General features: G+C 40.2%; 3 protein-coding genes and 1 pseudogene across 3 annotated transcripts; 1 reads left to right on the top strand and 3 right to left on the bottom strand.

Annotated features, from left to right (window-relative positions):
* Positions 1-43886: 43886 nt before the first annotated feature.
* Positions 43887-164805, top strand: NPU (ATP-dependent helicase/deoxyribonuclease subunit B). Its single transcript, XM_089433164.1, has 9 exons — positions 43887-44205; positions 44327-44389; positions 44502-44557; positions 95692-95785; positions 96184-96244; positions 105747-105828; positions 164069-164124; positions 164213-164276; positions 164383-164805. Exons 1-9 carry the CDS (start codon positions 44074-44076, stop codon positions 164441-164443), a joined length of 669 nt encoding a protein of 222 aa, XP_089289290.1. The 5' UTR covers positions 43887-44073; the 3' UTR covers positions 164444-164805.
* Positions 164806-359189: 194384 nt separating this feature from the next.
* Positions 359190-360401, bottom strand: LOC149167800 (cold shock protein 2 pseudogene; annotated as a pseudogene).
* Positions 360402-529182: 168781 nt separating this feature from the next.
* SULA (NAD(P)-binding Rossmann-fold superfamily protein) lies at positions 529183-1138030 on the bottom strand. The gene is made up of 12 exons (XM_089431599.1): positions 1137707-1138030; positions 1095513-1095588; positions 1021427-1021486; positions 957483-957601; positions 882772-882816; positions 882533-882611; positions 833643-833704; positions 779373-779475; positions 680959-681019; positions 530006-530076; positions 529762-529901; positions 529183-529642 (listed from the first exon to the last, which is right to left on the bottom strand). Exons 1-12 carry the CDS (start codon positions 1137851-1137853, stop codon positions 529538-529540), a joined length of 1068 nt encoding a protein of 355 aa, XP_089287725.1. The 5' UTR covers positions 1137854-1138030; the 3' UTR covers positions 529183-529537.
* Positions 1002972-1005209, bottom strand: LOC149167799 (uncharacterized). Its single transcript, XM_089431598.1, has 2 exons — positions 1003976-1005209; positions 1002972-1003815 (listed from the first exon to the last, which is right to left on the bottom strand). Exons 1-2 carry the CDS (start codon positions 1005150-1005152, stop codon positions 1003169-1003171), a joined length of 1824 nt encoding a protein of 607 aa, XP_089287724.1. The 5' UTR covers positions 1005153-1005209; the 3' UTR covers positions 1002972-1003168.
* Positions 1138031-1153433: the final 15403 nt, after the last annotated feature.

The raw sequence follows: 1153433 nt of genomic DNA, 5'->3' as shown, positions 1-1153433 counted from the left end.
ATGATCCATTGTATGAAACCAATGGGGAACCCCAAATGTGTCAAGAGCATTCTCAGGTAAAGCCAACTTGTACGATCAAATGCCTTTGCAAGGTCAATCTTAAGTATCATACCCTTGAGCCTCTTGATCTTAATGGAATGAAGAACCTCTTGGGCAGTACCACATGAATTTGACGATGATTGAGGAAAGCAAAATGTTCCGGAGAGATATGTTTGGATAATATAGGCTTAACACAGTTGGAAATGATTTTGGTGATGATCTTGTATATGTGGTTGTAGAGGGAGATGGGTCTGAAATAATTAAAGGTCAAAGGGGAGTCATATTTGGGAATCATGGCAATGAAATTAGAGTTGAAGGCATCATACATGCATCCAAAAGTTCAACATTCTTCAATAACCTGTAGCAAGTCGTTTCCCAATACTTCAAAAAAAGCTAAATAGAATTCAATCGGCCAATCATCCGGGCCAGGACTCTTATCTTTCTTGAACCATTTTAGGGTGCCTTCCAATTCTCCCAAGTGATAGGTTTGGTAAGGTCCTCAGCTATTTCTTAATAAACAAACCTAGGAAAAAAACCTGCTACTTGAATTTCATCAAGTGTAGCTTCGTGGGGCACTTTGAAAAGTCTACTAAAATGAGAGGAGCCAAGGGTGGCAAGATGATTAAATGAATGAACTCATTGATCAGTCTTATCCTCCAGGTGCCAAATCGTATTGATATCATGGTGCCCATTAGCAAATTGATGGTAAAATTTAGTATTGGCATCGCCAGCTTGTAGCCAAATGGCACGAATCCTTAGTCTCCAAGTCTCCTCTCTGTTCTTCAGTATTTTGGTTCTCTCTACTTTAAGATGAATAAGGCAGTCTTTAGACTCAGTAGATTCAAAACCCCTCCCATTTACTCCAGTCAGGTTTGTAAGTTTGAGTTCAATATCATTAAGATGTTGCTCATCCCTGGTTCTTTTTTCCTTTGCCCATTCAATAGTTTTGTGCTTGAGGCAGAGGAGCTTCTTTGCAAAACATTCAGTATGGGATTGGCCAGGAAGAGGGGGATGGGATTTCCAGTAATCTGAGACCATGTTGGTGTAGATTGCGTCCTTGAGCCAAGTAGAGTTAAACTTGAAGGGGGCTTTAGGCTTTCGATCAACAGTTGCAAATTCAAGATATATGGGAGAATGATCGGATAATCCCCCGGATCCCACCCATTGATGATACAGGGAAAAATGGACAAGTAATGCTTCTTTGATGAGAAAATGATCCAGTCTATGGGCAAGCATAGCATCCCCAGTTCTTCTGTTGCACCAGGTAGGTTGAGGACGAGCCATAGGAATATCGATGAAATGGTGGTCATTCAGGAGGGTGCAGATGGAGTCAGAGAAAGGATCAACCTATGCATTCTGACCCCATGATTCGGCATGGCCAATAGAGAAATTGAGGTCCCCCCCAAAATGATGTTATCAGCTTGCAAGAAGGATGAATCAAGGAGTGATTCCCAATAGGTAGCCCGATTAATACAAGGACCATATACATTAATCAATCTCAAATCTCTATCGAAATCAGATGAGAAAATATCAGCCCCAATAAAGCCATCACCCCCCAAACACTAAGCAGTCTGATAGACCTAGGGTTATAGCCAACTACAATGCCTCCATAATGGCCCTGAACATCGAGGGCATGAAAGTGCCATCAAGTAAAAAGTGCTTCAAGGGTAGGAATAATATGATCAATGAGGGCAAGGGTTTCCTGTAAAAAAATAATGTCCACCTTCTCAGGTTCCAGCAGTCTCCAAAAGGCTAGTTTTTTGGCAGGACTAGACAACCCACGATAATTAAATGATAACCACTTCATGGAGGACTAGAGGTAGGGGATGTCTATGATCTAAGGACCTTATCAAGAGGAAGTTGATGCCCTTCGACTACATCCAGACCAGCTTGGATGATAGCTTTGGAGATTTGAGAGTGGTGACCCTTGATCAGTTTGGACGGTTTGGAGGGGGACAATGCCAAGACCACAACAACCGTTGAAGGAAAATTTAACCGTTGAGTGGAGATTACAGAAGTGACTCGACCAGGAATCCAAGGAAGACTCAGAGAGAGGAGTGTGGTGTAGGTAAATTCTCGACGTGGACAAAGACAATTCCTCTAGCCCGAGAGACAGGGTCTAGCCATAAAAAAACAATCTAGTGAAAACTTCCTTAAGCTAGAATCAAATAAGAGGGCCTACCTCTTAGAACGCTATTCCGGTTCGTGATGCTCCTGCTTCCTTACTCCAGCTACCTTTCGTTTCCTTCCTTTGAATACCTGAAACAAGCAAACAAACAATAACAACAAACATGATAGCATACAAATTGCATTCAACCTACTTAAAAGGTCAAGGAATCTCAAGCCATCAAATGGAAGATAACACTTAATGTAGGAAATCAATCAATAGTTGTATTCATATAAGTTTAGAAAGAGATTACAACCAAAGCCTTGACCTTACAGGTCTCCTCCAAGGTATCCGGGTTCCCACACCTCTATTAGCATCTCATGGATAGCCCCAACAATGGAAGTTTTATGGCTTCTTCCCTTTAGTTTCAAACCAAACCAAACACACTATTCTCCCTCCATAAACATAAACTAGAAGGCTACAAGCTATGATATCTTGTTGGTTATTCAAGCTCAAAAAAGACTAAGACTAGTTTAGCTTGGAAAAGGAGGAGTTTATATAGCTTGGATGGAGGGGAGATGGTTCCTCTTTTCATGGGAGAGGCCTTATCTCTTGGGTTTGTTCCATCCTAATAGGGGAAAGGAGCCCAAATTGACTTCCTCGGCTCCATCCAGCCCAACCATTTACCAGACTTTCGTTACAAAGCTTCTAGACGTGGAAGCTTCGATTCCATATTTTAAAAACTTGCCAAAAGAGAATCGGTGTGACTGAAGAAAGGCTCACTTGCGTCGTACGGTGCGATACCAAGTTTTAAACTCTACAAATCGGTGCGAGGAGGGAATGTGTCATTAGCATCAGTCTTGTAAACTGGGGTAAAAGGAAGATTCTTGGGAAATTACGCAAAAGGGAAATGTTCTGCTCATGAAGAGGGACATAATGGGAATCTCTTCATGATGGGAAAGCATGTAGGGTTCACTGTAGAGGTCCTCCAGGATCGAGGAACGGGGAGTACAGGGACAGTGACAAAATGTTGTGTAACAGATGCCCCCTAAAGCATGAAGGCCGAACTAGAGTGAGGGGTGAAATGCTTTACAAGTAGATGCAGGGAACCAGAGTCCGTTGTCGGAAAACCTGCAAGCAAGCATAGATACATATACATCACTGAAACTCTGACAAATGATACATGAATCATGGTATGGATGCAGCCATCCAGAGAGAGATCATGTAAATGGATCTAAGGCATGGGCGCAACCGTCTAATAAATAGGACCATATCGAAACCAAGGTATGGTCGTAGCCATCCAATAATGAGAAGGATCACATATAACAACTCATGGTATGGTCGCAGCCATCCATCTAAGAGAGACATGTATATCAACATGATCATGTCACCTTGCCTTGCAACCTGGACTTTAGTAATCTGAACCTAGGGTCATGCACTCCAACATGACCCGATCAAAATACAAATTCTAACATGTGAATAAATGTGTTGAAGTCGAACATGCTAGAAAGTCCCTTGATTACTAGTCAATGATGTGAACCGTTAACAAGCGCGAGAGGAACCACCAATAATGACAATGATTCTCAAGGTACCAGCAACACAATCCACAGAATGTGAACAAAGGAACTGAAGTCGAACACCCATGAGATCACCCAATCGAAAGCCAATGATGTGAACTTGTCGTTGAGTGCGAAGAACTTGCCATTAGGGCATGCAAGCTCTAAGGTACTGGAAGGGAGTCTCTCAGTCAACTTCCTCAATAATGAGCTGAAGTCGACAGGAAGTGATCATGTCGAAGGAGGGCCATGATGTATCCCACATCATCAACATGAGACAAAGGGATGAAATGATTATGGATAATACAGAGAATCAGGAATGGGTGTAACTACAGAAGGACAACTCTTGAACATATCGGCGACATGACTCCGGAGTTTGGCAGCTTTTGGATCCATAGGATCAGAGGTCATGATGACATGGAAAAGATGAAATTGAAGGCAATAATGAGCGGTCCAACCCAGGAAAGTCAACGATGAAGTGAGGATATCCCAACCCAACACAAAGTAGAACGTGTCATGTTCAAGAGTGAGCTTCCGACATAACTGATATAATTTCCCATTTTCCCCCACCATTTCTGGCAGGTACCCCAATTATATTTTATCGCAAGCTTGAAGGAGATAGCATGTGCTTGCACTGTAAGTCCATCCTTCGGATGAATCCGACCTAGTAAGATTAATGAGCCCTAGGAAGAAGAAGCTCAAGTTCATCATGGTGACGAATCTGATGTCGTTTAATATTTTAATGAGTCTGATAAAGGTATAACTTGGTATCTTTTTCATGTTTAGAGAGTTTGAAAAAGACACACAAAAGAAAACTCCACATGGTCCTTTTTCGTATATTTGTGTCTCTCGATCTTGAAAAGGTAGAAAACGATACTTGAGAGAACCGCTTGACCATGTCAATCAAGGAGTACCTTTTTCATAAATAGTTTATCCGAGCCCAAAAAAAGGGTAAACATATATTGGGTAAACGACATTTCGTAGCCTTTAACGAGTTGAAAACGACAAGTGCTCGACAATCTTTTCATATTTTGAGAGTTAGAAAAGAGCTCAAAGATGGCTCCCAGTTTTTATTTGCTTTAACGAGTCTAAAAGGGAAAAATACCCAACAATATTTTCATTTTTTACGAGTCAAAAAAGAACTTAAAGGTGACTCCCTGCTTTTATTTGCTTTAACGAGTCTAAAAGGGAAAAATACTTGGCAATCTTTTCATTTTTTACTAGTCGGAAAAGAGCTTAAAGGTGACTCGTCTTCGAGGAACGAGTGGTATAAAGGGTAGCAATTGGTTTCGGTTATGGTGGAACTGCTCAAAAACTAATAGGTCAAGACGCTGGCTAGTAAAACCACTCATCGTTGTGGTTCCTCAAGAAAGGGTAAAACAACCAAGTGAAAGCGAATGATCGGCCAAAGAGATGGTGGCGATGGAATGAGACAACCAAGGCTCATCTAGTAGAAATTAGTTGATAAAAACAACAATCACGAGATGTAAATTGGGCATGGGTTCATTTTTACACAAGCTTGAACCATGGGGAACTCTGCTTGAATTCGGTTTCATGTTTACACAAGCTTGAAACGAAAAACTATGCTTGAGTTTGGTTTCATTTTTACACAAGCTTGAAACAAAGACAAACTATGCTTGAGTTAAGGTTGAATGCCCCCAACATAATGGCTCAATTCGAGGTACATGCCCCCCAAGCTTCATTTCATTTAGCTAGGTGGATGGAATGAAGCTTCACCTTCGAGATCCATGAAAAACTCGACGGGAATTTGACGAGATCTTAATCAAATACTCGATTTGGAAAAGGGAGTTGTTCCATTTTTTAACGTGGTTGACATAGTAAAAGAACTATCCTCGGACTCCTTGATTCATTTTTTAACAATCTTGACACAAGACAAGGAATTATGCTCACACATCTATTTCATTTTTTAACGAGGTTGATACAAGAACAAACTATCCTCGGTTTCCTTGATTCATTTTTTAACGAGCTTGACACAAGACAAGGAACTATGCTCACTAATATGTTCATGGACCATACGAGAACATGGCTCCCAAGAGGTCCTCACTAGACGGGAGAAGCACGCTCTGGGAGGGATACATGTCAACTAGTACCAAAGACAGATCAGGTTCCAATGCCCCCAGTACATAATGTACTATACCATCTGTGTGATCATCAGCAGATGTGGAGACAGAACGGGTAGCCACATAATTGACCTGTGGCGGGGAGGGTACTTCTTGCAAACAAGAACCAATAGGGGACAATGGATGCATAGGAGGCACTCGGTGACCAATGAACGACAAGTAATCAATGGTCACTATTCTCCCTTCATGCGGAAAACAAACCACACGGAAAAATGAAGAAACAAGAGCTCCCATGACATAAACATAGTCACGTCCAAGGAGAAGATTGAAATCTAAGGGACCTTGGACTACCATCATGACTATATATATGATCTTTCCTCCCAAAGTAATAGGGAACTTCGGAAAGATCCCTAAGGGCTGACTGGTCGCTCTGTTGAAAGCCAACAAATTCTAGGTGAGAGGCACAAGTTGTGGGGAACCCAAAGCTTGCCAAGTAGTAGAAGAGATTATGCTAACAGATGTGCCTTCATCTAATAGAGTGCCATGTACTACCATATTATAGGCTTGTACTGTGACCTAGAAAGGCACATAAGATGGAAGGCGGAAAGCAGTCAATTGACTCCAATCAAAGAAAACAACATAACTACTTGGTGGGGGTTGTTATCACACAGATTTTCCTTAGAAGTTATTGAAAAGAAGGAAAGGATCTGAGGTAACCACAAACCAACTTTTAGACTTAGGTGCTAGCCCACCTAGTCCAGAGAGGGCTCTCTCTTTATGATTTAGCTATGTTTGAAAGGATTTTAGGCTAGTATTAATGTTCAAGGAGGTTGTTTTGTTTGAGAGTGGTGGAGTTCTGAAACAAATGGGAAAACTAGGCTTTTAGGCCATTGGGCTATGGAGTCAATCAGGGATAATTCACTAGATTAAGTCAAATTGCTGAGGTATGAGTTCAACAGGCAGGATAACAGAGTAAAAACAAACTTTGGGGCTTGAATGGATGATATTTCTGCTCAAAACTAGAGGGAAATCAAGAATCCTCAAGTTAGGATTAGAAAGAGGAAAGGAAGATAGGTCAACCAGCAGAGGGCAATTAAGAATCCTATACTAGGGACTTATTAGAGAAAAACTACAAGGATAGAGGAGCAATTAAGAATTCCTTTATCGAGATAGTTTAGAAGAAAACAGTTAAACGGTAGACTATTGATAGCAGAGAGCAATAAAGCTAATTCTGATATACTTTGACTATTTTACCATTTAAATTTAAGATGCATGGAACATTGAAACATATAGAAAACACATAAAGTCACAAGGATAGGATACTTATTCGCAATTATACTGCACGAGAATCTGATGGAATGTCCTCAACTTTCATTCCTTTTCCAGCGAAAATCCATATTTGAGTACAAAAGCTTTCTCAGCTTGATAGCATAGATTTACAGAGATGTTATAGGATCCACCCTCAATACTTCGAATGGAGAAGTATTTATACAAAAATTACATCAAAAATATCTCATAACTACATGAGATTTATTCTAGGTAATACAAAATATCTTTTACAAAAATATAGAGACAGATGTAAAATTGATTGTTGTTGTCCCTTTATTTATCGAAGAGTTGGAGGTTGAAACTTGAATTTGCCTCTTGTTGTTGCTTTATTAATTGTGTGTTGGATCCTTGCTTACTTTTCCCTACTTATACTCTTTACCTATTCCGGATACTCTTTACCTGTCTACCAGACTTTACCTCAGAGTTACCATAGTAATTTATAGGATATCAAGCATATTGGTCCACCATTCCTCATTTGGTATTTTCATTCTGATCAATTTCCTGTACACTTCGTCAGCTTCAGTATATTTTGCAAAATTAGGCTAGACTGTGAACAGGTGCTTAGCTTCATGCTTAATATAGAAAAGATTTTCCAAACCATCATACAACACTTTTCCTATGGGTAGTGCTTTCACTGTGGAAGAACTAGCTTGACTCTTGGCTTGTTTGTGTAGTATTTCAATGTAGTCATCATGAGTCATCAGCTTCTCGTTTATGACCAATAGGTTTGGAAGTCCTTTATCCCTTAGAATGTTATATTTTACCATAAACTCATTTATGTCTTCTTGAATACTTTGACATCTTCTTTCCAGGTTAAGCATTAAGTTCTTTTTGGTAAGAACTTTCTTAATTTCAAGGATAGTAGCAGTTCGATCCTCGATATCCCATTGTTCCAGCTGTTACCTATTTTTTTTATTCAATAAGTTGATTAATTGGGTTGCCTCTTCAGGTTTCTCCCCCAATTCTTCCCTGGTCTTCTGTATAGCCTCGGTAACTAGTTAACTAACTCAGTCTGTTCAAAAATGATCTAAATGGAAGACCAATGATATTGGTCCATATAATCTCTCTAATGTCTCCTAAAGGCTTTTCCAATGTTAAGTCCTTCTCTAATGTCTTGATTGTTTCACTCATCCTTCTATTCTTTCTCTCTTCATTAGTGTAATTGATCTGTGATAGCTCACACTTGTTTTCCAATTTGGTAACCATTTCTTTCAGTTTCTTTATTTCAGTTGCTTGGATTTTCATTTCCTCCATGGACTTTATTAAATCCTCTATTTGCTTTGTTGAAGTTGTTGCTGCTTCTGATGTACTTGCTGTTGTTGTTACTGGCAGAGCTGTTGCTGGAGGAATGTTGGGTGCCAAAGATGTTGCAATAGTAGATGGCACTGCTGTAGAAATTATGGGTATTACAGTCTGAGGCATGGTGGTCGACTCACCCTGTTTGGACTGCAAAGCTTTTTCTAGTTCTTGCTCTGTTTCTTTCAACTGCTCATTCAACTTAAGGATCAAGTCCATAAGTTCTTCCTCATTTTGTTTCTCAATTACTTCTGTAGTTTGTGGATGTATGAGGGGAGGGAGTTTGAGTTGTTTCCTGAGTGTAGCAATGTCATCATTCTTTTTCTTTATCAAACTTTCAGCTGCTTTAACATCTTTGGGATCATGTCCCAACTCAATCACCAGATCTTCTAGTGATTTTATCCTTGTGTCCTTAGCCTGAGAAGAGGCTTTTTCCAACTGTAACTGTGTTGTAGTATTACTCAAAGAATTCTGCAACTGATGTGCAATGATGGCTTTACTGGTCAATGTGGAATAGACCATCTCACCCATTTGCTTATGGAGCTCAATCTGATCAATTGGGTGGATGTCTCTGGCAAGAACTTCAAAATTTGTTTTTAAATAATCAGCCATGGACTTTGGCTGTTGTACTGTTGGCTTCAAAAATCTCATCTGCATCTTTCCCTCTTTGATGTCAAAGGCTGACATCAACCTTGTCTGATTTGTAGGAGCCATTTTCAGATATTTGGCATAGGTTTGAGCTTTGAGCTGCTCATTCCTAGCCTTAATCTCTTTATACTTTTCTTTCAAATCCTGGCTTTGCTCTGAAACTATTCTTAGTGATGACACTTCTACACTTGCTACACTTGGCTGCCTATTTAGTGCTTGTGTTTGAGAGGTAGATGGTGTCTCCCCTGCTAGTGTTGTTTGCACTATGTCACTTCTTGTCTCTTCATATTCCTGCTCAGACAAAGGATTCAATCTCTGTCTTTTTACATATACCTGGTCCAATGGCACTGTAGAGGGGCTTGTCTCATTCCTACTTCTTTTTTGAATTCGCTTCTCATTAAGAGGGGTTTGCAATACTGGAGGGTTGCCCATGTTTGTATCAGTTTGGGTCAACTCCTCAGAAATTCTCTGTGATCTTGAATCTTTTCTCTATCCTGAGGTATCTGGTTGTTCTGATGTCTGTGCACTATGCTCCTGTGTTGGTCTCTGTGAAGATTCTCCAGGCACCTGTACAAAGGAATCCAGATAAAGTTGTCTTTCCAAAGCTTTCATAACATTTTCTACTTCAATTTGTGTACTATCTTGTTCTATAAGTGTTCCCTCCACCCATTCATTTTGATTTGCATACTATTCTATCTTTGGAATTCTATGATGGATGCAGGGGGATAGTTTATGCTTTTTCCTTCTGTCACAGATGAAGCTATGAGGATCATAAGGCCAGCTGAAACACTTTTTCAATCTCATTCTCTGAAGGATTCCCTCTGCCTCCTTCCCTGCTCTTCTGTTGTTGCAAACAAATGGGCCTAGGTGATCCTTTATCCTTAACTGAGCTTTCTTTTTAGCTTTCATAAAGTGGATTTCATCAGAATTGATCATTTACCTGTAGTACTCCAGGGCAAATAATCTCATGGGGAGGTATTTGGGTAGTTTAAAGGGAGGCAGTTCACACCCATAAATTCTAATCTCGGTATGGTTCTGATACAAGTACCAGTCTCCAACCTTGTATTGCTTGGATAACTGAAGAATTCTCTTAATATCATCACTAATTCTAGGAGGGGGACTTCCTACCAACATGGTAGTTACTGGATGCAAAAATTGATCAATAAAATGTGTATAAGGACGGGGAGAAGAATGTGAATAGTGAAAAATGGAAGGCCAAAAGATAACTGACCTAGGGTTCCCTCTGGTGTCAAGCTTTTGTACAGAGAAAGGGAACTTATCAGCTTGGTAATAGAGGAAAAGATGATACAGGACTGAAGAATATTTAAATACCCTTTCATTCTCTAATCTCACAAATTAGTCATGCATCTTATCAACAATGAATGTAGCATAGTCATATTTGCATGCAGGAGGTTGGCCAGGGGTAAAAATAGTCATGTAGGCAAAGGTCATTTCATCTACATACTCACTAGTGGTAAAACCCATAATGCAAGCAAACATGGTGACAATATCCCTACCCAGACCAGTAAAGGCACATGACATGTAGGGAGGGGTGTCTTTTGATCTGTATTGTTCTTCAATGAAATTCTGACTGACTTGGTTGATTTCAGAACTGGACAACCTTGAAGATTTATCAAGTAAATTAGCAATTGAAAGGGAAGTGAGGTTCTAGCCAGGCCGTAATTGCAACATTTTGTTTATAGACTCAGTTGTAATGGTGAAAAGAACTTCCTGGTTATGAGACATTACAGCTCTCAAATTGGGGTTGTAGTTTGCATGGCATTGGTGGACAATATCTGGGAAAATATGGACAGTGGGGAATTGATATTTAGGGAGGTTGGACTCCCAAAGACCTATTTTATCAACATTATTCAGATAATTGTCCCGATACCTGCAGTACAGTTTCAAGGGGGTTTCATCAAAAGTAAGGTCCTTAATTTGAAAATCTTTGTCGGCCAAGGGAAGGTAGTCCAAATCCCTGTGGGGAGTTGTGATTAGTGCGACATTTAGGGCGATAGGAGCTTCCATCCCTGGTTCTTGTGTATTCAAGGAAGAAAGTTGTGGTTTTCAAGGATTTTAAATAAAACATGTACTTGGGGAGGTCTTGGGACTAAGGAACAACTTAATTGTACTGAATTTTTTGAGTTTAGAGCAATTTAGTGGAAGTTCAATAAAAAAACAGGGTTTCTGAGAAGGAAATGCGGTAAATACCTGTTTATGTTTGATTGTCGGGACAAATGGCTATGGTGAAGGTTTTGCAGGGTGCGCACAGTAGTCTACAGTGGCCTGGAGTTCAGCAACTGATAGTGGTTGGCGGTTAGGAATAATTTGTTGGTCTGGACATACTTTGTGCATGCATGGAAATAGAACTTTCTTTTTTCGGTAAAAAGAGAAAACCATGAATATTTTTGTTTTATGTACAAAGTCAATGACTTTTTGGAATCTGGCGGGTGAAGGGAAAACAACAGTTGGAGTTAACTGACTGATGGGACACTTTGTCGTTTAACGAAAGATGTAAGCAGAAGCGGTAATGGTTTTCATCGCATAGTTTTTGGGAGGTTGGTGGTATTGGCGAAGGGTCGCGCGATGCCACAAATGGGATGACACATAGCATCGACGAAAAGTCAAAACAACTTTCATCGCGTGGTTAACGTTCGACCAAAAGGCCCACGCGATATGAGCGAGAGTCGTCGGATGAGGGAGGGCAGATCGAACGGCAGTCGACGGCGGAAAGTGTTAGGGAGTTAATGGAGGGGGCTCGCTGCATAATTAAAATGACTTAATTATATCGGGGATGATGGTATTGGGAGAGAGGTTATTAATTAATCCAGATGATTAATTAATCCCTTTTTTAATGTGTCTGGGGTTTGGTTCTTAATTAATCGCGATTTGATTAACTAATCCAATTTAATTAACTTTATTTATGGTTTATTTTTCAAACCATAGGGATGGGATATTTATTTATTTTGGGATTTTTATTAATAATACGAGAAAGGGTAATGTGTTTTGGGGTTTAAATAATAAGAGTTAAAAGTTAATATGACCATGGAAAAAGAAAATGCGCTAAGTAAATGTTTTCGAAAATACATTCATCATTCAACATTATGACTTAAGCTAAAACGTGTTTGGGGGGTTTTATAAAGAATCTTTATTTTTCCTAAGTAAAAGAGTGATTTTACCTTAGGAAAAGGATTTGAAGGAAATGAATGAATTATGAAGGGGGTGAATTTTGATGAAGGGGTTTTAGCACTTAGGCCTTACAAGTTATTGGGCCGAGGGTCCGGTCCCTCCAGAAGTCAGAGAAATGCTCTAAACCCCTTTACCTTTCTGGTTGTTGGTGCCTTTAGTACTTAGGGAAATTAGTAAAATTTAGGGAAAAAATGAGTGAGGAAGTTAATTAGTTTGACTTTTGTCCATGATGTAAATGTCTTCATTGTCATCCATATCTTTAAGTGCTTTTGATGATGAAAGTATATGACTTGATATTTGGATAATCATTCATCATGCATAATTTTGCAACCAATCATCTACTTACCCTACCTACTTATCCTACCATTTTTTCTTCTTTTATTAGGGTGCACTTAAACTAGCAAACCCTTATCAAAACCTTTTCTTTTCTTTTACAATGGAAATCTATCTAAGTCTAACCTTATTACTTCCAAGGGCTCAGATTACAATGTTGAGCTCCTTTTATTCACTCTACCTATCTACTTATCTGCCAAGATTAAACAATTTGGTCAGATTTTATTCTCTATATCTATAAACATGAAATTCAAAACATGGAATAACCAAGATTAAACTATTTGGTTACCATGGATTGTGGCATAAGTAACAAGTTGCACACAATCTTTATTATACAAAAAGTAAAATAGCAGTGGCATTTGGACTTGCACACTTTTATGGTCTTTTTTCTTTTTCTTTGGGGTTCATTTTCTTTCATTTTTTGACATTTTCTTTATTCTTTTTGCCCTTTGAATTTTCATTTAGGGCATACCCTCTTTACATTTTTAATTTTTTGATTTTTTACAAATATGGAAAACATCTGCAACAAGCAAAGGTATGTACATATTTCAGAGCTAAACCAAGTCAATCATGATATATGACACCTATTGGTATAGGAACATAACAGGGATATCGTATGATTGCCCCCATGCTGTACAGGAATAGGAGAAAGACCTCCTGAACAACCGAGACAGGAGGGTCACTCTTCGATTCATGAGAATCTGAGGAGACGAGAAGAACATGAGTAGTATGATCACTACTCTTTTCGGGAACAGAGTGAACAACTGAAGGCGGAGCCAAGCCGACACTCTTTTCGACCAATGGTTGTTCGGGAACAGACACAAGAGAGTCATGCTCAGGAAGCACAGGATGGGAAAGAGATGAATCCAAGTCAATCTCTTTACCAACTAGGAGAGGGTTAAAAGAAATCCTCTGATAACCAATAGGAAGTTGGGGTTGAGGAGCTGTAAGGTTTTCCAAAACTTCGGAAGCTTTATCTATAAGAGGACAAAGGTGAAGAAGATGCTTCCCTTCACATAACCTACAGGGGAATCTAATATTTCCCTTCTTCTTACCATCATTAGCTGAAGGTGTACCATCGACATGATCTCCAGAGGTCGACCAGGATGGTCGATCCAAATTTTGAGACCATACCTCTAAGACTTTGGGAATACTAGGACAGTCTCGAAGGAGATGGTCACCCTTACACAACTTGCAAGGGAATTTGACCTTCCGTGGTGGATCGGAAGGTTTGTTTATGGGAGGTGCATTTTGAGTAACAGCTGCACGGTTGGCCTCTTGCTTATCTGACTTCTTCTTCATCGTCTTCTTCTTCTTCTTCTTAGCCTCATGGTTACTGGATTTCAAACTTTCACCAGGCGAAGTAGAAGAGGAAGGTGAAGAAATAGGGGAAGAAGGTGAGAGGTTGACCTTAGAATCAACGTGATGTGGTTCAAATGAAGGAGATGGAAGCGTAGGAGTTGGGACAGTCGGGACCACCGAGGTCGAAAATAACTAGAGAGGTAAACCAGTGGTTAACCCAGGGAGGGACAACATTGCCATATAAGGAGCACCAATGTTTCCAAAAGAAGGAAAAGGACTAGGATTCCCATCTGAGGGGAATCTTTTACTGGGAGACTCTGGAAATGTTGCCATTGGAATCAACCCTAAAGAATCACTAAGGAATATAACTTTAACCAGGAATATTTAGTGGGTAGTTAATTTTAAGACACTGAAACAAAACTTTTCCTTTTCATTTTTTAAGAGTTGAGAAAATCATGAAGGTGACTCTAGTCGCTTTCATATTTAACGAGCTTGAAAGGACAAGTGCTCAATGATCTTTTAAATTTAAAGAGTCAAAAAGACTGAAATGACTGCTCAGGATAATCTAGGCAAAAGGATTCCCAGGGAACCGTGAATTGCCGAATACCTCCCGACGAACCGAGAAGTATGGGTAGGCAATCTCCTCGAATGTTGTGTTCGGTGTATCATGTTTACAAGGCGGCAAACTTGGATTCTTGTGGATAAAGGATTGCAAACCTAGTGGGGTCTCCCTTTATATATGCGACGGTACGAGGAGCACAAGTCCGTACTAGCGTTGTCTAATGCCGAAGCGAACAACATGTGCTACGTTTAAAGACGATGGAACACATCTCTAGCCTAGACCACTAAATGTGAGTGTTAAGTTTTAATGTTTCCTTAGGTTAATTCAATAAATTTTAACAGTTGATCTTGAATTAGGTTTCAATTCCAAGGCCCTACCGCTGTCATCTGAAAACTCCTATATGGAGCTGTATGAGAAAAAAATTCTTCATTCAATGAAAGTTAACACTAATTGAGGTATAGAGAACACACATTCAATGCAACAATAAAAGAATGAAATCTTTCACTAATACATGTCCTAAATGCACTTAATCTTCCCTTAACAACAAAAGAAGTTTCATTTCATTTCCAATGCTTATGATGATTTAATTCTAAAATCTCTAATCACACTACTAATGCAATATTTTCGCTTAAGTAAACTAGAATGATGTTCTTTTTTTCATAAAATGCAAAATGAATCTTTCACATAAAGCACTTTTAATGAAAATTTCACAATTCCGAACAAACAAGCATCAATCAAATCCAAAGCATGATAAATGAGACTAAAAACAACTTCTTCCCTGAATCGAACAAACCGAACACATAAATGCTTCAATCAACAAACCAACCAATGTAATCTATGTTTGGAAAGAGAAAAGAGACACTTGAAATAAGAGAACAGACGAGACTCTTTCACTCATTCAATTGAAAATCAAGCAATGAAGACGTTGCGACTAAAAGATGGATTAAATGAAGTAGCAAATCAGAAACTTGACTCAATGAGTGAATTAACAAATGAGCGGAAATTGACCTAGATGTCCTAGGGTCATAAAAACCATCCAAAAAACTCAAAAAATCAAGAAATGAAACTTCAAGCCAATCAATCAATCAAAACTAGCAAACAAAGCATTCTAGTCACTTCTGGGTGGAAGAAGAGAGTCTGAGGGTCAAGACACACTAGCACTGGAATGGGAGAAATTCTAATTTTTTCTTAACTCAGAGACCGACACGACTAGCCAGACTACAACTAGCATTGATCGACACGACTTGCCAGACTACAACTAGCGCTAATAGGCCTGATCGGTGCGACTATTTGGCCAAAAAGAGCGTTGATTGAGGGATTCAAAGAAAAAATAAAAAAAGAACTTCACACAGGGCCAGACTTAACACATCAAAGGGTGGGCTAGTGTTTGTATGCCTTCAAACAGGCTAAGAGGCAAAAATTATGAGGGCAAGACACACTGGTTATGATTCAGGAGAAACCCTAATCTTCACCTACAAGAAACGACGTGATTGCCTAACTGACAACAGGCGCCACAAGGGGGTACAACGCGACTGTTTAAGAGAAAATCGCGCTGGTTGGCATGACTGTCAGTAAATAAAATGCGTTAATCAAGGATTTCAAGAAAAAATAAAAAATTTCAAAGGCCAAAACCAGACCTGCCACTGTAAATTTCAGACTCAGAGCAGCAAACCAAGGCAAATAAGAGAAAACCAAAGGGAAATGGTGATACTACAAAAGTTCACACAAACCATGCAATGAAAATCAATCAAACAATAGGATGGCTCCCCAGTATGGTCGCCAATTTGTGGTGTAGGTAAATTCTCGATGCGGACAAAGACAATTCCTTTAGCCCGAGAGAGCGGGTCTAGCCACAAACAAACAATCTAGTGAAAACTTCCTTAAGCTAGAATCAAATAAGAGGGCCTACCTCTTAGAACGTTATTCCGCTTGGTGATGATCCTGCTTCCTTACTCCAGCTACCTTTCGTTTCCTTCCTTCGAATACCTGAAACAAGCAAACAAACAATAACAACAAACGTGATAGCATACAAATTGCATTCAGCCTACTTAAAAGGTCAAGGAATCTTAAGTCATCAAATGTAAGATAACACTTAATGTAGGAAATCAATCAATAGTTGTATTCATATAAGTTCAAAAAGAGATTACAACCAAAGCCTTGACATTGTAGGTATCCTTCGACGTATCCAGGTTCCCACACCTCTACTAGCATCTCATGGATAGCCCCAACAATGGAAGTTTTAAGGCTTCTTCCCTTTAGTTCCAAACCAAACCAAACACACTATTCTCCCTCCACAAACATAAACTAGAAGGCTACAAGCTATGATATCTTGCTGGTTATTCAAGCTCCAAAAAGACTAAGACTAGTTTAGCTTGGAAAAGGAGGAGTTTATATAGCTTGGATGGAGGGGAGATGGTTCCTCTTATCATGGGAGAGGCCTTATCTCTTGGGTTTATTCCATCCTAATAGGAGAAAGGAGCCCAAACTGACTTCCTCGGCTCCATCCAGCCCAACCATTTACCATACTTTCGTTACAAAGCTTCTAGACCTGGAAACTTCGACTCCATATTTAAAAAAATTGCCAAAACAGGATCAGCGCGACTGAAGAAAGGCTCATTTGCATCGTACGGAATGAGGTCGAGTTTTAAACTCTACAAATTAGCGCGAGGAGGGAATGTGTCATTAGCGTCAATCTTGTAAACTGGGGTAAAAGGAAGATTCTTGGGAAATGATGCAAAAGGGAAATGTTCTGCTCATGAAGAGGGACATAATGGGAATCTCTTCATGATGGGAAAGTGTGTAGGGTTCACTGTAGAGGTCCTCTAGGATCGAGGAACGGGGAGTACAGAGACAGTGACAAAATGTTGTGTAACAAGGAGCAACCGGCGGGATATCAGGGATGGTAGGGAGGGTGTCCAAAAAGAAGGAAGGGGAGGAAACAGAGGGACAAGTGAGAGGAGTGTGAATATATGCAGGTGCAAAGGTGCAAAGTGGAGAGAATCAATAATAAAGGTATTAACATGAGGGGGAGAGAGGGGAGGGTTACCTGATGAGATGGCAGTCACCGCTGTTTCCCGAGATCTGGTAATGCGAGGAGAGGGTGGATGAACAGGAGCCGAGCCTGAACCGTGCTACAGATCCTTTGTAGAAGGGGGGCGGCCATCTCTTGAAGCAATCTTCTTGTTCTGAGCACCAGAAAGAATGTTTGCGGTGTTTCTATCATGTTGTAGTGCAGAGGAAGATTCGGTAGCTAGCATAGGAAAATCCTTGTATAGGTGGCCAATCTTGTGGTAACGATGACATTTATAGGGAACCCCCTTGTAGTCAAGGATCTGAAGGCGACTGGTATTCTGCCACTGAATGTTAAGGTTCTCCTCCAAGCCTTCTCGAGTGTCCAGGTGAACAAGGATGTGCGCCATGGCCATGTTGCCAGCAATCACATAGGATTGATCATAATCCAAGTAGGTGCCCAGAGTGTTTCCAATGCGCTTGAAGATGTCTTCTGACCAGAAATGGAGTAGGTGTCCATTAAGACAAACCCAAATAGGGTCGACCCCCAGATGTTCACAATCCATGTCAAAAAGGGGACTCCACTGCTTGAGCAGCACCAGGCGAGCTCGATATGCCATTATTTAGACAGTACCCAAGGGATATATTCAGGACACTGAAATCTAAGAGAAAACCATCCCCTGGAAAGTGTGACTACAGATGGTAGTTCCTCGAGGACTTGTCCCCAAATTTCCAATACCCATTGCCTATAGGTTTTAACCCCGTACAGAAATTCCCTACATACGAATTCTAAAACACAAAAAATAAACAATGCGAGAGCATAACACATAAAAACACATATACACAGAGATTTTCCCCTGGATCCCAAAATCGGGAGTACCAGCTTGATTTTTCATTATGTTCCTTTCAATGTTACAATACATATTTATACATGTCGAAGCATCCAATACCATGGACTGAAAAACCATCACGTCCAAAACCATGGACCGAAAACCATCACGTCCAAAACCATGTGCGAAAATCATGCACAAAACCATAGGTAGGTCTGCCCAACCTAATATATGGTCCAAAAAACAAAATTTTCCGGGGCGCTTCCCTGGACCCCATAGAGGGGGGTTACCTGCACCCCTCAAACCCCTTGTGACCCCCCCACTACGCAATCGATGCAACGAAGGGGGGCTCCGCCCCCCCTCTAACCCCCCGGTTAACTACGTGGGCTTAGTCGTGGAAAGAATATAACACAACCCAACATTCTCCCACTTGTTGTTTTCTTTCCATAAGGGGGCCACGAGAGAGCTTAGTCATTTATCCAGCCCTGCAACACCCATTGTTTCTCTACACCAAGAGAACTTCTCAAAGCTCACAGATTTTGTCAATGCATCTGCAGTATTCTTCAAAGTGTCCACCTTTACCAACAACACCTTTTTGTCTTCTATCATATCCCTCACGAAGTGATACTGAACATCAATGTGCTTTGTCTTTGAATGATATGTAGGGTTCTTTGCCAAGAAAATTGCACTTTGGCTGTCACAGTCTATCCTTATAGCTCCATGTACTAACCCCATACTTTAACACAATCTCTGCAACCAAACTGCTTCCTTGCTTGCATGAGTGGATGCCATGTATTCTGCCTTTGTAGTTGATAATGCCACTACAGATTGTTTCTTACTCATCCAACTGACTACACCTCCAAATAGGTTAAACACATACCCACTTGTAGATCTTCTCTGATCCAGATCTCCAGCCCAGTCTACATCAACAAAGCCACGAATATCCAACACTCTATCCAATCCTGGTCTTCCTTGGTAGCACAAACCATAATCACTAGTGCCACAAATCCACTTCAATGTTGTCCAATGCTCCTTCCCTGGTTTTGACATAAACCTGCTCAATACTCCTGCTACATGTGCAATGTCTCGTCTAGTACAGACCATTGCATACATCAGGCTACCGACTGCACTTGCATATGGAACACGGGACATGTCCTCTTCCTCTTATTGTGTCTTGGGACACTGTTTAGCAGATAACCTCACACCTACAGGAATAGGAACCTTCACCGGTTAACTATCCTGCATATTAAACCTTTGTAGTATTGTCTCAACATACTTCCTCTAGTTTAACCAGAGCTTCCTCTTTTCTCGGTCTCTTTTAATTTCCGTGCCCAAAATATAGTTTGCAACACCAAGATCTTTCATGTAGAATTTGGAGGACAACTGGATAATTTCTTTGTCATTTCCAACCAGCAACAAATCATCCACATACAAGACCAGATAAATAACACGGTCACCAATTAATTTAAAATACACACAGTGATCTGCTTTGCTTCTGGTGAAGCCAAGTCCCCGTATAAATGTATCAAATTTCTAATACCACATCCTTGGTAACTGTTTTAACCCATACAAAGACTTCTTTAACTTGCATACCAATTCTTTCTTACCCTTCACCACAAAGCCTTCATGTTGCTTCATGTAGATTTCCTCTTCCAGATCCCCATGAAGAAACGTTGTCTTCACATCCATCTGTTCTACCTCAAAATCAAAACCAACAGCAACAGATAAAACTAATCTAATAGAAGTTACCTTGGCAACATGAGAAAAAATATCACCAAAATAAATTCCCAGCACCTGGGAATAACCTTTTGCTACCAACCGAGCTTTGTATTTCTCCACCTTTCCTTCCGCATTTGTCTTCTTCTTGAACACCCATTTGCTGCCAATGGGTTCCCTTCCAGCCGACAACTCCACCAGATCCCAAGCCTCATTTTTGTGCAAAGATGCCATTTCATCAATCATGGCCTCTTTCCAGAGTTTTCCAGCCTCTGAATCTACTGCTTCCTTCACAGTTCTAGAATCGTCGTCAGTAATAGATAAAGCAAAATTTGAACAGAAAGCAGATGGACTATATCTTTCTAGCTGCCTTCTTTCTCGAACTGATCTTCTCACACCCAGAGTTTGTGGCTCTTCATCTTCTGATTCCTCCTCTGTTGTAGAGTCTGATTCTTCCTCCTTAAGCTCAAAGTCTATCTTCTCAGGTTCCTTTGGTTGGACTTCATGTTTAATAACATCTTTCACCTCTCTGAACACCACATCTCGGTTGTACATAACCTTCCTTGTTACTGGGTTCCAAAGCTTATAACCCTTTAAACCATCCTTATACCCAATAAAGATGCACTTTTCATATTTACTATCCAACTTGGTTCTTTTCTCCTTTGGAACATGTACATATGCATCACATCAAAATACCCTCAGTTGTGAAAGAGAGGGTTTCTTACCAGTCCATACCTCTTGTGGAGTCTTATCCTCCAACGCTGATGAAGGTGATCTTTTGACCAGGTACCATGCTGTCTCCACTGCCTCTGCCCAGAATTCCTATCCTAACCCGGTAGCACTGAGCATGCTTCTTGCCCTTTCTATCAATGTCTTGTTCATTCTTTCTGCAACTCCATTTTGCTCAGGTGTGTATGGAGTAGTCTTCTGCCGTGCTATACCACACTTCTTACAGAATTTTTCAAAATCCTTACTACAAAACTCTCCATCGTTATCTATCCTCAACACCTTTATCTTCTTCTCTGTCTGGTTTTCCACCAGAGCCTTAAATTCTTTAAACCTGTCAAAGACTTCAGATTTCTTCTTAAGGAAATATATCCATGTATTCCTTGAGAAGTCATCTAGAAATGATACATAGTACACAAACTTACCCAGTGATGGAACCTTCATAGGTCCAAACACATCACTGTGCACAAGCTCTAATATTTGTTTCGCCCTCTTACCACCAGAGGGGAAACTCACCTGACTCTGTTTCCCATATACACAATTTTCACAGAAATCAAAATCCAGAGAGCTATTACTCATACCTTCTACCATACCTTTACCATGAAGTATCCAAAGGCCCTTGTTATGAAACCAGCTCACAAAAAGATAGAAAAGAGAGATCCACGCCTTAGAATTCAGCCTCTTCGAGGGGGCAACCTCCTTTACATTACATAAATGAACAATTCTTGGATGATACAAATGACAAAACCTCCTTTCTATATATAGGAGTCTAAGGAGTCACAATATAATCCAGCCGACCTAACAATAATAATATAAAGCCACAAAAATAACAATAGAGGGATTCTATGGGGCACAGAAATAACAATATGGGGGTAATAGGGGCACAACAATATAAATAGGGGGTATAACTACAATAGTAATGGGGTAATCACTAGTATTATAGGGACCCAACATGCCCCTCTCCTTCAAAAAAGTGTTGTCCTCAACGCTTCAGCAGTTCTGGATACTTCTGCATAAAATTCTCATCCTCCCATGTGGAATCTTCAGCGGATAAGTTCTTCCACTTGATGAGATACTCTGAAATTGATCGATTTCGTAGCTGTCGAGTTCTTGTTTCTGTGATTGCTTCTGGTTCCAATATAATTTTTCCTTCCTCGTCAAGTTCTGGCAATATTGTTTGAATTGGGAGCTTGTCACCTATAACCTTCTTTAAACATGAAACATGGAAAACTGGGTGCAATCGAGAAGCTGCAGGAAGCTCCAATTTGTATGCCATAGTACCAATCTTTTCCAACACCTTGTACGGACCATAATACTTTGGTGATAATTTATTATCCTTCTTAGCTTGCTTTAGGGACATTTGCTTATATGGTTGTAGCCGTAGGAATACCCAATCACCTACATCAAAACTTCTTTCACTGCGATGTTGATCTGCCTGTTGTTTCATTCTATTTTGTGCCAACACGAGGTTATCCTTTAAGAGTTGGAGGACTTGTTGTTGATGTTCGATGTGATGTTCCACTGCCTGAACCTTAGAATTTTCTCTTAAATATGATGTGATGGATGGTGGTTGATACCCATAAAGTGCCATAAATGGGGTCATTTTTGTTGCTGTATGGAAGGAAGTGTTATACCACCATTCAGCCAGAGGCAACCATTTGACCCATTGTGTCTGTTTATCAGATACAAAGCAACGAAGATATCCTTCCAAACATTTGTTTACTATCTCAGTTTGCCCATCAGATTGAGGATGATAAGATGAGCTATGAGCTAACTGAGTCCCAAGACAAGAAAATAATTCTGTCCAAAAATTTCCAGTGAAAATGGGATCTCTGTCACTTACAATAATCTTTGGGTTTCCATGTAGCTTTTGAACTGTTTCCATAAATGCAGTAGAAACTGTACTGGCTTTAAATGGATGTGATAATGCACAAAAGTGTGCATACTTGGTAAGTCTGTCAACTACCACCATGATGACACTCTTTCCCTCAGACTTGGGTAAACCTGTGATAAAATCCATTGAAACCTCCTCCCAACGTTGGCTTGGAATGGATAAAGGTTGTAATAGACCTGGTGTCTTAATTGTTTCAACTTTATTTTGCTGGCAAACCAAACATTCCGCCACAAACTTTTGAATATCTGATTTAAGGCCATCCCAAAAAAATTCCTTCTTAACCCTGTGGTAAGTTTTTAAAAATCCTGAGTGCCCTCCTAAGGGAGAAGTGTGCAATTCCATAAGAATCTTTTGTTTTAGCTGGGAATTCTTACAGAGGTATAAGCGATCTTTGTACCATAACGAATCATTTTGCCAGCTAAATGTATCAGAAGTACTGGAATCTTGTTGTAGCTTTTGAATAAGTGCCCACACTTCTTTGTCATTCTTCCATTCCTCCCTTGCTTCGTTTATCCAATCTGGTTGGATAATAGAAATGGCACACAACAATGCTTCCACATCCTCATCCTTTCTTGAGAGTGCATCTGCCACCACATTTTGCTTCCCTTTTTTGTAGATGATTTCAAAGTCATAACCCAACATCTTTGTGACCCACTTTTGTTGCTCTTCAGAGGATAATCTTTGTTCTAAAAAGTATTTAAGGCTATCATGATCCGTTTTTACCTTGAAGTGTCTTCCCATTAGGTAGGGTCGCCATTTCTTAAGTGCATGGAGTATTGCCAACATTTCCTTCTCATAAATAGCTTTGCTTAAAAACTTTCCCTTGATTGGACGACTTTCAAAAGCAATGGGTCTTTCATCTTGCATTAGAACAGCACCAATTCCATTTCCTGAAGCATCACATTCCACAATAAAGGTTTTTGTGAAGTCTGGCGTAGCTAAGACCGGTGCTTGGCACATTGCCTCTTTAAGATTTTCAAAGGCCTTTGTTGCTTCCGAAGTCCATGAAAATGAATCTTTCTTCAATAATGTTGTTAGAGGTGCTGCTATTCTCCCATAATTCTTAACAAACTTGCGATAATACCCTGTCAACCCAAGAAATCCTCGCAGATGCTTTATGGATGTGGGGATTTTCCATTCCTTAATGGCTTTAATTTTGCTAGGGTCTACCTTAACTCCTTCATGAGATACAATATGACCCAAATATTCCACCTCCTGGACTCCAAAGAAACATTTGGATCTTTTTGCATATAATTGTTTCTCCTCCAATAGTTGTAACACCCTGTCAACATGTTCAACATGATCCTTCCAAGACTTGCTGTAGATTAGTATATCATCAAAAAATACTAACACAAATTTTCTAAGGAATGGTTTGAAAATTGAATTCATCAAACCTTGAAATGTTGAAGGTGCATTGGTAAGGCCAAAAGGCATGACCAAAAATTCATAATGACCCTCATGAGTTCTAAATGCCGTTTTCGGAATGTCTTCAATCTTCATTCTAATTTGATGATATCCCGAACGAAGATCCAACTTGGTGAAGTAAATTGATCCATGCAATTCATCCAGTAATTCATCAATAACAGGAATGGGGAACTTATCTTTAATAGTGAGCTTGTTGAGCTCCCTATAATCTGGACACATGCGCCATGATCCATCCTTCTTGTGCACCAATACTACTGGAGCTGAGAAAGAACTTTGACTTGGTTGAATTATACCAGCCTCTAGCATTTCTGCAACCATACGTTCAATTTCACTTTTTTGGACATATGGATATCTGTACGGCCTGATGTTTGGAGGAACACTTCCTGGAATCAGATGAATAGCATGATCATGATCACGCATAGGTGGGAGACCTTTGGGAGTCTCAAATACCTTGGAATGATTGTCCAGGACTTTTTGGAGATCTGGAGAAATAGATGATTCCAATGTGGAAACATCTAGCGAACATAATTGTGCAATTACACCTCTTTGCTCCTTTTTTAGAAGCTTTGTCATGCCATTAGAGCTGATTATCTTTCCTGGTTTCCCTGCAATACCCCTTAATTCAACTTCCTTTCCTTCCACAGAAAATTTCATGAAAAGTTCTTGAAAATTAAAAGCTATTGTACCCAAGGATTGTAGCCATTGGACTCCTAGTACAACATCAGCACCTCCCATTGGAATGGAAAGCATTGGGCTAGTCAATACATATTCTCCCATGGATAGCTTGATATTATGGCACTTTCCAGAACAATTTATTGTTCCTCCATTTGCAATCATCACTTGACACTCTGGTGCTGGATATAGGAAGCAATTCAATTCTTTTGCTACCCTACAATGAATAAAATTGTGGGTGCTTCCTGAATCAATCAACACTATTACCTTTTTCTTCTTGATTTGTCCTTCTATCTTGATGGTTTGAGGAGTGGTAATTCCCGCCAATGCATTACAAGATATGGTCGGATTTATTTGTTCTTCATCTAGGCTTTGTTCCTGGAATATATCCTCTTCTTTTGACCTTTCTTGCTCCTTTTCTTCTTCCTCTTCACAATCTATGTAGAATAATTTCTTCTCAGCACACTTATGACCTTTTGTGTATTTGCTATCACAATTGTAACAAAGCCCTTTTGCTCTTTTTTCTTCCAATTGTTGTGGTGTCAACCTTGTAGGTTGTGGAAGACTATGGGCAACAACACTTCCGTCTTTATAGTTGTGAATGGTATGCTTCCTACTTGCCATAATTTTGCTTTCCATTTTTCTTGCTAACCTGAATGCCTTCTCTAATGAATCAGGTTCCCAAAGGCGCACATCATGTTGGATATTATCCTTTAAAGACCCTATGAACACATCAATCCTATGCTCCTCTGGAATATCTTTTACCCTTATGTTCAATTTTTGGAACTCCTCAATGTGCTCCATTATTGAACCCTTTTGTTTGAGACTTATCAATTGGCTAAAAAAAGTATTGCTTTTTGTATCCTCATAGTGTGCTATCAATTCTTCCGTAAAAATTGCCCAAGTGATAAATTGTTTACGAGAACAAAGCCATTGATACCATACAAACTGATTTGGTTCCAAATATAAAGTTGCCATACGTACCTTTTGTGTGTTTTGCACATTATTGAGATCGAAGAATTGCTCCATCTGTAATATCCATGTGGCGGGATCCTTGCCATCAAACTTCCTCATATCGATTTTTGGAACATGGTGAGTCTTCGATCCAACATTAGAGTCTATGGAATCATGATTAACATTTCTTTTGTTCTCCTCATGATTTTCCTTTACTACCTTTTCACCATTAGTAAGTATTTCTTGTAGAAAATTTGTCAAATCTGTCTTCAAATCTGCCATGTCTGTCTTCAAATCTGTCTTCAAATCTGCCATGTTTGTCTTCAAATCTGTCTTCAAATCATCCATCTTAGCTTCCATGCCCTTCATCTTAGATTCCACGCCATTTATCTTAGATTCCACGCCATTTATCTTAGATTCCACACCATTTATCTTAGCTTCTGTTAGCTTTTGTGAGCGTGACATATGTTGCACTTGTTCTTGTAATTTTGATATATCATGTAGCATTTCTTCCTCTTCTTCATGAGTCATGCTAGAGCTTTCAGGTTCCTTACTAGGTGTTTGCATTTTCTTTCCTCGGGGCATCAGTTACCGATAATAATGCTTTACTATGCCCTTTGAATTCCGTTAAACCAAGCTTACACAAAAATTAAAAAAAAAAAAAACTACACACCTTTTTTCACTTTATAGAAGCCTGATATTGAATCTGATGTATCTCTGTAATTTCAGATCATCCAATTCTGAGGTTGCAACCTGTAGTAGCCTTCTGCGTCCTATTTCCAATGCCACAAGTCTGAGCCCAATTGGATTCTCCAAGGAAGAGTTATGTGAAATCTCCCACAGTGACTTGCTTTTAGACTGATTCAGTAGGGCGAACTTGTACGACGTGCCACGAGTCACTGTTTCAACCTTTGAATCTGAAACCCACAGACAAGAAACTACAGTCCGTCCTCTTTCTGTACCTTTTTACGAAATTTCAATCCGATCCTCAGAGAGAGAGTTATGACGATTTTCCTCAGGTCACCTGTTTTTAATGTAATTCAGGAGTCTGCAAAAAGGCCAACTTCCTCAGATCATATCTCCGAAAATATCACGCGAAAAGCTCTGAAATTCGGACCCAAGGTTCAGCGCCAATTCTTCTCAAATGGGTTTTTTTTGCGACTTCTGAAACGTCACAGAAAAAAAGTTATAGCGACAATTCCACGATGACCTGTTTGGAGCAGCGAAACCCTAGAATCCAAAGCTCTGATACCAAATGTTATGAAACCAGCTCACAAAAAGATAGAAAAGAGAGATCCACGCCTTAGAATTCAGCCTCTTCGAGGGGGCAACCTCCTTTACATTACATAAATGAACAATTCTTGGATGATACAAATGACAAAACCTCCTTTCTATATATAGGAGTCTAAGGAGTCACAATATAATCCAGCCGACCTAACAATAATAATATAAAGCCACAAAAATAACAATAGAGGGATTCTATGGGGCACAGAAATAACAATATGGGGGTAATAGGGGCACAACAATATAAATAGGGGGTATAACTACAATAGTAATGGGGTAATCACTAGTATTATAGGGACCCAACAGCCCTTCTCTCCAATATGTCCAAGCCTTTGATGCCACAACATGGTCTTCTCTCCAGAGACCACTATATTTTCTACTCCTCTTTCAGAAACCACAGAAGTGTTGCACCCATCAACAACAATGCTACCTTGCAGCTTGTACAGAGTTCCAATCCAAACTCCCTGCATCAATACCAGTGCTCCCCGAACCATCTTGCAGGTATCCTTCTTGAACACTGTTTTTACACCTACATCATCCAACTTGTTTGCAAAAATTAGATTTCTGGCCAATGCAAGAATATGCAGAACACCCGAAAGTGTTTTAACCCTTCCACCTTGCAACTTCAACTTTACTTTTCCGCGACCAACGATTCTAGCCTTCCTGTCATCCTCCAAGAAGACATCATCACGATCATATTTCTCATACTCGCAGAACCACTCTCTATGAGGAGTGACGTGAAAAGATGCACCTGAGTCAATCAACCATGCCTCATGATCTACATGTGTACTTGAAGAAGCCAAGTACACATCCCCACCTTCATCTAAGGTGGTTTTCGCCTCTGCAGAAGGAGCATCATTAGATCCCTTTCCTTTGTCAGGAGCTTTAGATTTACAGTCCCTTTTGTAGTGTCCTTCCTTTCTGCATTTCCAGAAAACCACCTTTACAGGTTTTCTTGGAGATTTAGATCTCCCTCTAGATTTAAATCTCCCACTCGATGACTTATTTTTGTTTCTATTCTGGGACCGTCCTCGTACAGACACGACATCACCATTATGGCTCTCCATATTTTTCCGTCTCATCTCCTCCGTCAGCAAGGATGAGACTATTTCATCAAACTGCAAAGCAGTTGCATGGCTACCTATTGCAATAACCAGACTATCCCATGAATATGGTAGAGAACACAACAAACTGATGCACTTATCTTCATCTGAAATTTTAATATCAACAGATAATAATTGACTTACCACAGTGTTTAATGCGTTCAAATGCTCCGTCACCGAGTCTCCATCTTTCATCCTCAGGTTTTACAGCTTTTTCTGTAGGAACAGTTTATTCACCAAAGACTTAGATTGGTACTAAGTCCCTAACTTGTCCCATAAAGCCTTCGCCGTAGCTTCCCCTGATACATTCAACAATACTAAATCTGAGACACACAATCGTATTGTGCTCTTTGCCTTCTGACCCAACTTTTTCCATTCTTCATCAGACACTCTCGTTGGTTTAGTACCTGGATCTACGCAGTCCACTGATCTTTATCCACCAACAGATCCTCCATCTTGAGTTTCCGTAACTCAAAACTCTGACCATTAAATTTCTCGATCTCTATCTTTCCACTGCTAGCCATCTTCTTTCACCACCAGAATCGATCCCACAAATCTCCCACTGAAGAGGGTCTACCACATGCCCGAGTGAAACCCCTCAACAACAAAGGCATCCCTTTGAAGCCAAAATAACTCTGATACCAAATGTAGGTTTTAACCCCGTACAGAAATTACCTGCATACGAATTCTAAAACACAAAAAATAAATAATGCGAGAGCATAACACATAAAAACACATATACACAGAGATTTTCCCCTGGATCCCAAAATCGAGATTACCAGCTTGATTTTTCATTATGTTCCTTTCAATGTTACAATACATAATTTATACATGCCGAAGCATCCAATACCATGGACTGAAAAACCATCGCGTCCAAAACCATGGACCGAAAACCATCGCGTCCAAAACCATGTGCGAAAATCATACACAAAACCATAGGTAGGTCCGGCCAACCTAATATATGGTCCAAAAAATAAAATTTTCCGGGGCATAGAGGGGGGTTACCTGCACCCCTCAAACCCCCAGTGACCCCCTCTCTACACAATCGGCACAACGAAGGGGGGGCTCCGCACCCCCTCTAACCCCCTGGTTAACTATGTGGGCTAGTCATGGGAAGAATATAACACAACCCAACATTACTGAAGGCGAGCCGTGATGTAAGAGTGCCAACGCACACGTCTGAGTAGTACCCTTTCAACAATTTCTATAACGCCCCCCATATGCAGCCCGTCACCAAGTATGAGCAAGAGTTTTTTGTTTCTGACCTTGATGACCTTGCACTTTTTTTCCAACCCGGGGAGGGGGGGAGGTTGACCACAAAAGGAGAGATCGGGATGTCTGAGACTGAACCCTGTGCAGTAGAAACCCTAATACCAACGCCAATGTCAGGAGATGGGGGGGAGGAGCCCTTAAAGTAGCCTGATGTAATGGGAAAGGAGGCCATTGGAGAGGAAAAGGGGCTAGGTGGACCCGCAGAGTAATTGAAAGGAGGATCATGGACCAAAGGGTTAGGTTGATGAGGAACCTCAGGTGAGAAGGTACTCGATAGATCCGACAGGCAGGAGGTACCGGGGGGTTAAGACAGGAGGCAAGGAACTACAGAGATGCTGGCGACGGAGAGGAAAAGGACGAGTTCAGGAGGAGAGAAGCACCAGGAGAGCCTGGAAAATACAGGGAGGAGGGGGCTAGATCGACCGGCAACACAAAATTCTGAGCCGGTGGGCAAGGATGAGAGAAGAAAGACACCGAGAAAACACTAGGGTCACCCGCTAAAGAAGATGGGATCTGTAGGGAGATGGGGGAGGTAGCAGAAGACAATTAAGGTGGCGAAACCATCCATATAGGCACCGAGAAACCCCTAGGGTCACACGCCAGAGAAGATGGGATCTGTAGGGAGATGGGGGAGGTAGCAGTAGACAACTGAGGTGGTGAAACCATCCATATAGGCATCGAGTCATAGGAAGTCTCAAAGTAATCGCCCAAGTCAATAATCAGAAATCGACTGTGACTGCAGTTGGTTGTTCACCTCGTGAAGCTCACTATGTGAGCCATTGATTTCCTTTTATTGTTCTCCCTTTTGAAGAAGGGCTCAAATACCTTGGATTTCAGCTCAAGCCTATACAATATAAGATCACAAATTAGAGTTGGCTAGTGGCCAAAATTGAAAGGCGACTGAATATTTGGCACCACAGATGGTTGTCCCGGGCTGGTCGACTCATTCTCATCAAATCGGTTCTTGAAGCCACTCCGGTGTACTGGATGTCTTTGGCTTGGATTCCAAGGGGCATCTTGAACAGGATACAACAGTTATGTTGCAGATTCCTTTGGAAGGGGAAACATGAAGGGAAGTTATATGCTTGGGTCAGATGGGAACACATTTCCCTTCCTAAGAAATGGGGTGGTTGGGGCATGAAAAATCTTGTTGCATTTGCCAAAGCATTAACTGCCAAAATGGGATGGCACGTCATGATGACCAAGAATATTTGGATTGAGGTGGTCATATAGAAATACCTAAGTCCCCTACACCCTCTAGACTGGATTAGGCTACCCTCTTGGAACAAGGGTCATATCTTAACCATTTGGAGAGTTGTTCTAAACTCTCTCTCATATATTCAGGATGGGCTTACTTGGAGGATTGGATCTGGATCCCTGGTCCGATTGGGAATGGATCCTTGGTTTGGCTGTGGGAATGCTTATCATCTCCCACCTGAGCTCTTACATCTCCTCTCGACATCTGGTCACACTCGTCTTGCACACATTGTTGATCTAGACAATACCTCCATATTTCGACAAGCCTGGAAATTTGCTGAACAATTGAATATCCCGCACAACTGGCATAATGAGTGGAAATCCTACATAAATTCTCTCTCTGAATCACATGTCAGGATTACTGAGGGTGAAGATGTACTTATTTGGGCACATTCTTAGCATGGACAATACTCTCCTAAGGATGGATATCCCCTTATCTTTGCAGCACAAAAGCCCCAGATCACAGATTGGTGGTGGACATCTCTTTGGAAGCTAAAGGCTCCTCCCAGAGCTAGACTATTCATGTGGTGTATCCTTCGCAACATTGCTCCTACAGGGGATAATCTTCAGAAGCGAACCTTTCATGGCCCCACCTGGTGTATCCTCTACAAGCTAGCATCTGAATCCATAGATCACCTCTTTTTGCAATGTCCATGCACCATTTCCATTTGGCACAATGTTCTTACATCCCTCCAACTCCCCTCGCGCTGGCAAGGTAACAATCTCTTGGAAGCTTGGCAATTGTGGTGGTCTGTTGCACAACCCATCAAGGCTAGGAATATCCCTCTGTTGATCTGTTGGTGCATTTGGTTACTAAGAAACAGATATATTTTCTCCAATCATACCCCGCATTGGCCTCATGCGAATGCACATATCATTTCTATATACAACAACATACCTAATGACGATCACCCCCAAAATGCTCGTATCATTACCGCAGAGAATACTTACAGGAACATCCCTTGGGCTTACCTTGATGGTTCAACACATTAGCAAGGCTATGGGGGGGTGTCCTATTGCATTTATCAGACATTCACTATTACAAAATACAGATGGGTCTGGGAGAGGGTACAAATAACTTTGCAGAGCTCATCACACTTAGACACTTACTTTATTTTGCACTTGAGAAGGGTTGTACTCACATCCAGATTTTTGGAGATTTCAAACTCATCATAAACTAGTTTAATCATCAAACTTCATGTCACGTGCACACACTCCGACATATATTGGATGAGATTTATCTTCTGAAATCTCATTTTGACAATATCTCTTATCATCGCATATACAGGGAGCACAACCAAATTTCTAACAAATTATCCAAGGAGGCTGCGCTCAAGCCACGATGGCACTGGTTGATTCAGGAGCAGACTGAACATCATTTCTACCAATATTTCCACTGACCATATGAGGACCAACCACTTGATGGGGCCAACAGGCCCTGATTTGATGATATTTTATGATATATCTGTGTATATATTTATATTAGCTCTTTCATGTATATATTTTTGACAGAATTTCTATCAGTTTTGTTTAGATTCCCAATCTGGGAAATTTTTGATGAGTTACTATATGAGAGTGGCACAACCACCTATACAACATATGCTCTTTAGCATCTACAACATGTAATTTTCAACATCTTAATGAAAATTATGATTTTTCCTTGGGAAAAAATAGTCAGAAGGTGCCACATATTTGGAAGATTAGGAGAGCAAATCAATAAAGGTGGCTTCAAAGGTAATGAGAATGGAGGTAGATCGACAATAATCTTTTACTACTTGTCATATGTCCTACCCCATAATTTTCCAACATGCTTGAAAAAATTTAGTTGTGAAGCCATCAGGGCGAGGATATTTCCCCTTAGGCATTTCCATATAACAACTTCAACCTATTGAAAGGATATTTATTTGAGTAGAAGGGCGTTTTGTTCTTTAGAAACCAACTTTGGGATATTATTCGTGATTTCCTTTATGAAAGGTCTTCTGTCTGGAGTAGATTTGGTGAGAATGGATTTGAAATGGTCCATAATCTCATTAAGAATATCATCATGACTTTCTTTTCTTTGATCGTGGGAGTTTTGGATGTTTAAAATGTGATTTTGCTTCCTTTAGTTGACCATAGATTGGTGAAAAATTTTGGCGCTCCTTTCGCCTTCTTTAAGCCATTGAGTTTTAGATTTTGCTTGTACAAGATTTCCTCTCGGACAATCCTCTCATTGAGTTTCTATTGAACTGAACTTTCTATGGGCTGTAAATCGACTAAGTAGCCTTCTTGAATTATGGTGCGCAAAATTGTTTCCATCTCTTGAATCATATGTTTTTTTTCCTTGAAAATGTTTCCAAAAGTATTTATGTTCCAGTCCTTTAGATTTTGCTTTAGGATTTTAAGTCTTTGCTGAAAGTGAAACATTAAAGTCCCTTGGATGTCGATGCAAGCCTTCCACCAAGATTCTATTTTGGAGAGGAAGTCAGGATGTTTAAGCTAGAATGCTTCAAATCTAAAACATTTTTTCTTGGGCGAGCATAACTAATCAAGAGAAAGATAGATGGGCCAATGATTAGATTTGTGACTAAGAAGTATGGTGGCTTCAAAGTTAGTAGCTAAGAGGAAGAGGGATTCAAAGATGAGGAATATGTCCAATGAGGAGGTGATTTGAGAAGAGTCACCTCTCTTATTATTCCATGTATGAATGTCGTTGATAGTGGGAGGGTCCACTAGATTGGCTTTATTGATAAAGTCGTTGAAGAGAGCTTTCTTCCTCAATTATTCAGATTCCCCCTTTTTTCTTCTGAAGATTTCGAATTAGGTTGAAGTCATCTCCTAAGATCCAATGGAGAGGACTAATTAATTTGAAAGTAGAGTGGAGTTGGTGAATGAAGAGTTTTTTATCAATAGAGGAGTTGGGACCATAAACGTTGGAGATTATGCTAGACTGAGAAGAGTCAATTGGCTGGAAGTAGGCCAATAAGAATCTTGGAAAAGAGGAGGAGTTTTTCAGAGTGGCAATACGAAGATTCCAAAATATAGCAATCCCTCCTGAAGCATGATTGACACTTTGAGCGAGATGGTCACTAGTCTCCCATATGTGTTAAAGAATGTGCTAAAGGGTGTTTGATGAGTATTTGGTTTCCCAGATAATCAATATATCAGGTTTTTCCATGTGAATTTGGTTTTTAAGGAGCCTTTTCTTGGTTTTCCCATTAAGGCCCTTGAAATTCCATGAGATGATTTTTTATCATTGGGAAGGGGTGGAGTTTTGGAATAATACATGCATGGGAGTGACCCACCTAGTGTTGACAAGGTAATCACCTAGATCTTGTATTACTTGGCAGTTGGATTTTCAACCTTTCTTTTTGGGTTTTATGGTAGGTTTCAATTGCTCTTTTGAAGCATTTCTTTTAATACCTTAAGAGCAGGGAAGGGTGTGGGTGGTAGAGTTACCTGGAATTTGAACCTGTTGTAGAATCGAACCTTAATGCTTGATATATGCTTTGGTGAAAATACTAACTTGTTCCTCGAGGATTATAACAGGGTCTCTGCTTTTCTACTCCTTTGCAAGTGCTTGAAGATCAATATCTTGTAGTTCCATATCTTCAATTTCATCCCCATCATAAGGCTCTTTATCCTCTTGGCCCATGTCGATATCTTCCTAGGGAGCCTTAGCTATGATTTTTTCATCTTGCTTTTGGGGTTGTTGATGAATAGGTTGTGAAGCGAGGAATTCTTCAGTTGTTAACTGTCTTCTTGTTCCTCCTCAAAGATATATTGGAGAACTGTATATCTGCTTGTACCAAGATCTAAGTAGGATAGATTGCCCTGATTAGTTTTCTTTATTATTTTATGGCAACTGGTGATTCTAGTGAAGTCCTTTGGCTCCTGTGGGTGAGTGCTCTATTCTTCCACTAGGAGAGGATTCGTTAGGCAGTCTCGGAAAAGATGCTCGTATCCGTGGCAACGAAAACATCTAAATGATATTTTTTCATAGTTTATAGGATGCTCCCAAATGATATCTTTGTAGTTGAGTTAGATATTGGTAGGGAGGGGTTTAGATAGATTCAGATAGACACAAAGGAAGGCATAAGAAGTATAACTCCCTTGTTTTGTCATGTTTGAGAGCATGACAAACTAACCAATTTTGTTGCCAATGTGTTCCATAATGTTTGTGTCCCAATAATCATGTGGGAGAGAGTAGAGATGAATCCATACCGACACCATGGAAAATTTATCTTTCTAAGGGTTAAAACGAGGGACCCATGGTCCCATGAACAAGCCATATGAGTTCATGAAGTATTCCCCCCTTTGAAAAATCCTATCTTGATCTTCAAGGTTGTTGAAGATTACTTTTAAAAAGCCTCAGGATCCTATCTTTAGATCAAGATCACCCTTGAGAGTCTAATCTTTCCAAATCCAATTGAGGAGAGTGAATTTTGAAGGGTAGGGCCCTAAGAACTTACAAATAATTGCGTACTCATTCATGTGTTCAATTGTCCCACTATTTTTTTCTTTTGGAATTTCCAGAAGCAAAGAGATGGTAATTTGTGGAAGGCATGGTTTATTGTTTGTTGTGGCGCTTGCCGCATTAATAGAATTCAATGGAGTGGGATTTGCTTTACGAGTCACTGAAGGGTTGATGCTTGCCGTAGGGTGGTTTTTGTTGTTGTTGGGGTTGCTTGGTTTGCGAGGCAGTGGAATGTTTGGCCTATTGGCCATAACATTGTGGAAGGAGGGAATGGATACTTCCCCCAAGGGGGTGCCATGAGAGGAGACAAGCGTAAAAAGTTGTAGAGGGTCAGTAGCTAGGAACCCTAGGAGTTCTTGGTCGAGTCTTTTTTTTTTATCATTTCTTTAAATATACATCTTTGGTCATTATTTTGAATCAATAGTTTTAAGAATTACCATTTATTTTTAGATATACAAATATTTTTTTAAATAAATATTTGTACAAAAAATAAATAATTAATAAATTTTTTGTTGAAATTACACTTGTCCAGATTCTTTAAGCATTATTTTCCATAAGATGAGGAGGAAAACCGAAGAAATGCCCATTACTTTTGAATCAAAAAATGCTCCTCACTTTTGGATATATATAAAGTAAGGGGATATAATAGTGGGAAAACCTATCATAACTCAATTATCAAACTAGCAGTGAGGACAACCATCTCTGGCTACTATCCATGAATGCATGTTGAATCATCGCTGTTATTCAAGGAAAACCATGCCACCTGGAATGACCCGCCGATGGTCCATAAGAAGGTAGGCTTTCACTCTTGCCATATGCCTCTAAGTCTTGGGTAGTTACCGTGTTTCTTTATGGCTGAGGAAGATGAGCTCTTAACCAAGGAGAAGTAGTTTTAAGGCATACTCCATGCTCTCTCTCTCTCTCTCTCTCTCTATATATATATATATATATATAATTTTGAATTTTATAATTTTAATAATTATCAAAAAAATTATTAAATATGATTTTTTTTTGGTAAGATTAGACACTTTGCATTACATTAAAACAAAATTATATAAATTGATATTACTTGCTACTGGTCTGCCTGAAGGAAAACCAAACTAGTAGCACAAGTTTAGAGTTTTGAGGTTACTAATACCTCATATAATCATAACATGTTTTAAACAAAAACTATTATACGCGGGTTGGTTGTGCCAAACCTTTGCATATTGCAAGATGGCTAAACAAAATTGATCCCTTAAGACATAAACAAAATTCTAGAAAAACATAATAGCTAGTGTGGAGAATCCCTGTGCATTTACAGTTGTTGGTCACCTTCCTTATCTGAGGAAAGGTGATGTTGGCTCATCTTTTGGCAAGAATGGTCAACTTACTATTAATGTGGTCATTTTTTTGCTCCAGCTTTGCAATTTTGATTGTGTTTTCTTGTTGGGTGTTCGCTCGATTTGGGAGGACTTGCCCCATAAGAATTTTAGTGTGCCAATAGACATTAACTGCTTACATAAACCAAGAAAATCGTGACAGTGAGGGGGTTCCTATATCAAGAATCCAATAATGGGTAGCATTGTCAACACGGGGGTCTAGTACGAAGCACTAACTGTAGCGCACATCAACCTCCATATGTTATATTTCTTGATGAACCAATTCTAGAATTATCTCCTAATAATGTGCAAAGGAACTATGGGCTTAGGCTTGGGCACCGAGCTCAGAATAAGAGGCAACATTACTGTCCATCCGAGCAAAGGCAGTGGTGTGACCATGCTTGCTTCCCTACACCTAGGAACCGACCTTCTGCGAGGCATGCTTGCAAAAATGTTAGAAGTAGAGGAGATGGGATTGGTGATAAAAGCTTTAGAGTCAGAGGTGTCAAAGATAGCATATCAGGTGGTAGAGAAGCATACAAAGATGAGATTGATATTAGTTGGGGGTCTAGGGTGGGGCAGGTACAACATAGGAATCATGACTGTGGAGGCTAAGAGTGAATGAGTTAGAAAGCTGAGAAGTGAAGGGAGGTTGGGAGCATGTCCAAAGTGGCAAGGAAGACCAGTCAAGGATCCAAGTAAGCTCAAGAAAGAAAATATTTCAGGTAGAAAGGGCCAAAAATGAAAACCAAAAGTCGAATTAAGGGCACGAGCATAAAGTGTGTACTTAGAAAAGGTGATAATCAACAATATAGCACCAAACACTAGAAAAAGAATGAGATGATGAAACCCAAAAAGGAAATATAAACCAAGACTCCAACAAGCCCATAAGGAAACGGACTTTGTGATAGGAAACATAAATGAAACAGAGTTGAGTAGAGAGAAATGATACCACCAAGCACAAAGAGACTTCAACTAAGAAGCCGACCTCGAGAACACAGAAGGATCCCGGCGAAGAGGAGCTGTATATAATCACAACACCAATGAGTCCTGACATGGTTAGCTTCGAAAGTTGTACATGCTTTGGACTGCAAATTATTGCTAATGCCAAGAAATCAAGCACAAAAGAGCCGATAATTCAATGGCCAAAAGCAATGGAGAGGGATATCAAAATGGAAATAGGAGTTGAAAGAGCCAAAAGTTTGGTGCCTCGCAAAATCTTTGAGAGCCATTTAACTCACTAGTGGAAATTCCCATGGTGAACCTCTTGCCTGTGTAATAATGTCACAAATCCAGTGCAAATTCACTTCTAATTATGATTTGAGCATGGAGTAAAACTGCCTTGATCACCAACTGATGTTTGTTGTACTCTCCCCTACCTCTCACAAATTGTGAATGATAGTTCCTTTCACACATATCACTTACCATTGTAATTGACGTGACCCACATGCATGCATGACACTAGGTGTGAAGGATATCACAACCCCCTTTGAATTGCTATTTCATCATATCAAGGCGGGGAAAAGTCCACTTCTAGGCACCTTCCTTGGGGAGTAAAAATAGACTTTTAAATAAATACTTGTAATAATAATAAATAGTCACTAACCTTTATTATTGTTTCAGTAAAAATTTCATGAAAATATACTACTCTGAATTTGAATTTGTAATTTATTTTAGAATTTGTAATTTATTAAAAAGAAACACAGTCTTATGTTTTAAGCCCATTCAAATTACTACGCAAAGAGGCCATCTCTAATGCAGAAGAAATGTTGTCTTATTCTGTTATATTATGTAAACATTTTGACTCATTTTAATTACATAAAAATAAAAAATAAAAAGTTAAAATTAAATTAACAAAATAAAATAAAATAGGTTATAACTATTAAAGAACACATTTTGACATAAAATTACATAAAAATAAAATAAAATTATAAATAAATTTTATAATTATAATTAATAAATAAACTAACCTAGATCTATCTTAACTCCGATCTACCAATTGTCAAGAAATTTCTTGAAATAAAAATCTCCTTTAGAGTGAAAAAATATTTGATCCTATTTTGACTCAGTTGAATTACATAAAAAAATGAAAATAAAGTTAAAATTAAATTAACAAATTAAATTATAATTATAATTATTAAATAACACATTTTGACTTGATAAAATTACATAAAAATAAAATAAAATTATAAATTAATATTATAAGTATAATTAATAATTAAACTAACCTAGATCTATCTTAACTCTGGATCTACCAAGTGTCGAGAAATTTCTTGAAGTGCAAATCTCCTTTAGAGTGAAAAAAATCGACCCTTCTCAACTTTTGGTAAAGAAAGAAAGAAAGAAAGAAGATTATTTTAATGTCCACGAGGCTGAAGATAGCCCATGGGATAAATTGCTTCTTCATCTAGTTGATGTATTCGGCCCTTTTCCTGTGAAGCCTCACAATACACAATAAACACTCCCAACTTCTTGAAAAACCCCTCGCTAAATAGATTATCCCAAGAGCTAGCTGCCAGAATGTCTGCATAACTTTCCTTGTTGTCTTTGAAGACCTTACGTTCTAAAATGAAATGCTTTTTCGTTTCCACTTTTCCGGAAGAACAAAAAATACATACTCTTTCCTCCCACACTCCTTTTAGCCTTTTCCAGAGCCCTGTTTTACAACAAAGTTGATGAGAATTAGTCCTTAACTAAGCAATAAGAATTTTGGCTATCCAAGAAATATTGGCCTCTATGTACGCTTTTTGTTGATGATTATGGGTGAGATTAAACACTTCAATATAGTACTTTTTATTTCTCCCTATCTCCTTATCCCAAATACACTTGTGGAACTTATCCATGACAAAAGCTTTTATCTCTTTACTGTTTATGGGACACATGTTCAAGCAAATACCCCATTTACTAAACCATTTGTTATTTTGTTGCATCCAAGTCTTCTTTCTTGTTTACAATATGTCATTAAAGACAACCGTAGTCCACTTGCTCTCTTCCATTTGCTCATTTTTTTTTTAAATACCTTATGACTCGCACCATAACAATTGCTTCAATAGGACCAACCCCTGTTTCACTTAATAAGATAGCATAAGGAACTGCACTTTTAATTTTGAATTTGTTTGTAATCAAATGCTTATGAATTTTCTCAATTTGTTTCCACTGCATGTCAGATATATTGCTGGTCCACAGTTCACAACCATAGAGAATCACTAGAAGCCCAAAAAGAATTTGAGTGGTTTTCTAGTCCCATAACTCTGCCTCTCTACACCTATTTTGAAAAGCATAAAATGCCTTCCAACCCCACAAAGTTCTTTTCTTTCTACAACCATCCTAACTTAGATTCTTGTTGAACTCAATTCCGAGGTATTTGTAATCCACAACTTCTTCCAGAATGTTTCCTTCAAAGTAGAATTTATGCTGGTTATGTTTTCTTTTTTTATTATTATAGAAAACCACTACTTTTGTTTCGCTAATATTGACTTGCATCCCCACCCTTCTACAAAAATTCTCAAGGGATAGTAATTGCTCTTGCAAACCAACAACAGATTTAGCAATCAGAATAAGGTCATCCGCATACAAAAGAAGCCTTATATCAAACTTGCCCAAATGGATACCATCAACCCCTTGTGAATTTAATCACTCCTCAAGCTTGTTGACATATAAACCAAAAATGGTAGGAGACAATGGGCAATCTTGCTTGACCCCGATATCGCTCTAAAACTTTCAAAAATTCCTGCTGAAGTTCTAATTTTGACTTTCACTTCTTCATACAGTCTGTGCATAACTGCTCTCAAATGTTTAGGAACCCCAAGGTCCTCCATTTTGTGCCACATCTTATCCCTAGGAACCGTGTCAAACACTTTTATGAAATCAACAAAACAACAAAAGGCTTCTTCCTTTTTCTCCCAAAATTTTTCAATTATGTGCCTTAAATACAATGATCAACTGTGGAATGTTTAAGTCTAAAACCTGCTTTCCCTTTAGCACACTTATCTCTTTCTTCTGTCCACTTGCTGATTTTATTTTCTAGCATGCTTCCAAATAACTTTGCAAACAAGGGGTTTATCATTATGGTCCGATAATTGGAGGGATTATTGACGTCACCACTCTTGAAAAGAGGTATTGCCAGACTAGTTGTCCAATAAGTGGGGAACCCCTGTTGTATGATGTTGTTGAATTTTTTTGTAATGTGAGGTGCAAGAATCTTTAAGCCCAACTATAGATACTCTACTTGGAGTTCAATTAAGTCTTTTGCTTTTCCAACACCCAACTTCTTGATACCCATCTCTACCTCTTACACCGTGAAGAGCTCAATATCAGTGTATCAGTGTTGACTAAAGGGGGAGGGTCAACCTTGGGATCCTGCTCATAGAATGTCTTGCATAGTCAAACCATTTAGAAACTGTAATACTATTTTCAGTTTGCAACTTTCTCGGTTGGAGCTCCTTCCAAAATAATTTCGGGTTGTTTTGCCCATGGAAGATTAGTTCTTCCCTCCTTGAAACCATGAAATCGACCTTTTTCTTTCTTAATATCTGCTTGTAAGCTTTGAGCTTTATGTTATCGTTGTTTGAATCTTTCCACATTCTCCTTGCCTTTTTGCATTCCTCATCAAACCAATCATTAACGAGAAAGCAATTTGTTCAGACTTCTTAATTTTTGCTCTTTTACACTCTGCAAGTGCGCTTTGAATGTGTTAATTCACGACTATGAAGGCCGCGAATTGAGATTTTCTCCTTTTCGAAGAGCCTCTCTAACACCATTTTGAAGGTATTACAATTTTCTGGAGTCAAAAGAATTATGCCCTTTGGGAGATTTTGTTGAACACACTGAGTTTTTGACTCTGATTGCTTCTTTTCCAATCCAAGAGAAACTTAAATAAATTGGCTCGTGATCTAATTTTAAGTCCCAAAACTGATCTCCAATCAAAACATCCTCCATTTTCTCACACAAACCATGCGAGCAAATTACACAATTTACTACACTTGCTTCATTGTAAGTATTGCAAGTGAAATTATTGGACTTTGCCCATCTAGTCAAACCATTACAAATGACTAAATCGAAGGCCCCACATAGAGTAAGCAATTGTTCACCAAAGATATTGCAACCCTTGTCCTCTATAAATCTTTCCCACTGGTGATTACTCTCTTTTGTAAGCCAAATAGGGTCACAATCTTCTTTACAACAAAGAACGCTAGCTTGCTCACTTGCAACCCTATCATTGAAATCACCCATTATAAGGACTTCACCTAGCTGAGAATATGTTGCAATATCTGTTTTTAAAGCTACAAAGGGATCTTTGTGGTCAAGCCCTCTACTTTTGTAGATTTTTGAAACTTGCGGTGCAAAATAGCACGCTGCAATTCTGATGTGATTTCCATTTTTTTTATATATTTTAAATCAAATGAATTGTTTATTTGAGCCTTCTTTTTCTAATTGCATGAAGCGACCTTCTTTTTCCCTCACTAATACCATGATACCCCCGTGTCCTTTGCCACTCCCTGCTGCCTTGTTCCACACTGCCATCTTCTAGTATCCTTCAAATAAAGATGTCTTGCACCCTTCATGCTCATGTGTTTCTATGAGGCAAATTATGTCTCTATCTTTAGCAATAGGCTCTAACCTAGGTCTTCGTCTCCATGGGTAACCTCTGTGGTTCCAACAAGCTAAACTTAAGGAAACCTAGGTATGAATTGATTGATATTTATTTTGACATGCAAAACTCACAATTGAGTCTTTGTCCCTGCTTTCCCATACTGACCTTACTTCCTAATTTCCTGTTGAAGAATTTGTTGCATCTTCTTTATTACCATCTTGCTGCTCTGTTTTGGAAGAAGGTCCAAATCGCGCTATCACAACTTTACCTTTATAAATCCATGCTTTCTTGCCTTCATCTCTTGCTGCCCTAAACTTTGACATTTCCTCCCTCTCCTCCTGTTGTCTTACAATTAAATATTCTTCTAGAAAAAAGCGAGAACCCCTCAAGAGATGCTTCTTTTTTAAAATGATATATGAAATGAAATGATATTTTAAGGTCCACGAGACTAAAAATAGTCTATGAGACCATTAGTTCCCTGTTTTTCGCTTTTTGCAATTCAATCCTTTTCCAATTCAAATTGATGATGAGTTGGCTCAACCTTCCAACAATCCCCTCACTAAAAAGACAATGCCAAAAAACTAATGCTAACATGTTCTCATAACTTTCTCTATGTCTTTGAATGCATCACATTCTAAAATGAAATGTTTTTCTGATTCCACAACCCCAGGCGTGCAAAATGTACACACCTGTTCTTCCCAAGCTTCTTTAGGCCTTTTCCACCATCCTGTTTCACACTGAAGTTGATGTGAGTTGGTCCTTAATTGAGCAATAAGCCCTCCATGAAATGCTAGCTCCAATGAACTCTTTTTGTTGTAGATCACACGTAGGGTTGAATTCGTCAATGTAATATTTCTTCTTTCTACCCAACTCTTTTTCCCATAACATTTTACGAAACTTCTCCATAACAAAATCCTTTAGCTCCTTGCTATTTGTGGGACAGACATTGATGTAGATATTCCATTTTTGCATCCATGTGTAGTTTTGTTTCATCCATGCTTTCTTTCTTTCACTCATGCCTTCATTAAAGATAGCAATAGGCCATCTACCTACTCTCATTTGCTCAATTATTTTTAGATATCTTATGAGTCGCACCATAGCAATTGCTTCAATGGGAGTTGCTCCTGTTTCACTCAACATTATCTCATAAGGCACTGAACCTTTTATTTTGGACTTGCTCATGATCAAGCGTTTTTGGATTTTATCATGTTTCCATTTTGAGATGGGAGTGCTGCTAGACCACAATTCACACCCATATAGCAGCAATGGACAAACCAAGAGTCCAAAAAGCACTTTAATTGTTTTCCAATCCCATAACTTTGCCTCTCTACATCTGTTTTGAAGAGCATATAATGCTTTCCACCCTCCTAAAATTCTCTTCTTTCTAGAGTCCTCCCAATTGAGTTTGTTGTTGAAATCAATCCCAAGGAACTTGTACTCATTTATTTCTTCAAGAATGTTGTTTTCAAAGAAGAAAGTATGCTCGTTGTGCTTCCCTTTATTAGAGAAAATCATTATTTGGGTCTTACTAGTATTAACTTGCATCTCCACTGCTCTACAAAAATGCTCAAAAACATATAAGTGCATTTGCAATTCATAGACCAATTTAAAAATCAATATATTTATCACACAACCTAAACTTTTATAGACGTAGCTTTCTGAACATTAAATTTACCACCCTCCATGATTAACATATTTATATTTGTCATTGCTAAATAAATCTAGGCTAAAATTAACACAAATAAAACGTAACTTTGTAAAATGAAAAACGCATTGACCTTGACGAGTGTAATCACTGGTAATGATTAGAGCGCAACACATCAGCCTTCGTGACCCACGAAACTATTTTAAAATTACAAGAAGCACTATTAGTGTTGTATGATGAGATAAAAAATAAAATTATCGATGCCCAGAAAACTTGGGGTTTCAATGTGAAATAGTAAGAGGCTCCCTTCTCCAGATTTAAATGTACTAAATCACATAATTTTTCAAGGTCTACTTGAAATTTTAGTTGAACAACAGGCATCAATTCCTCCTCCCTGACGTAGTTCTGTGGGGGGCTTCATTGGCGGTCGGGTCATGGGTATACCAACGACGGCGATGCTGTTGCTACTGGTGGTGGTGGAGGTGATTGGAATGATGGGCATGGCGTCTGCTTCATACAGGGTAGGAGACCTTGTTCCCATGAGCAGGATGGGCCAATATCACGCGGTAATATCAACAATAACGACTACATAAATTCCATCCCGCATTACATTGTATTTTACATTTCCATAACGCTTATTTTCAATCCATTACCGATTATTTGTCTTCCTTGCTTGCTTGTGAACAGATGCGAACTAATTGGCACGATATACTTGGTCACCACTGTCCAATCTTTGGGGTAAACAGAGAGGTAAGTATGGTAATAGCTGATGAGAGTTTGAGTTTGTTGACATTGGTGCTTCATGCTATTGCTGGGGTAAATGAAAATCTTTTAATTTATTTGAATTGGGGAATTGGTTCAGGTTTTGTTTCCTATACCGAAGCCTACAGGTTATACTGGAGCAGATGCATATAAAATGTAAGGATGGATGCAACCCTAATCATTGTATTCACTAACATTTGGGTAATTCGCAATTGTTTATCATGGGTTGCAAAACAGCATTATTAATTCTTTTATTGCAAACTAACTACTATATAAAACTTTATAACTGTTCGACTGAGCTTCAACTCAGAGAGATTGCTAGAATCTCGCATAGGTTCCATTAAAAACGGAAATATAAGCAAGAGTAGCCATTTCACGTGGCGTTGAGAATAGCTGCATCGCTTTCTCATGTTAGAGACAGAAGTAAAACTAGAAATATGCAAATGATTAGAAACGTGCATAATCTACATCTTTGCTTACTGGGTTGAGAATTGTGTAGTTGTCTGAACTGTAGGTGCCAACATCCGTTGGAGCTGATCTGTGAGTTTCTTTATCATGATTAGCAAATCTAATTCTTGACCTTTCTCCAGACATCAAGGGCATCATCCAGATTCTCTCTCACGTTTTGAACCGAGTAAGAGACAGTACTAATGCCTCTTCAACAAATGAAAGGGCACATCCACCAAGTATTAATGCCTCTTCAACTGTCAATTGATTGACCACAACTAATATTCTCTAGTTTCCATTCATTCTGTAGTATAACTGGCCAACTAACTTAGTCAACAATTGATGCTCTTCACTATAAAATACATTGATCCGTATACTGAATGTATAAAATATGATCGATAGACTATTGTAAAGACGACATAAATTTATAGCTGAAGGGATTAGCTCAACTGGTAATTGTCAATGTAGCTAATCATTTGGATAGTGCCGTGTCAATAGATGCCTGCTTTGGATCTCGCATTAATCTACACCAGCAAATTTACTTGGGATGCCATACAAGAATGTAGGGAAGCATTTCTTAGATTTTCGGTGCTACAAGAGCTCGAGGCTTGTATCAGTCATGTCGTTTGAACTTAACTAGAAAGGTTCATAACAGTAAATGTACAATAAATGCCAAATGGTTTGAAGGTATTAAACATTTTTGAGAGATGATTGTGAAGAATACGTAAGTGTATAGCTTAATTGGTTAACTCAATCGGTTGTCGCCAATGTTGTTGGACATTTGGTTAATTCCATGTTAACAAGTACCTGGTTTGAATCTTCCTAAGTGAGATGTATTGACTAGTTTACTAAAAATACCAACCACCAATGTGGGGAAGCATCCTTTGGTTTCCCAATGATGTTTTCCTTGAGAACACTACATATTGGTAGTGTTTTATACTACAAAAATATGTAGGGATGCATCTCTTTATAAGAATCCGATGTTTTAAATATGTTTTATTATTATTATTATGGTTACTGGGGTACATTATACTTTGCAAAGACAACTAAATTTCTTAACTCAATTCTGTGATTTTCACTAACTCATTGTTAACCATAGTAAAACTCGAGTTGTTTTGTCAAAACTCATCTCTCTTTGTGTGGGGGGGGGGGGGGGGAATTGAGATTGTTAATTTAATAGGCTTACTATTTATCTTGAGGCTAACTTTTCAATTACGATTGTGTGATGGATATACATTTTTAGTGATGTTAGAGTGTCAATGCAGTGATGTTAGAGTGTCAATGTCAATGCTTTGAACTCTTTTTTTGGGATATTTTATCTTTTTTATCATTGTTCTTAGAACCAGAGCGGTCATTGAATTGGGGGACCCTAGTAATCGGGGAAAAAGTCGAATGACCAAAAAATACATAAAATATTTATGTACATCCATGTGAATCTAAACAATTAGACACAACTATACAAAGTTTGCTCATGCATATTCATGTATATATCAACTTGCAAGTAAGTGTGCATATAACCCAAACAGCATTGAGTGCAATCCATATTTGAACTAAAATACATAAACAAAGAGGCTCTAAATGGCCTATTGAGTCCAAAAAACATAATGCTATAAAAATAAACTACATATCATCAAAATAATTGCCTATATTAAGATCCTCATCATCAATAGCATCCTCTGCCCCCTCCTCGAAGCTCTAAGCCTTTGCCTCTACCTTGGTTCCTCAGGGACACTAGTCAACACACACCAATTTTGATGAAACTGTAAAGTTTTCTAAACCACGGTAAACAAATTTTGCACTGTAAAATAATTCCTGGAGGAAATTAAACAGCTAACACTAAAAGATCTCTCAGAAAAAACTCTTAGTAAGAAAATCTAGAATCTATAAACATGTACCACGGAAAACAACTAACAAAGCTCAATAGCGGTCTTCTAAAACCTGTCATTGTTTTTCATTAATTCCAAACATGAAAATTTGCTACAAGAAAATGCTGAACTGCTGACTGTTGAATTGATAAACTCTGTCCGCCGATCTAAACCTCTGCCTTTCTTCTATAGGGATGAATAAAGGTGTACTAGGGTTTTCAAAATTAGGTCGAATTCCTAGATCTTGGGATCTGCATGGGGATGAGGTAATGCACTCCAAGGAAAGAGTTCATGTTCACTCGGAATCTGCGCCCTAACTAAAAGTCAAACTCCAAAATAGAAAAATTGTTAAAAATAAGATAGAATTAAATTCAGCATGCTATCCACTTTAACTGGAAATTAATGATAAGGATAACCTTATATTTATCTTATCTAAATCTAGTGCATGCATGCATGCACCCTAATTGCTGGAAGCCAAATTTAGTGTTGCAGCCTCATCCATAGATCGAATTTGCTGCGGCTGTAACAAAAGGCGTGTAGATCTGCTATAGGTTCTCCAGTCCATAGAAGACTAATTGTGGTGCACACTTTAGCATTCCCTGTTATTGAGGAAAGTGTTCTACACAACTTCCTTTTGACTTGTGTCTCTAATTGAGTGGTCTCTGATCTTAATATGCTTGAATCGATCATGAAAAGCTGGATTTTCAGAGGGTTTAATACAACTTTGTTTCAGAGAGTTTAATACAACTTTGATTGTCATAGTAAATCGTGGTAGTGTCCAAAGTCTGAATTGTCAGCTCTGCTAATTACTTGTGAAGCCATATCACTTCACAATTAACAGAACTAGCTGCCATATATTCTGCCTTCGCTGAGTTGAGTACCACAAAAGCCTTCTTTTTGGTGTACCAAGAAATCATACCCAAACCTAAACTAAAGCAACACCTTGAAGTGCTTCTCCTATCACTAGCTCAACTTTCCTAATCAGAATCCAAGAAACCATGTAACACCAATTTTCCATCACCAACATACCTTAGTCCAAAATGCACCGTGTGCCCTACAAGTACTTGAGCGCATGTTTTACGACTCAATGAACCTATCGGGGTTGCACCATGTACTAACTCAAGCTGTTCATGTTTACTGTGAAAGAAATGGCAGGCCTAGTATTTACCAAATATGTGAGGGAACCTATCAACTACCTATATATAAATGGATCAATCAAATCTGAATTAGAATCAACAAAGGACTTAAGAATAGCCATGGGCTTGCAGTCCATTGTCTGAAATCTCTTTAGAATCTTCACTGCATACTTACATTGTCCAAGGAAAACTTCACTTGGACTCTACCACACCTCTAGACCCAAAAAGTAGTGTATCAAGCTGATGTCCTTCGTGTCAAGTTCTCTCTCCAATTTTGTCGTGCACCATTCTATGGGTTTCCTTGAACTTCCTATTAGTATGAGATCGCCTACACATAGGACTGAAACAAGCATATTTGAATGATCGACCAACTAGTATAGTTTGGACTCTGGAGTCTGTATCTATTTCAGTGAAACCCAAACTTGAAAGATACTTATCAATTCTGGAGTACCATGCATGTGGTGCCTGTTCCAAACCATAAAGGACCTTCTTCAACTTGGAAACATGTGCCTCACATTCATGCACCTCAAAGCCTCTTGGTTGATTTATGTACACCTTCTCCTCAATCAAACCATTAAGAAATATTGCCCTCACATCCATTTGATATAAACAACAATCAAAGACATAATGAATCTGATAGAGGTATAATTGGCAACAAGAGCAAAAGTCTCCTCATGGTCAACTTCCTCTTTCTGGGAAAACTTTTTAACCACAATCTGAGCTTTGAATTTTTCCACTGTTCCATGGGTATGCATTCCACAGGCTTGAGTGCATGCTCCCCGTGCTTCCCATGCCCTCAGAATGGGGGGGGGGGGTGTGAATCTGGCAAAATGTTTTACCATATCCCTCATTTCGCAAAACTCAGTGAAACATGCAATGAAACATTTTGCCAAGGTGTGTGGCATGCTTTATAAAATGAGGGGCTTCTGGATGCCTCCCCATAAAAAGTGGGCACCTAGGTGCCCTCCCATGTTTTTTGTCCAGACTCCAAAAAAACGCAGAAATTAAGAAATCCATAAAAAAGTTGAAAAAAAAAATGCAATTAAAAAATTCATTGCATAATGATGAATTTACATGGGATGAATTGTTATGTTGGTATTTACTATTTTTTGTTGTTGTTGTCTATTTTTATTTATTTTTTATTTTTTAATTTTATTGCTTTTAAATAAATTAAATTATAGAGATGGGCCCCCCTATGCTAGGGACCTTGACATCCTCCTGTCCCCCATGAATTTCCCTAAAATTTGGGGGGTGTCTCCACACATATCCCATGGGTGTTTCCTTGCTTCCGCATCTCGGAAACTGGGTGGAAGATTGAATTTTTGTACACTGCCATCTGCTGTATGCTTGATCTTGCACTGGCACATAGATTCAATCACTGACTTCCTGTCTGGGCTAGACACTATTTCCCATTCATCATTCTTCATGATGGAGTTGTACTTTTCTATCATGGTATCCTGGGAAATCTATTGATTTTTTGCCTCCTCAAAACTTGAAGGTTTTGCATAAATGACGGATGGCATTAATGCTACTTGATTCAGAATTTTTTTGGGAGGATAACTTACTTGAAATGAAGTCATAAGAGTTCCAACTTGCTCTTGCACCTCCTATATTGTTTAGGTGAACCACCTAGGCTTCCTGGCTCAATTGGATGGTAAAGAGGCACCTCGTGCACCTTCAAAAGCTTGCTGATCTGAATCTGATTTTTCTAATTTTCACATATCAACCTTTAGTGCAACAAGCTCTTCTACCATCTTGATCACTGTTGGAGGTTCCGAAGACTTGAAGGATGATGCATCCTCATTAGACTTGACTTCTTTGCTTACAACTACCTTCTGTTGAGATGGAATGTAAACTTTGTAAGCTTTTGAGGTCTCATTATAACCCAGAAAGATACCCTTCAAAGTTCAAACTAGAAGGTTCCAACTTGGTCCTTATCTCATGAGGGATATGAATGTAAATGCGACAATTGAAAACATGAAGAGTGTGAGGCTTCTCACCAATGAATGCTTCCTCTTGTGTCTTGTCCTTGTTGAAAATAGCAAAGGAATGGATTCCTTGATTTGTGCCTTAATTTAAGGAATGGAATTGGTGATCTTCTTAATCATGCATGAGTTCCAGTGATGAGGACGAGTTCAAGAAGCAGTTTAACTAGTGCGAGTTTGTTTAAGACTAACTTAATTATCTTCTAGTGTGAGTTAAATTGGGAACTGAGTGAATAAGTGGAGTTATCCTAAATTTTAGGAGGATCAAGTTATCTAATTGTGTTGACTTTTGCTAACTAGAAAAACTCCATTTCAACTCCTAATTTAGAAAACTCACTAAACATAACCTAATTGAAAAGCTTGTAAGGAGATCAAAGGCACACAATTAATCAATTCTTGAGCACGAATTTGTGAGCAAGAGAGCTTGTGAGAGGAACAAGCAAGAGGATTTATCTTGTGCGAATTGTTGGAGGAGAATTTCCCTTGGGAAGCAAATCAGTATTCTTGCAGAGTTGTTTCAAGCCTAGTTCAATGCTGAGAGATCAGATTGCATTCTCTATTGAAGCAGGGTTATTTGTAAGAGATTTGTAGCCTATTTTTCTTCAATAAAATTCTCAAGCGAGGGTTTTCTCTGTTGGGTTCCCTAGAAAAATTGTGCTGTTTGTGTGAATTTTAGAATTTTTTTCTGTTATATTCCGCTGCTATTTGGTAGAGAAATTCTGTCTGTGTGAAAAGAAAATTTATTTTCAGATTGTTCATAACAAAAAATCAGAATTTTGTGGAAATTCTACATGGTATCAGAGATTTAGAGCTATGAATAGAGATCAATCAACACATAGTCTTCAAAGATGACAACTCACACAGGATTGGGATTGCGAGAGTAGGATAGATTGGATGGCTCTTCAAATTTTGGTGTTTGGAAGGTCCGCATATTGTTTTTGTTGGATGAGTTTGGGCTGAAAGAATTTGTTGAGAAATGTGTTGTAGAACCTTCAGATCCAGACAAGTTGAGGTTCTTCCAAAGGCAGATGGCCAAGGCCAAGAGAATGATCTTAGATGGACTTTAGGATCATATAGTTTCTCATGTTGCAGGTAAAGATACAACTAAGGACATGTGGGATGCCTTAGTCAAGCTCTACTAGAACTCTTTAGAGAACAGGAAGATGGTCCTTCAAGAGAAGTTGAGGACAATCAAGATGCATAAGGGTGAGAGTGTCGCTGCCTATCTCACCAGAGTTCAGGAAGTCTGTGATGAGCTAGCAGCTGTTGGAGAGAAGCCTATAGACATAGAGCTAGTGCGTGAACACTTATGGAGTGACTTCATCCAGGAGGAGCTAAGGCTCAGGCTTAGTTGAGGCTTCTAGCAACAGTGGCAAGGGTTCCAAGGCTGAGGAGGAGGAGAATCTTGCTCTTGCAAGCAAAGGAAAGAAAGTCAAGGTGAAGAATGAGATCAGTCAAAAGGGTGACAAGAAGAAGACAGATCTAAGTAAGATCAAATGCTTCCGTTGCCATACTTTTGGACACTATGCTTCCAAGTGTCCTAAGTTCTAACCGAAAGAAGGGGTCGAATAAGGAGCATGTAGCTGCATTAGCTGAGGTAGATGAGTTTATCTCTCAGTTTGAGAAGGACTTCTTGTTAATAGCTTGCATGGTAAGCTCAGTAGGGAGTAGTACATGGTATATTGATTCAGGAGCTTCTTTCCATATAACTGGAAATCGAGAGTATTTCAGCCCGCTGGATGAGAAGGACCTGCAGTTGAACTTCAAGATTGGAGATAATGGCAAGTATGCTACCAAGGGGGTTGGTACTGTTAGCTTTGAGAGGGAGTCAAGTAATACTCTACATATCAAAGATGTTCTCTATGTTCCAGGACTGAAAAAGAACTTGGTTTCAGTAGCTATCCTTGAGGTAAAGGATATGATGTTACCTTCAACAGAGGTAAGGCTTACCTCTAGCACTTGGCTTCTAGATGTAAGAAGCAGATAGGTGTGAGGATGAAAAATCTCTACATGTTTCCTGTAGAGATTCATGTAGCCTTGATCAACAAGGTAGGATGTGCAGATGTAGGTGAACTTTGGCACAGGCGCATGGGACACTTACATCATGGGGCACTGAAGATTCTTCAACAGATTGCCACAGGATTACTAGCAGGAGGTCTTGACAAGGGTGGAGTGTGCAAGGGGTGCACACTTGGCAAGTAGGCCAAGTCTTCCATTGATGGTCAGAATAAGAGAGACAAAGGTATTTTGGAGCTGGTGCATTCAGATGTGTGTGAGCCCTTCTCTTCTCCATCATCGATGAGGCACAGGTATTATGTTACTTTCATGGTGATCTCAGAAAACTTGGATTTATTTCATGAAAAAGAAAGATGAGGTCTTAGACAAGTTCATGGAGTTTAAGGCCTTGGTAGAGAAGCAGACTGGGAAGAAAATCAAGGTGGTGTGAAGTGACAATGGTGGAGAATACATCTCCAATGCCTTCGAGGAGTTCTGTGTAAAAGAAGGTATTAGGAGAGAATTGGTAACACCTCATAACCCTCAGCAGAATGGGGTGGCTGAGAGGAAGAACAAGAGTATTGTTGGAATAGTTAGATCTATGTTGCATGATTAGGATCTGCTTCGATTCTTGTGGGCAGAAGCATGCAACACTGTGGTATTTCTACAGAACAGGAGTCCACACAGGGTGCTTGGACGAGTCGCACCAGAGGAGGCTTTCACAGGCAAGAAGCCTGATGTTTCACCCTTTCAGATCTTTGGCACAAAGGTCTACTGTCATGTGTTCAAAGATAATATGAAGAAGTTGGATGCCACAACAGAGAAGGGTATCTTTGTGACATATTGTGAGACATATCAGGCATATAGGGTGTATCTTCAAGACTCAAGAAGACAGTTCTTAGGCGAGATTCTAGGAGGATTAGGCTTTGAGAGTTTCCTTAGAGCGTGAGCAGATTGCAGTACTGGAGGAGGAGCTACTCACTCCGAAACAGGAGGCACAACCAACACCTCAAAGTCAGCCACAACCACAGTCCAGTGGCAAGAGGGTAGCACAATAGGATTTGCAGTAGGACGAGGAGGACAAGCTAGGCCGAGAGCAGATAGATTAGCCGGAGCCACTTACCACGGGGAGGGAGAAGGCCAAGTGGGCCGAGCTGTTGATCCAGAAGGCTCGGGAGCAGGTCGAGGCTCCTATCACGATATTTAGGTAGAGTAAACAACCACAGAGGTACACAGGTTATATGGTACTGATGACAGAGTTGGTGGACATTGGGCCTTCTTCTTATGAGGAGGCAACTTCTCAGTAGGTTTGGCTGGATGCTATGGTGGAGGAGTATTCCTCTATCATGAAGAATGATGTCTGGGAGGTTGTTCCATGACCTGAGGGGAAATTAGTAGTTGGATCTAGATGTGTGTACAAGCTAAAGCATGGAGTAGATGGGAGCGTGGAGAAGTTCAAGGCCAGGTTTGTGGCCAAGGGCTTCTCACAAATTGAGGGCATAGACTATGAGGAGACTTTTGCCCCAATAGCACAATATTCATCCATTAGGACTATTTTGGCACTTGCAGCACAGATGGGGTGGAAGATCCACCAGATGGACGTGAAGACAACCTTTCTCAATGGGGTTGTTGAGGAGGAGATCTATATAGAGCAGCCAAAGGGGTTCAAGCAGTTCAGTAGAGACACACATGTGTGCAGGCTGAAGAGAGCTCTTTATGGGCTCAAGTAGGCTCCGAGAGCATGGTACACTCGGATTGACAACTACCTTCGAGGATTGGGCTTCACTAAGAGTGAGGCGGATCCCAACCTGTACTACATCATGGTTGGAGGGCTTCCGCTCATTCTAGTTCTCTATGTTGATGACCTTATATTGACTGGAGATGAGAGCCTGATCCAGGATTGCAAGGAGGACCTTGCAAGGGAGTTTGAGATGAAGGATATGGGGCTTATGCACTATTTCCTTGGCTTGGAGGTTTGGTAGGGTGGTGGTGAGATCTTTGTGGGACAGGGCAAGTACACAGGAGAGATTTCTGGAGATTTCATATGCAGGATTGCAGGCCCATGGCCACACCTCTAGTCAGAAGTTGGAGGAAGGTGGATGCTAATAGAGGAGAGCGAGTGGAACCTACAATATACATGCAACTCATTGGATCGTTGATGTACTTGGTCAACACACGACCTGATATTTGTTTTGCAGTCAACTAGCTGAGTCAGTTCATGGTTGAACTGACCAGAGTGCATTGGGTTACTACAAAGCATGTGTTGAGATATCTCAGAGGCACAATAGGTTATGGACTGTGGTACAAATAGGTTGATGGAGTGAAGCTTGAGGGCTTCACTGATGCAGATTGGGCAGGGAGATCCACAAACAGGAAGAGTATTTCAAGTGGCATTTTCGACATTGGGTTAACTGCAGTTTCTTGGTACAACAGGAAGCAGAGATCAGTTGCACTCAGTTTAGCAAAGGCTGAGTACATGGTTGCTAGTCAAGCAATTTGCGAGGCTATTTGGATGAGGAAGTTACTTGTGGGACTTTTCAGACAAAGGATGGAGCCTACCCTGATACATTTGATAATCAAAGTTGCATTAAACTCTCTGAGAATCCAGTGTTTGATGATTGCTCAAAGCATATCGAGATTCAGTATCACCATCTTGCAGATTGCGTACAGAAGGGGATAGTCAAGCTACGATACATTACAAAATCCCTTCCTCGCTAAAAGGGAGTGTTGAGAATAGCGAAGGAATTGTATTTGAAACCGTTTGGTCAAATTCCACCCGGATTGTATTTGATTAAAATAATTAATATTTTTAATGGAGTTCCTAAGTCTAAACTTAGGGAAATTAAAATATTAATGGGTATTAATCAAAATGTGGGTGAGAATGATCTAGGAGGATGAAGTCATGTTTTAATCTTAACCGTTGATTAGAGACTTAATCTCGGCCGTTGAAGACTCCACTGGAAAAGTATAAGATGGAGGCTTGGGGTTCATTTCAAAACACACACATAGAGAACGAATTGATCTAAGAGTTCGATTTCTGGGGCTAGGAAGCTGAGAAATTCGAACTAAGTGATCATTCAGCAACAAAGGGGTAGTGAGAATCCGAGAGGAGGACTTTCCAGAGAATATTGATAGAGAGGCGGAGAGAGCTTGCAGAGAGGCAGCGCAGTAGCTGGGAGAGCTGACGTTGGGCCAGTCTGGGCCCATGCAGCCTTGACGCAGAGCCAGAAAGGACTGTGCAGAGGGAAAAGTTGACTGTCACACAGAAGCCGGAACTATCACAACAGCCGGGATAGCTGACGCAGAGGGCAAAGGAGCTGATGTAGGGCTGACGCAGAGGGCAGAGGAGTTGATGCAGGGCTGACGCAGAGGGCAGAGGAGCTGATGCAGGGCTGATGCAGGGCCAACGCAGAAGTAGTCGGGGTTAACCAGTCTTGTGCCAGATCAGCCAGAATTTTGCTGGGTGAAGTGAGGTAAAACTCACTCAGATTTTTCGCTGGTATTTTCTTTGTAAAGGATTGCTAGATGAGCATCCTAGATTTGTATTCAGATATTTCTCCTGCATAATAATAAACCCTCAGAACTGCTGCACCAGTTTTCTCGCATTGGGTTTTTCCAGGGACTATTGTGTCCAAAAATAAGCGCGTACTATGTATCTTGTTCTTTGCTCTGTTTTCTGTTTCATGAGATCAAATATTTAATTAGTGTAGGCTGCAGAAGTAATTTGCTTAAGTATTCAGAAGAATAACTTGGTTAATGTATGTTAAAATTCAAGTAGGTGAAGTAGATTCAGATTTGATGCAGTAGGGGTTCCTTCGAGTCTAGGAATTTTCACATGGTATTAGAGCACTAATTTTGAAACAGGGAGAGCAGATCCAGCGCTGAGCAGAGAGGCCAAAAGCTGCACTTGGCAGCAATTCGAATCCCCTTGAAGGGATTGCGCAATCCTTGTTGAGAAGTAGATTCGAGGAAATCTCTCTCTGAGTGAGATGACATAGAGGTACGATTTCCAGTTCATGAGTTTGCAGAGGCAAAGGGAGTGACACAAAGCCTCAACGCAATGCTTGAAGGGCGTAGTTTCTGCTGGCGCAGAAATCCGTTGGAAAAGAACGAAGATACGTAGAAGGGTAATTTTCTCCTTAGAGAACTTTCTGCCAGAAAGTTCGAATTTCTCACTTGCTGAGTAGCTGAGTAGTGCTAAGTAGTGACTAGAGGAGTCAGTTCGACAATTGTGTGAGATGGCATTGCATGGGCTTAGAGATCAGGACAGGTTGGACGGAGCCTCCAACTATGTCATATGGAAAACCAAAATCTTAGCTGTTCTGGAGGAATATGATCTCGAGGCCTACGTCAAAAGTGTTGTAGCTGTTCCTGCTGACAACGATCAAAAGAAGAAGTACAAGGCCGAGCAGGGGAAGGCAAAGAGGCTCATTCTCGATGGAGTTCGAGATCATGTGGTCTCACACTTGCAGGGCAAGGATACAACCCAAGAGATGTGGGAAGCCTTGTCTTCACTGTATGAAGGCTCTTCTGAACAACGTAAGATGTACCTAGAACAAAAACTGCAGCGGAATTTGATGCAGAAAGGAGAAGGGGTGAACCTTTACCTTCAACGTCTTTAGGACACTCGAGATCAACTTGCTGCAGTGGGGTCCACTCCTCAGCCAATCGCGATGGTGAGGATAGTCCTGAATGGAGTATCGGATGAATGGCAAGTTTTTGTCCAAAGCATATTGGGCAAGGAAAAACTACTTTCATGGGAGGAGATGTGGGCGACTCTTCAACAGGAGGAGTTAAGGAGGGACCTAGTGAAGGTCAACCTCAATGGCAACAGTGGGAGTGGCACAAAGACGAAAGAGGAGGATGAAAACGTAGCTCTAGCATTGAAGGGACAACAGAAGCAGAAGCGAAAGGAGGACATTTCAAAGGTGAAATGTTTCAGGTGTGGCAAGATGGGCCACTATGCATCCCAATGTCCTTTGAAGAAAAAGGATAAGGATGAGAAACATGATCCTAAGGCTGCTTCAACAAAGATTAACGAGGATGAGTTTGCCATGAGTGCCCATGCATCTCCAGGAGGGAGATGGGGCGATATTGAGCTATAGTCGGGAGGACTACATGTGGGCAGGATCCTTGAGGAGTCCACCTCTTGGATCAATTCCTTGCTGCGGGAGCCAGAGATTCAGCAGTAGCGAGATGGACTTAGTGTCAAATGATGCAGTGGAGTGTTTGGATGACAGATGTAGTAGCTTGGGACCAGAGACTGATCAACACAGAGCAAGGTTGGAAGCAGTGCATAAGCCAATGACAACGCAGAAGATTTAGAGGGTTAACAGCAGTTAGACTCCAACATTCATTGTATTACGTTGAACATAGTTAAGTTCAACTAATTTTGGATGTTTTTTAGTTGCTTCTCTCAACAATTGAGTTGCAGTACGGATGTAGTGTTAGCAGTGGCAGTGCTAGCAGCGTAGTAGATGCAACGTTTGAGAGGGAGCTGTAGTACAGATGCAACAGTGGCAATGGCAATGGCAGTGTCATGGGTAGCAATACAGTTGCAAAAGGAGCATAGTGTTGGTGGCAACAACAGTGCAAAAAGGGGTGCTTCAGAAACAGAGCAACATGCAAGTGGATATTATTGCTAGAGCACTTTCCTCGCTAAGAGGGAGTGTTAGTTTTTGGTAGCATCGTGTTGATCTAGATTGTCATTGATGTCAATATGGCAATATTCTAGGATACTAAATGATGATATGAAGCCAAGGAGAAGCAGAGCAGATTCGTGAAGTAACAGGAGCAAGAAGCCAAGGAGCAAAGCCATCAGGGAAGCCATTGGAAAGACATTGGAAGCCATTGGAAGTCAAGAACAGGAGCAGTCAAAGAAGAGCTATCGGAAGAGTTCATCGGAAGCAGTTTATCGGAAGCCATCATGAAGCCAAAGCATAAGAGGAAGAGGTCATTGGAAGCCACGAGAAGCAAAGAGGAACACATCGGCGGAGGTGCATAAACAGTGTTATCGGAGGAGCTAAGAACCCAATCTAAGAAACAAACCATGGAAACCTTTTAACAAAAGTCCACAGCGCATCGGAGTTAACATATCAACAGTATATTTTATTGACAACTTTATTACGTGTCACATTGAAATCTGCGATTGTGATTTGAGCTACGGATCTGACTGTTCCAATAGAACAAGCTCTAATGTAATACCATGTCCGCCACCATCGGAAGTTACATATCGCAAGTCTTAAAAAGGGTTATGCTAAAACTGTCGATTACGATATATATTGCGGACCCGATGGTTCCATTATAATACACCTTAATACAATATCGCATCCTTCGTATGAAATTTCATATCGCAAGTCATAAAGGTCACGGTAAAACCTCCGATTGCGATATAATATTGCAGACCCACTGCACCATTATAACATGACTTTATACAATATCGCATCTGCAGTATCGCTAGTTTCTAAGGGATGTCAAACCATCGATGCGATAAGGCTGTGGATCTGACGGATTTATTAACCACTGTTTAATATCATATCGCATCTGCTCTGTCAGCAGTAGGGGAATTGGCTATGTTATGTGCAAACCTTCGAAAGTTGCGATTGCTGGATTAAAGGAATAACTCTGATTTTCATGAATGTTGCGATTGCGATTAATGTGATAACGTGCCATGTGGGACCTCCATGTGGGTATAGCCTTGGATGAATATTAAAAAAGGGCCTCTCCGATATAATCTTTTAATGTGCAAACTCATAAGTCAACCTCTCCTCCCAATGAACGTGTCTTTTGGTTATTGGCAAAACTCACATATATACAAGTTGAAACGCTTCACTTCACGTAAACGATCTTGGGCATCTAACACAGAGAAGAAGTAATAGTTCACAACTCGTGAACTTGAAGGAACGAAGGACGCCGAGGGTCTAGTAGGAAAGAAGGAAGCCGAAGGTCGAGCAATTATGTTTGGGTTAATATTTGAAAGGCTCGGACCTGTGATGAATTAATCTATGGAAAAAGTATAGAACGCAACCTGAAGAACAATTTTGTGAAGCGAAATAAGGTTTCATCTGTCATCGTTTGAAGGGAGCAGTAGACAACACCAGCATTGAAGTGTTTGTGAGTTTGTTTCTTGGAAGTAAGATATCGTGACAATAAGAAGCAGTCACTCCCGAAACAGTTACCGCAACAGTAAGAACAGAGGGTTGAAAAACAGAGAATTGTTTTTTGTGCAGACATTGAGGCTTAGCGCAACTTATCAAAGATATCTTGTTGAAAAGCATCAACAGATCTTGGAGACATTATTGGAGATCATGATGGCTATTTGAAATCATCATGAGGTAACTTTGCAGACTCTGTGTGGGCAATATGAAGAGTTGTGAAGACTCCTTCATATGAAGACAGGTTGTCATTGATGATGTAGCATGGAGACTACAGTGAAGCTGTAGATTGACAGAATTCAGTGAAGAAGATTTTGGGAGCAGAGAATTACTATCAAACATATCTAGACAAAATATAGCAATGGGTTGGAGCCCAGAGGGTTGGTGCCCTGAAGGTTGGAGCCTCGAACAAACAAGGTAGGTGCCTTGAAAGATAGGGTCGGAGCCCTTGGGGTTGGTGCCTCAGAATTGGAAGGATTGGTGTCCTTGGAGTTGGTGCTCCTAAATCCAAGGTTGGTGCCTTGACAAGATAGGGTCGGAGCCCTTGGGGTTGGTGCCTCAGAATTGGAAGGATTGGTGTCCTTGGAGTTGGTGCTCCTAAGTCCATGGTTAGTGTCTTGACAAGACAGGGTTGGTGCCCTAGAGGTTGGAGCCTCACAAAAGTCCAAGTTGGTGCTTGGCAACAGGTTGGAGCCTGGGAGTTTGAAGATCGGTGTCTTCATCTAGGGTTGGAGCCCTATATACATTGTACTTGATTCATTGTAAAGATTATATTAATAAAAGCATTTATTCCTATTGTTCATTTTGTGTTCTAAATATAAGTGATCTAACTGGTAAAAGTAACAATTCAAAAGGAATACTGATTCACCCCCCCCAGTATTTCCAACAATTGGTATCAGAGCCAGTACCTTCACTCAAAGCCTAACAGCTTGAAGGTTGATCATTAGAACACAAATGGCGAAGCCAAGGAAGAAAGTCTCCAATCCTCCTAAAGATGTGTCTCCCTCAACCACCGAAATTGAAGTCAATCAATTTGTGACGGCTCCATTGTTCAATGGAAACTTTGATATATGGGAGGCAAGAATGAGGAATTTCTTAAAGACTCAAGGCATTGAAATCTGGAAATCAGTGATTGTTGATAGCATGATGGATGGAGAATCCAAGGAGTACAATGCAAAAGCAATGAAGGCAATCTTGAATGGGCTACCAGATTCTATAAAGAACAATTTAGGAAAATGTTCGTCAGCGAAGGGTATATGGGACAAACTTCATGACCTTCACTCAAAAGGAGCATTGACCATGACCACTAGTCAAGAAGATGATGGAAACCAAGAAGGAAATCTAGAACCCATCATAGAAGCTGAAAATGAGAATGATGACATCAAGGCTAAAGAAGACCTAGAAGATGAAGAGAATGAAAAAGATTTTGAAGAAGATCTCCTCACTAAACTTATGGCTGCCATGGAAGAGATTATCAATTTGAAAAAGGAAAATGAGGAACTTAATAAGAAAGCACTAGCTGGTGACCAAGACCAAACAAGGAAGAAAGTTGACCTTGTCAAGCTTCAAGTACAAGAAAGGGATGAAGAGCTTGCCAAGCTTAAGAAGGAATTTAATCAAAGCAAAATAAAGCATCATGAAAAAGTCATATCCATGACAAATCAATTGGATAAAGCAAAGAAACAGGAAGATAACTTGTCAAGCCACCTTGAACAAAGGCACCAGAGCTTGAACAAACTTGAAGCAGAGATTGGTCAATACAAGGAAGAGGTCTCCTCCCTTAGATCACAACTAGAAGAAGCAAGGAAACAAGCACAAGGAACTGAGAAGACAATGGAAGCATTGGTAATCATAGAAGGACAGGTTGATGAAGCAGAAAATGAGAAAAACACCATGATATGCCAACTAAAAGCAAAGGATGAAGAAATATTCAAACTAAAATCTGACCTCAACCTTCTCAAGGCCGAAACATGTAAAGCTACAAGGATCATGGAAGAAATGGAGAGCAGTCTAGCTAAGGAAAATGAAGAAATCTTCAGAATGAAATCAGAAATCATCTCCCTTAAAATAGAATCAAATGAAGCAATACGTATCAAGGAAGAGTTTGAGAAACAACTTGCTAAGAAGAATAATGATTGTGAAAGATTGGAAGAAGAGATTGTCTCCCTCAGAAAAAAGGTTGAAGGGATGGACAAATTCTTGAAAAGCTCTCAAGCCTTGGATGACATGCTCAGCCATCAAAGATCCCCATTTGATAAATCAGGTCTTGGCTATGAAGGAGAATCCTCAAGCAAGAATGATAATGCTTCAAACAAAAAGGATGTGAGGAAGCCAAAAAGAAATGTTGATGCTCCCAGTTCCAGCAAAGGTAAGGATAAGAGTCAAGTTAACAATGAAGGAAATCCTATTCCAAGAAGAAATGCAGATGATGTCAAGGACCCAAGAAGCAATGGTTATAATCAAAGGATCTCAAGGCAGAAAGACTTTAGAAGTACATCAAGGAAACCTTCTTCTCCTAGGTACCAAAGTATATTTCTTGGTTATTGCTATTCTTGTACAAACTTTGGACACATGGCAAAAGCTTGTAGGGGATATCACAAAGATAGACATTATGGTCCCCGACAATCTTCGAGAAGCAATTTTGCGGGAAGAAATCATGAATTCTTATTCATGAACAACATAGAATGCTTCAAGTGTCATACCATGGGTCATATGGCACGTGATTGTAACTTGACTTGGGCTCCTACACAAACTAGAACCATGCCAGAAAATAAAGTTACACAAGTATGGAGAAGAAAGCAAATACAATCCGAAAATCTCTTGAACTCTCCAGCCAACAACACATGTTGATGACTTAATAAAGATATCCTTGATATTCCGAGTATTTGATGATGGGATTCTGCCAAAAAGAGACCATGCATACAGTTAGGGGGAGCTTTTGATTCTTGATCATTATTGCAGAAGCTATCTGTGAAAGGGTCCTTATGAAGTCCTTGATGAGCTATATTAACAATCATTCTTTGATAGATCATTTCTCAGGAACACTCCATTGAAGAACATGATCTCTTATCTATCCAATGGACTGTTGTTGAAGATTTTTTTTTTCTACTTGATTACTAAGTAGAAATTGGAGCAGCAGAGAAGGCCATCTAATGCTAAATAAATGGGGCAAAGAACTATGTTGTTGTTATTATAGAAGTTGAATATCTCGACTCAAGGATATGATGTGAGAATTATGGACACAAATAGAGGCAACCTTCAAACAAACAGATACATCTGGGAATGGAGCTTGAAGCAAGAGCAGTTGGCAGCATCTAACATAATTGAAGCATTGCAAAAAGTTGTCAGTCAGTAGAAAGAATTTAAAAGACAACGACAGATTGATATCAAAATCTGCTAATGGAGATAACTTGCAAGAATACAAAGGAAAAGATGGCTTATCAAAGGAATTGTAAAAAAAAAAGGAGAATGTCGTGCAGTCGAATATAGCTCAGTAACTTAAGGAGAAGCACAGAGATATAGAGGAACTCGGATTTGAAGAAAGATGGCAAGAAAGACAATTTCAATGGCATTTTTTTCTTGATTCAGACTATGAAGGCCTCTTAATTCTGACTGTAGAGACAACAGAATACGGTGTAGAAGCATAAAAACTTGGACTTAGACATTTGGTATATGACTATTCAGAGTCTGTTTGGAAGCATTGAAGTGGAGCATCTTTAAGCATTGTTGAAGACATGATGAAAAAGTTTTGAGACATGAAGAGGGGATAATGTGCTAGCTGATGATAAGGCAACAATCTTTCTATCTTGAGCAAAAAGAAGAGCACCATGACAGGGGGAGTAACATATCCATAAAGATCTACAATTCATGAAGAAGAGAAGCAGCTTGACAGGGGGAGCAGTTCAACTTGGGGAGTCCTTGTGCATTCCTTTGCCATTGATGGTAAAGGGGGAGAGAAGAATATTGCCATCAATGACAAAGGGGGAGATTGTTGATCTAGATTGTCATTGATGTCAATATGGCAATATTCTAGGATACTAAATGATGATATGAAGCCAAGGAGAAGCAGAGCAGATCCGTGAAGTAACAGGAGCAAGAAGCCAAGGAGCAAAGCCATCAAGGAAGCCATTGGAAGTCAAGAACAGGAGCAGTGAAAGAAAAGCTATCGGAAGAGTTCATCCGAAGCAGTTTATCGGAAGCCATCATGAAGCCAAAGCGTAAGAGGAAGAGGTGATTGGAAGCCACAAGAAGCAAAGGGGAACACATTGACGGAGGTGCATAAACAGTGTTATCGGAGGAGCTAAGAACACAATCTAAGAAACAAACCGTGAAAACCTTTTAACAAAAGTCCACAGCGCATCGGAGTTAACATATCAATAGTATATTTTATTGACACCTTTATTACGTGTCACATTGAAATCTGCGATTGTGATTTGAGCTACGGACCCGACTGTTCCAATAGAACAAGCTCTAATGTAATACCATGTCCGCCACTATCGAAAGTTATGTATCGCAAGTCTTAAAAAGGGTTATGCTAAAACCGTCGATTGCGATATATATTGCGGACCCGATGGTTCCATTATAATACACCTTAATACAATATCGCATCCACCGTATGAACTTTCATATTGCAAGTCATAAAGGTCATGATAAAACCTCCGATTGCGATATAATATTGCAGACCCGCTGCACCATTATAACATGACTTTATACAATATTGCATCCGCAGTATCGATAGTTTCTAAGGGATGTCAAACTGTTGATTGCGATAAGGCTGTGGACCCGACGGATTTATTAACAACTGTTTAGTATCATATCGCATCCGCTCCAACGGCAGTAGGGAAATCAACTATGTTATGTGCAAACCTTCGAAAGTTGTGATTGCGTGATTAAAGGAATAACTCTGATTTTCATGAATGTTGCGATTACGATTAATGTGATAACGTGCCATGTGGGACCTCCATGTGGGTATAGCCTTGGATGAATATTAAAAAAGGGCCTCTCCGATATAATCTTTTAATGTGCAAACTCATAAGTCGGCTTCTCGTCCCAATGAACGTGTCTTTTGGTTATTGGCAAAACTCACATATATACAAGTTGAAATGCTTCACTTCAGGTAATCGATCTCGAGCATCTAACAAAAAGAAGAAGTAACAGTTCACAACTCGTGAACTTGAAGGAACGAAGGAAGCCGAGGGTCCAGTAGGAAAGAAGGAAGCCGAAGGTCGAGCAATTATGTTTGGGTTAATATTTGAAAGGCTCGGACCTGTGATGAATTAATCTATGGAAAAAGTATAGAACACAACTTGAAGAACAATTATGTGAAGCGAAATAGGGTTTCATCTGTCATTGTTTGAAGGGAGCAGTAGACAACACCAGCATTGAAGTGTTTGTGAGTTTGTTTCTTGGAAGTAAGATATCGTGACAATAAGAAGCAGTCACTCCCGAAACAGTTACCGCAACAGTAAGAACAGAGGGTTGAAAAACAAAGAATTGTTTTTGTGCAGACGTTGAGGCTTAGCGTAACTTATCAAAGATATCTTGTTGAAAAGCATTAGTAGATCTTGGAGATATTATTGGAGATCATGATGGCTATTTGAAATCATCATGAGGTACTTTGCAAACTCTGTGTGGGCAATATGAAGAGTTGTGAAGACTCCTTCATATGAAGACAGGTTGTCATTGATGATGTAGCATGGAGACTACAGTGAAGCTGTAGATTGATAGAATTTAGTGAAGAAAATTTTGGGAGCAGAGAATTACTATCAAACATATCTATACAAAATATAGCAATGGGTTGGAGCCCAGAGGGTTGGTGCCCCGAAGGTTGGAGCCTTGAACGAACAAGGTAGGTGCCTTGAAAGATAGGGTCGGAACCCTTGGGGTTGGTGCCTCAGAATTGGAAGGATTGGTGTCCTTGGCGTTGGTGCTCCTAAATCCAAGGTTGGTGCCTTAACAAGATAGGGTCGGAGCCCTTGGGGTTGGTGTCTTAGAATTGGAAGGATTGGTGTCCTTAGAGTTGGTGCTCCTAAATCCAAGGTTGGTGCCTTGACAAGACAGGGTTGGTGCCCTAGATGTTGGAGCCTCACAAAAAGTCCAAGTTGGTGCTTGGCAATAGGTTGGAGCCTGGGAGTTTGAAGATTAGTGTCTTCATCTAGGGTTGGAGCCCTATATACATTGTACTTGATTCATTGTAAAGATTATATTAATAAAAGCATTTATTCCTATTGTTCATTTTGTGTTTCTAAATATAAGTGATCTAATTGGTAAAAGTAACAATTCAAAAGGAATATTGATTCATCCCCCCTCTCAGTTTTTCCAACACATCGAAAGTGCTCTAGCCTTGAAAACTGGTGGAGAGGCTAACGCACATGAGTTCTAAAGAACCCGAAACCGTTTGGCGAAATTCCACCCGGATTGTATTTGATTAAAATAATTAATATTTTTAATGGAGTTCCTAAGTCTAAGCTTAGGGAAATTAAAATATTAATAGGTATTAATCAAAATGTGGGTGAGAATGATCTAGAAGGCGGATCAAGTCATGTTTGAATCTTAGCCGTTCATTAGAGACTTAATCTTAGCCGTTGAAGACTCAACAGGAAAAGTATAAGATGGAGGCTTGGGGTTCATTTGAAAACACACACAAAGAGAATGAATTGATCTAAGAGTTCGATTTCTGGGGCTAGGAAGCGGAGAAATTCGAACTAAGTGATCATTTAGTAGCAGAGGGGCAGTGAGAATTCGAGAGAAGGACTTTCCGGAGAATACTGATAGAGAGGCGGAGAGAGCTTGCCGAGAGGCAACGCAGTGGTTGGGAGAGCTGACGTTGGGCCAGTCTGGGCCCCCGCAGCCTTAACGCAGAGCCAGAAAGGACTCCGCAGAGGGAAAAGCTGCTTGTCACACAGAAGCCAGAATTGTCGGAACAACCGGGATAGCTGACGCAGAGGGCCTACGCAAAAGTAGCTGGGGTTAACCAGTCTTGTGCCGGATCAGCCAGAATTCTGCTGGGTGAAGTGAGGTAAAACTCACTCAGATTTTCTGCCAGTGTTTTCTCTGTAAAGGATTGCTAGATGAGCATCCTACATTTGTATTCAGATATTTCTCCTGCATAATAATAAACCCTCAGAACTGTTGCACCGGTTTGCCCGCATTGGGTTTTTCCGGGGACTTTTACGTCCAAAAATAAGTGTGTCCTATGTATCTTGTTCTTTGCTCTGTTTTCTGTTTCATGAGATCAAATATTTAATTAGTGTAGGCTGCAGAAGTAATTTGCTTCAATATTCAGAAGAATAACTTGGTTAATGTATGTTAAAAATCAAGTAGGTGAAGTAGATTCAGATTTGCTGCAGTAGGGGTTCCTTCGAGTCTAGGAATTTTTACACTTAATCATACACGAGTTCTAGTGATGAGGACGAGTTCAAGAAGCAGTTTGACTAGTGCGAGTTTGTGGAAGACTAAGTTAATTGTCTTCAAGTGTAGTGAACAAGTGGAATTAGCCTCCTAAATTTTAGGAGGATCCAGTTATCTAAGTGTGTTGACTTTTGTTAACTAGAAACTAGAAAAGCTCCAGTTCAATTCCTAATTTAGAAAACTCACTAAACATAGCCTAATCGAAAAGCTTATATTTAGACCGAAGGCACACAATTAATCAATTCTTGAGCATGAGCTAGAAACTAGAAAAGCTCCAGTTCAACTCCTAATTTAGAAAACTCACTAAACATAGCCTAATCGAAAAGCTTATATTTAGACCGAAGGCACACAATTAATCAATTCTTGAGCATGAGTTTGTGAGCAAGAGAGCTTCTGAGAGGAACAAGCTCTCTTGCTTTATCTTGTGCGAATTATTGGAGGAGAATTTCCCTTGGGAAGCAGATCAGTATTCTTGCAGAGTTGTTTCAAGCCTAGTTCATGGCTGAGAGATCAAATTGCATTCTCTATTGAAACAGGGTTATTTGTAAGAGATCTGTAGCCTATTTTTCTTCTATAAAATTCTCAAGCAAGCGAGGGTTTTCCCTGTTGGGTTTCCTAGAAAAATTGTGTTGCTTTTGTGAAATTAATTTCTGTTCTATTCTGCTGCTATTTGGTAGATAAATTCTGTGTCTGTGTGAAAAGATAATTTGTTTCAGATTGTTCATAACAGCAGATCAGAATTTCATGGAAATTCTACAGTCCTTCGACACTCTGTGAGGACACCTATTAAGAATATAGACCACTGTAAAACATGTTTCTGCTTGGAGACATATGGTTAGATCTAGATCATGGATCATGGTTTTGGTTGTCTCTGTTAAATTTTCCAAATGCCCTAGATGACTATTGTCCTGTGTTTCTCTTAATTGAATCAATAAGATCTGAACTTTTTTAATGACAGAAATGAATATTTTTGAATATGCAACAATTACTCATATGGTTGGAGAAATGAACAATGGAAGCACTAGATGAATAACACACATGCACAATGATTTTCCCCTTCAAATCAACTTATCATTCCACTGACCAAAGTTTACAAGGTACCTCCACAAGCTGCTGTAACTTAGCAGCTATACGTTAAACAAAATGAGTACAGAACAAAGAAGTATAACCTGTTGAAATAGAAGTATGGCTCTACTGGAGAAAAAAAGCAGCGGCTTTTGTTGTACAATTGTATGATGTTGCTATTGCACAGATTCCCTCTGTTGTTTACTATAACGAAACTGCACTCTCTCCTCTCAGATGCACTATCCTTCTTCTCTTGGTCTCTCTCTCTCTCTCAAATTTTCTCATGTGTGTTTCAACTTCTTCCTCTTGTCCTATTTATGTTTTGAGAGAGATAACTGTTCTTCTCATTCCTAACAACTTATTTCCTATGTCTTATTAACTAATATCTTTAATCCTAGCAACCACCTTTTCTCAATAGTGAGGTGTATGGCTATGATTAGGACAAATCTAATTCACTACTATTCTATAATCACTAAAATATTTCATTCAAATTTCTAATACTCAAAGAATATAAGAAATTTGACTTTCACTTGTATTTATTTAATTGAAATTACAAGATGGTATTATTTCCCACTTTTACCAAATGGTCACTAAAAGTTGTCTCGAACTACTTATTGCACGTTCACACCTAACTTGTGCAAGAAGCTCTTGCTCCAACTGTATTTCTTTGTTGAAATTCTGATGTTCTATGCTATTACAATCACTTAAATCCTGAACTTCTTTATGCTGCAATATAAGTTAAGTAATTGTAGGTAGAACATAAACCATATAAACCATTTGCACAATAGAAGACAGCCAAGAACTCTATGGGACACAAAGAAGTTAGGTCAATGACCAGGGAAAAACCCAACTATATTCTTCTTCTATTAGAAATCAGTTGTTCAGAAGAGATACAAAGTACAATGAGAGAATGAAGAAGTTTACGCAAATCTGAATAAGATCTTTGATAGCAATAGTTGATGCAAACACTGAATCACTTTGGCTCTCCAAGATCTGCTCTTGATCTTCAAGACTCTTTCTCTGTCTCTCTCTCTCTCAATCGTCCTCTAAACTCTCCAACTCTTTCTTTCTCAAGTTCGAATTCTCCTTTCACAAGCACAAGTAAGTGTATCAAGTGAGGATGAGGCACAAATATATAGGAAGAGCAAAGAGGTCGAATTCATGAGGGAGTAACTCCTATGCCTTGAGGAGGAGTTACATATGCCAAAATAGGAGTGTAACTTATGCCATAAAGGAGAGGAGTGTAACTTATGCATTTAGGAGAGAAGTGTATCTTATGCATTAAAGAGGTATAAGAGCAATCTTTTTACGATGAGTCATTAAAGTGTGTAAGAGCTTACGCACTAAAGAGAGAGATGAATGAATCCATTAAGAGAGAGAGAGTAACATATGCATTAATTGAGGGTAGTTACATATGACATGATTGAGTCTCATGATTGAGAGACTTGAATTTCTTTAATAATATCATAAAGAGGATAATAGTAATAGTAATAATAATAATATTGATGATTAAAGTTAAAAATTAAACAATTGAGATTGATTAAGGATAAGTTAAGTGGTTTTCCATCACACACACACACACACACACACACATATATATAAATATATAAATATGATTACGAATTGATGGAAAGTGATTTTCTCTTTTTGGAAAGTCATGGTTGCAAAGAGAGACATGACTTTCTATTTTTAGAAAGTCACTTTAGAAAGGTCAAAAATGAAATTTTATTCAAGGAAATTCATCCCATAGATGCCAAGTCACTTTAGAAAGGTCAAAAATGAAATTTTATTCAAGGAAATTCATCCCATAGATGCCAATTTTCAACATTCCCAACACTCCCGCTTAGTGAGGAAGGAATTTTGCACCAATCCAAGTTTGTATTTGAATGCTTCAAACTTCCCTTTTGCTAAGGGCTTAGTTAGAATATCAACTATTTGCTGTTTGGTGGGAATATATTGGAGTTTCACTACTTCCTTCTAAAACATATCTTTAGTGAAATGATATTTGATCTCTATGTGCTTAGACTTGTCATGAAACATCAAATTCTCAGAGAGTTTGATACAACTTCGATTATCACAGTAAATCATTGTGGGATCTAACTCTTGATAAAAAAAACTTGCAATCAACTTGCGAAGTGAAATGGCCTCACAACTTCTTGTGCTAATTGTCATATACTTTGCCTCTATTAACTTTTAATACTAGGTCTGATTTATTTTTCTCCACATTTGTCTTATACCTAGAAAAATATTTATGCTCAAATAAATTCTAAAATTGTTGGAAAATAAATACACTGGTATTTATGACTTCACAATAAAATTATGCAGTGGAAATTAAATAGGTAAATTAACCACAAGAACAACGTAAATTATTTTCACAATGAATCTCTCTTCACTTTTATTATTATGGAAAATTTAGGGCCTTGACCCACAAGGAAATACATAGAAATTACAACAATTATTTGAACTTGGAAAAGGCTCACTGGATTTTTGGCCTGGAGGAAATTCGACCTCTAAAATAACTCGGCCCCGAGCAAAGTCTCGACCTCCATTTGAAATAACTCGGCCTCTACTTGTATGGCTGGGCGTTGGAAGAAACTCGACTCCACTAGTTGAAGTTTGTCCCTCCTGCTTAGCTCTATGCGGCCAGCTAGAAATCTCAACCACTTCCTGCAACACTCGGCTTGCACAAAATCTTGGTCCCCTTCTCCAAGTCTTGGTGCCCTCACTTAGAATTATCAACCTTCTCAAATTTCCTCTTGGGAACATCCTTGCGGCACACTTTCTTCTTCTCTTAAGTCACTTGAGCCTCTGACTTCTTGAGAAAATATCTTCCTCAATTCACAATGTGTCTTCACCTCTCCTTTAGGCTTATTTTATAATTTCATCTTGAGCTAAATCCCTAATCCTCAATCTCCAAAGTGATAAAGAGCTAGGATTAATTCCTAACCCAGTTAGATCAAGGACATAGATTAGATCTAAGTCAATTAAATAGTTAAATCATTTATTCTTAGAAACTAGCTCAATAGGCAACCTTATTCAATTAATTTAATTAATGTGCTTTTCCTAAGGTAGACTTAGGGAAAAATCATAATAACACTTATTCCTCTCAAACAAGCACCAAAAAAGGCAACTTGACATCTTTTGCATGCCAAGACAGCAAGCCTATGCAAAAGTACCTGTTTGAGCTAATAACATCAACCCTCCCTCCTAGTGAGGAAGGTGTTCTGCACCACCCCTAACTTATCCCGGTAGAAAACAAATTTCCCCTTCACCAGGGGCTTGGTGAGAATATCTACAACCTGCTCATATGTGGATATGTATTGAAACTTCATAGCTCCCCTCTGGACCCTATCTTTGATGAAGTGGTAGCCGATCTCTATGTGCATGGACCTAGCATGAAACATTGGATTCTCTGAGAGCTTCATGCAACTCTGATTGTCACAATAAATCACCATCAGATCCAACTCAAGACCGAATAACCTGTTGGAAAATATGGAGATTTGAAAATTACAACTTACTTTCCTTAGCTTGATAATTACTTGCGATGTTAGATGTTCTTTTATTACTTCTTTGATTTTGTTCATCAAGCAATTACCAAAACCTAGAAGATCACAAATTGACAAAGTACACAAGATATAGGCTCCAAGCCAAGGCAAAACCCCTTCAAGGGGAAAACTCGAAAAATGCTTCTCTTCTTCTTTAGAATCTACTGACAAAAAAGACTTCCAAGACCCAAAGACCCAAGCCAACAAACCCTCCAAGACCCAAGTTAGCCCCCAACAAGATCTGCTTCAGAACAACTTCCAGAACTTCGATACTGCAAACCGGCTACTGCAACTTCGGCCCCAACAACAGAATTTTGCCCCCCAGTAATTGCCTAGAATTTTGTCCTCTTGTAGCTGGCAGCTACACAAGCCCAAGCGAGATAGAGAGAAAGATAATTCTTGACAAACTTCGATTCTTGCTCTTCTTCTTCGTCCTCCAACGACTGTTTTTCTCCTTTGCTATTGCAAATTGAACTCGTTTGTGTTGTTCGTCCAAATGAGGTCGATCTCCCTTCTATTTATAGCCTTTCTTGAGGGTCGAATAACCCTCCCTTAGGCCGACTTGTCCTTGCTCTTGGGCCGACTTGGTCTTAGGCTTATCCATGGCTTTTACATGATAAAATAAATATTTTTCTCCATTACAATGAGTCCAAATGGGACTATGACACATGACCAATATTATTCTTTATCCTAGATTGACCTAGAAGACCTAAAAGCACAAAGAACATGCTTTTGGGTCAAACTCGAGTATGAAACCCATACTCCAAAAATATAATTTCTCTTTATTTCTTTATAAGAATATACAATGTCATGATTACAATTACATTATAATGAAGACCAAACCTAGTTGCAATTTTCAACACTCCCTCTTAACTAGGGAGGTATTCATGGTACAAGGAATCTCAATCTTGATGCATTCTCATAAGAAGAGTCGGATTGATAAGTCATCTTTTGTCAAGCATCTTTTCATCATAACCAACACTGTCCTTGAAGGCCTTAACTGGACAAGGTTATCTTTAATCATGAGCATCATGCTGGGAGGCTTTACGTGAGTTGCCACACTACCTCTCAAGGCACATACCCCATCCGGATGTCTACAATGTGAAAATTCGAGAATCCCACCCGAATCAACCACTGCAACAACTGATTAAACTTCTCATATCTGTTAATTATTGAAACAAATTATTTACTGTTTCCTACAACAAATATCGAATCTAATACAACTGCAACCTTCGCTTAATTAATTAATTTGCCCAAAACAAGAACATAACAATAGAGAAAGATACACACAAATGAAAGTATTTTTTGGACAAATGTCCCCGAAGAAACCCAATGCGGGAAAACTGGTGCAACAACTTTGAGGGTTTTATATTATTAAACAATAGTTTTTGAATACAACTCTGGATGCCCTTTTGGAAATCCAGTCACAGAGAAATAAATTGGATAGAAAAACTTAGTGAGATTACCTCACTCTACTCGGCAAGTCCTGGTTGATCCGGTAGCCGAACCAACTGTCCCCGACTATCTCTGCGTTGGCCTTGCGTAGGGTCAGCCTCAAAGGCTCTGCGTCAGCTCTGCGCTAGGTCTACTTGCGTCCTGTAGCTCTGATGTCAACCCTCCCAGCTCAGACGTCAATTCCCCGACAAATTTCAGAATTATGCTAGAAGATTGCGTTGCTTCTGCGTGAGCCCTTCTGGCTTTGCGTCAAGCATTGCGTGGGCCCTTCTGGTTCTGCGTCAAGCATTGCATGGGCCCTTTTGGCCCAGTGTCAACCCCTCCTGGGTCTACGCTGCCTCTTCCTGGTGTCTTTCTGCCTCTTTGCTGCGTATCCTGGGCTTTGGAGAAGATACTCCAACCCAACTATCTCTACCCCTCATTGCAAAAGCTCACTATTGAAATTCTCCCGACAACTCCTCTACTATGCGTCAGAAAATCAAACTTCTGAACTCTTTGTGTGTTTTTCCAAATGACCCTCAGGCCTTCTTGAATAATATTCTCGTTGACATTCAACGACCCAAATTAGAAGCTAATCAGTGGCAAAGATAATTTCTGCTTGATCCTCGTTTTCTTCTAGAAGTTACACCCACAGTTTATATTAATACCCTTTAATTATTTTATAGTCCTAAGTTTAGACTTAGGGTCCTTTTAAAAATAATTAATTATTTTAATAAAACTGTTTCTGGGTGGAATTTCCCAAAACGCTTTGTGGGTTCTTTGGAATACATGTGCCCAAGCCTCCCTGCAAAATTTGAGACTTAGAGAACATCTGATGCTACCATAAATCAACACTCCCTCTTAGCGAGGAATGTGATCTAACAATGCACCTTGCTGGAGCATCACTATGTTCTGTAGCATTTCCCTCTGCGTTGCTGATGTCTGACATGCTGTCCACCAACCACTGCGCAAATGCTGCATCTGTACTGCTGTTGACCCTGCTATTGTCAACACTGCATCCGTACTTCTGTTAACCGTGCTACTGTCAACACTGCATCCGTATTGCAACTCCCTCCAAATTCTGCATTCGTGCTGCTGCAGGCACTGCCACTGCCAACTGCCTTTGCATTGTAAACTGTTGCTGCTACTCCATCAACAACGGAAAAACATCCCAAATTACTGAACTAACTGTGTTCAGTATGATACCATGTGAATGTTGGAGCCTGACTGCTGCTAGTCTCTACGTCGACCCTCTAAATCTTTTGCGTTGCTGCTGACCTCTACTCTGTGCCATCTACACTGCTGCCAACTCTGCTTTGCGTTGTTCAGTCTTTAGCGCTCCTAGCCACTGCAACTGTCTCTCTGACACTCCTCGACATCATTCGACACTAGTCCACCTTGCTACTTTTGATCTAGGCTCCTGTAGCAAGGAATTGATCCGAGAGGTGGGCTCCTCATAGATCCTGCCCATCTGTAGCTCTTTCAAACTACAACTCCAAATCAACCCACCTCCCTCTTAGAGGTATCTCGGCTGTCATTGCGAACTCGTCCTCGATCTTCGCTGGTGCAGCCTTTGGATCGTGCTTCTCATCTTTGTCCTTTTTTCTGAGAGGACATTGTGTTGTGTAGTGACCCATCTCACCACACCTGAAGCACTTTATCTTCGAGGCGTCCTTCTTACGTCTCCACTGCTCCTACTGTTCCTTCAATGCAAGGGCTGCATTATCCTCCTCCTCCTTGGGCAAACCCACTCTTGTTGCTTCCGTCAAGCTTACACTTTACCAAGTCTCTCCTCAACTCCTCTTGTTTGAAAGTTACCCACATCTCATCCGAATTCGGCAAAGTCGCCTTGCCCAGGATACTCTGGACAAAGACTTGCCACTCATCTAAGACTGAATTGAGGGCTAGCCTAACCAACTCTAAGTCTTGAGGTGTAGACCCCACAATAGATAACTCATCACGGGTCTCCTGAAGCTTCGTGAGGAATGGATCCACACGCTCCCCCTTCTGCATTTGAGCAGATCTCAGCTTCTGCTCCAAGTACATCTTCCGCTGCTTGGAAGATCCTTGATATAGCGTAGACAATGCATCCCACATCTCCTTAGCAGTCTCTCTGCTAGCGATGTGACAGACAACATGATCCTTTAATCCGTTGAGGATCATTCTCTTTGCCTTCGCCATCTCAGCTTGATACTTCTTCAATGGATCTGCATCTGTAGGCACAACCACAACGCTGTCGACATATGTCTTGAGGGCATGCTCATCTAGAAGGAATGACATTCTAGCCTTCCAGATGACATAGTTGGATGCTCTGTCCTACCTATCTTGATCCCTCAATCCACTGGCTGTCATCTCTGCCACAAATGTCGAAAATCTCCTTTCTGCTTCTTACTGTTGCTGCTTAGCCAATGAGAAAACGAACTTCTTGGCGGGAAGTCTTACTCAGGAAAAGTTCCCTCACAGTGCTTCTTCCTTCTCTTTTGACGTCCTTCTTCCTAGCAAAACGACCTGCAGAAAGGATTGCGTCCCATTAGCTTCTCCTCACGCTAAGGCTTCAGTGTTGCTCCCTTTGCCCCAACAAACTTTCGAACTGGGAGTCCTTCCTCTTTGTCGACTCACTCAGAGAGAGACTACCTCGAAAATCAGCCCTCCAGCTAGGACTGCGCAAACCCTCTGGGGTTTCGAACTGCTACCTCTTGCAGCTTTTTCGATCTCCCTCTTCTGCTCAGCGCTGGGTTCTCTGGCACTGTTCTTCTTGCTTCACCTGCACTGCTCTGATACCATGTGAAAATTCGAGAATCCCACCCGAATCAACTATTGCAGCAACTGATTAAACTTCTCCTATCTGTTAATTACTGAAACAAATTATTTATGGGTTTCTACAATAAATATCAAAGCTAACACAACTGCAGATTTCACTTAATTAATTAATTTGCCCAAACAAGCACAGAACAATAGAGAAAGATACACACAAGTGACAATATTTTTTGGACAAATGTCCTTGGAAAAACCCAAAGCGGGAAAATCGGTGCAGCAGCTCTGAGGGTTTTATATTATTAAGCAGTAGTTCCTGAATACAACTTTGGATTCCCTTATGGCAATCCAGTTACAGAGAAATAAACTGGCAAAAAAACTTAGTGAGATTACCTCACTCTACCTGGCAAGTCCCAGCTGATTCGGCAGCTGAACCAAATGTCCCCGGCTATCTCTTTGTTGGCCCTGTGTCAGCCTCAAAGGCTCCGCGTTAGCTCTGTGTTGGGTTTACTTGCCTCCCGGAGCTCTGACGTCAACCCTCCTCGCTCAAACGTCAATTCCCTAGCAAATCTCAGACTTCTGCTGGAAGACTGCGTTGCTTCTGCGTGAGCCCTTCTGGCTCTGCGTCAAGCACTGCGTGGGCCCTTCTGGCCCAACGTCAACCCCTCCTGCGCTGCCTCCTCCTGGTGTCTCTCTGCCTCTTTGCTACGTATCTTGGGCTCTGGAGAAGATACTCCAACCCAACTATCCTTGCCCCTCACGCAAAAGCTCACTATCGAAATTTTCCCGACAGCTCCTTTGCTCTGCTTCAGAAAGTCGAACTTTTGAACTCTCTGTGTGTTTTTCCAAATGACCCTCAAGCTTCCTTAAATAATCTTCTTGTTGAGATTCAATGACCCAAATTAGAAGCTAATTAGTGGCTAAGATCGTTTCTGCTTGATCCCTGTCTTCTTCTAGAAGTTACACCCACAGTTTATATTAATACTCTTTAATTATTTTATTTTCCTAAGTTTAGACTTAGGGTCCCTTTAAAAATAATTAATTATTTTAATAACGCTGTTTCTGGGTTCTTTGGAATACATGTGCCCAAGCCTCCCTGCAAAATTTGAGACTAAGAGCACATTCGATGCTACCAGAAATCAACTTACAAGGCATGTCCTTTTAGGACTATTCCTATCTTTGGTTCCCAAACCTAGACCCTCAAAGAATATCGGTCCTTTTTGACTACTCTTATCTTGGATGCCCTACCTCATCGTTAAAGAGCATCAGTCACCAACTTCTTTCCATGGATTCTCCTATCCATAAGAAGTTTTAATCTAGATGCTTATCCAATCCTCTGGACTCCATTCTTTCTTTATGGCCTTAACTAAGATTTATGGCTGTTAGTCCTAGTCTAGTGCCTGACCCATAAAGACAAGAACTATTCGATATCACTCCCTTTCAACCAGGGAAGATATATCTACCAAACCAAGCTTACCTCTTAGTTACTCAAGCTTCTTGTTTGGTAACGCTTTAGTCAATAAGTCAGCTACTTGTTGATCTGTAGGTAGATAGTGCAGCTCCATGACCCTATCTTGTACCAAGCTTCTGATGTAGTCTTAGCATGAAACACCAAGTCTTCAGTCAGCCTTATGCAACTCCGGTTATCACAATATATCCATGTAGCGTTGAGTGGTCCTTCAAACAAGTCTGGTACCAATTTCCTGAGCCAAAATACTTCCCAACAATCCTCACTTGCAACAACATATTCAGCTTCAACACTACTCAAAGCAATTGTATCCTACTTTCTGCTCATCCATGAAACCATGGAAGATCCAAGGCTGAAACATCCTCCTGTTGTGCTTCTTCCATCTGTCACACTGCCACCCCAATCTGAATCTGTATATCTTGAAAGTTGGATTTCATTCCTAGTGTACTTGAGGCAGTGATGTATGGTTCCACGCAAGTACCTTAGGATATGCTTAGCTGCAATCCAATGATCATGTTTTGGCTCCATCTGAAACTGACTGAGGACATTTACTGCAAAACAAATGTCCGACCTGGTATTCACCAAATACATCAAGGACCCAATCAATTTCCTATAGCAAGTAGGATCTACCAGACTAGACTCTGAACTCCTCAACCTTTTAAAATAGGCTTGCAATCCATCATGCCGAACTTTTGAAGCATCTTGATCACATATTTACCTTGACCAAGATATATCTCTCTTGACTTCTGCCATACTTCTATTCCCAAGTAATAATGCATAATTCCAAGATCCTTCATATCAAATTCAACTGCTAACTGCCTCTTACATTCCTGAATCCGTTGATCTACACCTGTAACTAGTAGATCATCCACATATAAGAGTATAATAATTGGCTCCTTCTGGACCACCTTGATATATAGATTTGGATCTGCAGAACTCTTGGTAAAACCAAGTCTCAAGAGGTATGCATCCATTCTTGCATACCATGCTCTCGGTGCTTGCTTCAAGCCATATAGAGCCTTCTTCAACCTGCAGACATGAGTTTCCCTCTGATTTATTTCAAATCCTTGAGGCTGCTCAATATAGACTTCCTCATCAATGGTCACATTTGGGAAGGTTGTCTTGATATCCATTGGATGGATGTTCCATCCCATAGAAGTAGCCGACAAAACAAATGATCTTATTGTTGTATACCTAGCCGTGGGAGCAAAGGTTTACTCACAATCAATTCCTTCTTTTTGTGAGAAGCCTCTTGCTAGAAACCTTGCTTTATATTTCTCGATGCTCCCATTTGCAGTGTGCTTTATCCTATAAATCCATTTTGAAGTGACTATCCCTTTGTCACTTGGCCTAGGGACAATCTTTCGTACATCGTTATTCATTATGGATTGGTATTCTTCCTGCATAGCACTTCTCCATTCTTGATGCTTAGTTGCATCCTCATAGGAGGAAGGTTCTGCCTCAACTATCTTGGTCATGTATGCAACATACCTAGAACACCCTTTTGGTCTTTTACTTTCCCTGGATGTTCTTGATGCTGTATGTCCTTCTGCCTCTTGAAGAGTAGTTTTCAACCAAACAAGCCTCTTCTGATTTTTTGGAATAATTACTTGTAAGTTGTTGTATAGACTCACAAGGACCTTCAACATCTTCTTTAGTAGGTCCCGGTTCTTGACCATCATTGTCCCTAGAGATATCCTCAAAGATAGGATTTTTTTTCATTAAAGTCCACTAGAACATTCTTCGATTTCTTGTAAGCTATATTTTCATAAAGATGATATCTTTGCTTACCTCAATTCGATGATCCTCCTTGATGTAGATTCTGTATGCTTTAGATGAAGCACTATACCCAACAAAGATGCCCCTTAAACTAGTAGGATCTAGCTTCTTTATTTTATCCTTGGGTACATGAATGTACACAAGACACCCAAATATACGAAGATGATCCACACTTGGATTATTTCCCGTAAATGCTTCTTCCAGTGTCATGTTATTGAGGATCCTATGGGGGCTTCGGTTTTGCAAGTAAACAACTGTCATACATGCCTCTCCCCACAAGAACTGAGGGATATCCTGATCTTGGACACATTCTTCAAAAGTACAGTTCTTCCTTTCTACTACTACATTCTGTTTAGGACTGTAGGGAACATTGAGCTCCCTCTTGATTCTTGCGTCCTTGCAGAAAGCTATCAATTCTTTGGAGGTGTATTCTCCACCATTATCTGACCTTAGAATTTTGATCTTCCTCTCGGTTAGGTTTTCCACTTCATTCTTGAACTCTTGAAACTTTTCGAATACCTCATCCTTGTTCTTGAGAAGGTATAACCAAGTCTTCCTTGAGTAATCATCAATGAAGGTTACATAATACTGATGCCCACCAAGAGACTTGACTGCCATAGGTCCACATACATCTGAGTGTATGAGATCCAAAATTTCTTTAGATCTAGTTTCACTACTTGCAAATGGTTTCTTTACATTCTTGCCTAGAGCACATCCCTTACAGGTTCCTTCATGATCATCCTTTATTTCGAGATGCCATTGACCATTTGACTCATAGATGGCAAAATCTTATAATGAAGGTGCCCATACCTTCTATGCCATAGTTCAGAAGGACTCACTTCTAAGTGAACTAGGGCTTGAGCTAGAGGTGTATAGAGTCTATACAATGTTCCCTCACGAACCCCAATCACCCTTGCTTCATTAATACTAGAGCCCTTATCCCAAACCAAAACCTTGCCATCAACAAAAGCAACTCTATTACCCTTATCCTCTAGACAAGAAATAGAAAGTAGATTTTTCTTCAAACCTGGAACATATAAGATGTTGTTGAGGTGAATGTTTCCACCTGACTTGAGCTCCAACGATGTAGACCCAATGCCTTTCACTGGATAGCACTTGTTGTCTCCAAGTTCGATAGAGTGAGATGAGATTCCCTTAGATAGGGTTTGGAGTTGACTGCATTTGCCCATCATATGCCTGGAGGCACCACTGTCAATAACACATACATTCTCGTCCTTGAATGTGCCAGATAGAGTGGAGAACAAAATTCCATTTGCTACTTTCTTTGCAAACTTGGAGATGATCATTGATAGATACCTTTTGAAAGATCTAGCGAGATCTTCAAGAGTCTTGAAACCCTTCCCTATAACACTTGCCATAGTACCAACAAAGATGTGATCTTCAGTCTCCTTGCACCTTTGCTCCAGTACCATGTTGGAAAATATGGAGATTTGAAAATTATAACTTATTTTCCTTAGCTTGATAATTACTTGCGATGTTAGATGTTCTTTTATTACTTCTTTGATTTTGTTCAAGTGTTGGCTTCAGGGGCTTAGACCTAGGTTCAAAGTTAGTCTGCGCTAACCAACAAAACCCTATACTACCGGCCCTTTCAACAATGATTCGCGTAGTGCAGACCGCAGTCTCACTCGAGGCAATATTGGGGGATGCTAGAACCAGGTTTCTGCATCTAGAGGGGCTATGCAGTGTGGTTGTAGGGTTTCTTTCAGTTTAGGGCTTAATCCGACCTTCGCGAACTGTTAACCTTATTGTTATAGTCATAGAGCGTTTTCCTACTTAACAGACTTGCGAGCTGCGCCTAACTAGTCTAACATGCATTATTCATCATATAAAATAGTATTTGAACCTTCGCAATGCAATTACAGAAGAAATATACAAAAGTAAACCCTAATAATGTAGAAATACAGAAACTACGTGAACATATAAAAATACACAGATCGATTACAAATTCTTCTTTATTATCTCAAATCTTCATAGATACAATCTTTCTGACCTTGCACACGCAGCTGCAGGGGCCCGCACACATAGCTGCAAACTTACCAAGGTCTCCGCGCCAAGGTTGCGGGGGAGCACCCCCCTCCCGATCCCGCTCCCAATCCGCGCTTCGATCGGGAGTGACTCGGGAGTAGGTCGGGAGCGCGCTCCCTAACAAAAAAAATTTCTCTTTGTTTTTTTCCAATTCGATTTAGGGAGCGTCGCTCCCATCGCTCCGGGAGCGATTTTTCCAACCCGAGAGCAGTCGGGGAGTGATTGCTCCCGATCGCTCCCAAGTTGGAAAAATCGCTCTCGTCCGGCAATGAGCGATGCCCGCGCGATGAGGGAGAGGCGACGACGGCGTGGAGAAAGGGAAGGGGAGGTTAGAGAAAAAAGGGAGGGAGGGGAGGGGGGGAATAAATAAACCCTCTCGCTCTCATTATTCATTTCATTCCTAAGTGTGAGAGAGTGAGAGAGAGCAAGAGAGAATTTGGAGCAAGGAGAGGAGTGTGAAGAGCTTGGAAGGGGAGATTGGAGGCCAAAGAGGTAGGATCTACACTCTAATCTAGCAATTTTTATTTATTTATTTTTTTTTTAATTTTTTTTTTTTTTTTTTTTTTTTTTTTTTTTTAATAATTTTTTTTTTTTTTTTTTTTTTTTATTTTTTATATGTTCATTGCTACATAAATAAATAAATAATTTTTTTTTCTCTATTTCCTATTCCCATTCCATTTTTTTGCAGATTTAAATCTTCAAATTTCAAACATCATGGTTATATTTCTTGTCTTTTTCTTCTTCTTGGTTCCTTTCTTGGTTATTATGGTGTTGGGGAGTAGAAAAAGGAGGGATGAACATGAAGAAGTGGGTTATAGTGGATTTGATGAAAACCTTGGAGAGGAGTACCTTGGTGAGGAGGAGCTGGAGGAGAGTGAACATGATTCAGCTCAAAAAACTAAACAAGACCTAACCCCATTGCGGAAATATGTTACTAGGCCTGAAGCAGGGAAAGGGGGCGGAGCCACTAAATTTCACTGCCCCCATCGCAACAATAATTACACAGGTTCATACACCCGTGCCAGAAAGCACCTCTGCGGGAAAAGGCCATGGGATGGAGATAAACAAATAGGAATCAAAACTTGTACATGTGTGTCAGCAGCAGAGGGAGCCAAATACATAAGGGAAGAGGAGGAAGCCCAATACAAATCTAAAAGATCAAAGGGTTTCTTTGAACCAAGCTCACAATCACATGCACAAAGAACTCCTTCAATATCCTCCTATGGCAGTGGATATGGAGGCATAGGGTCACCAAACATCTCTTTAAGGCATAGAACCATATCAGTTTTCCTTGATGAAGGGTGTAGGAATGATGTGGATCCAAAAAATTACCGGTTTCTCTATGCAAATGGGATTAACATTCAACGTTCTTTGATCACCTTATTGGCATGAAATGGTTTCTGCCATAAATGATGCCCCTAAAGGATACAAGAGGCCTGGGCATGACAAGGCTAGAACCATTGGACTTGATCATGAAAAAGTAAAAATATCACATTCTTTGAGTAGAATGACAAATTCATGGACTGAGCATGGGGTGTCCATTGTATTTGATGGATGGACAAATGTAAAAGACAAAACATTGATAAGTGTTCTCGCTGTGTCTGTTAGTGGTGCCATCTTTCTTTCAGCATATGATTACTTAGACAAGTTCAAGACCGGCATCAACATTGTAGAACCATCACTTGAAACAATTCATTGTATTGGGCCATACAATGTCATCCAAGTCATCACTGATAATGCTGCTAATCGTAAGGCAGTGGGAGCAATTATTGAGGATAAATACCCCAACATATTTTGGTCTGGCTGTTTGGTTCACACAATGAACCTTTTGATGCATGATATTATTAAGAACAAAAACCAACAATACAAATGGATTGGTGATTTGTACAAGAGAGGCAAAAAAATGATAAAATTTATTACAAATCATAGCAATACCCATGGGCTTTTCCGCAGTCACTCAAGATTGGAGTTGTTGAAGATTGCGAAGACTAGATTTGCTAGCTATTACCTCACCTTCAGGCACCTTTTGAAGGTAAGAGAGTCATTGGCTAGCATGGTATCAAGTCCACACTGACAAATATTAAAGGAAAGGGCTACAAATGCAGCTGATAGGCAAGGTTTTGAACAGGTGGAGGAGACCGCTCTTGATGGTCAGTTTTGGGCACGTGTGAGGCAAGTATTGGAATTCACCAAGCCCATTTATCACATGATTCATTTTGCAGATACAAATAAACCAGTGATTGGGGAGGTGTATGAGAAGATGGATACCATGTTGGGGCAAATAAAAGATGTTCAGAAAGATGATCCCAACTTGTATACACTGATTCACAATTGTGTGTGTACACAGTGGAATAAACTTAAGGTTCCACTACATGCCTTGGCGTATATCCTTACGCCAAAATACTACTCTCCAACTTGGTTGGGCCAACCTGCACCTGGGGTGGGGTCAGGGTCAAACCCCATATGGATCCAGAGGTAGCTACAGGATATATGGAAGCATTAGACAAGTTGGTACCTGACAGGGAGGAATGTGCTAATCTGCGTCTTGAATTAGGCAAATACTTCAGTTGCACTGGTTTGTTTGGTTCTTTGCATGCAATGGAAGATAGGGACAGATTTGATGCTCTCACATGGTGGGAAGCATATGGCAATTTGGCGGCAGTTTTGCTTAGATATGCTCCTTAAATGCATTCCACCCACTCCTTTTAACGACAATTTCCCTGTCAAATCAACTATAGCAACCCCAATGGTCATATTCTAGACGAATTGCGTCAGACCCTTGCAGTGCAGTTACCCCTTCTTCGTCGCAACTTCCTCCATCTGCGCCATCCTCCTGAATACTGCGCAACCCTCCCTCTTCGACAAAGTCCTTCTTTGGCAGAGTACTTTATAGCCATTGCGCAGTCCCAGGGACGAAATCGTCCTTGTAGATTTTCAATCTACTACCATTTACTCATCCAACAAATAATTCTCCATTCAGCTTTGCGAGCTGAACTGCACCACCATCTGAGATATCCCTGATAACGTATGGTCCTAGCCAATGCATCCTGAACTTACCAGGGAACTTCGCGAACTTACTATCGTACAACAGAACTAAGTCTCCATTCTTAAAAGTTCTCTGCTTAATATGTTGATCGTGCCATGCCTTTTCCTGGGCTTTCTGTACTTGTTGGTGAAATCCTGCAAGAAAGCGATCTTCTTCCAGTGCGAGTAGTTGTTCCAATCTCTCCTCCATAATATCGTTGTCTGCCATATCTGTAACGGTTGCAATCTGAAGATTGGGTACTATGTATTCCATAGGCATTACAACTTCTTGTCCATACACCAGTCTAAACGGAGTCTGTCCTGTCAACTTCTTGCAAGTAGTCCTGTATGCCCATAAAACTGCTGGTATGTGCACATCCCAATCATTCCTATTGACGTTGCATACTTTAGTCAGAGCGTTCTCCAAAATTTTGTTGAAAGCCTCAACCGTGCCATTCGCCTGAGGATGATAAGGCGTGCTTTTCTAATGATGTACCTGAAACTCCTCCGTTAATGCTTCAATAGTGTTGTGCAAGAATGCGAACCTTTGTCGCTCATCAGGATCTTTGGGCACCCAAACCTCGACAAGGTATACTCAAAGATGAAGTGCGTAACTGTTAATTTTAGGTATGTTCTATGCTAGAGCAATTTATTTCAATTTTCACAGTTAGCTCATTATCTTTTCCAGATTAGCAATCACATCAGCATTAAAGTAAATTGCAGATAGAACATAAATATAAATCGCAGAAGACAAGCCAAGACAAGAGGACACAAGATGTGGTGCTAGCCAGGGACAAACCCCATAATGTGGGGAAACCCTTGATCAATTATTCTTTTATGTTCTTCAAAGTTCAGCAGAGAAAGAGAGAGAGAGAGATAGTACATTTACAACAGAAGTCAACTCTTTGACTTATCTAGATCTGAGCATAGATTATCTCCTATAACGATGAGATTAGTTGAAGACATTCTGCTTCAACTGATTCTCCAAGGTGACTCCTTCACCTATCATCGTGTTGCATCTGGTCCTCTTGCTGCGCCACTGCATGCTGCACTAATCATGATTATCATCATGCTGCCCATGTCTACGATTTTATCCATCATCATGCTGCCCTTCATGTCCATGATCTCATCCATCATCATGTTGCCCATACTAATGTGCATCATCATCATACTGCTGCCCTTGCTAATGTGCATCATCATTATGCTGCCCTTGCTAATGTGCATCATCATTATGCTGCCCTTATAGATGTGCATCATCATTATGCTGCTGCCCTTGCTAATGTGCATCATCATTATGCTGCCCTTACAGATGTGCATCATCATTATGCTTGCTAGTGTGCATCATCATTATGCTACCCATTAAACTGATCCAAGTCTGGTCATGAACTATGACCCAACGCTTTCTCCACATGCTGCCCTCCAAGTCTTCTGCACCTGTTGTCTTTTACTGTGACTGGTTAGGGCTTGTTTTTGCTGCAACAACCCTTCATTCAACCCACAAATCAGCCTTGAATTTACTGCGGCCTAGGCAAGGAGTAAAGCCTTTCTTGTGAGTTGTTGTTCTGGGCATATGGCAGCCCTTAACAACTCAACGCAGGCCTGTTTTGGGAGGCTAGGCCTGCAACCTACCTCTACTGGTTGTGGCCCTCCAACAGCCCACCAAAACAACCCTCTTCTAGCCCTCAAACAGATCCACAATACTTCCCATCAAACTCAGCCTTCCTCCAAGAGACCTCGACCCCTCTACCAACAACTCGGACTCCAAAATAGTGAGCTCTAATTGCTGCCTAGATCAACTTGTGGCTAGGGCATCACTTATTAGGCTAGCGTATTACTCTTGGTGTCTCACTCCTTCTCCAAAAACCCAAGGCGTGGGGAGGAGGAGATCACCTCAAGAATGTGTGTTGCAAATGACATCAAATCCTCTTCTATTTATACCCAAAACGTATAGGTTGAATAGACATGACGTTTGAGCTTCTTGAGCCTACATAAGTTGCTGGTCGGCTTGATAATAATTCCATAATCAAAATAAATTCATATCTCCATAAATACTTATCGGAATCAGATGATCTTTAGATCAATCCTACACCTCTCAACGAGAGGGATCCAATAAAAATATCAGCTGCCATAAATAAGATGACCCACATGGAGTTTGGCCCTAGTTGCTAATTTTAACAGTAACAGTGTTTGCGCTGCAATCCTTTACTGGTTGTGCTTCAGCCCACCTGGTCAGATAATTTGTCGTAGTAATAATGTATCACACACCAATCTTCTTTCTCAGCGGATTGATCGATCCAACAAAGTCAATCACCCACTTATCAAAGGCCTTCAAGGTGACTTGTGGATTTAGCGGCAACTCATCCCTTCTCGACGGTCTTCCGGTCCTTTGGCAGACATCGCAAGCACCACAATATTCTTTGGAATCCTTGTGCACCGTGGGCCACCATAGTCCTACTCTTAAAATCTTCTGCGCAGTGGCTTTTCCTGCATAGTGTCCTCCCACGACACCATCATGTGCTTCTGCCAAAATACTGTGCCGTTCGTGCTCAGGGACATTTGCGCAATATCTTGTCGGGGCCCATTTTATACAAATGTCTGACAATCTGAGAAAAATCGACGCTCAACTTCACTGTAGGATACTGATGTGTCAATTGCGAATTTAGTAATAAAGCCTCCGAGAATACTATCGATCCAGTAGTCAACAACTCTTGCGACCTTATTTTCAGTCTCCTTAAGTCTCTTAATCAACTCTGGGGTCCACACAGTAGGATCGTTGTGTTTCCAACAGGGCTCATTTGCAGCTAGTTTTGAAAGCCACTCATGCAGCTTGTTAGCGAACGATGCGAAAAAGATCTCGTGCTGTTCTGTATAGATATACCTCTGTAACCACCTTTTTGTCAACTGGCGCGAATTTCTATTTTCCTATGCTGCAAATTCGTGCAACTTCAGATCTACCCAATCTTGGATCTCTTTTCTAGTCGGTTGCCACATCACACATCCCTCAGATAGATCCCAGTCTCGACAACAAAACCATTTGTTGGCTTCAGGGGCTTAGACCCAGGTTCAGAGTTAGTCTGTGCTAACCAACAAAACCCTATACTACCGGCCCTTTCGGCAACGATTTGCGTAGCACAGACCGCAGTCTCACCCGAGGCAATATTGGGGGATGCTAGAACCAGGTTTCTGCATCCAGAGGGACTATGTAGTGTGGCTGTAGGGTTTCTTTCAGTTTAGGGCTTAATCCAACCTTCGCGAACCGTTAATCTTATTGTTACAGTTGTAGAGCATTTTCCTACTTAACAGACTTGTGAGCTGCACCTAACTAGTCTAACATGCATTATTCATCATATAAAATAGTATTTGAACCTTTGCGATGCAATTACAGAAGAAATATACAAAAGCGAACCCTAATTATGCAGAAATACAGAAACTACACGAACATATAAAAATACACAGATCCGTTCCAAATTCTTCTTTATTATCTCAAATCTTCACAGATACAATCTTTTTGGCCCTGTGTACGCAGCTGCAGGGGCTTGCGCATACAGTTGTAGACTTACCAAGGTCTCCGCGCACACAGTGGCAGTGGCCTTCCCCTTCACCCGAATACAGAAAGATATATCAATTTCAGACTCAACTGTAACATAACATGCCTTTGACTTACTAAGCTGACTCTTTATATAGCTTTTTTCACTTACAATACCATGGTCTGCAAACCATGGGCAGAGCTCAAAATAGTCTAATTTATCCCATCCCTTTACAAAATAAGGGGCTTTGACCCACCCTAAAGCCCCTTTGACTCCTAGAAATTTGCGCGAATTGCGCTCCGCTTCTCAAAATGCAGAGACTTTAACAAGAAGATCACAAAGAGACAAAGTACACAAGATATAGGCTCCAAGCCAGGGCAAAACCCCTCCAAGGGGAAAACCTAGAAAATGCTTCTCTTCTTCTTTAGAATTTGCTTACAAAGGAGACTTCCAAGACCCAAAGACCCAAGCCAACAAAACCTCCAAGACCCAAGTCAGCCCCCAGCAAGATCTGCTTCAAAACAACTTCCAGAACATCGATACTACAACCCAACCATTGCAACTTCAGCCCCAACAACAAACTTTCGGCCCCCAACAACTGCCTAGAATTTTGTCCTCTTGTAGTTGGCAGCTACACGAACCCTAGCAATATAAGGAGAAAGATGATTCTTGACAAACTTCGATTCCTGCTCTTCTTCTTGGTCCTCCAGCTACTGTTTTTCTCCTTTGATATTGCAGATTGAACTAGCTTGTGTTGTTCGTTCAAATGAGGTCGAACTCCCTTCTATTTATAGCCTTTATTGAGGGTTGAATAGCCCTCCCTTAGGCTGACTTGTCCTTACTCTTGGGCCGACTTGGTCTCTATGGATTTTTACATGATAAAATAAATATTTTTCTACATTACAATGAGTTCAAATGGGACCATGACACATGACCAATATTATTCTTTATCCTAGAAATACCTAGAAGACCTAAAAGCACAAACAACATGCTTTTGACTCAAAGTTGAATATGAAACTCATACTCCAAAAATATAATTTCTCTCTTTCTTTTTCTTTCTTTATAAAGAATATACAATGTCATGTTTACAATTACATTATAATGAAGACTGAACCTAGTTACAATTATCAACACAACCTAGTGAGCATGTTGTGAGGCCAAATGGCCTCACAACTTGCTAGACTTGCAGTCATCTACTCAACCTCTACGAAATGAGCGCCAATAAACTCTACTTCCTGCTAAACCATGAAATCACTGTTGATCCCAAGTTGAAGTAGCACCTAGAGATGCTTTTCCTGTTTGCAACACTCCCTTCCCAATTTGTGTCTAGCTCTGACATACAGGTAGAGAGATCACATGATCTTGTCCTATGATGAGAAGCACCTATAACCACAAACTACACACCCTTGGCTACGGTGCTAGAAGGAGAAGACACTAATGAGAATTCCTTCTTGATCTTGGTGGCAAACTCGCTCACCTGCGTGCCTGTTGAAGTTGCTATCTGAGTCTTACATTTGCTGCCCTTCTTGTTTGGACATTGGCCTGCATAGTGGCCAAATTTGTGACATGCAAAGCCCTTGACTTTGCTCATGTCCTTCTTCTCTCCAGCTCTTGAGATACTCTTTCCTTCTGTGCTCTTCTTCCCTTTTCCCTTCCTTGCTTGACTGGCAAGGGCAAAGTTCTCATCATCACCCTTAGAGTGGCTCCCATGAAGAGACTCTTCTCAAATCTGCTCCTATACGAAGTCATCCCATAGACTCTCCTTGGGTGGAGTTTCATGTGCTATGATCCATTTGATGAAGGATGCCCATTGCTTGGAAAAGCCATTCGGAGGTGTCCTTACCATCTCCTCATCTGACTCTTTTTCCCCAACTGCAGCATACTCGTCTCAGACCTGTGTGATCCTGGTGTGATATGTAACAACTGTTTCTGACTTGGACATCTTGGTGCCCCTGAGTTTCTCCCTCAACACCATTATTCTGTTTGCATTGTTGCTTTGATATAGCTTGGTCAAAGCTTCCCACATTTCCCTGGCCAATTTCCTCATGGAGAGATGAGGGATCACATGATTCTTTACTCAATCCAAGATAATTCTCTTGGCATTCACATCTTTTTGTTTGAAGATGGCTAGTTCTACAACATCAGTAGAAGTGAGAGTGATACTTGCAAACTCACAAATCCCGTTCTCCATTAACACTAATGCTATCCTCTTTTTCAGAGACTGTAGTCAGACGGCCCCTTAAACCGGTCTTCATATCTCAAACCTATTGCGGCTATCCTTGCAAACCCCAACTCATATCTAGAAACCCCAGAAAATATGCTGCTGGAAAATAGAGTTTGTTGCTGTAAACCATTATGAATATCTGATCTTCTCCTCATAGTTTCTGGTGCTTTGATACCATGTTAACTTTTAATACTAGGTCTGATTTATTTTTTCTTCACTATGTTTTATACCCAAAAAAATATTTATGTTCAAATAATTTCTGAAATTTCTGGAAAATAAATACGCTAGTATTTATAACTTCACAATACAATTATGCAATGGAAATTAAATAGGCAAATCAACAGCAAGAACATTAGAAATTTTCTACCCAACGAATCTCCCTTCACTTTTAGTAATCTGGAAAATTTAGGGCCTTGACCCACAAAGAAATACATACGTCTCCAGCATGTGTCTGACACATGTCCTGTGTTTAGGACACTTTCCAAACATGTGTCAAGCATTTGTCCTGGCATGTCTGTGTCCGACATTTGGGATAAGAACATGGCAGGCCTGGGGGTTGTATCATGTTAGTTAGGAGGGAACCTGTAGTGACCTGTACAACCCATGCATGGCTCCTCATCTATCTTTACTCTGTTCCCTCTTCCTATCTTCCACTTTAGCTATTTCCCTAAAAATGGAAATACTTTCACCAGAGCCTTCCAAGTAATTGAACCTCCTCCCCAAGCCTTTACCATTTTTCTGATCCCGTCCTCCACTGACCCTGGAGGCTGGAGCGATGTATTTAGCATTCCTAATTTTTGCTCCAATACCTTAATTTTGCATCGACTTCCACATATTCTTTGCAGCCAGAGCCCAGCCAAATAGTTGAATATTCTTCAAGCCCCAACTTCCTGCCCTCTTTGTGCTTTGCCAACATTTTCCTCTTGACCAGAGGTATGCCCTCTTTTTCTCTTTTACCCCTTCACAGAAAACTAAAGCATTTTCTCAAAGGTTCCTTTTGGAATGTGAACTAATGAAAGCCAATAAAGAGGGATTTACTCCAGGGCAGATTTTATAAGGTCAGCCTACCTCCTCTAGAAAGACATTGGTAACAACAGTTTGTTACCCTGCCTTCATTCTTCTCATAAAGCCAATGCCAGTGTTTCCTCCTTTAATCATCGGGTTTTAAGTAAAAGCCTTAATATTTCAAGCCATCCTCGAAGGAAAACAAATTAAATGAAACCATTTCTGCATACCGTCTTTCTACATCTTCCCCAAGTCCATTGAATATTTCAATGGACTTGAGGACATTCACCTTTATACCTGTAGCTTGCTCTAAGGTTCCAGAATTTCTTTATACTTCTTAGCTTCCTTTTCTGTTCCTGCTCCAAATAAAGTGACATCACGCCCAAATAATAAATGAGGCAGTGATAAAGAGTTACCCATTTTGAGACCCTTTATTGAGCTTTCTCTTTTGCAAATTCTCACTCTATTTAACTCTGCAGCTACCAGGAGGAAAAAAAGGGTGATATTGGGCATCCCTGCCTGAGATCCTTTACAGCATAGAAAAATCTGGATGCAGACACATTGATCATAAGTTCATAACTGCAAAAGAAGCCGAAGAAAGGCTTCCATTTGCAACAAAATTAGTCTGCAATAATGCCAACTGACTTTTTCATAAGCTTTGCCCAGATCCAATTTCATCATTATTGTGATGTTTTTTTCCAAAATGTGCTAACTCAACTTGCAATTTTTTTTAAATTTCTCTTTCAGGCATTTTTTTTTTCAAAGGAACAGATAGTAATTTGATATTAGAAAGAAAATCTGGTTTTTGGGCTAGAACCCGTACATAATTCTTAATGTTCCAAAATTCTACTGCATTCAGAGGTCCAAAATATAGAAAATCTATGCTTATGGCAGATTTTACCAACTATTCTAAATAAGTGCCTGCTATATTCTCGACAAAAAACTCCTAATAACAGTATGTATCTACATAACATTAGAGGGTTTCAGAATCTATTAGTTTATCTGGCAAAGGGTGGTCCTGCTTCGTCAACTTCTCCATACAGCTTGGTTCATCATCCTTGTCCTGCTGTTCCTGCCTCCGGATCGCTTCTGGCATTTTCTTTGCTGGTTCTTCACTGGTCCCAGCCGCATCCATGGTGAACTTTACTCTGTTGCTGGAGTTTTCCTCAAGCTCAGCTACTCTAATGTCCATGGCTGTCAATTGAGTTCGGACTTCAGCTTGAAACTGCTCCATCTTGCTCTACAACAATTCAAATTTAGTATCCATTAACAATTGATACGTCTTCCACTCCTTTCCTCCGTTGAGCTCCTTTGCTTCAGGGTGTTCATCACTTCAAGTTTCAACTGATTCCAATAGTCTTGCCAGGAGCCGATTCATTTTTGCCTGCTTGTCCTCATGATATGGTTCCCCTGATTCTGCCATTACAAAACTTTGTTGCTCCACGCTTGGGAATTCAAGAATTAACAACTGCCTCTGTTCACAATTTTGGACACTCCGTAGCAATGCAGAGCGAGTTTGAAGAATAGCATTGAACCATATATATCCTCGTCTTCCTCTAATCTGCCACCTTGGATCATTGAACTGCGGAGTTTCCGAATCCATACCCGAATCATGACAAACTCCTTGGAATGACAGTCGATTGATACGGAGAAAGAGATGTATTAACTCCATTCTGCAATGTATTGAATGCACTAGCTGGTCCGAGGATCCCCTTGCCTGAGTATACTCCATCCAGCCGCGATATATTAAACTTGGTGTCACTTGTGCACGCATGTAACATCCTCCATTTGCCAAATGTTATGGTGATATAGACAGGGTAACAATTCCTTTGATTTGCGTGGCAGGAGAATTAATGAAGGCCACCACTCCTTTCTTGTTAGTGCTGGTTTGTGGGCCAGGATCGATGATCAAATTTGAAGGGCTGATCTTAATTTCAATTAGAAGGGCATATATTCATGTAGCCCTTCCATAATGAAAAGCTTAAAAAAATACATTTCAATTGACAACAATATATTATCCCTACATTTCATTTTCAATAAAATTTATTTCTTTTAAATAAATTAAATTCCTAAAACTAGATGGCAGGTAGAAAATATCACATTATGACAACATTAAATATATAATATGGTCAAATCTGAAAATGCATATTCACATAATAACAAACTTTATAAATTGTATTAATTATTTTCAAAATAAAATAATATATTCTGTCCCTAAAACAAAGGTGTACTTAAGTGTTTTTTTTCCTATCATGTTCCATGTATCTCAAATTATACAGATTTAGTAACTCAAATTATACAAGTATAACGACTCAAATTATGCATAACTCTAAGTCTTTAATATCCAAATAGCAGAAATAGAAGACCCCCATCATCAGACTTTTGCATTTTGCTATTTTTTATTTTTGCCTTAATATTTTATCTCTAACCAGTGGAAATAGAAGGCTCCCATTTATCAGAATCCTGCATTTCTCTATTTAATAGAATGACAATTTGCAGAAGCCCCATGGATCTATAATTTAGAGCAACAAGAAAAGATCTACAAAAAACGCAGGAATAGAAGAGAACCTAGTCAGATTGTAAATGGAATTGAACCAATATTTGCTAGGCAGATGGAAAGTGAAATATAGACCAATGCCAATAGGGTACTTGTTCATCATTACATTTATGGAGTGTTAGGCCGTCCACCAAGGTTTCAATCTGTATGTCGTAAGCCCCACCTAGATGCCATGAGTTTTAAAGGGAAATCACAATGTGCCGATTTTGATTTTCTTTTGAGGTGGACAATGATCCACCGTTGAGGTTGAGGTCTACTGTGTTAAGCCATCCACAATGGTTCCATTCTAACTTCTAACTGTGGTCTACCACGACGTATGGAATAGGTTTCAATGGAAAGATAGTTGGTGCAAGTCATTTGTTGATTTTGATTTCACTGGTGAAGTCGACAGAGTGAAATCAGAGTGAACCATTGACTAGGGTTTCATTAGTGGCATTGTTTGTCCTACTAGGATGACATGAGTTTCGAAGGGATGAGACCAAGTGCCAGTCCCAGGTTGTAGTTTCTTAGGGTTTATTTTAACCAAAAAAAATGAAATATATATGAATGAATAAATGAGGTAAGAGCTAATAAGAGTCAAAGCACCAATTGTGATTTGGAATTCCTGTCGTGGCTAAACTTTCAGCTGAAAATTGGTTGACGAATATTGCCCTGAATTTGCAGGACCTACGGACTGCACTCGAGCTCGCCGCTAAACTGGAAAACAAACCTCGCATTGGGCTCTGCCTGGATGTTCAAGTGAAGTTGAGGACCCACTTTCGAATCTCTGGTTGAGTTTTTCCCAATAGACACCTACCCGTTGTGGAACACGACTAGCCTCTCGTGGGCTCCCTCCAGGTCCATAGGAACCAAGAATTTGTCCAACACCTTTCCCAAGTTCATATTGTAGTTTGAACCCTGGCGACCTGTGTAAACTGTAATCTCCAGCTACAGATTCGAAACCCCAGGACAGAAATTCTTGGAAAGCTTCACCAACTTGGAATGCTCCAGATGAAAGCTTGACACCAAGTATTGGACATCAAGGGCAAGAGCATTGATAGAAATGAGAGGAACTTCCGCTATGTAGATTGGGAATTTATTGAATTTAATCTCGCAAAAACAAGGAGATCTTGATGAATGAATGCATGCATGTTCTGGTGGGTTTGGAGGCCATGAGGATTCTTAGTGCCAAACCTCCCACCAAAACCTTCACGAACAGGCATAAATCCATTTGTACCAAAAAACAATTATCTCATAGTGTCATCAGATCGAATATCGTTGAGCACACATGGTCTCGAGGCTTCGCAGAAATTGACTCTCATAAAGATCTATGATTATTTTTCCCCACATATATAAATGCCGAAATGTTTTTCCAGGCCAACCTATTTGAGTGACCAGAGATTTGGTTATCACATAGGTTAGAGGAAAATGGCCATCTCAACAGTAACTCTGTATGTCAACACTGCCAAATGTAAATGTGGACGCAGATTGCCTACAAATTGTGCCCATCAGGCCATCACCTCATAACTGCACACATTAATATATTGTCGCCCTCCCTCCTCCCATTAAATATTAGTTATCACACACCGACTGTCCGGGCAATTTTTTTGTCCCTTACCTCTGTACCAAAGCATGTGCCAGTGCCACTAGTACATTCAATTAAATCCCTTCGCTAATTGCCCTAATATTCTGTAATCGTTGCATAAAGAGTATGACAGAACTTCGGTATTTACGTAAAGGAGAACTTTGGAGTTTGTACACTGCTAAAATGATTTTAGAAATGAGAACTAGGAAACCAGGGGATATCCTGCAATTTATCTGGCAACAATTTATTCGGTAGCCCTTCACCAGGGATTTTGTTATATTATTTAAATTTTTTAAAAACAAGTATAAATAAAAATTGACATTTTTTTTGACACCTAATTTTCGATTCGCACTTCTAGGATTGCTAGACCCCTCTTGAATGGTTTTGAGATGTTCAATTTTGACCCCTGGCTGAGATCCGATTGGTTGAGAGGAGGGATGTTTGGGTGGTTTCTACTTTGAGAGCCTGGTCATTTATTCAGCTATGGAAGCCTTTATCAATAAGGTTTTGCTCGTAATATTTATTTACAAGATTCATGGTATAGGTGAGTTTAAAGTCATCCTTTGATCCAATTTTAAGTTCCCCTGCTCTAGTGTAGTACCTTTGTTTGCCAATCAGTCAGCTTTTGTGTTCAGATGTCTATACACACGGAAGAATTCAATTTGTTCAAATTGCATCGATTGCAAAACGATCCTTTGTAAAATACAATGAAGAGCTGAGTTTTGCAATCACCTAGCTTTCCATAGTTGAGGAATTACAATCTTTGAGTCTCCAAACACTGATACTTCGGTGATTTTCTTTGCTATTGCTAATTCAATTCCCTGCCAAAGTGCAAGATATTCAGTTTGTTCTCTTTCAGGTATTTTGACAAATACTTTGCATGTAAATATTTCTTCAAACAGTTTGTATGCAAACAAGAAGAGCTTTTTTTGTAGAGACATTACTTCAAACATTTAGCATGCAATTAAAGACGAAACCCTCACTCAATAAAAATCCCCAAATTAACAGTAATAACTCAGCCCATTTTTTTTATTAATCTTCAACATGAAATTACATGCTAGATGGCCATTTAAAGATGCCAAAAAAATTGATTTCTGAAACCTGAGAGTTGCTCTTGCAAATGGCACTAATTGGCTGAAGAAATTTGTTGAAGAAGATAGCTTCGGAAATAAAATGGTGCCGTCTCTAGTAAAAATTTCCTTGATATAGTGAATGTATCATTAGACATAGTTTTACGTTTCATTCATTCTTATAATTTTAACTCTGATTAACGTATCAGAATTGTCTATTGCTTTTGCTGTAGATCTTTTCTAGTTGGAAGGGAGAAATTTCTTATTCCGTGGTTACTGGTGATTAATCGGAAGAGCTCTGAAATTCCAATGATTGATATACATTTGGTAAGTTTAGACACCTATGAACTTATTGCTGTCATTTATATAGTAAATTATAGTATATTTGGAAATGTACTTACATGATGATGGGATACTTGTGTCTATTGTTGTGGCCTTTTTGTACACAACCTTGTTGAAAAATGATTAAGAAATACGGTGCCCATTATTCTGGAAGTTGTTGGTTACATGTTCATGAGCTTATTGCTGTCATTTATGTAGTAAATGATAGTTTAATTGGAATTGTAACCTATATGATGATGGTTCCCTTTTCTACACATCTTTGTTGAAAAATGACTAAGAAATATGGTGCCCGTTATGCTGGAAATTGTTGGTTATGTGTTCACACTTGATGAATTGGAAACATTGAATCTTCAAGCATAATCATATTGTATAGAATTTTGCAGAGATTCTCTGGAAGTGATATACATGGGGTAACAGCAAAAGTTGTGAATATGCCTCGTCAATGTAAGCTGGTTTTTCTTTGACACACATTTCTAATGTTCAAGTTTACCTTTTCTTTTTGATAACTTTCTTTCTGATTTTCTACATTCATCATTATGTGTTTTGATTATATGTTATATTGAGTGCTCTCAAAGAGATTGCAAGATATGTTTATAATAGGAATGAAGTTACTCTTTTTTCTTTAAACTTTTGTATGCTTTTACATGTAATGTATGATGGTGCTTGTCCTGTTCTCTTTCAGCTTGCATTAGACAAAATATTTTAATTATTTAATCTCTATTTTGGAAGTGAATGTGCATGTCGAATAAATACCCATGTCCATATTTTTCTTAAATTGAAGGGACGCAGTACAATATTGAATCACTAGAGAGAGAATATTGTCTAATAGATATAAGAAATCTGAAAGTTAAATAAGGCTCACTTTGACTTTCTTTTCACTTCAATAATTATTGACATCCTTTGATATTTATGATGATTTCTGGTTCAATTGTACTGATAAAAGTTGGAGCAGTTCTGCATCCAGTTGGTGAGTTTTGAGCTTCTTTACTTAATGAAACACAAACACATGTTTCTATATCGTCCATGATATATCAACAACAGTGCTTCTCTGCAGGAACAACACTGAAACATGAACACCATGCTGAGGCCTTAATGGCATAAGCATTGTGTTAATTTTGTATGTTCCTTTAGCACAGATCTCTTACATGCTGAGGCTTTAAAGGCATACACATTGTGTTAATTTTGTATGTTCTTTTAGCACATATCTCTTACATTAGTTAGAATGTACTGAAATTTAATGTTGTTTTTTCTTGGGAAGTTGCTTTGAGAAACACATATGTTGCACTGATTTTTGGGACAGGGGAACAGTGGGGAAGGGGGCATGCATCCCACTGATGGCTAGAGCTCACCCCCAAATATTTCATGGGATGGTGGGTTGGTAAAAGCAGCTATATATATATATATATATATATATATAGGTTGCACGAAGTGCTGAAATGTTTTGAAGTTTTGAAAGGGGTACGTTTAGAAACATCACCTCCCAAAAATGGAAACGTCGGCTGAAACGTCATCCAAAATGTCATATATGTTTATATACATAAAAAGAAATTTATAAATAAGTGAATAACACATTATCTTGCAAGAGAAAAGGGAGTAAGACCCATATATGAAAATTTAGAAGGAAAACCAAGCCTATATTAACTCTCATAGATTACATGATGGTCGAGTTTCGTAGTTTCGGGTATGGGGACGTCCTGAATGCCAGGTTCCTAGAAGTTTTGTGCAACATATATATAAATATATATATATATATATATTTGCAGATGTTCCATTGAAGTAAAAAGGGAGAAAGAAGAAGTGAAATAGAAAGCAAGTCACTTGAGAGTACAATGCTTCACTTGCATTTGACACGAAATTTGTGGAAATGGGGAGAAATGTCCCGTAAATGCTCAACGACCTCCTTGGATGTTCAAAGTCTCAGTCCAACGGCTTCTTGGTAGCTTGACTTGGTCCATAGTACCATTGATTTACTTGAGGAAGACTTGATTTCGTTGAAGGAAGCATCTTTTGACTTTGCAACACCCATCAACAACTAGCTTTTGACATCAAACTAGTTTCCTTGACCCCAATGGCTAGTACAACTTGACTTGGCACCTTTTTGCTTGATTCTCCAATTGTTAAATTTTAGGTATGTTCTATGCTTAGAGCAATTTATTTCAATTTTCACAGTTAGCTCAATATCTTTTCTAGATTAGCAATCACATCAGCATTAAAGTAATCTGCAGATAGAACATAAACATAAATCGCAGAAGACAAGCCAAGACAAGAGGACACAAGATGTGGCGCTAGCCAGGGACAAACCCTAATGTGGGGAAACCCTTGATCAATTCTTCTTATATGTTCTTCAATAGTTCATCAGAGAGAGACAGGTAGTACATTTACAATAGAAGTCAACACTTTGACTTATCTAGATAAGAGCTTAGATCATCTCTAAGAAGATGATACATGAGATCAGTTGAAGACATGTTGCTTCAACTGATTCTCCAAGGTGTCTCCTTCACCTATCGTTGTGCTGCATTTCGTCATCATGCTGCACCTCACTGTGTTGCACCATGCTTCACCCATCATCACTATGCTGCATCTCATCATGCTTCATTAATCATGACTGTACCCATCACTGTACTGCATTATGTGCCATTGCTGCACCATGTTGCCATACTGACCTATGTGCTGGCCTGCTTGCTTGTTGTCCTTAGCTTGTTTGTTTTCCCTAGCATGCTTGTTGTCCTTTGCATGCTCGCTGTTGCATGCTAGCTGTCCCTTGCATGCTAGCTGTAATATTACATGCTTGGTGTAATTGGTGCTAAGTACCATACAACTGCCCCAATGTTAGTTAGTTGTCCCTTGCATGCTGCTCTCCTTCGTAGGCTGATGCTCTCGCTGTTTCGGCAGTTCCCTGAAGTTCTAGAAGTTTCGACTGTTCCCGGTAGTTCTGACAGTTTCGGCAATTCCGACAATTTCGGCTGTTCCCGGTAGTTTCGGCAATTCCCACTGTTCCCGGCAGTTCCGGCTTCTGCCCTCTGCGTCAGCTTTCCCGCTTGTTTTGGCAGTTTTGGCAGTTTCGGCAATTCCGACTGTTCCTGGTAGTTCCGGCAGTTCCGACAATTCCGACTATTCTTGGCAGTTCCGACTTTTCCCAGCAGTTCCAACTATTCCCTACAGTTCCGGCAATTCAGGCTATTCCTGGCAGTTCCGGCAGTTACCGATAGTTCCCGACAGTTCCGGCAGTTCTGGCTTCTGCCCTCTGGATTAGGGCAGCGTTGTCCCTTAGGATCTCTCCTCCTACTAAAACCCAAAGACAAGTAGAGAGGAAAAGATCCCAAGTGTGTTGAAATGACTTGAAGGCTATCTTTATTTATACTAAAACGTTGAGCACAAGTGGGGTTTATTTGGTTGCTGGCCGACCTTGACGAATTGTCCCATAACACAAATAAATTCATATCTCCATGAATACTTATCGGAATTGGATGATCTAGATCAACCCTACACCTCTCGATGAGAGGGATCCAAGAAAAATCTCAGCTTCCATTAATAAGATGACCCACATGGAGTTTGGACCTAGTTGCCAATTTTAACACTCCCTCTCAACTAGGGAGAACTCCATCCGCTGATCCATATGTCCGACTGTACTATCTCTGCGATCAGTGCCCTGCACTGTTTTGCTCTGCTGAACCATGAAGAAGAAGAATTAATCGAGAATGTCTCATACCATTCTCTACTGACTCGAAGTTAGTTTCATTTGAAGAGAGTGTGTCACATCACTCTTACTGGCCCGAAGTCAGTTTTATTGATCCCAGATCAATATCACAAGAGAGTGTCTCGAACCACTCATACTGATCCCAAATCAATGGAAGTCATCCTAGCATAGGGAGTACAGTAGATACATCGATGCGTCCATCGATAGTACTACTATGGTCCCTAGCCCCATTTCCCTGCTCATTGATCAGATGAGAGGTACTTCCCATGAGTCCCAAACTGCATGGGGAGGATGCCTCGATAAGAGAACTAATCATCCTGTCCACAGGAGAACGAATCATCCTGCCCCACAGTCGCCACGAGAGAACTAATCATCCCAACCCATTAGAGAACTAATCATCCTGTTTCACAGTTGCCATGGAAAACTAATCATCCTGGCCCACAGGAGAACTAATCATCCTGTTCCACAGTTGCCACGGGAGAACTAATCATCCCGACCCACAGGAGAACTAATCATCTTGTTCCACAGTTGCCACGGGAGAACTAATCATCACGGCCTACAGGAAAACTAATCATCCTGTTCCACAGTTGCCACAGGAGAACTAATCATCCCGATCCACAGGAGAACTAATCATCCTGTTCCACAGTTGCCATGGGTTATCACAGGGGAAGGTTGAACATGTCATCCTGTACATAGCGCACCACCAGGGGAGGGTGAGTCACTCTATGGTCGTATGTTGCTCCAATAAGTACCCCGAGCCCCTAGAGCTCAATGCATGCAACATGCAGGACCCTTATAAGAAGGTCTCTCAACGACTCCAATTCATTCGGGAAAGTCACAGATTTGACCTTTCCCTGGGGCTTTGACAAAATGTCTGCGACCTGTACATCAGTCTCAATGCGATGGAGCCTCCTCGCTCATCGACTTACCATATCCCAGATAAGGCAGTATCTGATGTCTATCTGCTGGAGCAATCATCGAATACGAGATTCCTCAATAATCGAATCCCCCTCTGGTTGTCACAGAGAATCATAGTGGTATTCATCATGTGTACAAACAGCTCACTTAAGAGCTTCTGCAACCATGCAGCATCACACGATATCATACTCGTAGCTATGTATTCGGTCTCGGTGGTGCTTATAGCAACCAACTTCTGCTTCCTGCTCATCCATGATATTGAAGCAGAATCCAAAGAGAACCAGCATTGAGAAGTGCTCAAGTGATCCTCCACACTGCCTGCCCAGTCAGCATTCGAATAATCATGCAGTTTCATATTTCTGGCAGTGTATCTCAATCCATGAGAGATTGTGCCCTGAAGATATCTCAGAAGATTCTTGGCACCAATCCAGTGAGGCTCAACCAAATATGAGCTCACTATGCTAACTGCAAAACATATGTCCGGACGGAAGTTCACCAAGAGGCAAGAACATCAACGCGAATGAGTTTATGAAACTCAGAGGCATTTCCCAAATCTGGTTCAACATCACAGGCTTGCAGTTTATCATTTCACATCCGGAATCCAACTCCCTCTTACTTCTGAAAGTGAGAGGGTGTTCACCTATTTGAGATAGGTCGTCCTCAGAAGGTGCTGGTATGAGAGGTCTATCATCCACAACCTTAAAAGTTTAAAACAATGGTTTGGATCGGCTTGACTCTTAGTGAATCTTGGCTTCATCTGATAGCTATCAATCCTCTCATACTATGCCCAGGGAGTATTGCTTCAAGCCATAGAGGGATTTCTTCCACTTGCATACGTGACATTCCTGATCATGAATCTCAAACCCCTCGGTTGTTCTAAACCTGTGGACCTGCTACATGAGGGGAATGGTCCCCTTGTAAGATTTTCCTTTGGTACATCTCAGACATGTACTTTCATGCTATTTTTGAATTCAGGCATCCTTGTCACCATCTGACTCACAGACCTCTGGTGTTATGTGTCAATGGACATGGTCCCCAATGGACTTCCTGCAACTTGATACAACCCTGAACTCAAAAACATCTTTGAAAATTCTATTTTCAAACACGTACCTTTCCATCGATGAGTGCCACCATGTAACCTTTGACTTCCATTGCCAAAATGGACACTAGGTTCTTCTTGCGATCAGGTACATAAAAGAGATTCTGTAAATGAATCGAGTTACCCTCGTTCAATTGAGGGGTAACATTCCCTACACCCTTTCCGGGATAGGTGGCATCGGGTCCAAGTATAAACCCATGATTATTTCCATCTCTACCAAATTAGAGAGTGCACCCTTCTATCCGATGAAGTGCCTTGAAGCACTACAATCAATAAGCCAGATTCCTAAAAAATTTGAAGGAGAGGGCCAATACAAGATAACGCTTATTTATCTTATCAAAAACAACATTTGATTCTTCATTCCTGGGGTTCCTTGCTTTCTTTGAAGAGTCAACCATTTCCTTGATGACTTGCATTACCTGTCATTCCTTTGATCATTGAAGATGTCCCTGGAATGATTGTTATCTTCATCAAGAGATTTGTCTCTGCCATTTGGACACTCCTTCGCATAATGGCCAAACTTATTGCAACCAAGGCATCTGCCTTTCCTTCCACCTTAGATCCAGACTTCCCAATGAAGTGATCTTTAGGTAGGCCATCAAAAACTTTTGCTGCGCTATTCTGATAATATTCTCTGCTTCGACTTCACCCTCGGTGAATTTGAAGAGGGATGAAGAATCCACTGATCCTTTTGTCCTTTCCCAACTGTCTTCGGTGATTGCTCTTTCACTCTTGCTTGGGCATTGTCTTCACCTCAACTATGATACCATGTTAAATTTTAGGTATGTTCTATGCTTAGAGCAATTTATTTCAATTTTCACAGTTAGCTCAATATCTTTTCCAGATTAGCAATCACAACAACATTAAAATAAACTGCAGATAGAACATAAACATAAATTGCAGAAGACAAGCCAAGACAAGAGGACACAAGATGTGGTGCTAGCCAGGGACAAACCCCAATGTGGGGAAACCCTTGATCAATTCTTCTTATATGTTCTTCAATAGTTCAACAGAGAGAGGGAGATAGTATGTTTACAATATAAGTCAACACTTCGACTTATCTAGATAAGAGCATAGATCATCTCTAAGAAAATGATACATGAGATCAATTGAAGACATGCTGCTTCAACTGATTCTCCAAGGTGTCTCCTTCACCTATCGTTGCGCTGCATTTCGTCATCATGTTGCACCTCACCGTGCTGCACCATGCTGCACCCATCATCACCGCTGCATCTCATCATGCTTCATTAATCATGACTGTACCCATCATTGTACTGCATTATGTGCCACCATCATCACTACTGCATCTCATCATGCTTCATTAATCATGACTGTACCCATCACTGTACTGCATTATGTGCCATTGCTGCACCATGTTGCCATACTGACCTATGTGCTAGCTACATCTTGCTTGCTTGTTGTACCTAGCATGCTTGTTGTCCTTTGCATGCTTGCTGTTGCATGCTAGCTGTCCCTTGCATGCTAGCTGTAACATTGCATGCTTGGTGTATTTGCTGCTAAGTACCATACAACTGTCCCAATGTTAGTTAGTTGTCCCTTGCATGCTGCTCTCCTTCGGAGACAGATGCTTTGGTTGTTCCAGCAGTTCTCGAAAGTTCCGGCTGTTCTCGGTAGTTTCGACAGTTTCGGCAATTCCGGCGATTCCAGCAATTCCCAGCAGTTTCGACAATTCCTGCTGTTCTCGGCAGTTCCAGCTTCAGCCCTCTGCATCAGCTTCCCGCTTGTTCCGGCAGTTTTGGCAATTCTTGCTGTTCCTGGTAGTTTCGGCAGTTTCGACAATTCCGGCTATTCCGGCTATTCCAGCTATTCCCGTAGTTCCGGCTTTTCCTGGCAGTTCCGGCTATTCCTGGCAGTGCCGACAATTCAGGCAGTTCCCGACAGTTCCCGGCAGTTCCGGCTTTTCCCGAAAGTTCCGGCTTCTGCCCTCTGGATTAGGGCAGCGTTATCGCTTAGGATCTCTCCTCCTACTAAAACCCAAAGACAAGTAGAGAGGAAGAGATCCCAAGTGTGTTGAAATGACTTGAAGGCCACCTTTATTTATACTATATTTGGTTGCTGGCTGACCTTGACGAATTGTCCCATAACACAAATAAATTCATATCTCCATGAATACTTATCGGAATCGGATGATCTTTAGATCAATCCTACACCTCTCGATGAGAGGGATCAAAGAAAAATATCAACTTCCATTAATAAGATGACCCACATGGAGTTTGGCCCTAGTTGCCAATTTTAACACTAATGCTTCAATGAATTTTGCGTGGTTTTCACTTGGGTTTGTTGAGATTTGCCTGATTTCACCTATGGCTAACCCCATTAGCCAAAGTAGTGCCCCACGTTGCCACATCTTCACCCTCTCTGCAATGCCATCATGCCCAACTATTGGATCTCTAATGCCCTCAAGCATTTGGGAAAAGTGAAACATGGGTTTTGTTCCTCTCTTTCTGTAGACCAATTTTGACATAATGTATGCATCATTTTGACTAATCTTGCCCCTATTTTGCCACCTGGGAGCTACCTGTACCATATGACCAACTTTGACCACCTGTAACTACATGATGCCTTCACTATTTGGAAAACTTTCAATGTGGCATGTCATATTTGATCATTTTGAGCATTTTCGGACCAAGTTGACTTTTTGACTTCTAGGACCACATGCATCAGAGAAGTGAATTGCCTCGGGAAATGTGAAACTATTGATTTTGTGAGATTGCCATGTTGAGAACTGTCTGAGGAAAACTGCACAAAGGCCAAGGCCACATACAAACTCAATGACTCATAACTATGTGGTAAGACATATGTGCACCCTGATGCAGGTTGGATTGGCCCATACACCGGTGATCACCCCTACATAAGCAAGGCTCCTGTAAACCAATCGTCATCCTAAGATCCATCCAGCACCTCCCGATCCTATATAGGACAAAGAGACCAAAGACTTAGCTCAAAAGGATAAGCCATGGGTGACCATCATAAAGTCTAGGATACCTGAATACAAAGACTCATGTGGTTTTTACAAGGCTTTTGATTTGTGACCTTGGGCTTACAATGGTGATAGATGCAATGTGAAAATATATGTATTCGTGCTGACATGAGGGGTAACAGGTCTATTTCATGATCCTCCATCCTTTAGGAAGAGAAGCTGGACTCTTGTGAATTCTAGCATGTTTGGGAATTTTTTCCTCTCCCTTTTGTTGTATGATTTTAAGGTTTTCCTCTACTACTCCTGTTGCGACATCAGTTGTGAGTTTCCCTCTTGAATGCCAGAAAATTTGATCTACTATGGTTACTGTGTTTACTCTATGTTCTAGCATTTTCTCCAGATTGAAGCCATTTTGAATTACATGTATTGATATTATGACTTATGGAATTACCTGTTGACATCTATTGATGTAATGACTCTCTGAACTAGTTGCAACTGCATTGATTGGATGTTTGGATCGTCATAGTTTAAGGAGTCAAGACAAGATTAAAAGCTGAAGGCGGAGTGCTTGAGTTATGATTTTGGTTTCTATTTGTTCTCTTATGTGCACTTGTTATTCCTGTGTTGTAGGTTTTTTATAAAGTTACATAGACTCAGCATTCTGGACTGCTGTAAATTATAAGTAGCAACTAAGAGTTTTATTTTAATCTTAATTTGAAAAAATTTCAAATGCTTTTCAATTTCTTTTGAAGGGGTGGTAAGGGATGTTTCCCCTTTTATTTCTTGCTGCTTCTTTTATTTTGTTTGGTGCAATTAGTCCTAGGTTCTTGACATGAAATTGGCATCATGAACTACTTGTAACTGCATTGATTGGATGTTTAATTCTTCATAGTTTCAGGACAAAGATTAAATGCTAATGGCAAAGTACTTGAGTTATGATTTGGTTTCTATTTTTATCTCTAATGTGCACTTTTTATTCCTGTGTTGTAGACTTTGTATAAAATTACATAGATGCAACATTTTCAACTGCTGTAAATTTAAGTTGCAAATTGGAGTTTTATTTTTATTTGCAGAATTTTCAAATTCTTTTGAAGGGGTGGGAAGTAATTCTGCACTTTTTATGTCTTGTTTCTTGTTGTATTTTGTTTGATGCAATTAATCCTAGGTTCTTTACATGGAATTGGTATCATGAACTATGCGCTTTTTTCTTTTAACTTTTCATTTTTTATGTAAGGTCTCTTATTAAAATATGTTTGTCAAGAAAATATTTAATGATAGTCGTTGGTAGCAGATGTGGACAGCCATGAGGATCTGTTGAAGGAGTTTTGGGATCCAGAACATTGGCCAAAGCGTATACTCGTGAGATACTTCTGGTTAGTTACTCTCCTGTAGTTCATTTTGTTTCCAAGCACACTGCTAACTTGATAGCTCTGGGTACTAATTTTTGTTAGGTGCTATAATATGTCTAGAAGTTTTGAACAAGTTTCATTAAACTGTCGTTGTCTACAGGATTAAGTAGATGTGTCCATGGACTTTTAGTTCGTATGAGCCTTGATATATCTAGCAAAACTCAAGGTACCAATTTTAACAGGTTGTTCTGTGAATCATGGTTTGCATGAGCTTGTGGTCCTAATTCAAGTAGTAAGCATGCTCATGTGGCTTACAGGAAATGGTGGGAGTACCTAGAATATTGTTGTCCTCCATATGTAACACAGCCATAGTGTGGGCCTTTAGATATATAGATACTGATTCATCTACTTTAGGAGAGTTTTATGAAACAACGGATAATATGATAGAGAAAATAGAAATGCAGTGGAAGAGTCTAAACATTTGAGTGGAGAACTTAATGGAAAGATAAATGTTGTTCTTCATGATAGGTGGCATAAACTAAATTTTCCATTGCATATGACAACGCATGCTTTGAATCCTAAGTGGTATGAAGACAGGCCTGGTAGAGTTCCAGCTAAAGACAACAGAGTTATAGAAAGGATACATGCTTTCTTTCTGAAACATGTATCCTCCAAAAGAGGATTCTCATTAGAACACAATTTCCTTCCTTTGCATTTGTGACAAATGAGTTTGGGTCAAATGTGGCATGCTGCATGAGAGAATTGGTTGTTGGATGATGCAATTATAGATAAAACTCCAGACATTTGGCTACTTTGCTATTGATGCAGGTTTACAAGCATTTGCATTGGAGTGGATTTGGAGCATATATTTACCCAATGAAAAAGAATAGGCTAGTTGCAGAGGAGAGAAAACCTGGTTTACATTTATAAAAGCCTATGATCAATAGATTGGAAGAACCAAGTTATTTGTAGTTTCCAGCAGTTTGTTGGGATATTGATTTAGGTGATGCATGATGAGGAGGTTGCCAAGAGAGATAATTTGTCTAATATTTTTCACTTGCCAATGGTGGAAGTGTCTGAGTGACTAGATTGTTGATTGGAGCAGAGAAGGGGTCTGCTGGCGTAAGTGCTAAGGCTAGCAGAGGGACCCACAAGATAACCACTTTAGCATAATCTTAATTTATTTAACTATTTCCTAAAGATGGACTTCGAAAAAATAAAAAATTCCTAAGTTAACCTATGATTTAATCTCAGCCCTTTATCATGGTCTAATCTTAGCTATTGAAAGTGACTTCAGGGTTTGGGTCAAAATTATAAGAGGAGATAGAACGAGTAAGTGGCAAATAGTTGAGCATTGCAGTGTGGCAGACCAGTGAAGGGTAGAGACCAAAGTTTAGCAGATTGCGATGTTTTAGCATCCGAGAAGGAGAGATTGATTGAGGATTGAATTTCCTCTTCTCAGACAACCTTAGTGCAACCTCCAGTTCACACGCGGTCACAGGAAAGGAAAGCCTACACGTCTGTACTATTCGCACAGGGCACAGATAGTTAGATTTGCGTGGCAGTACGACAGATCTAGTGTCTTAGAGGGAGATCGATCTATCTCAGAGCTGATCAATTATTTGTTTGTGGAGAAAGGGAAGCTTTCCCTTGCTGTAATTTTCTAAAGAAAATCTTTTTGCTGAAGATAATAAAAGATACAGTTGCAGGTTTTCCTCGGAGTTGGGGTTTCCTGGGTATATCTTGTGTTCTATGTGTGAGATGTGTTTGCCTTCTGATTATTTATTTTTCCGCAGTGCATGTTAAGTTAGAAAACTCAGTGTATTTGTAATTTAAGTTTCCAGTGCAATAGTTGTTTGTATTTCTGGTTTTTATACTTAGAAAATTGCGAATCAGTTACCGAGTTTTAAGGAAATCTAAGATGGTATCAGAGCTAAGCCTCTGATTGAAGACCAAACACAATTTTATCTTCAGGAACAGGTTCTGCTATTCAAAGGGAGCGAATTTATTAAATCGATTTGGTTGTGAGGGTATTTGGGCAGTGCGATTTGGCAGTATGGCTTATCAGGGTCTCAGATTTGAAGATAGATTGGATGGTGCATCCAACTGTTTGTGGCGTGAAAGGATAGCAGTAGTGCTTGAAGAGCAAGGGTTATGGGATTCTGTTGATAATGTCCCAGCTTCACCCTTTGACGCTCAGTGGTTGGCTCAAGATAACAAGATGGATGCCAAAGCGAGAAGAATCATCTTGGAGGGAGTCAAAGGCCAGATTATCCCTCACCTCACTGGGAAGAAGACAACCAAAGCCATGTGGACAACCATCATTAGTCTCTATTAGGGTTCGAGCGAGGCTAGGAAGTTGGTATTGAAGAGAAGCTCAAAAATGCTACAATGTCCAAGTCAGATTTTGTGGTGTCTTACCTCACCAAGTTTTCCAAAGTAATGGAAGAGTTGGATGGTGTGGGTGAAACAGTTCCAGATAGGGATCTGGTAAATTTTGCTCTCTTGGGTTTCCCCAAATCGTGGCAAGCCTTCATGGATGGGATAATATGCCCTAGAAAACCTTCCAGATTGGGAGTGATTATACAGACACTGTGTCCAAGAGGAGATTCAAAGACAAGCTAGGTCACGTGTTAAGGCCAAGGAAGATGAGGAGATTTTTTTTCTAGCCAGCAAAGGGCACAGATCCAAGGGCAAGAAGAGCAGTGGTGGTGGAGAGTTGAGCTCCAAGGGCGAGAAGAAGAAAAAGGATCTTAGCAAGATCAAGTGCTTTTTTGTGCCACCAATTTGGGCATTATGCTACTAAATGCCCTAACAATAAGGGTCCAAGAAGGACCGAGTAGCATCCTTTACAGATGATTTCTCTTGCCATTTTGAGGAGTTTCCACTCATTGCTTGCATGGAAAGCTCAATGGCTACCAGTTTATGGTATGTGGACAACGGTGAATCCTGTCATATGATGGGAAACAAGTACTTCAACAAACTATCAAAAAAAGGACATGTAGTTTGACATTGAGATGGGAGATGATGGAAAGTACTAAGTTGAGGGTACTCATACAGTTTGATTTGAGAGGGTGTCTGGTAACCCTCTTTATCTCCGAGATGTCCTTTATATACCTGGGCTCAAGAAGAATCTCGTTTTAGTTTCAACATTAGAGGATAAGGGGTATGAGATGACCTTTAGACAGGGTAGGGTTTTCATAAAACCCTCAGACTCTAAGGTGGTGAAGCAAATCTGGGTTACACATAAGAGCTTGTATAGATTGCAGTTTGAGACAGCCGCAACATTGACCAGCAGAGGGGCTCGTGACTTAGGCACGAACTTGGAGAGTTATGGCATAGGTGCATGGGGCATCTGCACCATGATGCGCTAAATATTTTACAGGAGATAGTGACAAGACTGCCACAATGCAGTGTGGATCAACATGAGGTGTGTAGTAGGTGTGCAAGGGCTACACATTTGGCAAGTATGCCAAATCATCTTTTCCTAGCAGAGATAGCAGGGTTAAGGGTATCTTGGACCTTGTTCATTCAGATGTTTGTGGTCCTTTCTCTACCACATCCCTTAGTGGGTACAAGTATTATGTCACCTTTATAGATGATCACTCGTTGAAGACTTGCATATTCTTCATGAAAAAGAAGGATGAATTCTTGTCGAAGTTTTTGGAGTTAAGGCCTTTGGTCGAGAACTAGACTGGCAAGAAAATCAAGGCATTGAGGTGTGATAATGGTGGGGAGTACACCTCAAACACATTCAAGAAATTGTGTGCTAAGGAGGGCATCTGGAGAGAGTTGACTACACCATATAATCCTCAGCAGAATGGGGTGGCAGAGTGCAAGAATAGGGCCATAGTTGGAGCAGCCAAAGCCATGTTGCATGACTAGGGGATACCCAAGTTTCTTTAGGCTGAAGCATGCAATAAAACAATTTTCTTGTAGAACCAGAGCCCACACACGGTGCTGGGGTGAGTTACACTAGAAGAAGTGTTTATAGGGAAGAAACTGGATGTATCACATTCCCAGATATTCGGTAGCCTTGTGTATTGCCATGTTCTGGAGGAGAAGAGGAAGAAGCTGGAGCCCACAACAGAGGAGCATCTTTGTGGGCTACAACGAGACATCCACGGTGTATAGGATGTATATTTCAGCACATAAGAAGACAATAATAAGGAGAGATGTGAAGTTTGAGGAGGAAAGGGCTTTGAGCAAGTCCTTAGAGCGCGAGCAGGCTACAGTGCAGGAAGAGGAGCAATAGTCTCCCAAGCAGGAGGCTCAGCCAACACCTCAGACTACAACTATACATGTTGATGGGTAGGCCGAGTAGTAGAAGGATGAGGAGGACATGCAGTTGGAGGAGAGAGTAGAGCCCACTTAGGCAGTGACTCCTAGCATAGGGAGGAGAGCGAGATGGGTAGAGTAGTTGATCTAGGAGGCGCAAGAGCGAGTAGGTGCTCCTAGCACATCAGTCAGATAGAGTAAACAACCACAAAGGTACACTAAATATATGACACTTATGACGAAGTTGTTGGATGTTGAGCTTTCCAGTTACGAGGAGGCAACCACTCAACAGGTGTGGAGAGATGCCATGGTGGAGGATTATGATTCCATCATGAAGAATGATGTTTGGGAGGTGGTGCCGAGGCTAGAGGGAAAATCTGTGGTGGGCTCTCACTAGGTCTACATGTTAGTTTTTGTAGCATCAAATGTGTTCTAGCCACAAAAATTTGTGGAGAGGCTAGAATACATGAGATCTCCAAAACCCAGAAATCGTTTTTGGAAATTCTGCCTAGAAGTGTTTCAATTAGATTATTAACCGATTTTTAAATATTTCCTAAATCTAAACTTAGGGAATATGGTTAATTAATCAATATTAATTGAGATAAGGCGTGAATCGTTTAGAAACTCACATGGATCGACCTAGAAATGATCCTAGCCATTGATTAAGTTTTAATTTTAGCCGTTGGTGCTCCAACAGTGGATTATAAAAGAAAGTCGTTGTGGTGACGGAGTTCATCCAGTGCAGATACTCAGTTGCCCAGGTAGTTCGATTTTCTCAGTAACAATAGCTCAGCAAAGAAGATAGAGCCAGAGGGTGAGTAGCAGGTGGAAGAGGAGAGCAGTAGCATTTTGGGAGGAAGTTTTTTAGTTCCCAGAAGAGTCAAAGGAAGGAAGGCCAAAATCTTCAGACGGCCAGCATAGGCACTACGCAGAGGGTGACGCAGGTATCTCAGCGCAGAGGTTGGGGAAGCTCTTTCAAAGGCAAAAAATAGCTGTGGGGCGAGAGAAAATTCTCACAATATTTTTTCCAGTATTTTCTTCAAATTAGATTGACAACTGGATATCTAAATTATTGTACTCAGAATTGTTGCTAAACATTAATAATAAAACCCTCATCTGTTGCACTGGTTTTCCCGCATTAGGTTTTTTTCGGGGACAATTGTCCAAAAATAACTGTGTCAAATTTATTGTATGTGTGCTAGAATTTCTCAGTTTCCCGTCTTTTATTTTTCGCCGTATTTTTATGGTGAAAATTGCAGCTGGGATTTTATTCGTTATTTGCCGTAGCAAATAAACTACATAATTAATTTTTGAGTTAGAAGAATAATTTCCAGTAGCTGCAATAGATAAAATTTCACATGATATCAGAGAAAAATTGATCAGCCGGGAAGCTCAGAAGTAGAGAAAGGAATTTCGCTGTTCAGAGGGAGCAACAGATCGAAATTCCCAGAGGAATTACACTGTTCAAAGGGAGCAACAGATCGAAATTCCTAGAGGAATTACGCAGAGCCCAGAACAGGCAGTTCAAGTTGCTAGGGCAATAGTTCGATTTTTCAGTTGAAAGGAGGTAGGAAGATCGAATTGCCTAGATTAGTGATTTCAACAGTCAGAGGGAGTAGTTGCAGCTCAGATTTTCGCTGAGCAGAATCCTAGTTGGACGCAAAGAGTTTTTGCTGTAGGTTGTAGAGTAGAGTCCGCGTCGGGAGAAAAAGAGGAATAACACACTAAATTTGTTCAAATATAGCCATGGATAGAAGTAACATTCAGGACACTTCAGATTTCTCTTCCAGATTGGAAGACGAATTTGCTTGCTTAGTAGGATGGGTATGGTGGAGAACCCGTTTCAGTAGCAGGGATAGGCTATTTTGGATGTTGTAGTTGCAGCAACAATAGATGAGAGGGAGTTGCAGTGCAGTATGACAGGGTTAGCAGCAACGCGGATGCAACATATATCAGGGTTGCGCAGTAGTTGGTGGGCAACAACAACCAAACATCAGCAGCATAACAAGAGATGATGCAGAGACAAAGTGCTGCTACAGGAAGCAACAACGCTAGAACACATTCCTCGCTAAGAGGGAGTGTTAATTTTTGTAGCATCGAATGTGTTCTAGCCACAAAATTTTGTGGAGAGGCTAGACTACATGAGATCTCCAAAACCCAGAAATCGTTTCTGGAAATTCTGCCTAGAAGTGTCTCAATTAGATTATTAACTGATTTTTAAATATTTCGTAAGTCTAAACTTAGGGAATATGGTTAATTAATCAATATAAATTGAGATAAGGCGTGAATCATCCAGAAACTCACACGGATCAACCCATAAATGATCCTAGCCATTGATTAAGTTTTAATAATGGCCATTCATGCTCCAACAATGGATTATAAAAGAAAGTCGATGTGGTGATGGAGATCATCCAGTGCAGATACTCAATTGCCCAGGCAGTTCAATTTTCTCGGTAACAACAACTCAGTAGAGAAGATAGAGTTAGAGGGTGAGTAGCAGGTGGAAGAGGAGAGCAATAGCATTCCGGGAGGAATTTTTTCAGTTCCTGGAAGAGTTGAAGGAAGGAAGGCCGAAATCTTCAGAGGGCCAATGTATGCACTGTGCAGAGGGTGACGTAGGCATCTCAGTGCAGAGGCTGGGGGAGCTATTTCGGAGGCAAAAAATAGCTGTGGGGTGAGAGAAATTTCTCACAATATTTTCTTCAGATTAGATTGACAACTGGACATCTAAATTATCGTACGCAAAATTGCTATTGAACATTAATAAATAAAACCCTCGTTTGCTGCACCGGTGAACATTAATAATAAAACCCTCATTTGCTGCACCGGTTTTCCCGCATTGGGTTTTTCTGGGGACAATTATCCAAAAATAATTGTGTCAAATTTATTGTGCGCTAGAATTTCTCAGTTTCCCGTATTTTATTTTCCGTAGTATTTTTATGTTGAAAATTGGAGCTTTGATTTTATTCGTTATTTACTGTAGCAAATAAACTACATAATTATTTTTTGAGTTAGAAGAATAATTTCCAGTGGTTGCAATAGATAAAATTTCACACTACAAGATCAAGCATGGGGCTAATGGGAGAATCGAGAAATATAAGGCAAGATTCGTGGCAAAGGAGTTGTTGCAGGTAGAGGGGATTGATTATGACAATACCTTTATCCTAGTGGCCAAATATTCATCTATCAAGGCTATTGTGGTTATTACAATGCAGATGGGGTGGAGGATCCACCATATGAACGTTAAAACAATGTTCCTTAATGGGGTTGTTGAGGAAGAGATTTATATTGAGCAGCTGGAGGGGTTTGAGACATGCAACAATAAGACACACGTTTGCAGACTCAAGAGAGCCCTGTATGGGCTCAAATAGGCTCCACAAGCATGGTATGCTCGAATAGACAATTACATTAAGGGATTGGGCTTCGCCAAGAGTGAAGCGAACCCCAACCTCTACTACATTGTTGTTGGAGGTGAGTTGCTTATTCTGGTGCTATATGTGGACGATCTGATTTTGATAGGCGCAGATAAGCTCATCTAGGAGTGCAAGAGAGATCTTGCAGGCGAGTTTGAGATGAAGGATATGGGGCTGATGCACTATTTCCTTGGGCTTGGGGTTGGCAGGGTAATGGCGAGATTTTCTTGGGTTAAGGAAGGTATGCCTTGAAGATTCTGAAGAGATTCCACATTCGGGATTGCAGGCCCATGACCACGCCTCTAGTCTCAAATTGGAGGAAGGAAGATACATCTAGATCGGAACGAGTATATTCCTCACTTTACCAACAGTTGATTGGGTCGCTTATGTATTTAGTGGACACATGGCCAGGCATATGCTTTACATTTAACTCTTTGAGCCAGTTTATGGTCAAGCCTACTAGAGTGCATTGGGTTACTGCTAAGCACGTGTTGAGATATCTTAGGGGAATAATAGAGCTTGGATTATGGTATAGACAAGTTGATGAGATGAGGCTTGAGGGCTTCATGGATGCAGATTGGGCAGGGAGCTCTATAGACGAGAAAGAGCAGATTAGGATGCATATTCATTGTTGCATCAACAACTGTTTCTTGGTTCAATAGGAACCAAAGATTAGTTGCATTGAGTTCAGTCGAGTCGAGTCCATGGCTACCAATTTGGTAGGGTGTGAAGCTATTTGGTCAAGGAAGCTTCTCGTGGGCGTGTTTAGGACAGAGTTGGAGCCCACCGTGATTCACTGTGACAATCGGAGTTGCATCAAACTCTTTGAGAATCCAATATTTCACAATCACTCAAAGCACATCGACATGCATTATCATCACATTATGGATGTTGTTCAGAGAGGTATAGTTTCACTCTAGTATGTACCAACAAAGGAGCAGACAACGAACATTTTGACCAAGGCTTTGGCAAGGAGCATATTTGTTTACCTCAGAGAGAAGTTGGGTGTAGTGCAAAACACCTTCCTCTCTAAGAGGGAGTGTTGATTGCAGTAGAGAAGTAAGGGTTCTGCTGGCCAAATTTCTAAGGCTAGCAGAGGACCCACAAGACAACCACTTTAGTAGAACATTAATTTATTTAACTATTTCTTAAATTTGGACTTAGGAAAAATTAAAATTTCCTAAGTTAACTTATGATTTGATCTCAACCCTTCATCACGATCTAATCTCAACTGTTGAAAGTGACTTAGGGTTTGGGTTGAAATTATAAGAGGAGATAGAGCAAGGAAGTGGCAAGTCAGTTGAGCACAACAATGTGTCAGACCAACGAAAAGAAGAGACTAGAGTTCAACAGATCACAGTGTTTTAGCATTCAGGAAGGAGAGATCAAGTAAGGATCAAATTTCGTCATTTCGAATAGCGTTAGTGTAGCCTTTAGTTTGCACATGGGCACATGAAAAGAAATCCTGCGCGTCCGTACTATGTGCACAGGGCACAAATAGTTAGACTTGCATGACCATACGACAAATCTAGTGTGTTAGAGGGAGATCGATCTATCTCAGTTGATCAATTTTTTGTTTGTAGAGAAGGGGAAGTTTTCCCTTGCTGTAATTTTCTGAAGAAAATTCTTTCGTTGAAGATAAAAAAAGACACTCAAAGTTGCAGGTTTTCCCCGGAGTGGGGTTTCCTTAGTATATCTTGTATTTTATGTGTGAGATGTGTTTGTCTTCTGATTATTTATTTTTCCGCTGTGTATGCTAAGTTAGAAAACTCAGTGTATTTGCAATTTAAGTTTCCAGTGTAATATTTGTTTGTATTTCTGGTTTTATACTTAGAAAATTGCGAATTAGTTACTAACTTACTGGGTTTTAAGGAAATCTAACATAGATGATGACGTTGACCTTAACCTTGAATCTTGATGCACCACTTGAGAGCAATCACGTACTTGACAATTTTAGGAGATACATAGAGGTTCTCGCTCTTAGAATTTAAAATTGTCAATGTTGTTATTTATTGTATATGATGTTTTTTGAAACTGAAAAGAGTGTTTGTATTATAAACAGTGTAAACTTTGAAACGGGAACTGATACTGTTACCCATTTTGTAGAGATAGCAAAAAAGTGACCTGATTTTGAAAAGGGGTGATGCAGAACACACATGTTTTTTTTAGAGCATAGTTTTTGGCACTTTAATTTTTTTTATGTACATTACGTTTTAGAATGGTAGTGATTTTCATGCTGATTTAAAAAAGTGGGTATTCTGCATCACACCCTTTTTTTAAAAGACCTATTTTTTGACTTTAAATTTTCTAATGTATGAAATGTAAATAATTATTTTCTAAATTTGATAATTTTTGAAGTGGTCGTTTTCTTCATATTTTCTTGTTTTTTATTTTAATTTTAATTTTTTTGTAGTGAGGTTTTTATTGTTTTGCATTTTTAAATTAGAAAGTCGATATTTTGAATTTTCGATATTCTACATATTTATACATCCTTAATTAATTTTTCAATCCATATGAAATAATTGTTTCTAAAAAACAATATTTTTTAGCAATGGACATAAAAACAACCATTTTTAACATAAATATAACAAAAAACCTACACGTTTTGATAATTTTTTGCTAGAATTGACATGTCAAAATCACAATTTTTATACGAAAATTTTAACTAAAAATGGTTAAATAATAGTTTTTTTTTTTATGAATTTCATGTCAAAAAAATAATAATAATCATTTTTTTTCAAAAAATAATGATTAACTTAAAAATCAATGCGAAAATCACATATTACAAATATTGAATGCATAACAACCTTAATTGAGTGTTTATTCTTCTCATAAAATGTCAAAGTCAAAACATTGCAAAGCTTGATTTCCAAGCATAACTTAAATTTAATCAACAATGTCACATAATCCAAACTCTTCGTCCTCTAGAGTTTCATCATTGTCTTCTTCCACAATATTTTCTGCTTCCTTTTGCTCATTTTCCTCTTCTAATGGATCTTTGATGTCTGCGAATCTCCCAATGTATGTCTTTCCAAACATTCCATGTAATGGTGGTTGGGGTTTCTTTGCCTTTTTTGCCACACGTGATTCACTAAAGTCCCCTTTCTTCAACCCAATTTCTTGCATTGCATCTGGAAGAAATTGAAAAGCATTAATTCTTTGCTGAATGAAATTGCACTGTAATGGATATTTTTCAATTGCAATGCAATTTCTTCTTTTTTGAAGGCAACATGCTAGTGTTGTACCTAATTATCAAGCACAAAAGAAATAATGAAGTAAATTAGTACAATGACATATTAATTAAAAAATAACATATTGAAATTCAATTCCATATAATAAAACTTACCTGAGCCAGAAAATAAATCCAGAACCCAATCTCCTTCATTTGAACATATGTCTATAAGATAGTTAATCAATAATTGTGGTTTTTGATAAATGTTAACTATCTCTCCTTTTGTTTCTTTGTCTTCATATGTTAGTTTTCTGACAACAACATCATAAGTCAGTATTTGGCTATGACTCTTTCCGTCTACCCGATTAAAAATCATAGACATATGGCTATCATCTTTTGCCCAACTATCAATATGAATGAACTCACAATCATTTATAAATTATTGATCTTCATTGTTAAGAAGATTTGACTTTTCCCTGTAACATGAAATAGTAAAAGTTCAATTAACTTGTACATAAATGAATTTTTCAACATTAATCAAATACACATTTTAAACGTCTTACCATGTAAGCTGCATCCTTGAATTTGTTTTCCCCTTGAAGCTTGACAATATCATTGTCAATTGTGTGTCTGAATGAAATGTCACAAATCTCCATAATGGCGATGACGTGACTTCTACAAATCCCGCAACCACTTTACTAAGAGCTTGATAAGTATAAGGGTCACTATAATAGTAAATGTTTGCAATATTGAAACCGTGGGGAATATCTGCAATAATTAGGGCATACTCCTTTTTCGGTATGAGTTTAGCAATGTCTTCACAGTCGCCTTGTATCACTTGATATTGAATAGTGTCTAGCCCATTCCAAATGAAATGATTAAGAGTTGGATCAAGTTCAACATTCTTAATACGTTGCTTCCTCAGTGTTTCGATCTTTATTTTTTCAATAAAGGTTTTGAAACTATCTGGTGCTCCATTATCATCCTTCCTCATCTTTTATAAAATAAACAAATATATGTGTAAGTTATAAATTAAAAATAGTACACAAATGAATAAAAATGAATGTATAAATCAAGATACCTTTTTAAATGCAAGATAAAAAGCTTTTAATGTTGATGTAGAACTTGAATCTGGATAGTTGCGTACAACATCATCCCAACTATCTTCATTCAACAATCTAAACATTTGTTCTTGAATTTTCATGTAAACTTTGTGACTGCATAGATAAAGTAACAAAAAGTTAATATAATGATATGTATAACAAATATTACCAAGAACAACCTGTTTTAGTTAAAAGATAACTATAATCTAGAAATAAATAAAAATAATTCAGCAAACTTATTTTTGAAATTCTTCAGACATTTCCTCCAATGATAATTCCCCTGACCTCACACGAGATAATATTGTTTTGACAATTTTTTCATCTTTCACTCCTTGTATCGCCCTCCAAGGTGTGATAGTCATATCGTCTAGAAGTTGCTTCATTCCAGGAGCTGATTTACTGTTGCTACATATCAATGGCTTAGACTTTTTGACCCTCTGGTTTTTAATGCCAATGTCTTCCCATATGCTAAAAATCTCATCAATCAACTTCCAAACATCTCCAGTTCTAAATGCCAATTGGAAAATGTTATCAACACCTCTGAATAAATCATTATTTTTGTTGCCTTTTCCACCTTTTGCATTGATTTTTTCTTTAATTTGATAGCCTATTTCCGTAGAACATTCCTTTCGGAAATCTGCAGTAACATGTATCCTATCCCCATCACATTTTTCTTGAAATTCACTATGAATAAATCTAACCCTTTGGATGAAAGTCATATACATCCTATATTCATTATCTGAATTATGATCCCATGCCACTAACTTTGCTTCTGTTTCTGATAAACTAGCATAAATGACACATTTCATTGTTTCAAAACGTGGGTTATTAAGATATTCCTCCATCAATTGTCTTTGAGCTTCTATAGAATGGTTCCCCCCAAGCACATAATAATTTTATTCAAAACATTTTTACCTATCAAATGCTTCTTTGTTGGGAACTTGAAGTGGATCAACAAGAAGCACATAACTAACCTCATGAGCATATGGATTGTACCTCATCAATGTCTTCAAGTTGTGAACATGCAGATGATGTGGCTTTCTGACTTGATATTGACATTGTCCTTCACTTGCCTTATAGGTTTGTCTGACATTACGCTAAAATGTACGACCACCTTCAATTAAGTTCCTCTTTGTCAAATTCTGTCGAATGGCATTTTGTTTTGTTTTGATAATGCCATCTAAATCAGCTCCTGGTGTAATGATTTCTCTGCTTTCTTTTGAAGCTTCACTAGGTTCTTGACTGTTGGTAATGACTACAAAATTTTCAACTTTACTTTTTCTTCGTCACAACATTCTCAACAGATTTATTCTTGGGCATTGTTACTTTTGGTCTTTTACGGCTCTTTTCAGTTCCAATGTCATCTTTAGTAATGGCAACATATGCTTCACTGTCAGTTTCAACTTCATCGTCCTCAAAAGTAACTTGTTTACCCTTGCTAGATTTATCCACCAAAGGCCTTTTTTTTCTGATTCTTTGGATGTAGTTTTGTAGCGTCATCAATTACTACGTTTTGCTTGTTTTCCATATCTTCTTCTGACACTGAGTAAAAACTGCTGACAACTTTCATGATATCATGCTCTATGAAATGAATGCCTCCCAACCTAATTGAACAACTTTCAACAAAATTCTGCCAAACAAAATATCATATGTCAATAAAAACAAAGTTAAAAAAATATAGCGAGACACTTTCAAGAACGCAAAATACAAATATAAATAACAATACTTATGATGTTTTGTGTCATCTCATTTACGATTTGTTTACACAACTTTGTAGATACCTCTCTCGTGTCATACAATGAATATGATAGTCGGTATTTAATCCTTTCATGTGACTTGGGAGCTTTTGTAAGTATGTAAACAACTTTAGTGTCCGGTACCAAACACATATCTATGACTCTTCCCATCACCTCAAAAATTCCATTATCATTCGGTATATCAATATATAGATATATATTCACATTTGTGCTTTCTCTTTCTTTCACATACCAGATTCTTGATGGAAATTTCACTTCTTTTGAATTCTTCCAGTCTGAAATCATCTTCTTATCACTTGAGGCACTTGAAAGATTTGTAGCCATGAGCTCAGGTGGAGTTCGTTCACCAATGTTTCTTGAAGATGCACCTTTAAGAGTCTTTGGTCCATAAAGATTCACAGAAATTTTCTTTGATGCCATTTTCCTGAAAAATAGAAACACATAAATCAGTAAATAACAAAAACATATTAACTTAAATTAACAACGAAAATATATCATAAATTTTTTATTTGTATAATTAGAATCGCCCAGCCACCCCTAACGGGCGGGCGGGCGGGTCGGTGGGTAGGTGGGAGGTCGGGTGAGGGACGACTGGGCGGGGTGGGCAGCCAGGCGGGTGAGGGCGGGCGGGGTTGGCGGGAGGGCCGGGTGGGTGTGGGCGAGGGGTGCGCGGGTGTGGGCGGGCGGGCGTGGGTGGGGGCGAGCGTGCGGGGGCGCCGGGCGGGGTGGGCTGGCCCCCAACCTCCCCATCCTCACCGCACCCGGCCCCCTTGACCCGTCAACCTCCCGATCCCCCACCGCACCCGGCCCCCTTCCATCCCCACACGCCCATGGGGACCCTCTTCCCTCACGCCCACCCGCCTCTCCCCCACCGCTCTTGCCCCCCCCCTCACACACTCCCTCACTCCCTCAACCCCACAGCCACCCGCCTCTCCCCCACCCCTCGTCCCCCACCTACCCGACCCCTCCCACACCCCCTCACACCTCCCACCCCCTCACACACCCCGTCACACACTAGGCACTCCCGCGCACCCCCGCCCTCCCGACATCCCCACACTGCCCCACCCACGGCCTCCTCCTCCCTGCTGACCCTTCCACCTGCCTTCACCCTCCCTCGCCCTCCCCTTCTCTGCCCGCCCCCTCACTCACCCCCTCACCCGCACGCCCTCCTCGCCCACGCCCGCCAACGGCGGCCCCCTCACCCGCACGCCCTTCACCCACCTTTCGACATGCCCACGCCCTCCCCCTTACCCGCACCGCCCGTCCACCCCCCTCAGCCTCTGCCCCCTCACTCGCCCTCCCTCACCCACGTCCGCCTCGCCCACCCCAACCCCACACTCGCCCACCCACATGCCCACACCCACCCCCTCACCCGCCCCTCCCCACCCACGCTCGCCCCCTCACTCGCATGCCCTCCACACCGCCTCCCCCACCCTCCACGCCTACACCCGCCCTCCTCGCCCACGCTCACACCTGCCCCCTCACCCGCATGCCCTTCGCACCCCCTCACCCACCTTCCCTGCCCACACCCGCCCCCTGGCACCCCCACCCGCCCCCCTTCGCCCACCCCGCATGCCACGCGCTTCCCACCCGTCCTCGCCTACGCCCACAACTATCCCACCCCCTCACCCGCCTGCCCAACCTCACCCACGCCCACGCCCGCCCCACCCCCACCCCCGACCCCTCACCCGCCCACCCGCCCTCGCCCACGCCCGCCCCCCCGCCTGACCGGTGGCTGGGCAATTCCCGGGATCGCTAGAATCGCCTGGCCACCGGTCGGGCGGGCAGCCGGGGTGGCGCGGCTCGGAATTGCTTGGCCACCGGTCGGGCAGGGGGGCGGGCTGCCGGGGTGGCGCGGCCCGGAATTGCTCGGCCACTGGTCGGGCCGGGGGGGTGGCGCCGGTCGAGGGTGGGGTGTGGGTGGGGAGGGAGGGTGGGCGGGGGAGGCTGTGGGCGGGCGTGGGCAGCGGTGGGGGTGGGGAGGGCGTGGGTGGGGTGAGGGGGAGGGCGTGAGTGAGGGGGAGGGTGTGGGTGGAGTGGCTGAGGGGGACAGTGCAGGGGGGAGGGTGGAGGGAGTGTGGGTGAGGGGGACGGTGCGCCCATGCCCGCCCCCCCCTCGACCGATGGCCGAGCGATTTCGGGAATCGCCAGAATCTCCTGGCCACCGGCCGGGCGGGGGGGCGGGCCGCCGGGGTGGCGCGGCCCGGAATTGCTCGGCCACCGGTCGGGTGGGGGGTGGCACCGGCCGAGGGTGGGGTGTGGGTGGGGAGGGAGGGTGGGCGGGGGAGGCTGTGGGCGGGCTTGGGCAGCGGTGGGGGTGGGGAGGGCATGGGTGGGGTGAGGGGGAGGGGGTGGGTGGCGTGGGTGAGGGGGACGGCGTGGGAGGGAGGGTGGGTGAGGGGGATGGCGCGTGAGGGGGAGGGCATGAGGGGGTGGGTGAGGGGGAGGGCGTGCGGGTGAGGGGGTAGGGAGGGTGGCTTAGGGGGAGGGTGCGTGGGTGGGAAGAGCGTGGGGAGGGGGGGTAAGGGGGAAGGAGGGCGGGTAAGGTGGTGGGGAGAGCGTGGGTCGGGAGGGTAGATGAGAGGGAGGGCGTGCGGGTGGCGGGGTCGATGTGGGGTGCGGTCGGGTGGGTGTGGGGGGATGAGGGTGAGGGGGGCGGCGAGTGGGTGTGGGTGAGGGGATAGGGGCGGCGTGGGCGCGTGGAGGTGGAAGGGGGGCAGGTGCGGGTGGGGATGGGAGGGTTGGTGAGTCATGTGGGGATGTGGGGGTGAGGGGTCTAGGGGATTGGTTGTAGGGGATGAGGGTGGCGTTGAGGGGGCGGAATGTGGAGAGGGGGGGGGGGGTAAGGGGGCAGGAGCACGAGGTGTGGGTGAAGGGGGTGAGGGTGTCGGGAGTGGGGGGTGGGTTGTAGGGGGCGAGTTGGGTTGCGGCGCCCACCTCGACAGCTCGCCTGTCCGCTGCGAGGGTTGGGCGATTCTGAGAATCGCCCAACCCAAGCGACGGGCAGGTGAGCTGTCGTGGTGGGCGCCGCAACCCAACTCGCCCCCCGCGCCCTCACACCCCGCCCGTTCGCCCAACCTCCATGCCCACCCCGCGACACCACGGCGGCCCACCCACGGCTATTGGGCGATTGAGTTTGATCGGGCTCACTGTGCTCACGATGGATGTAATTGTTATTTTGGCTCAGAAAAATTATTAATTTAAAAAAAAAAATCTTTTTCATTAAACTAATTTAATATGAAAATTTTCAAGAAAAAAAATTTAACTTACCTTTCAATTGCGAGAATTCTTCGTTGAATATGTTGTTGATAGCAATGTAGCTGCTCCACAAATTCACGATTCTTTCAACGAACTTCAGAAAACTTGGATGTGATGTGAGTAATAGTGATAATGACATTTAATATATAAGTGAAATTACAGAGATGTTTTACCGTATGGTTAATGTGGGATAATTTGTTTTAAAATATTATAAAGCGAATATTGTAGAATTGTTTTACAACGAGTTGAATGTTGGATTAATTTGTTTTAGAATATATTATAAAAATTAAAAAAAAATTAATTGTTTAGTAAATATTATATACTTTAACTATTAAAATAATTAATGTAGAAGCTGTAGTTTACAATTTTAATTTTAATGATTTATTTCATAAAAAAATTTAGTTTACATTTTTCGATAAATTGTAGAATAAAATAATGAAGGTAAATAAATCTAACAAACTTTTTGGAGGGAAATATTTTTGCGAAAATTTTTGAAGGGAAATATTTTCGCAAAACTTTTGGAGGGAAAATTTCATTCTTTAAGCTATATAATATCTTTAGGAGACTCTCCATTTGTATCATTCAACATCTTCTATTTGAAAGGGATGGATTGTTCTGATAGTGAAGTTTCGATTTATACACCATCAACATTTTCATCGCATAACAACTCTATTCATATTGATGAATATAGCGGGAATTCTTCCACTATGAATAGAAAGTCAATTCTTCCACTTAGTCCTGATTCTAAGGACTATGAGAGCAACATTGATGAAAGAGGGGATGGAGAATTTCAAATAAATAAAGAGTCACAGATTCCACTTAGTCCTACTTCTAAGGACTATGAAAGCAGCAGCGATGAAGAGCATGATGGTGAAGTTCAAAAGAATGGAGTGTTACGATGTCCGCTTAGTCCTAATTCTGAGGACTACGAGAGCAACAGTTTTGACGAGCATGATGGTGAGGTTCAAAAGAATGGAGTGTCATGGTGTCCACTTAGTCCTAATTCTGAGGACTATGAGAGCAGCAATTTTGAAGAGCATGATAGCGAATTTCAAAAGAATGGAGTGTCACGGTGTCCACTTAGTCCTAATTCTAAGGACTATGAGAGCAGCAGTGATGAAGAGTGTGATAACGAATTTCAAAAGAATGGAGTGTGAAAGTGTCCACTTAGTCCTAATTCTAAGGACTACGAGAGCAGTAGTGATGAAGAGCATGATGATGAATTTCAAAAGTATGGAGTGTCACGGTGTCTACTTAGTCCTAATTCTAAGGACTATGAGAGCAGCAGTGATGAAGAACGGGATGATGAATTTCAAAAGATTGGAGTGTCGTGGTGTCCACTTAGTCCTAATTCTAAGGACTATGAGAGCAACAATTATGAAGAGCATCATGATGAATTTCAAAAGAATGGAGTGTCACAGTGTCCTCTTAGTCCTAATTCTAAGGACTATGAGAGCAGCAGTGATGAAGGACAGGATGATGCACTTAGTCCTAATTCGAATGAGTATAAAGGTAGCAGTGACAAAGGACAGGATGTAGCATCTTCAATAAGCAAACAGTCACATTTTCGATGTAGTCCTAATTCTATGGACTATGAGAGTAGCACTGACAATGCACATGAGGAAGAATATCCATTAAACATTGAGTCAAATTTTCCATTCAGTCCGAATTCTAAGGACTATGACAGTAGCACTGAAGAAGGGGAAGATGAAGAATATCCTCCAAGTCAATATTTGAAAAGCAGAGCTGATCATCGTGGGGATAACATTCCTCTTAATGATGATGAAAATCCTTATACAAATGATGATCCAATGATGGAGATGTTGCCAAGAAATATTGTATCGAGGAGTAGGAGCAGACCTTTTCGTATCAATGCAAGCTGTTCTAGTTATACAAGGGGTAGAGCAGAATATCTGACGAGAAGAAGTTCTATCAACGCTCTCATTTCAAGTGAATGTTGCCAAAAAAATTGCTTGAAACATATGGATTTCACATTTGCATTAGAAAGTAGGAAGAGATATTTGTCAATGAATAAAAGCATGCAAAATTCATATTTAGTTGGGTGCATGCAATCTACATTGTCAGGTTATGATTATCATATTAGGACTTTATTTATGTGTAGAAAAGCTTTAAAAATGTTTCATTCGATTGAGAATTTTCGTCTCTCGAGAATTCAAGAAAATTTGGAAAAGGATCCCACATTTTATTCAGAAGTACGTCATAAAAGACAGTTTGGGCCATTATCAAATACTGCAATGTCATGGATGAAAGATTTCTTTTCAAAGCATGGAGAGTGTATGCCAAATAGAGAGAATACATATTCCAGATAATTTTTCAAGACGAGAAATCTACAACTTATACAAAGAATATGCAGAAGGTGATGAGGGACATGGCCGGTTTATTACATATCAATATTTTGTGAAGGTATGGAAGAAAGAATTCAACAATGTTCGTATTCCTAAGAAGACAAGGATGGGGATTTGCAGTACATGTGCTTCTCTTAAATCAAAAAGGGACAAATGTGAAGGGTCAGAAAGAGGTAAACATTCATAACATTAACTTTTAAAATTGTATAGTCATCAACTATGAAAGCATATTTCTTAATGAATTTCTTTTATGTTGTGTAGATTTAATTGTCAAAGAACTTCAGGAGCATCGCGAACAACAAACAAACGAAAGGAAGAAGTTGTACAAGCATCGAAAGAAGTGTTATGATAATCCGAATAAATATTTGGGTTTGATAATTGATGGTATGGACCAGAAGAAAACACTTCTACCACATTTTATTCACACCCAAAAATTTACAGGAGGAAAATTTTATTCAGTTTCACTTGGTCGGTTGTATGGTCTTCAATGGGAAAATGTTGCCAAGGGAGTCCTTCACAGCTCCAAATATTCATAATGATGCAAATCTGACCATAACCATAATTCATGATGTGATTTCTCATTGGTCTGGTAATCTTCCTGAAGTTTTGTATCTACAATTGGACAACACTTGCCATGAAAACAAAAATCAGGTTGTTTTTGGATGTCTAAACATGCTTGTTGAATTGAGAATTTTTCAAAAGGTAAAGGTTGGTTTCCTTCTTGTTGGGCACACTCATGACCATATTGATCAGATGTTCAGTCGTTTTTCAGTCACATTGAGGAGGAAGGAAGTTGGGAGTTTGCTATCACTAATTGAATGTATTAAGAAATCATACATGCCAGAGCCTACTTTTGATGTGTTGGAAGAAACTGTTGACATGCGAAGGTTTATTCTGGGATCATATGGTGAGGGGAAATGCATTGAACAACTTAATGACATTAGCTTCCAACATCAATTTCGTATCAAACAAATTGATGGGAAAACACTAATATGGGGCAAGAAGTATTCAACTACTGCAGAATGGGCATCGTCATCAGGTTTGCAATTTTTGAAGTTCATTTCAGATCATCCAATATTTGCATCAAAAATATTGTTATTACAATCAGTTGGTGAAGTTCAGAATGCACGCAGACAAAATAGAGATATAAATTATTTTGATTGCCTGGAAGAAGTTAAAAAATGTATTAGATATACATATGAGTACTTTGACATTGCTGATTCAGTTTGGTGGGAGTCATTTTTCAATAATCAAAGTGATATCATTTCAACAACAACAAATGAAGATATACCTTTGAAAAATCCATTTATTTGGCCACAAAATGTGTCGAATGAACATGAGGAAATAAACATTGTTGAACAACAACAATCTCAAGGTATTATTAATTCTTCACAGGCAGCGGAAAGAGAGATGTATATTGGTTCCAGAAGATCTCGTGCACAACGTGAAGCCATGGAAGACCTTTACAAGGGTTCAGTACAGGATATTAAGGAGGGTTGCATGATTGCAGTGCTAGCAGATGGAGATCCCAATGGCTATCCATTCTGGGTTGCTAAAGTTATAAATGTTTTTACAGAAAATGAGGATGTTACAAGTGTTGAAGTACATTGGTATGCCACAAATACACACCCATTCAATGGTGTGTATAAGCCAGAGATGGTAGTTGACAAAAAAAATGGCGGAAAGAGAAAAAGAAAGGGTACAAATATAAATCGCCGCCGTACAGACATATTAAAATTGGAGGATGTTGACATACTTGTTTATGACTTCAATTTAACAAAGAGAGGAACTCTTCGCTTCAAGACGATAGAGATTCTGAAAAGGTTGTTACCAGAAGGAACAGTGTTGAGATGGGACTCTGCTGAAACCAGTCATAGATTTAGAAGAATTTTGAAACCTGAAATGTTGGGCATGCATGTGGACTCAGATGGGGCACTAGTTGATGGAAGAGAAGAATATGGAACATCTTGTCAGCATCCAGTCACTCATCTGAAGATGTGAATTCTGATGGTGTGCAAGAAAATATGAGTGATTTTGAATAATTGTTTAAGACAATTTATATAACTTATGTATGCATTGTATCTTCAAATAAAATTAATGATTTCCATATGGTGTTAAATGAGAAGTTATGAGGCATTTTTATGTTGTTGGATTATATGTCTTAATTATGATAAATTTTATTGTTTAAAAGATCTACAATGCAATATTAAATTAGAGATATAATGTATGCTTTATTCAATATACAAATAATGATTTTTGAATTCATTTAGTGATGTAATTTGTTCATAATGTCATGGTTTTTTAACTTTATAGTTGAAAAAATTTCAATTTCTTTTGTATCTAGCATGTTATGGTTGAAAACATGTTGAATTTATACTTAGGAAAGAAAAATGATATTCTACCAAAAACATTAATGTGTTTTTTTCCTCATAAACAACTTTGTTTGGCACATAAAAATTTGGTTTTACTAGCATTTTTTTAAAATTTTGAAAATTGACCCTACAAAAAAAAATCATTGTTCCAGTATCATCACTTTCGTTTTGAAGCTATATTTTGCACGAAAATTTCATAGTAAATTTCGTAGTCACTGCCATTTTTAAAATATGTTCAAAATTGACGCCTAAAGAATAAAAACATCGTCTAGTATACACACTTTTCGCTTTTAGCACTGTTTTTGATGTTTTTTCGGGGTTTTTTGGCCAGAGTTCCCGTTTTGAGTTTATAGTTCCCGTTTCAAAGTTTACATTGTTTATATATTTTTGCACCTGGTTCACAACAAATACATCAGGAATTACATAGCTAATTCATCAAGATTTTCTGATTGTTTCTCCTTTCCAATATGAATACATAATTTTCCAGAGGAGAATATATCTGAGCAACAAAAGGAGGGGTTTTGTAGGTGAATACCTTACAAGACCGCCCCAACAAAACACAAAATTTACAACACATAACGTTACTAAGGAATTTTTTTAATAGACTTCATCCGCCATTAGGGAATTATAGCAGGTCTGATTTGGCCATTAATCTTTAATTCACCTATCTTCAATTTACACCCCTCGTTAGCATACTTGTTTAATTTTTTGTTGAAGTCTTGTAGGACATGGAAATATGCCTTGGATGGGATATCTTCCGCAACTTTCGTGATTCCTTTCATGATGTTTTCCATAGATTTCTTCTTTGCGAGGGAGCTTTTGACCATATGATGCAGGATTAGGAGAGAATCTCCCGTAATCGTAAGTGTGTCCACTTGATGTTCTTTGGCTAACAAAAGTCCATGGTAGAGACCATATTTCTCTTCTTGATTATTTGTCATATGACCAAGCCCCCATGAAAATCTTAACACTTTGTCCTCCTCAGGGCCAAGAGTACCCCTCCCCCTCCTGCCACACCTATTAATTGAATAATGATGTTGTTACTAGGAATTTTGACATTTTCTTCCATGAATTATGAATCATTTTCAAATTTTAATTTGGCAAATGATAGATCTTGTCATCCATGCATTGACGTTTAATTTATAAATGGTGTTCATTGCTTTATCTAACTGAATTATGAATTTGAAAATTTTCACATTTCTTACATGAAGTCTTCCCTTTGTGTCCTAATGTCTTGGGTCAATTTATATTACCATGCTAGGTCATATCTAGAGTCTTACGAAATTTGACTAAGTCTTTTAAGGATTTTTTAAAATAATTAAAAATTCCTGCGAGATGAGATTTTTAGTTAATTTTCTATGTAATGATGTAAATAAGTGGCCTTAGGAAATGTTGGTGGCTTGTGGGTGTTCAAAAATCACGCTTAGAGCACCAACATTCTCCTAGTACCCACTTTGAGGGGTGATCACCCATTGTGTTGGATGATATTTACCCAATGTTAGAATGGGTGGGGTAGGCTCAACTAGTTGAGTTTGAACCAGATTTTGTTATTGATGCCATGGAGTTAGGGGGTGTTGATCCCGATGCAGATCTAGTAGTTGAGCCCGTAGCTATGGAGGAATTAACTCACAGGACAATTTTTATCGGCAAGTCTTAGTTTGGCAAATTGGGGTTTAAAACCTTCCTAAGGTAGTTTAAGGAATTTAATGAAATTTTTTGGGGTCCAAAAACTCTTACTTGTGCCAAACCCCTTGGTGTTGTTGTACACTCAAATACCTTTCCAATAGCATAAGAACAACCTCAAATGAAGTCCATATGCAAAATTTATGCCACCCAAAAGCATAGTTTTAAAAATTAGATCTGAGTATCGAATCAGTGACCTATCTAACAGTGATTCGAACTGGGTTCAATAAACCAAAATTGAAAAAAAATAATTAAATAATTAGTTTTTAATGAAAAAACTTATTTTTAAGATTACAAACCATGATTCCAAACCATTAGAGACAAAATATGGAAAGTATTCTCATTTATATACCATGTAAGGGTGCATATATCAAAATGGCACCGAGTGCAATACATATCAATGATATCATCAACAAAATGCATAACCAATGAGGCTCTAAATGGCCTCTAGATTCCAAAAACAATGCTTAAACTCAAGCTACTAGGCCTCTAGCCTACTACAAATAATTGATCAACATGATCATTCACCAAACTCATCACCATTACTAGACATGGAATCATCAGCAAGAGCTACATAAACATCATCTGGCTCAGAGTCTAAGGACTCCTCAAACTCCTCTCTAGCCTCAATAGCAATATTAGGCCTAGCAGAACTACAAGCACAAGTTGTTTTAGTTGCACGATAACTGCTTCCCAGAGTTATTCTGTAGATAGGAGAGGCTGTACGAAATTGCCATGAGAGGTCGTACGAGTTGCCAATTTAGCATATCAAGATTTCCAGTTGTTGAGCACTTTGCAAGAAATCAGTTCAATAACAGAAAAGACAAATTGTAGGAATTCGTAGCAGATTGCTAGAATAGTAGTGCGAATTGTAGGAGAGGTTGTGTTAGGTTGCAGAGGGATGCCGTGAGCCTTTTAGTGGTTAGATCGACTTGTGGAGGTGAAGAAATATTTTGCTGGAGCTTTGCCATGGTTTGGCAAGCAGTGGTAATAATTCATCAATTGCAGAATTTGTTGAAGATTAATAAAACTCTCAAATTAGTTCTCCCTTCGGGGTTTTTTCTAGGGATGTTTTGTCCGAAAATATTGTGTCCATTTTGTGATTGGTTTTCTATCAGAGTTTCTGCAGTTTATTTTTGTGAATATTGCAATCATGTTTTTATTAAGAATTTGCAGTATGTTAATTTTCCTCAGAATTAAATACATTGGATAATTACCAGTTGATTGCAATAACTGATATTTTTATTGATTTTTCACACTATTGGGTTGTCTAAAGCATCTAGCATTGCCACTTATGCAACCGAGGAAGGTTAAAAATGAAAGGGGATTGTACCATGGCACTAGGCATTAAATGGGAAACCACATTCACACATGTAAAACCATAATAAGGGAGTCAAAAGGAAGGGCTTTCAACACACTGTGTGTTGGAAATGAATTCAAATTCTATTAAGAATGATGTACATATAAATACAACATACAAACCATTGGATTCAACTTCCAAGGTTTCTTGCAATAATTGTCCACCAGAACCTTAATATATTAGGTGTCTAACATTCCCCCCCTTAATCCGAAGGGGTGTATATGAGAGTCCAATAAGAGAGTTGAAATATAGAAATGCAAAAAATGCATGGAACCAATGGTTGAATGAGCGCTCTGAAATGGCGATTTTTAAGGAAGACCACAAACCCAATGAGGTGGGAGAACTGAAGGTCTCAACTGGTGGTGGTTGAAGGCTGACCACAACTTTCAAACTAAAGCTCGAAGCAGTTCATGGAACAATTCCAAATCTAGCTAGAAGCAAAAGTCTTCTACTAGTGGAAGTGCTCCTTGATAATGGTTTGAAGATGACCATAAACTGTGTCGCAAAAATCGAAATCTTTTGCAGGTGGTGGTTAAGGAAGGCCACCAACCAAAAAACATGCCCATGGAGCATGACTCTATCTCTGGCTACAACTCTGGAACTGGCTATGGCTGAATCTGGCTCTAGGTTCTGGCAACTGGCTCTAGTTCAGGCTGTGGCTTAGGATCACTTGATAAATCTTCAAAGCAAGTAACTGACCATCAATTCCCCTTGTAAATTTTCCACCAAATCCTGCAATTGCTATGATGAACAATCTTAAGCTAGTTTCTTTTCAACAAGACACAATATTTCTCCACAATAGATAAGCAGTGAAATAAAACACAGAGATAAAGAAAACAATCACACAATAACACTAATTTTTCTTGGGAAACCCAAATGGGAAAACCCTCTCCTTGCTGTAGAATTTTATTGAGAGAATAAATAGATCAAATACAAAGCAATCTGTCTATTGAGAACAAAGATTTTATCTTGCTAATCTAGCCTAGACTTGCTTGCAAACCCCTTGATCACAACTCCTACTTCCTTGCACAACCTCTGCCCTATTTCCTAGTGCAAAATATCTCCTATTTCCTAGCGCAGATTGGACCCTTACTGTTTAGGAATTTCCTCCTAAATACTAGCGCTAACCTGCAAGATATTCTACCTCTCAATTTTGCATATAGGCTCCTCCTTTATACGAACTCTCAACAAGAAGCTCTCCTCACACAAACTTGTGCAAACAATAATGATACAAAGATGTGCCTTCATCCTCCTTTTAAGCAATTTGATCCATGCTATATTTGGCAAGTACAAATTTAGAACACAAGTGGAGTTCGACTTGTTAACTGAGTCAACTGCTAGTGTAACACGTCCTTGCTTCAATCAAAATTGAAGCTCTCCAATTCGTCCTCTTCTAAATTATAACTGGCACTTGGAAGTCCACTTAACTATCCCTCCAACTGTGCGCATGAATTAACTTGCTCCATGAACTCGTCCTATCACCACAAACTCGTCCATGCCACAGGAAAGACTGATTATTGTCTTTCTTGACTAAGGCACGAGTCAAGAAGACCTTCCACACTACCATTTTCAACACTCCCTCTTCGTGAGGAAGGGATTTTGTACAACTCCCAACGTATCTCTAAAATGGACAAAACTTTTTCTTGCCAATGCCTTGGTCAAGATATTTGCTGTCTACTCCTCTGTTGGAATGTACGATAGCTTCACTATCCCTTTCTATGCACAATCTTTGAGATGATGATACTTGATCTAGATATGCTTTGAGCGATCATGAAACACTGGGTTCTCAGAGAGCTTAATGCAACTATGATTATCATAGTAGGCTCCATCCCTTATCTGAAAAGTCCCACAAGCAACTTCCTCATCCAAATAGCCTCGCATGCTGCCAAACTGCCAGTCATGTACTTGGCCTCTGCTGAACTGAGTGCAACTGATCTTTGCTTCCTGTTGTACAAGGAAACAATTGCTGACCCAATGCTGAAGACGTCCCCTAAAGTACACTTCTGGTCTATGGAGTGCGCTGCCCAATCTGCATATGTGAAGCCCTCAAACCTCACTCCATCAACCTGTTTGTACCACAATCCATAATTCGTTGTGCCTCTAAGATACCTCAAAACATGTTTACCAACAACCCAGTGAACTCTGGTCAGTGCCATCATGAATTGACTCAACTGGTTGACTGCAAAACAAATATCACGTCGTGTGTTGGACCAATATGTCAACGACTTGATGAGTTTCCTGTATACTGTAACATCTACTCGCTCTACTCTGCTAACATCCACCTTCCTCCAGTTTGTGACTAGAGGCATGGCCATGGGCCTGCAATCTTGCATATGAAATCTCTAGAGAATCTCTATAGTGTACTTCCCCTATCCCACGAAGATCTCACCATCACCCTGCCAAACCTCCAATCCAAGGAAATAGTGCATAAGCCCCATATCCTTCATCTCAAACTCCCTTGCAAGGTCCTCCTTGCAATCCTGGATCAAGCTGTCTGCTCCAGTCAATATAAGGTCGTCAACATAGAGCACTAGAATGAGCGGAAGCCCTCCAACCATGATGTAGTACAGGTTGGCATCTGCCTCACTCTTAGTGAAGCCCAATCCTCGAAGGTAGCTGTCAATACGAGTGTACCATGCTCTTGAAACCTGCTTGAGCCCATAAAGAGCTCTCTTCACCTTGCACACATGTGTGTCTCTATTGAATTGCTCAAACCCCTTTGGCTGCTCCACATAAATCTCCTCCTTAACCACTCTGTTGAGGCATGTTGTCTTCACGTCCATTTGGTGGATCTTCAACCCGATCTATGCTAAAAGTGCTAAAATAGTCTTGATGGATGAATACTGTGCTATTGGGGCAAAGGTCTCGTCATAGTCTATGCCCTCAATTTGTGAGAAGCCCTTGGCCACAAACCTGGCCTTGTAGTTCTCCACACTCCCATCTGCTCCATGCTTCACCTTGTACATCCAGCATGGGCCTACTATTGACTTGCCCTCTGGTTGTGGCACAATCTCCCAGACATCGTTCTTCATGATGGAGGAATATTCCTCCACCATGGCATCTTGCCAAACCTGCTGAGAAGTTGCCTCTTTATAACTAGAAGGCTCAGTGTCCACTACCCTTGTCATTAGTGCCATATATCTTGTGTACCTCTGTGGCTGCTTGCTCTGCCTGAACATAGAGCTAGGAGCTTCAACATGCTCCTGGGCCTTCTGAATCAACTCCTCGGCCCACTTAGCTTTATTTCTCCTTGTGTTAGGAGTCTCTAACTGAGTAGCTGCCTGTTCTCGTCCTAGTCTCTCGTCCTTATCATCCTACTCTGCATCTTGCTGTGTGGCCATCTTGCCACCTGGCTGGCTGAGGCTCCTCGTTGGGAGCGAGTAGCTGCTCCATCTCAGTAACTACAACTTTCTCTCGCTCTAAGGACTCCCTCAGAGGTCTGGACTCCTCAAACCTCACATCTCGCCTGAGAATTGTCTTCTTGAGTCTTGGTAGATACACCCTTTATCCCTGAGCTATCTCACTGTATCCCATGAAAATACCCTTTTGTGTTGTGGTCTCCAACTTCTTCCTACTATCTTTGGACAAACGACAGTGAACTTTTGTGCCAAAGATGCAGAAGCTTGAAACATTAGGGTTCTTGCCTGTGAAAGCCTCCTTTGGTGTAACTCGTCCAAGAACCTTGTGTGGACTCCTGTTATGCAAAAATACTGCAGTGTTGCATGCCTCTGCCTACAAGAACATAGGCAGTCCTTGATCATGTAACATGGCCTTGGCCGCTCCAACAATACTGCAGTTCTTTCTCTCAGCAACCCCATTTTGCTGAGGGTCATGGGGTGCTATCAACTCTCTCCTAATGCCCTCCTTCTCATACAATTCCTTGAAGGCGTTGGGGACATATTCTCTGCCATTGTCACTTCTCAATGCTTTGATCTTCTTCCTTGTTTGGTTCTCTGCCAAGGCCTTATACTCCATGAACTTGGAGAAGACCTCATCCTTCTTCTTCATAAAAACTATCCAAGTTTTATGAGAATAATCATCTATGAAAGTGGCATAATATTTGTGTCTCATAAGAGATGGAGAAGAGAAGGGCCTGCATACATCTGAATGCACTAGCTCCAAAATCCCTTTGGCTTTGCTGTCTTGGCCTTGAAAAGAAGTCTTGGCATACTTGCCAAGTGTGCATCCCTTGCACACATCACGCTGATCAAAACTGCATGCTGGTAACCCTGTAGCTATTTGCTGAAGAATCTTTAACACCCCATGATGCAAGTGTCCCATGCACCTGTGCCAAAGTTCTCCAATATCTCTACTTTGCTTACCTGCCTTGCTGTTCAAGGCTGTACATGTCTCAACCTGCAACCCGTAAAGGTTCTTCACCCTCACACCTATATGCTTCACTGCTCCAGAAGTTAAGTGCTTGAGGTATGCCTTACCTCTGTTGAAGATGCCAACATATCCCTTGTTCTTAAGGGTAGCTACTGAAACAAGGTTCTTTTTCAAGCCTGGAACATAGAGGACATCATTGAGCTGGAGAGGGATCCCAGACTCCCTCTCAACGATGACAATACCAACTCCCCTAGATGCGTACTTGCCATCATCTCCTAGCTCAATCTCAAATTGCATGCCCTTCTCCTTTAGCTAGCTGAAATACTCCTTGTTCCCAGTCATGTGGAAGGAGGCTTCGGAATCAATATACCACGTGCTACTCCCTATTGAGTTTTCAATGTAAGCTATCAATGAGAAATCTTTCTCAAACTGAGAAGCAAACCCATCTACTTCAGATGATGCAGTCGCATGATTTTTACTGGACCTCCTATTCCAATTAAGACACTTAGCAACATACTGCCCAAACTCATGGCAATGGAAGCACTTGATCTTACTCAAATCCTTCTTCTTCTTCTTGCCCTTCTGACCCTCTAAGCATTAAAATAAGATAGAAAAAACTAGCATGTCTAGTCAAGATTTTGTTTGAGTGATGGGTACATTTTTAGAAGGGTCATGATAGAAAAGTTTGACAACCAATGCCACTAATATCAATGTACGTAGAGGGCTTGGTGCTCTTGATTAAATGCTATTCTGATACCCTCATATATTATTAAAAATATGAAAGTTCTATGCAAAAATTTAAAAGTTCTTTGCAAAAATTTGAAAGTTTTGTGCAGAAAACTGAATTTACTTTGTAGAAAATTGAATGGAACTGAATGTACTTCGCAGAAAGCTTAATGTACTTTGCAAAAAGATAATGAAACTAAATGTACTTTGCAGGAAGTTGAATGTACTTTGTAGAAAACTGAATGTACTTTGCAAAAAACTGAATGTTCTATGTTGTTACAATTACTTATAATGCAGATTTCTTCTTCAAAACTTTTCAGATCAGCATTGGTAGACAAAACATCCACTTAAGGATCATATGAAGACAACTAAACACAAATATAAGACACTGAGAGTTAGGTCCAATGACAAGGGCAAAACCCACAAGGGGAAAACCCAAATGATTCTTCTATTAGATTTCTTCAATTGTTCAGTAGAGTATAGAGAGAGAGAGAGAGAATGAGAATGAATAAAGTCACCAATGTCTGATCAACTTGCAATTGAAGTGCTCTTGCTCTTTGCTTGAAGATCTCCTTTTTTTGATTAGATCTTGTCTTTCACACTTGCTCCAACTCTTCCCTTGTTTTTACTTTTCACTTCCTCTCACACTTTTCTTGCACACACTCAACACTATCCTTCTTCACAATGAACATGCTACTCTCAATTCTCACTTGCTCTTAAATAAATTAGGAGAGGAGTCACAAAATGAATTCATGCCTTGACGCAATAGTAGGAGAATCGGATTTCATGAGGGAGAAGTTACTTGAGGAGAAGTGTAACTCATCCCAAGAATAGAGAGAGATGTACACTTGTCTTGAGGGGTTACAATTCGAATTAAGGAGAGAGAGAGTTACACATAGACATGAGAGAATATCTGGTGATAGTTACAAATCGAATTGAATGAAGGAGTTACAAGTGCATTTAATGAAGGGTTGCACTTTTGCCATACATTGAATTAGTGAGGAGAGTTACATTCTCTTAAGTGTAGAGTTACTATTTTATTCCAAGAGAGAGGTTCAATTTTCCCAGTAAGAGATTCTCAATTTAATTTATTTATTCCATGAGAGAATTCGTTTTTATTATCTATTAAAGATTAATGATTTTAGATTATTTTCTAACAAATAGTATCATAATAATAATACTACTACTAAGGTTAAAACTATTAATTCTTGACTTGTATAATCATGATTGATTTGATTTTAAAGAGGATTTATTGTGTCAAAATCACCCTTGATCATTTATACATGACTTTCTATTTTTGTAAAGTCACATGTAACTTGCTATTTGTTAGAAGTCATATTAGAATTGTCAAAAATGAAATTTTATTATAGGTGGTTGAAACAAAACTGGAAGATATGATTTCTTCTAGGAGAAATTTATCCCTGAGCTGCTAAATTTTAACATTCCATCTTAGCTAGGGAGGAATTTCTTTCTGCATCAAAGATCTTTGCTTCCTCTAATCTCTTTCATTCATCTCAACTCAACCCTGCTCTTTAACATCTGTAACAATGGAGTCACAATCTAAAAAAGAATGATCCACTGGACACAAATTTGGAAAGGAAAGGATCATCACATGTCACATAGACAAGGATTACACTCAACCAATTTTCATCTCAAAAATTAAGTGATAGAACACAAACATCACATATGCAAGACTCAAACAAGTCACACAGACAAAAATCAAACACAACCAAGTGTCAAGTGGTGGAACAGCTGCATCCTAGACAAGTCACACAAACAAGTCTCACTAGACCTATTACCCAAATAAGTCGCTCTTCCCATGTCCTAGATTGTGGGTCGGATGCATACTAAGGCCTACTCTTGTGGCACCAACTACACAAGAGGTCCCTCATCCTCAGGAGCTTTCTGACATCATTCCCTAATCTTGTGAGCTCTGGCAGGGGGAAAGGTAGCTCATTGTTTTGAATTAGATGTGACCACTTCCCAGAAGGGTCACGTCCATAAGTCCAAGCCGCTCTCTAAAAACCAAGAACTTTCCTTTCGGTAAAGGCTTGGTAAGATTGTCAGCGATTTGATCATCAGAGGAAATGTGATGGAGCCTCATTGCTCATCTCTCCACCATATCACGGATATAGTGATACTTGATCTTAATATGCTTGGACTTGTCATGAAACACAGGATTTTCTGCAAGATGAATCTCACTCTTATTGTCACAATATATAACTGTTGTGCATGGAACTTGCTCAAATAGTTCCCTAAAAGGATTTCTCAGCCAAACTGCCTCACAGCTAGCCATGCTAGCAACAATGTACTTAGCTTCAGCTGTACTCAATGCAACAAACTTCTATTTTCTGCTCAACCAAGAGATCATGGTATATCCCAAGCTAAACTAACACCCAGAAGTGCTCTTTCTATCAACAAAGTTACCAACCTAATCAACATCGGTATATCACAAAGTCTTACATTTTTAGCAATGTATTTCAATCCTAGATTGGTAGTTCCATGCAAGTATCTGAGTACATGTTTTGCAACAATCTAGTGGGCATGAAAGGGATCAATCATATGTTGACTTAAAGACTTAAAGTGTTTACAATGAACTATCTATACTCTGTGGCATTTGCTAGATTAGGTCCTGCAACTTTGCCACATAATTTCTTAAAGTTCATTTCCATAGGAATATGCATGAACTTACATTCTACCATAGCAAATCTTTCAAGAAGCTTGATAACATATTTTCCTTGAGAAAGATAATTTCACCAGGTCTTTGTCAGACTTCTAGACCTAGAAAGTAATGCATCAAACCAAGGTTTTTCATTTCAAATTCAGAAGCTAACTCCCTCTTACATTGGAGGATAAGAGGTTCTCCTCATGTCAAGAATAAATCATCAACATACAATACCAAAATCAAAGGTATACCTTGAATTGTCTTGAAGTAGAGGTTTAGGTCTACACTGCTTCTTGTGAAACCAAACTTTATCAAGTAGCTATCAATGCGAGCATATCAAGCTCTTGGAGCTTGCTTCAGCCCAAACAAGGCTTTCTTCAGTTTGCATACATTAGTTTCCTTGTCATGTTCTTCAAAGCCTTGTGGCTGTTCCACAAATACTTCTTGCTTGAGGAAGCCATGCAAGAAAGTAGTTTTCACATCCATTTGGTGAAGAGTCCATCCCTGGCTAGCAACTAACACAACAATAGATCAAATAGTAGTATATCAAAGTATAGGTGCAAAAATCTCATCATAATCTATTCCCTCTTTCTGAGAGAAATCTCTAGCTACAAATTTAGTCTTATATTTTTCAATACTACCATTTGCACCATGTTTAATCTTAAACAATCATTTGGAAGTGACAACAGATTTACCTTGAGGTCTAGGAACCACTTCCTAGACATCATTCTGGATGATGGACTCATATTCTTTAGTCATGGCATCTTTCTAGACTTGTTCTTTTGCAGCGTCTTCAAAGGTGCATGGTTTTGCTTGAATGATGTTCCTCATGGCAGTAGCATACCCTTGAAACCGACTTGGCTTCTTAATTTCTCTGAACGTTCCTCTTGGGGTAGCATGTTATTCAACTTCTTGCAAGGTATCTCGCAGCCATAGTGATCTCTTTATGGTAGGAGAATCATGCAGTGGAGGATCTAGAGGATCCATGGAACCCATTGGATTATCAACAAGCTCATTCTTAGGTTCCAGTTCAGACTCAGATGCAACCTCTTTTTTATTAACTTGTCTTTCAGCAATGGCAGGAGGATGAGAGTCTTTTACTTTTCTAAGAGTTGCATCTTCATCAAATGTCACGTCTTTGCTAAACTCTATAGTTATTTGATCAGTGACATAAATTCTATAAGCTTTTGAATTATCATAATAACCAACAAACATACCTTTTTTACCTGAAGCTTCCAGTTTGTTCATTTTCTCTTTTGGCACATGTAACTATACAAGACAACCAAAGATTCTCAAATGACTCACCTCAGTCCTTTTACCAGTGAAGATTTCTTCAGGAGTCTTATTGTTTAAGGCCCGATGAGGAGCTTTGTTTTGCATGTAAACAACAATATTTGCAGCTTCTCCCCACAGAAACTTTGGTAGCTTTTGATCATGCAACATGACTCTGACTACTTCCATAATGGTTCTAGTCTTCTTCTCAGCCACACCATTTTGTTGTGGATTATACGACAATGATTTCTTTCTTTATTCCAACATCTTTGCAAAGATCATTAAAATCATTGGAGGTGAACTCTCCCCCATTATCGAATCTGAAAGTTTTGATAAACTTTCTAGTTTGATTTTCAATCAGAGCCTTGAAATCTATGAACATGTCAAATGCTTCCCCTTTGTTTTTCAAATAGAATTACCATGTCTTGCGAGAAAAATCATCAACAAAAATCATGAAATACAAGTAGCCACAAAGAGTAGTAACATGCATAGGTCCACATAAATAAGAATGTATGAGCTGAAGTAAGGTGTAATGTCCCAAATGAAAAAAATTTGGAACAAACACTTCACATGAAACTGCCATTCATTTAACAGAAAATTGCCATGTAAAACCAGAACATCGGAAATTTTATAGAAACAATAAACCCATAAATTGCACGAAAATCGCATTAAAATATCACAACATGAGAAACAATGAGAAACATAGCTACAATCACAAAATCCAACTTTATTATATAGAAATATATGCTAATACAATAGCTGAAAACGACCCTCCAAGATATATGATAATGCTGATGCCGACCTCCAAACTGAAACATGAAATCAATCACTACACCTGTGGATTCTGAATGAATCCACCAAGGGGAGATGGGTGCTCGCCCAATCTCTCTAAATCACTTGAGGGTTTTCGTCTTGGGGGACTACTTCTGAAGTAGAGAATTGGGTTCTCAAACCTTTCCACAAGAAAATACTTAACTCCATGATGTCTCCAAATGACCTCCTCCTCCTCTTTTGTAGATCTGATGGATAGATATCCAAGCCTCTAGAAGCATCTTATCTTATTATTACTCTAGAAGCTCCACCATTGACTTTATCTTAAGTGACCTTTTAATTTAATTTTATTTCACTTAAGTCACTTTTGGCCCATATCCTCCAATTAATTAATTTTCCTTAATTAAATGACTTATTAAAGTCATTTTTAATCAAGGAAAATGGTAAATCGCCCACCATACTCTCTCCGGCCACCAAAAATCACTTCTCATCATCCCGTCTTGTAGAGCTTCTCATTCTGGTTCCAACGAACTATTACACTAAGGTATTCTGTCAAATATTCCTCTCGGAATGCCACCTTGAGCGTAATTAATTAAGTTATGCCCAATAATAACCCCGTTTTACAGGAATTATTAGAAAGTCACAGAACCAAAAACAAGATGTGCGAAACTGCTCATGATGACGAATATGCCAAGCGAATGCCATCGGACCCCATAATAACTCCTCAAAACTCCATCAAGACCCCCAATGACATAAACCTGCTCCACTAACCTGGCCATCCCTTGCGCCGGAAATCCACCCTGGCTGTACTATGGAGCAAAATAAAAATGGGGACATTACATAAGGCTTTGTAGTGTAGGTGAGCAATCTTCTGTGCCATAATTCACACTGAAGATCAGTATCATGGACCAGTGCATGAATGGGTTTACAATTGACTTTGTAAAGTCCTTCACATCTTGATCCAAGTAGTTCAAAGGCCAGGTTAGAACTTTTCCAGTAATAAAAACAATTTTCATTCTTTTATCTTCTAGAGCAGATATGGATACAAGATTCTTTTTCAAACTAGGTACATACAAAACTTCTTGCAGAAAAATAGATTTGCCATTATCTAACTGAAATGAAACTGAACCATAACCTTTAACTTGGTGGGTAGAATTATCTCCAAGGATAACATTTAAATTAGTCTCCCTCTCATCTAGATTAGAGAGTGCTTCTTTGTAACCAGTAAAATGTTTGGAAGCACCATTATCAACTAATCAACTATCAAATGAATCTGCAGAAGAAGAACTGGAAAGAGCAGAAACAAAAAAAATTCTGATTGAGTCTCCGTTGCATTATTTCTATATCTTTGATTTCTTGCTTTCTTAGTTAGACCTTTTCTTTGATTTTCAAAAGTGTCTTTTCTATAATCAGATTTGTTTTTGAATCTAGGTGCTCTTCTTCTTTCTTTACAGTCACAAGCAAAGTGACCATGCTTTTGATAGTTAAAGTATCTAATTTTTGACATGTCTAAATTCCCTTTATTTGATTTAAAAACAAATTCTTTTTATTACCTTTCTTTCTCTTGTCATAGGCTGAAAATGCAGTAGGTTCGCCTTCATGATGTGAAATTCTCCCTCTGGAAATCATTCTGGCCTCCTCTTCGATACACTTCCCTAGGAGCTCATCAAATGTAGGAATATTGTTGATATTGTTGATGGTGGTGATAAAAGTCTTCCAAATAGGAGAAAGACTTCCAAGCGCAATCAACACCATTTCTTTGTCAGGTACAATTTCACCAACTATCGACAATTGATTCTTGATTTTGATAATTTTTAAGAAGTATGCTTGAACTATCTCTCCTCTATTCACCTTGATGTCTTTAAGTTGATTTTTCAAGGCAATAATCTAGTTCAAGTTACTAATTGCAAACATGCCAATTAGTTTGTCATACATTTCTCTAGCTTTCTTCAAACCAGAAACACAAGTGATGAGATGATCACTAAGAGAATCAAGGATAATTTTTTTAGCTTTGATTTCACCCTTTTTATATTTGGATTTGACAACAACACTTGCATGCTCTGGTGGATCAACAACTGTGTCTTCAACATACTTCAAAACTTCATAGAGTGATATCTATGTTGATTTTTGAGTAGCTTGGGAGGTACTCCACGCCCTAGGGTTCAAGGTTTGGAGGGAAAAGCACCACAAGAGTCACTTGTGGGCTTGGAACCCAAGGTTGGGGTTTTGCACCCATCATGATTTGGACCAAAACCATGGACACATTTCGACATGTGATGGATAAGGATGATAGCTCTCGTCGAGACGAATCTGACACAATGAAAATCATCCGATTCTGAGTTGTAGAAATGAAGATACGAATTTTTGAAGTTGTCAATTAATTTTTGGACAGTGAAGTCATGTAGGCTTGAGGAGAATTCATCCAATAGACATGACTCTTCACTAATTCGAGTAGCCCTTATTTTTGGTATAAATATAAGGTGAGGACAAGTCAATTGAACATCTAAGAGCATCATCATAACATCTCTGATCTGGCTACAAACTTAAGGAGGACATGACGTGGAGGAAAAGGGCTGTTCTGGGCAAGTTTTCTCCCACCATAGGTCTGAATTAAATTGCAAAGGCAGGCCGCATTATAGAGAGGAGGATAAGGGTTGTTTTTAGGTGCATTTTGCTGTGTGGTGCTTCTGTTTGAGGGCCGCAGAGATTAGTTCCATTTCAGGGGGCCGAGAGGCCTATTTGAGGAGTGATAAGGGTTGCTGAAGGGTGCTACAGAACTCTGGAGGAATTCTGGGCAGCGTGGAGAGGGTTGGGAGGCTTAATCTTAGCCTAAACTCATCCTAGGAGGCAGTGCTAAACACAAGGAGCCAGGGACAGCTAGACCGCAGCTATGGAGGAGGTCTAGAAGGTGGAATAAGGAGCTGCATCAGTGTGTTTTCAGCCCTAACTAGGACCAGACTTGTATTGCAGAAGAACAATCCTAAAACAAAGGTATGTTATGATGTGTTTGGAGTTGATTTGATGTTGGGGATCATGTCCTAGTGTGGATAGATTGTTTAGAAGCCTGTGGGAGCCATTTGGAGGGCTTATCTTGGTGGATGAAAGCCTATCCTAGGTGCAGATCTTGCAGTGGGTGTATTGGGCATCATTGGTTTGTTGGAGGGCAACATGTTGATAGCCCAAAGTAGCCCTAGAGTAACATACAAAAAGGACATTGGTTATTGCGTGATTGGGTGAAGTTTGGAGCTTAATGTGCAACACTTTGATGGACAAAAGTGACTGCTAGATTGGCGGATTGGAGCTCAGGGATTGGCCAGCCTAGAGAGTAGATTGGATCAACCTGTGATTCATTGCAGCAGAAGTGATTTGCAACAGTGTTAGGTGGCAACCTGTAATGACCCGCCTATAAATAAAATACGAGTATTAGAATTTAGCATACATACAAGGCCTCCACAGGATAGCTACGTATGCATGGGCCCGCATGTATCGCACTATATGTAAACTAGTTACTCCAGGAGGAGATATAAATTAAGGTAATAAATTAATACCACACCAGAGTATCATATATATGATAAGTCCTTAAAACCAGCAGAAAATATTAATTTTAAAGTACAGATTAAAATTTACAATTTAAAATTAAGAAAATAATAAATTAATAATATAAATTAGTTAAAAAAATATAAATTTAATTAATTCATTAAAAAAATATTTAATAAATATACTTTATTAAATTAAACTATGTACCAAATAAAGATCAGTGAAATCAAATGAGATTTGATTTCATAAAGTACACGTAACCAAAATTTTGACATGGGGATGAACAGAAAGTGTTGGATGAGGAAATACAGGAGGATGGAAAAACCAGTTTGGGGGGCCAACAGATTGGAGAATAATTTTGGAATACGAGTCTTGATTATACTGAAGTTTTTGGGCACGGGGGAATCAAATTGCTTCATTTGTAAGCTTTCTGAGACTGAGTACCTAGGTTGTACTCAGTTCGGCAGGGTGGTTTTGACCGTTTTGGTGACATAGCCGGTCAAAAATTGCAGCAAAGCAGATAGACTTTCAGCAGATTTTTCAATAGAGCAGATAGCGGGACAAGATTTACAGTAAACATATTTTCAACAAAGTAGAAAGGTTAGTATTCATTAGATTAAATTTCTTTAAAATTCTGTAATTGTTATTTCAGGTTCTGGAACTACTATTTAGAAATTAGCCTGAGGTTCAGGTTCTTACACAACCCTCCTGGAGACTATTTTTGTTGTCCTTTGAAGGACTAAGGGGCAATTGGAGAGCAAATCGGGAACAAAGGACCGACAGGCCAAGATACGACAAAGGGTTGCAGTGAGATTGTCATTGTATCTTGTATTCCATAGACTGTTGTATTATTCAGATTGGTTTAATATAACAAAGATTGGGTTGTACATTATTGTACAATATTTTATTAAAAATTGTGTATACTTGTGTGTATGTGATTTACTGCTTTATATTTTTTGATGTGCGAAGTAGTTCTTGTTGAGATTCTTGGTTTGGTAGCATCAAAGATTCTAAGATTCTATCCTAGACTTAAGATTGTGGAAAATTCAACATGGTATCAGAGCGTGCCTAAGCTACTTTGGAAGTTAGTGAATCAGAGTTGTGCATAGGGAAGTACAGCTTAAGAGGGAGTTGGTCACATTATAGGTGACAATGCTGAAGTTGTAGATTGGTATCCGGTATGAGGACAGGTTGGAGGGGTTGTCCAACTATAGTTCATGGAAGGAAAGGATCAAGTTGGTCTTGCAGGTCAACAGGATCTGGGAGTTCGCCGAGAAAGCCATAAAGAAGCCAACTGACCCAAAGGAGTTGGAAGTGTACGAGGATTTGGATACGAGGGTGAGATTGATCATCCTTGATGGTGTGAAGGATCCCCTAATACCTCATTTGTCCGAGAAGAACACTGCACATGAGATGTGGATGGCTCTTTAGAATTTGTTCCAAAATAAGAACGAAAACCGGGTATTGGTATTGGAGGATGAGTTGAATTCCACCAAGATGATACGAGGTGAAAGAGTGACTTCGTATCCGACGAGATTGTCTTAGGTCAAAGATGAGCTTGTTGCCGTCAGTGTGACTATTTCATGGAATGATATGGTGAGGATTGCCTTGAAAGGGTTCACCGAGGAATGGAAGCCCTTCATCAAAGGGATTGTTGCCAGAGAGAAATTGCCAGACTGGAATAGTTTGTGTGACGACTTCATTCAGGAAGAGTTGCGAGACAGGGATTTTCATTCAAAGAAGAGGGCTTTAGATGATGACATGGCACTTGCAGCACGAATGAAGGGTAAGCAAAAGAAGGACTTGAGTAAATTCAAGTGTTTCAATTGTGGCGAGATGGGTCATTTTTCGTTGAGATGTCCGATGAAGAAGAAGGGAGATGATTAGAAGAAGAAAGCGAAGCAGGTTGCTGGTGTGGCCACCTCTGCTGAGATAGATGCTCTCACCAAAAGATTGGAAGAGGAGGACTTTGCTATGATCTCTCATTTCTCGCAGGGTACCATCGATGAGGATGGATGGTACGTGGACAGTGGTGCGTCGAAACATATAACAGGGTCACAAGAGGTTTTTGAGACTTTAGCTGAGTGGGACTCGAAGCTGCACATGGTGTTGGGCGACAAGAGTTAGAAGGAGATCTGAGGATTAGGATTTGTGCCATTCAGGATGGAGACAAGACAAGTGATGCGGGTTCAGGATGTACTGTTTGTACCAGGGCTCAGATATAGTGTGATTTCTGTTTTGATGATCGAGAAGAAGGGGTTTGAGGTCTTGTTCCAAGATGGGAAGGCAAGACTCAGGCTAAGAGGCTCTAGCTCCAATGGGATTGTGCTTGGAGTTAGATAGCATGGTCTATACAGGTTGACGGGCAAGTCTATGGATCATGGGAAGAAGGAGTAGGTGTAGGTTCTAGAGAAGTAGTTACAGGGGCAAGCATCAGAGGAGCAAGTATAGGTTCCTGAGAAGAAGGTCCAGATTCTAGAGGCTTAGAGGGAGTCGAGTTCTAACGGGAGCTTGTAGATTCAGAGGGAGACTTTGCAGCCCAAGAAGAGCACATGGTCAGTGGGGAGCAAGGGTGCTTCCACATCTGGCAAGAAGGAATAATGGAGAGATTGGAAAGCGATACAAGAGAAGAAGCAAAAGCAAGATGCTTCCAATGACAGTGACACTTCTGAGAGAGGCGTAGTTCATGCTACGAGGATCGCTGTAGTAGTGAGCGCCAAGAGTTGGGCGAGTGTTGTGAGTAGTGATGATGATGATGAGTTACTTTCTAGTCTTGGAAGTATTTCCCTCGCTAAGAGGGAGTGTTGATTTTTGAGTAGCTTGGGAGGTACTCCAAGCCCTAGGGTTCGGGGTTTGGAGGGAAAAGCTTCACAAGAGTCACTTGTGGACTTGGACCCAAGGTTGGGGTTTTGCACCCATCGTGATTTGGGCCAAAACCATGGACACATTTCGACATGTGATGGATGAAGATGATAACTCTCGTCGAGACGAATCCGACACAATGAAAATCATCCGATTCCGAGTTGTAGAAATGAAGATATGAATTTTTGAAGTTGTCAATTAATTTTTGGACAGTCAAGTCATGTAGGCTTGAGGAGATTTCGTCCAATAAACATGACTCTTCACTAATTCGAGTAGCAATTATTTTTTTTATAAATATAAGGTGAGGACAAGTCATTTGAACATCCAAGAGCATCAAATTACCATCATAACATCTTTGAGTTGGCCGTAGACTTAAGGAGGACAGAATGAGGAGGAAAAGAGTTGTTCTGGGCGTGTTTTCTCTCACCGTAGGTCCGAATTAAATTGCAAAGGCATGCCGCATTATAGAGAGGAGGATTAGGGTTGTTTTGAGGTGCGTTTTGCTGTGTGGTGCTTCTGTTTGAGGGCAGTTGAGATTAGTTCCATTTCAGGGGCCGAGAGGCCTATTTGAGGAGTGATAAGGGTTGCTAAAGGGTGCCGCAGAAGTCTAGAGGAATTCTGGGCAGCATGGAGAGGGCTGGGAGGCTTAATCTTAGCCTAAACTCATCCTAGGAGGCAGTCCTAAACACAAGGAGCTAGGGACAACTAGACCACAACTATGGAGGAGGTCTAGAAGGTGGAATAAGGAGCTGCATCAGTGTGTTTTCAGCCCTAACCAGGACCAGACTTGTATTGCAGAAGAACAGTCTTAAAACAAAGTTATGTTATGATGTGTTTGGAGTTGATTTGATGTTGGGGATCATGTCCTAGTGTGGACATATTGTTTAGAATCCTGTGGAGCCATTTGGAGGGCTTATCTTGCTGGGCGTATTAGGCATCATTGGTTTGTTTATTGCAACGTGTTGATAGCCCAAAGTAGCCCTAGAGCAACATACAAGAAGGACATTGGTTGTTGCGTGATTGGGTGAAGTTTGGAGCCTAATGTGCAACACTTTGATGGACAATAGTGACTGCTAGATTTTGTTAGATTGGAGCTCAGGTATTGGCTAGCCTAGAGAGCAAATTGGATTAGCCCGTGATTCATTGCAGTAGTGTTAGGTGGAAGCCCTCCTGGAGACTCTATGTGTTGTCCTTTGAAGGACTAAGGGGCAACTAGAGAGTAGATCGGGAGCAAAAGACCGATACGACAAGATACAACAAAGGGCTCTATTATTCAGATTGGTTTAATATAACGAAGATTGGGTTGTACATTATTGTACAATATTTTATAAAAAATTGTGTATACTTGTGCATATGTGATTTACTGCTTTATATTTTCCACTGTGCAAAGTATTTCTTGTTGAGATTCTTGGTTTGGTAGCATCAAAGATTCTAAGATTCTATCCTAGACCCAAGATCGTGGAAAATTCAACAATATAGCTTTTGCTTTCCATGGACCAAAGTTTGATGCATCATTCAACTTCTCCTCTACCTTGAAGTAGGACGAAGTCATCTTGATCAGAAAATTTTGGCAACAAGTGGGGTCTCTTCAGGTGATCTTTGGTCTCCTTAGACTTGTCTTCACCAAGGATTTGATACCATATTAAAAATCTGAAAGTTCTATGCAGAAACTTAAAAGTTTTTTGCAGAAATTTGAAAGTTCTATTCAAAAAACTGAATGTACTTTGCAGAAAGATGAATGTACTCTGCAGAAAATATAGCGATATGATGACCTGCACTTTTCTTCTCCTATAGCCGCAAACAGACCCTTTCCCTTTGCAAGTGTGGCTGTAGGTTCACCCTATAAACAGTCTTCGTTTCTCCTTTCCTTCGCTGCCCTTATAAGGCTTCTTTTCCTCCTTCGTTGACCTTCTTTTCTTCCTTGTACCCTCATAGATTTCAGAGTGAGATGATGATCTTTTGAGGAGTGGACAACCTTTATAATTAGAGGTTTGTCCCTCCTATTCAAGCCGATATGACTGTCCTTAAAGCCGACTTGACAGTTTGCTCTTAAATTCATTTTTATTCATTATTTTGCTGCTTGTAGACTTCATCGCTGCTAGGAGAGGATTTGACCATGCTTGGAGGTGTTCCCTTGACCTTGTATGATGTCATACATGATGTAACATGCCCTCAAAGGGTCTCATCATAATTACATTTTGACTTTGACTCTCTAGAAGCACTTCAAAATGTGCTTGTCCTATTTTCAATGAGCAAGAAACTCATTGACAAATAATATCAAATTAAATTCTCTTTTCTTGAATAAGTACAAATATCAAAATTACATTTATGAAGACCGAACCTAGTTACATTTTCTCCAACACTCCCTCTTAAGTAGGGATGTATTCATATAATTTTACATGGTGTTTGGCAATTTTCAATCTTGAAGAATTCACATAAGAGAAACCGGATTAGCAATCCATCTGTTTTAGCGCCATATTCATCAACATTGTCATAGTTCAAGGCCTTGACTAACAACTACATCTCTTTACGAGACCATGAGCTACAACGCTGGCAAGACCAATGATTTATAGACACCTTCATCATTGTCTCTCAAGGTACATACCCAATCAAGTGTTCTCCGAGTATGACCTTCTAGGACTATTCTTATCTTGGGTTCCTAGCCCTCACAGAATATCAATTCTCTTGCCTACTCTTGTCTTGGATGCCCTACACATCCTCAAAGAGTATCAGATGCTAGATGATTACCTAATCCTCCCATTCTTTCTTCCCAAGTGAAGACAAGTTTGTTGTGTCTATCTTTTGTCTACATTTCCATTTATGGCCTTCATCTAGACTTACGACTGTTAGTCCTGGTCTAGTGCATGACCCATGTAATGGAAAACACAATTGTCACTCCTTTGTAATCAGGGGTGATCCAAAAACTCCCTCTTGATCAGGGACCTGTCAAAGCTCCCTCTTAACTGGGGACTCTTTCCTTCATTAGTAGCTTCTTCTTCGTGGGTCCTTCAGCTCCTTGATCTCCTTCCTTTCTTGATGTCATGATGTCTTCGATCAAACTTCTTCTAGGTAGGGCGACACCATCCATCGATCACTTTCCTTCTTGGTTTGTCATGTCATTGCTTCGTGGAAAGTGACTATTAGGTTCTTCTTGTCATCTTGGTTACTCCTTTGTCATCTTGTCCATGCTTAAGAATGCTCTCCTCATGGATGCTCCATCGTACTTGCTAGGTTATATGCTTTGACATAGTAGCCCATCATGACTTCATTCTGATATTGCTTCAACATTGCTTTTCCTTTTGTTGGATGTCTTATTCATCACGACATCTTCATAGAGTAGAATCAATTATCTGCACCTTTTATATTTCCAAGGCCTTCATAGGTGTCAAGGGTCCTTTCTTCCTTTATCAGAGTTGTCCTGCCTTCTTTCGGGAGATATCTTTCAAGGCATTTTAGTCAGATAGTGATTCTTGGTGATCATGGTGTTCTTCACATGCTTGATCTCTTTCTTCATTTGCTTTTTCGTAGATAGATATGTCAACCATCTAATGCTTCTTATGGAAGCATTCCTTCATTGCTTGCTTTATGGACTTGTCAGCGTTTCTTCTTGATCCTCAGTCAACAATCTTATGCTCCTTATGTGAGCATGTTCTTTTGTTGGCTTTCATTGCATTGTGGTACATGCCTTCGAGCATGTTCTTGGTGAAAGAGATTCTTTCATGCTTGATCATGTTATAGAACTATACCCATGACTTAATAATATACAACTGAAAACATGACTTAAACTTTGATGCATACATACCTCATCTTGATCCTCCTTGATCATCCTTTGGTGTGGTCCTTCTTGCTTCATCTTAGCCTGCCTGCATATCATTCTTTTCTTGAAACCCATAAATGGGATTCCCAATGAGACATCTGCTTTGGTTCATGAACCTTCTTTTGAAGATTCCATCAAAGGATATAAAGATCCTTGCCTTGCAAATGTTTCCTTCCTTTGATGATTTAGGTTTTCTAAGATTCTTATCATGATCAAGTTTTCTTTCATCATGTATGAGGTCATATACTAGGTATGCTTCTTCTACATGAATATCTTGAGCTATATTTGACATGCTCCTATATTCTAGAAGATATTAAATTCTACTTATGCATTTTGTTTTTCTCATAAATGCTACATCCACATGAGTGTCTAAAATTCTATGTACATCATGCTGCTAGATTCTAGAGGGTGATTCTAGCCATGCAATTTAATTTATTCCTACATGCTCCTATTCTACTCAAAACTTTGAAAGAAGTCTAGAAGTAAAGAGTTTTGACCTAGTCATAGTAGAGATCTGGAGGATCTTCCTTCTTTTGCTTCTTTCCTTCTTCTTTCACCTCTTGAGTCAAGTGAGCTTCTTCCCTCTTCCTTTTGTTGTTGTTGTCCTTCTTAAGCTTAGGGAAATTCCTTTTGTAGTGTCCATATTCTTGGCATCCAAAACATTGGATCTTGGACATGTCTTTGTTGTTTGTTCTTCGTGGACCAAACTTGCCAAATTTACCCTTTCTTTTGGCCATGGTAGCAAATGCTTGCTCCTTTGATCCCACATCTTCTTTTGCCTTAAGTCTGGTTTCCTCTGTTCTGCATAGAGACCACATTTCACTGAGAGTGGTTGCTTCCTTCTTGGCATAAATGCTAGATGTGAAGTTTCCCCACTCCTCAGGTAGAGCATTGAGTACAACAGTTGTCATCTCTTTGTCAGACATGACTTCCCCAAGCTCTTGAAGTTGATCTCTTATTTCAAATATTTTCATGAAGTAGGGAGCTATTTCTTCCTTTGTTATCTTCATCTTGTATTATTCATTCCTCAAGGATAGTACTTCTTTGGTTGTGGATACGAAGAATAGCTTTACCAACTTATCATAAATTTCTTTCGATGTCTCAAACTTCAAGACATAGGGAATGAGAAAGTCTTTGATTGATTCTATCATAATCCTTTGAGCTCTTGGCTCATCCTTATTGTACTTGGCTAAGGCTTGAGTTTGCTCCTTAGCAGGGATAGCGATATTCCCTTTGACAAGTTCTAGGAGTTCATTCTCCTTGAGAAGTAGATCAGTCCTCTTCTTCCATGCAAGAAAGTTATTGGTCCCTACCAATTTATTGCTTTCCTTGCAAAAAGACATTGATGTATATTCAGAAGGGGACATGTACTTACTTGATAGATTTTGATATGTAATGGAATTGCTTCCTCCTTGCAAGCTTGGTGGCTTATCTTTCCTGGATCTTGATGCTCTTCAAGTTGCCTTCTTCAAGTGGACTTGCTTGATGATGAGATTTGCTTGATGACTTGTAGCTTGATGTAGGTCTTGCTCCAATATGCTCTTCTTTGTAGGTGCCTTTATGTAAGGCTCTTCTTCTAGGTTTGTAGACCTCCTTGGTGAATGATAGATTGTAGACCCTTCTTGTCCTTGAAGTGATTGAGACTCCTAGGCTTGATGCTTCAACTTTGTAAATGTTTCTCTTCGTTGAGTGTTCTTGAGTTGCCCTTTCCTTGATGTGTTACCTTAGCTCTGATACCATGTGAGAGAATCTAGGGCAAAATAGTGTTGTGATGATACTCCGAGACTTGATAACAATTTGTGAAGTCTTTTTACTTTTCTTGTTAGCTTATTCTTCTTCTTTTTCTTATTAGTGCATATGTGTGTGCTTTATCAAACTGCTATCAAAACAAAATAATAAGAACACAGAATTTGGCTCTCTGCTAGGGACAAACCCTCTCCACTCTTGAGAGGAAAACCCTTTGTAAGATTTCTCTTGTTGAAGCTTCTTATTTGAACAATTGCCAAACACTAGACCCTTGACTAGGATATCCTCCAAACATCAGTCAAATCCTTCCTCTTTCTGCACTGTCACTTCCAGCACATCTTTCGACACTTCTTCTGGCACTTTGTCTTCTAGGTTAGGAAACCCTAGAATAGTAGGGCTTCTTTACTTCATTATAGGTAGAGGCTCCTTTGCTTTCCTTTGGATACCTTATAAGCCTAGGTATACATCTGAATGAGGCTATTCATGTTGTTGCCTTAAACTGCTGTAAGATTTGTAAGTGTTGTCTTGCTGCACACGTGAACAAGAGACCTAAAACAATCCCTTTATTCTCGCTGACCCTTTCTTCCTTTCTCGTTGATGAGAGAGGCCTTGTAGGCCTAATTTGCATCCAAAAATATAGCGATATGATGACTTGCACTTTTCTGCTCCTATAGCCGCAGACAAACCCTTTCCTTTCGCACGTGTGGCTGTAGGTTCACCCTATGAACAGTCTTCGTTTCTCCTTTCCTTCGCTGCCCTTACAAGGCTTCTTTTCCTCCTTCGTTGACCCTCTTTTCTTCCTTGTACCCTCGCAGATTTCAGAGTGAGATGATGATATTTTGAGGAGTGGACAACCTCTATAAATAGAGGTTTGTCCCTCCTATTCAAGCCAACATGACTGTCCTTAAAGCCGACTTGACAATTTGCTCTTAAATTCATTTTTATTCATTATTTTGCTGCTTGTAGACTTCGTTGCTGCTAGGAGAGGATTTGACCATGCTTGGAGGTGTTCCCTTGACCTTGTATGATGTCATACATGATGTAACATGCCCTCAAAGGGTCTCATCATAATTACATTTTGACTTTGACTCTCTAGAAGCACTTCAAAATGTGCTTGTCCTATTTTCAATGAGCAAGAAACTCATTGACAAATAATATCAAATTAAATTCTCTTTTCTTGATTAAGTACAAATATCAAAATTACATTTATGAAGACCGAACCTAGTTACATTTTCTCCAACAGACAGATAGGTGCACTTGCAAGTCCTTAATCAACCCATGCACTTCAATCTTCTTAGAATCCATGGCACATGTTGTAATAAGGCCTAGAAATTCTTAAGTTAATGTTAAAATTGGCAACTAGGGCCAAACTCCACGTGGGTCATCTCATTAATGGACGCTGATATTTTTCTTGGATCCCTCTCATCGAGAGGTGTAGGATTGATCTAAAGATCATCCGATTCCGATAAGTATTCATGGAGATATGAATTTATTTGCTTTATGGGACAATTCATCAAGGTCGGCCAGCAACCAAATAAACCCCACTTGTGCTCAACGTTTTAGTACAAATAGAGGTGGCCTTCAAGTCATTTCAACACACTTGGGATCTCTTCCTCTCTACTTGTCTTTGGGTTTTAGTAGGAGGAGAGATCCTAAGGGATAACGCTGCCCTAATCTAGAGGGCAGAAGTCGGAACTGCCGGGAATTGTCAGAACAACGGGGAAAGTTGACGCAGGGGGCATAAGCCGGAGCTGCCGGGAATTTCTGGAACAGCCGGGGAAGCTGACGCAGAGGGCAGAAGTCGGAACTGCCGGGAACAACTAGAACTGCCGGAACTGTCGGGAAATGCTGGAACTGTCGGAACTGCCGGGAAAAGCCTAAACCACTGGGAAAAGTCGGGAACTGCTAGGAATTGCCGGAATTGACGAAACTGTCGGAAACTGCCGGAATTGCCGAGAACTGCTAGGAAAAGTTGGCACTGCAGGAATTGCTGGGAATAGCTGAAATTGCCAGAACTTTCGGGAATAGCTGAAACTATTGGAACTGCCGGGAATAGCCGGAACTGCTGAGAACAGCGGGAACTGCCGGAACAACTGGGAAAGCTGATGCAAAGGGCAGAAGCCGGAACTGTCGGGAATTGCCGAACTAGCATGCAACAACAAGCATGCAAAGGACAACAAGCATGCTAGGGACGACAAGCAAGCAGGATGCAGCCAACACATAGGTCAGTATGGCAACATGGTGCAGCAATGACACATAATGCAGTACATTGATGGGTACAGTCATGATTAATGAAGCATGATAAGATGCAGCGTAGTGATGATGGGTGCAGCATGGTGGAGCACGGTGAGGTGCAACATCATGACGAAATGTAGCACAACGATAGGTGAAGGAGTTACCTTGGAGAATCAGTTGAAGCAGCATGTCTTCAACTGATCTCATGTATCATCTTCTTAGAGATGATCTATGCTCTTATCTAGATAAGTCAAAGTGTTGACTTCCGTTGTAAACGTACTCTCTTTCTCTCTCTGTGCTGAACTATTGAAGAACATATAAGAAGAATTGATCAAGGGTTTCCCCACATTGGGGTTTGTCCTTGGCTAGCGCCACATCTTGTGTCCTCTTGTCTTGGCTTGTCTTCCGCGATTTATGTTTATGTTCTATCTGCAGTTTACTTTAATGCTAATGTGATTGCTAATCTGGAAAAGATATTGAGCTAACTGTGAAAATTGAAATAAATTGCTCTAAGCATAGAACATACCTAAAATTAACAGTTAAGTTGTTCCATAACTCTCTTGTTCATAACACAAGTCAAAGCACCAAAGTCTAACATGCAGTTATACAATCTATATCTAGTCACAAGCAAAGTAATAAAGAAAGGTTGATGTTCTTTATTATTTGAGTCCATACTTTGCAAATATATAGGCGTATCCTGATAGACAACCTCAGGAGCCTCTATCTGAGCAACATTGATATGACTACCTTCAATGGCACTTAATAAGTTGGCCTTTTGGGAGGGAATCTTCATTATTTCGATGATAGGAACCAAAATTTTTGAATTATTCAACCATCCTCCCAAATCAATATTTAATCTAGAGCTTGACCCAGGGTTGAAACTTCGAGAATTAATTTGATTATCATTTTGATCCTTATTTCTCCTTTGATAGGTCAACCCTTTATCTTTAGCGATTTCCAGAACTTGCTCCGGTGAAGGCTTTTCACCAAATAATTTAACTAACACATCCTTCTCATGGCCAAAGTTATTGATACTATAGGAAGATGTAAAAGGTCTAACTTCTTGACTATGCTCTTTAACTTCTTCCCAATTTTCTTGAGACAAATGATATTCTTTACCAACAACATTGACTTGATTATTTGTCCCAAACATTCCACTATCAACGATTCTCCTAATAGTGGGACAAGTGGCTTCTTCATGAAAAGCATCGCATGCCTTGCAATAAGGCGGAGCCTCATTCACTTGATTTGCAGATTCAAGTGGATTGGGAGGTCTCTGCTCACTAGATTGGCCTTTTCTTTGCCATGTATTATTGCTTTGACTATTATTGTTATTCCTAGGTTGGAAATTCTATGCTTGAGCTCTTTCCATTTGGATCAACCTAGATTAGAAAATATTTTTTTCCTTAGCATGGTCAAAGATTAATTTCGGTTGGTTAAGCTCCATTCTTTCAAGTTTTTGCATTAATCTTTGCATAGGGTCATCATCAGATTCTTTAACTTCTTTACCCTTAGGTTCTTTTAATTTAGTTGCAACCCTATCAAAGCTGGGAATTTCAGACTTCCTCGATGCCTTTTTATCCTTTTCCATCTCTTCTGCTAAAGCTTGGCAAACTTTATAATCACCAATTTTAGCTCGTCTTAACTCGTATGAGGTATTAGGATTAAAAGCATCGATGTAAAAATCTAGAAGTAAGAGGCTTATAATCTTGAGATATTTCCTTAACAATACCATTAAATCTCCTATTAAATTCTTCAATCGTCTCATTCTCTTTCTTTTTTATGATATTGATAGCCTTAACCAAATGCCTTTCTTCTTTTTTATCTCCAAATTTATCTTTGAAGGCATTCATGATTAATTGAAAAGAATCGAACGTGTTATCAGGCTTCTTTTTCACATTAGATTTATTTAATTTTTGTTTTTAATGGGCCAAAGGCCACACATCAAAAATAAAATTTAAATCGAATTGTAAAGAGAAATTGAAATTTAATTCTTTTTTAAGAGGGCCAAAGGCTTGTCTCAAAAAAATAAATTAAATCGAAAGTCAAGAGGTTTGGGTGCAGGATACGAAAGGCAGCAGGGGGATAGGTCATGCAGAGGTAGCGAGGGAGATGCATGCAGGTTCGAGGGAGTAGCAAGGAAGGGACGAGGAAAGGCAGCGATTGGGAAAGGAGGGGCTAACACACAGAGGGACGAGGAGATGGGTAGAATTGCGAGGAGGGAGAAGCAAGGGCTAGGGACACAGAAGGAAGATGTAGTGTGAATGGAGGGAAAAGAAAATGAAGGTAGGGGAGAGAGGGTTTGCAGATCATAAAAAGAGCAGCGTTTGAGCTACTGCGGGAAAACCGCAGGGGTTTAGCAGTGAAATTAGAAGGGCTTCGAAATGCAATAGAGCAGGAAAAGAGGAAGAAGAAAGCTGGAGCTTCAAGGCAGCGAATAGTAGAAGAAAAATGGTAGCCCAAGGGCCTTGAAAATAAAGAAAAAATTCCCAGAAATTTATATTTTAAACTGATATATTTTTGCTTCAAATTTGTTCTCAAAAAAACCTCAGATCTGAACCTTCCCTGCAAACAAATTCTTTTTTGAGAAAAGCGCTTGCCCTCTAGGGCCCAAATCTGTCTCAGATCTTGAAACATCTCCTTAAAAAACCTTCAGATCTATATCGACACAAACAGTAGATAAAAACCTAGAAACCCCATACAAATATATAAACATCTGAAATTAAAACCCCAAGTTAGAAAGATTAAATCTAAAGTTTCTAAATATTTATACAACTAAAATTACAGATCTATCAGATCTGAGGAGTATGTGTTCGACTCCGCTCCCAAATCTGAAGATTTCATGCTCCTTCTAGCCAAATCTAACTATTTAGCACAATATTTTGAAGATAAATAATTTTTTAAATTTTAGGTACTAGCCCAGAAAATCCCTGAAAAATATATTTCGTTAGATAATGAGTTTTAATCCAGAAGGCTCTCGAGATCTTAAGTTTCGGGAGTCGGCTAGTCCAACTGAGGACTTTCCCAAACACCCAAAATCTTATAAGAAATGCAGATCCTAAAACTAATGTGAGATGCAGGAATCTTGTTTAATTTTAGTTAAATTCTTATCATATAAGATAGCTATTCATCCAAGCAACAATTGCTCATCAATTACTTGATCCTAAATTTCCTAGCAAGATAGTTGACTCCATAAGGCACTGGTATCAATTGTCTAACTCTAATCGAATACTATAAGTCTTGCTAAATCTAAAACAAGTACTTGGTTGCTTAAATGTGTCTCCTGAACTGGTTGGTTCCCAACTAGTTCTCCTTCATTCCATTTTTGTAGGGTCTACCCCTCTTAGTTTGCGATTGGGAGACAACTTAAACAAAGAGATTAGGGATCAAGGTGACAACCCCCAATCTGAGCCGTTGTCACAGTGCCTAGACATTCTGTGCGACAACATTTTTTGGTGCCGTTGCCCAGGAGGAACACTGCCATCAAGTAAGACCCCAAAGACTTTGCGTTGTATTATTCTAGAAAAAGTTTCAAGAACTTCAAAAGATTGTACACAATTCGATGATCAGATCTTTTCGAATCACAAATGACCTCTAATTTATAGATTAATTCTCCAACGGTTAGTTGGATTGATCCCCGTCAAAGTAATCTCGACAGTTGAAAAATATTTAATTATCTTTTAATCTCCTCCGTGGAAATTATTTTATTTTTGAGGAAATTCGAATTTTTCATTTAATTGAATTTTAAGCAACTCAAAATTAATTATTTTGAGTTTATTTCCTAAAAAAATTGACTTTTACTTAACTACCAAGGCCCAAGGGTCCAAAATCCTTTGAAATTTTCAATATTCCCTTTGCTGGTGACCTCCAAAAATTAATTCTTCTAGAACCCATGAATTTTTAATTTGGAGAATTAATATTTCCTAGGACTTAAAATTAATTAAATTTATGGTTTATAATTTTAATTTATTTTTGCGAGAAATATTAATTAATTAACTTATGAGAGGATTAATAATTTTTCCAACTTTCAAATAATTTAGCCATGGTGTCTAAATATGAGGGACCATGCACTATAATTTTTTTATATCAAGATATTACAATTTAATACGTGAAGGGGGAACACCCATTCGTTATAGACCTCAATCATTTACCCAATTCTGCGTCTCAAATATGACATAGTAGACCAAGTAATTTGTCATAAAACAATTTAGCCAATTAGCTTAAATTACTTCCAAATTACTTTACAGAAGACTCGACTAGAACACTAGGACTTTGCCTAACATCTTGACGACAAAATCCACCCTAGCTTTGGGGTGAGGTTGAAGGGAAAAACTCTGTCGATTATCCGTGTTTAGAAACACACATGAATTGATGAGACAAAAAACCTCCTAGGATAAAAATCGTCACCGAAAAGGTAGGATTACCTAGGTTGTTACATACATAAATGGTCTTACTAGGATCATTTACATTATAAACTTGCAGAAGGGGTTGACAACTTTTACAAAAATATTACTGAAGATGATGATGAAATCTGGATAATCTTCATTGCCTGAGCATGATGGAATATGCTTGCGAAAATGTACACTGCTATAGGGTAGTTGACGCGCAGTGGTCAACAGGCCTCTAGAGTCCAAAAACCATGCTACAATCTACTGGCATACTACAAATCGCTGATCAACATGACGATTCATCAAATTTATCATCACTGCTAGAATGGAATCATCACTCAGAGCTAGAAAAACATCCTTTGGCTTAGCGTTTTCAAACTCCTCCATGGCATCAATATTATAAGCAAGATCAAACTCTACTGGGTGAGGCTCCTCTACCTAGTATGAAGTTGGATCAATATCATCCAAGGCAGTTGGATCTATATTAGGTTTCTTGTTTACAATTGGTGGCATTTGAGTTGGAGGTTGTGTTGGCGAAGATGAGATCAATTAACCATTTTTGTTCCAAATGATTTCTCGTGTGAATTTGTTCAAAAATAGACCAATTGCACTCAAACCCAAAAACACTGCAAGTTTGGTTTAGGATTCTAACTGCAAACTTTTGCAATTGAGGACATTGGTTTCGAAATGACTCCCACCGATGTGCTGCAAAGAGAAATTAGTTCAAGAAACATATTGTGAGTTTGGTTAAAAAATGAAATATTTATAGTATTAATTTCAAACAATTGTAACTTTAAAAAAACTCTGGAATTGCTTACTTAGTTGGTCCATATCTCTCGCAATCTTTGCCTGTGTTTGCAAAAGATACCTCTAGCCCTAGTTAAAGCACTAATTTGTCAATGTATTTCCAACTACTTGGACTCATCAAGGACCACACACTCCAAGCGGCGCTCGTAGAACACATCTTTGACCTCCCCAATCTGATCTTTTCCTAAATGAGGTTTTCAATGATACCTTGGGTTTAATAAATACATAGTGGCATGTATATGGCGATGGAGTTGATCGTTCCATATGTTATCATTGATTTCCCAAATAGGCTCATACTTACTTTACCCTTGTAGGATGCTCTTATCTACTCCTTTGACTGATTCATAGCCTCATAGATGTAACCCATTGCTAACTTTTCCCCATCCAACAACTGCAACACCTTAACAAGGGGCTCTCCAATTTTGACAACCTCCTACTTTTTCCAAAACATGTTTTCAAAAACTTTCTTTTTGGTGTCTTTTCCATTTTGATTGTGTGCCCAACGAGATACATTCCATTCATCAATAGAAAACATTTTGTTCAAGTTCTGTGCTTGGGAAATGAGAGATTGCAATGTAGGGAAGTGAGGTGCAAATTTCTTGATGGCAGGGCTAACAAGCTCCTTGCCCCAATATTTTTCCTCATGAGGCTCAATACCCATGAGTGGTTGTAGACAATGTTGCAAACATCACAAACAAATCATGATATTTTTGGGCATCATTTTTATTGGCCGAAAAATTTGGGAAAAAATCGTAAAAGATTGGGATAAAATTGTGAAAATCGCTAGTCAATCCAAAAGATTTCCTTAAGTCACTTTTTTGTCTTTTGTAATTTTTAATTTTGTTGATGTTCATCGATTTTTACTGATATTTTCTCGATTTTTATGATTTTTTACCAAAATCATGTAAAGTTGAGGATAGGACTGATAGTGATCAGGAGACTTAAGTCAGAGGTTGGTTGAAAATCGTTAAGGACAATTGGAGTTATGGACTTCTGTAATTGTTTGGTAATTTGCAAAAATAATTTAACATCTCAATTAAATGTGTCAAAGAAAAGTCTGCCAGGTTAAGTCTTAAGATATGTCTCTTGATTGATATATGTTTGGTGAGTGGAGAGAGAGCGTTAGTATTGGCCTTAGCCTTGTTTGATTCCCTTATTCTAATGATCTACATAGTGCAAGAAATCTAAGGAGATAAAGAAAATTTCTTTTTCCTTGAGGTGATTTCAGTGGTGAGTGTCTAGATTTAAATTAGTTGGAAGATATTTCTAAAATGCATTTTCGACACTCTTAAAGAAATAATTGGAGAACGGACAGAAATGTAGCAATTTGGGTAGTGCATATATTATGAAGGAAGGCAGGAGGGGGATAAAACATGGATACTAGTGTGCTTAGTGTTCATGGATTCTCAAATGATGGGGGTTGCATATAATTTACCCAAATTTGCTGATGCATTTAGAATTCCATGGAGGAGAATCTTTCACTAGGCTTTTGTTGGCATTATGATGCATGTGTTGTCCTTGATGGCAACTCACTTGTAACATAACAAGTATATGGTAACTAGATGAATCCACAGGTCAGTTCAGAGGTGACAGAATGATGGAACAAAATACCAGAATGATGGGGCACAGGTTTACAAGATCAGAATGAGAAGTTTGATACAGGGAGATTGTTGGCATTGTGAATTAGGTGTTGCCTTTGATAGCAACCTACCTGAAGAGTTGTACTTGATGACAACCTATTTGATGAAATGGAATCCTGCTTGATAAGTTGTCTCTTGATCTACTTGTTAAAAGTATAAACAGGATGTATTTACAGATGTGACAAAATGGATGGCAGTTGTGTTTGCAGATGTGACATAATGCATGGGAGTTTAGAGGAATCAGTTCAGAGGAATGATAAAGTTGGAAGTTCAAGAACTATACGTGTGTTCTGTTAAGCCAAGTCGCGTATGCACACGAGTTCAGTGAAGAAAAGTAGCGTATGGTTTTTGTACCATGGTATTCTAAATACTAGGGGTCCTTACCATGGTATTGGCCCATAGTAATGAGTGCGACAAAGAATATTGATCCTGTCAAAGAATACCAACGACATAACTATGGTTTTGACCCATGGTATTGAAAAAGGCTAAAACTATATAAGGAGGTGAAGATCAAAGCGCTGTGTGCAAATGATGGAAATCTTATGAAGAATTAGATCAAAAGCAAATATGCATGTTATGGGATTTTGATGCTTTGCTTGATCCAAACTAAGTATGCACCTGAGAGTTTAATGATGGATGAGATCCAGTAGATCTGAAATTATTATGCACAAATGAATACAATGATGGATCAAGATCATGAGACCTGAAAGGACTTTTCATTATACGATCTGCTCATTGATTGACTAGATCTAAGTACTGACGAATGTTTTTATCTCTGCATATTATGATTTGGGTCTTTCTGAAGTTCTAAAGAGCTGCACAATTTTAGGTCAAAATTTGCAAATCTATATGCTGGTTGGTCCCAGGAAAAGCGCGTATACACACGGGTTCGCTTCTTCAAAGTAGCGTATATAAAGTAAGGAGTTTCTATTCATAACTCACTGATCAACCTGATCAATGCTGCTGTTTCTTTGCTGTCTGTCAATGATGTCCTCATGTTGATATGGGTTGAGTGATAATGTCTGAAGTAGATCTGATTGAATGATGAAGTTGAATTTGGGTATTAATTGATTGATGAATGTTAAGATTACTTACTGATTGTGATTGAAGATCAAAGACAGTTCTGTCACTGATACAGAGTGTTGCAGTAGATCTGAGTATGACTCAGTATTCTTTTCAGAATTTCAAGTTTTTAGTTTTCTATATTTTAAGATCTGTATGCAGGTTTCTCTACAGAAAAGCGCGTATGTACGCAAGTTGCCTTAAGTGAAGTAGTGTATACATTTTGGCAAATGAATGATCAGGGTTGCAATTGATTCTGTGTGTTGATGCAACATTTTGAGTTCAGTTCTGTGTACTAGTTACAGTGATCTGACTGTTCCAGTTGATTGGTTAAGTTTTGATTATGTATCAGTTGTTTGGGTTTCAGTGATTGGTTGATTATGTGTGTTAGAGATTGATGATTGTTTTATAGTGATGATTGAGCATAAGTGTTGATATTGGATCTAGTCTGAAATTTTGATGAAATGTGGTCCATGGATGTTGCTGAGGGTTGGAGCCTTCAGTGAGGAAGTCGAAGCTTCCTGCCAGTAGTGGCTGGTGATCAGATCAGGGATTGGAGCTCCCTTCCAGTAGCAACTGAAGAACGAGTGAAGGTTGTAGCCTTCTGCAGGTTGGTGCTTGCATACTGGTACAAGTTTACACCAGTACAAGAACCAGGGGGTTATAGCTCCCTTCCAGTAGGAGATGGAGAAAGAACGAAGGTTGTAGCCTTTTGCAGGTGGGTGCCTGCGTACCAGTATGAGTCTGGGCTAGTACAAGATTGTAAACAACTTTTTCTTTATATTAAAAAGAAGACAGAGACGACAACAAGTGGTTTTCTCCCGCATTGGGTTCCACTTTAAATCCTAGTGTTCATATGCGTTGCTTATGTGTGATGATTTATTTTGTTATTACAGCACATGGTTACTGTTTATCTAATGTTTAATAAAATACTGATGCACTGGCTGAAGACCAACATATGATGAATTAACTGAATCATAAGTTCACTGGATATATGCTAGCTGTCTTAAGAACAGTAACGTACACACGCGGGTTCCTTTCAGTAAAGTCGCGTATAAAAATCTGAATATGAAATGTAAAAAGTTATTGATTTTAAAACACTGATTCACCAAGTACCAGATACGTATTAATGATTCAGATTCATCTTAATAACACAAACATTGTAGCTTTGTATGCTTTTCACCAAGTACCAGATACGTATTAATGATTCAGATTCATCTTACTAACACAAACATTGTAGCTTTGTATGCTTTTCACCAAGTACCAGATACGTATTAATGATTCAGATTCATCTTAATAACAATTGCCGGCAATTGGCTTGGTGAAAACTATTTGCCAAGGGTTCAAAGTCACTGGTTCAAATTTTGTTAACAATTAAGTTTTTTTTTCTTTATTTTGGTTCTTTGGCCAGGATCATATGGAAGAGTTAATTTTCATGTTTCTCTTGCTTTCAAACAAAATTTTGCATTTATTGTTATAGATCAAATGCTCTTTGCATCTTGTTTGTTGATTTCCTTTTCCACATAATCATATAAGATTTTGGTTTTGACTTATTTTTTATTAACTTAATACACTTCATTTGGTTTGGAAGGTTTACTAATAATGGAAAAAACTCCTATATTGTTTACTGTATTTTTTGTTCTAGGGAGGAGACATCGGAGATTGATGTTTCAGGGGGCTTTTATGTACTATTTGGCGCAGGTAATGAAATATACACCCAATGATGATTATATCTAATGGTTATGCTCTTTCATTTCTAATTTGTATTTTGGTTTAATATTTGGAGCAGGTTTTCTTTTAACAGTTGTAATGTCAATCTACATCCTGCAGTCCTCACAAGAAAAATTAGTAAGGTACATGCAGTTTAATTGTGGCATCATTTAGTTGATTAGTTTTGTTTTTTGAGTTTTCTTCATTATTTTTGGAGGACCTCTGAGTTCTGTTGCTGCAAAATCTCAGGTTTGTGAGAGAGAATGTGGTTGAGAGTTCTTTACCTATGGAGGAGGCAAAAGTTGAATAAGAGCACAACCTCTTGATGCAGGAGACCAAGATCTAGTCTGCAAATTTATCTGGGTCAGAATTTGGTATGTTGAGCTGGTAAGGGTATTTAAAACTGTCTGGCACTCACATCAGTGGAACTTCCGAGGCAAGGAACTTCAGATTCCATTTGAATGTTTACTATGGAAGTTTGTCTGATGCCCTTGTAATAACCCTTATTTGTTGTATGATGCTACAATTGGAGCATTTTGTTGACGTACATGATTCCCATTTATCTCAGCCTTAAGAAGCTTCACAAGCTATCCCCTTGTTCTCAAACAAATTCATCACAACATTTAATGCTATCAACATTTCAGTATCTCATTCAGTAAATGTTTTACTTTATACTGGATCTGGCAATGATTTATATTTTGCTGCTGTTGGAAAGATGTTCAGTAATGACTGGTTGGGCACTTATAGTTCTATGAGTTGCAACATAAGATTTTGGTACTAAACTCGAATTAGAAGGAAATATCATTTGCTACATTGTTCTTGTCCCAATATGATTGTTTACATCACTTTGTAGTTATTGATTTTTGCTGTTTGTCTTGCAAAGAGAGTGTGATGTGAGCATTCAACATCTAAAAGATTAATTATAACAGTGATGGAAATGGCTCGAAAGCTTCTGACGATCTGGTAAAACTTTAAACTCACAGAGAATATAACTATCTATCTATGATTTTTGAAAGGACTATCAAACGTTGAAAGCATGGCCGTTACATGTTTCTTCTCCCAAGTCCCAGCTTTGTGTATATCAGGGGTCTCTTTGACCTGAACTCAGGAAATCGCCTTATCAATTTTAGTTTGAAATGATTAACATTTCATTTTAGCTAAACATATTGTGAATACGATTCGTGTTTGTATCTTTGTACAAAAAGATAACTTTGAGAAATTTTGTAGGATTTTACAGGGTGTGCATATAACAAAATCAACATCTTTGAAGAGTAATAAAAGTCTAATATGTTAATGATGCTGTAACAAGTACATTCACGGGAACCTGAGATAGGCTAGCTAACATACAAATACCACTCTCTCAAGTTAATCATCAGTCATTACATTATTATATAGTGCCCTAAATTGGCTATGGTGATTTAATCACTGAACTATTAATCTACAAAGCAAAAAGTTGACTCTAAGAAGATGGGGAACCTGTTCTAGATGTTCCCCCATTTCTGGTAGTGGGTAAGCAGGAGTAAAATCTAATTGAATGGCTGAGGATGCCATTGTGAATGTTGTAAAACATTCTCGGCTGTCCTGCTTCAACCCCTTAATGTTTTGTGAGTAGCTGTAGTGGAGCTCCCAACAATTGGGAGCTTTGGGACATTCGTGGCCTCTATTGAGGAGTGTCAAGATGATCATTGATAGGCTAGGAGTTCCTAGAAACTACCCTTGTGCATGGGCCCAATATCAACACTGCCTCTATGCCCAATGAACCAAACATGGGTCCCAAAGGTCTCAACTTGGATGACAAACCATAAAGGGCTTAATAATTAAAAGGAACCCAAGCCTTAAAAACCTCCATAAAAACGTTTCCTACCCTGCTGTTTTATGTAGTTGGTGTTTGTGTTTGTATTTAGAGTGATGGAAAGCTAAGGAGAGTGTCTTTTAACAACCAGGAGCGTTGAGGACTGTTGAAGTGTGATAGGGCAGATGAGGAGTGATCATTTATCAGTGGAGACTTTCATCTTTGATGAGGACAACTATATATTCTAAGCTAAACTCTATGTTGTTTTGATAATCTTATTCTTGTGGGTGTGTTGAGGCCTCTACTAACGGACCTGGGGGGCACCCTACAAGCCTCATCAATCACCTTTGATTATCCTTGCAGTTTATACTTTCAGTGCAATGGGTGCTTTATAATGATTACAAGTTTTTTATTTTTTGCTTTACTTTATAACTTGAAGTGTGCTTAAAATATAGCTGTTGCTTCATTGATTGATTGGTTGTGAGTGGTGATTTTGATCGTTGGTTCTTTGGGTTATCCAATTGCTTCAAGTTGCTTTAATTCTTTCTATCAGGTGTGAATGTGAGGATTTGATGTTCCATGTGATTGATTAATGTTGCTTAGGTTTTACTTGCTTGGTATAAACCTTAATGATCAATTTGGTGCTTTCCTCTTGCTTCTCATGGTTAATTGATTGCATGTCATGGTTCAATTGAAGTGATATTAGGTACACAAGATACTTGGGAATTGTTGTTTAAAGGATAAGAGCTAATGAATGGAGTAACATGAAAAATGAAACATTCTAGCTCTTTGATAAAGCTTGGTTACATAAGCGATTGTGGTTTGCTATCGACGATACATGCTAATTTGTTTCAATCACTCTTGGAATGATACATCTAAAACTTGTGTAACAACTTAAGATTAGGCTTATATTTGTTTCATTTGCAGTTAAGCTTATCACTTTGAAACTAAGTAATCTAACATGGGGATTCGAGTGTCGGATTCAGACACGTTGACCCCCCGAAACAAGACACGTAGGATTCGTTATATATATATATATATTAAAAATTAGATATTTCTTACACAAATTCTCATTAATGATACAAATTCATTGATTTCAAACATTGATCTTCATCTAGATGTAAGTTTTATTGTTTACAAAGTAAATTAGTAACATTATATCATGCATAGTACATACAAAATTCAAATACATGTCACATAAATCATAAATGATAAATCAATGAATCATAAATTCTAAATTCATAAATGATAAATGATAATACATATTCAATTCATCAATGATTCAATAGGAGAAAGACAAGATAGTAAGATAAAGACACTAACAGCTGTAGTTTTCTCATTAAGTCATCAAATCAAAATGTGTTACATAGGTAGTGCAATGCCAATGAGAAATAGAAATAGAAAATACAAAACAACTACAGGTATACAAGCCTCAAGGCAGTAGGTAGCCCATGACTCATGAGTCATCAATCTTCATAGTCATCATCAGAATTAGCATCACTGTCCTCATCATCATGGTCATCACTGCTCTCCTCTGCATCCTCCTCCTCCCCTGTATCCATAGTCGCCTCTGCATCTGCTGGTGTGGAGGACGACCCCTCTACAATATCACTGTCATCAAATTAACAGGCTTTAGCACTGGATCATTGAGATCCATGTTGACCAATGCCAACTCAACATTGCTGTCCAGACCCATATCATCAGGAAAGACATCCCACATATTTGTCTTCCCCTTCAACCACTCTTCCCTCTGCTTGTAAATAAAACGAAGGTTGGTGTGCACATACACCATTGTCTTTGCCCTGGACTGCTCAAGCCTGCTCTTCTTCATGCTATACAAATTCCCATATGTGCTCCAATTCCTCTTGCAACAAGAGGATTAAGTCACCTGAGAGAGAGGAGCCTCATGGCTAACTGCGGAAGAGGAGGGCTTGTTGCCCCATGATTTGCCCACTAAGAATAGGGCTTCTTAGCCCTTCTGTCTCTAATCACATCATATCCCGCAAATCGACTAGTGCCAGTGGAAAACTATGCAAAGACATCCTCCATCTCATCAAGCAATGCTCTATCCTGAAAAACCTGCATGAATGCATTTTTCCTCTCCTATGAGATTTCACCATCCATGTGAGGAGGGAATCTGCGGGAAGGTTCACCATTCATCCACTCATGGCTATAGTGTTTTGGGTTCAATGAGTGAGCCAAACAATGTAAAGGTGTGCAATTCTTGTTCCATCTGCTGACAAGAATATCCTATATAGTACCACAGAAGGCCTCTGGTGATGTCTCATACTTGGGGCACTCACTCTGTAGAATAATGCTCCTCACAGACTCAATCATGGAATCCCATCCCTCATAAACCTCTCCTAGGATGGGTTTGTCTGTATCTGCAAATCGAAGCAAAGAAATGATAGGGTCCATGATCTGAATAATTAGATCTAGCCTCTCCCACCAAGCATCATCTAGCATTGTGTCTGTCACTCTTTTAGAGGCTAGTTGATATGTCTTTCTCCAAAAAGACCAAAACTCAGAAATAACCATGGCCCCAAGAGCGGTTTTGACCTCCCTCGACCTCTTCAACATGATGAATGAAGAGACAAACCGTGTATCAACAATCTTCAACAATGATAGATTGTTGTGCTCCTTGTAGATAATGAGGGAATTTGTATGATTTTGCACAAAGTTATGGATATGTCGTGCATCCTCAATAATGTTACCAATCCAAAGCACATTATAAGCAATGGATTTCAGTGCTAAGTTCAATGAATGGACAATGCAAGGTGTCCAAAACACTTGTGGATATTTAGCTTCCACAATCATGCCAACAACCTTGCAAACAAGTGCATTATCTGTAATGATTTACACACAAGAATCAACACCTACATTTTCAATAACTTTAATAAACAACTCAGCCATAAATTGTGCATCCTTGTATTCTCCAAGTGTATCCACTGCTTTCAAGAAAACTGGAGCATTCAAGGAAGACACTATGAAGTTGATGAGTGGGTGTCATGCTGGATAGTCTTCTTTCAAATTTCAATGCAGTTATGAGAAGCAAGACAAGAATCTGGGAAGTTTAAATAATAAAATTTGCTCGATGGAAAAGTGTGAGGATAGATTTTGTTTGAACTATGCATTATTCATAGATAGTGTTTTGTTATCCACATAGATGCATAAATATTCAAGATAATTCAGGTTGCAAGTAGTGACCATGATGAATACAAGTGATCCCTGTTGACCCTGCCGCCTACGCCTACCTACAAGTCAGTGAGAAAGGCTTTCAAACCCACAAGGTTTGGTTGGTGGCAGGGAACTCAGAGAAGAGGCTGTTACACTAAATCCCCTCTCCCTCCATTTAAGCTATCTCCTAGGTTAGCTAAGGGGGGTGGTCCCTAATGGAAAGTTAAGTTAAAAAAGAGATGTGAGTTTCTAGGAGAATTGTTAGAGTTAAATAGATTATTTCTTTAAGATTTATAAGCAAAAACTGATATGAGGAATAACCATCATAAGATAAACATGAAATACATAAACAACCAGTGTTTTCCAAGTATTTGCTCTTTAAGAAAGGAAATTGTATTTTGCTTAAAACAAAAATAGAATGCTTCAAAAAATTGAAAGCAAAACAATTCTGAAATGGAGACAAAGATGGCATGAAATAGTCAAAATGATAATCTACAATTAGTGTACAAGAACTAGATCAAGACATGCAAGTAGAACTTCATACTTGTCTAGTTAAAACAATGCTCTAGGTAGCAAATAAAATCCTTGAAAACACAAGATATTGGTCAAGAAAAATATTTAAGTTAAATTTATGTTATCTTAATAAGCTAGAGGAAAGGAAACTCCCTCTTTCAAAATCGTTTGATAAGATCTTTGAGGCACACCAATTGGGTCCTTCTATTCTTGATCTTGGGAGTTAGTTCCTCTATTGAAGAGCTATCCCACGCCCAAATAAATCCTTCAACCAAATCTAAAGATCTCTACACACTTGGAAAAAGATGTCAGCAATCATAAGGGATTAGATTATACAATGGAGGAGAAGGCTAGAGATTTCACCAAAAATTTTCTAGTGCTCCTCTTCTTAGAGTATTTCTCTAACCCAAAAACCATACAAGATAACTTGCATATGTTAATCCTAACAAGTGGCAAAATGATAATTATCATAATCCAACATACATGTAAAATATAAAACACAAAAATTGAAATAACATCACCTCATGAAATGGAAAGAGAACACCAACACAATAGTACCCCAAAGTCTCTTTTATTATATGAAAGATGAATACAAAATCCAACAGAGTCTCCGCAAGCCCAACAACTCGTTCTAAAGATACAAATGAAAGCTCAAGACTCATATAAATAAGAAAATGGGAGATGATCCCAAGGAAAATTCCAGTGACAAGTGTAGCAATGGTGAAGATCTCAATGCTCAAACTCTGAGTGGCAAGATCACTGTTGTAGTTGACCGATATCCCAAAGATTCACAAGTTCCTTTGCTCGCCTGTCACCTGTGTATTCTTCTATAGATGGCAGCGTATGAGTTCACTGTAGTAGCTCTATTGCCAAATCTACCAAGTGTGACATTTGAATGGGTAAGAGGAGGCAACTAACCCATCGAATCCTCAATAAAAATCCAAGAGAATGACACCTTGCAAACCAAATTCCAATGCTGTCTTTAGTTGTTGCGTATTGACTGCTGTTAAGTGTGCGTGTGGGCTGGTTTCGTTGTGCATGAGGACGACCGGTTATGCGGAGGCAACTCCCACTGATCTCTAACCAAAAATTGCATGTATGACACCTATGATCATGTGTCAATCTATTGCCATCGTACTATTATAGACAGGTCTGCGTATTGGTTAAAATCTGCCAGCGTGGTCCTTCCTTTAACTGCCTGCGTACATTCCTTATAAATTGGCTGCTTACATTAATCAACATAAATTTAAGTGGGGGGACAAGATTTGTCCTATGTGGCAGTCATGTCCCCCGCTGAAATTTAACTACCAGATCTGTGGAGAGGGAAAGATACGGTAGGCAATTCGACTTCCTTCGACTGAGTGCAACACTGACATGTCTAGGTGGCTGCCATGTCACTCAGCTTGTCCCCCACTCAAATCTTTTTATATTGATGTCTTTTGTCTTATATGCCAAGTCACTTTATTATCTTCCATGTTTAAATTAAATCAACTTTGGAACCTCAGACATTTTGTTGTACCGCATGAACTTCAACATGATGTTTGTTGACTGCGTTTTGACCACCCTTTGACTTGCTTTGACTTTGAGTTGTGTTTCATGTGGTGTGCCCTAAATGGCTGCCACATCACTCTAGTCCTTTATATTCCCATGCCAAAATTTGACTTATTTTAACTTTGGAAAAATCTTAAAATTTTCGAATTATTCATTTGTTTTGAAAATTTTTCTATTTTTTGTCACTGACAATAGGAAAATTGACTTTTGAGGGACTATAAGTCAATTTTTGACTCTCAAAGTGAGTCTTAAGATAATGCTAGGTCTCTAAAGATAAATTTCGAGTAGTCACACACCTTAGACATTTCCTAAGGCCACTTATTTACATCATTACATAGAAAATAATTAAAAAATCTCGTTTTGCGGGAAATTTTTAATTATTAAAAAATTCTATTTAGACCTAGCCAAATTCCACGAATTTTTTTATGTGATCTAGTATGGTAATATATATCGACTCTAGACACTAAGATGTGTTAGGGGCTCAACTTTCAAACCGTCACCCCGGCTTTGAGGTAAAAAATGAGTGAAAAAACCCAGAAAATTATCCACCTCTGAAAAATAAGGGATAATTAATCAGAGAAAAAAAACTCCAAGGTGTACTCGTTTGCTGATCGAGTCCCAACATCCTAGGCCTGTTACAAACTCAACAATTCATTATTACTAATATCACTTATTACAATTCCCCACAGGATGTGGAATCTGGGTACAAGAAAGATGATGAGAAGATAGAAGTAGAGTTAAAAAACTCTGTTGACTGATGATATCTGATAGTACAAGTGTCCTCTGGATCATCCTTGGGCATGGAGTCTTGATATAATCATCAGGTGCCACCCAAGTGGTTAACATTTGGCTCCATATGGGGATGCATTCTAGATACAAAGTGATAGTGTGCAAGAACTTGGAATCTGCATCAACCGACAAAAGACATATATCACTAGTATCCATTCAAAATATCACCAAATGAAATAAAGTATAGAAACGAAGAAATGGAAATTTATTCTAAGAGCATAAATGCCAATTTATTTAGGAAATAAAACTAATTAAACAAAAATGACACGATATATGGTTAGAAATATGATACAAAAATATGCCCCATGGCATCAGATATTTTCTTTGTAGAACAATTTGAGCAGTTGGCCGTTCACAGGTAACTCGAATGGTTCTCCATCCAAAGTGCTCAAATGGTAGGAATTCTGTCCAGCTGCTTCCCTGATAATGTATGGTCCAAGTCACAAACTGTCAAACTTACCATGATTTCCTGACTTTTCATTCCTGCGATCCCATAGCAAAACCATATCATTGTTAAAAAACATTCTATTCCTAGATGATTTGTCAAAATTTCTTTTTACTATAGATTGATTTTTACAACAATGTTCAAAGGCTCTTCTTCTGGTTTCATCCAATTCTACAATTTGGTCAATCCTACATTGCACAACATCTTTATCAACTGTAAAACTTTGTAGCAATTGGTAAACTGGTAACCTCAAATGCACATGAAGGGTAACATCCAAGCCATAAACTAACTCAAAGGGACTCTTCCCAGTAGAACTCTTCTTTGTAATCCTATCAACCCATAAAGCATATTTAATTTTACTATCCCATTCCCGTTTGTTATCCCCTACTATCTTCTTGATTATGGTTATCAAATTCTTATTACTAGACTCTACTAAGCCATTACCCTGAGGATAGTAGTTTGATGAATGAGATAAAACAATGCCATACTTAAAGCAAAATGATGAGAATTCAGCAGAGCTAAAAGCCTTGGCATTGTCGGTGGTTATCTTGGCAGGGACACCAAAACGAGTGATAATCTTATCTTCAAGAAAATCTATCACTACTTTGTCGGTGGCGTGTTTTGTAGGTATGGCCTCTACCCATTTAGTAAAATAATCAGTGGCAGTTATAATCCATGAGTAGCCATTACTCGAATTTTCATTAAATTTCCCTATAAAATCTAGCCCCCAATGTTGAAAGGGAGCCTCCACGACCACAGGCTGAAGAGGCAAAGAGGCTAACTTTTGTTTCCCAGTGAATAGTTGACAAGCTTGGCAACCTCTAACATACTTGTGCACATCAGCAAAAATAGAAGGCCAAAAATAACCAGCGCTCAAGATTTTGTGGGTAGTAGTCTTAGCAGCATAATGCCCTCCACAAAATCCTGAATGAAACTCAGATAGAAGCTTTTTGGCTTCAACTTCATCAACACACTTAAGTATTACCCCCTCCGGATTTCTCCAACCCAGACCATCCTTCATAATGCAACATTTAGTTGCTCTAAGCCTTAATGCTCTTCTCTTATGGCCAACTAAATGGTTAGGACATGACAAATTTTGCAAATAATAAATAATGTCTTTATACCATTCAAGTTGACCCAATATTTGAAGTTCTGATGAAGTTAATTCCAAATCATTTTGACAAATCATTCATATCGCTTTTTCATTTCCTTCAGTCAAGATTTTGGCCAATCCCCGGCCTTTCACAAGCTTGGTAGGTCTAATATCCAAATCGTACTCCTGAATATTCGAGACCCACCTAGCTCGAGTTCCTAAGCAATCAACTTGGACTAAAATATCCTTTACAACAGAGTGGGGAACAAATGCAGTTATCCTAGAATACCCCACATAAAATCTGAACTATTTAAGAGACTTGACTAAAGCATAAGCTTGCTTCTCCATGGTGCTATACTTCAACTCAGACCCTTGAAGGGACCTACTCATAAAAGCAATAGGCTGCTCATGCCCTTCATTATTCTTTTGAAGCAACACCCCAGCAATAGTATCTTCGGATGCAAAAGAGAAAATCAAAAACTCCTTTGAATAATCAGGGCTTATTAGAACAGGTGCTTTGACAATAGAATCCTTTATTTCCCGAAAACCTTTTCTACCCTCATTTCCCCAAACAAACTTAACATCTTTCTTTAAGAGGGTTTGGATGGGTTTGACAATCTCAGCGTAATTTGGAATGAATCTTCTATGAAAATTAATCTTTCCTAAGAAGGATTGAAGGGTTTTAATATTATGAGGCAAATGAATCTTTTGAATAGCCTCAACTCTTTCAGGGTCAATCTTGATCCCATCCTTCGAAATTATGTGACCAAGCAACTTCCCTTCAGTCACTCCAAAAATAGATCTAGCAGGATTTAAGGATATTCCATACTCTCTACACCTATCAAAAATTTGCCTTAGGTGGCTTATATGGGAAATTCTTTTTTAGAAAAAACAGTTAAATCATCTTGACAGATCTCAATAAATTTCCCAATTAGACCCTTAAAGGCATAATCTATAGCCCTTTGAAAAGTTGCTCCAACGTTCATTAATCCAAAAGGCATCCTCAAATATTCAAAAGTACCCCATGGTGTGGTGAATGTTGTTTTATGTCTATCCTCCTTCTTCACCAAGACTTGGTTGTATCTTGAAAATCCATCTAACAAAGACATCATTCCATATCGCGTCACCCTTTGCAATAATGTTTCGATATTAGGTAAAGGGTAATTATATATTTTTACAGGTTAAATTAAGATTTCGAAAGTCTACACATAGCTTGATTGATCCATTCTTCTTCCTCACAATAACCAAGTTTGAACACCATGTGGAATGCCTCGTGTGAGCAATAATACCAGCGTGAAGCATTTTTTGCAATTCCTTTTGTACCAAGGGGGCCAACTTAGGATTGATTTGCCTAAGTTTCTACCTAAAGGGTTTGGCATTTTCATCCTTAAGAGGGATAGTATGTTCCATAACATCTTCCCTATAACCTCTCAACTCATCATATGAAAAAGCCAAAACATCTCTATATTCATGAAGTAAATTTATCAAATTCTTCTTTTCTTGCTCATTGGTACCCTTGCCTATTTTAATAACCTTTGGGTCATGTGGGATACCAATATTCACTTCAATGAATTCCCCTCGGTCAATTTTCTTATCATCTTTTCTCTTTGATGCATCATATCTGTCAAACACTTGCTCCAAGGCTATACGTTCCCTAGGAGTGGGATTTGTCACCACATTACACTCCTCATAATCACATCCTTCCTCTTTGTAGCCAACCTTAAATTTAGAAAATTCCTCCATGTTATTTAAAAAACAAACCACCTGGCTTTCATCATTAAAGATTTGCCAATGCTCTAGATTATCAGGAACTGATGCCCTAAAGATAATTTCCATCTTAATTTTATCATCCACTAAGTTCTCTCCAAGTTGCAATATAGTTGCAACAACAACTAGCTCATCAACTTGTTTATTTCCTTCCCTAGGAATTACTTGAAGGTCTAATGCATCAAAATATTCCATATTATCCCATACAACATTTCGATATTTCTTTAATATATCATTCTTGCATGAAAATTGATTTTTAGTTTGAAGAATGACTAGATCAAACCCCCCTTGATACTAAGCAACTTTATCCTCGAGTCTTTTGCCAACTCGAGACCCAACAATAGAGCCTCGTACTCTGCTACATTGTTCGTTGCATTGAATTCCAATCTATAGGCAAACTTGAATATGTGACCAAGGGGGGAAGTAAGGACAATTCCAACACCGTTACCATACCTAGAATGAGCACCATAACAAAATTCATGTGCCAAACTCCATCTTTCTTACAATCAACCTCTTTCTCTAAAGGAGGAAAAGAATTAGCCAGGATAGCATAGTTTCCCAAGTTATCAGATTCATACACAATTTCATTATGAGGCTCCTTGGGATTTTCTATATGAAACTTTCTCTCCAATTCCCTATCCAATCTAACCATGATTCCCTCACTATTAGGGATGGTAGCATAACTTAAATCCATTTGCAAACTACCCCAATATCAGCGCCCCACTTTCTAGACAATAACATCCCCCAAGCATCTGGCACATCAATCACCACAATATCCATGGTGATCATAATGTCAGGATGTACAACTAAGTGGACTTGAAGATCTTTTATCAAACCACACACTTCAATGATCTTTGAATCCATTGCACAAATGTTGTGGTAGGGTCTAGAAATCCTCAAATTTAACTGATCCATGACTTTCTTAGTCATGACACAAGATGATGCCCCAGAGTCAAACATACAATTGTGTAAAAGCATTCCATTGACCAACATAGTTATGAAAAAAGGTTGGTGGTCTTTGTTATCTCTACACATATCACTACTTTGCAGAGTGATAGGGGCATCCTCATATCTATCCTTAGAAAAATTAGACATTTCTTTTCCATTGGGAGCATCAATGGCTTTCAAAAATTTATATCTTTGGGAGGGAATCTTCATGATTTCAGTGACAGGAACTAAAATCTTAGAATTATTAATCCATCCTCCCAAGTCAATAATCAACTTCGATGTTGGTGGAGTGAAAGTTTTACTATGATTTCTTTCTTTATTCTTTCCCCTTTCCTTATCCTTGGCTATCTCTAAAATATGAGTTGATGAAGGCTTCTCTCCATATAATTCAGTGATCCTATCCAAATCTTCAAAATTATTTATACTATAGGAGGATGGAAACTTTTTATTTACCTTCTGACTACTCTCCATAACTCCCATCCAATTTTCCAAGGACAAATGATGCTCTTTTCCAACTACGTTGATTTGTTCACTTTCCCATCATATCTCCTTCTAGGATCCTTCTTGCATAAGGACAAGTGAGTTCATCATGTATGTCATCACAAGGTCTACAATAAGGCATGGAATCATCAACTAAGTTTGTAGACTCGAGTGGATTAGGTGGCCTATGGTCATTGGGAGGTCCTCTCTTTTTCCATCTATCATTTCCTCTATTTGCGAATCTCCCACCTTGATTTCTTTCCATGGCCACTAATCGATTTTGGATAACATTCATTTGACTGGTGTGATTCGCCTCCATACTCTTGATGAGTTGGGTTAACTCCTTAATAGGATCATCTGTAGTCTCTTCTTTGGCCTTGCCTTTGGAATCATTTGGTTTCGATGGCCCTCTATTGAAACCAAGAATTTCAGATTTTCTAATTGCTTTCTAGCCCTTTCTATCTTCAAGGCTTCAAATTGAGCTATACTCAGATTCGTAGGCTCCTTCCTCCTCAACTCATAGGCAGTGTCAACCCAAAAGCATCTAGATATGAGCATAAAAGAAATTCATCAGGAGGTTTAACAATAGTAGGCATGCTTTTTACTAATTCATTGAATCTCTCGTTAAAATCCTCCATGGTTTCATTCTCATTTTTCTTCATGTTGCTAATGGCATTGATCAAATGCCTATTTTCCTTCTTGTCTCCAAACTTATCTAAAAAAGCAGTTAGAATGGCTTGTAAAGAGTTATATGAGTTAGCAGGTTGCTTCGCGAGCCAATCAAGAGCATCCTCTTCTAAAGATAAAACAAAAGGTCTCATCTTCACATCCTCATAATTAGCAGTGTTACACCATTTAAAGATACAAACATCAAGGTTTTTCACATGTGATGTAGCACTAATGGCATTGTTACCTTGAAAAGAAGACAACTTTTCAATAGCCTTATCAGGGATATCGTGAGGATAGCCATTTATGTTAGTGAAGTCACAAGGAGCAAAAAAATAATTCATGATGTTAGGCTCTACTTGTTCTTGAAAAAGCAAATGAATATCAGAAATAGCCTCTTGCCTAAGACTAGCAAGAGCTCTACTACGAGAAAGTCTATTCAACCTCTCTCTAAAAACACTTTCAGGATCAGAAGAGGGGCTAACTAGACCACTTGAATTTCTCCTAGTAGAGACTCTTGCAAAATTTGGATTGAGTGGAGTCGCCACTTGAGCAAGAATCTAAATCTAAAGTTCAAAAATGCTAAAACCAAAAGGTTAGTCAATTTCCCAGGTACAAGAAAGCTTGTCCTCGGCAACAACGCCAAAATGTTGACCCTGCTGCCTACACCTACCTACAAGTCAGTGAGAAAAGCCTTCAACCCCACAAGGTGTGGTTGGTGGCAGGGAACTCAGAGAAGGGGCTGTCACACTAAATCCCCTCTCCCTCTGTTTAAGCTATTTCCTAGGTTAGCTAAGGGGGGTGGTCCCTAATGAAAAGCTAAGTTAAAAAAGAGATGTGAGTTTCTAGGAGAATTGTTAGAGTTAAATAGATTATTTCTTTAAGATTTATAAGCAAAAACTGATATGAGCAATAACCATCATAAGATAAGCATGAAATACATAAACAATCAGTGTCTTCCAAGCATTTTCTCTTTAAGAAATGAAATTGTATTTTGCTTAAAACAAAAGTAGAATGCTTCAAAAAATTGAAAGCAAAACAATCCTGAAATGGAAACAAAGATGACATGAAATAGTCAAAATGATAATCTATAATTAGTGTACAAGAACTAGATCAAGACATGCGAGTAGAACTCCATACTTGTCTAGTTAAAACAATGCTCTAGGTAGCAAATAAAATCCTTGAAAGCACAAGATATTGATCAAGAAAAATATTTAATTTAAATTTATGTGATCTTAATAAGCTAGAGGAAAGGAAACTCCCTCTTTCAAAATCGTTTGATAAGATCCTTGAGTCAAACGGATTGGGTCCTTCTATTCTTAATCTTGGGAGTTAGTTCGTCTATTGAAGAGCTACCCCACGTCCAAGTAAATCCTTCAATCAAATCTAAATATCTCTACACACTTGGAAAAAGATGTCAACAATCATAAAGGATTAGATTATACAATGGAAGAGAAGGCTAGAGATTTCACCAAAAATCTTCTAATGCTCTTTTTCCTAGAGTATTTCTCTAATCCAAAAACCATACAAGATAGCTTGCATGTGTTAATCCAAACAAGTGGCAAAATGATAACTAGCATAATCCAACATACATGTAGAATGTAAAGCACAAAAATTGAAATAACATCACCTCAAGAAATGGAAGGAGAACACCAACACAATAGTACCCTAAAGTCTCTTTTATTATATGAAAGATGAATACAAAATCCAGTAGAGTCTCTGCAAGCCCAACAACTCGTTCTAAAGATACAAATGAGAGCTCAAGACTCATATAAATAAGAAAATGGGAGATGATCCCAAGGAAAATTCCAATGACAAGTGTAGCAATGGTGAAGATCTCAATGCTCAAACTCTCCAAGTGGCAAGATGACTGTTGTAGTTGACTGATATCCCAAAGATTCACAAGTTCCTTTGCTGGCCTGTGTATTCTTCTATAGATGGCAGCGTATGAGTTCACTGTAGTAGCTCTATTGCCAAATCTACCAAGTGTGACATTTGAATGGGTAAGAGGAGGCAACTACCCATTGAATCCTCAATAAAAATCCAAGGGAATGACACCTTGCAAACCAAATTCCAATGCTGTCTTTAGTTGCTACGTACTAACTGCTGTTAACTGTGCATGTGGGCTGGTTTCATTGTGCATGAGGAGGACCAATTATGTGGAGGCATGTAATATCCCGTTTCCGGGATATCCCTCAAACCCAAGCAAACCCCAACCAAACACGTCCAAATGATATAGTGATCGGGAAACTCAAAGTGATAAAATTAACAGTGGTACAACATATAATAATGTGAACATGAAATATAAGCAGATACTCAAGAAATGCTAAGCCATTTTATTATACTGAGTAATGGAAAGAGTACAAGAGGTGATCAGACAGGTAGCACCTTGACTTGCACAATGCAAGTGAAGAAATACACTCAGAATAGCAAAGAAATGGCCTCTCTCTGAATTGCGTCCAAGTTGCTGGAGAACTGCCGTGTTGCTGCCACTAATGGAAATCAAATGAGGATTTGGGGCTGTTCCCTTCCTAAAAAAATGTTGAAACTCTGAAATTAGACTCTACTCAAGAAACCCAGAAAAACCCAGAAAGCTTTTTTGAAATAGCCGACTCCCGAAAATCACCCCCTTGGGGATCTACGCTGTCCCTCAAGGCTCTACGCTGCCACTGAATAGAATCCTCCGAAACTCCACCTGAAACTCTGCCAAAATCCTCCAATATGCAAGGGCTGATCCCCTGCTCAATCTCCCAGCTCAAATCCTCCGCAAAACCCTCAATCCAGAACTCCCACTAAAAGAACTGCGTCCCTCTCTTAAGACTGCGCAGTTATCCAAAATGCTCAGTTCTTCTTCCCTCTAAAGATCAATCCTCCTGCAAAATACTGCTGAAAACTACCTTGCCCGAGTAGGCACTCGAAGTCCCCCGGGGCTAAGGGTGAGATCTCTGAACGGAGACACTCGATGCACTAAACAGTGCTGCAGACCAGCTAAACAGCCAGCATGCTCTAAGTCGAAGTGGCTAGCTCAAATGCACATAATTGAATGACAAAATGAGGAGGCTCCCCTCTCCTTTACAGTGTTGACCTCTCTCAATCCCAAGGCCCACCTCCTCCAATGCAACCCCTTTCTTGCCACGTGTTCCTTTCCATCTACGCAGTCCCTCCAAGTGTTTGTGTGGGCCCCATCCCTGCTTGGTCCTTTGGCCCCCTTAGCTCCCCTTTAAGTCACAACGTTGTGCTACTAGGAAGTGACTTTATTCTAAAGGTGAGTTATGTCCCCCTTTTCCTCACCTTTTTATTTATAAATAACTATAGAAGGAAAAATTGAGCAAAATCGAATATTCCAATTAGCCATGGCTAATTAGGAATATTACAATCTTCCCTCGCAAAATGTTGCTTGTCCTCAAGCAACTGAAGTGATGGATGCTGCAAAATTTTCTCTCTCCCAAGTGGAATCCTCATCCAGTAAATTCTTCCACCTCACCAAGAATTCCCGGATCGTCCTGCTCCATAGTTGCCTCTCCCTGGTATCAATAATAGCCTCTGGCTGCAACACCAAATGCCCTTCATCATCCGTGGGCGGTAGCTCATCTGTCACAGTCACATGTTGTCCCAATGCCTTCTTCAGGCATGATATATGAAAGACGTTATGAATCTTGTTGCCTTGGGGCAGCTCCAACTCATACGCAACCTGTCCAATACTGCGTATCACCCTGTATGGCCCATAAAAGCGGGGCTTGAGCTTTTCAGCCCCCTTCCGCTTCAGTGATGACTGTCCGTATGGCTGTAATCATAGGTAGACCAAGTCCCCTACCTCAAACTGTCTCTCCACCTGACCCCTGCCAACATACAGCTTCTGCTGGTTCTGCGCTGTAGCCATATTATCCTTGAGAGCTCGGAGAATATCATGACTAATCTTGGCTCTCGGAGCCTTGCTAGCACCAAACATCACGTCAACAAAAGATAAAGGATGATATCCATACAAAGAATAGAATGGTGACATACCGATGGACATGTGATGTGTAGTGTTGTAGCAGTACTCCCCCAGATGCAGCCACTTCAGCCATGCTTGCTGCTGCCCACTGACATAGTTACGCAAGTAGCCCTCCAGCCACTTGTTAACTATTGCTGTCTGCTCGTCCGTCTGTGGGTGATAACTGGTACTTGGTGTCAACTCCGTCTCCACCAACCGGAAAAGCTCCTGCCAAAATCCGCCCATGAAACGGCTGTCCCTGTCACTGATGATAGTCTTAGGAAGACCATGTAGCCTGAAGACCTCTCTGAAGAACAACTCGGCCACCTGTGCTGCTGTGTAGTGTGCGGATACGGCGAAAAAATGTGCGTACTTTGTCAGTCGATCAACGATGACAAAGATACAATCCTTGCCCTGCACCATGGGCAACCCTGTGATGAAATCCATTGAAATACTCTCCCATTTCCCCTTCGGAATGGGAAGAGGCTGCAATAATCCTGCGGGATGGCTCATCTCCCCCTTGTTCCTCTCGTAAACTTCGCACTCCCGTTATGCTAGAGTACGTCCTCCTTGAGGCCCTTCCATGATAACCTCTCTGTAATGGCCCTGTAGGTTTTGGTAAACCCCTGATGGCCGGCCAAAGGTGAATCATGTGATGCTTAGAGTATCTTCTTCTTGAGCTGAGATCCCTTAGTCAAGAAGATCCGGTCCCTATAGTAAATGCTCTGATCGATCACCTTGTACTTGTCATCCGCCACCTGCCCATCCAGAATCTCACATGCAAATCTGTCCTTGGAGTACTCTACTAAGAGTCGAGCCCTCCAGTTTGTGTCCAAGCTCACAAGAGACAACGTGGCTGGTCTACGTGAAAGGGTATCTGCTACCACGTTGTTCTTACCCTTGACATACTCAATGTCAAAGTCATATGCTTGGATCTTACAGATCTACTTCTGCTGCCTCTCCTGTAGCTGCTTCTGCTCCAAAAAGAACTTGAGGCTGTTGTGATCAGTCCTCACCCTGAACCTGTTACCCACTAAATATTGTCGGAACTTGGCCAATGCATGCATGATGGCCAGCATCTCCTTGTCGTATATAGAATACAACCTTTCGTGCGGAAGGAGCTTTCGGCTCTCAAAGGCTATAGGGTGACCTCCTTGCATCAATACTGCGCCGATCCCCTCTCCTGACGCATCACACTCCAAAACAAATGGCTGCGAAAAATCTGGCAATACAAGCACTTGACAGTTGCTCATCACCTCCTTGAGCCTGTCAAAGGCTCGCTGCGCTATATCCGACCAACTGAATGCCCCCTTCCTCATCAAATCTGTTAGGGGTGCAGCAAGTTGCGAGAAACTCTTGACGAACTTCCAGTAGTAAGTACAAATACCAATGAATCCCCGAAGTTTCGTCACGTTCCTCGGCTCTGGCCAATCTTTGATGGCCCTAATCTTCTCCTCATGGACTCTCACTCCGTCCACCCCTATGATGTGTCCCAAATACAACATCTCCGTTAATCCAAACTCACACTTGGAGAGCTTGGCATAGAACTGCTGCTCCTCCAAGATGCGCAACACTGTCTCAATGTGCTGGAGATGCTCCTCCCAAGTCTTGTTGTAAATGAGTATATCATCAAAGAATACCAACACAAACTTCCTCAAGTGACTGCGGAAGATGTGATTCATGCAAGACTGGAATGTAGTTGGGGCATTGGTTAGCCCGAAGGGCATCACCAAAAACTCAAAGTGCCCATAGTGACACCTGAAGGCGGTCTTGAGAATGTCCGATTCCCTCACACAAATTTGATGGTACCCAGATTTCAAATCAATCTTTGAGAAGAACCAGGCTCCTCTCAACTCATCCATCAACTCATCGATTCTGGGTATGGGGTACCTGTTCTTGAGGGTCTTCTTGTTCAGGGCCCTGTAGTTAATGCACATCCTCAATGTGCTGTCCTTCTTCTTCACCAACACCACGGAAGAAGCAAAATGACTCGTGCTCGACCGAATGTGCCCAAGAGCTAGCAAGTCCTGAATGGCCCGCTCAATCTCATCCCGATAGGCCTTGGGATGCCTATAGGGGGTAGTAATCACTGCCTTTATGCCCTGCTCAAGCTCAATGGTGTGCTCAAACCCCCAGTCCGGTGGCTGTCCTGGCGGAATCTCCCCAAATACTATGGCATACTGGTCAAGGATGGACTGTATCTTTGGGTGCACTGTCTGCCCTGTAGTCCCTGCCTCTGATGCACGCAGCTCCACTGCCCACTCTACGTCTCCCTTCCAGAAGACTGCCTCCATCCGATGAGCCGAAACAGTCTGAGGCGGATATGTGTGCTGTCCCCGTATCTTCTCATGCTTCCCTGTCTTCTCATCATCCCACTCCATCTCTAGGGTCTTCCAATCTGTCGTGACCTTCCCTAGAGTGATAAGCCACTGAAGACCCAGTATCATGTTGGTGTCCGGAATATCGACCACGAAAAAGTGGTCAGTCAATGTGTAGGTGCTGATCGTCACGGATAACTCTGGAACATAACAAGCACACACCATGGTCTGGTCCCCTGGGACCAAAACTGAAAAGCCATCGAAGCTCTCTGTCTGTATACCTCTCCGCTCAACCATCTGTGCATCGATAAAGTTGTGGGTTGCCCCACTGTCAACCAAAACTGATACCCGCTGGCCACGTACTGTCCCTCGTACGCGCAACGTCAAATACTTGGGAACTCCTTGCAATGCTGCAAGGACCCCTCCGGTAGGTGCAAAAGTTGCACCACCTGCTGGTGGTGGTGGAGGTGGTAAAAGGTCCTGCGTGGCATGACTACCTCCTGCCTCCACATCATCCTCCTCATCCTCTTCTCCGCTGCTCTCAGAGAAGACCTCAATAAAATGTGCTTTTCCAGCAGCACATCTATGTCCTGGTGCCCACGGCTCCTGACAGGTAAAGCACAACCGCTTCTTCAACTCCCTTCTGACATCATCATCAATTTGTGCTCGTCCTGGATTCCCCTTTGGAGGCGGAATCCTCACATCCTTCCCCTTAGGTTGGAAAGCCTGTCTCTGGGGGTAAGGTGTCCGGGTCCTGGGTAAGGCATCCTGTAAGTCCCGGGTCCTGCTAATAGCATCCTGGAGTGTGGTTGGTCTAGTGGACCTAACTAGACCCCAAAGTGGCTTTGCTAACCCCTCAACATACACATAGATCCTCCGTGTCGTGGATGGATTTGGCACCATCATTGAAACCCTCAAGAAGTCTGCAATGTAGGTCTCTGGGTTTCCGGTCTATTTGAGCGCTGTCAGCTCAACAAAATGCTGTTCTGGATCCCTCCGGTGGAACCTCTCTATCAGTCACCTGGTGAACTCGGCATATGTCGTCATTGTGGAGTGTCCTAGTGTAACCAACCCATGGAACCACCAGTCCTGGGTCTCACCATCTAAATGTAAATGTCGCCACCTTGATGGCCTCCATCTCCGCTATCTAGTTAAGTTGGAAATAGATGTCCAGCTTCTCCACCCAAGACTTTGCCGAATTGTTTGATGAGCCATCAAACATAGGCAAGTGAAATCTACTAGCTGTGTGGTGGGTGTCTCCATCATGATAATGCCGGTATCCTCTGTGACGGTCGCGAGGTCTACTATCCCACTGGAGTTGAACAAAGTCTCTGAATGAGAGAGCATCCCTGAACTCCTGCCCATAGGCCTGGTACTCTGCAAAATAATCTCCCATATGACCGGGCTCTGCCTCCTGCTGTGCTCCGGCCCGCGTATCTGCTCCTAGGAAAGTGGGATGGTAGAGCGTATAGGGGCATGTGAGGCCCCTTGTTGAGTAGTATCACGCTGAGTGGCACCCTGTTCTGGAAAATGGTGAGATGCACCCGATCCCTCTCCAACCTGGAAAACTCGTGGGCTCTCACGCTGTCTAGCCTCCACTGCCGTGAATCTCTGCCCCATCACCTCGATCTGCCTCGACAGATCCTGCACTGATTTGAGGAGCATGTTCGCAAATTTCTTCCCGTCATCATCAACCATCGGATCTTCCTGCTCTGCGTCCACCACGGGCTCCTCCTGTTCTGCGTCCACCACTGGAACACAGTCTCCCTCTCCGTAGGTGTTCTCCAACCTATGCCCAGTGTCTCTGTATCTCCTAACTCTGTAACAGATGTAGGGCTTTTCCCCCGGTGTCATAGATTGCTAGCTCCACAGGCTGAGCCAGATCTATGCTCTAATACCACTGTAATATCTCGTTTCCAGGATATCCCTCAAACCCAAGCAAACTCCAACCAAACATGTCCAAATGATATAGTGACCAGGAAACTCAAAGTGATAAAAATAACAGTGGTACAACATATAATAATGTGAACATGAAATATAAGTAGATACTCAAGAAATGCAGAGAGAAATGCTAAGCCATTTTACTATACTGAGTAATGGAAAGAGTACAAGAGGTGATCAGACAGGTAGCACCTCGACTTGCACAAGGCAAGTGAAGAAATACACTCAGCAAAGGAATGGCCTCTCTCTAAACTGCGTCCAAGCTGCTGGAGAACTGCCGTGCTGCTGCCACTACTGGAAATCAAATGAGGATTTGGGGCTGTTCCCCTCCTCAGAAAATGCTGAAACTCTGGAATCAGACTCTACTCAAGAAACCCAGAAAAACCCAGAAAGCTTTTCTGAAATAGCCGACCCCCGAAAATCACCCCCTTGGGGATCTACGCTGTCCCTCAAGGCTCTGCGCTGCCACTGAATAGAATCCTCCAAAACTCCACCTGAAACTCTGCCAAAATCCTCCAATATGCAAGGGTTGATCCCCTGCTCAATCTCCCAGCTCAAATCCTCCGCAAAACCCTCAATCCGAAACTCCCACCAAAAGAACTACGTCCCTCTCTCAAGACTGCGCAGTTATCCAAAATGCTCAGTTCCTCCTCCCTCCAAAGATCAATCCTCCTGCAAAAGACTGCTGAAAACTACCTTGCCCGAGCAGGCACTTGAAGTCCCCCGGGGCTAAGGGTGAGATCTCCGAACGGAGACACTCGATGCACTAAATAGTGCTGCAGACCAGCTAAACAGCCAGCGTGTTCTAAGTCGAAGTTACTAGTTCAAATGCACATAATCGAATGACAAAATGAGGAGGCTCCCCTCTCCTTTATAGTGTTGGTCTCTCTCAATCCCAAGGCCCACCTCCTCCATCGAGCCCCTTTCTTGCCACGTGTTTCTTTCCATTTGCGCAGTCCCTCCAAGTGTTTGTGTGGGCCCCATCTCTGCGTGGTCCTTTGGCCCCTTTGACTCCCCTTTAAGTCACAATGTTGTGCTACTAGGAAGTGACTTTATTCTAAAGGTGAGTTATGTCCCCTTTTTCCTCACCTTTTTATTTATAAATAACTATAGAAGGCAAAATTGAGCAAAATCGAATATTCTAATTAGCCATGGCTAATTAGGAATATTACAAGGCAACTCCCACTGATCTCTCACCAAAAATTGCATGTATGACACCTATGATCATGTGTCAATCTACTGCCATCGAACTATTATACACAGGTCTGCGTATTGGTTAAAATTTGCCAGCGTGGTCCTTCCTTTAGCTGCCTGCGTACATTCCTTATATATTCACTGCTTACATTAATCAACATAAATTTAAGCGGGGGGACAAGATTTGTCCTATGTGGCAGTCATGTCCCCCACTGAAATTTAATTACTAGATCTGTGGAGAGGGAAAGATACGGTAGGCAATTCGACTTCCTTCGACTGAGTGCAACTCTGACTTGTCTAGGTGGCTGCCATGTCACTCAGCTTGTCCCCCACTCAAATATTTTTATATTGATTTCTTTTGTCTTATATGCCAAGTCACTTTATTATCTTCCATGTTTAAATTAAATCAACTTTGGAACCTCAAACATTTTGTTGTACCGCATGAACTTCAATGTGATGCTTGTTCACTACTTTTTGACCACCCTTTGACTTGCTTTGACTTTGAGTTGTGTTTCATGTGGTGGGCCCCACATGGCTGCCACATCACCTTTGATATTCCTTTATATTTCCATGTCAAAATTTGACTCATTTTGATTTTGGAAAAATTCTAAATGTTTCGAATTATTCATTTTTTTTGAAAATTTTCCTCAGTTTTTGCCACTGACATTAGGAAAATTGACTTTTGAGGGACTATAAGTCAATTTTTGACCCCCAAAGTGGGTCCTAGGATAATGATAGGTCTTTGAGAATGAATTTCGAGTAGTCACACACCCCAGACATTTCCTAAGGCCACTTATTTACATATTACATAAAAAATAATTAAAAAATCTTGTTTTGCAGGAAATTTTTAATTTCTATATTCAAGCTTCTGTGATCCACAATGAATTAAACAAAGTTTTTCGGTAGAAATCACATGAGAGAATTTTTTGGCCGACGCATTTCAAACCAACAAGTGTGGTTCATCTGGTCCTGATGATGAACCACACTTGTTGGTTCGAAATGTGTCGGCCAAAAAATTCTTTCATGTGATTTCTATCGAGAGACTTTGTTTAAATTTTTAATTATTAAAAAATCCTACTCAGACCTAGCCAAATTCCATGAAATTTTTTGTGTGATCTAGTATGGTAATATCATTGTTTTACAACCCGGCCGAGTCAACTCCGAAACGGCCGTTTCGAACCGAGCTAGCGCCAAAAACTATGACCCGGCCAGCAACCCGGCTCGGTTGACCGAGTCAACTATGACTCGGCCGAGTCATAGTTGACTCGGTCAACCCGGCCGGGTCCGTATTGACTCGGCCGAGTCAATGAACCTACGGCTGGGCAGCGTAAAACATGAAATAAATTCACTTTTTTTGTGATTTTTGGTAAAGTTAAATTCAGTTTATGGATTCCAAAGGGTAATGGTAAATTGTTAAATGCTTTTGGGGTCCATTTCCCCCTCCCAAACCCTATTTAAGACAGCCAAATGCTCTCATTCACTCACAGCAGTCTTATGCATTTGAGTGAGAGTCTTCTTTGAGAATTAGTGAGCAGTTCTTGAGCTTGTTTTGGAGCAGCAGTGAGGAGTCTTGGAGGAGCATTGTAGCTGGAGTGAGGAGCTTCTTGGGCAGCCATTTGGAGCAGCATTGAGGAGCTGATTCTTGGAGCAAGCTTGAGGAGGCAGTTTGTGCCTGGAGGTATTTTTTTCCACCTCTATAAATCTGTTTTTGCTTAGTAAATTTTAGGTGCATATCAAGAAAGCTTAGAGAGTGTTTTTTGTCAAATAAATGAACATTGAATCATTTTTTTTTTTCTCATTTTCAGATTGTTTTCCTAGTCAAAAAATGGCACCTAGAGCAAAAGATCCTGCTTGGGCATATGTTGAAATGGTTGATAGTCAGATGCATTGCAAGTTTTGCCATAGGAAAATTAAGGAAGGTCCTGGGGGGATTCATAGGCTGAAACAACACTTGGCAGGGATTAAAGGCCAAATTACCGCATGTCCCTCTGATGAAATTGAGGAGATTAGAAAGAATTTGGTGGCCAGCTTTGAAAAATTTAAAGAAGATAAGGCTAGGCAAAAAGAGATACAGGCTGAAATTGGGAGGAAGAGGGAGATACAAAGAATGATGGCTACCAACCCCCACTATGATTTTGAGGGTTCTTCCTCTATCCCTCAAACTGAGGCATCCAACCCTTTTGGTTATGTTCCTCCCTCTTTTGGTTCTGTTCAAGATAAGGGAAAGGGTAGAATGAAGGGTGATGTGACTATCAAAAGTTATTTCACTCCCTCCTCTCCATCAGATGCACATGGTCCTGAAGCTAGTAAAGGTCAAATTCAGCCCACTTTAGATGACCATTGGAAGAAAGAATTGAGGGAGACTGCTTGTGACTACATAGCTAGATGGTGGTATGATGCTGATATCCCCTTTAATGCTGCTCGTTCACCATATTATGAGCCTATGTTTGATGCCATTCATGCTGCTGGAAAAGGCTTCAAAGGCCCTACTATGCAAGAGCTAAGGGGGTTTCGTTTGCAGAAAGAAATTCAATCCATTAATGAGTATTTGCAAGAGTTCAGGGACTCATGGGCAAGAACAGGGTGTACCATCATGTCAGATGGATGGACTGATCAAAGAAACCGTACCATCATAAACTTTCTTGTCTTCTGCCCACAGGGAACCATGTTTTTAAAATCAGTTGATGCATCTGATAAGGTAAAAGATGGCCACTTGTTGTTTCAGCTATTGGATGAGGTTATTGAGGATGTGGGGGTGGCTAATGTTGTTCAAATCATCACAGACAATGCCTCTAACTATGTTCTTGCTGGTAAACTGTTAGAGGAAAAACACAAGACCATCTTTTGGACCCCATGCGCTGCACATTGCATAGACCTCATGCTTGAGGATATTGGAAAATTAGATTGGGTCAGAAACACTGTAGATAATGCCAAAAGCATAACAAAATTTATCTACAATCATACTGGTTTTGAGTCTCATGAGGAAACACACTGGAGGCAAGGATATTATTAGGCCTGCCATCACTAGATTTGCTACACATTTTTTGACATTGCAATCTATGCTTTCCCAACATAGAAACTTGCAAAAGATGTTTTCCAGTGATGAATGGAATCAAAGCAATTGGTCTAACAAACCAGAAGGCAGAGAATTGAAAAGGAAAGTCCATGATGAAACTTTTTGGAGAAAGGCAGCAGAGATTGTGAAGCTTGCTGAGCCACTAGTTAAGGTGTTGCGGTTGGTGGATGGGGAAAGGTTGGCTATGGGCTTCATTTATGAGGCTATGGATCAAGTAAAGGAGCAAATAAAGACAGCATAAAAGGATAGAGTGGCAAAGTATGGGCCCATTTGGGCAATCATTGATGAAAGATGGAACAATCAACTCCATCGCCCTATACATGCAGCTGGGTATTTTTTGAACCCACGGTATCATTATAAAGCTAAGGAGTCAGGAGCTTTGAGGGGGGAGGTCAGAGATGGACTGGTTGATTGCATTGAACGCATAATCCCATCGGAGTCTGATCAGCTGTAGATACATCAACAGGTCACATCCTTCAGCAATGCAACAGGTACCTTTGGGAAGAACCTAGCAAAGATTGCAAGAGAAGCAGATGAGCCAGGTAAACAAAAATTTCAATTTTCAATTTCTTAATGGTTTTACAGTTTTACTTTTTTTATTAAAGACTAAAGTTTGTTAAATCATTTATAATTTGAAAGTTAGATATAATTTGTAATTTTGTTGAGCTTCAGCCTTCATCTAACTCATAATTCATTACACTCCTATGTTTTTTGCAGCACAATGGTGGGAGGCCTTTGGTGGCCAGTGCCCTCAATTGCAAAAGTTTGCAATTCGTATTTTGAGTCAAACTTGCAATGCATCTGGGTGTGAGCGCAATTGGTCTGTCTTTGAGAGGATTCACACAAAGAAGAGAAACCGTTTGGAGCAAAAACAGTTGAATGATCTAGTTTTTGTCCAATACAACTTTCGGCTAAGACGGAACCAATTGCTGAACAAAAGACCTGATTCAGATCCCATTGTGTTGGAAGACATTGATCCAACATCAGATTGGGTAGTGGAGAGTCGTGCACCAGAGTTTGATCCTGATGAGGATCTTGATGAACTTGAACTGGAACATCAACTTCAGCCTGTTCAGTTGAATGCAGATCCCGATCCACCAGCCTCAGTCTCACAGCCAGCAAGGAGTAGGACTCCAGTTGTAGGTGCTTCCTTTGCTCAGCCACGACAGAAGCGCAGTCGCATATCTACTCTATCTCAGCTTGCATCTGCTGCACAGCCTGCTAGTGGTACTGGCACCACTTCTACAGTTGCAGTTGGAGACGATGATGATGATGAGGAGGCATGGGGCCCCTTGTCTGACTCTGATGATGATGATCCAGAGATTGGTCGAGATGATCTTGGCTCCTCTGGCAGTAGCTACTAGCTAGTAGTACTAGTATTGGAGTCTGGTCACCATCACAGTTTACTTTTGTTGTAGAGGCCATTTCTAGCCTCCTTGGTTATTTGTATTTTGTTTTGAGTCTTTGATCATGTATGACAGTTGACTATGTATTGCCATTGGGTACCATTTTGATATAATGGATTGGTTCATGAGCCTACTTTGATCATATGTTGTCTTCCATCTATATAATAATGCTGTGTGTTTGGAAACATGAATGAAAATCTTTAAAATTATGTTTAAAATATTTAAAATTATGTTTTTTTATAAAAAAAATAAATATTTAATGTATTTTTTACAACGACCGAGTCATTGAAATCGAGCCGGCCGAGTCATTACCGAGTCGGAGTCGGAGTCGGAGTCGATCCTCGGCCGAGTCGGAGTCATAAAACATTGGGTAATATACATCAACTCTAGACACTAAGATGTGTTAGGGGCTCAACTTTCAAACCATCACCCCGGCTTTGGGGAAAAAATGAGTGAAAAAACTCAGAAAATTATCTCCCTCTGAAAAAGAAGGGGTAATTAACCAGATAAAAAAACGCTCCAAGGTGTACTCGTTTGTTGATAGAGTCCCAACATCTTAGGTCTGTTACAGACTCAAAAACTCATCATTACTAGTATTATTTATTACAATTCCCCACAGGGTGTGGAATCTGGGTACAAGAAAGATGATGAGAAGATAGAAGTAGAGTTGAAAAACTCTGTTGACTGATGATATCTGATGTTACAAGTGTCCTCAGGATCATCCTTGGGCATGGAGTCTTTATATAATCATCAAATGCGACTCTAGTGGTCAACAATGCCTTGGAGGACCGTGGAGATGGCATTATGGGGTTCTCTTCTATTTTGGAATTTGATGATAAATACTTGCGACAACTCAATAGAAACGTAAGAGTGATTTTCATCATGTAGATTGCATGGTCATGGTAGGATTGTGCATGGGAACATTACAGTTAATTCTTAGGATTATCTATTACCTAGCCTTAAGAGCTATAGGTACAAGCATAATAGAAGTGGTAAGTGAAATGATCACTCGACAAGGTTGTGAGGTATATTGGTAAACTTTGAACGACTTTCCTCTAATGCCCTGGCTAGTGTTCAGGTGGGTGTTGAGCGTGACTTGGCTGATGCTCTTGAAAGAGTTAAAGAAGGGGTTCCATCTGCTGATTACTAGAAGTTTGGGTGGGCATATAGTTTTGGTAGAGGAATTATTGAAGAGGGGTAGATAACATTTTTACTTTTAACTGGGGTAGATAACTTGAAATAGCTATACCGTAATTCATTTCAGTAGCCAACATAATCATTGGCTCGCTGGGACAGAGGGAGAATGGAACAGAATCTCCACTGCTCTTGTTGGAACAGAACCTACAGCTGACGAAGGACATAGTAAAGGCTTGGATTGAATGATTGATTTGATTTAATTGCAGGCAATGTTTTTAAAAACGACCGAATCGAATCCGAAACGGCCGAGTTGATGCGAGTCGTTGGGATTTTTTGTGACCCGACAGAAAAAACGGAATGGTCGGCCGAATCATGACTGGCTCGGCCGAGTTATTGCATGACTCGGTCAACCTGGCCAGTTTCGCAATAACTCGGCCGAGTCAATGAATGCGGCCTGCAACCCCAAAAAAATGCGATTTTTCATATATTTTTTTAAACTTTTAACTGTTAGCTGAGTGTTGGGGACTCCAAGGTGTTTTATAAATTAGTTAAATGGTATTTGGGGTCCATTCCCCTCTCCCAAACCCTATTTAACCCACTCAAATGCTCTCATTCTCTCACAGCGATCTGCATTTGAGTGAGAACTTTAGTGAGAGTTAGTGAGCAGTTCTTGAATTTGTTTTTGGAGCAGCAGTGAGAAGTCTTGGGCAAGCATTGTAGCTGGAGTGAGGAGCTTCTTGGGCAGCATTGAGGAGTTGATTCTTGGAGCAAGCTTGAGGAGGCAGTTTGTGCCTGGAGGCATTTTTTTCACTTCTACAAATCTGTTTTTGCTTATTAAATTTTAGGCGCATATCTAGAAAACCTAAAGAGTGTTTTTTGTGAAAGAAATGAACATTGAATCAATGTTTTTTTTTTTTTTTTTTTCATTTTCAGATTGTGTGCTTTCATTTCCTTTTCAAAAAATGGCACCTAGAGCGAGAGATTCTACTTGGGCATATGTTGAAATGGTTGATAGTGAAATGCATTGCAAATTTTGCCATAGGAAAATTAAGGAAGGTCCTGGGGGCATTAATAGGTTGAAACAACACTTGGCGGGGATTAGAGGCCAAATTACTCCATGTACCTCACTAGAAATTGGGGAGATTAGGAAGCAATTGTTAGACAACTTTGAGAAGTTTAAAGAAGATAAGACTAGGCAAAGAGAGTTAGAGGTTGAAATTGGGAGGAAGAGGGAGATACAAAAAATGATGGCTACCAACCCCCATTATGATTTTGAGGGTTCTTCCTCTATCCCTCATACTGATGCATCCAACCCTTTTCGATATGTTCTTCCTTCTTTTGGTTCTGTTCAAGATAAGGGAAAGGGTAGAATGAAAAAGGGTGATATGACGATCAAAAGTTATTTCACTCCTTCCTTTCCATCAGATGCACATGGTCCTCAAGCTAGTAAAAGTCAAATGCAGCCCACTTTAGATGACCATTGGAAGAAAGAATTGAGGGAGACTGCTTGTGAGTACATAGCTAGATGGTGGTATGATGCTGATATCCCCTTGAATGCTTCCCATTCACCATATTATGAGCCTATGTTTGATGACATACATGCTGCTAGAAAAGGCTTCAAAGGCCCTACTATGAATGAGCTAAGGGGGTATCGCTTGCAGAAAGAAATTGACTCCATTAATGAGTATTTGAAAGATTTCAAGGACTCATGGGCAAGAACAGGATGTACCATCATGTCAGATGGATGGACTGATCAAAGAAACCGTACCGTCATAAACTTTCTTGTTTTCTGCCCACGGGGAACCATGTTTTTAATCAGTTGATGCATCTGATAAGGTGAAAGATGGGCAATTGTTGTTTCAGCTATTGGATCAGGTTGTTGAGGAGGTGGGGGTGGCTAATGTTGTTCAAGTCATCACAGATAATGCCTCTAACTATGTTCTTGCTGGTAAACTGTTAGAGGAAAAACACAAGACCATCTTTTGGACCCCATGTGCTGCACATTGCATAGACCTCATGCTTGAGGATATTGGAAAAATAGATTGGGTCAAAAACACTGTAGATCATGCCAAAAGCATAACAAAATTTATCTACAATCATTCATTGATTTTGAGCCTCATGAGGAAACACACTGGGGCCAAGGATATATTAGGCCTGCCATCACTAGATTTGCTACTCATTTTTTGACATTGCAATCTATGCTTTCCCAAAATAGAAACTTGAAAAAGATGTTTTCCAGTGATGAATGGAATCAAAGCAACTAGTCTAACAAACCGGAAGGCAAAGAATTGAAAAAGAAAGTTAATGAAGGAACTTTTTGGAGAAAGGCAGCAGAGATTGTGAAGCTTGTTGAGTCACTGGTTAAGGTGTTGTGGTTGGTGGATGGGGAAAGGTTGGCTATGGGCTTCATTTATGAAGCTATGGATCAAGCAAAGTAGCAATTAAAGAGGGCATACAAGGATAGAGTGGCTAAGTATGGACCCATTTGGGCAATCATTGATGAAAGATGGAACAATCAACTCCATCGCCCTATACATGCAGCTGGGTATTTTTTGAACCCACGGTATCATTATAAAGCTAAGGAGTCAGGAGCTTTGAGGGGGGAGGTTAGAGATGGATTGATTGATTGCATTGATCGCATGATCCCGTTGGAGTCTGATCAGCTGGAGATACACCGATAGGTCACAACTTTTAGCAATGCCTCGGGTACCTTTGGGAAGAACCTAGCAAAGATTGCAAGAGAAGCAGATGAGCCAAGTAAACAAAAATTTCAATTTTCAAAAAATTAATAGTTTTACTTTATTTTAAAATTTTGTTAAATCGTTTATAATTTGAAAGTTGGATATAATTTGTAATTTTGTTGAGCTAACTCATTACAGTCCTATGTTTTTTGTAGCACAATGGTGGGAGGCTTTTGGTGGCCATTGTCCTGAATTGCAGAAGTTTGCAATTTGTATTTTGAGTCAAACTTGCAGTGCCACTGGGTGTGAGTGCAATTGGTCTGTCTTTGAGAGGATTCACACAAAGAGGAGAAACCGTTTGGATCAAAAACGGTTAAATGATCTAGTCTATGTCCAATACAACCTCCGGCTCAGACGAAACCAATTGTTGAACAAAAGACCTGATTTAGATCCCATTGTGTTGGAAGACATTGATCCAACATCAGATTGGGTAGTGGAGAGTCATCCAGCAGAGTTTGATCCTGATGAGGATCTTGATTTAGATTTAGATGTCGAGGCATCAGTTGAACATGATGTTCAGTTGAATGCAGATCCCGATCCAGCCTCAGTCTCACAGCCAGCAAGGACTCCAGTTGCAGGCGCTTCCTCTGCTTAGCCACGACAGAAGCGCAGCCGCATATCTTCTCTATCTCAGCTTGCTTTTGCTACACAACGACAGCCTGCTAGTGGTACCACTTCTATAGTTGCAGTTGGAGATGATGATGATGATGAGGAGCCATGGGGCCCCCTGTCTGACTCTGATGATGATTCAGAGATTGATCGACATGATCTTGGCTCCTCTGACAGTAGCTACTAGCCAGTAGTACTGGAGTCTGGTCACAATTTACTTATGTTGTAGAGGCCATTTCTAGCCTCCTTGGTTATGTGTTTTTTGTTTTGAATCTTTGATCATGTATCAGTATGACTATGTATTGCCATTGGACAGTGCACTGGGTGCCATTTTGATATAATGGATATATTCATGAGCCTACTTTGATCATATGTTGTCTTCCATCTATATTATAACGCTGTGTGTTTGGAAACATGAATGAAAATTTTTAAAATTATGCTTTTTTATAAAAAAAATAAATATTTAATGTATTTTTTACAACGACCGAGTCATTGAAATCGAGTTGGCCGAGTCGATACCGAGTCGGAGTCGGAGTCGATCCTCGGCCGAGTCGGAGTTTTAAAACATTGATTGCAGGGTCGTGGCATTTGCCTGGATTGCTTGCTTTGTCGTGGAATGGAACTTATGAACGGAAGGGATGGCTTCCTTGCTGCAATTTGTTATACAATGGACACGAGCATGGGCGCTAATGTGGATTGAAGAATATATGGCAATGATGACATTTTTATGGGGAGTTTTCACAACTATTGAAGTATCACTTTGCGAAGGACTAAACTTTGGCCTACAAGGCTAGTTTGCACATAATTTCATGATCTGGCCTACTAGTTTGCACATAATTTCATGATCTGGCCAAATGAGGTGTATGGGAAATGGATAGAAGGCTTTAAGGTCCTTTTTGTAAAGTTTGGCTGTTGAGACATGACAGGGGGATTGAACTTCCTATCACTTGGATACACATGGGCTTGCCAACATGCTTTTTTCCAATTGTACTATTACCCATGGACCAGGCTTTAAGGTCATTGATTGAAATTGTTTTTTGATATCTAGTGGTATGAGAAGACTCTTAAAAGTTCCTGTCAATGACTTGTTTTCTGTCAATGGCTCTTCATCTGCGGCTCCATATTTGCGGATCTTGATCTGCTTCTATGTGGTGCTCTTCGTAAGGTCTCATTTTATCTCAGATCTGCGAAAATTCGATTGAGAAAATGACGCTCTGAAAAATCTTAGTGTCATTTTTCTAGTAGCTTTTTTTTTTGGCAGCGTTATTCTTTCGGCATTCTCCATAACATACGTCATTCCTTAACAAAGCATCTGTTCCTCTTGCAATCGCTTCTATGTGGTGCTCTTCGTAAGGTCTCATTTTTCTTGTTGATTGAGCTTGAATTTGATTCGCCGTGGGGCTCGTTCCTAGGATCACCGATCTCAGATCTGCGAAAATAGATTTCAATTCATCTGTGAGCAAGTCCTCCTCCACTTCTGTATATGCTTGCAACCTAACGGAATCATTAATGGCAAGAGGTGTCGTGGTTTAAGCAGGACGGACACGAAAATCTTCAAAGGTCTTTGAATGTAGAGATCTTGTTTTTTGATTCATTGTTATTTTACGTGGGCATCTTCGGATCGAGTGGTTCATGAAGCGAAAGTCAGTGATTTATTTTTATCTAGAGCAAGATTTGATTCTCGGTACTAAAAGCAGGATTTTCCTACTAGGGTTTCTTGCAGATTAAAAGGCTTACTGAGCCTCTGCTGCTGGGTTCTAGATCTAATCTTCTGCGGCTAGATCTAGATCTAGATCTAGATCTAATCTTCTGCCTTATTTCTTTGCGGCTGGGTTTTAGATCTAATCTTCTGTGGTTAGATCTAGATCTAATTTTCTGCCTTATTTCTCTGCGGATGGGTCTCGGCTTTCTACGGGAAAATATGGCTCCCAGCTTTGCGAAAATAGCTGCTGGCTCAGTTCCGTCCGCTTCTGGGGGGCAAGCTCTTGCCCATATCGTCAGTGAAGCCCCAACTCCCACTTTCCAGGTGGTTCAGGCCTCACTCGATGAGGCTTTGAAGTTTCGCTGAAAGTGCCCTAATTTGCCGGTTCAATGGTTTTTCGCCGCGGTTGACAGCTCTCCACAATTGGATCTCGGAGGTATGGAAGCCTATCATTTCTGATGAAATTAATATCTACCCCTGTGTTAGGGGTTTTTTTATAGTAGATTTTGAAAATCCTGAAAGCAGACAATGTATTCTAGATTTCGGCTTTTGGTTTTGGGAAAACTCAGGCCTATTCATGAAGCCATGGAACCCATCATTCGATTCCTCAACAACAGTCATAACCTCAACCCCAGTTTGGGTGAGATTGCCAAGCCTACCCTTGCATCTTTGGAATCTCTCCTCACTAAAAGCCATTGGAAATGCAATTGGGAAATTTTACTGCAGGTGCCCAGAAACAGTGGAATATGCCAAAACCACCTATGCACGCATCTATGTGGAAATGGATTTTAGCGCCAGATCCCAGCGGAAATAAACCTAACAAGTAAAGACTATGTGTGGAACCAGAAACTCGATTATGAAAGTGTCATTTTCAGATGTTGATCCTGCTTTGAAACAGGCCATCTAGCAAAAAATTGCCCAAAAGCCTCCCAGAAAAATTCTGCTAGAAAAAACCACCACAGATCTACATGGTGGGAATGAGCACAAAAAAAACACTACACTGTCATAAAAAAAGATTACTCTAGAGAAAACTTTGAATCACAAGAAATCGGGCAAGAAAGAAACAACTCTCAAGACAAGTAGGAAGAAAGCCCCGCCCAACAACAAAAAAGTGAACTCGACAACCCCTCAAGCATCAACAGTTATGAGGATTCGAATACCGCACAAAATAAATCTTCATTTAACAACAAAGCAGATCTCCTAGACCAAACTTTTTCTTCGTCTATCTTCAAGAGGACGAACACAATAGATTGTGAAGCTAAGACACCAATGTCCCAAAAACCAGAAGAGATGAAGGAGATGCAAGATAAAGGAAGTTGGAAGACCGTAGAGAAAAAAAAGAAAGCTACAACATCAATCTCGCCAAGAAAGACGAGGAGCCAGACAATTAAAAACTAAGAAAATTATAAGTCCGATAGACCAATTTGGTCTCAGTGGACGTTAACCACTATCATCATCATCATAATAAAAATTATGAAGGAAAAATGGAAATAATTTTACTAAGAAGCTTTTTGTGGGTTGCTTGGGCAATCAACTTGGTGTGGAGCTTGTCAATGATGAACAACACTATGTAGACAATATTTTTTATGAGGTAGAAAAAAGGCGGACAGAGCTCTAATCGAAGTCGGATCATCCACGTGACTTGGAACTTGAGCTCAACTATTCCTTAACTCAACCATTTGGTCTTTTATTCAGCATGGGATGTCTTTTCACTGGTGTATATATGGAAGAGGCCTTACTAGTGGCTGAATCACTGGTATATACGGAAGAGGCCTTACTAATGTCAGGTCAACGTTTTAACCCAACATTGTCACCTTGAAGAGCCTTTAGCTTAGTTATTTCGTTCTTGCAAATTTTACCCAACAATTTTATTTACATGGCACATAATTTTGGGTTTATTGCTCTCTAATCCAAGAGTAAAAGATAAATTTCTCACCTTCAATGGTGAGCAAGCCTCCCTAACTCAACGATTCATCACTAGAGGACAAATCACTCACTTGGGAGGCCAGTGGACTTTCTAACTGAACGATTCATCAATAAAGGACAAATCACTCAACTAAAGGGGCCGAGTAACATCAAACTCAACAATTTAACACCTTGCCTATTCACTCAACGATTTGCTTCATCTCACTGCATTTTGTTTCCTAAGCTCATTAAACGTCCTGCTTCGTTTCCTAAGCTCATTAAACATTCTGCTTCGTGGCTTCTCATTTATCCGGGGCAAGCTTATGTATCATCTCTTCACTGTGGCTGAAAGCTTACATAGAGTGTTCTTATTCGCAGGCAGGTCCATTCTTTCTCACACTAGTGCACAATACCCTCCTGGTCTTAGATCTTTGTGTTAAAATCTACCTTGATATGTTTCTGCATAGCTTAGAGGTTTCAAAACAAGTGAATCAAATTTACATTTCCCTTTGCAGACCATTTTCTACGCATTGAGAAAGTGCATTATATTTTGGTTCTCATGTTTTCTCTCATTAAAAGCTAGCATGAAAGGGTGGCCCTCAGTAGGCAACCGTTGAGCTTGATTCACCTAAAAATATCGTTTTTTCATTTTGTCGGTTGATCCCACCAGAGGAGCATTGACTTATACATAGGAGTCATGAGGTATAATCACCATTTGACCTCTAGTGTTTACATCCGCTTAGAAATTCGATGTGATCATTGTGATTCACATTCGAGATTTTTTCTCTCTCATAGGTAGTTTTCTAGCTTCATACACGGTTGTGTATGTTTCCCATTGTCGTCTCTCATTGTCTCATGAAAATGTTGTTCATTAATGCAGATATACAGTCTAGTTGGATCTAGGATGTACCTTATTTGTGATCGATCACTGATATTTATGATGGGTTCCACATTGTCAAAATTCCATTCGAATTGTTTTTTTCTCGAATTTTATTTTATAATATTTGATGGTTGTGTGCGGTGATCAAATTTGAATGATGGGTCTTAATTTCAATTCAGAGATTATTTTATAATATTTGATGGTTGTGTGCGGTGATCAAATTTGAATGATGGGTCTTAATTTCAATTCAGAGAGCATATATTTATGCGGCCTTTCCATAATCAAAAGCTTAAAACAAAAATGCATTTTAATTGAAAACAATATATTATCTTTATATTTCATTTTCAGATAATAAAAAAAAACTAACAATATTTGTGTTAATAAAAGGTGGTTATATATCGCTGAATTTTCAAAATATACATGATTTTTGGTGAGATATTTAAAAGATCAAACTTTACTAACAAATTTCACATCCCATAATGTTTTGTCTTTGTTACGAGCTTAAAATAGGAAACAAAAATAAACATATCGACATTACTACATCTTAATGAGATTGACATCAGAACAAAAATATGACAAAACATAAATACTTGTATTAGAAGTATATGAAACTTCTCATTAATGAGTGACGTTTTTTATGGTTTTCATCATAAAACCCCACCATAAGGCCCTTTCCCTAATTTTTGATGGGGGAATATGGTCGGAAAGAAACCAAACCATCTTCGAACATAATGTTACTTCTACAACCAAGATTGTTATTCAATGCTTAGCCATTGCACAAATTATTTTTTGGGAGGAACCTGTTTTATGTTCTCATCATCCTCTTCATGTTACATATATATAAACATGCAAAACTTGAGCATTCTTTGATGGGGCAACACAAAGGATCCCCCACTTTAGGAGGAGACTGGGGAATTGTTAATCTTTCTCTAACATTTTCCATATCTTTCTCTACAAATATTGGTTATGTTTCAAACAATTAAGCTGTTTTTTGTCCTTAAATTATTACTTCATATTGCTACCTCACATGGAATCTCCTCTATTTATGTCTATGGAGACTCTCAAAAAGATATTAATTGGGTAAAAGGAACTGCAAGAATCCATAATTATATTTTCTCTCCCATTTTTTAGAAAATACAACAACAAATTCCTCATTTTACTTTCATTTCCTTTGATCACCTCTACACGAGCCATAATACAGAGCCATATGCCCCTGTAGAAGGCTAGATTGGATATGAACAAAGGCACGTTTGAAACTACAGAAACTAAAGAACGGTAGTAACAAAAATATTTTCTTAACCCTTGGTTCTATGAACTGTTTATTGATGTATCACTTTTCTCTGATTTTTTAAAAACTTTTTGTAGTAATATTTTGAGATGTCTATGAGAATCTATAAGCGAACGGATCTACTGGATTTTTTTTTTCCTATGTTTTATTTTATATAAGATGAATAACTATTATCTTCCTATCACGAAGATAATAAATTAAGACATAAAATTCATTGATGAAATTCAAAGAGTTCAGAATGTCGTGCCGCATATACAATCTGTAATTTTGTTTTGAGAAAATTGAAAAAATGTTGCAATATCTATTCAAATATATATTTAAAATAAATAAATAAATAAACCCGACCATAAAAATGTTTACAATGATTTTAATGGAAAATATAACATATAACGTTTATATCCAAAAATTAAATACTACATATAAATTTTATATTTTAAAAATTTATATATACAAGGCATTATATATATATGAACCTATGGAAATCGAAATTTAATAGTTTATAGGGCATTATATATATATATATATATATATATGAACCTATGGAAATCGAAATTTAATATTTTTTTGACGTGTAATTTTAGATTAGCACTTCCCTGACGTGCTAGAGGGCTCTAGAAGGACTGTGACGTGTTCAATTTTGAACTCTGGTTCTGGGGTAGCTAAGTCCCCTTATTTTTAAGGTAAATGCCAGATTATAATGGTGAATTAGAGTAAGAAATCTCATGCATGAGTCCACTATCGACTTTGTTGTAGTAAAATTGTTGCCACATGATTAATCCTACATCCATCTTACTCGAGGATTATATTTCCAAACCATAGTTGGAAATAGCAAGGCCATAGTATAAGGTTTTGATTGATTTATTAGCTGAGGTACTTAAAAAGTTCTATTGCCAAACCACAGTTGGAAATATCAAGACCATAGTATACGGTTTCGATTGATCTATTTGTTAGAAACTGCTATTAGAAACAGCAAAAGGCTCATTGCTTTTTAACGTTAAAGCAGTTTCTAATCTTAATGTGACCCGATCTAATCTTAAAGCATTTAGATTTTATCCTAAAGTAGTTTCTAATCTAAAGCATTAGATCTTAAGCGTTGAATTGGTATATGATGGACGTACCAGATTAGAGTTAAATAATATATAAAGGATTGGGTCCTCTCTCTCCCACACACAAGAGTTGCATTTTTCTCCATCAAGAAGCACATAAAGAAAGTGAGGGCAAGAGGAGAGAAACCGAATTCTGAAGAAGAGGAACAGTCAAGAGTCAGATCAAAGTAGATGGTAGCCATTACATCTTCCGCTGTTGATCAAGGTATGTCATCTCACATAAAGTTCTGTTTGTGAAATATTCGGTATTGATGATCTTTGGGCTGTAAGTAAAGAATTTTATGATCTTTGGGCTGTTAGCAGAAATATTTTTTTACATTTGGTATCAGAGCCACAATCAATAACTGAATATTTCCTATGATGTTAATCAAGTCCTGCGCATGCTTCACAATAACAGATTTTGTGCTTTACTCATGATGTTAATCAAGATTCGTGATCCGATTTATCATATCCCCTGGTTTGATTCTTGAGTGCCCCTCACTCCCAAAGCGTGTGAGTGATAATTTTGCTCAGTGAATCGCTGCATGCAAAACGAAGTTGAATCTTCTTTGTTGCGAACTCCAGCATGCCACGGATTTTCTCTCTCCATGACAAACCCGTCCATTGATCGTTCTGTGACAATCATTTCATGTCAATTATTTTAAAATTTTAATAGATTGGTGATAATGCCCCAATGTTGTGTAAAGAAGAGGAGGAATTTGAAAACTGTGTGTTTGATTGAGAGACTTACAAACAGTTTGACAAATTCGCTTTCGCCTCCACCACATGATCATTCATTCTCCAGTCTTAATCATCTAGAAATCCCCCTTGAAATTAGTATGAAAAATTTGTCTTGTTTATTTAAGACTCGAAACAGAGAAGTCAAAATACCCGACACAGCTTGGTCGCTGGAAGAGGGCAAATGAATGAAATCAGGTGTCGAAGCTTTTCGACTTTCAAGGAAAATAATGGAACGAAATAAGAAGGATATGATTCCCCTGGAACGAGAAGCTGTTATTAAGACTATGAATTCAAAGATCATCGCGAGATTGGCTTCCCTTGTAGGTAAGTCTATCGCTTTCCTTAAACAGAAAAGAAATTATGTATTCAACGAGGAAAACGTATGCAACTCGCTTATCAATTAAAGAGGTCTTATCTTATTTTCTCTAAATTTGATGGAAGTCTTGTGTGAAACTAGCTCACCGTACAGGCAGGTGTCTTGTTTTCTCTGAAGTTAAAGAAAGTAATGTATGATTTACCTTTTGAGGGCCTTAAATTTTTCTATATATTTACGAGAAACACACGAGACTTTAATACTGTGCCTTACGAGCATTTGGTTCCAAGATTTTGCATTGGGTTTGTTGGGGATCGACCAAAATTTTTACATTTGACTTCCCTATATTCCATGCTTTGGCAAAACATGCAAGAGCCTCCCACTTTTCTTCCTTAGCAAGCGCGTGTTTTGATTCTTTAGTTCGTAAAGAATGGGGAATATAAAATTAGTTCTGCGATGGAATGTTTGCTAATCAAAGAGCGTTGTGAAGGGAAGATACGCCCCCTGTTAATTGAACGCTAACATGTATATTTAAGTGTTTCAACCTTTCCAATGCTTTACTCATGCACAAAATATTAGAGAATTATCAATGTAGAAGAATGCCAAAGGTGCTTCAAGATTAGCATATGGCCTTGTTTACTCTATTGAGTGTAGAGTTCATCAAGATTAGCATATGGCCTTGTTTACTCTATTGAGTGTAGAGTTCATGTTTTATATGATATAATGATACATTGATGATCCGGATTCTGAAATTTTGAGGTTGCATGTCAACCATGGTGTATATTACCGTCAGATATAAAGTTTTCGACCTTGTTTGAAATTTGGGCATAAAAGTAATTGCTCTATGAATGATTGTTTTGCATACATTAATGATTGTTTATGCACATGAGATTTATGATTTTGTTAATCACCAAAGTGGTCAAAATCAGAATGTTGTTTTGCATAAGGTATGTGTTATAAGTTATTTGTGCACATGAGATTTATGATTTTGTTAATCACCAAAGTGGTCAAAATCAGAATAATCATTTAGTGCATAAGTGACATAATGATTATTGATAGAAATTGCCAGTTATAATAATACCAATTAAAACTGGCGTCACTAATGATAGAACTTGAGAACTTACCCAAAGGAAAGTCTTGTTCTATAACTAGTTGACATGATGAGGTTTGATAGATATTTTGATTAAATAAATATTGATCATCCAAAGATGTCAGTTTTATTTAATTGAATATATTTATTACCTACTTATGTTTTGGTATTTAATTATGTTAAGTATAAGATAGTATCTACCCAAAGGAGTGCTATATTATACCATTATGTCTACATCTGAATCGCGTTAGTTATGAGCTTATAGTGATTTCATTTTAATTTGCAGGAGTTACCATGAATACACATGCTTCATCTGTTACATTGTTCACTGGTGTTAATTTTTCTGAATGGAAAGAACAAGTCAATTTCCATTTAGGTATTCAGGATCTTGACTTGGCACTCCTTGTGGATAAGCCTGCTGCTCTTACAAGAGATAGTACTGAGGCAGAAAAATCACATCATAAAGCATGGGAACGCAGTAACAGATTGAGCCTTATGTTTATAAAGATGATTGTTGCTAACAACATCAAGTCAACAATTCCACAAACAGAAAGTGCTAAGGAATATATGCACTCTGTGGAAGAGCGTTTTCGTTCAGCTGATAAGTCACTCGCTGGTACTCTTATGGCAGAACTCACGACCATGAAGTTTGATGGGTCGCGAACTATGCAAGAGCACATTATAGAGATGACTAATATTGCAGCAAGGTTAAACTCCCTGGGACTTACAGTAGAGGATTATTTTCTTGTCCAGTTCATCCTGAACTCGCTACCTTCTGAATATGGACCTTTTCAGATTAACTATAACACTATAAAGGATAAGTGGAATGTTAATGAATTGGCCAGTAGTCTTGTTCAGGAAGAAGGACGGTTGAAAAATCAAGTGAATCACTCAGTAAGTTTTGTGAGTATTAAAGTTGGTAAAGAAAAGAAAGGAAAATCAAGTCATTTCAAGAAGAAAAATGCACTTGCTAAGAATGGGCAGGATGAGGAAAAGAAGGAACTAAAGAGTGTTCGATGTCGTATCTGTAAAAAGAGACTTATCGTCTAATTCTAGAAAGTGGATATGTATTAAACTTATACAGTACCCTTTATGTACCTTCATTATCTAGAAACCTTATTTCCGCAAGTAAATTGGATATTTCTGGTTTTAGATGTATGATTGGATCTGGTTGTTTCGATTTATATAAGAATGCTGATAATGTTGGTTCTGGTATTCTAATTGATGGTTTATATAAATTGAAACTGAAGGACACTTATGCGAATTCCTTGTTGAATGTAGTAAATAATGTTGGATGAAAACGTAGCATGTTGAATGAAAATTCTGCTTTCTTGTGGCATAAACGACTAGGTCATATATCCAAAGAAAGAATGATGAGATTAGTAAGTAATGAAATTTTGTCAAATTTGGACTTTAGTGATCTAGAATTATGTGTGGATTGTATTAAAGGTAAACAAACCAAACATAATAAGAAAGGAGCCACTAGAAGCAGCCAGCTTCTTGAACTAATACACACTGATATTTGTGAATGTCCTTGAGACGTTTGTAAACGAAGTTGAGAGGCAATTAGAAACTGGTAATGCAAGATTCATTGAGAATGGTGAAGTCAGTGGGAGTACTAGAAGAGAAATAGTAGAAATAAAGGAAACAAGGGTAAATGTTACATTGCCTAGAATAGTTCCTCCATCTACTATTACTCTAAATGTTGTTCCAGCTGTTGTAGAACAACATGATGATAATGAACAACATATAAATGAAGAAGTACTTCCTGAAGGAAATGACTTACATAATGCTGATATGCATGAACCACAACAAGTAGCATTAAGAAGACCTCAAAGAAATCGTAGGTCAGCTATTTCTAATGATTATGTGGTTTATATGCAAGAATCAGATTATGATATTGGAATTGTTGATTACAAGGAGTTTCTGAATGGAGATCTTGATGAGGATGTTTATATGGATCAACCTGAGGGTTTTTCTGTAGAAGGTAAAGAACAATTGGTGTGTAAACTTAAGAAGTCAATATATGGGCTTAAACAAGCATCCCGATAGTGGTATATTAAGTTCAATACCATTATTACATCTTTTGGTTTTAAGGAAAATACGGTTGATCACTGTATATACCGAAAGATCAGTGGGAGCAAGTTTATTTATCTGGTCCTTTATGTTGATGACGTCTTGCTTGCTGCAAATAATTTAAGTATATTGCATGAGACTAAGGAATTTCTCTCAACGAAAGATTACATGCTCATCCAATGAATCGGAAGTGATTGGATATAGCGATTCAGATTTTGCTGGATGCATCGATACTAGAAAATCGACTTTTGGTTACCTGTTTATGTTTGCTCAAGGTGCCATATCATGGAAAAGTGCAAAACAGACTATCGTTGCTTCATCCACTATGGAGGCAGAATTTGTGGCATATTTTGAAGCCACAATTCATGCATTATGGTTGTGGAACTTTATTTCAGGACTTGCGGTTGTCGACACCATTAGCAAGCCACTGAAAATTTATTGTGATAACTCTGCAGCAGTATTTTTCTCAAAGAACGACAAGTACTCTAAAGGTGCCAAACATATGGAACTGAAGTATCTTGTTGTGAAAGATGAGGTTCAAAAACAAAGAATGTCAATCATGCACATCAGGACAGAACTTATGATTACAGACCCTTTGACGAAAGGGTTACAACCAAGACAATTTAAGGAACGTGTTCAAAGAATGGGTCTTGGTTGTATTAATGATAATTGATGTGTGACATTCTGAGCTCTTTTATGTGTTTCTGATATACAATCATGTGTTTCTTGTTTTAGTGTAGTAATACGTATTTTATGTAATTTTAAACAAGAAAGAGTCTTATAAAGATATTATGTTTAATCATTATGATATAAGACATTATGTGGACCATTATGCTGTTTTATATAAATTATGAGTATGAATTGATGGATTGCTGGTATTGTAGTATATGGAAGGGAATGCATTGAATTAATAGTGCACAACCGCCATAACTCTCAGCAATTTATCATAGTATGATGTTCAACACTTAATATTATGAATAGTCGGGTCAAGTGGGAGAATGTTAGAAACTGCTATTAGAAACAGCAAAAGGCTCATTGCTTTTTAACGTTAAAGCAGTTTCTAATCTTAATGTGACCCGATCTAATCTTAAAGCATTTAGATTTTATCCTAAAGCAGTTTCTAATCTAAAACATTAGATCTTAAGCGTTGAATTGGTATATGATGGACGTACCAGATTAGAGTTAAATAATATATAAAGGATTGGGTCCTCTCTCTCCCACACACAAGAGTTGCATTCTTCTCCATCAAGAAGCACATAAAGAAAGTGAGGGCAAGAGGAGAGAAACCGAATTCTGAAGAAGAGGAACAATCAAGAGTCAGATCAAAGTAGATGGCAGCCATTACATCTTCCGCTGTTGATCAAGGTATGTCATCTCACATAAAGTTCTGTTTGTGAAATATTCGGTATTGATGATCTTTGGGCTGTAAGTAAAGAATTTTATGATCTTTGGGCTGTTAGCAAAAATATTTTTTTACACTATTAGCCGCGGGCCAAGGAAAGAGTTTTGTTCATGTCTTATTTTATGGTTAAATCTCTAACCATTTTGACATCTCATAATTGTTTAACGAGAATTCGTATTCCCATGGTAGACAATGGCAAAGGACAAGAAGCCATTGCCATCGGACCTGCATGCATGGTTCAAAGCAGTGTTGATAAAATTATTGATTTTTTTGGTGATGTGTCGAAAATTTGCGACCTTTTCGGTAAGCCCATTTTTTGGCCTAAAAACATCGTGATTTTCGCGGAAAGGTGATATTTCGGTCCGAAAAAATCATGACTTTTTCCTTTGGTGATTTTTTCGAGTTTTCCCTGATTTATGCTGATTTTTTTCAATTTTGAAAAAATGAATATATTTTGTAAATTTTTAATGTTTGTTGCCGTTTGCCAACTTTTCCACTAATGTTTTCCAAAATGTGTTTTCTGGACACTCACCGCCGTTTTTTTTTTTTGTCGTTGCTGATCTTTTCAACATTGGTTCAGAGATACCAAATTTTCCTCGCAAATTTCTTTAGAGCCATCATATTTGGCATTGTACCAAAGATATTAACCCCCACTTGAGATGACAGAGATGACAAAAGCTAGTTAGGACATTTTTGTGGACATATGTACTTTTTGAAAAGACTATTTGTCAAGAGGTTTTGTGTGCATAACACATTGATCAAGGAGTTCTTTTTATGCATTTGGATTTTTCTCCTTTGCTGCATGCCTTCAAGTCTAAAGAAGGTGATGTCATTGGTTGCTTCAATGCCACAAACTTCCAAAAGGCTTATAAATTCCTAATTTTCATGATTTTTGTGAGCAATGTTAACTAATAATTCTAAAGCTGATTTAGATAAATGTTTTTTCTGGAACAATAATAATATTAATGTTATTTTAGAAGTAATGTATTTCGTTAGGGGAATTTTAAGGTCTAAAATGAGCTTCCTAACGAAATTATAAAACAATAGTGGAAATAATAAAATAAGATTAAATTATATCCTCAAATTTTAGAGGGAAAAAAAAGAAAAGACTATTTTTTCAACTCGTATTTTCAACTTATCTCTCTACGGGTTTATTAAATTTCGAGTGGGAACACTCGTTAGATGCATAATTTGATTCCTCATCCAAGGAGTACCCATGTTGCATACTTTCGATGAACCCTGCTAGATGAAAAACATGATTGTACCTATGTTTCATATTTTCGATGGACCCTGCTACATGAAAAATGAGAAATACATGAAAAACGTGATTGCAATCACGTTTTTCATGTATTTTTCATTTTTCGTGTAGCAGGGTAAGTTGAAAATACAAGTTGAAAAAATATTTTTATTATTTTTTAATCCAAAAATAATGAATCATCCTCTATGATTGACATTATCATCTTGAATTCTATTGGTTCTTATGAAGTTTATTTCGGTTGTACATTTTTCTTAGGAGACCCATTTTAGACCTCAAAAGTTCTCTAATAAATAAGAGAGATTATCCTTGTTACATCATTGTCATAATGACTATGAACACATAGCATGTTGAGATAAAAATATAAAAATTATATATGAACTGCCTCTCACTTGTTATGTAATTTTATTTCCTAGATTAATAAAATAGTGTCTCAAGGCGTTTTGTGAATGTTAACATGGTATCAAAACCATGGTGATGAGAATGTCATGGCATTGAATTATAGAAAATATATTCCAAAGCTCAAGCTTGTATTTCTTTGTCAAACAAAAGAACATTCTCAAAGATGTATTTCTGTTGTGTTTTATCATCAGTAAAAATATTGTCATTTCTGAATACTGATTGGTTTAAAAGTGGCTTATTATTTTAAGCAAAGTCTATATTTGTTCTAGCTTTGCAATCCATTGCAAAGCTACATTATTTTTGTAGATCCCAAAGAAAACATGTTTTTAAATCTGACATTAAAGAGGCTAGTCATTATAAAATTGCATATATATATATATATATATATATATATAGCAATTCCTTTGGATATTTATTTTTGGATCTAGTTTATTTATGTGATATTTAGATTAAGAGTGCTACATCCAAATACAATCCAAACCTGGCCGAGTTTCCGAGTTTGTTAATATTGCCATGCATTACATCGATTTTACACTCGCCACAGTGTGGGTGGGGCTTGGCCAGAGGAATCACAGTTGCCACTATCGATGTGAGTTTTGATTTGAATGTAGATTAGAGGAGGGGCAATGTCTCACTGGATTTCGAGGTGATAGGGTCCTCCAAATTAAAATTTAGCGGCTTGGAATCCCCCAAGTTTGCATTTACATGCGTTGTAGTATACGGGAAGCAAGTTGGCAATGAAACAAGCTCTCAAATTGAAGAACAAAGTTGCAATGTAAAAATAAAGCGGTAAAAAATGGACAAATTGTTGAAACAGAGTTATTAGGCATCAAGAAGGAGAGTGATCTCTTTTATTATTACAATTGTTCACGCCATTCTATCTTAGCATGCAAACAACATCTAAATTTTCGTTAGAATTGGATTACTATGTATATGTTCTATAAGCCTTGTTTTATATGAGCTCACGTATGGGAACTCTAATAGGTATAATTAAGCATTGGTACTTCAAAAAGAAGACGAAAGAATAAATAAAAAATATAATAAAAACAAGAAGGTAAATGTGAGGCCTTTTATTAGGGCCTTTCCTCAAAGCTAAATAGACACCATTTTTAAATTTAATAAATGAAAGGTAAATTGTTTAAATAACAGATTTCATTTTTTGTGATTGTTATTCAATTTACAATATACATAATTTTTAGTACTTTTTATAGTTAAGTTATTCTATAACATATCGCATTTAATTTAAATAATATATTCTAATTCACAAATTCATGTAATTAGATTATAAATAGGAAAATATTTATAGTTTTAGTTTGACTTAGTTGTTCAGCTTTAGCAACCAAGTGTTTAGCTTTTTAAGTAGATGGTCCAATTAAATTTTCAATCTCCTAGCTAGCTAAGAACAATCTCTCTGACTTCCTAGTTCCAGGAAACCTTTTAAGGTACCCTAAACCCTCCATGCACAAATTCCATTAGAGGCATAACCAATCCAATACGTCCTGAAAACACAAATCCCAATCCCCATTCCTATGTCCCAAAATCTTGAGACAAGCTTCTTTGATATCTTTCCTTGCTCACCAAAAAACCCTCATGTAATCCCACCTTCTTCACCGACTCATTTGCATTTAATGTCTTCTCCATTGCCCTAATTGACTTCCTCAGGAAAAGCTTAGGAAGGTCAAAATTAGGGTAACACAATTTCTTGGCACCTACTCTAATTCAATGATTTGGCATTGGTATCAATTCTTTTAACTAACACAAATAAATCAATTCATTTAAATTGTCATGGGGGGAAGCTCAATTGGTGACCAAAGTAATGTGAGTTTGTGGTAACTAAGAGATCCAAGGTTCACCCCCCGTTGTCACCCGGTTTATGGAGAGGAGGACAAACTATGGACCCCCTAGAGGTTTATTGGTAGCCACATGTCACGCGAGTTGCCAAGTTCCCCTAGGTTACAAAAAAAAATAAAAATCAATTCATTTAAATCATATTTCAATTCAATCAGATCAGATTTCAACATAAACATTAATAATTATTCATCCACATTAGCATTAAATTTAACATTAGATTTCAATCATAAATACTCACAATTAATTGTTAACATTAACATGAAATTTAACATTAGATTGCAACATAGATGTTATCAATTAATGGTTAACACCAATATTAAATTAAAAATTAGATTTCAATCATAAATATTAATTAATTTCATTATAAATGTCAAACACAATCGTGCAAATAATATTGTAATAACTAGTATATATTTGCCTTGATTCAATTCAATTTTTTATATTGTAATTTTCTTTGCACTAAGAAATGCTCTACGACTCAGTATGAGAGAGATGTTGTCACATAATGTTACATTTAAAAATAATAAAATAATATTTAGATTAACAAATTAAAAAATACTAATAACGAAAAAAATAAATGTCTCCCATAAATAAAATACTCCAATTTCCACCTTACTTTTATATCAAATTTTATAGAGATAAAGTAATTGAAAAAAAAATACTTTTTAATATGAGGGAGATATTTAATTATTTCACTACTTAATATGGAGTAATATAATTGATAGTACATGATGTGTAATTCATTTTATGTTTAGCTAACATGTAACATTTAAAACAAAAATATATTAATAATAAATAAATATTTTATCATAAATTATAAAAACATAATTATATCTCAATTTTATATAGGGAAAAATAAAATAAACAAAATAAAGATTTTTTTATATTTTCGCATGCAAATTATAATTAAATATTTAAGATGTAAGCTGATTAAAAATTTTAATATTTTAAAATTTCTTGCGGTTAAAACATTTTATTAGTGTGTTGTTGAAAACCAACACAAATTCATCTTAAATTCATATCTGCTAAGCATAAATCTATCTTAAATTTATATCTACGAAGATTGGGAGAGGAAGTAAACCTTTCCTCAAGTTTTGCACTAAAAATGATGTTTGCATCTTGAGAGATTTGATCCCTATCGGTGTTTGGTAGGTCCGGAGTTAAGATGACCTTATGCTAGTATTAATAAAATTACATAATTTTTTTGAGAAAAAATCATAATATGCATATTACATTAAAATAAATTCAAATAATAATGATTCATATTCATAACCATGATAATTTAGAAGATATATATATATATATATATATATATATATATATATATATATATATATATATATATATATATTTCTTAACTAAAGGAATTAGGAATTGGGCTGGTTTTGTACTCATGTGACATGAGGCCAAGTTTGACTGCTACCACTTTAACCTCTAGGAGCCTATGTACTCTCCTTCCGCATACACAGGTAAATCGAGGGGATTTGAACCTCGAATATCTTGGTATATAGTACTTCATTATCATGGCGATCCCCAATTGAGTTGTCCCCTAGAGAGTTTTAGAAGATATAATCAATAAACATACAAAAACTTAATAAATTTAATTAATAAACATATAATACAAATATTGTTATAAATATAAATGTGAAATATATGAAAATTATAAATAATAATTATAGATTAGATATATTTTATCATTTAAATTAAAATAATGATTTATATTCATTAAAATTTCATATTTAAATTTAATTAATAGGCTTATACAAATTTAATATTTACAATAAAAAAATTTCTACTCTCTCTAAAATCAACGTTATGCATATCACATTGAAAATAAATTAAAAAAATTATAAAATTAGTCAAAGAAAAATGCCAAACACATATATCATATATATGTAAATATACATATTATCACAATTTTAATAAATAAAAAATGAGAATATTTCTATATATAGATATGTAAGATTTATATAAATATACATAATATTATTACGAATTAACATAAATCCATCTTAATTTTGAATCTCTACCAAGTGTAGAAAGGAATCAAATCTCTCGAGGTGTAAATCTTTCCTCAAGTTTTGCACTCAAGAAGAAATTTGCATTTTGAGATATTTGATTTGTTTTGGCACTTTAGTAGATTTGGAACTAAGATGGATATATGTTGGTATAATAATATTAGCGTGCATGTGTGAGATATGTATGTGTATCTAGTGCATATATAGTCATGCACAAACTGATCATAACAAACAATGCATCTAAATTATAATTCCTATATACTCAACCAAATAGATAAATACATTAAATGTTGTAAGATATTACTCAATAGCATAGTAAAAACAATTTATCAACAACTACAATTACTAGGGGAATTTTGAGGTCTAAAATAGATATCCTAATGAAAATAATAAAATAATAGTTAATATAATAAAATAAGAGTTATGAATTTTTAAAAGAAAAGAAGAAAACCATTCCTTTTTTAATTATATTTTTGGGTTATCTCTTAATAGGTTTACTAAAATGTCAAATTTAGACATGCGTTGGATGCATAATTTAATTCCACATCCAATGAGTGCCTATGCTTGGCATTTGAGTAACCATAAGAAATAACTTAAAAATACAATTAAAAGAGTATTCTTATTTTCCCTCCAAAAAGATTTACCCCTTGGGATGATGTCATCATTTTGAATCTTATTTGTTTTTCTAGAGTTGATTTTGTTAGTACATTTTTTGCATGAGACCATTTCTTGACCTCAAAATTCCCCTAATTGTAATGAATTAATCATTATCTATAAATTATCACAATTGAATTAGGTATTTAACATAAAAGAGAATAAAATAAACACTAAAGTTACATGATTAAAACTCTTAATGCTCTTTACTACTTCAAACACACTTCTTCCCCCCTAACCTATTTTTATTTTCTAGATCGTATCCCTGGTCGATTGATCTATCTTGGAGCATCAACTTGATTGACCTAACTCCAAAGATGTTATGAACCACGTGCCTTAAAAATGGTAAGAAGTCAATGAATACAATCCTATTTTAAGGTGGATTCCTTTTTAACAACGAGTACAATACAACATTAGATATGATGATCCTAAGACCAGGTCTCCTTGGTATATATATAGGAGCAAATGGTACAATTTAGTAAAATGGTACAATGAAAGATTCTAGCCTATATAACAAAACAATAGACATGTAATAACTCAATATCCAGGGGTTAATAAGGAGTTTTAGGGTTATCATGGGTTTTGCCTAGGGATTAACATGCCTCTCCCCTTCAAACAAGTGTTTTCCTCAATGTTTGACTAACTATAGGTGTTTTTCATGAATAACTCATCTTTCTTTATTGCATTGTAGATTCTTTTGTTTGATGAGGTACTCAGTTATTGCTGGATGTCTTAGTGTTCTAATCCCTGTTTCAAGGATTGTTTTTGGTTCTAAGTATGTTTTTCCTTCATTAATTTCTAGTAAAATAGTTTGGTCAAGGATCTTGTCACCAATTATCTTCCTTAAGTGAGGAACATGGAAGATTTAATATACAAGTGAAGAAGGATGCAACTCCAATTTGTAAGCCATACTTACAATTCTATGCAACACCTTATAGGGGCCATAATACCTTGATGCTAATTTATTTGGACACAGATGCCATGAACCAACCATTTTATAGCCATCGTCATTGGTGAAGAGAAAATACTTTATCTAAGATGAGTTACGCCATCCTCTAACATTTCTTCAATTAGACGCTCAATGTCACTCTTCTATGCATCTAGATACTTGTAAGGCCTAACGATAGGTGGTACACTTCCAGGTTGTAAATGAATAACATGTTCATAATGTTGAGCAAGTGAAGACCCTTAGGCATCTCTTCAAATACTTTGGATTAATTGTTGATAACTTTCCAGAGATCCACTGGAGCAGAGCATATAAATGGTTGAACATCTAATGAGCACAATTAACAAAGTAACCGATCAAATGAGAACTGTAACCTCAAAACGTGAACTCTAGCCAAAAAACATGAAAAAACAACCTAAAAACGAAAAGTGTGTATGGTAGAACAACAATTTTTTTGGTAAAATTTCAAATTATTATTATTATTATTTTTTTTTTAAAATGATGGTAAAACCCATTTTTTTGTGCAAAAGACATCCTGAAATAAAAAAGTGTTGATGTCGGCATCAAAATTTTTCTTTTAGTTTTAGTTTTAATTTTTTTGTTTTAGTTTTAGTTTTTAGTTTTTGTTTCTTTTATTCGCTAAAATACCAACATTTTTTTTAGCAATGACATTAAAAATAAAATACCACGACTCCAAAAATCATTAAAATTCCAATAGTTTTCAACAATACGTTGAAGATAAAATATCACGACTCCAAAAAAACCTAAAGTTTCCAACAATTTTCAACCATGGTGTTATGACTTTGAAAAACGTGATAATTTTGATATTTTTCAACCACGATGTTAAAGATAAAATATCACGACTCCAAAAAACCTTAAAATTTCAACAACTTTCAGCGACAGAATTAAAATCAAATATTATGACTATAACAAACCTTAGATTTTCAACATATTTCGAGATCAAATATCATGACTAAATTAAACTTTAAAAATAAACACCTAAATCAAAATGTCATTATACAAAATGATAAAAATATAGCCTTTTAAAATCTAGCCTAAAACAACTTGGCACATTGCAACAAAAACATAAGAAGCAACCATCAAATTGAAAAATAGTGGGGGCCTGCTTGACCCATTGCAATTGAAACATAAAAATCAACCATCAAATTGACAGATAGTGGGGGCCTACTTGACCCATTGCAATTGAAACATAAAAATCAACCATCAAATTAACAAATAGTGGAGACGAACTTGATTCATTTTAACAGAAACTGAAAAATCAACTATCAAATTGATAGATATTGAGGTCGGGTTGTTAGTCGAACATCGACACAACCCCTACAACAATAAATAAATAAATAAAATCATAACAAAAAAAATAAGTAAAAAATAAAATAAAATTAAAGGATTGGAAAAAGAAAAATTAAAAATGACAAAAAAATCAAAATTATAAAAACAATTATGAAAAAATTGTATAAAAAAACAAAGAAAAAACCAAAAATTTTAAAAATAAATTTAAAAAATAACGAAAAATAATCTATAAAACAATGAAAGTTCAAACATAAAAAAAATAAGAAAAAACAAAACAATATAAAAGAAATGACCAAAAATTGTATATAAAAAAGAAAAATACACACACACACACACACACAGTTTGCCACCCCTGTTCAGCTACCAAGGGGTTGAAGGCCAGGGCGGATGCCTTGGCCACAACTCCTTGGCTGTTGGGGGGGTGGCCACTCTGCCCAGCCACTAAGGGGTTGTGGGCCAGGGCGAGCGCCTTGGCTCGCAACCCCTTGGTCACTGGGCAAGGGTGATAGGCCGATTCCTGGAATCACCCTCCACTGTATCGAGGGCGAGAGGGTGATTTCGAGAATCACCCACCATGCGGAGGGCGATAGGGTGATTTCGAGAATCACCCCCCGCCGTGCCGGGGCTAGAGGGTGATTCTAGGAATCACCCTCCACTGTGTTAATGGTGAGAGGGTACCGTGGGTGATACCCGGAATTGCCCTCCACTATGCTGGGGTCTTGAAGGTGATTATGGGAATCACCCTCTCCGGTGCCGGGGCTAGAGGGTGATTCCCGGAATCACCCTCTGATGCCGGGCTAAGCTGACAATACCCACATTATGCAAATAAAATTACATGTCACTGGTCCCAAGCCTTAATCACCTGATCCATGGTGAAAACCTTCATAAATCAAGGTTTAATGTTATTAATTAAGTTTTAAGGCCCTTCATTTAATCTCATGCGGAAACGTTTCATTTGAATTTCTATAGACTAAACCTTCATTAACCTTTCCATCAGGACTTTATACTCCACCTTCATTAAACTTTAATTAATCCTTAACCCTTATTACTTAACCCTCTGGTTAATTCTTAACATCCGCTTGTTTAACCATCCCATGGCTAAACTTTGGTTTAACCCGATTTAACCCAAAATACATCAATCTGCTTTATTTCTATTATAATCTTCGTATAATATAAATACACATAAAACACAAGTAAACTTACCTTTCCACCTTTCCTCAGCCTTTGCACATTTACCGATGCTTACCTTATTTGGGTTCACTCTCCACCGTTGATTTCACTCCATAGGATCAACGACTATCATGTGATCTCCATCCATCCTCCGTAACCCAAAAAATTTAAACTCGTGTTGATAAACCTTCGGGTTCGCTCTTTCCTAAGCCTTATCGGCTTCAATCTCCATCGTCGATATTACCTTTAATCCGACGGTTGATGTCTTCCCTGATCAACAGAGCTGCTCGGTGATCCTGCGTCGTAGATCAAAACCCATTTGATTCGACAGTGCACAACAATATTGCACGGAATATTGCGCGACGTTTACCCGCCCTTATGGAGCCGATAAGGATTATAAACCCTTAATTTATAAAAGTTCAGGCCCGTTCTGAGATTAATGTCCGATCACTTTATGACCCGATATCTGTTGGATATATGAGGTCATCAAATCTACGACCTGTGGGTATTCAACTAGCGCATGGTTTAAAAACACCTCAACCCCCCACAGTTCACTGTGATCTAAAAGGTTGAATATGAGATCGACAGCTAGGAGTGAGTGTGGAGCTTCAACCATGATCAAGACATCCGAACACTCCTATTCCCCGCAGTTGCTGTCACCGTCAATCTAATGGATCTGTCGATCTGACGATCTAGATCTACTCCTCTATCATTTTCTTCTGACATTAATATCCATTGGTCTCAAGGATCCGACGGTTCTCATTCATCGTTACTTCATTCTTTTGACCTTTATGTGGTTTCTCAAAGTTCTCTGTGGTTTCGGGTTTACTTCAGGGTTTCGGTCTTTAGACATCCTGCATCACAACTTCTTCTTGATTTAACTCCGCATACTTTAATCACTGTCACTCCTGAATCTCGATTGTGATCCTTCGAATGGATACAAGCAATCCAATACGATCCTCCGTATCATTCTTCCTCTTTGTGTTATGCTCGAACTCCACCTGCAACCTCTATTACACAAAACTTACTCTAGTTCACACACAGATTATAACTCAATTATTCCATACACACATAAACTCAGAATTGAATTGTTTGTATTAATAAACAAGTATTTACACAAGAGTCTCTCTCTCTCTTTGGCCTGATCTTCTAATCAGTGGCCTCTGTTTTCGTACCTGCCCGTAGGCTTCATATCAAGCCTCTAACGCACAACCTCTAGCTACTAACTTGACTTGACTAGCTAACCAACTAACCATCTAACTTGACTAAATATATAACTTGACTAACTCTTTCTCTGTTTTTTTGGCTTTCATTTATACAAAAGGATTCTATAACCAATTCCTAGTTTAGATCCATAAACTTCTCAACAAAATCCTAAAATCTCTTCCTTATTTCTAAGGATCCTCTTTAATCCACAAATCATGAAACCAACTCCTAATCTAAGATTTACAATGGATTCTCAAATCTCTCAACTATCCTAAATCTCTCATGTTCTCCAACATTCAAGAACATTTACAAATATGCCTTACAATACTTAATTAAATCCCTATTCTAGCTTCTCTCATTAAAATCACTCAAAACCTTAATAATTACATTAATTCAACACTTAGTAACCCAACTTCCTTAAAACACAAGACCCCCATATGTCTGCTAAACTACAATGATTTTCTTGAGCTGAATGCTCCTGCATCACCCTCCGTGCCAGGGGTGAGAGGGTGATTCCAAGAATCACCCTCCACCGTGTCGGGGCCAGAGGGTGATTCTAGGAATCACCCTCCACCGTGTTGGCGGCAAGAGGGCAGTGTGGGTGATTCCCGGAATCACCCTCCATCATGATGGAGGCTAGAGGATGATTATGGGAATCACCCTTTGTTGTGCTGGGGTCAGAGGGTGATTATGGAAATCACCCTTTGCCGTGCCAGGGCTAGAGGGTGATTATGGGAATCACCCTCTGCCATGCCGAGGCTAGAGGATGATTCCTAGAATCACCCTCCATCATGCTGGGGGTGAAAGGGCATCGTGGATGATTCCCAGAATCACCCTCTAGCCCCTAGCACAGGGCTAGAGGGTGATTATGGGAATCACGCCCATGCTGGCCCACAACCCCTTGGACGTTGGGCAGGGTGGCAGGCCAATTTTGTTTATTATTTTTGAATGTTATCTCTCTCTCTCTCTCTCTCTATATATATATATATATATATATATATATATATATATATCTATATATATTTTTAATACTATTATTATTATTATTATTTTATGTTTCCATTTTCATCATTTTATGAGTTTTATTATTATTATTATTATTTATTTATTTATTATTATTATTTTTTATATTTAATATTTTTTAAAAATTTAAATGGTTAGTTAACCAATATTTAAAAAAAAGTGCATACTTAAGACATAAAAAAATTTAAAGTTTCAAAAATATGCCTTGAAAAAAAAATGTTGATGCAAGTTTCAAAATCCACATGAAAATCGATAACATTTTTTTTTTTTGTCCATACTTAATATATCCTAAAATTTAAAGTGCAAAAATAAACCCCCAAAAAAGGGGTTGATGCTGCATCAACACTTTTCAAAATTGGCATGAAATCCACTAACATTTAAAAGAAAAATGTGCAAAGAAAATTTAAAGTATAAAAAATATGCTCATAAAAAAATGTGTATTCTTATTCAACACTTTTCATAATTGGATGATTTTTTGCTACCTCTAAAAAAGTGAGAACTCGGTTCGGTTCCTGTTTGATTGGTTATTGTGTTAATTTTGCAATTGCTCCATGGTTCCCCTTTTTGAGTACTTTTATTATGCTATTAGGGATTATCACTTTAGAGGGTTTCCCTTTGATAACACTAAGTTCAATTTCCTAGCCTTCTAAGGAAAATATCATGAAAATATTTTGAAAATTAAGCGCCACTATTTCCAATGATCTGTAATCATTGGACCCCTGAGACAACATCAATACCACCCATTTGGATTGTAATCATGTGACTGCCATTTCCTTGAATAATTTATGTTAGCTCCATTTGTGCTCATCACTTGAGATTTTAGTGTTGAAAATTCAGAACAATTTAGAAGTTTTACAAATTTGTAATTAATGAAGTTATGAGTATTACTATAATCAATACAAACTGTTAAATTTTTATTTATTTATTTATATATCCTTCTATCTTGGAGGTTTATGAGTATTTATACTAGCTAATGTATGAAATATATTGTTGGAGTAGTCTCTTCTAGCTCTGGATCTTGTAATGGTTTCAATGTTTGATATTCTTCCTCTTCAAAATCTATATAGAATAATTTATTTTCACCATATTTATTCCCCTTACTGTACTTATTGTCACAATTGAAACACAATTTTTTTTCTCTTCTTTCATCCATATGTTGAGGTGTAATTTTGTTGGTTGAGATATCAAGAGGACCGTGATGTTCTCTATAGTTGTTAGTGATCACTTTTCTAGTAACCATATTTTATTTTCATCTTTGCTTGCCACACTGAAAGCATGGTCTAGGGATTTAGGTTCATAGAGACACATCTCATTTTCAATGCTTTCCTTTGATGTTCCCATAAAAAGATCTAACAAATTATCATATGCAATGTTCTTTACCTTGATACTCAACTTTTGGAATTGTTGAAAGTGCCATGTAATTGGCCCTGTTTGCCAAAGATTTAACAATTAACTAAAGAATGTATTGCTCTTTGTTGGAAATCTAATCCATTAAGGTTATGGCGTGGAATGTGAACAATCACTGGAAGTCCAAGAAACCTTGGAAGTTATATCCAATGGTCAAAATATTGTATTTATATGTGTATAATCTTTATTGAAATGTTCTTCATGCCTGTTATTTCATTATAGTTGCACATTCCAATAGTGGCATCAGAATAATGATATATCTGCATTGTCGAATAGCTTGAGCCCCTAGTTTTGTGGCCTTCCTAGGCGCTCTTTCTTTCTTAGACTTTGGAACTCATTTCCAATAGCCTATCCATGGCATCAAGTGTTGCTGACTAATTAACTTAGAATTCGTATGTAAGATATCTGAATCTTCCTCCACAACAATATATTTGGAAAATTAGAATTCGTATTTAAGATATCTGAATCTTCCTCACAACAATATATTTGGAAAATTAGAATTCGTATGTAAGATATCTGAATCTTCCTCCACAACAATATATTTGGAAAAGACTGCTCAACACAAGAAATCGTGATATTTCTTAGTGGATGTTCACATCACACTTTAGGTTTGTAAATTAGGTTCTATTTTCTCCAAAATTTTATAGCTTGTGATTTCCCTCCACAACACCATTTTGGTGTGACAGCCCTTCGTTACTCAATTGTTATTGTATGGGAATATCCATTAGATCGTTGGTTCCAGAGTGAAATCATATGTTACTTCCACCACTTTCATGGTCTCTTACTGTTAGAGTTTGTTATAGTTGATGATGGCATGTGGTCGAATGATTAACATATTTTAAAGTGATTTGAGTTTGATTTGATGGCATTGCTCGATTTGTAGTTACACCTATTGGTGGCGCAACATAAGCGTACAATAGCAGATTCGTTCCGATCCTGCTACTTCATTCATGACAAAAACCCCTGCCCATAAGTCCAACGATGGTCAGTGATTTTCTTGGTGTGAATATTTTGGTAAAGTTCCACAACATCCACGAATGTGCCTACACAAGAATCCCATTCCTCATAGTCGGTGTATATTGCAGCGAGAACACAAATTTAGCTGCAGATCTGTCGTTGGCCTGACTTTCTTGTCAGGGCATTGGATGAATTATGATACTAATGTCTTAAAAAATCTCTGGTACTACACCATCAAACCTAGCCTTTCCACACATCAATGTGTTGGAACTTTCTGTCCTCTATATTACATTTCACCTGTTCCTTTTAGGACCACCTTTGCATTAATATTAGAATCTCTAAGAGAAACTGTTGTATTAGTGCTTAAGAAAAAGGATTTCCAGTCCCAACATAAAATATAACAACTCAAGATGAAGAATTGCACATTGTAGAATGTATAGCTTTGACATCTGTGACATTTTGAAAGTGTTTTGAACATGAGTTTGAATGCCCAAATTCTCCATGTCATCACGAAGAATAATGGAATTCATGACAACTGCTAAGGGTTTCAAGGGAGAAGATGGATGGCGTGGATAGCTCAAGGTAAAGACCAATGAGAAATAATGAGGGAAATCGTAGAAGAGTCCATATAGTGAGAGAAGACACATACTCGAAATATACGAGGTATCGTTTTGAGCATAAAGTTTTTGTTATATATATATATACACGCGGATATGCATGTGAAGGTGATTGGTAATTAAACAGTTAAATAAGGAATATGCATTGCGGTTGGTAATTAAAATTATGGAGATTAAACTTTTCTTAATAAAAAATGGCTTTGTGGATTTATTTGCTGCATGTTTTTCTTAAGCAGGTTGGCAATTTGAAAAATGAAAAGTTGTCAAAGTGGTTATGGGGATGCAAGTGGTGTAGTTGGCTGTGTATTTAATATAATTGAACACGAACTAAGATCTAGGTGTTCATTCTCATCTTGAAGGCTTTCTTTCCTCCCTTCTTATTATCCTTCAATGTTTGAATATTGTACCGACAACTATTCATCTTCTACTTATTGAATTTGCATTGTAAGTGGGTGCATTTTTGGTTGAAATCGACACCCTTAATTTATAGAGCTTGATTTATTGTAAAATGGCTCGAATCACTAATGTATTAGAGTTACTGAACACTCTAATACTCTCTACTGTTCATAACAAAGTTAAAATCAACAAGGACATTCTCTCTGACATTCGAACTTGTTTGCAAAATGCACAATACAAGATCGAGTTTCTGTAACTCGAATCCTAACTATAGTAGAAGATTCGTCATTCTAAACTTGATTTTGTTCAGAACAACTCCCTTTTTGAATCTAAATTTAACTCCCATCAATAGTTAGAAATTTATCAGAATAACGAGGCCATTTTAGGAGCATATTTTCATGAAGATGTAGAGGTTTAGCCTACACTTCCCATGGCCATCATTAGACCTTGGGAAGAAGTTGTTAACAATAGGAACATAAACGACTTTGGATATGACAGGGATGTGTCCTTTCATATTTTGGGATATTCCAAGCCCATCCAATTTCAGAGTGCTAATTTTCTTCACTACGATTCATTTTCACTTGTTCCACCTCTTGCTCCTATTCCACAAATACAGATTGTTAGATGCCAACGGTGTGATTTGGTTGGCAATATGAAAGATTAGTGTTTTGATCTTCACCCTTGTGAGAATTGTGGTAAGCACACTCATCATTCATAAAGAGGTTGTAGAAACAAGACTCTTGCATGAATGGAGATTCACCTTGGATGGATCGCTTGTTAGCAATAATCTTCAACAACTAAGAAGATATACCAGTCATACCAAAGAAAATGTTCTCGAGTATTGCACATCTTGCATATGAGATTTATTCTTCTTCTTACCTTGTATCTAACATGGGGGAATTGATGGTTGCTACTTTCTTCGAACATTTGTCGAGTGAGTCTGAGCCACAACCTGAACCAAAGCCAACAACCAAAGCCTAGAGCTAGAGTTAGCCATAGCCAGAGACATATTATGCTCCATGGGCATGTTTTTTGGTTAGTGGCATGACTTAAACCACCATCGACAAAAGACATCGGTTTCTACTACATCATTTTTTGGTCAACCTTAAACCAAAGATCACTTCCACCAACAAAAGACTTCAACTTCTATCCAGATTTGGAATTATTTCAAGAATTGCTTCTAGCTTTAGTTCCAGAGTTGGTGGTCAACCTTAAACCACCACCTGTAGAGACTTTGTGTTCTTCTACCTCATTTGGTTTGTGGTCTTCCTTAAACCACCATTTCATAGAGCGCATCCAACCATTGGTTTCCATGCAATTTTACACTTTATCTCTCTTCTTGGACTCATATACACCCCTTCAGATTAAAGGGGGGAATGTTGGACACCTAATCCATTAGGGTTATGGCCGTGTGAATTGTGAACAATTACTGGAAGTCCAAGAAAATTTGGAAGTTGAATCCAACAGCCAAAATATTGTATTTATATGTCTATCATATTTATTGAAATGTAATTCACGCCTATTTTTTCATTTTGGTTGCAGATTCTATCACTCTTAATATCACTATAATGTGCCATCAATTCCTTCGTAAAAATGGACCAAGATATAATAGAATCCTTTTTTATTTCCCAAAGCCATTGATACCATACAAATTGATCTTATTCTAAATATATGGATGCAATATTTACCTTTTGTAAGAATATCGCTTGGTGTAGATCAAAGTATTGCTCAATTTGGAATATCCATCTTATAGGATTGCTACCATCAAATTTCCTTGTATTGATCCTTGGCATATAGTAGTTCATTGGTGCCATATTGAATCCTAGATGACATGGACCTTGAGGCAATGAAAAATCATGATTTTGTTATCCAATATTTATCTTCTTCAATTGTTATAAAATACTCCCCATATGTGATTAAGTCTCAACTCCGTTGATCTCCATGGTTTCATGAATTCCTTGCATCTCCATATCGCTTTTAAAAGGCCCTTTTGAGAGAATATTTTCCATGGAACTCATGGATTTTTGTATTTGTCATATTTCTTCATTATTTTCATCCATCTTATTTTCTATTTCATCCCTTATTTCCCTTTTAAGGTTTTCCCGAGAATGTGAAAAATCCACTTGTTTCAACATACTGCCATTTAATTCGTTAACTTTGTTCTCTAATTGGGAGAACGTATTCTAATTTTTCACTTTAGATGTCATGTTTGATTTTTTATGAGTATTAGTAGTATTTATTGTAGGCACCTTTTCCATATGAGAAAATAATAATACTCCTGTCTATAACAACTTTTCAATCACCAATGATCAAAACTTTTGTCTTTTGTAAGTATGTAGCTTTCAAACCTATTTTGGAGATTGTTTGGATGGTTGATCTTTTTCCTCATATAAATATGAAATTTTATCCCTTTTGATTATGTAATTTCATCCTATGGTACTTTGGTATGTATTATCTATAATTCCATAGGTTTGATCAAAACTTGATGTGCGAAGTGAAAGTTATGATGGCTTTCCCAAAACTTGTTGATTTTTTGGCCTCTTCCTAAGAGAAAATATTTATAGCCTGCCAAATATCCAATTTTTCAAATATGATTATGAAATTATTACCCAAGATACTTGAGTATATCTTCTCAAATCCGTGAAAATTTCGCAGCCTTAAAGTCTTCTAGAACAAAGTTACAATGAACCTACCAAGATGATTACTTTACAAACTGATTTAATGAGTAGTCACAAACCCTATATTCCAAAGGGTATATCTCCAATAATGAAACAAAATCTGATGTTTTGACCACCTATAACCTGATAACTTTAATCAATATCTTAATTTTTCACAGTTTTAAGCTTCATAAAAACAACGTTATAAAGTAAATTGCATGATGAATCATTTGAAATTGAATTTAGGAACAATGAAAAACCTTAACTTCCACAAAGTATATCTCCAAAAATATAGTGAATAAAACCTTGAAATTTTTACCATATGCACTTTAATATTCTTCTCAACATTCTCGAAATTTCAATGGTTGAATCTTGCCCCAAAAAATCTATAGCAAAATTTCCAAGATGATTGGTTCAAAACTTAATTAGAGAATAGTCACAAACCGTAATTTCCACATGGTATATATTCAAAATTATAAAGGATAAAAATTGTAATTTTTACTATAGGTATATTGGTATCTCTCCCCAGTATCCTCAAACTTTTGCTATCCAAAGCTCCCCCCAGAAAAAGTTATAGTGAAGATTCCACAAAAACTTGATTGAAGGACAAAATAACCAAGGGTTGTAACTCAAATATCAAATGTTGTGAACCATGCACCATAAAAATGATAATTAGTCAATTAATACAATCCAATTCAAGTATAGAACATCCTTTTACAATGAGCACAATACAAAATAAGATATGATGATCTTAAGACTAGGTCTATTTGCAATATATATATATATATAGGAGACAAAGCATACAATTATAATGAAGGGGCTTAATGAAAGGTTTTGGCCTACATAACATTGTGACAATAGAAATTTATTAACTCAATATAAAGGGTTTTAGGGTTAACATGGACCTTTTGTAGGGCTTAAAAAGATGGAACTTGTAAGTGGAAGTATTAATTACATTGAACAATATTCTTCAATAAGAAAGTGTTGGTTATTATCACACATTTAGGGGAGTATGACTTAACAACATTCTCCCATTACTTCAGGCTTCAGAGGATAGATGGTAAGAAATGCTTCCACCCCTTGATAGATTAGGATGAACACCCTATCATGACCTAGACCATGACACTAGTTTTGGGTGCTTTGTCATTGAATTATGTAGTTCTTGAAAAACCTACACTTTCCTAAGATCATATCAATGCATATAAACCAATATACAATAGCATAAAGATGATCATATTGCTCCTTGATAATGTTCATGGCTAGGGAACTATGCCAAGGAACCATTTTTTTTTAAATAATTGATGTGTTTACTCTCAGGTCTATGGAACCATAAGTTCAAATTGATTAGTCAAGAAGATGCTTTCCAACTACAAAAAACACTTACGTATATAAAAAGCATGAGTTGTAGAAGGAAGAATATATATTGAAAGAAACGAAACATTAAACTAATGCTTAAAACTTTCAACTAAGAAGACACACTTGGAAGAATATTCTAGTAACCATACTCTGTAACATGCAATAAATGTATGAAATACTCATAATACAAGCTCACCAAGTTGAGTTATGGTAGAAACAAACTAAATCTAACATAAATATTTGTACTTAGGGAGATGTTGCAATTATCTAAAGGGAAAATTGATACTCAACCTTAGCTGCTCAAAGAATAATTCGTATAACTGTGAAATAATTTACAAATGAAAAGATTTTGATTTACAAGAAATACATTAATGCAGAGAAAAAGAATAAACTACAAGTAGTTAAAAAGAGAATCTATTGTGGTTGACTTTGTTGAATGGTGTTGTCATTTATGCCAACATTGGTCTTGAATGCTCTTAATATACGTCATGGATTACATCAGTTGGAAACTCCAATGGACAAGGTTCCCTGGAAGAAAGGAACATAAGTCCCAGAAGAAGCCCCACATTTGATGACACAAAATGACAAGGAAAATCAAGGCTTTTGGGGTAAGGGTCAGATTTATTGGATACTCCTCGTCATGTCGATTCCAATGGAATATGGCATGCCTCGTGGTTCTTCATGGGTAAGGAATTATGCTCAATTGAAGTTTGTGCCCCAAAACTTGGTCAAAGTCCCCAAAACAAGAAAATGAGGGGCAAATTATTATTAGATTAGTTATGGGTTTTTTTTTTTTTTTAAATCAGATTAACGCTTGAAAACTATTTGGTACACTGTCCTGATTCACAAACTCCAACCTAAAGGATGCTCTAACACCCTTTTTACCAACTCTAACTAGAAGGACGCTCCAACACCCTGACTTTATCATCTTCCATTGAAAGGATGCTCTAATGCCATGCGCAGGCTCTAACCTACCCTAGCACCACAATTCCATCCTGAAGTGTTCTCAAGCTCTGACCTAAGGGAGACTCCACTCTCCTTCGTTGTACCACCCTACTGCCCTACTCAACAAGTTGTCACTTCCCCTAAAGTATCCAACCTTCAGATCACCATGACGGACCATGTTTCACATTTTTCAAATTGGATCCACATGTGCTCACTAATCAATACAAAACAATATGCAATATAATCTATGTTCATTCAAATCTTCCTTTGTTCAATTTGTACATAAAACCCTGGCATCAGTGAAATATGCTTCTGCACCAAAACCTAGTTGGACATCCTTAACAACTCTATATTTTTCAATATTTTATAGTCATCAATTGAATATAAAATTATCTAACACAACAACTCTACTCAATATTGTTACAATCATTCTCTGCTCATACACAATCATCATCTCAAACCCTAATAGCAGCTCCTTTTGACCAATATACTCAATAGAAACATACACCTCTTACTGTCAACATACAACACCATCAAATTGACTCTTACACATACTCGTCCTATATATAGAACTTTAGCATCTATTCTCAATAGATCCTAATCAACCTATCAACTAACCTTAGCAGTTTCAAAACCTTATCATCATGATACATCAATCATACAAACTTTTGTTGTCTCAAAATATACTACTCTCATATTGATATGATATCATTATATATGATATGGACTGTAACCTTTAGGTATACAATAAAATACAAACTTCCTCAAAATTGTTGCCTTTGTAGACTGTTAAGGTAGTCTCTTTAATCAAATCATACCTAAAATGTGCTGATGCGAAAATTTCCACTGTTGTTGATATCACAAATATCATTGATTGTTTGAAGATACGAAGTGACTTGCTCTGAATTTTCCTTGGAGTGATCTACCATGTCCCCTTTTGAAATGTTTTCTTCAATATGTCTTGTGCAACACTGGTTCACAATCCTTGTTGTTTCTACACTCAATGATGGGCCAAGGTCATCATACTATAGATCAAATCAATTTCTTCCTTGTTACTTCTTAATTTCAAATCATACCACATAATTAAACTTCAGAATGAGTTATCACTATCCAATTACATGAAGACTTCAATATGATTGGAATATATATACCTACTACAAGTAAGGCCTTACCCAATGACTATTTTCTTCAATGACGGTAAGGTTGCTCTTCAATTAAAGTTTCAAGATTAGGGTATAAATTTTTTGTTAGGGCTTGAATATGTAGGCTTGATTATACACTAGATTACCTTTGGAAGAGTTGAATAAGCCTATGCAAATAGGCCTTGGATTAGTCTAGCACGTGATTTCTTGATGTTCTAGTGTATTTGTAGATATGACCTTTAGTTCCATGGATATACTAGGATTGTCCAGCTACAAAGCTCAATCATCACCTAGATTGCTTGATTGTGCTTGGAGCATCCTTTCATTTGGAGCTAATAAATTTGGAAGTTGGAGCTTCCTATTGATGTAAATCATTGAAGACAAATATTAAGAAGTGTTCAGTGGTTTTTCCCCCGAAATGGTTTCCACCTAAAAAAATTTCGTCTACTATTATGATGTTTGTGCATTGTTGAATGGTGTTGTTTATTGTTCATGTGATGTGATGTTAATTTAAGGTTAATGTGAATTTAATGCTCTAAATATTAAAAATTAACTAATTGGAAGGAAATACTAATTCACCCCCCTCTTAGTATTTCCAACAATTGGAATCAGAGCAGTTTCCTTCAACTGCATCCTAACAACTGGAAGGTAGATCTCAAGTGAATTAAGATGGGAAGATCAAGGAAGCACACCGCCAAACATTCAAAATAATCGAAGTCTCTAGTGTTGCAGTTAATGGAATCGATTTGTTCCACTAGCTCTTGAATTCAATGAAACCAACTATGAAATCTAGGAATCCAAAATAGAAGTCTATTTGAAGCTTAGAAATGTGATGTATGATGCTATGTACTTTCTAGAGACACATCTACCGATGAATATAGAAGGTACGATACAAAATCCATGAATGTCATTCTTAGTGCTCTGCCAGACCCCATAAAAGCGAAATTGGATCAATGCTTATCAGCTAAAAGTGTTTGGAAAATCCTCCATAATCTCTATTCAAAGAAGCATGCAAATCAAGATGACAATGATGATCATGATTCAAATATATAAGATTCTTAGGTCAAATATTCTCACAATGATGAATAACAAGAAGTAGTAGTTGACATGAAGGAATATTTGATCAACATTTTATTTGTTTTTGACAAAGCAAGAAAGAGAAATCAGGTACTCAAAGAAGAAGTGGCCCTCCTAAGACTTTAAGTGCAGGACGTTGAAAATAAAGAGAAAAAATATACAAGCCAATTGAAAGAATCTGTACCAGAGGTTGCTCAAAAGAAAAAGGAACTTGATGGATCTCTAACCAAAATAAATAGGCTCAAGGAATGGAAAAAGGAACATTTGTAGGATATTTAAAAGAAGGATCATATCATTGATGAAAAGAACCAAGAAATTGCTCAACTGACGATGAAGCCAAAAGAAGCAGGTGAAGCTCCATGTGAGGAAGGCATGAGCTCCAAGTCCCTGCAAAGTAAGATTGATGAGAAGCCTAACCATTAGGATCCATCAGAAACCAAATCAAAATGAAGAAAATATTGATTCATCCCCCTCTCAGTATTTCCAACAGATTTAGAAATATTGCCCACAGATAAAGTATAATTCAATATTTCCAAAACCTAACCTTTTTTATAGTTTCTTTCTTACATTTATACAAAATAGTTATAATTGATATTCATTGTAGATTCAACTTATTAGAAACTACTCTATAAAATATGAAAGTAGTTTTAACAACTCAAACTAATTATTTGCGAGCAATATGTCAACTCAATTGTATTATGTTGTTGTAATATCAAAGGCTTAATGGAAAAAACTTGGAAAACATGTCCCACTCCGCTCCAATTGGGCAATGAAATGTTGAAAATATACTATAGGCAATGTCCAACGGTATATTTCTGGTAACTAGGAACAACTGAAAAAATATTTTTCACTTGACAGAGGGCTAAAATTTATCAATTAACTTGTCCACAATGGTTTTCCCTTTAAAATTTCCAACCACGTGTGAAAAATTATCCACTTTACTCCTATCCCTCAACAACGTTTCTTTATATGCATCTAAATATATTAAACTCTAATTCACATCCTAGTAGGATGGAAGACCCATTTCCACTAGAGCATTACATTTTGCTAGTAAATTCATTTGCATTCTTTTTTACTATTTTGTATTTCTCTTGGGTTTTTTGAAGTAAGTTTCATTTGTTTAAGATTATTTTAGTTCCCATTAAAATTTAAGCTCTATCTCGAACTCCGAAACCATGTAGTTGTTCCCAAGTCTTGGAATTGAGAAATTTAACAATCTTGTAAGCCATTTGTGGTTTTTTTCCAATTCATTTTGGCTCTGCTGAATAGCTTGCTCTATAGTATAAACCAAATTCGGTTGATCTACCATCCACATGCCTGAAATTTTAGTAACAATATTAGTCCATATAATATGCCTTGCTTCAATCAAGGCTCTTGTACCTACTAATTGTATCTGTAGTTGTTTCTTTTCCTATTGGAGTCTGACTTTTAAATCTTAATCAATGTTTATAATTGCATTCTCATCAATTACTTGTTCCTTCACAATACCGCTTTCTTCATTTTTGACTAAGATTATTCTTCTAAGGTTCTCAATTTCCACACCCTTCAAGCTCAAATTAGACATTGTTTCAACCAAATTTTCAAATGGGTCTATTGGAGCTATTGGTGCTGAAGAGGATGCTAGATAATCATGTTCAATTTTTACTTTTGATCACATTTCAATTTGTTTCTCATAATTTTCTACCTTCTTATTTAACTCAAATATTACTATCAATAACTGTTCTTTTTCTTTCTATACTGCCTCCAACTTCAATGTTTGCACATGCTCTATGTTGAGATTTTTTATTCTCCTTCTCAATACTTGAATGGTTGTGTCTATTGATATAAGTAGAGCTTGTATTGAGGATGTATCTTTTAAATATTCCCCTAACTTGATAATCAATGGCTCTAATTCATCTATTTTCATCTTCTTGGTTCTACTATCAAATTTTTCCCGCTTCAACTGATTATACTTTTGAGACCATATTTTCTACCCTAGATACATTCAAAGAAATGTTTGTAAGGATTATGAATATTTTCTCACCAATTTGTCTATGAAAGTCCATTTGATCCACTAAGTGTATCTTCTTGGAATCTAATATAAGCTTTGTTGCTTTAAAAACTTCTACTTTTTTTATCATTTGATTTTTCTGGCTTTGATGCAACCAAATTTAATTGTCCTTTTTCATAGTCCAAGGCAAATAAAAACGTTGTCTTAGATGAACCTAATCCTTGTTTCCAAATATTTGAGTATGAATACTATAATATTTGTTGCTCTATAATCTTTTGTTGTTTTAATCATTTGAGTTTTTGGGTCTAATAAAACCATATTTAATTGTCCTTTTTCATACTCCAAGGCAGATAAAAACCTTGTCTCATATGAACCTCATCCTTGTTTCCAAATATCTGAGTATGAATCATGTTTAATTTTAATATTTTTATTCTTGATTTCCATGAACTATGAATATATATTGTCTTTCCTTCTTGAGGTGGATGGTGACATCACTACTTGATGCTACTAACTTGTAGAAGTTGCTGGTAGAAGTTTTCAATTAAAAACAAGCTCACTTTATGTTTCTTTCTCTGCACTCTGTACTAAAATTTTTGTTCTCCTTCTTTTATCCTTTGCATTTTTCTAGATTGTTGGTATTATTCCTATGTCTTAGAAACTATTTGGAGGCTTTTTATTTAAGTTCTCTTTAGAATATTCTAATCTGATTAATCTGTTACTAAAACAAGTGACTAATATGATTGTTTAATTTCTACAATATTCTCCATATTTTGAATTTGTTCGATTACCCAAGTGTCCATGTTGGCTAACCTTTCTATGTATGGTTTGGAAACATGTATGTAAGGCGTTGAACCCTATTTAATTCTTCTAAATGATATAATTTTGTAAGGATCATAAGGCCAAGCCTATCCTTGTAGAAATTTTGAATAATTTAACACATATTCACAGAGATTATCCTGATCATACAATTATAAGCGGAACATGTATAATACATAATCTCCTCTACGTTGATCATCAATTTACAGAAGCAGAAACATTCACAGGCACACATAGAAGCATCAATCAAACTCATTAACACAGTATGTATCCTGGGGAAAGCATCTCGCTAAAAACCCCAACTATCTGTATATTATATTGATTGAATCATGTAACAATACACAGCATAATACTTCTCACAAGTATCTCCACCTGTTACACACAATACAACTCAGATATGATCTCCAAATCTATTCCACTGCTTGATTGCCTCCACTGCTCAATACCTGCTCAAGAACTGATGAGAATAGCTTCCCAAACTCGTATTTCACCTCAAAATAATCACTCACACTTTGTTGGACGTGAGCAAAGGCTAAAATACTAGGCAAATACGTGAGCAAACTCATTGGCACACTCAATCCCTTGATTGTGCAAGATCTGGTGCACAACTATAGTCACAACTGATAGCAATCTGATTCTCTAACACCTGCCCCTGCTGAACTGAACATGCACTGACATGCAACTGAGTTAACTGATGTATTCTATAGTTGTATTATGAGTTAATAACTTGTGAATTAATTAATAACTAATTCACCCAACTCATCTCTAGTCTATTGATCAGTTAGACTAAATACAACCAGTTTAACAAAGCTAAACTGAACACAACTCCATCAACTGCACCTCCAGTCCACTAAACTCAACTCACTTGAGTTCTAACTGAAGTCCTGCATGCAAATATTAGTCATCCCATAGGTAACCACGTATTTCCCTCTGGGATCTGCATGTACCACATTCGTAGCTCATCCTGAAGTGCTCCAAGAGAATAAGATCAAGTTTATAGTCCAAATATTATTATGAGACAATAATATTTGACTTTTCTATTTTTGATAGCCAGTCTAAAAATAGACTTTGATCACTCACACTGTGATCACTCACACTTTCATCAAAAATAGAAGTCCATCTATTTTTCCCAACTTGACCAATCATCCATAAACAGCAACCTGCAATCCATAGACATGATCCATATGTCTAAAAATAGACATAGTCTAAAAATAGACTTGCGCCAAAAATAGCCTGCGGGCCCCACTTAGTGAAGGCGACTCTTTTCACTAAGCTCCATCATCTTGTTGCACTCTCAACAAGCATTTCTTGTTGCACACTTTTCAACACTCCCTCTCAACAAGAAAGGCTTCCTCTCAAACCCGATCCTGTAACTCTGGAATGTTCTCCATGCAACACATTTGGCCGGTCCACTTGCTCTGTCATCAAAGTCTCTGACTGCTATTGCCTCTGTCGACTGAAACTCTGCATCTCTGTGCTCTTCAGTATCTGACTGCTCTAGCCTCTGTCACTTTGATCTCTGACTGCATCCGTGCTGCTGCTGGTTCTATCTCCCAGCATTGCATCTGCACTCCACCTCCCAACTAACCTCCCTGTTGGGATAGAAACACCCTCTGATGCTGAAGCTCTACCTGCTGCTGACAAGTGCTCCCTCTCTGACATCTGCGCTACTGCAACATCTCCATGCATCTCGCACCATTGCACACCTCTCTGTGCCACCTAGCACTGTGCAAAACACTTGTGCCTCTCGCATTGCTACAGCCTGCTAGCTATGCGTTGTCCTGGGATTCCCTGCACTGTCGCTCTCTCTGCCGCTCCATCCGCATCTGTCTCTACCCAATCAGTCAGTTCCTGCTACTACACATCTGGGGCTCCCGTAGCAAGGTCTCATCTAAGAGGTTGGGTACCTCAAGGATCCTGCCCCTCCTCCTTGGGACAATCAATCCACATCACCCCACCTCCTACCTGGAGGTATGCCTGCATGCGATCCTTCAGCCCATCTGGCTCGAAGTTTCCCCCTACTGGAGGTCTCTGGATGAGTAGATGTCTCTACTCGATCTCCTCTCAGCTTCCCTTGTTGTGGCTACTCCACAACCTCCTGAAGCTGCTGCACCAATCGTGGCTCCTCCACAATCGTTTGAGACTTCTTCTGGCTCTGCATGTTGAAAGGTAATATACGCTCCCTCTCAACCACCAAGTCTCCATTAGTTGCCTCACTGCTTAAGGCTTCGCATGCATCTTGAATCTCAAGAGCATACAGGTTCCTGACCCGTGAACCAATCTCATGACAACAAAAGCATCGCACTTTCGATTTGTCAACCTTCTTCCCACCACTGGAAGAACTGGATTCGGAAAGAGAACCCTTCTCCTTCCCCTTCTTCGCCTTACTCGCTAAGGCACAGTTCTCCTCATCCTGCATGGATGAAGAACTGTCTCTGGTGCTCCGTCTAATCTCCTCCTGCACAAGATCTGACCAAAGTCTCTCCCATCCTGGCAGTTTCTCCCTTCCATTCACCGAGTCCTGGTAGCTATGCCAACTCTTAGGAAGGTCAAGGAGTCCTAGACTCACCATCCTCATCCGACAGTCACCCCCACACTTCCCAGCTCATCCCGGCATTGGATGAACTTCGTGAGTTACCTGGGCATACTGTCTCCATTCTCACACTAAATGTTTATGAGTTTCGCTCTTGCTTTGGAATTAAATTCGAATTCCACCAGCACAAAAACTCAACTGCTTCCGATCTAAGATTCGTGAGAACACAATATTTCTCGTACATAGATTGACTGTATGGGCATTCACCGGATATCTCACCTTCCAAAGGAAGGATGAATCCAGAGGCTACCTGGCCCGATTACAGACTCTGCCTGAAGAAATAGAATGTAAACACTTCCTGAATAGTAGATCTGATGATCAATCCTCGCTTGATATCCTGTAAAAATCTCTTCTACAAATCAAGCAGCTCTGATACCATGTAGAAACTTTTTCTACAAATCATCTAGCTCTGATACCATGTAGAAAGTTTGAATAATTTAACACATATTCACAGAGATTATCCTGATCATAAAATTATAAGCAGAACATGTATAATACATAATCTCCTCTACGTTGATCATCAATTTACAGAAGCAGAAACATTCACAGGCACACATAGAAGCATCAATCAAACTCATTAACACAGTATGTATCCCGGGGAAAGCATCTCGCTAAAAACCCCAACTATCTGTATATTATATTGATTGAATCATGTAACAATACACAACATAATACTTCTCACAAGTATCTCCACCTGTTACACACAATACAACTCAGATCTGATCTCCAAATCTATTCCACTACTTGCCTGCCTCCACTGCTCAATACCTGCTCAAGAACTGATGAGAATAGCTTCCCAAACTCGTATTTCACCTCAAAATAATCACTCACACTTTGTTGGACGTGAGAAAAGGCTACAATACTGGGAAAATACGTGAGCAAACTCATTGGCACACTCAATCCCTTGATTGTGCAAGATCTGGTGCACAACTATAGTCACAACTGATAGCAATCTGATTCTCTAACACTTGTCCCTGCTGAATTGAACATGCACTGACATGCAACTGAGTTAGCTGATGTATTCTATAGTTGTATTATGAGTTAATAACTTGTGAATTAATTAATAACTAATTCACCCAACTCATCTCTAGTCTATTGATCAGTTAGACTAAATACAACCAGTTTAACAAAGCTAAACTGAACACAACTCCATCAACTGCACCTCCAGTCCACTAAACTCAACTCACTTGAGTTCTAACTGAAGTCCTGCATGCAAATATTAGTCATCCCATAGGTAACCACGTATTTCCCTCTAGGATCTGCATGTACCACATCCGTAGCTCATCCTGAAGTGCTCCAAGAGAATAAGATCAAGTTTATAGTCCAAATATTATTATGAGACAATAATATTTGACTTTTCTATTTTTGACAGCCAGTCTAAAAATAGACTTTGATCACTCACACTATGATCACTCACACTTTCATCAAAAATAGAAGTCCATCTATTTTTCCCAACTTGACCAATCATCCATAAACAACAACCTGCAATCCATAGACATGATCCATATGTCTAAAAATAGACATAGTCTAAAAATAGACTTGCGCCAAAAATAGCCTGCGGGCCCACTTAGTGAAGGCGACTCTTTTCACTAAGCTCCATCATCTTGTTGCACTCTCAACAAGCATTTCTTGTTGCACACTTTTCAACAATCCTTGATAATCATTTGTTTGATCATTTCCTCTACATCTTAGGGAGAAACTCTATTGTTAACTAGGAATGGGCCTACCTATTTCTTCAATTTAAATAAAGATTGATGCTTCTTGGAGATAAAACACAATTGATTTGAAATAAAACCCCTGTTTGATGTATTCTAGAGAAAATATGCTCATGGAAAAAAAATCGGAGTTGATAAGGCGAATGCTCACAACCATTTACCCTGATCTCTTTGAAATCCTTAAACACAAAATAAATTCCAACTCTAGCATGTGGGATGAGCTGAACAATTTTCCTAATATCAGGAATTCTAGGAGAAGATTCTTCATAAATTATAGGATACACAATTGACATGAATTTATTAACATAATCATAAAATCCTAAAATTTGAGGTTGTTCTCTAACAATGGGATACCAATGGATGACAACCCTTGGATTCACACCTTCATCTTGAGGCTTTAAATGTAAAATGGAAAACTTCTCAACTTGAAAATAGAGGAATTAATAGACCAAAAATGATTGATACTTAAAATAATTGGTCAGACTATATTGAGACAACTAGAAATTAATGGCATCTGCAAGATACTGACTAAAGTGGAACCTAATAAAGGATTTTTTGATATGGGATATTGATGCTAGTAATCATAGGAAAATTGCATCATCAGATTGATCATGGTCATACCCTAGTAAAAAACACACCATATATATAACCTAATTGGAAAATTCAGGGAAAATTATAGAAGGTCGTGGGGTGCAGTTTCAGGTAAAGAAGCATCCAATGGCAAATATGACTCAAGCATAGTTTTTTTTTTTTTTTAAAGTCCATTCACGATAATTGATACTAAGAGTATATTTTACCAATGTTTGGATTTGATTAGGCATAGCTACATGGAAAAGAGTTGCATCTTTTGTGGAAATGACAACTTGTTTATTTGGAAGGTAATATTAGCACACAAAGTCACAAACTTAGGGAAAGGGTAATTTTTGGGAAATGTAAACAGGTCCAAAAAAAATCCTAGAGCTAAGAAATATCTTGGTGGTCTGTGAGGTTGGTATGTCCACTATCTCAATTCCTACAGGATGAATTCACAATGTGTGTCATGGAAATTTCCTTCCTTGTCAATTATGGGAAATTCATTTAAATTCACCTTTCGAGAATCCTATGTAGATTTTAAATTAACTTTATTGGTTTTAATTTTGTAATGTACCAAAGCTAGAATATGCTAATACAACACAACAAATATTAAATTTTTTCTTTGATGGATTCCTTCAAACACTTAGTGAACATAAATTTTGTCAAACACTTTGTAAGAAAAGTAAAGAAAACTTCAACATTATAAGATATTGAGGGAAAATCAACACTTTCATTAAATCAATTAGAAGATTTATAATGCCAAACCCATGAAGAACTTGGAAATTGGCTCTAACAATGGAGTAGATCAATTCAACCCGCAAGGATAATAAGATAAACCCTATGAAAATATATTCGACCTAGCAGAACAAATGACTCAACAACCCCTTCAGTAAGTCAATGAAAGACTCCACAATTTCAACTTCTAATAATTAGCAGAACTTGACTTGCCATGATGATCACTGATCCAAAGAAGAACTTGGTATCCTAGTGAAGTAATTTTTGCCTCCAAGATAAGCAGCTCGGTCTCAACAATTTGGCCACTAGGAAGAATGTACTTGGCCTTCTTGGAAAATTGTATTCTTCAACAATGAAAACTTGGCCTCCTTAATAGAAAACTAGGACTTCAACCTTCAAATGATAAAGTTTTCCCTCCTTAAGGAAGAATAAATCAACCTCCATAAGAAGAAGAAATCAACCTTCAGGAATATGACAATTCGACCTCCAATAATGGATTAATTTCAACCTCTAGAAGTAGATTAAACTCAACCTCCAAATAAATGAATTTAGCCTCCTCAAAAGATATGAACTCAACCTCTCAAAATTATATGAACTCGACCCCTTCAAAATAGAAAACTTGGTCTGCAAAAAGGAATAGATCTCAGCCTCCAAGGATAAAGGAAACTCAACTTGCCCAAGGAATAGATATCGACCTCCAAGAATAGAAGTAAAATCAACCTCCAAACAATAGTCTTGAACCCCTTAAAGAAACAATTTATCCTTATGATAAATATGGTTCCTCTTGAAGTAACTTGGCCCTCAAAATGAAACAACTTCAGAAAATAATAGTTAATTCACCCCTCTGAAGAAATGTGCTCAAATAACCTGCAATTGAAGCACAAATGGGAGATCTAAATAATTTATCCACAACGCCAACAAGGGTGGCAATGGATGTCCACCAAAATCAGTTTAGTACTAGTTAGGGTGGAAATTTATGTCCACTAAAACCATTATGAGAATTTCATTCGAAACCCTTGTGCTAGAATCCCTTGAGCCCAAATCCAATCAAAATAAATAATCACTAGATAAAATGCATACGGAATGGACTTATTTCCCTTTTTTAAAATACTTGCCAGATCTTCTCTAATCTTATAGAACTCTCATTTTTTAATAGTTTATTGATTTAGTCACTTATTTATTCCAAATGATTTTTCCCCCTTTTTAATAATAATTTTCCCCTTTTATTTATAATAATAAAATCAAAGTGAGCTGGGAGAAAAATCCCTTAGTTTCCTTGACAAATTTTCCCTCTTTCTAGCCTAAAGGAGATAGTTAGGCAAGGGGGAATGATAAATCCATGCTTAAGTAAGCGGGGACATTACAATCCTCCCTGCCCAAATCCGCCTGTCCTCAAGAAAATTGAGTCCTAGATGCCGCAATATCTAGTCTCCTTCTCACATTGCATCCTTTGAAGGTAGAACTTTCCATCGCATAAGATACTCTCTGACAATCCTCCTCCTCAACCTCCTCTCTGTCACCTCCAATATATCCTTAGGAATCAACACTAAATTCCCTTCATCATCCAAGGGAGGAAACTCAAATGAAGAAACACTAAAGACACATGGAAGACATTATGTATCTTTCTCCCTTTTGGAAGATTTAATTCGTATGCCACTTCTCCCACTCCCCTGACGATCCTGTGAGGCCCTTAGAATTGTGGCTACAAATTATTTGCGCCTTTCTACTTAAGGGTGGACTGTCTATATGGATGCAAACATAGATGCACCATATCTCCCACCTCAAAACTCCTCTTGATTCAGTGTTGATCAACATACATATTCTGATGATTTTGGGTTGTTTGTAGATTATCCTTGAGAGCCTTGAGGAGATCTTGGCACTCCTGGATCTATTATTTGGCCATTAGGGCCCAACTATCTCCAAATACCATATTTACAAATGATAGAACATCATAATCACATAATTCTATGAATTATGACATCCCAATTGACATATGATATGTGGTGTTGTAGCAATATTCTCCCAAGTGCAACCATTTTATCCAAGCCTTTTGCTTCCCTTTTACATAGTTTCTTAGGTACCCTTCTAACCACTTGTTCACTATCTCCATATGTCCGTCTATAAATTGAAGAGTTGAGAGAGGCAAGTGACAAAGAATGACAAAATATGTAATTCAATAGTGAAGAGTAAGCATGAGATAGCAGAGGTGAAACACAACAAGGATCAACAACGAAGGTGTTCAAACCATAGGGAGAGCGAGGATGATCTATAGTGGAGTGTGAATGCAATGAAGCACAAAGCAATAATGGTATATATCCAAGTGTGAGAGTTGTGAGAAGTATAGAAGAATATGTGACAATAAAGAAAGTAATGTAACACCCCTCCTGTTACCCCTGTTGTTGTAATGTTAAAATTGTGACTATGTAGTGCCAACATGGAGGCCATGGTTGGTTGAGACATTATGTTGTAAACACAAAATAATTAATTATGAATTGGATGGCATGAATGGAGGGACACATTGTTCCAATGTTTTGAGGGATTTTCCTATTCTGTTCCTCTTGGTTACCTATTATTACACCTATTGTCTACTTGTTGGGTGCCCATTGTGTGACGTGAGCAGGTCAATACTTCACTGCATAAATCAACCTAACCGGTGACCAACCAAAACTAACAAGAATTGAAGAAGGAGAGTAGAGAAGTGCTAGGGTGTAGAACTGAGGATTATGTTCTCACCTTCAAAGATAGTAGAGGTGGCATAATAGATGGAGCCACCACCTGACACATAGAAAATATGTGAGTGGATGAAGGAAAACATCCATATTTTCTTGATTTCATAACATGATGAAATGGAAGTGTGACATCTTTGGAGAACTCAGGGGGATAAAAAACAAAGAAAAATCTGGTGTCGAGCCTCTAGGAAGAGGGGAAGAAGTTCCGTGTCATTGCAAGGGGGGTGAAAAAACTCTCTCGGGTAAGCCTACGTATAATTAGAGTGGTCATTGAAGAGAAGATGGAGAGCTTATAAAAACTTGCATAGAGAAAGAGAAAGGGCCAATGGAGCCATACTAACAAACTAAACTAGGCTAGACCTTGGGTAGAGGCCATGTGATTGAACGTAGAGGAGTGAAGGAGTCACTATGGCCTTAATTCTAGAGGGAAGTATATAAGGAAATTGGACATTTGACTCCACCTCCTGAGTGTATGACCCAACCTTTTGGTGTGATTTCCTTGAACATGCATCCCCTCATACTTTGGATCTGTCTTAGGGGTGGTCAACTGCAAGAAATATTGCAGTGTAGTTGGCTTATATTTAGGTGGAGAGTCGAAGTCCCTCCTTCAATTTCCAACAATATTCAACACATATATAAGTGTAAGTTTCCCTGTGCATATTGTCTTATGGATGGTGATGATTTTGTTATGTTGTGAATGGTGCGAGAATTTGTGTGTGTATAAATGTGAATGAGTGCCTGAGCTATGAGGCTCACTATTACATTCATGAATAGAAGGTTATCCTATGTAATTATGACTTCAATATTTACTTGAATTGGATGTCTATTATTATTATTCATGGTGACCGTGAAGCTATATATATATATATATATATATAGATAGATAGAGAGAGAGAGAGAGAGAGAAGAGAGAGAGAGAGAGAGAGAGAGAGAGAGTCAAACATACTCTAAGAGCTTGTGAATGAAACTATAGATCAATCTACTATTGCACTAGTTACTCTATTAAATCTAAATTTGGGGCCTCTTGCTTTAAGGACATAACCTCCATAGGTTAGTGGTTTGGGATGCCCTTGCGTTAAACACATATCGGTTTAGTTCCTATGTATGTATGCCACTGATACCAATAGAAAACAAGGTTTAAACCTAATTGTAAGCGGGTGGGGTGGCATCGAGCAAGTGTTGGTGGAATTGTGTTGTGAAGTTTGACCACCGACCATTGGTCACAACTTGTGCACTCACAATTTAGGCGAGACTAATAGAATTGCCAAGTACCAATTAACGTAAAAATAAGGTCAAAGAGTGGGGTCTAGACAGAACTAGAAGAATTATAACTCTGGCCACCACCACTAAGACTTTTGCACCAATATAACCTAGTGAGAGCACCAATGGAGGCTCGGATAACCTGTCCAAGGTTCGATTGTGGATTATTTCTATTTACCTTACCACTCACCACCCATATCCAATGTTCCTTGTTAATATTAGACACCGCAGGTGACGATATCATCAAGAGATATGAACTAGTGCCCCCCCTCCTCGCTGACTTAGTAGGGTGACATGGAGGCAACATGGTTTCCACACAACCTTTCCATTGCCCACTGTCAAATTGTGTGAGTGTTATTAATCCATGCGACTGGCTAGTGGTAGATGAAAGTATAGTTGTAATGAAAATATCTATCTATTAGGCCCATTAACTAACAGGACCACTCACCATGGCATCACTGAGTCCTTAGATGCTTGCGGATGATCATTGAGTGGTATATCAATGGTCGGGATCAATTGCGTGGGGCGTGGGGGGGTGGGGTGGGGGTGGGGATGGGGTAGGTGAAACACTACTAGTTTTATTGAAATAGTTCTTTTGCGAAACTATGACCACTGCTTGCCACTGCAACCTTCACGCTTGTTAATCACTTAAGTAAGAAGCTAGTGGGGCGATGGCCAATCCGACGTGATGTGGACTATAGACCCCACCTGAATTAAAATTTGATTCAAAATGCATATAACTTGGAAAATAATGCAAAAAATGAAGGGAAATTATTGGTGGGGCTCCATGCCCAAGTTGACTTGGAAAGTACCATGTGGACCTATAAGTGGCCACGTGGATACCATGTAGGTACCCATGATGGCTTGGACCCTTACCGTGATGAAATGGAAGTGCAACATGGTCTACACTTGGATGCCACATGGAAGTACTAGATGATGTGGACCCTGTGTTATGTTGATATAACAGTGCCACATGTGTCATACAATCCCCACGTGGATTGTTGGGCATGGGATCCCCTGCAGCATGTTTTGGGGCTCAGAGCCCAAGTTTTGGTCAATTGTATTGTAAAACTTCGTGAATTGAGGGCGCGAAGTGTGAAGTCTAGGATTAGTCATAGGGATGTTTGCCCTAAAATATTGTAATTTAATGTAAAGTTGTGTCGGCCTACCCATGGTCCGCGGACCATGGGATTGTATAAATAGAGCAAGGCTGTTGGGTCCCTATAATACTAGTGATTACCCCATTAATATTGTAGTTGCACCCCTTATTAATATTGTTGTGCCCCTATTATCCTCATATTGTTATTACTGTGTCCCATAGAATCCATCTATTGTTATTTTTGTGGCTTTATATTATTATTGTTAGGTCGGCTGGGTTATATTGTGACTCTTGAGACTCCTATATATAGAAATGAGGTTTTGTCATTTGAATCATCGAAGAATTGTTCATTTATGTAATGTAAAGGAGGTTTCCCCCTCGAAGAGGCTGAATTCTAAGGCGTTGATCTATCTTTTCTATCTTTTCTTGAGCTGGTTTCATAACATTTGGTATCAGAGCTTTGGATTCTAGGGTTTCACTGCTCCAAACAGGTCATCGTGGCATTTTCACTATAAATTTTGTTCTGCGACGTTTCAGAAGCTAAAAAAAAACCCATTTGAGAAGAAATCGTACTGAATCTCGAGTCCGAATTTCAGATCTTTTCACACTATATTTGTGCAGATATGAGCTGAGGAAGTTGGTCTTTTTGCAGACTCCTGAATTTCATTCCAAACAGGTGACCTGGGGAAAATCGTCATAACTTTCTCTCTGAGCATCAGATTGAAATTTCGTAAGAAGTTACAGAAAGAGGACGGATTATAGTTTCTTCTATATATTTTTTAGAGCCAAAGGTCAAAACAGGGACATGTGGCATGTCGTACAAGTTCGCTCTACTGAACTGGTCTATAATCAGGTCATTGTGGGAGATTTGACATAACTCTTCCTTGGAGAATCCAATTGGGATCAGACTGGTGGAATTGGAAAGAGGACACAGAGGGATACTATAGGTTGCAATTTCAGAATTGGATGATCCAAAATTACAGAGATACATTAGAGGCAATATCGAGCTCCTACAAAGTGAAAAAAAGGTGTGTAGATTCTTTTAAATTTTTGCTTAAGATTGGTTTGAAATTTTATTTTGAAGGAATTCAAAGGGCATAGTAGAGCATTATTATCGGTAACGGATGCCCCGAGGAAAGAAAATGAAAATACCTAGTAAGCAACCTGAAAGCCCTAGCATGACTCATGAAGAAGAGGAAGAAATGCTACATGATATATCAAAATTACAAGAACAAGTGCAACAAATGTCATGCTCACAAAAGCTAACAGAAGCTAAGATAAATGGTGTGGAATCTAAGATAAAGGGCATGGAAGCTAAGATGGATGATTTGAAGATAGATTTGAAGAGAGACATGGCAGATTTGAAGACATACATGGCAGATTTGAAGACATATTTGACAAATTTTCTACAAGAAATACTTACTAATGGTGAAAAGGTTGTAAAGGAAACTCATGATGCGAACAAAAGAACTGTTAATCATGATTTCATAGAATCTAATGTGGGATCGAAGACCCACCATATTCCAAAAATTGATATGAGGAAGTTTGATGGCAAGGATCCTGCAACATGGATATTACATATGGAGCAATTTTTCGATCTCAATAATGTGCAAAACACACAAAAGGTACGTATTGCAACTTTATATTTGGAACCAAATCAGTTTGTGTGGTATCAATGGCTTTGCTCTCATAAACAAATTATCACTTGGGCAATTTTTACGGAAGAATTGAAAACACATTATGAGGATACAAAAAGCAACACTTTTTTTAGCCAATTGATAAGTCTCAAACAAAAGGGTTCAATAATGGAGCACATTGAGGAGTTCCAAAAATTGAACAGAAGGGTAAAAAATATTCCAAAGGAGCATAGGATTGATGTGTTCATAGGGTATTTAAAGGATAATATCCAACATGATGTTCGCCTTTGGGAACCTGATTCATTAGAGAAGGCATTCAGGTTAGCAAGAAAAATGGAAAGCAAAATTATGGCAACCAGGAAGCATACCACTCACAACTATAAAGATGGAAGTGTTGTTGCCCCTAGTCTTACACAACTTATAAGGTTGACACCACAACAATTGGAAGAAAAAAGAGCAAAAGCGCTTTGTTACAGTTGTGATAGAAAATACACTAAAGGTCATAAGTGTGCTGAGAAGAAATTATTCTACATAGATTGCGAAGAGGAAGAAGAAAAGGAGCAAGAAAGGTCAAAAGAAGAGGGTATACTCCAAGAACAAAGCCTAGATAAAGAAGAAATGAATCTGACCATATCTTGTAATGCATTGGCTAGAATTACCACTCCTCAAATCATCAAGATAGAAGGACAAATCAAGAAGAAAAAGCTAATAGTGTTGATTGATTCAGGAAGTGCCCACAATTTTACTGATTGTAAGGTAGCAAAAGAATTGAATTGCTTCTTATATCCAACACCAGAGTGTCAAGTGATGGTTGCAAATGGAGGAACAATAAATTTCTCTGGAAAGTGCCATAATATCAAGCTATTGATGGAAGAATATGTGTTGACTAGCCCAATGCTTTCCATTCCAATGGGAGGTGCTAATGTTGTACTAGGAGTCCAATGGCTACAATCCTTGGGTACAATAGCTTTTAATTTCCAAGAACTTTTCATGAAATTTTCTGTGGAAGGAAAGGAAGTTGAATTAAGGGGTATTGCAGGGAAACCAGGAAAGATAATCAGATCTAACAGTATGACAAAGCTTCTAAAAAAGGAACAAAGGGGTGTAATTGCACAATTATGTTTGCTAGATGTGTCCACATTGGAATCATCTATTTCTCTAGATATCCAAAAAGTATTGAACAATCATTCCAAGGTATTTGAGACTCCCAAAGGTCTCCCACCTATTCATGATCATGATCATGCTATTCATCTAATTCCAGGAAGTGTTCCTCCAAACATCAGGCCGTACAGATATCCCTATGCCCAAAAGAGTGAAATTGAACGTATGGTTGCAAAAATGCTAGAGGCTGGTATAATTCAACCAAGTCAAAGTTCTTTCTCTGCTCCAGTAGTATTAGTGCACAAGAAGGATGGATCATGGTGCATGTGTCTAGATTATAGGGAGCTTAACAAGCTCACTATTAAAGATAAGTTTCCCATTCCTATCATTGATGAATTATTGGATGAATTGCATGGATCAATTTACTTCACCAAGTTCGATCTTCGTTCCGGATATCATCAAATCAGAATGAAGACTGAAGACATTCTAAAAACAACATTTAGAACTCATGAGGGTCATTATGAATTTTTGGTCATGCATTTTGGCCTTACCAATGCACCTTCAACATTTCAAGGTTTGATGAATTCCATTTTCAAATCATTCCTTAGAAAATTTGTGTTAGTATTTTTTGATGATATACTAATCTACACTTAGTCTTGGAAGGATCATGTTGAACATGTTGACAGGGTGCTACAACTATTGGAGGAGAAACAATTATATGCAAAAAGATCCAAATGTTTCTTTGGAGTACAAGAGGTGGAATATCTGGGTCATATTGTATCTCATGAAGGAGTTAAGGTAGACCCTAGCAAAATTAAATCCATTAAGGAATGGAAAATCCCCACATCCATAAAGCATCTGCGAGGATTTCTTCGGTTGACAAGATATTATCGCAATTTTGTTAAGAATTATGGGAGAATAGCAGCACCTCTAACAACATTACTGAAGAAAGATGCATTTTCATGGACTCCAGAAGCAACAAAGGCCTTCGAACATCTTAAAGAGGCAATGTGCCAAGCACCGGTCTTAGCTACACCAGACTTCACAAAATCCTTTATTGTGGAATGTGATGCTTCAGGAAATGGAATTGGTGTTGTTTTAATGCAAGATGAAAGACCCATTGCTTTTGAAAGTCGTCCAATCAAGGGAAAGTTTTTACACAAAGCTATTTATGAGAAGGAAATGTTGGCAATACTCCATGCACTTAAGAAATGGCGACCCTACCTAATGGGAAGGCACTTCAAGGTAAAAACAAATCATGATAGCCTTAAATGCTTTTTAGAACAAATATTATCCTCTGAAGAGCAACAAAAGTGGGTCACAAAGATGTTGGGTTATGACTTTGAAATCATCTACAAAAAAGGGAAGAAAAATGTGGTGGCAGATGCACTCTCAAGAAAGGATGAGGACGTGGAAGCATTGTTGTGCGCCATTTCTATTATCCAACCAGATTGGATAAACGAAGCAAGGGAGGAATGGAAGAATGACGAAGAAGTGTGGGCACTTATTCGAAAGTTACAACAAGATTCCAGTACGTCTGATACATTTAGCTGGCAAAATGATTCTTTATGGTACAAAGATCGCTTATACCTTTGTAAGAATTCCCAACTAAAACAAAAGATTCTTATGGAATTGCACACTTCTCCCTTAGGAGGGCACTAAGGATTTTTAAAACTTACCACAGGGTTAAGAAGGATTTTTTTTGGGATGGCCTTAAATTGGATATTCAAAAGTTTGTGGCAGAATGTTTGGTTTGCCAACAAAATAAAGTTGAAACAATTAAGACCCCGGGTCTATTACAACCTTTATCCATTCCAAGCCAACGTTGGGAGGAGGTTTCAATGGATTTTATCACAGGTTTACCCAAGTCTGAGGGAAAGAGTGTCATCATGGTGGTAGTTGACAGACTTACCAAGTATGCACACTTTTATGCATTATCACATCCATTTAAAGCCAGTACAATATCTACTGCATTTATGGAAACAATTCAAAAGCTACATGGAAACCCAAAGATTATTGTAAGTGACAAAGATCCCTTTTTCACTGGAAATTTTTGGACATAATTATTTTCTTGTCTTGGTACTCAGTTAGCTCATAGCTCATCTTACCATCCTCAATCTGATGGGCAAACTGAGATAGTAAACAAATGTTTGGAAGGATATCTTCGTTGCTTTGTATCTGATAAACTGACACAATGGGTCAAATGGTTGCCTCTAGCTGAATGGTGGTATAACACTTCCTTCCATACAGCAACAAAAATGATCCCATTTATGGCACTTTATGGATTTCAACCACCATCCATCACATCATATTTAAGAGAAAATTCTAAGGTTCAAGTAGTGGAACATCACATCGAACATCAACAACAAGTCCTCCAACTCTTAAAGGATAACCTTGTGTTGGCACATAATAGAATGAAAGAACAGGCAGATCAACGTCGCAGTGAAAGAAGTTTTGATGTAGGTGTTTAGTCAATTTAATGTCTTAAATTGCTCTACATAAATTATCAATCCGGGTATCGTAAACTGATGAAGTGTGGTGCACTATATGTGCTTAGTTAACCTTTCTCTTACTTCGTTGTTTTATAGTTTATGTTCAACTCTTCCTAAAACTCTGCTTCAAACACATGTGCTGTGTAAAGCACGATTAAGAAGTAGTCAGAAATAAAAAAGTAGTCAAGCTCTAAGGTGACAAGTAAGAAAAACCACTTTAAAGACCAGTTATAATGTTCAACTCTTCCTAAAACTCTGCTTCAAACACATGTGCTGTGTAAAGCACGATTAGGAAGTAGTTAGAAATAAGTCTAGAAAGTAATCAAACTTTTAAACTTGCAAAGAAAGAGCTTGAAAGAAATAACTTGAAATGAAACTGAAAGCAAAGAACTTGAAATGACTTGAAAGTAAATGACCACTTCCAATGGCACTAGACACCATTCATGCTGCTGCAAATAAAAGAAAAGAAAGTCACTTTTAAAACCAAAGATAAAGATTATCTCTCTCTAACTCGATGCTTCTAAGCACATGTACTGTGTAAAGCACGGATAGAAAGTAGCTTAAGTTGAATTAGAAAAGTGAGAAAAATCTGCTTTAAAGACTAATGATAATATTTTGCTCTTTCTAATTCTCTACTTCAGCCATATGTACTATGCAAAGTATGATTAGAAAGTAGTGAAAGATTAGTCTAAGAAGCACTTAAAACCAAAAATCTACTTTAAAGACTAGTAATAATATTTTGCTCTTTCTAACTCTCTACTTCAGCCATATGTACTATGCAAAGTATGGTTAGAAAGTAGTGAAAGAACAGTCTGAAAAGTACTCAAAGCCAGCTGCAAGTTAGTGATATTTTGATCTTAAAATATAACAATTTATGATGAAGATCATTTATGTATTAGCAGCTCTTTGAGAAATAAAATTAAAAATCAGCTATAAAAACAAAGGCAGCAGCTTGAACCTGTCAACTTCAAATACCATTAGTTTGTAAAGCAAATACATAAACATAAAAACAAATCCCGGGAGAAAATAAAATGCAATAATTCAAACTGTACAAGGCAGGGGCCCCCTTCTACCTATGAAATCAAAGCATACTTAAAATTGCATGAATGAAAATCTAATCTACCTTACATTCAAAATGAAATCTAATCTACTTACATCCTAATATGCTTCATGACATCTACTTCACATCTCCTTCCATGTTGAGAACATCAAAGCTTTATTCAATCTCTTCAAAAGTGCAAAGTACAACAAAGCTCTCCAAAGAGAGACTAAAAAGAGACTAAAAAAAGACTAAAGAGACTAACTAATGAAGGAGAGAGATCTCCTATTTATACAAAAATATGAGAGCCATCTCATTAATGATAATCCATGAATATCTCCCTCTACCTCTAGAGTCCTAATCAAAATAGGAACTGATAAGACACATGTCTTTTAGAGTTACAATACAATTAGGAAATGTGACACATATCCTCATGATCCCATGATTCTTTTCAACCAAATTCGAATTTGGCCTTAGAGTGCCACATAAGGGTCTTCTAGAAGTCTCCTTTCAACCTACACATGTCAACAAACTCAACCCATTTGTTAGGTATAAGCATATGCACATTATTTTCTAATGTTTAACCACAAATTCACTTAAAAGGCTTAGAAATAATAAATATTGGAAAAACATAAAGGTAGCCCAATGATAATGAAAGTGGGATGAATGTGGTGACATAGTAGTGAAATGGAGGTGAAATGGAGGTGATATAATGGACATAATAGCGAAAGTGTAATGCAAATGAATGACATTTTCAAGACTCAACATACCCCCCAACTGAAGCTATTGCATGTCCTCATGCAACATATATTACATTGACTCTTTTGATCCTTGAGCTTTGGCTTAACTTTGCATGATATCATTTGATAACTTCATATTTCTGCAAAGTGTTTCACTTGAATTGCAACATGGTTGGTTCTTGTGTTACAACCATTTTTTTTTTATTGTTGCCTTTTATTTTGATCTTTGAACTTTGCATAATGATATTTTGATTATTGTTGCAAAGTATATCTCTATTGGATTGCATGATGGTTGGTTCTTGTGTGACAACCATGATTTTGTTTGTATCCAATTTATCCTTTAAGCACTTTTTCAAAAGCCATTGTATGCTCATAATAGCAATGTAATAGTTAATATATGTTGGAAGTATGTGAGCTCTTGAATATGTTATGGACATGGAAAGATATGAATATGAATGTATTCCCCCCCCAACTGATAGTATTGGCAATTTTATGAAATGAGGAAGAGAAATGTTTTTCCAACAAGTATCATTCTAGCTTTTTTTATGGAATTCTATGGTTAAAAGTTAGAAAATGTCATACCTTCACTTACCCTTTGGAATGGATGAGTTGTATGTGTGTGGTGGCTAAAAACTTCTGATCACATTCTTCTTCAAGTGGCTGAACAAGAGGAGTCATGGATAGAGAGATAAGATGGTTTTTTATTGCTTCTACTAAAACTTGCTGAATCTGCTCCAAAATGCTGAAAATAATAGTCTTCATGTCTTCAAAACTCATTGGCACAATTCCTACTATGTGAAAAGATGTTCTGATGTCGAACATAGTAGGAAATTGTTGGCTTAGTGGCCATTAATGGATGCCACTAGTCAACACGAGAACTCTCACCATTGATGACAATGAGAGTCAAGATGCCCAAACACATCTTGCTAGGTACGAATGAATTTGCTGATGTCGAGTCACCTAGAAGATCTAACGAACAAGGGACATTAATGTATTCCCATTGTTTGTCAGCATGAGGACTTGCCATTAAGGCATGCAAGTCTTCAAGGTGTTTTTACAAAGAACTTAGACTCAAAGGACTATGGACTCAATAATTTGCATTGAAGCAGGGCTTATTTGCGGAATGAAAATGACAAGGAATGGAAAATGAAAATGGAAAATGGCAATGGAGAACAGAAACGACAATGGGCAATAAGCATGTGAATGAGCCTTTTGCTTTTATTGGTGGGTTATGAATGGACAAAAAGAGATGGAAAGTGTATGTGAATGAAAATGGAAAATATGGAGTGGAATGAGGTGAATGGTTTATTATGAAGTATGGATGTGATGGAGACAATAGTATCTGAAAGTTTTTCAAGTGTTTGGATCTGATTTTGCATCAGCATATTTCCTCTTTGTTGCTGATCATCCTCTTATGAAACAAATTGGTCTCTTAGAGAGACATCATTCCCTTGTAGTCATTTGTCCTTCCTCCTGGAACCTGCAAAAAAAACTAATACTTCTTCTGCAATGGAATGTAAGATTATCAAAGGAGAGAGGTGGCCAATCTCTCGAGTTATGATATTTACACACAAAACTAAGAATTTGTATTAATGAAACAAGTTCTCAAAGGAAAAATCAAAAGAATTTATACCTGCTTTGTAATTAGTGCCTCAAGTTGATGTTGCTTCTTTTCAGCAATTTATTTCATTATTTGCCATTTCAAACTCTAATGATATATTTCTCATTGTATAGATCTTGTTGAGATCTTTCCAATGGTACTTAAATCATCAAAATCTGATTTTGTATGAGAAAGATAGGCTGATTTGAACAATGAGGTTTTTCTGGCTGCGGAATTGAGGAACAGCTCTGTAGCTAAAAATCTTGAATAAAAAGTTAGCCATTCAATTTCATTATCAGTCCAAAATTAATCAATACCTTCATAAAAGTGAGAGAATAACTTGTTCATTTCATTGATTCAAAATTATTATTTTTTTCTTGACATGCAGCGACTTAGTGTGGCGACTCAGTGTGGCGACTTTGTGATAACACCCAATTTGACTTCCCTTTGACCGGGGTCTTTTTCAGCAAATTTGACCGAATGGATAGGACACCATCCATGTACTGAAATTTCTCTAGCTACCCATGTGACCTGTTTTGCCTGATGACACCTACAACCTAGAGTTTAACAAAACAGCTGCGGGATCACTAAATGGCTGCGGGATTGCAGAGTGTAGAAAATACTGTGAAATGGAGTGGCTGTGTGCGAACAAACTAAGCGATTTCTCCATCTCAAACTTCAGCTGAAAAATGGAATTATGGAGTTTGAAACACAGCTGCGGGGTTTAATAACCTCCACCTCCACTTGACTCTACGGCTCTGTTCTAAAACACTACTTCAATGGTGGCTTAGCAGTCATAATACAACCGTAACATACGTTCACTGGTTATATGTATTCACTGTTTCTCAAAATTAGCAGTGATATAGAACCCATACAGTAGTAGAAGGGCCATTGATAACATACTCAGTCCTTGTGCTCTACAAACCAGAATTGGCAGCACTACTAGCCCAACTTATTAATTCTGATAGTCGCCACTGCCATTATGAAACTAGTCGTATTGACAAATAAATGTGGGCATCGTGCTGGTATACCAAATATTAGTAACTTACCTGCTCACCACTGCATATCCGTCCATGTGCACAGAATGAGGTCTTTAATAAGAATTAGCAGAGAGAGAGCGTTAATGTTTTGGATACCCAGCATTTAACCGGCAATGATTAATGACATAGAGTCGTGTTTGATTGAAACACGTCTCTAGACAGGTGCGCCAAAATGTTTAGTCAGCATGTAATTGATCCCCATCACAACTTCTCAGGCACGCACATTAAATTGCTGCTGTTTATTTTAATTAAAACTCTGTTTTTTTCACGCGGCACTCAAAAATACCCTCCAAAGAACCGAACATTTCTCCCTAACCGCCACGAATCTTCTCAAACTATTTCTGGGTTTTCTAATTAACCCACCTGGCAACAAAACCCATGTTTTATTTTTTTGAAATTCGTCTCTGTTTGGGAGAATTGAGCGTTTAAAATATGACGTTTTTTAGCTGTTTACGGTTTTCTCCTGAGTTAATTCTTATGTTCTGCACTTTTGATGAATTGCTGCGTTCGGCTTTTTGGGAGAATAGGCTAAGACCAAGGCGCATATCCTTCATGAAGACTCAGCAAATGGATCTCAGTTATCTGCTTTCTAGTGTTGGACGACTAAAATGGAGTTTACCGCTTTGGATTCTGTTGATGGAGCAGATTACTAAGCCGTTGATCAGCGAATGGTTCTTCAATCAGATCACTGTGTTAAGAAGTGCGGTGAAGCCAAAGGCAGACAGGGCCTACACATGTCATCGAATGATATACCAGAAAATGGTCTTTTATTTGAACTTATCTTACTATTAACAGTGGCAGCACCAGCCATGGCCAAGCTACCAAAAGTCATTACTGGAGAATCAAAAATCGATACTCATTCCCGACTAGGTATGGGGGACTGTAACTTAATTCCGTTTCCCATGCAACAGCCAACATTACTCTCTTATGCACAAGACACCTTGTCTGCAGATTTCATTAGAAAGACAGGGAATGGAATTTAGCTTTAGAGACTTGGAGTGTTATCTCCAAAAATGCATGATTTGATCTTAAAACAAGGAGCTCAACACCTGAAATAAATTTCAGCCTCTATAAAGAAATGCCGAGGCCCCATGGATTCTACAAGTTTGCATTCACTTCCTCATTGTTACCTAATCATTTTAACATTCGATTCCCTCTTTTTTTCTCACATATACAGTGCATTTTTTTTATGTTGCAGGCTTATTTCAGGTTAAAGCTTGATCAAGGAGGCAGATTTTTTTTTTTTTTTATTGAAGCCATAATGAAAACTAGGAATGGAGATAGCCCTAGATTGTTTTTCTCTTTTTTTTTCTTCTCTGAAATTGTAAAATTTTTATAAAAAGGATTAATGATTTTCAATTTCAGGCAGCAAATACTTCAAGAAAAACATGTTAAAAACAAGACTTTGACTAAGGTCCTAGGCTGGTTTTTCATCGATCTGAGCTGGGTGACTAGGATAGGATCCATGTCGGGACAATTCTGGAGATGCCCATGTGGTCGGTTTTTTTATTAGATGCCTGTAACTTGTTAAACCTTGAAACAGCTGCAGGATTGTCAGATAGCTGCGGGATCAGGGCAGTTTCTGCAACTAAGTTGCAAAACCTTATTTGAACAAGATACAGTGTTTTGAAGACCACTACAAAGCATAACCAGACAATTTTGGGCAATTTGAACCTATCAAAGCACTTGAGTTTTATTTTTTCATTTTTTTTTTATTGAATCAATTGAAGTGACGAAGTTTATTTTGTCTCCTATTTTTTTTTTTTTTGTAACAATTCCTTTTCTGATCCTCCAGATCACACAAAGTGCAGGAGGAGAGCATACTCAAGAATTATTGTTTTGTCTTTTTTACTTAACAATCCTTTTTCTGATCCTCCAGATCACACAAAGTGCAAGAGGAGAGCATACTCAAGGATTATTAATTTTTTTCCAGATGTAAGAAATAAGGTCTCCTAATTACACTTCCCCGGCAACGGCGCCAAAATGTTTAGTCAATTTAATGTCTTAAATTGCTCTACATAAATTATCAATCCGGGTATCGTAAACTGATGAAGTGTGGTGCACTATATGTGCTTAGTTAACCTTTCTCTTACTTCGTTGTTTTATAGTTTATGTTCAACTCTTCCTAAAACTCTGCTTCAAACACATGTGCTGTGTAAAGCACGATTAAGAAGTAGTCAGAAATAAAAAAGTAGTCAAGCTCTAAGGTGACAAGTAAGAAAAACCACTTTAAAGACCAGTTATAATGTTCAACTCTTCCTAAAACTCTGCTTCAAACACATGTGCTGTGTAAAGCACGATTAGGAAGTAGTTAGAAATAAGTCTAGAAAGTAATCAAACTTTTAAACTTGCAAAGAAAGAGCTTGAAAGAAATAACTTGAAATGAAACTGAAAGCAAAGAACTTGAAATGACTTGAAAGTAAATGACCACTTCCAATGGCACTAGACACCATTCATGCTGCTGCAAATAAAAGAAAAGAAAGTCACTTTTAAAACCAAAGATAAAGATTATCTCTCTCTAACTCGATGCTTCTAAGCACATGTACTGTGTAAAGCACGGATAGAAAGTAGCTTAAGTTGAATTAGAAAAGTGAGAAAAATCTGCTTTAAAGACTAATGATAATATTTTGCTCTTTCTAATTCTCTACTTCAGCCATATGTACTATGCAAAGTATGATTAGAAAGTAGTGAAAGATTAGTCTAAGAAGCACTTAAAACCAAAAATCTACTTTAAAGACTAGTAATAATATTTTGCTCTTTCTAACTCTCTACTTCAGCCATATGTACTATGCAAAGTATGGTTAGAAAGTAGTGAAAGAACAGTCTGAAAAGTACTCAAAGCCAGCTGCAAGTTAGTGATATTTTGATCTTAAAATATAACAATTTATGATGAAGATCATTTATGTATTAGCAGCTCTTTGAGAAATAAAATTAAAAATCAGCTATAAAAACAAAGGCAGCAGCTTGAACCTGTCAACTTCAAATACCATTAGTTTGTAAAGCAAATACATAAACATAAAAACAAATCCCGGGAGAAAATAAAATGCAATAATTCAAACTGTACAAGGCAGGGGCCCCCTTCTACCTATGAAATCAAAGCATACTTAAAATTGCATGAATGAAAATCTAATCTACCTTACATTCAAAATGAAATCTAATCTACTTACATCCTAATATGCTTCATGACATCTACTTCACATCTCCTTCCATGTTGAGAACATCAAAGCTTTATTCAATCTCTTCAAAAGTGCAAAGTACAACAAAGCTCTCCAAAGAGAGACTAAAAAGAGACTAAAAAAAGACTAAAGAGACTAACTAATGAAGGAGAGAGATCTCCTATTTATACAAAAATATGAGAGCCATCTCATTAATGATAATCCATGAATATCTCCCTCTACCTCTAGAGTCCTAATCAAAATAGGAACTGATAAGACACATGTCTTTTAGAGTTACAATACAATTAGGAAATGTGACACATATCCTCATGATCCCATGATTCTTTTCAACCAAATTCGAATTTGGCCTTAGAGTGCCACATAAGGGTCTTCTAGAAGTCTCCTTTCAACCTACACATGTCAACAAACTCAACCCATTTGTTAGGTATAAGCATATGCACATTATTTTCTAATGTTTAACCACAAATTCACTTAAAAGGCTTAGAAATAATAAATATTGGAAAAACATAAAGGTAGCCCAATGATAATGAAAGTGGGATGAATGTGGTGACATAGTAGTGAAATGGAGGTGAAATGGAGGTGATATAATGGACATAATAGCGAAAGTGTAATGCAAATGAATGACATTTTCAAGACTCAACAGTAGGTGATTGCGTATTCCTACGGCTACAACCATATAAGCAAATGTCCCTCAAGCAAGCTAAGAAGGATAATAAATTATCACCAAAGTATTATGGTCCGTACAAGGTTTTGCAAAATATTGGTACTATGGCATACAAATTGGAGCTTCCTGCAGCTTCTCGATTGCACCCAGTTTTCCATGTTTCATGTTTAAAGAAGGTTATAGGCGAAAAGCTCCCAGTTCAAACAATATTGCCAGAACTTGATGAGGAAGGAAAAATTATATTGGAACCAGAAGTGGTCACAGAAACAAGAACTCGACAGCTACGAAATCGATCAATTTTGGAGTATCTTATCAAGTGGAAGAACTTATCTGCTGAAGATTCCACATGGGAGGAGGAGAATTTTATACAGAAGCATCCAGAACTACTTAAGCATTGAGGACAACACTTTTTTGAAGGAGAGGGGCATGTTGGGTCCCTATAATACTAGTGATTACCCCATTAATATTGTAGTTGCACCCCTTATTAATATTGTTGTGCCCCTAATATCCCCATATTGTTATTACTGTGCCCCATAGAATCCCTCTATTGTTATTTTTGTGGCTTTATATTATTATTGTTAGGTTGGCTGGGTTATATTGTGACTCTTGAGACTCCTATATATAGAAAGGAGGTTTTGTCATTTGAATCATCGAAGAATTGTTCATTTATGTAATGTAAAGGAGGTTTCCCCCTCGAAGAGGCTGAGTTCTAAGGCGTGATCTATCTTTTCTATCTTTTCTTGAGCTGGTTTCATAACAAAGGCTCTAAGTGTGAAGGGAAGGAAGAATAGAGAGAATAACAAAGGCATGGTTGAGGGCTAGAATTGGATCTGAAGTGTACTGGGTCATAGTAGTAGGTAGAGACTCTGTAGTTGAGTGCGCAGAGGCCTAGTAGAGTCTGCAGCTGAGTGCGGGGACCCCTGCAGCTGAGTGCGCAGGGTGGAGTCGGTTCTGTACTTGGGATTGAAAGTTAATAAAGATAAGTTTACTCTATGCATTTGTTCTTGAATCTGTATGTTATGCATTACTTGTACTCTGTTTATTTACTGTGCGCAATTGATAAAGACTTGTATGAATGCTCATATATGAAATTAATCTAAGTAATCAGCTAACAACACCTAACAAAGGAAGACTTGGGCAAATAACACGGGTCACGCTGCGGTTAGAACTGTGCGAAGACAATATCGCAGGGCACGGGGTGCCCACAGGTGCACGTAGCGCAGTAAGTGCGAAGGTTGGACCGCGTACCAATCATCTCACATCAGACATCCCTAGGGTGTGGAAACCTGGTTCTAGCACCCTCCCATACTACTTCGGGTGAGACCTCAGTCGGCACTTCGCGGACTATTGCTGAAAGGGCTAGTAGTATTGGGATTTGTTTGGCTAAATCACTTCTGAACCTAGGTCAGGCCCCACTAAGCCAACAAATGGTTCCATTGCCGGGACCGAGATCTACATAAGGGATGTCTGATGTCGTGCCACTGGAACCCAAAAAATAAGGAAATTGAAGAGTGGTTGGACAAGAATATCCACGAGTTCGCGACACAGGAAAACAAAACTCCGCAAGTATCTGAGGAAAAGTGGTTAGAGTGCTACATGTATACAAAAATCCACGAGATTTTCTTTGCATTCTTTCCGTATGAGCTATATGAGTGGATCACGAGGTTAGTCGACAGCCAGGGAAGGTGTAGGCTCGACCAAACGATAGTGTGGACTCTAGAATTAGTCCGCCGACTAGATGCATCAGAAGATAAGATTGCGCGAGCTGTGGACCATTGGCTCGACCGGATAATAGGGAGATTTATCACTGAGTTTGTGGTAGACACGACTGTGAGCTACAACGAGGCATAATGACGCTTTCTCAAAGGACAGCGAGCTAAGTGTATTAAATCTTTGAATACTTGTATTAAGATACTATTGTGTGAAAAAAGGTTCATGCGAATACATTAGTGTTTGGGACTATGTGGAGCGGAAAGATCTACAAAAGTTGCGAAGAATTAAAAAACAGTTCCTTAATTTCACCCTTGTGAGAGAGCGAGGAAGAGTTCGCTAAGGTCTCTCCGAGAAGAATGGTCAGTTTGATAAGGGAGCGCATTCCGCGGCTACCACCTCCACCCACACCGCCACCCGCTTCACCTCCCTCACCTCCATCTCCACCCACTCCACCTCCACCACCTCGACAGTTCAATATGGCGAGTGCGATCAAACTACCAGTATTCAGAGGAGTAGGAAATGAGGATCCGGACCAATTCTGGTTCGTGGTAAGAGCAGTATGGGAAGCACAAGGTGTTATAGACGACAATATTAAGAAGGCTACATTGGTGAGTGCACTGCAGGGTTGCGCATTGACATGGTATATCAAGCACTCTAACGACCACCCAAACTCAGGGATAGCAGAGATCCAGAACACACTGAACAGGGAATTTCGCAGTCCAAAGTCAGAAACACAATCAATCATCGGGTTTAAAGAAATCGCGATGCTCTCAGGCGAGACTCCCTGGGATCTGGATCAACGGTTTAAGAGTACGATCTGCAAAGCCAATATGACGTTGACAGATGGACAACATCGTGCATGGTTTTTAGCATCTCTGACACCGCACTTGAGGACGACGTTGTCACAGCAGAAACTTTCTACCCAGAATGAAGCATTGGAAATGGAGATGAGATTACATGAGACCCTGATACAAGACCCTGGGTTGGGAGTTCAACAAATCCACGCACAGCTACGAAATTTGTGTTTGGAAATGCAAAGTTTGAAGCAAGATAGAGCACTGCGGCCAGAGACGCGTGAGGAAGTATGGTGCATGAAATGCAAAGGACAGGGCCATGATAAGGATCACTGTCTAGTATTCGCAAACTACTTGTCAGGGGGAGGGCCAATGCCATTGAGACCGGAGGCACAGGCAAGGCTGAGCGTGGCACTCACTTCATGGTACGCGATCTATCAGATAGGAAGGAAACACACAACGGATAATTTTCATTTGTTGCAGAAGTATACACAGACACCCCAACAACTGTTTTGTAATTTCTGCAGGTCAGTAGGCCACAATAAGTGCACTTGCCGTAGCTACGAGCTAATGATGGATTGGACCCCTGCTTATAGGATGTACAGACCAAAATGCGAGCCCTCGACCCAGATGCGGGGATGGCGTGCACTGGATTTCAGGGGCGAGGTCGAGGACGAGGTGGAATGGGACCAGGAAGCGGCCGCAGATAATTAAATTATTACAATTACGGAGGACTAGGGCACTATGCCCATGATTGTACCAACCCAACGAGGATATCCTGTACGTATTGTGCTCAATTTGATCATGAGACAATAGACTGTCCTACGTTGATCATGAGGATGCACGAAAAAGGGGTATTCCAGCCTCCCCCGATTCAGAATATACAAATGATGAGGTCTGAGCTGCGTGAAGAGGACCCGAATGTAAACATGATGCTCAAAAGCGGTATGGCCATGTGAGAGGATACGGGGAAGCAGTCAGAGAGAAGTACGTGGCTTCGCAAGTCTCCTACAAAGGAACTCGAGTTTGGCTTAGAACGCGCAAAGGAGACATTCATGGAAGTTAAGAAGAGCTTCGTGGAGGCCTCCACTTCAGGTAGTAAGGATCAACTAGAGCCAAGAATGGATCCTTCAATGCTCACTACCTTTCTGGAGACATGCATGAAATTTCTGTGCAACAACAAGGAAGTTAAAGGACTACAGGAAATGATCACGATGTGCACGGGGTCAGGAGAACAGTGCATAGTCCGGAAATTGGGGAAGCATGCATTGCGCACTGGAAGGGAAATGAGGTTGACTGCATAGATTGGTGAGTATGAAATGGATTAGGTAATCCTAGATCTGGGTTCGAACGCGAATGTATTACCAAAGAAAACATGGGAACGCATGGGCAGGCCCATGCTACAATGGTCCCCTATTCAATTACGAATGGCAAACCAACAGAAGATTTTGCCCATGGGAAGGTTGCAAGGGGTAACAATTGATATTGAAGGCGCGAGCGCGCAGGTGGATTTTGAAGTAATAGAGATTGTCGATGACAGCAATCCCTATCCCGCATTGTTAGGAATAGACTGGGCCACCGATATGAATGAAGTCATCAACCTGAAGAAGCGCAAAATGATTTTCGAGAAGAAGTCACTACGCGTAGTAGTCCCGTTGGACCCAGTTGAAGGAGCGCACTACACTGAACCAGTGTGTGACGATGATAGCGACGATGATCTTGATTGTATTTACAAGATAACTGCATGAGACCAGGATTGGGTGAGTCCGACTGCAGATGGGAAGATTTCGTGGGAGTGCGAAAGCTCCTATACTTCGGATTTAGACGAAGAAGTAGAGCGATGGCAGAATCGATTACAGGAAGTGACAACGCTGAATTGTAACATGATGATTAGATCACTACGTTACGTGACAACAGAGGCAAGAGAGTTGCCGACGTATGATGGATTGACATTGGTGGATGAATTCCTGAGCATAATTGAAAACGCAGTACCAGAACAGTAGCGATTCAATGCGTTGAAGTGGGCATTGCGCGCAACACCTGCACGATGGTGGGGAACACATCAAGGAAATTTTGAGGACTGGAACATATGCAGAAGGATGATGCGCCTACGATTTGGGAGACTGCAGCTACGGTTAAAATACAAATATGATGGACGGGATGACCCACGCATGCACCTTGCGAAATGGACCAAGGTCTATAGGGAAGAACCATAGCCTGAATGGGTACACTTATTCTACCATACCCTGGATGTCATACCCATGAACTGGTATATTGAGATAGAACTCCAACATGGTACAGGTGAATGGGATGTCTTGCGTGAGGGATTTTTGCTAACATTCACATTTGAAGACTGGTGTTCGGATACTGTTGATGATGCGCTGCAAGCAGTAAAATCTGCCATCTTCAAAATACCATAGGAGCCACTGGAAATACTTCAACCAGTATGGGAAACCCAGTTAAGCAGTGCCCTAGAATGTTATAATGTGCAGGTAGAGGAGGATGGTGACGACCCCTGAAATATTAATGTTCCAGAAACTGAAGGTTGTCACGAGGTTCAAGGACCCTTAATTGAGGATCCCGACATCACCGTGCCATTTAAAACAAATCAGGTAAACGTTGGCACAAAAGCAAAGGCGAAGTATGTGATGCTTGGGGACTATTCGGATGAGGCTACGTAGATAAGGTCATTGAGTTACTCCGCAAATACCAATACTTGTTCCCGAACAAAATCACGAACTTAAAAAGGATCATTGGCGACTTAGGGATGATGAAGATCACTCTGAAACTGGACGCGAAGCCAGTTAAGCAATGGCCTTATCGCTTGAACCCAAAGTATAAAGAAAAGGTCCGCGATGAATTAGACAAAATGCTCACAGCCAGAATTATTGAACCAGTGGAAGAATTCGATTGGGTGAGTCCTATGGTAGTTCAGGAGAAAAAACAGAAATGCGAAATAAGAACATGCGTGGAACTCAGGAAGCTCAACGATGCCTGTGTTCATGATCTATTCTCGACACCATTCATAGATGAAGTATTGGAAAATGTTGGCGGTCAGGAAGATTACTCATTTACGGATGGCTTCTTAGGGTACGATCAGATCAAGATCGCGCTAGAAGATAGGAGCAAAACAACCTTCACAACAGAATGGGGTTGCTTTCAGTACATCGTTATGCCCTTTGGATTGAAGAACGTGCCAATAATATTTTCGCCTATAGTGGTGGTGACGTTCAAAGAATACATCCACAAGTTCTTGGAGGTCTATCTGGATGATTGGACTGTCTTTGGATTAGTTAAACACCATGTAGCAAGCTTACATTTGATGCTGGATACTTGCCGCCAACACCAGATTACGCTGAACCTTAAAAAGTGCACCTTCCTCGTTCCCTTTAGAAACCTGCTGGGACATGTGGTCTACAAACAAGGCCTGATGGTGGACCCTGCGAAGATTGCTGTTATTCTGAATCTGGAAGCACCGTGCAGTGTCAAACAATTACGCGCTACTTTGGGGCACACTGGCTACTATAGGAAGTTTATCAAGAGTTATGCCCAAATAACCGCGTCGATGGAAAAGCTATTGAAAAAAGATGTGACATATTGCTGGAATGATGATTGCATGAAGAGTTTGGATGTCCTAAAGGGGAAACTAGCCTCCGTGCCAATTTGGTCTTCCCGAAATGGGACGTGGAATTTCATGTACATGTTGATGCGTCGTGTATCGTGTTGGGAGCCGTACTCACATAGGAGGGCGCAGAGGGTGTGGATCACCCGATTGCGTTTGCGAGTCGAAGATTGTCCAAAGAAGAAAAGAACTACTCTACCACTGAATACGAGGGGTTGGCAATGGTGTACGCGCTCCAGAAATACCAACACTATTTACTTGGCAAACATTTCAAGATGTATACCAACCATTATGTGTTGAAATACTTGGTGAACAAGCCTGTGTTGGGGGGGCACATATGCAGATGGCTTTTACTGTTTCAAGAATATGATTTTGAGGTCATAGTCAAGCCGGGACACTTAAATGTAGGATCATACCACTTGTCGCGAATTGAGACGGGCGAGGAACCAACAAATTTGGAGGAGGGACTACCTGATGCACAACTCTTTGCAGTATGTGTTGCGGACGGACACTTTGAAGATATAATCCATTTCCTAACAACAGGGATTGCACCGAAGGAGTACTCAATCCAACAGAATGAGTTGGTGGTGCGCGCGACAGACTTTTCTGTCATCGCGGGGCACCTCTACAAGATGGGTAACGATGAGATATTGCAAAGATACATTCCTGAATTTGAACGAGGTCAGATCCTCGCGGAAGCACATGGGGGTGTCGTAGGAGGACACTATGCAGGACGCGCAACCGCACAAAAGATTCTTCGCGCAGGGTTATGGTGGCCGACCCTACACCAGGATTCAAAAGTGCATTGTAAGGCCTGCGATATATGTCAAAGGATAGGAAAACCATCACCAAGGGACGAGATGCCATTAAATCCCCAAATGACACTGCAACCATTTGAGAAATGGGCAATTGACTATGTGGGCCCGATAAAACCTCAGTGAAAGACGGGTGTGTGCTACATCATCACCGCGACGGAGTACCTGACACGATGGGCGAAAGCACAACCGGTCAAGGATTGCACGGCTGCCACGACTGCAAGGCTTCTGTTCGAAAATGTGTTGACATGATTTGGCTACCCGAAAATCTTAATGAGCGATCACAGAACACATTTCTTGAATGAAACCATCAGCGCGCTCACAGAAGAGTTCCAGGTTTATCACCAGAAAAGTACACCATACCACCCACAGGCTAATGGAACAGTAGAAGTATTCAATAAAATACTGGAGACTGCGCTGAGAAAAGTATGTAACGCATAGCAGGACGACTGGGACCTGCGTGTACCTACTGTGTTATGGGCATACAGGACAACGTGCAAGAAATTGACGGGACAAACATCATTCTGGTTGGTCTATGGTACGGGAGCAGTCATGCCAATGGAATACATCGTACCTAGTCTGAATATAGTAGCGCTCACAGGCATGACGGACTGCGAAGCTCTGGAAGAAAGGCTAGCACAACTAGAAGAACTCAAGGAAGAACAATTTCCGACTAGATTTCACCAGCAGGTACAAAAGCAGTGTGAAAAAGGTTGGCATGACTACCATATCAAGTTGCGCACCTTCAAGGTAAATGACTTAGTACTATTGTATGATAGCAAGTTTGAAAAATTTCCAGAAAATTCAGAATGCATTGGTTGGGACCATATGTGGTAAAAGAGGTCACAAACGGAGGCGCGGTCCAGCTAGTCAAACTTAATGGAGAACCCTTCCCAGGAAAAGTAAACGGCAGTCGCTTGAAGCCCTACACGGGCAGGCCGACCATCTGACTAACTGATCGTAGCACATTCTTCGCGACCCAAGGAGTCGGACAAGGGCGAGGGACTATAAACACAAGCACCAGAAGCTGGTACCAAAGAAGAGACATGAGTAGGACGAAGATGATTCAGAAGCAGGAATGGAGAAGATCCCACAGACGGCAGTACAGTGTGATGTGAACCTTCATGCAGCACAGGATCTTTGAGCGGTTCGATGGGCCTATAGGGCCATGTGCAAAAACTTGAGCGTGGGGATGATTCCGAAACTGAGGAACAGAGTCCAGACCACAATTTTGGAGGAAAGGAATCTTGATGCAATAGCTCCCACAGTTGGGGGCCTTCTGGGCATGGGATCCCCCATATCATCTTTTGGGGCTCAGAGCCCAAGTTTTGGTCAATTGTATTGTAAAACTTTGCGAATTGCGGGCACGGAGCGCGAAGTCTAGGATGAGTCATAGGGTTGTCCGCCCTAAAATATTGTAATTTAATGTAAAGTTGTGTCGGCCTACCCATGGTCCGCGAACCATGGGATTGTATAAATAGAGCGAGGCTCTAAGTGTAAAGGGAAGGAAAAATAGAGAGAATAATGAAGGCATGGTTAAGGGCTAGAATTGGATCTGAAGTGTACTGGGTCATAGTAGTAGGTAGAGGCTATGCAGCTGAGTGCGTAGAAGCCTAGTAGACTCCGCAGCTGAATGCGCGGACCCCTGCAGTTGAGTGCACAGGGCGGAGTCGGTTCTATACTTGGGATTGAAAGTTAATAAAGAGAAGTTTACTCTGTGTATCTATTATTGAATCTGTATGTTATGCATTACTTGTACTCTGTTTATTTACTGCGTGCAATTGATAAAGACTTGTATGAATGCTCATATATGAAATTAATCTAAGTAATCAGCTAACAATGCCTAACAAGGGAAGAATTGGGTAAATAACATAGGTCACGCTACGACTAGAACTGTGCGAAGACAGTATCGTGGGGCGCAGGGTGCATGCAGGTGCGCGTAGCGCAGTAAGTGTGAAGGTTGGACTGCGTACCAATCACCTCATATCAGACATCCCCAAGGTGCGGAAACCTGGTTCTAGTACCCTCCCATACTACTTCGAGTGAGACCTCAGTCCGTGCTTCGCGAACTGTTGCCGAAAGGGCTAGTAGTACCGGGATTTGCTTGGCTAAATCACTTCTGAACCTGGGTCAGGCCCCACTAAGCCAACATGGATTCCATGTGGTAGCCCAATGATGATGTGTCTCTGTATAACGGGTCAAACTTAAAATGGGTATAACTTTCAATCTGGGAACTAGATTGAGATAAAATTTATATCGCGGGAAATATATAGATGAGAAGAATAAAATGGCGCTACTGGTTTCTATATTTAACAACATTAGAAAAATTGGAATTTTTTGAACCCATCTTCACAATATACTTTGGAGATTGGGTCAAATCAGTGAGTAACACCTCCCATAGCCCAAGATAGCACAAGGGGGTGGGAGGGATTGTTGCAAAGTGGTATCAGAGTTTAGGTTCAACACTTGGACCAGATGGGCCTTAAAAGAGAAATTTAGAAGCTCTGATACTAAGTGTTCATATCAAAGCTTAAGTTCAACACTATACCTAAAGAGACTCATGAGAAAATTTAATACAATAGTCTAATTATTTCATACATAATTTTCTTTAGATTTACAACTAATGGGATTGTTGATCATGACATAATTCTTACAATGTCTTTTTATTTATGTACTAACATGGGTTTTAGATATGTGAACAACATCATATCAATATTCTTAATATTGGAAGGACAAGATAACAAGTTAATATGATTTTGCTTGATATAACTAACAACTGTGTGTGTGTGTGACAAAACATAAGAAGATACAATTCTAGCAAGAAATAGAGGAATGACAACAATATGGTACAATAAAACATGGACCAAAAATATCATGAGAAAGAAGAGTAAACATGCCCTAATGAAATAAATACCCTCAAGAGTTTGAGAGTTGAGTTGAAGAGTTTCAAAACAAAGAATGAAAGAATCATTAGAAAAAAGAAGAGCAGGCAAAGTTGAACACAATGTTGCTACAAAACCTATCACACATCCAATTTTTGTTGCAACATGCATCAACCTATGGAGATATAAAAGAGTGTCATACAATGACAACATAAAAAAGAAACCTAAGGTTGGGAAGAAGGGAAAACCATTGACATGTTGGGGATGCTGAGAAGAACGCCTTATCCATGAGTGCCCCTAACAAACAACAAAAGAATAATAATTCATATAAACTTCAGAAACATGAACCAACAATCAACAATAACGAAGGAAGTAACTCAAAGAGGAAGAGAGATGAGGGAGAAACCCTAAAATATATCTAAAATACTGAAAAGTCCTCTTGAACTATTTAGAAATATATATTTTTAGGACCTTGAAATTGTTAGGGAAGACTCTGATTAAAATTTTGTGCACGTGCTAAGTGCTCCGGTTGAAGTAAATATAGAATGTTGGATGTGTTGTGAATAAAGATATTTTAAAATTTTTCATGTGTCAATGGATACATGTTTTTGTTTAATTGACTTTGAGCATGGGCATGTTTTGTGTTTTTTGTTGTTCATTGTTGTTGTTTTTCATTTTTTCTCTTTGTTCCCTTTATGGTTCCGTCTTGTTTTTATTTGATGGGTGTGGGAGAGGAATGAAACTCATGAAGAAGAGATGAATTAAACTCAACTAGAGGTTCAAGACCCTAATTAAATTTTGTGCATGCAATAAATTGCATTAGAGGGCAGATGAGGATGATGAATTAGCTAAGGGAGTCTGGTTGGGTCCACATGAACAAAATGGACAATGTGACAACTATAAAAATGACATAAGAAGGGATTTCCCTTAAATAAAATTGTGCTTGGAAGATATGTGTGTGTGTGTGAAAAATGACAATATGAGCTAAGGGTACAATGGTGCCATTTTATTTGACAAGTCATTTTTTGAGAACCATCATAGTAGGAGGATGATTAATTTAATTTTTAAATATTATGAATGTGTAAATGATATGTAAATAAAAACCAATACTTACTATGTTTGGGTTAATATGGTGAAGTTATTTAATGAATTCCATGGTACATGGAATGTCCATCGTTTAAGTGTGTAAGAATGACCTTTTGCTATTAACTACCACTATTAATGTACTTATGCTTATGAAATTTGTTTTGTGGGTAGATGAAAACCATAGCGAATAAAAGTTGACTCTAAAATTAACAACATATGAATAACATGGAATGTGTGTAAGTACAACACATGCTTGTCAAAATGAATACGTGGGTTTGGGTGCATGAATTAAGACATGAATTGTATACGTAATGAAAATTCCTGTATGAAATTTCATTAAAACTCTAGGTATGCTAAAATCTAGTTGGATTTCTTGAAAAAAATTCATCTAGGAATGCTTGTGATGACAACCAAGTAAGTAAAGCAAGAAAAGCTAAAAATGTAAAGGATAGGAATTTGGTAAGAATTCCTTTTAGTTGAATTTATAGCTTTTGGTTTTCCAAATAAATGAATGCTTGTATTGATGCCAAAGTAGGGGTATGGTTAAGGCAAGAATCCTTCGCTGTGAAAATATTTCAATGAATTTTGCAATGCATGCAAAACCAAAGTGGAAACAAATTACTCATGAATTTAAAAATATGCATTTCTCATTTCTGACTCATTGGTTTGCTGTAATAAATGTTTGATTGCATTATGAAATGATTGGAATAAATGTGATGTACACATATGATGTTATGACAGTTCCATTTCAGTTTAATTGAAATTAGATGGATTGATAGAATTTTTATATGTGCAATAATTCTGAGATCACCTCAAGATGTTGTAAATTTTTGCATTGAAGAGAATGAATATATGAGTACTAAAAGATGTTTGGGTGATTGAAGATCAAATTGTAGGAAGAGTGATGAAATGGGGTGTGAGATAGAAGCCACCCTGACAAAGTATCACCATCTGCAAATGACGCCAAAAGTGTGATTAGAATTCTCATGCTTATGAAATATGGATTTTAAATGAAGCAAATCTAGATAATTAAAATTTCTGATTTGAAATTTTTAAGTATATCTCATGGAAACTAAATGTTGTGACACAGGTGAAATGATGGAGCATGGAACCTGGAAGAATATTATTGTGGGGGACATGACAACCCCACGACATTTTGTTTACCTCATGGGAGTAAGTCATAACTTGTACCTTGTCTAAAAGACTCCATGACCAGTGTAGTGGAGTATGCTAGACTATCACTTGACTATAAGACTCCTTGCAAATTACATTAGAGCATGCTAGACTAGTACTTGGATACAAGACTATAATGATTACCCCATGCAGGAAAACCATGGGAAAGGTAGACTGCTCAAAATGGGGTTTTCTTAGTCTTGGGTGGGTCAATAGATAATGGAGGCCCATACAGGAAATCCCTTAGACATGTAGACTTCTTGGAATTGGGGTCGGATAGGCCCAAAAGGGTGAGTAGTTGATGGGGGCCCATGCAAGTAAACCTTTAGATATGTAGACTACCCAAAATGGGGGTTTCCTAGGCCTGGAAATGTGAGTAGTTGAAGGGAGAAGAAATATGCCCCATGCTCATTGGGATGTGAGCATGGGAGAGGGGGGTGCTTGTTTGGTAAAGATAAATCTTATTTGGTAAAAGTTGAAGCTTGTTCAGTAAAGAAAAATCTTGTTCGTTATAGACAAATATTATTCAATAAATATGAAGATTTTTTGATAAAGATGAAGCTTGATAGGTAAAGAAAGGGGTTGTTCGGTAATGATGGAGTTTGTTTGGTAAAGACAATGTTGGATTCATCATACCTATTAAGACAAAGGAACTAAGTTGTGTGATGTGTTATTAAGCCATGTGACGGGATGATAATAGACAAAACTATCGTTGTTGTGAATTTTTTCATTTGGCAGGCCCACGAATTGAGAGGACTACTCACCACTCATTATGAACTCCTTCGATGCTCATGGATGATTATCAGGTGGCATATAAATGGTCATGATCAATTGCTAAGGGGTAGGGGAATACTACTAGTTTGATTGAAATGGTTACGCCACAAAACTCTTATCATTTCCCACGTTGAAACCTTTGCTCTTGTTAAACACTAAAGTAGGTCTAAGCCAGTGGGGTGATGACTAGTCCGACATGACGTGGCCCATAGACCCTAGCTATATTGAAATTTGATCCAAAATGAGCATAATGGGGAAAAAACTATAAAACAAGATGAGGGAAGGCCTGATGGGGCCCACTCATGAGTTGACGTGGCACGTGCCATGTGGACCTTAACGTGACCATGTGGATACCATGTAAGGACCCATGATGGCGTAGACCCTCTCCGTGATGACATGGTAGTTCCATGTGGTCTACACTTGGATACCACATGCAAGTATTGTGATGATGTGGACCATGTGTTATGTTGACATGGTGGTGATACACATGGCATACAAGAGCCATGTGGATTCCATGTGGCAACCCTATGCTAATGTGTCTCTATATTATAGATCAAACTTCAAATGGGTATAGATTTCAATTCGGGAATTAGATTTAGATAAAGTTTATATCGTTAGAAAATTTTCAACAAGTTTAACGTAATGGTGGTATTGGATTCAAGATTTAACGATATTGAAAAAAGTGGAATTTTGTGACCCCATCTTCACAATAGACCTTGGAGGTCAGGTCAATTCAATATGTAACAAATTCCACAACCCGAGATAGCACAAGGGGATGGGAGGGAGTTTTACAAGTGAACTATATCGAGCAAAACTAATATAAGAGTAGAGAAACTAGAGAATAATAGTTTGAGGATCTAAGCAATAGAGGGGATTGGTGTCATCTATAGGTTGGTTCCTACAAATCAGTAAAGGGGATTGGCGTATCCTATAGGTTGGTGCCTACAAAACAACAAAGGGGATTAGTTTATTTTTTAATATGGTGCCTACGAGGAAGTAGAGGGTCTTGATGTCTCATATAGGTTGGTGCCTACGAAGAAACAAAGGGGATTGGTGTCTCTTGTAAGATGGTTCCTATGAAGAAATAAAGGGTATTGCTATAGGTTGGTTCCTATGAGGAAAAATAAGGGATTATTGTCTCTTATAGGTTGGTGCCTACAAATCAAAAGGGATTGATGTCTCCTATAGTTTGACGCTTATGAATAATTATAGGGGATTGGTGTCTCCTATAGGTTGATGCCTACAAATTAATGTAATATTAGGTTGAGCCTACAATATATTTTATATAAATAATTTTTGAGGTTTTCTCTCATAAGGGTTTCCATGTATACCTTGTGTTACTTGTTCATTTTATGAAATTGATGCTTTATACTATTTAAATGTTTTAAACAATTACAAATTGTCATTATATTGAATCACCCCCCTCTCAATATAAATGTGAAATCCAACAATTGGTATCAGAGTCATTTTCTTCAAAATAAGTCTAGCCATTGGAAGGTAGATATTAGAGGGACAAATAGATAGTAAATATAATTCTTTCTCAAGTAGAGACCCACTCTTCGATGGAAGAAATTATTCCTTCTATAAGATAAGGATGAGGGAACATTTGATGTCTTTTGGTGCTGATGTGTTTCTTTATATGGTAGATGGTTATAAAGTTCCATAAATTCGTCCAACAAATGCAGATGAGAAAAAGGATTTTCTAAATAATTCCAAAGTAGCGAATTCCATTCTAAGTGGTATTACATATTCAAAATTTGTCAAGGTAATGCAGTGTGACTTTGCTAAATATATTTGACACAAGCTTCATGGCATATATGAAGGAGATGAAAAGGTAAAGATTAATAAGCTTCAAACACATAGAATGCAATTTAAAAGTTTGAATATCAATGAAGTGTTGAAAATTAGGACAACTATGGGATGGATTTCCTATGAGAAATCCATCTACCCAAAAAGAAGCCCATCTTGCCCCAAAACAATAATTCAAATTGGACAAAAGAAATATTATTATTGATGTGTTTGGAACTCCTCTCATTATTATTTTATGTGACAAAATTTACTTGGGCAAGAAATCTTCAAGGCATTTGGAAAATGTTTAAATATTAAGAACAAATTAATGAGGTCCTCTTTATGTCGACCTCACTAAATGAAGGGTTTCATTGGCACACGAGGGACCCATTGTCTCCCCCATTGATTAGTATAAATAAATAAGCTTGGAGTTCATTCCACAAATACACAAAAGTGGAATTATCGTGAATGAAGAACTTCTGATCTGGTTGCAGTTCATAGGAGCGAAAATCCAAGGAGAGAAGGTTGAGTTTCTTGGCTTCAATTTGTATATGAATATGTCAATTTAGAATCTTGATGACTAAATAGGAAGAATAAAAATTTGGACTGATTTTTTTCACTAATCTCTTTATGAGAAGGCCACATCATTTTCTATGATATTGTAGGAAGGTCGAGCTATGTTTGGAGAGGGCCAAAGGCCTATTTTGGAAGGCTAAATGTTCAAGGTTTATGCTAAGGCTAGGTCACATTCCTTGAGAGTCCAGCGCAACTGAATGAGAAGGATTAGAGCTCTATAACAAGACTATATATGATCCCTAAACAAGGTTGAGCAACATAAGAGGAAAATCAGAACAATGACCTACAATAATGATGCTTTGGCACACTATAAGGTTTGGTAGATAGATGGGATTATGATGCATCTTTTTGAAGGGACAACACTAGCTTGAAAGGAGGTATTGTGTAGGTTGTTGGATGTCTTATTAGAACAACGTCAGGGAGTCCTAACTAGGGCCGAATATACATGGATCTGTGTACACGTCAAGTTATAATTGAGGACTGAAATGATAATGTCCTTCAAAGGTATGCTATTACTTTCGTATAGATAAATTTGTCAAGTGATGGTGCTTTTTATATTGTGTTGAACAATAGCATATAGTGAGTTTGGTGGCTAGTTAGAGGCTATTAAGTGTTCCCTAGTACCGTGATCATGGGATAACTTATTACAATTAAGTGGGAAATATATTGTACTCTAAGATATGTCAATTTGAAGCTCTAAAAGGATGTGTATTAGGGTTTTATTTTGTGCCCTACTTTTGAGAACCACAAAACTGATATGACAATGTAGTATGGTCATGATATGACTATAATATGGGATGATATGGCAATATTGCATGACATTTTAATTTGGGTATGACTATGATGTATGGTTGAGTTAGTTTCTATTAGGGGTTGGGCCTATACATACATTATCGTGTTATACGTCCACCCATTGATCACATATGTTAGCCCGTTATACATCCACTGAGCCATTCACGTGGAGTATGGTAGTCCTAATGATAGTGTGGCAACATTTTTATGGCAAGTGATGTATGAACAATGTCTTCATGACAATGATGTGTTATAACGTCTCTATGATAGATGTGAAAATACCTCTATGACATATGTGACATGGCCTCTATGACAAATATGTGTGGTTGTGTTGTGTATAACAATGATGTGTGGACAGTGATATGGAGGCATATTTTAGGAGGACTTGTAACTTCCTCTTTACTGTATTTGTCTGCTGTCATCTCATAAGTATCTTCCATGATCCAGGGTTGGCCATAGGTGGCCTAATGTGATTAATGATGTAAGACTTATGTCTCATCATATTTGTACTTTGTATCTCATTTGAACATTTGATGAATATCTAATAGAAGAAGAATAATCGATTATGGGTTTCCCCCTTGTGGGGTTTTTCCCTGGTCTCTGACCAAAATCCCATTGTCTCTGATGTGTATGCTTTTCTTCTTCTGTTCCTAACTGTTCCACTGCATTTTTGATGTTATTGTTCTCTATACATAGTTGCTAATGATGATATGATGTTATGGGGTGAATGTAATGTGGAGATGTTGAAAAAGTTAAAAAATGAAATTATCTACAACAAAGAACAATCTAGCCCTAAAATTAACATGGTATCCAAGTGGGTTGAAGAAAATTCATTGAGATCACCACTGTGAAGACACTTATGTTGGAGTTCATGATCAAGTAGAGTGAAAGAGATGAAGATGTTGGAGACTTAAAATAATGCTAGGGTTTGGAGGAAACCCTAGGGAGCACTTGTTCTTACAAATAAAGGTTAGGGTTTGAGAGAAATCCTGAGAGGCATTGGATATGGAAAAGGCTTGGGTTATATAGCATTGAAACTATATATATGATATGATTAGTGAGAATCTATTGAGTTATGCTAGTACCTATGTCAAATTTAGAGAAATCCTATATGGGTCTGTATCCCAATAGGAGATGGTACGATGCAGATCCATTGGTCATTTTGATAATTGGGCTTGGATGCCAATGAAGGAGATTAAGGATTCCATCGGTGCTCAAGGTGATGCACTTCTTCTGAAGATGACATTGACTTATGGTTGATTCACAATGGTGACTCATGGAGGAAGGATCAAGAGGGAGCTGATAATTTCCTATAGTTATTTCTTTGTGTTGATTTATCCTCTTAGACTATTGTTTATTATTTTTTCATGAGTAATTGGCCAACCAAATGCTTATTTCCCTGACTTCTTGGATGAGGATGTGATCAAGGAAATGAGATCCATCTAGAGTGCCATAAATATATGGAGTAATATAGGAAGAGTTGGCTCCAAGAGGGAGTTGGAGTAGGAAAATGAAAGAGCCACTCTCATATCTAAGGAAGAAAGATAATATTGCCTCGTCATCAGGTACATATTCATTATGTTTCTTTAATTTTCTATTATTTCTCTTGCTCTTGATTTGGGGTCAACAGGTACATCAAATGGATGTAAGGACCTAGTCCTCTATATTGAGAGTGATGGGGATGGAGAGACATCCCATGATTAGAGTGGCGATCTTGAAGGAAGGATCCCAGTCGCCTAGGTTGATATCTATGATTGAAGAGGCTTCCCATTCAGAGGGAGTAGACTTCCATGTAACAATCAAATGAGATGTGCTAAGATAAGAAGATGTTGTGAGCAATATGTCCTTCATGCAAGGATCATTATAAATGACAAAGATGTAGCAGTGTCAGTGAATTCAACAATGATATGCTCTTTGACAAAGAAGAATATGATGAGATCCTAGCTCCTCTTGCTAGATGCACTATTTAAGATGTATGTGAAGCTAGATTCCTACATGATTCTTAAGGAAGAAGCATACTTAGGGCTACCTCAGTGTTTTGAGGTTCATGAGTAGGAGACTGATGACCTCAGATTGAAGTTAGTCCTCTAGGATTGGTATACTTTGATTGATGGATATTTGATGCGAATACCAACCTCCCTTCAAGGTTGAAGGTATGCCTTTGATATTTTGTTTTATATATGCTAATAATTTATTTATGACAAGATCATATCATCTCATCCCTATGTGATCCACTTCTTGAGATTAAAACTTTAGCAGAGAGGTGATGAGGTTTTCCTTGTCAAGGGAAGCATGCTATCAGAGACTTGGCATGATGGATTAAACTCAAGCAATTGAGAGACTCCTCTTGAAATTCAGATTTGATGGATCCTGTGATAAGATGGAAGTTAGATGGATCCTTTCTTTGCAGCGTGTTCCCTGATCTAGATAGAGCTAGGTCATGTATATTAGAAGCTGCAAGGATGGCATTGAAAAGGATTGAGATAATATTGTGACCAAAAAGATATGTCGATGTTGACTGGGCTGGACTTGTTTTTGACAAGAGCACATCTAGGTGCTACTTTAGTTTGGGGTCTACCATGATTTCTTGGATGATCCAGAAGCAGAGGTAAGTTGCTTTGAGTATAGTAGAGGAAAAGTACATTGCTGCTTTCATGGCTGGCTATGAGGCAATGTGGTTGAGAAATCTCCTTAGAGAGCTATTTAAGCATGTGTTGGACATGACAGTGATATATTGGGAAAATCTGAGTGGGATCTAACTTTTAGATAATCCAATGTTAAAGCACATTGAGATTATATATCACTATGTTTGGTATATGGTGCAGAGAGGAGTAATGAGGCTCTAACACATCTTGTCAATGAGTAGGTTTCCAAATTTATCTCCAATCCTTTTATATTCTTCAAAGAGAAACTTAGACTAGTGGATGTGACCCTTCTGAGAAGGGGTCATGACTAATCAAGAATATTGAGCTATGTTATTCCCCCCTGCCTTTTGACTTCCATTATTTTATTTTATTTTTGGGGGGGGGGGTGGGGGGGAGGATGGAGCCAGGAGCTCTTGGGGTTAAGGGTTCTCCTTTTGAGCCATGGAAAATAGGATGTTATTGATACTTATCATTGGTAAGTGTTATCTCTCCTATTGTTAAATTAGGATGTGTCCGATCCTTACCGGAATGGTGAGTGGTATCTCCCCTACTGTCGAGTATACCCCAGTATGCATCCTACCCATAAGTTGGGCTTGTTGGGATTTCCACCCATATGGCCAATGGGTGAGGATACTTGGGACATATTTGATCCTTAACACTTGTGGTAAGTGGTATCTCCCCCAAGTTATTGGATGTAGGTTTTCTACCACTTGATTCTTGAGTATCAAGGTGTTAAGACCAAAAGGGGTAAGTGGTATCTCCCTTGTTGTCATTGTAGGGCATGTATGATCCTTGCCACTTATGAAAAGTGTGTATATCCCCTTACTGTCAAGTCCGACACTTAACCAAGTGGAACATTCTTCTTCTTCTTTAGATACAATCATCATTGTTCAGTTGATGAAAAAAGGAGAGACGGTTTGACACGAGATGTGATGAGATGGATGTCTTGTTGATGTAGTTACGATGGGACGTACACTTTTTTATGAGAATTATGATTTAACCAAAAATTCCTCCCTAGCTAAGAGGGAGTGTTGAAATTTGGGGCTACTACGGGATGAAATTCCCGTGAGAAACACATCTACCCCAAAAGAATCCCATCTTGCCCCATAATAAGAATTAAAATTAGACAAAATAAATATTATTATTGATGTGTTGGGAACTCCTCTCATTATTATTTGATGTGACAAAATTTACTTGGGCAAGAAATCTTTAAGGCATCTTGAAAATATACTTAAATATTAAGAACAAATTAATAAGGTCCTCTTCATGTCGGCCTCACTAAATGAAGGGATTCATTGGCACATAAGGGGCCCTTTGTTTTCCCCATCGATTAATATAAATAAAGAATCTTGGAGCTCATTCCACAAATACATACAAGTGAAATTATCATGGATGAAGGACTTCTGATATGGTTGTAATTCATAGGAGAAAAAATCTGAGAGAAGGTCAAGTTCTCTTGGGTTCAATTTGTATCTGAATAGGCTAATTCTAGAAGCTTGATGACTGAGTAGGAAGAGGACAAGCCTGGAATATTTTTGTGCACTAATCTCTTTGTGAAAAGGCCGCATCATTTTCTATGATATTGCAGGAAGGTCGAGCTATGTTTGGAGAGGGCCAAAGGGCTATTTTGGAAGGCTAAATGTTCAAGGTTTATGCTAAGGATATGTCACATTCCTTGAGATTCCAGTGCAACTGATTAAGAAGGATTAGAACTCTAAAATAGGACTGTATAGGAACCCTAACCATGGCTGAGTAGTCTAAGAGGAAAATCAGAACATTGACCTACATTAATGATGCTTTGGCATCCTATAAGGTCTGGTATATTGATGGGATTAGGCTGCATATTTTTGAAGTGAAAACACTAGCTTGAAAGGAGGTATTTCTTAGGTTGTTGGAGGTTCGATTAGGACAACTTCAGAAATCCCTAAATAGGGCTGAATATTTAGGGATCTGTGCATAGGTCAAGGTATAATTGAGGAATGAAATGATAACATCCTTAAGAGGTATGTTATTAACTTTTGGATAAATAAATTTGTCTAGTGATGATATTTTCTATATTGTGTTGAAAAATAGTATACAATGAGTTTGGTGGCTAGTGAGAGGCTATTAAATGTGCCCTAGTACTGTGATCATGGGTTAAATTATTACAATTAGGTGGACAATAAATTGTACTCTAATATATGTTAATTTGAATCTGTAAAATGATGTGTATTAGGGATGTATTTTGTGCCCTACTTCTAAGAACTACGTAAGTCAAATGAAAATATAGTATGGTCATGATATAACTGTAATATGGGATGATATGACAATATTGAAAGATAGTGGAATTTGTGTATGACTATGATGAATGGTTGAGTTACTTAGTTGAGTATGGCAATCCTAATGACAATGTTGCAATGTTATTGTGGAAAGTGATGTATAAACAATTCCTTCGTGACGATGATCTGTGATAGTGTCTCTATGACAGGTGTGATAGTGCCTATATGACATATGTGACAATTTCTCTATGATAGATGTGATAATGCCTCTATGAAAGAGATGTGTGGATGTGCTATGTATAATAGTGATGTGTGGACAGTGATATGGAGGTAGCTTTGAGGAGGACTTGTAACTATCTCTTTGATGTATTTTCCTGTTGCCATTTCATAAGGATCTTCCATGATCCAAGGTTGGCCCTAGGTGGCCTAATGTGATTAATGATGTAAGACTTATGTCTCATGATATTTTTACTTTGTATCTCAGCAAAAAATTTGATGAATATCTAATAGAAGAAGAAGAATTGATTATGAGTTTTCCCCCTTATGGGTATTTTCCCTGGTCTCTAACCAAAATCTTGGTGTCTCTATCGTGTATTCTTTTCTTCTTTTTTTCCATATTGTTATGCAACATTGGGTATGTTATTGTTATCTCTACATAATTGCTAATGATGATATGATGTTATGGGGTGAATGTAATTTGAAGTTGTTGAAAAGGTTTAAAAATGTAATTATCTACAATAGACAACAATCTATCCCTAAAATTAACATGAAGGAGAGGAGGTTGTAAATATTATTAGAGGATGTGGTGAAACAATTAATGACATAGTAATTATTTAGAAACTATTGAGATCTCTTCCATTGAGGTTTAATGCAAAGAAATATCCCATTGAAGAAATACAAGATATAAAAGATATGAGGATGGATGAATTACATGGAACCCTCACTACATATGAGATGAGAATAGAAAATGAAAAGTTAAGATTAAAGGAAGCAACTTTGAAAGCATGAAAGTAAACAAAAGAACATGAGAACCATAGTCATTCTAGCTTTGAATCAGATGAAAAATAAGCTCAATTTGTAAGGAAGATAAAAAGAGGATCTGGAAAATATAAAGGTAAGCTTCCATTTAAATGTTTGACATGTGCTAGAATAGGTCATTATGCTTCTAAATGTCCATATGCGAAATTGGAAGATAGTGACGATGAAGAAGAATATAAAGATAAAATAAAACCTCATAACATATAAATATAAGAAAATTTCATGAAAATATAAAGGATAGATCTTTCAAGAAGTGTAGGTTTTAACCCTGTACAGAAATTACCTGCATATGAATTCTAAAACACAGAAAATAAACAATGCCAGATCATAACACATAAAACACATATACACAGAGATTTTCCCATGGATCCCAAAACCGGGACTACCAGCTTGATTTTTCATTATGTTCCTTTCAATGTTACAATACATATTTATATATGCCGAAGCATCCAATACCATGGACTGAAAACCATCGCGTCCAATACCATGGACCGAAAACCATCACGTCCAATACCATGGACCGAAAAACCATCGCGTCCAAAAAACATGTGCGAAAATCATGCACAAAACCATAGGTGGGTCCGCCCAACCTAACATAGGGTCCAAAACCAAAATTTTCTGGGGCGCTGCCCCGGACACCATAAAGTAGAGTTACGAGTGCCCTTCAAACCCCCTATTAACTACGTGGAAAGAATATAACACAACCCAACAAGAAGAAAATCTTCTATTATAAGGAAGATGGCATCTCATCGTAAGGAAATGATGAATATGCATCAAAAGAAGATAAAAACAAAGTCCCATTCATGACGATAGAGGCTCAATACTTTGATCAAGATAAATTAGATTCAAAGGAATATGATGTTGATGATATTAAGGGATAACTTATTTGTGCATTAGATAAAATAAAAAGACTCAAAATAAAAATTGAAAAGGAGTTGTTTCATAAACATGAGGAAAAAAAGAATCATGATCTTGATGAATCGAAAATATTTCCCGTGAAGTCAAAGCTAGAAGAGGCAAATAAAAGAGAAGTGTTACTAATCCAACTCAAAGAAAAGGAAGGACATTGTGAGAAACTTGAAGCTGAGATTGCTTCCTAGAGAAAGGATATATGAAAAGTCAATGATAAGTTAAATCAAATCTTGAAGTTTGGAAAGATCCCTGAGGTCTTAAATGATATTCTATGTTGTAAGAGATGTCATATTGTTATAAAAAGTATTTGATTTCATGAAAATGCTAAGGGATAATCAAGCCCGATGAAATCAAAAGAGAAATGCAAAAGGAACTTGAAAGCAATGTTAATTTGCTCAAAAAAATTATCAATGAAAACAACAACATGAAAGAAGGAGAGGACCAACAAAGATCTAATTCTAAAAAGAAATAAAGTAGCGTAAGTAAGGAAGAGAAGAAGATTTGATACCTAGGAATGGATTCACAAGATCAATTACCCCAAGAAGGCCTTTCACATCTGGGTATCAAAATATCTTTTACGACTATTATTTTTTTTGTAATAATTTTGGTCATATGGAAATAAATTGTCGAGAATATGTAAGAAATGACTATATGAGGAATATGAGAAAGGGATCATGTAATATCTCAAGGGAATGTTGTGTGAGGAGAAATCCTACATGTTTTAATGAGAATGCTTTCAGGAATTACAATTTGTTTTTCCCCTTATTAGATCATATTGAATGTTTAAGTGCAACAATTTTGGGCACAAAGCTCAATATTGTAGTAGCACATTGAGGGATCCAAATTGGAGCAAAGAAAAATAATGATTCAAGAAGTATAATTGGAAAAGGCACAATCAATCTTGATGGAAGGAAAAAAACTCAGAATGTTTTGCTTATTGAAGTTCTAAAGCACAATCTATTGATTGTAAGTAAAATGGTTGAACATGGGTATGATATCACATTCCATTATAAAGGATGTGAAATAAGAAAGTAGGTTCAAGCAGATTGGTAGCAAATGCAATCAGGTCTCTGTTGAAAATTGCAACAAGAAATTCTCAATTTGATTTTGCCTTGATTAAATTGAGATAATTCTAATTTCCACAACATCAAACAACTTGGATGTTGTTAACTCGTGTGACATGGCTTGTGTCACCCAGTTTACTCAGTAAATGAGAGTTGGAGGAGTTAGAGTTAGATTCTGCATGAGTGATTGCTAATTTGTAGCTATCAAGGTTAGTTATCTTAGGTTGTTTTCAGTTAAACTAGTTCTGACTTTTGGAGGAACTAGTGGAAGGTAAATTAAGTAGTGGGACTTCATTCAAACTCAATGATCATCCAATTAAATAATCAATCATAAGAAAATATCTAGTGCATGCAGAGAATTTGATTTACCCAGTTGAGGTGGAGATTCAAAGGTAGTGTAACATCAATTGTAGATTAGTCTTGAGTGTACAGGTGTTGCATGTAGTCAGATGATCAACCTAAAGTAATTGCGCAATTCAATTGAGGGAATTTCCTAAACAATAGGGGCTAATTCATAAAGGAACAACACAAGGAAATAAGAGCTCAAGCCGAGGCAAAATTTGACTAAGTCTGGGTCAGAGACCTTCAATGAGCAGAGAGATGGGTTGCGCACTTACAGGGTGAGCTCAGTTGAGAAAAGAAATTGTAATACATCTCTATTCATTTGATTAATTAAGATGCATTGGGGTTTTTAGTAGATTTCTTTCCCCATATAAAAAATACTTGTTGCATATATGTTATTCCTTCTTGCATGTCTAAATTTTTTGTTCTAAATTGTGAATTAATGTCTGTAGAGCAATAGTGTAGATCTGTGTCTTTTGATTTTGATTAAAAATTCACGAGAAGTTGTAAATCTACAACCTAATTTCTACATGGTATCAGAGATGGATTCACATTAGAGGGAAATTCAAAGTTGTATCTTAGAGGTTTGAATTTGAAGATCAACGTAACAGGATTTATTCAAAGCTGAGAAGACGGCCTTCAATGGACAAAGGATAGAGTATGCCTTTGAAGGCCTTTCTAATTTTGTTGCATGGAAGGACTGCATGGAGGCAGTATTGGATGACAATGGGTTGTTGGAATACATCAACATGGATGTTGCAAAACCTCAAGCATCTGATGCCCAAAACCTTGCTCAGTGGAATAAAGATGTAGCTAAGGTGAGGAGAATCATCTTAGAGGGAGTGTAGGATCATATTGTCCCAAATATCCACGTAAAAGAAACTTCGTTTGTGATGTGGTAAGAACTGACATTATTTTTCAAGAATAGTGGTGGCGACGAGAAGTTGACACTCAAGGATAAACTTCGAAGTATCAAGATGCAGAATAATGACATAATTCCGCAGTATCTGAGCAAGTTTACACAGTGTCGTGATGAACTTAGTGGGGTTGGTGTTCATGTCCCTAAAAAAGACTTGGTAACTTTAGCCCTTCTGGGCCTTCCCAAGAGTTGGCATAGCTATCAAGATTTAGTGAATGGGAGGGAGAAACTACTGAGTTGGGAGCGCTTATGGTCTGATTTGGTACAAGAAGAAATAAGGCAGAATACCAGAGATGGGACTTCATCCAAGGGCGAGGATGAAGAAAAATTTGCATTGGATGGAAAGGCAAAGAAGGGAAAGGGAAGAAATCCCAATCCAAACCAGAATCCAATCAAGGGGGCAAGAAGAATTTTTTTTGTCAAAAATTAAATGCTTCCATTGTCATGAATTTGGGCACTATGCCACAAAGTGTTCACACAAGAAGACAAGCAAGAAGATATTAGGAGGAGAAACAGGTGAAGATTTAGTTTCACAATTTGAGCTTGAGTTTATCCTCATTACATGCATGGCCAACATAGTGATGGGGCGCGTGTGGTACTTGGACTTAGGTGCATCGTTCCACATGACGAGTAATATAGATTTTTTCAGTGACCTGGAGGAAAAATATTTGAAGATGCACACCAAGATGGGGGACAACAAAAGGTATAGCACGACCATGATTGGTATAGTCACCTTTCAGAGGGAGTTGGGCTCCCCCCTCAGGCTCAAGGATGTCATGTTCATTTCGGGCCTAAAGAAAAAGCTTGTCTCTATTGCAGTTTTGGAAGACTATGGTTATGATGTGATCTTCAACAAAGGAAAGGCATTCCTGAGACACATAGCCACAGGACAGGTGAATTAGATCAAGGTTCATGTGAAGAACCTGTAAAAGTTAGATTTGGAGGATTGTGCTGCATTAAGCACAAAGGCAGAGAAGGTGGATAGTCATGATGTCGATGAAATTTGGCATAGAATACTTGGCCATTTGCATCATGGTGCTTTGAAGATTATGCAACATATAATCACAAGCCTCCCCAAGGAGCACTTGAGCAACATGATGTATACAAAGGATGTACTTTGGGGAAGTACACAAAAGCCAAATTTCATGATCAGGACAACAAAGCACATGTAGTCCTTTAAAGGATCCACTCTAATGTTTGTGTACCTTTCTCAACAACCTCCATTTCCATGCACAAATATTTTTTCATTTTCATTGATGACTTCTCACAGAAGTGCTAGATCTTCCTTGTGTGAAAGAAGGATAAGGCATTCTCCAAGTTTGTAGAATTCAAGGCACTGGTTGAGAAATAAACAAGCAAGAAGATGAAGGCTCCCAGGAGCGATAATGGAGGTGAGTATGTGTCAAATGAATTTAAAAAATTCTGTGCAAAAGAAGGCATTCGACGGGAGTTGACAACACCCCACAACCCACAATAGAATGGGGTGGCTGAGAGAAAGAACCGTAGTATTTTTGGAGTAGCAAGGGTGATTTTGCATGATCAAGTCATATATATGCATTTGTGGGCTGAGGAATGCAACACAATAGTCTATTTGCAGAACTAGATTCCTCATCGGATTTTTGGCCTGATTACACTAGAGGAGGATTTATTTAGGAGAAATCCATATGTGTCACACTTTAGGATTTTGGAAGCATCTATTTATTTCCATGTCTCTAAAGAATCAAGGAATAAGCTAGAATCAAGAATAGAATTGGGGGTATTTTTGGGTTACACAGAAACTCCCCAGAACTATTGTGTGTACTTTCCATCCCTCATAATGAAGGTTGTCCCAAGGGATGTAAAATTTGATGAAGACAAAGCCATGCGATTCTCTCTTGAGAGGGAGCTTCATATCCCACTAGAAGAGGATATTTTAGCTCCAAAGGAGGAACCTCAAGAAGTTGTGGAGAAGCCACAAATTGAGGAGAAAAGAGTGGAGACAACCACTCAAGCAGAACCATCCAGAGAAGGCAAGAAAAGGACCAGGGAAGATGAGAGACTTGTGCTCCTTCAAATCAACGTAGGTAGAGAAGGTCACCATATCGATACATTGGCTACATGGCTCTAACGACTGAGCTTGTAGAGAATGAGCCATCCTCTTTTGAGGAAGAAGTAGAGAAACCTGTATGGGTTGATGCAATGGTGAAGGAATCTGAATCCATTGTAAAGAACAATGTTTGGGAAGTGGTCCCAAGACCAAATAATAAAGCAGTTGTGGGTTCAATATGGATCCTCAAGGTAAAACATGCAACAAATGAAAGCATAGAAAAGTACAAGGCCAAATTTGTGGCCAAGGGGTACTCTCAAGTTGAGGGGATTGACTATGAGGAGACCTTTGCTCCTGTAGCAAACTACTCATCCATTAGATCAATTATTGCTCCGGATACATAGATGGGGTGGAAGATCCACTAGATGGATGTGAAAATAACATTCCTCAATGGAGTTATTGAGAAGGAGGTGTATATCAAGAAACCAAAAGGATTTGAGACTTTTGATTGGGAGTCTCATGTGTGAAAAATAAAGCAAGCATTGTACAATCTCAAAAAAGCTCCCCATGCTTGGTACATTGGGATCGATAGTTATCTCACCGGTTTGGGCTTCACCAAAAGTGAAGCGGATGAAAACCTCTATCATATTTTGGTAGAAGGTAAATTGTTCATTATATTCTTATATGTTGATGACTTGATTTTAATTTGTGATGAGAAGCTAACCATATCTTGCAAGGAGGACCTTGCAAGAGAGTTTGAAATGAAGGACATGGGTCTCACGCACTACTTCCTCGGATTGGAAGTATGGCAAGGTGATGGGGACTTGTTTGTCTCTCAGGAAAGTATGCCAATGAGATACTTCAAAGGTTTCACATGGATAGTTGCAAACCCATGGAGACACCTCTAGCAACCAACTGGAGGAAAGAGGATTCCACTTCAAGTGATGAAGTGGATGCTATTGTTTACCTACAGTTGGTGGATTCACTAATGTATCTTGTGAACACACGACCAGACATGTACTATGTAGTCAACCATCTGAGCCAAGTTATGGTTAGGCGAACCAAATTATTTTGGAGTTAAACTAAGCATGTCCTACAATACCTCAGAGGCACTACCTAGTTTGGACTATGGTACAAATAGACAAAGGGAGTGACGGTGTGTGGCTTCACAGATGTAGATTTGGAGGGGAGTCCATTAGACTGTAAGAGTACATTAGGTGGAATTTTCAGTGTTGGGTCTACAACGTTTCTTGGTACAACAAGAAGCAAAGATCTGTGGCACTCATCTCGGCAGAAGCATAATAACATGGTTGCTAGTCAAGCAACATGTGAGGTGATCTAGATGAGAAAGACACTTGTTGGATTGTTTGGTTAGATGATGGATCCGATTGTGATCTACTATGATAATCAGAGTTGCATCAAGCTCTCTAAAAATCCTATTTTTCAAGATCGATCCAAGAATGTATATATCTAGTATCACCATTTACGAGATTGTGTGCAGAGGAAAATAATGTTGTTGAAGTACATTCTGACAAAGTAACAAGATGTTGATATTTTGACAAAGGACTTCTCAAGAGGGAAGTTCGAGTTCCACAGGTGTAGGATAGGGGTGGTTGATAATCTCTTTCTTGCTAAGAGGGAGTGCTGAAAATTGCAACAAGAAATTCTTAATTTTATTTTCCTTGATTAGATTGAGAAAATTCAAATTTCCACATCAACAAACAACTTGGATGATGTTAAATTGTGTGACATGGCTTGTTTCACCCATTTTACTCAGTAAATTTGAGTTGGAGGAGTTAGATTTCAGTTATGCATGAGATATTTCTAATTTGTAGCAAACAAGGTCAGTTATCTCAGGTTATTTCCAGTTAAACTAGTTCTAACTTTTGGAGGAACTAGTGGAAGGTTAGTTAAGCAGTGGGACTTCATTCAAATTTAGTGATCATCTATTTAACTGATCAATCAACCCAAAATAGCTAGTGCATGTAGAGAATTTTAGTTACACAGTTGAAGTGGAGATTCCAAGGCAGTGTAACATCAGTTGTAGACGAGTCTTGAGTGTACATGTGTTGCATGTAGTCATATGATCAACCTAAAAGAATTACACAATTCAATTAAGGGAATTTCATAAATAAAAGGGGCTAATTCCTGAAGGAACAACACATGGAAATAAGAGCTCAAGATGAGGCAAAATTTGTCTAAGTATGGGTCAGAGGCCTTTAGTGAGCAAAGAGATAGGTTGTGCACTTATAGGGTGAGCTCAATTGAACAAAGAAATCGTAATACATCTCTATTCATTTGATTAACGCAAGAGGAATTGGGGTTCTCTATCTATTTTATATATTATTGTAAATATATCAGTTGCTCAAGGCCCTAGGTTCCTGATCGAAACTACGCAAATGGGTAGTTTTTAGAAGATTTATTTCACCAGATAAAAAATACTTGTTGCATGTGTGTTATTTCTTCTTTCATGTCTAAAATTTTTGTTCTAAATTGTGAATTAATGTCCACAGAGTAGTAGTGTAGATATGTGTCTTGTGATTTTGATTAAAACTTCATGAGAAGTTGCAAATCTACAACCTGATTTCTATAGTCTCCAAACAGTTTGCAAGTACTCAATGCAATTAAAAGAAATAAAAACAACTCTATGGGAATAATATTCCTAATAGCTAAAGAGAAAGAAATAATAAACTTCAACACATTAAGGGAATGTGAACTTTTGAAAGTGAGTTGTAAGAGGAAAATGATTAAATGGAATGGTTGTAGGATATGAATAAACAATAGATGATGTTGAATAATGTGAAGTGAATAATGTATTTCAATTAACATTAGTGCATATGTTCACGGGGGGAAACATCTTGCCCTTGATATAAAAAATGAGGATTACTTCCAAATAGTAGGAGCAATTATAGACATATGAAAAGGAGCATATGTTCACGGGGTGGATTTGAAGACGACAAGGAATAATGGAGATATAAGAAGAGTTACAGATAATGAGAAGCGTCAATTTAGGGAGAGAATCCATTTACAAAAATAATTACAGACGAGAATAAGTGTGAGACTAGAAGGAGAATCCCTTTGATGTCAAAGAAGAATTGAGTTTACAAGAAAGAAGAAATTTGTAGTTCAAGGAGTTAAATTGTAATAAAAAGAAAGCATAAGCCTAAGGGGATAATTCCCAAAAATAATAAGTAGAAGGAAGTTCAAGTTCATGGGGAGACATCTCGATAAGAAAACATTAGAAGAATAAATGTTGCATGCATAGACAGATAGATACAACCTTGACAGTGGAAGCCTAGTTGTAGACAAAGGAAAAGTAAGCACTTTGAGGAAGTAATAGTTTTGTTGTTGATATATTAGAGGAAGAAATTGTAGTCAGAAGTAAAAATAATATATATACATAAAGAGAGATAGTAGTCAGGGGGAGCCATTGCAGTTGTGAGAGAAGTTGAAGTTAGAAGGAAAATTATAGAAATTGTTAATAGGGGGACTTAAATTGTGATCAAAGGAACTACTAAAAAACTCATAATTGTAGGTAAAGTGAAGAATAATTATAGATAGTGAAGAAATTGCAGATGAAGAAAATAATTAGTATCAATCAAAGAAGAATGTATCTTAGGTAGCCAAGGGTAGTTCTACAACAGTTGTAGAAGAATTACAGATAAATGGGTAAAGCTATGAACAAGGATAAGAAAATGGAGTCTCATTCTCAATACGTATATCCCTTTACCATTGATGTCAAAGGGGGATAAATTGTAGATAGGGGGAGATAGGGGATCCATTTATCTTTTAGTTGCAGAGCTCAAATTTCGGGTGTCGCCATCAATGACAAAGGGGGATTTTATTGGAGAATGTGTTTTCATTGATGTTAACATGCTACAAGGAGTGCAATTGGATCAATATATAGTATCTTGGATTAGTTCATGCCTAGGGGAGCACATCTGGATGCACAAGTATATCAACAAAGTCAAATCAACAGGATTAATGTACAGTGTGTTATCACTGATGTCTATATCGAGGGGAGCACATACATAATGTGGTCATTGATATCACAGGAGAAGAGAAAAGGAGTAAAGTCTTGTAGTGGAGGATCAAAAAGGTGTAATCAGAGTTGAGAAAGAAAATCACATGTAATATTCCTAATGGGAAATATTAAGTGATAACGAAAAATAAATCATAAACATGTAACCATAAAACTAACACACCATCATAATGAAAAATTGCACCAAAAATTGTACCAAGAGCCGATCCATTTTATTAACTGAGAAAAAAAGGTACATATAAATGGAGAAGAGGAACCTGGGCTTGTTACAACAAGCTAGTCAAGTCCCACCTCCTAGGTGGGAATGGAGTTTCGCAAGTGCTGGAAATCGCTCTCCCAAAGTCTCTGCGCTATCCCGATAAATTATGCAATTGATGGCAAGAAAGGAATTGGTTTTTCGAGCCTCTAAACTACTTAGAAAATTCCAGGAAATTAACTAGAGCCTTCTCACAAGGAACCCAAAATAATCTCACGGAAAAAAGTGGTGGAAATGGTCCCAGAGTAAATTACGTCCTCCTCCAACAATTTTTGCTGCTAACTACTGAGTGGAACTAGGAATTTTTCCCTCAAGGGTGCTAAAATAATTCTACAAAACTAATCCTAGCCTCCTCTCACAAAACCCACAAAAACCTATAAAGGGTTTGGGATGAGTCCAGCGTGCCACGGTGACCCCAATTTGTGCATGGACCTCTAATTGGCTAGCCAAATTGGCTGTAGATGAAATCTCCTACAAAATGCTCCAAATCTCTCCTAGAAAAGATCCTTCCCACTGGGTTACTTCCTCCCAAATTTTCCATTATTCCTTCATAGCCACACCATAGATTCTCCTTGCCTAAGTGATTTCGCAACAATGCCTAGTGAGCCCTTGGGCAGGCCAATAATTGGAGCAACTCATCTCTCCCAAATTCCTCACCAACACCCCTACAAATTGAAAATAAACTCCAACCCTCTTTGTGGAAGGATTCTGTACTAATTGGTCAACCCAAATTCCCCTTTTTTCAGGCCCTCCCAAAAGCCACAAATTTCTCTCCTCCATCCAAGGAAAACTCGCTTTAGCTGAAGGAAATGTCTGTAAATGTGCCCAATGGAAACCCTGAATTAAGCTCCCCAATTGCCTCACTAGGGAGACGATTAAATTTCTCCAAAATTAGGGTGGAATTACCGCTCGAGAATTCGTTGTGCTGAACAACACAGTTTTCTTAGCTAAGCATCTCAAGAGAAATAATGTTAAATTTTCAGATGATCAAAAGTGCCAAATGGAGGCCTCCAAGCTCTATTTATAATTGTTGGCCCTCTCTCCCTTGGTGGTTCTCACCTTCCACTAATTCACACCCCTTGCTTTCTCTCTCTCTTCTCACTAGTGCGAATTACTCCCTTGGTTTGAATTTCCTTCTCTTGTGGCCCCCACATTCCACTAGAGTTATAATTTTATATTTCTCTTAAGTCCCATACACAAAAAATGTCTCCAATGCCCAAATTAAAAAAAATTGTTATGCTTAGCACCTTGCCAATAAGCTCGACTAATTCCCTCAGATGAAAAATCAAAATTAGGTATATTACAATTCTCCCCACCAAAAATTGATTGTCCTCAAGAAATATCTGAATAAGCTCCCTCTCTGATTGTGGATCCCTAATGTCACTGCAAACTATACCCAGGTCCCAAATGTGCCACTGGATCATCCCTGATCTCTGCACTATTTTGTAGTGAAGAAGTACCTTAATACTAGGATCCTAAGCCAACTTAATCAACATGAAACACCCCTTGCTCCACTCACTATCCTTCCAGTATAGGCATTAGAAGCCCTTTTCCTACTACCAATAAGTAGATCATCCTAGTAATGTAAAATTATATCCAAATCCTCATGAAGCTTCCCTATTGAATAGTCCATCTCATGCAATCTGATGGTGGGCCCTTGAGGATACAACCCAATCCCTATGCGAATGAAGTATCTCCTACATGAGCTCCTCCTAATATCCTCTTGCTGGCCAACATGACATGTTGATGAAGTCCCCCATGCCATCAACGAGTCACCAAATCCCAATGGGAGATCTAAGTGACCTCCCCCTGTAGCATCCAACTCATCCCTAAATTTCATTGCGTTGTCAAGCATTGTGATGCCTGGGTCCTATGCTAGCCTTAGAAGGAAACTGTCTTGTCGACCTTGCAACACTCTGGTCATGATTGACTACCTAATATGCTCGTACCAAAACGTCCTCTCTTATAACTCTTGACTATAATATATGTGATGATTGATGCTATTCCTAACCTGCCAAAGTGACTTAGAAATGCCCACACCTAACACTCCATGGATGGCCCCAATCTTGAAAAACCACCTACCTTGTCATATAATGAAGACCTTGGTGATCCCCCATATGTCAACCTGATAATCAACCGGATCACTTACTATCTTGACAGTAATCACTAAGTGGTGGAGTATCCCACCGATTAACTGGATCCCCAGATCCCATACCCATACTAGATATACACGACTCCCAATCCTCAACGCTTATTTTTGTGACATGTTGTTGGCTATTGGGACCCCCTTGTGCCTCGTCCTTGACCCCTACCTATATGCAATGGATGGGAACCCAACATCAAGTATCTGTCCTGTATATGACAAATTTCTCTACTCTTGCCATAACACACAAAGAAATCTCGTCTTGACTCCTAATGATGTACCTGGTCCTGCTTGGAGCCTAGGAATCCTCTTGCTAACAAGGACTACCATCCCTTGTACCTTGTGCTCCCACAACACCCCGTGTTGTCCTGCCGATAGTGCACACTACAAATCACTTATGGTCACCTCCCTAAGCTTACACCTGTTAGCTCATGCCCTGACAAAATACCACCACTGAGAAGTCTCCCCCTTGATACTTAGTGTCTCGAATAATTGTCTTCAGCGAGCCTCTCATGTCTCGTTTCTTGTGATGAAGGTATCAAGGGACAACACACAACTCCTCTACGGCTGCAAATAATGTATAAGTGAGAGAGGTCCACAAGTCCTCATGGATATCATCAAATGATGCTCATCTGTGTCCTCATCAATCCTAGGTGATTGATACCCAATGGCATGCTTGTCATCTCTATCAGGCGGTCTCCCTGGTGGTAATGCTCTAAAATCACAATGGGAAGCATCACACATCACTATATACAACTAAAAATCCATGCACTCCCTTGCATAAGAACATGTATCTCTGTGCCCCTTGGCAGACAAATTCACACAAATGCACCCATTTGCACACCTCTGTGCATTATTGGACACCACTACCAGCCGCAATATCATCCTGAATCATCTGGTACCCCTATTATGATGAAGTAAACATCACTCCATGTGAAACCTCAATGTGGTGTGAATTTCTCCTCCTACTCCACAATGCAAGCCCACACAACACAACAATCCCCCGTGCACCTTTGTGATCCTCTGCAACACACTGAAATATGTGGCACGACTCTACGCAGCACCAAATACCTACGCCAACTGCGACACCACCCTTCATGATCGGGTAACCCACATGCGTCCATGCATACGCTACTCTACTAGTGAATCCACTACATGCTAACATAAATGATATTACTATACCTAGCCTCAGTAGCTCCTATGTTCAATATGCCATTATGAGAGCATTGTATCCATACAATGCCTTAACTGATGGCCTGCTGATGGCACCTCCTATAACTAGCCCCTAGCAGAGTATGATGATATTCCTACAATCCCATGTTTGCCCAACACCCCCAAAAAACCTGCGGAGTATGCCTGCTCCTTGTCCATCCAACCTGACACTAGTGTTGATGGAGAGATAAAAGTGTGTGGGTGCTCAGTCATTGGATCCATTGTCCTACTAATACCATCACTAACCAAGCCCATGTTGTGATGGGGAATCCCCCCTGGATCCAACAATAATATCGCCCTCGTACTCCCCAAGTAATCCATGGATGTACCCAACTACCTAACCTTCTCCATCGGGTGCCAACTCAGTACCTCTTGCCATCCAATCCTAAAGGAGGGATCGAATGTACAATCTATTATGTATGGAACAAGCCCTCCATGTTGACACTATTCCATACACAACTCAAGTCACTGGCCCATGCTGACCTTGTCATCCCCTATGATCTGTCTAGAAAACTCCACCTTTCTCCATCCAATGCATTAAGGTGATATAATAATGTTGTGGACCTTGTCAGCGTGTCTTTGGAGAGAACTGTGTTGGAATCCCAACATGTGCTCTCCGTGCTACCCCTCATCAATTTCTATCCCAAAGGACGGTTGCACATCCTCCTCCATCATGACCTCAACTTGAGCCTCCAACTGCTCCTCCACTGACAACTCATCATATAAAACATCCTCACCAGTCAGTTATAGGTGACTTTCGTCTGACAACTCTATCGGAGATATGGATGCCTCTATACCTATCAACAACTCATCAATGGTGGACATGTCTCCTGACACCTCATCAACCTATGGTGTGTTGCTATCATCTGAAAACTCTATCAAAACAGTGGGTACCTCATCAATGGGTGTATGCTCAACTGTCTCCCTACCAACCATGACCCCTTCAACTACTTTTTCATCTTTTTCATTTATCCTCCTCATAATCCCTGCATAATTCCACTCAACTCCCATTGATTTGTGCATGTCTCTTAGTTCACAAAACTCCCAAAAGGAGAGGAACGTCTAAATCTCATGTCCCAATGATTGGTATGCCCTCCAATTTGCTACCAATAACTCCACATCAGTTGCAATCATGTATTTCCATCTTGATGCATTATCCATAATTTTGGGCATAGGGAATTTGTTGTATAATTGAGAATGGTCTCGATTCCCAATTGTGGTATGAATCAAATGCTCCCCCACATCAATCATCATTTGTTGCATCCTAATCACCTCCTTCAAGGTTACTACCATGTTGTTTGATTTTAACCTTTTTTTGGATCCCATGATTTCTTAGCTTTTTATTTTGGTCTTGTCATCACTTGGCTTAAAGCCCACAACTGGCTAAGATCATGGATCTAATACCACTATAATATTCCTAATGGGAATTATTAAGTGATAACAATAAATAAATCATAAACATGTAACCATAAAACTAACACACCATCATAATAAAATATTTCACCAGAAAGTGTACCAAGAGTTGATCCATTTTGTTAACTTAAAAAACGAGGTACATATAAATGGAGAAGAGGGACTTGGGCTTGCTACAACAAGCAAGTCAAGTCCCAGGTGAGAATAGAGTTTTCCAAATGTCGAAAACCACTCTCCCAAAGTATATGCATTGTCCTAGTAAATTCTGGTACTGTTGGATGGAAAGGAATTAGTGTTTCGAGCCTCTAAATTGCTTAGAAAATTCCAGGAAATTAACTGGATCCTCCTCACAAGCAACCCAAAATAACCCATAAAAATTGTTGAGAAATGACAACAAGAGTCCAATTTAATTTGTCCTTGAATTAAACTGAGAATTAAAATCGAATTCTATTCTCATAGAAACTTGTAAATAGTTAATTAAGTTTAATTAACTTAATTAGATTAGGAATTTTGAGTTGGAAGTCTTTCTGTAGTCATGTATATTTTTTCCTTAAGTTTTAGGGGTCCAGTATGATTTTAAATTGAGTTGTAAATTATATCACTCAATTTATTGAGTTAAGTTCAGTAAAATTAGTTCTAAATTGTTTTTGGAACTAACAGAGGACTAATAGTCAGTTGACGCACTAATGCATCCACTAGTTCAACTCCAGTTAAATGAAGATTCCCTCATGAGAAACTCATGCATGTCAGTTCAGAGAAAGATTCAGTTGAGACTAGAGTGCAGGGACAATGTACTCTTAGTCGTATGATTTATTGAGTTGTAAATATCATGCATGCAATAAGGAAAATAACCTAATTTAGGATTGCGCTATTTTGGAACCATGAATTCCTTTTAAATATGAGATATTCATCCTAGGAATTATGCAAGAGATTAGGGGCTTGGAGAGTTGTAGAATTAGCCAAGTGTTGGACAAGATCTAGCTTGTGAGTCGAGAGAGTTGAGCATACTTGTGTGGAATTGTTCTAGTGAGAACAAGCTTTGTATATTCACTCATATTTATGATATATGCAATAAAGATAGCAGGGTTTTGAGCAGTGGCTTTCCCCAGATACATCTTGTGTTATGTGCCATTGATTTATCTTCTTCTTGTTCATATTTTTTTCATCGATCTATTGGCTTCTGTTGGTTGAAAGTAGAAGTAGATTCTTGTCTTTTGCTTTAGTACATTGCATGAGCTTGTGAATCTACAAGATTTTCTACATGGTATCGAATCTGAGAACAATATAGTATAGGAGATTTCGAAGTTTTGAGTTTTGGGTTACAAGTGAAATTCGAATTTGCAATACATACTTCAGGATCGATAGATAACATTCTATGGTTTGCGCTCAAGTGTGCCTTGGAAGACAAATCAAATTTTATAGCCTGGAGGGACTGAATGGAGGCTGTGCTAGAGGATACTGGCTTGAAGGAATTCATTGATCAAGAAATTACTAAACCAATAACATCAGATGCACAAAATTTAAGAATGGAAGAAGTGTGTGGTGAAGGTGAGGTGGATAATCCTTGAGGGAGTTAGAGACCACATAGTCTCGAGTCTCCATGGAGAGGAAACTCCCTATGCTATGTGGAAAGCATTGACGGACTTGTATCAGAACAACGGTGACCAAAGGAAATTGGCATTGAAGGAAAAACTTCAAAAAATCAAAATGGAGAAAGGTGAGACGATTCCAAAATACTTGACCAAGTTCACTCAATGTCGTGATGACCTTGTAAGTGTTGGAATCACGGTTTCCGAGGATGATATGGCAAGTATTGCTCTTCTAGGACTCCCAAAGAGTTGGCATAGTTATCAGGACTCTATCAATGGTCGGGAGAAGCTGTCGGATTGGGAATGACTGTGGCCGGATTTAATGTAGGGGGAGATCAAAAGGAACACCAGGGATGGCTCTTCATTAAAGATTGATGATGAAGAGAATTGTTCCTTCGTGATTAAGGTGAAGAAGGGGAAAGGGAAAGCTTCCCATTCCAAATCATATTCGTATCATGGAGGAAAGAAGAAATACATGATGAAATTTAAGTGCTTTCATTTTCATGAGTTGGGCCATTTTGCTAAAAATTGTCTACTCAAGAAGTCCAAGAAGAAGTCCTCGGGAGGAGAGGTGGGTGAGGCTTTGGCATCTCAATTCAAATTGGAAATTTCCCTCATTTCGTCCATGGTGTCATCAATGATGGGAAGTGTATGGTAATTAGACAGTGGAGCTTCATTCCAAACGACTGGTGACAAAGAGTTATTCAGTGACTTAGAGGAGAAAGATCTCCAGATGCATATCGAGATGGGTGATGACGGGATGTATAGTGTTACTGGATTGGGCATGATTACTTTTTAGACGGAGCATGGGGCTCCACTCACCTTGAAGAATGTTATGTATGTGTCCGGGCTGAAGAAGAAATTGGTATCCATTTTCATGCCTGAGGATAAAGGCTATGATGTGATCCTATCGAAAGGAAAGGTGTTCCTTCGACACATAGCCATGGGTCAAGTAAATAAGATAGGGATTCAGGTGAAGAATCTCTATAAGCTGGACGTAGAAGAGTGTGTTGCTTTGAGCACAAAAGAGGAAAGGGTGCAGATCCAATACGTTGGTGAGTTGTGGCACAGGTGATTGGGCCACTTGCATCGTGGGGCTTTGAAGATATTGCAATAGATCTCTACCAGTCTTCCCAAAGGTATGCTTGAGCAAGTTGATATATGCAAGGGGTGTACTTTGGGAAAATACACCAAGTCTTCCTTTCATGACAGAGACAGTTGAGAAGAGGCTATTCTAGAACAATTCCATTTATGTGTGTGTGGGCCATTCTCGACAGCATCCATAGGAAAACAGATGTATTATTTTATATTTGTTGATGACTATTCTCATAAATGCTAGATATTTGTCATGAAGAAAAAGGATCAAACTTTCACAAAGTTTTGTGAGTTTAAAGCATTGGTGGAGAAAGAGTCGGGAAAGAAGTTTAAAGCTCTATGGAGTGATAATGGTGGTGAGCATGTCTCAAATGAGTTTAATAACTTATGTGTAGTGAAAGGGATTAAATGAGAGTTGACGGTGCCCCATAACCCTCAACAAAATGGGGTGACCGAGAGGAAGAACATCATAATAGTAGGGGAAACAAGGGAAATGTTGCATGATCAGGGCCTACCACTACACTTTTGGGCTAAGGCATGCAACACAACGGTTTATGTTCAGAACTGTAGCCCACATCGGATACTTGAGATGAAGACACCAGAGGAGGCTTATTCTGGTAAGAGGCCAGATGTTGGTCACTTCAGGATTTTTGGGTCATCAGTATATTTCCATGTGACCAAAGATGCATGAAATAAGCTTGAGCCGACAACAGATTTGGGGATATTTGTGGGGTACATTGATACACCTCACAACTATCGAGTGTATTTTCTAACCAGAAGGATGACAATGGTTCAAAGGGATGTTAGATTCAATAAGGAGAAGGCCATGCAAGTTTCCCTTGTGAGGGAGATTGATCTACATGCGGATGAGGAAGAGTTGTATCAAACTCTCTATAAATCCAGTTTTTCATGATCGGTCCGAGCATATTGATATCTGATATCATCGTCTCAAAGATTGTGTATTGAGGCAGATTATGTTGTTAGAGTACATTCCCAAGGAGGAGAAAGATGATGAAATTTTGACAAAGGCATTGTTAAGATGTAAATTCGAGTTTCACAGAGACATGATTAGGGTAGCTGAAAATCCCTTTCTTGTTGAGAGGGAGTGTTGAGAAATGGAAACAAGAAATTCCAGTTTAATTTCTCCTTGAATTAAACGTAGAATTAAAATTGAATTCTATTCTCATAGAATTTTTGTAAATAGTTAATTAAGTTTTATTAACTTAATTAGCTTAGGAATTTCGAGTTGGAAGTATTTCTGTAGTCATGTATATGTTTTCCCCATGTTTTAGGGGTCCAGTATGAGTTTAAATTGAGTTGGAAATTAAATCACTCAGTTTACTGAGTTAAGTTCAGTTAAATTAGTTCTAAACTATTTTTGGAACTAATAGAGGACTAATAGTCAGTTGGTGCACTAATACATCCACTACTGCTACTCCAGTTAACTGAAGATTCCCTCATTAGAACTCATGCATGTTAGTTTAGAGAAAGACCCAGTTGAGACTAGAGTGGAGGGACAATGTACTATTAGTTGTATGATTTACTAAGTTGTAAATATCATGCATGCAATCAAGAAAAGAAACTAATTTAGGATTGCACTATTTTGGAAGCATGAATTCCCTTTAAATATGGGATATTCATCCTATGAATTATGCAAGAGATTAGGGGCTTGGAGAGATATAGAATTTGCCAAGTGTTGGCCAAGATCTAGCTTGTGAGCTGAGAGAGTTGAGCATACTTGTGGGGAAATGTTCTAGTGAGAACAATATTTGTATCTTCACTCATATTTCTGATATATGCAATACAGATAGCGGGGTTTTGAGTAGTGGCTTTCCCCATATACATCTTGTGTTATGTGCCATTGATTTACCTTCTGCTTGTTCATATTGCTTTCATCGATCTATTGGCTTCCACTGGTTGAAAGTAGAAGTAGATTGTTGTCTTTTGCTTTAGTACATTGCATGAGCTTGTGAATCTATAGGATTTTATACATGGTATTAGAGTCAAGAATGATATACTAAAGGAGATTTCGAAGTTTTAAGTTTTGGGTTACAGGTGAAATTCGAATTTGCAATACATACTTCAGGATCGGAAGATGGCATTCTACGGTTTGCGAGTCGAGTATGCCTTGGAAGGAAAATCAAATATTATAGCCTAGAGGGACAGAATGGAGGTTGTGCTAGAGGATAATGGCTTGAAGGAATTTGTTGATCAAGAAATTACTAAACCAACAGCATCAGATGCACAAATATTCTGAATGGAAGAAGTGTGTGGTGAAGGCGAGGCGGATAATCCTTGAGGGAGTTAGAGACCACATAGTCTCGAGTCTCCATGGCAAGGAAACTTTGTATGCTATGTGGAAAGAATTGACAAACTTGTATCAGAACAATAGTGACCAAATGAAATTGGTATTGAAGGACAAAATTCAAAAAATCAAAATGGAGAAAGGTGAGACGATTCCAAAATACTTGACCAAGTTCACTCAGTGTCATGATGAACTTGGAAGTGTTTGAATCATGGTTCTCGAGGATGATATGGTGAGTCTTGCTCTTCTAGGACTCCCAAAGAGTTGGAACAGTTATTAGGACTCTGTCAATGGTCTGGAGAATCTGCCGGATTGGGAAAGACTATGGTCAGATTTGATGCAGAAGGAGATCAGGAGGAACACAAGGGATGGATCTTCATCAAAGACTGATGACGAAGAGAACTACGCCTTAGTGATTAAGGCAAAAAAGGGGAAAGGGAAAGCTTCCCATTCCAAATCGGATTGTTATCATGGAGGCAAGAAGAAAGACATGACAAAATTTAAGTGGTTTCATTGCCATGAGTATTGTCTAGGTAAATCCTCCCTGCAGATAGATACGATCCCTCTAGCCCAATGAGTGGATCTAGCAAACGAAGTGACAATCTACTAGACACATTCCTAAGTTGCAATTGGAAAGAGAGACGAAGTAGATGGCCTACTTCGTTTTGATGCTATCTTGATCTCCTTTGTTGAAGACCTTGAATCACTTGCGCCATAGGATCGTTCTTGTTGCTCTCAACGTTTATGCACTTGCACAAGCGATCAAGACACAACAAGGCATGCAAATACAAATAGCATATTCAAAAGAAGCCTACTTAATTGATCAAGGAATGTTAAGCTAAATGATACATGAACATACATATTTATGGAAAATGAACCAGTAATTGTATATTAATATAAAATAAGGGGAATCATACAACCAAGCATTGATGTTGATAGGCTCTCCTTGAATGAATATCCAAGTCCAAGATAAGCTCTCCAATCCAAATGAATAACTTCTAGGCACAATCTTAGCTAAGGGTGAAAATAGGCAAAGACCAACCATTGGGAATGGGGGAGGATGAATATATACGCTGGGAAAGGGAGTTAGAACCTCTCCAAAGATAGGATTAGGCCCTTATCTCAAGGAGGTAGCTCATAGGGATAATACCAAGAGGCCAATTTGGAAGAATTCGACCTCATCTATACCAAACAACCTCCAACTCACCGCTTTGGGAGCTTCTAGATCACAACTCTTCTCATCATCTTTGGGAAAATTTCCTTTTTGGGATCATCGCGAGTATACATGTGAATAGAGTGATGCCATCGCGGGTCAAGTATAGTGCAACAAGAGATCATCGTTGTTTTTCGCCTCATAAGAGCGATGATCCTCAAATCAGGGTTTTAGAGTTATTTTCTTCAGGGAAAGCTCAAGCATTTTCTAATCAATGTCTGAGGGAGGATCTAAGATGCATATATGAATGAGTACACTGCATGATAGTCATGTTTCAGGCACTTCGGGGTATGTCACAGGGAAGTGCAGGAGGTGTGACAAAACATTGTGTAACAGATGCCCCATAAAGCATGAAGGCAAAACAAGGAGTGATGGATGAGATGCTTTAGAGCTTTTGATAGGACAAGGACAATCACTATCAGAAGACCTACAAATCAAAGACACATATACATATACATATCTGATATCAAGACATGAATCTACGGTATGGACGCAGCCATCCGGATGATAAGGACTATATGAAAGGATCAATGGTATGGGCACAACCATACAAATGAGGAGGATCATAGGTGAATCTAAGATCCAAGGTATGGATGCAACCATCTTATGTAAAAGGATCATCATAAATGTAAAGTCCCATGGTATGGTCACAACCATCTGTATAGCAGAAACATGTGTACAATCATGAATAACATATAACTCCACGCAGCTTGAGTCATATCAGACAAGACTCAAGGTCTTGCGCTCCATCCCGACCCAATCAAAGTATGAATTCTAACATGCGAATAAATGTGTTGAAGTTGAACATGCTAGAAAACCACCTAATTACCAGCCAATGATGTGGACCGTTAACAGGTACGAGAGAAACCACCAATAATGACAATGGCTCTCAAGGTATGACAATACAATCCATGAATGTGATAATGAAACTGAAGTCGAACACTCGTGGAATCATCCAATTGAAGGCCAATGATGAAGACCTGTCGTCGAATGTGAATAACTTGCCATTAGGGCATGCAAGATCTAATTTACTGAAAGGGAGTTTCTAAGTCATCTTCCTGGATAATGAGTTGAAGTCGACAGGAAGTGACCTATCAAAGGAGGGTAATGATGAGTCCCCCATCATTGACACAAAATAAGGAATAAAGTGGAATGAAATGAATAATATCCAAGACTGTAACAATGGGTCAGACAATGTATAGGTAAATAACTGCAGATAGGACTTCTCTTGAACACTGACGACACGACTCTGGAGTGTGGCAGTATTTGACTCAACATAGGACTAAAGGTCATGATGACAAAATGGAATAGTTAAACAAGAGGCAAAATGGATCACTCAAACCCGGGAGGACAAGTGACTGAGTGAGGATATCCCAAACCTGACACGAAAGCATAAGAGTGTCATGTTCAACAGCGACACACTGCCTATACAAAGGATGCTTCATCTTCATTTTTCCCCGCTATTTCTAGCGAGTACCCGAATTATTTTTATCACAAGCTGATCTAGGTGGATATTGGTGGCCACCACTATCCCTCTTGGACCCCACAACTGTCTCTTTCAGTTTTTCAGTTTCCTTATTTGTCACACAATTTACTATTTTTAGCCATTTTTTGGGTCATGAACTTCCAGGGCCGTTTTGAGGCCCTAAACGACGTTTTTTTGGGGAAACTGGGAGCAACATGGGTCATAGACCAATGTTTCTCTTCCCAAAGTTACATTCCTCGGATAGATATTTCTAACGAGCTATTGTGCGCGTCAAATGAAGATCGTATGCCAAAGTTACGACCCCGGGAAGTTGATGTACCAATTTACCCAAGAGGGGCCCACAATTTGGCGTTTCATCTTTTAGGGTTAGGTTTTTGGATGTTTAGGGTTTTCCATTGTTTCTCAACAATAAATAGGCCTTCGAGCCTCATTGTAATAGAGTTCAGAGGCATGTAGCCACCACATCTCTTCTCAGAGATAAGCTACCATCGCCCTAGCTAGTTCATTTCCATTTCTATTTGTAAGCATATTTCAGTATTTTACATTAATGAAATGAAGTATTATTTCCGCTGCATCTTTGTGTATATGGTTATCTTTGTATTTTGTTGTGTCCTGTTTAAATCCGGATCAGTGGTATCAGAGTGATCTTCTTTTTCTCTGTTTTTCTTTGCATGTCCCTAACGAGGTCGGGATATAAGGAGTTAGGGTTTGAACTGGTCGAACATTTGCAAGACTAGCCTCACAAATCCTGACGGCATCCCATGGTAGATGAAAAGAAAGACGAGGGGGTAGGAGATCCTATCAAAATCTTGCTTGAAGAATCCCTCGAGCGGCAAAGGAACGCGATGATGTATAGGTTTGCACAGATCCTTTAACGGCTACCCAGAGGCGACGCATCAGGTTCCAACAGTTACTCTGGAAACGCCATACCGTTTAAGGCACAAGTGAATTTTGAAATCCCCATCTTTGAGGGTCAAATAAATGCAGATGCTGTAGATAAATGGTTAATTTTGCTAGATGGGTATTTTTCTATTCATGAATTTTCGAGTTGGGAAAAGATTGTTTTAGCTCTTCTCAAAGCAGCCCCCCACGTCAAGGACCGGTGGGAAACCTACTGCGAGCAGAAGGATGAAAGCATAGGCTCACTATTTTCAGCCACACCCAATTGGGATTCATTTCAGGATGCCATCAAGGAGCAGTACTAGCTTGTCAAAAGCTACGAGGACAAATACATAAAGTGGACCACGCTGCGACAGGGAAGGGACCAAGATGTGCCAGAGTTCACCAACATTTTTCATACCCTTCGCACATAGTTGGGTATCAAAGATTTTGATCTGCATCTGGTACTCAAATACCGTGACTGCCTACACAGACACATCCAGGAAGAGATGGAGTTCCTGAACATCTCCTCGCTCAGCACGGCGTGCCGATACGCTGTCAAAATCAAGCAAAAGTTCAAATAGAAGAAGCAAGACTTTGGATCTGTAAATCCGAAGACCAAAGGACAAAGCCAAGGCGGGGTGACCCAAGACAACCCGTCGAAGCCGCAAGAAAAGAACAACACCATGAAGTCAAAGAAGGACACAGGAAAGTGGTGTGAGTTCCACGAGAGTCCCACTCATAACACAAGTGAGTGTTGGACCAAGCAGTCACTGGTGGCCGAGTTGAAGGCTTCAGAATCAGATGCATTTTCCAACCCAGAGTCAGAACTCAACAAGGGGAATGGCAAAGGGAAGTGGATCATTGATGTAGAGCCCAGCGTCACTGTTGCCACCACCAAGATCCAGAAGAATGAGCCCGAAGATCCAGAGGAGGGGGAGTGTCTTTTCCACTCACAAATGTGGGTGAAGGGTTCACTGCTACAATTCATTGTTGACAGTGGGAGCCAGAAGAACCTCATTTCAACAGAGGTCGTGAAGCGGTTGGGCCTACCGACTATACCACACCCGCAGCCGTACAGTATCGAGTGGCTTCACCAAGGACGAGATCTCCAAGTTCGCCAGCAGTTTCGCCTTCCCTACAGCATCAAGCCCTTCACCGACGAGGTATTGTGTGATGTTGCACCTCTGGATGTCTGTGATGTACTATTTGGCTAGCCATACTTGTGGAGACGACATGCTGTGTATGAGTCAAGGCCTCACATTGTTATTATTACTTTGGGTAATTCATTATACAGGATACCAGAGGTAGCCCCACCTATCGCCACCTCTTTGATCTCTGCTAAGAAATGCAGCAAGAGTGTCTCCCAGACTAGGAAATTCATTTTCTGTCTGGTGTGCTCCCAAAGTAAGGGGAAGATCGTAGCAACATCCATGACCCCCGTGAACAGTTCCTCCATGTAGCAGCAGCAAAAAAGGGATACAGTCATGATAGAACAGAGGAACAACTTCTCCTCACCCATAGGCGTACCACACAAGTTTCAGCTGGGCGACAAAGTCAGGTTGCATTTGCAGAAAGAACGCCTTACAAGAACCCATTAGAAGCTCCAACCACGCTGACACGATCCTTACACCATTACCAAGGTTGTGGCAAATGATGATTTGGAGCACAGCATTCCTCCATTCCTTCGCCTGCACCAAGTGTTCAATGTGTACTGCCCTCGCCATGCTTCCCACCATTACTAGACACATCAGAGAGTGCAGAACAGCTCACAAGGGACCAAGTTGAGCAGATGGAGGAACTCAACACAATGGGGACCATTGCTTCCTAAGGGGGGAGGAATGATCTAGGTGATGTTGGTGGCCACCCACCTATCCCACTTGGACCCCCACTACTGTCTCTTTCAGTTTTTCAGTTTCCTTATTTGTTGCACAATTTACTATTTTTAGCAATTTTTTGGGTCATGAACTTCTGGAGCCATTTTGAGGCCCTAAACGAATAGATATTTCTAACGAGCTATTGTGCACGTCAAACGAAGATCGTATGCCAAAGTTACGACCCCGGGAAGTTGATGTACCAATTTACCCAAACGGGGCCCACAGTTTGGTGTTTCATCTTCTAGGGTTAGGTTTTTGGATGTTTAGGGTTTTCCATTGTTTCTAAACAATAAATAGGCCTTCGAGCCTCATTGTAACAGAGTTCAGAGGCATGTAGCCACCACATCTCTTCTTAGAGATAAGCTACCATCGCCCTAGCTGGTTTATTTCCATTTTTGTTTGTAAGCATATTCCAGTATTTTACATTAATTAAATGAAGTATTATTTCCGCTGCATCTTTGTGTATATGGTTATCTCTGTATTTTGTTGTGTTCCTGTTGAAATACGAATCACAAGCTTGAAGGGGATAACATATGCTTGTCATGTAAGTTCATTCTTCGAATGAATCCATCCTAGTAAGTTTTACGAGTCTTAGGAAGGAGAAACTCAGTCTCATCATGGCGACAAGTCTTTCATCGTAAAATTTTAATGAGTCCGACGTAAGAATAAATCGATGTCTTTTTCATATTTAGAGAGTCTAAAAAAGAGACGAAAAAAATCCATCATATCCCTTTTCGTAATTTGTCCCTCGAACCCGAAAAGGTAGAAAAAATAATTCAAGAGAACATCTTGACCATATCGACCAAGGTGTAACTTTTTCGTAAATAGTCAATCTCAGCTCGAAAAAGGGGTAAACATATACTAAGGTGACATCAATTCATTTAATTTAACGAGTTGGAAACGACAAGTACTCAACGATCTTTTCAGTTTTTGAGAGTCAGAAAAGGCCTTAAAGATGACTCCAGGGGGGTTTCTTTCTCGTTTATTTTTAACGAGACTGAAAAAGAGATAAAACAAAAACTCATGAGAATCAGTCTAAAATAATCACTGTCCACCGAAAGCACCTTTAACTGCATAAAGAAACGCACCCATCACTGAAATCGAGAAATAATAAAAAAAAAATATTACTAAAATATTAACCAAAAATGACTTCAAAACTTATAAATAACCAAAAGTAACATTATTTTTTACCATTTTTCCATAGTAAGTTCTGAAAGTGCATTCGTGCCCTAATTTGCTTGATTTTAAAGTGACCATTGCGAGAGATTCGAGGCGTCATTTTTTGAACCATCTGCAACAGGTAAGAGGGTTGTCCTTGCTCTTGCATTTCATCACATTTTCATGCATTTTTAATCTAATTTTATGTGCTAAAAGGGAGGATTTGCAATTTTTTGAGCGTCGACGATCATCACGGGTTTGGTCATTGGACCCACAATAATCACTCTCAGGCTAAAATACACCTACGATGATATTGCTCTCTTTATAAAAACAAGTGCGATGGTGCTGAGGCAGAATTTTTTGAAGGAAAACCTCGTTTTAAAGCAAAAATTCTTGATTTCAATCCATGAAAAATGTTCTAATTGGTGTTAAATGATGTTTTGCAGGAGATCATGGTTCTGGAATGGAAAGAAAGAGGCCATGAGGCCGAAGATCACCAAGCAACCCAGAATCCAGAATGCATTAATGCCTTGAGAGATTGTGGGTTGCTGAAGTTCTTCAGGACCACAGGACTGAGGGCTCAGATGGAATTTTTGCCCTATTTGATCAGTCTTTGGGATGTGGATCGAGATATTTTCATAATCAAAGGCCATGAACTAGAAATAGAAGAATCAGACATCTATTTCATCACGATATTGTCCCGAATGGGAGAGAGAGTCCAACCCTTCAGATCTCACCTAGGTGGTGAGAGTACTAGTGCTCTGATTAGGAGGCATTGCCCAGGTGCAGAGATGACGAGGGGTAAGAAGTTGAAGATCGCCACGATTACCAACAACCTTAATTTACGAACCATCCTATTCACCATAGCTTCGTATTTTGGATGCAAGCCCTGCATGAGAGTTCAAAATCCCAATTCCAGTATGGAGTTAAGTGTTTGACCCCCACCATATTCAACTGGTGTGGTGGCCTTCTGGCGAATATGAAAAGACAACTAACCAAAGGGAAGTAGGGAAACCTGAGACAACTTGGGTTTGACTCGATACTGGTGACTTTATTCTTATAGCTGGTGCCCCTATTCTGGTATAAGTGGGCAAAGGTACCAGTTCTTGCCCCCCAGGACCCGAGGTTAGTGAGGTGGAGTCAACTCATGCCTCGAGGAGGGATGGATCAACAGATGCACTACCCTCCACAGTTTTTTACTTGGATGCAGCACCAATTACTCATGGTGGACGACTATGCATATGATGGCATAGATTTCCGATGGGATCCATATCTACCTCTGCTACCAGGAGAACAGTGGACTAATGCAGGTAAAGAATTGTTTTTTTGATTTTTTCAAATCTTATGATTTTTTGTAAAAGTATAAATTGAAACTCGACTTATGATAAATGTGCAGATGTGGGATCCAAAATACCACTTGGCATGTCGCCAATAGCACGACGAGCTACTCATTAGATAGTGGGCGCTGACTATGAGGAAGGGGAAAACCCCTTAATTGAGATGGAACACAACCTAAAAGTGATTGCTTGGGGAGTTTTGGAGTATGCTACTATAGACGAGGTGCCATTGCGTTGGCAGAGACACACAATAGGAGTATCTGCAAGATTGTGTTGGCTATTAGGCTGAGTGATCAGGGCATTCTCGTGCTACCATGAGCTCTGTGCAGGCTTATAGCCTTTCTAGCTATTTTACACATTTTGTAGGCTTTGAAAGCCAAGTGTCCCAAAGCACTTTATTTTTTTGAGATTTTGATATAAAAACTTTGACACACTCGTATATATATATATATATATATATATATATATATATATATATATATATATATATATATATATATATATATATATGCATGTTTTATTTTCTACTTATGTGTCCAGAATATGATCAGTTTTATAAATGACACAAATGTCTATCAAGAACATAATTTGCTAATGCATCTGTTAATGTATTCAAATTGCATGGAATGTGTTGATATGTGATAAAATCAAAATTTCTTTCCAGTAATCGAACACGTAGATACATACACAATATTTGTGGATTTCTTACTGAATAATGATTGTTTAACTATAACACAATGAGTTGCGAATCTAACTTGACAACTAAATCCCTAATGCCAAGAGCAACCGCTTCTGACAATAGTTCAATGACTGCATTGTATTTGGAAATATTGTTAGTTGTTCGTTTGAGGAAAATACCTTGTAAAACAATCAACTTGCCATCAGGGGCATAGAGTACCGACGTTGCGGAAGACAATTTCTGTGTGCTACGACAAGCACCATCAGCAAAAATGACATAATGACTTGACAACATCTGCAAACTGAGTGGAACATAAGGTAAGAAAAAAACATGTCTGCAAAGTAAACAAACACACAAAAAATAAAAAAGTGCACAATAATGAGTCCACACACTAATGTACAAAAAATCACATGAATTTCATGCATAATACTTCTTCAAATACAACCCATTTCAGGGTTGTGACAATGCATTTCCTTCGTAATCAACTAGCTCATAGGCGCCTTTCTGCAAAACATGTTTGACGATATATGGCCCATGCCACATAGGTTCGAACTTTCCAGCACCTAACTTATCGTTAGCCTGATCATAAAGGAGGACCAGGTCACCTTCGGAAAAAGTGCAGGGAGAAACAGTTTGATCAAAATGAGCTTTGACACATTTCTTTTGGGCTTCGATTACCATCGTAGCAATGCGATGGGTCTCATCAAGCCTCTCAAGGTAGAGTAACCACTCCTCTTCAGGCAAGGTGTTAGGAAGAATTTTGAAAACTAATTTGAGCGAAGGGATCTCACATTCAATCAGAAGAGTTGCCTCTAAACCATATACCAGCTGGAATGGAGTGAATCCAGTGGCCATCTTAGTGGAAGTTCTGTAAGCCTAGAGAGCTGAGAATAACATCAGATGCCAGTCCTTTTTGTGCTTCCCAATGGTGCGCTGAAGCATAGTAATAAAAACTTTATCAATTTATTCGACTTGGCCATTGGCCTGTGAATAGTAAGGAGTTGAGCTATCATGATGAAGGCCCAATTAAACAGTTAGCTCTGCCGTCATGTACTGATGGAAATGTGATCCGTGGTTAGTTATAATGGCTTGAGGAACACCAAAACGCATTATGACGTGGTTGAAGAGGAACTGAGCAACAGTAATATCGTCAGCATTATATGTGATCATTGCCTCAGCCCATTTAGTGAAATAGTCGACGAAGATGAAAATATAGCCATGCTCCCTGGCCAAATGAGGGTCACATGTCATGAATTCTATGCCCCATTTAGCGAATGGGCCAATGGTAACTACTAGGTGTAAGGGTGCTGGCGGGGCACGCTACTTGCGGTTAAAAATATGGAATTCATGGCATTTTTTAACAACCAGAATGCAATCTTTAAAGATAGAAGGCCAGAAATAACCGCTGAGGAGGATTTTCTGAGTGGTGGCGTAGCCAGACATATGACCACCATAGGCACCAGAGTGGCAGTCATTCAAGACCCATTCAACCTCTTCGAGTGTTAGACATTTGCGAAGAACAGAGTCCACACCTACTCGGTACAATGTATCACCAAGAATCCGATAGGGTTGGGACTGATGCCGAATGCGGCGTCGGTCGGATCGAGACAACTCAGATCGGAAGGTTTGGGTTTGAAGATAAACGATAATATCTCCATACCACGGGTCAAGAGTGTTGATGAGAAACAGAGTCTCATCATGAATTTTCTCAGTGAAATCAGTAGAAGTGCTTGTAGATGAAAGGGAAAATATCAACTCAGCAAAAACAAGTGATTTCTTTGATTTGGCGGCAATAAACTCCAAATCCAACTCTTGTAGGATAACAATCCATTTGGAGTATTTGCCCCCAGTAATGGATGAGTCAATATATAGGTCATTTGGTTGCAATCATAAATCATTGTGGTTTTCCATAAAGGATATAATGTCGAAATCTTTGGACAACATGGATTGTTGCCAAGGCAAGTTTCATGACATGGGCATATCGAGACTCAGTGTTAAAGATATTTTTGCTTAAATAATAAACCACATGTTCCTTGCCATTGTCGTCATCCTGAACTAACACCATAACAATAGTAGTATCTGTTGCAGCCAAGTATAGGAAATAATCACGTTGATAATCAAGGGGATGCAGTAGAGGATCACTGATAAGCGTGTCTTTCAAAGAATAGAAGGATTTCTGGGCAAATTCATCCCAAATGAAAGGGATCCATTCTTAAGCAAGCGAGTAAAACCCTTGGCGGGTTCGGCATAGTTAGGAACGAATCGATGGAGAAAGTTAGCCTTTTTGTAGAAATTCCCACCATAGATCAACATATTATGCAATATACTAAAACACAATACACGATCTACTTCTACAACACTTTGCGGAAGCTTAATCAATGTGAGCACAATCAATGATAACACATATAACTAAGAATGAGAAATCAATCACACATAACACAGAAGAAATAACCCGGGGAACGCCTCAGCCTAAAACCCCAACTCTGTATTATCATACAAGTGGAAAATAGTCACAAAATTACAGAAAGCCTTAGCTTAGAAGCCAACTAGCTCTCAGTATAATCCCTCTGCTGCTCATAGAAAATCAAAGGCCTCTCACAAACCTTCTCCTCTGCCCTCCAAGCCTCCTATTTCCTTGTGCAGTTTTTCTTGGGGTCCAGTGCTTTCACACATGTGAATTCCCACCTCACACTGCTCACTTGGCCTAGTAGTAACTGCGCAATCCTAAAGGAGATGAATCCTTCTGCATAGATGAGTTTCCTTTATAGGAAAAATCCATCCAACCGATAGTACATTGTTCCTCCTCTGATCTAAAATGGGTCTCTATCTGAAATGACATGCATGAGTTATTTATGAGAGAATATTCAATTATCTGAAGTGCAACAGTTACATGCATGCAAGCATTAACTTACTGAACTCACAATTAATTCAACAAACTGTTTGAATTAATCTAACTGGACTTGACTCAGTTAACTAATTCAACTAATTACAACTCAATATTACAACTCATCCTTATCTCTTTAACTGATGGATGAATTCCTCAATTAATGGAGAAATTGTTGCATGTCCCCACATAGACTTCATGTTTGATTTTCCTTAACTAATTAACTCAAGATGAATTAATTAATTATTTTACAAACAACTACTAAGATCAAATTAAAATTTTACTTCACTATTTTAGTTTAGGGACTGAATAAAATAGGAATCTATCCGGAACTGCTAAAAATAGCAATGCTATATTTAGCACTTCCATTTTTCATTCCTTGTTGCTCAATCCAACACTGGTACCTGAACTGCTATTTATACCAGTGCTATTTTTACCACTTCTATTTTTAGCATTTCTTATTGCCATTTTCAACACTCCCTCTCAACAAGAAAGGCTTCAACTCGAACTCAATCCTGAACCTTTGGAATGTTCTGCATGCAACACTTCTTCCAAGTGTGGACGCTCCAGCAACTCTAGAAACAAAAAACTCCCAACTGACCTCTCTGTTGGGTTAGAAACATACTCTGATGTTGAAGCTCCCTCTGCCACTGACAAGTGCTCCCTCTTTGACCTCTGAGCTACTGCAACACTCCATGCATCTTGCACCATTGCACACCTGTCTGTGCCATTCTGCACTGGTGCAACACTCCTGTGCCTCTCGCATTGCTGCAGCATACTAGCTCTACATAGTCTTGGGACTCCTGCACTGTAGCTCTCTCTGCCACTCCATCCGCATCTGTCTCTACCCACTCAGCCAGTCCTGCTACTCCTCATCGGGGTTCCCATAGCAAAGTCAAATCAAAGAGGTTGGGTACCTCAAGGATCCTACCCCTATTCCAGCCTTCTTGGGACTATCACTCCACATCGCCCCACCTTCGACCTGGAGGCATGGATGCATGTGATCCCTCTGCCCACTTGGCTCGAAATTCCCCCCTACTGGAGGTCTCTGCATGAGTGGATGCCTCCACTCGGTCTCCTCTCGGCTTCCCCAATTGTGGTTGCTCCAAAACCTCCTAATGTTGCTTCACCAATCATGGCTCCTCCACAATCGTCTGAGACTTCTCCTGTGGCTGCATGTTGAGAGGTAATGTACTCTCCCTCTCAACCACCAAGTATCCATCAGTTGCCTTGCTCCTCAAGGCTTTACATGCATCTTGAACTTCAAGAGCATACAGGTTCTTGACTCGTGATGATGTGTCTAAGGAAAACCTTTCCCTTACTGAAGACTACATCATAGCCTCTGTCTTCCCGCATATTGATCGATGCCAAGTTTTTCTTCAGTATTGGTACATACTTGACATTGGTCAAGGTAATGCGAGCTCCATGCTCCCTCTGAAAAAAAAAAAAAAAAAAAAAAAAAAAAAAAATGTGCCTACACCTGAGACATTATACTTTTCATCGTTACCCATCGCGATCTGCATCTGGAGATCCTTCTCCTCCAAGGTACTGAACAAACTCTTGTCACCGGTCATGTGGAAAGAAGCTCCATTGTCAAGAAACCAACCACTTCCCACCATGGATGAAACCATGCATGTGAAAAGTGTGAAATCCAACTCAAACAGTGAGGCCAGTGCCTCACCTTCTGATCCTTCCACGGATCCCTTCTTTGATTTTCTCAGTGGAAAATTTGTAGCAAAATGGCCTACCTCATGACAACGAAAGCAACGCACTTTCGATTTGTCAAACTTCTTCCCACCATGGGAAGAACTCGATTTGGGATGAGAATCCTTCTCCTTCCCTTTCTTTGCCTTACTCGCTAAGGAACAATTTTCTTCATCCTCCTTGGATGAAGAAGATCCATCTCTGGTGCTTCTTGTTATCTACTCCTGCATCAGATCCGACCAAATTCATTCCCAATCTGGCGGTTTTTCTCTTCCATTAACCGAGTCTTGGTAGCTATGTCGACTCTTAGGAAGATCGAGGAGTGCAAGACTCACCATGTTATCATCAGCGGTCGTGATCCCTACACTTCCAAGCTCATCCCTGCAGGTGGTGAGCTTGTTCAGATATGTAGAGATCGTGTCGCCCCTTTCACACTTGATCTTCTGAAGCTTGTCTTTTAGCGCCAGCTTCCTCTGATTGTTGTTATTCTGATATAGATCTTTCAATTTTTTCCACATCGAAACGGTGTCTCCTTCCCATGGAGACTCGAGACTATGTGGTCTCAAACTCCCTCTGAAAGGATTCTTCTTGCTCTAGCCACACATTTCTTCCATTCCGCCAGTTGAGTAGCATCAGTCGGCTTGGGGACTTCTTGATCAATGAAGTCCTTTAGACTATTATCCTCTAATACTGCTTCCATGCGATCCTTCCAGGATATATAATTCGAGTTGCCATCAAGGGCATACTCGAGTCTTAAACCACTGAACGCCATTGGTGAAATTAAGATGTGATAAGAACTCGATTTCTATATTCAGAAACCACAAAATTCAAACTTCTCCTTCTTGTATACTGTTCTTTGCCTTGATCACCTTTGATCTGATACCATGTAGAAATTCCCACTGTAGATCAACAGATTATTCAATATACTAAAACACAATACAAGATCTACTTCTACAACACTTTGCGGAAGCTTAATCAATTTGAGCACAATCAATGAGAACACATATAACTGAGAATGAGAAATCAATCACACATAACACAGAAGAAATAACCCGGGGAAAGCCTCAGCCTAAAACCCCATCTTTGTATTATCATACAAGTGGAAAATAGTCACAGAATTACACAAAGCCTTAGCTTGGAAGCCAACCAGCTCTTAGTATAATCCCTTTGCTGCTCATAGATAGTCAAAGGCCTCTCACAAACCTTCTCCTCTACCCTCCAAGCCTCCTATTTCCTTGTGCAGTTTTTCTTGGGGTCCAGTGCTTCCACACATGTGAATTCCCACCTCACACTGCTCACTTGGTCCAGTAGTAACTATGCAATCCTGAAGGGGATGAATCCTTCTGCATAGATGAGTTTCCTTTATAGGAAAAATCCATCCAACTGATAGTACACTGTCCCTCCTTTGATCTCAACTAGGTCTCTGTCTGAACTGACATGCATGAGTTATTTATGAGAGAATATTCAGTTATCTGAAGTGCATCAGTTACATGCATGCAAGCATTAACTAAATGAACTCACAATTAATTCAAAAAATTGTTTGAATTAATCTAACTGGACTTGACTCAGTTAACTAAGTCAACTAATTACAACTCATCCTTATCTCTTTAACTGATGGATAAATTCCTCAATTAATGGATAAATTGTTGCATGTCCCCACATAGACTTCATGTTTGATTTTCCTTAACTAATTAACTCAAGATGAATTAATTAATTATTTTACAAACAGCTGCTAAGATCAAATTCAAATTTTGCTTCACTAATTTAGTTTAAGGACTGACTAAAATAGGAATCTATCTTCCATTTTTCATTCCTTGTTGCTTAGTCCAGCACTGGTACCTGAACTGCTATTTATAGTAGTGCTATTTTTAGCACTTCTAATTTTAGCATTTCTTGTTGCCATTTTCAACACTTTCCTTGCAGGCTTTGCAAGTGCAGCAATGAGTTAGGAGGGTAAGTTGACAATAGCCTCAACTTTTAAAGGATCGATTCGGATACATTCGCGGGACACAAAAAAACCCAAGAGTCGACCAAATTGAACGCAAAAAACACACTTGTACGGATTGAGACAGATGTTTTAATGTCAACATCACAGAAAATGGATCTTAACTGGTCTAGATGGTCATGACGCTTAGCAGAATGTGCTGGTAAGTTGTCAAGGTAAGGATGAACAATGTGTCGAATATCGTGAAACGCATAAGACATTGCTCTCTGGAAGGTCGTACCAACATTTTTTAAATCGAAAGGAAACTTCTTATAGGAAAAAGTGCCCCATGGATAGTGATGAACCTCGGTATTGCAACAAGAATGTTGCAACTCCCAAGGCTACCAACTTTAATTATCAACCCGATGTTCATACAAACTTAAGAGGTGTCGGCACTATATGTGTGGCATACAATGTGTCATTCCTTTGTTGTCATGATGTAATGGAGTGCATGTACTGAAGTAAAATCCTAAACTAATTGCAGAAAATGAAATGTTCGAAATGGAACCTTAACCTATTGCAAGAAACAAAGTACAAGGAAAGAGACGAAAATTCAATGGTAAACCACACCATTTCCTAATTAACTGCCAAGAAACTATACTTTGCAATAATGCTAAACTATCATGAACCAAATGCTACTATCTAAGCATGGAAGTAAGAAGCATCAAACATCACTAATGTGCAAGTAAAGGGACTGAAATAAATTTGTTTTTGTCTTTTTGTCTTTTCATGCAAATCAAGTATGCAAACTAATTTCCTTTGGTGATGTGGCAGGTGAATTAAGGATGTTGGAGGTTGGATGGAAGGGTTAGGAGATGGTGGTATGGTGTGGGATACCCTTGGGATGCTTTTGGTGACTTCCTAGAGGTTTTCTCTCAATTCGGCCTCAAAACAAGCCATTTCAGCAAAACCTACAAGATGTACTAGAAACCTATAGGATGATGTTGTAGGAATTACAGTGAACCTACAAGATACAACTGAGAGAAAAATGTGAGGTGTTTGAGGTGATGAAAGGCTTAGGGAAGGTGGTATATGGGTGATGGAGTGATAAAATACCTAGGATCACTTAGAACTCAAAATCACAGTTGGGAGATGGATGGATTTGCTCAAGAAGCTTGGAGAAGTTTCGTTGTGAAATGATAAAATTGGCGAGGGTTTAATGACCAAGAAAATCAAATCCAAATTGGATGGGAAAATTTTTTCTATTAACTAGGATGTATTAGGTCCCTATTCCAAGTGGAATCACTCAAAAAGAGATATGTTAATCCATTCTAATAAAATAAAAAACATTACTAGTCGAAAATCTAGAAATTTGAAAACTAGTGAGCTATTAAATCTAAAAAATTCCTAACCAAATAAAGTGAAAATGCAATGGGGTGATTTTTGTTATGAAATATAATGTTTTTTTGATCTAATGCAAGTGGAATTAAGTCAATTGAATCTCGTTAGCATGCTCTAAAAAATAGCAGAAAGTTATTGTTCTTTGCCAAAAAGGAGGTCCAACAATCTAGATTTGGGAATAAGAAGACTAATCCAAGCAACTCAATGATTTCTATGAACTTCAAAAGATTTTCCAAGGATGAAATAATTCTTATGATCCTGCAAAAGAACTTACATTAACCATTTAACTCAATCCTACAACAAGAAATCATTAATTCTAAATGCAGAAATAGAAAGAAATAAAAACTAGAGATGCATGTGAATAAGCAATGAAAAGAAGGAAAGAAAATGATACAAAAGGGCTCTGAGGTTCTTAGGATGGCCAAGCCCAAGGAAACTCAGAGACCTATGGAGTATAACAAGATTTAGAAGCTGAACATGACACCAATCTTCATTATTTTCATCAATAGAATTACATCCCTACAAGAAAATACAATGGAGTTGCAAAAATACAAGCTCCCTCCACAATAAAACTAATGAAAATCTTCTTCTAGAGGAAAATTTGACTTGGTACTTATAAAAAATGATTAGGAATCATTCCCCATGAAAGGAGGAAGCTTTCCCCACCAAAATCCCTTGATTAGTGGATCCAGTCCCCAATACTAGGAATTTGTATTAAATGGCACGAAACGCATTCCTAGATTTTATCAATCAATCCCTAGAGGAAAATTCGACTTGGTACTTATACAAAATGATTAAGAATCATTCCCCATGGATGGAAGAAGCTTTCCCCACCGAAATCCCTTGATTAGTGGATCTACTCCCTTGATTAGTGGAACACATTCCTAGATTTTTTCAATCATTGGAGTTCCACAATTTGTGCCATAATTCCATAATATCTTGTTTACTTATTATTAATTATTGATCCTCCAATAGTAGGGAACAAGTCCCTAAATTGTTTCCTCCTCCAACTCTTCATAATCTGCTCAATATTCTCATAATATTCCACAAAATATCAATAATATTAGGCACAAATATTCAATTATTCCTAAACCTTCCTAATGAATATATTAAAGTTAAAAATAAATTATCTAATGCAAAAAGAGAGATTTAATGTGCTAAAGGATGGTCATAGGCATTAATTTATGTTTTAAATTAGAGGCATGGGCCTTAATTTATGTCTAATTTAGAGGCCCATCGGATAGATAAATGTCATCTTATGTTGATCAGCAGGTGAAGTGTTGATCTAATTGTAGCTAGAAAAACCATCCATAAACGAGAAAATCTCACTCCCAGCACACTCGTCAATGATTTGATCGATAAAAGGAGTGGGATAATTGTCTTTTGGACATGCGCGATTGATGTCGTGGTAATCAACACAGACACAAATCGTGCCCTGCTTTTTAGCAACAGGGACAATGTTGGACACCCAATCTGTCAATGGGATTGGATAGATAAAACCAACTTTCAAAAGCTTTTCCACTTCTACTTTAATAGCAACAGCCTTTCGAGGATGCACGAGGCAAAGCCGTTGGTAAACAGGATTTTCACTAGGATAGGTAGGTATTTCATGCACCACTATTGTTGGATCAATACCAGGCATTTCCTCATATGACCACGCGAAGACATCTCAAAATTCTTTGAAAAGTTGAGTGTAAACCCTAATCTCATTGGGAGAACAAGACACCCCAATATGAATGTTCTCGACAATTCCAGGTTTAATGGAAATGTCAAGAGGCATAGTAGCAGTAATGTTTCCCATATTACCCTTAGACAGGACTTCGTGCACCAAAACAGGTGTTTGAAGTGGATGTGTTGAGAAATGAGAAAAAAATGCTTCATTCGAAGGTGGGAGAGTAAAATTACCCATTAAAGCAAAGTTTTTGAAAATGCCTACCCCCACACTCTCATAAGGAATCTTGGTATTCCCCACATATGGGACATTTCCATTCGATGAATCGTAAGAGAAAAAATACAGTTGGTCAACGATGAAAATTTTTCCTTCGTGAGGAAAATGAAGTACCCTAAACAAAGAAAAAACCACAAAAAACATAGCATGGGTCCAACCTCGCCCGAGAAGAAGGTTGTAGTTGAGATTCGCATCTACAACTTCCACTTCTAGCTCAACGATATTTCCTTCTAACATGATTGGCAAGTTCGTGAGAATATTGTATCAACGGGAACCTTTGCCATCAAAGGCCTCCAAAGTGTTCGGGGATTGATTAAGAGAAGGAGAGCCTATAGCCTTCCAACACGAAACAGACATGATGTAGGTGGAATCACCTTCATCAATAACAATCCGATGGATCATCTTTCCTTTTATGAGAACATGAATCAAAAAAGCAATCTGATGAGGAAGATGAGGAACGTGGTTTTCAAGATCAAAGGTAATTAAACTCGAATCGGCAGGATCAATAGCACTTATATCAGACAATAATGATTTCCACTGCCTTATACAGGTTTGGAGAACCTCCAAAGAATACATCACCGAAGGTGCTTGAGCTAAATCCTCAACAATATTATAATGTTGTATAACACTAGCATTCAGATTATAAGATGATTTCCGAAGTACACCCTTGGGAGGCAGTCGGATTATGGACTAATTGTTAGGGCGCTCAATATGGTGCGGACCATAATTGGATGGAGTAGAAGTAGAAGGTATATTAGTAACTTCTTTCTCCATCGTCTGCTTTTGTGGGGTTTGATAGTCCTTTGTTTTGAGTAGCAATCGAAATAGGTGATGAACCTTGCACATGAAAACTTGTGAACCAGAGGAGGCAGAGGATTGCAGTTGGTCTACCAACCGCGTTTGCTGAGATGGAAAATGTTCTTTCAAAACATCTAGAGTCCCTTTCAATAAGCGATTAACTTTAGAACATCATGGACAATCCTTGGTTTAATGATCTTCCTCACAGATGAGGCAAGGATATTTTGGCTTTCTCTTAGAAGCATCATCAGCAGCTTATTTAGGTGGATCTTGTTTTGGGGTATCGGTTTTAGCTTTAGCTTTACCCTTTTTCTTACCTATGGAGGCCTTATTTGCTGCGGTAGATTGAACAACATGTACCTCAGAGGTTTTACCAGGATTTGATGAATTTTTTGAAGGATTATTGGAACCAGTGTTTGAAACAAATTTCTACTTCAAAGAAGCCTTAGTGGAAGTCTAAGACACTGAACCAATTACACCATCAACAGGTGGTACATCGGGAGACTTTGAGGCTACCAAATCCAAAGATGGTCTTGGAGCATTAGGCAACATCTCATATAATGTGCCAGATTGTGAATAGACTAAGTCTAGATACTGAGCACGTGCAATAGCTTGTCCTTCAAAAACACATCCACCCATAGCTATATCCTTAGAAATATTTTTAACGAATGATTTTGTGAACCATTCAGTCAACAACTCATCAACAATTTCGAATTTTATGAGGCGACACCGACATCTCCATTCATGGATATGATCGGAAATGTGGGTCGTGGTATCTTGCTTAAGGGATGTGAGCAAATGAGTTCTAGTATCACACCTAACCGACAATTGGAAGTGAGTGAGGAAGGCCATAGCTAAAGAGTTAAAGTGAGCATAGGTAGCTCGAGGCAACTCGATATACCATTTTGCGGTAACACCTATTAAGGTTCTATCAAAGAGGCGAAGGAAAATAAAATCGTCAACATATGAATTGGAGGAGCACCATAGGTGATATGTCATCACACGGGCTTGTGGGTCCTCTTTATACTTTCCTTCGAATTTAGGGAAATCACCTGGAATTTTAGTTGGAATCGAAGGCCAGTAAGGTGAATGAAGAATAAGGTCATTTGTGAGCCTCGAGACATGAGGTAGTTCCAACGTAGCCAAGAAGGGAAATTGTGGATTGAATGGCATGTAGGGCCTTTTAGGAGACCCAAATTGCAGGTTCCAACCTTGCTGGTAATGATTTTTCCCCCACAGTGGAGGATTTTGTCCATACGAGATTTGATTTTTCCCCCACTGGGGGTTACCTTGACCATAAGGCTGATGTTGTCTAGGGTAGGTTTGATATTGACCTACCATAGGTCGTTGATAAGAATTATGCGTGGCATACAAATTATAAGGTTGTTGGACCTGTTGACCCTGGACCTGAAGAGATTTGCCTCGCTGCTGCAAGGGTTGACCTTGTGCTTGCAAAGGTTAACCTTATTGATATGCATATGAAGCTTGTTGCTGCAGAGGTTGACCTTGCTGCTGCAAGGGTTTTTGGACAGTTCCTTGGGATATACCTTGATGGTATTGGTAATTTCTGAATTGAATCTAACCATATCCACCAGGAATAGTGGATTGGACAGGCTGGATATAAGCTTCGCTTGTGGAGTGTAAGGTGGATTGAATAAGACTTGGGAACCATAAGGGACATAAACCTGTTGGAGTGGAATCTAAGCCATATAAGGCTGCTAGTACTGGATATTACCCGACCCGGATGGATCAACAGGGTTAGGAATACTGCCAGAATAAGGTTGATTAACTCCAACCATGTGAGTTTGTAATCCAATCACATTGGTTTCACCTGAAACAAGAGGAATATTCAGATTTCCCCCCCCCCCCCAGGCAGTGGTACATTCTGTCCACTTGACAGAGGGGTGGAAGAACTAACTGAAACCTGACCTGAAACAGTCGGTTGTACTGGAAGGGTTGGTTGAAATGACGGTATAGGTTGCGATGGAATCATAGGTTGAACAAGAACTGATGTAACAACAGTTTGTACAGAAGTTTGAGAGGTTGCGTTTGGAATGAATGGACCAGAAGTAGGCATGGAATTGGAAGACCAAATGGGATTCTGATACAAAGATGAAGCACTAGGAGTTCCTGAAATTAACTGAGCTAGGGTTGTATAACCAGGTGGAAGCATGGGTCCACTAGTCTCAGGAAGTGTGTGAGATGGGACTCTTCCTATAAAAGGAAAACCTTCTGGAGGAAATTCATACCCTTGTTCATCATCGACATGAGGAGTATGAGTAGTGGAAACTTCCGAATGACCCGGAGAAGAGGTTGGGATCTCACCCTATGACTCCATAGATGGAAACAGCTGGTGTCAAGGAATCTGAGATGTGCGAGGAGATAAATCCAAAGGGATACCAGATCGATCGTAAGGATTGTAAGGATGCTGAGGAGATATCACAAAAAAATCGAATAATGGATTCGGCAGATGAATACAAAGCCTCTGCAGACTCTCAGGGATCTGTATAGGATTGTCAAGGGTCTCAAGATTAGATTCTTGAGGTGACCAGGAATCCGATGGAGGTGGACGAGAAGACAGGGGTTGGATACTTGGAATAATCCCAAGTTCGAAACCTTGATCTTCAAGTGACTGAGGAAGCTCCGGATGAACTCCTTGGGTGAACCCTTCATTATCATTCAATGAAGGGGAACTTTGAGATGGACTTAATGGTTCGGCCACGATGACTTCCTCTCAAGAGCGGAAAAGGAAAGGAGGTTCGTTGAGGGCTTATTAAAAATATTGAAATTAACAAGGAATTACTCAACATTGGTCCAAGAAGAAACTGCTCGGGTTCGACATGTTTATCGTGGGAAATTATTTTTAGAATTTGAAACAAAAAATTTGTCTTTTCATGTTTTAAGATTCGAGAAAAGGACGAAAAAGGTGACTCTAGTTGCTTTCGTGAGTTTAGCGAGCTTGAAAGGACAAGTGCTTGATTTTTTCAAATTTAAGGAGTCAGAAAAGATTGAAATGACCACTCAGGTACTCTAGGCTAAAGGAGTACCAAGTAATCGAGAACTGCAATATACATCTCAACAAATAAATTTACCATGGACTTGACATACATGCAGGAAATCTCCCTGAATGTTGTGTTCGGTGTATCACGTTTATAGGGTGGCAGACTCAGCTTCCTATGGATAAAGGTTTGCAACCTATGAGGGTCTCCCTTTATATACTCGATGGTGTAGGGAGCACAATTCCGTGCCAGTACTATCTAATGCAAGAGCGAACGACAATTGCTAATCTTTATAGACGTTGGAACACGTCTCTAACATAGACCACTAAGTATGAACGTTAAGGTTTCAAATGCTCCTTAGACTAATTGATAGATTTTAAAGTTAATCTTGAAATTATGTTTTGATTTCAAGGCCTTAACGATGTCACCTGTTCCTAAAATGTAGCTAAATGATGAAATGAAATCCTTTCATTCAATGAAGGCTACCTATGTAGGGAAGAGAAACACCCAAATCATGCATTGAACAAGCAACAATGCATCAATGAAAATTTTCCAATGCTAAATTCCAAACATGGAATCTAATCTTTCATATGATAAGCAAATGCAAATGCCAAAACAACACCTTAAAGCGAGCTACCTTAATATATAACGATGATTTCTTTTCCACTTTAATGCAATCAATGTAATCTAGTGCAAAAAGCAAAAGAGAATGAAAAAAACTTCAATAATCATGAAAATATCTTTCACATTAATGATTTTGAATGCAACAAACGATTTGAAAACTACTTAAAAGATAAACACTCCCGTTTTCGTTTTTTGAAACATAAAATTCAAAGCAAATACTTCCTTTCAGTTCAATTGAAACAAACAATTTTGTAATCTATTGCTTTCCAAATGGAACTAAAGTGACTTTCAAATAATCTACTCGATTCGGCACTAATGAAAACAACTTAATACCCAAGAACCAAAAGTGATTTTTAAAATACATCCGAACACAAAAAGACTCCTTGAACAAGGGCAATTGATCTCTGAAGAGAAGAATGGCGAGTGAATGAAGGATGACCTAGAAGTCCTAAAACCCTAGAAGGCAAATCAAGCTCTAAACATACTTAAACCAAATCAAGAGGCAATTGTAATCAGACAAACATGTCAACCAAGACAAGAACACTAAAATGACACTGGTAAACCACTGAAAGAAGGAAAAAATTGAAAACAAGAAGACAAACCCTAATTTTCTTTAACCTCTGATATCATCGCACCTGTTAAAAGAAAAGTAGCGATCATCGCTATTGTAATCAGAATATCCATGATGCCATCATGACTGTAAGAGACAAAACCATGATGTTCAAGAAAGATAAAGAAAAAATGAAAAATCTTCAAGAGTAGCACAAATCAAGAACCTTCAAGCTATTATTATAAAGTGAAAATAGTTACAGACAAGCAAACAAGTCTAGGATTGGATGGCTAGTCAAACTCATCACAAAAACAAGGTGAAGGATTAGATGGAAAGGATCATAGGCTCCCCAATGGAGTCACCATTTTGTTGTCTAGGTAAATCCTCTATATGGATAGAGACGATCCCTCTAGCCGAATGAGTGGGTCTAGCAACCAAATGACAATCTACTAGAAACTTTCTTAAGTTGCAATTGAAAATATAGATGAAGAAGATGGCCTACCTCGTTCTGATGTTATCTCGATATCCTTTGTTGAAGACCTTGAATCACTTGCACCATAGGATCATTCTTGCTGCTCTCAATGTTTATGCACCTGCACAAGAGATCAAGACACAACAAGGCATGCAAATACAAATAGCATATTCAAAAGCAACCTACTTAACTGATCAAGGAATGTTAAGCTAAATGATACATGAACATACACATTTAGGGAAAATGAACCAGCAGTTGTATGTTAATAGAAAATAAGGGGAAGCATACAACCAAGACTTGATGTTGATAAGCTCTCCTTGAATTAATATCCAAGTCCAAGCTAAGCACTCCTTCTCCAAGCCAAATGAATATCATATAGGCACAATCTTAGAATAAGGGTGAAAATAGGAAAAGACCAACCATTCGGGAATGGGAGAGGATGAATATATAGGCTGGGAAAGGGAGTTAGGACCTCTCCATATATAAGATTAGGCCCTTATCTCAAGGAGGTATCTCAAAGGGATAAGACCAAGAGGCCAAGTCAGGAAAATTCGACCTCATCTATGCCAAACAACCTCCAACTCGCCGCTTTGGAAGCTTCTAGATCACGAAGCTTCTCATCCTCCTTGGGAAAATTTCCTTTTTGGGATCATCGCGGGTATACAAGTAAACAAAGTGATTCCATCACGGGTCATGTATGGTGCAACAGGCGATCATCACTATTGTTGGCCTCATAAGAGTGATGATCCTCAAATTAGGGTTTTAGATCTATTTTCTTTAGGGAAAGCTCGAGGCATTTTCTAATCAATGTCTGAGGGAGGATCTGAACTGCATATATGAATGAGTACACTGCATGATGGTCATGTTTCTATCACTTCAGGGTTTGTCACAGGGAAGTGCATGAGGTGTGACAAAATACTATGTAACAATGAGCTGGGCCATTTTGCTACAAATTGTCCACCTAAGAAGTCCAAGAAGAAATCCTTAGAAGGAGCGGTGGGGGAGGCTTTGGCCTCTCAATTCGATTTGGACTTTTCCCTCATTGCATGCATGGTGTCATCAATGATGGGAAGTGTATGGTACTTAGACAGTGGATCTTCATTCCACTTGAATGGCGACAAAGAGTTATTCATTGACTTGGAGGAGAAAGATCTCCATATGCATATCGAGATGGGTGACGACGGGATGTATAGTGTTACTGGATTGGGCATGATTACTTTTCAAAGGGAGCATGGGGCTCCACTCATCTTGAATAATGTTGTGTATGTGCTTGTGCTGAAGAAGAACTTGGTATCCATTGCAATTCTTGAGGATAGAGGCTATGATGTGATCCTCTCGAAAGGAAAGGCGTTCCTTAGATACATAGCCACGGGTCAAGTAAAGAAGATAGGGATTCAAGTGAAGAATCTCTATAAGTTGGAGGTAGTGGAGTGTACTGCTTTGAGAACAAAAGCAGAAGGGGTGTAGAGCAGAGACGTTGGTGAGTTGTGGCACAGGTGATTGGGCCACTTGCATCATGGGGCTTTGAAGATATTGCAACAAATCTCTACCGGTCTTCCCAAAGGTATGCTTGAGCAAGTTGATATATGCAAGAGGTGTACTTTGGGAAAATACACCAAGTTTTCCTTTCACGACAGAGACAATCGAGAAGAGGCTATTCTAGAGTGAGTCCATTTAGATGTGTGTGGGCCATTCTCGACAACATCCACAACCAAACACATGTATTATGCTATATATGTTTATGACTATTCTCATAAATGATGGATATTTGTCGTGCAGAAAAAGGATCAAAATTTCACAAAGTTTTGTGAGTTTAAAGCATTGGTGGAGAAAGAGTTGAGAAAGAAGGTTGAAGCTCTACGGAGTTATAACGGTGGTGAGTATGTCTCAAACAAGTTTAAGAAATTCTATGTAGCGAAAGGGATTAAACGGGAGTTGATGACACCCCATAACCTTAGCAGAATGGGGTGGACAAGAGGTAGAATAGAAGCATAGTAGGGGAAACAAGGGCGATGTTGCATGATCAAAGCCTACCACTACAGTTGTGGGCTGAGGCATGCAACAAAATAGTTTATGTTCATAACAATAGCCCACATTGGATACTTGAGATGAAGACACCAGAGGAGGCTTATTCTGGTAAGAGGCCAGATGTTGGTCACTTCAGGATTTTTGGGTCATCAATATATTGCCATGTGATCAAAGATGCATGGAAGAAGCTTGAGCCGACAACAGAGTTGGGGATATTTGTTGGGTACACTGATGCACCTCAAATATATCGGGTGTACTTGTCGACCAAGAGGATGACAATGGTTCACAGGGATGTCAGATTCGATGAGGAGAAGGCCATGCGAGTTTCCCTTGAGAGGGAGCTTGAGATACATGCAGATGAGGAGATTTTAGCTCCTAAGGTTGAGGAGCCTTAGATTGATGTGGAGCAGCCACATGCAGAGGATTCGGGAGTGGAGACATCCACTCAGGCAGAGTCTTCCAGAGAGGGAAGAAAGTGCACCAGAGAGGCTGAAAAATTGTTGGATGATGCATGGGAGAATGTGGGAGCACCCACTTCTCAGTGCAGGCAGAGGAGGTCACCTGAGGGATACAATAGATACATGACTCTTATGGGCGAATGTGTTATGTCAGAGCCATCTTCCTTTAAGGAAGTAGTGCAACAACATGTTTGGGTCGATGCCATGGTGTACGAGTGTGACTCCATACTTCGTAACATTATTTGGGATGTGGTCTCGAGACTGGAGGACAAGTTAGTGGTGAGCTACCATCAGCTTTACAAGGTAAAGCAAGCTGCAAAGGGTAGTGTGGAGAATCATAAGGCTAGATTTTTGGCCTGTGGATTTTCATAGGTAGAGGGGATTGACTATGATGAGACCTTTGCTCCTGTTGCAAGGTACTCATTGATCAGATCTATATTTGGCACTATCAGCATAGATGGGTTGGAATATACATCAGATGGATGTGAAGACAACCTTCCTTAATGTCATGATTGAGGAAGAGGTGCACATAGAGCAACCTGAAGGTTTTGAAACCTTTGACCTTGAGTCTCATGTGTGTTGGCTCAAGAGAGCATTGTATGGGCTGAAACAAGTACCCTGTGCTTGGTACACCAGGATAGATAGCTACTTGATTGGGTTGGGCTTCACAAAGAGTGAAGAGGATGTGAACTTGTACCACATAGTGGTGCAATGTAAGATGTCGATTATTTTACTTTATGTTGATGATCTCATATTGATAGGTGATGATCAACTAATTAAATCTTGCAAGGAGGATCTTGAAAGAGAGTTTGATATGAAGGACAGGGGCTCATGCATTAATTTCTTGGCATGGAGGTATGGTGGGGAGATGGGTATTTGTTTGTGTCTCAGGGAAAGTATGCCAACGATATAATCAGGAGATTCCACATGGAGAGCAACAAACCCATGGAGACTCCTCTAGCAGGTAACTGGGAGAAAGAGGATACTACTTCAGGGGAAGTAGTGGAAGCTACTGTTTACAAGGATCTTATGGGTTCACTCATGTACTTGGTGAACACTAGACCAAATATGCACTATGCAGTTAACCAGCTTAGTCAAGTGATGGTTAGGCCTACCAAGATGTATTGGAAGGAAACAAAGCATGTGTTGAGATACCTTAGGGGAACTTCTCAGTATGGATTATGGTACAAACAAACAAAGTCAGTGAAGCTTCAAGGCTTCATCGATGCAGATTTGGCAGGGAGTCCATCTAACAGAAAGAGCACATCAGGAGGGATCTTCAGTATTGGGTCAGCGATAGTTTCTTGGTAAAACAGGAAAAAAAGATCGCTTGCACTCTGTTCAGCAGAGCTAGAGTACATGGCTGTGAGCTAGGCAACATGCGAGGCCATATAGATGAGGAATATCTTGGTTGGTTTGTTTGGTCAACAGATGGATCCAACTGTGATTTATTGAGATAATCAGAGTTGTATCAAACTCTTTGAAAATCAAGTTTTTCATGATCGGTCCAAGCATATTGATATCTGATATCATCATCTCAAAGATTGTGTATTGAGGCGGATTATGTTGTTAGAGTACATTCTCACGGAGGATAAAGATGCTAAAATTTTGACAAAGGAATTGTCAAGATGTAAATTCGATTTTCACAGAGACATGATCAGGGTAGCTGATAATCCCTTTCTTGTTGAGAGGGAGTGTTGAGAAATGGCAACAAGAAATTCCAGTTTAATTTGTCCTTGAATTAAATTGAGAATTAAAATGAAATTCTATTCTCATAGAAACTTGTAAATAGTTAATTAAGTTTAATTAACTTAATTAGCTTAGGAATTTCAAGTTGGAAGTATTTCTGTAATCATGTATATGTTCTTCGTAATTTTCAGGGGTCCAATAGGAGTTTAAATTGAGTTGGGAAATAGATCACTTCGTTTACTGAGCTAGGTTCATTTAAATTAGTTCTAAATTGTTTTTGGAACTAATAGATGACTAATAGTCAGTTGGTGAACTAATGCATCCACTAATCTACTCCAGTTAACTAAAGATTCCCTCATGAGAAACTCATGCATGTCAGTTCAGAGAAAGACCTAGTTGAGACTAGAGTGGAGGGACAATGTACTTTTAGTTGTATGATTTACTGAGTTGTAAATATCATGCATGCAATCAGGAAAAGGACCTAATTTAGGATTGTACTATTTTGGAAGCATGAATTCCGTTTAAGTACATGTTATTCATCCTAGGAATTATGCAAGAGATTAGGGGCTTGGAGAGCTATAGAATTGGCTAAGTGTTGGCCAAGAGCTAGCTTGTGAGCTGAGAGAGTTGAGCATACTTGTGCAGAATTGTTCTAGTGAGAAAAAGCTTTGTATCTTCACTCATATTTTTGATATATGCAATACAGATAGTGGCGTTTTAAGAAGTGACTTTCCTTAGATACATCTTGTGTTATATGCCATTGATTTATCTTCTTCTTGTTCATATTGTTTTCATCGATCTATTAGCTTCCGCTGATTGGAAGTAGAAGTAGATTCTTGTCTTTTTCTTTAGTACATTGCATGAGCTTGTGAATCTACAATATTTTCTACAAATATATCATGGACCCAAGTGGTGGAAATGGTCCCAGAGTAAACTGCATCCTCCAACAATTTTTGTTGTTGACTGCTGAGTGGAACTAGGAATTCTTCACTCATGACTCTTCAAAAAATTCTGCAAAATTAATCCTAGACTCCTCTCAAAAAACCCACAAAAACCTAGAAAGGGTTTGGGCCAAGTCCAATGTGCCCCGATGACCTCAATTTGTGTGTGGACCTCTAACTAGCTAGCAAACTTGGTTGTAGATTAAATATGCTACAAAATTATCCAAATCTCTCCTAGAAAATCTCCTTACCCCTCGGTTACTTCCTCTCAATTTCTCCCTTATTCCTTCGTAGCCACATCATAAATTTTCCTTACCCAAGTGATTTTGTAACAGTGCCCAGTGAGTCCCTATGTAAGACAAGAATTGGAGCAACTCAACTCTCCCAAACACCTCACCGACATACCTACAATTTGACAAGAAACTCCATCCATATTTATGGAAGGAAGGATTCTCCACTAATTGGTTGGCCCAAATTCCACTTTTTGTTGGCCCTCCCAAGATCCATGAATTTCTCTCTCGCGTCTTAAGAAAACTCGCTCCAGTTGAACAAAATGTGTGTAAATTTTCCCAATGGAAACTCTAAATATAACTCCCCAATTGCCTCACTAGGGAGATACTCGAAGTTCTCTTAAATGAGGGTGGAATTCATACCCGGGAATTCCTTGTGCTGAACAACACAACTGCCTTGGCTAAGAAACTCAAGGGAACTAATGTTACATTGTCAAATGATCGAAAGTTCCAAATGGAGGCCCCCAAGCTCTATTTATAATTGTTCGCCCTCTCTCCCTTGGTGGTTCCCACCTTCCACTAATTCACACCCCTTCATTTCTCTCTCTCTCTTCTCAATAGTGAAAATTACTCCATTGGGTCGAATTTCCTTCTCTTGTGGCCCCCACGTTCCATTAGAGATATAATTTTCTATTTGTCTTAAGTCCCATAAGCCAAAAATGTCTCCAATGCCCAAATTACAAAAGTGTGTTATGCTTAACACCTCCCCCATAAACTCCATTAATCCCCTCAAATGAAAAAACAAAATTGGGGGATATTACAACACAAAACAATGGATCAAGGACCAGTGCAAACTAATGACCCTTATTCATTTTATGGGGTCCCAACTTGCTCGACCCTTAACTGTATCGGGGTTCAAAGTGATGTTAGGAAGTTAGAACCTTTCAGGGTACATGGAATTTGATGAATGGATTTGGGGTCGCCGCCCTCATATTTCCTTATGGGGCTAAATGTGTTAGGTCTTCTGTCAATTGACGAATGGAAATTTTCCTTCATATTAGACACTTAGATCATTGGATGATTTTCAGTGAAAATATTCATGGAATTTCATGATATTCGATATGGTAAGTCCCTAGTCAAGATACCAGTCATGAATCACTTAAGGTTTGGTGCCCAAGAGGTAAGTGACCTCAGACCATTATTTGTATAAGATGTTTTGAAAAGTAAAAGTTAACATATTTCCCAATATCTTCCATGATTTATCCTCTCAGCAGTCCCTCAGTCATGAAGTACTAAGATATAATGCTCAATAGCTATGAAGCCTCGGGGATATTGCATGTGAAATTATTAATAGATTTGCCTGATACTTGATAGGATTAGCTCTTCGTCAACCTCCTGGTTGTAGAGTGCTTAAGTATTAACATATAAGGGAGAACATCCCATCGGGCCCGGGGAATAATAGATGTGCAAATGCAAGGAGTAAACATGTTTCTATGATACTCTATAGGATAGGCTCATGGTCAAGCTCTCGATCCCAAAGCACTAAGATTAAATGTCAAAGGGATAAACACCCATTTCTAATGGCTAAAACCCTGTCGGGCCTGAGGAATAATGGATGTGCAAATGTAGGAGTAAACATGTTTCTCTAATACTCTATAGGATTGGCTCTCAGTCAAGCTCTCGGTCGCAAAGCGCTAAGATTAAATGTCAAAGGGGTAAGCACCCATTTCTCCCCCAAAACATTGGATATGTAAATGTTAGTATATTTTCTTGAGACTTGATAAAGTTAACTCATGGTCAATCCACATGTCACAAAGTGTTAAGATTTAGTGCCTAAGGGCTATGGTTCCATTGGCCCCTCAAACCATTGGGCATATAAACAACACAAAAATTTTCAGATTTCCCCAACACCTGATAGCCTGGGATATGTCAGCTGGACAGGTGACAAGGAATTGACATGGTAGGATAAAGTAGTGATGTGGCATTCTAGGTGGATCAGGTAACATGGAAGTGGAGACATGTTACCAGATTTAGTATTTTTAGGTGGCCAACAGATAGTGCCATGTGGCAAAGGACACATTATCATTATCCACTTGTCAAATTATGCTTGATTGTTGAAAGAATAAGTTGTCAGACCAAGTGGACCTCGATTCCCTAGAACCCCGAGGCAATATTTTTCTATAAGATCTCTTGATAGCTTGGGATCTATCAATTGACAAGCCTAAAATATAGAATAAATTGTCAAAAGAAGATGATAATTATGACTTTATTTGGCCCCTAGAGCCTCAAAATACTTTGATGGAATTTTACAAAATATCTCCTAATTTCCTGATAGCCTGACAAGGTTTGGCCCATAGTCCTAAGATTTGGTCACAAGGAGTTGAAGTATAACATCAGGGTTAGCTTCCCCAGACCCCATAAATCTTAGAGTAATGGTTACTAAAGTTTGGATGAGTGCCCTCGATAGCCCAAGAAATAGATATGGAAAAGCCCTTGATCACAACGTGTGATTCTAGACACTTGAGGACTTAGTGCATAGGTGTTGAGTAATGTATTCGTGTGTGTTTGCTCCCAATGTTAGATAACCTAATATCCATCGACTAATGGTCCCAGGGGATAAAAATTCCATTGAAAGTTAATAGTGATTGGTTTCCATCAAAGGCTCAAATGAGGCTCTGTTTTGCAAGGGAGTCCCATGTTAAAAGTTCTTCGAGTATTCCTCAAATTCCTAGATTTCGGGATTGGTGTCTCTATAGTTTGGTGTCTATGAAGCAGTAAAGGGGATTTGTGTCTCTTGTATGTTGGTTCCTACAAATTGGTGTAACAATAGGTTGGTGACTACAAGATATTTTATATAAACAAGTTTTGTGGTTTTCTCATATAAGTGTTTCCATGTATATATTGTGTTACTTGTTCAGTTTATGAGATTGATTTTGCTTGTTTAAATAAATAAAATTTGTCATTATACCGATTCACCCTCTTCTCAGTATAATTCTGAAATCCAACATGAAACTTATCTTGTACTCTGCTATTCAATTTCTTTGAGATAGATCATGAAAGATCCTACTTGGTATTCCTTGTAGCATGTCATGAGGTGCATTTTCTTAAATCCTTCCTCAAACAAATCCCAAGAGATAGTGTCTAAAGTGAGGTGCAACTGCCTTTCCAAGTTACCCGACCAGTTTAAGGTATTGTCGCTAAGTTGAAATATTTTGCTATTTTATTCTTCTAATTGGAAGCACAATCTTTAGTCAAAACACTTGGTCATTATCTCTAAACCATGCCTTCACACTTTCACTTGCACGATCCCTAACAAACTTTGGGATATTGATACTCTAAATATCTCTACTAATGTCTTCGGGTGGATGCCCTCGTTCTAAGTTCCCCATTGCTTCATGGTTGCTCACCCTAGATGGAGGGGAATCCAACTCCACCTCCACCTCTACAACTTGGAATCCTTTTAAAGTCTCATTTATTTCCTCTAGGGAGTGTAAGATGAGTGCTAGCTCCAGTGATGGTGGTGGTGGTCCCTATGTTGGTGATCCTTGTGATGGAAATCCTTAACTCCAATTTCCTCGTGTCCTTACCATTTTGAATTATTGATTCTAAATCACAACTAAATGTTTATGAACATAGTTAAGGGCATTTTAAGTTCTTATTCAAACTTTCACATGCATACATAGGCGTAGTTGTAAGTTTCTTTTATACATGCTTGTAATGAGAATTACTCAATTAAAACAAGGCATCCATAGGTTAAATTATAAAAACACCTAAGCTCAGTGGCTTGTATAGGAATCATTCTACTCTCTCCCTCTCTTTGCTAGCTATTTTAGTGTCACGTTGCACACCTAGTAAATTTCCCTAAATACCTTAGCACGTGTCAATTTATCCAACCCCACCCCCACAACATGTGTCAACCACCTTACCTATTAATAACATTAGTTAATCTTATAATATTAATTAAGTCTTTAAATTAATTATCCCATATTAATATCCATGTTAATTAATCAATAAACATAAAGTACATTAATAAACCTATTTATTAAATAATCTATAAATATATTGACATAATAAATATATATATATAGGAATATTATTAAAAAAATATATTCAATTATAAATTAAAATTTAATACAAATAAAATAAATAAATAAAAATTTAAAAATAATAAACCTAAGATAAAATAAAATATATATACATTTCACCTAGACCTACCTGCATGGATAATATGGGGCTTTACATAAGGTTCACGTAGCTTTCTCCCATGATCAAAAGTTAATAAAAATAAATAAAAAATAAAATGGAAAATAGGTGGGTTGATTCCCGCCTCCCTCAACTCATTTTTCTCCTTCCTTAATAGGTTTTCATGGTCAATGATCGATTGATCCTGATCAATCGATGGATTGACTTTTCGTAGACTTGGTAGATTGGTCACTACAAGTATTCCTAAGTGCATAGGCTTGGCTCAAATTTGTTGGTACAAGCACGACTCAGTCGAACTAAATTTGCTTAAATTGATTAAGATGGAAGAAAGGCTCTTACCCTGGGTCGATGGGTTATTTTTGTCTAGAGTATAATGGAAATTTTGGCAAGATTTAGATAAAATTTGGTGGGAATTTTGGAAATTTTGGTTGTAGTTGTAAATTTTAAATATTTTGGGTGTTCTGGGGTTTTCGATGGTGTTGAATCTATTTCCACTATCAAAAACATAATTAAACACTCCCACTATCAGATTTTTGAAAATAAATATAGTCAAATTCTAGCCAATTATAGCCATTTTTTACCATACAATGCCCCTTAACCTTGTCTTTGTGGTTGGGTTTGAGCCCCATAGTGGGTGTTGCAATCATTATCCATTAGCATTTGGTCATGTGTTTGAGCTCCATGATACTCACAGTTTCTGGTGCGATTTCCTAATTTCTTTTTTCGCAAGCTATGAAAGGGGTAGGCGTATGCAGCCCAGGAAGAGGGTTTTTAAGTACTGTTTTCATGATTAAAGAATGAATATTTTTATGTTGAAGGAAAATTTTAAAAATATTTGGGAATTTGTTTTACCTCTATTCTTACTATCAAATTCCTCCATATTCCCAAAATTTGCAACAAACTTAAATTCAACCTATAAAAAAACACAGGTAAATAGTCCCTCTCTTTTACAACAAAGGCTTGTGGGGGAAGGGATATTCCCGCTTGAAGGAGAATACAAGACTAGGCCTATAGGCCAGGTCCCCTTCTACTTCTCCTATCGGCTTGGCTCATCACCTTAGTGCAACTCCCAAATTGTTTTCTTTGATGTCTCATTTTATATCTTTGTCTCTTTTATGGGTGCTTACGCAAAAATACGAACCTTCTCTAGTAATGGTGTTGATTAAGTAGTTGATCAAGCCTTTGAATCCTCTTTGGTTACCACTCCCTAGTGCTCGTAGGAAAAAAATTCCATTAATATCCACTTCAATTTCTTTAGCCACAAAGATTTTGGGCAATTTAACTCGCAAATACAATGTGACTTGCTTTGAGATGTTTGAGGATGTTGGGGCACTTGTGAGGGAGTTCAATCCTACCATACCTCTGGATAGGATAAAGTTGTAATGCCTCCCAGCTCTGGTACACTAACTACGAATTTTTATGTTTGGAAATGGAATGTGTATTTTCCAGTGGATGGTAGGCTATAGGTAAATTTTCAAAATTAGTGAAATAAATAGAAATAGGATTAGTTGCAGGAAAAAAATAGTAGGCCTGTCATCGGGCCTTTAATGTGCCTGATTGGCTATGAACCATACAACTTCATTGGCTATGACCCATACCAAGTCATCCAATATGGACGAAGGAACATGGATGGGCATCCCATTACAGATGAGGCACCATGGATGGGGAAAATATTAATGCATATCCAAATCCATGCGTGAAGAATTTCCAGTTGCCTCGTGGTGTTACTATCACCAAAAGACCATAGGAATGCGAGGGTATACGATACTTTGTACATTTTTCGACCAACTCCCAACCAAAAATAATCATTAAAGCCTTATCACCTGTGACAACCACAATGAACTGAAAAAGGGAAGAGAACAAAAATGAGCGATCCCACACCCACTCTCTTAGAAATGCCTCCCAAATCCTCCCCACCCCACACCGAGACTACCTACGAGTCCACTCAGATAGCAGCAATAATGGACCTTGATCACCTGCGTCAACCTCGTTGCAAAGGCAAAGGAAGGAAATAAATTGAGAATGACCAACCACACAACCTCTATTAGAAATGCCCCCCAACCCTTCCCATCTCGCATCGAGGCCACCTAGGATTCCACCCGAACAACAATAATGGTGGAACTCGATCGCTTGATCACCTACGGAAACCTCGATGCGAAGGCAAAGTAAGGAAATAAAAGGAGAACCATCGACCCTAAAACCTATCTTAGAAATGCCATTCAACCCTCCTCGCCCTACATCGAGGCCACCTAGGAGTCCACCCAGAAGCAGCAATGAACCTCGATCACTTGATCGCTTGCAACATCCTCGATGTAAAGGAAAATGAAGGAAATAGAACGAGAACGATTGAGCCCATAACCTCTCTTAAAAAATCCCATAGCCTTCTCTGCCCCGCAACGAGGCCACCTAGGAGTCCACCTGGATAGTAACAATGATGGACTTCGATCACCTGATCACCTACGAAAACCTCGATGAAAAGTCAAAGTAAGGAAATAATATCATAACAATAGAGCCCGTGGCCTCTCTTAGAAATTCCCCCCTGATCGTCTCCGCCTCACACCGAAGTCACCTAGGATTCCACCCAGACAACAGCAACAATGGACCTGATCGCCCATGGCAACCTCAATGCAAAGGCCAAAGGAAGGAAATAAAACAAGAATGACCGAGCCCACAACCTCTCTTAGAAATTCCCCCAACCCTCCCTACCCCACATCGAAGCCACCTAGGAATCCACTCGGATAGCAGCAACAGTGGGCCTCAACCACTTGATCGCTTGCGACATCCTCAACGCAAATGAAAAGGAAAGAAATAATATGAGAGCGACCGAGCCTGTAACCTCTCTTACAAATTCCCCCCCCCCCCCCCCACAACTCTCCCCACCTCGCACTAAGGCCACCTAGGAGTCCACCTGGACAACAACAAAGGTGTACCTTGATCGCTTGATCACATGTGACAGCCTCGATGCAAAGGCAAAGGAAGGAAATAAAACAAGAACGACCGAGCCCACAAAATCTCTTACAAATGCCCCCCGACCCTCCCCACCTCACACCGAGGCCACCGAGGAGTCCACTCGGATAACATCAACGGTGGACCACGATCACTTGACATCCTGTGGAAACCTCGATGAAAAGGCAAAGAAGGAAAATAAATGCAAATAAGGAGGCTCACTACACAAGACAAGAAGATATCCGAATAGGAGGAGGGATCGGGTAGCCCCGCACCCCAAACACCCTACGTACACGCAACCTATGATATTTTCGCATCGACTTACTAATTAGGCAATAAATAATTTTCACCCATGACCACCTCCACATAGAGGAGGGAGGTCGATGCACTCTACATCGAATTCATTCTTCCAAATATCCCCCACCATCAAATTAGCAAGCATCCTCCCCTTTAGACCACGATTGCATACACAATCAAAAAAACGCATACCCATCACATTGTGTATTAACATTTTGAGCTGCAAAAGTATACTATGCACACAAGATGCAAGGAAAAACATGACCACTCGATCAAACATATGGGCCACCACATTTATCAAAACCTCAAATCCAATACAACCACAGATGACATGCACTTTGAAAGGAATACCAACCCTTAACTTTACAACAACGAGAACCACTCCTCACATCGCCTGATAAAAAAAGAAAGAAAGAGGGGCGAGGGGTTTACAACCAAAACCCTTCCACTTTCCTCTAAATGTATGCATCTCAACCGACAATGCCAACATAGAAAGATTACAAGCACAAGGAACCAACACCATAAACAAGTAAACAATGAAGATGCTAGCCGTCTCAAGGAGCCACTCAGAACAACCCATACAACACTAGGAACATAGAGTGGAAGGGGAATTATTCACATATGCCTCCCAGGACAAGCATGGTCAACATTACCACTCATGTGCTACCAAGTGGGGATGGAGAGAAGATGAAAATCAGCCACCCTACAAATGACCCAAGGCCATTCTTCAAGCAGGCCCGAACAAACAACTCAATTACCAACCCACTTTTCACACAAAATTCCAACCCCTCCCCACCAAAATGGGAGGAGGTGAACAATATAACAAAGAGCCAATTTTAATGGAGCCACAGCCGCCCAGTCCAATGAAATTTTTTTGTTTCCAATGAGCGACCAAGGGGCATGAGAGCGACATAGGCATGAGTTTTTGGGTTTCCATATGGCACAACAACAACGAAGGCACGAAGGAGCGCCAAACAAACTTATCATTTTTATCATTTGGATGGCACGAGGGAGCGCAAGGCACATGGGAAGGTCACAACTTAGAATTTTTGGCACGGCCCCGTGTGCATGAGTGCCCACACACGACATGACCCGACCCTTCCAAATGTGTTTCCATGGGTTCCCACACACGACATGACCCAACCCACCCGAACGAAATTTGGGGTTCCCATGGAAGCACAGCTGAAACAAAGGCACGAGGGAGCTCCCGAAAAAAGGGTCGCATGACTGGGATCAAGGCACATGGGCACAACTTAGAAGTTTTGGCATGGCCTATGTGCCAGGGTGCCCACACACAACCCGACCTGACCCTTTTGAACACATTTCCATGGGCGCCCACACATGACATGACCCAATGCGCTCGAACAAACAAAATTTGGGGTTTCCATGGGCACACAACCCCAACAAAGGCATGAGGGATCACCCGACAAACGGGAAGCACAAACATCCACAAGGCACATGGGCGGTCACAACTTAACATTTTTGGCACATCCCTGTGTGCTCGGGCGCCCACACACAACACAACACGACTCGACCCGATTCTCCTGAACATGTTTCCATGGGCACATGACCCGAATGAAGGCACGAGGGAGTGTTGGGAAAATGGGTCGCACAAATGTGCATAAGGAACGTGGGAGGTCACAACTTAGCATTTTTTGCATGACCTTGTGTGCCCGGGTGTCCACACACATCACCTAAACAAGTTTACATGGGCGCCCACGCATGACACAACCCTCCTTGCGCGAACAATTTTAAATGGGCGCCCACACATGACATGACCCGACCCACCCAAACGATTTTACATGGGAGCCCACACACGACAAACCTGACCCACCCAAACGAGTTTACATGGGTGCCCACACATGACATGACCCAAGCCACCCGAACGAGTTTACATGAACACACATACACGACACAACCTGACCCTCCTAAACAAAATTTGGGGTTTCCATGGGTGTACGACCTGAATGAAGGCATGAGGGAGCATTGGGAAAATGGGCCGCACGAACGTGCACAAGGAAAATGGGTGGTCACAACTTAGCATTTTTGGCATGACCCCGTGTGCCCAGGCGCCCACACAAAACACGATCTGACCCACCCGAATGAGTTTACATGGGCAACACACATGACACGATTTGCCCTGCCTGAACGTGTTTACATGGGCGCCCACACACAACACAACTCGACCCACCCGAATGAGTTTACATGGGCATTCACACACGACACGACCCAACCCGCCCGAACGAGTTTACATGGGCGCCCACACATGCCATGACCTGACCTGCCCAAACGAGTTTACATGGCTACCCACACATGACACAACCGACCCGCCCAAACAAGTTTACATGGGCGCCCAAACATGCCATGACTTGAACTACCCAAACTAAATTTGGGGTTTCCATGGGCACACGACCCAAATGAGGGCACAAGGGAGTGCTTGGAAAATGGGTTGCACGAATGTGTATAAGGCATAGGGGAAGTCACAACTTAGCATTTTTGGCATGGCCTCGTGTGCTCAGGTGGCCACACACGACACGACCCTATCCAACCCATCCGAATGAGTTTCCATGGGTGCACGACCCAAAATAAGGCACGAGGGAGTTCCAAGAAAACATGTCGCACGAACAGGCACAAGGACCATGGGCAGTCACAACTTAGCATTTTTGGCAGGATCCTGTGTACCCGACCACACACATACAACATAACCCAACTCGCTCGAATGCATTTATGTGGGTGCCCACACACGACAAAACTCAACCTGCCTGAATGAAATTTGGGTTTGCATGGGCGCAGACCCAAACGAAGGAACAAGAGAGCGCTTGATAAATAGGCCACATGAATGTGCACAAGGCACATGGGCGGTCACAACTTAGCATATTTGGCACGATCCCATGTGCGTGGGCGCCCACACATGACACGACCTGACCCGCCCGAAGGAGCTTACATGGGAACCCACACACGACATGACCTGACTCGCTAAACAAGTGTACATGGGAGCCCACACACGACACTACCTGACCTGCCCAAATGAATTTACATGGGTGCCGACACATAACACGACTCGACCCACCCGAACGAGTTTACATGGGCACCCACACACGACATGACACAACCTGCCCAAACGAAATTTAGGGTTTCCATGGGTGCACAACCCAAACGAAGGCATGAGGGAGCGCCCAATAGATGGGTTGCATGAATGTGCACAAGGCACATGGGAAGTCACAACTTGGCATTTATGGCACAACCCCGTGTGCCTAGGCACCCACACACGACACAACCCGACCCACCTAAACACATTTACATGGGCACCCACACACGACACGATTGGATGATCTAGGTGGATATCAGTGGCCACCCACCTATTCCAATTGGACCCTAACCATTGTTTCTTTCAGTTTTTCAGTTTCCTTAATTGTAGCACAGTTTACTATTTTTGACAATTTTTCAGGTCCTCAACTTCCGGAGCCGTTTTGAGGCCCTCAATGACGTTTTTTTTTTTTTTTTTGGAAAAATTCGTTTGGTTATTCTTATGGAAATCACGTTGATAGTTGTAGTCCTGGGAGAGATCTTTCCAACGAGGTATCACATGCGTCAAACAAAGATAATATGACCAAGTTGCGACCCCGGGAAGTTGGTTGTCCAATTAACCCCAATGGGGCCCATAAATTCTTGGTGTTACATCTCCTCGGGTTAGTGTTTTGGTTGTTTAGGGTTTTCTCTTATTGTTCAATAATAAAAAGGCCCGTGAGTCTCATTGTAACTCAGTTCAGAGGCATGTATGCACCACATCTCTTCTCAGAGATAAGCTACCATCACCCGAGTTATCTTATTTCCATTTTGTTTGTAAGCATAGTTCAATATTTTTCTATTAATGAAATGAAGTGTTTTTCCACTGCATCTCTGTGTTTATGATTATATATGTAAGTTGTAGCGTTCCGCTCAAATGAAATTTGGGGTTTCCATGGGCGCACAACCCGAATGAAGGCATGGGAGAGTGCCTGACAAACAGGCCACACGAACATGCACAAGGCACATGGGTGGTCACAACTTAGCATTTTTGGCATGGCTTCGTGTGCCCAGACACCCACAAATGACACGACCCGACTCAACCTGCCCAAACACGTTTCCATGTGTGCATGACCCAAATGAAGGCATGAGGGAGCATCACGAAAATGTGTCGCGCGAACAAGCATAAGGCACATGAACGGTCATAACTTAGTATTTTTGGCATGACACCGTGTGCCCAGGCACCCACACATGACATGACCTGACCCGCTCGAACGCATTTACATGGGCAACCACACACGACATGACCCGACCCACTAGAACAAAATTTGGGGTTTTCAGTGGCGCACTACCCGAATGAAGCCACAAGGGAGCGCCTAAAAAATGAGTCATACGAATGTGCACAAGGCACATAGGTGTTATAACTTAACATTTTTGGCATGGCCCGGTGTGCCCAGGCGCCCACACGTGACATGACCCGACCCAACCTAACTTGCCCGAATGTGTTTCCATGGGTGTATGACTCAAACGAAGGCACGAGCGAGGGCCTAAAAATTTGTTTGCGTGAACAATAAAAAGGCACACGATATGTCACAACTTAGCATTTTTGGCACAACCCCGTGTGCCTGGGTGCTCACACACGAAATGACCTAACCTGCCCGAATGCATTTCCATGGGCACACAACCCTAACAAAGGCACGAGGGAGCGCCCGACAAACGAGCCACACGAAGGAGCACAAGGCACACGACCATTCATAACTTAGCATTTTTGGCATGACCCCATGTGCCCAAGCACCCACACAAGACACGACCTAACCCACTCGAACGCGTTTCCATGGGCGCATGACCCAAACGAAGGCACGAGGGAGCGCCTGACAAACATGCTGCATGAACAGGCACAAGGCACATATTCGGTCACATAGTATCATTTTTGGCACGACCACGTGTGCCCAGGTGCCTACACACGACACGACCCGACCAACCCGAACAAAATTTGGGGTTTCCATGGGCGCACAACCAGAATGAAGGCACAAGGGAGTGCCCAACAAAAGGGCCACACAAATGACCATAAGGAACAAGGGCGGTCAAAAATTAACATTTTTGGTACGCCCTCGTGTGCCCGCTCGCCCCGACCACTCAAAATTTGACGTCTCTAGGGCACACCCAAGAGGCACCAAAACAACCAAGAAACAAGGGAGTGCTCAACCATAAGGCCACGCGAACCAACAAAAGGCACACAGGTGGTCACAATTTAGCATTTTTTGCATGACCTCATGTGCCCCAAAGCCCACAAGTGTGTCCTCTTGAAATTCAACTTCTCCACGACGCACCCAAGTGGCACCACATCGACCAAAGCACAAGGTAACATCAGGACAAAAGGGTACACAAACCACCAAAAGGCACATGGACGGTCACAAAGTATTTTTGGCACAAACTCGTGTGCCTGGCCGCCCACAGGTTCACCTGCCCTCCCAGCACGACCAAAATACATGAACCACTAAAAGGCACACAAGCGGTCACAACTTAGCTTTTGTGGCATGACCTTGTGCACTTGAGCACCCGCCCGCTAGACTTGCTCGAAATTCGGCATCTCTAGGGCGCGCCCTGAGGCACCACAACGAGAAAGGCACAAGGGAGCACCCAACCACAAGGCCACATGAACCACCACAAGGCTCACGGGTGGTAACAACTTAGCATTTTTTGCATGACCTTATGTGCCTGCTCGAAATTTGATGTCTCCAAGGCACGCCGACGAGGCGCCACAATGAACACAAGAAAAATAACAGACCTGCCATCGGGCCTTTAATGCGCCTAATTAGGTATGACCCACACAAATGCATCGAATATGGACAACAGATCATGGATGGGCATCCCATTATGGACAAGGAACCATGGATGGGGAAAATATTAATACATAGCCAAAGCCATAAGCGAAGAATTTCCAGGTGCCTCGTGGTGTTACTGCCACCACAAGATTGTAGGAATTTCAGGGTATACAATATAGTGTATGCATTAATGGCATGCTCATTTTGAATTTTAAGTTTGAATTTGACAACCTCACTGGAAATTTGAAATTTGAATTTATATAGCTGCTCAACTGATGTTTTCTTGCAGCTTCTACGTTCAACTAACTATCAGAGGCCATTTTGGTGGTGAAGTAATTTGTCGTATGAGAAATGAGTTTTTGAACGAGTGACCTTTACATAGAGGGTGGGTATATTTACATGGAAAATTAATATGAAGTATGAAGTTAATATTGAAATAAATTAGTTAAAATTAATATTCAAATTGTTTATTTAAGTTTTGTGGTGAAACATTTTTCAAAAGTATAAGAATTATCATTTTTGAAAAGTATAAGATGAAAAATAAGATTTATTATTATTTTTCTCTAAAGTTGATATAAAATTACCTACTTTATATGGACATCTTATATTTTATTTATGCAGATTGAGAGTAAAATATTTTTACATTTCCTTGATACTTCTAAGTATAATGTTTTTATTTAAACCTAATCCTATTAATATGTTATAATGGTTTCAAGAATATGTTATAATTGTTTCAAGTATAAGTAGCTATATATGTATATTAATTTTTTTTTATTATATCTCATATTTTTTTTTTTTTATAAATTTTTTTATAAAATACGACTCTCCAACACAATTATTTTATTTATTTATTATTTATTTATTCAATTTTATTATTAATTATTAATTTAATTATATAAAACATTTCCAATTCAAGTAGTATTAAATGAGAACATGTGTTTATTATGCATGTTGACTACATGTGATAAATTGTTGCATATGGCATTGCCCAGATTTATTGCCCAGATAATTATATGGATGTCAAATATGCAACTATGTCTGCCTTCTAATATTATGAAGCTTTGTAATCTTTGAATGTTATAAAACATGTTTTTTTCCCAAGGAAAAATGGTAATTTCCATTATGATAATAGTGAAAATAACATGTTGTGGATGCTTTAAAAGCATATCTAAAATGGTGAACATAGATCAATCTTCAATATTGTCTCATATTGATGATCATGAAAAATCACAAAAATGTAGATCATTGTTCAAAATTACATAATTAGAACTCTCATCTAATCATATGTTGTTATAATTCATATATCTATATATATATATATATATATATATATATAGTGCAAGTGAAGTCAATCCTATGTTGCATCCTGATGTGTCATGTTGTCAAAATGTCTGTGATAATAATGATAATGATAAGTACCATTGTGCCCAGTTATCATCCAAATACCACAATCCTACTACGAGGCCTCCTTGGATAAACTATCAGAAATTGTGTTTCTTTCCCTATAGATATGATGACAGGAAATATGATCAAATTGAGCTTTTTATCAAAATAACCTCATCCAACATGTTCTTGAGTGTGTGCACGTGACATAATGACTGCTGATTAAACCAGTTAATAATTGTTAAAATATTCAACTGTGGTCAAATTCCACTTTGGAAAGCTCACCTGATGGAGATAATGATTGCATTGAATTCCTCTTTTCGAGAGGATCAATATCAACCCAAATATCACTCAAATCAGATAAGGGAAAGTGTACTTATGTAGAAAAGCCCACATGTGCATATTTGATAAGGTCAACCCTAAAGGAAAGTGGACACCCTTGGAAGGCTATAAATACAAGTGACCTCTACCTCATTTGGACACCATCATGAGACACTCTTTTATCTTGGCTTTTGGCTCACATGGGTCTGAGGGTCATAGTCACAGGCACAACATAGGATGAAGTCGACCATAGTCACTCGCACAAAATATCATTTGTGTGATATGAGCCTCCCACAAACAACTCTCCATCCATGTGATTGGGAGTTAGGGTATCAGAATTGTAGTTGCTTTCTTTTCTCAGACCAGATTCGACCCCAGTCGCTCGCATGCCAAGATTAAGGGTGCGACTGGGCTGCTATAGTTGCTTTCATCATGCCTCCTCCATGCGTCTATGACCTAAATGATGGAATCTCAGTTGTCTGAAGATTTATTTCAATGACCGCATGGTTCGGCAGCTCACTACAAACAGTGACAGTTCATTACAGACTGTAGAATCATATTTTTTACTATAACCTTTGTTGGGTTCATTTATGGATGTTGTAGTTGTTTTCACTAGTTAGTTACATAGATGAAGATATAGATATTTTGATGAATCGTTTGATCACAATCTAAGAAGAAGAAGAATTTGAAAGGGTTTTCCCCATAGTGGGTTTTGCCTTGGTCTCCGACTAATCCTAGTGTCTCTATGTGTGAACGTTTTTCTTCTATTAGTCCCTTATGTTTCGTTGCATTGATGATGATGATGATATTTTTCTTTCTACATAGTTGCATATGTTGCAGCTGAATAATGATGTAAATTTGAATAACGTTATGATGTTATGGGGTGAACTTAATGTGTTAATGAAGAAATGTAATTATCAAAGCAAAGCACAATATAGCCCTATGAAAATTAACAATAATTATTATGGGATCTTGAAACACCTGTAGCTGATGACACCCATTTTCAATGGAAAAGAGTAGGAGGATCATTAGGCTACTAAGCTCTGCAAAGTTATTTGTTCCCATACCCAAGCCCATCTTTTGTTTGAAATAATGGTCATTATTTAAGTAGATCACTGCACCACCCCCACTTCTTCCCTGTTAAGATGATCCATCAAAATATGCCCAGGTCATTAATCAATCAATAGATTCAACAATGATATTTTGAGATGTATGATGTTGCTCTTCTTCAAGAAGTAGATTGTAAATAGCCACCACCTGAGCACCAATCTATTCTAGATGTATAAAAGTGTCATGAAATATTTTCTGGTTCCTACCAAGCCATATGCCCAAGCATACCAATAGAGGGATATTCCTTTGTTTAATAAGTTGGTCCACATCCCACCAAGACATCCAACTTCATTGATATTTACCCCCTGCCATCTAATACAAACATCAAGAGATTGATAAATCAAGTTCCAGGTCTACGCAGTATATATGCAATGAATAAACAAATGATTAGAAAATTCATTGTCATTATTACACAATGTGCACCATGATGGACTCTGGAAATATCTCCTTTATATATTATCTCTAGTGGGTATTTTGTTCTCCAATAAACAGCACATGAATAATCTATATTTTTCAGGGCTACTCAGTTTCCATAAGCGTCTCCACCACTAGGAGATAGCCTTTGGTTCATGATAAACATATATAAACAAATATTCCTCTTTTGGTGTATATCTCCCTTGTGGAGAATGGATACATATGAGATTGTTTTCTCAGTCATGTAACCTTACATGTGAAGCAAATAGAGAATTTGTGTATTGGAACCACCTTTGATGCCATTGTCTGGTAAATTTAAATCGTGTGCCAATAACCATTGTTGACCCCAAATTGATGAATTCTCTTGATCTTCTATCTGATTTAGCATCTTCTTACCCTAATATAAAAAAAAATCAATTAATTCAGATGGAAGTATGTGAAGAGTTCCACTTCCTGACCATAGATCAATCCCTATACAGACTCTTGCCCCAAAACCAATGCGCCAAACTAATCCATAACTGATATAGCCAAAGGAATTTAGGACAACCATTAAGATCATGGCTATGTTCAGTTTGCTCTTATTTTGTCTCTGAATCCAATCTTCCATTGACATGGGGAAAATATATTTTATTTTCACAATCTATGACCATAAACTATCCATTGTCAATAGTTTCCATCCCACTTTTGTAGTCAAGTCTTGTGAGAAAAAATATAATTTTTTCATGCACCATCCACCCCATTTCTTATGTAGATATATTTTGTCCCATTTGATGAAGCGAAAGCACGTCCCTCCTTTGAACCTTTCCATAGAAATCCATGTCAAAACCTTTGAATTTTATGAAGGATACCTTTCGGTATCCATGATAAAGATATCCAATACAAATGAATGGCCTCAAGTACATACTTGATGAGAACTAATATCCCCGTGTGAGATAACCAATGATGGCTCTAGACTTTAATCCCCTTTTCAACTTTTGCTAATAGCCACATCCAATCAACAACTTTCTAATCATTTTGCTTAAGGCGAAACCCTAAGTACTTAAGCCCTTCATTAATATCCAGAGATCAAAATGGGAAACAAGCAAGAGAATAAATTATCTCATCTCTGGAGCAATCAGAAGCTGATAAAGTTGATTTCTGATGATTTCTTTCCATTTGTGTAGACTTACAAAAGAATCTCAAAACAATACCAATTTCCAAAATATCTCCAATAGAGCCATTAAAAAAAATCAGCACATCATCCACAAACAAGAGATGTGTCAAGCTTATATCTCCTGTAATAGACACACCCTTCAGATGACCTCAAATTATTTCTTCCTTAATTAATCTACTTAATCCCTCCATAACCAACCAAAATAAAGAGGAGATAGAGGACATCCCTATTAGAGTGCTCGTTCAGTGTGAAAGAATTCAAATGTTGAAACATTTTTAAACACACTAAAGGAACATATGAAACTCAACACACGATCCAATTTATGAAATTAATTTGAAATCCCAAATGAGTGAGAAACATTCGAATACAAAGCCAAGTATCTCTGCCATATGCTTTAGATAAACCAATTTTTAGGATCATACCTTTTAGCTTATTTGTCTTCATGGAGTGGAGCCCCTCCTGAGCTACTCTGATGGCTTCATGAATTTGACGGTCCTCTAGAAAATCAAACTTCTCCTTGGATATGTTCTTCGAAAGAATAGGCTTGATTCAACTGGCGATGATTTTTGCAATTTTCTTGTATATAAAGTTACACAACGAGATAGGTTTGTAGTTATTAAAATTCCTCGGTTCATCAGATTTGGTATGAGCACGATGAAATTGGAATTGAAAGCCTCATACATATGCCTAGACGTTCTACATTCTTTAATAACCCTCAATATATCAGCGCGAGTCAGTTCATAAAACTCAAGAAACAACTTGATTGACCACTCATCAAGTCCAATGTTGTTATCCTTTTTGAACCATTGAAGGAATGCCTCTAGCTCAACTAAGGATACCAATGCCATCAACTCTCTATTATATCAAGGGAATATACGCTCAATCTAGATAATTTCAGCCAAAATAGCTTCCCTTGGAGCCTGAAACAGGGATCGAAAATGCTGAGATCCCATCCTTGATAAATCCTTGAAGTTAGATGCCCTTTTTCTAACATCATTTTCCAAAGACCATATAGTGTTAATATATCTTCTACCTCTGGCAAATTTCTAGAAACTTTTGGAGTTTTCATCCCCCGCCTTCAACCATATAGCTCGACTCCTTAACCTCCAGATTTCGTCTTTGTCTTCCAATAGTCTGTGTTTTGTTGATTCCAAATTGAAAATATGTTGTTTGGCCTCTAATGATTTATATCCACCTCTGCCTGACTCTAATAATTTCAATTCGTCCTCAATTTTCTAAAGTGACATATCATCCCGTATTCTTTTGTTCCTTTCCCATTCAATAGTATGCTTCTTTAGTATGTTTAGGTTATATGAAAATAGACCTATAATAGATCGATCCTCCCTCGCACAATAGGGTTGCGAAACATCCCTGAAAATTTCTCTGAAGTCTTCCTCTTTCAACCATGTTGCAATAAAGTTAAAAGGAGCTCGAGGATTTGTGAAATTTCTAGCCAGTTCCAAATAGATCGAATGGTGATCAGATAATCTACCAACACCCACCCACTAGCTAAGTGAAGATATTTTATCCATCATATAATCACAAATAAAAAATCTTTCCAATCATCTGGCAAACATAGCTTTTCCTACCCTCTAATTCCTCTAGGTAGGTTTATAAAAAAACATATCAACATCAATTAATTATGTATTCCAGAAGATGACAAAAATAATCTGATAGCGAGTCAACATGAGCATGAGTGCCCCATATCTCAGAAATTACTAAAGTGAAATTTAAATCACCAGCCAAGATCATATTGCTCACCTTCATGAAAGGAAGAACCATAAGATTATCCCAGAATTCGAGTCGACCCTAGAAAGGACCATATATATTTGGTACTTTAATTTCCATAGCAAGTTCTTCAGAAAGATATCAACGACAATAATCCCTTCTCTTCCCCATACGTTCAATAATTTAATAAGTCTACATTTTATACATAATGCCAATCCCCTGATATATCCCCCTTGCATCTAAGGAAAAAAAATGACCAATCCTTGATCATACCCTCCAAGGCTAATACCACATTGCAGCTAGAACCCAAAGTTTCTTGAAGAAAAATAATATCAATCTTATCTGATCCAAAAAGGTGTTTTAGAGCTCATTTTTTGGCGGGGTTAGCCATCCCCCTACAATTAAAGGAAAGTCACTTCATTAGGTCTCGGAGACAGGGGTATATCTTTCTCTAAGAACCCCTTCCAATGAAAATTGTCTACCTACAACAATACCTTGACTATCCCTATGGATAACTTTTCAAATATGAGATTGACGACCCCTAGGGTTCTTGGGATACTTTGATGGAGAGAGTTGACCCAATCCCCCTCCAGGTTCAAAATATGGCTTGAATAATAATTGAATATTATAATTATGACTCCTACTCATCCCAGAGGTAGTGGTGACCATCTCTTCATAAGAATAGGTTCCATCTCGATATCCCAGTATCTAGAGAGTGCCTAGGTTCCATGCTTTTCCCTACTTAACCAAAATGTAAACCATCCCCTAGAAATCATACAAACAAATGTAAGATCATCCAAAACCTAACCCCAAACCTATTGCATCCATATTTTCAATCGATTGGTAGAGAATTTACGACCTTAGAATCTTCCAACCAGAACCCTATCTGCAGTGTAAAGCCATACCTTTTTCCTTTACCTTTGTGTTTTTTATTTTCTTGCCCTGCTTATTTTGTGCATGACCCTTAGATACCTTCTTAGGAGGGTTCGAAAGTGTGGCTTAAATATCCTCTATGGAAATATCAATATGTAATCCAAAGCATGTCAAAAAATCCCTCACAACTTCCCCCCCCAAAAATCCTGATGATTGCAGGAAACCCTTACTTTGGTGTCTTCCACTCGAACGTCCCGAATCCATTATAAGCAGATGACGTCCACTTCTGGTTGAATAGCCACCACCAATGCCTAATTAGGATCCCGCCTCTTCCCTTTGAAAACCCCAAGGGCTCAAGATACCCTCACTCACTATAGAAGAGGGAATTTATAGCAAAATTCCTAGAGAGGAGCAATGGTTTATGCAAGAATCAACAAAAATTAGGGATTTCGGGATATTGTAGCATGACTAACTTGAAGCTCATGAGATAAAGCCCATCCCTAATCTTTTGATCCCATATTCACTAGAAAACCTAAGGAAAGATGAGCTATCTGGGGAACTAATTCTGTTGAGTCAAAACCCTGATAATATTATAGATGAAGACCTTCGGTGATATTTGAAAGCGAGGAATTTATACCCCACTTCGACAATCCAACCGGCGAATTATGCGCCATTTCGAGCTGCTTATGTGGAGATTCTTTTCAAATGAAAATAGATTCAAAAGGGTTTGATGAATAATCAACCAACTCTTCATCCATATCAAGAGAGACCCATGTTGTCAATTCCAATTGTAGCTAAAATAACGATTCACCACAGTTAGGTGCAGTAACCTCAAGAAAGCCATATGTAACCTCAAAAAACCAACTCAAGTAACGATGAAGCAATCCTCAATAAAGGAAAACTACCAACGAACAAAGAAAATATTGCCTATTGTGAGGTGAACCAAAAGTCGGTCTTATATTTAGAATGCAAAGAACTTAACCTAATCCCTGCAACATCCTCAAGTTTTTTCTGTTAGTTTATGTAACATCAGACGAGTTCTAGCCATGAAATTTGATGGAGACAATAGAATACATTAGATCCCCAAAACCCATAAATCCATAAGTCAAGGTGATAGTTCTCTAGAAACTCACACAGATTGATCTAGAAATGATCTGAGCCATTAATTAAGATTTAATCTTGTTCATTGGAGTCCCAACAAGAATATATAAGAATGGATCAATGTGGTGATGGAGAATGCACCAAAGTCACTTGGAGAATTCAATTTTCCAGAGTAGCAACAGTAAGTTGCAAGAGAGTTCGAGCTTCAGTGTGGAAGTAGAGACAGTGATTTGGTGGAATTTTTCTAGATTCAAAGAGGAAACAACAAGGAGGCCGAGTTATTCTCAATGAGGCAGCACAAAGGACTGCATAATTGCTTCAAAAAAGCAATTTGATTTGGCTGGAGAAAAAATTGATTCAACTTCCAAAGGACGAAGAAGTCTTCCATAGGGTCGAAGAATCAATTTCCTCAGCAGAGACAGGGAGAACGACTTCATCAGAGGCAGTTTCGGGCTTAGACACCCAAAGGTCTATGCAAGCACTGCGCAGAGGCTGATGCAGAAGGTCCAGGAGGATGAATTTTCTGAAGGGAAGTTGTGTCGGGGTTGCTTGTGGAAGAAGGGAAAATCCTTTAAATAATTTTGGCCATATTTTCTTGTTGTTTGGATTTCCAGTTGGGCATCCATATATTATACTCAGAATTCATTGTTGCATAATAATAAAACCCTCATCTGCTGCATTGGTTTTCCCATGTTGGGTTTCCCGGGACAATTGTCCAAAAATAACAGTGTCATTTTTATGTGTGTGTGTGTGTATGTGCTAGATTTTCTCAGTTTCCAGCGATATTTTCTTTCGCAGTTTATTTGTGAAAATCACAATGTGATTTATTGGGTATTTACCATAAATTGTTAAATAAATTAACAATTGGAAAAAAAAATCTCGTTGTTGTGATAGATTAAATCTTCACATGGTATCAGAGCGTGGGTGATCCGCTGGGAAGCACAAAAGCGGAGAAGAGAATTTTGCTATTCAAAGGGAGCAACAGACTGAAATTATATGAGGCTGCGAAGTACCCAGACAGGGAGTTCGAATTGCTGGATAGGAGTTCAATTTTCAGTTGCAAGCTTGTAGAAAACTTGAAGTTGCCCGGGATAGTGATTCCAACAGTTAGAGGGAGTAGCAACAACTCAGATTTTCACTGAGCATATTTCTGGTTGGACGCAGAGGTTTTTACTGCAGTTTGCAATAACAGAATCATCGTTGGGTGGAAGAGAAAAGCACACACAACAGAGGGAAAATTTCTCTCAGGGATCTTCGAGTCTCAAAAGTTCAATTTTCTGAGGCAGATTGGTAGTAGCAACTAGAAAATATGCGCATTCTAGAAGGGAGTGCGAGTAACAGAGCAGTAGCCAAGCAGAGGGAAAGAGGGAGTTTTCGACATGATCAGAGATGGCCACAACAGGGCTTAGAGATCGGGACAGGTTGGATGGTGCTTCCAACTATGTCATCTAGAAGTCTAGGATGTCCTTCCTTCTAGATGAATATGGCTTGAAAGCCTATATAGATAGTGTTGTGGCAGTTCCCCAAGATGCAGACCAACCTAAGGAATACAGGATGGATATGGCGTGGGTGAAGAGGATGATTTTGGATGGAGTTGGAGATCACATAGTCTCGCATATTTTTGGCAAAAATATTGCTAGGGAAATGTGGGTAGCTCTCTCCATGCTATACCAGGGTACTTCCGAGCAATGAAAGATGTTCCTGGAAGAAAAATAGAGATGCATAAGGACGCAGAAGGGAGAACACATAGATCCCTTCCTCACGAAGATTCAAGAGGTCTAGGATCAACTTGCAGCTATTGGGGCAACACCTCAATCATCATAGCTAGTGCGATAGGAACTAAACAATGTCTCAAAGGAGTGGAAATTGTTTCTCCAAAGTATATTGGGTAAAGACACTGTGCCAAGATGGGATAGGATGTGGGCCGATTTCTAGCAGGAAGAGTTGAGGCGAGCTCTGTTAAAGATCTCCATCAGTGGTAGCAGTAGCAGTGGATTAAAGAGTGTGAAGGAAGAGAAGAATGTGGCCCTCACTGTAGGTTTTAACCCCGTACAAAAATTATCTGCATACGAATTCTAAAAACAGAAAATAAGCAATGGCGAGAGCATAAAACATAAAACAGGTATACATAGAGATTTTCCCCTGGATCCCAAAACCGGGACTACTAGATTGATTTTTCATTATGTTCCTTTCAATGTTACAATACATATATATACATGTCGAAGAATCCATAAACCCCAATCCATTAACCCTGGATTAGAACATAACCGTAGTTCCCTTGACCAGATCTACAAAATATCATGGGCAGTAAACTATCACGCTGAAAACCATGTGCGAAATCCATGCACAAAATCATAGGTAGGTCCGCCCACCTAATATAGGGTCAAAAAAAATTCTTGGGGTGTTGCCCCAGACCTCGTGCAAGGGGGTGCCCCCCGATAGGGGGGTAGCCACCCCTCCTCTGACCCCCCTGTACATTGCATCGGGCGCTGCAGGGGGATCTACCTCATGTGGGGTAGTCATGGGAAGAATATAACACAACCCAACACTCACATAAAAGGGTCTGAGTCAGGCGTATGGGGAGCAGAAGAAGAAGAAGAATAAGGACTTATCTAAAATCAAGTGCTTCAGGTGTGGCAAGTTTGGCCACTACAGTACCCAATGTCCTCTCAGGAAGAAGGACAAGCATGATAAGAAAGACCAGGTGGAAACTCATGATGATATAGATAGGTTGTCCTCTAGGTTGGAGGAAGATTTTGTGATGTTCACAGATATACCTCCAAGAGTGAGGTGGAGTGATTTGGTTTTTTAACTCCATGAGAGCTACAAAGATTGGGCAGGGTCTTAGAGGATTTCACCTCATGGATCATTACGTGGCTATTGGGGGGCCACAATATTCAATAGCGGGATGGATTGGTGGTAGTTGATGTAATCAGTACCAAAGTCACAGTCGTAGACTAGTAGCAGTGAGATACTGAGGAGCACAGTGCAGTGTTGGCAACATAGTAAGTGGCTTAGTAAAAGAGTCGGCAACAGAGTAGGTGGCTTAGTAGAAGAGTCAGCAACAACGCAGATTCTTCAGTGATAATGCATATACTAGTAGCAATCAGAGACTCGGGAGATAGATGCATCATACTGAACACAAATGATTAAGTATTTTGGATGCTTCTGAGTTGCAGTAGTTGCAGTTACAACAAGAAGAAATGAGAGTTAGTTGCAGTGCAAATGCAGTGTTGGTAGCAGTATGGCAGTGTTAGTAGCAGCAAAAATGCAACAACAATAGCCAGACATCAGCAATAGCCAGACATCAACAACGTGACAGGAGGTGATACAGAGACAATGTGTTGTGGCAAGATGTGCAACACTGGAGAGAACACAATTCTCGCTAAGAGGGGTTGTTAGTTTATGTAGCATCGAATGTGTTCTAACCATGAAATTTGGTGGAAAGGCTAGAATACATGAGATATCCAAAACCCAAAAATCGTTTATGGAAATTCCACCTAGAGGTGACTTAATTAGATTATTAACCAATTTTTTTAATGTTTCATAAGTCCAAACTTAGGAAAACTAGTTAATTAATCAAAATTAATAAAGTCAAGGTGATAATTTTCTAGAAACTCACACAGATCAATCCATAAATGATTTGAGCCATCGATTGAGATTTAATATTGGTTGTTGGAGTCCCAATAGGGACATATAAGAAGGGATCAATGTGGTGATGTTGCATTTAGCAGCCTTGACCGAAATAATAATTAGAAGACGATGAATGCCAAAAAGCTGGATATAAAGATGTATTTTCTATATCCTCCTGTCCTTATCCCTCCTAAACCCGATCAATCAACCCTTGCTGCTCTACATAGCTACAACTGAGAACACCTCGAGAGATCTATTGGGACAATATGATGACCAGGGCAAAGAACGATCTATCTACTATATCAGTAGAACGTTAGTAACCTATCAAATAGGATACACTCTCTTGGAGAATTTGTGCCTATCAATCGTTTTTGCATCACAAAAGCTGAGGCATTCAATGAGGAGTCATAAGACTTTTTTTATTGCCAGAGTCGACCCTCTGAGGTACTTAATGTCCAAACCGCACTTGTCAAGAAGAACCGCTAAGTGGATCATGTTGCTTATTGAATTTGACCGAGTTCATTAGCCATAAATAGGTGAAAGGTCAAGTTATTGCAGACAAATTGGCGGATGCTCCTCTAGAGGATGATCGACCTATGAGCATCGAGTTTCTTGATGAGTCAATCTTGTGTATTGAGGCGGAGCTTGGAGATGAGCCTGGTTGGTATTTTTTCTTCGACGGCTCCAAATGTGCTTTTTTTTGTGCGGGGGCACGAATTGTCCTCGTCACTCCCCAAGATCAGCCTATCCCCTTGTCCTTAAAATCAGCGTCGGTTGTACCAAAAATATAGCTGAGAAAGCTTTCATCCTCGGCCTTAGGGCCGCAGAAGCTTTCAATATAAAAACAATCAAAGTCGGGTAATACGTGCTCTCAATTGATTTTTCACCAAGTCGAGGTCTATAAAACCAAAGATGAAAAGCTATTGATTTCTTCTGCCCATTCACGTTTGTGGGAATTGATCTACCCATCTTTCTCACTAACGGCGGTTGAGTGCCCGTCTCTTAATACATGATGCACCAGAGTCACTTGGAGAATTCGATTTTCTGGGGTAGCAATAGTCAGTTGCTGGAGAGTTAGAGCTTCAGTGAGGAAGCAGAGACAGTGAGGGCCAGAGACAGTGATCCAGGGAAGCTTTCTAGATCTGGAGAGGTAGCAGCAAGAGGTTGAGTTATTCATAGTGAGGTAGCGCAAAGGACTACACAATTCCTTCAGAAAAGCAATTCGATTTCGCTGAAGAAAAAATCGATTCAACTTCTAGAGGATGGGAATGTCTTCCAGAGGGTCGAAGATTCAATTTCCTCAGCAGAGAAAGGAATAACGAATTCACCGGAGGCAGTTCTGGGCCTAGATGTCCAAGGGTCTACGCAAGCACTATGCAAAGGCTTATGCAGAGGCTCCAAGAGGACGAATTTTCTGAAGGGAAGCTGTGTCAGGGTTGCTTGTGGAAGAAGGGAAAATCCCTTAAATGAATTTGGCCAGCGTTTCTTGTTGTTTGGATTGTTAGTAGGCATCCATATATTGTACTCGGAATTCACTACTGCATAATAATAAAATGCTCATCTATTGCACTGATTTTCTCAAGTTTAGTTTTTTTGGGACAATTTTCCAAAAATAACAGTGTCATTTTTTTTGGGACAATTTTCCAAAAATAACAGTGTCATTTTTGTGTTTGTGTGTTATATTTTCTTAGTTTCCAGTGATATTTTCTTTCGCAATTTATTTGTGAAAATCATAGTGTGAGTTATTTGGTATTTGTCGTAAAAAACAACAAATAAACAATTAAATAAATTAACAATTAGAAAAATAATTTCTTATTGTTGTGATATATGAAATTTTCATATTGTCCACCAAAACCTCTGAATCCTCTAAATCACAGAGCCATATTCTACCTTCAATACTATTCTTAAAATCCTTGTCTCTGTAATTACATTTTCATCTTCTCCATGTTACATTTTCATCTTCTCCATGTTACAAAACATGTTAATGATAAAATGATTTAGCAATTGTGCATTTGTAATATTGATGAGCCTACATACATAATGAAAGTCAAATTCTAAATGTGATATTTTATGAAATTAAGGAAGAAGATAAGATGATAAGAAGAGTATGATTCCATTAATAAATATCAAAATTTGAGGAAAATATGATATTTAGGAAAATTGATCATTAATTTGAACTATACAAAGACATGTTAATTAGGTAGTTGTCAAGTATGACATAACAATTTTGTTTAAAGATTCATATTGATATGAATATGGAATAGTTTATTCCTTATGTGTTACTATTGGATTGGCTTAATGTACAACTCAAATTATTATGACATTAATATATGATTGAACTTTATTTATGGATAGATTACTTAAAAGAATATTTTTTTTAATGTGGATTCACAAAAGTCAATTTTTTTTTGTCCAAGAGGGGAAGTATGTAATCCCTATTGTTTAGTAGAATGTTTTTCCTATTTTTGAGGGTCATCTAGATGCAAGGGAAACTTGGCAACTATTTGATAGATGCATTTTTTATGTGATTTAGGTTCTAAAACTATTTTACTATGATGTGACTACCTACCACCTACCATGATATGATGTTTAAATGTGTGCAATTTATGAACATGTTGCAATTCACTTGGATAGCTTTCGATATCATGATCTTGCCTATTGATTAATGATCTTAATATAATGATGAGTGAATGTAAATTTTATGAGATGTGTTAAGCCATGAAATTGATGGATGACCACATGTTCGCTGAGATTGAATTATTATTTTGTTATTACTAATAGTCTTATAAGTATGACAAGAAGTATCTAGAAGACTATGCACTACCAGAGTGAGTTAAAATACATGGAACCAATATTGGGTCAAGATATGCATATATGATTTGAATTTACTTTGGTTCAGTGGAAAATGAAATCTAATGCTATGTTCATAGTTGTGTATAAGAACATAGTTATCATTTCCATCTAGGATTTACACATGGATATAGACTATAACCAGGAGAAGAATATAGGTTATCATTTCCATCTAGGATTTACGCATGGATATAGACTATAACAAGGAGTTGAGATATTAGTTCCATAAGGGGCTGATAGAGGCGATTTGGAGTAGATATACAAGGAGTTGAGATATTAGTTCCATAAGGGGGTATGGAGGCAATTTGGAGTAGATATATCCTCACTCTTATAGCCTTATTTTTCGATAGAAGCAATTTGGAATAGATATATCCTGATTCTTATAGCCTTATTTTTCACTGTAGAATACTATTGAGAGACATATTGATCACTCTCTACACCTTAACAGGGAACAATGACCATCCTAGGATTCTTGATTTGGAATTTCCCAATGAGATTGGCTCAACTAGAGAGTTGCATTAACTCTTTTAATGAAGTTGGGAATTTGTGCTAGAAAAGGTAAAAAATAAGACAGTAAATTCTACACTAAATCTATCTATCTATTTTTGTATAATTTTTATTTGTATATTTTTTAATTCCAAGGGGCAATTTAATTTTTTTCATATTTTTTCAATTTTCAAGGGAATTTATTTTCATTAATTGATAAGAAAATTAATGTTATATCTTTATTTTATTTTTTAATTTTCAAGCGCAATTTATTTTCATTAATTGATAAGAAAATCAATGTTATATCTTCACCATGTATTAAATGCAGTTACTGATGATATCAGAGCGCATGTTATATCTTCATCATGATGTCGGAGCGCATGTTATTCAGCATGTTATATCTTCAGCTTGTATGAGATGCAGTTACTCATGATATCGGAGCAGCAGTCAGCTTCATCCTTAGCATGTTATTCAGCATGTTATATCTTCAGCATGTAGCATGTTATATCTTCAACATATATGAGATGCATGTTATTTAGCATGTATGAAATGCATGTTATTCAGTATGTCTATTCAGGATGTTATATCTTCTTCAGCATGTATGAGATGCAGTTACTAATGATATCAGAGCAGCAGTCAGCCTCGTCATGTTATTCAGCATGTTATATCCTTCTTATCTTCAGTACGTAGCATTCATCATGTTATTCAGCATGTTATATCTTCATATCTTCAGCATGTAGCATTCATCATGTTATTCAGCATGTTATATCTTCAGCATGCTACCATGTAGCATGCTATATCTGTATGAGATGCATGTTATTCAACATATCATACATGCTTCATGTTATTCTGCATATATGAGATGCATGTTATTCAACATATATGACATGTATATAACATGGTTATTCAACATAAATATGTTATTCATCATGTTATATCTTCAGCATGTATGAGATGCAGTTACTAATGATAAGTTAGTAATGATATCAGAGCAGCAGTCAGCCTCATCATGTTATATCTTCATATCTTTAGCATTTTAGCATGTTATATCTGTATGAGATGCATGTTATTCAGCATATCATACATGTTATTCATACATTAGCATGTTTGAGATGCATGTTATTCAACATATCATACATGTTAGTCATACATTAGCATGTATGAGATGCATGTTATTCAACATATCATACATGTTAGTCATACATTAGCACGTATGAGATGCATGTTATTCAGCATAGCATATCATACATGTTATTCATACATTAGCATGTATGAGATGCATGTTACTCAGCATATCATATATGTTATTCATATATTAATATATGAGATGCATGTTAATAGTTATATCTTCAGCATGTATGCAGTCAGCCTCATCATGTTATTCAGCATGTTATATCATTCATATCTTCAGCATGTAGCATTCATCATGTTATTCAGCATGTTATATCTTTATATTTTCAGCATGTAGCATGTTATATCTGATGCATGTTATTCAACATATCATACATGCTGTATCTGATGCATGTTATTCAACATATCATACATGCTGTATCTGATGCATGTTATTCAACATATCATACATGCTGCATGTTATGTTATTCATGCATGTATGAAATGCATGTTATTCAACATGTCATACATGTTGCATCTATATAACATGTAGCAGATGCATGTTATTCAACCTGTCATAGCATGTCATGTTATTCAGCATGTATGAGATGCAGTTACTAATGGTAAGTTACTAATGATATCAGAGCAGCAGTCAGCCTCATCATGTTATTCAGCATGTTATATCTTCAGCGTGTAGCATTCAGCATGTTATATCCTCCGCATGTAGCATTCAGCATGTTATATCCTCAGCATGTAGCATGTTATATATGTATGAGATGCACGTTATTCAGCATATCATACATGTTATTCATACATTAGCATGTATGAGATGCATGTTATTCAGCCTATCATACATGTTATTCATACATGCTATTCATACATTAGCATGTATGAGATGCATGTTATTCAGCATGTCATACACTTTATATCTGTATGCACGTTTTCTGTATGAGATGCATGTTATTCATGTCATACACGTTATATCTGTATGAGATGCATGTTCTTCAGCATGTTATATCTTCAGGGCAGCAGTCAGCCTCATCATAATATATCTTCATATCTTCAGAATTCAGCATGTTATATCTTAAGCGTTCAGCATGTGATGCAGTTACTAATGCTATTAGAGTAGCAACATGTATGAGATGATATTAGAGTTGCAACAGGTATGAGATGCAGTTACTAATAGTATCAGAGCAGCAGTCAGCCTCATCCTTTGGCATTATTGTTTTAAAACAATAATATTATTTTAATATAAAATACATAATGTGTGTTTAAAAAGAATTGGCAATACATGAAAAGACGAAAAGCTAAAAAGCAAATCAACAGTAAATGGTACATTAAATCTATCTATTTTGTATGTAATTCTACATTAAATCTATCTATTTTTGTGTAAATTCTACATTAAATCTATCTATTTTTGTATGTTATCTATCTATTTTTGTATGTAATTCTACATTAAATCTATCTATTTTTGTATGTAACATTAGATCTATCTATTTTTTTATCTGAAAAAAAGGCAAAGGCACAATTTTCATTAATTGATAAGAAACAGTTACTAATGATCAGAGCAGCAGTCATAGTTCAAAACAGTGATAGTTCAATATTTATATTTATAGATATCAGCATAATATTTACTATTTACATAATTGAAAACCGGTAGATATAATTACGTAATTGAAAACGACATAAACATAGTGTATTAAACATAGTCCATTATGTATCCGGAGCTGTGATAAACAAAAAGCATAAAATAAAAAGGAATGATCTTGTGAATCATTCCGAAGAGTGAAGAACTGGAAAAATGCACCTCTCTTCTGAATTCCAGATCAGCGGGCTCATTCCCTTCCCCAAAACTCCCCAAAACTGGAACAGGCTTACAACAACAAAAGCCAGAAACCACGAAATCTTAGGGAAGGCGTGAGTAGCGGCAGCGGGCACAACATTCAAAACGCTAAAGGAGATCGAGAAGAGAGGAAGGGCAGGCTTCCGATATGCTCAACCTTCACGGTTAGGGCAATCTCGGGCAAAATGACCCATGTCACCGCACTGATAACAGCTGCCGCCGCCGCCGCCACCACCACCAGAACCGCCACCGTTGGTGCATTCTCTCGCAAAGTGGCCAGACTCTCCGCACTTGTAACAGCTTCCGCCGCCGCCGCCACCACCACCACCACCACCGCCATCGTTGGTGCAGTCTCTCGCAAAGTGGCCAGACTCTCCGCACTTGTAACAGCTTCCGCCACCTCCGCCTCCTCCTCCTCTACCTCCTCCACGACCACCACCTCCGTTCCACCCACCGCCACCGCCATATCCACCGCCGCCGTAACCACCACCGCCGTAGCCATCACCGCCTCCGCCTCTACCGCCGCCTCGGCCTCCACCGCCGCCTCCACTGTTACCCTGGACGAAGGCTCCATCAGGCCCGGTAACATCTAGGGCCTTGGTTCTTCCGCCATTATCACGCTCGACCGTGTACTCGACGGCCTCTCCCTCGGCCAGCGATCGAAACCCGTTGGAGTGAATCGAAGCCTGATGCACAAACAGGTCCTCGCTGCCATCATCAGGGGTTATGAAACCATAACCCTTAGTCGAATCGAACCACTTAACCTTTCCGGATCTCTTGCCCTCAGACATGGTTCGAATCCCTCAAAATACACCTAACACAGATCTAAAAACCCTCGTCTCCAAACCCTCTCGACGCCTCTCCTGCCCTAATACATAACCAAAAATCTTGTATGTTATTAAGGAAAAGGGGAATTATTATGTGCACACACATAAGCCCAGTTGTGACATATGTGTGAGCCTAGATGTGACATATGTGTGAGTATTATAAATAAGATGAGGTGTGAACATGCAATCACCCCTGACTTGTCGATGCTAGATATGTTGTCAACCAAGCCATGGAGAATTGGTGGAGAGAGGTCACTGGTTCCCATTTTCTCTGCTAAAAGTAGCACAATCTTAGATTTAGGGAGGGTTTACGTTCACTTATTGCTATTCCTTTATTATATTCTTTCATCTTAGCAGTTTTGACAAAACTAGAGTATGCTTTAGATACATTAGTGTGTAAATTTGTTAAGATGATCATGCTTGACAAGGAAGGAGCTAGAAGTTGAACCTTATAGCTATCTTGGAGAAAATATTTAGGGAAATTATTGGAGAAACCTTAGAGTAGACGATATTTTTTATCCTTTGGTTATGAGATATGTAGTTTAATTATTCATGCAATTTAGAAAATTTAATCTTGTCATCATCTCCTAAACAAATCTAGTCTTCTAAAACGAATTATTTGTATTAGAACCTAAATCCCTAATTAATTAAAACCCAAATTATAATTATTAGTTAAAAAAGTAATCATATTAATTAGATTAACAAAAATTATTAAACAATATTATTTATCATGTTATCATTTTTATTTAAAATATGAATAAAATAAATAAATAAATAAAACAGAATAAAATTTATTTAAAAATAATTCAAACCATGAACATGTGCCCACCTACCACAAATGTCTTCCCGCTATTTTTCGTCGGAGGAATATTCGATGAATAATAAAATACATTATTTCTTAAACTTTATTCCCATATCATAAAATGATTTCAAGGGGGTATGGTAGTTTTACAAACCCACAAGGGCCGACGATATTTTCCATTTCCTAGTGCATGTCAAAATAAAAATGAGGGTTTTTACCTTTTTGCACCCCCCTGCCCTTTGTTAAACTCCTCGCAAATTTACCCCCCTCCTACAATCACTCACAACCATTAAAGCTTGTGCAGATAGAACATGAATTTTTGAAAGGTTAATAATGAAATACAATACACGAGTTTTATTTTTTAATGTCGGTCTGTTTTAACAGTAATACATAATAGAATAGAAAACATGTTTTTGCATGGAGTTGGAATACCTTTGATCTAGGGGAAGTAGAGAGCTAGGGTTTGTAGCAGAAGAGCAGTGTTGGGCACCATGTAGAGGCGAGAGGGGGGGAGTTCCACTCCCTCCTACAGTCAGGCAGTATCTAACAGATTCAAGAAACCTCTGGAGGCTGAAAACGGGGTTTCAGGAGAAAGGAAACAGGAAAACAAAGGCACCTAGGGGCAGGAAAATACGCAGGAAGGAGCTAGCAAAGAAAAGCAAATAGAAGGAGAGAATCAGAATGTTGATACCAGAAAGCGAACTGGACCTTGTAAGCCTAAGGCAACCATCATATCTCGAGTGGTGTTAAGTGATCCAGTGCTACAGGCGCATCAGGAACACATGGCGACTTATGCAGTCATTTGTAAATTCATGGGGTTATGGCCTACGGAGAAGGCTTTACAGGTATGGTTGAAGGATCATTGGAAACCTAAGGGGGATATAGATCTACACCTTGGATCCAAGGGTTTCTTCACTGTAGTTTTTACAAACATTGAGGATAAAGACCAGAAGTTTGAAGGAGGGCCCTACTTCTATGCAGCTACAAGCCTCTATATGCGGCCTTGGGTAATGAATTTTGTCCTGGAGTGTGAAAATTTCACATCAGTGCCATTGTGGGTAAGGCTCTACTCCCTACCACTGGATTATTGGCAACCAGAATCATTAAAAGCAATAGGAAATAAACTAGGGCATTTTGTTAAAATATTAGAGGCCACTATGCGGGGGAAGTATACCTCCTTTGCCCGTATATGTGTAGAGATGGACCTCTCTAGAGCTCTACTGGATGAAGTAATTCTGGAAGTTTTTTATGAAGAATGGGTGCAAGTGGTGGACTATGAGCATGTCCCTTTCAGATGTCGCAAATGCCATGAACATGGGCATCTATTCAGAGATTTCCCCTTAAACAGAATGGAAAACAAAACTAAAGCTACCTCAGGGAAAGAAACTGAAAGCTTTAACAAAGTGGGAAACAAAGGTAAAGGAGTGAGAAGGTACCAAAAAAAATTCAATGAGGAAAAACAGATGAATTAGAATAGGTATAAGGTATTAGAAAAAGAAGAGGAGCAAGATAAAGCAAACCAGACTCTGGAGGACAACCCTGTAGAGAAGGAAAAGGAAGATAGCATGGAGGATACATAGGAAAACAACCAACAAAAGGAGGATCTGCTGAACACTATGGAACTGGACAGGGACCAAGAGATGACCCCTAGCGAGGTGGGAACAGAGGATCATGAACTGCAAGATATTCTTGAAAGGGAGCATCTAGATCTAGAAAAGTTTCTGGAGCAAGGAACCACCAAAGGAATGGATTCGCTACCACAAGACGAGTTAAATAGGGTGCAACAGCTATTCCTATGGAGAACCCAGGCGAAAGGTTCAGGAGTCAAAAGAAGTCATGATAGTCAGAACAACGAAGGGCTGAAAACAATGAAGGCAGCATCGGGACTAGCTCCTAAGAACCCAGGCAGGAAAAAACAGAATGAGCTGCTACTAGAGTGTGGAAACTTATGATTGATTCAAGTAAGATGAAAGACCTAACTAGTTACTCATTTACAAATATTTCTTAATGAAGCTCACAACATGGAATATCAGGGGTCTAGGAAAAAAAAAGAAACAAATAAATCTCAGCAATAGAATGAAAGAGGAAAAACCAGATATGATTTTCATCTAGGAAACAAAATGTTCAGTTGGAAAAATAAGAGAAATACACAACAAATGGATGATTAAATATGAATATCTAGAAGTTAAAGCAGATAAAACAGCAGGAGGAATTCTTACACTTTGGAACCCTCTGAAACTAGGAGTCCTTGATGCTGAAGCATTAAGAAACTACCTATCAATGGTTATTCAACCTTTGGGGGACAAGGAAGTTTATTTGATCACAAATTTTTATGGTCCACAGAAACTTGAGGACAAACTCAGGCTTCTTACCTCACTTGAGGATCTAAGAAACAGACATTCGGGCATCCCCTGGATTTTGGGAGGGGACTTTAATATGATCAGATCCCTTTCGGAAAAAAAAGGTGGAACTAGATTACTAGGCAGAGATTCCATAGAATTTCAGAATTTTATAAACAAAATGAGGCTAGTAGACATAGAGACAAGTAATGGAATCTTTACCTGGAATAATAAAAGGGGAGGCGAGTCCCAGGTAGCTTCAAAACTCAACAGATTTATCATCTTGGAGGACCTTATCCTTACAGGCCTTGACCTGTCAATGAGGATACTTCCTTTTGGTGGCTCGGATCATTGGCCTATTCAACTAGAAGCGTCCTTTATAGGAAGTCCAAGAAATAGACCTTTCAGGTTTGAAAACATTTGTCTCACCCATCCGAACTTTATCAGCAATATTGAAAAATGGTGGACAGAGGATATGCATGTTCAGGGTACTAAAATGTTCCTCCTACATAAAAGATTGAGACATATCAAACTCAAGCTTAAAGATTGGAATAAGAATGAATTTGGCAACATTTTTGAAACCAAAAAAGTTTTTGAACGGAAGCTACATGAGATCAACCAGATCCTCATTACAGATGGCTTCAACGAGGGATGAAAGAAACAAGCAGAACACCTTCAACATGAATGGGAAGAATTATGCGCACAAGAGGAAATATTCTAGAAACAGAAATCAAGGGTACAATGGTTAAAAGAAGGAGAGAGGAACACAAGGTATTTTCACAAATCCACCATGGATCACAGGTCTCATAACAGGATCTCAGTCATCAAAGATGCTCAAGGAAAGCAACTCAATACCCACAAAGAAATAGAAGCAGCGTTGGTTCAACATTTCCAAGGCATTTCCGAGGAACCTCTCTTAGATAGATCACAACTCATCAATGACATTACAAAACACATTCTGAAGCTTGTGACAAAGGAAGACAATTACAATCTAAACAGGCCTTTGAATGAAGAAGAGATCAGTGAAGTGATCAAAGAGACGCAAAATGGGAAGGCGCTAGGTCCAGATGGTTTTAATGTTGACTTCTTCAAAGCATGTTGAGGAATTGTCAAGCAGGATAACCTTGATGTGGTGGAGGACTCAAGGAAAAACAGAATTGTATTGAAGGCCCTCAATTCCTCTTTCATATCCTTGATCCCCAAGCAGGATAATGCTATGACACCAAACATATTTAGACCAATAGCATTATGCAATGTGGTGTACAAAATTATTTCCAAAATAATAGCCAACAGGCTTAAGCCCCTTCTTCCTACTCTCGTTTCTATGGAACAAACTGGGTATGTGGAAGGCAAGCAAATCCTCGACAACATTATTCAAGCTCATGAGGTGGTTCACTCACTTAAGAGCAAGAGGCAGGCAGGTATGATTATGCAACTTGACCTAGAAAAGGCTTATGATAAGCTAAGTTGGACTTACATCAGGAGAGTTCTTATAGCTTATGGCTTTGACCATAATTGGGTAAGATGGGTTATGGCCCTTGTAACTACCTCGAGTTTTTCGATACTGTTAAATGGCTCACCTTCCAAACCCTTTAACCCTACAAGAGGTCTCAGACAAGGAGATCCTCTCTCACCCTTCCTCTTTATTCTCATGATGGAAGGGCTTGGCAAAGCTATCAATTCGGCCAAAGCAGAAGGCAAAATCCAGGGTCTCAAACTCACCATGAATGGAGATGCTTTGACCCATCAACAATTTGTGGATGATACCATGCTGCAGGGTATACCTATGGTGAGGGAAGCTCTAGCCTACAAACAAATCCTGAAAGTCTTTGCAATGGCTGCAGGCACAGAGGTAAGCCTTACCAAATCAAAGATTTTCTTTTTTAACACTGACATTGCTATTCAGAGAAATATATCTAGAATTCTAGGCTTTCAAAGAGATATGTTACCCTCCAAATATTTGGGAGTACCGCTAATAGACAAACCTTTGAGCAAGACAGTTTGGGAACTGGTGACTAATAAACTACAGGACAAAATTCGGAAATGGACTAATAGGTCTTTGAACTTAGCAGGACGGCTAGTGCTCACAAAAGTTGTCCTACAAACTATCCCCATTTTTATGTTTTCAACCCTTCCAACTCCTAAAGGAGTCATGCAGCAATGCAGAAATATCCAAAGAGACTTTCTCTGGGGCAAAGGGGAAAAAAAAAATGGGCCTTGGTGGCCTAGGAAAAGATCTGTAAACCCAAGACACATGGTGGTTTGGGACTGGATGATCTTGAAGTGCTAAACAAAGTTTTGGGGGCTAAACTATGGTGGAGATGGCTAAAAGATTCGGCTTCCCCTTGGGCCCAAATTTGGAAACAGAAATATGCAATCAATTGGCAAGACAAGGACCACATTAGAATGTCTGGGCTCATCAAAGGCTCCCACATATGGAACAAAGCTTGGGAAAATAGAGCCATTGTGCAGAAACACAGTTTCTGGGAAATCAGAGATGGAAACCTTGCTTGGTTCTGGGAAGATAACTGGCAACAGGAACCTAAACTGTTAAAAGAAGAATTCGCCAATCTCAAGAACGATATTGACAACAAGGGGTTACACAGGGTAAATGACTTCTAGGATCTGGAAAGAAGGGAAGAAAAATGGAGATCATGGAAGAACCTGGTTTACAGTGAGGACTCCCCGTTAAAGGCACAGGCAGAAGCTTTAATGGACATCTTGGAACAAAGAAATATTTTGACATTAGCAGATTCAGACCAGCTGAGATGGGGCAATAACAATGAAGGTAACTTTAACCTCAAAGAGGCCAAGCGTATAGCCCTAGGACTTGACTACCCAAACCCTGATGGGGTATGGAAGGACCTATGGCAGAACCAAAGTTGGATGAAAATCAAACTATTCACGTGGTTAGTGCAGCATAAAAAAATTTTGACCTGGGAAAATCTTAGGAAAAGAGGGGTACATGGTCCATCCAGATGCTAGCTATGTGAAGTACAAGAAGAAACCATGGATCACCTACTCAACATCTGCCCATTCACTTCCACCTTGTGGAACGGGGTAGCTTCAATATTCAGACAAACAGATAGGGACTTGGGCAGCATCACCGGCACTCTGAAGAAGTGGAGGAAAAATTTCTCTGACAATGAAATAATCAACAAAGCTTGGGCATTAGTTCCAGGCTTTCTAATATGGGATGTCTGGAAAGAACGCAACAACAAAATATTCAAGAACAGGAAAGGTTCTCCCCAGAACATCATGGCTCAGATTTTAAGACAGCTCAAGGAGATAGTAGGGACCCTCATTAAAAACCCCCCTGAAGACCAACCTAAAGATAAGGATGTACAGATTCTTCTGCAGTTGGGTCTTCAGGGGCTTGCCCCACAGGGCAAAAATAGGAATGTAAGTCATATAATTTATGATAAGGATTTCTGGCAACCACCCCCTCAGGGATTTTTAAAATGCAATATAGATGGGGCCTCTAAAGGAAACCCAGGTATGGTGGGGTATGGAGGAGTAATAAGAGATGAAAATGGTTACATAAAAACCATCTTTCATAGCCATTTGGGTAAATCCACCAACAATATGGCAGAGCTTATGGCCCTTGAGCAAAGTCTAGAAATCTTGAAGGACTCAAATCTTCATAATACCATTATTGAAGCTGATTCCGAATTGATTATTAATTCGGTCAAGAGAATTTGCTATGGCTCTGTGCCAGATAAAGTCTCGAGACATTGGCGGCTTCTGCAAGTATATCAACGGATTCATTCTCACCTACAGAACATGAGAACCATAAGTTTTACTCATGTGCGTCGTACAGCCAACAAAGTAGCAAACATACTAGCTAATGAAGGCATGCGCTGGGCCAAGAGTAATAAAATTTATGATTGGATAGAGATACCCCAAGGCAGATTGAGGAAGAGTGTCTCAGACAGGCGAGTGTGGATAGGGAGCTCTATCAAAGTAGGGGAAACTAAAAGGATGTTGACTAAAGGAAACAGGGGAATTTCGATCTTTTATGGTGAAGCAGTGCATGGATATCGGGCCTTTGGGAGGGATCTTGCAACCAGAACTCTTCATCCCCAAAGTTATCGGGTGGTAGTCAATTTGCACCCTACACTCTTCATGAAAACTAAATTCTCTACAGAAGAATTAGCTTTGCCGGGTAATGCTTTAACGTACTCGCAGTTAGGCAGATTCATGGTAATCCTAGGGATTTCGCAAGGCAACTTGCAAGGTGGTTACCTTGCCTGTCGGACCTGAACTTAACCTAAATGATGGCAGTATTTGATTTCGGGTCCGGCTTCGATGTTATCTTCCGTGCTTGTTTCGCTTCTAGGTTGGAATCGGTGGATTTCGGGTGGATTACATGCTCGAAGTTTATTCCCCCATTCGGACCCGAAATCCTTATAGTTCGGTTTCTATTTCCTCATCGGGTCCGATTCTAGAATTAAAGAGTGTGCTTATTTTCGCTCCGATATGAGCCTCATCCGTTAGATTTCTCAAGACGAATCGGATGGTCCAGGCATTTGTTTGTATTTTGAAGGTCTCATGGTTAGGTTTGTGGGCCCTTGGCCCAGATTTTATGCCTTTGGCTCAGTACCCAAGGCCCTGAGCGGATAGTTAATTCTATGGCCCTCAGATCCTTTGGGATTGTTGTAATGTATGTATTTTTTTTTTCTGATTCAATTGAATAGAAGGTACGACTCTTGCTTCAGCCAAAAAAAATAGTAATACATAATAAAAATACAATACTAATTGTGCATAAAATGTACAGGTTTTAAGAAATAAATAAATAAAATTGAATAAAGCATTGATAAAAATTTGCACTTTATGATTTTGGCTCCAATATTCTAGCAAAGAATAAGGGAGATATGACACATTCTTGTTATTACAAGATTGCAAATCTCTTTCAATCTATTATGAGGGTTCCAATCCAGAGTTCAAGGCATTGTTTGATCAAGATTTATAACATAATTCTATACCAATTTGGAAGCAATTTAAGAAGGGAGGCATATTTTTAGCATTCAAAGGCCATACATGTAGCAATTGAAGACATTCAAAAACAAAGAGGGGAGAGTGAATATTTTTGGTAGAAAAGAGGTTGTGCCTTCATTGTAAGCCCAATGGACGGTTAGACATTGTAAATTTCCAAGTTAAAGAGGAATCCTGTTGGATTCATCTTTTAAATATAATAAAACCATGTTTTCCTCCATTTCTATGTGTTAAGATTTTTTACTTTTCCAACCTATTCTAACTCATCTTTTTGTGATTATTTAGACCAATTTTTAGCTTCTCAGAGGTTAATAAAGGAAGACAATGAATTTTTCTTTGTTATCTTTGTCTTTGTATGAAGTATTTATGCATTTTTAGGATATAGTGAAAGAATTTCTTTAAAATCCTATAGGCAATAGCTATAGAGAATATGTTAAAATTATTCTTAGAATTACATGTTTACATGTTGTGATCCCATATTCATCTTCCATGCTCAATTTCATGGCATCATTTATTTGTTGTATTCATTGAGTAATTCCCAACAGAACCATCCTCTTCCATCTGACTCCAACATTGACTTCCTTACTCACTGCTTATATCTACGATTAATCATTTTACTTGTATATCTTTGACCTTCTACTCATCATGTTTTGTGTTGTATTATGTGAGACTCCATGCCCAATGGATTAGGCTTATGACCTCAGAAATTTACTATTCTTATTCCAGTTCCTTGTCTTTCTATTCTTAACCTCGTGCATCCTATCATCCTTTATCATTTTAAATATCATGATTGAATTTAACAAATACGTTGTTAATTGAATATAGTGAGCAACCATCTTTCTTGAATCTGATGAGAGAGTTACCTCTAACCCAAGGGTTAGCTTGAGGTCAAAATTTTTGTTTGAGATTCCTTGGCATAGTTCCTAGACAGTGGGAGAACTTTCTCAAGGATACAACATCTTTAATTTTATCAACAAATAATATTTATTTATAATTTTTTGCGAGATTGGTTTTTATCTAGTTCTTCTTCATTAACATTAATATATTTTCATAAAATATTATGAAATTACAATAGCTTATATGCCATAAATTTCATCCCATGAATATAATTGGGTTATTGTTCTTAGTTTCATGATTTTGTGCTAATTTAGAAATTAGAAATCATATTGACTATTGTAACCTGATGCCCCTATAAATGAATAATATTTCCTTGGGCATCATGTTATGAGAAATTATTTTAAATACATCCATACGTAAATTAATTTAAAGAACTACTATACCTACATCAAATCTTGATAGTATTGATGCTATATTATTGAATAAGATACATGAAACAAAACATAGAATATAGAGGTAATGAATTAAATGGAACTTATAATTTAATATTTCAAATGTATAACAAGATCCATTATTATTAAATGGATTAGAGTTCTTATTTATAAGCAATTACAATACATGAATAAGTAAGGTTGTGTTATTGCTACTACAACACCCTCCAAATTTTGGCATATATCCAAACTTTGGAGCCTAATTTAACCTTGGGAGTTGTCGTTTTTAGTACTAAAAACCATTCCATGTTTGTACTCTAAGTTTCTTAGTTCCTTTGTGAAGAAAACTTAAGTGTCGTCTTTTGGTAAGGCATGTGTCACACATTGTGAAAAGGGAGTTATAGTGCGTATTTAAGAAGTGACTTTGGTACTAATAAGTCCTATATATAATAGAGACATTGACTAGACCCATCCCCAAAGTTTTATGTATTGATTTGTTTTTGTTGTCACACGTGTCGCAAAGTGTACCTTAAGTGTCACACTTGGATGAAAGTATCATTTTGTTGTCATTTCAATGGGTTCATGTTGATTTTGGGTATTGAGTGTTCATTGTTGTGTCGTCAATTATTTTATGTGGGTGATCATGTTCAAGACTTGTTCTGGTTTCACCTTTACCTCTTTGATCCCATACCTATTCAAATTCTAGAGAACTCCTTTCCTGACCAACCCTACCTCACTTTGCCTTCCTAAACTACGCATTGCACAGTTACGAGCCTCAGTCAACATCCCTGCCTCCTAGAACTACACAATGCACAAACACTGCCTCCAAGGACTGTGCATTGTGAAGTCACAATGCTCAAGAAATTCCTCTTGCTCCCCAAAACTATGTAATCTTACCTCCCACTGCACATTGTGTAGTTTCATTCAACAATTTGTCTCCTTGTCACTATGAATTGCACAACTATGCAATCCAATGGCTTAATTTCTCTACTAGACTACACACTGCATAGTCACAGTGGGCAAGCCTGCCCCACTATGTCACTATTTCCCTCAACTGCATAGTTTTGCTTCTCAGGCCTGCATCCACTACACATTGCGCAGTCACAGTCATTAGTTCCTCACCCCTTCCTCATGGAACTTCAAACTACACAATTCATGAGCCTTCTCCTCTGTCTAGTACTCAGTTATGGGTTGATAAATGCATTGTATGAGGAAATATAGACTAGGAGATTTTCAGAGTGATGTCATCTTGTCATGAGTGAATTTCATCTGCGAGTATTGTATCTTGATATGACAGGATGATTTTCAAAATAATGAAAAAGAGGCTATGCAAGAGCACACTCAAGAAGATTTCAAATACAAGACGATCATTGAACAAGAATATGAAGGGGCACTAGATCACGACATAAGTTGGAAGATCCAAACCACATAGAAGACTCCATATCTTTAAGCCTTTTGGAGGAGAAATAGGGAGAACATGCAACTTATATAATGAAAATAAAAAGAATAACAAAAAGAAGAGGAGCTTGACATTGACACATCATCATAAAATTCATATCATCAGTGTCAAGTAATGTTTTTCAAAGTGTCATCTCAAGAGTCATATGAGCCATCACGTTGCCACATCATTTGTGGATGTAATTATGTAATTTTCAGGAAAATGAGAAATGTAAATTGTGTGGAAGTCCAAAGGTTGCCCAAAGGATGTGAAAATTCATGTAGAAGTCCAAAGGTCTCATAGGAGTTTGAAAAGTTATATGTAATATTAAGAGTCATTACGGGAACTCAAGAGTCACAAGGGAGGTGAAGAGTCACCTCATTTTTTATGTATACACCCTTATAGCTCAAGAAAAGGACTTTCACCTTGGCTTCTCAAGCTAGGCAGAGGGGAGAAGAATAGGCTTTTGAGAAGCAAGTAGTGGCTTAAAGTTCCATTATTGGAACAAGTGTTGTAGCATTGTAATGGTGTATGTTGGAACTTTCACTTCATAATTCGAAGCTCTTGGACCCGACACACTTTTCACGCATATTTCGTAAATGATTGTGAGACTATTCTTTCATTATTTATGGTGTATGCTTATGTTAGTTCATACTAATTAAAATGAACTATTTCATTGGCTTTAGTATGCTTCTTTGAAATGTGTGTCTTATGCTTTCATGATCATGGTTTCTTGGTGAACTATTTTATAGGATTACTCACAATTCTTTCAGATTTATGCCCATGTCTTAGTTAGGATAGTACTATTACTTTTCTTCCAAGGAATCACTTTATTTTCCATTTCGTAAAAGAACCTTCATACACTTTATAATTGAATACATCACAAGGCTAACTTACTTGTTTATCTCGAAAGTGCACGCATTTCTCTTGTGTCATTTATTGCAACCAAGGCAAATATTTAAGAAAATTCCAACTGGCCATACTTTCTGGTTGGGGCTCCTAATCCAAATAGTGTGAGGTCTAATTGAGATTTCATACTCGGGAGACTCCCTTACTATTGGCAGCATCCAGCACCATCATAGTTTCTAGCACTAGGAGGGCGACACTTTCATGGATGAAAACTCACCACATCCTAACAAACAATCTTCCGTGCAAGGCAATAATGTTCTGAGTTCAGCTCCAACTCACACTTCTAGAGAGGAGAGTCCTCTCATATTGGTCCAAAGAAGGATTTTGAAGTCACTTATGATTAACTTCAGACAATCTAGCCAATTACTCGTTCGTTTGCAAGAGCTCTTAGATTGCTTCTTGTCATTGGTATCCTTCCTCAGAAGCCTATAAAGAAAGCAACAAATCATAGTGGTGTATTGGTTTCTTCAGTGGAAGATTTGGTGATTGTAACCCTTCAAGAGTCAGCTAATCCTACAGAAGAACACAAGGGAAGCTGCCACCTATTAAGGAAGATTTGGATGAAGATGGGGAACATTTTGCATTCTCTGATGACGAAAAACCAAAACAAGAGCAATATGCTTACAATGAGAATTTGAATTGTGAAGGAGAAGACTCTTCAGAATTAGAAAGTGAGGAGGAGGAAGAGAATGAAGACATGGACGATGAACAATTATATTAGATGGCCCAAGGGCCTCATGCTCTTCCTAGAAATCTTCATTGCATGTTGAAGCACTTGGAAAAGCTGCTCTCAAAGTACGATATTGACAAGAAGATGAAGGCCAAGGACCACATTGATGATTTCTACTTACATCTGTAGATGTTGGAGGTACGTGTTAGTGCTCCAAGAAACTCTCCTAGGTTGTAGCTCGGAGATGCCTGGTAACATATAATCTTCAATATGGTTCTAGGAACTTATTGGGATGGGTGATGGTTTGGTTCAAGCCAGATAACCACTTCTACTCTGTTTTCACTCCAGACATGCATGAACACCCTTAGACTACAAGGCTTTAGACCACCAATGCTCAACAATTTGGGAATTAGGTGAATAGATGAAGAATACTAACCACACCAGCAGATGCATACAGAATGTATGATGGCCAGCTGCAACTAGTAAAGAAACTTGCAAATCTAATCTATCAATGCAGAGATAAGATGACAGTTATCTTGCATTAGATACAGAAGAAACCTGAGTGACCCACTCACTAATACATTCAATTGTCTAATCCAGAGATAAGATGATAGTTATCTAGCATTAGACGTAGAAGAAATCATGAATACAACACTTCAGGCACAAGCTTAGAACAGAGGAGAAATGGGCATTGAGCAATTAACAACAAAAGAAGCTTGCATTGCTGAAAATGAAGATGAGACGCTGCAAGTTATATAATATCTACAGTCTCCAGAAGTTGAACCAAAACACAATTGTCAACCCCGATTACATCTTGCCTTTGACTATTTATAATCTATCATTACAATGGCCCTTAGCTATTTAGGGATGGAGGGGTCTTAATTGACCACTAACTACCATTAACTGTTTGATAGCGTCTTTGAATGTAGTTGCTTTCTCGACTATGAAAACATGATCAGTTCTAGTACCGTTCTATCCTCCAGATGGTCGGATTGATCATGGTAGTAGAGTTCCATCACTGTTTAATTCGGTTGCTGAGTCATGCTGTGTCCTTTTCTCCTTCGGCCATGCCCTTCTTTTAATTCGGTTTCATGGTCAAACTGTCGCCAGACTGACAGAGTCAACCATCTTCTTCTTCACATAATAGACAGGATGTGGGGTATGGAGTGCATGGGCAGATGAACGGTTGTGAGTGATTGTGAATGGTGGTCGTTGGATCAAGGGAGATGTGTGGTGGGGATTTCTTTTTGGAGGCTAGCGGTCATGGTGGGAGCAGGATATGTCCAGACTGTTAGATCTTCAGGTGAGTAGATCGGACGATTATCAGGGGGCGGAGGTGTGTGAGCGATAACACGCGGGGTGGTTTAGTTTAAGAGGAAACAACTTTTATCGGGCGGGCATCGGGTAATAAGTGGTAAGTGTTAGAACTTGCCCGATGCCATTCAGTGGCTAACACGTAGCGGCGGAGGAAAGAGAAAAACCGCCCTCATCGGGTGGATACTTTTTGCACTTGTTGTCCGCGCGATATGGGCGACAGCCGTTAGATCTGGCGGGGGTGATCTAACGACGGAGATGTGGTGAAGGTACGAGATGTCTTCTGGGAATGTGCTATAAGCGCGTAAGAAATATGGGTAAGGTTTTTCGGGTACTTTTGGCTTTTGCTTTTGGGGCTAAGGGAAAAGGGGTGTTTTGTTGGGTTTAGGAGGTTAATAAAGGAAGTAGGAAAGGTAAAGCGTGAGCGGGATAAGGGAAGAAGTGGAAAATGGCTTGTGTAGGACTCCTTTAAGAACATTAAAGTAGATCGAGCCTTTCCTTCAATCTTCAAAAAGTCAGCATTGTACCTCAGGGCTAACACTGGCTCCTTTTGGGGATGAAATCCTCCCTGTGAGGTTTCAAGAACCGTAGACCACTGCCTTTTACATAAGAAACAAGATTAGAAATATTACCTAGTATTCCATTGGGCATGGAGTCTATCTAAGCCTACACTAAAACTTTGAAAAATAACATATTTACAATACTGAGGCCTGAAAGCCTTAAACAAAATAAACTTTCAAAAACCGCCCATTGACTGGGCCATCAAAAACAGTTTCTCCCTCCAAACTTTGCAGCATGAAAGTATTGTTTCCCTGGACCTGAGAGATGACAAATGGTCCTGTCCATAGAGCATCAAATTTACCATGATTGCCTTTCTTTTCCTTCAATGCATCCCATTTGAGGACCCAGTCACCAACCTGAAAATTGTCCATCTTTGCCTTTCTGTCAAAATCTTCCTTGATTTTCCTTTGATGTATTGCAGACTTCTCAATTTGTTGATCTCTGATCTGATGAACTTCAGCCAAGTCACTTATCCTCCTTGCCATGTCACTTTCCTCGTTCTGCTCTTCTTGCAGGAATTTGGCCACAGGGAGGATCAATTGGATTGGGACAATAGCCTCAGTGTCATATACCAACTTGAATGGAGAATTCCCTGTGGACTTCTTGGTGGTGACCCTATCAGCCCACAATGCAAACTTCAGTTTGGAATCCCAACTCCGCTTGTTGTCTTCCAACAAATTTTTGATTATCCTTACCAGGCTTTTATTGGATGATTATGCTAGGCCATTACCCTCAGGATAATATGAGGTGGAATGCACTAATTTAAAGCCCATTGACTCACACATGTCCACCAATTATTTCGCCCTAAAAGCTGCTGCATTGTCTGTAACCAATTTGTTTGGCAGCCGAACCTGGTGAAAATGTTTTCTGTCAAGAATTTCATGACAACCTGGTGATCAACTTTCTTAGTGGGGATGGCCTCGATCCATTTGGTAAAATAATCCATGGCTACTAAAATCCATCTATGCTGACCACTGGAATGTAGATTAATCTCCCCTATGAAATCCAAACCCCACTACTGGAAAGTGCCTCTGGTATGTATTGGCTTTAGGGGCAAAGATTTCAGCTGTTGCCTTCGTGCAAACCTCTGGCACTTGTCACAAGATTTCACAAATGAAAACACATCAGAGAATAGAGTGGACCAATAATACCCAGCTCTCAGGATCTTGTGGGCTGTGGTTTTCCAATAATGATGTCCTCCACAGATACTAGAATGGAACTCGTGCATGACTTCCACAGATTGTTCTTTGTCTAGACATCTTAAGAGGATTCCAGATGGGTCCCTCCAATAAAGCAGGTTCTCATTTATGCAAAAATTGGCTGCTTTGAGCTTAATGGTACTGGCTTGGCTTGAATTAAGGCCCGGAGGAACTTCTAGCTTCAACAGGAAGTGAGCTATTCTAGAATACCATTCGAAAGAAGCCAGATTTTCAGCCAAAGACTAGTTCTGCCCTTGTTCCACTATTGCTCCCCTTGTTTTTCGAGCATCTGAATTTGTACCCATGCAATTTATGTCCAGCATTTTGCAATTTTCTTCAGCCATCAGCTGAGCAAAGCCCTAGCCTTTGACAAGCTTGGTGGGCCTCAATTCTATGTTGAACTCAATGAGTTTTGTAATCCATTTAGCCCTTCTTCCATCAACATCTGGCTGTGTTAGGACATCCTTTACTGAGGTAGAGGGTACATAGGCAATCACCCTGGAGCACAGAATTTAGATTCAGAATGCCTTTAAAGACTTAATAAGAGCATAAGCTTGTTTTTCAATAATGTCATATCTTAATTCAGCATCCCTTAAAGTTTTGCTGAAAAAGGCCATTGGGTGCTCTATACCTTCATCATCCTTCTGCAACAAGACTACTGCAAAGGTGTCACCGGAAGAAAAAGAGAAGATATGGAACTCCTTGTTATAGTTCGGGCTGATTAGAGTGGGAGCTTCCCTAATAGCTCTCTTGATGGCTTCAAAAGATTTTCTTACTGCATCGGTCCATTTAATCTTTGATCCCTTTTTCAGCATGGAGGTGATATGTTTCACTAGTTATGCAAAATTGGGAATAAATCTCCTCACAAAGTTGATCTTGCCCAAAAAGGATTGAATGTCCTTTTTTGACCTTGGGACAGAACATGTTTGTATTTCTTTAACTCTTTTTGGGTCGATCTTGACACCTGTAGCAGAAACAATGTGTCCTAAAAGCTTGCATTCTTCTAAAGCGAATTGTGAATTCTTAGGATTTACTGAAATCCCAAACCTTCTGCACTTCAGAAACACTTTTTGCAAATGCTGTAAATGATCCTGATGACTGCTGGAGTAAACTATTATATCATCTAGGTAAACTAGGACAAACTTGTCCTTCTCTCCTGCAAAAGCTATATCCATGGCCCTTTGAAAGGTGGCCCTAGCATTCATCAGTCCAAAGGTCATCTTGGAGTACATAAAAGTACCCTAAGGGGTGGTGAAGGCAGTCTTTTCTTGGTCCTCTAGATGTACAACAACTTGGTTGTACCCTGAAAATCCATCCAAGAAAGACATGACTCTAGCCCCTGAAACCTTTTGCAGCAAATGTTCCATCTTGGGCAGGGGATAGTTGTCTTTCTTAGAGCATTTGTTTAGGTTCCTGAAGTCAACACACAGCCTGATTTCCCCACTTTTCTTCCTCACGACTACCAGGTTGGCTACCCACTTCGAATACCTTAGGGGAACTATGATCTTGGCAGCCAACAATTTCTTAATTTCCTTTTCAATCAAAGGGAGTAGCAAAGGGTTTATGGGTCTCAGCTTCTGCTTGAAAGGGATGGTGTCTTTCTCCAGTGGGATCTTATGCTAAATGATGTTTTTGTCATAAGTCTTAAGGTCATTGTATTCCCAGGCAAAGACATCGGCAAATTGCTTCATTAGGGTGCAATATTCAGAACTTTGGGCAATAGACAAGTGGGTGGATAGATTTATATACTTTGGATGATCTGGGCTCCCTATGTTATGCCTATGGACTGCAAACTTATTTTCTTTTTGGGCAGTCTTATAGGGTACATCATTATGGTCAAACAGCTTCTCTAGAGGCACCAACCCTTTAGGTATATGGTTACTAGGCAATTGTACAATGTTGTCTTGAATTCATCAATGACTTGCAGAAACCTATTGACTTCATCATCATCCTCAAAAAAATTCCAGTATTTGACATTATCGGGCAGAGATGGTCTATATTTTACCTGAACTTCATAAGCCAATTTAGGGGGCATGGGAGGGATGAACATGCTAGCAGACACAATGAGGGAATCAACAAGCTGATTTTTGACTCTGGGAATATAAGAGATACAAAAGCTACTAAAAGAATCTTTGAACCTCCATACCTCATCCTTGTATGCTTTCAGCTTGGGGTGCTTTGCCTGGAACATTTTGTTTACTTGTTGAATGATGAGATCGACATCTCCAAACACCTTTATGTCTTTGATTCCCATTTCTTTAGCAGCATTTAAGCCCAATATCAAAGCCTCATACTCTACTATATTGTTGGTGACCTGAAAAGTCAGCTTGAAAGACAGATATATGCATTCCCGTGTTGGGGATACCATCACTACACCTGCTCCTGTAGCTTCCCTAGAGCAAGCTCCATCAAAGAACATATCCCAAATCTGTGGCCCTTCCTTCTCCATGACCTGGCATACTGGTTTCTTGAGCTGTGCTGAGGCCAATTGGGATTCTTCAATTTGGAGAATACATGCTCCAAAATCAGTGTCCATAGCATAAATGGGATGATTAGTGGGATTCTTTTCATCACTGATGATATATGCTAACTGAGCTTTCTTGTATAATCTCCTACTTTCTCCTCCAAAAACTGGAACGATGGCATAAGACAAATCATTCTGTAACGTTCCACCTAATATTTTTATCCACCCCCTGGAAAGAAGCATGCCAAACTTTGGGGGCACATCAGCCACCATAATATCCATCATCATGCTCTTCATGGGCAGCTGAGACAGGGTGATGGCTAAGTCTTTGATTAACCCCAAACATTTCACCTTTGTGGAATCAAAAGAAAACAAGTCATGATAAGGCCTGGTGATGTCAAGGCCTAACTCATCCATGACAGCCTTGGGCATTAGATTATGACTGGCACCTATGTCCAGTAGGCAATTGTGAAGGATTTTGTCATGAATGGTCAAGGAGACATAAAATGATGGGGAATTGTCATCAACAGGTTCGGTCATGGTACTAAGGAGAACAAGAGGCTTATCATCTTGTGAATTCACATAGTCGCTTGATGCTTGTGTGGCTTTGAGCTCAAGGGCATCAAGGAGGGGTTTCTTAAAGGCGTCATTCTTTACTAGTTCTATCAAAGGTACAAATATTTTCAACTTCTGGACTTCTGATTCAAAACTGAAAGGGGAAGGGGACTTGTCAGGGCCTCTTACCTCTTGAGCTGGTGCTTTGAGGATGTTGGGATCAGCTGCTAGTCGCTTCTGCTTGCTAATATGTTGCTCTGTGGGGACAATAGCTCTTTGGACAGGGCTTTCTTTGCCATTACTCATCCTTGACCTCAGGTTATATCTCTGCTGATCTTCAGTTTGCAGAATAGCTTCTCTGTCCCACTCTTGGCTGGGCTGGTCCTTGAGTAATGACTCCTCATAGGCAGCTAATGTCAAAAAGGAAGCACTGCCTTCGTCTTCCATGCAGTGGATCTCATCCTCCTCATCAAACTGCTCCTCCTCCATGACTGCGTTCTGGAAAGGAGTCTTCACCTTCTGTTCTTCACTGGCATCTTTTCCCCTTTACATGATCTGAAATTGTTCATTTGCTCTCCTATACGGATTTGGGTTTCTAGGAGAAAATGTATTAGGACCCCTTCCTTTCCTCGAATGCTGCTCAACCTTCAGCTTGGAGATTTCAGAGGCCAATGACTCTATCATCTTGGTCATTTTGTCTATCTTAGGGTCTGAAGATGAAGAAGATTTGCCCCTCTGCCTCCTTCGATTAGCATGTCCTTTGAGCTTCTCTGCAGCCATGATATTAGATTCTACCTCCAAGGCTACATCCTGCATCTCAGCCAGAGAAGCACATCTTCTTTCTCTCAATAGCAGGCAGAAGTCAGAATCAAAGGCATTGGCATAGGTGAGCTTGCCGAGGTGGGATTAGCTTTCACTTCAGCTGGTATCTTGCTGTACATGTGGTTGAACCTTTTATTGAAATCGGATAATGACTCCCCATTTTCCCTTTTTAGGTTGCCAAACTCAGTATGATAATAGAGCAGATCTTTCTTATCTCCCCAGTGCTTTCAGAACACATCATCTAAGGCCTCAATGTCTATTATAGACCTAGGGGTTAATTCTTTGAACCATTTTCTAGCCTCTCCATCTAGGCTTTGGACGAATACTCTCATCCATACATCATCTTCATTGATATCTAGGTTATCAGCATAGCTATAGAATGACTCAAGATGTTCTTCTGTTGTGACTCCTTCTGTCCCAGTGAACTTAGGCATGTAGTTCTGATATTCTCCTATAGGCATGGGATTCAAAGGAGTAGGAAATACCAAGGGCCCATACCTAGCAGCTATGATTCTTTCCATTTTGGTGGGTGCTTGTGGGCCTGCCATGACTGAGGTAGATGAAAGAGTGCTGGCACTCTAAAAGGTAGGGAGTTGAGAAATGAATGATAGGGTTAAAGGAGTATGATGGACAGGAGGGGAGGTTTCCTTTGGGCTGAAATCCAAAGGAGGACCTAAAGAATAAGGAGCTTTATGAATCTCCAAAAAATTTTCTTCACTACTAGTGCTAAAGGCTATATTCTCAACATGTATGTGCTCTATTACAAGCCTTTCTTGAAGAGATGCATAAGCTTGTTTAGGTTTACCTGATCCTGATGCTCCCTTTTGTGATGTCTTCTTTCCTTGATAATCTTCTCAGGGTCAGGTACTGGGTCAACTAGTGATTTATGAGGATTTCTCTGAGTGTGCCTCACAAACTGAGCTAGAAATGTGATGTGGAGTCACCAAGAGTTTCGGCCTCCAGTAGAGTTGCCAGATAGATGATTACAACAAAATGTGTCTAGACCTTGTCTATCATCAATGCTGGATCTGTGTTGTACTCCCAGGGAAGCTGAGCTTCAATCTCCTCTCCCCGGCAATGGCGCCAATTATGTTAGCTCTCTAGGAAACTCTCCTAGGTTGTAGCTCGGAGACGCCTGGTAACATATAATCTACAATATGGTTCTAGGAACTTATTGGGATGTGTGATGGTTTGGTTCAAGCCAGGTAACCGCTTCTACTCTGTTTTCACTCCAGACATGCATGAACACCCTCAGACTACAAGGCTTTAGACCACCAATGCTCAACAATTTGGGAATTAGGTGAATAGATGAAGAATGCTAACCACACCAGCAGATGCATACAAAATGTATGATGGCCAGCTGCAACTAGTAAAGAAACTTGCAAATCTAATCTATCAATGCAGAGATAATATGACAGTTATCTTGCATTAGATACAGAAGAAACCTGAGTGACCCACTCATTGATACATTCAATTGTCTAATCCAGAGATAAGATGACAGTTATCTAACATTAGACGTAGAAGAAATCATGAATACCACACTTCAGGCACAAGCTTAGAACAGAGGAGAAATGGGCATTGACAAATTAATAACAAAAGAAGCTTGCATTGCTGAAAATGAAGATGAGACGTTGCAAGTTACATAATATCTATAGTCTCCAGAAGTTGAACCAAAACACAATTACCAACCCCAATTACATCTTGCCTTAAGCTATTTATAATCTATCATTACAATGGCCCTTAGCCGTTTAGGGATGGAGGGGCCTTAATTGACCACCAACTACCATTAACTGTCTGATAGCGTCTTTGAACATAGTTGCTTTCTCCACTACGAAAACTTGATCAGTTCTGGTACTGTGTTGTCCTCCAGATGGTTAGATTGATCATGGCAGTAGAGTTCCATGACTGTTTAATTCGGTTGCTGAGTCATGCTGTGTCCTTTTCTCCTCCGGCCATGCCCTTCTTTTAATTCAGTTTCATGGTCAGACTGTTGCCAGACTGACAGAGCCAACCATCTTCTTCTTTGTGTAACATACAAGACGTGGGGTATGGAGTGCATGGGAAAATGAATGGTTGTGAGTGATTGTGAATGGTGGCCATCGGATCAAGGGAGATGTGTGGTGGGGATTGCTTTTTGGAGGCTAGCGGTCGTGGTGGGAGCGGGATATGTCCAAACTGTTAGATCTTTAGGTGAGTAGATCAGATAGTTATCGGGCGGTGGAGGTGTGCGAGCGATAACACATGGGGTGGTTTAGTTTAAGTGGAAACAACTTTTATCGGGTGGGCATCGGGTGGTAAGCGGTAAGTGTCAGAACTCGCCTAATGCCATTCAATGGATGACATGCAGCGGTGGAGGAAAGAGAAAAACCGCCATCTTTGGGCGGGTACTTTTCGCGCTTGTTGTCCACGCGATATGGGCGATAGCTGTTAGATCTGGTGGGGGTGATCTAATGGTGGAGATGCGGTGAAGGTACGAGATGTCTTCGGGGAAAGTGCTATAAGCGCGTAAGACATATGGGTAAGGTTTTATGAGTACTTTTGGCTTTCGTGCTTGGGGCCAAGGCCAAAGGGGTGTTTTGTCAGGATTAGGAGGTTAATAAAGGAAGCGGGAAAGGTAAAGCGTAAGCGGGATAAGGGAAGAAGTGGAAAATGACCTGTGTAGGACTCCTTTAAGAACAGTAAAGCAGACTGAGCCTTTCCTTCAATCTTCAAAAAGTCAGCACTGCACCTCAGGTCTAACAGTATGCTTTAATGATGTTGCAGGTAGATTGTTTCTATATAATCTAGAAGGTAGAGCTTCAATTTGGTACCATAAACTTACCTAATTCAATCCATAATTGGAGGGACTTTAAACAATTATTCTTAGAAAAGTTTTCTGACGATAAAAATCTAGCCATGTTATTAAAAGAACTCGGGAATCTTAAGATTGGGGAAAAGGAATAACTTAAATATTTCAATTAAACATTTACACGTATCTTGAATAAATTCCCCACAAATGTTCTACCACATGATTCCATTACGAAATATTATTATATTGCTGCCTTGCCTACTAAAATTTCAATTTTTGTCAAGTGCTATGCCAAAAAAAACTCTAGCTCTTAACTTTGTATAAGCAATTGCCGTAAAAAAGGACCCAAGGTCTATTAGATTTATCATTGATCAGGAAGATTCAAAAGACTCCAAAGACGCTTCTAAGAAGTCCCAAGCCTCTTCCGACAAAGCTAGGGAGAAAGATCCTTTCGATATGGAAAACTTGCCTAATCTTTAAATTTGTTAACCAACGAAGTATTTGAACTTAAGAGGAAGTCAAGGGAGGCTTCTAGCAGTAATAAATATTTCAATACGTTAATTAAGAAGAATTTCAACCAACCATCTAAGTTGGAAAAAATCTCCAATGTTGTGTTTAATGTCAAAAACTTGGGCATGGATAATTATTGTACCTTTCACCAAGAGCATTAAAAAAAACATGCCCCTAGTGGAAGCACAACATGAACTATGTGGTTGCAAATGTGATTGAAAATTTGATACCAAAAGAGAATCTTGGTCAGACACAAGATATTGAAAAACCTAACTCGATAGGGGAAAAATCAAATATTGGTGATGCAATGTTCACTCTTGATATTATTCTCAATAATGATCGACAAAGTGCCGATGAAACTCCAGTGGGTGATGCTCCTCCTCCACGACCTGCTAAGAAACATAACTTTAGGAGAAAAGGACCACTGCCTGAGCATGATGTGAAAAAGCAATTGTTAAGAAAAATATTATCACCTAGTAATCTTGCTCAGGGCACTCAAAATAAGTGAGGGAGTACACAGTCACAAAAAGGTGCTTCTAGGAACAATAAGAACAAGTCCACCACCCCTAAGGTGTCAAACAAATTTACACCACCTACCTCATCGACACATCCTACATGGCGAAGACATTGATTACAACATTATCGAAGTCATGAAAAAGGTTCGTGCAAATATTTCCATTTACGAACTAGCCAAGATAGCAGGGCAATGATAATTTCTCATTCAAGCATTTGCACCACAACCTCCATCAGGTAGAATGGTTTTCGCTTCTCAAGCTTCGTCTGGTAAGTCCCCGACCATTCTTGAATCGGTTGTTAATGCAATAAATGTAAATTTTAGGTCTATTTTCCCTCCATTCCTTTTCACTTTTGAGATCTTTAATTATAATGTCCATAACTTCTAGTTGATTATGGTTCATCTACAATTGTCATGGCCCTATCTATCGCTAAGAAAATTAATACTAAATGGGAAAAAACCAATGCCATAATCATTCAGTTAGATAGATATTTGGTACAAGCAGTTGGTGAACTTAACAATGTTATAATTTGTTTATCATCAGATCATAGAGTTCACCAATGTATCGATATATTCATTATGGACATTCCATAAGCTTATGGTTTATTGTTCAGTAAAGACTGGTCTAGTAAACTACAGGGATACTTTGCTACTGAATAGTCACATTTACATCTTCCATATAAGGGAAAGAACAACCAAATCCAAGTCGAGAGTGAGCCTTTCATGAAGCATACTGTCATGACACTTGAAGTGACTAATGGCCCCATCAATTATGTATAGAACATTTTTGGAAATTGTTTTCTAGAGGTTGATCACAAATGTTATCTCGCACAACCTTCACCCGTACCACCAAAGACACAGTTGGAACTCCTTCCTTGTAATCCAATTGGTAAAAATGACTCTTGTATTATAGATGGATATAGTAGTAGTGTATGGACTACTCCTAGTATTTCTAGCATTTAAACAACATATTTTGATGGTTTGAAGACATGGGAAGGCCCTGGAGTTGGTTGCATTTTAATAGACCCGCAACAGAACAAAAATTTGATCTCATGCCGCTTGGAATTTGAATGCACTAACAACATTACTAAATATGAAGAACTCTTCTTGGATTTTAAGAAATCCATTGGCATCAAAGTTGAAGCATTAAAAGTAATAGGTGACTCAAAAATTGTTACACATCAGGTAAGAAATACAATCCATTGTGTGTCGCCCAATCTAAGAAATTATCAACAAGAGGTATGGCGTCTCATTTCACATTTCCAAACTTTTAATATTAATTTTGTTCCTTAGATTTGTAATGTTGCTACAGATACATTAGCTAACATTGTTGATAAGTAGTCACTATTAAAGGATGGCTTTTTAGTTGAGTTTATTTATAGGCCATCCGTGCCCGATAACATTACTATTTTTTTGTGTTTTTAATGACGACCAACTGATATTGGAATTCATGGCGAATGATTATGTGTTCAAGGATACAACCATTAATGAAGAAGAGCATAATAAAGACTTGCAGGGGTTAGCTTAGGAAAACAAAGGAAACTCCATGTCTAAAGGTGTGGTATCTTTGGAAAAGTTGTATGACCCGCAAAACCATTTCAAGGGACCTGTTAATGCAAAGAATCACAACTCTACTCTTTGCATGGAGAAGTGAATCATGTCACAAACGAAGATCCAAAGCATGTGAATCTTTGTACGTGTTGCACACCTCAAGAGTGACAATATTTTATCTCTCTTTAAACAATAACGAGATGTGTTCATGCGGACATATGATGACTTGAAAACTTATGACACGCGAATAATCTAGGAAGTGATTCCCATCAAAGAAGGGGTAAATCCTTTTGAGAAGAAATTGATAAAAGTTCATGCTATGCTTGAACCCCTCATTGAGAAAGAACTAAAGAAATTGTTGGATGCTTGAATCATATTCAAATTTCGTCACTCTACATGGGTCTCCAATCTGGTTCTTGTAAGAAAGAAGTTGATTTCCACAATTTGAACCAGGCTTCGGACAAGGATAATTTTCCCATGATGTCCATGGAACAAATCCTTCAATCAATATCTGGATCACAAATGTTCTCATTTCTAGATGGTTTTTTTCTGGATACAACCAAGTTCTACTAGCAGAACAAGACAAACACAAAATTAATTTCAGGACCAAGTCGAGTACCTTTGCATTTAGCAGGTCCCTTTGCTACCTCCCAATGGGCTATGGATATCACATTCCATAGCTTAATTGGACAAAGTGTAGTGGTGTACTTAGATAATGTAGTATTTTTGAAGAAGAGATTTGATCATTTGCATCATTTGAGGTATATTTTAAAGGATGCCGCAAATACAAATAACTTTGAATCCTAAGAAGAGCATATTTAGAGTGTCTGAGGGAAATCTCTTGGGCCATATTATTGCAAATAGTGGGATAAAAGTGGACCCGGAGCAGGTCAAAAGTATCACTCAGATTTTCTTTCTAGTGAACAAGAAAACCATGCAATTCTTCTGAGGGAAAATCAACTTCTTGCACAAGTTAATCTCAGACTACGCACAGATAGTAAACTTCTTGCACAATTTCATCTCAGACTACACACATATAGTAAAAAAATTATAGGAGATGATCAAGAAGTTTGTAGTTTATAAATGGGATAAAAGGGAAAAGGATGCCTTCACTTGCACCAAGCAAGCAATCATAGAAGCTCCAACATTATATAGTCCATATTTCGGCAAAGATTTCTTGTTATACACTTTTGCTTCCAACAATTCTCTTGTAGCCATTCTCACACAAAAGGATGATTAAGGAAATGAGTGGCTAATATAATTCATGAGTGTTGACCTACAAGGACCTAAATTAAATTACTCTGCCATTGATAAAAAAGATTATGTAATATACAAGGAGGTAAAACACTTTAGGTTGTACCTTCTAAAAAGTCATGTCATTATCTTTTTGCCTCACCCAATGGTTAGATCACTCTTTGTACAACAAGAGTTGGGTGGGAGAAGGGCGAAATAGATGACAAGCTTGCAAGAGTATGATCTTGAATTCAAGCTAGTTCACATGATAAAATGCCATGGTATTTGCTAGTTTGCAGCAGAAGAAACTAATACACCAGAAGGGGAATCTTTAAGGTGGGAACAAGAAATTGAAATTTATAAAGTTGAACAAGTTACCCCCACTAATGCAACCACATATTGGTACTCGGATGTGCAATAATATATTGAGAATGATACCTTTCCCTCGCATTTATCAACATGGAAAGATAGGTCTATTCGACTCAAATCTTTGTCATATTAGTTGGTACACGATGTTCTTTTTCAGAAGCACCACTAATGTAGGAGCATTCCACTTTTAAGTTAGATCCTTTTCACTAGACCTAGGGGATGTTTAATTTACTAAGGGAGTTGGTTCCCTAATTCATGTAATTAAATATAATTGATTAATTATTGCATTTTCCTAAGTTTGTGAGGAGATTCTAAAGAATATATATTTAGGAATGAAATTGCAATTAGACATATTTCTCTGGATATATATTGAGAATATTTATGAGAGTTAGAGAGAAATGAGGGAAGTTAGATTGTTGAAAGATTTATGGATCTAGGAATCCTAGAATAGGGGTTTAAGTAAGGATTTGAACTAGAATATAGTTCGGAATCTGTATGTACAAATATGTAGCTAAAATAGGATTATGCAGGGTGAGAAAGTGTGAGATAGGAGAGACAATTTGAGAGGGCCAAGCAAGGCCTCAAGGCTAAGAGGACTTTACTGTAAATCATACCCAGAGAGGTCTTTGTAAAAATCATGTGTATATGTATTAATATGGGTTACTATGTTCGAGTAACTGTACTATTATGTGGATTGAATTTATGTTTATGTTAGAATAGATGTGGCAGGCACAAACTAAGCTCCAGAGGGATCAACAGTCATATGGAAGTATATAACATAGTCTTCATAGATACCAGAGCGAGCAATAGAGGGAGAAAGGTTAGAGAACAAAGATTACAGTGTCAAGATCTAAAGATTGACTGCAAGGTCGAGGCATAACAAAGGAGGAATTTGTAGAATGGGTGGGAGAAATCTAGATTAAGCCGAATTAGAGTGGTGCAACACAAGTACAATGAATTCTAGTCATAGTGCATAGGGGAGAGATTCACATATGGAAAAATCCATTCTTAAGATATCCACTGGAGCCAAGAAGGCTAAAAGGGCTAAGATAAGTAGAGAAGATTGAGGGGAGTCGAGAAGGAAAAAGGGAGTTTAAAGACAGAAGTAGAGAGCCAAGAAGGGGATAGGGCATGAAGTCACCACATATATGTACAACCAAGAGTTCAAAACTATGTTTTCTTTTCGTGACAGAAGCTTGCCACTTGATAGCGCTGGGATACGTCATTTGATAATGTCGGGAGATGAAATTTATAGCATCAGGCTGAAGATATCAACCTGGAAGGACAAAGAAAGCACTTAATGAGAAGGTTGAGCTTCAAAGACTAGGCTCACGTAGCATTGTGGGTCTTTCCCACCTGTTTCCATCCTGACGGTTGTTTGTAAACAACTTATACTATCACATTGGGCAATTGAAGTGGGTCAGAGTCTTGCCAATGGGATTTTCCATTGGTTGATAGATGAGTAAAGGATCCATGCACAAAATAGTGGGCTTACATGGCTCGTGGATGAAATATGTGTAGACAAGTGGGAGCCTTTGGAAGCGACGACATGAAGATGGTAAGTGGGCCAACCCGGAAGGGATTTAGCCTGGAAGTTGGAAGAAGAAGTAGTTAAGGAAAGGCTGACATTAGGAGATATAGGAATTTTTTTCATTGGACATAAGGAGAGGTTCTATGATGAATTCCTGTGGCACTAATGTTTGGAATGAGGCTACAAGTGACTGTGATATTGGGAAAATATTGAATCCAATGGTTTGGGTAAAGGTTTGTACACCCTTGTGGTTGCTCCCACGGAATTTAAGCAAGCTTTAAAGAGGGGAATTATCACCCTAAATTAGGTTAAGGAAGCACTTTTAAGGGAGAATATTTTGGTATTGTGGGATTTTAAGAAGGATCAAAATTTGGGCTTGCATCAAGTGGTATTAGAGCTAGAAATCTCTGAAAATATCAAATTATAGAGGTCAAAAGAAGGAGATGCAAGAGTAGAAAGAATCCACAGAGGTAATAGACAAGAAGTTTCAAAAGAAGGATCAAATATGAAGGGGTTCAAATGAGATTGTAGGTTTTTGCAGAGCTCTTGGTAAGAAAACTTGTTTTAAAATTTTGAGGACATTTAGATAAGAAATTGATTTCCTGTAAAGTTGAGTGAGTGTATAAAAGAATTAATTGTATATTGTTGTAAATAGAGTTAGTTACAACATGGCAGAGATTGAATATTGGTTGCCAAGGATTAAAATGCATATATATATGGTTTGGTAAAGAGGATTGATGACTGTATAAGCATTTGGAAAAAGTAAATGAGAGGTAAGATATTTTGTTAATGAAAGGTTATTAAGATAGGTAGCCGAAGAAGGAAGATATACAGTGACAAGAGTTGCAACAAAAAAATTGTAATAGAAGGAGAGAAGGGAGTAAGCAAAGCTCTCAAAATAATATTGTAGCAAGGGTGTTGTAAAGGAACTTCAGCCAGAGACTAAAGCAAAGAATAGAATAAATGACTGTGAGAAAACTTGCAATGACCTAGAGCAAGGAGTGCTCATTTAGTTCCAGAAGAGAGGACCAGGAAGGTGCCAAAAGACTAATCTTAGAGGAGAAGAAGCTTGGTGAGGTATCATGTGGCAAGAAGAGGAGAAGCTTGCTACTACAAGGGTTGGTTGCAACTCATAGTGAGCATGGAGAAGCTCACACGAAAAAGGTTGTTGAAGAGAGTGTGAGACGATCAAAGAGGAAGTATAGAAGGAATCCACAACAATAGAAAAAAGGATACTACCAAAAGAAATATGAGTGATGAAGAAAGAGAAAAATAGATAGCTAAGATAAACACAAAATTCAACAACCTAAAGAAGTGGTGATCCAGGTGGATATCGGTGGCCACTGTTACACATTAAATTGTCACTGTCTTCCTACCAGTCTTCCTACTGTGTCATGAGTCCAAATCATCCATGCTCATGCTCTCTAACGTTGCCAAATGACCCACTTTGCCAAAGTTTTTGCTATCATCGCAACTGTTGTAAAAATAAACGCGCTGATGAGCGCTCCAAAACAGACTGAATGCGCTGCCAGCGCGGAAGTACACGTGATTCCCGCGCTTGTCGAATTTTATGAGACAGCGTGACTGTTGATTATATTTTATAGTGCTGACATGACTTTCTTGGTTTTTTAGTAGTGATGTCAGTGCTCCAGTGCAGTTAGGCACCCGCGATGATCCAGTATGGGCGAGTTTGTTCTAACAGCCGGCCTTCCAGATGACTCCAGACCTGGTTGTTGGCCTTGTATGTGTCACCCTCCCTTCTCTGGCATGTCTGTTTCGTCATTTGAGCCACCTTCCTTGGAGATAAGCTCATCCTCCCACCATTCATCGAGACTCCTTCTCCTATTTAAGCCTCCACCATTGCTATGAGCTGCTAGTTTGGAATTCATAGTGTTTGAAGTGTTGCTGATAGTGTGTGAGCTTGATAGGTAGCTGGCGTGACAAGTGTGGGATTGTTAGAGAGCTTAAGGAAGGTTGTGAGGTGTTTTGATCTTGTGTAAACTTGTGTGAGAGAGAGTTTTGTCTTGGGAGATCTACCTTCAAGGGTGAATGCTTGAGGAACTTGCTGGCTGGACCCTCTTGAGAAGGATTTGACGTCAGAACTATGGCTGTATTCTTCTTTGTTTATCAATAATAGACGACTATCATTATGGTTCCACTCTTATTGTCTTTATGATGGTGTTTGAGTTATATCCTTTTTGACTGATATATAGTTGCATCTACTGGATTTTATGCTTGTGTTTGTATCGTTCTTTGCATGTGCAGGTGTCCATGCACGAGGATCATGAGGATTGTCACCAGCTAGAGCAAAGGAACGGGAGCATCAACTCTTCTACAAGTACTAGCATTGGAATCTAGGTAGGCCTTCATCATTGGTCTTTAATTTGCAATTAGGAACCTGCGTGTTAGCGTTGTTTGATTGTTGCTAGACCCTATTTGGACCAGTAGGGATCGCCTCTGTCCGCAGAGGGGGTTTACCTCCACAACAATTTGGCGACCACAGTGGGAGCCTGAGCTAAGTCCTTGCTATCGGCCATCGGTGGCATAGACCCGACTGACTCAGATCTGATTTCTTTTGACATCGAAGGCCATATGCCGAGACTGCCTCACCAAATCGCTTTCCTCATACAGGTCATCATCAACACTAAAACGATTCATCGTACAGTCATTGATGAAGGTGCTTCGACTTGCATCATGTCTGTTGCCTGTTGGAAAGCTATTGGTTCTCCGACACTGAGCCAGTCTCCTACAACATTGGAAGCCTTTGACGGAAGAGGGTCTCGTCCTTATGGTACCCTCCAACGGCTGCCCATCTCTTTGGAAGGGAAGAGGGTCGAAGTGGAGGTCGAATTTGTCGATGCTAATCTTACCTACAACCTCCTCCTCGGACATAGCTGGACATACGCCATGCAAGCCATGGCTTCCTCTCTTTTTCATGTCATTCATTTCCCTCATCAGGGAAAGATTGTCACCATGGACCAGCTCTCCTTCTTCGCCTCCTCTTCCGAAGGAAACGTGCCTTTCGTGGAGCATACCTCCAAATCATGTGAGAGTGTGGGAGCCAGACTCTTTAAAGATCCCACCCTGATGGGTGTCTTTTCCCTCCCACCTCCTAATCTCACTCCTATTAATATGATTTCTGTGCGCTGTGATCCGTGGGTCCTTCCTCCCGCTAATCAGATAGAATCTTGGGGCGATATGATGCCGCTGAGTCCTGCCGAGCTCAACTACATTGAAATCGTGGTTGCATCGGCTCCCCCTCCCGAACCTTCTCCTCCGAGCGAGGTTCTCGACTCGTATGTTCATTCCCCTTAGCTTGGAGATGACGCTACTTCGGATCCGTTAAAGGAAATATTTCCTTCAGATGAAGCCATTATCGAGACCATGTCTCTCGAGGAACCTCCTTGGTCTGATCATCACCACCGTTCCTCATTTCTCCCAGCCCATCAGGAAATGATCACCTATCTCGAACGGTTTGCTTCTTGTCTCCCATTTCAGCCCCTTCAAACACCTATTCAAGTTTATCGAGTGACCTCTGAAGGCAATATGGGAAACATTATGCAGACCCAACGCATCGACATCTCTGCGAAACCAGGGATTGTCGAGCATATTCACATTGGAGTCACTTGTACTCCGGAGGAAATTCAGCTCTACACCGATCTTTTTCGTGAATTTCGTGATGTCTTCGCTTGGTCCTACGAAGAAATGCCCGGCATTGACCCTAGCATAGTGGTGCATGAGATACCTACGTATCCGGGTGCTAAGCCTGTTCGTCAACGTCTATGCCCCGTGCACCCCCGAAAGGCTGCAGCCATTAAAGCAGAAGTTGAAAAGCTTCTCAAGGCTGGTTTCATTTACCCCATTCCACTTACGGATTGGGTTTCTAATATTGTCCCTGTGAACAAAAAGCAGGGTACCATTCAAGTCTGTGTTGATTACCGTGACATCAACCGGGCATGTCCTAAGGATAACTTCCCCACACCCTTCATCGATCAGCTCATTGATGAGTGTGCAGAGAGCGAAATCTATTCGTTTATGGACGGTTTTTCTGGGTATAACCAGATCAATATTGCGCCCGCTGATCAACATAAGACTTCCTTTATCTGTCCTTGGGGCACTTTTGCTTACAAAAAGCTCCCTTTCGGTTTGACGAATGCCAGTGCTACCTTCCAACGTGCAATTTCCTATGCTTTTCATGACATCCGTCACATTGTACAACCGTACCTGGATGATCTACCAGCTCATTCAGTCAAACGCCAGGACCACACTTCCCATCTTCGTGAAATCTTTCTCCACTGTCAACACTACCGCATCAGGCTTAATCCTCATAAATGTGTCTTCTGCGTTGAATCAGGTAGACTACTCGGGTTTATCGTCTCCCGAGAGGGCATCCGTCTGGATCCCCTTAAAGTCGAAGCTATTCTGAATCTTCCTCCCCCTGCTTCTTTGCAGCAGTTGCAGAGCTTGCAAGGCAAAGCAAATTTCCTAAGACGATTCATTCCGAACTATGCCGAAGTGGCTAAAGGCTTTACACAGTTATTGAAGCGAGATACCCCTTTTCATTGGGATGCTATCGCTCAAGAGTCTTTCGAGCATCTCAAGGGTCCCCTTGTTTCTGCTCCATTATTGTGTCCTCTGAATTACCCTCGCGATTATACTCTGTATTTGGCCGCCGCTAATACCACTATCGGCATGGTTCTTGTGCAAGACGACGATGATGACACTGAGCACGTCATATATTACCTCAGCCGCAACCTTTTAGACACGGAAACTCGATACTCTTACGTCGAGAAGTTGGCATTGGCTGCTGTTTGTGCCGTCCAACGTTTCCGGCATTATATCTTGTTGCGCACCACGACCATGATTTCTGATTGCAACCTGATGACGTACATTTTGTCACGTCAGTTGCTGGGGGGAAAATACTCAAAGTGGATCGTCATCCTCCAAGAGTTTGACTTGGAATTCACTGCTGCCAAGTCTAAGAAGTCCCTGGTCTTTGCTGAGTTACTTTGCTCTTTGCCATCTCCTTCTGCACCCTCTCACTCAGAGGACCATATCCCGGACGAAACTCTATTTCTGATTAGCACCCTCGATCCCTCGTACGGGGATATTATTGTATATTTGCGGACGTCCTCTTTCCATCCCGTTGTATCCAAGGATGCTCGGCGAAGGATCCGTCATCAGTCTCAACCCTATCGTATTATCGGGGACACCCTGTACCGTCTTGGCGTTGACTCCGTCCTTCGTTGATGTCTAACTCTCGAGGAAGATGAGCGAGTCCTGAATGACTGCCACTCTGGTGCCTGTGGTGGTCACATGTCCGGATATGCCACAACTCAAAAAATCCTCCGCACCGGTTATTTCTGGCCCTCCATTTTTAAGGATTGCATTCTTGCCGTCCGTTTGTGTCATGCGTGCCAGATATACCAGCGGAAGATGCGTGCGCCACCAGCTTCGCTGCACCCTGTTGTCACCATTGGCCCTTTTGCAAAATGGGGCATTGATTATATGACCTGTAACCCTCGCTCGGCCGGGGGGCATGGGTTTATTATCGTTTCCGTTGATTACTTTACAAAATGGGCCGAGGCGATGCCCACATTAACTGAAGACGGTCACACAGCGGCGCAGTTTTTGTTCAACCATGTTATTTCACGGTTCGGAGTTCCTCAGGCCATCGTCACGGATCACAGGAAGCATTTCCGTAATCACATGATGACAGATTGACAACCCAACTAGGCTTACGACATGATAGTTCGACCCCATACTATCCTCAGTCCAATGGCCAGGTTGAAGCCGTTAACAAGATTTTGGTTACGATGCTTCAACGTACCGTTGGCATGCATAAGTCTAATTGGCATCTGATGTTGTTTCCCGCCTTGTGGGCCTACCGAACCTCTGTGAAGGATGCCACCAGTTTCACTCCATTTCAACTAGTTTACGGACTGGAGGCTACCCTTCCTATCGAATGCGAAATCCCTTCGTTAAAATTGGCCGTCGAGTTGCTTCCCAACACTACTCCGGTGGAGGAATGTCTTCTTTACCTAGAACGGCTGGACGAGACCCGTTGCCCAGCCTCTCTAGCTATCGAAGCACAAAAGAAGAGAGTTAAAACTCGCTTCGACCATACCATCCATCCTCGTTCCTTTGTTGAGGGAGATTTAGTCCTGCTCTACGACCAAGCAAATGACAAGCTGGGGGCAGGTAAACTGGAGCCCATGTGGCTAGGCCCTTATATTGTAAAGAGAGTTTTGCAGAAGGGGGCATATGAGCTAGTTGACTACGAAGGTAATCCTCTCGATAAGCCCCGCAACGAGCTGTACTTGAAAAAGTACTATGCATGATTCCATGCACTTCGGTTTGTACATGCGTGTGTTTTAGCAAGTGTGTTGTGTGTGTGTGTTTTCATGTTTTTGGCTTGGTGTGAAGGTGTGATTGCCGCTTATTGTGTCTTTTGCTTCCTGTGCAGATGTCTGGTGCACCTTATGTTGGTTTCACTGACGGTGCCTGCCGCAGCACTTGCAATTTGTCTTCTGCGGTGTGGGTGATCTACGATCCTCACGGTGAGTTGATAAATCTGCAAGGTGTGTGTTTAGGCTGTACCACAAACAATGTCGTTGAATATAGTGCTGTGATTGAATTATTGGCCGAGGAAATTAATCTCAATATTCGTACATTGGTTGTTAACCTGGACTCTCAACTTGTCGTCCATCAGCTTAATGGGCGATATTCCGTCAGAGACCATCACATTTTAAGGTTGTATTTACGTGTTAAATTGTTAGAAAGGAATTTTGATTTCATTACATATCATCATATTCCACGACGATTAAACACATTATCTGATGCATTGGCTAATCATGTATTAGATAGACATTTGCGTAACATATAATCAAAACATCATACAAGCAAGCACATAAAAGCACAATAATAAACCATAGGAATATGTATATATATATATATATATATATCGTGTGGCGCACCAAGGTGCTCAAAAATAAGTGTACATGTCTAGATAGGGCCTGTGTTCTCTATACATCTGAGACACATGTCTCTCAAAAAATCACCAGTAGGAAATAAAGACCTAGATATCTACTGTGGCGGGTTGTGCTCCCTATAATCCACCGCCGCTCATGCCACCTGCCTCAAAAGGCGGTGCATCCTAGGTTCTACTCCCACTGTATGGATCTGAGACACTATGGGGACCTCCTCTATCCCCTGGTAATCTGGAATCCCTGACAGCAAGCCCTCGAGGTTCCATATCACGGTCTCCATTGTATCATCTCCCAGAGGAGCCAGGGCTAGAGCTCCAATGCCCTGCGCATCCCTCCGCGCCTCTGGGGCCAGGCTGAGGGGTCTCGCCGGTCCTACATCTGCATACCATAGTGTTCGTCGTTAGGACATGTACATGAAAAAATAAAAAACATCACAAAAATAAAAAATCAAAAAACGAGATCAAGTGTCTTACCACCGTCATCCCACTGCTCTCCAGCAGGCAGCGGCATGTCTGGGTCTCCACGGAAGTCTAGGCCGGCATACGGCCAGTCCTCCACAAAAATAGTCTGCCGCTCCAACCACTCTCGGAAGTATACCCCCCATGCCACTGGTCGACCGCCACCTCCTCGTGGCATGACATGGCCCCATCGTGTGGCCCTCGTCTCACGAGGGCCTCTAGGTGGGTCCACGACCATATCCTGCAGTTGCAATGCCGGCACCCGCTCCAGCATGAGCGGGAGTAAGATCGATCCGTAGCCAAACTGCTTCGACTCACCACGACGGCAGTTGGTCAGTTGTCTCTTCATATTTGCCGCTACTGCCGCTGCCCAGTTAAATATGGTAGGATTCAAGCATTCGAGAGCCAGTCGAAGATGGGTCTTCGAGGCCTCGTGTTGGGCCTGGGAGCCCGCTGCCCGAGTCACCATGAAGAGCATAGTTCGAAGGATGATGTCCTCCACCGTAGGAATTGCTATCTTCCCGCTCCGCGACTTGCGTGCCCGTGGGCACACCTGAGCCATCAACATGTCTAGAGTATCACCACCGGGTCGCTGCCCCTCCAGAATAGGCATCTCACCTCGACGTGACAACCCGGTCAAAAAATAGATGTCTGTGTAATCAAACTCGATGTCTCGGCCTCGGATAACGAACTTCCCATCAGTGGGATTCCAGGCTCTGATCAAGAGTTCCAGAAGGTCAGGCTGTGCTCGCAGGCGTGGAGTTAAGAAAAATTTAAGCAACCCGCACCCCCGCAATGCATTTCGGCACCCAGCATCGGCAAAAGCCGCTATGTCCTCGTTATCATGAGTGTGTTCCTGCCAAACAAATGCCATTATACCTTGCATGATCAAAAGATTTCATTAGGGCCCTGCTCATAAAGTTTCACACGTTAATTTTATCAAAAAACTTGTTGCGCGTCGTCAGCGCGAATGTTTTTAAAACAGTCGTGCTGATAATGGGTGCCTTTGATATTTTTTCTGGGTCAGCGCGAAAGTACATCACTCTTCCGCGCTGATCCGAGAGTGGCCTGTGGAAGTTTTTTTCGATCAGCGCGGACCCGATAGGGAAATCTGCGCTGACTGAGAGCGGAATGCGTTTCAAAAAAACCGCTCAAACAGCCACTTCCCACCGTTAAAATGCAGAAAAAAGACTTCAAAATGGAGCGTAAGGCAAGATGTACCTACCTGGAACTGACTTCAGGATGGATGATGCACGTACGAGGTGGAATTTCGCTCGTCAACCTCACAGCTCCAAGTCGCTCTCCAAAGCTCCAAATGGTAACAATGGTAAAAATTTTGTTTACCCCCCTATTTATGGTAAATTTTGAAAACTTAAATATTATTTTTCATAAATATGGGTTTTTTATGATGGTTTTTACCATATGCTTGGTTCCGATATAGTTTTACTATGTTTTTATGCATATTGTCTATATTATCTCGAACCGGTTTACGCGTGCGGTGTTCCTTGTGCAGGATCTCAGCTGGTGGAATTACGACAGTTCTATACGCACTTGGTCCCGAAACGTCGTCTTTAAGCTCTTTTTCGACGTGAAATAAGAAAAGATAGCCGAGTCTCCCTCTCGACTCGTTAAAAGAAGCGAGAGGCGGTCGCCTTTAAGCTCTTTTTCGACCGTTTAAACTTAAAAAGATCGCCGGGTTTTTGTCGTTTCGAACTCGTTATTGGCTACAAAACGACGTGCTTCTGACCGCTTTTCTACTTTTTCGGGTCGAAGTCACTACTTACGAAAAGTACTCCTCGATCATACTGGTCGGGCGGTTCTTTCGAGCATCGTTTTATACTTTTTCGGGCTCGAGAGACACAACTTTACGAAAAAGGACCCCCCTGGAGTTCACTTTTCTGCTGTCTTTTCAGACTCTCTAAACAGGAAAAGGCGCCGAGTTCTTCCTTTGTCAGACTCGTTAAAACTTAATGACATCGGATTTTGTCGAAATGATGCCTTTCAAGCATATGCTATCCCCGTCAAGCTTGTCATCAAAAAATAATCGGGGTACTCGCCAGCAATGGTGGGGAAATGGAACCACAATCATTGTCGTGTCGGCAGTATGTCGCTCTTGAACATGGCACTTGTCCGCATTCGTGTCTGGGTGGGAACCTCTCATCTTGTTTTTACACTGGCCTCCGTGGGTTTGGGTTATCCTGTTTGACCTCTCATCTGCTCATTGCCTTGTCACCATGACCCCTGATCATTTAATGTCAAATACTGCCAAGTCCATTGTTGTGCCGCCGATATGTCAAGAGAAGTTGACCTCTGCAAGAATACTCAACCTCCCTCTGATACCTCACGCAAAATATCTTATCATTCTCTGTCTCGTGTCGGTGATGTGGGAAACATTATGGCCCACCTTCGATCAAGGTCACTTCCTGTCGACTTCAGCTCATTATCCAGGAAGTTGATCTAGAGACTCCCTTCAGGTGCCTTGGAGCCTGCATACCTCAATGGCAGGTTCTTCGTGTTCGACGCAAGGTTTTCATCATTGGCCTCCAATCGAATGATTCTGCGGGTGCTCGACGCCAGCCCACTGATTCGCACGCTATAGATTGTACCTATAGTAGCTTGAGGACCATTGTCATTATTGGTGGTACCTCTCGCGTCTGTTAACAGTTTTCATCATTGACTAGTAATCAGATGATGTTCTGGCATGTTCGACTTCAACTCCTATATTCGCATTCTTGAACTTGTACTTTGTTCGGGTCGAGATGGAGCGCAAGACCCTGGATTTTGTCTATTGAGATCCAGGTTGCGATTTTGTGGATTATTATGATCATTACATGACCCATTGATGGATGGATGCACCCATACCTGAGTCTTCATGGATGGCTGCGACCATACCTTTACTATCATCATGGTCTCATTAGCTGGGTGGCTGCGTCCATACCACAGACCTCTTTTGTATGTCTTTTGGATGGTTGTGCCCATGCCTCGACTACATGTAGTTGATTATCATAGATATCAGTTGTACTTGCGTACAGGTTCTTCCCGGTGGTGTTCCAATTCAGTCGGTTTCATAAAGCATTTCACCCCTCCCACTCTCTCGGGCTTCATGCTTTAGGGGGCATCTGTTACACAATAATTTGTCAGTGTCTTCCTACCAGTCTTCCTACTATGTCATGAGTCCAAATCATCCATGCTCATGCTCTCTAACGTTGCCAAATGACCCACTTTGCGAAAGTTTTTGCTATCATTGCGACTGTTGTAAAAATAAACGCGCTGATGAGCGCTCCAAAATAGTCTGAACGCGTTGCCAGCGTGGAAGTACACGTGATTCCCGCGCTTGTCGAATTTCATGAGACAACGCGACTGTTGATTATATTTTATAGCGCTGACATGACTTTCTTGGTTTTTCAGTAGCGATGTCAGCGCTCCAGTGCAGTTAGGCACTCGCGATGATCCAGTCTGGGCGAGTTTGTTCTAACAGCCGGCCTTCCAGATGACTCCAGACCTGGTTGTTGGCCTTGTATGTGTTGCCCTCCCTTCTCTGGCATGCCTGTTTTCGTCATTTGAGCCACCTTCCTTGGAGATAATCTCATCCTCCCACCATTCATGGAGACTCCTTCTCCTATTTAAGCCTCCACCATTGCTATGAGCTGCTAGTTTGGAATTCATAGTGTTTGAAGTGTTGCTGATAGTGTGTGAGCTTGATAGGTAGCTGGTGTGACAAGTGTGGGATTGTTAGAGAGCTTAAGGAAGGTTGTGAGGTGTTTTGATCTTGTGTAAACTTGTGTGAGAGAGAGTTTTGTCTTGGGAGATCTACCTTCAAGGGTGAATGCTTGAGGAACTTGCTGGCTGGACCCTCTTGAGAAGGATTTGACGTCAGAACTATGGTTGTATTATTCTTTGTTTATCAATAATAGACGACTATCATTATGGTTCCACTCTTATTGTCTTTATGATGGTGTTTGAGTTATATCCTTTTTGACTGATATATAGTTGCATCTACTGGATTTTATGCTTGTGTTTGTATCGTTCTTTGCATGTGCAGGTGTCCATGCACGAGGATCATGAGGATTGTCACCAGCTGGAGCAAAGGAACGGGAGCATCAACTCTTCTACAAGTACTAGCGTTGGAATCTAGGTAGGCCTTCATCATTGGTCTTTAATTTGCAATTAGGAACCTGCGTGTTAGCGTTGTTTGATTGTTGCTAGACCCTATTTGGACCAGTAGGGATCGCCTCTGTCCGCAGAGGGGATTTACCTCCACAACAGCCACCCTCCAAGTCCAATTGGGCCCCCACCATTGTTTCTTTCAGCTTTCCAGTTTCCTTAATTGTAGCACAGTTTATTATTTTTAGCAGTTTTTCGAGTCCTGAACTTCCGGAGCCGTTTTGAGGCCTTAAACGACATTTTTTTTTGGGAAAAATGGGAGCAACATGTCTCCATGGATCAATTTTTCTCTTCCCAAAGTTGTAGTTCTCGGATAGATCTTTCTAACGAGATATTGTGTGTGTCAAACGAAGATTGTATGCCAAAGTTACGACCCCGGGAAGTTGATGTACCAATTTACCCAAACGGGGCCCACAGTTTGGCATTTCATCTTATAGGGTTAGATTTTTGGATGTTTAGGGTTTTCCATTTTTTTTCAACAATAAATAGGCCTTTGAGCCTCATTCTAACACAGTTCAGGGGCATGTAGGCACCACATCTCTTCTCAGAGATAAGCTACCATCGCCCTAGCTAGTTTATTTCCATTTCTGTTGTAAGCATATTTCAGTATTTTACAGTGATGAAATGAAGCATTATTTCCACTGCATCTCTGTATTTATGGTTATTTCTGTAATTTGTTGCATTCCTGTTTAAATCCGGATCAGTGGTATTAGAGCGTTCTGATCTTTCTCTATCTTTCTTTGCATGTCCCCAATGAGGTCGGGATATAAGGAGTTAGGGCTTGAACTGGTCGAACCTTTGCAGGACCAGCCTTGCAAATCCCGATGGCCTCCCATGGCGGATGAAAAGAAAGACAAGAGGGTAGGAGATCCTATCAAAATCTTTCTCGAAGAGGCCCTCGAGTGACAAAGGAACACGATGATGGACAACTTTGCCCAGATCCTTCAGCGGTTACCCAGAGGCGATGCATCAGCTTCCAACAGCTACTCTGGAAATGCCACACCATTTAAGGTACAAGTTAATTTTGAAATTCCCAACTTCGAGGGTCAAATAGACACAGATGTCGTAGATAAATGCTTAAATCTGCTAGAGGGTTATTTTTTGTTCATGATTTTTCCAATCAGGAAAAGATTATTTTCACTCTTCTCAAAGCAGCCCCCCATGTCAAGGACTGGTGGGAAACCTACTGCGAGCAGAAGGATGAAAGTACGGGCTCACTATTTTCAGCCGCACCCACTTGAAATTCATTCCGGGATGCCATCAAGGAGCAGTACTACCCTGTCAAAAGCTATGAGGAAAAATACATAAAGTGGACCATGCTGCAGTAGGGAAGGGACTAAGATGTACCCAAGTTCACAGACATTTTTCATACCCTTCACACATAATTGGGTATCAAGGACTCTGAACTGCATTTGGTACTCAAGTACTGTGGCTGCCTACATAGGTACATTCAAGACGAGATGGAGTTCCTGAACATCTCCTCGCTTGGCACGACGTACCGATACGCTGTCAAAATCGAGCAGAAGTTTAAACAGAAGAAGCGAGACTTTAGATCTGCGAATCCGAAGACCAAAGGACAAAGCCAAGGTGGGGTGAACCAAGACAACCTGTCGAAGCCGCAAGAAAAGAACAACACCACAAAGTCAAAGAAGGACACAAGAAAGTGGTGTGAGTTCCACAAGAGCCCCACTCATAACACAAGTGAGTGTCAGACCAAGCAGTCGCTAGTGGCCGAGTTGAAGGCTTCATAATCAGATGCATGTTCCGACCTTGAGTCAGAACCTGACAAGGGGAATGGCAAAGGGAAGCAGATCATTGACACAAAGCCCAGCACCACTGTTGCCACCACCAAGATCTAGAAGAATGAGCCTGAAGATCCAGAGGAGGGGGAGCGACTTTTCCACTCACAAATGTGGGTGAAGGGTTCGCCGCTGCAATTCATTGTTGATAGTGGGAGCCAAAAGAACCTCATTTCAATAGAGGTCATGAAGCGGTTGGGCCTACCGACTACACCACACTCACAACCGTACAATATCGGGTGGCTTCACCAAGGACGAGATCTTCGAGTTCGCCAGTAGTGCCGCCTTCCCTATAGCATCAAACCCTTCACAAACGAGGCATTGTGTGATGTTTCACCTCTGGATGTTTGTGATGTATTATTAGGCCAACCATACTTGTGGAGGCAACATGTTGTGTATGAGTCAAGACCTCGCACTGTTATTATTACTTTAGGTAATTCATTATACAGGATACGGAGCTAGCCCCACCTACCGCCACCTCTTTGATCTCTGCTAAGAAATGCAGCAAGATCATCTCCCAAACTAGGAAATTCATTTTTTGTTTGGTTCACTCCCAAAGTAAGGGGAAGATCGTAGGCACATCCATGATCCTTACGAAGGGTTCCTCCATGCAGTAGCAACAGAAGAGGGATACGGTCATGAAAGAACATAGGAACAATTTATCCTCACCCACAAGGGTACCACACAAGTTTTAGGTGGGCAACAAAGTTTGGTTACATCTGCAAAAAGAACGCCTTACAAGAGCCCATCAGAAGCTCAGACCACTCTAACATGGTCCTTACAAAATACCAACGCTGTGGGAAACAATGCTTTGGAGCACAACATTCCTCCATTCCTTCGCTTGCACCGAGTGTTCAATGTCGAATGCCCTCGACCATGCTTCCCACCATTACTGGACACATCAGAGATTGCAGAACAGCTCACCAGGGACCAAGTTCAACAGAAGTTTCCTCATCTCATGGAGGAACTCAACGTAATGGGGACCATTGCTTCCTAAGGAGGGAGGAATGATCTAGGTGGATATTGGTGGCCACCTGCCAAGTCCACTTGGACCCCCACCATTGTTTCTTTCAGCTTTCTAGTTTCCTTAATTGTAGCACAGTTTACTATTTTTAGTAGTTTTTCGGGTCCTGAACTTCCAGAGCCATTTTGAGGCCCTAAACAATGTTTTTTGGGAAATCTGGGACCAACATGGGTCCATGATGGGTCCATGGACCCATGTTTCTCTTCCCAAAGTTGTATTTCTCGGATAGATCTTTATAACAAGATATTGTGCGCGTCAAACGGAGATCGTATGCCAAAGTTAAGACCCCGGGAAGTTGATGTACCAATTTACCCAAACAGGGCCCACAATTTGGCGTTTCATCTTCAAAGGTTAGGTTTTTGGATGTTTAGGGTTCTCCATTGCTTCTCAACAATAAATAGGCCTTCGAGCCTCATTGTAACACAGTTCAGAGGCATGTAGCCGCAACATCTCTTCTCAGAGATAAGCTACTATTGCCCTAGCTAGTTTATTTCCATTTCTGTTGTAAGCATATTTCAGTATCTTACAATAATGGAATGAATCATTATTTCCACTTCATCTCTGTATTTATGGTTATTTCTATAATTTGTTGCATTCCTGTTTAAATCCAGATCAAGTGGCTACAAGAGAGAATGAGAAGGGTAAGAGAAGAATTGAAAGTAAGAATTTGTGTAAGGAAGAAAGTTAAATGGTATGTCAAAGAATTGTATATTGAGAAATTAATGCAAAGAGAGAAGGAAGAGGAAGCATTCAAAGAAGCTGAGTGTGAAGACAAAGAATCCATTTGTGAACCTAAACAAGGACCGATGCTTGGAAAGGAAGATGATGATGAAGTGATTTTAGAAGCATCTTCTAATACTACACTGTCTCATGGTTATGGTTTTAATTGTTTTGGTAAGTGTACATTTGTAGGTGGAACAATAGAAATGGTGGGAGTGCCACAAAGGAAAATCCATGCTAGTGGAAAACAACAAACGACAATGGATCTTGGAGAGGAGCAGTTCCAGGAAACTGTCACAGGAAGAAGAAGCTATGTGAGAGTTCATGACGAAAATATTCAATGGTGTAGGATGAAACTCTGAGGTATCATTGATTGGTTTTGTTCCTTTATGATAAGTATATTCTTATTCATTTTTGAAGGATTTAGAAATATTTGGAGAGAAGGAAAGGAGAGATTGCATAATTTGTAGAATGAAGATGGTAAGGAAGAAGTTTTCCAGAGGAACCTATCTCAATGAACTATCTCAACAAAAGTTATAAGGAGTCAGGAGCGAGGAAACAATTTGGAAAGAAGAAGAGAACCTGTGGAGATAGAGACTTGTACATTGGTTGAGGATGAGCAGAAAGAACAAGATAAACTTAAGGTTGAATATGAAATGGATGTTTTTGAACAAATTTGGTTCCTTGGGGAGGAGGAAGTCAAAGGTATTGAGGAAACATTTATCGACAACCTGATGGACTATGAAAATAGTTCATACCATCTTGGAGATGAGAAACCTGAGGCAACAAAGGAAGAACCAAATATTTTTGAATCTAATTCTTTGTGTGTGTTTGTAGGTTTGACAACTGATGACCACCTTTAAATAATGTGTTTATGCAAGCAAATAAAGAAATGAGACTCATAGAGGAGATGGTTGAAATAGAAGAGTTTTGTGCACATATGTTTTTTGATTTAAAAGATGATGAAGTTTTTATAGTAGTGGAGATTGAATTAGGGCATACCTCAATCTTTGTTATGGAGGAGGATGGAACAACATCATTTGAAGTAGAAAATGAATACATGCTTAAGGGGTGTCTCATGCATGCAGAAGGAAGCACGAGTGAAGTTGATATCAAATCTTTGGAGGAGTCATTAACATAATACCTGAATGATGGATGTTGCATAGAGGATGCATATACAATTCAAAATGATTTTGAATTGTTTTAGGATTGAATTCTTTAGAACAGAGGATAGAAAATCAAAGATTTCACATTCAATTTGCAAAAATAGAGTTAAAGGAAGAAGAAATTATGTTCAAAAACAATGAACAATAGACTGGAAAGTGTGGAAAGAAAACTGATAAGGAGGAATGCAGGCCATAACTGAATATATTTTTTGCGAAATAGGAGGATATGCAACAACCTGAGGGCAAGATATTGATGAAATGACAGAAGAAGTGTGGATGTTGATGAGGAAGACAACCAGGAAGAGATACACCAGAAAGAGGAGGACAACCAACAAAGCGATATGACTAGCTGAAAAGGTGTGCATCATCAGAGCAAGTGGACAACAACATCACAATATATGGAAACCCGGAGAACAAGAAGTAACAAAAAAAAATCAACACAGCAAGGAAAAAAACCAACTACGGTCTAAATTTTTTGATAAAGGACTTCACACACATGGTCAGGAGACCATGAAATTTTCCAACTTGGGAGTTTGATGTAAGAGAATTCCACTTCCAAGATAAATCCTTTTGACTAGACCAATGGGTTGTTTCATTTACCAAGGGAGTTGGTTCCCTAATTCATGTAATTAAATGTGATTGATTCATTATTGTTTTTGCCTAAGTTTGTGAGGAAATTCTAGAAAATATGTATTTAGGAATGAAAGTGTAATTAGATCTATTTCTTTGGATAGATCTCGAGAATATTTGTGAGAGTTAGAGGGAAATGAAAAAAGTTACATTGTTGAAATATTAATGGATCTTGGAATCCTAGAATAGGGGTTTAGGCGAGGATTTTGTGGATTTGAACCATAATATAGTTTAAAATCCTTATATACAAATATGTAGATAAAATAGGATTATGTGGGGTAAGAAAGTGAGACAGGAGAGAGAATTTGAGAGGGCCATGCAAGGCCTCAAGGCTAAGATGGATTTACTATAAATTAGGTTGAGAGAGGGATATGTAAACATCACGTGTATATATATATATATATATATATATATATATATATATTAATATAAGTTACTCTATTTGAGTAATTGTACTATTGTGTGGATTGAATTTATGTTTATGTTTGATTGATCAAATATGCCAACAAAACCATTCAATGGGTGGAATCGTCACAACATGGGTATTCTTCCTGGCAATAATTATTACACTATGATAATGACAATACAATTGGATCACTAGCACTGAAAACCGTCTTTAATGAATTCAAACCTTTGAAGAAAATCAGATTTGTGGATCCTGTGACTCTATCCTTTCCTCTCTTCCGAATAGTGTGGGAAAAATGAAAGATAGAACCGAAATCGAGGAAATAAGGAGTAAGCATAGTCTAGTAGAGAATAGATGTGGCAAGAATAAACTAAGCTTGGGTGGGATTAGTGGTCACATGGAAGTATATAACATAGTGTTCACAAATATCAGAATGTGCAACAAAGGGATTAAGGTTATAGAACCAAGATTGCAGTGTCGAGATCTAAAGACTTACTCCAAGGTTGATGCATAACCAAGGAGGAAGTTGTAGAATACACGGGAGGAAGCCACATTAAGCTGAATCAAAGTGGCACAACAAAAGTACAGTGACTTCTAGTCATAGTGCATAGGGGATAGATTCACAGATGGTAACATTCCCTTCTTAAGATAGCCAGTGCAACCAAGAAGGCTAAAAGGGTTGAGAGAAGTAGAGAAGGTTGAGAGGAGTAGAGAAGGAAAAAGGGAGAACATACAGAGAATCAGAGAGCCAAGAAGGTGTCAGGGTGAGAAGTCACCACATATATGTACAATCGGGAGTGCAACACTTAGTTTTCTTTTCATGACAGAAGTCCGTCACTTAACAACACTAGGATATCTCATATGACAACACCGAGAGTTGGAATTGACAACATCAAGTTGGAGATATCACCTTGGAAGAAATAAGAAAGTGCTTAAGAGGAAGGACAAGCTTCAGAGACCAGGCTCATGTAGCATTATGGGTCCCGCCCATGGGTTTCCATCCCAGCGGTTGTTTGTAAACACCTTGTATTATCGTGCCGAGCTATTAAAGTGGGCCAAAGGCTGGTCAATGGGACTTTCCATTGGTTGATAGATGAGTAAAGGAGTCGAGAACAAAAGAACAAGATTACGCAGGTCATGGGCAAAATATGTGTAGACATGTGGGAGCATTTGGAAGTGTCGTCATGAAGACAATGAGTGGGCTAGCCCAGAATTTTGAAGAAGAAGCAGTTAAGGAAAGGCTGACATTGGGAGCTCTGGGCCTTTGTGCGCCCACCATAAGGCAAGGTTTTAAGGAAAATTTTGGTGGCACTAATGTTTAGAATGAGGTCGCAAGCGACTGCGATGTTGGGAAAAATATTTAATACAGTGGTTTGGGTAAAGGGTTGTACACCCTTGCGGCTCCTCCCATATAATTTGAGAAATATTTAAAGAGGGGAATTATCTCCCTAAATTGGGCTAAGGAAGCACCTTTAAGGGAATAGATATGGGCACTGTGGGATTTTAAGTGGGCTCAAAATTTGGGCTTGCATCAACCAAAATGGGCTCTTGCTCATGTGTTTGGAAGCACCATATTCAAAAAGGGTATTAAAGGATCTTCACGACATACCGGTTTGTGGACATTAAGTGGGAGATACTACTACGCAAAAAGTTATGAAGGCTGGTTACTATTGGCCCACATTTTTCAAAGATGCACATGCTTATGTCGACAAGTGTTCAATTTTCTAAGGATGTGCTAGTTGTGACAACCACCCCATTGCATCCCATTGTTGTAGAAGAACCTTCTCAATAATGGGGATTGGATGTCATTGGCGAGATCTTTCCACACTCATCGAAGTAGCACCAATATATTTTGACTTCCATAGACTATTTTACTCGGTGGAAGAAAGCGTTTCCTCTAAAACAAGTGAACGAGCAGGAGGTCATAAACTTCCTCAAACAAAATATCATCACCAGGTTTGGCATTCCTATGTAGCTTGTTTTTTATAATGCAACTTATTTCTCATTGCTTAAACTTTATTATTTTGCATTAGAAATTTTCATTGTTTTGAAGCATTCACCCAACTATTACCCTTAGGGAAATAATTTAGTTGAATCAACCAATAAAAATCTATTTTATATCATCAAGAAAACTATTTACTCTAAAAAAAGGAATTGGCATAATCCTTTGGTGAATTCTTTGTGGGATGATCGTGTTGTGCCTAAACCCTCTCTGAGAACTTCACCGTACTTCCTTGTGTATGGTAAATAATCCATCCTACCTCCAAACATATACTTCCCAACCCTTCAATTTTCTCAAGAATCTCAAGGTAAGCCTTGTCTTATGGTTCATAGAAGGAAAAACACTCTCTTTAAGTTACATGAAGAAAGGAGGAAAATAAAAGGAAAAATTGATATCCATCAGAGTCGTATAAAGCGATGGTTTGACAAGAAGTCTGCGGGGAACAAGGAATTCAGTGTGGGAGACCTGGTATTGAAACTATGGGATAGAGCCCATGAAGAGAAAGGTAAACACACTAAATTCTAGTCGCTATGGATTAGAACATATTTTGTTCATGACAATATTGGCCACCATACTTATCATCTCCAACATTTTGATGGGAATATGGGTTCTCTTCCTGTTAATGGCCAAGATCTCAAGAAATATTTTCAATACCAGTTTAGGGATGTGTCCCTACCCTATGTACATATTTATTTTCTTGTCTTTAGTTTGTTTGTTTGTTTATGCCATTTTGTGTCCTTTCCTTGTCTTTTGTGTTGCCGTATTGTGAAAAAACGTTGTGTGAAAGAGTTTTGTCTAGTTCCTATGCATGTGGAAAATTGAAAAGGGCCTTGTGACATGCCACAACATTTCGCTAACTTTTAGTCCTTCTTATTTTCCTCATTTTATATCCTTATGATCAATGATGTTTCAATGAAAAATATGATCCATTCGTAAATAAATGTTTTTGCAGAACCATGACACTTGCTTCTATTCTAGGAACCTCTTTCCTTATCTCAGTTTTGTTACTACTCGGTGTTTAGTATCCTAAATCCAATCAAGAAGAAGAGGGAAAGGGGAAAATCTATAGTGAGCATATAAATGTCAGAGGTATATATAACTGTCTCTAAATGAGCAACCTCTTCTTCTCTCAATAAGTCAAGATCCCTCTTACATCGTGGTGATGTAAAACGCCGATAAAATTCCAATGTGCATGAACTATAAAATAAATAAGAGGTGAAAGAAGAGAAAGACTTCCTGTCCAAATGTGTGAAGCAAGTAACTTCGTCAAGGTATTGAACATGACTACTGGAAGTGAAGCAATTATTTTGTTCATGTAGTGACTCTGACGGGTACTGTATAGGTTTGCAGGCAACAAAGCAACACCAAATATGAAAACCAAGACTTTGATCATCTTAAACTTGCAACTATATTACCCTTCTCATGAATCGAAACAATTATGATATAACAAGATTTATGAATGTGTTTAATTGAGAAAAGGGAATAGATGAGATTTCATTTATAATCAGGTTAAGTGGGAAATCCAAAGTAATCTACATGATGAATCAATACTTCATGAGAGACTAGACCTTGTGCACAAAAGTTAGACCAAAGCAGAGAAGATAAAGTTCTACCAGTGTGTCACCAAGTGTTGTCATTGCTACTACACCCTCCAAATTTTGGCCTATATTGAAATTTTGGAGCCTACTTTAACCTTATGAGTTGTCATTTATAGTAGTAAACTCAATTCCATGTTTGTCCTCTAAGTTTCCTAGTCCCTTTGTGAAGAAAACTTAAGTGTCATCTTTTGGTAAGGGATGTGTTGCACATTGTGAAAAGGAAGTTATAATGCTCCTTTAAGAGGTGACTTTGGTACTAATGGGTCCTATATATCATAGAGCCGTACTAGATCCGTCCCCAAGTTTTTACGCACTATTTTGTTGGTGTTGTCACGTGTCGCAAAGTGTATCTTAAGTGTCACACTTGGATGAAAGTGTCATTTTGTTGTTGTTTTAATGGGTTCGTGCTGATTTTTTCATTTCACTGGGTTCAATCCTTGATCTAGGTGGATATTGGTGGCCACCCGCCTATTCCACTCGGACCCCCACCATTGTTTCTTTTAGTTTTTCAGTTTCCTTAATTGTAGCACAATTTACTATTTTTGGCAGTTTTTCAGGTCCTAAACTTCCGCAGCCATTTTGAGGCCCTAAACGATGTTTTTTAGGAAAACCGCGTTGTCGAATATGAGCTTTTAACATGGTATTTATTATTAGTAGGTGTAGTCCTTGGATAAATCTTTCTAATGAGGTATCTTGTGCGTCAAATGGAGATCGTATGCCAAAGTTACGATCCCGAGAAGTTAATGTACCAACTTACCCCATCAGGGCCCATAGTTTGGCGTTTCATCTCCTAGGGTTAGGTTTTTGGATGTTTAGGATTTTCCATTGTTTCTCAATAATAAATAGGCATTCAAGCCTCATTGTAACATAGTTTATAGGCATGTAGCCGCCACATCTCTTCTCAGATATAAGCTACTGTCGCCCGAGCTAGTTTATTTCTATTTTGTATGTAAGCATATTTTAGTTCTTTGATATTAATGGAATGAAGTTTTATTTCCGTTGCATCTCTAGTTGTATGGTTATATTTGTAATTTGTTGCGTTCTATTTAAAATTCGGATCAGTGGTATGAGAGCAGTCTGTTCTTTCTCGATCCTTCTTTGCATATCCCCAACGAGATCGGGGTATAAGAAGTTAGGGCTCGAGATGATTAAACCTTTGCAAGATTAGCCTCACAAACCTAACGACTGCCCATGGGGGAAGAAAAGAAAGTTGAGGGAGCAAGATATCCTATCAAGATATTGCTCAAGGAGGCTCTCGAGAAACAAGGGAATGCGATGATGGATAACTTTACTGAGATCCTTCAACGGTTGCCCACCGACGGTGCATCCACATCCAACAACGACTCTCGAGGCACCACTCCTTTAAGGTACAAGTAAACTTTGATACTGTCTGGTTTTTCCATTGAGTTGTATTTGTCTGAGCTACTGTCCACAAATCTAAGTTGGCGATAAGGCGCTGGTAGAGAGCGTTTTTGGCGAAGGACTGCCGTGTTTGCTTTCCTGGTGCACAAAGACTTTGTTTCTCCTTTGTTCAGGTGCTTACTCATACTTTCTTTCAATGGCTGGTTATATGAATGAGTTTTCTCTTCAGAAGCCCGAAGACAGAAAGATAGCTCATAAGAATCGATGGTCTTTTCTGAATAAGTTTTTAAATAAATCCAGAAATGAAGATGTTCTCTATGATGAAAAAGTGTTAGTACAAGAGTTTGAACCACAGCCAAACTGGACATTGCCAGAGATTGATATTGATAAGCTTTATAAAATGCCTGTTTTCCAGTTTTGAGCTGCTCAGTTATTTAGATTTACATCTGTGAATATTCTTATTTCCACTGGCCAGTCCGTATATCAAATCCCACTGATACAGCCAGAAAATATCAAATGGGGTTTAGAAAATGGTTATAGATATATCCATATAGGTATCATACAATTTGGAATTAATCCACTAGTCCGTCCTAGTCTAAATACTTCATGCTTGACATGTGTCCTTGATACCAGAATGAATAACTTCAACGATGCTTTATTGGGAGGATTCCAAAGTCCCCTCAATAATGGCCCTGTCTGGTCATCAGTTATCCCCAGATATCAAGTTTCACTGACAGACCCTTATATCAATGAATTCTTGAACGCTTATATTCAGTTTTATGGTTTTAATGTTGCCCCACAGTCACAGATTGCTCAGCTCCATGCTTCTATATGCCTGAGATTTGTCTCTACCTCCATGCCTCCTCTCAATCCAAAGTTAGCTGGTAGAGCTTTAAAAGAAGGTGTTATTGTTGGCCCTGGTAACACTGCTCCCTTACAGATTGGTTTTGTAGAATGTACTCTTCCAGATGAATGGAATAGTAGTTATATTCCACTTTCACAAAAATATCCTCAACTGCAAACATCTAAAGTTCCTCCGAAATTGTCTCTCATCAAACATCTTGACGGATCCTCTGGTCTTAAATTTACCACTCCTTCACTTGCTAGATCTATGTCATCCTTCCATAGATCTATAATTTTGGGTGGTAGGAATCCACATATACCCTCTGTTCCCAGAAGTTTATCATCAAGACATTCTGCTCCAAGAGAGGATCATAGAAAGTCTACCTCTCATAAACCTGATGATTGTCAGTTCTGCATTCCATCTTCATCTTCTACATTCCAGATTTATGATTCCCCTAGCTCTGAAGTCTTTATACCTGATATTAAAAGTTTCTCACTTCCTAGAGCTCAGTCAGAAGTCACTGCAAAAATACTAGAAAGATATTTAGAATCTAGAAATTCTAGATGGACATTTAGCAATGGAACAAAGAAAGTAGAATTCCAATGGTTATCTATGAGAGCAAATTCTGACCCAGATCAGAACGAAAATGAAAAGTTGCATAATTATACAAACTACCAAATAGTTTGTATGCTTCAGAATATTGATGATATAGCCCGAGATGTTTTAGAAATTAAAGAAAACATCAAAAAGATGCATACTGGTTATATTGAGACATTGGGAACCCAAGATGCACACACAGAAAAGTTAAATAATATTCAGTCAAATATGGGTATCATCTCCAAGTCTTTAGAAAATCTTAAAGATGCACTCCCCACTCCTGATTCTCCACCTCATTATAGAAAAGTAGATGTCTCAAGTTCAAAGTTGAAATTCTCCTCCAGTTCTGATGAATCGAAGCATATTTTTTTTAAGGGGTTAGAGAATATAGATAAAATCAGACTTGAGAAAATCCAGAAAGGAATCAATCTAGCTAGAGAAAAGACAGAGCTGATGAAGAATAGACTAGCTGATCTTCCTTCTGTTGAAAGTCTAAGATTGCCAAAGAACTATGTCAGCCTTAGTTCCTTAATAAAACAAAATGGCCAATCATCTGCTCCTACAATAATGGCCATGTCAAGAGTAACTGGTGAACAATCACAAGGCGAACCAAGTTCTAAAAGAGATAGAAGTGATTCCTTTTTCTATTCTAACAAAGGAAAAAAAGGTGTTGGGGATACCTCTGCACATGAAGCATCAGCATCAAGCCCGTTCAGTAGATATACTGAAAATCTACAATCTACACCTGTAAGATTAGACAATCCTGCTTCCAGAGGCTATGGAAATTCATTGTTAGTAAATATTGATTGCCTTGATTATAATGAAGTGATTGCTATATTGAATAATGTCCATGCTTGGGCACTACAGAGAAAAGCTGAAACCAAAGTACCATGGTCTGATATAGTCACTCAAATTGTATGGTCTTTTACTAGCATACTAAAGCAATGGTGGGAAAGGCTTGTAGAAGAAGAGAAAGATCAAATAGTTGAACATAGTACTGATCCATTAAGATCACTGTTTGAAGCTTTAAAACACGAATTTTTTGGATTAGTCCCTGAAGACTCAGCCCATCATTCACAGGTATTTCTCTCCCAGAAGTTATGCAACATTGATTATTTGCAAGAGTATTTTTGTGTTATGCAGAAAATTCTGTATCAGGCTAGTGATCCACATAATGTTGCCTATCTGAGGTATTACATTCAGTCTATGCCTGGCAAAATTCCTGATCTCATTAATCAATACATAGCAGATCATAAAGTGAATTTGGAAGGACAATCATTTGCAACTATTCACCAAATGATTGTCACAATTTTGCAGAAAGAATGTGCAGAAAGCAAAGCTAAGAAGAATTTTTCCAAACAGATGCACTTTAGCACAAAGCTTTGCAATAATTTCAAAGAAACCTATAATTGTGGTTGTCATAAGAAAAGCGAAAGAAAGGTTTCTAAAAAGACAAAGTTTGACAAGTCTTGCTCTTGCAAGACTAATAAATACTTTCCTAAAAAGAAAAAGTACTTTCCTTCCAAAAGATCAATTAAAGGAAGAAGGGTAGTATTTAGGAAAATATCAAAACCTTTTAAAAAAACTTGTGTGTTTTATTTGTGGTAAAGAAGGTCATTATGCTAACACTTGCAGAGAAAGAAAAGATAAGAAGAAAATGAAGATAATGAATATCTTTTCTACAATCCACGAGCCACAAGATTGGGATCTCATATCTCACTCTGATGGAGAATATTTTGAAGTTTCAAGTTCTTCTTCAGAATCTTCAGATAATGAAATTTCTGAAATCAAGAAATTAACAATTGATTCAGAATCATCTAATTCTAATGAAACATTCATTCCTGATATTAAAATGTTCAGTTTAAAATCTTCATGAGATATACAAGCAAAGATTGTAGCAATCAAAGCTGATCGAGCACAGTTAGATCCAGTCCAGTTTACAGCAAGAAGAAGATTGACTGAAAAACTTGAGAATCTTGAGAAATAACTGCCATCTAAAAAGAAAGAAAGATTTTCCGAAGAAGAAAGAGATGAAGATGAATTCATCGAGAGAGAGTTCGATTCAATGTTCAAACCTTTGTAGATTTCTGTATCTCCAGGTATGAATCAAATTGATGCTCTCAAGAAGAAGATCACAGGTTTGGAATCTTCAATTCATCATACAAGGTTAGAAATGATACAGTTGTCATCCAAGCTTCAATTACTTATTTCTGATTATGATGATTGTAATTCTAAATTAACAAGTTTACTGATGAAAACTGTTCCAGTTATTGAAGAGATATCCCCAAAGAAAAATGTTGAGCTGTTTAATGTTATGGGCATTGGAGATAGAGTGGTTATTCCAATAAGAATTAAGGTCCCTAGCATTAAACCTTATAGTTTGGATGCTCAAATAGATTCTGGTGCTATGAGTAGCTGCTGCAAATACAAAGCCATTCCACATTATTATTGGCAGCCCACTAAACTCCAATTCAAGGCTATCACTGGTGATTTAATGGAAATAGGTCACATAGCTCCTGAATTTCCCATTTTCTTGAATGATGTACATGTTTTTGTCACTTTGTATAGTTTTGATACTGGTGTTGAAATTCTGTTAGGACAAGATTTTCTGAAGAAATATTTGCCAGTCACTTTTGGGCAAGATTATGTTATATTCTCCACCAGTGTTTGTCCTATCACAGTCCCTGCTTCCAGTGACTACAAAATCAATGTGTACCCTGAAGATGAGGATCCTCTCTAGTATAGTCTACAAGATCTGACCAAGATTAATAAGATTGTCAAAAATGCAGAGTTACATGGTCCCAAGACTTTGCAACAGATTTCTGATAGGCTTCGTGCAGATTGTACTTCCAGTAGGCCAGATGCCTTTTGGGTACGGGAAAAGTATTTTGTTGCACTACCTTACAAAGAAGGATATGTTCCTAGGCCACAAAAAGCTAGTGCAAATCATATGAGTCCGAAAGAGCAAGAATTGTGCAAAGCAGAAATTGAACAGCTGTTAGAACATAAGCTTATTGAACCCTGTAAGAGCCCTTGGGCTTTCCCTGCTTTTTATGTCAATAATCATAGTGAGCAGAAAAGAGGTAAGAAAAGACTTGTGATTAATTATAAAGCATTGAATGATGCTCTTCTTCCTATTCGATATCCTCTGCCTAACAAGGAATTGTTACTTGCTAAGATTGCTAATGCTAATGTGTTTAGCAAGTTTGATCTTAAAAGTGGATTTTGGCAAATTGGTATTATTCTTGCTGACAGATATAAAACATCTTTCACTGTTCCTAATGGCCAATATCAATGGACTGTGATGCCCTTTGGATTGAAAAATGCTCCATCTGAATTCCAAAAAAGAATGGAAGACATTTTTGGTGGGGTAGAGTACATTATTATATATATTGATGATTTGCTTGTATTTAGTAGAGATGTAAATATGCACAAGGTCCATTTAGAAAAGTTCTACCAACTTGTATATAAGCATGGCTTGGTACTTTCAGATACAGAAGAAAAATTTCAAATTGGGAAAGTCAAGATTGACTACTTGGGTTTACACATAGAAAAAGGACATGTAGAACTTCAGCCGCATGTGCTAACCCATTTATTGAAATTTCCTGATATTATTACTGATGTGAAAACACTGCAGAGATTTCTTGGATTTTTGAATTACATAAGGAATTTTTATGCTAAGCAATCAGAAGACACAAAGATACTGCTGAACAGACTAAAGAAGAAAGTTGTCAGTTGGACAGATGAGATGACAACAACAATAATTAGTATTAATAGTAAGCTTAATGATTTGCCAAAACTTAAGCTTCCTGATACTAATCTTCCTTTTATACTTGAGACAAATGCTTCTGATCACACTTGGGCTACAGTTTTGTTACAAAAGCATGGAAGAAAAGAATTGGTTTGTGCCTATTCCTCAGGAAATTTTGATGATACAGAGAAAAAGTATCCTTCATCTCATAAGGAAACACTTTCAGTAAAGAGAGGAATAAAGAGATTTCACTTGTTCTTGAAAAGTGTTAAATTTATTGTCAGAACAGACTTAAAGCATATGAAACAGATGCTGGGAAACAAAAGATTGTTAGAACAAGGCAGTACCAGAGTGCTGAGGTGGGCACTATGGCTTGAGGGTTTTGATTTTGATATTGTTTACAAGTATGGTGTAGAAAATTATCTTGCTGGCATGCTTACCAGAGAAGGTGCTCAAGAAATCAAAAAGATCAAGATGTTCAGACTACTTCACCAGCATGAAGCTTATACAAGTCAGTCCAGTCATGTCAAGCCTAGCAGAGTCACGTATGTCACAGTCTGTAGTAACTGTCATTATGAGTTTTGTCTAGAATGTCTTTCAAAACAGTTCCTAATCTTACCATTATGCCTGAGACAGATCATTTTGCAAAAATGGTTTGACTTTGAAGAGTCTAGATGGTCATATACAAAAGAGTTACCATATAGGATTAGGCCATGGCGTGTTTATTATGCATTATCTAGAGAACCAGATCCTGTTTATTTTGGATGAATTTGGTCAGACTATTTCTCTGTTCATTAGAGAGCTAGGATACATGGTTCCGTTAAGGTCATATTTTATGCAGCCGCTATAGATCCTGCTAACAATTGGTGGAGTCCATGGTTTAAGCTATTTATGTTTAGCTACTTTCCCAGAGCTAAAAATATTTTTGATAGGACTTTTGCTGAGTTTGTCAGAATTCTCCATTGGGAAATGCATGTAGCTGTCTAGAATGATTATGTCATAGAGTTTGAGTTCATCCACCGCCACACAATTGTCATTCCAAATGAAGAAGATGAGTCCTTTAAGCTTTCTGTCAGATTTAGAGGATTGATATCAGTGGACGAGCAAGACAGGCCTCCATTCATGTACACATTTCCATTCTTTTGTTGTACCAGAGATGCCGCACCATATTGGCTAGATGAATCTATACCATACGAAGTGCTTGCTCCAAATAATGAAGAACAAATTAATGAATTAATAGAACTTGACCAAACCAGACTTGGTCATATTGATCCAGCTATCCCAGATACTCATGCACATGATTATGATGACAGAGCTAACAGTGATTGATTGAAAGGATCACTCAGATGATATCCTTCCATATCCTGCTTTATTTGTACATATATTGTTTTCTGGTTTCCGTGGGATTTAGTCCGAATAAAATCTCCACTGTGTAATTACTTTTGTAAAAGAGCCGATGTCCTAGATTCCGACCATCTTTTCATTTTTAGATATATCATGATTCGGTCCCCATATGGCCTAGCCTCCAAGGGACGAGATAACAAGTGGTTGTCCCCACTTGCCCGAATCTTTAGAACTATTCATTACTTTTTGTACAAGGTCCTTTCGTGATAGACATCTTGCATGATGTTCTAGCCGAAAGTTTGATTCTTTTGGTTTCAAGTTCCCGGTAAAAGTTTTCACCAGATGACCTGCTAGGATATTATAAATACTAGCATTGTAAGTTCATTTGGGGGAGGAGTTTTGGAGAGGTTTAGAGAGTCTGAGAAGTTTGAGTCTGAGTGAAGTTTCCCTGCTCTGCATCTGCGAGAAGTTTTCTTGATCTGCTTGCACCACGAAGTTTTAACTCTATAGTCTGTGATGTTAGTTTGAGTCTTTTGAGTCTGTCTGAGACTAAGTCTCCCTGCTCTGCATCTGCGAGAAGTTTTCTCGATCTGCTTGCATCACGGAGTGCTATTCTCATATTTGGATGTCTGTAATTACCTGAGAAGTTAATATAAACTGAGCATGTTTTATTTTGGAATGACTCTGTGTAGAAATGGTATCAGAGCCATCTGGTACTTTGTCCAAGCTATTTGATACTGTCTGGTTTTTCCATTGAGTTGTATTTGTCTGAGCTATTGTCCACGAATATAAGTTGGTGGTAAGGCGCTGGTAGAGAGCTATTTTGGTGAAGGACTCCCGTGTTTGCTTTCCTGGTGCACAAAGACTTTGTTTCTCCTATGTTCAGGTGCTTACTCATACTTTCTTTCAATGGCTGGTTATATGAATGAGTTTTCTCTTCAGAAGCCCGAAGACAGAAAGATAGCTCATAAGAATCGATGGTCTTTTCCGAATAAGTTTTTAAATATATCCAGAAATGAAGATGTTCTCTATGATGAAAAAGTGTTAGTACAAGATTTTGAACCACAGCCAAACTGGACATTGCCAGAGATTGATATTGATAAGCTTTATAAAATGCCTGTTTTCTAGTTTCGAGCTGCTCAGTTATTTAGATTTACATCTGTGAATATTCTTATTTCCACTGGCGAGTCCGTATATCAAATCCCACTGATACAACCAGAAATATCAAATCGGGTTTAGAAAATGGTTATAGATATATCCATATAGGTATCATAAAATTTGGAATTAATCCACTAGTCTGTCCTGGTCTAAATACTTCATGCTTGACATGTGTCCTTGATACCAGAATGAATAACTTCAACGACGCTTTATTGGGAGGATTCCAAAGTCCCCTCAATAATGGCCTTGTCTGGTCATCTGTTATCCCCAGATATCAAGTTTCACTGACAGACCCTTATATCAATGAATTCTTGAATGCTTATATTTAGTTTTATGGTTTTAATGTTGCCCCACAGTCACAGATTGCTCAACTCCATGCTTCTATATGCCTGAGATTTGTCTCTACCTCCACGCCTCCTCTCAATCCAAAGTTAGCTGGTAGAGCTTTAAAAGAAGGTGTTATTGTTGGCCCTGGTAACACTTCTCCCTTACAGATTGGTTTTGCAGAATGTAGTCTTCCAGATGAATGGAATAGTACTTATATTCCACTTTCACAAAAATATCCTCAACTGCAAACATCTAAAGTTCCTCTGAAATTGTCTCTCAACCAACATCCTGACAGATCCTCTGGTCTTAAATTTACCACTCCTTCACTTACTAGATCTATGTCATCCTTCCCTAGATCTACAATTTTGGGTGGTAGGAATCCACATATACCCTCTGTTCCCAGAAGTTTATCATCAAGACATTCTACTCCAAGAGAGGATCATAGAAATTCTACCTCTCATAAACCTGATGATTTTCAGTTCTGCGTTCCATCTTCATCTTCTACATTCCAGATTGATGATTCCCCTAGCTTTGAAGTCTTTATACCTGATATTAAAAGTTTCTCACTTCCTAGAGCTCAGTCAAAAATCACTGCAAAAACACCAGAAAGATATTTAGAATCTGGAAATTCTAGAAGGACATTTAACAATGGAACAAAGAAAGTAGAATTCCAATGGTTATCTATGAGAGCAACTTCTGATCCAGATCAGAACGAAAATGAAAAGCTGCATAATTATACAAACTACCAAATAGTTTGTATGCTTCAGAATATTGATGATATAGCCCGAGATGTTTTAGAAATTAAAGAACACATCAAAAAGATGCATACTGGTTATATTGAGACATTGGGAACCCAAGATGCACACACAGAAAAGTTAAATAATATTCAGTCAAATATGGGTATCATCTCCAAGTCTTTGGAACATCTTAAAGATGCACTCCCCACTCCTGATTCTCCACCTCATTATAGAAAAGTAGATGTCTCAAGTTCAAAGTTGAAATTCTCCTCCAGTTCTGATGAATCGAAGCATATTTTTTTTAAGGGGGTAGAGAATATAGATAAAGTCAGACTTGAGAAAATCCAGAAAGGAATCAATCTAGCTAGAGAAAAGACAGAGTTGATGAAGAATAGACTAGCTGATATTCCTTTTGTTGAAAGTCTTAGATTGCCAAAGAAATATGTCAGCGTTAGTTCTTTAATAAAACAAAATGGCCAATCATCTGCTCCTACAATAATGGCCATGTCAGGAGTAACTAGTGAACAATCACAAGGCGAACCAAGTTCTAAAAGAGATAGAAGTGATTCCTTTTTCTATTCTAACAAAGGAAAAAGAGGTGCTGGGGATACCTCTGCACATGAAGCATCAACATCAAGCCTGTTCAGTAGATATACTGAAAATCTACAATCTACACCTGTAAGATTAGACAATCCTGCTTCTAGAGGCTATGGAAATTCATTGTTAGTAAATATTGATTGCCTTGATTATAGTGAAGTGATTGCTGTATTGCATAATGTCCTTGCTTGGGCACTACAGAGAAAAGCTAAAACCAAAGCACCATGGTTTGATATAGTCACTCAAATTGTATGGTCTTTCACTGGCATACTAAAGCAATGGTGGGAAAGGCTTGCAGAAGAAGAGAAATATCAAATAGTCGAACATAGTACTGATCCATTAAGAGCACTGTTTGAAGCTTTAAAAACACGAATTTGTTGGATTAGTCCCTGAAGACTCAGCCCATCATTCACAGGTACTTCTCTCCCAGAAGTTATGCAACATTGATTATTTGCAAGAGTATTTTTGTGTTATGCAGAAACTTCTATATCAGGCTAGTGATCCACATAATGTTGCCTATCTGAGGTATTACATTCAGTCTATGCCCAGTAAAATTCCTGATCTCATTAATCAGTATATAGCAGATCATAAAGTGAATTTGGAAGGAAAATCATTTGCAGCTATTCACCAAATGATTGTCACAATTTTGCAGAAAGAATGTGTAGAAAGCAAAGCTAAGAAGAATTTTTCCAAACAGATGCACTTTAGCACAAAGATTTGCAATAATTTCAAAGGAACCTATAATTTTGGTTGTCATAAGAAAAGCGAAAGAAAGGTTTCTAAAAAGACAAAGTTTGACAAGTCTTGCTCTTGCAAGACTGATAAATACTTTCCTAAAAAGAAAAAGTACTTTCCTTCCAAAAGATCATTTAAAGGAAGAAGGGTAGTATTTAGGAAAAGATCAAAACCTTCTAAAAAAGTTGTGAATTTTATTTGTGGTAAAGAAGGTCATTATGCTAACACTTGCAGAGAAAGAAAAGATAAGAAGCAGATGAATATAATGAATATCTTTTCTACAATCCACGGTCCACAAGATTGGGATCTCATATCTCACTCTGATGGAGAATATTTTGAAGTTTCAAGTTCTTCAGAATCTTCAGATAATGAAATTCCTGAAATCAGGAAATTAACAATTGATTCAGAATCATTTGATTCTGATGAAACATTCATTCCTGATATTAAAATGTTTAGTTTAAAATGTTCAGGAGATATACAAGCAAAGATTGTAGCAGTCAAAGCTGATCTAGCACAGTTAGATCGAGTCCAGTTTACAACAAGAAGAAGATTGACTGAAAAACTTGAGAATCTTGAGAAACAGCTACCATCTAAAAAGAAAGAAAGGTTTTCATAAGAAGAAAGAGATGAAGATGAATTCATCGAGAGAGAGTTCGATTCAATGTTCAAACCTTTGCAGATTTCTGTATCTCCAGGTATGAATCAAATTGATGCTCTCAAGAAGAAGATCACAGGTTTGGAATCTTCAATTCATCATACAAGGTCATAAATGATACAGTTTTCATCCAAGCTTCAATTACTTATTTCTGATTATGATGATTGTAATTCTAAATTAACAAGTTTACTGACGAAAAATGTTCTAGTTATTGAAGAGATATCCCCAAAGAGAAATGTTGAGCTGTTTAATGTTATGGGCATTGGAGATAGAGTGGTTATTCCAATAAGAATTAAAGTCCCTAGCATTAAACCTTATAGTTTGGATGCTCAAATAGATTCTGGTGCTATGAGTAGCTACTGCAAATACAAAGCCATTCCACATTATTATTGGCAGCCTACTAAACTCCAATTCAGGGCTATCACTGGTGATTTAATGGAAATAGGTCACATAGCTCCTGAATTTCCCATTTTCTTGAATGATGTACAGGTTTTTGTCACTTTGTATAGTTTTGATACTGGTGCTGACATTTTGTTAGGACAAGATTTTCTGAAGAAATATTTGCCAGTCACTTTTGGGCAAGATTATGTTATATTCTCCACCACTGTTGGTCCTATCACAGTCCCTGCTTCCAGTGACTACAAAATCAATGTGCAGCCTGAAGATGAGGATCCTCTCCAGTATAGTCTACAAGATCTGACCAAGATTAATAAGATTGTCAAAAATGCAGAGTTACATGGTCCCAAGACTTTGCAACAGATTTCTGATAGGCTTCGTGCAGATTGTACTTCCAGTAGGCCAGATGCCTTTTGGGTACGGGAAAAGTATTTTGTTGCACTAGTTTACAAAGAAGGATATGTTCCTAGGCCACAAAAAGCTAGTGCAAATCATATGAGTCCGAAAGAGCAAGAATTGTGCAAAGCAGAAATTGAACAGCTGTTAGAACATAAGCTTATTGAACCCTGTAAGATCCCTTGGGCTTGCCCTGCTTTTTATGTCAATAATCATAGTGAGTAGAAAAGAGGTAAGAAAAGACTTGTGATTAATTATAAAGCATTGAATGATGCTCTTCTTCCTATTCGATATCCTCTACCTAACAAAGAATTGTTACTTGCTAAGATTGCTAATGCTAATGTGTGTAGCAAGTTTGATCTTAAAAGTGGATTTTGGCAAATTGGTATTATTCTTGCTGACATATATAAAACAGATTTCACTGTTCCTCATGGCCAATATCAATGGACTGTGATGCCCTTTGGACTGAAAAATGCTCCATCTGAATTCCAAAAAAGAATGGAAGACATTTTTGGTGGGGTAGAGTACATTATTATATATATTGATGATTTGCTTGTATTTAGTAGAGATGTAAATATGCACAAGGTCCATTTAGAACAGTTCTACCAACTTGTATATAAGCATGGCTTGGTACTTTCAGATACAGAAGAAAAATTTCAAATTGGGAAAGTCAAGATTGATTACTTGGGTTTAGACATAGAAAAAGGACATGTAGAACTTCAGCCACATGTGCTAACCCATTTATTGAAATTTCCTGATATTATTACTGATGTGAAAACACTGCAGAGATTTCTTGGATGTCTGAATTACATAAGGAATTTTTATGCTAAGCAATCAGAAGACACAAAGATACTGTTGAACAGACTAAAGAAGAAAGTTGTCAGTTGGACAGATGAGATGACAGTAGCAGTAATTAGTATTAAGAGTAAGCTTAATGATTTGCCAAAACTTAAGCTTCCTGATACTAATCTTCCTTTTATACTTGAGACAGATGCTTCTGATCACACTTGGGCTGCAGTTTTGTTACAAAAGCATGGAAGAAAAGAACTGGTTTGTGCCTATTCCTCAGGATCTTTTGATGATACAGAGAAAAAGTATCCTTCATCTCATAAGGAAATACTTGCAGTAAAGAGAGGAATAAAGAGATTTCACTTGTTCTTGAAAAGTGTTAAATTTATTGTCAGAACAGACTTAAAGCATATGAAATAGATGCTGGCAAACAAAATATTGTTAGAACAAGGCAGTACCAGAGTGCTGAGGTGGGCACTATGGCTTGAGGGTTTTGATTTTGATATTGTTTACAAGTCTGGTGCAGAAAATTATCTTGCTGACATGCTTACCAGAGAAGGTGCTCAAGAAATCAAAGAGATCAAGATGTTCAGACCGCTTCACCAGCATGAAGCTTCTACAAGTCAGTCTAGTCATGTCAAGCCTAGCAGAGTCACATATGTCACAGTTTGTAGTAACTGTCATTATGAGTTTTGTCTAGAATGTCTTTCAAAACAGTTCCTAATCTTACCATTATGCTTGAGACAGATCATTTTGCAAAAATGATTTGAATCTGAAGAGTCTAGATGGTCATATACAAAAGAGTTACCATATAGGATTAGGCCATGGCTTGTTTATTATGCATTGTCTAGAGAACCAGATCCTGTTTATTTTGGATGCATTTGGTCAGACTATTTCTCTATTCATCAGAGAGCTAGGATACATGGTTCGGTTAAGGTCATATTTTATGCAGCAGCTATAGACCCTGCTAACAATTGGTGGAGTCCATGGTTTAAGCTATTTATGTTTAGGTATTTGCCCAGAGCTAAAAATATTTTTGATAGGACTTTTGCTGAGTTTGTCAGAATTCTCCATTGGGAAATGCATGTAGCTGTCCAGAATGATTATGTCATAGAGTTTGAGTTCATCCACCGCCACACAATTGTCATTCCAAATGAAGAAGATGAGTCCTTTAAGCTTTCCGTCAGATTTAGAGGATTGATATCAGTGGACGAGCAAGACAGGCCTCCATTCATGTACACATTTCCATTCTTTTGTTGTACCAGAGATGCCGCACCATATTGGCTAGATGAATCTGTACCATACGAAGTGCTTGCTCCAAATAATGAAGAACAAATTAATGAATTAATAGAACTTGACCAAACCAGACTTGGTCATATTGATCCAGTTGTCCCAGATACTCATGCACATGATTATGATGACAGAGCTAATAGTGATTGATTGAAAGGATCACTCACATGATATCCTTCCATATCCTGCTTTATTTGTACATATATTGTTTTCTGGTTTCCGTGGGATTTAGTTTGAATAAAATCTCCACTGTGTAATTACTTTTGTAAAAGATCCGATGTCCTAGATTCTGGCCATCTTTTCATTTTTGGATATATCATGATTCGGTCCCCATATGGCCTAGCCTTCAAGGGACGAGATAACAAGTGGTTGTCCCCACTTGCCCGAATCTTTAGAATTGTTCATTACTTTTTGTACAAGGTCCTTTCGTGATAAACATCTTGCATGATGTTCTAGCCGAAAGTTTGATTCTTTTGGTTTCAAGTTCCCGGTAAAAGCTTTCACCGGATGACCTATTAGGATATTATAAATACTAGCATTGTAAGTTGATTTGGGGGAGGAGTTTTGGAGAGGTTTAGGGAGTTTGAGAAGTTTGAGTCTGAGTGAAGTCTCCTTGCTTTGCATCTGTGAGAAGTTTTCTTGATCTGCTTGAACCACAGAGTTTTAACTCTATACTCTGTGATGTTAGTTTGAGTCTTTTGAGTTTGTCTGAGACTAAGTCTCCCTGCTCTACATTTGCGAGAAGTTTTCTCGATCTGCGTGCATCATGGAGTGCTATTCTCATATTTGGATGTCTGTAATTACCTGAGAAGTTAATATAAACTGAGCATGTTTTATTTTGGAATGACTCTGTGTAGAAATCCCAAAATTTTATCATCAAGACATTCTGCTCCAAGAGAGGATCATAGAAAGTCTACCTCTCATAAACCTGATGATTGTCAGTTCTACGTTACATATTCATCTTCTACATTCCAGATTGATGATTCCCCTAGCTTTGAAGTCTTTATACCTGATACTAAAAGTTTCTCACTTCCTAGAGCTCAGTCAGAAGTCACTGCAAAAATACCAGAAAGATATTTAGAATATGGAAATTCTAGAAGGACATCTAGCAATGGAACAAAGAAAGCAGAATTCCAACGGTTATCTATGAGAGCAACTTCTGACCCAGATCAGAACGAAAATGAAAAGCTACATAATTATACAAACTACCAAATAGTTTGTATGCTTCAGAATATTGATGATATAGCCCGAGATGTTTTAGAAATTAAAGAACACATTAAAAAGATGCATACTGGTTATATTGAGACATTGGGAACCCAAGATGCACACACAGAAAAGTTAAATAATATTCAGTCAAATATGGGTATCATCTCCAAGTCTTTAGAAAATCTTAAAGATGCACTCCCCACTCCTGATTCTCAACCTCATTATAGAAAAGTAGATGTATCTAGTTCAAAGTTGAAATTCTCCTCCAATTCTGATGAATCGAAGCATATTTTTTTTAAGGGGGTAGAGAATATAGATAAAGTCAGACTTGAGAAAATCCAGAAAGGAATCAATCTAGCTAGAGAAAAGACAGAGCTGATGAAGAATAGACTAGCTGATCTTCCTTCTGTTGAAAGTCTAAGATTGCCAAAGAAATATGTCAGCCTTAGTTCTTTAATAAAACAAAATGGCCAATCATCTGCTCCTACAATAATGGCCATGTCAGGAGTAACTTGTGAACAATCACAAGGCGAACCAAGTTCTAAAAGAGATAGAAGTGATTCCTTTTTCTATTCTAACAAAGGGAAAAGAGGTGTTGGGGATACCTCTGCACATGAAGCATCAACATCAAGCCCGTTCAATAGATATACTGAAAATCTACAATCTACACCTGTAAGATTAGACAATCATGCTTCCAGAGGCTATGGAAATTCATTGTTAGTAAATATTGATTGCCTTGATTATAATGAAGTGATTGCTGTATTGCATAATGTCCATGCTTGGGCACTACAGAGAAAAGCTGAAACCAAAGCACCATGGTCTGATATAGTCACTCAAATTGTATGGTCTTTTACTGGCATACTAAAGCAATGGTGGGAAAGGCTTGCAGAAGAAGAGAAAGATCAAATAGTTGAACATAGTACTGATCCATTAAGAGCACTGTTTGAAGCTTTAAAACATGAATTTGTTGGATTAGTCCCTGAAGACTCAGCCCATCATTCACAGCTATTTCTCTCCCAGAAGTTATGCAACATTGATTATTTGCAAGAGTATTTTTGTGTTATGCAGAAACTTCTGTATCAGGCTAGTGATCCACATAATGTTGCCTATCTGAGGTATTACATTCAGTCTATGCCTGGTAAAATTCCTGATCTCATTAATCAGTACATAGCAGATCATAAAGTGAATTTGGAAGGACAATCATTTGCAGCTATTCACCAAATGATTGTCACAATTTTGCAGAAAGAATGTGCAGAAAGCAAAGCTAAGAAGAATTTTTCCAAACAGATGCACTTTAGCACAAAGCTTTGCAATAATTTCAAAGAAACCTATAATTTTGGTTGTCATAAGAAAAGCGAAAGAAAGGTTTCTAAAAAGACAAAGTTTGATAAGTCCTGCTCTTGCAAGACTAATAAATACTTTCCTAAAAAGAAAAAGTACTTTCCTTCCAAAAGATCATTTAAAGGAAGAAGGGTAGTATTTAGGAAAAGATCAAAACCTTCTAAAAAAGTTGTGTGTTTTATTTGTGGTAAAGAAGGTCATTATGCTAACACTTGCAGAGAAAGAAAAGATAAGAAGCAAATGAAGATAATGAATATCTTTTTTACAATCCATGATCCACAAGATTGGGATCTCATATCTCACTCTGATGGAGAATATCTTGAAGTTTCAAGTTCTTCTTCAGAATCTTCAGATAATAAAATTCCTGAAATCAGGAAATTAACAATTGATTCAGAATCATCTGATTCTGATAAAACATTCATTCCTGATATTAAAATGTTCAGTTTAAAATGTTCAGGAGATATACAAGCAAAGATTGTAGCAGTCAAAGCTGATCTAGAACAGTTAGATCCATTCCAGTTTACAGCAAGAAGAAGATTGACTGAAAAACTTGAGAATCTTGAGAAACAACTGCCATCTAAAAAGAAAGAAAGATTTTCAGAAGAAGAAAGAGATGAAGATGAATTCATCGAGAGAGAGTTTGATTCAATGTTCAAACCTTTGCAGATTTCCGTATCTCCAGGTATGAATCAAATTGATGCTCTCAAGAAGAAGATCACAAGTTTGGAATCTTCAATTCATCATACAAGGTCAGAAATGATACAGTTGTCATCCAAGCTTCAATTACTTATTTCTGATTATGATGATTGTAATTCTAAATTAACAAGTTTACTGATGAAAAATGTTCTAGTTATTGAAGAGATACCCCCGAAGAAAAATGTTGAGCTGTTTAATGTTATGGGCATTGGAGATAGAGTGGTTATTCCAATAAGAATTAAAGTCCATAGCATTAAACCTTAGACTTTGGATGCTCAAATAGATTCTGGTGCTATGAGTAGCTGCTGCAAATAAAAATCCATTACACATTATTATTGGCAGCCTACTAAACTCCAATTCAGGGCTATCACTGGGGATTTAATGGAAATAGGTCACATAGCTCCTGAATTTCCCATTTTCTTGAATGATGTACAGGTTTTTTTCACTTTGTATAGTTTTGATACTGGTGCTGACATTTTGTTAGGACAAGATTTTATGAAGAAATATTTGCTAGTCACTTTTGGGCAAGATTATGTTATATTCTCCACCAGTGTTTGTCCTATCACAGTCCCTGCTTCCGATGACTACAAAATCAATGTGCAGCGTGAAGATGAGGATCCTCTCTAGTATAGTCTACAAGATCTGACCAAGATTAATAAGATTGTCAAAAATGCAGAGTTACATGGTCCCAAGACTTTGCAACAGATTTCTGATAGGCTTCGTGCAGATTGTACTTCCAGTAGGCCAGATGCCTTTTGGGTACGGGAAAAGTATTTTGTTGCACTACCTTACAAAGAAGGATATGTTCCTAGGCCACAAAAATCTAGTGCAAACCATATGAGTCCGAAAGAGCAAGAATTGTGCAAAGCAGAAATTGAACAGCTGTTAGAACAGAAGCTTATTGAACCCTGTAAGAGCCCTTGGGCTTGCCCTGCTTTTTATGTCAATAAGCACAGTGAGCAGAAAAGAGGTAAGAAAAGACTTGTGATTAATTATAAAGCATTGAATGATGCTCTTCTTCCTATTCGATATCCTCTGCCTAACAAAGAATTGTTACTTGCTAAGATTGCTAATGCTAATGTGTTTAGCAAGTTTGATCTTAAAAGTGGATTTTGGCAAATTGGTATTATTCTTGCTGAAAGATATAAAACAGATTTTCTCTATAGTGCCCAAGCATGGACATTATGCAATAAAACAATCACTTCATTATAATCAAGGCAATCAATATTTACTAACAATGAATTTCCATAGCCTCTGGAAGCAGGATTGTGTAATTGTACAGGTGTAGATTGTAGATTTTCAGTATATCTACTGAACGGGCTTGATTCTGATGCTTCATGTGCAGAGGTATCCCCAACACCTCTTTTTGCTTTGTTAGAATAGAAAAGGGAATCACTTCTATCTCTTTTAGAGTTTGGTTCGCCTTGTGATTGTTCACCAGTTACTCCTGACATGGCCATTATTGTAGGAGCAGATGATTGGCCATTTTGTTTTATTAAAGAACTAAGGATGACATAGTTCTTTGGAAATCTTAGACTTTCAACAGAAGGAAGATCAACTAGTCTGTTCTTCATCAGCTCTATCTTTTCTCTAGCTAGATTGATTCCTTTCTGGATTTTCTCAAGTCTAACTTTATTTATATTCTCTACCCCATTAAAAAAATATGCTTCGATTCATCAGAACTGGGGGAGAATTTAAACTTTGAACTGGAGACATCTACTTTTCTATAATGAGGTGGAGAATCAGGAGTGGGGAGTGCATCTTTAATATGTTCTAAAGACTTGGAGATGATACCCATATTTGACTGAATATTATTTAACTTTTCTGTGTGTGCATCTTGGGTTCCCAGTTTATCAATATAACCAGTATGCATCTTTTTTATGTGTTCTTTAATTTCTAAAACATCTCATGCTATATCATCAATATTCTGAAGCATACAAACTATTTGGTAGATTGTATAGTTATGCAGCTTTTCATTTTCGTTCTGATCTGGGTCAGAAGTTTCTCTCATAGATAACCATTGGAATTCTGCTTTCTTTGTTCCATTGCTAAATGTCCTTCTAGAATTTCCAGATTCTAAATATCTTTCTGGTATTTTTGCAGTGACTTCTGACTGAGCTCTAGGAAGTGAGAAACTTTTAATATCAGGTATAAAGACTTCAAAGCTAGGGAATAATCAATCTGGAATGTAGAAGATGAAGATGGAACGTAGAACTGACAATCATCAGGTTTATGAGAGGTAGACTTTCTATGATCCTCTCTTGGAGCAAAATGTCTTGATGATAAACTTCTGGGAACAGAGGGTATATGTGGATTCCTACCACCCAAAATTGTAGATCTAGGGAAGGATGACATAGATCTAGTAAGTGAAGGAGTGGTAAATTTAAGACCAGAGGATCCGTCAGGATGTTGGATGAGAGACAATTTCGGAGGAAATTTAGATGTTTGCAGTTGAGGATATTTTTGTGAAAGTGGAATATAAGTACTATTCCATTCATCTGGAAGACTACATTTTGCAAAACCAATCTGTAAGGGAGCAGTGTTACCAGGGCCAACAATAACACCTTCTTTTAAAGCTCTACCAGCTAACTTTGGATTGAGAGGAGGCATGGAGGTAGAGACAAATGTCAGGCATATAGAAGCATGGAGCTGAGCAATCTGTGACTGTGGGGCAACATTAAAACCATAAAACTGAATATAAGCGTTCAAGAATTCATTGATATAAGGGTTTGTCAGTGAAACTTGATATCCGGGGATAAATGATGACAAAACAGGGCCATTATTGAGGGGACTTTGGAATCCTCCCAATAAAGCGTCGTTGAAGTTATTCATTCTGGTATCAAGGACACATGTCAAGCATGAAGTATTTAGACCAAGACGGACTAGTGGATTAATTCCAAATTGTATGATACCTATATGGATATATCTATAACCATTTTCTAAACCCCATTTGATATTTTTTGGCTGTATCAGTGGGATTTGATATACGGACTGGCCAATGGAAATAGGAATATTCACAGATGTAAATCTAAATAACTGAGCAACTCGAAACTGGAAAATAGGCATTTTATAAAGCTTATCAATATCAATCTCTGGCAATGTCTAGTTTGGCTGTGGTTCAAACTCTTGTACTGACAATTTTTCATCATAGAGAACATCTTCATTTCTGGATTTATTTAAAAACTTATTTAGAAAAGACCATCTTTTATTTATTTATTTATTTTCATGATTTTTCTAGCCAGGAAAATATTACTTTTTCTCTTCTCAAAGCCGCGCTCCATGTCAAGGACTGGTGGGAAACCTACTGTGAGCAGAAGGATGAAAACATTTTTTTCAGCCGCACCCACTTGGAATTCGTTTTGGAATGCCATCAAGGAGAAGTACTACCCCGTTGGGAGCTATGAGGATAAATACATAAAGTGGACCATGCTGCGGCAGGGAAGGGACCAAGACGTGTCGAAGTTTACCAATTTTTTTCATACCCTTTGCACGAAGTTGGGTATCAACGATTCTGAGAAACATTTGGTACTCCAGTACCGTGACTACCTACACAGGAACATCTAGGATGAGATGGAGTTCCTGGACATCTCCTCGCTCGACATGACGTACCAATAAGCTGTCAAGATCGAGCAGAAGCTCAAACAAAGAAAGCGATACTTTGGATCTGTGAATCCAAAGCAAGGGAAAGGTGCCCCCAAACCATAGAACAAATGAAAAAGCCAAGGCGGGGCAACCTAGGACAACCCGCCGAAGCCACAAGCAAATTAAAACACCGCGAAGCCGAAGAAGGACATGAGAAAGTGGTGTGAGTCCCATAAGAGCTCCACTCACAAGACAAGAGAGTGTTGGGCCAAGCAGTCACTGTGGCCGATCTGAAGGCTTCTGAATTAGATGCATGTTCCAACTCTGAGTCAGAACCTGACAAGGGGAATGACAAAGGGAAGCAGATTATCGATGCGAAGCCCAACGCCATCGTTGCCACCATGAAGATCCAAAAGGAGGAACCCGAAGATGCTGAGGAAAAGGAGCGCCTCTTCCACTCCTAGATGTGGGTAAAGGGTGTTCCGCTACAGTTCATTGTTGACAAGAAAAGCCAAAAGAACCTCATTTCAGTAGAGGTCATGAAGCGACTGGGCTTACCGACCACTACACACCCACAACTGTACACCATCGGGTGGCTTCACCAAGGGCGTGATCTCTGTGTTAGCCAATAGAAGTTGGGTATTAAGGATTCTAAGAAACATTTGGTACTCCAGTATCAGGACTGCCTACATAGGTACATCTAGGATGAGATGGAGTTCCTAGACATCTCCTTGCTTGGCAGGGTGTACCGATAAGCTATCAAGATTGAGCAGAAGCTCAAACAAAAAAAGCGAGACTTTAGATCTGTGAATCTGAAGCAAGGGAAAGGTGCCCCCAAACCATAGAACAAAGGACAAAGCCAAGGCGGGATGACCCAGGACAACCTACTAAAGCTGCAAGCAAAGAAAAACACCGCGAAGCTGAAGAAGGACATGAGAAAGTGGTGTGAGTTCCATAAGAGTTCCACTCACAACACAAGTGAGTGTTGAGCCAAACAATCACTGTGGTCGATCTGAAGGCTTTTGAATCAAATGCATGTTCTGAATCTGATTCAGAACCCGACAAAGGGAATGACAAAGGGAAGCAGATTATCGATGTGGAGCCCAATGCCACCGTTTCCACCATGAAGATCCAAAAGGAGGAACCCGAAGATCCAGAGGAAAAGGAGCACCTCTTCCACTCCCAGATGTGGGTAAAGGGTGTCCCACTACAATTCATTGTCGACAGTGGGAGCCAAAAGAACCTCATTTCAGCAGAGGTCATGAAGCGGCTGGGCTTACTGACCACAACACACCCACAACTGTACACCATCGGGTGGCTTCACTAAGGACGTGATCTCTGCCTCAGCCGTTAGTGTCATCTTCCATACAACATCAAGCCCTTCATGGATGAGGTATTATGTGACGTTGCTCCTCTTGATGTTTTTGTTGTATTATTAGGCCAACCATACTTGTGGAAGCAACATGATGTGTATGAGTCAAGGCCTCGCGTTGTTATTATTACCTTGGGAAATAAGTTGTACAAGATACTGGAGGTAGCACCGCCTACCGCCATCTCTTTGGTCACTACAAAACAATGCAGTAAGCTCATTTCCAAAACCAGGAAATTTGTTTTCCTGATGATATGCCCTCGGGGAAAGAAGAAGACAGTGGCCATGACCTCCAGATAGGGCCCCTCTGCACGACAACAATAGATGGACAAGGGCATGGAGGAGTACAAGGACATCTTCAACTCCTCCACAAGGGTGCCCTACACTGTCAAGTCAAGAACTCCATCGATCTAACCCCAGGTGCGTCATTTCACAATGGACCAATCTATCGGTGCTATGATCTGGAGAATGATGAAATCAAGAGGCAGATTCAGGAGCTGTTGTAGAAACGTCACATCCGACCGAGTTCATCACCCTGTGGGAGCCCGATCGTGTTGGTATAGAAGAAATATGGGACTTGGAGACTCTGTATTGACTATCGGGCGCTGAACAAGATCACTATCCCAAATAGGTACCTGATCCCATGGATTGATGACCTTGTGGACCAACTCAAGGGGGAAAAATATTTCAGAAAGATCGACCTGAAGTTTGGATATAACCAGGTACCAATTGAACCCTTTGATGTGTGGAATATTTCCTTCAAAGACAAGGAGGGCCTTTTCGAATGACTGGTTATGCCTTTCGGGTTGACGAATGCTCTTGTAACCTTCACGAGACCGATGGATGACATCTTGTGGCCATTCACCAACTCATTTGTAGTGGTATACTTGGATGACATCCTGATCTTCAACCAGAGTTGGGAAGGGCACCTCTACCACATCTGACATGTTCTCCAAACATTACGGTAACACAAGTTGTGTGCCAATTTGGATAAATGCACTTTTGACATGACCCTGATTCAGTATTTGGGATACATTATTGATGAACGGGGGGTGCATGTGGATCCAGGCAAGATCCAATTCATTCGGGATTGGCCAGCCCCAACCATTATGACAAAGCTCCACATATTTCTGGGTCTTGCCAATTTCTAGCGCAAGTGCGCGTTGGGATTCTCTCATATCACTTGGCCCTTGAGTCAAGTCACCAAGGGAGGAGCGAAAGAAAAATTCTTTTTGTCTGGATCTCAATAGAAGGCGTTCATAGAGTTGAAATATCGCCTCTCTTCTACACTAGTTCTCACATTACCAGACTTGCAACAACCATTTAAGATCAAGACATATGCCTCTGACTATTCTATGGGGGCAGTCCTTACTCAACAGGGGCATCCAGTGGCATATCACAGTGAGACACTTTCAAACACAATCTTAAAGTATCCCACTTATGACAAAGATATGTATTTCGTTGTGGAGGTCTGCCGACAATGGAAGCATTACATTTTGGGGAAGGAAACGATCATCCACACAGACCATCGACCCCTGCAATTCATACAGACGCAAGGGAAGTTGCATAATGATCGCTATCAGAAGTGGTCAACATACCTACAACAGTTCCATTTGAATATCAAGTACAAGAAGGGAAACATCAATAATGTTACAGATTGCCTCAGCTGACCCCCGGTCATGGTGTTAACCACCGTGATCAACTCTTATGGGCACGAGACTTCTTATTGGCAACTTCTCTACAAAAGCGACCCAAAATTCAGCCACACATGCCAGACACTCTTGGAGGCTCAACAAGTGCCATATTTTCACCTCCAGGATGCAATGTTATGCCACCTATGACACCTTTGTGTTCCTTCAGGTGAACATGCCAAGATGATTTGGGAAGCACACTACAGTTGGGTTGTTGGGCATTTTGGGGTTGAGAAAACAGTTGCATTACTGCAGAAGTATTTCTACTGGCCGAATCTTCAACACGATGTGGGGAAGAACATCAAATCCTATAATTCATGCGCCATTTCCAAATCGAACATCAAGAACCAAGGCCTCTATACTCCACTGCCTACCCCTAGTCAACCTTGGGAATCCATTTCTAAGGATTACATGTCAGGCCTACCTTATACTAAGCATGGAAATGACTATGTTTTTGTGGCCGTTGACAGATTCTTGAAGATGGCCATTATGGCGGTCTGCAAGAAGAATATCACGACATAAGCCATTACTAAACTCTTCTTTGAACGAGTGTGGGTACACTTTGGGATCCCACAGTCTATCATCTCAGATCGGGACAACAGGGTCCTCAGTACATTTTGGTCTAGTCTTTGGTCGATGCTGGACACCAGGCTCACTAATTTCGTAGCTTTCCATCCCCAAACTGATGGGTAGACAAATGTTTTCAACAAGATGATCGTACACATTCTGCACATGTACAACTCAAAGAATCCATGCGCATGGGATGAGAGCCTCTCCTATGTCCAACACAACTATAACTAGGCTCTCCACAACTTGACTGGCCACAACCCTTTTCAGGTGGGCTTGGGATTCCAACCACTATGTCCCATTGATGTAGCCATACCATTTGCAACTACTCAGGCAGATTCGACTCATGTCCAATCCGAAGCTGACAAGGCAAACAACTTCATTGAGCACATCCGCCAATAGGTCCATGACATATTAGACAGAATCAATGCTAAGTACAAGCAGCGCCATGATCAACATCAGGTGCTACACAAGTTCCAGGTGGGCGACAAAGTTTGGATACATTTGCATAAGGAGCGCCTCGCTGGGCCCCATCGCAAGCTTCACCTGCTCCGATATGGGCCATACACCATCACCAAGGTAATAGGGGACAATACGTTCGAGATCAGTATTCCACCATTCCTTGGTTTGCACCCAATGTTCAATGTGGACCGCCTTCAGCCCTACTTTCCACCATTGTTGGATTCATCCGACATTGTAGAAAAACTCACACCAATAGAGTTAAATCCAAACTGCATGGAACAAGCCACAACTGATAAGATCATGGACACACAGGTCAATAACACTTAACAACAAAGGATCTAACTATATTGAGTTGTCAAAGCAGGAAAACTCCTTCACCGGGTCAAGTGGCTCACTAAGGACCAAGTTCGACAGAAGTTTCCTCATTTCATGGAGGAAATCAACGCAATGGGGACCATTGCTTCCCAAGGAGGGAGGAATGATCCAAGTGGATATTTGTGGCCACCCTCCTATTCCACTTGGACCCCCACCATTGTTTCTTTCAATTTTTTTGTTTCCTTAATTGTAGCACGATTTACTATTTTTGGCAGTTTTTTGGGTCCTAAACTTTCGGAGCTGTTTTGAGGCCCTAAACTTTGTTTTTTTGGGAAAAACATGGTTGGAGAATATGAGTTTTCAACTTAACATTCTTTATTAGTAGTTTTATTCCTTAGATAGATCTTTCTAATGAGATATCATGTGCGTCAAATGGAGATCGTATGCCAAAGTTACGAGCCTGGGAAGTTGATGTACCAACTTACCCGAACGAGGTCCATAGTTTGTCGTTTCATCTCCTAGGTTTAGGTTTTTTATGTTTAGGGTTTTCCATTGTTACTCAATAATAAATAGGCATTCAAGCCTCATTGTAACACAATTCAAAAGCATGTAGATGCCGCATCTCTTCTCAGAGATAAGCTACCATCACCTGAGCTAGTTCATTTCCATTTTGTATATAAGCATATTTCAGTTCTTTGATATTAATGAAATGAAGCTTTATTTCCATTGCATGTATGTGTGTATGGTTATAATTGTAATTTTTTGTGTTCCTGTTTAAAATTTGGATCAATCCTTGTGAGAGTGTGATCATGTTCAAGATTTTTTATGGTTTCACCTTTGCTTCACTGATCCCACACTTAGTCAAGTTCTATATAATTCCTTGCTCAACCAACCTTGCCTCACTTGCCTTCCTAAACTATGTATTGGGTAGTTTCAAGCCTCAATGAACATCCCTGCCTCTTAGAACTACATAATGCATAATCACTACCTCCAAGCACTGCACATTATGCAATCACAGTGCTTGAGAACTATCTCCTTCTCCCTAGAACTATACAATCTTGCCTCCAGTTAGCCTCCCACTGCGCACTATGCAGTTTCAATAAGAATTTTGTCTCCTTGTCACTCTGAACTACGCAATCTAGTGGTCCAGTTTCTCTCTTGGACGACGCACTACGTAGTCACAATGGGAAAGCTTGTCCCACTGTATCATTGTTTTCCTCAACTATGCAATTTTTCTTCTTATGCTTCCAGCCACTATGCATTACAAAGCCATAGCCATTAGTCCCTCACCCCTGCCTCCTGGAATTGCACACTCAATTCCCGAGCCTTCTCCTTTTTCCACTAATTAGTTCTGGGCTGATTAGTGCATTGTATGAGGAAAGCTAGACTAGGATATTTTCAAAATTATGTAGTCCTGTCATGAGTGAATTTCATTTGTAGGTACTATATCTTCGCATAACAGGATGATGTTCAAAAGGATGACAAAGAGACTATACAAGAGCACACTCAAGAAGACTACAAAGACAATATGATAACTAAATAAGAAGATGAAGGGACACTATTGCGACAGAAGTTGAAAGATCCAGACCACATAAAAGACTACATATCTTCAAGCCTTTTGGAGGAGAAGTAGGGATAACATGCAACATCTATCATGAAGATACAAAGAATAGCAACAAGAAGAGGAGCTTGATATTGACACATAATCATAAAGTCCATGTCATTAATGTCAATTCATGTCTTGTAAAAGTGTCATCTCAAGCATCATATGAGTCATCACGTTTCCACATAATTTGTGGATGTAATTATGTAATTTTCAAGAAAATGAGAAATGTAAACTGTGTGGAAGTCTAAGGGTCACCCAAAGGATGTGAAAAGTCATGAAGAAGTCCAAAGGTATATTAGGAGTTTGAAAAGTCATATGGAATCTTAAGAGTCACGAGGGGGACTCAAGAGTCACAAGGGAGGTGAAGAGTCACCTCATTTGCTATATATACACCCTCATAACTCAAGTGAGATACTTTCACCTTGGATTCTCAAGCTAGGAATAGTAGAGAAGAATAGGATTTTGAGAAGCAAGTAGTGGCTTAAAGTTCCACTATTGGAACAATTGTTGTATCATTGTAATGGTGCATCTTGGAGCTTTCACTTCATAATTCGAAGCTTTTGGAGCTAACACACTTTTCACGCATATGTTGTAAATGATTGCGAGACTATTCTTTCATTGTTTATGGTGTATGATTATGTTAATTCATGCTAATGAAAATGAACTGTTTTGTTGGCTTTAGTATGCTTCTTTGAAATGTTTGTCTTATGTTTTCAAGATCGTGGTTTCTCGGTGAACTATTTCACAAGATTACTCATGATTCTTTCACATTTAAGCATGTGTCTTTGCTAGGATAGTACTATTACTTTTCTTTCAAGGACTCACTTTCTTTTCCATTTTGTGAAATAACCATCATAAAAGATACAATTGAATACATCACAAGTCTAACATACTTGTTTATCTCGAAAGTGCATGCATTTCCCTTGTGTTGTTTATCACATTCAAGGCAAATATTTAAGACAATGGTAATCGACCATACTTTTTGGTTGGGAATCCTACTCCAAATGGCGTGAGGTCTAATTGGGATTTCTTATCAGGTAAACCCCCTTCTTGTTGATGACATCCAACACCATCAAAAGGTTGCACTATAAGAAATTTAGGACATTGTTCGTTGTGGTGCATGCACACTCGAAATGCCACTTAAGAGATCATTTGACCCTTTTTCATACATTATTAGGGGCACAAATGACCACTTTGCTTTCACTATTAGACCTTGTCTACCATTTGGGATCATATTATATTTTAGTAAGTTTTTTTAAGTAGGGGGTCATTATGAATTAACTTATCCCTATGATCTTACTGATGTCTAGAAATGATTGATGAGCCTCAATATTGCAACATGAATGCTGCAACTCCCAAGGTTACCAACTTTAATTATCAACCCGGGGTTCGTACAAACTTAAGAGGTGTCAACACTATATGTGCATGTCATGAAACCAAAGCCTAGACTAATTGTAGAAATGGAAATGTTTCTTTTAAAAGAAAATAATCCTAGGCAAGAACAACAATTTGTAATTGAAATCCTAAGAGCATGAATTCAAATAAATAGGCATACTCTACTTTGTAAAAAGGCATGGCCTAATTGGTGTTTATTATTCCTCAATCATGGATTTAGAGCCTTGGGGTTATGATTCAAGCCTAAGAGACAAAAACCAAGCTTTTGGAGTAAATCTGGTCAAGTTTACACATGTTGTAGGAGTGCTACATGAGGTTGCTACATGTGAAACAAAATTGCTACAAGAGGAGATAATTCACCGAATGTCTAAGTAAATAAAATTCAAATGTGATGGGACAATTTTTTTTATTAATTAGGATGTCTTAGAACTCCATTTCAAGTGGAATCACTCAAAAATACCCTTGTTAACACATGCTAAAAATAACATAAAATTACTACTCTAAAAACTAGAAATTCAAGAATTAGTGAGCTAGTTAACCTATCAAATGCCTAACCTAATAAATTGAAAATTCAATGGAGTAAAGGTTGTTATTAAATTGAATGTTTTTGAAACCTAATACAAGTGGAATCAAATCAATTGAATCTCATTAAGATGTTCTAAAAAATTGCAGGAAATTACTACTTTTTGCTACAAGGGACTTCCAGAAATTCTAGATTTGTGAACTAGTAAACCAATTCAAGTAGATCAATGATGAATATGAATTTTAAAAGCTATTATAAGGATGAATCATTCTTTTGACTCTATAAATAACCTTCAAAACAACTCAATTCAATCATTTAACCCAATCCTACAACAAAATAATCATTAATACTAAATGCAGAAATAAGAAAAACAAGAATAAGAGATGCATGTGAATAAGAAGTGAAAAGAAGAAAAAAATTTATACAAAAGGGCTCTGAGGCTCCTAGGATGGCGAAGCCCAAGGATACTCAGAGTCCTATGAAGGAGACAAAGCTTTAAAAGCTAAAAATGCCACCAAACTTCATTATTTGAATCAATTTAAGTACATCCCTCCTCAAAACGAACGTGGACCTGCAAAAATACAAGTTTTCTCCACAAGAAGACTAAGAAATGCATACCCCTAGAGGCCAATTTGAATTGGTACTTATAAAAAGTGAGGAGGAAGAATTATCTTTGAAAGGAGGAAGCTTTTCCCTCAAAAATCCCTCAAATAATGGATCTGGTTCCCAACACTAGGAATCTACATTAAATGACATGGAACACATCCCTAGATTTTCTCAATCAGTGGAGCTCCAACATTTGTCAATAATTTCATGATATTATGTTAATTTATTATCCAATATTGATCCTCTTGTAACAGGGAGTAAGTCCCTAGATTATCTCCTCCTTCAAATCTTCATAATCTGCACAATATTCTCACAATATTCTACAAAAATAAATAATATTAGGCACAAATATGCAATTATCTCTAAACCTTCATAATGAAAATATTAAAGCTAAAAAAAATTATTAAGTGTAGAATGAAATATTTCATATAGCCTTTATGTGCCTAGGAAAGGTTAGATGGGCCTTAATTTGTGTCTAATTTGTAGGTCCATCATACCCCCCTACTAAAATTGTTGCTCATCCTCTGAGCAACCTATCCAACTTCTTTCCCTGTTGTTTTTCTATTATGTCTCAAGTGTCTTTTCATCCAATTGTCTTCCTTAGCTCAATGGAATATGATTTGGATGGTTGCTTGCATTCTATGGCTTCCATGGATAGACTTTCCATAGTGGCAAGTTGTACCTCTTTTTCTTGCAACTGCTCTTTTAGCCTTATGTTTTCTGCCTGTAGTTGCTCCCTCATGATTGACTCTCTCAACCTTAAGTTGTTTAATTCCTTGCTCATTTCATTTACTTTTTCCTCCATGAGGCCCACATCTTCTACCTTTTTGGATTTTGCAATTTTCATCCATCTATGTGTTTTGTCTCTTTCCTTCTCCAACTCAAAGAAGAGTGGTATAACAAATTTCTCAGGTATAATCCTACCTCCCTCAACAAATTTGTAGTAGGATTCTAGATTGGGTTGTGGACCAAGATTCTGGAGTTCTTGGAGACCTTTTTCCTCTTCTTTTAGTGTGGCTGCCTCTTTCTATAGCATCCCCTGTTGCTCTTGCAGTAGCCCATGTTTCTCCTGTAGTAGCCCCTATTTTTTCCAGTATCTCTTTTGTTTCCTCTTGTAATAGGGCAGTTTGTGTCTTGAGCCTCTTAAATGTGACTACTCTAGTGGTGGGCCTCCCTATGGGTGAAATTTTCCCTCTTGTAGCACTCTATTAGCTTCCTGTAGCAAATTTGTTCTTCCTGTAGCAGTGATGTTCCTTCCTGTAGCAACTCTGTTCTTCTTGTAGTAGTTTTGTTCCTTCTTGTAGCACACAACCCAAATCTTGTAGCAACTAATATTTGCATGCCAAGAGGTGGTGGGTCCACCTTTTATTTCTTTTATTTTTATTTTTTGTTGATTTTTCCATTATTTGTTTTTTCAAAATTTTCTCTATTTTTTCATTGCATGAAAAATAAACTCAAAGTGATTTGAGTTAGTTGAGTTGGCCCTCACCTACCCCTTCACACTCCTTGTCTTCCATCACTACTAAATGATTACATCCCAATTTCTCAAGTCCTCTTCACTTATGTCGTGTCCTCTCCTCCATGTGCAGGTGTCTTGGTGGAAAAGTGAAGTTAACTACTAGATAATGCAAAGCTTCTCTGCTACTAAGTTTGGCTATAAAAAACATTTTCCTTCATACATTTACAACATTTTTTTGATCTAAAATAAGTATGTAGGAGAGGTTTGGAGTATTTCATACATGGGCCTTATTGTTGATGTATTTGTGCAGGTGATATTGAGGTTGTTGATATGACTGTTGAAATTGTCTTTGGTGGTTCTAAAGCTGCTAGTGATGATCCTTTGATGGTTTCATGATACTTATGAATAAAGGTAATGGCTGATCTATTGGATTCTTGAGGTTTCATCTTCTTATGCTTGTTTCTCCATGCATTGGCTTTGCTCTGAAATTTTTCTCTTGAAATGTGCTTGACTAATCGAAGTTGTCACTATAGGTCTTATTGATGGTGGATCAAGATGTTGCTATTTGAGATTATCAATGACCATGTAGTAGCCCTGCAAAATTTTTGTGGCTGCCCAAGATCAAGGAGATGATCCCTCAATACTTCATGTTGGCCAAGTCTTCATTATGGTGCTTCCAAGTGCTTTTGATTGTAGTTCTAGAGGGCTTGTGTAGACTGCTACATGACTGTATCTCTTCTTGTAGAAGTAATATAGACCTTCCTAGGATAATTATTTCCTTCAGGTGATACCTTTAAAAATACTGATAATTCATGAGTAATCTTTTGATAAGGATCAAAGGCCATTTTTGTGGTGGAAGGGATGGAAGAAGGGGTAAAAATGGGTTCTTTTCATGGACAAGGATGAAAATGGTTGTGGAGAAGAGGTCAAGTGGTGTGGAAAATTAATGATGAGGCTATGGTGGACCTATATCAACATTTACTAAAGAATACATGACATTTGGCTTCTTTCTCCAATCATATTTGCCTCTTGTGGAAATTTTGGTCCCTCCTGTAGCATTTTAGGAAAACCTCCTCTAGCAGAATTGTTTTATCCATATCTTTCAAACGATAGACTAGATTGACCTGAAAGTTTTTTAGCATGTTTAAATCATCCTTATGCACCTCCCCATAAAACATCTTGGCCAATGGATACACGAATCTCGAGAAAAAATAAAAATGGATGTAGATAATGGAGGCCGATTTCTCGAAAAGTGTTCACTGGAATTTGGTGAAATTGATTGAGCATGTTACCATAATCCATATGCATCTCCCCATGAAACAACTTGGAAAATAGATCCACAATTTTCAAGATATGATAAAAACAATTTTCTTCTATGTGCATTTTGGCCTCCTGTAGCATTTTAGTACAGCGAGGAAAATACACGAGAAGGGCCTGGGAATGATGGGTGTATGTTGGAAATGGATGAGGGTGATGGATTTACATGGCCTTGGTTCTGTTGGAGCATCTGAGCAAAGGAGGAGAAAACCCAAGTTTGACTTCCCTTGACTAGATTTTTGACGAACTTTTTCTTTTGGTGCTAACTTGTCATTGTTGCTTGCAAAGGTTGGAGAGCACTTGCATTCATCAAAGAGAGATAAATAGAGAATATATATATATATATATTGAGGCCTACTAGCTGTTGAAATAAGGAATTGCTGATTGGGGAGGGGGGTGAATCAGTAATTAATAAACTCTTTACTTTTTCTTATTATGCTTACAATCCCTTCTTATATTCTTTTTCTTGTGAAAGAATTCATTCAAAAAAGAAGTGAACCAACAATATTTCAAACACACATGTTCAAACATCAATCACACGAGCAACACACATTTGACACATTTTTTTTCACGTGGAATCCCAGAGGGAAAAAACCACCAATTTTGTTGTTTGTTTATGATGTAAATTAATAACCCACTTAATTACATTTTTTTGTTTGTGAGCACCCACTCGTAGGAGGCACCGACCCCCTTTGGTTAGCAAGCACAAACTTTCCTAGAGACACCAACCTCTTCAGTATGTAATCACCAGCCTACTCTTGTCACTTCTCTACTACTTTATACAATTTTCAAACTGAAAACAAAGGCATACAATAATACAAGTAAAATATCAACAATGGTTATTTGCATATTTGACTTCTGCACTCTGCCTTCTGTGCTCACTTGTAGTAGGTCTCTTCTTGCTGCTCACCGCAACACTTCCTCTATGCTTGCCTCCTCTGTTAAGGGATCTCCACTAACATCTCTTTAGCACTACCCTTGCAATTCCCCACACAACCCTCTCACTGCTCTTGTTGCTCTATTACACAGTGTCCTCCCAGGTGCTTCAACCTCTCTGTTTCGATGCACTTCTCTCACAACACACTCACACCACAACACTCTCGCAATTTTCTCAACGCTCCCCCATCTTCTCCACTGTAGGTGATGGTTTTGTTTCACTGAGGCACTCTGTGCAAGACAATCTTTGCAATCTGTCCTTTAGTTGCCCAAATGTACTTAGGCATGACTCCCCTTGCCATTGTTGCATCTTCTAGTAGTTTCTTGTCACAATACCAAAATAGAGATGGACCTTGCAATTCTTCATAGTCTGACTGCATAGAGATCCATGCTGAGAAATTAACTCTCAGGTGATCCACACACTCCTCCGAGAGTCCCGATTTCATTTATCTCTCCATAGATCTTGACAAATCACAGAGGTGACCGCTTTGTTCTCATTTATCACAACAATTTGTGCATGCGAATCAACCCGTATTCATCTATACCATGAATTTCATCCTCTATTTCTTGTTACAAAGTCTTTTGCAGGATTAGCCCCTTTCAACTACCAACTCCTCTGTGCCCACATTCAATTTCACAGTTGCCGACCCATACATCCTTTAGCTCTTTGTACTTCCTTATTGACAAAACTCCATATTGTAACTTTAGTGTAGTGCCATGTTACAATACTTCTCAGTCCCAGTGTCTTTAGCTCCTCTGACACTAAGCTCCTTGATAATTTCTCCTCCATGGGACCGAGAGCTATGACATGCATCTTAGCTTTTAGGTGATAAGCTGTTTTGTTCCTGCCAGGGGCTAATCTTCCTTTTCTACTGCTTTTCACCCTTGGTTCTTTGGATTTTCATGACCAAGAGCCAACACAATATCGAAATCCCCCTCCATCGTAACTTTTCCAAAAACCATATGTTCTAAAGTTACGAGGTCTTAATCCTCTGATATGCCAACCTCCGATATGATGTCATCACTACTTATGGCGTCTTTATAGCGATGCCACGTGTCACCCAGATCTGGCACATTAAGGCACCCAATATCATTGAATTAGCCTACCATGTGTCCTGTCGTACTGCAATGTCATGCCGACGTTAGAAGACACTGTAGTTTATCGGAGCCAATCTTATGCCTCCATGTGTCCTACTAGTGGAGAGAGAAGAGGGCCCTTCAAACCTTGGTTTTGCAACAAAACCCTTTGTTAATATTCTTCAACATTCCTCGATACTTTTAGTATTACCAACATTGCTAGACACCGTAACTTCTTAGAGTACTCAGTTAAGAATTTCTAATACTCCGATGTCTTGATTCTCCGATATTCTGATATCACCTTCAATATGCCATTTGCTCTAACATCCGATGTACCACCTGCTCTAATTCTCTGATGTCCCCATATTTGATGTGCCGATGTCTCGATCTTTGGGGTTTTGATATCCAATATGCCTGATATGTTGATCTCTGATATCTTGTTCTCTGATATGCCTGATATTCCTTCCTTCCCAAGGCTTCAAATCCCTGAACTTCAACAGACCATATATTTTGATCTAGGAATCCATTTTTGGACTTCCACATATCGTCGGAAAACTCTTCCAGAGAATTTTGAATTGTATAGGGTCTGATGTGGGATTTGAGTCCATTTTCTACTTGTGAGATGGCTTGAAACCTCTCTGCTCCTTGACTCTTATACTTTGTGCTTGGACAACTAAACTCTCAACCACCATGGTGATCATTTTATGGCTTCTTCAGTAAGACTTCTACTGTGATGATTCTCTACATGAAACCTACAACTACCATGGAATTCCATCTAGTCCATCACTGTAATCATCATTTTTTGGCTTCTTCCGTAAGTTTGATACTGTGATGATTTTCTAAAAAGAACTCCAACAACCATGGGATTTCTCCCAAACCCCCAATCATCATGCTGACCCTTTTTTGACATCAATGCCAACGCTTACACAACCACCCATACACCATCAAATGTCCAATAATCTCCCCCTTTGGAATTAATGGCAACACCATAAGCTCCTCCTTAGGCTAGGCATGGTCTAATCCAATGCCAATCTTCTCCCCCTTTGACATCAGTGGCAAAGAATACTTCTCGATCACTCCCCCTGAACCATTACAGCCTACTCTCCCATGAGTTCCACATGCTGAGTAGCTGCAAAAACCTACCAAAAAGAAGTCATTTGGAGGTAGGAACCACTACTCCTATCTGCTGCCTGATATATTCAAATGGTTCCCTTTCCAGTGGCTTGGTAAATATATCTTCCAATTTCCCTTTAGTGGATACATATTCAAGTTTGATAGTGTTGGCTGCACCTGTTCCCTCAAGAAATGGAACTTGATAGGAATATGCTTAGTCTTTGAGTGCATCACTAGATTTTTGGAGATGCTGATGACACTTGTGTTGTCACACATTATTAAAATGGGATCAATTATCTCTACCTGCATACCTTTCAAGGTTTGATTCATCCATAGAAACTGCATACAGTAGGTAGCAACAACAATATACTCTGCTTCAACAGTCGATAGAGAAATGGAGTCTTGTTTCTTGCTGACCCACGACACTAATAATTTTCCCAAGAAGAAGGCTGCACCAAAAGTACTCTTCCTGTCATCAAGGCTTCCAGCCCAATCTGCATCCGTGTAGGCCTTCAATTTGAAATATTCGCTCTTAGCATACCACAATCCATATTTTGTTCTACCTTGAATATATTTGAAAATCCTCTTGATAGCAAAAACATGACTCTCTCGTGGAAAGGCCTGAAATCTAGACACAATCCCTACTACTTGCATGCTGTCTAGACTTGAAGCTGTCAGATACAATAAGATTCCTATCATTGACCTATATTCAGTTTGATTTACCAGCAGTGTTCCATCTTCTTTGCACAATTTGCAGCCTATAGTCATGGACATGTTGACTGGTTTGTAATCTTCCAGTCCAAATTTCTTCAGATTTTCCTTGATATATTTGTATTGGGATATAAACACTCCTTGTGGAGACTAAGTAATTTTCATACCCAGGAAGAAGGCCAGTTCTTCAATCATGGACATTTCAAAATCTGTTTGTATACATTTTGCAAATTGATGCCCCAACTGTTCCATAGTGTTGCCAAATATTATATCATCCCCATACACAACTACTATCAGTAGATGGTCGCCTTCATATTTTACATAAAGGTTGCTGCCAATTATGCCTTTCATTAACACTTGTTGCTGAAGGTACTTATCTAGCCTTTCATACCAAGCTCTAGGGGTTTGTTTTAATCCATACTGGACCTTCTTTAGTTTGCATATGAGACCTTCTTCGGAGGTGTGTAGAAATCCTTGTGGTTGCTTAGTGTAAAATTATTCTTCTAAATATCCATTGAGAAATTCAAACTTCACATCCATCTAATATACCTTGATATACTTATGGGTGGCAAGAGAAAGAAAGATCCTTATAGCTTCCAGTCGAGCTACAGGTGCAAAGGTTTCTTCAGAATCTACCCCTTCTATTTGGGCATACCTTTTGCAAACCAATCGAGCCTTGTTCATGATTACTTTACCTCGTTCATTTAGTTTGTTCTTGAAAACCCATTTGGTTCCAGTAACATTTTTCTCTCTCGGCCTTGGAACAAGCTCCCATGTATCATTCTTTTCAATTTGGTCAAGTTCTTCATTCATTTCTCTCACCCAAAACTTGTCTTCACTTACTTTAAAGAGGCTCTTGGGTTCTATATGTGATAACCATAGGGATTTTTATCACTATTAGGCCTTAGTTGGGTTATGTTTGATAGATAAACTGCTTCCTGGACTGCTTCTCCCCAGAAGTTGTGAGACATTCCTGCTTCATCCAACATTGCTCTGGCCATTTCCTAGAATTTTATGTTCTTCCTCTCTACCACTCCATTTTGCTAAGGAGTTCTAGCCACTAATTACTGCCTTCTAATGCCATGCTCTTCACGAAATTCCTAAAATTCTCTTGAGGTGTACTCTCCCCCTCTGTCTGATCTCAAGAATTTTATCTTTAAGTCTTTCTCATTTTCTACTTGAGCTTTAAAATTATTGAAATGCTTGAACACCTCCTATTTTTCTTCCAAGAGGACAATCCAAGTGGCTGTAGTGAATTCATCAATGAGAAACATGAAATACCTCTCTCCTTTTGAGGTTTTTTCCCTAGTTGGTCCACAAGTGGTTGTGTGAATGAGCTCCAGATGTCTGGATGAGGATAACTCTTTTATCTTGAAATGAGTCCTAGTCTATTTTCCAAACTAACATGACTTGCAGATTGTGTTATTGGGCCTTGACAACCTTGGTAATCCTCTCACTACTCCCAGATTGCTCACTTTTATCAAACTGTCAAAATTCATATGCCCAAGCCTCTTGTGCCACAACCATGCTTCACTTGTTTTGCTTAAATAGTAGTCAACCCTCGAATCGTCAAACACATATACATTATTGTGGGTTTTGATTGCTTTTCCCACCAGTTTTCCATTCTTTACATTGCAAATCTCACAGTCTTTAGATCGAAAGGTCACATTGTAGCCATTATCACACATTTGGATAACACTAAGCAGATTGTGCTTGAGACCTTCTACATACAACACATTCTGTGCTTCTATTTTCTAATTAAGACTAACTACACCTTTACCTTTGATTCTTAATGGAGCATTGTTTCCAAATGTGACATTGCTTCCACTGTCCTTTTCTTTAAGCGACATAAATTTGCTTTTATCCCCAGTCATATGTTTGGAACAACCACTATCCACATACCATTTGTTTTCTTGATTATGAGCTGATAAGGCAAGTCCACATTGCATGCTCTTTTTAGTCTTTCATTTCCATCTTCCTTTATCCTCAGATAACTATCTATCTGGAATTTTGGGACTTAGACAGGTATTCATACCTGCATCTACACTCACTGGATATGTGCCCAAAATTATTACATTTGAAGCATCCTACTTCACTTAGCAACGAAGAGAATACATTCCAATTTCTGAGAGAGGAGTTTTGAGATTTAGAAATCTGATGCGTATTATATATGAGATTTTCATCTCTTTTAACTTTGATCCTTCTACAATCAATAGATTTATGTCCAAAGATATGACACTTATAACAATGACCATAAAACAAATAGGCATGCCTATTGTTGAAATCATTATGAGATTGTGCGGGAAAATACCTTAATCGTCTAACTGGTTGGTTCATTCTCGATTGATGATATCCTCTTTGCCCTGCTGCTTGTTTGTCTTCATTAATTATTTCATGAAGCTTCTTCCCATGGATCTGTGGTTCTTCGAATCCCGTGGACCTAAAGTTTATCTTTCCAATAGAAGATTCTTATGGCTTAGAGTAACCCAGACCGATTTTGATTCCCGAGGGCCTTTGACTATTCAAGATTTGATTTATTCTCCTTGTCCCTTAGACAAATATTCCATTTAAAACCTTCTCAGCCATTGTTATCTCAAGATCAGTTCTTAGAGAGACATCCTCTTCTTCAAGAATCTGACAATTCTCTTCCCATTCTTGGATCAGATCTTGAAGAACCTCTTCTTTTCGTTTGGCCTACTCTAGTTTAACTTTCAAAGACAAAATATCATCTTTGCATGTCTGTGAGATCATTTCCATTTTTAACTTGAGAAAATCTTGTTTTAACTATTTGTTCTCCTCTTCTAGTCTCTCAAAGTTTCCTTGTTTTTCTTCCAGTAGAAGGACTAGACTGTCTTTGATCTTGATAGCTTCCTCGAGATTTTCTTTTTGATAGGAAAACTCCTCATTGTCAGAGTTATACATACCTTCCTCTGCACTAACTATTCCTTCAATTGTTTATTCTTCTTCCTTGCTTTCTTTAACTCATTGAGGGCACTGATGAGTTCCCCTTCAAAGTCCACTACTCCTTATTCTTCCTCTTAAGAGTCTATAATACCATGTTTATTGGAGTCTGTTTCAAAGGCCATAAGAAGATACTTATCTGACTCATTCTCCAATGATTTTTCACAGTTTGACTCTGGTACTGAGCTATCCTCTTTGGAGTAGAACCCTTTTTCTTATAGAGCTTTTTCTTTTGATGTATCTAAGACTTGTTTCCATATTTCAGATCCTCTTCCCTTTCAACCTTTTATTTATAAGGGAATTTGGACGAGAAATGTCCAACTCTTCCACAGTCAAAACACTTAAATGGCATCTTCCCTTTATATTTTCCTGACCCACGCTTTAGTTTTCTGGCTAGTTGAGCCAACTCCTGATTAGATTCATAGCTAGATCAATCTTGATGATCTTTATTCTCCTTGCCCTTTTTGGATACTTTGAATGCCGCTTCCTTCGATTTAGACTTTTCTACTCCTACTCTCATCTCATAGGTTGTGAGAGTACCATGCAGCTGGTCCATCTTGAGATCCTTTAAATTGTCCATCTCTTCAATAGTTGAGACTTTGGCATTAAACCTCATGGGTAAAGATCTTAATATTTTCTGAACAATTATCTCTTCCTTGACCTCTTCACCAAGTCCTCTGATCATATTAGTCACTTCATCAACTCTCAGGAAGTATTCTGCTATGCTTTCATTCTAATTCATTCTCAAGCTTTCAAACCTCATTCTGAAAGTCTGAAGTTTTCCTCCTTAACTTTGTCATCTCCTTCATGAATCTGATTAAGCTTTACCCACACTTCCTTAACAGACTTACAATTCATAACTTTTACAAGTTTTGATTGACTACGGCCAAAGAGAATGGTATTTTTGGCTTAAGCATTGTTCCCATATAATTTCTTACCATCTACATCAGTGGGTGGAATATCAGGGACATTATAGTCTACTAGTACTGAAGTCCAAACATCTACTCCTAGGGACATAAGATATTCTTCCATTCTTACTTTCAAAAAGACATAGTTTTTCCTATCAAAGACTGGTATTCTACTTGAGTAAGACTCTTGAATCTCTTGCCTAGACATAATTCCTTATAGATCTACCTTCCATTTATTAGACTCTTGCTGACAGAACTTGGATCCGATACTAATTGTTGAAATAAGGAATTGCTGAGATGGGGGGGTGAATAAGTAATTAAGAAACTCTTTACTTTTTCTTATTATGCTTATAGTCCCTTCTTATATTCTTTTACTTGTGAGAGCATACATTCACAAAAGCATTGAACCAACAATATTTCAAACACACATGTTCAAACATCAATTAGATGAGAAGCACACATTTGACACAATGTTTTTCACGTGGAAACCCAGAGGGAAAAAACCACCAATTTTGTTGTTTGTTTATGATGTAAATTAAGCACCCACTTAATTACATCTGTTTGTTTGTCAGCACCCACTCATAGGAGGCACCAACCAACTTTGGTTAGCAAGCACCAAATTTTCTAGAGGCACCAACCTCTTCAGTATGGATGCACCAACCTTTTCTTACCACCGCTCTACTATTTCATACATTTTTCAAACTAAAAACAGAGACATACAATAATACAAGTAAAATACCAACAATGGTTGTTTTCAGATTCGACTTCTGCACTTAGCCTTCTATGCTCACTTTCAGCAAGTCTCTTCTTGTTTCTCACTGCAACACTTCCTCTGCACTCTGCCTCCTTTGTCAACGGCTCTCCACTGACTGCTCTCGAGCACTACTCTTGCAATTCTACACCCAACCCTCTCGCTGCTCTTGCTGTTGTATTACACATTTTCCTCCCAGGTGCTTCAACCTCTTTGTCTCGATGCACTTCTCTCACAACACAACACAACACACTCACACCACAACACTCTCGCAATTTTTTCAACACTCCCCCATCTTCTCCATTGCAGGCGATGGTTTTGTTCCATTGAGTCACTCTACGCAAGGAAATCTTTGCAATCTATCCTTTAGTTTCCCAATTATACTTAAGCATGACTCCCCTTGCTACTGTTGCGTCTTCTGGTAGTTTCTTGTCACAGTACCCAAACAGAGATGGAACTTGTAGTTCTTCATAGTCTATCTGTGTAGAGATCCATGCTAAGAAATTAATTCTCAGGTGATATGCATGCTTCTATGAGAGTCCCAATTTCATTTATAGCTCCACGGATCTTGACAGATCACAGAGGTGACCACTCTGTTCTCATTTATCACAACCATTCATGCACGCGAAACAACCTATATTCGTCTCTTCTATGAATGTTGTCCTCTATTTATTGTTACAAAGTATTCTTCAGGTTTAGCCCCTTTCAACTACCAACTCCTTTGTGCTCTCATTCCATTTCATAGCTTCCGAGCCATACATCCTTTAACTCTCTGTACTTCCTTATCAAAGAAACTCCATATTGTAACTTCAGTGTGGTGCAATGTTACGATACTTCTCAGTCCCGATGTCTTTAGCTCCTCTGACGCTGAGCTCCTTGAGTATTTCTCCTCCATGGGAATCAGAGCTGTGACCCACAACTTAGATTTTAGGTGCTAAGGAATTTTTTTCCTGACGGGCGCCAATATTCCTTTGCTACTACCCTGTGCCCTTGGTTCTTTGGATTTTCATGACCAAGAGCCAACACTATATTAGAAACCCCTTCCATTGTAACTTTTCCAAAAATTGTATGTTCCAATGTTATGAGGTATTAACCTTATGATATGACAACCTCCGATATGATGTCATCACTCCACGTGGCGTCTTTATAGCGATGACACGTGTCACCTAGATCTGGCACATTAGGGCACCCAATATCGTTGAATCAACCTGCCACATGTCCTGTCATATTGCAACGTCATGTTGATTCCAGATGACACTATAGCTTATCGGAGCCAACCTTATGTTGCCATGTGTCCTACCAGTGGAGAGATAAGAGGGCCCTTCAAACCTTGGTTTTGTAACAAAACCTTTTGTTAATCTTCTTTGACATTTCTCGACACTTTTAGTATTACCGTTGTTGTTGGGCATCGTAACTTCTTAGAGTAATTAGTTAAGAAGTTATAATACTTCGATGTCCTGATTCTCTGATATTTCGATATTCCAATATGACCTTTGATATGCCATCTTCTTTGACCTTCGATGTACCACCCACCCTAATTCTCCGATGTCCCAGTATTTTATGTGTTGATGTCCTGATCTTCGGGGTTCCAATATCCAATATGCCCGATATTCCTTCCTTCCTAAGGCTTCAAATCCCTTAACTTCAATAGACCATATATTTTGATCCAAGAATCCATTTTTGAACTTCCGCATATCGTTGGAAAAATCTTCCAGATCACTTTTCATTGGATAGAGTCCGATGCAGGCTTTGAGTCCATTTTCTACCTGTGAGATGGCTGCAAACCTCTCTTCTCCTTGAATCTTCTACTTTGTGCTTGGACAGTTGAACTCTCAACCACCATGGTGATCATTTTATGGCTTCTTCAGTAATCCTGCTACTATGATGATTCTCTACATGAAGCTTACAACTACCATGGAATTCCATCTGGTCCATCACTGTAATCATTATTTTTTGGCTTCTTCAGTAATCTTGCTACTGTGATGATTTTCTACAAAGCACTCCAACAACCATGGGATTCCTCCAAAACCCCCAATCATCATGCTAACCCTTGTTTAACACCAATGCCAACACTTACACAACCACCCATACACCATCACATGTCCAACACTAGTTGCCTCAATGAAGTTGTCAACTATTATATCTGCCTAGGCGCCTCAAAGGAGGTTTTTACCTAGTATCTTTTATTTTTCTCTTTTCCCAACCCATTGACCGCCTCATGGAGGTTTTTAATCAATGAGCCAATCTCAATCACCTCAAAGGACATTTTCACCTTAGATTTTATTTTTCCTCTTATTTTTTCATTTTTTATTTCTTTTTTCTATCCTACTCTACTTGAAAAAAAAAAATTCTTTGAAGTATAGGAATACTTCCAATGGATCCGTGTGCACATCAATATGACAGATCAAATCATGTGTAGGCTCAGAAGATATGCTTTGAAATATACTTGAGATCAACTGATTTAATTGAGATGAGATCAAAAATTGTTGAAGAGGAGCGTGTTGCTGCAACTTAATGATTTTTTGGAACCATATTTCAATATAGTTGTGATGCCCCTGGTCCATTTATACATTTGGATCTCTTTTTGTGTCCTCTTCTATCATGACATTAAAATCCTCCTCATTTTTCTGATTGTTCTCTTGAATACATGGAGGATTTGATGGTAAACATGAGGGAACTCTCTCAATCTCTGATTCTGATGTCTACTCTTCATCAACTGCAACCCATGATTCTTTGGTCTTCTCATTCGAATCTTCTTTTTCTGAATATTGTCCTTCGATGAAATCAAGAGAATATCCTTTTTTCAATACTCTTCCTGAGCTAAGATGAATACCATTGATATCAAGAGGAGATGTTAGGAAGTGTTTTACCTCAACATTGTAAGTGGGCTGAGCTACTTCCTTGTGTGGGTTTGAAAATGGTGGTACAGGTAGTTGAGTGGGAGTGAATATTTGAGATGGATGTTGTTATGAAACCAGCTTACAAAAAGATAGAAAAGATAGATCAAAGCCTTAGAATTCAGCCTCTTCAAGGGGGCAACCTCCTTTACATTACACAAATGAATAATTCTTCGATGATACAAATGACAAGAACTCCTTTCTATATATAGGAGTGTAAGGGGTCATAATATAATCAGAGCCGACATAACAATAATAATGTAAGGGCACAATAATAACAATAGTGGGCTTATATGGGGCACAATAATAACAATATGGGGACTACATGGGAACAATAATATAATAAGGGGGTTGTACTAATAACAATAAGGGCTTACACTAGTAGTATAGGGACCTAACATGCCCCTCTCCTTCAAAAAATGTTGTCCTCAACACTTGAGTAGTTCTTGATGCTTTTGTATAAAATTCTTGTCCTCCCATGTGGAATCTTCAACAGGTAAGTCCTTTCACTTGATGAGATACTCTGAAATTGATTGATTTCGTAGCTGTCGGGTTCTTGTTTCTGTGACTGCTCCAGGTTCCAATATGATTTTTCCTTCCTTGTCAAGTTCTGGAAATATTTTTTGAACTGGGATCTTCTGCAACTTTTGAATGAGTGGCCACACTTCTTTGTCCTTCTTCCATCCATCCCTTGCTTTGTTTATCCAATCTGGTTGGATAATAGAAATAGCACAAAACAGTGCTTCCACATACTCATCCTTTCTTGAGAGTGCATCTGCCACAACATTTTGCTTCCATTTTTTGCAGATGATTTCAAAGTCATAACCCAACATCTTTGTGACCCATTTTTGTTGCTCTTCAGAGGATAATATTTGTTCTAAAAAGTATTTAAGACTATCATGATCTATTTTTACCTTGAAGTGTCTTCCCATTAGGTAGGGCCGCCATTTCTTAAGTGCATGTAGTATTGCCAACATTTCCTTCTCATAAATAGCATTGCGTAAATACTTTCCTTTGATTGGATGACTTTCGAAAGCAACGAGTCTTTCATCTTGCATTAAAACAACACCAATTCCATTTCCTGGAACATCACATTCCACAAAAAAGGTTTTTGTGAAGTCCGACGTAGCTAAGACTGGTGCTTGGCACATTGCCTCTTTAAGATGTTCGAAGGCCTTTGTTGCTTCTGGATTCCATGAAAAAGTATATTTCTTCAATAATGTTGTTAGAGGTGCTGCTATTCTCCCATACTTCTTAACAAACTTGTGATAATACCTTGTCAACCCGAGAAATCCTCGCAGATGCTTTATGGATGTGGGGATTTTCCATTCCTTAATGGCTTTAATTTTTCTAGGGTCTACCTTAACAATTTCATGAGATACAATATGACCCAGATATTCCACCTCTTGTACTCCAAAGAAACATTTAGAGTTTTTTGCATATAATTGTTTCTCCTCCAATAGTTTGAGCACCCTGTCAACATGTTGAACATGATCCTTCCAAGACTTGCTGTAGATTAGTATATCATCAAAAAATACTAACACAAATTTTGTAAGGAAGGGTTCAAAAATGAAATTCATCAAACCTTGAAATGTATAAGGTGCATTGGTAAGGCCAAAAGGCATGACCAAAAATTCATAATGATCCTCATGAGTTCTAAATGTTATTTTCGGAATGTCTTCAATCTTCATTCGGATTTGATGATATCCTGAACGAAGATCCAACTTGGTGAAGTAAATTGATCCATGCAATTCATCAATGACAGGAATGGGAAATTTATCTTTAATAGTGAGCTTGTTGAGCTCCCTATAATCCAGACACATGCGCCATGATACATCCTTCTTGTGCACCAATACTACTGGAGCAGAGAAAGAACTTTGACTAGGTTGAATTATACCAACCTCTAGCATTTCTGCAACCATACGTTCAATTTCACTATTTTGGACATAGGGATATCTGTATAGCCTCATGTTTGGAGGAACACTTCTTGGAATCAAATGAATAGCATGATCATGATCATGAATAGGTGGGAGGCCTTTGGGAGTCTCAAATACCTTGGAATGATTGTCCAAGACTTTTTGGAGATATGGAGAAATAGATGATTTCGATGTGGGAACCTCTAGTGAACATAATTGTGAAATTGCGCCTCGTTGTTCCTTCTTTAGAAGCTTTGTCATTCCATTAGAGCTGATTATCTTTTCCGATTTCCCTGCAATACCCCTTAATTCGACTTCCTTTCCTTCCGCACAAAATTTCATGAAAAGTTCTTGAAAATTAAAAGCTATTATACCCAAGGATTGTAGCCATTGGACTCCTAGTACAACATCAGCACCACCCATTGGAATGGAAAGAATTGGGCTATTCAATACATATTCTCCCATGGATAACTTGATATTATGGCACTTTCTAGAGCAATTTACGGTTCCTCCACTTGCAACCATCACTTGAAATTCTGGTGTTGGAAATAGGAATCAATTCAATTCCTTGGCTATCTTACAATGAATAAAATTATGGGTACTTCCCAAATCGGTCAACACTATTACCTTTTTCTTCTTGATATGCCCATCTATCTTGATAGTTTGAGGAGTGGTAATTCCAGCCAATGCATTACAATATATGGTCGGATTCATTTCTTCCTTATCTAGGGTCTGTTCCTGGTGTATATCCTCTTCTTCTGACATTTCTTGTTCCTTTTCTTCCTCCTCTTCACAATCTATGTAGAATCATTTCTTCTCAGCACACTTATGACCTTTAGTGTATTTGATATCACAACTATAACAAAGCCCTTTTGCTCTTTTTTCTTCCAATTGTTGTGGTGTCAACCTTGTAGGTTGTGGAAGGCTAGGGGAAACAACACTTCCATCTTTATAGTTGTGAGTGGTAGGCTTCCTGGTTGCCATAATTTTGCTTTCAATTTTTCTTGCTAACCTGAATGCCTTCTCCAATGAATCAGGTTCCCAAAGGTGAACCTCATGTTGGATATTATCCTTTAAAGTCCCTTTGAACACATCAATCCTATGCTCCTCTGGAATGTATTTTAGCCTTATGTTCAATTTTTGGAAGTCCTCAATGTGCTCCATCATTGAACCGTTTTCTTTGAGATTTATCAATTGGCTAAAAAAGGTGTTGTTTTTTTGTATCTTCATAATGTGCTATCGTTTCTTCCGTAAAAATTGCCCAAGTGACAATTTGTTTATGAGAGAAAAGCCATTGATACCATACAAATTGATTTGGTTCCAAATATAAAGTTGCAATACATACCTTTTGTGTGTTTTGCACATTATGGAGATCGAAAAATTGCTCCATCTGTAGTATCCATGTTCTGGGATCCTTGCCATCAAACTTCCTCATATCGATTTTTGGAACATGGTGGGTCTTCAATCCAACATTAGAGTTTATGAAATCATGATTAATATTTCTTTTGTTCTCATCATGAGTTTCCTTTACTACCCTTTCACCATTAGTAACCATTTCTTGTGGCAAATTATTCAAATTTATCTTCAATTCTTCCATCTTAGCGTCCATGCCATTCATCTTAACATCCATGCCATTCATCTTAGCTTCCATGGCATCCATATTAGCTTCCACACCATCCATCTTAACTTGCACACCATTCATATTAGCTTCCACGCCATTCATCTTGGCTCAGTTACCTTTTGTGAGAGTGAAATTTGCTGTACTTGGTCTTGTAATTTTGATATATCATGTTGCGTTTCTTCCTCTTCTTCACGAGTCTTGCTAGAGATTTCAGGTTGCTTACTAGGTGTTTCCATTTTCTTTCTTCGGGGCATCAATTAATTCTAATAATTTTTCACTATTCCCTTTGAATTCCTTCAAACTAACTTTTCAAACCAATCTTATGCAAAATTTAAAAAATAAACTACACACATTTTTTTCACTTTGTAATAGCTCAATATTGAATCTGTTGTATCTCTGTAACTGCGGATCTAGAATATCTGAAATTACGTCCTGTAGTAGCCCTTGGAGTTCTCTAACTCCGCAAGTCTGAGCAATATTAGATTCTCCAAGGAAGAGTTATGCCAAATATCCCATGGTGTCTTGACTATAGACTAGTTCAGTAGAGCAAAATTGTACGAAGTTCCACGTGTCACTATTTCAACCTTAGCACCAGAAAATAATATACAGAAAACTCCAAGCCGTCATATTTCTGAAACTTCTTAGGAAATTTCAATTTGATTCTCAGAACAAAAGTTATGACGATTTTCCCTAGGTCACCTGATCCAGGTGGATATTGGTGGCCACCTGCCAAGTCCACCTGGACCCCCACCATTGTCTTTCTCAGCATTTTCAGTTTCCTTAATTGTAGCACAACTTACTATTTTTAGCAGTTTTTCGGGTCTTGAACTTCCGGAGCCGTTTTGAGGCCCTAAACGACGTTTTTTGGGGCTCGTTACAACAATGATAGTACTCGGATAGATCTTTCTAACGAGCTATTGTACGCGTCAAACGGAGATCATATGCCAAAGTTACGACCCCGGGAAGTTGATGTACCAATTTACCCCAAACGGGGCCCACAGTTTGGCGTTTCATCTCCTAGGGTTAGGTTTTGGAATGTTAAGGGTTTTCCATTGTTTCTCAACAATAAATAGGCCTTCGAGCCTCATTGTAACACAGTTCAGAGGCATGTAGCCATCACATCTCTTCTCAGAGATAAGCTACCATCGCCCTAGCTGGTTTATTTCCATTTCTGGTTGTAAGCATATTTCAGTATTTTCCATTAATGAAATGAAGTATTATTTCCGCTGCATCTTTGTGTATATGGTTATCTCTGTAATTTGTTGCGTTCCTGTTTAAATCTGGATCAGTGGTATCAGAGCGGTCTACTTTTTCTCTGTTTTTCTTTGCATGTCCCCAACAAGGTCGGGATATAAGGAGTTAGGGCTTGAACTGGTTGAACCTTTGCAAGACTAGCCTCGCAAATCCCGACGGCCTCCCATGGAGGACGAGAAGAAAGACGAGGGGGCAGGAGACCCCATCAAAATCTTGCTCGAAGAAGCCCTCGAGTGACAACGAAACGCGATGATGGACAGCTTTTCCCAGATCCTTCAGCGGCTACCCAGAAGCGACGCATCGGCTTCCAGCAACTACTTCGGAAACGCCACACCCTTTAAGGTACAAGTTAATTTTGAAATCCCCATATTCGAGGGTCAAATAGACGCAGATGCCGTAGATAAATGGTTAAATTTGCTAGAGGGTTATTTTTCTGTTCATGAATTTTCGAGTCGGGAAAAGATTGTTTTTGCTCTTCTCAAAGCAGCCCCCCACGTCAAGGACTGGTGGGAAACCTACTGCGAGCAGAAGGATGAAAGTACTGGCTCACTATTTTCAGCCGCACCCACCTGGGATTCGTTCCGGGATGCCATAAAGGAGCAGTACTACCCTGTTGGAAGCTATGAGGATGAATACATAAAGTGGACCACGCTGCGGCAGGGAAGGGACCAAGACGTGCCGGAGTTCACCAATCTTTTCCATACCCTTCGCACAAAGTTGGGTATCAAGGATTCGGAGCAACATTTGATACTCAAATACCGTGGCTGCATGCACAAGTACATCCAGGAAGAAATACAATTCCTAAACATCCCCTCGCTCGGCGCAGCACACCGATATGCCGTCAAGGTCGAGCAGAAGTTTAAACAAAAGAAGCGAGACTTTGGATCTGCGAATCCAAAGCAGGGGAAAGGTGCCCCTAAACCACAGAGAAAAGAACAACGCCGCGAAGCCGAGAAAGGACACTGGAAAATGGTGCGAGTTCCATAAGAGCTCCACTCACAACACAAGTGAGTGTCGGGCCAAGCAGTCACTGGTGGCTAAGCTAAAGGTTTCAGAATCAGATGCATGTTCCGACTCTGAGTCAGAACCCGATAAGGGGTATGAAAAAGGGAAGCAGATCATTGATGCGGATCCCAGCGCCACTGTTGCTACCGCCAAGATCCAGAAAAATGAACCCGAAGATCCAGAGGAGGAGGAGCGTCTCTTCCACTCCCAGATGTGGGTAAAGAGCTCCCCGATACAGTTCATTGTTGATAGCGGGAGTCAAAAGAACCTCATTTCGGCAGAGGTCGTGAAGCGGTTGGGCTTACCGACCACAGCACATCCACAACCATACACCATTGGGTGGCTTCACCAAGGACGAGATCTTCGCGTGAGCCAGCAATGTCGCCTTCCATACAACATCAAGCCCTTCACGGATGAGGTATTGTGTGACATTGCTCCCCTTGAAGTTTGTGATGTATTACTAGGACAACCATACTTGTGGAAGCGACATGCTGTGTATGAATCAAGGCCCCGTGCTGTTATTATTACATTGGGAAATAAGTTGTTCAGGATACCAGAGGTAGCACCACCTGCCGCCATCTCTTTGATTACTGCAAAATAATGCAGTAAGATCATTTCCAAAACCAGGAAATTTGTTTTCCTGATGATACGCCCTCAAGGAAAGAAGAAGATAGTGGCCGCGGCCTCCAGACGGGGTCCCTCTGCACGAAAAATACAGATGGACAAGATTGTGGAGGAGTACGAGGACATCTTCACCTCCCTGGCAGGGGTTCCTCTGCACTGTCAAGTCAAGCACTCCATCGATCTAACCCCAGGTGCGCCGCTACCCAATGGACCAATTTATCGGCGCTCCGTTCTGGAGAACAATGAAATCAAGAGGTAGATTCAGGAGCTCCTGCAGAAAGGTCACATCCGTCCGAGTTCATCGCCCTGTGGGAGCCCGATCGTGTTGGTACAGAAGAAGGATGGGACGTGGAGACTCTGTATTGACTATCGGGCGCTGAACAAGATCACTTTCTGTAATAGGTACCCGATCCCGCGGATTGATGACCTCCTAGACCCACTAAAAGGGGCGAAATATTTCAGCAAGATCAATCTGAAGTCAGGATATCACCAGGTACCAATCGAACCCTCTGATGTGTGGAAGACTGCCTTCAAATCCAAGGAGGGCCTCTTCGAATGGTTGGTCATGCCTTTCGGATTGACGAATGCTCCTGCAACCTTTATGAGACTAATGGATGACATCTTGCGGCCATTCACCAACTCCTTTGTAGTAGTATACTTGGATGACATTCTGATCTTCAGCCAGAGTTGGGAAGAGCACCTCCACCACATCCGACAGGTTCTCCAAACACTGCGGCAACACAAGCTATGTGCCAATTTGGAGAAATGCACTTTTGGCATGACCCAGGTTCAGTATCTGGGATACATCATTGATGAACAGGGGGTGCATGTCGATCCAGCCAAGATCCAAGTCATTCGGGATTGGCCCTCTCCAACCACTCTAACAGAGCTCCGCAGCTTTCTAGGTCTTGCCAACTTCTACCGCAGGTTTGTGTTGGGGTTTTCTCATATTTCTTGGCCCTTGAGTCAAGTCACCAAGGGAGGGGCTAAAGCAAAGTTCTTTTGGTCTGAATCTCAACAGAAGGCATTCATGGAGTTGAAGGATCGCCTCTGCACGGCACCAATGCTCGCGTTACCAGATTTACAACAACCATTTGAGGTCGAGACAGATGCCTCTGACTATGCTATTGGGGCAGTCCTTACTCAACATGGACATCCAGTGGCATATCATAGTGAAACACTTTCAGACACAGTCTGGAAGTACCCCACTTATGATAAAGAGATGTATTCCATTGTACAGGCCTGCCGACAATGGAAGCATTACATTTTGGGGAAGGAAACAGTCATCCACACAGACCACCGACCCCTGCAGTTCATACAGACCCGAGGGAAATTGCAGAATGACCGCCATCAGAAGTGGTCTACATACCTGCAACAGTTCCATTTGAATATCAAGTATAAGAAGGGCAACACCAATAATGTTGCAGATTGCCTCAGTCGACTACCGATCATGGCGTTAACCACCGTGCTCAACTCTTGTGGGCACGAGACTTCTGATTGGCCACTTCTCTACAAAAGCGACCCAGAATTCGGCCACACATACCAGACACTCTTGGAGGGTCGGCATGTTGCAGATTTTCACCTCCAGGATGCCCTATTATGCCACCTCGGTCACCTTTGTGTTCCTTCAAGTGAGCATGCCAAGATGATTTGGGAAGCACAATACAGTCGGGCTGCTGGGCATTTCGGGGTCGAGAAAACAGTGGCAGTACTGCAAAATTATTTCTATTGGCCGAATCTTTGACAGGATGTTGGGAAGTACATCAGATCATGTACTGCCTGTGCCATTGCCAAACCGACCATTAAGAATCAAGGCCTCTATACCCCGTTGCCTACCCCTAGTCGACCTTGGGAATCCATCTCCATGGATTACATGTCAGGCCTTCCTTCCACTAAGCATGGAAATGACTGTGTTTTTGTGGTCGTCGACAGGTTCTCGAAGATGGCCATTATGATGGCCTGCAAGAAGAATATCACAGCAGAAGCCACTGCTAAACTCTTCTTTGAACGAGTGTGGGTGCACTTTGGGATCCCACAGTCTATCATCTCAGATCGGGACAGTCGGTTTCTCAGCACATTTTGGTCCAGTCTCTGGTCAATGCTGGACACCAAACTCACGAAGTCCACAGCCTTCCATCCTCAAACTGATGGCCAGACAGAGGTTGTCTATAGGATGATTGTGCACATTCTGCGCATGTATAACTCAAAGCATCCACGCACATGGGACGAGAGCCTCCCCTATGTTCAGCACAGCTACAACCGAGCTCTTCACAACTCCACTGGCCATAGCCCTTTTCAGGTGGGTTTGGGATTCCAGCCACTATGCCCCATTGATGTGGCCATGCCACTTGCAGCTACTCACATGAATTTAGCTCATGTCCAGTCCGAAACAGATAAGGCCACCAACTTCATTGAGCGCATCCAACATATTCGCCAGCAGGTCCATGACATTCTTGAGAAATCAAATGCCAAGTACAAGCAGCGACATGATCAAAACCGGGTGCCACACAAGTTTCAGGTGGGCGACAAAGTCTGGTTCCATTTGCAAAAGGAACGCCTTACTGGAGCCTATCGGAAATTGAGACCACTCTGATATGGTCCTTACACCATTACTAAGGCTATGGGAGACAATGCATTTGAGCTCAACATTCCCCCATTCCTTGGCCTGCACCCAGTGTTCAATGTGGACCGCCTTCGACCATACTTTCCACCATTGCTAGACACATCCGACATTGCAGAACAGCGCAAACCCACAGAATTAAATCCAGATTGCATGGAACAAGCTGCAACTGATCGGATCATGGACACACAGATCAAGAACACTCGCCAACAGAATATCCAACTGTATCAAGTTGTCAAAGCAGGCCAACTCCTTCAGCAGGGCAAGTGGCTCACCAGGGAACAAGTTCAGCAAAAGTTTCCTCATCTCATGGAGGAGCTCAACGCAATGGGGACCATTGCTTCCTAAGGGGGGAGGAATGATCCAGGTGGATATTGGTGGCCACCTGCCAAGTCCACCTGGACCCCCACCATTGTCTTTCTCAGCATTTTCAGTTTCCTTAATTGTAGCACAACTTACTATTTTTAGCAGTTTTTCGGGTCCTGAACTTCCGGAGCCGTTTTGAGGCCCTAAACGACGTTTTTTGGGGAATCCGGGGGCAACATGGGTCCATGGAATGGACCGATGTTGCCCGTTCCAACAATGATAGTACTCGGATAGATCTTTCTAACAAGCTATTGTACGCGTCAAACAGAGATCATATGCCAAAGTTACGACCTCGGGAAGTTGATGTACCAATTTACCCCAAACGGGGCCCACAGTTTGGCGTTTCATCTCCTAGGGTTAGGTTTTGGAATGTTAAGGGTTTTCCATTGTTTCTCAACAATAAATAGGCCTTCGAGCCTCATTGTAACACAGTTCAGAGGCATGTAGCCATCACATCTCTTCTCAGAGATAAGCTACCATCGCCCTAGCTGGTTTATTTCCATTTTTGGTTGTAAGCATATTTCAGTATTTTCCATTAATGAAATGAAGTATTATTTCTGCTGCATCTTTGTGTATATGGTTATCTCTGTAATTTGTTGCGTTCCTGTTTAAATCCGGATCATCACCTGTTTGGAATGTTAATTCGGGAGTCTTCAAAAACCCTAACTTCCTCATATCATATCTTCGAAAATATAGTGAGACAAGCTTTGAAATTTGGAACCAAAGTTCAAAACGATTTTGGCTCAAATGAGTTTTTGTTTTAGCTTCTGAAACGTCTCAGAAAAAAAGTTATATGCGAAAATTCCACGATGACCTCTTTGGAGCAGCGAAATCTTAGAATCCAAAGCTCTAAAACCAAATGTTATGAAACCAACTCACAAAAAGATAGAAAAGATAGATCAACACCTTAGAAGACAACCTCTTTGAGGGGGAAACCTCCTTTACATTACACAAATGATCAATTCTTTGATGATACAAATGATAAGGCCTCATTCTATATATTGGAGCTTAAGGGGTCATATATAATCAGAGCCGACATAACAATAATAATGTAAGGGCACAATAATAACAATATGGGGATTACATGGGCACAATAATATAATAACAGGGTTGTACTAATAACAATAAGGGGTTACACTTGATGTTGATTTACTTACTCTTTCCCTTCCTCTTGACTCTGTGTTTGCATGTTTCACAAATTTCTTCAAATGATAATTGGTATGCATCACCTCTACTCATGAGATCAAGGAGATCAATCAACTCATCCCTAATTGATCTAAGTAAGAGGGTTCTTAGTGCGTCAGATCCTAAATGATGTAATTTTTCCCTCTTAACATTATACATGAACCTGTCTATTGGATCCTCAAGGCTCTCATCTTTTGTTTGAGTCATTCTAAAAAATTCTTCTTTAAGATCACGATCTTTATATTTTTCTAGAAATATATTTTGCATATCATTCCATGGTCTTATTGAATTAGTCCCTAAACTCATGAACCATATAAGAGCTCTATCCTTCAATGTTGCTGGAAACAGTCTGAATTTTTGAGTGTTTAATAAGTAACCATAAGATCTACAAACAATTTCAAATTCAAAGAGAAAGGTTTCCAGATCCTTTGACCTCATACCACGGAAGTTGGGAAGGAAATATGGAGGGATGTTCTTCATATGAACACCGACGTCAATATCTTGAATGGGAAATCCAAGAGGATCTTCTTCATTGTTATCATCTCCATCCATTTCTTCTATCTTCTCTTCCACCTCTTCTTCTTCTACTTGCACAAGTGGATGGTGATGTGGTTCTTACCGCACCATGCGATCAAATGGGGGGGTTGGTGTTGGAGAAGTATTTTTTTGTTTTTATAAAAAAATAAAATGAATTAGAATGCAAATGCAATGCAATTTTCTATTCTTGAAAGAAAATATGCATAATGCAATTTTCGTGTGTTTTTGCAGAAAATGAAAGAAATGAATCAACCACGGAAGAAAACAATGCATAATTTGACACCTCCCTGGAAATGGCGCTAAAAAGTGATGAGCCTCAGTATTGCAACAAGAATTGTGCAATTCCCAAGGCTACCAACTTTAGTTATCAACCCTGGGTTCGTAAAAACTTAAGAGGTGTCAGCATTATATGCGCAACATACAATGTGTCCTTATTTCATTGATTCGATGTAATGGAGTGAATTTCATGAAACCAAATCCTAGACTAATTGTAGAAATGGAAATGCTACCTTGAAAACAAATTAATCCTAGGCAAGAACAACAATTTGTAATTGAAATTCTAAGAGCATGAATTCAAATAAATTGGCCTAATCTACTTTGTAAAAAGACATGTCCTAATTGGTGTTTATTCTTCCTCAATCATGGATTTAGAGCCTATGGGTTATGATTCAAGCCCATGAGACAAAAACCAATCTTTTGGAGCAAATATGGTCAAGTTTACATGTGCTACAAGAGTGCTACAGGAGGTTGATACAGGTGAAACAAAATTACTACAGGAGGAGATAATTCTCTGAATAACCAAGTAAATAAAATGAAAGTGGGATGGGAATTTTTATTTTATTAAGTAGGATTTCTTAAAACTCCATTCGAAGTGGAATCAATCCAAAATACCGCTGTTAACACATGCTAAAAAATAACAGAAAATTACTACTCTAAAAACTAGAAATTCAAGAACTAGTGAGCTAGTTAACCTGTCAAATGACTAACCTAATCAAGTGAAAATGAAATGGGGTGAATATTGTTATTAAATTCATTTTTTTATGACCTAATACAAGTGGAATCAACTCAATTGAAGCTCATTAAGATGTTCTAAAAAATAACAGAAAATTACTACTTTTTTGCTGCAAGGGACTTCCAGAAATTCTAGATTTGTGAACTAGTAAACCAATCCAAGCAACTCAATGATGAATATGGCTTTTAAAAGATATTCTAAGGATGAATCATGCTTGTGATTCTATAAATAACCTACAAAAAAACTCACTTCAATCATTTAACCCAACCCTATAGCAAAAGAAGCATCAATACTAAATGCATAAATATGAAAAACAAGAATAAGAGCTGCATGCGAATAAGAAGTGAAAAGAAGAAAAATAAATTATACAAAAGGGCTTTGAGGCTCCTGTTATGGCCAAGCCGAAGTATACTCAGAGTCCTATGAAGGAGAGCAAGCTTTAGAAGCTAAAAATGGCACCAAACTTCATTATTTGAATCAATCCAAGTACATCCCTGTTAGAAATGAACGTGGAGCTGCAAAAATACAAGTTTTATCGACAAGAAGACTAAGAAATACATATCCCTAGAGGCCAATTCGAATTGGTACTTATAGAAAGTGATGAGGAAGCATTCTCCTTGAAAGGAGGAAGCTTTCCCCTCCAAAATCTCTCAAATAGTGGATCTTGTTCCCAACACTACGATTCTACATTAAATGACATGGAACACATCCCTAGATTTTCTCAATTAGTGGAGCTCCAAAATTTGTTGATAATTTCATGATATTCTGTTCATTTATTATCCAATCTCGATCCTCTTGTAGCATGGAGCAAGACCATATATTATCTCCTCCAAATCTTCATAATTTGCCCAATATTCTCACAATATTCTACAAAAATAAATAATATAAGGCACAAATATGCAATTATCTCTAAACCTTCCTAATTAACATATTAAAGCTAAAAAAGCATTATTAAGTGTGGAAGGAGAGATTTAATATAGCCTTTATGTGCCTAGGAAATGTTAGATGTGCCTTAATTTGTGTCTAATTTGTAGGCCCATCAATGGCCCCGCCAAAAACTAAGAATATCACTCGATCAAGGTCCCATTTAGACCTATACTCATTTGGTATGGTGATATTCATCAATATGTGCACTTAGTTGCCTCTAGAAAGGTTTATTTGAATATGACACAAAGTGAATCCAAGGGGAAAGCATATGACGTAACACTAATATATACTAACTATATAATTAAATATATATTGATATATTCTAACTAATATACAATATTATATATTTCTAGATAGCTAGAAGCAGGTTATGAATACTTTCATACATAAAAGGAAGAATAATTACAGGGTTGAAGAAATAGTTCACCAAATCAAGTAACTAATAAGCTCAAACATAAGATCTTAATTATTTCAATAAATTTTTATTTGAAACAAAGGATAACATATTTTGTACCTAATTACATTCTACTTAGAACTTGTAAAGAAAAAGAAAGGAATTTGAAACTTTTATAATGTAAAATTCAATCAAACACTTACATAAATGCATGGTGTAGGATGCTAGTTAACACAATCAATTTTCCAAAGGAAATTTGGCCCTCAACTTAAATTATTTCACTGGTAAAAAAACACTTATTAGAGTAAGCTTTCCATCCAAAATATTCATTCCTTTCCTACAACTTGGCATAAATGCACAAGTTCCAATTTTGAATTTTCCAACTCCAAATGTATTTGAAATTATATTCAAACTAATAAAATTATATAGGTTTGATTACAAAATTTCCAATCCTTTTCCCATAGAAATATCCGGTCTATTGATTACTTCCTCCATTCAATCAAATTCCTCAATTTTTTATTACTACAATAGTCTTAATAATTGAGCAAAAAATTATTAAGACAATCCTTTACTTATTTTATCAATAATATTGTTGCAATTCTTATCTATTTCTATTAAAATATTTTGTTTGTGTTTGATCAATAATGTTGAATATATCATATATTTTACTGGTCCACAGACATGAGTAATGTATTTTTATTCTCTATCTTTGTTCATGCTTCTGGTCTTCATGATTATTTCCCTTAGCTTAAAAATCTAAAAAAAAAATATGATATAAACAATTAATGTTTGCTATTGATTTTCTTTGCGGAATAAAAATAAATAATCAATCAACAATGTACAATAAAATATTCATTTCAATTATTTATTCTTTTTATGAATGAAATTGAAATTGATTCAATTCTCATTGGGATTGATCCATTATGTATAGGTTGTAGAAGAAAAAAGTGGTTACGTTGACAGGTTGTTAGCCGTCTTAAGACTTTTATGGTTGTAACACATTGTCTAAATAAACTTAACAAACTAGGTTTATGATGTTTTACCAATCAACTACATGTCATGCCTTAAGGTGAACAATATGGCTTATATAACATTTAATCAAATTTTATTTCTAAATCCTATTACAAATTCAACCTCAAAATATATGACCATTAATCCATGCAGGATGACACGTAAATTTTAATAGATGACTTGATAGATGACTTGGTTGCTTATTTGGAAATCCACATCATCATGTTCTCAAGCCAAGCTTCTATTGCTTATCCATTTGTGGATCCCCAAAACTACATAAATTTTACTTTTTCTAGTTCTTGATGCATATTATTCCTTATTGGGTTTTGGGCCCCTTCAGCCAGAGAAACAAGGATATTTTCTTGCTTCACAATATGTGGGGTGACAAGAATTGGATATAAAGGTGGCACCATGTTGCACTCTCTTGCAACTCCTTTTCTAGCCATAATCCCTATTTGGAACAACATTGAGTTACATTAGTTAAATTGGCTAATAAATATCATTATGAAAAGTGATAATGGTTCCAAGGCCGAGTGTGTTAACCTCACTCTAATACCAATGTGTAACAACCAAAGAACCTCCCTTAACCTTCATTTTTTTCTTTCTTTTTTCATATTTGTAATTAGTAACACAACTTATTCCCTTTAAGACATTCATTGAGTATCATTCATGTAGTCTTGATTATTTAATTCAATCCTATATGTATTAACTTGATTACAACTATACTTCTAAACATATAAAACATTTAGTGAAGATAAGAGCATCTTCTTATAATAAGTAATACCATGCTTCTTTAAAAAACTTGTGTGTGAGAGAGACTCATCAAATTACTTTTAGTTAATCATTTATAGCTAATCACATTAATATTAGGTTCATTTATACTAGATTTTATAACATAAACTATAATGATATAAATTAGATTTTAAACCAATTCTTAATTAAAAATAAACAAGGATTCTTTTTACTCTGATAATTTTTCATGCATAATAAAATGCTCAAATAAAAGTCAAATTATTTCTTGATTTTCAATTTTTTATTCTTTTTTTAAAATTTCAAAAATAAATTAACTTTTATATATATATATAACTAACGTTGTTCTTCATAACTAAATCAACTAATACGCCAATTGTACCACCTCTATGGTTCTTTGAATCAATTGTATTTTTCTAATAAATATTATCGATATTGTTGTACTTTAATTTGTTTAGATCTAAAGAAAAATCCATATTCCAACCCTACTCGTATACTTAACCAAACGTTTATTTTAACATTTGTCCATTACCAATGCAAAAATAGGTTACAGATTTTCGCTACGGGTCAGCATTCATTTCCAAATGATTATAGACTTTTAATCAGCGATACACCTTAGTTCAAAGTTGACTTAATAGTGAGTGCCCTTAAATTTTTAATAGTGTGTATAGTTACTAGTTCTTTTGAGAGTAATCATATAGGTTTTTAAATCTATGAGAGGATACTCGTAGTGTATATGGGTGCATGGGTCCATTGTGTTAATTATTACAATTGAAAGGTTTTCAAGATGATTCAGAAACTTTACTTGTGTCACCTAATTAATTCATAAGTGGAATAGGAATGTAACTCTCGTAGCAGCAAAATTTTTAAGAGGGAACTAAGGACTTGGCTTGTTCATTCACTCAATTGATTCAGTAGGGTAACCAAAATCTAAAGGTCGAATTCTCATGCCACTTGATAGGAATTCGATAGTTAATCAATGATTGGTAAGATTGCATTAAGTTATTGTTATGCTTTCCATTAATAATCCGTTGATTAATTCCCCTTAATATCTTTGTGTACATATATGTTTTCACGTTAAAAACTATAGCCCATCTTCCTTATTAATGAATATCTCAAAGTTCATGGTCCTCGCTTTGCCACGATACCCCAACTAGGATAACTACCTCAAGGGTCCTTGCTATTACTAACTCAGAAATTTTAATGGGCTGACACTCCAATATTTATTATCATTATCATTGTAATTTGATTTAAACAAGTTACATAGTAACCAATATCTAGTTTAAATATAGTTAAATTAAAGTAAAATACTTTGAAGTTTGTCAAAATGGTAGCGTATATAAATGCATGCAGAAACAAACTAAAACTAGAAAAAAAGAAGTAAAATTAGAAAACAAGAGATTGAAAAAAAATGGTTATACAGTTGTTCATAAATATTCATCAATTAATTATTAAATGGTTACTAAATTATTAACCATAAAATCTAATAAATAGTGATAATACAAATTGAATAAATAGTTATGAAACTTGTAATATGAATATCTATGATAGAGATATTTTTCTTAATTTTATAAATTAAAGCCCAAAACAAGAATCACTTCAATTTTAGCAAAAAAATTAATCATATTAAATGGTTATTAATTGTGTAAATTTAAAACCTAACATATTTTTCAAAGTTTATATTCCATGTTGTAATTTGTGCATTTTCTTTTACTATAAATTTTTATATGCATGTTTTTATTTTTTTGTTTATTTTTGGATATATTTATGAGTCAATTTTGTCTAAATTTTCTAATATTCAATTTAAAAAATAGGTGTGTACAGTTCTACAACCCTCCAAGAAATAGGCAATTGTGTATAAGTTAAGAATGTTACTAGATTCATTTAAGATCAGATAATTTAAAGTCATTATTGTTGCTTCAGTTTGCATTGTTAGACAAATTATATGGTGGCACCTTTAAACAACGACATTTAATAATGTAGTCTGAGAAAAAAACACTATTAAAGATTACATAACAGAAGTAACCCGAGGATTCAAATCACACAAGTGTCCCCAAAAAATAACTTTCAATAACAATGTCCAAGAGTCCATGTACAAGAACGTCATTATAGAATTCATGTGGCAGATCTCAATGTCTCTAATTGAGATTTCAACATCCATGTACAATAACGTCATTACAGAATTCATGTGGCAGATCTCAATGTCTCTAATTGAGATTTCAACATTACTTATTATAATAGTGAGATTTGAACCATGCTTATTATAATGCTTTGCCTACATTTTCATGCTTTATACATCCCTCTAATAATGCAAAAAATTGTTTTATATCATAAAAATAATTGAACTTATATCATGGAGATGAAGCACGATGGCATTGATAGTTTTTTTGCAATATCCCTCACATATTTGATTAAAAGTTAGAAAGTGAAACCTTGAAATCATGAACATTGGTCGGGTTGACATGGGATCTCGCAATGCGTGAATAGTGTGATATCATTAAATGCATGGATTCGGAGCAGTACAAATTCCATATTTACAGATAGTAAAAAGGACATTTAAACCTTATGAATATGAATTTGCAGGTCAAGCATGATTGCAATGATGGGATCGAAGGTGATTTTAATAAAGATGTTACGTTCATGACTTGTGGAGATTACATGTAAGCAAAATAAACCATCTAAAATGAAGGTGTTAATGGAATTTAAATAGTTAATTAATGTTAGCATGTACAATCAAATGTGATGGTACAACTATGTAATCATTGTCAAATAAGGGGTAAGCCAATCAAATGTGAAATAAATATATTAAAACAATATAAAAAATAATAAATTTCAATTTTAATGTTAAAATATGGAGAAAGGTGGAATTTTTTTGGTCAAAGTAAACTAATAGCTAGTCAAACAAAAAACTGAACACAATATATTCTACGACAAGTATAATAATAATAATCAATATGCATTTATCGCTAGAATATTAGTGCAGGAATTGTAAGCATATATAGACGATTGTCACACATGATTAGTTTATTGGATATACATATATTGTATGGGTAAAGTAATATGATGTAGATTACACATATACGTATTTTTTCTAAGAAATTGGTACAATCATTCATAATCTTTGTCAATTATACTTCAAGTGATCATTGAATGACTAATTAAATTCCTAGCTTTCCAAGTGATAAGCATCAAATTATAAGTTTATCATTTTCCTTACATATACATGAGACAAAAAAACATCATAAAAATAATCATGTATCCATAGCCACTTCCTTAAGTAAGGAGTCTATACATCCAAGGTTCTATAACTCATAAAGTAGTCAGATACCAATAACTACACCCATAAAGAATAACTTGCTTCATGTTTAATTAAATGATAAATAATAAATACCATTTACTATGAAGTTAAATTTTGAAACTTTGATTGCCGAATTCCCATGTTCATTGAGATAATCCTTATGCAAATGATAAGACCCCGCATCTTGACCAACTTACTAACTCACCATATAACCTCTAGGCCTTTTCCTTGGGTATTGTTCTTCCTTGTAAACCCTTGAACTATAATGGGGTTGTATGGGAGAGGAGTACACGAGTAGAATGGATGAAATTTTCTCAAACTCTAGAGGTTCCCACGCAATGAAACTCCGCATATATGAAACTCACAATAGATCTCTTAGTGTCACACAAAAACAAAGTATCATTAGGACATTCATCTAATAATAGGTTGAAAAAGATGAGATTCTCATAGCTTCATCTTCCTTTTATAGAAAGTTTTGGCAGTGCCACTTGGCTCTTCATGCAAAAATATGTATTTTTTTTTAATTCAAAAATTTGATTATTCACTCATCCAAGTGTCAAAACTTTATCAAGCTCTTACATTTTTTCTTTCTAATTTTCTTTTAAAATTATTAATTCCTTCAATATGTTTCCCTATTTCTTCTCCTAGTTTCCCTTTTATCCCAAATTAGGCTCCCTATTTTAGTACTTAATCAATTAGATTCAACAGGTAACTATCAAATTCTTGTCCCCATCTACCTACTACTTTTTCTAAATTAAATCTTAGTTGGAGATTTCGATGTATGCATTAGCCACATGGAGGTGCTCTCATAAATTTATTTTTCCCCATTTTTAAAGTAGTCATTTTTTATTTCACACACACTCCCCTTTTCTTATTGTAAATGCCTATCACCCATTGAAGCATTCTTATTTTCTAATTTAAATTTCATTCCTCCCCCATAGGATATTTTAAATGGTTTAAGGATATATTTTATTAAGGAAATTTTCCTACGTGTGAGGGTGATTAGAGGGAATATTTCATTTATATTTAACTTGATCTCTAGAAGTATAACCTTAATTACCATTCCCCAAACTTTATCATTTCCATTAAGTTTTAATTTAACTATCCCTTTTATTGGTTTCATGTATTTTAATATTTTTAATTCATCAACATGACCATGAATTGCCTTCAATATCCCAATGTCAAAGGTTCTAAGTCGATTATGCCTTTCAAGTTAGAACTTTCTCATGAAGTTTCAAGGGTGTCATTCTTTAAGAAATATGTGAGTAAAAGTGGATAACATGAGCATGATGATGGAATCCACTATTAACTCCTATGCCACCCTCTGTTATGAGACTAATGGTGCTAAGGATCAAGAATTCCACCTTGATATGTGCTCCTCAATAGAACATCATGAGTGGTGAATCCATGATCCTCCTCCATGGAATCGTGAACTTCAAAGTGAAGGTGTGTAGACAACTTCTAGCCTATGTCATGGGGGAAGTGCTAGAAGTTCGAATCAGGGACGTTGTCCCACCCTCCTATGAAATTCTAATCTTCTTTGTACAACCTCATGACCCATGTGTGAGTCATTTGGAAAAACACATGATATATGCCCGCAAACAATAACACATCATTAGTAATCATAGCAAAATATCATTTGCAAATTCAATCATGGCATAAACAATACTCAAATGACCCCAAACTAGAATTGTTGAATCATCATGTGCATGTTGTTAGTTTTTGTAGCACCATATGTGTTCTAGCCACAAAATTTGGTGGAGAGGCTAGAATACATGAGATCTCCAAAACCCATAAATCGTTTAGGGAAATTTTGCCTAGAAGTGTCTCAATTAGATTATTAACCAATTTTTAAATATTTCATAAGTATAAACTTAGGGAATATGGTTAATTAATCAATATTAATTGATATAAGGTGAGAATCATCTAGAAACTCACATGGATCGATCTAGAGATGATCCTAGCCATTGATTAAGCTTTAATCTTGGTCGCTGGTCCTCCAACAGTGGATTATAAGAAGAGATTGATGTGGTGATGGAGAAGACACTTGTGTAGTTTGATTTTCTTGGCAGATCGATTTCCTAAGTAGCAACAGTCAATTGATAGAGAGAGAGACAGAGACCAAAGCAGTGAGTGAGGGGAAAGGACATTGATCTAGAGGATGTTTTTCCAAATCCTGAGAGGCAACAACAAGAGGGCCGAGTTTTCCCAGTGAGGCAACGTAGAGGACTGCACAGTTGCTTCAGAGAAGGCAGTTCAATTTGTTGGGGAGAAAATTCGTTCTCAGTTCTAGTGGCCTAATAGAGGTTCCAGAGGGCCGAAGAGATGATTTCCTCAACAATGGGAGGAAGAATGACTTCATCATAGACCAGTTATAGGCTTGACATCATAGAGACAGTGTAGTGCATCAAAAAAGCTGATGCAAAGGCTTCAGGAGGCCAAGTTCTCTATAGGAAGGTTGTGCTGGGATTGATTGTGGAGGAAGGGTAATTCCCTTCAATATTTTTTCCCATATTTTCTTACGTGGATTTCCAGTTTTAGGCATCTAGATTGTACTAAGATTTCCACTTTTGCATAATAATAAAAATCCTCAGTGCTGCACCATTTTTCCCAAGGTAGGTTTTTGTAGGGAGATTTGTCCAAAAATAATTGTCTCATATTTTATGTGTTTGTGCTAGCATTTCTCCATTTCTAGTGCTATTATTTCCATATTATTCTATTTGTGAAGGTTGCAATGTGTTTTTTTGATATTTGTTGTAGGAGATAAATTGTTAAATTAATTAACAATTAGGAGAAATAATACCAGTTGTTGCAATAAGATTCCATATTGGAATTTTCACATGGTATCAGAGCATAATTGATCATTCAGGGAGCTCAGAGGCAAAATAAGGAATTTTTCTATTCAGTAAGAGCAACAAGCCAAAATTCTCAAGAGAAACACAATCCTTTGCCATGCATGCTGAGTTACTTGAGGAAGTTTGATTTTTATGAGCAGAGAGGCAGAAAAATTCGATTTTTCCAGATCGAGTGATTCCATAGGCAGAGGAAGAAACTCAAATTTTTTGTTAGTAGTTTTTTGGCTGACGCAAAGGGTTTTGCAACAATTGGCTAGAGTAGAACCAATGTCGGTGGAAGAGAGAAAAACACACACAGAAGAGGGAAAATTTTCCTTAGGGAACTTTGAGTCTCGGAAGTTCGAATTTCCAGTTGCAAATTTGCAGTAGCGGTGTGCAGGATCACACATTCCATAAGGGAGTGTGAGGATCAGAGTAGCAACCGAGAAAATATAAAGAGGGATTTTTTGACATTTTCATGTTGGGTCCCTATAATACTAGTGATTACCCCATTACTATTGTAGTTATACCCCTTATTTATATTGTTGTGCCCCTATTACCCCCATATTGTTATTTCTGTGCCCCATAGAATCCCTCTATTGTTATTTTTGTGGCTTTATATTATTATTGTTAGGTCGGTTGGATTATATTGTGACTCCTTAGACTCCTATATATAGAAAGGAGGTTTTTTCATTTGTATCATCCAAGAATTATTCATTTATGTAATGTAAAGGAGGTTGCCCCCTCGAAGAGGCTGAATTATAAGGCGTTGATCTATCTTTTCTATCTTTTCTTGAGCTGGTTTCATAACATTTGGTATCAGAGCTTTGGATTCTAGGGTTTCGATGCTCCAAACAGGTCATCGTGGAATTTTCACTATAACTTTTTTTCTGTGATGTTTCAGAAGTCGCAAAAAAACCCATTTGAGAAGAATTGGTGCTGAACCTTGGGTCCGAATTTCAGAGCTTTTCGTGCGATATTTTCGGAGATATGATCTTAGGAAGTTGGCCTTTTTGCAGACTCCTGAATTACATTCAAAATAGGTGACCTGGGGAAAATCGTCATAACTCTCTCTCTGAGGATCGGATTGAAATTTCGTAAAAAGGTACAGAAAGAGGACGGACTGTGGTTTCTTGTGTGTGTGTTTTAGATTCAAAGGTTGAAACAGTGACTCGTGGCACGTCGTACAAGTTCGCTCTACTGAACCAGTCTAAAAGCAAGTCACTGTGGGAGATTTCACATAACTCTTCCTTGGAGAATCCAATTTGGCTCAGACTTGTGGCATTGGAAAGAGGACGCAGAAGGCTACTACAGGTAGAAATTTTAGAACTGGATGATCCGAAATTACAGAGATACATCAGATTCAATATCAGGCTTCTATAAAGTGAAAAAAGGTGTGTAGTTTTTTTTTTAATTTTTGTGTAAGCTTGGTTTAATGGAATTCAAAGGGCATAGTAAAGCATTATTATCGGTAACTGATGCCCCGAGGAAAGAAAATGCAAACACCTAGTAAGGAACCTGAAAGCTCTAGCATGACTCATGAAGAAGAAGAAGAAATGCTACATGATATATCAAAATTACAAGAACAAGTGCAACAAATGTCATGCTCACAAAAGCTAACAGAAGCTAAGATAAGTGGCGTGGAATCTAAGATAAAGGGCATGGAAGATAAGATGGATGATTCGAAGACAGATTTGAAGAGAGACATGGCAGATTTGAAGACATATATGGAAGAATTGAAGAAGTTGCTACAAGAAAGGGTCACTAATGGTGAAAAGGTAGTAAAGGAAACTCATGATGAAAACAAAAGAAATGTTAATCATGATACCATAGACGCTAATGTTGGATCGAAGAATCACCATATTCCAAAAATCGATATGAGGAAGTTTGATGGCAAGGATCCCGCTACATGGATATTACAGATGGAGCAATTCTTCGATCTTAATAATGTGCAAAACGCACAAAAGGTATGTATGGCAACTGTATATTTGGAACGAAATCAGTTTGTATGGTATCAATGGCTTTGCTCTCGTAAACAATTTATCACTTGGGCAATTTTTACGGAAAAATTGATAGCACATTATGAAGATACAAAAAGCAACACTTTTTTTAGCCAATTGATAAGTCTCAAACAAAAGGGTTCAGTAATGGAGCACATTGAGGAGTTCCAAAAATTGAACATAAGGGTAAAAGATATTCCAGAGGAGCATAGGATTGATGTGTTCATAGGGTCTTTAAAGGATAATATCCAACATGATGTTCACCTTTGGGAACCGGATTCATTAGAGAAGGCATTCAGGTTAGCAAGAAAAATGGAAAGCAAAATTATGGCAACCAGGAAGCATACCACTCACAACTATAAAGATGGAAGTGTTGTTGCCCCTAGTCTTCCACAACCTATAAGGTTGACACCACAATAATTGGAAGAAAAAAGAGCAAAAGGGCTTTGTTATAGTTGTGATAGCAAATACACTAAAGGTCATAAGTGTGCTGAGAAGAAATTATTCTACATAGATTGTGAAGAGGAAGAAGAAAAGGAGCAAGAAAGGTCAAAAGAAGAAAATATACTCCAGGAACAAAGCCTAGATGAAGAACAAATAAATCCGACCATATCTTGTAATGCATTGGCGGGAATTACCACTCCTCAAACCATCAAGATAGAAGGACAAATCAAGAAGAAAAAGGTAATAGTGTTGATTGATTCAGGAAGCACCCACAATTTTATCCATTGTAGGGTAGCAAAAGAATTGAATTGCTTCCTATATCCAGCACCAGAGTGTCAAGTGATGATTGCAAATGGAGGAACAATAAATTGCTCTGGAAAGTGCCATAATATCAAGCTATCCATGGGAGAATATGTATTTACTAGCCCAATGCTTTCCATTCCAATGGGAGGTGCGGATGTTGTACTAGGAGTCCAATGGCTACAATCCTTGGGTACAATAGCTTTTAATTTTCAAGAACTTTTCATCAAATTTTCTACGGAAGGAAAGGAAGTTGAATTAAGGGGTATTGCAGGGAAACCAGGAAAGATAATCAGCTCTCATGGTATGACAAAGCTTCTAAAAAAGGAGCAAAGAGGTGTAATTGCACAATTATGCTCGCTAGATGTTTCCACATTGGAATCATCTATTTCTCCAGATCTCCAAAAAGTCTTGGACAATCATTCCAAGGTATTTGAGACTCCCAAGGGTCTCCCACCTATGCGTGATCATGATCATGCTATTCATCTGATTCCAGGAAGTGTTCCTCCAAACATCAGGCCGTACAGATATCCCTATGTCCAAAAAAGTGAAATTGAACGTATGGTTGCAGAAATGCTAGAGGCTGGTATAATTCAACCGAGTCAAAGTTCTTTCTCAGCTCCAGTAGTATTGGTGCACAAGAAGGATGGATCATGGCGCATGTGTCCAGATTATAGGGAGCTCAACAAGCTCACTATTAAAGATAAGTTCCCCATTCCTGTTATTGATGAATTACTGGATGAATTGCATGGATCAATTTACTTCACCAAGTTGGATCTTCGTTCGGGATATCATCAAATCAGAATGAAGATTGAAGACATTCCAAAAACGGCATTTAGAACTCATGAGGGTCATTATGAATTTTTGGTCATGCCTTTTGGCCTTACCAATGCACCTTCAACATTTCAAGGTTTGATGAATTCAATTTTCAAACCATTCCTTAGAAAATTTGTGTTAGTATTTTTTGATGATATACTAATCTACAACAAGTCTTGGAAGGATCATGTTGAACATGTTGACAGGGTGCTACAACTATTGGAGGAGAAACAATTATATGCAAAAAGATCCAAATGTTTCTTTGGAGTCCAGGAGGTGGAATATTTGGGTCATATTGTATCTCATGAAGGAGTTAAGGTAGACCCTAGCAAAATTAAAGCCATTAAGGAATGGAAAATCCCCACATCCATAAAGCATCTGCGAGGATTTCTTGGGTTGACAGGGTATTATCGCAAGTTTGTTAAGAATTATGGGAGAATAGCAGCACCTCTAACAACATTATTGAATAAAGATTCATTTTCATGGACTCCGGAAGCAACAAAGGCCTTTGAACATCTTAAAGAGGCAATGTGCCAAGCACCGGTCTTAGCTACACCGGACTTCACAAAAACCTTTATTGTGGAATGTGATGCTTCAGGAAATGGAATTGGTGCTGTTCTAATGCAAGATGAAAGACCCATTGCTTTTGAAAGTCGTCCAATCAAGGGAAAGTTTTAAAGAAAAGCTATTTATGAGAAGGAAATGTTGGCAATACTCCATGCACTTAAGAAATGACGACCCTACCTAATGGGAAGACACTTCAAGGTAAAAACAGATCATGATAGCCTTAAATACTTTTTAGAACAAAGATTATCCTCTGAAGAGCAACAAAAGTGGGTCACAAAGATGTTGGGTTATGAATTTGAAATCATCTACAAAAAAGGGAAGCAAAATGTGGTGGCAGATGCACTCTCAAGAAAGGATGAGGATGTGGAAGCATTGTTGTGTGCCATTTCTATTATCCAACCAGATTGGATAAACGAAGCAAGGGAGGAATGGAAGAATGACGAAGAAGTGTGGGCACTTATTCGAAAGCTACAACAAGATTCCAATACTTCTGATACATTTAGCTGGAAAAATGATTCGTTATGGTACAAAGATCGCTTATACCTCTGTAAGAATTCCCAGCTAAAACAAAAGATTCTTATGGAATTGCACACTTCTCCCTTAGGAGGGCACTCAGGATTTTTAAAAACTTACCATAGGGTTAAGAAGGAATTTTTTTGGGATGACCTTAAATCAAATATTCAAAAGTTTGTGGCGAAATGTTTGGTTTGCCAGCAAAATAAAGTTGAAACAATTAAGACACCGGGTCTATTACAACCTTTATCCATTCCAAGCCAACGTTGGGAGGAGGTTTCAATGGATTTTATCACAGGTTTACCCAAGTCTGAGGGAAAGAGTGTCATCATGGTGGTAGTTGACAGAGTTACCAAGTATGCACACTTTTGTGCATTATCACATCCATTTAAAGCCAGTACAGTTTCTACTGCATTTATGGAAACAGTTCAAAAGCTACATGGAAACCCAAAGATTATTGTAAGTGACAGAGATCCCATTTTCACTGGAAATTTTTGGACAGAATTATTTTCTTGTCTTGGTACTCAGTTAGCTCATAGCTCATCTTATCATCCTCAATCTGATGGGCAAACTGAGATAGTAAACAAATGTTTGGAAGGATATCTTCGTTGCTTTGTATCTGATAAACATACACAATGGGTCAAATGGTTGCCTCTGGCTGAATGGTGGTATAACACTTCCTTCCATACAACAACAAAAATGACCCCATTTATGGCACTTTATGGGTATCAACCACCATCCATCACATCATATTTAAGAGAAAATTCTAAGGTTCAGGCAGTGGAACATCACATCGAACATCAACAACAAGTCCTCCAACTCTTAAAGGATAACCTCGTGTTGGCACAAAATAGAATGAAACAACAGGCAAATCAACATCGCAGTGAAAGAAGTTTTGATGTAGGTGATTGGGTATTCCTACGGCTACAACCATATAAGCAAATGTCCCTAAAGCAAGCTAAGAAGGATAATAAATTATCACCAAAGTATTATGGTCCGTACAAGGTGTTGCAAAAGATTGGTACTATGGCATACAAATTGGAGCTTCCTGCAGCTTCTCGATTGCACCCAGTCTTCCATGTTTCATGTTTAAAGAAGGTTATAGGTGACAAGCTCCCAATTCAAACAATATTGCCAGAACTTGATGAGGAAGGAAAAATTATATTGGAACCGGAAGCAGTCACAGAAACAAGAACTCGACAGCTACGAAATCGATCAATTTCAGAGTATCTTATCAAGTGGAAGAACTTATCCGCTGAAGATTCCACATGGGAGGATGAGAATTTTATGCAGAAGTATCTAGAACTACTCAAGCGTTGAGGACAACACTTTTTTGAAGGAGAGGGGCATGTTGGGTCCCTATAATACTAGTGATTACCCCATTACTATTGTAGTTATACCCCTTATTTATATTGTTGTGCCCCTATTACCCCCATATTGTTATTTCTGTGCCCCATAGAATCCCTCTATTGTTATTTTTGTGGATTTATATTATTATTGTTAGGTCGGCTGGATTATATTGTGACTCCTTAGACTCCTATATATAGAAAGGAGGTTTTGTCATTTGTATCATCCAAGAATTGTTCATTTATGTAATGTAAAGGAGGTTGCCCCCTTGAAGAGGTTGAATTCTAAGGCGTTGATCTATCTTTTCTATCTTTTCTTGAGCTGGTTTCATAACATTTTCAGAGATGGCCACTGCAGGAATTAGACATCGTAATAGGTTGGATGGAGATTCCAACTATGTCAACTGAAAGAATATGATGTCCTTCCTTCTAGATGAATATGGCTTGAAATCCTACATTGATAATGTAGTGACAGTTCCCCCGGATGCAGATCAGTAGAAAGAACACAATAAGGAGATGGCGCCGATGAAGCGATTGATCCTGGATGGAGTCAGAGATCATATAGTCTCACATATAACAGACAAAAATACTGCCAAACAAATGTGGTATGCTCTCTCCACATTATAACATGGAACTTCCGAGCAACAGAAGATGTTTCTCAAGGAGAAGCTGAAATGCATTCAAATGCAGAAGGGGGAAGGCATAGATCCCTTCCTTAACATGATTCAAGAGGTCCAATACCAGCTATAAGTTGTTGGGGCAGTGCCTCAACCCATGAAGCTAGTGCGATTGGAACTCAATAGTGTCTCAGAGGATTGGCAGGTCTTTGTACAAAGCATATTGGGTAGAGATAGGCTATTAGAGTGGGATAGGATGTGGGCCGATTTGCAGGAGGAGGAGTTGATACGAGCTCCATTAGTGGCAACAATAGTAGCAAAGCGAAGGTGGTGAAGGAGGAGGAGAATGTGGCCCTCACATCTAAGGGTCCGAGTTAGGGGCATGGGGTGAAGAGAAAGAAGAAGAAAGACATGTCAAAGGTCAAATGCTTCAGGTGTGGTGAGCTCAGTCACTATAGTACCTAGTGTACTCTTAGGAAGAAGGACAAGGAGGAGAAGTAGGACCAACAAGTAGCTTCAGTAGAGATCGACAAGTTGTCCTCTAGTTTGGAGGAAGACTTCGTGATGTTCACAGATATACCTCTAGGAGGGGGGAGGGAGATTTGGTATTATGGTCCCAGAGAATTACAGAGATTGGGAAGGGTACTTGAGGATTCCACCTCATGGATAATTACCTAGCTACAGGGGCCCACAATATTCAGTAGTAAGATGGATAAGTGAAAGTTGATGCAGTCAGTACGAGAGTGACAGTTGTAGACTAGTAGTAATCAGAGGTCGGGGAGCGTAGTGCAGTGTTGACAGAAAAGTAGTTGGCGCAATGTAGAGTTGGCAGAAACACAGATTCTTCATTGATAGTGTAGGTGCTAGTAGAAATTAGAGAATTGAGACACAAATGCATCATGCTGAACAAAATTGATTTAGTATTTTGGATGCTTTTCAGTTGTAGATGTTTGAGTTGCAGCAACAACAGATGAGAGGGAGTTGTAGTGTAGATGTAGTGTTGGTAGCAATATGGAAGTGTCAACAACAACATAGATGCAAAATTAGAGTTGCGCAGTGGTTGGTGGGCAGTATGGCTAGACATCAACAGTGTGACAGGAGATGATGCCAAGACAGGGTGTTGTGGCAGAGTGTGCAGTACTAGAACACAGTCCTCATTAAGACGAAGTGTTAGTTTTTGTAGCATCAGATGTGTTCTAGCCACGAAATTTGGTGGAGAGGCTAGAATACATGAGATATCCAAAACCAAGAGATAATTTCTATAAATTCTGCCTAGAAGTGTCTCAATTAGATTATTAACTGATTTTTAAATATTTCCTTAGTCTAAAATTAGGGAATATGGTTAATTAATCAATATTAATTGAGATAAGGTGAGAATCATCTAGAAAATCACAAGATCAATCCAGAGATGATCTTATCCATTGATTAAGTTTTAATCTTGGTCGTTGGTGCTCCAATAGTGGATTATAAGAAGAGATCAATGTGGTGATGGAGAAGACAATTGTGTAGTTTGATTTTCTTAGCAGATCGATTTCCCGAGTAGTAGAAGTCAGTTGCCAAAGAGAGAGAGACAAAGATCGAAGCAGTGAGTGAGGGGAAAGGGCATTGATCTAGAAGAAGTTTTTCCAGATCCAGAGAGGTAGGAGCAAGAGGGCTGAGTTTTCCCAGTGAGGCAATGTAGAGGACTGCACAGTTGCTTCAGAGAGGGCAGTTTGATTTGTTGGGGAGAAATTTGTTCTCAGTTCCAGTGGCCTAACAGAGGTTCCAAAGGGTTGGAGAGACGATTTACTCAACAATGAGAGGCAAAATGACTTCATCATAGACCAGTTATAGGATTTACATCATAGAGACTATGCAATGCATCGAAAAGTATGATGTATATGCTTCAGGAGGCAGAGTTCTCTATAGGAAGGTTGCGCTGGGATCGCTTGTGGAGGAAGGGTAATTCCCTTCAATAATTTTGCCCATATTTTCTTGCTGTGGATTGTCAATTTCAGGCATCTAGATTGTACTAAGATTTCCACTACTGCATAATAATAAAAACCATCACTGCTGCACCAATTTTCCCAAGGTAGGTTTTCTGGGGACATTTGTCCAAAAATAATTGTCTCATATTTTATGTGTTTGTGCTAGCATTTCTCAGTTTCCAACGCTATGATTTCCATAGTATTTTATTTGTGAAGGTTACAGTGTGTTTATTTCGATATTTGTTGTAGCAAATAAATTGTTAACTTAATTCACAATTAGGAGAAATAATATCAATTGCTGCAATAGGATTTCATATTGGAATTTTCACACATGTGCACTAAGTTGGTCTCCTACCGCACTCAAACAACCATTAGTAACATAGTGGTTTTAAGTCCACATTCATTTATTAACACTAGGGTGTACCATGTATATTGTTTGATGAGCTTTGCTTAAGATCAATTGGTGCATTTCTTCATCCATTGGCACATATATATTCCCATGGAATCATAATAATCCATTGTTGTCTAAAGAATACCCCTCATATTTTGGAATAATCATTTCATTTTCCCTAAATCTCTATCTAACTTCCTTGTACCAAGTATCCTCAATTTTTAATGTAAGAAATTTCTCCCTCAAATTTGTCTTCACGGGAATCACTAAAAAGATTCTTGGCCTCTAACTTAAAGCATATTCCACCCTATTTATTGTTCCCTTTATGTAAGTAATATCAAAATCATATTCACTTGTTAACTCTAACTACCTTATTTTTTTGGTGTTTAAATGGTCTTGTGTGAATATGTGTTTTAGTCCACAAAGATCTGTCTTAAGTTCAAGCTTAATCACTAGCAAGTAGTGTCTCTAAATCTTTAGGGTGTATACAATAACTATCATTTCTAGGTGATGCATCACATAGTTCTCGTCATGGGTTCTAATTTTTCTTGATGCATACATTATTACTCTTCCATATTGCATTAATACGCACCTAAGGCCTTCCTTAGAGGTGTCGATGCAAACCAAAAATTATTGCTCCATATTTGGTACCTTCTAGATCGATGCAATTGTTAAGACCTATTTTAACTTCTTGAATGACTCTTCACATTTTCAATCCAAACAAACTTCTTATTCTTCCTTTGGATTTTAGTAATGGGGTTTGTATCTTTGAAAACCCCTCACGAAATGTGAAATAATATCCAACCATGTCCATACAACTAATTATTTCGTGAACATTAGTTGGTACCAACCACTCTATGACGACCTTGATCTTTGTAGGATCAATTGCAATACAAGATAATGTCTCTAAGGTAATGGATATTGATTTGGTAGAAGGAATAATTAGATAGCCTCCAATATAATTGGTTCTCTCCGAGACATTGCAAAACCAGTCTTAAGTGTTCATTATGCTCATATAGTGTCTTTGAGAGGAACAAGATGTCGTCGATAAAGAATTGCACAAACGTATCTAGATATTCCCTGAATATATCATTCATTAGGTTCATGAAAACATTGGGGGTATTTGTCACTCCAAAAGATAATACTACAAAGTCAAAATGCCCAAATATTGTCTTAAACATTATTTTTGGGATATCTTCTTCCTTAATTCTTAACTGATGATATCATGATCTTAGATCTATCTTTGAAAACAAAGTTTCTATTGTCATTTGGTTGAGCAATTCATATATCCTTGACAAAGGATATTGACTTTTTATTATTACCTTGTTTATCTAACAATAGTCAATGCACAATCGTTAGAACAAATCCTTCATTTTAAAAAAAATTACAGTGACTCCCCATGGAGATATGCTGGGTCATCTGAATCCATATTCCAATAATTCATTTAACTAAATCTACAACTCCTCTAATTCTAGAGTTGATATATGATATGGTGCCTTTGCAATAGGCTCCATGCCTGGTTTAAATTTGATGGTGAAATCAATCTCCCTTTTTGGGGGCATCCCAAACAATCCTTTACAAACAAATCTCTAAGTTCAACAAGAAATGGATGTTTATCTATATTTGCATAGTCACCCATATCATATAGTGTTGCAATCATGAAAAATTGACATCCCCTTTTTCTACATTTCATCAGTTGCATCAATGAGATAAACCCTAGGGACACCCCTCTGTTCGTTCCTATCAAGGATTTTTCTAACCTTCATCGTCTGTGAAATGTAGTATCTTGTCCTTGCAGTCTAGAACCACCTCATGCTGTTCCACCCAATTCATTCCTATGACTACATCATATGACCTTATGAATTTAGAATACAAGGAAACCTTTGCCTTACATACACCTAGATCAACCTCACAATCCCTTACCAACTTACCTACAAGGCTTTTCATCTCTCACACCATCTCTACATGCCTAAAATCATGTTCTGTAGTTGCTTCATGTTTAATTTTTGACAATGAAATTAGAGAAATAAAATATTCAATAGCTCCTCGATCTATCAAAATAAAAAAATCTTATACCATCAATATTACCTATCGTCTCAAGCACACTAGACTGGTGCTTAGCTTGGCGATTGTTCATTGCCACATGGATGTAATGAGCCTTTCCCAATTCTGTCATTGTGGCTTGTCGCTAATATTTGTTGGAAATACTTGTTTTCTGAGGGTAATCCCTCTTGAAGTGTGGAACTCTGCAAGTCCAACACCTCCTCTTAGGAGTTTGGATCTTATGACCAATTGAACTGGGGGTTGATATGGAACTGTTATAATAGGATGTGGACAACTGCGATATATGCTATTGTGGCACAACACGATGTTGTTGTATAGAGTGATACTGTGATAGTTGACATCTCTACGTGGTAATAGATTGTGCTTGCTGAGATACACTACATTACTATTGAGATGGATATCGACATGATGGCCTTCAATTTCTTGCTAGCCGATTTTGGTGATTGTGAACCAGTCTTGTCTAAAAGTTATCGTGTTCCATATTGTTTCCACTAGACACTCCTGACCTTGTGGTTTTTGATGGCCTGCTCGGTCCACTATTTAAGATCTCTTCTTTAGCAATGATGGCCCCTTGAACTACCTCATGCAAGATAGGAGGCATCAAGATTCTAACGTTAGCTCAAATTTTAAAATTCAATCCATATACAAAATTGTTTACCTTGAGCTTCTTTGTGTTTAAATGAGGGGCATATCGCAATAGTTCCATGAAATGATCGTTATACTCAGGCACTAATCGACTTCTCTACCTCAATGCATTAAAGTCATTCATACGTCTTTTAATGAACTCCCCTAACTGGTTGTGTTCTCTAAAATTTTCTTCAAACAACTCCCAAGTTAACTCCGAGATATCCATCCGCAACTAAGGTAATAATGTTTTCCACCAAAGAAATGTACTTCGATTTAACTAGAATATGCCCACCTTGGCCTTCATATTTGAGGTGTAGTCACTCAAGGTGAAGCACATGGCCATGTTTTTTAGCCATTCCTTTGTAGTTTTTCTATCCATGGACCTCTAAAATTCTAGAAAATTTACCTTTTCTAAACCCTAACACACATTATTTCTTGTTGGGTTTTGAGGCCCTTCATTTTATGCATCAGGTCCTCCTTGTTCTTGTTCCAAATGAGTTATTAATTATCTTACATACACCAAAAAGATCTCATTATGTTCAAAATTTCTCTGGCAGGTATTTGTTCTTGCATTGTTGTGTGCACCTCATCATTGGGTGGGGTGATAAGAGTTGATTGTTGTGGTGGTGCCATGTTGTGTCCTCTAGCTGCCATACTCCTTCCTACTCCTTTTCTAACCATCATTACCTATTCCTACCATCATTAAGTTACATTAGTTTAATCACTTGACGGATATCATTACATAATGTGACAATGATTTTTGGGTATAATGTGGTGCCTATCATTATAAATGGGGACCAAATATAACTTAAATCTACCACACTGGACCTACCTTATCGCATTTTAGTTACCACATCTATACCCTCTACTTGTTAGGTAAAATTGGCTCGAGTTTGAGTCAAGGTTGACCTGGTTAAACATCAATGTTTTGGGCACCTGGTATAGTGTACCCATGGTATTATTGCCCATGGTATTGCATGTAATGGAGCCCATAAAAGGCTAGAAGACTTCATTGCAAGGCATGGTCCTAGAGGTGAGTAGTGAATACTCACTTGGTCATCTTGGCCAGAGTTTTGGCCAATGCTAATGAAATTTCATTGGGTTGGTTTTTTCCCCGGATTTGGGGTTTTCTTGGATAAATATTATGTATAATATTTATGTGTATTGTTGCTAGTTATTTTATTATTCCTCTATGTAAATCTCAATAATAATTTATCTCTATGTAGTAAATTTATTAACAACTGGTATCAGAGCTAAGTTGGCTTTATAAGGACATTTTTTGTTGCCAAGGGTTTATATTGGCCTAGTAGATGGAGAGATAATTGAGTTTTACTTGTAGATCTGGATCAAAAGCCATAGATTGTGAAGCAAAGCTGCACACTATTGGGTCATGAGAGATTCAGTGGAGAAGGAGGATATGTGCACGTGGATTACTTAATTGATGAACCATGCACCTGAAAAGAATGCCTAGATAACTGGCGGTTACAGTGGCTGGTGACCCATTTAATCTAGTAGATGGGTTCTTTTTATATGTTCATCGATGTCATACATACAAAGACAACAACAATGGTAAACACATTAATTATTATTATTATGATTATGGAGTCAAATTTTATTACATGTAGATGGGCATACTGCTATAAGACTTGGTAAGGCATGCGTACCCCTGGGTAATTACTGGTAAAGTCAGGGTTACACCTAGGTGATAGGGGGATGTCGGGTTAACAAGACCTTGGGTAAAAACTTTGAGGGGGGTAAGGGCTAGAGTGAGCGGGGTTGTCTCACTTAGAAGGTTTGGCTGGAGTTAGTCATGGAACCCCAAGTCAAGTTTAAGGGGGGTATTGTTAGGTAAAATTGACTCGAGGTTTGAGTCAAGGTTGACCTGGTTAAATAACAGTGGTTTGTGCACATGGTATAGTGTACCCATGGTATTGCATGTAATGGAGCCCATAAAAGGCTCGGAAGACTTCATTGTAAGGCATGGCTTGGAGGTGAGCAATGAAGACTCACTTGGCAATCTTGCCCAGGGTTTTGGCCAAGGCTAATGAAATTTCATTGGGTTGGGTTTTTCCCCGGATTTGGGGTTTTCCCAGATAAATACTATGTGTATTGTTGCTGGTTATTTTATTGTTCCTATATGTAAATCTTAATAAATCTCAGTAATAATTTATCTCTCTGCGTAAATTTCTTAACACTACCTTAGTGACAATTCTTGCAAGTAAACACCATAACATTGATAAATTATTTTACATAACTTGAATCATTTACACACATTTGCATAGTTACCTACATGCAAATGTATTCTATATAATTATAAGATAGCAATAAAAAAGGCATGTATAATGCATTTTGTCCAAAGAAAAGATAGGTGTATCCTATATATATATATATATATATATATATATATATATATATATATTCTAAAATCAGCACAATATCTCCCCCCACCCCCACCCTCATAAATGCACAATATCTCCCCCCACCCCCACCTCGACCATATTTCAAAGCACACACCATCATACTAAGACCTGATTAACATCCATGTCCCCAGTATTAGCTAGGGGTTATGCCCACCTCTTATACCCCTACCAGTGTAGGTTTAAATCCTAACTATGTTTATATGACACGTGCACTTAGTGTTGGGGTTAGTAACACAAGTGGACACTTGGGCTACTCAGTCCCTCCATGGCTACAAGGAGAAAATTGGAGTCAAACATATGGCAACATTCAGGCACATCCTAATCAACCAATCTTGGGTAGTTGAACATACTTGGGTCAGGTAGGCAACTCAACAATTTTGAGCAATGCAAGAAATGGAGGCTATCAAACATGGGGGTTGCATGACATAATTTTTGTAACCACATCACAATGTAAATTTTGTAAGAATGAATTATGTTGATTGGTTTAATAGTAGAAGGTACACTTCTACAAAATTAAGGTTTATCTAGTTCATCAGATTGAGGAATGCAAATGATAAAAAATACCATTCTCTTCTATACAGTTACATCAAGTTTACTTGATTTGAGAATGTTTGTTAATGGTCATTGTGATGATCAAGGAACAAAGGTAGATGAACAAAATTCAAGAATTTTAACTTTGTTGTGATAATATGATATGTAGATAATTGAACTATGTTTGGATAATTTGATCAAAGTTAGATAAACTAAATTTTCGAATTTGAACTCTATTGAATTTGAATTTTAATTAGAATCTGAAAACATTTTATTTCGATGTCAGGTTTTTATGTTTTTTCAATCATCAAAATATGCCCTTTTTATTTAGAGAAAATCACTAACCCTAAAGAAATGAATCACTAACAATCAAACAAGCTAACAACATAAATGAATCTAAAGCAATGAATAACAAACAAACAAACAAACAAGCTAGCAACATAAATGATTCTAAAGCAATGAATCACTGACAAACAAACAAGCTAACAACATAAATGAATCTAAAGCAATGAATCACTAACAAACAATCAAGCTAACAACATTTTACTGCTAACAATTTAAATGTATTATACTGTTGACAACTGATAACAACATTATACTGCTAACAACATTAGGGGAGGGACACGATTAGGCAAACAGGTCCATGTAGACCAGCCATTATGCCACATAAACTAGGTGAGGTGTCATATGACATCTGTCCTCTACCATGCGACACTTGCCCTCCATGCTTCATGACCGGTTCAACCGATTTAGGGCATGTTAAGCCCCCTCGAGAACACATTGAATGAATGTTTTTTGGTCGAATACCTTATTCTGTTCGGGCCTGCTACTTTCTCGTTTCTGGTCTCGGGTACACAATTCCATACAACAACAATACAATCCCTAAAGCTAATTCACAATGGCACAAAGTAATGCACACAATAGAGTAGTTGAACCCACAAATAATTCACAGTGGCACATAATAATGCACACAATAACATATAATAGAGACACAGTAACATATATAGGTGAGACTCTCCAACATGAATTCCTCCTGCTTGAATTGCTGAGAATACAAAATTACATAGATCAAAAGACTCGTAGAAAGACATAGACAAATTAATGGAGAATCATCTAGAAAGTAGTACAGAATTTATAGAGACATCTTTATAACACAAACATTATTTCTAGATTTAAACTCAATTAGAAAGTACTATGCCTAGAAGTAATTAACACACTGGCAATAAAAACTTTGAATCAATAGACAATTTCTTCAAACCAACAACAATTTCTTCAACGTAACCCCCTTGTGCTCCTAGCATTTTTTGCAGGGTAATAATTCATAAATGGCACAGAGTAATGCACACAATAGAGTAGTTAAAACCACAAATAATTCACAATGGCACACAACAGTAATGCACAATAATGGCACACATTAATGCATAGAAAAATTCATGATGAATCATCTAGAAAGTAGTACAAAATTTATAGAGACATATTTATAACACTAACACTATTTCTAAATTTAAACTCAATTAGAAAATACTATAACCAGAAGTAATTAACACACTGGCAATAAAAACTTTGAATCCACAGATAGTTTCTTCAAACCAACGGCGATTTCTTCAACATAACCCTCTTGTGCTCGGAAACCCCCTTGTGATTCTAGCATTTGCTGCAGGGTAATAATTCACAAATGGCACTGAGCAATGCACACAAGAAAGTAGTTGAACCCACAAATAATTCACAATGGCACACAACAGTAATGCACAGTAATGACACACACAAATGCATAAAAAAATTCATGGATAATCATCTAGAAAGTAGTACATAATTTATAGAGACATTTTTATAACACTAACACTATTTCTAAATTTAAACTCAATTAGAAAGTACTATAACCATAAGTAATTAACACACAGGAAATAAAAACTTTGAATCAACAGACAGTTTCTTCAAACAAACGACAGTTTATTTAACATAACCCCCTTGTGCTTCTAGCATTTGCTGCAGGGTAATCATTCACAAATGTAACAGAGTAATGCATGCAATAGAGTAGGTGAACCCACAAATAATTCACAATGGCACACAACAATAATGCACAGTAATGGCATAGAGTAATGCATAAAAAAATTCATGGAGAATCATCTAGAAAGTAGTAAACAATTTATAGAGACATATTTATAACACTAACGCTATTTTTAAATTTAAACTCAATTAGAAAGTACTATAACCAGAAGTAATTAACACACTGTAAATACACCCACTATCATTCAAAACAACACCCGATATCATTTTAAAACAATACCTACACTCAAAGTTATTTTTCGATGAGAATCCATTTCTAAGGAGCCATTGTTCTCAAAGAATATCGTCATTAGTTTGCAAACACCAACATTAAGAGTCTATAATATAAGCATCACATCTTAGTAAGTGAGTTGTTCCTTAGTGAGCTAGCCACTATAGTTATATCTTCGTAATGAATAATGAAGAGCCCTGGTGTTATTAATGAAAAATAGGGAATAGGTATAGTGAGCAAAAAATAAAATCACAATGGCACAAATAATGCACACAGTGGCCTTTAATAAAACCCTTAAGACCTGCAGAGAACATTTATATATTTTCCACTACCTTCAAACCCCCTTCTGCTTCTAGAATTTGTTGCAGGGTAATAATTCACAAATGGCATAGAGTAATGCACACAATAGAGTAGTTGAACCCACAAATAATTCAAAATGGCACACAACAATAATGCAAAATAATGGAACACAATAATGCACAATAATAGATAGGGTGAAACAAACTAATGCATGTAGACCCACAATTTACACAAAACCCATAATTTAGACAAGCTGAAAGTGTTCAAAAACATAGGCATGTAAGTAGAAAGGCACAACAATCCAACAAGTTTAATGTGTTAAAAAACACAGGTACTCGGCTGGTAGGACATTGTCCTACCTTCTTTGACGGCTTCCTCCATGCCAGTGCACCATAGGAACCCCAACTCTAACGCGCCATAAGAACCCCAACTCCAACTCCAACTCCAATTGCAAACTGCACAATGAATTGCAAGACATGCTCACCATGGGGTTAGACTGTGAAAAAACTCCAAATACCTACATAAAATGAGCAAAAACCGGCGGTTTAGCTCAGAAATTTACCAATTTACTTGATAAAACCCTTCAGAGCATGAGACCACCATAACCAGAATTGAGTTGAGCTGAATCCACCATAGGGACCTCTGCAGACAAATAACTAGGAAAATACACCATACAGGGAAGAGAAATGGGCCCAATATTGCAATCTAGATTGTAGACAACATCCTCACAACCTATCGAAGCAGCAACAGAAAGACACCATAACCCACTGTCTGTAAGGCCAAGGACGAGCATGGCTGCGAGCGGAACACCAACAATGTTGCACAAGTACTTGGGGGGAGAAACAATCAAATAAACCAGCTGAATAGAATAAGGCAACAGACGAAACAACAACCAGAGTATGCATTCTCGAGGGGACTTAACATGCCCTAAAATGATTGAACGTCACGATGCATGGAGGATATGTGTCGCATGGTGGAGGACAGGTGTCGTACGACACCTCACCTGGTTTATGTGGCATAATGGTTGGTCTATGTCGAAGTTGAGATGCATTTGGATGTAGAAGGGGGAAAGCATAGATCCATTCCTTAACAATATTCAAGAGGTCTGAGACTAGTTGTAAGTTGTTGGGCTAGTGCCTCAACCCACGAAGCTATTACAATTGGCACTCAATAGTGTGTCATAGGATTGGCAGGTCTTTGTACAAAGCATATTGGGTAGAGATAGGCTACTAGGAGGAGTTGATACATGCTCTGTTAGAGAGATTCATTAGTGGAAACAATAGTAGCGAAGTTAAGGTGGTGAAGGAGGAGGAGAATGTGGCCCTTGCATATGAGGGTCCTAGTCAAGGACAGGGGGAGTAGAGAAAGAAGAAGAAGGACCTGTCAAAGGTCAAATGCTTCAGGTCTGGTGAGCTTGGTCACTACAGTACCTACTGTACTCTTAGGAAGAATGACAAGGAGGAGAAGTAGGACCAACATGTAGCTTCAGTAGAGATCAACAGGTTGTCCTCTAGGTTGGAGGAAGACTTCACATGTTCGTAGATATACCTCTAGGAGTGAGGTGGGGAGTTTTGGTAATGTAGTCCAAGATAACTACAGAGATTGGACAGGGTCCTTAAGGAGTCCACCTCATGGATCATTACCTAGCTACGGGGGCCCACGATATTCAGTAGCAGGATGGATCAATGACAGTTGATGCTATCAGTACCACAGTGACAGTTACAGACTAGGACTAGCCAGAGGTTGGGGAGTGTGGTACAATTTTGACAACAAAGCAGTTGGGGCAATTCAGAGTTGGCAGCAACACAAATTCTTCACTAGAAGTGTAGATGCTAGCAACAATTAGAGATTTGAGAGACAAATGCATCATACTAAACACAATTGATTCAATATTTTGGATATTTTTTAGTTGCAGATGTTTGAGTTGCAGAAACAACAGATGAGAGGGATTTGTAATGCAGATGTAGTGTTGGTAGCAATATGGAAGTGTCAGCAGCAACATAGATGCTACATCAGAGTTGCACAGTGGTTGGTGGGCAATATGGCTAGATGTCAACAGCGTGATAGGAGATGATGCCAAGACAGGGTGTTGTGGCAGGGTGTGCAACACTAGAACGCATTCCTCGCTAAGAGGGAGCGTTAGTTTTTGTGGCATCGGATGTGTTCTAGCCAAGAAATTTGGTGGAGAGGCTAGAATACATGATATCTCCAAAACCAAGAAATAATTTCTCATTCTACCTAGAAGTGTCTCAATTAGATTATTAACTGATTTTTAAATATTTCCTTAGTCTAAAATTAGGGAATACGGTTAATTAATCAATATTAATTGATAAAAGGTGAGAATCATCTAGAAACTCGCACAGATTGATCCAGAGATGATCCTGGCCATTGACTAAGTATTCTTGGTCATTGATGCTCTAATAGTGGATTACAAGAAGAGATCGATGTGGTGATGGAGAAGACACTTGTGTAGTTTGATTTTCTTGGCAGATCGATTTCTTGAGAAGTAGTAGTTAGTTGCCATAGAGAGAGCCAGAGAGAGAGCTAGAGATCAAAGCAGTGAGTGTGGGGCAAGGACAGTGATCTAGAGGAAGTTTTTCCAGACCCGGAGAGACATCAGCAAGAGGGGTGAGTTTTCCCAGTGAGGCAACGCAGAGGACCGCACAGTTGCTTCAAAGAGGGCAATTCGATTTATTGGGGAGAAAATCTGTTCTTAGTTCTAGTTCCCTAATAGAGGTTCCAGAGGGCCAAAGAGACAATTTCCTCAGCAGCAGGAGGCATAATAAATTCATCATAGACCAATTATAAGCTTGACGTCATAGAGACTGTGCAGTGCATCGAAAACGCTGACGCAGAGGCTTCAGGAGGCCGAGTTCTCTATAGGAAGGTTGTGATGGGATTACTTGTGGAGGAAGGGTAATTCCCTTCAATATTTTTTCCCATATTTTGTTGCTGTGGCTTGCTAGTTTCAAGCATCTAGTTTGTACTCATATTTTCACTACTGATCACTGCTGCACCAATTTTCCCAAGGTAGGTTTTTCTGGGGACATTTGTCCAAAAATAATAGTCTCATATTTTATGTGTGTGTTCTATCATTTCTTAGTTTCCAATGCTATTATTTCCATAGTATTTTATTTGTGAAGGTTACAATGTGTTTATTTCGATATTTGTTCTAGTAGATAAATTGTTAAATTATTAACAATTAGGAGAAATAATACCAGTTGCTGCAATAGGATTTGACATTGGAATTTTCACACATGTGCACTAAGTTGGTCTCCTACCAAACTCAAACAATCATCAGTAACATAGTGGTTTTAAGTCCACATTCATTTATTAACACTAGGGTGTACCATGTATATTGTTTGATGAGATTCACTTAAGATCAATTGATGCATTTCTTCATCCAATGGCACATATATATTCCCATGGAATCATAATAATCCATTGTTGTCTAAAGAATACCCCTCATATTTTGGAATCATCATTTCATCTTCCCTAAATCTCTATCTAACCTAATTGTACGAAGTATCCTCAACTTTTAATATAAAAATTTTCTCCCTCGAATTTGTCTTTATGGGAATCACTAAAAAGATTCAAGGCCTCTAACTTAAAGCATATTCCACCCTATTTATTGTTCCCTTTTATGTAAGTAATATCAAAATCATATTCACTTGTTAACTCTGACCACCTTATTTTCTTGGTTTTTAAATAGTCTTGTGTGAATATGTGTTGTAGTCCACAATGATCTGTCTTAAGTTCAAACTTCATCCCTAGCAAGTAGTGTCTCTAAATCTTTAGGGTGTATCCAATAACTATCATTTCTAGGTGATGCATCGCATAGTTCTCGTCATGGGTTCTAAGTTTTCTTGATTCGTACATTATCACTCTTCCATATTGCATCAATATGCACTAAAGGCCTTTCTAACTTAAAGCATATTCCACCCTATTTATTGTTCCCTTTTATGTAAGTAATATCAAAATCATATTCACTTGTTAACCCTGACCACCTTATTTTCTTGGTTTTTAAATAGTCTTGTGTGAATATGTGTTGTAGTCCACAATGATCTGTCTTAAGTTCAAACTTCATCCCTAGCAAGTAGTGTCTCTAAATCTTTAGGGTGTATCCAATAACTATCATTTCTAGGTGATGCATCGCATAGTTCTCGTCATGAGTTCTAAGTTTTCTTGATTCGTACATTATCACTCTTCCATATTGCATCAATATGCACTAAAGTCCTTCCTTAGAGGCATTGATGCAAACATAAAATTCTTGCTCCATATCTGGTACCTTCAGGATCAATGCAATTTTTAAAACCTATTTTAACTTCTTGAATGTCTCTTCACATTTTTCAATCCAAACAAACTTCTTATTCTTCATTTGGAGTTTAGTAATGGGTCCCCTCACCAAATTTGCAATAATATCCAACCATGCCCATACAACTAATTATTTCGTGAACATTAGTTGGTACCAACCACTCTATGATGGCCTCGATCTTTGTAGGATCAATTGCAATACAAGATAATGTGCCTGAGGTATTGATTTGGTAAAAGGAAAAATTATATAGCCTCCAATATAATTGTTTCTCTCTAAGACATTGCAAAACTAGTCTTAAGTGTTCATTATGCTCATCTAGTGTCTTTGAGAGGAACAAGATGTCATCAATAAATAATTGCACAAAATTTTATAGATATTCCATGAATATATCATTCATTCGGTTCATGAAAACATTGGGGGTATTTATCACTCCAAAAGGTAATACTACAAAGTCAAAATGTCCAAATATTGTCTTAAACATTATTTTTGGGATATCTTCTTTCTTAATTCTTAACTGATGATATCCTGATCTTAGATCTATCTTTGAAAACAAAGTTTATGCTGTCATTTGGTCGAACAATTCATACATCCTTGACAAAGGATATTGACTTTTTTTATCATTACCTTGTTTAGATAACAATAGTCAATGCACAATCGCTAGGACAAATCCTTCATTTTAACAAAAAATGCAGTGGCTCCACATGGAGATACGTTGGGTCATCTGAACCCATATTCCAATAATTCATTTAAATGAATCTACAACTCCTTTAATTCTAGAGTTGATATATGATATGGTGCCTTTGCAATAGGCTCCATGCCTGGTTTGAATTTGATGGTGAAATCAATCTCCCTTTTTGGGGGCATCCCAAACAATTCTTCTACAAACACATCCCTAAATTCAACAAGAATTGGATGTTTATCTATATTTGCAAAGTCACCCTTATCATACAGTGTTGCAATCATGAAAAATTGACGTCCCCTTTTCCTACATTTCATCATTTGCATCAATGAGATAAACCCTAGGGACATGCCTCAGTTCCTTCCTATCAAGGATTTCTCTGACCTTCATCATTTGTGAAATGTAGTATCTTGTCCTTGTAGTCTAGAACTGCCTCATGTTGTTCCACCCAATTTGTTCCTATGACTACATCATATGACCTTAGGACTTTAGAATACAAGGAAACCTTTGTCTTACGTACACCTAGATCAACCTCACATTCCCTTACCAACTTACCTACAATGCTTTTCATCTCACACACTGTCTCTACATGCCTAAAATCATGTTCTGTAATTGATTCATGTTTAATTTTTGACAATGCAATTGGAGAAATAAAATATTCAGTAGCTCATCGATCTATCAAAATAAAAAATCTTATACCATCAATATTACCTATCATCTCAAGCACAATGGACCGGTGCTTAGCTTGGCGATTGTTCATCGTCACATGGATGTAATGAGCCTTACCAGTTCTCTGATTGTGGCTTGTGGCCAGTATTTGTTGGAAATACTTGTTTTCTGAGGGAAATCCGTCTTGAAGTGTGGAACTCTATAGGTCCGACATGTCCTCTTAGGAGCTTGGATCCTACTACTAGTTGAACTGGGGGTTGATATGGAACTCTTATAATAGGAGATGGACAGTTGTGATATATGCTATTGTGGCACAACACAATGTTGTTGCGTAGAGTGATACTATGATAGTTGACATCTCTATGTGGTAATAGATTGTTCTTGTTGAGATACATTACATTACTATTGAGATGGATGGATATCGACATGATGGCCTTCGATTTCTTGCTAGCTGATTTTGGTGATTGTGAATCTAAAAATTCCCGTGTTCCATATTGTTTCCACTAGACACTCCTGACCTTGTGGTTTTTGATGGCCTGCTCGGTCCACTATTTAAGATCTCTTCTTTAGCAATGATGGCCCGTTGAACTGCCTCATGCAAGATATGAGGCATCAAGATTCTAACATTATCTTAAATTTTAAAATTCAATCCATATAAAAAATTGTTTACCTTGAGCTTCTATGTGTTTAAGTGAGGGGCATATCGCAGTAGTTCCATGAAACGATCCTTATACTCAGGCACTGATCAATTTCTCTACCTCAATGCATTAAAGTCATTCAGACGTATTTTGATGAACTCCCCCAACTGGTAGTGTTCTATAAATTTTTCTTCAAACAACTCCCAAGTTACCTATGAGATATCCATCCTCAATTGAGGTAATAATGTTTTCTACCAAAGAAATGCACTTCCTTTTAATTGGAATATGCCCACCTTGGACTTCATATTTGAGGTGTAGTCACTGAAGGTGGAGCACATGGCCATGTTTTTTAGCCATGCCTTTGTAGTTATTCCATCCATGGACCTCTAAAATTCCGGAAAATTTACCTTTTCCAAACCCTCACACACATCATTTTTTGCTGGGGTTTGGGGCCCTTCATTTTATGCATCGAGTCCTCCTTTTTCTCGTTCCAAACGAGCTATTAATTCTCTGACATATGCCAAAATGATCTCATCATGTTCAAAATTTCTCCGGCAGGTATTTGTTCTTGCATTGTAGTGTGCACCTCATCATTGGTTGGGGTGACAAGAGTTGGTTGTTGTGGTGGTGCCATGTTGTGTCCTATAGCCACCATACTCCTTCCTACTCCTCTTCTAACCATCATTACATGTTCCTACCATCATTAAGCTACATGAGTTTAATCAGTTGATGAATATTAGTACATAATGTGACAATTATTTTGGGGTCTAGTGTGGTGCCTATCATTATAAATGGGAACCAACTATAACTTAAATCTACCACACTGGACCTACCTTATAGCATTTTAGTTACCACATCTATACCCTCTACTTTATTGACATTTCTTTCAACTAAACACCATAACATTGATAAATTATTTTACATAATTCAAATCATTTACACATATTTGCAAATTGATCTACATGAAAATGTATTCTACGTAACTGTATGATAGCAATAAGAAAGGCATGTATAATGCATTGTATCCAAAGAAAAGAAAGGTGGATCCTTTAGAAGAAAAATCTTCATTTGTGGCCTCGGTTGGGACACTATGTCGGAGGCTTTAAAGTGTTTTTTCTTCTAATACAGTGAGCTGGAAGAATGCACTGTCATCATGAAAAGGGCATTGGAAAACCCAGAAGTTACAAATTTGTGACCTTGAATCACATGGAAGGCACGTAGAAAGCCTTGAAGGAGCCAAACAAGAAAATAAATAACCAGATGACTGATTGTCGGATGATGTCTGCTATATTGGTGCCAATGCACCCACCTGAATGAGACCAAGGGGCGAAAAATCTATGTGACCAATGTTTCAGCTAGTATTCTGGAGGAGAAATTGCTGATTTTTTTTTGAAATATGGCAAAGTCAAGGAGGGTCCCCTAGGGTTTGATAAACAAATGGGAAACCCTATATGCTTTGTGCTTTTCATTTACAAGAATATTGAGCATGTTAAGAAGGATTTGGAGGATCCAAACAAAAATATAGAAGGTAAGTCCATGAATTGCAAGAGAGCAATGGAGGGTAACAAGCAGAGGAACACACAAACCCCTGTTACAAACCCTCTGGACCCCAATGACCTTGTGCTGACCCATGGTGCGAATTTGATTCTTGGATTGGCTACGACAACACACAATGCTCTTGGAAGCTCATTGTCTTTTAATCAAGGTGGTGTTCCTAGCTTCAGTGAGGTCTTTAATGTTATTATGGTGAATTTGCATAGAGAATGAATCCACTCCATTCAAATTAAAGGGTCCATAGGTCCTAGAGGTTGAACCTAGCCTCTGATACTAAGTGTAGGAACCCTCCTAAGTACTCCAAATTTTTACCCTTTTTTTATAAAGTAATTTCATACTAATAGTGCCACACATACAAGGAAATCTTATCAACAAAATAAATTATGTATCCCTGGGTCACAGAGCCATAAAAATAACAATTAGTAGTAGATGCAACTTTTTAAATTAATTAATCCATCAGATGATTACAACCAACATAAAATATTATACACACACAATTAAATCAAAGGTACATATACCATAAATCAAATATTTTGTAATTATGAAATATTCCTTAAAACCTATACAATCAAGTAACTGTGCATTAATAATCTACCAAGATATTCATAAATATTACGATCTAGAACATTACAATTGATAATAATATATATAGAAAAATTTCTATAAAACTATCGATACAATGCACCAAGAGGGTTGAATGTGAACTCTGCTCAACTGATTCCTCACACTCTCTTGATGTAGTTCTCGTGTACTTGTAGAGTTCCTGTGTCTCGACCAAACTTCATTGAATCATCGTTGACCTCAAAGCCTTTCTTTGGGTACTATTCTTCCTTGTGGACTCCCAAGCTACGATGGGGTCATTCTAAAGACAAAAACACTAGCAAGTGGAGGAGAGCCCTCAAGCTCAAAAGATTCCCACTCACAAAATATCCACTTCCACCAAACTCACCGTAGATATCAATAGTAACTCTAAGTACGCAATGGAATTAGGATATCCATCCAACAGTAGGGTAGAGAGTCTCATTCTCATAACTTGTTCCTTTTATAGAAAGTTTCAATAATGAAATTTGTCACCTCATGCAAAATAATTATTTTCTTTATTCCAAAATTTTGATTATTCATCTATCCATGTGCCAACTCCTCACCAAGTATCTCCTAAAATTATTTTCTTAATTTCTTATTACAAATTTTATTTTCTCTCACTCAGACATGTTTCCTTATTTTTTCTCTTAGTTGTCCTTTGATTTCAACTTATACTCCCTATTTTATGTTCGTTAGCTTAAGTCAATAGGTAGGTTTGAGATTTTGTCTCTCAACTACTCAAAAATTTTTCTCAAGTTAAAATCTTAGTTGGATATTTTTGTGTTATGCTCTTGCTATATGGAGGTTCTGCATTGAAATTCAATTTCTCAAATTTTAAATTATTATTCTTTAATTTCATGCAAAACCCCCTTTTCTTAATGAGAGTAAATTGTCATCGGATTAATATTTCTATTTTAATTCTATGTCCCATTTTCCCTTTTTTATTAGAACAATTCAAATACTTAGGATACATATAAGGTTTTATATGAGTAAGAATGTTAAGGTTACTCATTTGGTTCAAATTTTATAACTATACGTACTATTCTCTTCCCCAAAGTTTACTTTTGATTTATTTTTCTCAAAATCCTTTTACTTATATTATGTGTTTTAATGCTTATCATTTCATGAGCATGAATCATCATTTACCTTCCAATTTTTTTCTAATGCCTTTTGAGCACTTCTTTTCAAAGTTCCAAGGGTGCCACGTCACTTTCCCTTTAGGCATCTGTGACTAAGACGGGAAACCAGGCACGATCCTATGCCACCCTCTATTATGAGACTAATGGTGCTAGGGATCAAGGAATTCACCTTATACACCCCCCTCCCCCCCAGTAAATACTTGTAAGTGACCCAATCCAAGGTAAGCCCTCATGACATCGTGAGCTTCAAGGTGAAGGAATTTCAATACCTTCCAAAGCAATTCATAGTGGGAGTGTTAGCGAGTGGAATTAGGGACACTATTCCACCCATCCCATGAAGTTTCGTCTATCCAATACAACCACATCTACCATGTGTGAATCATTCGACTAAAAAATTGTCATGTGTTTGTCGCCACTATCATAACATTACTAATCAACCTAGCAGTTGTTGATTCATCACATGTAGGTGCATCCAGGTCGCCTCCTGCCACACTCAATAGCCATTAGTAACACCTTCTCATAAGATTAGTCATTGATATACTCACACGTGTTAGAATATCATTATAACATAATCACTGATTGGAATCAAGAATGTTGTCCTTATAAATGTAAACAAGACAACATATAATGAATTCATCATCATGATTACACATAATCATCCAATAGGTACATCACAGTCATTATTACAACCACTGATAACATTAATGTGGTACATCACAATAATCATTACATGTACTAATGATAATAGTAAAAGTAACTGGATTCTCGACTTGAGGTCCTCAAAGAATAATGTACGTGCCATAAGACTCTATCAATGTTAATATAATTTCAAATTCTATCAACTAGAGTGGGGCAATACAACCTAGCTATGTAAATGATTTCAAATATTATTAATAAAATACATCACCGACTGCATATGGATAAGGACAATTATGTAGGGGACTATCAACCCATAAGAGGGTGTTAGCTAGAGAGGTTAGATATTTTTATTTTTATTTTATTATATTCATATTTGAATTGTTGAGAAAAATGTGAGCATGTGAGCTTCTTAGGAAAGACATGTGTCATTTTGATATCATGCATATTTACACTTACCTTTTATTGTGGTTTGGGGGGTTTTCCTCATTTACTATTCTCATTTAATTGTTTTTGTTGCTTCTTGGGAGAGGACAGATTCTATTGCTCAAAACTATTGTTGGTGGTTGTGTGAGCTAATATTTGTTCTTCTAACATAAGAGTATACTTGGGTGAATGTATGGATTGGTATTGCTAGTGAATATGTCCATGACCATGAGTCTCTAGAGTTTCTAGCATTGATGTTTCTTAACTTATTTCTTGACTAACATCACTAAATAGATAAAGGGAAATGGAGTAGCCTGAGGGACTACATTGCATATAAGAGAAAGTTGAAGGGGAAAGAGAGATAGAAGTTGAGATTGGTAGAGGATTGGTTGAGTAGGTGTAACAATTGTGATTGATGTGTGACTCTGTGAATAGAGAAAGCTTGTGACCTTATTGTCTGTAAGTGATAAAGTTAGCCTATGCATCCATCCTTATGGAATTGTAGCCTCAGCTCAGGGTTGGTCTATTCTAGAGAATCGATGTGCAACAGAGCCTACAGTTGGGTAGAATGTACAACATTTGCAATCAACTGGTGGATTTTTCTAAACATAAGTGCTTTCTATGTTCTTTTGTATTTATATTTCCACTATGTATTTATTGAGTAATTACTTCTTTAATGTTGTGTATGCTACCAAATTATTATTATATTGCATTTATGCTAGCATTGCATGGTTATTTCAGTTTTCAGGTTATTCACAAGGGTTTTTTAATGCAATGCACCATATCTTTATTTTCTTGATTAAAAAAATGGTATTAGAAGTTTAAATTCATCTAGAAATTACACTTTTGAGGGTATTCAAGCATGGGGTATGTCATTTATTGGAGTCATAGCTTTTATTGGAATGCTCAGGATGTATGGATCGAAGAAGATGTTGAATTTTATGTAAAGGTCGAGTCCAAGGTGCCATGACATATAGAACAATTTATTGAAATTATTGAAAATTTAGAAAGTTTGGGATTTTTTTTATATGATGAAATCAATTATGATGTGGATTAAATGTGTGGTGATGTGGAAGTTGTGACATGAACATGCCATGGTGACAGGACAATGAGAGGGGTCTATTATGTCGTGGCTGGGTCCATGAGTGACACGGGAGTCACATTGCATCAACAAGTCGGTGGATCACACAAGCAGTATTGGGACTTTGTGAAAGTGGTTGTACAATTTTCACCACACATTTCAAAATCCTATAATGTGATGAGGATCATAGATTTAGTAGGGTTAATATCCACCATTTATTTGTGGGGGAATAACTTGTGCACTTTGTGTAAAGGTAAAGGGGGGATGGGACCTGCCAATTTTAGATGCCAAGTGGTATTAGGCGTTTGATAAATGCTAGGTGGATTGGTGGGGTTGGGTGAGATTAGAGAATAAGAAGAAAAAGATAAAGATTAAAAAAAATTACTACGAGGAAGAAAAGAGGACATGAAAGAAAGAGGAAAAGAAAGGAAGGTGAAGGAAGAAGGAGAGGTAAGGAGGATTCAATGTTGCCAAGGTAGGTTTCATGGTAAAGAAGGTGACCTCGCACCACCCCTGGGATTATGTTATGAAATTGTTATAAATTTCTTTTGTTTTGTAGTCCATGAAATTCAAGAGCATCTTTTAGGGTCCAAACAATGTTTTTAGATGTTGGAACTTGATGAGAAGTATTAGAAATATCTTTCCAATGAGATACTATAAGTGCAAATTGGAGCTAGCATGAGAAATTTACACCTGAAACACATTGAAGGAGAAATAAGATATTAATTCACTTCTAGGAGCCATAACTCCTTTATTATAGGTTAAAATGGAGCATCAAAGTGGTCAATAGAAATATCTTAGATGGTGGAATCCATTCATTGAGTTAGAATTGAAATATGGGCATCCGAATTTTCAAGAAACTAGCAGAAAGATGCATGCAATATTATAGGAAAATTGGAATAATGATCCAAACTTCAAACAACTATAACTTTCAGCTTAGAGATTAGAATGAAGAATTTGAATAGTCAATGGAAAGCTAATCAAGAGTAGAATCCATTGGTCCACCTATAATTTTGGTTTGGATAGTAAAACTTTTAGAAAATCAAAATAAATTTACCAATGTATTTAAAGATTAAACTAATCATACTTATGATTTTCAAAAATTATAATTATTTGTTTTTGTCTAATAGAATTGAAATATATGCACATTTTTGGGAATTAGGGGTAAAAAAGTACATCGTCAACTCAAGATTACAAGTCATAGATATGGAGGAGGAACAAAGAGTTTCCAGTCATGAGGTGGAAGCTAAGGGGTTAGTTATTAGTTTGGGTAATGCAAAGACTAAATCTAAGGGACATAAAAGCACAATGGAACCAACTAATTTTGCAGAAACTGTGAGGAGTTGAGAGTATAAGTGCCTAACTACAAGGTTGAAAATGAAAGAATAATAAAAGAAAAGGGGAAGTAGAATCACACCAACACTTAATTAGTACATAGCTTAAATCAATTGCAAAGAAAAATAAAAAATGGTTTAGGCTCAAGACATGAGGAAGAAGGTAAAACTCATGCAAGGAGAAATGACTACGGATGATCTAGACACTTAAAAAGTGCTATCAAAGCTTAGAGATATCATCACTCACCCACTCATTCACCTAGTAATTTATATTAATATGATGATTCTAGGAGTAGTATAGAAGTGTCTTCTGTCAAACATCAAAGAAGAAGACATGAGTTGGGTTGGAAGATATAACTAGTTTCAATATTCATAATTTTCATTATACTCATGTCAATATTGATATCTTATGTAATAAGAAAAAGAAGAAAGAAAAAATATTATTTTAGAGCATGGGCCATGCTTCTTTTGATTGGTCTTCTAGGTAAAGCATGTTCTTCATGCTTCTAGAGTTTTTTATGTCATAAGATTATTTTCATGAGTCAAGAGAGTCAATGTCATGTATATAAGACCCATTTGGGCAAGATGTACCATGTAAAATAATTCATTTTGAGTCAAGATCGTCAAAATAAGCCTCCTAGAACAAGTCAAACATGTCAGAGACAAGTCGGCCCAAAAAGGGCTATTTGAGCTCCACAAATGAGTATAAATAGAAGCTTCTCGACCTCATTTGGAAACCAATTTGATCTGCAATCAAGAAGTTCGATCTAGGCTGTGAAGTCCAAGAAGGAAGTCAAGAAAGGTAAGAAGAAAAAAATTTGAAGTAAGAAAATCGAGATTTTGGTCAAGGTTTGCCCTAGTTTCCTCTCACATGTGCAAATATTGTGAGTTGTTGCAAGGGAAAAAATTACAGACCTATTACAGGTCTGAAATATTGAAGTTGGGGGGAAAAATTTTGAGTTTGGTCTAGTTCTAGAAGGGTTTGAATCTTTTTGACTTGGTTGGACTTTGTCCTAATTGGAAGGGCTTCTTGGAGGGATAACTTGGTGCTGGAGGAGGATTTGGTATTGAGGTTTGGGTCTTGGTTTTCTCATTTGAAGCAGATTCTATAGGAAGAGAAGATATTTTCTAGGTTTTCCCCTTGGAGGGGTTTTGCCCTGACTTAAAGCCTAATTTCTGTGTCCTTTGTTTTTATTGTGTTTGCACTTGATAATTGTTTGATGAAGAAGATATAAAAAATAAACACAAGAAGACAAATAAATTTCACAAGAAATTATTAAGGTTAAGGAGAAATTGAATTAATAGTTGCCCTATTTCATTCTCCAACATGGAATTAGAGCTAAGGTGAACAAGAGAAGGAAACTAGAAGGACATAAAGAAGGTTTTGCTTTTCAAGGGGAATCCTTTGCAGAAGGACACAAGAAAAGAAGAAGAAGACACATTGACCTGGAAGGAGGGTTTGGTTATCAAGCTTTTTTTGAAGAAGACCTCATTATCATGGTCTCATTAAAGCAAGGAAGGACAAGTATTTGCTAAATATTCTCTCATGCATAATATTGAAGAAGAGGAAGCATCGAGGGATCTTGATATGATCATTCACTCTTTGATGTTGTTTGAAGACATCATTATTGAAGGCATCCTAAAAGACATCTTTGTAGGACATATTTTGAAATCTCCTTAGAGGTCTTGAAAACTTCAAGATAGTTGGAGACATCATCAAGAAGGAGGACTCTTGGTTAACAAAGTAAGTAGTATATTTTATTCTATGTCTCAATCTACAAATAACATGGCTACATTTTACAACGAAAGAAATAAGAACGTTGGATCAAAAAATTCCTAGCATGGAAGAAGAGGATTGACTTGACACTTAAAAAGAATGAAGTCATGGAGTATGTCCTTGGAGAAGTAGTTGTACTAGAAAAATAGAAGACTCAAGGGTTAGTAAAGTACAATAATTGAGAAGTAAGGGCACAAAGGATCATTGTTGAATCCATCAAAGATCATATTGTTCCCTTTGTTGCTGATATAAAGACATCAAAGGCTATGTATGATAAGTTGGTAAAGTTGTACTCCATATGTACACAAGGTCAAAAATTTTTCTTAAGGAATCAACTATATAGAATAAGGAAATCAAAGGATGAAGACATGGCCACCTATCTAATGAATATCTCACAAATAAGAGACCAGTTGCAAGGGCTTGGGGAGACTGTTATAGATTCCGAGATGACTATTTGTGTATTAAATGCTTTGCCACCTGATTGGAGTAGTTTTGCAATGAGCATCTACTCAAAGAAAGATACTACACCCTTCGATGAATTATGGGCTCAATGTATCTTGGAAGAATCTAGGATCAAGGAAAAGGATGATACTAAATCAAATGAAAGATCTCAAGCCTTCATTGCAAGAACCAAGAAGTTGAGGAAAGGGAAGTTTGGAAAGTCCAAGAAGAAGACATACATGTCCAAGATTCAATGCTTTGGATGAAATGAGTATGGACACTTTAAAATGGATTGTCCAAACAATAAAGTAAACAAAAAAAGGAAGGAAATAAGTGAAGCTCACATAACTAAGGAAAGGGGAGAACCTGAGAAGAAGCTGAAAGGAGAAGATCCCAAGGATCTCTATTATTGAAGGAAGTCTCATCTTTGTCAGGTTCTTTATGAATTTTTTTGTCTTTCTTTTATTAAGTAGAAAGTAGAGTAGCATGCATTATTACTCTAGAAGAGTCTTGGTTTTGTAAAAAGCATGGCATCATAGATAAAAGTACATGATAGTAGAAATATTAGAATCTACTTGTTTAATTTTATTTAGGAAAAATCATCTAGTTTAAAGAGAATGAGAAGTTTGGAACCATATTGCATATTATTGTTCATTCAAGCATTTTCTAACATCATGTTAGAGGTAGTCATTTTGCAGAGAATGAGACTCAAGATCCTATAAAAATAATCATTATGGAAGATTCTTGGAAACAACATTATGACTAACATATATTCCATCTAGTTTGGAAACAATATTTCTAGAGGATGAAGGAATTCTATTGGTCAAGTTACAATATGAAAGATATAATAAAAGTCTTTCTCTTCTTGGAAAAGGAAACTTATCTTTGACAGACATAAGAAGCAAACTTGTTCAAAGGATGGCTAGATGATTATATGAAAACAAAGGTATGCATATTTGAAGTTATTCTTCGCTAGAGCATGGTTCATATCTACAAGAATCATGAAGGAAAAGTTAGTTATGAATGTGCTTGGTAAGTCTTCCATATGGATGCATGATGCTTGAAAGAAGAAATTTGACATACTTTGGAATGGATGGAGATCAAGCCTCTCTCACAAGATTGCATGGCATAAATATAACAATGTTGATCAGCATCAAGTATTGTCTTTGGAAGAAAGAAAGAGAGTTAACAATGAAAACTCCAAGGAAGATATTACAAATTGGTAATCAAGCTTGATCCATGGGTTGTCTGATGAAAATAACTGCATGGAGAAATATTGAAATGGAGATGTATCATGCGAAAGGATGTTGATCTCGAAGAACTCAAGTAAGTTGATGCTTTGGTTATCTGGTTAACATATTGTTTTGTTACCTGGTAGGTTATTGTAGGAATGCATGATGACAATTGAGGCAAGTTCAACTGTGAGTGCTGAAATCAATTCAATGAACATATGAATTGAGTATATGGTTTTGGAAATTAAGAATTCAAGGTGTTCACATAATCACCTAGGTATTGAAATGTAGCAGTGAAATAAGATAACTTGATGTTCATTAACAAAAGATCACTTTCATGTTTAAGAGGGAGTTATGACTACATTTAAGTTTGAAAAGGCTCAATATAATGCCTTCATTGATGATGGCTAGAAGAAAGTGATATGCAAGATTGATGGCCTAAACCCTGTCATAAGATTGAAGAAAGAAGATGAATCCATGATATCCAGGAAGGGAGAAAGCTTGATATAATGAGATACAAAGGAAAAAGGGAGCCTTACAACTATCTCAATGAATAAATTATAGTTTATACATTTATGAAGACAAGCTAAAGAGCTTGTGGCTATGACTTTCCAATTGAAAGGAAGTCACGAATCTCCTTTATATTTTAGAGGGAGAAAATGGGTCTCCTTAAATAGGAGCAAGGATCTATTCCCTAATTGAGAGGGAATAGGGATATACTCTTTGAATAAGAGGAAGTGATGATGGATATCACATTTGTATTCTATTCGTCATGTGTCATGCACTTGACCAAGACTAACAACTGTAAGTCTAAGTGAAGGCCATGGAGAAAGAATGGAGAATGGAGGATTGGATAAGCATCTGTGACTTCCTTGAGGATAGAAAAATCCAAGATAGGAAATGGACTAACACTCTTTGACGATTAGACAAGTATCCAAGACAAGAGTGGTCGAAGAAGACCAATAATATATGAGGATTCGGAATCCAAGATAAGAATAGTCCTAGAAAGGGAATACCTAGTGAATATATGGATGGGGTATGTGCATTGTAGAGGTAGTGTGCTATCTCATGTAAAGCCTCTCAACATTATTCTCTTGTATATAAAAGAGTTTGTCAAATTTAATGCCTTACTATGTTGACAATGTTGGTCATGATGTTGATGCTTAAAGATGGCTTACCAATCCGACTCTTCTTATGAGAACTCTTCAGTTTGAGAATAACAGTGTACCAAGATGTACAATTATGAATACCTCCCTAGTTAAGAGGGAGTATTAGAAGATGTAACTAGTCTTGGTCATCATAATTTTCATTGTACTCATGTCAATATATATATCTTATGTAATAAGCAAATGAAGAAAGAAAAAATATTATTTTAGAGAATGGGTTTCATGTTTCTTTTGATTGGTCTTCTAGGTAAAGCATGTTCTTCATGCTTCTAGGGTTTGTCATGTCATAAGATTTATTGTCATGAGTTAAGAGAGTCAATGCCATGTATATAAGACCCGTTTGGGCAAGATGTACCATGTAAAAGAATTTATTTTGAGTCAAGATAGTCAAAACAAGACTCCTAGCACAAGTCAAACATGTCAGAGACAAGTCGTCCCAAAGAGGACCATTTTACCTCCACAAATGAATATAAATAGAAGTTTCTTGGCCTTATTTGGAAACCGATTGGATTTGCAATCAAGAAGGTTGATCTGGGCTGCAAAATCCAAGAAGGAAGTCAAGAAAGGTAAGGAGAAAAGAAGTTGAAGCAAGAAATTGAGTTTTTGGTCAAGGTTTTCCCTAGTTTTCTCTCACATGTGAAAATATTGTGAGTTGTTGCAGGGACCAAAATTATAGACCTATTGCAGGTCCAAAATATTGAAGCTATGGGCCGAAATTCTGAGTTTGGTGCAATTCGAGAAGGGTTTGATTCTTGTTGACTTGGTTGGACTTTGACCTAATTGGAAGGGCTTCTTGGAGGGCTAACTTGGTGCTGGAGGAGGCTTTGGTCTTGAGGTTTGGGTCTTGGTTTTCTCATTTGAAGTATATTCTATAAGAAAAGGAGATTTTATGGGTTTTCCCCTTGGAGGTGTTTTGCCTTGGCTTGGAGCCTAGTTTTTGTGTCCATTATTTTTATTGTTTTTGCACTTGATAATTGTTTGATGAAGAAGCTATAAAAAATAAATACAAGAAGATAAATAAATTTCACAAGCAATTACTAGGGTTAAGGAGAAATTGAATTAATATCTGACCTATTGCATTCTCCAACAAGTTGGACAATTTGCAACGTGATTTCAGGAATATTAAGCCATCTACCTTTGATATTGAAAACAGGAGGGGTGATGATGTTGAAACCTGGTTACTTGGAATCATAAATATCTTCAATTGCATGACTATTCATCTAACTTAGAAGCCAAAATATCTATATATCATTTGCAAGGAGATGATTTTATGTGATGAAAGCAATTTAAACAAGTCAATCTCATTGATGAGAGAATGATTTCTTGAAAGCAGTTCAAGGAATATATTCAATAAAAATATATTTTAGAGAACTATTATGATAAGAAGACATATGAGTTATTTGAACTCAAATTGGGAACAATGACCATGGAGGAATGTGAAAGGAAATTCTTCGATCTGTTAAAGCATGTGGGTTTCATTAAGGAGGGGAAAGTGACAATTCAGAGGTTCTTAAGTGGACTACAACATTTTTACAAAGACAAGATTCATTTTGATGAACCTAAGACTTTGGTTGAAACCATAAGAAAAGCCAAGTACTTGTATGAGCAAAACAAAGAAAAATAGACTTTTCAAAAATCTTGGAGGGATAAGAAGAAAGAAAAGTCAAAGTAGAGGAAGAGGGGTCTCAAGGCACTGTTTAGAAGGAATTGTCCTAAAATATACCAACAAAATCAACATGTCAAGAGGAAGCCAAAGTGGAAGACTCCTTCGGAAAAAGATGAAGACCATAACTTAAATGTTGGGCATGTAAGGGAGACCATTTTTATAGATATTTCCCTCTCAGACTGATGAAAAAATGAGGACTTTCAACAACATTCAAGAGGCGACAATAGTGGAATACATGGGAACAAACATCCAAGAATATATGAAACCCAAGAGGATCGACACGAAGAACATCGATTCCATATGATTGAGGTGGAAGATAAGATTATAAATCAGTCTATTGCCATTTTAATTAATTCATGAGTAATTGATAATTACATTGATTCTGAAGTAGTGGATAGATTTCATTTAATGAAAAAAAGTGTGAAAAATGATGGTTTAGTTAACCATTAGGACCAAGAGAAGGATCAATGGAATTTCCAAGAGCCACCCTATAAATATGCCTCATAAATATGAATGGAGTGGATACTATTGTGGATTTGAATGTCATACAATTGGGATATTATGACGTTATCATTGTAATGGATTGGTTGCACAAGCATCATGATGTCCTAGATTGTCATAACAAGACTTTTACATGCTTTGTTAGAGAAGGGAAGAAAAACATTGTACAAGGAATTCCAAGACCCATTTCTTAAAGAAGATTTTAGCCTTACAATTGAATAGATATTTCAAAAATGATGTCAATTGTATACAACTCATGTATAAGAGCTAGGGAAGACCAAAGAGCCATGTCTTGAAGATTATTCAGTGTCATAGGAGTTTGAAGATGTATCTAGAGAGATACTTAGTTTGCCACCAAAAAGGGATATAGATTTCTCCATTGATTCGATGTCAAGAATTGCTCCAATAGAAAAGACTCCTTATAGTATTAATACACTTGAATTAAAAGTTACAAATGCAGCTTGAGGAGTTTTTGAAGAAAGGGTACATATGCCCAAGTTTTTCAACTTAGGGAGCACCATTCCCTTTTGGGAAAAGAAGGATGGAACTTTGAGGTTATATATTGAATTTAGATAGTTGATCAAGGACACAGTGAAGAATAAATACGCTCTACCTAGAATTGATGACCTCTTTAATCAACTATGAGGAGCAAATATATTTTCAAAGATAGGCTTCATACAAGATATTACCAAGTGAGGATCAAGGAAGAAGACCTAAGATAAATTTTAGGACAAGGTATGGGAATTATGAATTTGTGGTGGTTCCTTTTGGATAGAAAAACACACCACTTATCTTTATGTGCTTAATGGATGGTATATTCAAAAGTTATTTGGATAAATTTGTTATTGTATTTTTTGACGACATATTTATTTCAAGACGACAAAGCAAGAACATGAACAACATCTCAGGTTGGTACTACAAGTATTAAGGGAACATGAACTACATGCCAAGTGAAGCCAATGCTTTTTTTACCAAGAGAAAATTAATTATTTGGGGTGCATGACTTCAAAAGAGGGCATAGAAATGGATCTAGAAATGATTTAAGCCATTAAGCGATGGCCAACACCAAAAAAAACTTCAACGGTCAAAGCTTTTATGGAATTGGATATTATAGTAGGTTTATAACAAGCTTTTCAACAGTTGTTCATCCTATTCTTCTTTACAAAAGAAGGGAACTAAATTTGAGTGGAAAACAAATTGTGAAGAGAGTTCAATTATTGAAAAAACTACTTAGAAGTGCACTGGTCTTGAAGATTGTAGATCCAAATAAATATTTTAATGGTATGTACAATTACATGCAAGGAAGGACTTGGTGTATTATTTACTGAAAATGCACATCTTATTACTTATGAGTTGAGGAAATTGAAAGAGCATAAACTATACTGTGCCATGTTTGATGGAACTTGTTGCCACAATACATGCATTAAAAATGTGGAGGCATTACTCAATAGAAAAATAAGTTTGAATTGAGAATAGGCCATAGTGGTTTGAAATATTTATTTGAGAAAAAAACATTAAATGCCAGGCAAATAAGATGGTTAAATTTTTTGAGTGAATATGATTTTGACATCAAACACATCAAAGGGAAGAAGAACAAAGTTGAAGTTGTGTATGTATTATGCATGCTACAACCATTAGTATGCATATTTTATATTTAAAAATCAATATTGTAGAGGTCATTGCTATAAATTAGCATTACTTAAATGCAAAATAAAATCTACAACAAGAGAAAGTAACACAAATTTAAAGAATACAAGCTCTAAGAAAATGACATACCTTTTGCATAAAAGAAAAGTGTATGCCCCTAATTCTTAGGAATTAAGGAAATTAACTATGAAATAAATGCATGATATTCCATATATAGGACACTCTAGTTATTAGAAAACAATATCAGCCATGAGAAGTGAATATATTTAGCTGAGAATGAAGAAGGATGTAGGCGATTATATTATGGGATGTCAAAGAGTAAGACATGAACATAGACACCCAAGCACTTCCCTACAACCATTGCCAATTCCAAAGTGGAAGGGGGATGTTGTAACCATTGATTTTATAACCAAATTGTTATGAACAAAATAAATGAAATATTAATTAAATAAATAATAATAAAATAAAATAATTAATGAAATAAATAAAAAATAAATAATTATTAAAACATTATTAATTATGAAAGAGTAAATAGTCAAAAGACACAACTATTCACTTTCATCCAATGCCTTTATAGGCAACCACCACGAAGGTATTATAACCACCATTCAGTTCTTATTCAATAATAATATAATTACTTATTTACACTTATATACATAGGCTACACATAAAAATATCTCTTGCATATTGGTTTCTTTCTAATAGTGGTATCAGAGCACTTGGTCCTCAGTTTCTCTTTTGCTGCACAAGTTGTTGGTACGCCTCTCACACCTTCGTTAGCTCATTATTCCTTCACAAATCGAGCTCCATCAATGCTACACCATCCCTGTTTTGTTCCCGTGCTCATGTCTGGCAATACCATTATGTTCCATACGTCCACTGTAGCAAAAGTCCGTGTCTATTCCGTCGGCTATTATCTCCATTGACCATCATGACTTTTCCAATCAAATTGTCGCACGTCTCTTCATGACTTCCTTCTACAACGTGTTCATTCACCATTCGTCCTAGTCCTTGTCGGCCACCTTCCCCTGCCCTCACTTTTCTAACTAGTCGTCAAACGAATTGTGTCATTGCCAGGTCAAACGAATCATGTCGCCATCTTTCCAAATCATGATCTCAATCATTTTATAAAGCTATATATATTTTGTCAAGATGTCTGTGATCCTCTAGGCTTCACCTGTGGCTTGAGGAGCCACGACTCAGGGGCGTCTAATCCGTCAAAGTCACCCGGGGATCACACTCGGCCTAGGCCACACCAGCCCTAAGAAGACTTGATTTTTTTAGCATGTCTCCTCCCTCTAGCACATGGCACAACCACCCCCGTGAGGTTTGATCCTAGGTCACCTTGCTAATGAGGTCCATCCTCAACCGATTGTGTTAGTGGGACTTGACATATATAAAATATATATTAATTGTATAGCATTTAATATATTATATAACTTAAAGTTATACAAGTTAATATATATATATATATATATAGATATAATAAAAAAAAGGTGAGGTCTGCAAAGAAAAAAATGGTAAGTAACGAGGAGTTACAAATCGATATTAACCACTATAGAGATGAAGTCAATAGTGTGATATGTCGTCTCAGTAACATAGAAAAATCACAAACATAATTTAGGGAAGAACAAAAGATGTTGACGTCGATAATGGAGCAAATATTGCAAAAAGACTTCAAAATTGACGAGACTACTAAAAAACTTAATGAACAAATTAATAAACTAATAGAGAAGGTGGACACATTGATGTCGCAATCTGGCCCCTATCAGGAACCAACGAGTAGCCCATGAAATACAAACGAGAATGAACATGTAGATCCACCTGAAATATGTTTTTCTGGTAGTCAATATTACACTAGAATTTTAGAGAGAAACCATCAATGAATTGAGAATGAACTATCAAATTATTACAATAAAGATCACAGAGGAGCAATTGTTTGGATCAACAAGACAGAAGGAATTTTTGGAGCAAATCCACTATTAGGTGAAACAAAGAAGATAATGACCACATCCAATACCTTAGAGGGCGAAGCAAATGATTGGTTCATCTGGTGGATGAAAAAGTGTGACATCCATTCCTTTCATTGGCAAGGTTTCACTACAACATTATTAAAAATATTTCATGACGAAGATGATGACGATCTATATAAAAAATTTATACATCTCAAACAAAAGGGCTCTGTAAGTGATTATACCCATGAATGGGAAGTCTTGGCCATACAAAACAACAGATTCACTGAGGATCAACTGTTGAAGATGTATATCTGTGGACTAAAAGATTATATTTGTGCTGAATTGAAACTGTGAAAACCCAATATTATTGATGAAGCTAGACATGCAGCCATGCTTATTAACAAGAAAATGAATTTAACATGCCATCATCAAGGAAAGATGAAAACCAACAACACTACTTAGATAAGAAGATAAAAAAATGCAGATATTGTGGAGACAAATGGACGTGAGGACACATATGCCTTAACAAGAAATTATATACTTATGAAGTTGAGAAAGAGTCAGACACTTCAAGTAATGAGTCAAAAAAAAGGATAAAGAAGAAAAATAATTGTCACAAGTGTGGAGAAAATTGGACTCTAGGACATAAATGTGAAGACATGTCCTTACACTACTATAAAATAGTAGATGCAAGGCAAGTTGAAGTACAAGAACCTGATGAATAAATCACTATAATACATAATGCAAATTTAGATACTGAGGAAACATCACTAGAAGCATCATTAATTGCAATCTCATGAGTCCGAAAAAATCAAGGTGAAGAAAGCAAATTTTCAAAAGATAAAAACCAACATGCCACTGCAAAATATGTTCCACCACACCTTTCAAAGAAGAGAACCCAGTCTCCAAGAAGAAAAACACTAATATTACAACACTACCGACAAACATGACAAGGAGATTACGAGAATAACCAATATACTTGTAAATTATGGTAGTACTCATAATTGTTTTAACATTGATCTTGCTAAACAACTTAATCTTTGTGTGTGCCCAATCAAGGTCCTGACCATGACTATTGCTACTGGGAAAATGTTCAAAGAAATAGGAGAATGTCAAAAGGTTTCAATTCAAATACAAGAGCTAGAACTGCAGACAAAACTCTATGCTCTACCGCTCAAAGAAATGGATATAGTGCTAGGTGCAGAATGATTAACAAATCTAGGACGCTATATTACAAACCTTGATGAACAATTTATGGAGTTTAATTGGCAAGGATGACATTATGAATTATATGGTGTTGATGCTCCCATCTTCAAAGAAGGTACAAACACATACAATAACTTCATCAACACACAAGGCGCAACAAAACCAAACTCATAATAAACGCCATTCCATAGCCACACGTTCAACTAGAGAAACCCTGCTCATGCTTTGAGGAAAGAACATTTTTAAGGGAGGGGTAATGTTATGAACAAAATAAATGAAATATTAATTAAATAAAATAATAATAAAATAAATTGATTAATGAATTATTAAATTAATTAATTAATAATTAAAACAATATTAACTATAAAAAGATAAATAGTCAAAAGACATGACTATTCACCTTCGTGGCCAGTCAATGCCTATATAAACAACCACCACGAAGGTATTGTAATCACCATTTAGTTCTTATTCAATAATAATATAATCACTTATTTACATTTATATACACAGTCTACACATAAAAATATCTCTTGCACACAGGTTTCTCTATAACCACCATTTAGTTCTTATTCAATAATAATATAATCACTTATTACACTTATATACGCAGTCTACACATAAAAATACCTCTTGCATACGGGTTTCTCTCTAACACAAATTGTTTAGGACAAGAAGGCAATATGATTCAATAATGGTGGTAGTGGATAAATTGACAAACGCTGCTCATTTTATTCCAGTAAAACTCAGTCATAAGGCAACTGATATTGTAGATATATACATGAAAGAAATTGCAAGATTGCATTAGACTTACTAAAAGTAGTAGTTTCAGTCCCCCATATTGGGTGAATGATCTTAACGCCTGTCACAAAAATGATTATGATATTACAAATGACTGACCACCTGGTCTGGCTCACGCTCCAAGCTCTATCTGGTTCCCCTGGCTTAAATGCTCAAGTGATGCAAGCCTTTAAGCATCCCTGTCAATCGTACATCATGATCTCCTCCCACTCTTGTTGTATTATGATCATTGCATGCCCTTGCTACGTTATGATCACTCTCAATTATCATTTGAACAAGACGCTCATTCCAGTGACAAAGTATGGTGACATAGCATGTGTGCTCCCTCATTTAGGTACATCCTTGGCTTCTGCAATTTTCTATCAAACACATTCTGTCTCAACGGAAATGCTTGTTCGTCGTCATCATACCTACCTTCTCATTGTGGTGCATACCCATGCCAACCTGACCTTTGGTTTGTATTGTCTCTCACAAAGGTGGCACATTTTCATTTCTATTCACGTCTCATTGGAAACGACTCCATCTCCTGTATTTGCTTGGTGGCTCAGAGGTGCTAGCTGGTCTTCCAGAATCACGCTCATGTTCCGCCTCTCTCATTAGGTTTTATGCTCTTTCTCGATTCACAGAAATATCTGAGGGGATATTCAGATGGTTTCTTCTCCCTTCTGGAAAAAAATTTGGCTTCTTCACCTTTGCTGCAATGCCAATTATCCAACTGGTCTTTCATTTTTAATCTTTCTAGCAAGCTAAAAGCTCGAGGACAATTGATTTAGTTGATATATATTTACCAATATAGGATATAAGTTCATTGCATGTTATTTTACACTAGTATATAGGCATTAACATTATATATCTGAAGACTATGTTGTAATCTACACAAATTATAACAAGTTCTACAATACTCCAAGTAAAATCAACTTAGAACTTTTCCATTTACTATAAATTGATTAAAAAATGTTATTTCAATATTCAGAGTAAATTTCATCAATTTTAATTGATAAGATTAAATTTGAATTTTTTTGTGTAAACACAAAATTTTCACCTAGAAATATGAAAAGTAATTTCAAGCTTGTTGGAAATTCACTTTTGAGCCATATCTGGGTTGAGAGGAGGCCCCAAAAGCCTCTATACTCACCCTTATATCTTCTCCACTCCTAGACTAACCATCTAGAGGTGCTAAGGCACCTTTAGGATGGTTGAAACAATTAAGTCAAATTATTATCACAATGTTTTACACAAACCTTACAGTCTGCCACGGGATACAATAAGATGTTTTGAACATATCTCCTTAAATGGAGACCCAAATTGAATGGAAATTATATTTATGGTTAATATTTCTAGTGTGTACCAAAATACATAGGTTACATGCCATATTTTCAATGAGTATTGGCTACTAATATTTGTTGTTTAGATTTTTTCTACTACAATGACATTTTTACAAGTAGCAGGTATAAGTGAACATCTCCACCTTAAATGACTCCATATAAGGCATTGATCTTGCATCAACATTAATTGAAGCAAATTTAGGGACACCTCCCTTGGATGTTTAGGGGGTGTTGGGCCTAAATAGTGGGGGCTTGAGCCAAAGTGACATTGGATCCCTACCATGTGTGTGCCCACCTAGCAGGTTGTCAAAACCTTAACAACACTATTGATTTGATTAGTAAGACTTGCCATGTCTTATTCAAGGAATTGGTTCCTTTTTTCATGGATCCACCTTCTTAGCATTTGATTTGATGACGATGTCCATCTTTCTTGGAGCATTATTTCACACTTATATTATGGTTGACAATGTCCACCTTGGGAGATGCCACAAGTCCCTTAGAGAGGTTCTTAATGGTTTCATTCCCTATTTTGTGAAGACATCTATCTTGAATAAGGTTACCTATAGTCATAGTTGAAGGTGTCCCATAGTTGAGGAGGTTCAGGAGGTTCCAAACCTTAGAATAAGGTTTCATTACATATTTGGAGGGAAGCTTATCGTTGTGAGCAATGATATTTTGATAGATTGATCGAATTTCCACCAAATTAATGCCATTAAATGTAGAGTAGACATAATACTTCCAGAATGTTCTCATAACCAAAACTCTAATAAAACATGATGTAGTAATGGCGCTTCCAAACTCTACCATGAAAAAATTCACATCATAATTTGACCACGCATTTGAGAAATACCCCACCTTTTTTGCTTGAGCATTTTGGTTGTTTGGGAAGATGTATGCACATGGTGATAGCCCTAGCTCTTGAAGCCACATGGATCATGTTTTATGCATTTGTTTTAGGATATTCACCTTTTGGAAGCTTCTTGATGGGATGTACCATTCAAAGGGTTACATGCACCACTTTATGAGGCTTTCTACTTGGTTCTTGCATACGTTGAGGAGAACATTTCACCGTGTAGGAGATCTAGGAGGTCTCATTACCTATTTTGAGGAGTTGATTGTGGATATATCCATTTGGAGGCCTTTGGAGGCTAAACTTTTCACCTTTGATTCATCTTCTTTCATCTTTGATTGATACAACCCATTCTCTTTGATCTATTTTGATTGGAGACTTATACATGTGGCTTGACCACCTCATTATTTTGTATTATTGGCTAATTAGTTGGGGGAAATGCTTCTTACTCCTACCTAAGCTAGATCTAGTGTTTCCACCCTCGATATTATTATTTTATTGTAAAGGAAGTTGAACTCAACTCTATATAAAGAGTAGCCCTTCCTCATTTATACTCATGGTTGGAAGTTTAGAACTTCCCTTGTTTGGAGCTTAATGGGCACATTTTTCTTAAACATATGTGATGTATAAGGGTTCTTTCTTTCTAGAGTGCAAAAATATTTTGGTACTTAAAGCTTGGAGTGATATACTTTCTTCTACATAGGAAAGATTAGTAATTTGATCCATTGAACAATAAAATATGCCACTCTGAAGGAGTTTTGCATGTATGGTACCACCTCTTCTCTCATTTGTTATCTTAGTCCTCATGTGTAATAATTTTCTTTATATATCCTCTAGGAATTCTAGTAAGCTCATTAACTTCAATTTCTAGAGTAAAGTTGAGTTGCCTAATTGAAAGTGGATTGATTGGGCCCCTTGCAAAATTTACCCATTAATTTCCAATGTTCCATCGAGCTTTTGAGGCAGGGAAACAAGGGAGCGGGGATATGCACAAGGGGGACATATATAAGAAACCCCAAAATTTAGGGAGTTTTTGGGGAAATGGGGGGACGTTAGAGTCATTAAAATTATAAAATTATAAATTATTAAAAATTTAATATATAAAAATAAATCCCAAAAATATAACAATAACTAAATAGAAAATCTTAATAATTATGAAATGTACATCTAAAGACTAAATATGATCATCATTACATATTACACTATTATCATTTACAAATTATTTTTGACATTTCTGCATTGTAAATCTAAAAGTAAATTATTAGATAGTAAATTGAATCCATCATTTGGCATGATGCAAGGTACATCTAAATTAAATTAATAAATTCATCATATGACAATGACATTATATTGAAGTCTAAAATAGCTATAGAATACTAAACTAAAAATAAACATAAAAAGCACTGAGTACTGAAATACCAGTAAATTTCTCAAAAAGTACTAAATAATATTAATAAATACCAAGTTTTTTTTTATAAGCTTGATAGGACTACATCTTCTTCATGTCTAACTTTCACTCCAATCGGGGGGATAGCACAAGATTTGAACCCAAGACTTCTGATTCAATGAGACTTCATTTCTACGAACATTGCCAATTGAGCTACCCCAAGCATACAATAAATACCAAGTTTTAAGTTTTATTACTCTTTAAGTTTTTTATTTTTGTTATTGCTTTTATTTTATTTTTAAGTTTTAATAAATTTATTTATTCATTTTTTAATTTTTTCTTTTGAGTTTTAATATAGTTTCATTTTTTTTCATATATATATTTATTTATTTTTTAATGCTTTATAAAAATTACTAGACAAAAAAATGGGGGGACACATATATGTCCCCTCGACGTCCCCTAGCCCCCCCTGCAAAGGAGTTGCGTTTCGTCGCTAGAAAAACGTCCCCTTGGAGTTTCCCTAAGTTGCCCGAAAAAAGGACGTGGGGGAAACATCCCCCGTAATTTCCCTGTCCCCCAAGGGTGGGGGAGCACCGAGGCATGTCCCCCACCCTGGGGGACACGTCCCCTTGGAACACTGCTAATTTCAACAAAATTAGAGTGGAGATTGTTGCATTTTTGGGCCTTATTTCCATTGCCAATATGTAAGAAAATAAACCCTCTTAGATACCCCCTTGACTCCACGCCCTTGTTGGATTTGTACTAATATTTACTTCCTTCCATCGCCCATTTTATTTCCTAAAACACAATTTTTTAAAATTATTTTTTATTTTTTATTGTTTTAAGTAAACCTACTCTTGTATCACCTTGTGCCTCATTATATAACTTTAGTAATCAAACTAGGGATATCCACCTTGATGCAAATAAGAGCAAGGCCTGAAGTGAAAAAGATAAGTTACTTAGGTGATAGTGGTGACTATCTTATAATTCCCTCTTAAATTGTACCTATGAATTACAACTTTTATCATCTAATATAAGTTAGTAGATAATAGGCTTTACACCTAACAAGGTTTGAACCTAGACTATTTGCATAATGGTGCCCCATCCCAATCACTATGCCACAACCCAATTAAAAGTTGCACATTTTTATTAGTCAGATGCAATCAAAGTATGTGAGTATTCCAAGTGGTGTAAACACATATAATATATTATCGTCGTACCCACAACCATTGCTGGTTCAAGTAAAATAACTTTCATCTAAAAAAATTATTTTGTTTTTAACATAAAAGCTAATCAAATTATGTTAGTATTCCAAGTGGTGTAAGCGCACACACACACACACATATATTGTCGTCGTACCCACAACTATTGTTGATTCAAGTAAAATATTATTTTGTTTTTAACATAAAAGCTAATCAAATTATGTTAGTATTCCAAGTGGTGTAAACATTTTCTTTTTTTTTTATTTCTATTTTATTTTATCCATTTCATTTTTATTTCATTTATTTTTATTTTTATTTTTTTCCATTTTTATTTTTTTTTTTATTTTTTTATTTTTTATTTATTTATTTTATTTTTATTTTATTTTATTTTTATTTTATTTCTATTTTTATTTTTATTTATTTATTTATTTTTTTTTATTTTTATTTTTATTTTTATTTTTATTTTTTCAGAATGAAAAAAACGTATATTCAGTCATAAAATAGTTACATTTGCTTCATGGCGAAGCTTCCAAAACAACAACATATCAGAGATAGTACAGGTGCATACCAACGATCATGCTGTCATACAAATATTCATCCCTATAACCATGCCATATAGCATTATATTGACCTATAATATTAGAGGATTATCATAAAGATCTAATATAACAGTTAAAGTCATGTATAGCTGATAATAGACATTGTATGAAATTCTGAATTGTTGTAACTAGTTACTAATAGACAAAGAATGTCAAAGAAGATCCATCAGATAATAAAAAAGAAGAAGTATGTCTGGGTGAGTAATTTTATCCCGGTAGTGGCAGCATCCCGGCCTCCATGCAAGTGTCTCCCATCTTGATCTCAATGTGTAAGCCATCCAGTTTGTCCAGAATGCCTTTTTTGGAGAGACTGTCCGCATCTATATTGAACTCCCTGCTAATATGCTGAATCGAGGAGTGTTGGAGTGAACTCCAGAGTGTTGTGATTTGTTGTAACCAGCCTTGTAGTGTGGGCTTGTATATGGTAGCCTGGCCGCGGACATAATCAATGATGATCTTGGAGTCCCCAAATATGTGAATAGTAGGAATATCCAGGAAAATAACAAACCAGAGTAGGCCCCATAATGCCATTGCCTCTGCCTTTGTATTAGTGCCTTTACTCGCACCCCAGTGAACATGATATGTCTGCTCAGGTGAAAATAGGATTATGAAACTGCATCCGCATGTGCTGCATTGTGATGCACCGTCAAAAAACCCCGCAGGGTATATGATCTCTGGGCCTGTTTTTGTTTTTTTAGACTTTTTAGTGGTCATGCCCAATTGTAGTTCAGATGAGAGTGTGCTTCTAATTCTTCCGTCACCAATGCACAATTTTCTTGGTAGTTGTTGAAAATAATGTTGTTCCTCCATCTCCAGATCTCCCAAAGGAAAATAGGAGGAATATAACGCCAGGTAATGTGCTGTTGACTCCACCATTCAAGGCAGTCAATTATGCAAGTGAACTGTGGGAGCTGGAGTCCATATGTGGCAGCCATATTTTGCCAGATTTTAGAAACCACAGGACACATGATGAACATATGCCAATTATCTTCTTCCGCACTCCTGCATAGAACGCAAATCCCAGGACTAGACCAATTTCTTTTTTGAAGGTTTTCCCATGTCAAATTTTTATTTCTCCAGACTAACCAAAGAAAAAGAGTGTTTTTTGTAGGGATGTGAGAATTCCAAAATTTTGAAAACTAGCATACCTTAGGTTGAATGGCGTCCCAACAACAGAGTTGGTGATATGTATCCGCCACCATGATGTTGTCGCCCTTCATTTTGCCCCTCCATGCAATCGAATCTCTTTCTAAATCTCTGCAGATCCTGGTCAGTTGTAGTTGTGTGCAGAGCTTTTCCCACTCCTCTGCAGTCTACCCATACAGTCCTAGCTCCACAGAGAATTTCCAAATTGGTCAATTGTTATGCCAAGTCGAAATGACTTGTTCCCAGAAGTATATGCCTTGTTGTTAAGACCATGTAGGAGGGGATCCAAGATTTCGTCAATATCATCAAGGCCCCAGATGCAATCCCGTCCAATAGCAATGTGGTGTCCAGTACCCAGTTTCCATGTGAGCAGTGATAGAAAATAATGACTAATCTTTGTAAAGTTGCACCAAACAACAGAGTTGGTGTTGTAGCCAATACATCCCCTATGCATCCAGACCATAAAGTCGATGTCCTTCAGGTATTTATGTTTTATGATTGAACTCCAGGTGCCTTCTCCAAAGATCCCTCACCATAATGATTTGAGCAGAAGAGCATAGCCAAATCTCTTCAAATGCAATATGCCCCAGCCTCCTAGCCGCTTCGGCATGGAGATATGATCAAGTTTGGTAAGATGATATTTATGCTTTTGCCGCATTCCGGACCAGATGAAATGAGCAATGATCCCATTTAATTTTTTGATGATGGTGATGGGCAGATGGAATAAGTGTGCCTAGTACACACCCATCTGAGTTATCATAGCCTGAGTTAGAGTGAAGTGGCCTCCCATAGAAAGGCATCTAAATTCCCAACCCGAAATTTTCTGATAGAATTAGTCAACAAGCCACTGCCAGTCTAGGATCTTGTAGTTACATGGCTTAATATGGAAGCCAAGATATTTCATACCACCAGACATGTTCTCAAAAGCAATCCCAAACAAACTTGCAATGTAGTCAGTAATATCCATATCGCCATGATCATGAACAATAGATGATTTACTTTGGTTCATTATTAGACCAGTTGCATTTCCGAATTTAGTGAAAATATGGAAAAGGTGTAGCCAAGCAAACCTGTTGAGGATCCCCATGATGAGCACGTCGTCGACAAAGAAGCTGTGGGAGATCCAAATATTTCTGCTGATGTGGAGTGGTTGAAATTGGCCTTTAGCAGCGACATTTTAAATGTGTAGGCTTAGTCCATCCAACGCCAGAATAAAAAGGAGGGGTGAAAGAGAACAACCCTGTCGAAGTCCTCGCCTGACCTTGAAGTATGTCGTCGAGTATCCATTTATAATCACCGTGAATTGAACATTTGATATGCATGTCATGATCCACTCAACAACATAGGGCTATATACCCACCTTGTCGAGGACCAATCACAAATAGCCCCAATCCAGACAGTCAAAGGTTTTTTTAAGTTCCACCTTCATGATAGCAGCACTTAATTTCTTAGTGTGAATAGAATGCAGACATTCTTGTGCGATTGCAACGACATCATGTATCTGTCGATTTTTAAGAAAACCGAATTATTGTGGAGAGATGAATGAGGAGAGAGTGAGACGCATACGGTTTGCAATGGTCTTGGAGATAATTTTATAGACAAGATTGCATATTGATATGGGGCGAAAGTCTGAGAAGGTATGAGAAAGAGGTTTCTTCGGAATCAATGCAATATAGGTGGAGTTTAAGAGGGGATGGACATATCCCTGTACCCAGGATTCTTCTACCAAGTTTACCAGACTTGATTGAAAGACGTCAAAAAAATGAGTGAACAGTACAACGGTCCAACCGTTGGGACTGGGGCTCTTGTCGCCTTTGAAGGATTTGAGGACCTCCAATATTTCCGCCACCAAGATAGATTTTAAGAGGGCCCGATTTGCATCGTCGTCGAACATGTTGGGGTAGTGTTGAATCCCCCAAATTTGATCTTCAGAGCAGTGCAATGTTCTTCGGCAGTAAGCTTGTTGAAAATGGGAGACGGCGGCCTGACTAATATACTTTTGTGTATGGAATTTGTTTCCATTTGTATCAAGAATCTCCCATATAGAGTTTGTTCGACGCTTGTAATTAGCATATCTATGGAAGAACTTGGTGTTCCGGTTGCCTTCTCGGATCCAAATAGCTCTGCTCTTTAATCTCCATCTAGTCGACTTGATGTGCAACAATTTTTGCCTTTGTGATTCTAGTGCATGAATGTGGCTTCAAATGTCGTCCGAGAGAGTGTCCAGATAAGTGGGGGTGGATCTCCAGGAGTTCCTTTTTAATAGCTGCAAGATCTCTATTCAAATGCCTCTTCTTCCTTATCTCCCACTGCTTTGTCTCCTTCCGCAGGACCCCCAGCTTATCCAGAAAGAACCTCATATGGGAGGGGTGCCGAATCACATCTCTGCGCCATACATCATTTACAAGATCAATATATGCGGGATCCTCCAGCCAAATCCGATTAAATTTGAAGGGCAAGCCACCATGGTACTCATGCCGTCGCCAGTGGAGAGCAATAGGCCGATGGTCAGATATGTGGCAGCTGATAATATCAGAGGAAACCATCCCAAGCCGCTCGATGATCTGTTCATGCAGAAGAAAGTGATCAAGTCGCTTAGCAATGTAACTCGCGCCCAACTGTCCGTTATCCCAAGTAGGAATAATAGTGGAGGGATAGATATCCACCAAATTGTGTTCCAAGATAATATCTTTAAGCCTGTTCGCCATGACATTGGCCCTTCTGGTGCAGCCCCAGTTCTCATGTGAACCGACAGTGCAATTTAGATCTCTCGCCATGACAAGTGAAGAAAGGTCAAGTAACTTCGACTCAACCAGATGTTGCTAAAAGTAATCTCGATCGCGGTAAGGAGCATATACATTGAGTATATGAATTCGGCCCAAGAGACCACGAATGTGACCAGCAAGGAGAATCCCAACAAAACAGGAGAAAGCCCTGACCTTGACCCATCGAGGATCCTAGATAGCAATTAGACCACCCGAGTGTCTGTGTGCATCTGTGGCAACCATGTGCCAGTCTGGAAGCATTTTCTGAAAGTAATCAATCACCTGGGGAGCAGTATGCATAGTTTCTTGTAGAAGAATGATGTAGGGGCGGAGGGAGGAGAAGAGTTCCTGTAGGGCCAGAAATTTAGGGGTGGCCCCCAGTCCCCTCATATTGAGAGAAAGAATAAAGGTCATGTTTGTCCTTGAGCGGGCTTCCGTGCTCCAAGGGCCCGAGTAGGGATAGAATCAACAATGGGAACATCAATAAGGGAATGAGTATTAGCAGGACTGAAAGACAGAAGGGGACGTGGTCGTCCACGAAAGTGCCTGCTGTCTCATGGCTTTTTGCGGCGGATGATGATGTTACCAGTAGATGTAGGGCTGATGTGAGGAGAAGAGGGGGCAACAGGTTTGTGGATGGTGAGTGACCGGAGGTCCAAAGTTTTCTTTTGGAGGAGGAAGTCCAGGTCACTGTCCACTAAGTTCGTGAGAGAGCGTAGGGGTGAGTGTGGCAACACTGGAGTCGAGTCAATAGCCGGGGAAGGGGAGATGTTGTGAAGGGGTGTCTTCGCCGGGACATGCATAATGTGAGTGGAGAGAGGATCACGTAACATCGGATGTGGCGGAGCAACTGGTGGGGGAGACAGACAGTCACGTGGAGTGAGAGTGTGAGGAGCAGTCTAGTGTAATGTGGCATCAATGGAAGGGAGATCCAACTCTTCAGAATGTAGTGAGGAGGATAATATGGGGATAGGGGCAGATTCTAACGGAATAGCAGAAGATTGATGGAACGGTTGACAATGAGCAGTGCGCAGAGCAATACTTGCATTTTGTGGAGAGCTGGGGCTGAGCGTTGGAGTCTCGGACCCCTCATGAGATGAAGCAACAACAAAAACACCTTTGGCTTGTTGCCAGAATCCATTCCGAGGACGTTGAGTTGCCATAGGTATGAGGCCCCAACGCCGAGGGCAATGGGCCAGTAAATGTCCAGTGCGATGACAATTAAGACAACAGAATGGAACGCCCCAGAAATCCAATCACTGTATTAGATTTGCATCACCCCAGCTAAGTGTAATGTGGTCTGGGAAACCCCCTCTGTATTCCTTTTCAATGAGAATCCATGCCACCCTTTTGTCAGAAGCCCCGAGACACCGAGGATCAACATACACGAATTTTCCAATTGCATTACCAATATTAGAGAAGACACGCTTTGACCAAAATTCAATGGGGAGGTCGGGCAGCCTGACCCAAATAAGGTTGTTCTGTGGAGTCTCCTTCAGCGGGTTGAAACCTATGCAACAGGAATACAAGGCTAGGAAACTACGCCCATTTACCCATGGAATGGATTTAATTTTTATGAGTTCTTCCTGACAGAGAAAATGGAAGCTGTACCATCCGTTGAGCAGGCGAACCACCGTAGGCATGTAGTCTAGTAGAATTCTCCATTTAGATTTTAACCAGAGTCTCATGTCTGCGCCATCCATTTCGGCAAAGTGCAGATGATAATGGGAGGTCAGACGATGTGTGAGGGGTAAATGAGCCACTGACAGGGAATGTCTAGGGATCCGCAGAGTCAGATGTCGTGATTAATTCAACATCGGAAAGGGTACCCACAATGGGTGAAGACAGATGGGGACGCCGCCATAAATGAAGTCCAAATGAGGAAAGTACCATGTGTTAGGAGAAGATTAAGTATATAATTGGAGAAGGACGGCGGTTGAAGATCCCAATTCGGATGTGTAGATGTCGAATGGCAGAATAGAATGTGGGATTGAGACCCCAATCACGTCACTGCAGTGGGGGCAAATCCATGCCGACAAATTTGAAATATTGCCGGAATCGAGAGTAAACCGGTGTCGGAAAAATGGGATACAGGTCGAAGCCGAGCCAGAGACGAGTAAGGTAGGCAGAGTGAGGTTAACAGAGGATCAATGGTATGGAGTCAATCAATGCCAGTTACAGTAGCAACAACAACAACAACCGGGGCATGTCCACCATTTGTCGCCCAACCAAGTGGTGTAAACACACACACACACACATATATATATATATATATATATAGTCGTCGTACCCACAACTATTGCTAATTCAAGTAAAATAACTTTCATCTGGAAAAAAAGCATTTTGTTTTTAACATAAAAGCTAATAGAAAAACTGATGTATTGAACATAAAAATGAGATAATGATGAATATAGTGATATTACTTGCAACTACATATAATCTGCAATAAAAAATAAGGCCAAAAATGATTATTCTAATCTTTTCATGTACAAAATGAGCCTTTTATTAGTGGCACTTCAATTTTTTTTCTAAATCAATTGACCAATGTGAATAAAAAACCTGGCTAATAGTATCTTGCAAAACCAGTTATTCTAATAATTAAAAGCAATGAAAAATTAAATTTATCCGATTGGCTGGAAGCTAGATAAGCATATTGCTGATTAGTGGAGTGAAAACAAAAAGGTCATTAGCGTAACAAACTGTTTCCATTCGTTGGTGGGAAAGAATGACACGATGCAGATAGATTAGACTAGGAGGACATAATTGCCCTGATTGCATCGCTTACATGGGGGTATTTATATTTGAAACCTAATTCCTGAGCTCTTCTGGGAACCGCTCTCTGTCCATCCAAGACCTGCATGTCATGTGAAAAATCAATCATAATCAGCAGTCCCTTGTACCTAAAAAAAACCCATCCCCATTCAGATGACAGAAACAAACAAAATTAGAAGAAGGAATGGTGTTGGTACGTACAACAGAAGCACCTTCCCCAAAAATTGCCTTTACTGCAAATTCAGGTACAGGGAGCCATGATGGTCGTCCCATAACCCTTCCCAGACGATCACACATTTCAGCTAAGCGTACTGGATTTGGTGCCGTACCATTGATCACACCTGTCAATCCTCAATTCAAAATCAAATAAATATATTTATACGTAAAGAATGAAACTAAACCATGGTATCTACTCTCATTTCAGAGGGCCTATGCATATATACACCTTTATAAGCTGGGTTTGAAAGTGCTTCAATTATAAGGCTCACCAAATCATCACGATGAATCCAAGAAAACCTGCACATGCTTTGCCTTTCCAAGTAAGTCTCTCTACACCCCAAAAGAGTAAAAGATGTAAACAGTTCTAAACTTCCGCAAAACAGGAAAAGATGTAAACAGTTCTAAACTTCTGCAAAGTACATCCTGAATGCTGAATACAACAAAATAATAGACATTGTGGATATGGTGACCAGCATTCTACAACTTAGTACTAGGGATATGTTGTTATATAACATTATAAAAAAAATAATGATAAAATATTTACATTAAACAATTAAAAAAGGATACAAATAGACCTTAGAGTAAAAAATACAAATCACCTTTAGAGTAGATTTAGATTTATGTTTTTGAGTTAGAACTAGAAATAGAAAATACTCTTTATTTTACCACATGACAATAAGTAATAGTAACAAAGATTTACTTTGATTATGAGTTTGTCATGGAAATGAGAAAAAAATGTTTGCTTAGTTAGTTTGTAATAAGAAAAGTAATGAAGAATTATTTATGTTCATGAGTTACTAATGAAATTAGAAAATTGATTTGTTTTTTATTAGTTGACAATGAACAAAAACATTGGACTCTATTTATAGTTGATTGCACTAAGTGTAGTGTTATTGGCACTGAATTGGAACCAGTGGAACTGACCGGTCCGACTAGTTTGGAGGCAAAATAAGTGTGAATTGGTGTTCTTGATTATTTTAGGCTAGCTTGGTATCCAACTAGTCTTTTTTCACCGCACTAGCCATTTTTATACCAAACTTGCCATTTCTGTACAATGTTGTACGATGCGGCTAGGGACCACCAAAACCCAATTTAAAATAAACAAACAATAAATTAGTTATTTGCAAGCATTATATCTAATTCTAGGCCCTTATTAACACTACTTAAATAGATCTTCCCTACATTTCACTTACCTGAGTAATTAATGGTAATGTTAAATTTTTAAAGTAATTTTTTTAACTTAAATTTAAGATTACCATGAAGATGTTTGAGAATGGTTTCGACCTCAATGGATTTCATACAGAGAAAGTATAACGTTAGATACCATTCAAAATTCTATCGACTTAACAATTTTCAGGATTGGAAGGAATGCAACATTTCCTTTAGATTTTGTCACATATGAGGGTATGGAACTAACATATTATCAAGAGCATCAAGCCCTCTATGTCCCTCAATGATGGTAGCATTGATTGTTGAACTCTTCTGTCATGACCCTAGAAAAATGTACCCTTCGTGAAATTTCCACAAATCGTAGTAACTAGATATTATTCTCCTAACTTATGCAGTTTATTTGTCTTCTTTTAATTATTATTGACAAATATCAAATAACTCACATTGCAATTCTTCACAAATAAAATTACGTTGCGGAAAATAAAATGATGGAACTGAGAAAATAATGCACACACACACACACAATAAATCTGACAATAATTTTGAGCAATCGTCCTTGGAGAAAACCCGAAGGGAAAACTAGTGCAATGGATGGTTTATTATTATTATTAATATTCAGTAGTTTAGGAGTACAATAATCTACTTGTCTGATGATGGAAAAGCTCTGACAAGTACTGATATCCACTGACAAAATAATATGGAGACTCACTGTCTCCCTTTGCAACTCGATCTGGCCTCTCCAATCCAAGTTGCACTCTCTCTAGCTACTCGCACTGCCTTCTTTTGGAAATTCGCACATCCTCTGGGATTCCTTCCTTGCAAGTCGAACTGCCTCCAACAGCTACTAGACCCACTCACTCTACCTCCGGGAAATAGTTCCAGCTCTGGCACAATGAAATGATGTCTCTCTTGCAACCTGCACTGGGTAAACTGGCTAACTTGCACTAGCTGATTTGACTTCCTTCTATGCAGATAAATCAACCTCCTTCCTGCCTTTGGAATCTGGAAGTCATTGTGGAAATTTTCTAGAGAATTTCCTCCCAAATTTCTGCTGAAATCCTGTTGCTCTGTGTCTCCCTAGCTTCAACTATGCCCTTGCTGAATTACTGCCACTAGGTAAGTCGAACTGCTCAACTCTCTTCAATTATCTTCTCCACACCCCATCGAATTGCTCTTATAATCTTTTATTGGACAACCAACGACCATGATCACATCTCAATCGATGGCTAAGATCATCTTAACCCCATCAAGTCACTTTTCCGGATGTCTCTAGAGAAAAATCAAATTCCCTCAATTAATCTAATTTAATTAACCTATTTTCCTAGGTTAGATTTAGGAAATATTTAATTATTGGTTAATTAATCTAATTGAGGTGTTTCTAAAGCTTTTCTCACGAAACCTCTTCTGGGTCTTGGAGATGTCATGTTCCTTAGCCTCTTAGACACCATAGAGATTACAACACCTTTCTGCTGCTACCAAAAGCTAACACTCCCTCTTAGCGAGGAATGTGTTCTCTACTACTCCCATCTTATCCTTGAAGTAGACAAACTTTTCCTTACCTAAGGCCTTCGTGAGTATATCTGCAACCTGTTGATCTGTGGGAACATGCTATAGCCAGACTAATCAATGCTGCTGGTGTCTAACATCTATGATACAACTAGTTGCCATAAATTAACAAACCTCTGGTAAATTTATTCCTTCACTTCTGCTAGTTGATTTGACCTCCTGGAAGCTACTTGGCTCCTTCAAATCGATTTGACCTCCCTCTGAGACCCTAAATCAACCTGTGTAGTTGCGTACTGGCAATTCACTGCATCCTCTCTCGCAAACTAGCACTGCTGGAAAAATAACTCAGCCTCCACTAGAAATCAAACCATCAAACTAGGAATTGCTTCTCCTTTGCAAATTGGTTTGACTAACAAAGTACCTTGTTGCCCCGACAACTCCCTTTGTCTTAGTGAAATCACACTACTAGAGAGACTACATCTTCCCTTTGCAAATAAAATCGATCTCCCTCTGCCATTGAGAAACTGGAAATCTTTGTGAAGAAAATCCTCCAGAAATCATTGTCCACAATGCTATTACTGTGCTACTCTGATTCTCCTGCTACATGTTGTAGCAAAATCAATCCACGCTTCCACTGCACTACTCTGATCTCACATTGCTGAGGCTCCTGCACTGCCTCTATGCTACTGCTATCACTGTAATAGTGAGTCTCGATCTCTCTGCTACTATCAATACTTGGGCTCCCGTAGCAAGGATAATGGGTCAACTGAGGAATCACATGCACAACAACTGGATCTAATCTACTGATCAACCCTCCCTAGCTATGATCTAGATCTGCTTGCTACTCCTTCGTTGAACCCTTCCCAATCTGGCACACTAGAGTCTCATACTCCTCCTCCTCCTGAGTTTAGTGCCACTATAAGTGCGAATTCATCCTCCAACTTGGCGGACAAATCCTCGATCTTTGTTAAAGCAACTATCTACTTCCCCTTCTTGTCCTTCTTCCTCTTAGGACATTGGCTAATGTAGTGGCCAAGTTCTCCACAACTAAAACACTTGACCTTTGACAAGTCCATCTTCTTCTTTTCTCCTTTCGAGTCTTGTCCCTAGCTGGGACCCTTCTTCACTTTACCTTTTCCAGCAAGAGCGACATTCTCTTGTTCCTCTTTCACCTTCGCTACCTTTCCACAACTGCTGGTAGTACCCTTGACTACGTTGAGTCTCAACTCCTCCTGAGTGAAATCACTCCATAGGTATCCCCATCTTGGAAGTGTGTGTCTCCCAGAAATCACCTAGATGATTGTACACCATTACTTGGTAAACCCATTGAATGCTATACACACTAGCTTGTCATTTGCTGGCTTCTCTCCTACTACAATGATTTCATACAGATTGAATCCTAGTGAGTTAGGTGGTTACATCTTCGACCTTGTTCATCGTGACGATCCTCAACTTCTCTTTGAGGATCATTTTTCAGTTCTCTAACGGATCCTAGTACGTTTAACGATGGCATCCCACATCTCCTTCGTTATTTTCTTCTCTGCGATATGTGGAACTATGTAATCCTTGACTCTATCAAGAATCATCCTTTTAGCCTTGACATTATCTCTTCTGTATTCATGAAATTGGATGGGATCTATTGGTACAACAATGAATTCTATAACAAACTTGTTCAGGCCCTGCTCGTATAATAGAAATAACATTTTGGCCTTCCAGATACCGAAGTTGGAGGCTTCATCCAACCTCTCTATCTCTCAATCCTATTGCGTCTATCTATGGAAAATATGTTAACTCGAATAAACTGGAGAAATTAATAAATTGGGTGCAAAACCTCATGTGCTTTCTCTTCTAGGTCCTAAGCTGATTTACTCTGCAAAACCCTTTTGCTACAAACCCTCTATACTAGATTTGTTCATCGAAATTCAATCTGCCTCCAAAAATCTTTTTGGCAACCTCGCTACTTGTTGCTGCTCACTTAGACAACTCGAACTTCCTCTAGATCACTCCCCTGGACTGGAAATCAAACTACTGCCTCTGAAACATGCACTAGCTAACTACCCTGCGCAAATTTGTTCTTCAGTGCACTGATATATCTAATCTGCACCAACCTCGCTCTAGAGTTGCTCGGATATGATCTGCTCTGATATCATGTGAAATTTCCATGAATCGCAATAACTAGATATTATTCTCCTAACTTATGCAGTTTATTTGTCTTCTGTTAATTATTAACGACAAATATCAAATAAATCACATTGCAATTGTTCACAAATAAAAAGATGTTACGGAAAATAAAATGTTGGAATTGAGAAAATAATGCACACACATAATAAATCTGACACCAATATTTTTGGACAATCATCCCTGGAAAAACCCCGAAGTGAAAACTAGTGCGGCAGATGAGGGCTTTATTATTATTAATCTTCAACAATTTAGGAGTACAATAATTTGCTTGCCTGGTGATGGCAAAGCTCTGGAAAATAGTGATCTCCACTGAAAAAATCATCTGGAGACTTGATGTCTCTCTTTGCAACTCTATTTGGCCTCTCCCAGCCAACTCAAACACCCTTTGGCTACTGGCACTGCCTACTTCTTGGAAATTCACACAGCCTCTGGGACTCCTTCCTTGCAAGTTGAACAACCTCCAGTAGTTGCTCGACCAATGTTGCAGAATCCTTTGCCCCCCAAGGATCCAAGGCTGGAACTGTGTCCCATACGGATCCTTGAGCAATCCTCCGTCGGAACCACAGATCCGAAAATTGGATTTGTGGTTCCACCATTTTGAGGCGATTCCTGGGAATCCAGAACCACATGGGCCGATCTGCGAATTTGGAAAAGGATCTGTCGCGGATTCATGGAGGTTTGGACACGGATCTGCATGGATCGCGAGTGGATCTGAAGGGAGATGGGCAGTTCCAAAGGGTTCTAATTCTTTTTAAAAAAGTTATTTGACTTAAGTTGGGTTGGGGCTTCCTAGACATCCCAAGGTGCTCTCTTTATGATCTTTAGATGCTTCCTAGATGCTCCCTCATGGTAACGTTAACATTGACATTCTCCTTTATCTTTCATTTTCATCATTTTACTTAAATTTTTAACATTACTATGAAATGACTTAGGATGTTTGAGAGTGGTTCTAGCCTCACCGAACTTCATATGGAGAAAATAGAATTTCATATCCTAGTCGAAATTCAACAGGCTTAACAATTTTTAGGAATTCAGGATCAATGTGATTGTGGCATTTCATTATATTATATCCTATATGAGGGTATGTGATTGGCATTTAATCAAGAGAACCAAGCCCTATATGTACCCTAGTGTTGGTGGTGTTAATTGTTGAACTCCTTTGTCATGCCCTTCGAAAAAAAATTAAAAATTACCTTTCAATCAAGTCAAAATCATTGATCAAACATGTTAAGCTTTTTCTACCATATTTTAAGGCTTCGATTAGGTAGTTTGATCAAAATTGTGCAATGTTGACTAATATCCCTAGACAATCGAGGTAGAGGCAAAGACCGGACAAGAGGAGAAGAATCTAGATTCTAGATGGTTGATGCTCGAATAATTAATTATTAATGTACAATGGATGCCATATATATATTGATTTATGTACAAATATGCATGTTTCCATATCTTTTACAACTAATTTGGTATTTTGGAGTTTTTTTTTAAATATAAATGCAAATATATATATATATATATATATATATATATATATATATATATATATATATTAGATGGTTCCGAGATGCTTCGCTTCCAAGATTTTTGGGAAATGACGCTTCCCCATATCCACTTCCAAAAAATGTCTCCGCTTTATACAACATTGTGCTCGACCCACATCCTGTGCCTCTGGGAAATAGTTCCGGCTCTGGCACACTGATACAATGTCTCTCCTGTAGCTCGTAGTGGGAAAACTTGCCAAATCACACTCGCTAATTCAACCTCCTTCTTTGTAGATAAATCGACCTCCTTCCTGCCTCTAAAATCTGGAAGTCGCTGTGGAAATTTTCTTCAGAAAATTTCCTCCTAAATTTCTGTTGAAACCTCACTGCTTGGTGTCTCCATAGCTTCAACTATGCCCTTGTTGAATCACTGCAACTGGGTAAGTCAAACTACTCAATTCTCTTTAATTATCTTCTCCACACCCCATCAACTTGCTCTTACAATCTTCTGTTGGACAACCCATGACCATGATCACATCTCAATTGATGGCTAAGATCATCTTGACCCCATCAAGTCACTTTTCTGGAAGTCTCTAGAGAAAAATTGATTTCCCTCAATTAACTTGATTTAATTAACTAGTTTTCCTAAGATTTGGGAAATATTTAATTATTGGTCGATTAATCTAAAAAAGTGTTTCTAAGGCTTTTTTCATGAAACATTTTTGGGGTCTTGGAGATCTCATGTTCCTTAGCTTAGACACCATAGATAGTAGAACACTTGTTTTTTGCTACCAAAATTTAACACTCTTCACTCAAGTAAAATCATTGATTTGGCATGTTAAGCTTTTTCTATTTTTTTTTTAATGCTTAGAGGGTAATATTAATGATGAGGATCCCAATAAAGGGAAGATTGTAATGATATATAGTTATTTGTAGTAGTATTTTTCTTTGGTCTTGTTGCCGCCTGCCACAGACACCTAAGTTAGTGAGAAAAGCCCTTAACCCCACAAGTTGTGGTTGGTGGAAAATTTAAAAGATGGGGCTGTCACCTATTTCCAACTTTCTCTCCGTTTAAGCTCTCTCCTAGAAAAGTTAAGGGGGGTGGTACCTAAATGGAAAACAAAGTTAAAATGGGGGATGTGAGGCTTCTAGGAGATATGAAGTCTGGATTACTTGAGATTATGAACAAACATAATGAGTAATATGAAATGAAATATATAACCATCAACACATAAACCAAAGATTACCATACATAAAATTAATGCCTTCAATATTGCTTAAAAAAAATACTTGCTCAAGAAAAATGAAGTGTTTAAAATTGAAACACAAATAACCCTGTCAATCAAACACAAGATGTTAGCAAGATATGATATTACATGCAGGATATAAAATTTTCTTTCAAGAAATGCTTTCAAAATATATAACCATTCACAAATCCAAAGCATGTAAGGAAGTAATATAGAATGACTTGCAAAAGAAACAACTTAAAACTTTACTTGCAAAAATGAATAAGATGCTACTTGTCTAAATAAGATAATCAATTCAAAACATTTTCATTAATGACAAGCGCATGAATAATTTTGCAAGTAAAATAGTAAAATGTGTTAGCATGAAATCACTTAAACTAGATTAAATGCAATTATTTTGGTTAATTTTAATCTAAATGCCTAATCTAAGTGTGACCTTTCTTTCGATTGTTTTGAAAAAGTCTCTTATGTAAGTTGTGGAAGGAGAACCAAGGAAAGACAACCAAGGCTATATTAACGATATCTCCCTTGGAATATCCAACACACCCAATGCCTCTGGCACTGCAGAGATTGTGGCTCTGACGACTGCAAAATCACCGTGTTAACTACATAAGAGAGTCTGTACCTCAAGTTGATGAAAGAAAGGGGTCTTTAAGAGATGTCTTTCAACCAAGCTTATGCTTGGAGGTGAATTTTCATTAGATATGCTATCTATGTTAATATGCCTAAATGAAATGAAAACAAGTTTATTAGTGCTTGTAAAAAGAAATGCCTCAAGTAAATGGAAACATGCTCAATGAGAAAACTTAGATAATTGCTCAAAAATGTACAAGATACAAAAACATAAGCTTCATAAGCATATAAGATTGTAAGTTGTTCAAAGTAAGTTCTTTAACAAATGATATATCAATGATCAACCAACTAAAGCAATGAAATGAGATGAAGCTTAAAAGTATGATATGTTTGTAAAGTGAGCAAATAACTTTAAAATAAATGAGCAAGTAACCAATGAGCCTATAGTGAGGCAAACATGAAACAAATTGTCAATTAACTAAATCAAAATTTGTCATATAAATTGAGATGTTTGCATATAATGAATTAAGTTGTTCTAAGTAAAATCCCAAGTTGTACTTAAAAACAAAACTTCAAATGCAAGGCATAAAATGGAAACTAATAGCAAAATTAAATTTAAAAAGTTAGATTGTGGTGGTGAGATTGTGTTAATTCTTAAGACATGCGAAATGAAAACTAAGAAAACAATGCAATATCAATCCACCCACATGTTTCTACTTCTAAATAAAGAGAAAATGATGCCTTGGGTGAAACCCAACCTTCCACAAGAAAAAAATAAGCCTTTTTATTAGATTGTTACAAAGATGAGAAACCTTTCAAAGAATCTCAACTAAAACTCCAAGAGGAATCTTTTACAACATATGAGGCTTTTCAAGCACTAGATTTCCTTCTTGAAAGTTAAATTTAGAAACTAAGGTAAGTACAATAAGAATGTTCTCAAAGTTGAAAATGTTAGGTGTCTCTTGGTATCCCAAAGATTAACCTCCAATGGTGGATGAAATCTTACACAAGAAAATGAGCTAGTCTTATTTGTCCATGGCCTTGCCAAGTGATAGATCTTTTCAAATGCCCACAACCTAGCTAAATGGCAGCCCTCCTCAAATGCCCACGACCTTCTAGAAAATGAACTTTGAAGACTTGAGAGGTACTACAAGAAAATAGTTAGAGTTTTCCTCAAGTCTCTTGTTATCAATACTCCAACTATGGGTTGTAAAGCAAAGACACAATTAGTGTAGAAAGAACATGCAAAACAAATAAATATCATACAAATAATGTACAAAAAACCAAATCAAGTGATGAGAGTGAACCTCATCACTTTCTTTAGTTTAGAAAATGCTCTCAAGTAGCTAATATAAAATCAATGAAACACCATTTTAAAAGATTTTAAATATGAAATGTTTTTTTGGATATAAGTTATGTACAGACGAATTCCTGCAAGAACACTTCTTCGTAAGATAAACTATGAAAATCCAAATAACAAATGAGAGTTCCTTTGAAGATGCTTAAAAAATGGATTGGTCTCCCAAACACTTCCCCTCACACTTGATCCAACAAAAATAATTCTTCTACAATATTTCAATAATACATTACTCCATATAGATTTAGAGAAGAAAACAATGAATTGAAACTTCTAGAAATTTAATTGAAAATAAACTAGAACTTCCAACATCTAGAACCTACTTCCAAATAAAATATTAATGCAAGATAACTTTGCATTAGCAAGTTTATAAGAGTATATGGAAAATGAAATAACTCAAAGCATAAATAGAAAAAATTATACCAGTAGCTCAGAATGCACCCTGCTCTAAAGGAAGAACACCCATGAATGGACCCTCAAAGTTTTTTTATTGCAATTGTTGAAAAGTGTACAAAGTACCAGTGCTTCCGCGAGCACAATAGCTAGTAAACAATTGATACAATATGAGAGCTCAAAGCTCTATTATATAGAGAAATGGGAGAAAATCCCAATGTACCAACCAATTGACAAATGGCCATGGTGAAGATCCAAAGAAGGAAATCGAATTCCAAGTGGAAAGATGAAGTAGCCACCAATGCAAACTAAATTCCATATATTGCACCAAGATATCCTCAAGCAAAATCGAATTCTCCAAGTGTGAAGATGAACAAATCCAAGTGTGAACCAATCAAGGAGCTAACTCAAGTCTAATTCCATGATCAAACCATGTGATGACACCTCATGTAGATGCTTCCAATGAGCTCATCATAATCTCCTTGGGAATTGTGTGGTCCCTCCTTGAGCAAAATTCGATGTAGAGATGATCTGCAAAGTGTGAAGAGGAGGGAACACAAGTGGAGACAAACTCCCAAGAATATCTCCATCAATATCTTCCAAATATCTCACGTGTGCATTAACTCCTCAAAAATTCTATTTTCCAAGTCACCAGCTGCTTCAATAATGCAAAAAAATTCGATTTCTTTGAGTGAGCCATGTATTTATGATGCAAGGTGTCAAATCGTCCTCCACTTGTCATTTGATTCATTCTTTTGACTTGAGATAATTTCCAAGTCATTTCCATGTCATTTTGTCACAAGGAGCTATTTATTTCTCTCTATTTAATTTATTTTTTGTTTAATTTATTGCCATATTTCCCATTAAACTTAAGAAAAATGGGTTTTGAGGGTTTAGAACACATTGTTTACCCCTCAAAGTGTGTCATAATAGAAAGTTGAGGGCGAGAGGTGTAATTTTGAGCACACATACCCCATACAAATTCTCTAAACATCACTTATTACATATTACATTTAGATTTTATTTAAGTTTCCACCCTACGGGAAATTAAAAGAATAAAGAAAAAGACCCTTAGACCTAACCAAATTCCACACAATTTTACGGGTGATCTAGTAAGGTAATATACAATGACTCTAGACATTAAGACTCACCCAAGGCCTTGCCTTCAAGCCGTGCTACGGCTTTGGGGTTATGCTTGGAGGAAAAAACTCAATTAATTGTTAAGTACTCGTAAGGATATAATAATTAACCAAGTGAAAAAAAAACCTCCCAGAGTAAACCAACTGGATGACAAGGTTCCAAGTTACCTAGGCCTGTTACATGACTCAAACTCATCATAATAGCATCACTTTATATCATCTCGGTAGGACTTGTGGAATCTGGGTACAATAGAAGAAGATGAGAAGAAAAAATAGAGTTGAAAAACTTTGGTGCTATGATGATCTCTGATGGTACAAGAAGCCTTTGGTACATCCTTGGGCATGGAGTCTTCAAAAAATATTGAGGTGCCACTCCAGTGGTCAACATGTCTCTAGAGGCCATTTAGAGTCTCTTTGTTGCTATATTTTTGGTTCATATACAGAATACACTAGGTGCTATTTTGGTTATATGCACCCTCACTATATACACAAGAGACTTTTCATATTTGTGTACAATGTTTTGGATTCATATAGATGCACATGAATATATATGTTTTTTTATTTTTATTTTTAATATTTTATGTAATTTTCATCAACCAGTTTTCTTCTTTGATTTTTCTCCGGTTTTGGTTTCGATCACATATTTTTGGGTTGACTGGTTTGATGAGTAGTCTCGTTCTAATAAATTGACCATGAGTAGTTAGGTGCTCTAATACCATTATGAGGGAGATGTTGTTATATGACCACAAAAAATAAATAAACCAAAAATAAATAACTACATATGTTAATATATACATGACAAAAAAAATAATAAATAAAAAATAAATAACTAGGCATGTATATATGTACATGACAACAACTATAAATAAACTGTGCAAATCCATCTTAAACCTAGATCTAGCAAGTGTTGAGAGAGATCAATTTTTTTTTTAAGGTGTAATCTTTTTATTATTTAATTTGTAGAAATTGATACATGACATGGAATTAAATGATAAAAACATTTACACTTTAAAATTTTTGACCCCACTGCTTAATAGAGCCAAGTTTAAGATGAAACTACATTGGTTATAGACTTTTTAGTCTATGTAACCATTTAAGATCTCAAAGTAGAAGGCATGCTTCCATTGATCACAATTTTAATGTTGTTTTGTTTAATGTGATGACCTTGATCTACCAAATTTATTTTAGCATATTTTCTAAGTATTTAATTTTCTTTCCATCACTTATTCGCTGGATTGGAATTTTATAGCTAAAAATAGTCACATTAGTCACATTAATCTATTTTATCAAAACCTATAATCCTAAATTTTCTGTCGATAGTTGTTGAATGGTAAAATTGATCAGATTATTTCATAAGCCAGTTGTTTTTCCTTAGAAGTCATACATACAAATAATATACGACATGTATGCTAGAGAAAATGTATGTCATGACTCATATTGTCTGGATAGCGCATTTCTTTAGTAACATTGTTGAAATTTCTAAGTCTGACACGTTAGAAATCCTTACTGCATTATTTGGTTTTATTTCTCCTACTTGTTTATTCCATTAACAAGTTATTTATAAATATAAATACTGAAATAAACACAAATGCTAACTCATATACAGATCAACAACTGAAATACTGAGACAAACACACAAGGGACACCGTTATTTTTGGACAATTGTCCCTGGAAAAACCCAATGTGGGAAAATCGGTGCATCAGTTCTGAGGGTTTTATTATTATGCATATTCTTGAGTACAACTAGGGTGTCAGAAATGACTCATCCAACAGAGATTGTTACACGACAGTAATACCTCTTCTTGGAGATAGAGATTCAACCTCTCAGCTCTAGTTTGCCCCACGAAAATCCCTTCAGCGCTTCCTCTTGGCCCTATGTTAGCCCTGCTAGCTTCAGCTCAGCTCCTGAAGCCTCTGCGTCAGCTTCCTGGCTCTTTGCGTCAGCTCTCTGGCCTTCTGCGTCACCCACGCAGGCCTCTCAGCATCTGCGCAACCCCCAACTGCCTCTGCATCAGCCTCTTCGGTCATTGTGCTGACCCTCAAGCACTATCCCTACCTCCCTGCTATGTACTCAATGCCCCTCGCTACAACAGAGCATTAGCTTGAATTTTCTCAGCAAGGCCTGCTCCAGAAAATTGAACTGACTGATCAATCTTGGTGTATCTCCAACTGGCCCTCAAGCCTCCTCTTATAATTTTCTTATTGAGTCTTCAACGACCGAGATTAAGTCTCTAATCAACGGCTAAGATTATATTTGGTTTGATTCATGTCATTTAGAACATTCTCACCCAGTTTTTTATTAATACCCATTAATATTTTAATTTTCCTAAGTTTAGACTCAAGAACCCCATTAAAAATATTAATTATTTTAATATCTCTGCAACTGGGTGGAATTTCCCAAACCATTTCTTGATCTTGGAGATCTTATGTGCCTTAGCCTCTCCACCAATATTCATGGCTAGACCACATCTGATGCTACCACAAATCAACACTCCCTCTTAGCGAGAAATGTGCTCTAGTAATGTTCCACCACTGAAACATCACACTGATCCTTTTGCACCGGTACCTGTGCTGATGCTTGGCCCGCTGCCTTACATCTGCACTGATGCCTTCTATACTGCTGCCCATGACACTGCCACTGCCACTGCTACATCTGTATTGCAGCTCCCTCTCAATATGCTGCCCATGTTGCCCCTAGCACTGTCATTGCTAACTATTGCACTGCAACTCAGTTATTGAGAAGTAAGTAAATGATCTACCCAAATACTGAAATCCCGGTCAGTGTGGAAGCCTCATGAAACTAAAGCTGCCTATGCTGCTATCTTGTGCTCCCTCTGCTGCCACTGTGCTGCTGTATACACCTCTGTGCCTCTCGCAATACTGCAACCTCCACTAAACTGCCTCAGATTTCTGCACCCAAGCATTGCCTTGCTACTCCACTACACTTTGCTCCACCCGGTCTCTGTCATCCTGCTACTTTCATTAAGGGCTCCCGTAGCCGGATATGATCCAAGAGTTTGGGCACCTCAAGGATCTTGCCCCTAGTATGTAGTCCTCCTGAATACAACTTGTTGTCTCTCCACCTCTTCTCTAGAGGTGCATAAGCACTCATGGCACATTCGTCATCAGTCTCGACTTCTTTCTCCGCCTTAGCCGGAGTTGCCTTGGAGTCAGAAGCCTCTCCCTTGTTCTTCTTCCTGGGACACTCAGATGCATAATGTCCCAGCTCCCCACAATGGAAGCACTTCACCTTGGAGATATCCTTCTTTTTCGTCTTCCCTTGCTATCCTGCAGATGCTAGAGTTGCATCCTCCTCCTCCTCTTTTTTGATTCAACCTCCTTTGCCACTACTCCCCACCTTGGTCTACCGCCTGATTTCTTCTTGGCGAAGAGCTGCCCACATCTTTTCCCATCCTAGAAGAATAGCTCTGCTCAAAATGCCTTGGACAAATGTCTCCCACTCCTCAAAGACTGCATTTAGGGCGGTCCTCACCATGAACTCCGGATCCGGTGTAGACCTTATGGAAGTAAGTTGGTCACGAATCTCCTGTAATCTGAGGAGGAATAGATCTATCTGCTCCCCCTTCTGCATTTGATACGACCGCAGCTAATTCTCCAATAGCATCTTCCGCTTCACAGAAGTGCCCTGATCCAAGGTCGTCAAAGTATCCCACATCTCCTTTGCTGTGTTCTTTTCAGCAATATGTGGTATGACATGATCTTTGACCCTATCAAGGATTATGCACTTTTCCCTCGCCATTGCATCCTCATACTTCTCATTATCAGCTTGGTCGACTAGGATAGCGATAGTTCTCAAGGAAAAGCCTCTGATGCGATGTCGATCCAAGACAGCCAGGATTCTGGCCTTCCAGATAACAATGTTGGAAGCCCCGTCAAACTTGCCCTGATCCCTCAGTCCATTCACTGCCATTTCTGCACCTTTTTTGGACTCCCTCTAAGTTTCGACTTCCCTCCTGGAAATCTCCCTCTAAGTCTTGATTTCCTTGCTGGAAACCTTCCCACCAAATGTTGAACCGCTCCTCTCCAATCCTCCTTGCAAATGCAACTCAGATCTGGATTTCTTGGCTAGAAATCCGTCAAGGTAGCGACTCCCTCTACCTTGGTTCTCTCTTGTTAGTTACTGTTATGCTTCGACAAAAACAACACCTCACCAGCTTTCCAACCATAATTTGCCCATAGCTCCCTAGGCCTCGGCAACTAAAGAAACTGAGCCTTCCAGCTCTGCGCAATCCCGACAAACGCTGAATTGCTCCTTTGGCCAACTGCGTCAATCCTACCTGGTTGAGTAGGATGACGTGGCTCTTCGTGAGCCTCTCATGCCTCTGCGCTGGCCCTCTCTTCGGCTTAAAATGACGACGCAGGCCCGTTGCGTCACTTCTTCTCTGCTGCCTTCTGCTTAGGAGCAGCGTTGTCTCTCGGGATAGCTGCTACTGCTGCAAATTTCCGATATTGTTGATGCCTTCAGTCCTGCTGTGATCTGCAATGCTCTGATACCTTGTTGAAATTTCTAAGTCTGACACGTTAGAAATCTCTACTGCATTATCTGGTTTAATTTCTCCTACTTGTTCATTCCATTAACAAGTTATTTATAAATATAAACATTGAAATAAACACAAATGATAACTCATATACAAATCAGCAACTGAAATACTGAGACAAACACACAAGGGACACCGTTATTTTTGGACAATCGTCCCTGAAAAACCCAATGTGGGAAAATTGGTGCATCAGTTCTAAGGGTTTTATTATTATGTAAATTCGTGAGTACAACTAGGGTGCCATAAATGACTCACCCAACAGAGATTGTTACACGACAGTGTTACCTCTTCTTGGAGACAGATATTCAGCCTCTCAGCTCTAGTCTGCCCCGCGAAAATCCTTTCGGCGCTTCTTCTTGGCCTTGCGTTAGCCCTGCTAGCTTCAACTCAGCTCTTGAAGCCTCTGCGTCAGCCTCCTGGCTCTCTATGTCAGCTCTCTGGTCTTCTGCGTCACCCACGCAGGCCTCTCAGCCTTTGCGCAATCCCTAACTACCACTGTGTCAGCCTCTTCGGTCATTGTGCTGACCCTCAAGCACTATCCCTGCCTCCCTGCTATGTACTCACTGCCCCTCGCTGCAACAGACCATTAGCTTGAATTTTCTCAGCAAGCCATGCTCCAGAAAATCGAACTGACTGATCAATCTTGGTGTATCTCCAACTGACCCTCAAGCCTCCTCTTATAATTTTCTTGTTGAGTCTTCAACGACTGAGATTAAGTCTCTAATCAACGGCTAAGATTATATTTGGTTTAATCCATGTCATTTAGAACATTCTCACCCAGTTTTATATTAATATTAATTAATATTTTAATTTTCCTAAGTTTAGATTTAGGAACCCCATTAAAAATATTAATTATTTTAATGTCTCTACAACCAGGTGGAATTTCCCAAACCATTTCTTGGTCTTGGAGATCTTATGTGTCTTAGCCTCTCCAATTTTCATGGCTAGAGCACATCTGATGCTACCACAAATCAACACTCCCTCTTAGCGAAGAATGTGCTCTAGTAATCTCCACCACTGAAACATCACACTGATCCTTCCGCACCGGTACCTGTGCTCATGCTTGGCTTGCTGCCTTACATCATCTGCACTGATGCCTTCTGTACTGCTGCCCATGACACTGCCGTTGCCACTCCTACATTTGTACTGCAACTCCCTCTCAATACGCTGCCCATGCTGCCCCTAGCACTTTCACTGCTAACTGTTGCACTACAACTCAATTACCGAGAAGTAACTGATCTACCCAAATACTGACATCCTGGTCAGTCTAGAAGCCTCATGAAATTGAAGCTGCCTCTGTTGCTATCCTGTGCTCCCTCTGCTGCCACTGCACTGCTGCATACACCTCTGTGCCTCTCGCACTGCTGCAACCTCCACTGCGCTGCCTCAGATTTCTGCACCCAAGCACTGCCTTGCTGCTCCACTACACTTTGCTCCACCCGACCTTTGTCATCCTGCTATTGTCGTTAAGGGCTCCCGTAGCCGGATATGATCCAAGAGTTTGGGCACCTCAAGGATCCTGCCCCTAGTATGTAGTCCTCCTGACTACAACTCGATGTCTCTCCACCTCTTCTCCAGAGGTGCATGAGCACTCATGGCACATTCGTCATCAGTCTTGACTTCTTTCTCCGCCTTAGTCGGAGCTGCCTTGGAGTCGGAAGCCTCTCCCTTGTTCTTCTTCCTGGGACACTGGGATGCATAATGTTCCAGCTGCCCACAATGGAAGCACTTCACCTTGGAGATATCCTTCTTCTTCCTCTTCCCTTGTTGTCCTACAGATGCTAGTGCTGCATCCTCGTCCTCTTTCTTGATTCAACCTCCTTTGCCACTACTCCCTGCCTTGGTCTACCGTATGATCTCTTCTTGGCGAAGAGCTGCGCATATCTTTTCCCATCCTGGAAGAATAGCTCTGCTCAAAATGCCTTGGACAAATGTCTCCCACTCCTCAGACACTGCATTTAGGGCGGTCCTCACCATGAACTCCGAATCCGGTGTAGACCCTACGGAAGTAAGTTGGTCACGAATCTCTTATAATCTGAAGAGGAATAGATCTATCTGCTCCCCCTTCTGCATTTGATATGATCGCAGCTGATTCTCCAATAGCATCTTCCGCTGCATGGAAGTGCCCTGATCCAAGGTTGTCAAAGTATCCCACATCTCCTTTGCCGTGTTCTTTTCAACAATATGTGGTACGGCATGATCCTTGACCCCGTCAAGGATTATGCACTTTGCCCTCGCCATTACATCCTCATACTTCTCTTTATCAACTGGGTCGACTGGGATAGCCACAATTCTCAAGGGAAAGCCCTTGATGTGATGTCGATCCAGGACAGCTAGGATTCTGGCCTTCCAGATGACAATTTTGGAAGCCCCGTCCAACTTGTCCCAATCCCTCAGTCTGTTCACTGCCATTTCTGCTCCTTTTCTAGACTCCCTCTGAGTTTTGACTTCCCTCTTGGAAATCTCCCTCTAAGTCCTGATTTCCCTACTAGAAATCTTCCCACCAAATGTCGAACCACTCCTCTCCAATCCTCCTTGCAACTGCAACTCGAATCTGGATTTCTTGGCTAGAAATCCGTCAAGGTAGCGACTCCCTCTACCTTGGTTCTCTCTCATTAGTCACTGTTATGCTTTGAAAAAAACAACACCCCACCAGCTTTCCAACCACAATCTGCCCATAGCTCCCTAGGCCCCGACAACTGAAGAAATTGAGCCTTCCAGCTCTGCGCAATCCCGACAAAGGCCGAATCGCTCCTTTGGCCAACTGCATCAATCGTACCTGGTTGAGTATGATGACGTGGCTCTTCGTGAGCCTCTCCTGCCTCTGCACTGGCCCTCTCTTCGGCTCGAAATGATGATGCAGGTCCATTGCATCACTTCTTCTTTGCTGCCTTCTACTTGGGAGCAGCGTTGTCTCTTGGGACAGCTACTACTGCTGTAAATTTCCGATATCGTTGATGCCTTCAGTCCTCCTGTGATCTGCAATGCTCTGATACCATGTTGAAATTTCTAAGTTTGACACGTTAGAAATCCCTACTGCATTATCTGGTTTAATTTCTCCTACTTGTTCATTCCATTAACAAGTTATTTATAAATATAAATACTGAAATAAACACAAATGCAACCTTAACTCATATACAGATCAACAACTGAAATACTAAGACAAACACACAAGGGACACCGTTATTTTTGGACAATCGTCCCTACAAAAACCCAATGCGGGAAAATCGATGCAGCAGTTCTGAGGGTTTTATTATTATGCAAATTCTTGAGTACAACTAGGGCACCAGAAATGGCTCACCCAATAGAGATTGTTACACGACAATAATACCACTTCTCAGAGACAGATATTTAGCCTCTCAGCTCTAGTCTGCCCCACGAAAATCTTTCCGGCGCTTCCTTTTGGTAATGCGTCAGCCCTGCTAGCTTCAACTCAGCTCCTGAAACCTCTGCGTCAGCTCTCTGGCCTTCTGCGTCACCCATGCAGGCCTCTCAGCGTTTGAGCAGTCCCCAGCTGCCTCTATTAGGTCCCGATAATACTAGTGATTACCCCATTACTATTGTAGTTTGTTAAATTGGCAACTAGGGCCAAACTCCATGTGGGTCGGCTTATTTATGGCAGCTGGTATTTTTATTGGATCCCTCTCGTCGAGAGGTGTAGGATTGATCCAAAGATCATCCGATTCCGATAAGTATTTATGGAGATATGAATTTATTTTGTTTATGTAATTATTATCAAGCCGACCAGCTCTTATGTAGGCTCTAGAAGCCCAACCGACGTGTCTATTCATCATCCTCATTTTAGTATAAATAGATGAGTATTTGATGTCATTTTGAATATGTATCCTTGAGGTGATCTCCTCTCCACGTCTGGGTTTTTGGAAGGAGAGAACCAAAAGATACGCTGGCCTTATGGTGATGCCCTAGCCACAGGTAATGCCCTAGCTGCAGTGATGTCCTAGCCACAGTGATGCCCCAGCCGCAGTAAGCCGTAGGCTTATGAGGAAATCTAAACGCAGCCAAAAGGAGACCTGTTCACGCAGTAAAAGGAGATCTGTTCACGCAGTAAAAGGAGATCAGTTCACGCAGTCATAGGAGACATGTTCACACGGTTAGAGGAGACATGTTCACGCAGTCAGAGAAGATAAGAACTTGGTATTCTCCTCTGAAATTTCGATGGTATAGGTGCAGGAAGGCATGGTACAGGTCTCGGATGTCTGGCAGAGCGAATACTTCCAATGGGTGAAACAACCTCGGACATTCCTCTGCTCGTGAATTGACATGATCTCGGACCAATATTTCACCACAAGTAGACAAGGCTTCCGATACACAATAAGCCATTGCCATAATAACAGTGAAGCCATCTCGATGAAGGGTAACGATCTCAGCATCTCAAATCTGGGTGGATCTATCTTAGATCAGCCATTGTATATGGATCTCGGTGCTACTTCATTCTCGAATTACCTGTGAGCATAAGGTATCCATAGATGAAGTGAACTGAACTCGGGTAGAGGGACCCGCATTCAGGGTAATAGATATCATTAAGGAGTAACAGATCCGCATTGAATTAAGGAATCGTATAAGGTGCAGTCAAGCTGGATCCCAGATTGATGGAGCAGCAAGGTCACCAAATAGACAGTCTCGGCATAGAGATATCTCTGAGGGACAGTCATAACCAGATCTAGGATTTGGAACGCAGTCATACATAACCCACAGTTATATATAACGCAGAACCTGCAGTTTGAAACATAGTCATATATGGAACCCACAGAGATATGGAACTCAGTCATATGTGAAATTGGAAAGCAGTCACATATGGTAACTACGCAGTCATGGTACATAGCATGGTACGCAGCAATCGATGTAGGTGGATCTGGCAGCATGAAGGAATCCGCAGTAGGGTATGGTCCAGTCATGTCACAATCGTTGACACTCTCGGTGTAGAGTGGATCTGGGCTTAGAGACTCTAGTCACGCAGTTTCATGAAGACTTATTCATGGAGACAGTTAGCAGTCTATGGAGACTCCTTACGATGTAGATCAGGGAGACTCATATATGCTAAAGGACTTTATACGCAGATCATTGATGACATTTATATGCAGATAATGGAAGCTTATGTACGCTGTACATGATGACACATACGCAGATCATAAAGGACTTTATACACAGATCATGGAAACTATATACGTTGTACATGATATGTAATCTGGGCACATCTAAGAACGGTCTTGATGTGCTATGTCACGTTGAAAAGAAGATCTCGGTATATAGATCATGGTGTGTAATCCTCTCATCAAAGTAGAGCAGCATTATGATGGATAAGATCATGGACCTGGACAGCAGCATGGTGCAATATGCAGTAGTGCAACTAGAGGATGAGATGCAGCACGATGACAGGTATCAGTGGAAGCAGAATGTCTTCAACTGATCTCGTCGTTATAGGAGATGATCTATGCTTAGATCTAAACAAGTCAAAGTGTTGACTTCTGTTGTAATTGTACTATCTCTCTCTCTCTCTTTCTCTGCCGAACTTTGAAGATAAAAGAACAATTGATCAAAGGGTTTCCTCACACATTGTGGGGTTTGTCCCTGGCTCGTGCCATATCTTGTGTCCTCTTGCCTTGGCTTGTCTTCTGCGTTTTATATTTATGTTCTATCTGCAGTTTATCGTAATGCTGATGTGATTGCTAATTGTGAAAATTTAAATAAATTGCTCTAGCATAGAACATACCTAATCTTAACATGGTATCAGAGCTGAGGTGAAGACAATGCCCAAGCAAGAGTGAAATAGCAATCACCGAAGACAGTTGGGACAAGACAGAAGGATCAATGGGTTCCTCATAATTCACCGAGGGTGAATTCAAAGCAAAGAATGTTATCAGAATGGCGCAGCGGAAGATTTTGATGGTCCATCTTAAGATCACTTCATTGGGAAGTTTGGATCTAAGGGTGGAAGGAAAGGCGGATGCCTTGTTGAAATAAGTTCGGCCGTTATGCGAAGGAGTGTTCGAATGGCAGAGACACATCTCTTGATGAAGATAACAATCATTCTTGGGACATCTTCAATGCTCAAAAGAATGACTGGTAATGCAGGTCATCAAGGAAATGGTCGACTCTTCCACGAAAGCAAGGAACCCCAAAATCTCTTTTATGTACCTGATCGAACCTGATGTCCATCTCGGAAATGGAAGTCAAAGGTTGCAGGGTGGCACTTATCGATGGAAAGGTACGTGTTTGAAAATAGATCTTATAAAGATGTTTCTGAGTTCAGGGTTGTATCAAGTTGCAGGAAGTCCACTGGGGACCATGTCCATTGACTCAGCTCTAGAGGTCTGTGAGTCAAATGGTGACTAGAATGCCTGAATTCAAAAAGAAGCATGAAGGTACATGTCTAAAATGTACCAAAGGAAAATATTATAAGGGTACCATTCCCCTCATGCAGCAGGTTCACAGGTTTGGAACAACCCGAGGAGTTTGAGAATCATGATGAAGGAATCTCATGTATACAGGTGGAGGAAAGCCCTCTATTGCTTGAAGAAAAGCACCTCAGGCATAATATGAGAGGATTGATAGCTGTCTAATGCAACTGAGATTCACTAGGAGTGAAACCGATCCAAACCATTACTCGAAGGTTGTGGATGATAAACCTCTCGTACCGGCACCTATGTCTGACAGGTGCAGACCCTCTCATTTATAGGAGACAGAGGGAGTTGGATTCTGAATGTGGGAAGATAAGATGCAAGCTTGTGACTGCCTCGAGGATTTTAACTGTCAGAAGTTATATGGTAATGATGTCGGACCAGATTTGGGAAATGCCTCTGAGTTTCATAAACTCATTCGCATTGATGTTCTTGGTGAACCTCCGTCCGAACATATTTTTTGCAGTTAGCATTGTGAGCTCATATTTGGTTGAGCCTCACTGGATTGATGCCAGGAATCTTCTGAGATGTCTTCAGGACACAATCTCTCATGGATTAAGATACACTGCCGGAGATGCGAGACTACTTGGATATACTGATGTTGATTGGGCAGGTAGTGTGGTGGACCATAAGAGCACTTCCGGGTGCTGTTTCACCTTGGGATCTGCTTCGATATTCTGGATGAGCAGGAAGCAGAAGTCGATGGCTTTGAGCACCGCCGAAGCAGGAAATATTGTTGCTAGCATAACCTCGTGTGAGGTAGTCTGGTTGCGAAAGCTCTTCAGTGAGCTGTTTGGATTTACATTGGATACCACTGTGATTCTCTATAACAACCAGAGGTGGGATTCGATTATTGAGGAATCCCATATTCGTCGATTGCTCCAGCAGATAGACATCATCTGGGATATGGTAAGTCGATGATCAAGGAGGCCCCATCACATTGAGATGATGTACAGGACAGAGCCCTGAGGAAAGATCAAATTTGTGATTTTCCCGAACGACTTGGAGTCGTCGAGAGACCTTTGTAAAAGGGTCCTGCATGCTGCATACATTGAGCTCTAGGAGCTTTGGGGGGCTTGCAGTTCTATTGGAGCAACATACGACCACAGGGTGACTCACCCTCCCCTGGTGGTGCGCACTGAAACAAGATGATTCGCTCTCTTGTGGGACAAGATGATTCGCTCTCTTGTGTAGCAGGATGATTAGTTCTCCTGTGAGGCCTGGATTGATGTGTTCTCCATGGCGATTGTAGCAGGATTGATGTGTTCTCCTGTGAGGCCTAGATTGATGTGTTCTCCATGGCGATTGTAGCAGGATTGATGTGTTCTCCTGTGAGGCCTGGATTGATGTGTTCTCCATGCCGGCCTGGATTGATGTGTTCTCCATGGCGATTGTAGTAGGATTGATGTGTTCTCCTGTGAGGACAGGATTGATTAAGTTCTCCTGTCGAGGCATCCTACCCATGCAGTCTGGGACTCATGGGAAGTACCTCTCATCTGATCAATGAGCAGGGAAATGAAGTTAGGGACCATAGTAGTACCGATGGACACATCATTGTATCTACCGTACTCCCTACGCTAGGATGTCCTCCATTGATCTGGGATCAATGATACTGGTCTGGGACCAGTGGTAGAGTTGTACATGCTATGACGCTGACTTCGGGTCGGCTGAGACTGGTCTGGGACCAGTGGTACATACTCCAAGACTGACTTCGTGTCAGTGCAGTACTGGTCTGGAACCATTGAGAGTGGTACATACTATGACGCTGACTTCGGGTCGGTTGAGACTGGTCTGGGACTAGTGGTACACTCTCTGAGACTGCGATACTGGTATGGGACCAGTGGTAGGAGTGGTACTTACTATGAAGCTAACTTCAGGTCAGTTGAGACTGGTCTGGGACTAGTGGTATGCACTCTGAGACTGACTTCAGGTCAGTGGAGAATGATATGACTCATTCTCGATCAATTCTTCTTCTTCACAGTTCAGCGGAGATGAGCAGAGCAGAGCCAGCAGAGCAAAGCTAGCAGAGCTGAGCTGAGCAAAGCAGAGCCAGTAGAGCTGAGCAAAGCAGAGCCAGCAGCGCTGAGCAGAGCAGAGCCGAGCCAGCAAAGCTGAGCAGAGCAGAGCAAAGCCAGCAGAGCTGAGTGGAGCCAGCAGAGCTAGGCAGAGTAGTGCAAGGCACTAATGGCAGAGATAGTACAGTCGTTCATTTGGATCAGCGAATGGAGTTCTCCCTAGTTGAGAGGGAGTGTTAAATTGGCAACTAGGGCCAAACTCCATGTGGGTCGGCTTATTTATGGCAGCTGATATTTTTATTGGATCCCTCTCGTCGAGAGGTGTAGGATTGATCCAAAGATCATCTGATTCCGATAAGTAGTTATGGAGATATGAATTTATTTTGTTTATGTAATTATTATCAAGCTAACCAGCTCTTATGTAGGCTCTAGAAGCCCAACCGACGTGTTTATTCATCATCCTCATTTTAGTATAAATAGATGAGTATTTGATGTCATTTTGAATATGTATCCTTGACGTGATCTCCTCTCCACATCTGGGTTTTTGGAAGGAGAGAACCAAAAGATACGCTGGCCTTATGGTGATGCCCTAGCCACAGGTAATACCCTAGCTGCAGTGATGTCATAGCCACAATGATGCCCCAGCCGCAGTAAGCCGTAGGCTTATGAGGAAATCTAAACGCAGCCAAAAGGAGACCTGTTCACGCAGTAAAAGGAGATCTGTTCACGCAGTAAAAGGAGATCAGTTCACGCAGCCAAAAGGAGACCTGTTCACGCAGTAAAAGGAGATCTGTTCACGCAGTAAAAGGAGATCAGTTCACGCAGTCATAGGAGACATGTTCACGCGGTTAGAGGAGACATGTTCACGCAGTCAGAGAAGATAAGAACTTGGTATTCTCCTCTAAAATTTCGATGGGTATAGGTGCAGGAAGGCATGGTACAGGTCTCGGATGTCTGGCAGAGCGAATACTTCCAATGGGTGAAACAACCTCGGACATTCCTCTGCTCGTGAATTGACATGATCTCGGACCAATATTTCACCACAAGTAGACAAGGCTTCCGATACACAATAAGCCACTGCCATAATAACAGTGAAGCCATCTCGATGAAGGGTAACGATCTCAGCATCTCAAATCTGGGTGGATCTATCTTAGATCAGCCATTGTATATGGATCTCGGTGCTACTTCATTCTCGAATTACCTGTGAGCATAAGGTATCCGCAGATGAAGTGAACTGAACTCGGGTAGAGGGACCCACATTCAGGGTGATAGATATCATTAAGGAGTAACAGATCCGCATTGAATTAAGGAATCGTATAAGGTGCAGTCAAGCTGGATCCCAGATTGATGGAGCAGCAAGGTCACCAAATAGACAGTCTCGGCATAGAGATATCTGAGGGATAGTCATAACCAGATCGAGGATTTGGAACGCAGTCATACATAACCCACAGTTATATATGGAACGCAGAACCTGCAGTTTGAAACATAGTCATATATGGAACCCACAGAGATATGGAACACAGTCATATGTGAAATTGGAACGCAGTCACATATGGTAACTACGCAGTCATGGTACATAGCATGGTACGCAGCAATCGATGTAGGTGGATCTGGCAGCATGAAGGAATCCGCAGTAGGGTATGGTCCAGTCATGGCACAATCGTTGACACTCTCGGTGTAGAGTGGATCTGGGCTTAGAGACTCTAGTCACGCAGTTTCATGAAGACTTATTCATGGAGACAGTTAGCAGTCTATGGAGACTCCTTATGATGTAGATCAGGGAGACTCATATATGCTAAATGACTTTATACGCAGATCATTGATGACATTTATATGCAGATAATGGAAGCTTATGTACGCTGTACATGATGACACATACGCAGATCATAAAGGACTCTATACACAGATCATGGAAACTATATACGTTGTACATGATATGTAATCTGGGCACATCTAAGAACGGTCTTGATGTGCTATGTCACATTGAAAAGAAGATCTCGGTATATAGATCATGGTGTGTAATCCTCTCATCAAAGTAGAGCAGCGTTATGATGGATAAGATCATGGACCTGGACAGCAGCATGGTGCAATATGCAGTAGTGCAACTAGAGGACGAGATGCAGCACGATGACAGGTATCAGTTGAAGCAGAATGTCTTCAACTGATCTCGTCGTTATAGGAGATGATCTATGCTTAGATCTAGACAAGTCAAAGTGTTGCCTTCTGTTGTAATTGTACTATCTCTCTCTCTCTTTCTCTGCTGAACTTTGAAGATAAAAGAAAACTTGATCAAAGGGTTTCCTCACACATTGTGTGGTTTGTCCCTGGCTCGCGCCATATCTTGTGTCCTCTTGCCTTGGCTTGTCTTCTGCGTTTTATATTTATGTTCTATCTGCAGTTTATCGTAATGCTGATGTGATTGCTAACTGTGAAAATTTAAATAAATTGCTCTAGCATAGAACATACCTAATCTTAACATAGTTGTATCCCTTATTAATATTGTTGAGCCCCTATTGTCCCCATATTTTTATTACTGTGCCCCATAGAATCCCTCTATTGTTATTTTTGCGGCTTTATATTATTATTGTTAGGTTGGCTGGGTTATATTGTGACTCCATAGACTCCTATATATAGAAAGGAGGTTTTGTCATTTGAATCATCCAAGAATTGTTCATTTGTGTAATGTAAAGGAGGTTGCCCCCTCAAAGAGGTTGAATTCTAAGGCGTTGATATCTCTTTTCTATCTTTTTGTGAGCTGGTTTCATAACATTTGGTATCAGAGCTTTGGATTCTAGGGTTTCGCTGTTCCAAATAGGTCATCGTGGCATTTTCACTATAACTTTTTTCCTGCGATGTTTCAGAAGCGAAAAAAACCCATTTGAGACGAAATCGCACTGAACCTCGGGTCCGAATCTAAGAGCTTTTCGCTCTATATTTGCAGAGATATGATCTGAGGAAGTTGGTCTTTTTGCAGACTCCTGAATTACATTCCAAACAGGTGACCTGGGGAAAATCGTCATAACTCTCTCTGAGCATCGGATTGAAATTTTGTAAGAAGGTACAGAAAGAGGACGGATTGTAGTTTCTTGTATATATTTGTCAGTGCCATAGGTTGAAATAGTGACACGTGGCATTTCATACAAGTTCCCTCTTCTGGAAAGGTCTATAATCAGGTCATTTTGGGAGATTGTGCATAAATCTTTCTTGGAGAATCCAATTTGGATCAGACTAGTGGCATTGGAAAGAGGACGCAGAGGGCTACTGCAGGTTGCAATTTCAGAATTGGATGATCTGAAATTATAGAGATACATCAGATTCAATATCAAGCTCCTACAAAGTGAAAAAAGGTGTAGTTTTCTTTAAATTTTTGCTTAAGCTTGGTTTGAAAAATTAGTTTGAAGGAATTCAAAGGGCATATTAAAACATTATTATTGGTAATTGATGCCCCGAGGAAAGAAAATGCAAACACCTAGTAATCAACCTGAAAGCTCTAGCATGACTCATGAAGAAGAGGAAGAAATGCAACATGATATATCAAAATTACGAGACCAAGTGCAACAAGTGTCACTTGCACAAAAAGTAACAGAATCTAAAATGAAAGATGTAGAAGCTAAGATGGATGGCATGGAAGCTAAGATGAATGGCATGGACGCTAAAATGGATGGAATGGATGATAAGATGGAAGAATTGAAGATAAATATGAATAAGTTGCTACAAGAAATGGTCACTAATGGTGAAAAGGTAGTAAAAGAAACTCATGATGAGAACAAATAAAATGTTAATCATGATTCCATAGACTCTAATGTTGGAACGAAGACCCACCATATTCCAAAAATCGATATGAGGAAGTTTGATGGCAAGGATCCCGCAACATGGATATTGCAGATGGAGCAATTTTTCGATCTCAATAATGTGCAAAACACACAAAAGGTACGTATTGCAACTTTATATTTGGAACCAAATCAGTGTGTATGGTATAAATGGCTCTGCTCTTGTAAACAAATTATCACTTGGGCAATTTTTACCGAAGAATTGACAACACATTATGAGGATACAAAAAGCAACAATTTTTTTAGCCAATTGATAAGTCTCAAACAAAAGGGTTCAATAATGGAGCATATTGAGGAGTTCCAAAAATTGAACATAAAGGTAAAAAATATTCCAGAGGAGCATAGGATTGATGTGTTCATAGGGACTTTAAAGGATAATATCCAACATGATGTTCGCCTTTGGGAACCTGATTCATTAGAGAAGGCATTCAGGTTAGCAAGAAAAATGGAAAGAAAAATTATGGCAACCAAGAAGCATACCAGTCACAACTATAAAGATAGAAGTGTTGTTACCCCTAGCCTTCCACAACCTATAAGGTTGACACCACAACAAATGGAAGAAAAAAGAGCAAAAGGGCTTTGTTATAGTTGTGATAGCAAATACACTAAAGGTCATAAGTGTGCTGAGAAGAAATTATTCTACATAGATTGTAAAGAGGAAGAAAAAAAGGAGCAAGAAATGTCAAAAGAAGAGGATATACTCCAGGAACAAAGCCTAGATAAAGAAGAAATGAATCCAACCATATCTTGTAATGCATTGGCTGGAATTACCACTCCTCAAACCATCAAGATAGAAGGACAAATCAAGAAGAAAAAGGTAATAGTGTTGATTGATTCAGGAAGTACCCACAATTTTATTCATTGTAAGGTAGCAAAAGAATTAAATCGCTTCCTATATCCAGCACCAGAGTGCCAAGTGATGATTGCAAATGGAGGAACAATAAATTGCTCTGGAAAGTGCCATAATATCAAGCTATCCATGGGAGAATATGTATTGATTAGCCCAATGCTTTCCATTCCAATGGGAGGTGCTGATATTGTACTAGGAGTCTAATGGCTACAATCCTTGGGTACAATAGCTTTTAATTTTCAAGAAATTTTCATGAAATTTTCTGCCGAAGGAAAGGAAGTTGAATTAAGGGGTATTGCAGGGAAATGGGAAAGATAATCAGCTCTAACGGTATGACAAAGCTCCTAGCTCTCTGTGTCAGCTCTTTGGCCTTCTGCGTCACCCATACAGGCCTCTCAGCTTCTGTGCAATCCTCAACTGCCTCTGTGTCAGCGTCTTCGGTCACCGCGTTGACGCTCAGGCACTATTCCCACCTCCTTGCTATGTACTCACTGCCCCTCCAACTGACCCTCAAGCCTCTTCTTATACTTTTCTTGTTGAGTCTTCAACAGCCGAGATTAAGTCTCTAATCAACGACTAAGATTAGATTTGGCTTGATCCATGTCATGTAGAACATTCTCACCCAGTTTTATATTAATACCCATTAATATTTTAATTTTCCCAAGTTTAGACTTAGGATCCCCATTAAAAATATTAATTATTTTAATATCTCTCTAGCTAGGTGGAATTTCCCCAAACCATTTCTGGGTCTTAGAGATCTTATGTGCCTTAGTCTCTCCACCAATTTTCATGGCTAGAGCACATCTGATGCTACCACAAATCAACAAACATCAGTTGAAAAGTAACTGTGGTTCACTTGCGATTTAATTGGTGAGATTCGAGGGGTTGTCAATGATATTTGAATACTTTAAACTTGACAATGCCTTTTTTTAAAGATAGTAAAAATATTGAGAATGAAGAACATGAGAAAGAGAAAGGAGTCAGATACAGTGATTTTATGCATGTTAGACAGGAAGTTACAAAAGTAACATGTTCTATGTAATATTCCAAATAGAAATTTTATAGAAATAATCAACGACATGCACAGAAATAACAACACAATAAATTTCAGCAAACACCCATGAATAGAAAAATGCTTTGGAACACCAAAATGACCAATTTTATTATAAGTAAACTGTTGGAGTACAATAAAATTGGAAGGAGTGCACCTGGGCTTGCTCAAGGCAAGCTACAAGCCCCAGGTGATCAATCTCTCAATGCCCAACTGCTGCAATAATTTGTTCCTCCAGAAATCTGCGTTGGCCCAATTTTTCTACACTGCTGGCTGACTTGGCACCCTAATTTGGCCCCTCAAATTTGTCCAGAAAATTTTGTAAATTTGGGGTTGTGATCCTTGTCGAAAACCCAGAAAAACCCTGAAAGGGTTTGATCTAGTTTTGAACCTCCAAATTCGACCCCAAATAGCTTGGCTCTCCTCAAATACCAGAACACTCCACTTGTAGCAGAAAATGATGAATCACTGCCCCAAAATGCTAGCAATCTCCCCATAATCTCCCTCCAAACGAAATCCTAGCAGCTCGGCCCCTAAATCCTTGAAATGAAACTCCACACAACAGTCACCCAAGAAGACCGTGTAGGCCTATGAGGGATGATGCAATAGCAGGCTCCAACAGTTCATACAACTGTGAGGGACTCCCTTTTTGCCTCCCAAAATCTCCCTCCTTTGGATGGAATCTAACCAAGAACACTCCTGTAGCAATAGAGACCCCAACTTCCGTCACCAACCCTCCCAATGACTGCGTGGCCTCTTCCTTCGCGTCCCAGTTAAACTAGAATATCGTGTACCTGTGCGATGTTCCTCTCCAAACCTCCAAAGCAAGAGAAAATCCTTCCTAGGGTGGCACTTGAAGTTCCCCGAAGAAAGGTTGAGCTTCACTCTTTGGGAAGCTCGTGCTAAGCAACACTTGTAACTCAGCTAAACAACTAGAGTGACAATCAATTATCAAAATGTCAAAAGCCCCAAATTATGCTTCTCTCCACCTATTTAAGCTTGTTGGCCCTTGGTCTCATGTGGATCCCTCCTTTGATTTTCGACTTCCTTAGGCAATTCGAACTTCTTACTATGTGGCGTGTATTATTTGTGGGTGGGTGGCTCCCACATTCCACTAAAATCTCTTCAACCCACTCTTTCCTAAGTTTTGCCTCCAAAATTTGCCTTTAGACCAAAATTAACAAAATTGGTTCTTGCATTAGGAAAATATTTAGGAAGGGACATTACAGTCCTCCCCTCCCGAATGTTGCTCGTCCCCAAACAACTGCAAAGTTGGATGTTGCAAAATCTGTTCACTCTCCCATGTAGCATCCTCCTCCGATAAATCCCTCCATCTGACCAAATACTCTTTGATCACCCAGTTTCTCAACCTCCTCTCTCGAGTCTCCAATATGGCATCCGGTATCAAAACTAAATGTCCCTCATCGTCCAAAGGTGGAAACTTAGTTGTTGCTATAACCTGCTTCCCTAGCACTTTCTTTAGGCATGAGACATGGAACACATTGTGGATTTGGCTCTCTGAAGGTATCTCCAACTCATAAGCCACCTCTCTAACACTCCTGATCATCTTGTACGGCCCATAAAATCGTGGTCGAAGTTTTTCTACCCCCTTTAGCTTTAGTGATGACCGCCTATACCACTGTAAACGTAGGTAGACCATGTCCCCTACCTCAAACTGTCTCTCCACCCTCTGCTTATCTACATACAACTTCTGCTGATCCTGAGCTACTTGTAAATTGTTCTTGAGAGCTCAGAGGATCTCCTGACTCTCTTGAATCCAGTCCTTTGCCCCTGGGGCCCTACTATCTCCAAACATCATATCAGAAAAAGAAAGTGCATCATACCCATAAAGTGCTCGAAAAGGAGACATACCGATCGACATGTGATAAGTGGTGTTGTAGCAGAACTCTCCGAGATGAAGCCACTTTACCCACGCTCTCTGTTGCTCCGTCACGTAGTTGCATAGGTACCCTTCCAACCACTTTTTCATGATCTCGGTCTACCCATCTGTCTGTGCGTGATCGCTAGTGCTGGGTGTAAGCTCTGTCCCCACCAACCGAAATAACTCCTGCCAGAATGCCCCCATAAATCTACTGTCTTTGTCACTAACAATGGTCTTGGGAAGACCATGCAGTCGGAAGACCTCTTGGAAGAACAACTCAACCACCTGGGAAGCTAAAGATCTCGATGAGATAGCGAAGAAATGGGCGAACTTGGTCAACCTGTCGACCACAACATAAATGCAATCTCGCCCTTGTGCAACTAGGATCCTTGTGATGAAGTCCATGGACAAGCTTTCCGAATTCCTCTCTGGAATGGGAAGCAGTTGTAATAACCCGACGTGATGTGACAACTCCACTTTGTTCCTCTAGCAGTCTATGCACTCCTGTGCGTGCCTCAGCACGTCTCCCTTGAGCTCGCACCTTTAAAATCTCTCCCTAATGGCTCGATATGTTTTGAGGAGCCCAAGGTGTCCTGCTAGAGGGGAGTCGTGGGCTGCCTGCATAATCCGCTCCTTGAGCTGTGATCCGAGCACCAAATATAACCGGTCCTTATAGTAGATCACATCATCCATCCCCTGAAATCGATCATCCTAGTGTGTCCCTCCGAAATCTCGCAGGCCTGCTTGTCTTTGGAGTACTCAACCAAAAGTTGAGCCTTCCAATCATGAGTAACATCCATCAAAGATAATACTGCGGGTCTCCGGGAAAGTGCATCTGCTACCGCGTTGTGCTTCCTCTTGACGTACTCAATCTCGAAGCATAGGCCTAGATCTCGCTGACCCACTTCTGCTGTTGCTCCTCCAATGACTGCTGCTCCAAGAAGAACCTAATACTGTTGTGGTCAGTCTTCACTTTGAAACGGTTGCCCACCAAATACTGTTTGAACTTGGCCAGTGCATGCATCACGACCAACATCTCTTTGTCATACACTGAGTACAATTTCTCGTGGGGTTGTAGTTTCCTGCTCTCAAAAGCAATATGATGCCCCCCCTGTGTCAACACGGCCCCAACTCCCTCCCAAGAAGCATCACACTCCAGCACAAATGCCTGTGTGAAGTCTGGGAAAGCCAAAACGGGAAAACTGCCCATCATCTTCTCGAGGCACTCAAAGGCCTCCTGTGCCATCTGTGTCCAGTCAAAAGCCCCCCCTCTTTGTCAAATTGGTGAGAGGCACTGCCCATTGTGAGAATCCCCTCACGAATCTCCTGTAGTAAGTGCAAATGCCTAGGAACCCTCTCAGCTCTGTCACGTTCCTGGGTGTGGGCCAATCCAAAATGGCCCTGATCTTCTAATGGTGTACCTTCACTCTGTCCTCCCCGATCACATGCCCCAAGTACAACATTTCTGTTAGCCCAAATTCTGTTATGAAACTAGCTCAAGAAAAGATAGAAAAGATAGATCAACGCCTTAGAATTCAGCCTCTTCGAGGGGGCAACCTCCTTTACATTACATAAATGAACAATTCTTGGATGATACAAATGAAAAGACCTCCTTTCTATATATAGGAGTCTAAGGGGTTATAACATAATCAGAGCCGACATAACATTAATAATGTAAGGGCATAATAATAACAATAGTGGGCTTCTATGGGGTACAATAGTAACAATATGGGCACTACATGGGTACATCAATATAATAAGTGGGTTATACTAATAACAATAAGGGGTTACACTAGTAGTATAGGGGCCTAACATGCCCCTCTCCTTCAAAAAGCGTTGTCCTCAACGCTTGAGTAGTTCTTGATGCTTCTATATAAAATTCTTGTCCTCCCATGTGGAATATTCAGCGGGTAAGTTCTTCCACTTGATGAGATACTCTGAAATTGATCGATTTCGTAGCTGTCGGGTTCTTGTTTCTGTGACTGCTCCAGGTTCCAATATGATTTTTCCTTCCTCTTCAATTTCTGGCAATATTGTTTGAATTGGGATCTTTTGCAACTTTTGAATAAGTGGCCATACTTCTTCGTTCTTCTTCCATTCATCCGTTGCTTCGTTTATCCAATTTGGTTGGATAATATAAATAGCACAAAACAATGCTTCCACATCCTCATCCTTGAAGCGTCTTCCCATTCGGTAAGGTCGCCATTTTTTAAGTGCATGTAGTATTGCCAACATTTCCTTCTCATAAATAGCTTGCTTGAGATGTAGCAGTAAAAATACCCAATCACTTACATCAAAACATTTTTCACTACGATGTTGATCTACCTGTTGTTTCATTTTATTTTGCACCGAAGTGGCGTTATCCTTTAAAAGTTGGAGAACTTGCTGTTGATGCTTGATATGATCTTTCTCTGCTTGAACCTTTTTCTTCTTGATATGTCCTTCTATCTTTTGAGGAGTGGTAATTTCTTCCAGTCCTTTACAAGATATGGTCGGATTCATTTCTTGATGCTCGATGTGATCTTTCACTTCTTGAACATTTTTCTTCTTGATGTGTCCTTCTATCTTGATAGTTTGAGGAGTGGTAATTTCAACCATTGAATTACAAGATATGGTTGGATTCATTTCTTCTTTCTCGATGTGATCTTTCACTTCTTGCACCTTTTTCTTCTTGATATGTCCTTCTATCTTGGGAGTTTGAGGAGTGGTAATTCTTGCCAATGCTTTACAAGATATGGTCTGATTCATTTCTTCTTTCTCTGGGGTGGTGTCCTGACGTATATCCTCTTCTTTTGATGTTTCTTGATCCTTTTCTTCCTCCTCTTCATATTCTATGTACAATAATTTCTTCTCAGCACACCTATGACCTTTAGTGCATTTGCTATCACAATTGTAACAAAGCCCTTTTTCTCTTTTTTCTTCCAATTGTTGTGGTGTAACCCTTGTAGGTTGTGGAAGGCTGGGAGAAACAACACTTCCATCTTTATAGTTGTGAGGGGTATGCTTCCTGGTTTCCATAATTTTGCTTTCCATTATGTCACAAAGCCCTTTTACTCTTTCCAATTGTTGTGGTGTTGCTCTAAAGAAGGTGTTGCTCTTTGTATCCTCATAATGTGCTATCATTTCCTCCGTGAAAATTGACCACGTAACAAGTTTTTTCCGAGAACAAAGCCCTTTGTACCATAAAAATGGATCTGGTTCTAAATATGAAGATGCAATACATACCTTTTGTAACAGTTGTACACCATGTATATCAAAATATTGCTCCATCTGAAGTATCCAATTTATCGGATCCTTGCCATCAAACTTCCTCATCTTGCTTTTTCTTGATTTTAGGAGCTCTACCTTGAAACGACTGTAACTCTGTACTTTTGGATCTTTAAGTTCTGAAATTGTGGCCTGTAGTAGCCCTCTATGTCCTCTTTCCAATGCCACAAGTCTGATCCAAATTGGATTCTCCAAGAAAGAGTTATGCACAATCTCCTGCAGTGACCGGATTATAGACTAGTTCAGTAGAGCGAACTTTTATGAAGTTCCACGTGTCACTGTTTCAACATTTGACTCTGAAAAATATATAAACAGAAACTACAGTCCGTCCTCTTTCTGTACCATCTTACGAAATTTCAATCCGATGCTCAGAAAGAAAGTTATGACGATTTTCCCCAGGTCACCTGTTTTGAGTGTAATTCAGGAGTTTGCAAAAAGACCAACTTCCTCAGATCATATCTCCGAAAATATCACATAAAAATCTCTGAAATTCGGACCCAAGGTTCAGCGTCAATTATTCTCAAATGGGTTTTTTTTACGACTTCTGAAACGTCACAGAAAAAAAGTTATAGCGAAAATGCCACGATGGCCTGTTTGGAGCAGAGAAACTCTAGAATCCAAAGCTCTGATACCAAATGTTATGAAACTAGCTCAAGAAAAGATAGAAAAGATAGATCAACGCCTTAGAATTCAGCCTCTTCGAGGGGGCAACCTCCTTTACATTACATAAATGAACAATTCTTGGATGATACAAATGAAAAGCCCTCCTTTCTATATATAGGAGTCTAAGGGGTTATAACATAATCAAAGCCGACATAAGAATAATAATGTAAGGGCATAATAATAACAATAGTGGGCTTCTATGGGGTACAATAGTAACAATATGGGCACTACATGGGTACATCAATATAATAAGTGGGTTATACTAATAACAATAAGGGGTTACACTAGTAGTATAGGGGCCTAACAAATTCACATTTGGACACCTTTGCATACAATTGCTGCTCCTCAAGTATGCGTAGCACTACCTCCAAATGTTGAAGGTGCTCCTCCCAAGTCCAGCTATAAATGAGTATGTCGTCAAAGAAAACAAGGACGAAGCGCCTCAATTGCCCACGAAACACGTGGTTCATACATGACTGAAAAGTAGCTAGAGTGTTGGTTAGCCCAAAGGGCATCACCAAAAACTAGAAATGTCCATAGTGGCAACGAAAGGCAGTCTTAGGGATGCCTTGCTCCCTCACCCGGATTTGATGATACCCTGACCGCAAATCTATCTTAGAGAAGTATTTTTCTCCTCTAAGCTCATCCATCAACTCGTTAATACACGAGATGGGATATTAATTCTTCAGTGTCTTCTTATTGAGGGCCCTGTAGTCAACGCACATGCGTAGTGTCCCATCCTTCTTCTTCACCAGCACCATGGAAGAAGCGAATGAACTCGAACAAGGCCTGATGTGACCCAGCCTCAGCAGCTCCTGGATGGCCCTCTCTATCTTGTCCTGAAAAGCCTTTGCTTGCCTATATGGGGTGGTGATGAGTGTGTTCACCCCATCCTCCAACTCAATAGTGTGCTCATACCCATGATCTGGTGGTTTGCTTGGTGGGATCTCCCCAAAATCCCCCTGGTCCCTCTCCAACAAGGCCAATATGTCTGGATGCACAGATTGTTGCGGGACCCTTGTCTTTGAGATCCTCAACTCAACTAGCCGCTCTGTCCCCATGCCGTAGATCTGCCTCCATCTGGTGAGCTGAGATTGTCTGGGGTGGATAAGAGTGCAAACCCCTCAATAACACTAGCTTTCCATCCGGCCCCATAAACTCCGTCTCTAACTTCTGCCAGTCAGTGGTGACCCTCCCCAGTGAATACAACCACTAGCCACCCAACACCATGTTGGTGTCTAGGACATCAACTACAAGAAAATGATCAGTGAGCAAGTAGTTCACCATCTTCACAGTCAACCCAAGAACATACTTCGTGCACTACATGGTCGGGTCTCTTGGCACCAGTACGGAGAATCCCTCGAAAGACTCTGTTTGAATGCCCCTATGCTCCACCATTTGGGCATTAATAAAGTTATGGGTGGCCCGATTGTCTATTAGGACTGACACTCGTTACCCCTGTACAATCCCCTTGATCCTAAGTGTCAAATACTTCAGCACTCCCCGAAGTGAAGCAACGACTCCCCCGGATGGGGCAAAGGATCCTCCTCTAGGTGGTGGTGGCCCTCCTGATGGTTGTCCTCCCTCATCTCCCTGCTCGGCTCCCATCTCGGAATCCTCATCTGGCTCACTTTTCGAATACACCTCAATGAAATGGGCCTTACCCTTGGTGCACTTGTGCCCAGGTGCCTAAGGCTCCTGGCACGTGAGGACACCGCTCACAACCAGATCGCAGATCAATACACCAGTATTTTTGACGTGGTTAAAACCCTCAAAGAGGGAAACAGTCCACGGCCTGTCCCAACGTGGGTACTACAGGCAATTTATTAATCAAAGAATGAAAATTTACATAAGCTTCTCTCATGCACGGATTACCCGAACAATGACCCTCCATGCGCTTTAAATAGAACTCATGGACCAATCGGGTGTCAAGCCACGGATCAAGTGTCGGTAATATCGAGGAGAGAATGAACCGTCGGATCACTACATATCGTGACCGTCGGATTGTAAGTTACAAAATGTACAACGGTAAAGAAACAAACTTTACCTAACTCTATACCTAACTCTACACTAGACCAAGTTGAACTTAACTATATCCTATGTGTCGGAATATCCTAACATCCCCCCTTAAGAACAACTTGGGATAGGATTGAAGGATTTACAAATATGACACAATAGGAGAAGGAAGGAGGCACTAGAGCCTATCCCCCCTTAGTGACAACTTCCTGAACTCCAAGCATATATCGAAGTTTAGTGAACTTCGCCTCTGTGAGAGCCTTTGTGAAGATGTCTGCAACCTGATCATCTGTTGGACAATATTGCACTTCAAGAACATGGTCATGAATGAGCTTTCTGATGAAGTGCATGTGTAGTTCAATGTGTTTGCTGCGCTGATGCTGGACTGGATCTTTGCATAGCTGAATGGCACTTTGATTATCACACCAAAGTGTGGTTGGATGCTGCTGCTCAAAGCCAAACTCTGATAGGATCTGACGAAGCCACAAGGCTTCCTTACTAGCTTCCACGGCACCACGATACTCTGCTTCTGCTGACGAAAGAGAAATGGCAGCCTGTTTCTTACAAGCCCATGTAATAGGTCCTGAACCAAGAGTGAAGACATAACCGGCAGTAGACTTCCGATCATCAGGGTCACCAGCCCAATCAGAATCAGTGAAACCAACTAACAGAGGAGCTGCTTTGGCACTGTAATGAATCCCAAACTGTACTGTACCTCGACCATAACGAAGTATTCTTTTAGCTGCTTTCCAATGACTTTCACGGGGGTTTTGCATAAAACGAGCAACAAGGCCAACAACAAAGGAAAGATCAGGACGAGTATGGGTTAAATACAAGAGTTTTCCTACAAGTTGACGGTATAAGGTAGCATCAACTTCAGGAGAAGTACAAGAGACTGAAAGTTTGACTCCAGACTGAAAGGGAGAAGGGGCTGGCTTACAGTCTTCCATGTGAAAATGACGAAGAATATCACAAGCATACTTGGACTGGGAAAGGAAAATACCCTCCTTGGATTGCAAGACTTGAAGACCGAGAAAATAGTGTAAGTGTCCTAAGTCTGTCATTTCAAATTTCTTTTTAAGGCTGGACTTCACATGGTTTATAAGGTTGGGATCACTACCAGTAAGAATAAGATCATCAACATAAAGAACAAGGATGATAAGAGAGTTGCCCACTTTCTTGGTGTAGACAGTATTGTCAGAATGACACCTAGAAAAGCCAGATTCTAAAAGAAAGCTATCCATTTTGGCATACCAAGCCCGAGGAGCTTGCTTGAGGCCATAAAGGGATTTCTTAAGTCGACAAACAAGGCTGGAGTCTGTTTGTATGAAGCCAATGGGTTGTTCCATATAGATTTCTTCCTGCAAGTCCCCATGCAAGAAGGCAGATTTAACATCCATCTGATGGACTTCCCATTTTAAAGAGGCAACAAGGGAAAGAACAAGGCGGATAGAGTTCATTTTGGCAACAGGGGAGAAGGTTTCAGTGTAGTCAATGCCTTCAACCTGTGAAAAGCCCTTAGCAACGAGACGAGCTTTATGTTTATCAACTTTCCCATCTGGTCCATACTTGGTTCTGTAAACCCATTTACATCTAACAAGTTTGCGTCCCTTTGGTAGAGGAACAAGATCCCATGTATCATTTGTCATCAATGAATGATATTCTTCATTCATAGCTGCTTCCCAATGTGGATGGCCTGAAGCTTCTGCAAAAGTGTTAGGATCATGATTTACTGGAGCTTGAGCCAGTAAAGAAGAGGCTCTTTCAAACTGAGAACGTGTACGTCGCTGATCTGTAGGATCACCGGCAAGATCACCTGCTGCATCCCGAGTAGCACGGACCCATCTTGGAAGTTGAGGATCCTGAGAAGGTGGGGGAGGATTATCATCCTCGCTTTCATCATCTGAAGAAGAAATGTTTTCAAAAGTAGAAGAGATAGGAAGAGGTGGCACATCCGCCGGACTAGGCTCGCAGGCCGATTTATTTTCATCAAATTTTACATCTCTTCTAATGATAACATTTTTGGACTTAAATGGAATAAGTCTATAACCTTTTACATCTTCAGAATATCCAACAAAAGTACATTTCTCACTCTTAGGTTCTAAAGCTTTATGCTTTTCATCTGGAATATGGGCCCATGCTTCACTTCCAAACACACGAAAGTGACTTACATCTGGTTTAATGGAACTCCAAGCTTCTTCTGGAGTGATATTATCTAGAACCTTAGTAGGAGTGCGATTGATTATATAATTTGCACAATTAATTGCTTCGGCCCAAAAACTAAGACTGAGTCCTTTAGATTGCAGCATACAATTAGCCATTTCCTCTAAGGTGCGATTTTTCCTTTCAGCTACACCATTTTGTTGTGGAGTGTATGGAACAGTATGTTGCATTTGAATTCCATTTTCGGTGCAAAAGTTGATGAATGTGTTTTTAACATATTCTCCACCATTATCAGTTCTTAGCTTAAGAATTTGATGTCCAGATTGTTTTTCAACAAAGGCTTTGAAGGCCAAAAATGTGTTAAATACTTCGCTCTTGAGTTTTAAGAAGTATACCCAAGTGCGTCTGGAGAAATCATCAATGAAAGTTAAGAAGTACTTGCAGCCAGAGAATGAAGCAACAGGAAGAGGACCACATAAATCACTGTGCACAAGCTGTAAAGGGGCTGAGGCGTGCCAAGAGGCACGTTTGTCAAAACTGTCCCGATGATGTTTTCCGAGTACACATCCGGAACAAACACCATCTCTGCAAGATACCATAGGAAGACCTGTCACCATATTTTCTTTACATAGATGCTGAAGGGAGCGATAGTTTAAGTGACCAAATCGCTCATGCCAAAGTTTGCTCACTTCATCATTATGAGCAACAAATACTGAGGGAAGATTTGATGACCCAAAGTTGTGAAACTTATACAACCTTGTGGAATCATCAGCAAGACCAGTAGCTAGAATCTGTTTAGGATCTTTTAGATCCTTGATTACAACATCATGAGGTGAAAATTCAACAATTTTACCTTCACCTGAATGAGTTATCTGATAGACAGATAGAAGGTTGCAGGATAAGGTTGGAACACATAATACATCATTAAACTGACCATTGTCTAGATGAACAGTTCCAGTCCCTACAACATTAAGAGATCTATCATCACCAACATATATATTTTTGGTGTTACAATCATTTAAAGAAGAAAACATGGCTTGGTTTTTGGCCATGTGATAAGAGGCTCCAGAATCAATGAGCCACTCATGAGAATGAGAAGAAGAAGAAGATACATTTAATGCATAACCAGACTGAGATGATTGACAATGACATGCAGAAAGTGCCATTCCGGAAGTTGAACTTGAAGTAGGCTCCACATGGATGTTATGTTTCTTCATTGCGGCTTCCAAGGCTTCCATCTTCTTAAAGCATTTAGATTCTAAGTGGCCATCTCGATTACAAAAGTTACAATGTCTATCAGTCTTCTTCCATTTGTTTTTATTGGTCTTATCATTTTGCTGAAATGATCTTTCATTTTGAGGCTGAGTTGGTTTAGGACCATTCTTTTGAGGATATGACTTTTTAGGATTCTTTGAATTTGGTTGCTGCTGGGCGGCTAACGCTTTCGTGGAAGAGTTTCCAAGATTAAGAAGACCAAGGTGTAAGAGTTTTTCTTGTTCTCTTATTAAGGAATCACAAAAGGAGTCAAAGGAAGGGGCCTTGTAGTCTTTTCCTTGACAAATGAAAGCTTCCCTTGTAGAATGGAAAGTGGAAACAAATACAGAGTAGGCTGGTCCCAACTTAGTAAGGATGGAATAAATAAGGTTACCATCTTCTTTCTTAACTTTAACACCTTCCAAGAGATATCTAAGGGTCTTGAATTTGGACAAGAAATCTTCAATACAAGAAAAATTATTAGGATCCAAAGTAAGCAACTCATTTTCAAGTTGATGGGCTCTAATTTCATTTTTAATCCCAAAAACTTTAGCGAGTTTCTCTAATGCTTCATGAGGAGTCTCAAGTTCTGCAATGTGGAATCTAAGATCAGGAGAAATAGACATCCCTATCAAACCACGTGCTTGATCTTGTCTATTTTCCCATTTTGCAGCCTTGTCTTCATCTTTTGGTTTCTTCTCTTGGTCTGTGGCTATTCTGAAGAGACCTTTACTTCTAAGTAAATCTTCCATGTAGGCTACCCATTGGAAGTAGTTAGCGCTGTCAAGAATGACTTGGCATGGACTTTCCATTTAAAAAAAAAACTGAAGCTGAAGATGCTGAAAGTAAGTGTTCCAATGGATAGATCTTGAAAAAATAGGCGGTTTTAAAAAAAACAGCTCTGAAAAAGGCTTCCGGATGAAGAAGTTATGGCTTTTTGAAAAAAAAAATTGTTGACGTTGCCGGCAAAGTGCGCGAATGTGCGGGAATGAAAAAATCCGCCCCCACAAAATGGAGACTTGAACCCAAGACCTCTACTCTCTTAAAATAGCTTTGAACCAATTGATCTATACAAAAAATTTGAGAGAGAGAGAGAGAGAGAGAGAGAGAGAGGGGGAGGGCCTTGGTTTGCGTGCTTGCCTTGAGAAAGCTCTTTTTCCCTACAAAACACAAAACACAAAACCCAGCACGAATATGCAAAGAAAAACGAACCTTGCGGCTCGAAGTTAGCTTTAGCCAAAAAAACTAGAAATTTAAAAAAAAAATCTCAAAGTTAGCTTTAGCCGAAAAACTAAATATTTTTCTCAATGTTTCTGATTTTCCGAGATCACACTAAGGTGCAGGGAAAAGAGCATACGCATGAGAAAAATCCTTCCTTTCTGTTTCTGATTTGCCCAGATCGCACAGAGTCGCAGGGTAAAGAGCATACGCAGAAATGAAAGGTATAGATCCGGTTAAAAAAAAAGGCTAAATAAACCGAAACCGAAATAAGCAGAGAGAAAATAACAGTAAACTGCAAAAAACACTGTATACCTCCCGATCTGAAAAATGACGCAGCTAGGGCTACCGGAAACCTCTTCGCGTGAAACGAAAGGGGTTCCTCACTGGAACAGATGCTCCGAACGCAACAGAGCAGTCCTCTCGGCCCGAAAGCAGTCAGAAACAACAGATCTAGGAAACGACAGCCGCATGCAGTTCTACCGGCTTCAGATTTGGATCACCAACGGACGCGGCCCTCAAATAGCTCTGATACCATGTAGGAATTTACAGGGTAAGTTCCTCAGAAAGAATACCAAAAGGACACCGCTCACAACCAGATCGCAGATCAATACACCAGTATTTTTGACGTGGTTAAAACCCTCAAAGAGGGAAACAGTCCATGGCCTGTCCCAACGTGGGTACTACAGGCAATTTATTAATCAAAGAATGAAAATTTACATAAGCTTCTCTCATGCACGGATTACCCGAACAATGACCCTCCATGCGCTTTAAATAGAACTCATGGACCAATCGGGTGTCAAGCCACGGATCAAGTGTCGGTAATACCGAGGAGAGAATGAACCGTCGGATCACTACATATCGTGACCGTCGGATTGTAAGTTACAAAATGTACAATTGTAAAGAAACACACTTTACCTAACTCTATACCTAACTCTACACTAGACCAAGTTGAACTTAACTATATCCTATGTGTCGGAATATCCTAACACTCTTCGGGTCTCCTCATCCATCTAGCCCTATCCCCCATCCCTCTGAGGTGGTCTAGTGTCTCGTTTCCCTTGTGGGGTCGTGGGTCTAGGAGGAACGAAAGCCCGAGTCTTAGGTACTGCATCAATCATGTCCTGGGTCCTAGAGATAGCATCTTTAAATGATATGGGTTTGTAAGCCCTCACCCAACCACACAAAGGCTCAGCAAGCCCCTCCACAAATAGCATGATCAACCGAGCCTTTGAGATGTCTGTCACCATCACTGCCAGTCTCTGGAACTTTGAGATGTAAGCCTTTGCGCTACCAGACTGCCTCAGATGGGCTAACTCCCTGAAATGCAACTTCGAGTCTTTCCTCTCAAATCTCTCCAACAACCTTCGGGTGAACTCTGTGTAAGAGGTGATATGGATGTGGCCCAATGTGATCATCCCATGATACCACCACTCTTGGGCACCCCCCTCCAAATGAAGAGTAGTGAACCGTATAGCATCGGTTTCCTGCATGGGGTTCAAGTGGAAATATGTGTCTAACTTTTGAATCCAAGCCCTGGTTGAGCTCTTGGCCGACCCATCAAATTTAGGTAGTGTGACCTTCCCTGCTATCTTCTGCATATCCTGGTTGGAGGGCCCCCCTTTGTAGTGTGCCCCAGCTCCTATATTACGCCTCTCCTTGAGGGGTATGTACTCCCCAAAAGACATCACCTGTTTAATCCGGGCATCTAGTCCCTCATACGCGTCAAAACTGGACGCAAGTGAGTTGACCAAGTCTGCAACAGTGTCTAGCTCCCTCTCCGGCTCCGACTCATCCACAAAGTGAGGCATATTGGGACAACCAGCCTGCCCACGTTGGGGAGTATGTGGGGACTGATAAGTACGACTTCTCCCTCTTGCTATGGAACCCCCATCACCATGAGGATCCCCTTTCGAACTTCCACCCATCTGTAGCCCCATCAACTGCTGCATTATGTCCATCATGAGCTACCCTTGTCTACACATCTGTTGATTAGTTCTCAACAGTTCCTCCAGAACCTAATTTTGGCCCAATTGCCTGCACTACTCATTGTCCTCCTGGTTATCCATACTGCCTCTGATGTTCTCAACTTCGGTGTCTGAAAATGGATCTGGTCCCCCTTCTCTACCTTGACCCCTGCCTTTGCCTCTACCATGACCTCTCTGGAAAACCAACCCTTGATATCTAGGTGGCATCACCTGCTCTTGTTCCCCACCCTGGCCAAGAACACGCTCTAATACCACTGTAATATTCCAAAGAGAAATTTTACAGAGATAATCAAAGACATGCACAAAAATAACAACACAATAAATTTAAGCAAACACCCATGAACAAAAAAAAAATGCCCCGAAACACCAAAATAGCCAATTTTATTATAACTAAACTACTGGAGTACAATAAAATTGGAAGGAGTGCACCTGGGTTTGCTCAAGGAAAGCTACAAGCCCCAAGTGATCAATATCTCAATGGCCAACTGCTACAATAATTTGTTCCTCCAGAAATTTGTGTTGGCCTAGTTTTTCTACACTGCCGGCTGACTTGGCACCCTAATTTGGCCCCTCAAAGCTACCCATAAAATTTTGTAAATTGGGGTTGTGATCCTTGTCGAAAACCTAGAAAAACCCAGAAAGAGTTTGCTCTAGTTTTGAGCCTCCAAATTCGACCCCAAATAGCTTGGCCCTCCTCAAATACTAGAACGCTCCACCAGTAGCAGAAAATGATGAATTGTAGCCCCAAATGCTAGCAATCTCCCTCCAAACGGAATCCTAGCAGCTCAGCCCCTAAATCCTCCAAATGAAATTCCACACAATAGTCACCCAAGAACACTGCGTAGGTCTGTGAGGGATGATGTAGTAGCAAGCTTCAATAGTTCGTACAACAATGAGGGACTCCCTTTTTGCCTCCCAAAATCTCCCACCTTTGGCTGGAATCTGACCAAGAACACTCTTGTATCAATAGAGACCCAACTTCCAGCACCAACACTCCCAATGATTGCATGGCCTCTTCCTTTGCGTCCCAGTTAAACCAAAATAGAATGTACCTATGCAATGTTCCTCTTCCAACCTCTAAAGCAAGAGAAAATCCTTCCTAGGGTAGCACTCGAATTCCCCCGAAGAAAGGTTGAGCTTCACTCCTTGGAAAGCTCTTGTGCTAAGCAGCAACTAAACAACTAGAATGACAATCAGTTATCAAAATGTCAAAAGCCCCAAATGATGCTTCTCTCCACCTATTTATGCTTGCTGGCACTTGGTCTCATGTGGGTCCCTCCTTTGATTTTCGACCTCCTTAGGCAATTCGAACTTCTTACTAAGTGGTGTGTATTATTTGTGGGTGGGTGGCCCCCACATTCCACTAAAAGCTCTTCAACCCACTCTTTTCTAAGTTTTGCCTCCAAAATTTGCCTTTAGACCAAAATTAACAAAAGTTACAAAATTGGTTCTTGCCTTAGGAAAATATTTAGGAAGGGACATTACATTCTAACTATTGTGAGATGTTTGTCCATGTTGGCAATCAAGTTGACGCCTAGACTCCTAAAAAAATCTCTGTGTAGATGCAGGGTATTCAACACTCCCACTTACATTATAAATGTTATCAACTGTTACTTACTTATTCATGTATTCAATTTGTCTTTGTAAGACTAACATTTAATACAATACATGTCTTTGTAAAAATCTCCAAAGCACATTTTTGTTTTTTGAAATGTTTTTGGACCTCAAAAACCTGTTGAAAATTGGCAGCTCAGGGATGAATATTGTAATATTCCTAATAGGAAATAACAGTAATAAACAAAGCAAATCCCACCATGCAACACACAAAATTTAACAAGCAATTAGACACCAACGAATTTAGCCAAAAACTGCGCCAAGCTGAGCCATTTAATTATCAAAGAGGAGAGTACAAATGTATGGAATATGTGCACCTAGGCTTTCTAAAGCAAGCTAGACAAATCCCATATGAGAAAATGTGTTGCTTTGATGCTATGATGTGCTCCCTCCTCAAGCTTATAAGTTGGCCCTAAAATCTACACTATTAGCTGGAAAGAGACCCCTGTTTGAGCCCTCTAGAGTGCTCAGAAAATTCGGACAAATCAATCTCGGAATTCCCTCAAATAACCCAGAAACAGTTGGGTCTAGTTCCAACCTCCCGAAATTACCCCAATTATAGTGAACTCCTCCTTCAATTGGGTAATTCACACTACAGGGAATCGATTACCAAAAACCCCTACAAAATGCTGAGCAAGTCCTCCAATCATCCTCCTTATAGCTCCTAGCAAAGCCCAACTCCAAGTTCCCTGCCAAAATCTCTCCCACATGCAACCTTCACTATGAACTGCGTGGGCCTAGAACTCCTTCTGCACATGCCCAAAATAAGGAAACTCGGCCCAGTAGATAGGCCCTGTTACCGCTCATACTAGCAGGGGACCTAAGGGGGATCCCTAAGGGGAAAATGCTAGACCAAGGGCAACAAATGGAGGCTTAGCCCACTGTCACCTCAGCTAAGGCTCCCTTCTATTTACAAATTTTCACCGATGGGAGGAGACTATTATGGAGTCATCAATGAAGGATAAGTCAATGAAAGGATGTGGAATGACCCAAATAATCCCTTTCCCGGAAGATTTATAAAGATAGAGCTTGCTTGCTTTCTAAGCAAGGTACAATGTCTTCTAGGGAAAGGAAGGGAGGTTTTAAGGGTTAGGTGTATGAGATATGACTTGTGAAGGAATTTCCCAATCCCTAAAATCATTGTTGAAATTGGTGTCCCGGATGGTTCTTGAAGAATTGTCTTTTCAAAGGAATGGGACCACATGGGACCATTTGGACCCAGATTAGGATAGGAGGAAGGAGTATAGCAATCAATGATGCTCTTACTCTAGATAAGGTGGGAAAGGATCAAAGAAAGAATTTCACTTGAAGGTGTTGATTTGATCCTGAGGCACTAGCCCTGGAGATGCTAAGGCAATGTTTGGTCCCGGAGCTAGGGCTTGGCTTTTCTCCCAACTCCACAGTCGGAATGGCTTCAAAATTGGAGGAGACCTTGAGGAAACCCTAGCGCAGGAGATCGTAGGAAATCAAACTTTTTGGAGGGCTAGCTTGTCAAGGAATTGATGCCCTAAGTGCCCCAACTTGGCTAGACCTGAAAGAAGGTGAAAGGATGTGGTTTTTTGTGACCACCCGTTAGTAGATCAGTGCCTTAGTCTTGGGAGAATGGATTATATGATGAAAAATGACTAGGATTCTTGATTCTCAGTCAAGGAGGCCTCAAGACCACTTCGCTAGCCTTCTAGGGCAAGGTCAAATTCTTTGATGGAATTACCCCTAGGAGATTTCGTTCATATTACATGGCCCATACATTGAAAGATGCTATAATAGAGTTAAAATTCCACAATTTTAATCAGTAAATGCATGCAACAATTAGCCCTAGAAATAGAGAAAATCCTAGTCCAATGTATATGACAAAGTAAAACAAGAATAACACTAAAAGCATGTACTTACATGTAACATAGTATATCCAACCATTCACAATTGACAAAAGAGAAGCTCCAAGATAAGATAAACCAATACCCACACATCAAAATTCAAATAAAGTTCCAATTCATCCTCTAGAAAAAGTGCGAAATTCTCAAGAGAGAGAAAAGATCCAATCCAAAGTGATGATGAGATAATGAACTCATCTCACTTGTATTTATACACTAATGAGGAGTTCGAATTAGCCTCCTTGTCCTACATAAGCCCCAAAAATAAAATAATGTTCTAATAATCTAACTTTTGGTGACAAGCCGACCAAACTAGCTCACAAATGAAAGAATAAGCTTCTCAAGAAGTCAAATAATAATCTATGCATGTCGTAGGGCCCTCTAAGAGGCCTAATGAGGTCCATGGGTGCCATAATGAAGAGTAGGGCCCTCAAAAAGTGATGGACAAGGGGTTGACCCCTTGTTCTCCAAAGAATAAACCTCTGGTTCTCCAAATGGGTGTGGGGGCACAACAATAGCCTCATGGGTCTTCAAATGAGTCGAGGATGCCTGTAGATCATCTGCAAGGGCTCTGATGATGATATAGGGGATGCCACATTGTCCTACAATTCCTGGGTCAGCTGCCAAGTGCATGATACATCTGTGGTGTTGGCTGGGAAAAAATGAACCAGGTGCATCTTCTTCATCCAATGTGAGCATCTCGAGCATCTCTGACCATCCTTGGGGAACCAAGGGGTGTTGTATATTGTTGTGGAGGCCCATGGCTCTCAACAAACACCCTACATATGCCAATGTAGCCCTATGGAGGATTAGGACCTTGTATAGGGAGACCAAACCCAAGATGGAGACCATCTGCAATCCTGCATAAGATCCAATGCGTCCCCTAACCTTTGAGTACAAGAAGTCATTTGAGAAATCAAGTAAATGAGCTTACCAATCATGGATCACAGGTGGGGACTTCTTAATGGCCTACCCTCCCATAATGGGCTTCGGGTCGTGCCAATGACTCCTAAACTCCAAATGGGGTGTTGTCGCTTGTAACAACACCTGCAACACGAGTGCTTCAGGAGATATAGAAAGGTTTCTAGACAGCCTTTGGGTTGATTGTAGACCAGTGCCTAAGACATCTTAAAGAGAAGAGTGAATGGAAGATTATCTGTGAGGGGGTTTCTGTAGCACTCCAATTGTCACGTAATTGAAAGAGAATAAAAGATGCTTGGTTCAATAGTCTGTCATGCATGTAAACTCAAGCTGATACATGGATCCAAATGCTCAGGGGGTGAATCGGGCCAACCTCAAAGAGAAATGTCTGGTTTTGGTGGCCAACACACAACAACAGGGAGCTTTATATTGAAGTTGTAGTAAAGTGCAGAGGAGGAAAGGAAGGAGGGAATTCGATTCATAGGGTTGTAAACAGGACAAAATCCTAAACAACAATATTTTGGCAAAAAGGTGGAATTCGATGCATAGGGCTTTAAACAACATAGAAGCCTAAGCCACAATTTTCCGATAGAAATATGGAGGAGGGAGGAGATGAAAGAGCAGAAATAGTGGAGTGCAAATTAAGGTTTCATGCCATATACCTCATGGGTACCTCTATCATCAAACAGTGTGAGTAAATCTATGCTCATACAGGTACTGCGGGTTAATCTAATAACACAAGCAAATCTGTAATTACTACAGGTACTGTAGGCTATTGAATAACACAAGTAAATCTGCAATATACACAAGTAATGTTCTCTATTTATCAGCTTGGATAAATCCACGAATCAGGGAGAAACCGACAGTTCCATTACACTATTTCAGAGAAGGAAAAACATATATGAAATGAGATTACAGAGGGGAAAACATACTGCGTGTTGATCTGCTTGGAATCACCAGAATAGTTTCATTAATACTTGAAGGGTCCCAATAACCAGTCCATTACATTTAACAATCTACAACTCAAGTCTCTCATGAACAAGACTTTAGAACCAAAGTGGAATCACAAAATTTGGACCCCTTGGGTGCAGAATTTTGGAACCTATGTTAAATATTTCTTCCCCTATTTATAAGAAGAGGGGGAGCTGGAATTAACAGTTACAAAAATATCCCATCTCGAGCTCCAGCTGTTTGCTAGACTAGCTGTCTCGGCATGTAAGGCTTTACTGCCCCAAAATGATTTCATCGGGATTTGATTCCCTTCTTGGAAACAAATAGAAATTACAGAATAATCTAAAATAGAGAAAACTGAAAGATGATGGGAGGAAGTGTCCCTCTACTGTTCCTGTGAAGGCCTCTGATCAGGCCACATCTCTGCGCTGATGTGCTTCTTCTTAGAACCTGTATGGTTCCCGTCGCTTTCATCTTAATTGCTTGACTTCCCCACTCTCTGTAGCTGATAGCGATCAACTGTGTTTGCGTGTCACTGAGCATAAACCGAGTTAGTTTGGACAATGCTTCGTTTCATATCTGAGTGGAGCTCCATGCTGAGCCATTAATCCTCCTCAGCCACCCATACTGATTTATTGTTGCACCATACTTCAATGCTTCAGCTGCCGACCCATCCACCTTCAAAACCCTGTACCATACTATCGGGGTTTTACGACAGCGGGACTTTTACTCTTAAAGGCGTTGTAGAACAACGGGTCCGATGCTCCTTGGGCCCCTTTGGTTTAGCCCCTATCTACATTTCTTCTCGTTTAACCGGGGGGCTATGACCAGGTGCTTAGTTCTCGGGTGCTAGGGCCTTTGGCGGGAGAGAGTGAGAGAATGAGTGGTTTTCGGAGGGGGTCATGAGTGGTAAGAGGTAAGTGGGGGGGTGCGAAATGATATGAAAGGGACACGTGGCGGTGGGGCCCGATAGGGAAACCGCTTTTTCGGACCCCCCCACCGATAAAGGGAATCATAGTGGGGGGGGCGAAAAGGCCTGGGAGCTGTCGATCTAGGCAGAGTCAATCTGGGCCATCCAGAGATGGGGGGAGCTTGGTTAATATGCAACCTTTGAAAAGGGACGGGCCTGACAACCCTTTAAGTCTATTTTATAAAATATCACATCCAGGAGAGTTCCCGCATATCGCAATCGCAAGCCGGGAGGGACTACAATGGAGGAGGAACTTTGGCCTATGCGATCGCTGATCTGCAGGATTGATGATGTCATCAATGCCACGTGTCACTTTGTGAGTGGTGACATGTGTCACCCTGTTTTGGCCCCTTTCGACCCCTTAAAACACCGAATCTGCATGCAACGTGTTCTCCGTACCGCCACGTCAGCAATGTACTACCACGTCATCCTGACGTCAGCTGCCCCGTGTCATTATCAGATCTAATGGTGCTTTGCCACGTGGCCCCCTGAGGAGAGAGAAAAGGGCCCACCTGCCTTTGGTTTTGCAACTGATTTCCTTTGTAAAATGCTTTTTGGCCCTCTCGGTTCTTGAACACTTAAGGCACAAATCTCGACCATTATAGTATTATTGGCCTTTGGTGGTTTCATAACGCTGTATTCGGTCGTTCCCTCCAGTTCTTGCAATCGCCGATTGTAACCGATCTCGCTCTAGAACATCGACGGGTGGAACCTCTGATCTGTGATACACTATGGGCTAAGGACTTCCGATCGCCAATTTCACTAATCCTTTGTACTGCGCTTTGAAATCCCACCGATCGCTGATATGCCGTGCCTTGGACCTTTTGACTTTTGAGATCACTGATATTGTCGATCGCTGATCACACATTTGATCGACTCTCCCCTGCTGTTGCTTTTCCAAGACTCCAATTGCGATTGCGATGAGCCTCCCTTGGTCTTTTCTCTTTGTTTTCTAGCTTTCAAAGGGTCAGCTTCAATCTGCTCTAATTTCTGATCCAAGAGTCCATTTTTGGACTTCCACCTACCGTTGGAAAGCTTGTTCTGAGCACTATCCAATGGAGAGGGTCCAATTAAGCTTTGAGAGATTCTGTGGCTTGGGAAATGGCTTCAAACTTCACTGCTCTTTTGCACTCTGGGCAACTGATAACTCATAATGTAGTGAGTGACAACATTGGCTTCAATTGAGGACAGTGCCTTGCTGGCAAGGTGCTAAGAACTTGCAGGCTAGTATTCTTCACCATTGGGCATGGAGTCAAAAATATAATGAATCTATATAACCAGAAAATCTCCATGGGACTTCATTTGTTGGGAGTACTTGCCTCATCAAACTAAAATGCAAAAATAAAAATTCTAACAACTATAAAGTAAATGCTCAGCTAGTGAGCTTATTTATATACCCTTCCTACTTATATACAAGGCTCAATTCACTTAAGTGAGTTCAACCCTCCAATGGAGCCAGGCCAACATTTGAGTGCTGGACCTAATGCCCTCATGCTACTGAAATTTAAAAATTAAAATAAGCATGCACCATGAAAATCTTCAAACAAAGGACTTGATGCATACTCCAAAAATAACCTCTGATGCCGACTTAAGAATGTCGGCATGTAGTCAGACACAGGGTCATAGCACTGACAAGGAAAGTTTGTAGCTGCCTCTTTTTCACAAGCAGTGTGCTGACCAATGTCTTCTTGGTAAGGGCAACCACAAACACTATTTAGCTCCTCGGCCTTAGATTTTTCAAGAAAAACGTGTTGCTGATCTTTTGCTACCCATTTGTCAGTAGGCCAACCCTCTTGGGAATCTGCAATGGAATCTTCAACTTTTGAACTATACAAGTCGTAGACTGGAGGGCCTACTGAGAATTCCTGGCAAGGACCTTTTTGCAATAGGTAATCATAGACACTGCTTGGTCCTTCAGCGTCGAGTTCTTCTTGAAAAATTTGTTGCTGGAAGCTTGCTCCCCACTTGCCGGTAAACAACTTCCTTTTAACCTCTTGTTGATTTGGGGTAGCATCGTATGTGCTCTAGCCATGAAAATTGGTGGAGAGCCTAAAGCTGATGAGATCTCCAAGACCCAGAAATGGTTTGGGTAAATTCCACCGGGTTAGAGTGATATTAAAATAATTAATATTTTGAATGGGGCTCCTTAGTCTAAACTTAGGAAAATTAAAACATTAATGGGTATTAATATAAAACTGGGAAAATTCAAACAAGTGAACTGAGTTGCAACGAGGGGCAGTGAGTGCGTAGCAGAGAGGCAGAGATAGTGCCGGAGGGCCAACGCAATGATTGAGGAGGCTACGCAAAGCTAGCAGGAGCCCCGTAGAGGGCCAGAGAGACTGCACAGAGGTTAGCAGGGCCTTGCAGGTGACGCAGAAGGCCAAAGAGCTGATGTAGAGCAGCAGAGCATTGACATAGGGGATTCCAGAGCTACACAAAGCCCAACAGGGCTGATGCAGAGCCTCAGAGAAGTGTTGGAAGGATTTTCATGGAGCAGACTTGCTAAATATCTGCTTCCAAAGAGAGGTATTATTGCCAAATAGAAATCTCTATTGGGTGAGCCAGTTTGGCACCCTAATTGTACTCAAGAAAGCTGCTTAATAATAAAATCCTCAGAATTGCTGAATCGGTTTTCCCAAGTTGGGTTTTTATAGGGACGATTGTCCAAAAATAACGGTGTCTCTTGTGTGTTTGTTTGTTATTTCAGTTGATGATCTATAGATGAGTTGAAACTGCATTTGTGTTTACTTTCAGTAGTTATATGGTTAAATAACTTGTTAAGGAATAAACAAATAGGTGAAATAAACCAGATAATGCAGGAAAAATTTCTAATGGGTTAGACTTAGAAAATTCAACATGGTACTAGAGGGTTGCAGATCACAGTAGAACTGAAGGAAAAACCAAAATCAGAAAATTTGCAACAGAAACAATTGTCCCGAGAGATAGAGTTGTTCCTAAGCGGAAGGTAGCAGAGAAGGAGTGACACAGAGGGCCTGCGTCATCATTTCGAGCCAAAGAGAAGGCCAGTGCAGAGGCAGTGAGAGGCAGAGGAGGCTCAAGAAGAGCCACATCATCCTACTCAGCCAGGTAGGAGTGATGCAGTTGGCTAGAGGTGCAATTCAGCCTTGCCGAGATTGCGCAGAGCTAAGAGGCTCAGTTTCTTCAGCTGCCAGGGCCTAGGGAGCTGTGGGAAGATTGTGGATTGGGAAGTTGGTGGGGTGCTGTTGCTGTCGAAGCAGAACAATATATAACGGGACAAAACCAAGGTAGAGGGAGTCGTTGCTGATCCAAAATGGATTTTGGATAGACTCCTAAGTCTAAGTGTTCCTCACAGAGGAAAAATGTTAATTTTAGGTATGTTCTATGCTTAGAGCAATTTATTTCAATTTTCACAGTTAGCTCCATATCTTTTCCAGATTAGCAATCACATCAGCATTAAAGTAAATTGCAGATAGAACATAAACATAAATCGTAGAAGACAAGCCAAGACAAGAGGACACAAGATGTGGCGCTAGCCAGGGACAAACCCCAATGTGGGGAACCCTTGATCAATTCTTCTTATATGTTCTTCAATAGTTGAGCAGAGAGAGAGAGAGAGAGATAGTACATTTACAACAAAAGTCAACACTTTGACTTATCTAGATAAGAGCATATATCATCTCTAAGAAGATGATACATGAGATCAGTTGAAGACATGCTGCTTCAACTAATTCTCCAAGGTGACTCCTTCACCTATCGTTGTGCTGCATTTCATCATCATGCTGCACCTCATCGCGCTGCACCATGCTGCACCCGTCATCACTATGCTGCATCTCATCACGCTTCATTAATCATGACTGTACCCATCACTGTACTACATTATGTGCCATTGTTGCACCATGTTGCCATCCTGACCTATGTGTTGGTTGCACCTTGTTTGCTTGTTGTCCCTTGCTTGCTTGTTGTCCCTAGCATGCTTGTTGTCCTTAGCATGCTAGTTGTCCTTTGCATGCTAGCTGTAACATTGCATGCTTGGTGTATTCGCTGCTAAGTACCATACAATTGTCCTAATGTTAGTTAGCTGTCCCTTCCATGTTGCTCTCCTTCGGAGACAGATGCTCCCGCTGTTTCGACAGTTCTTGGCAGTTCTGGTTGTTCCCGCCAGTTCCAACAGTTCCGGTTGTTCCCGACAATTCTGGCAGTCCCGACAGTTCCTGCTTTTTCGACTTTTTCAACAGTTCCGTCTTTTCCAGCAGTTCCAACTTTTCCGGTAGTTTTGGCTTTTCCGGCAGTTCCGGCTTTTTCGACAGTTCCAACTTTTTCGGCTTTTCCAACAGTTTCGACAGTTTTGATTTTCCGGCTTTTCCGATTGTTCCAGTACTTCCGACTTTTCCGGATTTTCCGGCTTTGGCTTTTCCGGCAGTTCTAGCTTTTCTGGCAGTTCCGACTTTTCCGGCAGTTCCAGTTTTCTGCCCTCTAGATCAGGGCAATGTTATTCCTTAGGATCTGTCCTCCTACTAAAACCCAAAGACAAGTAGAGAGAGGAAGAGATCCCAAGTGTGTTGAAATGACTAGAAGGCCACCTCTATTTATACTAAAACGTTGAGCATATGTGGGGTTTATTTGGTTGTTGGCCGACCTTGATGAATTGTCTTATAATGCAAATAAATTCATAACTCCATGAATACTTATTGGAATCGGATGATCTTTAGATCAATCCTACACCTCTCGATGAGAGGGATCCAAGAAAAGCATCAGCTGCCATAAATAAGATGACCCATATGGAGTTTGGCTCTAGTTTCCAATTTTAACACTCCCTCTCAACTAGGAAGAACTCCATCCGTTGATCCATATGTCCGACAGTACTATCTCTGCCATCAGTGCCCTGCACTGCTCTGCTCTGCTTTGATCTGTTGTGCTCTGCTTTGTTGAGCTCTGCTCTGCTCTGCTGAACCATGAAGAAGAAGAATTGATCAAAAATGTCTCATACCATTCTCTACTGACCCTAAGTCAATTTCATCTGAAGAGAGTGTGTCACATCACTCTCACTGACCCGAAGTCACTTTTATTGATCCCAGATCAGTATCACAATAGAGTGTCTCAAACCACTCATACTGATCCCAGATCAGTTTCATGGATCCCAGATCAATGTCACAAGAGAGTGTCTCAAACCACTCATACTGATCCCAGATCAGTTTCATTGATCCCAGATCAATGGAGGTCATCCTAGCATAGGGAGTACGGTAGATATAGCGATGCGTCCATCGATAGTACTACTATGGTCCCTATCCTCATTTCCCTACTCATTGATCAGATGAGAGGTACTTCCCATGAGTCCCAGACAACATGGGTAGGATGCCTTGACAGGAGAACTAATCATCTTGTCCACAGGAGAACTAATCATCCTGGCCCACAGGAGAACTAATCATCCTGTTCCACAGTCGCCACGGAGAACAAATCATCTTGGCCCACAGGAGAACTAATCATCCTGTTCCATAGTCGCCACGGAGAACAAATCATCCTGGCCCACAGGAGAACTAATCATCCTGTTCCACAGTTGCCACGGGAGAACTAATCATCCCGACCCACAAGAGAACTAATCATCCTGTTCCACAATTTCCAAGGGAGAACTAATCATCCCGACCAACAAAAGAACTAATCATCCTGTTCATAATGCACCACAAGGGGAGGGTGAGTCGCCCTGTGGTCGTATGCTGCTCTAGTAAGTACCTCAAGCTCCCCAGAGCTCCCAGAGCTCAATGCATGCAACATGTAGGACCCTTATAAGAAGGTCTCTCAACGATTCCAAGTCGTTCGGGAAAGTCATAGACTTGACCTTTCCTCGGGGCTTTGACAAAATGTTTACGAGCTGTACATCAGTCTCAATGCGATGGAGCCTCCTCGCTCATCGACTTACCATATCGCAGATAAGGCAGTATCTGATGTCTATCTGCTGGAGCAATCATCGAATACGGGATTACTCAATAATCGAATCCCCCCTCTGGTTGTCACAGAGAATCACAGTGGTATTCATCATGTGTACAAACAACTCACTTAAGAGCTTTTGCAACCATGTAGCTTCACACGAGATCATACTCGTAGCTATGTATTCGGTCTTGGCGGTGCTTATAGCAACCGACTTCTGCTTCCTGCTCATCCATGATATCGAAGTAGAATCCAAAGAGAACCAGCACTGAGAATTGTTCTAGTGATCCTCCACACTGCCTGCCCGGTCAAGCATTCGAATAATCATGCAGTTTCATATTTCCAGCAGTGTATCTCAATCCACGAGAGATTGTGCCCCGAAGATGTTTTAGAAGATTCTTGGCACCAATCCAATGAGGCTCAACCAAATATAAGCTCACCATGCTAACTACAAAACATATGTTCAGATGAAAGTTCACCAAGAACATCAACGCGAATGAGTTTATGAAACTCGGAGGCATTTCCCAAATCTGGTTCGACATCACTACCATATAATTTCTGAAAGTTAAGATCCTCGAGGTAGTCACAGGCTTGCAGTTTATCATTCCACATCCGGAATCCAACTCCCTCTTACTTCTGCAAATGAGAGGCTCTGCACCTGTTAGAAATAGGTCGTCCTCATAAGGTGCCGTATGAGAGGTCTATCATCCACAACCTTCGGGTAATGGTTTGGATCGGTTTCACTCCTAGTGAATCTCAGCTTCATCAGACAGCTATCAATCCTCTCATACTACGCCCAGGGTGTTTTGCTTCAAGCCATAGAGGGCTTTCTTCCACCTGTATACATGAGATTCCCGATCATGAATCTCAAACTCCTCGGGTTGTTCCAAACCTGTGGACCTGCTGCATGAGGGGAATGGTCCCCTTATAAGATTTTCCTTCGGTACATCTCAGACATGTACCTTCATGCTCTACTTGAATTCAGACATCCCTTTCACCATTTGACTCACATCAGGTAGGGCCCCATAGGTAGACCTCCGGTGTTATAGATGCGATATGTCAATTGACATGATCCCCAATGGACCATCCTGCAACTTGATACAAATTGCCAACCTTGAACCCATGAGAAAAAGCATCTTTGAAAATTATATTTTTTAACACGTACCTTTCCATCGATGAATGCCACCCTGAAACCTTTGATTTCCATTTCCGAGATGGACACCAGGTTCTTCTTGCGATTAGGAACATAAAAGAGATTCTGTAAATGAATCGAGTTACCCTTATTCAATTGAGAGTTAACATTCCCCACACCCTTTCCGAGATAGGTGGCATCAGCTCCAAGTATAATCCCACGATTGTTTCCATCTCTACCAAATTAGAGAGTGCACCAATCTATCCGATGAAGTGCCTTGAATCACCACAATCTATAAGCTAAATTCCCAAAGAATCTGAAGGAGAGGGCCAATACAAGATAATGCTTCTTTATCTTATCAGAAACAACATTTGATTCTTCATACCTAGGGTTCCTTGCTTTCTATGAAGAGTTGGCCATTTCCTTGATGACCTGCATTACCTGTCATTCCTTTGATCATTGGATATGTCCCTAGAATGATTGTTATCATCATCAAGTGATGTGTCCTTGCCATTCGGACACTCCTTCGCATAATGGCCGAACTAGTTATCTGCCTTTCTTTCCACCCTGAGATCTGGTCTTCCAATGAAGTGATCTTTAGGTAGGCCATATTTTGCTGCGCCATTCTGATAATATTCTCTGCTTCCACTTCACCCTTGGTGATTTCGAAGAGGGATGAGGAATCCACTGATCCTTTTGTCCTTTCCCAACTGTCTTCGGTGATTGCTCTTTCACTCTTGCTTGGGCATTGTCTTCACCTCAGCTTCGATACCATGTTAATTTTAGGTATGTTCTATGCTTATTTCAATTTTCACAGTTAGCTCCATATCTTTTCCAGATTAGCAATCACATCAACATTAAAGTAAACTGCAGATAGAACATAAACATAAATCGCACCAAGACAAGCCAAAACAAGAGGACACAAGATGTGGCGCTAACCAGGGACAAACCCCAATGTGGGGAACCCTTGATCAATTCTTCTTATATGTTCTTAAATAGTTCAGCAAAGAGAGAGAGATAGTACGTTTACAATAGAAGTCAACACTTTGACTTATCTAGATAAGAGCATAGATCATCTCTAAGAAGATGATACATGAGATAAGTTGAAGACATGTTGCTTCAACTAATTCTCCAAGGTGACTCCTTCACCTATCGTTGTGCTGCATTTCGTCATCCTGTTGCACCTCACCGTGCTACACCATGTTGCACCCATCATCACTATGCTGCATCTCATCACGCTTCATTAATCATGACTGTACCCATCACTGTACTGCATTATGTGCCATTGCTGCACCATGTTGCCATCCTGACCTATGTGTTGGTTGCACCTTGCTTGCTTGTTGTCCCTTACTTGCTTGTTGTCCCTAGCATGCTTGTTGTCCCTTGCATGCTAGCTGTAACATTGTATGCTTGATGTATTCGCTGCTAAGTACCATACAACTGTCCCAATGTTAGTTAGTTGTCCCTTGCATGCTGCTCTCCTTCGGAGACAGATGCTTCCGCTGTTTTGACAATTCCTGATAGTTTCGGCTGTTCCCAGCAGTTCCCGCTGTTCCCTGCAGTTTCGACAGTCCCGACAGTTCTGGCTTTTCCGACAGTTCCATCTTTTCCAGCAATTCTGGCTTTTCCAATAGTTCCGGCTTTCAAGCAGTTCCGGCTTTTCCAGCAGTTTTAGCTTTTCTGGCAGTTCCAGCTTTTCCGGCATTTCCGACTTTTCTGGCTTTTTTGGCTTATCCGGTAGTTCCGGCTTTTCCGGCAATTCCGACTTTTCCAGATTTTTCGACTGTTCCAGCTTTTCTCGCAGTTTCGGCTTTCCGGCTTTTCCGGCAGTTCTGAATTTCTGCTTTTTGGATCAGGGCAATGTTATTCCTTAAGATCTCTCCTCCTACTAAAACCCAAAGACAAGTAGAGAGAGGAAGAGATCTCAAGTGTGTTGAAATGACTTGAAGGCCACCTCTATTTATACTAAAACGTTGAGCACATGTGGGGTTTATTTGGTTGCTGGCCGATCTTGGCGAATTGTCTTTTAACGCAAATAAATTCATAACTCCATGAATACTTATCGGAATCGGATGATCTTTAGATCAATCCTACACCTCTCGATGAGAGGGATCCAAGAAAAATATCAACTGCCATAAATAAGATGACCCACATGGAGATTGGCCCTAGTTGCCAATTTTAACAAAAAATAAAAGTCCAAGGAAGTTCTTGGAATTAGCCCCATTGCAGAGATTGTCTCATTCTGAATCTGCTGCAACTTGAATGTGCGAAAATGGACTTAGGATGCAAAAGTTATGGCAGAAAGAAGATGCCCTTGCTTATTCAGAAAAAGAGGCAAATCTTAAAAAAAAAAGGCCTAAAAGGCTTTATGAAGAAAATCGCATCGGAGGAGGTCCAAGGTGGACTTAAGCGGAAAGGGGAAGCACCCCCAATTGCCGATCCCCGACATATCGGGTTGGAGGCGGGCATAGGTATATAAAATGAGCAAAAGACCCAGGCCGATGCGACACTGCGATCGTCGATCTGTGGATCGGCATCGATGAGGGCATGGAACATAAGGAAAGGACCGGGCCGATGCGATTCACAATCGTTGATATCAGCGAATCGCAATTAGCGTTGCCATATGGAAGGATCCCGGGCCCATGCGATATGCGATTGCGATCAATCACATCGCAATATCGCGTAGGAGTCATACGACGGAGTGGGGCCACACATATATATATGTGCCGATGTGATGCGATTGGACCTGAAAGGGTTATGGATTCCGCTGCATTGGTATTTAAAGTCCACCATAAAGCCCTTCGTTGGATTTTCAAAGGTTTTAATGTATTTTTCAAATACAAAAGGAAAACCACAGAACGGGCATTTGCAACATGCGATAGCGATTTAAAAGGCGGACTCGATGGAATATAAGGCGGGATTCTATAATTTTTGAAATTCAGAAATTCAGATTTTATGTGTATTAACGATTTTCAGTGTAAAAACCAAAATACAAAGGAACGACGCCCGAAGCGATATTACGGACCCGAAGGGGAATTCTAAGCTCGATTGCATAGATTTTGAGTTCCGTAAAGGCGGATTTCGGGCGGGCCTCAAGAAGTAAATGGTTTTGGGCTTGCTCTGCCTAATCTCGTAGACTGGTTGACACGTGGCTACGGAGGAGAGAGGAAAACCACCTTTTCGGGCGGGTAACCTCCGTACTCCTAAGCCGCCCGAAATTACATGATGACCGTTAGATCGGAGAACACCTAGATCGACGGTGGAGATCACGACAGCAGCCAAAGGCGGACCCGATATGGTTATAAAGCGGATTTAAGGAATTTTCAAGTCCGATAAAAGGCGTTTATGCGGATTTTTCAGCGTTTCCGGTGTATTTCTCTGTGTAAATAGAGAAATGATATCTTTGGGATTTCAACATGCCACTGGCCTTTTCCATTGCAAAGCAGGTGGTCACCATACCTTGGGATGTTAGCAATGATTGTTAAACGCTCCAAAAGGAAGATGAAGGGATAGGGAATGGGAGCCAGAGAGCCCGAGATCTGAAACGAACAGATAAGCGTCGATAGGCTTAAAAGCCGTTCAATGACAGAGATAGGGGGGTTGCTAAGTTTGAGAGCACAATTGAGAGGCATAAGCAGGCAACACAAAGAGATGAAGGGGCGATAAAGCCTGAGAGTGCGATTGACAGGGAACAAAGCTGCAGAAAGGTCGTTGGAAGGTTGCCGAGGATCAGTTGGAGATCAAGCGGATCACAGAGGCACGCAGAGGCTGAGAGAGAGAGCTCAAGATAGCTAGAGATGAAGAGCCAGGGCGAGAACGAGAGCCTAGAGCCAGAAAGCCGAGAGATTTAGAGCCAGGGGCTAAAATGAGGTCTAAACCCATTGTTTCTGTGTAAAACAGTGGAGTTGAGCCATGAGCTTGTAAAAAAAAAAAGACTTTGCCATAATCCCAAAGAGCCTAGTCGAGTTGACTAGGGCTCAAGGAGATGTAGCCCAAGGGTTTTGGGTGAACTCCAAATTAATATTTCTAAACTCTGTGTGTTTTACTCCTGCATTGTATCTGCTGTTTTTAATTGCTGCTATTTGATTTATATCAGTTTAAGCAAATTAATTTACAGCACCTGAACAATTTAAAACAAACATAAGAACACACTTATATTGTCAAGCACACATTTAATTCGGCATTGGTTAATCAATAAGACTTGGGAATATTTAAAGCTTTGAAAGTGGGAGAGGTTCTTGTAAGTTAGACAAGAAGTCTAAGTGCCCCATTTTCAGATCAGTTGCCTAGGCGGATTTCTAGACAAGAAATCCATATTCATGTTGCAGGTGCAAAGAGGATCGGAGAGGAGCGATTCAATTGTTGGCAGGAGGATTTCCAGGAGGGAAATCGAGACTCAGAGGGAGTCTAGAACAAAACTTCTAGGAGGGAAGTCGAGACTCAGAGGGAGTCGAGAAGAAGAGCAGAGATGGCAATGAATGCACTGAGGGATCAGGACAGGTTGGACGGGGCCTCCAACTGTCATCTAGAAGGCCAGGATCCTATCTGTTCTGGATAGACATCGCATCAAGGGCTTCGCCTTGAGAACCATGGCTATCCCAGTCGTCGACCCAACTAATAATGAAAATTATGAGGATGCAATGGCCAAGGCAAAGTGCATAATCCTTGATGGGGTCAAGGATCATGTAGAACAACATATTTTCGATAAGAACACGACAAAGGAGATGTGGGATACCTTGATGACACTATATCAAGGCACTTCCGTGAAGAGGAAGATGCTACTGGAGAATCAACTGTGGTCGAATCATATGTAGAAGGGGTTGCAGATAGATCTATACCTCAGCAGGTTGCAAAAGATTCGGGACCAACTTACTTCCATAGGGGCCACGCCAGATCAGGAGTTCATGGTGAGGACAGCCCTGAATGCAGTCTCTAAGGATTGGGAGACATTTGTCCAAAGCATTTTGGGCAGAGCTACTCTTCCAAGTTGGGAAGAGATGTGAGCAGTGCTTCGCCAAGAAGAGATGAGACTGCTGACCAAGGTGGAAAGTAACAATAAAGCAGGTTGAATCAAGAAATAGGAGGAGGAGGATGCAGCTCTGGCATTTGCGGGACAACAGGGGAAGAGGAAGAAGAAGGACATCTCCAAGGTAAAGTGCTTCCATTGTGGGGAGCTCGGCCATTATGCAACCCAGTGTCCCAGGAAGAAGAATAAGGGAGAGGCTTCTGACTCCAAGGCAGAGAAAGAAGTCGAAACGAATGACGACTGTGCCATGAGTGCTCGTGCACCTCTAGAGAAGAGGTGGGGAGACATCGAGCTGTAGTCAAGAGGACCACAGAAGATGTAAAGGCATGATCCTTAAGGTACCCAAACTCTTGGATCATATCCATCTACGGAGCCCCGAGAGACAGTAGCAGGATGATGGATGTCGGTAGAAGCAAGATGTGATGGAGCGACAAGGCAGTGCTAGAGTGCAGTGGTTTGTGGCAGCACTGCGGGGGTTGCAACAGTGCGAGAGGCACAAAGATAGTTGCAGCAGTGCAGTAAGGCACAAAGGTGGCTGCAGCAGTGCGAGAGGCATAGAGGTGTTGCAGCAGTGGAGAGGCAACAAAGGGAGCACAGGATAGCAGCAGAGGAGCTACAACATTAGGAGGGTTCTAGCCTGACAAGGATGTCAGCAGTTGGGTAGATCAGTTACTTACTTCTCAGTAACTGAGTTGCAGTGCAACAATTAGTATTGGTAGTGCTATGGGCAACACGATGCAGCGTGATGAGAGAGAGCTGCAGTGTAGATGCAGTGTTGGGAGGAAGGACCAACAACAGCACGGAAGCAGAGGGAGCTGCAATACAGATGTAGCAATGGCAGTGGAAGAGCCATGGGAAGCAGTACAGGAGGCAGTAGTGCAAAGGATGTTGGGTAGCAGGCCAAGCATCAACACAGGTACTGGTGCCGGATGATCAGGGTGATGTTTAGTGGTGGAGCATTACTAGAGCACATTCCTCGCTAAGAGGGAGTGTTGATTTGGGGTAGCATCAGATGTGCTCTAGCAATGAAAATTGGTGGAAAAGCTAAAGCACATGAGATCTCCAAGACCCAGCAATGGTTTGGGGAAATTCCACCCGGTTAGAGAGATATTAAAATAATTAATATTTTTAATGGGGTTCCTAAGTCTAAACTTAGGAAAATTAAAATATTAATGGGTATTAATATAAATCTGGGTGAGAATGTTCTAAATGACATGGATCAAGCCAAATCTAATCTTAGCCATTGATTAGAGACTTAATCTCGGCTGTTGAAGACTCAACATGAAAAGTATAAGAGGAGGCTTGAGGGTCAGTTGGAGACATACCAAGATTGATTAGTCAGTTCGATTTTTTGGAGCGGGGTTTGCTGAGAAAATTCGAACAAGTGATCTGAGTTGCAGTGAAGGGCAATGAGTGCATAACAGAGAAGCAGAGATAGTGTCGGAGGGCTAGCGCAGTGATTGAGGAGGCTACGCAGAGCTAGCAGGAGCCATGCAAAGGGCCAAAGATACTACGCAGAGGCTAGCAGGGTTTGCGTGGGTGACGCAGAAGGCGAGAGCGATGACACAGAGCAGTAGAGGGCTGATGCAGGGGTTCCAGAGCTATGCAAAGGCCAGCAGGGGTGACGTAGAGCCTTAGAGAAGCGTTGGAAGGATTTTTGTGGAGCATACTTGCTGAATATCTGCTTTCGAAGAGGGGTATTACTGCCAGATAGAAGCATTTGTTAGGTGAGCCAGTTTGGCACCGTAGTTGTACTCAAGAAAGCTGCTTAATAATAAAACCCTTAGAATTGCTGCACCGATTTTCCCAAGTTGGGTTTTTCCGGGGACGGTTGTCCAAAAATAACGGTGTCCCTTGTGTGTTTGTCTACTATTTCAGTTGATGATCTGTAGATGAGTTGAGACTGCATTTGTGTTTATTTTCATTATTTATATGGTTAAATAACTTGTTAAGGAATAAACAAGTAGGTCAAATAAACCAGATAATGCAGGAAGAATTTCTAACGGGTTAGACTTAGAAATTTCAACACCTCTGTGACTGTTTCATCCTCCTCTGAATAATATGAATCATAAATCAGAGGAGGTTCTTGATCATGTTCTCCAGGTGAAGGATATGCATCGTGGACCACCTCTTTGCTGACCTCTTGGTGGGCCTCCTCTTCTTGTGCAGCTTCCCATAACTAGGAGCGTTGTGGCTCTGCATCACTTGACTCTCCACCAGAGTCGTATTCATCATAGGAAGGAGAAACATCAAATTCAGCCGAATCAGACCTCTGAGGGTTTATTTGCAGCTCGATGATGTTTCCTTCATCTCTTTCTTGCTCATTGGGTGATGCTTCTTGATGCGAGTAGATGTTTTCTTGGAGCGGAGCTCCACAAACATCTTCAACAGGGTCATCGACCTCGGGAATGTCTTCATCATTAAAATGTGCGCAACAATCTTCAAATAGAGCATTCGGTGGATATAGTCCTTTGCAATAGTGATTGAATGCTATATGAAAATGTTTTAAGGAAGATATGCTGCCACAAGGTATTGTTTTGTACCAAACTCTAGCATCCTCGTTTAAAGAATACATGAACAATTTCATTTGTACATCTTCAAGAAAAATACCCTGTTGTTCCATGCATTCATGAAATTCTTTGAGGTGCTGGTCAGGCCTTCTATCTGTGCTTCCACTGAATCTAGGAAAATAGGTATACCATTCATGAAACGAAGGGACATGATTGGGATAACCAACAATAGAAGAAAAATCCAGTGGGGCAAATTTGTTCTATGCATTCATGAATGGCCATTTCAAAAACCTTCCTAGATAAGTGATTTCAGGTTCAAAGGTAGGGAAAGTTTTCGACTGCTCTAGCATCAGAGTGAGTATGAGGCTGCTTGAAAGCCAAGATGATCAAATAGAGATATGGATAGTGGAGTCGCCAGGATGTTTACTGTAAAAGTGAAACAAAGGAGTTGCGAAGGTGAGAGATCTTCAACCACACTTCCCTTGCTCACCTAACAAAGGGAATGTAAAAATTTGTCGTACCTAGGGAAATATATTCTAATCCGTTCCCCGACAACGACGCCAAAAAGATGTTGTCGCTTTTAACAACACTTGCAACACGAGTGCTTCAGGAGATATAGAAGGCTTCCTAGAGACAACCTCTAGGTTGATTGTAGACCAGTGCCTAGGACATCTTAAAGAGAGGAGTGCATGGAAGATTATCTGTGAAGGGGTTTCTGCAACACTCCAATTGTCATGTAATTGAAAGAGAATAAAGGAGGCTTGGTTCAATAGTCTGTCATGCATGTAAACTCAAGTCGATACATGGATCCAAATGCTCAGGGGGTGAAACGGGCCAACCTCAGAGAAATGTCTGGTTTTGGTGGCCGACACACAACAACAAGCCGCTTTATATTGAAGTTGTAGTAAAGTGAAGCGGAGGAAAGGAAGGAGGGAATTCGATGCATAGGGCTGTAAACAAGACAAAATCCTAAGCAACAATATTCCAACAAAAAGGTGGAATTCAATGCATAGGGTTGTAAACAACACAGAATTCTAAGCCACGATTTTCTGATAGAAATATGGAGGGAGGAGATGAAAGAGCGGAAATAGTGGAGCGCAAATTAAGGTTTCATGGCATATACCTCATTGGTACCTCTATCACCAAACAGTGTGAGTAAATCTGTGTTCACACAGCTACTGCGGGTTAATCTAATAACACAAGTAAATCTGTAATTACTACAGGTATTGTAGGCTACTGAATAACACAAGTAAATCTGCAATATACATAGGTACTATTCTCTACTTAGCAGCTTGGATAAATCCATGAAACAGGGAGAAACTGACAGTTCCATTACACTATTTTAGAGAAGGAAAAACATATATGAAATGAGATTACAGAGGGGAAAACATACTGCACAATGATCTGCTTGGAATCACTAGAATAGTTTCATTAATACTTGAAGGGTCCCAATAACCAGTCCATTACATTCAACAATCTACAACTCAAGTCCCTCATGAACAAGCATTTAGAACCAAAGTGGAATCACAGAATTTGGACCCCTCAAGTGCAGAATTCTGGAACCTCTGTTAAGTCTTTCTTCCCCCTACTTACAAGAAGAGGGGGAGCTGGAATTAACAGTTACAAAATATCCTAGCTCGAGCTCCAGCTCTCTGCTAGACTCGCTGTCTCGGTGTGCAAGGCTCTGTTGCCCCAAAATGATTTCATCGGGATTTGATTCCCTTCTTGGAAACAAATAGAAATTACAGAATAATCGAAAATAGAGAAAAATAAAAGAAGATGGGAGGTGTTGTCGCGCAAAGTGTCTAGGCAGTGCGACAACGCTTAGAGTAAGGGTTGTCACTCTTAATCCTTACTCACTCCGTTTAGACTCTCTCCTAGGCAAGTCAAGGAGGGTAGTCCCTAAGGTAAATGGATGAGAAAGCTTGTGGATCACGGGCTCTAGGAGATTTTATTGATGGACAACTTGATGAATCTAAATGATTAAATTAGATTGATAGATTAAATGCCAATGTAAACAAGACACGACCACAAGATAGAAACAATTATAGACCAGTGCCTTCGATATTTGAATTAACCATCAATAAAACAAGCTATCCAGAAGGATTTTCAATATGTGACGAAAAGTGACAATCATAAATAATCCACAAAAACGCCCAACACTGTATCACGCAAGATATTCCAGATTTAAGACGATTATCGTTGATGACCAAGATCTAGATTTAATTAGTTTTCTCCAACAGTCAAGGTAACTTAAAACATTTATCGCACTTTGACCATCATAAAAAAATAAAAAATGCATTTTATGACCAAATGACACTAACGAACTTTAGGTTTTTTTTTTTTTTTTTAAATTATTCCTTAGGCAATAATTTTTTATGGTAATTGAACAAATTAGAATCTTTTGACATAAAAATGAATCAAAGAGCTAAAAAATAAAAATTTTAATGGGCCATAGGCCAGATTTAAATTTTTTTAACTTTAAAGCGCAAATCCCTTATTTTACTTCAAACTCCCTAGTCACCAAAGCCCTTTTTGAATTTTTTTTTTTTTAAATGTTTAGAACTTATTTAATGTTTTTTTTTTTTGTTTTGTTTTTTTTTTTATGGTTTTTTAATATTTTGTAAAAGATTAAAGGTATATATATATATATATATATATATATATATATATATATATATATATAGATATTATGTTTAAATGTTTTTAGGATTTTTAAATTTTTTTTTAGATTTTTTTTTTAGACTATAAAAAAGGTTAAATGAAATCAAATTTAAAAATAAAAAAAATCAAAGTGAAATCGAAAATCAAACTATACAAACCTAATCTACCCTAACTAAAAAAAAAGAACTAACCAAATAAAACAATAAGGAGGAAATACTTGACTCAACGCATACATAGAAAATAAAAAAGGGGAAATCGAATATTTTTGTTTCCCTGTTGTGCAAGTTCAGGAATGAGAAGACGTAGCTATAGAGACATTGCAAGAATGCATATGGAACAACGAGCTATGAAGGTTATTGTAGGTTGAGGATAGCGACGTAAGACAGCTGCGTGTTGATGGAGAGCTAATGAGAAAGACGAGGGTGCAACGTGGAGAGTCTGGGCAGGCAGGTGATGGAGAAGCTGGAGTGAGGAAGGGATGAGAGAGATTGCAGAAGGGATTCGGATCAGAAGGAGATGGGCACGAGGCAATGTTTGACTGAATGAAGGCAGCATTTGAACAGGGGAGCGATGGAGAAAAGAGGCTCGAGAAGGCTGAGAGTGTGCTCGCAGAGGGTACGCAGAGAGGGACGCGGATTGCAACTAAGGAAATACGCATATGAGTGAAACAAATAGAGTTGCGAGTTCGATTTGAAGGCTGATGACAGGAGGGATGCACGTAAGCAAAGTTGGGAGATGCGTGGAAATGGTAGCACACTGGTGGGAGACAAAGAAGGATAGGGACGCATGAGATTGAGCAACAGAAGGAGAGATCTGCGTGAGGGTTGGAGAAGCCTGCGTGAAAGATAGAAGTAGCTGCAAGGGATGCGGGTATGACAGTAGCAGATGGATAACAACGTAAGGAGCCAGATGAAGACTCACGCGGGCCAGGAAGAGGGAACTGCGAAGGGTTTGATGTGCGCAAAAATGGATAGCAAAAAGAGGACTGTGTGGAGCGAGCAGAGAGGAAGGGATAGCGTGGAGAGGGTTTGGATAGCAGTAAGAAGGGATCAGATTTGAGAGTAGAAGAAGAAAAATGTAGGGAAAAGGAGAAGATGTAGCAGAAGGAAGAAAACCCTAGGCAACGAAAATGCTTCCAAAATTTTCTGTTGAAAAACCTTCAAAATGCAGATAGAGAGAAACACAGCAGAAAACGGTAGACGAAGAATCCAAAAAATTTCCAGAAACCATGATTAAAATGTCACATTTCTACTTCAGATTTGTCAGTGAAACCCCTTAAAAATTTTCCAAAATTTAAAAATTTTAAATTTAAAGCCCTAGACTGCAAAAAGCTGAATAATATTCCTTGCAAAATTTGACGCTGTTGAAACCTAGAGATCTAGATCTGGACTTTGCACAACCTGCTACTTCAAATCTGTAGCTGCAATACAACAAGAAACACCCAAACGATATATACAATGACCCAAAAACACCCAAGTCAGAAAACTAAAATTTTACAGATCTATGTACATAAATGGCAGATCTATCAGATCTAGGGAGTGTGAGTCCGACTCCGTTCCCAGATCTGATGATCTGAGGCTCTCAACAGCCAGATCTAACGATTTAGCATAGAAAAATTAAAATTTTTTGAATTTTAGAGGAAGCACTAAGCTCAAAACCCTTCATGCATCACCCATTAAATTTTTTTTTTATGATAAGCTCGGGATCAAATTTAAATTCGGCTCTTTAGAAAACACAGATCGAGAATTGGTTGGTTCAGCCGAGAACTTCCCCAAACGTCCGATGATCTAATAATCAAGGATTTTCCTGCAAAACTCAATTCAACCGTCAACATAGAACGAGAAAACGATAATAAAATTCAGATTTAATAGAGATACCTGCTATTATATTCAAAACTTAAATTATCATTCAAACCCCAGCGACTAAGCAAGATACCTGTACTCAAATCGCACTTCAAAAGCTATTATTAATGGCAAACAAGAAATTACGCATGAAAATAATACATCTTACAACATTTCCACGAAGAGTAACACCGACAAAATTTAACCCCAAAGTCTTTCTTTATTGCTCATAAAAAGATTACAAGAGAGAGCTTTTCACTTAGTACATGATCAAAAGACCAACTGATACTGACTGACAAATGACCTCCTATTTAAAGATAAATCCTCCAACGGTTAGTTCAAGTGATCCTTGTCAAAGAAATCTCGACCATTGATGAGGATCAAAATTTCTTTTAATCTCATCCGTCGAAATTTTAAATATTGAGGAAATTTCGAATTTTTCAATTAAATGCATTTTAATTAATTCAAAAATTAAAATTTTGAATTAATTTCCTCAAAATTGACTTTGAATTAACTCCAAGGACCAAAGGCATAAAATTTAGCAAAATAATCAATTAACCTTAGTCCCTGGACTTCTTGAAATTTCATTTTTTTAAAGGACCCATAAATTTCGCCTTTGGAAAATTTAAATTCACTTAGGACCTACAATTAATCAAATTTTCTGGCTTAGGATTTTAATTAATTTTGGCCAAAAAATTTAATTAATTAACCTATGAGGGGATAAACTATTTTTCTAACCCTCAAGACACTTTACATCATGATTTTTTACATTTTTTACATCTTAAGGAGAAAAACCCATTTACAAAAAACCCTCACAAACTACTCAGTTCTACGACACAAATATAATCTAGCAGATCAAGCAATTTGTAATAAAATAACCTAACCAAATAGTTAGGATTATTCCCAAATCACTTTTACATAGACTCTATCTAGAACACTAGGACTCCCTTAAGATCCCAGTGACAAAATCCATTTCTGCTGTGGAGTAAGGCTGAAGGAAAACTCTGCCGACCATCCGAGAATGGATTGGTGAGACAAAAAACCTCCCAAAAGTGTAGATTGTCACCAGAAAAGTAGATTTACCTAGGTGATTACAAGATCTGCTGAGATTATTTACATTATACACATGCAAACTGGGTTTACATTATAAGATGATCCTCAGGCTGATGATGATAGCTGGATGGCAGGAACACATCGATCAGGCGCTATCCCTTTTGCGAAAAAGGGGGTGTACTGCTATGGGTTGCTGACACGTAGTGGTCAACATCTGGCTCTACTTGGGGACACGTTGCTGCACTAGACGAATGTGAGAATCCAAAATCTGCATCCATGCAACACACAATATAACATAAGTAGTGTCCATCCAAGAAATCATCATATAACGTTAAGCACAAGAAATATATAAGCTCTTCATTTATTAACTAGTCTAACAACATGAAAAACCAAATTTAACTACAAAATGAAATACTAAAATAACAGGGCATAAGGTTAGAAATACAATACAATGATGCCCCATGGCATCAGATGTGTTCAATATAGTGCAGATTGAGCATTTGCCTGCTTTCAGGGAAATCTGTCGATTGTTTCTCGGATGTTACATGTCCAATCCTGCATACTGTAGGACTTTTTCCTATCAGAAAATCAAGCTGCTCGTGGCCATCTGATGCATAGAATCGGTTTCTAATTCTCTTTCTCTTGTGCTTTTTCTTTGTGGCAGGCTATATCACTGATGATGTGGAACATTCTGTTTCAAAACTCTTAGATGAAGTATGTAAGATATGCATGACATGTCTCTCTTCATTCTGCATCTACTCTGTCAAGAATGATGGATCAGTCTCAGGTGTCATGAGTTATAACTTGATCTCCTATGATGGGTGGATTAACCGTGTGAGCATCAACTTGATTATTAATTTCCATTTTATTTAGGTCACCTTCAATTAGCCACTTTTCAATGGAACAAAGGACCTCATAATAAGATGGAGCTTGCTGCAGTAGATAGGGAGGCTTATCATCTGTTGACGTTTCCTTGTTTCTTTCATCCTCTGATTGATGCCGAAGTTTTTGTACCTGTATGGTTATGGCATCCATCTGGTTAGAGTGTTCAACCTTCATAACACTGACTTCCTTGGCATGGTCTCCCTCCATGCTCAATAACTTACTCTGAAGACATATCTGACTAGCTTCCATATCTTTTATTACTTTGTCATTATCTGCTTTTATGGTCATCAAGCAATGTTGCATAGAGTTTATCTCTTTCTCATGATTTGCTTGTACGATAGCTAACTGATTATTATAATCAAATCTCATGATGGTCATTTCTTCATCCATAGTTAATAACTTGCTTTGAATAGCACTTATTTCTTCCTGATAACTTGCTTCCATGGCAGTCACTTGATTTGAATGATTGAATTCCATGATCGTCACATTTTCCTCTAGGGATAATAACTTGTTTTGCATAGAATTAATTCCCTGTCATGATTAGCTTTCATGGTTTCCATTTCCTTAGCATGCTGACTTTGCATGTCGGTTACGTGATCAGAGTGTTTAATATTCATGATTTCCATCTCCTTATCACATTTTTCCAGGGGGTGTATAAAGCTCTCATATCCTTGACGTAATCAGTTACAAATTTTTCTTGATTAAGTTCCATATTTTTTACCAACCACATTAGTTCTTCTATAATTTGCTTATCATTTTCCCTTTCATTGTCGACACTGGTTTGTCAACTTGTCCCTGTTTTCCCACTGTCATGGATTTGAGCTATAATGGTACAAGTGGATGGCATATTCTGAAATGGAGAATTGTCTTGAAATCTTTCATCAATAGTGTCAGGCCAGGGTAACTCCAACAATTAATGAGTGCAAGAAACAACTGGTGATTTTATTCATTTAGACAATTGTTATTTATACATATACAAAACGGATCAGTTCATCTTCTAGATGACTGTCCAGCTTCACCTCATCCGTTTCGGATTAGGTGTCAACATTCCCCCCCTTAATCTGAAGGGATATTGGTGAGTCCAAGCATCGTTCTGAATCTTTCAAGCTTTTCTCTTCCAAGCGCTTTGGTGAAGATGTCTGCAATTTGCTCGTTTGTGGAACAATGACGGAGATGGATTGTTTTGGCCTCAACATGATGTCAGATCAGATGATATTTAGTATTGATGTGCTTAGTACGATCATGGAACTTTGGGTTCTTGGCCAACTTTATTGCAGAGGTGTTATCAATCATGAGTGGAGTTGATTGTATTTGTTTTACCTGCAAATCTTCAAGAATTTTCCTGAGCCACACAATTTCTTTCGTTGCTTCAGCTGCTGCCACATATTCTGCTTCTGTTGTGGAATCTACTGGTACTGATTGTTTGCGTGATCTCCAGGAGACAACTCCCGATCCAAGACTCATAGCATATCCTGAAGTAGATACCCCAGTTTCTTTGTCTCCATCGAAGTCTGAATCAGAGTATCCAATCAAGTTGAAGTCGTCCACCTGTGTATACTTGATTCCAAGGTCTTGAGTTCCCTTCAAGTACCTTAGAACTCTTTTTGCAGCAGACCAATGTCCCTCACAAGGCTTTTGCATAAACCTGGAGAGGATTCCAACAGCAAATGAAATGTCTGGTCTAGTAGTAGTGAGGTAGATGAGACTTCCTACAAGCTGTCTATACTTTGTTGCATCCTCAAATTCCTTTCCTTCAATAGATGTGAGCTTCAAGTTTTGTTCCATTGGAGTAGAAAGGGGATTGCACTCTGTCATGCCAAATCTGTTTAACAAATCTCCAATGTATTTCTTTTGAGAAAGAAATATGGACTTTGGATGTTGGGTTACTTCAATGCCAAGATAGTAATGAACATAGCCCAAATCAGTCATTTCAAAAATTTTTCCTAATTCTTTCTTTATGGATGCAATATAGCTTTCATTGTTCCCTGTCATTAAAGAATCATCTACATATACCACAAGATATACAACTGTTTTGCCAACTTTCTTGACAAATAAAGTTGCATCATCAAGATCAAAATGTTTGAAGTTGAGTTTCAGAAGATGCTCAGTTAGTTTTTCATACCAGGCTCGTGGTGCTTGTTTGAGGCCATACAAGGACTTCACAAGTTTGCATACTTTGTGTTCATGTCCTTTCACAGCAAATCCTTCAGGCTGGGACATAAAAACATTCTCTTTTAGATCTCCATTCAAGAATGTAGTTTTTACATCCATTTGATGGACTTTCCAACCGTTCTGAGCAGCTAGTGCAAAGAGTGTCCGGATGGTGGCCCAATTTGCTGTGGGAGCAAAAGTTTCCTCATAATCGACCCCTTCCTTCTGTGCAAAACCTTTTGCCACAAGCCTAGCTTTGTGCTTGTCAAGTGAGCCATCAGCTTTGTACTTGTTCTTGTAGACCCACTTGCAGCCAATTGGTTTGGTTCCAAATGGAGGATCAACCAGCTTCCAAGTGCCATTCTTTATGAGGGCATCGTACTCCTTCTGCATCGCTTCTTTCCATTCATCATGAGAAGCAGCTTCTTTGAAGGAAGTTGGTTCAAAATCTGTAGACAAGTTCAATTCACAATCATAAGTAACATCCATATCAACAGGTGAATTAGAGTTATCTACATCACCTCCATCTTGTCGGTTTGAATTTCTGGTTCCTGTTTTTCCAATTTCATCAGGATGAACACTTTCAAGTGTCTTTGTCAGCCACTTTGGGGGACCTTTCTGAGATGGTCCAGGCTGTTCTGTTGATTGAGTTGGGTCTGAATCAAGATTGAGTCTCCCAATTCTATCAATTACATCACTTAAAGCATCATCCGTTGTTGGAGTGTCATGCAGGGGAGATTGTTCTTCAGAAGGAGATTCCACATGTTGATATAGTATAGGAATCCCCCCTTCAAGATGTGGAATCTGATTATCAAACTCTTGGAATGATTTCGGTTTTGTGAATCTATCCAAGCGATCAAGTTGCCGCTCAACAACACTGTCAGATTTGGATGATTCAAGAAAAATGACATCTCTAGATAAAACAAACTTCTTATTTACTTCATCATAAAGGCAGTATGCTTTAGATGTGTTTGAATACCCCAGGAAGATACACTTACGACTTCTAGCACCAAGTTTGTTTCTATGTACCTTTGGTATTAAGGCATAACAGGTGGAACCAAATATCCTGAGATGTTTTACCGAAGGAACATGTCCATACCACAATTCATAAGGAGTCTTGTTTCTTATAGCACTAGATGGACATCTATTCTTTATATATGCAGCACATAGAACAGCATCAGCCCAAAACATTGTCTTTACATTTTTGAAGAAACGCATGGATCGTACCATATTCAAAATTGTTCTGTTCATTCTTTCAGCTACACCATTCTGTTGAGGATTATAAGGCACAGTTGTTTGATGTTTAATCCCATGTTGGCGAAGATAGTGTTCAAATTCATTTGATGTATATTCTTTTCCATTATCAGTGCGAATAGACCCAATATGAGATTGTGCATCATTTTCAATCCATTTATGAAAATTCTTGAATGTTTGAAAAGCATCAGATTTGTTCTTCAAAAAATAAACCCAACACATTCTAGTGTAATCATCAATAAATGTCATGATATATTTATTTCCATTTGCAGAAGAAACAGGCATTGGACCACATAAATCTGAATGAATAAGTTCAAGCTTCCTATGTGCTCTTGAATGTGAATCATGAAAAGACTGTTTGCTGTGCTTTCCTAGAATGCAAGCATCACATTGTTTATGTTTTCTAGGAATTGTAGGCAAACCAGCAACACCATTTTTCTTCAACAAGCGGAGACTATCATAGTTTAAATGTCCAAATCTAGCATGCCATAATAAACTTGATGAAAGTGCACCTTCTTCATGATGAGAAATATATGAGAAATGTTGTGCATGAGCAGAGGTTCCTTGCAGTTTAAGGATTCTTTCTTCTTCTATACCCCTCATGACAAGTGAGTGGTCAGATGCCTTTCTTACCTCAAGCTTGCCATCAAACATGTGAATGGAGTGACCTTGCTGGCGGATGTGGACCAGGGACAGCAAGTTTCTCTTCAGCTGTGGGAGATATAGAACATGATCCAGAAGAAAGTCTGGAAGACCAGGCAGTTTAAGCCTGATTGTGCCAAGCCCTGATGGCTTGATTTTTGACTGATCTGCAAAGTATACTGCTCCATCAACATTGTCAGTGAAATCTTCAAAGAAATCTCTCCTATGAGTCATATGACAGGTTGCTCCTGAATCAAGCAACCAATGATTTTTCGAAGAAGCAAGTGAAGCATTAAACAAATCTTCATTTACTCCAATGTTACATTGTGCCTCAATATAGTGAGCGGATTCAGGTGCTTTACCTTTGTCTGTGTCATCAGTTTTACCTTTCTGCTGATTTCTTCTCTGCTCAACCTTGTCCCATGGTAGCTTGCATGTAGAAGCATCATGTGATCCATTTCGTTTGCAGCGAATGCAATGCAGATCTGCCTTTTCTACTTGAGGATGTCTGCCCCCCCTGCCTCTGAAGTATCTTCCTCTTCCTCTTCGTCCACCTCTTCCTCTTGTAGAATCTTGAGCAGGATGCTTTTCTTTATGAGCAAGGCAAACAGTCTCTTCAGAAGATTCAGGGACTGTTTTCTTTCCAAAGGCTTTCTCTCTTTCAGCAAACTTTTTCACAAGAGTGTCAAAGGTTATATCTTTAAGATTTCCATTTGCTTGTAAAGACTCAAGATAGTTAGAGTAGGTAGGATAGAGTGCTTTGAGAAAGGCAATAAGAGAGATATCCAGCTCAACCTTAGTGGATTTAATATCATGCACTATAGACTTTATTTCAGATGCAAGAGTAAGAGGATCATTATTTTTCAGTTCAAGAGTGAAGAGTTTAATCATGAGCTGAACAACTTCAAGTGCAGAATGTGTATCATAGAGTTCTTTCAGCTTTTGTAAAGCTTCAAAGGCAGTGGAATAGGATGAAATATGACGACTTACTTCCTCATTTACAGATGCTGCGATCAATGCAAAGGCTTTGCTGTTCTTGTTTTCCCAAATGGTGAGTTCTTTGTCTGATGTGGGCTGCACAGGGTCTTTATCTTCTTCTTCGACACACACTCCTTTCCACAGCTCATTGTAGATAAGGGTGTGTTTTACCATCCGGGACCATTCAGAATAGTTCTCCTTGCCAGTGAGAACTATTCCGACCATAGAAATGATTGAATGCATTCTGTAAAAAAAATATCTCTGCCAAAAACACTTCTGTTGAGAGAGAAAAAAATCCTTATATGATAGCCTTATGCATTTTATTTTTCTTCTAACATTTCATCAGCATATCATGAGCATTTCTTATATCACCATTTCTTTATATCACTTCCATAATATTATGTTTTAAGAAAAAAAACGAGGGCGCTCAAATATATATCATTGCTCAACATATATCACTGTTCAACATACACCACTGCTCAACATATATCACTGCTCAACATATATCACTGTTAAAAAAAGGGCGCTCATATATATCACTGCTCAACATATATCACTGTTAAAAAAAGGGCGCTCATATATATCACTGCAATTGAAAAAAAATGCGCAATGATGACTTCACTATATCAGTTCACTTCACTGTATTAGTATTTCAAGTCCCGCAATTTCAAAAGCCACTTGCAGCCAGGTCACGCACAGATCATAAAATAAAGCACAAAATTTTTGAAAAAATATCTCTCACTGTAATTCGAAACCAACAATCCCCGCAGGCCAAAACTTAAGTACTAAAACTGAACTTAAACGTTTACTTTCTCACAGAGTGCATATAGTAGAAAACCCCTTTACCGGGCAGCGGCTACCATGGCGTGAAGCCCCTCCAGGATACCACAGTCTTTACAAAAAAACGCAGCGGTTCAAATGCACCAGGTTACCATGTCTTTTGAAACATCCTGGATTTCCACCTTTGCTCGCAAACGATATTTCTTCAAGTGGTCAAGAAGCTCATATAGGAAATGAATGTCGACGTCAGCGAGCAGGGCAGGTTGATGTGGATCTCCCCCCGAGCCAGAGCCGGTCCCGTCGAGCTTTTCCTCGATCCGGATGGGGCGATAAACGAACAAGTCATACAGAAATCTTCCCTGGGGAGTGAGAAACGCCGTATAGATTGAGCCGCTGAAGACTACAGGTTGGTTCGGCGTTGGCACAGGTTACGATAGCTTCAACTCATCAACGCATCAAGGTAACGGAGCAGAAACGCCGCGTTCCAGGGAATACATGAACGCATCAACGCTCAGGTAAAAAACGCACATCAATTACTCATGGTCTGAGGGCGCAGTACTCATGGTCTGAGGGCGCAGTCTCCAGAGGCGCAGTCTCTGGCAGTCAGAGAGCGCAGCGAATTCAGGTCAGAGGCGCAGCGAATTCAGGTCAGAGGGGCAGCGAATTCAGGCAAAGGCAGAGGCAGAGCCAGGGAATCACGCCAGAGCAGCTCTCAAGACAGGAGTTACTACTATTTTAGGGACTGGGACCTGAGCTCTGATACCATGTCAGGCCAGGGTAACTCCAACAATTAATGAGTGCAAGAAACAACTGGTGATTTTATTCATTTAGACAATTGTTATTTATACATATACAAAACGGATCAGTTCATCTTCTAGATGACTGTCCAGCTTCACCTCATCCGTTTCGGATTAGGTGTCAACAAATAGCTGGGCCCTTCACAAGATCACTTTCATTCTGTTGCATAATTTTAGGGGCACAAGGTGAGTTGTCTTGAATCTTGATAACCATATCTATCTTTAAAAGCATTGATGATGTCTTGTAAAGAAGCAAAAGAATCATCTGGACAATTATTAAACCAATTCAAAGCATCACCCTCTAAAGAAGAGGCAAATAGACGCATTTTGGCATCTTCATGATCATATTGGGGAGAACTACAATATATGAGCATTGTACAAGTAAACCTGCATAGATGCTTTCTAACAGCGACTGAATCACCACCCGAGAACAAAGACAATTTATGAATGGCCACTTTCGGAATATCATGGAGAAGATTAGTAAAATGGCACGGGGTAAACAAATCATCCATGATGAATTGCCTGAAGAAATAATGAGGGACCAAATGGATGATAGAGAGAGACCTTTGCTCAAGAAAATCAAGAGACCCATAAGAAGCGAGCTTCTAGTAGAAATTCTTGTAAGAAATGAAAGAAATGGAGTCGCCACTTAAACATGAATCTAACTCTAGGGTCAAAAAGGCAACAAACAACCGAATATAAGGGGGGGCTTCTTGTCTGAGAAATAATAAATGGAAGAAATGGAGTCGCCACCCAAACAAGAAACGAACCGAAATGTCCAGGTGCTAAAGGTGCAGATGAAACGATTGATGAGATGACGAAAGTTAAGGCGATGAAAAAGTCAAACGACGCAAGGAAATGTCGTGCCGCTTGACAGGCTAATGAATGGCAGAAAAGATGAGATGTGAGAAGAATGATGAGGAAATGTTGAACAACCAAGGCCCAATAAATCGGTCCTCGGCAACGGCGCCAAAAATGTTGGCGTTGCTAGTAAAAATGATAAAGATGATATGAGGACAATGAAGATGAAATGTCGTTTAAGCATCGAGAATAAAATATCCCCGACAACGACACCAAAAATGTTGTCGCGCAAAGTGTCTAGGCAGTGCGACAACGCTCAGAGTAAGGGCTGTTACTCTTAATCCTTACTCCGTTTAGACTCTCTACTAGACAAGTCAAGGGGGGTAGTCCCTAAAGTAAATGGATGAGAAACCCTGTGGATCACGGCTCTAGGAGAATTTAATGATGGACAACTTGATGAATCTAAATGATTAAATTAGATTGATAGATTAAATGCCAATGTAAACAAGACACGACCACAAGATAGAAACAATTATAGACCAGTGCCTTCGATATTTGAATTAACCATCAATAAAACAAGTTATCCAGAATGATTTTCAATATGTGATGGAAAGTGACAATCATAAATAATCCACAAAAACGCCCAACACTATATCACGCAAGATATTCCAGATTTAAGACGATTATCGTTGATGACCAAGATCTAGATTCAATTAGGTTTCTCCAAGAGTCAATATAACTTAAAACATTTATCGCACTTTGACCATCATAAAAAATGCATTTTATGACCAAATGACACTAACAAACTTTAGGTTAATTTTTTTTTTAATTATTCCTTAGGCAATAATTTTTTATGGTAATAAAGAAATTAGAATCTTTTGATGGAAAAATGAATCAGAGGGCTAAAAAATAAAATTTTTAATGGGCCATAGGCCACATTTAAATTTTTTTAACTTTAAAGCACAAATCCCTTATTTTACTTCAAACTCCCTAGTCACCAAAGCCCTTTTTTTTTAAATGTCTAGAACTTTTTTAATTTTTTTTTTTTTTTTTTTTCTATTTTTTATGGTTTTTTAATATTTTGTAAAAGATTAAAAGTAACATATATATATATATATATATATTTATTTATTTTTATTTTTATTTTATTTTATTTTTTTATGTTTAAATGTTTTTAGGATTTTTTTTTTAGACTATAAAAAAGGTTAAATGAAATCAAATTTAAAAATAAAAAAATCAAAGTGAAATCGAAAATCAAACTATACAAACCTAATCTACCCTAACTAAAAAAAAAGAACTAACCAAATAAAACAATAAAGAGGAAATACCTTACTCAATGCATACATAGAAAATGAGAAAGGGGAAATCGAATATTTTTGTTTTGCTGTTGTGCAGGTTCAGGAACGAGAAGACACAGCTACGGAGACATTGCAGGGATGCGTATGGAACAACGAGCTATGAGGGTTATTGCAGGTTGAGGATAGTGATGTAAGACAACTACGTGTTGATGGGGAGGTAATGAGAAAGATGAGGGTGCAGCGTGGAGAGTCTGGGCAGGTAGGTGATGGAGAAGCTGGAGTGAGGAAGGGATGACAGAGATCGCAGAAGGGATTCGGATCAAAAGGAGATGGGCACGAGGCAATGTTTGACTGAATGAAGGCAGCGTTTGAACAGGGGAGCGATGGAGAAAGAAGGCTCGAGAAGGCTAACAGTGTGTTGGCAGAGGGTATGCAGAGAGGGACGCGGGTTGCAGCTAAGGAAATACGCAGATGGGGGAAGCAAATAGAGTTGCGAGTTCGATTTGAAGGATGACGGTAGGAGGGATGCATGTAAGCAAAGTTGCGGAAATGCGTGGAAATGGTAGCACGCTGGTGGGAGACAAAGAAGGATAGGGACGTGTGAGATGGAGTAGAAGAAGGAGAGATCTGCGTGAGGGTTGCAGAACCCTACGTGAAGGATAAAAGCAACTGCAGGGGATGTGGGTATGACAGTAGCAGATGGATAGCAGCGTAAGGAGCCAGATGAAGACTCAGGCGGGCCAGGAAGAGGGAACTGTGAAGGGTTTGATGTACGCAGAAATGGACAGCGAAAAGAGGACTGTGTGGAGCAAGCAGAGAGGAAGGGATAGCGTGGAGAGGGTTTGGATAGCAACAATAAGGGATCATATCTGAGAGCAGAAGAAGAAAAATGCAGGGAAAAGGAGAAGATGCAGCAGAAGGAAGAAAACCCTTGGCAGCGAAAATACTTCCAAAATTTTCTGTTGAAAAACCTTCAAAATGCAGACAAAGAGAAACCCAGCAGAAAATGGTAGACGAAGAACCCAGAAAATTTCCAGAAACCATGATTAAAATGTCACATTTCTGCTTCAGATTTGTCAGTGAAACCCCTTAAAAATTTTTCGAAAATTAAAAATTTTAAATTTAAAACCCTGGACTGCAAAAGGCTGAATAATATTCCTTGCAAAATTTGATGCTGTTGAACCCCAGAGATCCAGATCTTACCCTCCAGGGCCTAGATTTGGACTCTGCACAACCTTCAACTTCAGATCTGTAGCTGCAATACAACAAGAAACACCCAAACGATATATACAATGACCCAAAAAACACCCAAGTTAGAAAACTAAAATTTTACAGATCTATGTACATAAATGGCAGATCTATCAGATCTAGGGACTGTGAGTCCGATTCTATTCCCAGATCTGATGATCTGAGGCTCTCAACAGCCAGATCTAACGATTTAGCATAGAAAAATTAAAATTCTTTGAATTTTAGAGGAGGTAATAAGCTCAAAACCCTTCATGCATAAAAAAAATATCTTATAATAAGCCCAGGATCAAATTTAAACTAGGCTCTTCAGAAAACACGGATCGGGAGTTGGTTGTTTCAGCGGAGAACTTCCCTGAACACCCGATGATCCAATGATCAAGGATTTTCCTGCAAAACTCAATTCATCCGTCAACATAGAGTGAGAAAACGATAATAAAATTCAGATTTAATAGAGAAACCTGTTATTATATTCAAAACTTAAATTATCATTCAAACCCTAGCGACTGAGCAAGATACCTATAGTCAAAGTGCTCTTCAGAAGCTATTATTAATGGCAAAAAAGAAATTACGCACGAAAATAATACATCTTACAGCATTTCCATGAAGAGTAACACCGACGAAATTTAAAAGTCTTTCTTTATTGCTCATAAAAAGATTACAAGAGAGTTTTTCGCTTAGTACACGATCAAAAGATCGGCTGATATTGACTGACAAATGACCTCCTATTTAAAAATAAATACTCCAACGGCTAGTTCGAGTGATCCTTGTCAAAGCAATCTCAACCATTGATGAGAATCAAAATTTCTTTTAATCTCATCCATCAAAATTTTAAATATTGAGGAAATTTAAAATTTTTCAATTAAATGCATTTTAATTAATTCAAAAATTAAAATTTTGAATTAATTTCCTCAAAATTTTGACTTTGACTTAACCCTAGGGACCAAAGGCATAAAATTTAGCAAAATAATCAATTAACCTTAGTCCCTGGATCTCTTAAAATTTAATTTTTTTAAAGGACCCATGAATTTCGCCTTTGAAAAATTTAAATTCACTTAGGACCTACAATTAATCAAATTTTTGGCTTAGGATTTTAATTAATTTTGGCCAGAAAATTTAATTAATTAACCTATGAGGGGATAAACTATTTTTCTAACCCTCAAGACACTTTACATCATGATTTTTTACATTTTTTACATCTCAAGGGGAAAAACCCATTTACAAAAAACCCTCACAGACTACCCAGTTCTGCGACACAAATATAATCTAGCAGATCAAGCAATTTGTAATAAAATAACCTAACCAAATAGTTAGGATTATTCTCAAATCACTTTTACATAGATTCAATCTAGAACACTAGGGCTCCCCTAAGATCCCAGTGACAAAATCCATTTCGACTTTGGAGTAACGCTGAAGGAAAACTCTGACCGTCCGAGAATGGATCGGTGAGATAAAAAACCTCCCGGAATGTAGATTGTCACCAGAAAAGTAGGTTTACCTAGGTGATTACAGGATTTGCTGAGATTATTTACATTATACACATGCAGATTGAGTTTACATTATAAGATGATCCTCAGGCTGATGATGATAGCTGGATGGCAGGAACACATCGATCAGGCACTATCCCTTTTGCGAAAAAGGGGGTGTACTGCTATGGGTCGCTGACACGTAGTGGTCAACAGGAGGAAGTGTCCCTCTACTATTCCTGTGAAGGCCTCTAATCAGTTCACATCTCCGTGCTGATGTGCTTCTTCTTCCATCCTGGCTGGTTCCCGTCGCTTTCATCTTAATTGCCCGACTTCCCCACTCTCTGTAGCTGATAGCGATCAACTGTGTTTGCGTGTCACTGAGCATAAACAGAGTTAGTCCGGACAATGCTTTATTTCGTATCTGATTGGAGCTCCATGCTGAGCCATTAATCCTCCTGAGCCACGCATATTTATTTACCGCTACACCATACTTCAATCAATGCTTCAGTTGCTGACCCATCCGCCTTCAAAATCCTGTACCATACTATCGGGGCCTATGTTACTTGGGAGCGGGAGCGGGAGCGACCATTTTCAAAAGCTCCCGGTTTGGGAGCGAATCCCGGAGCGATTTTTTAAAAATATATATATTTTTATATTTTTTAATTTTTGATACATATATGTCAACAAAAACATGTAGAATGATGAATTAGATATAAAAAACATAAAAAAACATAGATTGAACCATATAACAACAATCATCTAGAAGTTATAATCTTCATCAACCACGTCCGCAAGTTAGTAACATAGTAACATACAACATATTGAGTCTCATGATTCATCAATCTTAAAGTTTCAAGCTTTCAAAATTCAATATATAACATTTATCATCATTGATCACCAAAGTTGTACTTGTAAGCTAAGTGTAACCATTACAACAAATAATATCTAACATGAAATGAAATGTTATAAAATGAAATGAAATGAAACAACTTTCAACTTTCATGAAGCATCATATTCACAATTCATTACTAATGAGTTATAATTGCCAACTTCAAACTTAAATTGTCATATATTGTTTAAATAAATATCATAATAAATATGAAAGATTCAATAGTTATAAAAGCTACTAGAAACTAGAAAAGGGAAGTAAATCTATTATCTATTTCTTATGCTTGGGCCTCTTGCCACCACGAGAAATGTTTAATTTTTTAGTCTTGTTGCAAAATCAGTATCTTTGTCATTAATATCACCCTCCAAGCATTAGTATCCAGAGGTATCTTTGTCATTACCTTTGTATCTGTATAGGGATCTTTGTCATTAATATCACCCTCTAAGCATTAACATAAGATAGAAAAAGCATAGCATGTCAAGTCAAGATTTTGTTTGAGTGATGCGTACATTTTTAGGAGGGTCATGATAGAGGAGTTCGACAACCAATGTCACTAACATCAAGGTACATAGAGGGATTGGTGCTCTTGATTAAATACGAGTTCCATACCCTAATACATGACAAAATTCAATGGAAACATTGCAATCCCCCAATCCTGAAATCCTGAAAAATTGATGTTTGCTGGATTTTGAATGAAATCTAAAATTCTACTTTCTCCATATGAAATCCAATGAGGACGAAACCACTCTCAAACATCCTGAGTCATTTCATGGTAATGTTAAAATTTAAGTAAAAGGATGAAAATGAAGATTAAGGAGAATGTCACTTTTACTTTAAGAATTTAATATTACCATGAATAGCATATCAATACTAGGGCCTAGACTTGATCATTAAGCTGCCCCACTCAAAAACTATTTGTTTCTTTCAAAAAAAATTGCATTTCGAACATTACTACAAAAAAAAAATGCAAAAAAGGCAAAACGCTCCTGAAAAGGCAGGGAGCGAAAATTTTTTTAGGGAGCGCGCTCCCAACCTGCTCCCGAGTCGCTCCCGCCCAGAGCACGGATTGGGAGCGGGAGCGAGGGGGGGTGCTCCCCCGCAACATAGATTGGGGCTTTATGGCAGCGGGACTTTTACTCTTAAAGGCATTGTAGAATGGAGGGTTCCGATGGTCCTTGGGTCCCTTCGGTTTAGCCCTTGTCTGCATTTCTTCTCGTTTAACTAGTGGTCTGTGACCAAGTGCTTAGTTCTCGAGCGCTAGGGCCTTTGGCGGGAGGGAGTGAGAGGATGAGTGGTTTTCGGAGGGGGTCATGAGCGGTAAGTGGTAAGTGAGGGGAGGTGTGAAATGATATGAGAGGGACACGTAGTAGAGGGTCTCGGCGAGGAAACCGCCTTTTCGGACCCCCCTCCCTGCCGATAAAGGGAAACATGGCGAGGGGGCCAAAAAGGCCTGGGAGCCGTCGATTTGGGCAGAGTCAATTTGGGCTGTCCAAAGATGGGGGCTGCTTGGTTAATATGCAGCCTTTGAAAAGGGACGGGCCGGACAACCCTTTAAGTCTATTTTATAAAATATCACATCCGGGAGAGTTCCCACATATCGCAATTGCAAGACGGGAGGGACAAAGGCGTAGGAGGAACTTTGGCCTATGCGATCGCCGATTTGCAGGATTGATGATGTCATCAGTGGCACGTGTCAGTTTGTGAGTGGTAACACGTGTCACCCTGTTTTGGCCCCTTTTGACGCCTTGAAACGTTGAATCTGCATGCCATGTGTCCTCCATATTGCCATGTCATCACCGTACTACCATGTCATGTTGATGTTAGTTGCCCCGTGTCATTATAGGATCCAATGGCGCTCTGCCACGTGGCCCCCTAAGGAGAGAGAAAAGAGCCCACCTACCCTTGGTTTTGCAACTGGTTTCCTTTGCAAAATGCTTTTCGGCCCTCTTGATGCCTTAACATTGAAGGCACAAATCTCAACGGTTATAGTATTATCAGCCTTCGACAGTTTCATAACGCCGTATTCAGTCATTCTCTCCGGTGCTTGCGATCGCCGATTGTAACCAATCTCGCTCTAGACCATCGATGGGTGGAACCTTCGATTTGTGATACACTAAAAAAAAAAAAAAAAAACCAAAATTTGAACAGCAAACCCTGAAACTAGGCAGCAAATACATCTGCAAAAATGATAGCCCAAAACCTGGGAATCTCACTTAAAATGTTGAATTCTTCTGCTTTAATAATGAAACCCTTAAAAATTTTCCAGATTTAATTAAAATATCAAATCCATCTGCTTCAGATTTGACCTTGAAACCCTCACTGAAATTCCAGATCTGAAAATTAAATTTAAACCTTTGGACTGCAAAAACTGGACATAATCCCTGCCAAAATGATGCTGATGAAAACCAGAAACCCAGATCTTACCCTCCAGGGCCTAGATTTGGACTCTACACAACTTTCAGCTTCAGATCTGTAGCTGCAATACAAAAAACACCCAAACGATATACCCAATGACCCAAAAAAACACTAAAACCCTGAAAACCAAAGTCAAAAAACTAAAATTAATTACAGATCTATATACATAAATGGCAGATCTATCAGATCTGGGGAGTGTGAGTCTGACTCCGCTCCCAGATTGATGATTTGAGGCTCTCAACAGCCAGATCCAACGATTTAGCATAGAAATTTTTATTTTTTTGAATTTTAGAGGAGGTACTAAGCTCAAAACCCTTCATGCATCACCCATAAAAATATCTTATGATAAGCCCGGGATCAAATTCAAACTGGGCTCTTCAGAAACACGGATCGGGAGTTGGTTGGTTCAACCGAGAACTTCCCCAAACGCTCGATGATCTAATAATCAAGGATTTTCCTGCAAAACTCGATTCAGCCGTCGACATAGAGCGAGAAAACAATAATAAAATTCAGATCTAATAGAGATACCTGCTATTATATTCAAAATTTAAATTATCATTCAAACCCCAGTGACTGAGCAAGATACCTGTGCTCAAATTGCTCTTTAGAAGCTATCATTAATGGCAAAAAAGAAATTACACAAAAAAAATAATACATCTTATAGCATTTCCATGAAGAGTAACACCAGCAGAAATTTAACCCCAAAGTCTTTCATTATTGCTTATAAAAAGATTACAAGAGAGCTTTTTGCTTAGTACACGATCAAAAGATCGGATCCATTTGACTGACAAATGACCTCTTATTTAAAGATAAATCCTCCACCGGCTAGTTTGAATGATTTTTGTCAAAGTGATCTTGACCGTTGATGAGGATCAAAATTTCTTTTAATCTCATCCGTCGAAATTTTAAATATTGAGAATTTCGAATTTTTCAATTAAATGCATTTTAATAAATTCAAAAATTAAAATTTTGCATTTATTTACTCAAAATTTTGACTTTGACTTAACCCTAGAGACCCAAGGCATAAAATTTAGCAAAATAATCAATTAACCTTAGTCTCTGGATTTGTTAAGATTTAATTTTTAAAGGATCCACAAATTTTACCTCTGGAAAATTTAAATTTACCTAGGACCTAGGACCTATGAGGGGATAAATTATTCTTCTAACCCTCAAGACACTTTACATCATGATTTTTTACATTTTTTACATTTCAAGGGAGAAAACCCATTTGAAAAAGATCCTCACAGACTACCCATTTCTGCGACACAAATATAATCCAGCAGACTAAGCAACTTGTAATAAAATAACCTAACCAAATAGTTAGGATTATTCCCAAATCACTTTTACACAGACTTGATCTATAACACTAGGACTCGTCTAAGATCTTGGTGACAAAATTCAGTTCTGCTTTGGGGTAACGCTGAAAGAAAACTCTGCCGACCATTTGAGAATGGATCGATGAGACAAAAAACCTCCCAGAATGTAGATCGTTACCAGAAAAGTAAGTTTATCTAGGCAATTACATACATGACAGATCTGCTGAGATTATTTACATCACATATATGTAGAATGGGTTTACATTATAACATGATAATCAGGCTAATGATGATAGCTGGCCGACACGGGCACATCGATCAGGCGCTATCCCTTTTGGGAAAAAGGGGGTGTACTGCTATGGGTTGTTGACACGTAGTGGTCAACAGAAGGTTCCAAAATTCGTGGATCAAGCCAAATCTAATCTTAGCCATTGATTAGAGATTTAATCTCAGTCGTTGATAGACAAACGAGAAAAGTATAAGAAGAGGCTTGAGGCTCAGATGGAGAACAAACTAGAGTGATCAGTCATTCATTTTGCTAGAGCGGGGTTGCTAAGCAAAGTTGAATCAGTGATCAGCAGCGAGGGGCAGTGAGTACGAGGCAGAGAGGCAGGGACAATACTGGGAGACCAGCACAAAAGCGGAGAGAGCCAGAGCAACAATCAGTCTAGGCTACGCAAAGGCCAACAGAGAAAGCGCAGAGCCTAGAGAGATTGTGTCATCTACGTAGAGGGCAGAGGGAGTGACGCAGAGGATCCGAGAGGCTGCGCAGTGTCTCAGAGGGCTGATGTAGAGAGTCCTGGGGCTGATGCAGGTTAGCAAGAAGCTGACGCAGAGGCCAGAAGCGCCAACGTTGAGCTTCAGTTGTGTCAGAGAGGGTTTCTGTGGGACAGGTTTTCTGAATACCTATTTCCAGATATAAAGGTATTGCTGCCGTATATTTTTCTCTGTAGGGTGAGCCGGTTTAGGCACCCAGTTGTACTCTGATAAAATGCATAATAATATAACCCTCTGAATAGCTACACTGGTTTTCCCGCATTGGGTTTTTCCAGGGACATTGGTCCAAAAATAACGGTGTCACTTGTGGGCTTGTTTTCTTTCAATTGATGATCTGTAGATGTTGATACTGTACTTGTGTTTATTTTCAGTGCTTACATAGTAAATAACTTGTTAAGTAATTAAACAGGTAGGAAGAAATCAACCAGATAGTACAGGGAGAATTTCTAACGAGCTAAACTTAGAAATTTCAACACAAGCACTGCGCAGTCCCTGCGTTGTTGCTAGTATCTCCTCCACACAAAATCGTACTCGCAATGTTGGAACAATTGGAAAAGGATGGAACTCTCTCCTTGGGCTGGCACTCGAACTCCACCGAAGCAAGGGTTGAGATCCCTGCTCAAAGACACTCGTGTGCTAAACAACACTTGCAGACTTGGCTTCCGCTCAAGCATGCTACGTCAAAGACAAGTTTCTGAATAGATGAATGAATGACCAAAATGAGTGCCTCTTGCTCTATTTATAATTCGTGGTTCCTCCTCTCCTTGTGGTTCCCACTCTCTCTCTCTCTCTCTCCCCTAATTTGCACTCCCTTCTCTTCTCTCTCTCTTCCAAGAGTGTGAGTTCCCTTCTTGGGTCAAATTTCTCTTTCTTGTGGTCCTCACTTTCCACTAAAGACGCAATATTCTCATTTCCTCCTAAGTCCTGCTGCTAGAATTGCGTCGTCTCCCCAAACTCATCTCTAATGCTGAAAACCAAAATTGCGGATATTACAGTGTCATGAGAAATATCATATCATGTTAGTTCTAATGTGGAAACCAATATGCAATGCACCCTACTCTACCATGCATATGATACAATGTCAAGTGCTAGGTATAATCATAGACCCAATGCAACCAACATGTCAATTGATTAATACAAGAATGCATTCTTCCATGATTATTTTTGCAATGGACTCGACAATATAAATGGGAATAATGATGTGAGGAGTTACGGGGGTGGGAGGTGGGAAAACAGAAGTCCCATGTGATATAGAATGGAACCCTAGAAGAAGGGGAATACATTAATCGAGAAGATTGAATTTGGTCTTCTAACCAAGAGATAGAAATGTCAAAGAAAAAGTACATGAATCTTTGATGAAGAGACATTTCAGGCCTATTACCCACCACTTCATGGGTGATATCCCCTGGAGAATTTTTTCTATATGATGGACCTCAGCTGATAGCTAGTTGCCCCTTGCAGCCTCTTGCTAGCTCGTTGTGCCATTTCTCTGCCACCTAAGCCAACCATGTGGTTCCTCCCCCACCTGTATTGATCGTATGTTTGAAGGTCGGTCTCCCGAATCTAAAGGTATGTCTTGTCAATTGGTAATTGAGTATTGGGTTTAATTCTCATGGATTCTGGGTATGGATTGATGGGCGGATTTGGTGGAAAGGGTGGGCTTAGTTTGTGCTCTTGTCCCCTTGATCTCTTTTGGATGTTACCCTTGGATCTTAGTCCCATGGGATCTCCTTTATTGACCATTTGGTACTACTTGGGAAAACCCAACTTTGGGTGCGTGGTCCCACTCCTTTATCTGCATATATTACTCCCTTTCCACTCACTATACCCCCATTCATCATTTCTCCCACCTGGGTCCACATTTCCATTCTGGGTTCACATAGGGCCAACCTCCCTATCCCCTTGCCCCTACCTTGGGTCAGGCCTAGAGTAGCTAAAAGAAAAAGAAAAAAAGCATAATTGGCCACATTTAACAGGAAATTGTACCACAAAATGCAAAAGATGGTAGGGACAAAACTAATTAGCACGTGGGCAAAAGCCAATACATGAGCTCTACCCCAATCCATAGTCATCACCCTGGTTCCATAGGCCCTAGATGAGTCTCCTTTATCATTCAGGAACCCATGATTGTCCCAACCCCTAGAGGGCAATGAACTGCCTTACCTAAAAGGGGGTAACCACTGCTATATCTTACACATCATGCTCTTGTCCTTTGAGCCCCAAGCAGTTAATTGAAGAAAATTCATAAAAGACAAAAGGCATATAAAGAAGGGTGTAAAAATCAAGGTTGGGGGACCTCATGTACAAGGATTGCTCCCTCCTACACATTACATACCCAAGTGTGGGATTCCCCTTATCGAGCTACCCCTATGCCCCGATATATTGCCCAGGGTTTCCCCTCTCATTTCCTATTCCATTCCATTTATTTATCACTTGCCACCTCCATTAGAGGGATGTACCTTGGACATACTATCCCCTTTAACAACTGAAACCACCTAATAAGGTACTTGGTTAACCCCCTTTGGAGCTTGCAGACACTAGCACATGCCAAAGCCCACTACGGAAAGGCATGCCATTATGAAGTGCCCACTTTGTTATTCATGATTTGTAAACTCTTTTACCCGATTATTTTAATGACTGGTTGTACTGGAATCCTAGGGGACACATTGGATCTTATGCAAAATTATAGGTGGTTTCCATTTGGGTTTGGTCTCCCTATACGGGATCCTACCCCCCAGAGATCTACATTGGCACATATAGGGTGTGCATAGAGAGCCATTGGCCTCCACAGCAGCAGACAACACTCCATGGATCCTCATCGATGCTTAGAGACTACTAGCGATCCAATTTTGGAATGATGGTGATATGCTTGGTACATTATGCCTAGCAGGCCCTCAAATGAACCCCACACTCTTGGCAGGTGTCCCAGGACTTGTATGATGTCATGGCAACATTCATTCCACCACTCAGACCCTTGCAGAGGATCTACAAGCATCTCCGACTCATATGGAAACCCATGGGATCATTTATGTGCCCTCAGACCCACTAGGAGCACCACAGGTCTACTATTTGGAGAACAAGGGGCCACCCCTTTGTCCATCATATTTCGAGGAATTTATTTCTCATTATGGAACTTCAAGACATTATTAGGCCTTTGGAGGGCCCCACGACAAATACATATTATTATTTGGCCGCTTCTAAGGCTTATTTTTCCACTTGTGAGCTAGTTTGGTGGGCTTGTCACCAATAGGGGTTTTATTTGCACATTGTTTTATCATTAGGGGCTAATGTAGGCCCATAGGCTAATTCGAATTCCTTAGGAGGCTATATATTGATTTTAGATACATTCATTTGGATCATCACTTGACTTGGGATCTCTCTAATCATAGAGAACTTCACATTTTTTCCTTGGAGGATATGTTTTGGAGATGGATGAATTTTCATGTATGGATTTGGGCTATTTTTCTTGTCTTGGAGCTTTGTCTTGCAAACAAAATGTTGGTTGGATATATTCTATAATGTTGTAAGTAAATTTTGACGTTGTTATTCTTGTCGCTGCATACTGCTAAAATTAGGGCTAGTCGCTGCATAATTGAAATGTGGAATTAAGCATGTTTTAGCTAATTTAATGTATGGGCCAATGTTATATGAATGAAATGTCCTAGAGATTATTTGTCTTGATAAGATTGCATCATTTGCTTTGAAGTATAAATGCTTGAAGGTCACTTTTCTTTTCTTTCTCTCAACTTTGGAAGAAGCTAACTTTCCAGGCCTCCTTGATCAAGAAACCAAGTTCTTACTCATCATCATCCTTGACTCCATATCCCAAAGTGAATTAGGCACTGATTCCTAAACAAGTGGTCATCTCCTTCACCGTTTTCACCTTTTACCACTTTTTTCCAGGTCTAGCCTTCAAAGGTCACTTAGGGCATCAATTTCTCGAGAATTAACACAAGGAAAAACTTCGATCTCCTACAAGCTACTGCATTGGTGGGTCCCCTCCCTCTCCTCCAAATTTTAGGTAAATCTAGTGGTGAAATCTTCAGGAATCCCAAGCCTTAGCTCTAGGATCGAATTTTTCCTAGGCATCCCCAAGGCTAGACCTCAACAGGATCAATTCAACCTTTTGAAGTAAATATTCTTGTTTGTTCTTTTCCCTTCATCTTGACTAGGATAGGAACATCATTGGTTGCTGCATCCCATCCCTGAACCTGGCCTAGGGTCCAATTGGCCCCGTGTGGTCCCACTTCTCGATAAAGATTATTTGTCAAGGACCATTTGGGAATCCAAGTTTCCCAAGGATTATAGGGATTGAGAACCTTGTTTATAAGCCTATTCCTTATCCCTCAACCCTCCAATCCTCACCCTTTACCCCTGGAGGACCAAGTCCATTGCTTAAAGAGCAAGCAAGTTCCATTCTTCACTCCATCCTCAGAAAATGGTTTCCAGGGTCACTTTCCACCTATCTATTGACATATACTTTACAAGTGATCCCTACACTACTAGGACTCCTCCAATCGGTGAAAGTTTGTAAAGAGCAGAGAGACTTAGCTGTGGTGACAGTGGGCTAAGCTTCCACCATTGCCCTTAGACTAGTAGTTTCCCTCTTAGGAACCCCTTTTAGGTCTCCTGCTGGTTTGAGTGGTAACATTTCTGGCGCCATTGCCGGGGATATGAGACGTGTGTTTTGTTCCCTGTACGACATATTGACAACTCCACTAGAAGAACGAAGCACTAGTAATTCATTGAGCTTTGAAGTTAATGCTTATAAAGGTGAAGCAAGCATCTATCAAGGCACCTCAATTCACCCTGGTGACTCCATTATAATCTTAATATGCAAAATCATAGAGGATGTAGATTTCTCTTGGTCTTATATTTGAAAAACTCAATAACCAATATATTCAAGAGCTGAAAAAGAAAGTTGTTGAACATGCACGAACTTTTCAAAATATGTTGGGGATATGGAATTCATGCTCAAGTTTTATATGTCGCAAGAAGTACAACTCGACATAGTAAGGTGTGCTTACGAAGAGGATCCTAGTTGTCTCCTTGACCTTACTCAGATAACTTGTGCCATGAATATTTTGGATAACCTCATTAATATGAAAAGGAATACCTCCTCTGGGAATGATGAAGAGGTGGATCCCAAGAGCCTCCAAGTCACGCAAGAGAGAATGGATGAATATAGTAGGTCATGCAGGGAAGTAGTAAGGGAATATAATTCTAATGAAGTTTTATCTTGCTTATATGATGAAGAAGTGAAGCTTCATAAGACGAAATGTGAATATAAGGAGAACCCTACTAATGCTCTCCTCCTAGAAGCATACTACCAAAATCATGTAACAAATATCTTAGCCATTGTTCTTCAAGAGAAGAGAGAAGAAGAGAGGTATCGCCTATTGACCAACCAAGATGAAGATGACCTTGAGGATCTCGGTGATGAGCAGGAAGATGACTCCTCGTCGAGGCTACAGGATGGACAGGATGATTTTGAGAGTACATCTGTTGAGGAGAATGAAGTTATGGAAAGTAGGGCCGAGACTGACTTTACCTTTCTCAAGGATATCACTCTTGATGAATCCCCTTTTGAAAACCTTGAGGAAGGTGATCCTGTAAGCTCCTTGGAAAGTGACATTGGAGATTATTTCCTCATTAAAAAGGAGAAGTGGGAAATTGTTGGGCCCCAATTTGATTGTGCTCCAATTTATGATACTGATAGGGAAGATGAGATTGAGATTGGTTCTTCCTTTATCCCGAACATTACTTGCGCCGACATATCCATCGATACTTTTGGGAAAGAGTATTATTATTTTGCCTTGCATGAAGAAGGACAACTGGAAATGATTGATTCTCCTTTTAACGAAAGCTCAATCTTTGATGCTTACAATGAGGAAAGCAATGTGGCTCCCACCTACCCACCTCATGGCCATGTATTCAAATCACTTGAGCCTCTAAATTGTGGAGAAGGAAATCCCATCGAATATGACACTTCCCCCTCCCCTTTGCCTTCTCCTCTTGTTCATCACCTTCAGTCTCCCTCACGTAATTTCTTCGTCTCTTTTGATATGACCTTTAGAGACAATGCCCCTTTTCCCCTTATTGAATATGGTGTCAAGAAGGAACCCTTCATTGAATATATTTTATCCCCTTTGACCCATCATCAGGATTATGATCACTTTGCGACCTCCCCTTCCCGTTGTGACCATCACATTGAGAGACCTATTTGTTGCACTCCTTTCTCTCACCCTTCGTTCCCCTCTCATCAAAACCATGTCACATCCTCAAAGCATGATATTACAAGTAGTGACTGCGATGAGAAGTTCTCGAGAGTAATCATTCATTCCTCCATTTTGTACCTAGAAGGGGAGCCCTAGACCTCTAGAATGACTAGTCTTCTTTCTCCAAGGACCTGCCCCTACCTCGAATGGAGATCATGTTTTCTTGCCTCCCACCCGCCTCATCCACCATGTGATTATGTCCACATTCGATTTGGGGGTTGCTACATGAGTAATCATACTGGCAAGCATATGTATATTGATATGATGATATGTTGGTTGCATTGGCTTTCTGATTACACTTAGTATTAACATTACTATACGCATGTTAGGGTAGGATGCATTGCATGCTGATTTTCCTCATTAGAACTAACCGCATATGATGTTTCTTATGATAGATTAGAATAAGGTTAAAACAAAAAAATGCATATTTTATTTATTGTTGATTTATGGGCTAACATTAAGCATGGGTGATCATAAGACATCGTGAAAAACATGTTGCCTTGTGTCTTTGATCTTTGACATGTGGAGATAACAGGGCTACAATGACCAAGAGATTGTTGGAGTTCTCGTAACCTCCCGTTTGAGCAACCTCGTCCACTTCTTTGAGAGATCACGTCCCAGTTGGAGCCAGATGTTACCCACCACTTCGTGGGTAATATCCCCAGGAGAAATTTTTCTCCATAATGGGCCTCAATCAGCAGCCAACAACCCCCTTGCAACCTCTTGCTAGCTCGTTGTGCCATTTCTTTGCCCCCTGAGCCAACCATGTGGTCCCTCACCCACCTGTAGTGATCGTATGTTTGAAGTTGGGCCTCCCGAATCTAAAGGTATGTCCTGTCATTTGGTAATTAAGTATTGGGTTTACTTCTCATGGATACATTCAAGTACGGATTGATGGGGGGATTTGGTAGAAAGGGCGGGCTTAGTTTGTGCTCTTGTTTCCTTTATCTCTTTTGGATGTTACCCTTGGATCTTAGTCCTGTGGGATCTCCTTTATTGACCATTTGGTTCTAAGGTGGTAATACTTGGGAAAACCCGACTTTGGGTGCATGGTCCTGCTCCTTTATCTGCATATATTACTCCCCTTCTACTCACTATACCCTCATTCATCATTTCTCCCACCTGGGTCCTGTTACTCCTGCCGCCTACACCTACCTATAAGTCAGTAAGAAAAGCTTTCAACCCCACAAGGTGTGGTCGGTGGCAGGGAACTAAGAGTGATCCAAAATGGATCTTGGATAGACTTCTAAGTCTAAAGTGTTCCTCACAGAGGAAAATGAAAGTCCAAAGATGCTCTTGGAAATAGCCCCATTGCGTAGATCTTTTCATTCTGAATCTGTTGCAACTTGAATGGGCTAAAATGAACATCGGATGAAGACGTTATCACAAAAGGAAGTTTGCCTTTGTCCTTTGAACATGAGGCAAATTCTTATATAAATGGGACTTAAGGGAAAATGTGTTTTTAAACATAAAAACCTTTAGAACCCATCGCATCGCAATAAACCAAGGCTGAAGGACTTAAAATAGGCGTAAAGGCCTTCAGCGGACCCGATGGATTTATAAATCAAAGAGCCAAACCTTTTGAGTTCCGAAAGGAAGGGGAGTAAGCGGTATTTCGGGCGGGCCTCAAGCGGTAAGCGGTATTGGACGGGCTCTGCCCGAATCCATACATTGGCCGATGCGTGGCACGACGGAGGAGAAAGGAAACCGCTTTTTCGGGCGGCATTAATCCCCATGCAAGTTATGCACTCGAAACAGACTATCAGCTGTTGGATTAGCGGTCGCGAATCAACAGTCAGGATCTGATCGACGGATCGGCGATCGACGTGACCAAAGGGAAGACCCCCGAGGCTGTTGCGATAGTGATATGCGATATACCGATGTTCTGATGGGACGATGCGATAGCGCCGATAGAGCGATGAACGATGTCGGCGATCGGCGATTGGCGAACCCACAATACCAGGGCCAATGCACATTGCGATTGCGAGTTGCTATACGCTGATAAAAAGGCGGACCCAATAAGAATTATGGACGCGATTTCATAAGTTTTGAAATCCGGATTTTCAGATTTTCTATGTATTATCCCAGTGTTGGGTTTTTTTGGCCATTGCGCCATGCGATAGCGATAAGCGATATTTGGATGGACCCGATAGGTTTATAGGGCCAATTCCATAATATTTGAAGTTCGGGCTAAAGGCCCATGATGTGTTTTGCGTGCGTTTCCTGTGTATTTCCGTTATTTGGCTGACATGGCTAGAGGAAGGCAAAACGACCGGGTTTTCCTGCCTGCCTGTTCTTTTCCATTTGTAAATAGATTCTTGTGAGGAAACAATTGGGTTCTTCAATGATGGAGGACTGTAACCGATGCATGATAAAAACACAGAGAGCACAGGTACTGAAGGTAGCTGAAGGTTGCCGAGGGAGCGGGAGGGCTGAAAAAGGTTGCTGAGAGTCGCTTGGAGGTCAAGTGGACTACAGAGGCACGCAGAGGCCGAGAGAGAGCTCAGAGAAGCCAGAGCCAGAGCCAGAGCCGAGAGCCAGAGCTAGAGCCAAAGCCAGAAAGCCGGAGAGCTTCAGAGCCAGGGATAAGATGGTGTTCTAAGCCCATTGTGTTCAATGTAAACCAGTGGAGTTGAGCGTGGAGCTTGTAAAAGGACTTTGCCATAATCCCAAAGAGCCTAGTCGAGTTGACTAGAGCTCAAGGAGACGTAGCCCAAGAGTTTTGGGTGAACTCCATATTATATTGCTGTTATGTGTGATTGCTTGTTGCTGCATTGTATTTGCTGCTTTATTTGCTGTTATATGTTTTATATCAGTTCAAGCAAATAAACTTAAGGCACATAAACAGTTTAAAGACAAACACAAGCATACACCTATTTTCAAGCACTTTTTAATTCCGCAATTGGTTAATCATAAGGTCTTGGGAATATATAAGCTTTGGAAGTGGGAGAGGTTCTTGTAAGCTTGACAAGAAGCCTTTAGTGCCCCATTTTCAGATTAGGTGGTATCAGAGCCTGAGATTGATTAACCCCATCTTCAGGAAGGTGATATCAACGCTGATTATACCAGAGCAAGTGGTATTAGATCAGAATGCTTGATTGATAGAGCAAGGATTTCTTGTATAAAAGGTGTTTAAACAGTCAGAGGTTGGTTGTATGCTTGTTTACAGACTGACTATTGTTTGAGTCTGCAGAAGTATGGACAGTCTTATGGAGGAAGTTCCAAAGCTACCATGAAGGCCATTGAAACAGCTCCAAGAAGGAGTTTCATTTCAGGTCTTCTACCTCAAGAGTGTGAAGATTGTATTCGTGGAGAATGCAATAGCTTGAAACATCATTTGCAGGATGCAGGTGTTCAGAAGCACACACTTGAACCAGAGAGTTGTGGAAACTCTAACAACCTTGAAGAGATTGATGGTGTTCCAAAGGGAGCCACTTCTTCATTTGATTCACCTCCTCATGAAGGCAATAAAGGTGAAAGAGAAACATATAAATCTGGTTCTAACCATATTCCTTTTGATTATGTTCAGCATGGTAAATTTCCACATAGATATGGGAAAAGAATTGCTTGCGCCTTTTGTGGTTTGGATAACCATAATGTTTCTAGATGTTGGAAGAGGATAGCCACATGTAGGAAACTTTTGAAGGAAAGGAAGCAAGAAGCCAAAGGTCCATTGGACAAGGCAAATCCTGCTGTCAAGAGGATGCACATGCAGTGCAATTACTGCCATAAGCAAGGGCATCTTGCTGAAAAGTGTTGGACTTTGAATCCAACAATGCTTCCACGAAAGCTAAAGAAGGTGGAAAGAGAAAATGGCAGAAATGGAAAGGAAGTTTCCATGATTGATGTGTTTTAGGAGGATTCACATATTGGTGCTGATGTGCGGACAAAGGTAGTACCTTTGAAATGGATTGGTAAGAAATGGTTAGAGTTCTTATCCAATTAAGATTGCATGTCTATTGATGCATCTATTTGCATTTCTTTGTAAATGGAATGCAAGTTGCAGGATTTTACTAAGAAGGTGAATGGAGAAGTTGAGTAGGAGACTCACTTTGTTGCTGCTACATTATATTTTATCTCAACTTCGAAAGTAAAGTGTGCTTAAGCAAAAGTTGAAGGATGAAATGCATGCATAAGCTTGATGTGCATGAACACAGGGATATTGATGATTTCCTTGTATTTGAACATGTATGTGTAATTAACTTGCAAGGTTGATTGCTTTGACATGCATGTGATGCGATGTTGACTTGGGAGAAGTTAACTTGGTCTCCAAAGATGGAGATAATGATGAAGTGTTTCATCTTTTGAAAGAGTCCTACAGGTATTTTTCTACATGCTTGACTTGAAGGGTCATTTGTTGTAAAGGTATATTTTGTGGGCTTGGTATCTAGTCCATCATTTGTATGCAGATGTGAGACATAGAGGTGTTCACAAGATGTGAAAATCTGTTTCTTTTGCTGAAGCAGGAGTTTAGGCCATCCAGTTGTTGTCTGCATTTCTGTTGTTGTTAACAGTTGTTGTTGACAGCTTGTCAAACAGGTACAAATGAAAATTTTGTGAAGCAGATGCAACTTTACATTTGTTTGATCCACCTTGGATCAATGATCAAGGCAGTGAAGTTCAAACTACCTTCTGTGACCATCTCAGTAGGAGTTCTGCATGAAATCAAGGAGGAAAACAGTTCTTCCCAAGAGGACTAGCACATCTAGGAAGGAGAGTGGTCAAAGGCTTTGGTTCAGAGGCACTATGCAAGGCAAGTGTATGTAGGCTGAAAGAAGAGGGTGAAGTACTCTCATTTACTATTCAGATCAGTATGTCAGTTTTTTGGAGACCAAAAGTTCTTTTAGTGGGAAGGCATGATCCAAAATGGATCTTAGATAGAATTCTAAGTTTGAAGTGTTCCTCACAAAGGAAAATGAAAGTCCAAGGATGCTCTTGGAAATAGCCCCATTGCGTAGATCTTTTCATTCTGAATCTACTGCAACTTGAATGGGCTAAAATGAACTTCAGATGAAGAAGTTATTGCAAAACGAAGTTTGCCTTTGTCCTTTGAAAAAGAGGCAAATTCTTATATAAATGGGACTTAAGGGAAAATGTGCTTTTAAACATAAAAACCCTTAGAACCCATCACATCGCATCGCAATAAACCAAGGCTGAAGGACTTAAAATAGACGCAAAGGGCTTCAGCGGACCCGACGAATTTATAAATCAAACAGTCAAACCTTTTGAGTTCTGAAAGGAAGGGGCAGTAAGCAGTATTTCGGGCAGGCCTCAAGCGGTAAGCGATATTGGATGGGCTCCGCCCGAATCCATACATTGGCCGACGCGTGGCACGACGGAGGAGAGAGGAAACCGCTTTTTTGGGTGGTTAATCCTTGTGCAAGTTACGCGCCTAAAACGGACTTTCAGCCGTTGGATTAGCGATCGCGGATCAACAGTCAGGATTTGATCGATGGATCAGCGATCAGCGTGACCAAAGGGAAGACCCCCAGGGCCATTGCAACAACGATATGCGATATGTCAATGTTCCGATGGGCTGACACGATAGCGCTGATAGAGCGATTGGCGATCGGTGAACCCTTGATACCAAGGCCCATGCACATTGCGATTGCGACTTGCGATACACCGATAAAAAGGTGGACAAGATACGAATTATGGACGCGATTTCATAAGTTTTGAAATCTGGATTTTCGAATTTTTTGTGTATTATCCGAGTATTGGGTTTTTTGGCCATTGTGCCATGCGATAGCGATATTTGGACGGACCTGATAGGTTTATAGGGCCGATTCCATAATATTTGAAGTCCGGGATAAAGGCCCATGATGTGTTTTGTGTGCATTTCTTGTGTATTTCTGTTATTTGGCTGACACAGCCAGAGGAAGGCAAAACGACCGGGTTTTCCTGCCCGCCTGTTCTTTTCCATTTGTAAACGGATTCTTGTGAGGAAACAATCGGGTTCTTCAATGATGGAGGACTGTAACCAATGCATGATAAAAACACAGAGAGCACAAGTGCTGAAGGCAGCTGAAGGTTGTCGAGGGAGCGGGAGGACTGAAAAAGGTCGCTGGAAGGTTGCTGAGAGTCGCTTAGAGGTCAAGTAGACTACAGAGGCACGCAAAGGCCGAGAGAGAGCTTAGAAAAGCCAGAGCCAGAGCCAAAGCCAAAGCTAGAGCCACGAGCCATAGCCAGAGCCAGAGCCAGAGTCGAGAGCCAGAGCCAGAAAGCCGGAGAGCTTCAGAGCCAGGAACAAGATGGTGTTCTAAGCCCATTGTGTTCAGTGTAAACCAGTGGAGTTGAGCATGGAGCTTGTGAAAAGACTTTTCCATAATCCCAGAGAGCCTAGTCGAGTTGACTAGAGCTCAAAGAGACGTAGCCAAAGAGTTTTGGGTGAACTCCATATTATATTGCTATTATGTGTGATTGTTTGTTGCTGCATTGTATTTGTTGCTTTATTTGCTGTTATATGTTTTATATCAATTCAAGCAAATAAACTTAAGGCACATAAACAGTTTAAAGACAAACACAAGCATACACCTATTTTCAAGCACTTTTTAATTCTGCAATTGGTTAATCATAAGGTCTTGGGAATATATAAGCTTTGGAAGTGGGAGAGGTTCTTGTAAGCTTGACAAGAAACCTTTAGTGCCCCATTTTCAGATCAAAGAGAAGGGGCTGTCACACTAAATCCCAACTCTCTCCGTTTAAGCTATCTCCTAGGTTAGCTATGGGGGTGGTCCCTAAAGGAAAATTAAGTTAAAGATATGAGTTTCTAGGAGAGTGTTATAGTGTTATGGATTACTCTTAGAGATCTATAAAGTAATGTGATATGAGCAATATGACATCAAATAATTATGACAACCATCAATACATGAGCATTCAACTAGTGCCTTCAAATAAATTGCTCTAAAATGGAATTATATTTGCTTAAATGAGGTGAAATGCTTTCAAATGGAAAACAAAAGTAATTTTGAAAAGTGAAACAATAAACTATTAGCACAAAATGAACAAGCTTATAAATCAAAGCATGTGAAACTATCATTCTCAAAAGGATACAATTAGAAATCTACTTGTGAGAATGAGATGATAAAAAGAACTCAAATGTTAGACCAAGATGACAAGCGTAGAACCACATTGTTGACGAAGGCAAAAAAAGAGGTGCAAAAAATGCTTGAGCCTATTAAAGCATCATGGCCAACATCTGGGGTTAGCATTGTTTTTGATGGATGGACAGATTGAGCATGACACCCACTCATCAACTTCATGGTGTCTTCCTTGAATGGTCCAGTTTTCTTGAAAGCAGTGGATACACTTGGAAAATACAAGGATGCACAATTTATGGGTGAGTTGTTTATTGAAGTTATTGAAGATATAGGTGTTGATTCTTGTGTGCAAATCATTACAGATAATGCACCTGTTTACAAGGCTGCTGGCATGGTTGTGGAAGCTAAATATCCACAAGTGTTTTGGACACCTTGCATTGTCCATTCATTGAACTTAGCACTGAAATCCATTGCTTCTGATGTGTTTTGGATTGGTAACATTATTGAGGATGCACGACATATCCGTAACTTTGTGCAAAATCATACAAATGCCCTCACTATCTACAAGGAGTACAACAATCTATCATTGTTGAAGATTGCTGATACACGGTTTGCCTCTTCATTCATCATGTTGAAGAGGTTGAGGGAGGTCAAGACCGCTCTTGGGGCCATGGTTATTTATGAGTTTTGGTCTTTTTGGAGAAAGACAGATCAACTAGCCTCTAAAAGAGTGAAGGACACAGTGCTAGATGATGCTTGGTGGGAGAGGGTAGATCTAATTATTCAGATCATGGACCCTATCATTTCTTTGCTTCGATTTGCAGATACAGACAAACCCATCCTAGGAGAGGTTTATGGATTCCATGATTGAGTCTGTGAGGAGCATTATTCTACAGAGTGAGTGCCCCGAGTATGAGACATCACCAAGGGCCTTCTGTGGTACTATATAGGATATTCTTCTTAGCAGATGGGACAAGAATTGCACATCTTTACATTGTTTGGGTCACTCATTGAACCCAAAATACTACAGCCATGAGTGGCTGAATGGTGGACCTTCCCGCAAATTCACTCCTTACATGGATGGTGAAATTTCACAGGGGAGGAAAGATGCATTCAGGAGGGGTTTTTAGGATAGAGCATTGCTTGATGAGGTGGAGGATGCCTTTGCAGAGTTTTCCACTGGCACTGGTCAATTTGCAGGATATGATGTGATTAGAGACAGGGGGGCTAAGAAGCCCTATTCTTGGTGGGCAAATCATGGGGCAACAAGCCCTCCTCTTTAGCAGTTAGCCATGAGGCTCCTCTCTTGGGTGACTTCATCCTCTTGTTGCGAGAGGAATTGGAGCACATATGAGAATTTTTATAGTGTTAAGAAGAGCAGGCTTGAGCAGTCCAGGGCAGAGATAATGGTGTATGTGCACACCAACCTTCGTCTTATTTATAGGCAGAGAAAAGAGTGGTTGAAGAGAAAGACAAATAAGTGGGATGTCTTTCGTGATGATATGGGTCTGGACAATAGTGTTGAGTTGGCATTGGCCAACATGGATCTCAATGATCTAGTGCTAGAGCCTGTTAGATTTGATGATGGTGATACTGTAGAGGGGTCATCCTCCACACCAGCAGATGCAGAGGCGACTATGGATACAAGGGAGGAGGAGGATGCAGAGGAGAGTAGTGGTGACCATGATGATGAGGACAATGATGCTGATTCTGATGATGACTATGAGGATTGATGACTCATGAGTCATGGGCTACCAACTGCATTGAGGCTTGTATACCTGTAGTTGTTTTGTATTTTCTATTTCTATTTGCCATTGGCATTGCACTACCTATGTAACACATTTTGATTATGATGACTTAATGAGAAAACTATAGCTGTCAGTGTCTTTATCTTACTATCTTGTTTTTCTCCTATTGGATCATTGATGAATTGAATATGTATTATGATTTATCATTTATGAGTTTAGAATTTATGATTCATTGATTTATCAATTATGTGACATGTATTTGAATTTTGTATGTACTATGCATGCTATAATGTTACTAATTTACTTTGTAAACAACAAAACTTACATCTAGATGAATATCTATGTTTGAAATCAATGAATTTGTATCATTAATGAGAATTTGTGTAAGAAATATCTAATTTTTAATATATATATATATATATATATTTTTTTTTTAATAAAATAATATATAACGTATCCTAACGTGTCCTGTTCCGAGGGGTTAATGTGTCCAAATCTGACACTCGAATCCCCGTATCCTATGAATCCCAAATCCCCATGTCAGGTTACTTAGGTGTTAGCTCTCCTGGCTACTGCATTGCCTTTGCATCAGCTCTCCCAGCAGTTCCAGTCATTTCCAGCAGTTCTGGATTCTGCGTGACAGGCAACTTTTCTGCGTCAGCTCTCCCAGCTACTATGCTGCCTCTTTGCAAGCTCTCTCTGCCTCTCTGTTCTGTATTTTCTGGAAATTCCTTCTCTCAGATTCTCTCTGCCCCTCAGCTGCAAGATCTCCCCAATCGATTTTCCTCCTGAGAACTTCTCACCTCATAAAATCGATTTCCTCAATCTCTCTGTGTGTTTCCAAATGAACCCCAAGCCTCCATTTTATACTTTTCCTGTTGAGTCTTCAACGGCCGAGATTAAGTCTCTAATCAACAACTAAGATTAAAACATGACTTGATCTGCCTTCTAGATCATTCTCACCCATATTTTGATTAATACCCATTAATATTTTAATTTCCCTAAGTTTAGACTTAGGAACTCCATTAAAAATATTAATTATTTTAATAAGACATAATTTGGCTGGAATTTCACCAAACGGTTTCTGGGTTTTTTAGAACTCATGTGCCTTGGCCTCTCCACCAATTTTCAAGGCTAGAGCACTTTCGATGTTACAAAAAACTAATAGTTCTATTTGCTGGAGAAAAAATTGTTCTCAGATCTAGAGGGCCAGAGAGAGGAATTTCTCAGTAGTAGAAGGCAAAATGACTTCATCAAAGAGCAGTCAGAGGTTAGACGTCATAGTGACTGCACAATCTAGTGTAGAGGGTGACACAGAAGCTTTAGGAGGCCGAGTTTTCTATAGGTAAGTTGTGCTGGGATTGTTTATGGAGGAAGGGTGAATTCCCTTCAATAATTTTTGCCCAGATTTTCTTGCTGTGGATTGCCAATTTTAGGCATTCAGATTGTACTCAGATTTTCACTGTTGCATAATAATAAAAACCCTCACTGCTACACCGGTTTTCCCAAGTTGGGTTTTTCCAGGGACTTTTGTCCAAAAATAATTGTGTTATTCTTATGTGTGTGTGCTAGCATTTCTTAGCTTCCAATGTTTTATTTTTCCGCATTATTTTATTTGTGAAGGTTGGAGTGTATTTATTTCGATATTTGTCGTAGCAAATAACTTGTTAATTAATTAACAATTAGGAAAAATAATATCAGTTGCTGCAATAGGATTCCAATTTGGAATTTTCACATTGTATTAGAGCACAGTTTATCAGTCAGAGGGCTCAAGAAAACAAAGAAAAGGAATTTCACTGCTCAGAAAGGGCAGCAGGCCGAAATTCCCAAGGGAAGTGCGTTGATTTGAGGTAGCATCGGATGTGCTCTAGCCATGAAAATTGGTGGAGAGGTTAAAGCACATGAGATCTCCAAGACCCAGAAATGGTTTGCGCAGATTCTAACCAGTTTGGGAGATATTAAAATAATTAATATTTTTAATGGAGTTCCTAAGTCTAAACAAAGGAAAAGTAAAATATTAATGGGTATTAATATAAAACTGGGTTAGAAGGTTCCAAAAGTCATGGATCAAACCAAATTTAATCTTAGCTGTTGATTAGTGATTTAATTTCGGCCATTGAAGGACCAACGAAAAAAGTATAAGAAGAGGCTTGAGGGTCAATTGGAGAACACACCAGAGTGATCAGTCATTCATTTTGCCAGAGCGGGGTTGCTAAGCAAAAGTGAATCAGTGATCAGCAACGAGGGGTAGTGAGTACGAGGCAAAGAGGCAGGGACAATATTGGGAGACCAGCACAGAAGCGGAGAGAGCTAGAGCAACAGTTAGTCCAAGCTACACAGAGCCCAGCAGAGGCAATGCAGAGCCCAAAAAGACTGTGTCATCCATGTAGAGGGCAGAGGGAGTGACGCAAAGGCTCCCAGAGGCTGCGCAGTGCCTCAAAGCGCTGACACAGGTCAGCAAGAGGCTGACGTAGAGGCCAGAAGGGCCAGCTCTCAGCTTCACTTATGTTGGAGAGGGTTTTGTCGGACAGGTTTTTTGAATACATATTTCCAGATATAGAGGTATTGCTGTCGTATATTTTTCTCTATTGGGTGAGCCAGTTTAGGCACCTAGTTGTACTCTGATAAATTACATAATAATATAACCCTCTGAATAGTTGCACCAGTTTTCCCGCATTGGGTTTTTCCAGGGACATTGGTCCAAAAATAACGGTGTCACTTGTGTGCTTATTTTCTTTCAGTTGATGATTTGTAGATGTTGATACTGTACTTGTGTTTATTTTCAGTGTTTACATGGTAAATAACTTGTTAAGTAATTAAACAAGTAGGAAGAAATAAACTAGATAGTACAGGAAGAATTTCTAACGGGTTAAAATTAGAAATTCCAACATGGTATCAGAGGGTGGTTGCAGATCACAGGAGAACTGAAGGCATCAACGAAGCAGAGCATTTGCAGCAGATTCAACTGTCTCGAGTGATAGAGCGGATCCTTGCAGAAGGTGACAGAGGAAGGAGTGACGCAGAGGGACTGCGTCATCATTCTGGGCCAGAGAAAGACAACGCAGAGGCTAAGGGAGGCAGAATCAGGCTCACGTAGAGGCCAGGAGGGCTGGCGCAGTTTGCTGGGGGAGCTGATTTGCCAGTTTCGAGATTGCACAGAGCCAAGTGGCTCAATCCTTCAGTTGCTAGGGTATAGGAGGTTGTGGGTAATTTGCAGAGCGAAGCTGGTGGGGTACTGTGGTCAGAACAGTACCTAACAGGGGAAGACCAAGGACGAGGGAGTTGCTGCCAAGGCGGATTTCTAGCCAAGGAATCCAGATCAGTGGTGTAGTTGCACAGACTATCAGAGTGGGGCAACTTGACGTTGGCAAAGGGATTTCATAAAGGTAAATCGAGACTCAGAGGGAGTCAAATCGAGAACTTCCAGACGGGAAGTTGAGAGGCTTAGTAGGAGTCGAACAGAGGACTTCTAGGAGGGAAGTAGAGAGACTTGGAGGAATCAAAAGAAGAGCAACGAGATGGCTGTGAATGGGTTGAGAGATCAGGATAGGCTGGACGGAGCATCCAACTTTGTGGTCTAGAAGGTCAGGATCTTGTCCATTCTAGACAAACATCGCCTCAAGGGCCTCGTCACGAGAGTCGTAGCTGTCCCAGTTGACCCAGTAGCGAATGAAAGGTACGAGGAGGCAATGGCGAAGGTTAAGTGCATCATCCTTGATGGGGTTAAGGATCATGTGGTACCAGCATACTTCCATGCAGAGGAAGATGCTCTTGGAGAATCAGTTAAGGGCATACTAGATGCAGAAGGGAGAGCAGTAGATGTCTTCCTCGGTCGCTTGAAGGAGATCCGTGACTAGCTAACTTCCATAGGGGCCAATGCCGGATGAGGAATTGATGGTGAGGACTGCATTGAACATAGTTTCCGAGGGTTGGGAGGTATTTGTCCAGAGCATACTGGGCAGGACGAGTCTTCCAGATTGGGAAGAATTGTGGGTGGCTCTTCGTCAAGAAGAGATCAGACAGCTGACCAAGGCGGGGAGTAGCAGAAAAGAGGTCAGGATCAAGAAGGAAGAAGAATGCGACTCTAGCATCTGCAGGAAAGCACGAGAAGATGAAGAAGAAGGACCTCTCCAAGGTCAAGTGCTTTCATTGTGGGGAACTAGGTCATTTTGCGAACTAGTGCCCTAGGAAGAAGAGTTAGGGAGAGGCTTCAGACTCGAAGGTAGCACCTACAAAGGCGGAGAAAGAAGTAGAGGAGGAGGACGATTGTGCTGCGAGTGCTCATGTACCACTTGAGAAGAAGTGGGGAGACATTGAGCTGTAGTCTGGAGGACTACAGGCGATGAGGGGCAAGATCCTTGAGGTACCCAACCTCTTGGATTATACCTTGCTACAGGAGCCCCGAGAGGAGTAGCAGGATTGGCGGATGTCGGTAGACACGGGTGCGGATGGAGCGACAAAGAGTGCTACCGTGCAGGAGTCCCGGGACAACGTGAGGCTAGTAGGCTGCAACAATGCGAGAAGCATGGGAGTGTCGCACCAGTGCAGGATGGCACAGAGAGGTGTGGAATGGTGCGACATGCAGGGAGTTGTTGCAGCAGCACAGAGGTCAGTGGAGGGAGCACTTGTTAGCGACATAGGGAGCTTCAACATTGGGAGTGTTTCTAGCTTGATAGGGATGTCAGAGTTGGGTGGATCAGTTACTTACTTCTTAGTAATTGAGTTGCAGTGCAGTAGCAGTATGTAGTAGCATGATGCAGCATGATGAGAGGGGATGCGGTGCAAATGCAGTGCTGGGAGGATGGACCAGCAACAACACAGATGTAGAGGGAGCTGCCGTATGGATGCAATAGTGGCAGTGGCAGGGCCATGGGTAGCAGTACAGGATGCAACAATACAAAAGATGTTGGCCGAGGAGGCGTAGCATTAGCACAGGGACCGATGCTATTTAATCAGGGTGACGCTTAGTGTGGAGTATTACTAGAGCACAGTCCTCGCTAAGAGGGAGTGTTGATTTGGGATAGCATCAGAAGTGCTCTAGCCATGAAAATTGGTGGAGAGACTAAAGCACATGAGATCTCCAAGACCCAGAAATGGTTTGGGCAAATTCTAACCGGTTTGGGAGATATTAAAATAATTAATATTTTTAATGGAGTTCCTAAGTCTAAACTTAGGAAAAGTAAAATATTAATGGGTATTAATATAAAACTGGGTTAGAAGGTTCCAAAAGTCATGGATCCAAATCTAATCTTAGCCGTTGATTAGAGATTTAATCTCGGCTATTGAAGGACCAAGGGGAAAAGTATAAGAAGAGGCTTGAGGGTCAATTGGAGAACACACCAGAGTGATCAATTATTCATTTTGCTAGAGCGGGGTTGCTAAGAAAAAGTGAATCAGTGATCAGCAGCGACGGGTAGTGAGTACGAGGCAAAGAGGCAGGGACAATACTGGGAGACCAACACAGAACCGGAGAGAGCCAAAGCAACAGTCAGTGCAGGATACACAGAGCCTAGTAGAGGCAACGTAGAGCCCAGAAAGACTGCGTCATCCACGAAAAGGGCAGTGGGAGTGACGCAGAGGCTCCCAGAGGCTGCGTAATGCCTCATTGGGTTGACACAGAGAGTCCTGGGGCTGAGGCCGAGGCCAGAAGGGCCAACGCTGAGCTTCAGTTGTGCCAGAGAGGGTTTTGTGGGACAGGTTTTCTGAATACCTGTTTCTGGATATAGAGGTAATGCTGCCGTATATTTTTCTTTGTCGAGTGAGCCGGTTTAGGCACCTAGTCGTACTTTGATAAACTTTATAATAATATAACCCTTTGAATAGCTGCAACGGTTTCCCTGTATTGGGTTTTTCTAGGGACATTGGTCCAAAAATAACGGTGACACTTGTGTGCTTGTTTTCTTTCAGTTGATGATCTGTAGATGTTAATACTGTACTTGTGTTTATTTTCAGTATTTACATGGTAAATAACTTGTTAAGTAATTAAACAAGTAGGAAGAAATAAACCAGATAGTATAGGAAGAATTTCTAATGGGTTAAACTTAGAAATTCCAACACAGTGCAATATTTTTCTAGGAGGCCGAATTGCTTGAGGAAAGTTCGATTTTTTCTGAGTGGGGCAGAAAAATTCAATCCTTCTAGCTCAAGTGATTCCAAAGGCAGAGGGAGCAACTCAGTGCTTTCCTGGGCAGATTTCTAGTTGGACACAATGGTTTTTGCAGCAGTTCGCTAGAGTAGAACCAACGTCAGGGTGGAAGAGAGAAGAGTGCACACAGAGGGCAAATTTTCCTCAAGGAACTTCTAGTCTCAATAAGTTCGATTTTCCTTGCAGATCGACAGTATTTGTGAGAAAATCTTCTCACTCCAGTTTGGAATGCGAATAACAGAGCAGCAACCGAGCAGAAGGAAATAGGAAGTTTTCGATAGTTCGTTGAGATGGGCATTGTAGGGTTTCGTGATGGAGCTTCCAACTATATCATCTTCCTTCTAGATGAATAGTGGAGCTTCCTGGCATATGACAGGAATCCGAAAAAGTTTTTCAGATTAGCAGGAAGAAAGAATGAATTTTCCGATCACCATGGGAAATAAGGCAAAGTGTACTCCAGTAGGAAGTGGTACTGTAGTCTTTCAAACCAAAGCAGGAGAGCGGCTTCGAGTAACCAATGTGCTGCATGTGCTAGGATTGGGGATGAACTTACTCTCCGTATCTCAACTTCAAAACAAGGGCTATGATATTTTCTTCATTAAGGAGAAAGTATATGTCAAACACTCAAGTTGGAAAAAGAAGGCACAGATTGGAATCAGAAGTAACAAGTTGTACAGGTTGCAGCTAGAATCACCAATGACACTGATAGGCAGTAATGGAGACAAAAATTTGAATGAACTATGGCACAGGAGGATGGGACACTTACACCATGGGGCTTTGAGAATTCTCAAAAAAACAGTATCAGGAGTTCCAGAACTAAGTACTGAACGAGATGATGTATGCAGGGGGTGTGCTTTGGGCAAGTATGCCAAAGCAGCATTTTCCAGAAGTAACAATACGGCTAAGAGTGTGCTAGGATTGATACACAGACATTTGCAGACTGATGTCCACAAAAGCTCTTAGTGGTGCCAAATACTTCGTCACCTTCATCGATGACCATTCCAGGAAGACTTGGATCTACTTTCTGAAAACCAAGGATGAGGTTTTTGGTTGATTCAAAGAGTTTAAGCTCTAGTGGAGAAGCTGACTGGAAAGAAGATAAAAGTGTTGTGCTTAGACAATGGTGGAGAGTATGTTGATAAAAACTTCACTGATTTTTGTGCTAAGAAAGCATCAGAAGAGAGTGGACAACTCCCTACAATCTAGAGCAGAATGGGGTAGCAGAATCGAAAAACAGGACTATTGTGGAAGCAGCTAGGGCAATGTTGTATGATCAAGATATCCCTAAATTCCTGTGGGTATAAGCATGCAACACGACAGTTTATGTCCAGAACAAGACTCCACACAGGGCATTGGCCAAAATCACTTCGGAGAAGGTATTCACTGGGAAGACACTTGAAGTCAGTCATTTCAGGATATTTGGGAGTTTAGCGTGTTGAAATTTCTAAGTCTAATCCGTTAGAAATCCTTTCTGTACTATCTGGTTTATTTCGTCTACTTGTTTAATTACTTAACAAGTTATTACCATGTAAATACTGAAAATAAACACAAGTACAATATCAACATCTACAGATCATCAACTAAAAAAAAACAAGCACACAAGTGACACCGTTATTTTTGGACCAATGTCCCCGGAAAGCCCAATGCGGGAAAACCGATGCAACTATTCAAAGGGTTATATTATTATGCAGTTTATCTTAGTATAATTGGGTGCCTAAGCCGGCTCACCCGACAGAGAAAAATATACAACAACAATACCTTTATATCTGGAAACAGGTATTCAGAAAACCTGTCCCACGAAACCCTCTCCGGCACAACTGAAGCTTAGTGTTGGCCCATCTGGCCACTGCGCCAGCCTCTAGCTGACCTGCGTTAGCCCTTTGAGGCAGTGCGCAGCCTCTACGTCACTCCCTTTGCCCTCTGCGTGGATGACACAGTCTCTTTGGGCTCTGTGTAGCCTCGACTGTAGTGCCCTAATTATGAATTTACAGTAACCAGATAAACTCTTATATGAATTTGAAAACAGTAATGCATAAATTATAATCTGTACCTACCTGAGCTGCTGGAAAACTCCCGATTCCACTGCAGAACTGGTAATCCTGAACTGCTGGCTGATTTGATTCAATTTCGAGACGGCCAATTCCACCCGACCAGACAGAGCAACTGGTTGCTCAATCCAGAGAAGCTCTCCACCGAGGCTCTCTGTCCCTCCGTGCCCAGATCTCAGATCAGTCAAAGCTCTTCTACTGTAAAATCTCTTCTCCGGGTTTCCTGCTAATGAGTCTTTCCTTCTCTGCTTTCTCCCCCTTCCTCCCGGGTCAGGCTTCTGCTATATATCCCCCTCGCCTGGCGGTGGCCGCCCTCCCACTTGCAGCCACCGCCTCTCAGCATTGAAGTCTCTCTGCGATATTTCTTGCAATAAATTTTCAGTAGATGGGTAGTCTTTATGAGTTTAGATATTATATGTGATATATATATAGTTGATCGATATCCATGCTGGCACGCTATTTTGCATAAGTTCATAACTTTCTTATATATATTCGTGACCTTCCTTTAATACATGGTATGACTTTACTGATATTTCTTATAACCTTTATTTAATATATTTTATAAATATTAAATGATCATTTCATCAAATATATGTTATAAATATTTAATGTTATATATATACTTATAACATTTCAAAATATGTTATAATCATTTAATGATATATATATATCTTTTTAAATTATAATTGTAAAGTTTAACTATATGTCATAAAGGTTAATGTATATATATAAATATCTTCATATATTATAAAGTTTAACATTTTTATTAATGGGTCAATTAGATGGGTTGTTACATACATTCCCCCTTCTGAAAACTTCGTCCCGAAGTTAGAGCTTTTAGGTTCAAGGATTTAATGGACACGACCTTTCTATCCAGGTCCCCAAGCTATTCAAACTCATCCTATCCTTCCTAATCTCTTCTGCTCCCATCCTATCTGACCTCTACTAGAGTATGCCATGGCGTCAATCTTACTGACCTAACCATTCATAACACGAAGGTAACAGCGTCGGCTATACCGACCTGATTCCCAGTAGGCATCCGGCAGTCATCATCACACGTCTAGGGGAGCGTGACTCGCACAGTCCTCCCATGGCTCCAGGTTTCGGAGGATAAACGGTGGGTAACACCTCCACCCCTCCAGTAGTATCAGGGCTACTACCCTATCATAGAATCACTTTGAGCTTTAACTGATCTGAGTTCTGTCATCACGTGGTCATCTCGAAAATTGGATCAATTATCTGCAATCGTAGTTTATCTGCAGTTTTACCTGCAATCTTATACTTACCCAGCATTTGTAAGATGTGCATCAGCATATTCGAAATAACTTATGTATTATCTACATATAACAGAATTTTGTTTATTTTCTCATGCATGTATTCTGACTTTTCTATAGGGTGTATTCACTTCCTGTCTTTTATTTCAGTTGCTCGTTTTGTCATGCATAAAATAAAATAGATTTATATTGTTCAATTTCTACCAGAAGTAAATTCACTTGACAGTCTTAATCTTTACTTCAACATTTATAATTGAGTAATATAATCACATATATTGTTTTGGTATCCATGTACCAGTAGGAATTAAACACATATTATTTTGGTATCCACGTACCAGCAGGAATTTAAACATATATTATTTTGGTATCCACGTACCAGCAGGAATTTAAACATATATTATGCCGCAAAGTTTCATGTTTATCACTAATCATTCAAATGTTTTTGGTTCTCTGACAGAGGTGAAGTAAATATATATACTAAACATAGTGTAAAGTTCTTCAAAATGGACATAAACTAGGGTATCTCTGACATATGTCCTCTGTATCCTCCCAAGTCGCTGATCCAGGACTATACTTGTCCCACTGGACCTTAACTTGGTCCACCAGGCGGTTCCTCAGCTGTCGAACTCTACGTTCCAGAATACGTAACGGTTCGACCGTTATGACTCCCTCGTCCGAAACCTGCAATTCTTTCCACTAGATGTTATGAGATAGATCAGCTACATAATGTCTTAATACAGAAACATGAAATACATTATGAATTCTATGCAGGTGGGATGGCAGGGCAAGACGATAGGCCACAGGTCCAACTCTTTCCACGACTTTAAACGGTCCTATAAATCGGGGTGACAGCTTTGTCCCTTTTCCGAATCGAATAGTACTTTTATTTGGCTTGATGCGGACGAAGACCTGGTCCCCTACTTCATACCTCCTATCAGATCGGTGAGCATCAGCATAACTCTTTTGTCTATCCTGTGCTTCCTTTAATCGCTGTCTAATCTGCCTGACCTGCGCTTCCATTTCATGGATTAATTCTGGTCCTATTATCACTCGATCTTCTAACCTGTCCCAACTTAACGGTGTTCTGCACGGTCTGCCATATAAAGCTTCAAATGGAGGCATCCCAATTGAACTGTGGTAACTGTTGTTGTATGCGAATTCAACCAAGGGTAAATACTTTTCCCAGAGTGATTGCTGATCCATTACATACATTCGCAACATGTCTTCAAGTACTTGATTTACTCTTTCAGTTTGCCCATCAGTCTCAGGGTGGTAGGCAGTGCTTAAATTTAGCTGAGTACCTAAGGCTGTCTGCATGCACGTCCAGAATCTGGAACTGAATCGCGAATCTCTATCGGATATAATCTTCTTAGGTACTCCATGATATCTGATAATTTCGTTTATGAATACTCGAGCCACGTCAGCAACATCATAAGTATCTCTTACCGGAATAAAATGGGCGCTTTTTGTTAATTTATCCACCACTACCAGAATGGCATTGTGTCTCTGAGAAGTAAGAGGTAGTCCAGTGATAAAATCCATAGAGATGGTCTCCCATTTGGACATAGGTATGTCGTGGGGTTGTAAGAGACCCACTGGGTGACAATGATCTGCCTTTACTTGCTGACATTCCATACATTTTGCAACAAATTGAGCGATATCACGCTTCATGCCTGCCCAAAAGAAGAGTTTCTTGGTATCCGCATACATTTTCCCTACTCCAGGATGAGCACAATATACGGCTTTGTGAGCTTCCCTGAGGATGGTCTCTCGAAGATCTTTATCATCAGGAATGTACATCCTTCCATGGAATCGCAAAATCCCATCGCTTTCTAATTCATAACCCTCGAACTTAGGTTCTTTCGCCTTAATCCCCTCAAGACTTGCCCTCACTTTTAAATACCAGCGGTCTTTTATAAGGCGATCCAGCACTCGCTGTCTTAAGTCCACCTTAATGGGTATGAGAGAAAATATCCGGGGTCTCCTGCTTAAGGCATCGGCTACCACATTTTCCTTTCCCTTAATATATGATATTCCGAAGTCATACTCACTTAGGAATTCACTCCATCGCCTTTGCCTGGCATTTAAGTCTCTTTGGGTGAACAAATATTGTAGACTTTGATGGTCGCTTTTAAGTGTGAACTTTCGTCCCACCAAATAGTGTCTCCAGATCTTTAAAGCTAGCATTACAGTGGCCAATTCTAGATCGTGAGTAGCATAGAGTTCTTCATGAGGTTTTAGCTTTCTGGAAGCATAAGCTATCACTCCCCTATCCTGCATCAATACTGCACCCAGCCCTTGCTTGGATGCATCAGTACATACTATAAAGTCTTTGCCCATATCAGGGACTCTTAGGATTGGTGCGCTGGTGAGTAGTCTTTTGAGTTCAGAGAATGCATTATTACATTCCTCGGTCCACTCATACTTAACACCTTTACGCTGGAGGGTTGTGATTGGCTTCGCGATTTTGGAGAATCCTTCCACAAATCTCCGTTAATAACCTGCTAAGCCCATAAAGCTTCGTATCTCATGTGCATTTCTCGGTATTGGCCAATCCATGATCGCTTTTACCTTCTCAGGATCTACTGAGATTCCTTCACCTGATATGATGTGACCCAAATAATGAATCTTTTCCTGAAAGAAGGAACACTTGGACAGTTTTCCGTATAACTGACGTTCTCTAAGGCAGGACAACACTAACCGCAAATGCTCCTTATGCTCTTCTTCATTCTTGGAATAGATGAGAATATCATCTAAAAAGACTTGTACAAATTTATCAAGATACTGACGGAAAACACTGTTCATAAGATTCATGAATACGGCTGGCGCATTTGTTAACCCAAATGGTACCACAGTAAATTCATAGTGCCCAAAACGTGTCCGGAATGCTGTTTTAGAGATATCATTTTCAGAAATCCTTAGCTGATGATACCCTGATCGAAGATCAATTTTTGAAAAGACAGAAGTTCCTTTCATTTGATCGAAAAGGTCATCGATTCGCGGCATAGGGTATTGATTCTTTACTGTAGCTCGATTCAAGTCCCGATAGTCTATGCATAATCTTAAGGATCCATCTTTCTTCTTCACAAAAATTACAGGAGCGCCCCAAGGTGAGGTACTGGGCCGAATAAGCCCTATATCGAGTAGTTCCTTCAACTGGATTTGCAATTCCTGAAGTTCTGGAGCTGTCATTCTATAAGGCGTTTTAGAAATCGGCTGGGTACCTGGCTTTAATTCAATAGTGAGATCCACTTCTCTTACCGGGGGTAATCCTGGTAGTTCCTTTGGAAATACATCCGGGAACTCGGCTAACACCGGATATTGTTCTAAGGACGGTCCCTTTTCCTGGCTTACTTCGTGAATTGCATAAGCCTGACAACCCTTTCTTAAACAACGCTTCACCTGCATTGCCGAAATGTAGCGTAAGGAAATTTCTCTCTTGATTCCTTGAATTTGGATTACTTCTCCCTCATCATTTAAGCCCAAAATCCTTTTCCCATAACAATCTACCCACGCTTGGTGAGCTTCCAGCCAATCCATACCTATGATAAGATCATACGTCCCTAGGGCGGTAACGTACACTTTTAGTTTAGTCGAACAGACCCCTAGGTCAATTTTGCATTGATCCACACTCAAGCCCATGGTTTGGAGTTCTCCTGAGGCCATTTCCACTTGGTGGAAATCATTTTGTCTACGAGCTGCCAGCCCACATTTGTTTAATGCATATGACGAAATGAAACTATCTGTGGCACCAGTATCAAATAAGATTTTGAGTTTTACACCATTGATAATACCTGAAGATTCCACTACAGTGGATTGATGGGCTGCTTGGTCGTGGTTGACTACTGCATGAATTCTATGATTACTTCGCTTGGCTGATATCGGCTCCCTCCCAGTGCTTTGCAATATGTCCGATGACGCTTCTGGGCAGTTACGCTGGAAATGCGGCCCCCCACATCCCCAACAATTGAGCTGCACTGATCCTCTTGAATTAAGGTGAGAGTTCCTAGAGAACGAGCCGCGTCCTCCCATGTTGGTTCCTCTCGCACCCCTTCCTCTGCTGGTAGTCCCTCGCGATGCCCAAGGTCTGGTGCTGGATGATTCCGCAGCTATAGTGTTTACAGCCATGGGAACTCTTGTCCCTATACTTGGGGTAAACCTGTTACCGTAAGGTGGCCTCGAGCTACCTCCTCTGAAAAAGTTCCGGGGAGCCTTCCCTGGAAGTCCAGATTGTAAAGGCCCTGCTGGCCCTGTATCCTTTTTGATTCCAAGGTGTTCTTCTGCATAATGGCTACATTCGACTGCCTCGGCTACCGAAGATGGTTTCCACATACTTACCAAGGCTCTGATGCGAGGGTTTAACCCAAATATGAAACGTTCAGCTTGACGTTCATCAGAGTCTAAGTAGGGAATGTATTTTACCAGCTCCATAAACCTTATTTCGTACTCTTCCACCGTTTTACTTCCCTGAATTAGTGTATGAAAGGCTCTGGCTTGCTGCTGTTGAAAATATGGAGGTAAATACTTCGCGCGGAACCTTTCCTCGAACAGATCCCAAGGAACGTTGTCTGATGTAAGGTGTAGCTGCTTTTCCAGGTTTCCCCACCAAATCAGGGCACTTTTCTTTAGTTGAAACACGGCAATTTTTGTCTTTGCTGAAGGCGAATATTCTCTTAACCTAAAGCACCGGTTCATCCCTTCCAGCCATGCCTCAGCGCGTTCACCAGCTCGACCTCCCGAAAATTCTGGGAGTCTAATTTTCTGAAGCTCTCTAGAGATGTCTTCTCTCGATCCTCTGGGCTCCGAATTATGTGGTTCCGCTGAACTGGTGGCTACATGCTGAGATTCCTCTTTGTTTTTAGCCTTAGTTGATTCCTTTAATGTTTCCAACAAGGCCTCCAAAGAGTTCATTATCACAGCCAACTCTGGCGCTTGAGCGTTTGATGTTGACGGCTGCCTTGGTGGTGACGAGGGTGAGGGGGATGGCGATGGTGACGGTGGCGGCATTAATGGTGATGATGCTGCCTGGTCACGTCGTCGTCGCTCATACGTCTTTACCATCGTAATGGTCCCTGTACAAAAATAAAATGTATATATATATAAAAAAATGAGGCGGATAACCGAATTTTAACACACCACTTTCCTTGCAACTTCACATTTAAAACGGGTATAGTTTTGCTATTTTACCCGCTAGGCGGATCTTACTGGTACCGAGGTCAAGGAGGGTGGCCACGCGACCTCCTTGTCCTAATGCAGGGTTTTCTAAAAATGAATAATGCAGAAGTGTATGGTTATTAGCCCCTAAGGTAAGACATCCAAAGTTTATTTACCTAATAACATCCCCAGAACGAAAACGTTAGCTTTTCGTTTACAATGTACATCGGTAACATAACTGTCATACCTCAACCTGACTATAACATTTAAGGGGGTCATCTGTATCCATACCCCGAATAAATTACAAGGGTATGGATTAAATCTTTAGCTTGTATGATTACCAGCATTAACAACTTGGTAATAAATTGCAAGCAGTTTGCTATAGGTTCTAACATGCTGGTGCCTCCACTGATTGGCGCATGAATTAGCTAATTGAATTTCCAAAAGTCAGAAGTAGTCAACCCCGAAGTAATTCTTCCTTCGGGTGATGGAAGTGTGCCAATTTATGGTTTCCTGCCATGACAAAAACCTAAGGGCAGAATGTCACACCCTTATACAGGTGAGCACTGATTTTAATGCCTGCACAGACCAACACTACAGTTGCTCTGGGCAGAGGAATTTGAGGCACTTTTATAGCATATTTACAATATATATTATTTCCCAACAGTTTGATATTTTTAATATTAAACGCCTAATGAGTGATATGAGCTGGCTATGGATTAAAACATGGGCCACTATTATAACATGTAGTTTTTAATGGCTACCATTATGCATACTCAATTTAATTGTTAAACTTAATTTATTCAAGTATATGGCACTCTTAGCATTACACAGTCACAATCTCGGCATGATTGTGACCTCACAGCTATACATTTTATTCTTCAGCTATATGCACTAAACACAATTGATTCTATTCTTCGGCCATCTGCAGTAAACAGAGGTTGATGCAACAGTTTGCGGCCTAAATTAATCATATCTCCGCAGACAGCCTTCATCAGTCCAGCCTGCAGTTCTTAATATAATTGCTTCAAGTACAAATGAAGGATATCAAAGAACCTACATCCCTGAGGCTCAATTATCTATGGATTTTGTCCAGCGAAAAGGAGAAGCTTTGCCTACAGTGGACACACATAAGTACTTGTGAAAATATTTCTCCCCGCGGATCTAAAGCTTCTGAGGATATTATGCTGGCTTCAGCCTTGTGGTATTTAAGGCAAGCAAGGGTCTGCTTTCCTTTTGGCAGAGAACCTACAACAAAATTTTAAGAAGTATACGCACTCAGGTGAGTGGAGTTCTGAATTCAGGGTGTGATGTATTGACAATTTTGTTTTGCAAGACAAGGATTTTGATACTATCCATACACAGTCACACTCAAGGGCATAATTGAAGGTGACCTTTGTTTGCGGTAGCACGAGAAGTTCAAATTTTGTAGCCTGCTGTCATGATATGAGAAGCTGAGCGTAAACATAAGTGAATAAAATTGTAACCCGGTGACTTAAATGCAGATTTGACAATAACCTTGACCAATAATCCGGTTATGGCAATAAGTCTGGTTTGGGAACATAATTGTTGACAACATATTGATTGAGTTAATCTAGTCTGATAAAGTGAACATGTTGGATCCAGCTGTGATCTAGTAAAAGCCTGATGATATTTCACTGACAATCGACAATACAAACAGATTCTATGGACTCATCTAATAAAATTGACTCGGTGATCATTTAAAGACAATGACTTGCGGTAATACTGTTGCATATTGATAAATATTGACCTTTAAAGAACAGAGTAGACTATGAGCAGCAGATGGCATTAGAGTGTCACTTCAATGAACTGGTTGTTATGCAGAGACTTGGTATCTTGGCTATCTTGACCTGTAATTTTTTCTAGGTTAGATCTAGGAGGATTCTGTAGGATAAATATGAGTTTTTGTAGGTTTCATTTGAGTTTCCGCCATGTAAACCTTGACTTCTTGGTGGTCTGGATGGGTTTTGACTTGAAAAAAAAAATCATTTTGCTTGTAAAATCTATCTTACATTTGGATTGTATTAGTTTTGTTCTATTCCTAAAGTTTCTAAAAGTACACGTTCTATTAATTCTAGATTTACTGATGCCTTTAACGCTAGAAATCACCCATAAAAATATGTTTGGATTGCTAAAACATGCTGTTGTTTTTTTTTACTTTTTTATTCCTATAATTTCTTGTCTTTTAAGGAAGTTACACAACACGATTTGGCAAATTTAAGATTATAATTTTTTTCAGAATAATTTCTCATTGGAATTACGAGCTATTTTGGAAGAGTTGGCGTTATGCAATTATTATAATCCCCCAGTATTTATCCGCCCGCACTGCATTCTTCTTAATATAAACCCTGAACACTATTATCCCGTAAAAATAAAAAAAAAAATTAAATTTTATATGCACATATATTCACGCCCAAAAAGCCGACGCGGGTATGTGGCGTATCGGTACATAGAAATCTCTGCATTGCACAGGAGCGAAGGGTATGATGCGTATGCGATTTTTTTTTTCTTTAAACAGATAATAACCATATAAAGGGCCGGAAGAGTTGGGCGGGGTTTTGACCCGTCGAATTTTAGGTTTACGCGACGAAATTAGAGCGTATCTCTGCCCGATTTAATGCATGCATAAGTACTATAGTGGAACCGGCGCTCCAGCTCTCCACCTGCAACTAAACTTTACGTGGTTTTTTTTCACCAAGCCAGGGCTTAATACTGACATTTATATTAAAATTGCATTTAACAGTTTTGGGACCTAATGCTACAGCAGCAAAACAATTAACCGTATATTTTTTTTTTTAGAGGGCCGAACCCGCTAACCGCAGGCAAAAGTTTATGTTGACCTGCATAAATTTATTTTTACCGAGATGAGGGTTACCTAAAGTTTTCACGTAGCATTTCAACAGAAAATTACAAAGGGTTTGAGAACTACAAGGGCCTATGAGGTCGAAAGGGTTTGAACCGGCCTCTGATACCATGTGTAGTGCCCTAATTATGAATTTACAGTAACCAGATAAACTCTTATATGAATTTGAAAACAGTAATGCATAAATTATAATCTGTACCTACCTGAGCTGCTGGAAGACTCCCGATTCCACTGCAGAACTGGTAATCCTGAACTGCTGGCTGATTTGATTCAATTTCGAGACGGCCAATTCCACCCGACCAGACAGAGCAACTGGTTGCTCAATCCAGAGAAGCTCTACACCGAGGCTCTCTGTCCCTCCGTGCCCAGATCTCAGATCAGTCAAAGCTCTTCTACTGTAAAATCTCTTCTCCGGGTTTCCTGCTAATGAGTCTTTCCTTCTCTGCTTTCTCCCCCTTCCTCCCGGGTCAGGCTTCTGCTATATATATCCCCCTCGCCTGGCGGTGGCCGCCCTCCCACTTGCAGCCACCGCCTCTCAGCATTGAAGTCTCTCTGCGATATTTCTTGCAATAAATTTTCAGTAGATGGGTAGTCTTTATGAGTTTAGATATTATATGTGATATATATATAGTTGATCGATATCCATGCTGGCACGCTATTTTGCATAAGTTCATAACTTTCTTATATATATTCGTGACCTTCCTTTAATACATGGTATGACTTTACTGATATTTCTTATAACCTTTATTTAATATATTTTATAAATATTAAATGATCATTTCATCAAATATATGTTATAAATATTTAATGTTATATATATACTTATAACATTTCAAAATATGTTATAATCATTTAATGATATATATATATCTTTTTAAATTATAATTGTAAAGTTTAACTATATGTCATAAAGGTTAATGTATATATATAAATATCTTCATATATTATAAAGTTTAACATTTTTATTAATGGGTCAATTAGATGGGTTGTTACATCGACTCACTGTTGCTCTCACTCTTTCTGCTTCTGTGCCGATCTCCCAATATTGTCCCTGCTTCTCTGCCTCGTACTCACTTCCCCTCGCTGCTGATCACTGATTCACTTTTGTTTAGCAACCCCGCTCTAGCAAAATGAATGACTGATCACTCTGGTGTGTTCTCCAACTAACCCTCAAGCCTCCTCTTATACTTTCCTCGTTGGTCCATCAACAGTCAAGATTAAATCTCTAATCAATGACTAAGATTAGATTTGGCTTGATCCATGACTTTTGGAACCTTCTAACCCAGTTTTATATTAATACCCCTTAGTATTTTATTTTTGCTAAGTTTAGACTTAGGAACTCCATTAAAAATATTAATTATTTTAATATCTCCCAAATTGGGTACAATCTGTCCAAACCATTTATGGGTCTTGGAGATCTCATGTGCTTTAGCCTCTCCACCAATTTTCATGGCTAGAGCACATCCGATGCTACCCCAAATCAACACTTCCTCTTAGTGAGGACTGTGCTCTAGTAATACTCCACACTGAGCATCAACCTGATTATCTGTCATCGGTCCCTGTGCTGATGCTAGGCCTCCTCGCCCAACATCTTCTGCACTGTTGCATCCTGTACTTCTGCCCATGGCCCTGCCACTGCCACTACTGCATTTGTACGACAGCTCCCTCTGCCTCTGTGCTGCTGCTGGTCCATCCTCCCAACATTGCATTTGCATTGCATCCCCCTCTGATCACGCTGCATCGTGCTACTGCATACTGCTACTGCACTGCAACTCAGTTACTGAGAAGTCACTGATCCACCCAACTTCTGACATCCATGTTAGGCTATAAACACTTCTGATGCTGAAGCTCTCTTTGCCACTAACAAGTGCTCCCTCTACTGACCTCTGCGTTATTACAACAACTCCCTACATCTTGCACCATTGCACACCTCTTTGTGCCATCCTGCAGTAATGCAACACTCTCGTGCCTCTCGCACTGTTGAATCTTGCTAGCCTCACGTTGTCCCGAGACCCCTGCACTGTAGCACTCTCTGTCGCTCCATCCGCATTCATCTCTATCGACATCTGCCAGTCCTGCTACTCCTCTTTAGGGCTCCCATAGTAAGGTATAATCTAAGAGGTTGGGTACCTCAAGGATCCTGCCCCTCATCGCCTGTAGTCCACCTGACTACAACTCGATGTCTTCCCACTTCTTCTTAAGTGGCACATGAGCACTCATGGCACAATCGTCCTCCTTGAATTCTTTCTCTGCCTTTGCAGGTGCTGCCTTTGAGTCTGAAGCCTCTCCCTTACTCTTCTTCCTAGGACACTGGTTCGCAAAATGACCCAGTTCCCCACAATGGAAGCTCTTCACCTTAGAGAGGTCCTTCTTCCTCTTCTCCTGCTTTCTCGCAGATGCTAGAGTCGCATCCTCTTCTTCCTCCTTGATTCTAACCCCTTTTCTGCTACTCCCCACCTTGGTCAGCCGTCTAATCTCTTCTTGATGAAGAGCCACCTATAGTTCTTCCCAATCTGGAAGACTCGTCCTGCCTAGTATACTCTGGAGTCTGGACAAATACCTCCCAATCCTCGGAAACTGCATTCAGTGCTGTCCTCACCATCAATTCCTCACCCGACGTGGCCCCTATGGAAGTTAATTGGTCACAGATTTCCTTCAATCGACTGATGAAGACATCTATCTGCTCTCCCTTCTACATTTGGTATGCCCTTAGCTGATTCTCCAGGAGCATCTTCCTCTGCATAGAAGTATGTTGGTACAATGTCTTCAAGGCATCCCACATCTCCTTTGCCGTTTTCTTCTCGGTAATATGTGGTACGACATGATCCTTGACCCCATCAAGGATGATGCACTTAGCCTTAGCCATTGCCTCCTCATACCTTTCATTAGCTACTAGGTCAACTGGGATAGCTATCACTCTCGAGACGAAGCCCTTGAGGCAATGTCTGTCTAGAATGGACAAGATCCTGGCCTTCCAGACCACAAAGTTGGACACTTCGTCCAGCCTATCTTAATTTCTCAGTCCATTCACGGCCATCTCGCTGCTCTTCTTTCAACTCCTTCGAGTCTCTTTACTTCCCTCCTGGAAGTCTTCTATTCGACTCCTGCTGAGTCTCTCAAATTCTCGTCTCGAAGTTCTTGGTTCGACTGCCTATGAGTCTCGATTTCCCTTCTGGAAATCCCTCTGTCAACATCAAATTGCCCTATTCTGATCGTCTGTGCAACTGCACCACTGATTCGGATTACTTGGCTAGAAATCCGCCTCGGCAGCAACTCCCTCCCCCTTGGTCTTGCCCTGTTAGGTACTGTTCTGACCACAATACCCCACCAACTTTGCTCCGCAAAATACCCACAACCTCCTAAACCCTAGCAACTAAAGGATTGAGCCACTTGGCTCCGCGCAATCCCAACACCAGCAAATCAGCTCCCCCAGCCAACTACGTTAGCCCTCCTGACCTCTGCATGGCATGATTCTGCCTCCCTTATCCTCTGCACTGCCTTTCTCTAGCCCAGAATGATGACGCAGTCCCTCTACATCACTTCTTCCTCTGTTGCCTTCTGCAAGGATCAACTTTGTCGCTCGGGACAGTTGAATCTGCTACAAATGCTCTGCTCAGTTGATGCCTTCATTTTTCCTGTGATTTGCAACCTCGCTCTGATACCATGTTGAAATTTCTAAGTCTAACTCGTTAGAAATTCTTCCTATACTATCTAGTTTATTTCACCTACTTGTTTAATTACTTAACAAGTTTATGAGAAAAAGTTTTTCGGCGTAAATCACATGATAATACATTTGTTCACGAGTTTTGAACCAATGAGGGTGATTCATCGTCAGGACAAGTTGATATGGATCACAGAAGCCTCAATTCAACAATCGAATCCCTGCACGGAAAAAACATTACTTAACAAGTTATTTACCATTTAAATACTGAAAATAAACACAAGTACAGTATCAACATCTACAAATCATCAACTGAAAGAAAACAAGCACACAAGTCACACCATTATTTTTGGACCAATATACCCAAAAAAACCCAATGTGGGAAAACCGGTGTAGCTATTTAGAGGATTATATTATTATGCAGTTTGTCTAGGTACAATTGGGTGCCTAAACCGGCTCACCCGACAGAGAAAAATATACGGCAGCAATACCTCTATATCCAGAAACAGGTATTCAGAAAACCTGTCCCATGAAACCCTCTCCGGCACAACTAAAGCTCAGCGCTGGCCCTTTTGGCCACTGCGTCAGCCTCCTGCTGACCTGTGTCAACCCTAAGACCCTCTGCTTCAACCCTCTAAGGCACTGCGCAGTCTCTGGGAGCCTCTGTGTCACTCTCTCTGCCCTTTGCGTGGATGATGCAGTCTCTCTGGGCTCTGGGCTACCTCTGCTAGGCTCTGTGTAGCCTAGACTGACTGCTGCTCTTGCTCTCTCTGTTTCTGTGCTGGTCTCCCAGTATTGTCCCTACCTTTCTGCCTCGTACTCACTGCCCCTCGCTGCTGATCACTGATTCACTTTTGCTTAGCAACCCCGCTCTAGCAAAATGAATGAATGATCACTCTGGTGTGTTCTCCAACTGACCCTTAAGCCTCCTCTTATACTTTTCTCGTTGGTCCATCAATGGCCGAGATTAAATCTCTAATCAATGGCTAATATTAGATTTGGCTTGATCCATGACTTTTGGAACATTATAACCCAGTTTTATATTAATACCCATTAATATTTTATTTTTCCTAAGTTTAGACTTAGGAATTCTATTAAAAATATTAATTATTTTAATATCTCCCAGACTCGGTTACATTTGTCCAAACCATTTATGGGTCTTGGAGATATCATGTGGTTTAGCCTCTCCACCAATTTTCATGGCTAGAGCACATCTGATGCTACCCCAAATCAACATAGCGTATTGTCGTATACCCAAAAAAGAGAAAGAAATTAGATCAAACTGCTGAGAAAGGATATCTTGTGGGATATTGCGAGAATGCTAAGGCATATATAGTCTATCTTCTAGGATGTAGGAAGGTAGTAGTTTGGTGGGATGTAAAGTTCATGGAGGACAAAGATTTCAGGAAATCCCGAGATATGCCTTCCAAGGAGCAACCAAAAGACGGGCTGTTGGTTAAACCACTTTGACCAACAGAAACTGTACCGTAAATTCTCTTGAAGACAAAGCTTCAGAAAAGGAGGAATCTCAGGAAGAGGAAGAGCTGATAGATGTGCCTATTATCAGTGGAAGAACAAGCCGGAAACTCCGACAGATTCTACGGGAAGCAGAGGACTTCATTGGTGCACCCAGGAATAATAAAAGGGAGAGAAGACAACTAGACAGATACCAGGCCTTAGTAGCTCAGGTTGGGGAACCTTCTAGTTTTCAAGAGGCCGTTCGGCATCAAGTATGGGTTGATTCTATTGTGGAGGAATACAACTCTATAATGATCAATGATGTCTGGGAAGTGGTACCTAGGCCTCAGGACAAGTCAGTGGTAGGTTCGAGATGGATCTACAAGGTCAAATATGTTGTAGATGGCACTGTCGAGAAATACAAAGCTAAGTTTGTGGCTAAGGGGTATGCTCAGAAGGAAGGGATAGACTACGAAGAAACCTTCGCCCCAGTAGCCAGGTATACTTCTATTAGAACTGTGATATCTCTTGCAGCACAGATGGGGTGGGAGATTCATCAGATGGATGTCAAGACGACATTCTTTAACAGGGTAATAGAAGAGGAAGTATACATTGAACAACCAGAAAGTTTTGGGACACATGAGAAGAAATCTCACGTATGCAGATTAAAAAAAGCCTTGTATGGTCTTAAACATGCACCTAGAGCATGGTAAGGTCGAATTGATGGCTACTTGCAGAAGATGGGGTTCGTCAAGAGTGACGCAGACCCTAATCTCTACTATCTTGTCGTAGAGAATGAGCCTCTAATCCTAGTGTTATATGTGGATGATCTTTTTCTGACAGCATCATCCAGGCTCATCAAACACTGCAAGAAGAACCTGTTAGTGTCAGTCTTTCCAGCCTTCCTCCAGTGATCAAATATGCTCTTACAAAGTGGTCTCAGGGTGTCTAGGTCAAATTTTGTCATTTCAGTGAGTCTTCAAGCAAAATTTGGTCACTAGGTATTAAGTTTAGGGTTTGCTTTCACTCCTTCTAAAGTTGTCCAAATGTCGGTCCATGTCATCATTCTGCTGAGTTTATCATCATTCATAGGGTTGTCATTATCATGTCAGTGTCTAATGAGTCATTTTACACCTTGTTCATGCTTCAGTTGCGCCTTGGTAAGGTCCATTTCCCTCTCCTAGGGTTTTGGAGGTAAATTCTCTTGCAGGGTCAAAAACTTGTATCCAGATGTTCATAAACCTTCCCCTATCCTTCATGTACCCTATCAAATGCTTCCCATCACTGAGATTCCCCAAATTCCTCATTTTTTCACAAACCCTAGTTTCTTGCTACAACCTGGCAATTTTCTAGGTTGGGCCTGTGTTTTGCTCTTTTGGACCCCTTCCCCTCACTCAATCTCTCAGATTCCACTTTCCCCTACTTCCTAACATCCCTCCCTACTCCCCAAAATTTCCTCAAGAATTTAGAAGCCCCCTATCCCCTTCATTTCGCTTCACTTCGACAAAATCCCTTGTTCCTCACATCGGGGTAGGTTTTACTCAAAAGATGTTTCTGAGCAATCAAAAATGAATTTGGGAAAACTGAGAGAGGTTTTTGTCCACAACATGCCAAAGAAGAAAAACCTCCTTCACTTTTTGCACAGGTGTCATGGTTTTAGAGAAATGTCAAAAATATCGTTGCCTCAGGAGAATCGAATGCACCTCTGGAGTGACCTTGGGAAAATCAAATTTTCTCCTAGCTTGGTTGGTCAAATGACTTTCTTAATGAGTCAAATGATAACTAGACACAAAGAGCTTTCCAATGAGCTATCATGAGCTCAATTTGGAGTTGAGGAAGGTATTCAAAAGTTGACTGCAATAGCACTCTGCCTTGAGGCAGCCTCATTTGGCACATTTTGACCAGTCTTTGGAGATTTGATTTTTGACAGGGCAAATGAACTCCAAATTGAAAAATTCTAGTTGTGTTGGAAAGTAGACTCAAAGACCTTTCCAACGAGCTGTCCTGCGCCCAATTTGGACACCGAGAAGGCCTCCAAAAAGCAGCTGAAAGTCGCGCTACGCGTAGGGCTCAGGCCTGACGCGTAGCGCGCCGCGTGCTACTTGAAGATGGGCAAGTCCATTTCTCAAAAACTCAGCATTTTTGGATTTGTCATGACAAATTACACTTGCTCAGCAATTGCCAAGACATTTCATCAGGTTTTGAGCCCTCAGAAGGTCAAAAAACATGCAAAAAATGACTTTCTGCCACTTTTTGGATACACAGGAAGCAGTCTTGGGAGATTGCAATTTTGGAGGGGCAAATGACCACCAAATTGAGAAATTCCACTTGGGCTGGAAAGTAGACATCCAGACCTTTCCAACAAGCCTACTTTTGCCTCATTTGGATGTCGGGAAGTGCCTCAAAAGTTGGCTCAAAGGCGCGCTATGCGTTGAGAATTGGGGCGCTATGCATCAGTGAAATTTGCCAGATTTTCACCTACAGCTCAACAAAACGCAGATTTGACTTTTTGGAGTGATTTTTCATCCTCCTTGATGTAATTGATGTAATTTTATGATGTCATGGCACTTATTTATCTCTTCTAGAAGATTCATTCATAAAAAGTCAAAAATTTAATGAATGAATTGGTTTCCTAGCTTATAGAGGCAAGTTGTTTTGACTGCCTAGATTTTAGTGCTCAATTTAGAATTGGTTGAAACAGCTCCTAGAAGGATGAGCTCGACCCCTAGAGGCAAGGAAAGGTGTTAGCTTGCCTATATTATGTACTTTCTTAGTCATTTTCATGGTTTGACTCTTGAGGGAGAAAGCTTTCTATTGTATTACTCATTGTATCTCTGCAATTTTGGCAAAGGAAGAAAGACCAGGGTTTTGCAGTCCTTTTTGGGATTCCTGTGGTTACATGTATTGATGGTGTGTTTCTCTTTGTACTTGTAAGTTTGTTATGTGAATCATCTTCTTACTTTTCCTTCTGCAAATTAGGCAAATGAAGTGTTAAAGTAGAATTCATGATTGCCATGCTCTGCTTTTAAGTTTGCTTAATATCAATGTTTTCATCTGTTTAAGGAGAACTCAAGGTGTTTACTTGCTCTCCTTAGCTCCTCACCAGTCATTCTTGCCCATCTGACTCTTTCAAAGGCATCAATATAGTCTCCTACCTTTCCCCAAAGAACCCCCTGCAAAAACTGTGTCCAATCCCCGCACCCAAAATTCCCTTTCCCCGATTTTCCACCAAAATCCCAAAAATCTCAAATCAAACCTTTTATCAGTTTACTAGCCTAAAATCAGTGTTCTTTATTGGTTATCTCTGCCCTTTGAAGATCTTTGCTGAGATATACCGGAGAGAGCCCTCTCCTGCCCCGTAGGGCTAGCTACGAGGCTAAGTGGTTTGATGTTGCCTTGGAGTTTGCCTTTCTCAGCCTGAGGTGAAATTTCAAGCGCTAACATATTGGCGACCATACTGGGGAGAACAAATGGTTTGCTGGTTAATGTCATTTGTTTTATAAGCTACAGACGGAGCCTGAAGTTATGCCAGGTAGCCTTCGAAACGCTTTTGCTTTGCATTAGCTGAAGTAGATAAACGCTGCTTCAGTCAATCTCCGGTCTAGCTTGTAAACGTGACATCTAACTTGTTAATTACCCCAGTACATGTATCAAGTTCAGATCTGATTGTTGATGGTGGACAACGATCAGACACTGACAAGGCTGAAATCATTCACTAGCAACTCCTTCACTGAAAACTCCAGAGATCAATGCTTCATGGTGACTTCACTGTGAGATTTTCAAGATGGACCAAATCACAAGAAGATATGCTCCCTTGAGCCGAGATCACATTCCAGGTTTTCCGAATAAAATTCCGAAGGTAGATTGGTCAAGGAATTTGCCTACATTTAAAGATGATGGTAGGAAGGACGCTGCTCTACATCTGGTTAGATTTCACATGCATATTCGCAAGTTGAAGGTTGATTTTCCTGAAGATTGCTTGATGAAGATATTCTTGGCCACTCTGGAAGGTAAAGCCCAATCATGGTATGAAAGTTTGCCGCCTACTTGTATTTACTGTTTAAAAGATTTTCATGCTATGTTCATTGAACGATATAAAGACTCTTATCCATCATTAAATTTAGTTCAAGACTGTTGCAAGCATGCTTATAGTTTTATTGAAAGCCTTGAGAAATATTATGAAGATGATAATTTTATGGATAATGAGATCATGGAGGCTCTGTATGAAAATCCCTTTCAACATACTTGTCAAAATGATCAAGACATTTTGCAGTAGAATCAAGATCAGCAGGTTGAAGATAATATGGCTGAAAATGATGAAAGGGAGAATGACATTTCAGATCTGCCCACAGAAGACAGCAGCATGCAAGTAAGTCCAGTGTTGATTGTAGATTGTGATAATGTCCAGTCAGCTACTCCAGGTTCTGTTGAAATCATTTGGAATGCAAAAGACACAGTAATTCATACTGTTAGTCCATCATTAGAACACAGCCTTCATGAAGAAGCAATCCAGTCAGTTCATGAACAGCAAGGTGAGATCTTTGTGCAAGTAAGTGATGAATCTCCTTTCAATAACTCAGTAATAAATGATAGTCTGAGTGCCCTGTCATATGAAGATAATTACTGTTTAAGCAGAAGAAAACAAAAGGCATTGTCTCCTTTGTCTGAATAGGAGATAGATCAGCTCTTGAAAGGTCTTGTTACAGCCCAAGCTACAGCAGATTTGCAGTGCACATATAGTCAGGAAAGTGTTGGGAAAACTTCTTCCTCTGTTGAAAAAGATGACTGTCTTGTAGATCAGCAAATAGATAATGTTTTCCTTCACAAAGATGATAATCCGGCTGTCATATCATTTGAAGATGACCTACCATATTGTCAGACTACAGAAGATCAGAGCATACAGGATTACCTTTCAGATTCTTCATATGTTTCATGTGCTGGAATGTTTTTCCAAGAAGAGATCTGCTCATCCATTTGTTCGGAGTTTTTTGAAGCTTATGAGCATACTTTTACTGAAGCACATGATGAAGGCAGATCAGAATTTGAAGCAAAAGACACCTTGTTCTTTCAGCAGGAGGTGGCAGTGGCAAAACTTCATGTTTTTCAAGATCCAATGGCAGCCCCGTTGCAGTCAACAGTGAAGGTGATTATTGCAGTATTCAGTGATGAAAGAGAATATGGTCGACTATATTTTTGGATGCCCAGTTACCAATATTCATTGTTGACCAGAAGATCTGATCAGGAGAACCAATCAAGAAGGCATCTGCTTGATTGGTTGCATTGGCATTTTGATATAGTTTGATGGTATATTGTCTTGTAAGAAACACAGGTGGTTGTCATCATGATTTCAAATCTTGATGGACTGCTGCTCTTCAATAAGCTTTGTAAGTTCTTGTTTTCGTTAAGTCAATCATGAGTCATTTATGAGTCAGTTTTCAATTATGTTGGTTTCATAATTGTGTCGGCTTGAGTCAGGTTTCAGTCAATAAATGAGTCAAAGTCTTGTGTCGTTTGCCGAAATAATGGACTCCATAGCCCAATGGACGAAGGCGCTGGTCTGCTCTCCCAAAGATCTGCCGTTCTTGGCACCTCCAAGGAGCTACCATCCCCATTGGAGCCAATGTTAGTGTCAGTCTTTCCAGCCTTCCTCCAGTGATCAAATATGCTCTTACAAAGTGGTTTCAGGGTGTCAAGGTCAAATTTTGTCATTTCAGTGAGTCTTCAAGCAAAATTTGGTCACTAGGTATTAGGTCTAGGGTTTGCTTTCACTCCTTCTAAAGTTGTCCAAATGTCGGTCCATGTCATCATTCTGCTGAGTTTATCATCATTCATAGGGTTGTCATTATCATGTCAGTGTCTAATGAGTCATTTTACACCTTGTTCATGCTTCAGTTGCGCCTTGGTAAGGTCCATTTCCCTCTCCTAGGGTTTTGGAGGTAAATTCTCTTGGAGGGTCAAAAACTTGTATCCAGATGTTCATACACCTTCCCCTATCTTTCATGTACCCTATCAAATGCTTTCCATCACTGAGATTCCCCAAATTCCTCATTTTTTCACAAACCCTAGTTTCTTGCTACAACCTGGCAATTTTCTAGGTTGGGCCTGTGTTTTGCCCTTTTGGACCCCTTCCCCTCACTCAATCTCTCAGATTCCACTTTCCCCTACTTCCTAACATCCCTCCCTACTCCCCAAAATTTCCTCAAGAATTTAGAAGCCCCCTATTCCCTTCATTTCGCTTCACTTCGACAAAATCCCTTGTTCCTCACATCGGGGTAGGTTTTACTCAAAAGATGTTTCTGAGCAATCAAAAATGAATTTGGGAAAACTGAAAGACGTTTTTGTCCACAACATGCCAAAGAAGAAAAACCTCCTTCACTTTTTGCACAGGTGTCATGGTTTTAGAGAAATGTCAAAAATATCGTTGCCTCAGGAGAATCGAATGCACCTCTGGAGTGACCTTGGGAAAATCAAATTTTCTCCTAGCTTGGTTGGTCAAATGACTTTCTTAATGAGTCAAATGATAACTAGACACAAAGAGCTTTCCAATGAGCTATCATGAGCTCAATTTGGAGTTGCGGAAGGCATTCAAAAGTTGACTGCAATAGCACTCTGCCTTGAGGCAGCCTCATTTGGCACATTTTGACTAGTCTTTGGAGATTTGATTTTTGACAGGGAAAATGAACTCCAAATTGAAAAATTCTAGTTGTGTTGGAAAGTAGACTCAAAGACCTTTCCAACGAGCTGTCCTGCGCCCAATTTGGACACCGGGAAGGCCTCCAAAAAGCAGCTGAAAGTCGCGCTACGCGTAGGGCCTGACGCGTAGCGCGCCGCGCGCTACCCTGAAGGTGGGCAAGTCCATTTCTCAAAAACTCAGCATTTTTGGATTTGTCATGACAAATTACACTTGCTCAGCAATTGCCAAGACATTTCATCAGGTTTTGAGCCCTCAGAAGGTAAAAAAACATGCAAAAAATGACTTTCTGCCATTTTTTGGACACACAGGAAGCAGTCTTGGGAGATTGCAATTTTAGAGGGGCAAATGACCACCAAATTGAGAAATTCCACTTGGGCTGGAAAGTAGACATCCAGACCTTTCCAACAAGCCTACTTTTGCCTCATTTGGATGCCGGGAAGTTCCTCAAAAGTTGGCTCAAAGGCGTGCTACGCGTTGAGAATTGGGGCGCTACGCATCAGGGAAATTTGCCAAATTTTCACCTACAGCTCAACAAAACGCAGATTTGACTTTTTGGAGTGATTTTTCATCCTCCTTGATGTAATTTTATGATGTCATGGCACTTATTTATCTCTTCTAGAAGATTCATTCATAAAAAGTCAAAAATTTAATGAATGAATTGGTTTCCTAGTTTATAGAGGCAAGTTGTTTTGACTGCCTAGATTTTAATGCTCAGTTTAGAATTGGTTGAAACAGCTCCTAGAAGGATGAGCTCGACCCCTAGAGGCAAGGAAAGGTGTTAGCTTGCCTATATTATGTACTTTCTTAGTCATTTTCATGGTTGGACTCTTGAGGGAGAAAGCTTTCTATTGTATTACTCATTGTATCTCTGCAATTTTGGCAAAGGAAGAAAAACCAGGGTTTTACAGTCCTTTTTGGGATTCCTGTGGTTACATGTATTGATGGTGTGTTTCTCTTTGTACTTGTAAGTTTGTTATGTGAATCATCTTCTTACTTTTCCTTCTGCAAATTAGGCAAATGAAGTGTTAAAGTAGAATTCATGATTGCCATGCTCTGCTTTTAAGTTTGCTTAATATCAATGTTTTCATCTGTTTAAGGAGAATTCAAGGTGTTTACTTGCTCTCCTTAGCTCCTCACCAGTCATTCTTGCCCATCTGACTCTTTCAAAGACATCAATACAGTCTCCCACCTTACCCCAAAGAACCCCCTGCAAAAACTGTGTCCAATCCCCGCACCCAAAATTGCCTTTCCCCGATTTTCCACCAAAATCCCAAAAATCTCAAATCAAACCTTTTATCAGTTTACTAGCCTAAAATCAGTGTTCTTTATTGGTTATCTCCGCCCTTTGAAGATCTTTGCTGAGATATACTGGAGAGAGCCCTCTCCTGCCCCGTAGGGCTAGCTACGAGGCTAAGTGGTTTGATGTTGCCTTGGAGTTTGCCTTTCTCAGCCTGAGGTGAAATTTCAAGCGCTAACAGAACCTAGCCACAAAAGTCTACATGAAGGATTTGGGACAGATGCATTATTACCTGGGGTTGGAAGTTTGGTAGTAGAAGGGTGAGATCTTCCTTGGACAAGGGAGATATGCTACAAAGATCTTGAAGAGATTCAGGATGCAGGACTGTAGACCTATGGCTACTCCAATGATCACCAACTGGAAGAAGATTGATGCATCAAAAAATAAAGACGTTGATCCCACCTTGTACAAGCAACTTATAGGGTCCCTGATGTATCTGGTCAATACCAGGCCAGACATTTGTTACGCTGTCAACACCCTCAGTTAGTTCATGGTGGAACCTAAGAGGGCGCACTGGGCAGTAGCCAAACATGTTCTCAAGTATACAAAGAACAATTGAGCATGGACCATTGTACAATCGAGGCAATGACATTAGGCTAAGTGGGTTCACTAACGTAGATTTCGCTGGAAGTTCAGTAGATTGGAAAAGTACAATTGGGTACTGTTTCAACATTGGATCAGGAATGACCTCCTCGTGTAGTAGGAAAAAAAATCCATGGTTCTGAGCTCAACTGAAGCAGAATATATGGCAGCTAGCACAGCTTCGTGCAAAGCCATATGGCTTAGGAAATTACTTGTGAATCTATTTAGGAGAAAGATGGAAGTGACCAGGATCATGTGTGATAATCAAAGTTGCATCAAGCTGTCCGAGAATCCATTATTTCATGATCAGTGGAAGCACATTGATATCAGGTGTCACTTTGTCAGAGACTGTGTCCAACAAGGAGCAATACAATTGAGGTACACTCCTACAGGAGAACAGGTGGCAGACATCCTCACCAAGGCTCTAGGAAGAACAAAGTTTGTTTATTTTAGGGAGAAGATGGGGATGGTAAAGAATCCATTTCAATGGCAGAAATGGATAAGTGAAGGGAGTTGTAGTGCAGCGGTTAGCAGTGGTAGTGCTATGGGCAACATGACCCAACATGTTGAGAGGAAGCTGCAGTACAGATGTAGCAGTGGAAATGGCAGTGTCATGGGCAGCAGTATAGAAAGCAACAGTGCAGTGGATGTGGGGCAGTAGGCCTAGCATCAACACAGGTACTTATGCCGAGGAACAGTGTGATGATTCAGTGATGAAGCATTACTAGAGCACATTCCTCGCTAAGAGGGAGTGCTGATTTTTGATAGAATCGGATGTGCTCTAGCCTTGAAATTTGGAGGAGAGACTAAGGCACATGAGATCTCCAAGACCCAGAAATCATTTTGAGAAATTCCTCCCAGATGAGGAGTTATTAAAATAATTAATATTTTTAATGGGTTCCAAAGTCTAAACTTAGGAAAATAAAAATATTAATGGGTATTAATAAAGATAAGGGTGAGAAGCTTCTAAGAGATGAGGATCAAGTCTGTTTTAATCTTAGCTATTGATTGGAGATTTAATCTCGATCATTGATTCATCAACAGGAAAAGTATAAGAGAAGACTTGAGGATCATTTGGAGACACACTGGCAGATACTCAGTATCTCAAGGAAAATTGATTCTCAAGTAAAGGAGATCGATTTCAGAGGGAGAGTTGCAGGGTGGAGGAAGAGGAGGGCATCAACAACAGACAGTGACTGAGGAGGAGGTGACACAGGGACAGTGGGAGACAAAGTCGAGAGAGACACAATCTAGAGGAGAGACGTAGCCCTCACGCAGGCTGACGCAGAAGGACGTAGAGCCACTCAGAGCCATGTTGGGCCACGCAGAGTGACATAGAGGTGACGCAGGAGTGGGAGCAGGGTCTCCAAAGTGTCAGATAGTCTCAAAGGGAAAGTCTCAGGTGTTTTCTTTAAATTTCTCTGTAAAATCATTCTTGTAAAAGCAATTGGTGCTGAAGATTAATAAAGCCCTCATCTGCTGCACCAGTTTTCCCACATTGGGTTTTTCTGGGGACAATTGTTTAAAAACAACTGTGTTGATGTGATTGGTTCTTGTGCACGTATTTTTTCTCTGGGTAATCATGTGATAACTGCAAAAGAATTTATTGTAATATTTGCTGAAGGGATTTCGTAAATAACTTATTGTGAATAATAAGTAGGTGAAATAAATCAGTTGCTACTGTAGAATTTTAGTTTAGAAATTTTCACACGTCAGCTCTCCCGGCTACTACGCTGCCTCTCTGCAAGCTCTCTCTGCCTCTCCGTTTTGTATTTTTCGGAAAGTCCTCCCAGATTCTCTCTGCCCCTCAACTACAAGATCTCCCCAATCGATTTTCTTCTTGAGAACTTCTGTAATATTCCTAATTATCCATGGCTAATTGGAATAGTCGATTTTGTCCAATTTTTGCCTTCTATAGTTATTTATAAATTAAAAAAGTGAGGACAGGGGACATAACTCATTTTAAGAATAAAAAGTCACTTCCTAGTAGCACAACGTTGTGACTTAAGGAGGAGCCAAGGGGGCCAAAGGGGGACATAGAAATGGGGCCCACGCAGACACATGGAGGGCTGCGTAGGAGGGAAGAACACATGGCAAGAGGGGAATCATGCAGGAGGAGGTGAGCCTAGGGATTGTGAAAGGCAGAGGCTATAAAATAGAGAGGATCCCCCTCGTTTTGGATCATTCCGTTATGTGCATTTTGAGCTAGTCGTTTCGACTTCTGAGCACGCTGGCTGTTTAGCTGGTCTGCAGCATTGTTTAGTGCATTGAGTGTCTCCGTTCAGAGATCTCGCCCTTAGCCCCGGGAGACTTCGAGTGCCTGCTCGGGCAAGGTATTTCCGTCGGTATTTCAGCAGTAGTTTTATCAGCATTTCAGTAGCAGTTACATTAGCATTTTGGAGGACTGCGCAACACTTGGAGAGGGACACAATTATTTTTGGTTGTAGTGCTGGATTAGGGTTTGCAGGTGGAGTTATGCTGCGAGATTGAGCAGGGGCCCAGCTCTTGTCTCATTGGAGGATTTTTGGCAGGGTTTCAGGCAGTGTTTCAGGCAGAGTTTAGAGGGGTTTTCTTCAGTGGCAGCGCAGGGCATTGAAGAACTGCGCAGAACCCCAAGAGGGTATTTTTCGGGGGTTGGCCTTTCCAGGAAAGCTTCTTCGGTTTTTCTAGGTTTCTTGAGTAGAGCCTGAATCCAGAGTTTTAGCTTTTTCCGAGGAGGGGAGCAGCCCCAAATCATCATTTGTTTCCTAGCAGCAGCAGCAGCATCCACGCAGAGAGGCCATTTTTGTCATTCTGAGAGTATTTCTTCACTTGCCTTGTGCAAGTCGAGGTGCCATCTGTCTAATCACCTCTTGTACTCATTTTTATTGCTCAATATAATAAAATGGCTTAGCATTTTTCACTGCATTTCTTGTGTATCTGCTTATATTTCTGGTTTACATTGTTATATGCTGTACCACTGTTATTTTATCACTTTTGGGTGATTATATCATTTGCACATATTTGGTTGGAGTTTTTGTTGGGGTTTGAGGAATATTCTGGGTTAGCAATATTACAGTGGTATCAGAGCATAGATCTGGCTCAGCCTGTGGAGCTAGCAATCTATGACACCAGGGGAAAAACCCTACATTTGTTACAGAGGTAGGAGGTACAGAGACACTGGACATAGGGTGGAGAATACCTACGGGGAGGGAGACTGTGTTCCTGTGGTGGACGCAAAACAGGTGGAGCCTGTGGTAGGCACAAAACAGAGAGAGCCAGTAGTGGACACAGAACAGATGGTCGACAAGGACGGGAAGAGATTTGCGGATATGCTCCTCAAATCAGTGCAGGATCTATCGAGGCAGATTGAGGTGATGGGGCAGAGATTCCGACAGTAGAGGCTAGACAGCGTGAGAGCCCACGAGTTTTTCAGATTGGTGAGGGATCAGGTGCATCCCATCACTTGCCAGAGCAGTGTGATACTGCGCAGCAGATAGCCTCACATGCCCCTACACGCTCTACCATGCCCACTTTCTTAGGAGCAGACACGGGGGTCGTATCCCAGCAGGAGGCAGAGCCCGGACATATGGGCGATTATTTTGCAGAGTACCAGGCCTATGGGCAAGAGTTCAGGGAAGCCCTCTCATTCAGAGATTTTGTTCAGCTCCAGTGGGGTAGCAGACCCCGTGACCATCAGAGGGTGTACCGACATTACCACGATGGCAACACCCATTGTGCAACGAGTAGATTCCACTTGCCTACGTTTGATGGCTCATCAAACAGTTCGGCAAAGTCTTGGGTGGAGACGCTGGACATTTATTTCTAGATTAACCAGATCTCGGAGGCAGAGGCCATCAACGTGGCAACATTGCATTTGGATGGCGAGGCCCAGGATTGGTGGTTTCATGGGATGGTTACACTCGGGCACTCTACAGTGACAACATATGCTGAGTTTACCAGGTGATTGATGGAGCGATTTGACTCGAGGGATCCAGAGCAGCATTTTGTTGAGCTGACAAGGCTCAAACAGACAGGGAGCCTAGAGACCTACATTGCAGATTCCTTGAGGGTCTCCGTGATGGTGTCAAACCTATCCACGACGCGGAGGGTCTATATGTATGTTGAGGGGTTAGCAGAGCCACTTCAGGGTTTAGTCCGATCCACTAAACCAGCCACACTCTAGGACGCTATCAGCAGGACCTGAGACTTACAAGATGTCTTACCCAGAGACAGACTTTTCAATCTAAGGGGAAGGATGTGAGGATTCCTCCTCCAAAGGGGAATCCAGGACGAGTACAACTTGACGACGATGCCAGGAGGGCGCTGAAGAAGAAGCGGTTGTGCTTCCCCTGTCAGGAGCCATGGGCACCAGGACATAGATGTGCTACTGGCAAAGCACATTTTTTTGAGGTATTCTCCGAGAGCAGTGGAGAAGAGGATGACGAGGAGGATGTGGAGGCAGGAGATAGCCATGAGATAGCCATGCCATACAGGGGCCCTTGCCACCTCCACCACCAGCAGTAGGTGGTGCATCTTTTACACCCACCGGAGGGGCCCTTGCAGCGTTGCGAGAAGTTCCCAAGTATCTGATGCTACGCATACGAGGGACAGTATGTGGCCAGCACATATCAGTTTTGGTTGACAGTGGGGCAACCCACAACTTCATTGATGCACAGATGGTTGAGCGAATAGGTATTCAGACAGAGAGCTTCGATGGGTTTTTAGTATTGGTCCCAAGAGATCAGACCATGACGTGTGCTCGTTATGTCCCAGAGCTTTTAGTGACGATGGGCACCTACACATTGACTGACCACTTTTTCGTGGTCAATATTCCGGACACCAACATGATATTGGGTGTTCAGTGGCTTATTACTCTAGGGAAGGTCACGATGGATTGGAAGAGCCTAGAGATGGAGTGGGATGATTAGAAGACAGGGAGGCATGAGAAGATACGGGGACAACACACATATCCGCCTTAGACTGTGTCCGCTCATCAGATGGAGGCAGTCTTTCGGAAGGGAGACATAGAGTGGGCAGTGGAGCTGCATGCATCGGAGGCAGGGACAATAGGGCAGATGGTACATCCAGAGATCCAGTCCATCCTTGATCGATATGCCATAGTGTTTGGAGAGATTCCACCAGGACAACCACCAGATCGGGGGTTTGAGCACACTATCGAGCTTGAGCAAGGCATCCAAGCAGTGATCACCACCCCCTATAGGCACCCCAAGGCCTATCAAGACGAGATTGAGCGGGCTATCCAGGAGTTGCTGGCTCTTGGGCACATTCAATCGAGCACGAGTCCTTTTGTTTCTTCTGTGGCGTTGGTGAAGAAGAAGGACAGTACACTGAGGATGTGCATCGACTACAGGGCCCTGAACAAGAAGACCCTGAAGAACAGGTACCCCATACCCAGGATCGATGAGTTGATGGATGAGTTGAGAGGGGCACGTTTCTTCTCAAAGATTGATTTGAGATCGGGGTATCATCAGATTCGCGTGAGGGAGCAGGACATTCCCAAGACCACCTTCAGGTGTCACTATGGGCACTTTGAGTTCTTGGTTATGCCTTTTGGGCTAAACAATGCCCCAGCTACATTTCAGTCCTGCATGAATCACATCTTCCGTAGTCACTTGAGGAAGTTTGTGTTGATATTCTTCGATGATATTCTCATTTATAGCAGGACTTGGGAGGAGCATCTCCAGCACATTGAGATAGTGTTGCGTATCTTACAGGAACAACAGTTCTATGCCAAACTCTCCAAGTGTGAGTTTGGGTTGACGGAGATATTGTATCTGGGACACATCATAGGAGTGGACGGAGTGAGAGTCCACGAGGAGAAGATCAGGGCCATCAGAGAATGGCCGGAGCCGAGGAATGTGATGGAACTTCGGGGCTTCATTGGCATTTGCACTTACTACTGGAAGTTCGTCAAAGGTTTCTCACAGCTTGCTGCACCCGTGACAGATTTAACGAGGAAGGGGGCTTTCAGTTGGTCAGATACAGCGCAGCGAGCCTTTGACAGGCTCAAGGTGTTTATGAGCAGCTGCCCAGTGCTTGCGTTGCCAGATTTTATGCAGCCTTTTGTTTTGGAGTGTGATGCATCAGGAGAGGGGATCAGCGCAGTGTTGATGCAGGGAGGTCACCCTATAGCCTTTGAGAGCCGGAAGCTCCTTCCGCACGAGAGATTGTACTCTATATACGACAAGGAGATGCTGGCCATCATGCATGCATTGGCTAAGTACCGACAGTATCTGGTGGGTAACAGGTTCAGGGTGAGGACTGATCACAACAGCCTGAAGTTCTTTTTGGAGTACAAGCAGCTACAGGAGAGGCAGCAGAAGTGGATCAGCAAGATCCAAGCATATGACTTTGACATTGAGTATGTCAAGGGTAAGAACAACGTGGTAGCATATGCCCTTTCACGTAGACCAGCCACGTTGTCTCTTATGAGCTTGGATACAGATTGGAGGGCTCGACTCTTAGTAGAGTACTCCAAGGACAGGTTTGCATGTGAGGTTCTAGATGGGCAGGTGGCAGATGACAGGTACAGGGTGGTCGATGAGATCATCTATTACAGGGACCGGATCTTCTTGACTGAGGGGTCTTAGCTCAAGAAGAAGATAATCCAGGCATCACATGATTCACTGTTGGCAGGACATCAGGGGTTTACCAAAACCTACAGGGCCGTTAGGGAGAGATTCTCATGGAAGGGCCTCAAGGAGGACGTACTCCAGCAGATCTGGGAGTGCGATGTTTGCCAGAGGAACAAGGGAGAGATGAGCCATCCCGCGGGATTATTGCAGCCTCTTCCAAAGTACGCACACTTTTTTGCCATATCCGCACACTATACAGCAGCAAAGGTGGCCGAGCTGTTCTTTAGAGAGATCTTCAGGCTACATGGTCTTCCTAAGACCATCGTCAGTGATAGGGATAGCCGTTTCATGGGCGGGTTTTGGCAGGAGCTTTTTCGGTTGGTGTGGACGGAGTTGATACCGAGTACCAGTTATCACCCATAGACGGATGGGCAGACAGAGATAGTTAACAAGTGGCTGGAGGGCTACTTGCGTAACTATGTCAGTGGGCAACAACAAGCATGGTTGAGGTGGCTGCATCTAGGGGAGTACTGCTACAATACTTCACATCACATGTCCATTGGTATGTCACCATTCTATGCTTTATATGGGTATCATCCTTTATCTTTTGCTGACATGATGTTTGGTGATAGCAAGGCTCTTAGAGCCAAGATATGGATCCAAGAGAGTCAGGATATTCTCTGAGCTCTCAAGGATAACATGGCTACAACACAGAACCAGCAGAAGCTGTATGCCGACAAGGGTCAGGTGGAGAGACAGTTCGAGGTAGGGGACATGGTCTACCTAGGGTTATAGCCATACCAACAGTCGTCACTAAAACAAAAGGGGGTTGAGAAGCTTAAGCCCTGCTCTTATGGGCTGTACAGGGTGATACATAGGGTTGGACAGGTTGCATATGAGTTGGAGCTGCCCCAAGGCAGCAAGATTCATAATGTTTTCCATGTATCATGCCTGAAGAAGGCATTGGGGCAGCAGGTGACAGTGACAGATGAGCTACCACCCATGGATGACGAGGGGCATTTGGTATTGCAGTCGGAGGCCATCATTGATACCAAGGAGAGGCAGCTGCGGAGCAAGACGGTCCAGGAATTCTTGGTGAGGTGGAAGAATTTGCCGGATGAGGATGCCACTTGGGAGAGTGAGAAGATTTTGCAGCATCCATCACTTCAGTTGCTTGAGGACAAGCAACATTTTGCTGGGGGAGACTGTAATATTCCTAATTAGCCATGGCTAATTGGAATATTTGATTTTGCCCAATTTTTGCCTTCTATAGTTATTTATGAATAAAAAAAGTGAGGACGGGGGACATAACTCACTTTAAGAATAAAAAGTCACTTCCTAGTAGCACAACGTTGTGACTTAAGGAGGAGCCAAAGGGGCCAAAGGGGGACGCAGAAATGGGGCCCACGTAGACACATGGAGGGCTGCGCAGGAGTGAAGAACACATGGCAAGAGGGGAATCACGCAGGAGGAGGTGAGCCTAGGGATTGTGAGAGGCAAACGCTATAAAATAGAGAGGAGCCCCCTCATTTTGGATCATTCAGTTATGTGCATTTTGAGCTAATTGTTTCGACTTCTGAGCACGCTGGCTGTTTAGCTGGTCTGCAGCACTATTTAGTGCATTGAGTGTCTCCGTTCCGAGATCTCGCCCTTAGCGTCGGGGGACTTCGAGTGCCTGCTCGGGCAAGGTATTTCTATCAGTATTTTAGCAGTAGTTTTATCAGCATTTTAGTAGCAGTTTCATCAACATTTTGGAGGACTGCGCAGCACTTGGAGAGGGACGCAGTTCTTTTTGGTTGTAGTGCTGGATTGGGGTTTGTAGGTGGAGATATGCTGGGAGATTGAGCAGGGGCCCAGCTCTTGTTTCATTGGAGGATTTTTGGCAGGGTTTTAAGCAGTGTTTCAGGCAGAGTTTAGAGGGGTTTTCTTCAGTGGTAGCGCAAGGCATTGAGGAGCTGCGCAGAACCCCAAGAGGGTGTTTTTTGGGGGTTGGCCTTTCTAGGAAAACTTCTTGGGTTTTTCTAGGTTTCTTGAGTAGAGACCGAATCCAGAATTTCATCTTTTTCCGAGGAGGGGAACAACCCCAAATCATCATTTGTTTCCTAGCAGTAGCATCCACGCAGAGAGACCATTCTTGTCATTCTGAGAGTATTTCTTCACTTGCCTTGTGCAAGTCGAGGTGCCATCTGTCTAATCACCTCTTGTACTCATTTTTATTGTTCAGTATAATAAAATGGCTTAGCATTTCTCGCTGCATTTCTTGTGTATCTACTTATATTTCCGGTTTACATTATTATATGCTGTACCACTGTTATTTTATCACTTCTGGGTGATTATATCATTTGCACATATTTGGTTGGAGTTTTTACTGGGGTTTGAGGAATATTCTGGGTTAGGAATGTTACAACTTCTCACCTCAGAAAACCAATTTCCTCAATCTCTCTGTGTGTGTTTCCAAATGAACCCCAAGCCTCCATTTTATACTTTTCCTGTTGAGTCTTCAACGACCGAGATTAAGTCTCTAATCAACGGCTAAGATTAAAACATGACTTGATTCACCTTCTAGATCATTCTCACCCATATTTTGATTAATACCCATTAATGTTTTAATTTCCCTAAGTTTAGACTTAGGAACTCCATTAAAAATATCAATTATTTTAATAAAATACAATCCCGGTGGAATTTCACTAAACGGTTTCTGGGTTCTTTAGAACTCACGTGCCTTAGCCTCTCCACAATTTTTCAAGGCTAGAGCACTTCCGATGCTACCAAACACTAACACTCCAGTGCTTAGAAAATTCCGGGAGATTTAACCTCGTGATCTCCACCAATAACCCACAAAAACCCACAAAGGAATTGGCCAAATGTTGACCTCAGAATTTCAGCCCAATTTCCCCTAGCTCCTCTAGCCGCTAATTAAGTTGGGATCTTTGTTTGACCCCTAAAATTTGCCCAAAAAATTATGCCAAATTAACCTTGGCCTCTCCTCAATAAACCTAGAAAAACCTAGAAAGGATTTGTCCTAGTTTTGACACTCCAAAATTTACCCCAAGATGCTCGGCCCTCCTTTGTTGCTGGAAAATGTCATCTATGATAGTTGGAGTGTTTTTTGCTCCTCAACGGCTAGGAAATCTCCTCCAATTCCCCTCCAATCAAATCCCAAATAAATCTAGCTCCTCAATCCCTCTCACCGGGTCTCCAACAAAAAGTTGCACCACTCCCTGAGCAGTCTTGGGGAAGAATAATGTAGGCCAAACTACCAAATTTGTTCTGCTGAGAAAGGCACCACTGCTCCTAGAAATTCCTCATTCTGGCAAGTATTTGTGTGAGGAAACAACCCAACAATAACAAATCTCCTCTCCAGCACAATACCTCTCCAAGCCTTGCATAACTCCTTTTTCTGCATTCCAATGGTGCTAGGAATTCGTGCTACTGCGTGGTATCCTCCCAGCTACCAAAGAAGAGTAGAATTTTCCTCCCTATGGTGGCACTCGTGGTCCACCAAAGAAGAGGTGAGATTTCCCCTTGGAAACCTCTGGTGCTAAACAACACCTGCGACTCAACTAAACAACGTTAGCAACAATGTGTAAAATGACAAATTATCAAAAGTGCTCTATGTTGCCTTCAACCCCTATTTATAATTGTTGCCTCCTTTTTCCTTGTGGGTCCCTTAGCCAACTATTTTGACCCCCTTCCCACACAATTGACTTTTCCTCCAAGGTGTGCGTATTCCATGAGGGGTGGCCTCCACATTCCACTAAGGTTGGAATTTTGGATTTCTCCTAAGTCCTACGTAACCAAAATGTCTCTAATGCCTAGATTACAAAATTGTGCTAGTTTTAGCACTTCCCCAATAAACTCCGTTAATCATATTAAAATGAAAAATCAAAATTGGGTATATTACAATCCTCCCCGCCAAAAATTGCTTGTCCTCAAGGAATGCCTGAACAAGCATCCTCTCTAGCTGTTGAACCGCATTGTCACTGCAAAATGTGCCAGGGTCCTAGATGCGCCACTCAATCATCCTTGACCTTTGCACTGTCTTGACATGAAGGAATCCCTCAATACCAGGATCCCAAGCCATCCTTTCCAACATGAATCTCCCCCTGCTCCACTCACTATCCTACCTCGTATAAGTACTAGAAGTCCCCTACATATAATCAATGAGTGGGGGATCATGATAATGTGGCACTGTGCCCAACTCTTCGTGAAGTTGTCCTACCATGTAGGTCATCCCATGCAATCCAAGAGTATAATCTCGAAGGTACCACCCAATCCCTACAGAGATTAGACCTCATTCACGTGAGATTCTCCTGATATCATCCTGTTGACCAACCTGCCATGCTAATGAAGTCCCCCACTCCATCAATGACATGCTAAAGCCCAATGGAAGATCTGCATGATCTCCCCCTGTAGTAGCCAGCTCATCCCTAAAGGTTATTAAGTTGTGAAGAGTTGTAATGCTCAGGTCCCCTGTTAATCTCAGAGTGGTGCCACCATGTTGACGCTGTGCTACTTTGACTACGACATACTCCCCCTCGTGCGCGGACTGTATCCTCCTCTCCTAGGGCCTAGTGGCGAAAAATTTGTGAAGGCCAAGCTCATCCTGCCTGGGCATCTCCATGATGCCAATATCTACACCTCCACTGCTGATCTCGACCCTGAGCAACAACAGGATAAGTCTGCCTTGCCATGCAGTGGAGATCTCAGTGATCTCCCATGTGTCAAACCCAAGGTGAACTAGATCACCCTCTGCCATGACCCTGCTCATCACAAAATGCAGTGATCCACTCGCCAACCGGATCCCTAGATCCCCCAACCATACTGGGAGCTCATAACTCCCACGGGATGTCGCTACGTAGCGCTGCTACCTGCTAGAACCATCTGGCCCACATCGCTAACCCCTGTATGTATCCCATGGGTGGACCCCAAATCTCAGGACTATGTCCCACGCATGCCAACCTGCCCTGCTCATGCCAGACCATGGGGTGAAATCCGTTATCCCAACTCCTGATGATACACATGGATACTGCTCGGAGTCTGGGTTCCCTCCTGTAGATGAAGTCTAACATCCATCATCCCTTAGGTTCCTATGACACCTCAGACTGTCTCGCCAGAAGTGCATCATGCAATTCCCTCGCAATCGACTCCCCACGTGTGAGCCCAGGAGTGGAACCTATGCTACCTCGGCAATAAACCATGTCGTCCCTAAGCCTGTATCTGTCAGCCCGTGCCTCCACCAAACGTCTCAACTGGAGAGTCATGGGTGGGTAGGTCCCCAAGGGTATGATCAAGAGTCTGCAGGGGTACTGAAGAATAACCCTATGGATGCCCCTCTCTCTGCCTCAGATTTGTTGATAAACGATTCATACACCTGTCTCTCTTGAACATGGTGTCCTTAGGAGCTCAACCGCATCCTCGTCGATCCCGGGTTAGCTGCACCTAACGGTACACCTAATGTCCCTGTCCACAAGTCTCATTGGAGGCAACGCTCCAAGGGCTTGTCATGTCGCACCATATGCCACTGCATAGCACCAAGTACCACCACACTCCTTGACATGCCACTGTATGTCGCAGCCTATCCCTGTACACCACAGGATATCCCCGGCAACTGCTATACCACCCTGTACCGTCCCGTGCCCTATCTGTGTCAAGGCATCAATCACTCCTTGCATGTACTCACTGCGATGTGAGGCACTCCCACTCCGTAATGCAGTCCAACACACTACCATGCATCTCTATGCCCACCTGTAGACCACTGCTAGCATGCCCACGTGTACTTAATGTGATGTCCGATAATCCTACTCTACAACGCAATCCAACACACTACGGCGCACCACCATGCATCTCCATGTCCACTCGTCGACCACTACTTAATGCTAGATTCTCCCACACATCCCTGGATGTGATGGCCTAGAGTTGTGTCTCTACGTGTCGGCCCACACTCGATTGGTTTCATCACCTCCACCGTCACATCAGTATACCCACCGATGAATGGATCTCCACTCCAAATCCTCCCTGAGGGATCCAAGAAGTGAATCTCCCTATGTGTCAGTAGTGATGCCACCACTGCTCTGCTCCTCTACGTCCTCTATGCCCCACACAAATGTGAAGAATCCCCAGCTCCATACAAGACACTGTCTAGTGGCATGCCAATGCCACCTCCTCTGATAAACTCCTGCCAGAGTATGTTGATCATCCCGTGATCTCATGTACAATCGTCATGCCAAGACAACCTAAGGAGTTTGTCCATAAACTGGTTTCCTACTGGCGCTAACCAAAACTCCCCTAGCAAATGTGCACACTCAACTGCTAGGTCAACTGTACCATCTAGGTTGTAATCAACCAACATACTTGGGAAATGATAGGTAGTCCCACCCGGATCCCAATGCCAGTCTGGGCTTCCGGTATACCCAGTGCCTGGAAGTTCTTACTGAGCTACACCTGTGCCCACCACCATCTCCATAGCCCACTCCACTGATTACCAACTCAGAATCTGTCGCCATCCAACCCCAAGAGAGGGATCAAATGCACAAACTCCTGCACATAGAACAACCCCAACACGCGAATGCTGCACCCTATGTAACTTCGATCGTCTCATCCCACTATCTAGGTCAACACATGAGATCTGACTAGGTAGCTCTATCTCTCTCTCTCTCTCTCTCCAATGGGAAAATGTGACCCAACAGTGCTGCTAGCCCTGTCTATGTATGCCTGAAGAGGGTTTCTCTGACTCTCCAATGTGCCCTATAATTGTACCATTAGGGAATCCAACCATCCCCTAATGTGAGCCAACTTGGCCACTGACTGGGCACAAACAACTCTCATGCCCTCTAACTCCTCGTTCTACATCAGAATAGTCTCTCATCCTGATGTGGCCTTCCTTTTCAATGCTAGAAGGTCGGCCTGAAATTGATGACACTGTTCTGTGCGACCATCATCCAATACCTTTGTATCTCCTAGCGCCTCATCAAGGGTGGATACGTCTCCTGGCACCTCACCCATCTGTTGTGTGCTGCTATCACCCAAAAACTCGGACACGACCCTGGTCACCACCTCAATGGATGGCACTACTAGGGTATGCTCTACTCTCTCCACTAAGATGTCAACTAGCATGGTCAAGGAAGTCTCCAACACGGGTGACCCCTGCGTCACACTGGGTGTATCTACTTGCTCCCCACAATCCTATGTAGATGGTTGCACCCCCACGACCTGTGCAACTCTAGTGTCTCTTCTGTAAGGAAGAGGATAGATCTGGTTTGACACCTTCATCAACTAGGTCAAGAATTCGCACATATGAAATCCTCCTTGAGCCATGGGTTGTCTACGGTTTAACCCGTCACTGTGTATGCATGCACAAATCTTCCCTGATCTAGTTGGCTACCCTACATTTGGCCAAGATCATGGCTCTGATACACTGTAATATTCCTAATGGAAATATTAAGTAATAACAACCATAAATTTCTTAAATGAAACCAAAGATAAAAACACTGCAAAATAACAACACATTAACAATTTATCCCCAAAGAAGTTGAGCCATTTTATTATATTTCATGGTAGGAGTACAATAGGCGAGAACAAGTGCACGTAGGCTTGCCAACGGAAAGCTAGACAAATCCTAGGTGAGAAAACAAGGTGCCTGGATGATGGGAAGTGACTTCTCCTCTATGCTCTACGCTGCCCTTGAAATCTGGATTGTTGGCTAGAAAGAAATGGCTGTTAGGGCCTCCTCTGGTGCTCAGAAAATTTTGGACCCGAGCTCTACACTAATAACCCACAAAAACCCACGAAGGAATTGGTCAAATGTTGACCTCGGAATTTCGGCCCAATTTCCCCTAGCTCCTCTAGCTGCTGGCTAAGTTGGGACCCCTGTTTGACCCCTCAAATCTGCCTAGAAAATTCTGCCAAATTAATCTTGGCCTCTCCTCAATAAACCTAGAAAACCAAAAAAGGGTTTGTCCTAGTTTTGACGCTCCAAAATTGACCCCAAGATGCTTGGCCCTCCTCTGCTGCTGGAAAATGTCATCTGTGATAGTTGGAGTGTTTTCCGCTCCTCAAAAGGAAGGAAATCTCCTCCAATTCCCCTCCAATTAAATCGCAAACAAATCCATCTCCTCAATCCCTCCCATCGGGACTCCAACAAAAAGCTCCACCACTCCTTGCGCAGTCTTGGGAAAGAATAATGAAGGCCCAGCCACCAAATTCATTCTGCTGAGAAAGGCATCACTGTTTCCGGAAATTTCCTCCTTTCGACAACTATTTGTGTGAGGAAACAACCCAACAACAACAAATCTCTTCTCTCCGGCACAATACCTCTCCAAGCCTTGCGTACCTCCTTTTTCTACGTCCCACTGGTGTTAGGAATTCATGCTACTGCGTGGTATCCTCCCAGCTACCGAAGAAGAGTAGAATTTGCCTCCCTAGGGTGGCACTCGTGTTCCACTAAAGAAGAGGATGAAATTTCCCCTTGGAAACCTTTGGCGCTAAAAAACACTTGTGACTCAGCGAAACAACATGAGCAACAATGTGTAAAATGACAAATTATCAAAAGTGCTCTATGCTGCCTTCAACCCCCTATTTATAATTGTTGCCTCCTTTTTCCTTGTGGGTCCCTTAGCCAACTATTTCGACCCCCTTCCCACACAATTGACTTTTCCTCCAAGGGGTGCGTATTCCATGAGGGGTGGCCCCCACATTCCACTAAGGTTGGAATTTTGGATTTCTCCTAAGTCCCACGTACCCAAAATGTCTCCAATGCCTAGATTACAAAATTGTGCTAGGCTTAGCACTTCCCCAATAAATTTCGTTAATCCTATTAAATGAAAAATCAAAACTGGGGATATTACAGAATCTCTGTTGGAATACTCTGCTACTGCTCCCTAAATCTCACTCCTGCTTTCCTTCTAGCTTGAGCTCTTCTTCCTCGCTTGACTTCTACAACTGGATAATTCGATCTGCCAAGGAACTCACTCTCCCTGTGTCTCTGGTGTGTCTATCTCCATCCGCATCGACCTGCTCCTATAATCTCTCATTGGTGAAACTACGACCATGATTAGATCTTCATCAACAGCTAAGCTCATCTCATACTCAATCCGTGTGAGTTTCTAGAGCATTCTCACCTTTCCTTAATTAATTGCTATTAATTAGCCAGTTTTCCTAAGTTAGACTTAGGAAAAATTTAAATGATGATTATATAATTTAATTAAGGTGTTTCGCAAGCTTATCTTGCAAAACCTTTTATGGGTTTTGAAGATCTTGTGTTCTTAGCCTCTCTAACACAAATGAAGACTAGAACACCTATCCAATGCTACAAAACTTAATGGATTAGAGATTTTATAATTAAGTACAATTTGGGAGTTAATAGGTACTAGCTGCAAACTCATGATTGTGATGAAAAATAAAAATGTCAAACTACATATAATATGAGGTGTAACATTAGGCTCCAAATGGGGACACATGCTTTGGAAGTGTATGAGAACCTCAGAAATCCCCGGTTGACCTTTTCTCTTAACAAGGTGAGCCATTATGTTGCTGTAAGAAGGTAATTTAGAGCATTTATGAATTAAAGCTTATTGAGATCATGTCATAAAATGAAGAATTCTGTAGTTTTTAAAATGGGCAAACATAAGAATGAGTTTGACTAGAGAGACAGATACAATTAGAGAACCAAAGCAAAATATCACTGAATATTACTCTACAATCCAATCCATTCAAGAAAAATTCAACATTATGACATATGTATTATTTTTTATGTTTATAAACAATAGAAGGATAAAATATTATATCTTCGTTGCCATTTTTTTGTATTCCTTGATCTTGCTGCACTAACATCACAGAGTTTAAGTGATTTTTTGTTATCATCATTAGATATCAATCTTCATTTGCCCATTTAAAGGAAATAAATTTCAAAGACTCGAAAGCATAATAACGCATTAATCTACCAATATATGGAACAAAATGCTTACCATTGTTTTCCTGATCCAATAGGACCTCCAGCAAACAACCTAAAAAGTGGGATCATTTTGGCTGCCATCCAATTCAACAACAATAATGAAAATGATTAATACCTTCAAGCTAATCTCTAAGAGAAGCTTTGCAATGATGTTTGAAAGACTAGTTGAAATAAAACAAATGATACTTAAATTTTACATTGAAAACTGATATTAGATCACAATGTCTCCATGAAATTACAATCTCAAAAGGGTCCAGAGTACATCTTTTTTGGTAAAGATACTTTTATATTAAAATGTCATGTATATTTACATCAGGTGAGAAACAGAAAACAGAAGGGTAAATACAATGGTATTTACATCGTCTTTCCTAGAGCTACAAGAACAAAAATAAAATCCGAATAGGCTCTACTATCTAGGCTTTAACAGTTTGACATCCTTGATCAATAAAAGACCTTTCGCCGAGATTAGTAGATGCTGCGAGTGAAACTCCACAAGATGATCTTGGAATAGGGATTGAAATGTTGTAGAGATAAAAGAGATTTACTGCAGAGTCCAAGTACCAACTGAAGGGGTTAAAATTGCTCGATATCACTTCTCTTGAGCAAGCAATCCAATTCACATAGAAGGTAGAGTCCAAACTATAGAAAGTGCTTTCCAACCGGAATCAACCCTATCAACTGTAATTGTGAAATAATGGATTGCAAGATCCTCCTCCTTCACTTTCTTCTGATTATCCTTTCAAAAATGGAACGAAAACAATGGATATAATAAGGGTTCAATTCTGACATCTTCTGAGGGTAACCGTAAAAAATAATGCATATTATAAGAAGCATAGTCCATTCCATTGATGAGAATTTCAAGCTATACGTTAAAAAGGAAAATCTCCACTTATAGAGTAGAAGAAAGAGGAGCATGGTAAGGTTGAGATAGCCAACCCAACATTTTCTACTCCTAATCTGGTTGTTATGAACAAGGATAACTCTGTCAGCAATTGTGAGGCTCTCTTTAATCACAAATATCATGTCAAGGATAACTTCATTATGCTAATCCTAACAAAGAGACTCAAAAGAAACTGATTTCTTAGCAACTAGCTGGAGATCATTGAAATTCAAGTAAAACACATTCTGTTAGTATATGTAGCTTGGGCAGGTGTTCTAGTCTTTGGAGGTGTCAATGAGGCTTGTGTAAAATTTCAAATTGAAAAATACCATAGATAACAGAAGCAATGAACCAGCTACAGCTACTAAATTCAGAAATGCACAACCATACACATTTAAACACGTAAATATGGGCAAAAACTCTTAGTCATTTCATTTATTCTGATAGATACGAGGACAATAAATGAGATCAGGGGAACCTGGACTTGTTACTGCAAGCTAATCAAGTCCCGAGTGAAAATGGAGCTGCCCAAGTGCTGGAAACTGTTCTCCCCAAATCTCTGCGCTGAACTAGAAATCACTGCCACTGCCACTGCCACTATAGGTGCACTAAGATTTCGGCCCTCAGATTTGCTCCAAAAATTCTGCAAAATTAAATGTAGGCTTCTCACACTGGCTCCAACCAAACCCATAAATGTCTCACAAACCCAAGCGATGGAAAGGGTCCCGGAATAAGTTGTGCCCTCTAACAATTTCTGTTGTTGGCTGCTGAATGGAGCTAGGAATTCTATCCTTAGAAGTGCTCAGAAAATTCTGCAAAATTAATCCTAGCCTCCGCTCACCAAACCCATAAAAATCCAGAAAACATTGGGCCTCGTTCCAACCTTCCGAAATTATACCCAAATTGTGAGAGCTTCCCTCTCAGCTGGGTAATTTGTGCTTCCTGAGAAATAGCTGCCAAAGCCTTCCAAAATTAGTCGAGAACATCTCCAAGAATTCTCCTTTTGTGCTCTTGTGAATCCTCAGCCACAACTCCGGCTCAAGCCTCCACAACTAAGGTGCTCCTCTAATGACTGCGGAGGCCCAATCAAACTACTTCTGCGCTGGCCCGAGAAGAAGTTCCCTCAGCTTGACCACCAAACCACCAAAAAACGCTACTGGATGCCAAGAGAATGTGCCCCTAAATTCACGGGACCAACTCTATCATGAAGGTCACTCCCCTGAGATGTGCATGGTCCCTTATTGCGTCTACCCTGCTCCTCAAGAGCTCGAATCTCCCGTGAAACCCCTCTGGAATAGCCCCAAGAATGTGGCAAAGGCTCCCCTATGCTGGCACTCGAAGTCCACCAAAGTAGGAGTTGAGATCTGCCCTCCGAAATCTTGTGTGCTAAACAACACTCTGTTGACCCAACTAAACAGCTTGAGCAACCAATGGTTCAAATATCAAATTAGCCAAAGGTCCCCAAAATGAGTGCTCCACCTTCCATTTATAATTCCTGCCCCTTTTCTTTCCTTGTGGGCTCCACCCAATGGATTTCCTTGTCCCTCCTCTCTCCAAGTTGAGCTCTCCAAGGGGTGTGCATTCCCTTATGTAGTGGCCCCCACCTTCCACTAGCTCAACGACTTTCTCTTTTCTCTAAGAGGGTCCCTTTCTTTACCCAAAAATTAAATCTTCTTTTGATTTATCCACTTGCCTAAGTTTTAATGCCAAAATATCTCCTAATTACCAAAATTGCAAAAATGGAAATTCTTCTTAACAAAATTAATTAATTGGGGATATTACAGTCCTCCCCACTAAAAATTGCTTGTCCATAAGCGATGCCTGAACAAGCACGCTCTCGATCAACTGACCCAAATAGTCACTACAAACAATATCGAGGTCCCAAATGTGTCATGGAGTCATGCCAAACCTTTGCACTTTCCTGCGATGAGGGAATCCTTCAATACCAGAATCCCAAGCCATCCTGATCAGCATGACACATCCCTCGCTCCCCTCATTGCCCAGCCTGGCATGGACACCAGACGCCCTCTGCATATTGCCACTAAGTAGAGCATCACAGTAGAAAAAAACCTGATCATCTCTTCATGAAACTGCTCTACTGAATAGTCCCTCCTGTGCATATCTATAGACTCCTGAAGATGCAATCCAATCCAATGTGGGATTGAATTCTCGTCTGCATGATCTTCCCCTGATCTCCTCCTGTTGATCACCCTGCCATACTAGTGTACTCCCCCACACCATTAACAGACCACTAAAACCCAATGGAAGATTTGGATAACCTTCCCTTGTAGAAACTAGCTCATCTCTACGGGTAGCTAAACTGCTAAGCCCTGTTATACCAGAATCCCCTGCCCATCGCAAAATGACCCAATCTTGTTGACATTGTGACACCCCACGTCATGCCCGACTGCTTAACGCACTCGTATGGGATCCTCCTCTTCAGTAACACTTAGCCACTATATCTATCACGATCAGTGATGCCCAACCTGCAAGGGCAACTTAATAATGCTCAAGTCCACCACTCCACGGTTAGCCTCAATCTTAAGCAACAACCTGCCTCGCCATATGATGACAGTCTCAGTGATTCCCCATGTGTCAGTCTCGGAAAGAATTGGATCATTCTCCATCGTAACCCTGCCCAACGAGAAGTGGAGTGATCCACTTGCGACTCGGATCCCTGGATCCCCAAACCATACTAGGAGCTCACAAATCCCATACCTCATGGGTTGTCGCGGCGCTAAAGCCAGATCATCTCTGATCCCTACATGTATCCCATAGGTGGTCCCCAAGTATCAAGAAACCATCCCACGCATGCCAATTTGCCCTGCTTCTGCCAAACCACACAGTGAAATCCATTATCCCAACTCTTGATGATATGCCCAGACACTGCACAAAGTCTAGACACCCTCCTATAGATGAAGTCTACCATCCACTGTCCCTCATGCTCATGTAACACCTTAGACTGTCTTGCCAAAAGTGCATCATGCAGCTCCCTCGCAATCACGTCCCCAAGTGTGAGCCTAGGGGTGGAACATATGCTACCTTGGCAATAAACCACGCCATCCCTAAGCCTGTAATCATCAACTTGTGCACCTACCAAGTGTCTCAACTAGATAGTCTCCTCCCTTCCCATGATACACAACGTCTCATCCAATTGCCTAGGGTGAGACTCCCATGTACTGTTGCTTGAATGGAGAGCATCGAGGGGCAACAACCAAATGTTGTGCAACTGTACGCAACACTAGAGGATGATGGATGGATAGGTCCCCAAGGGTATGATCAAGAGTCTGTTAGGATGCTGAAGAGTAATCCTACGGAGGCCCCTCTCTCCACCTCGGACCTGCTGATAACTATAATGTTCCTAAATAGGAAATTAAGTGATAAACAAAGCAAGCAAACAATCCAGCAATCAGAAATGTGAAATACACATCAGACACCCATGAAAACGCTGGAAATAGAGAATTGTTGAGCCATTTTATTAAATCATCAAGGGCAAATACAATAGTGAATGGAATGGTGCACCTGGGCTTGTCTCTAAGGACAAGCGTGACAAAACCCAGGTGAGCAAATGTTGATCTGAAGGTTGCCCAACTGCTACACTAGAACTGATCTGCACTGCCCAGAAACTACGTTGTCTGTTGGAACAAAATGGCTGGAATCATTGCTTCCCGTGCTCAGAAAATTATAAAACTTCAGCTCACGGATCCTCAACAAAAACCCACCAAAACCTAGGAAGGGTTTGGCTTAGTTCAAACTTCTGAAACTCGACCCCCAAGGAGCCCATCCTCTGTTGAAACTAGCAAACTCAGCCTGCCTGAATGAAGCTGGGAAAGCTCGCCAAAACTACTCCAAATCATTGGTATGAGACCTATGAATTTCCTTCGGCCCCAACTATGATTCCAGTGTTGTGACTCTTTCTCTCAAGACCCACTTGATGTGCAGACTGGCCCTCTGCGCCATCCTCCAAGGCTAGATTTCGCACTGCCTGTTTGCTACACCCACCTGCTCCAAAACTCCTCCCAAGTGTTGATCTCCTAATTTCCTTCAACTCTCCCGGTTCCTCCAGCTAGTGCTGGCCCAATGAAGCTCTATCCACAACTGCGTGTTCCCTTCTCTGCTAGCCCAGAAATACGCACTGTTGGATGGTAGTTGAATGTGCTGGCTATGGATTTTCCCTGATGCTCTTCAAGATGCTATGAAACTACCTTCCTAGGGTGGCACTCAAAGTCCCCCGAAGGTAAGGTTGGATCTCCCGCTTGAGAGATTAGTGGCTAAGTAACCAATTGACTTGGCTAAGCAGCTTGAGCAAATAGTCAAGTGATTTTCGAAATGCAAGAATGGATGATATGCCCAAGTGAGGAGCTCTTCCTCCTTATGATATTGTGGGCCCCTCCAACCACCATATGAATTCCCTCTAAGGCAATTCGAATTGCCCAATATTCTTTCCCACGTGGGTGGCCCCCACCTTCCACTAGAGCATCATTGTAAAAGTCAAATTTTGAAAGTTACCTTGTAATTTTTGAGAAATTGACTAGATCCAAGTGCAAAGCTTAGTGATTTTTCTCCTGCTTCAACAACTATACGAGGGTCAAGGCCAAGCCCCGATAGATCGCGTTTTTTGCGTGGTGTGTTGTGTTGTCCATCTTGACATGTTTGTTCTGATTCTTGGTGCGGAGCTTCAACGCTACAATGTCTAAGTTGATTAATTTGTTTTTTGATTCCAACAAACTTGAAGGCACAAAATCTTATAAAACATGGCACCGTCTCATCGAAAGCACTCTCATTTACAATGAATTATGGCAGGGTATATGTGATGGAGATATTAAGCCGAATAAACCCACAGATGCAGCTGCACTAGCAAAATGGGAAGTTAAGAATGCCAAAGCCTTAGCTCTTATTAAATCTTCTGTGAATGATGAAATGTATGTCCATATAGAAAATGCTACAGATGCATGGTCTGCTTTGAAAGCTTTTAAAGACCTCTTTGATACTCAGCTTGAATCAAAGAAAGTTGACCTACAATTAAAATTGTTGCAACAAAAATTGGCTGAAGGAGGTGATGTTCTTGAATATATCTCAAGACTTAAGAATATTAGGAAAGAAATCATTAATGCTGGTTTTCCAGCAATAGATGATAGCTTTATGGTAACAATTGTAATTGCTGGACTTCCTTCTTCCTACATGCATTTTTTTGAGACTATACAATTAACTAGGAAATTAGAGAAACTAAATTTTGATGAGCTCTGTGAAATGTTGACCCAACATGATAAAACCTTTGGGAAGAAGAAGAAAGTTGGGGAAGATGTTTTTTTTCACAGAGGCCAGCACTAGTAAATCATCAGCAAACAGTTTTCGAGGCAGAGGCAGAGGCAGAGGGAATCAGAATCACGCAGCACAAAGTCGAGGTCGAAGTCAAAGCAGAGGAAACAACTTTAATAGAGGCAACAGTTCAGGAAGGAGTAATTTTCAAGGTAGAGGAAACAACCAAGGAAGAGGCCATTTTTAGGGACAAGGAAATAATAATCAAGGTAGAGGACAATCTCAACATAGAAGTCAACGTAGAGGCAGAGGACAATCTTCAAGAAGAGGAAGAGACTTAAGCCAAATTGTGTGTCAAAGATGTAATAAAGTTGGCCATTATGCTAAAGATTGTCGAACATCTCTTAATAAAATTCCCAAGTTTCAGCAACATTCAGCACAATTTTCAAATGATCAAGATGATGATAACTCAGAATACGTTTTTACTTCCTCGCCAGCATCACAATTTCCATCACATCTTAGAAGTGATTATGAAGATGCTTGGATCTTGGATTTTGGGGCAACCCAGCACATGACTTGTCGACGTGATTTTTTTTTGGAATTTTCAAGATTGCCAACTTAATTCCATTTTTCTTGCTGATGATACAAAACATACTCCTTATGGAAAAGGAGTAGTTAAATTTTTTCTCCTTGGCATTGGAGAAAAAATGATTTCCAATGTATGGTATGTACCAACTTTTAAGAAAAATTTGCTCTCTTTAGTCACGATTCGACAAGCAGGACATCAGGTGATTATGGAAGATGGTTTAGTCAAGATTAACTCAGTCAAACAGAGCTTGAAAACAGTGATGACAGGTTATGAAGATGGAAAACTATTACGGATGAAAGGGACAGTTATTCCAAGGCATTCTGATTTTGCAGGGGCAGTGACTACAGGTATTTCACCTGTAAGACTATGGCATGTAAGATATGGATATTTAAATTTTGAGAGTCTTTCTCAATTGCAAAAACAAAGAATGGTGAAAGGACTTCCCACTTTCAAAAGGGAAAATGCAAAATGTGAAGCTTGCATTTATGGCAAACAAATTTGAGAAAGTTTTCCAAGAAGTTCATGGCGTGCAAACAGGCGGCTACAACTAGTTCACATTGATGTTTGTGGACCACTACAAACTTCCTTTGGTGGTTGCAAATATTTCTTACTATTCATTGATGATTTCAGCAGAATGACTTCGGTTTACTTCTTGAAGAACAAGTCAGAAGCATTTGATAAATTTAAAATTTTTCGCCAACTTGTTGAAAATGAAGTCAAAGAAAAGATAGGTACTCTCAGGACGGATAAGGGGGGAGAATTCACTTCAAATGAATTCAAAACTTATTGCAGTGAACATGGCATAAGACGACATCTTACTAATGTTTACACTCCACAGCAAAATGGAGTAGTTGAAAGAATGAATCGCACCTTGTTATGAATGGCGAGATCCATGTTAACTTTCAAGAGGTTAAGTCCAACATATTGGGCAGAAGCAATTCATACAGCTGCCTACTTAAGAAACATATCTCCAACTGCTTCTTTAGACGGAATCACACCTTATGAAGCTTGGTTTGGCTTCAAACCTTGAGTTAAACATCTTAGAGTTTTTGGATCAGTATGTTATGCCTTAGTTCCGAAAGAAAAACGAACTAAGCTTGACTCAAGAAGTTTAAAATACACAATGATTGGCTATTCTGATGAGAAGAAAGGGTATCGACTTTTGACCAATGGAAAATTAATTGTGAGTAGGGATGTCATTTTTGATGAAACTGAGAGTAAGAGTGTTGAAGAAATCGAAAATCTTCTTAACAAGTTAGAAACTAAGGGAAGTAAAAGAAATGGAAAAATGCAAAGTCAACCAACTTCACCAAATTGGTATGAACTTGATTTTCCTTCCTCTGAAGATGAGGCATCCAGTCCATCTACATCAACAACATCATCTGGGTCTTCTAGCAGTTCATCCGCATCTCCAAGCAGCAGCAGTTCTTCTGACAGTGATTCTCCACACTCTTCAACTGAACGAAGAACATCAGTTTATATTAATCCTCTTTACAATGATGGAGATTCTACAGAAGTGCAAACAAGTGAGCACCAACTACCGAAATGGGCAGTTCAACTTTTGAAAGATGTAAAGCCTGATGAACGGAATAAAATAGGCACAAGAAGGGCACATAGAAGTGAAGGCAATGTTGCCTTGATAGCAAATGATTTTACTAAACCTTCCACATACAAAGAAGCAATAAAACATAAAGAATGGCAATAGGCTATGGTTGAAGAATATCAAGCAGTAATTGAAAACAACACGTGGAAACTTGTTGATTGTCCATCAAATGTTAAACCCATAGGATGCAAATGGGTTTACAGAATTAAGTATAATCAAAAGGGAGAACTTGAAAAGTATAAAGCACGACTTGTCGCAAAAGGTTTTGCGCAGCAAGAAGGCATTGATTATGAGGAAACTTTTGCTCCTACAGCTAAATGGAACACCATCCGATTAACACTTGCATTGGTCACTCAGAAAGGATGGAAAGTTCATCAAATGGATGTGAATTTGAAAAGTGCTTTCTCAACGGGGATGTACAGGAGGAAGTGTATATGACCCAACCGCCAGGGTTTGAAGTTGAAGGACAAGAACATAAAGTCTGCAAATTGATCAAGGCTTTATATGGATTAAAACAAGCTCCACGAGCTTGGCATGCAAAGATGGATGAATACCTTAAGAAAGTTGGTTTTCACCGAAGTGAATCTGATGATACTTTGTATGTGCGACAACAGGGAAAATATCTGGTAATTCTTGTTATGTATGTAGATGATTTGATCATTACTGGCAACCATGATGATCATATTGCACAGGTGAAAAAGGAGTTACATGCAAGTTTTAAGATGACAGATTTGGGATTACTTCACTACTATCTTGGAGTTGAAGTTTTCCAATGTCCACATCATATTTTCATTTCTCAGAGTAAGTACGCAACAGCGGTTCTTCAGAGATTTGGCATGCAGGATTGCAAGCCCGTTCTCACCCCCATGGAGCAAAACTTGAAACTTTCAAAATTTGAAGGGGGGGAAAGGTGGCTAGTACGACTTACAGACAGTTGATTGGCAGCTTGATTTATTTGACAAATACTCGTCCTGATCTATCTTATGCAATCAGTATTCTTTCACGCTTTATGCAGGAACCACGAGACAACCACTAGAATGCAGCGAAATGAGTTCTTTGATATATCCAAGGAACAAAAGATTTTGCTCTTCTTTACACAAAGACTAAAAATTTTGTACTTGGTGGATATTCCGATGCCGACTTTGCTGGAAGTATTGATGATCGAGCATCAACATCTGGTTATTTAATGAACATGGGGTTAGCAGTAGTATCTTGGAGTTGTAAGAAACAAGCTACAATGGTCACTTCTTCCGCAGAAGCAGAGTACATTTCAGCATGGGAAGCAGCATGTGAAATTGTTTGGTTGCGCCGAATTTTGTAGGACTTGCGCATTTCTCAGGCATAAGCTACATCATTATTCATTGATAGCCAGTCAGCCATCAAACTTGTCAAGAACCCAGTTTTTCATTCAAAGACAAAGCATGTGGACACCAAGTATCATCATATCTGATCTCTCATTGCCAAAGATGTCCTCAAGCCAGTTTATTGTCCTTCCGAAGATCAGATCTCCGACATTTCACGAAACCGCTTGGCAGAATAAAATTTACTAAGTTTAGGGATGAACTTGGTATCTGATGTAATGTATCTTTGGATCATAGGGGGGAATGTTAGATGATCCAAAAATAAAATCCTATCATAGGTTATAAATTTAGAATAAAATAATTACTAATTTAAGATATTAAATTAATAATTATTATTCTAGAATGTTTAATTATTTAGAATTAGTATATTGTTGTAACTAGATATGACTCTCCAAATGTGTCGTATCTTAGGCTCTATTTTAGGAGATTTGTTAGCTAGTTGGTTTGAATAGCATTTATTGTAAATGGACACTTGTTATTTAATAAGTGATCCATAATTAGAGGTAGTTAGGACACGGAACTTATAAATAGCTCATCGCAAGAGTGTTTCGATGTTCCGGTGTAAACTCTTGCAAAATCAAATTATGTAATTTTATTTTATTTATTTATTTATTTATTTTAATATAATTACGTGTCTGAGGACATTTCTGCCATTATACATTATTGTATGTTGCACTACTGTTATTTTTATCTCCTTGAGCTTCCCGGCTACTATACCACTAGTGTGTTTTTCTCCTATACTCTTAGACAGAGTCTAGAAAGGGCCAGGTAGCCTCCAGATCTCGTCCTCTTTTCAGAGGCGACATATCTGGTAAACGCCCTCCCAGTCCATCTCTGGTTGGAGTTTGCTTGTGTTTAAAGGATACCCATGATAAGGGATATTACAGTGGTATCAGAGCATAGATCTGGCTTAGCCTGTGGAGCTAGCAGTCTATGACACCGAGGGACAAGCCCTACCTCTATTACAAAGGTAGGAAATACAGAGATATTGAGCGTAGGTTGGAGAACACCTATGGAGAGGGAGACTGTGTTCGAGTGGTGGACACAGAACAGGAGGAGCTTGTGGTGAACACAAAACAGGAGGAGCCTGTGGTGGATGCAAAGCATGAGGATCTGATGGCAGATGAGGACGGGAAGAGATTTGCAGACATGCACCTCAAATCAGTGCAGGATCTGTCAAGGCAGATCGAGGTGATGGGGCAGAGATTCACGACGGTGGAAGTTAGACAGAGCGAGAACCCACGGGTTTTCCAGGTTGGTGAGGGATCGGGTACATCCCACCATTTGCCAGAGCAGGGTGCCACTCAGCGTGATACTACTCAACAGATGGCCTCACATGCCCCTACACGCTCTACCATGTCCACTTTCCTAGGAGCAGACATGGGGGCTGGAGCCCAGCAAGAGGCAGAGCCCGTTCATATGGGTGATTATTTTGCAGAGTACCAGGCCTATGGGCAAGAGTTCAGGGATGCTCTCTCATTCAGAGACTTTGTTCAGCTCCAGCGGGATAGTAGACCCCGCAACCATCACAGAAGATACCGACATTATAATGATGGAGACACCCACCACACAACTAGTAGATTCCACTTGCCTACGTTTGATGGCTCATCAAACAGTTCGGCAAAGTCTTGGGTGGAGAAGCTGGACATCTATTTCCAGCTTAACCAGATGTCGGAGACAGAGGCCATCAAGGTGGCGACAATACATTTGGATGGTGAGGCCCAAGACTGGTGGTTCCATCGGATGGTTACACTCGGACACTCCATAGTGATGACATATGCCGAGTTCACCAGGAGATTGATAGAGAGGTTTGACTTAGGGGATCCGGAACAACACTTTGTTGAGCTGACGAGGCTCAAACAGACCGGGAACCCAGAGACCTACATTGCAGACTTCTTGAGGGTTTCAGTGATGGTGCCAGATCTATCCGCGGCACGGAGGATCTACATGTTTGTTGAGGGGATAGCAGAGCCACTTTAGGGTCTAGTCAGATCCACTAGACTAGCCACACTCCAGGATGCTATTAGCAAGACCCGAGACTTACAGGATGCCTTACCCAGAACTCGGACACCTTACCCCCAGAGACAGGCTTTCCAACCTAAGGGGAAGGATGTGAGGATTCCGCCTCCAAATGGGAATCCAGGACGAGCCCAGATTGATGATGATGCCAGGAGGGAGCTGAGGAAGAAGTGGTTGTGCTTTACTTGTCAAGAATCGTGGGCATCGGGACATAGATGTGCTACTGGCAAAGCACATTTTATTGAGGTCTTCTCCGAGAGCAGCGGGAAAGAGGATGAGGAGGATGATGTGGAGGCAGGAGATAGTCGTGCCGCGCAGGACCCTTTGCCACCTCCACCACCAGCAGCAGGTGGTGCAACTTTTGCACCTATAGGAGGGGCCCTTGTAGCATTACGAGGAGTTCCCAAGTATTTGACACTGCACGTACGAGGGACAGTACGTGGCCAGCGAGTATTAGTTTTGGTTGACAGTGGGGCAACCCACAACTTCATCGATGCACAGATGGTTGAGCGGAGAGGTATACCGACATAAAGCTTCGATGGCTTTTCAGTTTTGGTCCCAGGAGATCAGACCATGGTGTGTGCTCGTTATGTCCCAAAGTTATCAGTGACGATGGGCACCTACACATTGACTGACCACTTTTTCGTGGTCAATATTCCGGACACCAACATAATACTGGGTGTTTAGTAGCTTATTACTCTAGGGAAGGTCATGATAGATTGGAAGGCCCTAGAGATGGAGTGGGATGATGAGAAGACACGGAGGCATGAGAAGATACAGGGACAACACACATGTCCGCCTCAGACTATTTTGGCTCATCGGATGGAGACAGTCTTCCGAAAGGGAGACGTAGTGTGGGCAGTGGAGCTGCGTGCATCAGAGGCACGGACTACAGGGCGGATGGTGCACCCAGAGATACAGTCCATCCTTGACCAGTATGCCACAGTGTTTGGGGAGATTCCACCGAGACAGCCATCGGACCGGGGGTTTGAGCACACCATTGAGCTTGAGCAGGGCATATAGGCAGTGATTACTACCCCCTATAGGCATCCCAAGGCCTATTGGGATGAGATTGAGCAGCATTCAAGAGTTGCTAGCTCTTGGGCACATTCGGTCGAGCACGAGTCCTTTCGCTTCTTCCGTGGTGATGGTGAAGAAGAAGGACAGCACATTGAGGATGTGCATTGACTACAGGGCCCTGAACAAAAAGACCCTGAAGAACAGGTACCCCATACCCAGGATTGATGAGTTGATGGATGAATTGATAGGAGCACGGTTCTTCTCAGAGATTGGTTTGAGATCTAGGTACCATTAGATTTGCGTGAGGGAGCAGGGCATTCCCAAGACTGCCTTCAGGTGTCACTATGGGCACTTTGAGTTTTTGGTGATGCCCTTCAGGCTACCAACGCCCCAGCTACATTCCAGTTCTGCATGAATCACATCTTCTGCAGTCACTTAAGGAAGTTTGTGTTGGTGTTCTTTGATGATATTCTCATTTACAGCAGGACTTGGGAGGAGCATCTCCAGCACATTGAGACAGTGTTGTGCATCTTGGAGGAGCAGCAATTCTATGCCAAGCTCTCCAAGTGTGAGTTTGGGTTGACGAAGATTGTGTACTTGGGACACATCATAGGGGTGGACGGAGTGAGAGTCCACGAGGAGAAGATCAGGGCCATCAGGGATTGGCCAGAGCCGAGGAACGTGACAGAACTTCGGGGATTCATTGGCATCTGTACTTACTACCGGAAGTTCATCAAGAGTTTCTCACAACTTGCTGCACCCTTGATAGATCTGACGAGGAAGGGGGCATTCAGTTGGTCGGATACAGTGGAGCAAGCCTTTGACAGGCTCAAGGAGGTTATGAGCAGTTGCCTAGTGCTTGTATTGCTGGAATTTTCGCAGCCATTTGTTTTGGAGTGCGATGCGTCAGGAGAGGGAATCGACGCAGTGTTGATGCAGGGAGGTCACCATATAGCCTTTGAGAGCCGGAAGCTCTTTCTGCATGAGAGGTTGTATTCTATATATGACAAGGAGATGTTGGCCATTATGCATGCATTGGCCAAATTCCGGCAGTGTTTAGTGGGTAACAAGTTTAGGATGAGGACTGATCACAACAACCTCAGGGTCTTTTTGGAGCAGACACAGCTACAAGAGAGGCAGCAGAAGTGGATCAGTAAGATCGAAGCGTATGACTTTGACATTGAGTATGTCAAGGGTAAGAACAATGTGGTAGTAGATGCCCTTGCATGTAGACCAGCCACGTTGTCTCTTATAAGCTCGAACACAGACTGGAGGGCTCGACTCTTAATAGAGTACACCAAGGACAGATTTACATGTGAGGTTCTGGATGGGCAGGTGGCGGATGACAGGTACAGGGTAGTCGATGAGATCATCTACTATAAGGACTGGATCTTCTTGACTAAGGGATCTCACCTCAAGAAGAAGATACTTCAGGCATCACATGATTCACCATTGGCTGGCCATCAGGGGTTTACCAAAACTTACAAGGCCATTAGAGAGAGGTTCTCATGGAAGGGCCTCAAGGAGGACGTAATCCAGCATATCTGCGAGTGCGATATTTGCTAGAGGAACAAGGGGTAGTGTAATATTCTTAACCCAGAATATTCCTCAAACCCCAGCAAAAACTCCAACCAAATATGTGCAAATGATATAATAACCCAGAAGTGATAAAATAACAGTGGAACAATATATAATAATGTAAACCGGAAATAACAGATACACAAGAAATGCAGCGTGAATGCTAAGCCATTTTATTATACTGAGCAATAAAATGAGTACAAGAGGTGATTAGACAGATGGCACCTCGACTTGCACAAGGCAAGTGAAGAAATACTCCCAGAATGACAAAGAATGGCCTCTTTGCGTGGATGCTACTGTTGTGCCGCTGCTGCTAGAAAACAAATGATAATTTGGGGCTGCTCCCCTCCTCAGAAAAAGCTGAAACTCTGAATTAGGGCTTTACTCAAGAAACCTAGAAAAACCCAAAAAGCTTTCCTGGAATGGTCGACCCTTGAAAAACACCCTCTTAGGGTTCTGCGCTGTTCCTCAATGCCCTGCGTTACCACTGAAGGAAACCCCTCTAAACACTGCCTGAAACCCTGGCAAAAATCCTCCAATGAGACAAGAGCTGGACCCCTGCTCAATCTCCCAGCATAACTCCACCTGCAAAACCCCAATCCAGCACTTCAACCAAAAAGAACTGCGTCCCTCTCCAAGTCCTGCGTAGTCCTCCAAAATGCTAATGAAACTGCTACTGGAATGCTGATAAAACTATTGCTGAAATACCGATGGAAATACCTTGCCTGAGCAGGCATTCGAAGTCCCCCGGGGCTAAGGGTGAGATCTCCGAACAAAGACACTCAATGCACTAAACAGTGCTGCAAACCAGCTAAACAGCTAGTGTGCTCAGAAGTCGAAGCGACTAGCTCAAATACACATAACTGAATGATCCACAATGAGGGGGCTCCTCTCTATTTTATAGCCTCTGCCCCTCACAATCCCTAGGCTCACCTCCTCCTGCGTGATTCCCTTTTTGCCATGTGTTCTTCCCTCCTACGCAATCCCTCCATGTGTCTGCGTGGGCCCCATTTCTGCATCCCCCCTTTGGCCCCCTTGGCTCCTCCTTAAGTCACAACGCTGTGCTACTAGGAAGTGACCTTTTATTCTTAAAGTGAGTTATGTCCCCCGTCCTCACTTTTTTATTTATAAATAACTATAGAAGGCAAAAATTGGGCAAAATCGAATATTCCAATTAGCCATGGCTAATTAGGAATATTACAGTCTCCCCCCAGCAAAATGTTGCTTGTCCTCAAGCAATTGAAGTGATGGATGCTGCAAAATCTTCTCACTCTCCCAAGTGGCATCCTCATCCGGCAAATTCTTCCACCTCACCAAGAATTCCCGGACCGTCCTGCTCTGCAGCTGCCTCTCCCTGGTATCAATGATGGCCTCCAGCTGCAATACCAAATGCCCCTCGTCATCCATGGGTGGTAGCTCATCTTTCACTGTTACCTGCTGCCCCAACGCCTTTTTCAGGCATGATACATGGAAAACGTTATGAATCTTGCTGCCTTGGGGCAGCTTCAACTCATATGCAACCTGTCCAACCGTGCATATCACCCTGTACAGCCCATAAAAGCGGGGCTTAAGCTTCTCAGCCCCCTTCTGTTTTAGTGACGACTGTCGGTATGGCTGTAACCGTAGGTAGACCATGTCCCCTACCTCGAACTGTCTCTCCACCCGACCCCTGTCGGCATACAGCTTCTGCTGGTTCTGTGTTATAGCCATGTTATCCTTGAGAGCTCGAAGAATACCCTGACTCTCCTGGATCCATATTTTGGCTCTGGGAGCCTTGTTATCACCAAACATCACGCCAACAAAAGATAAAGGATGATACCCATATAAAGCGTAGAATGGTGACATACCAATGGACATGTGATGTGAAGTATTGTAGCAGTACTCCCCTAGATGCAGCCACCTCAACCATGCTCGCTGCTACCCACTGACATAGTTACGCAAGTAGCCCTCCAGCCACTTGTTAACTATCTCTGTCTGCCCATCCATCTGTGGGTGATAACTGGTACTCGGTGTCAACTCCATCCCCACCAACTGGAAAAACCCCTGCCAAAACCTGCCCATGAAACGGTTGTCCCTATCACTAACGATGGTCTTAGGAAGACCATGTAGCCTGAAGATCTCTCTAAAGAACAACTCGGCCACTTGTGCTGCTGTATAGTGTTTGGATATGGCAAAAAAGTGTGTACTTTGTCAGTCGATCAACGATGACAAAGATGCAATCCTTGCCCTGTACCATGGGCAACCCTGTGATGAAGTCCATCGAAATACTCTCCCATTTCCCCTTCGGAATGGGAAGACGCTGCAATAATCCCGCAGGATGGCTCATCTCTCCCTTGTTCCTCTAGCAAACATCGCACTCTCGGATGTGCCGGAGTACGTCCTCCTCGAGGCCTTTCCATGAGAACCTCTCCCTAATGGCCCTGTAGGTTTTGGTAAACCCCTGATGTCCTGCCAATGGTGAATCATGTGATGCCTGGAGTATCTTCTTCTTGAGCTGAGACCCCTCAGTCAAGAAGTTCTGGTCCCTGTAATAGATGATCTCATCGACCACCTTATACCTGTCATCTGCCACCTCACATGCAAACCTGTCCTTGGAGTACTCTACTAAGAGTCGAGCCCTCTAGTCTGTATCCAAGCTCATAAGAGACAACGTGGCTAGTCTACGTGAAAGGACATCTGCTACCACGTTGTTTTTACCTTTGACATAATGTCAAAGTCATATGCTTGGATCTTGCTGATCCACTTTTGCTGCCTCTCCTGTAGCTGCTTCTGCTTCAAAAAGAACTTGAGGCTGTTGTGATCAGTCCTCACCCTGAACTTGTTACCCACCAGATACTGCCGGTACTTAGCCAATGCATGCATGATGGCCAGCATCTCCTTGTCGTATATAGAGTACAACCTCTCGTGTAGAAGGAGCTTCCGACTCTCAAAGGCTATAGGGTGACCTCCCTGCATCAACACTACGCTGATCCCCTCTCCCGACGCATCACACTCCAAAACAAAAGGTTGCGTAAAATTTGGCAACGCAAGCACTGGGCAGCTGCTCATAACCTCCTTGAGCCTGTCAAAGGCTCGCTGTGCTGTATCTGACCAACTCAAAGCCCCCTTCCTCGTCAAATCTGTCAGGGGTGCAGCAAGCTGTGAGAAACCTTTGACGAACTTCTGGTAGTAAGTACAAATGCTAATGAATCCTCGATGTTCCGTCACATTTCTCGGCTCCGGCCATTCTCTGATGGCCCTGATCTTCTCCTCGTGGACTCTCACTCCGTCCACTCCTATGAGGTGTCCAAGATACAACATCTCCGTCAACCCAAACTCACACTTGGAGAGTTTGGCATAGAACTGCTGCTCTTGTAAGATACGCAATACTGTCTCGATGTGTTGGAGATGCTCCTCCCAAGTCCTATTGTAAATGAGAATATCATTGAAGAATACCAACACAAACTTCCTCAAGTGACTACGGAAGATGTGATTCATGCAGGACTGAAATGTAGCTGGGGCGTTGGTTAGCCCAAAAGGCATAACCAAGAACTCAAAGTGCCCATAGTGACACCCGAAGGCGGTCTTGGGAATGTCCTTCTCCCTCACACGAATTTGATGATACCCCGATCTCAAATCAATCTTTGAGAAGAAACGTGCCCCTCTCAACTCGTCCATCAACTCATCGATCCTGGGTATGGGGTACCTTTTCTTTAGGGTCTTCTTGTTCAAGGCCCTGTAGTCAATGCACATCCTCAGCGTATCGTCCTTCTTCTTCACCAACACCACAGAAGAAGCAAAAGGACTCGTGCTCGGTCGAATGTGCCCAAGAACCAACAACTCCTGGATAGCCCGCTCAATCTCATCCCGATAGGCCTTGGGGTGCCTATAGGGGGTGGTGATCACTACCTGGATGACCTGCTCAAGCTCGATAGTGTGTTAAACCCCCCGATCCGGTGGCTGTCCTGGTGGAATCTCTCCAAACACTATGGCATACCGATCGAGGATGGATTGGATCTCTAGATGTACCGTTTGCCCTGTAGTCCCTGCCTCTGATGCACGCAGCTCCACTACCCACTCTATGTCTCCCTTCCGGAAGACTGCCTCCATCCGATGAGCCGACACAGTCTGAGGCGGATATGTGTGCTGTCCCCGTATCTTCTCATGCCTCCCTATCTTCTCATCATCCCACTCCATCTCTAGGGTCTTCTAATCCGTCATGACCTTCCCTAGAGTAATAAGCCACTGAACACCCAGTATCATGTTGGTGTCCGGAATATCGACCACGAAAAAGTGGTCAGACAATGTGTAGGTGCCCATCGTCACTGAAAGCTCTAGGACATAACGAGCACACGTCATGGTCTGATCTCCTGGGACCAATACTGAAAACCCATCGAAGCTCTCTGTCGGAATAACTCTCCGCTCAACCATCTGTGCATCGATGAAGTTGTGGGTTACCCCACTGTCAACCAAAACTGATACACGCTGGCCACATATTATCCCTCGTACGCATAGTGTCAGATACTTGGGGACTCCTCGCAACGCTCCAAGGGCCCCTCTGGTGGGTGCAAAAGATGCATCACCTACTGCTGGTGGTAGAGGTGGCAAAGGCCCCTATATGGCATGGCTATCTCCTGTCTCCACATCCTCCTCGTCATCCTCTTCTCCACTGCTCTCGAAGAAGACCTCAATAAAATGTGCTTTGCCAGCAGCACATCTATGTCCTGGTGCCCAGGGCTCCTGACAGGTGAAGCACAACCGCTTCTTCTTCAGCTCCCTCCTGGCATCGTCATCAAGCTGTACTCGTCCTGGATTCCCCTTTGGAGGAGGAATCCTCACATCCTTCCCTTTAGACTGAAAAGTCTGTCTCTGGGGGTAAGGTGTCCAGGTCTTGGGTAAAACATCCTGTAAGTCCCAGGTCCTACTGATAGCATCCTGGAGTGTGGCTGGTTTAGTGGATCGGACTAAATCCCGAAGTGGCTCTGCTAACCCCTCAACATACATATAGACCCCCCGCGCCCTGGATAGGTCGGCACCATCACGGAGACCCTCAAGAAATTTGCAATGTAGGTCTCTGGGCTCCCTGTCTGTTTGAGCCTTGTCAGCTTGACAAAATGCTGCTTTGGATCCCTCTGGTCAAATCACTCCATCAATCTCTTGGTAAACTCAGCATATGTTGTCACTGTAGAGTGCCCGAGTGTAACCATCCCACGAAACCACCAATCCTAGGCCTCGCCATCCAAATGCAATGTTGCCACCTTGAGGGCCTCTGCCTCCGACATCTAGTTAAGCTGGAAATAAATGTCCAGCTTCTCCACCCAAGACTTTGCCAAACTGTTTGATGAGCCATCAAATGTAGGCAAGTGGAAACGACTCGCTACATGGTGGGTATCGCCATCATGGTAACGCCGGTACCCCCTGTGATGGTCGCGGGGTCTGCTATCCCGCTGGAGCTGAACAAAATCTCTGAATGAGAGGGCTTCCCTGAACTCCTGCCCATAGGCTTGGTACTCTGCACAATAATCGCCCATATGTCCAGGCTCTGCCTCCTATTGGGCTACGACTCCCGTGTCTGCTCCTAAGACCTGCTGCGCAGTATCACGCTGCTCTGGCAAATGATGGGATGCACCTGATCCCTCACCAACCTAAAAAACTCGTGGGCTCTCACGCTATCTCGCCTGTATTGCCGTGAATCTCTGCCTCATCACCTCAATCTACCTCAACAGATCTTGCACTGATTTGAGGAGCATATCCGCAAATCTCTTCCTATCCTCTTCAGCCATCTGTTCTGCATCCACCACTAGCTCTCTCTATTCTGCGTCTACCACAGGCTCCACCTGTTCTGCGTCCACCACAGGAACACAATCCCCCTCCCCGTGGGTATTCTCCAACCTACGTCCAGTGTCTTTGTACCTCCTACCTCTGTAACAAATGTAGGGTTTTTCCCCTGGTGTCATAGATTGCTAGCTCCACAAGCTGAGCCAGATCTATGCTCTGATACCACTGTAATATTCCTAACCCAGAATATTCGTCAAACCCCAGCAAAAACTCCAACCAAATATGTGCAAATGATACAATAACCCAGAAGTGATAAAATAACAGTGGAACAGTATATAATAATGTAAACCAGAAATATAAGCAGATACACAACAAATGCAGCGAGAAATACTAAGCCATTTTATTATACTGAGCAATAAAATGAGTAGAAGAGGTGATTAGACAGATGGCACCTTGACTTGCACAAGGCAAGTGAAGAAATACTCTCAGAATGACAAGAATGGCCTCTTTGCGTGGATGTTGTTGTTGTGCCACTGCTGTTGCTAGAAAAATAATGATGATTTGGGGCTGCTCCCCTCCTCGGAAAAAGCTGAAGCTATGGATTCGGGCTCTACTCAAGAAACCCAGAAAAACCCAGAAAGCTTTCCTGGAATGGCCAACCCCTGAAAAACACCCTCTTGGGGTTCTGCGCAGTTCCTCAATGCTCTGCGCTGCCATTGAAGGAAACCCCTCTAAACTCTGCCTAAAACACTGCCTGAAACCCTGCCAAAATCCTCCAATGAGACAAGAGTTGGACCCCTGCTCAATCTCCCAGCATAACTCCACCTGCAAAACCCCAATCCAGCACTTCAACCAAAAAGAACTGCGTCCCTCTCTAAGTGCTGCGCAGTCTCCAAAATGTTGATGAAACTGCTACTAGAATGCTGATAAAACTACTGCTGAAATACCGATGGAAATACCTTGCCTAAGCAGGCACTCGAAGTCCCCTGGGGCTAAGGGTGAGATCTTTGAACGGAGACACTCAATGCACTAAACAGTGCTGCAAACTAGCTAAATAGCCAACATGCTCAGAAGTCGAAGCGACTAGCTCAAATGCACATAACTGAATGATCCAAAATGAGGGGGCTCCTCTCTATTTTATAGCCTCTGCCTCTCACAATCCCTAGGCTCACCTCCTCCTAAGTGATTCCCCTCTTGCCATGTGTTCTTCCCTCCTGCGTAGTCCCTCCATGTGTCTGCATGGGCCCCATTTCTGCGTCCCCCTTTGGCCCCCTTGGCTCCTCCTTAAGTCAGAACGTTGTGCTACTAGGAAGTGACTTTGTATTCTTAAAGTGAGTTTTGTCCCCCGTCCTCACTTTTTTATTTATAAATAACTATAGAAGGCAAAAATTGGGCAAAATCGAATATTCCAATTAGCCATGGCTAATTAGGAATATTACAGGGAGATGAGCCATACCGCAGGATTATTGCAGCCTCTTCCCATTCCGAAGGGGAAATGGGAGTGTATTTCGATGGACTTTGTTAGCGCTCGAATCTGGCCTCAGGCTGAAGAAGGCAAAATCCAAGGCAACATCAAACCACTTAGCCTCGTAGCTAGCCCTACGAGGACAGGAGAGGGCTCTCTCCGGGTCTATCTCGGCAAAGATCTTCAAAGGGCAGAGATAACCAATAAAGAACACTGATTTTAGGCTAGTAAACTGATAGAGAAGGTTTGATTTCAGATTTTTAGGGTTTTGGTGGAAAACAGGGGGAAAGCAATTTTGGGTGCGGGGATGGGACACAGCTTTTGCAGAGGTCTTTTTGGGGCAAGGTAGGAGACTGTCTTGATGCCTTTGAAAGAGTTGGGTGGATAGGAATGACTGGTGAGGAGCTAAGGAGAGCAAGAAATCACCATGAGTTCTCCTTAAACAGATGAAAACATTGATATTAAGCAAACTTAAAGGCAGAGCATAACAATCATGAATTCTACCTTATCACTTCATTTGCCTAATTTGCAGAAGGAAAAGTGAGAAAATGATACACATAATAAAACTTACAAGTACATAAGAGAAGCTCACCATCAACACAAGTAACCACAGGAATCCCAAAGAGGGCTGCAAAACCCTGGTCTTTGCTTTACCAAAATTGCAGAGATACAAAGTGTAATACAATAGAAGCTTATCCCTCAAGAGTCCAACCATGAAAATGACTAAGAAAGTACATAATATAGGCAAGCTAACACACTTCCTTGCCTCTAGGGGTCGAGCTCATCATCCTAGGAGCTGTTTCAACCAATTCTAAACTGAGCACTACAATCTAGGCAGTCAAAACAACTTGCCTCTATAAGCTAGGAAACCAATTCATTCATTAATTTTTTGCCATTTTATGAATGAATCTTCTAGAATAGGTTAAAAAGTGTCATGCCAACATAAAATTACATCAATTACATCAAGGAGGATGAAAAATCACTCCAAAAAGTCAAAACTAGTCAAATCTGCGTTTTGCTGAGCTGTAGGTGAAAATCTGGCAAATTTCCCTGATGCGTAGCGCCCCAATTCTCTACGCGTAGCGCGCCTTTGAGCCAACTTTTGAGGCACTTCCCGATATCCAAATGAGGCAAAAGTAGGCTTGTTGGAAAGGTCTGGATGTCTACTTTCCAACCCAAGTGGAATTTCTCAATTTGGTGTCCATTTGCCCCTCAAAAATTGCAATCTCCCAAGACTGCTTCCTGTGTCCAAAAAGTGGCAGAAAGTCATTTTTTGCATGTTTTTTGACCTTCTGAGGGCTCAAAACCTGATGAAATGTCTTGGCAATTGCTGAGCAAGTGTAATTTGTCATGACAAATCCAAAAATGCTGAGTTTTTGAGAAATGGACTTGCCCATCTTCAGGGTAGCGCGCGGCGCGCTACGCGTTGAGGGCAAAAACCTGTTTTTTGACCAAAAAAATTCAAGAAGGACCAAAATTGCTCCAAATTCTCTGAAATTTGAGCTGAAGGTGTGCCATTTAGTGCCAGGCTCCTTCAAGGAAGCCTCAGCCAAACTATGAAGGGGATCGGGCCTTTTTCTCCGTTTTAGTGCCTTGGCCAACCGTCCTTTGAGTACCTTCATTCTTGCTTTACACACATGCATTCGAGCCCAATAGTGATTCTTCATGTGTCGGAGCATGTCCTTTTCTCTGTTTTCCTTGGCCAGCAACTTCTCCAAATGAGTATTGACCCGGATGAGCATAGCCTCTCGCTCAATGGGTGTCAAATCACCGGGTCTCTTGCGAGCCAAGTTGCGGTCTTCATGGATCCTCCGCAACTCATCAAGAGTGTGCTCATCCTCTAGTTGCTTGTTGCGCTGCTCTAAGTAGGTGATTGTCCAATTTGCCATTTCCAACTTCTGCTGCAACAAGCGATTTTTAGCCTTTTGTTGCTGAATGATCTCCTTTAGCTCCGAGCTAAGAGAACTGATGTCAAGGTCAATAATGTCAATGTTTGGATCACCTGACAGTCCCTCCTCAATCATGGGTTGCTTGCCTCTCTCCGGTACCTGTGCTGCTGTCGAAAGCAAGGCCCCTTCCACATGAGGTGGAGATAACACTCGCTGTGCTGATGAAGAAGGCGAGACCCCTTTCACCTGGTGTGAAGATAATACTCGCCGTGCAAATGCAAATAAGGCCCTGTGGCCTCTCTGATATGTAACAAATGGAGGGGAGCTGACATGCTCGGGCTCTGGAATGTCAAACTGATGTGAAGGCCCTCCCTCATCACAGACAACCTCAGGAGGTGGTTGTGGCACTGTGAACAAGTCACGAGAAATGAAATCCTCCCATGGAATACCCTGTTGTGCCAACTGATGCATGACCACAATCTTGATCAGTGCATAAGGATAGATGCTCTTGTGTTGCTGTGCTGGGCTATTTCTTTGCACCAAGGGCACCATCCTCTCTATATTTCGGCACATGAAGAATGGAATGTTCATCATTCATACCCGTGTGAAATGCATCAACAAACGGATATGGTACGAATATAAACGTGAAAATCTGCCCTCGCAAGTGAAATAGCGAATGATGATCCTCATCAAAGGTGCATACTCGTCTCTTAAGAATCTGAAGGGAAAAACAGCAGTTAGGTGCCTCATATATACAGGTTTGATATATGGCTCATAATGAAATCTGTCCAACTGCTGGCGCTTGTTCCACTCTTCTCCAATATTGGGTATCCCTGTTGCTTGAGCAACAATCTCAGGTGACAATGTGAAGTCCACTCCTGCAAGATTCACATGCCCATTGTGCAAATGTAGGACAAACAAGCGGACCAATTCCCTGTGGTGTTGAATTTGGGAGATTCTCTCGCAATATTCATAACATGATTGGTATCGGAAACATGTCACTGCAAGTGGACAAGCTTGTAGATAAGCCAAAGAGGTGGGCTCCTCCCTGACATGCTGACCACCTTTACCACCCCTGTGATGCCTCCTTGGCACCTCTACCTCTGGTGTTGATTCACGGTCATCACTTTGCTCATAATCTGTTTCGGTTTCTGACATGGTTTTGGAGGCAAGTGACTGAAAAATAATGCTGACTATGCACCCAATGAACTGTTGTTTTGACTTGTTTAAATGCTGTTACCAAGGGGACAATGGGAAATGTTAGGGAAAAGGGAACATTGAGGGGATTAGGGAAAACAAATGTGAAAGGAAATTTTAGGAAAGGAACATGGAACATATACAATCATAATTTGTGGGATTTTAATGGGAAGTATGGTTTAGGAAATTTACATAGGGTTTTAGGAATTAGTAGGGTTTAGGGATTTTAATGATTTTTAATAGGGAAATTATATGATTGCATGGAAAAATGGCAAGGAAAATGGTGATGAAAATATGGGAAAGAGGAATGGAAAATGGGTAACCTTGGGCAGCAAATTTCAATGAAACCCTAGCACATTTACATTTTTAAATTTTGACACAGCAAGGTAGGGTTTTTACTCCATATTAGCATGGCATTTTTTGCATGTTCATTGCTCATTCATCTTAGCCAAACCAAAATCACCATGGATTAGAGGCCTACCTGAAAAGATTTTGAGAGAGAAGTAGTTTTGGTGGCTTGCTGGCGATTTCCTGAGCAAGAAACCCTACACGTAGCGCGCCCAACCTGATGCGTAGTGCGCCTCCAACGCGTAGCGCCTGAGTTAATTTGCACTGGAAAATGCGCGCTGATGCGTAGCGCGCCCCCAACGCGTAGCGCACCTCCTCTGATGCGTAGCGCGCCGCTGTAATTGCCCAATTCGCCCAATGAACTTTGAAATCGACTTGACAAGTATTCTCTTGAAGTGTTGAGAGGCAAATGAGTTACCAATGAGGAGGGAAGGGCTTTTATAGGCTCACTTTTGAATTTAATTTGCCCAAAACCCACTTTATAATGTTTTTGAAAAGACACTTTTTTGAATTAATTGCTGCTGACTTCTGGTTTCCTTTTTCCAAAATAAATTGGTTGAAATGATGATTTCTCTTGAAAATTTTTGCAGGGATAGCTTCTGAGATGTCTTGGCAAAGTAGACCAAGGCTGCATGCCAACTTTCGGAGAATTTGAACTTTTTACAAATTTTTACAAAAATGAGATAATGACCTTTGTCTTCAAAAACAGGGTTTTTGAAAACAAGGTAAAAATTAGCTGTACAATGATAAGAGTTATTAAAATGATGCTTTATGACGGACATCCCTCTGGCCTGCTTGTCCTTTATGACATCTCAAGAAAAAGCTTGACTCAACCATAGACCTAAGACCTTGACATTTAAAACAGGGAAATGACCTTGTGAAGATTTTATTTACTCAAGAAAACATGATACAGCAGTGCCAAACAAGAGGGTAATAAAAGACATAAGCTTCTCCACCAGGGTTATGGCATGCCTAACGGGATGCAACATGATCACACTGATGAGACACCTAATTATGAAATGCAAAGAGTTTTGATCTCTGGTGGAGGGCTACTAGACCGACTCTAACAGACTTCATCACAGGGTTGCCCATGGTGTAGGGCAAGGATTGTATCTTTGTCGTCGTTGATCGACTGATAAAGTACGCGCACTTTTTCGCCATACCTGCAAACTAAACAGCAGCGCAGGTGGCCGGGCTGTTCTTCAGAGAGGTCTTCAAGCTACATGGTCTTCCTAAGACCATCATCAGTGACAAGGACAGTCGTTTCATGGGTGGGTTTTGGCAGGAGCTTTTCCAATTGGTGGGGACAGTGTTGACACCGAGTACCAGCTATCACCCACAGACAGATGGGTAGACAGAGATAGTGAACAAGTGGCTGGAGGGCTACTTGCGTAACTATGTCAGTGGGCAACAACGATCATGGCTAAAGTGGCTGCATCTAGGGGAGTACTACTAAAACACTGCACATCACATGTCCATTGGTATGTCACCATTCTATGCTTTGTATGGATATCATCCTTTATCTTTTGCTGACGTGATGTTTGGTGCTAGCAAGGCTCCGAGAGCCAAGATTTGGATCCAAGAGAGTCAGGATATCCTCCGAGCTCTCAAGGATAATATGGTTACAGCACAGAACCAGTAGAAGTTGTATGCTGACAGGGGTTGGGTGGAGAGACAGTTTGAGGTAGGGGACTTGGTCTACCTACGATTATAGCCATACCGACAATCGTCACTGAACCAGAAGGGAGCTGAGAAGCTCAAGCCTCGCTTTTATGGGCCATATAGGGTGATATGCAGGATCAGACAGGTTGGGTATGAATTGGAGTTGCCCCAAGGCAGCAAGATTCATAACATTTTTCATGTATCATGCCTAAAGAAGACATTGGGGCAGCAGGTGACAATGACAGATGAGCTACCACCCACGGATGATGAGGGGTATTTGGTGTTGCAGCCAGAGGCTATTATTGATACCCGAGAGAGGCAGCTGTGGAGCAGGATGGTCTAGGAATTCTTCGGGAGGTGGAAGAATTTACCGAATGAGGATGCCACTTGGGAGAGTGAGAAAATTTTGTAGCATCCATCACTTCAGTTGCTTGAGGACAAGCAACATTTTGCCGAGGGAGACTGTAATATTCCTAATTAGCCATGGCTAATTGGAATATTCGATTTTGCTCAATTTTGCCTTCTATAGTTATTTATAAATAAAAAGGTGAGGAAAGGGGGACATAACTCACTTTTTGAATAAAGTCACTCCCTAGTAACACAACGTTGTAACTTAAAAAGGGAGCCAAGGGGGCCAAAGGACCACGTGGAAAAAGGGGCCCACGTAGACACTTGGAGGGGTTGCGCAGATGGAGAAGGAGCACGTGGCAAGAGAGAGGCTACATTGGAGGAGGTGGGCCTTAGGTTTTGAGAGAGGCCAACGCTATAAAGGAGAGAGGAGCCTCCTCATTTGGGCATTAGATTATGTTGCATTTGAGCTAGTCACTTCAACTTAGAGCACGTTGGCTGTTTAGCCTGTCTGCAGCACTGTTTAGTGCATTGAGTGTCTCTGTTCGAAGATCTCACCCTTAGCCCCGGGGGACTTCGAGTGCCTGCTCGGGCAAGGTAGTTTCATCAATATTTTGCAAGACGAGTGATCTCTGGAGTTGAGGAGGGACTGAGCATTTTGATGACTGCGCAGTCTTGAGAGGGGAGGACGCAGTCTCTTTTGGTAGGAGCTCCGAATTGGGTTTATGTGGAGGATTTGAGTTTGGAGATTGAGTAAGGGATCAACCCTTGCATATTGGAAGATTTTGGCAGAGTCTCGGGTAGAGTTTTGGAGGATTCTCTTCAGGGGCAGCGCAGAGCCTTGAGGGATAGTGTAGATCCTCAAGGGGGTGATTTTCGGGGGTCAGCTATTTTAGAAAAGCTTTCTGGGTTTTTCAGGGTTTATTGAGCAGAGGCTGATTCCAGAGTTTCAACATTTTCTGAGGAGGGGAACAGCCCCAAACCCTCACTTGATTCTAGCAGTGGCAGCAACACAGCAGTTCTCCGGCAGCTTGGACGCAATTTAGAGAGAGGCCATTTTCCTACCGTTCTGAGCGTATTTCTTCACTTGCCTTGTGCAAGTCGAGGTGCTATCTTTCTGATCACCTCTTGTACTCTTTCCATTACTCAATATAATAAAATGGCTTAGCATTTCTCTCTACATTTCTCGAGTATTTGTTTATATTCCATGTATACTTTATTGTATGTTGCACTACTGTTATTTTTATCTCCTTGAGATTCCCGGCTACTATACCACTTGTGTGTTTTTCTCTTATACTCTTAGATAGAGTCTGGAAAGGGCCAGGTAGCCTCCAGATCTCGTCCTCTTTCCAGAGGTGACATATCTGGTAAACGCCCTCCCAGTCCATCTCTGGTTGGAGTTTGCTTGTGTTTAAGGGATACCCCTGATAAGGGATATTACACCAGGACATTATGCCCGTGATTGTACGAATCCAGCACGACCATCATGTCTGTATTGTACCTTGTTTGATCACGAGACGGAGGATTGTCCTAAGCTGATAGCTAGGCCGTGCGACAAGGAAGCGCTACAACCTCCCCCGACTTAGAACCTACAAATGATGAGGTCTGAGCCGCGCGAGGAAGATCCAAATGTGAACATTGTGCTCTGAAGTGGAATTACGACAGGAGATGATAAAGGCAAACAACCCGAAGATAGTACTTGGGTTCGCAAGGCTCCGACGAAAGAAACAGAGTTTGATTTGGAGCGCACTAAGGAAACCTTCATGGAAGCTAAGAAGAGCTTCGTTGATGCCTCCACTTCAGGAAGCAAAGATAGATTGGAGCTGGAAATGGACCCATCTATGCTTACAACGTTCCTAGAAACATGCATGAAGCTACTGCGCGACAGTAAGGCTGTAAAGGGATTGTAGGAACTCATTAACAGATGCGCTGGGACCGCGCCAGGAGAGCCACATGTAGTCCGAAAGATTGGAAAGCATGCGACAAGGACGGGAAGAGAAATGAGGTTGGCTGTGCAGATTGGAGAATATGAGATGGACCAAGTAATACTGGACCTAGGATTGGGCGCAAACGTTCTGCCGAAGCAGATATGGGAGCGCATGGGAAGGTCTATGCTGCAATGGTCTCCTATCCAGCTACGAATGGCGAACCAGCGAAAGATAATACCTATGGGGAGATTGCAGGGAATCACCGTGGATATTGAAGGGGCAAGTGCACTAGCAGACTTTGAAGTGATAGAGATTGTTGATGATAGCAATCCCTACTCCGCGCTCTTAGGAATCGATTGGGCCATTGACATGAACGGGGTGATTAATCTGAAGAAGCGCAAGATGATTTTTGAGAAAAAGTCTTTGCGCGTAGTCGTACCTTTGGAACTTGCAGAAGGATCGCGCTACACAGAGCCGGTGCGCGACTATGAAAGCGACAACGATTTGGACTGCATCTACAAGATAACTATGCGAGAGCAATACTGGGTAAATCCCAACGCGAATGGACAAATCTCATGGGAGCCCAAAAGCTCCTGTACGTTGAATTCAGATGAAGAGATAAGGCGATGGCAGAACCGATTACACGAGGTAACCACGCGGAACTGTAACATGATGACAAGATCGTTGCGCTGCGTATCGACAGAAATGAGAGATTTGCCTACTTATGACGGATTAGATGAGGTAGATGCTTTCTTGGATAGATTTGAGAGAGAGGTGCCGGAAAAACAACGTTTCGAAGTTTTGAAGTGGGTACTCGCTACGCCCACAAGGTGGTGGGGTATGCACCAAGGAAGCTTTGAGGACTGGCGCGAATGCAAGAGAATGATGTGCATGCATTTTGGGAAGCCTAAGATGCAACTAACAGATAAATACAATGTACGGGATGGTCTGCGCACGCATTTGTCTAGGTTAGAATAGGCATATGGTAAACAACCTGCGCTGATGCACATGGACTTCGCATTGGGGAACACGGTCAATAAGCATGTGTTGGGGGGGCAATTGCGTGAACGGTCCCTTAAGTTGGAACGACAGAGTGTGGAAAGACCAAGTGTGTAGAAGGTTACCCACAAAAGCATTTAACGAAGTGTGCGAAGCACTGAACAGGGTATATAATGCGCAAGGACGTGATTGGGACCTGTGCGTACCGGCAATTTTGTGGGCTTTGTGGGCTTATAGGACAACATGCAAGAAACTAACGGGACAAATGCCTTCTAGGCTGGCCTATGGAGCAAACACTATAACACCGATGGAGTATATTATGCCTAGTCCGCGCATAGTAGTGCCCGTGGATATGACGATTCATGAAGCCTTGGAAGAAGGGATCATGCAGCTGAACGAAGAAGAACGCTTGGGACCTGATGAAGAGATCCAACAAGGTAATCTTAGGCTCCAAGAACTCATGAATGAAAGAACTCGGTTAAGGGAGAAAAGCGCTCTCGTGGAAGCAGAAGTCAAGAAGCTTGAGGAAGGAATAAAGAAGGATTTTCTCAATAAGAAAATTGTGGTAATAAAACAGGATGTGCACGATTACGTTGACAAATTTGGGGACTACCACCGAGAGTTGATCAACTTGATGCCTTGGATTGGACCGTATATTACTAGAGGGATCACCGATGGTGGCACGATGTAGATGGTGAAGTGCACAACACAGACAATAAAGGTAAAAGGCGGATTTTTCCTAGGAAAAGTGAATGACGGTCGGTTGAAGCCGTATACAGGTGGCCCAACCACTTGACTAGCCGTGGGAAGCACAGTATTAGTGCTCCAGATAGTTGAAAGGAGGCATGGGATTATAAACTACTTTGCCCGAGAGCTGCGCGATGTCAGGGCTGCGCGCAAGAGCAAAGTGTCACGGGGTCCGCGACAGCGCAAAGGTAGCTGCATTGCCACACGAATTGGTTGGAAAGTGACCGTTATAGTCACTATTCACGATGTGATGCATGGTTTGAGACCAAATGGAGCAGGCGACATGCAATTAAGATGAGCTTTATGGGCAAGATTTGGGAAACTCTGCTGCCAAGGGAGCATTAATGGACCGGATTTGGGGGGAACGATTGAATTTGAATTCAAAAGGCACTATAAATTGCAAAGGGCTGCCCAGCAAACAACACTTGGTTATTTGAGAATTGAGTTATCATGCACCCAGAGTATTCTGAATCGAGACTTGTTTAACCTGTTGAGAGCGTTGTTTGAGCACCCGGTTGAGCAGTTGAGAGATTTCTGGACAAAAAAAATGGCAGCGTCTGAAGAAGCCAGGGAAATCGGAGAAATGACCGTCGAAGAGGCCGCGCAGGCCATGACAGTAGAAGATGCCCCTGAGAGCGTCAGGATAGTTGCGGAAATCCCTAAATCACCGTGCATGCTGAGACCCAAGAAAGATAAGCAGCCCATGATTCTGGTGCGCATGTCCCCTCGAAACCTGTTGAGAACTAAATTGACCATGGAAGAAAAAGGGAAAGCGGTTAATTTGGAAACTGATGAGGAGGAGGAAGACCTTAAGGACATCCTGATAGAAGAAGACAAGGACGAAGACATGGAGGAAGAAACTGAGGGCGCAGACCCTCCAACCAAGCTGCCATCGTATGTTCCTCCGCGGAAGGGGAAGACAAAGGTGCTCAAGGACCTAGATGAGAGCAAGAGCTCTCTACAAACTCTGCTGCTACCTGATGATATCATTTTTGAAGGAGCGCACCTGGGACAGGCGCTGAGTTTGAAGTTCGAAGATTGGGATCTCGCTGACCACGAGAAATTCCCTCATTTGGCAACTGCACAACTCATGAAGCCAAAGAAAAACACCGTGGTGGGAGTCATAGAGTTGGAGCTGCGCAAGTGGTTACACGGAGTCAAAAAGGCAGGGTTGTTGAATCTACTCTAGGTGTCACATTACCATCGCGCCCCAATAACTATCTTTGTCATCAGGCAGCTGCTTTGCCTGGTGCATGATGGGTGTTTGTAGCTGGAGGAGCCCATCCCCATCATGGATCACCTAATCCATAGAATTACCAGACTCCCTTGTAAAGGGGAAGAACCAACAAACATTTTGGAGGGTAAAAGTAGTGATTTGGCAATCGCAAAAGCCATGAAAAATAAATATAAGTTGGAAAAGAAAAAGAGGGGCTATTCAATCTGCAGTGTCAACAACAAGGCAGTCAGAGTTGCGACTCAGATATTGGCGGGTAAGGTCATGCGAAAGTGCCGCGCGGATGAAGTGCCTGTGCTGGTGGTTGCACTTTCCGAGCAGTGCGTAGAGGGGGTCCAGTTTAACTGGTCCGAATTCTTGTCCAGGGAGTTCCTGGAGAATTGCCATGAGGCACAGGAATAGGGGAAATCCTTCCACTATGCATGGCTTTTGCTGTCTATAGTACTTGTGGCTGGGGAATTGCCTGAGGATAGCCAGTTCCCCACAATTGCGAGGGATCTCTCGGAGGCCGCGAAGTACGCTTTACTGTGGGCCACTAAAGACGCGAACCGGATCCGAGATAGTAAGATATTCTGGGTGTTCATGGAGATGAACATCAGAATGGGGATTAACCGCAAGCCGTGGTTATCTCCCACTGTCTACAATAGCCTACAAAGCTTTGCGGAGTTCAAGGCGGACTTCCACCACGTCTACATCAGGGTGCGCAAGGACCCCACGAAGAAGTGGAATGAACTACCTTACCTGGCCACGGATGATGTTATCTTTGACGTACTTCAGGCATGGCCGCCGGAGTGGCGCGCTCCAGCCATCTCCGCAATGAAAACAGAAAAGTCTGCTGCACAGTAGAAGGAGGAGGAGACAAAACTGCAGATGGCGCAGTTGGTAGAGAAGAGAAGAAAAGAGGGAGCAGCAACACAGGCGCAGGAGGCGCGAGATGTTGCGAAGGCTGCAACAAAAGCACAGAAGGCAACAGAGAAGGAGCGTGAGGGCTGGAAATCGCCTTCGCCTGAGCAGGAACAAGAAATGGAGACAGAGACAGAGGAGGGTGATGCGAACCTACAAACAACGACAACACAGTTAAAGTGCCAGCGCCCGAGAGAGCAGGTGGGGCTGCGAAAGAAGTCGAAAGCGTCTAAGACTTCTTTCGACCCGATCACCCTCACTGAGGGAGATTTGCACGATATAGGGGAGACGGTGCGCGAAGTCACCGCGGAGGCCCTCCAACAGTTGGCGGAGGAGAATCAGATTGTGTTGGGGGCCCTCTAGGCATAGATTCAGGAGTTGCAGGTGCGCACTCTCGAGGCTGGTACTGTCTCAACCAGGCTCGCAATAGGAACGACTGTGGCTGAGGAAATGCTGTGTGCTCACAGGACCAACACAATAGTGCTACCAGAGAGGGCACTAGTTACAGAAAACGAGGCCGTCAGGCCTACGGTCAGTGCGTTGAAAATGGTAGGAATCAACATGGTTGCGCTCCCTCGGGAGACGCTCTATGTCCTGCAGGACGGAGTGACTGCAGGCTAGGGAGGGCCACACGCTACAAGTGTTGAATGAACAAAGAATCAACATGGAGCAACTAAGCCTGTAGCATGACAAGGTTGTGGCGCAAAACCGACAGATGGTACAGGTGGTTGAGGAAGCCTGCTAGATGGTCCCTGAATTGGCCATCCCAACAGAGGCACCAGCAGAGGCCCGCATCCAGAGGTTAGCAGCAGGAGTGCACTAGGTGCGAGAAGGGATGGCCAAGGTTCAGCTGGAGTTGAACCTTCAGATGACATAGCTACGGTTGAAGGTGCAGCCTTCAACTCCTCCAGAGGTAAGGGAACATCGCACCAACGCCATTACATCGGGAATGAAGAAGATCAGTGGTGTAGTGAAGGACTGCACCAAAATGTTGGAAGAATCGTTCGAGGTCCTCATCACTCTGCAGAAGGACCCGAACATACAATGCTTAGAAACAGAGGCATGTGAGCTATGGCAACAGTATGACAACGTCAAAGGACCGCGTAGACGGTGGCCCTTACACAGAGGCTCGCGTGGATGCAACAGGCCAAAGCGCTTAAGGTGTAGGTAGACACAGCGTGACATAGAGAAGCAGTTTTGAAGGCGCATCTCCAGCCTTGGATCGACGAGGCCTTCATCATCACAACAACAATTGAAGACAAACTCACATAGATGTAGGGGACGCAAGAGCAGATATAAGGAAGCAGTTCAGATACCGCGATCTCCGAACAACGCGTCCAGGAGATACAGCAGGCAGCTTCTCAGTGCGTCGTCGACTTTGCAACAGTGCGAGCAGAATTGGGAGGTCTCCGCACGAAGATCTCCGCACCGATAGAGTGACACGAGGGCGAGTCACGATGTTTGTGTTGGGGGCTTGTTGGGCGCGGGATCCCCCCAAGGCAAGTTTTGGGGCTTAAAGCCCAAGTTTTGACTAAGACCGATGTAAAGACTCCGCGATTTGTGGGTGTGGAGTGCGAAGTTGTAATTGAGTCATAGGGTTGTCCGCCCCTACTTTTGTAATGTAATGTCGGATTGAAAGATCTACCCATGGTTCGGGGACCATGGGATTGTATAAATAGAGCAAGGCTCTAAGTGTAAAGAGAGATATAAGGAATCTAAGATCAAAGATCTAATGACAAAGCATTGAGTCTAAGTGTAAAGTCAAGTCTTTGGGTCGTAGAGTAGGAGAAGGCTCTGCAGCTGAGTGCGCAGAGGCCTAATAGTCCGCAGCTAAGTGCGCGGACCCTTGTAGCTGAGTGCCAGGGCAGGTTCAGTCTGTAACCGATTGAAGCATTAATAAAGAGAAGTTTTACATTATTTCTGTGTATCTTTCTTGTTTTATGCATTGAAGTATATTGGGTATGAATTGCAAGTTTACTGTTGATCTGCTGCGTGAACTTATATGAATGTGTTGAATAAGTGAATATAAGATAAAGTATCTAATTACACGTGTTGTCACGCGGATTGACACGACAATGCTCAGACCGGGGGCTGTCACTCTGATCCCCGATCCCTCCGTTTAAGCCTGTCTCCCGCGGCTAAGGGGGGTAGACCCTGTGAGATGATGTGACCAACTGTCGACCAGTTGGTTGGGAGACACGAGATACGATGTAAAAAGCACTCGATAGATTTGATTAACTTAGCAGACCAGTGCCTTAAGAGATTGTTGTAAAAATGATTACTTGTTAAATGATATAGAAACATGAACCATTAACAACAATCATCTATCATCAGCTAAATCACAATGCTCTTAAAATGACCAAAACGATATCCAGCAACTGAAAATCTTGAAAAGATGAAAGCCTTAAACCACCGCGAGAATCATGAATTATTAACCAGATATCATATTCGTATCTCGACTTGAAAATTTCAGATCTCAGCATGAAAGATATATCGTGAAAACCACTGAATCTGGCAAAATAATATTTTCCACGAAATTTTTATATATATATATATATATATATTTTTTTTTTTTTAAACCAAAATAAAACAAAAATTTAAATCTAATTAAAGTTAAATAAAATTAAAATCTATATAAAACAAAACTATACAAATTTTTTAAATCTAAACTAAACTAAAGATCAAATTAAAATCTAAATGAAAACCCCTTTTCCTTTTTTTTTTTTTTTTATATAATAAAAATTAATCTATATAAAAAGAAAACGATTAATAAAAAGAAACTAAAATCTAAACAATACGCTAGACTAAACTTTAAAAAATTGAATTGAGATCTAAAAAAAATCTACAACTAAACCCTAATGCATATATACATTTAACCAAATGAAACTTAAACTAAACGTAACTAAAAAAAATCGACTTTGTTATCTACGCCTACACTAAACCACGCATTTACAATGGAAAAACTTTACCTACGTTTATACACCCAGCCGTTATGCATAAAAAAAACATTACCTGGTCTCGAAAATGCATTCTAAAACGTAAGTCTGAAAGTTCGATGAAGCTCCTGGCCGTCATAAAAATTACCACGCAAACCAGAGACGACGAGATTGGAAACGATGACTGTATACAAAAACGACTTACCCTGCGGCGATGATTTTACCTGCGGATAGCCAGCGTTGAAATCTGAACAGTCGACGGCGTGGATGGAAACAATCGAAAATGCACGAGGAGCTCGGAGTGAAACGGATCAACTAGTTTTGCAATGAAGTGTAACGATGGGTTCAATCGTTTGCAGGTCCACGACTTCCAGCAAGTCGGAAAGCGGTGATTTATAACAAATGCGTGGGCATTTTCGGTCGATGGTCAATGTGTTAACAGAGTGCAAATTTCATCCAAACGTCCTGATGCTGCAATAATGCCACTGAGCGTAAAACAGAATCGATTTTCGAATGCGGCGTTTAATGATCTTCGGTATCTGGTGTCCACTGAGATCGAATCTGAGCCACCAGCCGATGATTTCGATGCCTCACAACGAACAGCCGTTTTGCAGGCTCCGGCTATCACATCGATCATACCCAAGATGTTCTACGACATGGGCTTTTTCAATGGCTGAGATAACTCATTCATGATTCTGCTGGCTGACTGTGCTCAATGGCAGAGAGAAATCTTTTGGCGATCCACGTATTTTCTTCACCCACGCTGAAAATTCTCAATGAATATGCAGAGAGAAAATATGCTTGCAGATGGACAGCGTATTTGAATCGATTCTTTTGAAGATGCCAACTGCTTTAGACCGATGAGCTGCCTGTGGATACAAGAAAACTGAGAACTCTAATCAAAAACTGTACAAAGCAAAATCCTGAAACCCTAGATTAGCCGATTAATGTACAAATTTGGCCCCTTAACAGCCAGATTCAACAATGAGTGCGGAAATATTTCAAAGAAACAGAAATTTTAGGTTTTCACTGTGAAGAACTTCAGAAAATCTCTCATGCAAATTAAAAAAAATAAACCGAATGATAGACCCAGGATCAAATCCAACTGGGCTCAACAAAAAATGCTTGCGGGAGTTGGCTGGTTCAGCCGAGAACTTCCCCTAACGCCCACAACCTTCAGAAAATGCTTTCTGCACAGCTCAAAACAACCATCAGTAAAGAGGGCAAAAATGCTGCTAGATCTCAGAGAGTAATGGAGATACCTGCCATTACTTCAGAAACCCTAACAACACCCAAACCCTAGCAAGTGAACAAGATACCTGTGCTCACAATACTCTTAAAAAGAAGCTATTATCAACGGCAGAAAATAACATATGCAGAAAATTTAAACAATCTCACAGCATTCCAAGAGAGTAACACCAACAAGATATGGACCCCAAAGTCTTCTTTTATTAACCAGAAAAATATTTACAAGAGAGCTTCTTCAGTCTTGACTCATAGATCTCCTGAATCTGAAATGACCACCTAAGACCCTATATAAAGGAAATGATCCCAATGGCTAGTTCGAATGATCCATGTAGAAATGATCTCGACCGTTGATGAGGATTAAGACATCTCTTGATCTCATCCGTCGATTTATTCAATTCATTTTTTATTATTATTTTTTAAATTTAAAAAAAAAAATTAAATTTTTTTATTATTTATTATTTTATTTTATTTTTTGAATTTTTGAATTTTTGAATTTTTTATTATTTATTATTTTATTTCATTTTTTAAATTTTTTAAATTTCTTAATTTTTATTTATTTTATTATTTTATTTCATTTTTTTTAAATGGATCATCGAACTAAGCCTTTGGAAACATCACCTAGGACCTAGGACTTAGTACTCACGAGGGGATTTAAAACATTTTCAACCCTCGACACATTTCATGATGACTTTTTACAATTTACATCTGAAGGGGACAAACCCACTTAATACAGACCCTCACAAAACACCCAGTTCTGCGACACAACTATAATCTAGCAGATCAACACTCTAGGATTCTCCTAAAGTTCTAATGACAAAATCCATCCCGGCTTTGGGGTCAGGTTTGAAGGAAAACTCTGCCGATCCATGGATCGGTGAGACAAAAAACCTTCCGGGACGTAGATTACCACTAGAAAGTTAGGTCCACCTGGGCAATTCACATACACGACTCATATCTGCTAAGATTATTTACAATTAATACATGCAGACTGGGTTTACAATTAGATTGATCAAGCTGCTGATGATTGCTGGATGGCACGGACACGCTGATCAGGCGCTGCCCCTTTTTGCAAAGAAAAGGGGGAGTACTGCATGGGTAGTTGACCGGTAGAGGTCAACATCTGGCTCTACTTGGGGACACGTTGCTGCTTGCAGGAATGTGAGAATCCAGAATCTGCATCCATACAACACAAAAATAAGAATAAGTAGCATCCATCCAAAAATCATCATATACATTAAGCACAGGAAAGATAAAAGCTCTTCATTTATTGACTAACTAACAACATGAAAAGAAAATGCGGAAAAAACAAGGAGTAGGGTTAGAAATACGATACAAAGGATGCCCTACGGCATCAGATGTGTTCAATATAGTGCATACTGAGCATTTGCCTGCTTTCAGGCAAATCTGTCGGCTGCTTGTCGGATGTGCCATGTCCAATTTTGCATATGGTAGGACTCTTTCCTATCCAAAAATCAAGCTGCTCACGGCCGTCTGATGTATCAAATCTTCGTCTCATCTTCTTTCTCTTACGTTTTTTCTTTCTGGCAGGTGGAATTACTGGTGACCTGGAACTTTCTGTTTCAAAACTATCAGATGAAGTATGCGTGATATGTCTTTCTTTATCCTGCATCTGATCTTTATCATTCTTAAGTCTGTCCGGATCACCTTCAATCAACCATCTTTCAATTGAACCAATGACCTCCTCATAATAAGATGGAGCTTGTCGCAGCAAATGAGAAGGCTCCTGATCTATTGATGTCACCTGGTTTCTTTCATCTTCCAATTGCTGAAACCTTTGAACTTGTATTTTAATGGCATCCATCTGACTAGAGTGTTCAACCTTTATAGCACTGATTTGTCTGGCATGATGTTCTTCCATGTCTTTTATCATTTTATTGTTCTTTTCCTTTATGTCCATCAAGTAATGCTGCATGAAATTTATTTCTTCTTTATGATTCGCTTGCATGTCAGCCAACTGATTATTATGATTGAACGTCATGATAGTCATTTCCTCCTCCATAGTTAGCAACTTGTTTTGCATAGAGTCAATTTCCCTATCATGATCAACTTTCATGGTCACCATATTTTCCTCTAAGACTGACAACCTGCTTTGCATGCTTCTAATTTCTGTTTCATATTTAGTTTTCATGGCCTCAATTTCTTTAGCATGCTGATTTTGCGTGACCTCAATCTCCCTATTACGTTTTTCCAGGTGGGTGCATAAAGTTTTCACATCATTGACATAATTAGTTTGATTGATTTCCATATTTCTCACCAGCATCATTAGATCTCGTAAAATTCACTTTTGCTCTTCCCTTTCATTGTAATTTGTCCCTGATTTTTCACTATCATGAACTTGATCTGCAATATTTCCGGTGGATGACACATTCTGACATGATGAATCGTCTTGGGATCTTTCAGCTGGACCTCTTATCAAATTACTTTCATTCTGCTGCACAATTTTAGAGGTAGAAGGCAAGCTGTTTGGACTATCATATCTATCTTTAAAAGCATTGAGAATGTCTTGTAAAGAAGTGAAAAAATCATGAGGAAAATTATTAAACCAATTCAAGGCATCACCCTCTAAAGAATGGACAAATAGACGCATCTTGAAATCTTCATGATTATATTGAGGAAATCTACAATATAAGGTCATTACACAAGTAAACATGTTTAAATGCTGTCTAACAGTGACCGAATCACCACCCGAGAACTTAAATAATTTACCAACGGCCTCTTTCGGCAGATCATGGAGATTATCAGTAAAATGACATGGTTTAAATGAATAATCCATGATGAACAATGAGGGATCAAATGAATGATAGAACTAGATCTCTGCTCAAGAAAATCAAGAGATGAAAGAAGTGGAGTCGCCACTTGAACAATAAATCTGATTCTAAGATCCAAGAAGTAATCAACAAACAGATATGCAGGAGGCTTCTTGTCTGGGAAAAATGAGAAAATGGAGTCGCCACCCAAACAAGAAACAAACCCAAGAGATGTTGCTGATATGGGATGAAAAGATGCCAAAAATATTGAATTTGCCAGCTCAACTGAGAGATGAGAGATGAGAAGGTGAATGTCGATGAAACTCCAGGAACAGAAAAACTCTGTCCCTGGCAACGGCGCCAAAAAATGTTGGCGTTGCCGGGCCAGATGAAGAGATAAGAAATGAGAAAAATGATTTGTCGTTGAAACGCCGAGAAAACAATTTCCCCGGCAACGGCGCCAAAAAATGTTGGCGTTGCCGGCTCAAACGAATGATAGGCAGATGAACGATGAATGATGAAAAGATGTTGAAAAACCAAGGACAGAAAAACTCTATCCCCGGCAACGGCGCCAAAAAATGTTGTTGCGCGGATTGACACGACAACGCTCAGACCGGGGGCTGTCACTCTGATCCCCGATTCCTCCGTTTAAGCCTGTCTCCCGCGGCTAAGGGGGGTAGACCCTGTGAGATGATGTGACCAACTGTCGACCAGTTGGTTGGGAGACACGAGATACGATGTAAAAAGCACTCGATAGATTTGATTAACTTAGCAGACCAGTGCCTTAAGAGATTGTTGTAAAAATGATTACTTGTTAAATGATATAGAAACATGAACCATGAACAGCAATCATCTATCATCAGCTAAATCACAATGCTCTTAAAATGACCAAAACGATATCCAGCAACTGAAAATCTTGAAAAGATGAAAGCCTTAAACCACCGCGAGAATCATGAATTATTAACCAGATATCATATTCGTATCTCGACTTGAAAATTTCAGATCTCAGCATGAAAGATATATCGTGAAAACCACTGAATCTGGCAAAATAATATTTTCCACGAAATTTTTATATTTTTTCTAATTTTTTTTAAACCAAAATAAAACAAAAATTTAAATCTAATTAAAGTTAAATAAAAATTAAAATCATATAAAACAAAACTATACAAATTTTTTAAATCTAAAATAAACTAAAGATCAAATTAAAATCTAAATGAAAACCCCTTTTCCTTTTTTTTTATATAATAAAAATTAATCTATATAAAAAGAAAACGATTAATAAAAAGAAACTAAAATCTAAACAATACGCTAGACTAAACTTTAAAAAATTGAATTGAGATCTAAAAAAAATCTACAACTAAACCCTAATGCATATATACATTTAACCAAATGAAACTTAAACTAAACGTAACTAAAAAAAATCGACTTTGTTATCTATGCCTACACTAAACCACGCATTTACAATGGAAAAACTTTACCTACGTTTATACACCCAGCCGTTATGCATAAAAAAAACATTATCTGGTCTCGAAAATGCATTCTAAAACGTAAGTCTGAATGTTCGATGAAGCTCCTGGCCGTCATAAAAATAACCACGCAAACCAGAGACGACGAGATTGGAAACGATGACTATATACAAAAACGACTTACCCTGCGGCGATGATTTTACCTGCGGATAGCCAGCGTTGAAATCTGAACAGTCGACGGCGTGGATGGAAACAATCGAAAATGCACGAGGAGCTCGGAGTGAAACGGATCAACTAGTTTTGCAATGAAGTGTAACGATGGGTTCAATCGTTTGCAGGTCCACCACTTCCAGCAAGTCGGAAAGCGGTGATTTATAACAAATGCGTGGGCATTTTCGGTCGATGGTCAATGTGTTAACAGAGTGCAAATTTCATCCAAACGTCCTGATGCTGCAATAATGCCACTGAGCGTAAAACAGAATCGATTTTCGAATGCGGCGTTTAATGATCTTCGGTATCTGGTGTCCACTGAGATCGAATCTGAGCCACCAGCCGATGATTTCGATGCCTCACAACGAACAGCCGTTTTGCAGGCTCCGGCGATCACATCGATCATACCCAAGATGTTCTACGACATGAGCTTTTTCAATGGCTGAGATAACTCGTTCATGATTCTGCTGGCTGACTGTGCTCAATGGCAGAGAGAAATCTTTTGCCGATCCACGTATTTTCTTCACCCACGCTGAAAATTCTCAATGAATATGCAGAAAGAAAATATGCTTGCAGATGGACAGCGTATTTGAATCGATTCTTTTGAAGATGCCAACTGCTTTAGACCGATGAGCTGCCTGTGGATACAAGAAAACTGAGAACTCTAATAAAAAACTGTACAAAGCAAAATCCTGAAACCCTAGATTAGCTGATTAATGTACAAATTTGGCCCCTTAACAGCCAGATTCAGCAATGAGTGCGGAAATATTTCAAAGAAACAGAAATTTTAGGTTTTCACTGTGAAGAACTTCAGAAAATCTCTCATGCAAATTAAAAAAAATAAACCGAATGATAGACCCAGGATCAAATCCAACTGGGCTCAACAAAAAATGCTTGCGGGAGTTGGCTGGTTCAGCCGAGAACTTCCCCTAACGCCCACAACCTTCAGAAAATGCTTTCTGCACAGCTCAAAACAACCATCAGTAAAGAGGGCAAAAATGCTGCCAGATCTCAGAGAGTAATGGAGATACCTGCCATTACTTCAGAAACCCTAACAACACCCAAACCCTAACAAGTGAACAAGATACCTGTGCTCACAATACTATTAAAAAGAAGCTATTATCAACGGCTGAAAATAACATATGCAGAAAATTTAAACAATCTCACAGCATTTCAAGAGAGTAACACCAGCAAGATATGGACCCCAAAGTCTTCTTTTATTAACCAGAAAAAGATTTACAAGAGAGCTTCTTCAGTCTTGACTCATAGATCTCCTGAATCTGAAATGACCACCTAAGACCCTATATAAAGGAAATGATCCCAACGGCTAGTTCGAATGATCCATGTAGAAATGATCTCGACCGTTGATGAGGATTAAGACATCTCTTGATCTCATCCGTCGATTTATTCAATTCATTTTTTATTATTATTTTTTAAATTTAAAAAAAAAAAATTTAAATTTTTTTATTATTTATTATTTTATTTTATTTTTTAAATTTTTTATTATTTATTATTTTATTTCATTTTTTAAATTTCTTAATTTTTATATATTTTATTATTTTATTTCATTTTTTTTAAATGGATCATCGAACTAAGCCTTTGGAAACATCACCTAGGACCTAGGACTTAGGACTCACGAGGGGATTTAAAACATTTTCAACCCTCAAGACACATTTCATGATGACTTTTTACAATTTACATCTCAAGGGGACAAACCCACTTAATACAGACCCTCACAAAACACCCAGTTCTGCGACACAACTATAATCTAGCAGATCAACACGCTAGGATTCTCCTAAAGTTCTAATGACAAAATCCATCCCGGCTTTGGGGTCAGGTTTGAAGGAAAACTCTGCCGATCCATGGATCGGTGAGACAAAAAACCTTCTGGGACGTAGATTACCACTAGAAAGTTAGGTCCACCTGGGCAATTCACATACATGACTCATATCTGCTAAGATTATTTACAATTAATACATGCAGACTGGGTTTACAATTAGATTGATCAAGCTGCTGATGACTGCTGGATGGCACGGACACGCTGATCAGGTGCTGCCCCTTTTTGCAAAGAAAAGGGGGAGTACTGCATGGGTAGTTGACTGGTAGAGGTCAACAACACGAAGATAACTAACTGTTATAAGAAAATAAGTAAGATTCTCAGTGTAACTTGGGAAATAGCACAGATAGCTGCTTTAGCAGCGCGAAAGCTCCTCGGCACCTGGTTAGGGCTGTGCGAAGGCGAGTATAACAGGGCACGAAGGCCTCGCAAGTCAGGAAAGTGCGCGAAGTGACCTGCACGAAGATATTCACAGTTGGATTAAATCGACCCCTCAGACATTTCAAGAGTGCGGAAACTTGGTTCTAGCATCCCCCCATACTGCTTCGGGTGAGACCTCAGTCCGTGCTCCACGGGCTGTTGCCGAAAGGGCCAGTATTACAGGGATTTGTTTGGCTAAATAACTCCGAACCTAAGTCAAGCCCCATCAACCCAACATTACTAAAAGGGAAGAAAAGCCTAATGATGAACTAGAAGATGAGGAAATTGTATTGAAAAGTATGAATTGTTATGTGGGAAACGAAGATCATCTACCATTTTATGTTTCTTTGATAGTGAGTGATCGTCTTTTACACAACTGCATGCTTGATTCAGGGGCTTCATCAACTTTCATGACCAAGAAAGTCATGGAGCAACTGAATTTAAGGGTATCTAGGCCCTATCACAACATATGTTCAATGGACTCTAAAAAAATTGCAGTGTGTGGGATAATTAAAGATTTACAGGTTTTCCTAGTTGCATACCCAGAGAGAATAATGACTATGGATATTGTTGTGATAGATGTTCCTGATTCATGGGGAATGCTCCTATCAAGAAAATGGGCATCAAATCTAGGTGGTAGCCTTCAAATGGACTTATCATATGCCACCATCCCCATGCCTGATAATACCTTTGTCAGACTTGATCGGGAGTTAGAGAAAAGATATCATGTTGAAGATCCAAGGAAACCCAACAATGAGATTATCTATAGATCATGCCAGACAGGAAGTGATGTAGTGTTGACAAATTTTCTTCCCCCCCAACAAAAAAAATTCAAAACGAAGAGATTAGGCATAGCTCAAAAAGCTTGGGTACTTCAAATCTTCCATCAGAGCATTTTCAAGACAAAGCAGTAGGATTGACAATAATTGCATCATCATCACCATCGCAACTAACCAAGAAGCAAAGAAAAAGAAAAAAAAGATATAAAAAATGAATCATCAGCTTTGAGCAGGATCAAGCCTCAATGTATCAATAGTCGAAAAATGAAAAGGAAGAGGTTTGAAATATCTGATGGCCACAAATAGGTTAACACTCGAGCAAGTCAAAGTCCCAAAATAGTCAGAATTGGACAAGGCACATCAAAAAAAGAACCTATGGACTTGCCTGTGAGTACGTAGGTTCTCAAGATGGATTTCACCGAAGACATCTAATGCCATGGGGCATCTTTTAGTATCATATTTCTAACCTTATCCCTTGTCATTTTTGTTTAATTAGTTTTATTTCATGAATAAATTGTCATTTATGCTCTTACAATAAATTTCCATTTCTTCATTTTTCTACTCGATTTCACTTGATGATATTTTGAATGGATACTACTGATATATGTCTTTTGTTGATGGATGCAAATTCCAGGTTCTTGCACACTATCACCTCATATCTAGTATGCATCCCCATATGGAGCCAAATGTTGACCATTGGAGTGGCACCTGACGATGATATGAAGACTCCATGCCCAAGGATGTACCAAAGGACACTTGTACAATCAAATATCATCAGTCAACAGAGTTTTTAAGCTCTACTTCTATTTCTCATCATCTTTCTTGTACCCAAATTCCACACCTTGCATGGAATTGTAATAAGTGATACTATTAATGATGAGTTTTGAGTCTGTAAAAGGCCTAAGACATTAAGACTCGATCAACAAATGAGTACACTTTGGAGTGTTTTTTTTATCTGTTTGATTATCCATTCGTTTTTAGAGGTGGATAATTTTCTAGGAGTTTTCACTCACTTTTTACCCCAAAGCCAAGGTGACGGTTTGAAGGTTGAGCCCCTAACACATCTTAGTATCTAGAGTTGATGTATATTACCATACTAGATCACACAAAAAATTTCGTGGAATTTGGTTAGGTCTAGGTAGTCATTTTTTAATTTTTTACATTTTCCACAGGTCCAAAATTGCAAATAAAATTGTATTTAAATTATACTAATTGTAGCCTAGAGAAGTTGTACGGGGTATGAGTAATAAAAATTACATCTCTCACCCTCAACTTTCTACTATGACACACTTTGGGGGATGAATAATGTGTTTTAGACCCTCAAAACCCACATTTCCTAAGTTTAGTGGAAATTGTGGCATTTAATTAGGGTAGAATAAAAAAAAATAGAGAGATAAATTATTCCATGTGACAGAATGATGTGGAAATGACTTGGAAATTATCCTAAGACAAAGAGTTGAGTCAACAGACATATGGAGAATGACTGAGCACACTGCATCATTAATACATCATTATTTCACAAAATCGAATTTCCTAGAGATAAAGCAGCAGTTGTACATGTGGAAAATTGAATTTATTAACTCATGCACTAAATGAATATTCTATGAAATATTTGGATTGAGGATTTCGTGGGGCCTTCTCTCACTGTTAGCTCAAGTGCTTCTACACTTAGCCCTTCACTGTGGAGGATTAAGAGTTTCACTTGGAGGAGATCACGCAGTTCATGGGATTTGCGCAGAGCATGTTTTGGATCATCATCTGAGGCGACAACTATTGTTTTGAGTTTGATCTAGTTTGATTGGAGTTATCTCATTGCTTTGGTTCACGCATGGATACGTGTACTATGCCATATAGAGAATTCGATTTTCCTTGGCTGCCACATGAGGAATTCAATTTGCCTTGGTGTCTCTACCATCTCCACTTGGAACTCGACTTGCTCTTTCTTGGGATTTGCTCCAAGTTCAGTTCTCACATGCATTCTTCCTTGGGATTTGCTCCAAGTTCAGTTCTCACATGCATTCTTCCTTGGGATTTGCTCCCAACTCTCTATATAATAAGGCTATGGGCTCTCATATTGTATCATGTAATACGGGCTATTGGGCTTGAGGAAACACTGCAAAATTGTATTCACTACATGCAATATAATACAACAGTCTTTGGGGTAACTTGTGATTGTTGATTTGGGGTGGCATCGGATGTGCTCTAAGCCTCAAATTTTGCAAGAAGGCCTGGGCACATGTATTCCAAAGAACCAGAAAGTGTTTTGGGAAATTCCACCCAGAAACAATTTTACTAAAATAATTAATATTTTTTAATGGGCCCCTAAGTCTAAACTTAGGAAATTAAAAATATTAATGGGTATTAATCTAATTGTGGGTGTAACTTCTAGAAGAAAACGAGGATCAAGCTAAAATGATCTTAGCCATTGATTAGCTTTTAATCTGGGCCGTTGAATGTCAACGAGAAGATTATTTAAGGGAGCTTGAGGGTCATTTGGAAAACACACCGAGAGATCAAGAGATCGAATTTCTGAAGTGAGAAGTTCTCAGGAGGAAATTCTGATCGAGTAGATTTCTTGCAGTTGAGGGGCAGGGATAGTTGGGTTGGAATATCTTCTCCAAGTCCCAGGATACGCAACAGAGAGAGGCAGAGAGACACTAGATGGGTTGATGCTGAGCCAGAATGGCTCACGCAGAGATTGACGCTGAGCCAGAAGGGCTCACGGAGAGGCAATGTAGTCATCCAGGGCAGAAGTCCGAAGTTTTGCAGAGGAAGCTAACATTTCTGAGCCAAGACGCCTGGAAACTGCTCCAGAAGGCAAGACGTTTCCCAATTGGGACCATGCAACTCTTCAGGAGCTCCACGCAAGCCCATCTAGTTACTGCGCAGGGGCAGTGCAGTAGTAGCCAAGGATAGTTGGTTCAGTGGCTAGAACAGCCAAAAATTGCTGGGTAGAGTGAGGTAATCTCACTAAGTTTCTCTGCTGCTTGTATTTCTCTATAACTGGATTGCCGAGAGGGCATCCAGAGTTGTATTCAAAAACTACTGCTTAATAATAATAAACCCTCAGAAATGTTGCACCCGTCTTGCTCAGTCTCTTGTTTCCACATAATATTTAATTTAGTGAAGGTTGCAGTGTATGTATTACAATATTTGTCGTAGGAAACAACAAGTAATTTGTTTAAAGGAATTTAGCAAATAGGAGTAATATCATCAGTTGTTGCAATAGGGATTCCAGTTGAGGAATTTTTAGATGGTATCGGAGATGTAGGTGAAGCAAGAAGAGCAGAGCTGGTTGATCCAGTGCTGAGCAGAAGAGGGAGTTCGAAAAAGTTGTAGGAGGCAGCAATTCAAAACTCCCAGAGGGTTGACGCAGTTCCAAGCCAGGAGGGCAGATTTTCGAGGCGGTCTCTTTCTGAGTGAGTCGACGGAGATAAGGACTTCCAGTCCGATTTTTTGTTGGGGCAGGAGTAGTGTTGAAGCCTCGAAGTGAGAGAGCTAGTGGGACACAGATTTTCAGTAGGCGGATTGTTGGGCTGAAAAACGTCAGAAGGAAGAGAAGCACTTTGAGGGAACTTTTCCTCAGCAAACTTCCCACTAAAATGTCCATATTCTCATTGGCTGAGCAGCAGCAATGAGAAGTGTTGTCGCACAAAGTGTCTAGGCACCGCGACAATGCTCAGAGTAAGGGTTGTCACTCTTGATCCTTACTCATTCCGTTTAGACTCTCTCCTAGGCAAGCCAAGGGGGGTAGTCCCTAAGGTAAATGGATGAGAAAGCCTGTGGAAAACGGGCTCTAGGAGATTTTAATGATGAACAACTTGATGCATTTAAATGAAACTCAATTAACTCAGATGAATAGATTACATGCTAATGCAACCAAGACATGACCACCAACTAGAGATGATTATAGACCAGTTCCTTTTATATTGAATCAACCATAGACTAGGTAATAACAAGTCATCCAAACAATTTCGCAATATGCGACAAATAGTGACAATTAGGTATGATCAATATAAACGCCCAAAATTTTAATATGCAAGAGATTCCAGATTTAAAATGATTTTCGTTCACTACCCGGATCTAGATTCAATTAACTTTCCCCAACAGTGAATATGATTTAAAACATTTATCGCATCTTGACCATAAAGAAATTACTTACCATGAAAAGAAACCAAGGAACTTTAGATAAACAATTTAATTATTCCTTAGATGAATTGAAGAAATAAAATAAATTGAAAGGGTTAAAAAATAAAAATTTTAATGGGGCAAAGGCCACATAAATTTTATTTTTTTAATGTGAAAGGGCGAGTCCTTTAATTTTATTTTATTTCCTTAACGATTTTTAGAAATTTTTTAATTTTTAGGATTTTAAAAATTTTTAAAATCAAAAGTAAAAGAAAGGAAAAAATAAAATGGGGGGTTAATTTTTTAAAAGTTTTTAATTTTTTAGATTTTTTTGAAACTTTGTAAATGTTTTAGATTTTTTAATTTTTTAATTTTTAGATTTTTAAATATATTAAAATTTTAAGTTTTAGAATTTTAAAATAAAAATCATAAAATAAAAATGAAATGAAAATGAAATCAAGATAAAAACAAAAATCAAAATTTTCTTTTTTTAAACTTAATGAATCCTATCTCAAGTTTTATTTGAATGAAATAAAAAAACTAAAATTAAAACCCAAACCCTATACAAATCGAATAAAAGAACTAACATAAACTAAATCATAGTATACATGAAATAAAAAAAAAAAAAAAAAAAATCGAATGCCTTTTTTTCGTTGTGGTTCACAGGTTTGCAGGAGGCATTGGACAACGACAGATGGAGGAAAATGAAGAATGGACAGAGCTGAGGGAGATATATGTGATGAGGCTCGAGCTTGCAGACTGGATGGAGCAGAGAAAGGCATGGAATAGCAGTGGACAGCGCAAAGAGGAGGCAGGTCGGATGGCAGCGTATGGAAGGAAAGGAATGGGAGAGGGGCTATGAGGAGATAAAATGGCAGTTTGATATGTATTTTGCAAGTGAAGGCAAGGACACAAAGGTGAATGGAATGTGGGCGGATGACTGCAGGCTGAAGGACGCGAAAAGAGCAGCGATGCAGCTAGACGAAGCAAGGAAAGAGTATGGCTTGGTGCTATATGCGTTTGCAGGTGATGGAAGCCTTTCGAAATGGAGGTGCGAGTTGGAGAATGCGGTTGCTGCAAGGAGAGTTCAGGCAACGTGATGGAGCATAAAAGAAAGGGATTTTCGAAGGGTTTGAAGGATGCTGCAGGTAGAATGAAGTAAAGAACGCATGCAGGCGAGGGTAAAGAGACCCAAAAAAAAATTCAAATAAAAAAGTTTTTAAAACCCAAACGCATACAAGAAAAATAATTACGAAATTTTCCAGAAAGTGACATTGAAAAAAAATTCGAAATTTTCTGTTTAGGAAACCCCAGGCAGCAAAGAAAGAAAAAATGGTGCCCAATACAACTCAAAAATTCCCAGATTAAGATGTTATATTTCTACTTCAGGATTTATTAATAAAACCCTTTAAAATCTTCTCCAAATTTATAAAAAATTTGAAACCCTGGACTGCAAAATCTAGATAGAATCCCTGCAAAAATGATGTTGCTAAACCCCAGAGATCCAGATCTTACCCTCAAAGGCCTAGATCTGGACTCTACATAGCTTTCTTTTTCAAATCTATAGCTGCAAGACAACAAGAAATGCCCAAACAATATATACAATGACCCAAAAAACTAAAACCCAGAAAACCCAAGTTAGAAAACTGAAAATAATTACAGATCTATGTACATGAATCGCAGATCTATCAGATCTAGGGAGTGTGAGTCTAACTCCGCTCCAAGATCTGATAATCTGAGGCTCTCAACAGCCAGATCTATCGATTTAGCACAAAAAATTTTAAATTTTTTAAAGAGGTGCGGAGCTCAAAACCCTTCATGCATCACCCATAAAAAATATGTTATGATAAGCCCAGGATCAAACTAAAGTTGGGCTCTTCAGAAAACATGGATCGGGAGTTGGCTGGTTCAACCGAAAACTTCCCCAAACACCCAATGATCTAAAAAAAATCAAGATTTTCCTGAAAAACTCAATTCAGCCATCAACATAGAGCGAGAAAACGATAATAAAATTCAGATAAATAGAGATACCTGCTATTATATTCAAAACTTAAATTATCATTCAAACCCCAGCGAGTAAGCAAGATACCTGTACTCAGATCACTCTTGAGAAAGCTACATCAATGGCTAAAAAGAAATCTATGCATGAACATGACACATCTTATAGTATTTCCACGAAGAGTAACACCAACAGAAATTAACCCCAAAGTCTTTCTTTATTTCTCATATAAAGATTATAAGAGAGCTTTTTGCTTAGCACATGATCCAAAGATCAGATGAATTGACTGACAAATGACCTTCTATTTAAAGATAAATCCTCCAACAGCTAGTTCGAGTGATCCTCGTCAAAGCAATCTCGACTGTTGATGAAGATTAAAATTTATTTTAATCTCATCCGTCGAAATTTTAAATTATTGAAGAAATTGGAATTTTTCAATTAAATGCATTTTAATTAATTCAAAAATTAAAATTTTGACTTAATTTCTTCAAAATTTTGACTTTGACTTAATCCCAGGGACCAAGGACTTAAAATTTAGCAAAATAATTAATTTACCTTAATCTGAGGACCTCTTAAAATTTAATTTTGAAGGACTAATGAATTTTGCCTTCGGAGAATTTAAATTTACCTAGGACTTAGAATTAATTAAATTTCTGGCTTAGGATTTTAATTAATTTTTGACCAGAAAATTTAATTAATTAACCTATGAGAGGATAAATTATTTTTCCAACCCTCAAGACACTTTACATCATGATTTTCACATTTTTTACATCTCAATGGGGAAAACCCATTTGCAAAAAACCCTCACAGACTACCCAATTCTGCGACACAAATATAATCTAGCAAATCAAGCAATTTGTAATAAAATAACCTAACCAAATAGTTAGGATTATTCCCAAATTACTTTTGCAAAGACTCGATCTAGAACATTAAGACTCCCCTAAGATCCCAGTGACAAAATCCATTCTGGCTTTGGCATAAGGCTGAAGGAAAACTCTGCCGACCATCCGAGAATGGACCGGTGAGACAAAAACCTTCCGGAATGTAGATCGTCACCAGAAAAATAGGTTTACCCAGGTAACTACATACACGACACGGATCTGCTGAGACTATTTACATTATACACATGTAGAATGGGTTTACATTATAACATGATAATCAAGATGATGATGATAGCTGAATGGCACGGACATGTCGATTAGGCGCTATCCCTTTTGCGAAAAAAGGGGGTGTACTAATATGGTTCATTGACACGTAGTGATCAACAAGAAGCAACGAGGAGAGTTTTGACATTTTTGGCAGATATGGCAACCAATGGCTTGAGGGATCAAGACAGGTTGGATGGAGCATCCAACTATGTCATTTGGAAGGCAAAGATGTCATTCCTTGTAGATGAGCATGCCCTCAAGACATACGTCAATAGCGTGGTGGCTGAACCTGTGGATGCAGATCCGTTGAATAAGTACAGAGCTGAGATGGTGAAGGCCAAGAGGATGATCCTGGACAAAGTCAAGGACCACGTAGTGTGTCACCTTGCTAGCAGAGGGACTGCTAAGGAGATGTGGGATGCCTTGGCCACGTTATATTAGGGATCTTCCAAGCAGCGAAAGATGTACTTGGAGCTAACACTGAGATCTGCTCAGATGCAGAAGGGAGAGCATGTGGATCCATTCTTCATGACGCTGAAGGAAACCTGTGATGAGTTGTCTGTTGCGGGGCATACACCTCAGGATTCAGAGCTGGTTAGACTAACCCTCAATTCTGTCTCAGATGAGTGGCAAGTCTTTGTCCAAAGTATCTTGAGCAGAACAACATTGCCAAGTTGGGATGAGATGTGGGCAACTCTAAAACAAGAGGAGCTGAGGAAAGACTTAGTCAAGGTCAAACATGACGAAAGCAGCAGCAACAGTGGGTCAAAGCCCAAGGAGGAAGATGATAATGCAACCCTTGCATCAAAGGGACAACAGGAGTAGCAGAGGCATAAGAAAGACATCTCGAAGATCAAGTGTTTCAGGTGTGGTGAGATGGGTCACTAGTAACTACGCTACATAGTGTCCTCTCAAGAAAATAGACAAGGATGAGAAACACGATCTGAAGGTTGCGCCCGTGAAGATCGAATAGGAGGAGTTCGTCGTGACAACTGAGATACCTCTAGGAGGAAGGTGGGATGATTTGGAGTTGTAGTTCAAAAGAGCTACAGATGGGCAGGATCCTTGAGGAGTCCACCTCTTGGATCAATACCTTGCTACGGGAGCCCAATTCTGCAGTAGCAAGATGGACTAGTGTCAGACGATGCCGAGGAGTGTCAGAGAGACAGTTGCAGTGGCTAAGAGCACCAGAGTCTGAGCAGCGCAAAGCAAAGTTGACAGCAGTGCAGATGGCACAAAGCAGAGGTCAACAATAGCGCAGTAGATTTAGAGGGTCAGTGCAGAGACTAGCAATAGTCAGTTCCAACATTGACGTGGTATCATACTAAACAAAAGTAGTTCAGTAGTTTTGGATGTTTTTAAGTTGCTTCTCTCAGCAACTAAGTTGCAGTACGGATGTAGTGTTAGCAGTGATAGTGCTAGTAGCATAGCAGATGCAGCATTTGAGAGAGAGTTGTAGTACAGAAGTAGCATTGGCAGTGGCAGTGTCAAAGGCAGCAGTACAGTGATAGCAGCAGCGCAGTAGTTGGTGGGTAGCATGTCAGACATCAGCAGCGCAGAGAACGATGCTTCAAAGTCAGAGCAGTATGCAGTAATGATATATTGCTAGAGCATATTCCTCGCTAAGAGGGAGTGTTGATTTGGGGTAGCATCAAATGTGCTCTAGGGCTCAAATTTTGCAAGGAGGCTTGGGGACATGTATTCCAAGGAACCCAAAAAGTGTTTTGGGAAATTCCACCCATAAACAACTTTATTAAAATAATTAATATTTTTTAATGGGCTCCTAAGTCTAAACTTAGGAAATTAAAAAAATTAATGGCTATTAATCTGATTCTGGGTGTAACTTCTAGAAAAAGATGAGGATCAAGCTAAAATGATCTTAGCCATTGATTAGCTTTTAATCTGGGTTGTTGAATGTCAACGAAAAGATTATTTAAGGGAGCTTGAGGATCATTTGTAAAACACACCGAGAGATCAAAAGATCGAATTTCTGAAGTGAGAAGTTTTCAAGAGGAAATTTTGATCGAGTAGATTTCTTGCAGTTGAGGGGAACGGATAGTTGGGTTGGAATATCTTCCCCAAATCCCAGGATACGCAACAAAGAGAGGTAGAGAGACACCAGAAGGGTTGACGTTGAGCCAAAAGGGCTCACGCAGAGGCAACACAATCATCCAAAGCAGAAGTCCGAAGTTTTGCAGAGAGAGCTGACATTTCTGAGCCGAGAGGGCTAGAAACTGCTCCAGAAGGCAAGACGTTTCCCAGTTGAGACCATGCAGTTCCTTAGAGAGCTCCACGTAGGCCCACGCAGTTACTGTGCAAGGGCAGCGCAGTAGTAGTCGAGGATAGTTGGGTCAGCTGCCGGAACAACCGGAAATTGCCGAGTAGAGTGAGGTAATCTCACTAAGTTTCTCTACCAATTGTATTTCTCTGTAGCTGGATTGTCGGGAGGGCATCCAGAGTTGTATTACGAAACTATTGCTTAATAATAATAAACCCTCAGAACTGCTGCAGCGTTTTCCTGCATTGGGTTTTTTCCAAGGACATTTGTCCAAAAATAACGATGTCATTTGTGTTGTATTTTCTTTCTTGCTTAGTCTCTTATTTCCGCATAATATTTAATTAAGTGAAGGCTGCAGTGTATGTATTACGATGTTTGTCGTAGGAAACAAAAAGTAATTCGTTTAAAGGAGTTTGACAAATAGGAGTAATATCATTAGTTGCTGTAATAGGGATTCCGGTTGAGGAATTTTCACAGTGATAGTGTTTTTCTCCTTGCATATGTGGTAAATTCTTGACTTGTTGTTATGTTTCTATTTATTTCTTCTATTTGTTTCAAGTTATGTTAGTATGCAGCTATCTCATATTAGCATAAAAATTATTTAATTTCTCAAGGGAAAGAAACATTCTAGTTGATGTCAAATATATCTCTAGGAGTTCTTTCCATTGTGTTTATTTAATTTCATGAGGATTTAATGTGTTGTGGTGAAGTTTTGTACAAGAATCCATCTTTGGTCAAGATTTCAAGCGTGAGAGAAAGTTCTCGGAGGAACCAACCCTCTTGAAAATATTCAAGGAGAACCCGCATGCGTTAAATTCTAAAGTCTCATCTATTTTGATTTCTCTTGCAGTCGTTCTTTTAAGTTTTAGGCTCTTATTTATTGCATCAAAATCACACTAAAAAAATTATTTTTCACGTATTGCACTTCATTTATCAATATTTGGCTATTTCAAAGAGACAATTCATGGCTAGTCAAAAAGGAGATCTTGCTCATACTCTTTGGCCTAGTCTTTTTGTAAATTATTTTGTAACATATTTTGTAGTTTTCCTCAGCTAATATTTGTTGTGTTGTTATAGCCATTTCTAACTTGTTCTCTTGCAGCTACTTGTGGAATTCATCATAAAAAAACTACGTATAAGTTTGGACACAGGACCTTGGGGGTCGAATTTAGTGACTACTTCCACCTTTGGGTCGAATTATTCTTGGACAAAGTCGTGTTCTTCATGAGGGAGGCCGAGCTCTTTTGGCCATCTCTTTCTCTCTCTTGGTTGTGGCCATAGAGGAGGCTTATCCTCTCTTATCCTTCTTCAAAATCTGAATTTTGTTGAACCTATTTGGGCCTCAAATATCAGAAAATTTTAACTTGGAAAGTCTATCTCTTGAAGCCAAATTGCTAAGACTTTCCTTGGATTTTAGAGAAGAGTTCATTGTCTTTTCCTTCTTGTAACAACTAATAAAATTCTTGATTTTGGGAGCGTGGGTTTTACCCATTGGTATCCCTATCTCTCCATCTTTTGGAGAGGATTGGTGTTGTGATTTTGTTGGTTTATTTCATTTTGCATGCATATCTATTATCATCTAATTGGGAAATTAACACAACATGCATCAAACTCACCTTGCATGCACTTTAATTTAATTTACTACATGTTTTAAGTCCATAACAAGTTCATATTTCTTGCATGCAAACACTTTCTACTTGATCTTATTTGGCTTGAACATAGTTCCAGGTTTACTTATGCTTCACCATTAAACGCATTTTACATGCATCAAGTATTTGGACAAATTTTTTCCATAAAGTAAAATTCTATTTCATGTCAAGCAAGTATATTTCAAGTTGAAGTTAATTTTTATTGTTTGATTACTTTACTTACATGCCCGAAGCATCATTAAAACTTACCTCCAACTTAAGTTGGTTGAATAGACTTTTTAGGGACCCTCGACTTCTATCGAATCCTCATTGTGAGATCCAAATCTTTGAGCGAAGGTGAGCTCGGAGGATTAGAGTTCAATTGCAATCTTGTTTTAGAGTTAATTAATAAAATAAACCAATAGTACCCTTTCATCACATTTACTTTACTTGCAAAGTTCTCAAATTTCTTGCTATCTTGATGGTTTAAAGTTTCACATGCAAATCTTATTTCAAGAGGCACTTTGGATGCAATAATTGTATTCTTTTAATTTTGCAATAAGTTTAATTTTCTTGTACTTGGAAATTGGCTTACCTTTGTAACTTGATTACATATTGTCATGAATGGTTGATTTCACTTTTAAGTACTATTATTTTGGGTTGCAAACTTAATTGCATGTTGTCATCTTGGTCTAACATTTGGGTTTTTTCTATCATCTCATTTACATTCTCATAGGCAGATTATTAATTGTTTCATTCTGGGCAAGATAGCTTCACTTGCTTTGATTTATAAATTTGTTGATCTTAAAAGCATTCTTGTATCTTGCATTTATAGTATCTTCTGCTAACAGTTTCTTGTTTCACTTTTTAGGATTACTTTTTCTTTCCACTTGAAAGCATTTCACCTCATTTAAGCAAATATAATTTCATTTTAAAGCAATTTATTTGAAGACACTGGTTGAATGCTCATGTATTGATGGTTGTCATAATTATTTGACGTCATATTGCTCATATCACATTTGCTTATAAATCTCTAAGAGTAATCCATAACTATAACACTCTCCTAGGAACTCACATCTTTAACTTAATTTTCCTTTAAGGACCACCCTCCTTAGCTAACCTAGAAGATAGCTTAAATGGAGAGAGTTGGGATTAGTGTGACATCCCCTTCTCTGAGTTCCCTTCCACCAACCACACCTTGTGGGGTTGAAGGATTTTCTCACTAACTTGTAGGTAGGTGTAGGCGGTGTTGTCGCGCAAACTGACACGACAACGCTCAGACCGGGGGCTGTCACTCTGATCCCCGGTCTCTCCGTTTAAGCCTGCCTCCCACGGCTAAGGGGGGTAGATCCTGAGGAAAGATGAAGGCCAACTGCCAGACAGTTGGACCGGGAGACGAGATGCACGATTGAGATAAGCACTAAAATGGTTTTATTGATTTGATAGACCAGTGCCTAAAGAGACCTAAATGATCACTAGCTAGATGGTATAAGCACATGAAACACGGACAGCAATCATCAGATACAGAGAACAATAAAACCGCAACGCTCCTCAAATAACGATATCCAGCAAACTAAGAGAAATAAATTGCTTTAAACAACAGTGAAACCAGATATTTGTTTTGTGCTCAGATCTCAGCGTGAAAGATAGGCAGTGATAAGCAATTGAAGATGGTAAAAGTAATTTTCCACAACAAAGAAATTTTTATGCTTTTTTTTTTTTTTTAGAATTTTTTTATAACCAAATTAAAGTCAAAATTTAAAATCTAACCGAAGTAAAAAAAAAAAAATTTAATTAAAATCTAAGCATACGTGACTAATTAAAATCAACTAGACTAAATGAACTAAACTAACTAATAAGAAATCTAAATGAACTAAACTATGACTAAAACCTAAACGACATAACAAAGGAAATTACATAAAAAAAATGACGACTACGCGGGCACCCATTCTTATACGTGAGAATTGAAACAAGCTGAACCGTAAATTTTATTATGAAAATTTCACAAGCTGTAACCTATCTTACGGTTATGCAAAAGGAAAAAGGCGTATATCCTTTCACCGGCAGACCAATGGAAATGCGAGTTTCGAAGCCGGAAATGTGACTACGCTCAGCCAGAAAAACACAGGTATGAAAACGACAGTCGAACCAGCACACAGAAATGGATAACGCAGCAAGAGCTTCTCTGACAGGAGCAAGGTTTCGATTTTGCTGGTGTTTAGAGCAGAGGGATGGCGTGAGGAAATGACAGTCGGACCAGCACGCGGGGATGGAGGCCAGAGGGAAATCGAATAAATGGAAGTCGGATTACCTGCTGACGATGCTTAGATCTGCAAATCAAATGCGTAGGTGTACAGTGACAACGTGAAACCGGTTTGAAGATTGCCCAATTTGATATACGCAGAAGCCTGGACGGATTGGATGGCAGACGGTAAGAGCATATACACAGTCGGAAAGAGAATTACGTGACGGCTTTTGAGAGCGAGAATGAATTTTTTTTTTAAAAGGGGAGAACGCTGGAGCGTAAATCCGGGTTTGAAATTATACTATGGAATCGAAAACTCACAATTACGCTTCAAAGAGTTACGCAGACCAGTGAGCAGTGCATACTTTTCAAAGGGATTATTATGATTATTTTTTTTTTATTTTTTTATTTTTTAAAAAATGGCGTGAAAGGAAATGGGTAGCACGAGATTTCTCAATGGCAGCGATGGACAGAAGGGTACTCACCTGAAACGCAAAATTTTCACCTGTTGCTGCTCTTGCACGAGAACGAGTGGGCCTTGTCTCAGTCACTGATGAATGGAAATCGATTTCAAAGATGACCTTGCCTTGGTTGCCTTGGTTCGCAGATATCTCATCCAGATTTTGACGATATTGCTGGTGCTGTAACCTGCAAAACTGAAAACGGAATTTGGCGGACATACACAAACATTTGCAGTAATACCCTCACAAATTTGCCCAAAATCACAAAAAACTTACAGCTCTGGTACAGCTAGATTTGACAATGATTGCAGTAACATTTTCAAGATATCAAACATTTGAACTTTACTGTGAAAATAAAGAAAATCCCTCATGTAAAACAGGAAATAAACCCTAAAAGATTAACCCAGGGCACAAACAGCTGGGCTCTGCACAGAAAAGCTTGTGGGAGTCGGCTGGTTCAGCCCAGAACTTCCCCAAACGCCCACAAATAACCTTCACCTAAAAGTTTCCTGCACACCTCAAGCAAGCATTAGCAAAAAAAAGGGCAAGAAATGCTGCTAGATTTCAAGAGAAAATGGAGATACCTGCCATTTTCCAGAAACCCTACAACATTCAAACCCTAGCACGTGAGCAAGGTACCTGTACTCACAATGCTCTGAAAAAAAACAGCTATTTTAACTGCTGAAAACTGAAATATGCAGAAAAGCAAAAATCTCACAGCAAATCCCAGAGAGTAACACCAGCCAGTTTGAACCCCAAAGTCTTTTTATTAATCAGAAATCAGTTTACAAGAGAGCTTTCAGTACAAACTCACAGATCAGATAAAACTAAAAATGACCCCCTAAGACCCTATATAAAGGAAATGATCCCAACGGCTAGTTTTGGGTGATCCACAAAAATATTATTATTTTATTGCTTAGGGTTTTTGCTTTATTATTTTTAATTTTTCAAATTTTTAAATTTTTTTTTTTTTTTTTTTTATATGAATTTATTATTTATTATTTTTATTCATTAAAAAAAAAAAAAAAATTAAATTTATTTTAAGATGGATCATCAAACCCAGCCGTTGGAATCATCACCTAGCACCTAGGACCTAGGACTCATGAGGGGATTTACAACATTTTCAACCCTCAAGACACATTTCATCATGATTTTTTTTTTACAATTTTTACAATTTACATCTCAAAGGGATGAATCCACTTAATACAGACCCTCATAGACCACCCAGTTCTGCGACACAGCTATAATCTAGCAGATTAACATGCTAGGGTTCTCCTAAAGTCCTAATAACAAAATGCATCCCGGCTTTGGGGTCGGGTTTGAAGGAAAACTCTGCCGATCCATGGATCGGTGAGACTAAAAACCTCCCGGGACGCAGATCATCATTAGAAAGTTAGGTCCACCTAGGCAATTTTACATACATGACTCTGATCTGCTTAGATTATTTACAATTCAAACATGCAGACTGGGTTTACAACAAAAATGATCAAGCTGTCAATGACTGTAGGCTGGCACGGACATGTCGCTCAGGAGCTACCCTTCTCTGCCAACAGGAAGGAGGTGGACTGCATGGGCAGTTGACCAGTAGTGGTCAACAGGCGGCAGGAGTAACACCCCTGAACCTGTATCTCCCAACCTTGCAACTCTCCCAAGAGTCCCAAGGTAGACCTTTCCTTTTGGTTCAGAGCAGGATAGATACTTTGCTCAAACTTGAGGAAGAGAGGCTCAAAGCTAAAGAGAGACTTGTCATCCATCAAAATCGTGTTAAGCATTGGTTCAAGAAGAAATCCGCAGGGGCTAAAAGTTTTGATGTGGGTGACCTAGTACTGAAGTGGGATAAAGCCCACGAAGAGAAACGCAAACACATCAAGTTCCAACCTCTGTGGATTAGCCCATTCACCATCAAAGAGAAGCTCCGTCATAATAACTTCAAGTTGAAATCCTCAGATGGGAGGATTTATCCTCTTCCCATAAATGGCCAAGATTTGAAGCATTATTTTCAATAGTATCTCTAAGTTATGCTCCCTGTACAATTGGTCCTATTCTTTTATTTTTCATCAGTGCCAGTCATAAGTATGTTTGTTAAGTTGGGTCCTGTCTTGTTCATTGTACATAAATGAGACCTCGTGTGAAAGTGCATGGCTCAAAAGGACTTTGTGGTAGAATAAAAAGAGAAAATGTGACATCCACAACACTTGGATTTTTGTTTGTTCTTCTTCTTTGTTTGGGAAGATGCCATAGGTTGAGCTAAGTCTGGATGGAAAATACGATACATTCAAAAGGAAAACCTTGAGGGAACCTATTAGATCCGCACCTATGCTAGCACCCAAACTACTCAACTTGGTATAAATCTACATGTGTGTTACATGCTTGTCCAATCTAGTAGAGAAAGGATAGGGGAAAAAATATAAAGTAAGCAGACCAATATGAGAAGTTCTAAAATATTTCTCTTAAGGGGCACCTCCTCTGCTCTCAATAAGTCGAGATCCCTCTTCGGCTCGTTGAAAATAATAAGTGTCGAAGCACAATCCTATTAAATAAATAAATAAAGAGTGAAAGAAGAGAAAGATTTCTTGTGCAAGGAGGTGAAGCAAGCTACTTCGTTGGGGTATTGTCTAGGCCTGCTAGCAGTGAAGCAATGTTTGTGCTTCTGAGGTGACTCCGTCGGGGTAGTGTCCAGGCCTGCTAGCAGTGACGCAACACCAAAGATGAAAACTCTTACTCTAAATATCATAAACTCGTCGTGCACATTACCCTTTCCTGGATTGAAACAATTGTGATATCGCATATCTTGTGTGTGTTCAACCAAGTGAAAGAAAGTGAGGAACTATGTATATAGCCGAGTCGAAAGGGGGAAATTAAGGCAACTTGATTGGTGAATCAATACTTCCTAAAGGGTTGACCCTTTAACTGAAAAGTTATTCCTAGACAGAGAAGCTGAAGCTTGCCTAGTGTGTCGCCAAGTGTTGTCGCTGCTACAACACCATCCAAAATTTCACTACATCCAAATTTTGGGGCCTACTTCACCATTGCATCTAGTGTAACCTTGGTCGTTGAGTGTCGTTTCAAGTCATACTATATGTTTCAAGTGTTCTTGATCATCCTTATGTCTCATCGCATTGATTAGAACATCTTTGGGTACTTCATGGTCATAGCACCTTTGTTGTTGTAAAACGACACTTTTGGTCATAGTCGCACACACTTTGTTTGTTGCACTTGGGGAATGTATGTAAAGTAGCGTTTTGATGTCTATTTATCATTGTTCAAGCTTGTCTAAGTTTTCTTAATGAGTTGGTATGTGTCGCACATGATTTTATGTCTAAACTCATTGTGTTTGCCCCTTGTTCTATCTTCCAGACTTAGACAAATTTTGGTTGCAAAGTGAACCCATTAAGGCAAGGAGCACATGAGCGCACTCTTAAGCCTTGATCAAGAATCCTTCATTGTTTGGAAGTGCACCGTATGCCCTTCAAGAGCATATAGCACACTTCTAAAGCATCATTCCCCTCCTTGTTCCAAAGTACGCCCTCAACACCAAGTCTTCCTTTGAGCGCACTCCTTCGACTCGAAGAAGTGCGCCCTCCTTGAGCGCATGAGCGCACCCTAAAGACTTGAAGCTTGACCCCTTCAGCCGTCGGCAATGTGCCCTGTACTCTCCTTGAACCTTTTGAGTGCAGGAGCGCACCCTGAAGCCCTAAAGCCTCATCCTTCATCCTTCGATACTTGAGTGCATAAGAGCACCCTGAAGACCTGAAGTCTCTCCCTTTAGCTTTCTGCGTTGTGCCATGCGCCCTCCTTGTCCCCCTTGAGCGCACAACGCACTTGGGAAGCCCAAAGCCTCATCCTTCACCCTTCGAAGATGCACCTTGTGCCCTCCCTTGAGTACCTCCCTCTCTTGAGCACATGAGCGCATCCCGAAGCCTTGAAGCTTCTTCCCTTCAACCCTTCAGCCTTTCAAAGTGTGCCCTTGTGACCAAAAGCTCTCATTGCTCCTCCCAAGCACACTATTAAGACATGAACAAAAAATCTACATGAAATGTGTTACAATTAGATATTCTCAAGGTGTTGGTTGCCCATCATGAGTGATTGCAGCTACAAGTATTTCAGGGGCTGCATGGTGAGCATGCATGAAGAAGATCAGGCAAAGGAGGCAAACAAAGGAAGCATTGAAAAACAAAAAAACACATTCAAGTGTTGATAATCGAAGCACCTTGAAGACTCCACAAGTTCAGAGACCCTTTGGAGGGTGAAGACATCAATGATCGGAAGCCGCATGCAAGAGAAAAAACACCGAGGCAGCGATGTCACCCATTGAAGAAAGTCCATGTCATCAGTCACTACGAATCCCAATCATCAATGATAGTGACTTGTCATGTCTCTTCACATGGTGATGTGGAAATTATGATATAATGATGTGATCATTGCAAAGACAAATAAGTGGAAGTCCAAGAGTCATGTAATACCAAGAGTCATATGTAATTCCAAGAGTCATTTGGAAGTCCAAAGGTCATTAGAAGTTGGAAAGTCAAGAGTCATGAGGATATGTAAAGTCATACTTCAAGTTATAAAAGGATCCTCATTAATCATGTAACTTTTAACCTTGGCTTTTCCCACAGGCATTAGAGAGATAGAGATAGTACTTTTGGGGAGCAAGTAGTGGCTTTAACACTCCACTATTGGAGCTAGTGATGTTCATTGTACTTATGTATCTTTGAACTTTTTCTTAATACTTGAATCCTTTTGGCCAACACATTTTCATACACGGGTTGTTGATGTTTTAAGACTACTCTTTGAATATTTATGATTCATGTTCGCTTTCATATGTACTGAAGTAATTGAACTATTTTGGTGACATTGCTGCTCCACTTATTGGAAATGTGTTGTAATGATTACAACAATCGTCGCATGTATGTGAACTAGTTCACTTGATGTTAGATGAGTCCTCATATGTCCGTGTGTCTCCATTAGATTAGTATTATTACTTCTTTTTTAGAGACTCACTTTCTTTTCCCCCCTGCAATGAAAGAACCTTGATACATCTACAATCGAAAGTTCACAAGGCACACTGTCTTGCTCATTCAAAAGCACATGTGTGCTTCTCTCTTGTGCTAACTGCTTAGGAAAAGACATATATTTAAGTAAACGACAGTCGGGCCGTATTCTAGATGGGATTCCTACACCAAAGGTTGTGAGGTCTAATTGGGACCTCATATCGAGGAGATCCCCTATATGTTGGCGATATCCACCACCGTCAACAGATCCAAACAAGGATTACTTCAAATGCTCGACTCGAGTACTTAGCTGATTCAAGCAAAAATTTCCCCAAGTCCTCGATACTTGATCAGAAAAGGTTTTCTATACAACTTCGAAAAGGAAGCCTAACGTCCAAGCAAGGATCCACTAGATCCTCCTAATCAAATGTGTTCCCCAATCCAAATATAGGTGGAAAACAAGCGACCAATAAATCCAACAGCCTAATGAAACAACAAATTTAAATCTAGTAGAAATTTTAATACAGATCATTAAAATAAATTTACCTTAACAAGCTAAAGACATACACACATAGCTTTGCCCCCAATGACTTTGATTTTATTGATCAAAAAAATTTTTACAGAGCTTCCAGAGCTAATTACACCATCCTCAAATTTGTTGATGAAGGCCTTGATCCCAGTCCAAAAAATATTTTTTCCAATATTTTTTCCTTGAGAATTGATTCTTGACCTAACCACCATGGTCCAAGGGATTGATTTTTCTTTAAAAAATGTTTTTTCCTTTGATGGAGGACCTCAAAAATAATTTCTTTTGGACCCACAAATATTTGAAGGATTTTTCTCCTTGGAATTGAGTCCTTCAAATTTATTCTTCCTTGGTAAGGTCACTTTTCTCCATTTTTATTTCCACTTGGAGATAAATTTTATTTTCTCTCATTTTTATTTTTGACTAATTTCTGGGTTAATATTTTTGCCATCTTTTGTTAGAAAATGAATTAAATGACACTAGAGGGGATTAAACACATAGTTTCACCCTCAAAATAGGTCTAAAAAATATCTAGGCAATGATGTCTAACTATGATTAATCATCCACCTAAAATATTCCTAGACAACGCTTTTTTACATCAAATATTACATGATCATCCCATACGAAAGGGGAATTTCAACAATTATAACATGACCTCTAGACTCAACCAAATTATGCGACACAAGGCACATGATCTAGTATGATAAATACATAGACTCTATAACACTAGGACTCACCTAAGACCTTACCATCGATCCCCACTCTAGCTTTGGGGTATGTGTGAGAGAAAAACTTTGCCAATTATTTGGGTTCGGAAATGCGAATAATTTGCGGAGGGTAAAAAACTCCCTAGAGGGAACTCTTTGTTAAGAGTCGTAGGCTACCTAGATGTTTTTACATGGATTTATAGTCATACTCATAATTGCAGGAATCGTCCCCCCCCCCAAATGATCAGGAGGCGGAACTACGTCCCGTATGGATCCACCACTAATCCTCAGACGAAACCGTAGATCTGAAAATCGGATCTGCCACTGATCCTCAGATGGAACCGCAAATCTGAAAATCGGATCTGCCACCGATCCTCCAGCGGAATTGCGGATCCGAAAACCGGATCCACGATTCTACCATTTTTTGGCAATTGGTGGAAAATTGGATCCGCAGGGGTCCGATCCTCAGTTCAGGATGCCCGATCTGCGAATCCAGAAAGGATCGGTTGCAGATCCGTGGAGGTTCGAGATTGTATCTTCCGCGGATCGCGAGCGAATCTGAGAGAAGGTGGGCGGTTCACATGGTTCCCCAGGGCTTTTTTTGGTTTTTTTTTTGGAAGTTTCGAATTGTTATACGAGGAACTATGCTTTCCGAATAGTCCCAAGGTGCCCCTTGATCCTCCCTAATGGTAATGTTAAATTCTTAAAGTAAAAGTGACATTCTCTTTTATCTTTCATTTTCATCCTTTTACTTAAATTCTTAACATTACCATGTGTAATGTTTCAAACTGAAATTTAGAGCTAATAACAAACACATGAACTAGGATATAGCAAATAAAATCATGAATACGCATGCCCCATCAAAAACACCAAGAAGCTGGGCAAATAAGCAAAGTTATTTTATTAAATTATGAGTTGTAAGGAGTACATATAGCAAGAAACAAGTGCACTTGGACTTGCATAAGCAAGTTGGAGAAAACCCAAGTGGAGGAGATGACCCCAAGAGCTAGGAAACTTTGACCCAATATCCTTTTGCGAAGAACCAAAAATCGACAACTGCTGCTGCACTAGAAATGTCAAGAATGACCCTCTATGATGCTCAAAATCACTTGAAAATACAGTTGTAGGTTCTCCCAAAAATACTCATCTAAACCCAGAAAGGGATCTGCCCCAAACCTGTTGAAATTTCTAAGTATTACCCGTTATAAATTTTATCTATATTCTCTGGTTTATTTCACCTACTTGTTTAATTACTAACAAGTTATTTAACCATATAAACACTGAAATAAACACAATACAGTCTCAACCATCTATAGATCAACAGCTAAAAGAAATAGACAAACACATAAGTGACACCATTATTTTTGGACAAACGTCCCCGGAAAAACACAACTTGGAAAAACCGGTGTAGTAGTTCTGAGGGTTTTTATTATTAAGCAGCTTTTCCGAGTACACTAGGTGCCAAACTAGCTCACCCAATGGAGATAAAAAAATCTAGCAATAATACCTCTCTTCAGAAGCAGAAATTTTGAAAGTCTGCCTCACGAAACCCTCTCCAGCACAATCTGAAGCACAACATTAGCCCTCCTGGCCTCTATGTTAGACAAAAACCCTCTGCGTCAGCTCTCTGAGGCTCTGCACAGCCTCTCTGGCTCTTTGCGTCACTCCTCCACCCTCTACGTGGATGACGCGAGCACTTCTGGCCTTTGCGCAATCCCTGCTAGCCTCTGCGTGGCTCCCTCTGGATCTGCGTCTGCCTCTCTGCTTCTGCACTGGTCTTCCGGCACTATCTCTGCCTCTCTGTCTCGTACTCACTGCCCCTCACTGCAACTCTGTTCACTTATTCGATTTATCTTAGCAAACTCCGCTCTAGAAAACCAAATGAATGATCACTCTGGTGTATCTCCAACTGACCCTCAAGCCTCCTCTTATACTTTTCCTATTGAGTCTTCAACGACCGAGATTACATCTCTAATCAACGGCTATGATTAGATTTGGCTAGATCCATGTCATTTAGAACCTTCTAACCCAGTTTTATATTAATACCCATTAATATTTTTATTTTCCTAAGTTTAGACTTAGGAACCCATTAAAAATATTAATTATTTTAATATCTCCTTCACCAGGCAGAATTTCCCCAAATCATTTCTAGGTCTTGGAGATCTCATGTGCTTTAGCCTTTCCACCAATTTTCATGGCTAGAGCACATCTCATGCTATCCCAAATCAACACTTCCTCTTAGCGAGGACTTTGCTCTAGTAATACTCGACCACTGAGCATCACCTTGATTATATGACACTGGTACCTGTGCTGATGCGAAGCCTTCCCGCCCAACATCCTCTACACTACTACATCCTATACTGCTGCCCATGGCCCTACCACTACCACTGCTACATCTGCAGTTCTGCACGGAAGCTCCTTCTGCATCCATGTTTTTGCTAGTCCTTTCTCCCAACACTACATCTGCACTGGAGTTCTCTTCTCATCATGTTGCATCGTGCTACTACATTGCAATTCAGTTACTGAGAAGTAAGCAACTGATCCACCCAACTACTGACATCCTTGTCAGGCTAGAAACCCTCCCGATGTTGAATCTCTCTCTATCGCTATCCTGTGCTCCCTCTACTGCCTTTGCGTTGCTGCAACAACTCTATGCCTCTCGCACTGCTGCAAACCTCTCCGTGTCATCCTGCACTGCTGCAACCTCCTCTATGCCTCTCACACTGTTGCAATCCTCTCTGCACTGCCAGGGACTACTGCACTCTAGCGCTCTCTGCCGCTTCATCCGCATCTGCTTCTACTGACATCCGCCATCCTGCTACTGTCACTTTGGGGCTCCCGTAGCCAGGTATGATCCAAGAGTTTGGGTACCTCAAGGATCCTACCCCTCATCGACTGTAGTCCTGCTGACTACAGCTCGATGTCTCCCCACCTCTTCTCTAGACGTACATGAGCACTCATGGCATAATCGTCATCCTCCTCTACCTCCTTTTCCACCTTCACTAGCGCTGCCTTAGAGTTAGACGCCTCTCCCTTATTCTTCTTCCTCGGACACTGGTTTACATAATGCCCCAGTTCCCCACAGTGGAAGCACTTTATCTTGGAGAGGTCATTTTGCTTCCTCTTCTCCTACTTCCCTGTAGATGCCAGAGCTGCATCCTCTTCCTCCTCTTTCTTGACCCAGGCTCCTTTTCTGCTACTTCCTGTCTTGGTTAGCCGTCTGATCTCTTCTTGGTGAAGAGCTGCCCACAATTCTTCCCAATCTGGAAGATTCGCTCTACCCAGAATGCTCTGGACGAATGTCTCCCACTCCTCGGAGACTATGTTTAGGGCAGTCCTCACCATCAACTTCTGATCCGGCGTGGCCCCTATGGAAGTAAGTTGGTTCTGGATCTCCTGCAACCTGCTGAGGAAGTGATCTACCTACTCCCCCTTCTGCATCTGGTACGACCGCAGCTGATTCTCCAGTAGCATCTCCCTCTGCACAAAAGTGCCTTTATACAATGTCTTCAAGGTATCCCACATTTCCTTTGTCGTCTCCTTCTCGGCAATATGTTGGACCACATGATCCTTGACTCCATTAAGGATTATGCATTTCACCTTGGCCATCGCATCCTCATATCTTTCATTGTTAGTTGGATCGATTGGGACAGCCACGGTTCTCAACACGAAGGCCTTGATGTGATGTCTATCTAGAACAGACAGGATCTTGGCCTTCCAGATGACAAAGTTGGACGCCCCCTCTAGCCTATCCTGATCCCTCAGTCCATTCATGGCCATCCCTTTGCTCTTCTTTTCCGACTCCTCTGAGTCTCTACTTCCCTCCTGGAAGTTCGTTATTTGACTCCCTCTGAGTCGCTACTTCCCTCCTGGAAGTTCTCTGCTAGACTCCCTCTGAGTCTCGATGAGTCGATTTCCCTCCTAGAAATCCGCCTGCCAACCGTTGAGTCGCACCTCTCCGATCTCCTATGCCCCTACAACACTGATTTGGATTTCTTGGCTAGAAATTTTCCTCGGTAACGACTCCCTCTACCATGGTTTTGCCCCATTAGGTATTGTTCTATCTCGGCAGCAATAGCACCCCACTAGCTTCACTCCCTGCAATCTGCCCACAGCTTCCTATGCCCCAGCAACTGAAGGACTGAGCCTCTAGGCTCTGCGCAATCCCAGGAAGCCTGATTTGCTCCCTTGGCCAACTGCATCAACCCTCTTGGTCTCTGTGTGGCTCTTCATGAGCCTCTTTTGCCTTCTCTTGCCTCTGCGCTGGCCTCTCTCTGGCTCAAACTGATGACGCCGACCCTCTGCAACAACCCTTCTTTGCTGCTTTCTGCCTAGGAATAACTTTTGTCACCCGGGACAACTGTTTCTGCTGCAAATTTTGTGATCTGCAATGCTCTGAAACCACGTTGAAATTTCTAAGTATTACCAGTTAGAAATTTTATCTGTATTCTCTGGTTTATTTCGCCTACTTGTTTAATTACTAACAAGCTATTTAACCATATAAACATTAAAATTAACACAATACAATCTCAATCGTCTACAGATCAACAACTGAAAGAAATAGACAAACACACAAGTGACACAGTTATTTTTGGACAAACGTCCCCGGAAAAACCCAACTTGGGAAAACCGGTGCAGCAGTTCTGAGGATTTTTATTATTAAGCAGCTTTTCTAAGTACACTGGGTGCCAAACTGGCTCACCCGACAGAGATAAAAAAAAATTGGCAGTAATACCTCTCTTCAAAAGCAGATATTCTAAAAGTCTGCCCCACGAAACCCTCTCCAGCATAATCTGAAGCACTGCGTCAACCCTCCTGGCCTCTGCATCAGATAGAAACCCTATACGTCAGCCCTCTGAGGCTCTGCACAACCTCATTGGCTCTCTATGTCACTCCTACAGCCTCTGCATGGATGACGCAAGTCCCTCTGGCTTTTGCACAGTCCCTGCTAGCCTCTGCGCGGCTCCCTCTGGCTCTGCGTCTGCTTCTATGCTTCTGCACTATCTCTGCCTCTTTGCCTCATAATCACTGCCCCTCGCTGCAACTCTGATCACTGATTTGATTCCTCTTAGCAAACCCCCCTCTAGAAAATCGAATGATTGATCACTCTGGTGTATCTCCAACTGACCCTCAAGCCTCCTCTTATACTTTCCCTATTGAGTCTTCAACGACCGAGATTACATCTCTAATCAACGGCTAAGATTAGATTTGGCTTGATCCATGTCATTTAGAACCTTCTAACCTAGTTTTATATTAATACCCATTAATATTTTTATTTTACCCATTAAAAATATTAATTATTTTAATATCTCCTTCACCGAGCAGAATTTGCCCAAACCATTTCTGGGTCTTCGTGATCTCATGTGCTTTAGCCTTTTCACCAATTTTCATGGCTAGAGCACATCTGATGCTACCCCAAATCAACAAAACCAACCACCCAGAAAGCCCACAAAATGATGCAATTACAGATTGAATAATAAAACGTATTGTTGAACAAAAAGATATTTCTGACCTGAATACTACCCGGAAAATTCTGTAAATTTAACCCTGAACTCCTCTCATTAAACCCACCAAAACCCAACAAGGGATTTGGCTAATTCTGACCTTCCAAAATTGCCCTATTTTGGCACTATGCCCTCCTGAACAAAGACTGTGCCCCCCAATGATGAAATCTGTTGGAATCCTCCTTATTCCTCCTCAATCTGCTAAGGAAGTGTTTTAGGAAATTTCCCCTGTAGTAGGAGAGGTGTTCTACCACAAATTCTAACACTCAAGAGCTGAGCCCGACACCACACAAATTTGTCCAGCGTCCCCTTTGCGCAGGCCCTGGAAAGAGAAATTCATCCCTCTCAAAGGCAACAATCTCCAGCCCCGAAATTCTCCACAAAGCTTAGTCTTCCCCTAGAGCAGCTTCTCTAAATTTCTCCCAGCAAACACCCCCTGGAAAATAGCTGAAATAAGTGGCACGAGATCCTCTATTGCGTCCTCCCTAGAGCACGAATTAGTTGAGGGAATGGTTGAAAGATGCTCCCAAAATTCCACAAGCCTCCCTTCAAATGTAGTAGCAAATATACCTCCCTAGGGTGGCACTCGAAGTCCACCAAAAGAAGGGTGAGTTATCCCCTTGGAGAACTCTATGCTAAACAACACTTGTGACCCAACTGAACAGCTTGAGCAACAATGTGTAAATGTCAAATTATCAAAAGGTGCCAATTGTTGCCCCCAACCTTCTATTTATAATTGTTGCCTTACTTTTCCTTGTGGGTCCCTCCAAATATTTCGACCTCCCTTCACAAAATCGAATTTTCTCCCAAGAGGTGTGTATTCCTTAAGGGGTGGCCCCCACATTCCACCAACTTTAATATTTGACCCACTTTCCCTAAGTTGATACCCCAAAAATGTGTTAGCTCCAAAATGGAAAAAATGGTAGATCTCTTCTAGCAGAAATTTATTGAGAAGGGACATTACAGTCCTCCCCACCAAAAATTGCTTGTCCTCAAGCAATGTTCGAACAAGCTCTCTCTCCCAGCTGACCCAACTATCAGTGCAAGCAATATTGGGGTCCCAATTGTGCCACTGAGCCACTCCCGATCCATGCGTTGACCTGTCATAAAGGAGTCCCCAGATACTATGGACCCAAGCCATCACGCTCAACGTGAAGCACCCCTCGCTCCATGCACAGTCCCAAGGTGTAGGGGCGTGAGAGTCCTCCCACCTCCTGTCGATAAGCAGAGCACCTCGATATTGCCAATCCCTTGTAAACTCCTCGGAAGGTTGTCCCACCGAAAAATCAATCTTGGGTACCTCAAGAGGGAACTCCCGAAGATACAACCCAAGTCCCCTAAAGTAGATCCCTCGTCCCGATGTGTCAATCATGACCATCTCCTGTGGGTCATATAGCCACCCAAGTGAGGTGTTATCCCGTCTCAACTGGTCCCTAGGAAGTGAAGTGCCTGCTATCAAACGGGGTCCCAATGGCAGAGCTAGGTGACCTCCCCCTGTGAGAACCCACTCTCCCCAATCTGTAACACAACTGCTCATCCCTGTAGCTCTCGGGTCCCAAACTAATCTCAAAGTGAGTCCACCAAGAGGATGTTGCATTGGTTTGACCATAATTGCGACCCTCTCATGCTCTTGCAGGGTCATCCACTCCGATGAATCTCCGCTACAAATTCAATAAAGGGCAACACCACTATGCGCAGATCTATCCTACCAAGGTCTCCGTCTATCAATCCACATTGAGTCTCCTATCTAGATAATAGGGAGAAGGGCCTTCCTCGATCCATAGTGATCATCTTGATGGTCTTCGACTTGTCATCCGAAGGAGGATGCAATCCTGTCTCTGTCATCCCCATGATCCTCCCAAAACAAGGTAGTCCTCTTTAATATCCTTAAGGAAAATTAACAGTAAATATGCAAAGAAAACATAGACCAAAAACACCATAAACAATGAACACACAATTAGACCATAAAATTGCACCAAAAGCTACGCTGTTGAGCTCTTTTTATTGATAAAGATGGGTGTACAATAAGGTGTTGAAAGGAATGCACCTCGGCTTCCTCAAAGCAAGCTAGGAAAACCCCAAATCACAAATAAGACACCCTCCACCAAAAGGTTGCTATGTTGCTCAAGCTTTGTGCTAAATATGCCTAGAAATATGTTGTTGGGTGTGAAGATATGCTGCTAGGGCCTCCTCCAGTGGTCACAAAAATCCGAGAAATTAACCCCGACCTATCCACCAATAACCCACAAAAACCCACGAAGGAATTGGCCAAATGTTGACCTCGAAATTTCAACCCAAATTTCCTCTAGCTCCTTTAGTTGTTGCCTGGGTTGGGATCCCTGTTTGACCCCTCAAATCTTCCCAGAAAATCATGCCAAATTACTTCTGAAGTCCTTGTCAAAAACCCAGAAAAGCCGAGAAAGGGTTTGTCCTAGTTTTGACACTCCAAAATTGACCCCAAATGTTTGGCCCTCCTCCACAAGCAGAAGATGTAACTTGTATAATTGCAACTAGTGTTCTACCAAGACTAATATATCTTATGGCTTTACTTGCAATTGTCCATTCAACTTGTCATTGTTGAATATTTTATGTTGGCAAGCATTGTTGCATTTTCTTTTTGCAAGTAGAACACTAGTTGTTTTTCCTTTTGCAAGATATCTCTATATGCTTTGATTTAGGCTTTGATTATATTTTGAAAGCATTTTATATCTTGTATCAACTATTGTGCTAACATCTCAGATTCCATTTCAGGATTGCTTCACTTTCATTGTTGGAAGCATTCTACTTTTGGTTTTTTTTAACAAATGTATATTTCATTTATGTTGAGCAATTTATCTTAAGGCACTGGTTTTTATGGTTTTATCACGTTAATGATTTTTATCAGTGTTGTTAAAATCGCGATTTTGTCGTTTTATCGCGAGTTTTTCATCAGAACGAGAATATTGCGAGTTTTATTCGAAATTATCGCTGGTATTTTTTTTTGCCTGATTTTTTGGAAATTATTGCGGTTTTTTCAAAAAATCGCAATAAAATTGGAAATTATCGCGGGCAGTCAGGGTAGCAAGGTTTTATAACGATTTTTTGGGTTTTTGTCAATTCATTGCACAATCAGGCGCACGGACAGCAGAGGAGCGTTGGAGAGAGCTGGGAGACATTGCTTGGAGAGGGTTTGAAGATTTTTCAAGTGCTTAGAGGAGAAAATCAAGAGGATATGGGGATCAATTTTTTTTTGTTTTCATTGTTTTTAAACATTGTTTTTGTATTTTTTCATTGTTTTTGGTTGGATAACTTGGTATGGGCACCAATTTTTTTTTTGTTTTCATTGTTTTTGTATTTTTTCATTGTTTTTGGTTGGGTAACTTGGTATGACTATGGGCACCAATTTTTTTTTTTTTTCATTGTTTTTAAACATTGTTTATGTTTTTTTCATTGTTTTTGGTTGGGTAACTTGGGTTTGGAATGGTTGGGTAACTTGGGTTTGGAATGGTTGTTTTTGGTTGGGTAACTTGGGTTTTCATTGTACAATGTAAAAATTAAAAATTAAAATACTAAATTGTAAATTTGTAACTTGTAAATACTAAATTGTAATCCTTATTTTCCCATAGGTTCACAACTTCACCGAAACACCATTCAAGTTTGCAACTTCAAAGTTCAAAAACAAACATGCCAAGGAAATTGGATCCTTTCTGGGAATATGGTGAACCTAAAGCTCCAAATGATAGACTAAACTTGACTTGCAAGTTGTGTGGCCACCCTATGTCTGGGGGGGTGTACAGGTTGAAGTATCACCTTGCACAAATCCTTGGAAATGATGTGGGGCCTTGTTCAAATACAAATCCTGAACTCATCCAAAGAGCCATGAAAGCATTGGAAGTTTTAGACCAGAATAGAGAGGCCAAAGAAGAAATCAAAAGGCAACTAAAAAAGTCAGCTGAAGCAAGTGGCACTGGTTCTACTGCAGCATCAACCAATCCGGTAGCTGCCACATCATTTTTTGTTCCTCGAACCACACTTGGTTCATAGGCATCTATCAGTTCAATGCTAAAAAGAACTGATAAAGAACAAGCTGACAAGTTGCTGGCAAAATTTCTCCTTTGGAGTGATATTACTTTCAGCATTGTAAGGAATAATCCATTTTTCCAACCTGTTGTTGATGCTATTGCAAGTGTTGGCCCAGGGTACAAAATCCCTTTTTATCATGATTTCAGAGGTCGGATTCTTCAAAATGAAAAGCTTGACTGCACCCAAAGATTGGAGGATTTTAGGGCATCATGGGCACAAATAGGGTGCACTGTTATGTCAGATGGTTGGATTGACCAAAAGGGGAGAACCCTTATAAACTTCTTGGTTAGTTGTCCCAAGGGGACTATGTTTATCAAATTTGTTGATGCATCTGCACAAATAAAAAATACAAGAACTTTATGCGATTTGCTAGATGTGTTTATTTTGGAGGTGGGTGCAGAAAATGTTGTCCAAGTCATAACGGACAATGTTGCAAATTATGTTGTTGTTGGCAGGATGCTTATGGACAGGCATCCTACTTTATTTTGGACACCTTGTGCTGCACACCGTATTGATTTGATGTTGGAGGACATAGGGAAAATTCCCTTTGTCAAAGATATTGTTGATTCATCCAAAAGCATTACAAAATTTATATATAACCATACATCTGTGCTTAGCTTATTGAGAAGATTCACCAACAGCAAAGAGTTGGTGCGCCCCGCCATTACACAGTTTGCCACCAGTTTCATATCTCTTCAATCCCTCTTGAATTCTATGTGGGATGTGAAGAGAATGTTTCTTTCAGAGGAATGGCGTGCTTTGCCAATGAGTCGCAAACCAGAGGGAGAGGTCGTATGCAGACTAGTTTCATACCAGGAAGACTTCTGGGCGGGAGTGCAGGAGGTGTGCGCAATTACTGAACCTTTGGTAAAGGTTCTTCAGTTGGTTGATGGTAAGAAGCCTGCAATGGGCTATTTGTATGAGGCCATGGACGGGGTCAAAGAAGCCATTCGGGCCTACTATGATGATAAGGGAGATGATGGGTTTCAGAGACAACTCCTATGGGGAGCGATTAATGAGCAATGGAACAACACACTCCATCGTCTCATTCATGTTGCTGGGCTTTTCCTGAACCTCGCATTTTCTTACGCATGTGGGTTTGTATTTGATGCTGAGATCATGGATGGATTCTTATCCTGTGTCCAGAAGATGGTGTGATCTCTAGAACAACGTATAGAGATCTCTAAAGAAATTGAGACATATAGGATAGCAGGTGGCACATTTGGCTTTGAGATGGCTGTCATTGATAGGACGATTAAAATGCCAGGTATTTTTTAGTTTGTAACTTTGTTTCAAATTTCATTCTCTTCAAATTCCATTTTTTTCTTATGTTTATTTAAAATTTTATTTGTAATTTTGTTGTAGATGCATGGTGGAGAATGTATGGTGGCAGGGTACCCCTTCTGCAAAAGCTTGCCATTCGCATCCTCAGCTAAACATGTAGCTCCTCAGGATGTGGGCACAATTGGATTGTATTTGAAAAAATACACAACAAGAAGTGCAACAGGTTAACACTTAAACATTTAAAATATTGCAAATTTCCAGATAAAATTTTGAATTCATCAAACAATATTTTTTTATAATTATTAATTATTATTTCATTATCTTTGTACAGGTTGGAGTCCCAGCGACTTAATGACATGGTCTACATCTCCTACACTCTTCGATTGTGGGTAAGGCAACTTGAGAGGACACCTGATGTGGAGACCATCTCATTGGATCAGATTGACACCACTGTTGCATGGAGGGTTGAGGCTGAGAGGCCTCTCATGGAGTTTGTTGATGATTGGTTAGTGCAGGCTTAGTGGAGGGGGAGGAGGAGCAGGAGCAGGAGCAGGAGGAGGAGGAATAGGAGGAACAGAAGGAGGAGGTGACACCACCTGTCCGGGCTACCCCTACCACCAGTAGAGAACGTGGTCTACCTTCTATAGCTCCTACTTCTAGTTCTTCAGCTTCTAGAGCACATCAAACTCCATTGCCATCTCCACCAACACGACCACCAGCATCTACATCTAGAGGGAAAGGGAAAGCTGTGGCATTTTCTCGCAAGAGGGGCAGAGGAAATCAATAGGATTAGACTTTAGTTATTTTCTTCATTTTATTGTATATGACATTATGACATGATGAGATACATTATTATATTTTTTGTTGATATTTTGAGGCTGAGTAGGGACTCAAGAGTCAGGACTTACTATTCAGGACATAATTCAATGTTATGTGTGATTTTAGCACTAGAAATGATCTTAAACATCTTATATATTAGTTCTTTTATCATATTTATGTGTCAAAGTATTTATTTTATGTTGTAGATGGTTTAGATATTAAAAAATTTGAAAAAAAATGAATATTTTTGTACCAAACGATTATTTCTGATTATTTCCCGATAATTACGATTTTTTCAGACTTTTTCCTCGCGCCGATATTATCCTGATAACGATTAATGCAACATTGATTTTTATTGCTCATATCATATTTTGCTCATAATTCTTAAAAGTAATCCACTTTCACTTTAACACCTCTCCTAGAACCTCACATATTTAACTTAATTTTCCTTTAGGGACCACCCCCCTTAGCTAACCTAGGAGATAGCTTAAACAGAGAGAGAAGGGATTTAGTGTGACAACCCCTTCTCTTAGTTCCCTACCACCAACCACAACTTATGGGGTTGAAGGCTTTTCTCACTGACTTGTAGGTAGGTGTAGGCCACAGGAGTAACAAGCCCTGGTCTCCCCGTGTCGTCTCTTCGGTGTCACTCAAGGATGAGTGGTCAGGTCCCCAAGGTCTCTTGCAGATGAAGCAAAGACCCTTCCTCCTTAGATCATTCTTGCTACACGATCTACCAAACCTGAGCAGCTCCTCCCTGGTCAACTGTCTTCTGAACAACCCATGTTCTGCTCAACCAACCTGTTGGCTAGTTCATAAGGTGAGACTAGTTGTTCTCTCCTCCAGATGGTGAACAATCTAGCCTGCAACTCCTTGCAAATGGCATCACGGCCTCCCATACATGAAGACAAAATGCACTACATGTGTTATGACTGTGTAAAGATGATGTTTCCTAATGTTGAAGAAGCATTGGAAATTTTGGAGAATTAGGTCATCACACTCCAAATCAAGCATGATGTCATAAGATCTAACCAGGGCCATGACTTCTAGAATCTCAAGCTTCTTCCCAAATGTAGGACCCTCACTATTAACCAAATCCTGAAAGGTCTCTATTATCAGTATGAAGACTCTCTTCATTATGTCATCACTGTAAGGAGGTATAGGTGCGATCAACATCATGATACTACTGAGACAAGAGACAATTGGAAGTGTGACCCCTTCACAAGGGTACTCCAGGAACTTGTTTTGTATTAGGGCAAGCATAGTTGGTTTTAGGGCCCAAATTAAGTTTTTACCATCTGACTGATGCGCTTGGGAGAGGAGTGAAGTAAGTTCTAGTTTGAGAAGGGCTTTCACCATTACCCTCATGTGTTTCAAATCTATCCCAAGTTTAAATATTTTGTGTCCCAACTCATGCTCTTTTTGTGGTTGCTCTTGCTATAGTAAAGTGAGTATCTCCTTGGAAAAAGATTTGTTGATGGTTGTTGCTAGTTTATTAAGGGAATATATGCAAGCCTGATCCATGTTTTTGTTCAATGACGGAAGGTAAATCAAGTTGTTTTTATATGACTATGACTGACAAACTCTCCCAACACAAGATACAAGGCATGCTTATCAGTGAAATTAAACCCTACCAGAATAGATGATGTAAGACTCAACCAATACCATAGCATATGACCAAAACATACAAAACTTGTGCTTAAACTTGACTCTCTAATGCCCAATAGCAAAAATATATTTGTCTTTTCAAACATTAGCGCCAATCGACTTATGGATCTTCACTTACTCACTTATCATTCGATCTGGACCTCTCATCATGTGTGAGCCATACAACAAGAAACTCCTCACTCTATAGAAACAGTGCAAATATATAACTTTGGCAGGCAACATACAAAGTTTGTGCAATATATGACAAGACCTTGACAATTGACTAGTGACTTCTTGCTATAAAACTTAGGCCATACATACAACAAATTATCAAAACATCAGTTGACACTGACCATTAACGTTGTGATCTCTACTAGTCTGATTTTTAATACAAGTATTTGAGTGACATATGATAGAAAATGATATGGTCTCGCTATACTTTGTCATACAACATGTTTTGTACTTCACAATTTTGTTCTTGGGAGCCAAGCGAACACACAGTGACAACCACCTCTAAGTCCACAACCTGGTAAGATTTGGAATGCTCCTCTTTGGGTGATTCAACAACTATGTAGACTTTCTTCACTTTAATCTTCATTCTAATGCAATCACTTAATCCTTGTACCCAAATGATGATGATCAAACAACAAACACGGTTCTACGTGGTCAGACCATGAAACCACAATATATCAGCGTCTTTGATGCTGCACAAAACTTGAGTTACAGTTCAGCATAGATGAAAGCCATGACCTGCTTTGAACTATGCCCCACAACCAGCAAATGACACTAAAATCGATCCCTTCAAACTACTGCTATACGGCCCCTTTTTTTCCAACAAGTGAATCACACACCGTCCTAAGTGTTCCACGCAGTTACCAAAACAATCAACGCACAGGTGTTCACGTTGATCTGTTATTGTCCAACTGGCAAGCTACTAGGTCGATCACAGTTGGTAGTGCTCAGAACATTTGTCGGCGGATTGAGGCCATACAACGAATTGCCACGAACTTAGATAACTGGGGAAATTCGACAGCTCTTGCGCTCAAAATTTCTTTCAACACTTCAGTCTATATACTCATGCGCACTGATATCTATGGCAAATGGAACGTTAGCTAACCTGCTTGACGCAGTCGTGGCAATTTGGTTCTCGTCTCCTGAGATGGCAGTGGCTACCCCGATCAAAATTGGAACTTAGACAGCTCGAAACTCCACCCCGTAATACAATGGAACTCTGCCCAATTCTGAGACAACTCGTTCCGCCCTGGGCCACCAATTTATTGCCTGCTCGATTATTTTTTACGTTAATCTCGGCCCATGGTAATCGATCAACCAATTTGGCTCAACCTGACACGAGACTGGTATGAAATGCACACAAAAGACAACCATGTCAGAACTGTCCCCCATTACTACAAGTGTTGAAGTTTCTAAATCTACCAGTTAGAAACCCTCCATGCACTTTATCTGATTTATTCCTACCTACTTGTTCCATTACTTAACAAGTTATTTACAATGTAAATACTAAAAATAAACACTAGTGCATGTTCAACATATTACAGATCAACACCTGAAGGAAATAGAAACAATCACACCAAATGACACCCTTATTTTTGGACCAATGTCCCTAGAAAAACCCAATGTGGGAAAACCGGTGCAGCTATCTGAGGGTTATCTTATTAAGCAATATCAGAGTACAATCTGGGTGAAAAATCTGGGAAAACTGATGCAGCTATCTGAGGGTTATCTTATTAAGCAATATCAAAGTACAATCTGGGTGAAAAATCTGGCCTACCCAACAGACAATTTCCTTGGCAGTAATACCTCTCAGTTTGAGACAAATATCCTGGCTAAAACCCTGGAAACAACTTCCGGCAGCTCCTCAGCTCCAATCTGCCCCAGAAACCCCAGCATTTGCCTTTCTGGATGGCGTCAGCCCCTCCCTGCCCAGCGCTGGCCCTACGTCACCCTGAATAGGTTTGCGTCAGCCTTTTGGCCCTTTGTGTCAGCAATGCTAGCCTCTCTGAAGCTCTGCGCAGCTCCCGGCTACCTCTGCGTGGCCCTACGTGAGCTCTGGCTACTACTGCGTCACTCTCCCTGGCTACTGCGCTACTCTCCCGGCACTATCTTTGCCTCTTAGTCTCTTTGTACTCAATGCCCCTCACTTGCAACTCCGATCACTGATTCTATCTCTCTTAGCAAACCCTGCTCTAGAGAATAGAATGACTGATCACTCTGGTGTATTCTCCAAGTGACCCTCAAGCCCCCTTTTATAATTTTCTCGTTGACATATCAATAGCCGAGATTAAGTCCCTAATAAACCACTAAGATTAGATATGGCATGATCCATGTCTTTTGGACCATTCTAACACAGTTTTATATTAATCCACATTAATATTTTAATTTCCCTAAGTTTAGACTTAGGGACTCCATTAAAAATATTAATTATTTTAATATCTCCTGAACTGTTTAGAATCTGCCCAAACCCTTTTGGGTATTGGATATCTCATGTGCCCCAACCTCTCCACCAAATTTCGTGGCTAGAGCACATCCGATGCCACCCCAAATCAACACTCCCTCTTGGCAAGGACTATGCTCTAGCAATACTCCTCACTGAGTATCATCATGATCATCCGGCATCAGTCCCTGTGCCAATGCTAGGCCTGCTGCCCATCATCCTTTACACTGCTGCATCCTATACTATTGCCCATGGCTCTGCCATTGCCACTGTTGCATCTATATGACAACTCCCTCTGCATCTGTGTTACTGCTGGTCCTTTCTCCCAACACTGCATCTGCACTGCAACTCCTCTCATCATGCTGCATCGTGCCTCCCACTACTACATTGTAACTCAATTACAAAGAAGTAAGTAACTGATCTCCCAACTCTGACCTCTCTGTTGGGCTAGAGACCCTCCTGATGCTGAAGCTCCCTCTGCCGCTGACAAGTGCTCCCTCTCTGATATCTGCGTTGTTGCAACAACTCCCTACATCTCGCACCGTTGCACACCTCTCTGTGCCATCCTGCACTCGTGCAACACTCTTGTGCCTCTCGCGCTATCTCAGGACTTTTGCACTGTAGCTCTCTCTGTCGCTCCATCCGCATCCGTCTCTACCAGACTTAACCAGTCCTGATACTCCTCTTTGGGGCTCCTGTAGCAAGGTCTAATCCAAGATGTTGGGTACCTTGAGGATCCTGCCCGTCATTGCCTATAGTCCACCTGACTACAGCTCGATGCCTCCCCACTTCCGCTCAAGTGGTGCATGTGCACTCATGGCACAGTCATCATGTGTCAACAGTTCCTTGTCTGCCCTTGCTGGCACTGCCTTAGTCTCGGAAGACTCTCCCTTACTCTTCTTCCTTGCACACTGTGTCGCATAATGACCCAGCTCCCCACAGTGGAAGCACTTGATCATGGAGAGATCCTTCTTCTTCCGCTTTTCCTACTTTCTTTCTCAGATGTTAGGGCAACATCTTCCTCCTCCTGCTTGACTTTGATCCCCTTGCTGCTGCTACCCGTCTTTGACTGTCGTCTGATCTCTTCTTGGTGAAGAGCAACCCACATCTCGTCCCAAGGTGGAAGTGTCCCTCTGCCCAGTATTCTCTGGAAAAATACCTCCCATTGGAAGCACTTGATCATGGAGAGATCCTTCTTCCACTTTTCCTGCTTTCCCTCAAATGTTAGGGCAACATCTTCCTCCTCCTGCTTGACTTTGATCCCCTTGCTGCTGCTACCCATCTTTGACTGTCGTCTGATCTCTTCTTGGTGAAGAGCAACCCACATCTCGTCCCAAGGTGGAAGTGTCCCTCTGCCCAATATTCTCTGGAAAAATACCTCTCAGTCTTCTGAGACAGCATTTAAGGCTGTCCTCACCATCAATTCCTAATCTAGCATGGCTTCTATAACAGTCAACTGATCTCGGATCTCATTCAGTCCTTTGAAGGTGTCAATCGGTTCTCCCTTCTTCATCTGATACGACCTCAACTGATTCTCTAGTAACATTCTTCTCTACACAGAATTATGCTGGTACAATTTCTTGAGAGCCTCCCACATCTCATATGCTGTTTCCTTCTCGGAAATGTGTGGTACTACATGGTCCTTGACCCCATCAAGGATGATGCTCTTGGCCCTTGCCATTTCCTCCTCGTACTTGTCGTTATCATTTGGGTTGACTAGTATAGCTATAACCTTCAAGGTGAAGTTCTTGACACGATTTTTGTCAAGTACAGATAATACTTTGGCCTTCCAACCTGCGAAGTTTGATGCTCCGTCCAGTCTGTCCTGGTCTCTTACTCCGTGTAGTGCCATGATGCTCTTCTACTTCCCTCCTGGAAGTTCTCGATCTGACTCCATCTGAGTCTCGATTTCCCTCCTGGAAATCCTTTTGTCGATGTCGAGATGCCCCCTACTCTGATCATCTGTGCAACCGCACCACTGATCTGGGTTTCTCGGTTAGAAACCCTCGATAGCAACTCCCTCCTCTTGGCCTTGCCCTGTGAAGTACTGTTATGACTACAGTACCTCACCAGCTCCACCCTGCAATGTTCCCACAGCCTTCTAAACCCCAGCGACTTGAAGGTGAGAGCTCCTAGGCTCTGCGCAATCCTGGCACTAGCAACTCGGCCTACTTAGCCAACTGCGTCAGCCCTCCTAGCTTCTGCGTGGCTCTGTATGAAGCTCCCTTTGCCTTCCTTAGCCTCTACGCTGCCTCTTCCTGGCTCACCCTTGATGACACAAGCACTGTGTCACCCTTCCCTGTTGCTGCTCTGCTAGAAACTTCTGTCACCTCAGGACAGCTGTTTTCTGTTGCTATTGCTCCGCTCGGCTGATGTCCTCAGTCCTCCTATGATCTGCAATCATGCTCTGATACCATGTTGAAGTTTCTAACTCTACCAGTTAGAAACCCTCCATGCACTTTATCTGATTTATTCCTACCTACTTGTTTCGTTACTTAACAAGTTATTTACAATGTAAATATTGAAAATAAACACTAGTGCATGCTCAACATATTACAGATCAACAGCTGAAGGAAACATAAATAATCACACCAAATGACACCCTTATTTTTGGACCAATGTCCCCGGAAAAACCCAATGTGGAAAAACCGATGCAACTGTCTGAGGGTTTTCTTATTAAGCAATATCAGAGTACAATCTGGGTGCCAAATCCAGCCTACCCAACAGAGAATTTCCTTGGCAGTAATACCTCTTAGTTTGAGAAAAATATCCCAGCTGAAACCCCAGAAATACCTTCCGACAGCTCCTCAGCTCCAATCTGCCCCAAAAACCCCAACGTTTGCCTTTCTAGACTGCGTAAGCCCCTCTCTGCCCAGCACTGGCCCTACATCACCCTGAATGGGTCTGCGTCAGCCTTCTGGCCCTCTGCATCAGCAACGCTAGCCTCTCTGAAGCTCTGCGCAGCTCCCGACTACCTCTGTGTGGCCCTGCATGAGCTCTGGCTACTACTACATCTCTCTCCCCGGCTACTGCACTGCTCTCCCGACACTATCTCTGCCACTCTATCTCTCTGTACTCAATGCCCCTCAGCTGCAACTCCGATCACTGATTCTATCTCTCATAGCAAACCCCGCTCTAGAGAATAGAATGACTGATCACTCTAGTGTATTCTCCAAGTGACCCTCAAGCCCCCTTTTATACTTTTCTCGTTGACATATCAACAGCCGAGATTAAGTCCCTAATCAACGGCTAAGATTAGATCTGGGTTGATCCATGTCTTTTGGACCATTCTAACACAGTTTTATAGTAATCCGCATTAATATTTTAATTTCCCTAAGTTTAGATTTAGGGACTCCATTAAAAATATTAATTATTTTAATATCTCCTGAATTGTATAGAATCTGCCCAAACCCTTTCTCGGTAATGGAGATCTCATGTGCCCCAACCTCTCCACCAAATTTCATGGCTAGAGCACATTCGATGCTACCCCAAATCAACACTCCCTCTTAGCGAGGACTGTGCTCTAGCAATACTCTTCACTGAGTATCACCTTGATCATCCAACATCGATTCCTGTGTTGATGCTAGGCCTGCTGCCCATCATCCTCTGTACGACAACTGCCTCTACAACCGTGCTGTTGCTGGTCCTTTCTCCCAACACTGCATCCGCACTGCAACTCCTCTCATCATGCTGAATCGTGTTGCCCACTACTGCACTGCAACTCAGTTACTAAGAAGTAACTGATCTCCCAACTCTGACCTCTTTGTTGGGCTAGAGACCCTTCTGATGCTGAAGCTCCCTCTGTCGCTGACAAGTGCTCCCTCTCTGACCTCTGCGCTACTGCAACAACTCCTTGCATCTCGCACCATTGCACATCTCTCTGTGCCATCCTGCACTGGTGCAACACTCTCGTGCCTCTCGCACTATTGCAGTCTGCTAGCCTCGCGTTGTCTCCGGACTCCTGCACTATAGCTCTCTTTGCCGCTCCATCCGCATCCGTGTCTACCCGACTTAGCCAATCCTGCTACTCCTCTTCGGGGCTCGCGTAGCAAGGTCTAATCCAAGAGGCTAGGTACCTCGACGATCCTTCCCCTCATCGCCTGTAGTCCACCTGAATACAGCTCAATGTCTCCCCACTTCCACTCAATTGGTACGTGTGCACTCATGGCACAGTCATCGTCTGTCAACACTTCCTTCTTTGCCCTTGCTGGCACTGCCTTAGTCTCGGAAGACTCTACCTTACTCTTCTTCCTTGAACACTGTGTCACATAATGCCCCAGCTCCCCACAGTGGAAGCACTTGATCCTGGAGAGATCCTTCTTCTTCTGCTTTTCCTGCTTTCCCTCAGATGCTAGGGCAAATCTTCCTCCTCCTGCTTGACTTTGATCCCCTTGCTGCTGCTACCCGTCTTTGACTGTCGTCTGATCTCTTCTTGGTGAAGAGCAGCCCACATCTCGTCCCAAGGTGGAAGTGTCCCTCTACCTAGTATACTCTTGGAAAATACCTCCCAGTCTTCTGAGACAGCATTCAGGGTTGTCTTCACCATCAATTCTTGATCCAGCGTGGCTTCTGTAGCAGTGAATTGATCTCGGATCTCATTCAATCCTCCGAGGAAGGTGTTAATCGGTTCTCCCTTCTTCATCTGATATGACCTCAATTGATTCTCTAGTAACATTCTTCTCTGCACAGAAGTATGTTGGTACCATTTCTTGAGGGCCTCCCACATCTCATATATCATTTCCTTCTCGGCAATGTGTGGTACTACATGGTCCTTGACCCCGTCAAGGATCATGCTCTTGGCCCTTGCCATTGCCTCCTCGTACTTGTCGCTATCATTTGGGTCGAATGGAATAGCTATAACCTTCAAGGCGAAGTTCTTGACATGATTTCTGTCAAGTACGAATAAGATTCTGGCCTTCTAGACTGCGAAGTTTGACGCTACGTCCAGTCTATCCTGGTCTCTTACTCCGTGTAGTGCCATGATGCTCTTAGACTTCCCTCCTGGAAGTTCTCGATCTTACTCCCTCTGAGTCTCGATTTCCCTCCTGGAAATCCTTCTGTCGATGTCGAGATGCCCCCTACTCTGATCATCGTTGTAACCACACCACTGATCTGGGTTTCTCGGTTAGAAACCCTTGGTAGCAACTCCCTCCTCTTGGCCTTGCCCTGTCAGGTACTGTTCTCACTACAGTACCTCACCAGCTCCACTCTGCAATGTTCCCACAGCCTTCTAAACCCCAGCAACATGAAGGTGAGAGCTCTTAGGCTCTGCACAATCCTGGCACCAACAACCCAGCCTCCTCAGCCAACTGCGTCAACCTTTCTAGCTTCTGCGTGAGGCTCCCTTTACCTTCCTTAGCCTCTGCACTGCCTCTTCCTGGCTCACCCTTGATGATGTAGGCGCTGTGTCACCCTTCCCTTGTTGCTACTTTGCTAGAAACAATGTCTATCACCTTCGGACAACTGTTTTCTGTTGCTATTGCTCTGCTCGGCTGATGTCCTCAGTCCTCCTGTGATATGCAATCACGCTCTGAGACCATGTTGAATTTTCTAAGTCTACCAGTTAGAAACCCTCCATGCACTTTATCTGATTTATTCCTACCTACTTGTTTCGTTACTTAACAAGTTATTTACAATGTAAATACTGAAAATAAACACTAGTGCATGCTCAACATATTACAGATCAACAGCTGAAGGAAACAGAAACAATCACACCAAATAACATCGTTATTTTTCAACCAATGTCCTCGGAAAAACCCAATGTGGGAAAATCGGTGCAGCTATCTGAGGGTTTTCTTATTAACCAATATCAAAGTACAATCTGGATGCCAAATCCGACCTACCCAACAGAGAATTTCCTTAGCAGTAATACCTCTCAGTTTGAGACAAATATCCCAGCTGAAACCCCGGAAACAACTTCCAACAGCTCCTCAGCTCCAATCTGCCCCAAAAACCCCAGTGTCTGCCTTTCTAGACTGCGTCAGCCCCTCTCTGCCCAGCATTGGCCCTGCGTCACCCTGAATGGGTCTGTCTCAGCCTTAGGAGGCCCTGCGTTAGCCTTCTGGCTCTCTGCGTCAGCAACACTGGCCTCTCTGAAGCTCTGCGCAGCTCCCGACTACCTCTGTGTGAGCTCTGGCTGCTACTGCGTCACTCTCCTCAACTACTGCGCTGCTCTCCCATACTATCTCTGCCTCTCTGTCTCTCTGTACTCAATGCCCCTCAACTGCAACTCCGATCATTGATTCTATCTCTCTTAGCAAACCCCGCTCTAGAGAATAGAATGACTGATCACTCTGGTGTATTCTCCAAGTGACCCTCAAGCCCCCTCTTATACTTTTCTCATTGACATATCAACGACCAAGATTAAGTCCCTAATCAACAGCTAAGATTAGATATGGCTTGATCCATGTCTTTTGGACCATTCTAACACAGTTTTATATTAATCCACATTAATATTTTAATTTCCCTAAGTTTAGACTTAGGGACTTTGTTAAAAATATTAATTATTTTAATATCTCCTGAACTGTTTAGAATCTGCCCAAACTCTTTCTAGGTATTAGAGATCTCATGTGCCCTAACCTCTCCACCAAATTTCATGGCTAGAGCACATCCAATGCTACCCCACATCAACAACAAGAAATATGTTGACTTGTCATTTGATATGGAAGAAGTCGACCTTTTAATTGTCATGGGTGGAGAACCCTCACAACAAATCTAACTTGTACCTTGCTTGATAAAGCGGTTCCTACGACGCATTTGCACGTGGATCCCTTATGCATATTAGACTCGTCACATTGTTACAATTGCATGGAACGCGGAAGCTTCACCACATATGCATAGTTTCTAACAATTTTTAGCTTGGATAACAGATGACAATTGAATGGTAAAGGTGCACCTGTAACCAAATGTCTCTTTAATGCTAAACTTGGATTCGAAGGATTTTTACGCAATGCAACCCTTCAACCTCCTCAGGCAGCGTACACATACAATTGGTAAGTACCAACGTGATGTATTATAGGAACGACTTTGCTGGAATATATATATCTCCTCTTGGCTTCACTTGCATTTACAAGCTGCCAAATAAACTTTCTTTCACAACGTACTTATCTCCACTCTAACGTACAAGAGCACTATATTGTGCTCATAGCACTCTTGTACCCAATGCACAACAATTTAGATCTGCGCACAACATCTATTCACACAACTCCGGCAGCTACAATATGATCTTGACCTACACCAAAGATTCAGGGGCATAATGACAGCGTGATAACTTGATTTCTGACTAGCAATATTGCAGCTCTAGATAGGTTTTCCGGCACCACACAAATAAAGTTGCCCTTTTTTATTATCGATTTGGCCTTCTTAGAATTTGACTTCAACAGGGTAGCTCGGTGTGTAATTAAACCTCAGGCTGGCAGGAACACCAGCTCAGATACCACTGTAATATCCCAAATGGATATTTGGGTAATTTCATAGAGATCTAACTCCACCAAAATTTATCCATTAATAACAATCCAATTTACAAAAGATTGCCATGTAAAATATAACAAATAGAGTGCATGCAATTCAATAATATGATGAGCAGAAATAATCTCAGCTTTTACTATAATAGAAAACTAGGGTTTACATCAATGGTCCACCAAGTTTCCGGGATGGGGAAACGCGGGAGCAGGTATACACACAAGGAGGCGTATACAAGCAACCCAAAATTTAGGGAATTTTCGAGGAAACAGGGGGACGTCATAGTCATAAAAATTATAAAATTATAAATTATTAAAATTTAATATATAAAAATAAAAAACAAAATCCCAAAAATATGTCAATAACTAAATAGAAAATCTTAATAATTATGAAATGTACATCTAAAGACTAAATATGATCATCATTACTTATTAGACTATTATCATTTATGAATTATCATTTGACATTTTTGCATTGTAAATCTAAAAATAAATTACAAAATTCAATCCATCATTGATTCATTTGACATTATGCAATGTTCCTTCTACATTCATCATTTGGCATGATCCAAGGTACATCTAAATTAAATTAATAAATCCATCATTTAACAATTGAAATTATGCAATGTCATCAAATTTTCAAAAACAATAAAAAGTAAATTCATCATATGAAAATGACATTGACATTATGTTGAAGTCTGAAATAGCCATAGAATACTAAACTAAAAGTAAACATAGAAAGCACTAATGTTAAATTTGGACAACTAGGTCCAAACTCCATGTTCTGATGCTCAGATTAAGAGGCTAATATTTTTGTTGGATTCCTCTTTCTGAGAGGTGTAAAATCCATATAAAAATAGTCTTAATCCGATGAGCAGAACTTATATTTTGAATTTATTATTCTTAATAAATTATATGTGCAAGGTCAACCAGTTTTGTAATGTAGGCTCACATGCCCAACAGATGTGTCACACACCCTCATTGATGGATATATATACAGGAAAAGTTGGAGAGAATTTCATCACAACAAAACTCACATCTTAGGGTTGTTGTGACACACGCTGGGCTGGCTGACCAAAGGAGACTTTGCTGGTTGAAGCATCCTGTTGACCGCCGAAACGATCACATACATTTTTCTTGTTTCTGATTTGTCTTCTGTAAGATCTGCTTATATGTTCTATCTGCATTTTGCTTATCTACTTGTATGATTGCTGTGAGAAAAGTGAAATTGCTCTTAGCATAGAACATCTACAAAACTTAACATGGTATCAGAGCCAAGTTGAAGACAAACTCTATCTATAACAATCATCTCTTGTGATCTCTCTCCACTTGTCTTTGGGTTTTGGTGGTGTGAGAGATCAAAAGGGATACGCTATCCTAAAGGATGCCCTAACTAATACGCGGTCAGGGAGGAAGGTTTCATAGCGCAGCAAGGGAGTGACCTAAACACAGGTCTAATGTTCCGTTGATTGGTTTGCATATCTACTTGTTCGTGGAATATATAAGTTCGCAAGACTGTCTCACATATGATATGACCGCAATCCCTTTTCGCATAAGGTATACCCGTGTATGTCACAATCTCTGGCCCGCATATGGAATAACCGATGACTCGCTGAAAAACACAGTCACGTTATCAAATTGCATTATATATTATCACCACATTGTGTATGGCAGGGTATGGCAAACAACGTATGGCAGACAATGTTTCTTTGACATGGCAGACAATGTCATGGTATGGAAAACATCATGTTGAAACATGATATGGCAGACAGTTCTTTCATGGTATGGCAAACATCATGTTGAAACATGATATGGCAAACAGTTCTTTGACATGGCAGACAATGTCATGGTATGGAAAACATCATGTTGAAACATGATATGGCAGACAGTTCTTTGACATGGCAGACAATATCATGGTAAGGCAAACATCATGCTGAAACATGATATGGCAGACAGTTCTTTCATGGTATGGCAAACATCATGCTGAAACATGATATGGCAGACAGTTCTTTCATGGTATGGCAAACATCATGCTGAAACATGATATGGCAGACAGTTCTTTCATGGTATGGCAAACATCATGTTGAAACATGATATGGCAAACAGTGCTTTGACATGGCAGACAGTGAACAACATATATATACACAGTATGGCTGACAGGATTTTGGTATGGCTAACAATATATATATATATGACATGGCAAACATAGTATCCATGACAGGGTAGTCTCCCTAGTGACATGATATAGTGGACGCAGTAATAAAAGGACACAGTCAACCGCAATCTAAATTCCACAGTCCTGAGGTGTAGCTGGAGTTATGTATACGCTGGGCAGTCATGTCATACATTGCAGTTATGGTTATATACATTCACTGGACAGTCCTGTACACATCACATGAGGATATATATATGCACGCAGAGATCCTGTACACGTCGCAGAAGTCTTGTACGCATTGCAGAGGAGTTATATCGGCCGCAGAAGTTTTATACAATATTATATAGGTCACAGAGGTCCTGTACACGTCGCAGAAGTCTTGTATGCATCGCAGGGGAGTGATATTAGCTGCGGAGGTTTTATACAATGTTCCTGTACACATCGCTGAGGTTATATATACACGCAGAAGATGCCAAAGACTTATATATACAAACAGAGTATGCAAATGTCCCTTATGTATATTCGCCGAGGCTGCGGAGGTTTCATACAATTGCATTGGTATATGGTCTCACATTCGTCTCTTTGATGTGGTATGACATTCGCATAATATCCCTGGTTATAATGGCAAATGATATGATCGCGATACTGTGATGATATGTGATATTGCTCTGGTGTGAAAATTGATACAAGATGTATGGCATCAGCGTTATATGACAGGGTCTCGATATATATGATCTTGCTCCAGCAGTATATAGGGTCTTAATATGTATCTGGTCTTGATGTGTATGGTCTTTATATATACGGTAGACTGTACTGACGATGGGCAGTAATCGCTGGACAATATACGCTATAGTACATAAGTTATATATATATGCTGGACATGTATATACACCGGGCAGTCATGATTATATATACACTTGTCATGGTTATTAATACCAGGACCAGAAATACCAGGTATGAGGAGTCTAATGTTGTTGATAAAAGAAATAAGTTCAAAGACTTTTGCAGAGAAGCTGGCATTAAGAGGGAGACTACCACTGCATATACTCCTGAGCAGAATGGTGTTGCTGAACGCAAGAATAGGACTATTGTGGAAGCTGCCCGTGCCATGCTATGTGACCAGGGTCTTCCAAAGTTTCTGTGGGGAGAAGCTGCAAATACTGCTGTGTACATTCAAAACCGATGCCCTCATTCCGCTTTGGACTCCAAAACTCCCGAAGAGGTTTTCTCTGGTAAGAAACCTGATGTCTCACATTTTAGAATTTTTGGATGTCCTGTCTATTTTCATGTGCCGAAAGAAAAGAGAAGTAAGCTGGATGCTACTGGGAAGAAAGGAATGTTTGTGGGCTACAGTGAGACTTCTAAGGCATATAGAGTCTATGTACCTGGTCAAAGGGAAGTAGAGATAAGCCATGATGTCACTTTTGACGAAGATGCTTCCCTGAAGAAAGTAGTAGATCTTCCTAGATCTGAAGAAAACCATGAAGAAAGACCTGGAAATCTGGAAGAACCCCAGGATGAGACTATGCCTGATGTTGAAGGGCCAATGGATCCTATTGATCCTTCCCCTTCTCTAGGAAAGAGGCCATCATGGCTCAGGGTCACCCTCGAAGATGCTGAGGGTCATGCTGCCCCAAGGGGAACATTCCGAGAAAGCAAGAAGCCGTGTAGATACCAAGGGTATCTAGCTGCCATGAGTACTATTATACAATCTGAACCTGGATCTTTTGAGGAAGCCATCAAGCATCAAGTCTGGAAGGATGCTATGCATGAAGAATATGAGGCTATTATGAAGAATGATGTCTGGGATGTGGTCCCGAGACCGAAGGACAAATCTGTTGTCACCGCTAAATGGCTCTACAAGATTAAACATGGATCTGATGGGAGTGCTGAAAAGTTTAAGGCAAGATTTGTTGCCCGTGGCTTCCCTCAAAAGGAAGAAATTGACTATGACGATATATTTGCACCTGTGGCTCGATATACCACCATCCGATCCACCATAGCCCTTGCTGCTACGCAAGGATGGAGTCTTCATCAGATGGATGTCAAGACCGCTTTTCTGCATGATGCAATAAAGGAAGAGGTGTATGTAGAACAACCTCTGGGATTTGAAGTTCAAGATCGAGACACTTATGTCTGCAGGTTGAAGAAAGCCCTCTATGGGTTAAAGCAAGCACCCAGAGCTTGGTATGAGAGGATGGATAGTTACTTGATGAAGCTGGGCTTCACTCGAAGCAATGCTGATCCAAACCTTTACTTTAAGGTTGTGGAAGGAAAGCCTCTCATTCTAGTGCTGTATGTGGACGACCTCTTCCTGACAGGTGATGACCCTCTCATTCATCAATGTAAGAGGGAGCTTGCTGCTGAGTTCGAGATGAAAGACCTAGGACTGATGCACTATTTCCTAGGCCTGGAGGTCTGGCAGAGACCTGGAGAGATTTTCCTTTCTCAAGGAAAGTATATTGTGAAGCTTCTGGAAAGATTTGGGATGGTGGACTGTAAGTCCGTGTCGACACCAATGGAACTCAACTTTAAGAAGTTGAGTGGCAGCGCTGCAGGGCCTATCTTGGCCAATCCTACTGAGTATCGTCAACTCATAGGAGCTTTGATGTTCTTAGTGAACACCCGTCCGGACATATGTTTTGCAGTGAATACTTTGAGTCAACAGATGGTTGAGCCTCATCATTGTCACTGGGTTGGTGCCAAGAATCTTTTGAGATATCTTCGGGGCACGATAAACCATGGGCTGAGATACACTGCCGGGAGTGTGATACTCCGGGGATATACTGATGCCGATTGGGCTGGCAGTGTGGTGGATCGTAAGAGCACATCTAGATGCTGTTTCAATCTTGGTTCTGCTTCGATCTCATGGATGAGCAGGAAGCAGAAGTCGGTGGCTTTGAGCACCGCGGAGGCCGAATACATTGCTGCTAGTATGGCCTGTTGTGAAGCAGTTTGGTTGAGGAAGCTCTTTAGTGAGCTGTTCCAACATGTGCTAGATACCACTGTAATACTCTGTGATAATCAGAGTGGGATTCGTATGACTGAGAATCCTGTGTTCCACGACCAATCCAAGCATATTGATATCAGGTACCACTTTATCCGGGATATGGTACAGCGAGGCGCCGTAAGGCTCGATCATATAGGAACTGATGAGCAGGTCGCGGATATTCTCACTAAGCCCCTGGGGAAGGTCAAGTTCCTAACCTTCCGTGAGAGTCTTGGTGTCGTGGAAAGACCCTATGATGTGGGTCCTGTTGGACGATGAGCTCTGGGAGCTCTGGGGGGCTTTGGGGATAGCTTCTCAGAGCTATAAGCACTCATAATGCTTCTGCCCCACCCTTGTGATTATTGAGCTGGTTCGCCACTCATTTAATCTGTGCCCCGTATGCATCCTACCCATTGAGTTCAGGGCTCATGGGAAGTACCTCTCATTTGGCCAATGAGGTGTGGAAAAGCTAGAGACTATTAGCAAAGACTGATGGACGCATCAGAGATTGCCGTACTCTCTATCTAGGATGGCATGGTCCAACCACTTGATCTGGGATCAAGATTTGTGAGGTCTGGGACCTCTGGACTGATTATGTCAGTCGGGGAATGATGTCTTTGTGACTGACCCACTTCTATTCTGAAATAAAGAAGCCAGCAAAGCAAGTTTCGGCGGGATGACTCACGATGTTAATTGCACTAATAGATGGAGTTCTCCCTAGTTGAGAGGGAGTGTTAAATTTGGACAACTAGGTCCAAACTCCATGTTCTGATGCTCAGATTAAGAGGCTAATATTTTTGTTGGATTCCTCTTTCTGAGAGGTGTAAAATCCATATAAAAATAGTCTTAATCCGATGAGCAGAACTTATATTTTGAATTTATTATTCTTAATAAATTATATGTGCAAGGTCAGCCAGTTTTGTAATGTAGGCTCACATGCCCAACAGATGTGTCACACACCCTCATTGATGGATATATATACAGGAAAAGTTGGAGAGAATTTCATCACAACAAAACTCACATCTTAGGGTTGTTGTGACACACGCTGGGCTGGCTGACCAAAGGAGACTTTGCTGGTTGAAGCATCCTGTTGACCGCCGAAACGATCACATACATTTTTCTTGTTTCTGATTTGTCTTCTGTAAGATCTGCTTATATGTTCTATCTGCATTTTGCTTATCTACTTGTATGATTGCTGTGAGAAAAGTGAAATTGCTCTTAGCATAGAACATCTACAAAACTTAACAACTAAGCAGTGAAATACAATAGCCATAGAATACTAAACTAAAAGTAAACATAGAAAGCACTAAGCAGTGAAATACAATAGCCATAGAATACTAAACTAAAAGTAAACATAGAAAGCACTAAGCAGTGAAATACAATAGCCATAGAATACTAAACTAAAAGTAAACATAGAAACCACTAAGCAGTGAAATACTAGTAAATTTCTCAAAAAGTACTAAATAATATTAATAATACTAATTAAAAGTAAACATAGAAAGCACTGAGTAGTGAAATACTAGTAAATTTCTCAAAAAATACTAAATAATATTAATAAATATGAAGTCTTAAGTTTTAATATATTTTAAGTTTTTTTTTTTGTTATTGTTTTTATTTTATTTTTCAAGTTTCAAATTTTAATATAATTTTATTTATTTATTTATGCATTTAAAAAGAAAAAAGTTTTAACAAGTTTTAAGTTTAAATCTAGTTTCATTTTTTGGTTTTTATTTTTTATTTTTCATATATTTAAATTTGTATTTTTTTTAATTTTTGATGTTTTATAAAAATTATTAGACAAAAAAATGGGGAGGAGGGGGGGCGCATATGCGTCCCCCCGACGTCCCCCCATCCACCCTGCAAAGGAGCCACGTTTCGTCGCCAGAAAAATGTACCCTTGAAGTTTCCCCGAGTTTCCCCAAAAAGGGGACATGGGGGAAATGTTTCCCCAGGAATTTCCCTGTCCCCAGAGTGTGGGGGAATGTCAGGGCATGTCCCCCACCTTAGGGGATGTATACTAGTGGAACACTGGTTTACATGCTGATACAACAAAATAACTGAGATGGAAAACTAGCCTCAAGTATCTGCTCTAATGCCGTGCCGACCCTCCAAAACTGAACTGAAACATCACTATTGAGCTCTCATATGAATTCTGGATGAATTCACCAAGGGGAGATGGGTACTCGCCCAATCTCACTAAATCACCCGAGGGTTTCTGTCTTTGGGCTACCAGTGAAGTAGGAAACTGGGTTCTCAACCTCTCATACAAGAAGAAATATCAAATCCAAGATGCTCTCTAATGGTCTCCTCCTCCTTTTATAGATCTGAAAGGCCCCTCTAGAATCTCCCATTTTGTTATTATTTCAATCATTGAGCAATTTTCCCTCTTTTTATTTCAATTAAAATATTCTTTTTAATACGGGAAAAGGGTAAATTGGCCACCATGCCTCCTCAGTTCACTAAAAGTCACTTCTAAACATTCCATCATGTAGATCCTCTCATTCCAGTTCCAACAAGCTATTACACTAAGGTGTTCCGTCAAGTATTCCTCTCAGAATGCCACCCTAAGCGTAATTAACTAAGTTAGGCCGAATAAAAACCTTGTTTTTCGAAAGTTGTCGGAATGCGATGGAATGAAAGGCAAGTTGTGCAGATGATGGAATACACCAAGAGAATGGCATTGGATCCCATAGAAACTCCTCAAAACCCCATGAAACATCTCCAAAAGCCCCCGGGTCCATTGATGAAATAAACCTGCACCTATGCCTTGTTTGCCTCCAACCTTAAAAGTCCATCCTAACCATGCCATGAGAAATACCAGAAAAAGGAACATCACAGTAGCTTGTTAGTTTTTCTTATCAGCTGAAGGTATAGACCATTGTAGGTTCATAGGCTCTGATACCATGTAGAAAATCTTGCAAATCTGGTAGCCCTCCCAGTTTTAAGGTTTTTGCATAGTGTTTAATACCCACAGCCCCAAAGTGTTAGCTGATATAAAACATTTAATGCAAATTCTTTTGAAACATTTTTAGGCTACTTCTACAAAAAAAATTACATTTTCAGCTGATACAAGAAAATAAATACAAACATTCATCACACATGACACATTTATTTCTGGTTCAGAGACCTTGGAAAAACCCACAAGGGGAAAACCAGTCTTCAAGGAGGATTATATTGCTCTTAGGAAATATTTAATACACAACAAAATTACAACAGACTTATCTCCCTTTTGTTTGCTGATGTCACTGCTCAGGTTTGCATGGAAATTTTTGCCCCACACAGTCAGCTATCTCAGCCTGTGATATGAATCGATTTCTGTGCTTGACACCCACTGATAGTGCCTCAATTTGTGTCAAACACAACAGAAAATTCCAAAAAAAATCGTGCCACCTTTCTGAACCCTCTGCCTCCAGATTTGTGCTGAAACTCAGATCAAAAATTAGTGCTGACAGCTCAGAATTTAATGCTGGGTCAGCCTCAGGGTTTGTGCCAAAATCCCTGCCTAAAAAAGCATGCCAAGCCTACTGAAATGGAGCCTCGAATTCTGTGCCAGGAAACTTCCTCTTACTGCCTAGAAAATTGCAACAACCCGATTTCTCTGCCTGGAAGTTCGGGCCAGTCTAGGAATTCGAGCCAAAACTTTTCTCTCTCTCTTCCTTGGGAATCGAGCCCCTCCTTTGTTGTAGCTTCTTCTTCCTGCAAATCAATGGCTGTAGCAGCCTCTTTCTCCTCCTTTGCTCCTTCTCTACTCCTCTCAAATGCACATGAGAATGAATGTATTCTCTTGCCTTTTCTTCCTTTTTGTCTTCATTAAGATAGGAAACCCTAACCCTATTGATCAAGGGCTGAGATTAAATCTCAGCCCATCAGATCAATGGTGAAGATCATTTCCCTCTCTTGACCCCCTTTCTCATGTGGTCCCCCTCATTTAATGAGCTCCTAGTCACTTTAATATGTTTTGTACTTCGACCCTGTTATGTAAAAAAATTAGTTAATTTTAGGTTTATTATTTAATTTTAGGTTTAGTTAGACGAAAGGGCACAATCATAAGATCATGCCCTTTCCCAAAGGGTGTCCATGACAGTATATAAGCCAGGAACCCCATTTGTAATCATCATCATCTGTAATTCATCTTTTAATAAATTATTTATATATATAATTCTGTGTATCAGAAGTTCTTTGTTTCATTGGTATTAGAGCAGGTTCGGTTCTCCAGCTATCCACCCACTGACTCCACTGCCCTCTGCATAGACCATATCACAACCGTCACCGCTTTGTGTCTCCACGCCGCGTACCATCCTCAGCCTGCTTGGCTATACCGCTGCACCACTGCAATCCGCTGCTCTCTGAACAATCGATATCTGATAGTGGCATCAACTGTGCCACAAACCCTATCGTGGAAGCAGTCTCTCGTCCAGCAAACCCTCGGTCCATTCTGTCGTGCCTGTAATTTCCGCTGTCCAGTCTTTACCGCCGTCCAACCACGTCTGCGGTAGTAATTCCTAAGTTTTGAACCATCAAAAATAAATAAATCGAACATTCATTCGACGTGACTGTTCTGAGTGGGAAATCCAACATTCAATTAACGTGACGGTTAGTGAAACTATATACAACGTCCAATATATATTCAAGTAACTTAAAAATATAAAGTAACTTAAATATTGAAAGGTACTTTAGTACTTTTCCTCATAAAGTCACTTTAAAACATAAAGTGACATTAATATAAAGTACCCAACACACGTACCACATAAAGTGACTTTTTTACCATGACCTTAATATAACTCATAAAGTCACATGCCAAAAAGGTAATTAAAGTGTCTTCCTAGGCAAGAAGGCTAAAGCACTAAGAAACACTTCCTTGGTACCTATTTTCTCAACAAAATAAAAGCAATCAATGGGACCAGAAAGCTACAATATGAGATGAAGCTGCTGAACTTCAAACGAATTTCATAACCAGAAGAAGTCTTGTAATCAGTACGAGACAAGACAGATTTGTAACAAATAAAATATCGGATTCCCGAATTTCAAGTAATTGTTTGCAGTTGTTTGATGTTTGCATCAAAGGCAATTGTATATGCATCTCCATTTGTATGGTTTCCATGAGACCTATGGTCACCTTGACTGTCTACAACTTTAAGAAAATATTAAATATCAAATCCATCCCATGAAGCACGTCCTCCATTTCTATCGAAATCATTGAAAGGTGACACAAATGACAGTCATGTTCAAGTGTAATAGTAGGTTTTCAAACTTATGCCTCTTGTGATCATTTATACTCTTCCGTGACTGTTAAGCCCAATTTCTATGCTACTATTCAAAATATCTTCATTGACTGTTTAATACCTCATTACTTTTCTGCTTGCAGCAGTTGCCTGTAGATTCGTTGTTAGAAAAGCATCCCTAAAGAAGTGAAAGCTAACCCACATTGAAGATATCTGACAAAATTATTAATGTATAATCATTGATTTTGGCACAACAAAGGTTTACGACATGCCTAAAGCACCACCATCTTTGTCAAGAACTACGCCGTTACGGAGAAGAACTAATCTGACTGTGTCATCCACGTTCTGTGCCATCGCCTCCCACTCTCTGCAAACCTGATTACAATAAAAAATATTGACTTGAAATCATGCATTTTAAATAACATAGTAACCAGTCCAGTCAACTTAAGAATTCAAATCCATCTTCTGTAAATACATTTCCTGTAATTTTTCTTTCAATCATTGAATAAAAAAGATTGAATGTGAAAGTAAAACACTAGGTCCGCCGGTGGTCAGTCAATAATAGTCTTCATCTGAATTCAATTCTTATTAACAGACAACGTCTTAAAGAAAGAAAGAATGTGTGGGGTAGAGACTATCTGCATAAGTCAAACTTCTATAGCATCACAGGGAATCATAAATAGTCAGATAAACACCTTAACTTCCCTGTGGATCAGTTTCATCAAGTACCAAAAGAACAAATCATGTGGGGGTTGGGACAGGCAGATTTGTAAGGATTTTACCATCAATTGATCATAGCAGAAAAGAAACATGTATTTTAATTTGTTCCAGTTTTCCTTTAATTACTCTCAAAGGAAACGAACCAATAGAATTGAAGTATCGAGTATCATGGGAAGATCATTTCAGAGGTTATCATCATATTGGTAGTAAGTAAAAAGGACATATTGCATAACAAATGCCATTTTATATTATTATAGGTATTTTAGGGTATAGAACATTATTCTCCTTTGACAACGTATTCTAGTTTATCACTGCCTGAAAGGTTTCTTACCAACCTATAGTGCATGGCCTACTCATCATCAGAGTAATAAGAAAAAAAATTGCACTGTTGCAAATGGAGAGAGAGGGTAATATATATGTGTGAGGGAGGGAGGGGAGGAGGGGGCGGAGGGGTGGGGTGTTAATATGATTTTATTAAATAGAAGAGGAAGAAGGCACATAAACAGTAGGAATTTGTAAATTAATGACCAATGAAAATTGTAAATTGGAAAGAAACAAATGTTGTCAAATAATTTAATTTCATCAAATAGAAACAGAATGCACATAATTCGTAAATAATTGAAAGGAAATTAAAGTTATCACATAATTCACTTGTATTATATAGAATAAGGAGAAGGCACATAGCCATTAAAAATTTCAAAGTTAATGAACCATGAAAATCAAATAGAAACAACACTTTTCAAAAAATCTAAGTTTAAAGAAATGGGTCTAGGGAGCTCAAATAGAAGAAATTAATGTAAAAAACTAGAGTAAATTTAGATAACAAAAAATTTAATAGTAGTGTGCAATGCAAGGATAAAGTAGGATGATAGGAAATCACAAACAGGTTTTTAATCCCTCTTGCGGAAACCATACATCAGATGAGGGAACTAGTAGAGGTTTCTCCTTACAGGGAAGAGGAGCTACTAGACTATAACAAAGACCCACTCCTTGGCAAGAATATTTGGCATAATCCTTTAAGAGGTGGGCCCATTGGTATAGCTTTTATTGAAGACTTTTCCCCTTGCTATGTGAGCTCTTCTTTAATCGATCATATCCATTTGGAAACTTGTGCAAGAGTGGAGCAAATTGGTAGGTGGAAGGTGACAAATGGTCCCTTAACCCAGAAATCGAACGCTTTGTTCAAAGCATAGGTGTCATCTCTAGCCCCAAGAAGATCTATTACTTGGATGTGACAAGATCAGTGTTTAATGGAGCTCTTAATGCTACAACAATGAACTATCCAATGTTTCCCTTGGGACATGGTTTGAGGCAAGATACACCACCCATCTTGCATTACCATATGTCAGCTCGAGAGGAAAACTCAGCGAGCCCCAGATTTGCATTTGAAGCAGTGCTTCAAGAACAGTCCCCCCACCCTCCTCCATCGGTTAGGGAGACGGATTCATGTACTGAATGGATCCGTAGGCAATCCTTAGGCGAAACCACAGTTCCAAAAATCAGAACTGCGGTTCCACCCTTTTTTCGTAGTTCTTGGACTTTTGGAACCATGACGGTTCCAAACCACGGTTCAAGAGGCCCGAACTGCAGTTCCACCACGGTTCCAGAAACCGCTCACATGATTCTTCCACTATGTGAGGAACAATGCTTCCCAAACACTCCCAAGGTGATCCCTAAACGCTTCCTAGATGCTCCCTAATAGTAATGTTAAATTCTTAAAGTAAAAGGATCATCCTTTTGCCTAAATTTTTAAAATTACCATGAAATGACTCAAGATTTGTGAAAATTTCACCACTGAAATCCTATTGCAGCAACTGGTATTATTTCTTCTAACTATTAATTAAATTAGCAGTTTATTGCTACGACAACAACGAAATAAACACACTGCAATCTTCACAAAATACTGCGGAAAATAATAGCGCTAGAAACTGAGAAATATTCTAGCACACACATAAAAATTGGCACACTTATTTTTGGACTAAAGTACTGGGAAAAACACAACTTGGGAAAACCGGTGCAACAACTGAGGGTTTTTATTATTATGCAACAATGAAATAATCTAGGTACAATTTGGATGTCGGAAACTGGCAATCCTGTAGAGAAAATACTGGCAAAAATTATCTCAGGGAAATTACCCTCACTTCAAGCAATCTCGTCTGGCCTCTAGAAAGCTAGTTGTCAAAATGGGCCTGCGAAGGCTCTGTGTCACTTTGGCGCTGCCTGTCACACGCGCTGCCTGAATCGGCTGCCAATCTAGTCGTCCTACCTGCTACTGACTAGGAAAACGCATCTCCTGCCCTCTAGAAACTCTTCCCGACTTCTGGGATTGAAAACTTCTTCTCCTTGAGCAAAATTAAACTGCCCTTTTGAGGCTTCTGCGCAGCCTCCTATAGAAAATCTCAGCCTCTCTACAAAGTACTCACTGGATCTGGAAAAACTTCCTCCAACTTCATTGTCCATGCCCCTCTCTGTCTCCGCTTCCTTCTCTGGCTCGAACTCTTCCAACAACAGCTGCTACTCTTTGGAAAATCGAACTCTCCAAGGAAATCGATCTCAAGTGTGTGTTCAACATCTACCCATTGACTTCTTCTTATAATCTTCTACTGGGACTCCAACGACCAAGCTTAAATCTTAATCAATGGCTCAGATTATTTCCCAGTCGTTTCGTGTGATTTTCTAAAAGATTCTCACCTTTCTCAATTAATACTCATTAATTAACCAGATTTCCTAAGTTTAGACTTAGGAAATATTAAAAAATAGGCTAATAATTTAATTGAGACACTTCTAGGTGGAATTTCTAGAAACAATTTTTGGGTTATGGAGATAGCCTCTCCACAAAGTTTCGAGACTAGAACACCTCCGATGCTACAAAAACTAACACTCTCTCTTAGTGAGTAAGGTGTCTAGTGCTGCACTACTGCCACAACACCCTGTCTCTGTATCACCCTCTGTCACGCTATTGATGTCTTGCTACTGTGACGGTCTTCCACTGCCCACAAAACACTACGCAACTCTGATGCTACATTTGTGTTGTTGTTGTCAACTCTGCATCTGCACTACCACTCCCTCTCAACTGTTGCTACTGCAATTGCAACTACAACAACTGAGAAGCATCCTAAATACTGAATCAACTGTGTCTTTGTGCTACATTTGTCTCCTAAGTCTTGATTGCTATTAGCCACTACACTATCCACTAAAGAATCTGCACTGTGCCACTCTGCATTGCTACCAATACTGCACTGCGCTCCTCAACACCTAACGGCTACTAGTCTGCAACTGTGACTCGGGAATCTAACTGCATCATTGACATTAATCCATCCTACTACTGAATATTGTGGGCCCTTGTAGCAAGGTAATGATCAATGAGGAGGACACCTCAATGGACCCTACCCAAGTTTGCACTGCTGTGGGACTATATGTATTGCCCCACATCACTCCTGAAGGTATAGTTGCCATCATTGCAAAATCTTCCTCTAGCTTGGAGGACAACTTGTTTATCTCTATAAACACTATCATCTGGTCTTGCTTCTCTTGCTTATCCTTCCTCCTAAGAGGATACTAGGTACTATAGTGGCCAAGCTCAACACACTTGAAGCACTTGACCTTAGACAGGTCCTTCTTCTTCTTCTTCTCCCCTTGTCCCTGGTGTTGATTTTTGGGCAGCATCGGATGTGCTCTAGCTCTGAAATTTTGTGGAAGGGCTAGAACACATGAGATCTCCAAGACCCAGAAATCGATTGGTGAAATTCCACCTAGATTGTATTTTATTAAAATAGCTAATATTTTTAATGGAGTTCCTAAGTCTAAACTTAGGAAAATTAAAATATTAATGGAAATTAATGAAAATATGGGTCAGAAGCTTCTAGGAGACAAGGATCAAGTCTAATTTAATCTTAGCCATTGATTAGAGATTAGAACACGATCATTGATATCTCAACAAGAAAAGTATAAAGGAAGACTTGAGAGTCATTTGGAGACACACCAGGCAAATACTCAGTAACCCGAGGGAAATCAATTCTCAAGGAGTAAGAGTTCAATTTCAGAGGGAGAGTTGCAGGGTGAAGGAAGAGGAGGGTATCAGCATCAATCGGAGATTGAGGAGGAGGGGATGCAATGCATCAAAGGGACAGCACAGAGGGACAGATCAGAGAGGCAACGCAGCGAGGGACGCAGTCCTCACGCAGTGATGACGCAGAGGTGACGTAGTGAAGGCTGGAGCGTCTCTTGGGTGTCAAAATTTCTCCAAAGGGTCGAGGAAAATTATCTCAAGTGTTTTCTCAGAGGTTTCTCTATGTTCTGCAAAATCATTCCTTGTAAAGAGATTGTTGCTGAAGAATAATAAATAAACCCTCATCTGCTGCACCGGTTTTCCCGCATTGGGTTTTTCCAGGGACTATTGTCCAAAAATAACTGTTTTGATGTGATTATTTCTTGTGCTTGTATTTCACTATTCTTTTCTCTCTGCTATTATGTGACAACTACAGTAGAATTTACTTTGATGTTTGTTGAAGGGTTTTGTAAATAACTTAATGCCGAAAATAAGTAGGAGAAATAAATCAGTTACTGCAGTAGAATTTCATATTTGAAATTTTCACATGGTATCAGAGCTGAGATTGAGCAACAGAATTAGAGAATCTGCAATGAGTCGTGAACATGATGCTGGAACAGCAACTCAAAAGGACTCATGCAGTTCTCTGAGGAAAGAGGAAAGCGCGAAGAATATAATGGATCAGGACAATTCTGTGCTAGCTTCCAGACTGGAAGAAGAAGTCGCTTGCTTGGCAAGTTCTGCTTCCTCTGAGGTTTGGTATATTGATAATGGAACTTTTGTGCACATGAAGGGAATACAAGAATGTTTCTCAAGCTATCAAGAAGAACAGATGAACTTCCAAATCACCATGGGAAATAATTCAAAATGTACCCCCATAGGAAGAGGTACTGTAGTTTTTCAAACAAAAGCAGGGGATCGGCTTCAAGCTACCAATGCGCTACATGTGCCTGGATTAGCGATGAACTTACTCTTTGTATCTCAATTACAGAACAAGGGCTATGATGTTTACTTCATTGGGAAGAAAGTATATGTCTAACATCCAAGTTGGAAGAAGACAACCCAAATTGGATTCAGAAGTAACAGACTGTATAAATTACAGCTAGAATCTCCAATGTCACTGATAGGCAACAATGGTAAAAAAGATTTAAATGAACTATGGCACAGAAGGATGGGGCACTTACACCATGGGGCTCTAAGAATTCTCAGAAGAAATGTCACAGGAGTTCCAGAATTAAGTACCAAACTAGACGATGTATGCAGAGGTTGCATACTAAGCAAGTACGCCAAAGTGGTTTATTCCAGAAGTAACAGTGGGGCAAAGAGTGTTATGGGATTGATACACTCAGATATCTGCGGACCCATGTCCACAAAAGCTCTTAGTGGTGCTGAATACTTTGTCACCTTCATTGATGACCATTCCAGGAAGACTTGGATCTACTTTCTAAAAACCAAGGATGAGGTTTTTGATCGATTCAAAGAGTTTAAAGCTCTGGTTGAGAATTTGACAGGGAAGAGGATAAAAGTGTTGCGCTCAGACAATGGTGGAGAATACATTGATAAGGACTTCACTGATTTCTACGCAAGGGAAGGCATCAGAAGAGAATGGACAACTCCATATAATCCGGAGCAAAATGGAGTAGCAGAGAGGAAGAACAGAACTATTGTTGAAGCAGCAAGGGCAATGTTGTATGATCAGGATATGCCCAAATTTCTATGGGTTTCTATGTTTAGAACAGGACTCCTCACAGGGCATTAGGTAAGATTACTTCGGAGAGGGTCTTCACTGGCAAGAAGCCTGAAGTGAGTCATTTCAGAATATTTAGGAGTTTGGCATACTACCATATACCCGAAGAAAGGAGGAAGGAGTTGGATCAAACTGCAGAAAAAGGATATCTTGTGGGATATAGAGAGAATGTTAAGGCATATAGAATCTACCTTCCGGGAAATTGAAAGATTGTAGTACGACGGGATGTAAAGTTCATGGAGGACATAGCTTTTAGGAAATCCTGAGAAATGCCTTTCGAAGAGCAGTCAAAGGATGATCCATTGGTCCAGCCACTTCGACCAACAGAAACCAACACCAGTACTTCTCCAAAGGACAAGAATCTAGAGGCATCACAACGGGTGGAATCTCAGGAGGAGGAGCAAATAGATCTACCCACTACCAGTGGAAGAACGAGCCGGGAACTTCGACAAATACTACAGGATGCAAAGGATTTCATTGGAGCTCCTAGGAATGAGAAAAGGGAGTGTAGACAACTAGATAAATACCAAGCTTTGGTGGCTCAAGTTGGAGAACCCTCTAGTTTTCAGGGGGTTGTTCAGCATCAAGTATGGGTAGATGCTATGGTGGAGGAATACAGTTCCATAATGATCAATGATGTCTAGGAAGTGGTACCTAGGCCTCAAGACAGATGAGTTGTAGGTTCGAGATGGATCTACAAAGTCAAATATGTTGCAGATGGCAGTGTGGAAGAATACAAAGCCAGGTTCGTGGCTAAGGGGTATGCTCAAAAGCAAGGTATAGACTACGAAGAAACCTTCACCCCAGTAGCCAGGTATATTTCTATTAGATCCATGATATCCCTTGCAGCACAAATGGGGTGGGAGATTCACCAGATGGATGTCAAGACTGCGTTCTTGAACGGGATGATAGAAGAAGAAGTATACATTAAACAACCAAAGCGTTTTGAGACACATGAGAAGAAAACTCATGTATGTAGGTTGAAGAAAGCCTTGTATGGGCTTAAACAAGAACCTAGAGCATGGTACAGTCAAATTGATGGTTACTTGCAGACAATGGGATTCGTCAAGAGTGACGCAGATCCCAACCTCTACTATCTGATTATAGAGAATGAGCCTCTCATTTTGGTGTTATATGTGGATGACCTTTCCCTGACAGGTTCATCCACGCTCATCAAAGATTGCAAGGAAAACCTAGGTACAGAATTTGACATGAAGGATTTGGGACGAATGCATTATTTTCTGGGGTTGGAAGTTTGGCAGCATAAGGGTGGAATTTTCCTTGGACAAGGGAGATACACTACAGAACTTTTAAAAAGGTTTAGAATGCAGGACTGTAGGCCCATGGCTACTCCCATGATTACCAACTGGAAGAAGATTGATGTGTCTGAAGATAAAGAAGTAGATCCCCCCTTCTACAGGCAGCTCATAGGGTCCTTGATGTATCTGGTCAATACCAGGCCTGACATTTGTTACGCTGTCAACACCCTCAGTCAATTCATGGTAGAACTGAAGAGGGCACATTGGGCAGCAGCCAAGCATGTTCTAAGAGATATACGATGAATAGTCGACCATGGATTAATGTACACTCGAGGCAATGATATCAGGCTGAGTGGGTTCACTCACGCAAATTGGGCTAGAAGTTCAATAGATCAAAAAAGTACCACTGGGTATTGTTTCAACATTGGATCAAGAATGACCTCTTGGTGTAGTAGGAAACAAAAATCCGTAGCTTTGAGCCTAAGTTGCACGAAACGGGGAAACGGGTACGAGTTTCCGAAACGGGAAGCGATACGAAACGCGACCTCCCCAAATTTTGGAAACGGGGAAACGCGAATATATATATATATATATATATATATATATATATATATTGAAAATATTTAAATATATATATCTGCAATCATAAAGCATAAATGATACATTATAATTTATTACACTTAAACATTAAGATTTAATTTACATCGCATTTACTCATGAATGATCACATAATGAAAATAAAAATATCGGAATATCCAAAAGCAACATTTATTATATATCCAAATCTCAAAATCAGCCTTTATTTATATTAATACATAAGGCTGCAAGTACAATAAAGACAATGAGGCTGCAAGAGAGAGATCCAAATCAGGATTTTCTGCATCCACATCCCATTCTTTAATAGGACCACTGTTGTATTAGGAGTCTCCTCCTACATAGTCGAACGACCTTAGTGCTCTTGATTAAATACACGTTTCATACCCTAGTACCCTACATGATCTTGATTATTGGGAGTTTCCCCTGCATAGAGGGCTTGATTCTCTTGATTAAATACAAGTTCCATACCTTAGTACATGATAAAATCCAACGGAAACATTGCAATCCCCCCAATCCTAAAATCCTGAAAAACAAATAAGTCTGCTAGATTTTGAGTGAGATCTAAAATTCTACTTTCTCCATATGAAATCCAATGAGGGCGAAACCACTCTCAAACATCCTGAGTCATTTCATGGTAATGTTAAAAATTTAAGTAAAAGGATGAAAATGAAAAATAAAGGAGAATATCACTTTTACTTTAAGAATTTAACATTACCATGAACTGCATATGCCTCAAACTTCCTGATGAACTGCATATCAACACTAGGGAAAAAATTCACTTTTATAACTCTAGACACACATCTAGAAGTCACTAACATACCCTAAAAGTAAATTAAAAAACAAATTAAAAAAAATAAATTAATAAAAACACAAGTTAATGAGGAAACATGGGTCGTACGGCCCTGAAACGCGTTTCCGGCTGTACTGGCCACGTTTCCGTTTCGGGAAACGTGGCAGTACGGCCAGAAACGCGTTTCACGGCCGTACCAAACGCGTTTCCATGTTTCGTACCCATTTCCGTACGGAAACGGACCTCTATGCCACGTTTCCTGCAACATAGCTTTGAGCTCAACTGAAGCTAAATATATGGCAGCTAGCACAGCGCATCGTGGAAAGCCATATGGCTTAGGAAGCTACTTGTGAATCTATTCAAGAGAAGGATGGAAGTGACCAATATTTTTTGTGATAATGAGAGTTGCATCAAGCTCTTTGAGAATCCAGTTTTTCATGATCGGTCGAAGCACATTGACATCAGGTGTCACTTTATCAAAGACTGTGTCCAGTGAGGGGTAGTACAGTTACAGTACACTCCGACAAGAGAACAGGTGGTGGACATTCTCACCAAGACTCTAGGAAGAACAAAGTTTGTTTATTTTAGGGAGAAGATGGGGGTGATTGAGAATCTGTTTCAGTAGCAAAAACAGATAGTGCAGTTCTTAAGAGGGAGCTGCACTGCAGCAGTTAGCAATGACAGTGCTATGGGCAACATGATGCAGCATATTGAGAGGGAGTTGCAATACAGATGTAGCAGTGAATGTTCTAGAAACTCACAGGGATCGACTTCAAGTTAATCCTAGCCACCGATTAAGATCTAATCTTGGTCGTTGAAATCTCAACAAAGGATTATAAGAAGAAGTCGATGGAGCTTGGAGAAATCACTTGAGAGGTTCGATTTCATGAGCATATCAATTTCCAGAGTAGCAGTAGTCAGTTGCTGGAGAGAGAGCTAGTGAGATCGAAGCAACAAGAGAGGGGTAGAGACAATGATGTCGGAGGAAGGATTCTAGATTCGGTGAGTGCATTTGCAGAGGCAGAAGAGCTACAAAGAGGCTGACACTGAGGTAGCACAGTAGCCTTTAGAGGCAGTTTTGATTCTGCTGGGGAAAGTTGGCCAGAGGTTCTGGAGGCCAGAAGAGACATTTTCCTAGACAACAGTGGACCAAACGGCTTGCAAAGAACCTAGCTCAAGCTGAGTGTAGAAGTAACTATGTTAGGGTGACGCAGTAGCTGCGCAAAGTTAGTTTGGATGGCTCAATTTGAGTTGAAGTCAAAAGCTTGGATTTTCCTGTGGAGTGAGGAAATTCCTCACTATATTTTTCTTGTCAATTTTTCTCTATAGGATTGCCAGTTTAGGCATCCAGTTCTACTCAGATTATCTCCCTGCTGAATAATAATAAAACCCTCAGCTGTTGCACCGGTTTACAAAGTTTGGTCTTTCCGGGGACAATGGTCCAAAAATAACTGTCATTTTATGAGTGTGCTAGTATTTCTCCCTGCGTTTATTTCTTCCGTAGTTTTATATGTGTAGTTTGCAGTGTGATTGATTCAATATTTGCTATAGCAAACAATATATAAATTGTTAAAAACTAATTTAACAATAAGGAGAATTATTTCCAGTTGCTGCAATAGGATTCAGGTTTCCGAATTTTCACAAGGGGCCGAATTTTGGGGGTCAAAACCAAATCAAATCTTTTTTGGGTTTTGGTGGATTATTTGTGAGGAGCTTGGGGTTAATTTTGCAGAATTTTTTGAGCACCAGAGGTGAGGTTGTAATATCACTTATCAAAGATATCCCTCAAACACAAGCAAACTCCAACCAGAGAAATAACAGTAATGCGACATACAATAATGTATACATGGAATATAAACAAATACTCGAGAAATGCAGAGAGAAATGCTAAGCCATTTTATTATACTGAGTAATGGAAATAGTGCAAGAGGTGATCAGAAAGATAGCACCTCGACTTGCACAAGGCAAGTGAAGAAATACACTCAGAATCGTAAGGAAATGGCCTCTCTCTGAACTGCGTCCAAGCTGCCGGAGAGCTGCTGTGCTACTGCTAATGCTAGAATCAAATGAGGATTTGGGGTTGTTCCACTCCTCAGAAAATGCTGAAACTCCGGAATCAGCCTATGTTCAATAAACCCAGAAAAGCCTAAAAAGCTTTTCTAAAATAGCTGACCCCCGAAAATCACCCCCCTTGAGGATCTAGGCTATCCGTCAAGGCTCTGCGCTGCTCCTAAACAGAATCCTCCAAACTCTACCCGAAACTCTGCCAAAATCCTCCAATATGAAAGGGTTGATCCCTTGCTCAATCTCCAAGCTCAAATCCTCCACAAAAACACAATCCAGAGCTCCTACCAAAAGAACTGCGTCCTCCCCTCTCAAGACTGCGCAGTCATCAAAATACTCAACTCCAGAAATCGCTCCTCCTGCAAAATACTGATGAAACTACCTTGCCCGAGCAGGCACTCGAAGTCCCCCGGAACTAAAGGTGAGATATCCGAACGGAGACACTCAATGCACTAAACAGTGTTGCAGACAAGCTAAATAGCCAGTGTGCTCTAAGTCGAAGTGACTAGCTCAAATGCAACATAATAGAATGATCAAAATAAGAAGGCTCCTCTCTCCTTTATAGCATTGGCCTCTCTCAAAACCCTAAGGCCCACCTCCTCCAACGTAGCCTCTCTCTTGCCACGTGTTCCTTCTCCATTTGTGCAGTCCCTCCAAGTGTCTACGTGGGCCCCTTCTCTACGTGGTCCTTGGGCCCCCTTGGCTCCCATTTTAAGTTACAACATTGTGCTACTAGGGAGTGACTTTATTCATAAAGTGAGTTATGTCCCCCTTTCCTCACCTTTTTATTTATAAATAACTATAAAAGGAAAGATTGAACAAAATCGAATATTCCAATTAGCCATGGCTAATTAGGAATATTATAGTCTCCCCCGGCAAAATGTTGCTTGTCCTCAAGCAACTGAAGTGATGGATGCTGCAAAATTTTCTCTCTCCCAAGTGGCATCGTCATCCGGTAAATTCTTCCACCTCACCAAGAATTCCCAGACCATCCTGCTTCGTAGCTGCCTCTCCCTGGTATCAATAATAGCCTCTGGCTGCAACACCAAATGCCCTTCATCATCCGTGGGTGGTAGCTCATATGTCACTGTTACCTGCTGCCCCAATGCCTTCTTCAGGTATGATACATGAAAGACGTTATGAATCTTGTAACCTTAGGGCAGCTCCAATTCATACACAACCTATCCAATGCTACGTATCACCCTATATGGCCCATAAAAGTGGGGCTTGAGCTTATCAAATCCCTTCTGCTTCAGTGACGACTGTTGGTATGGCTGTAATCGTAGGTAAACCAAGTCCCCTACCTCAAACTGTCTCTCCACCCGACCCCTATTAGCATACAGCTTTTGTTGGTTCTGTGCTGTAGCCATATTATCCTTGAGAGATTGGAGGATATCCTAACTCTCTTGGATCCAAATCTTGGCTCTCGGAGCCTTTGCTAGCACCAAACATCACGTCAGAAAAAGATAAAGGATGATATCCATACAAAGCATAGAATGGTGACATATCAATGGACATGTGATGTGTAGTGTTGTAGCAGTACTCCCCCAGATGCAGCCACTTCAGCCATGCTCGCTGCTGCCCACTGACATAGTTACGCAAGTAGCCCTCCAACCACTTGTTAACTATCTCTGTCTGCCCGTTCCTCTGTGGGTGATAACTGGTACTCGTTGTCAACTCCGTCCCCACCAACCGGAAAAGCTCCTGCCAAAACCCGCCCATGAAACGGCTGTCCCTGTCACTAACAATGGTCTTAGGAAGACCATGTAGCCTGAAGACCTCTCTAAAGAACAGATCGACCACCTGCGTTGCTGTGTAGTGTGCGGATATGGCGAAAAAGTGTGCGTACTTTGTCAATCGATCGACGACGACAAAGATACAATCCTTGCCCTGCACCATGGGCAACCTTGTGATGAAGTCCATCAAAATACTCTCCCATTTCCCCTCCGGAATGGGAAGAGGTTGCCATAATCCTGCGGGATGGCTCATCTCCCCCTTGTTCCTCTGGCAAATATCGCACTCCTGGATATGCTAGAGTACGTCCTCCTTGAGGCCCTTCCATGAGAACCTCTCTCTAATAGCCCTGTAGGTTTTGGTAAACCCCTGATGGCCGGCCAATGGTGAATCTTGTGATGCCTGAAGTATCTTCTTCTTGAGCTGAGATCCCTCAGTCAAGAAGATCTGGTCCCTATAGTAGATGATCTCATCAATTACCTTGTACCTGTCATCCGCCACCTACCCATCTAGAACCTCACATGCAAATCTGTCCTTGGAGTACTCTACTAAGAGTTGAACCCTCCAGTCTATGTCCAAGCTCATAAGAGACAACGTGGCTGGTCTATGTGAAAGGGCATCTGCTACCACGTTGTTCTTACCCTTGACATACTCAATGTCAAAGTCATACGCTTGGATCTTACTGATCCAAAAAGAACCTGAGGCTCTTGTGATCAGTCCTCAACCTGAACCTGCTACCCACTAATTACTGCCGGAATTTGGCCAATGCATGCATAATGGCCAGCATCTCCTTGTCGTATATAGAATACAACCTCTCATGCAGAAGGAGCTTCCGGCTCTCAAAGGTTATAGGGGGACCTCCCTGCATCAACACTGTGCCAATCCCCTCTCCTGACGCATCTCACTCCAAAACAAATGGTTGCGAAAAATCTGGCAATACAAGCACTGGGTAGCTGCTCATAACCTCCTTGAGCCTATCAAAGGCTCGTTGCGCTGTATCCGACCAACTGAATGCCCCCTTCCCCGTCAGATCTGTCAAGGGTGCAGCAAGCTGTGAGAAACTCTTGACGAACTTTTGGTAGTAAGTACAAATGCTAATGGATCCCCGGAATTCTGTCACGTTCCTCGGCTCCAGCCAATCTCTGATGGCCCTGATCTTCTCCTCGTGGACTCTCACTCCGTCCACCCCTATGATGTGTCCCAAGTACATCTTCGCAACCCAAACTCACACTTGGAGAGCTTGGCATAGAACTACTGCTCCCCCAGAATGCACAACACTATCTCAATGTGTTGGAGATGCTCCTCCCAAGTCCTACTGTAAATGAGAATATCATCAAAGAACACCAACACAAACTTCCTTAAGTGACTGCGGAAGATGTGATTCATGCAGGACTGGAATGTAGCCGGGGCGTTGGTTAGCTCGATGGGCATCACCAAAAATTCAAAGTGCCCACAGTGACACTTGAAGGCGGTCTTGGGAATGTCTTGCTCCCTCACGCGAATCTGATGGTACCCAGATCTCAAATCAATCTTTGAGAAGAACTGTGCTCCTCTCAACTCATCCATCAACTCATCGATCATGGGTATGGGGTACTTGTTCTTCAGGGTCTTCTTGTTCAGGGCCCTGTAGTCAATGCACATCCACAATGTGTCGTCCTTCTTTTTCACCAACACCACGGAAGAAGCAAAAGGACTCGTGCTCGGCCGAATGTGCCCAAGAGCCAACAACTCCTGAATGGCCCGCTCAATCTCATCCCGATAGGCCTTGGGGTGCCTATAGGGAGTAGTAATCATTGCCTGTATGCCCTACTCAAGCTCAATGGTGTGCTCAAACCCCCGATCTAGTGGCTGTCCTGGCGTAATCACCCCAAACACTATGGCATACTGGTCAAGGATGGACTGTATCTCTAGATGCAACGTCTGCCCTGTAGTCCCTGCCTCTGATGCACACAGCTCCACTGCCCACTCTACGTCTCCCTTCCGGCAGACTACCTCCATCTGATGAGCCGAAACAGTCTGAGGCGGATATGTGTGTTGTCCCCGTATCTTCTCATGCCTCCCTGTCTTCTCATCATCCCACTCCATCTCTATGGCCTTCCAATCTGTCGTGACCTTCCCTAGAGTGATAAGCCATTGAATACCCAATATCATGTTGGTGTCCAGAATATCGACCACGAAAAAGTGGTCAGTCAGTGTATAGGTGCCCATTAGTCACTAATAACTCTGGAACATAACGAGCACACACCATGGTCTAATCTCCTGGGACCAAAACTAAAAAGCCATCGAAGCTCTTTGTCTGTGTACCTCTCTGTTCAACCATCTGTGCATTGATGAAGTTGTGGGTTGCCCCACTGTCAACTAAAACTGATACTCGCTGGCTACGTACTATCCCCCATACGCGCAGCGTGAAATACTTGGGAACTCCTTGCAATGCTGCAAGGGCCCCTCTGGTAGGTGCAAAAGCTGCACCACCTGCTACTGCTAGTGGAGGTGGCAAAGGATCCTGCGCGGCATGACTATCTCCTACCTCCACATCATCCTCCTCATCCTCTTCTCTGCTGCTCTCGAAGAAGACCTCAATAAAGTGTGCTTTGCCAGCAGCAAATCTATGTCCCGGTGCCCACGGCTCCTGATAGGTAAAGCACAACCACTTCTTCTTCAGCTCCCTCCTGGCATCATCATCAATCTGTGCTCATCCTGGATTCCCCTTTGGTGGTGGAATCCTCACATCCTTCCCCTTAGGCTGGAAAGTCTGTCTTTGGGGGTAAGGTGTCCGGGTCCTGGGTAAGGCATCCTACAAGTCTCGAGTCCTGCTAATAGCATCCTAGAGTGTGGCTGGTCTAGTGGATCTAACTAGACCCCGAAGTGGCTCTGCTAACCCCTCAACAAACATGTAGATCCTCCGTGCCGCGGATAGATCTGGCACCATCACTAAAAGCCTCAAGAAGTCTGCAATGTAAGTCTCTGGGTTCCCGATCTGTTTGAGCCTCGTCAGCTCAACAAAGCGTTGTTCCGGATCCCTCCAGTCAAACCTCTCTATCAGTCTCCTGGTGAACTCAACATATGTCATCACTGTGGAGTGTCCGAGTGTAACCAACCCATGGAACCACCAGTCCTGGGCCTCACCATCCAAATGTAATTTCGCCACATTGATGGCCTCTGTCTCCGACATCTGCTTAAGTTGGAAATAGATGTCTAGCTTTTTCACCCAAGACTTTGCCAAACTGTTTGATGAGCCATCAAACGTAGGCAAGTGGAATCTATTAGCTGTGCGGTGGGTGTCTCCATCATGATAATGCCGGTATCCTCTGTGATGGTCGCGGGGTCTAACTATCCTCCTGAAGCTGAACAAAGTCTCTGAATGAGAGAGCATCCCTGAACTCCTGCCCATAGGCCTGGTACTCTGCAAAATAATCGCCCATATGACCGGGCTTTGCCTCCTGCTGGGCTCCGGCCCCCATGTCTGCTCCTAGGAAAGTGGGCATGGTAGCGCGTGTAGGGGCATGTGAGGCCATCTGCTGAGTAGTATCACGCTGAGTGGCAACCTAATCTGGCAAATGGTGGGATGTACTCGATCCCTCACCAACCTCGAAAACCCGTGGGTTCTCACGCTGTCTAGCCTCCATTGTCGTGAATCTCTGCCCCATCACCTCGATGTACCTCGACAGATCCTGCACTGATTTGAGGAGCATGTCCACAAACCTCTTCCCGTCCTCATCTGCCATCGGATCCTCCTGCTCTACGTCCACCACAAGCTCCTCCTATTCTGTGTACACCACAGGCTCCTCCTGTTCTATGTCCACCACCCGAACACAGTCTCCCTCTCCGTAGGTGTTCTCCAACCTACGCTCAATATCTCTGTATTTACTACCTCTGTAACAAACGTAGGGCTTCTCCCTTGATGTCATAGACTGCTAGCTCCACAGGCTGAGCCAGATCTATGCTCTGATACCACTGTAATATCCCTTATCAGAGATATCCCTCAAACACAAGCAAACTCCAACCAGAGAAATAACAGTAATGCAACATACAATAATGTATACATGGAATATAAGCAGATACTCGAGAAATGCAGAGAGAAATGCTAAGCCATTTTATTATACTGAGTAATGGAAAGAGTACAAGAGGTGATCAGAAAGATAGCACCTCGACTTGCACAAGGCAAGTGAAGAAATACACTCAAAATGGTAAGGAAATGGCCTCTCTCTGAACTGCGTCCAAGCTGCTGGAGAACTGTTGTGCTGCTGCTACTGCTGGAATCAAATGAGGATTTGGGGTTGTTCCCCTCCTTAGAAAATGCTGAAAGTCTGGAATCTGCCTCTGCTCAATAAACCCAGAAAAGCCCAAAAAGCTTTTCAAAAATAGCTGACCCTCGAAAATCACCCCCCTTGAGGATCTACGCTATCCCTCAAGGCTCTGCACTGCTCCTGAAGAGAATCCTCCAAACTCTACCTGAAACTCTGCCAAAATCTTCTAATATGCAAGGGTTGATCCCTTGCTCAATCTCCAAGCTCAAATCCTCCACAAAAACCCAATCCGGAGCTCCTACCAAAAGAATTGCGTCCTCCCCTCTCAAGACTGCGCAGTAATCAAAATACTCAGCTCCTCCTCAACTCCAGAAATCGCTCCTCCTGCAAAATACTGACAAAACTACCTTGCTTGAGCAGGCACTCGAAGTCCCCCGGGGCTTGTTGACCACTACGAGTCAACTACCCATAGCAGTACACCCCCTTCTTCACAAAAGGGACAGTGCTTAATCGACGTGTCCGTGCCATTCGACAGTCATCGTCGACCTGATCATGTTATGTTGTAAACCCAGCCTACATGTGTAAATTGTAACTAACCTTAGCAAATCTGAGTCATGTGTGTAAATTTCATAGGTGGACCTAATTTTCTAGTGATAATCTACGTTCCAGAAGGTTTTTTGTCTCACCAATCCATGATCGGCAGAGCTTTCCTTCAACCTAACCCCAAAGTCGGAATGAATTTTACCATTAAAATCTTAGCGGAATACTAGTGCGTTGATTTGCTAGATTATAGTTGGTAGCAGAACTGGGTGGTCTATGAGGGTCTATGTCAAATGGGTTTTCCTCCTTGAAATGTAAAAAAGTCATGATGTAAATTGTCTTGAGGGTTAGAAAATGTTTTAATCCCCTCATAAGTCCTAAGTCCTAGGTCCTAGGTGATTTTTCCAAAGGCTAAGTTCGAGGATCCAAAAAATTGAAAAAATAAAAATAATAATAAAATTTAAAAAATAAATAAAAATTTGAAAAATAAAATATAATAATAAAATAAGTCTAAAATTTTGAGAAAACAAATGCAAAGTTTTAAATTTTAATTAAAATTTCGACGGATGAGATTAAAAGATATCTTGATCCTCATCGACGGTCGAGATCATTTTGACATGGATCACTCGAACTAGCCGTTGGGAATTTTTCCTTTTAATAGGGTGCTAGGAGTCATTTGAGATCAAATTAGATCTGAGAGTCTGGTGCTAAAGAAAGCTCTCTTGTAGTCATTTTTTGTGCAATAAAGAAAGACTTTGGGGTTAAAAATCTTGCTGGTGTTACTCTTCTGAAAGCGCTATAAGATGATTTATTTTCCTGCATAATTTTATTTTCAGCCATTGATTTTAGCTTGATGAAGATTGATTTAGGCACAGGTATCTTGTCTGATCTTTGGCGTTTGAATTATAGTTTAGATTCTGAAATATAATGGCAGGTACCTCCATTTGATCTGGATTTCACTATTGTTTTTTCCCTCAATGTTGATGGTTGATTTTAAGTTGTGCAAAAAACCTTAATTTTGAGTTTACTGGGCGTTAAGGGAAGTTCTCGGCTGAACCAACCAACTCGCAGATTGTATTTTCTAAAAGAGCCCAGCAAGTTCTTGATCCCGAGCTTATCATTTGAAATTTTTTTTATGAATGCATGAAGGGTTTTTCCGAAGCATCTCATATTAAATTAAAATTCTAAAAATATTTATGTGGCATAACAAGAAATCTGGATATTTTAGAGCTTGCAGTTTGTGAATATTGTAATTATTTAGTTAGGGTTTTCTGTTTCATTTCTTGCACATATTTTTTTTTTAAGTTGTGGTTCACGGTCACTGAGTGGCCGCTACATCCACGGTAGAGAAGCGGGGCAGTTCCACCCGAAGGGATCTGCCCGTCGGCCATAACAGGCCTAACCCCAAGGGCGTCGAGGAGATTTGACCCCGTGACCTCCCAACTAGGAAAGTTCTTAGCAACGGGAACTCGACCATTTGAGCTATCCCTTGGGGCTCATTTCTTGCACATATTATATTGGGCTTTCTTTTCTTTTGCAGGTTGCAGGTACAGATTTTGAGAAATATTTCAGGGTTTCATTCAGACAATCTAGAGTCGCTGATTCAAAATTTTATTGAGATTCCTGGAAAATATTGAGAGGTTCTGGTGGAAGTTCTGCAGATTGACTTTCTGGTTTCTTCTGAGCAAGAAGATTTTGATTTTGTTTCGAAATTTTCTTTTGTGATCTCGGTTGAAATTTTAAAATCTGGAAAATTTCTGGGTTACTTCCTGCTGCTCCAAACCCCCTCCAAGCAGCTATCGAATCCCGCAGTCATCTTCACGCCCTCCATTCCGCTGCCTACCCAAATCACCCTCGCTTTCCACCTTAACCTGCAAACGAATTGCTAAACACTGCAAAGAAACGCTGCATCTCTTCCTTTCCACGCTTTCGCTGCCTATCCGCCGCAAACTCCTTCGAGTTGCCTCACCCACGTCCAGCTCACAGTTTCTTTTTCCTTACACTACTGCTTACGCTGCTTCTTCACCTCACGCAGCTGCTTTTCCATCGATCACCTGCAAAAAAAAAAAAAGACACATCTGCTCACCTCACGCAGTTGTCTCAAACCTGTTGGCTGCACCTTCAAACCACATTTCAATATTCCACTCAAACAGCCATCCCCAGCTGCATTGTTACTCCTCTTCACCTGTGTGTAGCTTTCATCTCTACTGAAGCCTCCACTGATCCACGCAGACCCTACAACATTGTCTTGCTTACGCAGCTACCCACGCCCAATCCCCAGCGACCCTCATTTTTGCCTGTTCTCAAAACTATAGAGCGGCTAGCTGCCAAACTCCCAAAGCTGCCGTCGAAACCCCAGGCCTGCACACACCAATCACGCATAAAAGGCTCAATTTCGATTTTTTTTATACACTACTGTTCGATTTCAAGGTTAACGTAAGTTTTAGTTAAGTGCTGTAGCATATAGTTTTTTTTTATATAGTTTTAGTTTTTTCATTTAAGTTTTAGTTAAGTGCTGGTCTAAGATATATTCGAATCATTCTATTTTCTTTTCTAGATTGTTATTTGTTTTTTTTAATTTAGATTTAAAAGTTCTATTTATTTAGATTTTAGAATTCATAAATTTTCATTTAAATTTAAATTTCTTAAAAAAAAAAAAAAAAAAAAAATCAATTTTCATAAATTAAATTAGATTTTGATTTTAGTTTTAGATTTTTTTTTTAGTTTAGATACGTTTCCTTTTAGTCATGTTTCAAAAAATAAAAAATTTAAATTTTTGTTTCACATAAAAGTTTAAGTTTTAGATTTTAATTTATAATTTAGTTTAGTTTATATATATATATATCAAAGTTCAAATAAAAAATAAAAAATCCATAGAAGATAAAAAGTTCCCTTTTTTTATTTTTGTTAGACTTTAGTTAGGATTTTAGTTTTGTTTAAATTTTAGATTTAAAATTTTATATATATATATATATATATATATAATTATAATTATAATTATTTTATGGTTTTAGATCAAATTTTAATTTAGGATTTCAATTTTGTTCTATTTTGATTTTTTAGCTTAGAATCATAAAAAAATATTTAAAAATTAAAATATTTTGAGAAGGCTTAACAAAAAATTGAAAATTTCATTTTTGGGGACTTTTGCAGAGTTTATGTTCCATTTCTCTATAGCTAAATGCGCTTAAATGTTTAGTTAAAGTTAGCTATGTCAAAGTGGTAATTGATTAGCATTTAAATTTTATGATCATTTAAAGCATTTAATTTTTCCTGAAGTTTAATTGTTGGATCATCGTTAAAGCATTGTGAATTTATTAGATACCTTGCATTGCTTGGGTTTGATAATAAATGATTGTTTTACAAAGTTCATATCTTCTGCAACATCTAATAAATAATCATTTAATCATTAACTCCATAAGGCACTGGTCCATTAACTTAATAAAATCAATTAAGTGCTTGTACCCCTCGTGTCTCCAAACCCAACTGGTCCACACTTGGTCATCCATTATCCCATAGGGTCTACCCCCCTTAACAGCGGGAGACAGCTTAAACGGAGAGATCGGGGATCAGGGTGACAGCCCCCGGTCTAAGCATTGTCGTGACAGTCTGTGCAACAACATTTTTTGGTGCCGTTGCCAGGGAGAGAGTTTTTCTGTCCTTGGAATTTCAACGACATTCATCTTCTCATTTCTCATCATCTTTCATCTTTCTCATCTCTCATTTGAGCTGGCAGATTCAACATTTTTTGGCATCATTTGAATCCTTTTATCGCCTTATCTTTCGTCATATCAGCAACTACTCTTCAGTTCGTTTCTTGTTTGGGTGGCAACTCCATTTCTTTTCATTTATTTTTCCCAGACAAGAAGCCTCCCTCATATCTGCTTGCTGGTTGCTTTTTTGGATCCTAGAATCAAATTCATTGTTCAAGTGTCGACTCCACTTCTTTCATCTATTGATTATTTTTGGTTATGTGTTGCGTGGATGCAGATTCTGGATTCTCACATTCCTACAGTGCAGCAACGCGTCCCCAAGTAGAGCCAAACGTTGACCACTACGTGTCAACTACCCATAGCAGTACACCCCCTTCTTCTTAAAAGGGACAGTTCTTAATCGACGTGTCCGTGCCATTCGACAGTCATCGTCGACCTGATCAGGTTATGTTGTAAACCCAGTCTGTATGTGTAAATTGTAAATAACCTTAGCAGATCTGAGTCATGTATGTAAATTGCCTAGGTCGGCCTAATTTTCTAGTGATAATCTACATTCCGGAAGGTTTTTTGTCTCACTGATCCATGATCGGCAGAGTTTTCCTTCAGCCTAACCCCAAAGCCGAAATGAATTTTGTCATTAAAATCTTAGGGGAATCCTAGTGCGTTGATCTGCTAGATTATAGTTGGTCGCAGAACGGGGTGGTCTATGTGGGTCTATGTCAAATGGGTTTTCCTCCTTGAGATGTAAAAAAGTCATGATGTAAAGTGTCTTGAGGGTTAGAAAATGTTTTAATCCCCTCATAAGTCCTAAGTCCTAGGTCCTAGGTGATTTTTCCAAAGGCTAAGTTCGATGATCCAAAAAATTGAAAAAATAAAAATAATAATAAAATTTAAAAAAATAATAAAATAAAATAAAATAATAAAATAAGTCTGAAATTTTGAGAAAACAAATGCAAAGTTTTAATTTTTAATTAAAATTTCGACGGATGAGATTAAAAGATATCTTGATCCTCATCGACGTCGAGATCATTTTGACATGGATCACTCGAACTAGCCATTGGGAATTTTTCCTTTAAATAGGGTGCTAGGGGTCATTTGAGATCAGATTAGATCTGAGAGTCTGGTGCTAAAGAAAGCTCCCTTGTAGTCATTTTTTGTGGAATAAAGAAAGGCTTTGGGGTTAAAAATCTTGTTGGTGTTACTCTTCTGAAAGTGTGGTAAAATGATTTACTTTTCTGCATAATTTTATTTTCAGCCATTGATTTTAACTTGATGAAGATTGATTTAGGCACAGGTATTTTGTCTGATCTTTGGGGTTTGAACGATAGTTTAGATTCTAAAATATAATGGCAGGTACCTCCATTTGATCTAGATTTCACTATTGTTTTCTCCCTCTATGTTGATGGTTGATTTTAAGCTGTGCAGGAAACCTTAGTTTTGAGTTTACCGGGCGTTAGGGGAAGTTCTCGGTTGAACCAGCCAACTCCTGAATTGTGTTTTCTGAAAAAGCCCAGCCAGTTCTTGATCCCGAGCTTATCATTTAAATTTTTTTTATGAATGCATGAAGGGTTTTTCTGAAGCACCTCACAATAAATTAAAATTATGAAAATATTTATGTGGCATAACAAGAAATCTAGCTATTTTAGAGCCTGCAGTTTGTGAATATTGTAATTATTTAGTTAGGGTTTTCAATTTCGTTTCTTGCACATATTATTTTGGGCTTTCTTTTCTTTTGCAGGTTGCAGGTACAGGTTTTGAGAAATATTTCAGGGTTTCATTCAGACAATCTGGAGCAGCTGATTCAAAATTTTATTGAGATTCCTGGAAAATATTGAGAGGTTCTAGTGGAAGTTGTGCAGATTGACTGCCTGGTTTCTTCTGAACAGGATGATTTCGATTTTGTTTCGAAATTTTCTTTTGTGATCTGGGTTCAAATTTTAAAACCTGGAAAATTTATGGGTTACTTCCTGCTGCTCCAAACCCCCTCCAAGCAGTGATCGAATCCCGCAGTCATCTTCACGCCCTCCATTCCGCTGCCTACCCAAATCACCCTCGCTTTCCACCTTAACCTGCAAACGAATTGCTAAACACTGCAAAGAAACGCTGCATCTCTTCCTTTCCACGCTTTTGCTGCCTATCCGTCGCAAACTCCTTCGAGTTGCCTCACCCACGTCCAACTCACAGTCTCTTTTTCCTTATGCTGCTTCTTCACCTCACGTAGCTGCTTTTCCATCGATCACCTGCAAAATAAAAAAAGACACATCTGCTCACCTCACGTAGTTGTCTCAAACCTGTTGGCTGCACCTTCAAACTGCATTTCAATATTCCACTCAAACAGCCATCCCTAGCTGCGTTGTTACTCCTCTTCACCTGCGCGTAGCTTTCATTGCCGTTGAAGCCTCCACTGATCCACGCAGACCCTGCAATGCAATCTTGCTTACGCAGTTACCCACGCCCAATCCCCAGCTATCCTCGTTTTTGCCTATTCTCAAAACTGTAGAGCGGCTAGCTGCCAAACTCCCAAAGCCGTCGTCGAAACTCCAGGCCTGCGCACACCAATCACGCATAAAAGGCTCAATTTTGATTTTTTTTATATACTGCTATTCGATTTCAAGGTTAAAGTAAGTTTTAGTTAAGTGTTGTAGCATATAGTTTTAGTTTTTTCGTTTAAGTTTTAGTTAAGTGCTGGTCTTTAGATATATTCGAATCATTCTATTTTCTTTTTTAGATTTTTTTTTTTTTTTTTTTAATTTAGATTTAAAAGTTCTATTTATTTAGATTTTAGACTTTATAAATTTTCATTTTCATTTAAATTTCTTAAAAAAAAATAAATTAATTAATTAAATAAATCAATTTTGAAAAATTAAACTAGATTTTGATTTTAGTTTTAGATTTTTGTTTTAGTTTAGATACGTTTCCTTTTAGTCGTGTTTCAAAAAATAAAAATTTTATATTTTTGTTTCACATAAAAGTTTAAGTTTTAGATTTTAATTTATAATTTAGTTTAGTTTTGTTGTTGTTGTTGTTGTTGTTGTTTTTTTTATATATATATATATCAAAAATCAAATAAAAAAATAAAAATTTCATAAAAGATAAAAAGTTCCATTTTTTTTTATTTTTGGTAGACTTTAGTTAGGATTTTAGTTTTGTTTAAATTTTAGATTAAAAATTTTATTAAATAAGTATATATATAATTATTTTATGGTTTTAGATTAGATTCTAATTTAGGATTTCAATTTTGTTCTATTTTGATTTTTTAGCTTAGAATCATAAAAAAATATTTAAAAATTAAAATATTTTGAGAAGGGCTTAACAAAAAATTGAAAATTTCATTTTTGGCGACTTTTGCAGTATTTATGTTCCATTTCTCTATAGCTAAATGCACTTAAATGTTTAGTTAACGTTAGCTATGTGAAAGTGGTAAAATGATCAGCATTTAAATTTTATGATCATTTAAAGCATTTAATTTTTCTTGAAGTTTAATTACTGGATCATCGTTAAAGCATTGTGAATTTACTGGATATTTTGCATTGCTTGGGTTTGATGATAAATGATTGTTTTACAAAGTTCATATCTTCTGCAACATCTAATAAATAATAAATTAATCATTAACTCCATAAGGCACTGGTCCATTAACTTAATAAAATCAATTAAGTGCTTGTTCCCCTCGTGTCTCCCAACCCAACTGGTCCACAGTTGGTCATCCATTATCCCATAGGGTCTACCCCCCTTAGCCGCGGGAGACAGGCTTAAACAGAGAGATCGGGGATTAGGGTGACAAACCCCGGTCTGAGAGTTGTCGTGACAGTCTGTGCGACAATATTTTTTGGCACCACTGTCGGGGATACTTTATTCTCGGTGTTTCAACGACATTTTATCATTCATCATTCATCTTTCTATCATTCGTTTGAGTCGGCAATGCCAACATTTTTTGGCGTCGTTGCCGGGGAGAGAGTTTTTATGTCCCTGGCATTTCAACGACATTCATCTTCTCATTTCTCATTATCTTTCATCTTTCTCATCTCTCATTTGAGCTGGCGGATTCAACATTTTTTGGCATCATTGGGATCTTTTTATCGCCTTATCTTTCGTCATATCAGCAACTACTCTTTAGTTCGTTTCTTGTTTGGGTGGCGACTCCATTTCTTTTCATTTATTTTTCCCAGACAAGGAGCCTCCCTCATATTTGCTTGTTGGTTGCTTTTTTGGATCCTAGAATCAGATTCATTGTTCAAGTGGCGACTCCACTTCTTTCATCTATTGATTTTCTTGAGCATAGATCTCGTTCTATCATCCATTTGGTCCCTTGTTATTCATCATGAATTATTCGTTTAAACCATGTCATTTTACTGATAATCTCCATGATTTTCTGGAAGAGGCCATTTCTAAATTATTTTTGTTCTCAAGTGGTGATTCAGTCGCTGTTAGAAAGCATTTAAACAGGTTTACTTGTGTAATGATCATATATTGTAGACTTCCTCAATATAATCATGAAGATGTCAAAATGCGTCTATTTGTCCGTTCTTTAAAGGGTGATGCTTTGAACTGGTTCAATAATTGTCCTGAAGATTCTTTCACTTCTTTACAAGACATTGTCGATGCTTTTAAAGATAAATATGGTGATCCAGATAGCTCGCCTTGTGCTCCTAAAATTGTGCAACAGAATGAAAGTAATATTGTAAAAGGTCCAGCTGTCGATGAAAGATTTCAAGACAATTCTTCATATCAGAATGTGCCATCCACTTGTACCATTGCAGATCAAATCCATGATAGTGGAAAAGCAGGGACAGATTGTAAAAACAGTGAAAAGGAAGATCAGAAGCAAATTATACAAGAACTAATGCGGCTGGCAAAAAATATGGAGATCAATCAAACTAATTACGCCAATGATGTGAGAACTTTATGCACCCATTTAGAAAAACGTAATAGGGAAATGGAGATCATGCAAAATTAGCATGCTAAGGAGATTGAGGCCATGAAGACTAATCATGACACAGAAATGAGTTTTATGCAAAGCAAGTTATCATGCTTAGAGGAAAATATGATGACCATGAAAGCTAATCATGATAGGGAAATTAATATTATGCAAAATAAGTTATTGATCATGGAAGAAGACCATGCCAGGGAAATTAGTGCTATGAAGGTTGAACACTCTAGTCAGATAGATGCCATTAAAATACAGGCTCAGAAGTTTCAACAATGGTCAGAGGATGAGAGAAACCAGGGAACGTCAATAGATCAGGAGCCTCCTTATCTGTTACAGCAAGCTCCATCATTTTATGAGGTCCTTTGTTCCACTGAAAAGTGGATAATTGAAGGTGACCTGGATAAAAGGGAAATTAATAATCAGATTGATGCTCACACGGTTAATCCACTAGTCATTGAAGATCAAGTTATAACTCATGGCACCTATGAGATTGGTCCATCATCCTTGGCAGGGCAGATGCAGAATGAAGAAATACATGTCACGCATATCTTACATACTTCATCTGAGAGTTTTGAAGCAGAAAGTTCCATGTCATCAGTGATACAGCCTGCCAAGAAGAAAAAGCGCAAGAAAAAGAGAACGAGAAGAAGATTTGATGCATCAGACAGCTGCGAGCAGCTTGATTTTTGGATAGGAAAAAGTCCTACCATATGCAGAATTAGACATGGCACATCTGACAAGCAGCCGACAGATTTGCCTGAAAGCGGGCAAACGCTTAGTATTCACTATATTGAACACATCTGATGCCATGGGGCATCCTCTGTATTTCTAACCCAACTCCTTGTTTTTTTAAGCATTTTCATCTCTGTTTTAGGAATAGATTTACTTTTCATGTTAGTAGATAGTTAAAAAATGAAGAGCTTATATCTTTCATGTGATTAATGTTATATGATGATTTTTGGATGGACGCTACTTATTTTTGGTTATGTGTTGCGTGGATGCATATTCTGGATTCTCACATTCCTACAGTGCAACAACGTGTCCCCAAGTAGAGCCAGATGTTGACCACTATGTGTCAACTACTCATAGAAGTAAACCCCCTTCTTCGCAAAAGGGACAGTGCTTAATCGACGTGTCCATGCCATTCGACAGTCATCGTTGACCTGATCATGTTATGTTGTAAACCCAGTCTGCATGTGTAAATTGTAAATAACCTTAGCAGATCTGAGTCATATATGTAAATTGCCTAGGTGGACCTAATTTTCTAGTGATAATCTACGTTTCGGAAGGTTTTTTGTCTCACCGATCCATGATCGGCGGAGTTTTCCTTCAGCCTAACCCCAAAGCCGAAATGAATTTTGTCATTAAAATCTTAGGGGAATCCTAGTGCGTTGATCTACTAGATTATAGTTGGTCGCAGAACTGGGTGGTCTATGAGGGTCTATGTCAAATGGGTTTTCCCCCTTGAGATGTAAAAAAGTCATGATGTAAAGTGTCTTGAGGGTTAGAAAATGTTTTAATCCCCTCATAAGTCCTAAGTCCTAGGTCCTAGGTCCTAGGTGATTTTTCCAAAGGCTAAGTTCGAGGATCCAAAAAATTGAAAAAATAAAAATAATAATAAAATTTAAAAAATAAAACAGTAAAATAAGTCTGAAATTTTGAGAAAACAAAAGCAAAGTTTTAATTTTTAATTAAAATTTCGATGGATGAGATTAAAAGATACCTTGATCCTCATTGACGGTCGAGATCATTTTGACATGGATCACTCGAACTAGCCGTTGGGAATTTTTCCTTTAAATAGGGTGCTAGGGGTCATTTGAGATCATATTAGATCTGAGAGTCTGGTGCTAAAGAAAGCTCTCTTGTAGTCATTTTTTGTGCAATAAAGAAAGACTTTGGGGTTAAAAATCTTGCTGGTGTTACTCTTCTGAAAGTGTTGTAAGATGATTTATTTTTCTGTATAATTTTATTTTCAGCCATTGATTTTAGCTTGATGAAGATTGATTTAGGCACAGGTATCTTGTCTGATCTTTGGGGTTTGAATGATAGTTTAGATTCTGAAATATAATGGCAGGTTCCTCCATTTGATCTGGATTTCACTATTGTTTTCTCCCTCTATGTTGATGGTTGATTTTAAGCTGTGCAGGAAACCTTAGTTTTGAGTTTATCGGGCATTAGGGGAAGTTCTTGGCTGAACCAGCAAACTCCCTGATTGTGTTTTCTGAAAGAGCCCAGCCAATTCTTGATCCCGGGCATATCATTTGAAATTTTTTTATGAATGCATGAAGGGTTTTTCTAAAGCATCTCACATTAAATTAAAATTATGAAAATATTTATGTGGCATAATGAGAAATCTGGCTATTTTAGAGCCTGCAGCTTGTGAATATCGTAATTATTTAGTTAGGTTTTTCAGTTTCATTTCTTGCACATATTATTTTGGGCTTTCTTTTCTTTTGCAGGTTGCAGGTACAGGTTTTGAGAAATATTTCAGGGTTTCATTCAGACAATCTGGAGTAGCAGATTCAAAATTTTATTGAGATTCCTGCAAAATATTGAGAGGTTCTGGTCGAAGTTCTACAGGTTGACTGTCTGGTTTCTTCTGAGCAGGAAGATTTCAATTTTGTTTCGAAATTGTCTTTTGTGATCTGGGTTCAAATTTTAAAATCTGGAAAATTTCTGGGTTACTTCCTGTTGCTTCAAACCCCCTCCCAGTAGTTATCGAATCCCGCAGTCATCTTCGCGCCCTCCATTTTGCTGCCTACCCAAATCACCCTCGCTTTCCACCTTAACCTGCAAACGAATTGCTAAACACTGCAAAGAACCGTTGCATCTCTTCCTTTCCACACTTTTGTTGGCTATCCACTGCAAACTCCTTCGAGTTTCCTCACCCATGTCCAGCTCACAGTGTCTTTTTCCTTACGCTACTTCTTCACCTCACGCAGCTGCTTTTCCATTGATCACCTGTAAAAAAAAAAAAAGACAGATCTGCTCACCTCACGTAATTGTCTCAAACCTGCTGACCGCACCTTCAAACCGCATTTCAATATTCTACTCAAACAGCGATCCCCAGCTGCATTGTTACTCCTCTTCACCTGCGCGTAGCTTTCATCGCTGTTGAAGCCTCCACTGATCCACGCAGACCCTGCAATGTTGTCTTGCTTATGCAGCTACCCACGCCCAATCCCCAGCTACCCTCGTTTTTGCCTATTCTCAAAACTGTAGAGAGGCTAGTTGCCAAACTCCCAAAGCCGCCGTCGAAACTCCAAGCCTGCGCACACCAATCACACATAAAAGGCTCAATTTCAATTTTTTTATATACTGTTGTTCGATTTCAAGGTTAACGTAAGTTTTAGTTAAGTGTTGTAGCATATAGTTTTTTTTTATATAGTTTTGGTTTTTTCATTTAAGTTTTAGTTAAGTGCTGGTCTTAGATATATTCGAATCATTCTATTTTCTTTTTTAGATTTTTATTTGTTTTTTTTAATTTAGATTTAAAAGTTCTATTTATTTAGATTTTAGACTTTATAAATTTTCATTTAAACTTAAATTTCTTAAAAATAAATAAATAAATAAAATCAATTTTCATAAATTAAATTAGATTTTGAATTTACTTTTAGATTTTAGTTTTAGTTTAGATACATTTCCTTTTAGTCATGTTTCAAAAAAAAAAAAATTAAATTTTTGTTTCACATAAAAGTTCAAGTTTTAGATTTTATTTTATAATTTAGTTTAGTTTTTTTTTTTTTATATATCAAAAATCAAATAAAAAATAAAAAAATTCATAAAAGATAAAAAGTTCCTTTTTTTCATTTTTGTTAGACTTTAGTTAGGATTTTAGTTTTGTTTAAATTTTAGATTTAAAATTTTATTTTATATATATATATATATATATATATATATATATATATATATATATATATATATATATTATGGTTTTAGATTAGATTTTAATTTAGGATTTCAATTTTGTTCTATTTTGATTTTTTAGCTTAGAATCATAAAAAAAATATTTAAAAATTAAAATATTTTGAGAAGGCTTAACAAAAAATTGAAAATTTCATTTTTGGCGACTTTTGCAGTGTTTATGTTCCATTTCTCTATAGCTAAATGCATTTAAATGTTTAGTTAAAGTTAGCTATGTGAAAGTGGTAACTAATCAGCATTTAAATTTTATGATCATTTAAAGCATTTAATTTTTTTTGAAGTTTAATTGCTGGATCATCGTTAAAGCATTGTGAATTGACTAGATATCTTGCATTGCTTGGGTTTGATGATAAATGATTGTTTTACAAAGTTCATATCTTCTGCAACATCTAATAAATAATCATTTAATCATTAACTCCATAAGGCACTGGTCCATTAACTTAATAAAATCAATTAAGTGCTTGTTCCTCTCGTGTCTCCCAACCCAACTGGTCCACAGTTGGTCATCCATTATCCCATAGGGTCTACCCCCCTTAGCCGCGAGAGACAGGCTTAAACGGGGAGATCGGGGATCAGGGTGACAACCCTCGGTCTGAGCGTTGTCATGACAGTCTATGCGATAACAGGGCTATAGGTGAGATTTCTGAACGGAGACACTCAATGCACTAAACAGTGCTGCAAACAGGCTAAACAGCCAGCATGCTCTAAGTCGAAGTGACTAGCTCAAATGCAACATAATCGAATGATCAAAATGAGGAGGCTCCTCTCTCCTTAACAGCGTTGCCTTCTCTCAAAACCCTAAGGCCCACCTCCTCCAACGTAGCTTCTCTCTTGCGACGTGTTCCTTCTCCATCTGCGCAGTCCCTCCAAGTGTCTACGTGGGCCCCTTCTCTGCGTGGTCCTTGGGGCCCTTTGGCTCCCCTTTTAAGTTACAACGTTGTGCTACTAGGGAGTGACTTTATTCATAAAGTGAGTTATGTCCTTTCCTCACCTTTTTATTTATAAATAACTATAGAAGGCAAAATTGAGCAAAATCGAATATTCCAATCAATGTTGCACGAAGCGGGAGCGAAGCGGAAGCGTTTTTTGGAAGCGGAAGCGTCATTTTCCAAAAATCTAGGAAGCGAAGTGTCCGCGGAAGCGTCTGCTATATATATATATATATATATATATATATATATATATTGCATTTATACTCAAAACAAACATCCCAAATAGCAAATTAATTGTAGAAGACATGAAAACATGCATATTTTTGCATAAATCAAGATAGATATGGCATCCATGATTCCATTGTAGTTACGAGTATGTACAACAATCATCTATATTCTAGCTATTACAAACATACATCAAACTTTTAAGCATATTATAAAACATAAGACATTTAAGCATATTATAAAACATAAAACATAGAGCATATTATGATTTATCTAGCAAGTGAGCAACTGTCAACATTTGTCATGTCCAAAATTCAAATAATAATGTTTACAAAATATGTCACTTGATCACCGCCAAGACAAAAAAGCTTCAAAATTCAAATTCACAAGCCTACAAGTCTAATGAGTAATCTATGACAAAAAGTAGTAGACTGTGAATATATCTACTAATCTCTCCTCCTTCCACCACAAACAGAACGTGTCAACGGGCGGGGGCCTCCACGTGGTGGCAATGAAGAAGATGGTACCGGTGGAAGTTGTGGAAGTGGCACTGAAACTGATGAAGAAGAACCCCCTGCTGTTGGTGTTGAACCATCGAACTTAGGAACCAAGGGACCAGATGGGGGTGCGGGTGGCATATCAACACAATCATCATCATCCTGGAATCGCTCAAAAAATTCATGCAAAAAAAACACTAGTTAACAAAAAAATTAAAAACATGAATTAGAGAAATGCTTTATAAGGAAAAATTGGAAAATTCATACCACAATGGACATACCTGGATAAGAGCATCCTCTAATTGCTCTAATCGCAACACTCCATCCTCCAAATTGGGCTCCTCTGGATTCTTGTCCCAAATCAACAGCTCTTTATTAGATTTTGCATCTTCACAGTAATGGGACAACAATCGCAAGTTGTAATGAACATAAACCAAGCTCTCTGCCCGCTCTAAACTCAACCTGTTCCTTTTAACACTGTGGATGAAAGAATAAGAGCTCCAACACCTCTCTGTAGAAGAAGTGTTTACCACCTGTGATAGTACCCGCAATGCCAAAGCCTGTAGAAGTGGAGTACCCCCTCCATGCATGTTCCACCACTCGAGAGAAGAAAAAGTCTCTCGATCTTTAATTGCATGCATGCTCCCAAATGGACCAGTGTTAAGCATATAGTTGCTCACCTGTCTCCATACCAATGCAGCCTCCTCCTCATTAGGGATTAATTTACTCAATGCAGCCATATATTTTCTATGAACCTCTTGATCTTGGTGTGGTTTTCTCCTACTTCCCCCCCCCCAGGTGCTAGTGTTGAAAGCCATGATGGATGATAGTATTTAGGTGTCAAAACATATGCTAATGCATGCAATGGAACATTTAGCATTTCCCATCGGTTTTGCACCTCTACACGAATATAATTGTACAAGGTGGTATCTCTAGGTTCAACAATGTCTTTAATCTGCCCCAACATGCTATCCATCTCATACACCTCCCCAATTACTGGTCGATCTGAATCTGCAAATTTGATCATGTAATAAATTGGTTTGGTGAATTGCAAAACATATTTAACCTGTGACCAAAAGTAACTGTCAAGAACAGTGTCCTTGACTGCATTAGCACCATCTATGTCAGTGTTAATTTCATCCCATGTTTCAACACACACCAAATTAGTTAAAGCTTGTCTCACCTTCACTAGCCGCCTAAAGGTGAGGTAATAACTAGCAAATCTTGTCTTTGCAATTTTAAGCAACTGCAACTTGGAGTAAGTGCCATAGAAGTAGTTTACCCTTGTATGCCCTGTGATGAATTTAATGAGCTGCTTCCCTCTCCTGTAAAGCTCAGTAATCCACCCACATTCTTTGTGCTTCACAATATCATGCATCAAAAGGTTCAATGTGTGAACCAGGCACCCAGACCAAAAGATGTGTGGATGAGTACGCTCAATAATTTTTCCTGCTGCCTTACAATTTGTTGCATTATCTGTGATCACTTGAACCACATTATTCGGACCAACATCTTTGATTGATTTCAATAGGAGATCTGCAATGTTTTGTGTAGATGCAGTGATGGAGGAGGAGTCATGACATGTAATAAATACTACACCACTAGAAGAAACACCAAGAACATTTATCAAATGTTGGTTTCTAATATTTGTCCACCCATCTAATACAATGGATACCCCAGAATCTACCCACTCATTTGTAAAACATGTCAAAGCTCTTTGAACCTTAGCTTTTTCTCTTTCTAATAACATTGTTCTAGCTTTCTCATAGTTGGGGGCCTTGTATCCTTTTGGGGCTTCATTGATGGCCTTTACCATTTCATGCCAATAGCGAGAGCGAAGCACATTGAATGGTACACCGCAAGCGCAAAGAAAACGGACTATCTTTCCATCCACATCATCCTTCCCAGCAACATTAAGGAAATTCCCTATTGTTCTTCTACCTCCAGAGCTTGCAGAAGTACCATGAGAAGATGAGTAGCTACCAAATTTAGAGGTTGCACTTGATTCAGAATGAGTTCTTTGTTTCTTGTTTTTTTGTTGTGCAGCCATCTCTATTTGGATGTATTTTCTTCTTTCTTCAGCTGAAATGTTTGGGCAAATTTGTACCCCCACAGGACCCTTTTTTCATCACTGTCCGGCACCCCACAAAGATGCCTCCTCAAACGGGTATATGAACCACAATATGGTTTTCCTTCATGACAACCATGAGGGCACACAAATTTGTAAGATCCACCACCCTTTCCCCCATCAAGTTTGGTCACATAGTTACACAAGGGTGTTGATGTAGCTTTCCCATCTTGTGTTTCAGTGTCCTCTTCAGGTTCATCCCCTTCCTCTTCAAACCCTTCCTCCTCATCATACATTGGATCACTCATATTGGGACCACTGTCCTCTTGTGTTTCATCCCTTCTATTTCTATTCCCCCTTGCCATCATTAAAACCAAGAGTGGAATGATACATAGAAGCCAAAAGAACACAATCTTGGAATATGGATATAGGTGGTGGACAACCTGTAAGTAAAGGAGCAAGTAGAAACAATGGGAAAGAGTAGGAGAGGGAGGAGAAAAATACAAAAAAAATTGTCAAAAAAATAAGGGAGTTTGGGGTTTGAACTTACCTCTTTAGCTCTTGTAGATGAAGTCCTCCAAGCTCCTCTTCCTTCTCCTAGCTCCTCATCCTTCACTCCTCCAAGCTCTCCTCTCTTCTCCTCTCCTTTCTTCTCTTCTCCTCTCCTCTCTTCTCTTCTCCAACTCTCATAAACTCAAAGTGAGAAAATGAGGAATGAATGGGGGCTTTATTCTTTTCATTCCTCACCTTAATCTCACTCTAACCACACCCTAACACACCCCCTTTATGTTAAGTTAACATAAATTAAAAAAAAAAAAAAAAATTTTGCCTTGCACGCGGCCTCCTTTCCGAAGCATACGGAAGCGTATGCTTCCTCCTCTGAAGCGCCACGTTTCTGAGGCCCGAAGTGTCGTACGAAGCGCGCTTCGGAGGCCTGGAAGCGGCGCTTCCATACCACGCTTCCAAAATTCCACGAAGCGGCACTTCCCAATTCGGAAGCGCCGCATCGGGCCACGCTTCCTAGGCACTTCCGTACGGGACGCACTTCGGGGCTTGGATCCGCCGGGGGGGTGGGGGCACTTCGTGCAACATTGATTCCAATTAGCCATGGCTAATTAGGAATATTACAGTCTCCCACGACAAAATGTTGCTTGTCCTCAAGCAACTGAAGTGATGGACGTTGCAAAATTTTCTCACTCTCCCAAGTGGCATCCTCATCCGGTAAATTCTTCCACCTCACCAAGAATTCCCGGACCGTCCTGCTCGTTAACTGCTTCTCCCTGGTATCAATAATAGCTTCTAGCTGCAACACCAAATGCCCCTCATCATCCGTGGGTGGTAGCTCATCTATCATTGTCACCTCCTGCCCCAATGCCTTATTCAAGCATGATACATGAAAAACGTTATGAATCTTGCTACCTTGGGGCAACTCCAATTCATACGCAACCTATCCAATCTTGCATATCACACTGTATGGCCCATAAAAGCGGGACTTGAGCTTATCAGCTCCCTTCTGCTTCAGTGACGACTGTCGGTATGGCTGTACCGTAGGTAGACCAAGTCCCCTACCTCAAACTGCCTCTCCACCCAACCCTTGTCAGCATACAGCTTCTATTGGTTCTGCGTTGTAGCCATATTATCCTTGAGAGCTCGGAGGATATCCTAACTCTCTTGGATCCAAATCTTGGCTCTCGGAGCCTTGCTAGCACCAAACATCACGTCAGCAAAAGATAAAGGATGATATCCATACAAAGCATATAATGGTGACATACCAATGGACATGTGATGTGTAGTGTTGTAGCAGTACTCCCCCAGATGCAGCCACTTCAGCCATGCTCGCTGCTGCCCACTGACATAGTTACGCAAGTAGCCCTCCAGCCACTTGTTAACTATCTCTGTCTGCCCGTCCGTCTGTGGGTGATAACTGGTACTCGGTGTCAACTCCGTCCCCACCAACCGGAAAAGCTCCTGCCAAAACCCGCCCATGAAACGGCTCTCCCTGTCACTGACGATGGTCTTAGGAAGACCATGTAGCCTGAAGACCTCTCTCAAGAATAGCTTGGCCACATGCGCTGCTGTGTAGTGTGCGGATATGGTGAAAAAATGTGCGTACTTTGTCAATTGATCAACGACGACAAATATACAATCCTTGCCCTGCACCATGGGCAACCCTGTGATGAAGTCCATCGAAATACTCTCCCATTTCTCCTCCGGAATGGGAAGAGGCTGCAATAATCCTACGGGATGGCTCATCTCCCCCTTGTTTCTCTGGCAAATGCCGCACTCCTGGATATGCTGGAGTACGTCCTCCTTGAGGCCCTTCGATGAGAACCTCCCTCTAATGGTCCTGTAGGTTTTGGTAAACCCCTAATGGTCAACCAATGGTGAATCATGTGATGCCTGAAGTATCTTCTTCTTGAGTTGAGATCCCTCAGTCAAAAAGATCCAGTCCCTCTAGTAGATGATCTCATCGATTACCCTGTTCTTGTCATTCGCCACCTGCCCATCCAAAACCTCACATGCAAATCTGTCCTTGAGTACTCTACTAAGAGTCGAGCCTTCCAGTCTATGTCCAAGCTCATAAGAGACAACGTGGCTGGTCTACATGAAAGGGCATCTACTACCACATTGTTCTTACCCTTGACATACTCAATGTCAAAGTCATATGCTTGGATCTTACTGATCCACTTCTGCTGCCTCTCCTGTAGCTGTTTCTGCTCCAAAAAGAACCTGAGGCTGTTGTGATCCATCCTCACCCTGAACCTGTTACCCACTAAATACTGTCGGAATTTGGCCAATGCATGCATAATGGCCAGCATCTCCTTGTCGTATATAGAATACAACCTCTCATGCGGAAGGAGCTTCCGGCTCTCAAAGGCTATAGGGTGACCTCCCTGCATCAACATTGTGCCAATACCCTCTCCCGATGCATCACACTCCAAAACAAATGGCTAACAAAAAACCGGCAATACAAGCACTGGGTAGCTGCTCATAACCTCCATGAGCCTGTCAGAGGCTCGCTGCACTGTATCCGACCAACTGAATGCCCCCTTCCTCATCAGATCTGTCAGGGGTGCAACAAGCTGTGAGAAACTCTTGACAAACTTTCAGTAGTAAGTACAAATGCCAATGAATTCCCGGAGTTCTGTGATGTTCCTCGGCTTCGGCCAATCTCTGATGGCCCTGATCTTCTCCTCGTGGACTCTCACTCCATCCACCCCTATGATGTGTCCCAAGTACAACATCTCTGTCAACCCAAACTCACACTTGGAGAGCTTGGCATAGAACTGCTGCTCCCCTAGAATGCGCAACACTGTCTCAATGTGCTGGAGATGCTCCTCTCAAGTCCTGCTGTAAATGAGAATATCATCAAAGAACACCAACACAAACTTCCTTAGGTGACTGCGGAAGATGTGATTCATGCAGGACTGGAATGTAGCCGGGGCGTTGGTTAGCCCGAAGGGCATCACCAAAAACTCAAAGTGCCCATAGTGACACCTAAAGGTGATCTTGGGAATGTCCTGCTCCCTCACGCGAATCTAATGGTACCCAGATCTCAAATCAATCTTTGAGAAGAACCGTGCTCCTCTCAACTCATCCATCAACTCATCGATCCTGGGTATGGGGTACCTGTTCTTCAAGGTCTTCTTGTTCAAGGCCCTGTAGTCAATGCACATCCTCAATGTGCCGTCCTTCTTTTTCACCAACACCAAGGAAGAAGCAAAAGGACTCGTGCTCGGCTGAATGTGTCCAAGAGCCAACAACTCCTGAATGGCCTGCTCAACCTCATCCTGATAGGCCTTGGGGTGCCTATAGGGGTAGTAATCACTGCCTGTATGCCCTGCTCAAGCTCAACGGTGTGCTCAAACCCCCGGTCCGGTGGCTGTCCCAGCGGAATCTCCCCAAACACTGTGGCATACTGGTCAAGGATGGACTGTATCTCTGGGTGCACCGTCTACCCTGTAGTCCCTGCCTCTGATGCACGCAGCTCCACTGCCCACTCTACGTCTCCCTTCCGGAAGACTGCCTCCATCCGATGAGTCGAAACAGTCTGAGGCGGATATGTGTGTTGTCCCCGTATCTTCTCATGCCTCCCTGTCTTCTCATCATCCCACTCCATCTCTAGGGCCTTCCAATCTGTCGTGACCTTCCCTAGAGTGATAAGCCACTGAACACCCAGTACCATGTTGGTGTCCGGAATATCGACCACGAAAAAGTGGTCAGTCAGTTTGTAGGTGTCCATCGTCACTGATAACTCTGGAACATAACGAGCACACACCATGGTCTGATCTCCTGGGACCAAAACTGAAATGCCATCGAAGCTCTTTGTCTGTATACCTCTCTGTTCAACCATTTGTGCATCGATGAAGTTGTGGGTTGCCCCACTATCAACCAAAACTAATACTTGTTGGCCACATACCGTCCCCCGTAAACACAGCGTCAAATACTTGGAAACTCCTCACAATGCTGCAAGGGCCCCTCTGGTAGGTGCAAAAGTTGCACCACCTGCTGTTGCTGGTGGAGGTGGCAAAGGATCCTGCGCAGCATGACTATCTCCTACCTCCACATCATCCTCCTCATCCTCTTCTCCACTGCTCTCGGAGAAGACCTCAATAAAGTGTGCTTTCCCAGCATCACATCTATGTCCCGGTGTCCACGGCTCCTGACAGGTACAGCGCAACCGCTTCTTCTTCAGCTCCCTCCTGGCATCATCATCAATCCGTGCTCGTCCTGGATTCCCCTTTGGAAGCTGAATCCTCACATCCTTCCCCTTAGGCTGGAAAGCTTGTCTCTGGGGGTAAGGTGTCCGGGTCCTGGGTAAGGCATCCTATAAGTCTCGAGTCCTGCTAATAGCATCCTAGAGTGTGGCTGGTCTAGTGGATCTGACTAGACCCCGAAGTGGCTCTGCTAACCCATCAACAAACATGTAGATCCTCCGTGCCGCGGATAGATCTGGCACCATCACTAAAACCCTCAAGAAGTCTGCAATGTAGGTCTCTAGGTTCCCGATCTGTTTGAGCCTCATCAGCTCAACAAAGTGCTATTCCGGATCCCTCCAGTCAAACCTCTCTATCAGTCTCCTGGTGAACTCAACATATGTCATCACTGTGGAGTGTCCGAGTGTAACCAACCCATGGAACCACCAGTCTTGGGCCTCACCATCCAAATGTAATGTCGCCACCTTGATGGCCTCTGTCTCCGACATCTGCTTAAGCTGGAAATAGATGTCTAGCTTTTTCACCCAAGACTTTGCCAAACTGTTTGATGAGCCATCAAACGTAGGCAAGTGGAATCTACTAGCTGTGCGGTGGGTGTCTCCATCATGATAATGTCGGTATCCTCTGTGATGGTTGCGAACTTGCGGGGTCTACTATCTCGCTGGAGCTGAACAAAGTCTCTGGATGAGAGAGCATCCCTGAACTCCTGCCCATAGGCCTGGTACTCTGTAAAATAATCGCCCATATGACCAAGCTCTGCCTCCTGCTGGGCTCCGGCCCCCGTGTCTGCTCCTAGGAAAGTGGGCATGGTAGCACGTGTAGGGGTATGTGAAGCCATCTGCTGAGTAGTATCACGTTGAGTGGCACCCTACTCTGGCAAATGGTGGGATGTACTCGATCCCTCACCAACCTGGAAAACCTGTGGGTTCTCATGCTGTCTAGCCTCCACCGCCGTGAATCTCTGCCCCATCACCTCGATCTGCCTCGACAGATCCTGCACTGATTTGAGGAAAATGTCCGCAAATCTCTTCCCGTCCTCATCTACCATCGGATCCTCCTACTCTGCGTCCACCACAGGCTCCTCCTGTTCTGTGTTCACCACAGGCTCCTCCTGTTCTGTGTCCACCACCCGAACACAGTCTCCCTCTCCGTAGGTGTTCTCCAACCTACGCTCAATATCTCTGTATTTCCTACCTCTGTAACAGATGTAGGGCTTCTCCCTCGGTGTCATAGACTACTAGCTCCACAGGCTGAGCCAGATCTATGCTCTGATACCACTGCAATATCCCTTATCAAAGATTTCCCTCAAACACAAGCAAACTCCAACCAGAGAAATAACAGTAATGCAACATACAATAATGTATACATGGAATATAAGCAAATACTTGAGAAATGCAGAGAGAAATGCTAAGCCATTTTATTATACTAAGTAATAGAAAGAGTACAAGAGGTGATCAGAAAGATAGCACCTCAACTTGCACAAGGCAAGTGAAGAAATATACTCAGAATGGTAAGGAAATGGCCTCTCTCTGAACTGTGTCCAAGCTGCCGGAGAACTGTTGTGCTGCTGCTACTGCTAGAATCAAATGAGGATTTGGGGTTGTTCCCCTCCTCAGAAAATACTGAAACTCTGGAATCAGCCTCTGCTCAATAAACCCAGAAAATCCCAAAAAGCTTTTCTAAAATAGTTGATCCCCAAGAATCACCCCCCTTGGGGATCTACGCTATCCCTCAAGGCTCTGCGCTGCTCCTGAAGAGAATCCTCCAAACTCTACCTGAAACTCTGCCAAAATCCTCGAATATGCAAGGGTTGATCCCTTGCTCAATCTGCAAGCTCAAATCCTCCACAAAAACCCAATCCAGAGCTCCTACCAAAAGAACTGCGTCCTACCCTCTCAAGACTGCGCAGTCATCAAAATACTCAGCTCCTCCTCAACCTCAGAAATCACTCCTCCTGCAAAACACTGATGAAACTACCTTGCCCGAGCAGGCACTCAAAATCCCTCAGGGCTAAGGGTGAGATCTCCGATCGGAGACACTTAATGCACTAAACAGTGCTGCAGACAGGCTAAACAGCCAACGTGCTCTAAGTCGAAGTGACTAGCTCAAATGCAACATTATCGAATGATCAAAATGAGGAGGCTCCTCTCTCCTTTATAACGTTGGCCTCTCTCAAAACCCTAAAGCCCACCTCCTCCAACGTAGCCTCTCTCTTGCCACGTGTTCCTTCTCCATCTGCGTAGTCCCTCCAAATGTCTACGTGGGCCCCTTCTCTACGTGGTCCTTGGGCCCCTTTGGCTCCCCTTTTAGGTTACAACGTTGTGCTACTAGGGAGTGACTTTATTCATAAAGTGAGTTATGTCCCCCTTTCCTCACCTTTTTATTTATAAATAACTATAGAAGGCAAAATTGAGCAAAATTGAATATTCCAATTAGCCATGGCTAATTAGGAATATTACAGAGGTTTTCAGCAACTTCTTTTCAGCAGATAGTGTAGTTTTTTGGGCAACATAGGGCATCATTGTAGCAGTTGATTCTATCATCTGGGCTCGTTATTTTATCACCTGGGTTTTGTCACGCTTGTCATTGAGGTAAGCCTAGGTGCACTCCTTCCACACTATTGTACTATTGCTCCAATTGCTTAATAAAATGGCTCAGCAGGTTATCATTTCTAGAGTTTCCATGGGTATTCACTAAGTGTTTAAAATTTATGGTGTTGTATTTATTGTTTGCTTTGCATATCTCTTTTTTTCCTAATTAGGAACATTACAGCGACTGAAAATTGAACACTTGCCCCAGCAATCCATACTGCATATTTGGGTACAACGCAACCTCTGAGAATTTCAACCTACTGTTCCCTCTAAACAGTGAAATTCTCTTCTCCGCTTCTGAGCTTCCCAACTAATCACTCACGCTCTGATACCATGTGAAAATTTCAAAACTGAAATCCTATTGCAGCAACTGGAAATTATTCTTCTAATTGTTAATTAATTTAACAATTTATTTGCTACGACAAATACTGAATAAATCACACTGCAACTTTCACAAATAAAACTGCGGAAATAAAAAACGTTGGAATCTGAGAAAATCTAGCACACACACATAAAAATATGACACCGTTATTTTTGGACAGATGTCCTCGGAAAAACCCAACATGGGAAAACTGGTGCATCAACTAAGGGTTTTTATTATTAAGCAATAGTGAATTCTGAGTACAATCTATGGATGCCCAACTGGCAATCCAAAAATCTAGCCAAAACTATTTAAGGGAATTTCCCTTCATCCATAAGCAACCCGGGCACACCTTCCCTTCAGAAAATTCATCCTCCTGGACCCTCTGCATCAACCTCTGCACAGTGCTTGCGCAGAACCTTGGATGTCTAAAGCCCAAAACTGCCTCTGATAAAGTTGTTATGCATGTCTCTACTGAGGAAACTGATTCTCCAGCCCTCTGGAAGCTAAATCGACTTTTCCTCCAGCTAAATCGAATTGCTTTTCTGAAGCAACTGTGTAGTCCTTTGCACTGCCTCACTGGGAATAACTCAGCCTCCTCCGGATCACTATCTCTGCTTTCTCACTGAAGCTCGAACTCTCCGGCAATTGGCTGCTACTACTCTAGAAAATCGAATTCTCCAAGTGACTCTGGCGTATTCTCCATCACCACATCGATCACTGCTAATATCTTCATGTTGGGACTCCAACGGCCAAGATTAAATCTTAACCAATGCCTTAGATCTTTTCTAGATCGATCTGTGTCATTTTCTAGAGAATTCTCACCTTGACTTAGTTAATCTTGATTAATTAACCAGTTTTCCTAAGTTTAGACTTAGCAAACATTAAAAACTAGGTTAATAATCTAATTAAGTCATCTCTAGGTGGAATTTCAATAGATAATTTATGGATTTTGGAGATCTCATGCATTCTAGCCTTTCCACCAAATTTGGTGGCTAGAACACATCTCATGCTACAAAAACTAACAGGTACGGCTAAACGTTTTTTGCATATGTCTTCAAACCATGCTCATCTAGCAAGAAAGTCATTTTGGCTTTCCATATACAATAATTAGAAGCTCGATCTAGCCTATCCTGATCTCAAAGTCTTGCTGAGGTCATTTATGCAAAACTCAAATATGGGAAAATAAACAGGAATCTCCTTCCTTTCCTACTCATTTGTTTACTCTGCGACTCACAGTCACTCCTAGAATGCACAGATCTTCCCTACAACTGTCTCTGCAACTAGAAATTATGGTGTTCCTCTAGAATATTGGATCTGAAAACCTCAGGGAAATTCTGAGAATTCCTTTCTTAGTGTTCGTATTTCCTCTTCCGCCCAACACTGATCTGCTATTGCAAAATCACTGTGCACACATTTTCTAAACGAAATATCTAATTGCTCACCGGAAGCATTTCCTAGTAAATCCACTACCTTCTAGAACTGCTACTGGGCAAATTGAACCAGGAAATCTAATTTCATGTCCAACAATTCGAACTGACTAGCTGGCTTGCACAAACCCTGAAAATTATGCTCATAACTCCCTCTGAACCTACTCAAATTTTCTCCTTTGTATTTTGAACTTCTGATCTGTCTTCAAACACACTCTGATACCATGTGAAATTGTCACTATTGTAGCAACTAGAAATTATTTTTCTAACTGAATATTATTATGTGCTATTTATTTGGTCTTAAAACGAACAACGAATAAAATCACTATTGCAATTTTCACTAAAAATTAAATGCACTATAGAAAATAAACTGGAACTGAGAAAATAGAGCACACAATAAAAATGACACCATTACTTTTGGACAAAAGTCCCTGGAAAAACCCAATGTGGGAAAACCGGTGCAGCAGATGAGGGTTTTATTATTATTATTTAGCAACAAAATCTGAGAACAATATTTGGATGTTAAATTGACAATCTTGTCCAGAGAAATCACTGGGAAAATTATCTAAGATAATTTCTCTCTCCATAAGCAATCCTAGCCTAATCTAGCCCCACAATTAGCTCCAATCGGCCTTTGCGTCAACCTTTGCACAAGCACTACACAGGCTAAAACTTACACTGCCTGGAATAGTCGTTATCTGCCTTTGTTGACTATCTCTGCCATTTTCCTGGCACTTTATTACTGAATCGATCTCTCCTCTGGCTGAATCGAACTGCCTCCTTGAGGCTCTGCGCAAGCCCCTATGCAACCTCTCAATGGAATAACTCAGCCTCCTCTGGCTGACTCTTCCGACACTAGAAAACTCCATCGAAATCTTTGCTGTTGCTACCTTTCACTTACGCTTCCTTCTGGCTCGAACTCTTATTCCTTGCTCGACTTCTGCAACTAGATAGCTCAAAGAGACTTGATCTCTTAATGTTTATATCTCCATCCCATCGTCCTGCTCTTATAAAGTCTCATTGGTGAACCAAGGACCATGATTAGATCCCCATCAACGAATAAGATCATATCAAACTCAATTCGTGTGAGTTTTTAAAGCATTCTCACTTTTCTCAATTAATTCTCGTTAATTAATCGATTTCCCTAAGTTAGACTTAGGAATTTTTTAATTATCAATCAGTTAATTTATTTGAGTTGTCGCTGGGTGTTTTCTCCAAAAACCTTTTATGGGTTTTGGAGATCTTGTGTTTCTTAGCCTCTCTGACCAAAGTCGAGAATAGAACACCTGTCTGATGCTACAAAAACTAACAGCATGCAACACCATCAACCCACCTCTATACATTGGAGAGAGGGGAAAAGTTTTCTAGGTGGATCTTGTTGGTTGACCAAGCAGATCAGCATGAGTCGAGCATGGAGCAACATCAACATAGTAGACTTGTTCCATGTGTAGGAGTTCCTGTATTCAATCCTTCCCACGAGATGGATTGGCAAGAAATGATGAGTTGGTATTCTATTGATGGGGTGATTCTTAGGAGGCTATTCTTAGCTAGGGGCATAATGTAGTTGGAGCCATGGAGCATGAACATTGATGGATGGCCCGAGGTGGCATTGGGATCTAGACGGATCTATTGATGGCAAGTTTAGATAGATGTTAGTTTGGGATCCAGGTAGTAAGGGGTCCACTCATGATTGGATGACACACATACATGATGCGGTACAATTTTGTAATATCCCTTACCGGGAATATTCCTCAAACACAAGCAAACTCCAACCAGAGATGGACTGGGAGGGCATTTACCAAATATGTCGCCTCTGAAAAGAGGACGAGATTTGGAGGCTACCTGGCCCTTTCCAGGCTCTGTCTAAGAGTATAGGAGAAAACAAACAAGTGGTATAGTAGCCGGGTAGTTCAAAGAGATAAAAATAACATTGGTGCAACATATAACAGTATAACCATAAGTAGATACTCAAGAAATGCAGAGAGAAATGCTAAGCCATTTTATTATACTGAGTAATAGAATGAGTACAGGAGGTGATCAGAAAGATGGCACCTCGACTTGCACAAGGCAAGTGAAGAAATACACTCAAAATAACAAAGGAATGGCCTCTCTCTGAACTGCGTCCAAGCTGCTGGAGAACTGTCGTGCTGCTGTTGCTGCTGGTAATCAAATGAGGATTTGGGGTTGTTCCCCTCCTTAGAAAATGCTAAAACTCTGGAATTGGACTCTACTCAAGAAACCCAGAAAACCTAGGAAGCTTTTCTGAAATGGCTGACCCCTAATAATCGCCCCCGTGAGGACCCACGCAATCCCTCAAGGCTCTGCGCTGCCACTGAAATAAACCCACCACAACTTTGCCTGAAACTCAGCCAAAATCCTCCAATATGCAAGGGCCGATTTCTTGCTCAACCTCCCAGCACAAATCCCCCTGCAAAACCTCAATCTAGAACTGCTCCAAAAAAGAACTGCGTCATCGCTCTCAAGACTGCGCAGTCATCCCAGATGCTCAATCCTCCTACCAAAATGCTGATGAAACTACTACAAAAATACTGATGGAAATACCTTGCCTGACTAGGCACTCGAAGTCCCCGGGGGCTAAGGGTGAGATCTCTGAACGGAGACACTCAATGCACTAAACAGTGCTGCAGACTAGCTAAACAGCCAGCGTGCTCTAAGTCAAAGTGACCAGCTCAAATGCACATAATCAAATGCCAAAATGAGGAGGCTCCTCTCTCCTTTATAGCACTGGCCTCTCTCAATCCCAAGGCTCACCTCCTCCAACGTAGCTTTCCTCTTGCCATGTGTTTCTCACCATCTGCGCAGTCACTCCATGTGTCTAAGTGGGCCCCTCCTCTACGTGGTTCTTTGGCCCCCCCTTAGCTCACCTTTTAAGTTACAACGATGTGCTACTACGGAGTGTCTTTATTCATGAACTAAGTATGTCCCCCTCTCCTCACCTTTTTATTTATAAACAGCTATACAAGGCAACATTGAAAAAAATCAAATATTCCAATTAGCCATGGCTAATTAGGAATATTACAGTCTCCCACGGCAAAATGTTTCTTGTCCTCCAGCAACTGAAGTGATGGATATTGCAAGATCTTCTCACTCTCCCAAGTAGCATCCTCATCCAGTAAATTCTTCCACCTCACCAAGAATTCCTGGACTGTCCTACTCCGTAGCTGCCTCTCCCTGGTATTAATAATAGCCTTTGGCTGTAACACCAAATGCCCCTCATGATCTGTGGGTGCTAGCTCACCTGTCACTGTCACATGCTGCCCCAATGCCTTCTTCAGGCATGATACATGAAAAATGTTATGAATCTTTCTGCCTTGGGGCAACTCCAACTCATATGCAACCTGTCCAATCCTGCGTATCACCCTGTATGGCCCATAAAAGCAAGGCTTGAGCTTCTCAGCCCCCTTCTGCTTCGGTGACGACTGTCGGTATGGCTGTAATCATCGGTAGACCAAGTCCCCTACCTCAAACTGTTTCTCCACCCAACCCCTGTTAGCATACAGCTTCTGCTGGTTCTACGTTGTAGCCATATTATCCTTGAGAGCTCGGAGAATATCCTGACTCTCTTGGATCCAAATCTTGGCTCTCGGAGCCTTGCTAGCACCAAACATCACGTCAGCAAAAGATAAAGGATGATATCCATACAAAGCATAGAATGGTGACATACCGATGGACATGTGATGTGTAGTGTTGTAGCAGTACTCCCCCAGATGCAGCCACCTCAGCCATGCCCTCTTCTACCCACTGACATAGTTACGCAAGTAGCCCTCCAACCACTTGTTAACTATCTCTGTCTGCCCGTCCGTCTGTGGGTGATAACTGGTACTTAGTGTCAACTCCGTCCCCACCAACTGGAAAAGCTCCTGCCAAAACCCGCCCATGAAACGGCTGTCCTTGTCACTGATGATGGTCCTAGGAAGACCATGTAGTCTGAAGACCTCTCTGAAGAATAGCTCAGCCACCTGTGCTACTATGTAGTGTGCGGATATCGCGAAAAAATGTGTGTACTTTGTCAGTCAATCAACGACGACAAAGATACAATCCTTGCCCTGCACCATGGGAAACCCTGTGATGAAGTCCATCGAAATACTCTCCCATTTCCCCTTCAGAATGGGTAGAGGCTGCAATAATCCTACGGGATGGCTCATCTCCCCCTTGTTCCTCTATGAAACATCGCACTCCCAGACATGCTGGAGTACGTCCTCCTTAAGGCCCTTCCATGAGAACCTCCCTCTAATGGCCCTGTAGGTTTTGGTAAACCCCTGATGACTTGCCAATGGTGAATCATGTGATGCCTGAAGTATCTCCTTCTTGAGCTGAGACCCCTCAGTCAAGAAGACCCGGTCCCTGTAGTAGATGATCTCATCGACCACCCTGTACCTGTCATCCGCCACCTGCCCATCCAGAACCTCACATGCAAATCTGTCCTTGGAGTACTCTACTAAGAGTCGAGCCCTTCATTCTGTGTCCAAGCTCATAAGAGACAACGTCGCTAGCCTACGTGAAAGGGCATCTGCTACCACGTTGTTCTTACCCTTGACATACTCGATGTCGAAGTCATATGCTTGGATCTTGCTGATCCACTTCTGCTGCCTCTCCTGTAGCTGCTTCTACTCCAAAAGGAACTTGAGGCTATTGTGATCAGTCCTCACCCTGAACCTGTTACCCACCAAATACTGCTGGTACTTAGCTAATGCATGCATGATGGCCAGCATCTCCTTGTCGTATATAGAATACAACCTCTCGTGTGGAAGGAGCTTCCAGCTCTCAAAGGCTATAGGGTGACCTCCCTGCATCAACACTGCGCCGATTCCCTCTCCTAACGCATCACACTCCAAAACAAATGGCTGCGTGAAATCTGGCAACACATGCACTGGGCAACTGCTCATAACCTCCTTGAGCCTGTCGAAGGCTCGTTGCGCTGTATGCAACCAACTAAATGCCCCCTTCCTCGTCAAATCTGTCAGGGATTCAGCAAGCTGTGAGAAACCCTTGACGAACTTCCAGTAGTAAGTACAAATGCCAATGAATCCTCGGAGTTCCGTCACATTTCTCGGCTCCAACCAATCTCTGATGGCCCTAATCTTCTCCTCATGGACCCTCACTTCGTCCACTCCTACGATGTGTCCCAAGTATAACATGTCCGTCAACCCGAACTCACATTTGGAGAGCTTGGCATAGAACTGTTGCTCCTCTAAGATGCGCAATACTGTCTCAATGTGCTGGAGATGCTCCTCCCAAATCCTGCTATAAATGAGGATATCATCAAAGAACACCAACACAAACTTCCTTAAGTGACTGCGGAAGATGTGATTCATGCAAGACTAGAATGTAGCTGGGGCGTTGGTTAGCCTGAAGGGCATCACCAAAAACTCAAAGTGCCCATAGTGACACCTGAAGGTGGTCTTGGGAATGTCCTGCTCCCTCACGTGAATTTGATGATACCCAGATCTCAAATCAATCTTTGAGAAGAACCGTGCTCCTCTCAACTCGTCCATCAACTCATCGATCCTGGGTATGGGGTATATGTTCTTCAGGGTCTTCTTGTTCAGGGCCCTGTAGTCAATGCACATCCTCAAGGTGTCGTCCTTCTTCTTCACCAACACCACGGAGGAAGCAAAAGGACTCGTGCTCGGCTGAATGTGCCCAAGAGCCAGCAACTCCTAAATGGCCCGCTCAATCTCATCCCGATAGGCCTTGGGATGCCTATAGGGGTTAGTAATCACTGCCTGTATGCCCTGCTCAAGCTCAATAGTGTGCTCAAACCCCCAGTCCGGTGGCTGTCTCGGCGGAATCTCACCAAATACTATGGCATATTGGTCAAGGATGGACTTTATCTCCGGGTGAACTGTCTGCCCTGTAGTCCCTGTCTCTGATTCACACAGCTCTACTGCCCACTCTATGTCTCCCTTCTGGAAGACTGCCTCCATCCGATGAGCCGAAACAGTCTGAGGTGGATATGTATGTTGTCCCCGTATCTTCTCATGCCTCCCTGTCTTCTCATCATCCCACTCCATCTCTAGGGTCTTCCAATCTGTCGTGACCTTCCCTAGAGTGATGAGCCACTGAACACCCAGTATCATGTTGGTGTCTGGAATATCAACCACAAAAAAGTGGTCAATCAATGTGTAAGTGCCCATCATCACGGATAACTCTGGTACATAACGTGCACACACCATGGTCTGATCTCCTGGGACCAAAACTGAAAACCCATCGAAGCTCTTTGTCTGTATACCTCTCCGCTCAACCATCTGTGCATCGATGAAGTTGTGGGTTGCCCCACTGTCAACCAAAATTGATACTCGCTGGCCACGTACTGTCCCCCGTACGCGCAGCATCAAATACTTGGGAACTCCTCGCAATGCAGCAAGGGCTCCTCCGGTAGGTGCAAAAGCTGCACCACTCGCTACTAGTGGTGGAGGTGGCAAACGATCCTGCCTCCACATTATCCTCCTCATCCTCTTCCCCGCTGTTCTCGAAGAAGACCTCAATAAAATTTGCTTTGCCAGCAGCACATCTATGTCCGAGTGCCCACGGCTCCTGACAGGTGAAGCACAACCACTTCTTCTTCAACTCCCTCCTGGCATCATCATCAATCTGTACTCGTCCTGGATTCCCCTTCAGAGGCAGAATCCTCACATCCTTCCCCTTAAGCTGGAAAGCCTGCCGCTGGGGATAAGGTGTCCGAGTCCTGGGTAAGACATCCAGTAAGTCCCGGGTCCTGCTAATAGCATCTTGAAGGGTGGTTGGTCTAGCGGATTTGACTAGACCCCGAATTGGCTCTGCTAACCCCTCAACATACATGTCAATCCTTTGTGCCGCGGACATATCTGGCACCATCACTGAAACCCTCAAGAAATCTGAAATGTAGGTCTCTGGGCTCCCAGTCTGTTTGAGCCTCGTCAGCTCCACAAAGTGTTGTTATGGATCCCTCCAATCAAACCTCTCCATCAATCTCCTGGTGAACTCGGCATATGTCGTCACTGTGGAGTGTCTGACTGTAACCATCCAATGGAACCACCAATCCTGGGCCTGACCATCCAAATGTAATGTTGCCACCTTGACGGCCTCCGTCTCCGACATCTGGTTAAGCTGGAAGTAAATGTCCAGCTTCTCCACCCAAGACTTTGTCGAACTGTTTGATTAACCATCAAACGTGGGCAAGTGGAATCTACTAGTTGCACGATGGTTGTCACCATCATGATAATGCCGGTACCCTCTATGATGGTCGCAGGGTCTACTATCCCGCTGGAGCTGAACAAAGTCTCTGAATGAGAGAGCCTCCCTGAACTCTTGCCCATAGGCCTGGTATTCTACAAAATAATCGCCCATATGACTGGGCTCTGCCTCCTGCTAGGCTCCGGCCCCCGTGTCTGCTCCTAAGAAAGTGGGCATGGTAGAGCATGTAGGGACATGTGAGGCCACGTGCTGAGTAGTATCACGCTACTCTGGCAAATGGTGGGATGCACCGGATCCCTCACCAACCTAGAAAACCCGTGGGCTCTCATGCTGTCTAGCCTCTACTGCCATGAATCTCTGCCCCATCACCTCAATCTGCCTCGACAGATCCTGTACTGATTTGAGGAGCATGTCCGCAAATCTCTTCCTGTCATCATCTGCCATCGGATCCTCCTGCTCTGCGTCCACCACAGGCTCCTTTTGTTCTGCGTCCACCACAGGATCCTGTTCTGCATCCACCACCGAAACACAGTCTCCCTCTCCGTAAGTGTTCTCCAACCTACGCCCAATGTCTCTGTATTTCCTACCTCTGTAACAAATGTACGACTTTTCCCACGGTGTCATAGATTGCTAGCTCCACAGGCTGAGCCAGATCTATGCTCTCCACTGTAATATCCCTTACCAGGAATATTCCTCAAACTCAAGCAAACTCCAACTAGAGATGGACTGGGAGGGCGTTGACCAGATGTGTCGCCTCTGAAAAGAGGACAAGATCTGGAGGCTACCTAGCCCTTTCCAGACTCTGTCTAAGAGTATAGGAGAAAACACACAAATGGTATAGTAGTCGGGAAGCTCAAAGAGATAAAAATAACAATGGTGCAAACATATAACAATATAACCATAAGCAAATACTCCAGAAATGCAGAGAGAAATGCTAAGCCATTTTATTATACTGAGTAATAGAATGAGTACAGGAGGTGATCAGAAAGATGGCACCTCGACATGCACAAGGCAAGTGAAGAAATACACTCAGAATAGGAAAGGAATGGCCTCTCTCTGAACTGTGTCCAAGCTGCTGGAAAACTGCCATGCTGTTGCTGCTACTGGTAATCAAATGAGGATTTGGGGTTGTTCCCCTCCTCAGAAAATGCTAAAACTCTGGAATCGGACTCTACTCAAGAAACCCAGGAAAACCCAGGAAGCTTTTCTGAAATGGCCGACCCCCGAAAATCGCCCCCTTGAGGACCCACGCAATCCCTTAAGGCTCTACGCTACCACTAAAATAAACCCACCACAACTCTGCCTAAAACTCAGCCAAAATCCTCCAATATGCAAGGGCTGATCCCCTGCTCAACCTCCCAGCACAAATCCCCCTACAAAACCTCAATCCAGAACTGCTCCCAGAAAGAACTGCGTCATCCCTCTCAAGACTACGCAGTCATCCTAGATGCTCAATCCTCCTACCAAAATGCTGATGAAACTACTACAAAAATACTGATGGAAATATCTTGCCCGAGCAGGCACTCGAATTCCCCAGGGGCTAAGGGTGAGATCTCCGAACAGAGACACTCAATGCACTAAACAGTGCTGCAGACTAGCTAAACAGCTAGCATGCTCTAAGTCGAAGTGACCAGCTCAAATGCACATAATCGAATGCCAAAATGAGGAGGCTCCTCTCTCCTTTATAGCATTGGCCTCTCTCAATCCCAAGGCTCACCTCCAACGTAGCTTTCCTCTTGCCACGTGTTTCTCACCATCTGCGCAGTCACTACATGTGTCTACATGGGCCCCTCCTCTACGTGGTTCTTTGGCCCCCCCTTAACTCACCTTTTAAGTTACAATGTTGTGCTACTAAGGAGTGTCTTTATTCATGAAGTGAGTATGTCCCCCTCTCCTCACCTTTTTATTTATAAACAGCTATACAAGGCAAAATTGAGCAAAATCGAATATTCCAATTAGCCATGGCTAATTAGGAATATTACAAATTTAGATGGCACACAGACATGATGTCGTACAATGGTTTGTGTGGGATCCTGGCATTGGTGTACAGATGCTTTTATAGGCGACAAATATGGATTGCTTGAGGGCAAGCAATCTTGGGGCAGGAGGATTTGTAATATCCCCATTTCTAGTTTCCCATGTGATGCAATTAGGATGAACTTCTAGGGTTGGTGATAGCCATTTTACAAGAGTGAGATTACGTTATCAGAGGGCCCTTAGGGTGTTGGAGGAGTTTTATGGGGTCTGATGCAATTCGTTTGTTGTATTTCACCAACGAGAATAGTTACTCACAGTTCGTTCTTGGTTCTATTGCATTCTGATGAATCCCGTAAAACAGGGTTATTATCAGCATAATTTAATTAAAAATGCTAAAGGTGTTGTGTGAAGGGAATTATCTGGAGAAACACCTTAGTGTAATAGCTCATTGTCACTGAAATGAAGAGACCTACAGGATGGGATGGTGACAAGTGGTTTCTAGTGGCTAGAGAAAATATGGTGGCCAATTAATAATTTCCCAGGATTAAAAGTGACTTTAATTAGTCACTTAACTAAAAAAATGGGGAAAGGTGCTTAATTAGAGAAAAATGCCAGAAGAATAAAAGTAACTTAAATAAAATAATTGAAAGTCACTTAAATAAAGTAAAGAGGTGAATCTTCTAGAATGGAAATAAAATAACAAGAAATGCTTCTAGACAGGTGGAGAGAGATCCATTACATTTTAAAAGGAGGGGAACAAATCATTTGGGACATCTTGGATTGGTTGTATTTCCTATTGGTGAGGTTTGGAGAACTGTTCTCAGCTTCAGTCAGCCCCAGGACAAAAACCCTTGAGTAATTTGGTGAGAGCGGATGGAAACCCATCTCATCCCTTAGTGAATCCATTCAAAATTCGAGGGAGTGTTTATCAGTTGCAGTTTTAGTTTGGGAGGTCAGATCCAGTGTTGCAGTAAATATATTTTGAGGCCAGATCCAGTTTACAGCGGTTTGGAGGATTCTATCTCAGCCATTCTCCAGTTGTTTGTAATATCAGTCTTTCTATATTAATATAAATAAGCTGAGATTTGCTACATCTGTTCGTGTTGTATTTGCTGTATATTTTATCCTTGCCATATTCTGGGTTTATATATATATATATGTGTGTGTGTGTGTGTGTGTGTGTGTGTGTCTGTGTCCTAGAAATCTCGTAATGTTTTGATAAAATTAACCACATATAATTTTCTAAATAAAATTTCCCGTAATATAACAAAAATAATTAAACCGGAATAATACAATAAAACAACAGGTGGGGGAATATCATAGATACAACCTAAGATATTTGAACAATATAAGGCTCTTGAAGCTATTGTAATTTTTTATATACAACCGTGTGAACTTAAAATGCTACAGAAAGCAGTTATCAAGGTTCAACGAACTCATTCCGGATGCATAAATTTGTATAACAAGATGTGGAATGGCATGGACTAATTTGGAAGTGCCATAATCTTCCAGTGAGGAGTCTGACACATTACTGACTTATTTGAAGGATAGATAACTTAATTGGGAAGAATTGCAGAACATCATGGGAAGAGATCAAGAAAAGCCTTTTCAAACAAGCCAAGCAAAACATGTCAAAATGGCTCTTTCGGGGGAGGGGGGAGGAGAGCTTTCAAAATAAGAAAGGACCTGGAAAAATGAAGCTCTGACTTACTCCTGGAAATTCCAGGACTCCTATTCATAAAAATTAGAAGAAAAAAGGCATTAAATAAACTCTAAAGCGGGGCATCCACCATGAAAAGGTGACAAGTGGAAAGAAGTGACTCAAGGGATTGATGAGAGCTTTGAAAAAAACTGAACAAGGTAATTCCTTTCTTCTGTGTATACTAGATGCTAAAGAAGTTTTCTTCAGTTTTAGTTCACCTTGGATGCTTGATTACATACTAACCAATTCAAGATTCCTTAGACCACTGTAAAGAGTAGACCTGAGAAAATAACAGCCAAGGAAAGGTACACGTTTGCTATTATGAAGAAGGAAGAATCTCAGATTTGGAAAATGACAGTGTTTGGAAGAGGGCTCGCGGCCCAAATAAGTGAATAAATTTTATAGATTCTTTCGCAGTGATAGGTTCTGCATTGCCACAGGCTTGCTAGTTCCAAGTAGATTGACCTTTCTTGTCAAGGTTTTCTGTCTTCTTCATCTTGTCAAATAGAAACCAAGTAATTGGTAAGTGCTTACCTCAGATAAATAATCATTTCCTGAAGAACTTGTCTCATCAAAAGTTTCTCCCTCGCTTGTTCCTGCACGTTAGAGTTCAAAATTCAAATAACAAGCTATATGATGACAGTTGAGGAGAATATGTTGTCTGAGTGAATGAACATAGACATTGAGTGTATTCCAAACAATTCAACCCTGGATCAAATGGATTCCTACAAAGATTCAAAATTTATTAACAATAAACTTTTAAGATATTAGCTTTATCAAAATCATGACATAAAAGAACAGGATCCATGTAAAGTTGGGATGTATTCTGGAGTATATGAAATCAATAATATGAAAAAGGTACTAAAGTGGATTTTATCAATAGTGTAACAACCTATCTATAAAAGTAATATTAAATAAAATTTAGTAAACAAATTATATTAATCAATTAATAAAATAATAAAAATAAATTAATGATAAAGTATTGTAATATAAGTCTAACCCTTTATATTAAAATCAGACAAAAAGAAAGTTAATCAAAAATTAATATACCCTTTAAAAAAAAAATGTATATGACACGACATGGGAAGGGTGTCACTAGGAAATGAAGCGGTCAGTGTTGGAGGAAGGACGGCCACCACCAAGAAACAGTTTTTAAACCAGAAAGAAGAGTTTGTGAAGGGGGATCGGAAAGAAGAAGGAAAAACGAAGGGGATACTGAAGAAGTAAACTTGCATTACCTACGGAAGGAGAGCTGGTTGTTCTAAGGTTTCTGGGCACGGGGGAATAGTCTGCTTCAACTGAGAAGCTTACTGGACTGAGTAAGCGAGGTTCTGCTCAGTTTGGCTGGGTGGTTTCAGTCTTTTGGTAACCGAAGCAGGAGCAGTTTGAGGCATCATCAACCGTAGGATTACAGGTAAGTATTCTCATTGGTTTTGCCAATTTTGATTCTATCAGTTAAATTTATAAAACTCAAGAATTTTTATCATAAGCTCATGATGTTCAATTTTAGAAGCCTTCACTGTTTCTGCAATGGCTGTAATATTCTGTTATTTCATATTCTGTTCACAGGGAATAGTTATTTAAATTATTTACATTTCTTACATTTGGTAATCTTAATATCAGTCTTTACATTTGGTATCAAAGCAAGTTTTCAAACCCTTGGAATCTTACAGGCCCTAGAAGTAACTAATACTCTAAAACCCATGCTCAATCAAAACCTCAAGGTAGATCATATGCATTGGTGACTTTAGTTGTCCCTGTCTGACAGCCAGGCCAACGGAAGGACACTAGAACAACTACCACAAATTCTTAACAATGAGCTCTAGCTAGACAAAACAGTGAGAGAATTCAAATGAATTTGCAAGATCAATCTCAAGATCTGCCCATGCGAGTTCCTCAAGTCACGAAGTATGGGGCCAAGAACCTTAAGATGGTGCCCAGCGGCTTCAGGAATGTAGAGGGAAAACTATTCATGTTACTTCTTTGAACCAGCTTGCTCTAACATTCTGATTTATCATGCTTTTTAGCCCTCAGACGGTCCTTGAATTTGAGCCCCTAGAAAGTTACGGTATTGCTTCAAAGAATTTCCCTAAACTGTAGTAAATCACTTTAAAATTTCGCTGGTTTGAGTCTTGAACTTGGACAACTGTTTCAAGGAAAATATATGTGAATGTTAGCAACCAAACCAAACAAAAAAAGCACATGCCTCAGACATAGGGTTTATAAATTAAGGTTGAATAGTGCTCAATGTGCTTGCGAGGAAGTCAAACAATTCCAGGTCTGCTTCATAAGAAAGGGGCAAAATCGAGCTACTCAAGCGTTGTTTGAGAGCATGTGTATAAAATGCCTATTTAGTGGCATTAGATGCCATTCATTAGAGAAAATCAAGGTTGTAGGTACCAAATCTCAGAACTGGAACCGAATTGTTGAGAATGCTCCTTCTTTGAGTTTCAACCTTCTTTAGAGCAATATCTCTGAGCATTCTGAACAAATCAGTAACGTGCACGTAGAAGAGGGACGGCATAGAGTAGGATGCTTAGAGGACAGGGCCGAATATGATGTAGATTCACCTGCAAGGACATGAAAGTGCCCAGCGAAAACCCAGAATATGTAAGGACTGGACCAGCAGCTTCATGTAAAACCTGAATTTTTCCTACAACCTAAATCCCTAAATCCTAAATCCTAAGAGAGATGAAAAATGGCCTGAATTTTGTGCATTCCTGAAGATTATGCAAATTATAACCCTCCGCCCCTCTTTGGTATGGTTGCTAAGGATCTCAATACAAATACAAAGGCTTTGCCTTTTCTCTTCGCCTATTTTAAATAGGTCTCGGGCAGGTTCCAAGGTCGAACCTCCCCGCTCAGCATACAAATTGTTTGGTTAACAAATTTTACAAGGTGCAATGAGGATTTAACATTATAGTATATAAACATATTGCGTTTAAAAAGAAAATTTAATGTCTTTACATTAATACCATACCTCTTGGTGCATTAAAAAAAAAAAAGGAATTGTTATTAGATCAATGCTAACTAAACATCGTTATATATATATATATATTCACCAATTAATATAACTGCAGAATATATATATTATAATTCAGGCATTATAAAAGTCCTAGCCTCCGGCGGTCTCGACCAGCGGTAACCTGGCAACACCCGACGTTTGAACCCGTGGCACTATGACTCAACATGCCAGCGATTTAGACCTACTCTATGTCACCTCCGCGCTTGTAACTCCGACGTTGCTTGACATGTATTAACTCCGCATCGAATGGGGTGAATGGTGTTGTAAACCAATTTAAGTAGGGAAGAAGATGGGGAGGTTGACATAAGAATATCATTGAAGGAAAGCGAAGTGACAGGTAGCAGACTTTCTAGAGACGTCATTTGGCACGATTGGTATGCTTTCTCTTGTTTACAATAATGGCGTGGAGGAGAAATATGAGTGTGTTGCATTTAAGGAGACACGCCTTTAAGGAGACACACTTAATCTCAGCATTTCACCTTTCTTTACATAATTATTTACGGTATGAATTTTCCGACCTCTGCTTCGTGCCACTGTTTGGACAGTCACTGTTTCATTTGCCTCAAGACCATAGCATAGGTTTTATATTGTAAGTTATCTGCCATCGCATAAATAACATATATTATATCCATCGTATAGTTTGATTGACATGGTTTTGATACATATAAATTTTATATACCAAACTTTTACCATAAGTTAAATACATATAAATACGCTCCATGGTTTGCTGAACTTTGATATATATTTCATTGTCGTTAGGTTTTCAACCATAGTTTATAACTATATATACACCCACCATGGAGAGCACCATAGGAATAACATCAATATTATGTTTCAAATTATATTAATATAATTTCTTAATATATATAAAAACAAAACAAAAAAAAAATAAATAAATAAATAATAATTCAATAATTATGTTATGTAGGAGAATTATATTCAAATTAGATTATTATAATCATTAGGACATAGTATAATTTTAAATTGATTAATAAATGCTAGTCGAAGGAAATCTAGTTTATTATATAAGATTAAAGTGTCTGTTTAAAAGACCCATGCATTAGAAACGTATTATTGTGCATAAAAATAGAAAAACCCTGCATTAGGACAAGGAGGTCACGAGACCACCCTCCTTGACCTCGGTACCAGTAAGATCTGCCTAGCAGATAAAAATAGCAAAACTATACCCGTTTGAAAATGTGAAATTGCAAAATATATGTTAAATCCGAATGAATACCTTAAATTTTTACAAATTTTCTTTATATATACAGGAATCATTACGATGGTAAGGACATATGAGCGACGACGACGTGATCGGGCAGCATCACCGTCATTAATGCCACCACCATCGTCATCACCATCTCCATCGCCACCACCATCATCAACACCAACCGCTCCAGCACCGGAGTTGACTGTGATAATGAACTCATTGGAAGCCTTATTGGAAACATTAAAAGGGTCAACCATGGCTAAGACCAAAGAAGAACTTCAACCCTTAGCAACTAGTTTAGCGGAACCAAAGAATTTTGAGTATAAAAGGTCAAAGGAAGATATTTCTAGGGAGTTTCAGAAAATTAAACTCCCAAAATTTTCAGGAGGGCGAGCTAGAGAGCGTGCTGAGGAATGGTTAGAAGGAATGAACAGATATTTTAAATTAAGAGAATATTCTTCTTCTGCAAAAACAAAAATTGTTGTATTTCAATTAAAGGAAAGTGCCTTGATTTGGTGGGGAAATCTGGAAAAACAACTACACCTCACAACAGATAATGTCCCTTAGGAATTGTTTGAGGAAAGATTTTGCGCGAAGTATTTACCTCCATATTTTCAACAACAAGAAGTCGAAGCCTTTCATACAATAGTTCAAGATAATAAAACAGTAGAGGAATACGAGATAAGGTTTATGGATCTTGTAAAATACATTCACTACTTAGATTCTGATGAACGTCAGTCTGAACGCTTCATATTTGGGTTAAATCCTCGCATCAGGGCCTTGGTGAGCATGTAGAAACCATCATCAGTAGCTGAGGCGGTAGAATGTGGCCGTTATGCAGAAGAACATCTAGGAATCAAAAAGGATGTAGGGCCAGCGGAAACTTTACTAAAGGGGTTTCCGGGAAAGACTCCCCGAAATTTCTTCAAGGGAAGTAGCTCAAGACCACCTTATGGTAATAGATTTATCCCAAGAAATGTAGGAACAAGAGCTCCCATGGCAGTTAATACTATAGCCGCTGAATCATCAAACACCAGTCCATGGACATCTCGTGGAACTGCTAATAGAGGAAGAAATTCGAGAGGAAGCAACATGAGAGAACAAAGCTCTTTATCTAGAAATTCATGTCCTAATTCAAGAGGACCAACACAGGTTAATTGTTGGGGATGTGGAGGACCGCATTTTCAACGTGATTGTCCAGAAACTTCATCAGGTATATTGCATAGGACTGGAAAGGAACCAATATCAAATAATCAAGGCAATCATAGAATTCATGCATTAGTCAACAATGATCAAGCAGCACATCAATCCACTGTAGTGGAGTCTTCAGGTATTATTAATGGTATAAAACTCAAAATCTTATTTGATACTGTTGCCACAGATAGTTTCATTTCGTCATATGCATTAAACAAATGTGGGTTGGCAGCTCACAGACAAAATGATTTCGGACAAGTAGAAATGGCCTCAGGAGAACTCCAATCCGTAGACTTAAGTGTGGATCAATGCAAAATTGACCTAAGGGTCTGTTCGACTAAATTGAAAGTTTATGTCACAGCCTTAGGAACATATGATCTTGTCATAGGTATGGATTGGCTAAAAGCTCATCAAGCTTGGGTAGACTGTTATGGAAAAAGAATTCTAGGTATAAATGATGAAGGAGAAGCGATCCAAATTCAAGGAATCAAGAGAAAAGTATCTTTACGCTACATATCAGCAATGAAAATGAAGCGTTGCTTAAGAAAAGGTTGTCAGGCATATGTAATTCAAGAAGTAAGTAAAAAAAGGACCATCCTTAGAACAATATCCGGTGTTAACCGAATTTCCGGATGTATTTCCAAAGGAATTACCAGGATTACCCCCTGTAAGAGAGCTAGATCTCACAATAGAATTGAAACCTGGTACTCAACCAATCTCTAAAACACCTTATAGAATGACAGCTCCAGAACTTCAAGAATTACAAATTCAATTGAAGGAACTATTCGATATAGGACATATTCAACCCAGTATATCTCCTTGGGGTGCTCCTCTAATTTTTGTCAAGAAGAAAGATGGATCCTTAAGATTATGCATAGATTATCGAGTCTTGAATCGAGCTACAGTAAAAAATCGATATCCTATGCCTCGAATTGATGATCTCTTCGATCAAATGAAAGGAGCTGCTGTCTTTTCAAAAATTGATCTTCGATCAGGCTATCATCAGCTAAGGATTTCTGAAAGCGATATTTCTAAGACTGCATTCCGAACACGCTTTGGGCATTATGAATTTACTGTGGTACCATTTGAGTTGACAAATGCACCCGCATTATTCATGAATCTTATGAACAGTGTTTTCCGCAAATATCTTGATCAATTTGTACAAGTCTTTTTAGATGATATACTCATCTATTCCAAGAATGAGAAAAAGCATGAAGAGCATTTACGGATAGTGGTGTCCAGTCTTAGAAAACATCAGTTGTATGGAAAATTATCCAAGTGATCGTTCTTTCAGGAAAAGATTCATTACTTAGGTCATATCATATTAGGTGAAAGGGATTTCAGTAAACCCTGAGAAGGTAAAAGCAATCATGGAATGGCCAATACTGAAAAACGCACATGAAGTACGAAGCTTTATGGGTTTAGCCAATTACTACCGAAGATTTGTGAAAGGATTCTCCAAAATTGCAAAGCCAATTACAACCCTTCAGTGTAAAGGTGTTAAGTATGAATGGACTGAGGAATGTAATAAACCATTCTCTGAACTCAAAAGACTACTGACAATGCACCAATCTTAAGAGTCCCTGATATGGACAAAGATTTTACGATATGTACTGACACATCCAAACATGGATTAGGTGCAGTATTAATGCAGGATAGAGGAGTAATAGCATATGTCTCCAGAAAGTTAAAGCCTCATGAAGAACTCTATGATACTCACGATTTAAATTTAGTCGCTATAGTAGTAGCGTTAAAAATTTGGAGACATTATCTAATGGGGCGAAGTTTTACACTTAAAAGCGACCATCAAAGTCTACAATATTTGTTCACCCAGAGACTTAAATGCTAGACAAAGACGATGGAGTGAATTCCTAAGTGAATATGACTTTGGAATATCATATATTAAAGGAAAAGAAAATGTAGTAGTGGATGCTTTAAGCAGAAGACCACGGATATTCTCCCTCATACCTATCAAAGTAGACTTAAGGCAGCGAGTACTAGAACATCTCATAAAGGATAGCTGGTATTTAAAGGTAAGATCTAGTCTTGATAGTAAAAAGCCAAAAGGATCTAAGTTTGAAGGATATGAACTAGAAGATGATGGAATCTTATGATTTCATGCGAGGATGTATATTCCTGATAACAAAGATCTTCGAGACACTATCCTTAAGAAAGCTCACAGAGCAGTATATTGTGCACATCCTGGAGTAAAGAAAATGTATACGGATACCAAGAAACTTTTCTTCTGGTCGGACATGAAACGTGATATCGTTCAATTCATTGCAAGATGTTTGGAATGTCAACAAGTAAAAGCAGATCATTGTCATCCAGCGGGTCTTTTACAACCTCACGACATTCCTATGACCAAATGGGAGATTATTTCTATGGATTTTATCATTCGGCTACCTCTTACTTCTCAAAGACACGATGCCATTTTGGTAGTAGTGGTTAAATTAACGAAAAGCGCCCATTTCATTCCCATAAGAGATACTTATGAAGTTACTGACGTAGCTCGAGTATTCATAAATGAAATTATCAGATTTCATGGAGTACCTAAGAAGATTATATAAGATAGAGATTCTCAATTCACTTCAAGATTCTGAACTTACATGCAATCAGCCTTAAGAACTCAACGAAATTTGAGCACAGCTTATCATCCTGAAATCGATGGGCAAACAGAAAGGGTAAATCAAGTACTTGAAGATATGTTAAGGATGTATGTTATGAATCAACAATCACACTGGGAAAAGTATTTATCCTTAGTCGAATTTGCATACAATAACAGTTATCACAGCTCAATCGGAATGCCTCCATTTGAAGCATTATATGGCAAACCTTGTAGAACACCATTAAGTTGGGACATATTAGAAGATCGGGTGATAGTAGGACCAGAATTAATACAAAAAATGGAGGAGCAGATAAAACAAATTAGACAGCGATTAAAGGAAGCACATGATAGACAAAATAGTTATGCTAATGCTCACAGAATTGATAGGAAGTATGAAGTAGGAGATCACGTTTTCCTCCGCATCAAACCGAATAAAAGTACTATCAAATTTGGAAAAGGGACAAAGTTATCACCCCAATTTATTCGACCATTTAAATTCATGGAAAGAGTTGGCCCTGTCGCCTATTGTCTTGCACTGCCACCTCACTTGCATAAAGTTCATAATGTATTTCATGTATCTGTATTAAGGCATTACATAGCTGACCAATCTCATAACCTTTAATGGAAGGAACTACAGGTATCGGACGAAGGAACCATATCGATCGAACCATTATGTATACTGGAATGTAGAGTTCAACAGCTCAGAAATCGTCTAGTAGACCAAGTTAAGGTCCAGTGGGACAAGTATAGTCCTGGATCAGCGACTTGGGAAGATACGGAAATCATATGTCAAAAATACCCCAATTTGTGCCAATTTTGAAGAACTTTAAACCATGTTTTGTATATATTTACTTTACTTCAAACTAGAGACTCAGAACCATTTTGAAATGATCATATATAAACGTGAATTTTTATGACATAATATCTGTTTAATTCCGCTAGTACATGGATACCAAGACGGAATATGTTATTGATCTTACTAAATTATAGTTATCAAAATAAAGTTTAAATACTTGAGTAAGTTTGCTTCTGATGGGAATCAAAATATTATAATTTTGTTTCATCTATGCTTATCAAAATGAATGATGAGATAGGAATCAAAAAATGATTACATTTTAAATATGAAAGTTAATGACATGAATAGAATAAGGCAAAGTATGTTATACTGTGATTGACATGTGTGAATTATACATAAGCTATTTGTTTTGAATATGTTAATGCACATTTTGCATGGACAAGTGTTTATGATTGCAGATAATATCCGTTACCAAAATAACCGCGTGATGATAGAAACCTCAGAAAAATTAAGGCTCAAAGAGATTCCATGATAGGGTATTAACCCTGATTCTACTGGGAGGGGTGGAGGTGTTGCCCACCGTTTACCCTTTGATTCCTAGAGTCATGGGAGGACTGTGCGAGTTACGCTCCCCTAGACATGTGATGATGACTGTTGGATGCCTACTAGGGATCAGGTCGGTATAGCCGATGTTGTTATCCTTGGAGTTTATGAATGGTTAGGCGAGTATAATTGACACCATGGCATACTCCAGTAGAGGACGGATAGGATGAGAGCGGAAGAGATTAGGAAGGATAGGATGATTTTGTAATAGTTGGGGAACCTGATGAAGTAAAACATGATCATTAAAGCTATAAACCTAAAGTATGCAAAACACCAATTTTATAGTGCCCTCACATTAAGTAAGAATTTAACCTCAATACACAATTCTAAGAAAAATGTACTAATCGCTATCATAAATATTCATATAAGATAAAACTCTAACTTCGGGATGAAGTTTTCTGAAGGGGGGGTGTATGTAACGACCTATCTATAAAAGTCATATTAAATAAATTTTAGTAAATAAATTATATTATTCAATTAATAAAATAATAGAAATAAATTAATGATAAAGTATTTTAATATAAGTCTAACACTTTATATTAAAATCAAACAAAAGGAAAGGACAACGGGAGACAAAAATGAACCCTAGATGCTCAGACGCCGCCTCCTCTCCTCTGGCCGTCGTCTGGACACAGCTCGGCCCTATCGATGATGGCGTAGCGTGTTTCAGCCAAGAATTGCAGATCCACGCTCTTACTGCGGTTCCGCCTGTCTTCAAGGTTCTTTTGAAAGCTCCCCGCCCCTTATGCTACTCCGCTCTGGACTTTGGGGCCGCCAGCTCTCAGCCCTCTGCCGCTGCATCTGGCTACAGCTCCCCCCATCAGATTGTAGACGCATTGGTCAAGAGCGATTTCGCAGAACATGCTCTCAGTTTTCTCCAGGCGCCGGCTCTTGGAAACAAATTCTTTACCCTGGAAGGTCGCTCACGTCGATTAACTTCTTCTCTATCCCCCCAGAACTGCCAATGCTCTGTATTTGACCTTCAGAAATCTTCAACCATCCTGGATCAGCCCGAATGGAGCATCTGGACGCTCTTTTGGGCGGAACGCAATGTCAGATTCGGCGACCCTAGGACTCCCTCCTCTTCTCCTCTCAATCCCCTGCGGCAAATGCAGGAAAAGAAGGCCCTTCAAAGTTCCAGCCGCCTGTTGTCTCAGATCTGCAGAGGCAAGCAGAACTCTAGTCTCTCTGCCTCATTCCAGATCATGATCAAGCTTATATCTGGCAAAACTCTGCTACAATGGGTGAGAGCGTCGGATCAAGTGCAAGACCTCAAGCAGGCTCTGGAACTCAAGCTGGGGATTCCCTCTGCAGCACAGCGACTTCTCCACGAAGGTAAACAACTCGAGGATCTTTGCCCCTTGTCTTTTTACAGCATTAAGAGAAATACCTCCATTGCTCTTACCCTTCGTTTGAGAGGGGGAGCTGCAGGACAGTCATCCTCAGCTGAGGCGTTTTCATACAAGGACGTTGTCCATGCTAAGCTGCCTAAGAGAACAGCTCCACCTGCTCAAGCTCCCAAGCCTTTCCTGGTGGATAAACTGGAGGAAACCCCCTCCATAGAAATAAAGCATCCAACGCTGGATGAGCAAACCCAGCATTTTGCGGAACATGGCATTATCTGCAGGTTTAATGGGCTATGGCCACGCACAGCAGACCTCTATCAATGGATTCACTCTAACTGGACCAACAACTGCAAGGTTCTGTTATGCTCAAAGGGATTCTTCATCGTAGTGTTTGCCTTCGCTGAGGACTATCAAAAAGCCTTAACTGGTGGCCCATGGTTCTGGGGGGCAGCTGGTTTATTCCTCACCCCTTGGTTCCCAGATTTCGATCCCTCTACAGCAGTCATCACCAAACTCCCCATCTGGGTCAGACTTCCAAACCTCCCAGCGCATCTATGGCACTTTGCTGTATTCCAAGGGATTGGCAACTCTCTAGGCCGCTTTTTAGACACAGACGTCTCTAGAGGGGAAAAGGGCTTATACACTTTTGCCAGGATCTGTGCAGAAATAGACATGAGCAAAGGTCTCCCGGACCAAATCAATCTCAAAATTGGAGACTTCCATTGGACTCAAACTTTGGATTACGAGAACACAGCCTTTCGCTGCCGCAACTGCCATCATACAGGTCACCTTCAGAGCTCTTGTCCCTCGATGCCAGCCCAAAAGAAGAAAGCCAATCCTAAGCAGAAATCCAAAAGCTGGAAGCCCCATGATCCTCCTCCCATGGACGATTTTGATTTCAGCTCCGATGAAGAGGAAGAGAATAAGGAAGGTGTGGCAGCAGCGTCGGAACCGGATCCGTCCTCGGCAGGTCCTGTGGATTCGTCCGTCCTACCAGTCTCACAGAAAAGGAACCATGAATCCTCCTCCTCGGACTCAGACAAGGAGACCTCTCCGTCAGCGCATCTCAGTTTGCAAATCGTGCCAGCCCAGCAAAGTCCTCTTGAGTGGGTCAAAGTTGGTAAAAAGAAAGGGAAAAAATGTCGAATAGTGGATTCGGCACATGTTGGGTAGAATCCTCTGTTCAGATCTTGCTCCTCTATTCCTCTTGTTTCTTCTTGCTCAGCTATGTTCTCTTCTCTTTCTCTCTTAGGAGCCGAGGTGGATAGCCAATCCTTTCCGGCTGCCTATGTTCTTGCTTCTCTTGTTTGTAATCTCGTATTGTACCATATGCTCTCTTAATAGAATTAGTTTTTACTGAGAAAAAAAAAATCAAACAAAAGTAAAGTTAATCAAAAATTAATATACCCTTTAAAAAAAAAATGTATATGGCACGACATGGGAAGGGTGTCACGAGGAAATGAAGCGGTGAGTGCTGGAGGAAGGACGACCACCGCCAAGAAACAATTTATAAACCAGAAAGAAGAGTTTGGGAAGGGGGATCAGAAAGAAGAAGGAAGAACGAAGGGGATACTGAAGAAGTAAACTTGAGTTACCTACGGAAGGAAAGCTTGTTGTTCTGAGGTTTCTGGGCACGGGGGAATAGTGTGCTTCAATTGAGAAGCTACTGGACTGAGTAAGCGAGGTTCTGCTCAGTTTGGCTGGGTGGTTTCGATCTTTTGGTAACCGAAGCAAGAGCAGTTTGAGGCATCATCAACCATAGGATTGCAGGTAAGTACTCTCATTGGTTCTGTCAGTTTTGATTCTGTCAGTTAAATTTATAAAACTCAGGGATTTTTATCATTAGCTCACGATGTTTAATTTTAGAAGCCTTCATTGTTTCTGCAATGGCTATAGTATTCTGTTATTTCATATTTTGTTCACAGGGAATAGTTGTTTAAATTATTTACAGTGCTTACATTTGGTAATCTTAATATCAATCTTTACAAATAGGGAGAGTATACTATATTTACACTTGGATTTAGTGTTTCACATTGTAATCAAGGAAAATGTAAAACCACCTATTGCTTTAGTTACTTTGTGATACATATTTTAAGTAGATCTCTTAAAAATGTGAATAAGTTAGAAAATAAAGTCCTACAATAATAATGGCTAAAATGTTGAGAATATAATTAGAAAAGTACTAATATTTTGTTTAAATTTCATGTATAAAAATGAGGCACGCTAACTGTTTAGGCCCCCTCATAACCTATGGGATATGGATCCAATCCGAATTTATGCTGAAAGAAACATAGACCTGTATTTGCTATTCACAGCCAATGAATTGTGTATTCACTACTAGTTCTTCATGGATTCATTTTTCCATCCAAGATGGACCCACTTACTAAGTCAAAAAGCCTACAAACCATATAAAAAATAAAAAAATGCTTCTAATATTTTTTTTATATATGCTAAATAGAAATAGGTATGATGCAAATCATATATACCTGTTGTTATCTCTAAAATTCTCCCTAGAGGAAAAATTACTGACTCCTAACCTCATCAAGGGGAAAACCTAAGGAAACTATCAGAGACGCTGCCCATAGCCCACTATCACCTCAAAGCATTGCCCCTCACTTCTAGGTCTAGAGATTGTTTCCTATCCTAAGGGGATTCTGTATACTTGATCCTAAGCCTATCATTTAGTATGGATGAGAATATGGCTAGGATTACACTTTGACTTGTTCTAAAGGAATCTAGTGTAATGTTGACTGGTAATTCTTCGAATGATTATCAGTGCAAGTTGGTGGACTATCTACAATATATCAATCATATGATTCAAGCAATGTATTAGAAGAAATGAAAGATGCATCTATCAAGTATTGATCCTATGGCTGCAAAATCTAGAAGGCCTTCAAGAGGGAAACCCTACAAGGCATAAACTAGACCAAGAGACAATAATGGGGTAGTGGCCCATTGTCACCATAGCGAAAATGCCCTGCTCTTTATGGACTTTCACCGATGGGAGGAATCTCGATAGGAAAGAGATCACTTATGATAGATGTTCTAAGGTTAATATGTAAGATGGTTTCACTAGGAGCTCTTCAAGAAAGGCACAATTTAGGTTCAAGGCTTCACAAGGAGACAATTCGCTTTCTATGACGAGACCTAGGAAAGAACATGCAAGACCTAGCGTTTGATAAATTTGACGTGTTGGAGTTTCCAAAGGTAAAGGCTAAGAGAAAAGCTTTCCAACAATGTATACCAGCAATGCCAAGGCTCATGAAACCTTCAACAAAGCCCTTAAGTTTCAGCAAGGCAAAACTAAGGTTTACCTCTTAGGCAAACAACTAGGCCAAGAAAGTTTATGAATAAAATTGAGGTGGATACCCACCAAAAGGATAGATTTTGTGGAAAATACTATACCATTGATGTTTAAGCTCTCCAACCACCAAGCTCTACTTCCCTAGGGATTTGCATCAAGCCCTAGTTTCCTAGCTTGGCCTTGAAAGGGCGAAGTTAGGAGAGAGAAAATCTGGAAAAAAATAGAGTATGATCACCAACCAATTGAACTAGTCCCTTGTCCCTTGGGAGAATGTGCTAGAAAATCAAAGATATTATATTAGGGTTTGATTCTCCTTTCTTGACAATTGCTTGTGAGTGTGTTGGCTTCTTTTACTTCTTTATTATCTTATCTTTCATCAAGCAATTATACATACATGAAGATCACAAAACAAGAGACACAAGATATAGGCACATGCCAAAGCAAAACCCCCCTCGAGGGGAAAACCCAGTCAGAGTAATTCTTCCTTTCAATAGTATTCTTTGAGACTCTTCAACCTAGACCAAAACCAGACCTTCTCTCCACACCATGTCAGCCTCCAAGATCTTCGACCTTCCAGCAACTTTGACTAGGCAGCAGTTCCCAGCAACATGCAACTTCTGGCAGCAACAAAACCCTAGGAGACTTCAATCTCCTAAACCAGACCACAAAACAGAGAGAGACACCAAAAGTTCGATTTTCTTCTTCTCTAAAGATTCCCCAAAAGTCGCACTTCTTTTCTCCCTCCGGCAACAGACTTTGCATTCCCTAGCACTTCCCAAAAGATATCGAATTGCTTGAGAGAGAGAGTCACCAAAAGTTCGATTTTCTTCTTCTCTAAAGATTCCCCCAAACACGCACTTCTTTTCTCCTTTCGGCAGCATGTTGAAATTTCTAAGTCTATCCGTTAGAAATTAATCTGTATTCTTCTGGTTTATTTCTTCTTCTTGTTAATTCTAAACAAGTTATTTAAAACATATAAATAACGAAATAAACACAATACACTCTCAACATCTACAGATCATAAGCTGAAAGAAAACAAACACATAAGTGACACCATTATTTTGGGACAAATGTCCCCGGAAAACCCCAATGTGGGAAAACCGGTGCACCTATTCTGAGGGTTTATTATTATTCAATATTTCCTTGAGTACAATTGGGTGCCAAACTAGCTCACTCGATAGAGAAAAATAACTGGCAGTAGTACCACTCTATTCGGAAACAGGTATTCAGAAAACCTATCCCATGAAACCTTCAACAACACCTCTGAAGCTCTACATTGGCCCTTCTGGCCTCTACGTCAGCCCCAAACCCCTCTGCGCCAGCCCTCTAAGGCACTGTGTAGCCTCTGGGACCCTTTGCATCACTCCAGCTGTATAATATCCCTTACCAGGAATATTCCTCAAGCACAAGCAAACTCCAACCAAAGATGGACTGGGAGGGCATTTACCAGATATGTCGCCTCTTAAAAGAGGACGAGATCTGGAGGCTACCTAGCCCTTTCCAAACTCTGTCTAAGAGTATAGGAGAAAACACACAAGTGGTATAGTAGCCGGGAAGCTCAAAGAGGTAAAATAACAATGGTGCAACATATAACAATATAACCATAAGCAGATACTCAAGAAATGTAGAGAGAAATGCTAAGCCATTTTATTATACTGAGTAACAGAATGAGTACAGGAGGTGATCAGAAAGATGGCACCTCGACTTGCACAAGGCAAGTGAAGAAATACACTCAGAATAGCAAAGGAATGGCCTCCCTCTGAACTGCGTCCAAGCTGCTGGAGAACTGTCGTGCTGCTGTTGCTACTGGTAATCAAATGACGATTTGGGGTTCTTCCCCTCCTCAGAAAATTCTGAAACTCTCGAATCGGACTCTACTCAAGAAACCCAAAAAAACCCAGGAAGCTTTTCTGAAATGGCCGACGCCCGAAAATCGCCCCCTTGAGGACCCACGCAATCCCTTAAGGCTCTGCGTTGCCACTGAAATAAACCCACCACAACTCTACCTGAAACTCAGCCAAAATCCTCCAATATACAAGGGTTGATCCCCTGCTCAACCTCCCAGCACAAATCCCCCTACAGAACTGCTCCCAAAAAGAACAGCGTCATCCCTCTCAAGACTGCGCAGTCATCCCAGATGCTCAATCCTCCTGTCAAAATGCTGATGAAACTACTGCAAAATACTTATGGAAATACCTTGCCTAAGTAGGCACTCAAAGTCCCCTAGGGCTAAGGGTGAGATCTCCGAACGGAGACACTCAATGCACTAAACAGTGCTGCAAACTAGCTAAACAGTCAGCGTGCTCTAAGTCGAAGTGACCAGCTCAAATGCACATAATCGAATGCCAAAATGAGGAGGCTCCTCTCTCCTTTATAGCATTGGCCTCTCTCAATCCTAAGGCTCACCTCCTCCAACGTAGCTTTCCTCTTGCCACGTGTTTCTCACCATCTGCGCAGTCACTCCATGTGTCTACGTGGGCCCCTCCTCTACGTGGTTCTTTGGTCCCCCTTAGCTCACCTTTTAAGTTACAACGTTGTGCTACTAGGGAGTGTCTTTATTCATGAAGTGAGTATGTCCCCCTCTCCTCACCTTTTTATTTATAAACAGTTATACAAGGCAAAATTTTGCAAAATCGAATATTCCAATAGCCATGGCTAATTAGGAATATTACAGTCTCCCCCGGCAAAATGTTGCTTGTCCTCAAGCAACTGAAGTGATGGATGCTGCAAGATCTTCTAACTCTCCCAAGTGGCATCCTCATCCGGTAAATTCTTCCACCTCACCAAGAATTCCCGGAGTGTCCTACTCCGCAGCCGCCTCTCCCTAGTATCAATAATAGCCTCTGGCTGTAACACCAAATGCCCCTCATCATCCGTGGGTGGTAGCTCATCTGTCACTGTCACACGCTGCCCCAATGCCTTCTTTAGGCATGATACATGAAAAATGTTATGAATCTTGCTGCCTTGGGGCAACGCCAACTCATATGCAACCTATCCAATCCTGCGTATCACCCTGTATGGCCCATAAAAGCAAGGCTTGAGCTTCTCAGCCCCCTTCTGCTTCAGTGACGACTATCGGTATGGTTGTAATCGTAGGTAGACCAGGTCCCCTACCTCAAACTGTCTCTCCACCCGACCCCTTCAGCGTACAACTTCTGCTGGTTCTGCGTTGTAGCCATATTAGCCTTGAGAGCTCGGAGAATATCCTGATTCTCTTGGATCCAAATCTTGGCTCTCGGAGCCTTGCTAGCACCAAACATTACGTCAACAAAACATAAAGGATGATAACCATACAAAGCATAGAATGGTGACATACCGATGGACATGTGATGTGTAGTGTTATAGCAGTACTCCCCCAGATGCAGCCACCTCAACCATGCCCTCTGCTGCCCACTGACATAGTTACGCAAGTAGCCCTCCAGCCACTTGTTAACTATCTCTGTCTGTTCGTCCGTCTGTGGGTGATAACTGGTACTCGGTGTCAACTCTGTCCCAACCAACCGGAAAAGATCCTGCCAAAACTCGCCCATGAAACGGCTGTCCCTATCACTGATGATGGTCTTAGGAAGACCATGTAATCTGAAGACCTCTCTGAAGAACAGTTCAGCCATCTGTGCTGCTGTGTAGTGTGCGGATATGGCAAAATAATGTGCGTACTTTGTCAGTCGATCAACGACGACAAAGATACAATCCTTGCCCTGCACCATGGGCAACCCTGTGATGAAGTCCATCGAAACACTCTCCCATTTCCCCTCCGAAATGGGAAGAGGCTGCAATAATCCCGCGGGATGGCTCATCTCCCCCTTGTTCCTCTAGCAAACATCGCACTCCCGGACATGCTGGAGTACATCCTCCTTGAGGCCCTTCCATGAGAACCTCTCTCTAATGGCCCTGTAGGTTTTGGTAAACCCCTGATGACCTGCCAATGGTGAATGATGTGACGCCTAAAGTATCTCCTTCTTGAGCTGAGACCCCTCAGTCAAGAAGATCCGGTCCCTGTAGTACATCATCTCATCGACCACCCTGTACCTGTCATCCGCCACCTGCCCATCCAGAACCTCACATGCAAATTTGTCCTTGGAGTACTCTACTAAGAGTCGAGCCCTCTAGTCTGCATCCAAGCTCACAAGAGACAACGTGGCTGGCTTACGTGAAAGGGCATCTGCTACCACGTTGTTCTTACCCTTGACATACTCGATGTCGAAGTTATATGCTTGGATCTTGTTGATCCACTTCTGCTGCCTCTCCTGTAGCTGCTTTTGTTCCAAAAAGATCTTGAGGTTGTTGTGATCAGTCCTCACCCTGAACCTGTTACCCACCAAATACTGTCGGTACTTAGCCAATGCATGCATGATGGCCAGCATCTCCTTGTCGTATAAAGAATACAACCTCTCGTGCAGAAGGAGCTTCCGGCTCTCAATGGCTATAGGGTGACCTCCCTGCATCAACACTGCGACGATTCCCTCACCCGACGCATCACACTCCAAAACCAATGGCTGCGTGAAATCCGGCAACACAAGCACTGGGCAGCTGCTCATAACCTCCTTGAGCCTGTCGAAGGCTTGCTGTGCTGTATCCAACCAATTAAATGCCCCCTTCGTCGTCAAATCTGTCAGGGGTGCAGAAAGCTGTGAGAAACCCTTGATGAACTTCTGGTAGTAAGTACAAATTCCAATGAATCCTCGGAGTTCCATCACGTTTCTCGGCTCCTACCAATCTCTGATGGCCCTGATCTTCTCCTCATGGACGCTCACTCCGTCCACTCCTATGATGTGTCCCAAGTGTAACATCTCCGTCAACCCTAACTCACATTTGGAGAGCTTGGCATAGAACTGTTGCTCCTCCAAGATGCGCAATACTGTCTTAATGTGCTGGAGATGCTCCTCCCAAGTCCTGCTATAAATGAGGATATCATCAAAGAACACCAACACAAACTTCCTTAAGTGACTGCGGAAGATGTGATTCATGCAAGACTGGAATGTAGTTGGGGCGTTGGTTAGCCCGAAGGGCATCACCAAAAACTCAAAGTGCCCATAGTGACACCTGAAGGCGGTTTTGGGAATGTCTTGCTCCCTCACGCGAATCTGATCGTACCCAAATCTCAAATCAATTTTTGAGAAGAACTGTGCTCCTCTCAACTCGTCCATCAACTCATCAATCTTGGGTATGGGGTTATCTGTTCTTCAGGATATTCTTGTTCAAGGCCTTGTAGTCAATGCACATCCTCAAGGTATCGTCCTTCTTCTTCACCAACACCACGGAGGAAGCAAAAGGACTCGTGCTCGGCCGAATGTGCCCAAGAACCAACAACTCCTGAATGGCCCGCTCAATCTCATCTCGATAGGCCTTGGGATGCCTATAGGGGGTAGTAATCACTGCCTGTATGCCCTGCTCAAGCTCAATAGTGTGCTCAAACCCCCAGTCCGATGGTTGTCCCAGCGGAATCTCCCCAAATACTATGGCATACCGGTCAATGATGGAACATATCTCCAGGTGCACTGTCTGCCCTGTAGTCCCTATCTCTGATGCATGCAGCTCTACTACCCACTCTATCTCCCTTTCGGAAGACTGCCTCCATCCGATGAGCCGAAACAGTCTGAGGCGGATATGTATGCTGTCCCCGTATCTTCTCATGCCTCCCTGTCTTCTCATCATCCCACTCCATCTCTAGGGTCTTCTAATCTGCCGTGACCTTCCCTAAAGTGATGAGCCACTGAACACCCAGTGGGATGCACCCGATCCCTAACCAACCTGGAAAACCTGTGGGCTCTCACGCTGTCTAGCCTCTACTGCTGTGAATCTCTGCCCCATCACATCAATCTGCCTCGACAAATCCTGTACTGATTTGAGGAGCATGTCCACAACTCTCTTCTCATCATCATCTGCCATCAAATCTTCTTGCTCTGTGTCTGCCACAGGCTCCTTTTGTTCTGCGTCCACCACAGGCTCCTCCTGTTCTGCGTCCACCACCGGAACACAGTCTCCCTTTCCGTAAGTGTTCTCCAGCCTACGCCCAGTGTCTCTGTATCTCCTACCTTTGTAACAAATGTAGGGTTTTTCCCCCAGTGTCATAGATTGCTAGCTCCACAGGCTGAGCCAGATCTATGCTCTGATAAGGGATATTCCTCAAACACAAGCAAATTGAAACCAGAGATGGACTGGGAGGGCATTTACCAGATATGTCGCCTCTGAAAAGAGGACGAGATCTGGAGGCTACCTGGCCCTTTCTTGACTCTGTCTAAGAGTATAGGACAAAACACACAAGTGGTATAGTAGTCGGGAAGCTCAGAGATAAAAATAACAATGGTGCAACATATAACAATATAACCATAAGCAGATACTCAAGAAATGCAGAGAGAAATGCTAAGCCATTTTATTATACTGAGTAATAGAATGAGTACAAGAGGTGATCAGAAAGATGGCACCTGGACTTGCACAAGGCAAGTGAAGAAATACACTCAGAATAGCAAAGGAATGGCCTCTCTCTAAACTGCGTCCAAGCTGCTGAAGAACTGTTGTGCTGCTGCTGCTACTGGTAATCAAATGAGGATTTGGGGTTGTTCCCCTCCTCAGAAAATGCTGAAACTCTGGAATCGGAATCTACTCAAGAAACTCAGAAAAACCCAGGAAGCTTTTCTGAAATGGACAACCCCCCGAAAATCGCCCCCTTGAGGACCCACACAATCCCTCAAGGCTCTGCGCTCTCTCTGAAATAAACCCACCGCAACTCTGCCTGAAACTCAGCCAAAATCCTCTAATATGCAAGGGCTGATCCACTACTCAACCTCCCAGCACAAATCCCCCTACAAAACCTCAATCCAAAACTGCTCCCAGAAAGAACTGCGTCATCCCTCTCAAGATTGCGCAATCATCCCAGATTCTCAATCCTCCTGCCAAAATGCTGATGAAACTACTGCAAAAATACTAATGGAAATACCGTGCCTGAGCAGGCACTCGAAGTCACCCGGGACTAAGGGTGAGATCTCCAAGCGAAGACACTCAATGCACTAAACAGTGCTGCAGACTAGCTAACAGCCAGCGTGCTCTAAGTCAAAGTGACCAGCTCAAATGCACATAATCGAATGCCAAAATGAGGAGGCTCCTCTCTCCTTTATAGCAATGGCCTCTCTCAATCCCAAGGCTCACCTCCTCCAACGTAGCTTTCCTCTTGCCACATGTTTCTCACCATCTGCGCAGTCACTCCATGTGTCAACGTGGGCCACTCCTCTACGTGGTTCTTTGGCCCCCCTTAGCTCACCTTTTAAGTTACAACGTTGTGCTACTAGGGAGTGTCTTTATTCATGAAGTATGTCCCCCTCTCCTCACCTTTTTATTCATAAACAACTATACAAGGAAAAATTGAGCAAAATCGAATATTCCAATTAGCCATGGCTAATTAGGAATATTACAAGTTGCTCTTTGTGTGGATGACGCAGTCCCTCTGGGCTCTGCACTGTCTTTGTTGGGCTCTGCGTGGCCTAATCTGGCTACTGCTTCCTGCTCTCTACTTCTGCGCTAGTCTCTTGGGACTGCCTTTGCCTCTCTGCCCAGTACTCACTGCTCCTCACTGTTGATCACTTATTCAACTTTGCTTAGCAACCCCGCTCTAGCAAATCGAATGATTGATCACTTTGGTGTGTTCTCCAACTGACCCTCAAGCCTCCTCTTATACTTTTTTTTTGGTCCTTCAACAATTGAGATTACATCTCTAATCAACGGCTAAGATTAGATTTGGCTTGATCCATGACTTTTGGAACCTTCTAACCCAGTTTTATATTAATACCCATTAATATTTTATTTTTCCTAAGTTTAGACTTAGGAACTCCATTAAAAGTATTAATTATTTTAATATCTCTTAAACCGGATACAATCTGTCCAAACCATCTCTATGTCTTGGAGATCTCATGTGCTTTAGCCTCTCCACCAATTTTCATGGCTATAGCACATCCGACACTACCCCAAATCAACACAACAGACTTCGCATTCCCTAGCACATCCCAGAAGATATCGAATTGCTTGAGAGGGAGAGTGCCTCAAATGACTTCGACCTCCTTCAATATATAGGCTTCTTGTGGGTCGAATTTGGGTCTTAAAGCCAACTTGATCTTTCATAGGCCAAAATGATGTGGAGGACACATAATTCATCTTTTACTTGATACAAAAACTTTTTACATGATCCGAAAGCCCAAGAAGGGTCTCTTTGAATGTACAATGACTCTATAAATTCAATATTAATCCTAGGAGTCCACAATGGGGACTTGACTAATATAATGATGACCCAAGCATGAAACCCATGCTTTAATAATTCATTGTTATAATAATAAAAATTCTTTCCTTTATTCTTTTGACAAGTACATTATATAATGACTCAAGTACATTATTGAAGACCGAACATAGTTACTTTTTCCAAAACTCCCTCTTAACTAGGGAGGTATTCATAAAGTACAAATACAATGGAAGATCTCAAACATTATGAAAACATGAAGAACCTTTAGGCACCACAATGCCATGGAATAGATTCCTGACCAGGGCAATCTATCCAACCAGTCACTCAACAATTTAGGCACCCCAATGCCATGGACTAGATTCCTGACCAGGGCAATCTATCCAGGTGGGGGACTAAGGTGGACTCAAGCTTTCAGCCCCTCTAGGTACCATCGGGCTTACTAACCACCAACCCAAACATACAGGTGTGTATCCAAAACTAAGCTTAATAAACAACACCTTTTCAATTATGGGATTCCTGACATCAACACATAGTGCCAACCTGATGTCTCCCCAGGCAATGCTTCACTCATAAAGCCTCAACAAATCTCTTCCATTCCTTTAACATCAACGCAATCACCAATATCTACAAAACCTAGCAAGTTCCTTAGATATTTGAACTCCTTATTTGGAAGAGCCTTTGTCAGAATGTCCATTCCCTGTTCGTCTGTCGGAACATATTCTAGCTTCACAATACCATCCTACACCAAGTTCTTAATAAAGTGGAACTTATTATTGATATGTTTCGTCCTCGAATGAAACACGAGATCTCAAGACATCTTGATACAACTTTGATTATCACAATTAATCACAGTAGGACCGAGAGACTTTTCAAACAAGTCTATCAGAAGCTTCTTGTTGACATTTCTAAGTTTAACCCGTTAGAAATTCTTCCTGTACTATCTGGTTTATTTCTTCCTACTTGTTTAATTACTTAACAAGTTATTTACCATGTAAATATTGAAAATAAACACAACTACAGTATCAACATCTACAGATCATCAACTAAAAGAAAACAAGCACACAAGTGACACCGTTATTTTTGGACCAATGTCCCGGGAAAAACCCAATGTGGTAAAACGGTGCAGCTATTCAGAGGGTTTAATTATTATGCAATTTTCAAAATACAACCAGGGTGCTAGAAATGGCTCACCCAATAGGGAATGCCCTCGGCAGTAGTACCTCTCCTCGGAGTTTGGCTGATGAACCGGCGGATGAACGATCCCACAGCAACAATTGCAGTTCCCACTGTTCTACGTCACCCTGATAGGGACTGCGTCACTCTACCCAACTCACCAGCACCCAGTCTGTCCCACGGAATCCTTCCAGCGATGCCTCTTGGCCCTGCGTCAGCTCTGCTAGCCTCTGCGTCAACTTCTGGAGCTTCTGCGTCAACTCGTAGACCCTCTACGTCTCACACGTTGGCCTCTCCTGGCTCTGCGCAACTCCTAGCTGCTTCTGCATAACACCCAGCTGCCTCTGCGTCAACCTCTTCGGGCTCTGCGCTGTCTCTCTGGTACCAACTCTGCCTCTCTGTTATGTATTTTCTGCCCCTTGCTGCTAATCATTGATTCTATCTCTCTTAGCAAACCCCGCTCTAGATAATAGAATGACTGATCACTCTAGTGTGTTCTCCAACTGACCCTCAAGCCTCCTCTTATACTTTTCTCGTTGTTCCATCAACGACCGAGATTAATCTCTAAACCAATGTTGCTTGGGCGCGGGAGCGGGGAGCGGGAGCGAAAACGGGAGCGGGAGCGACCATTTTCAGAAGCTCCCGGTTTGGGAGCGAATCCGGGAGCGATTTTTTAAAAATATATATATTTTTTATATTTTTTAATTTTTGATACATATAAGTCAACAAAAACATGTAGAATGATGAATTAGACATAAAAAAACATAGATTGATCATTGAACCATATCACATCAATCATCTAGAAATTATAATCGTCATCAACCATGTCCACAAGTTAGTAAAATACATATTACAACTGCAACATATTGAGTCTTATAAATCATGATTCATCAAATTCAATATTAAAGTTTCAACTTCAAGCTTCCAAAATTGAAAATTTAATAACATTTATCATCATTGATCACCAAAGTTGTACTTGTAAGCTAAGTTTAACCATTACAAGAAGTAATATCGAAGATATTTCTAAGTCCTAACTTCTAACTGTTAACATGATATGAAATGTTAACAATTTATAAAATGAAACATGAATAATGAGATGAAATGAAACAACTTTAGTCTTTCACAAAGCATCATATTCGTAATTCACAATCATTACCAATGAGTTATAATTGCCAAGGCCCAACTTCAAACTTCAAATTTTCATTGTCACAGTGATATAATGTTTACAAAAAATATCATAATGATATGAAAGAGTCAAGAGTCAAGAGTCAAGGACTCAAAACTCAACAGTTATGAAAACTAAAGTCTAATAGAAACTAAAAAAGACAAGTAAACTGTAAATCTACATGTGGCCCTTGCCACGAGAGTCTCCAGGAGTATAAGCAGGTCGTGGTGGTCTTCTAGGAGTCTCCCGCACAAACCGACGACCAGAACTAGAACCTCCACGCGAGGGTGTAGATGGAGGTGGCGACAGCAAAGGAACAAGACTCGGACCTCGAGCACTGCTACTGGATGGTGGAGGTGGAGGTGGAGGTGGCATGGCTGCTGCTTCATTTTCATCCCTTACAAGTTCCTCTTCTAGTTCTTCAATATGTACAATGCCATCCTCCAAATTGTCATCCTTTGGGTGATTGTCCCAAATTTTATATGTGGGATCCTCATTAGCCCGATCACAGTAATGACTCAACAACCTCAAGTTGTAGTGCACATAAACCAAGCTTTCTGCTCGGTTTTCATTGAGTCTGTTTCTTTTCACATTATGTATATAACTGTAGGTGCTCCAACACCTCTCTGCAGAAGAAGAATTTACAACCTGTGAAAGAACTTTTTTTGCCAATTTTGGCAAAAGTCCGTGGCCGCCATATGTTTCCCACCATGTAAGAGAATCAAATTTATCTTTGTCGTCCATTGCATGGAAGTTACCATACAAACCAGTGCCACTGAAGTATCTGCCTATTTCAAGGCGCACAGCTGCACATTCCTCCCTGCCAGGTACCAACTTTTCTAATGCTTCCAAATATCCTTTAGTTGCCTCTTGATCTAAATGGGGTTTGGTCCTAACCCCACCCCCTGCTGCAGGTTGGCCCAACCAAGATGTAGAGTAGTATTTTGGCGTAAGGATATACGCCAAGCAATGTAGTGGAAGGTTAAGCCTATTCCACCGTTCACACACACAATCATGAATCAATTTGTACAAGTTGGGATCTCTATTATGAACAATGTCTTTTATTTCCCCCAACATGGTATCCATTTGCTAATACACCTCGCCAATCACTGGTTTGTCTGCATCTGCAAACCGAATCATGTGATAAATTCGCTTGGTGAAATCCAATACCTGCCTCACAGTTGTCCAAAACTGCCCATCAAGAGCGGCCTCCTCCACCATTTCAAAACCTGCCATGTCAGCTACATTTGTATCCCTTTCCTTTAACACCTGCCAATGTGGACTTGATACCATGCTAGCTAATGCCTCTCTTACCTTCAAAAGGCGCCTGAAGGTGAGGTAATAGCTACCAAATCTAGTCCTCGCAATCTTCAGCAACTCCAATCTCGAGTGACTGCGGAAAAGGCCATGGGTATTGCTATGATTTGTAATATATTTTATCATTTGTTTTCCTTTCTTGTACAAATTACCAATCCATTGGTATTGTTCATTTTTGTTTTTGACAATATCATGCAACAGAAGGTTCAATGTGTGAACCAAACATCCAGACCAAAATATGTTCGGGTATTTATCCTCAATAATTGCTCCCGCTGCCTTACAATTAGGAGCATTATCAGTGATGACTTGGATGACATTGTATGGACCAATACGCTCAATTGTTTCAAGTAATGCTTCTGCAATGTTGATGGCGGTCTTGAACTTGTCTGAGTAATCATGTGCAGCTAGAAAGATGGGACCACTAATAGACACAGCAAGAACACTTATCAATGGCTTGCCTTTTACATTTGTCCATCCATCAGATACAATGGACACCCCATTGTCAGTCCAAGAACTTGTCATTTTATTCAAAGAATGTGATATTTTTGCTTTTTCATGATCAAGGCCAATGGTTCTTGCCTTGTCATACCCAGGGCTCTTGTATCCTTTAGGGGCATCATTTATGGCAGAAACCATTTCGTGCCAATAAGGTGAGCGTAGAACATTGAATGGTATCCCACATGCATAGAGAAACCTGTAAACTTTTGAATCCACATCATTCCTACACCCCTCATCAAGGAAATCTGATATGGTTCTACGCCTTAAAGATGATGACCCTGTGCCTCCATGTCCATATCCACTGCCTTGGGAGGATGCTGAAGGAGTTCTTTGTGATTGTGAGCTTGGTTCAAAGAAACCCCTTGATTTTTTTGTTCTGTATTGGGCTTCCTCCTCTTCCCTTATGTATTTGGCTCTATCTGCTGTTGACACCGCTGTACAAGTTTTGATTCCTATTTGTTTCTCTCCATCCCATGGCCTTTTCCCGCAGAGGTGTCTTCTAGCACGGGTGTATGAACCTGTGTAATCAGTGTTGCAATGGGGGCAATGAAATTTAGTGGTTCCACCCCCTCTCCCTGTTTCAGCCCTGTGAACATATTTCCACAATGGAGTTTGGTCTTGTTTAGTTTTTTGAGGGTCATGTTCACCCTCCTCCAGCTCCTCCTCACTGGGGTTTTCACCCATTTGACTTTCTCCGGCTTCTTCATCCCCCTCTTCAGTTTGGGGCCCCCTCCGTTTCCTACTCTCCAGCACCATAATAACCATAAAAGGGACCAGGAAGAGGAAAATGCCAATAAATATAGCCAGGTCCATGGTGTTTGATGTTTGTAGGGTTTTGATTCTTGAATCTGCAAATTAATTTAATTTATTGAGATTAATTAATTTAATTTAAATACATGATCTTTAAACTCAGACAACTAAATTAAATTAACTAAATTAACTACCTAACCAGCTAAACTAACTAAATTACTAAGTTACTTACCTCTGCAAGCTTGCTCCTCGCTCCTTCGCACTTGCTCCTCGCTCCTCAGCACTTGCTCTTCGCTCCTTTGCTCTTGCTCCAGCTCCAAACTCAAGCTCAATGAAGTTATAATGAATTTTTTTTGGCCCATTGGGCTTATAAAACTAAAAAAAAATTCTAATTTTTTTTTTTTCGGGTCCGACGGATTTTTTTTCCGCCGAACCGCTCCCGGCCCGGCTCGAATCGCTCCCGGAGCGATTTTTAATGCCCGGGAGCGATCGCTCCCGGGCATTAAAAATCACTCCGGGAGCGCCAGAGCGGTCGCTCCCTATGTCGCTCCCTAACAGACCATGGAGCGCAAATTTTTTTAAGGGAGCACGCTCCCAAAAATCGCTCCCGTCCGGGAGCGATTTTGGGAGCGCGCTCCCGAACCGCTCCCGCCCGGAGCGCGATTCAGGAGCGGGTTCGAGGGGGGGGCGGGCGCTCCCCCGCAACACTGCTCTAAACAACAGCTAAGATAAGATTTGGCTTCATCTATGACTTTTGAAACATTCTAACCCAGTTTTATATTAATACTCATTAATATTTTATTTTTCCTAAGTTTAGACTTAGGAACTCCATTAAAAATATTAATTATTTTAATATCTCCCAAACCGGTTAGAATCTGCCCAAACCATTTATGGGTCTTGGAGATCTCATGTGCTTTAGCCTCTCCACCAATTTTCATAGCTAGAGCACATCTGATGCTACCCCAAATCAACACTCCCTCTTAGCAAGGACTGTGCTCTAGTAATACTCTACACTGAGCATCACTCTGATTATCCAGCATCGGTCCCCGTGCTGATGCTAGGCCTCCCCGCCCAGCATCCTCTGCACTGCTGCATCCTGTACTATTGCCCATGGCCCTGCCACTGCCACTGTTGCATGTGTATGACAACGCCCTTTGCATTCGTGCTGCTACTAGTCCATCCTCCCAGCACTGCATCCCCTCTCATCATGCTGCATCATGCTACCCATAGCACTGCCACTGCTAACTATTGCACTGCAACTCAGTTACTGAGAAGTAAGTAATTGATCCACCCAACTTCTGACATACCTGTCAGGCTAGAGACGCTCCTGATGCTAAATCTCCCTCTGTCGCTAACAAGTGCTCCCTCTACTGACCTCTATGTTGTTGCAACAACTCCCAGCATCTTGCACTGTTGCACACCTCTTTGTGCCATCCTACACTGGTGCAACATCCCATGCCTCTCGCACTGTTGCAACATGCTGGCCTCACGTTGTCCCGGGACTCCTGCACTGTAGCACTCTTTGTCGCTCCATCTGCATCCGTCTCTACCGACATCCACCAGTCCCGCTACTCCTCTTCGAGGCTCCCGTAGCAAAGTATAATCTACGAGGTTGGGTACCTCAAGGATCCTACCCCTCATCGCCTATAGTCTGTCTAACTACAGCTCAATGTCTCCCCACTTCTTCTCAAGTGGCACATGCACACTCATGGCACAATTGTCATCCTCCTCGACTTCTTTCTCCACCCTTGTCGGCGCTGCCTTGGTTTCAGATGCCTCTCCCTTACTCTTCTTCGTAGGACACTGGTTCGCAAAATGACCCAGTTCCCCACAATGGAGCGGGAGCGGGAGCGGGGAGCAGGAACGAAAACAGGAGCGGGAGCGACCATTTTCAGAAGCTCTCGGTTTGGGAGCGAATCCGGGAGCGATTTTTTAAAAATATATATATTTTATATATTTTTTAATTTTTGATACATATATGTCAACAAAAACATGTAGAATGATGAATTAGACATAAAAAACATAAAAAAACATAGATTGAACACTGAACCATATCACATCAATCATCTAGAAATTATAATCGTCATCAACCATGTCCACAAGTTAGTAAAATACATATTACAACTGCAACATATTGAGTCCCGTGAATCATGATTCATCAAATTCAATCTTAAAGTTTCAACTTCAAGCTTTCAAAATTGAAAATTCAATAACATTTATCATCATTGATCACCAAAGTTGTACTTGTAAGCTAAGTAACTAAGTTTAACCATTACAAGAAGTAATATCTTAGATATTTCTAAGTCCTAACTTCTCACTGTTAACATGATATGAAATGTTATAAATTTATAAAATGAAACATGAATAATGAAATGAAATGAAACAACTTTAGTCTTTCACGAAGCATCATATTCATAATTCACAATCATTACCAATGAGTTATAATTGCCAAGGCCCAACTTCAAACTTCAAATTTTCATTGTCACAGTGATATATTGTTTACAAAAAATATCATTATGATATGAAAGAGTCAAGTGTCAAGGACTCAAAACTCAACAGTTATGAAAACTAAAGTCTAATAGAAACTAAAAAAGACAAGTAAATTGTAAATCTACATGTGGCCCTTGCCACGAGAGTCTCCAGGAGTATGAGCAGGTCGTGGTGGTCTTCTAGGAGTCTCCCGCACAGACCGATGACCAGAACTAGAACCTCCACGTGAGGGTGTAGATGGAGGTGGCGACAACGAAGGAACAAGACTCGGACCTCGAGCACTGCTACTAGATGGTGGAGGTGGAGGTGGCATGGCTGCTGCAGCTGCTTCATCTTCATCCCTTACAAGTTCGTCTTCCAGTTCTTCAAGATGTACAATGCCATCCTCCAAATTGTCATCCTCTGGGTGATTGTCCCAAATTTTATATGTGGGATCCTCATAAGCCCGATCACAGTAATGACTCAACAACCTCAAGTTGTAGTGCACATAAACCAAGCTTTCTGCTCGGTTTTCATTGAGTCTGTTTCTTTTCACATTATGTATGTAACTGTAGGTGCTCCAACACCTCTCTGCAGAAGAAGTATTTACAACCTGTGAAAGAACCTTTTTTGCCAATTTTGGCAGAAGTCCCTGGCCGCCATATGTTTCCCACCATGTGAGAGTATCAAATCTATCTCTATCGTCCATTGCATGGAAGTTACCATACAAACCAGTGCCACTGAAGTATCTGCCTATTTCAAGGCGCACAGCTACACATTCCTCCTTGTCAGGTACCAACTTTTCTAATGCTTCCAAATATCCTCTAGTTACCTCTGCATCTAAATGGGGTTTGGTCCTAACCCCACCCCCTGGTGCAAGTTGGCCCAACCAAGATGTAGAGTAGTATTTTGGCATAAGGATATACGCCAAGCAATGTAGTAGAAGATTAAGTCTATTCCACCATTCACACACACAATTGTGAATCAAATTGTACAAGTCGGGATCTCTGTTATGAACAATATCTTTATTTCCCCCAACATGGTATCCATCTACTCATACACCTCGCCAATCACTGGTTTGTCTGTATCTGCAAACCGAACCATGTGATAAATGGGCTTGGTGAAATCCAATACTTGCCTCACACTTGTCCAAAACTGGCCATCAAGAGCGGCCTTCTCCACCAATTCAAAACCTCGCCTGTTAGTTGCATTTGTAGCCCTTTCCTTTAATACCTGCCAATGTGGACTTGATACCATGCTAGCCAATGACTCTCTTACCTTCAAAAGGCGCCTGAAGGTGAGGTAATGGCTACCAAATCTGGTCTTCGCAATCTTCAACAACTCCAATCTCGAGTGACTGCGGAAAAGGCCATGGGTATTGGTATGATTTGTAATAAATTTTATTATTTGTTTTCCTTTCTTGTACAAATCACCAATCCATTGGTATTGTGCATTTTTGTTTTTGACAACATCATGCATCAGAAGGTTCAATGTGTGAACCAAACATGCAGACCAAAATATGTTGGGGTATTTATCCTCAATAATTGCTCCCGCTGCCTTACAATTAGGAGCATTATCAGTGATGACTTGGATGACATTCTATGGCCCAATACGAGCAATTGTTTCAAGTAATGCTTCTACAATGTTGATGGCGGTCCTGAACTTGTCTGAGTAATCATGTGCAGTTAGAAAGATGGGACCATTAACAAACACGGCAAGAACACTTATTAATGGCTTGCCTTTTACATTTGTCCATCCATCAGATACAATGGACACCCCATGGTCAATCCAAGAACTTGTCATTCTATTCAAAGAATGTGATGTTTTCGCTTTTTCATGATCAAGGCCAACGGTTCTTGCCTTGTCATACCCAGGGCTCTTGTATCCTTTAGGGGCATCATTTATGGCAGAAACCATTTCGTGCCAATAAGGTGAGCGAAGAACATTGAATGGTATCCCACATGCATAGAGAAACCTATAAACCTTTGAATCCACATCATTCCTACACCCCTCATCAAGGAAATCTAATATGGTTCTATGCCTTAAAGATGATGACCCTGTGCCTCCATATCCACTGCCTTGGGAGGATGTTGAAGGAGTTCTTTGTGATTGTGAGCTTGGTTCAAAGAAACCCCTTGATTTTTTTGATTTGTATTGGGCTTCCTCCTCTTTCCTTATGTATTTGGCTCTATCTGCTACTGACACCGCTGGACAAGTTTTGATTCCTATCTATTTGTCTCCATCCCATGGCCTTTTCCCGCAGAGGTGTCTTCTAGCACGGGTGTATGAACCTGTGTAATCATTGTTGCAATAGGGGCAGTGAAATTTAGTGGTTCCACCCCCTCCCTGTTTCAGCCCTGTTATCATATTTCCACAATGGGGTTTTGTCTTGCTTAGTTTTTTAAGGTTCATGTTCACCCTCCTCCAGCTCCTCCTCACCGGGGTTTTCATCAATTCGACTTTCTCCAGCTTCTTCATCCCCCTCTTCAGTTTGGCCCCTCCGTTTCCTACTCTCCAGCACCATAATAACCATAAAAGGGACCAAGAAGAGGAAAATGCCAAGAAATATAGCCAGGTCCATGGTGTTTGATGTTTGTAGAGTTTTGAATCTGCAAATTAATTTAATTTATTGGGATTAATTAATTTAATTTAAATTCATGATTTTAAAACTAAATATGATTTTAAAACTAAATAAACTAAATTACTACCTAACTAAATTAAACTAACTAGACTAACTAAATTACTAAGTTACTTACCTCTTTGCAGACTTGCTCCTCGCTTCTCCTTGCTCCTTTGCTCTTGCTCTCCAAGAAACTCAACTCAATGAAGTGATAATGAATTTTTTTTAGGCCCATTGGGTTTTTAAAACAAACATAAAAAATTTAAAATTTAAATTTTTTCAGGTCCGCGGAATTTTTTTCCACCCGATCGCTCCCGGTGCCGCCCGAAACGCTCCCAGAGCGATTTTTTAATGTTCGGGAGCGATCGCTCCCCGATCGCTCCCGAGCTTAAAATTTCGCTCCGGGAGCAGCGATTTTTCAATGTTCGGGAGCGATCGGGAGCGATCGCTCCCCGATCGCTCCCAGGCTTAAAATTTCGCTCCGGGAGTGACGGAGCAATCGCTCCCTACAGCGATCCCGAAAATGGCAGGGAGCGGAAATTTTTTTTCGGGAGCGATTTCGGAAGCGCGCTCCCGAGTCGCTCCCACCCGGAGCTCGATCCGGGAGCGAGTTCGGGGGGGCACTCCCCCGCAACTCTGTCCTGCTTTCCCACAGATGCTAGAGTCGCATCCTCTTCTTCCTCCTTCTTGACTTTGACCCCTTTGCCGCTATGCCCCACCTTGGTCACTCGTCTGATCTCTTCTTGACGAAAAACCGCCCACAGTTCCCCCCAATCCGAAAGGCTCAACCTGCCCAGTATGCTCTAGACAAATACCTACCAATCCTCTGAGGCTATGTTCAATGCAGTCCTCACCATCAATTCCTGATCCAGCGTGGCACCTATGGAAGTTAGGTGGTCCCAGATCTCCTTCAATCAACCAAGGAAGACATCTATCTACTCTCCCTTCTGCATCTAATATGACCCAATCAAGGATGATGCACCACATGATCCTTGACCCAATCAAGGATGATGCACTTCGCCCTGGCCATTGCCTCCTTGTACTTCTCATTTTCAGCGGGGTCGTCTAGGATCGCTATTGTTTTCAAGGCAAAGTCCTTGATGCGATATCTGTCTAGAATGGATAAGATCCTGGCCTTCCAGACCACGAAGTTGGATGCTCTGTCCAACCTATCCAGATCTCTCAGTCCATTCATGACCATTATGTTGCTCTTCTTTCGACTCCTCCAAGCCTCTCTATTTCTCTCCTGGAAGTCCTCTATTCGACTCTTGCTAAGTCTCTCAACTGCCCGTCTCGAAGTTCTCGATTCGACTCCCTCTGAGTCTCGATTTCCCTTCTGAAAATCCCTCCCCCTTGGTCTTGCCCTGTTAGGTACTGTTCTGACAACAGTACCCCACCAACTTCGCTCCGCAAATTACCCACAGCCTCCTATACCCCAGCAACTGAAGGATTGATCCACTTGGCTCTACCCAATCTCGGCATCGGCAAACCAACTCTCCTAGCCAACTGCGTCAACCCTCCTGGCCTCTGCATGGCTCTGCGTGAGCCTGATGCTGCCTCCCTTAGCCTCTGCGCTGCCTTTCTCTGGCCCAGAATCATGACGCAGTCTCTCTGCGTCACTCCTTCCTCTATCGCCTTCTGCGCAGATCAACGTTGTCACTCGAGACAACTGAATCTGCTACTACTGCTCTGCTAGTTGATGCCTTCAGTTATCTTGTGATCTGCAACCACGCCTTTTTACCATGTTGGAATTTCTAAGTTTAACCCATTAGAATTTATTCCTGTACTATCTCGTTTATTTCTTCCTACTTGTTTAATTACTTAACAAGTTATTTACCATGTAAATATTGAAAATAAACACAAGTACAGTATCAACATCTACAGATCATCAACTGAAAGAAAACAAGTACACAAGTGACACCATTATTTTTGGACCAATGTCCTCGGAGAAACCAAATGTGGGAAAACCGGTGCAGCTATTCAAAGGGTTTTATTATTATGCAGTTTTCAGAATATAACCAGGGTGGCAGAAATGGCTCACCCAACAGAGAATGCCCTCGAGAAATGTACCTCTCCTCAGAGACAAATATTCTGGCTGATCAATCAACGGATGAATGATCCCATAGCAACAATTGCAACTCCCACTGCTCTACGTCACTCTGATAGGGACTGCGTCACTCTACCCGGCTCACCAGCACCCAGTCTGTCCCACGAAATCCTTCTAGCGCTGCCTCTTGGACCTGCGTCAGCTCTGCTAGCCTCTACGTCAACTTCTGGAGCTTCTATGTCAGCCACTAGACCCTCTACGTCTCACAAGCTAGCCTCCCCTGGCTTTGCGCAACTCCTGGCTGCCTCTACGTAGCACCCAATTGCCTCTGCATCAACCCCTCCGAGCTCCACGCTATCTCTCTCATACCAATTCTACCTCTCTGATATGTATTCATTGCCCCTCGCTGCTAATCACTGATTCTATCTCTCTTAGCAAACTCCGCTCTAGAGAATAGAATGACTGATCACTCTGGTGTGTTCTCCAACTGACCCTCAAGCCTCTTCTTATACTTTTCTCGTTGGTCCATCAACGGACGAGATTAAATCTCTAATCAACGGCTAAGATTAGATTTGGCTTGATCCATGACGTTTGGAACCTTCTAACCCAGTTTTATATTTATACCCATTAATATTTTATTTTTCCTAAGTTTAGACTTAGGAACTCCATTAAAAATATTAATTATTTTAATATCTCCCAAACCGGGTAGCATCTGCCCAAACCCTTTCTGGGTCTTGGAGATCTCATGTGCCTTACCCTCTCCACCAATTATCGTGGCTAGAGCACATCCGATGCTACCCCAAATCAACACTCCCTCTTAGCGAGGACTCTGCTCTAGTAATACTCTTGAGTCCTTACTGAGCATCACACTAATTATCCGGCACTAGTACCTGTGATGCTAGGCCTCCCCGCCCAACATCCTCTGCAGGGCTGCATCCTGTACTGCTACCCATGGCCCTGCCACTGCCACTGCTACATCCGTACGACAACTCCCTCTGCATCCGTGTTGCTGCCGGTCCATCCTCCCAACACTGCATCTACACTTCATCCCCCTCTTATCATGTTGCATCATGTTACTGCATACTGCTACTGCACTGTAACTCAGTTACTAAGAAGTAAGTAACTAATCCACCCAACTTCTAACATCCTTGTCAGGCTAGAAACACTCCCGATGTTAAAGCTCCCTCTACTGACCTCTGCGCTGCTGCAACAACTCCATGCATCTCGCACTGTTGCCTCACGATATTTGGGGACTCCTGCACTGTAGCACTCTCTGTCGCTTCATTCGCATCCATCTCTACCCACATCTGCCAGTCCTGCTACTCCGCTTGAAGGCTCCCGTAGCAAGGTATAATCCAAAAGGTTGGGTACCTCGAGGATCCTGCCCCACACCGCCTGTAGTCTGTCTAACTACAGCGCGATGTCACCCTACTTCCTCTCAAGTGGCACATGAGCACTCATGGTACAATCGTCATCCTCCTCGACTTCTTTCTCCGCCTTCGCTGGCGCTACCTTCGAGTCCGAAGCCTCTCCCTTACTCTTCTTCCTAGGACATTGGTTTGCAAAATGACCCAGTTCCCCACAATGGAAGCACTTGACCTTGGAGAGGTCCTTCTTCTTCCTCTTCTCCTACTTCCCCACAGATCCTAGAGCCGCATCCTCTTCTTCCTCCTTCTTGATTCTGACCCCTTTGCCGCTACTCCCTGCCTTGGTCAGCAATCTAATCTCTTCTTGATGAAGAGCCACCCACAGTTCTTCCCAATCTGGAATACTCTTCCTACCCAGTATGCTTTGAACAAATACCTCCCAATCCTCGGAAACTGCATTCAGTGCAGTCCTCGCCATCAATTCCTCATCCGGCATGGCCCCTATGGAAGTTAGCTCGTCATAGATCTCCTTCAACTGACCGAGGAAGACATCTATCTGCTCTCCCTTCTGCATCTGGTATGCCCTTAGCTGATTCTCCTGAAGCATCTTCCTTCACACGGAATTATGCTGGTACAATGTCTTCAAGGCGTCCCACATCTCCTTTGTCGTTTCCTTCTCAGCAATATGTGGTACCACATGATCCTTGACCCCATCAAGGATGATGCACTTAGCCTTAGCCATTGCATCCTCATACCTTTCATTAGCTACCTGGTCAACTGGGATAGTTATCACTCTCAAGACGAAGCCCTTGAGGCGATGTCTGTCTAGAATGGACAAGATCCTGGCCTTGCAGACCACAAAGTTGGATGCTCCATCCAGCCTATCCTGATCTCTTAGCCCATTCACGACCATCTCGCTGCTCTTCTTTTGACTCCTCTGAGTCTCTCTACTTTCCTCCTAGAAGTCCACTGTTTGACTCCTACTGAGTCTCTCAACTTCCCGTCTAGAACTTCTTGTTTCGACTCCCTCTGTGTCTCGATTTCCCTTCTCGAAATCCTTCTGCCAACGTCAAGTTGCCCCGCTTCAATCGTCTATGTAACTGTAACACTGACCTGGATTCCTTGGCTAGAAATCTGCCTCGGCAGCAACTCCCTCCACCTTGGTCTTGCCCTGTTAGGTACTGTTCTGACCACAGTACCCCACCAGCTTCGCTTCGCAAACTACCCACAGCCTCTTATGCCCCAGCAACTAAAGGATTGAGCCACTTGGATCTGTGCAATCCCGGCACCGACAGATCAACTCCCTCAGCCAACTGCGTGAGCCCTTATAGCCTCTGCGTGAGCCTGATTCTGCCTCCCTCAGCCTCTACGTTGGCCTTTCTCTGGCCCAAACTGATGACACAGTCCCTCTGCGTCACTCCTTCCTCTGTCGCCTTCTGCAAGGATCAACTTTGTCACTCGGAACAGTTGAATCTGTTGCAAACGCTCTGCTCAGCTGATGCCTTCAGTTTTCTTGTGATCTGCAACCACGCTCTAATACCATGTTAGAATTTCTAAGTCTAACCCGTTAGAAATTCTTCCTGTACTATCTAGTTTGTTTCACCTACTTGTTTAATTACTTAACAATTTATTTACCATGTAAATACTGAAAATAAACACAAGTAAAATATCAACATCTACAGATCATCTACTAAAAGAAAGAAAGCACACAAGTGACACCGTTATTTTGGACCAATGTCCTCGGAAAAACCCAATGCGGGAAAACTGGTGCAGCTATTCAGAGGGTTATATTATTATGCAGTTTATCTGAGTACAACTGGGTGCCTAAACCAGCTCACCCGACAGAGAAAAATATACGATAGCAATACCTCATATCAGGAAACAGGTACTTACAAAACCCGTCCCATGAAACCCTCTCCGGCACAACTGAAGCTCAACGCCGACCCTTATGGCCACTGCGTCAGCCTCCTGTTGACATGCGTTAGCCCCAAGATCCTCTGCGTCAGCCTTCTGAGGCACTACGCAACCTCTGGGAGCCTCTGTGTCACTCCCTTTGCCCTCTGCATGGATGACGCAGTCTCTATGGGCTTTGCGCTGGGCTCTGCGTAGCCTGGACTGGCTATTGCTCTCGCTCTCCGCACTTATTTGCTAGTCTCCCAGTATTGTCCCTGCCTCTCTACCTCGTATTCACTGCCCCTCTCTACTGATCACTAATTCAACTTTGCTTAGCAATCCCGCTCTAGCAAAATGAATGACTAATCACTCTGGGGTATTCTCCAACTGACCCTCAAGCCTCTTCTTATACTTTTCTCGTTGGTCCATCAATGGCTAAGATTAAATCTCTAATCAACGACTAAAATTAGATTTGGCTTGATCCATGACTTTTGGGACCTTCTAACCCGGTTTTATATTAATACCCATTAATATTTTATTTTTCTTAAGTTTAGACTTAAGAACTCCATTAAAAATATTAATTATTTTAATATCTCTCAAACCGAGTAGATTCTGCCCAAACCCTTTTTGGGTCTTGGAGATCTCATGTGCTTTATCCTCTCTACCAATTTTCGTGGCTAGAGCACATCCGATGCTACCCCAAATCAACAGATTTTCTATGGAAAAGTCCAAATAACTTAAGAAAATAGATTTCATTTGATCAAGACACCGCATTGTTGCCTTAGGTCCCCCTTGCCCCATTAAGGGTGACCTCATGCAATCAATGAATAAACAAATAGTTTTCCGCTTGGGTCTTTACCCACAACTTTGGGTACAAAGCCCACTGCTTGGGTACCCTACCCACAAACCACTTTTGTGGGTCAACTCCTCACAAACCCAGTACACCAAGGGGTTGTGAGAGTACCTCCCAAGCTACAAAAATCAACATTAAACCCCACCTAATCCCAAGTCAAGTGCAAAAAGAAAATAAAATAAATGACTTCTCGTGGAACCATCTACCTTTCTCCCAAATCCACTCATGATCCGAGCCCGAATGAGGACGGACTCACCGTTTAAGACATGGGATGGCTAGTAGCACCTAGAAAGCCCTCAATGTTGGAGCAAAGATGGACAATTTGAGCAGTTGGAGACCTAGGAGGCCACCTTTGGTGTCCACAAAGGGACATTGCCAGAGATTTGAGGGCCAACCCTTGCATCATGGTTTTTAGAGACTTCTACACCACTCATGGCACCCTAGAGCCTCAACGCATGGTACATGGAGTTCATTTATTGGATGGAATCACACGTGTGGGCATTCATTTGATATTATGTCTAAGCTAGAGGGTTGGCTTGTAACCCAATGTATCATTATGATTTTACTTGTCTTTCGAGGGCCTTTTAGGTTAATTAGGAACTATTCCTCCTCGTATAAATAGAGGAGAGGACTATTGCATTTCTCATCATCATCACTTATGAGCTCGGCCTCTCTTCTTGAGTATTTCGACGTCTTTTCCTATTGGAGAGATGTGATCTATGGAGCGAAATTTGTCTTGGAGTTATTGTCTTGTCTTTGGAGAAGTTATCTTGGATTGATGATTGGATTGTTCAGGCATATTCTCATGTAAGAGTTATTTTATTGAAATTTTATGATTTCATGTCTAATGTATGGAATAAATTGCTGATCTAGGTTACATTTTGTGCCCAAATTTTGTTGAAAATCAATTTTATGAAAGCTAGGTCATATTATTGCATGCATTACTCAGTATGATATGTGAATGGCAATCCCCTTAGTGATCTTACATTAGCTCTCCCAATGTGACTTTCAATCCCTCACAAAGGTAATAGTTAGGGTTTTGATGCTAGGGCATCAAAATATCCTTACTCCTTTGCAAGTTTTAGCCAGATTTAAAAACCCATAAACTCCATCAACAATAGGACTAGGCACTAACCTTCCTTTGTTGGTGACCAAATAAAAATTTATCCAGAAACTTTTCTCTTTTCCCGCTCTTACTTAATTCAGCCCCCTTAAGGCCAAGTAGCCATCTGGGGCCTAGTGTGAATTGGTTAGGAAGGAATATTTTGGTTCTTGGAAAGTCTAAATATCAAGGGAGGAATGGTCACCACAAAATCACCCCTTTAGTAGGCATTCATTCCAATTTCCTCCATAATTTTCCTTGCCCTAGTTGTTTGCCCTAGGGTAAAACCGTAAAACCCTAGTTTGGTTAGAGCTTCAACTTGGGCGCTTTTCGAGGGTTTCATGCAGTGAAACAGGAATCGGCGATTTTGCCGATTAATCGCGATTCCCACTCTGCTCGGCCACGAAACGATCCGAACCGAATCTTCCCGAGTCAAATCGCGTTGACCGAGTTTGACTCGTGGTCAACGCGATTTTGACTCGCGAGTATGGCGATTATTCCGACTCTGCGTTTTTTTCCCGAGTCCCGCCAAAATTTTTGGGTTTAGGTTTATCGGGTTTTGGGTTTCTGTTTGTCGCGTTTATCACTTTATCGAGTTGTTTCATAATTCATCGTCCCGCGTCCAGCGTCCAGACACCGCACAGTTGACACCGCCGCAGAGCCTCGGAGCTGCATTCGACGCCGCATTGTTGAGAATCGAGATATCATATACCTGCGTGAGCCTTCAGGTAACTCCTCTCTCTATATAATATATATATAATGATGAATCGTGATACTGTGCAGTGTGATCAGGTGATGTGAATCGCGATACAGCAGAGAAGAACAGATGCTAATGCGGCAACCGCAATGCCATATATATAACAGTTATGCGGCATGCCTGCCATATATGTATCTGCCTGATATATAACGCAGAGTCAACTATCACAGGTCACTGTCTTAGTGTCTTCTTGTCATATCACGACAGGGTCTCATGTATATTTTACCATCCTCATGCACAGGCATATGTTCTGGTTATACAACTTCTGTTCCAGGAATTAATCACTATCATAATCATCTACAAGGCACATTCGTGCTTACACAAACATTCCAATCGATCTCGGGTTCAAATCATATACAATTCAACCTCTGTTAGTGCACAAAATCCTTGTCTACACTTTCGATGCTTTGCATACAATCATCAAGATGAATCTGGAGTCCATACTCTTCAGAGATTATCTAATCCAAGATTTCTAATCAAAATTCCATTCAGATATTATTCATAACAATTAGGAAGACTGTCATTGTCATGGCTGAGAGAAACAACAAACTATTTGTTTTCAAGATGATGATGATACTTGTTAGCCACTATTTATTATTTCCAGTAAACCTATCGTTGATGTTAATAATCAGAAGGGACAATTTTTCCACTTCCATCTTATCCTCTAGAGCTCATAAAAATTATCCCTAATGATTTGAGGCAGGGGCTTTGATAGATATCAGTAAGACATCCTAACCCAACATCCCTGTTTCTTCCTTGTCAAAATCTTCACAAATGTAACAGCTTCAAATTTGAACAAGACACCAAACTAACCCTGCCACTGCAGTAGAGTCACCGTAGGTCTTGTTTGTACAGGAACTGAATGTTTTTAGAGCTTAGTGAAAATATACTTTCATAGTTTGTTCAAGGATGATAAACACCCTATTTCAAGGTCTGTTGAGTCTATACTATATACTTATACTATATAGAAAGCCTGATCCATTTCCATCCAGAAACTTTTAAGAACTGAGTTATCCTTTTCTATAGTGCCACTAAAATTCAAGCCATCGCCATTGATCCTCAAGTCAGATACCATATCATCATGGATCTCAACTTTCTTCTCTACCATTGAAGTTATGTATTATCATTATGGAGGTTGCTCACACCTCAGGCTAAGTCAAATTCACCTGTGAAGACTTTCTGTTATTTTAATTTTTGCATGATCAATAAACAAGCTTGAAAATTAGTAAATATTCCAATTTCCAAGCACCTTTTTCGAGATTTAATGAGAGATAAGTCAACCTTAGAGGAGGGTGCTACTGTTACTGCTGTTGGTGTGATGGAGAGCACAGTTTTTGGATCTCTTTCGCATAAGATAGGGTGTTGACTGTTGAGTATGTTTGCTTGGTAAGGACTCAAGGAGACGCACTTCTTAAGGAATTTTCAAGCAGTTAATGTGCCATTTTTTGGTCTGCTTCGCATGTCATCTGTGCCGCTGTTATGACTGTTCTCAACCAGCAAAACTTAAAAGGCAGTACTGCACTTTGGCCTTTCAGCATGACATGGCACTTTCTTGGTGTGCTTTTGTGCCAATTTTTAGAGCTATGTTGTGCTCCATTGAATAAAACCAGGGTTCTGCATGTTTTCTGGTTTTATTGAAAGGCAACATTTCTATATGTTCACTGACATCTGTCTTCATTTAATTTTTTAAATTTCTAGCATATTTTAAATTTTTGGATCATTTTTAAATTTGATTTTTTGTTGTCTTTCACAGGAGCCACAAATTAAATAGAAGCCACGACTCCAAATCTTAACAGAAGCCACAAATTAAACACAAGTTCAAAGTAACAACAATGCCGAGAGAGATGGACTTTGCTTGGGCTTATTGTGGCAAGATTCCCGGAAAATCCAAGCTCCTTTGTAAATTTTGCAAAAAGGAATGTAGGGGAGGCATTTATAGATTCAAGTTCCACCTTGCACAAATACCTAGCCATGATATAGGTATTTGCGGCAAGGTTGACGATAATGTCAAATACCAAGCAGCGTTGGACCTTAAGATGTTAGAGCAGCATAATGCCAAGAAAGCAAAGCAAAATACTGAAATAGGAATTGTTGGAGTTGATACTTTTTCTGCCACTAGCCCCATGTCACCTCAATCTGTTGAATCCTCAATGCCGTTCCCAAGTTTTCCACACATGCCTCCAAGGCCAAGTCAAACTCAAAGCCATGTGAGTCCTTCAACACTGGAGGTGGAAACATAAACACCTTTTTTGCTCCCCGCACAAAACCCGGTTCCCAACCTACCTTGGATGGCACTGGTTGGAAAAAAAATATCTATAGTTAGGCAAGGAAGGCCATTGCTAACTTTTGGTACTATTCTGACATACCTTTCCACTCTGCCAGAAGTCCTTATTGGCAAGCTATGATTGATGCAATTGCTGTTGCAGGTCCAGGGTTCAAAGCCCCTACATCAGAGAGCCTTAGGACAGATATGTTGTTAGAGAGTGTTGAAGATGTCATGCTTGTGCTAGCTGAGTTTCGTTCATCATGGGTAGAAACAGGGTGCACCATCATGAGTGATGGATGGACAGATCAAAGGAATAGAACTTTAATAAATTTCCTTGTATCTTGTCTCGCAGGCACAATGTTTCTCAAATCAGTGGATGCTTCAGACAAGGTTAAGACTGCCCAACTTATCTGTTAAATGATGGAGGAAGTCGTTCAAGAAGTGGGAGAAGAGCATGTTGTACAAATTGTCACCGATAATGCAGCGAATTATATGGCTGCTGGTAGACTTTTTGAGATGAGGCACCCCACTATTTTTTGGACCTCTTGTGCTGCCCATTGCATAGATTTAATGCTTGAGGACATTGGTAAGCTTCATTGGATACATGAGGTTGTGGAGAAGGCAAAATCCATAACCAAATACCTATACAACCACACTATTGTCCTAAACACTATGAGAATATACACTGAAGGTAAAGAAATTGTTCGACCTGCAGTGACTAGATTTGCAACAAAATTTATATCTTTGCAATCTGTGGTTGAGCAAAAGATAAATCTGAAGAGGATGTTCTTGGGACCTGAGTGGATGGGATCTAAACATTCCAAGACCCCTGAAGGCATCGAAATTGCTGCACTTGTGTTTAATGATGGCTTCTGGAAAGATGCCGAAGAGATTATTGCTGTGACAGAGTCCCTTGTTAGAGTTCTCAGGTACTTCAAGTCTTTTAACTTTTTCATTTTTTAAATTTCATTTCAAGCTTCTTTTTATTTACAATGTTTCATATTTCTTTAAATTTGAATGCTTGAACTTTCAGGATGGTTGATGGTGACAAACCCGCTATGGGTTACATTTATGAGGCGATGGATCTCGCAAAGGAGGCCATCAAAAGAAGATATGGGGATGATGAGACAAAGTATATGCCTCTTTGGGACATTATAGATGCACGTTGGGATAGGCAATTGCATTCCCCCTTACATGCTGTTGGGTACTTCTTAAACCCACAATATTTTTATGATAAGAGCAAATTTAATGAGGATGGGGAGGCTGGCAGAGGACTTATGACATGCGTGGAAAGGTGCTTCCCTGATCCAGAACAACAAAGTCGTGTCTTTTCCCAACTACAAGATTATAGGGCACCATCTAAATTGTTTGCCTATACCAGTGCTATAAGACAAAGGTCTAAGATGTTGCCAAGTACCTAGCTAGAAGGCTTCATCAATTCATTAAATTTGTTTAAACTTTATTTTGTATGTTAAATGTTTTATTAAATTTTCTTTTCTTTTTAAGCTTTTACTATTTACTAATTTAGTACTTCTAGTCTTCTACTCACAAACCCTTACCACTTGCTAGGTCTTTGGTGGCAAAACTTTGGTAGTGATACGCCAGATTTGAAGAGATTTGCCATTCGAATCTTAAACCAAGCATGCAGTGCTTCAAGTTGTGAACGCAACTGGAGCATGTTTAAGAAAATACATTCTAAGAAGCGCAACCGATTGACACAAAAACGCTTGAATGACCTTGTATTTGTCCATTACAATCTATGACTTCGCAACAAACAAATACAAGGTGAGATTCGAGAGCTTGAATTTGAAGGTTTCATAATCTAGTTCGTACTTTAAAGTTCAAACTTCAAACTTCAAAGTGAAATTTTAATTCACATTTCAATGTCTCATGATAATGACATATGGATCATTCACCAATTGACCTTGAAGACATAGATTTGCAAGCTACAAATGCGGCAGACTGGGTTCAGTTAGATGACCCTCCTCTTTTAAGCCTTCATGACTTGGAGAACTTTGAGAGTCAAGCAAGCGAAGGAGTGGAAGGAATCGCTTCTAGTTCTCACTCTTAAGAGTCTTAGACTCTTAGTCGCTGATTTTTTTCTGATTAGTATGCAATTTTTAACTTTTTTGTAAACTTTTAGAAGCATATGCTTCTAAGGACTCAAGACTCAGTGCTTTGGATCATGTTTGGACTCATAACATATATGAGATATTTATTCATGATATTTTGGACATCTATTGATATTATGCATTGTTCGGACATGCCTTTACCCAATATTAATGAAAAATGGTTTTTTTAATTCAATATATGTGTATATTTTTATTTAATGAATTCAACGATTTTTTGCCGATTTTTTTCCGATCCAATTAAAACTCTTCGCTCTTTTGCCTCGCCGATTTATTGCCGATTCCGAGTCTGGTAACATTGGTTTCATGTGCCTTAACCTTGTTGGAATACATTATAGGAAACCCTTTCTTGGCATCTTTACCTTTGGTCATTCCAACTCTCAACCTATCAATCAAATCCTAGGTCTTGTGTTGCTCTGATTTGGCCTTTTCAATGAAAGCGAATTGTCTCCTCTTGGAGCCTTGTGCCTAAATTGTGTCTTTCCCTTGGAGGCCTCTTTGTCACTTTGCACATTTAAGCTTAAAACACCTATTAGGTGACCTATATACGTACCAGGACTCCTCCCATTGGTGAAAATCCATAAAGAGCAGAGGGTTTTCGCTTTGGTGACAGTGGGCCATCACCCCATTGTTGTCACTTTGTTATGGATCTAACACGGAATTATTATAGATATGATATGAAAAGATATAAGACAATGCAAATAAACCCAAAAATAATATGAAATGATTCTTTATTGATCAAACCCTTATGGTAGGGCAACACCATACATTCACTCCTTAAGGAAGGAGAACACTCCACAAGCCATATGCCTGTTCATACAATAATCCTTCACTATCTCCATGTGGAGTCTCTAGCCTCTATATAGGCCTCATACATACAATACCATGGTTCATTACCATGGTTACCTCATACCATCAACTAATACCATGGGCCCATTACATTATTATTAACTACTTGTGGTCCCTTACATGATATGGGTTAACCACATTATTTATTACTATGGCCCATCCCATTATTACATTATTACCTTGGGTACCTCCCTTGGTACCCCATATTATCCCCCCTAGGTATATAACACTCCACCCCCCTTAGCATGTTTCATCCCCGAAACATGGGAAGAACACAAATAATAAAATCTACTCAAAAGAGTAGTCCACTGGTACCATGCACGTGCATCTAGCCATCCAAGAGAAAGGTGAACCCTCAATCTCGCTGGTGCCTTGCTCGCTCGAGATGGAAGTTGACCGTGGAAGCTCTTCTGTGTTGATGTGTAGTGGGTGGATCTTCTCTCCTCGCTATCCGTCATGTGACTACTTGGTTTCCATATTGATGGTTGTCTTGCGGGGTGATGTGGGTGATGATATGTTGAAGTTTTAACCCACGATGTCTTTTTCTTTAATTCACCCTGCTGTGGTGCCTGTTGTGGTGTCTTCTTTTCCAATATGACTTCAACCACTGAACCCTCATCAGATGTGTCAGCACCTGTTACCTTTTCGGCTTCAGCCTCTGTTTGTGTTTGATTGTCGACCATCAACTGCTCATCATCTGATATGTCAGTCCCTGTAACATCTTCTGCTTCAGCGTCCTTGAACTCTACCTGCTTATTAATGGAAATATCCTGTAATGTAATTTTCTTCTTTTTATACCAGAGCTTCAGGAATTTCTTCTGCACATTAATATTTATAGTACCCACTAATTCCATCCAAGGGTATCCCAAAACAACATCCATGTTATCCATATCTGAAGCATAAAAATCACCATGAAACACATACTTATCCATAGAAAGTTTCAAATCCTTATAAATTTGAACATCCTTATCATCAACCTGTGTATTTTCAATATGTTTTGCTGGGACTTGCAATTTTTTTGCCAAATTAACATTGATAAAATTATGTTTACCACTAGGATTGATAGAAACAATGATCTTCTCTTTCTGAATCAATCCATGAATCTGCAGTAAGGAGACACCCGTAGCAATTAACCCCTTATGTGTCTCATTCTCCTTTTTTCTAGCCCGAGACCATTTGTCCACAAATATTTTTTCAAATTCTGCATCTGAAAGTGTGATCAACTGCTGGTAGTCAAGTGATGAATTCCATTTTTGAGCCTCATCTCTCAAAATAAATAGCATTGGAAGCTTCCAATATGTCCCATATGTGGACTTGTATCTTTGTATGAATTCTTCAATAGTAGGACCATCATCTTTTCCTGTAAAATATAGAGTCGTCATGAAGAGGGTTTTGAGAAAAAATTTGCTGACTTGGCGAAAATTTGAAATTGTCACAGTTTCGTCAATATTGCTCAGAATCCTTATTATGACCTGTTTTCGGAAATGGAACAATCATTCTATATCTGCTCATGTGATAGAAATCTTAATCCAGGCACTAGAATTCCAGATCTGCGCTGCTACTCTCCCGCCGTCACCCAAAATTTCTGAAAAAAAACTGATTTTAAATTAGCGATATCTCCCTCATCCGGACTCCGATTCGATTGATTTTTTTTTTTGAAATCGGCTATTTTTTCACATAGAATCCAGATCTACAAGTATATTTTGCAGATCTTGCACCAAGACGTCCAGATCTGCGCCGCAAACTTGCTGCCCTGAAAATTGTCTGCAACCCCACTGATTTTTAAATCAGCGATATCTCCTTCATCTGGAGTCTAATTCAACCGATTTGTTTTTTGAAATGGGCTATTTTTTCACAAAGAATACAGATCTACAATTAGATTTTGCAGATCTTTCACCAGGACGTCCAGATCTGAGCCACAAATTCGCTGCCCCGAAAAATTGTCTACAACACCACTGATTTTTAGATCAGCGATATCTCCTTCATCCGGACTCCGATTTAACCGATTTTTTTTTTTTAAATCGGCTATTTTTTCACAAAGAATACAGATCTGCAAATAGATTTTGCAGATCTTGCACCAAAACGTATAGATATGATCTGCAACTCGCCACCCAAAAATCCCTGCAAAAAATAAAAATAAAAAATTCTCCACTTTTGTGCCCAAGAAAGTGCTCTGATACCACTTGTTATGGATCTAACCCGGAAATATTATAGATATGATATGAAAAAATATAAGACAATGCAAATAAACCCAGAAAAATATGAAATGATTCTTTATTGATCAAACCCTTATGGTAAGGCAACATCATACATTCACTCCTTAAGGAAGGAGAACACTCCACAAGCCATATGCCTGTTCATACAATAATCCTTCACTATCTCCATGTGGAGTCTTTAGCCTCTATATAGGCCTCATACATACAATACCATGGGTCATTACCATGGTTGCCTCATACCATCAACTAATACCATGGGCCCATTACATTATTATTAACTACTTGTGGTCCCTTACATGATATGGGTTAACCACCTTATTTATTACTATGGCCCATCCCATTATTACCTTGGGTACCTCCCTTGGTACCCCATATTATCCCCCCCTAGGTATATAACACACTTAGTCTAGTGCTTGCCTTGTAGGGTACCTCTAGCCAAGGCCTGTTAGATTTTGCAGCAACAAGGCCCAATTTGGAGGGACTGGCAGTGATATTTTGATAAACCAATAGGGACTTCTGATTCAAAAAGGTTGTAATCCTTCCTACATAGAAGCAAACCTCTTGCACCTGCACTGAATGCCAGGTGGACTTCCTTGGACAAAGAGAATAGGTAGATCCAGATGCTTCACAATGTGTGGTCTGTACATGTTTCAAACAAGCTGTGCATCTTTGCCTGGCTTGTTATTTATAGATGACTAACCATCAAAAGCAAGTTCACGGATGATTAGTGTCCTGTTTCTGGCTGGTTGGAAACTGTCAAGAATGTTCAATGGGGGAGCAGAATAGATTGAAATTGTCAGCATGAGGTTCAGCAACATATTCCTGCCGTTTTTCAGGAAGACATTAACTTGGGAGTCCAAACATCTATTTCTATAAGTATTTATGGGGTTTTGACATTGCATTCTGGTATCTGCTATATTCCCAATCTGGAAAATGAGATTTAAGAGTGTCTTTGAAAACTGTGAGAGCTTTGCTCCCTCTTTCCTTTGGTCCTGGCAAGGAAGAAGTATGCTTGCAACAATTGACAAAAGCATTTGGTGATTAGAGACGCTAAAAATGTTGATGTGCTTGCATACTCTGGAGTTTAACCTAATCTCAGTCCTTGTAGCACTGAGAAAGACATTGATTGTACATTCTTTCTTTCTTTTTCGTAGAGAAAAAAGTTTAAATAAATAAATAACACTTCCAGCCAATAGAAGCTTCTAATGACAATTCTTGCCCTACTTACTCTGAGCCAGCTAGTTTTCACTATTTTGTATCTCCAATGAAATATCTGTATCTAATTATTGTTATGCAATCTTCTGACAAGCTTCTTCATCTTTCTTTCCACGTCTAATAATTCTTAGCGCTATTTTGTTATTACTTTGGATATTATGAAGCTGAGGTTTCGGAACAGAAAATATAAAGGAAACTTTATTTGAGCTAATCATCACAGTCTAGTAATATATACATTAAGATGTGGCAACATCTTATCCCAGAGAGAATGGAAATAATCAAAGTGACAAATTTCTACTTTCTATGCCACAGTAGGCATTATGTCCTGGGAGCCTATCATAGTAATTGTGGATGTTATTTTCCTAATTTGTGAAATGTTATATACCCTGAAACCAAACTTCAAAAACATTAAATCAGAAACTTACCATAGTAACCAACTGCCGTTGCACTTACAAAAACTGATGGTCTGTTTTCAATAGTTGCAGCATTAATTGCTTCAACAACCTTCAATGCAATAGACAAAAAGAGTTATTCATTAAATCCATTTGGAAAAAATCATAAGCAGATAAAGTGCTTTGAAACAGCATGAACATAAACAATGGTTCTGAATTCCTGGGCGATTCTTGAAGAAAAACATGTAGATAGAAGAGGTGTTATTAATAACCTTTGAAGTGACTGAAACCCTACTATTCTTAATGTCTTTCTTGATCTGCAGGAAAGACCAAAGTCATCAGATAACATAATATAGTAAGACAATGCAGAAAAAAGGGCATTTTGCATGTCTTTGCTCAGTTATTGCATTCACATGAAAATCAAAAAATCATGGCATTCATCAAGAAATGCAATGTGGGGCATTATATTTGTTGTTATCAATTGAAAAAAAGAAAAAAAATGTTACTCATGTAATATGTCACATTTTGTCTATCACATCAGTCCTGAGTCCTGACTCCTAATGATAAGCATTTAATTGCATGCCCTATTAACTTGAGGTTGCCCTTTTTCAATGAAGATGAAAGTTATTATTGGAAGGTGATCAGATCCAACCACATCAACTGAACACCAAACTCCAGAAAAGACAAAGCCCTTTAGGGCCATAAAAACCTATCCATCCCGGCGTGTATATGTTGTAGCCCTGAGAATGATGAATAATTGTAAATATCCGGGTCCTGCTGGTCTCGTTTGTGAATTCTTCAAGACTTTGTGGGACATGGTGGGAAATGATTTGTGTGCCCTAGAAGGGAAACCTAGCTTGTATTCCGTTGGATAGGTGGCCTTTTTGAGGGTTTTATGAGCCTTGTGTTCGGTGGCATAAATCATAAGAAACCCTTTCTCCTCCCTTGCCTTCACCTAGTGAGTATCTTGGAGGCTTTTCTTCCCATGATTATTCATAAAACTCTAGGTCTAGCACAAGTCTTCCTTAGGTCTCTCAAAGAAAGCAAAGAGCCTTTGGAAGTATTAAAATCATCATAGAGAGATTCTTTGAGAGGTCCTACCTCATCTCCTAGAGTCTCGACCTTAGGAATACCAATTACCATCATCATATCTAAAACCCGAGGTCTTGATTTCTTCACCTTAAAGCTTTCCTTGGAGAGCTGTAGGATTCTTTGAAGCATCGAACCATTATTGTGTCCCTCCTTGAATGGGCTTTGTGGAATCACTTCACACCTATATCATTGATTTATTCATCCTATGAGATTCCCTTCCTACCGGCACCCCTCCCATTAGTGAAATTTCCTAAAAAGCAGGGGACCTTAACTAAGGTGACAGTGGGTCATTGTCCCATTGTTGTCACTAAATCTAGTAGTTGTCCCTTAGGTTTCCCTTCCTTAGGGCCTGTTGTCACACAAAATGTCTAGGCACCGCGACAACGCTCAGAGTAAGGGCTATCACTCTTGATCCTTACTCCGTTTAGACTCTCTCTTAGGAAAGTCAAGGGGGGTAGTCCCTAAAGTAAATGGATGAGAAAGCCGGTGGAACACGTGCTTTAGGAGATTTTAATGATGGACAACTCAGTGTTGCACGAAGCGCCCCCCCCCGGTTCGAAGCTCCGAAGCGCGTCCCGTACGGAAGCGCCTAGGAAGCTTCATCGGAAGCGGCGCTTCGGCTTTTTAAGCCACTTCCTGGAATTTCCGAAGCGCCGGACGGAAGCGCCGCTTCCATGCCTCTGAAGCGCGCTTCGTACGGTGCTTCGGGCCTCAGAAGCGCGGCGCTTCGGAGCAGGAAGCGCACGCTTCCGTACGCTTCGGCCAAACAGGGCGCGCGCAAGGGAAAAAGACACTCTTTTTTTAATTTTTTTTTTAAGTTATGTTAACTCAGCATTAAGGGGGTGGGTTAGGGTGAGGTTAGAGTGAGGTTAAGGTGAGGAATGAAAAGAATAAAGCCCCCATTCATTCCTCATTTTCTCACTTTGAGTTTATGAGAGTTGGAGAAGAGAAGAGAGGAGAGGAGAAGAGAAGAGAGGAAAGGAGAGGAGAAGAGAGGAGAGCTTGGAAGAGTGAAGGAGGAGCTAGGAGAAGGAGGAAGAGCTTGGAGCAAGAGCTTGGAGGACTTCATCTACAAGAGCTAAAGAGGTAAGTTCAAACCCCAAACTCCCTTGTTTTTTTGACAATTTTTTTGTATTTTTCTCCTCCCTCTCCTACTCTTTCCCATTGTTTCTACTTGCTCCTTTATTTACAGGTTGTCCACCACCTATATCCATATTCCAAGATGGTGTTCTTTTGGCTTCTATGTATCATTCCACTCTTGGTTTTAATGATGGCAAAGGTGAATAGGAATATAAGGGAAGAAACAGAAGAGGACAATGGTGATGGTCCCAATAGGAGTGACCCAATGTATGATGAGGAGGAAGGGTTTGAAGAGGAAGGGGATGAACCTGAAGGGGACACTGAAACACAAGATGGGAAAGCTACATCAACACCCTTGTGGAACTATGTGACCAAACTTGATGGGGGAAAGGGTGGTGGATCTTACAAATTTGTGTGCCCTCATGGTTGTCATGGAGGAAAACCATATTGTGGTTCATATACCCGTCTGAGGAGGCATCTTTGTGGGGTGCTGGACAGTGATTAAAAAAAGGGTCTTGTGGGGGTACAAATTTGCCCAAACATTTCAACTGAAGAAAGAAAAAAATACATCCAAATAGAGATGGCTGCACAACAAAAAAACAAGAAACAAAAATCTCATTCTGAATCAAGTGCAACCTCTAAATTTGGTAGTTGCTCATCTCCTCATGGTACTTCTGCAAGCTCTGGAGGTAGAAGAACAATAGGGGATTTCCTTAATGTTGCTGGGAGGGATGATGTGGATGGAAAGATAGTCTGTTTTCTTTGTGCTTGCGGTGTACCATTCAATGTGCTTCGCTCTCCCTATTGGCATGAAATGGTAAAAGCCATCAATGAAGCCCCAAAAGGATACAAGGCCCCCAACTATGAGAAAGCTAGAACAGCGTTATTAGAAAGAGAAAAAGCTAAGGTTCAAAGAGCTTTGACACATTTTACAAATGAGTGGGTAGATTCTGGGGTATCCATTGTATCAGATGGGTGGACAAATATTAGAAACCAACATTTGATAAATGTTCTTGGTGTTTCTTCTAGTGGTGCAGTATTTATTGCATGTCATGACTCCTCCTCCATCACTGCATCTGCACAAAACATTGCAGATCTCCTATTGAAATCAATCAAAGATGTTGGTCCGAAGAATGTGGTTCAAGTGATCACAGATAATGCAGCAAATTGTAAGGAAGCAGGAAAAATTATTGAGCGTACTCATCCACACATCTTTTGGTCTGGGTGCCTGGTTCACACATTGAACCTTTTGATGCATGATATTGTGAAACACAAAGAATGTGGGTGGATTGCTGAGGTTTACAGGAGAGGGAAGCAGCTCATTAAATTCATCACAGGGCATACAAGGGTAAACTACTTCTATGGCACTTACTCCAAGTTGCAATTGCTTAAAATTGCAAAGACAATATTTGCTAGTTATTACCTCACCTTTAGGCGGCTAGTGAAGGTGAGACAAGCTTTAACTAATCTGGTGTGTGCTGAAACATGGGATGAAATTAACACTGACATAGATGGTGCTAATGCAGTCAAGGACACTGTTCTTGACAGTTACTTTTGGGGACAGGTTAAATATGTTTTGCAATTCACCAAACCAATTTATTACATGATCAAGTTTGCAGATTCAGATCGACCAGTAATTGGGGAGGTGTATGAGCAAATGGATAACATGTTGGGGCAGATTAAAGACATTGTTGAGCCTAGAGATACCACCTTGTACAATTATATTCGTGTAGAGGTGGAAAATCGATGGGAAATGCTAAATGTTCCATTGCATGCATTAGCATATGTTTTGACACCTAAATACTATCATCCATCATGGCTTTCAACACCAGCACCTGGGGGGGGAAGCAGGAGAAAACCACACCAAGATCAAGAGGTTCACAAAAAATATATGGCTGCATTGAGTAAATTAATCCCTGATGAGGAGGAGGCTGCATTGGTACGGAGACAGGTGAGCAACTATACGCTCAACACTGGTCCATTTGGGAGCATGCATGCAATTAAAGATCGAGAGACTTTTTCTGCTCTTGAGTGGTGGAACATGCATGGAGGGGGTACTCCACTTCTACAGAGTTTGGCATTGCGGGTGCTATCACAGGTGGTAAACACTTCTTCTGCAAAGAGGTGTTGGAGCTCTTATTCTTTCATCCACAGTGTTAAAAGGAACAGGTTGAATTTAGACCGGGCAGAGAGCTTGGTTTATGTTCATTACAACTTGCGATTGTTGTCCCATTACTGTGAAGATGCAAAGTCTAATAAAGACTTGTTGATTTGGGACAAGAATCCAGAGGAGCCCAATTTGGAGGATGGAGTGTTGCGATTAGAGCAATTAGAGGATGCTCTTATCCAGGTATGTCCATTGTGGTATGAATTTTCCAATTTTCCCTTATAAAGCATTTCTCTAATTCATGTTTTTTATTTTTTTGTTAACTAGTGTTTTTTTTTTGCATGAATTTTTTGAGCGATTCTAGGATGATGATGACCGTGTTGATATGCCACCCCCACCCCCATCTGGTCCCTTGGTTCCTAGGTTCCATGGTTCAACACCAACAGCAGGGGGTTCTTCTTCATCAGTTTCAGTGCCACAACTTCCATAGGCACCATCTTCTTCATTGCCACCACGTGGAGGCCCGCCACCACGTTCTATTCGTGGTGGAAGGATGAGAGATTAGTAGATATATTCACAATCTTCTACTTTTTGTCATAGATTACTCATTAGACTTGTAGACTTGTGAATTTGAATTTTGAACCTTTTTGGCTTGGCGGTGACCAAGTGACATATTTTGTAAACATTATTATTTGAATTTTGGACATGACAAATGTTGATAGTTGCTCACTTGCTAGATAAATCATAATATGCTCTATGTTTTATGTTTTATAATATGCTTAAATGTTTTATGTTTTATAATATGCTTAAAAATTTGATGTATGTTTGTAATAGCTAGAATATAGATGATTGTTGTACATACTAGTAACTACAATGGAATCATGGATGCCATATCTATCTTGATTTATGCAAAAATATGCATGTTTTCACGTCTTCTACAATTAATTTGGTATTTGGGATGTTTGTTTTGAGTATAAATGCAAAAAAATATAAAATATATATATATAGCAAACGCTTCCGCGGACGCTTCGCTTCCTAGATTTTTGGAAAATGACGCTTCGGCGTCCCCGCTTCCAAAAAACGCTTCCGCTTCGCTCCCGCTTCATGCAACATTGGGACAACTTAACGAATTTAAATGAATCTCGATTAACTCAGATAAATAGATTAAACGCTAATGTAACCAAGACACAACCACAAGATATAAATAATTATAGACCAATGCCTTTAATTTGAATTAACCATAGATTAAGTAAAACAAGTTACCCAGAGAAGACTTATAGATGTGGCAAAGCGACGATCATGAACAATTAATGTAAAATACCCAAAACTTTAACAAGCAAGAGATTTAAGATTTAAAATGATTTTCATTAACTGCCTAGATCTAGGTTTAATCAACTTTCTACTATAGCCAATATAAATTAAAACGTTTATCACAATGTGGAAAAAGTCGAAGTCGGGATTAAATCGGCAAGGGTCCAAAAGTTGAAAAAGTCGTTAAAGTCGGGAGTTTTTCGAAAAAGTCGGCAAAATTTAAAAAATACAAAAATATTCATTTTTTAAAAAATCTGGACTTTTTCAATAAAATCCCGATTTTTTCAATAAAATCCCGATTTTTTCAAACAAAAAATCAATCATTAAAAAAATACCACGATTTTTTGGAAAAAGTCCCGATTTAATCCCGACTTTTTCAATTTAATCCCGACTTTTTCGTCTGGGAAAAAATCGGCAAAAAATCGGCCGATTTAATCGGCCAGCCAAAAAAATCGAAAAATCGGGAATTAATCCCGATTTTTTCCCGACTTTTTCCACACTGGTTTATCACACTTGACAAATAGAGAAAAAATGCATTTAATGACCAAATAACACTAAGGAGCTTCAGATAAACAATTTAATTATTCCTTAGGAACTTAATTTAATGTGAAAAATAAGGAGAACAAATCAAGGGTCAATAAAATAGATTTTTAATGGGCCATAAGCCACATTAAAAATACTTAATGTGAAAGCGCAAGTCCATTAATTTATTTTATTCTCAATCCCACAGTCACAAATTTTTTTAGATTTTTTTATTTTTTTAAATGTTTAGGATTTTTTAGGATTTGTTATAGATTTTTTAATGATTTAAAAGTTTTTATGATTTTTCAAAGTTTTTAATTTTTAGAATTTTTTATGATTTTTAATTTTGAGAATTTTAAATTTTTTAAAGTGAATAAAATCAAAATCAAAATCATAGAAAAACAAGAAAAACGAAACTCTAAGGTATAACAAAACTAAACAAAGATTTAAATGAAAATGAACTAAACTAAATAAATGAAATCGGACTACACTAAAAGAAAATAAAAATAAAAATGATATCTAACCTAATGCATATACATAAACAATAATGAAAAAAGAAAATCGAATGCTTTTTTTCTGATTGTTTGTTGTTTGCAGATGTGAGGAAACTTGGACGACGGAGAGAGGCAATACGCAGGTTTCGCAACAACGAGGATTGAGGGACGAATGTCTGAGGTTTGGAGGAGGCTATGTGTAGAGGACAGGCAGCAGAGGGAGTCGTAGGAGACACGACAGTGATGGCTACGGAAGGATGGGGAAATGCAGCGAGAGAGAAGACTGCGGGTGCAGCAAGGAGGGTTGAAGGCTGACGGCAGGAGGGAACTCGAGATTTTTTTGCAGGTCGATGGATGGAGGAGGCTAGACGACAACAAGGGAGTAACGCAAATCAAATGCGGACAGAGTAGTTGAATGGAGAGGTGGATGGAGCTCACGCGGAGGAGGGGAAGGAGCAGAGATCTGGCAGCAAGAAAGGTTGCGAATACAAGGAGATAGCAGAAACAAGGGTTTGGAGATGAGGAAGTAGTGTGAAGAAATGGAGGGTTTATAAAGGTTGCGGACAGGCGCTTAAGAGAAGCTTAGCAGTGGGCAAATGCGGCGAAGAGGCCGCAGAGAGGGACAGATCGTTTTGCAGGTGAATAGAGGCAACGGGCAGCAAAGGATCGAACCTGAAGAGCAGCGAGGAAACTGGAAAATTTTCGAAGGGTTTTCAAAACGAAGGTAGACAAAGGAAATAAGAGACTTTCCCTAAAAAATTTTGAAATCTCTCCAGCAAAACTGCAAAACAAAAATCCCAGGCAGCAGGCAAAATGGAAAATGGTGGCCCAGAAACCCTTTAAAAAAACTTTCCAAAAATCTTAATTAAAATTTTAAATCCTTCTGCTTCAAATTTCTTAATGAAACCCTCACGAAATTTCCAGATCTGAAAATAAATAATTTAAAACCTTGGATTGCAAGATCTGAATATGATCCCTGCAAAAAATGATGTTGATGAACCCCAGAGATCCAAATCTTACCCTCCAGGGCCTAGATTTGAACTCTACACAGTTTTCTCCTTCAGATCAGTAGCTGCAAGACAACACGAAACACCCAAACGATATATACAAAAACCCGAAAAAACCCAAGTCAGAAAACTGAAAATAATCACATATCTAAGTACATGAATAGCAGATCTATTAAATCTAGGGAGTGTGAGTCCAACTCCGGTCCTAGATCTGATAATCTGAGGCTCTCGACAGCCAGATCTATCAATTTAACACAAAAAAAAATGAATTTTTTAGGAGGTGCCGAGCTCAAAACCCTTCATGCATCACCCATAAAAAAAATTATCTTATGATAAGCCCGGGATCAAATTAAGCTAAGCTCTTCAGAAAACACGGATCGCGAGTTGGTTGGTTCAACCGAGAAATTCCCCGAACGTCCGATGATCTAATAATCAAGGATTTCCTACAAAACTCAATTTAACCGTCAACATAGAGCGAGAAAATGATAATAAAATTCAGATAAATAGAAATACGTGCTATTATATTCAAAACTTAAATTATCATTCAAACCATAGTGACTGAGCAAGATACCTGTACTCAAATCACTCTTTAGAAAGCTATCATTAATGGCTAAAAAGAAATCTACATATGAAAATGACACATCTTACAGTATTTCCACGAAGAACAACACCAACAGAAATTAACCCCAAAGTCTTTTTTTATTGCTCATAAAAAAGATTACAAGAGGGCTTTTCTCTTAGCACACGATCCAGAGATCGGATGAATTGACTGACAAATGACCTCCTATTTAAAGATAAATCCTCCAACGGCTAGTTCGAGTGATCCTCATCAAAGCAATCTCGACCGTTCATGAGGATTAAAATTTCTTTTAATCTCATCCGTCGAAATTTTAAATTATTGAGGAAATTCGAATTTTTAATTAAATGCATTTTAATTAATTCAAAAATTAAATTTTTTAATTAGTTTCCTCAAAATTTTGACTTTGACTTAACCCCAGGGACCAAAGACTTAAAATTTAGCAAAATAATTAATTTACCTTAGTCCCTGGACCTCTTAAAATTTATTTTTTAAGAACCGATGAATTTTGCTTTCGGAGAATTTAAATTTACCTAGGACCTAGAATTAATTAAATTTATGGCTTAGGGTTTTAATTAATTTTGGTCAGAAAATTTAATTAATTAACCTATGAGGGGATAAATTATTTTTTCAACCCTCAAGACACTTTACATCATGATTTTTACATTTTTTACATCTCAAGGGAGAAAACCCATTTGCAAAATACCCTCACAGACTAGCCAGTTCTGCGACACATATACTCTAGTGGATCAAGCAATTTGTAATAAAATAACCTAACCAAATAGTTAGGATTATTCCCAAATCACTTTTACATAGACTCGATCTAGAACACTAGGACTCCCCTAAAATCCCAGTGACAAAATCCACTCCGGCTTTGGGGTAAGGCTAAAGGAAAACTCTACCAACCATCTGAGAATGGATTGATGAGACAAAAAACCTCTCGGAATGTAGATCGTCACCAGAAAAGTAGGTTTACCTAGGTAATTACATATATGACACGGATCTGCTGAGACTACTTACATTACACACATGCAGACTGGGTTTACATTATAAGATGATGATCAAGCTGATGATGATAGTTGGACGGCACAAACACATTGATCAGGCACTATCCCTTTTGCGAAAAAAGGAGGTGTACTACTATGGGTCGTTGACACGTAGTGGTCAACAGGGCCCTACTAAATTTTGGGGTAACATTTTTGGCACCATTGTTGGGGAGGAAGCAGGTCTCCCTCCTTGGTCAAACATTTGAAGATGTGATTCCTTTAACAACAATATAGATCATCTTCTGGCGACTCCATTGGAAGAACAAGGCCCTTGTTCTTCAATAAGCTACAAAGTTCAATGCTTGTGGGGTGAAGCGATCATTCTTTAAGGCAAATTTTATTCACACTAGTGACTCCTATGTCATTGATATATAAATACCGCCAACATGTTTATCAGGCACTTTCCTACCTTGGATATCCCATGGAACCCACCATACCCAAAAGTGGAACACCTAAAGAATATGCCATTAGTCGATGGGGATCCACTTTAGGTAGCCAATCACATAGTAAACTTCTTATGGTATACCTCAAGACTCAAAATATCCCAGCTTCATGACAAGATGGAGTTGCTTTTCCTATCTGTTGCTCCAGATAATGAGTGGCTTGAATTATATGAGCATAAAAACATTTCTTCCTTCTTTATGTTAGTTTTATGTTTCTTCTTACATTAAGGACCAAGTTTTCAAACCGTTGAAGAATCATGTCAAGCCTTAGATATAGCATTTGAGGAAGACTTCAATGAATATGAGGAAGAAGAAGGTCATGTTGTCACTCAGATTGTACAGGCACCATGAAAATGGCTCAGGGTAGGCATTGTCACTACGATCCCTGCCCACTCCATTCTAGTTGTCTCCCAACAATAGGCTATGGGGGGTAGTCCCTATGGAAACAAGATGATGAAAGACAAATTGGGAACCAACTTGTCCAGGAGACACAGTTGAGTGGCCTAGCTATTTGGTTAAAGTTAGCAAGACTTAAGGATTTGATTAGATTTAGAAATGAGACCAGTGCCTTATGGAGTCAAAACTCTTTCTTATTACAAATTAAGACCAAGTAATCAGATGAACAACCGTTGCTTAAATGATTAACTAACCCATATGCTATGCAAACCCTAACACCTAGATGTGATGCAAGGCTCTTGGTTAATTTTAAATTAGATGCCTATTTTAAATAGAACCTCCCTCTTCACTGTTTTGAGATCAGTGTATAGAGTAGGTTGTGGGATGGAAGCCAACAGGAAGCAGGCAAAGTCTTGATTAACGATACCTCCCCCTGTGTTCCAACCACCCAGTGCCTCTGGCGTTGTAGAAATTGTGGCTTTGACGACTACAAGGTCACTGTGTTAACCACTAAAAAGGTGTTGAATCCCTCAAGCTAGGTGAGAAAGGGTGGCCCTAGAAGTCTATCAACCAAGCTTATGCTTGGAGGTAAATTATTAGTGCAAGCTAAGCTTAGTATGCTTATGCAATGGAATGGGTGATTCTTGAATTAAGATTGTTTAGTTGTTTAAGTACTTAAATTATGATTAATCTTCAACAGTACTTATCAATAAATGAAAAGACAATCTTATTACCAAGAGTGTGCCAAATGATCAAGTGCCAATATTAAACAACACAAGGCTAAACTTCTCCAATGATAGCAAGATTGCAATACTTAACCCACAATAACAATTCAAGATCCTTAAGAGATTAAGATAAAGTAAATGCCAATGATTCTGTATCTATAGAAGATGCCAATGACCAATGTTAAGAGATGCTCACTTCAAATGACAACCAATGAAACTTAAGATGCCAATGTTTAAGATAGGCAACAAAGTTACCAAAGCTTTTTAGAGCAATTATCCAATGATTTTCTCAATAATGCTTCAATTAAAATGCCAATTAGATCTTAATGCCCAAAGCTAAGAGATGATCAATTAATTCTCAATATGCCAATGTGATTAACTAACCCATATGCTATGCAAATCTTAAGACCTAGGTGTGATGCAAGGCTCTTGGTTAATTTTAAATTAGATGCCTATTCTAAATAGAACCTCCCTTTTAACTGTTTTGAGATCAGTCTTTAAAGTTGGTTGTGGGATGGAAGCCAACAGGAAGCAAGCAAAGTCTTGATTAACAATACCTCCCCTGTGTTCCAACCACCCAGTGCCTCTGGCGTTGTAGAAACTGTGGCTCTGACAACTACAAGGTCACTGTGTTAACCACTAAAAAGGTGATGAATCCCTCAAGTTAGGTGAGAAAGGGATGGCCCTAAAAGTCTATCAACCAAGCTTATGCTTGGAGGTAAATTATTAGTGCAAGTTAAGCCTAGTATGCTTATGCAATGGAATGGGTGAGTCTTGAATTAAGATTGTTTAGTTGTTTAAGTACTTAAATTATGATTAATATTCAAAAGTACTTATCAATAAATGAAAAGACAATCTTATTACCAAGAGTGTGCCAAATTATCAAGTGCCAATAAACTTCTCCAATGATAGCAAGATTGCAATACTTAACCCACAATCACAATTCAAGATCCTTAAGAGATTAAGATAAAGTAAATGCCAATGATCCTATATCAATAGAAGACGCCAATGACCAATGTTAAGAGATGCTCACTTCAAATGACAACCAATGAAACTTAAGATGCCAATGTTTAAGATAGACAACAAAGTTACCAAAGCTTCTTAGAGAAATTATCCAATGATTTTCTCAACAATGCTTCAATTAAAATGCCAATTAGATCTTAATGCCCAAAGCTAATAGATGATCGATTAATTCTCAATATGCCAATGTGATTAGCAATTATCAATGATTCCTTAGCAATGTTCAATTAGATGCTTAAACCAACTAGATCAATGAAACTTCAATGCTCAAAGTAACTTAAACAATTCAACAAGATTAGAGCTTATATGAGTGGTTTTCGTGCCAAATTAACAATTTTTAGATCTAACACAAGACAAGTAATTGTTAGACTTCACAATGAGCCAATTAGATCATGAAATGCCACTTATGCGACAAATAGGACAGCAGCAACTAAACCAAGAAATTATCAAGCATATAAAACTGAATATGACCAATAAGCTGCCTAATGACTTGACAACTGATAAAATAACTTTGCCAATGTAAAGTTATGAGTTTTTTGCCCACTTAAGATGTGTTATTCAAAATATATCAGATCTGAATATACAGTTATGCTGAGATATTTCAACAAGCTAACAAGTATATCTAAGCTCAAGAAGGATGCCCAACTTATCAAGAAATCAGGAAAATTTTACCATGAAACTTTTAATGTGTTTAGACCACTTAGATGTGATTTTAGAGCATCCAGTTCACTATTATGAAATGAATATGATAGTTGAAACAAACAGTAAGAAGACAAGGGTTTAGAGATCAAACCCTAGGCCCAAGGCCTTGAAGATCACTTGCCAAAAAAAATCCAAAACACTTGGCACCTGAAAACACCAACCATGAGCAAATTTCTCTGTAAAACTGAAACACACCAAGTATTCAATCCCAAAATGAAACTTACACATAGAGATGGAAAAGAGGGCAAATTAAGGCCAAGAGAGGGCAACGCTAAGCCCTAGAGGGCTAGCATTAAGGAAAAGGAGGCTTGGAAGGCCTAATGACTAGGGAAAAGGGCCAAATAAGCCTACGGCCTAGGCAAATGAGGTCGTGGAGGCCTACCACAAGCCCTTAGGAGTTGCGGCTTGGAGGAAAGGGGGGAAAAGAGAGGAAGGAAGACCAAAGGGCGAGGACGAAAGGTCGAGCGAGGAAGGAAGAGCCTAGCAGAACCATGATTCCAAACCATTAGAGACAAAATAAGGAAATTCTTCTCATCTATATACCACGTAAAGGTGCATATATCAAAATGGCACCGAGTGCAATACATAACAATGATATCATCCATAAAAGATATAACCAATGAGGCTCTAAATATATAACCCTAGGAGATGAACCGCCAAACTGTGGGCCCCGTTTGGGTAAATTGGTACATCAACTTCCCAGGGTCGTAACTTTGACATACGTTCTTCATTTGACGCACACAATACCTCCTTAGAAATATCGATCTGAGGACTACAACTTTTCAGTGAGAAACATCGGTCTATGCCTCAAAACGGCTCCGAAGTTCAGGACCCGAAAAACTGCCAAAAATAGTAAATTGTGCTACAAATAAGGAAACTGAAAAAATGAAAGAAACAATGGTGGGGGTCCCAGTGGAATAGGCAGGTGGCCACCAATATCCACCTGGATCATTCCTCCCCCCTTAGGAATCAATGGTCCCCATTGCGTTGAGTTCCTCCATGAGATGAAGAAACTTCTGTTGAACTTGATCCCTGGTGAGCCACTTGCCCTAGTAAAGGAGTTGCCCTGCTTTGAAAACTCGATATAGTTGGATCCTTTGCTGTTAGGCGTTCTTGATCTGCGTGTCCATGATCCGATTAGTTGTGGCTTGCTCCATGCAATCTGGATTTAACTTTGTAGGTGTGAGTTGTTCTGCAATGTCTGATGTGTCCAGCAATGGTGGAAAGTATGGTCGAAGGCGGTCCACATTGAACACTGGGTGTAGGCCAAGGAATGGGGGAATGCTGAGCTCAAATGCATTGTCTCCCATAGCCTTGGTAATGGTGTAAGGACCTGTTGTCGCACAGAATGTCTAGGCACCGCAACAATGCTCAGATCGGGGGCTATCACCCTGATCCCCAATCTCTCTGTTTAAGCTATCACCCTACAGCAGGCTAAGGGGGGTAGACCCTATGGAAAAATGGAAAAAAGAAGAACTAGTTGGGAACCAACGAGTTCGGAAAACACAGTGAGGCGATCAAGTACTTGATTAAGATTTAGCAACACTTAGGATTTGATTAGATTTTAAATGATTAATACCAGTGCCTTATGGAGTCAACGATCTTGCTAGGGAACTGAAGACCAAATAATCGATTAGCAACTGCTGCTTAGGTGAATGACTATCTTATATAAAATGCAAATCCTAAAATTTAATGTGAGATGCAGTAATCTTGGTTAATTCTAGTTAAATGCCTACTTAAATTGTGAATCCTTCAATCCTTTCTGTGTTGAGCCTGATTTCGTAGTAATTAGCAGAGAGAAGATTAGGAGAAGCACACTAAGGTGTGATTAACGATACCTCTCCTGAATTTCTAACATACCCGATGCCTCTGGTGTTGCAGAGAGCTGTGGCTCTGACGACTGCAAGGTCACCGTTTTAAGTACTATTAAAACAGGCTTCTCAAGAAAAGACGGATGGATATCTATCTGTCTATCGACCAAGCTTATGCTTGGAAATAAATTTTATCTATGCAAAGTTAGCTTATATGCGAATGCACTAGATGATGGGATGAAGTTATACTTGAGGAAGAGAAAACACCTGTGTCGCAAAAGCTCTCAATTACCCAAAATTAAATGTTCGCTTTATGGATGAAGACTTAAAACATAAACCCCTAAAGATATTGCAATTAAAACACAAGTTTATTTCAAATCTTCCTGATACAATTATAGCTCAAAGGGAACAAAAACCTCTTTGCAATTTAACATTAATGTCAACATATGTTCATAAATACTCATCTTAGGAAACAGAGATATGAAATCTATTAGAATTCAACGACAAAATTCTTTAACAATTGCCTAAAAATATTTGCAAAATGTCTAACATGTAACGAACATTAAATAATTCAAGCAATGACGATAGATTTTAATACATGCAAGATATTCAACAGATGCACAATGTTTGAGCAATTAAATTTCAAAAGATCCAAATACTTAAACAAACATGAAATTTAAATGCTAACTCAATTTCGATCCTAAAATTAAACGGTTTATGCTTAATGACCCAAATCTAGGAAAATTTACCACTTTACTATAGTTAATCTTTAGATGCAAAAAATTTAAACGTGTTTAACTATAGAGAAATAAAATATTGATACCATATCAATTGTCTTTAGGTTTTTGTCCTTAGCACAAAAAACACCAAAAGGAATTTTAAATTGACAATTTAATTAGTCCTTAGGCAGAATTTTCGATGTGCTAAGTTTTATGAAACAAATTTAATGTGGTAAATGACTAATCAAGATCTTTTTTAAATGTGACCAAAACAAATCCAACTGACCTAATAATTTTTAAATTTTTTTAATGGGCCAAAGGCCACATAAAAAATTTAAAAATATTTAAGTGTGAAAATTAATTTCGATTTATTTCCTAGCCACATAAAATAAACTTTTTAGGTTTTTTAGGGTTTTTTAGATATTTATGTTTTTTTTAGATTTTTGGATTTTAATTTTTATAATTTTTAGATTTTTTAATTTTAGAAAGAAAAATCAAAATCAAAATGAAATAAAACAAAACCAAAATCAAACTCCCTTTTTTTATTATTGTTTTTAGATTAACAAAACGAAAATGATTCATTACAAAACCAAATTCATAAACCAAAAAAAAATAAAACCTAACTTAACAAAATAAAATGAAAATCGAAATGTTAACTGATCTATCTAAACCCTAAACTAACCCAACGAATATACAAAAGAGAAAAAGAAATAAAACACAAATGAAGTCGAAATGCTTGCAGGTTGTACAGGGTTTGACAGCGGAAGGGAAAGAGGAGCTCGATGGTAGCAGAGAGCGGATGGGGCACGAATAGGAGATGTCGGCTGAGTGTGGATCAGACAGTGTATCAAGGAAGGAGTGCGATGAATGGAGGAAGATGATGCAAGGCAAGAGGACGAGGGAGCGAAGGCAGGTTTGGAAGAGGGAGCAAGGGCCGAGGGTTAGCGGTTTGGACGGATTATGAAGGACGCGGGGATATGGGATCAATGCAAGGAAAGGGTTTAGAGAAAATCGCAGGAAAAAGTATGGTGTGCGAGACAGCGTTTAAAAAGGCAGCAAAATGAGCTCGAGAAGGGAAAAGATGAGGATCCCAAGTGACCACAATAGAAACACAGGTATAATGAAGCCATGGCGACTACGAACTTGCATAAAAATGTAGCAGAAACGTGGGATCTTCTCTGCAACAGGGATATGACAACACTAGGAGACAGGCTTTCCCAAAAAAAATCGAAAATTTCTATAGCACAAAAGCAAACAATCCCAGGCAGTAGACAAGAGAAACTGGTAGCCAAATAGCCCAAAAAATTTCCAGAAATTTTTTATTAAAACGTACTTCTGCTTAAGATTTACCAGTTAAACCCTTTAAAAAATCAATTTTTTCCAAATTTAAAATAAAAATTTAAACCCTTGGACTGCAAAAATAATGCCCTTGCAAAAGTTGGTTTTGAGGCTAGATTCTACCCTCCAGGGCCTAGATCTGGCTTCAAAATCAAACTTCACCTTCAGATCTGCAACCTATACCTGAAAACACAAACACCTAGAACCCGAATATACAAAAATAAATGAAACACCAGAAACCTGAACCAAAAATTTTTAAAAATTACAAATCTATGCACAGGAACAGCAGATCTACCAAATTTGGCGAGTGTAAGTCCAACTCTGCTCCCAGATCTGATAATCTAAGGCTCTTAAAAGCCAGATTTATCAATTTAGCACATAAAAATTTTGAAATTTTTAATTTAAACAAAGGTGCTTCGCCCAAAACCCTTTATGCATCACCAATAAAAATCTGATGATAAGCCAGGGATCAAATCAAGCTAGGCTTTTCAGAAAATACGAATCAGGAGTTGGCTGGTCCAACTGAAAACTTCCCCGAACGCCCGATGATCTAAAAAATCAAGAATTTCCTGCACAACTCAATTCAACCATCAACATAGGGCGAGAAAACGATAATAAAATTCAGATTTAATAGAGATACTTACTATTATATTCAAAACTTAAATTACCATTCAAACCCCAGCAACTAAGCAAAATACCTGTACTCAAATCACTCTTCAGAAAGCTATCATCAATGGCTAAAAGGAAATCTATGCATGAAAATGACATATCTTACAGTGTTTCCACGAAGAGTAACACCAACAGAAATTAACCCCAAAGTCTTTTTTTATTGCTCATAAAAAGATTACAAGAGAGCTTTTCACTTAACACATGATTGAAAGATCAGATGGATCAACTGACAAATGACCTTCTATTTAAAGATAAATCTTTCAATGGCTAGTTCGAGTGATCCTTGTCAAAGCAATCTTGATCGTCGATGAGAATTAAAATTTATTTTAATATCATCTATCGAAAAATTAAATTGTTGAGGAAATTCGAATTTTTCAATTAAATGTGTAAGGACCTTAAATTCAAATATCAGAATATGTAATTTAACACAGAATTTAAATAATTTAACTAATGAATACCAACCTGTCTGCTTTGTTGTAAAGCTCTACTGCAATTGTTCTGTTATAATTTTGTCTTGGGTACGGTTCTTGTCCCGGCGACGTTACCAAAACGGTCAAAACCACCCTGCCGAACTAGGTACAACCTGGGCACACAATCTCAAAATGTTTTCCAATCGAAGCAACCTGATCCCCCATGCCCAAAAACTCCAGTACAATCAAGACTCAAGAGTGTCTATATCTCTAAGTTAAAATTGTTCTCTGTTTTTCCTCCTTCCCCTTCTCAAGATTTCCTTCCTCCTTAATTCCCCGTCCACCGCCTTCCTCCCATCTCCGTGTCAATATTTTGTTACGTGTAACTTTATGAAATCAAATCTCATTTGATTTCGTTGATTTTATTTGGATACGTAGATTTGATTTAATAAAGTTTATTTATTATTGTAATGAAATAATTTGATTTATTTAATTTATAATTTTAATTAATTTATATTATTACTTTATTAATTTTAAAATTTTAATTTTAATTTGTCAATTAAAATTAACATTTTCTATTGATTTTAAGGATTTATCATATATATGATACTCTGGTGAGGTATTAATTCATTACCTTAATTTATATCTCCCCCTGTAGTAACTAGCTTATATATCGTGCGATACATGCGGGTCCATGCATATGTAGCTATTGTATGGAGGTCTCTTATGTATGCTAATACTCGTATTTTATTTATAGTTGAGTCATTACATACATCCCTCCTTCCAAAAACTTCATCCCGAAGTTAGGGTTTCTAAAATATATTAGTGATTAATGTGAGTATATAAGTCTTTATATTTCAAGATTGAATTCGTTTTATATGGGTACTTAAAATTTGTATTCTTAAATATTTTAAGATTTTACAACTATAATATTCATGTTCTTCCTTGGTTGGTTCCCCTAACTACTCTAGAATCATCATATCTTTCCTAATCTCTTTCGCTTCCATCCTATCTGTCCTTTACTAGAGTGTGCCATGGCGTCAACTATACTAGCTAACCATTCATAGGCTCTCAAGGGTATCAGCGTCGATTATATGAACCTAATTGCTCAGTAGGCATCTGGCAGTCATCATCACACGTCTAGGAGAACGTGATTCGCACAGTCCTCCCATGACTCCAGGTTTTTTAGGATAAATGGTGGGCAATACCTCCACCCCTACTAGTGATACCTGAGTTAATGCTCTTTCATGGAACCTCATTGAGCCTTAATTGTAATGAAGTTTTTGTCATCACGTGACCATTTTGGTAACCTGAAACGTAAACACTTGTCCATATATTATAACATATGCATCAATATTTATAAAATAAGCAGTTTATGTATAGCTCATACATGTTGTTATCTACAGTATAACATACTTGATCATGTCCTGCTCATGTTATTGGCTTTCATATTGAAATTGTAATCATTCTTTTATTTCTATCTCATTAATCATATCGATATGCATAAATGAAGCAAAATTTATAATATCTTAATTCATATCATAATTCAGGATTTAGATTTTATAGCAAGGTTAATCAAATATTGAACTTCATCTTGTTATTCATAACTTAGAAAAGGTTAATTTAAATAACATATTTCATCTTGGTATCCACGTACCAGTAGAATTAAGCAGATAACATATATCATATTTCAGTAACATAAAAATTCACATTTATATGTGATCCTTCCAAAAATGGTTTTGAGTATCTGATTTAAAGTAAAGTAAATATATACAAAATATGGCTTAAAGTTCTTCAAAATTGACACAAGTTGGGGTATTTTTGACATATGATTTCTGTATCTTCCCAAGTAGCCGATCCAGGGCTATACTTGTCCCACTGGACCTTAACTTGGTCTACCAGACGATTCCTGAGTTGTTGAACCCTACATTCCAGTATACGTAATGGTTCGACCAAAATGATTCCCTCATCTGATACCTACAGTTCCTTCCATTGAAGGTTATGAGATTTCTCAGCTATGTAATGCCTTAATACAGATACATGAAATACATTATCAACTTTATGCAGGTGAGGTGGCAGTGCAAGACAATAGGTGACAGGTCCAACTTTTTCCATAACTTTAAATAGTCTGATAAATCGGGGTGACAACTTTGTCCCTTTTCTGAATCGGCTAGTGCTTTTATTTTGTTTGATGCGGATGAAAACCTGATCCCCTACTTCATATTTCCTATCAGTTTTGTGAGCATCAGCATAACTCTTTTGTCTATCATGTGCTTCTTTTAACCGTTGTCTAATTTGTTTTACCTGTTCCTCCATCTCTTGGATTAATTCTGGCCTTACTATCACCTGATCTTCTAACTTGTCCCAACTAAACAGTGTTCTGCAAGGTCTTCCGTATAATGCTTCAAATGGAGGCATTCCGATTGAACTATGGTAACTATTATTGTATGCAAATTTGACTAAGGATAAGTACTTTTCCCAGTGTGATTGTTGATCCATAACATACAACCTCAACATATCTTATAGTACTTGATTTACCCTTTCTGTTTTCCCATCAGTCTCAGGATGATAAGCTGTACTCAAATTTAGTTGAGTTCCTAAGGCTGACTGCATGCAAGTCTAGAATCTTGAAATGAATCGTGAGTCTCTATCTGATATGATCTTTTTAGGTACTCCATGAAATCTGATAATTTCATTTATGAATACTCGAGCTATGTCAGCAACTTCGTAAGTATCTCTTACGGGAATGAAATTGGTGCTTTTTGTTAATTTATCCACTACCACCAGAATGGCATTGTGCCTTTGTGGAGTGAGAGGTAATCCGACGATAAAATCCATAGAAATTATCTTCCATTTGATCACAGGAATGTTGTGAGGTTGCAAAAGACCTGCTGGGTGACAATGACCAGCTTTCACTTGCTGACATTCAATACATTTTGCAACAGATTGAACAATATCGCGTTTCATGCCTTGCCAGAAGAAGAGTTTCTTGGTATCAATATACATTTTCTTAACTCCCGGATGTGCACAATATACTGCTCTGTGGTCTTCCTTAAGGATGTTGTCTCGGAGATCCTCATTATCAGGAATATACATTCTTCCATGAAACCGCAAAATTCCATCATCTTCTAATTCATATCCCTCAAACTTAGGTTCTTTTGCTTTTTACTATCAAGACTAGATCTTAACTTTAAATACCAGCTATCTCTTATGACATGTTCTATTACTTGTTGCCTTAAGTCTACTTTGATAGGTATAAGGGAAAATATTTGAGGTCTTCTACTTAAAGCATCTGCCACTACGTTCTCTCTTTTTTTAATGTATGATATTTCAAAGTCATATTTACTTAGGAATTCATTCCATCGTCATTGTCTAGCATTCAAATCTCTTTGGATGAACAAATACTTTAGACTTTGATGGTCGCTTTTAAGGATAAAGCTTCGCCCTACTAGATAGTGTCTCCATATCTTTAAAGCTAGTACTACAGTGGCTAACTCTAAATTGTGAGTGCCGTAGAGTTCTTCATGAGGCTTTAACTTTCTTGAGGCATACACTATTACTCCTCTATCATGCACTAATACTGCACCTAACCCTTGCTTGGATGCATCAGTACATACATTAAAATCTTTGTTCATATCAGGGACTCTTAAGATTGGTGCACTGGTCAGCAATCTTTTGAGTTCAAAGAACGCTTTATTACATTCCTCAGTCCATTCATACTTAACAACTTTACGTTGAAGAGTTGTAATTGGCTTTGCAATTTTGGAGAATCCTTCCACAAATCTTCGGCAGTAACCGGCTAAACCCATAAAACTTGACATTTCATGTGCATTTTTCGGTATTGGCCATTCCATGATTGCTTTTACCTTCTCAGGATCTACTGAAATTCCTTCACCAAATATGATATGACCTAAGTAATGAATCTTTTTCTGAAAGAAAAAACACTTGGATAACTTTCCATATAACTGGTGTTTTCTAAGACAAGATAATACTATCCGTAGATGGTCTTCATGCTCTTTCTCATTCTTGGAGTAGATGAGAATATCATCTAAGAAGACTTGTACAAATTGATCAAAATATTTGCGGAAAACGTTATTCATAAGGTTCATGAATACTACTAGTGCATTAGTTAATCCAAATGGTACCACAGTAAATTCATAATGCCCAGAGCGTGTTCAGAATCCAGTCTTAAAAATATCGCTTTCCGAAATCTTTCACTGATGATAGCCTGATCATAGATCAATTTTTGAAAAGACAACAGCTCCTTTCATTTGGTCGAAGAGGTCAACAATTCGAGGCATTGGATACTGATTCGTTACTGTAGCTTGATTCAAGTCTCAGAAATCTATGCATAATCTTAAAGAACCGTCTTTCTTCTTGACAAAAATTACAGGAGCACCCCAAGGTGATATACTGGGTCGAATGTGTCCTATATTCAATAGTTCCTTCAATCGAATTTGCAATTCTTGAAGTTCTAGAGCTGTCATTCTATAAGGTGTTTTAGAAATTGGTTGAGTACCAGGTTCAATTCTATTGTGAGATCTAGCTCTCTTTCGGGGGGTAATCCTGATAGTTTCTTTGGAAATACATCCGGAAATTCAGCTAACACCGGATATTGTTCTAAGGATGGTCCTTTTTTTTTACTTACTTCTTGAACTACATATGCCTGACAACCTTTCCTTAAGCAACGCTTCATTTGCATTGCTAATATGTAGCGTAAAGATACTTTTCTCTTGATACCTTGAATTTGGATCGTCTCTCCTTCATCATTTATACCAAGAATTCTTTTCCCATAACAGTCTACCCAAGCTTGATGAGCTTCTAACCAATCCATACCTATGACGAGATCATAAGTTCCTAGGGTTGTGACATAAACTTTTAATTTAGTTGAACAGACCCCTAGATCAATTTTGCATTCTTCCACACTTAAGTCTACGGATTGGAGTTCTCCTGAGGCCATTTCTACCTGTCTGAAATCATTTTATTTGCGAGCTGCCAACCCACATTTATTTAATGCATATGACGAAATGAAACTATTAGTGGCACCAGTATCAGATAAGATTTTGAATTTTATACCATTAATAATACCTGAATATTCCACTACAGTGCACTAATGTGCTGCTTGATTGTTATTGACTACTGCATGGATTCTATGATTGCCTTGGGTATTTGGTATTGGTTCTTTTCCTGCCCTTTGCAATATACTTGATGAAGCTTCTGGACAATCACGTTGAAAATGTGGTCCTCCACATCCCCAACAATTAACTTGGGTCGGTCCTCTTGAATCATATTGTGAGTTTCTAGATAAAGAGCTTCACCCTCTCATGCCGCTTCCTCTTGTATTTCTTCCTCTATTAGCAGTTCCATGAGATTTCCATGGACTTGTGTTTGATGATTTAGCGGCTATAGTATTAACTGCCATGGGAGCTCTTGCTCCTACACTTCTTGGGGTAAATCTATTACCATAAGGTGGTGGTCTTGAGCTACTTCCCCTGAAGAAGTTTCGGGGAGTCTTTCCTGGAAACCCTGATTGTAGAGGTTCTATTGGCCTAACATCCTTTTTTATTCCTAGATGCTCTTCTACATAACGGCCACATTCTACCGCCTCAGCTATTGAGGATGGCTTCCACATCCTAACCAAGGCCCTGATGCGAGGGTTTAACCCAAATATGAAGCATTCAACTTTACGTTCATTAGAATCTAAGTAGTAAATGTATTTCACAAGCTCCATAAACCTTATTTCATATTCTTCCACTGTTTTATTACCTTGAATTAATGTATGAAAGGCCCCGGCTTGTTGTTCTTGAAAATATGGAGGTAAATACATAGCGCAGAATCTTTCCTCGAACAATTCCCAAGAGACATTATCCATTGTGAGATGTAGTTGTTTTTCCAAATTTCCCCACCAAATCAAAGCGCTTTCCTTTAATTGAAATACGACAATTTGTGTTTTTGAAGAAGAGTACTCTCTTAGTGTAAAACATCTGTTTGTTCCTTCTAACCATGTCTCAGCACGTTCTCCAGCTCGTGGTCCTGAAAATTCTGGGAGTTTAATTTTCTGCAGCTCCCTAAAAATATCTTCCTTTGATTGTCTTTACTCATAATTTTTTGGTTCCAATGGATTTATTTCTTAGGGTTGAGGTTGCTCTTCTTTGGTTTTAGCCATTATCAACCCTTTTAATGTTTCCAATATGGCTTCCAATGACTGCATTATTACGGTCAACTCCAGTGCTGGAGCGATTGCCGTTGATGATGGTCGTGATGGTGGTGATGGAGGTGGTGATGGAGACGATGATGACGACGGTGGTGGTGTTAGTGATGGCGATACTGCTCGATCACATCGTCGTTGTTGATATGTCCTTACCATAATAGCTTTTCATGTACATATAATTATAATTATGAGAATCTAAGGTATACTTTTAGATTTAACATGTATAATTTTGCAAATTCAAGCTCACAAACAGGTATAGTTTTTTTGCTATTTTTACCTGCTAGGCAAGTGTTACTGGTACCAAGGAGACCACCCTCCTTGCCCTAATGCAGGTTATTCTATCCTTATGCACAATAATACTTATTCTAATGCATGGGTCTTTAAATAGACACTTCAATCTATATAATAAACTAAATTTCTTTCAACTAGCATTTATTAATCAATTCAAAATTATGCTATGTTACAATGATTATAATAATCTAATTTGAATATAATGCTCCTACATTTACATAACATAATTATTGAGATTTTTTTTAATTCAATATAATAATAATAATTTAATATAACTTAAATGGATATTAACATCATAACCTGGCATGATTATTATTTTAGAATACATTTAATTGATGAATTTAATAATTCCATTTTAAACTTTATTAAATCAATAATTAAAATATGTAAAAATATTTAATAAATTTAAATGAAACTTATAAATCAAAATAAGTTCCAACAAACGACAAATAAATAAAATACTCAAAATAATAAAACAAACATAAAAGCTTATTATAATGAAATTTATTTATACCGACATATATATATATATATATATATATATATATATTTTAGTTCATGACATATTAATAAATTGTATTTGCTGGAATTTGTCCATAATAAATTCCGTCAATCAAGAAGATTCGATAAATAATATATGACATGGGTCTACCAACTTCATAAATAAATATAAAAACTTTGGGTTAGATGTATTTGAACATAGTAAGCCATTGGCTGAAGTCATGAAGTCCAAAACCCACCCACGCCTATTACATAACATATCCCTCTGCGTGGATAAATAATAATCTACACCGTTGTCACTGTAATAATATAAAAATAAGTGGGAGGCATTGCGTGGCATTGTATATATGTATGGATTTAAAACTTTAACTGGACACGACTAATACCTTGTTGTCACAACTAATACCGTGTTGTCGGTTTATACCCAAATCGTATTAATCCTAATCCTTTCATTTTATTTATATGTTCTGATTTGGATTTTTTTATGGTGATTACTATGACGGCGATAGCGATGGCTGTGTTGAACTTTCTCTGAGTACTTTGTGCTTGGTTTACTGTTACAATCTTCTGAAGCAGCAACAACTTCTGTCTGCCCACAATCTTCTCCTCTAGCACTGACATCAGAAATTTTCCCTTTTGGAGAATTTAATGAACTGCAACAGCATTGTAAAAGCTACCGCATATTGTAGCCTAGAGCCTGAGTAGCAGTCCCAGAATCCGATCTGAGAGCTCATGGACTCGCATACTAAAATTGATTAGAGATTGTCAGGCGGGTTTCTCATTTTATATTTGGCTTTTCAATAAATGAAGGACCAAGTACACAAAGTAAAGAATTTTGTTTCATATTTAAATAAATGGGCTTTCAGCAGTCCTTTATTATAGTTCTTCAGTTATTTCAGCACTCCGTTTGCATAGACTCGAAAGCCATTGGGCTAGAGTTGAAGTATTGATTGATACAGTGTATACCATTTTGAATTTAATAGTTTCAGGAAATGGGTTCATTGACGGCCTATAGCTTGCAGCTGTGATGGGGTGCTAGTGGGTGCAGGGGTTGGCGCCTGAGTTTGGCTTGGAGACTTGGCTGGTTTTTGCGGCAAGAAAGAACTATTCAGACGATATAAAGAGATGTTCTTGGAGAATAATATTTTTTTTTGAATTCAACTATAACAGACTTAACAGGTCTGAGACTTTGAACTCTGCTCTAATACCAAATGTAAGGACCTTAAATTCAAATATCAAAATATGTAATTTAACACAGAATTTAAATAATATAACTAATGAATACCAACTTGTCTGCTCTGCTGCGAAGCTCTACTGCAATCGTTCTGCTGTAATTTTGTCCTGGCTGCAGTTCCTGTTCCGGCAACGTTACCAAAACGACCAAAACCACCCTGCCAAACTGGGTAAAACCTAGGTACACAGTCTCAAAATGCTTTCCAATCGAAGCAACCTGATCCCCCGTGCCCAAAAACTCCAGTACAATCAAGACTCAAGAGTGTCTGTATCTCTGTGTTAAAATTGTTCTCTGTTTTTCCTCCTCCCCCTTCTCAAGATTTCCTTCCTCCTTTTAATTCCCCGTCCACCGCCTTCCTCCCATCTCCGTGTCAATATTTTGTTACATGTAACTTCATGAAATCAAATCTCATTTGATCTCGTTGATTTTATTTGGATATGTAGATTTGAATTAATAAAGTTTATTTATTATTTTAATGAATTAATTTGATTTATTTAATTTATAATTTTAATTAGTTTATATTATTATTTTATTAATTCTAAATTTTAAATTTTAATTTGTAAATTAAAATTAAAAATTTTCAGTTGATTTTAAGGATTTATCATACATAAGATACTCTAGTGAGGTATTAATTCATTACCTTAATTTATATCTCCCCCTGTAGTAACTAGCTTATATATAGTGCGATACATGCAGGTCCATGCATACGTAGCTATCTTATGGAGGTCTCGTATGTATGATAATACTCGTATTTTATTTATAGGTGGGTCATTACAAAATGCATTTTAATTAACTCAAAAATTGAGTTAATTTCCTCAAAAATTTGACTTTGACTTAAACCCTAGGGACCAAAAGCTTAAAATTTAGCAAAATAATTAATTTACCTTAGTCCCTGGACCTTTTAAAATTTGAATTTTAAGGACCCACGAATTTTGCCTTTGGGAGACTTAAATTTACCTAAACCTATAATTAATTAAATTTCTGGCTTAGGATGTTAATTAAATTTTGGCCAAAAAAATTAACTAATTAACCTATGAGGGGATAAATTATTTTTCCTACCCTCAAGACACTTTACATCATTTTCATATATTTTACATCATAAGGGGGAAAACTCATCTGAAATAGACCCTCACAGACTACTCATTTCTGCGACACAAATATAATCCAACAAATTAAGCAATTTGTAATAAAATAACCTAACCAAATAGTTAGGACTATTTCCAAATCACTTTTACATAGACTTGATCTATAGCACTAGGACTCGCCTAAGATCCCAGTGACAAAATTCATTCCGGATTTCAGGTAAGGCTGAAGGAAAACTCTGCCGACCATCTAAGAATGGATCGGTGAGACAAAAAACCTATCAGAATGTAGATCGTCACCAAAAATTAGGTTTACCTAGGCAATTACATACACGACACAGATCTGCAGAGATTATTTACATCATATACATGCAAAATGGTTTTACATTATGACAATCAGGTTGATAATGAAAGTTGGATGGCATGGTGTTAAGTTATGGTATGTTCTATGCTTATAGTAGTTTACTTCTTTTCATTATTATATTCCAGAGATTAGCAATCACATGTACATAAAGTAAAGTGCAGATAGAACATTAAACAATCGACAGAAAACAAGCCAAGACAAGAGACACAAGGTGTGGCGGCTAGCCAGGGACAAACCCCACAATGTGTAGAGAAACCCTTTGATCAAATCTTCTTTTATCTTCAATAATTTAGCAGAGAGAAATAGTACAATAAATCTTATTTATATCAGCAGTAGCAAACCCTAGATCAACAGCATCAACATTAGCGGCTTCATCATCAAACTAGGGCAGACGATATCTCACAAACCGCCCGTCGGATCGGCTTGATTCCACCACCAAAAGTTGCGGCTTCCACAGGAGGTTCAAATGAACCTACAGCGTAGTTCAGATGAGGAGATCTTCTAGTCCACGCAGGTCAAACTTCACTTCTACAGTTGCAGCTTCAGTTTCAGCAGCTTCCTTCAAACTCGGGCAGTCAATATCTTGCAAACCGTCCGTCGAATTGACTTGATTCCACCACCAAAAGTTGCAGTTTTCAGAGGAGGTTCAGATGAACCTATAGCATAGTTCAGATGAGGAGATCTTCTAGTCCACGCAGGTCAATATTTACTTCTGCAGTTGCAGCTTCAGTTTCAGCAACTTCCGGCTTCACGTGTGAGGGAGAGACCCTTTTCTACGCAGTAGAGAAGAGACTCTTTTCTGCGCAGTAGAGAGAGAGAGAGATGTGATGAGATGAGTGAGTCCAAATGAGGAAAATTTCTCCTGTATTTATACACAACGTTGGTGTTTGAATAGATGCGAATGTTGGGCTTCTGAGCCTACATGAGTTGTAGGTCAGCTTGATAATAATTCCATAATCAAAATAAATTCATATCTCCATGAATACTTATCGGAATCGGATGATCTTTATATCAATCCTACACCTCTCAACGAGAGGAATCTAATAAAAATATTATTAGCCATGAATAAGATGACGCACATGAAGTTTTGCCCTAGTTGCCAATTTTAACACTCCCTCTCAACTAGGGAGAACTTCATCTGCAATCTGTCTGTCGGTCATTACTATTCATCCATCAAATGCACTGCCCTATACAGCCTGACCCTTGCCCTGCTCTGTTCTATTTTGCCTGTTCTGCTTTGTCTTTTTCTGCCCTGTACTGATCTGTATGGCTCTGCTCTATTATGCGTTGCTCTGCTTTGTTCTGTTCTGATCTGCTTTTGTCCGAATTATGAAGAAGAAGAAATGATCGAGGATATATCATACTGACTCAAAGTCAATCTCAAAGTATGTACCATTGGTCCCAAACCAGTCTCAACCAACCCGAAGTCAGCGTCATAGTGAGTACAACTCCACTGGTCCCAGACCAGTATCATCCTCCACTGACTGAAAGTCAGTATCAGAGTGTGTACCACTAGTCCCAAACCAGTCTCAACCGACCCGAAGTCAGCTTCATAGTAAGTACCACTCCTACCACTGGTCCCAGACCAGTATCGCAATCTCAGAGAGTGTACCACTGGTCCCAGACGAGTATCGCAATCTCAGAGAGTGTACCACTGGTCCCAAACCAGTCTCAACCGACCCGAAGTCAGCGTCATAATATGTACCACTCTCACTGGTCCCAGACCAGTACGGCACTGACACGAAGTCAGTCTCAGAGTATGTACCACTGGTCCCAAACCAGTCTCAACCGACCCGAAGTCAGTGTCATAGTATGGTACAACTCCTACCACTGGTCCCAGACCAGTATCATTGATCCTAGATCAATGGAGGTCATCCTAGCGTAGGGAGTACGGTAGATACAGTGATGCGTCCATCGGTACTACTATGGTCCCTAACTTCATTTCCATGCTCATTGATCAGATGAGAGGTACTTCCCATGAGTCCCAGACTGCATGGGTAGGATGCCTCAACAAGAGAACTTAATCAATCTCGTCCTCACAGGAGAACACATCAATCCTGTTACAATCGCCATGGAGAACACATCAATCCAGGCCGCCATGGAGAACACATCAATCCAGGCCTCACAGGAGAACACATCAATCCAAGCCTCACAGGAGAACATATCAATCCTGCTACAATCGCCATGGAGAACACATCAATCCAGGCCTCACAGGACAACTAATCATCCTGCTACACAGGAGAGCGAATCATCCTGTTCCACAAGAGAGCGAATCATCTTGTCCCACAAGAGAGCGAATCATCTTGTTCCAGTGCGCACCACTAGGGGAGGGTGGGTCACCCTATCGTCGTATGTTGCTCTAGTAAGAACCGCAAGCCCTCAGAGCTCCCAGAGCTCAATATATGCAACATGCAGGACCCTTCTACAAGGGTTTCTTGACGACTCCAAGTCGTTTGGGAAAATCACAGATTAGATCTTTCCTCGGGGCTTTGACAAGATGTATCGACCTGTACATCATCTTAATGTGATGGAGCCTCCTTGCTCATCGACTTACCATATCCCAGATGATGTCTATCTGCTGGAGAAATTGACGAATATGGGATTCCTCAATAATCGAATCCCACCTCTGGTTGTCACATAGGATCATGGCGGTATCCAATGTAAATCCAAACAGCTCATTGAAGAACTTTCGCAACCAAACTGCCTCACAGGAGGCCATGCTAGTAGCAATATACTCTGCTTCGGCGGTGCTCAAAGCCACCGACTTCTACTTCTTGCTCATCCAGGATATCGAAGCAAATCCTAAAGAGAAACAACACCCAGAAGTGCTCTTACGGTCCTCCACATTGCCTGCCCAATCAACATCAGTGTATCCAAGTAGTCTCACATCTCTGGCAGTGTATCTTAATACATGAGAGAGTGTGCCCTGAAGACATCTCAGAAGATTCTTGGCACCAATCTAATGAGGCTCAACCAAATATGAGCTCACAATGCTAACTGCAAAACATATGTTCGGATGGAGGTTCACCAAGAACATCAACGCGAATAAGTTTTATGAAACTCAGAGGCATTTCCCAAATATGGTCTGACATCACTACCATATAACTTCTGAAAGTTAAGATCCTCGAGGTAGTCGCACGCTTGCAGTCCACCATACCAAATCTTTTCAGAATCATCACCACATATTTTCCTTAAGATAGGAAAATTCCACTTGGCTTCTGCCACACTTCAGGTCCTTGGCTTTTCATTTCAAATTCAAAAGCCAACTCCCTCTTACATTTGTGAATGAGAGGGTATGCACCTGTTAGAAAGAGGTCGTCCACATACAGCACCAGTATGAGAGGTTTGTCATTTTCAACCTTAAAGTAAAGGTTAGGATCGACTTCACTCCTAGTGAATCCCAGCTTCATCAAGTAGCTATCGATCCTCTCATACCATGCTCGAGGTGCTTGCTTCAGCCCATAGAGAGCCTTCTTCAACCTGCATACATGAGATTTTCGATCATAAATCTCAAATCCTTTGGGTTGCTCCATGTAGACCTCTTCTTTGATCGAACTGTGCAAGAACACGGTCTTGACATCCATCTGATGTAGGTTCCATCCTTGTGAAGCCACAAGGGCTATGATCAAGTGAATGGTCGTATATCTGGCAACAGGTGCAAATATCACATCATAGTCTATATCTTCCTTTTGGGAGAAGCCACGAGCAACAAAACGAGCCTTATACTTTTCCGTACTTTCATTTGCTACATGGTTTATCTTGTAAAGCCATTTAGAAGTGACAATTGTCTTGTCCTGGGGTCTGGGAAGTAGTTCCCAAACATCATTCTCCATAATAGACTCATATTCTTTGGTCATAGCATCCTTCCATACTTAATGCTTGACAGCATCTGAGAATGATGGAGGCTCATTTTGTATGATCGTGCTCATGATGGTCAGGTATCCCTAATACCTGTTAGGTTTCTTACTTTCACGAAAGGTTCCTCAGGGTGCAGCATGTCCTTCACCATCATCAAGTATCTCCCTAAGCCATGAAAACCTCTTCCTAGAAGAGGGAGGCTCTGGTGGATAAATAAGATCCATGGGTTCCTCCACATCAGGCATCATCTATCCATAGAGACAGCTTCCACAATCATACAGTTCTTCCTTTCCGCCACACCATTCTGCTTAGGAGTATGTGGTGTAGTAGTCTCCCTCTTAATGCCAGCCTCAGATATGCCTGAGTGAACCAACTGTAATATATCGGAGGTCTTGCTTTGGCTTGAGGGGAATGGTCCCCTTTTGAGCTTTCCTTCGGCACATCCTGGACATACACCTTCTTTCTCTACTCGAAATTCGGGCATCCCTGTCACCATTTGTCTTACACCAAGTAGAGCTTTATAATGAAGGGGGGCAAACCTCCGATGCCAAAGTTCAGACTGAAGAGATGTATCATAAGACATGACACCTAGCGGACTTCCATCGACCTGATATAATGAATCAACATGAAACCCAAGAGTAAAGGCATCTTTAACATTATTTTTCCATATGCGTACCTTGCCATCGCTGAAGGTTACCTTGTAGCCTTTGTCTTCCATTACCGAGATGGATACCAGGTTCTTTTTGAGATCAGGTACATATGATACATCTTGTAAGTGAATCGTATTACCTTGATTCAATTTGAGAGAAACATTGCCTACACCTTTCACGGGGTATTTCATGTCATCTCCAAGGAAAATTTCTAGGTTAGTTTCTTTCTCTACCAGATTATAGAGTACTTTGTAACTAGTGAAGTGTCTTGAGGCACCACTATCAATGAGCCAAATTCCCATTGAGTCGAAAGGAGCGGAGGTAGATAGAGCAGCTGGTAGATAATATTCAGCCTGCTTATTGTCAACAGTGTTAGATTCATACCTGGAATTTTTAGCCTTCTTGAATGGTTGCCCTCTTCCTTGATTCCCAGTTCTCCTCTTACCTTTGCTATTGAATTTGTCATTCCTTTGATTGCCATCAAAGGGATTTTGATCATCGTCTTGGTGTGACTCCTTTCTATCAGGACATTCCCTTGCATAGTGACCTGCTTTATTGCAATTGTAACATCATCCTTTTCTTCCACCCTTAGGTCCAGCGTTTTCTTTAGTCCCAGAATTATTTCTTTTCTTATCATGAGAAGAAAAGGCAGCAGAAGGACCTTTAGGCATGGGCATTTCTTGCTCTTCTACCCTTGTTTCTTCTTGAATGCATCTAGCCATTAATTCCTCGAAACCAGGAATTATATTATTGTTCAGAAGAGTAGTCCTAAACACGTACCATTTGGATGATAATCCTCCAAGAGTCGTGAGTGACATTTCTCTGTCAGTAATAGTCTACCCAATTGATAGGAGATCGTTCTTGATCTCGGTGATTCTTAAGAAGTATGCTTACATACTCTCATCTTTACCCTTCCTGATTTCCCTAAGCTTATTTCTAAGAAACAAAGCTTGATTTGCATCCTTAACTTTAAGTCTTTAAATAAACTCACCAGTCTATTGTAGACTTCCTTGGAGGTGTTTAGGTCAGAGATGTAGGCCACCAAGTGCTTGTCGATAGAGTCTCGGATGTTCTTCTTTGTTTTGACTTCTCCGTTTTTCCATTTGTTCTAGGCAACAGTGGATGCATTTGATGGAGGCTCAACAATATTGCCTCTCACGTGATCCAACACTCCTTGATCCTCAAGGGTTAGATCGATAGACATCTTCCATCCGTGATAGTCAACTTTCTCACGGGCTTGTCCTCAGTAGGAAAGAGTGATGAGGATCCCATTGTTCTTTTAGGATAGCCTTGCCAATCTTCTCTTCGGTGATTGCTCTTGCTCTTGCTCGGGCTTTGTCTTCACCTCACCTCTAATACCATGTTAAGTTATGGTATGTTCTATGCTTATAGTAGTTTACTTCTTTTCCTTATTATATTCCACAGATTAGCAATCACATGTACATAAAGTAAAGTGCAGATAGAACATTAAACAATCGACAGAAAACAAGCCAAGGCAAGAGACACAAGGTGTGGCGGCTAGCCAGGGACAAACCCCACAATGTGTGGGGAAACCCTTTGATCAAATCTTCTTTTATCTTCAATAATTCAGCAGAGAGAAATCGTACAATAAATCTGATTTATATCAACAGTAGCAAACCCTAGATCAACAGCATCAACATTAGCGGCTTCATCATCAAACTAGGGCAGACGATATCTCACAAACCGACCATTGGATCAACTTGATTCCACCACCAAAAGTTGCGGTTTCTAGAGGAGGTTCAGATGAACCTACAGTGCAGTTCAGATGAGGAGATCTTCTGGTCCATGTAGGTCAAACTTCACTTCTGCAGTTGCAGTTGCAGTTTCAGCTTCAGCAACGTCCTTCAAACTAGGGCAGTCGATATCTTGCAAACCGTCTGTCGGATTGACTTGATTCCACCACCAAAAGTTGCAGCTTTCAGAGGAGGTTCAGATGAACCTACAGTGCAATTCATATGAGGAGATCTTCTAGTCTACGCAGGTCAATCTTTACTTTTGCAATTGCAGCTTCAGTTTCAGCAGCTTCCGGCTTCACATGTGTGAGGGAGAGACCATTTTCTGCGCAGTAGAGAAGAGACTCTTTTCTGCGCAATAAAGAGAGAGAGATGTGATGAGATGAGTGAGTCCAAATGAGAGAAAGTCCTCTTGTATTTATACACAACATTGGTGTTTGAATAAATGCGACCGTTGGGCTTCTGAGCCTACATGAGTTGTAGGTCGACTTGATAATAATTCCATAATCAAAATAAATTCATATCTCTATGAATACTTATCGAAATTGGATGATCTTTATATCAATCCTTCACCTCTTGACGAGATGAATCTAATAAAAATATTATCAGCCATGAATAAGATGACCCACATGAAGTTTTTCCCTAGTTGCCAATTTTAACACATGGACACATCGATCAAGCACAATCCCTTTTGTGAAAAAAGGGGGTGTACAGCTATGGGTCGTTGACACATAGTGGTCAACATCTGGCTCTACTTGGGTACAAATTGTTGCACCATAGGAATGTGAGAATCCAGAATCTGCATCCACGCAACACACAATATAACATAAGTAACGTCCATTCAAAAATCATCCTATAATATTAAGCAGATGAAAGATATAAGCTCTTCATTTATTAACTATCTCATAACATGAAAAGTAAATATAATCCTAAAACAGCAATGAAATGCTGAAAGGACAAGGTGTAGGGTTAGAAATACAATACAGAGAATGCCCCATGGCATCAGATATCATATTTGAAGAATAGCTCGAGCATTTGGCCATTTGCAAGTAAGTCAAGTGGTTCGCCATCCAATCTGCTCAAGTGGAATGAATTTGGCCCAGCAATGTCTCGGATAATGTATGGTCCCAACCACAAACTATCAAACTTCTTATATTTTCCCAATTTTTCATTCTTGCGATCTCAAAGGAGTACCATATCTCCAACCTGCAAAGATCTAGATCGAGATGATTTATCAAAGCTTTTCTTAATGTTAGATTGACTTTTATATATACTATCAAAAGCTATCCTACGAGTTACATCCAACTCCACAATCTGATCAATTATATTTTGAACAACATCTTTATTAGTAGAAAAATGTTGAAGGAGTTGATAAGCTGGCAATTCCAGGTGCACAAGTAAAGTTACTTCCAAGCCATAAGCTAATTCAAAGGGACTTTTACCAGTAGCTTTCTTTTTAGTAATCTTATTTGCCCATAAAGCATACTTGATTTTGTGATCCCAAGATCGTTTATTATCTCCTACTATCTTCTTGATAATGGTTATGAGATTTTTATTACTTGATTCAGCGAGTCCATTACTCTGAGGATAGTAATTTGATGAATGAGATAAGACAATGCCATACTTAAAACAAAAAGATGAATTTGAAGAACTAAAAGCCTTGGCATTATCAATAGAGATCTTAGTAGGGGCACCAAACCTAGTAATGATATTATTTTCAATGAGATCCATAATGACCTTTTCAGTGGCATTCTTAGCAGGGATGGCTTCAACCCATTTAGTGAATAATCAGTAGCAATCAAAATCCATGAGTAGCCATTGCTAGAATTTTCATGGAACTTCCCAATGAAGTCCAGACCCCAATGCTGAAAAGGTGCCTCCACAACCACAGGTTGTAAGGGCTGGGCAGCAAGCTTCTATTTCCCAGTGAACAGTTGGCAGGCTTGACAAATTCTAACAAACTTATGCACATCAGAGAAAATTGAAGGCCAATAATAACCAGCTCTCAGAATTTTGTGGGCAGTAGTTCTAGCAGCATAATGACCACCACAAAATCCCGAATAAAACTCAAAAATTAACTTTTTGGACTCAATTTCATCAACACACCTAAGTGCTATGCCCTCAGGCTTTCTCCATCCAAGACCATTCTTCATGAGGCAATACTTAGTGGCTTTTAATCTAAGAGCCCTTCTCTTATGAGCATCTAAATGGTTAGGACATGTAAGATTCAACAAGTAATAAATAATGTCCTTGTACCATTCATAATCTCCTAATCTTTGCAGCTCAGGTGAAGATGAATCGTTAACACAAATCAAACCAAGAGCTTTCTCATTTCCTTCGGTCATCATTTGAGCCAAGCCTTAACCTTTGACTAACTTGGTAGGCCTAATCTCTAAATCATATTCTTGTATTTTAGTAACCCACCTAGCACGAGTCCCTAAGCAATCAGTTTGAGTTAATATATCTTTAACAGCAGAATGTGGGACAAAAGCAATGATTTTGGAATAACCCACACAAGTTTTGAAGTGCTTAAGAGATTTGACTAAGGCATAGGCTTGCTTTTCCATGGTATTGTAATTTAATTCAAAATTACAAAGTGCTCTACTCATGAAAGCAATAGGCTGCTCGTGACCATCCTTATTTTTCTGCAATAAGACACCAGCTATGGTATCTTCAGAAGCGAAGGAGAAAATCATGAAATCCTTAGAATAATGAGGACTAACTAAAACAGGGGCTTTTGCAATAGCACCTTTGATTTCCTGAAAAGTCTTTTTGCCATCTTCTTTCCATACAAATTTTACATCTTTTTTCAGAAGACTTTGAAAAGGCTTAGCTTAGTTATTTCCGCATAATTTGGAATAAATCTTCTAAGAAAAATTGTCTTTCCAAGAAAAGACTGAAGGGATTTAAGATTATGGGGGAGAGGAATTTTTTGGATTGCCTCAACTTTTTCAGGATCAATCTTGATCCCATCTTTAGAAATGATGTAACCAAGTAATTTCCCTTCAATTACTCCAAAAACAGACATAGCCGGATTTAAGGAAATCCCATATTCTCTACATTAATCAAAAACTTGCCTAAGATGACTTATATGACTAATACCATCCTTAGAAAAAATAATAAGATCATCCTAATAAATTTCGATAAACTTTCCAATTAAACCCTTGAAGGCATAATCCATAGCCCTTTGAAACGTAGCCCTAGCATTGGTTAATCCAAACAGCATTCTAATATATTCGAAAGTACCTCATGGTGTGGTGAATGTAGTTTTGTGACGATCTTCTTTCTTAACCCATACCTGATTATATCCAGAAAAACCATTTAGCAATGAGATCATTCCAAAACCAGTTACCCTTTGCAACATAGTCTCCATGTTTGGCAAAGGGTAATTATCTTTCTTACATGCTAGATTAAGGTTTCGAAAATCGACACAAAGTATAATAGTACCATTCTTTTTTCTAACAATCACCAGGTTGGAACACCATGTTCAATGCCTCGTTTGAGCAATAATTCATGTTGCAAGCATCTTTGAAAGCTCCTTTTGAACCAAAGGGGCTAACTTAGGATTTATTTGCCTAAGCTTTTGACAAAAGGGTTTATCATTTTCATCTTTCAGGGGGATCGTGTGCTCCATGACATCTTCCCTATAACCTTTTAATTCATCATAAGAAAATGCTAAAACATCCCAATATTCACGAAGTAAATTGGTTAATTTTTTCCTTTCTTCATCATTAGTATCCTTACCAATTTTGATAATCTTTGGATCCCTAGAGGTACCAATGTTTACCTCGATGAATTCGCCTAGATCCATTTTATTTTCCTCTTTCATCTTTGTGGCATCATGCCAATCAAAGTGTTGTTCTAAAGAAACCACATTCCTAGGAGTAGGATTTATAATATCTTCATGATCATCAGATCCATCCTCCTTAGAATCTATCCGAAAATTTTCAAACTCATCCAAATTATCAAGAAAACGAAGCACTTGTTTCTCGTCATCAAAAACTTGCCAATGCTCTGAGTTATCTAGAACGGAAGGCCTAAATATAACTTCCATTTTTATCTTATCCTTAATCAACCCATTAGATAACTGCAAAGTAGAAGCAGCTATGGCAAGTTCATTTGCCGAACTATTCTGCTCTCTTGGGATAGCCTCAAGGTCAAGGGCATCAAAGTATTCCATAATATCCCATACAGCATTTCGATAATTCCTTAACCTTTGATTTTTACATGTAAATTTATTTTTAATTTGCATGATAATTAAGTTAGAATCCCCCTTGATGCTAAGCAACTTAACTCTTAAAGCCTTTGCCAACTCAAGACCCAACAACAAAGCTTCATATTCAGCAACATTGTTGGTTGCTTCAAATTCCAATCAATAGGCAAACTTGAAAATATGACCAAGGGGTGATTTTAATACTATTCCTGCACCTTTACCATGCCTAGACGATGCACCATCAAAATACATGTACCAAACTTTATCCTTGAGATCCCCAATCTTTTTATCAACCTTATCATCGAGAAGAACTATGGAATTAGACAGAATAGCATAATTCCCAATGTTGGATTGTTCTTTAATTATCTCATTATGAGGTCTCTTAGTATCTTCAACATGGAATCTTCTCTCAGACTCTATATTAAGTCTCACAAAACCATCACCTCTAAGAGAAGGAATCATAGCATATGACCAATTCATTTGAATACTCCCTCCTAGATCAGATGCCAATTTTCTAGAAAAAAGCATACCCCAAGCATCAGGCACATCAACAACAACAATGTCCATAATAATCATAATGTCAAGGTAAACCGATAAATGAACTTGTAAATCCTTGATTAGACCGTGAACTTCAATCTTCTTAGAATCCATGGCACAATAATGTAGTAAGGCCTAGAAACTCTTAAATTAAGCGGTTCCATGACCCTCTTGGTCATGACACCAGTTGATGCACCAGAATCCAGCATGCAATTATTCAATTTATATCCATTAACCATCAAAGCAATAAAGAATGGCTAATGATCCTTCTTATCTGAATCCAAACTTTGCAAATATATAGGAGCATCCTGATAATCAACCTCAGGTGCCTTCTGTTGAGAAACATTCACTTGAGGAGCTTCAATAGCTTTAGTAACTTAGCCCTTTGGGAAGGAATCTTCGCAATCTCGATGACAAGAACCCAGTTTTTTGCATTATTAAACCAACTTCCCAAATCGATATCTAATCGAGAGTTTCAACCCAGGTTAAATGATTCCCACTTTGATTTTTATCCCTTCTTTGATCAGGTAAACCATTATCTTTAGCAATTTCCATGATTCGCTCTGGAGAAGGCTTTTCACCATATAATTTAACCATCATATCATCTTCATGCTCAAAATTATTTATACTAAAAGCTGATGTGGGAGGCATAACATCCCAACTGTTTTCCTTAACTTCCATCCAGTCTTCCATAGACAAAGAAAACTCTTTACCCACTACATTTATTTGATTACCTACCCCAAACATTCCATTATCCAAAATCCTTCTAACCATGGGGCAAGTAGCCTCCTCATGAAGAGCATCACAAGCCCGACAATAAGGCGGAGCATCATCGACCAAATTAGTATATTCAAGCAGATTAGGTGGTCTTTGCTCACTAGATTGACCTTTCTTCTGCCAATTATTATTTTGATTATTATTATTATTATTGATACGCTAGAAATTTTGCGTTTGAGCTCTTTCCATTTGAACCAACCTATTCTGCAAAGTAGTTATCTCCTTAGCATGGTTAGAGGTTAATTTCGCTTGGTTAAGCTCCATGCTTTCAATTTTCTGCAGTAATTTCTGAATAAGGTCATTATTAGATTCTTGAACCTCTTTCCCTTTAGGTTCTTTCAATTTCGTTGAAGCCTTATCAAAACCTGGAATTTCAAGCTTCCCAGATTTTGCCTTATCTTTTTCAAGCTCTACCGCTAAAGCTTGACAATCCCTATAATCAAGAAGTTTAGCATGTCTTAACTCATAAGAGGGCTCAAGGTTGCATCAATATAGAATTCCTAAAGAGATTTATCAGCAGGTTTATAATCTTGAGGTAATCCCTTAATAATATCATTGAACCTCTTGTTAAATTCTTCTGCAGTCTCATTTTCTCTCTTTTTAATGATACTGTTAGCTTTTACGAGATGCCTTCCTTCTCTCTTATCTCCATACTTTTACTTAAAGGCATTAACAATCGATTTAAAGAATCAAATGAATTACGAGGCTTTTCCGTAAACCAATCTAAAGCATCCCCCTCCAAGGTAAGAACAAAAAGGGTCATTTTTACATCTTCATGATTAAAATCAGTAACCCTCGCATACTTACCCAGCCATCTACTAAAAGCTTTTAGATGAGAGTTAGCACGAACTGCATTATTGCCCTGAAAGAGAGGCAATTTATCCATCCCATGTTTTGGAATATCAATGGGATAACCTTGAATGTTAGCAAAGTTACAAGGGGCGAATATGTCCATAATGTCGTGCTCGACCGGGTTAGTAAAAAACAAACGGATATTAGAGAGGGCTTCTTGTCTAAGATTAACGAGAACAGTACAAGAAGAGAGTTTGTGTAATTATACTCTGAGAGCCCTTTCAGGATCAGGAGCAGGATTAACCAAATTGCTTTGATGTCTTCTAGTATACACTCTTGCAGAAGATAGAAGAAGTGGACTCGCCACCCGAACAAAAGTCTAACTCGAAATAACTCAAAAGCAAGGAACCAAGGGCAAGGAACTTATCCTGCCAAGAGATGAAAGGATGAGAAGAAAGAAATGAGATGAATGTCGAAGAAGCCAAGGACAAAAAAAAGCTTTGTCCCCAGCAACGGCGCCAAAAAATGTTGTCACATAAAATGTCTAGGCACCGCAACAACGCTCAGATCGGGGGCTATCACCCTAATCCCCAATATCTTCGTTTAAGTTGTCTCCCTACAACAGGCTAAGGGGGGTAGATCCTATGGAAAAATGGAAAGAAGAAGAATAACTAGTTGGGAACCAACCAGTTTGGGAGACACAGCAAGACGATCAAGTACTTGATTAAGATTTAGCAAGACTTAGGATTTGATTAGATTTTAAACGATTTATACCAGTGCCTTATGGAGTCAACGATCTTGCTAGGGAAATGAAGACCAAGTAATCGATTAGCAACTACTGCTTAGGTGAATGACTATCTTATATGAAATGCAGATCCTAAAACTTAATGTGAGACGCAGGAATCTTGGTTAATTTTAGTTAAATGCCTACTTGAATTGTGAATCCTTCAATCCTTTCTGTGTTGAGCCTGATTTTGTAGCAATTAGTAGAGAGAAGATCAGGAGAAGCACACTAAGGTGTGATTAACGATACCTCTCCTAAACTTTTAACATACCCGGTGCCTCCAGCGCTGCAAAGAGTTGTGGCTCTGACGACTGTAAGGTCACCGTTTTAAGTACTATTAAAACAGGCTTCTCAAGAAAAGACGGATGGATATCTATCTATCTATCGACCAAGCTTATGCTTGGAAGTAAATTTTATCTATGCAAATTTAACTTATATGTGAATGCACTAGATGATGGGATGAAGTTAGACTTGAGGAAGGGAAAACACCTGTGTCGCAAAAGCTCTCAATTACCCAAAATTAAATGTTCGCTTTATGGATGAAGACTTAAAAGATAAACCCCTAAAGATATTGCAATTAAAACACAAGTTTATTTCAAATCTTCCTCATAAAATTATAGCTCAAAGGGAACAAAAACCTCAATGCAATTTAACATTAATGTCAATAGATGTTCAGAAATACTCAGCTTAGGAAACAACGATATGAAATCTATTATAATTCCATGACAAAATTCTTTAACAATCGCTTGAAAATATTTGCAAAATGTCTAACATGTAACGAGCATTAAATAATTCAAGCAATGACGATAGATTTTAATAGATACAAGATATTCAACAGATGCACAATGTTCTAGCAATTAAATTTCAAGAGATCCAAATACTTTAAACAAACATGAAATTTAAATGCTAACCAATTTTGATCCTAGAATTAAAAGGTTTATGCGTAGTGACCCAAACCTAGGAAAATTTACCACTTTCCTATAGTTAGTATTTAGATGCAAAAAATTTAAACATGTTTAACTATAGAGAAATAAAATATTGATATCACAACAATTGTCTTTAGGTTTTTGTTCATAGCACGAAAGACACCAAAAGAAATTTTAAATTGACAATTTAATTAGTCCTTAGGAAGAATTTTCGATGTGCTAAGTTTTATGAAACAAATTTAATATGGTAAATGCTTAATCAATATCTTTTTTAAATGTGACCAAAACAAATCCAACTGACTTAATAATTTTTAAATTTTTTTAATGGGCGAGAGGCCACATAAAATAAAAATTTTAGGTTTTTTAGGGTTTTTTAGATATTTATGTTTTTTATTTATATTTTTAGATTTTAATTTTTATAAATTTTTAATTTTTTAATTTTTAGAAAGAAAAATCAAAAACAAAATGAAATAAAATCAAAATAAAACAAAACCAAAATCAAACTCCCTTTTTTATCATTATTGTTTTTAGATTAACAGAATTAAAATGATTCACGACAAAACCAAATTCAAAAACCAAAAAAAAATAAAACCTAACTTAACAAAATAAAATGAAAATCGAAATGCTAACTGATCTATCTAAACCCTGAACTAACCCAACGAATATAGAAATAAAACACAAATGAAGTCGAAATGCTTGTAGGTTGGACAGGGTTTGACGGCGGAAGGGAAAGAGGAGCTCAATGGCAGCAAAGAGCGGATGGGGCACGAATAGGAGATGCGGGCTGAGCGTGGATCGAACAGTGTATCAAGGAAGGAGTGCGATGAATGGAGGAAGATGACGCAAGGCAAGAGGATGAGGGAGTGAAGGCAAGTTTGGAAGAGGGAGCAAGGGTCGAGGGTTAGCGGTTTGGATGGATTATGAAGGACGCGGAGATATGGGATCAATGCAAGGAAAGGGTTTAGAGAAAATTGCAGGGAAAAGTATGGTGTGCGGGACAGCCTTTAAAAAGACAACAAAATGAACTCGAGAAGGGAAAAGATGAGGATCCCAAGCGGCCATAATAGAAACACAGGTATAATGAAGCTATGGGGACTACGGATTTGCAGAAAAATGCAGCAGAAACGTGGGATCTTCTCTACAACAGGGATATGACAGCAATAGGAGACAGGCTTTCCCAAAAAAAATCAAAAATTTCTATAGCACAAAAGCAAACAACCCCAAGTAGTAGACAAGAGAAACTGGTAGCCAAATAACCCAAAAAAATTCCAAAATTTTTTTATTAAGACGTTGTACTTCTACTTAAGATTTATCAGTTAAACCCTTTAAAAAATCAATTTTTTCCAGATTTAAAATAAAAATTTAAACCCTTGGACTGCAAAAATAATGCCCCTGCAAAAGTTGGTTTTGAGGCTAGATCTTACCCTCCAGGGCCTAGATCTGGCTTCAAAATCAAACTTCACCTTCAGATCTGCAACCTGTACCTGAAAACACAAACACCCAGAACCCGGATATACAAAAATAAATGAAACCCCAAAAACCCAAGTCAAAAAAATTAAAAAGTTTACAGATCTATGCACAGGAACAGCAGATCTACCAGATCTGGCGAGTGTGAATCCAACTCTGCTCCCAAATCTGATAATCTAAGGCTCTTAAAAGCCAGATTTATCAATTTAGCACAGAAAAATTTTGAAATTTTTAATTTAAACAGAGGTGCTTCGCCCAAAACCCTTCATGCATCCCCAATAAAAATCTTATGATAAGCTCGGGATCAAATCAAGTTGGGCTCTTCAAAAAATACGAATCGGGAATTGGCTGGTTCAACTGAAAACTTCCCCGAACGCCCGATAATCTAAAAAATCAAGGATTTCCTGCACAACTCAATTCAACTATCAACATAGGGTGAGAAAACGATAATAAAAATCAGATTTAATAGAGATACATGTTATTATATTCAATACTTAAATTACCATTCAAACCCCAACGATTGAGCAAGATACCTGTACTCAAATCACTCTTCAGAAAGCTATCATCAATGGCCAAAAAAAAAATCTATGCATGAAAATAACACATCTTACAGTATTTCAACAAAGAGTAACACCAGCAGAAATTAACCCCAAAGTCTTTCTTTATTGCTCATAAAAATATTACAAGAGAGCTTTTCACTTAGCACATGACTCAAAGATCGAATGGATCAACTGACAAATGACCTTCTATTTAAAGATAAATCTTCCAACGGCTAGTTCGAGTGATCCTTGTCAAAAGCAATCTCGACCATCGATGAGAATTAAAATTTCTTTTAATCTCATTCATCAAAATATTAAATTCTTAAAGAAATTCGAATTTTTCAATTAAATGTATTTTAATTAACTCAAAAACAAAAATTTTGAGTTAATTTCCTCAAAATTTTGACTTTGACTTAAATCTCAGGGACCAAAAGCTTAAAATTTAGCAAAATAATTAATTTACCTTAGTCACGGGACCTTTTAAAATTTGAATTTTAAGGAGCAACGAATTTTGCCTTTGGAAGACTTAAATTTACCTAGGACCTATAATTAATTAAATTTCTAGCTTAGGATTTTAATTAAAATTTGGTCAGAAAATTTAATTAATTATCCTATGAGGGGATAAATTATTTTTCCAACCCTGAAGACACTTTACATCATCATTTTCATATCTTTTACATCACAAGGGGAAAACCCATCTAAAATAGACCCTCACAAACTACCCATTTCTGCAACACAAATATAATCTAGCAGACTAAGCAATTTGTAATAAAATAACCTAACCAAATAGTTAGGACTATTTCCAATTCACTTTTACATAGACTCGATCTATAACACTAAGACTCGCCTAAGATCCCAGTAACAAATTCATTCCGACTTTGGGGTAAGGCTGAAAGAAAACTCTGTTGACCATCCGAGAAATGATCAGTGAGACAGAAAACCTCCTGGAATGTAGATCGTCACTAGAAAAATAGGTTTACCTAAGCAATTACATACATGACACGGATCTATTGAGATTATTTACATCATATACATGCAGAATGGGTTTACATTATGACAATCAGGTTGATGACAAAAGCTGGACGGCATGGACACATCAATCAGGCGCAATCCCTTTTGTGAAAAAAGGGGGTGTACTGCTATGGGTCGTTGACACATAGTGGTCAACAGGACCATATCGGAGTGGTTTGAGTTTCTGATAGGCTCTAGTAAGGCGTTCCTTCTGCAAATGCAACCAGACTTTGTCGCCCCCGTGAAACTTGTGTGGCACCCGATGTTGATCATGTTGTTGCTTATACTTGGCATTTGATTTCTCTAGAATGTCATGGACCTACTGGCAGATATGTTGGATGTGCTCAATGAAGTTGTTTGCGTTATCGACTTCCGACTGAACATGAGCCGAATCTCCCTAAGTAGCTGCAAATGGTATGGCCACATCAATGGGACATAGTGGCTGGAATCCCAAACCCACCTAAAAAGGGTTGTGGCCAATCGAGCTATGGAGAGCCCAGTTATCGTTGTGTTAGACATAGGGGAGGCTCTCATCCCATTTGCGTGGATGCTTTGAGTTGTACATGCGCAGAATGTGTACGATCATCCTATTGACGACCTCTGTCTGGCCATCAGTTTGGGGATGGAAAGTTGTGGACTTTCTGAGCTTTGTGTTCAGCGTCGACCAGAGACTGGACCAAAATGTATTGAGGAACCTGCTATCTCGATCTCAGATGATAAACTGTTGAATCCCAAAGTGCATCCACACTCATTCAAAGAAGAGTTTAGTTATGGCTTCTGCTGTGATATTCTTCTTGGAGACCGCCATAATGGCCATCTTCGAGAATCTGTCGACAACCACAAAAACACAATCATTGCAATGCTTAGTAGAAGGAAGGCCCGACACGTAATCCATGGAGATGGATTCCCAAGGTCGACTAGGGGTGGGCAGCGGAGTATAGAGGCCTTGCTTCTTGATGGTCGGTTTGGCAATGGCGCAAGCAGTGCAGGATCTGATGTACTACTTCCTGACATCTTGTCGAAGATTCGGCCAATAGAGATACTTCTGCAGTACTGCCACTGTTTTCTCGACCCCGAAATGCCCAACGGCCCGACTGTAGTGCGCTTCCCAAATCATGTTGGCTCGTTCACTTGAAGGAACACAAAGGTGTCCTAGGTGGAATAGCAGGGTATCCTCGAAGTGAAAATCTAGACCTTGTTGACCCTCCAAAAGCATCTAGTATGTGTGGCCGAATTCTAGGTCGCTTTTGTAGAGAAGTGGCCAATCAGAAGTCTGGTGCCCACAAGAGTTGAGCACGGTGGTTAACGCCATGATCGGTGATCGACTAAGGCAATCTACAACATTATTGGTGCTACCCTTCTTATACTTGATATTCAAATGGAACTGCTACAGGTATGTGGACCACTTGTGATGGCGATCATTCTGCAACTTCCCTTGCGTCTGTATGAACTGGAGGGGTCGGTGGTCTGTGTGGATGACCGTTTCCTTCCCCAAAATGTAATACTTCCATTGTCGGCAAACCTGCACAATGGAATACATTTCATTGTCATAAGTGGGATACTTCTGGACCGTGTCTAAAAATGTTTCACTGTGATATGCCACTGGATGCCCCTGTTGAGTAAGTCCTAGAATGGGTTTGTCTGTATCTGCAAATCGAAGCAAAGAAATGATAGGGTCCATGATCCGAATAATTAGATCTACCCTCTCCCACCAAGCATCATCTAGCACAGTGTCCTTCACTCTTTTAGAGGCTACCTGATCTGTCTTTCTCCAAAAAGACCAAAACTCAAAAATAACCATGGACCCAAGAGTGGTCTTGACCTCCCTCAACCTTTTCAACATCATGAATGAAGAGGCAAACCGTGTATCAACAATATTCAACAATGATAGATTGGTGTACTCCTTGTAGATAGTGAGGGCATTTGTATGATTTTGCACAAAGTTACGGATATGTCTTGCATCCTCAATAATGCTTCCAATCCAAAGCACATCAGAAGCAATGGATTTCAATGCTAAGTTCAATGAATGGACAATGCAAGGTGTCCAAAACACTTGTGGATATTTAGCTTCCACAATCATGCCAGCAGCCTTGCAAACAGGTGCATTATCTGTAATGATTTGCACACAAGCACCTACATCTTCAATAACTTTAATAAATAACTCACCAATAAATTGTGCATCCTTGTATTCTCCAAGTGTATCCACTGCTTTCATGAAAACTAGACCACTTAAGGAAGACACCATGAAGTTGATGATTGGGTGTCGTGCTGGATCTGTCCATCCATCAGAAACAATGCTAACCCCAGATGTTGGCCATGATGCTACAATAGGCTCAAGCATTTTTTGCACCTCTTTTTTTGCCTTCGTCAACAATGTGGTTCTCAACTTCTCTGACCCAGGAGGCACATACCCTGCTGGAGCCCCTTGAGTTAGAGCTCAGCACATCTCAATAAATACAGGTGAGCGCGCAACATTAAATGATATGAAGTTTTGATAGAAGAAGAAGGCAATGGTGAGATCAAGCTCTTCCCGTCTCTCTTTTTGGAAAATCTTGTCCATTGGACCAAGTGCTCTTCTTTTTCCTGCTTGTCCCCCAGTAGAAGTAGAACTCTCAAATGGAAATTTGGTGGTGGCTTTCCTCAAAAATGGAAGGGCGTCTTCATTCTTGGGTTTTCTTGATTTTGAAGCCACATTTTCCGTACCAAAAGTGGATTCATTTTCCAATTCTTTTCTCTTTTGTAAAGAAACAACTTTACAAGCTCCAATCCCACAACCCGGTAAAGCCAACAAATGTGCTTTTGAAAGAAATGTGACAAAAGTTGCATTTCCATTGCACATTGTCTCCTCCCTTTCCCTTGGTGTTTGTCCCATCCTCTCTTGTGACATATTTCCACAATGGATATTTATCAGTGTTGTCTTTAGGTCCTCCTCTTCCCTCAACATTACTTGCAGCAAACTCTGATGATATTGGGGGAGGAGGGGCATCTCCACCCATGACATTCTTGCCCTTCCTTTGCCCCCTAAATGCTTTCTTTGATTGAGCCATGAATACTGTAAAAGAAACGAACAAAACATGCACAAATTTGTAAACAAAAAATCATATACAAACCGTTGTAATAGCATAAGAAATGCAAAAAAATGGAGCTGAAATGCACTTACCTGGTGCTTGAATCTCCTTGCCCAACACTCTACTCCCTTAGCTCCTTGCTGCAAACCCTTCTCCACTTGCAAACAGCTCAAACAATGCTTGCCAAATGATAAACAGCGTGACTGTAATGAGGAAATGCAGGCTTTTCTAGCCCGCAGGAGTCACTTTTCCGCTAAACGAATCCTAGAAAACAGGACACGCAGTCAAAAATCGGGACACACAGGAGAATTTCGGGATACGTTTGGGATTCGACGTGTCCTAATAGGATTCAACGAATCCTGTTTTTGGGACACGTTTTTTGGACGAATCGTGTCCGACACGCCGGATTCGAACACGTGGCCCCTATTTAATGAATCTGGTTACTTAGCATGCCACCCATATATAGGCTCCATACATCATGAACTAATCTAAGGCATGTTAAACTGTCTGGTGCCTGCTACTGTGTAGTATTGCTGACCACTAGAAAACATGTGTGCCAAATAGCTACCCCCTGAATGCAACCAATAGATGGGTATCTGATACACGCCATCGACTCAGTGTATGCGGGTCCATCCTGCTCTTGCCAACCATCGCCACTGGTTCGGCTCCCTGCCCACTAGAGAATGTGTCGATACAATGTCGGGAACTCGGATGCATACTGGACAACTATCTCAGCCGTACAAGCTATACTTTGCTCATGCATGGTCCAGACATGCCCTGTGGAAAGAGTGAAACATGTCTCCCCTATGACCAGCTCCCAGGCATAGGATCATTGATGAATGATATGCCATCCATGTCAGTGATCACCTCATCCCTCGACCTATGGCTGTCAACTCACGCACTGACTCGATGCACCCGCTGAGGAGTCTCCCCTCTATTGCACCAAGTGTCATCCAAATATCTTGGGTGAGCTCCATGTCCCCTACTCCTCGTGCCTAAAGTGTCAAAGGACAACAACCAGATCGCTCATTCCTGTAAGTGATGTAGAAGAGGGTCAGGAGTGTGAGTCCCCATAGATACCATCAAGTATCGCTCATCTGTGTCCCCATCGATCCTGGGTGAACTACACCCAAAGGTATGCCCGGTATCTCTGTCCATGGGTGTCCCTGGAGGCAACACTCCAAGACCTCGTTGTGCAGCACCATACGCCTCTACATACCACCGATCATCCCAATACTCTTGGACATGCCACTGTACATCGCGGCCTACCCCTGTACACTGTTGGATACTCTCGACTACAGCTATGCCATCTTGTACCGTCCTGCTTCCTACCTTTCACTACACCTGTCACTCCCACTCCCACTGCGATGTGAGACACTCCCACTCCACAACGCAGTCCAACACACTACAGCACACCACCATGCATCTCCATGCCCACTTGTAGACCATTGCTCAACGCTAGATGCTCCCACACATCCCTGGATATGATGGCCTAGAGCTATGTCTCTACATGTCAGGCCACACCCAATCAGTATCATCACCTCCATCATCACATCATTATCCCCACCAATGAATGGATCTTCCCTCCAAATCCCCCCTAAGGGATCCGAGAAGTGGCTCTCCCTATGTGTCAGCAGTGATGCCACCACTTCTTCGCTCCTCTGCGTCCTCTGTGCCCCGCACAAAAGTGAAGAGCCCCCAGCTCCATGCAAGGCATCATCTGGAGGCCTACCAATGCCACCTCCTCCAACAAACTCTTGCTAGAGTATGTTGATCACATAGTAATCCCGTGTACAAATGCCATACCAAGAAAACCAAAGAGTCTATCCATAAACTGGTCTACCACTGGTGCTAACCAAGACTCCCCTAGCGAATGTGCGTGCTCAACTGCTAGGTCAACTACACCATCCCGGTTGTAGTCAACTGACATACATGTGAAATGATAGGTAGTCCGTCCCAGATCCCAATGCCATTCAGGGCTTCCAGCATCCCCAGTGCCTAGAAACTCCTGCTAAGCTCCACCTAGGTCCACTACCATCTCCATAGTCCACTCCACCGGGTACCAACTCAGAATCTCTCGCCACCCAACCCCAAGAGAGGGATCGAATGCACGAACTCCCGCACATAGAACAACCCCAGCATGCGGGTGTTGCACCCTGTGCAACTCAGGTCGTCTCATCTCGCTATCCTGGTCAATACATACAATCTGACTAGGTAGCTCTGTCTCCCTCTATCCAATGGGCCAAGGTAACCTAACAGTGTTGCCAACCCCGTCTATGTATGCCCGAAGAGGGCTACTCTCATGCTCCAACGTGCACTCTAGCTGCACCAGTAGGGAATCCAACTGCTCCCCAACGTGAGTCAATTTGGTCGTGGACTCAGCACAAACCGCTCTCATGCCCTCCAGCTCCTCGTTCTGCTGCAGAATCGCCTCTCACAATAACGCGGCCTTCATTTTTAATGCTAGAAGGTCGGCTTGAAACTGATGGAACTGTTGTGGGAACCTATCACCTGTAAACTCGATCACGGCTCCAGAGACCTCAGCAATTGTTGGCATCTCATCCAAGGATGGCACCCCCTCAAAAAATGGCTCTATGCAAGTAGGCTCTATCCTCTCCACTAGGGTGTCAACTAGAGCTATCAAAGAGGTCTCTAATAAAGGTGACTTCTACGCCACACTGGTATATCGATATGATCCTCACCATCTATGGGCTCTCAGGATCATGCTCAACCTCCTCCTCAGGCTCCTGACATCTAAAGCCAGGTCTCCACCAACAAAAGTGCCCCCTGGTCTCACCCTCTAACCGTCTTTGTCCTGTCTGCCCCTTTTTAGGAGATCTAGTGCCCTGATTTGGTCGACTTTCCCCACACCATGTAGATGGCTGCACCCCCATGACCCACCCATCACTGTGCACTCATACCCAAAGTTTCCATGATCTTCTGGCTAATTTCCCACAGCTGGGCCAATATCATGCTCCGATACCACTGTAATGATCCTAAATAGGAATACAAGTGATAACAAGCAAATAATACATGCAACAAATTACAAAAACGAAATATTCAACAAACACCCATATGAAAGCTGCAAATGGAGAACTTCTGAGCCATTTTATTATATTTCTATAAGTCAAATACAATAGATGATGGAATGGTGCACATGGGCTTGTCTGAAAGGACAAGTAGGACCAAAGTTCCTTACGGGGAAACGGGTACGAGTTTCCAAAACGGGAACCGATACAAAACGCGACCTCCCCAAATTTTGGAAACAGAGAAACGCGAATATCTATCTATATATATATAGATATATTAGGACATTTAAGAAATATGTGCAATCATAAAGCATATATGATACATTCTAATTTATTACATTATGATAAAATTGTCAATTGTCAATGCATAAACTATAAGTCTCTAAATTTACATCACATTTACTCATGAATGATCACATAATGAAAATAGAAATATCCAAAATCAGCCACGAGAAATTTCTAATTTCTTGTCTCGTGCTTGATTGGGAGTCTTCTCCTACATAGTCGAACGACCTTAGTGCTCTTGATTAAATACAAGTTTCATACCCTAGTACCCTACATGCTCTTGATTATTGGGAGTCTCCCCTGCATAGAGGGCTTGGTTCTCTTGATTAAATACAAGTTCCATACCCTAGTACATGATAAAATCCAATGGAAACATTGCAATTCCCCCAATCCTAAAATCCTGAAAAACAGATAAGTTTGTTGGATTTTGAGTGAGATCTAAAATTCTACTTTCTCCATATGAAATCCAATGAGGGCGAAACCACTTTCAAACATCCTGAGTCATTTCATGGTAATGTTAAAAATTTAAGTAAAAGGATGAGAATGAAAAATAATGTTAAATTCTTAAACATTACCATGAACTGCATATGCCTCAAACTTCCTCATGAACTGCATATCAATACTACGGCAAAAGTTCACTTTTATAACTTTAGACAGGCATCTAGAAGAAACTAGAAGTCATTAGGAAAACCTAATAATAAATTAGAAAACAAATAAAATAAAAAACACAAGTTACAAGTGGAAATGTGCATCATACGACCGTGAAACGCGTTTCTGGTCGTACTGGCCACATTTCCGCATCGAGAAACGTGCCAATACGGCCAAAAACGCGTTTCACAGTCGTACCACACGCGTTTCAGGGTTTCTTTTCCGTTTCCGTACGAAAACGGCCTCCTACCCTACGTTTCCTGCAACTTAGGACCAACCCAGGTAGGAAAATGGTTGAGGTGAAGGTTGCCCAACTGCTGCACCAATCTGCATTGTGCTGCCCAGAAACTACTACTCTACTGGAGTTTGAATGGTTGGAATGTGCACTGAAACTGCACATAAATTTATATGCTTTTAACCCTGGACTCCTTGGCCAAAACCCACAAAAACCTAGAAATGGTTTGGCTCGATTTGGACTTCCCAAAACTGACCCCCAAAGGCACTATTCAATCCCCAGCAACTCTACACAGTTTACTGCAAAGATACGGCTTAAAACCCCACCTCCGGTGCTCAGAAAATTATGAAACTTTTTATTCGAGATCCTCGTCAAAAACCCAACAAAACCCAAAAAGGATTTTGACTGGTATAAACCTCTGATTTTCGACTCCCTTAGAGCCTCACCTCAGCTCCTAGGAAAATGGTTGAGTTGAAGGTTGCCCAACTGCTGCACCAATCTGCACTATGCTGCCCAGAAAACAACTGCTCTACTGAAGTTCGAATGGCTGGAAGGTGCACTAAAACTGCCCAGAAATTGATATGCTTTTAACCCCGCACTCCTTGGCCAAAACCCACAAAAACTAAGAAATGGTTTGGCTTGATTTGGACTTCCCAAAATCGACCCCCAAAGGCACTATTCAATCCCTAGCAATTCTACAATGTCTTCTGCAAAGATACGGCTTAAAACCCCACCTCTAGTGCTCAGAAAATTATGAAATTTTATATTTGGGATCCTTGTCAAAGACACAGAAAAACCCAGAAAGGATTTTGGCTGGTTTAGACTTCTGAAATTCGACCCCCTTGGAGCCCAACCTCAGCTGCAACTGCAAAACTCAACCTACTGGAAACTGCCTGTAAATCCTCCGGGAAATGCCCCCAACGTACTGGGCTGACCCTTTCTATCCAATCCCTAACTTCTCAGGTGAGCTCTTGGCCTAAGACCCCTGCTCGTAAACTCCACGAAAAACTGGTCAGTGGCCTCTACATTATCCCCTAGCCCAGCGATTCGAACTGTTGGAATGTTGTCTCTGCTGGCTGTAAAAATCAGCAAGAATGTTGGTCTATTGCTACTCTCCCAATTCTCTAACTCTCTGACAAACAATTTGATCTCTATTGGCCTATGTCTCCCTCTGCGTATTCTCTAGTTGCCTAGAAATACGCACTCCCTACTCTGCGCCAATTGGTGGTTCTATGTCAGTGCCCCGGAACTCCTGAAATACTTGTAGAACTGCCTCTCTAGAGCGGGCATGAATGGTCCCCCAAAGTAGAGGTTGAATCTCCCACTTGAGAGATTCGTGACTAAACAGTCGGTTGACTCAGCTAAACAGCAGAGTGAACAATCAAGTGATTTTTTTTGCAAGATGTATGAATGAATCCCAAAATGAGAGTTGCTCCCTCCTTATAAATCCTTGGGCCTCCCTTGCCTCATGTGGGCCCCTCCATCCACCCATTCGACTTTCCCTCCAAGCTATTCAAATGGGCCAATTCGAATTCCTATGTGGGTGGCCCCCACATTCCACTAGCAACCAAATTAAGTCGAATTACCTCCTAAGTCCCTAAGTCAAAAATGATAGGTTCTATTCCTTGGCCAAAAAAGTGCAAAATTGTGTAGCAGCACCCTGTTACAAATGTGTTTGAGAAGGGACATGACACAGCGTAGCCATCTTGATGGATTCTAGCTCCATCATCTGGTTAAGTTGGAAATAATTGTCCATCTTCTCAACCCAGGCCCGAGCAATGCACCTGGCAGTGCCATCGTACATGGGGAAGTGCATCCTCCCTATCGTCCTCTGCAACTCATAGCCCTGCATGCCCTATCCTCCATAACCCTTATTCTTCTCATTCTGCTTAAGCTTGCAGAAATCTCTGAAAGAGAGTGCTTCCCTGAAGTTTACACCCATAGAGTACCATTCTCTGAAGTGTTCTCCCATCTGTGAAGGGTCTTCGGCCCCTACTGGTTTAGCATGTGCCAAAGGCACGAAAGAGGGTAGTGTAGCTCGATTTGGCCCACTCGCTAATGGCGGTTGTGCTGCAGGTGAAGGATGGTTGAATTGTTGAGAGGCCTCCGAAGTCTCCCCAAATAGGAATCCTTTAGGAGTGGTTCTCTCTCGGTTCTGCATTTTGATCTCCTCTAACATTTCCTTCTGCCCCTTTGCTAGATCATTCAGAGCCTTCAAGAGGCTATCAAAGGCCATCTCCTCCCTGCTCTTGGGATCTCCCATGTCTTCCTCTACTACTGCTGCCTTTCCCCTATCCTCAGTGTCTGGAGTGATCTCCAGCTCTCTTTCTCTGCTTCAGTACCTCTGCCTCCTGTATGTAATATTTTGTTGGTCCCCTTCTCTCATAGGAGAAACTCCCCACGGCTGAGCCAAGATCTGGGCTCTGATACCACTGTAATGTTCCTAACTAGGAAATTCAGTGATAAACAAAGCAAACAGACAAACCAACATCCAAAAATGAGATGCAATCACTAAACACCCATGAAAACGCTGGAAATAGAGAACTTCTGAGCCATTTTATTAAATCATCATGGGGCAAATACAACAGTGAATGGAATGGTGCACCTGGGCTTGTCTCCAAGGACAAGCGTGACAAAACCCAAGTGAGCAAATGATGATCTGAGGGTTGCCCAACTGCTGCTCCAAAAGTAATCCACGCTGCCCAAAAAATGTGTTGTCTGCTAGAAAGAATGTGCTAGAACCCTTGCTTCCCTTGCTCAGAAAAATTGTGAAACTTCAGCTCCCGGATCCTCAACCAAAACCCAGGAAGGGTTTGGCCTAGTTCAGACCCCTGAAAATCGACCCCCAAGGAGCCCGTCCTCCTCCTCAAGCTGGCAAACTCGGCCTGTCTGAAATGTGCTGGGAAAGCTCTCCAAATCTGCCCCAAATCACTGAGATGCTATCCCTTATGAATTTCCACCCTTCTCTGATCTGATCCCAGTGTTGTGGCTCTCTCCCTCAATGCCCACGTGAGCCCAGTCTGGCCCTCTATGCAGTCCTCCAAGGCTGAGTTTCGAACTGCCCAAATGTTGCACCCACCTGCTCCAAAACTCCTCCCCAAGGTTGGTCTCCTGATATACTCCAACTCTCCAAGTTTCTCCAGCAAGTGTTGCCCAAATGAACCCCTGATCACAACTGCGTGTTCCCTTCTCTGCGTGGCCCAAAAATACGCTCTGTTGGTCTGTGGGATGAGTGTAATGGCTACAAATCTTCCCCGGTGCTCCTCAAGGTAATCTAAAAATGCCTTCCTAACATGGCACTCGTAGTCCCCCAAAGGTAAGATTGAATCTCCCGCCCGAGAGACTCATGGCTAAATAGCCAGTTGACTTGGCTAAGCAACTCGACCAAACATACAAGTGAATTCGATGTGCAAGTATGAATGAATACTCAAGTGAGGAGCTCTTCCTCCTTATAACTTCGTGGGCCTCATTTTCCCCCATGTGGGCCCCTCCACAAGCCATACGATTTCCCCTCCAAGGCAATTCGAATTGCCCAATGTGTTTTCCCACATGGGTGGCCCCCACCTTCCACTAGCAAATTAATCCAGCCTTCATTTCTCCTAAGTCCCTAAGTCAAAATTGCTTGGGTCCTTTACTTATCAAAATTTTATACAAAATTGGGGTGAGACCAAAACCTGTTACAAATCCATTTGGGAAGGGACATCACAGGCTTGAGTTGCCTTGTTACAGCTAGATTCATCAAAGATCTACGCAGATTTGGAAGGTTGAATTAAGTGTGAGATATTTCAGATTTATTGGAGTATGTCTCCACTTTGGTCTCCATGTTGCTCCACCTAGTAGTAGTCACTTATCACACAGCCTCACACTTGTAATCTGCCAGCTGATAAAGACTCCTACGCAGTCAAGGAACAGTCCACAGATTTCTCACGTTGACACATCAGTTCAGCTCAGATTTGCAAGGGATATGTGTCTTTTTACTCCAAGTTTTTCACACATGACTCACTCCACTTCAAGCTAAAGAATATGCTGCCACTAGAGAAGAATCAGTGTTGATTCTCAAGGAGGAATACATAGGCCAGCAAGGCTCTATTGACTGCCAGCTACAGGATTACACAACAGTCATATCAGCCACTTGTACAAAATTCGTTTTTACATTGGGATGATCACCTTTGCCACTTGTCACTTGGTTTCTCCATTGGGATTTGCTCCCATTTTCCTATTTATATGAGCCTTTGGCTCTCACTTTGAATCATGTAATAGGAGCTATTGGGCTTGAGGACACGCTGCTGGATTGTACACGCATTTTGCAATATAATACAACAGATTTTGAGTTACTTGTGATGGTGTTCTTCTCCTTGCATATGGTAAATTCTTGACATGTTATTGTGTCTCTACATACTTCTTCATGTTATTTTTCCTTCATGCTTGTTTCAAGTTATGTTGATATGCAGCTACCTCATATTAGCATAGGAACTGTTTAATTGCTTTAGGAAAATAAACATTCTAGTTGATGTCAAATATATCTCTAAGAGTTATTTCCATTGCATTTATTTAATTTCATGTGGATTTAATGTGTTGTGGTGAAGCTTTATAGAAGAATTCCAGTGTTCCACGGGGATGCATCCCCCAGGGTCAGGTACGCGCACCCCACGCACCCGGGACAGGGGGACGTTTGGGGAAACGTTTCCCCACGTCCCCCTTTTGGGAAGACGCAGGGAGATGCAGGGGGGGACGTTTCCCCAGTGTGGGGGACATGACTCCCCAAAAGGGGGACACCCACTCAAAATGGGCTACGCATCCCCCCTTAAATTTGCTTGTAACAATGACTTATGACAGGGAAAACTTAGTATTTGACCATATTTCCCTACTAATGCTATGCAATTCATGGAGAAAGTAGAATTTTAGTTCTCACTCAAAATCCAGCAGGCTTAACAGTTTTTTAGGAATTTAGGATTCAATGGATTGCAATGTTTCCATTGCATTTTGTCATGTACAAGGGTATGGAATTAGAATTTAATCAAGAGCACCAACCCTTTGTGTACTTTAGAGTGACTTTTAGATTCATCACTCCACTGTTTTTGAGTTTTAGTTATATCAATTTGCTATTCCAGTCTTCAGATTTCAGTATCTATTATAGTCAATTTTACTTAGTACTAATTAAATTCTAGAATAATGAATGATGAATTTTAATTTTAAATCAATTTAGAATCTAGAATGATGAATGTTGAATTTTAATTTTAAATCAATTTAGAATCGAGAATGATGAATGATGAATTTAATTTTTAAGTCAATGTAAATTCTAGAATGGTGAATAATGAATAATGAATATGGATCAGAGTATTTCATTATTGAATCTCGTGGTCTATGGATGAACCAAAAAAGGATGACGAGTATGGACCAATGTATTTCATTATTTAATTCAATTATGTATGTATCATTGTATTTATGCTTTCATTATTGAATATGAATTTGAAATATATATATATATATATATTAAAAAGGAAAAAAAATTATATACCCTAATGTCGCCCCATCCCCCCTAAATTTCCCTAAAATTTGAGGGTACTCCCACACATCCCCCTTGTGCATCTCCCCGCACCTGCGTCTCCCCATCCCGAAGTCTTGGTGGAACATTGAAGAATTCGTCTTTGGTCAAGCTTTCAAGCATGAGGGGAAGTTCTCAGAGGAACCAACCCACTCTTGAAAATATTCAAGGAGAACCCGCACGCATTAAATTCTAAAGTCTCATCTATTTCGATTTGTCTTGCAGACGTTCTTTAAGTTTTAAGCTCTTATTTATTGCATCAAAATCACATTAAAAAATTTATTGTTCACGTATTGCACTTTATTTATCAATATCTAGTTATTTCAAACAGTCAAGTCATGGCTAGTCAAAGAGGAGAGTTTGCTCATACTCTTTGGCCTAACCTCTTGTAGATTATTTTGTAACATATTTTGTAATTTTCCTAAGCTAATATTTGTTGTGTTGTTGTAGCCATTTTTAACATGTTTTCTTGCAGCTACTTGCGGGATTCATCATCAAAAACTACTTACAAGTTTGCATGCAGGACCTTGGGGCTCAAATTTAGTGACTACTTCCACCTTTAGGTCGAGTTCCTCTGGGACAAGGTCGTATTCTTCTTGAAGGAGGCTGAGTTCTTTTGCCCATATTTTTCTCTCTATTGGCCATGGCCATAGAGGAGGCTTATCCTCTCTTCTCCTTCTTCAAAATCGGAATTTTGCTGAGTCTATTTGGGCCTCAAATTGCAGAAATATTCAGCTTGGAAAGGTCTATGGCTTGAAGCGAAACTGTTAAGATTTTCCTTGGATTTTATAAAAAACTTCATTGTCTTTTCCTTCTTGTAACAACTGATAAAATTTCTGATTTTGGGAGTGTGGGTTTTACCCATTAGTATCCCTATCTCTCCAACTTTTGGGGAGGCTTGGTGGCTCGATTTTTGATCTATTTCATTTGCATGCATCTCATTTAATTGGGGAATTAACACAATCATGCATCACACTCATTCCGCATGTTTTTTTAATTTGATTTACTACATGTTGTAAGTCCATAACCAGTTCAGATTTTTTGCATGCAAACACTTTTTACTTGATCTTATTTGGTTTGAACATAGTTCCACGTTTACTTATGCTTCATCATTAAACACATCTTACATGCATAAAGTATTTGGGCAAATTTTCTCCATAAAGTAACATTCTATTTCATGTCAGGTAAGTACATTTCAAGTTGAAGTTAATTTTCATTGTTTGGTTAAATTACTTACATGCCCCAAGCATCACTAAAATTGACCTCCAACTTAAGTTGGTTGAATAAACATTTTAGGGACCCTCTACCTCTATTAGCTCCTTGCTGTGGGATCCAAATCTTTGAACGAAGTTGAGATCGGAGGATTAGAGTTCAATTACAATCTTGATTTAGAAATAATTAATAAAATAAACCAAAAACACTATTTCATCACATTTACTTTACTTGCAAAGTTCTCAAATTTCTTGTTATCTTAATGGTTTAAAGTTTCACATGAAAATCTTATTTCAAAAGGCACTTTGGATCAGCGTTGAAAATATCGGTATCGACAAAATATCAGCGAGGATCCAGAAAACATCTTATCGGCAATATCGGCGAAACTATCGGCAAAATATTAGCAAATATCGGCAAGCATAAAAAATGCATAATATATTCATTTTTTTCAGATTTTTAAACATATAGAACAATAACAACATGAAATAAACACGTTGGCACATAAATATGAAGAAAGTACTGATATATATGATGTCAAATAGAAATGATACATCAAAGGCGATACCAAATCTTGTTGATCCCTGATAATTGTCCATTCAAGGACTCAGATGTGGAGAACCAATACAAATCACATATATAAAAGTATCTCATCATCATGAGTTATATGTAGCATAACAAATAAAACTAGCAGCTATCTATCTGAAATCATTGCCCTCTCCCCCTTTTACGGGAAAACATGATGGGCTGTTTGCCAGGCCTGCCCCTAGTAATAGAAGGCCCTAGCCCTACCTCTGCACCTAATGTCAAATAATGAGTGCTAGGTATGGAGTTGTGCTCTCCTATATCTATAGCAGATGGCGTTGATGTTGATGCTCCCACAGTGTCCTCCTCCTCCTCCTCTTGCTCCTCCTCCGAGTCCTCCTCTTGCTGCCCCTGTTCTAATGGATCATCTGGCTCTAACCATGAAGGTGACTCCTCCAAGATGGACTCCTCAAACTCCACCCTCCACTGAGACAATACATCAATATTGTCTAAGGAAATGGCATCTGGATCCATTGGTGCTTCTATTTGCCTCACTCGAAGTCGGATGTTGCAATGCACATACACTAAATCATTGAGGCGTGCGAACTCCAACCTGTAAGAGTGTCAAAAAAACTAATGAGTCTTGACTCTTGACTCTTGACACTTGAAGGTCATAAATTAAAAATTACAATAAGTGTAATTGGTCAACTGAAGGCTGAAGCTCAAAGTTATACCTGTTGCGCTTTTTGCATGTATTTTCTCAAATACACTCCAATTGCACTCACACCCTGAAGAGATACATGTTTGACTCAAGATTCTTATGGCCAATTTCTGCAAATTTGGTGCCCTTGCATCATAACTTCGCCATCAAATATCTACAACAAAATACTGAAATAAAAAATTCAAAAACTTAAAACATAATTAAACTTTTAAATAAAAGTTACATATTTGAATTTTAAAATTATAGAATTATAAGTAAGGAAATTCTAATTTCTAATGAGTGATGACTTGTCACTTACGTGGCATGAAGAAGGTCATTTCCCTCATAGCATCATCAAAGCCAAATAGGCCAACACAATCCCCATAAAACTGTATCTTGCGATTGATTTTGCTACGAAGCTCAGGATCAGGTACCATCCTATGAATATAGGAATGGAGCCCTTCCGTCACCTCACCATCAAAATCAAAGCCGCATTTGTATGAAAATGCAGGGTTGAGGAAGAGTGTTGTTGCATGAATGGGTCGATGAAACATCCATGTCCACCGACTATCAATCACATCCCATAACATCATATGCCTATCAAGGCCAGTACAACCCTTGTCTTCATAATAAGAACGAATGGCCTCCTTGGCCCTATCCATGGCCCTATACAAATAAACCATTGCAGGCTTCTCCCCATCTACCAATCTAAAAACCTTTACTATAGGTTCACTAACTGAGCATGCTTCTTCTACTCCACGCCAAAACGTCTCAGAGTACACCATTTTTGCAATGGCTTTCCCGTCCTCTCTCCTGTTGTATCTACAATTACGCCAGTCATCAGACACAAACATTTGCTTCAACTCGAACTGACATCAAAGCAAAGATTGAAGAGTAATAAAGTTTATGGCAAAACGTGTGATCGCAGGACGCTGCAATGCCTTGTTTCTAGTGAGCTTCCTCATGAGGCTAATAACAAAAGCATGGTTATAAATAAACTTGGGGACGCTCCTAGCCATATCAACCGCCTCCTTGATGAAGGAGAGTTTCCCCATATCCTCAAGCAACAAACTGAGACAATGCACTGCACATGGAGTCCAGAACAATGTGCGATGCCTCTCCATAACCGTCTTGCCGGCAGACACATAATTAGGTGCATTGTCTGTTATGACTTGCACCACATCCTGCACACCAATCTCCCGAATGAACCCATCTAACAACTCACATATCATTGTTGCATCTTTGATATGTTCTAATGCATCCACTGATTTAATAAACATGGTACCTTTAGGACAATGTACCAAGAAATTTAGAAGGGTCCTACCCTTCCTATCTGTCCAACCATCAGACATCACTGTGCATCCAATAACTTCCCATGTTTTTTTCAACTCCGCCAATCTAGAGTTGATGTCCTGCTTTTCTGCTTGAAGAATTGGCCCCCGCAACTCCTCATATGTAGCACTTTTGTACCCTGGGCCCACAACAGCGATAGCATCACACATTGGCTACCAAAATGGATTGGTTTTGGTGATGCTTAGAGGTAAGTCGCTCTGGAAAAGACATCTCCCCATGACTCTATCTGCTTCTTGCTTCTCCTTTTTTTTTAACAAGTGATTTTATGCCAGGTTGTGATCCATGTCCTGTTCGTGGAACAAAAAATGATGACCTCGCACTAGCAGTAGCAGGTGATGTTGTGGAGCCCCTCCCACTACCCTCAGCATCAAAATCAGGAGAAGGTATCCCTAAAGATCTACCTGCACATTCAACCTTGTTTCTTTCTATCTCTTCCTTCTTTCTGTCTTTTTCATCAGTTGCCTCAAGAGCTTTTTGTATAAGCTCTGGACTAGAAACTGTACAAATCCCAACATCATGTCCAATGAGTCTAGCCATATGGTATTTCAATCGTGTAACCCCTCCTGTCATCCTAGTCCCACACAATTTGCATGTAAGATATGCCCGATTTGTCCCACCATCAGGCTCCCCATACTCCCAAAATGGGTCCAAGGCTTTTGGCATATTTGAATTTTGTAGTGAGCTAACTCAAACCTAGGGCACCAAAAAAAAAATTTGGAATTAATAAGTAATAACCACATCATTGTACAAAATATTTTTTTTGCTACATTATTTGCAATGTGAATTCAATGAAAAACCATAAATGACAATAAGAGGGTGTATTTGAAAGTTTAAAAAAAAATGGAGTTTGCTCTCCAAATATGGAGAAAACCCTTGCATTTGCTCATGGGCATGAAAATCATAGCAAATGGAAAAAAAAAGCAGCAAAATGATTGTAGGCAAATAGGCAAGCAAGAACAATCCTAAAGGTTAAAACTATCAAAAAATTCATTAACATAGGGGTTTATTTGAACATACCTGTTAATAGAATAAATGAAATTGTCTCACTGTTCTTCAAGCTTAGATCAACAAAATCTTCATTGTTGGTGGCGATAATGGCTATTCAACACTCAAACCCTCCTTGGCAACAAGCACATAGCTCTCCCCTTCCTTCTGTAGCAATCAGAAATGAAAATGATTGAAAAAAAAAAAACAAACTTGGACTTTTCCAGACGCGGCAGCATTTTTTGTTGTTGCCCAGCGATATTATAGATCGTAGCGCGATATTTCCCCGAGATATCGCCGATATTTCAGAAATATCGTGATATTTTCGGAGAGACAAAATATCGCGATATTTCCTCGGCGATATCTCGTCTCCCTGAAAATATCGCGATATTTCGGCGATATTGTCTTCACTGCTTTGGATACAAGCATTGTAATCTCTTAACTTTGCAACAAGTTTAATTTGCTCGTACTTAGAAATTGGCTTACCTTTGTAACTTAATTGCATATTGTCATGAATGATTGATTTCACTTTTAAATACTATCATTTTGGGTTGCAAACTTAATTGCATGTTGACACCTTCGTCTAACATTTGAGTTTTTCTATCATCTCATTTACATTCTCATAGGTAGATTACTAATTGTTTTCATTTTGGCAAGATCTTTTTACATGCTTTGATTTATCAATTTGTTTATCTTAAAGGCATCTTTGTATCTTGCAATGATTATATCTTGTACTAACAGTTTCTTGTATCACTTTTCAGGATTACTCTCGCTTTCCATTTGAAAGCATTTCACCTCATTTAAACAAATATAATTTCATTTTAGAGCAATTTACTCGAAGGCACTGGTTTTCATATTCTTTATGCTTATTTTATGTATTCATGGTCATAGCTCATATCACTTTTGCTTATAAATCTTAAGAAGTAATCTACTTAACTCTAACAACTCTCCTAGAAAACTCACATCTTTAACTTAGTTTTCCTTCAGGGACCACGCCCCATAGCTAACCTAGGAGATAGCTTAAACGGAGAGTTGGGAATAGGTAACAACCCCTTCTCTAGGTTCTTTGCCACCAACCACACCTTGTGGGGTTAAAGGCTTTTCTCACTAATTGTAGGTCGATGTAAGCAGCAAGGTCAACAGGGCCTCTGAAGCCCTTTCCTGCAGCAAAAGCAGCACCCCACATAGCTTGGTAGTAAGGTGAGCAAGCAGCATTAAAGCGATATCCACATCATACCACCATCTGGCAATGTATTCAAAAGCAAAATCTTTGCATTGCTTTTCTAATGAGCATCCAAGGTGGGTTGACTTAGACTTGATTGGGACGCAGTGGAACTAGTAGAGGCTAAGGTGGAGGAAGGTGTGAAATAGCTCTTAATGTTCATCCTTCATTTACCTTTGGCTTGGCCTTGAGGTTGACACCCAAGTGATGGAGGAACATAACGGAAGGGGTCTTGGGGATTGGAGTCTTCAAAGTCAAAATCATCATACCCACTTGCTTCTCTCTCTCCCCCAGCCATAGCTTCCTCAAGTTCCTTCTTCCTTGCACTTTCATCTTGAATAGCCTTTTCCCTAGCCTTTGCCTCCTGATACTTCTCAAACTTTTCAAGGTATTCTTTCCTAATAGGCCCTATGACTTCATTTGGTGCATCACAAGGGATTACTTGGCCTCTTATACCAGCCAAGTGTTGTTTCAACCTATAAATACCCCCTCCTCCCATTGGGTGCTTGCAATATTTGCACAACATTTTTCCATCAACAACATCACAGTGAACCCATGCAGCATCTTTGGCTTTTGGGGCCATAATGGATGGTGAAATTTCAGATTTTGAATGAAAGAGATCTGCAAATAAAATAGGAAAATGCAAAACCTATGATCAACTACTATCCTTCTAGTTCTTCCTTAATGCATTTTAACTTGAAAATTGAAACTTGAAAGAGGGGGAAAAAATTAAAAACAAAGACCAATAAATCTGGAAATCTTTTAGGGAAAAATCATACCTGGAAGGTTGGAAATGAAAACTAGTTGATGAAGTCTCCTCCCAAAGATGCCAACTACACTAGAAAGCTCCTCCAAGATGACAAAGAACCTCCAAACTTGTTGTTGTTGCTCCAAAACTCAAGGTTGTTGCAACGCTGCCCAAGCTCTCAAATTCTCACACACTTGAAATCAATTGTGTGAGGCAAATGAGAGATTGGGTTTATTTTTAACTTTTTATAATTGTAAGTGAGCAAATTTGGATGTAAATCTGCCCATGGTTTGGGAAAAACCACCCTAAGAAACCATCTGCGGGCCCCACAAAACCGCCCAACTTCGCGCCCGTCGACCTAGTCTTTTAGTGTCAAAATCGACCAGCTAGGACTAGTTAGGTGCCAAACCGGCCGATTTGGTTAAAAAACTAGTCGGTTTGGCACCTAACTAGTCCTAACCGACCAACGAATCCAATTTTTTATTCCGGTTTGATGCCAAGGCTATCTAACCGGCCAGTTTGGCAAATTTTCGGTCTGAGCCAGCAGATTTTTAAAATTATGGTTCCACTTGTTGAAGCAGGATCATTACCTTTCCTACGAGGGCCCACAGTGTTGAGTAGCAAGAGGATCAATGTTAGCAGGATGCAGTCAGACAAATAGTCGCAGAGCTAGTTGCAGTCAATACTGGAGAGACAATTGCAAAACTAGTTGCAGTGACACAGGCAATGAGAATTGGTCAGTTACAGAAAGCAAGGCATAGTTCCAACCAGAGAGGTTTTCCAGTTTTCGAAAGGGGGAAAGGAGGCAGAGTTTTCTAGCAGTTGAAGCCGAGGGAGGGAGTGAAAATTGTCTAGTTGCAGAGAGCAAGGCACAATTCTAGCCAGACAGTCAACCAATCCATGTTGCAGAGGCTACAGATCGTGTGCTAGAATCGGGAAGTGATCCAGAGGAAGAGCGAGTAGCTTCAGTGAGCAGCAAGAGACAGAAAGGGTTTTCCAAAGACAAGGTTGACTTTCCCACAGTAGAACTATGCAATCCAGCTAGCGTGCAAGCAGGAGTGTAAGTTGCAGAAGAGAGGCTTTGCTGGAAGAAAAGAAGAGATTTCCCAATGGGAGATAGAGACTCATAGGGAGTCTAGCTTCAGAGGGAGCAACCCTATAGAAGCTCAACACTTCAGATTCTGAGAGGTCAAGACGTCAAAACACACAGTTGCAGTGGTTCCATCAGCATAGTGGCAGCACAAAAGCATCAACACTATCAGATGAGGTGGGCAATTCAGTTCTCAATTGCAGTAGTTGCAACAGCAACAGCAACATGAGATCATATGCAGTGCGGGTAGTGTTGGTAACAGTGCAGGGAAGCACAGTGTAGTGTCAACAATAGTGCAGATGCAAAATGGTTCAACTACAGGGTAAGCAAATGAATGAGAGTATGCATAGTGTTGATGGACAGTGAGAGCTAGTTGTATCACAATTGTCAGACATTGGCAGCGTGAGCTGGTCCAGCTACTGGCTTCAAGATATTCATCAAATCGATGAGAATAGTAGTGGAGTGGAAAAGACAAAACACCTTCTTCGCTAAGAGGGAGTGTTAGTTTTTTGTAGCATCAGACAAGTGTTCTAGTCTTGATTTGTGTCAAAGAGACTAAGGAATACAAGATCTCCAAAACCCAGAAAAGGTTTCAGGAGAAAACACCTAGAGACAACTCAATTAAGTTAACTGATCAATAATTAAAAAATTCCTAAGTCTAACTTAGGAAAATTGATTAATTAACAGCAATTAATTGAGAAAGATCAAGAAAGCTCTAGAGACTCACACAGATCAAGTCTAAGATGATCTTAGCCGTTGATAACGATTTAATCATGGTCGTTGGTGCTCCAACAAGAGATTATAAGAGCAGATCGATGGGTTGGAGATAGACACAGGAAGAGCAAGTTCCTTGGCAGATCGAGCTATCTAGTTGCAGAGATTCAACAAGAAGAAGAGTTTGAGCCAGAGAAGGAGAGCATCAGTGATTGAGGGAGCAGGGGTAGATAGTTCCAAAGGATTATTCCAATGTCGGAGAGCCAGGAGAAGAGAGGCCAAAATATTCTGCAGAGAAAGTTGTCCAAGTGCAAGTTAGCCAGTCCAAGAGGACAAATTGCCAAGCAGAGGTTAGATCGGCTGCCGGAGGCCGGAAAGTCATTCCAAAAGGTAGTGCGAATTTTTCTAATGGCAAGAGAAGGCTAGACAGACCAGTTGGAGTAGTTCCAAAGGGAGGCCAAAGGGAGGCCAAATTGTTGCAGAAGAAAGAAATTTCTCCATTATATTTTTTACCAGATTATTTGCTGACGATATCCATTTGGGCATCCAGATTATTGTACTCAGATTTTACTGTTGCATAATAATAAAAATAAACCCTCATCTGCTGCACTAGTCCAAAAATATTGGTGTTTATTTTATTATGTGTGTGCATCTATTTTCCAGCATTTTATTTAGCTTCCATAGAATTTATTTGTGAATAATTGTAGTGTAATTTATTAAATATTAATCAGAAAATTAATAAATTTCTAACCCGTTAGAAGAATAAATTCCATTTACTGCCATTTAAGGAAATTTCAAAACTAATGTTATTTCCATACTTTTAAAGTAAGTTGCCTAACTCAAGATGCACAAAACTTAAATTCCTGATGACTGCAACTATTTGCAAAGAGAAGAGATCAGATGATAAAAAAAGTGATGAAATGAGGGATTTCCTGTGATATTTTTTATGAATTGGGAACTCAATATACATAAAACCAGCACATCCAAAAAATTTCCCATGTATATTTGATCAGACCCTTGCTAACTCTCTCTTGTTCCCAAATGTGGGACTAACTAACCCTTAATTTTGCTCAAATAGGGGTGTTCCTATATAAAAGTGTTTTTTCAACTTAATGTGGCAGATGGGCAGCTATATAGCCAACAACAAGCAGAGGGCAGTAAAAGGGAGGAGGGATGGAAAAGAGGCCCATCCCTCTGCCCTCATTCCATTTAATCATTCCCTCCAACATAGCTCATCCTCCCTCTTGAACCCTCTCTGTTACATCATGAACAAGCTTAATGTGCATCTTTGGACCCTCATCATTGTCGTGTTTGTTTAGCTTAACATGGGTCTCCTATCAAATGATCAACATATTGGCAAAAAAAGCTCTGAACCTTTGGAATCTCCATTGTTATTGTAGCCACCAGCACTAGGAATTTAATGGAAGAAGAGAAAGACATTTCATTGATGGAAGTAATGGGCGATAGTTACTAGCTTCCCTCAGCCAAAAAGATGAAGAAATTGTTGTTGTCCTAGAAGAAAATAGTTTGGGAAAAAGTTATCAAAGAGACGAAACTATGGTCATACCAAAAAAGCAACACCAATTGCCCAACCTTCTCTTGGTACCACTTCCACCAAGTGCCTTGCTCATCTCAAAGGTAAGCAAGTTATCCAAGCTCCTTGCAGTATATTTACCTTTGGCAAGGATAATGGCAAGAACTTCACCTCTAGGTTCCCAACCACAGTAAAAAACATGGAAGAGATGGAATTTAAAGCAAGAGACAAAGTCCAAACCCACATTGAGAAAGACTGTGAACTCCTTTCTAAGATCACCATGCAAGACCCTTGCCACACCCATAGTCGGTAGACCTTCTTCTATATACCTATCAATCTCCTATGGGTTATGGATTTCATGGCGCTTGCCATGATGGGAGATAGCCACTTTGCAACAGGACCCAATACCCAGATCCAACTTTTTGGGCTGCTAGTTTGTCTAAACCTAGAAGGCACATGGTACCGATTAAAGCAACAATTCAAACACTACAATTGACTATGGATATGCTCTTGGATGCAAAAGAGGGTAAGTTTCAGGAGGAGACCATTGTAAACAATGACTCTAACAAAACCTTCAAATTGTTGAAATTTTGATGCTCTATGTTGTTATAATCACTTAAATCCGAAACTTCTTTATGCTGCAAAATAAGATAAGTAATTGTAGATAGATCATAAACCATATAAGCCATATGCACAATTGAAGGCAGCTAAGAACTCAATGAGACACAGAGAAGTTAGGTCAATGACCAGGGAAAAACCCACGAGGGGAAAACCCAACCAAATTCCTCTTCTATTAGAAATCAATTGTTCAGTGGAGATACAAAGTACAATGAGAAAATGAAGAAGTTCACCCAAATCTGAAGAAGATCTCTGACAGCAGTAGCTGATGCAAACACTGAATCACTTTGGCTCTCCAAGATCTGCTCTTGCTCTTCAAGACTCTTTCTCTCTCTCTCAATCTTCCTCTAGACTCTCCAACTCTCTCTTTTTCAAGTTCGAATTCTCCTCTCACAAGCACAAGTGTGTCAAGTGAAGATGAGAGTCACAAATATATAGGAAGAGCAAGGAGGTCGAATTCATGAGGGAGTAACTCCTATGCCTTAAGGAGTTACATATGCCAAATGTTGAAATTTCTAAATGTAACCCATTAGAAATCCATACTGCATTATCTGGTTTATTTCACCTACTTGTTTATTCTTTAACAAGTTATTTATTCATATAAATACTGAAAATAAACACAAATGCAGCAGCAGCCTTAACTCATATACAAATTAGCAACTGAAATACTGAAAAAACACACAAGGGACACCGTTATTTTTGGACAATCGTCCTCGGAAAAACCCAATGCGGGAAAACAGGTGCAGGAGTTCTGAGGGTTTTATTATTATGCAAATTTCTTGAGTACAACTAGGGTGCAAAACTGGCTCACCCAAAAAAGATTTTTACACGGCACTAATACCTCTTCTCGGAGACAGATATTCATCTTCTCAGCACTAGTCTGCCCCACGAAAATCCTTTTGACGCTTCTCCGAGGCTCTGCGTTAGCCCTACTAGCCTCTGCTTAGCTCTAGAGCCCTTTGCATTGTCCTTCTGCCTCTCTGTGTTAGCTCTCTGGCCCTTTGCGTCACCCACGCAAGCCCCTCAGCCTCTGCATAGTCTCTAGTTGCCTCTGTGTGGCTCCTACTGCCTCTGCGTAGCCTCCTCAGTCACTGCGTTGACCCTCTGGCACTATCTCTGCCTCTCTGCTATGTACTCACTACCCCTCACTGCAACTCAAATCACTTGTTCGAATTTTCTCAACAAACCCCGCTCCAGAAAATCAAATTGACTGATCAATCTTGGTGTGTCTCCAACTGACCCTCAAGCCTCCTCTTATAATTTTCCTATTGAATCTTCAATGGCCGAGATTAAGTCTCTAATCAACGGCTAAGATTAGATTTAGCTTGATCCATGTCATTTAGAACATTCTCACCCCGTTTTATATTAATACACATTAATATTTTAATTTTCCTAAGTTTAGACTTAAGAACTCCATTAAAAATATTAATTATTTTAATATCTCTCTAACCGGGTGGAATTTCCCCAAACCATTTTTGGGTCTTGGAGATCTCATGTGCTTTAGCCTCTCCACCAATTTTCATAGCTAGAGCACATCCGTTGCTGCCACAAATCAACACTCCCTCTTAGTGAGGAATGTGCTCTAGTAATGCTTCACCACTGAACATCACACTAATCCTCCAGCACCGGTACTTGTGCTGATGCTTGACCTGCTGCCCAACATCCACTGCACTGCTGCTTCCTGTACTGATGCACATGGCTCTGCCACTGCCACTGCTACATCTGTACTGTAGCTCCCTCTCAACATGTTGCCCATAGCAGTAACAATGCTAACTGTTGCACTGCAACTCAGTTACCTAAAAGTAAGCAACTGATCTACCAAAATACTGACATCCTTGTCAGTCCGGAAGCCTCTTGATGCTGAAGCTACCTCTGCTGTTATCCTGTACTCCCTTTGCTGCCTCTACACTGCTGCAAACACCTCTGTGCCTTTCACACTGCTGCAACCACCTTTGTGCCTCTCGCACTGCTGCAACCCCCACTGCACTGCTACAGACCTCTGCACTCTAGCACTGCCTTGTCGCTCCATCGCATCTTGCTTCTACCCAACATCCATCTTGCTACTATCGTTAAGGGCTCCTATAGTCGGATATGATCCAAGAGTTTGGGCACCTCAAGGATCCTACCCCTCATCTTCTGTAGTCCTCCTGACTACAGCTCGATGTCACCCCACCTCTTCTCTAGAGGTGCATGAGCACTCATGGCACAGTCATCATCAGTCTCGACTTCTTTCTCCGCCTTAGCCGAAGCTGCCTTGGAGTCAGAAGCCTCTCCCTTATTCTTCTGCCTGGGACACTGGGTTGCACAATGACCCATCTCCCCACAATGGAAGCGCTTTACCTTGGATATGTGCTTCTTCTTCCTCTTCCCCTGTTGTCCAGCAGATGTCAAAGTCGCATCCTCCTCCACTTTCTTGATTCGACCTCCTTTGCTGCTACTTCCCGCCTTGGTTAACCGTTTGATCTCTTCTTAGCGAAGAGCTACCCTCTCTTCCCATCCTGGAAAAATAGCTATGCCCAAAATGCCTTGGACAAATGTCTCCCACTCCTCAGAGACTGCATTCAGGGCGGTCCTCACCATGAACTCCTGATCCGGTGTGGCCCCTATGGAAGTGAGTTGGTCCCGAATCTCCTGCAACCTGAGGAGGTATAGATCTATCTACTCCCCCTTCTGCATCTGATACGACCGCAGTTGATTCTCTAATAACATGTTCCGCTGCACGGAAGTTCCCTAATACAATGTCATCAAGGTATCCCACATCTCCTTTGTCGTGTTCTTCTCGACAATATGTGGTACGACATGATCCTTGACCCCATCAAGGATTATACACTTTGCCTTCGCCATTGTATCCTCATACTTGTCATTATCATCTGGGTCTACTGGGATAACCACAATTCTCAAGGCAAAGCCCTTGATGTGATGTCTATCAAGAACAGACAGGACCCTAGCCTTCCAGATGACAAAGTTGGAGGCCCCGTCCAACCTGTCCTAATCCCTCAATCCGTTCATTGCCGTCTCTGCTCCTTTTCTAGACTCCCTTTGAGTCTCGAATTCCCTCCTGGAAGTTCTCTCCTAGACTCCCTCTAAGTCTCGATTTCCCTGTTGGAAATCTTCCTGCCAACTATCGATATGTTCCTCTCCGATCCTCTTTGCAACTGCAACTCGGATCTGGATTTCTTCGTTAGAAATCCATCAAGGCAGTGACTCCCTCTACCTTGGTTCTGTCCCATTAGGTATTGTTCTGCTTCGACAGCAACAGCACCCCACCAGCTTCCTAATCCACAATCTGCCCACAGCGCCCTATGCCCCAGCAACTGAAGAAATCAAGTCTTCCAGCTCTGCGCAATCCCAAAAAAGGCTGAATCACTCCTCTGGCCAACTCCGTCAAGCCTACCTGACAGGGTAGGATGGCGTGGCTCTTTGTGAGCCTATTCTGCCTCTCTCTTCCTCTGCGTTGGCCCTCTCTCTGGCTCGAAATGATGACGCAGGCCCTCTGCATCACTCCTCTGTTGCTTTCTGCTTAGGAGCAGCTCTGTCTCTCGAGACAGCTGCTACTGCTGCAAATACTTCTGATTACATTGGTGCCTTCAATCCTCCTGTGATCTGCAACGCTCTGATACCATGTTGAAATTTCTAAATGTTACTCAATAGAAATCCTTACTGCATTATCTGGTTTATTTCACCTACTTGTTTATTCCTTAAAAAGTTATTTATTCATATAAATACTGAAAATAAACACAAATGCAGCCTTAACTCATATACAGATCAACAACTGAAATACTAGACAAACACACAAGGGACGTCATTATTTTTTGACAATCGTCCCCGGAAAAACCCAATGCGGGAAACCGGTGCAGCAATTCTGAGGCTTTTATTATTACGCAGATTTCTTGAGTACAACTAGAGTGCCAAACTAGCTCACCGAACAGATATTTTTACACGGCAGTAATACCTCTTCTCGGAGACAGATATTCAGCTTCTCAACACTAATCTGCCCCACGAAAATCCTTCCGACGCTTCTTCGAGGCTCTGCGTCAGCCCTGCTAGCCTCTGCGTAACTCTAGAACCCTCTGCGTCAGCCTTCTGCCTCTCTGCATCAGCCTTCTGCCTCTCTGCGCCAGCTCTCTGGCCCTCTGTGTCACCCAAGCAGGCCCCTCAGCCTCTGCACAGTCTCTAGCTGCCTCTGCGTGGCTCCTGCTGCCTCTGTGTAGCCTCCTTAGTCAATGCATTGACCCTCTGGCACTATCTCTGCCTCTCTACTATGTACTCACTAACCCTCGCTGCAACTCAAATCACTTGTTCGAATTTTCTCAACAAACCCCGCTCGAGAAAATCGAACTGACTGATCAATCTTGGTGTGTCTCAACCTGACCCTCAAGCCTCCTCTTTTACTTTTCTTGTTGAATCTTCAACACCTGAGATTAAGTCTCTAATCAACGGCTAAGATTAGATTTGGCTTGATCCATGTCATTTAGAACATTCTCACCCAGTTTTATATTAATACCCATTAATATTTTAATTTTCCTAAGTTTAGACTTAGGAGCTCCATTAAAAATATTAATTATTTTAATATCTCTCTAACTGGATAGAATTTCCCCAAACCATTTTTGGGTCTTGGAGATCTCATGTGCTTTAGCCTTTCCACCAATTTTCATGGCTAGAGCACATCCGATGCTACCACAAAGCAACACCGAAATAGGAGTGTAACTTATGTCATAAAGGAGAGGAATGTAACTTATGCATTTAGGAGAAAAGTGTAACTTATGGATTAAAGAGGTGTAAGAGGAATCTTTTTATGACGAGTCATTAAATTGTGTAAGAGAGTGTAAGAGGTGCGTAAGAGCATTAAAGAGAGAGAGAGAGAGTAACATATGCATTAATTGAGAGGAGTTACATATGACATGATTGAGTTCCACAATTGAGAGACTTGAATTTCTTTTTAATAATAATACAATAATATCATAAAGAGGATAGTAGTAATAATAATAATAATAATAACATTGATGATTCCGTTAAAAATTAAACAATTGAGATTGATTAAGGACAACTTAAGTGATTTTCCATCACATATATATATGATTACGAATTGATGGAAAGTGATCTACTATTTTTGGAAGTCATGGTTGCAAAGATAGACATGACTTTCTATTTTTAGAAGGTCACTTTAGAAAGGTTGGAAATGAAATTTTATTCAAGAAAATTCATCCCATAGCTGTCAATTTTCAACACAAATCCCTTTTGCCTTTGGCGCTTTTGCTTTTCCAGTTAATTTATTATTCTATTAGTAAGACATAGGCAGTGTGGCCAAAGACAGAACACTCTACCTCTTGGTGAGCTCTATTTACTCTGTTTTGTTAGTCCTCTTGTCAAAAATGTTGGACATGATCTTTATTTTGGAATACTCAAAATGAAACAGCTTATTCTTCATTTTTGGGTGAGATATAAGCCCCATAGAATGACATCTACTCTATTCAGTTATGATTTTTGACAGCCTTTGAAGGAACCATCTCTACAAGATCCATTGCCAACTTTTGACCAAACCCTGTTAGAACCATTTTGTAACTCTAATATATAATACAATTTCCTGCTTTTTATTTAGCCAAAAAACACTGAAATTAAGATATTTACATTAGATATTGTGTTCATGCTGCCTTCCTATTCCAACAGAGAAAAGTAGATCCAACATGTTTGCCTTAGCTCTAACCTCTAGTGAATATATGTTTGTTCTAAAAAGAAAACCACAATTTAATTGTGACCACAATGATTGGCCCAGAACACAACTCTAAAGCTAAGAAACTGGGTGTGTACTAATGCCTGACACATTAGGACATGTGAATGACACCTATTTTAGGACACATGTCAAACATGTGCTGAAGAGGTGCACTAGATGTGTCCCAATGTTTTGGGCACCAACATGCCAAAAAGGAAACTATGGGATGATTAAAAGCAATTTTGCCTTTATCTTCTTCACTTTCAACAAGTGAGAAGAGGCTTCTATATACCATCACGCAGGTGAAGGAAAAACCAAATTTTACTTCATTTTTTTCACTTTCAGCTGTGAAACTTTCCATATATGGTTCTAGTATCTACTCTATTTTGCATTTTCCATTAGCACTCACACCTATAGTATTAGTGATTTGATAGCAGTGTAATACATTTTGATTTTCATGACACCAAATGACTTAATGAAAAAACAACAGTAACTTCTTGTGTTTGACCATCACTAACATATTATCTGGTTGTATCAATATATTAAAAATGTTCTAATTTCAAAAATATTGAATCTCTACATCTATATTTCATTTAAGCATTTGTGATTTTTAATTTGATATATATATATATATATATAAGGAATGTCTCCCCTATGCCTATGTCCAAGGTCAAAGTGTCCCATGGTAGATACTCATATCCGTGTGTCCTAGTGCCATGTGGCTTAGCTCTTATAGTATGTTTCATTATCCTATCCTTGGAATAAACAACAAAAACTCTATTAGTTCATCCTGTACTACCTAGCCTTGCTTTAATAACCAAACACTATTTGAGTATAATCCATCCTCCTACCCAAGATTTAAATAAGATTTAGCTTTACAAATGGTGTTACATAGAGTAATAAGATATTGTATGAGTTACTAATGTGAAAGCACCATGCACATTATTAAATTACTTTCATCGTATTTACGAGTGCTGATAGACATGCCTAGTTAGTCAAAGCGTAGGCATGTGAGCTTTGGGTACATGGGAGACATTTCTTTATAAATTTTCAAATACATAAACTTTTGGGAAATGTATGAGTTATTATGTGAATGAATATCTAAGCATGAAAAAATAACCTCACTAGCAAATACTATGAAAGATGAACATCCTTCTATTGAGTTCTGATATGTTGAAGGCTGAAGCAAAAGTGAATTTGTGAAATTTTAAGTTCAAAAATAAAACAAATTATCTGTAATCTTCCCCAGCAAATATATTAAATGAAAAAAAAAAAATCATATTCCATACTATGTATAGTCATTCACCTCAGGGGACCATCTAGTACTAATAGGTGTTCCCGCCAAGTTGACAACTGCAGTTGAACCGTGGATATACTTCGTCCACCCTGGTTCCTCAACAATTATAATACCAGGGTAGTCATTTGCTGCAATAATTCCAGGAATATAAATTTATTAATAGCTTATGATCTTTTGTCAGTAGATCAATAATGTCTCTTTACACAATGTGAAAAAAAAAAATGTAAAAGGACACAGAAAAATATGTTCACTTCTAGATTAGTTTTCATTTTCACAAGCAAAAGGGCCAACAAGAAACACAAGTTTGAAAGCTCTTATACAAGTATTCAATAAAAATTTTCAAATAGTGCACAAAATAGTAAAATACATAAAGCTCTAAATAGTTTAGTATTGAGAAAATGCATAAAACTAGATCTTACAATAATATTTAACTCCTTTAAATGCCTTACAAGAAATTAACAATTTGCAAGATCTTACTTGATAATGTTTCAGACAAGCATGCCCAGAACAGTAGGAATTTATCTTTAAGACAAAATAGATTTAATTGTTGAGGTCTTTTACAGCTCAAACTAGTGGGGGTCCTAGGAGGGGATCCTAAAGAGCAACTACTAGGTCAAGGGGAAACAATGGAAAGATAGCCCACTGTGACCTCAACTAAGGATCCCTGCTCTTTACGAACTTTCACCGATGGGAGTCCCGGTATGAGACGAATCACTAAAAGGATGGATCAATGACAAGATAAGGATGATTCCTAAAGCCTATTCACAGGAGAGACTCAATTAAATGGCTTGCTTTCTTAAGAAGCAAGGGGAGAGACTCTCTAGGAAGGGCTTAAGAGGACACTTGGGCCTAGGTTTGGAGGATAGACCTTGACAAGGGGCTTCCTAGACCTATGAATCCTTGGGAAGAAATGGATTCTATGTAATTGTAATATTCCTAACTAGCCATGGCTAATTGGAATATTCGATTTTGTTCAATTTTTGCCTTATATAGTTATTTGTAAATAAAAAAGTGAGGAAGGGGGACATAACTCACTTTTAGAATAAAAAGTCACTTCCTAGTAGCACAATGTTGTGACTTAAAGGGAAGCCAAGGGGGCCAAAGGGGGGACGCAGAAATGGAGCCCACGCAGACACATGTAGGGACTGCGCAGGAGGGAAGAAACACGTGGCAAGAGGGGAATCACGCAGGAGAAGGTGAGCCTTGGGATTGAAAGAGGCAAAGGCTATAAAGGAGAGAGGAGCCCCCTCATTTTGATCATTTTGTTATGAGCATTTGTGATAGTCATTTCGACTTAGAGCATGCTGGTTGCTTAGCTAGTCTGCGGCATTGTTTAGTGCACTGAGTGTGTCCGTTCGAATATCTCACCCTTAGCCCTGAGGGACTTCGAGTGCCTTCTCGGGCAAGGTATTTCCATTAGCATTCCAGCAGTAGTTTCATCAGTATTCCAGCAGCAGTTTCATTAGCGTTTTGGAGGACTGCGCAGCACTGACAGGGGGATGCAGTTCTTTTTGGCAGGAGTCTGGGTTGAGGGTTTGCAGTAGGATTTGTGCTGAGAGATTGAGCAGGGGATCAGCCCTCGCATATTGGAGAGTTTTGGCAGAGGTTTCAAGCAAAATTCTGGAGGGTTTCATTCAGCAGCAACGCAAAGCAGTGAGGGACTGCTCAGAACCCCAAGGGGGTGATTTTTGGGGGTCAGCCATTTCAGAAAAGCTTTCTGGGCTTTTCTGGGTTTCTTGAGCAAAGTCCGATTCCAGAGTTTCAGCTTTTTCTAAGGAGGGGAGCAACCCCAAATCCTAATTTGATTTCTAGCAGCAGCAGCAGCATGGCAGTTCTCCAGCAGCTTGGACGCAATTCAGAGAGGGGCCATTCCTTTGCTATTCTGAGTGTATTTCTTCACTTGCCTTGTGCAAGTCGAGGTGCCACCTTTCTGATCACCTCCTATACTCATTCTATTACTCAGTATAATAAAATGGCTTAGCATTTCTCTCTGCATTTCTCGAGTATCTATTATGGTTATATTGTTATATGCTGCACCATTGTTATTTTTAGCTCTTTGAGCATTCTCGACCATTATACCATTTGTGTGTTTTCTCCAATACTCTTAGACAGAGTCTGGAAAGGGCCAGGTAGCCTCCAAATCTCGTCCTCTTTTCAGAGGCAACATATCTGGTAAATGCCCTCCCAGTCCATCTCTGGTTGGAGTTTGCTTGTGTTTGAGGAATATTCCTGATAAGGGATATTACAGTGGTATCAGAGCATAGATCTAGCTTAGCCTGTGGAGCTAGCAAATCTATGACACAGGGGGAAAAACCCTACATCTGTTACAAAGGTCGGAGATACAGAGACACTGGGCGTAGGTTGGATAACACTTACGGAGAGGGAGACCGTGTTCAAGTGGTGGACGCAGAACAGGAGGAGCCTGTGGTGGACGCAGAACAGGAGGAGCCTATGGTGGACGCAGAACAGAAGGAGCCTGAGGTGGATGCAGGGCAGAAGGATCCGATGGCAGATGATGACGGGAAGAGATTTGCAGATATGCTCCTCAAATCAGTGCAGGATCTGTCGAGGCAGATTGAGGTGATGGGGCAGAGATTCACGGCAGTAGAGGCCAGACAGCATGACAACCCACGGGTTTTCCAGGTTGGTGAGGGATCAGGCGCATCCCACCATTTGCTAGAGCAGCGTGATACTGCGCACCAGGTGGCCTCACATGCCCCTACACGCTCTAACATGCCCACCTTCTTAGGAGCCGACACGGGGGCTGTAGCCCAGCAGGAGGCAGAGCCCAGACATATGGGTGATTATTTTGCAGAGTACCAGGCCTATGGGCAGGAGTTCAGGGAGGCCCTCTCATTCAGAGATTTTGTTCAGCTCCAACGGGATAGCAAACCCCGTGACCATCACAGAGGGTATCGGCATTACCATGATGGTGACACCCACCGTGCAGCGACTAGATTCCACTTGCCTACATTTGATGGTTCATCAAACAGTTCGGCAAAGTCTTGGGTGGAGAAGCTGGACATTTATTTCCAGCTTAACCAGATGTCGAAGACAGAGGACATCAAGGTGGCGACATTGCATTTGGATGGTGAGGCCCAGATTGGTGGTTTCGTGGGATGGTTACACTCGGGCACTCTACAGTGATGTCATAAGCTGAGTTTACCAGGAGATTGATGGAGCGATTTGATCGGAGGGATCCAGAGTAGCATTTTGTTGAGCTAACGAGGCTCAAACAGACAGGGAGCCCAGAGACCTACATTGCAAATTCCTTGAGGGTCTCCGTGATGGTGCCAGACCTATCCACGGCGCGAAGGGTCTATATGTATGTTGAGGGGTTAGCAGAGCCACTTCGGGGTCTAGTCCGATCCACTAGACTAGCCACACTCCAGGACGCTATCAGCAGGACCCGGGACTTACAGGATGTCTTAGCCAGGACCCGGACAACTTACCCCCAGAGATAGACTTTCCAGTCTAAAGGGAAGGATGTGAGGATTCCATCTCCAAAGGGGAATCCAGGACAAGTACAGGTTGATGACGATGTCAGGAGGGAGCTGAAGAAGAAGCGGTTGTGCTTCACATGTCAGGAGCCGTGGGCACCAGGACATAGATGTGCTACTGGAAAGGTACATTTTATTGAGGTCTTCTCCGAGAGCAGTGGAGAAGAGGATGATGAGGATGATGCGGAGGCAGGAGATAGCCATGCCGTACAGGGACCTTTGCCACCTCCACCGCCGGCAGCAAGTGGTGCATCTTTTGCACCCACCGAAGTGGCCCTTGCAGCCTTGCGAGGAGTTCCCAAGTATCTAACGCTACACGTACGAGGGACAGTACGTGGCCAGTGAGTATCAGTTTTGGTTGACAGTGGGGCGACCCACAACTTCATCGATGCACAGATGGTTGAGTGGAGAGGTATACAGACAAAGAGCTTCGATGGGTTTTCAGTCTTGGTCCCAGGAGATCAGACCATTACGTGTGCTCGTTATGTTCCACAGCTTTCAGTGACAATGGGCACCTACACCTTGACTGACCACTTTTTCATGGTCGATATTCTGAACACCAACATGATACTGGGTGTTCAGTGGCTTATCACTCTAGGGAAGGTCACGACGGATTGGAAGACCCTAGAGATGGAGTGGGATGATGAGAAGACAGGGAGGCATGAGAAGATACGGGGACAGCACACATATCCGCCTCAGACTGTTTCGGCTCATCGGATGGAGGCAGTCTTCCAGAAGGGAGACAGAGAGTGGGCAATGGAATTGCGTGCATCAGAGGCGGGGACTACAGGGAGATGGTACATCTAGAGATACAGTCCATCCTTGATCGGTATGCCATATTGTTTGGGGAGATTCCACCAAGACAGCCACCGGATCGGGGGTTTGAGCACACCATCGAGCTTGAGCAGGGAATATAGGCAGTGATCACCACCCCCTATAGGCACCCCAAGGCCTATCGGGATGAGATTGAGCGGGCTATCCAGGAGTTCCTGGCTCTTGGGCACATTCGACCGAGCACGAGTCCTTTTGCTTCTTCTGTGGTGTTGGTGAAGAAGAAGGATGGTACATTGAGGATGTGCATTGACTATAGGGCCCTGAACAAGAAGACCCTGAAGAACAGGTACCTCATACCCAGGATCGATGAGTTGATGGACGAGTTGAGAGGAACACAGTTCTTCTCAATGATTGATTTGAGATCTGGGTGCCATCAGATTTGCGTGAGAGAGCAGGACATTCCCAAGACCGCCTTCAGGTGTCACTATGGGCACTTTGAGTTCTTGGTGATGCCTTTTGGGCTAACCAACACCCCCGCTACATTTCAGTCCTGCATGAATCACATCTTCCGTAGTCACTTGAGGAAGTTTGTGTTGGTATTCTCTGATGATATTCTCATTTACAACAGGACTTGGGAGGAGCATCACCAGCACATTGAGACAGTATTGTGTATCTTACAGGAGCAGCAGTTCTATGCCAAACTCTCCAAGTGTGAGTTTGGGTTGATGGAGATTTTGTATCTGGGACACATCATAGGGTGGACGCAGTGAGAGTCCATGAGGAGAAGATCAGGGCCATCGGGGAATGGCCGGAGCCGAGAAACGTGATGGAACTTCGAGGATTCATTGGCATTTGTACTTACTATCGGAAGTTCGTCAAAGGTTTCTCACAGCTTGCTGCACCCCTGACAGATTTGACGAGGAAGGGGGCATTCAGTTGGTCGGATACAGCGCAGCAAGCCTTTGACAGGCTCAAGGAGGTTATGAGCAGCTGCCCAGTGCTTGCATTGCCAGATTTTACACAGCCATTTGTTTTGGAGTGTGATGCATTGGGAGAGGGGATCGGCGCAGTGTTGATGCAGGCAGGTCACCCTATAGCCTTTGAGAGCTGGAAGCTCCTTCCGCACGAGAGGTTGTATTCTATATACGACAAGGAGATGCTGGCCATCATGCATGCATTGGCTAAGTATCAGCAGTATTTGGTGGGTAACAGGTTCAGGGTGAGGACTGATCACAATAGCCTCAAGTTCTTTTTGGAGTAGAAGCAGCTACAGGAGAGGCAGCAGAAGTGGATCAATAAGAACCAAGCATATGACTTTGACATTGAGTATGTCAAGGGTAAGAACAACGTGGTAGCAGATGCCCTTTCACGTAGACTAGCCACGTTGTCTCTTATGAGCTTGGATACAGACTGGAGGACTCGACTCTTAGTAGAGTACTCCAAGGACAGGTTTGCATGTGAGGTTCTGGATGGGCAAGTGGCAGATGACAGGTATAGGGTGGTCGATGAGATCATCTATTACGGGGACCGGATCTTCTTGACTGAGGGGTCTCAGCTCAAGAAGAAGATACTCCAAGCATCACATGATTCACCATTGGCGGGACATCAGGGTTTTACCAAAACCTACAGGGCCATTAGAGAGAGGTTCTCATGGAAGGGCCTCAAGGAGGACGTACTCCAGCACATCCGAGAGTGTGATGTTTGCCAGAGGAACAAGGGAGAGATGAGCCATCCCGCGGGTTTATTGCAGCCTCTTCCCATTCCGAAATGGGAGAGTATTTCGATGGACTTCATCACAGGGTTGCCCATGGTACAGGGCAAGGATTGTATCTTTGTTGTCGTTGATCAACTGACGAAGTATGCAAATTTTTTTGCCATATCCGCACACTATACAACAGCATAGGTGGCCAAGCTGTTCTTCAGAGAGATCTTCAGGCTACATGGTCTTCCTAAGACCATCGTCAATGATAGGAACAGTCGTTTGATGGGCGGGTTTTGGCAGAAGCTTATCCGGTTGGTGGGGACGGAGTTGACACCGAGTACCAGTTATCACCCACAGACGAATGGGTAGACAGAGATAGTTAACAAGTGGCTGGAGGGCTACTTGCGTAACTATGTCAGTGGGCAGCAGTGAGCATTGTTGAAGTGGCTGCATCTGGGGGAGTACTACTACAATACTTCACATCACATGTCCATCGGTATGTCACCAATCTATGCCTTATATGGGTATCATCCTTTATCTTTTGCTGACGTGATGTTTGGTGATAGCAAGGCTCCTAGAGCCAAGATTTGGATCCAAGAGAGTCAGGATATCCTCCAAGCTCTCAAGGATAACATGGCTACAGCACAAAACCAGTAGAAACTATATGCCGACAGGGGTCGGGTGGAGAGACAGTTCGAGGTAGGGGACATGGTCTACCTACGATTACAGCCATACCGACAGTCGTCACTGAAGCAGAAGGGGGCTGAGAAGCTCAAGCCCCACTTTTATGGGCCATACAGGGTGATACGCAGGATTGGACAGGTTGCATATTAGTTGGAACTGCCCCAAGGCAACAAGATTCATAACGTTTTTCATGTATCATGCCTGAAAAAGGCATTGGGGCAACAGGTGACAGTGACAGATGAGCTACCACCCATGGATGATGAGGGGCATTTGGTATTGCAGCCAGAAACTATCATTGATACCAGGGAGAGGCAGCTACAGAGCAGGACGGTCCGGGAATTCTTGGTGAGGTGGAAGAATTTGCCAGATGAGGATGCCACTTGGGAGAGTGAGAAGATCTTGCAGCATCCATCACTTCAGTTGCTTGAGGACAAGCAACATTTTTCCGGGGGAGACTGTAATATTCCTAATTAGCCATGGCTAATTGGAATATTCGATTTTGTTCAATTTTTGCCTTCTATAGTTATTTGTAAATAAAAAAAGTGAGGAAGGGGGACATAACTCACTTTTAGAATAAAAAGTCACTTCCTAGTAGCACAACGTTGTGACTTAAAGGGGAGCCAAGGGGGCCAAAGGGGGACGCAGAAATGGAGCCCACGCAGACACATGGAGGGACTGCGCAGGAGGGAAGAAACACGTGGCAAGAGGGGAATCACGCAGGAGGAGGTGAGCCTTGGGATTGAGAGAGGCAAAGGCTATAAAGGAGAGAGGAGCCCCCTCATTTTGATCATTCTATTATGAGCATTTGTGATAGTCATTTCGACTTAGAGCAAGCTGGTTGTTTAGCTAGTCTGTAGCACTGTTTAGTGCATTGACTGTCTCCGTTCGGAGATCTCACCCTTAGCCCCGGGGGACTTTGAGTGCCTACTCAGGCAAGGTATTTCTATTAGCATTCCAGCAGTAGTTTCATCAGTATTCCAGCAATAGTTTCATCAACGTTTTGGAGAACTGCGCAGCACTGAGAAAGGGACGCAGTTCTTTCTGGCAGGAGTCTGGGTTGAGGGTTTGCAGTGGGATTTGTGCTGAGAGATTGAACAAGGGATCAGCCCTCGCATATTTGAGAGTTTTGGCAGAGGTTTCAGGCAGATTTCTGGAGGGTTTCATTCAGCAACAGCGCAGAGCAGTGAGGGACTGCGCAGAACCCCAAGATGGTGATTTTTGGGGGTCGGCCATTTCAGAAAAGCTTTATAGGCTTTTCTGGGTTTCTTGAGTAAAGTTTGATCCCAGAGTTTCAGCGTTTTCTGAGGAGAGGAGCAGCCCCAAATCCTCATTTTATTTCTAGCAGCAGCAGCAGCACGACAATTCTCCAGTAGCTTGGACGCAGTTTAGAGAGGGGCCATTCCTTTGCTATTCTAAGCATATTTCTTCACTTGCCTTGTGCAAGTCGAGGTGCCATCTTTCTTATCACCTCCTGTACTCATTCTATTACTCAGTATAATAAAATGGCTTAACATTTCTCTCTGCATTTCTTGAGTATCTGTTATGGTTATATTGTTATATGCTACACCATTGTTATTTTTATCTCTTTGAGCATTCTCGACCATTATACCACTCGTGCGTTTTCTCCAATACTCTTAGACAGAGTCTGGAAAGGGCCAGGTAGCTTCCGGATCTCGTCCTCTTTTCAGAGGCAACATATCTAGTAAATTCCCTCCCAGTCCATCTCTGGTTGGAGTTTTCTTGTGTTTGAGGAATATTCGTGATAAGGGATATTATAGTAATCCTTATGGAATTTGAGTTATAGAGTTGTGGGACCACAAAGAACCCAAGTAGACCCAAACTAGGTCAAGGGTATGGAGTTGATAGCCCAAAGAGGAGCTTGACCTAATTGGGGAAGAGAATAAGATCAAAGGACAAATTTTCTTTTGAGATTTCAATGCAATGATCCAAGTGAGGACACTAACCAAAACCAACCTAGGGAAAGAATCGGTCTTATGGCTAGGGCTTGCTCTATTTCAAGATTCCACTATCGGATTTGCCTCAAACTTGGAGGACCTCTAGAGAAGACCCCAACAAAGTAGTGGACCAAAAATCGAGGCTTTTGGATGGCTATAATGAATTTTTCTTGATGCCCTAGGTGGCCTACTAAGGTTAGGCATAGAAAGAGAAGGAAAAGGTGAGAAGAATATTATTTTAGGTGACCACCAATGGTTAGATCAGTGCCTTGCCTTTGAGAGAGATGGGGTTAGGGTGATTTTGTGATTTGGAAAGACTTAACCCAATCAAGGAGACCTTTAGGCAACTTCGCATGGCAAGTTAGGGCATGCAAACAACTACCAAGGAATTTATGCTTCAATGTGCATGGATTGATGATTTATCAAGGAGTACTCAATGAAATCAAACCTCTAGGAACATTCACTCATTATACATGACACATGTAACATATGCAGGGCTTCAAGAGATCAAAAATTCCACAATTGTGCATAAATTAAAGGCAATTTCAGACTTAGAGAGCGAAATTCCATACATTAATCATGTGACAAGAGAAACATAAAGATAGACATGAAAAAGAGCACTTATATGTACAATGAGTATATCCAATCATCAAATCAACACAATTTTGAAGTTCCAAGATCAAGAAGATAGTATCCAAACATCAAAATTCATCCATGAAACCAAACTTGTCCTCCAAAAGGGAGTGTGAAATTCTCCAAAGAGCTACTAATCAAAACAAGGGATGATGAGAGGAATGAATGAGCCTCTCATCAATTTACATCCTCTCTAAAGAGTTTGATTTACCTAATTAGGCCTAATTAAGCCCCAAATAATAAAATAATATGCAATAATAACATCCCTTGGTGACAAGCCCACCAAGATAGCTCCAAAATAGAAAGATAAGCCTCCCAAGAGGGCAGAATAGTAAACATAATGAGTCGTTGGGCCATTGAGAAGGGTTGTTGGAGTCCAAAGTGTGCCAAGGTGAGAGAATAGACTCCAAACATAGTGAATAAGGGGTTGGTGCCTTGATATCCAAGCAAGTCACATGTGGTGTTTCTAAGTGAGTGTGGGGGCACAATGACATCTCATGGGTCTCCAAGTGGATCGATAATGCATGTAAACCATCTGTAAGGGTTGGGATGATGACATAAGCCCTCCCTTTGTCTCTCGCGGTGAAACACATCCTCATCTGGACCTGGAAACCTCTGCCAAGTGTGTGGTACAAGTGTGGAGTCGGCTGGGCATGGTGATCTAGGTGCATCATCCTCATCCAAAAGGTGGAACACGTGCAATCATTGAATGGCGGTGGGGATCCATGAAGTGCTCTCTGCTATGGTGGAGGCCCACGGCTCTCTACACTCACCCTACAGGTGCCATTGTGGCCCTCTGGAGGGCTTGGACCTCGTATGGGGAGACCAAATCCCAAATGGAGACCCATATGCAATCTTGCATAAGATTTGATGCATCCCCTTTCCTTCCAGTACAACAAATCATTAGAATAATCAAGTAAAACAACTTACAAATCGTGAAACACTAGCGGACACTTCATAATGGCATGTCCTTCCATAGTGGGCTTTTGGCATGTACAGGGATCTCCAAGCTCAATAAAGAGGGTTAACCAAGGACCCTATTAGGTGGTTTCAGCCTTTAAAGGGGGTGACATGTCCATGGTACATCCATCAAGTCATAGGTGGCATGGGATATAATGATGGAATGGAGTGGGGATCAGGGGAAAGCTCCAAGCCACATACCATGGTACAAGGGTAGCTATAATAGGGGAAGCCCACACTTGGGTATATGAGTGTAAGAGGGAGCAATTGTGGTACATGAGTTACCCTGGCCTTTGTTTTTCCACCCTCCTTTATATGCCTTTTGTCTTTGACTGATTTTTCTTCATAATTGCTCAAGGCTCCAGGGAATTAGAGCATGATGTGTGGGATACAGCACTAGATACCCCCTTTAAGGAGGGGTAGTTCATTGCTCACTAGGGGTTGGGACAATCATGTGTTCCTTAATGTGGATGGGGCTCATCTAGGGCCCAAAGGAACCAGGGTGATGGACATAGATAAGGGTAGCGCTCATGTTTGGCTTTTGCCCACGTGCTAAATTTGTATGTCCCGGCCATCTTTTGCATTTTGTGGTACATTTATTGTTGTAAGTGGCTAAATTATGCTTTTTCTTTTCTTTTTAGCTACATCAACCTTCGGGGCATCATTCCAGGCTCGATCCAAGGTGTAGGCAAGGGGAGGGGGAGGTTAACCCTTTGTGGACCCTGTGGACAAATGTGGACTTGGATGGGAAAATGATGAATGGGGTTAAAATGAGCGGAGGGGAGTGATGTATATGATGTCGGGAAGTGTGAAAATTTCTAAACTGAAATTCTATCACTGCAGCAACTGATTTATTTCACCTACTTATTATTCTCAATAAGTTATTTACGAAATTCCTTCAGCAAATATTAAAATAAATTCTACTGCAATTATCACACAATTACCCAGAGAAAAATACATGCACAAGAATCAATCACATCGACACAATTATTTTTGGACAATTGTCCCCGGAAAAACCCAATGCGGGAAAACTGGTGCAGCAAATGAGGGCTTTATTAATCTTCAGCAGCAATTGCTTTTACAAGGAATGATTTTTACAGAGAACTGAAAGAAAACACCTAAGACTTTCCCTCTGAGACTATCTAACACTTTGGAGACCCTACTTCAACTTTTGTGTCACCCCTGCGTCACTCTCATTGACCTAGTGTGGCTCTGAGTGGCTCTGCATCCCTCTGCATAGGCCCTGTGTCTCTTCTCTAGACTGCGTCTCTCTTTCTGCACTATCTTCCACTGCCCCTGCGTCACCTCCTCCTCGCCTCTGCTTGTTGCTGAAGCCCTCCTCTTCCTCCACCCTGCAACTCCCTCTGAAATTGATCTCCTCTTCCTTGAGAATCGAATTTCCTTGAGATACTGAGTATTTGTCGGTGTGTCTCCAAATGACCCTCAAGTCTTCTCTTATACTTTTCATATTGATGAATCAATGGCAGAGATTAAGTCCTTGATCAACGGCTAAGATTAAATTACACTTGATCCTCGTCTCTTAGAAGCTTCTCATCCTTATCTTTATTAATACCATTAATATTTTTATTTTCCTAAGTTTAGACTTAGGAACCCATTAAAATTATTAATTATTTTAATAACTCCCCATCCAGATGGAATTTCTCAAAACAATTTCTGGGTCTTGGAGATCTCATGTGGCATAGCCTCTCCTCCAAATTTCAAGGCTAGAGCACATTCAATGCTACCACAAATCAACACTCCCTCTTAGCGAGCAATGTGCTCTAGTAATGCTCCATCACTAAAACATCACACTGATCCTCTGCACCGGTACCTAAGCTAATGCGTGGCCTGCTGCCTTACATCATCTGCATTGCTACTTCCTGTACTACTGCCCATGACACTACCACTGCCACTGCTACATCTGTAGTACAACTCCCTCTCAATCTGTTGCATCATGTTGCCCATAGCTGCTAACTGTTGCACTGCAACTTCTGATACTTATCCATTATTGAAATGGATTCTTTACCATCCCCATCTTCTCCCTGAAATGAACAAACTTTGTTCTTCCTAGAGCCTTGGTGAGGATGTCTGCCACTTGTTCTCGTGTAGGAGTGTACCTCAACTATACTGCCCCTCATTGGACACAGTCTCTGACAAAGTGACACCCGATATCAATGTGCTTCGACCGATCATGAAATATTGGATTCTCAGAGAGCTTGATGCAACTCTAATTATCACACATGATCTTAGTTGCTTCCATCCTTCTCCTGACTAGATTCAAAAGCAATTTCCTAAGCCATATGGCTACGCACAAAGCTGTGCTAGCTGCCATATATTCTGCTTCAGCTAAGCTCAAAGCCACGGATTTTTGTTTCCTACTGCACCAAGAGGTCATTCCTGATCCAATGTTGAAACAATACCCAGTTGTACTTTTCCGATCTACTGAACTTCCCAATCTGCATTAGTCAACCCACTCAGCCTGATATCATTGCCAATGGTGTACAATATTCCATGCTCGATTGTTCCTTGTATATACCTAAGAACATGTTTGGCTGCTACCCAATGCGCCCTCTTAGGTTCTACCATGAACTGACTAGGGGTGTTGATAGCATAACAAATGTCTGGCCTGGTATTGACCATATACATCAGGGACTCTATGAGCTGCTTGTACAAGGTCGGATCAACATCTTTATCTTCTGATGCATCAATATTCTTCCAGGTGGTCATCGTTGGAGTAGCAATAGGTCTACAGTCCTGCATCCTGAATCTCTTCAAGATTTTTGTAGCATATCTCCCTTGTCCCAAGAAGATCTCACCCTTCTGCTACCAAACTTCCACCCCATAAAATAATGCATCTGTCCCAAATCCTTCATGTCGAGTTCTGTGGCTAGGTTCTTCTTGCAGTCTTTGATGAGTCTGGATGATCCAGTCAGGAAGAGATCATCCACATATAACACTAGGATTAGAGGCTCATTCTCTACAACTATATAGTAGAGATTAGTGTCTGCGTCACTCTTGACGAACCCCATCTTCTGCAAGTAGCCATCAATTCGACCGTACCATGCCCTAGGTGCCTATTTCAGCCCATACAAGGCTTTCTTTAATCTGCATACATGAGATTTCTTCTCATGTGTCTCAAAACCTTCTAGTTGTTTGATGTATACTTCCTCTTCCATTACCCCATTTAAGAAAGTCGTCTTGAAATCCATCTGATGGATCTCCCACCCCATTTGCGCTGCAAGAGATATCACGGTCCTAATAGAAGTATACCTGGCTATTGTTGAATAGGTTGTCATTGATGTCAAAGTGGGAGTAGTTGTAAGATGATTAAGCAGGTGTGTAGAAGGGCATTGATGTCAAAGCAAGAGCAGGTGCATGTATCAGATAGATGAAAGGTTGCAAGAACGAAACCTTAGCCCTAGGATTTGAGTTCCTTGGATGTCGGAGACACCTTGTCTTTGCTGAAGTTTTCAGAGAAACAAATCAATGTGATTGCCTCGAAGACCCTCACCATCAAATTCTTCTCGTCAAGTTGTTTCCGGTGGTATGTTGAGCGTTTCGTGGGCCCTCACGGTTTAAGAGAAACATCCAGTCAAAATTGAAGGTCCAATTTAGGGTCTAAAACCCCAAGGGCAGATGAGATGGCAATAATGATGATGTGGCAAAATTGGATGGTTGTTGAAAATTCTCTCAAGAATAAATATGTGGCAGCATTTTAAGAAGCAACATATATCATAAGTTAAAATTTCTATGAAGGTTGGCCCAAAATCGTGGGATCAAATTAAAATCCCAAAAAGAATTATTTATATGGAGGATATCTTAATGGGATAAATTTAATTATATGGTCCAAATTCAAAAGTAACATTTGGGACCCATATTAATTAATATAATCCTAAGTATCTGCCTTACCATACTTTTGGTCCCAAGGCATAAAGGAGTTTTCTTTAGCATCAAAATCAATAACGTTTTCCGCCTAAGTCGACCTTAGGCTAAATAAAAAATTCAAAAGCAATTTAACCTGTCCCAAAATTAAGTTTTCGGTGGATCCCTCTAGAAGCTCATCAAAAATCTATATAAACTAAGATATGAACGGACAAGGGCATCGAATTTCTTATGTCTTGGGAAATAAAAGCTAAAGCATCGAAAATTCTGTGGAAAGTTTGATTTGTTGTTATCGATATGTCTCATTATCTCTAAAGAAAGATCCAATCAATGAAGACTTGCATTACTGAAGGAAAATCTCAGACCAGTGGCAGTAATTAATCATTTTTGGGTTTGGTTGTTGACTTGCTCTTTTCAGCATTTTTTTTATGATTTTCTCTGCGGCCAGTCAAAGGGTTTTTGGATGGTGAATTCTGTAAAGGGTTCTTGGCGTTTGTTTATCTCGTGGACTCCATCAAATAAATTCCGTGCAGCCAGCAGATCCTAAAAAAAAAAATTGAATGCATATTATCTGAAGCGAAGAGGTGGATTTTGTTTCAAGCTCCGCTTAACGCTAATCTATTCCTGCCACCAAAAAGCAATGCGTGAATACATCTGCGGCATTGGATTTCTAGGCTATCCTTTTATTTTGGTGTTTTGCATAAGGTTTCGGATTCTTTACTTAAGGTGAGATTTGAAGGAACAAGTCTGCAGCTAGGGCACCTCTGAATGCACATCAAAGGAATCTTGTTGTTTGTACCATGCAATTTTTGGAAATCATCTTGAGGACCTCAGAAAACCAATGATGGATGGCCTAAATTGCTGCCCCTTTGCACTGGAATGAGAGGCACTGATCTGTCATCTGTGACATTTTTTGGAACGAATGGGTCATGGTTCACTGAGTAGATTTTGTTAGTTCTGTGAAAAATTTGTTGTGTATGAAATCCTCTAGATCGAACCCTGAAGTGTGTACTCACTGGAGCATTGCGACCTAGTGAATCCTTCTGGACATAAAGAACTGATATTATCTACACAAACCTAGAGGCCCAGAACTATGAACCAAGACACAGAATATTTGTTGTTTGTATCCGTGCAAATGATCAGTCAAATATGAAATATTCATAATTATATTAGAATGCAAAGATCTGCAGTTCAATCAATCGAATATACACAATAACCAAGTGCAAATTTGTTCTGCCTGAAGTATTTTGATCTGATCTAATGCATTATGGATCATGATGATCTAATGCATAGCTGACACAGATCAAGATGGCACGCTGTGTATAAGACAGTGTAACAATGATCCCATACTTTTGGTCAAGCATCTCCTCTATGACCAGCAAAGAAGTCGTCTAATTGCTGGTCTCTGGGTACCTAAATGATTTCTACAGTGACCTAATTCTTGCAGCGCCTATAGGAGTTTCTTAAGCATATACATATTTATTATAAGTCGACCTCTGTGCAGTCTTGCGCTTGATGAAAATTCAGTGTTCATTAGACAATGTAGAACTGAGCCCGTGATATAGGGAGGCAGCTTTATGAATGTTAAAAAGTGCATTGGAGATCGTATATACATCACAGTAAGACTTGGCAGGAGGCTTGAGGATGTATGAGCAGCAGATATAACTTGATGTTAGGGTATGTACCACAATAAAAACAGTGGCACATATTTAACACTGCAGGAAGATTGTCATAACAGTGAACGTACAAAATATAAGTTTGTGAAGCCAGGGTTGACCTAATCATACATTGTAAGTTGTTTTGTTGGACAGTATGTGCTAGCAGGGACAGTAAGAATAATAGGAGCAGAGACAACAGTGAACGTCAGCAATTGGAGCAGTGACAATTGTGGGCATTAGTAGCAGCAGCAGTAGTGGATGGTAGCAGTTGACAGGAGGAGCAACACAAGCAGTAATAATTATAGTGGGCAGTAGGGCACAGGGGCAGTGATAGCAGTAGTGGCAGCTGGAGCCTGGTAGTTGTGAAACAGTGAAGTGCAAAGGTAGCAGTAGTGTGGTGCAGTGAGCAACATAAGCAGAGCAGTTAAGGCAACAGCATTAAGTTACTGAAGCAGTGAAGGCAATGAAAGCAATGCAAGCAGTTACAGCGTTTGTGATGGTAACAGCGGACAGAAGCAGTGAACAGTGATAATATAGCAGCAGCAGATGGACCAGTGATAGAAAGTCGTCAGAGAAGTGCAACATAACAGTAGTTGGCTATCTTATTGTATTTGGGTAATTTTCCCTAGTACAGGAACCCAACCTTCAGGGAGCTTTGCTTCCTTCCAGATTGTTGAAAACTCTTGGGAGTGTTTCACTTCCTTCCAGGTCTTCCTGGTAAATTATTGTATGTACATTGTACGCTACATAATACATTGCTTGTTAAAGCCAAATCCCTTGTGTACTGCTCTTCATGTGATATGTTTTATGGTTTTATAATGATGCTCTGAATTGTCTTTAAAATTGCGAGAATTAATAGGAAATATTGATTCACCCCCCTCTTAGTATTTCCAACAATTGGTATGAGAGCGGGTCCTTCAGTGGAAGCCTAACAGCTTGAAGGCAGATCCATAGCATACATTATTTTTAACAAGATGGCTGATGATTCTAAAGAAGATGTCAAAACACTCAAAGAGAAGATTTGAATTCTAACACGTGACTGGGAGAGGTCCAGATACATGTATGATATACTTCACAATGAGCATGAAAAACTGAAGGATGAAAAGAAGAAGATTGATGATAGTGAGCATTTTACTTATGCTGACAATATCCAGCTTAGAGCTCAAATCAATGAGATGCAATCATCCGGAAAGGATAAGGAACTTGATGAAACCAAGAAGGAAGTTGAGGATCTCAAAGGCAAACTACTAGAAGCAAACGATAGGGAAAGAAGCTTGACAAACCAGCTCAAGGACAATGAAAAGGAAAAGTCAAACAAGCAGAACAAGCAAAATAAAGAAAAGCAGATCACCTCTTTGAAGAGGGAACTTGAAGAAGCCAAAAGGATCGAGGATGTCTTAAAAGGTCAGATAAAGCAAAAGGAAGAAGATTGTATAAACCATGAGCAGGAAATCGTTGCCTTGAGAGCTGAAGTAAACAAACTGAAACAGAAACTCAGTAGTTCACAGGTGTTGGAAAACATTATCAATTGCCAGAGATCTCCATTCATCAAGACAGGTTTCGGATATATTGGTGAGACTTCACATTCCAATGATGAAGAGCAACCACAAGCCAAAAAATATGAAGAACAACCACCTGAAGAGAAGCCTCATCCAAATAATGAAAAACAATCACAAGAAGAGAAGAAGTCTTTTGTAAAGAAGTCCTATCCCAAGAATGAAGAGAAGTCCAAAGTCAAGGTCCTATACAAATCAATCAACAAAGAGTCATTTGGTGCTCAGTTACCCTTTGCCAATGATGTCAAAGGGGGAGAGAAACTTGGAGGAGTCCAGGAGATGCAAAATGCAACATACCTTGTATGCTTGGTGTGTTGACATCAATGACAAAGGGGGAGATTGTTGAACAAGTTGTCATTGATGTCAAAGTGGGAGCAGTTGTAAGATGATTAAGCAGGTGTGCAGCAGGGCATTGATGTCAAAGCAAGAGCAGGTGCATGTATCAGATAGATGAGAGGTTGCAAGAACGAAACCCTAGCCCTAGGATTTGAGTTCCTTGGATGTTGGAAACACCTTGTCTTTCCTGAAGTTTTTGGAGAAACAAATCAATGTGATTGCCTCGAAGACCCTCACCATCAAATTCTTCTCGTCAAGTTGTTTCCGGTGGTATGTTGAGTGTTTCGTGGGCCCTCACGGTTTAAGAGAAACATCCAGTCAAAATTGAAGGTCCAATTCAGAGTCTAAAACCCCAAGGGTAGCTGAGATGGCAATAATGATGATGTGGCAAAATTGGATGATTGTTGAAAATTCTCTCAAGAACAAATATGTGGCAGCATTTTAAGAAGCAACATATATCACAAGTTAAAATTTCTATGAAGGTTGGCCCAAAATCATGGGATCAAATTAAAATCCCAAAAAGAATTATTTATATGGAGGATATCTTAATGGGATAAATTTAATTATATGGTCCAAATTCAAAAGTAACATTTGGGACCTATATTAATTAATATAATCCTAAGTATCTGCCTTACCATACTTCTGGTCCAAGGCATAAAGGAGTTTTCTGTAACATCAAAATCAATAACGTTTTCCACCTAAGTCGACCTTAGGCTAAATAAAAAATTCAAAAGCAATTTGACTTGTCCTAAAATTAAGTTTTCGGTGGATTCCTCTAGAAGCTCATCAAAAATCTATATAAACTAAGATATGAACGGACAAGGGCATCAAATTTCTTCTGTTTTATGAAATAAAAGCTGAAGCAGCGAAAATTCTGTGGAAAGCTTGATTTGTTGTTATCGATATGTCTCATTATCTCTGAAGAAAGATACAAGCAATGAAGACTTGCATTACTGAAGGAAAATCTCAGACCAGTGGCAGTAATTAATCATCTTTGGGTTTGGTTGTTGACTTGATCTTTTCAGCATTTTTTTTATGATTTACTCTGCGGCCAGTCAAAGGGTTTTTGGATGGTGAATTCTGTAAAGGGTTCTTGGCGTTTGTTTATCCTGTGGACTCCATCAAATAAATTTCGTGCAGCCAGCGGATCCTAAAAAAAAGATTGAATGGATATTATCTGAAGCGAAGAGGTGGATTTTGTTTCAAGCTCCGCTCAACGCTAATCTATTCCTGCCGCCAAAAAGGAATGCATGAAGACATCTGCGGCTTTGGATTTCTGGGCTATCCTTTTATTTTGGTGTTTGGCATAAGGTTTCAAATTCTTTTCTTAAGGTGAGATTTGAAGGAACAAGTCTGCGGCTAGGGCACCTCTAAATGCACATCAAAGGAATCTTGTTGTTTGCACCATGCCTAGAGGCCCAGAACTATGAACCAAGACAGAGAATATTTGTTGTTTGTATCAGTGCAAATGATCTGTCAAATATGAAATATTCATAATTATATTAGAATGCAAAGATCTGCAGTTCAATCAATCAAATATACACAATAACCAAGTGCAAATTTGTTCTGCCTGAAGTATTTTGATCTGATCTAATGCATTATGGATCATGATGATCTACAAGTGCAATGTTGAAGAGCCATTTTTCTGGTGTAATTTATTGTATACTCTGAGTCTCTGACACAGATCAAGATGGCATGCTGTGTATAAAGACAGTGTAACAATGATCCCAAACTTTTGGTCAAGCATCTCCTCTATGACCAGCGAAGAAGTCGTCTAACTGCTGGTCTTTGGGGGCCTAAATGATTTCTACAGTGACCTAATTCTTGCAGGGCCTACAGGAGTTTCTTAAGCATATATACATATTTATTATAAGTCGACCTGTATGCAGTCTTGCGCTTGATGAAAATTCAGTGTTCATTGGACATTGTAGAACTGAGCCTGTGATATAGGGAGGCAGTTTTATGAATGTTAAAAAGTGCATTGGAGATCGTATATACATCACAGTAAGACTTGGCAGGAGGCTTGAGGATGTATAAGCAGCAGATATAACTTGATGCTACAGTATGTACCACAATAAAAACAGTGACACATATTTAACACTGCAAGAAGATTGTCATGACAGTGAACGTACAAAATATAAGTTTGCGAAGCCAGGGTTGATCTAATCATACATTGTAAGTTGTTTTGTTGGACAGTATGTGCTAGCAGGGACAGTGAGAATAATAGGAGCAGAGACAACAGTGAATGTCAGCAGTTGGAGCAGTGACAACTGTGGGCATTAGTAGCAGCAGCAGCAGTGGATGGTAGCAGTTGACAGGAGGAGCAGCACAAGCAATAATAATTATAGTGGACAGTAGGGAGCAGGGGCAGTGATAGCAGTAGTAGTGGCAGCTGGTATTTGTGAAACAGTGAAGTGCAAAGGTAGCAGTAGTGTGGTGCAAGGAGCAACATAAGCAGAGCAGTTAAGACAACAGCATTAAAGTTACTGAAGCAGTGAAGGCAGTGAAAGCAGTGCAAGCAGTTACAGCGTTTGTGATAGTAACAACAGACAGAAGCAGTGGACAGTGATAATATAGCAGCAGCAGATGGACCAGTAGTAGATCAGTGATAGAAAGTAGGGTGCAGCAGTAACAGTAGTTGACTATCTTATTGTATTTGGGTAATTTTCCCTAGTATGGGAACCCAACCTTCAGGGAGCTTTGCTTCCTTCCAGATTGTTGAAAACTCTTGGGAGTGTTTCACTTCCTTCTATTGGAATTTCTAAGTCTAACTGTTAGAAACCCTTCATGTACTTTACTGATTTATTGCTACCTACTTGTTATGTTAATTAACAAGTTATTTGTCATGTAAATACTGGAAATAAATACAAGTACATGCTCAACACATTACGGATCATCAACTGAAGGAAACAAAACAAGCACACAAGTGACACCATTGTTTTTGGACCAATGTCCCCAAAGAAACCCAATGCAGGAACACAGACACAGCTCTCTGAGGGTTTTATTATTATGCAGTTTCTAAATACAATCTGGGTGCCAAAACTGGCTCACACAATAGAGAATAATCTCGACAATAGTACCTCCCTACTCGGAAGCTGATATTCCGGCTGAAGCCTCGGATAAACACTCCGACAGCTCCCAGCTCCAATCTGGCTCACGAAAACCCCAGCGTTAGTCTCTAGGGACTGCGTCAACGCTTTCTGGCCCAGTGTCAGCTCAATAACCCCTACGTCAACCTCTGGAGGCATTGCGTCAGCTTCTAGAGCCTCTGCGTCACCCACGCTGGCTCTTTGAGGCACTATGTAGCTCCTGGCTGCCTTTGCATGGGCCCTAGCTGGCTCTGCATGGCCTCTAGCTGGCTATACGTCCCTCTCTCCCAGCTTTTGCGCTGATCTTCCCGATACTGTCTCTCTACTTCTCTGCTTCTGTATTCACTGCCCCTCGCTGTTGATCACTAATTCTATCTCTCTTAGCAAGACCCCGCTCTAGAGAATAGAATGACTGATCACTCTGGTGTGTTCTCCAAGTGACCCTCAGGCCTCCTTATATACTTTTCTCATTGACAAATCAACAGTCGAGATTAAGTCCCTAATCAACGACTAATATTAACTCTGGCTTGATCCATGACTTTTGGACCCTTCTAAGACAGTTTTATATTAATACACATTAATATTTTATTTTCCCTAAGTTCAGACTTAGGGACTCCATTAAAAATATTAAATATTTTAATATCTCCCAAACTGTTTAGAATCTGCCCAAACCATTTTTGGGTATTGGAGATCTCATGTGCTTTAGCCTCTCCACCAATTTTTGTGGCTAGAGCACATCCGATGCTACCCCAAATCAAGACTCCCTCTTAGCAATGACTGTGCCCTAGTAATACTCCTCACTGAGCATCACCCTGATCATCCGGCATCAGTCCCTGTGTTGATGCTAGGCCTGCTGCCCAACATCCTCTGCACTGTTGCATGATGTACTGTTACCCATGGCCCTGCCACTGGCACTGTTGCATCTATATGGCAACTCCTTTTGCATCCATGCTGCTGCCCATGGCCCAACCATTGCCATTGTTGCATCTGCACTGCAACCCCTCTCATCATGCTACATCGTCCTACCCATATCACTGGCACTGCTAATTGCTGCACTACAACTCAGTTACTGAGAAGTAAGTAATTGATCTCCCAACTCTGACATCTTCGTCAGGCTAGAAACACTCTTGATGCTGAAGCTTCCTCTGTCACTGACAAGTTCTCCCTCTCTGACCTCTGCGCTGTTGCAACAACTCTTTGCATCTCGCATCGTTGCACACCTTTCTGTGCCATCCTGCACTAGTGCAACACTCCCGTGCCTCTCACACTGTTGCAGTCTGCTAGCCTCGCATTGTCCTGGGAATTCTGCACTGTAGCTCCTTCTGTCGCTCCATCCGCATCCGTCTTTACTGACATCCGCCAATCCTACTACTCCTCTTCGGGGCTCCCATAGCAAGGTATAATCCAAGAGGTTGGGTACCTCGAGGATCCTGCCCCTCATCGCCTGTAGTCCGTTTGACTACAGCTCAATGTCTCCCCACTTCCACTCAAGTGGCATGTGAGCACTCATGGCACAGTCATCATCTGTCTCCAATTCCTTCTCCGCCCTTACTGGCGCAGCCTTGGTCTCAGAAGCCTCTCCCTTACTCTTCTTCCTCGGACATTGACTCGCATCGTGACCCAGTTCCCCACAGTCGAAGCATTTGACCTTAGAGAGGTCCTTCTTCTTTCGTTTCTCCTGCTTTCCCTCAGATGCTAGGGTAGCATCCTCCTCTTCCTTATTGATTCTGATCCCCTTGCCGCTGCTTCCCGCCTTGCTTAGCCTTCTAATCTCTTCTTGGCGAAGAGTTGCCCACATTTCCTCCCAATCTGGAAGGGGCACCCTGCCCAGTATGCTCTGGACAAACACCTCCCAGTCTTCTAAGACTGTGTTTAGGGTTGTTCTCACCATCAATTCTTGATCCGCGCGTGGCTCCTATGGAAGCCAGCGAATCCCGGATCTCCTTCAATCGACTGAGGAAGGGATCAATCTGTTCTCCCTTCTGCATCTGGTATGACCGCAGCTGATTTTCTAGTAACATCTTCCTCTGCACAAAAGTATGCTGATACAACTTCTTTAGGGCCTCCCACATCTCATTTGTCGTATTCTTCTCGACAATGTGTGGTACTACATGGTCCTTGACCCTGTCAAGGATGATGCTCTTGGCCCTTGCCATTGCATCCTCGTACTTATCGTTATCAGTCGGGTCAACTAGGACCGCTATTGTCCTCAAAGCAAACTGCTTGAGACGGTTCTTGTCTAGAACAGATTAGATTCTGGCCTTCCAGACTACGAAGTTTGAGGCTCCGTCCAATCTGTCCTGGTCTCTTACCCCGTTCACTACCATCTCGCTGCTCTTCTACTTCCCTTCTGGAAGTTTTCAGTGTGACTCCCTCTGAGCCTCAATTTCCCTCCTGGAAACCCCTCTACCAATGTCGAGATGCCCCTACTCCGATCCTTAGTGCGGCTGCACTACTTATCTGGATTTCTTGGCTAGAAATCCTCAGCAGCACCTCCCTCCTCCTTGTTCTTGCCCTGTTAGGTATTGTTCTGACTACATTACCCCACGAACTTCACTCTACAACTTACCCACAACCTCCTAAGCCCCAGCAAATTGAAGGTTAGAGCTTTTAGGCTCTGCACAATCCTAGCACCAGCGAGATTCACACCTTCTGGCCACAGGCGTCAATCCTTCCTGGCTGTGAAACATGACCGGGCACTGCGTAGGTCGAGTCTTCTTCCCTCTGCCACTGCATTGATCCTCTTCCCAACTCAAACTTGATGACGCAGGCACTGCGTCACCCCTTCCTTGTTGCTTCTCTGCTAGGAACAGCCTCTGTCACTCGGGACAACTATTTTCTGCTGCTACTGCTTTGCTCAGCTAATGTCCTCAGTTCTCCTATGATCTGCAACCACGCTCTGATACCATGTTGGAATTTCTAAGTCTAACTGTTAGAAACCCTTCATGTACTTTACTGATTTATTCCTACCTACTTGTTATGTTAATTAACAAGTTATTTACCACGTAAATACTGGAAATAAATACAGGTACATGCTCAACACATTACAGATCATCAACTAAAGGAAACAAAACAAGCACACAAGTGACATCGTTGTTTTTGGACAAATGTCCTCGGAAAAACCCAATGCGGGAAAACCAGTGCAGCTATCTGAGGGTTTTATTATTATGCAATTTCTGAATACAATCTGGGTGCCAAAACCGACTCACCCAACAGAGAATAATCTCAGCAGTAGTACCTCTCTACTCGGAAGTGCTGAAATTTGGTACCGGAGGACAGGTGGTTCCCTTAGGCTTTGATCTTTGGCCTAGGGAAAAGTGTCCAAAATAATTTAATTTTTCTCTTAAAGTAACTTTATAATTTTTATAAAGTTAAATCTAATTTAAAAGTGACTTTAAGTGATAAAGTTACTAAGTCTAATTTTAAAGTGACTTTTATAAAGTCAATGAAAAATTAGAAAGAAAAAGTGACTTTGGAAATAAATGACTAAGTGGGTCTTTATTAAAGTGGGGTGAATTAAAAAATAAAAAAGTGAGATTTAAATGAGCATTCAATCTCAGCCTTAGATCTCAATCTATTTCAGCCATTGGATTTAGAGATCACCCAAAAGTCACTTGGATCACCCAAAAGTCACTTGGGGTTAGATTAAAGGAGGAAAAGGAGGAAAAGGTCATTCATTCTTTCATGAGCAGATTGGGAGAAGGAGAGCAAGAGAGCAAGAGAGATTTCTGAGCAGGGAGGAGAAGGACACAGCAGCTTGGCACACATTCCAAGGCAGCAGTTGAGCAGATTTGTACAGCTAATTTAGCACAGAGTGAAAGGCAGATTTTGGCACGATTTTCGAGGAGTGGTTTGCACAAAAATCGAGGAGCAGTTTGCTTGTTTTTCTGCACGCAAAACGAGGGTCGTACAGCAACATTCAATGCTGAAAGTGGGAGCAAAAATCGAGGAGGCAGTACAGCATTTATTGCTGTCCTGTTTGCTGTAATTTCCAGTTTGCTGTGAGGCATGGGAAAAGATATAAGTTGTAAATTTGCTTGCTGATTTTTTGTTGAATATTTCTCACTGTGAAAAAGGAATTTTCAGAAATAAAGAAGAGCTCTCGAACTGGTTTTCCCCAAGAGTTGTAGGGGGTTTTTCCAAGGTCAAGTTGACCAAAAATCTCAGTGTTTAAATGTGCTTTAATGGCTGTTTATTACTACTGATTTTTATTTCTGCAATTTCCAGCATTCTGTAAAATTTCCAGAATTTGCGTTTTCAGCAATATTTATTTTTTCAGCTTGTTAAATGTATGGTTATGGGAAATGGCATTTAACTACATGGAAGAAATAAGGTGAAACTGAAAACCGGAGTGAGAAAACAGAAATTTCTACATGGTATCAGAGCTTGAGTGCTGAAGAACAGTTTGGGATAGCAAAAGGAAAAATTACATCTGCTGATTTTTCACTCAGAGAATTCCAGCAAGCTGATTTTTCCATAAACAGCAGTTTTATCTTTACTACAGCAGTGCTATTTTTCAGTTTTAGGACAGCAGGATGTCATTGGGATTGAGGGTGGAGGATAGGCTGGATGGGCATACAGATTACAGCGTTTGGAAGGAGAGAATGCAGAGTATCTTTGAGGAGGTAGAAGTCTGGGATATCATGGTGCATACCACACAGAACCATGTTGTTGTGCCTACTGATGCTACTCAATTGACAGCTTATAATAAAAAGAACAACAAGGGTAAGAGGCTGATTCTAGACGGAATCAAAGACCATTGCATTCCTCATGTGAGAGGAAAGAGCAATGCCCATGAGATGTGGACAGCATTGTCCAATCTCTACCAGAGTACCAATGAGAACCGGAAGATGGTTCAGAAGGAGAAGCTGAAGAACATTAAGATGGGTAATGATAGTGCAGCTGGATATCTCACAAAGATTACTAATGTGAGAAATGAGTTGGCAGCGATTGGAGAGGCCATTCCACACACTGAGTTGGTACGGATTGCAGTGAATGGCCTCCCCCGTTCATGGTTGAACTTTGCTGATGGGGTTTGTGCACGTGAGACCCTTCCCACATGGGAGAGGTTTTGGGATGATTGCATTCAGACAGAGATCAGGAAAGGTCATCTTGGGGCAGCAAAGCCAGTTGAGCAGGATGAGGATGTAGCACTGGTGGCAGGAGGCAAGAAAGGCAAAGGGAAGAAGCAGGCTTCCACAAGCAGTGGTGGGGCCAAAGGCAAAGGTAAAGGTAAACAGGGAAACACACAGAAGAACTATTCCAAGGTGAAGTGTTGGAATTGTCAAAAGATGGGACACTATGCAGTTGTGTGTCCGGAGAAGAAGAAGAAGAAGGGGAAGAACCAGGACGTGGCAGCTTCAGCAGAGATTGAGGACTTTGCAGGTCGTTTTGACCGGGAGTTTGCATTCACTACGTGTGAGTCCTCTAGTGCAAGATCACCTGCCACACAGGTTCAGAGGGAGCATGCTTTTCCCTCGATTAGCGGAGCATCTTCAGGTATCTGGTATGTGCATAGTGGGGCTTCACGTCACATGACAGGAGTCCGTGAGTACTTCTCAGAGCTTTCAGAGAGTGGCACTGATATAGAGGTAGTACTCGGTGATGACAGAGTTGTTAGAGCAGTCGGGGTGGGGACACTGACATTTCAGAGGGAGTCCAAACCTCCCTTGAAAGTGTCAGATGTTCTTTATGTGCTAGGGATGAGGAAGAACCTCATATCCGTCTCAGCTTTGGAGGACAGAGGATATGAGGTACTGTTCAGGTGAGGATAGGTGTTGATGAATCCCAGGGGCACTCCAGCTGATTCAACTAGAGTGATAGGTGCACGCCATGCAAAGGTGTACAAGTTTGCACTCCAACCCCTTTTGGCATTGAGCACTAGTACCGACAGCAGAGCTAGCAGTTCTGAGCTATGTGAGATTTGGCACCGCAGGATGGGACATATGTATCATGGAGCCTTGAGGACATTGCGGGAGATCACTACAGGTGTGCCAGATTTCAGTACTGATCACTTTGATACTTGCAGAGGTTGTGCGATGGGCAAGTTTGCCAAATCCCCTTTTCCCAGCAGTGACAGCAGAGCGACTGGGATATTTGATTTGATTCATTTTGATGTGAGCGGTCGGATGTCTCATGTTTCCTTGAGTGGATATGAGTACTATGTTTTATTCATTGATGATCACTCCAGGAGGACCTGGATTTATTTTTTGAAGACCAAGAGTGAGGTCTTCAAGCGGTTTCAGGAGTTCAGAGCTCTTGTGGAGACACAGATAGGTCGAAAGATCAAGTCCCTGAGGTCTGACAATGGAGGAGAGTACACCCTTGGAGAGTTTGTTGACTATTGTGCGAAGGCAGGCATTAAGAGGGAGTTCACTGTTCCTTACAACCCCCAGCAGAACGGGGTTGCAGAGAGGAAGAACAGATCCATCATAGGGGCTGCCAAAGCCATGTTACATGATCAAGGGTTGCCATTGTTCTTGTGGGCAGAGGCCTGCAACACAGCTGTTTACTTGCAGAACAGGAGTCCGCATCGTGCCTTGGGGCACATGACTCCGGAGGAGGCTTTCTCTGGGAAGAAGCCTGGTATTGGTCATCTTCATATCTTTGGATGCATTACATACTCCTATATACCCAAGGAGAAGAGGACCAAACTAGAGCCCACCGCAGAGAAGGGTATCTTTGTGGGCTACAGTGAGACCTCAAAGGCCTTTCGGATTTACATTCCTGCACAGAGGAGAGTTGTTGTCAGACGGGATGTGAAGTTCGAGGAGGACAGGGCCTTTAGGAGGTCACAGGAGTTAGAGTATCTGGATCAGCCAAACCCTCAGCAGCAGTTGAGTCAGTCGCAGGGATCCAGTGGGCAGGGATCAGGAGGATCAGGAGGTACATCTATGATGATGTCAGGTCCGTCAGTGAGCAGTGGCTCACCGAGCCAGAGGGGTGGTGCTCCGGGCAGCATGCAGAGCAATTCACAGAGCAGTTCACTAGGGAGTCCACTGATGGACAGTTCACACGGTACCTCAGCTTCTACAAGTTCAGGTGCAGGCGGGAGGACAGTAGACAGACAGTCAGGAGTTCAGGCTCCTGATGATGATGAGGAGGAGGAGTTTCATTCTCCGGTGGGAGAAATGCGCTCAGGGAAGAGGAAGCCCAAGTGGCTTCAGGACAGCTTGAGAGATGCCTCATCTGTTGCTGAGCCGAAGAGGCCGGTCAGAGAGAGTAGACCACCTGAGAGGTTTTGTAGCTATATGGCGATGGTTACCAGCATCCTTGACTCTGAGCCTTCTAGGTATGAGGAGGCAGCTAGCCAGCAGGTCTGGAGAGAGGCCATGCAGGAGGAGTATTCTTCTATCATGAAGAATGATGTTTGGGAGGTGGTGCCGAGCCCTGAGGGCAAATCCGTGGTTACTTCCAGATGGCTTTACAAGGTAAAGCATGCTGCAGATCGCAGCATTGAGAAATTCAAAGCGAGGTTTGTGGCTAGAGGGTTCTCCTAGGTAGAGGGAGTTGATTATGAGGAGACCTTCACTCCCGTGGCTCGATATACTTCGATCCGCTCCATTATATCGATAGCAACAGAGATGGGTTGGAAGATCCACCAAATGGATGTGAAGACCGCATTTCTTGATGGCTTCATACAGGAGGAGGTGTACATTGAGCAGCCACAGGGCTTTGAGGTGCATGGGAAGGAGTCCCATGTGTGCAGACTGAAGAAGGCCCTTTATGGCCTGAAGCAAGCTCCCAGAGCTTGGTACTCCAGGATAGATACATACTTGCAGGGGATGGGTTTCACAAAGAGTGATGCAGATCTGAACCTTTACTTTATTGTGATTGGTGAGGAGCCTCTCATTCTGGTGTTGTATGTGGATGACTTGGTCATTACAGGGGCAGAGAAACTCATAGAGCACTGCAAGAGAGATATTGCGACGGAGTTTGAGATGAAGGACATCGGCTTGATGCATTACTTTTTGGGCTTGGAGTTGTGGCAAGAGGAGGGGCATTTCTTCCTGGGGCAGGGGAAGTATATTGTGGACATCCTTAGCAGATTCCACATGGAGGATTGTAGACCCATGTCGACACCGATGATCACCAACTGGAAGACGCTTCATGCTTCGGATTCCGAGTTGGTGGATCCCACATTGTACAGGCAGCTGATTGGTTCCTTGATGTATTTGGTCAACACTAGACCAGATATCTGTTTTGCAGTCAACACGATGAGTCAGTTTATGTGTAAGCCTAGGAAGGTTCACTAGGTGGCTGCAAAACACATTTTGCGGTACTTGCAGGGAACAGTGGATTATGGTCTGGACTACAGGCAGGGAGATGGAGTGAGATTGGCAGGATACATTGATTCTGATTGGGCAGGTTGTTCTTCTGATAGGAAGAGCACTTCAGGGTCCTGTTTTGGGTTGGGTTCAGCAGTAGTGTCATGGTTCAGCCGGAAGCAGCAGTCAGTAGAACTGAGTTCAGCGGAAACAGAGTATATGGCAACCAGTGTAGCTAGTTGTGAGGCCATCTGGCTTCGCAAGATGTTGTTTGGCTTATTTGGTCAGCCGTTGAGACCTTCAGTGATTTACTGTGATAATCAGAGTTGCATTAAACTCACGGAGAATCCAGTATTTCATGACAGGTCAAAGCATATCGGGATCAGATATCATTTCATCAGAGACTATGTTCAGAAGGGAGCTGTGAAGCTTGAGTATATTTCCACTGATGAGCAGGTTGCAGATACTCTTACCAAAGCCTTACCACGGGGCAAGCATGTCTACTTCAGAGACAAGATGGGTGTGGTGAGGAACACCTTCCTCGGTAAGAGGGAGTGTTGAAATTTGGTACCGGAGGACAGGTGGTTCCCTTAGGCTTTGATCTTTGGCCTAGGGAAAAGTGTCCAAAAGAATTTAATTTTTCTCCTAAAGTAACTTTATAATTTTTATAAAGTTAAATCTAATTTAAAAGTGACTTTAAGTGATAAAGTTACTAAGTCTAATTTTAAAGTGACTTTTATAAAGTCAATGAAAAATTAGAAAGGAAAAGTGACTTTGGAAATAAATGACTAAGTGGGTCTTTATTAAAGTGGGGTGAATTAAAAAATAAAAAAGTGAGATTTAAATGAGCATTCAATCTCAGCCTTAGATCTCAATCTATTTCAGCCATTGGATTTAGGGATCACCCAAAAGTCACTTGGATCACACAAAAGTCACTTGGGTTTAGATTAAAGGAGGAAAAGGTCATTCATTCTTTCATGAGCAGATTGGGAGAAGGAGAGCAAGAGAGATTTCTGAGCAGGGAGGAGAAGGACACAGCAGCTTGGCACACATTCCAAGGCAGCAGTTGAGCAGATTTGTACAGCTGATTCAGCACATAGTGAAAGGCAGATTTTGGCACGACTTTCGAGGAGTGGTTTGCACAAAAATCGAGCAGTTTGCTGGTTTTTCTGCACACAAAACGAGGGTCGTACAGCAGCATTTAATGTTGAAAGTGGGCACGAAAATCGAGGAGGTCGTACAGCATTTATTGCTGTACTGTTTGCTGTAATTTCCAGTTTGTTGTGAGCCATGGGAAAAGAGATAAGTTGTAAATTTGCTTGCTGATTTTTTGCTGAATATTTCTCACTGTGCAAAAGGCATTTTCAGAAATAAAGAAGAGCTCTCGAACTGGTTTTCCCCAAGAGTTGTAGGGGGTTTTTCCAGGGTCAAGTTGACCAAAAATCTCAGTGTTTAAATGTGTTTTAATGGCTGTTTATTACTGCTGATTTTTATTTCTGCAATTTCCAACATTCTGTAAAATTTCCAGAATTTGTGTTTTCAGCGATATTTATTTTTTTCAGCTCGTTAAATGTATGGTTATGGGAAAGGGCATTTAACTACATGGGAGAAATAAGGTGAAACTGAAAACTGGGGTGGGAAAACAGAAATTTCTACATGGTATCAGAGCTTGAGTGCTGAAGAACAGTTTGGGACAGCAAAAGGAAAAATTACAGCTGCTGATTTTTCACTCAGAAAATTCCAGCAAGCTGATTTTTCCATAAACAGCAGTTTTATCTTTACTACAGCAGTGTTATTTTTCAGTTTTAGGACAGCAGGATGCCATTGGGATTGAGGGTGGAGGATAGGCTGGATGGGCATACAAATTACAGTGTTTGGAAGGAGAGAATGCAGAGTATCTTTGAGGAGGCAGAAGTCTGGGATATCATGGTGCATACCACACAGAACCCTGTTGTTGTGCCTACTGATGCTACTCAATTGACAGCTTATAATAAAAAGAACAATAAGGGTAAGAGGCTGATTCTAGACGGAATCAAAGACCATTGCATTCCTCATGTGAGAGGAAAGAGCAATGCCCATGAGATGTGGACAGCATTGTCCAATCTCTACCAGAGTACCAATGAGAACCGGAAGATGGTTCTGAAGGAGAAGCTGAAGAACATTAAGATGGGTAATGATAGTGCAGCTGGATATCTCACAAAGATTACTAATGTGAGAGATGAGTTGGCAGCGATTGGAGAGGCCATTCCACCCACTGAGTTGGTGCGGATTGCAGTGAATGGCCTCCCCCGTTCATGGTTGAACTTTGCTGATGGGGTTTGTGCACGTGAGACCCTTCCCACATGGGAGAGGTTTTGGGATGATTGCATTCAGACAGAGACCAGGAAAGGTCAGCTTGGGGCAGCCAAGCCAGTTGAGCAGGATGAGGATGTAGCACTGGTGGCAGGAGGCAAGAAAGGCAAAGGGAAGAAGCAGGCTTCCACAAGCAGTGGTGGGGGCAAAGGCAAAGGTAAAGGTAAACAGGGGAACACACAGAAGGACTATTCCAAGGTGAAGTGTTGGAATTGTCAAAAGATGGGACACTATGCAGTTGTGTGTCCGGAGAAGAAGAAGAAGGGGAAGAACCAGGACGTGGCAGCTTCAACAGAGATTGATGACTTTGCACGTAGTTTTGACCGGGAGTTTGCATTCACTACGTGTAAGTCCTCTAGTGCAGGATCACCTGCCACACAGGTTCAGAGGGAGCATGCTTTTCCCTCGATTAGCGGAGCATCTTCAGGTATCTGGTATGTGGACAGTGGGGCTTCACGTCACATGACAGGAGTCCGTGAGTACTTCTCAGAGCTTTCAGAGAGCGGCACTGATATAGAGGTAGTACTCGGTGATGACAGAGTTGTTAGAGCAGTCGGGGTGGGGACACTGACATTTCAGAGGGAGTTCAAACCTCCCTTGAAAGTGTCAGATGTTCTTTATGTGCCAGGGATGAGGAAGAACCTCATATCCGTCTCAGCTTTGGAGGACAGAGGATATGAGGTACTGTTCAGGGGAGGACAGGTGTTGATGTATCCCAGGGCCACTCCAGCTGATTCAGCTAGAGTGATAGGTGTACGCCATGCAAAGGTGTACAAGTTTGCATTCCAGCCCCTTTTGGCATTGAGCAGTAGTACCGACAGCAGAGCTAGCAGTTCTGAGCTGTGTGAGATTTGGCACCGCAGGATGGGACATATGTATCATGGAGCCTTGAGGACATTGCGGGAGATCACTACTGGTGTGCCAGATTTCAGTACTGATCACTTTGATACTTGCAGAGGTTGTGCGATGGGCAAGTTTGCCAAATCCCCTTTTCCCAGCAGTGACAGCAGAGCGACTGGGATACTTGATTTGATTCATTCTGATGTGAGCGGTCGATGTCTCATGTTTCCTTGAGTGGATATGAGTACTATGTTTTATTCATTGATGATCACTCCAGGAAGACCTAGATTTATTTTTTGAAGACCAAGAGTGAGGTCTTCAAGTGGTTTCAGGAGTTCAGAGCTCTTGTGGAGACACAGGCAGGTCGAAAGATCAAGTCCCTGAGGTCGGATAATGGAGGAGAGTACACCCTTGGAGAGTTTGTTGACTATTGTGTGGAGGCAGGCATTAGGAGGGAGTTCACTGTTCCTTACAACCCCCAGCAGAACGGGGTTGCAGAGAGGAAGAACAGATCCATCATAGGGGCTGCCAAAGCCATGTTACATGATCAGGGGTTGCCATTGTTCTTGTGGGCAGAGGCCTGCAACACAGCTGTTTACTTGCAGAACAGGAGTCCGCATCGTGCCTTGGGGCACATGACTCTGGAGGAGGCTTTCTCTGGGAAGAAGCCTGGTATTGGCCATCTTCATATCTTTGGATGCATTACATACTCCTATATACCCAAGGAGAAGAGGACCAAACTAGAGCCCACCGCAGAGAAGGGTATCTTTGTGGGCTACAGTGAGACCTCAAAGGCCTTTCGGATTTACATTCCTGCACAGAGGAGAGTTGTTGTCAGACGGGATGTGAAGTTCGAGGAGGACAGGGCCTTTAGTAGGTCACGGGAGTTAGAGTATCTGGATCAGCCAGACCCTCAGCAGCAGTTGAGTCAGTCGCAGGGATCCAGTGGGCAGGGATCAGGAGGATCAGGAGGATCAGGAGGTACATCTATGATGATGTCAGGTCCGTCAGTGAGCAGTGGCTCACCGAGCCAGAGGGGTGGTGCTTCGGGCAACATGCAGAGCAGTTCACAGAGCAGTTCACTAGGGAGTCCACTGATGGACAGTTCACACGGTACCTCAGCTTCTACAGGTTCAGGTGCAGGCAGGAGGACAACAGACAGACAGTCAGGAGTTCAAGCTCCTGATGATGATGAGGAGGAGGAGTTTCATTCTCCGGTGGGAGAAATGCGCTCAGGGAAGAGGAAGCCCAAGTGGCTTCAGGAGACCTTGAGAGATGCCTCATCTGTTGCTGAGCCGAAGAGGCCAGTCAGAGAGAGTAGACCACCTGAGAGGTTTTGTAGCTATATGGCGATGGTTACCAGCATCCTTGACTCTGAGCCTTCTAGGTATGAGGAGGCAGCTAGCCAGCAGGTCTGGAGAGAGGCCATGCAGGAGGAGTGTTGTCGCGCGGATTGGCACGACAACGCTCAGACCGGGGGCTGTCACTCTGATCCCCGATCCCTCCGTTTAAGCCTGTCTCCCGTGGCTAAGGGGGGTAGACCCTGTGAGGTGATGGAGGCCAACTGCCAAACAGTTGGGCTGGGAGACGAGATGCACTAAGATGATTTTATTAATTTGATAGATCAGTGCCTTAAGAGATTGATGCTTAAATGATTACCAGCTAGATGATATAAGAACATGAACCACAGACAGCAATCATCTATCATCAAATAAAGAGAACAATAGATATCCAATAAAACCACAAAGCTCTTCAAATAACGATATCCAGCAAACTAAGAGAAATTAAATTGATTTAAACAACAGCGAAATTGAGAGTCATTAACCAGATATCACATTCGAATCTCGACTTGAAAAACTTAGATCTTAGCATGAAAGATATAACACGATGATTCCCGAAAATAACTGGATCTAAGAGAAAATTTATTTATTTTTTTTTTATTTTTTTTTTTTTTTTTTTTTTCTATATGAAAGTAAAAAAATGAAATCTAAAAATTTAATCTAAAACTAAACTTTAACAAAAATAAAATTAAACCAAAGTTAAAATAAATCTTTTTTATTTTCTAAAATTTTATAAAGAAAAATCTATAAAAAAAAAGAAAAACGATTAATTATAAAGATTAAAATCTAAAAAATTTAAATCCTAACAACTTAGTCCAAATTCTAAAAGATAAACTACGATAATGATCCAAATTATATTAAACTAGCCCCTAAAAAAAAAAAAAAAAAAAAACAAAAACAAAAACTACGCCTAAAAAATGAAATGCATATATCTAATTTAAATCTATTTTAATTTAAAACAAAACTAAAATGATTAAAATCTAATAAAACCTGAATCTAAGGATTAAATGAAATCTATTCTAAATAAAAAATCATGAAAACGAAATTACAACTGAAACCCTAACTAAAGTATAAACCGCAGAACCGCAATATGTATCTCGCAACCAAAGAGAAGCTCATTCTTACCTGATACGCAGGGATAAAAATCGATTTACCTGTTCCTTGGAGACGTGAAAACCCGAATCCGTGACCCTGGCGGCTTTGAATCGATCTCTTGCAGACGCCAATCGCACAGAAAGATCCGGACAGTTTGATAACAAACAGCGGAAAGAGCTCACGCTTCTGCTGCTGACAGTGACAAGACCACGAATTTCTTATTTGTAACGATATCCAGCAACTGAGCCGCGTAATAGCCTATTGATCGATCTTATCATGGAAATCTCAAGCATGTTTACACTCCAGGAAATGATTTTGATGAAGGATGGCAGAACGACGTTTTCATTGATGTCACCAGATGCGTAAATCAGATGAGATGCGCTGATAAGGGTCAATGCGGAAGGTGGAGCTCGGTTCTTTTGGACTGAGCGCTTCAACAATGATCAGGACATCTTCTTTCTTACAGCAAGGAGCCACAATCTTCTTCCCCAGTTTACACTTAGTAATCGAATCGCTTTCCTCAGTCCTTCAAGAATCTGATATGCAGATCACTGTCAGCAATGATCTAGGCCGATGGAAATATCTCAATGCGTTATTAAGTTTGGACTTCTGGCGTCGGCTAAATGAGACGAGCATGTAATCCAGCTCAACAGAAGATGATGATTCGTTTATGAGCGTGCGACTTCAAGCAAGTCAGGCAGCGGCAATTCAAAGAATTTCATGAGCGTTTTCAGATTTATGGCCAGCTGCGGGTTGCTATGTCAAGTGGTACCGACCCTGAGCTAAATATAGCTGCGCATTTCTGCAAAAAATATCTCTTTTATAGCTTTGGTTTAAATCTACCTAAAAAGAAAATGCAAATTTTGGTGTAGAAAACAGACCTAAAAATATATGTGCAGAACCAAAAAAAAATTTAAAACCCTAGAGCAGTTAAACAAAATTTGTGATTTTGGCCCCTTTGATAGCCAGATTTCGCAATCAAAACCAAAGTACTTTCAAAATATCAGATGAGTTTCAGAAATCTCTCATGTAAACCAAAAAAGAAATTTTAAATGATTAACCCAGGGCAAAATCAGCTGGGCTCTGCAAAGAAGAGCCTGTGGGAGTCGGCTGGTTCAGCCTAGAACTTCCCCAAACGCCCACCAGTATCCTTCACCTAAAGATTTCCTGCACATTTCAAGCAACCATAAATAAAGAGGGCAAGAATGCTGCTAGATCTCAGGAAATAATGGAGATACCTGCCATTATTTCAGAAACTCTCACAACACTCAAACCCTAGCAAGTGAACAAGATATATGTGCTCACAATACTCTAAAAACAAGCTATTATTAATGGCTGAAAACTGAAATATGCAGAAAAATAAACATCTCACAGCAATTCCAGAGAGTAACACCAGCAAGATTTGGACCCCAAAGTCTTCTTTTATTAACCAGAAATCAGATTACAAGAGAGCTTTTTCAGTACTGACTCACAGATCGAATGAATCTGAAATGACCACCTAAGACCCTATATAAAGGAAATGATCCCAACGGCTAGTTCGAATGATCCATGTAGAAATGATCTCGACCGTTGATGAGGATCAAGACATCTCTTGATCTCATCCGTCGATTTATTCAATTAATTTTTTATTATTATTTTTTAAATTTTTTATTATTTTTTTTTTAATTTTTTTATTATTTATTATTTTATTTTATTTTTTTAAATTTTTAAATTTTTTAAATTTTTTTTATTATTTTTTCTTTATTTCATTTTTAAAATTTTTTAAATTTCTTAGTTTTTTATTTATTTTATTATTTTATTTCATTTTTTAAATGGATCATCGAACCAAGCCTTTGGAAACATCACCTAGGACCTAGGACTTAGGACTCACGAGGGGATTTAAAACATTTTCAACCCTCAAGACACATTTCATGATGACGTTTTACAATTTACATCCCAAGGGGACAAACCCACTTAACACAGACCCTCATCAATCACCCAGTTCTGCGACACAACTATAATCTAGCAGATTAACACACTAGGATTCTCCTAAAGTTCTAATGACAAAATCCATCCCGGCTTTGGGGTCAAGTTTGAAGGAAAACTCTGCCGATCCATGGATCGGTGAGACGAAAAACCTTCCGGGACATAGATTATCATAGAAAGTTAGGTCCACCTAGGCAATTTTACATACATGACTCTGATCTGCTTAGATTATTTACAATTCATACATGCAGACTGGGTTTACAATTGAAATGATCAAGCTGCTGATGACTGTAGGCTGGCACGGACACGCCGTTCAGGTGCTACCCCTTTCTGCCAAGAAAAGAGGGTGTACTGCATGGAAATTGACCAGTAGTGGTCAACATCTGGCTCTACTTGGGGACACGTTGCTGCTCTGTAGGAATGTGAGAATCCAGAATCTACATCCATGCAACACACAACAAAATATAAGTAGCGTCCGTCCAAAATCATCATATACATTAAGCACAGGAAAGATAAAAGCTCTTCATTTATTAACTAACTAATAACACGAAAAGTAAATCAAATCCTAAAAACAGAAATGAAATGCTGAAAAGACAAGGAGTAGGGATAGAAATACAATACAGAAGATGCCCCATGGCATCAGATATCATCTCTGAAGAACAGCTTGAGCATTTGGCCGTTCACTGGTAGATCAAGTGGTTCGCCATCCAATCTGCTCAAGTACAATGAGTTTGGCCCGGCTATATCTCTAATGATGTATGGTCCCAGCCACAAACTATCAAACTTCTTATGTTTTCCCGGCTTTTCATTTTTGCGATCCCAGAGTAAAACCATATCTCCAACCTGCAAAGATCTAGATCGAGAGCATTTATCAAAGCTTTTCTTAATATTAGATTGATTTTTACATATAGCCTCAAAAGTTGTCCGGCGAGCCTCATCTAATTCCACAATCTGATATATCCTATTCTGAACATCTTTATTAGTGGAAAAATTTTGGAGAAGCTGATAGGCTGGCAATTTTAGGTGCACAGGTAAGGTAACATCCAAGCCATAAACTAATTCAAAGGGAGATTTACCAGTAGACTTCTTCTTAGTAATTCTGTCTGCCCACAAAGCATACTTGATTTTACTGTCCCAAGACTTCTTGTTATCTCCTACTATCTTCTTGATAATGGTTATGAGATTTTTATTACTTGATTCAGCCAAACCATTACCCTGAGGATAGTAATTCGACGAATGAGATAAGACAATGCCATATTTGAAGCAAAAAGATGTAAACTCTGAAGAACTAAAAGCCTTGGCATTGTCCGTAGTGATCTTAGCGGGGACACCAAATCTAGTAATGATGTTATTCTCAATGAAATCCATAATCACCTTTTCAGTGGCATTCTTAGCAGGAATGGCTTCGACCCATTTAGTGAAATAATCGGTAGCGGTCAAAATCCAAGAGTAGCCATTGCTAGAATTTTCATGGAACTTCCCTATGAAGTCCAGACCCCAATGCTGAAAAGGTGCCTCTACGATAACAGGTTGTAGAGGAAGGGCAGCAAGCTTCTACTTCCCAGTGAACAATTGACAGGCTTGACACGTTCTAACATACTTGTGCACATCAGAAAAAATCGAAGGCCAATAATAGCCAGCTCTCAGGATTTTGTGGGCAGTAGTTCTAGCGGAATAATGACCACCACAAAATCCTGAATGAAATTCGGAGACTAATCTTTTGGACTCAACATCGTCAACACACCTAAGCACTATGCCCTCAGGATTTCTCCATCCAAGGCCATCCTTCATAAGGCAGTACTTAGTGGCCTTTAGTCTAAGAGCCCTCCTCTTATGAGCGACTAAATGGTTAGGACATGCAAGATTTGTCAAATAGTAAACTATGTCCTTATACCATTCATGCTCTGCTAATCTTCTCAACTCTGGCGAAGATAGATCGTCAAGGCAGAACAAACCAAGAGTTTTTTCATTATTTTCAGTTAACATTTGAGCTAAACCTTGGCCTTTGATCAGCTTGGTGGGTCTAATTTCTAAATCATACTCCTGTATCTTAGTAACCCACCTAGCACGAGTCCCTAAGCAATCAGTTTGAGTTAATATGTCTTTAACAGCAGAATGTGGGACGAAAGCAATGATCTTAGAATAACCCACATAAGTTTTAAAATGCTTAAGAGACTTGACCAAGGCATAAGCCTGCTTTTCCATGGTATTGTACTTCAATTCGGAGTTTTGAAGTGCTCTACTCATGAAAGCAATAGGCTGCTCGTGACCCTCTTTATTCTTTTGAAGCAAAACACCGGCGATGGTATCTTCAGAAGCGAAAGAAAAAATCATGAAATCCTTGGAATAGTCAGGACTAACCAAGACAGGAGCTTTTGCAATAGCGGACTTGATTTCTTGGAAAGCCTTTTTGCCCTCTTCTTGCCAGACAAATTTTGCATCTTTCTTCAGAAGATTTTGAATGGGCTTAGCTATTTCTGCATAATTTGGGATGAATCTTCTAATAAAATTTATCTTTCCAAGGAAAGACTGAAGGGATTTAAGATTATGCGGGAGAGGAATCTTTTGAATTGCTTCAACTCGTTCGGGATCGATTTTGATTCCTTCCTTAGAAATGATATGACCGAGTAATTTCCCTTCTGTTACCCCAAAAACAGACTTAGCCGGATTCAAAGAAATTCCATATTCTCTACATCTGTCGAAAACTTGCCTAAGATGATCTATATGACTGATACCATCTTTAGAGAAAACAGTAAGATCGTCTTGATAGATTTCGATAATTTTCCCGATTAACCCTTTGAAGGCATAATCCATGGCCCTCTGGAAAGTAGCCCCAGCATTTGTTAACCCAAATGGCATTCTGATGTATTCAAAAGTACCCCACGGTGTTGTAAATGTGGTCTTGTGTCGATCTTCCTTTTTCACCCAAACTTGATTATACCCAGAAAAGCCATCTAGCAATGACATCATTCCAGACCCCGTTACTCTTTGCAACAAAGTTTCCATGTTTGGCAAAGGGTAATTATCCTTTTTGCATGCTAGATTAAGGTTTCTAAAATCGACACAAAGTCTTATTGAACCGTTCTTTTTCCTAACAATCACCAAATTCGAACACCATGTCGAATGCCTAGTTTGAGCGATGATCCCTGCTGAAAGCATCTTTGCAAGCTCTTTCTGGACCAAGGGGGCTAATTTCATATTAATTTGCCTAAGTTTCTGCCGAAAGGGTTTAGCATTTTCATCCTTTAAGGGAATAGTATGCTCCATAACATCTTCCCTATAGCCTTTTAATTCATCATAGGAAAAAGCTAAAACGTCTCTATATTCATGAAGTAAATCAGTTAACTTTTTCCTTTCCTCCAAACTAGTACCTTTACCAATTTTAACTATTTTCGGATTTTCAGAAGTTCCAATGTTGATTTCGAGGTACTCGCCTGGGTTCATCTTGTTTTCTTCTCTAAGCTTCGTGGCATCATGCCGATCAAAATGTTGCTCTAAGGCAACCACATTTCTAGGAGTAGGATTTATGATATGTTCACGATTTAAAGATCCATCCTCTTGAGAAATTATCTGAAAATCTTCAAACTCATCCAAACTATTGAGAAAACGAACGACTTGTTTTTCATCATTAAAAACTTGCCAATGCTCTGAGTTGTCTGGAATAGATGGTCTGAATATTACTTCCATTTTAATTTTATCGTTAATTAACTTGTCAGACAACTGGAAAGTGGTAGCAGCTACGGCAAGTTCATCCGCCAAACTATTTTGTTCTCGAGGGATTGCTTCAAGGTTAAGGGCATTGAAGTGCTCCATAGTATCCCACACAGCATTTCGATAATTTCTTAATCTCTGATTTCTACATGTGAATTTGTTTTTAAGTTGCATGATAACCAGATCGGAATCCCCCTTGATGCTAAGCAATTTAATCCTCAAAGCTTTGGCCAATTCAAGACCCAACAATATAGCTTCGTACTCAGCGACATTGTTGGTTGCTTCAAATTCTAAACGATAGGCAAACTTGAATATATGACCAAGGGGAGATTTAAGCACTACTCCCGCACCTTTACCATGACTAGAGGACGCACCATCGAAGTACATATACCAGACGTTATCCTTAAGATCCTTAATCTCATCATCGGGAGGAATTATGAAATTGGACATGATAGAGTAGTTCCCGATGTCAGATTGTTCTCTAATTATTTCGTTATGAGGCTTCTTAGGATTTTCAACATGAAATTTCCTCTCGGGCTCTCTATTTAGCCTAACAAAACCATCACCGCTAGGAGAAGGAATCATAGCATATGACCAATTCATCTGAATGCTTCCTCCTAGATCAGAGGCCCACTTTCTAGATAACAGCATACCCCAAGCATCAGGTACATCAACGACAACGATATCCATAACAACCATGATGTCTGGGTAAACTGAAAGGTGAACTTGTAAATCCTTGATTAAACCATGTACTTCGATTTTCTTAGAATCCATAGCACATATATTATAGTAGGGTCTAGAAACTCTTAAGTTAAGCTGTTCCATGACCCTTTTAGTCATAACGCAAGCAAATGCGCCTGAATCCAACATGCAGTTATTCAATTTATACCCGTTGACTAATAAGGTGATAAAGAAGGGTTGATGATCTTTGTTATCAGCATCTACGCTTTGCAGATAAATAGGAGCATCATGATAGTCAACCTCGCGAATCTTCTGCTGAGAAGTGTTGACTTGAGGACCCTGAATTGCCTTTAGTAACTTGTCTTTTTGGGAAGGGATCTTAGCAATCTCAGATACAGGAACCCAGATTTTTGCATTGTTAAACCAACTTCCCAAATCAACATCTATTCCAGAGTTTATGCCAGGGTTTAAAGTTCGAGGGGGAATTTGATTCCCGCTCTGATCTTTATCCCTTCTTTGGTATGTCAAACCCCTATCTCTAGCGATTTCTAAAATTTTCTCAGGAGAGGGTTTCTCACCATATAACCTAGCCAAAATGTCATCTTCATTTTCAAGGTTATTAATACTAAAAGCAGATGAAGGATCCATAACATCATAGCTCCTTTCCTTAATCTCTATCCAATCATTCATGGGCACAGGAAACTTGCTCCCTACTACGTTTATTTGCTCACCTGTCCCAAGCATTCCATTATCCAAGAGTCTTCTGATAATGAGACAAGAGGACTCTTCGTGAAAAGCATCGCAAGCACGACAGTAAGGAGGAGCATCATCTACCAGATTAGTAAGCAGGTTAGGGGGTCTCTGCTCACTAGATTGACCCCTTCTTTGCCAATTATTATTTTTGTTATTATTATTTCGAGGCTGAAAATTTTGCGATTGCGTTCTTTCCATCTGAATCAATCTATTCTGCAAAGTGTTTATCTCCTTATTATGATTAATTTCCATAGTTTCAATTTTTTGAAGCAATTTAAGAACAAGCTCACTTTCTGGCTCTTGGACTGCTTTTCCCTTAGGTTCCTTTAGTTTCGTAGCCGCCCTATCAAAACCTGGGATTTCAGACTTCCCAGAAGCTGCCTTATCCTTTTCAAGTTCTACAGCTAAGGCTTGGCAATCTCGATAATCAGTAAGTTTAGCACGCCTTAACTCATAAGATGGTTCAGGACCGAAGGCATCAATGTAAAAATCTTGGAGAGTTTTATCTGTAGGTTTATAGTCTTGAGGTAATTCTCTAATAATACCATTAAACCTTCTATTAAATTCTTCAACAGTTTCATCCTCTCTCTTTTTTATCAGAGTAAGAGCTCTTACAAGATGTCTTCCCTCTCTTTTATCTCCATATTTTTCTCTAAATGAATTAATGATTGATTGTAAAGAGTTAAATGAATTTGGAGGTTTTTCTGTAAACCAGTCATAAGCATCACCTGCTAGAGTCAAGATAAAAAGAGTCATCCTGACATCTTCATGATCAAAATCAGGAGATCTAGCATACTTAGCCATCCATATATTGAAATCTCGTAAGTGGGAATTAACAGTAATGGCATTATCTCCTCGAAAATTAGGCAATTTGTCTATCCCAACAGATGGAATAGCATTGGGGGATCCAGGAATGTTAGAAAAATCACAAGGGGCATACAGACTCATGGTGCTGCGCCTAACTTGACCTTTAAAGAGCAAATGAATATCGGAAAGGGCTTCTTGTCCAAGATTTGCAAGGAGTGTACGAGAAGCAAGTTTGTGTGATCGCACCCTGTAAACCTTTTCAGGATCAGGAATGGGGTTGCACAGACTGTTGGGATGTCTTCTAGTGTACACTCTTGCAGATAATATAGGAAGTGGAGTCGCCACTTGAACAAGAAGTTAGACACAGAAAAGCTTGAAATGTAAGAACCAAGGACAGAAAAACTCTATCCCCGGCAACGGTGCCAAAACATGTTGTCGCGCGGATTGGCACGACAACGCTCAGACCGGGGGCTGTCACTCTGATCCCCGATCCCTCCGTTTAAGCCTGTCTCCCGCGGCTAAGGGGGGTAGACCCTGTGAGGTGATGGAGGCCAACTGCCAAACAGTTGGGCTGGGAGACGAGATGCACTAAGATGATTTTATTAATTTGATAGATCAGTGCCTTAAGAGATTGGTGCTTAAATGATTACCAGCTAGATGATATAAGAACATGAACCACAGACAGCAATCATCTATCATCAAATAAGAGAACAATAGATATCCAATAAAACCACAAAGCTCTTCAAATAACGATATCCAGCAAACTAAGAGAAATTAAATTGATTTAAACAACAGCGAAATTAAGAGTCATTAACCAGATATCACATTCGAATCTCGACTTGAAAAACTTAGATCTTAGCATGAAAGATATAACACGATGATTCCCGAAAATAACTGGATCTAAGAGAAATTTTTTTATTTATTTTTTTTTTAAATGAAAGTAAAAAAAATGAAATCTAAAAATTTAATCTAAAACTAAACTTTAACAAAAATAAAATTAAACCAAAGTTAAAATAAATCTTTTTTATTTTCTAAAATTTTATAAAGAAAAATCTATAAAAAAAAAAGAAAAACGATTAATTATAAAGATTAAAATCTAAAAAATTTAAATCCTAACAACTTAGTCCAAATTCTAAAAGATAAACTACGATAATGATCCAAATTATATTAAACTAACCCCTAAAAAAAAAAAAAAACAAAACAAAAAAACAAAAACTACGCCTAAAAAATGAAATGCATATATCTAATTTAAATCTATTTTAATTTAAAACAAAACTAAAACGATTAAAATCTAATAAAACCTGAATCTAAGGATTAAATGAAATCTATTCTAAATAAAAAATCATGAAAACGAAATTACAACTGAAACCCTAACTAAAGTATAAACCGCAGAACCGCAATATGTATCTCGCAACCAAAGAGAAGTTCATTCTTACCTGATACGCAGGGATAAAAATCGATTTACCTGTTCCTTGGAGACGTGAAAACCCGAATCCGTGACCCTGGCGGCTTTGAATCGATCTCTTGCAGACGCCAATCGCACAAAAAGATCCGGACAGTTTGATAACAAACAGCGGAAAGAGCTCACGCTTCTGCTGCTGACAGTGACAAGACCACGAATTTCTTATTTGCAACGATATCCAGCAACTGAGCCGCGTAATAGCCTATTGATCGATCTTATCATGGAAATCTCAAGCATGTTTACACTCTAGGAAATGATTTTGATGAAAGATGGCAGAACGACGTTTTCATTGATGTCACCAGATGCGTAAATCAGATGAGACGCGCTGATAAGGGTCAATGCGGAAGGTGGAGCTCGGTTCTTTTGGACTGAGCGCTTCAACAATGATCAGGACATCTTCTTTCTTACAGCAAGGAGCCACAGTCTTCTTCCCCAGTCCTTCAAGAATCTGATATGCAGATCACTGTCAGCAATGATCTAGGCCGATGGAAATATCTCAATGCGTTATTAAGTTTGGACTTCTGGCGTCGGCTAAATGAGACGAGCATGTAATCTAGCTCAAAAGAAGATGATGATTCGTTTATGAGCGTGCGGCTTCAAGCAAGTCAGGCAGCGGCAATTCAAAGAATTTCATGAGCGTTTTCAGATTTATGGCCAGCTGCGGGTTGCTATGTCAAGTGGTACCGACCCTGAGCTAAATATAGCTGCGCATTTCTGCAAAAAATATCTCTTTTATAGCTTTGGTTTAAATCTACCTAAAAAGAAAATGCAAATTTTGGTGTAGAAAACAGACCTAAAAATATATGTGCAGAACCAAAAAAAAAATTAAAACCCTAGAGCAGTTAAACAAAATTTGTGATTTTGGCCCCTTTGATAGCCAGATTTCGCAATCAAAACCAAAGTACTTTCAGAATATCAGATGAGTTTCAGAAATCTCTCATGTAAACCAGAAAAGAAATTTTAAATGATTAACCCAGGGCAAAATCAGCTGGGCTCTGCAAAGAAGAGCTTGTGGGAGTCGGCTGGTTCAGCCTAGAACTTCCCCAAACGCCCACCAGTATCCTTCACCTAAAGATTTCCTGCACATCTCAAGCAACCATCAATAAAGAGGGCAAGAATGCTGCTAGATCTCAGGAAATAATGGAGATACCTGCCATTATTTCAGAAACCCTCACAACACTCAAACCCTAGCAAGTGAACAAGATACCTGTGCTCACAATACTCTAAAAACAAGCTATTATTAATGGCTGAAAACTGAAATATGCAGAAAAATAAACATCTCACAGCAATTCCAGAGACTAACACTAGCCAATGTTTTACAACTCGGACTCGGATTCGGACTCGGCCGAGGATCGACTCGGACTCGGATTCGGACTCGGTAATGACTCGGCCGGCTCGATTTCAATGACTCGGTCGTTGTAAAAAATACATAAAATATTTATTTTTTTATAAAAAAACATAATTTTAAATATTTTAAACATAATTTTAAAGATTTTCATTCAAGTTTCCAAACACACAACATTATAATATACATGGAAGACAACATATGATCAAAGTAGGCTCATGAACCAATCCATTATATCAAAATGGTACGGTGGTACCCAATGGCAATAGTAAATACATAGTCAACTGTAGTCTGTCATACATGATCAAAGACTCAAGAGTCAAAACAAAATACAAATAACCAAGGAGGCTAGTAGCTACTGCCAGAGGAGCCAAGATCATCTCGACCAATCTCTGGATCATCATCATCAGAGTCAGACAAGGGGCCCCATGGCTCCTCCTCATCATCATCGTCTCCAACTGCAACTGTAGAAGTGGTGCCAGTACCACTAGGCTGTGCAGCAGATGCAAGCTGAGATAGAGTACAAATGCGGCTGCGCTTCTGTCGTGGCTGAGCAGAGGAAGGCGAAGCACCTACAACTGGAGTCCTACTAGCTGGCTGTGAGACTGAGGCTGGTGGATCGGGATCTGCATTCAACTGAACACGCTGCAGTGGATCTTCAACATCAATTTCATCAAGATCCTCATCAGGATCAAACTCTGGTAGACGACTCTCCACTACCCAATCTGATGTTGGATCAATGTCTTCCAACACAATGGGATCTGAATCAGGTCTTTTGTTCAGCAATTGGTTCCGTCTGAGCCGAAGGTTGTATTGGACAAAAACTAGATCATTCAACCGTTTTTGCTCCAAACGGTTTCTCTTCTTTGTGTGAATCCTCTCAAAGACAGACCAATTGCGCTCACACCCAGATGCACTGCAAGTTTGACTCAAAATACGAATTGCAAACCTTTGCAATTCAGGGCACTGGCCACCAAAGGCCTCCCACCATTGTGCTGCAAAAAACATAGGAGTGTAATGAATTATGAGTTAGATGAAGGTTGAAGCTCAACAAAATTACAAATTATATCTAACTTTCAAATTATAAATGATTTAACAAACTTTAATAAAAAAAGTAAAACCATTAAGAAATTGAAAATTGAAATTTTTGTTTACCTGGCTCATCTGCTTCTCTTGCAATCTTTGCTAGGTTCTTCCCAAAGGTACCTGTTGCATTGCTGAAGGATGTGACCTGCTGATGTATCAGCAGCTGATCAGACTCCGATGGGACCATGCGCTCAATGCAATCAACCAGTCCATCTCTGACCTCCCCCCTCAAAGCTCCTGACTCCTTAGCTTTATAATGATACCGTGGGTTCAAAAAATACCCAGCTGCATGTATAGGGCGATGGAGTTGATTGTTCCATCTTTCATCAATGATTGCCCAAATGGGCCCATACTTTGCCACTCTATCCTTGTATGCTGTCTTTATTTGCTCCTTTGCTTGATCCATAGCCTCATAAATGAAGCCCATAGCCAACCTTTCCCCATCCACCAACCGCAACACCTTAACTAGTGGCTCAGCAACCTTCACAATCTCTGCTGCCTTTCTCCAAAAAGTTTCATCATGGACTTTCCTTTTCAATTCTCTGCCTTCTAGTTTGTTAGACCAACTGCTTTGATTCCAATCATCACTGGAAAACATCTTTTGCAAGTTTCTATGTTGGGAAAGCATAGATTGCAATGTCAAAAAATGTGTAGCAAATCTAGTGATGGCAGGCCTAATAATATCCTTGCCTCCAGTGTGTTTCCTCATGAGACTCAAAACCAGTGTATGATTGTAGATAAATTTTGTTATGCTTTTGGCATTATCTACAGTGTTTCTGACCCAATCTAATTTTCCAATATCCTCAAGCATGAGGTCTATGCAATGTGCAGCGCATGGGGTCCAAAAGATGGTCTTGTGTTTTTCCTCTAACAGTCTACCAGCAAGAACATAGTTAGAGGCATTGTCTGTGATGATTTGAACAACATTAGCCACCCCCACATCCTGAATAACCTCATCCAATAGCTGAAACAACAAGTGGCCATCTTTTACCTTATCAGATGCATCAACTGATTTTAAAAACATGGTTCCCTGTGGGCAGAAGACAAGAAAGTTTATGATGGTACGGTTTCTTTGATCAGTCCATCCATCTGACATGATGGTACACCCTGTTCTTGCCCATGATTCCTTGAAATCTTGCAAATACTCATTAATTGATGTAATTTCTTTCTGCAAACGAAACCCCCTTAGCTCTTGCATAGTAGGGCCTTTGAAGCCTTTTCCAGCAGCATGTATGGCCTCAAACATAGGCTCATAATATGGTGAACGAGCAGCATTAAAGGGGATATCAGCATCATACCACCATCTAGCTATGTAGTCACAAGCAGTCTCCCTCAATTCTTTCTTCCAATGGTCATCTAAAGTGGGCTGAGCAAGACCTTTACTAACTTCAGGACCATGTGCATCTGATGGAGAGGAGCCCGAGTGAGTGAAAAAACTTTTGATAGTCCCATCACCCTTCATTCTACCCTTTCCCTTATCTTGAACAGAAGCAAAAGAGGGAGGAACATAACGGAAAGGGTTTGATGCATCAGTTTGAGGGATAGAGGAAGAACCCTCAAACTCATAGTGGGGGTTGGCCTTGGCAGCCATCATTCTTTGTATCTCCCTCTTCCTCCCAATTTCAGCCTGTATCTCTTTTTGCCTAGTCTTTTCTGCATTAAATTTTTCAAAGCTTTCCAACAAATTCTTTCTAATCTCCCCAATTTCATTAGATTTACATGCAGTAATATTGCCTTTAATCCCTGCCAAGTGTTGTTTCAGCCTATTAATCCCCCCAGGACTTGACTTAATTTTCCTATGGCAAAACTTGCAACACATCTCATCATCAACCATTTCAACATATGCCCAAGCAGGATCTTTTGCTCTAGGTGCCATTTTTTGACTAGGAAAACAATCTGAAAATGAAAAAAAAAAAAAAAATTGATTCAATGTTCATTTATTTGACTAAAAACACTCTCTAAGCTATCTTGATATGCACCTAAAATTTACTAAGTAAAAACAGATTTATAGAGGTGGAAAAAAATACCTCCAGGCACAAACTGCCTCCTCAAGCTTGCTCCAAAAATCAGCTCCTCAATGCTACTCCAAATGGCTGCCCAAGAAGCTCCTCACTCCAGCTACAATGCTCCTCCAAGACTCCTCACTGCTGCTCCAAAACAAGCTCAAGAACTGCTCACTAACTCTCAAAGAAGACTCTCACTCAAATGCATAAGACTGCTGTGAGTGAAATGAGAGCATTTGGCTGTCTTAAATAGAGTTTGGGAGGGGAAATGGACCCCAAAAGCATTAAACAAATCACAATAACCCTTTCAGCTCCACAAACCCTAACTCACTTTATTAAAAAACAGCAAAAAAATCATTTTTTTTGGGTTAAAACGCTGCCACAGCCGGTTTGTAACGGTACGGCCGAGTCATGACGGGACCCGGCCGGGTTGACCGGGTCAGCTATGACTCGGCCGGGTCATTGGATGACCCGGCCGAGTCATAGCTGACCCGGTCAACCGAGCCGGGTCAAGGGCCGGGTCAATGCGGAGGGGTTTGAAACGGAACGAAACGGCCGTTTCCGTTTCGGTTCGGCCGTTTCGTAAAACTATGACACCAGCAAGATTTGGACCCCAAAGTCTTCTTTTATTAACCAAAAACCAGATTACAAGAGAGCTTTTTCAGTACTGACTCCAGATCGAATGAATCTGAAATGACCACCTAAGACCCTATATAAAGGAAATGATCCCAACGGCTAGTTCGAATGATCCATGTAGAAATGATCTCGACCGTTGATGAGGATCAAGACATCTCTTGATCTCATCCGTCGATTTATTCAATTAATTTTTTATTATTATTTTTTAAATTTTTTTTTTTTTTTTTTTTTTTTTTATTATTTATTATTTTATTTTATTTTTTTAAATTTTTAAATTTTTTAATTTTTTTTTATTATTTTATATTTATTTCATTTTTTAAATTTTTTAAATTTCTTAGTTTTTTATTTATTTTATTATTTTATTTCATTTTTTAAATGGATCATCGAACCAAGCCTTTGGAAACATCACCTAGGACCTAGGACTTAGGACTCACGAGGGGATTTAAAACATTTTCAACCCTGAAGACACATTTCATGATGACGTTTTACAATTTACATCCCAAGGGGACAAACCCACTTAACACAGACCCTCATCAATCACCCAGTTCTGCGACACAACTATAATCTAGCAGATTAACACACTAGGATTCTCCTAAAGTTCTAATGACAAAATCCATCCCGGCTTTGGGGTCAGGTTTGAAGGAAAACTCTGCCGATCCATGGATCGGTGAGACGAAAAACCTTCCGGGACATAGATTATCATAGAAAGTTAGGTCCACCTAGGCAATTTTACATACATGACTCTCATCTGCTTAGATTATTTACAATTCATACATGCAGACTGGGTTTACAATTGAAATGATCAAGCTGCTGATGACTGTAGGCTGGCACGGACACGTCGTTCAGGTGCTACCCCTTTCTGCCAAGAAAAGAGGGTGTACTGCATGGAAATTGACCAGTAGTGGTCAACAAGGAGTATTCTTCTATCATGAAGAATGATGTTTGGGAGGTGGTACCGAGCCCTGAGGGCAAATCCGTGTTTACTTCCAGATGGCTTTACAAGGTAAAGCATGCTGCAGATGGCAGCATTGAGAAATTCAAAGCGAGGTTTGTGGCTAGAGGGTTCTCCCAGGTAGAGGGAGTTGATTATGAGGAGACCTTCACTCCCGTGGCTCGATATACTTCGATCCGCTCCATTATATCGATAGCAACAGAGATGGGTTGGAAAATCCACCAAATGGATGTGAAGACCGCATTTCTCAATGGCTTCATACAGGAGGAGGTGTACATTGAGCAGCCACAGGGCTTTGAGGTGCATGGGAAGGAGTCCCATGTGTGCAGACTGAAGAAGGCCCTTTATGGCCTGAAGCAAGCTCCCAGAGCTTGGTACTCCAGGATAGATACATACTTGCAAGGGATGGGTTTCACAAAGAGTGAGGCAGATCCGAACCTTTACTTTATTGTGATTGGTGAGGAGCCTCTCATTCTGGTGCTGTATGTGGATGACTTGGTCATTACAGGTGCAGAGAGACTCATAGAGCACTGTAAGGGAGATCTTGCGATGGAGTTTGAGATGAAGGACATCGGCTTGATGCATTACTTTTTGGGCTTGGAGGTGTGGCAGGAGGAGGGGCATTTCTTCCTGGGGCAGGGGAAGTATATTGTGGACATCCTTAGCAGATTCCACATGGAGGATTGTAGACCCATGTCGACACCGATGATCACCAACTGGAAGAAGCTTCATGCTTCGGATTCCGAGTTGGTGGATCCCACATTGTACAGGCAGCTGATTGGTTCCTTGATGTATTTGGTCAACGCTAGACCAGATATCTGTTTTGCAGTCAACACGATGAGTCAGTTTATGTGTGAGCCTAGGAAGGTTCACTGGGTGGCTGCAAAACACATTTTGCGGTACTTGCAGGGAACAGTGGATTATGGTCTGGACCAGTGTTGCACGAAGCGCCCCCCCCCCCCACGGTTCCAAGCCCCGAAGCGCGTCCTGTACGGAAGCGCCTAGGAAGCTTCGCCAGAAGCGGCGCTTCCGAATTCGGAAGCGCCGCTTCGGCTTTTTTAGCCGCTTCCTGGAAATTTGGAAGCACTGTACGGAAGCGCCGCTTCCGAAGCGCCGAAGCGCGCTTCGTACGACGCTTCGAGCGTCAGAAGCGTGGCACTTCGGAGGAGGAAGCGTGGAGCTTCGGAGGAGGAAGCGTACGCTTCCAGAAAAGCTTCTGGAAAAGCGTTTAGAAAATCGTTTTTTTTTCAATTTTTTTTAAATTTTAGGTGAGTTTGCTTGTTGGGGGTGGGTCCACCTTGGGTTAGGGTGACAAATGAAGGCAAAAAAAAATATAAATATAGCAGATGCTCCCTCATGGTAATGTTAAATTCTTAAAGTAAAAGTGACATTCTCCTTTATTTTTCATTTTCATCCTTTTACTTAAATTTTTAACATTACCATGAAATGACTCAGGATGTTTGAGAGTGGTTCCAGCCTCATTGGACTTCATATGGAGAAAATAGAATTTCATATCCTATTCAAAATTCAGCAGACTTAACAGTTTTCAGGAATTCAGGATCAATGGGATTGTGGCATTTCATTAGATTATATCAAGTATGAAGGTATGCGATTAGCATTTAATCAAGAGCACCAAGCCCTATATGTACCCTAGTGTTGGTGGTGTTAATTGTTGAACTCCTTTGTCACGCGGCACGCCCTTAGCAAAAAATTACATTTCAATCAAATCAAAATCATCGATCAAACATGTTAAGATTTTTCTACCATATTTTAAGTCTTGAATTAGGTAGTTTGATCAAAATTGGGCAATGTTGACTAATATCCCTAGACGATCGAGGTAGAGGCAAAGGCTAGACAAGCGGAGAAGAATCTAGATTCTAGATCATTAATGTACAATGGATGTTATATCTATCTTGATTTATGCAAAAATATGCATGTTTTCATGTCTTCTACAATTAATTTGGTATTTGGGATGTTTGTTTTGAGTATAAATGCAAAAAAATATAATATATATATATATATAACAGACGCTTCCGCGGACGCTTCGCTTCCTAGATTTTTGGAAAATGACGCTTCGGCGTCCCCGCTTCCAAAAAACGCTTCCGCTTCGTGCAACATTGGTCTGGACTACAGGCAGGGAGATGGAGTGAGATTGGCAGGATACACTGATTCTGATTGGGCAGGTTGTGCTTCTGATAGGAAGAGCACTTCAGGGTGCTGTTTTGGGTTGGGTTCAGCAGTAGTGTCATGGTTCAGCCGGAAGCAGCAGTCAGTAGCACTGGGTTCAGCGGAAGCAGAGTATATGGCAGCCAGTCTAGCTAGTTGTGAGGCCATCTGGCTTCGCAAGATGTTGTTTAGCTTATTTGGTCAGCCGTTCAGACCTTCAGTGATTTACTGTGATAATTAGAGTTGCATTAAACTCACGGAGAATCCAGTATTTCATGACAGGTCAAAGCATATCGGGATCAGATATCATTTCATCAGAGACTATGTTCAGAAGGGAGCTATGAAGCTTGAGTATATTTCCACTGATGAGCAGGTTGCAGATATTCTTACCAAAGCCTTACCACAGGGCAAGCATGTCTACTTCAGAGACAAGATGGGTGTGGTGAGGAACACCTTCCTCGGTAAGAGGGAGTGTTGAAATTTGGTACCGGAGGACAAGTGGTTCCCTTAGGCTTTGATCTTTGGCCTAGGGAAAAATGTCCAAAAGAATTTAATTTTTCTCCTAAAGTAACTTTATAATTTTTATAAAGTTAAATCTTATTTAAAAGTGACTTTAAGTGATAAAGTTACTAAGTCTAATTTTAAAGTGACTTTTATAAAGTCAATGAAAAATTAGAAAGGAAAAGTGACTTTGGAAATAAATGACTAAGTGGGTCTTTATTAAAGTGGGGTGAATTAAAAAATAAAAAGTGAGATTTAAATGAGCATTTAATCTCAGCCTTAGATCTCAATCTATTTCAGCCATTGGATTTAGGGATCACCCAAAAGTCACTTGGGTTTAGATTAAAGGAGGAAAAGGAGGAAAAGGTCATTCATTCTTTCATGAGCAGATTGGGAGAAGGAGAGCAAGAGAGATTTCTGAGCAGGGAGGAGAAGGACACAGCAGCTTGGCACACATTCCAAGGCAGCAGTTGAGCAGATTTGTACAGCTGATTCAGCACACAGTGAAAGGCAGATTTTGGCACAATTTTCGAGGAGTGGTTTGTACAAAAATCGAGGAGTAGTTTGCTGGTTTTTCTGCACGCAAAACGAGGACCGTACAGTAGCATTTAATGTTGAAAGTGGGCACGAAAATCGAGGAGGCCGTACAGCGTTTATTGCTGTCCTGTTTGCTGTAATTTCCAGTTTGCTGTGAGGCATGGGAAAAGAGAAGTTGTAAATTTGCTTGCTGATTTTTTGCTGAATATTTCTCACTGTGAAAAAGGCATTTTCAGAAATAAAGAAGAGCTCTCGAACTGGTTTTCCCCAAGAGTTGTAGGGGGTTTTTCCAAGGTCAAGTTGACCAAAAATCTCAGTGTTTAAATGTGTTTTAATGGCTGTTTATTACTGCTGATTTTTATTTCTGCAATTTCCAGTATTCTGTAAAATTTCCAGAATTTGTGTTTTCGGCGATATTTATTTTTTCAGCTTGTTAAATGTATGGTTATGGGAAAGGGCATTTATCTACATGGGAGAAATAAGGTGAAACTGAAAACCGGGGTGGGAAAACAGAAATTTCTACAGGAAGCAGATATTTTGGCTGAAGCCCCGGATAAACACTCCCATAGCTCCCAGCTCCAATCTGCTCCACGATAACCCCAACGTCAGTCTCTAGGGACTGCGTCAGCCCTTTCCTGGCCCAACGTCAGCCCAATAACCCCTGCGTCAACCTCTTTGAAACCAAGAAGGAAGTTGACGATCTCAAAGGCAAACTACTAGAAGCAAACGATAGGGAAAGAAGCTTGACAAACCAGCTCAAGGACAAGGAAAAGGAAAAGTCAAACAAGCGGAACAAGCAAAATAAAGAAAAACATATCACCTCTTTGAAGAGGGAACTTGAAGAAGCCAAAAGGATCGAGGATGTCTTAAAAGGTCAGATAAAGCAAAAGGAAGGAGATTGTATAAACCATGAGTAGGAAATCGTTGCCTTGAGAGCTAAAGTAAACAAACTGAAACAGAAACTCAGAAGTTCACAAGTGTTCGAAAACATTATCAATTGCCAGAGATCTCCATTCATCAGACAGGTCTGGGATATATTGGTGATACTTCACGTTCCAATGATGAAGAGTAACCACAAGTCAAAAAATATGAAGAACAACCACATGAAGAGAAGCCTCATCCAAATAATGAAAAACAATCACAAGAAGAGAAGAAGTCTTTTGTAAAGAAGTCTTATCCCAAGAATGAAGAGAAGCCCAAAGTCAAAGTCCTATACAAATCAATCAACAAAGAGAGCTGGAAGACCAATGCTTCAAATCAGGATGATGCATTCATGACATCAACTCAAGATAGAGCATTCAGGGATGGAGAGCAACAAAAGCATTTTTAGGGACAAGACAACTTCAGCAGATCTTCACCCCATACACCCAGGCATGCAGAGACATTTCATGGTTATTGTTACACATGTTCTAACTATGGACATTGAGCTCAAGATTGCAGGGGACATAGCAGGAGCATTGACAATGGGTTTTATCAAAGACCTTGGAGCAGATTTTCTGAAAGACAAGACAGAATCCTAGACACCTATAACAGCAGAAACTATAACTTTTTTACTCCATTATTGAGATTAAAAGTAGAGTGTTATTTATATCATAATCTTGGCCATTTTGCACGAGATTGCAAAAGTGGATTGAAGCAAACCCCGCAGATGCAAGAAGGAAGGAATGTTGAATGTTATCTATGTCACAACATTTTCCATTTTGCACGAGATTGTTGAAGCGGTTTGACGTGGACCCCACAGAGTCATGAAGGTAGGTCATTCACTGGGCAAGAAGACAAGACCACCAGGGTCTGACAGAGAAAGCAGGTATTCCCGTGATCTCTCACATTATTGATAGATGCACAAAGATAGGGGAGTTTGTAGAAGCATATTGCTTAGAGGGGACATCAGCACAGGATCTAATGTAGCAGGAAAGCATGTTGACAGGGGTAGTTTATGCAGAGGTACGTGGCAAAGTCTACAATTGATAGACAGTTAACATGGATAGAATAACAAGATAGATATGTCAAACTCATAATAGTTTCAGAAGGAGAAGAATAGTTAAAAGATTACAGGTCCACAGGATCAAGCATATCATCAGGGGGAGCTTGCAGAGATGATGCAGAGAGCATGTTGTCAAGAGGATCCATATCATTTGGTGTGTCAATGACCCTTTGCCATTGATGTCAAAGGGGGAGAAAAACTTGGAGGAGTCCAGGAAATGCAGAATGCAAAATACCTTGTATGCTTGGTGTGTTGACATCAATGACAAAGGGGAGATTGTTGAACAGGTTGTCATAGATGTCAAAGTGGGCGTAGTTGTAAGATGATTAAGCAGGTGTGCAGCAGGGCATTGATGTCAAAACAAGAGCAGGTGCATGTATCAAATAGATGAGAGGTTGCAAGAACGAAACCCTAGCCCTAGGATTTGAGTTCCTTGGATGTTGGAGACACCTTGTCTTTGCTGAAGTTTTTGGAGAAACAAATCAATGTGCTTGCCTCGAAGACCCTCACCATCAAATTCTTCTCGTCAAGTTGTTTCCGGTGGTATGTTGAGCGTTTTGTGGGCCCTCACGGTTTAAGAGAAACATCCAATCAAAATTGAAGGTCCAATTTAGGGTCTAAAACCCCAAGGGCAGCTGAGATGGCAATAATGATGATGTGGCAAAATTGGATGATTGTTGAAAATTCTCTCAAGAACAAGTATGTGGCAGCATTTTAAGAAGCAACAGATATCATAAGTTAAAATTTCAATGAAGGTTGGCCCAAAATCATGGGATCAAATTAAAATCCCAAAAAGAATTATTTATATGGAGGATATCTTAATGGGATAAATTTAATTATATGGTCCAAATTCAAAAGTAACATTTGGGACCCATATTAATTAATATAATCCTAAGTATCTGCCTTAACATACTTTTGGTCCAAGGCATAAAGGAGTTTTCTTTAGCATCAAAATCAATAACATTTTCCGCCTAAGTCGACCTTAAGCTAAATAAAAAATTCAAAAGCAATTTAACTTGTCCCAAAATTAAGTTTTCGGTGGATCTCTCTAGAAGCTCATCAAAAATCTATACAAACTAAGATATGAACGGACAAGGGCATCGAATTTCTTCCGTCTTATGAAATAAAAGCTGAAGCAGCGAAAATTCTGTGGAAAGTTTGATTTGTTGTTATCGATATGTCTCATTATCTCTGAAGAAAGATCCAATCAATGAAGACTTGCATTCCTGAAGGAAAATCTCAGACCAGTGGCAGTAATTAATCATTTTTGGGTTTGGTTGTTGACTTGCTCTTTTCAGCATTTTTTTTAATGATTTGCTCAGCGGCCAGTCAAAGGGTTTTTGGATGGTGAATTTTTTAAAGGGTTCTTGGTGTTTGTCTATCTCGTGGACTCCATCTGAAGCGCAGAGGTGGATTTTGTTTCAAGCTCCGCTCAACGATAATCTATTCATGTCGCTAAAAAGGAATGTGTGAAGACATCTGCGGCTTTGGATTTTTGGGCTATCCTTTTATTTTGGTGTTTTGCATAAGGTTTCGGATTCTTTTCTTAAGGTGAGATTTGAAGGAACAAGACTGCAGCTAGGGCACCTCTGAATGCACATCAAAGGAATCTTGTTGTTTGTACATGCAATTTTTGGAAATTTCCTTGAGGACCTCAGAAAACCAATGACAGATGGCCTAACTTGCTGCCCCTTTGCACTGGAATGAGAGGCACTGATCTGTCATTGGTGACATTTTTTTTGGAATGAATGGGTCATGGTTCACTGAGTAGATTTCGTTAGTTCTGTGAAAAAATTGTTGTGTATGAAATCCTCTAGATCGAACCCTGAAGTGTTTACTCACTGGAGCATTGCGACCTAGCAAATCCTTCTGGACATAAAGAACTGATATTATCTACACAAACCTAGAGGCCCAGAACTATGAACCGAGACACAGAATATTTGTTGTTTGTATCCGTGCAAATGATCTGTCAAATATGAAATATTCATAATTATATTAGAATGCAAAGATCTGCAGTTCAATCAATCGAATATACACAATAACCAAGTGCAAATTTGTTATGCCTGAAGTATTTTGATCTGATCTAATGCATTATGGATCATGATGATCTACAAGTGAAATGTTGAAGAGCCATTTTTCTGGTGTAATTTAATGCATAGTCTGACACAGATCAAGATGGCACGCTGTGTATAAGACAGTGTAACAATGATCCCAAACTTTTGGTCAAGCATCTCCTCTATGACCAGCGAAGAAATCGTCTAACTGCTGGTCTCTGGGTACGTAAATAATTTCTACAGTGACCTAATTCTTGCAGCGCCTACAGGAGTTTCTTAAGCATATACATATTCATTATAAGTTGACCTCTGTGCAGTCTTGCGCTTGATGAAAATCTAATGTTCATTGGACAATGTAGAACTGAGCCCGTGATATAGGGAGGCAGCTTTATGAAAGTTAAAAAGTGCATTGGAGATCGTATATACATCACAGTAAGACTTGGCAGGAGGCTTGAGGATGTATGAGCAGCAGATATAACTTGATGCTACAGTATGTACCACAATAAAAACAGTGACACAGATTTAACACTGCAGGTAGATTGTCATGACAGTGAACGTACAAAATATAAGTTTGTGAAGCCAGGGTTGACCTAATCATACATTGTAAGTTGTTTTGTTGGACAGTATGTGCTAGCAGGGACAGTAAGAATAATAGGAGTAGAGACAACAGTGAATGTCAGCAGTTGGAGCAGTGACAACTGTGGGCATTAGTAGCAGCAGCAGCAGTGGATGGTAGCAGTTGACAGGAGGAGCAGCACAAGCAATAATAATTATAGTGGACAGTAGGGAGCAGGGGCAGTGATAGCAGTAGTAGCGGCAGTTGGTAGTTGTGAAACAGTGAAGTGCAAAGGCAGCAGTAGTGTGGTGCAGCGAGCAACATAAGCAGAGCAGTTAAGACAACATTATTAAAGTTACTGAAGCAGTGAAGGCAGTGAAAGCAGTGCAAACAGTTACAGCGTTTGCGATGGTAACAGCGGACAGAAGCAGTGGACAGTGATAATATAGCAGCAGCAGATGGACCAATAGTAGATCAGTGATAGAAAGTAGTCAGAGCAGTGCAGCAGTAACATTAGTTGACTATCTTATTGTATTTGGGTAATTTTCCCTAGTACGGGAACCCAACCTTCAGGGAGCTTTGCTTCCTTCCAGGTTGTTGAAAACTCTTGGGAGTGTTTCACTTCCTTCCAGGTCTTCCTGGTAAATTATTGTTTGTACATTGTACGCTACATAATACATCACTTGTTAAAGCCAAATCCCTTGTGTACTGCTCTTCATGTGATATGTTTTATGGTTTTATAATGATGCTCTGAATTGTCTCTAAAATTGTGAAAATTAATATAAATACGGATTCACCCGCCTCTCAGTATTTCCAACAGCTACTGGGGCGAAGGTTTCTTTGTAGTCTTTCCCTTCCTTCTGAGCATACCCCTTTGCCACGAACCTGGCTATGTATTTCTGTACACTGCCGTCTGCAGCATATTTGACCTTGTAAATCCATCTCGAACCTACCATTGATCTATCCTGAGGCCTAGGTACCACTTCCCAGATATCATTGACCATTATAGAGCTGTATTTTTCCACCATAGCCTCTACCCATACTTGATGCTGAACGACCTCCTGAAAACTAGAAGGTTCCCCAACCTGAGCTACTAAGGCCTGGTATCTGCCTGCTTGTCCTTGCTCCCTTTTACTATTCCTGGGTGCACCAATGAAGTCTTCTGCATCCCGTAAAATCTGTCGGAGTTCCTGGCTCGTTCTTCCACTGGTAGTAGGTACATCTATCAACTCCTCTTCTTCCTAAGATTCCTCCTATTCTGACGCCTCGTCTTCAAGAGGATTTTTGGTACCAGTTTCCATTGGTTGAAGTGGTCTGACCAATGGCTCGTCTTTTGACTGCTCCTCGAAAGGCATTTCTCGGGATTTTCTGAAAGCTCTATCCTCCATGACCTTTACATCCCGCCGAACTACTACATTCCTACTCCCTAGAAGATAGACTCTGTATGCCCTGGCATTCTCACTATATCCCACAAGATATCCTCTCTTGGCAGTTTGATCTAATTTCTTTCTCTTCTCTTCAGGTATACGACAATATGCTAAACTCCCAAATATCCTGAAATCGCTGACTTCAGGTGTCTTCCCAATGAAGACCTTCTACGGAGTGATTTTTCCCAATAACCTATGAGGAGTCTTGTTTTAGACATAAACTGTCGTGATGCATGCTTCTGCCCACAAGAATTTAAGCATATCCTGATTGTAGAACATTTCCCTAGCTGCTTCCACAATAGTCTTGTTTTTCCTTTCTGCTCCGGATTGTAGGGAGTTGTCCACTCTCTTCTGATGCCTTGCTTAGCGCAAAAATTGGTGAAGTCCTTGTCAACATACTCTCCACCATTGTCTGAGTGCAACACTTTTATCTTCTTTCCTGTCAGATTCTCCACTGGAGCCTTGACCTCTTTGAATCGACCGAAAACCTCATCCTAGGTTTTCATAAAGTAGATCCAAGTCTTCCTGGAATGGTCATCGATGAAGGTGACGAAGTACTCGGCACCGCTAAGAGCTTTTGTGGACATTGGTCCGCAGATGTCTGAGTGTATCAATCCTAGCACACTCTTCGCCCTATTGTTACTTCTAGAAAACGCAGCTTTGGCATACCTGCCCAGAGCGCACCCTTTGCATACATCATCTTGTTCAGTACTTAGTTCTGGAACTCCTGATACTGTTTTCCCGAGAATTCTCAAAGCCCCATGGTGCAAGTGTCCCATCTTCCAGTGCCATAGCTCATTCAAGTCTTTGTCTCCATTACTGCCTATTAGTGCCATTGGTGATTCTAGTTGTAACCTGTACAACCTGTTACTTTTGATTCCAATCTGAGCCTTCCTTTTCCAACTTGGGTGTTTGACATACACTTTCTCCTTAATGAAGAAAAAGTCATAGCCTTTGTTTTGAAGTTGAGATACGGAAAGTAAGTTCATCCCCAATCCTAGCACATGCAGCACATTAGTTGCCCGAAGTCGCTCCCCTGCTTCGGTTTGAAAAACTATGATACCTCTTCCTACTGGAGTACACTTCGCCTTATTCCCCATGGTGATCCGAAAATTCATTCTTTCTTCCTGATAATCTAAAAAACATTCTCGGATTCCTGTCATATGCCAAGAAGCTCCATTGTCTATGTACCAAACCTCCGAGGACGTAGAGCTCGCAAGGCAAGCGACTTGTTCTTCCAATCTGGAAGCTAACATCGAATATTCGTCCCTTGTGCAGCCTTCTGAAAATATGTGCGAGTCCCTTTGAGTGGATGCCTTTGTATCATGCTCTTGAGCCATAAACGATTTTCCTTTCCTGTTGTCAGATCTCTACTCTAATACCATGTGAAAATTTCTAAATTGAAATTCTATCACTGCAACAACTGATTTATTTCACCTACTTATTATTCTCAATAAGTTATTTACGAAATTCCTTCAGCAAATATTAAAATAAATTCTAGTGTAGTTATCACACAATTACCCAGAGAAAAATACATGCACAAGAATCAATTACAACGACAATTATTTTTGGACAATTGTCCCCGGAAAAACCCAATGCGGGAAAACCGATGCAGTAGATGAGGGCTTTATTAATCTTCAACAGCAATTGCTTTTACAAGAAATGATTTTTACAGAAAATTGAAAGAAAAGAACTAAGACTTTCCCTCTAAGACTATCTGACACTTTGGAGACCTTGCTCCCACTTCTGCGTCACCCCTACCTACTTCACTCTGATTGACCCAGTGTGGCTCTAAGTGGTTCTGCGTCTCTCTGCATAGGCCCTGCGTCCCTTCTTTGGACTGCCACTCTCTTTCTACGCTCTCTTACACTGCCCCTGCGTCACCTCCTCCTCGATCTCTGCTTGTTGCTGAACCCCTCCTCTTCCTCCACCCTGCAACTCCCTCTAAAATCGATCTCCTCTTCCTTGAGAATCAAATTTCCTTGAGATACTGAGTATCTGCCATTGTGTCTCCAAATGACCCTCAAGTCTTCTCTTATACTTTTCCTGTTGATGAATCAACGGCCGAGATTAAATCCCTAATCAACGGCCGAGATTAAGTCCCTAATCAACGGCAAAGATTAAAATAGACTTGATCCTCGTCTCTTAGAAGCTTCTCATCCTTATCTTTATTAATACCCATTAATATTTTTATTTTCTTAAGTTTAGACTTAGGAACCCATTAAAAATATTAATTATTTTAATAACTCCTCATTTGGATTGAATTTCTCAAAATGATTTCTAGGTCTTGGAGATCTCATGTGCCTTAGCCTCTCCTCCAAATTTCAAGGCTAGATCACATCCGATGCTACCACAAATCAACAGGAAGCGGGACCACGCAACCAAAATCGAGATTTTCCATGTAGTGTCATCCCTAAAGCTAATGGTCAATAAAGGAGATCCCACAGGACTAGGATACAAGGCTAATCACCAAATCAGGGAAAGGAGACAAGAGTACAAACCTATCCCACTCTTTCCGCCGAATCCCCCCACCAATCCATGCCCACAAGTGTCCATGATAAGTAAACAAAATTACTTAACTCTACCAATGAAAAGCCATACCTTTGGGGTCAGGAGGCCCACCTTCGAACATACGATCATAACAAATGGGCAAGGGACCACATGGCTGGATCAGGTGGCGGAGATGGTGGCACATCGAGCTATCTGGAGGTTGCAAGGGGCTACTAGCTGTCAACTGAGGACCATCTAGGAGAAAAAAATTCTCCTATGGACACTACCCATAGGTGGTAGGTAATAGGGCTTGTTGCTGCCTATCACACACACCTATCAAAGTGTGCACAATGGCTTGTTGGACAGTGATAGGTAGTTGCAGATGTCAGACACCAGCAGCGTGGTCTGGATTTTTGCCTAAGTCTAACTTAGGAAAGCTAGTTAATTAATAGCAGTTAATTAAGGAAATGTCATAATGCTCTAGAAACTCACACAGATTGAGTTTGAGATGATCTTAGCTGTTGATGGAGATCTAATAATGGTCGTTGGTGAGCCAACGAGAGAATATAAGAACAGAACGATGGGATGGAGATAAACACATCGAAGAAGAGGAAGATCAAGGTAGATCGAATTTCCTAGAGAGTAGAGATTCAGCATAGGGAACAATTCAAGCTAGTGATTGAGTAGCAAAGGCTGAGGAGCAGTTTGGACTCCAAATCTGAATAAAATGATCCCCTCCTATTGTATTGGTTGCTGATGGTTTGAAGAAACACTAGTTCTCTTGCTTTTGGCTTGAAATGAAAATATTTTGAATGGAAATGTAATAAGTGAAGTTTCATCTAATGTGTGGCATCCCCTATTCCATTCTTGGCTGATTTAAGTGCTGGAAATTTTATTTCAGGCTGCTGCAATAAGGGTTTCAAGTTAACGGGCAGTTTTGTCACTTTGAAAAAAAGGTTCTAGATGAGGTGCATTTTATTGAACTCTTTCCTATTTTTACTTTGTGGTCGAAAGATCTATTGTATGTCATTTCATTGAAAAATATCATAATAATTTTAGCCTAAAGTAGGATCACATCTTATTATTAGTGCATGTTCATATATAGGCACCTTTGGAAGGGCCTATCTCTTATTCATTCCCAACCTTTTAAAAGCTGCTGCCATTAATAATTTTCTGCATGTTATAACCACAACTATTACTCTCATTTATCATCCATAATCAACCCTCTTTGTTACTTCAAGACCCCATATGTCCTCTGAAATATTTGGCACTAGTCTTACACCATCAACCACCATTAAAAGAAACCTAATAAAATAATTAAAAATATGTTTTACTAAAGCAATTCTTCACTTCACCCAGACCTTCATTTACCTAACCTATAGTAATCATAACTCGAAGGACACCCCCCTTGTGCTGAAGGAGAGCCGAATTTAAGTAAGAAAAAGCCTAGTTTAGTTGACAATAATAGGCCTCTGTTATCTTTAGCCTTACACCCAATCTTTGGACTCTGGATCTCAAAAGCAAGAATAACCAATAACACTAACCACCAAAACTACTTTTCTTTTTCTTTTTTTGTTTTAAGCATGGAGAGGCAAGGAGTCAGGACCAAAACATTGGTCTCTCTCCCACAATCTCTAATACACCTATGAACAACAATATCAAAATGCTAATTGTCTCCTCGAATTAGAAATTGGATAACACCTAACGTTATATAACAGTTTGTTGATGTCGAATAAGACATGTCACGACTCACGAGCATCAACAAATGAATATGAAGAAGCAAATAGAATTTCTCGGAAATATGCAATTCCTAATATGGAAGAATTACATATCCAAATAATCAATGGAGCCAAGGGGGGTTACTCAGTGGTGAGAATGATGGCTTGTTAGACATCTACAAGGGTTCCAATCTAGCGGAAATCCTCACACTCTTGGTCATGCAACTGGGGCCAGGTGCAAGTCCTGGGCAATTATGGTGGAACAAATACCCCCTTCTCATGGTTTCTTAGTAAAATGTAAGTATGATGCTTTCAAGTTTTAACGCTTCCTATGTAACAATGAAATATCACTTATGAGTGGTAAAAAAAGATTGATGATACATACATAATCAACTCAAATGAGCATTAAGCATGGAGAATGTCAGGTAGAAAGAACTTGAATTTTTAACTATGAATGTTGAATTCTGTCATAATCAAAGTGCAAGTACCTTCTTACCCGGAAATATGCGTTTTGCTTTGGACATGGATCGAGTGAGAACTCGAATCTTATGATTATCTGCAATATAAGAAAGAATGTCATAATAAACAAATTGATTAGCCAACTAACCATAAAAAGTGATTTTTCTTATGTTAAGGGAGTAAACTGTAATAATAAATATGGTACACATAAATCAAGATTGAAAATCAAAATATGTACACCATGAGATTGAGGGAGACAAGAAGATAGAATAAAGGTAATTATACCACCCAAATAAATGTCTGTATCTTCAAACTTAGTTAGAATGTAATGGTTGACTAGCTAATTATGCCAACTAAATAAATGTCTATATCTTCAAATAATGAAGCAAACCAAACAAATATCTATATATTCAAATAATATTATGCCAACCAAATTAATGTCTATATCTTCAAACTAAGTAGTTAGAATGTAATTGCTAATCAGATACTTAGGCCCATTGCCAACCAAATAAACATTTAAATTTTGCAATGAATCAAGTAATAGTTATAGGCAGATCATGTAAATCTATTGCAAAGTGAATACGAATCGGCCTAATTCTTCGGTCTTTGCTATGGTTTATTTCATTGTCAATTTCCACTTTAGAAAATAAATATCCTACTTGAATTTATATGGTCATTGACATTTGCCAAAAGAATATGCATAAATTTGTTTCATTAAATAAATCACTCATTGAAACAAACGAGGTGAATCAAACCCACTAACTCCTCTATGGCTAGGGTTTACACTAGTCATTGCCACCTCCTAGAAATTCCAAAGCTGGTCTCATCCTTTGATAAACTCGTATTGGTTTGTTTGTCAGAGTTGGCTACCCCCTTTAATAGAATTTTCGCATTGTCTCCCCTGGTGTCGAACATAGACCCTCGCCACTACCATCACTACAAAGAGAAGGGGTCACTCCTATCTCATCTCTTGTTGGTATCATCCATGGGTGAAGCCAGCAAGGATTCTAAGGTGTTTAACACACTAATTCAGGCTCTAACGCCAAGCAGTTGAACTAAACCACACCTTCTTTTGTCAAAAGCTTGGATGCTATTCCTCATTTGAAGCTCCCATCTTCAAAGCCAAAAAGAAAATCCTTCACTCTGTCTAAGAGGGTTTTAGTTGGTAAGCTTACAAGCCTATGGCCTAGTCCCAAATTTGTGAACTAATGGCTAGAAAAACAATGGACTCCAAAAATTAATGAACAGGTAACCACATTTGCCTATGGTCGAGGGTTTTATATCTTTCTTTTTTAAAACAAAGAAAAGCGAGATCTAAGACTCAGATATGGGCCATACTTCATGGGATCCAGGGGACTATACTTGTCCCCATGGACCCTTAACTTCAATCCAAAACAAGAAATTGTTGCAGCCCTAGTTTGGGTTAGACTGCCTCACCTCTCATTAATTTTCTGAGATGATAGCATCGTTAGAGCGATTGGGAACAAACTGGGTCAGTAAATTGATCGTGCAAAACCAGAAGGATATTTATATTTGTTAAAATTGGCAACTAGGGCGAAACTCCATGTGGGTCACCTCATTTATGGCTGTTGATATTTTTCTTGGAGTCCTCTCATTGAAAGGTGTAGGATTGATCTAACGATCATCTGATTCCGACATGTATTCATGGAGATATGAATTTATTTGTATTTCTTGACAATTTGTCAAGGTCGGCCAGCAAGCAAAACAGTGTTTCTCACCCCCAGTTTATCCTCAACGTGGCATATAAAAGGAGGAGACCTTGTGGCATTATACCACTCATCTCATCTTCTCATCTCTTCTCTCTCCTAGCTTGATTGGGTATGCGTAGGAGGAGCATCTCTCTCTCACGTGGGAAGAAGGAGGACAGGATTGTTGCAGCAGCGTTGACTTAGGTTGACCGAGGAGCATCAAGGCTGGGTTTGACTGTGTTGACCAGCGAGGAGGTCAGTTTGACTGCAGATTAGTGTGGGTGGCCTCTTCCAAGCAACCCGTAGTTCTGGACAGCAAGGTGTTACCCTGTTCTGACCATGGATTTCACCAGCATTGACTGTTGAAGGTTGACCGCAGAGTTGCACGTGTTGAGCACTGTTTGACCATCTTTCTTGGACTGTTTTGGGCTGCCTATCATTGCTGTTGGAGGCTGAGCTGACCAAGGTTGACTTGAAGTCATTTGTGAGTTGTTTGACCAGCTTTGTCTTTGTTGGTTAGGATTTTATTGTTGCTGTCATAAAATTACAGAATTGTGTAATCGTACTATCGCTCTCTCTCTGCTGAATTATTGAAGAATATAAGAAGAATTGATCAAAGGGTTTCCCTACATTGGGGTTTGTCCCTGGTTAGTGCCACATCTTGTGTCTCTTATCTTGGCTTGTCTTCCACTGTTTACATTTATGTTATATCTGCATTTTACTATCATGTTGATGCAATTCTGGAAAATTGATATTGGGCTAATAAGAAGATTTGAAGTAAATTGCTCTTAAGCATAGAACATACCATAATTTAACAATATTCCAATCCAATAATATGTGTGCAAGTTGATCTGGAGAAGGCACTCCCTGAAGCCATGCAAAACAATCTTGATGGTTGGAGCCACCAAAAAGCAATAGATTATGAACACATTACATTCAAATACATGGCTTATCATGATTATGGACATTTTGCTAAAAACTATCCAAAAATCCAAGAAGATCAACCTTCTTTAAAGCAGCGGATAAAGATGCATTCAAGGAACTTGAGTTCAAGACAGTTTCAAGCAAACAAAGGAAACTTCAACGAAAGGAGTCACTAATACAAAGCCATCAAAAGAGGGTCTGCCTTCAGAAAGCAACAACAAATTTGAAGTTATAGGCAACTTGGAGGAAACAGTGGATTCAAAGAAGGAAGCTAAAGAGGAACAACCATTAGACCTTAACACCAAACCAGTTCATCCCAATAATGGCGCTGATCCATCCCCAAAGGATCCAATAAGCAATGCACAAAGGGAAGAGGAAAATGAAGAAGATAGAGAAGAGTCAGAAGAGGAAGATGAGGAAGCACTGGAAACAAAAGAGGAAGAAGGGAATTTAGCTCAGGAAAAGGAGAAAGAGGCAAAGCCGAAAAAGCAAGTCCATATTGAACCTACTAAATCCTTTGCCAAAGCTCTAAAGAAGGCACCAAATCCTTGACCTCCCTTTACAAGGGGAAGAAAATCAAACCGAGATCAGATAGCTCAGGAGACAAAATTGAAACTCTGTAGGCATCCCTAGATTGTTTTATCTTGATTTAATTCTGCTCTGCTTTTGTATTTTTATTTTGTAATCAATTTGTGAGAGCTTATCCATGTACTCGAGATATTGATATAAAATGTCCCACTAAAAAAATATAATCTCTCCCCCTTGTTCTATAAAGTGAGGTAGGAAATATGCAAACTTCTCCGTAAGAACTTGAGACGTGTTACACCGCATTTCAACAAGGGTACATATGGTCTTCTCTTCACTTTTCATAACACCATTATAAAGGATGTAAGCTAAAGCCTTGTACGCCATGTGAGATTTTGTATTAAGGTGTCCAAGGCCTATTATGTAATATGGTCCACCATTGTTGATCCCTTTGGTTCCCACTCTTAGCTCCTTCCGTCCTATATAGGATTAGAGGAATTTGATTATGTAGGAGTGATCGCAATTGTAGGGGCAGTCCAGCGCATGTCATGCACATGTATGTCATACCACATGGTCATGTGTCATATAGTCTATAGGCATTCTTGGCTTTGGTGCAATTTTTATCAAACAATGCTCAACATGGCACTCTCAGTAGTTCACATTTCTCAAGGCAATGCACATTTCTCAATGCATGTGGTCATTGTTGACGCAAAATCTAGCAAGCCTGATGATAAGCCTCACCATGCAAGGATCTAGACCTAATGGCAACAATGAGGAAGGGTTGCCACTATCACCTCGGCAACCTTCCTCTTGCTCTTTAGTAGGATTTAAACCACATGGGAGGCTTCCCTAAATCTCTATAAGAATATTTAAATCCTAGGGCTCAAGGCGATAAGCTCTAAAGATCCAAAGATGGATATAGAGCTTGGCAGGGCCAAAGATGACCTAGGTTTTCAATACTAAGGCTCAAGTACCCTAGAGTTAGACCACTAAACAAGGTGTTATAAGTTAGGGTTTAGATTATCTAAAATGATATGGCATTCAATGTCATATAGCAGCCTAATGAAAGACCTCAAAAAGTTCTTCAACAAGAATGGAGCAAGGACTTCAAATAGAGACTAGGGTTTAACTAGGGTAAATTGTTTTAAGGTTGTTAGATATGCATAAACAACAAGATAAAAGAGTGACATCAACCCTTCTATATTATGTTATGTTAGTTTCTGTAGCATCAGATGTGTTCTAGGCACGAAATTTGGTGGAGAGGCTAGAATACATGAGATCTCCAAAACCCAAAAATCGTTTCTAGAAATTCCACCTAGAGATGACTTAATTAGATTATTAACAATTTTTTTAATATTTCCCAAGTCTAAACTTAGGAAAACTGGTTAATTAATCAGAATTAATTAAGTCAAGGTTAGAATTCTCTAAAAACTCACACAAATCGATCCAGAAATGATTTGAGCCATCGATTAAGATTGAATCTTGGTCGTTGGAGTCCCAACAAAAAGATATAAGAAGGGATCAATGTGGTGATGGAGAACACACCAGTACTTCGATTTTCTTGGCATATCGATTTCCAGAGAGTAACAGCGGTTGCTGGAGAGCCAGAAATCGAAGCAGAGAGTGAGGCGCAGGGGCAGTGACGCTGGAGGAAGTTTTCCAGATCTAGCAAGTGCATTTGCAGAGAGGTAGAAGTACCACAGTGAGGATGATGCAGGGGCTACGCAAAAGCTTCTAGAGGGTAGTGCAATTTAGCTTGAGAGGGAATTCCAGTTCCAGAGGTCAGGAAAGGGTTTCAGAAGGTCAGAGAGACAGTTTCTCAACCAGTGGAAAACATGACAACTATAGGAGCAGTTGATTCAAGCTGAGCGTGCCAGACACTGTGCTAGGGTGATGTAAGCCAATCCAGAGGTAGTTTGGATGGTTCACTTGGAGCTGCAGTCAAAGCCCGGATTTGCCTATGGGGTGAGGAAAATTCCTCACTAGAATTTTGCCATTATTTTACTCTGTAGGATTTCCAGATTATTGTCATATTTTCTCATTACTACATAATAATAAAACTCTCAGTTGTTGCACAAGTTTTCCCAAGTTGGGTTTTTGTAGGGACATTTGTCCAAAAATAACGGTGTCAATTTTATTGTGTTTGTGTGCTAGTATTTTCTCAATTCAGCGCTAGTTTATTTCCGTTGTTTTTATTTGTGAAGATTGCAGTGTGTTTATTTTGATGTTGTCGTAGCAATAAACTGAATAATTAATTTATCGGTTAGAAAAATAATACCAGTGGTTGTAATGGGATTCCAGTTGTGAAATTTTCACATGTTAAGCTATCCCCTCTGCTAGACTTTGCTTTTATTTTATTTATAAAGACTAACCCCAAATTATAAGCCACCCACATGTAATAAAACAATGCTTTTATGCATAAATCAGACCTAAACACTAGTGGCTACCCTAGCTGCCAGTAGAGAGAAAATAAGAAGGATTTTTATTAGGAAGGTGTTCAACACACTCTTTGACCAACATATTATCCTACTAGTGTTCAATGAAGTTATGGCACAATTTTAAAGGAAGGATATTGATGAAGTAAGGGGGGACCAGCATCCACATCTAAAACCCTAGCTATTTCTCTTATGACGGGAGAAGTTAAATATAGGGTCTACACATAAATCCATATAGGCCTTGAAGAGGAAAATTTTGCAGGCAATACTGAAGCAAAATTTCAGCAATGATGAAGCATGTTAGAACACACACAAAAATAGATAAAAAACAGTTAATCATGTGATAATTATTATTCACAAGATATACATATAAATACAAGTTTGTTTGACCCTTGGTTTCATATTCCAAGAGGTCTTTGGGACTTCTCATCACTGTTGATGTTCACTTGAGGCTTCTCCCCTTCCTCTCAAGTGAATAAGCCAAATTTACATTACCCAAAAGAATTATGTTTCCAACATTTCCCCCCCCCCCTATTCACAAGATATACATATAAATACAAGTTTGTTTGACCCTTGGTTTCATATTCCAAGAGGTCTTTGGGACTTCTCATCACTGTTGATGTTCACTTGAGGCTTCTCCCCTTCCTCTCAAGTGAATAAGCCAAATTTACATTACCCAAAAGAATTATGTTTCCAACATTCCCCCCCCCGCCCCCCACCTAATCTGAAAGGGTGTATGTGAGTCCAAGAATAAAGTTGAAATACAAAGGTGTATAGCAACCAATGGTTAGATGTGCTTCTCTGAATCTGGTGGTTTAAGGAAGACTATAAACCAAATGAGGTAGCAAAAGCCAAAGTCTTCTACTGGTGGTGGTTTAAGGTTGTCCACCAACTTTGGAACTTTGGTTGAAGAAGTTTTTGGAACAAAATTCTGAATTTGGATAGAAGCTGAAATTTTCTACAAAATGGAAGTGTTCCCTGATGATGGTTTAAAGATGACCACAAACTGATGAAATGGGTAGCAGAAGCCGAAGTATTCTACTAGTTGTGGTTTAAAGCTAGCCACCAACCAAATCATGCTCATGGAACACGAGTCCATCTCTAGCTACAACTCTAACTCTAACTCTGGTTGTAGGTTCTACTTTTGGCTGTGGCTCAGGCTCGCTTGATATGACTTCAAAACTAGTAGTTGATTATCAATTGCCCCCCAGTTAGGTACAAGGTGAGAAAATGAAGATCTATCCACTGCAAGACATATCAATATCCAAGAAGGAACTCTGCAGTATGACTGATATATCTTCTTCGTTGTTGAATACCATTTCCAAGTAGCAATCCATCCAAGGTGAATCTTTGTTCATGTAGCAGTCTTGTATATGGAACATATGTATATGGAACATATGTCTGAATGATGGATCCCTCCTTGAATTAGATCAAGGCAGTTGTTGGGGTTTGAAGATCGCATGGAATCTAGAAGAAACCAACAAATTTTTTGGTACTAGCTTTTTCCTGAGAAATATTGATGTATTTGTGAAATTTTCCTTGAAATGCAGCGACTGGAATTAATTCTTCAAAATGATTAAATTATGCAATTTATTTTGTTACGGCAAAACAATCAATTAATCACACTGCAATTTCTTCACAATAAAAACGTTGCGGAAAATAAAATGCTAGAAATTGAGAAATATAGAGCATACACACAAAAAATATGACACCGTTATTTTTGGACAATTGTCCCGAAAAAACCCAATGAGGGAAAACCAGCGCAGCAAATGAGGGTTTTTTTATTATGTAGCAGCAGAAATTTTGAGTACAATTTGGATCCTTAATCTAGCAATCCAATCTAAGAGAAATACTGGAAAAATATCTATGAGGCCAATACCCCAGCACCACAATTGATTCTGCTTCGAAATTTGGTCGAATTAGGCTACACAAAATGCCCCTACGTGAGCCTCTGTGCAGGCTAATTCGCACTACCTCCGGAACACGCTGAATCTTGTAGCTTTCCCTGTCTCTGCCCCTAGAAGTGACTCGCTTGGCCTCATGGAATTTATCTCAGCCCCTAGCAACTAAATCGACTCCTCTAGTTGAATCGAACTCTCCTCTAAAACCCTCTTGATGTGATGTTTGGAGACAAAAAGGCTCCTAGGGCCAAGGATTGGATTTAGGAGAGCCAAGATATTTTGCGGGCTCACAAAGATAACCTACAGACTGCATAGAACAGGGGTCAAGTAAAAAGGCCGTTCGGGTTTGGGGATTTGGTCTTCTTGAGACTTCAATCATATAGACAGCTGACACTCAAACAGATGGGGGCCAAGAAGCTCAAGCCCCGCTTCTATGGGCCATACAGTGTCACTAGGAGAGTTGGGGAGGTAGCGTATGAGTTGGAGCTACCCCTGGAGAGTCGAGTTCACAACATTTTCCATGTGTCTTTCCTGAAAAAGGCACTAGGTCAGCAGGTGACAACAGCTATAGAGTTTCCACCCATGGATAATGAGGGGCATTTGGTTCTAGAGCCGGAGGCTATTCTGGACACCCGTGAGAGACACATGCGAAACAAGGTCATTAAGGAGTTTTTGATCAAATGGAGGAATCTACCTGATGAGGATGCCACTTGGGAGGGAGAGCAAATACTTCAACATCCTTCATTGCAGTTGCTTATGGACAAGCAACATTTTGGCAGGGAAGACTGCGATATTCCCACTTAGCAATATTGCTAAGGGGAAATATCAATTTTGCCAATTTTGTCTTATTTTGCATTTACACTTAGGAAAGGTGGGTTATGGGGGCCCACTTGAGTTTTGGGAGGTAAGGGAAGGCCCAACTTAGGAGAAGAGGAAGAAAATCGAAATGTTGGTGGAAGGTGGGGACCACTCATGGAGAAATACGGCCCCCCCTTGGAAATATGCACTCCTTGGAGGGAAACCAATATGGAGTTCAATGGTTGGGCCCCACATGGGCAATTGGGAGGCACAATTACAAAAAGAAGAGGAGGCACTCATTTTGGGCATTCTTGATCATTTGAGCATTCACCTTAACTAGCATGCTTGAGCTGGAGGCCAAGTCTGCATGTGCTGTTGAGCACAAGAGATTTTCAGGCGAGAATCTCACCCTTTGCCTCGGTGGACTTCAAGTGCCATCCCTAAGAGGGAACTCCATAATTTTCAAATCGATCCGGTAGCATTGTAGCAGGAGTGTGGAGGAGTTTCAACAGTGACTGCGCAAGGCCTGTGCAGCTCCTTTTCGTGCCACATGTGGGACTCAAGGAGAGAGGGAATTTTGGGTTGAGATTTGTGGGAGAGTTTGGGCAAAAGTGTTGTTGAAGATTTCAACCATTTTGGGGACACTCAGCAGTAGAATTTATAGGTGGGTCGAAATACCCAGCACTCAAGGAGCTAGGGGAAATTGGGCCGAAATTCCAAGGTCAACAATTCGCCAATTCCTTCGTGGGTTTTTGTGGGTTATTGGAGGAGAGCCTGGGGTTTATTTCCTGAAATTTTCTAAGCGCCAGAGGAAGCCCTGGCAGCCATTTCTTGCAACCAGTAATTCAGTGTTTTGGGGAGATCAGCTCAGAGCCATAGAGAGATTAGCCAACAACATTTAGGGGACTTGTCTTCATCACTTCAGCTCTGCTAGCTTGCCTTGAGCAAGCCCAGGTGCACACTTTCCAAACACCAGATTGTAACCCCGTGATTTTATAATAAAATGGCTCAGAACAGCACAGCTTTTGACTCAATATATGGTGTATGATTTGTGTGTAAATTTTATGTGTGTTTTTGCTCTGTTTGTTTTGTTTATCATTTTATATTTCCATTAGGAATATTACATCACCAAACAATTAGCAAAATTTTACCATGTAATCTTTAGTGTGTTTGGATTACTTAGATATGAATTTTATGGCACTTAATCATGGATTTTGTCACTGTTATGGAAGATTTATCACAGTTGTATCAAAACAGTGAGAAGACAAGGGTTTAGAGATCAAACCCTAGGCCCAAGGCCTTGTAGATCACCTGCCCAAGTTGCCAAAAAGTTCTCCAAAGTACTTGGCACCTAAAAACACCAACTTTGAGCCAATTTGACTCGCAAAACTCACCAATATTCAGTCCAGAAAATTCAAATATGGATTAGGGCCAAGGAGGGCTAACACTAAGCCTAATAAAGCTAGTGTTTGAGTGAAGGAGGGTTGAAAGGCTAAGAGGATAAGGAAAAAGGGGTAAAGAGGATGACACAGAGGTTGAAGAAGGCCGAAAAAGCAAGAGATGAGGGTCGCAGAAGAGGAAGGAGGGGGGTCGAGGCTAGGAGAGGACTTGAAAATCCCACGACAAGCCCTAAGGGTTGTCGTCCAAGCCCAAGAAGGAAGTTCAAGCCCTCAAGGGCTCACGGCCAAGCCAGAAATGGCCTAAAACCCTTGATGCAAGGGGGAAAGAGGAGGTCGAGGCCCTGTAGGGCTTGTGGCCAGCCTCTAGGAGGCTAAAAGGGTTGACGCGAGCCATGAAATGGTTGACGCTGGGGAGGAAAGGGCTGATGCTAGCCTTGAAGGAGGATGCTAGGCCTTTTGGCCCTAAAAAATTTCGAAACCCTCCAAAATAATTTTGCTTTAGATCTTCAGATTTATTGCAAATTGTCTTCAATAGTTGGCCCTACAAAAATTTTAGAGGCTATATCTTACCCTCAAGGGCCTAGATCTAGCTCTAATACATCTCTTCTCACTTGATCTCACCTACACAAATGAATTTACAAATACCCAAAACCCCAATATATACAAATATCCAAAAATAATTCAAAACCCCAAAAACACCAGCTGCAAAACAAATGTTAGAAAACAGATTATTTACAAAACTCTATTTTACAAATATATTTACAAAATATACATGTGAAAAAAAATGCTTGAAGGAATTTTGAAAGATTAATTTTTATCTATGTTGCCAGGAAACGTGGCTTCGGGGACGAGGACGAGGACGGGTACATCATTTTTTGAGACAGGGTGCGTGGGTTCGTCAGTGGTATATTATAATTTATATATATAATATATAAATATTATATTTTATAAATTATAATATATATGAATTTGTATATTTTTCAACTTTAAACAAGAAAACTAAAATATTTATGATTTAAACTTTATATATTTAAATATGCACATCATTGAACATTCAACATTCACAATGAAATTTCAAAATTTTTAGTTTGATACCAAGTGCAAATTGGAGTTTACATATTAATAAGAATCATGATATATGTCCATTGTCATACTACATTCAAAATTTTCCTTAAGGCATCTCCAAACAAGAACTAGGAAATTTTAAAATACTAAAATAAAAATAGCTAATAGTGAATAATGGCTTCCTCAAGCCATGTCATCAACAACCATGTCATTAGCGTTACTCAAATCTTCAGCGAGCATGCTCTCCAGGTAGGAATTACTCTCATCTTGAGGCTCCTGCTCATCCATAGCAACTGGAGGTAGCTCAATAAGGCCATCTGGTTGTATCTCCTCGTCCACACACATAGAATCATTTATGTATTGGTCTCATCTCTTGAAAGGACCCTCCTTGTACTCAGGGTCTTTTCGAGATATGAGACAAAGTGTGCTATGAATGTACACTAAGTTCTTTGCCTTGTTTGAGCCCAACCTATTTCTCTTTACTGAATGGATAAATGCATAAGTACTCCAATTCCTCTCGCAAAATGAAGAGCTAGCTACACGGAATATTAGGGGAAGCCCATTAAATTAATTAAAAATTTGAAAATAAAAACTAAAATAAACCCCAAAGAACCTGATTTTGGGGTTCCAAGTACCCATCATCAGGGTTCTCTGTACCCGCCAAGACAAAAGAACCCAAATTTTTTTAATGGAGAACCTGATTCTTCATTAACGAACCCGGTTCTTATGGTTTCTTCTCAGAAGAACCCATACTTGAATCTGGTACTTGGGGACGACAACCCAGGACAAGTTCGAGAACCCCACCCTCAGGTTCGCGAACCCATGCAACATAGATTTTTATTAATCTTTGATAATGGCTTAATGTATTTCGAAAGATAAATGTAAAAATCACAGCCTTAGCGAAGTTAGAGAACCATAAAAATAACAATTAATAATAATTACAAAGCACAATATAGGAATACCCGTACCCAACACATACCACAAATCAATAGATCAAAGACACAATGAACTGCACCCCAAAGTCTTTATTATGATTATTCCAACGTTCACAGTGGGACAGTAATTTACATCAGTTTTTTTGAGTTACATAAGCCAAAATCAAACGGGTTGAGACACAAATGACATCTAATTTATAGATAAATTCTCCAAGTGGAAAATTACGGCTATTTGACTTGATCCCCGTCAAAATAACCTCAGTCGTTGATACATCTTTGATGATCTTTTAATCTATGTCGTTGAAATAATTATTTTGAGAAATTTTCAAATTTCTCATTAAACCCCTTTTTATTAGCTCAAAAATAATTATTTTGAGCTAATTTCCTCAAACAATTAACTTTGACTTAACCACCAAGGCCCAAAGGTCCATCTTTTCTTGAAATTTTCAATATTTCTTTAATGGGGAACTTCCAAAAATTAATTCTTTTAAGACCCGCGAATTTTTCCACTTAGAGAATTTAATTTCTCTAGGACTTTAATTTTGACTTTAAGTAATTAATTTTATGGCTTATGATTAATTTTATTTTTGCCAGAAAAATTAACTAATTGACACTTGAGGGGATTAATTATTTTTCCACCCTCTAATATTTTAGACATGGTGTCCAAGTATGAGGGACCATGCAATAAAATATTTTTTAAATAAGATTTTATATAATTCAACCCTCAAAGGGGGAATACCCGTTCATTATAAATCCTCAAAATACATACCCAATTATGCAACACAATATGATCTAGTAAACCAAGTGATTTGTAATAAAATAATTTAGCCAATTAGCTTAAATTATTCTCAAATCACTTTTACATTAGACTCAACTAAAACACTAGGATTCACCTAAGACTTTGACGATAAATTCCACCTTAGTTTTGGGGTGAGGTTAGAGGGAAAAACTTTGTCGATCATCCGTGTTTAGAAACACAGATGAATCAGTGAGACGAAAAATCTCCTAGAATGAAATTTGTTGCCAAAATAATAGGCTTACCTAGGTTATTACATACATATATGGTCTTACTAGCATCATTTACATTAAAAACTTGCAAAAGGGGCTTACAATGACACAATCTCTGATGGTTGATGATCTCGAACTTTGAAGAAATTGGTACACCTGCTTCCTTGGAACTTTGACAAAATGTGTGCAACAGGAGTGAAGTGAAGGGAGGAGTTTTTTGTTAGAAAATTATATATTACAGAAATATAAACACAGAAAACGCATAAAACAAGAGAGACACAAATATACGTGGTTCACCCAATTTGGGCTATGTCCACGGAGAAACAGTCGGTCCTTTCTTTTATATTATCCAGCAAAATGAAGAGATACAACCTATAGCAGATCCGTTGTAATTCTCTCTTCTCTCTCACACAATCTCCTCTCTCTTTCTCGCTCAGAATACAGATACACATAGTCACAATACAATTCCCTCATATATAGTGAGGGGTTGCATTCTAGGGCAAAAAACCCTAAATTAGACATAACTTCTACCGTCAGATCTTTGCCTAATGAACAACCCAGATTGACTACGAAATTACAACATTTTACAGGGCAATTTTACATCTATTACGAAATGGGGTCCAATGTGGCGATACCTATGAATAAAGAAGATAATCAGGCTCCACACCCAACAATCTCCCACTTGGAGACTGATTATAACAACTCCACCGCTACTTCATTTGCTGGACAACGACTCCACTTTGGACCTGGATGTTTCTCATCTTCTTCATCATACTTGAAGAGCAATTGAAACTGAGCAAAATTTCAGTTTCTCCCTGGTTACAACTTTTGTTAACATATTTGCAGGATTCTGGCTAGTGTGTATCTTTTCCAGGTTCAACTGTCCATCTTCCAACGCTGATCTTATGAAATGGTACTTGAGTTGTATATGTTTAGTCTTGGAATGAAATGCAGAGTTCTTTGCAAGATGTATGGCACTCTGGCTGTCACTGTATAACCTGCCCAACTCTTGCTTCTTACCCAATTCATCTAGAAACCTTTGTAACCTATGTTGCCAGGAAACGTGGGTTTGGGGACGGGTACGGGTGCGGGGATGGGGACGGGTACGTCATTTTTCGAAACAGGGTGCGTGGGTTCGTCGAGGGTATATTATATATATATATATATATTTTATAAATTATAATATATATGAATTTGTATATTTTTCAACTTTAAACAAGAAAACTAAAATATTTATGATTTAAACTTTAAATATTTAAACATGCACATCATTGAACATTCAACATTCACAATGAAATTTCAAAATTTCTAGTTTGATATCAAGTGCAAATTGGAGTTGACATATTAATAAGAATCATGATATATGTCCATTGTCATACTACATTCAAAATTTGTCTTAAGGCATTTCCAAACAAGAACTGGGAAATTTTAAAATACTGAAATAAAAATATCTAATGGTGAAGAATGGCTTCCTCAAGCGATGTCATCAACATCACTCAAATCTTCAGTTAGCATGCTCTCCAGGTAGGGATGACTCTCATCTTGAGGCTCTTGCTCATCCATAGCAATTAAAGGTAGCTCAATAAGGCCATCTGGTTGTATCTCCTTGTCCACGCACATAGCATCATTTGTGTATTGGTCCCATCTCTTGAAAGGACCCTCGTATCCAAGGTCTTTTCGAGATATGAGACAAAGAGTGCTATGAACGTACACTAAGTTCTCTGCCTTCTTTGAGCCCAACATATTTCTTTTTACTAAATGGATAAAGGCATAACTACTCCAATTCCTCTCGCAAGATGAAGAACTAGCTACCCAGAATATTAGGGGAAGCCCATTAAATTAATTAAAAAATAAAATATAAAAGCTAAAATGAACCCCAAAGAACCCAAAAGAACCTGATTTTGGGGTTCCAAGTACCCATCATCAGGGTTCTCCGTACCCATCAAGACAAAAGAACCCAATTTTTTTTAATGAAGAACCGAGTTCTTCATAGAAGAACCCGATTCTTATGGGTTCTTCTCAGAAGCACCCGAACCCGAATCTGGTACTTGGGGACGAGAACCTGGGACGGGTTCGAGAACCCATGCAACCTAGTTTGTAACCAAATCATTTCTTTACTAACCTCTGTAGCAGCAACATACTCTGCTTCCATTCTTGAGAGTGCAACAACACTCTGTAGTTTTGAAACCCAACTGAGAGTTGTTCCACCTACAGTAAACACATACCCTATTGTGCTCCTCCTGTTATCTCTATCACCTGCCATATCTGCATCAACATTTCCCTATAGAGCAATGTTTGAACCACCAAAGCATAATGCTTGATTTGTGGTACCTCTCAAATACTTGAGAATCCACTACACCGCCATCCAATGTTCTTTTCCTAGATTGTTCATGTACCTGTTTACAACTCCCACTGCATGTGCAATATCAGGCCTTGTGCAAACCATTGCATACATTAAGCTTCCAACTGCTGATGCATATGGCACTTTAGACATATAAGCCATTTCTTCCTGAGTCTTGGGACACACCTCCTTACTTAGTTTGAAATGGCTAGCCAAAGGTATACTAACTGATTTTGCATCCTGCATATTAAATCTTTTCAACACCTTTTCTATGTACTCACTCTGAGACAATGTTAATTTTCGATTCTTCCTGTTTCTAGTTATTCTCATACCAAGGATTTGTTTTGCAGCACCCAAATCCTTCATTGCAAATGAATTCGCCAATTTTCTTTTCAGCACATTTATTTCCTGCATGTTAGAACTTGCAACAAGCATGTCATCTACATATAATAACAATATAATATCGCTGCCATCATTTTGTCGTTTGAGATAAACACAATGATCAGAGTGACATCTAGTATAACCTTGTTCAGACATAAACCTGTCAAATTTTAGATACCACTGCCTTGGAGCCTATTTTAAGCCATACAAGCTTTTCTTCGACCTGCACACTAGTTTCTCCTTCCCTTTTACCTCATATCATTATGGCTGCTGCATATATATCTCTTCCTCCAAATCCCCATGGAGAAAAGTTGTCTTTATATCTAACTACTCAAGATGCAAATCTTTAGCTGCTACTAGACTTAAAATAGTTCTGATTGAAGTCATTTTAACAACAGGAGAAAATATCTCATCAAAGTCTATACCATTTTTCTGTGCAAAGCCCTTCACTACAAGTCTAGCTTTATACCTTTTTCTACCTCTATCTTCTTCTTTCAACCTGTAAACCCATTTAATCTACAATGTTGTTTTACCTGCAAGCAACCTGACTAAGTCCCAAGTCTGATTATGTGCTAAAGAGTCCATCTCTTCTTTCATGGCATGCTCCCACTTCTTCCTGGTTTCTACCTGCACTACTTCTTCATAACATTCTGGTTCACCAGAATTAGTCAACAATACATAATATAATGAAGGAGAGTATCGTTCAGGGGGTCTACTTATCCTGGTAGATCTTCTAACACCACTTTTAGGTGTTTGAGGTGCCTGATGCTGTTGTGGTTGTTGTTGTTTTGGCTATTGAATTATGATTTTCAAGCACCTAAACTTTTTCTGTGATCTCATCAAGCACTGTGTATTCTCTGTTTTCTTTTTCCTGTTTCTTTTCTTGCATCTGATCCTTATACAAAACCTTTTCATTGAATATGACAACTTTGCTCATAATCATTTTGTGTTTTTCATAATCATAAAAGCGACAACCAAAATCATTAACACCATATCCAATAAAGATATATTTCTTTGATTTTTCCTCAAGCTTTGTTCTATTTTCTTTATTAATGTGGACAAAGGCTTCACAACCAAAAGCCTTTAAAAATTAGTAGTTTACTTTTTTACCTGTCCATGCTTCCTCTGGAATACCACCATCCAAGGAACTTGAAGGCCCTCTATTTATTAGATAAACAGCAGTATCTACAGCATCTGCTCAAAATTGTAAAGGCAATCCTGCATGCAATCTCATGCACCTTGCATGCTCCATGATTGTCCTGATCATCCTTTCTGACACACCATTTTCTTGTGGTGTTCATGGAACTGTCTTCTCTCTGCGAATTCCATTCTTTGAATAGTGTCTAATAGTCTATCAAACTCTTTGTTGCAATATTCACTTCCATTGTCTGACCTAAGACACTTCAACCTTTTTCCTGTCTCATTTTCAACCAAAGGTTTCCATTTCTTAAAAGTATCAAATACATCAGATTTATTTCGAATACAATAAATCCAGGTTTTTCTGGCTGCATCATCAATAAAAGTAACATAATAACAAGAGCTAACGGGAGATGATACCTGAGTAGGTCCCCATACATCTATATGCACAAGCTCTAATTTTCCGCTCTTCTTTTCTTTCCCAACTCTAAGGAATCTGGCTCTCTTCTGTTTTCCATAAACACAATTCTCATAGAATTTTAAATCAACATGCTTCAAACCTGCCAACAAATTTCTTGAGTGAAGAATCTGCATCCCCTTCTTACTCATGTGCCCAAGCCTATGATGCCACAATGTCGTATCTTCTCCTGTAGAGGTTAAAACATTAACAGAATTAGAAATACCATTGCATAAATACAATCTACCAACCTTTTCTCCTTTTGCTATTACCAAGGCTCCTTTAGTGACCTTCCAGGTTTTATCTGTAAAGTAGTCACACAACCTTCACCTCCCAACTGCCCTCTTGAAATTAGATTCTTCTTAAAATCTGGAACATGCCTTACCTCCTTCAACAACCATTGATTTCCATTCTGCTGCTTGATGAAAATTGTACCCATTGCAATGATTTTACAAGGTTTATCATCACCCAATCGAACCTGTCCAAAATCTCCTTGAACATAATCATGAGAATGTTTCCTATCAGGTGTGGCATGGAATGAAGCCCCTGAATCTACCACCCAGGCATCAATAATATTTTCTAATGAAAAAATAAAAGCATCTTGCAACACATCACCTGTCACATTCGCTTCATGATTGTTTTCGTGTTGCGCGTCTCCTCCTTTTCCCTTCCGAGACTTGCAGTCTTTCTTCAGGTGTCCTTTCTTCCCGCATTTCCAGTACACTATCCCTAATCTGGACTTGGATCTGCCTTTCCTTACCTTACTGCGATATCCTGAGCTCTTTCCTCTTTCCATTTTTCTTCCTCTAGTCTCTACAATCAAGGCATTCCCTGATGTTTCACCGAAGCTTTTCCGTTGCATTTTCTCGCTAAGGATTGCACCGACAACATCATCAAACTTTAAAGTACTAGATCCAGAGAGAGTTACTAATGGCCATAACTAAACCATTCCAACTTTGTAGAAATGAGCACAGAAATAACAGAGCCCTAACTTCATCACCAAAAGTTACCTCTGCAGAACTTAACTGACTGGTAACTATATTAAATTCATTTAAATGATCAGCAACAAATCCACCTTCTGACATCTTCATATTAAATAAACGCTTCATAAGAAATACCTTATTTTAGGCCGAGGGTTTTTCATATAGTTTGGCCAATGCCGACATTGAACCCTCTGTTGTCGTTTCCTTTGAGATATTAAAGGCTACCGACATCGCTAGGTATATCCGTATTGTTCCAAGTGCCTTTCTGTCGAAAATATCCCATTCTGTGTCTGTCATTCTCGTCGATTTCTTTGTCTTTCCGCTCAATGGTAGATACAGATCTTTCAGATACAGATAATATTCCATCTGCATCTTCCACAGTGATAGTTTTGGCCATTAAATTTTTCGACCCTAAACCTACCATCTTCCGCCATTGCTTCCACTCGAACTAGGAACCCTTCTCTCCTGCGAGTTTATCAGCCAAATAGACCTTTGGCTCTGATACCAGTTGTTAGAAAATTATATATTACAAAGCAATGGAACACATAAAATATATTGCAGAAATATAAACACAGAAAATGCATAAAACAAGAGAGACACAGATATACATGGTTCACCCAATTTGGACTACGTCCATGGAGAAACAGTCAGTCCTTCCTTTTATATTATCCAGCAAAATGAAGAGATACAACCTACAGCAGATCCGTTGCAATTCCCTCTTCTCTCTCACACAATCTCCTCTCTCTTTCTTGCTCAAAATACAGATATACATAGCCGCAATATAATTCCCTCATATATAGCGAGGGGTTGCCTTTTAGGGAAAAAAACCCTAAATTAAACATAACTTCTACCATCAGATCTCTGCCTAATGAACAGCCCAAATTGACTACGAAATTACAACATTTTACGAGGCAATTTTACATCTATTACGAAATGTGGTCCAATGCGGCGATACCTCTGAACAAAGAAAATAATCAGGCTCCACACACAACATTTTTGGAGTATTTCACAAACAGAGGAAATTCTGAGGAAGCCACAGACAAAGAGGAAAATTGAGTCTTAATTGTTCTTGGAGCTTTGGGCACGGAGGCTAGAAGACCTATGTTTTGAAGTTTTCTGGATCTGGGAACCAGATAGGTTGATCCCAAATGGGCTGGGAGGAAAAGGGTCGTTTTGGTAATAAGAGCGGAAGCAACATCAAATCAGAAACACCTTCAAACGAAAATTTCAGGTAAGTACTTGAAAATGAATTGATAAATTCTACTTTAAAAATTTAATATCTGCAATCTGAGCATAAATTTCGTTAAATTTTGTTAATTTTCAAACTGAGGGCTTCACAAAACACAACAGAAATTAAGCCCTTAAGTGATGAGTGTTACTTCTTAGAGTTATTAAGCTTATTTAGAGATGTGTTTAAGCTTCTTTAGGGTGATTAGCACTTGATTATGCCACTATTATATTAGCTTCAAATCTGATCATTTAGGACAGTCATCAAAAGAGAGAGGGCTAGAGAGATCAAACCCTCAAGCCCTAGAGGCCTTGCTCCACTACCAAGCTTGTTAAATTGAGATAAGCTTAAGGCACCAAATGAAGAATCTTGACAATGATTTAGCCTTTGAATACCTGCAACCACAAATTATTAGCTTGTAAATAAGGAAGAAGGTCACCAAAAACCCCATGGCTAAGGCAAAATGAGCCTCTTAGGCTAGCAGCTAAGCCAAATGACTTGAAAAATGGTGATGTGAGACCTTCAACAAGTGTAATATTCCTGCAAACACAAGGCTTAGCCTCAAAAATATTTCTAAATGCCATGTTAAGCAAACGGCTAGGGTTTAGAGGCTCTATAAGGCTATGTCTAGGGCTATAGGCCCTAGAAACCCTTACGGCTAGGTCCAAAAGTGGCCTTGAGGCTGACAGCTAGGCGTCCAAGGGCTTGGACGATGAAATAAATGATTTTGAGCCCCTTGAAACCCTTCTCCAATGAATGAGAATCTTGCAAAACTAAGATTAGTCCACAAAATTGCAAAACTACAATCAAATAATCACTACAAACCCTTGCCAAAATCACTTTAGGCCTATTACCCACCACTTTGTGAGTGATATCCCACGGAGAAATTTTTCTCTATGTTGAGCCTCATCCGGCAGCTAGCAGCCCCTTGATGCCTCCTACTAGCTCGTTGTGCCATTTCTCTGCAACTTGAGCCATCCATGTGGTCCCTCACCCACCTGTATTGATCATATGTTTGAAGGTGAGCCTCCCGAATCTAAAGGTATGTCTTGTCATTTGGTAATTGAGTATTGGTTTATTTATCATGGATACTTTTAGGTATGAATTGATGGGGGGATTTGGCAGAAAGAATGGGCTTAGTTTGTGCTCATGTCCCCTTGATCTCTTTTGATTGTTACCCTTGGGTCTTAGTCCCGTGGGATCTCCTTTATTGACCATTTGGTTCTAGGGTAGTACTACTTGGGAAACCCCGACTTTGGGTGCGTGGTCTTGCTCCTTTACCCACACATGTTACTCCCTTTCCACTCACTATACCCCCATTCATCTTTTCTCCCATCCTGGGTCCACAAAGGGCTAGCCTCCCTATCTCCTTGCCCTCTCCTTGGGTCAGGCCTAGGATGATGCCGCGGAGGTTGACGCAATTAAAAGAAAAGGTGAAAAGCATAATTGGCCACATTTAACAGGTAATTGTACCACAAAATGCAAAAGATGGTTGGGACAAAATAATTAGCACATGGGCAAAATCCATTGCATGAGCTCTACCCCAATCCATGGCCATCACCCTGGTTCCATAAGCCCTAGATGAGCCTCCTCTATCATTCAGGAACCCATGATTGTCCCAACTCCTGGAGGGCAGTGAACCGTCCTACCTAAAAGGGGGTCATCACTGCTATATCTTACACATCATGATCTTGTCCTTTGAGCCCCAACCAATTAATTAAAGAAAATTCATAAAAGGAAAAAAGTATATGAAGAAGGGTGGAAAAATCAAGGTCGGGGCACCTCATGAACCACGATTGCTCCCTCCTATACATTACATTCCCAAGAGTGGGCTTCCCCTTATATAGCTACCCCTATGCCCCACTATGTGGCCCAGGATTGCTCCTCTCACTCCCTATTCCATTCCACTTATTTGTCAGTTGCCACCCCCATTAGAGGGATGTACCCTAAACATATTATCCCCTTTAAGGGTTGAAACCACCTAATAAGGTACTTGGCTAACCCCCTATGGAGCCTGGAGACACTAACACATGCCAAAGCCCACTACGAAAGGGTGTGTCATTAAAGTGCCTGTTGATTTTTGGTAGCATCAGATGTGCTCTAAGTCTCAAATTTTGCAGGGATGCTTGGGCACATGTATTCCAAAGAACCCAAAAAGCGTTTTGGGAAATTCCACCCAGAAACAATTTTATTAAAATGATTTATTATTTTTATGGGACCTTAAGTCTAAACTTAGGAAAATAAAATAATTAGTAGGTATTAATCTAACTATGGGTGTAACTTCTAGAAGAAAATGAGGATCAAGCAAAAATGATCTTAGTCATTGATTAGCTTCTAATCTGGATCATTGACTGTCAACGAGAAAATTATTTAAGGAAGCTTGAGGGTCATTTGGAAGACACAGAGTTCAAAAAATTAAATTTCTGAAGCAGAGCAACTGTCGGAAGAGAAATTCGAAGTGAGCTTTTGCAGTGACAGGCAGGGATAGTATTCAAAGGAAAATATTTCCCGGTTGGAGGATACTTAGCAGATAAGGCAGAGGGAGATCCAGCAGTGGCAACACTGAGCCAAAGGGGCTGACGCAGAGCCACGCAAAGGCAGCACAAAAGCCAAGAGGGAGTCTGAAATTTGCAGAGGGAATTCGTGTTGATTTTGGGTAGCACCGAATGTGCTCTAGCCTTGAAATTTGGTGAAGAGACTAAAGCACATGAGATCTCCAAGACCCAGAAATCGTTTGGAAAAATTCCACCCAGATGAGGAGTTATTAAAATAATTAATACTTTTAATGGGTTCCTAAGCCTAAACTTAGGAATATAAAAATATTAATGGGTATTAATAAAGATAAGGGTGAAAAGCTTCTAAGCAACGAGGATCAAGTCTGTTTTAATCTTAGCCGTTGATTAGAGACTTAATCTCGGCCATTGATTCATCAACAGGAAAAGTATAAGAGAAGACTTGAGGATTATTTGGAGACACACCGGCAGATACTCAGTATCCCAACGAAAATCAATTCTCACAGAGAAGGAGATCGATTTCAGAGGGAGAGTTGCAGGGTGGAGGAAGGAGGAGGGCATCAGTCGTAGTCAGTAATTGAGGAAGAGGTGACGCAGGGGCATTAAGAGACAACGCAGAGGGAGACATGGTCCAGTGGAGACGCAGCCCTCATGCAGGCTGACGCAGAGGGACACAGAACCATGCAAAGTGACGCAGAAGTGGGAGAAGGGTCTCCAGGGTGTTAGAAAGTTTCTAGGGGAAAGTCTCAGGTGTTTTCTTTCAGTTTCTTTGTAAAATCATTCCTTGTAAAGCAATTGTTGTTGAAGATTAATAAAACCCTCATCTTTTGCACCGGTTTTCCCACATTGGCTTTTTCCGAGGAAAATTGTCCAAAAACAACTGCGTTGATGTGATTGGTTTTTGTGCATGTATATCATTGTTATTTTCTCCATGTACTTATGTGGTAACTACAGTAGAATTTATTTTAATGTTTGTTGAAGGGATTTCGTAAATAACTTATTAGGAAGAATAAGTAGGTGAAATAAATCAGTTGTTGCACTAGAATTTCAGGTTAGAAATTTTCACATGGTATCAAAGCAGAGATCCGGCAACAGGAGAGAAGAATCGGCTATGGGTTAGGAGCATGATGCAGAGGCATCAACTCAAAGGGACTCACGCAGATTTACAGAAGAAAGCACAAGGGACATGGATCACAATTATTCTATGTTAGCTTCCAGACTGGAAGAAGAAGTCGCTTGCCTAGCAAGCTTTGCCTCCTCTGAGGTTTGGTATATAGATAGTGGAGCTTCCTGGCATATGACAGGAATTCGAGAATGTTTTTCAAATTATCAGGAAGAAAGGATGAATTTTCAGATCACCATGGGAAATAAGGCAAAGTGTACCCCCATAGGAAGAGGTATTGTAGTCTTTCAAACCGAAGCAGGAGAGCGGCTTCGAGCAACCAATGTGTTGCATGTGCCAGGATTGGGGATGAACTTACTCTCTGTATCTCAACTTCAAAACAAGGGCTATGATGTTTTCTTCATTAAGGAGAAAGTATATGTCAAACACCCGAGTTGGAAAAGGAAGGCCCAGATTGGAATCAAAAGTAATAGGCTATATAGATTACAGCTAGATACTCTAGTGGCACTGGTAGGCAGCGATGGAGATAAAGATTTAAATGAACTATGACACGGGAGAATGGGACACTTGCACCATGGGGCTCTGAGAATTCTCGAAAAAATAGTATCAGGAGTTCCAGAATTAAGTATCGAAGAAGATGATGTACGCAGAGGGTACGCTCTAAGCAAGTATGCCAAAGCAACGTTTTCCAGAAGTAACAATAGAGCTCAGAGCGTTCTAGGATTGATACACTCAGACATCTGCAGACCTATGTCCACAAAAGGTCTTAATGGTGCCGAATACTTCGTCACCTTCATCGATGACCATTCCAAGAAGACAAGGATCTACTTTCTGAAAACCAAGGATGAGGTTTTTGGTCGATTCAAGGAGTTCAAGGCTCTAGTAGAGAATCTGACGCGAAAGAATATAAAAGTGTTGCACTCAGACAATGGTGGAGAGAATGTTGACAAGGACTTCACCGTTTTTTGCGTTAGGGAAAGCATTAGAAGAGAGTGGACAACTCCCTACAATCCAGAGCAGAATGGAGTAACAGAAAGGAAAAATAGGACTATTGTGGAAGCAGCTAGGGCAATGTTGTATGATCAAGATATGCCCAAATTCCTATGGGCAGAAGCATGCAACACGACAGTTTATGTCCAGAACAGGACTCCACACAGGGCATTGGGAAAAATCACTCCAGAAAGGGTCTTCACCGGGAAGACACCTGAAGTCAGTCATTTCAGGATATTTGGGAGTTTGGCGTATTGTCGTATACTCGAAGAAAAGAGAAAAAAATTAGATCAAACTGCTGAGAAAGGATATCTTGTGGGATATAGTGAGAATGCTAAGGCATATAGAGTTTATCTTCCAGGGAGTAGGAAGGTAGTAGTTCGGCGGGATGTAAAGTTCATGGAGGACAGAGCTTTCAGGAAATCCCGAGAAATGCCTTCCGAGGAGCAGTCAAAAGACGATCCGTTGGTCCAACCACTTCGACCAGCAGAAACTAGTACCAACAATTCTCCTAAAGGCAAAGCTTCAGAACAAGAGGAATCTCAGGAAGAGGAAGAGCTGATAGATGTACCCACTACCAGTGGAAGAATGAGCCAGGAACTTCAACAAATTCTACAGGACGCAAAAGACTTCATTGGTGCACCCAGGAATGATAAAAGGGAGCGAAAAAAGCCAAATAGATACCAGGCCCTAGCAGCTCATTTTGGGGAACCCTCTAGTTTTCAAGAGGTCGTTCAGCATCAAGTATGGGTAGATGCTATGGTGGAGGAATACAGTGCTATAATGGTCAATGATGTCTGGGAAGTGGTACCTAGGCCTCAGGACAGCTCAGTGATAGGTTCGAGATGGATCTACATAGTCAAATATATTGCAGACGGTAGTGTGGAGAAATACAAAGCCAAGTTTGTGGCTAAGGGGTTTGCTCAGAAGGAAGGGATAGACTACGAAGAAACCTTCGCCCCAGTAGCCAGGAATACTTCTATTAGAACCGTGATATCCCTTGTAGCACAGATCAGGTGAGAGATTCACCAAATGGATGTCAAGGCGGCGTTCGTGAACAGTGATAGAAGAAGAAGCATACATTGAACAGCAAGAGGGTTTTGAGACGCATGAGATGAAATCTCATGTATGCAGATTAAAGAAAGCCTTGTATGGGTTTAAACAAGCACCTAGAGCATGGTACAATGAAATTGATGGCTACTTGCAGAAAATGGGGTTCGTCAAGAGTGACGCAGATCCTAATCTCTACTATCTTGTCGTAGAGAATGAGCCTCTAATCTTGGTGTTATATGTGGATGATCTTTTCCTAATAGGATCAACTAGGCTCATCAAAGACTACAAGAAGAACCTAACCACAAAATTCGACATGAAGGATTTGGGACAGATGCATTATTTCCTGGGGTTGGAAGTTTGGCAGCAAAAGGGTGAGATCCTCCTTGGACAAGGGAGATATGCTACAAAGATCTTGAAGAGATTCAGGACGCAGGACTGTAGACCTATGGCTACTCCAATGATCACCAAATGGAAGAAGATTGATGCATCAGAAGATAAAGATGTTGATCCCACCTTGTACAGGCAGCTTATAGGGTCCCGGATGTATCTGGTCAATACTAGACCAGACATTTGTTACGATGTGACCACCCTCAGTCAGTTCATGGTGGAACCCAAGAGGGCGCACTGGGGTAGCGTTGATTTGGGGTAGCATCGGATGTGCTCTAGCCATGGAAAATTTGTGGAAAGGCTAAAGCACATGAGATCTCCAAGACCCAGAAATGGTTTGGGCAGATTCTAACCGGTTTGGGAGATATTAAAATAATTAATATTTTTAATGGATTTCCTAAGTCTAAACTTAGGGAAAATAAAATATTAATGGGTATTAATATAAAACTAGGTTAGAAGGTTCCAAAAGTCATGGATCAAGCCAAATCTAATCTTAGCCATTGATTAGACATGTAATCTTGGCCATTGAAGGACCAACGAGAAAAGTTCAAGAGGAGGCTTGAGGGTTAGTTGGAAGATACACCAGAGTGATCAATCATTCGATTTGCTAAAGCGAGGTTGCTAAGCAAAGTCGAATCAGTAATCAGCAGCGAGGGCAATGAGTATAGGACAGAGAGGCAGAGAGTGCTGAGAGACCAGCACAGAGGCGGAGAGCGAGAAGCAACAACCAGAGCAGGCCACACAAAGCCTAGCAGAGACAGTGCAGAGACCAAAGGGACTGCGTCATCCACGCAAAGAGCAGTTAGAGTGACACAGAGGGTCCCAGAGGTTGCGCAATGCCTCAAAGGGCTGACACAGAGGCCAGAAGGGCCAGCGCAGAGCTTCAGAGTCGCTGGAGAGGGTTTCATGGGACGGGTTTTCTGAATACCTGTTTCTGAATAAAGAGGTATTGCTACAAGTTATTTTTCTCTGTCGGGTGAGCTAGTTTGGCACCCAGTTGTACTCAAGGAAATACTGCATAATAATAAACCCTCATAATAGTTGCATTGGTTTTCCCGCATTGGCTCATGCAGAGCCACGCAAAGACCAGGAGGGTTGACGCAGTTGGCTAAGGGGGCTGTTTTGCCAGTGTCGGGATTGTCCAGAGCCTAGAGGCTCAGTCCTTCAATTGTTGGGGCATGGGTCGCTATGGGAAGTTTGCGGGAGCAAAGCTGGTGGGGTACTGTGGTCAGAACAGTACCTAACAGGGCAAAACCAAGGTAGAGGGAGTTTCTATCGACGCGGATTTCTAGCCAAGGAATTTGTATCAATGTTGCAGGTGCACAGAAGATCGGAGAGGTGCAACTTGACGATTGGCAAGAGGATTTCTGGAAGGGAAATCGGGACTCAAAGGGAGTCCAGTAGAGAACTTCCAGGCGAGAAGTAGAAAAACTCAACAGGAGTCGAAAGGAGAACTTCCAGAGGAAATAGAGAAACTCGGAGGAGTCAACAGAAGAGCAGAGAGATGGCCATGAATGGGCTGACGGATCAGGATAGCCTGGACGAGGCGTCCAACTTTGTGGTCTGGAAAGCCAAGATCCTGTCCATTCTAGACAGACATCGCATCAAGGGCTTCGCCTTGAGAACAATGGCTATCCCAGTTGACCCGACAGCTAATGAGAAGTACGATGAGGCAATGGTCAAGGCAAAATGCATTATCCTTGATGGGATCAAGGATCATGTGGTCCAACATATTGCCAAGAAGGAGACAGCAAAGGAAATGTGGGACACCTTGAAGACGCTGTACCAGCATACTTCCGTGCAGAGGAAGATGTTACTTGAGAATCAATTGCAGTCATACTAGATGCAGAAGGGGGACCAGATAGATCACTTCCTCGATCGATTAAAGGAGATCTGGGACCAACTGACTTCCATAGGAGCCACGCCGAATGAAGAGATGATGGTAAGGACCTCACTTATCGCAATCTCCAAGGAGTGGGAGACATTTGTCCAGAGAATACTCGGCAGGGCAGATCTTCTAGATTGGGAAGAATTGTGGGCAGCTCTGTCATGTCCCTTCTCAAATGAATTAGTCACAAGGTGCAACAACACAATTTTGGCAGCAATTTTGGTTTAAGAGGAGGACCCCACACGCAGAAACTTAGGAACTATAGGTAGTTCGAATTATTTTTGGCAGCTAGTGGAATGTGGGGGCCACTCATGCATAATTCGAATTTGGCCAAGGAGGACGTTGGAGGGAATTCGAGTTAGTGGAAGGAGGGGCCCACAAGAGGCTAAGGGAGCCCAAGGTGATAAAAGGGGATGGAGCTCTCATTTTCCAGCATTCTGATTATTTTGACAAACAAACTCATTTTGTACGCTCTGTTGTTCAACGAGTCTACTAGTTGTTTAGCCACGAGTCTTCCGCAGGGAAGATTCAACCTCTTCTTCGGGGGACCATCCGTGCCCACCCTACGGAGGTTGTTACATAGGAGTTTCCAGGGAGTCCAATACAGTGACACAATTTAGTCATCAGCGCAGGGAGAAACTGTGTATCCCTGGGCAGCCAGAGAACACGCAGGAGGGGTTAGAAATCAGCAAGGGGGATTCACAGCTTGCTGGGAGAGCCGGGAATAGACCAGCAAAGGGATTCACAGCTTGTTGAGAGAGCCGGGAGTTGAGGAGGCAGCGTAGAAAGGGAAACTCTGCTGGAGTAGCAGCCGACTACACCAGCATCGCAGTCAACATAGAGGCCACTATAGCAACAAACTCGTGGTGTTGAGAGAGCAGTCATCCGAGAAGCAAGGAGTTAGTCAGTACCGGTGGACCCAGCGTTCTAGGGGTATTTCCAGAGGGATTGGCAGGCTATTTCCAACAAGTTGAACTTGCTTGTAGCAGCTGGGGAGAGGCTCCAAGGAGGCCGAAAATCCAAAGTCAAAACCAGAGAAATTTCCTTCTAAGTTTTTCTGGGTTTTGTCCAAGGAGTCTAAGGCTGAAAGGATATAATTTTTTGGGCAGTTTTAAGGAACATTCCAGCGGGACGAAGTTAGCAAATCAGTGGTTTTGCTGGGACAGCGCAGTGCAACTGGTGCAGCAACTGAACGGCCATCATCTCAACTATTCCATCACCTGGGTTTAGTCCAGCTTGTCCTTGAGACAAGCCCAAGTGTACCACTACATTTATATTGTACCCATTGCTCTCAGATTTTAAAATATATGGCTCACCAGTTCCATATTTACAGAGTTTCCATGGTTGTGTAATCCCTGTTTTTAATTTTATGTTGTTGCATTATTTATTTGTTTGAATATCACTAATAGGAACATTACAGAGGTATCAGAGCCTAATTCTTGGCTCAGTTGTGGGGTTGGCTTCCTATGAGAGGAGAAGACCGGGAGAACATCACTTGCCAGAGGCAGAGGTACAGGAGCGAGAAAAGGGAGCTGGAAATTACACCAGACACCGAGGAAAGAGGGAAAACAGTGGTCAGAGAGGAGGAAATGACAGAGCCCAAGAGCAGGGAGGAGATGGCTTTCGATATCCTCTTCAGGGCTCTGAATGACTTGGCCAAAGGGCAAAAAGACATGCTGGAGGAGATCAAATCACAGAGTCGAAACAAAGCCACACCTAGAGGGTTTTTGTGTGGAGAGAACTCTGGGGCTTCTCAGCCCTTCGATCATCCCTCACCAGTAACGCAGCGCCCTTTAGTGAGTGTGCCCACTAGGGCCACACTACCCTCCTTCGTGTCGATGGCACAGATCGAACCAGCACGGGAGGAAGAAAGTCCCCAGATGGGGGATTACTTCAGAGAGTGGCAGGCGACGAAGATTTCAAAGAAGCCCTCTCCTTCAGAGATTACTGCAAGCTCAAGCAGAGCGAGAGGAACAAGGGGTACGAAGGATAGGGGACCCAAAATTATGAGCTGCAGAGAACCATAGGGAGGATGTGCCTCCCTACATTTGATGGCACTGTTAAGTGCACAGCCAGGGCTTGGGTTGAAAAGATGGACACATACTTTCAGCTCAACCGGATGACGGAACAGGTGGCCATAAAGATGGCAGCGCTGCACTTGGAGGGGGCAGCCCAAGACTGGTGGTTTCACGGCCTAACCACTTTGGGGCATGCCCAGATAGTTTCGTATGAGGACTTCACCGGGAGGGTGGTGGAGCGGTTTGATCAGAGGGATCCGGAGGCATCTTTCAAGGAGCTGACACAACTGCGCCAAACAGGCAACCCAAAGCAGTATTTTTCTGATTTTTTGCGTGTCAGTGATGGTCCTGGATCTGTCCGAGGCCAAGAGGGTATACACCTTCATTGAGGGTTTGCTTGAGCCTCTGCGTGGACTGGTGAAGTCACGCAGACCCTCTACACTGCAGGAGGCAGTGGTGTGCGCTAGAGATTTGCAGGGGGCCATCCCCAAGACTAGAGCGCCATTTCCTGCACGGACCCCTTTCCCACAGAAAGGGCATGAGACTAGACCCCCGCCACTGAGGACCACACAAGGGAGGGGGCAGCTAGATGAGGAGACACAGAAGGACCTCAGGAGGAGGAAGTTGTGCTTCACATGCAGGGAGCCCTGGGCACCAGGCCATAGGTGCACGGCGAGTAGAGCACACTACATTGAGGTCTTTTTTTATAGTGACAAAGAGGACGAGGCAGAGCAGGATTGCAGTGGGACAAATGGAGAGAGTTCGGGGGACAGAGGGCCACCACCACCACCACCTCCATAGGGAGGGGCATCTCTTGCCTCATCAGGGGGAGTCCTTGCTTCTCTATGCGGGATTCCTAAGTTTTTGACACTGCAGATCAGAGGTGTGGTACAAGGAAAGAGGGTGTCAGTACTAGTGGACAGTGGGGCTACTTACAACTTCATAGATGCACAGTTGGTCCAGAGGAGGGGCCTCACCACGGCAAAGTTTGAGGGATTCTCCGTCCTAGTGTCGGGTGACTGTACCATCCAGTGTACCCAATACATGCCCTCATTGACAGTAGTTATGGGAAACTACTCAATGACGAACCACTTCTTTGTGGTCAATGTGCCAGACACCAATGTGGTGATGGGTGTCCAGTGGTTGTATTCCCTTGGGAGAGTTACGACTGATTGGAGGAAACCTGAGATGGAGTTCATGGGGCCAGACGACAAACTGGTGGTTTTGAGAGGCATGCAGTCTTATCCGCCTCAGACAATTTCGGCCCACAGGATGGAGGCAGATCTTCGACATGGGGACATCGCATGGGCAGTCGAGTTGAGGATCTCAGAGGCTGGGGGACAGGCACAGTCACCACTGGCAGACATACAGGCTCTTCTGGACAGGTACGCAGCAGTGTTCGGGGACATTCTACTTGGGCAACCGCTAAATAGAGGGTTTGAGCACACCATTGAGCTAGAGCTGGGCATACAGGCAGTCATCACTACTCCTTACAGGCACCCCAAAGCCTATAAGGACGAGATCGAGAAAGCTATTCAGGATTTGCTTGCTTTAGGTCACATCAGGCCTAGTTCCAGTCCTTTTGCTTCTTCTGTAGTGCTGCTGAAGGAGGATGGGACCTCCAGGATGTGCATAGACTATAGAGCCCTTAACAGGAAAACCCTCAAGAACCGATACCCCATTCCCCGCATTGATGCGCTGATGGATGAGCTTAGAGGAGCCAAGTACTTATCTAAGATCGATCTGTGTTCGGGGTACCACCAGATCAAAGCTCGGGATCAGTACATCCCGAAGACAGCATTCCGGTGCCACTATGGGCACTTTGAGTTTTTGGTCATGCCATTTGGGCTGACCAACACTCCCGCCACATTTCAGTCTTGCATGAACCACATCTTTCGGGGGCAGCTGAGGAGGTTCGTGCTAGTTTTCTTTGACGACATTCTAATCTATCGCTGGACATGGGAGGAGCACCTCCAACACTTGGAGGAGGTACTACGCATTCTGGAGGAGCACCTCCAACACTTGGAGGAGGTATTGCGCATTCTGGATGAGCAGCAGTTCTATGCCAAGCTCTCAAATGCGAGTTTGGTTTGACAGAGATGCTTTATCTCGGGCATATCATTGGAGCAGACAGGGTGAAGGTTCATCAGAAAAAGATCAGGGCCATCTGGGATTGGCCAGTACCCCGAGACGTGACTACGCTGAGAGGCTTCTTGGGCATTTGCACTTACTACAGGAAGTTTGTCAAAGGGTTCTCGCAGCTAGCAACACCTTTGACTAACTTGACCAAGAAAGGGGCCTTCGCATGGACTGAGGGAGCACAGGCCGCTTTCAATCGCCTCAAGGAGGTGATGAATAGTTGCTTTGTCTTGGCACTCTCGGCTTTTTCCCAGCCATTCACGGTGGAGTGTGATGCATCAGAGGTGGGAGTTGGAGCCGTTTTGTCACAGGAGGGGCACCCCATAGCTTTCGAGAGTCGGAAGCTCCTACCACACGAGCTGTCATATTCCATATATGACAAGGAGATCCTGGTCATCATGCATGTATTGGCCAAGTTCCGCTAGTACTTAGTGGGCAACCGATTCCGAGTAAACACTGATCACAACAGCCTTTGACATTTCAGGGGGTAGCAGGGCCTTAATGACAGGCATCAGAGATGGGTCAGCGAGGTGCAGGTCTACGACTTTGATATTGAGTATGTGTGGGGCAAGCACAACGTGGTGGCCAATGCTCTATCCAGGAGACCGGTTGGGTTATCTCTTATGAGCATCTACCGGATTGGAAGACTCAGCTGTTGGTTGAGTACTCCAAGGAGAGGAAGGCCCGCGAGGTGCTAGAGGGGACACATGCAAATGAGCGTTAACGTGTGATGGATGAGGTCATCTATTCCAAAGGGCGCATTTACTTAGTACCCAGCTCGCAGTTGAGGGAGAGGGTACTCCAAGCAGCTCACAATTCACCATTGTCCAGACACCAGAGGTTCCGAAAGACTTACATGGTTGTTAGGAGAGATTCACGTGGAAAGGCCTCAAGGAGGACGTGTTGTAGCACGTAAGGGAGTGTGAGGTCTGCCAACGGAACAAGGGGGAGCTGACTCACCCTGCAGGGTTGTTACAGCCACTTCCCATTCCAGAGGGGAAATGGGAAAGTATCTTGATGGATTTCATTATTAGGCTCCCCACAGTACAAGGGAAAGATTGCATATATGTGGTGGTCGACAGGCTAAACAAATTTGTCCATTTCTTTGCCATCCCCACTAGGTTCACGGCTGCCCAAGTTGTCGAGTTGTTCTTTCGGGAGGTTTTCCGACTGCATGGACCCCCCAAGAACATTATTGGCGACAAAGAACAAATTTATGGGTGGTTTTTGGCAGGAGCTCTTCAGGTTGGTTGGGGCGGAGCTTACTCCTAGCACCAGTTACCACCCTCAGACGAACGGCCAGACAGAGAGGGTCAACCAGTGGTTGGAGGGGTACTTGAGGAACTATGTGACAGGTCAGCAGAGAACATGGATTCGGTGGTTGCACCTGGGCGAGTTCTGCTACAACACCACGCACCACATGTCTATTGGTATGATTCCTTTCTGTGCCCTTTATGGTTATGATGCTCTAACTTTTGCTGATATTATTTTCAGAGACAGCGGGGCCCCAAAGGCCAAAGATTGGGTCCAAGAGAGCAAAGATATCCTCAAAGCTCTCAAGAATAATCTAGTGATAGCCCAGAATCAACAAAAACTATATACAGACCAACACATTATAGAGAAGCACTTTCAGGAGGGGGACCTAGTGTACCTCCGGTTGCAGCCTTACAAACAGTCCACGCTGAAACAGAAAGGGGCCGAGAAGCTACAACCACGCTTCTATGGGCCCAACCCGGTGATCAAGCGGGTTGGGGAGGTGGCCTATGAGCTAGCACTACCTCCGGGGAGCAGGATCCACAACGTGTTTCATGTCTCATGCCTAAGGAAGGTGTTGGGACAACAGGTGACCGCAGCAACTGATCTACCCCCTTTAGATGATGACGACCATTTGGTGTTGGAACCAGAGGCCATACTGGAAAGCAGGGAGAGAAAACTGAGGATCAGAACCATCAGGGAGTTCTTGGTATGCTGGAAGAACTTACTGGATGAGGATGCCACCTAGGAGGGTGAGCACATTCTAGAGCACCCGGCTTTAAGGTTCCTTGAGGGGCAAGCAACATTTGGGAGGGGAGCACTGTCATGTCCCTTCTCAAATGAATTAGTCACAGGGTGCAGCGACACAATTTTGGCAGCAATTTTGGTTTAAGAGGAGGACCCCACACGCAGAAACTTAGGAACTATAAGTAGTTCGAATTATTTTTGGTAGCTAGTGGAATGTGGGGGCCACCCATGCATAATTTGAATTTGGCCAAGGAGGACGTTGGAGGGAATTCGAGTTAGTGGAAAGAGAGGCCCACAAGAGGCTAAAGGAGCCCAAGGTAATAAAAGGGGATGGAGCTCTCATTTTCCAACATTCTAATTATTTTGACAAACAAACTCATTTTGTACGCTTTGTTGTTCAGCGAGTCTACCGGCTATTTAGCCACGAGTCTTCCGCAGGGAAGATTCAAACTCTTCTTTGGGGGGACCATCCTTGCCCGCCCTAGGGAGGCTATTACACAAGAGTTTCCAAGGAGTCCGGTATAGTAACACACTTCAGTCACCAGTGCAGGGAGGAACTGCGTATTCCTAGGCAGCCAGAGAACACGCAAGAGGGGTTAGAAATCAGCAAAGGGGGATTAACAGCTTGCTTGGAGAGCCAGGAATAGGCCTGCAAAGGGATTCACAGCGTGCTGGAAGAGCCGGGAGTTGAGGAGGCAGCATAGAAAGGGCAACTCTACTAGAGTAGCAGCGAACTAGACCAGCGCCATAGTCAGCGCAGAGGCAACTGTAGCAGCAAACTCGTTGTGCTGGGAGAGCAGTCATCCAGACCAAGGGTCATCTGGGAAGCAAGGAGTTAGTTAGTACAGGTGGACCCAACATTCTAGGGGTATTTTCAGAGGGATTGGCAGGCTATTTCCTGCAAGTCGAATTTGGCTGTAGCAGCTAGGGAGAGGCTCCAAGGAGGCTGAAAATCCAAAGTCAAAGCCAGAGAAATTCCCTTCTAGGTTTTTTTGGGTTTTGTCCAAGGAGTATAAGGCTAAAAGGATATAATTCTCTAGACAGTTTTAGGGCACATTCCAGCAGGCGAAGTTAGCAGATTAGTAGTTTTGTTGGGACAGCGCAGTGCAAGTGGTGTAGCAACAGAACGGCCATCATCTCAGCTATTCCATCACCTGGGTTTAGTCCAACTTGGCCATGAGACAAGCTCAGGTGCACCACTACATTTATATTGTACCCATTGCTCTCAGATTTTATAATATATGGCTCAGCAGTTCTAGATTTATAGTGTTTCCATGGTTGTGTAATGCTTATTTTTAATTTTATGTTGTTACACTGATTATTTGTTTAAATATCATTAATATTCCTACTTAGAAACATTACAGGCTCTTCGTCAAGAGGAGATCAGGGGGTTGAGCAAGCTGGGAAGTAACAACAAAGGATTCTGGATCAAGAAGGAAGAGGAAGAGGATGCAGCTCTGGCATCTGCGGGAAAGCACGAGAACAGGAAGAAGAAGGACCTCTCCAAGGTCAAGTGCTTCCACTGTGGGGAATTGAGACATTATGCGAACCAGTGTTTGAGGAAGAAGAACAAGGGAGACGCATCTGACTCTAAGGTAGTGCCATCAAAGGGGAAGAAGGAAGTCGAGGAGGACGTTGATTGTGCCATGAGTGCTCATGTACCTCTAGAGAAGAGGTGGGGAGACATCGAGCTGTAGTTAGGGAGACTACAGGCGATGAGGGGCAGGATCCTTGAGGTACCCAACCTCTTGGATTATACCTTGCTACGAGAGCTCCGAAGAGAGAGTAGCAGGACTGGCGGATGTCGGTAGACACTGATGCGGATGAAACGGCAAAGAGTGCTACAGTGCAGGAGTCCCCGGGCAGTGCGAGGCTAGCAGGCTGCAACAGTGCGAGAGGCACGGAGAGTGTTGCAATAGTGCGAGGCACAGAGAGTGTTGCATCAATGCAAAATGGCACAGAGAGTGTTGCATCAATGCAGAATGGCACAGAGAGGTGTGCAACGGTGCGAGATGCAGGGTGTTGTTGCAGCAACGCAGAGGTCAGTAGAGGAAGCACTTGTTAGCGGTAGAGGGAGCTTCAGCATCGGGAGTGTTTCTAGCCTAACAGGGATGTCAAAAGTTGGGTGGATCAATTACTTACTTCTCAGTATCTGAGTTACAATGCAATAGCAGTTTGCAGTGGCACGATGCAACATGATGAGAGGGGGATGCAGTGCAAATGCAATGTTGGGAGGATGGAACAGTAGCAACATGGATGCAGAGGGAGCTATCGTATGGATGCTACAATGGAAGTGGCAGGGCCATGGGCAGCAGTACAGGATGCAGCAATGCAGAGGATGTTGGGCGGGGAGGCCTAGCATCAGCATAGGTACTAGTGCCAGATAATCAGTGTGATGCTCAGTGAGGAGTATTACTAGAGCACAATCATCGCTAAGGTGAGTGTTGATTTATGGTAGCATCGAATGTGCTCTAGCCATGAAAATTGGTGGAAGGGCTAAAGCACATGAGATCTCCAAGACCAAGAAATGGTTTGGGCAGATTCTAACCGGTTTGGGAGATATTAAAAGAATTAATATTTTTAATGGAGTTCCTAAGTCTAAACTTAGGAAAAATAAAATATTAATGGGTATTAATATAAAAATGGGTTAGCAGGTTCAAAAAGTCATGGATCAAGCCAAATCTAATCTTAGTCGTTGATTAGAGATGTAATCTTGGTCGTTGAAGGACCAACGAGAAAAGTATAAGAGGAGGCTTGAGGGTTAGTTGGAAGATACACCAGAGTGATCAGTCATTCGATTTGCTAGAGCGGGGTTGCTAAGCAAAGTCAAATCAGTGATCAACAGTGAAGGGCAGTGAGTACTGGACAGAGAAGCAGAAATAGTGTCGAGAGACCAGCACAGAGGCAAAGAGCGAGAAGCAACAGCTAGAGCAGGCCACGCAGAGCCCAGCAGAGATAGCGCAGAGGCCAGAGGGACTGCGTCATCCACGCCGAGAGCAGCTGGAGTGACGCAGAGGTTCCCAAAGGCTACATAGTGCCTCAGAGGGCTGACGCAGAGGGGTTTGGGGCTGACCCAGAGGCTATGCAGTGCCTTAGAGGACTGACGTAGAGGCCAGAAGGGCCAGCGCAGAGCTTCAGAGTCGCTAGAGAGGGTTTCGTGGGACAGGGTTTATTAATACCTATTTCCGAATAGAGAGGTATTGTTGTCAGTTATTTTTCTCTATCGGGTGAGCCATTTTGGCACCCAGTTGTACTTAAGGAAATACTGCATAATAATAAACCCTCATAATAGTTGCACCAGTTTTCCCGCATTGGGTTTTTTATGGGGACATTTGTCCAAAAATAATGGTGTCACTTGTGTGTTTGTTTTCTTTCAGCTGATGATCTGTAGATGTTGAGACAGTATTGTGTTTATTTCATTATTTATATGTTTTAAATAACTTGTTTGAATTTAACAAGTAGAAGAAATACACCAGAAGAATACAGATTAAATTTCTAACGGATAGACTTAGAAATTTCAACAGGCAGCAGCCAAACATGTTCTCAGGTATATACAAGGAACAGTCGAGCATGGACTATTATACACCCAAGGCAATGACGTCAAACTGAGTGGGTTCACTGACACAAATTGGGTTGGAAGTTCAGTAGATCGGAAAAGTACAACTGCGTACTGTTTCAACTTTGGATCAGGTGTAATGACCCGTCTATAAATAAAATACGAGTATTAGCATACATACAAGACCTCCATACGATAGCTACGTAAGCATGGACCCGCATGTATCGCACTATATGTAAACTAGTTACTACAGGAGGAGATATAAATTAAGGTAATAAAGTAATACCTCACCAAAGTATCATATATATGATAAGTCCTTAAAACCAGCAGAAAATATTAATTTTAAAGTACATATTAAAATTTACAATCTAAAATTAATAAAATAATAATATAAATTAATTAAAAATAAAAAATTTAATTAATTCATTAAAAAAAAAACTTATTAAATCAAACTATGTATCCAAATAAAAATCAACAAAATCAAATGAGATTTGATTTCATAAAAGTTACACGTAACCAAAATATTGACACGGAGATGAGAAGAAGGCGGTGGATGAAGAAATAAAAGGGGAAGAAAAAAACCATTTTGGGGGGGAAAGGTAGCAGAGTTAAGAACAATTTCTGGATACTATAGTACAGCTAGAAAGGGAACATGAGTCTTGATTACACTGAAGTTTTTGGGCACGGGGGAATCAGATTGCTTCAATTGGAAAGCTTTCTGAGACTGAGTACCTAGGTTGTACTCAGTTCGGCAAGGAGGTTTTGGCCGTTTAGTAAAGCAGCCAGACAAGAATTGCAGCAGAGCGGACAGATTGTCAGCAAAGCAGACAGGTTAGTATTCATTAGATTAATCTTTCAAATTCAGTATTCAAATTTTCATGTTCTGGTAAAAAAAATATTTACAATTTGGGATCTTACATTTTGGTATCAGAGCCATCTCAAACTCTCATACTTGTTAAAATAAGGTTACAGTCATAATAAATAAGAATTATCAATACTGTAATCAGTGTTATTTTCGAAATTTCATATTAGATTTCTGAAGTATCCTTCATAACTCTCAGACCAGGAAACCTCAAGTGCATAGGTAGTATTTGTAGACTCCAATTAAATTTTATTAGAAATCTTAGTTTCAGGAACACTGAATTTAACAATACGCTTCCCTTTATAATTACTTCTCTTTATAACAATGTTGCACGAAGCGCCCCCCCCCCCCCCCGGTTCCAAGCCCCGAAGCGCGTCCCGTACGAAAGCGCCTAGGAAGCTTGGCCGGAAGCGCGCTTCCAAATTTTTTGCCGCTTCATGGAAATTCGGAAGCGTGGTACGGAAGCGCCGCTTCCAAAGCGCCGAAGCGCGCTTCGAGCATCGGAAGCGTGGCACTTCGGAGGAGGAAGCGTATGCTTCCAAAACACTTCCGGAAAAGCGTTTAGAAAATCGTTTTTTTCCAATTTTTATTTTAATTTTAGGTGAGTTTGCTTGTTGGGGGTGGGTCCACCTTGGGTTAGGGTGACAAATAAAGGAAAAAAAATATAAATATAGCAGATGCTCCCTCATGGTAATGTTAAAAGTGGCATTCTCCTTTATTTTTCATTTTCATCCTTTTACTTAAATTTTTAACATTACCATGAAATGACTCAGGATGTTTGAGAGTGGTTCCAGCCTCAATGGACTTCATATGGAGAAAATAGAATTCATATCCTATTCAAAATTCAGCAGACTTAACAGTTTTCAGGAATTCAGGATCAATGGGATTGTAGCATTTCATTAGATTATATCAAGTATGAAGGTATGCGATTAGCATTTAATCAAGAGCACCAAGCCCTATATGTACCCTAGTGTTGGTGGTGTTAATTGTTGAACTCCTTTGTCACGCGGCACGCCCTTAGCAAAAAATTACCTTTCAATCAAGTCAAAATCATCGATCAAGCATGTTAAGCTTTTAAGTCTTGAATTAGGTAGTTTTATCAAAATTGGGCAATGTTGACTAATATCCCTAGACAATCGAGGTAGAGGCAAAGGCTAGACAAGAGGAGAAGAATCTAGATTCTAGATGGTTGATGAATCTAAATGGTTGATGCTCGAATAATTAATCATTAATGTACAATGGATGTTATATCTATCTTGATTTATGCAAAAATATGCATGTTTTCATGTCTTCTAGAACTAATTTGGTATTTGGGATGTTTGTTTTGAGTATAAATGCAAAAAAATAAATATATATATAGCAGACGCTTCGCTTCCTAGGTTTTTGGAAAATGACGCTTCCGCGTCCCCGCTTCCAAAAAACTTCCCCGCTTCGTCCCCGCTTTGTGCAACATTGCTTTATAATACTACCCTTGATTTTTAGCAGAAGCTTGCTGCTTCCACTTTGTTAGTGCAGAGACTTTAAAATGGAGGACAAAGTCAAACATCCCGGTTCAGAATGTGACCATTAAAGGAAATCCTAAAGTCATTTTGATACAAACAGAATACCAATGATGGAAAGATACATACGTACAAGAAAACATAAAGAGAACTAGTATATAAGTATAAGAGAAAATTAGTCAGAAGTTGGAACTATATATATATGGTACACATCACATGAATTGCTTAGGTCGCAGGACTCATTCAACCATTTAATTCACTCGCATCTTCAACTGCGCTAGTAGGTAGGGACCCCAAGCTGATCAATGAAACTACAGAGATAATCGTAAGGATCTGATCCGTGTACGAAGTTCTATTCTTGAAAGTGATGAGCTAAGCCAGCCGCACCAGAAATATGCACGGGGCTCTTTTTCCCGCTATATAAGCCTCATAGACCTGTCTCCACTGAATACAAATAATCATATAAACCTTCCCCGATGTTGAATATCGAGCAAGGACCAACACATCTCCAGCTTGTGTTTCAATGACAGGTAACGCGGTCAAGCTATCTGCACCTGTCCGGTCCGATCGTTTAGCGGCCCTTTCTAATAGACAGGAATGTAAATAGAAAACATCCCCTGGGAAAGCCTCATGGCCTCGCCATTATAGCGATCCATGCTCAACCTGTATGCCAAGGAAATACAGCTCACTCACTATCGGCCTAACTCACTTGAATGGAGATCAAGATCGAATCTAAGTAAGTGTAATTCCAGGCTGTTAACGATGTATCGAAGCCCCGTGCAATATTCTAAGTTTAGGTAATGGATCCACCTACCTTCCAGTAATAGGATGATCCACCTCGAATGGAAGTAGCATTAGTTATGTAATTATCCAATACACCGCTTCTCTCGCTTGCTTCGGGTGGATCAGTTGACCAAGCTGTTTTATGGGCGTACATATTAAGGGAAGTCGGGAATCAAGAGTTTAGGGGAAAGCTGGAACAACGCGAGATGGTAATGAAACTGCTCACTCTGGATCTCGGTCAAATGCCTTTCCTACTACTGTTTACAAATTAATACAAGGCAAGATATTCGACACCCGCCCAACTAAATGACTGTGTGCTAAATTATGGCGTGAGATTGGTAGCTTGTCCGACGCGTAATGGATTACATGCCCCGTGGGCATCAACGTTGAAGACCGTAAGTCACAATATAAACTATCTAAACTATCGTGTCAATAAATCATCGACGACGGAGGTCCTGAGACCTATGATCGATTATAAGCCCGATATTCCATTAATAAACAGGATGGGTGCCTAGAGATATTACTTTTTTTTAAAGTATAGGACTCCACTATATATATATATATATATATATACATTTTAAGGCTAAAGTTTAATGAGGTTATAAATTCTATAGTCATAATTTTATGAAAATTTTAAAGGTTATAATTTTTGAAAACATAATATTTGAGATTATGTTTATTTAAAAAAAAAGTGCATTATTACATATTAGGATAGAATATCCTGCATTAGGACAAGGAGGTCGCGAGACCACCCTCCTTGACCTCGGTACCAGTAAGACCTGCCTAGCAGGTAAAAATAGCAAAAAAAAACTATACCCATTTGTAAATTTGAAATTTGAAATTATATGTTAAATCTGAAAATATATTTCAAATTTTCATGTTTACAGGAAACACTACGATGGTAAGGACATATCAGCGATGACGACATGATCAAGCAGCATCACCGTCATTAACACTACCACCGTCATCATCACCATCTTCATCACCACCACCATCACCGCCTCCAGCAAGACCATCATCAACACCAATTGCTCCAGCACCGGAGTTGACCGTGATAATGCACTCATTGAAAACATTAAAAGGGTCGAAAATGGCTAAGACCAAAGAAGAGCAACCTCAACCCTTAGAAACCAATTTAGCGGAACCAAAAAATTCTGAGTATGAAAAATCAAAGGAAGATATTTCTAGGGAGCTACAGAAAATTAAACTCCCAGAATTTTCTGGAGGACGAGCTGGATAACATGCTGAGGCATGGTTAGAAGGAATGAACAAATGTTTTAAACTAAAAGAGTACTCTTCTGCTTCAAAAAAAAAGAATTGTCGTACGTCAATTAAAGGAAAGTGCCTTGATTTGGTGGGGAAATTTGGAAAAACAACTACACCTCACAATGGATAATGTCCCTTGGGAATTGTTCGAGGAAAGATTTCGTACTAAATATTTACCTCCATATTTTCAAGAACAACAGCCGGGGCCTTTCATACATTAATTCAAGGTAATAAAACAGTGAAAGAATATGAAATAAGGTTTATGGAGCTTGTGAAATGCATTCACTACTTAGATTCTGATGAACGTCAAGCTGAACGCTTCATATTTGGGTTAAACCCTCGCATCAGGGCCTTGGTTAGGATGTGGAAACCATCATCAGTAGCCAAGGCGGTAGAATGTGGCCGCTATGCAGAAGAACATCTAGGAATCAAAAAGAATGTCGGACCAGCAGAACCTCTACAATCAGAGTTTTCAGGAAAGACTCCACAAAATTTTTCAGGGGAAGTAGCTCAAGACCACCTTATGGTAATAGATTTACCCCAAGAAGTGTAGGAGCAAGAACTCCCATGGCAGTTAATACTATAGTCGTTGAATCATCAAACACAAGTCCATGGAAATCTCGTGGAACTGCTAATAGAGGAAGCAGCATGAGATGGCGAAGCTGTTTCTAGAAATTCACATTATGACCGACCCAGGTTAATTGTTGGGGATGTGGAGAACCGCATTTTCAACGTGATTGTCCAGAAGCTTCATCAAGTATATTGCATAGGACAGGAAAGGAACCAATACCAAATACCCAAGGAAATCATAGAATCCATGCATTAGTCAACAACAATCAAGCAGCACATCAATCCACTGTAGTGGAATCTTCAGGTATTATTAATTGTATAAAATTCAAAATCTTATTCGATATTGGTGCCACAGATAGTTTCATTTCGCCATATGCATTAAATAAATGTGGGTTGGCAGCTTGCAAACAAAATGATTTCAGATAGGTAGAAATGGCCTCAGGAGAACTCCAATCCGTAGACTTAAGTGTGGATCAATGCAAAAGTGATCTAGGGGTCTGTTCGACTAAATTGAAAGTTTATGTCACAACCCTAGGAACTTATGATCTTGTCATAGGTAGACTGTTATGGGAAAAGAATTCTCAGTATAAATGATGAAGGAGAGGCGATCCAAATTCAAAGTATCAAGAGAAAAGTATCTTTACGCTACATATCAGCAATGAAAATGAAGCGTTGCTTAAAGAAAGGTTGTCAGGCATATGTAATTCAAGAAGTAAAGAAAAAGGACCATCCTTAGAACAATATCCGATGTTATCCGAATTTCCGGATGTATTTCCAAAGAAACTACCAGGGTTACCCCCCGAAAGAGAACTAGATCTCACAATAGAATTGAAACCTGGTACTCAACCAATCTCTAAAACACCTTGTAGAATGACAGCTCCAGAACTTCAAGAATTACAAATTCAATTGAAGGAACTATCGAATATAGACACATTCGACCCAGTATATTACCTTGGGGTGCTCCTGTAATTTTTGTCAAGAAGAAAGATGGTTCCTTAAGATTATGCATAGATTACCAAGACTTGAATCGAGCTACAGTAAAGAATCGGTATCCAATGCCTTGAATTGATGACCTCTTTGACCAAATGAAAGGAGTTGCTGTCTTTTCAAAAATTGATCAACGATCGGGCTATCTTTAACTAAGGATTTCTGAAGGTGATATTTCTAAGACTGCATTCCGAACACGCTTTGGGCATTATGAATTTACTGTGGTACCATTTGGATTAACTAATGCACCAGCAGTATTCATGAATCTTATGAACAGCGTTTTTTGCAAAAATATTGATGAATTTGTACAAGTTTTCTCAGATGATATTCTTATCTATTCTAAGAACGAGAAAGAGCATGAAGACCATTTACGGATAGTATTATCTTGCCTCAGAAAACACCAGTTATATGGAAAGTTATCCAAGTGTTCTTTCTTTCAGAAAAAGATTCTTTAATTAGGTCATATCATATCTAGTGAAGGAATCTCAGTAGATCCCGAGAAGGTAAAAACAATCATGGAATGGCCAATACCGAAAAATGCACATGAAGTGCGAAGCTGTATCGGTTTAGCCGGTTACTACCAAAAATTTGTGGAAGGGTTCTCCAAAATCCCAAAGCCAATTACAACTCTTCAACGTAAAGGTGCTAAGTATAAATAGACTGAGGAATGTAATAAAGCATTCTCCGTACTCAAAACACTGTTGACCAGTGCACCAATCTTAAGAGTCCCGGATATGGACAAAGATTTTACTGTATGTACTGATGCATCCAAGCAAGGATTAGGTGCAGTATTAATGCAGGATAGAGGAGTAATAGCATATGCCTCAAGGAAATTAAAGCCTCATGAAGAACTCTACGCCACTCACGATTTAGAGTTAGTCGCTGTAGTACTAGCTTTAAAGATATGGAGACACTATCTAGTAGGGCGAAGCTTTACGCTTAAAAGCGACCATCAAAGTCTACAGTATTTGTTCACCCAAAGAGACTTGAATGCTAGACAAAGACGATGGAGTGAATTCCTAAGTGAATATGACTTTGGAATATCATATATTAAAGGAAAAGAGAATGTAGTGGCAGATGCTTTAAGCAGAAGACCCCGAATATTTTCCCTCATACCTATCAAAGTAGACTTAAGGCAACGAGTACTAGAACATCTCATAAGAGATAGCTGGTATTTAAAGGTAAGATCTAGTCTTGATAGTAAAAATCCAAAAGAACCTAAGTTTGAAGGATATGAACTAGAAGATGATGGAATCTTACGATTTCATGGAAGGATGTATATTCCTGATAATAGGGATCTCCGAGACACCATCCTTAAGGAAGCCCACAAAGAAGTATATTGTGCACATCCTGGAGTAAAGAAAATGTCTACTGATACCAATAAACTCTTTTTATGGTCGAGCATGAAGCACGATATCATTCAATTCGTGGTAAGATGTTTGGAATGTCAACAAGTAAAAGCTGATCATTATCATCCAGCAGGTCTCCTACAACCTCATGACATTCCTATGACCAAATGGGAGATCATTTCTATGGATTTTATCACTGGGCTACCTCTTACTTCTCAAAGATACAATGCTATTCTAGTGGTAGTGGATAAATTAACGAAAAGCGTCCATTTCATTCCCGTAAGAGATACTTACGAAGTTGCTGACATAGCCCGAGTATTCATAAATGAAATTATCTGATTTCATGGAGTACCTAGGAAAATCATATCAGATAGAGACTCACGATTCACTTGAAAATTCTGGACTTGCATGCAGTAAGCCTTAGGAACTCAACTAAATTTGAGTACAGCTTATCATCCTGAGACTGATGGGCAAACAGAAAGGGTAAATCAAGTACTAGAAGATATGTTGAGGATGTACGTTATGGATCAGCAATCGCACTGGGAAAAGTACTTATCCTTAGTCGAATTTGCATACAATAACAGTTACCACAATTCAATCAGAATGCCTCTATTTAAAGCACTATACGGCAGACCTTGCAGAACATCGTTCAGTTGGGACAGGTTAGAAGATTGGGTGATAATAGGGCCAAAATTAATCCAAGAGATGGAGGAACAGGTAAAACAAATTAGACAACGGTTAAAAGAAGCACAGGATAGACAAAAGAGTTATGTTGATGCCCACAGAACTGACAGAAAATATGAAGTAGGGGATCAGGTTTTTGTCCGCATCAAACCAAATAAAAGCACTATCCGATTCAGAAAATGGACAAAGTTGTCACCCCGATTTATTGGACCATTTAAAGTCATGGAAAGAGTTGGACCTGTCGCCTATCGTCTTGCACTGCCACCTCACTTGCATAAAGTTCATAATATATTTCATGTATCTGTATTAAGACATTACATAACTAACAAATCTCATAAACTTCAATGGAAGGAACTGCACGTATCGGATGAATGAATCATATCGGTCGAACCATTATGTATACTGGAACATAGGGTTCGACAGCTCAGGAATCGTCTGGTAGACCAAGTTAAGGTCCAGTGAGACAAGTATAGTCCTGGATCAGCTACTTGGGAAGATATGGAAATCGTATGTCAAAATACCCCAACTTGTGTCACTTTTGAAGAACTTTAAGTCATATTTTGTATATATTTACTTTACTTTAAATCAGATACTCAAAATAATGACATATAAACGTGAATTTTTAGGATATGTTATTTGTTTAATTCCACTGGTACATGGATACCAAGACGGAATATGTTATTCAAATTAATCTTACTGAATTATAGATATCAAAGTAAAGTTTAATATTTGATTAATATTGCTATAAAATTTAAATCATGAATTCTGATAGGAATTAAGATATTATAAATTTTGCTTCATTTATGCATATCGATGAGATAGAAATAAAAGAATGATTACAATTTCAATATGAAAGTCGATAACATGAGCAGGATATGACGAAATATGTTGTACTAGAGATAACATATATAAACTATATAGAAATTGTTTATTTATGTATATACTGATGCACATGTTATAATATATGGACAAGTGTTTACGTTGCAGCTAGTATTGTTACCAAAATGGCCACGTGATGACAAAAACTTCAGTACAATTAAGACTCAATAAGGTTCCATGAAAGAACATTAACTTTGGTCCCACTAGGAGGGGTGGAGGTATTTCCCACCGTTTATCCTCCAAAAACCTAGAGTCATGGGAGGACTGTGCGAATCACGCTCCCCTAGATGTGTGATGATGACTGCCAGATGCCTACTGGGCAATCAGGTTGATATAATCAACGCTGACACCCTTGAGAGTCTATGAATGGTTAATCAGTATAGCTGACACCATGGCATACTCTAGTAGAGGACGGATAGGATGGAAGCGGAAGAGATTAGGAAGGATAGGATGATTCTAGAGTAGCTTGAAGAATCAACCGGGGCAGGACATGAATATTATATTTGTAAAATCTTAAAATATTTAAGAAAACAAAATTTTTAAATACCAATATAAAATGAAATATAAGGACTTATATACTCACATTAATTACTAATATATTTTAGTAATCTTAATTTCAGGAAGAAGTTTTTGGAAAGAGGGATGTATGCAATGACCCGTCTATAAATAAAATACAAGTATTAGCATACATACAAGACCTCCATACAATAGCTACGTATGCATGGACCCGCATGTATCGCACTATATGTAAACTAGTTACTACAGGAGGAAATATAAATTAAGGTAATAAAGTAATACCTCACCAGAGTATCATATATATGATAAGTCCTGAAAACCAGCAGAAAATATTAATTTTAAAGTACAGATTAAAATTTACAATCTAAAATTAATAAAACAATAATATAAATTAATTAATTCATTAAAAAAAAACTTTATTAAATCAAACTACATATCCAAATAAAAATCAACGAAATCAAATGAGATTTGATTTCATAAAAGTTACACGTAACCAAAATATTGACATGGAGATGAGAAGAAGGCGGTGGATGAAGAAATAAAAGGAGAAGAAAAAAAAACCATTTTGGGGGGAAAGGTAGCAAAGTTAAGAACAATTTCTGGACACTGTAATACAACTAGGAAGGGAACTTGAGTCTTGATTATACTGAAGTTTTTGGGCATGGGGGAATCAGATTGCTTCAATTGGAAAGCTTTCTGAAACTGAGTACCTAGGTTGTACTCAATTCGGCAAGGAGGTTTTGGCCGTTTAGTAACGCAGCGGGACAAAAATTGTAGTAGAGCGAACAGATTGTCAGCAAAGCAGACAAGTTAGTATTTATTAGATTAATCTTTCAAATTCAATATTCAAATTTTAATGTTCTGGTAAAAAAAAATTAAAAAATTACAATTTGGGATCTTACATCAAGAATGACCTCCTGGTGTAGTAGAAAACAGAAATATGTGGCTTTGAGCTCCGCTGAAGCAAAATGTATGGCAGCTAGCACAGCTTTGTGCGAAGCCATATGACTTAGGAAATTGCTTGTGAATCTATTCAGGAGAAGGATGGAAGCAACCAGGATTTTGTGTGATAATCAGAGTTGCATCAAGCTCTCTGAGAATCCAGTGTTTCATGATCGATCGAAGCACATTGATATCAGGTGTCACTTTGTCAGAGATTATGTCCAACAAGGGGCAGTATAGTTGAGGTACACTCCTACAGGAGAACAGGTGGAAAACATCCTCACCAAGGCTCTAAGAAGAACAAAGTTTGTTTATTTCAAGGACAAGATGGGGATGGTGAAGAATCCATTTCAGTTGTAGAATTGGATAAGTATCGGTAGTTGCAGTGCAGAAATTAGTAGTGGCAGTGCTATGGGCAGCATGATGCAGCATGTTGAAAGGGAGTTGTCGTACAGATGTAGCAGTAGCAGTGGCAGTGTCATGGGCAGCAGTGTAGGAAGCAACAGTGCAGTGGATGTGGGGCAACAGGCCAAGCATCAGCACAGAGGACCGATGCGAAGGATCTATTGTTGATTTGGGGTAGCATTGAATGTGCTCTAGCCATGAAAATTGGTGGAAAAGCTAAAGCGCATGAGATCTCCAAGACCCAGAAATGGTTTGGGCAGATTCTACCCGGTTAAGGAGATATGAAAATAGTTAATATTTTTAATGGAGTTCCTAAGTCTAAACTTAGGAAAAATAAAATATTAATGGGTATTAATATAAAACTGGGTTAGAAGGTTCCAAATGACATGGATCAATCCAAATCTAATCTTAGCCATTGATTAGAGATGTAATCTCGACCGTTGAAGGACCAACAGGAAAAGTATAAGAGGAGGCTTGAGGGTCGATTTGAGAACACACCAAAGTGATCAGTCATTCATTTAGCTAGAGCGGGGTTGCTAAGCAAAAGTGAATCAATGATCAGCAGCGAGGGGCAGTGAGTACTTGACAGAGAGGCAGGGACAGTGCCAAGAGACCAGCGCAGAAACAGAAAGCAAGGGTAGCAGCCAGAGCAGGCCACGCAAAGCCCAGTAGAGATAGCGCAGAGCCCAGAGGGACTGCATCATCCACGCAAAAGGCAGAGGGAGTGACGCAGAGGGTCCCAGAGGCTGCGTAGTGCCTCAGAGGGTTGACATAGAGGGTCCTGGGGCTGACACAGAGGCCAAAAGGGCCAGCGCAGAGCTCCAAAGTCATCGAAAAGAGTTTCGTGGGACAGGTTTTTTGAATACCTATTTCCGAATAGAGAGGTATTGTTGCCATGTATTTTTCTCTGTCGGGTGAGCCGATTAGGCACCCAGTTGTACTCAGGAAATAATGCATAATAATAAACCCTCAGAATAGTTGCATCGGTTTTCCCACATTGGGTTTTCCCGAGGACATTTGTCCAAAAAATAACGATGTCACTTGTGTGTTTGTTTTCTTTCAGTTGATCATCTGTAGATGTTGTGACTGTATTGTGTTTATTTCAGTATTGAAATGTTTTAAATAACTAGTTCAAACTTCAGAATTTACGAGTAGAAGAAATAAACCAACATAATACATATTTATTTTCTAACGGATAGACTTAGAAAATTCAACATGGTATCAGAGCGTGGTTGCATATCATAGAAAATCTGAAGGCATCAGCTGAGCTGAGCATTTGCAGCAGATTCTGCTGTCCTGAGTGACAGAGTTGATCCTTGCAGAAAGCGACAGAGGAAGGGTTAATGCAGAGGGACTACGTCATCAGTCCAGGCCTGAGAGAGTCCAGCACAGAGGCTGAGGAGGGCAGAAATAGGCTCACGCAGAGCCAGGCAGAGGCCAGGAGGGCTGACGTGTTGTAATTTCTAAGTCTAACCCGTTAGAAATTATTCCTGTACTATCTAGTTTATTTCACCTACTTGTTTAATTACTTAAGTTATTTAACCATGTAAATACTGAAAATGAACACAAGTACAGTCTTGACATCTACAGATCATCAACTGAAAAAAAACAAGCACACAAAGGACACCATTATTTTAGGACAAATGTCCCCGGAAAAACCCAATGCGGAAAAATCGGTGCAGCTATTTAGAGGGTTATCTTATTATGCAGTCTATCTGAGTACAACTGGGTGCCTAACCGGCTCACCCAACTAAGAAAAATACACGGCAGCAATACCTCTATATCCAGAAACAGGTATTCAGAAAACCTGTCCCACGAAACCCTCTCTGGCACAACTGAAGCTCAACGCTGGCCCTTCTGGCCACTGCATCAGCCTCCTGCTAACCTGTGTCAACCCCAGGACCCTCTGCGACAGCCCTCTAAGGCACTGCGCAGCCTCTAGGAGCCTCTGTGTCACTCCCTCTGCCCTCTCCGGGGATGACGCAGTCTCTCTAGGCTCTACGCTACCTCTGCTGGGCTCTGCGTAGCCTGGACTAACTGTTGCTCTCGCTCTCTCTACTTCTGTGCTGGTCTCCTAGTATTGTCCCTGCCTCTCTGTCTCGTACTCACTGTCCCTCGTTGTTGATCACTGATTCAACTTTGCATAGCAACCCCACTCTAGCAAAATGAATGATTGATCACTCCGTTGTGCTCTCCAACTGACCCTCAAGCCTCCCTTATACTTTTCTCGTTGGTCCATCAACAGTCGAGATTAAATCTCTAATCAACAGCTAAGATTAGATTTGGCTTGATCCATGACTTTTGGAACCTTCTAACCCAGTTTTATATTAATACCCATTAATCTTTTATTTTTCCTAAGTTTAAACTTAGGAACTCCATTAAAAATATTAATTATTTTAATATCTCCCAAACTAGGTACAATCTGTCCAAACCATTTCTGGGTCTTGGAGATCTCATGTGCTTTAGCCTCTCCACCAATTTTCATGGCTAGAGCACATCTGATGCTACCCCAAATCAACATGACGCAATTGATTGAGAGAGTTGTTTTGCTAGTGTCTGGATTACGCAGAGCCAAGAGGCTCAATCCTTCAGTTGTTGGGGCAAAGGAAGCTATGGGCAGTTTGCGGGAGCGAAGCTGGTGGGGTACTGTGGTCAGAACAGTACCTAACAGGGCAAAACCAAGGTAGAGGGAGTTGCTGTCGAGGTGGATTTCTATCCAAGGAATCCGGATCAATGTTGCAGTTGCACAAACGATCAAAGAGGGGCAACTTGATAGTTGGCAGAGGGATTTCCGGGAGGGAAATCGGGACTCAGAGGGAGTCCAGAAGAGAACTTCCAGACGGGAAGTAGAGAGACTCGGAGGAGTCGAACTGAGAACTTCCAGACGGGAAGTAGAGAGACTCAGCAGGAGTCGAACCGAGAACTTCCAGGCAGAAAGTAGAGAGACTCAGAGGAGTCGACAAAGAAAAGCAGAGAGATGGGCGTGAATGGGCAAAGGGATCAGGCTAGGGTAGACGGAGCATCCAACTTTGTGGTCTGGAAGGACAGGATCCTATCCATTCTAGACAGACATCGCATCAAGGGCTTCGCCTTGAGAGTAATGGCTATCCCAGTTAACCCTGTAACTAATGAAAGGTATGAGGAGGCAATGGCCAAGGCAAAATGCATCATCCTTGATGGGGTCAAGGATCATGTGGTCCAACATATTGCTGAGAAAGACACGGCAAAGGAAATGTGGGATACCTTGAAGACGTTGTACCAACATACTTCCATGCAAAGGAAGATGCTACTTGAGAATCAACTACGGTCATAAAATATGCAGAAGGGAGAGCAGATAGATCTCTTCCTCGGTCAGTTGAAGGAGATCCGGGACCAACTGACTTCCATAAGGGCCATGCCGGATCAGGAGTTGATGGTAAGAACCGCACTAAACGCAGTGTCTGAGGAGTGGGAGACATTTGTCCAAAGCATACTGGGCAGGGAAAATCTTCAAGATTGGGAAGAATTGTGGGCGACTCTTCGTCAACAAGAGATCAGACGGCTGACCAAGACGAGAAGTAGCAGCAAAGGGGTCAGGATCAAGAAGGAAGAGGAACAGGATGCGGCTTTGGCATCTGCAGGAAACCAGGAGAAGAGGAAGAAGAAGGACCTCTCCAAGGTCAAGTGCTTCCACTGTGGGGAACTAGGTCATTATACAAACCAATGTCCAAGGAAGAAGAACAAGGGAGAGGCGTCTGACTCTAAGGCAGCGCCAACGAAGGCGGAGAAAGAAGTCGAGGAGTATCACGATTGTGCCATGAGCGCTCATGTACCTCTAGAGAAGAGGTGGGGAGACATTGAGTTGTAGTCAGGAATACTACAGGCGATGAGGGGCAGGATCCTCAAAGTACCCAAACTCCTGGATTATACCTGTCTACGGGAGCCCCGAAGTGAGAAGTAGCTGGATGGCGGATGGCGGTAGAAACGGATGCAAATGAAATAGCGGAGAGTGCTATAGTGCAATAGTCCCAGGCAACGCAAAGACGGTTGCAGCAGTGTGAGAGGCACAGAGGAGGCTGCAGCAGTGTGAGAGGCATAGAGGAGGCTGCAGCAGTGTAGGATGGCACAAAGAGGTTTGCAGCGGTGCCAGAGGCAGGGAGTTGTTGCAGCAGCGCAGAGGCAGTAGAGGGAGCACGAGATAGCAGCAGAGAGAGCTTCAGCATCGAGAGTGTTTCTAGCTTGACAGGAATGTCAGTGGTTGGGTGGATCAGTTACTTACTTCTCAGTAACTAAGATGCAATGCATTAGCTGTTAGCAGTAGCACGATGCAGCATGATGAGAGGGGGTTGCAGTGCGGATGCAGTGTTGGGAGAAAGGACCAGTAGCAACACGGATGTAGAGGGAGTTGTCATATGGATGCAACAGTGGCAGTGGTAGTGGTAGAGCCATGGGCAGCAGTATAGGATGCAGCAGTGCAAAGGATGTTGAGCGGGGAGGCCTAGCATCAGCACAAGTACCGGTGCCTTAAAATCAGGGCGATGCTCAGTGTGGAGTATTACTAAAGCACAATCCTCGCTAAGAGGGAGTGTTGATGTTGGGTAGCATCGAATGTGCTCTAGCCATGAAAATTGATGGAGAGGCTAAATCACATGAGATCTCCAAGACCCATAAATGGTTTGGGCAGATTCTACCCAGTTAAGGAGATATTAAAATAATTAATATTTTTAATGGAGTTCCTAAGTCTAACTTAGGAAAAATAAAATATTAATGGGTATTAATATAAAACTGGGTTAGAAGGTTCCAAATGACATGGATCAAGCCAAATCTAATCTTAGTCATTGATTAGAGATGTAATCTCGACCGTTGAAGGACCAACAGGAAAAGTATAAGAGGAAGCTTGAGGGTCAGTTGGAGAACACACCAGAGTGATCAGTCATTCATTTAGCTAGAGCGGAGTTCCTAAGAAAAAGTGAATCAGTGATCAGAAGCGAGGGGCAATGAGTACTTGACAGAGAGGCAGAGACAGTGCCAAGAGACCAGCACAGAAGCAGAGAGCGAGAGTAGCAGCTACAGCAGCCCACGCAGAGCCCAACAGAGATAGCGCAGAGCCCAGAGGGACTGCATCATCCACGCAGAAGGTAGGGGGAGTGACGCAGAGGGTCCCAGAGGTTGCGCAGTGCCTCAGAGGGCTAACGCAGAGGGTCCTGGGGCTGACGCAGTGTAGCAAGAGGCTGACGCAGAGGCCAGAAGGGCCAACACTGAGCTTCAGAGTCGCCGGAGAGGGTTTTGTGGGACAGGTTTTCTGAATACCTGTTTCTGAATAGAGAGGTATTGTTGCCGTGTATTTTTCTTTGTCGGGTGAGTCGGTTAGGCACCCAGTTGTACTCAAGGAAACACTGCATAATAATAAACCCTCAGAATAGTTGCACCAGTTTTCCCACATTGGGTTTTTTTCAGGGACATTTGTCCAAAAAATAACGGTGTCACTTGTGTGTTTGTTTTCTTTCAGCTAATGATCTATAGAAGTTGTGACTGTATTGTGTTTATTTCAGTATTTAAATGTTTTAAATAACTTGTTTAGAATTTACAAGTAGAAGAAATAAACCAGCAGAATACAAATTAATTTTCTAACAGATAGACTTAGAAAGTTCAACATCAATGTGATGCTTATATGGTGAAGCATTGCTAGAGCACATTCCTCGCTAACATGGAGTGTTGATTTTGCATAGCATCAGATGTGTTGTAGCCTTGAAATTTGGTGGAAAGGCTAAGGCACATGAGATCTCCAAGACCTAGAAATCATTTGGTGAAATTCCACCCGGATGAGGAGTTATTAAAATAATTAATATTTTTAATGGGTTCCTAAGTCTAAACTTAGAAAAATAAAAATATTAATGGGTATTAATAAAGATAAGGGTGAGAAGCTTCTAAGAAACGAGGATCAAGTATGTTTTAATCTTAGTCGTTTATTAGAGACTTAATCTTGGTCGTTGATTCATCAACAGGAAAAGTATAAGAGTAGACTTGAGGATCATTTGGAGACACACCGGTGGATACTCAATATCCCAAGGAAAATCAATTTTCAAAGAGAAGGAGATTGATTTCAGAGGGAGAGTTGTAGGGTGGACGAAGAGGACAGCATCAGCAATAGTCAATGATTGAGGAGGAGGTGACGCAGGGACATTGAAAGACAATGCAGAGGGAGACGCAGTCTAGGGGAGACGTAGCCCTCACGCAGGGTGACGCAGAGGGAGGAAAAACCACGCAGGGTGACACTGAAGTGATGCAGAAGTGGGAGAAGGGCCTCCAGGGTGTCTAAAAGTTTCCAGGGGAAAGTCTGAGGTGTTTTCTCTCAGTTTCTCTGTAAAATCATTCCTTGTAAAGCGATTGTTGCTAAAGATTAATAAAACCCTTATTTGTTGCACCAATTTTCCCACATTGGGATTTTCTAGGGACAATTGTCCAAAAACAACTGTGTTGATGCGATTTGTTCCTGTGCATGTATATCGCTGTTATTTTCTCTATGTAATTATGTGAGAACTGCAGTAGAATTTATTTTAATGTTTGCTGAAGGGATCTTGTAAATAACTTATTGTGAAGAATAAGTAGGTGAAATAAATCAGTTGCTGCAATAGAATTTCGGGTTAGAAATTTTCACAATTCGAGTTTCAGAAGCCAGGATACTGGGTGTGAGACCAGGTGGCAGGAATCGAATCACCTGGGCAGCAAATCGACCAGCCATACGATTGACGATGTCCCCAGTGAGCTTAACGCTGGGCTAATGCAGACACTACGCAGAGGCAGCCAGAAAAGTTGGAGGCAATCTTTTGGGGTTGGATCAGCCAGGATTCCCAGTGATAGTGAGGTAATCTCACAAATCTCTCTGTCAGGATTATTCTCGGTAGCTGGATTGTTGGGAAGGCTTCCAGAGATGTATTCAGATTTTACTATTGCATAATAATAAAACCCTCAGATCTGTTGCACCAACTTTCCCACATTGGGTTTTTTTCCGAGGACGTTTATCCAAAAATAATTGTGTCATTTGTGTGTATCTTTCTCTATTGTTCAGTTTCTTGTTTCGGCGTATAATTTAATTGGTGTAGGCTACAGTGTATGTATTTCGATGTTTGCCATAGGAAACTGCAAATAACTTGTTCATGTAAATCTAAAAAGTAGGAGAAATCTGAAATATCATCAGTGTTGCAGTATGAATTCCCAGGTTTAAGGAATTTTCACATGGTATCAAAGCAAGTGCAGGTGAGACAAAAAGAACAGTGCTAGAGAACCCAACATTGAGCAAAAAAGGAGGTCAAAAAAGCTGCAAGAGGCAGCAGTTTGAACCTCTAGAGGGGTTTGCACAGTCTAAGCTAGGAGGGTTGAATCTTCGAGGGAGTCTCTCTCTCAGTGAGTCAACAGAGAGGAAGGGAAATTTTGTTGTGGCAGAGGGAGCAGCACTGAAGCCTCAGCGTGACGAAGAGCTGGTGGGATGCAGTTTTTCTGTAGGTCGTTTGTTGAGCAAAAAGACATCAGAAGAGAAAAGAAACACAATGAGGGATCTTTTCCATAGTAGACTTCCCACCAAGAAGTATGTTCTCTTATTAGCTGAGCAACAACGGTAAGAGCAGAGAGGAGTAGTTCAACAGTTTTCCGTGGCAGAGATGGAAACCCGTGGTTTGAGGGATCAGGATAGATTAGACGGAGCATCCAACTATGTCATCTGGAAGGCAAGGATGTCATTCCTTCTAGATGAGCATGCTCTCAAGACATATGTCGACAGCGTGGTGGTTGTGCCTGCAGGTCAGGATCCGCTAAAGAAGTATAGAGCAGAAATGGCGAAGGCAAAGAGAATGATCCTCGACGGAGTGAAGGACCATGTAGTTTGTCACATCGATAGCAGAGGGACCGCTAAGGAGATGTGGGATGTGTTGCCTACATTGTATCAAGGATCTTCCGAGCAACAGAAGAAGTCCTTAAGAGTAGAAACTGAGATTTGCACAGATGCAGAAGGGGGAGAGCATAGATTTGTTCCTCACGAAGCTTCAGGAGACCCGTGATGAGTTAGCAACTATGGGGTCTACACCTCAAGGGTCCGAGTTGGTTAGACTAGCGCTCAATTTAGTCTTAGATGAGTGGCAAGTCTTTGTCCAGAGTATCCTGGGCAGGGCGACTTTGCCAAATTGGGATGAGATGTGGGCAGCTCTCAAGCAAGAAGAGCTGAGGAGAGACTTGGTCAAGTGTAAACTTGACAAAAGCAACAACAGTGGGTCGAAGCCCAAAGAGGAGGACGAGAATGCATCCCTTGCATCCACGATCACTACGCTTTAGGTGTGGTGAAATGGTTCACTACGCAACACATTGTCCTCTCAGGAAGAAGGAAAAAGATGAGAAGCATGATCCGAAGGTTGCACCCATAAAGATCAAGGAGGAGGAGTTCGCCATGACAACCGAAATACCTCTAGGAGGGAGGTGGGTTGATTTAGAGCTGTAGTTCAAAAGAGATACAAATGGGCAGGATCCGTAAAGAGTCCACCTCTCGAATCAATACCATGCGACAGGAGCCCAGATCAGAAGTACCAGGATGGATGAAGTGTCAGATGGTGCAGAGGAGTGTTGGAGCGACATATGCAGTGGCTAGAACGCCAAGTCTTAGCAGCGTAGTGCAAAGTTGCAGCAGTGCAGGGAGGCACAGTGCAGTAGCAGCAACAACGCAATGGCTTCAAAGGGACAACGTGGGACTAGCAGCAGTCAGATCTTCAGCATTGAGATGCATCTATGTTGAACACTTGTTCGGTAATTTGGGATGTTTTTCCGTTGCGGATGCAGTAGCAACAGCAGTTTGCAATGCAGTAGAGTTGGCAGTGGCAATGCCAGCAGCAGAACGAATGCAAAAATTCAAAGGGAGTTGCAGTACGAATGCAGTGTTGACAGTGGCAGGGTCAGCAGCAGTACTAATGGCAGAAGTGTCCTTAGACACACAATTTTATTAATCAGAAAAGAAATTACATAATAATTTTGCAAGAGTTTACACACACACTCCAACACTCTTGCAATCAGGAGAATGAACTATATATAAGCTTAATTTCCTAACCTATTCTAGTTATGGACTACTTATTAAATTAACAAGTGTCCATTTACAATAAATGTAATTCTAACCAATCTACTAACTCTACTCCTAAATTGGAGCCTAAGATACGACATTATTCTAGATGTCATATCTTTTACAACAATATTCTATTTCTAAGTGTCTCCAATATTTAATTAAATATTCTATCCTAACTTTGTGAACTATGAATTTTGTATTTTGGATTATCTAACATTCCCCCCCTATGATCCAAAGATACATTACAACAAATACCAAGTTCATCTCTAAACTTAGTAAATTTGATCTTGCCAAGTGGTTTTGTGAAAATATCGGAGACCTGATCTTCTGAAGGACAATAAATTGGCTTGATGACGTCCTTGGCAATGAGCAATCTAATGTGATGATACTTGGTGTCCACATGTTTTGTTTTGGAATGAAAAACTGGATTCTTGGCAAGCTTTATGGCTGACTGGCTGTCGATGAATAATGATGTAGCTTCTGCTTGAGGAATGCCCAAATCCTGCAAAACTCTGCGCAACCAAACAATTTCACATGCTGCTTCCCATGCTGATATGTATTCTGCTTCGGCTGAAGAAGTGGCCACTGTAGCTTGTTTCTTGCAACTCCAAGATACTGTAGCTGACCCCATGTTCATTAAATAACCGGAGGTTGATGCTCGATCATCAATACTGCCAGCAAAGTCGGCATCTGAAAATCTGCCAAGTACAAAGTTTTTAGTCTTTTTGTAAAGAAGACCAAAATCTTTTGTTCCTTGGATATATCGTAGAACCCTTTTGGCTGCATTCCAGTGGCTGTCTCATGGTTCCTGCATAAAGCGTGAAAGAATACTAACTGCATAAGATAGATCTGGTCGATTCGTTGTCAGATAAATCAGGCTGCCAATCAATTTTCTATAAGTAGTGCTGTCCACCTTTCCCCCCCTTCAAATTTTGAAAGTTTCAAGTTTTGTTCCATGGGGGTAAGAACGGGCTTGCAATCCTGCATTCTGAAGCGCTGAAGAACTTTTGTTGCATACTTACTCTGAGAAATGAAAATATGATGTGGATGTTGGAATACTTCAACTCCAAGATAGTAGTGAAGTAGTCCCAAGTCTGTCATCTTAAAACCTGCATGTAACTCCTTTTTCACCTGTACAATATGATCATCATTGTTTCTAGTAATGATCAAATCATCTACATACATAACAAGAATCACCAGATTTTGACCCTGTTGACATACATACAAAGTATCATCAAATTCACTTCGTTGAAAGCCAACTTTCCGAAGGTATTCATCCATTTTGGCATACCAAGCTCATGGAGCTTGTTTTAACCCATATAAAGCCTTAATCAGTTTACAGACTTTATGTTCTTGCCCTTCAATTTCAAAACCTGGCAGTTGTGTCATATATACATCTTCCTGTAAATCTCTGTTGAGGAAAGCACTCTTTACATCCATCTGATGCACTTTCCATCCTTTTTGTGCTGCTAATGCGAGTGTTAAGCGGATGGTGTTCCATTTTGTTGTAGGAGCAAAAGTCTCCTCATAATCAATGCCTTCCTGTTGCGCAAAACCCTTAGCCACAAGTCTAGCTTTGTACTTGTCGATTTCTCCATTTTGGTTGTACTTAATTCTGTAAACCCATTTGCATCTAATGGGTTTAACATTTTGAGGACAATCAACAAGTTTCCAAGTGTTGTTGTCTTTAACTGCCTTATATTCTTCAATCATAGTTTGTTGCCTGTAATATTCATAATTAGCCATGGCTAATTGGAATATTCGATTTTGCTCAATTTTGCCTTCTATAGTTATTTATAAATAAAAAGGTGAGGAAAGGGGGACATAACTCACTTTATGAATAAAGTCACTCCCTAGTAGCACAACGTTGTAACTTAAAAGGGGAGCCAAGGGGGCCCAAGGACCACATAGAGAAAGGGCCCACGTAGACACTTGGAGGGACTGTGTAGATGGAAAAGGAACATCTGGCAAGAGAGACGCTACGTTGGAGGAGGTGGGCCTTAGGGTTTTGAGAGAGGCCAACGCTATAAAGGAGAGAGGAGCCTCCTCATTTTGATCATTCGATTATGTTGCATTTGAGCTAGTCACTTCGACTTAGAGCACGCTAGCTGTTTAGCCTGTTTGCAGCATTGTTTAGTGCATCGAGTGTCTCCGTTCGAAGATCTCACCCTTAGCCCCAGGGGACTTCGAGTGCCTGCTCGGGCAAGGTAGTTTCATCAGTATTTTGCAGGAGGAGCGATTTCTGGAGTTGAGGAGGAGCTGAGCATTTTGATGACTACGCAGTCTTGAGAGGGGAGGACGCAATCTCTTTTGGTAGGAGCTCCAGATTGGGGTTGTGTGGAGGATTTGAGCTTGGTGATTGAGCAAGGGATCAGCCCTTGCATATAGGAGGATTTTGGCAGAGCTTCGGGTAGAGTTTTGGAGGATTCTCTTCAGGGGCAGCCCAGAGCCTTGAGGGATTGCATAGATCCCCAAGGGGGTGATTTTCAGGGGTCAGCTATTTTAGAAAAGCTTTCTGGGCTTTTCTGGGTTTATTGAGCAGAGGTTGATTCCAGAGTTTTAGCATTTTCTAAGGAGGGAACAACCCCAAATCCTCATTCGATTCCAGCAGTAGCAGCAGCGCAACAGTTCTCCGGAAGTTTGGACGCAGTTCAGAGAGAGGCCATTTCCTTACTATTCTGAGTGTATTTCTTCACTTGCCTTATGCAAGTAGAGGTGCTATCTTTCTGATCACCTCTTGTACTCTTTCCATTACTCAGTATAATAAAATGTCTTAGCATTTCTCTCTGCATTTCTCGAGTATCTGCTTATATTCTACGTATACATTATTGTATGTTGCACTACTGTTATTTCTCTGGTTGGAGTTTTCTTATGTTTGAGGGATATCTCTGATAAGGGATATTACAGTGGTATCAGAGCATAGATCTGACTCAGCCTGTGGAGCTGGCAGTCTATGACATCGAGGGAGAAGCCCTACATCTGTTATAGAGGTAGGAAATACAGAGATATTGAGCGTAGGTTGGAGAACACCTACGAAGAGGGAGATTGTGTTCGGGTGGTGGACACAGAACAGGAGGAGCCTGTGGTGAACACAGAATAGGAGGAGCTTGTGGTGGACACAGAGCAGGAGGATCCGATGGCAGAAGAGGACGGGAAGAGATTTGCGGACATGCTCCTCAAATCAGTGCAGGATCTGTCGAGGCAAATTGAGGTGATGGGGCAGAGATTCACGGCAGTGGAGGCTAGACAGCGTGAGAACCCACAGGTTTTCCAGGTTGGTGAGGGATCGGGTACATCCTACCATTTGCTAGAGCAGGGTGCCACTCAGCGTGATATTACTCAGCAGATGGCCTCACATGCCCCTACACGTTCTACCATGCCCACTTTCCTAGGAAAAAACACGGGGGCTGAAGCCCAGCAGGAGGCAGAGTCTGGTCATATGGGTGATTATTTTGCAAAGTACCAGGCCTATGAGCAAGAGTTCAGGGATGCTCTCTCATTCAGAGACTTTGTTCAGCTCCAGCGGGATAGTAGACCCTGCGACCATCACAGAGGATACCGGCATTATAATGATGGAGACACCCACTGCACAGCTAGTAGATTCCACTTGCCTATGTTTGATGGTTCATCAAACAGTTCGGCAAAGTCTTGGGTGGAGAAGCTGGACATCTATTTCCAACTTAACCAGATGTCGGAAATAGAGGCCATCAAGGTGGCGACATTACATCTGGATGGTGAGGCCCAGGACTGGTGGTTCCATGGGTTGGTTACACTCGGACACTCCACAGTGACGACATATGCCGAGTTCACCAGGAGACTAGAGAGGTTTGACCGGAGGGATCCGGAACAACACCTTGTTGAGCTAACGAGGCTCAAACAGACCGGGAACCCAAAGAACTACATTGCAGACTTCTTGAGGGTTTCAATGATGGTGCCAGATCTATCCGCAACACGGAGGATCTACATGTTTGTTCAGGGGTTAGCAGAGCCACTTCGGGGTCTAGTCAAATCCACTAGACCAGCCACACTCCAAGATGCTATTAGCAGGACCCGAGACTTACGGGATACCTTACCCAGGACCCGGGCACCTTACCCCCAGAGATAGGGTTTCCAGCCGAAGGGGAAGGATGTGAGGATTCCGCCTCCAAAGGAGAATCCAGGACGAGCACAGATTGATGATGATGCCAGGAGGGAGCTGAAGAAGAAGCGGTTGTGCTTTACCTGTCACGAGCCGTGGGCACCGGGACATAGATGTGCTGCTGGCAAAGCACATTTTATTGAGGTCTTCTCCGAGAACAGTGGGGAAGAGGATGAGGAGGATGATGTGGAGGCAGGAGATAGTCATGCCGCATGGGATCCTTTGCCACCTCCACCACCACCACCAGGGGGTGCAGCTTTTGCACCCACCAGAGGGCCCCTTGCAGCATTGCGAGGAGTTCCCAAGTATTTGACGTTGCGCGTACGGGGGACAATACGTGGCCAGCGAGTATCAGTTTTGGTTGACAGTGGGGCAACCCACAACTTCATCGATGCACAGATGGTTGAGCGGAGAGGTATACAGACAGAGAGCTTCAATGGCTTTTTAGTTTTGGTCCCAGGAGATCAGACAATGGTGTGTGCTCGTTATGTTCCAGAGTTATCAGTGACAATGGGCACCTACACACTGACTGACCACTTTTTCGTGGTCGATATTCCGGACAACAACATGATACTAGGTATTCAGTGGCTTATCACTCTAGGGAAGGTCACGACAGATTGGAAGGCCCTAGAGATGGAGTGGGATGATGAGAAGATAGGGAGGCATGAGAAGATATGGGGGCAGCACACATATCTGCCTCAAACTGTTTCGACTCATCGGATGGAGGCAGTCTTCCGGAAGGGAGATGTAGAGTGGGCAGTGGAGCTGCGTGCATCAGAGGCAGGGACTACAGGGCAGGCGGTACACCCAGAGATGCAGTCCATCCTTGACCAGTATGCCACAGTGTTTGGGGAGATTCCGCCAAGACAGCCACCGGACCAGGGGTTTGAGCACACCATTGAGCTTGAGCAGGGCATACAAGCAGTGATTACTACCCCCTATAGGCATCCCAAGGCCTATCAAGATGAGATTGATCAGGCCATTCAGGAGTTGCTAGCTCTTGGGCACATTCGACCGAGCACGAGTCCTTTTGCTTCTTCCGTGGTGTTGGTGAAGAAGAAGGACGACACAATGAGGATGTGCATTGACTACAGGGCCCTGAACAAGAAGACCCTGAAGAACAGGTACCCCATACCCAGGATCGATGAGTTGAGAGGAGCACAGTTCTTCTCAAAGATTGATTTGAGATTTGGGTACCATCAGATTCACGTGAGGGAGCAAGATATTCCCAAGACCGCCTTCAGGTGTCACTATGGGCACTTTGAGTTTTTGGTGATGCCCTTCGAGCTAGCCAACGCCCCAGCTACATTCCAGTCTTGCATGAATCACATCTCGGCAGTAACTTGAGGAAGCTTGTGTTTTTGTTCTTTGATGATATTCTCATTTACAGCAGGACTTGGGAGGAGCATCTCCAGCACATTGAGACAATGTTGCGCATCTTGGAGGAGCAGCAGTTCTATGCCAAGCTCTCCAAGTGTGAGTTTGGGTTGACGGAGATGTTGTACTTGGGACACATCATAGGGGTGGACGGGGTGAGAGTCCATGAGGAGAAGATCAGGGCCATCAGAGATTGGCTAGAGCCAAGGAACGTGACAAAACTTCGGGGATTCATTGGCATTTGTACTTACTACCGGAAGTTCGTCAAGAGTTTCTCATAGCTCGCTGCACCCCTGATAGATCTAACGAGGAAGGGGGCATTCAGTTGGTCGGATACAGTGCAGCGAGCCTTTGACAAGCTCAAGGAGGTTATGAGCAACTGCCCAGTGCTTGCATTGCCAGATTTTTCGCAGCCATTTGTTTTGGAGTGTGATGCGTCGGGAGAGGGGATCGGCGCAGTGTTGATGCAGGGAGGTCACCCTATAGCCTTTGAGAGCCGGAAGCTCCTTCCGCATGAGAGGTTGTATTCTATATATGACAAGGAGATGCTGGCCATTATGCATGCATTGGCCAAATTCCGGCAGTATTTAGTGGGTAACAGGTTCAGGGTGAGGATTGATCACAACAGCCTCAGGTTCTTTTTGGAGCAGAAACAGCTACAGGAGAGGCAGCAGAAGTGGATCAGTAAGATCCAAGTGTATGACTTTGACATTGAGTATGTCAAGGGTAAGAACAACGTGGTAGCAGATGCCCTTTCACGTAGACCAGCCACGTTGTCTCTTATGAGCTTGGAAACGGACTGGAGGGCTCGACTCTTAGTAGAGTACTCCAAGGACAGATTTGCATGTAAGGTTTTGGATGGGCAGGTGGAGGATGACAGGTACAGGGTAATCAATGAGATCATCTATTATAGGGACTGGATCTTCTTGACTGAGGGATCCCAGCTCAAGAAGAAGATACTTCAAGCATCACATGATTCACCATTGGCCGGCCATCAGGGGTTTACCAAAACCTATAGGGCCATTAGAGAGAGGTTCTCATGGAAGGGCCTCAAGGAGGACGTACTCCAGCATATCTGGGAGTGCGATATTTGCCAGAGGCACAAGGGGGAGATGAGCCATCCCGCGGGATTATTGCAACCTCTTCCCATTTCGAAGGGGAAATGGGAGAGTATTTCGATGGACTTCATCACAGGGTTGCCCATGGTGTAGGGTAAGGATTGTATCTTTGTCGTCGTTGATCAACTGACAAAGTACGCACACTTTTTCGCCATATCCGCACACTACACAGCAGCGCAGGTGGCCGAGCTGTCCTTCAGAGAGGTCTTCAGGTTACATGGTCTTCCTAAGGCCATCATCAGTAACAAGGACAGCCATTTCATGGGCGGGTTTTGGCAGGAGATTTTCCAGTTGGTGGGGACAGAGTTGACACCGAGTACCAGTTATCACCCACAGACGGACGGGCAGACAGAGATAGTTAACAAGTGGCTGGAGGGCTACTTGCGTAACTATGTCAGTGGGCAGCAGCGAGCATGGCTGAAGTGGCTGCATCTGGGGGAGTACTGCTACAACACTACACATCACATGTCCATTGGTATGTCACCATTCTATGCTTTGTATGGATATCATCCTTTATCTTTTGCTGACGTGATGTTTGGTGCTAGCAAGGCTCCGAGAGCCAAGATTTGGATCCAAGAGAGTCAGGATATCCTCCGAGCTCTCAAGGATAATATGGCTACAGTGCAGAACCAGCAGAAGCTGTATGCTGACAGGGGTCGGGTGGAGAGACAGTTTGAGGTAGGGGACTTGGTCTACCTACGATTACAGCCATACCGACAGTCATCATTGAAGCAGAAGGGAGCTGATAAGCTCAAACCCCGCTTTTATGGGTCATACAGGGTGATACGCAAGATTGGACAGGTTGCGTATGAATTGGAGCTGCCCCAAGGCAACAGGATTCATAACGTTTTTCACGTATCATGCCTGAAGAAGGCATTCGGGTAGCAGGTGACAGTGACAGATGAGCTACCACCCACGGATGATGAGGGGCATTTGGTGTTGCAGCGAGAGGCTATTATTGATACCAGGGAGAGGCAGTTACGGAGCAGGACGGTCCGAGAATTCTTGGTGAGGTGGAAGAATTTACCAGATGAGGATGCCACTCGAGAGAGTGAGAAAATTTTGCAGCATCCATCACTTCAGTTGCTTGAGGACAAGATTTGGATCCAAGAGAGTCAGGATATACTCCAAGCTCTAAAGGATAATATGGCTACAATGCAGAACCAGCAGAAGCTGTATGCTGACAAGGGTCGAGTGGAGAGACAGTTTGAGGTAGGGGACTTGGTCTACCTACGGTTACAGCCATATCGACAGTCATCACTGAAGCAAAAGGGAGCTTATAAGCTCAAGCCCTGCTTTTATGGGCCATACAAGGTGATACGCAGGATTGGACAGGTTGCGTATGAATTGGAGCTGCCCCAAGGCAACAGGATTCATAACGTTTTTCATGTATCATGCCTGAAGAAGGCATTGGGGCAGCAGGTGACAGTGACAGATGAGCTACCACCCACGGATGATGAGAGGCATTTGGTGTTGCAACCAGAGGCTATTATTGATACCAGGGAGAGGCAATTATGGAGCAGGACGGTCTAAGAATTCTTGGTGAGGTGAAGAATTTACCGGATGAGGATGCCACTTGGGAGAGAGAATTTTGCAGCATCCATCACTTCAGTTGCTTGAGGACAAGCAAATCTCTCTCTAAGAGAGTCGACAGAGAGGTATGATTTTTGGTTCATGAGCTTGCAGAAGCAGAGGGAGTGACGCAGAGCCTCAGCGTAGTGCTTGAAGGAAGTAAGTTTCTGTCGAGGCAAAAATCCGTCGGAAAAGAGCAAAGACACATAGAAGGGGAATTTTCTCCTCAGAGAACTTTTCTCGCTAAAAGTTCGAATTTCTCACTTGCTAGGCAACTGACCAGTGTTGAGCAGTGACTAGAGGAGTCAATTCAAAAGTTGGGCAAGATGGCATCGCATGGGCTCAAAGATCAGGACATCTTGGTCTGCTGGATTATATTTGTGTCGCAGAAGTGGGTAGTCCGTGAGGGTCTATTTCAAATGGCTTTTCCTCCTTGCGATGTAAAAGATTAAGAAAATCATGATGTAAAGTGTCTTGAGGTTTGGAAAAATAATTTATCCCCTCATAGGCTAATTAATTAAATTTTCTGGACAAAATTAATTAAAATCCTAAGCCAGAAATTTAATTAATTCTAGGTCCTAGGTAAATTTAAATTCTCCAAAGGCAAAATTCGTCGGTCCTTAAAAATTAAATTTTAAAAGGTCTCGGGACTAAGGTAAATTAATTATTTTGCTAAATTTTAAGCCTTTGGTCCCTGGGGTTAAGTCAAAGTCAAAATTTTGAGGAAATTAATTCAAAATTTTAATTTTTGAATTAATTAAAATGCATTTAATTGAAAATTTCGAATTTCCTCAAGAATTTAAAATTTCGACAGATGAGATTAAAAGAAATTTTGATCCTCATCAACGGTCGAGATTGCTTTGACGAGGATCACTCGAACTAGCCGTTGGAGGATTTATCTTTAAATAGGAAGTCATTTGTCAGTGAATTGATCCAACCTTTGAGTCGTGTGCTAGGCAAAGAGCTCTCGTGTAAATTTTATTTGGATAATAAAGAAAGACTTTGGGGTTAATTTTCGCCAGTGTTGCTCTTCATGGAAACACTGTAAGATGTGTCGTTTTTCAAGCATAAATTTTTTTAGCCATTGATAATAGCTTCTGAAGAGATATTTGAGTATAGGTATCTTACTCAGTCGCTGGGGTTTGAATAATAATCTAAATTGTGAACATAATAGCAGGTATCTCTATTTGTCTGAGTTTTATTATTGTTTTCTCGCTCTATATTGATGGCTGAATTGAGTTTTGCAGGAAAGTCTTGATTTTCAAATCATCAGGCGTTCGGGGAAGTTTTCAGTTGGACCAGCCAACTCCCGATCCGTGTTTTCTAAAGAGACCAACTTAATTTGATCTCGGGCTTATCATAAGATTTTTAGTGGTGATGCGTGAAGGGTTTTGAACTCAACACCTCCTTTAAAATTCAAAAAATTTAATTTTTTATGTGCGAAATTGATGAATCTGGCTATTGAGAACCTTAGATTATCAAATCTAGGAGCGGAGTTGGACTCACACTCCCCAGATCTGATAAATCTCCCATTCTTGAACATAGATCTGGAAAAAAAAATTGGTTTTTTTTACTTGGGTTTTAGTTTTATCATTGTATATATCATTTGGGTGTTTCTTGTTGTCTTGCAGATCTGGACCTCTGGGGTTTTATTTGCATAATTTTGCAGGAAGATTATTCAAAAGATTTTGCAATCCAAGGTTTTAAATTTTTTTAAATCTGGAGAAATTTTTTAAGGGTTTCATTAATAAATCTGAAGCAGAAAATTTTAACATTTTAATCAGAGTTTCTAGGGTTCACTGGCTACCATTTGTCCAATTCTTTTTTATCTACTGCCTGGGTTTTTGGGTTTGCTGCAAAATAAGAAAAAAATTTAACCCTCTCACCGCCCAGGGTTGTCTCCATTATCGCTGCTTGGAACTGCATTTACCCTCAAAACCCTCACTGCCCTTTTTTTTCCGCCCCTTCACCTCAGTTCTTCCTTCTCCATTTTCATCCACTACCCACCATTAAACCGCAATTGTAAACCCTACGATTCCCCATCCATTCTCCCCTTCGAATCCTCTTCCCTCCACACAGCCATCCTTCTGCTCCTCGACCTACAGTTGTAGCTCTTCCATACACTGCCCATTCACATTCAAAACTGGATCCATTTCCTCGCTACTGCCTGCGTCCCTCTCTGCTTTCCCGTAGCAACCTTCACCCTCCACTCCGCGCAGCTCTTTTCCATCAATCCACTGCCCACAAATCCGCGTGCTCCTCGTTGGCATACTTGCACGCTGCCTATATCCATTCCCGCTGTAGCAAGCAAACTCAGACCTCTGTCCAAACCTTCAAGCTCCATCCTCCTCGCCGTCAAGTTGCTCACTGTCGTAACCTGCAAAATGAAATACATTCTTTTCTTTTGTGCGTGGGTTAGCTTTACACTTCAGACATTTCGTTTTTTTTTTATTCATTGATTTTTATTTTTGTTTCATTTGTTTATTTTTCTTGTTTTATATTTGCTATTAGGTTTTTGGTTAGGGCTTAATTTAGTTCTTTTTTTAATTTTATTTTTCTAATCCGATTTCATTTGAAACTTTGGTTACATTCATTTAATCTTTTTTCAATCTTTTGTTTTGACTTTTGTTTATTTATTTTTTGATTTGATTTTAAGTTTGTTTTATATTTTTTTTCTGTTTTACCTTTTTCATTTTTTATTTTGATTTTCTTACATTTTTTCATTTTTCATTTGAAAAGCATTTCAAAAAACACAAAAAATTCTAATTTTTTTTTAAAATTTAAAATATATAGATATATATATATATATATATATATATATATATATATATATATTAAAAATCCAAAACATTAAAAAATCCTAAAAGAAATTTAAAAAATGTTTATGACTGAGGAATTGAATTAAAAGAAATAAATTAAAGGGATTTGCTTTCACATTAAAAAAAATTATGTGGCCTATGGTCCATTAAAATTTTAATTTATTAACCCTTTGATTCATTTTAATTCCGTCATATTAAAAGATTTTGATTTCTTCATTAAAGCAATTGCCTAAGGAATAATTGAAACGCTAATCTAAAGTTCCTTGGTGTTATCTGGTGATTAAATGCATTTTGATGATTTTTCTATGGTCAAAGTGTGACTAGTGTTTTAAAATTTATATTGGCTATAGGAGAAAATTAATTAATTCTAGATCTTGGTCATTAGCGAAAATCATTCTTCTGGAATCTCTTGCATGATACAGTTTTGGGCATTTATATTGATCATACCTGATTGTCACTATTCGTCACATATTGGAAAATTGTTTTGGATAACTTGTTTTATTTAGTCTATGGTTAATGCAAATATTAAAGGCACTGGTCTGTAGTCATTTATATCTTGTAATTGTGTCTTATTTTAATCCATCTATCTTAATTGATTGAGACTAGCTTTAAATTCATCAAGTTGTCCATCATTAAAATCTCCTAGAGCTCGTGTTCCACAGGCTACTCTCGTCCATTCACCTTAAGGACTACCCCCCTTGACTTGCCTAGGAGAGAGTCTAAACGGAGTAAGGATTAGAGTGACAGCGCTTACTCTGAGCGTTGTCGCGCTGCCTAGACACTTTGTGCGACAACAGGACCCTAAATCTAAACTTAAGAAAATAAAATAATTAACGGGTATTAATCTAACTGTGGGTGTAACTTCTAGAAGCAGACGAGGATCGAGCATAAATGATCTTAGCCATTGATTAGCTTCTAATTTGGGCCATTGAATGTCAATGAGAAGATTATTTAAGGAAGCTTGAGGGTCATTCGGAAGACACAGAATGTTCAGAAGATCGAATGTCTGAAGCAAAGCAGCTGCCGGAAGAGAAATTCGAAGTGAGCTTTTGCAATGAGGAGCAGGGAAAGTATCCGAAGGGAAATCTTTCCCGGTCGGAAGATACTCAATAGAGAAGGCAGAGGGAGATCCAGTAGTGGCAGCATTGAGCTAGAGGGGCTGACGCAAAGCCACACAGAGGAAATGCAGAAGCCAAGAGGGAGTCTGAAATTTGCAGAGGGAATTCGAGTTTTAGAAGTCGGGAGGCGAGGTGTGAGACCGGGAGGCAGAAATTGAATCACCTGGGCAGCAAATCGACCAGCCAGAGGATTGATGTTGTCCCTAGTGAGCTTGACGCAGACACTGTGCAGAGGCAGCGCAGAGGCAACCAAAAAAGTTGGGGGCAATCTTTCTGGGGCTGGATCAGCCAGGATTCCCAGTGATAGTGTGAGGTAATCTCACAAATCTCTTTGTCAGGATTATTTTTCTATAACTGGATTGTCGGGAAGGCTTCCAGGGATGTATTCAGATTTTACTATTGCATAATAATAAAAACCTCAGATCTGCTCCACTGGTTTTCCCGCATTGGGTTTTTTTCCGGGACGTTTGTCCAAAAATAACTATCATTTGCGTGTATCTTTTTCTATTGTTCAATTTCTTGTTTCGGCATATAATTTAATTGGTATAGGCTGCAGCGTATGCATTTCGATGTTTGTCATAGCAAAAGGCAAATAACTTGTTCATGTAAATCTAACAAGTAGGAGAAATATCATCAGTGCTGCAGTAGGAATTCCCGGGGTTAAGAAATTTTCACAGTGCCCTCATTGTTATCCATGATTTGTAAGCTCTTTTACCCGATTATTTTAATGACTAGTTATACTGGAAGCCTAGGGGACGCATTGGATCTTATTCAAGATTACAGGTGGTTTCCATTTGGGTTTGGTCTCCCTATACGGGATCCTAACCCCAGAGGTCTACATTGCCACATGTAGGGTGTGCATAGAGAGCCATTGGCCTCCACAGTAGCAGACAGCACTCCACGGATCTTCATGGATGCTCAGAGATTACTAGCGATCCACTTTTGGGATGATGATGATATGCTTGGTACATTATGCCCAGCAGGCCCCCACAGGAGCCCCACACTCTTGACAGGTGTCCCAAGACTTGTAGGATGTCATCACAGCATACCCTTGAAAAGGATCTCCAATTCATATGGAGACCCATGGGGTCATCTATGTGCCCTCATACCCACTGGGAGCACCACAAGTCTACTACTTGGAGAACAAGGGGCCACCCCCTTGTCCATCATATTCCGAGGAATTTATTCCTCAATATGGCACTTCAAGATATTATTGAGCCTTTAGAGGGCCCTACGACATGCACATATTATTATTTGGCCCCTTGTGAGGCTTAGTTTTACACTTGTGAGCTAGTTTGGTGGGCTTGTCACCAATAGGGGTTTTATTTGCACATTATTTTATCATTAGGGGCTAATGTAGGCCCATAAGCTATTTCGAACTCCTTAGGAGGCTATATATTGAGCACCCCCTTGTCCATCATATTCCGAGGAATTTATTCCTCAATATGGCACTTTAGGATATTATTGAGCCTTTAGAGGGCCCTACGACATGCACATATTATTATTTGGCCCCTTGTGAGGCTTATTTTTACACTTGTGAGCTAGTTTGGTGGGCTTGTCACCAATAGAGGTTTTATTTGCACATTATTTTATCATTAGGGGCTAATGTAGGCCCATAGGCTATTTCGAACTCCTTATGAGGCTACATATTGATGTTAGATACACTCATTTGTATCATCACTTGACTTGAGATCTCTCTAATCATATAGAATTTTGCACTTTTTCCTTGGTGGATATTTTTTTGGAGATGGATGAATCTTGATGGATGGATTTGGGTTATTTCTCTTGTCTTGGAGCTTTATTGAGCAAATGAAATGCTCGTTGGATAGACTCTATAACGTTGTAAGTAAATTTTAATGCTTTATTCTTCTTGCTACATACTGCTAAAATTAGGGCTAGTTGTTGCATTATTGAAATATGGAATTGAGCATGTTTTATCTAATTTAATGTATGGGCCAATGTTATATGAATGAAATGTCCTAGAGATTTATTTATCTCGAGAAGCTGGCATCATTTGCTTTGAAGTATAAATGCTTGAAGGTCACTTTTCTTTTCCTTCTCTCAACATTGGATGAAGTTGATTTTCTGGGCCTCCTTGATCAAAAAACCAAGTTCTTACTCATCATTATCCTTGACTCCATATCCCCAAGGGAACTAGGCACTAATCCCTCAAAAATGGGTGATTATTTTAACCCTCTTTTTACCATTTCCCCTCTTTACCCAAGTCTAGCTCCAGTAGGTCACCTAGGGCATCAATTTCCCGGGAATTGACCCAAGGAAAAACTTGGATCTCCTATAGGCTACTGTGTTGGTGGATCCCCTCACTCTCCTCCAAATTTGAGACAATTCTAACAATGCAATCTCCGAGAATCCCAAGCCCTAGCTCTAGGATCGAATTGTGCTTAGGCATTCCCGAGGCTAGACCTCAATAGGATCAATTCAACCTTTTGAAGTAATTATTCTTGTTTGGTCCTTTCCCCTCACCTTGTCCAGGATAGGAACATCATTAATTGCTATATTCCATCCCCGAAACCTGGGTTGGGTCCACTTGGCCCCATGTGGTCCCACTTCTCAATAAAGATTATTTGTCAAGGACCATTTGGGAATCCAAGTTTCCCAAGGATTATAGGGATTGAGAAACTTGCTTATAAGCCTATCCTTTCTCCCTCATCCCTCCAATCCTGACCCCTTATCCCTAGTGGACCAAGTCCCTTGCTTAAAGAGCAAGCAAGCTCCATTCTTTACTCCATCCTTGGGAAAGGGTTTTCAAGGTCACTTCTCACCTATCCATTGACATATCCTTTACAAGTGATCCCTACAATACCGGGACTCCTCCCATCGGTGAAAATCCATAAAGAGCACAGAGACTTAGCTGTGGTCATAGTGGGCTAAGCCTCCACCGTTGCCCTTAACCAACAGTTGCCCTCTTAGGAACCCCTTTACATCCCCCGCTAGTTTGAGTGGTAACAAGGCCTACAAAACAAAATATTAGCCTTGAAACCACTTGCAAAAATTGAATTTGAGGCCTTCTAGGGCCACGACCTAGGCTTAGTGGCCTAATTAGGCTTGCGGTCAGTGTTGAAAATATCGGTATCGGCAAAATATCGGCAAGGGTCCAGAAAATATCTTATCGGCAATATCGGAAAAAATATCGACAAAATATCGGCAAATATCGGCAACATAAAAAATAATTTTTTCAAATTTTTAAATATAGCCGATATTTTGCCGATATTTTCAAAATATCGCGATATTTTGCCGATATTTTCCGATATTTGCCGATATTTTCTCGGCGATATATCGTTTTGCCGAAAATATCGCCGATATTATCAACAGTGCTTGCGGTCCTCTTAGGTAGGATGAATAAAGGCCACAACTAGGGCTTTTAGCCCTCTATTCCCTGCGTCTAGGCCAAAAATAGCCTCTAGCCCTTGCGACTAGGCCAATCTAGCCTCAAAACATTGAAAATGCCCAAAAATGACCTCAAACTTGAGAATCCACCTGCGAAACAACTTTAGAAGATAAACGCTCAAGAAAAACCCCAGCTGCAGTAGCAGAAAAGCTCTCTAGGGCTAGCGGCTTCCTCAAGGAGGCTAAACGTTACAAAAATATCGTTACAAAAATATCACTTGGGTATTGCAGATCTTGGTCTCCAGACCCTAGATCAACCCTTATAGGTTGAATGACCTGCTTCTTTGGGCTGGACGGCTCCTCTTTACGCTGAATACCCCTCCAAACCTTAGCCGTCTAGGCTAGGTGAGGGCAAGGACCTTCACAGTTGAATTTGTCTTCGAAAAAATTGTCCTTTGGCACTTGCAAAATGAATAGAGTCGAAAACACAAGATCTAGAAGAATCTAAAATAAAACCCCAAAATTATTATTTACAAATGAGAAAAATGATTTACAAGAGTTAGAAATAATTTACAAAATTATCTACAATAATTTACAAAATAATATATGCTCTAATTAGCAAATAATTCATTAATAGCCCAAAAAAAATTCTACAAGATAATTTGATGAAAATAATTTTAATTTTATTGCACAAAACCCAAACTCTGCAAAACAAAATCATTAGATAAGCTCAGGGTCCAAACAAAATGCAATCACCTTGAAGTCCATGTACTTGGGTCATACCCAAGGGCTGAATATTTGAAGACCTCTACATAGATTATTACTCTCAGAGGGGCTCGATTCACACATTGAATCTAGCAGATCTAGCAGGTATCCTAATATAAGTGATGGTGGAACATTGCTTGTCAAGGAGTGATGGAACATGCATGGTGGTGCTAACCCACACCTACAACATTTGGCAACATGGATGCTTTCACAATTGCTGAACACTTCTTCCATAGAGAGGAGCTCGGTTTATTGTTTTGGACCTTTCGGTCATCATCTTTCGGTGCGTAAATGGTCTATTTTATAAACATAACTATTTGCTCATGTTATTGTTGATAGTCGCTAGATAACATATTTCATTTGATAATTTAGTGGTCTACTTTCTATTATATGGCTTCGAAATTTGTAAGTTTGTTAGTAATTGGTAGAATCTAGATTCTAGATGGTTAATGCTCGAATGATTAATCATTTATGTACTATGGAACTGGATGTCATTTCTATCTTCATTGATGTACAAATATGCATGGTTTCATATATTCTGCAACTAATTTGGCAACTAATTTTGCCATCTTGAAGTCAGAATTGTTTCCCATTGGCAACTGAGATATATATATATATATCAGTTGCCACTGATATATATATATATTCTTGAAGTCAGAATTGTTTCCCATTGGCAACTGAGATATATATATATATATCAGTTGCCACAGAATTGTTTCCCATTGGCAACTGAGATATATATATATATATCAGTTGCCACTGATATATATATATATATGCCAATGAGATATATATATATATATCAGTGGCAACTGTGGCATATATATATATATCAGTGGCAACTGATATATATATATATATCTCAGTTGCCAATGGGAAACAATTCTGACTTCAAGATGACAGGTATAAAATTCTCAATCAAATCTTTTATATTAAGTCTTCTGAATTGCATGCAATATTTTTCTTATTTCAATAGCAAATAAAATGGAAGAAATCCTAGGAATCTTGACATAAGAGAATGGTATAGTAGACTACAAAATAGAATAACAATCAGATATTGAAGCCGCTTTTACATTGAGAGAATTTGTAGAAACCATTTACAGTTAATATAGTGAGGAGTTACACAAGTACATGTGCTATGGAATAAATCACCTGCAACAAGCCGTTGGACTAGTTTTCTCCCAATAAACCCTGTTGCTCCTGTTATTGATACTGTCATTTCATCGGTCTGGGAAAAATGCAGAGACCACCAGTCAGCTCTCTCTCTCTCTCTCTCTCTCTCTCGACAAACTAAGAAAGAAAGAAAAACAACCCAATGAAGACTGATGGATTTCCTCTTGCTACAAAACAATGTTGGGAAGCACAAAGGCTCTAGACATTAGCTCAGCTCTATGCCAAGTGAACATGGACCATAATCCCATTCAAGCTACATTAGAAGTAGACTGTGGAACAATATTAGAAGTGTATATGCAATTCAAACACACGCACATACACAAAACAATCCACACTTGTATACAAATAGAGTGAAATAGGTATGCATATCTATGTCTATTTCATTTATGTCCAGAAAAGTATTATGGCTGAAATTAGGAGAGCCACTTGAAGACAGAATTGGTATTTATACATCTTTAATGTGCTAAAAGACAGCATATATTCAAAGAAGACATGTAGACCAACTAAAGTGCAAAAGCATAACATAGAAGAATATTCAATAATGCCAACCTTAATACTCTATAGTGCAAATTGTCAGTAAGGGGCTGTAATAGAGTATTGGACCAACCCACGTGAGGATGATTAACTATTATAATGACCATAAGAGTAGGCCTCATTTACACACATTTGACACTAACTATGACTCTACAACTGTTCACTTCTTTTTAATAATGACTTAGGCCCAAACTCATACCCTGACAAGGGCAGTGCAGAGCATAGCATAATGGAGAACTGGTTCTGATTCTGTACAGGCAGCTAGGGCTTTTGCAGGGTTTTGCTGTCATGCCCTTGATGGTTTGAGGGTTTGTATTTCCCTAAGGCCATGGTGTGGCCGAGTATCAAGGGGTTATTAGGCCTCCTCCAGCCCTTCTTGGAAAGAAGCTCCTTGAATTCAGTTCAACTATCTTCCTCTGATCAATAATTATTTGTTACAGGAAGAAGCCCAGCGAGGAGTCATCCTGATTCCTGCAACTCTCAATGAAGTGTTGCTTAGACAAATGCAAATTTTTGAATTTGGTAATCAATATTGACCAAGAAGGCCAATCCTGCTAAACTTATGACCTATAGGCTTATCTGTAGATTTATGGGTCTCTAGCAAACAACGAGGACTCTTAGATGTTAGATTGCATAGAACTAGAAGCTTAAAGGTGGCAATGAGCTCTCTCATATGCAAACACAATTTTCCAGTGACCTCCTCCTAGGACTGTTACAACTCAAACTAGTAGGGGTCCTAGAAGGGGATCCTAGAGGGGCAATTGCTAGGTCAATGGAAACAATGGAGCAATAGCCCACTGTCACCTTAGATAAAGATCCCTACTCTTTACGGACTTTCACTGATGGGAGGAGACCCGGTATGAAGGGAATCACCTAGATAAATGGGTCAATAAAGGGAAAAGAGTGATTCCTGAAGAGGCCTATTCACAAGAGAGGCGCAATATGTATCTTGCTTGCCCAAGAGGCAAGATGAAAGGCTCTCTAAGAAGGGCCAAGAGGATCTTAGGGGCTAGGTTTTGGGAATGAAACTTCTTGAGGGACCTAGTCCTAAAAACCCTTATGAAGACTTGGTTTCCAAATGGTCTTTAAAGAATCACTTTCCAAAAGTTATAGGACCACAATGGACCAAGTGGACCCTAGGTTAGTGTGAAAAATCGGTTACTCGATTCCTACTGCATCAACTGATATTAATTCTTCTAATTGTTAATTCGATTAACCAATTTACTTCTTGTGTGCTACGGCAAATATCGAATTCAATACACTGCAACTTACACAAATAAAACCTGCGGAAACTAACTACAGTACAGGAGAGAAATAATCACCACACACATCTACACAGTTATTTTTGGACAAATGTCCCCGAAAAAACCCAATGCGGGAAAACCGGTGCAGCAGTTGAGGGTTTTATTATTAAGCAGTAGTAATTCTGAGTACAATTCGTTGGATGCCGAATTGGCTAGCCGATATAGAGAGAAACTGGGCAAAACAAATAGTGAGATGATCTCACCCTATCACTGGAAGAACCAGCTTTGATCTCACTAGGAATGAGCCTCTACATCCCTTATGCATCAACCTCTGCGCAGAACTGTGTCAACCCCACACAGTCTTTGCATCACCTCTGTTGGGACTGCACTACCACACCTTCTGATCCTCTGCTGGTTGGAAACTTCAGCTCTCAACCTCCCGATCTCACACCTCGGCTCCCGACTTCTGAAACTCGATTTCCTCTGTAGGAATTTGATCTCCCTCTAAGGTCTATGTTGCCACAGCGTAGCTCTACGTGGCCCAACGTTAGCCTCTCTGGTCATTGTTCTGCCCTCTCTGCCTTGTACTCTCCGTCCCAAGAAAACTTCCCTCCGAATACTATATCTGCCCCTCACTGCAAAAGATCACTTCGAATTCCTCTTCCATTAACTGTTGTGCTTCAGAAATTTGATCTTCTGATCTCCATTCGATGTATCTTCCAAATGCCCATCAAGCCTCCTCTTATAATCCTTTTGTTGAGAACCAACGACCCAGATTAGATTCTAATCAATGGCTTAGATCATTTTGGCTTGATCCTCGTCTTCTTCTAGAAGTTTCACCCACAGTGAGATTAATACCCTTTAATTATTTTAATTCCCTATGTTTAGACTTAGGCCTCCATTAAAAATAATTAATTATTTTAATAAATTGATTCCGGGAGAAATTTCCCAAAATGATTTCTGGGTATTGTGGGATACATGTGTCCAAGCCTCCCTGCAAATTTTGAGGCTTAGAGCACATCCGATGCTACCAGAAATCAACACTCCATCTTAGCGAGGAATATGCTCTAGTAATGCAACCTGTCGAAGCATCACCCTTCTCTGTAACATCTCCATCTGCGCTGCTGATGTCTGACGTCGCTGCCCACCAACTACTGCACAAATGTTGCATCTGTATTGTTGCTAACACTGCATCTATACTGCAACCCTCATAAGTTCTGCATTTGTATTGTAACCCTCATAAGTTCTACATCTGTGCTACTACTGGCACTGCCACTACCAACATTGCATCAGCAATGGAAAAGAATCCGAAATTACTGAACAGGTGTTCAACATGATGCATCTATTGCTGGAGTTCTGACTACTGCTAGTCTCTACGCTGACCTTCTGAAGCCTTTGCGTTCCTGCTAACTCTGCACTATTGCCAACTCTAGTTCTACGTTGCTCAGTCTCTGGCGCTCCTAGCCACTGCAACTGTCACTCTAACACTCCTTTGCACCAACTGACACTGGTTCATCCTGCTACTTCTAATCTGGGCTCCCGTAGCAACGTATTGATCCAAGAGGGGGACTCCTCAAGGATCCTGCCCATCTGTAGTCCTTTCAAACTACAGTTCTAGATCACCCCACCTCTAGGCAATCATGGCAAACTCCTCCTCCTCGATCTGTGCGGATGCAGCCTTTGGATCATGCTTCTCGTCCTTGTCCTTCTTCTTGAGAGGACATTGTGTAGCATAGTGACCAAATTCACCACACCGGAAGCACTTGATCTTCGAAACATCTTTCTTCTTCTTCCGCTGCTCTTGCTACCCCTTAGATGCGAGGGTTGCATTCTCATCCTCCTTTAGCTCCGTCCCACTGCTTCTGTTGCTACTATCAAGTTTGCACTTGACTAAGTCTCTCCTCATCTCTTTCTGCTGAAGAGAGGCCCACATCCCTTCTCAATATGGAAATCTTTCTCTGCCCTTGATACTCTGGACAAACACTTGTCATTCTTCTGAAACTAAATTCAAGGCTAGCCTCACCATCTCAGTAGGCTGAGGTGTTGACCCCACAGTTTCCAACGAGTCTCAAATCTCCTGAAGCTTCGTAAGGAAGAGATCAATGTGTTCCCCCTTCTGCATCTGCGTGGATCTCATGTTTTGCTCCAAGTACATCTTTAGTTGCTCGGAAGATCCTTCGTATAGTGTGGCCAAAGCTTCCCACATCTCTCGAGCAGTATCCTTGCCAGCAATGTGACACATTACATGATCCCTCACTCTGTTGAGGATCAACCATTTGGCCTTTGCCATCTCAGCCTTGTACCTCTTGAGCGCATCTAGATCCGCGGGTACATCTACCACACTGTCGACGTAGGTCTTGAGATCGTGCTCATCCAGAAGGCATGAGATCCTTGCCTTCCAGATCACATAGTTGGATGCTCCCTCCAACCGATCCTGATCTCGCAACCCATTAGCTGCCATCTCTGCCAACGAACTGTCGAACTACCTCCTCTCTCCTCTACGCAGTACCAAGCTAGCCTACGCACTCCCTGCTGGAGTTAGTAGATCAACGCCTCTCTGCTGCTGCTCAACACTTGAGAAATCGGACTTCTTGGCTGGAAGTCCTCTAAGGAAGAATTCCCTCAACAGTGTCTCTCTCTCTCCCACTGACGTTATTCTACCAGCAACTGCTGCAAAATATCTGCATCCCAGTTGAAGATCTGCTCTGCAAGGAAAAATATGTTGCTCCCTTCTGCCTCTGGAAAGCTTCGATCTAGAGATCGAATTTCTCTGTCAACTCACTCAGAGAAATCGATTTCTCCTCAAAACTTCGACCTTCTGGCCCAAGGACTACACTGTCTGTTGGGGATTCGAATTGTTGCCATTGCAGTAATTTCGAACTCCTCTTCCTTTCTGCTTCTGATCTCTTCTGCTCACGATTTGTGCTTTGATACCATGTGAAAAATCAATTACTTGATTCCTACTACAGTAACCGATGTTAATTCTTCTAATTGTTAATTTGATTAACTAATTTACTTGTTGTGTGCTACGACAAATATCGAATTAAATACACTACAACCTACACAAATAAAAACTGCGGAAATTAAATATAGCACAGGAGAGAACTCATCAGTACACACATCTAACAGTTATTTTTGGACAAATGTCCCCGAAAAAACCCAATGCGGGAAAACCGGTGCAGCAGCTGAGGGTTTTATTATTAAGCAGTAGTAACTCTGAGTACAATTCGTTGGATGCCCAACTGGCTATCTGATACAGAGAGAAACTGGGCAAAACAAATAATGAAATGATCTCACCCTGTCACTGGAAGAACCGGCTCTGTGTGAAAATTCTATCACTGCAACAACTGATTTATTTTACCTACTTATTTCCCAATAAGTTATTTATGAAAATCCTTGAATAAACATTAAAATAAATTCTGCTGCAATTATCACACCATAATACAGAAACAAACACATGCACAAGAATCAACACATCGACACAGATATTTTGGACAACAATCCCCGGAAAAACCCAATGTGGGAAAACTGGTGCAACAAGGGAATATTTTATTATTCAGCAATTCTTCAGTACAACTGAGTGCCAAACTAGCTTACCCAACAGAGAGAAAGTTCTCCAGCACTTCTCCCAGCCTCAGCGTCAGGCTAGCTGACCTCTGCATAGCTCATAGACCCTCTGCGTCAGCTCCTGCCTCTCTGCATCACCATTGGGCCTCTCCGCATCATTCACGCAGGCCCTCCAATGACTGCGCAGTCTATTGTCTCTGCGTCTGCCTCTCCAACCTCTGCATTGGTCTTCTAGTGCTGTTCCCAACTCTTTATTCCGTACTTGCTGCCTCCTGCTGTCTCCAGACCACTGGTTCGAATTTCTCAGCTAACCTCGCTCCAGAAATAGAACTGACTAGTTTCCCTCAGTGTGTCCTCCTACTGACCCTCAAGCCTCTTCTTATACTTTTCCTGTTGGTCCTTTAACGGCCGAGATTAAATCTCTAATCAACGGCTAAGATTAGATTTGGCTTGATCCAAGACTTTTGAAACCTTCTAACCCAGTTTTATATTAATACCTATTAATATTTTAAATTTCCCAAGTTTAGACTTAAGAACCCCATAAAAATATTTATTATTTTAATATCTCTCCAACCGGGTGGAATCTACCCAAACCATTTCTAGGTCTTGGAGATCTCATTTTCTTTAGCCTCTCCACCAATTTTTATGGCTAGATCACATCCGATGCTACCCCAAATCAACACCCCCTCTTAGCGAGGACTATGCTCTAGTAATACTCCACACTGAGCATTACTCTGATCATATGGCATCGATACCTGTGTTGATGCTAAGCTTCCCTGCCCAACATCCTCTGCATTGTTGCATCCTGTATTGTTGCCCATGGCTCTGTCTCTGCCACTGCTGCATCTATACGGCAGCTCCCTCTACATCCGTGTTGCTACTGGTCCATCCTCCCAACACTGCATCTGCACTGCAACTCCCTCTGCATCCGTGTTGCTGCTGGTCCTTCTTCCCAACAGTGCATCTGCATTACAACATCACCCCAATTTCTGCTACTGAACTGGATTCTTTATCATCCCCATCTTTTTCCTGAAGTAATCGAACTTTGTTCTTCCAGGGCCTTGGTGAGGATATCTGCCACCTGTTCTCCTATAGGAGTGTAGCTCAACAGTACAGCTCCTCATTGGACACAGTCTCTGACAAAGTGACACCGGATATCAATATGCTTTGACCGATCATGAAACACTGGATTCTCAGAGAGCTTGATGCAACTCTGATTATTGCACATGATCTTGGTCACCTCCATCTTTTTTCTGAATAGGTTCACAAGCAATTTTCTAAGCCATATGGCCTCACACGAAGCTGTGCTCGCAGCCATAAATTTTGCCTCAACTGAGCTCAGAGCCACGGATTTTTGTTTCCTACTGCACTAGAGGTCATTCCTGATCCAATGTTGAAATAGTACCCAAAGGCAGTTTTCCGCTCCACTAAAATTCTTGTCCAATTTGCATCAGTAAATCCACTCAATCTAATATCCTTACTCCTGGTGTACAAGAGTCTATAATCGACTATTCCCTGTAAATACCTGAGAACATGTTTGGTTGTTGCCTAGTGCGCCCTCTTCGGCTCCACAATGAACTGACCGACGGTGTTGACAGCGTAGCAAATCTTTGGCCTGGTATTAACCAGATACATCAGGGACCCTATGAGTTGCCTATATAAGGTGGGATCAACATCCTTGTCTTCTGATGCATCAATCTTCTTCCAATTGGTGATCATTGGAGTAGCCATGGGTTTACAGTCCTCCATCCTGAATCTCTTCAGGATTTCTGTAGCATATCTCCCTTGCCCAAGGAAGATCTCCCCCTTTTGCTGCCAAACTTCCAACCCCAGGAAATAATGCATTCGTCCCAAATCCTTCATGTCAAATTTCGTGGCTAGATTCTTCTTGCAGTCCCCGATAAACTTCCTGTCAGAAAGAGATCCTCCACATATAATACTAAGATTATCTACAACCAGATAAAAGAGATTTGGATCTGCATCACTCTTGACAAATCCCATTTTCTACAAGTAGCCATCGATTCGACCATGCCACGCTCTATGTGCCTGTTTCAGCCCACACAAGGCTTTCTTCAATCTGCATATAGGAGACTTCTTCTCATGTGTCTCAAAGTCCTCTGGTTGTTCAATGTATACCTCTTCTTCTATCACTCCGTTCAGAAATGTCGTTTTGACATCCATTTGATGAATCTCCCACCCCATCTATGCTGCAAGAGATATCACGGTTCTAATAGAGATGTATACCTGGCTACCAGGGCAAAGGTCTCTTCGTAGTCAATTCCTTTCTTCTGAGCATACCCCTTAACCACAAACCTAGCTTTGTATTTCGCAACAGTGTCGTCTACAACGTATTTGATCTTGTAGATCCATCTCGAACCTAAAAGAATGTCGAATGAATTAATTCAGAGTGAGCAAGAAGCTCAATGATAATACAGAGATATTTACAATAATAGAAACATCAAGTTTCTATGTAGAATATAGAAACACTCAGTTTCATCTAAGAAACTGCTTAAACGAATAAAAATAGCAACAGCCAAAAGAATGAGTATTAAATACTAAATAGGAATAGGAATATTCTAATACCCTCCCTTAATACTCAATCTATTTACAACACCAATAGACCCTCTGAATTTTACAAATTTATCAGGACCAAGAGGCTTGGTGAAGATGTCGGCGGGCTGCTCTGTTGTGGGAACATATTGCAACTGAACTGAGCCGTCTTCAACAAGCTGGCGAATGTAGTGGCAATGAGTTTCCACATGCTTTATTCTTTCATGAAAGACTGGATTTTTGGCAAGTTTGAGAACTCCCTGATTATCACAAAACAAAGAGGTAGGCCCGGTCTGGGAAACATGCATATCTGCAAGCATACGTCGAAGCCAAACTGCCTCACAGGATGCCTTAACTGCTCCCCGATACTCTGCTTCTGTTGAGGAGAGAGCCACTGCCTGTTGCTTCTTACTAGTCCAAGTAACAGCACCAGATCCTAGACTAAACACATACCCAGCTGTAGATTTACGGTCATCAACCGAACCGGCCCAGTCAGAGTCAGTGTAACCACTGAGAATAGGATTGGAACTGCGAGTATATAAGAGGCCATAATCAGAAGTACCACGCACATATCGTAGCACACGCTTTGCTGCTATCCAATGATCAGCTTTAGGAGCTGACATAAAGCGGGAGATATAGCTTACTGCAAAACTGATGTCAGGTCTGGTGGCAGTAAGATAGATGAGACTGCCCACTAGTTGCCTGAATAAAGTTTCATCCACAAGGGGAGAGGAGGACTGCGATGAAAATTTGAGCCCTGGTTCCATAGGAGTCGTGGCTGGTTTGCAATCCTGCATTCTGAACCTGTCCACAAGATTTTTTGCATACTTGGACTGAGAGAGAAAAATATGATTTTCAGTCTGCCAAACTTCAACCCCCAGACAGTAATGAAAAAGTCCCAAGTCTGTCATCTCAAAAGTTCTGCATAAATCTTGTTTGATCCCATGGATCAAATGTGCAGAGCTGCCAGTAATGATAAGGTCATCCACATAGACAACCACAAGCAAGATATCATCAGCAGTATGCTTGATATACAGGTTTGCATCAGATGGGCTCCGCTGAAAACCCTGATCTGTCAGGTACTGATCAATTTTCATGTACCAAGCCCGAGGAGCTTGCTTCAAGCCATAAATGGCTTTAGCTAATCGACACACTTTCTGTTCTTGACCAACAACCTTGAATCCTGAAGGCTGCGTCATGTAGACTTCTTCTTGGAGATCACCATTTAGGAAAGCACTCTTTACATCCATCTGATGAACTTTCCAATTGAACTGAGCTGCTAGGGCAAGGACAAGCCTTATGGTACTCATCTTGGCTGTAGGAGCAAAAGTCTCTTCATAGTCGATGCCTTCCTTCTATGAGAACCCTCGAGCCACAAGACGAGCTTTATACTTGTCTATGGTTCCATCAGCTTTGTATTTCACTTTATACACCCATTTGCAGTCTATGGGCTTTTTCCCTGCAGGAAGATCAGAAAGTGTCCATGTGTGATTCTTCTGAAGACTCTGAAATTCAGCTTCCATAGCCTGTTCCCACTCAGATGTACCCTTAGCCTCTGAATAGGTTTGAGGCTCAAAAATACTGTGAAGGTTAGCCATAAGAGCAAAATTGACTGTAGACTGTTGTTTGTTCTTATGTCTAGAAGTTCTACCTTCAAGAAGCTCATCATCCCGGAGATCACCAATGGTTTTAGCCCACCATTTAGGCCGAAGAGTAGAGGAACCAATATCAGGAGGAGATGAAGAAGACTCAATAGGAGCAGCAAGAGGAGGGTTATTTTCTGGAGGAAGCTCAAATAGAGTATTATCAAATACTGATGCTACATCATCCCTCCCATCAGGTGGACCGACCGGAAGAAGAACACTGTGAGGCTGATCCTCAGAACACTACTTAGAAGAAGAAGACTGAAAAAATCCTCTGTCTTCATCAAATACTACATCCCGACTGAAGCTAAGATGACCGGTGGCTATATCTATCAACCTGTAGGCCTTGTGATGATCACTGTAACCTGTCATCATGAGTTTCTGGCTTTTGGAATCCAACTTAGAGCGCTTAGCAGGTGGAATCCAAACATATGCAACTGAGCCAAATACTTTGAGGTGACTGATCTTAGGCTTACGGCCAGACCAAACCTCTTCAGGAGTCTTCCCTTTAACAGCCTGAGTAGGTGATCGGTTAAGAAGATAAAAAGCAGTAAATACTGCTTCAGCCCAGAATTTTGTTTGGAACACTCCTGTGTTGTAACATGGAACGAGCCATTTCAACAACCGTGCGGTTGCGACGCTCGACAACACTGTTCTGCTGAGGAGTGTAAGGTGTGGTTAATTGACGTTTGATGCCATGAATATCACAGAAGTTGGCAAAAGCTGAGGAACAAAATTCCCCCCCATTGTCGGTCCTAAGGGTCATGATGTTACAACCAGATTCTTTTTCAACTAAGGTTTTAAACTTCTGAAAGGTACTAAGAGCATCAGATTTATTTTTTAGAAAATACACCCACATCTTTCTATTGAAATCATCTACAATAAGTAAAAAATATTTGCAAGCAGTGATAGAAGCTGTATTCATAGGACCACAAATATCAGTTTGAAGTAACTGAAGTACCTTAGATGCGCGCCAAGATTCTCCATCTTTGAATGAAGACCGATGTTGCTTTCCCGCTTGACAGGCGCTGCATACCCCCAACTGCTGAGTCTGAATATCAGGTAATCCTGACACAAGTCCCTCCCGAGAGAGCTGAGAGAGATACTGCATATTTAGATGCCCATATTGCTGATGCCATAGAGCGCTGATGGGAGAGACACATGCTGCTAGAGCCACTTCTGGAGAGTCACCGGTGTCAAGTAGCCTGTATAGACCATGGTCCTCTAGGCCAACAGCAACTGTTAGACTAGTCTCCCTGTCAATAATGGAGCACTTGTGTGCACTGAACACAACATCAAGCTGAGGAGAATTCCTCATAATCTGGCTGACAGATAGCAGATTAATTTCCATACCAAGAACATAGTATACATTCAGAAATATGAGTGTGCGCCCACCAGACTGAATTTGAACTGTACCTCTGCCAGCTACTGTGTACTTTTCACCTCCGCCAAATACCACAGAATCACTGAAAGGTGAGAAGTCAATAAACCAGTCACGCCTGTGAGAGAAATGGCGTGATGCACCAGAATCAATGTACCATGCAGAGGAAGGAACATGATCTGAAGACCTTTTAGCCATAAAGGCGTAAAAGGCAGAATCTGTCTGCTCGGAATGTTCTGCAACATTTGCTGTCTGATGTGGCCCTCCCTGTTTCTTCTATTCAGAAGCAATCCTCTGTCGGCAATCTTTCTTCATGTGACCGAACCTGTGACAGTAATTACACTGCACACTTTCCTTCCTAGCAGGATCAAAAGACTGAGAAAAGCCTTTCTGCTGAAAGGACTGAGAGGATTGATATTTTGCAGCAAATGCATTTTCCGAGGACACTGATGAAGCACCATTACCAAACTGTTGTTTCCACCGATCCTGCTGCAGAAGTTTGGTACATAACTCTGGAAACTTCAGATCAACATTTGTGGTGGTAATGTTGAGTGTTTCTATGAAGTGTTCATAAGATTTCGGTAGACTTTTCAAAGTAATGACTACCATATCTTCTTCCTCCATGGTCCGACCAATGGCTTCGAGCTGATCTCGAATGTCTTTAATTTTGTTGAGATGTTCCTGTAAAGACATATGTTTGTCCATCATGATGGAGAACAACTGATTTTTGAGAAAAAAGGCTCTTCTTTTGTCAGATGTCTCGTGCAGTTCTTTCAACTGTTGCCAGATTTCGGCAGCTGTCTTGCCAGAAGGAATCTGTGGTAACTGATCATCAACGACAGAGAGCTTGAGAAGCATAACAGCCTCTCGATTTCGATCATCAAATTTATCTTGATCGGTACCAGCTGTACCGGGACGAAGCTCTTTGCCCAAAATGAGCTGATCAAGACGCCTGTATTCAAAAATGGTCAACATTCTTTGTTTCCAAATGTTATAGTTGCTGCCATTAAAGCGTTGATTTCCTTCTAACATCAGATTGGTGAGCGTGGCCATTTTCCCAAAGACAATACAGAAGTCTGACACACAAAAAAAATGTAGCTGCCTGCTTATCCTGGTGCAAATCAAAACAGACTTTGTTCTGCTAGACAGGTTTTTTTAAAAAAATATACCCAGCAAAAATATATCTCCACAGTCTAGAAAAGGTAGCAATAGAGCAGGTTCCACTGCTGTAGCTGTACCCTTCTTTCAGGTGATGCCTTTTCAAATGAAGGAGCCGCAAATAAATTCCAAGAAAATATCAAGATGACTGTATGAGACTGACACAGAACCTTAACAAATTCTGCCTTGAAAGAAATAGGCTTGAACAATGCACAAAAATTAACTCAGGTCTTTGCTAGATAAGAGTTTAGACAGTCCTGAATTTTTCACAAAAACGTTGTCTCAGGCTCGAATTCTCCACATTCTGTTCTAGGAAAGAATATGTGCAAATGTCAATCAACACCATGCCTCAGATCTGTATCAGTGCACCAGACCAAAACCATGACAAGAGGTCGCATGCATCTTTATAAAATTAAAGCTGATTTGAAGGGAAAAAAAATACGTAGACTGAAAAAGTGAAACCACGTGAACCGTCCACGATTGTATTTGTGGTTCCACTGTCGGAGAATGCCGTCGTTTCAAATTTTCACGTCTCTGCTACCAACTGTCGGAGAATGCCGTCTTGACGTCTCTGCTACGATTGACCAATAGAAAATACGAGGGCCACAATGAGACCAGTGTCTGGAGCACGTCACTGAGAGGCAAATAGCCCCCCCAACCCAGCGACACAAGGCTTCAAACGACAAATAGACTGCTGCTCATAACACTACGATCCAGCTCCTGGAGTTCTGGGTTGTGATGCAAACTCGTGATGTTGCGTTGGAAATGTGAGGAAGATGTAGTTCAACAGTAAAAACAAATATGGCGGAGTCAGCCAGCCAGAGAACGAATCCCGCGCCCACGAGACGGTCACCGCCACAAAGTGCTGTAGCGATTATCCAAACAGAATCGGTATACCAGCAAGGGAATTTTGTTCTAAACCAGATCCAAGAGTTTCTTCAACTTTTAATTCCTCAGAAAAATGATAATGCAGGAGAAGAATCCATTTCTGTATCGAGATAGACGACTGTAAGCTTTTATCACAGTGAGCAAAGCCGAGGCTAAGACTCAGTGAAGGCTACCTGGCTTACAGAGGGCTCGACCTTAGAAATGAATGAAAAAAAAGAACTCAAGAGATTAGGATGCAGAGAGAATAACTGTTCAAGAAATCTCTTAACCTCGCTCTGATACCATAAAAGAATGTCGAATGAATTAATTCAGAGTGAGCAAGAAGCTCAATGATAATACAGAGATATTTACAATAATAGAAACATCAAGTTTCTATGTAGAATATGGAAACACTCAGTTTCATCTAAGAAACTGCTTAAACGAATAAAAATAGAAACAGCTAAAAGAATGAGTATTAAATACTAAATAGGAATAGGAATATTCTAATAGAACCTACCACTGATCTGTCTTGAGGCCTTGGCACTACCTCCCAGACATCGTTCACCATTATGGAGTTGTACTCCTCTACCATCGCATCTAGCCAAACCTGATGTTGAGCTGCCTCCTGAAAACTGGCAGGCTCCCCATCCTAAGCTACTAATGAATGATATCTATCTGCCTATTTTCGCTCCCTTTTATTGTTCCTTGACGCACCGATGAATTCCTCTGCATCTCGCAGAATCTGACGCAATTCCCTGGTCGTTCTTCCTCTGCCAGCAGGTGCTTCTGTTAGCTCCTCCTCACCCTGTGATTCTTCCTGACCCGAAGAAGAATTATTTTCTTCCGTTGGTTGAAGAGGTTTGACCAAAGGTTCCTCTTTTGACTACTTCTCGAAAGGCATTTCTCGAGATTTTCTAAAAGCCTTGTCCTCCATGAACTTTATATCTCGTCGAACTACTACCTTCCTACTCCGTGGAAGATAGATTTTGTATGCCTTAGCGTTCTCGCTATATCCCACTAGATATCCTTTCTCTGCAATTTGATCCAGCTTCTTCCTCTTTTCCTCGGGTATGTAGCAATATGCCAAGCTCCCAAATATCCTAAAATCACTGACTTCAGGTGTCTTCCCTGTGAAGACTTTCTCTGGAGTAATCTTGCCCAATGCCCGATGAGGAGTTCTATTCTAAACATAGACTGTTGTGTTGCATGCTTATGCCCACAGGAATTTTGGCATATCCTAATCATACATCATGGCCCTAGCTGCTTCTACAATAGTCCTGTTCTTTCTTTCTGCTACTCCATTCTGCTCTTGATTGTGAGTTGTCCACTCTCTTCTTATGCCCTCCTTAGCACAAAAATCAGTGAAGTCCTTATCGACATACTCTCCACCATTATCTGAGCGCAAAAAAATTATTTTCTTCCCAGTCAGATTCTCCACCAGAGCCTTTAACTCTTTGAATCGACAGAAAACCTCATCCTTGGTTTTCAGAAAATAGATCCAAGTTTTCCTTGAGTGGTCATCAATGAAGGTGAGGAAGTACTCGGTGCCACTAAGAGCTTTAGTGGACATGGGTCTGCAGATATCTGATTGTACCAATCCTAGTACACTCTTGGCCCTGTTTTTACTTCTAGGAAATGTTGCTTTGGCATACTTTTCTAAAGCACATCCTCTGCATACATCATCTCGTTCTGTGCTAAGATCCGAAACTCTTGTTACAGTGCTCCTGAGAATTCTCAGAGCCCCATGGTGCAAATGTCCCATCCTTTTGTGCCATAGTTCGTTCAAATCCTTGTCTCCATGACTGCCTATTAGTGCCATTGGTGATTCTAGTTATAGTATGTACAACCTATTACTTTTGATCCCGATCTGCACTTTGTTTCTCTAGCTCGGGTGTTTGACGTATACTTTCTCCTTGATGAAGAAAACGGCATAGCCTTTGCCTTGAAGTTGTGACATGGAAAGTAAGTTCGTCCCCAATCCTGGTACATGCAGCACATTGGTAGCACAAAACCGCTCTCCCATTTTTGTTTGAAAAACTATGGTACCCCTCCCTACTAGAGTACACTTTGCCTTGTTCCCCATGGTGATCTGAAAGTTCATCTTCTCCTCCCGATAATCTGAGAAACATTCCCGGATTGCCGTCATATGCCAAGAGGCTCCACTGTCTATATATCATACTTCTGATGATGCAGAGCTAGTCACACAAGCCACTTCTTCTTCCAACCTAGAAGCCAACATAGCAAAATCGAAATCACTCTCTTGTGCAATTTCCTGAAAATCTGTGCGAGTCTCCTGATGTAGATGCCTCTGCATCATGGTCTCGACCAATAATTGATTTTCCCTTCCTGTCTCTGATTACTTGCTCTAATACCATGTGAAAATTCTATCACTACAACAACTGATTTATTTTACCTACTTATTTCCCAGTAAGTTATTTATGAAAATCCTTCAGTAAACATTAAAATAAATTCTGTTGCAGTTATCACACCATAATACAGAAACAAACACATGCACAAGAATCAACACATCGACACAGATATTTTGGACAACAGTCCTCGAAAAAACCCAATGTGGGAAAACTGGTGCAGCAAGGGAGGATTTTATTATTCAGCAATTCTTCAGTACAACTAGGTGCCAAACTAGCTTACCCAATAGAGAGAAAATTCTCCAACACTTCTCCCAGTCTCAGCGTCAGGCTAGCTGACCTCTGCGTAGCTCCCAAACCCTCTACGTCAGCTCCTGCCTCTCTACGTTATCACTGGGTCTCTTTGCATCACCCACACAGGCCCTCCAGTGACTGCGCAGTCTGTTGCCTCTGCGTCTGCCTCTCCAACCTCTGCGTTGATCTTCTGGTGTTGTTCCCGACTCTCTGTTCCGTATTTGCTGCCTCCTGCTGCTCTCCAGACCACAGGTTCAAATTTCTCAACTAACCTCGCTCCAGAAATCAAACTAACCAGTTTCCCTCAGTGTGTCATCCAATTGACCCTCAAGCCTCTTCTTATACTTTTCCTATTGGTCCTTTAACGGCCGAGATTAAATCTCTAATCAACGACTAAGATTAGATTTGGCTTGATCCATGACTTTTGGAACCTTCTAACCCAATTTTATATTAATACCCATTAATATTTTAATTTTCCTAAGTTTAGACTTAGGAACCCCATTAAAAATATTAATTATTTTAATATCTCTCCAACAGGATGGAATTTGCCCAAACCATTACTGGGTCTTGGAGATCTCATGTGCTTTAGCCTCTCCACCAATTTTCATGGCTAGAGCACATCCGATGCTACCCCAAATCAACACTCTGATTTCGCTAGAAATGAGCCTATGCGTCCCTTCTGCATCATATGAAAATTTGGTTGCCCAAATTTCTACTAAAACAATTGATTATGTGTCTTCTATTTGTTAATTACTGAACAAAATTATTTACTGTTTCCTACAGTAAACACCGAAACCAATACACTGCACCCCTCACCATTTAAATAAAATGCGGAAACAAGAAACTGAACAAGAAAGAAATACACAACACATCTACACTGTTATTTTTGGACAAATGTCCCCAGAAAAATCCAGTGTGGGAAAACCGATGCAGCAACTAAAGGTTTTATTATTATGCAGTAGTAATTTCTGAATACAATCTCCAAATGCCCTCCTGGCTATCCATTACAGAGAATATCACTGACAGAGAGATAAGTGAGATTAACTCACACTATCACTGGAGATCTAACTGAACCAGCCACTGAATGAATGACCCCTGGTTGTCTTTGCGTTGCCTCTACGCAGTCACTACGTCACAGCCTCTAGGACAACCAACGACCCAGATTAACTTCTAATCAATGGCTCAAATCTTGATCCTCGTCTTCTTCTAGAAGTTTCACCCACAGTTTAGATTAATACCCATTAATTATTTTAATTTCCGAAGTTTAGACTTAGGGACCCATTAAAAATAATTATTTATTTTAATAAAATTGTCTCCAAGTGGAATTTCCCAAAACGATTTCTGGGTATTGGAGAATGTGTGTGTCTAAGCCTCCCAACAAATTTTGAGACTTGGAACACCTCTGATGCTACCAGAAATCAACACTCCCTCTTAGCGAGGAATGTGCTCTAGCAATGCACCTTGCTAAAGCATCACTCTATTCTGTAACATCTCCTTCTGCACTGTTGATGTCTAACATCCTATCCACCAACTACTGCGCAAATGTTGCATTTGTACTGCTGCTAACCCTGCCACTGTCAACACTACATCCATACTACAACTACCTCTCAATTCTGCATCTATGCTGCTACTCGCACTGCCACTGCCAATACTGCATTTGCACTGCAACCTTCTCCAACTACTACTGCTACTGCATCAGCAACAGAAAAGCATCCCAAATTACTGAACAAGTGTTCAATATGATGCATCTCGTTGTTAGAGTCTGACTGCTGCTAGTCTCTACGTTAACCCTCTAAAGCCTCTGCATTGTTGTTGACCTTTGCTCTATGCCAACTGCACTGCTGCCAACTCTGCTTTGCACTGCTCAGTCTCTGGCACTCCTAGCCACTGCAACTGTCACTCTGGCACTCCTCTGCACCAACTGACACTAGTCCATCCTGCTACTTCTGATTTGGGCTCCCGTAGCAAGGAATTGATCCAAGAGGTGGACTCCTCAAGGATCCTGCCCAACTGCAGTGCTTTCGAACTACAGCTCTAAATCTCCCCACCTCCCTTCTGGAGATGCCTAGGCTGTCATGGAAAACTCCTCCTCCTCGATCTTCGCAGCTGCAACCTTTGGATCATGCTTCTCATCTTTGTCCTGCTTCCTGAGAGGACACTATGTTGCGTAGTGGCCGAATTCACCACACGTGTAGCATTTGATCTTCAAAACATCTTTCTTCTTCTTTCGCTGCTCCTATTGCCCCTTGGATGCGAGGGCTACATTCTCTTCCTCCTCCTTGGACTTCGACCCACTGTTGTTGCTTCCGTCAAGTTTACACTTGACTAAGTCTCTCATCAGCTCCTCTTTCTTAAGAGCTACCCACAATCCATCCCAGTCTGGCAAAGTTGCCCTGCCCAGGATGCTCTGGACAAAAACTTGCCACTTAGAAATTGAAATCAAGGCCAATCTTACGATCTCGAAACCTTGAAGTGTTGACCCCACAGCTGCCAACTCGTCTCAGGTCTCCTGAAGCTTAGTAAGGAACGGATCAATGCGTTCCCCCTTCTGCATCTGCATAGATCTCATATTTTGCTCCAAGTACATCTTTTGCTGCTCGGAAGATCCCTGATATAGCATCCACAAAGCAACCCACATTTCCTTGGCAGTGTCTCTGCCAACGATGTGACAAACTATATGATCCTTCACTCCGTCGAGGATCATTCTCTTGGTCTTCACCATTTCTCCCTTGTACTTCTTGAGCAGATTCAGATCTGTGGGCTCAGCTACCACGTTGTCGACATAGATCTTGAGAAAATGCACATCCAGAAGGCACGACATCCTTGCCTTCCAAATCACATAGTTGGATGTGCCATCCAACCTATCCTGATCTCTCAATCCACTGGCTACCGTCTCTGGCAATCGAAAAAATCGAATGACCTCCTCTCTCCTGCTGCTGCTTAGCAAATGAGAATTCGAATTCCCTGGCTAGGAATTCTCTGAGGAAGAAATTCCCTCAAGTGTCTCTCTTCTTCCTTCTAACGTCTTTCTGCCTAGCAACTGCCGCCAAAAAACTGCATCCCACTAGAAATCCCTCTTCATTATAGCTATTGTTGCGTTGCTCCCTCTACCGCTGACAGATTTCGATTTGGAAATCCTACCTCTCTGTCGACTCACTCAGAGAGAGATTTACCACGAAAATCATGCCATCCTGGCCTAAATTGCGCAATCCCTCTGGGGATTCGATTTGCTGCCTCTGTAAGAATTTCGAACTCCTTTCCTCCTTCAGCATTGGGCTCTTCCGGCACTGCCCTCTTGTTTCACCTACAACTCTAATACCATGTGAAAATTTGGTTGCCCAAATTTCTACTACAACAACTGATTATGTTTCTTCTATTTGTTAATTACTGAACAAAATTATTTATTGTTTCCTATAGTAAACACCAAAACTAATACACTACAGCCTTCACCATTTAAATAAAATGCAGAAACAAGAAACTGAACAAGAAAGAAATACACAACACATATACACAGTTATTTTTGGACAAATGTCCTCGGAAAAACCCAGTGTGGGAAAACCGGTGCAGCAGCTGAGGGTTTTATTATTATGCAATAGTAATTTCTGAATACAATCTTTGGATGCCCTCCTGGCTATCCAATACAGAGAATATCACTGACAAAGAGATAAGTGAGATTACCTCACACTATCACTGGAGATCTGACTGATCCAACCACTAAATGAAAGGCCCCTAGCTAGCTCTGCCCTGCCTCTGCGCAATCACTGCGTCAGCCTAGCATCATAACCTCTAGGGACTGCATCAGCCCAGCATAACAACCTCTAGGGATTGCGTCACCCCTTCTACTGAACGATTTGTTGCCCAGGAACTTCAATTTTTACCTCCCTACTTCTCGCCTCTGAAATCAATTCCTCCAGCAAATTTTCAGACCTCCTCAAGGCTCTATGTCAGCCTACGCTGCCTCTGCGTGGCCCTGCATCAGCCTCTTCTAGCTCTGCGCTGCCTCTCCCAGATCTCTCTTTGCCTCCTCTGCTGAGTATTCTTGGATCAGGAGAAATCTCCAACCGGAACTATCCTTGCCCCTCACTACAAAAGCTCACTTCGAATTTCTCACCAGCAGTTGCTCTGCTTCAGAAATTCAATCTTCTGAACTCTACTTGATGTATTCTCCAAGTGCCCCTCAAGCCTCTTCTTATATCTTTCTGTTGGACAACCAACGGCCCAGATTAACTTCTAATCAATGGCTCAGATCATTTTGGCTTGATCCTCGTCTTCTTCTAGAAGTTTCACCCACAGTTTAGATTAATACCCATTAATTATTTTAATTTCCTAAGTTTAGACTTAGAGACCCATTAAAAATAATTAATTATTTTAATAAAACTGTCTCCGAGTAAAATTTCCCAAAACAATTTCTAGGTATTCGAGAATGCATGTGTCTAAGTCCCTGCAAATTTTGAGACTTAGAGCACATCCGATGCTACCAAAAATCAACACATCATCCTCTGCGCAGAACTGCGTCAATCCCACATAGTCTCTGCGTCACCTTTACTGGCACTGTGCTGCCCCTCCTTCTGATCCTCTGCTAGCTGGAAACTTCAGCTCTTAGCCTCCCGATCTCACACCTCGGCTCCCAGATTCTGAAACTCGATTTCCTCTGTAGGAATTTGATCTCCCTCTAAGGTCTACGTTGCCACAGCATAGCTTTGCGTGGCCCAGCGTTAGCCTCTCTGGTCGTTGTTCTGCCCTCTCTGCCTTGTACTCTCCGTCCAAGGAAAACTTCCCTCCGAATACTATATCTGCCCCTCACTGCAAAAGATCACTTCGAATTCCTCTTCCAACAACTGTTGTGCTTCAGAAATTCGATCTTCTGATCTCCATTCGATGTGTCTTCCAAATGCCCATCAAGCCTCCTCTTATAATCCTTTTGCTGAGAACCAACAACCCAGATTAGATTTTAATCAATGGCTCAGATCATTTTGGTTTGATCCTCGTCTTCTTCTAGAAGTTTCACCCACAGTTAGATTAATACCCTTTAATTATTTTAATTCCCTAAGTTTAGACTTAGGCCTCCATTAAAAATAATTAATTATTTTAATAAAACTGATTCCAAGTGGAATTTCCTAAAACGATTTCTGGGTATTGTGGAATACATGTGTCCAAGCCTCCTTGCAAATTTTGAGGCTTAGGGCACATCCGATGCTACCAGAAATTAACAGTTAGGTCAAGGGGATTAGGGAGGAGAAAGGGATCAAAGAAAGAATTTTCAATGAATGGCAATGCAATGATCCCAATGAGGTTACTAGCCTAAGGAAACCAAGGAAAAAATTTGGTCTCAGAGCTAGGGCTTGGGATGTCTCAGGATCCAACCGTCAAAATGGCTTCAAATTTGAAGGACACCTAGGAGACTCACCAACGTAGTAGTTTCCAAGAGATCAAAATTTTTGAGTGGATGGTTTGCAAGTAAATTGATGCCCTAGGAGACCTAATGGGGCTAGACCTAGAAAAGGAGGGAGGTGAAAAAGAAAAATGAACTTTAAAGTGATCACCAGAGGAGGACCAGTGCTTTGTCCTTTGGGAGAGATGGAGTCATGGAAGATTTAGGGTTTGGATTGATTTCCACTTGTCAAGGAGGCCTAAAAAGCAACTTCGCTAGGCATTAGGGCTTAATGGAAGCAGCTTCAAGGTCATTTACACTTCATTTAGGAATATTTGGTGACTTATCAAGACAAATTCAACAAGATTGTCTCTAGGAACATTCATTCATTCAAACATGGCCCATACATGATACAACACTATTTAGAGATTCAATTTCCACAATTTTGTTACAAGAAAAGCAACAAATTAACCCTAGAATAGCGAAAATCCTAGCATCATGAATGTAGCACAATAAATAACAAGAATAGCATTGAAATAGTACTTACATGTAGAAAGAATATATCTAATCACCAATATATGCCAATCATAGAAACTCCAAGTTAAATTAAGATTATCCAAACATCATCCATTCATCCCAAAAATTTCATTCTCAAAAGATAGTGAAAATCTCACAAGAAGATATGATCCAATCCAAGTGATGATGAGAGAATGAATCAACTCATCTATTTACACAATGTCTAATGAATTCGATTTAGCTTATTTTGGCCTAATTTAGCCCCTAGAATAAAATAATGTGCAAAATAACAAGTACTTTTGGTGACAAGCCCACCAAACTAGATCAATAATAAAGGCATGAGCCTATCAAGAGAGTCGAATGATCAATAACATGTGTTGTTGGGCCTTAGAGGAGGCCTAATGAAGTCCATAGGTACCATAATGTGAAATACGACTCCAAAAATAGTGGACAAGGGGTTGGCCCCTTGTTCTCCAAGTAATAAACCTGTGGTGCTCCCAAATGGATGTGGGGGCACACAAATGTCCTCATGGTTCTCCAAACAGATCGAAGATGCATGTAGACCATCTGCAAGGGCTAGGATGATGATATAAGTGATGTCACATCATCATATATATCTTGGACCACCTGCCAAGTGTATGGTGTTGATTTCTAGTAGCATCGGATGTAATCTAAGCCTCAAAATTTGCAAGGAGACTTGGACACATGTATTCCACAATACCCAGAAATCATTTTGGGAAATTCCACCCAGAGATAGTTTTATTACAATAATTAATTATTTTTAATGGGTGCCTAAGTCTAAACTTAGGAAATTAAAATAATTAAAGGGTATTAATCAAATTGTGGGTAAAGCTTCTAGAAGAAGATGAGGATCAAGCCAAAATGATATGAGCCATTGATTAGAATCTAATTTGGGTTGTTGGTTCTCAACGAGAAGATTATAAGAGGAGGCTTGATGGGCATTTGGAAATTACATGAGTAAGAGATCAAGAGATCGAATTTCTCAGAGAGGGCAGCGCGACAATTGCTAGAGAATCGATTGAGGAGATTTCTTGCAGTGGGGAGCAGGGATAGTTCCGGTTGGAGAATTTCCTGATCCGAGAATACATTGCAGAGGAGGCAGAGAGAGATCAGGAAGAGGCAACGCAGAGGCTACGCTGGGTAGCGTAAGCTGACGCAGAAGCAGCACAAAGCCTGAGAGGAGATTCATATTTTTGCTGGAGAAGTCGAGTTCTGAAGCCAAAAGTCGGGATGTGAGACCAAGAGTCAAGGTACGAGACCAGGAGGGCAGAAGTCGAAGTTCCAAAAGCAAAACGATCAACAAAAGGAGTGAAGCAGTCCCCAAAATCTGTGACGTAGGGCCTGCACAATGATTGCGTAGAGGCTACGCAGAGGCAGCAAGGGACTAGCCATTCGTGGCTAGATCAGTCAGGATCACCAGTGATAGTGTGAGGTATATTTCACTCATCTCTCTATCAGTCATATTCTCTGAATTGGATAGCCAGCAAGGCATCCAAAGATTGTATTCAGAAAACTACTGCTTAATAATACAAACCCTCAGTTGTTGCACCGGTTTTCCCACATTGGGTTTTTCCGGGGACATTTGTCCAAAAATAACGATGTAATGTGTTGTGTATTTCTTTCTTGCTCAGTTTCTTGTTTCCGCATATAATTTTAATTGGTCAAGGCTGCAATGTATTAGTTTCAGTATTTGTTGTAGGATGCAGTAAATAGTTTGTTCAGTAATTAACAAATAGAAGAAACTTAATCAGTTGCTGCAGTAGAAATTTGGGTCTTCCAAATTTTCACATGGTATCAGAGTTGCAGATGAAGCAAGAGAGAAGAACCAAAAGAGCTCAGCACTGAAGGGAAGGAGGGTCGAAGTGTTGCGTAGGTAGCAAATCGAATCCCCAAAGGGATTGTGCAGTCCAGGCTAGGAGGGAAAAATTTTCGAGGAAGGTCTCTCTCGAAGTGAGTCGACAAAGAGGTAAGACTTCCAGATCGAAGTTTGTCACTGTCAGAGGGAGCAGCGCAGAAGCTTCAGTGAAGAGGGGGTTTCTAGTGAGACGCAATTTTCTGCAGTAGTTGCAGGGGCAGAAAAATGTCAGAAGAGAGAAGGAAACACTATTTTGAGAGAATTCTTCCTCAGAGGACTTCCAGCCAAGGAGTCTAAATTCTCATTTGTTGAGCAACAGCAAGGAGCAGCAGATCTACTAACTCCAGCAGGGAGTGCGTAGGCCAGCCCAACAGCAGCACAAAGAAGAGAGGAGGCAATTCGACATTTCACTCGCACAGTTGGCAGCTCATGGGTTGCGAGATCAAGATCGGTTGGAAGGTGCATCCAACTATGTGATCTGCAAGGCAAGGATCTCATGCCTTTTGGATGAGCACAATCTCAAACCTATGTCAACAGTGTGGAAGTTGTACCCACGGATCCAGATCTGCTCAAGAAGTACAAGGCTGAAATGGCGAAGGCCAAATGATTGATCCTCGACGAAGTGAGAGATCACATAGTATGTCACATTGTCAGCAAGGACACTGCCCGGCAAATGTGGGAAGCATTAGCCACGCTATATGTGTTAGTTTTTGGTAGCATCGGATGTACTCTAGCCATGAAAATTGGTGGATAGGCTAAGGCACATGAGTTCTAAAGAACCCAGAACCCGTTTGGTGAAATTCCACCTAGATTGTATTTTAATAAAATAATTAATATTTTTAGTGGGGTTCCTAACTCTAAATTTAGGAAAATTAAAATATTAGTGGGTATTAATCAAAATATGGGTGAGAATGACCTAGAAGGTGGATCAAGTCATGTTTAATCTAAGCCGTTGATTAGAGACTTAATCTCGGTCATTGAACTTTGAACGAGAAAAGAATAAAGAGGCTTGGGGTTCATTTAGAAATACACACGGAGAAAACGAATTGATCTGGAGTTCGATTTCTGGGGCTAGGAAGCTAAGAATTCGAACTGAGTAATCATTCTATTGCAGAGGAGCAGGTATAGTTCGGGAGTACTGACAGAGAGGCGGAGAGACGCTAGTGGAGGCAGTGCAGCAGCCAGAAGGACTTATGCTGGGCCCACGCAAGCCTGACGCAGAGCCAGAAGGGCCAGCGCAGAAGCAGAAGCTGCCCTCCACGCAGAAAGTCAAAACTGTCGGGGAACTGCCGGAACAGCCGGGAAGGTTGACGCAGTGGGCAGAAGAGACAGCGCAGAGCTGATGCAAAGCCTGTAGGACTGACGCAAGGCCTGCGCAGAAGTAGCCAGGGTTAGCCAATTGTGCTACCGGATCAGCCGGAATCTGCCGTGTGAAGTGAGGTAAAACTCACTCATATTTTCCGCCATTGTATTTCTCTGTCACTAGTTTGTCGGGAGGGCAACCAGCATTGTATTTAGAATTACTGCTTAATAATAGAAAACCCTCAAAGTTGTTGCACCGGTTTTCCCGCATTGGGTTTTTCCGGGGACTATTTTGTCTAAAAATAATTGTGTCCTATGTATCTTGTTCTTTGCTCAGTTTTCTATTTAATGTAATCAAATATTAAAGTAGTGTAGGTTGTAGAAATAATTTGCTTAAGTATTCAGAGAATAACTTGATAATGTATATTAAAATCAAGTAGGTGAAGTAGATTCAGATTTGCTACAGTAGGGGTTATTGATTTTGGGTAGCATCAGATGTGATCTAGCTCTGAAATTTTGTGGAGGGGCTAGAATACATGAGATCTCCAGAAACCATAAATCGTTTGAAGAAATTCCACCCAAATGAGGAGTTATTAAAATAATTATATTTTTAATGGGTTCCTAAGTCTAAACTTAAGAAAATAAAAATATTAATGGGTATTAATAATAATATGGATGAGAAACTTCTAAGTGCAGAGGCCTACACAGTCCAGGAAGGGGCTCACGCAGGCCAAGGAGGGTCTTGCAATGGCAATGCGAGAATCATCAGGAGTTCGAGATTTTGTTGGGAGTTCGATGTTCTGAGCAAAGAGGGCTGAAGTCGAAGCTCCTGTGAGCAAATCGAGCCAGCAGAGGAGTGACGCAGTCTCCCAGAGGCAAGACGCTGGCCCACATAGAGAAGATTGTGTTGGGATTTTCGCAGTGCTTGCCGGAGGCAACGATTCAGTGGATCAGTTGTGACTTGGAGAACGAGGTAAACCCTCGTATGTATTTCTTGCTGCCGAGATATCTCTGAAAGGTTAGCCGGTGTGAGAGGCAACCTGTTATACTCAGATTCTGCTCGCTTAATAATACAAACCCTCTATATGTTGCACCAGTGTTCCCGCATTGGGTTTTTCCGAGGACATTTATCCAAAAATAACGGTGTCCCTTGTGTATTTGTCTCGTTCTATTTCAGTTCATGATCTGTATGTATGTGTAGTCTGCAATAGTGTTTTCATCGTTGTTTAAATAATTAAATAACTTGTTGAATGTAAAAACAAGTAGGAGATGATAAACCAGTGATTGTAGTAGGATTTCTTATGTGTAGATTCAGACATTTTCACACGGTATCAGAGCATTGCAGATCATAGGAGACTGAAGACACCAGCTGAGAAATCCAGAGAATTTGTTGCAGAGAAACAGTTGTCCCGAGAGACAGCGTTGTTTCAGAGGGAGAGGAGCCACTGCAGGAGTGACGCAAAGCCAGAGAAGTGACGCAGAGGCTCACGCAGTGCCTGCATCAGCATTTCGAGCCTGCAGAGGGTGACGCAAAGCTAGAAAGGAGCCCACGCAGTGACTGCGTCAGCTCTCCAGGCCAGTGCAAACCCTGATAGGTTTGAATCAGTCAGTTGTCGGGGTTGGAGGAGCATAGCAGATTCTATCTGAGGAGCTGGTGGGACGTTGTTGTTGTTGGTGCAGAGCAGTGTCTGTGGAGACAAATCCGAGGTAGAGGGAGTCACTGCCTTGACAGATTTCTAGCCAAATAAATCTAGATCCGGGTTACAATATCAAAGGAGGATTGGAGAGGAGTGATTCAACATTTGGCCGGAGGATTTCCATGAAGGAAGTCAGGACTCAGAGGGAGTCTAGAGGAACTTGTTCCTTAGAGGGTTTCTTGCGCCAAAGAAATCCATATCCGAGTCTTGTTGGATTAGCGACAGGAGAGGGAGAAGAGAACAAGTCCTATTTTTTGAGCAGAAATGGTAGTGAATGGGTTGAGGGATCAGGACAGATTGGATGGAGCATCCAATTTTGTCATCTAAAAGGCCAGGATCTTGGCAATTCTAGACATAAATCGCATCAAGGACTATGCCTTGAAAGTAGTTGATGTTCCAGTCGACGTTGATCCGTTGAATAAGTACGAGGAGGCCCAGGCGCAGGCCAAGTGCATGATCCTAGAGGAGGTCAAAGATCATGTAGTACCACAAATTGCTGAGAAGGACACAACAAGGGAGATGTGGGAGATGCTGACCACCTTGTACCAAGGCACTTCCATCAAACGGAAGATGCTATTAGAAAATCAGCTGAGACAGTACCAGATGCAGAAGGCAGAAGAGATCGATCCCTTCCTCCTCAAGTTGCAAGGGATTAGAGACTAGTTGTCTTCCATGGGGTCTACACTAGATCCTGAATTCATGGTCAGCACTGCCCTAAATGCAATCACCGAGGACTAGGAGACATTTGTCCAAAGTATCTTAGGCAGAGCGACTCTCCCTAGTTGGGAAGAGATGTGGGTAGCTCTTTGACAAGAAGAGATCAGAAGGTTGACCAAGGTAGGGGGTAGCCGCAAGGGAGCCCGAGCCAAGAAGGAGGAGGAGGATGTTGATTTGGGGTAGCATCGGATGTGCTCTAGCCACGAAATTTGGTGGAGAGGTTGGGGCACATGAGACCTCCAATACCCAGAAAGGGTTTGGGCAAATTCTAAACAGTTTGAGAAATATTAAAATAATTAATATTTTTAATGGAGTCTGTAAGTCTAAACTTAGGGAAATTAAAATATTAATGTGGATTAATATAAAACTGTGTTAGAATGGTCCAAAAGACATGGATCAAGCCAGATCTAATCTTAGTCATTGATAAGGGACTTAATCTCGGTCGTTGATATGTCAACGAGAAAAGTATAAGAGAAGGCTTGAGGGTCACTTGGAGAGTACACCAGATGATCAGTGATTCTATTCTCTAGAACAGGGTTTGCTAAGAGAGATAGAATCAATGATTGGAGTTGTAGCTGAGGGGCAGTGAGTACAGAGAGACAAAGAGGCAAAGATAGTGCCGGGAGATCAGCGTAGGAGCCAGAGAGAGTGACGCAGTAGCAGCCAGGGCTCACGCAAGGCCACGCAGAGGGCCAGAAGGCTGAAGCAGGGCCTCCTGAGGCTAATGCAGGCCTATTCAAGGTGACGCAGGGCCAGCGCTGGGAAAAGAGAGGTTGACGCTGGGCTTTCTAGGGCAGATTGGAGTTGAGGAGCTGCTAGAGGGTTTATCAGAGGTTTCAGCCAAGACATCTGTCTCAAACTGAGAGGTACTACTGCCAAGGGCATTCTCTGTTGGGTAAGCCAGATTTGGCACCCAGATTGTACTCTGAAATTGCTTAATAAGAAAACCCTCAGATAGCTACACCGGTTTTCCCGCATTAGGTTTTTCCAGGGACATTGGTCCAAAAATAACAGTGTCATTTTGTGTGCTTGTATCTGTTTCATTCAATTGATGACCTGTAATATGTTGAGCATGCTCTAGTGTTTATTTTCAGTATTTACATTGTAAATAGCTTGTTAAGTAACAAAACAAGTAGGTAGGAATAAATCAGTAAAGTGCATGGAGGGTTTCTAACTGGTAGACTTAGAAACTTCAACAGAGGAGGATGCATCTCTTGCATCATCGGCACAACAAGGGCAGTAGAAGAGAAAGAAGGACATAACCAAGGTCAGATGCTTCAAGTGTGGGGAACTTGGGCACTATGCCACTCAATGCCCCCGGAAGAAGGGCAAGGAGGAAGCTTTTGAATCGAAGGCTGCTCCAACGAAAGCTGACAAGGAAGGCGAGGATGACGATTGTGCCATGAATGCTCATGCACTTCTAGAGAAGAGGTGGGACGACATAGAGTTGTAGTCGAGAGGATTACATGAGGGTAGGATCCTTGAGGTGCCCAAACTCTTAGATCACATACAGCTACGGGAGCCCTTAATGACAATAGCATAATAATGGGTGTCGATTGGAGCGAGGTGTGAAAGAACGACAATGGCATTGCTAGAGTGCCAAAGTCTGAGGCAACGCAGTGGATGTTGTAGCAGTGCAAGAGGCACAAAGCAGTTTGCAGCAACGCAGTAGCAGCAGAGGGTTAGCACAGATTAGCAGCAGAGGTAGCTTCAGCATCACGAGGCATCCATACTAACCAGCATGTCAGTGTTTGGGTGAGTTTTCCGTTGCTTACTTCTCAGCGACTGAGTTGCAGTGCAGCAGTTAGCAGTGGCAGTGTTATGGGCAGCATAAGGAAGCATTTTGAGAGGGAGCTGCAATACAGATGTAGCAGTGACAGTGGCAGAGTCATGGGCAGCAGTACAGGAAGCAGCAGTGCAGTGGATGAAGGGCATCAAGCCAAGCATCAACAACACAAAGGACCGATGCAGTGGATCAGTGTAGTACTTCTGTTGAGAAGTGTTACTAGAGCACATTCCTCACTAAGAGGGAGTGTTGATTTTGGGTAGCATCGGATGTGCTCTAGCTCCAAAATTTTGTGGAGGGGCTAGAATACATGAGATCTCCAGAACCCAGAAATCGTTTGGAGAAATTCCACCCGGATGAGGAGTTATTAAAATAATTAATATTTTTAATGAGTTCCTAAGTCTAAACTTAGGAAAATAAAAATATTAATGGGTATTAATAATAATATGGGTAAGAAACTTCTAAGTGACGAGGATCAAGTCTGTTTTAATCTTAGCCATTGATTAGGGACTTAATATCGATTGTTGATTCATCAATAGGAGAAGTATAAGAGGAGGCTTGAGGGTCAGTTGGAGATACACTTGAGAGATCAGTCAGTTCGATTTTTCTGGGGCGTGGTTTGCTGAGAAAATCGAACAAGTGATTTGTTGCAGTGAAGGGCAGTAGCAGAGAGTTGGATCGGAAGGGAGTTCCGACACAATGAGTACCAGGCAGAGAGGCAACAATAGCATCGAGAGGCAACGCAAAGGCCTACGCAACCCAGGAAGGGGTTCACCCAGAGCTGACGCAGGCCAAGGAGGGTCTTGCAGTGGCAGTGCAAGATAATCGTCAAGAGTTCGAGATTTTGCTGGGAGTTTGATGTTCTGAGCTAGGAGGGCTGAAGTCGAAGCTCCTGTGAGCAAATCGATCTAGCAGAGGAGCGACGCAGTCTCCCAGAGGCAAGACGCTAGCCAACACAGAGCAGATTGTGTTGGGATTCTCGCAGTGCTTGCCAAAGTCAGTGATTCAGTGGACCAGTGGTGACTTGGAGAACGAGATAAACCCTCGTATGTATTTCTTGCTGCCGAGATATCTTTGAAAGGTTAGCCGGTGTGAGAGGAAACCTGTTGTACTCAGATTCTGCTCGCTTAATAATACAAACCCTCTATATGCTGCACCGGTTTTCTCGCATTGGGTTTTTCCAGGGACGTTTGTCCAAAAATAATGGTGTCCCTTTTGTATTTGTCTCGTTCTATTTCAGTTCATGATGTATGTATGTGTAGTCTGCAATAGTGTTTTCATCGCTATTTAAATAATTAAATAACTTATTGAATGTAAAAACAAGTAGGAGATGATAAACTAGTGATTGCAATAGGATTTCTAATGTGTAGATTCAGAAATTTTCACAAGGGTTCCTTGAAGACTAGGAATTTTCACATGGTATCAGAGGATTGATTTTAAAACAGGAAGAGCAGATCCAGCTCTGCGTAGAGAGGCCAATAGCTGCATTTGGCAGCAATTAGAATCCCCTTGAAGGGATTGCGCAATCCTTGCCGGGAAGCAGAGATTCCGAGGAAATCTCTCTCTAAGAGAGTCGACAAAGAGGTACGATTTTTGGTTCATGAGCTTGCAGAAGCAGAGGAAGTGACGCAGAGCCTCAGCGCAGTGCTTGAAGGGCGTAAGTTTCTGTCGAGGTAGAAATCCGTCGGAAAAGAGCAAAGACAAATAGAAGGGGAATTTTCTCCTCAAAGAACTTTTCTCGCTAAAAGTTTGAATTTCTCACTTGCTGGGAAACTGACCAGTGCTGAGCAATGACTAGAGGAGTCAATTCGAAAGTTGGGCGAGATGGCATCGCATGAGCTCAGAGATCAGGACAGGTTGGAAGGAGCTTCCAACTATGTCATATGGAAGACCAGAATCTTATCTGTTCTGGAGGAGTACGATCTCGAAGCCTACATCAAGAGTGTTGTGGCTATTCCTACTGACAATGATCAAAAGAAGAAGTACAAGGCCGAGCAGGGGAAGGCGAAGAGGTTCATACTCGATGGAGTTCGAGATCATGTGGTCTCACACTTGCAGGGCAAAGATACAACCCAAGAAATGTGGGAAGCTTTGTCTTCATTGTATGAAGGTTCTTCCGAACAGCGGAAGATGTACCTAGAACAAAAGTTGCAACGGACATTGATGCAGAAGGGAGAAGGGGTTAACTCCTATCTTCAACATCTTCAGGACACCAGAGACCAGCTTGTTGCAGTGGGGTCTACTCCTCAGTCTACCGCGATGGTAAGGATGGCCCTGAATGGAGTCTCAGATGAATGGCAAGTCTTCGTCCAAAGTATATTGGGTAGGGAAAGACTACCTTCATGGGAGGAGATGTGGGCAGCCCTTCAACAGGAAGAATTAAGGAGGAATTTGGTTAAGGTCAACTTCAATGGAAGCAGTGGGAGTGGCACGATGACCAAGGAGGAGGAGGAGAACACAGCTCTAACATCAAAGGGACAGCAGAAGCAGAAGCAAAAGAAGGACATTTCGAAGGTGAAATGTTTCAGATGTGGCGAGATGGGCCACTTTGCATGCCAATGTCCTTTGAAGCAAAAGGCTCCAGCAAAAATTGACAAAGAGGAGTTTGCCATGAGTGCCCACGCATCTCCAAGAGGGAAATGGGGAGATATTGAGCTGTAGTCGGGAGGACTACATGTGGGCAGGATCCTTGAGGAGTTCACCTCTTGGATCAATTCCTTGCTACGGGAGCCCAAGAATCAGCAGTAGCGAGATGGACTTAGTGTCAGATGATGCAGTGGATTGTTTGGAGGACAAATGCAGTAGCTTGAGACCAGAGACTGATCAGCATAGAGCAAGGTTGGCAGCAGTGCAGATGGCACAATGCAGAAGTCAGCAACAACACAGAAGATTCAGAGGGTTAGAGACTAGTAGCAATCAAATTCCAACATTCATGGTATTATGCTGAACACAGTTAAGTTCAATAATTTTGAACTTTTTTCAATTGCTTCTCTCAGAAAATGAGTTGCAATACGAATGCAGTGTTAGTAGTGGCAGTGCTAGTAGCATAGCAGATGCAACAATTGAGAGGGAGTTGTAGTACAGATGTAGCAGTGGCAGTGGCAGTGTCATGGGCAGTTGTAGAGTAACAGCAGTAGCACATTGTTGGTGGCAGAAACAGTGCAAAAAGGAGGTGCTTCAAAAGCAGAAAAGCACGCAATTGTACATTGTTGCTAAAGCACTTTCCTCACTAAGAGGGAGTGTTAGTTTTTGGTAGCATCGGATGTGCTCTAGCCATGAAAATTGGTGGAGAGGCTAAGGCACATGAATTCTAAAGAACCCAAAAACCATTTGGTGAAATTCCACCTAGATTGTATTTTATTAAAATAATTAATATTTTCAATAGCGTTCCTAAGTCTAAACTTAGGAAAATTAAAATATTAATGGGTATTAATCAAAATATGGGTGAGAATGATCTAGAAGGCGGATCAAGTCATGTTTTAATCTTCGCCGTTGATTAGAGACTTAATCTCGGCCATTGAAGTCTCACCGAGAAAAGTATAAGAAGGAAGCTTGGGGTTCATTTAGAAATACGCATGGAGAGAACGAATTAATTTGGAATTGGATTTTTGGGGCTAGGAAGCTGAGAATTCAAACTGAGTGATCATTTTGCAGCAGAGGGGCAGAGATAGTTCGGGAGTATTGACAGAGAGGTGGAGAGACGCTAGTGGAGGTAGCGCAGCAACCAGAAGGACTGACGCTGGGCCAATTTGGGCCCACGCAGGCCTGACGCAAAGCCAAAAGGGCCAGCACAGAAGCAAAAGCTGCCCTCCACACAGAAAGCCAGAACTGCCAAAATAGCCGAGAAGGTTGACGCAGTGGGCAGAAGAAACAGCGCAACGCTGACGCAAAGCCTGTAGGGTTGATGCAGGGCCAGCGCAAAAGTAGCCGGGGTTAGCCAGTTTTGCTGTCGGAATCTGCCGAGTGAAGTGAGATAAAACTCAATCATATTTTCCGCTATTGTATTTCTCTGTCACTACTTTGTCGGGAGGGCAACCAGCATTGTATTCACAATCACTGCTTAATAATAGAAAACCCTCAAAGTTGTTGCACTGGTTTTCCCACATTGTGTTCTTCCGGGGACTATTTTGTCCAAAAATAAGTGTGTCCTATGTATCTTGTTCTTTGCTCAGTTTTCTGTTTCATGTAATCAAATATTAAAGTAGTGTAGGCTGCAGAAGTAATTTTCTTCAGTATTCAAAGAAGAACTTGATAATGTATATTAAAATCAAGTAGGTGAAGTAGATTCAGATTTGCTGCAGTAGGGATTCCTTGAAGACTAGGAATTTTCACAATATGAAGGATCTTCCGAACAGCGGAAGATGTACTTGGAGCAGAAGATGAGATCCACGCATATGCAGAAGGGGGAACGCATTGATTCGTTCCTAACAAAGCTTCAGGAAATCTGAGACTCGTTGGTAGCTGTAGGGTCAACACCTCAGCCTACCGAGATGATGAGGCTGGACTTGAATTGAGTCTCAGAAGAATGGCAATTGTTTGTCCAAAGTATCCTAGGCAGAGAGAGACTGTCAGATTGGGAAGGAATGTGGGCCGCTCTTCAGCAAGAAGAGATGAGGAGAGACTTGGTCAAGTGCAAACTTGATAGCAACAGCAGCAGTGGGACGAAGCCCAAGGAGGAGGAAGAGAATGCAGCCCTTGCATCTAAGGGGCAGCAGAAGAAGAAGAAATATGTCTCAAAGATCAAGTGCTTCCAGTGTTGTGAACTTGGTCACTACACTACGCAGTGTCCTCTCAAGAAGAAGGACAAGGACGAGAAGCATGATCCGAGGAGGAGGAGGAGGAGTTTGCCATGGTTGCCCAAAGACCTCCAGGGAAGAGGTGGAGTTATCTAGAACTGTAGTTCGAAAGAACTGCAGATGGGCAGGATCCTTAAGGAGTCCACCTCTTGCATCAATACCTTGCTACGAGAGCCCATATCAAAAGTAGCAAGATGGACCAATGTCAGTTGGTGCTGAGGAGTGTCGGAGTGATAGTTGCAGTGGCTAGGAGCGCCAGACACTGAGCAACGCAGAGCAGAATTGGCAACAGTGCAGTTGGCATAGTGCAGAGTCAATAGCAGCGCAGTGGCTTCAGAGGGTTAGCGCAAAGACTAGCAGCAGTCAGAACTCTAGCAACAGATGCATCATGTTGAACACTTGTTCAATAATTTTGGACGCTTTTCCATCGCTGATGCAGTCGCAGCAGCGATTGGAGAAGGTTACAGTGCAGATGCAGTGTTGGCAGTGGCAGGATCAACAGTAGTACAGATGCAGCATTTGCGAAGTAGTTGGTGGGCAGTGATGTCAGACATCAGCAGCGCAGAGGGAGATGTTACAGAGAAAGGTGATGCTTTAGCAGGTTGCATTACTAGAGCACATTCCTTGCCAAGATGGAGTGTTGATTTCTGGTAGCATCGGATGTGCTTTAAGCCTCAAAATTTGCAGGGAGGCTTAGACACATGTATTCCACAATACCCAGAAATCATTTTGGGAAATTCCACCTGGAGACAGTTTTATTAAAATAATTAATTATTTTTAATGGGCCCCTAAGTCTAAACTTGAGAAATTAAAATAATTAAAGGGTATTAATCAAACTGTGGGTGAAACTTCTAGAAGAAGACGAGGATCAACCCAAAATGATCTGAACCATTGATTAGAATCTAATATGGGCCGTTGGTTCTCAACGAGAAGATTGTAGGAGGAGGCTTGATGGGCATTTGGAAATTACATGAGTGAGAGATCAAGAGATCAAATTTCTCCGAGATGGCAGCGCAGCAATTACTAGGGAATCAATTAAGGAGATTTCTTACAGTGAGGGGCGGGGATAGTTCCAATTGGAGAATTTCTAGATCCGGGAATACATTGCAAAGGAGGCAGAGAGAGATCTGGAAGAGGCAATGTAGAGGCTACGTTGGGCAGCGTAGGCTGACGCAGAAGCAGCGTAGAGCCTGAGAGGATATCCGTATTTTTGTTGGATAAGTCGAGGTGTGAGACTGGAAGGGTAGAATTCGAAGTTCCAAAAGAAAAATGATCAGTAGAAGGAGTGACGCAGTCCTCAGAATCTGTGACGCAGGGCCTACACAATGATTGCTCAGAGGCAGCAAGGGACTAGCCATTCTATGACTGGATCAGTCAGGATCACCAGTGATAGTGTGCGGTATATCTTACTCATCTCTCTGTCAATAATATTCTCTGTATTGGATAGCCAACAAGGCATCCAAAGATTGTATTCAAAAAACTACTACTTAATAATACAAACCCTCAGTTGTTGCACCAGTTTTCCCACATTGGGTTTTTCCGAGGACATTTGTCCAAAAATAACGATGTAATGTGTTGTGTATTTCTTTCTTACTCAATTTCTTGTTTCTGCATATAATTTTAATTGGTGAAGGTTGTAGTGTATTAGTTTCGGTATTTGTTGTAGGATGCAGTAAATAATTTTTTCAGTAATTAACAAATAGAAGAAACTTAATCAGTTGTTGCAATAGAAATTTGGGCCTTCCAAATTTTCACATATGGTGCAACTGTGGAGCCAGTTGGGCATGGTGAACCAGGTGCATATTCCTTGTCCAATAGGTCAACCATGAGCAATCTCTGAATGACTTTGGGGAATTATGGAATGCTATCTGCTGTTGTGGAGGCCCATGGCTCTCTACACACACCCTACATGTGCCAATGTAGCCCTCTGGAGGGTTAGGACCCCGTATAGGGAGACCAAACCCAAAATGGAGACCATCTGTAATCCTGCATAAGATCCAATGCATCCCCTTGCCCTCCAGTACACCAAGTCATTAAAGAAATCAAGTAAAAGAGTTTACAAACCATGGAAAACAGGTGGGCACTTCATAATGGCATGCCCTTCCATAGTGGGCTTTGGCATGTGCAAATGTCTCCAAGCTCAAAGGGGGGTTAACCAAGCACCCTATTAGGTGGTTTCTGCTTCTAAAGGGGGTGGTATGTCCATGGTACATCCTTCAAATGGTGGTGGCATGTGATAAAGTGATGGAACGGAGTAGGGGATGAAGGGGAAAACCTGGGTCACATGCCATGGTACAAGGGTAGCTAATGAAAGGGAAGCCCATACTTGGGTAAATGATGTGTAGGAGGGAGCAATCGTGGTACATGAGTTACCTCGGCCTTGATTTTTCCACCCTTCTTCATATGCCTTTTGCCTTTTATGATTTTTCTTCGGTTAACTGCTCGGGGCTCAAGGGAATGAGAGCATAATGTGTAGTGGATACCCCCTTTAAGTTGGGGCAATTCATCACCCACCAGGGATTGAGACAATCATGGGTTCCTGAATGATAGAGGAGGCTCATCTAGGGCCTATAGGAACTAGGGTGATGGCCATGGAAGATGGCAGAGCTCATGTATTGGCTTTTTCCCACGTGCTAAATGTGTTTGTCCCAGCCATCTTTTGTATTTTGTGGTACAATTTCCTGTTGAAGGTGGCCAATTATGCTTTTTCTTTTCTTTTCTTTTGCATCAACCTTCGGCCATCGTTCCAGGCCCAACCCAAGGTGTGGGCAAAGGGGAGGGGGTGGACGACTCCGTGTGGATCCAGTGGAGGAATGCGGACCCAGGTGGGAGGAGAGATGAATGGGATTATAATGAGCAGAAGGGGGGTGATATATGTGGATCGAGGAGCGGGACCACACTACCAAAATTGGGGTTTCCCGTGTAGTACCATCCCTAAAGCCCAAAAGTCAATAAAAGAGATCCCACGGGACTTGGGTCCAAAGTTAACATCCAAAGAGACCTAGGGGACAACAGCACAGACCTAGTCCACTCTTTCCGCTAAATACCCCCATTAATCCATGCCCAAGAGTTTCCATGATAAGTAAACTAAAATAGTCAATCACCAAATGACAAGGCATACCTTTAGGTTTGGGAAGCCCACCTTCAAACATAAGATCATAACAGATGGGTGAGAGACCACATGGCTGGCTCAGGTGACGGAGAAATGGCACAATGAGCTAGTTGGTGGCTGCAAGGGGCTGCTGGCTGCCGGCAGAGGACCATCATGGAGAAAAAAATCTCCTAGGGATATCACCCACAAAATGGTGGTTGACAAGGACAAAAGGGATGTTTGAAAAAGTATCAAAGTTCGTCAATAGAGAAGGCTTATACATGAAATTAGGACCCCAGAATTTGACCGAACATCAGTTCTAACAAAATCACCTGTTTGGGTATGACTACCTTACTCCCCTTTGAGTTTTGGAATCAATATTCCTTTAAAGAAATTGCCAATGGCCTTGGATCCTTTCTTAAGACAGCTAAATTAACTAGAGAAAAAGGATTGACGACATATGCTAGAAATTGCATTAACATGAATCTCAGTATGCCCACAAGATTATCCTAAAGCTAGGGGCTCTGTCCATGAACAAGATCACAATTATAACAAGATCACTTTCAAATGCCAATTTTGTCTTCAATATGGTCATTTCAAGAAAGCTTATCGTGTTATAAACTGAAGGATCTTCCTAGAGACTAATATAGAAGAAAACTTTACCCTCAAAAGCAGGCTATGCTTCCCTCCTGCTGGGGTTACTCCTAAGACAAGTTGCAGGATTCAAATTGGAAGAAGAACAAGCCTCAAAAGGACAACATATCCCAGCAGATACCCCTCTTCAAGAAGTCCAAATGACTGAAGATGAGGAATTGATCTAATGTGCTGAAGCCCAATCAGATCAGATGCTTTTGGAAGAAGTCTTAGCAAGGAAAGAATCTCTCCAGTAAAAATATCAGGATACTCCTAACACCTAATCATGTTAGATGAGATATAAACAGAAATCATGAGTTAGTCAAAGGTGTGCCCCTTCGAGCAGACTTGGGTGCAGCAGTGTTGCAGAGAGTTGCTTTCCTAGAATCTATTTTACAGGCCTCTGCCTAATCTTTAGAAGAAAAAAGCAAAGAGGAAGAAATCTTTGAATGTGAATCCTTTTCCAAGGGAAGTCCTGCCAGAGAGAATTTTTATCTAGAGAAAACTTCCAACTCTCCTAGAACTCCAGGATAGAGATTCTCCCAAAAGGAGACCAAGCAACTGAATCAGCAATTCCTTAAGCAGATCCAAAGTCGGAACCAAAAGATGAAGAGCAAAAGGATCCTCTAGCCCAATTCAAACAAGGATTAGAGAAGCAAAGCTGAACGTGGGGCAATATACAAGTAAAGGCAGGAGAACAAATTCAGAAGAACAAAAAAGCCTAGCAAATATTGTAGATGAACCAATGAAGTGAATTGAGGATTTTTGTCCAGAGTAGATAAAAACTACTTTCCTTTCTAAGAAATGGTATAGCTTTTAAAGGTTCTTTGGGGTCTTTTGCCTAAAACCTTCACAGCTACTTATTTAAGGGCAGTGAAAGTTTCCAATAAGATTATAGAGGTCAAAGCTAGAGAGAGAGTCCTAGCAGAAGATAATTTTGGATATGAGAATCATATCTTGGAATATTAGAGCAGCAGCTCCTGATATCAAAAGAGAGCAATAAAAACAAAAAAAGATAACTAGAAACCAGATAGTGTGATAATCCAAGAGAAAAGAATTATCAGAGGAAGAAATGGAAAAACTAAAGAAAGAAGTTTGGCCTCAAGCAGAGGGTAGTCATAAAGAAGATGACAGTTTGGTGGAATCCTTGCAGAATAAAGACAAAAACAAGTGCGCATAAGAAAATTTTGGATAAGTATCTGACTTTTCTCAAAATGTTGGAATACTTTCTTTTATTATCATATATCCATGGGCCAAATCTAGTTGATTCAAAATCAATTTGCTTGAATCTTTTGGCTGATAAAAGGAGCCTCTATCCAAAATCTCCTTCCAAAATCTCCTTGGACAGAAGGAGACCAGAATACGATAATAGGATCCCACGAGAAAAAATGGAAGTCTCAAAAGAAGATCAAGTCTGGCTCTTGGACTCTGTCAAGGAAAATAATCTGATTGTTGTGGAACCCGAAGAACAGAAGTTTACATGCAACAAACAAAGGAAGGAGAAGGCTTTTGTCATCAAAAGATTGGATAGGTTAATCCTAGGTGATGATTGGGCATAGGCAGTCTTCAAGGTTGAATCAAGCATTCTAAGAGGGGTGTTATCGTATCATTGGCCAATAAGCCTTGATCTATCCAATGGATAGAGACCTCATAAAGCCCCCTTCAGATTTGTAGCAATGTCAATCAACCACCCACATTTTGAGCAAAGTCCAAATGAATGGTGGAATGAAGGCCCACCCATAAGGCAGAAAAATATGTTCATCCTTAACAAAACGTTACAGAAGCTTATGATGAAGCTCCAAAAGTGGAATTCCCAAGTCTTTGGTAATATCTTCTCTAGGAACAAAGACCCGGAAAACGAAATGGAAGAAGCGTAGGACTTTACAGAACAAATGGTATTGTCCTCGGGCATCCTAGAAAAGAAGGTAAGGTTAGTTCAAGAACTAGCTGAGATTTATAAAAGTGAATAAAATTTCTCGAGGCAGAAGTCTAGGTTCAGTGACTAGATAAAGACAATGAAGGCACATCCTTCTTCCACAAAACAACCTGTAGCGACACAAACTCTTTCCTAAAGGGTAAAGTCTTAACCCTAGCGGTAAAGCTAAGAGGCAAGCCACCCACTGTCATCACACTCGCCTTGCCTCTCACTTTAAGGCTAAGAAATGGAGCTTCCTAACCTAAGAAGGGTGTTCTTGAAGGTCAAGCTAAGCTAGGTTGTGTAGCATAGAAGGGAGCTCTTCTAACTTGGCTTTGTTGCCACACAATCTAGCAGGAGTCCTAGGAGGGGTGCCTAAGGGTCAACTACTAGATCAAATGACAACAATGGGACAAAGACCCACTATCACCTCAGTCAGTGTCCCCTGCTCTTTATGGATATTCACTGATGGGAGGAATCTAGGTATGAGGTAAATCACTAATAATGATAGGATCAATGACAAGGTATGATGTGATTTCCAAGGCCCATTCAAAGGAGAGGCTCAAATAAGGGCTCAATGCTTCAAGAGAAGCTAAGGGCTCTCCAAGAAAGACCTATGAGGATACCTAGACCTAAGGTTGATAATATTCAATAATGACAAGGATGCCTAACGTCAAGGCTCCAAAGATGATTAGGACCCTTCAAGAAGCTTTGTAAGATGATTTTATATCTTTAAATAAGGTTTTGCTCTTCTTGAGAGGCCTAGAATGGGACCACACAAGACCTAGGGTTTATGAATAACCATGGGAGGAGACCCTCCAAGGAGATCACTAGGTCAAGATAATGTAGGGAAAGGGTTTTAAATGATTTATTCCACCAAATACTATGTGCAAAAACCCTCAGGAAGACCTCTCACCAAGACATTCAAGATGATTTTCAAGAATGCAACTAGGGCTTGAGTTTTCTCACCAGACAACTATGGGAATTGCCTCAAACTTGGAGGAGCACTAGAGGAGACACCAGGGCAGTAGCCTGTTCAAGCGGTTCTGCAAGAGCTCCTCTCCAATGAATTCGCAGGAGACCCTAGTTGGCCATAGAGCTCCTCTTCAACCCTTGTTATCTACACTCTTTATAATCAAGTGGCACTCTTCCAAATCATGTCATTGTATCTCTTTGATACAAACACTTAGGGATCAACATGAACATAGGTACATCTACCATTTACTTGCTACTTTGTATTTTAAAAATTCAATCAAATTTGATGTTTGTTTACCTTCATGATGCATGTAGCTTAATCTTGTTGGATGTTAGTCTAGTTTAATTTCATTTCATTGCAATTTTCTCTGATGCAAAATTGGTGAGAAGCCTTTGCAGTTCCATAACTGTTTCTTTTAGCCACTAGTTGGTGACCCACAGGGAAGTATGCCTCTTATTTTCTTGACTGTCGTGATTGCAATTGACTTTGGACCAGTCTTCTGTCCATACCTTGATTTTGGTCAACATACTTCCAATCGTTGAACTCCTTCGATAGTTATCTTTCTTTTATTCATCAATGGAGAATCTTTTCCAAGTTGGACCCATGGAGGAGCATCTAACATGACTTCTGTATCTTTCTTTGGCCTCTTTTTGTCTCTACTGGAGGTGCCGACAGTTTCCTTCATAGACTTTGCTGGATTGTCAGTGCCTTCTTTTGAGATTTGGGTGAGGCCTTGCCCTTGCCATGTCCTTTCTTGATAGGTTTCATGCCCTAGAGATGATCTGATAATAGCTTTCTTACTGTTTTTCCAAGTAATGATTGAACCTCTTCTTCTTCACTAGACTCCTCAGTAGCCATAGCTCGATGTCGTAGCAATTCTTCTCTTCTCTTAGCACAGGAGAATTTGTGGAAATGTTTCTCGGCTTTCAAACTGTAAAGGATGACTATAACGAGTTGGGCATATTACTCCAAACATTCTACCTCGATGACATTAAACACTTGTGCTTGAGGAGTAGTCTGGACATTGAAGCATGTGACTCCTCTATAATCTACAAATAAATCAAATATGAGACTTCAGAATAGTTCTAATAGTCAACTTGTGATACACTTGGGTGTTGGTCGCTTTCACTGCCTCCAACTATTTTGTGATTTCAGGTGAAAACTTTTCATGTTCCTTTGTTGATAGTGGTTTGTGAAACATTAGTATCTCCAAGCATTGGCTTGGCCAACAGGTAGGGCTCGCATGTCCATCGCGAGAAACCTCTGGTTAGGCAATTGCATTAAATGACCAAAACATGAATTACTTTCCTGAACCAAACATGCAGAACGATTGAAATAAGTGCCTTTTCCTTTTAATTAAATAGTATTGCGAATAGTTCGAAGCTATTAGTCCTAAGACCTACACCATGTTTCAAATAACAGGCTATAGCCTTAACGACATCCTATTGTGTTGTTTCATCTTTGACTCTGATGATATTTACAACCTTAGAGTCGTAGGAAAGGGGTTATCAATTACCCATTCAACAAATTTAGATTGCTTCATATCTGTGACCTTCTACATTATAACAGATCGGTTTAGGTAGACCCATCAAAATATGAATTATTTTTTATGTCCACTGGAATTTTGGTTTCCAACCCAATTGCTTTGTGATAGATTCTATTTAGCAGGAATCGAATAGGCTTATCCGTGAGCGTGTCTAAATGTTCAATCTGTTGCATCGTGATTGGGTTGGCTATTCCGACCTGTCTCAAGAGAAAACTAACGTTTCCATTGAGGCTTTGCTTCTTTCTATGGCAAAGTAATTGTCATGAAACAAGCAATGCTATAAAGCATAAAATTTGACTGCAGCATTACTTAAAGTTTTAGAAAAGTAAAATTGAGGAGGGTAGTACCTTAACGGGCCCTTGAGTAGCAGTTGATGCCCTTGCAGGATGGTGCAACTTGTACTGCAAATGGCAAGTAAAGGTGGTTGCAATGGGAGTGTGGCGTCCATTACTCCTTGAGGGAAACGGCCTGCAAATTGCAGTGGAGTTTGACATTGGATTGAGCTTCTTCAACGGAGAATGTGAGGAAACAAAGTTGAAGTTGAGGTTGCTGAGACTGGGACGGAGAGTGTCATGTGCGAACGGCCTTATGACAGCAACACAACACCCTTATCATCCGCTTCATGCTCCATTGGTTTAAATTTGATTTATTTTTCTAATTTTTCTAATATTCCTGGTAATCTCGCTCCAAGCTTTTCCCATCCTTTGTTCCTTACTATTAGTCCCTGCCTCCATGCTATTAACTGGCAGGTTATGTCCGGCGTCTCATATTGCAGCAGCACAACAAGCTTGTCATTTGTTTCTTGCTTCATTGCTTTAACTTCGATTCATTTTTCTAATTTCCTTGGTAATCTTGTTAAGTTTTTTTTAGTTTCTCCTGCCATAGCAGTCGTTCGGAAAACCATATGCATATAAAAATTTGGTGATTTTACCTTGTTATCTTATTATTATATTTGTCTGACTTTACTTTGTTAGCTTATTATTATATTTATTTTGGTGATTTTACCTTGTTATTTTATTATTATTACATTTCTCTTATTTTATTTTGCTATCTTATTATTGTATTTATTATTTTTGTATAACTTAACTAAATCACTGTCTTTGACGGTTTGATAATTTATTTTTTTATTTTTTTTTGTGTTAAATGTAGTGGATTTTTTTATATGTTTGATAATTTATTTTTTACTTTTATTTTTTGTGTTAAATGTAGTGGATTTTTTATATTGGCTAACATATTTGTGATTTATGAGACTAATTTGTGGTATAAGAAATTATGATTTAGAGTTATTTATGTTATCAAAAGTATTTAGGGATCACATTCAATATGGCACGCTACCTTTAACATGGTTGGATTTTTTTGGTGTCTCTTCCTCACTATCTTAGAAAGAAAACCCTCAAAGTCCAATTGTGTAAATGTTTAATATAAGAAATAAACATACGCAATATATTTAAGGTTCCCCCATAGATGGTGTTAGATCGTGAAGGACAATATTTGTCCACTAAAGTAGTGGATTAATGATCCATTCACTTGGTAGCAGACTCACAGCAGGTTCATGCAAGAAATTATATCAAATTTCCCACTCTGCAGCTAGTTTGTGCTATAGTTTGGCAACCTCCTCCAAAATAAATCATAATTGTGCAAATAACAAATGTGACGGCTTTATAGTCATGATGGTGGATACAAAAAAAAGTTTGGGAAAGTTTCAATTTGAAGAAGGTATTGGTAAGGGAATGTACACTTGTTTAGTATTCTTGGTTATTCTTTATTTGGCATCCCTAGATTTCCTAGGTTCTTGTTTCATTAGGTCTTGAGAAAGCAGGGTTACTCCTATCTTGTCTTAAGTTCCTAGTCTTTAATTCATGTGTCAAGGATTTGGTCTTATTTTGGTTAGTTTTTCTCTTGGTTTACCCAAAAGCTCTAACTTCTAAGTTAGTTTGTGCTTTGAAATCGATTCCTTGTTGGCATGTGCTTGAAGCCTCTCCATAATCAAGAGGGAAAATGCCATTTCTAACCCTCTCCTCTCTTTAGGTGGCCACCTAGTTTCTATCAACTCTATTGTTCCCAACTCATCTTTTGTAGACACTTGGCTTATTGTTTCTCCTCCCTAGTGACTCTTGGCATTGTTGGAGACCTCCATAGCTCGAAAGCAAGTGCCTTTGTTCCTGCTTGCACTAACTCTAGATTTTTCAAAGTTGCACCCCTTCACTGTTCCATCATACCATGAGTGAGCATCCCCCCGACCAACAAGGACAATGTAGTAACTGACAACCACCTAATATGAGAGCTCAACGGAATGCAAAACAATCAATTGTGGCATTTTGGTAAAATACTCCACCTGGAATACGTAAAGAAATTAATAATGCTAAATAGAAAGAGCATGTACAACGGAGATTTTTTTCTAATGTTGAAGTGAGGGAAAATGTAGGCAGGTGGATAACTAATACAGGGAACACATGTAAAAGGAAAACCATATACATTCAAACCATAAACTTATATTATTATATAAAAACTATCATAGATAAGGTGCTTGTGGAAAGATTCGAAGATCAACAAAAGAATCCTGCTTAGCATTAGCATTAGCATTAATGACATGCAACTGTAGTTAAAGAAACTCAATTATAAAGTCTTTATACTCGCAAAGAAAGTGGCTAACTTGAAATTTTCCAACTTTAAAGAGGACATAAGAACACCTAATACTAGTCATATGAATTATCCATCTAATTAAATGTTGCTTTTTTAATTTATGTTTTCTATATTAAAACAATAAAACTATTATCCAATAAAATAATTAAACTCAATACATCTTTAAACTCTATTAAATTCTCTAATTTATATATAATTAGCAAACCTATTTGGTTAACCTATATTATTAATTTGGTTTCCCTTCTCACAAATCAATCATAAGAAAATTATCGTTTAATATAAATATTTATACGTAACATTGTTGGAAAAAAACAAAAAAATCAATTCGTTATATTTAAAATATAATCCTAACTTTCATATTTACTTTTTTATTAATTTGATTAATCGATATATTTAAAGTACTAATACAAATTTTACATAATTTTAAGACCAATTAATGGGCCATCCCGCTCATACGTACCTTATAAATTAGCCACTACATTCTAAATCGATGAAGTCACGTGTATCTCCGATTACAAAGGCACAAACTTTGTGCCAATTATATGAGCCGTGGCTGTTGTTGTCGAACACGTTTGAAATTTTATTTTATGATTTTTCCTACATCTACGAATTATTGAGTTTTATTTTTAATTTTAAAAACCAAATTTAATATTCTGGATATTTATTAAAAAATTTAAGCGTTTTTAATAAAAATACTTTATCTTAGATTAAAAAAAAAAAATTGTTTTATCAAAACTAATTTATATTTAATATTTAAAAATAAATAAATTTATTTTATTATAAAATTTATATTATTTTATAATATTTTTTTAATTAAAAAAAATATAGATAATTTTTATTATATATTTTAAAATTAATAATTTGTTTATAAAATATATATTTTATTAAAAAATTAATTTCGAAATGAGTTGGAAAATTAAAATATTGGACATAAAGTCTACGAGGTTTGGATAGACCGTGATTGGGTGTCTTATTAAGGCACTCTTTGATGTGGAGTCACCCAACACTGTGATTGGGTGATTGGGTGCCTTGTTAAGACACTCTTTGATGTGGAGTCACCGGTCACTGGTTCAATTCCCCCCGCTCGGGGTGATATATTGGACATTATAAAGATGTAGTTTTGTCAAATTTACAAACAAAAAACAAAAACACGTCGACATAAAGTTAAGTCTGAAAGAAACATTGAAGTGAAGTTTATGTTTGAATTTTATAAAATTAAAATTATTATTTAGTTTTTATATTTATTATGGTATTATTTATTAAAATAGTTTAAATTATTAGATGTTTTTTTTTTGTTGAAATTTGATGATGAACTTTTTTATGAGATTGTGAATTTTCACAATTTAAATATGGTCCTGACGATGAACCACACTTGTTGGTTTAAAACACGCCCGCCAAAAAATTCTCTTATGTGATTTCTACCGAAAAACTTTGCTTAATTTAAATATGTTTAATATATGAATGGATTTAATATCCTAAAAAACTTTTTAGGCACTTGGATTATACAAATACAAATCCAAAACTCACCTTTACCATTTCAAAAAATGATGATGGTTCTTTCTCCCACCAAGTGTTTAGGAAGAAAACTCATACTGAGCAGTATCTTCGTGCCAGTTCCCATCATTTCCCTACTCAAAAGTTGGGTGTTCTCAACACGCTAGCGACTTGTGCACTGAGAATTTCAGATGGGAAGAACCTTGAGAAGGAGAAAGCCCACCTCCTTAATGTTTTTGTTGATAATGGTTACAGTAGACACCAAGGTCTGGTAGCTTTCCTTAAAGTCGGCCAATGTCCCAAGGTCAAAAAAGACCTTAAGGATAGGGTCTCAGGGGTTCATCTCCTGTTCATCCAAGGGACTACTGATAAAATTGCGAGAACCCTTAGGAGACATAAAGTGTCCTCTTCGTTTAGACCCCTTAACACCATTCGTAGCTCTCTTAGATCTGTTAAAGACCCCATCGACCCCAAGGAGATGAAAGGTGTTTATGTTATTCCATGTTCCTGTGGGACCCCCTACGTTGGTGAGATTGGGCACTCTATTGATCAAAGGATTCATGAATACTCAACCAAGATTAAACATGGCAGGACCCGGTCTTCCGCCCTAGCAGAACATGCGGAAAAAACTAAACATCACATATGCATTGAAGAGGCTCAAATTATTGCCAAGATTGCCCCCTTTCATCACTGAAAGTTTAGGGAGGCCATAGAAATTGAAAAAAGGCCTAGAAATCTCAATAGAGATGATGGATGGAAGGTTAGCAGATGTTGGATCCCTACCCTTTCATCCTAGCCACCCCTGCCCTCCCCCCGCTCCTGCCCTGCCCCGCCCCTTATTTTGTAATCTTCTCTTGTCTTTTGACCTTGGATTATCCCTCATCCTGTCTCTGCTCTTCGATTTTAATATTATTTAACCCTTTTACTTGTTCTCTTATTATAATAAGATAATTATCTATAAGGATAGTAAGAATCTTTTTAAGCCTTAGTTAATTAGCATTATTAACATGTTATTTTTTACCTTATTAAAGGATTTTTAAAGGATGTTAAACTTTATTAATGAATATTCATTTAACTATTTAGAATTTATCTTTAGTCCCTTAATAACCTTAAAATAATAATAATTGTTTAATTATGATATTGCCCCTTTTCAATTTTGTTAGACCCTTCTTTTTAGTAGAGTGAGCCTTTAATAAACAATCTTGATTTAATTAATATATAAGTTTACTCTCATTAAATATTAACAATTAAAAATTTAATAGAATATAACCCTAATAACCTTAATAACCTTAAAATAATATATTTTTTAAGATATTGCCTCTTTTTATCTTTGTTAGACCCTTATTAGGGTAATTTTTTAATCTTTCTTATTATTTCCTTTAATATTAATAATATTAATTTATATTTATATAACTTTAACATTAATAATAAATATATTATTTTATACTCCTTAATTATATTAAGTTAAAATTAAGATTTAGTTAATTAGTAATATAATGTAATAATTAAATAGGCTTCAACTTAATAGAAAAAAATAAAAGTCAAAGAACCGTAGTCTCTTGAATATAAATATATTAGGATCTAATAAATTTTTACTCTAATTAACCAATTAAGTGAACCTTTAATAAAAATTTGTGATTTATTTAATAATATTAGTTAATATTCTTCTATTTAACCATTATTATTTTACTCTCATTAACAATTAAATTTAATAATAAAATTAACCAAACTTACTTTTGAATTTCCCTATCCCTATCTCTTGGTCCAAGGACAATTTCCTGGTCAAACTTAGCCATCAAATATAGTCGTTCCTAGTCCAATATAGTCATTGGATGATCTGCTCTTTCTATTTAATCTGTTGCCTTGGTCTGGGTCTTCAACTTGTCCTGACGATGAACCACACTTGTTGGTTCGAAACGCGTCGACAAATATATCATGATGTGATTTCACCGAAAAATCTTCTCAACATTGATATGGATCACAGAAGCCTCAACTCAATAATCACCTTTACCATTTCAAGAAATCTTCACCAACTAAAAAAATTAAAAAAAAAAAATTAAAAATAAAATAAAAATAAAATAATTAAATAATTAAATCTAATAATTAAATTACATATTTAAATTTCATTTCTGATTTTCTATTTTCATAGGTTATTGAATTATTAAATTTTAATATTAAAAAATTAAACTTAATACTTTTGGGAAAAAATTACTTTATTTTTCTAAAAAGATGTATATCAAAATTTTTTATATTTAATTATAAAATAAAAATGAATGTTATTTTATATTTAATATTTATAAAATTATTAATATTTTTATAAATTTTATGAAATATTTTATATTATATTTAATCAAAATCTATTTTATTATAATATTTAAAAATTATATTATTTTATAATGATGATTAATTTTCACTAAGATTTGAGATATAGAAAGGAGATTTTTTTACAACGCGACCAGGGAGCTCTGCAACTGCGAGCCTCAGCTCCTCCACGAGATCCGCTCTTTGCGGGCTCTGAAGCCTGCGGTTCTCCCCGCTCTCTACGGCTTCTCCTCCCTGCGGGCCTGCCTGTATCAGTCTTGATTCGGATCTAAGATTGTCAGTCGACTCTCTGGCTAGGGTTTGGTCGTTGCTGCGTGGCTGCCCTTGTGGCGGCCGACACCAAGCCAGACCATATGGAGACACAGGGCCAAGATCCGCCCTCTGATCCTGCCGTTGATGCTTTTAATCAGCTTCTGGCAGGCTTGCCTCCGAAAAAAAGAAGTGATGCCTCAAAATTCGTTAAGAAACTCGATGAAATTCCTGAGATCTCTTTGCCTCCGGAGACCCCCATGCAAGTAGCTTTGTCTCTGGCGGATCGTGGACTTATTGGCCAATTCACGGGACTTTGGCCCTCTCCGAAAACTACAGAGCAATGGGTTAACAGGAATTGGGCGCCTCTGATCAGCCAAAGTGTTACCTCATACTTTCTGGGGCGAGGGTATTTTCTTTTCGAATTTACCTCCAAAGAAGACAAAGATTTGATCTTTCGAAATGGGTCGTATTTCATGGGTCCTCAGGGTCTCTACCTGAACAAATGGACCCCAGATTTTGACCCAATGGTCAATGTTCCCAAGGTTGTTCCGGTATGGGTTCGGCTCCCAAATCTGCCAGTTCACTGTTGGAACTGGGACTCCTTGAAACACATTGGCAACTCCCTCGGGAAATTCATAGATCGGGCAAGCAACAAGGATCAGTACGATTGTGCTAGGATCTGTGTAGAGGTAGATCTAGAGGTGGGTCTACCAGAGGCAATCAAAATCAAAGTTGGCAGCTGGTCCCATGTGCAGATCTTGGATTATGAACAACTGCCATTCAAATGCAGGAAATGCCACGTTTATGGGCATTTTGCCAGAAACTGTCCGACCAATGCAGAGCCAGAGAAAGGGAATGAAGAGGGTTGGAATCAAGTCAAGCAAGCAAGAGCCAATCACAAGGGACAGAAACAGGGTGGACCCTCCGGCAAAGGCAATCTCCAGGCTAATGCCCAGAGACCCCCTCCCAAAAAGGCGCAAGAAAACAAATTTGACCCTCTAAGCCAGCCGACAGAAGACACACCAGAGGTAGAAATCCAAAAACCAGCCTCTTCAAGCAAAGGCACTCCTCCAGCTTCCCCCAAAGAAGTTGAAAACCCCAAAGGCATGGCCCTAGAGGATGAGGAAGAAGAGAAGGAAACCGATGAGTCAGAAGAAGAAGGAGAAATAGGAGAGTCCCAAACCTCGGTAAGAAGATCTACAAGAGGCCGTAAAACAGACAAAGAAAAAAGAGAGCAGCAGACCTACAAAGACAAGTTACAGGGCAGCCAACCAACTCTGGAAAAACTGCTAGCCTCAAAGCCCAAGATGGTGAAAAATCAGCCCCAAGGCTCCAAGGGAGCCCACCAGAAACATAAATAATGAAGGTCATCTCCTGGAATTGCAGAGGTATGGGGAGCAAAGTTAAGGAAGAAGCCATAAGAAATCTAATAAGAACAGAAGCTCCAGACATACTTCTCGTCCAGGAGACCAAGCTGGAAGACAAAGTCTTCCTGCAAGCAAGCAAAAATCTGTGGCCCAAAAGTGAAGCAAGAGCAATCTCAGCCAGGGGTGCCTCGGGAGGGATTGGTACACTATGGAACTCCAATAAATATGCACTCATCTTTGAAGCGAGCAACACTCATTAGTTGCTGCTAAAAATGCAGGATCTTGACACAAAGGAAATCTTCAGCCTCTTCAATGTATACTCTCCAGTTAATATCCGGGAGAAAAAGGATTGTTGGGACACTATAAGATGACAGGCAGACTTGACAAATCTGGAAAATACAATCATTGCTGGAGACCTCAATCTCACTCTTCACTCGACTGAAAAAAGGGGAGGAAGTGCAGTCCGAGATCCGACAAGAGAATGGGTGGAGGATCTTTTGCAAGATTGGGACTTGCTGGACATCAAGCCCTCATCCGGTAAGTTCTCTTGGTCTAACAAAAGAGTAGGTCCTAGACACATTGCTGCCAGGCTAGATAGATTTTTCATTCAAAGCTCTTTCCTGTTACTTGGTCTAGAACCCAGAATGCACATTCTTGCTAGCAGCGTCTCGGATCATAAGCCTGTAAAGCTAGAGCTTCTTGCCCATCTAGATCTGGGCCCTATCCCCTTTCGATTTAGTCCCCTTTGGGTAAAGGAGCCTCTTTTCATGCAAACAGTCAGAGATTGTTGGAGCCAGCCTGTCAAAGGTTCACCCTTCTTCATTTGGGAGGAAAAGCTCAGAAGAGTTAAAGGAGTCCTGAAACACTGGGCCAAAACCCTGTCCAATCCTGCAACAGAAAGGAAAGCCATCAAAGCCACTCTTGCCACTCATCAAATCCACATGGAGAGCGCTACAGTCACAGAGGAGATGATAGATCAAGAAACTCAGCTGCAACAGAGCTATCATAAGGCCTGCTTAGCTGAAGAAGAATACTGGAGATTAAAATCTCGGAACCTTTGGCTCAAAGCAGGGGACAGGAACACGGGTTTCTTTCATAAGCAAGCCCAAGACAGGAAATGCTTTAACACTATCTCTGAGATCAAGGAAGATAATGACACGCACAAGGAATTTGCAGACATTAAGAAAGCAACCTTCTCTCATTTCCAAAACTTGTACAGTGATGAGCAGGAGCCGCTCCAACACCAAGAGCTGCTAGACATCATCCCTCAAGCAATCTCTCCTCGTATGAACAGGATTCTTGAGGCCAAAATCACTAAAGAGGAAGTTAAAAAGGCCCTATTTGACATGAATCCGGACAAGGCCCCGGGGCCAGATGGCTTCTCCGCCATGTTTCTTCAAGTCTATTGGCTGATTGTTGAAAAGGACCTACTCAAAATGATACAAAAGTCTCACAATTCTTAGAAAATAGGAGGCAGCACAAACTCCGCTTTCTTAGCTCTCATACCAAAGGAAAAAGGCGCCAACAACTTTAGCAGATTCCGCCCGATCTCATTATGCAACACTGGGTACAAATTAATCACCAAGGTCATTGCAAATAGACTGAAGCCCATCCTACCTAGAATCATTCCGGAAAATCAAGGAGGCTTCATCTAGGGAAGGCAGATCGTGGACAACTTCACTCTCGTTCAAGAGGCAATACATTCAAGTCTTCTCTGAAAGGAACAAGGTATGGTGATCAAACTCGATTTAGCAAATGCCTTTGATCGAGTAAATCATAGATTTCTTTTAAAAGTCATGTGCAAATTTGGTTTTGGAGCAAATTTCATAAAATGGATCCGGGCATGTATCTCAGAGCCATGGATTGCCCCTCTTGTAAATGGAAGAGCCACTGAATTTTTCAAAGCCTCGAGAGGACTTAGGCAGGGATGCCCCCTTTCCCCTCTGCTTTTTGTCATCCAAGCCTCTATCTTCAGCTTTTTGTTAGATAAAAAGATGCAAGATCAAGAAATCAATGGTCTATGTATTGCTAGAGGGGTCAAAAGCATAAACCATGCCTTATTTGCGGATGACACCCTGCTGTTAGGCAACACCACCCTCTCCTCTGCCTCTAAGTTTAAAGCTACCCTGGATGACTTCAGTAAGGCCTCAGGTAGCGTTCTTAACAAGAATAAATGTCACATCTATAGCTGGAACACCTCGCCCAGGATTCTCTCTGCTATATCTAGATGTCTGGGCTTTGCAGCCTCTCCCTCCTGGACCTCATTTAAATACTTGGGTCTCCCTGTTTTTCATAAGAGACTTACAATCAAAGACTAGCACCCTCAGCTTGAAAAATTCAAGTCTAGGATCCAAACCTCGGGCTACCGTTGGCTCAACGTTGCTGGCAAGTCTGTCCTTATAAAATATGTGCTCTCGAGCCTCCCATTATTCCAATTCGCTGGACTTCTCACCCTGGTAACCATTCTAAATAAAATGGATGAGTTCATGCGCATGTTTTTCTGGAAGGGCGGAAAACAGAATGAAAAGAAAATTCCTCTCATCAGCTGGGAAACTAATTCCAAGCCGCAGTGGGAAGGTGGACTAAATTTCAAAAAATATATATCAGCAGAATGTGGCTATGGCAGCAAAAACCATTTGGAGGATCATCGCGCCCAAACCTGGATGGGCCCAGCTAGCTCTATGGAAAAAATATTTCAGAGGACCTCATTTAAGCTGTCTAGAGAATGTGATCCAATTGCATAACTCGCCTTTTCTCAAGCTGTATGCAAAAGCAGGCCCATTAATCAAAACGCACTCCTTTTGGATCCCTGGAAACGACAGAAAGATTAACATCTGGACTGACAGAATAATGAATATGGATTCTATCGAAGATAGAACTTCCATCAGAGAACTGCGCTCCTGGATGGACAGAGAAGGGCTGCGCACACTATGGGACATATCTCTTTGGCGTGATTCGGTTTGGGCAGGTTGGAAATGCATTGAAGTGCCAGACCAACTGCGCAGTGAATGGTCCACGCTGCTAGAACACCTTCATGGCCTGGCACCCACGCAAATGAGGAAAAAGGATGTGAAAGGATGGGGATCGACTGACAGAGGTTACACTGTCTCCACGGGTTACATTAAGCTAAACGAGAGACCTTACGTTTCCCCTGATCCAGCACCTTGGCAAGGAGTCTGGCGCATTCCCTCATGGCCCAAGATCGATTTTTTTGCTTGGAAACTCTGTCATGGAAGAATTCTAACGTATGACATTTTGCAAAGGAAAGGATTTCACGGGCCATCCATATGCTCATTGTGCAAAGAAAATTCTGAAACATCTGCTCATTTAATCCTTGAATGCAAGTTCTCCAAGCAAATCTGGCTCTCCTTCATTCAGAAACTGAATCCCAATTTCTTGATGCCTTGTTCCACTGTGGAGTTGTTCTCCAATTGGGCAGTCAGATACCCAGGTCCGCCTCCTAAAAACCAGGTAATTAAAACAACATGGGCCATTCTTCCAAAGATTATTTGCTGGCAGATTTGGCTTGAACGCAATAGAAGAATTTTCAGAAGCACTAAACAGAACAGCAAGGCTTTAGAAATCAAAATTAAATGCCAAATTAAGGAATGCTTAACTGATATTAAAGACGATACTAATCTCAGTCAACATGACATTACTTGGGGTTCCCTCCTCGACTTGCAATTTCAACCAGCAGTCAGAATCGCCCTCCCTATCAAAAACTGGCAAATAAGAAAATCTGAAGATGACTTTCAAGATTGGCTCAAATCGCACTCAAGGCACTCTCTCTTCTTTGATGGGGCAGCAAAGGGAAATCCGGGCAAAGCTGGTGCAGGAGGTGTTATTGTGAATCCATATGGGGAAAAAATCCATTCCTTCGCTTGGGGGCTTGGACATACAACCAGCATTCAAGCTGAGGCTCTGGCCCTCTTTCAAGGCCTCAAGCTCCTCAAAGATTTAAATATTGAAGAAGTTAATGTAATCGGTGACTCCCAAATCATTATAAATGCAATGATATCTAATTCCCCAGTGTTGGACCTCAAGCTAGCAAGACTGATATCTAGAATCAAGGGCCTTGGAAAAGGCTTCCAGAAGCTAAACTACTTCCATGTGCTGAGAGCCCTCAATAGAGAGGCGGACAATGAGGCCAATAAAGTTGTTCTCCTCTCAACAAGGATCAAACAGAAAGACGAAGAAGAATCATGGGACCCCGTCCCTTAATTTGATTGCTGCCATGTTTTACTGTTTGCTCTTAAAGCAATTTGTTTGTATCTCCAAGTGGGGGAAAATTTCAGAAATCGAAATTATAGACCCTATATCAAGGAAGAAGTCTACAAGTTTTAGAGGCTTGCTCACTCACAGAAGTGAGCTGCAACAGGACACAGAAGACCACTATGTAATCATTTTTTTGGCATTCAGGCCAAGAGGAATATAAATACCCCATATCCATTTCTGTCCAAAAAAAAATAAATTCACTAAGATTTATTTTGTTTAGGAACCTTAAGAAAGTAAGAGGTTAATCATAATTCTTTAACATTTTATTTATGTGCTTAAAAAGAAGTGAGAAAAGCATTCTGAGTTCATCATAGTTGTGTTGACTTAAAGGGTTAGAAAGGTTGGTATTGTGGCAAATGTTTTGAAAATTAGATGGAATGTGAGCATAAGGTGGGCAATCTAAGAGAAAGTGTTTTTTATATTGGACCATCTTAGTATCACACATCTGACAAACTCTTTCAGCCTAAGGTGTTTTTGGAATTGTCCAACGGTGAGTTCCATTATGGAGCTTATGAGAATTACTTCTTAATCTTAGCAATGTTCATTTTTTTTTAAACTAATCAAAGAAAAAAAATGGTTTTTCAAGATTGGGGTTGATCAACTCCTTATAATATCTTAGTTTCATTTTTCCCTCTAACTCTTTATTGCTACATAAATTTCGAAGTAACAATTTATTTAATAGTATCCTTATTTTACAATATGATCTCCTCCTTTATCCCCTAATGGGCTTGGGTGTCCTTATGCCATCCTCGTTGTTATCACTCTTATAATTCTTTTGAAGTAAAAAAGAAAGAAAAACCAAAGGTAACCACAAACCGCTTTTGGAGATCGGGACCTAACCTTCCTTATGCTCAGAGAGGGCTCTCTCTTTAAAATTTAACTTAGTTTTAGTTAAGATGATTTTAGGCTAGTTATGATTGTTCAAGGGGTTTTTTATTTGTATTTGAGATTGGGTGGTGGGATCTGCTTAAAGAGATGGATAAAATGATGTCTTTTAGCCCATTGGGCTATGGAGTCAAACAATAAGGAAGCAAAACTGGATTAACTCACTAAAGGGAATGTTTCAAGGGTAAGATAGCAGAGTGTTTTTTAGATCTTTGAGACAAAGGGGTGAAAGGGTTTCACTCGGGGTGAGAGAGCAGTTAATGGTTCTCAAACCCGAATAATGAATGGGGAATGAAGGGATAATCAAGATCAAAGGGCAATTAATAATTCTTTAACCTGGATATTCAGAAATCAATCTAAACTAAAGAGCAATTAAGAATTATTTAATTTAGACATCAAGAGAAAACATTTAAATGTATAACTGTTAAGACATAGTGTATTTAAACAAGTTCTGAAATATTATTTCAGTTATAACATTTAGATTTGGAAAAACATTAAAGATTATGAATAACTTGAGAAAAATAACAATAACACATGAGAATACTTGTCTGAAATTCGCTTAACACATGAATCCTTTGAAATGTTTGATCTTTATTTATCAATCCAGCTTGCTGGCTCAGCAAATGATACAATAACCTTCTGGGTCTTCTAATCAAAAAGTCTATAGAAACGTCTAATAGAATCCACCCAAAATGCTTCAAATGAAGAAATATTTATACAAATTCTAAACTGAAATATCTTGAAAAAATATCAAGATTGGTTTTACAAATATCTCAAACTATTTTACATTAATAGAATTTAAATAAAGGACAGTCAAAACTAATGAATCTATTTGGCACTCTATTTATGGATTTATGGTGAAAAATAAGAGAAATTCAAAATTGATAGCAACTCTTAATTGATGATGAGGCTTGCAAGTCACTAACTACCTCCTTCTTTTGTGCATTCTACCACATAAATTCTGCAAAATTAGGGTCCAACGATACCTTTTTCTATCTCAATCTGAGATAGATATGTAAAAACTGAAAGAGGTTATTATAGATAAGTATGTTATTGAGATAAACCTCTTTTAGTTTCCAAAAATTCAGCTCCATCTGTTCACAATATTCTCTGTAAAAAGATGTAAAAAACAGGACTTTGCACAGTTCGAAAAATAGGCTGTGAATATATGCGTTTATCTCCCTTTTTGTAATACTTGAGTAAAAAGCGAGATAGGTTTTTGGAGATTGGAATTTTAGGAACGCAAACCTCCTCCAGTTTATCAAAATGCATCTTGGATTGGCCATAATAGTTTCTGCAAAATTATGGCTTAAACAGGAAATTTCTGGAAAATGTACCATTCCTGCTCTGATTTCATCTTTAAACCTTAATTTTCTTTTAATTGTGTTTACCTTTACTTTGGATAAACTTCATTGTTTCTGGTGAAAGTGTCTTCATCTCTGTTTATCCCTTACTGTCTCCATGTTTACTTTTACTGTTTACCTTGATTGCTCTGTTTTTTCATCTATCTTCACTTTGACATGAATTTATTTGATCTGTATGCTTTGTAACTGTCTTCCATGTTGTTTGTCTTCTCGCTGGTTGCATTTATTCTCTTTGATTTTTCAATCTAATATACTTTTACTGGTACTCTTTCATCTGGATGATTTATCTTGTTCCTTTTACTGTGCTTTTTTTACTTTCATTGTAACCTTTTAACTTTTATTGTACATCTTCAAATGAGAGGGTCGTTCTGGTCTTTTCTCAAAATACCTAGAATTTGGGTGAAATAACTTCAAATTGGTGTTCTCGGCAACTATAGAAGTTTGAATGGGCTCTAGTATGGACTGAGAGCTTGATTAGGGTCTCTGTAACTTCTTCAGGAGTGAAATTGAGGTCAATTGGCGATTTCAGCGTTTGAAGGTGTCGCAATGACTTGCAAAGGCTTTACAAAGAAACTGATCGAAAAAGGCCAAATAGGGCTTCTCGGCCTTTTTATTGAACAACGGTAATTTTTTGGTGAGCGAATTACAAATGAATAGTGGGCGGTTTTTTGGGTTGGGCAGGGAGGCGGTTTCCCAAGCCAACGCACCGCTTTATTAGGGAGGCGGTATTTTGGCAAGGTCACCCGATCTACCTTAACGCTTGACACATAGCAGATGGGGGTCCGGGCAATACCACTTTATCGGACGGGTAAAGCTCAGATATCGAGTGAACCCGATATGGCTATGGATCATTAGATTTGGGTGCTGACGATCAGACAGCAATCGGGTGACAGATTAGCACGGATAAAATGGGCAAAGGTTTTGGGGGGGGGGGGGGGGGGGGGCGAGGCTTTAATTAATGGTGGTTTGTGATTATTTTGGAGTTAAACACAAGATTAAATGATCGGATGGGGTTAACGGAGGGATTATCTTAACTTTATGGAGAATTGGTGAGTTAAGAGGGTTTTATCGGGGGGATAGGGTAAAAATATAGTTTATAGTTAAACTAAGAGTAGGGGTAATATATACGGGGATTTATTTATATACGAGGAAAAAGGGTATATCGAGAGCTATATTATTAAGTTAGAAATTAATATGAACTGAAATAAGTGGAATGAAAAGTAATACTAAGTATAATGTAATATTTGTGTTTTTCCTTTACATACACTTATACTTAGGATAAAAAATTTTGTGGGTATTTTGAGTGAAATGGAATTTAACATGGGATTTTTTACTTTTCATAGGCAAATGGAGTTTAACCTTAGGAAAAGGGGTTTTATTAGGGTAATGAAGGGAAATTACTTTTATGAGGGGAATTCTAACACTTGATGTCCATAAGTCATTAAGCCGAGGGTCTGGTTCCACCAAAAGTC

The sequence above is a fragment of the Pinus tabuliformis genome, chromosome 5_1, assembly GCF_031772625.1.
Source record: "Pinus tabuliformis cultivar Carrire ecotype Pingquan chromosome 5_1, CPIR1, whole genome shotgun sequence".
NCBI lineage: Eukaryota > Viridiplantae > Streptophyta > Pinopsida > Pinales > Pinaceae > Pinus > Pinus tabuliformis.
Note: the sequence above shows the minus strand (reverse complement) of the source record. Positions and strands in the feature narration are given on the sequence as shown.

Coding starts and splice junctions, on each gene's coding strand:
- NPU (XM_089433164.1), top strand. CDS start 44,074: ATGGGTATACCAACGACGGCGATGCTGTTGCTACTGGTGGTGGTGGAG. Junction 95,786..96,183: donor CAATGATTGATATACATTTG/GTAAGTTTAGAC, acceptor AGAATTTTGCAG/AGATTCTCTGGAAGTGATAT. Junction 96,245..105,746: donor TGTGAATATGCCTCGTCAAT/GTAAGCTGGTTT, acceptor CGTTGGTAGCAG/ATGTGGACAGCCATGAGGAT.
- LOC149167799 (XM_089431598.1), bottom strand. CDS start 1,005,152: ATGTTTGAGGCCATACATGCTGCTGGAAAAGGCTTCAAAGGCCCTACT. Junction 1,003,816..1,003,975: donor AAGAGAAGCAGATGAGCCAG/GTAAACAAAAAT, acceptor TGTTTTTTGCAG/CACAATGGTGGGAGGCCTTT.
- SULA (XM_089431599.1), bottom strand. CDS start 1,137,853: ATGTCAAACTCCACTGCAATTTGCAGGCCGTTTCCCTCAAGGAGTAAT. Junction 681,020..779,372: donor CAAAGATGGTGGTGCTTTAG/GCATGTCGTAAA, acceptor ATTGGATGGCAG/CCAAAATGATCCCACTTTTT. Junction 530,077..680,958: donor ATTGGATCAGGAAAACAATG/GTAAGCATTTTG, acceptor AAGCATGTGCAG/GTTTTCTTGGATTCATCGTG.